This window comes from Capra hircus, chromosome 4 (assembly GCF_001704415.2).
Source record: "Capra hircus breed San Clemente chromosome 4, ASM170441v1, whole genome shotgun sequence".
In the NCBI taxonomy this organism is placed as follows: Eukaryota; Metazoa; Chordata; class Mammalia; order Artiodactyla; family Bovidae; genus Capra; species Capra hircus.
Window position 1 is genome coordinate 83,602,054 of NC_030811.1, and position 1,139,636 is coordinate 84,741,689.

Here is a 1,139,636-nt window from a genome sequence, read left to right on the forward strand (position 1 = left end):
AGGTTCACAGCAAAACTCAGAAGGCACAAAGATTTCTTATATACCCTGTGCCCCCACAAATGAACAGACTCCCCCATTATCAACACCCTGATCTTCATGGATTCAGTGCACTTGTCTACTGATTGGTATGGATTCTTTCTGAACAGTCATATATTTCAGAGTGTCTGGCTGTCCTTTCACTGTTTTATGGTGTCTTTTGAAGAACGGAAGTTCTTAATTTAATTTGGTAGCTTATCAATCTTTTCTTTCATGGTTATAATTTTTCTGTTTGTTTGAAAAATCTTATTCTATCCCAAGGTCATGAAAGTATCTTTCTACATATTCTTACCAAAGTTTTTCTATTTTGCCCTTTCACATTTAAGGCTTTAATCTACCTGGAATGGGTTATTGTATACAATAATTCAAGACTCTACTATAATGCTTTTGGATAGCAATAATATAATCCAAGTTTAATGAGTATTTTAAATCCTGTCACTTGAAATAGAAGGGCTTTAATAAACTTTAATGGAGGTAGAAAGAATAAATGCACTGTCCTAACTGGGTCAGTAGGTGAATCAAGCAATCAATATAAGTAAAATTTGGACACATAACCACAGTCACAGAGATATTCAAAATAAGGGCCCCAAGCGTTAAATCATGTGAAAATTATGGAAAAATGAGAGTGTGTGCTTACAAGGACTCATGCACACTTCTGCTTCACAGATAGGTAATCTGCTTTGGCTGTCTTTTATGCTTGACTATGGATTCTTTCATCTTTGGCCTTCAAAATTCTAAGACTTTATCTTAAGAGTGGTAAATGTCTTTTACATAATATACTCAGTAAATGTTTATGTAACTGAATTGAATCACATACTATAACATAATGAAATGAAGAATTTATGTTATAGATCTAGATGACTGACAGGAAGGAAAGAAGGGAGAGTTGGAAGAAAGGGGAGGGGGATGAATGAAGGAATAAAAGGCTTTCATTGTCTAAGCCCAGTGTCACAACAGCTTTCGAAAACTTATTTTTTTTTAATTTTTCTTAAATTTGTGAATAAGAAGCTTTTCTGTGGAAAAGTAAAGGAAAGAAACATAGGACAAGAATTATTTGCAACCTTCAACTAGGATAGATGTATATAACGAAGGGTGAGTGTGTAGCAGGAGCAGGGTAATGCAAGCACCAGGGAGGTAAAGGCATATCTCATAAGACGCTGTAGGCTATTCTTCCTTCCCTTCTCTTTCTTTTGTTCTTTCTTTTTCTCTTTTGTCACAAGAAAGCTGCTTTAAACAATTTCTGATTATTTTGGTGCTCCTTTCCTCCCATGCTCTCATGGGCTGTGAGACAACATCCTCTTGTTGCCTGTCTACCATTACCCATAATGTTTTTTTAATGACCTTTTTCTACCTTCCGAAAATGGAAATGGCTTGACAGTGAATGTTCCATGACTTCTAATGGGTTCCTTCCTCCTTAGTACTGAAATAAAGTTATTTGGTAAAGGAAACTCACTTACCCTAAGCAATTTTGTTTTAAAATGGTGCTGATTTGAATTTCTTACCTAGCAAGCACTCATGCACTAAGACGCATATACCATTCAAGTGCAATAGGGCTAATGATGTAAATGAGCTAAAGTAATAATAGTTGTTGGCGGTATTAACCATTCCTTGTGGCGTGCTGCGATTCATGGGGTTGCAAAGAGTCGGACACGACTGAGTGACTGAACTGAACTGAACTGTGACACAAACACCATAATTAGATGTAGTTCTACACAAATCCACTTAAAATTTTTCAGACAAATATTTTCACCGATGTGTAAAGAAAATATATTTCTTTCTGGTTATTTCATTGATTAATGCAAGCTTAAAGACTTACTTTGGAGAAGGCAATGGCAACCCACTCCAGTACTCTGGGAAATCCTATGGACAGAGGAGCCTGGTGGGCTGCAGTCCATGGGGTCCCTAAGAGTCGGATATGACTGAGCGTCTTCACTTTCAATTTCCACTTTCTACTTTCATGCATTGGAGGAGGAGACGGCAACCCACTCCAGGGTTCTTGCCTGGAGAATCCCAGGGACGGGGGAACCTGGTGGGCTGCCGTCTCTGGGGTCCCACAGAGTCGGACATGACTGAAGCAACTTAGCAGCAGCAGCAAACACTTACTTAGAACTGTAGAGCCCAAAGAGAATGAATACAATATTTTCCTAATGTATCTAATTGAAGTGGATGATTGATATTTAAGGAGAAGGCAATGGCAACCCACTCCAGTACTCTTGCCTGGAAGATCCCATGGACAGAGGAGCCTGGTAGGCTGCAGTCTATGGGGTCGCTAAGAGTCGCACATGACTAAGTGACTTCACTTTCACTTTTCACTTTCATGCATTGGAGAAGGAAATGGCAACCCACTCCAGTGTTCTTGCCTAGAGAATCCCAGGGACGGGGGAGCCTGTTGGGCTGCCGTCTATGGGGTCACACAGAGTCGGACACGACTGAAGCGACTTAGCAGCAGCAGCAGCAGAAGTGGCAAAAATGAAGGAATCAATAAGTCCTTAGCACTCACAATTTTAATATGTGTATGCATATATATATGTATATATACATATATTTTTTGATATAGGTTGACAGAATTTTCCAGTTTCAGATTTATATTACTGATTTCATTGCAAATGAGTATTTTTAGTACGGAAAATTAGAGCTAGAGAAGTATTTCATATTCTAGCAAATTAATCATTTTAATCAGTTGCCTGTTGATTACAGTTGGTTCAGACATTCCTAAAACAGAAATCTTTACTTAAGTTTCTCTTTGTATTCTACAGTTAATTTGTCTGCTACATACAAATACTTTAACAATGTGTCATTTGGTAATATCACTTGATTTAGAGAAAAACAAAGTTTTGGGGATATTTTTCTCAATAGAATTGAAAGCCTAACAAAATTGGTTAGATTTTAAATCTATTGAGTCTCTAAGGCAGCAGTAATTTTTCAAGGGTTTCATAGGATCATAGATGAATTTTCGTAAGTTAATTGCTAGCTATTGAGTAGCTCGGGAGAGACCACCAAAGTGATTTTGATTTGACTAATCACTATTTTTAGGAGTCTAAATGATAAAAAGGTGCTGACATCTGAAATAGATAAAATAAGCAAAGATATAAAACTCAGTGTTATCATTGTTCACTGAAAAGCTATTTTCTTGAATTCCACATTCATTTGGTAAATTATATTAGCATTTGTTATGCTCACAAACTATATTTGATGGTGAGATTAAAACCATATGTTTTAAAATCACACAAGGAAGGAACGTTGCTGCTAAAGCAAAGCAATGCATATCTGTAGAAAATTGCAATATTTGCTCCTTCTAATCCTCTCTCCTCCTCCCTTTCTTCTATATTTCCACTTTTGACTTGTGGAGAATGATTACAAATATAATTTGTATAAGTTGCTCTGTTGATTAGCATTTGATCTGTTTGTTTTCTGAGAAACTTCAGGTATCAGAATGCTTACAGCCATAAATAAGAAGACCCAATTTAGAGTGGCTAGAAGATAGAGATACCCTTTACTTCTAACACAAAATCTGAGAGCAAGGCATTTTTGGCTTCTTCCCTGAGGTCCAAGATGGTTACCACAGTCAGAGGGGTCATTTGGAGAGGAGAATATTTACCATCTGTGTGCTTCATTCTTTTAGAAAGGAAAAAAACAAAGCAAAGCAAAAACAAATCCCAGACATTCTCTCAGGTTCTCTTTGTCTCTACCAGCTTGAATGCTCATGCTTTAACTACACGTTGCTGGGAAAGCAAGTAGCCGATATTCAGCTATTACAGTGGAAGACAGGCTCTGCTGGGGAAAAAAGAAGTAGGGGAGAATGATGCTATATCTTTGGCAGACAGCTCATACTTCTGCTAGCTATGCATTACAGTGTCTATTTCCAGAGAGCCTCATCAATGCTATGAACTGCTTAAATTTTCCTTGACTGATAAATGAAAAATGGTATCATTTTAACTTGAAACTTTTTTATAATAAAAGTGTGAACAAACATATTACTTCAATGCTCCTGCAATAATGGGAAAACTATTTAATTGGATTTCGTTATATGTGAGTGCTATTGTAATTTCTCTGATATTTAAAACATAATTTTCTGATTAGGTAATGAATTAACAGGGTTGCAAATTCACAATGTATAAAAAGGTATACAGTAAATATTTTTCACTTAAAGAGATCTTTTCATATAATATTTGTACATTGTTCTACATAGTTTAATATAGAACAAATATATAAAATATTTTCTCATTCTTTTTAACTAGCCCTTTTTTCATAGATTTTGAATTTTTCCAATAATTTGTTATTATAAAAAATGAGGTACTATAATAAAAAAACACATTCATTAAATATACATGTAAATAAATTTGAATGAAATGCAGGATCAAATTTATATACATTTGTATTTTTGAGAAGCATTGTTTAATTTTCCATTGAGTTTGTTAAAAAAAAAACCCTACACTTCCACCTATAATATATGATAGTCTGTGATTCTCCATAGACTCGTAAACATATCATACAGTTAGATGACTTTGACATTAGAATAAAATTTATATAACAAGGCTGGTAAATTTTCCAATGTTCTTTTCTATAACTAATCTTGAATCATATTTCTTTGAGTTTCTATCTTTATTCTTTCTGATTTTTCGTGAGTTCTTTATATATTGAGGGGATTAATTTTTCTGTAAAACACATTACAAAACCTTTTCTTTTTGCAAAAAAAGTGTTTCTACTTTGCCTTTGTTAATGATATAATTACAGAAGTGATAATTATATATAGTCAAATTAAATAAGCATTTATGGCCTTTTGTCTTTATTGTGTTCTTTGCTATGAAGAAGCTTATGCAAAAAAAAAAAAAGATAAAAACTGAACTTGTTCCCAAGTCTGCATTCTGCATCACAGAGAAAATTCAGACACTTAAGGCTAACTCAGTCAAGCCAGGATACCTCATTTAACTCAGGCAATTTCTTCTCCCTCAAGTTCCTAGTTTTAGGTTTAAGTTCAAGGGCTAATTTATTCAAAAGCAGAGACATTACTTTGCCAACAAAAGTCCATCTAGTCAAGGCTATGGTTTTTTCAGTGGTCATGTATGATTGTGAGAGTTGGACCTTGAAGAAAGCTGAGCACCAAAGAATTGATGCTTTCGAACTGTGATGCTGGAGAAGACTCTTGAGAGTCCCTTGGACTGCAAGGAGATCCAACCAGTCCATTCTAAAGGAGATCAGTCCCAGGTGTTCTTTGGAAGGACAGATGCTGAAGCTGAAAGTACTTTGGCCACCTCATGTGAAGAGTTGACTCATTGGAAAAGACTCTGATGCTGGGAGGGATTGGGGGCAGGAGGAAAAGGGAACGACAGAGGATGAGATGGCTGGATGGCATCACTGACTTGATGGATGTGTGTTTGAGTGAACTCCGGGAGTTGGTGATGGACAGGGAGGCCTGGCGTGCTGCAATTCATGGGGTTGCAAAGGGTCAGACACAACTGAGCAACTGAACTGAACAGAACTGGATATCCTGCCACATCTTTGTGGGCCTATATTTGATTTGTATGTATACATTAGTTCAGTTCAGTTCAGTCACTCAGTCGTGTCCAACTCTGCAAACCCATGGACTACAGCATACCAAGCCTCCCTGTCCATCACCAACTCCAGGAGTATACTCAAACTCATGCCTATTGAGTCGGTAATGCCATGTAACCATCTCATCCTCTGGTGTCTCCTTTTCCTCCTGCCTTCAATCTTTCCCAGCATCAGGGTCTTTTCAAATGAGTCTGTTCTTCGCATCAGGTGGCCAAAGTATTGGAGTTTCGGCTTCACCATCAGTCCTTCCAATGAATATTCAGGATTGATTTCAATTAGGATGAACCTGTTGGATCTCCTTGCTGTCCAAGGGACTCCCAAGAGTTTTCCCCAAGACCGCAGTCCAAAAGCATCAATTCTTTGGCACTCAGCTTTCTTTATAGTCTGAATCTCACATCCATATATGCCTACTGGAAAAACCATAGCTTTGGCTAGATGGACCTTTGTTGGCAAAGTAATGTCTCTGCTTTTTAATATGCTGTCTAGTTTGGTCATAACTTTCCTTCCAAGGAGTAAGTGTCTTTTAATTTCATGGCTACACTCACCATCTGCAATGATTTTGGATCACACAAAAAAATAAAATCAGCCACTGTTTCTACTGTTTCCCCATCTATTTGCCATGAAGTGATGGGAACGGATGCCATGATCTTTGTTTTCTGAATGTTGATCTTTAAGCCAACCTTTTCACTCTCTTCTTTCACTTTCATCAAGAGGCTCATTAGTTCTTCTTCACTTTCTGCCATAAGGGTGGTGTCATCTGCATATCTGAGGTTATTGACATTTCTCCCGGCAATCTTGATTCCAGCTTGTGCTTCATCCAGCGCAGCGTTTCTCATGATGTACTCTGCATAAAAGTTAAATAAGCAGGGTGACAATATACAGCCTTGATGTACTCCTTTTCCTATTTGGAATCAGTCTGTTGTTCCATGTCCAGTTCTAACTCTTGCTTCCTGACCCCTGCATACAGATTTCTCGAAAGGCAGGTCAGGTGGTCTGGTATGCCCATCTCTTTCAGAATTCTCCACAGTTTATTGTGATCCACACAGTCAAAGGCTTTGGCATAGTCAATAAAGCAGAAATATATGTTTTTCTGGAACTCTCTTGCTTTTTCGATGATCTAGCAGATGTCGGCAATTTAATCTCTGCTTCCACTGCCTTTTCTAAAATCAGCTTGAATATCTGGAAGTTCTTGGTTCACATACTGTTGAAGCCTGGCTTGGAGAATTTTGACCATTATTTTGCTAGTGTGTGAGATGAATGCAGATGTGCGGTAGATTGAGCATTCTTTGGCATTGCCTTTCTTTGGAATTGGAATGAAAACTGACCTTTTCCAGTTCCGTGGCCTCTCCTGAGTTTTCCAAATTTGCTGGCATATTGAGTGCAGCACTTTCACAACATCATCTTTCAGGATTTGAAATAGCTTAACTAGAATTCCATTACCTCCACTTTGTTCATAGTGGTGCTTCCTAAGGCCCACTTGATTTCACACTCCAGATGTCTGACTCTAGGTGAGTAATCACACCATCGTGAATATCTGGGTTATTAAGATCTTTCTTGTATAGCTCTTCTGTGTATTCTTGCCACCTCTTCTTAATATCTTCTGTTCTGTTAGGTCCATGCCATTTCTGTCCGTTATTGAGCCCATCTTTGCATGAAATGTTCCCTTTGTATCTCTAATTTTCTTGAAGAGAGCTCTAGTCTTTCCTATTCTATTGTTATCCTCTAGTTCTTTGCACTGATCACTGAGGAAGGCTTTCTTATCTCTCCTTGCTATTCTTTGGAACTCAGCATTCAAATGGGTATATCTTTCCTTTTTCTTTGCTTTTTGCTTCTCTTCTTTTCATTACATGCATATATACATAAAATCGATGGATTTCCCAATATTAGGAATTTTTTTACTACTTTACTCATTTTTATATATAACAGGCTTTCATTTGATATAAACATTTTTAAACTTTTTAAAAGAACAAAGGACAAAAAATACCTTGCTGAGTTGTAGCTGACACGTATTAAAGTCACAGAAATGAAAACTTCATGTAGAATTTTTGTGCCACACAAAATAATCCACATATGATTGTATTTGATATTATACAAATATTATTTTGTGGATATTCTTTACCACATACCTTCTTTTCCAGTGTTACTCTTTTAACTTATTTAGCTGCTCATTGCCCCAGATAATTTTTGACTGAGTCAGTTTATTAATTTTTTATGTTAAGAGATGTGCATGCTAGCATGCTGTCACTTCAGTAATGTCTGACTCTGTGTGACCTTATGGACTGCGTTCTACCAGATTCCTCTGTCCATGAGGATTCTCCAGGCAAGCATCCTAGAGTGGTTTGCTGTGCCCTCCTTCAGGGGACCTTTCCCATGTTAAGGGATAGCTTTTTCTAAGAGAAATCATTGAAGGGATAATTGCTCACAGGTAATAAAATAAATGTTACATTGTCAATAAATAGTTTATTAGTAGCAGTACCTCTTTATTGCATGCAATTATATGTACCAGGCACTATAAACCTTTTGTATTTCTTAAATCCTACAACAATCTTCATAGCTGAAGAAATTAGAGACAGAGAGATTATATGTTTCAAATATTTATTGCAAGCAAATGGAGGAACTGAGACTTGAACTCTAGAGGACTGGTTCCAGATTCTATGCTCTTAAGTGAAAGTGAAAGTGAAGTCACTCCGTTGTGTTCAACTCTTTGTGACCCTGTGGACCATAGCCCACCAGGCTCCTCTGTCCATGGGATTCTCCAGGCAAGAATACTGGAGTGGGTTGCCCTTTCCTACTATGCTCTTCAGTTCAGTTCAGTCGCTCAGTCATGTCCAACTCTTTGCGACCCCATGAATTGCAGCATGCCAGGCCTCCGTGTCCATTCACAATTCTCGGAGTTCACTCAAGCTCACATCCATCAAATCAGTGATGCCATCCAGCCATCTCATCCTCTGTTGTCCTGTTTTCCTCCTGCCCCCGATCCCTCCCAGCATCAGAGTCTTTTCCAGTGAGTCAACTCTTTGCATGAGGTGGCCAAAGTACTGGAGTTTCAGCTTTAGCATCATTCCTTCCAAAGAAATCCCAGGGCTGATTTCCTTTAGAATGGACTGGTTGGATCTCCTTGCAGTCCAAGGGACTCTCAAGAGTCTTCTCCAACACCACAGTTCAAAAGCATCAATTCTTCGGCGCTCAGCCTTCTTCACAGTCCAACTCTCACATCCATACATGACCACTGGAAAAACCATAGCCTTGACTAGATGGACCTTTGTTGGTAAAGTAATGTCTCTGCTTTTGAATATACTATCTAGGTTGGTCATAACTTTCCTTCCAAGGAGTAAGCGTCTTTTAATTTCATGGCTGCGGGTCACCATCTGCAGTGATTTTGGAGCCCCCCAAAATAAAGTGACACTGTTTCAACCACTATAAAATTCAATACTAACTCAAGAGTAACTTACTCGATCCCTGTTGACATTCCAGCAAACATTTCTTATCCTAAGACAGCCCAGCTGTGCTTCTTTCTTTCGAGTTTCATGAGATACCCTACATGAGCTTGCAGAAAATCCTGTTGAGACCTGCTCCAGCAGGCTTCAGTTACTTGCTATCAAACATACTTTGATAATGATGGCAAAAAAGACTATGTACCAAGGTCTGCTTGCTCATTTATTCTGCTTTCCTTAAAACTCAGTGCAATAAACAGGTGCTCATTACTGAGCTGAAAGGCTTCCTTTGGGAAGAGAATATTTCACTCAGAACTAGAGGTCATGAATACCTCTTTCACTTCCAAATACCAGCATTAGTCAACTATGAGTGCTGCCTTCTGGGAAACAATATAAATAGAATGAAGCTTCTTTTTTCAAAACTTCATGTTTTTTCATTGTTGAGAATTGTGAGACCCATAGGGCCTCAATTGACATGAGAATACTGCTATTTGTGTTTAAAATAGAGGCTTTGTGCTTGGGTCTAAATTGGATATGTCAATCCTTCCCAGCGAGATCAGAATCTGGGTCAAGTTTCAAGCCTTAGAGATCAGTTAGGTTTGGCCCTGGTAACAAGTTTATTTGATGTGCTTGAAGAAAGAACTATCATTGTTTGCCTGTGCTTTTCTGAAAAAGAAGACAAAGTTGATGGTTGCGAATTGACTCTGAGTTCCTAAAAGACAGACCTGTTCCCCTGTCAGGGGAACCCATATATCAAAAACTATGATTATAAGCTCATTTTAGAACACTTAGTCTTGGGAAATGTATCCCATTTAGACAAATGTAGGAGAAATAGGAAACTGGTTGTATTGAAATTGAAATGTCAAAACCAAATATGCTTTCTAAATGTAATTGATTTATACTTAGTTATAATAAAATATATATTTATGATGTCTGTAGAAACTGAGGTATTGAATTTTGAATTGAGGTACCAAGGCTTCCCTGGTGGCTCAGATGGTAAGAATCTGCCTATAATGCAGGAGACCCAGGTTTGATCTCTGAGTTGGGAAGATCCCTTGTAGAAGGGATAAGCTACCCATTTCAGTATTCTTTCCTGGAGAATCTCATGGACAAAGGAGACTGGTGGGCTACAGTCCACAGGGTCACATAGAATCAGACACGCCTGAATAACTAATCATGTACACGCATGCATCAAGTGCCAAGCAGTGTGTTCAAAAAAGAATTAAGGCAATGGCTATAAGAAATAGCTTGTGAATATGATTCCGGATGAGAGAAAAAGCAGAGTCCACAAAACAATCCTGGAAACCTGTATCAAAAACCTTCACCAATAACCCAGAAGAAAACCTTGGCTGGGAAGGAAGTTCAGATAAACGTATATAATAATTATAGTTGGCCACATGTCTACGGGGGGCTCATTTCTCTAAGTTTAACTGGGACATGGTTATTGCTCTTTAGAAACTTCTTCACATTGCATTTTGTCTCCTATCTCAATTTGAAGAACTTAAAATGACTCGTGTGCAAAAAAATACAACTGATTCTGTTTCTTTTCGAGATTCAGTGCTTCATTAGATGACTCTTAAAAAGAGAGTCCCCAGTCATTCCCTTTGTAGGGACTAAAATCTTGCTTATTTAACTGTTTTTAAAATCTCATACCACACTATCTTTTACAATGGGAAAAATATAAGGTACAACTTTAAATACTGGTAGAGTAAAGTTTGCTGTTTCTTTTTTTAATTCTAATCTAGCAAATATATGTTTTGCTGCTTCAGATATATTTAAACTAGTTATAGACACATTATGGCATTATTGACCACTCAAAATAGATTATGATGAAATCTATAACTTTTTTTAATGCACATTTTCCCTTAATTTATAAATTTATATATAATTTAAAGGAAAGGAACCCACATGGTTTCTATTATTCATATTTAAATTGTGAAAATGTTCATTTAAGAGCTCTTTGAAGTTCAAGGAGATTTTTAATAGTCCAGTGAACTCTTTTTACTGCTAAACTAGGATTGCATTTTGCCACGAATAAACAAAGACAGACACCTAATGGTTAGGTTTCCAGTTAGAAATTTCAGATTCTCCTATTTCCCCCCATGTGCTCTTAAAAGTTTAAAACAAAATCTGTTTGTTTTGAGCAACTGGACAAAGAGCAATTGGAATGGAGAAACTGTCCTTTTTCCTTGACTCTATTCATCCACAGCTAAAGACTGTATTAACATCTATCAGCAGTATTTTATAGGCAATAATGCGCTACTGGAATAAAAATATTTATTTTGGATACTATCTTAATTGAAAAGAATATTTAATGCTATAATTTTGTTTACTTTCATGCAGTTCAAAGCCATTATTTTTATCCTGTGTTCTATTCCCATAGTACTAAATGCCAAGTATAAAGAGGGAAATACAGTTTAGCAGGGAAACAGTCAACAAAAAGAAAGTAATAAAAATCCAACAGAGGTGAAGTATTCTGTGCCATTAGATAAAGCAGGCCATGTTACAATCATAGATCCTTGACTAATTAATTACAAAGCATAAATCAAGATGTACTGCAGGATACAATATATGCATTCACTTTTCCTTTGCTTGTATTTAATCCATTACTCACATTCCATCCCTGTAGCTCACCAAGTTTTTCATTATTTTTCTGTATAAATTAGTCCAAGAAAGAGTAATTGCAGAACAGAGCTTGCATGGATATTGCTCTTGATTAATAGATATATGCAATATTGTTAGATGCGCTGGTGTATAGGCATACCTGCAACATGTCAAAATGTCAATAGTATGACAGCCACTTCAACTAAATGGGTATGGGGTTAGGATGTAAATAAAATTATCTAGTTAAATTGCATTGTTTTGTTTATGTCTGTGGTCATTGCAAACAATTAACTTATAAAATACTCAAGGTAAAAAATAGAATGAAATATTAATAGGAAAACATTGCTTTTTATTTAAGTAATGGTAGGTTTGCAACATTAAATAATAGGCATCTAATTATATAATGGATAGAGAGTATCAATCAAACCCCTCTATGTATCATATCCAAAATTTATTCAGTAGTAAGTTTTTATCCTTATTAATGTAGTATTTCTGAGGCTTAGAATGAAATTTGGCAACATTTAACTATGAATACATGTGTCCTTAATCTCTCACTTGTGTCCAACTCTTTGGAACCCCATGGACTGTAGCTAGCCCTCTAGGATCCTCTGTCCATGTGGATTCTCCAGGCTACAATACTGGAATGGGTTGCCATGCCCTCCTCTGGGGATCTTCCCAACCCAGGGATCGAACCCAGGTCTCTGGCATTGCAGGCAGATTCTTTATCATCTGAGCCACCAGTGAAGCCCAAGAATACTGGAGTGGGTAGCCTATCCCTTCTCCAGGGGATCTTCCCAATCCAGGAGGGTCTCCTACTTTGCAGGAGGATTCTTTACCAGCTGAGCTAACCAGGAAGCCCAACTATGAATATAAGTGAGAAATATCATAAGTGAATATTAAAGAACTCTTGTGTGACATTTTATAATCTATATTTTTCTTAAGTGATTTTGACATAGTCCATTTCAAAAGATATGCAAATTTTCAAATGCTATAACTGTTTGGAGTGGTACTAATAACAGTGCTGTTTCTAGTTATTCCCTCCTTTATAACTATGTCAAAAATGATGTCCTTTTAAAAATAGAGTTTGTCTTCTAACATATAAAATAATTATGCTTTTCATGTAAAATATATATCTTACTATATAAACTCAAATATATGTTCATTTCTTCTGTCAGAAATGATAAATCATATTGCAGTTTACATTGGGTCCTGCTATTAAGAAAAACAATTGAAAATCACTCAGTTGAGCCATCTTTCTTCCTTTCCCTTATTTATTTTGCTTCCAAATATTTTCAGTTCAGTTCAGTCGCTCAGTCGTATCCAACTCTTTGCAACCCCATGGACTACAGCACGCCAGGCCTCCTTGGCCATTGTCAACTCCCAGAGTTTACTCAAACTCATGTTCATTGAGTTGGTGATGCCATCCAGCCATCTCTTCCTCTGTCGTCCCCTTCTCCTCCTGCCTTCAATCTTTCCCAGCATCAGGGTCTTTTCACATGAGTCAGTTCTTCACATCAGATGGCAAAAGTATTAGAATTTCAGCTTCAGCATCAGTCCCAATATTTTACGTTTTTAAAATTTACTCTGCAGGGTGTCTTCCCCCCACCCCCCAAGATGACATACCACGGCCTGACTGACAGAAAGCAGACTTGTCTGTACTTAGGAAGTTCAGTCCACTATGGGCTTAACCATGTGGCTGAAATGGTTCTCTCATGTGCATTAGCAGAACAGCCATATTTTCCCCTATTTTTTCATCATATGTTTCTACTCTATTTATACAAAGAGATTTGAAGTAGGGCAAGCATGCTTCTCTATGTGGGCCTATATTTGGAACTCACCTGTTAATAAGTGTCCTCACTGTGACATTAGAACATGTTGGCATTTTCTCAACTACTAACTACCCAGCAACTTTATGATTAGAGAGGAAAGAGTTCCTAAGAAGTTTTGAACGGAAGGTCCCAAAGTAGACTGATTCTTTGTTTTAAATAAAAATTTGTGATCCATCTCAAAAAAAAAAAAAAAAAGTCTAACAATTATTAAAATGAAATCTTCTCATCTTAGCTTAAGTGAAGCATTCAGACTAGAGATTGTACATCTCAATGTGAGAAAATGATACAAAAGCATCAAATATACATGAGTGAAAACTTGTGTAACAACTCAAACTTATTTTTAGTGTATCAGACATTAGGAGTGGAAGATCAGGAAGAATATTGAAAAAAATTTTTTAATTAATTTTTATTGGAGTATTGTTCTCTACAATGTTGTGCTGCTTTCTACTCTTAAGTAAAATGAATCAGCTCTATGTATAAATATATCCCCTCTTTTTTGGATTTCTTTCCCATCTAAGTCAAAAGCATCAACCAGAGTTCCCTGTGCTCTACAGTGTGTTCTCCTTAATTATCTATTTTATGCATAATTCTGATGGTGTATATATGCCAATCCCAATATTCCAATTCATCGTACCCCCCACAGAACAGACTTTTTACAGAAATCTGTCGGTGTGCTATGAACCCCATCACTCTCTTCACCTCACAAAGACTAGTGACAGTGGCCAAATGAAACTTCTTGCAGAGTCAGGTATGGGCTCAGTCAAGTTAGGAACACAGTGGTGGACCAAAGTCTGACATCCAACAGAATTGCATAAATGATGCAGAGCTGCAGGCTGGTTAACTGCCACTGGATTAGGAGGCATGTATATGATGGAGGTCACTGATTGCTTTTTCAAAGTGATTTCAGTGTAGTATGGGGACAAAGTCCAGATAAGATTATGCTGAAGTGGGGTATGGATTGCTGAGAATATGTAGACAGTATAGGCAAATGTCCATAACGGGTGCAGAGAAAATGGTGGTGGGGGATGAATTTTTTTTAATATGTGATCTCTCATGTTACATTCATATTTTTGTAGAAATTATCCAGTTGTTTAGTTACTAAGTCATGACCAACTCTTTCGTGACCCCATGGACTGAAGCCCACCAGGCTCCTCTGTCCATGGGATTGCCCAGACAAGAATACTGGAGTGGGTTGCCATCTCCTTCTCCAAGGGATCTTCCTAAACCAGGGATTGAACCCACATTTCCTGCACTGGCAGGTGGATTCTTTACTACTAAGTCACCAGGGAAGCCCATGACTCAGTAGGAAAAACAAACAAACAAAAAAAATAATTCAGGAGAGAGAGTGTTGACTCCAAGAACAAAGTCTTTGAAATGCTAAATGAGATGGCTTTTGATAACTGCAGGGAGAATCCAGACTTTGTAGGAGGAAAGAAGGTAGAGCTCTTAGGATCAAGTCAAAATTCTGAAGTCAATTAGAAGACCTCAAAGTATTTTGCCATTATCACTAGCTTTATTATCCTATTCTTTCTCTCAGTGTCTCCTCTGCAAAAGTGCAGACTTGTTTTAATTTCTTCTATAGTCCCTCAGACAGAAGTGTAGGGTTCTAAAGTTTACAGATAGGCTGTTATTCCCTCTACCTCAACCACTCTGTCATCCAAAAATACCTCCTCCACCATTATTACTCTTAAGCTAATTATAATTTGCATTTTAAGAATATACTTAAACATCCCTTTTAGAACAATACCTCTATTCCTACAACTAGGCTGTAAACTCTATTGCAAACACAATGCATTATTCTATAACTTGTATCTCATCTACACTCACATTTGCCTTCCTTATTTCATTGTGAATTACAGGTGGATAGTGATTAGGCTTTATTTTGACAATACTGTTCCCTATGATGGCTGACATAGAGAAAACACTGAATTTAATGACTGACCATCTTGTATGGTCAGTCTAAGAGAAATCCAACCCTTAGTTTATCTTGAATTGAGTCTCTAAATCCAGAAAGCTCTATGCAACATGCATTTAATATAAGGGAAAATATTATGCTAACATTTATCAACACAAAATTTGAGGTGAGTAAGCAACTACTTTGCAAAGAATAGAGCAAGACAGTAAAGATGCCAGGGATAGATAAACTGAATGGGGACAGAGGTACTGATAAAGATCTAAAACATCAGCTAGGTTTTGGCACAAAATTGGCTTAATGGAGGGAATAAAGGCAGCCAGTTCTCCAAGGGGAAAACACAAATTTCCCCACACTCTGTTTTCAATTCAGTCAAAATAACACTGGTCTTTCCTTTTTGGTTAACTTGATCATGCCTCAGACTTCTGCTCAAATTAAAGAGCTTGATTACTCTTAAATATGGCTTGGCAATAGCATTTTCCATCTTGCTCCTATTAACTGAGTATCTGCTTCATATTATTTTTTTTTCCAGATTTGTTTTTAGAAGTTGAATGCCAACCAATTTTCCAATGTAAATATTAAGTTTTTGTTTCCCTTCTGTATTCCTGACATAGCTACCTTTTTCCAACTGTCCTTGAAAAGTCATTATGTGTTCAATTCATATTTTGTACATGTGATATTTACTGAGAACTTAACACACAAGGCATTGTTCTTGGTATAGAGGAGAGTACACGGCCTTCACTTCCTACACAGTGACACAAATATGTACACAACTAATTATCAAATACAATGGAGGGTAATTAGAAGTACTGGAAGACTGTAAGTGGTGTGCCTTTGAAACACAGATGAAGGAACATTAAATTGTCTCCAGAGAACTGAATAGGCTTCACAGAGAAGTTTTAAATGGGGCCTAGGCCAAGAGTTGGATGCCTTACTCAAGAGGGCATCCAAGCACCAAGAAAGGCATGATTACCAGCAAGAGGTATCAGAATGTCTTTGAATAAATAACTTCACTGGTGTGATAGGACCAGTGTGTGTGTACATGAGAAAGAGTAGGGATGAGAGGCAGGAAAAGGAGATGAGGGCCATAGTACACAGGACAGCAAATGCCTCCTTAACATGAGAAAATTTACTCTGTATGCGATATAGTGTAATTCAAATTTAGACTGAAATAGAACTAATCTGCAGTACTGATTAAAATACTGGGAAAAGCTGGCATAAAGATACAAGGTTTGAAAATGGCAAAACCAGGATGTGAACTCAAAAAGCACAGCTCCCGGGCTCCCCTTTCTTAAAAAACTTCAGCTTTACTACGTGATAAAGAGAAGGCTGACATACTGGACATCAGGATGCAGCATTATATGGGTTCAGCGTGTACATGCTGGAGCCATTTTGAGTAACTATAGAACAAGTGGAGAGAGAGCAACAGTGAACCAGGTATGGTTTCTTTAAATTGATTTTTATTTTTGCTATAAATTTGAAAAATAAAATTTAAGAATTTCTAGCTTTATAATTTGGAGAAGGCAATGGCACCCCACTCCAGTACTCTTGCTTGAAAAATCCCATGGACAGAGGAATCTGGTGGGCTGCAGTCCATGGGGTTGCGAAGAGTCAGACACGACTGAGCGACTTCACTTTCCCTTTTCACTTTCATGCATTGGAGAAGGAAATGGCAACCCACTCCAGTGTTCTTGCCTGGAGAATCCCAGGGACGGGGGAGCTTGGGGGGCTGCCGTCCATGGGGTCGCACAGAGTCGGACACGACTGAAGCGAATTAGCAGCAGCAGCAGCAGCTTTATAATTTATCTTTCCACTAGCATGTGCAGTGGTTAGAAGTATGGACTTCAGAGAGAGAATTCCTGGATTAAATTCTAATTTTGCCAGTTTCTAGCTGTGTGACCTGCAGAAAATTATTTAAGGGCTGTGTGCCTGTTTCCTTCTCTGTAATTTGTGGGTATCACATGGTGCCTATTTTAGTGTGCTGTGCATAGTCACTCAGTCATGTCCGACTCTCTGGGACCCCATGGACTGTGGCCCACCAGGCTCCTCTGTCCATGGGGATTCTCCAGGCAAGAATAATACTGGAGTGGGTTGCCATGCTCTCCTCCAGGGCATCTTCCCAACCCAGGGATCAAACCCAGGTCTCCCACATTGCAAATGGATTCTTTACCATCTGAGACACAGGAAAGCCCAAGAACACTGGAGTGGGTAGCCTATCCCTTATCCAAGGGATCTTCCCAATCCAGGATTTGAACCAGGGTCTCCTGCATTATAGGGGGATTCTTTACCAACTGAACCACCAGGGATGCCTCTATTTCAGTGTACTGAGGATTAAATGACATAATATTAGTAAACCACTTAGAACAGTACCATGATTATTTCATAATTAGCACTGTATGTGTTTGTGAAAGAAAATGACAATATGTATTGACTAAAAATCTCAGTTATAGCAATGTTTCATTAAATAAAATCTTAATATAGAGCAAAAGAAAAAAATTTTCTATGTATAGAGTTCACTAATGTATGCTAGGGGAGAGAGTGTAATTTATATCTTAGTAAAGAAAGGGGGCATTGAAATAGAATTTCTGTTTTTTATTCTGAATTGACTTTCCCTCATCCTTAGAGGGCCTAGCACTAGTCTTCCTGCTTGTGTAAGAAGTTTAAAAAAGTAAACATGATACAGAAATGCCTACTTTTGTAAATATTAATAGACCTCTGATGAATTTCCTCAAACATCTTTCCCAGACTCAGTCTGAACTGCTCATTGTTACTTATTGAATTTGAGATGATAGATAAGTAAGAGTATCATTTTTTTTTCCCTCAAACTATAGCTACATAGAGTCAGACTGCTTTGTTTAAAATGGAAAATCTAGTAATTGTCATTTTATAAAATTCTTGAGCTTATCCCAAATTTAGCACCTTTGGAAAAATAATCCTATACATGAAATACGTGACAGGATTTGAGTGGAAATTTTGTTCCAGAGTGTTTATCTTTAGACTTTGATTCAACCCAATGTGCATCATAATCTCTAAGGTGTTTAGAGCTCATATCTAAATAATCAAGATTTTTGTGATGAATGCTTCCATAATTTTTAAGCGGTATATTTTTATAATCTATTGCCAAAATTAGTGCAAATGCAGTATATCAAGTATGGAGCAATACTTGTTTTGTGCAGAATGATGGTGCAACTCACTAGGGAAAGTTTGTATGTAGGCTTAATTTTCAAATTATTTGGAATGGTCCTCCATACTATAGACATTTTCCCCCTTTCTCTTCAATGTGTTTCCATTAAGAAAGAGAGTTGCCTTTGGATCAGTAAATAAATCATAAAAGAAAACCTTGGGTGAATACAGCAAGGTGCTAAAGCAGCTTACCAGAGAGCCTGGAAGGATGAGCAAAAGGACATTGAAAACATCCCCAGGGGATTTCTGATAAGAAGCCTATGCTTTGGCTTCCGAGGACAGCTCACCTACCTGGCTGATTTTCTCAAATTAGTGTCTGGTATCACAACCTTATTTAATGTTAGTGGTATATCTTTAGCAATGTTTAACAACGTCTGATTTCCTCTCCTGGCATAAAAAATTCTATCCAAATTCACCTGTGAAGGGAGGAAAAGGAACACACTCCAAAGATCTAGAATCTAAGTAACATACAGACCAGAGAAAGACAAGAGAACTTCTATGGCTGCAGAATCGATGAGAGAGGCATAATGTTGGATAATGTTCTCCAAGAATGTGACATTTAGTATTTTGACAGGGACCCCATGTGACGGTCCTAACAGACTATTAGGATAGCCTTGGACGTTTGGAGAAAGCGGTGATCTATACTACATGCTAGCAAAAGGGCTTAGTTAGGGCTACTATTAGAAAACATCACAGGCTGAGTGACTGAATCAACAAACTTTTCTCACCTTTTCGGAAGGTGGAAAATCCAGTATCAAGGCGAAGGCAGATTGATTTTTGCTGAAGAGCTCTTCCTCATTTGCAGATGGCAGCCTTCCTGCCCGTATCCTCACAGGGCAGAGGGAGGAAGCTGTAACATCTCTTCCTCTTCTTGTAAGGACACGAATCCCATTTTGAGGACTTGACCCTCATACCCTCACCTAAACTTAATTGCTTCCTAGAGGCCCTGCCTCCATATAATATCACATTGAGAATTAAGGTCTTTATCATATAAATTTTGAGAGGATGCAAACATTTGTCCGTATCAGTCTCCAAATACTCAAACAGGTGTGTACAATGCCATGGCTAGAATAGGTAAGGCTGAAAAACACACCAGCAAGTATGTTGAATGGGAGTGCCAAAAAATAACTCTATAAAAGCAGATAGGAATTTATTAGTGAGTCAGAAACATTGAGAAGCTCCCTGCTGTTTGTCCTCCATAGGCTAGGCTCTTGTAGAAAATGCTGATTCAGAACAGAGGTCCCTGAAAGTAATAAGTATCCTGAAATAATAGAATTCATCTGGTAGCACTTAACTATTAGCATTCAGGAATTCAGGTGGGAGCAATTACCATGGTGAGTAGCAAGGTCTGAGTGGCAGCTATGATGCAGACCTAGTGAGCTATTGAAAAAATAGAACACAATGTTCTGAGGCACAGGATAACAGGTAAGCCAACAAGCATATCACTTAAACTATACAATCAAAAAAAAAAAAAATTGAAGATGGGTGATGAGGAATCTAAGGGCAGCCCCCAACCCCTGAATAAAATGTCACATTCTCAGGTCCCATTTCTAGACACGGACCAGCTCAACAACTGGGATAGAGGGAGAGGCCCCACATGCCCACCATAAAGAAGAACTCTACAGTTGCCAAGTTTGTATGGCAATGGCATCTCCGGTGCTTTTCTAAAGAAACTCATTACCATCTACTTGGAAATTATAAACTGGGAGAGAGGAGTAGGGATTTTAGACCTAGGACACAGGGTCTGAATTGATAACCCAGGTCCCAAAATGTCATCATGGTGCCACTGTTAGACAAGTGTATCAGGACTTGGTATTAAATGAAGTCTGTGCCAAGATCTTGCTCCAGTGTGTCTACAAGGTCCATAGAACCACCATGTGAATTCTCCCACTGGTCCCTGCACTGCCCTGAGGCTCTGTATTCAGAAATAGAGTGAAAGGTGGTCTTCTGAAGGTTCAGCTGCAACGCCAGTTTAGAGAAGTTACGCTGTGCCACTCTCTATGAGGACACAGTATATACCTTAAATTAATGAATATTATTTTCTACTCAAATGGTAGGGTGCATGGCTACTGGAACCAAGTTACAACCAAGTGTTGTCACTCCCAGTAAGGCAGCTGGGCAATTTGTGTTCCTCATTCCCTCAAATTTAGGCTCTGAGGGCCTAGACCAATTGGAGATGATTTTGTTGCTGTGCTGGGATGAGCCGGTGGTGCATCTGGCAATGTCTACAAATATATTCAGTGTCGTAACTGGAAAATGCTACTGGTGACTAGAGTTTAGAGAATAGGGATGCTGCTTAATCTCCTACATTGTACCAGAATGTCCCCCAGAACACAGTATCTGGCCCAAATGTGAATAGTATCAAATTTGAGGAATGTTGATCCACATGTCCTTGCTCCCAGAGAAGAAAATGCTCCCAGCATGGGACAGAGGAAGAGTTCTCTTGAACATTAAGCTGTGGGTGCCACCCAAGCTCTTCAGGATCCCTTGCTGAAAGTAAAGCATACAGAGAAAGAACACTCCGGCCAGAATAGGCAGCTGGGTCAAGAAGAGGCTGCTGCTCTATAGCAGGACAGGGAGGCACTCAGTTGGCACTTTTGGTTTTCTGCTGACCAAATATGGTGACAAACGAAAAAATATACAGTAGCCATGGCCCCATAAGGACATGGTGACTGGGGGGGTTTGGTCTGGGTCACTTTACCAGGTATGCCTCTGAGAGCGGTACAGGTGCTGTCCACAAGAACGGGGAATCTAAAGGAAGGGGATGATGAGGCTTTAGGTCGGTTGCAGCAATAAAGATTGTCATCCATTCTACTAATCTTCAACTTTTAAGTTTCCCCAGAAAATAAGAGAAACCAGAATCCTCAGAGAGTTGTCCCAGGAAGGCTGAAATTATAAAAAGAAGCAACTGGATCTGAATGGACAGTAGCGATATTTGGATGTACTATGTGCCTAGTCAAGGCTATGGTTTTTCCTGTGGTCATGTATGGATGTGAGAGTTGGACTGTGAAGAAAGCTGAGCACCAAAGAAGTGATGCTTTTGAACTGTGGTGTTGGAGAAGATTCTTGAGAGTCCCTTGGACTGCAAGGAGATCCAACCAGTCCATTCTGAAGGAGATCAGCTCTGGGGTTTCTTTGGAGGGAATGATGCTGAGGCTGAAACTCCAGTACTTTGGCCACCTCATGTGAAGAGTTGACTCATTGGAAAAGACTCTGATGCTGGGAGGGGTTGGGGGCAGGAGGAGAAGGGGATGACAGAGGATGAGATGAGCTCTTCAGGATCCCTTGCTGAAAGTAAAGCATACAGAGAAAGAACACTCCGGCCAGAATAGGCAGCTGGGTCAAGAAGAGGCTGTTGCTCTATAGCAGGACAGGGAGGCTTTGACTCAATGGACATGAGTCTGAGTGAACTCCGGGAGTTGCTGATGGACAGGGAGGCCTGGCGTGCTGCGATTCATGAGGTCACAAAGAGTCAGACACTGCTGAGCGACTGAACTGAATTGATCCTTAAGGTGTAAGACACTTAATCTCCCAGCTGATAGGTCTTCAGCTGCTGAGGTCACAAAGCTGCATCCACTCCCTGAATAGCTCCTTCTTACTAGCGCAGGGGTATGTATACAGGACCTGGCACCTTTGCCTCCACACCAGACTACCCTCAAGGTAAACTGTGGCACAGCTGAAGTCACTTTCGCCACTACACTGTAACATTTTCTCCCTCTGCCCAATTCTGCTTTCTTCACATCTCAGAAGTGGTGTTCCTAAGTGCTCTTCAGTGAAACTCAATGAAAAGTCCCATCTCAGACTCCATTTGCAGGAACCCAATCCAAGTCAGAATCAATGAAAAGATTCTGCAAATTAAGATGAGAAAAGCATTGCCCTAAAAATGCACATTTAAGAGGAACATGAAAAAATAATGGAGCAGATAAAAATTTTAAAATCTCATTTTCACTATCAGTAAAATTAAAAAAAAATACATAGGCTCGATAAAAAATATCACAATAAGCTGAACAGGGATGACTGACATAAGAAAAGAATGCGGTCATGCATTAATGACTACATGCAGTAACAGTAATGCTATTGCTAAATAGTAATGCAGAATTAACAATACCATTAATAATACTAAAAGCAAACTTCAACTGCTTTATGCTTAATTGGTGATAGTAATAATATCAAAACCAGAATTGAAAGAGACACATGTACCCCAATGTTCATCGCAGCACTGTTTATAATAGCCAGGACATGGAAACAACCTAGATGTCCATCAGCAGATGAATGGATAAGAAAGCTGTGGTACATATACACAATGGAGTATTACTCAGCTGTGAAAAAGAATTCATTTGAATCAGTTCTGATGAGATGGATGAAACTGGAGCCGATTATACAGAGTGAAGTAAGCCAGAAAGAAAAACACCAATACAGTATACTAACACATATATATGGACTTTAGGAAGATGGCAATGACGACCCTGTATGCAAGACAGGAAAAAAGACACAGATGTGTATAACGGACTTTTGGACTCAGGGAGAGGGAGAGGGTGGGATGATTTGGGAGAATGGCATTCTAACATGTATACTATCATGTAAGAATTGAATCGCCAGTCTATGTCTGACGCAGGATACAGCATGCTTGGGGCTGGTGCATGGGGATGACCCAGAGAGATGTTATGAGGAGGGAGGTGGGGGGGGGTTCATGTTTGGGAACGCATGTAAGAATTAAAGATTTTAAAATTAAAAAAATAAAAAACTAAACAAAAAAAATATCTGAACAAAATTTTACAATTAAAAAATGAATTTTTTTGGAAGAAAACAAGGGTAGAAGAAGGGAGATAAAAGTTATGTGAGAAAAGATTAAAAATGTGTCAACCAAATACAGTCACCCAGTTACCAAAAAAACCAAGAGTAATCAAAAGGAAACCATAAATTTAAAAAAAAATTATTAAAAAAAAACTGGGATTAGAGTTTAAAGAAAGGTGTATCAGACAAAAACTAAAATGTGGCTTCAGAGCCAAAAAACATGTCACAGAATGTGCAAATAATTCAACTTATAAAAGCTCAGAGAATGAAGGGAGACATGGTATAACACAAAGTTAAGACCTGAACGAGGGCAAGAATCTATAGGGCATATGAGCTTAATTAACTTGTTTAAAGTTTGAGAGAAATGGAACTACAGAAGTCTATGAGAAAGGAATAAATATGACTGGATCTTCCTTCAGAACGATTTCTCTGGCTGTATAGGTATAGTGTGATCTAAGTTGGGTTTTTTTTTTATATTTTATTGAAGAAAAATTTAAACATATACAAAGGTAGATAGAAAAATATAATGACACCTCACATGTCCTTTATTCATCTTCAATAGTTCTTAATTCATGGCCAATCTTGTTTCATTTCTATTCCTACTGCTCAATTTCCCATATTTTTAGATAAGTTCCAGATATCATTCCATTTATATTTCAGTATGTATTTCTAACATAAAGGGAATGGACTCTATTAAAAATATAACCATAATACCATTTATGCTTGCTCCTTGGAAGAAAAGTTATGACCAACCTAGATAGCATATTAAAAAGCAGAGACATTGCTTTGCCAACAAAGGTCTGTCTAGCCAAATTATGGTTTTTTCAGTAGTCATGTATGGATGTGAGAGTTGGACTATAAAGAAAGCTGAGCACTGAAGAATTGATGCTTTTGAACTGTGGTGTTGGAGAAGACTCTTGAGAGTCCCTTGGACTGCAAGGAGATCCAACCAGTCCATCCTAAAGGAGATTACTCCTGGGTGTTCATTGTTAAGACTGATGTTGAAGCTGAAACTCCAGTACTTTGGCCACCTGATGAGAAGAGCTGACTCATTTGAAAAGACCCTGATGTTGGGAAAGATTGAAGGCAGGAAGAGAACGGGACAACAGAGGATGAGATGGTTTGTTGGCATCACCAACTCTATGGACATGAGTTTGAGTAAACTCGGGGAGTTGGCAATGGACAGAAAGGCCTGGCGTGCTGCAGTCAATGGGGTTACAAAGAGCTGGACACAACTGAGTGACTGAACTGAACTAAATACTATTGTCAGATTTAAAATTTAAAAATAATTACTTAAGATACTATCAAAATTTTAAGATATATTTACATATTAAGTAATAAAATAATACCTAGAAAAGTATTTATTTGGGTCATAGGATTATGTCTTTATTTCTCTATTCACACTGTTTTTGAGTAAAATGATATGGCATAATATTGAAACTAAACTAAGATTTTTCAAATTCAGATAATACTTTGAACATAGATTAATATCTTACATTAAGAAACATGGTACATGATAGAGTTAGTTGCCCTGGGAATTCAGCCTCAGACCCAAGCCTGCTCTGAACTGCTGTGAGAAGAAAAATGGATAGGGAGTCAGGAAGAGCGTTTTCAGACAGTCTTCTGGCATCACAGTATCCATGTGCTTCCAGAGCCTTGTCCTGAGTAGTTTTCTACCTTGGATCTGGGGTACAGTTTAAAAATTAAGGTGTTTCCAGACTGAGCACTGCATTCCCAAGCAGCCTTTGATTTTAAAAGCCTAATTCTTAGGAGTGCTTAATCTGATGAGCTTCCTCCAAGGTTTAAGAGGAAATTGGATATTAGAGAAATTAATTAGGAATTACATGCTGACTTTTCCCATTGAGTTCTTTACATTGGGTCTCATGGTTTGCAGTTTATAACATAGGGACTCGTCAGAATTAATAGAAGAATTAAAGAAGAATCAGATTTCTGTGGAAATTCTGATTTACAAAGTGAGGTACAGAGCCTAAAAGTCTGGGTGTGAAGTCAGTTCCCTAGTTCCATTCTATTCAGTGTGGTTCTTAGACAAGCAGCATGAGTGTCACTAAAGAGTCTTGAAACATGCTCAGCATCTCAGTCCCCACTCTAAACCTTCTGAATCAGAATCTGCATTTTAGTAATATCCCCAGGTATTTTATGGACACATTATAATTCAGACACACTGGTCTATATTGCCTAGTAAATACCCAACTTTGTTAGCCTATTGATGGAAATTTCAGGGAAGGCTTGACATCATTTTTTGTTTTGATTTGGTTCACAAGCCTTAAACATATTTGGTTTATAAATTGTTTTATCAAGATAACCATGCATAATTAAGTTTTGGGAACTGTTTACAAAAAAAAAAAAAGTCTAGAATGAACCTATGTCATAACCCCAGAAGCAATAACTATTGTACACAATTCTTTATAGAATATTTACAACTGTGTAAATATGGAACACATCAAGATAGCCACAGAACTGCTTGACTGAACTAATGTGGTGAAGCTAAGTTACAACATGAACAAAAATTGCTAGGACATAACTCAGAGCAACATGTCAACTCTGCTATATCTGGCAGTAGTAGCAGCAACAAAATCAAGCTGGTTGGAGGTTCTTTATAGGTTGGAGGTTCTTTGTAGGTTTTTACCCCACAAATGCAGGAAAAAAAAAAATAAATAAAGAAGCAAAAAGCAACAGACTTGTTTCAGTAACAATCCACGTATGGTCTATTCATGCTTATACATACCACCCCATTTAAATACATGTTTGTCATGAATCCCCAAATAGTACCAACACAATTAGCTGCATTTTCTAACACAATAAATAAAAAAAAAATAGTAAGTTATAGAGACAGTATGATGAAACAAATTTCTAAAAATCCTTTTAACAGAAGTAAAATATTGTTTCTGCATGATTAAATCCTGGCATCTTTTAGGGGAATAATTAGCACCATCAGTCCAGATTTGATAATAACACCATAAAATCTGACAAATCACAGCTGGAATCCTGATGGAAGGATGAAGAGAAGGCTTAGGATCAAACTGCTTAAAGGTTTTGTTTGTATCATCAAAGAGTTTAAAGATGTATGTCAGCTGATGTGGGAGTAAATCTCGGTCTTTTCATATATCAGGCCATGTTCTTACACTCAAGCTCCCTAATTATTGGTGTCACATGGTTTATTTACACAGAGGTAATTTAGTTTTGGTTTGCTTCTCTACTTTACACCAAAGAATCTACATTTTTCCAAGGGCAGAGGATATAAGTGAGCTGTGTGGCCCGTTCCCTTATTGTTTAATGAGACCTGATTTCTTTCAAGCTCCTGAAGAAGCTGCTTCCTGATGTTTGGCTGGGCTTGTAGCCATTACTGTGAGAGCTGGGAGAGACTAAAGGGATCATCATGCTAGCACTTCGGCAGAAGACAGAGAAACGTGCAAAATATTTTTTGAGATGTCTCTCTGAACCCTAAGGTGCTTAGTCGCTCAATCAAGTCTGACTCTTTGTGACCCCATGGACTGTAGCCCTCCAGGCTCCTCTGTCCATGGGGATTCTTCAGGCAAGAATACTGGAGTGGGTTGCAATTTCCTTCTCCAGGGGATCTTATCAATCTAGGGATGGAACCCAGGTCTCCCACATTGCAGGCGGATTCTTTACTATCTGAGCCACCAGGGAAGCCCTTATACTCTAGAAAAAGAGACAAATAAAAACATAGCAGTGCTGGTTAACAGATGGTGTCAGTAATACTTGTGTGCACTATTTTTACACATCTATTAATCACAGGCAAGAATGAGGCTTTCAATAGGTAAGTACTATAGCAAATAATGTTTGCTTGATAAGAAATGGTAACATCAATATCTAATAATTGAATGGGAAACAGTTATAATAACAAAAACAATTTCATGTTATTTAAAGAGTAACTCTGACTTTTGAGAAGTGATGCTATTTTTTTAGGAGGAGAATAAATCATCTGATCATGGATTTAATGCAGAGATAATAACTTCTAGTCAGAAACTAGGCCTTCCCAGGTGACACAGTAAAAACGAATCTGCCTCCCAGTGCAGGAGATGCAATAAAGGAGGGCTCAATCCCTGGGTCAGGAAGGTCTCCTACAGAAGGAAATGACAACCCACTCCAGTACTCTTGCCTCGAAAATCCTATGAACAGAGGAGCCTGGTAGGCTACAGTCCATGGGGTCACAAAGAGTTGGACACAACTGAATGACTGAGTGCACATGCAGTTATAAACTAATGCTGGTGTGTTTTATTATTATTATTATTATTACTGTAAAGTTTATGTAGCTTCAGGTAGATTCTTCTCTGAAGTAACATCAAATATGATGTTAATTATACCAAATTGCCACTTCTTACAGAAGAGTTTGGATGTATTTAGTAAAGGAAAATCCTACAAAATATATTTCCAGATAATCCCTGTTGCTTTCAAATAACTGCATTATTTACATACAGATATACATATCAGAGAAGACAATGGCCCCCCACTCCAGTACTCTTGCCTGGAAAATCCCATGGATGGAGGAGCCTGGTAGGCTGCAGTCCATGGGGTAGCGAAGAGTCGGACATGACTGAGCGTCTTCACCTTCACTTTTCACTTTCATGTGTTGGAGAAGGAAATGGCAACCCACTCCAGTGTTCTTACCTGGAGAATCCCAGGGACAGGGGAGCCTGGTGGGCTGCTGTCTATGGGGTTGCACAGAGTCTGAGATGGCTGAAGTGATGCGGCAGCAGCAGCAACGCATACATATATACCTCTGTGGTGCATACATATATACATGTAGACACATGTTCTGGAGTATATGCTTGCCCAGGAAAACACCTAGGACAACGCAAGACAGATTTGAAGCTACTGCAGTGGTTTTCAGTCTTGGGTGCACGTTCAGATCACCTGGATTGCCCTTAAAATTATCGATGCTTGTGCCCCACCCATCCCAGGCATGCTGATTTCACTAATTTGGAGTTCAGCACTGAGATTTTTTTCAGTTTCACAGGTGATTCAAACATACACCTAAAAATGAACAACTACTGAGCTAATATGATTTCCTAATGTTTTGATTTTGAACAAACGCACCAGCTGGCCTTCTCTGTTTCTCAGAATTTGTCTCTCTCCTTCCAAAACAAGAGCTACTAACCCCTTCATAAAGACAGTTTTTCCTCTGAGACTGTCTTGACAGCAGTTTGAATGAGGAAAGTGGGGATGAAAAACACTATAGAATGTAGGTGCATGCGTGACAATGCTCTGTCTTGGTGATCACTGCACCTACAGTATCTTCAGGTACCTAACATATTAGCCACTTAATAAGCCTGGCGTGCTGCGGTTCATGGGGTCACAGAGTCAGACACGACTGAGAGACTGAACCTAACGGAACTGAAATACATTTTGGATGGATAAATGAATGCATGTAGCTATTATGGTTACTTTGGCTTCAATCTTGTGTCCCGAGAATCTCTTATTTGTGGCCAGAGTTACAAGATTTTCATCCCTTTATTCTTATCATGTCTTTTGCTATGTGCTTCCGTCTTTGTTATTGTAACTAAAGAAGAGGTTTTTGCAGTGGCTGTCTTGATAAAAATTTTCTCCCACATCAGTTGAAAAAGACCAAAATGCATGGGACCAGAACTCTGCCTCATGATTTCTGCTGGAGGAGGGAACAACTGGTCCAACAGAGCCAAATGAATTCCTCTAATATTTTTGTTCATATTATTTGGTAGTGCAAGCTTCATTTGGCAGTAATGTCTCTTAACTGTGGACAGCGCATGGTTTTCAGAGTTTTTGGTTGCATGCAGGAGACAAAAGATTGCCTGTGGTCATATACCTGACTTATGCCAAGTAAATGATTCAAAATGGACTCAACTCACTTAGCGTCACTCAGCAGTCACTCCTAGCGCCACCCTTTTGGTGACCTGGAGGTTGCCAAAGCCTTTTGAAACTCCACAGTCCTCAGCTCCAGTGTAACCATCACTTAAAGAAGACAGTGACAAAAAATAGCAAATCAATGATCTTTGCAGTTTTTAATTAATCCCTAACATTCATTGTCTTAGATGTGATAATACACATATGTTACTTTGGAAAAAAGTACATATATTTAATGTTTTAAATACTTACTGAGTTGACTCTCACAGTGTAAAAGATGTTTTATCAGTGCAGTAATTCTGAAAGGCTGCTTTAAACATTATAAGCATTTCATAAGTCAGATTATGTCTCAAACAGACTCTGTTGAGTCTGTTTATAATACCAAAGGCTTATCATCATACTCAGAATATAATGTATTGTTAACTGTATCAGGTTACCTATGATTCCTTAATCATCCCAAGCAGGGTCTATGCTCAAGGTTTTTACACTTGCTGTTTATAGCTCCTAGAACTTTGTTCTCTTGAATAGCAAATAGCTTAATTCACTTCACTCTCTTCAATGTGACCTCATCACAGAGTCCTTTTCTGCCCACCTGTGTGAATTAGTGCCTGTATCTGATACTCTCTACCCCTTTACTTATTTTTATTTTCTTACTTGTAACAATTTGACATCTAACATATTCACTACTGACTTGTGCTCTAATACACAAGCACACACCCATAGGAATGTAAACTCTAAGGACCTTTTATTTTCACTGTGGTATCCCATGTACTTATAAAATTACTATAGTATATATTCAATAAATACTGTTTAGAAGCATAAGCAGTATGGCAATAAAAAATCACTAGAAATGACTTTTTAAGGTGTAAAAATTGGCATCTTCTGGAATCCATATTTCTGGGCATTCTGAATACATTCTTTTAGTCATTTAGTTGAAGAATTTGAATAATTGGATCAGTGATATTATACACCTGGCGAACTGAATGCCAAGTAGGTTTCCAGGTAGGTTTTTCATCTAGATGATGAATAATTTTTGATGTACACGTAATGTCCTTATTTGGATAAATTACATATAAATATGCAAATAATTGACCTTCATCTCTAATGTTTGTGGTATTTGACTTGTAAGATCATGAAAGATGTGGGAAATTTTCAGTTGTATCGAGTATTGTATTTGCATTATCAGAATATGTCACAAGTTAAAATACAAAGCAAGATATTTACAAAGGAAAAAAAAATCACGTGATGTGCTGAGGAAATTTATGCTGCAGAGCTTTACCAAGAGTTAATGAATGAAAGACTCTTGAGCAACTGGTGAATACAAAAAGATGCGGGAGATAATGCAGAGGCTGAGAAAATTATAGTGCAAGGTAATAAGTGACAAATTAATAGTAGAGAAAGCAAGTTTAACTCTGATCAGAGAAGACAGATTGCAGTCAGAAAAGGCTTCATTGAGGGGGGAAGATAGTGTCTATGATGGAAATGAAATAGAAACATTCTCCTTGATTATCCAAAATTAAACCCAACTTAAGAAATTAATAGCATCTTAACTATACAAGGCTGAAATAATTAGAAAAAAGAATGAATATTTATGAATAAACCTTTCTACTCTAGTCAGGATCATATGTAAAACTCCAGGTGATTAATCGACTACCACAAAGGCATAATAAATTCCTACTTACTCTAGACATTAAAAAGTTACTGCTTGCACAGCTTTTCTTTTGAAGAGGAACACATACCTTTAATGTTTTAAATGCCTGCTGAGTTGACTATAACTCACAGGTATAAACCATGTTTATCTTTCTAATGAGCCCCCAAAAGTGATGACATATTGGAATAATGTGAACAAGAAGTCCTTTTAATGCTTACAATAGTGAATGGGTCTGAGCAATTTGCAACCCAGATCAAACTAGAAAGGAAGCTAATCAAAAGCTGCAGGGATCACTGACATCAATATAACTTCGAATTTGATCCTTATTATTCAAAGGATCTGAAAGTTCCTTAGTCTCAGGCTATATTATGTTGCCAGCTTTTTGTATTAAATCTCATGGATTACATAAACAGGACAGTTCTTGTTAGGAACTGCTTATTGTATGTTCTACCCAAATCTATTTGCTGGGTGATTTCTACACTACACTGTCTTTTTCACCTAATTTATGTCTTTTCTTTCTTCCTCTCTGTTCTGGCCTCTGTTCAGTCTCAACTACACATGCCCAGACATATACACATGCCGTTGTACATCACAGCAACCGATGAACAAATAAAATACTATCATTTTCCTTTTAATAGGAATTAATATCAATTTCCTCTTAATCGCCTAAGGTAAGCCTCAGGTTCCCATCAACCAGTGAGAATCACTTCAGATATTGAACATAATGCTTCTCATGGAAGTATGAACAAAAAGACACTAAGTCATAAGGTGAAATGATCTCTGTTCAGTTCCCTGAAAGTTTCAGAGTATTTGCCCACAGCTGACTCCAAATGAATGATTTTTACACTAAATTCATATAACTTTTTTTCTCTTTTCCTGCTATGCCATGTGTAGAATTTTTAACAAATCTGCCTGATATCCCAAACCACAGAGAATTAGAGACAAGTCTAACAAAAAAAATATGAGATTAAATCAAATGAAAATTCTCTAGTGACAAGAGGTGGCTCTGGTTTAATTTCTCTAAAATAAAACCCAAAAGCTGGAAGCATGATCAAACTGGACAAACAAAAAACATTATATTCAAGCATGTAGGAGAGGCTGGGACACAGTCTCCCCGAAATCCCCATTCCTGGAGTATGTGGCGACTCAAACAGGGAATTTTCTCCCTAAGGAGCAAAGGATTTGAACCCCACACTGGGCACCTTCGCTTTTAAGACCAGCACCTGAGAGACAACCCCCACCCCAAACATCTAGCTTTGAAAATCGATGGGGTTTATGTCCAAGACATCTCCTATGCAGTAACAGGCTGAGAAGGGACTCACAAACTGCCCGCAGGCTCAGATTCACCCGCCTCATGTCCAGCACAATTGTAGCTGCTCATGCAACCAGATATCAAAAGAGGCTCATTTACTTATATATAAGCAGCCTAAGGGGCAGGTGTCCAACTTAACACGTACTTCCAAGAGCTTCTAGAAGCTCACCAGAGAGGACACCAGGGCCGCCATCTTTGGCGTCTCCCTCTGCCTGCTCTAGCTCTGGGGTGCCATCTTTGTCTCTCTTTTTTTTTTTTTTCTCTCCTCCCCACAGGTGTCTTAAATTTGTAAAATATTTGATTAATTTATTTAATAAATTCCAGGCCTGGGACTTCCCTGGTAGTCCAGTGGCCAAGACTCAGAACTCCCAATGCAGCGAGCCCTGTTTGATCCGTGGTCAGGGAACTAGGTCCCACACATGGCAACTAAGAGTTCGCAAGTCACAAGGAAAGATCCTGCATGGGGCAAGGAAGATCCAGATTTCAAGAGCCTCAAAGACCTCGTGCACCCAAATAAAATAGATCCAGTCCCATTTCTCTTTTTTCTTTTTTCCTTCACCTCCACACCACCTGCAGGTACTTTATTTTTCCCCAAGGACACATCTTCCTCTACTCCCACCCAGTCATGGGCATCTCTAAAGTTTTTGTTTGTTTGTTTGTTTTTAGGTTTGGTTTTTCTTCTCCTCCTGGCCACCTTCCTGTAAGCACCATCCTCCCACTCTTCCTGTGCCATGCTCCAGAGGTCTTGTATTTCCTAGAAGGGAGGTTTTATATACGTCTGGTCCCTAGGTTCTGCAGCTGCTGCCCAGGGGGCACTCCTCAATGGCCTGGCCCTCGTGACCAGTGAGTTTGTGTTCCTGAGTCCCAAGGAACTATAGCAATGGGAAAATTTGCTCTTAGCAGGCTACCTACTACCTCCAGGACACTGTTCAGTTCAGTTCAGTTCAGTCGCTCAGTCGTGTCCGACTCTTTGTGACCCCATGAATCACAGCACGCCAGGCCTCCCTGTCCATCACCAACTCCCGGAGTTCCCTTAGACTCACGTCCATTGAGTCAGTGATGCCATCCAGCCATCTCATGCTCGGTCGTCCCCTTCTCCTGCCCACAATCCCTCCCAGCATCAGAGTCTTTTCCAATGAGTCAACTCTTCGCATGATGTGGCCAACGTACTGGAGCTTCAGCTTTAACATCATTCCTTCCAAAGAAATCCCAGGGTTGATCTCCTTCAGAATGGGCTGGTTGGATCTCCCTGCAGTCCAAGGGACTGTCAAGAGTCTTCTCCAACACCACAGTTCAAATGCATCAATTCTTCGGCACTCAGCCCTCTTCACAGTCCAACTCTCACATCCATACATGACAACTGGGAAAACCATAGCCTTGACTAGACGGACCTTAGTCGGCAAAGTAATACCTCTGCTTTTGAATATGCTATCTAGGTTTGTCATAACTTTTCTTCTAAGCAGTAAGCGTCTTTTAATTTCATGGCTGCAGTCACCATCTGCGGTGATTTTGGAGCCCCCCAAAATAAAGTCTGATACTGTTTCCACTGTTTTCCCATCTGTTTCCCAGGACACTGCACAGGTGGCCATCTGCCCAGTCTTTCTGTGAAAAAAGCCTAATTGCTTATCTAGGCTTTGGCCTGAGGGGCAGGGTTCTGGTTTGGCACACACAAAGGGGCCTACAGAATGGCTCTCCAGAAACAAGGCTTATGGACACCATTTTTGTGCTCTCCCTCAGTCTCACTCCAGCTTGCTAGTGTCTCCTAGAAAGGAGTTTATACTCTTGTCTGGTGCCTCAATTTTTGTGGCTGCTGCCAGGGGACACCATACCACAGTCTGGCTTTAGTGGTAAAATTTCAGATTTGGGGGAGCACTAGCAAGGCTTTATATATGTACTCCAATTCAGGAGTTTCTAAACTGTCTTCCCACATCCTAAAACTTGTCTCAAAGATGTTTCAGGGATTTCCACTGCAGGCGAAGAAGGGGTGAGAGTGACAGGGCTTAAAGAACTCTCTGGACCCCGATTTTTGCCTCAAAAGAAAAGACCCATTTCATGACTTCCGACACTGAGGTTTCCTGTTGAATTTCATTCAAAGAAAGACTGTGTGTCAGTTTTGGATCTCTAGAAAGTATATGCCTAATGGAACTAAGAGTGTAAAATACTGATTGGGCAAAACACCTGTAAAAGATAAACGTGGAAGAAGCAGGAATAGATGGCAAGAGGTCTCTGAATCCTCAGAGAAGCAGATGCCAAGGTTGAATTAAAAATATCAGGATTTTATGGTGGAAATTGTGGCCTGGAAGAAAATGGGCAAGTATCTAGAGAAGGCTGGAAGGGCCTTCAGACCATAATGAAAGTTCTATCTTAAGGGAAGGAGGGGCTTCCCAAATAGCGCTAGTGGTAAAGAACCTGCCTGCCAATGCAAGAGATGCAGGAGGTGCAGGTTCGATCCTTGGGTTGGGAAGATCCCCTGGAGGAGGGAAAGGCTACCTACTCCAGTATTCTGGCCTGGAGAATCCTATGGGCAGAGGAGCCTGGTGGGCTATAGCCCATAGGGTAACAAAGAGCGCAGCACACACAGCAAGTGAAAGTGAGAGGGAAAGTTGAATGGAGGCATCTCAGACAGATGTGCGATCATTAAGAGAAGGTTGGCAAGGTCTTCATGGAGTCTGCAAGCCAAAGTTGGCCTTCAGAGACATCCTGTGGCTTCCAGGAATGGGCATGCCTTAACATCTGTCAGTCACTGGCAGGAAACATCCCTCAGAAAGTGTAGTCTCTGTGCAAACTTGGCAATGGATGTCAGAGCACAGCAGATGGAGCTGTTGGTCCAATATTCTCCCTGCAGTTGGAAGTGTGTGAAGCTCATTCTCACAGCTGCCACATGGGAGAGCTCCAGACCACCAGACCACGATGTTGACTTGATACCTGTGAAGGAAGTGAAGGAACGTGAGAGGATTGAGTGGTTAACAGCCTCAAACTACAGTACAGCTCTGAGAAATTCCCACCAGCCTGATGCAGAGACTCTGAGTAAAGACTTCATGATAGAAGCAATTACCTTCATAAAGGCACAAATGACACAGTTCTTAAGTCATATCCTTCTCAATCACTGGAAGCCCAGGAAGAAAGTAGCCTTGGCACAAACAGTGCACCAGATTTTAAAGACACAGCAGTTGAGGCTTGTCAGCTAATTACATTGGAGAAAGTTCTTTTGAAGAAAGATCTGGGTGGTGCATCTTCATGGCTGCCAGAGAATTTCATGTGCAAAAACTGTTTGCAAATAATATATCTAGTAACTACTTCATTTTATAGATTATGAAATTTAATAACTAAATGAAATAGCATTCCAAAGTCATATAGTTAGCTGTTTTACAACCAAGACTAAAACCAAAATATCTATTTTCTACCTAGAATTATTTGCATTGTACCTTCATGTATTTCCAGAATTCAGTTCTACAATACAGTAAATTATGTTTCTTTTACTTTCACCACAAAAGCCTTCAGCTAATGACAGGATAAAGAGGAATCACAATTTGACTTGCACCCTATTTTAATCTTTCATTTCTTTCTTTACAAATTTTAAAATTGTTAATAAAATTCTCAGTCAGAAAGGACCTTGAGGTCAATAAATAAGAATGATTTATTTGGGTGGTTTTGGTTTTTCTTTTTTAAATAAAATTCTGTTGATTTGTAAATGAATAAATAAAATCATTGTTGGAATTAAATTATCTGACTTGGTCTGAATAGTGAATCAATGTCTAATTGAAAGAATATCAAAGGACACTGCTCACTTCTTTTGATGCGCTCATTTTCACATACTTGAAAATGCTTCTGTTGATGAGATTTCTTGTTATCTGTTAACAAAAAGAGAGTCATAAAAATCACTCATCAAGAGTCCATTAACCCATGTGACTCTTCACACCCTGCTTCTGAAATACTGAAATCAAAATTTTATGAAAATACAGAATTTTCTTTTTTCTATTACTGAAGTAAGTACACAGTATGCAGAACTTTTCACAAAGCAAATCCAAGAGATAAAATTAAGTTAAAAAGGTGAATATCGGTGCTTTTATATCTGTGATATTGAATCTAAGAAGTTATAAAACTATAGTCTTTGTTCATATTTTCATCTTTCTACCAAATTTTTTAGTTGTTGAATATTATAAATGTTATATGTTTATTAAATAGGCTTTCTTTTTGTGTATCTTAGGAAAATGTTTATAATTTATTGCCAAAACATAAAATATCTCTCCTCTCCTATGAGGTCTTTTCTGATTGCACACTTGTTGATGTCTTCTTACTTTTTTCAGAAGAAAATAGAATGAAAGAAGTCAGCAACATAAGCTAAAGCTAAGAATAGCTATATCAAAAGTCAATGTTATTAGAGGATAATATAACATTTCTTTTTTCTGGTGTCAATAGCCTCAGAGTTTTGGCTTAATACTCAATATCATCAAATGTTAAATACTGGGTCCTGTGCTACATAATATGGTTTTCAGAAGAAATGTGAGACTTTTTTTTTTTTTTTTTTAAGCTCACTAAAGGTTTTGGAGAAGGGAATGGCAATCCACTCCAGTATTCTTGCCTGGAGAATCCCATGGACAGAGGAGCCTGGCAGGCCAAAGTCCATGGGGTTGCAAAGAGTCGGACACAACTGAGCGACTAACACTAACACTACTAAAGGCTTAGTCACCAGTATCTCAGCTCTAAAGTGAGCTTAGAGATCATCCAGTTTAATTTTTTTCCTGTGCATCCCTCTAGAAAACAGCTTGGGTCAGGAATAACTCTAATTGTTAGAGAACATCTTCATTGTATAGGCTATGTCCATCTCACCCACTGGTTTAATTTATACTCTGAGAAGCAGCTCAAAACTGTTTCAATCCTTTTTTCCATGTGATAGCACTTTAATAAGACAACTCTCATGCCTCTTGTCCTCCTGTCTTAGCCACATAATTGTATTTAAATGTATACTAATATAACTTTCTTTTAAAATTAAATATCTCGCTACTGTGGCTTTCAGTGCAGGCTGGGTTTCATTAAGTCTTGCCTAAAGGAAGAATGTTTGGAGAGAGGGCAGAAGTTTTTATTCCCTTGACTGTTTTAAAAAACAAGATTTTTTATGAGCATCAAAGAAGAAGGAGAGGTTTAGCTTCTTCAAATTCTTTTGGATTCCAGGGTGAAATCCCTGAGGAAATTGCAAGAAAAAAGGCAAGGTGGATGAGCTTTAAAAATAATGGAATCAGATAATTAGATTTAATTAGGTCACCTCCTTACCATCATAACCTAGTCTTTCATTTAGTATTATTATCGATACCAGGTGAAAAAATGAACTCACTTTTGTAGCAAACAAACTGAAAGTCTGTAAAGTAATAAAACAAATTTTAAAAGAAGAAAAGTTGTTATTACAGTTACTTTAAAAATTAGTTTACATTTTTGCTTTCATGCATCCTGGTTTCCATTATGTAAAAGTTAGAATGTATTATGTAAAACCTAGGCTATGGTGAATGGGATTTTACAATTCTAAGCAGAGGTAAAACTAAATCTATGATTTATGCTTTTAAATCTGCTTTATTTTAGAGTCAGGTCTAAGTTCTATAGAAATTAATTTTGTACTGGCATATATCTAAAATATTCTAAAAACCAAGATTCACTTTCAGTCATGTTGGAATAGTATCCCATTGCAAAATGACTATTCAAAATTAGCTTGTAGGAAGTTGAATTTTCTTCCAGATACACAGGAACTTGTGATAAAATTGGCTATCATTTGCAAATGTCTTTATGCAGAAAGGAACAATATATTTTGCCATAGTGTATTTTATACAAACTGCCCTAGATTTTGACTTTTTATTGTGTGTTGCCTTGTAGCAATGTTATTTTAACCAGTTTTTGTGATAATATCATTATTTAGAACTTCAACCTAGTTAAGGCAAAGTTTGTTAAAGTGCACAACAAAAGTGAGATTTGCTTTGTTATTCTAGAGTTATTATGATTGTATATAAATTTGTCAAATCTCACTAGAATAGCAAAAGAAGAATAAATGCTCAAATGAAGCAAAATTATCTTCTACATTATTATTCTAGCTTTCTACTCCATAAAATGCAAACTTACTCCATTAAAATAGCAACATTTGCACAAAATAAAAAAAAAATATTAAGCTAGAGACCAAAAATTTTAAATACATTCACTCCTATAGCTGTGTATAACATCTCCTATTTTTATTTTGCTAGACTTCCCCTTCATCATTCCTCTGGAAATAACACCCAGACTCAAAATAAGACAATTGGCCTCCTCCATCCATGTGGCTATAATGGGATCCAAAGTGCTGAATTCTGTTTTAAATTTTGAAGTGAGAATTTAACTCAAGCTCAGCCAATAAAATTACCTTATTCTTCAAGCCACAGTTATTGGCACAAGGACTTGATAAAATCTTCAGTTTTTAACACAAAATATTTTGAAAGAGATAATCTTTCTTTCCTCCAGGATGACTACCTGAACTGATGCAAACCTGGATTTGTTGGAGGCCATGGACTCCCAGGGTATGAAGTAAGTCTTTCTGCAGAGGCAGGAGGAATGAAGGCAACTTACAGGAAGTCCAGGAGAGAGACAGATGACTGGGGACTTGAGAACACCATTAAAACTTGGGATTCTTTGATAAAAAGCACCAATAAGTCTTTTTTTTTTTTTCTTGCTTAGGTCAGGTTGATTTGATTTCTCTATTTTGCAACCAAAGAATCCTCACAAATACAAGGTGCAGGAAAGAAATATCTTGCAGAGGTATAGCAATGGCTGGTGACTAAGTCTGTTGGAAAGTGTATAGTAAGACTTCAGTGAGTAAAACAGGACATATGATGCTGCAGGGAAAGAATTAACAAGCCAAATCAATGAACAGATGATATCATGTGAAAGGATGTGTGTGTGTGTGTGTGTGTGTGTGTGTGTTTGCATGTATATCAGAGAGAGAGAGTAAAGGCAAAAGTGGAAATCACCATGTACGAATAGAGAATCAGTTGAATATTTAGTTTCCTAAAACTTCTTGTTAAAAACCTATTATCCTAAGAAACCATACCACTATTGCTGCTATTAATACTATGGCTATTACTACTATTGCTACTACTACTAGCTAATATTTATTGAATTTTTTATATTCTAAAACTTTTATGTACTAGGTCATTGATTTCTTAGGACAATTCTATCAAGGAGGTACAATTGTTATCAAACCCATTTTCCAGATAAGAAAACAGGGATAAATAACTTACTTCATGTGACATACATAGACTAAATGTTGGAGTTATGATCCGGATGAAACTAGTCACACTCTTAATGAATAAATAATCTTTACCCAAGAAGACACCAGAAGCACCTATGCATTCTGGTGAATTCCAGAGGTAGAGGAACATTACATTTTGATGCTGTCAAATATACATTATTTATAGTAGCCAACTGTCTCTTTTTACAATACACCTGCATCATACAGCTATTCATCTGGTAAACTGTCTACAGTTTTCTGATTATTGCCTCTTGACAATGTTGAAAAGTATTTAATATAATAATTCCAATGCTAAATGTTTGATGAGCCTTATACAACCAAAATGTATGCATAAATATATTTCAATTTGGCATACACAAGCACACATATATTCTATTAAATAAATGTGTTTATGGTAAAAGAAAATGTTAAATTCATGGCAATTTCCCATGCAAATAATGTGATTCCAATGTGATAAATTAATAATGAATGGCATTTTCTTCATGAATATTAGTTCTGATGATTCAGGCTTCTGTAGCTAGAGCCGACCGATCATGCCATCTGGTGTACAGAGTGGGTGCTGCCATGAACAGTGAGACAACAGACTCACGAACCAGAAATCCAGTCTCAGAATTCAAATAATTTTACTTATTACATTTACTAGATGAGATTGAAATGTTATGAAAGGATAAGTGCATTTCTTTTTCAGATAAGGAATGGAAGGTTTTAGCTGTTTTTAACAATAAAGGCATTGGCATTTATCTGTATTTATGATTTTATAAGTGTTAATCCCTGTTTTCCTTCTTCCATTTTCCCCATCTTGCAACACACACATGCTTTTGTGGTATCACCTCAAAACCTTGTCCACTGATGAGGCATTATCTGTTCAAGTGATTATCCAGAAACATACCATATGAAAAGCAAAAACAGTAGGAATAAAGTGAACCAAAAGAACATTTGACCTCCTTAGGAAGAAAACTATAGAGGCAACTAAACATTAAGGAAGCAGACACTTTACTGAAAACTCCTTGTAAGCAGATTGAAAAAGCTCAAATAAATATACAAATATCTAGTGACAATGTCATTAGTATGTGCAACAGATAAAATATTACAGAATATTAACATATTAAATGTAATCACATTAACACTCTCAGCATAAATTCAAGTCTACTCATTACTTGTTATCCTCCTCAAAATCCATAACAGTTCACTGTTAAAAAGGAGTTTATTCTAGCACTCATCTCAGAGAATAATTGAGAGACTTAAATTGGATAATAAACATAAAAGAAAAGAACAGTTCTTAACACACAGTAAAGACTCAAATATTTGTATTGAAAAAGTATCAGAAAGGGATATTCTGGACTAGAATGACAACTCCAACAAATTCTCTTTGACTCAATCTTCCACCATCCATAGGTTCTAATTTGTTGGCTAGAATTAGTTCCATAGTCACACCAAGCTTCAAGGAAAGCTATGAACTGAAATCAAGTTACAAAAAGGAAGAGAAGAATATATACTGGGATATCAAACAACTGGTCACCGAGATAAAACTACTGTTATTTGAGTTAATTTTGGATTGCACCTAGTTTTTTAAAAAATATTTATTTTTAATTGATTGATGATTGGTTTACAATATTGGTTTGATTTCCATCATACATCAACTTGAATTAACCATAAGTGTACATATGTCCCCTCTCTCTTGAGTTTCCCTCCCACCTCCAGCCCATTCCCACCCCTCCAGGTTATTACAGGGCCCCCGTTTGAGTTCTGTGAGTCATACAGCAAATTCCCATTGGCTGTCTATTCACATATGCTAGTGTGTATGCATCCATGCTGCTCTCTCCATTCATCTCACCCTCTTCCTCTTCTCCCACACCCTTGTCCATAAGTCTTAAACTGAACTTAGTTTTAATTCACAATGATATATTTATTTTAAAATTTATTTATTTTAATTGGAGGCTAATTACTTTACAATGTTGTAGTGATTTATGCCATACATTAGCATGAATCAGCCATGGGAGTACATGTGTTCCCATCCTGAACCCCCCTCCCACCTCCCTCCACATCCCACCCCTCATCATCATGAAATATTCTCCTAAACTTTTTTCTCTCCAGTCTAGATCATACCTTTAAAACAAACAGTGCAGACACTTGTCTATTCCCTATCCTTTCCCCAATTTTCACCTCAGAATACATAGTCTGCCACAAACTGTGTAGTCATTTATTTTCCTGGAAAATAAAGCAAGGTTTAACAGAAGGAATACTGGTACATTCACTTTTTAAATACAGAAAATCTCTGAGGTTTTTCTGTACTCTATACTTCTCATGTATCATTCTTTCAGAATAGCTGTTTCCTTTCCATTGCAGCTAGTGTGTCATTCTCTAGAAAGTCCTCTATGAACAATTTAAAACTTAATGAAGTACCTAAGTTCTGCTGATAGGATGACAGCAACTGTTGGTAAGAAAGAAGAGGGCACAAAATAAGAGTGGGGATAAAGGTCAGGTAGAGGATATAGAAAAGGAAGAAAGGAAGGAATGTTAAAATGCTGGAACAATTCTCCCATTTCTCAAGTTTGCCTCGGTATTCCTGACAATGTGGCACCCTAGTTTAAGGCAGCTGGCCCACACTCTGCCTTGTGTAATAAAGTTGAGCCACACTTACAGCATTTGCTCTAGGAACTCCTTGGCTTTTGGAGTTTCTAAGGCTCTTACTGTGTTTTTTATTTTCCCATGTAAAAACACCTTTCTATATTTTCTCTGTGTGGTAAATTCTTACCAATCCTGTGAATCGCAGCTCAGGTTTGAGAGTTGCGCCACTCCTATTTGATGCCGTAAAGCATACGCACGTAACTGATCCCAATACCAGTTATAGTCGCATCACCTGTGAACTTGTTAGAATATAAATGATTCAGATATGCTAAATTAAAATCACATTGGACAAAATTTCCAGATTTATGTGTCAATTATAGTTTAAGAAACATTTTGTATTATATTTTAAAAATTTATGTACACAGAATCCCTTCAATTTTATCATGAACAACTTTGAGTAAAATATTGTGATTTAATTTGAATCAACATCTCTCAACATTATACTTGTTCAATAACTATTTTACAAATAGAACAATATGAATAGCATGTTACATAGAAAAATTACTCCCAAGAATTGTAAATTTCAAATGCTGATCAAGAATTATTACCAACAGATACTGAATGAGTATATCTTTTACTTATAATTTTCAAAACAACTAGTAGTAACATCATTTTTCTAACATTGCTAAAATTAACTAAGAATTATATCAAGATCCAACCAGTCCATTCTGAAGGAGATCAGCCCTGGGATTTCTTTGAAAGGAATGATGCTAAAGCTGAAACTCCAGTACTTTGGCCACCTCATGCGAAGAGTTGACTCATTGGAAAAGACTCTGATGCTGGGAGGGATTGAAGGCAGGAGGAAAAGGGGACGACCGAGCATGAGATGGCTGGATGGCATCACGGACTCAATGGACGTGAGTCTGAGTGAACTCTGGGAGTTGGTGATGGACAGGGAGGCCTGGAGTGCTGCGATTCATGGGGTCACAAAGACTCAGACATGACTGAGCGACTGAACTGAACTGAACTGATATATTTAACTGGGAGAATAAAACTATTCCTTTGACTTTTCCAGGATAGAAATTTTTAAAAATGAAGACTCAGTTAAAACTACAGTTTAGTCATAATTAGGATGACTTTCTCAAAGTCTTTCTGTCTATACTCAGCGGACATCACTAAGAAAAGTTCAATTCCACAATCATCTACTATCTTGTTCTCTTGAGTCTGAGAAAGCACAATAAGCTCGGTTCTGAAAAATAAATTACTAACTTCATTGGTAAAGAAACACAGGGTAAATAATGAATATCTTAGGAAATCTATTTTTTTCCTTCTCATATATAAAATTATATTATACTTAAAAAGTAGTATTTATTTTTCTCTTGGAAAAGATGTATATGCATTTGTGTATTGCATGTGTGTATTTGGTCCAAAAACTAGGCTCTGGATAGAAAGAATAATAAACAGATGTGCTAACACCTCCCAGTGAAAGGAAAATATTTAAATAAACCTCCTTCAGTCAAGAGATATAAGCCCTTACTGGGCTTCACGGAGAAACTAAGAGCAGCCACATGCCCTACACTTAGACATTTCATGTTTCTAACATTATTATGCATGTTTTTCTGCAAACCAGCTCTGGTGTTACTTTTAAAGGAATGTCTCAGAAATGAGGAAATGCACTACTGACAAAATGAAGTACAAAAGAATAGGCACAGGGTAAGACATTTTTTCAGATAGAAGGGTTTTAAACAATGTTTGGAGAGCAGAATGCTAGGGGTTAGGAAAATGAAGTTGACTTCTTTAAAATATTGAATGACTAGAAATTTTTTTTTTTTGGAAAATTTAGAAGTTGTAGTTTATATCAAGTTTTGTAATCACGCATCAATTTTGTTTGGCTCATAAAATAAAGATATGGGATATATTTGATCTATTTATAAAATTTACTTCTGAAAGAGAATACAATTTTGTAAAAAAAATCAATTCATAAAAATAAGGTAAAGTTATCTCTAAATATTGATTCACATATCTTGTGATAATAAATATCAAAAGAATTCCCATAAATAAGTGGGCCAAGGTCAGTAATTTACTGTGTTCATTGATATAATGTGACTTATGGATTTGATATATTACATTTTATGGGCTTCCCTGGTGGCTCAGATGGTAAAGAATCCACCTGCAATGCAGTAGATGTGGGTTTGATCCCTGGGTTGGGAAGATACACTGAGGAGGACATGGCAAACCACTCCAGTATTCTTGCCTAGAGAATCCCCACTGTCAGAGGAGCCTGGTGGGCTACAGTCTATGGGGTTGCAAAGAGTAGGACACAACTGAAGTGACTAAGCACAGAGCACATAACATTTTATATACATAAATAACATTTTAGTTTACTTTTGTGACCTCTGCCCTCCTGTTATCTAGCATCCTCACCATCACCTTGTAGTTTAAAATTTTTCAGTCCTTCTTCACAGTCGTCAAATCTTCTGCTGAGTGAAACAACATCAATTAATTCCATGCTCCATTACTCTCTGCCCTTTTCACTTTTAACTTTGAAGAAATAAGTGTGCAGGTGTAAAAACAGACTCACAAAATTTCTAATAACCACTGGCATGTAATTAAATGGATCAAATGTTAATGCCTGAGATTGTTGCTAAGTAAATTCAAATACTATGTCTGTTAGAAACTAATGTGGAAAAAGTAGCATTTTGAAATAGAGCAAATAGAAAAATATTTCAAATACCTGAAATATGGCCTTATTAAGATAATATTTACTCAGCATCACTAACTATTAGAGAAATACAAATCAAAACAACAATGTGGTATCACCTCACACTGGTCAGAACAGCCATTTATATATATATATATATATATATATATATATATATATACAAACAATAAATGCTGGTGAGGATGTGGAGAAAAGGGAATCCTTCTACACACTTGGTGATAATGTAAACTGCTACAGCCACCATGGACAACAGTATGAAAGTTCCTTAGAAATATAAATGCAGAACTATCATATGATCCAGAAATCTCACTCCTGGGCATATATTCATGGAAAACCACACTTCAAAAAGATACATGCACCTCAATATTCATTGCAGCACTATTTACAATAGCCAAGACATGGAATTAAATTAATTGTCTATCAACAGATGAATGGATACAGAAAATAAACAACTTATCTATCCATTCATCTGTTGATGTACACTTAAGTTATTTCTATATCTTGGTTATTGCAAATAGTGCTACAATAAATACAAAAGCTTCCTAGGTGGCTCACTGGTTAAGAATCCACCTGCCAATGCAGGAGATGCAGGAGACACAGCTTTGATCCCTGGGTCAGGAAGATCCCATGGAGTAGGAAATTGCAACCCACTCCAATATTATTGCTTGGAAAATCCCATGGACAGAGGAGCCTGGTGGGCTACAGTTTATGGGGTTGCAAAGGGTCCAAGACGACTTAGCAACTGAGCATGCAGGCACACACATACACAAAGAAACATTACTCAGCCATAAAAAGAATGAAATATTGCCATTTGCAGCAACATGAATAGATCCAGAGATTATCATACTAAAAGAAGTAAGTTGGATAAAAACCCTTCAGAAAGCAGGAATAGAAGGAACATGCCTCAACATAATAAAAACTATATATGACAAACCCACAACAAACATTATCCTCAATGGTGAAAAATTGAAAGCATTTCCCCTAAAGTCAGGAAAAAGACAAGGATGCCCACTCTCACCACTACTATTCAACATAGTTTTGGAAGTTTTAGCCATAGCAATTAGAGCAGAAAAAGAAATAAAGGAATCCAGGTTGGAAAAGAAGAAGTAAAACTCTCACTGTTTGCAGATGACATGATACTCTACATAGAAAACCCTAAAGACTCCACCAGAAAATTGCTAGAGATAATCAGTGAATATAGTAAAGTTTCAGGATATAAAATTAACATGCAGAAATCCATTGCATTCCAATACACTAACAATGAGAAAACAGAAAGAGAAATTATGGAAAGAATTCCATTCACCATTGCAAAAAAATAATAAAATACTTAGGAATATATCTACTTAGAGAAACCAAAGACCTATATATAGAAAGCTATAAAACACTGATGAAAGAAATCAAAGAGGACACTAATAGATGGAGAAAATACCATGTTCATGAATCAGAAGAATCAATATAGTGAAAATGAGTATACTACCCAAAGCAATCTATAGAGTCAATGCAATCCCTATTAAGCTACCAACGGTATTTTTCAGAGAAGTAAACAAATAATTTCACAATTTGTATTTGGAAATACAAAAAACCTCGAATAGCCAAAGCAATCCTGAGAAAGAAGAATGGAACTAGAGGAATCAACCTGCCTAACTTCAGGCTATACTACAAACCTACAGTCATCAAGACAGTATGGTACTGGCATAAAGACAGAAATATGGTTCAATGGAACAAAATAGAAAGCCCAGAGATAAATCATGCCCCTATAGACACCTTATCTTTGACAAAAGTGGCAAGAATATACAATGGAGAAAAGACAATCTCTTTAACAAGTGGTGCTGAGAAAACTGCTCAACCACTTGTAAAAGAATGAAACTAGAACACTTTATAACACCATACACAAAAATAAACTCAAAATGGATTAAAGATCTAAATGTAAAACCAGAAACTATAAAGCTCCTAGAGGAAAACATAGGCAAAACACTCTCTGACATAAATCACAGCAGGATCCTCTATGACACACCTCCCAGAGTAATGGAAATAAAAGCAAAAATAAACAAATGGGACCTAATTAAACTTAAAGGCTTTTGCACAACGAAGGAAACTATAGGAAAGGTAAAAAGACAGCCTTCAGGATAGGAGAAAACAGTAGCAAATGAAGCAACTAAAAAGAAATAATCTCAAAAATATACAAGCCAGTCATGCAGCTCAATTCCAATAAAACAAACAACCCAATCAAAAAAATGGGCCAAAGAACTAAACAGACATTTTTCCAAAGAAGACATACAGATAGCTAACAAACACATGAAAAGATGCTCAACATCACTCATTATCAGAGAAATGCAAATCAAAACCACAATGAGATACCATCTCACGCCAGTCAGAATGGCTGCTATCCAAAAGTCTACAAGCAATAAATGCTAGAGAGGGTGTGGAGAAAAGGGAACCCTGTTACACTGTTGGTGGGAATGCAAACTAGTACAGCACTATGGAGAACAGTGTGGAGATTCCTTAAAAAACTGTAACTAGAACTGCCTTATGACCCAGCAATCCCACTGCTGGGCATACAAACCAAGGAAACCAGAATTGAAAGAGACACGTGTACCCCAATGTTCATCTCAGCACTGTTTATAATAGCCAGGACATGGAAGCAACCTAGATGTCCATCAGCAGATGAATGGATAAGAAAGCTGTGGTATATATATACAATGGAGTATTACTCAGCCATTAAAAAGAATACATTTGAATCAGTTCTAATGAGGTGGATGAAACGGGAGCCTATTATACAGAGTGAAGCCAAAAAGAAAAACACCAATACAGTATACTAATGCATATATATGGGATTTAGAAAGATGTTAACAATAATCCTATATGCGAGACAGCAAGAGACACAGACGTACAGTCTTTTGGCCTCTGTGGGAGAAGGTGAGGTTGGGATGATTTGGGAGAATAACATTGAAGCATGTATGTTATCATATGTGTAACAGATTGCCAGTCCAGGATTGATGCATGAGACAGGGTCCTCAGGGCTGGTGCACTGGGATGACCCTGAGGGATGGGATGGAGAGGGAGGTGGGAGGGGGGTTCAGGATGGGGAACACATATACACCCATGGCTGATTCATGTCAATGTATGGCAAAAACCACTACAATATTGTAAGCTAATTAGCCTCCAATTTAAAAAAAAAAAAAAAGCCAGGCTGGGTTAGGACAGGACAGAATCCAACAACTATCCCTAGTTCTCATTGGCCCAACACCAAGGGAGATCACCGACTGCATCTTCATGTCATCAAATCCTGTCTGTATCCCTGGGCTCACATCATATTCCTCCTCTCCCCTCTCACCAGTAGCTTACATCATATTCCTCCTCTCCCTTCTCACAAGTAGCTCCCCACCTCTCACCAGTGAGCTGTGCTTCCCTGAACACCCTCCCCTTGTGTGCAGGGAAGGTAGTGCCCAACCCCAGGGAGACAGACAGTCACAAAGACCCCAGTGGTACTGTCTCTATCTCCTAGACTTTAGGCAGGGTGGGACTACAATATTTGAGATTTCTTATCTGGCAGGAAGAATTGTGAAGTTTGTATCATCACAAAATAAATTGAACTGTGACTTCTGTTTCATGAAAAAAAAAAAAGAAGTCAGACAGATAAAGAAAAAGATCATATGATATCACTTACATGTAGAACCTAAGAAATGATGCTAATGAACTTATTTACAAAACAGAAACAGACTCACAGACTCAGCGAACAAATTTACATTTAGCAAAGGGGAAAGGTGGTGGAGAGGGATAAAATAGGAGGTTGAAATTAACATATACACACTACTATAAAACAGCAAAAATACTAGAGTGAGTAGCTTTTCCCTTCTCCAGGGGATCTTCCCAACTCAGGGATCAAACCCAGGTCTCCCACACTGTGGGCAGATTCTGTATCAGTTGAGCCACAGGGAAGCCCAGATAAACAACTAGGGGAACTCTACTGAATAGTTTATAGTAACCTAAATGGGAAGGCTTCCCTGGTGGCTCAGTGGTAAAGAATCTGCTTGCCAATGCAGGAGACACAGACTCAATCCCTTACCTGGGAAGATTCCATATGCCATGGAGCAATGAAGCCCATGGGTCAGAACTATCAAGCCTGCACTCTAGAGTCCTGGGGCCACAACTACTGAAGCCTGTGCACCATGCTCTTCAACAGGAGAAGCTACAGGAATGAGAAGACTGGGCACTGCAACTAGAGAGTAGACCCACTCGCTGCAACTACACAAAAAGCCTGTGCAGCAACAAAGACCCAGACAGCCAATGATAATGTATGTGTATATGTATAATAATATGTATAATATATGTATATGTATAATAATAAAGAAATTGATCAAATAACTTATATGGGAAAAGAATGGATATATGTACATGAATAACTAAATCACTTTGCTGTACACCTGAAACTAACACAATATTGTAAATCAGCTATACTCCAATATAAAAAGAATTTAAAAAATAAAATAATATTTGGATCAATTTTTGCCAGAAGCAATATTGGGGATCAAATCATCTGAGATTTAGGGTGAAAATGTATAATTTTTAATTGAAAATTTTATATTATTTCATTCAATTTTTAACTCACCTCTTCTATATAAATTACATAGGTAGCATGGTTCAAAAAATTTTTTTATCATATAGTATCAGTGTGAGTGTGTGTGTGTGTGTGTGTGTGTGTGTGCACATGGGCACCAAGGTTAGGCATACAAATGCAATCAGTGTTTATTGGAGGCTAACAGGATTATTTAAGGGCTACCACTTCGTACACATTGAAGGCTGAGTGCCAAAAAATTGGTGCTTTTCAACTATGGTGCTGGAGAAGACTTTTGTGAGTCCTGTGAAATTCAAGGAAATCAACCCTGAATAGTCATTGGAACGACTGATACTGAAGCTGAAGCTCTAATACTTTGGCCAGCTAAAGTGAACAGCTGACTCACTAGAAAAGACCCTGCCACTGGGAAAGATTGAGGCAAGAGGAGAAGGGGTGGCAGAGAATGAGACGTTAGATAGCATCACCGACTCAGTGGGCATGAATTTGAGGAAACTCCAGGAGATAGTGAAGGAAAGGGAAGCCTGGCGTGCTGCAGCCCATGTGGTCATAAAGAGTCAGATGCAACTCAGTAAGTGAAAAACAAAAAGCAAAACTCTGTACATTCTACATTCCCCACATTCTCTATATTATGGTGTTAAACTGAATTTTTTTAAATGTGCAGTTTTTATATCAACAATGAAAGGTGAAATGTGTTCTTCTGAACTATGATGTTTAAGCTATCCAAATTTAAGAATAAGACTCATTATTCCTGGTAAACATTTCAAATGTAGATACTGATAGCTGGACTGTAGAATAACTTGATATATAAGGACACTGGATAGAATAATTTGATTAATAAGGACACTGGAGTTTCTTTTTTCTCCCTATTTTACCTGTTTCCTTGTTTTGCATGTTATTGGCTTCCCAAGTGTAGTTTTCGGTATTGGCATCCTATATGAGATGTTCTACCTACCACAAGGCCATGAAGATGTTTTCTTCAAGAAGATATATTCACTTTTTTAACACATTCTAAACACGGCATGCAGAAAAAGTCAAGGTTTTTCTTATGTTTTAAATGGATAAGGAATTCTTCTAACATGATATTGAAAATCTCACTTTTCCCCCTAAATTGAAGAGTGCTGATGTCATAAATCCAGAGCCTATCCTTGCACGAACATTGAACTGTCTTCATTATTGCAGCTTTCATGTAAGGATGAAATTTGGTTGTATACATCCTCCAATTTTTTTTTTTAAAGCTTGTATTTTGCCAATATAGATCCTTTGTATTTCCAAATGGTTTTTAAAACTTTCTCTATTACTGCAAAAAATAAAGCATTCAGAGATTTGGATTGTTATTTCATTAAAGCTGTAAATCAAACTAGGAGAACAATACTGAGTTTCCAGTCCATGATCAGGAAAAGCTCATTATTTATTTAGATCTTTTAAAAATCCTCTCAGCAAAGATCTAATATATTTCTTTTTGGAAAAGTCATAGCACATTTGGTTTTAATGATATTGTAAATTATATTAAAAAAAATTTCCAATTGTTTGTTTCTAGTATATAGAAACACATTGATCATGTATTGAATGCTTTCTAAATTTACATATTAATATTTATATTATATAAATTCTCTTGAATTTTCTAAACATACTTCTGCCATTTGTGAAAAAATAATTTTATCTCTTTTTCTCTAATATTTATAAGTTTAATTATCTTCTCTTCTCCTTGCCAAGTGCTTTCAGTACAAAATTGAAAATAAGTAGGGAGACTGAACATCCTTATCCTTTTTCCATTTAAATAAGAAAGCATTATAACCTACCTTTTAGAATGATAGCTATAAATTTCTTGGTAGGTATCCTTTATGAGATTAACAAAGGTCCCTTCAATTTCCAGTTTTAGGAGAATGTTTATCATTAATAAACATTGAAGTTTTAAATGAATTGATTATTTTAAATGCTTATTTAAATGCATTATTGAATGGTTATTGAATACTTTGAATGTTTTTTCTGGATACGGTCATATATTATTAATATAATAAATTTTATCAATTGCTTGGGACATAATTTCAAATTCACAAAATAATTGCTACCTAAAACATGGTGCTGCCCATATATATAGGTATCTATCTATTTATATGTATATGAATAGGATTGTAAGTATTTTTATGTGGTTTTACACATGAGAAATGTTACAATTTTCCATTCTTGCAATGGTCACACCACACATAGTGTGGTGTAGTAATTATGCTGGTTTCAATAACTTCACTGGAAGTAGTTCCTCTTTTTCAGTTCTCTAGAATAGTTGGTATAAAAATTGTATCACTTATTCCTTTAATGTTCTTAAAAGTTTAGTAGTGAAGACATCTGGGCCTGAAGTTTTCTTTTTTGGAAGGTTTCAAGTTTTGATTTCAATTGCTTTCAAATTATTTTCTAGATTGCAAGTTTTATATTTTATCCTCAAACCCAACGAAAGTTAAGAATGCAAAGGGCATGTGAGGAGTGTATCACTTCATATACAAGTTCAAGTTACTGATGTTAGAAAATATGGAAGTATGATATGGGGATATTTATGTTCTATTTGCAGTGAACATTAATTACATTTATGATTTTCAAATCAGTACATTTTATTAAGACACAGAAAATGTTATGAAGTAGCAATGAACTTTACAAATTTTGAAGAAATTATCAGTAGACTTTGTCAGTTTATTTTTATATTTAAGTGTAATGAATTAAATTCACCTGTGTGAAATATTATCCATTATCTATATGCTTTCCTCTCTCTCTCTGCTCACACACATAAACAACCTACATATTTCAGAAAGTGTAATGAATTTCTTTGCAGTTAGCTTTAATTACATCCCCTGACTGTCTCCTCCATGTCTGAAAATTAAGGATTTCCCTTTTGAAATAAATTAAACTATTTGTACTTAATAAAGTACATCTACATAATTTTGCTTGATTTTCCTTTGCAAAAAACTCATGTCTTTCTAATTTGAATTGGCTTGAGAGAGAGGGAAAGGCATATTTATTCTTTATTGACTGAGTCTAAAAGTTTTATCAGGGTCATCCATGAAACAGTTTCATATGCCACAACACAAAATTATATTATTATTAAATTACCTAGCTTCCTTGTAGTTGGTGATATATTAACTATTACTTTCCCAAAGCAAAGTAAGAAAGTAGAAAATTAAAAATAGAATATTTACATTGCTATACCTTTTCCAAATATGTAATTAACCCTTAAGAAAGTTTCTTTTTTCAATTTATGTATTATTTAGCATAGCATAGAAAATAGATTAAAATGCTTCTTGTCTTATTCACTTATTCAACATTTTTTCTATTAAGCACCTATTATATATAACATGGTGAGTTTAGGAATGCAGTGAGGATTGGTAAATGTCTAATTACTCTTCTGTGCTAAAATAATGCTAGATGTTTATTTTTATGCAACATAGTTTGACATACAATTCATTAGTTTTAAGGAAAGAATCCTAAAGTTTGTATTTTACAAGTTAATATATAAGAAACCATTGGAGAATAATGTGCTAAAACTTATTTTTGTCAGACAGAATTTTTGTGACATAATCGAATTTCATTAAGCACCTGATTAAATCATTAGGCAGGTCTGTTTTTAATTTAATGTTCTTTGGATAGCATATTTCACAAAGAAACTTTTAATAAAAATAGATTCATTTCAGTTGAGCAGATGACATTTTTCATTTTGCTTAAAACACTTAACCTAATCTTAAGAAATATTGATAAGTTATTATAAAGTTTTAAAACATCATTTAAAAGTTTCATATCTTTTTCATACTTCAGAATCAGTATTCTCCCCATAAAACTGTAAGCTACTTTTACACTGAGAATATAACATATTTTGCTTTGAAATCCTGGCACCAAGCAAAAGTTAGACATTTAATAAAAACTAATTGTATGAGTAAAAATAATGTAATATAATTTCTTTATGGAAATTAATGACAAAAATATTATTGTTTGTAATATCAATCTTTGGGCAAGTTTAATCACTCAGTAGTGTCCGACTCTTCATGACCCCATGAACTGCAGCACGTCAGGCCCCCTTGTCCATCACCAACTCCCAGAGTCCACCTAAATACATGTCCATAGAGTCGGTCATGCCATCCAACCATCTCATCCTCTGTCGTCCCCTTCTCTTCCTGCCCTCAATCTTTCCCAGCATCAGAGTCTTTTCAAATGAATCAGCTCTTTCCATCAGGTGGCCAAAGTACTGGAGTTTCAGCTTCAACATCTGTCCTTCCAAAGAACACCCAAACTGATCTCCTTTAGGATGGACTGGTTGGATCTCCTTGCAGTCCAAGGGACTCTCAAGAGTCTTCTCCAACACCACAGTTCAAAAGCATCAATTCTTCTGTGCTCAGCTTTCTCTATAGTCCAACTCTCACATCCATACATAACTACTGGAAAAACCATAGCCTTGACTAGATGAACCTTTGTTAGCAAAGTGATGTCTCTGCTTTTGAACATTCTATCTAGGTTGGTCATAACTTTCCTTCCAAGGAGTAATCATCTTTTAATTTCATGGCTACAATCACCATCGTCAGTGATTTTGGGGCCCCAGCCCCCCAAATAAGTCAGCCACTGAGTCCACTGTTTCCCCATCTATTTCCCATGAAGTGATGGGATCGGATGCCATGATCTTAGTTTTCTGAATGTTGAGCTTTAAGCCAACTTTTTCACTTTCCTCTTACACTTTCATCAAACGGCTCCTTAGTTCTTCTTCACTTTCTGCCATAAGGGGGGTGTCATCTGCATGTCTCTGGTTTTTGATATTTCTCCTGAAAATCTTGATTACAGCCTGTGCTTCCTCCAGACCAGCTTTTCTCATGATGTACTCTGCATAGAAGTTAAATAAGCAGGGTGACAATATACAGCCTTAACGTACTCCTTTTCTATTTGGAACCAGTCTGTTGTTCCATGTCCAGTTCTAACTGTTGCTTCCTGACCTGCATATAGGTTTCTCAAGAGGCAGGTCAAGTGGTTTGGTATTCCCATCTCTTTCAGAATTTTCCACAGTTTATTGAGATCCATACAGTCAAAGACTTTGATATAGTCAATAAAGCAGAAATAGTTGTTTTTCTGGAACTCTCTTGCTTTTTCCATGATCCAGCGGATGTTGGCAATTTGATCTCTGGTTCCTCTGCCATTTCTAAAACCAGTTTGAACATCTGGAAGTTCACAGTTCACGTATTGCTGAAGCCTGACTTCAGTTCAGTTGCTCAGTCATGTCCGACTCTTTGCGACCTCATGAATCACAGCACGCCAGGCCTCCCTGTCCATCACCAACTCCCAGAGTTCACTCAGACTCACGTCCATCGAGTCCATGATGCCATCCAGCCATCTCATCCTCGGTCATCCCCTTCTCCTCCTGCCCCCAATCCCTCTCAGCATCAGAGTCTTTTCCAATGAGTCAACTGTTTGCATGAGGTGGCCAAAGTACTGGAGCTCAGCTTTAGCATCATTCCTTCCAAAGAAATCTCAGGGTTGATCTCCTTCAGAATGGACTGGTTGGATCTCCCTGTAGTCCAAGGGACTTTCAAGAGTCTTCTCCAACACCACAGTTCAAAAGCATCAATTCTTCGGGACTCAGCTTTCTTCACAGTCCAACTCTCACATCCATACATGACCACAGGAAAAACCATAGCCTTGACTAGATGGACCTTAGTCGGCAAAGTAATGTCTCTGCTTTTGAATATACTATCTAATGGGTCATAACTTTTCTTCCAAGGAGTAAGCGTCTTTTAATTTCATGGCTGCAGTCACAATCTGCAGTGATTTTGAAGCCTAAAAAAAATAAAGTTTGACACTGTTTCCATTGTTCCCCCGTCTATTTCCCATCAAGTGATGGGACCGGATGCCATGATCTTCATTTTCTGAATGTTGAGCTTTAAGCCAACTTTTTTGCTCTCCTCTTTCACTTTCATCAAGAGGCTTTTTAGCTCCTCTTCACTTTCTGCCATAAGAGTGGTGTTATCTGCATATCTGAGGTTATTGATATTTCTCCCAGCAATCTTGATTCCAGCTTGTGTTTCTTCCAGTCCAGTGTTTCTCATGATACACACTGCATAGAAGTTAAATAAGCAGGGTGACAATATACAGCCTTGACGTACTCCTTTTCCTATTTGGAACCAGTCCGTTGTTCCATGTCCAGTTCTAACTGTTGCTTCCTGACCAGCATACAGATTTCTCAAGAGGCAGGTCAAGTGGTCTGGTATTCCCATCTCTTTCAGAATTTTCCACAGTTTATTGTGATCCACACAGTCAAAGGCTTAGGCATAGTCAATAAAGCAGAAATAGATGTTTTTCTGGAACTCTGTTGCTTTTTCCATGATCCAGCAGATGTTGGCAATTTGTTCTCTGGTTCCTCTGCCTTTTCTAAAACCAGGTTGAAAATTAGAGGTCGCTCAGTCTCGCCAACTCTTTAGTCCTCGGAATTCTCTGGGCCAGAATACTGGAGTGGGTAGCCTTTCCCTTCTCCAGGGGATGTTCCCAACCCAGGGATCAAACCCAGGTCTCCCGCATTGCGGGCAGATTCTTTACCAACCGAGCCATCAGGGAAGCGCCTCAGAAGACAGAAGCAAGACCAGCTTACTAGAAAGCAGCACTCGGCTAAAACCTCATGAAGCCCAGAACTACAGAAAGAAGGCGTTGTGGGTCTCCTGGTTCTCCATTATTGTCACACTGGCTCTGGCGGTGGCTGCCTTTAGGTACTGAAAGATGGAGAGTACACCCTTAGAATTTGAAGACAAGAGACACAGCCTTCACTGAATGGCCAGATCTCCATGGAAGCAAAATTGAAACTTGATACCCTGGAGTATTTAAGGATAAATGAGGCATTACATCAGCTATTTATACTCAAATGGTTCAGAAAGAAAGCAAAAAAAAAAGTATATATAAAATAAAATTTTAGAGAGAAGAAACCCAGCTCCACCCACCAAAACTCCAACACAAGCCACCCTAACCAGGAAACCTTGACAAGCCACTGATAGAACCCCACCCAAAGTGAGGAAGCTCCATAATAAAGAGAACTCCACAAATTACCAGAATATAAAAAGGCCACCACAAACGCAGCAATATAACCAAGATGAAGAGACAGAGGAATACTCAGCAGGTAAAGGAACAGGAGAGTTGCCCACCAAACCAAACAAAAGAGGAAGAAGTAGGGAATCTACCGGAGAAGGAATTCCGAATATTGATAGTGAAAATGATCCAAAATCTTGAAATCAAAATGGAAACACAGATAAATAGCCTAGAGACAAGGATTGAGAAGATGCAAGAAAGGTTTAACAAGGACCTAGAAGAAATAAAAAAGAGTCAAAATATAATGAATAACGCAATAAATGAGATCAGAAACACTCTGGAGGCAACCAATAGTAGAATAATGGAGGCAGAAGATAGGATTAGTGAAATAGAAGATAGAATGGTAGAAATAAATGAATCAGAGAGGAAACAAGAAAAACGAATTAAAAGAAACGAGGACAATCTCAGAGACCTCCAGGACAATATGAAACGCTCCAACATTCGAATTATAGGAGTCCCAGAAGAAGGAGACAGAAAGAAAGATCATGAGAAAATCCTTGAGGAGATTATAGTTGAAAACTTCCCTAAAATGGGGAAGGAAATAATCACCCAAGTCCAAGAAACACAGAGAGTTCCAAATAGGATAAACCCAAGGCGAAACACCCCAAGACACATATTAATCAAATTAACAAAGATCAAACACAAAGAACAAATATTAAAAGCAGCAAGGGAAAAACAACAAATAACACACAAGGGGATTCCCATTAGGATAACAGCTGATCTTTCAATAGAAACTCTTCAGGCCAGGAGGGAATGGCAAGACATACTTAAAGTGATGAAAGACAATAACCTACAGCCCAGATTACTGTATCCAGCAAGGATCTCATTCAAATATGAAGGAGAAATTAAAAGCTTTACAGACAAGCAAAAGCTGAGAGAATTCAGCACCACCAAACCAGCTCTCCAACAAATTCTAAAGGATATCCTCTAGACAGGAAACACGAAAAGGGTGTATAAACCCGAACCCAAAACAATAAAGTAAATGGTAACGGGATCATACTTATCAATAATCACCTTAAACGTAAATGGGTTGAACGTCCCAACCAAAAGACAAAGACTGGCCGAATGGATACAAAAACAAGACCCCTCTATATGCTGCTTACAAGAGACCCACCTCAAAACAAGGGACACATACAGACTGAAAGTGAAGGGCTGGAAAAAGATATACCACGCAAACAGAGACCAAAAGAAAGCAGGAGTGGCAATACTCATATCCGATAAAATAGACTTTAAAACAAAGGCTGCGAAAAGAGACAAAGAAGGCCACTACATAATGATCAAAGGAACAATCCAAGAAGAAGATATAATAATTATAAATATATATGCACCCAATATAGGAGCACCGCAATATGTAAGACAAATGCTAACAAGTATGAAAGGGGAAATCAACAATAACACAATAATAGTGGGAGACTTTAATACCCCACTCACACCTATGGACAGATCAACTAAACAGAAAATTAACAAAGAAACGCAAACTTTAAATGATACATTAGATCAGTTAGACCTAATTGATATCTATAGGACATTTCACCACAAAACAATGAATTTCACCTTTTTTTCAAGTGCTCATGGAACCTTCTCCAGGATAGATCACATCCTGGGCCATAAATCTAAACTTGATAAATTCAAAAAAATCGAAATCATTCCAAGCATCTTTTCTGACCATAATGCATTAAGATTAGATCTCAATTACAGGAGAAAAACTATTAAAAATTCCAACATATGGAGGTTGAACAACACACTTCTGAATAACCAACAAATCACAGAAGAAATCGAAAAAGAAATCAAAATATGCATAGAAACTAATGAAAATGAAAACACAACAACCCAAAACCTGTGGGACACTATAAAAGCAGTGCTAAGAGGAAAGTTCATAGCAATACAGGCATACCTCAAGAAACAAGAAAAAAGTCAAATAAATAACCTAACTCTACAACTAAAGCAGCTAGAAAAGGAAGAGTTGGAGAACCCCAGAGTTAGTAGAAGGAAAGAAATCTTAAAAATTAGGGCAGAAATAAATGCAAAAGAAACAAAAGAGACCATAGCAAAAATCAACAAAGCCAAAAGCTGGTTCTTTGAAAGGATAAATAAAATTGACAAACCATTAGCCAGACTCATCAAGAAGCAGAGAGAGAAAAATCAAATCAATAAAATTAGAAATGAAAATGGAGAGATCACAACAGACAACACAGAAATACAAAGGATCATAAGAGACTACTATCAGCAATTGTATGCCAATAAAATGGACAACGTGGAAGAAATGGACAAATTCTTAGAAAAGTACAATTTTCCAAAACTGAACCAGGAAGAAATAGAAAATCTTAACAGACCCATCGCAAGCACGGAAATTGAAACGGTAATCAGAAATCTTCCAGCAAACAAAAGCCCAGGTCCAGATGGCTTCACAGCTGAATTCTACCAAAAATTTCGAGAAGAGCTAACACCTATCCTCCTCAAACTCTTCCAGAAAATTGCAGAGGAAGGTAAACTTCCAAACTCATTCTATGAGGCCACCATCACCCTAATACCAAAACCTGACAAAGATGTCACAAAAAAAGAAAACTACAGGCCAATATCACTGATGAACATAGATGCAAAAATCCTCAACAAAGTTCTAGCAATCAGAATCCAACAACACATTAAAAAGATCATACACCATGACCAAGTGGGCTTTATCCCAGGGATGCAAGGATTCTTCAATATCCGCAAATCAATCAATGTAATTCACCACATTAACAAACTGAAAAATAAAAACCATATGATTATCTCAATAGATGCAGAGAAGGCCTTTGACAAAATTCAACATCCATTTATGATAAAAACTCTCCAGAAAGCAGGAATAGAAGGAACATACCTCAACATAATAAAAGCTATCTATGACAAACCCACAGCAAACATTATCCTCAATGGTGAAAAATTGAAAGCATTTCCGCTAAAGTCAGGAACAAGACAAGGGTGTCCACTTTCACCGCTACTATTCAACATAGTTTTGGAAGTTTTGGCCACAGCAATTAGAGCAGAAAAAGAAATAAAAGGAATCCAAATTGGAAAAGAAGAAGTAAAACTCTCACAGTTTGCAGATGACATGATCCTCTACATGGAAAACCCTAAAGACTCCACCAGAAAATTACTAGAGCTAATCAATGAATATAGTAAAGTTGCAGGATATAAAATCAACACACAGAAATCCCTTGCATTCCTATACATGAATAATGAGAAAGTAGAAAAAGAAATTAAGGAAACAATTCCATTCACCATTGCAAAGAAAAGAATAAAATACTTAGGAATATATCTACCTAAAGAAACTAAAGACCTATATATAGAAAACTATAAAACACTGATGAAAGAAATCAAAGAGGACACTAATAGATGGAGAAATATACCATGTTCATGGATCAGAAGAATCAATATAGTGAAAATGAGTATACTACCCAAAGCAATTTACAAATTCAATGCAATCCCTATCAAGCTACCAGCCACATTTTTCACAGAACTAGAACAAATAATTTCAAGATTTGTATGGAAATACAAAAAACCTCGAATAGCCAAAGCAACCTTGAGAAAGAAGAATGGAACTGGAGGAATCAACTTGCCTGACTTCAGGCTCTACTACAAAGCCACAGTCATCAAGACAGTATGGTACTGGCACAAAGACAGACATATAGATCAATGGAACAAAATAGAAAGCCCAGAGATAAATCCACACACATATGGACACCTTATCTTTGACAAAGGAGGTAAGAATATACAATGGAGTAAAGACAATCTCTTTAACAAATGGTGCTGGGAAAACTGGTCAACCACTTGTAAAGAATGAAACTAGATCACTTTCTAACACCGTACACAAAAATAAACTCAAAATGGATTAAAGATCTAAATGTAAGACCAGAAACTATAAAACTCCTAGAGGAGAACATAGGTAAAACACTCTCAGACATAAATCACAGCAGGATCCTCTATGATCCACCTCCCAGAATTCTGGAAATAAAAGCAAAAATAAACAAATGGGATCTAATTAAAATTAAAAGCTTCTGCACAACAAAGGAAAATATAAGCAAGGTGAAAAGACAGCCTTCTGAATGGGAGAAAATAATAGCAAATGAAGCAACTGACAAACAACTAATCTCAAAAATATACAAACAACTTCTGCAGCTCAATTCCAGAAAAATAAACGACCCAATCAAAAAATGGGCCAAAGAACTAAATAGACATTTCTCCAAAGAAGACATATGGATGGCTAACAAACACATGAAAAGATGCTCAACATCACTCATTATTAGAGAAATGCAAATCAAAACCACAATGAGGTACCACTTGACACCAGTCAGAAAGGCTGTGATCCAAAAATCTGCAAGCAATAAATGCTGGAGAGGGGGTGGAGAAAAGGGAACCCTCCTACACTGTTGGTGGGAATGCAAACTAGTACAGCCACTATGGAGAACAGTGTGGAGATTCCTTAAAAAATTGCAAATAGAACTACCTTATGACCCAGCAATCCCACTTCTGGGCATACACACCGAGGAAACCAGAATTGAAAGAGACACATGTACCCCAATGTTCATCGCAGCACTGTTTGTAATAGCTAGGACATGGAAACAACCTAGATGTCCATCAGCAGATGAATGGATAAGAAAGCTGTGGTACATATACACAATGGAGTATTACTCAGCCGTGAAAAGGAATTCATTTGAATCAGTTCTGATGAGATGGATGAAACTGGAGCCGATTATACAGAGTGAAGTAAGCCAGAAAGAAAAACACCAATACAGTATACTAACACATATATATGGACTTTAGGAAGATGGCAATGACGACCCTGTATGCAAGACAGGGAAAGAGACACAGATGTGTATAATGGACTTTTGGACTCAGAGGGAGGGAGAGGGTGGGATGATTTGGGAGAATGACATTCTAACATGTATACTATCATGTGAGAATTGAATCGCTGGTCTATGTCTGATGCAGGATACAGCATGCTTGGAGCTGGTGCATGGGGATGACCCAGAGAGATGTTATGGGGAGGGAGGTGGGAGGGGGGTTCATGTTTGGGAACGCGTGTAAGAATTAAAGATTTTTAAATTTAAAAAATAAAAAATAAATAAATAAAATAAGAAAGAAAAGAAAAAAAAATAAAAAAATAAAACCAGGTTGAACATCAGGGAGTTCATGGTTCATGTATTGCTGAAGTCTGGCTTGGAGAATTTGACCATTACTTTACTAGCATGTGAGATGAGTGCAATTGTGTGGTAGTTTAAGCATTCTTTGGCATTGCCTTTCTTTGGGATTGGAATGAAAACTGACCTTTTCCAGTCCTGTGGCCACTGATGAGTTTTCCAAATGTGCTGGCATATTGAGTGCAGCACTTTCACAGCATCATCTTTCAGGATTTGAAATAGCTCAATTGGCATTCTATCACCTCCACTAGCTTTGTTTGTAGTGATGATTCCTAAGGCCCACTTGATTTCACATTCCAAGATGTCTGGCTCTAGATTACTGATCACATCATCATGATTATCTGGGGCGTGAAGATTTTTTTTGTACAGTTCTTCCGTGTATTCTGGCCACCTCTTCTTAATATCTTCTGCTTCTGTTAGGTCCAGACCATTTCTGTCCTTTATCGAGCCCATCTTTGCGTGAAATGTTCCCTTGCTATCTCTAATTTTCTTAAGGAGATCTCTAGTCTTCCCATTCTGTTCTTTTCCTCTATTTCTTTGCATTGATCACTGAAGAAGGCTTTCTTATCTCTTGTTGCTATTCTTTGGAACTCTGCATTCAGATGCTTATATCTTTCCTTTTGTCCTTTGCTTTTCGCCTCTCTTCTTTTCACAGCTATTTGTAAGGTCTCCCCAGACAGCCATTTGCTTTTTTGCATTTCTTTTCCATGGGGATGGTCTTGATCCATGTCTCCTGTACAAACAATGTCATGAACCTCATTCCATAGTTCATCTGGCACTCTATCTATCAGATCTAGGCCCTTAAATCTATTTCTCACTTCCACTGTATAATTATAAGGGATTTGATTTAGGTCATACCCAAATGATCTAGTGGTTTTCCCTATTTTCTTCTATTTGAGTCTGAATTTGGTAATAAGGAGTTCATGATCTGAGCCACAGTCAGCTCCTAGTCTTTTTTTTGTTGACTGTATAGAGCTTCTCCATCTTTGACTGCAAAGAATATAATCAATCTGATTTTGGTGTTGACCATCTGGTGATGTCAATGTGTAGAGTCTTCTCTTGTGTTGTTGGAAGAGGGTGTTTGCTATGACCCCTGCATTTTCTTGGCAAAACTCTATTAGAGTTTGCCCTGCTTCATTTCACATTTCAAGGCCAAATTTGCCTGTTACTCCAGGTGTTTCTTGACTTCCTACTTTTGCATTTCAGTCCCCTATAATGAAAAAGACATCTTTTTTGGGTGTTAGTTCTAAAAGGTCTTGTAGGTCTTCATAAAACCGTTCAACTTCAGTTTCTTCAGCATTACTGGTTGGGGCATAGACTTGGATAACTGTGATATTGAATGGTTTGCCTTGGAGATGAACAGAGATCATTCTGTCGTTTTTGAGATTGCATCCAAGTACTGCATTTCAGAATCTTTTGTTGACTGTGATGGCCACACCATTTCTTCTGAGGGATTCCTGCCCGCAGTAGTAGATACAATGATCATCTGAGTTAAATTCACCCATTCCAGTCCATTTTAGTTCACTGATTCCTAAAATGTCGACGTTCACCCTTGCCATCTCTTGTTTGACCACTTCCAATTTGCCTTGATTCATGGACCTGACATTCCAAGTTCCTATGCAATATTGCTCTTTACAGCATTGGATCTTGCTTCTATCACCAGTCACATCCACAACTGGATATTGTTTTTGCTTTGGCTCTATCCCTTCATTCTTTCTGTAGTTGTTTCTCCACTGATCTCCAGTAGCATATTGGGCACCTAATGACCTGGGGAGTTCCTTTCTCAGTATCCTATCATTTTCCCTTTTCATACTGTTCATGGGGTTCTCAAGGCAAGAATACTGAAGTGGCTTGCCATTCCCTTGGAGAAATTTAAGCATTACTTTACTAGGGTGTGAGATGAGTGCAATTATGTGGTAGTTTGAGCATTCTTTGGCATTGCCTTTCTTTGGGATTGGAATGAAAACTGACCTTTTCCAGTCCTGTGGCCACTGCTGAGTTTTCCAAATGTGCTGGCATATTGAGTGCAGCACTTTTACAGTATCATCTTTCAGGATTTGAAATAGTTCAATTGGCATTCTATCACCTCCACTAGCTTTGTTTGTAGTGTTGCTTCCTGAGGCCCACTTGACTTCACATTCCAGGATATCTGGCTCTAGGTGAGTGATCACACCATCGTGATTATCTGGGTCATGAAGATGTTTTTTGTACAGTTCTTCTGTGTATTATTGCCACCTCTTGTTCATATCTTCTGCTTTTGTTAGGTCCCTACCTTTTCTGTTTTTTGATTGAGCTCATCTTTGCATGAAATGTTCCCTTGGTATCTCTAATTTTCTTGAAGAGATCTGTAGTCTTTCCCATTGTATTGTTTTCCTCCATTTCTTGAAACTATTTCAATGAAACTAAGCCATGTCATGTGGGGCCACCCAAGATGGATGGGTCATGGTAGAGAGGTCTTACAGAATGCGGTCCACTGGGAAGGGAATGGCAAACCCTTTAGTATTCTTTCCTTGAAACCCCATGAAGAGTATGAAAAGGCAAAAAGATAGGATACTGAAAGATGGACTCCCCAGCTCAGTAGATGCCTAATATGCTAGGGGATATCAGTGGAGAAATAAATCCAGAAAGAATGATGGGATGGCACCAAAGCAAAAACAACACCCAGTTGTGGATGGGACTGGTGATAGAAACAAGGTCTGATGCTGTAAAGAGCAATATTGCATAGAAACCTGGACTGTTAGGTCCATGAATCAAGGCAAATTGGAAGTGGTCAAACAAGAGATGGCAAGAATGAACAGTGACATTCTAGGAATCAGTGAACTAAGACAGACTGGAATGGGTAAATTTAAGTCAGATGACCATTATGTCTACTACTGTGGGCAGGAATCCCTTAGAATAAATGGAGTAGCCATCACAGTCAACAAAAGAGTCTGAAATGGAGTATTTGGATGCAATCTCAAAAACGACAGAATGATCTCTGGTCATCTCCAAGGCAAACCATTCAATATCATAGTTATCCAAGTCTATGCCCCAACCAATTATGCTGAAAAAGCTGAAGTTGAACAGTTCTGTGAAGACCTACAAGACCTTCTAGAACTAACACCCCCAAAAGATGTCCTTTTCATTATAGGGGACTGGAATGCCATAGTAGGAAGTCAAGAAACACCTGGAAAATCAGGGAAATTTGACCTTGGAGTACAGAATGAAGCAGGGCAAAGGTTAATAGAGTTCTGCCAAGAGGACACACTGGTCATAGCAAACACCTTCTTCCAACAACATAAGAGAAGACTCTATACATGGACATCACCAGATGGTCGACAGCAAAATCAGATTTATTATATTCTTTGCAACCAAAGATGGAGAAGCTCTATACAGTCAGCAAATTCAGACTGAAATTGAAGAAAGTGGAGAAAACCACTAGACCATTCAGGTTTGTAATATCATCAATCTAAAATTTTTTCAATGATGGAAATTAAAAACCTTGAATGGGGCATTATTTAGATAAACCAAATAACCTGGATGCATGTATTTCATTTCAGTGTAAGCTTTCCTTATTGTGAATACCGAAAGTCTCTCCATTACCTTGTCTTCCAACCCAGGTTTGATTCCTGGGATGGGAAGATCCACTGAAGAAGTGATAGGCTACCACTGCAGTATTCTTGGGCTTCCCTGGTGGCTCAGCTGGTCAAGAATCCAACTGCAATGTAGGAGGCCTGGGTTCGATCCCTGGGTTCGGAAGATCCTCCGGAGAAGGGAAAGGCTACCCACTCCAGTACTCTGGCCTGGAGAATTCCATAGACTGTACAGTCCATGGGGTTGCAAAGAGTCAGACACAACTGAACAACTTTCACCTCATCTTCTGTCCAATTGTTCTTTTGATTATAATCTGAGACTCCTTCTAGGTTTGGCTGCTGAGCAAGCAACCTGGTTTAGGGACTATGACATCAGAACGTTACCTCCATGGAGTCAAGTGAAGTGAAGTGAAAGTGGTGCAGTCATGTCCCAGTCTTTGTGACCCCATGGACTGCAGCCCGCCAGGCTCCTCTGACCATGGGGATTCTCTAGGCAAGGATACTGAAGTAGGTTACCATACCCTCCTCCAGGGGATCTTCCTAAACCAGATCTGAACCCAGGTCTCCCTCGTTGTAGGCAGATTCTTTACCAATTGAACCACCAGGGAAGCTCAGGAATACTAGAGTGAGTTGCCTGTCCCTTCTTCGAGGTATCTTCCCAACCCATGAATTGAACCAGCATCTCCTGCATTGCAGGTGGATTCCTTACCAACTGAGCTACTGGGAAAGCAATCTCCCCTAAATCTGTCCATTCATAACAGAACGATTTCCATAAAGCAAGATTTTTCCATTTCTTACATCTCTTTACTTAAATATAAATCAAGTTAAACCACCTTCTAATTAGAAAATGGAGACTGGAATGCTACTTTCACTTTTTTCTAGTCAAGGCAATTTAATTTCAAGGATTCATGAGTCACTTAAACAGAGACTGAGTAGGGGGTTAAGACTAAGACTGCATTTCAGAGACATTGAAGATGCAGAGACATTGAAGAATGAATATCTGTAGTGACCAGTCTTACAGAACCTGGAAAGCTGACAGATTGAATTTAACCCATGTCTCTCAGAGTTTTCAGGTCTCCAGTTTCTGTCTCTCCTTGCTTATTTGCTATACTTTCCTGTTTCTGTCAGTAGAATGGCTACCTCTGCATTTTTATCACCCTTGAATGACTCTAAGATAGCAGATTTAATGACAAAATATATGATTTGACTGGCTCCAAAGTTAGACTATTTATTTTCTCACTGCAAGCATTATGGTCTTGTACCATATGCTTAAATCACGTAAATTGCCTAATACACATAAGATTGCAACATATATTAGGCACATAGTACGTGCTTAATGGAGAAGGCACCTCACTCCAGTACTCTTGCCTGGAAAATCCCATGGATAGAGGAGCCTGGTGGGCTACAGTCCATGGGGCCGCTAACAGTCGGACACGACTGAGCGACTTCACTTTGACTTTTCTTTTTCACTCATTGGAGAAGGAAATGGTAGCCCACTCAAGTGTTCTTGCCTTGAGAATCCTAGGGACGGGGGAGCCTGGTGGGCTGCTGTCTATGGGATCGCACAGAGCCGGACACGACTGAAGCGATTTAGCAGTAGCAGCAGCAGCAGCAGCAGCAGGTGCTTAATAGGGCTTCCCAGGGGACTCAGTGGTAAAGAATCCACCTGCCAACACAGGTGACACAGAAGATACGGGTTCGATCCCTGGGTCAGAAAGATCTTCTGGAGGAGGAAATGGTGACCTACTCCAAATTCTTGATTGGAGAAGCCCATGGAGAGAAGAATCTGGTGGGCTCCAGTTCATAGGGCCGCAAAGAGTCAGACACGACTGAGCAACTAAACACACATTGGTGCTTAACAAATACCAACTATTACTACTACTTTAGTACTAGTACTTGTTACTACTATAACTGTTAATACAACTACTATTTCTAGAAGTAAATTATCTCTAAAGTTTATTAGTTCCTTAGATTTTTCAAATTAAGCAAACATATTCAATCACACTTTTGAGACTCTTCTATGAAGAAGAACATATAAAATTTTAACTAAACCTTGTCAATAACTTTCTGTTAAATTTATCTTTACTGAATACTCATCCACTGGGAAAATTCTGTTAAACTGAAATGTCCTCAAATGTCCTCTGTTCATCACATGAAATTTGTTATTTGGGGGTCTATATCACTGAATTTACCCTCTAAATATTCCCTTCTAGTGCTTCATTCTAATCTTGATTGATATTTTAGAATACGTCTAGACTTTTAGGGGAGGAGATTAAATTATCTAGCTTTTTTGTTTACAACTTTCATTTTTACTTAAATTATACTTTTTTCAACTATCTTACATAAGAAGCATATAAAGCAATTGAATATATAACATTCAACTTGAGTGAAAATTGTGTGCTTTTATTGATTAAATATTTTACTGTAGTATAGGAAATGAAGCTTTTTGGGTGGGTAAACTTTCAACATGAATTCTGCTATCCTAGGTCCATGTATATTACAGGTTCTACATTTCTGATCACAGTATTTGTATTCTAGTAGAAAGAAAGGACAAACGAAGGGTGGATACTGGACAATGTTTAAAAGAAAGCACACGTCAATTTCTCTTAAAACCTGAGTGGTCTATTTCATTAGAACAGTAGACATGAGAAAAACATGAATCAATCATACACATAAATCATAAATTTAATCTTTTCCACTGAGATAATTCATATTGTGGCAACCTTTGATTTGCCTAAATTCTTGGTTTTATGCAAATGTTTATATCACAGATGCAAATCAAGGGAAAGATCGTTTTTTAGAGTTAAATTTGAGGATACATAACAATTCAATTGCTGCAAAAGAACATTTTTCTGGTGCCTCCAGTCTTACTTCCAGGAATGGCATTCTCTATGCCTATTCACTAGACTTTTTCGAGGAAGGGCTCTTTGAGCAAGGCAGCTGGTGTAGAGCCTTCACGACATTTAAATTCTCTAGCTAGTCATCCTGGGAGGAGGATTATGAAACAGATGTACAGGAAATCCTATATTTATATGTGATGTTAGTAATTCATGTGGAGATGGTAGAGATTAGACCTTTGTTTCACCTTTATGAAAGCCTAAGTTATATAACTGAAACAACTATACATTGCTTGAAATCAGTAAAATCAAATTCACCAATTAAAAATATTTGGATATTTCAAAATAATTGAAAATGGGTAACTTTTTTCTTTTATTCCAGATAAATTATTTTTATCTCTTGTTTTGCTTCTCTTGTCAATGAGGCTTATATCATGAATTAAGTGTTTTTGACCAAAAAAAAAAAAAAGCCATATTTGCTATTATTTATGTTTTCACACTGGAAATAATTTCATTTTTTGCAAAACTAAGTAATTGTCTTGATACCTCATGTTCATTGTAAATTTGATACTTCTGAAAGAGTATGCTCTTCATAGTAATTTAAAGAAAAATGAGAGCTTAATAAAAGTAGAATTAAATAAAATGTAATGAATGCCACCTACATGGCACTCAACTTATTTACAAAAAAAGGAGAATATCATATTTGCATTTGTCTTGCCACACCTGATAGTAAGCATATTTCAGAAACATTTTTCTGATGTGGGATTTTTCTAGGATAAGTCCCAGAGCCTATAATGTTGGTTAGGAGTTGGCTTTTAATTTGAGGCTCAGAGGGCAAGATATTATGGCTAAGAGAAAGGCTTATAAGGGGTATTTTCAGAAAATAGGAATCAAGTTATCAACTTACTGATTTATTCATTCAATGTCTTTGGAAAACACCACGTTTAAGTCTTATCTGATATAGAGGGAGTGAAAACAGCAAGTAAAAGGTACACCTCCCTTTAAGTCTTTTAAATTACAGAGGAGAGAACACTTATTTGCATGATTAGTATAAAGGACCAGACAGCGATGAGTTGTGAGAAACATTCTGAGTAATGAGCTATGCTGAAACAGGCAGCCTCAGAGTATCACATTGTTGCTATAGTATGAGCTTCCCTGAAGTCTCATGTCAAAAGCAAGGCAAGAAAGACTGCCAGATAGTGCAGTGACTTTTAAATTCTATTCCTGGGTCAAAGTAGATGACCAGAAGTAACATATCCAAAAGAAGGTGGGTAAGTAAAGGAGTACGTCAAGGCTGTATATAGTCACCCTGCTTATTTAACTTCTATGCAGAGTACATCATGAGAAATGCTGGGCTGGAAGAAACACAAGCTGGAATCAAGATTGCCAGGAGAAATATCAGTAACCTCAGATATGCAGATAACACCACCCTTATGGCAGAAAGTGAAGAGGAACTAAAAAGCCTCTTGATGAAAGTGAAAGAGGAGAGTGAAAAAGTTGGCTTAAAGCTCAACATTCAGAAAACGAAGATCATGGCATCCGGTCCCATCACCTGATGGGAAATAGATGGGGAAACAGTGGAAACAGTGTCAGACTTTATTTTTGGGGCCTCCAAAATCACTGTCGATGGTGACTGCAGCCATGAAATTAAAAGATCCTTACTCCTTGGAAGAAAAGTTATGACCAACCTAGATAGCACATTCGAAAGCAGAGATATTACTTTGTCTGTCTAGTCAAGGCTATGGTTTTTCCTGTGGTCATGTGTGGATGTGAGAGTTGGACTGTGAAGAAGGCTGAGTCCTGAAGAATTGATGCTTTTGAACTGTGGTGCTGGAGAAGACTCACGAGAGTCCCTTGGACTGCAGGGAGATCCAACCAGTCCATTCTAAAGGAGATCAGTTTAGATTTTAAATATAATAGAATTTAAACAGATTTCTTTGGAAGGTATGATGCTAAAGCTGAAACTCCAGTACTTTGGCCACCTCATGCGAAGAGTTGACTCATTGGAAAAGACTCTGATGCTGGGAGGGATTGGGGGCAGGAGGAGAAGGGGACGACCGAGGTTGAGATGGCTGGACGGCATCACGGACTCGATGGACGTGAGTCTGAGTGAACTCCGGGAGTTGGTGATGGACAGGGAGGCCTGGCGGGCTGCAATTTATGGGGTTGCAAAGAGTCAGACACGACTGAGCGACTGAACTGAACTGAAGTCAGATGAAAAGGCATTTTTAAACATATACACACAAACACACTTTTATTCTTGTGTTTTAGAAAGGCTAGGATTCTGGTGTGTCTTTACTAAGCCATGATCATTGTGTCTACTTTCCAAGTAGAATCTTTAAAAGTTAAAAGGGTTAGTTTCAAAGGGCTACTAGTTGTAGACTTTTATTAACCAAAGTTATAGAACTCCATTTATTTTAAAAAAAATTGTAACATACTAGCTTGATTATTCATCAAGTCATAGTGACAGTTAGTCTTGATGCGTCACTATCAGTGACCTTGAATCAAATTCCTTATTATAGCATAAAAACATTCACAAGATTTTCCTCTTTAATTCCCCATCTCTTTTTGAGGCATTTCTTCCTTGTCTTGCTCTGTCTCCTGTGGGGACTTCCTCTTCTAGGTCTCATTTCAGGTCTATAAACAGTCTTCTCCCATTTCTCCTACCAGTCATCCAAATCAAAACATTCTGTGAAATCCTTCCTCTGAAGCACATGGTATGAATATCTGAATAGGCCTCTGGAAACAAAACAATGAGACTTTAAATCAATGAAAACACATACTTTTAATTCATTACTGGGATCATAAGAAAACTCAATAAATTTTTAGTGACAAATAAAACAAAACAATCAACAGAAACAAAAACAATGAAAAGAAAAAGAAAATAGAAACCAAACTGAATGAATTTCAAATTAAAAAATTTACATTCACAGACCCGCAGGAAAGGAATTTCTATCAGATACACTTAAGGAAGGGGGAAAAGCAACTGAACTGTAGGAATAATGGGTAAAGAAACAAGTAAGTACATACGTAAACTGAAATAGATATTGTCTAAATAACAATAGTGGAGTCTAATTATATGTTTAACAATAAATACAAATAATATTCTGTTCAGTGTGAAACAATAACTTATAAATCAGGAAAGGAGACCTCAGAATTAAAGTGCTTAAGTATATTATATTATTTGGTAAGTGATTGAAATATTGACCTAAAACTGTTAAACAGAAAACTGTTAACCTAAATGTATATGTGATAAAATTTCAAAGTATTTCCAGTTTTAAAAGGAAGAAACAATCAGTATGCCAAAAAAGTAAAATATAAGAAAAATGGGAACAGACAAATGACACATTAGCAACAGTAAACAATGATGATAGAAATAAAATTAAAATGGCAGAAATGAGTCCATAATGTACAGTAATCACAGTAGATATAACTGACTAAGCTTGAAAAATAGACAGAAGCTATCATACAGAAAAATGATAAAACCCATCTATGTGTATAACACCTGTATGAGAATAGTATTGGAGATACAGAAACATTTTCAATGGCAAAACTATGAAGTAAGTAGTCAATGTCAGAGTATTGGACATTCCAAGGACAACTGTCCTCAAGCCAATGCTGTCAAAATAGTAGTGAAGTTGGAGTGGAAAAGATCAGAGTGTGGAGAAAATCTATTTATGTGTATCCTCCGAGATGTACGACTAAACTCAATAACTGTATTTTGTTTCAATCATGACTTAGATGAACCAACTGTAAAGAGACATATTTTAGGCAATAAGGGGAAATTTGAACAGGAGAATAAGAGTGAAGTCAGTTTGAATTTGACAAGTGAAAATTTGAAACTTGAGTTTTCATTTTGGGGGATGACTCAGAAATGGAGTTCATGCATTTAGGGTACAAGTTACAGTCTGCATTGTCAATGAGAGGCAAAGGGATCATAATCCAAGAGGTTAACTCTTCCATATAACTGGTATGTACAACTGACACATTTTATGCTTCTTTGACCCTATTTGATTTGTCATTTCTCAATGAGACAATAAGTAGATTATATATTTTTCTACATTATGAGCCCTCCCACAGAGGGAGCTCTAGAGCCACACCTAATAAATTTTATCAGATCTGATGATCAATAATTCTTTCTAAAAATCAAGGTTTAATTGTATATTGGCTCTGAATCTATATTATTAAAAAGAGAAAGTATAATCTAATTTGCATGCTGGCTTCCACTCATGTGCACGCTAAGTCACTTCAGTCATGTCAGACTCCAGTTTCAGTTCAGTCGCTCAGTCATGTCCAACTCTTTGCGACCCCATGAATCGCAGCACACCAGGCCTCCCTGTCCATTACCAACTCCCGGAGTTCACTCAAACTCATGTCCATTGAGTCGGTGATGCCATCCAGCCATCTCATCCTCTGTTGTCCCCTTTTTCTCCTGCCCCCAATCCCTCCCAGCATCAGTCTTTTCCAATGAGTCAACTTTTTGCATGAGGTGGCCAAAGTACTGGAGTTTCAGCTTTAGCATCATTCCTTCCAAGGAACACCGAGGACTGATCTCCTTTAGAATGGACTGGTTGGATCTCCTTGCAGTCCAAGGGACTCTCATTAGTTTTCTCCAACACCACAGTTCAAAAGCATCAATTCTTCAGGACTCAGCTTTCTTCACAGTCCAACTCTCACATCTACACATTACCACTGGGCAAACCATAGCCTTGACTAGATGGACCTTTGTTGGCAAAGTAATGGCTTAAAGCTCAACATTCAGAAAATGAAGATCATGGCATCTGGTCCCATCACTTCATGGGAAATAGATGGGCAAACAGTAGAAACAGTGTCAGACTTTATTTTTGGGGGCTCCAAAATCACTGCAGATGGTGACGGCAGCCATGAAATTAAAAGATGCTTACTCCTTGGAAGGAAAGTTATGACCAACCTAGACAGCATATTGAAAAGATTCCAGTTTACTATTAGTTAAGAATCAAAGCAGAGACATTACTTTGTCAACAAAAGTCCGTCTAGTCAAGGCTATGGTTTTTCCAGTAGTCACGTATGGATGTGAGAGTTGGACTATAAAGAAAGCTGAGTGCCAAAGAATTGATGCTTTTTAACTGTGGTGTTGTAAAAGACTCTCAAGAGTCCCTTGGACTGCAAGGAGATCCAACCAGTTCATCTAAAAGGAGATCAGTCCTGGGTGTTCATTGGAAGGACTGATCTTGAAGCTGAAACTCCAGTACTTTGGCCACCTGATGTGAAGAGTTGACTCATTTGAAGAGACCCTGATGTTGGGAGAGATTGAAGGCAGGAGGAGAAGGGGACGACAGAGGATGAGATGGTTGGATGGCATCACCGACTCAGTGGACATGAGTTTGGGTAAACTCTGGGAGTTGGTGATAGACAGGGAGGCCTTGCGTGCTGCAGTTCATGTGGTCGCAAAGAGTCAGACATGACTGAGTGACTGAACTGAACTGAACTGAAAAATCAACTGTCCCAATATATTTCCTTCAGTATAGAGTTATTTTGATGTCATAAAATACAAACAGAAAGCCTTGATTTTATAAAACTCCACCATCAGCACACTGTGTCCTTACGGGCTTCCTCGTTACCTACAGGTTAAATCACCAACCTTCACTGCAACTTTCCTCCCATCCCTTGTTCTGAGTCTATTTCTAGGCTGGATTCCAGGATCTAGCACACTCCTCCTATCTATCATTAAACCTTAAATTTACTTCCTGCCTTTTCCTTTGGGTTAAACATTTAACATTTTGAGAACTCATTTATGTCTCTGCATGAGACTCCACCTTTATTTTACTTTTTGTGTTTGCCTCATGTAAAACTCAACCCCAGTTATAGCCACCATAAAGCTCTGGTCTAAGGTTTCTGGATCAGATGAGGACACAGATGTTTATCAGTCCCGTGGAAGAGATTGTGTATCAGTATTGGAAGAATGAAAATCTAAGTCTATTCTTTACTATGCTAGGTCCTTCTGGCCAGATTATTACAGTGCTCGTGTATCATGCCTAGATGGTCAAATACACACAATATGTGATTAAGCAAAGTTGATGTTTATCATGCAGATGAATAATAGGTGTTTTCCACATCTGTGACATGAACCAAGTCTGAGTCTCTCTCTCTTTTTTTTTACTATAAGCTCATTTATTCTTGACTTTTTCTAAGATTTCTGTTTATTAGATTTTATCTAGATCCTGTATCTTTCTTCATGATGAATTCTATGTCGGGAGGCTTTTCCTGAGTGCTTTGGACTGTCAACTGACAATCATATTTGTGTTCAGATAGCACCTGTTATGAATCTCTTACAATGTCTGCTATGTTGTCATTGTTTTGTCTCTTGCTGAACTGAAAGCCTCTGATTCATCTTTCTCTGTGCTCATCATGGCATCAGCTTCTAATGTGCACTCATCAAATACTTATTGCAAGTATGAATGAATGAGTGAATGCCTGAAAAAATTATAAATAATATTTTGAGTTGGCATCACTTTATATATGTGTGTGTGTTTTAACACAGTTTTGAAGTCCTGACTTGAGGTTGATCGGTGTTTTTCTTGAGTAGCTAATTAAGTTCATATCCAATAGATGACCTCCCTTGCTGCTGCTAAGTCATTTCAGTCATGTCCGACTGTGCGACCCCATAGAAGGCAGCCCACCAGGCTTCCCTGTCCCTGGGATTCACCAGGCAAGAATACTGGAGTGGGTTGCCATTTCCTTCTCCAATGTGTGAAAGTGAAAAGTAAAAGGGAAGTCGCTCAGTTGTGTCCAGCTCTTCGCAACCCCATGGACTGCAGCCCACCAGGCTCCTCGGTCCATAGCATTTGCCAGGCAAGAGTACTGGAGTGGGGTGTCATTGACTTCCCTTACTGGGCTTTCATTCTAAGCAACAATGTATCAGCCCTAACGACTGCAAGGCCAAGGAAGAGACTAGAGACAGCCTCAGGCTAAAGACGGAGACGACAATGGCATCCCACTCCAGTACACTTGCCTGGAAAATCCCATGGAGGGGAGGAGTCTGGTAGGCTGCAGTCTATGGGGTCCCTAAGAATCAGACACGACTAAAGTGACTTAGCAGTAGCGACTTCACTTTCACTTTTCACTTTCATGCATTGGAGAAGGAAATGGCAACCCACTCCAGTGTTCTTGCCTGGAGAATCCCAGGGACAGGAGAGCCTGATGGGCTGCCGTCCATGGGTCACACAGAGTCTGACACAACTAAAGTGACTTAGCAGTAGCAGCAGGCTAAAGATCTGCTAAACTGAATGATTTTGTAGGATGCCAGAGGATGAGATGGCTGGATGGCATCACTGACTCGATGGCCATGAATCTGAGTGAACTCTGGGAGTTGGTGATGGGCAGGGAGGCCTGGCATGCTGCTATTCATGGCGTCGCAAAGAGTCGGACTCAACTGAGCGACTGAACTGAGCTGAGGCTTCAGGGAAATGGAGAAGGCAATGGCAATCCACTTCAGTACTCTTACCTGGAAAGTCCCATGAACGGAGGAGCCTGGTGGGCTGCAGTCCATGGGGTCACTAAGAGTCGGACACGACTGAACGACCTCCCTTTCACTTTTCACTTTCATGCATTGGAAAAGGAAATGGCAACCCACTCCAGTGTTCTTGCCTGGAGAATCCCAGGGACAGGGGAGGCTGGTGGGCTGCCGTCTATGGGGTTGCACAGAGTTGGACACGACTGAAGCGACTTAGCAGCAGCAGCAGGCTTCAGGGAACCCACCCTGCTTGCCATACCTAAGCTACCTCTTACTACTACAGTTAGCTTTAACTCTGCCCCTGGGTGCAACCTCTTTGGCCTTGCCTGATAGCCTTTTCTAGTTTGGAGCTGTAAATAACAAAAAAATTCTGCTTTTCATCTATCCAAGTGTAGTGTGTTATGATACCCTACCATTAGAAGAATTTTTAAGTCTTATAAAGGACATGAAAACCCTTACTTAAAAATCAATGTGCATAAATATAAAAACATTTCAATTAACAGTCATATTTAGGACTCCAGATGAGAAGTGTTCCTTAAAATTTGAGGAAAAAAAATTACAATCAAAAACCTTGAAATAACTGCCCTAACATGGACAAAGAAAATGTTGACAACCTTCATTTTTGCTAGCTTTTAAACCCATGAAAAGAAACAGTTTTGCCTTATTCCCTGCTTATACACCTTACACATACCTAGATGCATAATAGGAATGTAAAGATGATTACCAACAGATTGAGTTCTTCTTTTTTGGATTGGCCTTTCCAAGGAAATGATTCTTCATCTTTCATTTTTTCTGTGTGAACAACAAAGGCCAATCTAATTACATTAATTTAAGGTGGTCTTAATAGACAATAAAATAGATAAAATAGGTCAAGTAATATGGAATATAATTGCAATCAAATTCAGACATAAATAGTACATTATTTTAAACTAAGTTGGCTGCAACTAATGTTCTTTTTTTTTTTTTTTTTTTGCAGTTTCCAGCATCTGCTGGATTTACTGTATAGGTTGTATTGTCCTTATATTTTGGCAGAAACATAAGAGAGAACATATTTTCCTCACTGCCCCTCACACCCTTGATTGGAAGGTTCCACTATTCTATTTGGACATTTTCCATTATACTTCTTATAGCATCCATATGCTAGCTTTTTATGCCTATTAATGCTTTCTTTACCCTGGGCACCCTTCCAAACACACTACTTTGAAATATGGAACTCCTTATTTAGTTATATAGCCAATATCTAAAAACCTCAACTAAGAAAAGATTTCCACCAGAATTTCTGAAGGTACTGTTAAGTTCAATCAAAGCAGCCACTCAATGAGTGTGGAAAAGAATCTTATAACAGCTCAGGAAATCACCTCATAAAGCCTCTACCAAGGAGAACATATCAGAAGACAGAGAGTACAAACCACCAGAAAGGAAAACTGTAGCCAAACTCAGCAGCAGCAGCAGATGGAGAAGAAATGCATGTATTGACTAACTTCCTTGCAAGGCTGTATTTATGTTTCTACTTATTGGCTGCCGATTATATTTTCCTGCCAACAGTAAATGCTATTGATTTAATGCATGTAACAGCTCTACACCACACTGCAGCCTTCTGAAATAGAGGGATGGGATAAAAACATGGACTTCTTTCTCTAAATTATGGAAGATAACTCATATATTATTCAGGTACTTGTGTTCAAGGAAGGCTCATGGCTAAGAGGAACTTGTATTATAAGATTTGGGGAAAAGTATAGACATGAAGTAAAAATACATTTTGGATGGCGATACGTGATGCTGCTTCTTTTCCAGATGTCTGCCTATTTTCCTTGCCAGAGATTTCAAAGATTTATATAAAATTTTCCCTAAAGTGCTTACCAATGCTCTGCAAAAGAAAAAGCAAGGCACATAATGACTTCATCATCTCAGAGTGAATCATAATGACCAAGGTACTGCATCATTATTGAGGAAATATGAGTCTAGAGAAAGCAGAAACCAGGGCTCAAATCCACTGGCAAAGCCAGGATCAGAGGCTTTCAGTCTGATTGTAAATTTGCTCCTTTGTAATGATGGCATTCCATCTCCAGCATGCAGGAGGTAAACATTTTAAAGTAACTGTTTATGTCACTTGAAAATCAGATCCGAGAGATGCTGGCTGGAAGCCAGAGAGTTACTCCCAAATGCACAAGAAAGTGGCTGCAGCACAGAATTAGGTTAATGCTGGGCTAGACCCTGCTTTTGATGAGTTGGCAACTCCAGTGACTGCTGTGCTTTAAGTGGGTTGGTGCCTGGGAAGAAAATATACCAGTTTAGTTCAGTCCCTCAGTCATGGCTGACTCTTTGCGACCCCATGGACTGCAGCATGCCAGGCCTCCCTGTCCATCGCCAACTCCCAGAGCTTATTCAAACTCTTGTCCATTGACTTGATGATGCCATCCAACCATTGCATTCTCTGTCGTTCCCTTCTTTGTCCACCTTCAATCTTTGCCAGCATCAGTGTCTTTTCAAATGAGTCAGTTCTTCACATCAGGTGGCCAAAGTATTAGAGTTTCAGCTTCAACATCAATCCTTCCAATGAATATTCAGGGCTGATTTCCTTTAGGATAGACTGGTTGGATCTCCTTGCAGTTCAAGGGACTCTTAAGAGTCTTCTCCAACATCACAATTCAAAAGCATCAATTCTTCGGCGCTCAGCTTTCTTTAGTCCAACTCTCACATCCATACATGACTACTGGAAAAACCAAAGCTTTGACTTGATGGACCATTGTTGGCAAAGTAATGCATCTGCTTTTTAATATGCTGTCTAGGTTGGTCATAGCTTTTCTTCCAAGGAGCAAGTGTCTTTTAATTTCATGGCTACAGTCACCAACTGTAGTGATTTTGGAGCCCCTAAAAATAAAGTCTGTCACTGTTTCCATTGTTTACCCATCTATTTGCCATGAAGTGATGGTACTGGCTGCCATGATCTTAGATTTCTGAATGTTGAGTTTTGAGCCAACTTTTTCTCTTTCCTCTTTCACTTTCATCAAGAGGCTCTTTAGTTCTTCTTCACTTTCTGCTATAAGGGTGGTATCATCTGCATATTTGAAGTTATTGATATTTCTCCCGGCAATCTTAATTTCGGCTTGTGCTTCATCCAGTCCAGCATTTCTCATGATGTACTCTGCATATAAGTTAAATAAGCAGAGTGACAATATAGTCTTGATGTACTCCTTTCATGATTTGGAAATAGTCTGTTGTTCTATGTCCAGTTCCAACTGTTGCTTCCTGACCTGCATACAGATTTCTCAGGAGGCAGGTCAGGTGGTCTGGCACTCCCATCTCTGTAAGAATTTTCCAGTTTGTTGTGATCCACACAGTCAAATGGTTTGGCATAGTCAATTAAGCAGAAATAGATGTTTTTCTGGAACTGTCTCAGTTTTTCAATGATCCAGCAGATGTTGGCAATTTGATCTTTGATTTCTTTGTGGGACTCAGCAGGAGACAAGCCCCAGAAAGCAACTGAAAGGCTGAGATTTTTCAAACCTTTCAAATAATGGAATCATAAAAAAAAAAGTTTGTCTGTTTGGGTTCCTGACACTACATGGGTTTTAAGTCTGAAAGATAAAATCCAGTCAACCTTTTCATTTAGATCTCCAAAAAGGAGGTTCTACCTTTTTGGGATTGATGCTTTTGAACTGTGGTGTTGAAGAAGACTCTTGAGAGTCCCTTGGACTGCAAGGACATCCAACCAGTCTATGCTAAAGGAGATCAGTCCTGGTTGTTCACTGGAAGGACTGATGTTCAAGCTGAAACTCCAATACTTTGGCCACCTGATGTGAAGAGCTGACTCATTGGAAAAGACCCTGATGCTGGGAAAGATTGAGGGCAGGAACAGAAGGGGACGGCAGAGGATAAGATGGTTGGATGCCATCACCAACTCAAAGGACATGGGTTTGGGTGGACTCCCTGAGTTGGTGATGGACAGGGAGGCCTAGCATGCTGTGGTTCATGGGGTCACAAAGAGTTAGACACGACTGAGCAACTGAACTGAACCATCTTCTTTAGTGAAGGTTTTAAGGTATAATATTTCAAGACGTTTTTCCATATGACTAGTCGAAGTCTCTTTGTTGCAGTTAAGCCCCAGTAAATGTTTTTTCATAATGTCCTTTAATATACACATGTATGATTCGTACATATTAACTCAAAGTATCAGTATGCTTTTTTTATTACAGTAACTTTCCATGTCTGAAGCTGTTAATTACTTTTCAGTGGTTCAAAACTGGTCATAATTCCAGTAAAATCCCTCTTGTTCTTGGATTTCCTGTTTAAGTTCTGGCCACATGCAATAAATAGCATATTCTGGTTTATATGACACTTTTGTAAATTGAAAGATACTCTGAAGGGCACAAACACACACAGATTACTTAATGTTAAATGATTAAGTTACTTAAAATCACATCTGGCTGAATGTGGGTATAAAAAAATTCAAATTACAAAATGACTTTCTGCTATATAAAAAGAAATTCTGCTTCTTATGTAAAGGGATATTATACTTATTAAATTTTATTATTAAATATATAGAAACATATTTTATAAAGTTTTCCACTATACTTCAGGAACATAAATTTTGCAAAAATGTTAACTCCTATAAAATGCCTGAGTCATGTGCTAATATGAAAATGTTAAACAGGCAATCACTTTCAAACAGTACATTTAATAATGCCACTAAGATTTTTTTATACCGTAGAATGTAATTCAGGAAAATGTTTTTCAGTAGCATGTTTTCCAGAGGAATCTTAAACCAAGGAGTCAAACTTGAGAAAATCTCAAGAACATATACTTGAAACGCTGAAAATGGTTGGGCAGACTATAGTAATAATTTAACCAGTTTTTGTTTAATATGTTAGCCATCACAGACAGTAAAGTATAAGGAATTTTCCTCTTAAATATTTCTTGTAATTATTAATATATCATCTGAACTTTTATGAGAAAAGAACAAAACATGCTAATGCATGCTTATCTCTTGCATTCCTTTGTTTCTTCACACATTATAGTCTTTATCATGTTGAGACTCAAGTTGATTTCTCAAAGATTTCATGGATATGACTCTGGATTTTTTTCTTCCTACTGAATTTTTATGTCTATATTGGCAACTAAAAAGATTTACAGTTTTTTTCTTGAAATGATCATGTAAAAGTGAAAGTGTTAGTCATTCAGCCGTGTCCGACCCTTTGCGACCATGGACTGTACCCTGCCAAGTTCCCCTGTCTGTGGAATTCTCCAGGCAAGAATCCTAGGGTGGGTAGCCACTCCCTTGTCCAGGTCATCTTCTCAACCCAAGGACTGAATCTAGTCTCGTGCATTAGAGCAATATCTTTACCAACTGAGCTACCAGGGAAGCCTGGAATGATCATGGCCTAAATTAAATAAAGTAATAATGTTATAAATTTTAAAATATAAATAAGTCTATAATGATTAAAACAACTCTATAATTAATTTCTATAATTTTGTTTTTATATTATTTATTTTGTCATAAAAATCTATTAAAGTATATAATATTTTTCTTAAAATGACCTAGTTGCCACATTCAGTCTTTAAATATTTCTGTAATTTCTAATCTTTTTGAAATGTTTATTACTTTTATTTATGTGAATATCATCTTTCACAATCAACATTAACTGAGGCAGCCCCTTTTACTTAAAGATAATGCATGCTCATATGTGCGTGTGTATTCAGAAAAATACTGATATCTGAAATGTGGTATTCTTAGATCAATTCCAGCCCCATTTTAATGGACCAACCATGGGTTACATATTTGGTTTGTACCAGATTTCGCTATTTTTCTGTAGTGGTCTAAGCACCCCAACTATGTCTGCCTGGTTTGATTTTCTCCCTTTCCTTCCTTCCTTTCTCCCTCCCCCATTCCTTCCTGTGTTCCCTTTCTTCCCTTGGTCCCTGTTCCAGGAGACAGGGAGGAAGAGTTATAGTCTGTCAAATGCTTCTCAGATTTGAGCCAGTTTACAGATTCATAACCTCTTGAATGAAAGGGAGGCCAGGTCACCTTGAGGAAGAATGAGGCTACACTGCCAACATTTAAACTCTCCATCTTTCACTCAATCTTCCAAAATGGGAACTGCAGAATTTTCCACCTTGAAAGCACTGGTGAAACAGAAATAAGCAGATTTGGGGGGATTTCTATATACTTGCTCTGAATTGACATTAGTCCCAGGGGACCCCAAATGTCACTGTGTTTCACCAATTGAGTTAGAGGCTTCTGGAGGTTAGGAGATCAATGGAGTTGTAGCTCAGGTCTGTCTCTAAGTGGTTCCATTGGGTTTGTAAATCCAATCTTGTCATTTCTCCAGTTCTGGAATAGACATACATAAAAACTAACAGAATCCCCACACTGGTTCCCAGGTCTGTGGAATGAGGACTATTATGGTAGGGGAGGTTAGGTGGAAGCCACTTGAATTGCACTATCTAACAAGCCAAAAGTTATACTACATTCACAGAGGGACTGCAGAGAATACTGCCATCATCAGGGACTTGATGGAAGCACAGGTGGTGATTCCTACCACACCCTCATTCAACTCATCTATCTGGCTTTTGCAGAAAATGTATCTTGGATAATGACAGTGGAGTACTGTAAGTTTTATCAGGTGGCATGCAGTTGCTGACTGAGCACACACTGTTTTCTCTATGTCTACTAGTACAGATCACCAGAACCACTTGCTTTCAGCTGGCAAGGCCAGAAAAATACCCTCACAGTCCTATGTCAGGAGTATCCCAACTCTCCAGGTCTGTGTTACAATTTAGCTTACACTAGGGATCCTGATTGTCTTCCCTTCCACAAGAGACCATAATAATTACACTGATGATATTATGCTGACTGGACATAGTGAGCAAGAAATATCAACTGCCTTAGGCTCACTGGTAAGACATTTATGTGTCAAGGGTGAAAAATAAATTAAACAAAAGTATCAGTGGCCTCTACGTCAGCAAAATTTCTAAGGGTTCGGGCATGTCAAGATATCCCCTCTGAGTTAAAGGACAAATCGCAGCATTTGGATCATCCTGCAACCAACTAGGAGGCGTAACGCCTAGTGGGCCTCTTTAGATTTGGAGGCAATATGTTCCTCACTTACACGTGCTACTCTAACCCACGGAGTAACACCCAAGGTGCTAGTTCTGAGTAGAGTCCAGTATAAGAGAGAAGCTCTGTAACAAGCCTGGGCTGTTGCACAGCTGTTCTGCTCTTTGGACCAGATCCAAGGGTGCCTGACGTGTCAGAGGTAGACCAGGATGCTGTCTGGAATCTTTAACAGGGCTCTGTAGGTGACCACATCAAAGACTCTGATGATTCTGGAGCAAGGCCCTGACAGTCTTGTAGATAACTATTCTTTCAGAAACTCCTTCAGGCACACTATCAGGCCTTAGAAAAGATCAAGTTACTATGTGACCTGAGTTGCCCATTATGAACAGGGCGTGGCTCATCAAGCTATAAGGGTGGGTGTGCACAACAGCAACTTTCTGTTATCAAATGGAAATGTATCCAACTGGGTTGTGAAAATACAACTTGGTTACATAAGAAAGAGGCCTAGTTGCCTATAGTCCCCAGTCCTGTCGTATTACTTTTTCTCTTCCAGTCTGCGTCTATGTCATCACAGGGAGTCCCCTATGATCCCTGGACTGAGGAAGAGAAACCTCAGTCTTGGCTTACATCTTGTACTGAGAGATATGCAGACACTACCTCAGAGTGGACATCTTCAGCAGCACAGCCCCTCCTGGGTCGTCCCTGAAGGGCAACAGTCAAGAGAGACTCACACAGTGAGCAGAACTTTAAGCAGTACTCTGCTTGCTCGTTTTGTCTGGAAGGAGAAACGGCCAGATGTGTGAGCATATACCAGTTCTTAACTGTGGCCAGGGAGCTGGCTAAATAGTCAGGGACTTCAGGGTAGAATGACTAGAAAACTAGCGATAAAGAAGTCTGAGGGAAAGGTCTGGGGACAGATCTTTCTGAAAGGACAGACAAAATGAAGATATTTGAGTTCCATGTAAGGGTTCAGACAGTAAAGCGTCTGCCTGCAATGCGGGAGACCCGGGCTCGATTCCTGGGTTGGGAAGATTCCCTGGAGAAGGAAATGGCAATCCACTCCAGCACTCTTGCCTGGAAAACCCCATGGATGGAGGAGCCTGATAGGCTATAGTAACTGAGCGACTTCACTTTCACTTTCAAGGAAGAGTTTAATGATCAAGAGGATAGGATGACCCATTTTGTGAATATTAATCAGCCTCCTTCCTAAGTCACTCTTGTCATTCTCCAGTGAGCTCCTGAACAAAGTGATGATGGTGGCAAGGACGGAGGTTATGCATGGATCAAAAGTATGGGCTTCTGCTCACCAAGGCCAATCTGACTATAGCCACTGTAATTCATGACCGACTGCTAAGATCCCAGAGCCTCCAGGAATAAAGGTTTGGGTCATCACTCTAGACCAAAAAAAATAAAAACAAAAACAAAAACAAACCAGTTTAGGTATTTGCTTAGGATAAAAAGAACACAGAATAGAAGAAGATAGTTAAAAACACTAGCTATAATGTCTCTGTAGTTTTGTTATTTTTTCCATAATGTCATATGGTGGAAACCACACAGTATATAGTTTCTTTTCAAATGGGCTTCTCTCACTTAGTAATATGTATTTAACATTTTACCATGTCTTTTCATGGCTGGATAGCTCATTAGTTCATTTCTTTTTATCCTGAATAATATTCCTTTGTCTGGATGTACCACAGTTGATTTATCCATCACCTACTGAAAGACATCTTGATTGCTCCAAAGTTTTGGCAATTATGAATAAAGTGGCTAAAACAGTCATAAGCAGGCATTTTGTGTGAATATAGTTCTCAGCACTTTTGGGTAAATATCAAGAAACAGGATTGCTCAGCTTTATGGTGAGATTTACCTAGAAGTAAACCTCAATATTATGGGGGGTCCTTTATGGTTAGGTCCCCCCAAATTTCTAACTCTCAGACATGTCTACATGAGCCTTCAGCAATTCATCAATTAGAGTTCAGGTTCTATACCCTGGCACTGGTTTCTGCTGCAGTTCCCACATTGTTTCTGCTCTAGTGATGAGCTGTGACTCTGTATTTGCCTGTCTCTATAGTCTTGGAGGCAACAGTTTACCCTGTGTCCCCTTCTCTTCCAGATCCAAATAAAGTCGGTGATTTTTCAGTCTGTTCAGCTTTTTACTTGTTAGGATAAAGTGGTGGCTTTCAAGTTCTTTACATTCAGAATAAGAAAACTTTGATTTTTTTTTAAATAGGTGAAAAAAGAGTTTCGGTTACATATTTTTTAGGCAAAATGTATTTGCCTTCAGTAGTCAAGATGAAAAGTGATGTTTTACAGAAAAGAAAACTTTATATGAATTAGTGAATTAAAAACTAATATTGAATTAGTGCTGAATATGATTCATCTTTGTATGAGTACTTGGAAAATATTAAAAAAAAAAAACAGAAATCATGAGAAAGATTATATATAATAATGGCTTAAATAAACAACCCCAAAACAATTATCACTCATAGCTGTAGAGTTTGCATCATGTAATACATACTAATCATTAACAATTATTGAGTCCTACTGCCTCAAGAGAAAATCCTCTGCATGATTTTTTAAACCATTTTATCACCAGAAAACCAGCATGATTGTAACCTACTTTTGAATAATATTCATAGTCTGTTATTTGACAATGTTACTTTTAAGAGCTGTAAGCATTCCATAAAAACATCACTATGTACATGGAAAAAGTGCCATGAACAGCTCCTAACCTTGATGTCATTAAAAAAAAAAAAAGCTATTGCCATGGTACCAAAACTACTGCTTTGGTATTTTTCCACAATTAATTTCCACAAAGTTTTCTCTTTAGTTTATCCTAAACACATTTGACAACTTGGATTTTTCTCTAAAGAGAAAGTCTGCTCCTTATTATAAAGTTATAAATGTATTTTTGAATATTTGAAAGTGAAACCCAAACACAAGTGAATGCAAAAAAAAAAAGGTATTTTTAACTTTGAAAAGCTTAAATGATCTATTTTAATTGCAATTTGAAAAATGGTTTAGAATGCTTAATTAAGTCAGAAAGAAATTATAGATTCTTGACTTGGACACATTTGAAGTGTACCTTCTTTCACTTTAAAATATGTTTATTAAAACTCAAGAGAAACTTTGAGGAGGACATGGCAACTCACTCAGCATTCTTGCCTAGAAAATCCCATGGACAGAGGAGCCTGGGAGGCTACAGTCCATAGGGTTTCAGAGTCAGACATGACTGAAGCAACTTGACATGCACACACACAAGACAAAATTCATATACAAATGAAATAGAAAAGAAAATGTTAGAAGTGTACAACATCAGCATAAGTCATTCTGGTATTTAGAAGTGAACTATAGCAAAAATTTTTAGGTCAATAGTAAAATCAGTCATTTAAGAGAAAGAGTGTAAATAATGAATAGGGTCTTTGATTATATGATGATCAAGTTATTGAAAAGAAATGAATTGTATGAACACAACTAAAAATAGCTTTCATGAAACTAATATAAAACCTGTAATACACTACTATGATAATAGACTCCTAAAATATTATGGCTTATGTGGGAAGAGACTTGATACCATTTTCCCCAACTTGACAACAATTCTAAAAACATACATGATATTGAGTAATAACAATTGTGAGGCTGAAATACTTCCAACAAAAGTATATTTTCTATTATCTTTATAATAAATTATAGTAGATATTATTGGAGAAGGACATGGCAACCCACTCCAGTATTCTTGCTTAGAGAATCCTGTGGACAGAGGAGCCTGGTGGGATGCTGTCCATACCGTTGCAGAGAGTCGGACATGACTGAAGCAACTTAGCATACATGCGTGCATGCATTGGAGAAGGAAATGGCAACCCACTCCAGTATTCTTGCCTGGAGAATCCCAGGGACAGAGGAGCCTGGTGGGCTGCCATCTATGGGGTCGCACAGAGTCAGATACAACTGAAGCGACTTAGCAGCAGCAGTAGATATTATTGTTAATTTAAGAGGCAATCAAAATATATGCAACCAAAACTGTAAGAAAAAGGTGTTCTTAGATGTATGTCATACCATTAACACCTGTACAACAAAACCTTCTAGACTTTTTTGCTAAGGTGGATTTCAACAACAACATTGCTTTAGATAACTTATTGACTGACCAATAAGGAATGTCTCCGTAGCATAAATCTTGCTGTACCTGGCTCAAAACCTCTGGTATTGTAGCAAATACAAGAAGTTAACAAACAAAGGCACTTGGCTAAACAGTTTAATCCCCCTTGCTCTGAATTCTTTGATACTGACTGATTTGTTTATGGGGGCTTACTTCAGTCTCCTGGTGATATCCTCCTAATGGTCATCATTGCAGTCTCCTTGTTGTGCTATGTTTGGTCAAAGGTCTCAAGTGCCTGTTCACAGCCATTGGTAGAAACAGAAATAGCCACCAAGAGAAATCAACAGTACTTCAGATGGTCTCACTGTTCTTAGAGAAAGAGAAGAAAGATGAAATACAGACAGCAAATATAATGCCTCCAGTAATCTGACCTCATAATCTGAGAGTTCCACACTGAGACAAAAACAATTCAACTCTGAAGGTGACTGAAAGTGAGGTTGATACCAAATTTGTCGGTTAATCTCTCATGTATGCTCAAAAGGTAAAGAATCTGCTTGCAAAGCAGGTGACCTGGGTTCAGTCCCTGGGTTGGGAAGATCCCCTGGAGAAGGGAATGGATACTCACTCCAGTATTCTTACCTGGAGAATTTCAGGGACAGAGGAACCAGGCAGGCTACGTCCGTAGGATTATAAAGAATCAGATACGACTGAGAGAATAACTGTCACTTTCACACTTTCTCTCATGTGTGAAAGGATGAACAAATGGGGAATTGTTAAATTAACTAAACAAGGAGACTGCCAGACTGAGGTGATGGCTCAATCACCTCAATGATAGCCCTAATTCTGTGATGACTTATGTAATCAAACAAAAATCTAAGCCTGTAAATGACCATCATCTTTCTATTTCCTATGCCAAAAATGTCATTTATAAAATATCAATCTATATAACTGCACATATTTTACCAAAGAGCATATACTTTCTTTACCTAGAATAATAGAAATTTTTTACTACCAAATGTCTCGCTACTACTCTTATAAATATTTGTGGAATATTTATTTTTTATAAATAAAAATATGGGACTAATTATCTCCCATATTAGTTTCTTATTGTCACTGCAGCAAATTACCAAAAGTCAGTGGCTTAAATAAAACCCATATAATCTCTCCCAATTTCAGTGTGTTGGAAGCCAAGGCACCATATAGCTCAGCTTCTTCTTTATCTGGGGCTTCACAAGGACTACATCAATGTGTCAGCAAGACTGTTTTCCTTCATGGAGGGTCAAGTAGTGAGTCCACATGCAAACTTATTCAGGTTTGCAGATTTAATAATATTTGTGTTGTTTTAGATTTTATCAAATTTCTGAAATGTCTAATAGGAGAAAATGGCTGGGTTCTCCTATCTGCCTCTAAAAATATTCACTATACACTTACAAACTACCTAGAGTGAAAGGCAAATAACGCATTATTATTTTCATCTTGTGGGTCTCTTGAATGGGGCCTGGGTTCCCCAGGAGTTCACAGTAAACACTTTGGGAACCACTGTCCTAGGGGAACAACCAACAAGATTATGTAACAGAGTGACAAGTAAGGAAGAGAGTGATGGACAGTGTTCATTTGTAATATGCAGCCAGATTATTGCTTTATGAAGGCCATCATTCTCAATGTTAAGCTGTCCTTCCCAGTTCTGGACATGACAGGAAAGAATAATAAACTCAAGCATGTTAATTTACTATAGAGTCAGTTTGCTGCTAAGTTGCTGCTAAGTCGCTTCAGTAGTGTCCGACTCTGTGCTACCCCATAGACGGCAGCCCACCAGCCTCTCCTATCCCTGGAATTCTCCAGGCAGGAACACTGGAGTGGGCTGCCATTTCCTTCTCCAATGCATGAAAGTGAAAAGTGAAAGGGAAGTCACTCAGTCGTGTCTGACTCTTAGCGACCCCATGGACTGCAGCCCACCAGGCTCCTCCGTCCATGGGATTTTCCAGGCAAGAGTACTGGACTGGGGTGCCATTGCCTTCTCCAAGAGTAAGTTTAATAGATTCTAATTTCTTAACAAGTCATTGTGTGAGGAAATGCATCAAGATTTCATTCCCTTGGTTTTTAGCAATTTATTCTTTAGGTTTCTAACCTGTAGTCTGGAGATACTGATGTTTTAGGCTCTCAAGCTTGTTTAAAAATTTGTTTCTCACAAAATTCATAATAACAGGAATCAGGTTTTCCCATTAATGACTGGTTCAAGCTGCCATCTACCTTCTATTTTTAAAAAGTTTTTCATCAATTTTGTTTTTAAAAAATTAGGGTCATTCCTTTTTTCTCTGCATCAATAAAGAAAATATACTGCGTGACTAGACATGATATTTCAGTGAGTGTGTATGTGAAATAATTTTCTTCATGATCACTAACATAATGGTCTCTGCCCTAAGGTCTGTTAGTCAGAATCCAGTTGTCCAGTTCGAGTATTTAGTTCCTGCATATGATTACTCTAAATTCTAAGAGGAAAAATTAGATTTAAAAAACATGCTTCCCTATACATTTGTACAGATATATGTTTATTTTATTAAATAAATGAAATATTTGCTGTAAAAAAATGTGATTTCCGTATGCATTTTATTCCAATGTTTTTGTACTCATATTACTTTGCCATGTCTTGTACTTCACAATTTATTTTATCTTCAGCTATAAAAAACTGTAGTGAGTTATTTATTTACCTGATCTAACACCAGAATTCTGTGTTTAATTGAATGCTTTATATACTGGAAAATTTGAAGTTGCCTGGCATCTTTTCTAAATCATTAAAAAAAAAAAAAAACATGCTCTCACTGAAAGCAGATGGAAAAAGAGCAGCACTTATAAAGAAATGTGCACAGATACAGCGCATGAGGTTGGACAAAATATGTTCTAAAAATAAAGGATATTGATTACTCTTTCAATGCTGCAAGAAACTCCTTCCCCCATTCATTTTCACTGATTCATCGTCCTTTACTTATTTATTAACAGTGTCCAGTTCTGCATCAGGCACTGAGCCTAGCACTGAGATTACATTTGTGAGAAGACATACAATTAGGTTGTGCTAATTGAAACTTGATGAAAGAAGGTTAGTATTCAATGTAAATCTAAAGACATTCTAAAACAGGTTGCTTTGTTTTTATTAGTTTTTTTAAATATTTTACTTTTCCAGATTAGTTTTAGTTTAACAGCAATATTGAGAGAAAAATACATGTATACATCCCATATATCCCTGGCCCAAAACTCATGGAGCCTCCACCATTTTTACATCCTCCACCATAGTGGTACATTTATTGTATTGATGTACGTATATCATTATCACCTGAGGTCCATAGTTTACACTAGAATTCACTCATGGGGCTATACATTCTATGTGCTGTGTTTAATTGCTCAGTCATGTCTGACTTTTTGTGACCCTGTGGACTGTATTCTGCCAGGCTCCTTTGTCATGGGGATTCTCCAGGCAAGAATAACAGAGTGGGTTGCCATGCCCTCCTCTTCTGTAGCTTTCGGGAAATGTGTAATTTCATATGTTCACAGTACTCACATAGCATAGTTTCAGTGCCCTAAAAATACTGTGTGCTCCATTTTGCATCTTTCCTCTCCACCCCTCAACCCCTGGAAACTAATGTTCTTTTTACCATCACAATAGTTTTACCCTTTCTAGAATGTCATATATTTGGAATTACACAGGATGTAGCTTTTTGAGATTGGCTTCTTTCACAAATCTATGGCTTTTTTCACAGATCTATTGGAATCTACAGATTAAATTGAAGAACTGACACCCTGTGAATACTAATTCTTGCCTCTCCAGTTTTTTTTTTTTTTTAAAGTATGTGTAGGTAGGCATGTTCTTTCTGTTACTTAAAGTGTGTTCTCTGGACCAGCAACGCTGCCATCAGCTAGGTACTTGTTAGTAATGCCGAAGTTAATAGTACACATCACAGTGGAAGTGTGAAAGGGGAGACTGAAACTGTCAGGGAGCAATTCATGAGCAGCATGTTGGGTCTTATTCTAAAACAAACTTTGAAAGAGACCAGGGAACATCAATAATGAAGCAATGGGATCTTGTAGGATTTCAAGAAGTTCATTTTTCTTTTGCTCAATGCTCATTTAACTGATATAATTATAATGATTATTTCTTTATATCAATGAGACTATACACTTGTAGAGAGATGAAGGTTCTGAATTATTATATATTTGTGAAACCTTTCTATGGGAAATAATATGGGTTTCCTCATCATTGTTATTCTGCAAACCAGCTAAAATTGCTACATAACATTTTAGATGTTGTATATATGAATTAGTAGTTCAGGGTGTCTCTAGACAACCAATTCAGCTCTGGGTTTGCTTTCCAATTTGAGATTCTAGCTTCAAACACTCTTATACCTCAACTATATAAAACAAAGGAAAAACAACAAAGTATTTGACAATAAAGCAAATTTCCCCTTAACTGTTCTCTACCTCAAAATCATATGTGCCCATTATCATGTTCACTAACTATGCAATTATTTTACTTTGTTTTAAAATTTGTCTTTCTTGCTAGAATGTACATTAGAAGAGGTTTTGTACTCTTTCTACTTTATTCATAATTATATCCTGGGATTAGCTCATAGAGTGAACTCCGGGAGTTAGTGATGGACAGGGAGGCCTGGCGTGCTGTGATTCATGGGGTCACAAAGAGTCGGACACAACTGAGCGACTGAACTGAACTGAACAGAAACCCTTAACTATGCAATAAACAAGGCACTGAGCTTAATGCTTTAAAGATAAAATTTATTAGTATTTACCACTAGAGGGCATTTTCCTTCCATTATAAAATACTTATTCTAGTCCTTAATTTTTTTTTTAAATCCAAGGTACTCAGCATGCTTTATTAATTTGTAAAGATAAAATATTTCAGGCCAATCTATCATCTCAAATTATGAAGTCTTTATGGCACAAATTATATTAGGATACATTGAAGCATCCACCATCTAGAGTTAAATTAGCTAGAATTTAAAACATTAATCCAATAAACTGTTCAGGATCTTAAATTTAGGTCAATATTACCAATACACACATATACATACACAATACGCATATAAGATTATATAAAATATTTTCATTATATAAAATAGATAAAATGGCCAAAACCCATGCATCTCAAGTATTTGATAAGATTTGATAAAAAGATTAAAGTAAAAATAACATCTTTGTCCATGTGACTTCTGTATGTGTGTACTCAGTCATGTCCAACTGTTTGTGACCCTATGGACTGTAGCCTGTCAGGCTCCTCTGCCTGTGGGATTCTCCAAGCAAAAATACTGGAGTGGATTGCCATTTCCTCCTCCGGGGAATCTTCCCTACCCAGGGACCAAACCCACATCTCCTACATCTCCTGTATTGACAGGCATGTTCTTTACCACTGTGCCACCTAGAGAGAATTCTCCTGGAAGCAGATGCTGAGATGGAGTAAGCCTGCAAAGAAACAGCTCATTAGGGAATGCCACTAGGATGAGCACTTCTGAAAGGAAGGCTAAGGAAGCAGGACTGGGAAGAGGCTGAATTCTGAATTCATGCTGGAAGTTTGATAGATGTCAACATTACAAGTTGCTCTGGGGCCAAGGTGGTCCATTAGAGTGGCAGGCCTTGATATTCTTGTATTCACCTGTCATTGGATGTTGGCCACCAGGGACCTGGAGCCATCAGAAGAATAAGTAGGTGCAACTGAAGAAGCTCTAAAGAGGCTGGAAGCTAAAATCTGGGATAACAAGCCCTTTTTGAAATGCAATCTGGGAGGTGCTTGGTTATGTCTAGTGTGCGTGTGATCAGTCATGTCTGACTCTTTATGACCCCATGGACTGTAACCCAACAGGCTCCTCTGTCTATAGGATTTTCCAGGCAAGAATACTGAAGTGGGTTGCCGTTTCTTCTCCAGGGGATTTTTCTTGACCCAAGGACTGAACTGGAATCTCTTGTGTCTTCTGAATTTGCAGGCTAAGTTTTTTGTTTGTTTTTGTTTTTAACCACTGGGACTACCTGGGAATGTCTATCACAACTTAAATTTAAGGAAAATTCATGTAAACTGCTAGTTAAGTAAGGACTCTAGAACTGTTAAATGTAGTGAGTAACAAAGTACATTTTACAGACCAGATAATGTTTCAATGTAATGATTCAAAGAAAGATTAATATATGGATGTTCATAATATATGGTTTAAAATAGGTCAGAAATTGAGAGAAAAGCATTAATTTACCTCACATAAGTGAGTGGGGTTTTAATTGGAACATAAAATCTACTGTAATAATTTAACATTAATAAAGTTATTATGCTTTGTTATTATTTGATACATGCTTGTTCTAATTCTAAATATTGATAGTAATGTCTCAAGCAGAGATAATTATGTTTTAACTCTCAGGAATTTCCAAATTATATAATAGCTAATTTACCTGAAGGTATTTATAAGAAAAAAATAAATAACTTCTTAGGGAGAGGAGGATGACTCTCAACCCTAAACTTAGAACTTGTCTCTTAATGTCCTCTGACAAAAGATAGCTTTTTAATTTTTTCTTCCTCCTTCCCACTTTACTTTTTAGAGTATATTTTTACTTAGTTTTATGCAACTGAGAGTGGAATAAAATCTTGAGGAAATGGTATGTTCAACACTTCTGTAATTCAGCTTCAAAGAAATGAAAATTCTTTGTTTAATAACTTTCTTTCATAACAAGTCGCAGAAAAACTTTCCCCGTGTTCTCTATGTCATGTACCAGAAGATGGCTCTGTTGCTCCTCGGCGGTGACCGAGAGGCTTCCGACTGCTTCAGGAGCCCCACTCACAGATTTGCCCCAGAAAGCAGTGTAATAAAGCAGGCGCCTCCTGCCTGTTTATCTGAACTGACCGAGATTCTTTACGCGCAGGTGCAACTAATCCTTTCAAGATGTAATGAAGCTCAATAAATCCCCTTTTGCAATATCTTCCCTGGTTTTTGAGGCCGATTTTGCTTTTTGTGAGGAGGACCGTGCAGAAGGGCTCTGCACAATGCTGTATGTTTAAGCAATAAGGAGACTGCCCCGTTGTCTCACGTCAGGCTGCCTGGGATGCAATTTCCTTTTTCCTGTTCTCAAAATTAGCTGATGAGAGCAAGTTCCCCAGGTGAGCACAAGTTCCCCAGATTTTTTGCTCGTTTTCTGTGTGTGTGTGTGTGTGTGTGTGTGTGTGTGTGTGTGTGTGTGCTGAAGTAGGTGACGGAAGAACTATGCCATCGCCAGCTGTTATTCTCAACTTTATGTACTGGGAAATTCACTGGGGCACACCATATTAACTATCTGAATCTCTACCCTGCTTCTTATTAGTAGAATAAAGTACTTACCTGCTATTCATCTCCCTTTTAGTGACTGCATAAATACCAAAACTATACACTGGAAACTTCCAGAATTATTTATAAATATATTAGAATCTCTAGCATATACATGCATTCTAATGGGAGTTAATGGAAAGCAAATGCAGAAGAGGCCTGCTACTCCTGACAATTATTCAGTGTTGTGATCTTTCTCCTTTAATATTCTTCAGCTTTCCTACTGCCATTTTGTTGATACTAAAACATCTACCAGTGACTGGATAAAGAGCTAGATCTAGAAAGGATATGTTGTCCATATCCCAAGGTATCCCTCACTAGAACCACATGCTTGCTGTTGAAGGGTTAACTGAACAAAACACATTCTCTCCAAAGCAACCAGGAGGATGTTTTAAAACTGTCCATCATATTGAGTCCATTTTCTGCTTATTTTAAGATTTTTCCAACACTTTCATATCGCACTTAAAGTTAAAATCAATATAAATCTTAATGTTGCATGGTTTTTGAATTCCTAGTCTCTAACCTGATCTGCTACTTTTCTGCCCTCAGCCCATTCAACTCTAGCTGCACTGGCCTGATTTTGGTTTCTGGAATGTAGCATGCTTTTTACAGCCTTAGAATATTTGTTAGAGCCATTTCTTCTACCTTTAGCACTATTACTGCCATTTTTTGGTGGCTAGTTCTTTATTCTCATTTAAATCATAGAATCAGTGTCACTCACTTACTTTCTATCACAGGAGGAAGTGCTTTCAATAATTATAGCTGAGACCCTCAAACATTTTAGACATATGGCCAATTCCTTTCCTGAAACCATGCTAAATAAAAGCATTCCTCTGTATGCTTTTCTATCTCATTCACAGTTATTAATATATTTCTTGTTGTAAATTAACAGATTGTCCATTTTCTTTCTGAGATGTATTTTGTAGTCTGGAGTCAACAGCCCTGAACATACTGGGTCTTGAAACATGGCAGATCAGGTTTCTGAACATGGAAGGACCAGACATTGGACCTTATTGAATACAAGCAGGTAAATTCTACTTTATGTGGCCTTTGGTTAATCTCTAGGAAGTCCCTTGGAGATGCCCTAAGTCAATACAGCATCTCTTTATTCAACTCTCTCTCTCCCTCAATAGTAGTCAGTGGTAACAGAGGAAACAAGCAGAGGTTAAAGATAATATCATAAATCCTAAAAGGATCTCTAAATATAATAGACATCATAAATGTAATTTCTCCATTAACTCTATGAGGGTACATATGTGTTTTAAATTCCTGTATTTGATGCCCCATGACAAACGACCTCATCCTTATCTGCACACAGATATCATTTGGGGAACTTTTTAAAAAACCTAACCCTTAGGTAGCACTCTGGATCAAGCACACCACAATATCTGACCATTAGATACTTAGGTCTCAACACTTTTTAAAGAGATTCCAGTGCAGCAGTGGTTGAAAATCTCTGCTCTGATTTCCTTCCTCCGGTTTAAGTTCTCCTGATTGTTGTCTCTCTTTCCTGGGGCTGGTTCTTCTAAGGTGTCTTGTGATCTCTGAAAATGTTCTTATCCGTAGTTCAGTTTCCCTTTCAGATGTTTGACTGGCTTACTTTACGAAGTCTATCTGAGGGTAGAGCACTCAAACTACAGCTGGCTCTTTCACTACGCAGTTTTCAGTGACTCTGGTACAAGGGTGAGATTAGCCTTAGAGGTGTTTCTGTCCTTCTGTTTGGTGCTTTTCCCCCCAATTTTTCTCTAGCATTGCCAGCTACCTAGAGTGTTGTCCTTTGTACCCAACCTGCAAGTCTACTTTGAGATAAACACTAATGCCACAGGTTATCTTGGTGGAGAGGAGCATGCTGTGTGCAATGGCAGAGGCAGGGAATGTGTTAGAGCTGGCAGACAACTATTACCTCGGAGCTACCCTAGTTTCTCTGCTACAGTTGTTTCAGCTCCCTCCTGCTTCAGGCATCCGCCATGGAATTTCTGTGTCTTTGTTCCTATCAAGTTTGAAAAATCATACTCTTTCAAAAGTTTATTGAGCTCACATTCTTCTATCTGTTCAAAATCTGTGTTCTTTCAACCTCTCAGGAATAACTCAGTTTTGATCTTCTGAAACTTTCCTTATTTCTCAGTATAGCTCTACATTGGTGCAATTAATATATATATATATTATATATATATATTATATATATATATATACACACACGTATATAAAAGCAGTTCTAAGATGCACTGTGAGATAAAAAGACTATAATGTGTATTCAGTATGCCTTTCTATCAAATGCTATGGAATATTGTTACATACACTTGGTGCTATATCTATACAAACACATACCATGTTTCTCATTCAGATTCGAAGATGGCACTGCTTTGTTGTTCAGTCGCTAAGTCATGTCTGACTCTTTGCAACCCCATGGACTACAGCGCACCAGACTCCTCTGTCCTCCACTATCTCCCCAAGTTTGCTCAAATTCATGTCCACTGGGTCGGTGATGCTATCTAACCAATCTCACCTTCTACTGTCCCCTTCTCCTCCTATTTCATTCCATCTTTCCCAGCATCAGTGTCTTTTCCTGTAAGTTGGCTCTTTGCATCTGGTGACCAAAGTGTTGGAGCTTCAGCAACAGGCCTTCCAGTAAACATTCAGGGTTGATTTCCTTTAGGATTAACTGGCTTGATCTCCTTCTAATAGTACATTGATTACAAATCAATCAATTAAACATCAATTGAGTACTCACCATTATATGTTTGGAACTAAGCTAGAAACTGTGGATATAAAGATACATAGGACATGATTTTTTCCTTTCAAACAGCTCAACATCTGGCTAAGATGTCATTCGGATAAAAATATAGAGTGTATCTCTATATAGATATATAATATAATGAGTGCTAGAATAAAAGCACATCAGGAAGTTTCTTTGAGGATTAAAGACGATTAAAAATAAGTAATATGACCTATGCCTTTGAAGAATCAAGACTCGGTAGCTGCCTCTGCTTTTTTTTGCCTTTTGTTCACTGTCTGTTCTTTATCTGAGCTCAAGGACTCTTACTGGGAGGACAGTGTTGCTTTGGTTAAGGCTTCATGTCTGAGTCTCCTGGCTTCCTATGGTTATGGTTATGTGAGCATACAAGGCCTCTATGCTGTTTTTTCATTCTTTGTACAACTGCTATTGACTTCATCTCTTTGTCTTGTGATCCGTGTGAAGTCTTGCTTAAAAAACATCACTCTATCTTAGCTCAGTGTCAGGCTACCCTGTCTGTTGCCTTTGTTTAGCTGGAGACAAATCTATGTGGCAGGTGCATTTCTGCAACAACTTTATTATATTCTTTTCTGCCTGGGTTCACCATATTTGATTTTAGAAACCATCCTGTTTACTGGTATTCTTCACAAACACTTGGCCCAAAATAACCTAAGCAAGAATCCTAATTAGATAGAGCTAAAATGGGTTTTCCTCAGCCAGACCTTATTGAAGACATTGTGTTTTCTCATATATGGCATAGATTTATCATGCTTCTTTTTTAAGAGAAGAAAAATAAATTTTCAAAGATTCATACAATTTAATTATATAAAACAGTAAGTTGAAGTTTCCTTTTTTATCTATTGGGTAATTTAGGGTATTCATTAGCTAGTAACTTTTAGAAAATTGGAAATAATTCTACATAACATCACTGTAGATTAATATGTTTTTTGACATTTTATATCTTTCTAAAAATTCTATTTGTTAATCTATAATACTTCTGAGATTATTTTCTGCATAGTTTTGCACAAATATTTTAATATTCCTCCATTTTCCTGTTATTTCATATTTACATTCTATATGCTACAAATGTGATCAAAGTAATAAAAAAATATTGAGTAGAAAGTACTGATAAAACTGAGAGATGGTTGAAGTACTGTGAATTGAAATTTATCCACAGTTTAATTCCAGGTTCAGCTTTTGCCCACGTGTTTCATAGTCAATATTTTTATTATGCAGCTGACTCCAGATATAAAGCTGGGTAGCTTTCAGAGCTGAATTACTTAGCAAGGAATATGAAGTCAAAGTCTTTCAAATAAACTAAGTCTGAAACACTTTGGAGAAAAATTTGTTGTATTTAAAACAAAATTTTGTTGCATTCAAATGAGAAGGTCTTTTTAAAAAAGTCTAATTTTACTCTTTTAAAGTTACTCCCCAGTTTTAAAATCCTAGGTGCTACAATAATATGTAATTAAGGTTAAGAGTCTTCTCATTTTAAAAATATAGGAATTAAAAGTTCTTTTATAAATGTACTTCTCATTTGAAACCACAGTCATTTGGAGAATTCATACAATATCAGCTTTCTCAATTAAAAAGAATTTGGGGAATCAAACCAAATATGAAAATATAATATTTAAATCCATTCGGATTTCAGAGTTAAGAGATAGTGGCAGGGAAGAGCTGTTGTTAAGAAAATATTCCTGAATAAAAAGACTGTCCACATTTTTCCATGTTAATCTATTCCATGTATTCATTGGATTTTACATTACTTCTTTCCTCTTTTCCAATCAGGTTTTATTCTCTATAGCTCATGAGAAAGTTTAGAAAGAAAAGCATAATATCTCATGGTATGATTTCTAACAAGAAAGACTTGGAGGCTAAAGAGATAATTCTGGCATGCAGGTTTAATTATTCACTGTTTGCAAATATTCACTTGTTTATTTTGGTTCTCCATCAGTGAAGGATTATAATTTTGTGATTTATGGCACCTTCTTACCTTTTAATAAAAATGGATGAATTTACTGCATGAACTAAGTTCGTGTTTGGAATCTACACATGTCAAACACTTTGATTCCATTCATTCAATTGGAACTTCAAATAGTATTAATCACATTCTACTAACTGGTATTGATTGAAACTATCATGGGTTTATAATGTGTCATCCCTTCTAACTCCAGAGTTTTTTTTTAATTTGAAGGACAGATGTTGAGATTCAAACTGAGTGGTGTCAGTCCTCCTTTAAGTGATTCCCAATGGATTTCATGTTCATGGCACAAAATTTGCAAGTGAAAGCTCTTATACGGTTGGACAACAGGAATGAATTTAAATGGAAGAATTTTAAGGGTCAGTTAGCTGAGAATTTATATTATGATAATCATATGGAGAAGTTTGTTTCATATTAAAGGATTTTTATGTGGTATTCTAGTTTAAAATAAAAATATGAAATATTTATTGAATTAATGAACTATGGTATATATTAATATTATAATAAATATTATTAATAAAGACAACTTTTAATTATTAATACTGATAAAAGGGAAGGGACATCATTTAAATAGTGCATTATTAAATATTATAATTATCACTTGTTAGTACTCATAATGCATTTTATTCTCCCAGTTGGTACATCTGCCATTCTGAGTACTTTTGCCTCTTCAGTTTGTATATTAAAGCCACGTAATAATCTATGTTAGTCATTCAGTCATGTCTGACTCTTTGCAACCTCTTGGACTGTAGCCAACCAGGCTCCTCTGTCCATGGAATTCTCAAGGCAAGAATACTGCAAAGGGCTTCCATGCTCTTCTCCAGGGCATCTTCTCAACCCAGGGATTGAACCTGGGTCTCCTGCATTGCTGGCAGATTCTTCACCAATTGAGCCACCAGGGAAGCCCCTAAGTAGATAATCTGTAAAGTCACATGGAAAAGACTGATTTTCAGCCACAGCTATGGAACTCCCTGGTTAACAGTTATGGTCTTCACATAAATACTGACTGATTTCTCATTTAGCAATGCTATTGCCATCACTAATCAGGCTGATATAAATTATTAATCGAAATCTCTTTTATTCCTTTATATCTCTTTTTTTTCAGTTATAAATTATCAGGTACCATTCTTGAAGGGGAAGAAGGAATAGCATGATAGCATGTCTTTATTTCCATTCTTTATGATATATTCACATCCAGGAAACCTCGCTTATCTAACTACCTACCAGAATATCACTAACTCCTTGTCTTCAATTTCCATAACATTTCTAATATATTGTGCATAATTTTGTGCATTGATACTTTCCACCATTTGCTATATGCAAGGCACCATGGCCCACATATTAAATAATTATATTATTTAATCTTTACAGAAACCCAAAAGATACCTGTTCTCATTTAACAAGGATAAGTAGCTTGCAGTAAGTAAAAAAGCCAGGTTATATCTTTCACTTAGGAAATACTTACTAAATACTTATTTTATACAAAATACTGTGCTTGGTGCTAAAAAATTTGTTCACTACTACATACAAAAGTTCTACTTATTTAATATTTTATTGTTAAACAGACTGAAATGTTAAGAGCCTTTAGTATGGGAATTTTGTCTCTTTTACCACTAAATATTCAATGCATAGGACCATGCCTTAAGTGAACAATACAAAGTGAACACTGCAAAGAAATAGAGGAAAGCAATAGAAAGGGAAAGACTACAGATCTCTTCAAGAAAATTGGATATGTCAAGGGAACATTTCATGCAAGGATGGGCATGATACAGGACAGAAATGGTAAGGACCTAAGAGAAGCAAAAGAGATCAAGAAGAGGTGGGAAGAATACACAGAAGCACTATACAACAAAAGGTCTTAATGACATAGATAACCACAGTGGTGTGGTTACTCACCTAGAGCCAGACATCCTGGAGTATGAAGCCAAGTAGGCCTTAGGAAGCATTTCTATGAACAAAGCTAATGGAGGTGATGGAATTCCAGCTGAGCTATTTCAAATTCTGAAAGATGATGCTTTAAAGTGCTGTACTTAACTCAGCAGTGGCCACAGGACTGGAAAAGGTAAGTTTTTATTCCAATCCCAAAGAAGGGTAATACCAAAGAATGTTCAAACTACCACACAATTGCTCTCATTTCACATGCTTGAAGATCAAAATACTTCAAGTTAAACTTAGAAGTACATGAACTGGAACTTCCAGATGTACAAGCTGGATTTAGAAAAGGCAGAGGAACTGGAGATCAAATTCCCAACATCCAGTGGATCATAGAGAAAGCAAGGGAATTCCAGAAAAACATCTACTTCTGCTTCATTGACTACTCTGCAGCCTTTGACCGTGTGGATCACAACAAACTGTGGAAAATTCTTAAAGAGATGGGAATACCAGACTATCTTACTTGTCTCCTAAGAAATCTGTGTGTGGGTCAAGAAGCAACAGTTAGAATAGGATATGGGACAAAAGACTGGTTCATAATTGGGAAAGGAGTATGTCAAGGCTGTATGTTGTCATACTGCTTATTTAACTTCTATGCAGAGTACATCATGAGAAATGCCGGGCTAGATGAAGCACAAGCTGGAATCGAGACTGCCAGGAGAAATATCAATAACCTCAGATATGCAGATGATACCACTCCAATGGCAGAAAGTGAAGGGGAACTAAAGAGACTCTTGATGAGGATGAAAGAGGATAGTGAAAAAACAGGCTTAAAACAACATTTAAAAATTGAAGATTATGGCATCCAGTCCCATCACTTCAAGGCAAATAGAAGGGGAAAGAGTGGAAGCTTGACAGATTTTATTTTCTTGGGCTCCAAAATCACTGTGGACAGTGACTGCAGCCATAAAATTAAAAGATGCTTGCTCCTTGGAAGCAAAGCTATGCCAAACCTAGACAGCGTATTAAAAAGCAGAGACATCATTTTGCCCACAAAAATCCAGATATTCAAAGCTATGGTTTTCCCAGTAATCCTGTAGAGATGTGAAATTTGGACCATAAAGAAGGCTGAGTGCCTTGATGCTTTTAAACCGTGGTGCTAAAGACTCTTGAGAGTCCCTTGGACAGCAAAGAGATCAAACCAGTCAATCCTAAAGGACCCTGAATCCTAATCAATCCTGTCAATCCAGTCAATCCTAATCAACCCTGAATAGTCACTGGAAGGACTGATGCTACAGCTGAAGCTCCAATACCTTATCACCTGATGTGAACAGCCAACTCACTGGAAAAGACCCTGATACTGGGGGAAATTGAGGCAGGATTAGAAAGGGGCAGCAGAGGATGAGATGGTTGGGTCACCAATTCAATGGACATGAATTTGAGCAAACTCCAGAAAGCAGTGATGGACAGGGAAGCCTTGTGTGCTTCAGTCCATGGGGTCTCAAAGAATTGGACATGATTAGTTACTGAACAACAACAAGAACAATGCCTGGCACTCATTAGCGCTCATTGAATAGTTACAGAATGAATGAATGAATGAATAAGCAGAAAAGTGTTCTCTTAGAATGGTTATAAATGTATCAGGGGTAAGAAGAAAACATCATGTGTTGAAGCAATTCTTTACCTGGAATGCCAGCCCAATCCAAAAAGTAGAAATAATAATTACTTTATAATCTCCTCTCCATCTCATTATGTAATTTTATCACTTTGGCTTTCAGAAAGATTAAATTAACTTGAGATTCCTTCAAATTTTTCCAAACTGCTATAGATGGAAGGCAAAAATCATATAATGAGAGGGCTTTACAACTCCACAGCATTTGTGAATTACTGAAGTGTGATCTGTAAAGAGCTTTTACTTCATGTAAGGAAACCACACAGGACTGGGTCTCCAGGGAAGGTGGCAGGTGCAGGTTGGCTAAAATCATGGAACTTTTGTTAAGTTTCTGTACTTATCTGGAAACAGGTCATATTACATTGTTCAAGATAATGACACATTAAAGTGTCTTTGAATTGAAAAATAAAATATCAAAAACAAATGTTGCCAAGAAATGTAGACTGAGACACTTTATGATGTGAAAACAACCTTTGCAAAATCCCTAGATACTCATGTTCTGACTGGTCTTTGCTTGAAAAGCTGACAGCCTGATGATGCTTTCCCTTAGCATAAACCTATTCTCAAGACTGAACTCTTTCAACATGTTTTTAAAAGTAAAAACATATATATATATATATATATATATATATATATTGCACAAATCAGAGTTATGTGAAATGAGTAGTCTAAATTCCTAGGGTCTTTCTTCATTAAAAACAAAACAATTATTAAGGAGAGATTACATGGTATAAAGTCATAGAGGCTACCAGTAGGCAAATTGATAAAGCAGAAAATTACCACACTGAAATATTTATTCCTCAAATTTCAAAAGTATTTATACAAAACATTTTATATGCATGAATTTACATAAATATTTCAGTTACCATGTAGAAATGGTTATGTCTACTTTGTATCTCATAGAAGACAGTGATAATCAGTATGAAAGCAATATATAGAGAGACATGAACTTTAGCATCAAAGCCTTACACTGTTCGTCCATCTCTCTGTTTAATGGGGTTAAGAATGCTGAATCTTTCTGAGAGAGGGAAGTTGTTCCAGAAATACATCTGTGATTCTTTTTTTTAAATATAATATCTATGAATTGCAGTAGTATGTAAATCTCTTATTTTCCTTAATATGTTTGTTGCTTTCTACTATATATTTCAGTGTTAATGCTCAATGTATAGGTTGTAACCTCACAGAGGTCAGATTTATATCTCTTGTGTCTGTCACATAGTAAAGACCTGATAAATATTTATAAGAGAATAAGTAAGATATATCAATCTTTTCTGGTCTTCCTGAGCCCAGTGTTGACTCTGTTAAAACATAATTTTAGTATGAATTTTTATGTGTTCTAAGCTTGTGATAGATGTTTGTCATATGCATTTGTTTCTGATTAATAGAACCCAAGGTTAACATAATCAGAGTATGGTCATAGAATAATATATTATAGAAAATGGGGTGATTTTTTTTTAAGTAGGCTCAGATTATAACCATAATACAAGAGCCTCAGTATCCACAATTATGAGCAAAACTGAAGCGGTCTCTCATGGAAAGAGAAACTGGAAGTGAACTTAGCAGCCAGGCAGGCAGAAGAGGAATAATCTGGATGAGACTCGGGGCAGAGCCTTGTTGGCCCCCAAATGCTTCCCTTTTAGTGTTTAATATTGTCCCTTAGATTGTTGAACTTCCCTCACTTATAGCAGTTTTATTATGTTACTAAGTACAATCTGGGAGGTTGATAGAGTCGTATTTTCAAATCTTTCTGGAGCAGTCTTACAATACTTGTAGTATATCTTAAGGGACTTAATTGGTTTACCTTCTTTCCACTGCAATCAATGGAGGAAGCTTGAGGAAAGATTTGCAGGCCTCCTTTTACTTTCTCCTTTAAAAACTACATGTCTAGAAGTGAAGAGTAGTTACATTTGAATATTCTCATGTGAGACAGAAGAAAGTCTTAGTTACAAGCCTTCATCTTGCCGTCATCTTAACACTTTTCAAAGAGATCATTGAGGAAATTTTAAAAATCTGTGTAGAGGTACTTCTATTGCTCAATTCTATAGAATATAACAGGAACCAGTTTATGTCAGGTGCAGCGAGACTGGGGTAGTAAAGGATTTGGGATGGCATCAATAACTGGCACCAGGGGCTGCTGAGGTTTCTGAGAGTGTCTGGTGCTGGATGCGTGAGTATCCACAGAGATGTGCTCAAAGGAGATCAGATAATAGTGTCACAGTTGGCTTGGGCTGAGTGTAGACGTGAAGACTAGCGGCATAGAGTTGGGGTGGATGTAGAAGAGCAGTGGGCACTGAAGGTGGGTTGCAGCAGGGGCAACAGACAAGAGTTTGTAGGGAAAGTTTTATAGGAGGAACCCACAACCGTGATTTGCTGTATCTCATTTTATTTTCCAAATGAGTTGCCGGTGAATTTGGAAATAAGGTGGGGCCACTGAATTTCTCCTCACTGAAATGTACATCTCTAGAGAAAGAGAAGCTATAATCTATCCTACTAGCTAATGGTGTTTAGAAAGCACAGATGGGGAAAGTGAATAGGTGCTTCAGATCTAAACACTGTAGATTCCCAACAAGCGATTTTAGCCTTGAAAATAACAGTTCTGCAAGTTACCAGCTTTAAAATTTGAATACAAAGAAGGTTATTGGTATATATATGCTTGAACTGACACACACACAGTCAAACACAAAAACATAAGCACATACACACAGCTCTTTAGAACTTAGATGAAACAACCCAAGACTTGGGTATGTCCAGCTAAATAAGCAACTCCCAGAATCAATCTTTTTAATCATTTCCTTTTACAGATGAAGCCAAATTCTAAAATTATCTTCCTTATTTTTCTTTCCTTTTGAAAAGTCATGTTTCCTAAAGGAAGGAAGGTTAAGTTATAGTTTCCTGTTACCTTTTACTCACTTCATTTTCTACTTCCACTTTCTAGTATCTCCTGTGACCTCTCACCCACAGGTGCTTCTTTTGCTTTGGCTTCAGAAGATATCCTTTTTCTCTGAAAGTGGTCAGAGTCCTGTACCCTTGTCCTATGTGGTCGTCTATTCAGCCTCAAGAGGTAAAGGATAACAGGGCTCCTGTAAAGTGGAGTTCTTCTGATTTGCACTCCTGATTGATGAAAACCTTGACCACTCTATATAACATTTATATGTCATACTGACCACTGTCCTATGGTGATCAGCACAGGAACTGACCAGTAAAACACATGGATTGTTCACTGTACTTCGCCATGGAAACAACTTCTAAATGCTCAAGGAAACTGTCACAATTTGCCAAAGTGACCTAAGACTAGAGTAGGTTATTTGTTATAAATGTAGATTTGCGGTTTTAAATTCTTTAGTATTGGGTTTTGACTAATGACATAGCTGTTGATGCTACATGAGATTTTATCCAAGGTTACCCTTTTATGCTAAAAATGTAAAATACAGTCTGCTTTAAGTCATATCTAAAAGCTGATACTCAATGGTACAACATGAAATGCTTATGTTTCATGACTGTGGGACAGGAACCAGACCCTCTTTGGTAGTGACTTCATTTTGTTCTTGAAATGAATTGTTAGTTGCTCAGTCATATTCTACTCTTTGCAACTCCAGGGACTGTAGCCTGCCAGGCTCCTCTGTCCATGGAATTCTTTAGGCAAGAATATTGGAGTAGGTTTCCCTTCCTGACCCAGGGATCGGACCCTGGTCTCCTGCATTGCAGGCAGATTCTTTACCATCTGAGCCACCAATGAAACCTCATTTTGTCCTCACAACTATTCAAAAACTGCTTTGGAAATTTCTTGTACCTCAGTTGCCCCCAGGCTCCCATTCCCATTGATCCCAATTTATCCTTTTTCCTCAACACAAAATATAGAGGTCTGTGTTACACATTAGCAAATCAGCAGTATTTTAAGATGATTTACAGAGAGATTAAAAGAAAACTGCACTTTTTAAACTCCATGACTGGAAACCCTCTTGAGCTTTAATTTAAAGTCCCCACTTCCTGAAATCTCATTGACATAAAACATCCAATACTTCAGTACTAACTGGTTTTTTGGGAAGTGATTTTAATAGGCTCACATGTTTCTGCTAATCAGAAAACTATTTTCACAGAAAAAAAAATAGCATAGGGACTTTCTCTTAAAGACAGATATTCTTTCCTCAAGAAGGTATAGATCTGTGACAACGGGGAGTCCAACAAGAAGTTCAAGGGCTGCTTTAAACAGACAGTATCTGTTGCTTTGACATGCAACAGTGAGTGCAACATAAATAATGTCATTCCTTTACGGTTCTACTAGAATTTTCCAGGAAAGATTATCAGAGTAAATTCAACCTTACAAAAACATTTGTGATTGTACAACTAATGGCAGACATTGGTAATTTTTGCTGGCAGTGAACTGACAAAGTTGCTGAAACCTTTGTAAATATCATCTGGTACTTAAACAACGCACACATGGATTTTATTTATGATGTTTTTCAATAACCCTGAACTTTGGGATCAGTTGGTTGTAGTGTAAAAGGCAGTAGTAGAGACCACCCAGGAAGAAGTGAAAAATAAATCTTAGAAATATATGGCATGTATACATGCATACACTGTTAAAGCTGCTCATGCTTTTAAGTATTAGCTTTACACATTATTGAGATTTAATGGCGCCAAAATATTCTAAAGAAATAGACTTTGATTATTGTTTTGCTAAATTGCATATTTAATTTTAAAAAGACTTTCTTGTGGAAATTCAAGTAGTTCTATTTATAGGAAGTATTTAAATTACTATATTTTCTTCATAGAATTTAAATGTTATAAAATTACTAGAAAAAAATGGTTGAGAAATGCAGTCATTCACACTGCTACTAAATTTTACAAAGCCTAATGTTGAAATCCTCCAGGAAAATGTAATTTCATTATCCCAGGAAATCTAAGGAAATGAGATGACAATATTGTTGATAAAATATATTCTCTTATTGTGCTATGCTCCCTCTCATAAGAATATTATTCAAAAACTAGATTAAGCTACTTATACAGCTGAACTTTTCTGTAATTTTTTATACAGAAACACCCCAAAACTAAACACAGGAAACAAAACTTTAAAACACCTGAATAGCAGAATTATCTTCTAAGAGTCTCCCACCTTCAGTTTAGCCTATTACCATTGAAGAGCAAACATAAATTGAAACACAACTTTCTGTCAATTTCCATCACAATCATTCTTGAAATATACAACAGTTTCTCTAAACTAATGGGATAAGTAATTTTTACCTGACATCCAAGGGCCCAGACATCTTAGTGACTGGTCTCAGGCCTCTAAGGTGCCTGCAGACCCTGGAAGCAGATTAGCCTTCATAGGACAAACAGGCAAAAGCCTGCATGGAGCCATGGGGGGCCAGTGAAATCTTGAGAAATCAACCAGGAAGGGCTGGCTGAATGTGTGTGCCTGAAAGAGAATGAAATTCAAATCTATAGGAATGAGTCAGAGAACTGCTGCTCAAACATTATCAGAGGATTGAGGTAACATACTTTTTAGTTCTGATTTAGTAGGTCTAGGGAGGTCATGTTCAGTTCAGTCGCTCAGTCGTGTCCGACTCTTTGCGACCCCATGAATCACAGCACGCCAGGCCTCCCTGTCCATCACCAACTCCGAGTTCACTCAGACTCATGTCCATCGAGTCGGTGATGCCATCCAGCCATCTCATCCTCTGTCGTCCCCTTCTCCTCCTGCCCCCAATCCCTCTCAGCATCAGAGTCTTTTCCAATGAGTCAACTCTTCGCATGAGGTGGCCAAAGTACTGGAGTTTCAGCTTTAGCATCATTCCTTCCAAAGAACACCCAGGACTGATCTCTTTTAGAATGGACTGGTTGGATCTCCTTGCAGTCCAAGGGACTCTCAAGAGTCTTCTCCAACACCACAGTCCAAAAGCATCAATTCTTTGGAGCTCAGCTTTCTTCACTGTCCAACTCTCACATCCATACATGATTACTGGAAAAACCACAGCCTTGGCTAGACAGACCTTTTTTGGCAAAGTAATGTCTCTGCTTTTTAATATGCTATCTAGGTTGGTCATAACTTTTCTTCCAAGGTGATACCAATACTGATGGTCCACAGTTGGCTACATGTTCTGAGTAACTGGACTTAGTAAATTAAACGGTTGATCAAAGTAGGCAAGTTAAAGATAGATCAATAGTACATAAGACAGGGATCTCCATAAGGATAAAGAGGAAGTACATAGGAACCCAAGCACTTTCACTGCTAATAAAAGAGATGCTAGCTGCGTTCCTTTGGGATTTTACTTCCTTTAAAGATCAATGCACTTTCTTCCCTGGCCTTCCCAGCTTCCATTCTTTCATCATGCTCTCACAATGTCTGTTTTTTCCTGCTTCTATGCTCTTAAAACTTCTTCTTTTTGAGCAGTATCTTCCCATCCCTTAATGTTATGTTAAATATCTTATATCATCTGGTCAATAAAAGAAAGCTGAACATAAAAGGTGAGTTGTGTTGTATTCAGTAAAAGACATTTAAACATAGCAAGACTGATCAGAAACACTGAGGAACACAGAGCCTGGAGATGTATCCAGAGAAGAGACCTAGACTCAAGGTATGAAAGAAACTCAAGTTCAGTTTTCTCTGAAAATCATCTTCAGTACTACCATGAATATATACTGCCCATTGAGTTTTGAACTTAATGCTCTTTTTCCTTAGGGACAGTATAAAACACTTTTTGTACAGTCCTTATTCTTTTTCACCATCTAGCTTGTCTAATATATACAGCAGTCTTTTCTAGACACCAGCTCAAATGGTATCGTGAAGTTCATATGAATAGAATACTTCTACTTCAAGCCTACAATCATTATTTGATCTCTTTATGCTTCATTTTATCAGTTTCCAAGATACAGCTGAAAGATGATAAGACTTCAAACAAAAAGCAATTATTTAAAAAAGAATTACCAAGTAATTGAAGCCAATCATTATTCACACTTTTGAAATTTTTATCCCTTCCAACCAGACCTTGATGTCCATCAGATTTTGCTGAGACCTTCATACTAGTGAACATCTGGATCATGTCATAGTTTGATCTTATTTTGTCTAACAGTTTCTTTGTGATTTGCCTCCCACAACACATATGGTTTATTTCTTGTGTTTATCCTTATTTTGGCAGGGTTTTGAGATATCATGTCTCTTTTCATCTCTACTTTTTAAAGGGAGTGATTTTGCATAAATTATTATCTTTCTAGGTGTGAATTATGGTAGTGGTCTTTTTCATGTGTTCTTTAGAGACTATGAGCAAATGCCTGTTCTTATATTTTATTCCTGTAAATTATATCTTACTGCAAGAAATATAATTTTTTATATTTTTCAACTCTGATTCTATTTTTGAAAGTTCTTTACCAGAATTTGCAATTGCTCAGACTGTCTCAAGATTTCATACCCAAAAGCATACAATACAATGTGATTTATTTGAGACTGTATAAAAAAAGATTAATTTGTTTTCTGGAAGATAGACATAATGTATAGAGAAATGTCTTCTTTCCAGGCTTGAAAATGTTAACTCTGGAAACTCTATACACATGCAAGTGATTACTTAGTACAGAACAACTGGGTAAGTCACTTTTAGAGACACATCCTTTGGGATGATGATGGCAGACAGACAGTAGCCCTAAAAATTAGAAATTGACCTAGATGGAAATTAAGAAAAATCTGCTGGTATCTTCATTTAATGAGGCTTTACAACAGGATACATGTCAAACACCTAGTTATTTATCTTTTATTGGGAATATTTATAATTTCTTTTGAGAATTCTTATGGGAAAAGGCAAGTAGAAAAGTACTCAGATGAATAGCATAAATGAAGGAAATTATTTTCGTTATACTTATTGCTTTAGAATGGTAAAGAGAGGAATTGTAGGTGCAAGAGACTGAGAAGACATGGAGGTGTGAATGACTAAAGAGGGTGGCAATAGATATAATTAAGAACCTTTTGTTTATTCATTTTTTAAAAAGGAAAAACATTTTTTCACCATTATCAGAAAAAAATAGAGAAAAAAGCCCTTTGATTGCTTTGAGTGTCTACCTTGCTTTATGAAAAAGGTGTTCCCTGCTTCCTTAGTTGATCCAGATCCTGTCCTCTCCTTCATTTTCTAAAATTTCTTGACATACTTTTTCCTTCTTTTCTGTACAGCATTTTTAAAAATAATATTTACAATAACTACTTATTTTTCTAGAAACATAATCAGGAATTTTATTTAATTATTTAACCACTGTGTGCCAGTTTCTTTATTGATTAAATAGGTACTAAATAACAAGGTTCGTGGAGCTGTTGTATTAATTAAATAAAGCAATACAAATAAAGTACTTCTTTAAAAAAAACAGTATGTTATAAACAGTATCACTACTACCAGTACTACTGTAACTATGATGATTTAATACTAGTATACCCCATCTATGGTATTTGACATGTTGTCTTCTGGTGTTTGGCATTTGATTTTGTGAGTTTCTCAAAATGAGAGACACATTTTTCCTCTTCCATGACACCCACGTATAGCATATTGTGCCTGTTACTTAGGATGCGCTCAATACATGCAAAATAAATGGTCTGAGGCCTAGATCTTCCTTTTCTGGAAACTGTGCTCTACTTTCCTTGTTCTAACCACAGCTCATGTCCTTATTCTCATTTTTGTTTTACATTCCATTGAAGTCTTCCTGCTCTCTGGTTGATGACTGAAGGTGGATTGGAGAAATAGGTCAATTAACTGTGCAATCAAGACGTTAGATGGATCATCAGTGAGGGTACTGACTTTTTTTTTTTTTTAATTTTCAATTGGGGTATAGTTGCTTTACAATGTTGTATTTGTTTCTGCTGTACAGCAAAGGGAAACAGCTGTTTGTATATATACATCTCTTCACTTTTTGGGGATTTCCTTCCCATTTAGGTCACCACAGAGCATTAAGTAGAGTTCCCTGTGCTATACAGCAGCTTCTCATTAGTTATCTATTTCACACAAATTAGCGTATATATGTCAATCACAGTCTCACAGTTCATCACACACCCTTCCCCTATTCGGTGCGCATATGTTTGTTTTCTACATCTGTGTCTCTATTTCTGCCTTGTAAACAGGTTCATCTGTACCAGTTTTCCTGGTTCCAGTTATATGTGGTAGTATGTTTCTCTCTGACTTACTTCAGTCTGTGTGATGGTCTCTAGGTCCATCCATGTCTCTACAAATGACCCAGTTTTGTCCCTTTGTAATTACTTTGTATTACTTTGTCCCTGAGTAGTATTCCATTGTTCATATATACCACATCTTCTTTAGAGGATACTGAATTTTTTAAGCTGGATTGCTAACTGGTAGGAAAGATGTGCCAGAAACTGCAGAAGATGGAAGAGAATCAGGGAAATTAGTATTTAATTTTTAAAGGGTTAAACAAACAATGAGAAGATGGCAAGATCTTCAAAACACAATGAGGTTTTGCTTTGTTTTGAAGTTTTGATTTCAGCATAAATTTTGGAAGTTGTGTGAGGCAATAAGAATGCTTTCATTCACTGAAGGATAATTTTTCCTGAGAATACAGTCTCATAATAATATAGAAGTACTGTTTTAAAACATTACTATTTGACCCAGTTTTCAAAACACTCAGCTGTGAGATACCATATGGGACAACAGAAGTGACGCAATAATGCAAGTGGAGATGAACGACATCCACATGGAACTGACAAATTTAATCTACATTTAATACTGAATCTTGGATTTTGAAATAATCTTCAAAATGGTTCAGACAACCTAGTGAATACTAAGAACAAATCTGACATTCTGGGGTACCATATTTAATTGGAAGTTAACATATCTTGATGCATATTTCCTAAGGAAGTTGGTGTCTGCTAGAGTTCATTTCCATTGAGACACTCATTTATGGGTGGGACTGGAGAATTTTAAAACCAAGTGACATACTGAAGAATTTAGGATTTCGACAAAATTTATCATTCATACAATTGAGGATTCTTGCAATTTTCTATCATACTTCTTTAATGTTTTAAAGTTATATTATCTAGGCACATATATCAAGTAAAAACATAATTTATTTAAAAAACTATAGATATTTAAGTTGAATGCATATACATAGAATGTTTGTAATTACTATTGTTGAAGAATGGGAATCTGTATAGAATTTCTTTTGGCATTTATTGACATAAGGCACTGATAATTATGACATATTTGAAAGTAGCAATTCAATAAAAAGTATAAAGTTTTCTCGCTATGTATTTTTATGAAAATACTGTATATTTTTAAAATTTGCTCATGGAATGGTATCCTTGATATGTTAAATTGTGTAAGGATATTATTTCACACAAAAGTATACACTTCAAATTGTTATTAAAAATTAAGGTATTTTCTAACAAAATAATTTTCATTTATAAACACAGACTTTAAGAATGCATTTATTATTCCAAAATATTTTATTATTTCTGTCACATAGTTAAATATGTGAAAAAAGCTCATTAGTATAAAAGTTTTCTCTTTTTGCTTCAATTGCTTAAGAACAAGTCATGAAGTAACCAATAATTTTTCTTCAAATTTTTTTCTTTGAGAAAGTATAGACATTAAGTATTTTATAACTGAAGACTGATGAAATTTTCATTGGACCTTTCATCTTTCATGCTAATATCTTATCAAGTACCCAAGTCAATAAGTTGTTTCCTGGAATGTACATTTTTTTTGGATGACTGAAACAAAATAATACTTTTGCAGTGGCAATTTATTAACAGTTTAATAGACTTTTTTTTTAGTATATGTTAAAATGTGGTGATAGAAGTTTCTGTTCTAATTAGATAAAATAACAAGATTGTAATCTGGGGTTTTAAAGGTTAATGTTTCCACATTAGACCTAAATTATTGATTAATAAGTCTAAATTTAAGATCTAAGACAAATCACTTATTACTTTTCTTTCCTACAAAGTTACAATAATAAAACTGTCCTACTTCATATAAAGAGGGTCAAACGAGATCACAAAAATGCCTGATTATAAAGTGATATAAAAAATGTAATATTGCTATTGTCAAGAAGTAGCTTTAGTAAGGCTTTATTATTGCTTTTATACTTTGCTTATATTGATTTTATTTAATATTATAATATTAAATACAACATAATGCAATATATCATAAAATGTCTGCTTAGGTTTAGTATGTACTGCTATCAGTCAGATAATTTTATAAAAATATATAAGCATTTCCTTTAAAGAAGTTCAAGAATATTACTTCTCAATAGTGAATACAGAGCCACCTGATATTACACAGTTTTAATAAACACTGTCTAATATCTAAGAGGAGATTAGAAAGAGAGCAGTATAGGAATAGTTGTAAGTTACATTCCAATCTCCAAAGGGACTAGGATATCTTATTTTTATGAATGGATTATGGATTTTGTAATCTAGAGTATGTGATTTTGGTTTTTTTAATTTTAAACTTATGAAGAAATTAAAGGAGAAGTCTTAATAATGGCATGTTTCTAAAGTTCGTGACTATAGATTAGGTCAAAATATAAAAATCTTGGGATGAGAATTTACTTATGCTTTTCTGAGTGAACAGATTTTATAATGTTAAGAATTCAATATACTTTTTAACAGTACACTTTTTCATATGGATGCCAGATTTTATTTATCATGCTGTACACTATTCACTAGGTAATAAATTTAAACTGCTTCTTGAACCAAATATAGTAAAAGTTAATTTCAACAAACATATACTTAGAATCAAAAGCAATACAAAGAAGAAAATGAACATTTTTTTCTGAAATTGGTACATGCCAGCAATACAGTATAGATGAATCATTTTTAGTCAGTATCTAAATTCAAGTAGAATTTATTAAATGGTACATGGAGATATGTATTAATTTCTTGATATTTACCAGCAATTTAATTCAAATAAGAATATTTGAGGACTAACAAAATTCATTCTTTATTTTGAAATTCAAAGGTGCAAACCCACTAAAAATTGAAGTGTAGTAAATAAATTGTAAAGTGGAAAAGCTATTTGATTTTCAGACACAAAACTTTGCTGAAAATGTTTAAGCCTCTCTGGACTTAGTTATCAACCAAACAATCGAAACTTTAAGAATTGGGCTACAGAAATAACATGGATTTTTTTTTTTAACGTATTTACTTGAGACCTAATGCTTCAATGAGGTTTACAGAGAAAATGGAAGTTAAAACTTCAAAATCACCCAAACTGTAATGATTTGAACACATTTATGAATCATTTTGCTTAGGTACTGTATAAGTAAATACTGCGGATACAAGTATAATGTTTAGGTTAAGAGAAATAAAATATATTTTTTTGTAATAGGAGAGAAAATTTGACATTATAATGGTGATGTGGAGTTGACAGACTCAAGATGCGGCTCTCACTTTTTAAAAAAAGCTTTTCATTTAAGAACAGAAAATAGAAATCTTTGCCTGTCAACTGTGTGTGCTAACTTCACTTGTGTTATTGTTTAGCTGTGAAGGACTCCATCTAGGGCATCCACTGAACACACACATGCTGCTTATTTCAATGCTATCTTCAGTGAAGTCTTGTTTGTGAGTCACCTTGCTAGGCAATGTTGGAACCCATGACATGGCTGTCTAGTACTAGATGGGTGAGATAATGCGTGAGGTATGTAAAATACAAGAGGAGTGGGGCTAACCTGAAGAAGCCATCTTCTCTCAGCTATTCATTTGTGGAATTCCAAATTCCAGCTGACTTGTGGTCACTTGAACGAGCAAAGAGATTATGGCATCAAGATTAATTTGAAAGTGTTGTAGGAATACTGCCCAGTGCTGAGATTCCAGCTGAGTAAATATCAAAGAGGTTACCATTTAGAGGAAAGACAGGGAGAGCAAAGGGTGCAAAGGGTATAAAGAAGCAGAATGAATGACATTATGTACCAGTGATGAGAACATGGGCTGCAAATAGAGTGCAATAAATCAAAATACAGTAAAAACCAAACAAATGCACCATTTTGACTCATAAGAGAGGGGACATTTAACTTTTCATTATGAAGTCCATGCTCTTCTCATTTGGGATGCTTGTTCTCAAAAGTATTTTCATACCTTTCTTCCTTTCTCCTTATTCTGTCTTCCCAGAATGCCTTCTTTTACTTCATTTGGACAAATCTGTCATACTTCATTACATAGTGTATGGGTCACTTCTTTTCTAAAGCTTTCTATGATATCTCCCACCATATTCTTGATTCCTCTTTGATTTCACAGCATTTTTTAATTGAAGTATAGTTGATTTACAATATTGCCTTAGTTTTCAGATGTATAGTAAACTGATTCAGTTTTATATATTTCAGATTCTTTTCCATTATACATTATTAACATAGTTTTCAGTGCTATACAGTAAATCCTTGTTGCTTTTCTATTTTTGTATAGTGTGTATCTGTTAATCCCATACTCCAAATTTATCTTTCTGTCCCTCTCCCTTTACCCTTTAGTAACCGTAAGTTTGTTTTCTATGTCTGTGAATCTGTTTCTGGTTTGTAAATAAATTCATTTGTATTATGAGAGTCCACATATAAGTCATACAACATTTCTCTTTCTCTGATTTACTTTACTTGGTATGATAATCTCTAGGTCCATCCATGTTACTGTAAATGGTATTATTTTTTCTCTTTTTACGGCTGAGTAGTATTGCATTGTGTATATATATGCTATATCTTCTTAAACCAATCATGTTGATAGGCACTTGGGCTGGTTCCATGTCCTTGCTATTGCAGATAGTGCTGTTATGAACACTGAGGTGCATGGATCTTTTTGAATTAGAGTTTTCATCTTTTTTGGATATATGACAAGGAGTTGGATTGCTGCATCATATGGTAGTGCTATTTTCAGTTTCCTTAAGGAATTTCCATACGTTTTCCACAGTGGCTGTAGCAATTGTCATTTGCACCAACAGTGTAGGAGGGTTCTCTTTCCCCCACATGCTCTCTAGTATTTATTATTTGTAGACTTTTTGATGACAGCCATTCAGACCAGTATGAGGTGGTACCTCATTGTGGTTTTGATTTGTATTTCTCTAATAATTAATGATGTTGAGCATCTTTTCATGTAACTGTTGGCTATCTGTATCCTTTCAGGAAATGTCTATTTAGAACTTCTGCCTATTGACTGGGTTGTTTTGTTCTTTAAATATTGACTTGTATGAGCTATATTCATATTTTGGCTATCAACTCCTTCTTAGTTATACTGTTTGCAAACATTTTCTTCCATTCCAATTTTTTTTTTCTTCATTTTGCTGATGATCCTCTTTGCTGTGCAAAAGCTATCAAATTTGATTTGGTCCCATTTGTTTATTTTTGCTTTTAATTCTTTTGCATTGATCTAAGCAAATATTGCTATGATATATGTCACAAAATGTTCTGCCTATGTTCTCTGTAGTTTTTTGGTGTCGTGTCTTATATTTAGGCCTTCACATTCTGAGTTTATTTTTGGATATGTTATGAGGGAGTGTTCTAGAAAAACAAATAAAAGGCATCCAAATTGGAAAGGAAGAGATTCAAGTTTTCATTATATGCAGTTGAATGGCACACGATATAGTAAATCCTAAAGACTATGCAAAAACTTAGAAATAATAAATGGATTTAGCAAGGTAGTAGGATACAAGATTAATTTACAGAAATCTGCTGTATTTTTTTACACTTACAATTAAATATCAGGAAGAAAAAGTAAAACAATCCCATTTAAAATTCAGGTCAAAAATAAATAAATAAAATACCTAGGAATAAACCTAAACTAAGTAGGTGAAAGACCCATATATTGAGAACTCTAAAAACACTCATAAAAGAAACTGAAACAAACAAATGGTGATTCAAACAAATGGAAAGATATCCCATGTTCTTGGAAGAATTCATATTGTTAAAATGAGCATACTACCCAAAGCAATCTACAGATTTAATGCAATCCCTATCAAACTATCCATGATATATTTTAGAGAACTACAACAAATAATCCTAAGAGTTATATAGAACCATAAAAGACCTAGAATTGCAAAAGCATTCCTGAGGGGGATTAAAAAAAAAAAAAAAGCTGGAGGCATAACTGTCCCAGACTTCAGACAATACTACAAAGCTACAGTAATCAAAACAGCATGATATTGGCACAAAAACTGATATATATATCAATGGAACAGAATAGAAAGTCCAGTAATGAATCTATACACCTATGGTCAAGTAATCTTTGACAAAGGAGGCGAGAATATACAAAGGAGAAAAAAATCCTCTTCAGCAAGTGGTGCTGGGAAAACTGGACAGCCTGGAAATCCCCATAGCACTTTTATTTTGAGTTTGCTCTTGGCACTCATCACAGTGTAACCTGGTTTTTTCCTGCAACAATTTAAAGAGCTCCTTTCTTGTGCCAGTCATCATGCTAGGCACTGGGGACAGAAATAAATTAGATACAAACCTTGCCCTCAAGGAGCTCACTCACACTCTAGAAGAAGAGACTGGGCTGTAAACAAAGAAATTACACTTTTGTGATAAGTGTGATAGTGTAATTATATACAAGGCACAGATTTAGGGCAGAGAATGCCAAGTCATATTACAATCTATTTTCTTTATTTCATTATGAGCTCTTGAGTCTATGCCTCATTCATGTTGGTATCCTCATTATCTACCAGTGCCTAGCACACAGCAGGTAGTAAGACTTATAAGTAGAATTTAATACAATGGGTAGGAATCTGGTTCTAAAGAACAAAATGTCTAAAAGCCTGATTTGTTTATATTCAAATTATTATTATTATTGGTTTAACTTGATTTGGTACCTCTGCCGTCGCATGTTTGAAATGAAAACCAAGCTGTCTTCTCTGGTCAGGTGGACTGTGAAAATGACCATATTATATGAGGCAACATTTCCACGGGTTCATTCTCTCTTTCATGTATAGGTCCTTTACTATTTTAATTTTAAAAAGTATGTTTCTTTAATTAATTAGTATATACACTGTTAGAAGTAAAACTTAGAGGTTCTGCAGAGTTTTGAAAAATGCTTTCTTATTGGTGGAAATATGTATTTTGAAAACATTAACATTGACTTTATAATTATTACAAAGTTAAAATACAAAGCATGGATGTCTTTGGCATTAGGCTTGTTTATCTCTAATACACTGTTACATTAATGTTGAATCCTATTTGTTAAGTGTGTATTTGAAGCCATGAAACTGGACATATTTCCATTAAAGTGAAAGAAAATTGTGTTTAAAAATGAATTCTTAAAGATTTCAAAATGTTGTACTAATTACTCCATATTAATAAAGTAATAAAACACTTGCTTATGACCTTTGGATAGGCAATTTCAATAACAATTTTCAGGCATCTTTGTAGATCCTGAATGAAACTGACTATGATAATGACACTATAGAATTTCCTCCCCATATTTGCTTTGTAAGTATGGCATAAAATAATAATATTTAATTTAAAGGCATAACATTCACATTTATCACCAGAAGTATAGAGCTCAGCTTACAGATGACTACAATGAAGAAATATGCTAGCAACTTGACTCTGGTTCTCAACCTTTTCTACTCTTACGTTCCTTCACACTATATGCTACATGGAATAGGAAAGACATCTGAATTCAAATATTTTGAAGAAATGTGTATTTAGCAACTGAATACATGCTAACAGGAGTAATTTACAGCAGCAGTTTCATTACATTTTTCTCTCCAGTTTTCTAGTTCCCATCTGAAATCCAATGATAAATACAGATATGGAACATATTCACTACCTGGCAAAAAACATGCTTATTGAATGGGCACACAGCTTCTCCCCTTATATAGCACATGAGCCACTTTGTCACCTATGTGGGAAAATCTTGCATTTTAGGATGATGTTGAACACACTGAAATGGGGTACCTACAAAAAGTTGCATTTTACACTGTCCTTCCTCTTCTTTTCAAAATTATTTACATCTCTTTTCCCTAATGTGTAGGTAGCAAAAATATTAAACACATACCACTGAAAATCACTAAATAATACATAAAAAGTAGCATTAAGTGTGCATTTACATGCATTTACATTTTACATTTGATTTCAAGTGGGTCATAATTTCTCTTCTGTTATGTACTTTTCCCTATTTTAAGATTTGTTGTCATAATCTCTTCAAGGTCACATGAGTCTCTTAAAAAACTTTCAACTCTGATGATACAAGCATGAGCCAAAGCCTATTAAAACTGAATAAACGGGATATTAATTAGTTTTTGTGCAAATTGCCCCGTTCACACTGACAGAAGATTAAGACTGGAATAAGAGTTATTTATTTGTAAGTTACATCTATAATTTTCTTCAAAAATATAGACCTGATGATTTATTAAGACATGCTGGTGGATTTGTTTGTTTCGTTTCTTTTAACTGAAATCTAGACTTTCTTTCTATGGGTATTTCATAGTGCTGAACAAAATGCATTCAGATATTAGAAGGCATCCCTAAAGTTACACAATCTCTATCCTTTCAAATCCTTTATTTTTGAGGACTAAAAAGAAATAAGATAATTTTGTTATTGCCAATAAATGTGTTTCAGCTGCAAATTTAGAATAAAATGCAATACTGAATTGCAGTACAGTTAAGACACTCTATGAAAAATGTTAAAATGACCTATTTTGAAGTACTTTTTGTTCTTTGATTTATATCTCAAACACTTTTTTTTTTCTCTATAGGAGTCTGTTCTTCAAATAATTTAAAATTCAGCTACCATTTGAGGATGTACTTCTAAGAGTAACACTGTATTAATCAATGGAGCCTAAGATTGAATATAGGGTACTTCTAGGCTCCCATTAGAAACAAACGTCAAAAAGTATTTATTCAATGTAATCATTAAAATTGAAACATGAGCTTTCATCTGTGAAATATTTCAGCTGATAAGAGGATTTGTTTGAAAATTCACTATAGTCTGAGGTGAGAAATTAATTCTGAGTTATTTAGAATCCCAAGACAGCTACAGTCAGAATTTCAATGCTGCTTTCATTAATTAGCAATAATGTTTCCTTTGCATATTTGTGCATGATGAAGGACCCAGAGAGGAATTCTTAGAAAGATGAGTGCAGCACTAAAGAAACTCCATCTCAATGCTGAAGGTTTTTTACATCTTGAAGTCAATTATTCTCAAGGAATCATCTTAGGACAATGAAACAGACAAGCCCTTAATTAATAAGTATCTTATTTTATAAGTTGTTGCAGAAGACAACAAGCTTTACATGTTTTAAGGCTGGGTTGTGTCCTGGAAAATAGTTTGTATAAAAGTCACTCCCACTGACTTGAAAGGAATCATGAGTTCTTTAGACAGATAATTGTCTTAAGGTGAGATAAGAAATAGCTGATAAAAATGTGAACAGAGCTGGGAAATTTGCTTTTAGGATGCTGTTCTGAATATCCTTGATATCCCTCTTCTCAAAAAAATTAAGTGACACAGATAAAAATCCTAATGGAGTCAAGAAAGAGTTTTTATATCTCAAATATCAGACAGGGATTCAAGTGAAGAGTTAAGACATTTTCTATTAACATTAAATTAAACCAATGCTTACTACTTTTTATGAAATATACAATCCTTTTTCTCCTTGTTGATTCATTAGGTACAACAAAATGCATTTGCAAATTTATTTCTATGTTTTTTTTTTCTTTCCAGATAAATGCTCTGTTTTTCTAAGAATATTTATGCAGTTTCTAATTAATTTAGGTAATATTTGTAGAAAGGGAGGTGTTATTTTCTTAATTCCTCAGAGAAATAAAGCATACTTTATATCCAGATTTTAGGAATTAGTTGTTAATGATGTATATATGCTTTAGGACAATATTGGTTATTCTCGCAAAACTGAAAATGTTTTTAAAAAGCAGCACACAACTGGAGTTTTTTAAACACAAAAACTATATACCACAATAACTGTAAGACAAAAACTTCCTCTAGCTTAGAAAAGAGCTAATTTTTTTCTGCATATTTGTCATGGTACATTTAAATTATAGTTTTAATAAAATACATCTTTAGATCAAAGCTGGAAGAAAGACATCAGTAGTAGATCAGTGTATTCCATTTTTCTTCTGGATGATGAATGGTTTATGTTTGTTTGTTTTTTATTTCCACAGACCATTTCATTCAGTATCATTTTACTCCTCCAGTACACATAAACATGAGTGTTGGTAGCCAAAAGATATCCTTGAATCCAACAATGTTTTGGAATATTCATCAGCTTAGTAAATCCATGCAGTTTATCTTAAACTTCTAGTTCAAGAAAATGGCTTTGCTGATGCCATTTTTATTCTTTAGATGGCACTATGGCAAATGACATTTTTATTTCTCAAGCAAAGAAGAAAGTGAAACCTGTATAGTGAAATCTCATAGGAAACATTAAGTCACTAGTGTGAACATCTGTGTTCATCTGACCTCTATTAATAGGTGTTGGTATTCAGAAGAATGCCTGTTAGTAATATTACTCATGGACTTAATTTATAATCGGTGGAACTCAGTTGCATTTCCCACCATTGTAAACATCCGCATAATGCCATGAAAAAGTTCATGTATATTGCATTTTTTCCAGTTATTCTCTAGGCAAGTTTCTACTTGTTTGAGGTTTCTAGAGGTAATGCAGCTCAGACACTCCTGGGTGCCCTCTCAAATTCGTGGGTCCTCCTGTTTCTGCCTTTCTTATTTTCCTGTAAGTGCTTCCATTTGTTACTGTTCCCTTGGGTATGTCCTGGCCTTTGCCTACGCTGTTTTCGGTCCCTTTTCCAAACTTGTTCACAGAACTCATCCATTGTGTTCAGGTTGGGATGGTTGATGAGCTGCATGAAGTCTCTGTACCAGACCTTCTGGCTAGGCGTCATGCTGTTGGACGTTTCTTTGGTCTTAGACCCATCTCCATCATCATCTTTATGAAGAAGTTCTTCCAAATGCTCTGTGTCGATGACTTCTAGGGTCACTTTAAGAAGCGTTTGCACGAAGCCGTGTTCCACCGCATGACAGAGGTAATTGCCTGAATCCTTCCGCTGCAGACTACGCAGTAGAAGGCCTTGTTCTGTTCTGATGATATGATCATCCACTCTGATCTAGCAAAAGAAAACAAGCAGGGAAATGATATACATTTACAAGAAATATAAGCTCCAAAACTGTGTCTCAGTAAAAATTTGTATTGTTTACTGAGGCACATTTTAACAGTAAAATTTCTAGTTGAAGAGAAATAATATAATTTCCCCATTAGAAAAAAGAGTTATAAATTTCTCCTGTCTTTAAGACATATGGCAAAATACTGGTTGTCTATTTTCTTAATAAAATTTCTCATAATAATTTAAAATAAGAGGATGAAAGGACAAAGATATATTCTATTTTAAAACTTTGAAATAAAGTGTATATAGGAGAAAGTGAGTATTGGAATTGGAAATATAGAAACATAATACTAGAAAACAGTGCAGCATTAGAATGAATTTATAATAAGGTTTGAAAAAATGAAATAAATTCAGTAGTTGAGCAAGCAGAAAAATTATGGGATTACATGCTTACTTATTTATTCAATTTCCTGTCTTAGATGCGACATGAAGACATGTTATTTAATATGTCTAACTGCACTTTTACTCTGAATGAAGTTTACAAAAGAGATCTCTGAAAGCCTAAGCTGGTAACATGTAAAATCAACCTTAACATGTATATGACATGATTACATGTTCAAAGACTGCTTCAACTGTCAAAAGAGATGATGGGATACTTTCATTTCTACATTCGGATTATGTAAAATTGTCTGCAAAATGTACATTCATAAATCATGTACATTGTATGGTTACCCTTATTTAAAGCTTTAAAAAAAAGTGTAAAAGTCTCAGAGTATTCACTGAGATTTTCTGTGTTTAATTTTTTAATTTTACAGAGGAATTAATGGATTCATTGAGGAGGAATATTTGTATGAAACTACATGCATAATTCACATCAGAGTTCAATACTGGAACCTAAGATCTTTCCTCCTGAATCTACTACTCCTTTCTCTTAACTGCCTCTTCCCATTTGAGGAAGAAGTTAATGAAGAAAGGGAAACATGTTTGGATAGCAGAATCAACTGAACAAAAGTTAAAATTAGTTAGGAGGGTTTTTCTTTTTCTTGTATACAAATGAATATAACATAATAGATAACTCCAGGCAGAAAAAAAAAATCTCTAAAATGTACTGCCAGCCCCGCCCCCCCAACCCGCCCCCCGCCGCAAACAGCTTCTAGGACAAAATTCTTATAGTTCAACTTTGTTCCTTTCATTCCTAGCACAAAGCCTGCCATAAAATCGTCTTCAGTTAATACTTATTTAATGAATAGGTACTGGTAGATTAAGAAAAGAATAACTATTCACAGTACTTCTTTTTCCCCTCTTAAGTCAACCACACTGGGGTCCCTTAACAGCATGTGTTAGAGTGAGTCCAGTTTCTTTCCTATACCTCTTCTTTTCGCTCTTCGTTTCGCCTCTGGAATTGCCAATAGACCAGAGCTCGCTGTGACTTCGGACTGCATTCCAGGAACGTGCTACTATTTTCTACCCCATAGATGATTCTTTCTTCAAAGCTGTGGCCATGGTGATTATCTGGCCGGTGATGAGGAAATGAAATGAGAAAATGTTAGAGAAGTAAACTCAACTTTCCAGAGTATTTATTTGGAAATTCAGGAGAAGGACTTGTTGCCGAGTTGGAAATCTTTTCCAATTTTATTGAGGATGGCAGAAATGTCAGTGTTTCAGAACTCAAGTGTCTACCTAAACAGACTAGTTATTTTGTTATGGGTTATATAAGGCGTATACAGAGATTTGTCTACCAGAAAATAGCATTACATTAACAAAATCAGTCATACATCTTTATATGCCATGATAATACTTTCCAAGAAATTTTTTTCATTGTAAAACTATGCTCTAATTGTGCCAGTTTATACTGCACTATTTTCCAGCAGAAAAAGTAATTTGATTGTGTTTTTGAAAACACTAAGTTTTTCTTTGAGAAGTTAATTTTGCCTCTTTCTTTTTCATCTTTAAAATTAAATTCACCAACCAATAATATTTATCTAGTATTTTACAGAAGTTACGAGTTCAGGAAGTTTATATTCCCTACCAATAACCCTTAAATAATCCACAAGTTTGTTCTGAAGATCAATTGATGTGAAATGTTTGGGATGGCTCAGAAGAAAGGTGCACAATTATAATGCAATGTGGTTTCAATTGTCTTTATTTTAAAATGACACATCTTTTATTATTTTCAAGAATTAGGCTAAAGAATATGGCAAGAGTATATAATAAAATACAGCAATAAGAAAGCCTGTTTCCTGATTAAGTTTCTATTATTTTACCCTTTATGTAACCTCCTTCAATGTGGTAAATGAAACACAGTTAAGATCAAAACTACAACACAGGGAGTCTAGGTAAAACTCATTTAGATAAAAAAAACTCCTTATTATCTTGTATAATCCTGTTTCCATTATGACATCCTGTACAATCTGGAACTTATTAAATTCATTTATAAAATAATAAATATATTTTCACATGCACAGAAGACTGACAGTGTAGACATGAAAAATTTTTGCTTACTCTTTCAAACTCAGCTAGATTTTTAATTAAAAAAATGTTTGCCCCTTTTTTGCATTACTTTGACAGTTTTACTCTCATTATAACTATCTGAGTACTTTTGTCTGTCAGAGACAGTATGATCTGCTCTAAGTTTAAAGCTTTCCAAAATCCTGCTTCCGCCCAATCCCTGTACACAGCCTATGGCCATCATCTCCTGTTCTCACCCTGCCTATGGCTGACCTTCTGTCTGCATTTGCTGTCTCCAGGGATGTCCATCCCAGTGTCCTTCCCTTTATTGTTTTAGGTATGAAACAAAACGCTTCTAATATTGGGAAGTATCTGTCCCTTCTTATTTAAAAGATCAAGTCCCTGGAAATAATAATTTAAAAAAAAAACATGAAATGACTGAAATGTAATGAAATAACATTTAACTGATTTCAAGTCACATTTATTTCATGTTGGAGATATGTGTATCTATCAGTGTATACTTTGACTATGGCAGTGTTGTTCTTTGCCCCCTGAAATTATTAGCATATTTTTATTGAAAAAATATGATACATGTTGCTGTGCTAGTTTGCAAGACACCTACTTCTTTGGATAGAGATAAATTGAATCTATTGTCCAACATGAGCTGGATGATCTGTGATTCAGGAGCTACCATGAATAATTAGAATGCCTTGTCACAGAGGTCATGAGAGTTTATACAGAATGCATTTTTCCTGCTAACTGTTGTACAGTTTAAACTTGTTTGATATTTAAATTATTTTCCTTATATTATGCTTATTTATAAATTACTTATTATAGGAAAGGTAGATATCTACAACATGCAACAACATGGATGAAACATGAGAACATGCTAAATGAAATAAGTCAGTCACAGAAAAACATAAACTGCAAGATCTCACTTAGATGAGGTATCTAAAGTAGTAAAAAATCCTAGAAGCAGATAGAAGAATGATGGTTGCCAGGGGTTGCGGGGAGGGAAATGAGGAATTGCTAGACAACGGGTATAAAATGTTAGTTATGCCAAATAAATGAGATCTGCTACATAACAGTATGCCTATACTGAACAATACTGTATTGTACACTTTAAATTTGTTAAGACAGTGAATCTCATGTTAGTGTTCTTACTCTAGTCAAACTAAAAAAAATAAAATAAAAAAGAATTTTTTTAATTAAAAAAAGAAATCCTTTTAGGAAGACATTTTTCACTCAATCTCTAAACATTAATGAATCATAAAATATACAACAGCATGATAAAACAGAAAAAAAAAATCAGCTGGATTTAAAAACAAACAACATGGTGATACACCAGTATCTTCTCTCTTACCAGCCATGCTTACCAGGTCTTTTTCTTGAAGAAATTTATAATACTTGACTTGTCTCTCATCTAATCTGTCTAAATTAATATAGATAACTATAGAAATCTAAGGTATAAATAAATTATTACTCTCAAACATAGAAATCTGTTTAAATCCTTCAGTACATTTGTGGGCATTCAGCTAAGAAAATCAATGTAACTTGTACGATAAGAAATAATAGAGCTTAATATAAATGAAACATCTATTAGGCATATTTTCAAAAAGTCAGTTTGTCTTCTGAATTAATTTAATCATTCTTTCTGATCCATAAAGTGAAATGAAGTGAAGTCGCTCAGCCGTGTCTGACTCTTTGCAACCCCACAGACTGTAGCCTACCAGGTTTCTCAGTCCATGGGATTTTCCAGGCAAGAGTACTGGAGTGGGGTGCCATTTCTTTCTCCAGGGGATCTTCCCAACCCAAGGATCGAACCCGGGTCTCCCACATTGGAGGCAAATGCTTTACCCACTGAGCCACCAGGGAAGCCCATGTTTTATTAACTTCACTTAGTCCTAGCAAACCTACTTAGTCTTTATGTTCTTTCCAAAATCTTTTCTGGTGACAGCAAATATTTCCCAATGTACAGTAAAGAAAAGAAACTCTTAAAAGTTTTCCGATTTTTTTTTTTTAATTCACCTGTTACTTGTCTATGAAAAGAAAGTGAAAGTGTAGTCACTCAGTCCTGTCTGACTCTGCAACCCCATGAACTGGTAGCCCTCCAGGTTCCTCTGTCAGTGGAATTCTCTAGGCAAGAGTACTGGAGTAGATTGCCAATCTGTTCTCCAGGGGATCTTCCTGACTCAGGGATCAAACCTGGGTCTCCCTCATGGTAGGCAGATTCTTTACCATCTGAGCCACAAGGGAAGTCTGTTATTTGTCAATAGTAGAATCTAATGTGTTATTTGATTTAGCCAAGGGTTTATACAAAGTGATTTATGGTTTAATATAGGAATAGACCATGGATTTCTTCAAAAAATGTAATGACCTTCAGGCACTTTCCCACCTGAATAAGCTAAGAACCACAACTGGTGAAACTGGTTCATTGGCTTGAGGCCTTTAATAACTACTCTTGCCAATACCTTAAGGTTTCATTTCCCACTAAGTTGGCTCTTTCTTTCTCTCCTCTGTCAAAATTAAAAGCAAAAGAAAATCCAGTTAGTAAGCAGTAAAGCTAAAAGTCCTGTCATCTTAACTATCAGTCACAGCCATATTCAAAGGTACTTCTGAGGATGCAGATGACAGTAGCCTCCTACTCTATGTTTCTAAAGTTCTGTTGCCAATCGCCAAACACTAAACAGACAAAATTTCCACTGGATACATTTGTTTCTGTTAATTCCTCTGCAGTAGAATGTTTCTATCACCAGCAACTTTTAATTGTGGATCACAACTTTCATTTAAAGTGGCCTCAGGTAAGTATTCCTATATTTGGGTACTTACATGTCACGACCCATAAACATTTTTTTCTGTTAATCTCACCACACCTGACACCTTACAAATAGATACTCAATAAATCTGTTTTTTTAAGTTTCAATTTATTTTTTATATCATTTCACAAGTTACACTCCATTAACAATTATTACCAAACATTGGCTATATTCCCCGTGTTGTTCAGTGTATCCTTGTAGCCGAACTTATAGCAAACAGACTACTGGAAGGCACTCAGTAAACAGCCACTCCCTTTTCTGACCCTTCTACCCCAACTACTTGAGTAACTGTTGTACAACACAGGAAACATCATGGGTCTAATAGCTATACGATTTTTTCTCTCTCATTTTCCCCTCCTTTCTTCCCCATGCCCCTTTACCCTTATTGCTGTCTCTCTTTCCCTCTCCTTCTCTTCAAGAGTAATTACAAACAGGGACAACATTCTGATTCTTGACTTCTAAACTTACCAAGTGTTCAATATTTTAGATGCCAGAACTCAAAATACTTTATTGAGAATCTATAATAAGACAAATTAAGAACTCCTTCCCAACATCAATCCTGCTCCCTCATCCCCATTAAAGAAGGTATTTCCTCTTTTATGCTTTCAAAAATCCTCTTTTTACATTTACTTTTAGAACTCATGTAGTCTTAATTGCTACAATTATTTATCAGTCTAGTTATCTCCTTCCATTTTTTTTTGTTTTCCACAATTCTGCCACAAGGGTGTCATAAACCCTTAAATGATGTTTGCTAAAAGGCAAAACAAGGTAATGATTTACTCTGCATTTAAAAGCTGAAATCTCATGTAACTTTGACATCCTCAAGACACAGAGTTATCATAATTACATACATCATTAAGAGTTCAATCAATTAAAATGGCATAGGGTATATACCCTCAATATGACAGAATAAATGATTGAACTGTAAACATTTCAACTCTTCTAGATTAGTTAAGTTTTATAATGTCACATGAGTTGGTTTGAGATGTGGTAGGAGAAGATGATGATTAGTCAAGTGTATTCGAAAATAAAAAATCCAAATATGGGATAATAACAGAGATTCCACAAATTATAGGCATAAATCCTCACATCTCTAGAGTCACCTCTATCTCTAAAGGATGTCTATGCCAATGAGTAATCTTTTCAGAAAGAAAGCAATCTCATTTTAATCCATTAAAAAAAAACTTTTCACACTGAGCAACTGTTTTGAATACAAACTTTTGTCATGAATATTAGCAGTAGATAAGAAGGGTGTAGTTGTTAAATTGGCACAAAAATTCTTGTGGGTTGAACTTAATAGAGCAAAATATTGAGAGCAACAAACATTAAATTTATTTTAAATGCATCAGTGTGTTTGAATAGCACATATTACAATATGCTGCAGCTGTTAATGACAAGAAATAATGTTTTTAAGGAAGCAATCTTCAATTAATCATTTCCTCTTTTAGTTGGATAATTTATGGAAATGAAATGAGGCTAATAAACCAGAAAGAATGGGAGGAAAGAAAGAAGTTAAATAAATTGCTTCCTTTTGTAACAACAAAAAGTCATGATATCCATCATTTGTCCAGAAACATGATGTTGCTAAAGGCCTTATTTAGTATTTGATTCTGTTCCAATCTTGCAGAAACAGAAGGCATCACATTTCAGCTTTTCATTTATTTCACTTTCCATTTTAACCCCATAAGTGTCTCCCATGATTGAAATGTTAATAATATAAGAATCTTAGGAAATTTGATTTCATGTAGAAAAGACAGATATAGGTTAGGTAGTGAACTATATATGTATTCAACAATTTGCTCTCTGCTGTCATATTTTTATGTTCTCCCTTTTAAGTTATTAAAAAGTTGAATTTCATAAATAAGGAGTATAAAAATAAAATAATTTGTCAGAGGGAAATTGGTTGCAAGCTATTTTAAATATTTAGCAAATTCAGTTAGTTGCCAAACTATGCAAAGAGAAATATAATTCTACTTGTATTTGTCACATTATAATTTTAATATTTTACACTGTCATTTTTTCCACAATATTCTTCAATGTAAGGGCTTTCCTGGTAGCTCAGATGGTAAAGAATTCATCTGAAATGCAGGAGACCTGGGATCAATCCCTGGGTTGGGAAGATCCCCTAGAGGAGGGCATGGCAACACACTTTAGTATTCTTGCCTGGAGAAAACCCACTGACAGAGGAGCCTGATGGCCTGCAGTCCATGGGGTTGCAAAGAGTCGGGCACAAGTGAGCAACTAAACATATTCAAAGCAAAGGTCAAGCAAAGCAGAAAAGGAAATGTTGTCCACCAATTCCTGGTGACACAGATATGCACTTCTTATGTAAAAACATTACTTAGATTTTTCTTACTGGATTCTAGATTATTTTCTCCAGAAAATACAACCAGTACTTTATCAACAGAAAACACTATTAATTTGACTCCAAGTGGATAACATTTTCTAAAACAGCAGGAGCAGAAAAGGCATTTCATGGATGAATCAGTAACTCTTAGAAAGCCATTAAATATTTAAAAATAAAAGACAAAAATGTATTCATCCTTAACATTTATGTATATTTTGGACCTGACGATATTAAGATGGCTAACAGCTGATTCAATAATCTCATATACTGCAGTGCTCTTAACATAAATTTATAGTATATATAAGCTATGTAACAAGGGTACTATTCATTTGTTTATAAAGATAATGCTTAGTATAATGTTTCTCCACTCTTTTGTATGATGAGAAACTAGTTTCTTAGTAAATGTGTCTTGCATGTTAGTAGCATGCAAACATGTACCTAGAAGTGTGTGCATATGTATTAAATTTCATGCGCTTAATATATGTATTTCTTATGTACAAAAAAGATTCAATTAATGGAACCCTAGAGAAAATTTAAACTTATAATTTATCAAATTGCTAAAATAAATTTAAATGATAAATTGTTTATGCCCTAATTACTATCTGTCCCTGATGCTGGAAAATAATTATCTACCAGAATACAACACTTAAAACTACAGTTCAAGGAGTTCTACAGTTTTCTTTGAATTCACAGATACCTGTGGATTTGTGTTTGAATGCTCGTGTGAGTGTATAGATAGGTAGATAGATAAACAGAGACATGACTAGGGTATTTTAGTTTTATGATTCATAGAAAATTATTGTATTAGAAGAGTTGCCAGTGTCTCATTTTTAAGATATTTATTACTTTAAAATATAAAAGTGAAATTGAAATGCTCTGAAGTTACCTATGAAATCATTTTAATAATGTGCTTAATAATCTTGTGACATCAGAGGATTCAGTGCTTCTTAGTATAAGGAGGGCTGAAACTCAATTATTTTTTTTTATTTTTGAAACTCAATTATTTATAAAGCATCACCAATATGAAGCTATCTACTGGAATATTTAGTCTATATTGAATTTCTGGTATGTTTTATTTTTCATGATTATATAGCAAATTCTTTACCAAGAAAGCACATGTAATTTATATGCCATAAAATTATGATAGGAATTTATATATTTAGAAATCCAGAGACCTGAATTTTAAATGTTTAATTTACAGTTTTCAAAGAGATATAATAGAAGATGATGAAAAATCCATCTACTGAAGCAGAAACCTTCCACAAATAATAATGAGAATACTACTTTGTATTTTATTTAATATTTTTTGCTTATAACTTTTGGAATTTAAAAAATACTGCATGTTTAACAACTTTTTGGTTACAATCTAAATGCAGAGTTCCAAAGAATAGCAAGGAGAGATAAGAAAGCCTTTTTAAGTGAACAATGCAAAGAAATAGAGGAAAACCATAGAATGGAAAGACTAGAGCTCTCCTCTAGAAAATCAGAGACAACAAGGGAACATTTCATGCAAGGATGCGCACGGTAAAGGAGAGAAGCAGTATGGACCTAACAGAAGCAGAAGACATTAAGAAGAGGTGGCAAGAACATAGAGAGCTGTACAAAAAATGTCTTAATGATCTGGATAACCACAATGATGTGATCACTCACCTAGAGCCAGACATCCTGGAAGGTGAAGTCAAGTGGGCCTTAGGAAGCATTGCTATGAAAAAAGCTAGTGGAGGTGATGGAATTCCAGCTGAGCTATTTCAAATCTTAAAGGACAATACTGTTAAAGTGCTGCACTTAATAGGCCAGCAAATATGGAAAATTCAGCAGTGGCCACGGGACTGGAAAATATCCTTTTTCATTCCAATGCCAAAGAAGGGCAATGGCAAAGAATGTCCAAACTGCAGCACAATTGCTCTCAGTTCACATGCTAGCAAGGTAATGCTAAAAATCCTTAAGGTGAGACTTCAACAGTTCGTGAACCAAGAATTTCCAAATGTACAGCTGGATTTGCAGAAGAACCAGAAATCAAACTGCTGACATCTGCTGGATCAGAGATAAAGCAGGGGAATCACAGCACAACATCTGCTTCTACCTCATTTGCTGTGCTAGAGCCTTGGACTGTGGATCACAGCAAACTGGAAAATTCTTCAGGAGATGGGAATACCAGGCCACCATACCTGCCTCCTGAGAAACATGTTTTCAGTTCGAGAAGCAACAGTTAGAACCAGACATGGAACAACAGACTGGCTCAAAATTTGGAAAGGAGTATGACAAGGCTATGTATACTGTCACCCTAATTAACTAACTAAGATGCAGAATGCATCATGCAAAATGCAGGGCTGGATGAAGCACAAGCTGAATTCAGTTTTGCTGGTAGAAATATCAGTAACCTCAGATATGCAGATGATACAACCCTAATGGGAGAAAGTGAAGAGGAACCACAGAGCCTCTTGATGAGGGTGAAAGAGGAGACTGAGAAAGCTGGCTTAAAATTCAAGATTCAAAAAACTAAGATCACGGCATACAAGTCCATCAGCTCATGGCAAATAGATGGGGAAACAATGTAAAGTGACTGACAGACTATTTCTTGGGCACCAGAATCATTGGCAGTGACTGCAGCCATGCATTAAAAGATGCTTGCTCCTTGGAAGAAAAGCTATGACAAACCTAGACAGCGTATTAAAAAGCAGAGATGTCACATTGCCAGAAAAGGTCTGTCTAGTCAAAGTTATGGTTTTTCCAGTAGTCATGTATGGGTGTGAGAGTTGGACCATAAAGAAGGCCAAGGAATTGATCCTTTGAACTGTGGTGCTGGAGAAGCTCTTGAGAGTTCCTTGGACAGCAAAGAGATCAAACCAGTCAATCCTATGGGAAATCAACCCTGAATATTCATTGAAAGGACTGATGCTGAAGCTTCAAAACTTTGGCCACCCGATGTGAAATGCCAACTCACTGGAAAAGACCCTGATGCTGGGAAAGATTGAGCACAGGAGGACAAGGATGAGATGGTTGGGTAGCATCATTAACTCAATGGACTTGAGTCTGAGCAAACTCCAGGAGATGGTGAAGGAGAGGGAAGCCTGGCTTGCCGCAATTCATTCGGTCATGACTGAGCGACTGAACAACAACAACAAATTTAAATTATAGGTGTAAACAGTCACTAGTAAAATAATAGTCAACTTGGAGGCTTCAATAATATGTGAACTGTGAACTTCCAGATGGTCAGGCTGGATTTAGAAAGGGAAGAAGAACCAGAGATCAAATTGCCAATATCCACTGGATCATTGAAAAAGTGAGAAAGTTCCAGAAAAACATCTATTTCTGCTTTATTGACTATGCCAAAGCATTTGACGGTGTGGATCACAATAAACTGTGGAAAATACTTCAAGAGGTGGGAATACCAGACCACCTGACCTGCCTCTTGAGAAATCTGTATGCGGGTCAGGAAGCAACAGTTAGAACCGGACATGGAACAACAGACTGGCTCCAAACAGGAAAAGAAGTACGTCAAGGCTGTATATTGTCACCCTGCTTATTTAACTTATATGCAGAATACATCACGAGAAATACTGGGCTTGATGAAGCACAAGCTGGAATCAAGACTGCCAGGAGAAATATCAATAACCTCAGATATGCAGATGACACCACCCGTATGGCAGAAAGTGAAGAGGAACTAAAAAGCCTCTTGATGAAAGTGAAAGAGGAGAGTGAAAAAGTTGGTTTAAAGCTCAACATTCAGAAAACGAAGATCATGGCATCTGGTCCCATCACTTCATGGAAATAGATGGGGAAACAGTGGAAACAGTGTCAGACTTTATTTTTTGGGGCTCCAGAATCACTGCAGATGGTGACTGAAGCCATGAAATTAAAAGACGCTTACTCCTTGGAAGGAAAGTTATGGCCAACCTAGATAGCATATTAAAAAGCAGAGACATTACTTTGCCAACAAAGGTCCATCTAGTCAAAGCTATGGTTTTTCTAGCATTCATGTATGGATGTGAGAGCTGGACCATAAAGCCGAGCACCAAAGACTTGATGCTTTTGAACTGTTGTGTTGGAGAAGACTCTTGAGAGTTCCTTGGACTGCAAAGAGATCCAACCATTCCATCCTAAAGGAGATCAGTCTTGAGTGTTCATTGGAAGGACTGATGTTGAAGCTGAAACTCCAATACTTTTGCCACCTGATGCGAAGAGCTGACTCATTTGAAAAGACCCTGATGCTGGGAAAGACTGAAGGTGGGAGGAGAAGAGGACAAGAGAGGATGAGATGGTTGGATGGCCTCACCAACTCAATGAACATGAGTTTGAGTAAACTCCAGGAGTTGGTGAAGGACAGGGAGGCCTGGCATGCTGCGGTTCATGGGGTCGCAAAGAGTTGGACGTGACTTAACTGAACTGAAACAATTGGGTGATCTGATGACATATTTAAAGACTTTAATAAGGAATATTGATAGCACAAAATATTTCAAACCTCTTCTTATTCAGGTTGTGTATGCAGGCCTTGCATACATATACTATGAATAGTTGGATTATTTGCCTAATGTAATATCAGAAGACAGCTGTGTTGATGGTTTTTTCCAGTGAAAAGTTTCAAAAAGGGTTTATAAAATTATAGAAGGTGACACTATAATAATTTTAACTATAATAATTTTATTCTAGGATGCATACTTCTTTATATTTCAATGTGTATGACATCAGAATGTTTTATGACTGCTCTCTGAGTTGAAGTTGCTTTCTTTTGGAAAGAATTTGTTCTTAACTTCTGCCAGACACATGAGTCCCTACTAAGCTGATACCTCCCTGAAGTTTTGTCTGAAGTTTTAGTCCACCTTGTTGCTGTGAATTCAGAAAGTAAACCTTCAGGAGGATCAACTTTGTGGTTCAAGGAGTAAAACAGGGAAGTTTCATTGCTATGGAATTAATTTATCCTTTGTGCCCACACTGAAAAGTTCTGGTTTGATGCTGGGACCCTATATTATTGTTCATTTTGGGCAATTTTTCTAAGCAATACATAGCAAAATGGTGCCTTCTATATTCTGTGACATCTTAGACTTGATACAATTTAATAATTTATCAAAGTTAGGGATTTTTTTTTTTCAAGGACTGATATCAGCTCATTTATCAAATCTTAAGGCTTCTTTTGGGGCCAAATGTTCAGATTCATAGCTGGATTTTCTATATGTTTAAAAGAAGCTAAAGCATAGACCAGATTAGCAGTGCTACAAAATACTAAATTTACAGCTTTAAAGACCATAGAGATGACACTGCCAAAGATATTTTACGAAATTTTAGAACCATTTTGAATCCAACCAAGACGTAAATTGATATGAAGTAGCTGTAGAAATAATGAAGAAGATTGGACTCAAAGAACATTCTACTGTGGGCTATTGGAATGGAAATGCATGTATGTAGAACAGTCAAGAGAACTAATTCAATGATGGCATTACATAGAAGTTAGAACATAAACTATTTTGAAGATTCAAAAATTTAAGATGATGTTAATTTTTAAAATTGTTACTGCTGGTATAACTTTTTACTTTCTGGACATGTAGATCAGCTTGTTTAACAAAGAAGGAAGAATGAGAGGTACCTTAAAAGTAAATTGACTCAACCACTCATGTTCTTGAATGCAAAATCAAACTCCAATTTTGTGCACAATAGTTATTTTAGGGAAGGGAACATATTGGAGGTTTCTCGTTAGCATTGTGTATGAGGTGTGAGTGGGAAGACAAGAAGATCTGCCAGCACAGCTATATTTAGGGTTTTGTACTGAAATTTCCCTAGGCGAAAGGCCACCCCTGATGGGGGAGAGTGTGCTGGACCAAAGGGAAGTGGAGCTGGATTATTCTGTCATCCAGGCCAGCTCATCATTAGTACTTCTTTACAAGAGGGGGAACAGAGCACTGTGTGAGTGCGAAAGGTTTCATCAAGAGTGAAATTTCTTCCACCTTAATTCTGAGCTGTTTTATATAGTCTCTCTATGAAAATCTCCAGGATATGTAAAATATAGAGTGTTACAGAATATGTTTACCATTACAGCTGGAACTAATCGTCCTGAAGTGAATAATTTGGCTTCAGGTCATTTAGCAGTTTTCTTGAAAAGATATATCATATCTTTATATGTTTCCACATGACCACATATATTTTACTCAATGTGAGATGTGACATTAGCAAGACAACATACATGATTTAACAGGGCTGAGCTCTGGATTTCTGCCCATTTTACTTTCAAAGACTGACATCACTGATTCCTAATGGTAAGACCCAATCTGACCATATGGGAATGTCTGACTTAAGTTTCCAAACATTTGAAATTCACTGTAATCTATGGTGTATATTTTTTATGTTTGGTCAGTTAGTAAGACAAGCAGACAAGGAATAAAGAGGCCTTCAAAAAAGGAATGTTTTTACTGCTGTAGAGCTTAAACTATTTTGCCATTTCCTCCCATATATCACAAGCATCTACTTGGGGTTGTTTTTATACAAACACACACACACACACACACACATACCCCAGGTAACACTGAAACTCAGCAATTATTTTTCTCTCCCTATAGTATGCATTCATACTGAAGAATCAGGAGAAAAAATTATTCACATTCATTCTAACTTTCTATAACTAAGCAATTTCATATTCCCAAAGTTTATAGGCTGCCACTCTAATTTCATGAAAATGTAACCTTAAAATCTGAAGCACTTTCCAAAGTCCACACACTCAACAGTCAACAATATTTATTTATCCATTGCCTCACTTAAATAAATATGACTTTGGTCAGCTTTTCCTTGTATATATGTACATTCATAATTCCAGAATACATATCATTTTGAAAAAACACTTAACTGAGTCTATGAAGGGACTGAATTGCTAAACAAATGAATATATTGGTAAGATTGGTAAGATATATGTGTGTGTGTTTGTATATATATATATATGTATATATATATAAAATTCTTTAACAATCTTCAAACATAGCATGGTATCCTATGTAAAGTGGTTTGTAATTATAATTTATTAGTTAATTGTTTGGTTTACAATATTTCTTAAGAAAGATTCTACTTCTGAATACAATGCTGTTACTAACAATGTATTACAAATCATTTTCACAATAAATAACAAATGCTGTTTAGATCAAATCTCTACTGATTAACAAAAATAATACTATTCTATAGCTTGAAATGTTTAGATCATTCATTCAACAGATATTTGTTCAATGAATATCTACAACAGTCACAATATTGCATCTGTTATAACTAGAGATAAAAAACTGAGCAAAATAGCAAGTTTATATTGTCATGGAGACTAAATTTCATAGGAAATGAGCTCTAGTTATATCACCTTGTTTCATTTACTTCTAGTTAGTATCATTAGTCTTTCCATATTTAAGAAAAGTGAAAAAGTGAAAGCATTAGTCCCTTAGTCATTCAGTAGTGTCCAACTCTTTGCAACCCCCTGGGACTGTGAAACACAAGGCTCCTTTGTCCATGGAATTCTTCAGGCAAGAATACTGGAGTGGGTTGCCATTCCCGTTCTCCAGGGGATCTTCCCAACCCAGGGATCGAACCTGGGTCTCCTACATTGCTGGTAGGTTCTTTACTGTGTGAATAACGAGGGAAGCCCATATCTAAGCAAATAAACTCTTTAATATAAGGAATTAATATTTCATAATACTGAATTGCAGAAAAGCTGATTATCATGATTCAATATTTCTATGTGAAATAGATAAATGGAAGATGAGGGAATATTTTGTTGTCCAACTGAAATATGCCATCTGAAAAATTTAATGAGGGTGTGCCAACAATGTGCTAAACCCATATAAAGGCAAAAACTTGTTAGGTAGGATGAGCAACAAGGGGAGGCCTGGCTGAAAACTGACCTCTAAACTCCATCCCAGACACACCCAGGAGAGCTCACAGCCTACAAGATAATTACAGAGACTTTTCAGCTCCTGCACAGGTGCCTTAGGCACAGAGTGGATACAAAATAATCAAAGGAGCTTAAGTAACCTTAGAGAAGGCAGTTTGGAGCCCATAATGGGCTTATGAATATTTTACATCTAATTATAACAGACTGAATTATGTGAAGACATATGGGAAGTCATAAACAACACAGCCTGCTGTGTTGTAACTTGGAATTGTCAATTGGCCTTGAGCATATGCCCCCTGCATTCCCTTTCATTGACTGGTGGTGAGTATAAGCCCTACTTTGCACTGGGCATAACCAAAAGGAGCAGACTGGGAGTACAAAAGGGGGAAGCCAAGAGGAATGGAAAGGAAGGAGGAAGAGAGCTCCTTTTGGGGTAAGCCTGCTCACACGTCTTAGGAGTGTCTATCTAATCAAGTATCTGTCTGCTTGAACTGACTGAGCTCTAACTTGTCAGTTGTTTTTAACCCTTTAGTCCAATGCTCAAAATTTTTGTTGTGATGAAACACAACAAAGAACTGAGAAGAGATGAACTGAGGAAGAGAAATAAACCAACCTGACATTCTGAAAAATTTAATGAGAGTGTGCATCAACAATGTACTAAATCTGTATAAACACAAAAATTCTTCCTCTTATCTAGTGGCATTTTTTTCTTCATAATGAGAACAGTAACAGATAGGAAAGCAAATAAACAGAGAAGAAAATTTTATAAGCAAAATGGATTCAAAATATAGGTTCAATATGAGCCAACCTATCTCCTAGTATTGGCATCTCCAAACGACCTTGTAGGCATTCACAAATCACACAGCAACGTATGTAGGATACACAACAAGGACCTTCAGAAAGGCAACCAGGTTTTTGAATGTTGTACAACATGTTTTCTTTCTTAACAATCATGACCCATGGAAGGACCCAGAGACCCCACAGAGACTGTGACAGAACTGTGTCTGAGCGTCTCCTGTGGAGGAAGGGTCAGCAGTGGCCTGCTGCAGGGGCAGGACCTCTGGGTGCATGAGTGTCTCCTGTGGAGGAAGGGTCAGCAGTGGACTGCTGCAGGGGCAGGGCCTCTGGGTGCAGCAGACCTGGGTATGGCATAAGCCCTTCTGGAGGAGGTCGCCACTAACCCCACCATAGAGCTGCCAGAACTTACACAGGACTGCGAACTAGACTCTTAGAGGGCACAACAGAACCCTGTGTGCACCAGGACCCAGGAAAAAGGAGCAGCGACCCCACAAGAGACTGACCCAGACTTGCCCAGGGGTGTCCAGAAGTCTCCAGTGGAAGCATGGGTCGGTGGTGGCCTGCTGCAGGGCTGGGGGCACTGAGCGTGGCAGTGCATGCATGGGACCTTTTGAAGGAGGTCTCCGTTATCTTCATTACCTCCACAGTAGTTTGGCCCCAGGTAAATAACAGGGAGGGACCACAGCTCCACCCATCAATAGAAAATTGGATTAAAGATTTACTGTAAGCCTCTTATCCTTTTCCATCAGAGGGAAGACAGACTGAAAACCACAATCACAGAAAACTAACCAATCTGATCACATGGACCACAGCCTTGTCTAACTCAATGAAACTAAGAGCCATGCCATGTAGGGCCACCCAAGACAGACGGGTCATGGTAGAGAGTTCTGACAAAACAGGTCCCCTGGAGAAGGGGATGCAAACCACTTCAGTATTCTTGCCTTGGGAACCCCATGAAAAGGCAAAAAGATAGAGGACACCGAAAGATGAACTCCCCAGGTTGGTAGGTGCCCAATATGCTACTGGAGATCCTTGAAGAAATAACTCCAGAAAGAATGAAGAGATGGAGTCATATCAAAAACAACACCCAGTTGTGGATGTGACTGGTGATAGAAGCAAAGTCTGATTCTGTAAAGAGCAATATTGCATAGGGACCTGGAATGTTAGGTCCATGAATCAAGGCAAACTGGAAGTGGTCAAACAAGAGATGGTAAGATTGAATGGCAACATTTTAGGAATCAGAGAAGTAAAATGGACTGGAATGGATGAATTTAACTGAGATGACCATTATATCTACTATTGTGGGCAAGAATCCCTAAGAAGAAATGGAGTAGCCATCATAGTCAACAAGAGTCCAAAATGCAGTACTTGGATGCAGTCTCAAAAACAACAGAAAGATATCTGTTTGTTTCCAAGGCAAACCATTCAATATCACAATTCATTCCAAGTCTATGCCTCGATGAGTAATGCTGAAGGTTGAAAGCTGAGGTTGAAAGGTTTCATGAAGACCTACAAGAATTTATAGAACTAACACCTAAAAAAGATGTGCTTTTCATTATAGGGGACTGGAATGCAAAAGCAGGAAGTCAAGAAACATCTGGAGTAACAGGCAAATTTGGCCTTAGAGTAAAGAATGAAGCAGGGGAAAGGCTAAGAGAGTCATAGAAAACACTCTCTTCCAACAACACAACAGAAGACTCTACACATGAACATCACCAAATGGTCAATATCGAAATCAGATTAATTATATTCCCTGTAGGCAAAGATGGAGAAGCTCTATACATTCAGCAAAAATAAGACTGGGAGCTGACTGTGGCTCAGATCATTAACTCCTTATTGCCAAATTCAGACTTAAATTGAAGAAAGTAAGGACAACCACTAGACCATTCAGGTATGACCTAAATCAAATCCCTTATGATTATACAGTGAAAGTGAGAAATAGATTCAAAGGATTAGATCTGATAGAGTGCCTAAAGAACTATGGACGGAGGTTCATGACATTGTACAGGAGACAGGGATCAAGACCATTCCCAAGAAAAAGAAATGGAAAAAGCAAAATGGCTGTCTGAGGAGGTCTTACAAATAGCTGTGAAAAGAAGAGTAGCAAAAAAGCAAAGGAGAAAAGGAAAGATATACCCATTTGAACGCTGAGTTCCAAAGAATAGCAGGGAAAGATAAGAAAGTCTTCCTCGGTGATCAGTGCAAAGAAATAGAGGAAAACAACAGAATGGAAAAGACTAGAGATCTCTTCAAGAAAATTAGAGATAGCAAGGGACCATTTCATGCAAGGTGAAGTGAAGTCGCTCAGTCGTGTCCGACTCTTTGCGACCCCGTGAACTGTAGCCCAGCAGGCTCCTCCGTCCATGGGATTCTCCAGGCAAGAATAAAGATGGGCTCAATAAAGGACAGAACTGGTAGGGACCTAACAGAAGCAGAAGATATTAAGAAGAGGTGATATAAATACACAGAAGACTATACAAAAAAGATCTTCACAACCCAGATAATCATGATGGTCTGATCACTCACCTAGAGCCAGACATCCTGGAATGTGAAGTCAAGTGGGTCTTAGAAAGCAGCACTACTTAGGAAACTAGTGGAAGTGATGCAATTCCAGTTGAACTACTTCAGATCCTAAAAGATGATGCTGTGAAAGTGCTGTACTCAACATGCCTGCAAATTTGGAAAACTCAGCAGTGGCCACAGGATTGGAAAAGGAAAGTTTTCATTCCAATCCCAAAGAAAGGCAATACCAAAAAATGCTCAAACTACCACATGAGTGTACTCATCTCACATGCTAGCAAACAATGCTCAAAATTCTCCAAGCCAGGCTCCAAAAGTACGTGAACCATGAACTTCCAGATGTTCAAGCTGGATTTAGAAAAGGCAGAGGAACCAGAGATCAAATTGCTAATATCTGCAGGATCAATGAAAAAGTGAGAGAGTTCCAGAAAAACAGCTATTTCTGCTTTATTGACTATGCCAAAGCCTTTGACTGTATGGATCACAATAAACTGTGGAAAATTCTTAAAGAGATGGGAATACTAGACCACCTGACCTACCTCTTGAGAAATCTGTATACAGGTCAGGAGGGAACAGTAAGAATAGGACATGGAAAAATAGACTGGTTCCAAAAATGTCAAGGCTGGTTATTGTCACCGTGCTTATTTAACTTATATGCAGAGTATATGTGACAGTGTACACAAGAAATGCTGAGCTGGTTGAAGCAGAAGCTGGAATCAAGATTGCTGGAAGAAATATCAATAACCTCAGATATGCAGATGACACCACTCTAATGGCAGAAAGCAAAAAAGAACCAAAGAACCTCTTGATCAAAATGAAAGAGGAGTGTGAAAAAGTTGGCTTAAAACTCAACATTCAGAAAACTAAGATTATGGCATCTGGTCCCATCACTTCATGGCAAATAGATGGGGGAATCAGTGGAAACAGTGATTTTTCGGGCTCCAAAATCACTGCAGATGGTGACTGCAGCCACGAAATTAAAAGACGCTTGCTCCTTGGAAGAAAAGTTATGACTAACCTAGACAGCATATTAAAAAGCAGAGGAATTACTCTTCCAACTAGGTCTGTCTAGTCAAGGCTATGGTTTTTCCAGTAGTCATATACTGATGTGAGAGTTGGACTATAAAGAAAGCTGAGGGCTGAAGAATTGATGGTTTTGAACTTGGTGTTGGAGAAGAAAGGAGATCCAACCAGTCCATCCTAAAGGAAATCAGTCCTGAATATTCATTCGAAGGACTGATATTAAAGCTGAAACTCCAATACTTTTGCCACCCTACATGAAGAACTGATTCATTTGAAAAGACCCTGTTGCTGGGAAAGATTGAAGGCGGAAAGAGAATGGAACGACAGAGGATGAGATGGTTGGATGGCATCATCGACTCAATGGACATGAGTTTGAGTAAACTCTGGGAGTTAGTGATGGACAGGGAGGCCTGGCGTGCTGCAGTCCATGGGGTCACAATGAGTCGGACATGACTGAGTGACTGAACTGAACTGAACTGAATTACCCATGAATATTCTTTACACAGAATTAGTAGATCAAGTTCAAGTAATTGATAAAAACAGTAAACCTTCTTTTAAGATTAATGTAAAAGGCACCAAAAAAGTCAATAGGATAATTATGGATAATAGGATATTAATAGGATAATTAGTTAAGTTAGTAGGATAATTATGTCAAATTACACATAATATGTTTACAGTTGATATTTTAGCCATTTTTAATTGAGCTGTTCATAAGCAGTGATGTCATTGCTGAGTTTTCCCAGCAGAGGGAAGCATAGCCTAATTAATTTTGTTTTCTGTAAAGGGCTGAAGTGGGATGAATGGGATATACTACAATTTTACTTCATTTTAAATAAAGACTGGTTGATATTTCACCATTAAATAAGCAACTTGACATCTTTTAGAAAGCACAAAATGAACTTGATCTAAAATCCCCCGATTCAGGGGAATATCCTACTGGTAAATCAGTGTGAAGACATCCAAACTAACTTTTACTTGAGTAGGATACTCAGTAATAATGTACTGGGTCTATACTATCAGCATATAAATGAAAAATTTGCATGGCTGAGTTTAAGACTACATTTTCTCCTTGGATATATTTAAATGAATATATTTGCTGCCTACTACTCAGGTTGCAACTATGTATTAAAGCATATACTTAAACCTGACTTCCTTTGGGTAACATTTGAAAATGGAGCATGAAGTCTCATAAGGGTCTAATATCTTGAACTTATCATACCTACATTAATAAAACATAATTCAGTGCTTTGTGTTCACTATAATTTTCTTCCACAAGATGTTCTTTCTCTTCAGTTGCACTTCTCTGAGTATTCTGGCAGGGGGGTATAACTTGTAAGCACATGTATTGCTGCTTTTGGTTTTACCCTAGTGCAAGCAGGTTGAAAGATTAAAAATGTAACTTACCATGGTGTTGTAAGTCTGAACAGTGGGTCAATGGATCTCCATTTCTTATATCTTGTCGTCTCGTGCGTCTAAAACAATTATATTTAAAAGGCATTACTGTATCTCTGTTCTTTCTTGGGGATTTGTTGTAAGAATCAAGAAGAATCAAAATCAAAGATCCCAGGAGTTTATTAGAAGAGATGAATCTATATATGACTAAAAGAGTTTTTAAAGCAGTTCATTATACCTCTAACAGAAGTCTCCAAGATGATCAAACGGAAAATAGTATATAAATGCACTAAATAAATAACAATGCATTAAAAGTCTTTTAAGGTATTGATAACAGGAAATTCATGGGTTCTTTTGCTACTGAATGTCAATCAATAAGAACCTAACATCTAAAAAAGTCAAAATTCCTAATACTTTAATTCTGAGGAAAAAACACAAAATATAGAATAGCAACCCATTTATTCAATGAATAGAATTAAACACTTTTTCCCCTAGTTACTAATGAAGGAGTAAGATTGAAAATTAAAAATCATATGAATTTTTGTCTTAATATTTATACATAATTCCTTAAATTAGTTTTTGTTAAACTATAGTATTAAGACAAAGAATTATATTGTAATTTAGTCTGTAACTTTTCTTTTTGTTTGCTATATCAACCTTTTTTAATAAAACATTTCTTTTATGATTACATAGTTATGACTACAAACCAATTTACTTCTGAAGTGAATAAAAGGACAAAACAACAACAAATATTAAAGAGCAAGTCTCCTTTTATAAGAGGAAGGTGAGAGAGAAGACGAACTTACCTCTAAAAGAAAAGCAAATTTGCTATAAAACTGAAATTAAATTCTCCTGCATTCTACTGTTCAGATAATGTTTGTTATAGTTCATTCTGGGCACCTTCTCTCTACAATTTGCTAAAGGTTAACTGGGAATAAGGAGCCATTATGGTGCAAACAAGGTGTGTAGTTCAAGTAAAAGGCTAAAAATGGAGACTGCTTATGTGTAACTGGGGAAAAGACTGGGGACACTTGCCCAACTGTATATTGCATCTATTTTAATGGGTATTGTCTTGCTGCAAAGTCAGTTACCAGCACTGAAAAAAGTTCTCACAAACGCCACTGAGAACTGAAACATGTAATTTGTTACTGTATTCATAAATTTAGAAGTCCCAAGTATTTATAAATTTCTATTTGTAGTATTGGTGACACTATCAAACAGATGGTGCACATTTCAAAATTGAGCCAACAAAAGAACTTGTGAAACACGAACCACAAAGCATTTGGGACGGAATTTTTTTTTACTGCCATTTAAGCTTTCAAAAAATGCCATCACAAAGAATATATAAATTGAAAGGCCTCTAAACATCCTTTTCAAAGACACATGAAATTGGATTAGGTAAAATCTGCAAGGCACAACAAAAATGTGTTAATTGCAATTCCTTCAATCTTGGATTCTAGGTATGCAGTAAACATTCCAAATATATACTAATATCCAGGTTTTAACTTATTACGGATTTAGTTATGATGTTTTTATATTATTTTTCATTAAGAAAAGCTTAAAATTCAAATGAATTATTACTAAATTAGGCAATGTTATACATTTCACATGGAATGAAATTAATACATATTTTTAGTTCAAACTAGGCTTCCCTGGTGGCTCAGAGGTTAAAGAGTCTGCCTGGAATGTGGGAGACCCGGGTCCGGCCCCTGGGTTGGGAAGATCCCTTGGAGAAGGAAAGGCAACCCACGCCAGTACTCTTGCCTGGAGAATCTCAATGGAGGGAGAAGCCTGGTAGGCTACAGTCCATGGGGTTGCAAAGAGTTGGACATGACTGAAAGACTTCACTTTCACATTTCACTTTCATGCTTTAGAGAAGGAAATGGCAACCTACTCCAGTATTCTTGCCTGGAGAATCCCAGGGACAAGGGAGCCTGATGGGCTGCCGCCTATGGGGTTGCACAGAGTCGGACACGACTGATGCAACTTAGCAGCAGTAGAGCTAAATGATTTAAGAAGCATAAATCCTTTATCATAATTAATTTTACTGCTGTAACAAGATCATATTGCTATTTATTAGTATATTCAGGGTTTCTTTGATCAGTAACACATTATCTTCACACTAAGTTTTTGTTTTAAATTAAAACTTCCAATGAAGTGGATAGATACATGTGAGTAATACAAATAGGTTGTTTCAATTCTGAGTACTGGAGGCTTAAGAAAATTGAGTATTTAGTAAATGGAATAGGTTGATACATTTATATTTAATATCATTATTAACAAGGTAACTGTGTTTTAACCTATATGGACTGAATATATGAAAGTTTTAAGTTGTAGATAATGTAATACTACAGTCAATGTTATCTAATGTGTAATCCAAATGTTTAGTTTAGATATGTGAGTTATTTCTTTTCCCTAATATTTTCTAAAACATTTAAAATGATCCAAATGTTGTAGAACACATCTCACTAGCAATGAAAAATGTCATGTTCACAGCTTCTTGTAAAACACTAGCTACAATAAAAAACAAAGCAAAGTTTACTGCCCCTGTAATGTATCAGTGTAATAATACTAATTTCTATTAAATGTTTCAACAGGTTTTGTGCATACCATTAATCTTTAGGTTTATATTAGTAAGTATTGTATATTACTTTTTTCTATCATTGCTTGTTTCTTAAATACTGGTGAACAGGTAGCCTTGAGTGAGTAGTAAAGAATACATGGAAATGTAGCCTTGAGTGAGTAGTAAAGAATACATTGAAATGATTATTTTGCCAAATTAAGATGGTGTTTTTGTTTTCTAAAACAAAAGTAAACCAAGTTTGTGTAGAAGTTTAGGATATATCTAAGAGTTCCCTGAATTGTAACACCTCGCTTTATACACAGAAATAAAGAGATGATGTACTTATATGAAGAAGCTGTTCCAAAAATGAAATCAGATAAGATAAATGTCAAACAGTGTATTTATTTCTAATAGTCCTCCTACCTCTTTGCAGTAGGAAAATAGCGAGAGCATGAGGAGCCATCCCAGGCACAGTAAGGGTCTCGGGCAAGGCAGCACTCTGCACAGGCTTTCCCGTAAATATCACATCTGTGTAAAGGGAGTTGTGTGACCCCCGTGGTAGAGCCAATATATAGTTGTTGCTGTGGAAAGAGTTTACTGTTATGACAAAAATTACCTTGTTTTTTAAATATCTTTTTCCTTAAAAAAAAAAAAAAGAAAATGTTATACTTTGGCAAGCATACATTTATCTTTGTGGGTTTAAAATATTTCATTTCTGGTAATTTTTTCAAAGGCCTGACAGAAAATGCGACCATCTAAAATACAGCAAGGTCGAAATCCATATATTTGACTGAAACAGGTGTATTTTATAAGGGAAGATGAAGGAAGACAGTAGTAGTTACATGTCAATTAAATCTCATGAAAATAAAAAAAAATTAAATGACATTACTGAGCAATGAAAAGTTCAAACCTTCAGTTTTCTCTTAGCTTGCTTTTTAAAATTCTGCTGTTTATAATTTGATTAACCAGATTACCTACCCTGCCATGTATTCTGATTGGTTTTGAGGCAGGGATCTTTTGCTTTTGACTCTTGGGGACTTTCAGTTTAGGTTTGCCCTCCTATAAGAAGGGAAAGGGTAAAGTTTTGGTGCTTATATTGGTAAGAAGCTTTGCTCAATTGTAATCATCTTGCCTTTGCACTACCTCCAGAAGACTACTTTAAACACAAGTACTCAATTTACTTCCCACTCAAAGGTCATCGTATAGGGGGATCAAGTACACACTAGTCAGTGCCATGGACTTGAATAAAAAGCTCAAACGTCAAAAAGGCGGGATACTGGGCATCAACATATCTGGATTCTAGGTCTTGCCTGACATTAACTCTCTATTGATCTTGGGCTGTTCACATAATTTTCCTAAGACTTAACTTCGTTATTCATAAGATAAGCATGGTTAAATAGAGATTCAAAGAATGCATCCAAATAAAACATCAATGCTGGCGTTATTCTCAATGAATTTGAAGTTATCAAAGGAGCCAGAATTGGAGGGAAAAAAGCTTTCTAGCAGCTATCAATTTAGGTTTTCGATACAAGTTAAAAAATACCTTTGACAAAGTTGCCCAATGTAGCATATCAGTTGCAACTTTATGTAAACACAAAATTAAATACAAATAAAACTGTTTTGTGATTGTTCTCTATTTTACTATCAATATATAGTAAACTATATACTATAATAGCTCCCTTCTCTTGTACTAGATGATTGAATAATTATAATAAATATTAAATAAATGTGAAAATTTTTATGTACTTGAACATGATAGTACATATAAAAAAGACCCCAAAAGTGTATTTTAATTTCTCCACTATAGAAAAGAATAGTTACAGAAAAGCCCATCTTGGAAACATGGCGTGCTCTTTTAGTATTATAAGTTGCCTATTAGTAAGCAATGGATATAATTAAAATTGCATTTCTAGTTGGCTTTCAAAGATGTACATATAGCAGATATGTTTGAATGAAGATAAAGTATCTATCAGAACCTAAGAAATTATTGACGGTAAGGAGCATTTTATAGAAAATAATTATATGCTTAAAGCTAACCAACATAGTTATATGTTAACACAAAACAGGGAAAAGAAAGGGGGAAGAAATAATACAATAAAAACTAAACTATTATGGAGGTAGTAATCCTGATAAATATTACTTATTCCATTTCAGTAAAATGAAGAATATTTATTTAAAATAATATTCCAGTATAGTATATGGAATATGGTATACATTACAGATGTTCAATTTCTCAGTATATTCACCTTGTATTTTTATGTTGAAAGATGCTACAAACCACAGCAAATTAAGAAATGATAGTTAAAGTCTCTGGGAGTAACATGAAATATTATTAAGCCTTTTTGTTGAGAGAAAATGAATCTGATTTGTACACCTCTTATAGCATCTACAGAACCTGCATGTGATAATATTTCTCAAATTATTATTAACTGTTAACAGAGAACTTAACTAATGCAAAGAACTTTTCCCCCTCCTATTATTTCTCTCTTCCAAAAGCATCTTTAAAAAATGAACTTAGATTGTATAGGGAGGAGGGAGAGGGTGAAATGTATGGAGAGAGTAACATGGAAACTTACAATATCATATGTAAAATAGACAGCCACTGGGAACCTGCTATATGCCTCAGGGAACTCAAACAGTGGCTCTGTGACAATCTAGAAGGGTGGGATGGGGAGGGAGATGGTAGGGAGGTTCAGGAGGGAGTGGGCATGGTGTACCTATGGCTAATTCTTGTTGATGTTTGACAGAAAACCAAAAAATTCTGTAAAGCAATTATCCTTCAGTTAAAAAAAATTAAGTGGCAGAAAAAAGAAGGCAAGAAATCTCAGTGTGATAATAAAAAAAATGAAACAAGCATAATATTTAAACGATAAATTAGTCACTAGGAGTCAGACATGACTGAGCGACTTCACTTTCACTTTTCACTTTCTTGCACTGGAGAAGGAAATGGCAATCAATTCCAGTGTTCTTGCTTGGAGAATCCCAGGGACGGGCGGCGGGGGTGGGGCGGTGGTGGTGGGGGGGCTGGTGGGCTGCCGTCTATGGGGTCGCACAGAATCGGACACGACTGAAGCGACTTAGCAGCAGCAGCAGCAGTATCTAGAAGCCTGTCTGGCACTGGTGAATGTAAGATATGCCAAACCATATACTGTGGACATAACTATTTAAAAAGCGATTGAACAAGTTGGTCATACAAAAGAAAAAGACTTCTATGTTTGACCAATAACTTTCAAGCAACATGAAAAAACTTCATACTTATAGATTTCTATGAATATGGCATTGAGTAATAAAGGAGTTCTTATACAAACAATACATTCTACATCTGTTAGATCCCTTTGGCTGAAAATCAGAGAAATAATACCTGAGAAAAATAGGAAATGAAAAATATGGCAACTGAAATCATTGTAATGATAACCTAAAGTGTGATAAAATGGCAAAAATTTAATACAATCAATGTAGTTTTCATTTTATAATTATTCTGCTGTACTATTAATGATTTGCAAATAAATTATGCCATCTAAATGAAATGTAGGGGAGGCTTGCAGGCACCATTGAGCATAATCCAGTAACCAGCAAATAACCTGATGTGCTTTTTCTGCCCAATTTAACATCACCACAGGCTTTCTCACTATCCTTCCTAATAAGTTGCAGGTCATAAGCAGGTTATGAGTCCATTTATCCAGAAAATTAGTTGCAACATGTTTGTCCCTCTTGATACTATTGCCTCACTTTTAAAATTTCCACAAGCATAAATGAAATTGACTCACGTCTGAATGAAGTCAAACTCCAGTAATGGAAAATGAAGGCTAGAGTTACTGTCTTCTAACCTAGTATTTTAGGTTGACAAATTACTTTTGTTTTTTGGTAAAATGTGCTGCATTTAATGGGCCATTCTTAAGGTAGGTCAGAAAGAGATAGTTTACAAAACTGAATGCAATTTAATTAAGACTGACAAAGTCCAGCAGAGAATAAATAGATAGTTTTAAAAATCATTATAGGAAAGGATATCCCAGTCTAGCTACCATCCTGGAACTCCCCGGATTTCCTTGCCAACATTTGACAGTTTTTAGATTACAAGAACAGGTGAACACATGCTTATGAAGTATAAGATGACAGTATCAGGTCAATAATATCTGCACTCTGGATTTCTCTAAATATCTTGGAGATTATCAATGTATTTTGATACAAATGTGTTGAAAAGGTATCTACTAAGTTTTACTAGCATGGTATTTTAGCATCTTGTATGACAAAAAATGGCATGGTTAGAGATAAAACATGTAAGTAAGATCTGCCATCAGAAATAAGATCTGCCAAATCAATCTCATATTAAACAATTTTGTGTGTAAGTTTTCACTTCAGAGAGTGAGAAGCTCCCAACTACTTTTTGACTATTTCTCCTAGGTTATTTAATAATTAATTTCAAATCAGTATCCAAGTCATTTTTTTAAAGTTAACTTCGATATACTCATAGAAAGGCTAGGTAACACTTTTGCAGAAAAGATAACTCATTAGAAGTTAAAATCATATTTGCTTTGCCATTATCATTGAGCATTTAGAAGCCATTTGCATTTTGTAAGAGTCCTGCCAAAGCATTCATTCAACAGGAATGAGAAGACTATTAACATGCTGTCCTCAAGCTTTGAATTCGAAGAGTTTAATAATTTATCATTTGCAGGGACTGTTTTGCTGTTTCCCTTTTTATTTAGCCAAACTAAATGTTTTCTCTAGCACACGATAATACTGAAAACGTAAAATTAACTAAGTCAAAATTCTCGAAAAATATACTGCCCAGTGCATGATTTTATTAGCCTGTATAATACAGTTTGTTTACACATGTAAATTAAATTATACATTTATTTGTATTCCAAAACATTCACCCATGTTATTTCAGAGGATATACAGATGAAAATATGAGTTATTACTGAGGAAATTATGTTACAATGGCCAAGAAGGAAATACTATAAATAAAAATCTACAACAAATACTGATCTAAGAGGGTTTCCCTGGTGGCTCAGCGCTAAAGACTCCATCTGCAATGCAGGAGCCTCAGGAGATCTAGGTTCAATCCCTGGGTTGGGAATATCCCCTGGAAAAGGAAATGACAACCCACCCTAGTATTCTTGCCTGGAAAATCCCATGGACAGAGGAGTCTGGTGGGCTCTAGTACCTAGGGTTGCAAAGAGTCGGAGAGGACTGAAGTGACGTTGCATGCGTGTGATCTAATAAATATATTTACAGGACATATATGTGTGCAAGGGTGCTAACCTGCTTCAGTCATGCCCCACTCTCTGCGACCGGATGGACCACAGCCTGCCAATCTACTCAGTCCATGAATTCTCCAGGCAAGAATACTGGAGTGGGTTGCCACGCCCTCCTCCAGGGGATCTTCCTGACCTAAGGATCCACCCTGCCTCTCTTACAGGCTCCTGCCTCGGTAGGCGGTTTCTTTACCACTAGCACCACCTGGGAAGCCCATGAGACATATATGAGACTGGTCAAAAGCATGAGGGCAATGAAATTATCTTTAGTTTTCATTCTGCTATTTATAGTAAGACTATTTTTTTTCCTCTTGCGTTTTGAACAACTGTTAATAAACCTATAAAATTTGATGGATCATAAATATATTTATCTATTTGAAACAAAGTTAACAAAACATAGATTACCAGTTATAACATATAATGTTATTACCTGCTTAGTGGAAAGCTCCATTGCTGAAATAGAAGTTGGTTCCTAAAGAAGAAAAAAGAAAATGTGAAATGGTCAGTCAATTAGAAAAGTTACAGAATGCCAACATAAACTTTCAGAAAGATAACTTCAGTGCCTACAAGAAGCAATATAATTGGGGAAAAAAAAGTGAAAAAATTGCATAGACAAGTGCGGGGCACTTGCATGTGTGGAGCAGACAATAAGTGCATCTTCCAATTAAAGACCATCAAGAACATACCTGTGGGTCTAATTGGGTGGACTGCTCACTATGATAAAGGAGACTGTGGGGAGACTCAGTAAGAGAGAGATGGATATATATGACATTTTTTGTATATATATGATTTATAGTGATATTCATCTTGTGTCTTACACGTTTCTTGTAAGGACTTGTGTTTAGGTGATTTGAGGGAGTTCCAGGAAGCAGGGTTTCGCTTTATATTGGATGCTGTCACAAAGCAAAGGTAATTCTATGATTAGGTATCTTCATAAGTTTTATTTAGAAGGAGGAAAATACAGAGTGAAACTAGAACAGTTATTGGGAAAGTAGCAATCACTCACTAGGGCAGATAGGGAGACTCTTCATTTTTATGGTTTGGACAATGTTTATGTTCTTTTCTGTGTTCAGACATGATTACAGAATGGACTTGTTACTGTTTTGGTTTATCACGGTCTGAGAATAGCCCCATCTGATCTTGCTCTGTGAAAATTTGTATGTTCAACTGGAGAACACCGTGGCTGAGGTGAGAATGTCAGACCAGTTCCTAATAGCACCAAGGATGAGCTGAGGGTATAGAGCTGGTGTCCAGCTGTCAAGAACGGTAAGAGCGTGGTTGAGATGATATTACTTCATAATTATTAAAATGACTATTTAAGGTGCAAAAGTCTACATTCAGGTCTCTGCAGAAGAACATAATCTCTTTAATTTCTATCAACAGACTAGTGTAGAGAAGTCATGATTAGAGAAGAAATAATCACCAGCACACTTATTAAAGTATTCTGTTAAAGCCTATTATAAGCATATGTAGGCTGCATAAACAAACGCTGTTCTCTGATGAACTCAGACCACCAAAATACTATTTACCTAAACACATTTGAGTACGTTCTCTTAGATCCACTTTCACTGAACTCCAATCCATCCTGTTTCATCAGTGACAAACACAACACTAACAAGAGATCACTTCGGGGGGCGGGCGGAGAAGGTGGGTATAGAAAGGTAATGAGAAGGAGGCTTAGACGGGATGAACAAAATCCTAAAAGTTCTCTCTCTTAAGAGCCTGAAGTCATGCCCTGAAGAAAGTGTAAAGAGTTGGACTCAGGGGTCAAACTGTATGAATTCAAATGGTAGTAACACAAATCTTAGAAGGTTGATATTAGGTGTGGTATAGAAACTATTTCTAATTTAACTTTCTCATCTGAAAAATGAATACAACGGTATCTTCTGCATAGGATTGCTATAATGATCAAATTAATTGATAAATGTAAGATACTTTACAAACATGTGTGTCACAGTGTTTACTCAGATCTCTCCTCTCTCTCCCATGCACACGCATATACCCAACACACACACACACACATTCCCATACCCTTCCTTTGCTTCAGGCTTTCTATTCAGTGCTTATCACTATCTAGAAATACATATATATGACATTTTTTGTATGTATATGATTTATAGTGATATTCATCTTGTGTCTTACGCGTTTCTTCCTATACCTCAAAGTTCTTATCTGAAGGTAGAGAGGAGGACTGAGAAGGAGGAGGAAAAGTCAATAAAAAGGCAGGTCATGTAAGTTAACACTGAGAGAAAATCTGAGGATGGTAGACAATGACTCTCTCAAAGCTATCCACTGAGGTTAGTACCAAGAAAAGTTACTCATTGCATGCCCACAGGGCTGTTAAATCCCCCAGACCCCTAGCTGTGACTCTTGCTTGCCCTTTTGCCTGTCAGAGAAGTATGGAGGAAAAAAGTGAAAGACACACAGTGGGAATTAGAGGTTAGGCTGATAGGATGTGAGGACAACGGAAGAGGCATGTCATGTTTTCTTAACTGTCTATCTTCCTTGCCCCAAGCCTTCCCCAATCACCTACCACCCAACACTAATTTAGCACAGGGATTTTTGGCTGTTTAGTTCACTGCCATATACCTGGGATTGCTTATCCTACAGTTGTCCCTCAAACAAAAGGGGTTTGAACTTTGCGGGTCCACAAAGACATGGATTTTTTTCAATAGTTAACACTGCAGTATTACACCGTCAACAGTTAGATGAATCCATGCATGCAAAACCAGAGATATGGAGGGCCAACTGCAAAATTAAACTCAGATATTCCCCTGCACCGGAGAAGGCAATGGCACCCCACTCCAGTACTCTTGCCTGGAAAATCCCATGGACAGCGGGGCCAGGTGGGCTGCAGTCTATGCGGTCACTAGGAGTCAGACACAACTGAGCGATTTCACTTTGACTTTTCACTTTCATGCGTTGGAAAAGGAAATGGCAACCCACTCCAGTGCTCTTGCCTGGAGAATCCCAGGGACGGGGGAGCCTGGGGGGCTGCCATCTATGGGGTCGCACAGAGTCAGACACGACTGAAGTGACTTAGCAGCAGCAGCAGCATTCTCCTGCACAGAGGGTTGGTGCCTCTAACCCCCAAAGTTGTTCACAGGTCAACTATATTTACAAGTTTTTGATAATTATTTATTAAAAATGGAATGAGCAAATGAATTCCCTACAAATTTCCCCCTTTCTCTCATATCTCTTTTACTCTCTCCATTATACTCTGTTCCTTCCACTGAATTTGTATGAGACATAGGGAGCCATCTTTTAAAAAAGTTTTTCCCCAACCCTTCAAGCTTATCTGTATTTTATTTGAAAATAATGTGATTATTCTATACTCTCCATCTTTACTTGCTCATGTCTCATTCGGTGCCATTCATCCCTCAGCCCACTGAGTCTAGGCCTTACTCTAAAGAGAAGGCCTACGATTTTCAGAAGGAGGAATCACCGATGACCTGTAGTGCTGAGTGGAAGCTTTCTGTCTATTATTATTACTGGACTTCCTGTTTGATATAGCACTAGTGACCACTCAATTCTTGGCTGCTTCCTCTAGATTTCATTATGCCTTGGAACTCTTTATTAACTATTCTTAATTTTTTCAGAGTTTTTCCTACCTCTAGTCATTCTTCATGTGTTTGCCTTTCCTTACTGACTCCTATCCACTCCTCCTTGGATGCTACATTCTTTTCCTGATGGGCTTCTCCACACTTGTGGTTTTAATTATCTCCTATGAGCTATAGAATTGCAGATTTCCACTTCAAACCCTGATATCTAAGCTGAGCATAGAATTTTCTTAACAGATTTAAGACTACCTGCCTGAGACATAAATGAGACAAATGATTTAGTATGTAAATTAATTTGATAGGATAATTTAGAATTGCCCCACAGTTACCCATTTTCATAGCTTAATAACATTACAGATAACAATTTTCTATAGGAACTATCAATCATAAAGACAACTATGATGAAAGGAATATCTATCAATTTTCTCTATATAGAGATAAGATTTTTGAAATTTATTCCATCAAATCACAAAAATCAAGGGACCAAGTCATCATGGATTTTTAGTTTTAAAAGACAAAACTGATTGTTATATTTAGGTTTACATGATATTGGAATCAGTGAATCCAAACAAAGAATTTAAAGCAGAAAAATATTCCACAGCAGCTTCTTCCATTCCAACAGTTTCACAGGGAAAATGGTTATGTTGTTATGTGTGTAAGCAGCTAACTTCATGGAGACTTTAGTGAAATAAATTTTATAGCCAAGGTGCAAGGAAAGTACTTCTTAGAGAATTAACAGGTAGTATAATTAAAATTAAAGTTAGCTATGTCTAGGCTCTTTTCAAACAACTTCAGTGAAGCTATCTATAAGTGAAGCTGGTGAATTTTCACACATTTCACATACATCGACAATACAAAATTAAAATGTCTGTAAGGTAGACTGAAATGATCACTTTAAATATAAATTGTAAAACAAAACAAACCTCAATATACAAGAAACTCCACTGTGCCATATAATGATTTCAAAGTTCTTAAATTAAGATCCTAGAATCTCTTTATTAAAAGCAGCTTACTTATATTTTAGATCATGAAACAGTTTGGAATAGGATGTGCTACATGCTGCCTGTGGTTGAATTTTAACAGACAATATATTAAGATGACATCCATTTAAATAAGCTGTGTTTTTTTCTGAGCCTAGTTGGTAGTGAATATGACTTCCATTTAAAACAGATGTAGCTTTATAAGCATTTTTTTTCATGAAACAGGTTTTAATTGCAAATTTAACTGGGGTTCGAGTAAAAATGAAATTAAAAACTCAGCATCTTTTCAAGATTTTCTATGACTCTAATTTGCTATATATATATATATTTTTCAGATATTTTAAATCTACTCCTTATTAAACTTTCACACTTGCAGAGCTCTTCAACCTGCTGACCCCAGGAGAATCAGACAGCACTCCCTGGGTGCTAAGATTGCTGAAGCTCCTTTAGAATGAGTTAACTGACTAGGTTTTGGAAAGCATCAATTATGTTTTACATTTGAATGAAAATTAAACTCTTTCATTTGTTTGCTCAGCTGTTCATGGAATACTGCATAAATTGGGTTTAAAATGAATGCATTAACTATGTAAATGCCTTGCAATCCTTTGCAGTCAATAGCAGTATAAATAAAACCCGCTGTACTAAATGCATTGCAACTTGATGTAACCAGTCACTGTATTAAAAGTAAAACCCTACTTGGACTGGGAAAAAAAAATCTCAAGTGCATAAAGAAAAATCAGCATATTTCTAGTTTTATAGCTTTTGAATATTTTTAACAAGGCCTAGATTTAGGATTTTCAAGCAATTATTTTAAATGAGATTGTCATTTATTTAACTAGTTAATAACAGCTACAATTGACTAGTAACCTTAATTAGAAAAACAAAAACACTGATGAAGAAGTTGAGGCTCAACTGACTTTAAACCAATTTGTTTGGAATATCACAGTAATTGAGATTCAATCACAAGTTTATGTTACAAGTAATATTTGAAATAGGTTTGTGTCTTAGTACTTTAATACCATTTTGAATATATGATAGCTATTTAAAGTAATTTCTAGAGTCCTATGAAAATGAAAGTGTTAACTGCTCAATTGTGTCTGACTCTTTGTCCATGAAGTTCTCCAGGCAAGAATACTGAAGTGGGTAGCCACTCTCTTCTCCAGGGAATCTTCCCAACCCAGGGATCAAACCTGTAAATCCTGCATTGAAGGCAGATTCCTTACCGTCTAAGCCGCCTGAGAAGCCAATTTATTTCGTCTCTTATTTCCCAATAAAATTTTACTCTAAAATGGAAATTTTATCACTGAGGAATATTCTTCTTATTATACTCTGATTGGGATTTGATTTCACCCAGAATAGAAGTATCTTAATGTAACCAGAACCACTGGAATGTCCTGTGATTAGCCAGGGTGTTTTCCTAAAACCAACCTCAAAATGGCAATGGACACAGTACTGGCTTTAATTAGAATTTTATATGAGGTTGGTCATTCAGACTAGCAAAGATACATAATGAATATGGTCTCTTGGAGATGATATTATGGTAAAATTGACTGTTTGGTTGACATTAATGTTTTTCTTTTTAAAATCCAAGAGTATCAAATATCACCAGGACCCTAAATCTGTTCCTTGTCTATTCACCTTGTCAAATCAACATAGTGCTTCAGTTAACCCTTTTAAATTTTATGTTAAATGGAGTAACTTGCAAGGCTCAAATAAAAATAAGGAAACGATAACATTTCTCTGCTAGTATCAGTGCATATAGAAATTGCTTTAATGTGTTATGTTTTTTGCCCTCCTTCCGCAAAATTAAACAAAGTTTGACAGTGAAATATTCCAATTGCTAGACCACAATATATGTATGAACTTTGCCTGATAGAATAGAATGTTGAAAGTAAATATTTCTTTAAACTCTGCCCAAATACATTTTGTCTACTTGAGTGCCAAAGAAATAATAATGACAACAATGCATGGCAGAGAATATGGGAGAGAAATGGAATATTTATCTGAGGAAGATGCATCCCTATGTTGCAAACAATCTTTTCATAAAATCATAAACTCACAAACAATCATTTCCATAAAAGCATATTATTACTTATTTATACCTAATTGTTAAAAATTGATAAAGAACCTCTCTCATGACATCTTAAACCATGCAGAAATCATTCAGTAATTATTACAGGTATAATTAGATTGTGTAATCCTTTGGAAATTGCAAAACACTAATAAAATCTAGTAGACATTAAATATTTGTGCTTGCAAGATTGTTGGCTTCCCATCTCTGAAGATTTCGCTAAAAGTCATTTAACAGCTTGAAGTAGCATTTTTAAACTAAAACTTGTTTTGATTTACTAAAACAAATCTAGATAAGATGTGAACTATCAACTTAAAATCCCAGAGATACAAGGAATGAAAATTAGCTAGAATATAGCATTACTACAAAATTATATATATTCCGATTAAATGATAGAAAAAAGAACCTTATTTAATGGCATGGCATAGCAATACAATTCTATAAGATAAAACTTAATTGGACTAATAATAAATCAAGTACTTGAAACTATGAGGGATAACATGTTAGAAAGAATCTCTGAGCTAGGTAAGGTCAGAGACCATGTTTATAGTGTTCATCCCTGATTCATTAGAACTTAGCACTGTGCCAGAACAATGGTGGACATGTTTGTTTAGAGTTGAATTAGTAAATGAAACTTGTTATAATAATATACAGTAACTGAAGGGAATATGCAGAGGAACCATGATAAATCCAAAAGTAAAAGATTCTGGAAACAATTAAGAAATTCTAAAGTTAACATAATATTTTATTATCTCCTATAACTTTATTTGCATGGTGGTGGCAATACAGATTTTCAAAAAAAAATAACTGGTAAAAATTTTTTTCTACTAGAAAATAATATGGGATGTAATCAAGCAGGATAACTTGTCGCTGTTCTTGGTTTATCTTCCTCATACTCTGGCACCTCACTTTAAGGAGGGTTTCCCTAGAGAAGACTTTAAACTCCTTTATTTTTAAAATGATTTCTTTATTCATTTAACAAATGCTGGTTGAATACATATTTTAGGCTCTGGAGACCCAATAATGGATATAAGAAAATTTATATATCTGCCTCTTGCTGCTGCTGCTGCTGCTAAGTCACTTTAGTCATGTCCGACTCTATGCGACCCCATAGACGGCAGCCCACCAGGCTCCCCCGTCCTGGGATTCTCCAGGCAAGAACACTGGAGTGGGTTGCCATTTCCTTCTCCAATGCATGAAAGTGAAAAGTGAAAGTAAAGTTGCTCAGTCGTGTCCAACTCTAAGTGTCTATAATTTGTTTGCTAAATCTAAATGGACTCTATACGACTGACACATTCCATTTGGATAACTGTATTTTTGAATTTGTAGGCTAAAGTATCAATATGTAAATTCTGAAATGGGAGGCAGTGAAAGATAGGAATTAGTCATCATTCTGTAACAGACAAAATAAGGTCCAAGTACTTAATTTTTAAAAATCATAGTAGGATTATAATGATTGTGTGATTTTAAGACTTAAACCAAGGATTAGCAGAGAAAGCTACTGTAAATGCAGTTTATATTCACTGCAGACAAACTACAACAAATAAAACTATATTGACGATAAGATTCTGAGCACAGTAACTAGCACTGTCCTGGATATTCCACAGATAGTGTCTCTAATTCTTCTAGCTTCCTTGTAAGATAGGTATTATTTTCCCTGTCTATACTGATGGGAAAGCGCAGATGTACTGTTTGTGGTCCAAAAAGAACTATTATGTAGGTATGATTCAGGAACCTAAGACCTTCCCAGTAGAACATTTCTTAGCTACTACTAGGTGTCTGTGTCATGATTTATCAGTTACATGTTTCAAAGCCAATTACAATTTTACCTGAATCAATATCAATTAGGAACTTGCCATATTTTACTTTATTTTCTCTTCAAACAATTACTGAAATAGGCAGCAAAAGCCCTACTGAGTTAATAAGTACAGGGTTAAAAGAAGTCTTGGGAAGATTTTGCTTACAATCAAAATATTTAATCAACTGAAAATTTCCATACAGGCACTTCACTTTATAGATAAAGTGTCTGAGATTCCTGGAGACTAAATAAGGTAATTTTAAGTTGTGAGACTAGATCCGACATTTCTCATTTTCTGTCCACTAAATAATTCAATTTATTTTTAGTTATAATTGTTTGATTGTTTTTACCTTCTTCTATCAAAACCTGAAATAACACCTTTGATAGGCATCATTTCTCTGTTATGTTTCATAAATAATTTATACCAAGGTGTGCTTCAATTCAAACTTCCTCCTAGCTGATTTTCTAAAAGGAAAAAAGGACTGTGGTATATGTTAAATTACTTTACTTTTCTTCTCTCACTGCAGCACATAAACTGCTGCCTCTATCGCCAGTCTTGTATAAACTTAGCTGACCCATAAGTGATTCACAACAAAGGGACAACTACCAGTACCTTTCTTACTTGTAAAGACTAGGAATTTGTAACAAATTTTCCACCAGTGATATGAAAACCGTCAACATTTTCTTTTGCTAACAAATGATTTCTTTATAAAAATGTGATAAAACAACTCATAAATAAGATTTTTAAAATTACTGAAATGTCTTCATTCCTTCATTCTGAATGTATTTCTTTAATACATTCATGGAAGTCATCTGTCACCCCAGTTATACCATAAAGTGTGAAAGAAGGGATTTGGGAGGCGGGAGGCACACAGAGTTTGTTCAGTGAGGTAACTTATATTAATAGCATAAAATGTAAATCATATAATTTATCACTGAGAAAACAAAATATGAGCCAAGGATATATTTCTTTACATTTTTAGATTTAACTAGCATTGAAAGTTTCAAGGTTTATTTTGACTAGTCTGGCTTTTTAATTGACAGGCTAATTAGAAGGGTATGCTAGACTACTTGTCCATACCAAGATCAGTGTGCAGCTGTCCTAGGGGAAGGACATACAAGCGAACTTGTTGACACTTGAAATTGAGCAGCACTCACCCGAAAAACTGTCATTTCTTCAAGCAGAACTTCTTCTAAATCATGCCAGGTCTCCTTAGGAATTGAAACTACTTTAAGAACAGTTCCAACATCTTTGAAAGAAAGTACAGAACACCACAATTTAAACAGATCTAAAGAGAGTTTAGTGCTAATAAATTATATCAGTAATTGAATAGAAAGAATGGCATTTTGATGTCAGCATTTTAAAATTTATTTTATTGGTATAGCATTAGTAATATATATTCAAATGTAATTCATGAAACTAGATAAAATATAAATGTAGCTATGGAATAAAAACAATTGAATTTTTTAGAAATAAATGAAGCTTTGAAGGTGGTTTTATTCTAAACCTGTGTTATTAAAAAATATATATATATAATCATTAGGTTGGATTATTTTTATTTTTAATCTCAATTATCAGGTGTCTCAAAAAACAAACTAAATTAAAAATAGTATCAATTTGACAGTATAGGGGCTTGTCAAAACACTAAAATCAGAACAACCATACTGCTGGGTACATATCAGAAAAGAACCAAGAACACTAGCTTAAAAAGATACATGCACTCCCATATTCACAGCAGTACTATTTACAGCTACCAAGGTATGCACATAACCTAGGTGTCTGTCAACAGATGAATGGATAAAGAAGATGTGGTATGTGTATGCTGCTAAGTCACTTCAGTCGTGTTCGGCTCTGTGCGATTCCATAGACAGCAGCCCACCAGGCTCTGCGGTCCCTGGGATTCTCCAGGCAAGAATACTGGAGTAGGTTGCCATTTCCTTCTCCAATGCATGAAAGTGAAAAGAGAAAGTGAAGTCGCTTAGTCACATCCGACTCTTCGCGACCCCATGGACTGCAGCCTACCAGGCTCCTCCATCCATGAGATTTTTGTATATATAATGGAATACTACTCAGCCATAAAAAGAAAGAAATTTTGCATTTATAGCAATATTGATGGACTTGGAGGGCATTATGCTAAGTAAAATGAGTCAGACAAACACTATCTATCTTATATGTGGAATCTAAAAAATACAACAAACTAGAATATAACAAAAGAATAAGCAGACTCACAGATATAGAGAACAGAATGAGTGGTTAACAGTGGGAAGAGAGAATGGGGGAGGGACAGTATAGGGGTAGGAGCAAAAAAGGATTATTATGGGGTTATATGGAATCATCTGTGTGAAACTTTTGAAAATTTAAAGCACTATAGAAACTGAAGAATCTTTCATCCAATAAAAAATAAAAAAGAAGAAAAATTACACTTTGACATGACAAGTTTTTCTCGTTCTTGTCATGAAATCAGGAACTACTATCAATATTTAATATTCAAGCAAAATGGAAGCAATGTTGCCAAGCAACAAAAGTAGTTGAGCTTCAGAGCCCAACTGCTCACCATCTTCCCATGAGGAAGGCTTTAGTACTTAGAGGTCCCTGAAAAGACAGCTCAATGGCCATTTAGTGCTAATCTGACTTCTCATAATAAACACTAGATTACTTATTAGAGTGTTTTTCAATATTGGCCTAATCAATTTTGGCTTTGGTTTAATTAACATATTAACATATTAGAGTGCTTAAAAATTTAAATTCATCATTATAAATAATAAAATAACTGTTAAAGTGAATCCCTTTTAATAGAGATTTCAAGTATTATTTATTCATTGCTAAAAGATACAAAGTGTTTTAATGATAAGAGTTGCCATTTTTACTCTAAGTTGGGTTAAGAAGCTACTTGTGTACATGCTCAGTTGTGTCTGACTCTTGCAACCCCCACCAGCATTTCTGTGCATGGAAGTTTCCAGGCACAAATACTGCAGTGGGTTACCATTTCCGACTCCAGGGTCTCTTCCCAACCCAGGGATCTAACCCACATCTCTTGGATCTCCTGCATTGGCACACATATTCTTTACCAACCTTACCAACTACACCACCTGGGAAGCCTAATTTTTCAGTATTTAGTGATGCATTCCTATTCTTGACAGAAGAAAGAACAGGGATTTATGAAATTCAAAAATTTGACTCTTTGACATTCCTTTTCATCAGTTATGAAATGGAATTATTTTTAGCTATGGATGGCTCATTTTAAACAAGTTTAACAGACAAATTATTTGAGAAGAAAAATCTTGTCTGTAAAAAATGTTACACCATAAAAATAATTCAGAGAATTCATACCACAGATAACCATTTTCAGGGGATCAATATGATGTGGTATGTGAGTTCAAGAAAGGCGGCTAGTGTATCCCTTGTAAAGTTTTTTTTTTTTTTAAGCTGTCTTTTAAGAGGGTCTTTCTATGTTTACAGGACCTTAGACTACTCATAACACCAAAGATTAAAGGTAAATTAGGTTAATCTACTCTGTGCCTCTGATCGGTCTCCAGTATCCAAACATAACCTTATCTGTGTTCCAGATCAAGTTTTACTGAGTAGTATTTCAAACAATTTCACACAAATTGAATCAGATTACTCAACCAGGATCAATGTGCAACTTAGTTAAAAGGTAAAATTACTGTAATCAATTTACTTTGCTGACAGATGACCCTGTTCTGTGCTGACCAATAGCCATCCACAACATCAGATGTTCAACATGCTCATAAAATTGGTTCCTTTAAAGACAGCTCACGTCCCAAGAAGAATTGAAAACTCAAGCTTGGATTTCTTTGGTCAAACTGCCAGAAGCAAGCTTTTGTTTCAGTGACAATGAGTGGGGGTCTTTTCAATATTAAAGGCCAGAGGTGAAGAAAAAGGCAAGTGCGACGTTATCGAACAAGCTTAACTACTCTGTAGAGAGATCTAATTATAATTTGACATTAAATGACAAACTAATATTTATTGAAGAGAAATCCTATCATCTTATAACTTCTCAAGATATTTATAACCAGAAGTTGATACTTGCAATTCATTGACTTTTACTGAACTCCAAGTCTCACTGGGATTCTTTAATTTGATAGAGAAACTTTCTCCCTCATAAAAGGAAACTATAATGTATTGCTCAGAACCTGACACTGTTACACCTGATAACATTAAGTATTTCACAATTTTGTTATAAAACTTTAAGTCTTCAAAGCACTTACTGCACAGGTGCCATTCCCCTATAGTTAATGCAATTTTTTTCTCTGTTTCTCACCAAGGGAAAATAAATGTTATTACACAAGACTTCAGTGGAGCACTCACTCTGTTTCCCACTGATTTATGTCAGTTAACGTTAATGGAGACCAGGAATTTATTACCTTGGAATCTGACCCTAAGTAGCAAGCTTCAGATTTGTAACTGGTGCTTTCAAAATTGTATTATTGAAGAGAGTAAGGGGGAAATAGAGTAATATGTTATAGTAGTAATGGAATTCATTCTAAAAATATACCTACCTACAAAATACTTGTTTCTAGTCACATAATTGGTAAGATACACTGTTAAATTTATGCAGCAATGAATCTAAAATGTATATGCTGATTCCTTATGTCCACTTTGTTGTTTTTCTGATGAAGTTTGGTTTGCTTTGTTTTGTTTCTCATTGTATGGTAAACAGACTAAACAAATTGTGTTGCCAAAATTTATTTTCTGGAAGGTTTTTGCACTCTATGATAATTTTAAAGTTCAGATAGTTTTGCATCAATATATTATAGAACATTTATTGACTGTCTTGGGAATTTTATGCATGGTTTGAGCAATATCTTTGTCCTGAAAAACCACTGGTCAAAAAAGAGTTATGACTCAATTATAGACACTGATCACCTAATCATTATCTTTACCTGATTAAATTGATCAACTTTTGATTGAAAAGGAGATTTAAGTTAATAATGTCAACTTGTCTAAAAATATGGCACATTAGAATGGGACAATGTTCAGGGTGTTTTTAGTCATTTATCAGAGGTTAACTATACCTTGCGCCCCAGTTCGATTCCTGGGTTGGGAAGATATCCTGGTGAAAGGGTAGTCTACCCAGCCCGGTATTCTGGGCTTCCCTGGTGGCTCAGATGGTAAAGAACCGGCCTGCAATGTGGGAGACCTGGGTTGGATCCCTGTTTGGCAAGATCCCATGGAAGAGGGCATGACAACCCACTGCAGTATTCTTGCTGAGAGAATCCCCATGGACAGAGGAGCTTGACGGGTTACAGTCCATGAGGTCACAAAGAGTCAGACATGAGTGAGTGACTAAGCACAGCATAGCATACCTTGACAGTGACTATAAAACATTCCCTCCGTTTTTAGTATACTTAATTAGTTAAATGCAATGTTCTGGAAGAACATTTAGAGCTGAAGTTAAAACATTTACCTGTTCCAATAAACATGACATCATACTGGCCATCTTCTGCATCCACTCGATCAACCACAATTTGTGTAAACTGATAATTTACATCTGTTTTGATCATTATCGGCCGGTTATTGATAGGAAATACTGGATTGTACATGGCTGGATGACTTCTTGCAAATGTTATAACGTCATCAGGAAGGTCTTTTGTAGAGTCAAATCCACCAAAAGTTTTACTGGGACACTATTAAAATAAAGAGAATAATATCTTTTGATTACAATATAATGAATAGGATTATAATTTATATATTATATGGCCTCAATTGTCTAGAATTTAAATCTGCAAATTTTTTTAAAGTAACTGTTAAAATCAAAAATAAAATAATGTTACTTAAATTAGTAGATATAATATGTAGTATATATTTTCTAAACATATCCTAAGTCTCAATGGGATGTCATCATTTCTCACCAAGAACTATAAATGTATCTAGTGATCTCAGGGTACAGAAGTCTGATGCCTTTTATTAGTGACAATACCATCTACATTACGTTATCAATGAAGAATTTGATAGTGAATGAAATATGTTATCACTGCATGTAATTAATCATTAGTTTAGAAAAAGTCAATTATTTTCTTGGATACATTCATATTTCCCTATGATATCATGCTAAACATAAATATGTTCCTTTCAAATGAAGAAAATATAAACTGTTCTTTATTGCTTTATTTTAATATAACCCTGAAAAAATACTACAAAAGTACCAAAAATATTATTTCATTAATAATTACAGTAACTTTAGGGAAAAGAAGATGTGTTACTCAAAGTGTTACCAATTTGTATGGCACAGAAACTGACCAAACACACTGGAGCAAGCAGAAAAGATGATGGCCATAGAAAGCCAGACAGAATGCAGTGTTGTATACTGCCATGACATCACCTCTGACTTAAATGCTCCATTTAGGGCAATAAAACAGAAACAAGAAAATTCCGATTTTAGTCTGTCTCTTTTTCATTGCATTTAGTTATATGGTAAAAGCTTTTAGAGTACAATATCACCGTTTCTTGCTTTTTTGCCTTACACTTAGGTAATTTCTGCCATTTAGTTTAAGAGTTTGAAAGCTGAAATGTAATTAAGTGGTTCCTGATCTTGCAAGAGGCTTAGAAGGAGAAATCAATTGTCTTTGTCATTACCTTGATACAGATCATTAATAATTCATGAGAAATGAGATAAATAAAACTTGTTTTGAAATGGGAAGAGTGTCTATCTATCTATGAATATATATGTATATAGTAACCAGATATACATACAATAACACATTAATATTTCAGTTAAGGGATTTAGGGAATTATTTCTGTTTTAGTAAATTAAAAAAATATTTAATGAAATATCAAGTAGCTGTATAGCTGTATAAACTCCTAAAAGAAACAATAAAACATATTTTATGACATTATTTTTTTTTGCTTTTCTACCACCATTTAGAAATAACCTGCAAAAATTTAGAAAATTGCATATTAAGAGATTTATTTATTTTAGATTTTTATCGTATAATTTGTCTCATTCTCTTGCCTAGCTTTTATCATTGTATTTAGTACTACTTAAGCTGTAGGTTTTTGTTTAAAAATAAAGAAAATGCCATTCTATTGACACACTGTTTGAAGGCCACTTACTGTGTTTTTCTCCAGTAGTGTTGATGGAATGGCATATTCTCAGAAGCCCACTTTTGAAATTAATGGATTCATCTGAGTGAATTTTATTCACAGGGCAAGGTGCTATCTCCTCTTGGAAGCCCTTCTCTAACTCCTGGCTTAGAGAAGGAACTAAGGCCTTCTGCCTTCTGCCTCCAGCACTTGGTGCAAATTGCTGCCATGATTTTCCATGTTATAACAACTATCTGTGAATAATGGGTGAGAATTCACGCTCTAGAACCAAACTGCCTGAATTAGCCCTGGCTCCTTTCTTTGCCTCAGAGTCTTGATCTGTAAGATGGGGACAATAATTGGGCTACTGAATATAATATACATATACATATAAATAGGCCTGACACAAAGTAAAATTTTAATTGCTGTTAATTCTAAATACACTGGAGACATCTTCAGATCAAATACTCTGCAGCTCCAAATAACAGCACAGTATCTAATGGAAGACTTTCACCAAGTTTGTTGAAGTAAACCCAGAGCAAGTTTATAATTAGAATACACTGACATTAACTAATCATAGAAATTAAAAACAGCCATAAGTTATAAAACTGTCCATCAACAAAGTGAAACAGTTGATCATTAAGAAATGGAGTAAATATCATACGCATTTTTATAAAACCATTTGGCTCCTTATAATCAATGGATATTCTATCTTATTCATTTATTCTTCTGAAAGTCTATTTAATTTTTTATTTACAAAATCCATCAACTAGAAGTAACCTTTATGAAATGCTAATAAGTAATTTTAGCAATACAGAAAACAAATAAGATTAAAAAGCATTCTATGTCCAATAAAATCATATAAAAACAGCATTTACTTGAATTAAACAATAAAACTCATATGAAATTAAACAAACAAATCTAAAGAACAAGTTTTTTCATCAGATGAAATTATTTCCTTGAAGATTTTTAGGGTTAGAAAATGTTGCACTGGAAGAATCCATCCACATATTTTAGAACTCCTGACATCATATTGATGACTTTGCTTACTTTTGACCATATTGATTTTTTTCTTTTTTTCTCCCTACTTTAAACTGTAGGCTTAAATCTGGTTTTATTATGAGCTCTGTCCAGTTTTTTTGAGCTGGAGTGTGCCTAGGATTGCTGGAGGAGAGGGGCCAGTGAGAGTAGACAGCATCTGTTAAAATATGGGGGCCCTGTTCCATGAGGTATTTTTATTTCTTGCATATCTTCTTTACCTATTTGAGGGATTTTCACAGGAAAAAAATACTGGTTAAAAACGTTTTCCTCCTACTTAATGGCAATTCTTGAGCCTTCACCACGATCAAAGAGAACAAGTCCAGGTATATCTTAACTGTCTCAGCTCTCCATGAAAGCCATTTTTACTATATCCCTTTCAGAAAAGAAAATAAGAATAGCTATCTGTTCAGTTTCTATTTTTCAGAAATTATGGGTAATAACTACTGATAGGCACTGAACTTAAACACTGATGCCTCTGAAGAACACGTCGTTAAATGTGGAATTTCAAGGTACCACACAAAATCCTCATCTTGCTTTCATTTATAGTCTTGGAATCATTCTTTTTTATAATCCGCATTAAACGTGTGCATAGCTGCTTTTTTGTTAAGTCTTCAGCATGAATGTACTCATTTCCTGTCTTGAACACCTAGGTCACTTACAGTTCCTGGTCGTGGGTAAGGGACTCTTCCTTGATAAGGCACCCACTGGTAGTTGGGACCATCCCTGTGAGCATATGGTCCAAGGAACACCCTTCTCACATCACTCATGCTATACATGCACACGGCTGACCCCTTGAAGATGTTACTAAAACAGAGAACAAATACAGAATTTCATTTTTATACAGTGACAGAGCTATTTACGCTGATGTCTTAAATTTCAGATAGCAATTATCAATACCTGAACATAAATTCTCAGATAGTATTTAGTATTTTTAAAGCTGCATGTATATATATTTTAATAAGATGTAAGAGAACAAATTATCATTGCTCAAAATTAGAAGGCATGGATGAAACCATCTTTAGTACTAATGTGTGCATGCTTAGTTGCTTCAGTCATGTCTGAGTCATGTCTGACTCTGTGTGACACTATGGACTGTAGTCTTCCAGGCTCCTCTGTCCATGGGATTCTCCAGGCCAGAATACTGGAGTGGGTTGCCAGGTCCTCCTCCAGGGGAACTCCCAACACAGGGATCCGACTTGCATCTCTTACATCTCCTGCATGGGCAGGCAGGTTCTTTACCACCAGCGCCACCTGGGAAGCCCCTAAGTACTCACAGAATATATGTATTCATGTCATAAACAGACAATATATGACACAAATATGTACATTCATATCATGTTACTTTAAAAAATTAAGTGAATATGTCCAATCAAATTTTAATGGTTTTAATACAGAATAAATCAGTGTTGGACATTGTAGTTTAATCTTTCTTTATGCTATCACAGTCCTTTGCAGCACTTTTCCTGACTTTTGATTTTAAATTATTTCCCTTTTAAACATTTATACATATCCAAATACATAACACTATTTATATATTAAATATATATTTAATTCAGCAACTCCAGGTAATATAAACTTTATGCTGAAGAGAACAGTCAGAAAATAAGCTATTTGATTGACAGCAAGAGCTTTGAGGGAGATGAAAATGAGGAAAGGAGGAGGGGAAGAGAGAGGGAGGTGGAGAAGAAGGAGGGAGATGGAGGAGGTGAGGGAGAAGGAGGGTAAGAACAAGAGAGAAGAGAAAGGAGAGAAGAGGAAAAAAAGATTTTTCACCCTTAGTTTATATTACTATAAACTGTTAACAAAACGTAGATTTCATTTTTTATTTAAAAAAAAATTTATTTTTAGTTTATTTTACAATACTGTATCGGTTTTGCCATACATTGACATGAATCCACCATGGGTGTACATGAGTTCCCAAACATGAACCCCCCTCCCACCTCCCACCCCATATCATCTCTCTGGATCATCCCCGTTCTATGTTTATAATATTTTATATTTCATTCAAATTTTTCAAGTCAAAGCTATACACAGGGCATGGCATGCATTTCATTGTTAAATTTATAGTAATGACCTTCTTTGCTAAAATTTATGTATAAAATGATTTACATCATGACTTATTTCAAGCACCCAAGAATGCACAAGAGCTCAAAGGTTAAGCCAACATTGTTCTTTCAAAAACATATTTTCACAAATATGGACACTTAAAACAGTGTCCAAAGGACATGGATTTTCTATGATAATAAGAGAATAAAATGCTCTTTACCTGGAAGTTGTAAACACTCCATATACAACTGGATTTTTAGGATCTTTAGAATTCATCAGGAATACATCCTCTGTTTAAAAATAAAATGAGGGAAATTTGCATTTCTGAAGGTTATGGCAAAGCCTGAACAAGTATACTCTATGCAACATCAACATCATTAGCTACTTACGCAATTCATCAAAATGAGTGTCGATGCCATTTGGGCCTGGCACTGAGCAAATGAGACGAGCTTTGAGGAATGTTGTCCATTTATTCACCAGACTTCTGTGGCCCCCAAAGTCATTCTGAATAGAGGGAATAACGGTTTTAAAAACTGTGCGTGCAAATGATAATTTAAAATATTAGTTTAATTGTCTCATATCTTTTGTATATGAAACATACACAAAATGCAATTCCTCATTTTTCAAATTGATAAATGAATTTTAAACGACTAGATATAAGTAACTGCATTCTCATCCTGCTGTTGGTGCAATCTATTCATTCAAACCTGATTCAAGGAGTGACTTGTAATAAATACCCCTTAGCATTAAACAGTCACTGTACTTTTTCCATTCTGTTACCACTTTGCAATGGACAATATTACTCTTGTGTCGGTTTTGCCTGCTTTAAGTCTCTCTCTCTTACATAGTAAGATTTTATCCATCTAAGTAAGCTGGTTCATGGAAATTAGCACATTTGCACATAGTAGCACTTAATGAGTGTTTATTGAATGAAAGAATAACTGCATGCCTCATAACCCAGACTCAAAATACAACAGAAAAGCATGCTAAGCATTAAATACTTTTATAAGTTCAAACAGTTGAAACAATTCTGACTTTACAAATAGCATGTTGAAAAAAATATCAGAAATATTTTAGTAGTCATTCCAGAGTAACATATTGAAAAAGTAACTGCTCATTGAAAACGAAAATTAACTGTAACCCAATGTAGCAATAAATTCTATTATGATGATATGCTTTTACTGACAACTTCTAGACTTTTAAAATAGTATTTATGTGCATATTTTTGAAGAAATATCTTTTCCTCAAAATTATAACACTGATTTATATTTTGTTTATATGATTTAGTATAAAGATTTTTTTAACCCTTGTAAGTAGTGCTTTTAATGATGCTCTATATTTTGTGGAGAAAAGATTCTCATATATTCACATATCATTTGTATGTTTCCAGATCATTAAAACTTATGATTTTCCAGTAATTTAACATACTAGATAAATAATTAAATCATGATTGTGGAACAAAATCCCTTCTAAGATAGGGACTTGTAAAATTTCATTATTTTTTAAAAAATAATTTCATTTGAAGACAATAATTGACTTTGTCTTTATGATTTTCTTGAGATGAAAGGTACTTTAATAATACAATAATAGTTGGCTTTAATCATATTGCATATATACTATATTTTACAGTATAGAGGGTAAGAACAATACTGTTACCATATGTTCACACTATTTAACCTTAAGTATTTACTGACAAATTTTTTATTCTGTCTAACATTATAATGCATCTCACATCCAATTTTATGCCATACAGTGTATGAAAGCTCACAGCTTCAAAATTATGTATGTGTGCATTGTATGTGCACACTGAATGCAAAAAATTTATAAAAATAAGCTATATTATTTTTTCTTTTATATTCATACTTTAGCTATTTCCAACAAAATATATTCATTGAAAACCTACACACTGTAGGAAACTTTACTAGGTCTGAGAATACAAAAACTATTTTCCAAGGTAATATAAAAAATTATTTCTCTAGAATTTCAAACTAGCATTACTTAATATACTTGTGAAATAGTATGTGACAACCTCCACCTGCATGTTTGACTACAAGGTTATACATAAGCAACTATAATATGTTTTTGCCATTTAAATATTTATAATGATAAGGCAGGCTTTTTAGCCATATTTTTATTATATTTGTACAAAGATGGGAAAAGAGAAAAAAACTGTGATTGGACAATGATGCTCTCATTTTCTCTTTACCTCACCTTGCATATCTGACCTATTCTAGCGTGAGTGGCTTTTCCAGTGTGTTCGCCATCTATTGCGTTTTCACGGAAGAAAAAGTACACTTTGTCATCTTCAGGGTTGTCACTCTCTGGGATGAGGTGGGCACTAATGAACCTTGGATCTGAGAGACAAATTATAGCACATGTATTAATTCACAATTGGGTAAATAAGATCATTCATTATAGTCTATTGTCAATTTTCTTTTAACTCTTATTTGACATATTTCAAGAGCTAATTTTCCTTGGTTCACTCCTTTTCAGCAGATGCAAACTGTTCTTTATGCATTTTAAAGTATGTTACAAATCACTTATGTTTCAAAAAATTATTTTTTTTCCAATAAAAATCAGGAATAGATACAGAAACCCTCAGTGTAGCCAGACAATGCAGATGCATTATTGGATATTAAAATATTTTGTAAACTGGAAGAGCTATCAAGCATCACTTATTGCCATCATCATTGTTATTCTTTTTTTAAGCATAAAATAGTTTAAATCACACTACCAATTGGTCTATTCCCCTTTCCAGTAAAAACTGTGTGGGAAGGGAGAGGTGAGATTCCTATAAAACAAAGCAAACCAAGTTCTCTCAAGTTGTACCCCATCTCATTGAGTGGGAATGCCATTTACTAGATACTCAAGCTCCAAACCCTGGCATCACCCTTGAGTTCGCTGTGTCTCCACAGAATAGGTCAGTGCGTATCTCTGATACATCACTACTTCTCTAAACCCTCCTATATCTTTTTGAATCACTGGCAGTAAAACACAAACTCCTTACAGTAACGAAGCCATCTATGACGGTCCCTGCTACTCTTCACGCCTTCTCTTCTACCTATTGTTCCTCCCATACCTTACTCCTAGCCAAGTATGCCAATCCCTTCCTGGTTCTCAAATAGGTTCAGTTCAGTTCAGTTGCTCAGTTGTGTCTGACTCTTCGCAACCCCATGGACTGCAGTATGCCAGGCTTCCCTGTCCATCAGCAACTCCTGAAGCTTGATCAAACTCATGTCCATCAAGTCGGTGATGCTATCCAACTATCTCATCCTCTGTCATCCGCTTCTCCTCCTGCCTTCAAACTTTCCCAGCATCAGGGTCTTTTCCAATGAGTCAGTTCTTTGCATCAGGTGGCCAAAGTATTAGAGCTTCAGTTTCAGCATCAGTCCTTCCAATGAATATTCAGGACTGATTTCCTTTAGGATTGACTGGTTTGATCTCCTTGCAGTCCAAGGGACTCTCAAGAGTCTTCAACACCACAGTTCAAAAGAATCAGTTCTTTGGTGCTCAGCTTTCTTTAATGTCAAAATCTCACATCCATGGATGTGAGAAAACCACAGCTTTGACTATATGGACCTTTGTCAGCAAAGTAATGTTTCTGCTTTTTAATATGCTGTCTAGGTTGGTCATAGATTTCTTCCAGAAAGTTATAATCAAGCAAAAGCGATGATAGAAGAATAGATAAAAACAAAGCAAACGGTATTTTGTACTTATAGATATTCTCTTAAGTTGGTATCATGGTCTGTCTCTAAAATATGTGAGGATAATTATCATCTTACACAAGTGGATTCTAGTGGGAAATCAAGCAAGTTATCATGTATAACATTGTTAAAAGGCCTTCAATCCGATTATCTCTTTTTTTTTTTAATTTTTTTTTTTAAATTTTAAAATCTTTAATTCTTACATGCGTTCCCAAACATGAACCCCCCTCCCACCTCCCTCCCCACAACATCTCTCTGGGTCATCCCCATGCACCTGCCCCAAGCAAGCTGCACCCTACGTCAGACATGGACTGGCGATTCAATTCTTACATGACAGTATACATGTTAGAATTCCCATTCTCCCAAATCATCCCACCCTCTCCCTCTCCCTCTGAGTCCAAAAGTCCGTTATACACATCTGTGTCTTTTTTCCTGTCTTGCATACAGGGTCGTCATTGCCATCTTCCTAAAGTCCATATATATGTGTTAGTATACTGTATTGGTGTTTTTCTTTCTGGCTTACTTCACTCTGTATAATTGGCTCCAGTTTCATCCATCTCATCAGAACTGATTCAAATGAATTCTTTTTAACGGCTGAGTAATACTCCATTGTGTATATGTACCACAGCTTTCTTATCCATTCATCTGCTGATGGACATCTAGGTTGTTTCCATGTCCTGGCTATTATAAACAGTGCTGCGATGAACATTGGGAGACATACGGATGGCTAACAAACACATGAAAAGATGCTCAACATCACTCATTATTAGAGAAATGCAAATCAAAACCACAATGAGGTACCACTTCACACCAGTCAGAATGGCTGCGATCCAAAAATCTGCAAGCAATAAATGCTGGAGAGGGTGTGGAGAAAAGGGAACCCTCCTACACTGTTGGTGGGAATGCAAACTAGTACAGCCACTATGGAGAACAGTGTGGAGATTCCTTAAAAAATTGCAAATAGAACTACCTTATGACCAGCAATCCCACTTCTGGGCATACACACCGATTATCTCTTTAGTACCTGACACTATACGCACAGAGGATTTGGTAGCCAAATTAAAAATGACATAATTTCAGATATGACAAAAAGTACCATTATACACAGAAAATAATAAACATATTACAATAGAAAAAGAGAATATCGAAGAAAAACAAAGTCAATTTAATGTGACTTGGCTATAAGAAATTTAGATCATTATCTTGAACAAAATATTCACTCTAATTTCAAAATAAATCAGGTCTTTAGTTGATGTTTTCCAAAAATTTAAAAGAAGCCATTCTTTTAATATATTGAATTTAGAAAACCTTATATATATTTATTTTTTGGCCCAAACCTTTGCTCACTATTCATTTTCTGTTTCTCAGGAGCCCAAAATTTGCCTTTCTCTTTCTTGCCCCTCTCTGTCATTCTCAGTCTATTTCTCTCCTCTCTGGTGAATCCTCCTCTTTATCTAATCCAGTCATTCGAATTGTCTTCCTTATCATCCTAGAACTTCTTGGCCTCCTAAACCTCCAGTTACCTGCCTATACAACCCCAGAACTTTCCTCTCTCTGTCTTCATACCTAAGCAAGGATGAAGAAAATCATATAGTCTTTGTAAATGGATGTACATACATTCAAACTATTTATCCTAAATGCTAACGTTGCTAAGGAATTATTTTATTTACTTTTAGTGACTCACTTTAGACTTATTATCTGCTGCTGTTTAAAATCATTCTCACTGTCTTTAAAATAACTAATGGATCATCTCTCAATTTATCCTCCAAAGATGGATTATTTATCTACTATACCACTGAGATCAAAGCCATTTAGTAAGAACTCCCTTCTTTTGCTTCCTTCCCCACCCAGTCTTTCTTTACTTCCATTCTGTGGAAGAATGACTGCTCTTCCTTTACATGTCATGCTCTCAGTCCAGCAATCTACAGACTGTTGGTTGCTCCAACAAACAATCTCCCTTCTTCATACAATCTCTCACTATTTGTATTTTCATTTATCAAATATTTCCTAAGCACTTGCTCTGTGCTCCTAATTGTGGAGGATCAGGGGAAATGTTTTCTACCTACATGGTGCTTACTGTCTGTGAGAGAATACCAACAATTAAACACAGAAATTATTAAATTGCACATAATTTGCAAAAATAGAGAGTTTGAAATGACTGTAATGAAAAATGAAGAGAAAACTGATCTTGCTTTGATGGAATTAGGGAAAGTTTTTCTCAGAAGAAATGACATACAATTCAAGACCTGAAGAATATCTAGGAGTTTCCCAGGTAGAAGGAACACAGGTGCGAGGTTACAGAAACCACAGAGAATTTTACACAACAGAGGAGGGAGGGGGTCAGAGATGATGACAGAAAGTTAAGCCACAGTAAGAAGGAAGTTTATTGTTCAGTAGTTTATTTTCCTAATGGCTAAAAGGGAAACCAGTAAAGTATTTTAAACCTAGTAATGACATTATCAGGTTTCTATTTTTAGAAGATCACTGGCTACTGTAGGAAAAAATACATATATACTGAGACAAGAACGAAGGCAAGAAGATTACTTTGAAGGCTGGTGAGAAATTATGGTGATGTGGACTTGTATCACAGAGGAGACAAATGCAGAGACTGTGCAAGCAGAAAAAATGAATTACGTTCACTAATAAGATATTGGATATGAGAAGCAGTAAGAAAAATCATGGACAAATTAAAGAAACAGTTGATTTATTTTATTATTTTTTTCTTTTTTATTTAAATTTTTATTTTTACTTTATTTTACTTTACAATACTGTATTGGTTTGCCATACATTGACATGAATCCACCACGGGTGTACCTGAGTTCCCAAACATGAACCCCCCTCCCACCTCCCACCCCATATCATCTCTCTGGATCATCCCCATGCACCAGCCCCAAGCATCCTGTATCCTGTATTGAACCTAGACTGGCGATTTGTTTCTTACATGATAGTATACATGTTTCAATGCCATTCTCCTGAATCATCCCACCCTCTTCTCCCTCAGAGTCCAAAAGTCCGTTCTATACATCTGTGTCTCTTTTGCTGTCTTGCATACAGGGTCATCATTGCCATCTTTCTAAATTCCATATATATATGTTAGTATACTGTATTGGTGTTTTTCTTTCTGGCTTACTTCACTCTGTATAATCGTCTCCAGTTTCATCCATCTCATTAGAACTGATTCAAATGTATTCTTTTTAATGGCGGGGTAATACTCCATTGTGTATATGTACCACAGCTTTCTTATCCATTCATCTGCTGATGGAAATCTAGGTTGTTTCCATGTCCTGGCTATTATAAACAGTGCTGCGATGAACATTGGGGTACATGTGTCTCTTTTGAAACAGTTGATTTAAACATCTGGTTGGATAAGGATCATTTACTGAGATGGAACAACTGAGGAGAATAGATTTGAGAGTGGAGAAGGAAGACTAGCCCAGTTTAGTGCATCTTTGGTGGGAGATGCTTTTGAAGTTATCCCTTAGATCAGGAGATACCAGAGTTCTTTCCCCACTGGTAGTGTTCTTAATGTTAATCAACAGGAACCAACTCACCAGCCAACTGATTACTCATCCTCCTTTGGTTGTCATCAGCCATTGGCACAATAAAGCAGTCACATCTTTCCAAAAAATTTTTTTTTGTTTTTCTGGCTTGTGCCTTTTTTTTTTTTTCTGACTCTGAACCTCAATTGTTAATAATAATCTTCACCATTTCCTTTGGGACTATTTTTCCTAAAACCCTAAATATATATGTTCCTTAAATTTATTTTCAGACACCTCTTATTTCCTTCTATTCCTATAAATAAAGCCATCTCCTAGTATTTCTTCTACTATTTTAATATTCTTAATTTTATTATATTTTTAAAGTTTTTTCCTTTGGGAATTTATTCACTTTTGTAGCTTGAAGTATCACCAGACTACATCAGCCTTTTTTTTCTTCCTATATTCAATTCTGCATTTCAAAATTTTGGCTACAATATTCTACTTAGATATCTTATTGCAACTTAAATTCATTATGCCCAGCAAAGAACTCTTCAACTTTTCTTTAAAAACTGCTTCTGCTCATACTTATCCATTTTGGTTAATGTGAAGATCAGTACCTAGATATAAATGCTAGTTTACCTTAAATTGCCTCCATCTCCTGCAGGACTTCTGTTTGGTACTCTAAATTTATTTTCAAACGTATTCTTGCTATAATTTTCATTTCTTTTCCCTGTTTTATAGCATTAACTTTGCCAGCAAAACTCAGTCTTTTCACTTTACAGTTATATTTTTGGAATAATCTAACTTATACATGTATTATCTATTTCTTCTAAGGCATCTATCCATACAGTGCTACAAAAATAAGTACAAATGCATTTATACCATGTATTTTTAAATAACAGATTTCAAATGTCATAGGATATGACCACCATAAATCAAAATGTGGCAACCAGAAAGGGCTATAGGGCTGATACTACTCCAGGTCAGTAACAGGGCTAAAAGTAGATACTACATTTATCAATACATATGCTCAGGATGGACCATGATTTTGGCTCAGAGCTTTCTAGCAAGAAGAGGAAGTGGGAAACCTTGTCAGTTACATTATTCACAGTCTCTAATATAGACAATAAACTAAAGGCAAGCCACACCATTCATGGACTAAAACCTTTGACTTATCTTTCAGTAGAACCAACCACATTTCCCTTTATTAATTACTTAGCAAGCCCACATATCATTCCAGAAAACACCACATCTATCCTCTTCACAGTCCTTTAGTTCACATAACATGGAGGAAAATTTGCTTCTATCTCTTCTAAATCATTTCTTTTTTTTTTTTTATGATGCTCACCTTCATTTTTTTTATGACAGGCATTTATCCATTATTTCTCCCTCTCTTACCTTCAGCTTCTAATAGACCAAAAATTCCCCTAAGCATATTGTGAATCTATCTCACTGCAGCTACCTAAATGCATGCCCTTATCTCTTCTGCCCTGGCACCCACATTCATGTTTTCCCTGCCTGTGGCCTTACCTTCTTCAATCCACCTTGTACATTCTACCTCCTTTTAACATATAAACTCTTTCCTGGCACCTGGTGCATGTTCCTCAATTAGAATCCATAAAACTCTGTTTAATGATGTATTTTCTTTCCTCTTTATTCTTATAAGATGATCTCCCTATTTTTCCCCTATTTCTTCCAGTCTAAGCATAATTTCTCAAACAGAACATTGCTCCTGAATGAATAAATGAAGAAATAGATGAATGAATTTGCTGAACTAAAATGTGCAGTTTTTTTTTTTTTAAGATATATCACGTTTTATTGCTTTTGGACATAGTCTGTTAAAGCTTGGGAATGAACAGAACTCATCATAGCTTTGATAATTTTTAAGTCCCTGGTTAAAGCAATGTTTAGATGTGTTTATTTAAACTGCAACTATTTCTGAGTTATTATACCATAGTGGTTTTTCAAAAGGTTCTTCTGAAATGCTATAAATGGTATTTTAATTGAGAAGAAGCTTTTTGTTTTTGATTGTATCCCTTTGTGTTAGGTAACTAATGTAGTAAAATAGATTATCTGTTTGCAATTGTTCAAATTTAGATTTCATCAGTAGGATTAAAATATCAGAAAGTATGCCTCTTCATTTTATGGAGCTAAGAATAATACATATATTAGAAGTCAGAGATTACCACTGTCCTGCAAAACTTCAAGTATTCAATAACTTGCCCTGTCATCAAAAATACTGCATGGAAAAGTTTTACCAAAATTCATTTAGATTGACCTATTTTGTTAGTTCTCTTTAGGAATCTAAGAAAATTCCTGGCATTTACAGAGGAAGTTATTCTACTTCCAGTACTTCCAGCAAATGGCAAGCAGAAATGAAAAACCCAAACCCACTAGTTACTTTTTCTTTTAAAATTTGTGTTCTGTAACCCATTAAATCAGTGATTGCCTATTTCCAGATACAAATTCCTGATTTTAATATGGCCAAGTCCATTCAAAATAACAGACATGCACATACAGGATTTTTAATAATGTAAACAGTTACAATGCCCCTAGATACTTTTCCACATTGCAACTCTGTAAATTGCTCTACTCTGTAAAGTTCACAAAATCCCAAGTGAGAATGATTTAACAAAACCTTTGAGCTTGTACAATTTGACAATATTTCTTGCCATGCGAAGCAGGAAGTTCATGTGGATATATAGTAAAAGCTGAACATCAAAAGAAAGGGGCAAAATCCATTTAAGCAAGATCAAAGTGCATTAATCTTGCCAGCATACAACTGCAATGTAAACACTATGAAGGGTAAATAGAGTTGGAAAGATTCTCTCATCTGAATAGCTTATAAATGGTATGCCTTTGGGGAAGAAACGTTGCCTTTACAGGTACTGTGCTACCTTTGCAATGCCCCTGAGCTTGGAATAGAAGCTGAACAAATAATCACATTTAATAATCTTGGGCCAATGCTATCATGTGAAACATGGGGTCTTTAATCATGATAATAGCAATAAATGCTGAGTAAATACACTTCTCTTCTCTTTTCCCCTTTATCTCCTTTAGCACCCCTTGACATTCTTCCACACCTCATCCCACACATGGCATTTCTTGCAAAATTCACGTTTGGGCACCACCTGCCACTTATAACAGTACCACTCTGTCGAAATATTTTTAGCAGCTGCAAATTAAACTGTCCTTCAGGTGCAATCTCACACTTAATGAAAATGACACCTTGGCATAGGACATGCGGCTCCCTTTATGATTCATTTGGCATCTTGAGTTTATTTAAATTATGAACACATTTTGCTGCACTCAGGATTAGGATAAATCTGATTTGCAAGGATGGGTACATTTTGACCAGCATTTGGCTGGACTTCTCCCTTGTACCCACGAGTACCCAAAGAACAAGAACATTCAAGCAAAACAATACAAATTTTTTTTCTGAAAATGACTCAAACCTACTGGATGATTTAAGGTTTTGCAGTATCTATACTCCAAATGGTATAACATACATTGGTTTTCTAGGACATAAATTACACACAGTTCATTTGGATAGAGGATAGAATTAATGATTATAAACTCTCTTATGCAACTTTAAGAGGAATAGTTTCACACCATGAAATAGACAATCCTCTTGTAAAGTATGTTAGGGGGTTCTAGAGCAGAATAAAAGAAACAAAAGCCCACTGTAGAAACACAGTGCTAATTACCTAACTCTGAATCAGTTCTGACACCATTTATAACAGGACAGGAAGGCTTGAAAATTCACCTAGTTCACAAATAAACATATAGACTCTTGTTTTCTTCACATCTGAAATGTGATTTCACTGACATTATGATTTATGTATGAAGAAAAATCCTTACTAAATATACACCTTGAATTAACAACATAAAAATAAATTCTTACCTCACTGTACATATATAAAAACTCTCCTGTGATAGGAGTAAAATAAAAACTGGGTAAAATGAGGCTTTTTCCACTCACTGGACTTGTAACATCAAAAAATTAATAAATGTCAACTAGTCTGAACTTTCTTATTTGTCAGAGGCACATATCTCTGAGGGGTGATGGAAGAATTACATTAGAATATATATATATATATATATATATATATATATATCAGATCAGATCAGATCAGTCGCTCAGTCATGTCCGACTCTGTGACCCCATGATTTGCAGCACGCCAGGCCTCCCTGTCCATCACCAACTACGGGAGTCTATTCAAACTCATGTCCATCAAGTCAGTGATGCCATCCAGCCATCTCATCCTCTGTCGTCCCCTTCTCCTCCTGCCCCCAATCCCTCCCAGCATCACAGTCTTTTCCAATGAGTCAACTCTTCGCATGAGGTGGCCAGAGTACTGGAGTTTCAGCTTTAGCATCATTCCTTCCAAGGAAATCCCAGGATTGATCTCCTTTAGGATGGACTGGTTGGCTCTCCTTGCAGTCCAAGGGACTTGCAAGAGTCTTCTCCAACACCACAGTTCAAAAGCATCAATTCTTTGGCACTCAGCCTTCTTCACAGTCCAACTCTCACATCCATACATGACCACTGGAAAAACCATAGCCTTGACTAGACGGACCTTAGTCAGCAAAGTAATGTCTCTGCTTTTGAATATGCTATCTAGGTTGGTCATTACTTTCCTTTCAAGGAGTAAGCGTCTTTTAATTTCATGGCTGCAATCACCATCTGCAGTGATTTTGGAGCCCAAAAATAAAGTCTGACACTGTTTCCACTGTTTCCCCATCTATTTCCCATGAAGTGATGGGACCAGATGCCATGATCTTCATTTTCTGAATGTTGAGCTTTAAGCCAACTTTTTCACTCTCCTCTTTCACTTTCATCAAGAGGCTTTTTAGCTCCTCTTCACTTTCTGCCATAAAGGTGGTATCATCTGCATATCTGAGGTTATTGATATTTCTCCTGGCAATCTTGAGTCCAGCTTGTGTTTCTTCTAGTCCAGCATTTCCCATGATGTACTCTGCATATAAGTTAAATAAGCAGGGTGACAATATACAGCCTTGACGTACTCCTTTTCCTATTTGAAACCAGTCTGTTGTTCCATGTCCAATTCTAACTGTTGCTTTCTGACCTGCATACAGATTTCTCAAGAGGCAGGTCAGGTGGTCTGATATTCCCATCTCTTTCAGAATTTTCCAGTTTATTGTATACATCTACATATATATATGTCTGTGTGTGTGTATCTATCTATCTACTTACCTACCTACCTATTTATATTCCTGTATCACAGGCCTTCAAAAACTGCTAGCTTGTATAATTATAGAACATAAAAGTTTAGAAATATACTGTGTAAATATATGTTTAAAAGTTAATGGTAACGAAAACTTAGATTGCTAATGAAAGCAAACAAACAGAAGCCGGATGATAAGGAATCTGTAAGCCTGTTATAGACAACTGAGAAGAACAAAGAGCAGTTGTAAATTATGTAAATTTTAAAACTTCATTTTTACAACTAAGAAAAAATATTTCCATTGTCACAGCCTTAGACTTCAAAATACTTACAAGCTAACTAGCAGGGAATTTGCTGATAGAGAAAATCTCTCACCAGATGAAGGCCAGCACACCAGGATGGCACCCAAAGTGACTGTTTTTTTTCCCTTTCAGCTCTGATGCAGCATGGGGCAGGGGGGAGGCCCCCAAAGAATCAGAAGACCGTGAATGGGAACGTCTAGCACATTGAGAATGCAGGGAATGCAGCATAAGGTCATCTCACATTCTTAGCTAACAGCCTAAGCAGAATGGATATATCATTTTTGGCTATGGAATAGAAAAACCTCTGGCTGCCAAGAAATAGGCCTGGAAAAACTTTTGATGCTTAGTTGGCTGGGAAAGTATGAACAGCCCTTGGGATAGTTTAACCCAAAGAAAGGTTCAAAATGAGTCATGCCAGGAAACCGAGAAGAGCTGATTAGAATGGGAAGATGAGCACAAACAGTAAGCGAAAACAAAAGGTGCTAGTTACTTTGACCCTTCCTTGTCCTTTTTATACATTGTTCTAAGCCACACTCATCCCAGAAAGAAATCTGACATTAAGACCCAACAAATGTTCAAAATGCAAACTAGAAACTAGCAAAGCTAGGATGTGAACAAGATCTGAGTTTTTACTGTTCCAAGCAGCATCAAATATTTATACCAATGTATTTTGTAATTTTTGTAATATGTATCTAAGTTGTATATGCACATACATGATTTGGTTACTGTTTACTATTTTAATAAAGAGATTAGCTTTATTAAAAATTAGTATAAAAGCTTGATGCTTTCTACTACTTCAGACTCCATAAAGGCATTCAAGGTCTTCACTCTTCAGCACCCCTGCTATATAATTCAAGGCTCACCTCACATTGCATTTTCATCTGTATCCTCCTGTTATCATTCTGCATTCTTGAAACTTTCAGTCTTAAATGACTGTATTTATGTAAATTCTATATGAAGAATCATGCCAATTTTTTAAGATCTTTTACTAATATTTTCCAAAAGTACTTTCTTTAAATTCTTCAAGTGGAAATTTGTCTTCTGGGTTCTCACAATATTTTGCTTAGATTTCAGTTAAAACTATTAAACCATCTCACCTGCCCTAAACATTCTTCACAATTTCTTCACAAAGTGTTTTTGAGGCAGGGCTCTGTCATTCATCTTCATATCCTAATTCTTAAGATAGTATATATTACCATTTAAATTCTTGCTAATTTGAACTCAACTGAACACTATTCTATTTTCATAACTGTTTTACAGTTTGTAAACTACCTTCACACAGGTGATGGCAGAGTAACTGCACAAGAGATGCAGTAAGAGGCCAGCACAACCTTTGGCTAAGCTTTCCCACTGACTAACTGTGTGGCCCTTAGCACATTACTTCACATATCTGTTTCAAGTTCTCATCATAAGGTGAGAATATGGTGAGGCTATAAAGCTCAAATGACCTAATGGCTTTAAAACACATGGACACAGAACAACATGCCACGTGAAATAAGAACTATCATTGTTTTCCAAGTATTGGTTACCCCTGCTTCAAAGTTAGCCATGTGCTGTTCTCCAGAAATCATTTAAGAAGAGCACCATTGGAGAAGAAAAAAAAAAGAACATCTTTAAAAAAATACAAAAGCGGAAAATAAAGGGCACAAACAAAGGGCAAACCAACAGCTCCTTTTTTTCCCCTCCCACATCACTTGGTCATAATGAAAGAGACAAAATGAGTCAGACACTAAAATATCAGCAGCTGCATGTTTCTCCATACAAACTTAGATAAAGACACATGAATTCAAAAAATTCAAAAGGAGGTTTGATTCTCAGTGTTGCGACTTAACAGCTATATTCCCCATCAAGCAAAACTGGATGTGCTGCAACATTTTTAGGTTCTCCCTTGTACTTTCTGTCGACAAATTTATACCATGAGTGCACTCATCACCTTTGCAATTACTGAATGATTATCATTTTTAATCACATTATATATAGGTAAGATTACAGGTGTGTATAATCACTATTAAGTAATTAAGACTATTTTTCTGCTAAAAAAATTTTTTTAAGTAGAGTAAGGAAATATTCAGAAACATATCACTTCCATAGTTGCTGCCTCTCACTTTCATTCATGTATGTGTATATATATATATATATATATATATATATATATATATCTCCATCTTAATCAGTTTGATTCCCCAATTATCAGGATATTCTTTTGTGCCTGAGCAGCACTTCTGGGCTGACTTTTGACCATGTTTATTAGTACTGCACATTCAGCTTCTCAGAATAACTCACTATCTCCATCATGTCCACACTTGTTCCAACTGGAAGCTCATCTTTCTCAATGCCACCACATTTCTTTCTCCTTATGCTTCATCAATATTTAGTCAGTCATCAAGCTTTATTTCCATCTCTCTCCTAAATATTTTTATATCTATCTTTATTCTTCATGTCTTAATTTAGGTCCTTAAAGTTCTTCCGCCCTTTAATAGCTTTCTGAGTTTCTTGTTATCAGTCTTACCTTGCTACATTTTCTTCTTCTATACAACACCAAGCGGCTTTATCAACATTCAGTTTGTTTTTGTCAATCCATTGTTTGACATTCTCCTTGATACAGTTTTGGTTGGAATATAAATTGTTCTGGCCATTTTTTATAAAGCCACACATATACCTACCCTATGATTTCCCAGGTGGCTCAGTGGTAAAGAATCCACCTGCCAAAGCAAGAGACACAGGAGATGTGGGTTCAATTTCTGGGTCAGGAAGATCCCCTGGAGGAGGAAATGGCAACCCACACCAGTATTCTTGCCTGGAAAATTCCACGGACAGAGGAGCTTGGCGGGCTGCAGTCCAGGTGGTCGCAAAGATTCAGACACGACTGAGCGACTGAGCATACAGGCTTACCTACCCCATGATCCAGTCATTCACTTCCTTGCCTTTTAACTGAGAGAAATGAAAACTTCCATGCCCACAACTAGACTTGAACAAGAATGGTTATGGCAGTGTCGTTAAGCTGAGGTGTCTATCTATCAGTACAACAGATAACAGGATGTGGTGTAGCCCAAACAGGTAAATTTTCCCAGAATCATTTGAAAAGACCCTGATGCTGGGAAAGATTGAAGGCAGGAGGAGAAGGGGATGACAGAGGATGAGATGGTTGGATGGCATCACCAACTCAATGGACATGAGTTTGAGTAACTCTAGGAGTTGGTGATGGACAGGGAGGCCTGGTATGCTGCAGTTCATGGGTCACAGAGTTGGATGCGACTGCGAGACTGAACTGAACTGAATTGAATTTCCCAGAAATAATAAAAAACAAAATACTGATATATATAATGATATGGATGAATTTCAAAAATATTAAAACAAAGGAGCATGTATTGTGTAATTCCATTTACGAGTTTCTCAAGTAGGCACGAATAATTTTTGTAAAAAATTCAGAATAGTGGATTCCTCTGGGGACAAAGGTATGGGGATTGATTAGGAAATGGCAAGAGAAAACCTTCTGGGGTGTTTCTAACCTTGACTGGCATTTAGGGTACAGAAGAATTTCATGTGTCACAACTCAATGTGTACTACACTTGTTATTAGTGCATTTCATTGTACATTAATTTCACCTCAATAGAAAAAAATAAACAATATTGAACTTGAATCACTGTTAATCATTTGAGAATTGTGTGCTGATGTCTGAAATCTATTTTGAATTGACACAAAAAAGATGGTTGATGAAGAAAAATGGATGGGTAGATATGTGATAAATTATAGAAAACTGTAAATTTGTAGGATACAGGTTGAGAACAACTGTGCATCACTATCAAATTCTTTCAAATTTCTGGTATATGAAAATTTTTCTTAGAAAAATAATTTAAAACTACTTCTATGTCTCTGAAACGAAAATAATATGTTTATTTTAACTTTCTGTTAAGGTGTGCTAAAACACATAAGGACTAAGATAAATTAAGAAAACATAGCCTGTAAATAATTATCATTATGGGTGGTAAGAAAATCACTTACTTTCTTTTCTTTACTGATACTTATCTTTATAACTTAGTCTTAAATTCAAACTGCAGAAAAATCAAGAAACTAAAGCCGTATAACTGAGCCTGCACAGAAAACATCACTTATATTTTCAGAGATGTAAATTTGTATGATAAACTCTTCAGTGTACGGTTGATTTTCTATATCTAGATAGCATGTACGTTCTTTTTACTTAAATATTGTGGTTTTTAACATCTTACAGTCAAATAGGAATATTTTCATATTGTAATTGCCTATATGCTGTAGAAATGTTTGAAAAGTAAACTGGTAATAAATGTTGAGTTTCTGTGTTTCTTTTTTTTTTTAAAGAAGTAACATGTTGCTGTATTTTTTCATCTTTCTGTCCTACTGGTTGATTTATTTTTATCATGTATATTATACAATCATTTCTCTATTTTATTGAATTTCTAAAATTACAGATATACAGTATTGAGCACAAAGCAGGTTTTAAGAAGAGTGACTGGAATATTAATCTAAGTTAAGTTAAATGGCTCTATCAGTTCATAGGACTACTTCTCACTTCTTATGATCTGATACTTATCTAATAAATGTGGTCTGCTTTCACTCTTTTACCTTGTAAGCATGTTGTCTTTTTTATTGATTGTTATAAAAGAAGCAATTCTTCAATATTTAAGCATGGGAATGATATAATTATATACCTTATTCTTTATAAGTTGAGTGATTTTTCTCCATTGCAGAACTTAGGAGTTGCATAATGATGTTCTTTTTATTTATAGGCACATTATGAATAATGACCTGTAGGTCTATTTTATATCATGATAGATATGGATTAGAAATAGTTCATATCTTTAGATTTAATACAGTTACCTCAACTATAATATTTTTAGGCATTTATATAATTTTTGATTATTTATTCCTTCTTACATATAGAAAGTCGTAATACTATAAATTATTTCTTGGATTAGGTCCTAAATAAATAAATTCATATCTATGTATCATCATAAAGTGTCCTTTTATCATTTACATCAGGTTTTTGAATTATGTCCCAGGTGGCACTAGTGGTAAAGAATCTGCCTGCCAATGCATGACCTGTAGGAGACTTGGGTTCAATCTCTGGGTCATAAAGATCCCCTGGAGTAGGAAACAGCAACCTGCTCCAGCATTCTTGGGTGGAAAATTCCATGGACAGAGGAGCCAGTGGTCTATAGTCTACAGGATCACAAGGAGGCAGATACAACTGAACACAAAAAGAGTTGGCCATGGTTGAGCACAAGTTTAGATTAGATAGATGATTTGTTACTTGAGAACATCAGAGAAATTTCATAGAAGAATTTTCATTATTTAATAATGGTTACAAATGGATACACATACATATATAATATACATATTCTTGAGATAAAAATAAGTTGGATATTGATTTTTATTATATTTAAACCTCAAGGACTTAATATAGACTTTTTCCCCCAATGGATTTCTACAAAATTGAGAAGGTTTGGGAAAAAGGCAATTTTAAAAAATATTTTGTCATTACAGATATTAACATTAAATGGAATATGTATAATGTAAACCCTGCTCTCTTAAAACAAAATCAAGCTCTCAATGGATTCCATGTTCATAAAGTAATTACAATATTTTGCATACAATACAAATTAAAAATAAATTTTGAGCTTGGATGAAGGGCCAAGGCAGCAAACTTTCACTGTCTATATCCAAAGAAAATAGAACTTGTTTTGTTTAGAAAAGCCACTGCTCCATGATAACAAATAATTTATATGCTCTTACTTAATCGATGACTTCACACTAAAACTTTCCCTTAGAGAGAAAATTGGTAGAGGTTCAAGAATCATGTTATTTCCTAACTTACCTCATTTTAAATTAGAGCACATTTTCCTTCCCTTTGCCAGAAAGTTCATCAATTTTTTTTATACAATGTGCTTACTCTGCTTTATTAAACAAGATGAAAAAGTACATTTCAGTGAACGTGATTTATTTTTCAAAAGTTTCAGTGTTTAAGCAAAGAGCTAAAAAAAGAAAACACACCAAAGAGATATAGTACAGGAATGATTTAAACCTCTCAGAGAAGGAAGAAAAACATAGCAGTAACTCTTTTCAACTCTTTCTGCAATCTATAGTCATATCTCATTCACTTGGTAACATTTAAAATAAAAGGAAAGATGTAAGTTTAAGATACACTTCATAGAAATAAATACATCTTTTGAAAAACAATTATATAAAGAGAATGAGAATACAAGTCTCAGACTATGAAAAACTATCTGCAAAAGACACATCTAATAAAAAACTGTTATACAAAATATACAAAGAACTCTTAAAAAACTCAATTAGAAAATAAACAATCGGATTAAAAAAATGGGCCAAAGGCTTTGACATCTCTCTAATGAAGATACGAAGAGGGCAAATAAGCACAGAAAAAGATGTTCCATTATCTTTAGGAAAATGCAAATTAAAACAACGAGATACCATGGCACACCTATTAGAATGGCCAAAATCCAGAACAGTAAATGCTGGCAAAGATTCGGAGCAATAGGAACTCTCATTTATTGCAGGGAATTTCAAATGACACAGCCACCGTAGAAGACAGTTGGTTTTTACAAAACTAAACATATCCTTACCACATGGCCCCAAAATCATGCTCCCTGCTATACACTCAAAGGAGTTAAAAAGTTATATCCACACAAAAACCTGCACATTATGTTTATAGAAGCTTTATTCAAAATTGCCAAAACTTGCAAGTAACCAAGACGTGCTTCAGTAGGTGAATGTAGACAATGGAATATTATTTGGAGCTAAAAAGAAATGGACTATCAAGCCAGGAAAAGACATAGGGGAAACAAATGTATATTAGTAAGTGAAGGACGCCAATCTGAAAAAGGTTACATGCCATATGGTATGATTTCATAACACGACATTCTGGAAAAGGTAAAAATATAGAGACAGTAAAAAGATCAGGGGTTGCTGGGATTAAGGGAAAGGAAAGAATGAAGAGGTTGAACATGGGGGCTTTTTGGGTCAGTGGTTTCACAGTGCTAGACTGACATACTTAGTACAATTACTGTGATAGCAGATATACGTCATTATACATTGGTTCAAATGCCAAGAAGGAACCCTAATATAAATATAAGACTTTGGGTGATAATGTGTGTGTCAGTATATGGATTAATACATCAACTGTAACAGATGTACACTCTGGTAGGGGATGTTGATAATGGGGAGGCTAAGCATATGGGGAGTAGAATTATGTGGAAAATCTCTGTCCCCTTCATTCAATTTTACTGTAAATTTTACTAAAAGTGCTCTAAAATACAATGTCTATTATTTTAAAATAATTATAATAACATATACATTATTGGTATTTTTCTGGGCAGTTAGAACTTTAACTGTAGTTCAATTCTTTCTTATCACATTAAGGACATATTCTTCTACTCTTAACTAAAAAATTTTAATTAATCAGAAAATCTGATTAATTTTTCAACATTAAAAAGGTAACAGATTTTATTTTTAAAATAAAAAGGCAATGAATTGAGAGGTTTCTACTTACTGAATCATTCTTGTAACACAGAATTGACTTTAAGAATTTATTTAGAATATCTGGATACTCATAAATACATGTTTCTAGTTTACCTTTTCATCTGATATTGATATTGGTAATACTATAGCTCTAGCTGACTTGAATGGCCTGAAAGCCTATTTACTCTTGTCTATTCTCTCAGATATTTCTTAGAGATTTCATACAATTATCTCATCCACATATTTTATATGATTCAAAGTTAAATTGATACATTGAAATTTTGTCAAGAAAAGAACAGAACCACTTAAGTAACACAAAAATAAAAGCAAACATGTACTACCAATTTATTTCTTTGGAATGTTCTTAAAATCCAGGTGTATACACAATTTCTGCTTGCTTTTTTTTTTACTCTCTCTGAAAAGTAGCTCAGAATCTACATAGCAAAACTGGTATGTGTGAATTTTAGTAATACTTGTATTAAAAAACAAGTCAGTTTTATCATAAAAATTTACTTTGCCAAAACATTTCTGAATATGTAATCAAACAAAAAAATTTTCCGTTGTGAAATAAAAAGTTAATTTTGTAAGGGAAATGGAAAACGTTTCTTCTCTCTAATCTGCCCATTTCCTGCTGCTACTACTGCAGCTAAGTCGCTTCAGTCGTGTCCAACTCTGTGCGATCCCATAAGACGGCAGCCCACCAGGCTCCCCCATCCCTGGGATTCTCCAGGCAAGAACACTGGAGTGGGTTGCCATTTCCTTCTCCAATGCATGAAAGTAAAAAAGTGAAAGTGAAGTCGCTCAGTCGTGTCCGGCTCTTTACGACCCCATGGACTGCAACCTACCAGACTCCTCCGTCCATGGAATTTTCCAGGCAAGAGTACTGGAGTGGGGTGCCATTAAAAGCTCAAGCCCTTTTTCAAGGATTGCACCCATAGGGGCTTTCCTCTGAGTTCCCTCTCATTAGGCCCCTGAATTCCAGGGAAAGGAAATATCTATTTCCACATTGTAGACTTATTCTTAAAATACTGATTTAGGAACCAGGGAGGATTTAAGTCAATTTTCATTTGACAGATACCTTGGAAACTTTTTAATAACAGCATTTATAGGAAGAAACTAATTATCTTGATTGCAAAATCAGCAAAGTTTTAGAATTAACTCTCACATTCTGATCAGAACGTGTTCTCAAAAATGCTGAAAATTCAGGACCTTTTCAAAGAAGAAAAACATGCTCAACTGTGATATAATTAGCAGTTTCCATGGCTTTTGTTCTTTAGAGACAATAATAGTTTTGATTCTTGAAAATGTCTAATTATGTGGAGAAGGAAATTCAAAGCACTAAAGAAGATAATTTACAGTATAGTTTTCAAAGTGATTAGAATTTGCAGAAAACAATTCTTACTACATAGTCTGTTTAATCTTCAAGATTTTATTATCCCTTAAGATATAATAATTCAAATTTAACATTAGCCACCTTTTTTGTACTTTCGTTTAATCTCAATATATTGGAAACGAACAATTACTTTAACAAAACAACTTGTACTTATTTTGAGATTTTTTTTTTTACATCTATTGATTTACATCTAAGGATTACATCTATGTACACTGGATACTAGAGATTTTTAATATCTGATATGCTGTTTTATATATATAAATTATATCACATCCCTAATACTTAAAATTTAATGTCACAATACAAATTTTAAAGTTGTAACATAAAATGCGTAATTTTTGGTTTTATGTTTGAATTTTATCTGTATATCTGCACTAAAAATCTTTCTAGTTTTTCTTTTTTAAACTGGATGCTTTTGACAAAAGTGTATTTGGATTAGTCACTCAGTTGTGTCCAACTCTGCGATCTCAAGAACTGTAGCCCACCAGAGTCCTCTCTGTCCATGGAATTCTCCAGGCAAGAATACTAGAGTGGGTTGCCATTCCCTTCTCCAGGGGATCTTCCAGACCCAGGGATCGAACCTAGGTGCCTTGCCTTGCAGGCAGAATCTTAACTGACTGAGCCATCAGGGAAGTTTACAGGGAACTAATTAGTCATCACATATTTTAAATACTATGTTGCTGTTTTATCATCCATTTTATTATTTAAAATTAAACATTATTAGTCCTAGTTTAGTTCAAGTGTAAAGAAGTTAATTCATATAAACCTATACTAAAAACAACTCTTTAAAAACTATCTGAGACTTTTCTGAACCTAGAAGTCACCATCTCTACTACTACTTAAAAAAAAAAATCCTAACATTTAGCAGGATGTAGTTGTGGGAAATTTTATGGGTTATCATAAAGGTGCTTTGTTGTTACTGTTTAGTCCCTAAGTCATATCTGAAATTTTAGTGACCCCCCTGTAGCCCACCAGGCTTCTCTGTCCATGGGATTCTCCAGGCAAGAATACTGGAGTGGGTTGCCATTTCCTTCTCCAGGGAATCTTCCTGGCCCATGGATACAGTTGTATTCACCCAACACTGTCTTAGTAGATGATTCAAGCAGGGTAGGGTGGGGCTTACTCAGTTCAGTTCAGTCACTCAGTCATGTCTGACTTTTTGCAACCCCATGGACTGCAGCACACCAGGCCTCCCTGTCCATTACCAACTCCCAGAGCTTACTCAAACTCATGTCCATTGAGTTGGTGATGCCATCCAACCATCTCATCCTCTGTCATCCCCTTCTCCTGCCTTCAATCTTTCCCAGCATCAGGGTCTTTTTAAAAGAGTCAGTTTTTCATATCAGGTGGCCAAAGTATTGCAGTTTCAGCTTCAGCATCAGTCCTTTCAATGAATTTTCAGGACTGATTTTCTTTAGGATGGACTGGTTGGATCTCCTTGCTGTCCAAGGGACTCTCAAGAGTCTTCTCCAACACCACATTTCAAAAGCATCAATTCTTCAGCACTCAGCTTTCTTTATGGTCCAACTCTCACATCCATACATGACTACTGGAAAAACCATAGCTTTGACTAGATGGACCTTTGTTGGCAAAGTAATGTCTCTGCTTTTTAATGTGCTGTCTACGTTGGGTCTTACTAGACTTACACAAAAGTCTTACCAGTGATTGTTGCTTAAAATTCCAATCAACCCATTCAAAGGATAGACTTACTAGGTATTTATAATTCTCCAATTGAAACAGAACCAAAATTTACTAATTTAATAAAGCTAAGGCTTCCCTCATGGCTCAGTGGCAAAGAATCTACCTGCCATTGCAGGAGACACAGGTTTGATCCCTCATCCTGGAAAATCCCACATGCCACGGAGCATCTAAGCCAGTGTGCCGCAACTATTAAGCCTGTGCTCCAGAGGCCAGAAACTGCAACTTCTGTGCCTAAGCACCCTAGATTCTGCAGTCCACAGTGAGAAGCCACTGCAATGAGAAGCCCATGCACTGCTGCTGGATAGTAGGCCCCAGTAGTCACAACCATGGAGAAGTCCAAGCAGCACAGAAAAAATAGCTATTTTTTTTAAAAAGCCAATATTAGAATAATGACAAAGTTTAGATTAGACGACATCACAGTAGAGTCTAAACACCAAACACATACACACATACCACACAAACATTCTCGTATGCCAATGTCCATTTATGCGATGTATAGGATTGTTCACTCGTAGAATGTAACAAAACTGTCCTGTTTCCGTTTCTTCTTTAACAATCAAAGGTGTGGTGTATTTTGATAGTTTAGTCCTCAGGTCTAATGTAGGATTTTGACAGAGAGAAGACTCTGATTAAGCAGACGTGAGTGGGCTCTGAGATTTTTGATTTCTAACAAATTCCCAGGAGATGCATATGCTACTACTCCCAGTGCCAAACTCCTGGAAATAGGATTTGTATCAGCTAAGTTTTCAATGATTTGCTGCTGCTAAGTCGCTTCAGTTGTGTCCGACTCTGTGCGACCCCATAGACACCAGCCCATCAGGCTCCCCTGTCCCTGGGATTCTCCAGGCAAGAGCATTGGAGTGGGCTGCCATTCCCTTCTCCAATGCATGAAAGTGAAAAGTGAAAGTGAAGTTGCTCAGTCGTGTCCGACTCTCAGCAACCCCATGGACTGCAGCCTATCAGGCTCCTCCATCCATGGGATTTTCCAGGCAAGAGTACTGGAGTGGGGTGCCATTGCCTTCTCCACAATGATTTGAGCTATATATAAATGACATAATTATGTGAACCCTTGGTGGACAGAATCCTTTAAGTGTGGCAAATCTTGGCTTTTTAAAAAGTATACAACTTAATAAAATGAACATGGTAGAAAGACAACAGAGTTCAGAAGGTATATTTCATCTTGTTTTCAGTTGATACAAGATTACTACTCACCTCTTGTAGGTTACTTAAATTTTATTACTTATAGTTTTCTATTTCACAAGGTTTTTGGGAAAATGAAGTGATTTTATAGGAAGCACTTTGAATAATATAAAACACTATATGATCACAGGATTTCAGTTGATAATTATTCCAATTATGTCTTTATGTAAAAACATCAATTTTAAATACTTTCGTTATTAAAACTTTCAAATATTCGGGATAATGACACTAAACGTCATGCATTTGCAGTACAGTGGATGCAATTTAGAATCGGTGCTGTTTAAGTCAACTTGTGTTTTTGTTCAGTGCAAGCATTCCATTTCCTATTTTTTTTCCTTGCAACTCTTCCCCGTTGCTTCTGCTTTAATATTGATTTTATAAGATCTTGAGTACTAATATGGAATACCTTCCACCTATATTCCACCTTTCAGACATCTAGTCAGGACTAATAAAGGCATTTTCTAAACCAATTTGATACTTTCAACTTTGTTTTGAATAAGTACAGGGCTTGTTTCTCTTTATTTTAGTAACACAAAGAAATATTTTCTAACTTTAATATAGATTAAATTTGTTTTATTTTCTAGTGGACCTATGATTTCTATATTTTTCTATGGAATAAAAATTATAATATACATACAACCATTGTCTGGGCAATGTTCTGAGCCTTATATAATTACATGTTGGAATAAATTTCTTGGACCATATAACAAGGCATGCTTATGTATATTAATTAGCTTAAAACACTAAGTAAAAGTAGATTTCCTCATCTTTCAAAATATCATCCTTCAATTTGTTACTGTGCCCCCCTCAAATATTTATACAGAAGCTATAAAATAAAGGCTGCTAAAATGTGGCAACAATATAATTTATAGATTAATATAATAAAATCCAAAGAAATAGGGAGATTATTTAACCACTGCTTTAAATAATCAAATGAGAAATTAAAAATTTTAAACAAATGAAATGTTTTTACTGTTAGAGAATGGGTCAAGAATCATGCTTATTGTTAATGATGAATTCATTATTTTTACATATTTCTTTTAAATCTCAGAGACTAGTTGAAGTGATCTTATTTACTTACTTTTTGGAAAGCAGCCCAGAACTTCTAGAATATCTATCTAAAAGCATTTAGAATTTCTGCTAAAATGCTTTATATAAAATAATATTATTTCTGGTTTCTCTCTATTCCTTAACAAATCTCTCTAACCATTATCTCTTTTTGTCTCATTATTTTGGGGATGACTTTACTTAAAAATTTATGTAAAATTAGGGACATATGCCACTAAAATAGTATCTCCTAAAAATTGACAGTCATATTATGTATTTTTTTTTAAATTCCAACTGATTCCCATCTTTTTTCCACAAAACTTAAAAAAGGGGATCGCCAATTTCTTGGATTTTGGAACTCCCTTAAACACACATTTTATAAGAGACAACTGTAGATGTAAGGATAAAAAGCAGCCTCCCTCATAACTTGTCAAATCTTGGTATCATTTTATAGCAAAAGTCTCAGACACTGTGGTTCTGATACTGAGTTAAACAAAGCGTGTAAATCAACTGAATCAAAAAGTTCATGTTTCACTGAAAGAAAAATGGATATATGTGTTCTTTTACTTTATTGGTTAAACAATGGATTTAAGATATTAAGACTCCTTGGACATATATGCATATAATCCCATAGACATGCTAAAACCTCCAGAGTTTTCCATTTGATAAAGAATTCTATTAGTATTATCCTAGAGGGCAGAGATTTCCCTTAGTTAGCTGTTTCTTATAACAGTTCTTGGTACCAAGAGAGTGCTTAATGTGCACCCAAAAAATGGAAGTTGGCCAGAATATGTTATAGCTGGCAAATGTAGCTAGATATTCACTGTACTATTATCAGTGATCTAGGAGCACGCTGAATAGAAGTGCCGGGTACAGAGGGAAGAGTAGAATTCTACTTTAGTAACTGTGTCGACTGATAAACTTAAGTTCTATATGAATAGAGACAGTGTTGAATGAGATGAGAAAGGACTGGACTTGGGGAAAGTAAAGACATTCATTAAAAAGCAGAATATAAGCACATTATATATGGTAATTAAATATGACAGTTTAATTCACCTAAAAGTGATTTATTCTTAATGTCTAATTAATAACTTACCTATTTTACCTCTATCATGTCATATTATATAGTATTTATTTTGTATGATAAGATGTAAAATGGCTCCTGAATTAACATATGTTCCAATAATATTTTGTGCTGTTCCAAGACTGTGAAAAATTATTAATATGTATCACTTCTAATTTACATGATAAACTTCAGGGTTAGACTTTTAGATAGGAGACTCGAGAGCATAGTTAAAGAATCTTAATTTCAGCAAGTGATATCATAAATTTTATTTTAGTGACAGATATTATTACTGTGGTTAAGTGATAATGACAATCTATTTAGGAAGCTACTATTAACCATTAGGAATTAATCTGTTCTTAATTTCTAAATAATTTTCATCTTTCTTTTCAGACTACATCCATACAGTGGATAGGTTAAGTTTTCTGAAAACTTTTCTCCCACTTAATGATTTTAATCTCCTATGTTTTCTCATCCTAGAAAATATGTTGTAGTTCCAAGTAATCCATCTTAATAGCAATGACATACTCAGCTTACTTAGTTGCACTACAGTGTATTAAAGGGAGCATCATTTTGCTACTAATATCAAAATATTCTGTACTAAATATTTGTGACATAATCTACTAACAAAGTGTGATCTTTTCAAAGATGAAAAGTTTGGGAATTCACGAGTAGCTTACAGACAGAAGTGATAAACGGAATTGCAGCACATTTATACAAAATCAGAACTATTAAACTGAGTAGAGCTTTGGCATATCTTTATGACACGGCTACCCTCTTTTTTGTCGCTGCCTCAGCTCTACCACTACCAAATGATTTCAACACTGCAGGACATTAAAACTGGATCCTCTGACTCTCTGCCATTCTTGTTCTCTGTCCTGCTGCCATACCCCTACCTCCAGCCAGTCTTTTCAATTCCATTCTGCAAGTTGCTCTTCCTCCGGAATTTGAAATGGACAAGAAAGGAAGTAAAAGTAGTTCTGGCTAAGGAAAAAAAAAAGTGTAAAACCAGTTTACATTTTAAGATTCATTAACATACAATATCTTAAGGTCTCTCAAATCCAATTACAGTATACTTTTATCCGTTAGGGCACTGATTGCTTGATTAGAGTTGACTATATTACTTTAATATTTATAAAGAATGTGATTTTTCCCCTTTAATTTATTTAAAATAAATCCTCAGAAGTACAATAATCATTAGCTTTCTTACGGGGAACAGCAATATCCCACAACTTCAATAATTTCTCTTCAAAATATTTAACTGATTATTGAAAATACAAGAAAATCTCTGATCAAAGATATTTTATAACTTCCTGGTTCACCCTAGTATTATAAGCCAAAATTTTATAATTTAGTTATTAATATGACTAGATGCCTCTTTAATTCATCCAAAAATGAGTAAGGCTTAGTAGTAATTTCTCTGTTTTGTTTTCTTTTTTCAGAATACTGTCATTTTTGTTTGACTTAGAAGATTGTCTTCTAGTCCTGCAAAACATGGGTATAATGTGTTTATTTATTCTAATATGTGTTGATAAACTCTATAGGTGTTAAGTAGTTAGTGGCAATCATCATTTGATATCAATCTTGGCATTATTAATTTTCAGGATCACTAAGATTCAAGCTTACTAATTGTAAATGGGTCAAAACACAACATACACACCCCCCAATACAACTCCATACTGACTGTCACTTAAATCCTGCTGTATGTATGCCAAACAGAAAAAGGCAATAGAGGTTTCAAAGGAAAAATAAATCTACTTCACATAGGATTTTATAAATGTATAAAAGGGGTGACTCTCTCTGACACTGAAACCCTGACATTTTTTAAACTCTGTATTAAGTGAATGGAATAGATTATTTGTAGTTACAGAAATTCAAAGAAGTACAGGAAAACAATAGAGTGGGAAAAACTATAGATCCTGATGCTGGGAAAGATTTAAGGCAGGAGGAGAAGAGAATGACAAAGGATGAGATGGTTGGACGGCATCACCAACACAATGGACATGAGTTTGAGTAGACTCCGGGAGTTGGTGATGGACAAGGAAGCCTGGCATGCTGCAGTCCATGGGGTTGCAAAGAGTCAGACATGACTGAGCAAATGAACTGAACTGACATATCTCTTCAGGAAAATTAGAGATACCAAGGGAACATTCCATGCAAAGATAGGCACAATAAAGTACAGAAACGGTATGGACCTAACAGAAGCAGAAGATATAAAGAAGAGGTGGCAAGAATACACAGAAGAACTATACAAAAAAGATCTTGATACCCATATAAGCACGATGGTGTGATAACTAACCTCGAGCCAGACATCTTTGAGTGTGACGTCAAGTGGGCCTTAGGAAGCATCATTGCAAACAAAGCTAGTGGAGATGATAGAATTCCAGCTGAGCTATTTCAATACTAAAAGATGATGCTGTGAAAGTGCCTCACTCAATATGTCAACAAATTTGGAAAACTCAGCAGTGGCCTCAGGACTGGAAAAGGCCAATTTTCATTCCAATCCCAAAGAAGGGCAAAGCCAAAAAATATTAAAACCACCACACAATTGCACTTATTTCACATGCTAGCAAGGTAATGGTCAAAATTCTCCAAGTTAGGCTTTAACAGTATGTGAAACGAGAAGTTCCAGATGTTCAAGCTGGATTTAGAAAAGGCAGAAGAACCAGAGATCAAATTGCCAACATCCATTGGATCACTGGTCAAAGTAAGAGAATTCTGGACAAACATCTACTTCTGCTTCATTGATGACACTAAAGCTGTTGACTGTGTGGATCACAACAAACTGTGGGCAATTCTTAAAGAGATGGGAATACCAGCCCACCTTCCCTGTCTCCTGAGAAACCTGTATGCAGGTCAAGAAGTAACAGAACTGGACAGGGAACAATGGACTGGTTCCATATTGGGAAAGCAGTATGTCAGGGATGTATAATGTCACCCTGCTCATTTAACTTATATGCAGAGTACATCACGAGAACTCCTTAACTGAATGAAGCACAAGCTAGAATCAAAAGTGCCAGGAGAAATATCAATAACCTCAGATATGCAGATGATACCACCCTTATGGCAGAAAGTGAAGAGGAACTAAAGAGCCACTTGATGAAGGTGAAAGAGGAGAGGAAAAAAGCTGGCTTAAAACTCAACACTCAAAACAGCAAAGATCACGGCATCTGGTCCCATCACTTCATGGCAAACGATGGAGAAACAACGGAAGCAGTGACAGACTTTATTTTCTTGGGCTCTAATATCACTGCAGATGGCTACTACAATCATGAAATTAAAAGACACCTACTCCTTGGAGGAAATGCTCTGACGAACCTAGACAGCGTATTAAAATCAGAGACATTACTTTGCAGACAAAGGTCTATATAGTCAAAGCTATGAATTAATTTTCCAGTAGTCATGTATGGAGGTGAGAGTTGGACCATAAAGAAGGCTGAGTGCCAAAGAATTGACGCTTTTCAACTGTGGTGTTTGAGAAGACTTTTGAGAATCCATTGTACTGCAAGGAGATCAAACCATTCAATTCTAAAAGAAAACAATCCTGAATATTCACTGAAAGAACTGATGCTACAACTGAGACTCCAATAGTTTGGCCACCTGATGTGAAGAGCAGACTCATTAGAAAGACCCTGATGCTGGGAAAGATTGAAGGCAGGGGGAGAAGGGGACGACAGTAGATGAGATGGTTGGATGGCCTTATCGACTCAATGGACATGAGGTTGAGCAAACTCCAGGAGACTGTGAAGGACAGGGAATCCCTGCCTGCTGCAGTCTACAGGTCACAGAGTCTGACATGACTGAGCAACTGAATAATAATAAGAAGAGAGATTTATAAATATACTGAAGAGATACACTTTTGATGCATCTTTTATGCTAACAGCCTACATTAAATGCCAACATAGTTATGATTTAGTAAATCATCATAAAATAATAACAATTATACTTCTATAATGAATAAAATATATACTTAATTTATGAAAATTACTAATAATAAGCTACAGTTTTCAAATGTATATCTTTATTTTTGAATAAATATATTTTAACATAATAATATTACCATATGTAAAATGTCATAGAGAATTTATGTGTTGATCCAAAATTACCACAGGAAATTGACAGATTGCTGAAGGAAGTTGTGGGAGGCTGGAGTGCGAATGAAGGGATATGATTTTCTCTTGTCTAGTTTACCTAAATCATATAGTGACAGAAACATTTCTGTTGAAAATATTCCTTTTAAGGGCATGTAAACACACTTAAATCTTCCTTACTAACATTACCAGGAAAATATTTTAAATACTCTTCTCTTACATAAAGGTTTGTGATTTATGTTTGGTTGACTATATGAAGCTTTGCTTACAGCATTTCAATGTCATTTTTGGGGTTTCCCTGGTGGCTCATCAGTAAAGAATTCCCCTGTATCGCAAGAGACATAGATTTGATCTCTGGTTTGGGAAGGTCCTCTGGAGAAGGAAATTGCAACCCACTTCAGTATTCTTGCCTGGAGAATTTCGTGGACAGAGGAGCCTGGTGGGCTATAGTCTATGGGGTCACAAAGAGTTGGACACAAATGAGCTTAAAATTAATTTCTCTGGTAGAACCTTTGGTTCTCTGATGTGTTTGAATGTGCCAGACTTTGGGAAACTTTCAAGGCAGTGCCAAATAGCTACACAGACAGAATCACTGAGTTGGATACAGCTTAGCAACTAAACCACCACCGCCACCAATGTAAGTAACTTGGTAATAAGTATATAACTAAGTATATAACTAAGCTTAGAAAACACTCCTCCTCTTTATTAAAGCAAAACAGTAGCAGACCTATTTTTATCAAAATGTACTGACCACAAGAAATTCTCTATGCATAGACTTAACCTAAGGCAAGGGCAGAGATCACTATTCACCTCGCTTGGTTTTCCTTTTAAGTCATTTTCATTGATTTCTCAGAAATTCATGGCTGTTCAGTTTAGTAAGACTGTGTGTGCATTCTACTACATCTTTAGTGATTTGACATAGTTAGGTATTTTTATTTTTCTATTATTTAAATTTCTTACATAATGCTATGAAACCAGTTAACATCAATAGTTGTTCTGTTTGCTTGTTAGGTTTATTTTTGGTAAAAGTAGTCTATTTTCCAAGAGCTGTATAGAAATTTACTTATGCATGATCCTCCTAACAATCCAATAAGGAAGGAACTATTATTTCCTCTTGAAAAAAGGGATGTTGAGTACAGAGAGCTCATGTTAGCTGTCTATAGCTGCTTAGCTACTGTACGAGTCAAGCAGTCAAGTTCCATAGACTCCATGTTTTTAACTCTCACCCTAAATGTTATAGATGATGTCTTCACAATAAAAATAAAATTAAAAGTTAAGCTGTGATATGGCAAGATAAAGAAATATCCTAGATTCAATTTAGTCAATGTTTTTTAGAAAAAGTATATTGGAAAAACTAAAATATTAACCTAATGATTTCAGTGGTAAGTATTGCACTCAATAGAGCTAAATTAATACTTAGAAAAATACATTTTATTGACATTTACCCTTGGTTCATCATTTGTTTCATCTGCTAGTTTTGTTAAGCCCAATTTTATTACAAAGTTTATATATTATTTTAATACTAAAGACAAATATTTTTGATATATTAACTGCCTATACATACATTGACAACAATCAATTAAATTAAGAAAAAGTAACCTGAGAACAGATTAAGAAAGGCAAAAAATCTGCAGACTGGCTCACTGCATTAATTTGCAAAATGTGCACTATATTGTAGATATAGAGCTGGTATGCAAATAACAGCAGCAGCAACCACAGTCATAATGAGCATTGACCATATGATCAGACACTGTTCTTATTACCTTATAAGGGCTGTCTCATGCATCTTCAGAAAAATAATGCATTAGTATTAATGCATTAAAACACATCATAAATGGAGGAGAAAAATAAGTAAGGTAAATTAACACCAAAGTCACTAGGGATAGAGGACCTGGGATACAAACTCAGACAATCTGACTACAGAGCCTGCAAAGCAGATTCATTGAATTGTTTTTTATTTTGGTATATCCTAAACTGTAAGGCAAAGTGGGAGGCTCTGTGCTAAATCCAAACATGCATTTATGTGGTCTGGGATTCCAAGGTGGGAAAGACTAAAATCCTTTTAGAGAATGCTATGGTTAAATGAAAATAATAGTAAGTTCTTGAACACAGTTTAATTTGAGTTTGTTAGTGCTTAATATTGGAGAGGTCATTTAGGATTGGATGACAAAGAACTTAACAGGCAGTGAAATCTGGATTCAATTAACTTGTAAATTGAAAGATATAAATGATTTTAATCGGAAAGTATCATGATAGCCCTCAGAGCTATATTTAAGGAGACATCTGCCAGTGGTATCTAAGAAGGAAGAGCATATATGGCTTATTGTGTCAGGTAATTTTTAAAAAGTAAGCATAAACAATAATCTATTGATTAATTTTAATCATCAAAAACTGTATGCAGAATTTTTTTTTTGTCCTAAGCTTCTGGCACATCATTCTCTGGCACAGTTAACCTAATTTGATACTTGCAAAAATAGATAGCAAAATAGTCATTCTCATGAGTCAAGATCTCTCTTTGACTCATGATTAATTACATTTGGCACATGAGGATTGCATCTTAGAAAATAGTTGGGGTAAATACATCAACAAAATTTTATCGGTATAAAAACACAGGTTAGTTCATAACAGTTTTTCATTTAGATATCATCGTATTAGCCTTTGAGCCAAATTTAATGAAAACTTCCCCATCTGAAAGTTTCTGAAAATTTCTACTATGAAAGTATTTGCATCAAACCAACATTTAATAATAATGTGAACTTATTCTACTCAGTCATTAGAATCTAACAGGTCGCCACACTCCCATCAAAACTGTCCATGCTATTAAAATTCAATGGCATTGCTTGCCATCATTCAGCTTTCTGTGGCTAAAATCCTTTAATTTCCCCACTCCTGCTGTTGGGAGCTCTAGGCTCATCACACTTAACCTCTGCCTAGGCTTCTCAGAAAAGAATTTGTTTCAGTCCATTCATGGTTTCAATAGTTGAGCAAGCCACACGCAACTGCACACTGGTCTTTTACCCTGAGCACACTAATCTGATTGTTTTTCCACTCTACAAACTCTGGGTCAACAATCAAGCTGCCGCCAGAAACTAATTAATTTGCAAACAGGCTTCTGTTTTCACAGAGGGAAAGCTTTTGAGAGCCATGTCAGAGAGGCCAGTCACACCATGGTTACACGCATTGTCATGGTATCCACTTCTCAGGGTAAGTCTCTTGCTAGATGTCACTGCACACATGAACCCAGATTACTCAGTCAGCAGTAAATCCCTATTGAGACCCACCAAGCTCTGAATGTGGTGACTCTGGAAGAGGAAATTGGTATAGACAGGCTCTGTATTCATTAAGCCGATGGTGAGATGAGAGAAAAATAATGTTAAGAGCCCAGAGAAAAAGGGAACTGCTTTTAACTTATAGAATTTTCTAAGATTTTGCTTTACTTTTACATATTTTCTTAATTTTTAATTTTTAAAAAGTAGACTTTTTTTCAGTTAATGTAATCATACAGAAAAATGTTATTTTCTACTCTCACCATTCAACTACTGAAATAAGTGGTTCAAACTTTGTGATTAATGTGCCATACTTGCGGGTTGTACTTTTTAGTCCATTATTAAAAAATGGTAAAATAGCAAATTCTAACAATTTTCTTCAGCTACATTTTCTCAGAGGCCTGAAAACAAATGACTTTCCAAACATTATTTCTGAGATAATTTTTCTTCCAAAGTTTTATTCAATTTTTTTCTCATTAGTATAGGTAATTAAAAAAAAAAGGTAAAAGTGATTATGGTCCTTAGATAAAATGTGACATAAAATATTGGTCCTCAGGAAAGACAATCAAGCAAAGATATATTTTACTAACTTTTGCTCCTTATGAAAAATGGAGTATATTAAAAGTGAGTATATTAAATTTATCATCATTTAGAGAGAATAATAATTTCAGAAAAATTTTATATCTTTATTTTGTGGAAAAATTGCATTTCTGGCAGGTGTACATCCTTTATTAGGATGAAATTATTTCCTGGTAATAGATTCATGAAGAAAAAAACACAGCTACCAGACTCTGTTTAGATCTAGATATGAATACTTATTTTAAACTATTACATATCCATGTTTCAGCATAATTTCACCAAAATTATTATTTTTTTTAGTTCTGCAGACTTTTATTTATTTATTTTTTTTTAGATACAATTAATGTTCATTTGCTGTTGTATCTTTTCTTTTTTTTTTTAATTTTAAAATCTTTAATTCTTACATGCGTTCCCAAACATGAACCCCCTCCCACCTCCCTCCCCACAACATCTCTCTGGGTCATCCCCATGCACCTGCCCCAAGCAAGCTGCACCCTACGTCAGACATGGACTGGCGATTCAATTCTTACATGACAGTATACATGTTAGAATTCCCATTCTCCCAAATCATCCCACCCTCTCCCTCTCCCTCTGAGTCCAAAAGTCCGTTATACACATCTGTGTCTTTTTTCCTGTCTTGCATACAGGGTCGTCATTGCCATCTTCCTAAATTCCATATATATGTGTTAGTATACTGTATTGGTGTTTTTCTTTCTGGCTTACTTCACTCTGTATAATTGGCTCCAGTTTCATCCATCTCATCAGAACTGATTCAAATGAATTCTTTTTAACGGCTGAGTAATACTCCATTGTGTATATGTACCACTGCTTTCTTATCCATTCATCTGCTGATGGACATCTAGGTTGTTTCCATGTCCTGGCTATTATAAATAGTGCTGCGATGAACATTGGGGTACATGTGTCTCTTTCAATTCTGGTTTCCTCGGTGTGTATGCCCAGCAGTGGGATTGCTGGGTCATAAGGTAGTTCTATTTGCAATTTTTTAAGGAATCTCCACACTGTTCTCCATAGTGGCTGTACTAGTTTGCATTCCCACCAACAGTGTAGGAGGGTTCCCTTTTCTCCACACCCTCTCCAGCATTTATTGCTTGCAGATTTTTGGATCGCAGCCATTCTGACTGGTGTGAAGTGGTACCTCATTGTGGTTTTGATTTGCATTTCTCTAATAATGAGTGATGTTGAGCATCTTTTCATGTGTTTGTTAGCCATCCGTATGTCTTCTTTGGAGAAATGTCTATTTAGTTCTTTGGCCCATTTTTTGATTGGGTCGTTTATTTTTCTGGAATTGAGCTACAGAAGTTGCTTGTATATTTTTGAGATTAGTTGTTTGTCAGTTGCTTCATTTGCTATTATTTTCTCCCATTCAGAAGGCTGTCTTTTCACCTTGCTTATATTTTCCTTTGTTGTACAGAAGCTTTTAATTTTAATTGGATCCCATTTGTTAATTTTTGCTTTTATTTCCAGAATTCAGGGAGGTGGATCATAGAGGATCCTGCTGTGATTTATGTCTGAGAGTGTTTTACCTATGTTCTCCTCTAGGAGTTTTATAGTTTCTGATCTTACATTTAGATCTTTAATCCATTTTGAGTTTATTTTTGTGTACGGTGTTAGAAAGTGATCTAGTTTCATTCTTTTACAAGTGGTTGACCAGTTTTCCCAGCACCACTTGTTAAAGAGATTGTCTTTACTCCATTGTATATTCTTGCCTCCTTTGTCAAAGATAAGGTGTTCATATGTGTGTGGATTTATCTCTGGGCTTTCTATTTTGTTCCATTGATCTATATGTCTGTCTTTGTGCCAGTACCATACTGTCTTGATGACTGTGGCTTTGTAGTAGAGCCTGAAGTCAGGCAAGTTGATTCCTCCAGTTCCATTCTTCTTTCTCAAGATTGCTTTGGCTATTCGAGGTTTTTTTGTATTTCCATACAAATCTTGAAATTATTTGTTCTAGTTCTGTGAAAAATGTGGCTGGTAGCTTGACAGGGATTGCATTGAATTTGTAAATTGCTTTGGGTAGTATAGTCATTTTCACTATATTGATTCTTCCAATCCATGAACATGGTATATTTCTCCATCTATTAGTGTCCTCTTTGATTTCTTTCATCAGTGTTTTATAGTTTTCTATATATAGGTCTTTAGTTTCTTTAGGTAGGTATATTCCTAAGTATTTTATTCTTTTCGTTGCAATGGTGAATGGAATTGTTTTCTTAATTTCTTTTTCTACTTTCTCATTATTCGTGTATAGGAATGCAAGGGATTTCTGTGTGTTGATTTTATATCCTGCAACTTTACTATATTCATTGATTAGCTCTAGTAATTTTCTGGTGGAGTCTTTAGGGTTTTCCATGTAGAGGATCATGTCATCTGCAAACAGTGAGAGTTTTACTTCTTCTTTTCCAATTTGGATTCCTTTTATTTCTTTTTCTGCTCTGATTGCTGTGGCCAAAACTTCCAGAACTATGTTGAATAGTAGTGGTGAAAGTGGACACCCTTGTCTTGTTCCTGACTTTAGGGGAAATGCTTTCAATTTTTCACCATTGAGGATAATGTTTGCTGTGGGTTTGTCATATATAGCTTTTATTATGTTGAGGTTTGTTCCTTCTATTCCTGCTTTCTGGAGAGTTTTCATCATAAATTGATGTTGAATTTTGTCAAAGGCCTTCTCTGCATCTATTGAGATAATCATATGGTTTTTATTTTTCAATTTGTTAATGTGGTGAATTACATTGATTGATTTGTGGATATTGAAGAATCCTTGCATCCCTGGGATAAAGCCCACTTGGTCATGGGGTATGATCTTTTTAATGTGTTGTTGGATTCTGATTGCTAGAATTTTGTTGAGGATTTTTGCATCTATGTTCATCAGTGATATTGGCCTGTAGTTTTCCTTTTTTGTGACATCTTTGTCAGGTTTTGGTATTAGGGTGATGGTGGCCTCATAGAATGAGTTTGGAAGTTTACCTTCCTCTGCAATTTTCTGGAAGAGTTTGAGGAGGATAGGTGTTAGCTCTTCTCGAAATTTTTGGTAGAAGTCAGCTGTGAAGCTGTCTGGACCTTGGCTTTTGTTTGCTGGAAGATTTCTGATTACAGTTTCAATTTCCGTGCTTGTGATGGGTCTGTTAAGATTTTCTATTTTTTCCTGGTTCAGTTTTGGAAAATTGTATTTTCTAAGAATTTGTCCATTTCTTCCACATTGTCCATTTTATTGGCATACAACTGCTGATAGTAGTCTCTTATGATCCTTTGTATTTCTGTGTTGTCTGTTGTGATCTCTCCATTTTCATTTCTAATTTTATTGATTTGATTTTTCTCTCTTTGTTTCTTGATGAGTCTGGCTAATGGTTTGTCAATTTTATTTATCCTTTCAAAGAACCAGCTTTTGGCTTTGTTGATTTTTGCTATGGTCTCTTTTGTTTCTTTCGCATTTATTTCTGCCCTAATTTTAAAGATTTCTTTCCTTCTACTAACTCTGGGGTTCTCCAACTCTTCCTTTTCTAGTTGCTTTAGTTGCAGAGTTAGGTTATTTATTTGACTTTTTTCTTGTTTCTTGAGGTATGCCTGTATTGCTATGAACTTTCCTCTTAGCACTGCTTTTATAGTGTCCCACAGGTTTTGGGTTGTTGTGTTTTCATTTTCATTAGTTTCTATGCATATTTTGATTTCTTTTTTGATTTCTTCTGTGATTTGTTGGTTATTCAGAAGTGTGTTGTTCAACCTCCATATGTTGGAATTTTTAATAGTTTTTCTCCTGTAATTGAGATCTAATCTTAATGCATTATGGTCAGAAAAGATGCTTGGAATGATTTCGATTTTTTTGAATTTATCAAGTTTAGATTTATGGCCCAGGATGTGATCTATCCTGGAGAAGGTTCCATGAGCACTTGAAAAAAAAGTGAAATTCATTGTTTTGGGGTGAAATGTCCTATAGATATCAATTAGGTCTAACTGATCTAATGCATCATTTAAAGTTTGTGTTTCTTTGTTAATTTTCTGTTTAGTTGATCTGTCCATAGGTGTGAGTGGGGTATTAAAGTCTCCCACTATTATTGTGTTATTGTTGATTTCCCCTTTCATACTTGTTAGCATTTGTCTTACATATTGCGGTGCTCCTATATTGGGGGCATATATATTTATAATTGTTATATCTTCTTCTTGGATTGTTCCTTTGATCATTATATAGTGGCCTTCTTTGTCTCTTTTCACAGCCTTTGTTTTAAAGTCTATTTTATCGGATATGAGTATTACCACTCCTGCTTTCTTTTGGTCTCTATTTGCGTGGTATATCTTTTTCCAGCCCTTCACTTTCAGTCTGTATGTGTCCCTTGTTTTGAGGTGGGTCTCTTGTAAGCAGCATATAGAGGGGTCTTGATTTTGTATCCATTCGGCCAGTCTTTGTCTTTTGGTTGGGGCGTTCAACCCATTTACGTTTAAGGTAATTATTGATAAGTGTGATCCCGTTACCATTTACTTTATTGTTTTGGGTTCGGGTTTATACACCCTTTTCTTGTTTCCTGTCTAGAGAATATCCTTTAGAATTTGTTGGAGAGCTGGTTTGGTGGTGCTGAATTCTCTCAGCTTTTGCTTGTCTGTAAAGCTTTTGATTTCTCCTTCGTATTTGAATGAGATCCTTGCTGGGTACAGTATTCTGGGCTGTAGGTTATTGTCTTTCATCACTTTAAGTATGTCTTGCCATTCCCTCCTGGCCTGAAGAGTTTCTATTGAAAGATCAGCTGTTATCCTAATGGGAATCCCCTTGTGTGTTATTTGTTGTTTTTCCCTTGCTGCTTTTAATATTTGTTCTTTGTGTTTGATCTTTGTTAATTTGATTAATATGTGTCTTGGGGTGTTTCGCCTTGGGTTTATCCTATTTGGAACTCTCTGTGTTTCTTGGACTTGGGTGATTATTTCCTTCCCCATTTTAGGGAAGTTTTCAACTATTATCTCCTCAAGGATTTTCTCATGATCTTTCTTTCTGTCTTCTTCTTCTGGGACTCCTATAATTCGAATGTTGGAGCGTTTCATATTGTCCTGGAGGTCTCTGAGATTGTCCTCATTTCTTTTAATTCGTTTTTCTTGTTTCCTCTCTGATTCATTTATTTCTACCATTCTATCTTCTATTTCACTAATCCTATCTTCTGCCTCCGTTATTCTACTAATTGTTGCCTCCAGAGTGTTTCTGATCTCATTTATTGCATTATTCATTATATTTTGACTCTTTTTTATTTCTTCTAGGTCCTTGTTAAACCTTTCTTGCATCTTCTCAATCCTTGTCTCTAGCCTATTTATCTGTGATTCCATTTTGATTTCAAGATTTTGGATCATTTTCACTATCAATATTCGGAATTCCTTCTCCGGTAGATTCCCTACTTCTTCCACTTTTGTTTGGTTTGGTGGGCAACTCTCCTGTTCCTTTACCTGCTGTGTATTCCTCTGTCTCTTCATCTTGGTTATATTGCTGCGTTTGGGGTGGCCTTTTTATATTCTGGGAATTTGTGGAGTTCTCTTTATTATGGAGCTTCCTCACTTTGGGTGGGGTTCTATCAGTGGCTTGTCAAGGTTTCCTGGTTAGGGAGGCTTGTGTTGGAGTTTTGGTGGGTGGAGCTGGGTTTCTTCTCTCTGGAGTGCAACGGAGTGACCCGTAATGGGTTACGAGACATCAAAGGTTTTGGGATAATTTTGAGCTGCCTGTATATTGAAGCTCAGGGGAGTGTTCCTGTGTTGCTGGAGAATTTGCGTGGTATGTCTTGTTTTGGAATTTGTTGGCCCTTGGGTGGAGCTTGGTTTCGGTGTAGGTATGAAGGCATTAGATGGGCTCCTATTGCTTAATGTTCCCTGAATTCAAGAGTTCTCTAATGTTTTCAGGCTTTGGATTTAAGCCTCCTGCTTCTGGTTTTCAGTTTTATTTTTACAGTAGCCTCTAGACTTCTCCATCTATACAGCACCGATGATAAAACATCTAGGTTAAAGATGAAAAGTTTCTCCACATTGAGGGACACTCAGAGAGGTTCACTGAGTTATAAGGAGAAGAGAAGATGGAGGGGGTAGTTAGAGGTAACTGGAATGAGATGCAGTGAGATCAAAAGAGAAGAGAGCAAGCTAGCCAGTAGTCACTTTCTTATGTGCGCTCTATAGTCTGGACCGCTCAGAGGTATTTACAGAGTTATACGGGGAAGAGGAGAGGGAGGAAGTAGACAGAGGTGACCAGGAGGATCAGAGAGAGGAATGAGTAGGAGAGAGACAAATCCTGCCAGTAACCTGTTCCTTAGGTGTTCTCCACTGTCTGGAACACACAGAGATTCACAGAGTTGGATAGAGGAGAGATGGGGGAGAAAAGAGACAGAGGCCACCTGGCGGAGAAAAAGGAGAGTCCAGAGGAGGAGAGAGTGGTCAAGCCAGTAATCTCGCTCTCAGGTAAACTGGGATAGTGAAGTTTGGGTTTTTAAATGTACAAAATTGACCACAAAAACCTAAGAGCAAAGATTAATAATCTGTTTTTGAAGACAATGATCTGCTTTTCTGGTTGCCTGATGTCCTCTGCCAGCCTACAGAAGTTGTTTTGTGAAGTTTGCTCAGCGTTGAAATGTTCTTTTGAGGAATTTGTGAGGGAGAAAGTGGTCTTCCCGTCCTATTCCTCCGCCATCTTTCCCTCTCCCACCAAAATTATTAATACTTTTGTGATTCTATGCATTGATACTTCATAACTGTTAACTAATAAATACAGAATATAATTCATAGAATATATAATTCAAAAGTTAAGAGAGACTATCTTTGTTTCTTCTTTCATAGAGGATGTTTATTTTTCTTATTGCTTTAACTGAATGGTCAGTCCACATCTATAATACCATGTGCTCACATAACCATAAAATAAGGCTTCCAGTGGACTTCCTCCCCCAAGTCAGCAAAATATTATTACTTTCATCTGAGAAATAGTTCAAAATGGCATCATTAATAAGTCTGACATTATGCCAAACTAGGCGATTAATTTTATTTATTAAAAAAATCCAGTTGGATAACTCTGTTACAGTTCATGCCTTTAAAGGTGGTAGAATTAAAATAGTGTATCAAAAGAGCTGTACAAGTGATCTGAGATTAGGTATCTGGTACCATGCAGTATTAATTTGTGCCCTCAGATATTTGTGGTTATATTTCTTGGTTCCATTTTCAAACAAATATATATCTGGTAGAGAAATTTGAATCATTAGAGAACATGAAATATCCTAGTGCATGACCACAGAGGAAGCCATGCTGATTCAAATAAGTGCAGGCTATCCTGGTCTGACTATGTTACAAGTGAGAGGAAGTAGAATGATGACTCACATACCATTTCAATTACAGAAAAGGGACAAAAAAAAGCAAATGAGTTGCTTTATCCACAGGCACAATCCTTTTAGGAAATTCCACTTAAAGAAAACAGGTCTTCCTGAAGTAAATGGGAAAGCCTCATACTCTGTGCACCGCATTTAGGTCTGTTTGGGTGTACTAGGCCTTGGCTTTCTCAAGGATCCATGTGGTTTTATACATTAAACCCAACTCTGACTGTCCTGACTCAGATGTTATACTCAGAGAATGAGTCTAAAAATGCTTACTCAGCATGCTCTACCCAATGGATTTGGGATAAAGCATAGAGAAAAGCATATATTTATTAAGTGCTTACTGCATGCCAATCACTTGCTTAGTACTTTATACACATTATCATGTAGTCCTTTTTCTTTCTTTTCTTTAACTATAAGAAGATAATAGTCTTTTCTTCTACCATATAGTATTCCAACCTTAGTTCAAGACATAAACAATATTAGCAATCAAATATTAGCCCATTAAATAGAAAAATAAATGTGGGTTAGCCATCTGTCTGCTCCATCTTCTTGTTCATGACTAATAAGAACAACAATACTAGGTGATAATATTTACATAATAAATATTAAAAATAATTATTATGACAGCATGGTGAACTTTTTTTCTTTTTACTATTAAAGTTTTTATTCTTTTTACTATGAAGAGGGCAATTTTACCTAATTTTCACACTGTTAGTAAACCAAAATTAGAACTGAAGTTTAAACCGTATAATATAGAATTTATAAAGCAAAAAAAAAAAAAAAAAAAAGTGAATTTTGGCACATCAGGTCAAATTCATACCAGTACATTTTCTGAAATCAAATGTTGTCCTAATATCTAGCAATCTGAAACTAGAGGCTAGAATAAATGATTTTTTTTTAAGTTATGTAAAAAATCAATAGATTCCATCTTTCTCATGTTTTGCCATCAAAGTGATTTATTTTCTGGTAAAGTGAAACTGAATTTAAGCCATTATTTCTCTTATTACAAAAATGGAAACTTTCGTGAGTTTTAATTATGAAAGTAGTGAAATTCCATAAAAGCTGAGACATTTCAAGATCTAATTCTAGACAGCAGTTTTTCTTTTCTAATTTCAGTTTAGCAAAAAACACAAATTAAAAGTCATCTAAAGTAGGCCAACTAATTCTTCCAAAATAATTGAATTGGTTTGAACTTATTTGATAAAAGTAAAGTAATTCCTGTACCAAAACTAATTTGAATAGCCTGGAAGACCATACAAAAAGTACCTTGCAGGGTAATTTATTACTTCTGGCAGCACAACAGATTGTGCAGTCTATGCCGAAGCCTCAAAACTCATTTATTTTATGCATGTATGTATAAACATTATGTTTCTAATTTTGTCCTTCAGTGGTATTTAATTTCATGAGGTTGTGATCACACAGCCCCTTGGTTCTATGTCAGATAGGTCTGCATCCTCCATCTTGCAGCAGTTCTGGTTTTTGCACCCTGTCAAATGTAACCTTTGTGCTAATTTGGCAAAATCAGTTCTCACATTTAGTGCTGAGAGACTGATAACTGAATTCTCAAATGAACTGCACATTTGCAGAGATGAAGTACAGAACTGTGGACTGTTTTCCCACAGTTTAAATTCTTCAGACTCAGCTGTCAACATGTGAGTTTGTAGCACAAAAGCAGTTTTAACTTGATGACTTTTTTCCACCAAAGCCATAAAAATGAAATGTATACTACACTATCCTTTATGTTATTCCACCTTCTAATGAGATTTTCTTTCTCATGGACAGTGAAAGCCTGTATGCCCTTTAGAGTTCTTAGTAGATCAAAGTCTCCTTGCTGAATTAAAAAAAAAAAAAATTCTCCTACTACATAAATATTTCAGTTTGAGAACTGACCAGATAGCCATGTTTAAAGAAGTTTGTTCCTACTAATTTTGAGTCCCTACAGAAAGAGGAGTAAAAAAGTTGGCTTAAAGCTCAACATTCAGAAAACTAAGATCATGGCATCTGGTCCCATCACTTCATGGTAAATAGATGGGGAAACAGTGGAAACAGTGTCAGACGTTATTTTTTTGGGCTCCAAAATCACTGCAGATGGTGACTGCAGCCATGAAATTAAAAGATGCTTACTCCTTAGAAGGAAAGTTATGACCAACCTAGATAGCATATTGAAAAGCAGAGATATTACCTTGCCAACAAAGGTCCGTCTAGTCAAGGCTATGGTTTTTCCAGTGGTCATGTATGGATGTGAGAGTTGGACTGTGAAGAAAGCTGAGTGCCGAAGAATTGATGCTTTTGAACTGTGGTATTGGAGAAGACTCTTGAGAGTCCTTTGGACTGCAGGGAGATCCAACCAGTCCATTCTAAAGGAGATCAGTCCTGGGTGTTCTTTGGAAGGAATGATGCTAAAGCTGAAACTCCAATACTTTGGCCACCTCATGAGAAGAGTTGACTTATTGGAAAAGACTGTGATGCTGGGAGGGATTGGGGGCAGGAGGCGAAGGGGACGACAGAGGATGAAAGATGGCTGGATGGCATCACCAACTCGATGGACATGAGTTTGAGTGAACTCGGAGTTGGTGATGGACAGGGAGGCCTGGCCTGCTGCAGTTCATGTGGTCGCCAAGAGTCAGAGACTACTGAGCGACTGAACTGACTGACAGAGCATAGGTTAAATAATTGACAGTGGATATTCCAAAACTGTCCTTTGGGATTTTAGACTTTGGGTCTTTTATGATTTTACAGTCTTATCACAATCTCAGAATCTTTTCTGTTCCTTGGTGAAGTGAAGTGGAGTTGCTCAGTCATGTCTGACTCTTTGCGACCCCATGGACTACATGTAGGCTACCAAGCTCCTCTGTCCATGGGATTTTCCAGGCAATAGTACTGGAGTGGATTGCCATTTCCTTCTCCAGGGGATCTTCCCGTCCCAGGGATTGAACCCAGGTCTCCTGCACTGTAGACAGACGCTTAACTGTCTGAGCCACCAGTTCCTTGGTGAGGCTTCTAATTTCTCAGATGATCACCTGGTATCATTCTACCTCCTCTATTCCCAGACGGCGGGTATCTAGCTACATGCCCAGTCCCTTTTGATTACCACTGAATCATGAATTATCTTAGTTAGGCATCATATTAATTTAAAGGACAGCAACTTGCAAGTAACATCAAATTTATTATAAACCTGGGAGAGCAGGAAATACAGGAAACATAGAAGAGACTCTTTTAAAGAGAAAAGGCTAGTAGTGACAAATACTATGGGAGAGATAGTTGAAATGGAGATTGATTTTTAAAAAAATCATAGAAAGTCATTAGTGGAGGAGCAGTTTCATGGGATCAAAGTAAGGATGAAAACAGCTAAATGTAGTGAAAATGTTGAGTAAACAAGTTCCTTAACCAGACTATGGACTTAAGCCATTTAGGGACCTTGTGGTTCACCATCATTAAATGGAGAATTTAGGTAGGGTACATGAGTACGTTTTCAGATCAGGGAAGAAATCAGAGGTGAAGGACCAATAAAGTCAGCAAAAAAAAGTAAACTGGGTAAATTTATGACAAAAATCAATGCAATTAAGAGCAAAGGCAGTAGGGTCAAAGGTGGAAGGTAAGAAGCACATCATTTTCATTAATACACGAAAAATAACAGGACAATCAGAAACGTTGCTATAGGAGAAATGAATGCTGACAGGTAATTTGAGGTATATTTTATGGTTTAAACAGTCATTTAGAGTTGGGATACAGAGAACAATGGAGAAGGAAACGGCAACCCACTCCAGTATTCTTGTCTGGAAAATCCCATGAACAGAGGAGCCTGGTAGGCTGCAGTCCATGGGGTCACAAAGAGTCGGACACAACTGAGCGACTGAGCATGAGCACAGAGAAGGAAAACCCACAACTCACGGTCCTCTGAAATTTCAGAGGTTCAGAAGCAGATTTTGATTTTTCTCTAACAAACAAGACAGAGATGAAATTAATTTGAGGTAACCCTAGACGAGCAGGAGAAACAAATGTGGCAGAAGTTCAAATACTGAGATAATCAAGTACCTTACTGAATACATAGATGGATTGTAAGCTATGAAATTCATCCTTCTTAATGAGGTATGTGAAAACAAAGGAGAATTCATAAAATGTAATTAGGGATTGGGAATCTTTATATTATAGGATTGAAGGCAGATATAAATGGAGATCCTTATTTAATAATAAAAACATCTATGAACATATTTGAGTGACCAGTATAAAAATCACTGATGAATGCATAATTAAAAAAAAAAACTACACAGAAGACTTACATAAGGATTATTTAGTTTAAAATCTGAGTGAAAGTAGTGTTCACTTATTTTAGGCATATAAATTTTATCATTTTCAATTGTAAATTTATTTATATATTAAAAAGAAAAAGAACTTTAAAAGTATCTGCTTCGCAAACCAGCATATAGTAAATGGATAAACAATAAAGAACTACTGTGTAGAACACAGAACTACATTCAATATTTTGTGATAAACCATAATGGAAAATAACATGTAAAAAATATATTTATATATGTATAACCAAATTGCTTTGGTGTACAGCAGAAATTACCACAATAATGTAAGTCAACTACACTTCAAAAAATATAATTTTTTAAAAAGTATCTGCTTGATCCAGAAGTGTGACACCAGTACCTGAAATTCAAAAAACTAGGTTCCTTTCCAAAATCTACTATGGGGTAGATGTAATCTTAGATTAACATATTAGTCTTAATTTCCCAACCTGTAAAGTGGAAAAAAAAATTTTAGGAAGATTAAAGGAGAATCAAACGATATGATACAAATGTTTCAAAAATATTTTCAGTGTAATGTGTTTAGCACAATTTTTTAAACATTTAAGAATTTATATGATGCTCTAAAGGCAACACGAGAGGTGTGGAGGAAAAAAATACTACATGAGATTTATGGTGGTGTCCCTGGAAGACAAGATTGGTAAGGCATCTTATCTTTTTCCACTGTCTCCCTTCCGTAGCTCCAGCCCAAATCTATTTTTTTCCATTGTTAACTACTGAGAAACTTTACTTTTGGCGCAAAGCAAATATTTTCCACAATTTTTAATCTCTTTTCTCTTTTTGCCCCACTTTCTCACACCCACAGCCATGAAGTCATCACTATGAATTTAAATGCACACTGAATCTCAACCCATACTGCCTGCACAATAGGAGGAAACCCCTCCACTGACTTACTACAGACACCACGTTTTGTGCTTGTGTTCTTGCAAGTAGTAGCACCTACCGTTGAGCCACCTGGAATCGTGCTGCTCCGTCCTGATCGGATGATGGTGCCCAAGAGTTCGGAAGATAGCAAAGTCTCGCCCCATAAAATCAGCTGCTGTTCCAGAGTATAATTCTCCATCTGCATCGTGATAAAATAAAACCACATACACGAACTTTAATTAAGGCAACTTAAACCAAAACTCGGAGAAGGCAACGGCGACCCACTCCAGTGTTCTTGCTTAGAAAATCCCATGGGTGGAGGAGCCTGATAGGCTGCAGTCCATGGGGTCGCTAAGAGTCGGACACAACTGAGCGACTTCACTTTCGCCCTTCAATTTCATGCATTGGAGAAGGACATGGCAACCCACTCCAGTGTTCTTGCCTGGAGAATCCCAGGGATGGAGGAGCCTGGTGGGCTGCCGTCTATGGGGTCGCAGAGTCGGACACGACTGAAGCGACTTAGCAGCAGCAGCAGCAGACCAAAACTAAGTACAAGTTTCATGTTAAGACCATCCTAACACCCTCTGCATCATCATGCAAAGCTACTAATATTTATCCTATATTTTTGTAGAAGGGAATATCTCATTACTCATTTAGCACTAACTTTGAAAAATTGAGTAAAATATAATTCAGTGGACATTATGAATGGAAACAAAAATTATATGTACCACATTGCTTTTATATGTTTAAAGCTACTATGATTCTAATATCTTTATTTTTTGTAGTCTCACTGTAAAATATTACTTACACTTTTGGCTTTTATCAAAAAATTAAATTTCTAATATATTTCCTTTTTAGTGGGACTTAATTAATGAAATTTTGCTATAATTTCCAAAAGACTAATACTTTTCTTGCCTTCCATTTTTTAATACATTAAGTAGGAAAAGTATTCTAGTTTGGTATGAGCTGTCATCTAATCATAAAATAAGTACACCACAGAGTCTCAAATATAACAGAAATGTATTTGAAGAGGGGGGATTTTGATAAACACAGGCCATAATCACTATAGCTCAAGATTCTGTTGTGCCTTGATTCATTTCTACTTAAACTGAATTAACTCTAGGACAGAATTTAATAATGGAAGAATCATAATCAGCAGGTTGGAACACAAAGAAAAAAGAAAGAAGGAGAAAGAGAACTTAATATTTACTGCATACCATTTGTGCTTGTGGGGCAGTCAGGTTCTGGCTTAACACTTCCAAATTATCTCATTTACTTCTGTCATCAATCGCATGATGTATAAGTTATCCTTATTTTACACTTCAAAAACCCAAGTTTCCTCAGCTGAATGACTAGCAAGTCAAAGTGAAAGTTCAAACTCAAGTCAGTTTAACCCCAATTTTCTTATCTATCATGTCACCTTTTAATAAACTGAAGTTTGTAAAATTGGCATTTTCTTTCCTTTAAACAAAAGAATGCCTCATATTATTCCACCCAGAAAATGCATTATTGCCTGCTTGCTTATGTAAATTATCAACAGAAAAACAATAAATATTTTCTCCAAATAATCTACCATAATGACAGTAAAAAGTAATATTATCTTGTTGATTATTTGGACAGGTTAATGTTTCTAAATAACTGACTTAAGAAATACTCAGAAAACAAAGTAGGCATATACAAATTATAAGTTAAACATTGGTATACCACTCATTTCCAAAGGACTTTTATATGTATCAATCAGAAACTTTCTGTACATCTTCAGTTATCACTACCTTTTGCAAAGTCTTATTAATTGATCTTTAATGTGATATCCTTGGTTCACACCTACAATTCTCACTTGAAAATAAAGGTCTTTGAAACGAAAATGGACATTTTCAGGGATCCACACTAAATTTGGCTTCCCTGGTGGCTCAGACAGTGATGAATCTGCCACCATTTGGTTCTACCCTGGATTGGGAAGATCAGCTGGAAATGGGAATGGCAACCTACTCCAGTATTCTTGCATGGAGAATTTCATGGACAGAGGAGCCTGGTGGGCTATAGTCCATGGGGTCACAAAGAGTTGGACATGACTGAGCTTAAAGTAAGTTAATTCCTCTGGTAGAACCTCTGGTTCTTTGATGTGTTTGAATGCACCAGGCTTTGGAAAATGTCCAAAGCAGTACAGGACAGCTAAACAGACAGAATCACTGAGTAACTCTAAGTTATGACTTTAAATATTAACAAAACGATAGCTTCTCTTAGAGACTGAGTTTTTAAAAATTTATCTCTTATTCTGAACTGTTGTGAATCAAGTCAAAAGTGATGGTCTGACAATATATTAAGTAAAATTCACCAGCTCTATGAACAGTACTCATGGGACCTCATAAATTGACATACTGCATATTGTGGTATCTTTGGGATTCAAAAACATCTTGTCTTCTCTTTACTTAAGTAAATAAAGTTCAAAACTGACATGCTCTCACAATAATATACTGCAATAATGTTTTATCTGCCCATGAGGTAAAAAAATAATCCTTTCTGAAAAGTACAGAAACACTATTAACAAGCTATTTACAAGTTTCAAAGGTACTGTGCAATACTTTAATGTAGATGGTCTACTTAATATAACCTATATTCAATAAGCTTAACACTTTAGTTAAGGTTGACACAATCTTTTTACAAATAATTGACTGACAGATGTGATGAATTTTTAAACTTCAGGTGATTTTTTATCTATATGAATAAAAGAATGTTAATTTAAAATGTATTGTGAAAGCAACCTGAAATGTTCAGGTCAATTTCAAACATTTTCATGTTGGAACACCTTTCACATGAAGATCTGTGTCCTCTGTACCTTAAAATTCAAAAGCATTTAACTGTTTGCTGAACCTCATTGCCCTCTCAACCATATGTGAGGTAATGAAAATAAGGAAAGGTGAAAATAGAACAACCAAAAGGTGAAAACTGAGTGATTATATATCAGAGAGTTGTCAGACCATGCCTAATAAGAGGTGTAATCAGAAATGGAAGAGTAAAGAATATCATGAGTTAATCTTTTTTTTTTCATTTAGCTTTTTCAATGTGAGTAATATTCATAATTATGATTGCTATTATCTGTAAACTCTATTCCAGAGAGATGAAATAACAAAAACTACAACCAAGTAAATATGACAGGTGTTCATTTCTCATCTTCATTTCTTTAGCTTTGTTAAAACTCATGATTATCTTTTAATCTATTCCCACATAAGGAGAGCAAAAAATCAATATAAATGAGTGCAGAGGCAGAAAGACCGATTTTATTTCTCTTTTGACAAGAGATTAAGTAGGCTCCTTAGAGAATGTAGAGGGTTCATCAGTAGAAGAGCTCAATTTATTATCAAGAATATAATTTATGAAGAGTTGACTTAGAAACCAAAGAAAGGTTGCAGCTAAAGCACCAGTTGCCTCCAGTAATAGGAAGTTACCTCCTATTCAAACACTATTTTTGAGTTAACTTAATATGTAAGAGCTGGAGGTCACCAGATGATTAGGTGGCCATGAGGGCACATTCTAAAACTGTCCAGTAACTATTCCTTAACACCGGGCCTTAGATCAGATTTTCTGCTCAGAGGTCTATAGGATTCTTATCAGTGCTGATTCTTCATTCTTGGGGAACAAATCCCCCTTTGTTATTTGGCCCAAGTGTATAGATGATAGAATATCATACTCTTGCATTCTCTTTAAGAAGAAATATATCAGCTCAGAGTATATTTCATTTAATGTAACTGTGTATTACCACCTTATATTAAAGACTTATACTCTCCAGCTATCTGAAATGATCTAACAAAATATCTGAGTTGAATAAATCTACTATACCTTAGCTGGCTTACATTTGGAAAACAATATGTTTTTCTTTTTAATTTAAAAAGCCCATTTGCTAAGCCATTTTTGTATGTTTGATGTCATCTATTAAGTTATCAAAATATATGTATAATTTTTCAATTTTATGACCTTAAATATAAGTTAGCCTACAACGGTTCAAATTGCATTATAGCTAAGATACATACTTTTGGGTTTTCCAAATATACTAAATTACTACTGAAAGAAAATATATTTGTCCAATTGTATTAAATTGATGGTAGAATAATACATGCAAGGAATTGTGATATACATTACAAAAGTGGTTATGGATACTCTGTCCAAAAAATTTTTTAAGTTTTTTTACAAAAATACCATATAGACAATTAGATGTCTCAAAAAATATATCAGACTAAGATAAATTAGTGCTTAAAGATATAAATAACATGCTAGAATTTGTCAAATATGAAAGTTGCTATTTGAATATATGCCATTCTTTCTGAACTGTAAGCTTTCTTACCTGTCTCTAAAGAAAGCATTCTTTCCTGAGATGAACAAAAAGTTTAGTGAACTGTATTCCCACCATGGCAGTGTTACCTGAGAAGCAGTGTTAAAAAACAAAAGTTCATGTGTACTCTGTGTTTTGTGTTCACAGCTCAAAATGAAGTAAAAATGTGGCTTAGATCAGTTAATGTATTGGATTACAATTCCTAAGAAGGGTGTGGTGAGAAGAAACAGAAGGTGGAAAAAAAAAATTTCCTGATGAAATAAGAGCATTACTAACACAGGTGTAAAGTGTGACATGGATGTGAGCAAAAATCAAACAAACCTAAAGACCAAGTCATTATGTTGTTAACACCTTAAGCAAATTCTCTTTACAGGATAAGCAGAGTAATTAGAAACAGAGGCAGGAAAAAATGTCTGTCTCTCTTCTTACACACATACTCATGCGCACACATACACACCCACACCACATAGCATGGATGAAATCTACTTCTTGAAAGTGAAAGGGTATGGGAATACTTTTACATTTTCCCATTTATTAAGCACCTTTTCTATGCCAATGAATATACTGGCTTTGTTACTCATATTGTCCTTTAAAAATTAACATCATTCTTTAAATAGTTATAAATGTAAATGATATAAACTTAAAAATATAAAATTTACCCCAACAGGCAACCACTATTACCAGTTCTGTTTTTTTTAGTTTCTACTTAACATTTATACGCCAGAAATATGTACATACCCAAATGTAGTATGTTGTTACACTGTCTTATTTAAATCTTACAACAAACTAGTGGAACTTGCATGGCCATGCCATTTTATACAAAGAAACAGCGACTTCAAATAACTTTCTCATTTTAGTTAATTAATTTGGGGAGTACCTCATTTACTCTAATACCAAGTGAGACAATAGTCTAATGTCAAATTATGTTCTTTCCTGACACATGGCAGAATGCTAGCTTAGGGAAATAAACCATTCGTAAAAGTCCCAAACACTTGAAGCTGGTCCTCATAATATCTGTTAATGATGGAATGACCGATGAAGATTTCAGATACATAAAACTGCTTTCATGTTGACTGTTCCTTTCATATCGTGAAAGTGTGTGTATGCATCTATGTGTTTTAGCTGTTCAGTCACGTTCCACTCTTTCAGACCCCATGGATTGTAGCCCACCAGGCTCCTCTGTCCTGGAACTCTCAAGGCAAGAATAATAGAGTACATAGCCATTCCCTTTTCCAGGAGATCTTCCCAGCCCAGGGATTGAACCCACGTCTCCTGCATTGGAAGGAGGATTCATTACCACTGAGTCACCTGGGAAGCCCTTTATTAAAGTAGATTTGAAAATTTTACTTTTCTAAGGTGATTTGAAAACTTTGGGACATATTATAGGACTGGGGTAACTATGTATGGGTAACTATGCATTGCTCAGGAAAAATTCATATTTTCTACAGTTATCAGCTTAAAACGCAAGGCAGTCTGGAAAGAGGTTATATTTAACTCTTACAGATTTCATAAACCAAAGTTTTTAAGTGGTCATCTGGTTCTACAGCTTACAACAGGTTAAAACTGTTTAACAGAAGGATTGGGGAAATAAAAATATCTGCTGTTAAGATCCATCTAGCCAGTTTACAAGTGCTTTGAGCTAAAAGCACAATTTTCTTCCCAGTATTGGGGAAAGAAGCATCCTGGAACCACCTTGAAAATTTCTTCTATGTGGAAAAATGAGGAGAGCATATTTAAAATCTTTTGGCTGGAAAGCTTTCCCCCAAACCATTTTTTAAATGTATAGTGTACAATCTGTATATTTCAGTGACTTTTATGTAAAAGTTTAGGAAGTGTTGTAGAAAATATTTATGTTAAAAGAACTCCATTAAATTACTAAACAATATTTTTAAAGCAGCAAAGTAAAAAATGCCAAGAGGAATCCAACAAGGGGAATTAAAGTTACTGTGAGAGGAAGAATTTATAGCATAGTTTTAAAAGAAGAAAATAACCTCAATAAAGGAAATCACAGCTTTTGAATTAACATGGTGCTGCAAATATTTTGAGGGATTTTACTATGTATAGTATGATGGCCTGCTCATTTTTCTGCATCCTACTATTCAACTGATTCAGAAATTAACTTACATTGGCTTGAATCATCTTCTTTGTCAATAGGCAGTAAATATCTCCAAAAATTATTCAGTCACTGTACCGCACTGGCTAGGTCAGATCTGGGCTCCCGTTTAAAAGCTGCTTCTCTTTTTAGCTATACCTCCTCTTCATGATTCATGCAGCTTCCCTCACTCTCTCTTCTTTTTCACAAACCCATTCAACACCAAACTGTAGCATTTCATATTCTTCATGGACATTGTGTGGTTGCATACCATATGAACTATGTAATACTTACTTGTCATCATCCTTACTCAGTGGAATATTAAAATAAATAATCAAGAAGATCCCTACTAAGAAACATGCCACAAATTAAAGTTGTTCTAGGTACAATTTTATATACTGCTTTCTGAGAAATCTCTCTCTCTCTTTGCTTTCAGTGTGTAATTTAAACAAGTATAGACTGCAAGTTCAAACAAAATAGGACTCCTCTCCTTTGTTTAAGACACTTTTCAAATTTCTGTGTGTGTACTTAAGGAAGTTATTCACACGTAATCACTAGGCCATCTGTGAAAAGGAAATTATAAGTGTGTTACATCTGCTGCATTCCTTCAGGTCTTAAACTTCTGTTAAAGTGCTCCATAAATGGAGCAAATGGACTGAAATTGTCTGCATTTTGAAAGCAGTAGAAGAGATAACTCATACTATAATGGTTTTATTCTTAATAAAAAAGGGATCAGTGAAAGGATGATAAACACTAGAGAATACTGGAAAAATATATTCTCATAGTTAATGGTGTAGACAGTATGACCAGAGTCTTATCTTGTTGAACAGAGGAAAAAGGTTATCTTTTAAAAGAAAAAGAGGGAAAACGTTATGGACCTACTATACAACAAATAATATCCTAAATTTACCTTTTAAAAATTTAGATATATTATCCAAAATTCAAATAGAAAGTTTATACCCGAAAAGTTTCACTATTATTGTTGTTGTGTTATCAAATAATTTCTATATTTCATAAAGGAAAAGGAAACAAAAAGTTACATAATTTCTACATGATTATCTAAAAACAGAATCTTCTGTGTTTCAGGTTGCTGGCATACTCAACAATTAAAAGAGACAAAAAAGAAAAGAATTGTTTATTGATGATACACTTTTTGTGTATTATTTAATCCCAGTACAGAGTGTTTAAAAGAATGTGGAAAAATTCTCTTTCAATACAAACTAAAACTTTTTCCCTCTTCTACTTCTATCTTTCTACTTCTATCCTTTTGAACTATAGCTAAACATTCACCGCCTATCTGCAATATTTAAGGAAAAAAGGAAAGAATGAAATTAGAAAGAAGAGGTCAAAGAAAAGTATACAGGAAATACATAGAATGATTTGATTTAAGAAAAAGGGAGAGAGAAAAGCCCTAAAGTCAAAAAAGATGGACACACAAGAAAACTTTGTCAAATCAAAGTAACATAAGGGGGAATCTATCAATTGTATTACCATTTAGTTGTATTGTGCTGATTAAGTTGTCCAAGTGTTAAAAGTGTTACAAATTTTGGGACTACAATTAACGATAGAGAATGAATCTCAATCTTTCTTTCTGAATTGTCAAAATTCCCCCTTTGAAACATATCTTTCAAATAAAAATCAAAACCATATTTTTACAACACAAAAACTGTAAATGTCTAGTGGAGATATGGGGCTTCCCTGGTGGCTCAGCACTAAAGAACTGGCCTGCCAATGCAGGAGACGCAGGTTTAGTCCCTGGATGGGGAAGATCCTCTGCAGAAAGAAATGGCATCCACTGCGGTATTCTTGCCAAGGAAATCCCATGAACAGAGGAGCCTGCTGGGCTACAGTCCAAAGGGTCGCAAAGAGTCAAATGCAACTTAGTAACTAAACAGCAACAACAGTGGGGATATATATGATTGAGCAGTCAGTTTTAAAGATAATATTAAATCATTTTGATTAAAAAGAATCATAGACTAGATAGTACAAAAATTAAAGCAGCATTTAGTATTTCTTATTCATTTTCAAAATATTTGAAAATATCTCAACTGACATACTCTGAATATTTTATGATTAATAAAGGAAAATGTTGATATATAAGAAGGAACATGAAATCTGACGATTATCTACAGAAAATTTACTGTTTAATTGATTGCTGATTAAGTACCTATTAAAAGAGATGCCGTCCGCAGTTTAGGGTCATATGGGCTCTTCCCACGGCCATTTTCAAAATGTGAGTCTTGCAGCTTAAAAATATTGTCCTGTAGAAAAGAAAAAGAATTCAGTTTGTTTATAATAAAAACATTTTAGCATGCCAGTTAATCATAGAGAGGTTGAGCATTCTTCTGCACTATCAAGGTATATTATTATTTGTGTAATCTTTAGAGATGGCAAAATAACCTAAGTGGGGTAAAAACTAGATATTATTAGACAAACATCTATTTACCCTAGTGGTTTTTAGTGGCATTTAGCATGTTGCAAGGAAGTGCATAAATCAATCCTTTAGGACAAAGCGTGATGTGACAAGAGTAGAGTGATCATTTTATCACATAAGTATGCTAAGAGCTACCCTAATGGCTCTTGAAAGAATGTTAAATTTAAACAAAATGATTCCTTCACTTCCTTCACATAGAGGAAAAACAGCAACTCACTATATTAGATGTCTGTAACAAGATACACTATCTCACATTTCTGTATGTACTTTGCAGAAGGAAGTAGTCATAGCAGCCACATCCTCCACTCTGTCATTCCTAAAACTTTGATGCTTACAAGCTTCTCAAGCATTTTTAAATTAGTCACCTTGAAAAGTGGAAGGTACCTGAAACTATGCTTATCAATTTCTCTAAGTCAGAAATATCAAATTATTTATTAAAACAGGTATGCCTGGAGATAGTGTCCTTAGGACAATAAGCACAAAGGTGACACATTTTATCACAAGAAAGTCTGCTCAGCTGAGGCTCAAGCACCCAGAAACTGAAGCGAACATTTGACTATGGTAGGAAGTATGCCAGAAAGCACTACAACAAAAGCCTTAATAATGAGGTAACAAACTAACTCAGGCCTAAGACCCTGTCCTCAGAATGTGAGACTTCTGTATGACAGTGGAATTAACTGGGGGGTTTTCTGAGCGCTCTTTTCAGAAGCAAATAAATGCTCTGGAAATTAATTAGGTCAGAATATGTATGCATTTTCCAGTAGCACATTAACTTGTCTACAGGCTGAAATAAGATAGCTTTTTTGGCAATTTCTCTACTGTTCACATAAAAGCATTTTCTATATTCTTAGAATAATAAGTGGTGTTCATTTTATAGCCAATACACATCACTTTATTTAACATTTAATATTTCTGATGGAGCTAATGGCAGAGTTTCAAATTATGACTCTTAAAACTCATTTGAATTAGGGAAGAAGAGAGAAAAAGTAAGCCAAAAGTATTCTCCATTTCTATGACTGTAAGTGTGAGAATTACCATATCTATGCATTCCTTGGGCTTCCCTGGTGGCTCAGTGGGTAAAGCCTCTGCCTGCAATGCAGGAGACCTGGGTTCGATCCCTGGGTCAGGAAGATCCCCTGGAGAAGGAAATGGCACCCCACTCCAGTACTCTTGCCTGGAGAATCCCACGGACAGAGAAACCTGGTAGACTACAGTCCATGGGATCACAAAAAGTCAGACACGACTGAGCGACTTCACGACTTCACGATGCATTCCTTACATTGGCCTGTACTTGACAAATAGCTCTCCCCTAGCAGTGACTGTCCCTTGTTGTTTAGTCACTAAGTCACATCTGACTCTTCTGCAGCCCCATGGACTGTAGTCTGCCAGTTTCCTCTGTACATGGGTTCCCCCAGCCAAGAATGGGTTGCCATTTTCTTCTCCAGGGGATCTTCCTGACCCAGGAATTGAACTCGTCTCCTGTCTCGGCAGGTGGATTCTACACCATTGAGCCACTAGGGAAGCCCACTGGTTGGTTCTTTAGCTAAGTTCTTAATTTTGCAATGTGAAAATTTTATGGGGTTTCTCAGAACTGCATTAAGTTGTGGAAGGAAATGGCAACCCACTCCAGTATTCTTGCCTGAGAAATCTCACAGACAGAGGAGCCTGCCAGGCTATATACAGTCCATGGAGTCACAAAGAGTCAGATACAACTGAGCAACTGAGTATGCATGCATACACACAGTAGGAATGGCACTGAGTTAGGAGTCAGGCCCAGTTGGGCCAATGAGGTGAGCTCTTGTTCTTTGATGGTCAACCAATATCTCTGAACCTTAGGTTTCTAAAAGTTAATGTTGATAAGGATATTTAATCTCAAATGTTTATTGTGATGATTAAAGAACTGGAATAAATTATTTTTAAAGCAGCAAAATAAAAAGGCATAATTTATTCTTATTCTATTAATATTGCTCATATTAAAACAACAAAAACATAAAAATTTAATATAAGTTTTTACCATTGTGGGCAAAATTTCCCAGCAGAACTTAAAAGAAATATTATCTAAACTGTTACTTTGTCACCAAATTATAAACTTATTTACAAAAACACATATGTCACAGGCAATTGAATATTAAAATTATGGTATGAAATTTCTTGCAACACACTAAGAAAAAGCATAGAAGTTTAACAAATATTTAGCTTCATTTTGATAAAAATTAGGAAACAATACAAAAGAAATATACTCAGTAACTGATATATACTCTACTGCCACAATGATAGAAAATATTAAAATCTGTCTGTGTTACTAATCCTCAAAGGTTAGAGGAAGCAGCAGGTGGAAGTGACAGTGTGACTAAAATATTGTTATAAATATACATATAAATTTCTTATCCTCATAAGACATTTATTATACTGACTATGATAGAGGAGCTATCCCTCAAAATATGAGATACTTGATGACTGGGGTCATGTGTCCAAGATAATAGGACAATGCCAAGGTATATGAGAAGTACTTGCAGCCTCGTATTTAACATTTGATTTACAAGGTAAAGGATTAGACTTCATAGGAAGAAGGGTTAAGTATGTCAGTTATGGTTTAAGAGAGGAAAACTATATTTTGCCATGGTATCAGGTAATGTGTTCAAAGCCAGCTCCCTTTTCCTTTCCTTCCTTCTTCCTTTAAATGGAACTCCTCCCCAAATTTCTGTGTTTCTACCATGTAATTATTCTATATTTTTATATGATTTTACTGAAGAGTAACACTGAATTTCTTTTCCAGCCTAGCGATATGAAGCCTTGGAATAATTAAAATTTGATTTCTGAGTAGTAAAGTAAAATATATTTCTTATATACAAATATTTGTGGTGTAAAATCCATACCTGTTATACATAATAATGAAGTCTGCATAGTCACTCAGTCGTGTGCGACTCTTTGCCACCCCATGGACTGTAGCCTGCCAGCCACCTCTGTTCATGGGGATTCTCCAGGCAAGAATACTGGAGTGGGTTGCCATTTCCTTTTCCAAGTAATGATGTCTAAGGCTGTTGAAATCAGATATTATCCCTGGCCATGCCTTTTATTATCTGGGTCTCAGGCAACCCCTAAACCATTCTGAAATTCAGATTCCTTTTATAAGGAGAATAGGAAAATCTCATAGGGTTGATTATGAATATTTACTGTAACAATGTATATAAAACACTTAGAATGCCTGAAAAATATTTATTAATTTATTGTTTTCATTGTTTGTAGTTACCAAAATAAAATCATTCTTTCCTATAGTCATTAATATCTTTCATGCTACAGTGGAAACGTCTGCCTATATTTTCATCAGTGGAAATTAGACCTGTGTTTAAAAATATGTTAATACTTTGGACTCCCAAAATGCACTGAAAATTATTTTTTCCTATAGCTAGACCAAAGTCCATTCAAAAGCTTTTAGACAAAAAAAAGCATTAAATATAATATGTATAAAACTTCTCAATTAAAAAAAGACTAGTCTTTTAATATATCTGATAAACTTAATGTGATTAATATTGAGAGACACCAATACTGCTGTTTCTGTTATCTTATGAGCGAGACCTAGTATATGTGTGAAAATATTGACTCCTTGGAAAAGAAGCCTTTGTTAATATAACTGTACATTCTATGTTGTCATATGTAGCAAAACACACAGACAACTGTCTGGCTGTACTTGGCAGGCTTTTTGAAACCTGATTGCTATTCAATGATTCTCTATTTTAAAGAGTGTTAAATAGATCACATATGCAAGTAATAAGACCAGAACTCTTACGACCACTGTATGCAATTAAAACTGAATAGCTTATATGTCTAACTTGGGCTGAAATAGTTTTAATTTTTAGTAATACACGAACAGAAATCTAGCTGCATGGATTCTAATTGCTTTAGCAGATACTATGAATATATCATATGTTATTGTACCATATTTTATTACATGATTGCATCAGTTTTCAGCAACTATTTTTAGCTTTCAAGTCCACTCTTTCCCCTTTGTCTTTTGGATTTCCTGAATGTTATTAAGACTGTGGTGAGGTAAGGCATTAGAGGAAATAATAACTGTGCTAATGTCTAATGCAAAGTCTTATAAATTATAAACCATTGGTGACATCATGGCAATAAATTCCCAAAATCTCAATCTTGTCCAAGTAATAAATTTAAGTAACAAAGCTGCAATTTTAGTTGCTTTAGTTAATGATTAAAACATAAATGATGCTTGTAAAAAGGAAAAGAAATGAAAAGAAAATAATGGTATATGTGATTGAATAACCATTTTGGGTATGAAGCTATATAAATTTAAACCCAATATTTGGGCATCGTTTTAAAATTATTTTAAAACATCAGTTATTCTACTTTTTTTTCAAAATGCTCAATCACCTTTCCTGCTTTTTACAAAGATACTTTGTTTGCCAGTTATAATGAATTATCAGGTATTCCCTTGTTGCACCAATTTTTTTCTTATTTCTGTCTAAACTACCCCTAGCTCACCCTTCCTCAAAATCAGCGGGAACTTCCTTTCCTTTAAGACTAAATTCAAAAGTTACTTTAGGGGAAAAGTCTTCAGAGCTTCCTGGAGATGTAATTTGTTAATTTCCTTTGTGTATAGCCTATTTAACAATAGTACATAGGCAATAACAATACTGGGTAAAACTACTGGCTTCAGCAATGAAGGGACATAATAGGATTTCACAAGAAACATTGTGGCATACTGTATTTTACTGAACGAGATCCATTCGTGGCTAAAATTCATTTGGAATTTACTTCTCTTAAAAAGGTGACTCTAGGTCTTTGTTGTGCAATTCTAATAGCCATGAGCTCTACATATAGCAATTTAGTTTAATGAAAATAAATAATCCTATTTTTCAATTGCTATAGCTACAGTTTAAGTGTTCAACAGTCACATGAGACTTCTGAATCCAATACTGCATATCCAAACATTTCCACTGTCATAGAGGTTCTACTGGACAACATCCTACTAGCAGCAAAGAGTAGAACTGAAAATTAGAGGGTCTCCAGAAAAAGAAAATATCAATAACCTCAGATATGCAGAGACACCATCCTTATGACAGAAAGTGAAGAGGAGCTAAAAAGCCACTTGATGAAACTGAAAGAAGAGAGTGAAAAAGTTGGCCTAAAGTTCAACATTCAGAAAACGAAGATCATGGCATCTGGTCCCATCACTTCATGGGAAATAGATGGGGATACAGTGGAAGCAGTAGGAGTCAGACTTTATTTTTTTGGGCTCCAGAATCACTGCAGATTGTGACTGCAGCCATGAAATTAAAAGACGTTTACTCCTTGGAAGAAAAGTTATGACCAACCTAGATAGCATATTCAAAAGCAGAGACATTACTTTGCCGACTAAGGTCTGTCTAGTCAAAGCTAAGGTTTTTCCAGGAGTCATGTATGGATGTGAGAGTTGGACTGTGAAGAAGGCTGAGTGCCAAAGAACTGATGCTTTTGGACTGTGGTGTTGGAGAAGACTCTTGAGAGTCCCTTAGACTGCAAGGAGATCCAACCAGTCCATTCTGAAGGAGATCAACCCTGGGATTTCTTTGAAAGGAATGATGCTAAAGCTGAAACTCCAGTACTATGGCCACCTCATATGAAGAGTTGACTCATTGGAAAAGACTCTGATGCTGGGAGGGATTGGGGGCAGGAGGAGAAGGGGACGACAGAGGATGAGATGGCTAGATGGTATCACCGACTCAATGGACATGGATTTGGGTGAGCTCTGGAGTTGGTGATGGACAGGGAGGCCTGGCGTGCTGTGATTCATGGGGCCGCAAAGAGTTGGACACGACTGAGCAACTGAACTGAACTGAACTGAGGGCAGTTCCATTTCCAGTTTTTTAAGGAATCTCCACACTGTTCTCCATAGTGGCTGTACTAGTTTGCATTCCCACCAACACTGTAAGAGGGTTCCCTTTTCTCCACAGCCTCTCCAACATTTATTGCTTGTAGACTTTTGGATCACAGCCATTCTGACTGGTGTGAAATAGTACCTCATTGTGGTTTTGATTTGCATTTCTCTGATAATGAGTGGTTGAGCATCTTTTCACGTGTTTGTTAGCCATCTGTATGTCTTCTTTGGAGAAATGTCTATTTAGTTCTTTGGCCCATTTTTTGATTGGGTCATTTATTTTTCTGGAATTAAGCTGCAGGAGTTGCTTGTATAGTTTTGAGATTAGTTGTTTGTCAGTAGCTTCATTTGCTACTGTTTTCTCCCATCCTGAAGGCTGTCTTTTCACCTTGCTTATAGTTTCCTTTGTTGTGCAGAAGCTTTTAAGTTTAATTAGGTCCCATTTGTTTATTTTTGCTTTTATTTCCAATATTCTGGGAGATGGGTCATAGAGGATCCTGCTGTGATTTATGTCAGAGAGTGGTTTGCCTATGTTCTCCTCTAGGAGTTTTATAGTTTCTGGTCTTATGTTTAGATCTTTAATCCATGTTGAGTTTATTTTTGTATATGGTGTTAGAAAGTGTTCTAGTTTCATTCTTTTACAAATGGTTGACCAGTTTCCCAGCACCACTTGTTAAAGAGATTGTCTTTAATCCATTGCATATTCTTGCCTCCTTTGTCAAAGGTAAGGTGTCCATAGGTGTGTGGATTTATCTCTGGGCTTTCTATTTTGTTCCATTGATCTATATTTCTGTCTTTGTGCCAGTACCATACTGTATTGATGACTGTGGCTTTGTAGGAGAGCCTGAAGTCAGGCAGGTTGATTCCTCCAGTTCCATTCTTCTTCCTCAAGATTGCTTTGGCTATTCGAGGTTTTTAGTATTTCCATACAAATTGTGAAATTATTTGTTCTAGCTCTGTGAAAAATACCACTGGTAGCTTGATAGGGATTGCACTGAATCTATAGATTGCTTTGGGTAGTATACTCATTTTCACTATATTGAGTCTTCCAATCCATGAACCTGGTATATTTCTCCATCTATTAGTGTCCTGTTTGATTTCTTTAACCAGTGTTTTATAGTTTTCTATATATAGGTCTTCAGTTTCTTTAGGTAGATGTATTCCTAAGTATTTTATTGTTTTCATTGCAATGATGAATGGAATTGTTTCCTTAATTTCTTTTTCTACTTTCTCATTATTAGTATATAGGAATGCAAGGGATTTCTGTGTGTTGATGTTATATCCTGCAACTTTATTATATTCATTGATTAGCTCTAGTAATTTTCTGGTGGAGTCTTTAGGGTTTTCTATGTAGAGGATCATGTCATCTGCAAACAGTGAGAGTTTTACTTCTTCTTTTCCAATTTGGATTCATTTCTTTTTCTGCTCTGATTGCTGTGGCCAAAACTTCCAAAACTATGTTGAATAGTAGTGGTGAAAGGGGGCACCCTTGTCTTGCTCCTGACTTTAGGGGAAATGCTTTCAATTCTTCACCATTGAGGATAATGTTTGCTGTGGGTTTGTCATATATAGCTTTTATTATGTTGAGGTTTGTTCCTTCTATTCCTGCTTTCTGGAGAGTTTTTATCATAAATGGATGTTGAATTTTGTCAAAGGCTTTCTCTGCATCTATTGAGATAATCATATGGCTTTTATTTTTCAATTTGTTAATGTGGTTATTACATTGATTGATTTGTGGATATTGAAGAATTCTTGCATCACTGGACAGGGGATACATACAGACTGAAAGTGAAGGGCTGGAAAAGATTTTCCATGCAAATAGAGACCAAAAGAAAGCAGGAGTAGCAATACTCATATCAGATAAAATAGACTTTAAAACAAGGGCTGTGAAAAGAGACAAAGAAGGACACTACATAATGATCAAAGGATCAATCCAAGAAGAAGATATAACAATTATAAATATATATGCACCCAACATAGGAGCACTGCAATATGTTAGACAAATGCTAACAAATATGAAAGTGGAAATTAACAATAACAATAATAATACTAGGAGACTTTAATATCCCACTCACACCTATGGACAGATCAACTAAACAGAAAATTAACAAAGAAATACAAACTTTAAATGATACAATAGACCAGTTAGACCTAATTGATATCTATAGGACATTTCACCACAAAACAATGAATTTCACCTTTTTCTCAAGCGCACACAGAACCTTCTGCAGGATAGATCACATCCCGGGCCATAAATCTAGCCTTGGTAAATTCAAAAAAAATTGAAATAATTCCAAGAATCTTTTCTGACCACAATGTAGTAAGATTAGATCTCAATTACAGGAGAAAAACTATTAAAAATTCCAATATATGGAGGCTGAACAACACACTGCTGAATAACCAACAAATCACAGAAGAAATCAAAAAAGAAATCAAAATATGCATAGAAATGAATGAAAATGAAAACACAACCACCCAAAACCTGTGGGACACTGTAAAAGCAGTGCTAAGGGGAAAGCTCATGGCAATACAGGCATACCTCAAGAAACAAGAAAAAAGTCAAATAAATAACCTAACTCTACACCTAAAGCAACTAGAAAAGGAAGAAATGGAGAACCTCAGGATTAGTAGAAGGAAAGAAATCTTAAAAATTAGGGCAGAAATAATTGCAAAAGAAACAAAAGAGACCATAGCAAAAATCAAAAAGGCAAAAGCTGGTTCTTTGAAACGATAAATAAAATTGACAAACCATTAGCCAGACTCATCAAGAAACAAAGGGAGAAAAATCAAATCAATAAAATTAGAAATGAAAATGGAGAGATCACAACAGATAATACAGAAATACACAGGATCATAAGAGACTACTATCAGCGATTATATGCCAATAAAATGGACAATGTGGAAGAAATGGACAAATTCTTAGAAAAGTACAACTTTCCAAAACTGAACCAGGAAGAAATAGAAAATCTTAACAGACCCATCACAAGCATGGAAATTGAAACTGTAATTAGATCTGTTTCTGCTTCATTTTCATTGGGCTTTGTGATTCTTCAGTTATTATTAATATTAAGCTTGTTAATAAATAGTTATTCCTCTCAGTAGAACCAGCTTCAGGTGAAAAGTCATCAAATATTTCTTTGCAGAACTTCAAAAATCATTCTTATTAATGTAATACCTCCATAATTTCAGGATAACTATTTTATCTGATTTTTTTCTTAATTAACAGAAATTACTCCAACTATCTCTGAGATGCTGGCAAGTAGAACATCAAACAAGAGAAGCTGTTTGGGCTTTTGCTAAATATAACTTTGTACTTATAAAAATAAATAATTTCTTCTTAAGATTTACACTTTTATGTTTATTTTTAAAACTTTATAATTTATATGCTTCCTAAAACATATAATATTAATATGTGCAAAAAATATAAACTGAACTGTGACTATGTAAGGATTATGTTTGGAATATGAAGGTGAAAGGTTTAATTATTTAACTCAGTTAGCATACAAGAAATTACCAGAAAAATGATATAACAATAAAAATATTACCTATATATGATACTACAGTATTTGTAAGTATTTGGTAGTTATTTCACTTAACATGGAAACATACTAAGTGTTGATAATATCCTAAATTTCATCTATATTTTTTCACATAATCTTCAAACAACCCTATTATTGTGCCAATTTTACAGATGAGAAACAGGGGTGTTTTCTTATAATACTCAAAGTTATAGAGATGGATTAAAATATGATAAAAGAACTGTCTCTTTCCAAGTCCTTGTTTTTAACCACTATTTAAAAATCGGGCTTAAGGAAAATATTATGCAAAAAAATATCTGAGACATACCCTAAGATAGTAGAAACTGGAAACCAGAGGAGTTCAAAATGGGATAGGTAATTTCATGTTCGAGTATAGAATGAAAAATTTTAATTGGGTCCTTTAGAATATATTTTGGTGGGAGGTGAATGCATCTGAGAGTATGCATTTGTGTGTTTGTATGTCTATTGGTTATTAGTGCAGAGGGCAAAAGGAGCTTATAGAGAGAGGGCAGGGTAAAGTACAAGTGCAAATTAGTCCAACTACACAAACATCATGAACAAAATTCCCTCAAAATAGACAAAATTTGCATGATAAGCAACATAAAGTTGAGTTTATATAATGAAGACTCTATACATATATTAAAAATAAGGTAGATATATAAAGTTGGAATCAAACTGTGGAAAGTTTTCTGTGCCAGAATAAGCAATTTGCTCTAAATTTTAGTTGGAGAACAATAGCATCAAAGCAGTGCAATATTATGATGAATCTGACAGTGATGTGTAAGATGATTTAGGATATATGAGCCTGGTGACAGAAAAAGAACCTATCCTCATAACCTGGGAAGGGGAAAATTAACTCTTCTTACACATCACAGTAGTTTAAAGGAATTTTTTTTTAAATTTTGTGTGTTGCTATGTCAAGTCACCTAGCTCCTTCGTAGCTCATGTTTCTTAAGTTATGTTGCATCAGAATTCCCTTTGATATTCTAGCAAGGTTATGGATGCTTTGCTCCAGAAAACTGAAGCTAAGCATACATATATTTTGTAAGCAATCTTTAGGGTTTACTGACCTTATGTAGTCATGCTAAGAGCTTCTAAATCAGCTATTCATCAAAGACCTTTCTGTTTCTAACTTGGTGTGATTCTTTCATCCTATCCCTCGGAACATGGACATCTGCTTCTGTTGGTTTTTGGCCCTGTCCTTGAACATAATACAGGGATTATCCAGACTTTTAAAAACTCATTTTCTTTTTCACTTTCTATATACTGTTACTTGGTATTCATTTATTTTTATAAATTCAGCTATTGAACTTCAGCCCCAATCCCTCTGCTATTCCAATCATTCAAACTTGGTTTCCTGGCCTGTATGAAATCTCCTATTTTCCATGGTTATTTCAAAATTGAGAGCTATTAAGAGTCCTTGGCTCTTCAAAAGAATATAAGAGCAATTATGAATAATAAACTTCATAGAAATTAGCCTGTCAGAAAGAGTTATTTAACAATATACATTGTGGGAAGATACAAAAGAAATGTAACACTGGTATCTGTCACTGAGTGCTGGGAAATTTTAAAAGTAATGTTATGTGAATAAAGCAAGTATAATTTTCTGCCCTGATTGTACTAGTTCTGTCTTTGATTTCACTATGATTTCCTAGCCATATATGTTAGAATTTTATTTTTCTCTACAATTAAATAAACAAAACTTTGTTGCAAGTAAATGACTATTATTGAAAAATGAAGCTCAGTAAAAGATAAGTTTAAGAAAAAGCTTCATATCTGTAAGGATTTTTAGAAATGAGTATACTAATACTTTTTAATATTAATTCTTGGAGTAGTTTTAGATGTATAATGTCTACAAGATTCGGTTCTGAATCCAAAATTCAGTCATTTGATGCTAAAATATTTAGAGTCAATAACTGTAATTATTGAATAATTTCCAATACTTTTTCAAATATACATCTTGGAAATTAAAGTTTTTCTTAGCAAGTAAAGCCATAGAGCCAGTTATATGATAATTGTTTGACAAAAGTATCCTATTTATCAAATTAAATAATAAAAATATTTATTATATAAATATAAATATAGTTCCATTTAATATTCATGATATGTGGTCAATCTCTAGTTACATCTATACAGACTTTTTATTGAATTTAATTTCTGTTCCTGAGGAATTCTAAGGATCCAAACAGAGAGAAGGATAGTATCAGGGTAAATAACATCTACTAAGTTCATCTCTAGACTGAATATAAGTAGAAATGTTTTAAAATCATTGATTTCTGTTTCTACAGTCTGTTCAAGCAATGCTTTAGTAAAGTGGAAATTTTACTTCTAAAATTAGTCTCCAGAGATTATATGGTCTTTCTGCAACCCACATTTTATTCTGCAATTTGACTTTGAAGGTGTATGTGGTAAAAATCTAGATTCTCTAATACATTGTGCTAAATGTTGATTGCAAGCTCAAAAATGAGTTTTTTAAATCTCTTTTGATGTGTCAACATTTTTCTATGAAATAGAAATACCACACATAATTGCCTCAAGGAGTCAATGAGATATGTGTATTTTATACAGGGAAGCATTCATAAACCATATAGAAATTTAGTTCATTATAATTTTAATTATTCTAAATTCACTATTAGTGGTACATCTTTACTATAATGGCATGTTGATAACTCACTATCTGTGATAATGTAATAGCTAAAATGTATTAAGCAAATATTAGCCAAGTGTACTCTCCCAAATGCTTTGTAGGTATTTACTTTTTTAACATTAGAGTATCCCTTGAAGTACACAGTGTTATTCTGTAAATGAAATAACAAAGAGAAATAAAAGACTTGTCTTAGGTCACATAGGATACAAAAGAGGCAGCTAAACAATTTCTGGAACCAGTAATAAATGGAGGGATTATAAAAATCTTCTTTTGTATTTGATTTGCACACCATGTTACTTTATGAATACATATCATATATAAAGTATATTATAATAATATCCCTTAATTCAACTGTGTATTCCTTGTAATTCAAGCATATGTTAGGTCCTGAATTAATCTTAAATGAATTGACCATGACATATAACACTGTATTTAATATAGACCCACATTATACTCTAAAACAGTAAAGACAAGTAGAGAAAACTAACATAATTCTAACTTTGCAGAAAAATATATGAAATTACTTTGTTTCCAAGTTTGTGGAAAATTCAGGTCAGTTCAGTTGCTCAGTTGTGTCCGACTCTTTGAGACCCCATGAACTGCAGCATGGCAAGCCTCCCTGTCCATCACCAACTCCCTGAGTTCACCCAAACTTATGTCCATCGAGTCAGTGATGCCATCCAACCATCTCATCCTCTGTCCTCCCTTTCTCCTCCTGCCCTCAATCCCTCCCAGCATAAGGGTCTATTCCAATGAGTCAACTCTTAGCATGAGGTGGCCAAAGTATTAGAGTTTCAGTTTCAGCATCAATCCTTCCAATGAACACCCAGGACTGATCTCCTTTAGGATGGACTGGCTGGATCTCCTTGCAGTCCAAGGGACTCTCAAGGGTCTCCTCCAACACCACAGTTCAAAAGCATCAATTCTTCAGCACTCAGCTTTCTTCACAGTCCAACTCTCACATCCATACATGACCACTGGAAAGACCATAGCCTTGACTAGATGGACCTTTGCTGGAAAAGTAATGTCTCTGCTTTTTAATATGCTATCTAGATTGGTCATAACTTTCCTTCCAAGGAGTAAGGGTCTTTTAATTTCATGGATGCAGTCACCATCTGCAGTGATTTTGGAGCCCCCAAAAATAAAGTCTGACACTGTTTCCACTGTTTCCCCATCTATTCCCATGGAATGATGGGACCAGATGCCATGATCTTCGTTTTCTGAATGTTGAACTTTAAGCCAACTTTTTCACTCTCCTCTTTCACTTTCATCAAGAGGCTCTTTAGTTCCTCTTCACTTTCTGCCATAAGGGTGGTGTCGTCTGCGTATCTGAGGTTATTAATATTTCTCCTGGCAATCTTGATTCCAGCTTGTGCTTCTTCCAGCCCAACGTTTCTCATGATGTACTCTGCATAGAAGTTAAATAAACAGGGAGACAATATACAGCCTTGACATACTCCTTTTCCTATTTGGAACCAGTCTGTTGTTCCATGTCCAGTTCTAACTTGCTTCCTGACCTGCATATAGGTTTCTCAAGAGGCAGGTCAGGTGGTCTGGTATTCCCATCTCTTTCAGAATTTTCCCCAGCTTATTGTGATCCACACAGTCAAAGGCTTTGGCATAGTCAATAAAGCAGAAGTAGATGTTTTTCTGGAACTCTCTTGGTTTTTCAATGATCCAGTAGATGTTGGCAATTTGATCTCTGGTTCCTCTGCCTTTTCTAAAACCTTAGCACTACTTTATTCAGTGTCTGCCCAGTAACAACATATACCTCTTACAGCTGGATTAAATAGGATTTGCCCTTTAAATTTAAGGGATATGAATTTGTCTGGGTTCCTCATACAAGTATCGATGACATAATTCATCTGCCTTTTGTCATCTTTAAAAGTAATGGTATAAACTAAAGAAAACAGAAAGCATATGCATTCATACTTCATGCAGATTATGTTTTTAATAGGAGCTTAATTTGAGTTTAGGCAGATATCTCATACCTGTCATGGTATAATTATTCAGCTATGAATGCCTATTAACTCCCAAGGTATATAACAATGAAAGGGTAAATTTTATCTTGGCTAGAATGAGAAATTCCAGAACATGAACAATTTACTCTAAAATGCTTTGCCCCAGTGAGACCCAGTAAAGTGAGCTCAGTCAAGGACCAAATCAATAGTTCACAAAACTATGAAATAATGCAACAATTCACTTGATCTTTCCATGTGCATTTTAAATTCTACGTCCAAAATACAGCTATTTTGCATTTGTCATCTTATAATTTCACACACCATCAGTGTTTTTATCCTAAATTGTCAAAGTACAGCTATTATTTTTCACCACTCTTTTTTGTAAATGTGTTCATCACATCCATGATTAGACACCAGAGGGGAATTTTATCAACTTAAATGTAAATATGTCAATAGAAAGCAGCATATGTACTGTAAGAAGTATTGGAATCTATTCATATGATTTCTTTACATTTCAAGAGTTTTTCATAGATACCATCTGGGAAGTACTAATGCCAAAAGAAATAACATTTTATTTATACTGTTTGGTTTTAGCAAAGCCTTACCATTCAAGTGTTGTTATAATCATATGACATAAATAAATGATTTCCTTTTAGCAAATTAACAAATTTACCAAAATAGTATATATTTTTGGCAAAAGTATTTTAGGAAGGAGATAAGCCTGGCAATTCTTGAGGAGATCATAATTTTTAGAGAATTGTTTGGCAATTAGAAAGCTCTTTTAAAATGTCCATATACATTAATTTGATTATTTTACTTTTCAAAAAATACACAAGTGAGAAAAACATTAAAAACTTAAGCATGAAGAGTTTCAACATGGTATTTAGAAGATTGAAAAACATATAAATGCCAATAAGAAGATAGTAAATATTAAAACAAATATTTATATTAAATTTGTTGTAATACCTAGAATTAATAAGTCTGTTAAGTAATTGTGGAAGCATTATATGGTAACACAATCACTATTCAAGATGCATGGAAAGAAATGAAGGAAATGCATTAAGATACTATCTAATTTTGTTATTTAGGTATTAATTTTTTTATTTCTACTGTTTTTAATCTACCTTTAATATTATATACAATTATCATGCACCCCATGTATTAAAAACACATACTCCCCTCCAAAAACACCAGGCTCACTATATTATAAACAAATTTTTAAACTGACAATGCATGAACTGAATCTGGCCCAGACACACACTTTATTTAGATGATACGATCTTCTGAAATCTTGAATTTGAAAGCCTTTTCATGGATTTAGCAGTTTTCATTGGACAATTCCATGTTTGCATTGCTCCACAGTCTTTTGTTTCCATTTTCATCTTTTTATGTCACCTGCAAGGTACTTTAGGTATTTATGTTTGCAACTCCTATAGAGCATTGTGACTTATTTACCAAAAACTACATTGCATCACCATATGATTGTCTCCATCTTTCAGATTTACTCTAGGTTTAGCAATTAATCATGGCTATACATAAGAATTAGTGGGAACTTCAAAGTGATCTGAAATTCTGTCATGTATCATAATTCGCCAAAGCTCTTTACTAATTCTATTTAGATAAATAATTCGATACATGCACTGCTGTTTAACAGTGTCTCTTTTATTTTGATAAAAATAAGTATTTAAAATATTTATATCTCAATCAATTAGCCAGAATAAGTAAGACTTAATCTTTAAGGTTATGTGGTTAATCACTGCAAAACACAGGCAGAGCAATCCTAAGGAATACTCAGATATTGGCTAGCTTCTTTTGATTTCAAATTAATAACTATGAAGGCATTCTGTGTCACATGTTAAGCTGAATTCTGCGTCATTATTGCTAATCTAGTACAGTGTACACTTGTAGTATTTATAAATGTATCTCTCTCACTGGCAGAATTCACTATCTATAAAACAAGACTTTTTGATATCAAATAAATAACTGCAATTACATATTTATTTGATTAACTAAAATGTTTGATGTTGAAAATTATACCAAAATTACCATTTGCATGGATGAGACATTTATATCATTCTAAATGGCACTTTCAGTTACAGAGAACATAATAAATCTTCATTATAAATTAAATTAAGAGCAGTTGAAAGCTCAAATAGTATCTTGCTCAGCTTGTTGATGTCCATGTATTACTCTTAAAAAATATATTTTAGTCCCTGTCATTACGAGTTGCAAAATGTTTGATGTGGAGAGACTATTAACTCATAAAGACTTATAAAGACTGAAGGTAGTATAAAAATTGAATACTGGAAGTTCTAACATATATTCCTACATAGTTTGTAGTATGCAAATTCAAAATGAATTAATAAGTTAAAGAAAGCACATAATATATTACACCATGTATATTCTATGCTAAGTTGCTTCAGTTGTGTCCGACTCTTTGCGACCTTAAAGACTCCTCTGTCCATGGGATTGTCCAAGTAAGGATAGAATGGATTGACATGCCCTCCTTCAGGGGATCTTTCAGACCCAGGGATCGAACTCAGGTCTCTTATGTCTCCTGTATTGGCAGGTGGGTTCTTTACCACTAGTGCCACCAGAATGAAGCAATGAGAGCAATGAACTGATATGGGAACAACAGGAAAGAAAACTTTAGTGAAATTGTATTTTCTAGGTGTCAAATTTTTTTAAACTGCCAATATTTTCCAAATCTATATTTGATCAGTGTTGACAGGTAATATACAACATTATAATTAGAAAGCCCCTAAACATATACCTATCGGATAAGGCAATGGCACCCCACTCCAGTATTCTTGTCTGGAAAATCCCATGGATAGAGGAGCCTGGTAGGCTGTAGTCTATGGGGTTGCTAAGAGTTGGACATGACTGAGCGACTTTACTTTCACTTTTCACTTTCATGCATTGGAGAAAGAAATGGCAACCCCACTCCAGTGTTCTTGCCTGGAGAATCCCAGGGACAGGGGAGCCTGGTGGGCTTCCATCTATGGGGTCGCACAGAGTTGGACACGACTGAAGTGACTTAGCAGCAAACATATACATATAACAATGTTCATACATATGTTTACATATACCTATGGAAAAATTGGAAATATGCAAATAGCATTAGAAGTTACCTATATGCATATATAGTTTTAAACATGAGTGCATATATGTACATATAAGTGTGTTTGTATATAATCTATAAATATAACAATATTACATATATTTTAAAATACATCCTAACCATGATATCAGGATTATATTATTTAAACATATACATGCACACAAACTCTACTGTATATTTTAAAGATCAAGAAAACAAAACACTTTTTTTATTTTTGATTATGAGATTGACTAAAGATTCTCTGTTTTAATTTTTGTCCTCTTCCTTATTTTTTTCTTTCTAACACTGAGAACAAGGTTGAGGATGGCTTTCCCCATAGTGGTAGAATAAAATCACTTAAGAAAGGATTCTGTCTTTTGGGGTAGCTTTTCAGTTTGCCTTGTAGTTTTGGCTTAATACTGTTTTCTTAAAATTGTTTTACCATCATTATCCACATTACCGTTGCATGCCAGTACACACACAGGCAAGAAGTATACACTCTTGAAAGACTAGAATATATTATATATGTTTCACTCATTTTCAAATTGTGAATTATTGATTTGGGCTGCATTCTAGATACAAAGCTAAATAACAAGGATAAGCAACAGGAAGGGAAAAGCAGAAAGAACTCAAGTGGTAACACAAGAGTAGAAAACATAATGAAAAAGGCAGTTGGTACACAGCGGAGTAGTTAAGTCCTGCGAAATTTAGGTAATTCCTAATATTTTTGTCATCATTGAAGAAACCTGTATCATTAAATAAAGAAAAGACTATTTGAAAACAAAATATTTTAAGTCATCTTTTTTTCATACAAGTTGTGCGTATATAGTAGTCTAAGAACTACCAACAAACCAACCAACCATTTCAATGAAATTCTAGCTGATTGATTATACATTTAATAGTTTGATTTTAGAGTTAACTTAATTTTATAGAATCATTCATAGTTTTGCTACAGTTCTTATATCTTTCAAGTCCATAAGGGTTATTTATTTATTTTCATAATAATATTTCAAAAAACTAATCATAAAGGCCAGGAAAATGATGACCTGGTTACTGTTTCAGAATAGTTTTTGAAATTACTGTACATTTCTGAATAAATGATCAAGTAGCTACATGATAAGTGATATTCATACTCTGAAAATAATTATAAAATTTGGTTAGATAATAATATAACACAGTAGGAAGATTCTTTCCAACTAATGAATTGTAATTCTGTACCTGTTTCTTTATAAACTGTCACTCAGAAAATCTGAACCATAAAGGAGTTCTCTGCATAGCTGGATTAGGACAGTGAGTTGAGAATAAACGTATAAAAACTCAAGTGAAATTGCTTATGGCATGATCTGGTTATCCCAAGTTTCTACACATCATAAAATAATCCTCTAAACCCATTTTGCTTAGAATGCCTCATAGCTAATTTAGAGTATCAAGGATACAGGATCAAAATTCATTTAGTATCTTAAATACTTAGCAGTACAAACGCTGCTGCTTTATGTGGTACTATAAAAAGTCCTCCCAGTTCAGTTCAGTTCAATCGCTCAGTCGTGTCCGATTCTCTGCGACCCCATGAATCGCAGCACACCGGGCCTCCCTGTCCATCACCAACTCCCGGAGATCACCCAAACCCATGTCCATCGAGTTGGTGATGCCATCTAGCCATCTCATCCTATGTCGTCCCCTTCTCCTCCTGTCCCCAATCCCTCCCAGCATCAGAGTCTTTTCCAATGAGTCAGCTCTTCCCCAAAGAGGCAAAATACTTTTTTTTAGAGAGTTGTTTTATTCTGTAGTTTTTAAACATTTCTGGAATATGAACATAATCTCCTATAACTTATACTCCCAGATATGTCCTATATTAGAAATATAGATCCTACTTATTTGAAGACACTCAAATTTTGCTAATGCCAAGGTAGTATACGTAAGGAAAATAAAGCAGCTTCCCAGGTTGTTAATAAAAAAGTCACAACACTCATTTGCCTCACATATCCCAAATTTTAAGTCAAAATTTCTGAATGTGAGCAAAATAAAGGAGGAACCTGTCCTCAACAGTAGTGAATTAGCTTTGACTTTATAGATTTAGACTGTTCTTAATTCTTAAAATCTACTTGTGAGCCAATTATTCCCTGATGTCATTCATTGCCAAAGATAATGCCATAAGGAAAAATTAAGTTACAGTATTTTAAAAAATCTAAAAACGCCTATATAATGTGATGCCTAACCATGTGGGTCTCTCAAGGGATGTTAAGAATAAAGGATACAAATATGTCATTATTAGTGAGGAAGGATGTTACATTTGCAATGATTTTTTGGGGGGTGGGTAACTGCACAAATGAACCATTTTGAAGCTTAGGAGAAGCAAAGGGTGGTGTCTAGGAAATGAAAACATAAATATAGGAAGATATCATATTACACAGAGCTTTGGAATTGATTGTAAAATCTTAAGACACTATTCTGGAGGAAAAAAGGAACTGGTGGGCTGAGATGAGGACAGTGAGTGAACACATATGGAAATGGAAAACTGCTCCAAGTTCAGGAAAGGATAAAATATAATAGGAACTAAGTTGAGGAATACCCTTAATCATGTGCTCACAACTGGAAAATTTGAAATGTGATAGCTTTTGCAGATAAAAACCTAGTAACATTTACTGGAGAAAAAGCAGTTAGAAAACAATATAAATTTGTTAAGTTTATACCATAAAAAGCGAGAGTGAAAACTGCATTTAGCTATATCATCCATTAAATTCTCCACCAGAATACTGGAGTAGGTAGTCTATCCCTCCTCCAGTGGTTCCTCCCAACCCAGGAATTGAACCCGGGTCTACTGCACTGACCATTATATCTACTACTGCAGGCGGGAATCCCTCAGAAAAAATGGAGTAGCCATCATGCTCAATAAAAGAGTCCGAAAAGCAGTACTTGGATGCAGCCTCAAAAATGACAGAATGATCTCTGTTCGTTTCCAAGGCAAACCATTCAATATCACGGTAATCCAAGTCTATGCCCCAACCAGTAACGCTGAAGAAGCTGAAGTAGAACAGTTCTATGAAAACCTACAAGACCTTTTAGAACTAATACCCAAAAAAGATGTCCTTTTCATTATAGGGGACTGGAATGCAAAAGTAGGAAGTTAAAAAATACCTGGAGTAACAGGCAAATTTGGCCTTGGAATGAAGAATGAAGCAGGGCAAAGACTAATAGAGTTTAGCCAAGAAAATGCACTGGTCAGAGCAAACACGCTTTTCTAACAACACAAGAGAAGACTCTACACATGGACATCACCAGATGGTCAACACCAAAATCAGACTGATTATATTCTTTGCAGCCAAAGATGGAGAAGCTCTATACAGTCAACAAAAACAAGACCAGGAGCTGACTGTGGCTCAGATAATGAACTCATTACCAAATTCAGACTTAAATTGAAGAAAGTAGGGAAAACCACTAGACCATTCAGGTATGACCTAAATCAAATCCTTTATGATTATACAGTGGAAGTGAGAAATAGCTTTAAGGGTCTAGATCTGAAAGATAGAGTGCCTGATGAACTATGGAATGAGGTTCGTGACATTGTACAGGAGACAGGGATCAAGACCATCCCCATGGGAAAAAAATGCAGAAAAGCAAAATGGCTGTCTGGGGAGGCCTTACAAATAGCTGCGAAAAGAAGAGAGGTGAAAAACAAAGGAGAAAAGGAAAGATATAAGCATCTGAATGCAGAGTTCGAAAGAAGAGCAAGAAGAGATAAGAAAGCCTTCTTCAGCGATCAATGCAAAGAAATAGAGGAAAAGAACAGAATGGGAAAGACTAGAGATCTCTTCAAGAAAATCAGAGACACCAAGGGAACACTTCATGCAAAGATGGGCTCGATAAAGGACAGAAATGGTCTGGACCTAACAGAAGCAGAAGATATTAAGAAGAGGTGGCAAGAACTGTACAAAAAAGATCTTCACAACCCAGATAATCATGATGGTGTGATCACTCACCTAGAGCCAGACATCCTGGAATGTGAAGTCAAGTGGGCCTTAGAAAGCATCACTACGAACAAAGTTAGTGGAGGTGATGGAATTCCAGTTGAGCTGCTTCAAATCCTGAAAGATGATGCTGTGAAAGTGCTGCACTCAATATGCCAGCACATTTGGAAAACTCAGCAGTGGCCACAGGACTAGAAAAGATCAGTTTTCATTCCAATCCCAAAGAAAGGCAATGCCAAAGAATGCTCAAACTACCGCACAATTGCACTCATCTCACACGCTAGTAAAGTAATGCTCAAAATTCTCCAAGCCAGGCTTCAGCAATACGTGAACCATGAACTTCCTGATGTTCAAGCTGGTTTTAGAAAAGGCAGAGGAACCAGAGATCAAATTGCCAACATCTGCTGGATCATCGAAAAAGCCAGGGAGTTCCAGAAAAATGTTTATTTCTGCTTTATTGACTATGCCAAAGCCTTTGACTCTGTGGATCACAATAAACTGTGGAAAATTCTGAAAGAGATGGGAATACCAGACCACCTAACCTGCCTCTTGAGAAATCTGTATGCAGGTCAGGAAGCAACAGTTAGAACTGGACCTGGAACAACAGACTGGTTTCAAATAGGAAAAGGAGTATGTCAAGGCTATATATTGTCATCCTGCTTATTTAACTTCTGTGCAGAGTACATCATGAGAAACACTGGACTGGAAGAAACACCAGCTGGAATCAAGACTGCCAAGAGAAATATCAATAACCTCAGATATGCAGATGACACAACCCTTACGGTAGAAAGTGAAGAAGAACTAAAAAGCCTCTTGATGAAAGTGAAAGAGGAGAGTGAAAAAGTTGACTTAAAGCTCAACATTCAGAAAACGAAGATTATGGCATCTGGTCACATCACTTCATGGGAAATAGATGGGGAAACAGTGGAAACAGTGTCAGACTTTATTTTTTTGGGCTCCAAAATCACTGCAGATGGTGACTGCAGCCATGAAATTAAAAGATGCTTGCTCCTTGGAAGAAAAGTTATGACCAACCTAGATAGCATATTCAAAAGCAGAGACATTACTTTGCCGACTAAGGTCCATCTAGTCAAGGCTATGGTCTTTCCACTGTTCATGTATGGATGTGAGAGTTGGACTGTGAAGAAGGCTGAGCACCGAAGAACTGATGCTTTTGAACTGTGGTGTTGGAGAAGATTCTTGCGAGTCCCTTGGACTACAAGGAGATCCAACCAGTCCATTCTGAAGGAGATCAGCCCTGGGATTTCTTTGGAAGGAATGATGCTAAAGCTGAAACGCCAGTACTTTGGCCACCTCATGTGATGAGCTGACTCATTGGAAAAGACTGTGATGCTGGGAGGGATTGGAGGCAGGAGGAGAAGGGGACGATAGAGGATGAGATGGCCGGATGGCATCACTGACTCGATGGACGTGAGTCTGTGTGAACTCCGGGAGTTGGTGATGGACAGGGAGGCCTGGCGTGCTGCGATTCATGGGGTCGCAAAGAGTCGGACACGACTGAGCGACTGAACTGAACTGAACTGAACTGCATTGCAAGTGGATTCTTTACCAGCTGAGCCAACAGGGAAGGCCTGAGTTTATACACAAAATTAATTTTATCTGAAGTGTCTCCTTAAATGGGCTTCCCTGGTGGCTCAGTGATAAAGAATTTGCCCATCAAGAAGGCGACAGGTTCATTCCCTGGGTTGTGAAGATCCCCTGGAGAAGGGAATGGCAACCCACTCCAGTATTCTTGCCTGGAGAATCCCGTGGACTGAGGAGTCTAGTGGCTACATTCCTCTGGGGTTACAAAAGAGGAGGACAGTACTTAGCAACTACAACAACAATCCCCTTATATTACTCTAATTTTTATATCTTTTTTAACCATTTAAAAGTAAATGAAGCCAATAGCCTTCTCTTTTCTGCATTCCTCTTGCACTTTTATTGCTAAAAATAACCCAGGCAAAATGGAAAAAAAATGCATATGAATTGACTATCATGAAGACATGGCTGTTTGAGTCAGAAGCTTTGACAAATATAGAAGAGGGGAAGTAGAATGTGTTAAATCACTTCAGTCGTGTCCGACTCTTTGCGACCTCAAGGACAATAACTTGACGGGCTCCTCTGTCCATAGCCCATGAGGCTCCTTTGTCCATAGGATTCTACAGGCAAGAATACTGGAGTGGGTTGCCATTTCCTCCTCCAGGGGATCTTCCTGACCCAGGAATCACTGAACCTTCAATGTATAATCAAGCCAGACTGCTCACCTTCCACTAATTTTTGGTTTTATTTTTCTCATCTTGTCATTGTTTGGTACTTTATAATTGCTTCAGTGTCCAAACATAGGCTGCCACACAGAATCAGGAGAGATGCCAATACAGTATTTTTTTCCTGTTTTCCTACCCCTATAGCTGTATAAATGGTAGGGACTTTGTGTGATCACTTTGTAGAACCACAAGACATAAAGCCTGCTGCTACTGATGTGGCTACTACAATCACAATTACCGCTGTCCACTTGGCCCACCCTCTCTCTGAGCCAGCATTAAATTACAGAAGCACAAGTTGAGAACACAGATATTAGTCCTATGTTGGCCACTTTCACAGTCTCTGGAATCAGAGCACCAGAGTTTGAACTCAGGTTCTGGTGCTTTGTAGTTGTGTGACTCTGACTTTCATCTCAGGCTTTTTTCTCCTTGTGACCAAAACATATAAACTCTGCAATTGGTCCTATTATTGCTATTTTCAGTTCAGTTCAGTTCAGTCATGCAGTCGTGTCCAACTCTTTGCAACCCCATGGACTGCAGCATGCCAGGTTTCCCTGTCCATCACCAACTCCCAGAGCCTACTCAAACTCATGTCCATCACATTGATGATGCCTTCCAACCATCTTATCCTCTGTTATCCCCTTCTCCTCCTGCCTTTAATCTTTCCCAGCATCAGGGTCTTTTCCAATGAGTCAGTTCTTTGCATCAGGTGCCCAAAGTGCTGCAGTTTTCAGTTTCAGCATCAGTCCTTCCAATGAATATTCAGAACTGATTTCCTTTAGGATGGACTGATTGGATCTCCTTGCTGTCCAAGGGACTGTCAAGAGTTTTCTCCAACACCACAGTTCAAAAGCATCAGTTCTTCAGTGCTCAGCTTTCTTTATAGTCCAACTCTGGAAAAACAATAGCTTTCACTAGACAGACTTGTGTTGCCAAGGTAATGTCTCTGCTTTATATATGCTGTCCAGGTTGGTCATAACTTTTCTTCCAAGGAGCAAGCATCTTTTAATTTCATGGCTGCAATCACCATCTGCAGTGATTTTGGAGCTCAAAAAATAAAGTCTCTCACCATTTCCATTGTTTCCCCATCTATTTGCCATAAAGTGATGGGACCAGATGCCATTATCTTTGTTTTCTGAATGTTGAATTTTTAAGCCAACTTTTTCACTCTCCTCTTTCATTTTCATCAAGAGGCTCTTTAGTTCTTCACTTTCTGCCATAAGGGTGGTATTATCTGCATATCTGAGGTTATTGACATTTCTCCCAGCAATCTTGATTCCAGCTGTGCTTCATCCAACCCAGCGTTTTGCATGATGTACTCTTCTGCTGCTGCTAAGTCGCTTCAGTCATGTTTGACTCTTAGTGACCCTATGGACTGCAGCCTACCAGGCTCCTCCATCCATGGGATTTCCAGGCAAGAGCACTGGAGTGCGGTGCCATTGCCTTCTCCCGCTGTACTCTGCATATAAGTTAAATAAGCAGGGTGACAATATACAGCCTTGATGCACTCCTTTCCTGATTTGGAACTAGTCTGTTGTTCCATGTCCAGTTCTAACTGTTGCTTCATGACCTGTATACAGATTTCTCAGGAGGCAGGTCAGGTAGTCTGGTATTCTCATCTCCTTCAGAATTTTTCACAGTTTGTTGTGATCCACACAGTCAAAGGCTTTTGCGTAGTCAATAAAGCAAAAGTAGATGTTTTTCGGGAACTCTCTTGCTTTTTCGATGATCCTGCAGATGCTGGCAATTTCATCTCTGTTTTCTCTGCCTTTTCTAAATCCAGCCTGAACATCTGCAAGTTCCCGGTTCATGTACTGTCAAATTATATTTAAAATATATTCCCCACAAATGTGCTAGGAGGTAGATATTATTTTATTCATTTGACAGTTAAGGAGACTGTCTATGCTCCAGGGGGTACAGCTAATAATTAACAGAGCTGGAATTCACAATAATTCTTGTGCATAGCCAAGGTATTATAGTAGAAGAGAGTAGGCTTCAGGTTTTACTACATATAACATGTGATATAAAAATTCATACTCAAAATGTTGTGGTTTGTTTACTAATACACGTTTCTGGGAACAAGGAACTATTATTTCTAATCTTGTTTTACGACAAGTTGTCTTAACTTCTTTCTTCACATGCTCAAAATGATAACAAGAGGCCTGTGTAACACATGACAGACCTGAGAACCAAGATAAGTTGTGGGTTTTTTTTTTTTCCAAAGATTAACTGAGAAATATATTTTAGACACATAAAGATAAATGTGGCTACCTGCACAAATTTGTTTTTCTTATTGACTGACACTCCTTAAATTTGATTCCTTTCAGATTATTCCAAATCTCACATATAAATTGTTTTATTCCTTTTTCTTGTCCTCAATGATCCTTTCCGCATTAACATTTTATTCTGAATTTCATTCCTACCCTTCTACTCACAGGGCCATAAACACCAATGATTTTCTTGTTCCAACTCCACTGGAGTTTTCCCAAGGCGTTTTGTTGTTCACATCCCTTGGCATTTTTATTGACTATGAAAATTCTGAGTGCCTATTATTAAAACAAGGCAAGATTTTCTGTTTTAACTCTATTCTCTGTTTGTCCTGTGTACTCAGTCACTTCAGTCATTTTTGCAACCCCATGGAGTGTAGGCCACCAGGCTCTTCTGTCCATGGGATTCTCCAGGTAAGAATCTAGAAAGGTTGCCATGCCCTCCTCAAGGGGACCTTTCAGACCTGGGGATCGACCCCTATCTCCTGCATTGCAGGGAGATTTTTTTTTACCCACTGAGCCACCTAGGAAGCCCTTGTTTGTTCTACCCCTGTCTAATTCCTCTTTCTTCATCATTTCTTACCTAGCTCCACCAGAAGTATTTCTGCTCAGGTTTATTAGTCTTTGTGTGTGTGTGTGTGTGTGTGTGTGTGTGTGTGTGTGTTTTAATATTTCATTTTCCCCTAATTATCACTCAGAACTTCACAGTCAGAACTCCCTTATCTACATTTCTACCCCCCTTTTTTTTCCCCTTCAGCTTAACATTTGCCTAAGTGATATACTGCTTGGATATGTTATCCTAATCATAACCTCAGAGAGTTGAGACCAATCCTCTGAACACCAGGATCCTATAATCAAGTCAATTCTCTTGATGATGCTCCAAATCTTATCAACAAAATAAACCATCATTATGGTACACGTTCAGAGCTCAGAACATCCCTTTGGTTTATCAATTTCATTTATGATTTATTAACTATCAATTACTGATTTTTTTTTTAACCAAAAAAGTTCTCTGGTTTTTCTTCTGCCTTTACCAGTCAAGTGTGGCTCAGTCCTGTATGACCCTTTGCAACCCCATGGACTGCAGCCCTGCCAGATTTCTCTGTCCATGGAATTCTTCAAGCAAGAATACTGGAGTGGGTGTATGTGTGTGTGTTAGTCACTCAGTCATGTCCAGCTCTTTGCAACCCCATGGACAGTAGCCCACAAAGCTCCTCTTTCCATGGCATTCTCTAGGCCAGAATACTGGAGTGGGTTACCATTCTCTTCCCCAAGGGATGTTCCCAACTCAGGGATCAAACTCAGATCTCCCACATTACAAGCAGATTCTTTACTATCTGGAACCATGAGGGAAATTTTGGTCATATCAAGACTAGATTTCTACTTGGCTTCCTAGATCTCTTTGATGCGCTACCTTGATTTACCCTGCTCAATACATTTATCCCATCTCCTAAACAGACCATTATTAGAATTCACTTTCAATTAACTTAACGTAGTTACTGTACTAAGAGGTTAGTAGTAATAAAGACCTTGGTTCAAAATGTGACTCTGGAATTCCCTAATCAATGAACCACCCTAATTCTCATTTTTCTCATTATAAAATGCAAAAAAAATTATATCTATTTAAAATGGTGAAGTGATGAACCAAGATAACTATTTGGCATAGTGCTTAGATATGCAATCATTAATCTTTAATGGTCTCACCTCACGCCAGGGGTGGGATTGCAAGCCTAGATAAGACAAAGACACTATCAGTATTCTGGCATTGACAGTATTATAGAGAATACAGACATTCAACAAATAAGTGACTATATACATAAATAGGGGATACACATACATATATAGATATATACAAGGGCTTCTCTAGTGGCTCAGATGGTAAGGAATCCACCTGCAATGCAGGAGACCCGAGTTTGATCCCCGGGTTGGGAACATCCCTTGGAGAAAGGAATGGTTACTTACTCCAGTATTCTTGCCTGGAGAATTCACGGATAGAGGTGCCTGGCAGGCTATAATCCACAGGGCTGCAGAGAGTTTGACATGACTAAAAGGCTAACACACACACATACAATATATACACACTTTTAATGTATGTTTCTAAAGAACAATATCATATTCAAAATACAATGGTGACTTGACTTAGGTGGGAACTAGGAATGAAACAGTCAGCAAAGGCTTTCCTTAGAGAGGGGCATCTCAGTGGAAATATGAGATAAACAGAAGTCATACCTAAAAGTGTTTAGGAGTATCTCAAAAATAGCAATTTATTATTATTGTTTTATTGTTACTGCAGTTATTACTATCCTCTTGCCATGAATACTTCATTCTCACTGACATGCATTCTCTGAAAATCTATCGCACTGTATTACACTCCTTGATCAGCATCACACTTCCTCTATGCTTTTGCATTTTGTTTTACTCTTGTTCCTCTGGGCCTTGCAATTTCTCCCCGTTTTCTGAAATGGCCCTATTCTGTTTTGACCTGCTTGGAACTAGCTTAAATACTCTTAGGCAAAACTGGATACTCCAAAATCAGGGATTCTCTGGCACTATATACATAACCATATTACAACTGTCCACTGCTTTATGTTACAAAGGATTTCATTTTTTTTTTAAATTTCTTTCTCAAATGCCCATGCAGTCTTATGGGCAGAAAACATGTTAAATATATGTTTCAACTATAAATCCATAAAGTTGGTATCATCATAAAAAGAGCGCCAAAAATTGTTTGTTGAAAATATGTTGTGACTTTGACAGTTTTATGTCATGTCTCTAAGTAAATTCTAAGTTAGTTAAGGCAGGATTCCTGTCTTAGTTCACTTTTATTTACCAGTATCATAATATGGCACAAATGGTATTCTATGTGAGTTTTATGCTGACTAATTATGAAGATATTTTTCATATCTATTTAAAGAAAACAGAATATTTTATTAGTCTTTGACTGTGAAATTTGATATACTTAGAAAAATGACATAAAATGCATTATCCTATTCATTTTTCTGAACTTCCTATCCAACAAGATGAAAACCACAAGGATATAAAATATTAGCTTGAGATGAAAAATAAATGAAATTATTCTCGTTTTAGTTAAGAAACATTTCATGCTACTGTAACTTTTTTTTTTTTTTTAGGATTTGAAACAAAGGAAAGGTTGTTTTGAAAGCTATTTGAAGTTATTTGCTTAAGTTATTTGAGCTTAGACAAAGAGTATAAAAAGACACTGAAGTAATAATTCTCCTAAGACATGATGATGAGTCAATTTAGAGCTGTTAGGGGAAGAAAATGCCATTTGGTGAAAAATTATATGTAAACACTCATCTCAAGCACCACTTTGTAGCATGTTTTATGAGTAGTATAAAATACTTCCCCTTATATAGGAACAAAAATGTCAAGATCTCAGTTCAGCTATCAGTTTGGTTCTCCACTGGCAGAAGAATATATGCTACACATCTAGATATCAGTATATCTACACGTGTAGATATCAGTATGATATAAATTTTGACATTTTAAAAATAAATGAAATCCTTATTGATTATAAGTTCTTCAACAAGAATATTTTTAACTTTATAAAATCTATAAACACTGATCAACTATTAATATTTTGACATATATCAGACTGCAAATATTATTTCACAGATAAAATAGAGAAGGTTAAAATAATTGGTTCACTGCAATTGTAGTTTTGAATATAAACACTTAACAGTCTGTAACTTTTAATCTGGGCTCCCAGGTGGTTCAGTGGTAAAGAATCCACCTACCAAGTAGGAGACATGAGTTTGATCCCTGAGTTGGGAAGATCCCCTGGAGAAGTAAAATGGCCACCCAGTACAGTATTCTTGTCTGGAAAATCCCATGAACAAAAGGGCCTGGTGGGTTACTGTCCATGGGATCGCAAAGAATCAAGACATAACTTAGTGACTAAACACCAACACAAACCTGTAATCACTTGACAGAAATAATTCATATCTAAATTGCATAAAGTTATAATTTCAAATTACCTAGAAATCACATGAAATATAGTCATTCCTTCAAAGTAGTTATTAACATTTCTTATGGTAAATTCATTACAGGGCTCATTTTACAAATGAACGCTTTTTAAAAAAAATAATTATGCAGCTTCTAAAGAGTATATATATATATTTATATATATATAAAACTATTATACACAAACAACTTATAGTTTAATTATACTGAGTATTACTTTAAATACTAGATTTATGAACTAGAAAGGAAACCTGTGTTATCAAACTAAGTTTAAAGATTATGAAACAGACTGATGATGCAAAATTGCTTTATAAATGAGAAATATTTAACAGATATATAAGACTAAATAAATAAGACATTTAAAACATTCATTCTTAGGACAATTTGTCTGTACAACTCATTAGCTTTAAGAAGGCTTTAAAGTTAGATCTGTCCTATTATAAGAAATAAACTAGTAGAGGATTAGGTTTGTGAATATCTGTAAGATTTTTGAAGTTTGATCCCATACATTCTCTGAGTAATAAAACAATACAAATATTGTAAAAGAATGTTATTACTTTTTAGATTACAGTAGAGATGTGTGTACACACAATTCTTAAAGTCTGATTTGGAAAGAACTTGGTAAGAACAACCGTATAAGTAAAACCATGGAAGTTCAGGGAATAAGTAGACTATCTCATAGGAAAAAATCTACATATTTGTTTAATAAGAATTTAGGACAATCAGAGTACTAATGGCTGCTAAATCATGAGGTACCCTCCACTCCACTCCTGAAACATGTATTCTTTATTATTCGCTCTTTAAACAATGGACAGGGAACATGATGTTTGCAGATGGTTCGCCTAAATTTGTGCAGACATAGCCTACAGCATGGCAATAATGTGTTTTCTCTGCAAGGAGGAAAGGTATAACCCAAACGCAAAGAAAAGTAAACATATAGCATGGAGTTGAACAAATAAATGCAAAATGGAATTTAAGCTTACACCTCGAAGCCAAGAAAATAAGTCTAAGTGGGAATGAATGTATGATATTAATTATCTTCCTATAAAAATAGGAAACTATTAAATATTCTTATTAAATATAAAAATAAGAATCTTTAAACTTAATCCTTTTAAAATCATAATAATTATGCTACTAGTGGTTATTCATTTACTTAACAAATATTATCAAGTGTCTAAAATGTGTCACACCATATGCTAAAGGAAACTGTGTAGAATGAAAAAAAAAGTATGCTTTCATATAATATACTTTATATTGCAAGACTAATCTGGATTAAAAAAATCTCCTAACTGAAAGCACAACCTTATCATTCGAGTGCAGGTTCAGGGAAATGGGAAGAGAATTAGAGTAAGCTGTATTTAGTGTTACAATTCAGAATCTTTTCAACAGAACACCTTCCTAGGTAAAACACATTTGATCACAATACCCCTTTGAGGTAAAATGATAAAAATCAAACCTCAATCTAGGTAACACTATTATTAATCCAAGAAGAAGAAGTGAAGTCACTCAGTCCTGTCTGACTCTTTGCGACCCCATGGACTATAGCCTATCAGGCTCCTCCATCCATGGGATTTTCCAGGCAAGAGTACTGAAGTGGAGTGCCATTGCCTTCTCCAGGGGATCTTCCCTACCCAAGGATCAAACCTGGGTCTCCTGCATTGTGGGGAGACACTTTATCCTCTGAGCCACCAGGGAAGCCAATTAATCCAAAGTGGTTTCTAAAAACTCAAACAGGATTAGGGAAAACTTTTTTTTTTTTAAATTTCACTCCATGTTTTGGGCAATATCTTTATACTTTCCTTACAATGAATATCCAGAAACTTATTGATCTATTAATAACTCATAAGAAAAGAGTTCAATTAAGTCATTTTTGATTTGTCAAAAATAGGCAGGGATTTTTATTATAATGGTCATTTTTCTAACCTTCCAAACTCTGTAGAATTCTGAGAAGATTTCTCTAGAATTTAAATAAGTACATTATCAACACAATTAAATGCCATAATATCACAATGTCTCATTTTTCCCAATAGAGAGACATGCAGGCTGCATATTTCACAACTTTGTTCAGTCTGCTAAATTCTAAAGTTGGAATTCTAGTCAACCCATGGTCTACTCTCTAAGAATATTAGTGAAATAATGTTTTACACATGCCAAATATATGCTATTCACAAAAAGGGGAAAAGGCATTTAAGGAGAGTCAAGGGAATCCTGCTCCTTGTCAAACTGCCAACCTCTGAAATACCCGATTGTTAAGCAAGTTGCGTCCTCTCTTGCCAATGACATCCTAACAGGGGAAGATGAAAGGGAATTCCTTGACCAAAACAGAATTTGCCTTTATCCTCAGTGAGCTTTAATTAGAAACTCAAACAATGGAGTATAGTTTTCTGGTAATACTGCCTCCAGTATTTTTACCTTTTTAATGTTAGTATGGACATATTTCTGCCTTTGCCCTCCCCTTGTCTCCTGGATCCTCTCTCTTTAAAGCTCCCACTTACCTACACCATCAGCAAAAGCTGCTGCTGAACATTACATTACTGATTATATTTATTGCTTCCTCTGTGTTAGTCTTCTGTTAGGAAAAATGTATATGTCAACATCAATGTTATGTTATGAGTTGACAGCCCTGACAGAATCTTGTCATGCTGGATTTTGTCTGCAAAGAATTTCTGTTCAACTTTAATAAAGGGCTACAAAGAAAAATTAATAGATACATTATTATTATTATTATAGCTTCTATTTTAAATGGATTTGAGGCATATTACTTCATCCCTTTCTTCTCTTAGCCCCTCTCCCTTCCTTCCTTTAGGTTTAATCGTATATATTCTTCAACTACTTTTCTGATTTGCTACATAAGGGCCCTGAGGGCAGAATAACTTTCAATTGCAGATCAACTGTTACAATGAAAATTTTACCGTTTTCTACTTAGGGTCATATGCATATGAGGGATAAAACAATTATACCAACAATAACATCAAAAAAAATCAGAAGTGCTAAAATTTCAGCATAGTTTTATGTTAATCAATATGGATTATTCCTGACATGAAAATGGTGATATAAGTCAAATTTATAAATGGATTATATTAAAATATGGAGTATCCACTAAAAGAGAATACTCGGTGTTATTCAAGGAATCTTTATTTCAAGTCCTCATTCTGATTTGCATGCTGTGGCTTTTTACACAGAAGAAACACAAGAATAATTAACCCTTGAGATATGAAGAAATAATATTTAACAGCTCAGAGTTTATAATGTGAATTCTTCTTGCAAATATATATCCTATTTCAGATACATTTCTCTAATCCCTATCATAAGACTTATCACAATATATGCATCTATTTATTTGTCTGCCTTTTCACCTATGTTGCTTAGAGAATACATACAAGAGTAGTATTAATCTACAATACAAGAGGAGAGAAGGAAACTTGCTCTAAGGAAGTAATGATTGAATTGAGATCAGAGGGATGAGATGGATTGAGAGGGAGGTGGAAGGGGTTCAGGATGGGAAACACATGTACACCCACGGCTGATTCATGTCAATGTATGGCAAAAACCACTACAATATTGCAATTAGCCTCCAATTAAAATAAATAAATTTTAAAAATATCCAAAGGAAGATCCATCCAAGAAACAGGCTGAAAAGAAAAACGGAAGGCCTAAAAGAAGAGAGATGGGGAATGTAAAGGAAACAGAAGAAGAAAAAGGAACTCCAGGGTGCTAGGACAAGGTAAGAGGAGTGTGGCCCAGAAAAGGATGCTAAGATAGGAAGGACTGAGATCAAAAAGTAGACTCTCCTAGTTGCTAAGGTTAAAAGGAAGCAAAGCAGTATCTTTAAACAGAAGTGACAGGCTACTTACTGTTTGCTCTCAGAGAAGACTGCTCTGGCTTCAGTGTGATAACCTGACTGGTCAGGCCAAGTGGTGCTGGTCAGCAGTAGGGACAGAGCAGGATCTGAGTTAGTATCATTCCATTAAATGGAACCAGAGGTTATGGATGACCTTTACACAGCTTGTCTGGCATCCAGCAGGAGTCTACTTTGTCTATTACATATAAGAATGATCTTAGAGGCAAATATCTTTCCTTTTGTATTTCCTAAATACTTTCTCACTAATCTAAAATCATGGCTTCTTGCCATTTTTGACCATGATTCACTTTTTCTGACCTCAAACATGGTTTGCCTCCTTGAACTTATATATGTATAAATTTAACAGTTTTCTTTTTAGTTTATTTTAAGGAAACTAGGGCAAATTCAAGGTTACTACTCTTATGTCATTATTTTTTCAAATTTCAGGCTCTGAAGTCATTCTTTTACCCACTCATATTTCAAGTATTCTTATGTATATATAATGAGTGTGCCTAGGAAAGAATGTCATATATGTACATGTCATCCACCAGACATAAAGTTGGGAAGAGCTATTGTTAATGGTCAGAATCCTAGAAAAGACTAAATCACATGACAGCAGAATCTATACTTATAATAGATAAGATACAAATAATAAAAAAGAAAAGTCACCATCACCACCCTTTGGGATATAAAAACTCACAAGCCTGAAAGTTACCCAAATTTATAAAGTACAGATAGAATATTTTTGCTTTGGATATTTGCAATAGCTGAGTGATGGACAATGCCCAGGCAATACCTACCACTATGTGGAACCGATCCATTTCAAAACAATCACTTTTCCCACAGCTTTCCTAAGATACATGGAAAGTAGATTAAAATCTATATTTACAAATATATATTCAGGCAGTCTAAACTGAATTATGTTCCTTATATTACACCTTCACTATTTTGTCTAAGATGTTGCTATCACTATAGACATAAACACATACACATATACAATATGCAAAAAGTTATATAGATATATACTGCATATATACATATATATATTTTCCTGTTGAAAACATTTATAGAGAACTCATTACAGGAATTATAAATATTTTAAATATAAATCAGACTGTAATAATTATAATATCCTTTTTCTAAATCAGACTTTCTTAGGACATGTTGAGGTTTATGACTATAAATAAATTTGTTCCTGCATTCTTTTTCTTTTCTCATGCTGTGTTAACACTCAACTGGGTCCCCACCCTGTTCATTAAACCCTTTTTCTAACAGATGTTGCTTTTTTCCCTTTTACTCTTTCAAGTTATCCAAGAGAGATCAAAGAGTTTAGTCATTCTTGTCCATTGTATGCAGAGGTGTGTGGGTGAAATTCTGTATGATTCTGCTGTTCAGTGTTCAGGTTGCCTTCCTAAAGTTTCAGTTATTTTCGTTGATAATATCTGATATGTGCTGACTGCTAAAACTGATAGAAATCATCTTTAATCTAGCTAGTTTCATGAGAATAAAGGAAAATAGTGAAAAGTATTAAAACAATATTCAAATTTTATCTATTTTTAAGAGACTGGCTTATTTTAGAAAAGGAAATAGTACTTTTGTAAAAGAAATCACACAATTTTTCCCTGACAACATAGTTTATGATCAGACCATGAATGCATGGAGGAAGTACAAGAAAAGTACTTTTCAAAAGTAACTGTTTAATATTGCTTACTTATACATTTTATTTTTAAAAACATATAAACAATTTGATGCAAATGAAAAATTGTGCCTTTTATGTTCTTTTCCACATGTGATAGTGAGAATGAGGCCATGTAGTATAATGGAAAGAACTCTGAATTAGCTGTCAGGAGAGCTGAGTTTAAGTTCAACTTTTAACCACAAAGTAGCCAGGGGATTTGAAGATACTATTTAAGCAATCTGAGTTGGATAGGAATTAGAGGCGTTATGCAGTAACTATAAGCTATAGTATTATAAACATGCATTTTTGTGCAAAAATTTATTGAAATTGTGGTCACAGTTTAACTCTGGACACATCATTTTTTAAAAGTAAGATATCAGATATTGCTGAGCTTTGTGCTTAGGATGTTACTAGGCTTCAGTAGTCTTGTGTATATCAAATTTTGCAACTGAATTTTTTGTATTAAAAATTTCAGGTCAAAATATTTTTCTTAGTAGCATAGTTGAAAAATATTTTCATTTATTTCTTAGAAGCTTATTACATTTTTCAGACTTTTATTAGTATAAGGTAGAAAAGTGAATGGATTAAATTTTTTTGTCATCCTGTGGCAAACACATCATTTGGTTTTGTCATATCATTTCACCTGAAGTTGTTTAATCAAGAAACTGAAAACAGCTGACTGACTTATGCATTTTACGAACAATGGGATGTCAGTTCACTTCTATCTTTATAGGTGTTTACATTGTTAAAATGGAAGTATTTTGCTTATCAATGGCATGATATTTTCCTATTCCTCTCTCAGATAAGTCATTACATTTTATTCTAGAAAAAAATTATATGTGTCTAAGAGATTGTGCAATCATAGCCATGAATTTTTTAAAATTCCACACTGTTAGGAAAAATTTGCAAAAAGTTGACACAGTGTCAAGGTAGTACCTAGGTCTGCTTTCTAGCATGACATAATACAAAGTATAGGTTTCCCTTCCTACAAATCTTCCATTTGTGTCCAAGATTTAGGCCAGCAAAGGGCAAGTCGATGTGGGACACTAAACATCCATCCTTTCCAGGTTGAGTAATTTAAATATGAGGTAAGACAGCTATTAAATGCCAACAAAACATAAATCAAAAGAAGAAAAGTTTGCCAGGATAAAAGCACTTAAGAGGAGCTTGAACCCTGGCGTGTATACAAAACCCCATTTGCAACACTCGAAAGATCCAGACTTTCAGCCTCTGTATAAAGCTTTGTGATAATCTCAAGTGAGGTAACTTGTTAAAATAGAAGCTAGTCTTGAAGTTCTTAATCATCAAGCTACTTTTTAAAGTTTATATCCATAAGGCATATTAGATAGGTATTTATTTATTATAAGAGAAATCCTGAGGTATAAAATTGTTGAGGAGACCAGTTTAATGTCATTTCAGTAGCAGCAAAAGTCACACAATGAATCAGTGACAGACCTGTGAATTGATTTTTAGATCCCATTAGACTCCCTTTTTAACTGCTCAGCAATTCCTGAGATTGCTTTCAGTGGCCAGAGATGCACAATCAAATTAAAACAGCAGACTGGAAAATAAAAATAAAATAAAATGGAAAGTAGTTGTTCCATGTGGTTTGATTCCTAAAAATTTGAAACAATATATTTCCAACATATAAATATATAAATCTCAAGCTGTTTTCAGGCATTAATATCAAATTTTCTATCATTTATGTAGAGATTTAAATTACTGCAATATATGTGTAAAATAGGTAAAAATAGAAATAACAGTATTAAGTGAAAGATGAAAGCCTATGCAATTCAATTTCTGAGGCAATGATTTAAAAATGTCAATTCATTCTAGCTGGAAATTCTAAAGATTCGTAAGTACAAAATTAATTTTGAGTAAAATTATAACTGCTTTCAAACATGCTAATATTTTCATTAACAGAGATAGCTTGATAAGGCCCATTTACGTTAAGGAAAATGAAATAAACACAATGCCAATTTTCTGTTATTTGATAATCTGTGTGCCATATAAAATTAAATATTTTGTGTTTATTAGAGAATCTAAGATTCTACATAAAATAATATCCAGACTTTTGTGTTCTTGAATTATGACATGATCAAAATATCAAGAAATAGTAAGATGCATTTCATTGCCAAAGTTACTTTGAATAAGTGGGAAACTCATTAATTTTTAAAATATATTAAGAATGCTACAGAATCTGATTTTCCCTTTTGGATTAAAAAAAAATTATAATTCTCTCTGATTGTAGTCAATCCCTGGGTCAGAAAGATCTCCTGGAGAAGGAAATAGCAACCTACTCCAATATTCTTGCCTAGAGAATCCCATGGACAGAGGAGCCTGTTGGGCTACAGTCCAGGGGCTTGCAGAGAGTCAGACATGACTGAGCGTAAAACATATTAGCATTCCTTTGTGTGTCTAAGTGGAAGTACCACAGGCAAGTTTTATTTTTGCTCAACACCTTTATTATATAGAGAGGGAATTAGTAGAAAAGAAAGTGACTTCTGCTGTGTGGTGTCTAAAGGATATTAAGCTAGGTAAAATAAGCCAGGAGCAGAAGGGCAAATGCTGCATGATTTTAGTTATGTGCGAAATCTAGAACAGTTAGACTCAGAGATTGAGAGAATGGAATGAGAGAATAGAGTGGCTGTCAGGGGCTGCAGGTAGAAAAATGGGGAGTTGCTGCTCAATGGGTATAAAGTTTCAGTTACACGAGATGAGTAAGTCCTAGAGATCAGCTGCACAGCATGGTGCCTATAGTTAACCATAGTGAGTTGTACACTTAAAAAGTTGTTAAGGGAGCAGATTTATGTTAAGCATTCTCACTACATCAAAAATATATATAATTTAAAAAAGACACATAGGACAGCATCCTACCAATGGGGATGGTACAACATCAGTACAGTATGAGACGTAATATTGATGTCACTAGGAAAGTCATGACAACAAGCTGACTAGTTACATGATGATAGGGAGGCTGTTGAATTCTTCTGAGACTTAGTTTCCTAAAGTGAAAGTGGAGATAACATTTCAATCACTGAGTAATGAATATAAAATGCTATAATACTCATAAAACCATCAACTAGGCCAGCAATGACAATCATTAACAGTAATAAAATTAATTTAAAAACCACAGAGAGTAGTTACAGCAGGAGGAAAACTGGGCAGAAAAACAAGGGATAAACTGGATATACTAGTCTCATAAAAATCTCACAAAATCAGTATAAGCTATAATATAATAATGAAATTAAAATTAAAGCATGGTTTTCATTTAAAAATAGCTATTTCTAAGTACAATGCATCTTGTTTCTTTTTGTTATTTTTCTTAACAAAGTGTGTTTGAATTACTTTCACAGATGCCTTACACAAAATAGCATTCTCTGGATTTACAAGTGTAGAGAAACCATGTTTTTGTTATACACCATGGGTGAGAAATTCACATAACTTTGCATATGGTAGCTTACTGTTTTATGCACAACATAAAGTCAGCTTATTTGTAGATTCAGAAGTGAAGTAAGCCACAATATGCTATAAAGCATGTTTTATCTAATTGTCACAAAGAATTGGGAAAACATTTTTTCATTGGGGAGTTTAAAGAGTAGCATCATGTCAATATACATCATGATTTATGATATTTAGATGCTATTTTATTATTGTTTGTTGTGAGAATTTTAAACATTACTCAGTATCTTTTTCCTCAGTATCAGTCCAAGTTCTCATTATGTGACATTTCTGAAATTTTGCCATAGTCTCAAAATGGATATTCCTATATGTCAATCCCCTACCACACACACACTGATACTAAAAATATGTTTCAGAACCAATCATAGCAATACTAGTAGTAACCTCCTAAGGCTTTGTATAGCTCTTGACTAGATTCTCCAAACTCAGTTTGATTCTAATTTTCCAGCTCCTTTTGAAAATCACTGTACTCTATGCACACTGAGATATTTGCCACTTACCAACGCCTTTCATGTCTCTGTCCTTCTATGCTATCCTTCTAGTCTTACTAAAGGATCCTCCACATCCCAGTATTTGATCCAGTTTTCAAAGCCCAGCTTAAACGTGATGGCTTCTGTTCACTTCATCAAGCTATCCCTTAATTACAGTTATCACTTTGTTCAGACTAGGCATACATTAAGAAGTTCTGAAATATAAAATATAAATACATGACAAAATCTTTAATAATCTAAATAAGAATTAATAATTTTAATCCTCCTCTCCCCCTGTCCCAACTGGTACTTTCTTTTAAAGGAGCAGATTCTCGACTAGACATAAAGCACTGAATAGCATGATTGCCTCAGGCCCATTACAAAATACCCATGGAAACCTTAATTTTCTCATCAATAAAATGAGGCTGTGAAGAGTATGTACTTCATCAGATTTTGTGAAGACTAAGGTAACATACCCAATGCTGCCATTACATAGCATAATTATTGCTAGTAGATACTAGCTGTTGAGATTATCATTATCATTACTCATGTTTTCACCAATGCTGAAGTTATATATCTATGTATGTGTTCAGCTTGGTGGGCTACAGTCCATGGGTCACAAAGAGTCGGACACGACTGAGTGACTTCACTTTCACTTTCATTCATCTTTATATTCCTCACCATTATTATTAGAACCTTACTTAGGAAAAATGTTTCCTATGTTTTTATTAATGTCAATTTTATCTTAATGACTATAAATTGCTTTGGAATACAAATTGCTTCCAATACCACAAAGGCATTGATTGTAGCAGCAGAAAAGAATTGTAGCTACAAATCTAAAGAACCCTAGATTATAAATGCTAAGCCTCTATTATCTTCTAGTATTCTCTCAAATCTATTTAATAAAACTTTTATACCAAAACTTCTGGTTTTCTCATTATACCTTTCCTTTTCACCTCAATGCTAGTTATATTGCCTCGCACTGATTCTCAGCATCAGCCTTTGCTATTTCTATTTCCCCAGATCCTTCAACTTCCAAACGGACCACACACAGTAAGACTGGAGCCACTGAGAACCACGAGGAGCCTAGAAGAGAAGTCAACACACTAGAGCAAGGGGAGGGTCCTCAGATGTGAACACAGGGAACAGGGGACACTGTCTGCTTAAAAGGTAGCTCCTCAGTGTCCTTCACTTACTCCTTAGTGGGCTACACTTACAATATACTTACATTGTATATTTTCTAATAGTAACTAAATTTACAAGATTATAAAGCTAAATATAGGTTCTTCGTGGTTAAAATTAAGTACTGAATAGAGAACAAATACAATTGAAATCAGCATTAGCAAACACTGTGACAACAATATCTTTGCAAATCTTGAGAAGTAAATACCTTCTTACAATATGAAGGTGATTCTAGTGACCAGAAGTTACAGTCTTTGGGACTAGCAGTTCTGACTCTCCTTTGTGCTCTGGGGTAATTTACTTCTTCTGAAGCACGGCAAGATCTTTTATACGGCCCATTCTGACCTCACTTTGGCCTTCACTTGGCAGGAAGACAGTGTTTGCCTATCAAGTCAACTCTTGTTTCCTTGTTACTAGCCCAAGATATTACAGGTATATTCTTGGCACTCACATGTTTATAAGCCTTAAGTGAACAAGGGCACTAAAATCTTAAGATTTTACATGATTATCCAACTAGTAGTTATCCAACTAGTTTAGAATGCATTTATATAATTTTCCTCAGGTTATCATCAAAGTGAACCATTATGATTTAAAACAAATATACAAGATAACTTGCTGAGGGCTAGTTGGAACACACACCCAGAAGAGGTGAATGTATTCTGATTTGTGGAAATTCAGTTTAAATTTCTTTTGCTGTTTTTCCAAAGTTTCAAATATATGAAACTAACACCTTCCTTCTCACACATATATCCAAACTGTACTTTCACAACCTTAACCTTTGGTTCCAAATGAAGTAATTTAGGCAAGAAGACAAAGAGATAAAGGAGGAAAACCAGAATGTGAGTCCAAGGGTAAAGAAAGGGTCCTGAAGAGGAAGGAGATGAAAACAGCCTAAACAGGTGAGCAGGTGCTGGGGTATAGCACTACTATATTTTTTTGTCTGTTTGTTTGTTTGGGGAAAAATATAATATTGATAACAAGAGCTTTTATGAACAGAAATATCCTCTTAAAATAGATTATATATAGAATGCGTGCAAAGCAACCAGTCAAGAGGGCACAGTAAAAGAGAACTGAGTTGGAGTTCACATTGTCATTGACAAATTAGCTCCAGGAAATCAAAGGTCTTTGTTCCAAATCAGCATCCGTAGTTCATGAGGAAAAGAAAAAATACGTCGGTTAAAGTACTGTTTACCTTTTAGTCCTCTTGTCTGGGTTGACTGTGAATAAAGATGCATCCAGGAGTTGAGTACTACAGATAATAAAGTCTTTTAATAAGTAATTGACAATGACATCATGTACCAATATGACCTTAAGAAAACTCTTTAATTTTGTCCAAATTCTTTTTCTGGTACTGTGTGAACTAGATCTGACAAAACATGGAATGAAATACACAGCAAGTTAAGAACTGAATGTTAACATTTCTATTTTTTCTGTCATTTGTTTTAGGAATAAAAGGTGACAAAATATCGTGTAGGGGGAACAAAAATAGAAACCCAAACACTTCACCATTGAACCAAATAAGTATAGAGAGTAAAAGTGTATTTATCTCCTTAACTATGGTGTTTTCATATCAAATATTTAGAGCAAACAAGTCAAAATGTAAAATGGTCATTTGAAACATTTTAAATACAGTAAAAGGGATGTTGCTTTGGATTTTCAGTTCTCTTTCTCTCTTTCACCATTTGTGTTTTTTTTGTTGTTTGTTTGTTTGTTAGTTTGTTTTCCCCTAAACTTGTTTCTAATAATTTAGGTCTCCCTATTACCTCAGTTGGCCACTAGTTCTTTTAATTTTGAGAAATAGACTTTTTGATAATATCTAGAGTTTAGAATGTTAATAGCTCATAGAAAATACACTGGTGAGTTGCTAAAGTCACAAAATTTATGAACTGTGATTTTTTTCCTCAATACAAACAGCAGAGAATTTTAAAATTTAATTTGCAATATAAATGGTGGTACTGTTTATTCAGCATTGTAATTTGTATGGTTTCCTGTCCAACACAATTCAAGCATTGAAAGATTGGGGGGAAAAAAAAACCCTAGAAACCATAAGGGTCTTACTCCAACCACATTGGCATAGGTTTGCAGTGCAAACGAGGGATGCATTGCCTCTGGTGGAAATAATGAAGCCGAGAAGTCACCAAGAATCCTGACTTCTGTTAGTCTACTAACCTACTAATTTATGTTATCCTGAAAAGTTATGACCAACCTAGACAGCATATTCAAAAGCAGGGACATTACTTTGCCAACTAAGGTCCATCTAGCCAAGGCTATGGTTTTTCCTGTGGTCATGTATGGATGTGAGAGTTGGACTGTGAAGAAGGCAGAGCGCCAAAGAATTGATGCTTTTGAATTGTGGTGTTGGAGAAGACTCTTGAGAGTCCCTTGGACTGCAAGGAGACCCAACCAGTCCATTCTGAAGGAGATCAGCCCTGGGATTTCTTTGGAAGGAATGATGCTAAAGCTGAAACTCCAGTACTTTGGCCACCTCATGCAAAGAGTTGACTCATTGGAAAAGACTCTGATGCTGGGAGGGATTGGGGGCAGGAGGAGAAGGGGATGATAGAGGATGAGATGGCTGGATGGCATCACTGACTCGATGGACGTGAGTCTGAGTGAACTCTGGGACAGGGAGGCCTGGCATACTGCAATTCATGGGGTTGCAAAGAGTTGGACACGACTGAGCAACTGAACTGAACTGAACTGAACTGAACGTAAGTGGGAAAAGTCAGACTCCAACGCGTGATCTAAGAAAGATGGAAAGATACAACCACCCTAAAAGAATGCCTCATTGTTTTACCAAGATATCTAAATTTAGTAACTTGCACATCTCTTCTTGTACTTTCTACAATACAAGAAATAAAATTTTATTCTATTGGACTCAATGACAAAATACTTTGAGAGAGATAACTCAATTAGAAAAAGTTAATTAGATGTATAAATTAGTCAACTGAGCTCAAGGTACCACTTAAGTAGAATTTTGACCCTGCAGACTGTTATAAAGAACATTTGATTCAAAGTTTTACATAGAAGCAAACTCTTATTCTTGGTGGAAGAGAAAAAACAGACAAAACATTTTATTTTATACCTTGATATATTAGTTGTCATTGTAGAATTGACCTTAGAGATAGCCATTAAGCTTTAGTGCATTTCTTAATGTCCCTTTAGTTCTATCATAAATTGAGATCATGGCATTATGAGAGTATTTATAGAGTTAATATTTTCCAGCTCTCATCTGGGTTCATCTTTCTTTAGATTTCCTCCCAGTACACAGAGGAGGCCGTTTTGGAATTTGAGAAAACAACCAGAGACTTCTTCAGCTATACCCCTCCTAAATTCATACATTTTTTATTAACAAATGTAAATTTGAGAGGGAAATACCATATAATAAAAGTCTTTGGGGAATATTCTGTTGCGTAAGGATGGCTTACACTTTTCATTTGAATGGCATGGATATTGAGAGCTTAAACTCAAAAATCATCTGTACTCTAGCTCTGAATCATTCCTCCTGTGAACTCTGCATGAATTTTTATAATAAACACACACATGTGTATGAAGCATGTGACTTCATAGGCAGTTATCTGCAGGGTCAAGTACTATTGGAGGATAACCAAGAATTGACTGACACATATCTTACAGAACTGGAGTTAATTAATAGGTCTACCAATTCCCAACTGTACTACAGGAAACACAAAATCTGCTTAATACAGCAATCAATGACATACTCTGTATGGCCATAAGGCATTCACTATACAGCAAGAGGAGATTTCAGAATATAGTATTCAGGAGTTTAAATATTGCTATTAAAATTCAGGAAGAGTAAAGTAAGATCATTCACAATCAGAAGACTAAACAAGGATTTCTTTGAAAACTGCTTATTATTATTTAAAAGGAATTTTTAATTTCTTCATATTAGATCTGAAGCTATTAAATGATGAAGGAAGTTTTCCTTTGTTTCAAAAGTAATATCTTTATTTCTGTGGCATCCAGTCATCTTGAAAAGGTTAAATCTATAATTTCTAACAATGGATTTTAACAATCTTGGGGACTCAATATAAGACAGTTGTTTAAAGAACACTGCAAAGAAAAAACTGTATATTAAAATCTCCATGAAGTCATGATAAAAGCAAAATGTCTTTTTTGTGCCATAAAATTATTTATAATATGTAAAGTCTAGACAGTAGTTTAAAAAAGAAACTATTTCATTGTTTTATATAATGAGGACAGAAAACAGCAGAGTATACATGCTACTTTTTCAACCAGAATATAGGAAAAGGTTTATCTTAGCTCTGTCTGAAAGCCTATCCCTGTAAATAAAAGTTACTAAATTCAAACTTCAGGAGATCTTATGAACTCTAATCCAACAAGCCTGGCCTCAGTCCTGCTAGCTATTTTATTTCTTATTCTGCCGATCCTTCCATTACCATCATGACTTTCCTAAGTGCATGAAACACATATTGTCTCGCTGTCTCAAATTCAAAAACAGTGTAACTGTTTAAACACAAGTGTAGCATTTTAAGTACCAATAGAGATCAATTTAAAGCAGATTCTCTTTTAAGGCAGTTTAGCATTGAAAATTGAATTTTATGTTGTCTAGACAAGCCATCTTGATAATATCTTTTCCAGAATTTCCTAGACTGACTGTCTAGACTGCTCCCAATTCCCCCAGATAATTGCATAATCATCTTCCCTCTGACCCCTAAATAGTCTGGAACAGCATCTCCCCATAACACAGTTGCCATGCAATTCAAGACCACTGAGCTTCTGAGGGAGGACTTTTCTCAAAGGTTCTGAGTTTTAGAATTTCAATAAAACACTTGTTCATCAATATCCTACCATAAGGTGATTGGATGGGAAGCTTTATTTATTTATTTCAGTGGAGGAAAAGGTGTCCTCCATTTTGCTGAGTAGTAAATGGCCTGGCTCCTATACCTCTGCATCCTCCCACCCACTCTTAAACCAGCAATGAGTAGTTGAAGAGTTGAGAAAGAGGGAACTCTGCTAAAGAACAACTTCAGAAAGAAAAAGAAAAATCTATATTTGGGGAAAATTATAAAAATACAGAAACCATATGTGACATTTTAATTTAAATGGCCATCAAGATCATCTAAGCTTCAAAATTAAAAGTAGAGGAATTAAGCTAAATACAAAATGACCTGGCAAGAATGAGAGCCCAGTGCAGTAGCTTATAAACTCTGATGAATGAGGTACATTTAATAGCAAAGTGACAGTTATTACCATAAAAGCTGCAATGGCTTTCATCCTGCGATACACATTCATATTTTAAAAATTACAATACGCATTTTTTAAGGACCTACTACCTATTAAGCAATGTCAAGCTCTTATAAATGCACGAAGTAGAGACCGTTCTTATTACCACTTTCTAGATTAGAAACAAAGACACAAAAGAAATTAGTAGTTTACTGCAGATTAAATATCAAGTATTGAACTAAGGTTGGACAAAAGCTCTCCAGTGAAAGGCTATAGGACATGAGTTTAATAATGAAGGGATTACAACTCCTTGAGTTTCTATAGCAAAAAATGTCAGTGGGCCATGCCGTGGTTGGAGAGTTGGGAGACAGTTGGAGGTAGTAAGTTGATTTCTCACTTAAATATAAGGATACTGAGGATCATAGAGGTTTGCTTTGTTTTTACATATTATGAGACAGAATCTGAGAGGTTAAGCAATTTTCCTGGACTCCACAGATAGTAAGTTGTAGAACATGACTAGAAGCCAGAAATGACCCTAGAGCCCACCTATTTTCCACTAACCCTGTGTTTGGAGCTCAACTCTCTGGGTCCCACTGGGCCATATAGCAAGATGCCAGATAGATGTGAAAAGTGCAAGACAACATGCAGAATGTTCTCCAGAGATATCTCCAATAAACAGAAAAGTGGGATCCAAGTTTTAGGGTGCCTGACTATTGAAAATAGCTTAGAAGCAGGTGAAGAAGGAAAGATTTATCCAGAAGTTGCTAAAAAGTTAATTATGTAAAATCTGCAGGACTGTATGCAAGAAATTACTTCTAATTTCATCAATACAAAACAAGTAACTTAAGTAGAACTGCCTTCCCTTAAAGTTTAATTTACTTAAAACTCCTGAATATGTCATCAGGTACAGAAAGCGAGCTGGTAAAAAAAAAAAAAAAAAAAGGCAGAAGAAGGATGCACTAGGGGAAGAGGTTTATGAGGGCAAATGTCTAAACGCATGAGAACTTGGGAAAGGGTTTTAATCTTCCAGGATCATCAGGAAAGTCATAATAATCACATTTAGTCTAGAAACCACATAGCCTCAAAGGTGTCTTCTTATACAAAGAAGGTACAACACAAAAATGTTTCAATTATTCAGTGTTTGGGTTATAAGAACATATTTGGATCACTTTTGGATGCTATAAGAAAATATAGAAAAAGGATTTAAAGTTATAAAGAAGTGGCTAACATGTAAATTATATTTCACGTTTAGGATTCCAGAAATATTCTGGGAATAAACCTTTTATCTGATGAGTAATTCTGGATTCCAATTGGAAGAAAATTCTGTCACAAGATTTTTTCACCACATGAACACTTTTGTTTTTCATAGGATTTTGTGCCAACAATTATAAAGGGCTTATAATTAAAGGCTATTGATAAATCCAATCCATGGAACTGCTTTCAAACTAGAAACTTTTCCTTTAAATACATCCCTAATTTCAAGTTTTGCTTAAACTTACCCAACTTAATTTTCTCACTAAAACATCTTTTAGGAGCAAGAGACAAATTAACATTTTTTTATCTTTTTTATACTGACAAAATTACAGTCCAAAATGTAAATATAAAGCCCAGCTAAGCAAGAACACAACTGTGAGCAATTTAGGTCAAACATGTGATCAGAGCATTGAGCACATGTATGGCATCCTTTCTTAATCCCTGGGCAGAAGAAAACAACTGTGGTGGCAGACACTTCTGGCTGAGGAGGGAAATGGTGGGGAAAGCTGGCAAAATACAAATGAAGGAGAAAACAGTACACATTCAGCCTGCTGACATCTGCTGCACATGCAAAATGGATTGGAGTCTGTAACAGAGAGGAAAAGCAAATGCTTTCTTCCTTCCTTCTCCCTGTTTCAGTTATTGTTGAGTGATGGTCTCAATTCTTTTTGCATTCACAGATTAAAATTAATAATAACATCTGAATTCCAAGTAGGAGCTATCAAACAGCAAACTAATTTCTTCAATGAAGTGAAGAAATCAGTACTAAAGTATTTGTAAAGGAAGCGGTCATGGACAAACACCATTTTTTAAAAGCGAGCTTTACCTCAGGATGATGTCCAATTTCAATGTAGGTGCAAACTGGATGAAAAGCCCCTGTTCCACAGGCATACAAATGAGTCTGATTATAAGCCTTAAGCACCTTGATGAAATTAGCACATTCTTTCTGTAAAACAAAAGGAAAACCAGTGAGTTCTAGCAGTGAGCGTGGCTGAGGTATCCTTTAGTGTGCTAGGTATGTTTGAACAGATTTCTTTTGTGTCCTTTCACATTAGTTTTTATCGCTTATTATTCTATTGTTTGTTCACATTATTACATGAGACACAGATGGGGTTTGCTCTCATTGCTACATGAAACAAAGAAGTTCTTATTTTGGGGAGGGGGTAAAATATAATATTCCCTTTAATGTTTTTATTAAAACTATAATTTATTTATTAAAAAGTGGAATAAAGTTATAGATAACCAATTATCATAGGTGACTTCTCTATGAGGGAAATGAGGGAAACAGCAAATTATTTAGTCAATTAGTTGAATCATAATAATGATGAAAATTTATTTGCAAAAGTCAGCTTTAAATTTGGAAAAGTAAATCAAAAATAAAAGGTAATAAAACCTTCTACTAAACATAAATTTGAAACATCATCAGTAACTCATGATTGGCAACTAACTTTGAACTTTAGCAGTGCTACTTACTGGCCTGCGCTGGTGGCTCAGATGGTATAGAATCTGCCTGCAATGCAGGAGACCCAGGTTTGATCCCTGGGATGGGAAGATCCCCTGGAGAAGGGAATGGCAACCCACTCCAGTATTCTTGCCTGGAGAATTCTCTAGACAAAGAGTCGAACATGACTGAGTGACTAACACGCACACGCACACACATACACACCCACACACATTGATGCTTACTAGTGAGCTTTACAGACTAAAGAAGATAAAACCACCTCCTCTTGAGAAAAGTCACTGAAACCTCAAATATGGTTTGTGTATAAGATGAGACAGAGAAGATATTAGAGTTTACAAAGTCTATAGACTGAGGGTCTTTATTAGAGTGGCTATATTTAATAAATATCTTCATGAGTACATGTACATCATAAACCGATAACATGGATACCCTTACCAATGAGTCATGGATCCTTCAGGTAAAGAACAGCTACTTTATAAGAGGGGATTATAGTCATATCTCAATATGTATAGAAGTTTAGACATTCTTTCCATTTCATTACCCAAATGTTACCTAATAAATATGATACAGCTATTTATATTTTTCTACATATTCTATCTGTAGGCCCTATGAAAGAAAATGTGTTTCTACAAGCAAATAGGAGTCTTAGCCTCCTGTTCCTGTTAAGGGAAGATTCAGGGGAAAAAAAATCAGATGAAGTATAAACTGGATAATTTTATTGCCAAATTAACCCTGAGTAGAAAAGACATACTTTTTGCAAAATATTTTTAAATAAATGAGTTGCTATCAATACTGTAAAAAGAACACTGAAAAGAGAAATTCAAACTTGGTGCTCTGTGACAACCTAGAGGGGTGGGATGGGGTGGGAGGAGGGAGGTAAACTCAAGAGGTAGGGGACATAAGTATACCTATGACTGATTTATGTTGATGTATGGCAGAAATAGCACAATATTGTAAAGTAATTATCCTCCAACTGAAAATAAATAAATTTATTTTAAAAAATCTTCAAATAAATGCTATGGTCTATTAACCATATAAAAAAATCTTAAAATTAAATACATATAAGTAGAAAATATGAATTTGTCATGGGACATACATTATCTATATTCAAATATCCAACTGAGTATTAATAATCGCACTGAAATTTTATGGTTTCATAACATAAAATTCTCACCACCACTATTCAATACAATTTTGGAAGTTTTGGCCATAGAAATCAGAGAATAAAAAGAAATAAAAGGAATTCAGATTGGAAAATAAGAAGTAAAACTCTCACTGTTGCAGATGACATGAACCTCTATATAGAAAACCCTAAAGACTCCACCAGAAAATTACTAGAGCTAATTAATGAATATAGTAAAGTTGCAGGATATAAAATCAACTCATAGAAATCCCATGCATTCCTATACACTAACAATGAGAAAACAGAAAGAGAAATTAAGGAAACAAATCCATTCACTATTGCAATGAAAAGAATAAAATACTTAGGAATATATCTACCTAAAGAAACAACGATATGGCTGTGAAAGTGCTGCCCTCAATATGCCAGCACATTTGGAAAACTCAGCAGTGGCCACAGGACTGGAAAAGGTCAGTTTTCATTCCAATCCCAAAGAAAGGCAATGCCAAAGAATGCTCAAACTACCGCACAATTGCACTCATCTCACACACTAGTAAAGTAATGGTTAAAATTCTCCAAGCCAGGCTTCAGCAATACGTGAACCATGAACTCCCTGATGTTCAAGCTGGTTTTAGAAAAGGCAGTGGAAGTAGAGATCAAATTGCCAACATCCGCTATATCATGGAAAAAGCAAGAGAGTTCTAGAAAAACATCTATTTCTGCTTTATTGACTATGCCAAAGCCTTTGTGTGGATCACAATAAACTGTGGAAAATTCTTCAAGAGATGGGAATACCAGACACCTGACCTGCCTCTTGAGAAACCTATCTGCAGGTTAGGAAGCAACAGTCAGAACTGGACATGGAACAACAGACTGGTTCCAAATAGGAAAAGGAGGACGTCAAGGATGTATATTGTCACCCTGCTTATTTAACTTATAAGCAGAGCACATCATGAGAAAGGCTGGGCTGGAAGAAGCACAGCTGGAATCAAGATTGCTGGGAGAAATGTCAATAACCTCAGATATGCAGATGGCACCACCCTTATGGCAGAAACTGAAAAGGAACTAAAAAGCCTCTGATGAAAGTGAAAGAAGAGAGTGAAAAAGTTGGCTTAAAGCTCAACATTCGGAAAACGAAGATCATGGCATCTGGTCTCATCACTTCATGGGAAATAGATGAGGAAACAGTGGAAACAGAGTCAGACTTTATTTTAGAGGGCTCCAAAATCATTGCAGATGGTGATTGCAGCCATCTGCAAATGGTGAAATTAAAAGACGCTTACTCCTTGGAAGGAAAATCATGACCAACCTAGATAGCATATTCAAAAGCAGAGACATTACTTTGCCAACAAACATCTGTCTAGTTAAGGCTTTGATTTTTCCAGTGGTCATGTATGGATGTGAGAGTTGGACTGTGAAGAAAGCTGAGCACCGAAGAATTGATGCTTTTGAACTGTGGTGTTGGAGAAGACTCTTGAGAGTCCCTTGGACTGCAAGGAGATCCAGCCAGTCCATTCTAAAGGAGATCAGTCCTGAGTGTTCATTGGAAGGACTGATGCTAGAGCTGAAACTCCAATATTTTGGCCACCTCCTGTGAAGAGTTGACTCATTGGAAAAGACTCTGATGCTGGGAGGGGTTGGGGGCAGGAGAAGGGGACGACAGAGGATGAGATGGCTGGATGGCATCACCAACTCAATGGAAATGAGTTTGAGTGAACTCGGAGTTGGTGATGGACAGGGAGGCCTGGTGTGCTGCGATTCATGGGATCACAAAGAATCGGACACAACTGAGCGACTGAACTGAACTGAACTGAACTGAAAGAAACAAAAGACCTATGTATAGAAAACTATAAAACACTGGCCATTTGTAAATCCTCTTTGTGAAGCATCTATTGAAATCTTAAAAAAAAAAAAAAAAGAAATCAAAGAGGACAAATAGATGGAGAAATATACCGTGTTCATGGGTCAGAAGAATATAGTGAAAATGAATATACTACCCAAAGCAACCTATAGATTCAATGCAATCCTTATCAAGCTACCAATGGTATTTTTCACAGAACTATATCAAATAATTTCACAATTTGTATGGAAATACAAAAAACCTCGAATAGCCAAAGCAATCTTGAGAAAGAAGAATGGAACTGGAGGAAGAAACCTGCCTGACTGCAGGCTCTACTACAAAGCCACAGTCATCAAGACAGTATAGTACTGGCACAAAGACAGAAATATAGATTAATGGAATGCAATAGAAAGCCCAGATATAAATCCACACATCTATGGTCACCTAGATGGCATCACCAACTCGATGGATGTGAGTTTGAGTGAACTCTGGGAGTTGGTGATTGACAGGGAGGCCTGGCAGGCTGCGATTCATAGGGTCACAAAGAGTCGGACACAACTGAGTGACTGAACTGAACTGAACTGATGGTCACCTTATCTTCAACAAAGGAGGCAAGAATACACAATGGAGAAAGGACAATCTCTTTAACAAGTGGTGCAGGGAAAACTGGTCAACCATTTGTAAAAAAAAATGATACTAGAACACTTTCTAACATCATAAACAAAAATAAACTCAAAATGGATTAAATATCTAAACGTAAGGTCAGAAATTATAAGTCTCCTAGAGGAAGACATAGGCAAAACACTCTCCGACATAGATCACAGCAGGATCCTCTATGACCCACCTCCCAGAATATTGGAAATAAAAGCAAGACTAAACAAATGGGACCTAATTAAAATTAAAAGCTTCTGCATAACCAAGTAAACTATAAGCAAGGTGAAAAGACAGCCTTCAGAATGTGAGAAAATAATAGCACACTAAGCAACTGACAAAGAATTAATCTCTAAAATATACCAGAAACTCCTGCAGCTCAATTCCAGAAAAATAAACGACCCAATCAAAAAATGGGCCAAAGAACTAAATAGACATTTCTCCAAAGAAGACATACAGATGGCGAACAAACACATGAAAAGATGCTCAACATCACTCATTATTAGAGAAATGCAAATCAAAACCACAATGAGGTACCATTTCACACCAGTCAGAATGGCTGCTATCCAAAAGTCTACAAGCAATAAATGCTGGAAAGGGTATCGAGAAAAGGGAACTTTCTTACACTGTTGGTGGCAATGTAAACTAGTACAGCCACCATGGAGAACAGTGTGGAGATTCCTTAAAAAACTGCAAATAGAACTGCCTTATGACCCAGAAATCCCACTGCTGGGCATACACACCGAGGAAACCAGAATTGAAAGAGACACGTGTACCCCAATGTTCATCGCAGCACTGTTTATAATAGCCAGGACATGGAAGCAACCTAGATGTCCATCAGCAGATCAATGGATAAGAAAGCTGTGGTACATATACACAATGGAATATTACTCAGCCATTAAAAAGAATACATTTGAATCAGTTCTAATGAGGTGGATGAAACTGGAGCCTATTATATAGAGTGAAGTAAGCCAGAAAGAAAAACACCAATACAGTATACTAATGCATATATATGGAATTTAGAAAGATGGTAACGATAACCCTGTATGTGAGACAGCAAAAGAGACACAGATGTATAGAACAGTCTTTTGGACTCTGTGGGAGAGGGCAAGGGTGAGATGGTTTGGGAGAATGGCATTTAAACATGTATATTACCATACGTGAAATGGATAGCCAGTCCAGGTTCAATGCATGATACAGAGTGCTCAGGGCTGGTGCACTGGGATGACCCAGAGGGATGGGATGGGGAGTGTTGTGGGAGGGGGGTTCAGGATGGGGAACACATGTACACCCGTGGCAGATTCATGTCAATGTATGGCAAAACCAATATAATATTGTAAAGTAATTAGCCTCCAAAAAATAAATAAATAAAAATTAATTTAAAAAAAAAAAAAAAAGGATGCTATGGTACCCTTAGAATCCACGTGCAATGTGAATTTGATCCCTGGGTTGGGAAGTTCCCCTGGAGAAGGGAATGGCTACCTACTCCAGTATCCTGGCCTGGAGAATTCCATGGATTACAGTCCATGGGGTCAAAAAAAAAAAAATCTTCAAATAAAAACTATGGTCTATGCAGTTCAGTTCAGTTCAGTCGCTCAGTCATGTCCAACTCTTTGCGACCCCATGAATGGCAGCATGCCAGGCCTCCCTGTCCATCACCAACTCCCAGAGTTCACTCATACTCATGTCCATTGAGTCAGTGATGCCATCCAGCCATCTCATCCTCTGTCATCCCCTTCTTCTCCTGCCCCCAATCCCTCCCAGCATCAAAGTCTTTTCCAATAAGTCAACTCTTCGCATGAGGTGGCCAAAGTATTGGAGTTTCAGCTTTAGCATCAGTCCTTCCAAAGAACACCCAGAACTGATCTCCTTTAGAATGCTCTGGTTGGATCTCCTTGCAGTCCAAGGGACTCTCAAGAGTTTTCTCCAACACCACAGTTAAAAAGCATCAATTCTTCGGTGCTCAGCCTTCTTCACAGTCCAACTCTCACATCCATACATGACCACTGGAAAAACCATAGCCTTGACTAGATGGACCTTAGTTGGCAAAGTAATGTCTCTGCTTTTGAATATACTATCTAGGTTGCTCATAATGTTTCTTCCAAGGAGTAGGCGTCTTTTAATTTCATGGCTGGTCTATTAACCATAGAAAAATCTTAAAATTAAATACATATAAGTAGAAAATATGAATTTGTCATGGGACATACATATGTTATTGACCATAGACTTTTTTATATACATAGTTTTGTGTTTTTGCCCATAAATGTGGAATTAAAAACCAAATATATAACTAAAAGTGCAGATAAAGATCAAATGCAGACTATAGTGCAACCATTGGCAAATGTAACAGAGAATTGGGTTGGTCCTGACACCTGTAAGTTTGTAACACTCCCTTCAGTCATTCTCTGTAACACATGATTCTTCAAGTGAAAACTCAGAATGTGTTTGGACTTATGTAGTTAGTTGGAATTTATAACTGAGATGTTAGAATAATTTAAGTACATTCCCAAGTGATATTTGTATTCTGTGTTTGTAACTGATGATTTTGGTTTTAACTTTAATGCCTCCATAAAATAAAGAGCAGACTAAATCTGAGCAGAATAATTGATATTTAAATTCAAATACTTGCTTTCCATCATCACTGATTTATCCAGGATGAAATCCGAGGATGTCCTATAAACATATCATCCCAAAAGTAAGTTATACCTCTATAAGGGAAAATATGAAACTTTACTGTTAGGATTCATCATTCCTTCTTATCAAATACTGAGCAGTTTCGGAAAGTAGCTAAAATACACATCTGATTTGTCTCACTGTTTTGTTACTTACATCCTGAGTCTTTCCTTTGTCTGGGAAGGCATTATAACAAAGAAAATTAAGCACTGAAATCAACTAACTTTGAAACTAATTTTGCAAGTTTCTATAAAGAAAATTTTCTAGCTTAAAGAGTATATGCATCTTATCCATGTACTACTTTGAACATGACACATCTTAGACAAAAGCTTAGATAAGCTTAGACATAACCCAACTTCCAAGGCTCTTAGCCAGAAACTCCCCATTCTATAACAGTTTCTCCTCTTGAGAAGGAGGATGGGACATGAATTCTTGGCCAGAGGAAAGAGGCTGTGGACAGGGAAACATCTGATAAACTCATTTACAAATAAGACATTCATGAGGGTTACCCAAAGGATTTACTTGTACTCTTAAGAAAATGCAGTCATTTGAAAATGAATTATTTTCAGGAAAATGTTTTATGAAACATGTAGGTGGCCACATACTCTGCTTTTACATAAAGACAGCCAACCCTGATTGTGGACTCAATATTATAGCATTCAAGATTATAAACAACCATTTCCAGCACCATATGTTGAAATTAAGAAACTGGCTGTGTACACACATATTGGTAAGCAAACGAATATTCTAATAAATAGCAGTGGCAGACCCAGATGGATGTCTTACTCATTCTAGAAAAGAACAGGGTTTTACTTTGCCCACCAGGCCTATAAAGATACACATGCAATTTTAAATACAAATCCAAGTTCTTTAATTCCAGTAGTAACACAAGGGCATTATAGAAATTTGAGAGGCGACCCTAGATCTCCATGATAAAGAAAGGAAGGAAAATTTTATAAGTATAGATATCTGTGCATACAAGTGAAGGCTATGTCACTTTTGCAATTGTTATGAATTCTAAGGTCACAGAATCTGTGGGCTCTTATCTGTTAATCAGTTGAGTAACTGATTAGCAATAATTATTGACTGAAAAATTCTCAAAGTTCTTGAGAACTATGTAACTGAGCTACCCTGAATATCCTAGTTTTCTTTTGTTCTCTGTGTGCTGTGTTGTACTGTGATAAGTGGCTTCAGTCCTGTCTGACTCTGTGCAATCCTATGGACAGAGCTTGACAGTTCAGTTCCTCTGTCCATGGGATTCTCCAGGCAAGAATGCTGGAGCGGGCTGCCATTTCCTCCCCCAGTTTTGTCATTGTTGTTGTTGTTCTCTATTAACTGTCAAAGAAGCACCACTATAATATGACAACTATTCTTCTACAGAGCTGCTAAAAAAAAATCACAGGACTGAAGCTGTGAAACCTGGCAAAGGGTTCTACTGAGGATGCTGATAATGGATTTTATCTGTACTCCAAAGCAGCAAGACCCACCCTATTGGCCTGAGGCCTGAATGATTTACCCAGTGAACTCTCCCAGTTGGCAGAAGGCTATATTGTACCAGGTCTGGGGGCTAACTCAATATTATTTTGATGTGAAGGTTGATGCAAATAGAATGGAGAGAAATTTCTTGGATTTATATAGTGTGTTAAGACACTTGAACAGAAACAAAGAAACTGAATGAAATACTTTCAAAATTGGTTTAAATTAGCTGCAAGGAAACTCATCAATAACAATATACAAGGACAGAGTGATTAAAAGAACTGGACAGAGAAGGAACCAACACTTGAAAGAGACATGTTGAAGTAAGGATTTTTCTTTAAACAGAAAACCAACACAAAAGAGTATCAATCCTGTCATTCATTTGTCTTCATTCTCCTGCTTGTTGTTGCCAAGGCTTTTGAGTGTTCCAAAACAGGATATTCATTTTATTTGGAAGCAGCCTGGACATTCCTCTAAAAAAGAAGGAAGCGTGGCAGAAAAAGGAAACACACTTCACACATTTCTGCTCTAGGGAGACAGAAGAAGAGTGTTTCTGACCTTTTCTTGAACCATGACGATTCTTAAAACTCAGAATGTAATGTACTTTTTGGCATTCAACTACTGTGCTGCTTTGCTCAGCACTGGTGGATTTACAACGTAATAAAGAGAATGTAATCAGTTCAAAATGAATTCATTTTTCAAACCTGGATCTTTTTGGAATTTAAGCTGATATACACAGACAAGTTAGCAACAAGCTGGCTTTCCGAGAGTCAGGCAACCATACTGACCTCTTATTTCACTGAAATGTACTCCAGAACAACAGCATTATAAATTGTTAACTTAGCCTCATGGTAAAAGTAAAGGCAGTCATAAACTAGTAAAGCCCAAGGCCACACCTGAGGAGCAATGATTCATCATCCTTAGTGACAAACCATTTACACTTATTTTTTTAAGAATTTCTAGTGTCTTAAGGTCAAACGTAGAAAGGAATTACACACAGAGATATTAGCCTGGAAAAATAAATTAGAAAGAAAATGTCTACCCTCAGAAAAAGATATAGAAGCCAAATGCACAGTGATTCAAAAACAAACATTACAAATATGTAGCACTGATTAGACTGTGTTAAGCAGACTTTTCCCGGACGGTTACAAAAATAAAGTCCATCCATCTGTCAAAACAACTGCTCCATGCATGAAAATTAAAACAGAATAGAGGTGTTTTTAACTAACTTCTGATAATTACACTTTCTACAAAAGAATGTAATTTACCACCAATCCCAATTACCTCCTTACATGTTCTTAAATTATGGATTGAGCAGTGAAATTTAACTTAAAAGAGAAGGCTGTGAACATGAACAATCTACATTTAAATATATTTAGTTCATGATTAAATCAAACAACTTATTCAGGTTCAAATATAAATCAGCTCAACATGAATGAATATAGTACAACATTGGCTCAGGTCAGTGAACATTCTTTTAAAAAGCAAAAAATAGTCTCTATGCCATCAACAATTTATGTTGAAATATATACTGTATAACATAGCAGCTGGGAAAGCAAAGGAAGCCCTTTCCTATCATGGTGGGTGGATACATCTCTGCATGAAAATCCATTAATAAGCTTAATTCCTGAAGTTAATCTGTTGACTTTCTTTTTCTCTGGTCAATTTATTTGGCAAGCTGGCTGAATACTAGAATCTTCATGCCAAAGCAGTAATCCGTGATTGTTCCTGTCACTCACTCATCCCTTTCTCTATTTAAGCTGTTCCATACTTACCTAGCAATACTGTTCTTTTTTTTCTTTTAATTCTATTACAGCTGTGATCAGATCATCCATAAGCATACCTTCTTAATACCTCAGCATGCATTAAAGGATGTTAGAAACCTCTTCTTCAAAGAGGTATATCAAATAGAACTAAGACTTAACTGTGTTCTATTTATAATATTAGTAGTTGAATGCTGAATTTCTGACTTCGAATTTTTTAACATCCACTGATGAAATGGTGAGTAGCCTGTTCTGTCCATTTTGGGAAATATTTTTACTTTCCCTTATGAAGAAGCATCATGTATAATAAAACCAATGGACCTTTCCATTTTAATGTTTCGTTTTATTTCAGAAAAAAATTCTATTTTATTTTTTTATTGAAGGATAATCACTTTACAGAATTTTGCTGTTTTCTTTATTTTTTTTTAATATAGATTCAACTACCACAACAAAGTTGGCATTATTTCATGGCTAGTTATTCAACTATGTTAGTCTATTCATATTAATTTAACTATATCATCCTCAAATCTATGACAGAAATTTTAACTTATTTGAATGATGTAACAGACTAAATGAAGACTCTTAACCAAGGACACCAGAACATTTTACCTAGATGCTCATTTCAATTAAGTATCCCATTTGACAGGACTGATGCTGAAGCTGAAACTCCAATAGTTTGGCCACCTGATGCAAAGTATTGAAAAATACCCTGATTCTGGGAAAGATTTAAGGCAGGAGAAGGGGATGACAGAGGATGAAGTGGTTGGATGGCATCACTGACTCGACGGACATGAGTTTGAGCAAGCTCTGAGAGTTGGTGAAGGACAGGGAAGCCTGGCATGCTGTAGTCCATGGGTTTGCAAAGAGTCAGACACGACTGAGTGACTGATCTGAACTGAACTGCTTGCATACCTGAGGTTGTTGATAATTCTCATGACAATCTTGATTCCAGCTTGTGAATCATCTAGCCTGACATTTTGCAGGATGTACACTGTATATGAGTTAAATAAGCAGGGTGACAATTACAGCCTTGCTGTACTCCTTTCCAATTTGGAACTAGTTCATTGTTCCATGTCCAGTTCTAATTGTTTCTTGATTGGTGTACAGATTTCTCAACAGACAGTTAAGGTGGTCTAGTGATCCCATCTCTTTAAGAATTTTCCACATTTTGTTGTGATCCACAAAGTCAAAGGTTTTAGCGCAGTCAACAAAGCAGAAGTAGATGTTTTTCTGGAATCCCCTTGCTTTTTCTATGATCCAATGAATGATGGTAATTTGATCCCTGGTCCTCTGCCTTTTCTAAATCCAGCTTGTACATATGGAAGTTCTTAGTTCACATATTATTGAAGCTTAGCTTGAAGGATTTGGAGCATTACCTTGCTAGCATGTGAAATGCACACAATTGTGTAGGAGTTTGTACATTCTTTGGCATTGGCCTTCCTTAGGACTGGAATGAAAGCTGACCTTTGCCAATCCTGTGGCCACTGCTGAGTTTTCCAGATTTGCTGACACACTGAGTATAGCACTTTAACAGCATCATCTTTTAGGATCTGAAATAGCTCAGCTGAAATTCCATTACCTCCTCTAGCTTTATTTGCAGTAATGCTTCCTAAGGCCCACTTGACTTTACACTCCAGCATTTCTGGCTCTGGGTGAGTGACCACACCATCATGGTTTTATCCAGGTCTTTAAGATCATTTTTTGTATAGTTCTTTTGTGAATTCTTGCCTAGCACTTATTAACTGAAGGGAAACTCATCTTATTCTTTAGATAATCAACCATCTATTTATTACTTCTAATGTTTTCATATAATATTTTTTGCTTAAAACTCTCAGAACATTCCATACATGGTGACATGATGCAGGCAAGAAGGCTATAATGAATTGTTCATTTCTTACAAGTAGAGTTAAAAATGATTAAGACCATAGTTGGTACAAATGAAAGGTGGACTTAATAAAATTTGTTTTGAATATTAATCTGAGTCCAGTCTTGTTAAAAAGACGATGTAAGGTTGTTCATTAGAATTTTCATGAAATTCCAGTTCTCCAAGAGTAAGGATGATAAATTATAAATTTATAAACATTTTATAAAAGGTAGGTGGTATGAACCAGTGTCACAGTGAAACAGAAAATACAGCAACTGTTTGTGAATAGTTGTAGCAGAATTGTGCTGTGTTTACTTAGGTACGTTGGAACTACATTCTTTGAAAGGAAATGCTTATCTTATAACTAAATATGAGTTACATAAATAAGTTAATAAAATAAATGTATACAGAACAATACCTAGCATACATAGTAAGCTACAATTGATGTTAGCTATCATTATTACCAGTATTCTCTGAATACAGAATTTGAACTGTCAGTTCACCTGGTATTTACCTCCAAACAGAAATCAATGCACACACATGCATGCAAATGAAAGCCTATGCTTATTTCTGTGGCATTTAACGGAAAGTTTTCCATTTGCTTTCATAAGCAATCAGTTGTCTGTACAGCTCATCTGTCATCAAATTTCATTACAGAATCATGTCTAAAACTAATAAACTGATCAAAGTCTTTCATGTGAGGTCATCTAGGGTACCCACAAAAATAATAATCAATAATATCAGGAACAGTAAAGGGTCTATGATTCCACTTTACCGGAAAGATAACAAGCTACTAATGGTAGTTTTATGGATGCTGACAAAAGTTATACAGCTCCTGAATCAGAGATGAAAAACTTTATTATTCACAGGAATAGCAGTAGTCATAGTCAGCATTTCTCATGTCAGTTCCCCAAGCTCCAGCTCCCACTGTGCAGCGAGCAGAGGGCCAAGTGCCACTTACACATGCAGTGAGGTGCATTACAGCAGAACTCTTGGTGGAGGTAACCTCAACATTTTGTAGCAGGCATAAGCATGCTGGTCATTACATTTTGAGAAAGAGGTTATATTCGCTGTACTTGCAGATATGCATAACAGCCCTTTGCTCTAAGGGATACACTATCTCTACTTCAAGGTTATTTGAAAACTAACTGGCCTTTTGCTTAAGAATTCTTTCATTCTTCCTATGTTCAGAAGTGTGAGAGATCCATGAAAAATGGTCTCCAAACAATTACACATCAGGGTTTTGAGACTTAGTGAAGCATTATGATTTTTACAGAATTAGAAGGTAATTCTAAGTATCCATTTTAAGTTTTAACACTGAAGTCCCTAAAATAAAATTTAAAAAATGAAGTTGATGTCAGCTTTGATCTTGGAAAAAGAAAGCAAAATTCAAGGACTAACTTGCATTTAGATTGTACAAAACTTAAGATGAATGTGTAGCTTCAAATTCTCAGTTGCATGCACTTGGCTAAACTTAGTGCTGTTGAGGTCCCGCAATTTGAGTCATGACAAATTTGATAGACAAGCTATAATATATCATGTTAAAAATGAATAACCACCAAGAACAAGAATATAAAAATAAGTCTCTCAAGAGTTGCAAAAATGTCCCCAAATTCAGGTGCATGATACTGAACTTTGAAATGTATCCAAAAACAGTGATGTTAGGAGAATCTGTTATTTTTTTGTTCATCTCAGATGGCTGAAATTTTGGTTTCCAGTGAAGTTCAAAATATTTCTAATAGTCATAAGGTTGCCATTTGGTTTTACTGAAGCTTAGTACAAAGAGAGATGTTTAGTAGGACAAACAAAGAAGATTCAAAGAGCTATTGATTCGAAACAGATTCTTTTTCCAGTTTAGCATGTATTCCTTTTTGATTTGCAAAACAGGGTCAAGGAAGTTAATCCCTCAATAGAAATGTTATTGTGAATACAAAGTGAATTTTAAGCACCAGGAAAATATCTAAAATAATAGTAAAGGCGGCTAATAGAAGTGAGAATAAAGATATCTGGATTGCATTTACGTCCTTGTTGAGGGTATCTGTACAATAATATTACATATATGTATTTTTTTTCAAATTACAACTCTCAAGTGACAATAATAGAAAAGGTTCATGAACATTTCACTCCTCTAATACAGATATACAATAACAGTGTAAATATTTAGAACGGATAATACCAAGAAAAGAAGGCATAGTAGAATATATACCCTGTATATTCACTTCTGGAAAAATATATTTAAATTAATGTTATTGTTAGAAATGCAATTATCAGCAGCCTATGGTACATTTATATTTCCTCCTTTTCTCTTTGTCTATGTATACATGGAGAAAGAGAGAGACTGTAACTGTCTTAGGCTAGAGATTCCCTCTTAGCACAAAGTTCATTTTTTGTGAATTAGCTGCTCAAATCCCAGCTATTGACTTAATATATACATTGCATTGCAAAATTGAGCCATGAGAAACAATGGTTTATATCTTTCCAGCTTCCCAGGAGAATGGAGAAAGGTTTCAACTTTCTATACAGTGCTACACTCACTGACACGGGAACTATGTAGGTTTAATCAAGTGGCATATCCTGATTTCCCAGGTGGCTGTGCCATGTAAACCACCTTAAACAGACTTAAGAATGACTTCCTTTCAAAATACATAAAATTAACCAGTGTCTTTGTCTTGCTTTTCCTATTGTAGTCTTACATCTGAATCTAATACTAAGAAGATAGCATTTCCTCAAGGATGGTTTGTTTAAAGCAGCTTTATTTCCAGAGGACTTTTAGAAAAATACTAAAACCAGTGGGAAAAGGGTAAACTTAGGTTCTAGAAACCATGGAGAGCACTCAAGAAGGTGGTTAGTTTATCTTTGTATAAATGTTCAGGTCAATTCCTGTTTTGGTTACATTTGTATCTTGGAGTCCTGCGGCTGCTGCTGCTACTGCTAAGCTGCTTCAGTCGTGTCCGACGCTGTGTGACCCCATAGATGGCAGCCCACCAGGCTCCCCCATCTGTGAGATTCTCCAGGCAAGAACACTGGAGTGGGTTGCCATTTCCTTCTCCAATGCATGAAAGTGAAAAGTGAAAGTGAAGTCGCTCAGTCGTGTCCGACTCCTTGCAACCCCTTGGACTGCAGCCCACCAGGCTCCTCTGTCCATGGGATTTTCCAGGCAAAAGCACTGGAGTGGGGTGCCACTGCCTTCTCCGCTTGGAGTCCTAATGGCTGCCAAAATCACTCAAGCCTCCTTCATGTGGTTTTCAGAATTACAAGAGGTCTTTAAAAGGAATTATTGTCCGTCAGTCACAGCTGACTATTATTTACTCAAGATAGAGCCTAGAATTTCCTTCAAACTGTCTGTGTATCACTGCACAGATATGGCCCTGAATGAAATTTTTTTAAAAAAGGAAAAACAATATAAGTGGCTAAGAAAATTTTGGTAAAGATACTGATGCTATTTTTTTATGCTTATCAAGGAAGAAATGCTACAATACCAATAAGTCAGCTATTTGTTATTTTTTAAAATGATACAGACAGAAATGAAAAAATAATGCATCTGCATATTAAAGTCCCAAAATGATAAATGCCATGTATCCTATTTAAATAGTTATGTAATTGAGGTACATAAATGAGGTCACCTGAAAAGTAAAATTAATTTTAATAAAATTCATTCCAAATGCCCAAAATGTATTTTTAATAATAGGTCAATTAAAAACAATACTAAAGTAATGAGATGGGTTACGAGAAAAATAGTATGAAATATATTTCGTTATTTAAATATACTTTAGTGTTTGGTTAAGAGCTAAAGGAAAAAATACATTTTTTCCTTGAACTAAAATACATGAAAATTGCTTTGTTCTCCTTTAATTAAGCGTTAAAAAAGAAAAAGAAAAATCCACAATGCCTGAACTGATTTGATGCAGAATGTAGAGGAAAAACAAAAGCATGTGCATTTTATCAGGTTATATCAATTATCTGACTTAAGATTTGTATGACTAATACTGCCATACCAATAAACTTTCAAAAGTTTATATCTCTCAATGAATACATAATTACCTATCTCTACCATAATGTATGAGACATAATTTACAAGTTTTCATAATCCTTATATAAAGTGTTACGAAATAATCAGGTGCCATTAATACCCTATATCAGACTTCACAGACACCATATGTTTTAGCTCCTTTTAATTTACTTCTATCAAGACCATAAGCATATTCAGCAAGCCTGGAAAATATAATAAAGTTGCTTGTCTTGGAGAGGAAGCCGCTGAGGTCATCATTAAGGTTATGCCTTGGAACTGTGGGGATCCTGACTTTACTGCAACTGCTGATTGAACTGTATGTGGGCTGACACCAGAATCCCTCAGTGTTTGGTACTGATTGAGGAGTAGTAGTGGGGGGGGGGAAGGAGATGAGAGGTTAGGGGAGGGGAGATGAGGCAAGGCCAGAGGCAAGAAAGATGAGGGAAATGGACTGAGATGAATTTTGGAAACCACAGACAAAAAAGAATATCTGCTATCTTAGCAACTGAATGAGCTAATTTAATCATTGGACCAGATACGGTCAGTACTTGGCTCAATGCTTTTTATAAAATCCAGATAATCTGTCAGTTAAGTATGGTTATTATCTTTAATTTTCAAATGTTACTGAATTCAGTACAGTGCCACACTACAGTGATCGTGATCATTAGCAAGGACCAAAACCTATTTCGTTAACAATGTTTCCACTTAGAAATTGTCTAAGCAACTCTATTACATACACTAATAATAGTTAATATTTGCATCATGCATTACAGTCTAGGTAATAATTTCATTTGTGATTGACTCTTACAAAAATGTTATGAGTGGGTTATTACTATGCCCACACCAAGATCCCCTAAAGGAGAAAATGGCAACCCACTCCAGTATTCTTTGCCAGAAAAATCCTATGGACAGAGTAGCCAGGCAGGCTACAGTCTATGGGGTCACAAAACTGGACATGACGAAGTGACTGAGCACACACACAAAGACACCCTTAACAAGACCAGAATACGTAAGATATTTCTTTCAATCTCTATTGTTCATTATCTGTGTGTTAATGCACAAATTCAAATCCATATATGCCGCACAACACAAAAAACATCAGCAGAGACGCAAAATTTATCTCAGTTTTGAGTAGTGCACTCAAAATATTTCATAATTTTTGAATGAGAAGATTTTGAATGAATACTCTGAATCATTATATTTCCTTTTTAAGAAAATGGTGGTAATGATAGCCATTTGGTAAATTTATTATTTAAAAACTACACATAAAATACTATTTAAATTATCATAGTGCTTGGTACAGGAGGGATTCTCAATAATTTTAAGTGCCTATGTCTTTGCCTGTTATATTTTAATAGAAAGAGAAAAAAATGTGTTTTTAAAAGTGACAACTGTATACAGGTAAAACCTCCATTTCTCTCCATTCTTAGTTATTATCACATTGTAATCTTTCAAATTTGTTAGTGATAAACATAGCATTTTGATATTAATAAATATTTACTTATTCAGTCATATATTTTGCCCACACTTATTCAGTATTATCTTATAAATAATTTTCACAAAAACCATTAAACTCATAATTGCAAAATATGTACTGTCCCATTTAACAGATAAGATACTATAAAGCCACTCCACCAGTTAAGGTACTTGCTTGAGTTAATTAATGAGTCAGTGGGAATCAACATAAAATTCTTGGCTTTTCTGAAGTCTTATTTAATTTTTCACTTTACCTTTTCAATCACCCTAAACTATGTATTAATTTAGGATAGTATAAAGTTTGATAGAAAAGAATTTTTTGTCACTTTCACACAATCAGAAAAAATGTTTCTGTTTATGAAGGTGTATATAGATTGAGTTACAATCTTTATATTTAAAATGGAATTTTTTTTTTTTTTTTGGAGGCGGGTAAAGTAGACAAGGATAGCTTTATTGCTTTGCCAGGCAAAGTAGGACACAGTGAGCTCCTGTCTCAAAAAATTATGTGTCCCTAAACTTAAATTTTTAAGGATAAATTTCCCATGTTTGCTCATGTGTCTTAATCATGGGCGGAAGATACCTGTGCTGTGCGCCTTCATCTGCTTTCACTGGTAGTGAACGCTGCTGCCATCCTTATCCATGAACTCAGATTTCACTTCAAATCATTCTAAATACACACATCTTAGGCAGCTGCTACCAATCAATCAGATTGTCCCTTGAAAATATCTATCTACATATCCATCTATCTATATACATACATACATACAAGATTTATGACTTAGGATAAATTTCTTCTAAATGCTAATCTGGAGACAAAACATTTAAACTTATTTCCTTTTGTTTTGGATCCAAAAATATCTGATAAAACATAAAAAAATAAAATCATATTTAAGACTCTGAATTCATTTTAAAGCATTTATTTAAATGATTATAACTGCCTTTCATGATCTGTGCAGATACATGGCTATGCTTCAAACCTGTGGCTCACTGACAAAGTTTACCTCAGGAAAAATGCCCTCTACCTATTAAGAGTGGTAAAATCATTGTAGGGATTGCTTACCATTCATTCATCTTTTGTCCGGAGTACCAAAGACAATGTCTATTTCATAGTCATTTCTCAATTGATATTTACTTAAGGAATGAGTACATGAAATGTAGGAAGTAAGGAGGAAAGGAAAGACGAAAATTCTAAGGGAGAAAGGAGAAGAGAAACCTAAGGAAGAAAGCAAAGCGGGGAGAGGAAAGAAAGAAAAGGAATAGAATGGAATGGAAACAAAGTGTAATTTAATCACAGTGACTCAGAAGAAAAATTTCAATTCATTCAAAAGGAGTTAAGAAGAATTAACATTGAAAACCAATCTGTACAAATAAGTTGGTTCATTGGCTATAAGTTTATATGCTAAAAAATGCATTTTGTTAATTACCTTTTACATACATAAATCATCAAAAGGAACACATTTTTGCTTTATTTAGATTTAGTCAGTTTTACCTACTTTCTTTGCATTAAACTTTCAGTGCTTTACATAAAAATGTAAAAATAGTCAAAATTATGTATCATTAATTTGTTTTGCAAAAGTGATTAAGTCCACAAAGCATGATGTTTCATATAACAATGAGCAAAAATGATGCTAGAATAATAAATTCCTTATGCAATTATTAAAATAACTTACTAGATTGATACTTACCAGAATATCTTTTCCAGCCCACTTGCATTCATCTCTTCTGGTGTAAGATACTGGCCACACAATCTAAGGGCAGAGAAGAAATATTATTTTCTGCCAATTAAGTTTTCTAAGAGATCCAACATTACAGTCTGTTAGATCAAGTAGGGCAACTGAGACAAAGAAAGTTCCAGAAATCAGTATGTGGTGAGAAACTTTGAGGGCAGACTTTAAAGTGGCATCAGATAATTAGCATGAACTTGAATCATATACTCTCTACCTGTTAGGTTTTGCTATATAAATGAAATTTGAGCAACACAGAAATTTATGTAGTCAATAGATCTAAACGGTGTGTGACAGAAACAACTGTAAGGCAGTTTGGGAGTGGAAGATCTTCTTGAGACCACATGAGAATCTAGTGGAGAGAGACAGAAACAGGCATAGAATGCAGCTTGCATTCTTTTCAATGAATCAGTTTTTATCATAAAATAGTGATTTTGATTTTGAAATTTAAACATCAGGTGCTCTGGATCCATTTCCATAAGTCAGATCTCAGCATGACATTCTTAAATGAGCAACTGATAGAGAAATCCACTTTAGAAAGGAATCTTTCTTTTCTTTTTTTGAAAGGAAAATAAGTGAACAGTAGCACTGCATACGTTCAAGAGATAAAGGAGAAAATGAGGAAACAGATACTCTAAAAAAAAAAAAAATCACCCACGGCACTGTGAGTAAAACTCAGACTAACCAAGTAATAACTTTGCATTTTCATCCCTAATATTTGGTCATCGTCTTTCCAAAGTTTCCTGTATGATTTGAATACAGGGACACTGGTAGGTAAATCAATTCAACTCTTGGCTTAAAGGATTGTAGATGCATTTCCCTCAATAATATTAATTAAAATATCCTCATCTAAAGTTTAACATAAACTTTTTCAGTTCCCCTGAGCAATTTCAATGACTCCTATCTTTTTGGGCACAGCAATTTTAATTTTTTTTAAACTCCTCTTTCTTGTCTGGTAACAACAGTTAATTTCAGGAGGAAAAAAATCATATGTAAAAGAAAATTTCAGAGATGATGGCAGTTAGTCATTCATGTCTGCTAGAAAGCTTTTAGTCTCAAAATGAATGATTATCATTCATTTGGGAACCTCTAGATAATTCAATATAAATGGTCATAAACTTGAGCAAAGGCTGTGATAATCTAGGGAATAAAGGCAAAATGCAATGCGTTTATAAATAAGAATTTAGGACTTATTGAAATAAATTATGTTGACACGGCAAGTGGATTTCAGGTCCATGTCACAATGAAAAACTCTAAAGATTTTTTTATATGCATTTATTTTTTACCATTTAAAGCACTTAATTTATGTAATCCTTTCATTTTCATATACTTTTCATGTATGTCTCTGTATGTAAAGTACTATAATATAACTTGTATCATAAGTTTTATTTTTCACAAAGGAGTTTCATAAATTTTTTACAAAGGAAGAATGTAGTTACCACGATTTTAATTAACAAGCCTTACATTCTTACAATTAAAATTACCCTGATTCCTGAATAAGGGCTTGCACCTCCAATCAACAGGCTCCACAGCCCTGTCTTCTCACTGAATATGGAAAAGCCAAGTGAGCTATTCTTCCTTAAAAGTTAACAATGGAGGAAGATCAAATATAAATGTTCTTTGGAACACAGAGATAATAAATAGCAGAGCTAAGATTTGACTTTCATATTCAGCTTTTCAGAGAGATGTGCAAAAATCATGTATTATTAAAATAGATACCTTTTTTAATTCAAAAAGGCAGGTTGATTTCTGCAGTTTCCTAGTTTTTCATAGATGTCATTGACACAACATAGGACTCATTTTTAGATTTCTCTCATGTCATTATTAACAAAAAAGTAATCTTGCTAACATTCATGCTAAATTTTCTTATAATTTAGAGGGGTGTATTCATTTCAGTTCTGTCACTAAGTCATGTCCGACTCTTTGCAACCCCATGGACTGCAGCATGCCAGGCTTCTCTGTACATCACCAACTCCTGGAGCTTGCTCAAACTCATGTCCATCGAGACGGTGATGCCATCCAACCATCTCATCCTCTGTCATCATATTCTCCTCCTGCTTTCAATCTCTCCCAGCATCAGGGTCTTTTCCAATGAGTCAGTTCTTCACATCAGGTGGCCAAAGTATTGGAGCTTCAGCTTCAACCTCAGTCCTTCCAATGAATATTCAGGATGGATTTCCTTTAGGACTGACTGGTTGGATCTACTTACAGTCCAAGGGACTCTCAAGAGTCTTTTCCAACACCACATTTCAAAAGCATCAATTCTTCTGCACTCAGCTTTCTTTATGGTTCAATTCTCACACCCATACATGACTACTGGAAAATCCATAGCTTTGACTAGACATACATTTATTGGCAAAGTAATGTCTCTGCTTTTTAATATGCTGTCTAGGTTGGTCATAGCTTTTCACCCAAGGAGCAAGTGTCTTTTAATATCATGGCTGCAGTCACCACCCAGAAAAATAAAGTCAGCCACTGTTGCCACTGTTTCCCCATCTATTTGCCATGAAGTGATGGTATCAGTTGCCATGATATTAGTTTTATGAATGTTGAGTTTTAAGCCAGCTTTTTCACTCTCCTCTTTCACTGTCTTCAAGAGGCTCTTTAGTTCTTCATCTCTTTCTGCATAAGGGCGGTGTCATCAGCATTTCAGAGGTTATTGATATGTTTCCCAGCAATCTTGATTCCAGCCTGTGCTGCGTGCAGCCTGGCACTTCACATGATGTACTCTGCATATATGTTAAATAAGCAGGGTGACAGTATGATGCAGCCTTGGCATACTCCTCTCCCAGTTTGGAACCAGTTTGTTGTTCCATGTCCGGTTCTAACTATTGCTTCTTGACCTGCATACAGATTTCTCAGGAGGCAGGTCAGGTGGTCTGGTATTCCCCTCTCTTTCAGAATTTTTTCACAGTTTTTGTGATCCACAAAGTCAAAGGCTTTGGGATAGTCAGTAAAGTAGTAGATGTTTTTCTGGAACTCTTGTGCTTTTTCTATGATCCAACAGATGTTGGCAATTTGATCTCTGGTTCCTGTGTTTTTCTAAATCCACCTTCAACATCTGGAATTTCACAGTTCACATACTGTTCAAGCCTGGTTTGGAGAATTTTGAGCATTACTTCACTAGCATGTGAGATGAGTGCAATTGTGCAGTAGTTTGAGCATTCTTTGGCATTGCCTTTCTTTGGATTTGGAATGAAAACTGACCCTTTCCAGTCCTGTGACCACTGCTGAGGTTTCCAAATTTGTTGGCATAGTGAGTGCAGCACTTCCACAGCAGCATCTTTTAGGATTTGAAATAGCTCAACTGGAATTCCATCCTCTCCACTAGCTTTGTTCGTAGTGATGCTTTCTAAGGCCCACTTGACTTCACATTCCAGGATGTCTGGCTCTAGGTGAGTGATCACACCATCATGGTTATCTGGGTCATTAAGATCTTTTTTGCCTATTTCTTCTGGGTATTCTTGCCACCTCTTTTTAATCTCTTCTGTTTCTGTTAGGTGCATACTGTTTCTGTACTTTATTGCGCCCATCTTTGCATGACACGTTCCCTTGGTATCTCTAATTTTTTTGAAGGGATCTCTAGTCTTTCACATTCTGTTGCTTTCCTATATTTCTTTCCTTTAATCACTGAGGAAGGCTTTCTTATCTCTCCTTGCTATTCTTTGGAACTCTTCATTCAGATGGGTATATCTTTCCTTTTCTCCTTTGCCTTTAGCTTCTCTTCTTTTCTCAGTTATTTGTAAGGCCTCCTCAGAAAGCCATTTTGTCTTTTTGCATTTCTTTTTCTTGGGGATGGTCTTGATCACTGCCTCCTGTACAATGTCATGAACCTCTGTCCATTGTTCTTCAGGCACTCTCTCAGACCTAATCCCTCAAATCTATTTGTTACTTCCACTGTATAATCACAAGGGATTTGATTTAGGTCAAATGAAACATTTGCTTTTCCTGGGCTTTTCCCTTTTTCTTCAATTTAAGCCTGGATTTTGAAATAAGGAGTTCATGGTCTAAGCCACAGTCAGCTCCTGGTCTTGTTTTTGCTGACTGTATTGAGCTTCTCCACATTTGGCTGCAAAGAATATAATCTGATTTCAGTATTGACCGTCTGGTGATGTCCATTTGTAGAGTTATCCTTGTGTTGTTGGAAGAGGGTGTTTGCTATGACCAGTGCGTGCTCTTGGCAAAACTGTTAGCCTTTTCCCTGCCTCAGTTTTTACTCCAACACCAATTTGCCTGTTACTCCAGGTATCTCTTGACTTCCTACTTTTGCATTCCAGAGGGGTGTGTAGTCTCAATTTATTACAGACCAGGGTGAACAAAAATGGCTTAAATATCTAACATGAAAAATAAATAAATTCTAGTGTAGAAAGTGCTCTTTTGGAAAGCAATTTAATGAGAATAACTATAAGTTAATAGAGCAAATATATAAATTGTCTTTTTTATAACATTTATTTCCATGAAGGATAATTCCTAACTTTTGTTTAGATTTATTAACCTGTTGATATTTTCTTTTCCTTGCTCTACAATTTCTCATTAATTTAATTGTTGTCATTTAGTCTCTAAGTCATGTCCAGGTCTTTGTGTGACCTCATGGATAATATCCCATGAAGCTTCTCTGCCCTTGGGATATCCCAGGCAAGAATTATTGAGTTGACATTTCCTTCTCCTGGGGGTGTTCCCAACTCAGGGATTGATCGTGGGTCTCCTGTGTTGGCAGGTGGTTTCTTTTCCACTGAGCCACCAGGGAAGCCCATTAATTAATTTCATCAACAGTGCTTACATTTCTTACCCTCATATTCAAAGTGCTTCATGATCATATTAGACTTCCCCTTCTTTATGTTTCTATACATTTATCCATGATAGCTCCTCTTACTCATTATTGAATAAGCATTTTCACCTTAAAGAGATGTAACCCTTTATCAAGGCCAATATGTTTTTTATGGTCCACTTAAATGTGAGTGCAGATGGTGACTGCAGCCATGAAATTAAAAGACGCTTACTCCTTGGAAGGAAAGTTATGACCAACCTAGACAGCATATTCAAAAGCAGAGACACTACTTTGCCAACAAATGTCCATCTAGTCAAGGCTATGGTTTTTCCTGTAGTCATGTATGGATGTGAGAGTTGGACTGTGAAGAAAGCTGAGCACCAAAGAATTGATGCTTTTGAACTGTGGTGTTGGAGAAGACTCTTGAGAGTCCCTTGGACTGCAAGGAGATCCAACCAGTCCATCCTAAAGGAGATCAGCCCTGGGATTTCTTTGGAAGGAATAATGCTAAAGCTGAAACTCCAGTACTTTGGCCACCTCATGCCAAGAATTGACTCATTGGAAAAGACTGATGCTGGGAGGGGTTGGGGGCAGGAGGAGAATGGGACGACAGAGGATGAGATGGCTGGATGGCATCACCGACTCAATGGATGTGAGTTTGAGTGAACTCCGGGAATTGGTGATGGACAGGGAGGCCTGGCGTGCTGTGATTCATGGGGTTGCAAAGAGTCGGACACGACTGAGAGACTGAACTGAAGTGAAACCTGAGACTGTGTTTTTCTCTCTAACCAGAGTTGGCCTAATATTCACCTTTAAATTCATACATCTCAACTTTAATATTATCTTGTAAGTGCCTCAAGAATTATTTGTACCCCCTACAGATTTTCTGTTTTATACAGATTTTATTCCTAAATAGAGGTTTAGGAAAAAGTTATTGAATAACATTATACACAGGTTAAAAGAGCATTAATAGACAAATATAAACAAGCAGAAGTAAATCCTTAAGAAAACTGCATTTATCTTATAAACAGTGTGACAATTAAAATTAAATATTTTTGAAACTGATGTTTAAAATTAGAAATATGTCTCATATTACAGAATAATGATTTGAATCAAGAGTAGGAGCTATAGAAAGAACACTATGGTATTGGGCAAGTCACCAAACTTTTACTGAATCCATTTTTCAGTAAATATTTGCTATAAATGATATATCCCAGGTATAAAAATGTCTCCAGGATTTTTCTCAATTATAGAATAGTAAATTGTTTTACATGACAATTTAGTTCTTTTCAATTTTAGAACTTAATGTATATATATATATCAAATTAAGAATATTCTTTTAGAAGAAACGCAATCAATACATTAAACATATTTTGAAGTGACACCCGCTCATATATTGTCTATGTAGATATATATCACATATATTTATATTGATATATATGGATTTTATAGAATGATGAAAATTCTATAAATGTTTAAAATGTAAACTGTACAGTCTCTTATTACTAAAATATGTAGTCTTCCTAATCATCTTAGATTTTCCTTCATTTTATAAAGGGTGGTTTTCTTTCACTAAAGCAACAAAATCCTGCTTATTTTGTGACCTTTAGAAAAGATGTAAAGTATTTTTATCATTTCAGGAAAACAAATGGATAACTCATTCCTTAGATAATAGATAACTTTAGGGATATTGCTATCATCTGAGGAGGCTTCAAAATCAAATAGACTGAAATATATAAATATATATATATAAAGAAATAGCCTGAAGAAATCAAGGTGATTATTAAATGCCATATTTTAATTTCAAAATATATCAGTAACGGCATTGCCATTTTGTGACTATAGGTCAAAAATCAAATTTCGTAATTCACAGTCAGAATTTTAGGGTTTGGGTAATAGAATAAAAGTTATATGTTTACTGGTATACTCTATTAGAAATAAATCAGCCCTGAAATTAAATCTTTAGTGTATCCTAGGCAACATTCTACAAACAGAACAAAAGCTTTTTACAATTCTGTTATTTTTTAAAAATTATTGTCCAGTTCATTACAGTTTATAAGAAGTTGAGACACACCACTTTTAAACCCTCAGTATTAAGCAGTAAAACTATGTATGATACTGAAGTGTATAAATACATGTATAAATACTGAAGTGTATGCACACTAAAGGGGCTTCGCGGGTGGCTCACCAGTGAATAATGCACCTGCCAATGCAGGACATGTGGGTTGGAGCCCTCGGTCAGGAAGATACCCTGACCCAGAAAGAACTGGCAACCCACTCTCATATTCTTGTCTGGAAAAATCCCATGAACAGAGCAGGCTGGTGGGCTATAGTCCATGGGGTTGCAAAAGAGTAGGATAGGACTTAGCCACTAAAGAACAACAGCAATGCACCCTAAAAGGGCTTCCTAGGTGGGTTAGTGGCAAAGACTCCACCTGCCAATGCAGGAGACTCAGGAGATAAGAGGTTGATTGCTGGGTCAGGTCAGGAAGATGCCCTGGAGTAGAAAATGACAACTCACTCCAGTGTTCTTGCCTGGAAAATCCCATGGACAAAGGAGCCTGGTGGGCTGCAGTCCATAGGGTCACAAAGAGTTAGACGCAACTGAGCAACTGAGCATACTTGCACGCATGCATCCTAAAAAGCATGTTATATTCGCACTCTAGGGAAAGCTTACATAAAGATCTTTGTTTCTCAGAAAATTTAGACTGGAAATACTAACTGAAAAAATAAACGTTTGACTTAGAATACAGCATATAGACTCAGTAGCACAATTTCCATTTATTTGTCATCCCATGTTTATTTTCCAACCTATATAGTGTATTAATTAAATAAGTAATAAATACCAAAAGTATTAATAATACTTTTTATAGTGTGTATTACAAACTGATAAAAGACTAGTGTCTAAATGACCACATTTGCAAAAATTGAACACTGAAAACCAATCTTCCAGATCAAGGTTTGACAAACTTTTTCTTTGAAGGGCCAGATAGTAAATATTCCAGGCTTTCTGATCCAGATGATTTCTATCACAGCTACTCAGCTCTGACATTGTAGAATAAAAGCAGACATGGACAATATGTAAATGAACTGAGAGTAACTGTGTTCCATTAATAATAAACTTTACAAACATGAGTGACACATCAGATGAGGCATGTATATAATGACTGATGAAGTCTGCATTTTTTGGCAATATAGACAGATGCATAAATTATATGTAAATATATATATGCATATACCTAGTATATGAAATCAATTATTATACATTTCTAAAATGGTTTAGGTATTTAATTGTATGCAGGAAAAATGATACAACTGCAGAAAAATAAGCTAAAGTTAGCATTTCTTATAATAATCACCAAAAATACTATAATTTCCTTCCTGATGATTTTTATGGTTTACTATATATTGATTTATGAAAGTCAAATCAGTGCTTTAATTTTCTCTGTCTGAAAAGATAAAATATTAATTTGAACAAGTTTTTCAATTGTCATATAATTAAATAGCTAGAAAATTCTGTATAACTTAAATTGTTTCACTAAAATTATAGTCCAAATTTCAGAATAAAGGTACCTTTTGGAAATCCTTGATATTAACCAGGTTGAATGAAAATATATGATCCTTTGCTCCAACATACAGTCTACTCCGTTCCTCATCCAAAAGGAAGGTATGGTAACTGGAGCTGTTGGCCAAGCCATTGAAAGTAATCACATTGTTGGATTCCAACATTTCTGCAAGGTAACAAAGCAAGACATTGAGCGTTAATGTGAGGTTCGGTATGAGTACAGATGATTGGCACATGGTAATCTGGCTACTGCCTGCTGTGTTACCAATCAGTGGTTATTCTTTGTGATAGTAAAACTTCACAGGACTCTTTACATTTCAATGAAATGGAAGTTATGCACCCATTAGTGTGTTGATTTCATATTCAAGATGACATACTCCCACAGAACAAAGGAGAGAAATACCTTGTCCAAATGATTGGTCCGGTGGAATCTCCTTGCATGTGGCAATAAATTAGAATGGTCAGTTTGTATTAAAACATCTTTAACTCTATTAAAACTTGTTTAAGTGGTTTTCATCTGCTTCAAGTCATTGCTAGAAGGATAAGCTTAAGGGCCAACAGAGCAGATTTAGTGTGGGGAAAACAAACTCCTAGGTTGTTCAAGGTCTCTAATAAAGAATTTTAGTATGCCTTTTTGATAATTAAATCATTAGCTTTGCAATATTTTGTAACTGGCATGTGGATGAGTTATTTTTTTATGAAAACATTGAGTTAAATTAATTTGCTATGTGATCCCGATTTTTCAGTTTATTGATTTCCAATCTACTTTTGCTGTGAACAGGCAAATACTGAACCTTCAGATACCTTAAGTAAGAAAATATTTTCAAATAGAAAGAACAGTAAATTGTCTTTGCACTAGAAAGCTGATTGCTGATCATCACCAAAGAGGTTTCCTTTACCTTTTTCAACTGAAATTATATATATAGTGTTTATACAAATACACCCACAACTGCTGCCACGGCCGCTGCCACCACTGCCACCACCACAATCCCCAAACACAAATGTTGGGGACTCCAGAATTGTGTTCTGAATCAGTGACTCAGACTTTTACCATGCATGCATAGTAGAAATTCTCATCAGCACCCATAAAATGTAGAATGTGCCTTCAAGGAATGAAAGCAGAAATGAAGACCTTTCTTCTGTCCCAGACTTATCCCAGGACATTAGGCATTCAATAATTTGCCTTGTTTTATTTTTTTACTTCCTTTTCCAACTCATCAAAATAATATTTTAATAGAGAACAAAGTTCAAAATTCTTAATTTAACATTAAATTTCAGATAAACACCATTTGAGTTTAAACCCCACCTCAGTACTCCTTCTCATGTCCACTACAGGGCAGGAAAACACACTCCATAGTCATCCACTTATTAGCCTTTCCTGACATTGTTCCTGACACCTACAGCTATACACTACCGAGAGAAAACAGCACCACTGTTCCAAGCTAGTTCAAATGAAACACCTAACAGATTCACACAGAATTAATTTCTTTGTAATATTTTCCTTTAATTACTATAGCCTGCATCACACTGTCAATTATTACCATCATTCATATAAATGAATTACTTACCAGAATTAATAAGAAAACATATAGTTAATAGCTTATTATCCACAAATCACATGGTTTCTTTTATATATTACTGGGTCAATACATATTAAACAGAATATCTATCTATCTATATCTACTTAGCTAACTATCCATCTTACATGCAAAACTATAATAATTGTTAATAAATTGTTAAAAGATGCCTTTCAAATTTTTTCATGAGAAACAGTATACTACTGGGTTTATCTTATTTCATCCTCAACTTATAACCAAAAAAAAAAAAAAAAACAGGAAGGAAAGAAGAATAGAAGGCAGGAGGAAAAGAAAAACAGATTAAGGGAAAGAGATTTATTCATGTGAGGCATATCTGAAATAAATGAGTACTATTAGTCTCCAAAGAGAAAGAACAAAGAATCCACCACGCAGTAGATGAATGCAAATATAAGTCAATATAAGACTGAAATTTCAGGCACTCGGAGCTGTGTGAGGCTGGAAAGGCCTATACCAGAGACACGGGCTGTATCACTGGGTATGCTCATGCACTGATTGACTATATACAGAGTTCTGTTTATCAAACAGAATAGATGACCTTCACTCTTCTTTCCAATTCTAAACTCTAACTCTACCCTAACACCAGAGAGACCAAACTACAGGTGGCTAGGCAAACTGAAAAAAGTTTTAAAAGCCTGCTGAGTCTAAATCGAGACAATTACATAAATATTAATCATCAAGAGGGTCATTGGAGAGACTGATTGATTTCAATTGGACACACATAGAAACCATGTAAAAGACCTCTAAACATGAAACGGAAAAGAAGTAGGAAGACAATTAACATAGCTGTAGAATATGGGGTCACAGCTCTAGGTGGAAACACAAGCACTACCACAGTACTTACAGGGTGTGTAAACTTAGATGAGTTCCTTACATTACTTAGGCCTCAGCTTTTAGAAAAAAGGAGTTAATAATAAATCTCCCAAGAGTTATTACAAAGGTGAAGTTAAATAATTCATAAAAATTACTAGATTATTTTGCATAGTAAATACTCAGCTAAAGATTTCCTGTTTGTAGAAGTAGAGGTTAAAAATTAATGTTTGGTCTTCTTGACTACAAGTAGGAAATCAGGGAAGATGGAGCTGACTGAGAGAAGTACTTTTCCACTATCTCATCAAGTGTACTAACTTGTTAGTGTCAGTAATTGTGTATGGTTAAGGGATAAATAAGAAGAGCAATAACTCCTTGCTTACACTGGTTTTTGTTTGCCAATTTCCGTATGTTGGTTGCACTTTAAATAATAAAAATAATGACGTTCTATATTATTTATTGTTGTTGTTCAGTCACTCTGTCATGTCTGAATCTTTGTGACCCCATGGACTCCCACACGGCAGGCTTCCCTGTCCTTCACCAGCTCCCAGAGCTTGCTCAAACTCAAGTCTATGGAGGCGGTGATGCGATCCAATCATCTCATCCTCTGTTGTCCCCTTTTCCTCCTGCCTTCAATCTTTCCCAGCATCAGGGTCTTTTCTAATGAGTCAGCTCTTCACACCAGCTGACTGGAAAGTACTGGAGTACTAGAGCTACAACTTCAGCATCAATCCTTCCAATGAATACTCAGGATTGATTTCCTTTAGGATTGACTGGTTTGATCTTTTCACAATCCAAGGACTCTCAAGAGTCTTGTCAAACACCACAGCTCAAAAGCATCAATTCTCTGGCGGTCAGCCTTCCTTATGGTCCAATTCTGACATCCATACATGACCACTGGAAAAACCATAGCTTTGACTATATGGACTTTTGTTGGCAATGTCTCTGCTTTTTAATATGCTATCTAGCTTTCTCATAGCTTTTCTTCCAAAGAGCAAGTATCTTTTAATTTCATGACTAGTCACAATCTGCAGTGATTTTGGAGCCCAAGAAAATGAAATCTCTCACTCTTTCCCTTGTTTCCCCATCTATTTGAGATGAAATGAGGGACCAAAAGCCATGATTGTAGTTTTTTGAATGTTGAGTTTTAAGCCAACTTTTTTTCACTCTCTTTTTTCACTTTCTTCAAGAGGCTCTTTAATTCCTCTTTGCTTTCTGCCATAAGGGTGGTGTCATTTGCGTTTCTGAGGTTATTGATATTTCTCCCAGCAATCTTGATTGCAGCTTGTGCTTCATGCAGCCCAGCATTTCACATGATGTACTCTGCATAAAAGTTAAATAAGCAGGGTGACAATATACAGCCTTGACATACTCCTTTCCCATGTTGGAACCAGCTGATTGTTTCATGACTGGTTCTAACTGTTGCTTCTTGACCTGCATACAGGTTTCTCTGGAGTCAGATAAGATGCTCTGGTATTCCCATCTCTTGAAGAATTTTCCACAGTTTGTTGTGATCCATAGTTAAAGGATATGTATAGTCCATGTAGCAGATGTTTTTCTGGAAATCTCTATAATCCAATCAATGTTGGCAATTTGATCTCTGGTTCCTCTGCCTTTTCTAAATCCAGCTTGAACATCTGGGAGTTCTCAGTTCATGTACTATTGAAGCCTGGCTTGGAGAATCTTGAGCATCGCTTTGCCAATGTATGAAATGACTGCAATTGTGCAGTAGTTTAAACATTCTTTGGCATTGCCTTTCTTTGAGATTGGAATGAAAACTGACCTTTTCCAGACCTCAGACCACTGTTAGTTTTCCATATTTGCTGGCATATTGACTGCAGCACTTTCACAGCATCATCTTTTAGGATTTGAAATAGTTCAGTTGGAATTCCATCATCTCCACTAGCTTTGGTCATAGTGATGCTTCTTAAGGACCACTTGACTCCATTTTCCAGGATGTTGGCTCTAGGTGAGTGATCACACCATCATGGTTATCTGGGTCATTGTTTTTTGTTTTTGTTTTTTTTTGGTATAGTTCTGTATATTCTTGCCACCTCTTCTAATATTCTGCTTCTGTTAGGTTCATACCTTTTTTTGTCCTTCATTTTTCCCATCTTTGCATGAAATGTTCCCTCGGTATTTCTAATTGTCTTGAAGAGATCTCTAGTCTTTCACATTCTGTTGTTTTCGTATATTTCTTTGCATTGTTGACTTAGCAAGGCTTTCTTATATCTCCTTGCTACTCTTTTGAACTCTGCATTCAGATGGGCATATCTTTCCTTTTCTCCTTTACCTTTAGTTTTGCTTCTTTTCTCAGCTATTTGTAAGCCCTCCTCAGACAACCATTTTGCCTTTTTGCATTTCTTTTCCTTGGGTGTGGTTTTGATCACTGCCTCCTGTACAGTGTTATGAACTCCATTCACAGTTCTTCAGGCACTCTGTTTATCAGATCTAATCCCTTGAATCTATTTGTCACTTTTACTATATAATCGTAATGAATTTGACTTAGGTCACACCTGAATGGCCTAGTGTCTTTCCCTACTTTCTTCAATCTAAGTCTGAGTTTGGCAATACCATAATTCCAAATAATGAAAATATTCATACAACTGAAAAATATGTTACATGTTGAATTTTATAAATTAAGCTTAGGGAGAATTAGTGGTTTCTAGCCACTGGCAACTTAAGAGAAAAGACTTTAGTCATTTATGTGTGAAATCACTCTGTAAACAAACTACACTTAAAAAATATTTCTGCTGGATCATTTCGTTAAACAAAAAGACAATATTCTCTTGGAGTACAGGTTGGCAGCTGTTTTACATTCTTTGAAGGTACTTAATTTCGCCTCATCATTTCTTTTGCTGCTAATTCCTTACATGTTCCTGTGTATCAGGGATTTTATCCATCACTTCATAACAGAGAAGAATCTCTCTGAGACCTTTTTGGCATTGAGCCAGGGCAAATTCTGGATTGCTTAGATTATCTCACCTCTTCTCAGGGTGAAAAAAATCTAGGTTAAAATTAGACACTCTCTCCCTAAGTCTAGATTTCACATTTTTAAACAATCTGTTTTCATTTATGGCTTTTAAATTATCAGCTTGTGATTTTATTTTTTCTATATGTTGACATATTAAGTTGCAGTTGATATTAACTTCAATTTTGACTTTACTCTTAGAATCAAAGAACTTTAGATGTTTCTTTTCAGCCACTTTAATGTACATTTTACCATTACACAAACTGGCTTTGAAATTAATATATAGTAATATGAGACATTTAATATCCTACTATGTTCTTACATCTTACCTATGTTCACATTTAGTCAACAACAGCTATTCATTATAGGAAAACATAAATTTCTATAGAATCAACTTGACTTTGATGAATCCTAGTAGACAAAGCATATAAAGGCACTAATTCATCTTGGGTACAATTCAATTTTTCCCTCATTGAAACATTACTTCAACTTCTACATGCCATGTCAAACATAAAGAAAAGCAAATGTAGGACTGTAATCAAAAGTGCTATTTCAGACAGCACTCTTAGTAAACTATGTATTCTTATATTTTTAAGATAATTAAGAAAACATTCTGTTTATTCCAGATTCCACAAATGACTTAGTGTTTATATAATTTGTTTAATGACAAATGAAAGGTAAACTGGTCATAAAGCAAGCAAATAGTTTGTGTTCAATAATTGCTACCTATTACCATGATTATTATTAAGACATGCTATATATAAGACAATATAGACAATAAGTATAAGTTTGCACATGTTCTAGAAGGAGAATTGATTCATATAACTTCAAGCAGCATGATTTTCAATTATAAATAGACTGCATTCTCTTGTGATGTACTACTAAAAATCTTATGGATCTTCTGAAATTCAAGACACAAAGTCCACATTATAAGATTTCTAAAAGTCTAATATTATGCAGCAAAAGAAGAGAAGAAATTTTACTTGTTCTGTCCTTCAGTCAGAATATCCTATCAAAATAATCATGAGTGAAGACAAATTTTCCTAATGAGTCAATTCTAATTTTCATTCAACTTATTTATTCATAAATTTTTAGATTTGCTTTTCCCCTTGGATCCATCAGGATCTCTAATGCAACTCTGAATAAAGGAAAAAACAGTTAGACGTCACTATCAGGACATTGTTTAAAATACTAAAAAATTATTTTATAAGTTAGTATTCTTCTTGTATATGTAACATATGAAAAGAAAAAAAGGGAGAAAATTTACATCAAAATCACATCTGTCAATTCAGCTCTACATAATAAAGTTGTATAGTTCTTGGGCTGTCCTGATTATCTTTAGGATAAGCACAGATTTACATAGACGACTGCATTACAATGACCAGATCAAATTTCAAAAACACAGTGAAATGAATACTGATTTCCTGAATGCAAGACTATCCAGAACTAGAGTTTTTATAACTGGAAAGAGAACTGCTGTACACTTGACCTTCAAATCGAAACAACAGTCATCCTGTTCTCTATACTTCTGACTTCTATGACATTTCTGTTTCTATTTCTTTCCTCCTCCCTTTCTTTCTTCCTTCTAAAACCCATCCTTCTCTTAATTTCATAGCATGAAAGGTAATGGGACCCCACCAGTTGCTATTCTCTAATGAATTGCCTGTATTCACTGATGGCTTTAGGCTTATGTCCTTTCTCCATGGCTTGAACTTTGTCCTTTGCACAGAAAAAAGATCCTATTTAAAGCAGTCAAAATTTGGGTCTGTACAATGCCAAAATATTTTGACTAAATGGTGGCACATTCAGATATTTGTAAATATGGGAAAGTTCATTGAGGTCCCAAATTTGAGAGTCTTTATTTCAGTGCTTCCTAGAGTATTTAAATTTCCAAAAGAGAAATGAGGGCTGAAATGAAAGATGGCAAGTATTTGTTGCACTATAAAAACAGAACAATAGAATAAGTGCTATTTACTATTATTTTCTTTGGAGGGAAGGATGCTGAAGCTGAAACTCCAGTACTTTGGCCACCTCATGCGAAGAGTTGACTCATTGGAAAAGACTCTGATGCTGGGAGGGACTGGGGGCAGGAGGAGAAGGGGACGGCCAAGGATGAGATGGCTGGATGGCATCATGGACTCGATGGACGTGAGTCTGAGTGAACTCCAGGAGTTGGTGATGGACAGGGAGGACTGGCGTGCTGCGATTCATGGGGTCGCAAAGAGTTGGACACGACTGAGCGACTGAACAGAACGAACTATTATTTTCATTTATACAAAGAAGATAAGGAATTTTATTTAACTAACAAAAAGTTTAGGAAGGACCAAAAATACACAAAGAATAAATTTTAGAGATTAATAAAGTTATATTGTAGAAAAATTCATTTTTTTTTGACTTTATAACACACAACCTCATGACCTTTGCCTAGAATATTACTTCAAGTTCTCCTTTCAATGTATTTCTTTGTATTTGCCAACAGTCTGATCTCTGATATTAGTCTCCATCACACTGACATGATACCAAGACTGTCTTCTGCCAGATATTTTTCATTTATAGTTGACTTGAATACATCAACCTTTTTTGACTTGGATAGACCCCCTAATCAAGGTTCTGGGTACCCACACGAGCTTTGGACAAGTGAAAGGTTCATGATCAGCCCAAGCCCAGCTTCCATGCTTCTAGACCCATAATACACAAGTGCTCTGAACCACATTGTCGGGGAGGGACAAGAGATTTTCCCTTCAATACACTATAAAATATCAAGAGCAGGCCTCTCTGTGAGAGAAATCTACTTCCACTTTTTCTCATGTGAGAAATATTTGTGGAAAGTAAGTTTTTCACAATCTACTCTGATGATTCACATTTTTTTATTTGAATCATTCAACTACTAATTCAACAAGCATCCAACTAGTGCTTATTATATGCGACACGTAGACACTGACTATGAAATATATGGAGCATAAAGATTAACAAAAATTTGATTGAAAGTAGACAAATGCCCTCAGGGAAGCAAAAACTAAATGAACAATAATCACAGAAAGAATAGTAGAGCTGAGGAAGTTTATCGGAAGGATAAATTAATGCTACCAGAAGAAGTGGGTAATATTTAGAGAAAGTTTGGCAATTAAGCCTGGCCTTAAAAATGTACAGGGAAGCAGAAAGCAGTGCAATGGAACATTTCATTCAGAGGACATGAAAAAAAGCCAGGAGAAAGAAGAGAAAATACAAAAGAAATAAATTTTTAATGTATACTATGTGCCAAAACACTGTTGAATGATTTATTAATATACTAATTCAAGCCCTGCAACATTTTGAGGAGGAAACTTTTATTTCCATTTTTTTCTCATGGAGAAATTGATTCTGATAGATATTGGGAATATCTTAGGTCATAGAGTTCATGAGATGGAGTCAAGACTTCAGTTCCCAACACCAGAGGCCAGACTGTCTTACTCTGTACCACCTCTAAGAAGGAGGAATTTTTGAGAATACTAAGAACTGATCATTAAGAAGAAAAGAGAGAAATATAAGAATACACTTTGGAAAATACTTAGAACTGACTGTTGAGAAGTTTGGTTACCTCTCACTATCACATAATTCACCTTGGTTAATAGTTTCTTAAATATTTACATTATTTTATTTACTCTGTACTTGGTCTTTTTATACAATAATAACTCTGTTTATAATCTTATCTACAAGCATGGCTTTCATCACAAGCAGTATTTTGACATGTCTCATATGTATATCTTCTAAGACAGATTTCCCCCAAAAGCCAAACAAAGGTTTACTAGTAACCTCTATTTAGTTATTACACAAATATCTCAGAGTTTGCATGACTTGGTTAGAACTCCTTTTTCTTTTTTCCATTGGTATCATCACCTTTTGGTTCATTTTAAAACTGAATACAAGTGTCACTCATCCAAACAATTGTACAAATCAGAGCCTCTTCATCATCCACAGACCATTTCCATCACTTCAGTTTTGTTCAGTGCTATAATATCTCTTATATTTTCCTCTGCTTATATCCTCACTATCACAGTTTAATTCCTTATAATTTCATCCTTTGATTATACTAATTATCTTCTAACAGAACTTCCCTTGTAAGGTTACAACATTTATGTTATGCATTGCCTCTAGAATAATCTTTATACAAAATAAATATGACATGCTCCTGGTAAAGTCGAGAAAAAGGCACTCTTAACTTTATCCCTTCCCTTGAATCTCATTTTACAAGAAGAAGAAAATAGAGGGAAAAATATTCAGAGGAAATGCACTCATAGAATATCAAACCATGAGTAGTTAAGAGAATATATCCAAAATATTGAAGCTGAACTACAGCAATAACTATACATAATTAGTAACCAAAGTATTAACAAATCACAAACCTTTTATCCATAAATGCTTTATTATATAAACAAGTTGTAGGGGTATATATGGCTATAAAATTATTGGAAAATATCCATAAAAATTGGAAGTACATCTAACACACAAAACATTATCATAACTAACATTTATATGCCAAGTACTGTGCTAATAACACACTTGCACACAGTATTTATTGTGTGTGTTACCCTCCCACTAAAGGAAATCACTGTGGATAAACTACAGTGAAGGTAAGCGTGGAAAATGTGAATACTAGACTACTCCACAGTGTCTTTGATGGGGTTTCATAAGACACACACCAACTGCAAAATATGAAAGAATAAAGAATATATTTTCCTAGAAGAAAATGTATTTAAAAATTTGAAGCTTGTTTTCAAGTAAAAATAATAATTGTATACTGTGAACTCCTCGAGCTCACTCTCACTGTTATAAAGAGATAGAAAGTTGACCAAAAAGCAACCAAAAAGCATAGAAAGAGGAATTGACAAGAGAGTTAGATTAAGTTTTGTTGCCAAAGCTCCACACTAATAACAAAATCAAATTTTCATTAAAAGAGGTAAAATTGATTAATGAGAAGATAATAAGAATGGATGATAGGAAATAAAACCTTAAAATCCTAAAAACAAACATATCTGCAGACTGAAATGTTACCATTTTCCAGGAAAATCTAATCTATCAGAGGATCAATTATGGAACTTCCCTGGTGGCTCAGATGGTAAAAGCGTCTGCCTACAATGTGGGAGACCCAGGTTCGATCCCTGGGTCGGGAAGATCTCCTGGAGAAGGAAATGGCAACCCACTCCAGTACTCTTGCCTGGAAAATCCCATGGATGGAGGAGCCTGGTGGGCTGCAGTCCATGGGGTCACAAAGAGTCGGACACAACTGAGTGACTTCACTTCACAAACAAAGGAAGAATATATTTGAAATCCATGAATAAAACTCAGTCATCTATTGAAGTTATCAAGTAGGTTGTATCCTTATTCAAAACAACATTGTTTGCCAGGAATCAAAAAAGGAATTTGCGCAAATACCCAATTGAAAACATATGTGACTCAATAAGTTTATACCCAGTAATAAAGACAGTATCAGACATTCTCAAACATGCAAGATTTAAGGAGACACACCACCCACCCACTCTAGAGACTACAGCAACAACAATTTCTTAGTAATATATTCATTCAAACGGAATGAATCAAATTTAAAAGCACAGATATTACATCATTTATCTCTTTAAAACCTGCTTAAAAATTTCCAACACATGATTTGAGCCTTTAGCATTTGCCACACACTTTGGGGCTCATTTACCAACAGATTGTGGGTAAGTGTATGTATCCTATATTTTACACACATACATGCATGTGTATTAACAGAATTGCTACCAGTCACCCCAGTGGCTTACTATCTATAGTCACCACTGCTTAGAATGTCTTCTGTCTCCCAGTGGTTGCCATCTTCCACCCGAACTTATCATGTAAATCTACTCAGATTCCAGGATCTAGGTTAATTCTCTCCTGTGAATTCTCCAACCTTCTAAGGGACAGTAGTCCATGACTTCCTTTGTGAAAGAGTATCATGTAAAAATGTAGGTTAATCACTGCTTTATCTTTTTAGCTCCATTTTTAGAGTTAAAACAATCTGCTTTTTCTTATCTTTGTGTTCCTAGTCCTAGAACCTTTCCCTGGTATATAACTAGTGTTGGCACATAGAAATATTTGTCTCAATAAATAGTATTTGTAACAGCTTTTACAAAATGTAGCAAAAACACAGAAAAAATAAATGTAATAACAAACTTCTAGGAATGAGCACTATGTATTTTATGTTGGATTATACACTAGCTTTTCTAATTACATTCAAATAACCAATAAAATCATGCCATCTAAACTCTGAATTATTTATAACATGGCTATAAAATGGCTATCTTAAAAAATTCTATGTGTCAGGCACTGTTATGGTCATTTGACATATAAAAATCATGACTACAGTTTGATTTCAGAGTTGTATTTAATCAGTAATATTAAACATAGTAACTATTACAATAGCAATAGTTTATTGCTACAATTTATGCCAATAGTTTAACTGATCCTGTATCTTAAGCTCCTCATTTTAATATATTCTTCAAGGCATCATTATAAAATTGACCAGAGCCAATTTCAAAAATGTAATTTTTTTTTAAGTACCTACACCCACCACCATTACCTTCGCCCAGTCTCCCTAATAAAAGTCACAGTTCCTAATTTTCTTTGCAACCTTGTTTTAAGCCACAATTCTATCAGAAACGGCCAATTTACTCTTCTCTAAATCTAGGCTGCCCTCTCCTTTTTCTAGTTTACTTTTCAGGTTCTTATGCTTCAAGGTACAGTTAGTAGCCATCTCTCCCATAGAGGTTTTGACACTTAGCAGGTATTACTCCTCCTCTGATGCTCCATACTTTTTAAACATAATACACACTAATGCATTAATTGTGTGCCACTTGTATGGATGGGGAGTAGAATATGTTTTTAGTTCTTTTAGATGTCAAGTTAGCATGGTGGCATATGTGTCTAATTATCTGAATAATTAGTGAGATAGTCAGAAGGATCTTTATAGTCTGATTGCCTCCATTTACAAAAAGTCATGAGCGATTTTACCATTAACAGTTGCAGAGGCCAAGTTTAAATTCAGGTCTCCAAGCTCTCAGTTCAGTGCTCTTTTTAAATAAATTTCTAGAAAAACTGTGGCTTCAGTTGTTTTGCTTTACTTTTGCTGCCTGATCCCTGATGTCAGTAAATGTTGGGCACATGAATATGCTTTAAAAAATACTGCAAATAATTTACAAAATAACTAAAGCATAATTTTAACTTTTACTTCTCCTTGGAAAAATGAAAATGAAAGTTTAAATGTTATTATTACATAAACTAACTAAATGTTTCCATGTGGACAAAAATTTTAATACAAAGATACATAATAATTGATCATTCATTTCTGTGCAAGATCATTAGAAAAGATTTAGAACTGAAATGCAGATACTTCTTTTAAAACTCACATCAGTATAACTTTGTGCTCTGAGTGATGGGCTAGTAATCGAGGAATATCATTTTTGTTCTCTAATCTGTCTTTTGTCTTATTTGTAAGGCTCCTCTACAGGCAGGTTTCCATTTTTAATCAGCTCACAAGAAAGTGTTCCTTAAATGCCTAAGCAATGCAACATTAGCAAAGTTAAAAAACAGGAGGTTTAATTTGATAAATATCATTGAAAGTTTGGTTTTTCAGGCTGTCTTATTTACATAGACCACAACATATTTACCAGTGTGTTCTTCAAGTAATTAGCATTTCCCTACATGACTATATGAAAGCAAACTTATTCTGACACTTAAACATTAAACATTTTATTTTCCTGTAAGAAAATTGTGTAATATAGTCACATACGGAGGATTAAATACTTATAAATCGCTTAGTCACCTATTATTTGATGTGTATGCCCACTCTAAGAATTTTTTTTTAAACTGTTTAAGAATGACTTGAATTACCTTAACACAGAGCAAATGAGTTTTTAAGAAATAAATTGAGTAATTAGTATTTTCCATTATTTCCATCCCAAGACACATTTATGAGAGCAAAAAACTTTTCCTTACTCACTGATAAAAACTGGTATGGCTAAGTGTGAACTTACTGGAGAATATATGTAATTCAATGTTTGTGGGTGACCCTTTGAAGCTGAGACAAAACTTTATTTAATTCTTAGAGTTTGGAGAAAAGAGAAAGTCATAAGGAAGACCAGGAGATGTGAATTTTATCAAGGGTCAATCAAATGAATAAATCAGAGAAGCAGTTGTGTGTGACTGTGAGCAGGAATTACCTAAATCCTAGATGTGGCTAACAGAAGTGTTTGCTATGCTTATCAAATGAATGATGGATTTCTGATTAGGTGGATAAAATAGATATGTTCATCATGTGTAATAGTGCATGTGAGTTAAATAACTTGTAATTTATCCTGTTATCCTTACTACTTCTAGTTTTTTCTATCTCTAAACTACATAGTATCTGAGTACCACAAACAAATGCAATGTAAGTTTGTCAGCTGAAAAGTAGAAATTGTTCACCTGAGATGTTTTCTTGTTTTTTTTGGGGGGGGCGGGGGATGGGAGAGGAGGGAAGGTGTTCATACGACATTTTGCTGCTGTTGTTCAGGCGTTAAGTCGTGTCCAACTCTGTGTGGCTCCATGGACTGTACAGCCTGCCAGGCTCCTCTATTCATGGGATTTCCCAGGCAAGAATACTGCAGTGGGTTGCTGTTTCTTCTCAAGGAGATCTCCCTGACCCAGGCAAGAAGACTGCGTCTCCTGTATTGGCAGGTAGATTGTTCACAACTGAGTCTCCTCAGAGGCCCTCACATGACATATCCCACTTCTATAACTAGAATAAATATAGATCCTGATTATGAAGGCTTATGGATTCCTTAAAATGGGATTTTGTTTGAATAAGATTTCCCTGCAGAAGGGTAGGAGGGAGATGGGACAGGATGGTGTTGAAAATCAGTGAACTCAAAGAGTCTCTAGATGAAGCCACACAATGCATTCTGGGGACTTCCTTATCATAGTGACAATAATATACTATTTATGATGGAACGCCACAAGTATTTTTCCCCTAATGATGTATTTAGTTTTGGAGTTAACACATTTCAGAACTAATTAAGCAATGGAAATAAGATGCCCTAATCAAGTTGGTTCATAATAATTCATTGACATTTTATAATCTCTCTACCTACACAAATAAAAAGGAGATGATAGGATTATCATGTAGATAATTTGGGGAGAATTAAGTTCTCTTATATTCTGCTCTGCCCAAATAACTTTTTGTAAAGCTATGTGATAGTATTATGTCTAAAATCAATTTTGTATGAAAACAAAATAAGTATTTTACCTTACACAGAAATTGAAATCAGTTTAAATTATTCCATTCTCTTTTCCAAATACACCCAGCTGTAAATATACTCTAAGATTGGGTCATGGTTATAACTAGTCTAGGATTAAACTTAAATATAATGTGAGCCAGGTTTGGTTTAACAGCTACAAGGACAACTAAGTGATTCCCTAGGATGAAGCTGAAACTCCAGTTTGTTTATGGAAAATGCGTGCTCTCCCAGGGCCCATTAAATCAAGATCATCTCTGGGCTGGACAGGACAGCACACACTAAAGATTCTCTAGACCAACACGGGACACACAGACACTTATCCCCACAAAGACAAACAACTAATTCAGAACCAGATTTGCCTCTTTTTTAAGAGTAGGCAAACAAAAAAATAGCTTATGTCCTCTTTAAACTTCCTTCTATACTTGCTCAAAAACTGCAGCTGTGTTCCTCTTTAAAAATAACAAAAGAAAAAACAAAGCAAGGCACTAATATCAATGTTACAATGATAAGTTATAAACACTGTTTAGGGTGAAACTCGATATCCCTTTAATCCATGCTGACCACAACACACATGCAAAATGAGACTCAAAATGAGTCTGAATGCAGAGAATAGCAGGAGTAAAATTTGCCTTTAGACCTGCAGTGAGACAAAGTGTGTGTGGGTGACGTTCAGTCCTAATATAACCCAGGGGGTCGTTCAGTGTGAACAATGAAAAGATCCCTGATATCTTGATTCTTTCATTTTCCTAATACTTGTTTCTTTTGCATGTAAATAGTTAATAGAGGATTTTCTTTGTTGATCATGTCTTTATAACAATACTGTTATTACTAAACATTTAGTAATAAAAGTCATGTCCAACTCTTTGCGACTCCATGGACTATGTCCATGGAATTCTCTAGGCCAGAACACTGGAGTGGATAGCCTTTCCCTTCTCCAGGCGCTCTTCCCAACCTAGGGATCAAACCCAGGTCTCCCGCATTGCAGACAGATTCTTTACCAGCTGAGCGAAAGGGAAGCCCAAGAATACTGGAGTGGGTAGCCTACCCTTCTCCAGCAGATCTTCCCAAATGAGGAATTGAACCAGGGTCTCCTGCATTGCAGCTGGATCCTTTACCAACTGAGCTATCAGGGAAGCCCATGTCTTTATAACAATACTGTTATTATTAAGTATTTGATTAAATGATGGAAAATAATTTTATAAAATAAAACTGGAGCATATTTATTCCTTAAAAGACACATATTTTAATTTTCTATTCAAATTAATAAATTGTTATGAAAATAACAACCTATGTACCTACACCTCAACCTTGCTTTAAAGGGTTATGTATTTTATTGTGTCTCTAAGCAGCAATGTATTTTCAACAAGGCTTCTAAGATTTTTTAAATTTAATTTTATATTAATCTTGTATTGACCTTATGTAAAATAGGCACTTGTTTCTTATTAGGCTAAATGCCACTACTGATAAAACTCAAAAAGTAATAGAAACCAGTATAATTACAAAATTGAGAGAGATTTTCTAGCTTTTCCCAAATATAGCTGTTGCTTTATCATTTCTAAGCGCTCAGTGAGAAGAAATTACTTCTTTAAAAAAATCAAGAAATCAGTTTAAAAGTTCATAGTTGAGTTTGTTTGATGAACATAATGACTTCCACCTCATTTAGAAAATCAGAATCTAAAAAAAATGCTACACTCAGCCTTCTTGATAGGCTCTGGAGTTTATCAGCCCTGCTCCGCCACTTCATTAGCTGTCAAGAGCCAGTAAGTGATATTGCTATGAAAGTCTTGATTCAGGTAGTTGAAAATGCTCTTATTGCAAAAGCAGCAATTATCAACAGACTTTAAGTTAAAAGAGGGTCTATCAGGAAAAGCACATCATCAATATCTATACAGTTGGTTATCATCTTTGTTGACATCAAAGAAAGAGAGAGCATTTGAACTATCAGTAGTTAACTCGTAACATTCAAAAAAAAAGTACACACATTGATTTAATATACACTGCAGCAGAGTTATCATCAAACTTAGAACTCTTACCTTCTATTCACTTGAGGGAAAAATGTGGGAAAAAAAGCTAAACAAAGAAGGACTAAACAAACTAAAATAAAATGGTGCATGCTTTAATCTCTGATTAATAGGATTCTTATCTTTGGCCTTATACTGTTTTTGCAGCCAATCTTTTCTTATATGTATTTTTTTCATTAAATAATTTTATCACAAACTTTCCCTTTAAATACTCCAGTTAAGGTTAAATACATTACTTTAGTGATATTTAACTTTAATCATATAGTCTCAGTTTCTTTCTACCTTTGACTATATTTTTTATGGCCAGTAAACAGAAAACTAAACAGAAAAATCATGCAGGTGTAAAATCTTAAATATTCCAAACAAAAGTTAGAAAATGTTTTCTGTGACATTTACATAACATTATCTACGTGTTAAAAGCTGTTGAGGGACTTCCCTGATGGTCCAGTGGCTAAGATTCCATGCTCCCAACACAAGGGACCCAGGTTTGATCCCTGCTTAGGGAACTAGATCCTGCATACCACAACTAAGGGTTCACATGGCACAAATGAAAGATTTCACATGCCTTAACGAAAATCCCCTGTGCCATAACTAAGACCTAGCACAGCCAAATAAATAAATATTTTTTAAAATGGATGATCCTATCTCTTTGCCTAATAAAACACACATACTGATGAATGAAAAATCCTACACTGATATATTCTATAAAGTATACAGGATATATCAGTTTATTTTGATGTTTCATGCAATGAAGGACTCCATGAAAAAAATGAGACTGACAGAATGCTACATATATCATCATGTTACTGTTGCTGCTGCTAAGTTGCTTCAGTCGTGTCCGACTCTGTGCAACCCCATAGACGGCAGCCCATCAGGCTCGTCTGTCTCTGGAATTCTCCAGGCAAGAATACTGGAGTGGGTGGCCATTTCCTTCTCCAATGCATGTTCGCCTGCAAAGTCGCTTCAGTCGTGTCCAACTCTGTGTGACCCCACGGACAGCAGCCCACCAGGCTCCTCTGTCCATGGGACTCCCCAGGCAAGAATACTGAAGTCAGTTGTCATTTCCTTCTCCAACATACCATTATATTATACTTCAAATTAAGACATCAGAGACTTTTAGAAGTAAGGAAATTTGCTTAAGGAAAATCTATTAAACCCAATGCACCCCACTCCAGTACTCTTGCCTGGAAAATCCCATGGACGAAGGAGTCTGGTGGGCTGCAGTCCATGGGGTTGCGAAGAGTTGGACACGACTGAGCAACTTCCCTTTTACTTTTCACTTTCACACATTGGAGAAGGAAATGGCAACCCACTCCAGTATTCTTGCCTGGTGAATCCCAGGGACAGGGAAGCCTGGTGGGCTGTCGTCTATGGGGTCACACAGAGTTGGACACGACTGAAGCGACTTAGCAGCAGCAGCAGCAGCATGACATCGAATCTTCTTTTAATATAAAAGAACTCATTTTCAAAAATATTCTGGGAGATGCTAATATTAATGGAAGACCTTGATTATTAAAATATATTTTATGAATAAATAATAGGATGTTAAAATATTTGCAAAAAATTTTGTGGCAATTATTTTGAAATCAGACATTATCCATCTAGGTGAATTATTCTGAAAAACTGAATACAGATAAATTTCTTTCTTTGTGAGTAGTCTTGTCTTCAATTTCTTTAATTATTGGCAGGTAAATGGCAACCCACTCCAGTGTTCTTGCCTGGAGAATCCCAGGGATGGTGGAGCCTGGTGGGCTGCTGTCTATGGGGTCGCACAGAGTCAGACACGACTGGAGCGACTTAGCAGCAGCAGCAGCAACAGTACTATGATAACAATGCACATGTTTTTCGTAGATCCCCTAAGAGAATTTAACTTCTTTAGGGGGGGAAAAATGCCTTTCCAAATTAAAGGAAAATAATCTATTTACTTTGCCAACAAAGGTCCGTCTAGTCAAGGCTATGGTTTTTCCAGTGGTCATGTATGGATGTGAGAGTTGGACTGTGAAGAAAGCTGAGTGCTGGAGAATTGATGTTTTTAAACATGGTGTTGGAGAAGACTCTTGAGAGTCCCCTGGACTGCAAGGAGTTCCAACCAGTCCATTCTGAAGATCAGTCCTGGGTGTCCTTTGGAAGGAATGATGCTAAAGCTGAAACTCCAGTACTTTGGCCAACTCATGCGAAGAGCTGACTCATTGGAAAAGATTTTGATGCTGGGAGGGATTGGGGACACGAGGAGAACGGGACGACAGAGGATGAGATGGCTGGACGGCATCACTGACTTGATGCACATGAGTTTGAGTGAACTCCGGGAGTTGGTGATGGACAGGGAGGCCTGGTGTGCTGTGATTCATGGAGTCGCAAGGAGTCGGACATGACTGAGCGACTGAACTGAACTGAAGGTAACCCTTAGAAATCCTTGGAAAGAATGATAAAAATCATAATTCTATATATGAAGGTGAAGGTGAAGTCGCTCAGTCGTGTTTGACTCTTTGCGATCCCATGGACTGTGGCCTACCAGGCTCCTCCATCCAGGGGATTCTCCAGGCAAGAATACTGGAGTGGGTTGCCATTTCCTTCTCCAGGGGATCTTCCCAACCCAGGGATCAAATCCAGGTCTCCTGCATTGGAGGCAGACGCTTTAACCTCTGAGCCTAAGAATCCTTATAAAGGTTATAAAATTGGTATAAAATATTTAATATCAAATTCAGCTAAAAATGATAAGCATCCATTGTCCAAATAAAACATTTCAGTGATTTCCTAGAATTTCAGTCGTATGTCTAGAATTAAGACATAAAAGTCACTGTATGTTTTCTCAGTTCAAGTGATAATGTTTTGCTTTTGTTTTTAAATATATATCTGTACATATTGGCCAACCTTTTTTCTTTTTGTATAAAATGGGAGTATTTTGTATGACCATTAGATCAAATCATCAATCCTAAAAGAAATCAATCCTGAATATTCACTGGAAGGACTAATGCTGAAGCTGAAACTCTACTACTCTGGCCACCTGATGTAAAGAGCAACTCATGGGAAAAAACTCTGGTTCTGGGAAAGATTGAGGGCAGGAGGAAAAGGGGACCACAGAGGAAGAGATGGTTGCATGGCATCACCAACTCAACAGGCATGAGTTTGAGCGAACTCTGGGAAGGACCAGGCCAGGGAAGGACAGGGAAGTCTGGCAACGCTGCAGTCCACAGGGTAGCAAAGAGTCGGACAGGATGGAGCAACTGAACTGATATTGTAACATTTATCAGATATATACATATATATGCGTCAGTACTCATATACAGGCCTAGGGCAGGGCAAGTGTCCATCTATCCTGGTGGGGGTGTGAGACTTTCTGGAGGTTCCCAGTGTATGAGTATACCTGCTCTTGTGCACTGAGGCCAGCTGGGACTTCATGTCACCTCTGTCCTATGAAGCTTTCTTGGGTGGGCAGAATCTCTGGGGACCTTGACCAGGTACTTAGATGAATGATGATAAATTATTGGCACACATGCAACCCTTCCACACTCTTGCACCCATGGACAATGGGGCTAATTGATCACAGCATTCAAAATACTCCTGTCAGGCAGGCCTTTTTGAAGGATTATCATCAGACCAGCCAACCAGGTAGGGAACGGAGCCATGGCAGCACGGACTGATAGCCAGCCGCCCCCCTCCCCACATCCTCACCCCAAGCTAAGAGGTCTGTGCCTGGGTTGCAAAGGCAGGCAGTTGTCCAGGAAGCCCTAGAACTCACATTTGGGTGCTGCTTCCTGCCCAGCTTCTTCTTTCGCCCTTTGAATCAAGACCAAGTCCGGGACCCCTAGTCTAAACTACAGGGATGCTAGCTGGCTTCGACCATATACTCTTTATTTAAATAGTGTTGCCCCTGGGATGAGAAGGATTTAGTGTACACAGCCTCCAGTGAGGCTTGCTTGGGGCGAAGCTTCCACGGCCCTAGGCACATTGTGAGCACCTGCTGCATGCTCGAGCTGGCATTACCACAACCTAGCTTCAGGGCAACTTATCCGTTTCACTTCCATGCAGCCTGTGCAGTGGTTTGGCCAATCCTGGGAGTCAGGGGTCCCCGCCAGGCCAGGACCTAGAGCCATGGGTGCAGACAGTGCACGGCCCGCCTGCGTCCAGCAGGGGAGGCTGACTTAGCCACCAGGAAACTGTCCGCGACTCTCGGAGTGTGTCCCTTCTTCCGAGATAAAGACCCATCCCTGTACTGAGACTAACCTACTTTCTTTCCCTCAGGCCACCATCGGATAGTCCATTCCTGAAGCTGTGCCAGTTTACCAGAAGCTGCCCATGCCAGAACCAAAACTGCAGAACCACCAGCAGCCAGAAAGGGCCAAGATGGTGACAGCCAACGGGCCTGAACCGGTTCCAGCCAGACCGTGAGGGCAACGCCTGCGCAGACAAGACCCAAAGGATTTGCTAGTTTCTCTTGCTTCCTTCGCAGGTTGAGATCCCTGCCCAAACCGGGACCTGTGGGTTGCTAGGCACAATTAGTGCCTGCTGAGCACAAAGGACTGCACCTTCTCCAGCTGTTTCTGGACATCGCTGTCCCCTTTCCCCAATTTTGATGGAACGTGCTAAGTCGCTTCAGTCCTGTCCGACTCTTTGTGGCCCTGTGGACTGCAGCCGTCCAGGCTCCTCTCTGTCCATGGAATTTTTCAGGCAAGAATACTGCAGTAAATTGCCGTGCCCTCCTCCAGATCTTCCCAACCCAGGGATGGAACCCACCTCTCTTATGTCTCCTGCAATTGCTTGTGGGATTTTTACCTCTAGGGCCACCTGGGAAGTCCTCTGATACCCATCCACCCCTTTAATGTTTCTCACCTCTATCCCCTGGATAGAAGGGAGTCTTTCCAGCACTAGCTTTTCCTCCCTAAGCCTTCATCAACAAAGTTATTGCCCTGTTTGCGAAACCGGTCTCCTTCAATTGACATGAGTGGCACCAGGCAAGGAAAGGACCCAGCCGGGCTCCATGCAGTTCCAGGGGGTTGGTGTATGGTCAACCATACAAGAAAACTCTTCTATTTCTCTCTCTCCCTTTTAAATATGATGTTTATTTGGCTGCACCGGGTCTTAGCTGTGTCATGTTGCAGCATGTGGGATCTTTGATCTTCTTTGCTGCATGCAGAATGTCTTTTTCAGTTGCTGCAGGCAGGCTTTTTAGTTAAATCATGAAAACTCTTAGTTGCAGCTTGTGATATCTAGTGCCCTGACCAGGAATTGAACCTGGACCCTCTGCATTGGAAGCATAGAGTCTCAGCCACTGGATCACCAGGGGAAGTCCCAAGATGACTATTCTCTGCCTCTTTGTACATCCCTTCTTTATGGTCCCTGCTTCATCTACTCATCTATGGCCCCTACTCCTATGAATGTGCCAGCCAGTGCCCTTTAGGCCAGAATGGCTCCACCTGCTAGTTTGTTGAAGGAAAACATCTGCCCTGGTGTTGGTCATTAACCTAAAGGGCTGTGCCTGACATACCCCAGCTCCTGGTTTTCCTGGTAGCTGATGAGCCAACCTGACGTCAATTCTCCCTGTAAATGCTAGCCTCCTTCTCCCCCTGTCAGAGAAGTTTGTTCACATGTTCTTCCTGCCGTCTGCAGTAAATGGTGGCGTGATCCTCCAGGACTTTTTTGCTTAAAATTACCCCCTTAATAAACCATTGCTGTCTCTGTCAGTGTCTACAGGATCCTTCTTTGATCTGGAGACTGGGCAGCTACAAGGCTTGCAGGCCTGTGGGATGCAGCCCAGCAGTCAGTAACAATTTGGCTATAGAACACAACTTTTAAGGATCTAAAATTGGGGAAAAGAGTAATGTTTTCATGTTTAAATATTACTTTTTGATAAAATGATAATCTATCCTTGTAAAAATGTTAAAACAATAAGATAGATTGCTATTTTTAAAAAAAAAAAAAAAAGGAGGGGAAGGGTGAGCCCGGGGTGGGTGTGCTGAGGTTCAGAGAACAGCAGAATCAAGCCCAACTCCCGTGCAGTTTAGGACCACACATCCCAGCGGAAGCTAGATCTGATCTTGGAGGCTCTTGGGAGTTCTCTTGACAGGGGTAAAAAAAATCTAATTTTTGAAAAAATAAATGGATATGATAATAGAAAATGTTTAACTACCTAATAAGAAGGATTCAAAAACCCAAAGCAAAAATTGACAGAACTACACAAAGAAACATTTTTGTATTCAGAGATGTCAACAATCCTTTTCAAATAATTGATGGAACATATATATATATATACACATACATATATATGATGCAGAAAATTTAGGCAACATTATCAACCATTTTGACCTATTTGACATTTGCAGAACCCTCCACCAAATAAGAATACAATATACATTCTTTTCAAGTAAACTCAAGATAACCCATATTCTGGGCCATAAAGCATGTCTCAGTAAATGTAAATAATTCAAGTCATAAAGTATACACTCTGACTGAAATGTATTTTTTTCTGTTATTGATTTATTGCAAGGAAAATTATACTTTCATGCTGAAGCAGCAAATCTGAAAGGCTTGAGTCCAAATGTCCACCTCTCTCGGAGAGCTGTGGAATCCTTAAAATGACAGTAGCTAGTTTAATTCCACTTGTGTGCAAGACATTACATTTTACAAAAGCAGCTGTTTTTCATGGAATATGTCCAGGTTTTCTCCTCAGGATATAAACCAGTGACCTCATACTTCCAACTCAAGACCTATCTATCAACACTCTTCCCATGCAAGATTTTCGTTATGCAGGATTTTTCCTATGACTAGATCAGCATATCCAAGACTACATAAAATAGTGTCTCTTTTAATTAGACTCACATGTGCTCAATTCCCATTAGATTTTCATAGCTGGTTTGTGTGTGTGTGTGTGTGTGTGTGTGTGTGTGCACGCGCGCATGCGTGTGTTTTAAGTTACTCCAGAGTTTCTGGGAGGGGAGAATTTGGAAATATTTTAGCTTTCATCAGCTCTGTGCTTTCCCAGTAAAGAGCTCCTAGCTTTTAAGAAGTTTATGCACTTTGGGCAGGTGTGCCTTGTTCTTCCTAAACAATTCGACAAAAACACTGGGCCTCAAGTAGGCCATCTTTTCCATTTGGGGAATTTCTCTGAGATAGGGGATTGAAAATTGTGTCAACTTGTATCAAATACTGCCTAGAGGGGTTACCAAATGCAGTCTTCTTGGCTTCAATACTTGCTTCTTCTTTATACTCATTAGCTTATTTTAATTATGTAGGGGAGAATGAGGAAGGAAAGGCAAAATCAAAATGTTTTAAATATTTCTATTTCTACCACAACTTATCCAATAAGTTTTTAAAGTATGTATTCTATGATGAGATCTGCTGAGATTTAGGTAAATTTATATTAATAACATTGTTCTTATCTTTAAGCAACATAATATTATACTTACTTTCAAATATATCTAAATTAACTGTACAGTTAAGGAGTATCCAGAAATCTTAGGGTTTTGTTTGGAATACTGTACTTAATGCTACATCTGATTTATGATGGAATTCTTGGAAAGATTCTTTGCCTCTATTAGACCACATGTAAAATACCTGTCCCTAAATATTTCTCAGGAAAATATAGAAAGTAAAAGAATGATGTAATGTCTGAATATCTTTAATGCTTTCTCTTTCTGAAGATGTTATAGTGATTCCAGTTTTTAAAGATATTTTTAAATACAATTCTTCCCAGTTGGAATTTTGTAAATTATAAGTAAAATTTTTATTGTTTTATCTTATTGTTCTTTTTATCATCCTTTGGAATCAAAGGCTACTAATATTTATATGATGCACCAGGAAGAAAAAAGAAATGGTGAAATTTATACTTACTGACTTCCAAGGGTAAATAAGCCATTTTTGCTCATGCTATAACTACTTAGTTATTTATATTTAGTCCATGCTTGCAGTCTCCACCTGACAGCAGAGAAGTAGTCTTTTCAAAACTTGCTTCATGACAAGTAATCATAAACCCTTGAAAATGTGACAAAATAAAATGCTACTGGGAGGACTATAAAGCATTCATTCTTGGGTCATTCTATGACTTGAAAGCACCTTCAAAATAATCTAATAAGAAAAGATTTAGATTAATGTTGCATAATTGAGTGAGCCACAGGAAATGATAGTTTTATCACTTAGTATTTATTGCCTGGATTGTCTGTGGAGGGATTATTTGTAAAATACACATTCCAGTTCTATGTATGTGGCAAGTTTCTGTGGGAAAGTTTGTATGTATATAAGTCTGTATACAGTGAAGATACACATGTCAAAAAGAGACGAAATGTATGTGGGAATATTATGTTTTTCACCAGCTGTGTTTTCCATCCATACGATTTTTCTCCCTATATACTTATTTGAATGAAAGTCATAGTCCTCCATCCTTACTCATAAAATATTAATCCTTTGAAGAATGTCTCTATTTATTTTGTTAAAAAAACTCTATACAACATTATCAAGCCCAAATTTTTAAGTAAACTTTCCACCAAAAGGTGGACAGGTGGACTTGAAATGTCTATTAGGAATGCTAGCACTTATTTAAAATACTTGTAAAGAAAGCTTTTAGTTTTCTTTAAATTCTTGAATAATTTTCAATCGACATTGTAATTTTCAAGATTAGTACAATTTGAGCAAGTGATTGAAGGCTCTATCAATTTCATCATTACCTAAAACACATGAATGGACAAAAGTTTACTCTTTTGAATGGTATTAGAAGGGAAGTTGATCTTTAAGATTCACTTCAGTATTGAAATTCTCTATTTTTCCTTCACACTGATACCTCTAATTCTCCAAAATCCTTATAATATTTTACATTATATATGTTTACTTACAAAAATGCAGGAATAACTACTAGTTATTAATTGTTTTCCATACTGCTAAATACCTACATCAGTTAAAACAACATACTTCATTACTAAAAGATGAACAACATCTGAGGGGATCTCAAAAGTCTTGTGTTTAAGATCTTTGGATGATAATTTGGGGCTTCCCTGGTGGTTCAGACAGTAAAGAATCTGCCTGCAGTGTGGGAGACCAGGGTTCCATTCCTGGGTCAGGAAGATCCCTGGGGAAGGAAATGGCAGCCCACTCCAATATATTTGCCTGGAAAAATCCCATGAACAGTGGAGCCTGGCGGGCTACAGTCCATGAAGTCACAAAGAGTGGGACATGACTGAGTGACTAACACTTTCGCTTTTCATGATAATCTGAGAATTCACACATAATACTTTGTTGATAACCACACACTGACTGATATCTCACAAGGCCAAGGGGATTTTAGAGGGCAGATCTGTTAGGAAAAAGTTAAAAGACGGCTCTTGCATTCTTACATACTTTAATCAAGTGTGTGTGTGAGAGAGAGAAAATAGCACTAACAGTTCTTTCTGAGGATCTGTGGCTTATAGTCTGTTCAAGCAATTTATGTTGTGACTAAGATATATTCGCAATTTTAACTACTAGGGAAATTGATAGAAAAATACATAGTTGTTCCAATTACCCAAATTGAGAAAGTCACAGTCAAGTCTGCCCTTAAATACATCTCAAACGGCCACACACCTTTCAATGGAAACCACTACCAACCTAGTTGAATATATTCTTCTCTCTGGACTAATGCAACAGAATTCTAAAAGTGTTTGACTCTACTATTCAATGCACTGGACACAGAATAATCAGGAGAATCTTCTGAAAATAGAGGACTGTATCATTCAACTCCTTTGCTCAAGCTCCTGCCACAACAGTCCCAGTAACTTATTCCTCCCTTACCACACCGAGTAGTATAGCGCTCTTTTGTCCGAGGTCTTTAGCAGATATTATTGCTTTGGTTTGTAATTATCTAATCCCTTCTTCCCCTTCTACTTGGTAAACCTGAATCTTACCAGTTCAGTTCAGTTGCTCAGTCCTGTATGACTCTTTGCGACCCCATGAACCGCAGAACATCAGGCCTCCCTGTCTATCATCAACTCCCAGAGTCCACCCAAACCCATGTCCATCGAGTCGGTGATGCCATCCAACCATCTCATCCTCTGTCGTCCCCTTCTCCTCCTGCCCTCAATATTTCCCAGCATCAGGGTCTTTTCAAGTGAGTCAGCTCTTCGCATCAGGTGGCCAAAGTATTGGAGTTTCAGCTTCAACATCAGTCCTTCCAATGAACACCCAGGACTGTTCTCCTTTAGGATGGACTGGTTGGATCTCCTTGAAGTCCAAGGGAATCTCAAGAGTCTTCTCCAACACCACAGTTCAAACGCATCAATTCTTTGGCACTCAGCTTTCTTTATAGTCCAAATCTCACATCCATACATAACTACGGGAAAAATCATAGCCTCGACTAGACAGATATTTTTTTGACAAAGTAATGTCTCTGCCTTTTAATATGCTGTCTAGGTTGGTCATAACTTTCCTTCCAAGGAGTAAGCGTCTTTTAATTTCATGGCTGCAATCACCATCGGCAGTGATTTTGGAGCCCCCCAAAATAAAGTCAGCCACTGTTTCCACTGTTTTCCCATCTATTTCCCATGAAGTGATGGGACAAGATGCCATGATCTTAGTTTTCTGAATGTTGAGCTTTAAGCCAACTTTTTCACTCTCCTCTTTCACTTTCATCAAGAGGCTCTTTAATTCTTCTTCACTTTCTGCCATAAGAGTGGTGTCATCTGCATATCTGACATTATTGATATTTCTCCTGGCGATCTTGATTCCAGCTTTTGCTTCCTCCAGCTTAGCATTTCTCATGATGTACTCTGCATATAAGTTAAATAAGCAGGGCGACAATATACAGCCTTGATGTACTCCTTTTCCTATTTGGAACTAGTCTGTTGTTCCATGTCCAGTTTTAACTGTTGCTTCCTGACCTGCATATAGGTTTCTCAAGAGGCAGGTCAGGTGGTCTGGTATTCCCATCTCTTTCAGAATTTTCCACAGCTTATTGTGATCCACATAGTCAAAGGCTTTGGCATAGTCAACAAAGCAGAAATAGATGTTTTTCTGGAACTCTCTTGCTTTTCTGATGAATCTTATATTTCAACTTAAATGTCTTCTTTAATGTGAGAATCTTTGATTTAAATGTCTTTCTTGACGTGAAAACCTACAATAGATCTCACTATTAAATTGTCCACAATATTCTGTTTGCTTCATGGCATTTGTCATGGGATAAAACTACATACATTTACTTTTACTATACTTTAATTTACTATGCCTCCCCAGCTAGACAGTGCCACTCGGGGTAGCACCATATATGTTTGTGCTTCTTTGTAACCTCTCTACAAAACACAACAGGCTTCCCTGGTGGCTCAGCAGTAGAAAATCTGCCTGCAAATACAGGAGATGCGGGCTTGATACCTGGGTCAGGGAGATCCGCTGAAGATGGAAATGGCAACCCACTCCAGTATTCTTGCCTGAGAAATCCCATGGATAGAGGAGCCTGGTGGGCTGTAATCCATGGGGTTGATAAAAAGTCAGACATGACTTAGTGACTAAACAAATATAATACAAAACGTGTAGTATAGAGTAGGTACTCGAAAACATTGACTGAATAAATTATGAATAAAAATTATATACAATTCCCTTGATAGTATTTCCTCCACTGATTATTTGCATATTGTTGTGATGTCCTGAATTTTATTTGCTTTTTCTAGAGTTTTTAATATTATGTTCTCTACAGAATATAGTCATTGTATAAGATAACAGTAAAGTAGGAAATCATACTTACTCATTTCTGTAAATAACAAGTGATTCTAAAATTTATATAAGAGGTCATGTGCTAAGTCGTTTCAGTCATGTCAGACTCCTTGCAACATCATGGACTGTAGCCCATGAGGCTCCTTTGTCCATGGGATTCTACAGGCAAGAATAGTGGAGTGGGTTGTCATGCCCTCCTCCAGAGGATCTTCCCATATATATGAGAGGTCACAGTTCAATCTTAAACTAAATTTTATGAACTAATTTTTAAAGCAAGCTTTAAAATTGAGTAATTTTTAAAAATTAAAAAAAGCAACAATTCTGTAAGAGTTTGCCATTTTAAAAACAATCTTCATTTGACTTGGACCTGGTAAGCAATGACTCTTTATATTATGAAGAACTTAAAAAGTTTTACTTTTTCAGTTTTTCTTTCCAAAGAAAGAGACTATATCTTTTGCCTGCTCTCCCCTCTTATAGAAACCCATTAGTATAATGTCACTGAGCATAGTAAACAGACACTTTAAGTATTTACCAAGGTTTTAAGAGTACAATATTCATAAAATTCTAATTTACATTTTATTGCTTCATACAGTTATGGTAATATTAGAAGAGTGTTTCTACACCCACAAATGTAGTCAATCCATTCACTGTTTCTACATCTTACAGTAGGAGTAAATTTAAAAATAAAAATGTCTTTTGTAGTACCTTTACACTAATTTAAAAGAAATAGGGTGAGGTTTTTTGGAAGCACTCATCTTTACAATTTTTCTTTTCCCTAGCAAATATTACACCATTTAGATTCTGTTAAATAGTAAAACACTAGATGCAAAACTCCCACACAGAGCTCTATCAAGTCTACCTTTGGTATATTTCCCAGGGAGTTGACATAGTAATTGTGGGGGAAATAAAATTAGAATACCACCTCTTCACACCAGTTAGAGAAAAGCATTCCAACATTAAGGCAATTTGCAGCTTGAAAAGTGTGTTACTTAGCAATACTGTAATTCAATCACAGAATAAACTGTCAAAAATATGGTTAGGCTATTTTAGCTCTTGATGTAATCTGAGCATTAATGCTTCTAGTAATTTGAGGGCTGGAAAGGCCCAATTTTACCCTTAGCTATAGATAATGACTTAACATGCAAGCTGGGTGTGGACAATTGTTCCTAATGGGTTTAATATTGGGAGTTCCATAATTTGGGCATTTTGCTGTTTGAAAGCCAGAAAAGAAATATTGAAACCATAAAAACAAGAGTCCCATAATAGAGACCATCAATTTTCACACATGAAAGAATAAAAATAAGCATGAAATTATTGTTGATCCTTAAAATATATTGATCCATGATACAATTTTATTTTGAAATATTTATGAGTTTTTAAAACCTCAGGAGACAGCTATGAGGGGTCTTAATAAAATCTGAGGTACTGTAAACTTAGATTAAAAATACAATCTTAAGGAATAGTGATCCTATTTATTCTCATTAACAAAATTGCACACAATATTGGTACTGAAGTATTTTTAAGCATTGAACATTTTGTGGAGTAAAAAGGTTAATATTTATTCAATTATAGCCTGTGTAAGTTACTCTCACACATTTACATATATTACCATTTTAATAAATTCATGAGGTAGGCAGTGTTATTTCAGTTTTACAGATGAGAACACTACTGTTCAAAGAAGTAAAGAAAGGCAGCTGAGACCTTGGAGCTAGCAAGTGCCAAGGCTATCTGAATTTAAAGTCCCCACAGGCCCCTTATCATGACTCTTCTTTCTGCTTAATGCAACAGAATTACCTACCAGAAATAGGACAAAAGATTGTTCTTTGGTGTGAGTAGAAGAAGCAAATGCTTTTCTTAAAGTATTTTTTAATTCAATCCAGATATTAAAATGTGGAACACACGCTCTTTGCACTACAAATACGGCGTACAGAACAAATCATACCGAGCACACTCATGGGACTCTGAGAGTCCCAGGCCCAAAACACAGGGAAAACCAATCACTGAAGTTTTTTACTCCACAAAACTATAAAAAGTAGTTGGCAAGCTCATGAAATAGGTGGTTTGAAGTGATGTGTGAAATGATTTCACTGTATAGTGTATAACTTTCCTTGCTTTGGAGGTTGCAGAAATACCTTGATTTATGGAGAGAATGGCAAGATCTCCATGGTCTAATTTTGGAACTGGTACAGAGCAGATGCAGGACAGGCAGGCTCATTCACATATGAAATACTTTTGCATATTGACTTAAGATCAAAAACAAATAGATATTTAACATGTTGACAAGCCAACTGTCAAGAAACAGAATATGAATAGCATAGTCTATTTTTAAATACTATAGAAGAATTAATATTTAAATTCACTTAATGCTAATAGTGCTTCATTTTTCTAGCACATTTATATAAGCTTATCACTAAAAATGGCAACAATATACTCACAAAACTGCTTGGCTCAGTACTCATTTTAATCTTGACCCTAATTCTGGTCCTAAGACTTTAGCGTGCTTAAGTATATAGCATTTAACATATGGTCTTATTGGATTTACTCAGAATAAAATGTTTATATTTTGAATTTCATGTTACTGACAGAACAAGAATATTCAGCTTCATATAATGCATACTAGACACTAAACATATAATAGCTTAATAACTTAATCTGTAGTAGTGGGCAGAAGCTCCTGCATACATGGGATTTACTCCAATTGTCATTTCTTCAGTTCATTTTTCCCTAATAAGAGTCACTATCGGAACAGTTAGATGCTACTACTATCTGTGAGTCACTAGCAGAGTTAAAGCTATATGTATATTCTAGTAGGATTTCATAAATGTAGATGTGAGGTGGGTAGGAAGGCATGTGGGGTAAAGCAGAGCACCCCATTAGCGCCAACCATGAAATCCAAACTTGGCTAAATTTTAGGGACTGGAGTTGGGGACCCCTCATGTGTTTTAGGACCTGGGAAAAAAGAGACAAATTCACAACAAATCTCATGGATAAAAATTGAATATGATTCTAAGTATGGTAAATAGTATTCAATTTGTCTTTTGACCCATATCCTTCTGGACTGGAATTGTTTTGTTTTTTCTTACAAAAAGAGAGTTTTAAGGAAAGTTTGAGAGATGTGTTTAATTTAAAATGCTTTTCAAAATCCAGGTATAAGCTTAGCTTCTTCTGTAGCAGAATGTTAGAAGTGGAGGGGGACCATCACATTCAGTGTACCTACAAACAGACAAAGAGCCTGAGCACCTCAAGGTCTTAGAGATAAGACCTTGCTAAGGAGTTTAAATGGAGAGGGAAATGGCAACCCACTCCAGTATTCTTGCCTGGAGAATCCCATGGACAGAGGAGCCTGGCGGGTTGCAGTCCATGGGGTCGCAAGAGTTGTACACGCTGAATGACTGAACCACTACCATCGAGGAGTTTTAAAAACATGGTCTCAGTACTCGGTGGTTTAGCAGAGTTATAGCTATGTCTACCAAGAGCCACAAGGACCAAGGAGAATAGAGCTGCAGAGCTAAGTAATAGCATTTCTTGGTTGATAGTTCAAGCTAGCTGGGTTAGATTTGTTACTGAACTGCAATGTGACAGCCTCTGAGAACTCCTGATAATACTTAGGGAGAGAGTGGCTACACAGAGGCTGAGATCTTGAATTAGAAATTATACACCAAGTCAAAGAACTACAAGTGATTAATTAATGTAACTGTTGGTATGCTTTTTAGAAACTCAGGTTCTGAGTACTTGGCAAGATAAGGACCATTAAACTTTCCTAAATCGGCAAGCAAAGAGAGGTTATTAATGATAAAGTAACTTGGCAAACATCACACAAATTGTTTGAGCTGGGTTTTACCTAACGTTATTGATTCCCAAATCCAGGCTCTTCTGTATTCATATGCTTTGTATAGAATTCTATTAAATCCTATAAATTATACTTGGAGATATAAACTTATGGATTTATACATTTATATATGTGTGCATGTACTGTGCATATATATATGTATGTTCATATATATGTATTTATGTTATATACATATACCTTTTAAAGCATACTTAAAGAAGCAACATAATGAGTACACGGTGAAAGAACACATATACCAAAAGGCCAAAAATATTAACTGTCCTTATTTTATATGAGCATTTTTTTATTGGCCTTATAATTTTCACGGAAAGAAAAGTTAAAACGATGAACTTGGTGACTTCAAATTCAGCTTAAATAATGTTGAGCATTCTGATACCAAAAATACATGAAAATACTTCAAACAAAATATTTTCATAAAGTGAGATTGAAAAACAGCGTAATCCCTCAATATATTTCTCAGGTAATTTTAAAGAAATGACACAATTAATAAAATCAATAGCATAAATATCTTTCTAAATCCTTAAATTTTTAAAATTCCTCTTGACCAGTATTTGATAGAAACTTTATCATAAAATTGAACTGTTTGTCTGATCATCTTCTAATTGAATCACCTTTCCCAATAGCCTATCTTTATGCTTTCGAAAAAAAAAAATTTCATATGGAAAAATGGCAACTTTATATAATGCTACTTTAATAGAATCTTAAATCAGAAAAGCAAGAGTAAATACATACAAAAGATATCTGAACGAAGCTTGGGAACTATTTCTAGCAATTCTGCTTATATCCTAATTCATTGATAAATCCATTGCCATTTAATCTGAATTGGTATTAAAATAGAAAGATTTTACAATAAAATTCCTAGAATATATTTGATATTTTTATCTTAAAAAATTCTCACACAATTGTGAAATTTAGAATTGTATTTAGAATACTGTACTGTATTCAATGGTTAAGTAAATATTCCTCTTTGGCGCTTTGGGCTTCTACCTATATTGAAGAAAGGTTAATTTTCTATATTTGCTGACAACACCTGATACAGCTGCTTCAATTTGTATCATTTTTATATAGACCAGGTACTCTCATATTAGCACATTCAGTCCTACCTAGCAATGACCCAAAGAGGCAGATTCTACTATTACTTCTAATTTATCATGAGAAAACTCATAAATAACTTATCTATAGTACATAAGTTGAAAATAGAATATGGACAGCTTGGCTTAACAATCTTTGCACTTGTTCATTATCCTGTGCTGTCTTCATGCCTTGAAACAATAAATCAAAAGACAAAGTTCTTAATTCTGAAGACATTCCTTTTTCCCATGGTTTTTAGCCTAGGTGGCATAGAATTTTCATTTTATTATATTTTAAATGCATATTCATATCAAGATCCTCCAGTTTAATCTATACTTCTAGTAAACAAGAGTATATGTGATTTGTGGTTATATGAATATGGAAAATAAAAAGTGTTAGGACAAGAAAGATAAGATGGGTAGTAGCATTATTGAGTTAACGAAGAGACAATGTATTCTGTGAACATTTTTGGTCTAGTTTGTTTATTACTGTGAATAGTCCCGTCACACAGTAGGTGCCCCATAAATTTTGCTGAGTGAAAAAACACTGTAAAAGCAAATCAGATTTTCTGGATCATGGGGATGATTTTGATCATGAAAAAACAGGCAGATTTGAAAACATAATACATCTTGTAAGACATGGTAAGAAATAAAGAATTTATCTGGATGATGAAAGGGAATCATCAAAGAAGAAACAGGAGAATGATCCAATCAGGACTGAGCTGTGGAAAGAACATAGGTGGCAAATTTGGTCCTCAAGCTACCTATGGAACATGTGCTTGGGTGTCCAGATAGCACCTGAATATGGATGGAAGTAATTAAAATTGAGTGTCCACAATACCCAAAGCCTCCCTTTGAAAAACAGGAGCAGTAGTTTGCTGTCCTGGTTTATATCATGCAACCACAATTTAATGGATTAAAGATCTCTGCCTGTATCAAAGAGCACATATCAGAGGATGCTTTGATATACCTGGCACAATAACTCTTTCCAGTAATAAACGTTCCAGTAGAAACATTTTGTTATGGAACCCGAACCAAAAAGATTGAATGTACTTATTTTAGAAGTTCAAACTGAGTATGGCAAATACTCAGACACATAGAGAAAAGGTTGTAAGAAAACTCATAACGATAAAAGACATTAAACAGCAAAACTATAAGGTGGAAAGCAGAGTAGAGAAGAATTTGCAGGTGGTGTTAATAGAATGAAACAGAGAGAATGACAATCATCTGGTACAAATTTTTCTGGTATATATTTAGATATATAGTTTGAGAATTTCCAATGTCTTCATTTCTTAGTTCAAGTTTAACATCACTCCAAGAGGGTAAAAATAAAAGTTAACATAATATCCCTTCTCAAATACCATAATATCCTTTCTCAAATACAAGTGGAAGAAACAAATGAAAACACAGTCCTTGAAAGAGAACTATTCAAATTGAGATTATTTGCTGAAATGCCTTAATTTTGCATTACAATGATGACTGCAATATTTTGAAGCTGAATGAAATAGAAAAGTAGGTCATAGGGTAAACCAGCAACTAGTGGCTCTGAGTTATTAGAGGAAATAGGTCACAGAGTTCAGTTGTATTTGTTTGACTATATTTACTATTTTCATTGAAGAGGGCAAGGCAACTCACTCCAGTGTTCTTGCCTGCAGAACCTCATGAACAGAGGACCCTGGCGGGCTATAGTCTATAGGGTAGCAAAGAGTTGGACATGACTGAGTGACTGAGCAAAGCACAGCACAACACTATTTTTATTCCCACAGATTACACAATCATATCTCACTCAATAAGTAAGTTATTACTTAATAATAAATAAAATCACCATGGTTTAAGGTCAAGGATAATTCACATGTAACTGCAATAAAATTTGGGAATTCCATGTTCCCAACTGATACTCAGTTAGAAAACACTGCTTTTGAAAAAGGACAATGAAGAATAAATTGAGAGATAGTAAGAAAAAATATCCTGGGTTCTTTTTCCCTCCATTCAAAGGACTTCTACAAAAATCAAACTAAGTTAATGTGTATATTCACTCCCTTCACTCAGTGTATAGTGTATTTACAAACTCTTTTGTTCTGTTTGCAGCTCACATGCTGATAGAACAAGTTATATTTTGTTGTCTTCGTTTCTAACACAAAACAGTTAAGTATCTGTAGTGTCATAAGATAACATATAAAGATAACACTATTACAAATATATGTGCGTTTTGAAAGGAAAGAAGTGACATTCTACAAACAACTGACAGAAGAAATAAATGTATGCTGAAGCAAATAAGAGTATCACATTGTGGTAAATATAGAGGGAAATAAAGTATGGCTCTGGTTATGCAAATCATATCCTTTATTAAACTAATTTATATCATTTCATAAGCAAATTAGATGGTTTAAAAAATGTATTATATTTCAGAATATAAAGAGAACCAATTAGGATATCTAACATAATATCTACTCACTCACAACATATATGAGCCTTTCTACCATGAGTTAATCTTTTAATACACATTTTAAAGATTATCTTCATTATCTAAATTTGTCAGAGAATGGTTTAAACTTCTTTTCTAGGGGCTTAATGTGTGTGTGTGTGTGTGCTCAGCTGCTCAGTCATGTCCAGTTCTTTGGTTGGTTTTAATACATAACTTTAATTTCTTGAAGGTCAAATTTATATTGAACTATATGCAGCTAAACCAGTGATCTCAAACCTGACCATGCATTAATATCACCTGAAATGCTTAAAAAATACTGAGACAGTTATTTTTGATCTGGTGTTGAGTTCAGATGTCATTAATTTATTTTTAATAAATCTCACCAGGTGATTCTAATTTGTAATCAGCACTTTGAAAGCCAAATTGTCCTCAAATACTTCAAGTATTGTGATAAAATTAACAACTATGGTAAATTACAAATTACATTCCTATTAAATAAAAACATTTCTGAATATGGAGAAGAGCATAGGGGTATTAAGTTTTCCAGCTAATTACATTATCTGGGAAACTAATGAACTATCATAAAATGTTCAAAAAACTTTATGTAGATACAAGCCATGGGCCCTAGTCCTCTTTCTGCCACAAATCTTCAAAAACATAATCCAATGAATTATTTTAGAATTCAATTGTATTTTTTTTTTTGCTATAGATTTTATTTTATTTTTTTAATTTATTTTTTAAATTTGAAAATCTTTAATTCTTACATGCGTTCCCAAACATGAACCCCCCTCCCACCTCCCTCCCCACAACATCTCTCTGGGTCATCCCCGTGCACCAGCCCCAAGCATGCTGTATCCTGCATCAGACATAGACTGGCGATTCAATTCTTACATGATAGTATACATGTTAGAATGTCATTCTCCCAAATCATCCCACCCTCTCCCTCCCTCTGAGTCCAAAAGTCCATTATACACATCTGTGTCTCTTTCCCTGTCTTGCATACAGGGTCGTCATTGCCATCTTCCTAAATTCCATATATATGTGTTAGTATAATAAAATTAACAAATTGGCCTATGGATATCTGGTATCATTGGATTACTATTATAAAGTTTGGGCATTGCAGATAGTCATTATTGTTGATATATCTATTAAATGCTTTTGACTGTAATCTTTGCTTACTGCAGCAAAATATAAGCGGTTGTGAAGATTTTCCAAGTTAATTATAATTAGTTTATTGCTCTTATAGAAATAGAAATTATTGTAATTTCTATTCTTCATATATTGGAACTAAGATTCATAATTATTAAGAAAGAAGATATGTTCCAGAATTTTCTTCTTTGCTTTAAAAAAAGTCATCTTTTGCAAAAAGAATGACTCTTTCTTAACAGGTAACATTAAATAATGCCAACACAAAGTACAATGTTATTAATGATACACATAATAAAGATAAAATCAATTTTAAAATTAAGATGCTATCTATTAAAAATTCCTCTGTATGAATATTAAAAGCTTTTCTGTAGAGAAGATATTGTTCATCTCATTAAATAGCTTCATATTTAACAGCAATTAAGACCTAAAGCTCTGTGTTTCTTGCAGGCTACTTTGTAAGTACCTGTAACTAATGAAAGTTCCAGCAAGAAGAGCTAAAAAAATAGTTAAAGAGAAAAATAAAAAGAAAGAAAATGACAAATGTCATCAAGCACAATGCAATTTCAGTTTTCAGGCTGCAAAGATGAATGAGATATCAGAGGAAAACAGCTCTGTTAGACAACCCTGACATAAGTTACGGAAGGCGGACACATCTTGGTACTCTCAGTTACTATGAGTCACTGCCTTACAAATGATAAAAACGTTTTTGTATATGCATTGTTTGACATCTTCCTACTTATAAAAACATTTCATTTAAAAATTAAAATGACTTTTTTGTAATATATAAATACACACAATTAAAGTCTATAAAGATTGTAACTTTTTGCAATTTCTCGAGGTGCTTAGCGTTGCAGTGGCTTCTAAATGAAATTTATGAGTCTTTTGCTGTGATGTTTTTTATGCTAATAAGCTGCACAACAGCAAATGCTGTGACAATTTTGGATTATTAGAAAATGTCATCAGATGTTTTTCCTGCTCTGTGCTGTATTTATATTTGTGATAATCATATGATATGAATTTGATACGTATGCATAAAACTTTATATGGTATTTTCAAATGGAATAGAACAGCCAGAAATTATTCTAAGATTTTGAGTATTATGATAGATATCTTTGGCAACATACTCATATATATGTTAAAATCTCTGATAATAGTTTCATGGTTCTCTGCATTTAAAAATTTCATTATCTAATCTCCTTGAATGTGTGCATTTGATCCTCATGAAAAGCTCTTGCTGCATGGATTTCCAAGCTGAAAACAGACAGTGTGTGGCTTTATGTTTGCCAAGTGTTGCCAACTTAAAATCTTGACTGTTGAAACAATAACGTTTTGGCTGCTTTTATAACACTCATTTAATGTTTACAGTTTAGTAAATATGCATTTTTATAAACAGAGGGCTTACCTAATTAAACTGGACCAGTGTAAGAACTAGGTCAATGTATTGTGAACAAAATAATCCCAATATGGTTGGGTTATGGAACAGCTCAATTTTGCTCATTGAGTTCTATCGATTTTTGGCAGAGAGAATAGAAAGAAAGAACAGATGGTGAAAGAAAGAAATTGAGCTGCCGGGTGATGGAATACACTCTCACACTGAATTATAAAGAATGGTGCTTCAATCTCCTGAATACTTATTTCAATTAAAGTACAAAATCAACACATAATGCCTATTTCTGAAGCAAGAAAAATTTTCAACAAAAGTGATCATAGAGTTCAGTTTCAATTATGATGATGCAGTGTGAAAATATGACATCACAAGAAGGAGAAAGTTTTCTTCTGCAGTTGGTTTAATGAAACAGATAAATTACATTTTCTTGTTTCAGCTGGAGAGTGGGAAGACATTTGCACTTAATTCATTGACAATTTGAATGTGCAGATCTGAGGGATTTATACTACTTTCAAATAGGTGCAGCTTTTTCACATATGTAAATTGCATGTAAAATGTAAATTAACATATTTGCCAAAGATTAGAAACAGTTCTAACTTTACACAAAATCACAAGAAAATTCATTATTTTCAAAATAATAATATAGAGATATCATCAGGTCATTAATTATCTTTAATGGCTAATTAATGTTGATATTGGTATACCCTTTAATTGTTCTCTATTTTTATCATATGCATCTATATAAGTAATATTTTAAATAACTAAACAGTGGCAACACTTAAGGTTTGTAGAAAACAAAATGAAACAAAAGTAAACAAAAATACTAATAAAAATGTAATTATTATACTTCATTTTGATAAGAAAAAATTATTATAGAGAGAATCAAATTAGTTTAATACTAAACATTTTAAATGTTTTTAACCAAATAATATATTTATCTCATTTATATGGAAACATGTTGTTGCACCATGAGGATAACAATGTAAGCCATAAGGCTGCTTCAAACAAGAATCAAAAATTAAAAAGTAGATATTAAATAACATATTCAGTGTTAGTGGAATAAAATAATCAAAATCAAGATTTCACTGTACTTTTTTTCAAATCTCAAACAAATTTTATAAAGTTTTGAATGAGAATTTATCTATATTTTGGGCATTTAACAACCAATATATTCACTTTGGACATCTCCATTTTGATAGGATATCTGGTCTATTTTTGTCATATCATCTTTTAAGGTATCACTACCAATCAAAAAAAGGGAGAAACTTCTATCGAACCATCTGATCTATCTTTTAAAACTCTTGCAAAATTGCTATTTACTTATTGGAAATATATAATATCCATTTACTATCATCGAAAAACCCAGAATAATCCAAGTTTTCAACTCTGCTGAACAGATAATGGTGCCATACCTTGAGAGTGGAGGATAAGAGGAGGAGTCTGAGAAGAAGAGGACCCGATGAACACAAGTTGACATGAAGTTAGATTGGGACATCCCAGAAGGTCAGACCCAAGATCCAGAGACAGTTGGATTTGAAATTTACAAACACAAATATGAACAAGAAATCAAACTCCAAGGTGCAGAAATCCTGAGATAATGCATAATTCGTCCCTTTACTAATCCTTTGTAAATTTCCAGGTTCATGACAGTAAAGACAAGTGCTTTAATGTTTATAATTAAGCATTCCAATTGTTCACCTGAAAAACACTGGCAATATTTTTTAAGTGAAAGAGCTAAATTAAAACTAAAAACGTATATTTCAATGATACATTGCCATGTGTAAAAGAGTGAGAAGTTGCTGTATTAGACAGGGAGCTCAGCCTGGTGCTCTGTGATGACCTAGAGGGATGAGAGCCAAAGAATTGATGCTTTTGAATTGTGGTGTTGGAGAAGACTCTTGAGAGTCCCTTGGACTGCAAGGAGGTCCAACCAATCCATCCTAAAAGAAATCAGTCCTGAATATTCATGGGTAGGACTGAAGCTGAAACTCCAGTACTTTGGCCACGTGATGCAAAGAACTGACTCATTTGAAAAGACCCTGATGCTGGGCAAGATTGAAGGCAGAAGGAAAAGGGGACAACAGAGGATGAGATGGTTGTATGGCATCACCAACTCAATGGACATGAGTTTGAGTAAACTCCGGGAGTTGGTGATGGACAGGGAAGTCTGGCATGCTGCAATCCATGGGGTTGCAAAGAGTCGGACACGACTGAATGAGTGAAATGAACTGAACTGAACTGAACTGAACTGAGAGGGATGAGACGGCAGGCTGGAGGGAGGCTCAACAGGGAAAGGATAACTGATTCATGTTGTTGTATGTCAGAAACCACCACAACACTGTAAAGCAGTTATCCTCCAATTAGAAATAAAAACTTAAAAAATTAAACCAAGAAAAATAACCCGTGGTGTTCATAGTTGTCACTGTTGTTATCATCTCTAAACAGAAGAACTCAGTACTTACTATAAAACTAAAGCAGCCACATTATCTAAACGCTGTTCTCTTTCTTAAAAGACTGATGACCTTCTTAACATTTCATAAATCTGCCCGCTTCATTAATTCTGAGAAGTAATGCTTCCAATAAAGCATCCACAATAGAACGTGACAATTGACTTTAGTCTCTGATTTCACTCATTTGTCAAAAAGTTTGGCAAAACTTAAGAACCTTTATATGAACCAGGTTCAACATGCCAGCAATGCTAGGGTAATATTTGGATGTTAGAATGGGATTTATGGTTTACAGAGTAAATCCTGTGGAACGCAGTTTTGCATTATTTCAGCCTCAACCAGGCATGTTATAGAAGTTTCACTTGACTTTTGCTTAAACTTTTCTTGAAATCTGTAATAATGGTTTGTATGCTGAAGCATCTTAAGCATCAACAAAAGAGGCTAGAACTGTTTGCTATTCCAAAAGCTACTTTATATATAATCTTTTAATTTCAGTAAACTTAATTACATAATGGTATATGATTAGCTATGCATTACTGGAAAACTATACATTATGATTCACTTCTAAAAAAATGAAAGATTTTATGGAAATCTATATTATTTTCCAAATAAAGATGTAGAATGAATGAATATCTAAGACTGGAATAATTCTTCTTATAGAATGAAATGTTCAGTAGCCCATATGCTTAGAGAAAAAAATTTCATTTTTCTCCCAAAGATTTTGGGTATTAGTATATATTTTAAGTTAGAAAAAGATAAACAATCTCTGGTTAACTTCTTGGAAATGTAATAGTCTCTGAAATGTTTTGCCCTCAAACCTAGCAGCAATAATTTATATCACAAATTTTAAAACTCTGTGATTTTGACATTATTTTCAAGTCACTTTCTAAACCATAATGGTCATGTAAAATATCACACTTGTAGCCTCTGAACAGTGTTTTCTTTCCAATCACCTAGAATCAGAGCTTCTTCAATGGAGAGCCAATGATTAAAAATAATGATTCCATTTATACGAAATATCTAAAACAGTCTAATTCATAGAATCAAAAAGTGCAGTGGTGATTACTAGAGTCAGGGAGTGGGAGAAAAGAAAGGAAACAAATCAACTGGCGTAGAGTTTCAATTAAGCAGGATTAATGTGCTCTAGAGATCTGCAGCTCATGATACCTGTAATTAACAAAAATGTATTGTACACTTAAAAATTTATTAAGAGGGCAGCTTTCATGTTAGAAATAGAATATAAGTGTAAAACAAAATTACCAAATACTTATATATATTTTTTTAATGTAAAGGCTTTGGTATCAGACAGACATTAAAGTTCTTTTAACCCTACTACTTGTACTTTGGGCCTTGGTTTCCTCATCCATAAAAGGATGTAAAATGTCCACTGACTAGAATGGCTATGATGATTACACAATATGATTTACACAAAAATCTTAGCACTGTTTCTAGCCAATAATAAATATTCATTAAGTAGTGATTTTCGATATTAATTTTATCATCACCACAGCATTATTTACTTCTAACAGAAAGGGTTTTTCAAGTAATTTTTTGTTAGTTGTTACTTTCTAAATTGGAGGATAATTGCTTTATTGTTGTGGTGGTTTCTGCCATACAACGCAAATCAGTCATAACTATATATAGAGAGAGATCTATCTCCTCCCTCTTGAGCCTCCATCCCACGGCTCTAGGTGGCCACAGAGTGTCAGGCAGGGCTCCCTGTGCCATATAGCAGCTCCCCTCTAAGCATCTACTTTATACTTGTGTGCTCAGTCGTGTCTGACTCTTTGCGACCCCTAGGTACTGCAGCTTGCCGGGCTCCTCTGTTCACGGAATTTCACAGGCAGGAATATTGGAGTGGGCTGCCATCTCCTCCTCCAGGGGATCCTCCTGACTCAGGGATCAAGTCCATGTCTCCCTCACGTGCCTCCTGCATTGCAGGCAGATTCTTTATCACTGAGCCGCCGGGGAAGCTGCGGTAGTGTATATATGTCAATTCTGCATTCTCAATTTGTCCCACTTCTTCCCCTGCTATATTTTAAGTAACTTTAAAAAACAACTCTTTCATAGCTAATCTTATTTCAAACATCAGAATATATCAATGTTGGGGAATACCTATCGTCCTCAGTAAAAAGAAAGAGAAAGGCTAATATCAAATCAACACCTTACTGTATTACCTATGCTAACTGAGTATCCCATGTATCCACTTCTCCTTGATTAGAATTATGAGGGTTCATCACTTGGAGGTACATAGGCAAGCCTGGTAACCCATGTTCTGTATTATTTGAGGCACTGCTGCTAGGGTTGTAAACTAGAATTTTCTTGAGAGCAAATTCCAGTCCCCGTTTCAGAGTCATCTGGATGACTTAAGGGCAAAGCGTGAAACAGATTGATAAATGGTTTTGGTTATCTAAATGATAATTAACAAATGTTTTGATTACAAGCCTACATCAGTCTTTTTTACTTTTCCCCTGTTATTACATGCATTGTTTTGAATAAAACAATCTGATAAAAATTCCATCAAGTAGATGCACATACTATTAGGAGCTTGATACGTGAATCCTCAATATCTGGAAATAGGCCTAGGAGCAGACTAGGCCCACGTGAACCTTGCCTGCCCCACAAAAGAATGCTCTGAAGTTTTATAGCAGTTTTTATTTATGGTCACAGAGATTCTCCAATACTAACAGGCATTAAAATTTCACAACACTCCTATCACTTTATTTGGTATGGGAAATGGTAAATCTGTGACAGTCTAAAATGAAATAATGAATTAGAAGTTGGTATTTTTTTCTAAGGATGATTCTATTTTGTTGCTCACTTTTTAATACATACAGTATCTTACTTCATTGAATTTATAAATCATTTACAATGCAGTTCTTATATTTCAGTAGATACAAACCTTGTTACTAAATGTACATTAAGAGGTTATCCTGTGGTGTGTTACAGATTGTTGAAGCCATTTAAATAAAGGTCCCAATTAGTATGAATAATAACTTTGAAAAAAAGGAGCAGACAAATCAAAAAATTATTATCCAGACTGGGATAAAGATCAGAGGAGTGTAAATATGTTTCTTATTGGAATTTCTACCACAAATGGTTCTCACTTCCTGTGTTTAATAGAAAACATACCATGAGTTTGATGTATACCTATTAAAAAGAAAAAGTCATCTATTATCTTCTAAGATGTATGAGCTTATTCATTTATGAAAGGTAGCATGGAAAACCACTAGGATGCCAGATTACTGTCCCAAAGAGTCTGGAACAATGGCTTAAAATGAACTCTTTTTCTCCAAAGACAATAATAGAAAAATCAGTATTTGTAAACCAAGCAAACAGCTGGTCTTCCTATTGTTTAACCTAAGACTGAAGAGCAATGTTTAAGAATGCTTGTTTAAGAACACTTAAATATTTCTTTAAGCATTTAAAAGACATTTCCAACCTGACAGAGAGCAATAATAGTATCTCCTATTTACTTTCATTTCCTAGTCTCTCTGACAATGTTTATGAAATGAAAGCAATGATATAGATTTACTTTAGCAAATTACTCAGATAATTCAGTTTGGAGTCATATTTCCTAGTAGCAGGCATTAAGTTTAGAGTGTGCAAAATTCAGTTTCAGTAGTGAAAGTAACTGACTGTGGAAAATGGCACCACCTAAGCCTTCTTCATTGTTGCATAATAATGTCTAGCCTTGAGTCATAATACTGGACAACTTCAGTAATACGATCAAGTTTCTTGAAGATATTTTTGGAATTGTATTTCTATTATTAGGAACACACAGGGGGAAAGTTAAGAAAATGCTGCTTCAAAAAGTTAAAAAAACATAATGAAACATGTTCATTCAAATAAAACTCATTCTTCTGTAGGAGTTATTTAAGAGGAAATAGTTAAAAGAATAGAGCTGTAATCCAGTGGAATGCCTCTACAATTGTGAGCAGAACTAAAGGGCATACAACAGTCTTTACTGTGTGTAACTGTCATGCTTTATAAAGCATATTTTGATCCATATCCTACTGGAAGACACATTATACATATACTAAACAATCTACTTGTAGGTTACCGGTCTTTAGTTCCCCTTGATAGGCCACACATATTATTCTTTTAAATGATTATGATATAATGTCTCAGTTATTTAGCCATGGCACCTGCCCATTACTGTCACATAAGGTAAAACTTTCTGTTATTTTCCTGAACTAAAAGGAATCACAGACTGTTAGACACAAGTTTAATAACAAAGTAAATTTAATGAGATTATCAAAACAAGCTATTGTTTAGTAACAACAAATTTTATAAATTTTGTTTTACATATGATATATATATTATGTTCATTTTTTAATAAATTACCTTCAGAAGTCTCTATGTAGTTATTATGGTTAAACAATTCAATATTATTTACAATAGTTTGAATTCTTTTGTTAGTTATAGTTGTTTCCTGTCTCAAATGAATGAGAGATGTAAAAAAAAATAAAGCATCAACTAATATAATTTTAAGGAAGTTTCCTCTTCCCCAAATTCACCTCACAGAATCTATTTCCTCTTTTGGATTCCACTCTTATTTTATTTACGTCTAACCCTTTAACTGTCTTGATAAACTTTTGGCTAGATCATTGTATCAAACAACTCTTGAAAGCTACAAATATTGAGATGTTGAGTCATCTTGCTTTTTCAATTCTTTTCTATTTTATACATCTTGACTGAGTCATTGCTTATCAATCTTTTCAGAAGACAGGGATAATAACAGAAAATCAATCACAGTAATTAGCATCTACATCACCAAGGGTAGCTACATTGATTGAAACAGCTTATTTAAACCAGTGTTTAATACAATAGAGGGAAAAGTCAAACAAATTGCCTTTCTTTCCCCAAATACACCTTATGTTTTACTTAATTGCTCATAGCACTATCTCCACTCCTGACTTATCTTACTTATACCCTTCCTTGACTCCTCAGTCCTCATCTCACTTTGCAAGGAATGTCTCCTCTGTTCTCCATCACACTTATTTTTTATATACTTTTATCACTTGACCTGATCACTCCTTTTGTAAGCCATTCCTATATTTTCTATCAAAATGCAAAACCACTGGGCACTCACCATGCCAATTACTTTGCTAGTGTTTCATGTATCAGATGTTAGCCCCAATTTCCTGATTACTAATACCACATTCTTAACTACTGTGTTCTACTAAATCTAACTAGATTGTGGTTCTGGGCTTGGTGCCATGCACCTATAATATACTAACATATGAATTAAAAATAATGATGGTAATTTATACTGGATATTTAAACATTTCCATTGGAAATTGAAGGATAAAAGTAGGAACAGTTCCTGAATTATTCTTTTGTGTCATGTGTTGTATGATCAGAAAATTCAAGTTAGTGGCCCATGATTATTCAATTAGTACCTGGAACCTAGAAAAGATTAGAAAAGACCTTGATGCTGGGAAAGATCGAAGACAGGAGGAGAATGGGATGACAGAGGATGAGATGGTTGGATGGCATCACCTATTCAATGGACATGAATCTGAGCAAGCTCTGGAAGATGGTGAAGGACAGGGAAGCCTGGCTTGCTGCAGTCCATGGAGTCACAAAGAGTCAGACACGACTGAGCGACTGAGCAACAACAACCTGAACATACCTCATATGATTTTTTAAAATTATACTTAGGGTGTATTCTCAGTTGTGTCCAACTCTTTGTGACCCTATGGACTGTAGCCCACCAGGCTCCTTAACCCAAGGAATTTCCCAGACAAAAATACTGCAGTGGGTTGCCATTTCCTTTTCCAGGGTAAATTCTTGACCCAGGGATCGAAACTTCATCTCCTGCAGCTCCTGAGTGCCGGCAGATTCTTTACCATTGAGCCACCAGGAAAGCCCAAAATATATGCTTAAGCAAACTAAAATAATATACATATCATGACCTACCCCGGACACTTTCTCTCCGATTCATTATTTATTGACATCCATTGCTTAGAATGTTTTCTATTAAAGGTTTTTTGAGGTCCACCTCAAATGCTTGTTTTCACATGAGGACTCTCCAGATCCTTTGCCTCTTTGATACCTTACATTTTTGAATTCTCAGAGTTCTTTGCTGGGATATATTACTTTTTGTATATCTGCCTCATAATGTGTGTTTTGACAAACTTGCCTACGTTCTCCACTAAATGAGACTCCTTAGGCAGAACACATGTCATCTTTGTGCGTGTCCCAGAGTGTGATTCATTGAATACCATATTAATACTTATTTGATAAATGATCAAAGGTTATACAGCATCATTGATAACTTACATAATCAGAAATTCAGAATTATCCCTCATTGCCTCACTACCCACTACTCCTTTCCATAATGATTAAATTGATTTTGAATTTATTTTGTGGCTTCTTAGATAAACTATACACATTAATGCCTTATATCTCCGAATTGCACTTCTAACAGAAAGGCCTTCCTCATTCATTCTTACAAAATTTTTCTTCATCCTTATAAGTATAGCTTAATTTTAATTCCCTGTGAAATAATATTTTCTCAATGCTCAATAGCAAGTCTGTATGTATCCAACTCTTTGTGACCCCCATGGACTGTAGCCTGAAGTCCATGGAATTTTCCAGGGAAGAATACTGGAGTAGATCGCCATTTCCTACTCCAGGGAATCTTTCCAACCCATGGATCAAACCTGCATCTCTTGTATCTCCTGCACTGGCGGGCAGATTCTTTACCACTGTGTCACCTGGCAAACCCTAATCAATAGTATACCATAGATAATCAACAAACCACTGTCCCCCCTAAACTTCATAGCATTCGACTTATATTTAAATGATGGACCAATTGCCTGATCATTGGTTGGTATACTAGTGAGCACTATGTTGTCAGGTTCTTGAGAATCAGGGTTAACTTTATATGTTGTTTTTCTTTACATAGTAGTCATTATAGTGATTGGTACATAGTTACACTTATAAATTCTTGATCATCTGAAATGAGTTTGTTTTGAAAGAACATTCTTTAGATGAGAAAGAGAATACTATTTAAAGAAACAAGAGCATAATAACATGGAAATATGTACTGAGTAATCAGAGTTACAGTAAAACCCTAGACCAAACTGCAACAACAACAGCACATGTGCACGTGCATCTGAGTTAAGGGATTTGTCTTCTTTTTTTAGAATTTTCACATCCAGCATTTTGGTCAACGCCTCTCCATTCCTGGTCATTCCTCCTCCTCATATTACTATTGCACTAGGGAATAAACTTCAACTAGCAACTGGCATTTGCCATGTAGTCTGTGGAATTGATTCTGTTTTGTAAAATTTCCACATTTCTTTTTAATTAGCTCAATGATATAGTAAATTCTAAGTAATCTGTGTTGATACAGGAGGGTAGGATCCTTCTGCATGGAAGTGTGTCTTTTATCTCTTTCCTAGTGTGTCAGAGAGCCTGGCTCAGAACGTGCATGCCTGCTGAATGAAGGATGACATATAAAGCCAAGGTTTGGAGACTGTTTCTTGCTTACATCAGTGAATTATATTTAAATACTTTGTATAATGACTGTTTCTTGGTTCCCTCAAGGAACTATGTTAGGATGAGTTTTGTTTGCTTTACTCTGAGTAAATTAGGAGCATATCGACCTGATTTCAGTCTAACAAAATATGATCTTGTGGTTTTTTTCATTGAAAAAATGATAATGTTTAATTCTGATCTTTGATTTATTTTATTCTACTTTATTTTATTTCCCTCTACTCGTTGTATATGTGTGTCTAGTAACAGTACTTTGAATTCCTGTTATTTTAATATCCAGCTTTATATAGAGCAGATGGTAAAAATATTTTTAAAGAGGTACAGTACCATCATATTGAAACTAAGAGTTTCATTGTTTTGAATTTAAAGAAAGGGAAACATTTATTTTTATGATATCTATTTCCTTTGCAACAAGATTTGATTCAGGTTTATATGTTCAAAATTTATGAAATGTTATGAAGCATATGAATATATATATAAAGTATATTATAGGCAAAACACAAATTGATATCATGTTAACAGAAAAGGGGGGATTAATATTAATAAAGGACAACTGCAGTTAATCTAAATGTAACCCTTAGCAAAAAGTAGTTTTTCAGGGATAGACGTAATTATGCCTAATTACAGCTACTTGCATTTTAACAATTACTTGAGGTAAAAAATATTTGCCTTTAAATGTTGTGTCCTAAAAATAATGTAACAGCACAAAGTAGCACTGTATTTTACATTTATTGTACTTAACTAAGAAAACACAAGCAGTTTTAAGAATTTATCACTGATTATTTTTACATTTAAGTTACCATTAAAAGGTAAGTAGCTCCTTGTGATGTGATTATAATTTATGACCATAGACAGTCTAAGTTTTTAAGCTAAAACTGTACCTCACCTTCCCATATCATTTACATATACTGATTGCTTCCACATGTCTGGCATGAGGTAAAATAGTTTATGAGCATTGTAATATGGCTAAAGCCACAAAGAAATAAAATTCATCTTTGTCTAGAGTAACTCAGAAATTTATTCATGTTGGGACATAAAATGTTTTCCAAAGGAATTCTGCCTTCCAGAAAAATCCTTTAAAAGCCAACTGTGGTTAGTGTCACCTCCCATTCTAATAACGTCTATATTTCCCAGTCTGGCTTCCCAGTGTCTTCTGTTAGACAAAAGCCCCTTTAAGTTACTCTCAACATGTTCTTCATTCTGTTTACTAGCTTCAGACTGCAAGTTTATTTTCTTGAGTGACTGCGTATCCTCTTTCCTACAAATGGGTTATTTGCCATCACAGGTGGTTCACAGAATTGGTCCAAAAGACTCAGACTTTATATCTACAATGTTTCATTCAGACTCAGGGACGTATTAAATGGAAATATTGTGTTAATTCCTATGTGGATTCAATACTTTTTAAGTTGTCATGAAAGATGTTGTGTCTTCATGGTCTAAGTCATAACAAAATAATATTCAAGACAAGCATTACGCCATTTGAGAGGATATGCTGTAAGTACAAGAGCTAATAAAACTAGTCATTTCCTGGTTATTTTACTGAATATTAAATGAATGATTTAATATTGGTTCATGTTGGTTCACGTTGGTTCATGTTGAAAACAGAAATTGGAACTTATAGTCTGTGAGATGCAGACAACTCCTTACTTTAGAAACAGGTGCTTCCTTGCTCAGCATGGCTCACTAAGCACTCAGAGCCAGAAGATCTAAAAATCATGTCTACCTTCATCCCCATCATTAGTGTTATGTATAACCTCAGAGAGAGTCCACATTTAAAACTGTGACAAGCAATGGATCAACAACAATATATTTAGTGGCACTTATGTAAGACTGACAGGCCTAATGTTAAACATCACTTTTTACAATTTATGTTTACAATTGTTTACTTGCAACAATAGCTTTTCACACAACCTTCCCCTACACTGACCAGCCAGTTGACATTGCGAAACTTCACATTTTTCAAAATTCACACCATTAATGCTACAAATACAATTGTGATTTTCTTTGCGTCATTATCATACACAAATTTTGCTCACAAACTGTGTAATAGCTGGAGCATTACACACATGTATACCTACTCTGAATGAGCTAAACACTGTAATCTAGAACCTATGCAATTATTAATCTGCCTCAAGGAATTAGTTGTTGATGAATATCTTCTATGTATCTAGCACTTTCTGAACACCTTACACATATATTGTCAATATACCAGTAACAGCTACTATAAAGTAGCTATTCTCTCCAAGCTAGAAAAGAGCAAGCTGAAGCTAAAAAGCATACCAGAGTCCTCATCTAGAAAATGCCAGGGTCAATTTCACTACTTTCATTGCTATGCTCTGATTCTTCTTGTACTGGTGAAATTTTTATTCTAGCAGCTAAATCTGAAAAGACTGTTAATTTTCAAAAGGCCAACAAATAGTTGCCTGCACTCTTTAAACATAACAGGACTTGCTATTCAGTAATACTAAATAATGACAACATATATGATCAAATGTATAGAATTTTTAATTGAATATGTGCTGTCATTTTGTATATTCCAAGAATGTGAAATTTTATTCTTTATGAAATATAAAAATGCAATAAATCTGCTATTAGCTCTATAAAGAAAACTAAATTGCAAGAAAAAGATGATCTAATATGTACAATGGAGAATCTATTCAGGAGACTATGACCCTTAGTATATGTTACTTATGGTACATTTCAATATTATAGAATGAGATCTGTAATAAAGAAGCAAATTGCTATACCATCACTCATTTCATTCCCTTATATGGCATCTGCTTAGAACAGACTAAACAGATTCTTTCAGAATTAATGTGCAATGTTCTTATAGATGTGAACAGAGGTACTGTCATAGAGCAGACAGTTTTCTTGTTTGACAGCTAAAGAACAAAGCCAATCAGATAAGTATTAATCTCATTTTTGATGAAACAGTGGGCACAAGGGACATTGACTCTGTCTTGCAAAGAGATTTCATGTGCACCAGAAAGAAACTATTTGTTTGAGTCACTGGTCTCATTTTTTATTTTGCTAGAAATCTTTCTCAAGAAGCTGTCTGGATTATAGGATTGAATGGTAGAAAGAGAACACCTGTTCTGTTAGAGCGAGCAAAGGGAACCTTAATTCTGTTTTGAATAGGGTGCCTCAGGAAGAAAAAGAAGACTGAGACTCTATTGACCATGGGGAACATGAAGTGAAGGTAAGCAAACCCCATGGCTCCAGGTCAGTGTGTGAGAGCCTAATGGGGAATTTGAGTCTCAGGAGTACTTGCTCTGTTACAGCACAGCTTCTAATTTTATCTAGTTAGAATCAAATGCAAAAATGGTGAACCTCTGCTTGCCAGCCCAGGAGAAAAGAGAAAAATTGATCAAAAGAATGATAAACTCACATAATATAGTGATCTGGCATAAAAAATCACCTTTGATATCTTGCTTTGCCTAAATAGTAACATCATGACAGAGTAAACGCATGCCCCATTCATTGTCAGAAGTTCTAAATGTACACTTTGCCAAAAACCTAAGAAAGTTGGAAGGAATAGTATGTAACATAGAATATTTTTAATGTAATTTAAAATTTTACATGAAATCATAAATATCTGAATTTTTCTTAAATATAACTTGCATTTATAGTGGACATGTGAAACTATATTGCTCTATGTAGACAAGTTGAGCTACATCCCCACATATGAAGTCTTCATCAGGAAAACAAGGCTGTGAAGCCCAATCTGAGCTATAGTCATGTTACAGAATCTTATTTCCACTTCTCAGATGATGACTCCATAATTATGAACTGAAGGCCAACTCTCAGGTTTCAGGAAAGCTAAAGTGATGCCTTGCACATGCCATTCATTTATAAACTCTAAATAATTTCATCACTTGTTATACAAATCTAAAGTTTAAATTCTGTAAACTCTTGTTTCGAAATTCCCTACTATTTATCGGTATTTGGACTGATTCTTCAGCCTTAAATGTTTTTTCTTCCAATCAAGTATTTTACTACTCAATTTTACAGCCCTTTAACTTAAACTAGGCTACATTTTGTTCTCAAATCCACTGTTTGTGTGATCTCACCTCTGCTCCTTAGCTCTCTCACCTGGAATGATCACCAGCCACCTCATCATGTATCCCTTCAACCACCTCATTCCAGGAGTATTTAGTGAGGAGCAGTCATGTACAAGACTCTGTACTTGACTGGCAGGATAAGATGGATAGACAGCAGGTGAGATCCTACAAAGCTGGAAGTCTGTGTCCTTTCCCCTTCTGAATGTGAAGTTTCTTCAGGACAGGGGCCATATTGTGTTTCCTCCTTCTCTGCCTCTTCAAAAGCCTTGACAAAGGTGATGTTTGTTTGAGAGGGCAGGGTCAGTAAACAGTTTACAGGGTGGGAGGATGTTCACCAAAAAGGTCACAGGTGTGATGTGGAGGAGGGAGTAGTATACTGGGGCATTACTGGGCTGCAAGGTGGAGACAGTTTCACTTTCCAGATACTATCAGTTGTTGTACCACACTGCTAGCTGCTGGAATTTAAAATGTACTATTCTCAAATTCTCCAGATTCTCCTACATACAACCAATCACCAAACCCAATTTTTCTATGTGTTCAGTGTGTCTCATCGCCAGCCTTTCTTTTTCATTTTCATTATCATGATTGTTATTATGGCATTAATTTATTTCTTCATGTGTGAATCATTTCAGGAACTCCAAATAGCTCCCTCTATGCCCTAGACTACTTTAGGTTAATCATTCTTATAGGTCAAACGAGGAAGTACGGGCTTTAATCAGAAGGAACTTTTTAAAATGGAATGGGATAATTAAATTTGAATTTCAGAAATAATTGTACTCAGTAACGAAAGAAAGAAGAGATAATTATAGGTGGCTGTTGCCAAAATAGGGCAAGTAATAAGAGCCTGACCTAACCTGGAGGAGAGAATAGGAAAGATTGGAGGGATGAACTAAAGAGGGAGACTCCATAAAACACTGAAGCTGGTAGATATGAGGAGAGTCAGCAAGGGAAAAGCGAAGATGTTAATGGTACAGATAACTAGGACAAAATGACAACATTCCCTGAAACTGAGAACAAGTAACTTTGCAGGGAGGACTGTGAGTACAGTTTTGAACAAACCAGTTGAGCTGGAGTTCCCTGTGGGAGGTCCTAGTGCAGACAATCTACGGCATTTGCTGTGTGGAAGCTGCTGCTGCTGCTAAGTCGCTTCAGTCGTGTCCAACTCTGTGCGACACCATAGACAGCAGCCCACCAGGCTCCCCCATCCCTGGGATTCTCCAGGCAAGAACACTGGAGTGGGTTGCCATTTCCTTCTCCAATGCATGAAGGTGAAAAGTGAAAGTGAAGTCGCTCAGTCGTGTCCGACTCATAGCGACCCCATGGACTGCAGCCTACAGGCAAAAGCCCCAAGCTGGCTCAGCAACTGGTTCCCAGAACTCACAGCATCTGGGAAAGTAATTTTCCCAGGCAGGGGTTTGGGCAGCCTTGGGAAGAGCTCCCTGGGCAACACTGGCTCCTGTTCTCCAGTTGACAGCTTTCTGCTGGGCTTCCCCTCCCAGTCATCACTTGGAAGACACTTCTGCATCTCAAGGGTCAATAAAATTAATTGTCCTTCAATCAGCATATTTTATTGATGGAAAGTTGAGACATTTTGACTAAAATATATGAGATCCACACTCTCTGTTTAAGCACAATGTCTAGATTTAGGTGTATGTGTCTGTTTAGGAGAAGGCTTCCCAGGTGGCTCGGTGGTAAAGAACCTGCCTGCTATTGCAGGAGACGTGGGTTTGATCCCTGGATTAGGAAAATCCCCTGGAGAAGGAATGGCCACCCATCCCAGTATTCTTGCCTGAGAAATCCAATGCACAGAGGAGCCTGGCAGGCTATAGCCCATGGGGTCACAGAGAGTTGGACACGACTTAACAACTGACCAACGACAATGTGTACAGGAGTGAAATATTAAAGTGGCAAGACTAGTTAATTAAGAAATTGTCATTTAATTTCTGTAGATTAGCCTGCTAAAATGAAAAATTCCTACCCTCTTCCCAAGAGAGATATAAAGGTTTTTAGTTTTTGAGGCTTAAAAACTTCCTCTAAACTCCCAGGGGAAAATTAACAGATTTTGTTTTCGAAATGATATATAGATAGGATAAAAAAGTTCTGAAGACTTTGTACTTCCAGAGAAAAAGGGTTGAGTGAGGTGGCCAGAATCAGTTTAAAAGATGATTTCAGATCTGGAAAGATGAAAGACTATTTTACTAGCAGGATCTGTTCTGCTCACACTGAACTCTGGAGGTAGAAGGCCCTGAGAGTGAAAGCACCGTATGCCTGCTTTTACAGCAAAGACACTACATGACCTGGAGCCAAGATGCTGAGAAGCCTCAATGGGAGGACTATTGAAAGGGGCACCTTGGCGACTTCCCAATGTACTAGCGCCTGCGAGAGAACAGAGAACAGCAGCATTGCACAGCAGAAGACGCTCAGGTAAGGTCAGCTATTAAAGGACAGAAGATCATGGCCAGGTGGAGGGAAGAGATGGTGCGGGAGTTTGGGACTGGCATGTACACACTGTTGTATTTAAAACGAATAACCAACAAGGACCTACTGTACAGCGCTGAGAACTCTGTTCAATGTTGTTTAACAACCTAAGGGGAAAAGAAATTTGAAGAATAGATACAGGTATACATATAACTGACTCACTTTGGTGTCCATCTGGAACTATCACAACATTGTTAATCAACTCTATTCCGATATAAAATAAAAAGTTAAAGAAAAAAAAGATTATGGCCTATTCTGAACCACTCAAGACCAGCGACTGAGCAAAGAGAGAGGGTCTCCCATGCCTTTTGTCTCAATCTGTGTTCTAGTGATTGACATTTCATTTTTCATAATTCTCAACAATGATGTTGAGAATTTCTAAACCATTATTTAGGAAAACAATCATTTGGTTTAATTTTTCTTGTATTTGTTATGGATACACATATATATAAACACAGTGATTTGTGTAGCACTTTATCAATACATAATTCCACAAGTACTTTCTGCATTTTGTGTTGCAAAATACCATGAATCTACAACTTTTTTCTAATATATTATGAATAGCTCCAAGATTTTACTAGCCTGTTTGTTTTGAAACTAAGTTTTTTTTTTCTTAAATGAGTCAGAGAAACATCCTGAACAATAAAAGTACTAAGCAAATCAAAATGTGTGGAGTATATGACTTCAGATTTAAATTATATGGAACATAACAGGAATACACAGTCAAGGGAACAATTTAATCCCTGAGGCTCATCATATAGATGATATGGATGTCTCGATATTAAAAACAAATATGATTTATAGGATAGCAATTGCTCTCTTCAAGGGCTTCCCAGGTGGCACTAGTGGTAAAGAATCTGTCTGCCAGTACAGGAGACAGAAGATATGGGTTTGATCCCTACGTTAGGAAGATCCCCTGGAGGAGGGCACAGTATTCACTTCAGTATTCTTGCCTGGAGAATCCCATGGACAGAGGAGCCTGGCAGGCTATAGTCCATAGGGTCTCAAAGAGTTGGACACAACGTAACAACTGAACAAAAATGTGACTGAAGTGACTTAGCATGCATGCTCTTTTCAAAATTTGTTGGTGGATTGATTATACAAATAATAGAGCAAAACAGAAAAAAAAAATAGGAATTAACTAGGAGAACAAGAAGAAACCTGCATTCTAAGCCAGTATATTTTATAATTTCAAGAAAATATAGTCATGGTGTTTTCCATACTGTGTTTTCAAGCACAGCTTTCTTTTTTTTTTCCCACTGGCTAAAAACAAGTTTGTCTCAATACTTTATAGACAAATCTCAAAGGAGAGACGGGGTAGGCCCAAGTAACCACTGTGACCACCATGGAAAAGTCCTTCAAGGATGTGCACTTGTCCGTCTTGCTATCATTTTCAGTCAAACATTGGCAAACACCTGTTAACTCCTTGACATTCCCGGCTTGACATGCTGCAGCTTTAAGTTCCCCTTGTTAAAGGACAAACTTGTTTCCATATCACATTTGAATTAATATGTATAAAACTGTATTATTACATACAATACAAAATAAATTGCTTTCCTAAAAATCAACACCCCCAAGTACTTTTAGATGGTGGTAATTATCACTTTTCTCTACCTCTGCCTTCTCGCAGACTTCTTGTGTTTAAGGTCCACCTTCCTTATGCCTTATTTTACAAAACTCCCTGAAGTTTTTAGCTAGGTGTGATACCACCTTTCTCTGAAGTTCCATTATGTTCACTTTAATCCAAGAATCTAGTTATTTATGAAGAAATCTGTTCGTTGCCTCACATGGTTTTCTGTGTTTGTCTTACATATAAAATACAAGTAAGAAATGCTTAGTATTTATAATAACATTTTGGCAAATAATTGAAGTTTTCACAGTTAATGAAAACCTGCTGCTGCTGCTAAGTTGCTTCAGTCGTGTCCGACTCTGTGCAGCCCCATAGACGGCAGCCCACCAGGCTCCCCCGTACCTGGGATTCTCCAGGCAAGAACACTGGAGTGGGTTGCCATTTCCTTCTCCAATGCATGAAGGTGAAAAGTGAAATTGAAGTCGCTCATTCGTGTTCAACTCTTCATGACTCCGTGGACTGCAGCCCACCAGGCTCCTCCGTCAATGAGATTTTCCAGGCAAGAGTACTGGAGTGGGTTGCGGTGAAAACCTACATTCATTTAAACTGATTCTTAAAGGATGACTACAACAGAGCAGAGTTCATTCTCTTGACATTTCAAATTTGAAGATAGAAATTTAAATTTCTGCACATACTATAAAGACTCATAAGTGCTTGTAAAGTTTTGATTTGATGTCAGGCATAAAGAACTTTGTGTTGGCTTTCCCCAAATATAGTCCTGAAGGATCTGGAAAAGGACTCAATCATTTTAAAACATGAGTAATTATGATTGTATGTAACAGCACTCTGGGTAGTCATATTATTTCCTTTCCTATTGATATGTCTACCTTGTCACAAGACTAACAATATTTATAAGACTGTAAAGTCAAGCACTGTACATTAATTTATACTCTAGGTCTCAATTATAGACCTTCAAGTGGACTAAGGAAGTTCAGTTCAGTTCAGTCACTCAGTCGTGTCCGACTTTTTGTGACCCCATGAATCACAGCACGCCAGGCCTCCCTGTCCATCACCAACTCCAGGAGTTCACTCAAACTCATGTGCATCTAGTCGGTGATGCCATCCAGCCATCTCATCCTCTGTCGCTCCCTTCTCCTCCTGCCCCCAATCCCTCCCAGCATCAGAGTCTTTTCCAATGAGTCAACTCTTCACATGAGGTGGCCAAAGTCTTGGAGTTTCAGTTTCAGCATTAGTCCTTCCAGTGAACACCCAGGACTGATCTCTTTAGGATGGACTGGTTAGATCTCCTTGCAGTCCAAGGGACTCTCAAGAATCTTCTCCAATATCACAGTTCAAAAGCATCAATTCTTCGGTGCTCAGCCTTCTTCACAGTCCAACTCTCACATCCATACATAACCACAGGAAAAACCATAGCCTTGACTAGATGGACCTTTGTTGGCAAAGTAATGTCTCTGCTTTTGAATATGCTATCTAGGCTGGTCATAACTTTTCTTCCAAGGAGTAAGCACCTTTTAATTGCATGGCTGCAATCACCCTCTGCAGTGATTCTGGAGCCCCAAAAAATAGTCTGACACTGTTTCCACCGTTTCCCTATCTATCTGCCTTAAAGCGATAGGACCAGATGCCATGATCTTCATTTTCTGAATGTTGAGCTTTAAGCCAACTTTTTCACTCTTCTCTTTCTCTTTCATCAAGAGGCTTTTCAGTTCCTCTTCACTTTCTGCCATAAGGGGGGTGTCATCTGCATATCTGAGGTTATTGATATTTCTCCCAGCAATCTTGATTCCAGCTTGTGCTTCTTCAAGCCCAGCCTTTCTCATGATGTACTCTGCATATAAGTTAAATAAGCAGGGTGACAATATACAGCCTTGATGTACTCCTTTTCCTATTTGGAACCAGTCTGTTGTTCCATGTCCAGTTCTAGCTGTTGACTAAGGAAAGTAGCCTACCATTCTCTCTCATGCTCTCAATTATGTAAGATTGGGATCTTAAGCAGCTGACTCTGCACACATTTTGTACATTCTCACTTCAACAAAGACTCCTGTGGCTCCTTCCTTTCACGTCTACTCTTCTGGGCAGGAGGGCCTTGGGAGCAAGGGCTGGGGGTGGACGTAGGCAGTGGTCTCAGGCTACAGAACACAAAGCCAGAGGCTGAGTTGGAGATGAAAAGCAAGGGGCAATGAGTAACTGCAGCTCTGGGTGAGTGGAATCAAGGATAAGAGGAAACTCATAAGGAAGACTCTGCAACACTAATCTTAGCAAAGTGTCAAGAGCAAAGCCAGAATTGTCCCAAAAGTATGGATGGTGAAATATAGTCAATTTAAACTTTTAAATGATTATATTTTCAACTTTGTTTGGTAGGACTGGTTTGTTCTACACAAAGTTTCAGATACAGTGAGAGTGATAATGAGACATTTTATCTTTGACCACTTTTGGCTTTAGAATCATCTCACTCACTTTGCTTACTGGCTGTGTATACTGAGAAACAGCAATAAGGAAAATCAGGTATTTGTTGAAAGAAATGAAATAATTTTCCTCCTAGAATAGTCAAAGATGCATGTATTATTAAATACTATCTCCTACTTGCAGGCAAACAAAGATTGCCCTAGACACTTTCTGATTCAGTGCTGAAATAAGCTTGGCTCATTGCGCCCAGTCACTTTGGTTGTATCTGACTCTACGACGCTATGGACTGTAGCCTGCCAGGCTCCTCTGGCTATAGGATTCTCCAGGCAAGAATACTGGAGGGGGTTCCCATATGCTTCTCCAGTGGTCTTCCTGATGCTTGGCTCAGGGGAGACACCACTGTTCTTTGTTGGAGAAGGCAATGGCACCCCACTCCAGGACTCTTGCCTGGAAAATTCTATGGACGGAGGAGCCTGGTCTGCTGCAGTCCATGGGGTCACGAAGAATCGGACACGACTGAGCGACTTCATTTTCACTTTTCACCTTCATGCACTGGAGAAGGAAATGGCAACCCACTCCAGTGTTCTTGCCTGGAGAATCCCAGGGACGGCGGAGCCTGGTGGGCTGCTGTCTATGGGGTCGCATAGTCGGATATGACTGAAGCGACTTCGCAGCAGCAAAAGCAGCTGCTCTTTGTGCACATCAGAATGCCTCCTCTGATATCCTCTTATTCTAGTATCTGGCACAGAATTTACTTTCTCTACCATGTTACAATGTATAATTCACTTATAATGAATTATTAAAATTTTTAAATTTTGTACTCATTTATAAACAGGTATATTTTGGGACGTATACGTGATGAGGAACAGTTTCATTCAGTGAGTGACTGTGCCACCGTTTGAGACTACAATGATAAACAATCATACAAATCTGCCCGTGAGAAATTCTCAATCTGACACGACAAAGATGATCCACATAAGTAGTTTTATGGACTAAAGAACTCATTGGACATATTTAATAGAACCAAGCTTCATTTAGCTTGCTGATGAAGACTCAAGGGGGTGATGTTATATTTTATCCAAAGACATGTTTATGATTGTGGCGACAAATTAAGTTACTGTAAAGGTTTGGTCAACATTGTTTGTCATGCCATATCTCTTCAACTAAAAGAAACCTGGAAATGTAGGTTTAATGACTCATTCAGGAGATGACAAAACTCCCTAAATTTGTGGCTCCTTTCAGTTTTACTCTAAGCTTGTATGAAATACTAAGACCAATTCATTCTTCATATGTATCAACAGAATTTTATTTTTGCTTATCTTCATTCCCTAATTCAAGTATAAATTGTATATCCTCTTATCCTCGGTTTGACAGAGTCCAGCTTTGTTACTGTTTGGAAATAGTGGGTAATTTCTCTATTTATACTGATGTTTATGTCTTGGCAATAGAAGAGATAGTAACTGGAGACATTTAGACTTATTTGGGTCAGATAGAATTTATTGATTCTTTGGTATGTTTAATTATGATAATAATTTAAAACAACCTACAAATCTAAAGGAGTCATTCTTTTAAAATATACTGATTATAATTTTCTAAACATTATTTTACTTTCTCAACTAGCTACTCTCCAATTGTAAATGATGGCAATAATGGGCCACAGGCAGGCAGGCTCATTCCTGTTAAGCCCATTTTATAATTCAGGCTTAAAATAATTATATATATGTATACACACATACATACACACACACACACACACACATATATATATTATGTATATCCACAGGACACTGTCCTTTCATCATTCTGATTCATACCACTACTTCAGTCATGACTGTTTACACTTTACAGATCAATTTCACATGCAAATTCTCATTTAAGTTAAATTACATTATTTATTTATTTATTGGTTATAACAATTTATTTTTTGAGGGTTAGAATGGCTCAGCTGGTAAAGAATCTGCCAGCAATGTGGGAGACCTGGGTTTGATCCCTGGGTTGGGAAGATCCCCTGGAGAAGGGAAAGGCTACCTACTCCAGTATTCTGGCCTGGAGAATTCCATGGACTGTATAGCCCATGAGGTCACAAAGAGTTGGACACAACTGAGTGACTTTCAGTTACTCACTCACTCGTGTACTAACAAATGCAAACAGCACATCAAACTCTGTAGCAAATCCTCTTTTAACTAATGCTTCTACTTTGTGCATGCTTGACTCTTAACTCCAGTTTTTCCAAGTTTGGCCTCCCCAAATTACTCTGTGTGTACTTGTCTTAGCAGCCTGCCCATTTTCCAAACTAAATGAAAGAACTGTCACAAATTGCTAGTGCCACCTATTAGCAGAAGCATAGAACTGCAAAGCATGGTAATTCCTTTAAACAGCACCTTAGAAGTCTTGATGGGTAAAATTCATCCCAAGACCCACTGATTCTAATTTACCTTTACAACTGCTGGCCTTTTTAAAATAAGCTTTCATTGCATGAACTAAACTTAGATAAGTCATATATTTTGGAGATTTTACTTACATCTTTGCATTAATGGATCATTTTATCAGTTTTTTTTTAAATGATTAAATACAATGTCTTTGTCAATTAATATGTGGCTATGATATAATATCATGACTTTATAAATGAATATTACTAGATAAATATTAATTAAATTTTTACTTCATTCTGGAAGATTAGAACATGCTTAAATATAAATTTCATTTAAAATAGACAGATTTTAGATTTTACAATTCATCAAAAAGATGTAAAGGTGTGTATGATATGATTTTCGGAACTGTGATACATAGGTGTGTAGCTGAAGTTTTTAAATGAGAAGAATCAGGATAAGAAATTAAGCCACAAAATTTTTTACAGCTGACTTTAAATTTTTGATAACTTTATAAGTTATCAAAGCTCACATCTGAAATACAATTATATACTCACACTAAACATAAATGGATTATGCTCTGTAACCAACAGTTTAACTTTTATTTTGTTACTGGGAACATATGCAATTGTATGAATTAATTCAAATTAAATTTATTCCTGACAAATCCTTTAGTAGCATTCATTCTTAAATATAAAATTTAAATATAATTGACTGAAAATCACAACATATTTTTAAATCATGTGTGACTGATGTATGTTAATTAAAAATAAGAAAAAGAAAAATCAGTTATAGTTATATCTATACTTCTATCTAGTTACCTAAATATTTAGGTACTTAATATCACTGACAATAATTGAGTTTAGGAAATACAATTTATATAAAAAGAAACAACAACCTGAAAAAGCTAGAATTGGAAAATTCATCTCTTCAGTATTCAGGTTTCCTTAAGTTATTAAAGACTGCCTCTCATTATCAAAAGTTTGTGGGTTAGTCTTACATGGGATGGATTTGTGGTCTCAGTCATTTTCTTACTTGCTAAAGTTACACTGAATCTGGTTGCTGCTATAAACAGGGAAGCCTCAACTTGAGACTTTCACCAGCTCTCATATGACCTGATCAACACTGAATCACAAGATGTGAGACTGGGCATTTTATTTTGATTTTTTATCATTCTGCATGGGTATACTTGTTGAGTAGATAAGTAAAAAGTTCAACTTTTCCATGTGCTTAAATTGAAGATTTCAGAATCAAAAGATGATTTTTATAGTTAATAGAATTTGGAAAGAAAAGACCATGCTAAATGAGAATCAGCAAAAAGGAGACCTGATGCCAAATATGCAGTGACTATTGGAGAAAAGGTATTGCAAAGAATTTATAACATCTTTGCTCTGTGAAAATATTTGCATATTACCCTTACTTTTCATAGACACATTCCATTTTATCTCTGAGGAGATTTCCAATACAAGGCAAATTCCATCTTATACTATTATTTGAATACTTGAGATATTTCTGAAAGGTTTTCCTGAGACTCAAAAAGTTCATGCCCACTAAAATACATATACATTAAATTTAACATGTGACTGTCTTTTAAACCAATACAAATTTTATTATAAAGCATTTTATTACAACTTACCAATATTGCTTTTATTAACACTAAAATATTAATATAAATTTTGCCCTGAATATATATTTATCTATTCATATATACATATATGTACATATATGTTTGTGCTTTGTTAGTAGTAATCAAAATCTCTGAAAAGTCAACAAGTTTAATTAGCAAATCATTATTCATACTAACTAAATTTTGAAGTGGTCATATTGTATTGAATAATGGCAAATAAAAAATGCTTTGCAAATTCTGATTCATAATGTTTAGTTTAACATCATCATATATCTGAAACATATGTTTGAGAATTTTGACTTATCTAATAACCCCTTTCTTACAATAATTATACAATTTGACTGTGAAAAGAAACCTTCACAAAATATGAGAAGAAAGCTTCTGAAAAATCTACTATTTATTTAAGTACTATTTACTAAGTCTTCTATTGTAGATAAAGTTAAAGGAACTGATTTAATCTTTGGATTCACATGATCACCATCATATTCAGACTTGCATATGTCTTTGATTTCTACTAAAACTCAAGCACACAATGTCCTGGAAAAGCTCATTGCATTGAGTGATGGAACATTTGTCATTTGTTTAAAACCCCAAACCTAATTTATTTGCTTGTGATTTCCATAGGTTTTTCTGAAGTCTTCACTGTACCACACACTCCAAAAGGAAAATTTTATGATATTCTGGTATTTCATGGGAAAAGTGAAATTTCACTAGTTTTGTAGGGGAAATAAACAGTTATGCACTGATTTTAAAAATAATAATTATAACATTTAGCTATGTTATATGAATTTAAGGAAGGGAAAACTATCTCTGAGTAAGTGTTTCTGGAGGATAATTTGTATGTGACTGCTGAGATTTATAGAGTTCTCACATTTGCTTCCCCTACAAGGATTCTAAATCAGATTGGTTCAGAGGAAAAGTGAGCATACCCCATTTTGCTAATATTATCACTTCTCCACATGGTCCTGAAAACATCTATTCTATATTACTTTTTCCTAGAAAATAAAGAGGTACCTTATTAGATATGTATATACATCTACTACAAAGTCTGACTTCTTGTTTTTTCACTTATTTTTCTCTCTCACTTAACATATCAAATCTCTTTTCTCTCCTATCAGACAAGATGACAAGTAGAGAGTAAGCACAGTGATTGCCTGAAACTTTTTGTCTTGGCAACCTGAGCAATGAGAGAGTTAACTTAATGGTGGATCTTTGAAAACAAGTGACCATGGGAAATTAGAGTTGGCAGGGATTTAACTCTTCATGAATCATGCTAGAATATTTTTAAGAGCAAAGCAGTGAATGTTTTAACCATGTTTGACATCTAATTAAGGGGGAAAAAGAAGGAGCTAAAAAAAAATATCTCTATTATAGTTTAGTAACAAAGTACTGACAATTGATTACCAGACAGTTGCTTTGGCAAAACAAGTCTACATATAGAGAAAAAAGGTAATGATGTATCAATAAAATGATAGAAGAAAATTGCTTGGGCAATCCCTTTTATTCCTTTTGCTGTTCATTTCACAGGTTGTTTTACCAAATTGTCAACCTCTAGGTACATCAATAGAATTGTTATGTAGTTGTAAGGCAGCTTTTGGTTTAAAGGAAAGCAGAATAAGTCTAATGGATACCATTACTAAGAAGAGCTCATAAACACAGTGTCAAATGTACACATCTTGTCAATATATACAGCTCACTTAATTTTGACAAGTTTAAAGCATTTGTGTATAACAAAAGACTATTCTAATGAAATGCTATCTTCTAATATGTGGAAAAACTGGTGCCTCTTCTATTAATGGAGAGTAATCCATTAACATGGAAATAAAATTATTGTAAAATAAATAAACATAATTCTCAATTTTATAATTTATTTAGCACTTAGACAAGTATCTTAAAATACAGTAGATTTTAAAAAGGCATGTCATGTCTAAAACTTATTCCAAAATTATAGCATATATTTATTTACATCTTCAGGAACTAAACTTGTATGTAAAACTCACTCATAAGAAATATAAACTTGGAGAAACTGGACCATCAACCTAAGAATTACTGGATGGACTACTCTCAGAGAATAAAAACAGAAAGCAAAAACTGACAAAAACAGAGATATCATAATATCATATACTAGGCAAATAATTTAAAGACAGCTACTATATAAAGATATACCTGGAATTTAATTAAATATTTAATGCTTACTATTTGATTATTTTTAAAAATCTTATATAAATATAATTGCAATTTTGTTTGCTAACATTTAAAATTCATTCTCCTTTTAACAACCAAAAAATTATACCAAAATATAGTCTTCAATTCAATGTATTTTATTTATGTAATAAATCTAAATAAACACATTAATAGGTGTTTAATTTTCTAATCCAAAAGTGTGAAAATTACATCTGTCTTTCTTATTTGTGCTCCTCATTCACCCTAGAGTATTCAGAAAGAGATGTTCCCCATCATGTGAAAATTAAAGAATATGTTTTCTGGCATCAGGTAATGTACAGCAGACAGACATTTCTACAGAGAGGTTCAATAATTTTCTTTCATATTACAGGCTAAAAACCGAATATAATTGAAGCCTCTCACTGCCCCACCCCCAACTGTAGAAATTTGAGAATCATAAGAAAGCATCACCTTAGGGAGTAAAACTACTTGAGTTAAAACAGTTTAATCTTCAATTCCATTTTAATAATATCTCACTATATAAATATTTTCTTCCATTAAATTTATATACATCATGTTAGAATTTACATTAGCATGATTTTACACATCTGTCTATAAAATCCATCTAAACAACTGTAGAACAAATATTTTCTTTAAAATCCTCATTAAAAAATAGCATATACATTAAACTGTAACCAGACCAACCATGTGATAAGGCTTTTTAATCCCCCTCTTAAATTTATACTTTGTTTTGAAAAGAAGTTCACACAACTAGCTGTACAACTAGAAAGTAGTATCTCTTCAGTTCTCACTCAAGTACATAAGAGTCAAATAACATTATATTTCAAAGGTTTTAGCGTTACACCAATTAGCCAAATACACAGTCTTTTGTATAATCATAACACTGTAGAAAAACTAGTCTGTGCTTTCCAGTTTATATTCTCTTGGCAAACCACGATCTACTGCTTATGTTAAGCATCTGATTGTCAGATTTGAACAAACTGAATATTCATGACAACAATTAACCATTTACTGTCTAAAACTAAGAAAATATAATTTATCATAACAATTATTATATGTGAGGCATACACATCTACAAAGAGACCATTGTTGCAACAGTGGTTTTAAAAAATATTTTAACAGGAGTAGAGTGAGAAAAATTAACAGGATATATGATCACATATACGGATGTGTATTTACCAGGCATTCAGCTCTTTTCTGCAAATGTGATTAAATGCTCTTTGTTTGCATTTAAATTGTCATATATCCAAAAGAAGGCATGATTTTATAAAGAAAAAAAAAGTGTTTCAATCATCTCCAAAAGACCCACACAATCACAAAGGTTTCTCAGGTTAAACTCAAGGTTTTAAGGTTTGGGTTGGGAGGGAGTTCAAGGAATAAAAAGGCAGGGGGCAGAGGGGAATTAGAAAGCTAGCCAAATAAAAGGAAAAGAAAAACTTACCTTTGTAGGATAATTTCAGTCTTGGCACATTGTTTTTCCCATTTTGATAGTTTGCTCTTGCTGTAAGTAATACTCCCCAGAAAAGACAGACAATCCTAGCGAACCAGCCCATGCTGCAGACGCTGCTGGTCCTATGCTGCTTCAGTCCGTCCTGTATTGTGCGGCCAGAGAAGTTCAAACAATCTGGAAACTGGAGGTAACAGGTGATTTAGGTCAGTTTCATTCATAAATGCAGACAATCAAGACCTCCAGGCAACACTAACACCTCTTCTTCTGTAACAGTCACTGAAGCACAGAAACTTCAAACCCTCCAAAAAAAAAAAAAAAAAAAAGAATCGAGCCAGGCACCAGATAATGAGGCACAACTGTTGTGTGGAAAAAAAAAAAAAAAAAACAAGGCTGCTGCAGTGGTGCTTAAGAAGCAGTTCCTTTTATCTAGGTTCTTCTGATAGCTGGCGGACTCTAATCCTGTTCCCTGCTTCATTCGGCTCCGGCTCCGGGGAAGCAGAATGAAAGGGAAACAGAGAGAGAGAGAGAGAGAGAGAGAGAGAGAAAGAGAGAGAGAGAGAGAGGAACCGTGAGCAGCGCGGACTTTTCCTGTACACATGTAGGGAGAGATGACACAAGATCCCACAGACAGGTTTTCCCAACACTCACTAGACTGGCTGACAATGGGAGAACAGGCAAGCTCAACCCACTCCCCTTCCCTCGTGTCACACAACACATGCAAAAAACATCTCGTAGAGATTACAGCCGGGAGCAGAACCCTCCAGCGTGCCTGTGAAAGCCTGTAGCTATAAATTTACTTCCCAAGGCAAGCGTTGTTTTATAGCCATTTTTAGGTGCAATTTTGAGAAAACAATCTGAATTCTGCTACCTACATAATTTACAACTCATGCTCATTATATAATTCTGCTTGAACTTGTGTGGTGTATGTGTATATGTATGTTTATGCCTGTATGTATATGTAGATATGCATATATATGTCTGTCCTTTTCATCAGTATAACTTTAACCACTGAAGGTTTTAAAGCCTTGTTAGCGATTGTTCCCTTCTCCCAACAAACCCCCTCGGATCAACCACCCCTTCCCCCCGCCCCACTGCAAATTCAGGGAAGAAATTCCTAGTAAAGCCCATTTCAACAATCAGTTCAAGACAAATATAGGTCCACTGAGAATTATAAATTACAACAAGGGATTCTCAAAAGGATACTCAGAATTTAAAAACATCTATGGTTTTTCAGCTTCTGGAATGCTCTGGCTAACGTTTCCAATGCATCGCATCTCATTAATTAAAGCCACTTCCGTAGTTTTGGTTTAAAGAGCAGAGAAAGATGACAAAGTTCACAAAACTCCCTGCTGAGTGTCAAGGACCAACATAAAGAGAGTATCTCTGTGTCTTCATGAGCTGGTGAAGGGTTACTAAATTTTCTGTGGACACACATGTATTTATGCAGTCATACAAATACCTCTAATTCTTTCCTAAATAGGCATGTCTGAGGTGTTTAAATTTCCTTTTCTATTTTTCTTTCAGTTTTTCTCAGAGCTGATATCCATATAGGATTGTGTGTGTGTGTGTGTGTGTGTGTGTGTGTGTGTAGGAAGGGTGCATAAAAATCGAAGAATTTTCCCGTTATTCCCCAACTCTCTCTAATTTGCACCCTCCCCCAACCCCAGGTACAACACACAGGTTAGAAATACAGAGGAGAGGACTGTTCCAATAATACAGAAATTACGTGGCTGAAAGGAGAAGGTGAGTTTGCAATTAAAAACATGAACACTCATTGAAAGTGGTTTAGTATTCATACGTAAAAAAAAAAAAATGACCTGAGGATTGTCACGGCAGCTTTCATTACTTAATGTCTACAGACCAATAGAGAAAGAGCAGCTCTCTCTGTGCACAAGTGTGTGTGTGTCTGTGTGTGTGTCTGTATTTGCCTGAGAGTAGGCGGAGGAGGAGGAGGAAGAGAATGAAAAGGATTTAAAGGGGGGAGAATGGGTGAAGGGGAGGAGGAATTCCGTGTCTACTCCATTAGATTGATTCATCAAATAGACCGTATTGTATTTGTCACTTCCCACAAGCCTATTGATCAGTCAGTATTGTTAAGAAAATAAAATCCAAAAATAATGTTGATTTTACTGATTCCCACACTTGTTATCCTGAGCACTTTTCATGCTCTAGGCAATGGATTAAGGCTACAAATGACAAGAGGCTTGTCTGTCTTCCATGGATTACTCTCTATAGACATTCATTCTGTGGAGGAATTCATGTCACTTTGGGATTATTTAGGAGATTGGACTAATGGATTATTCTATCGAAATATCACATACGATTATTTTAAATACTTTACATAGTTATGCCATTTTCACTAATATATATTTTAAATATTTATTTTCTCCAGCTCTTGTTACCTCAAGTAGGAGAGCAAGTTTATATTTGTCAAAACTAAACAGGATAAGCAAATTTAGAAATGTATCCATTTCACTTGTGTAATGTCTAATCCTGAAACATTTTGATGCGTTCCAGGAAAAATAAAAGATTGTAGGTAAAATTCAGATAAAAGAGGGTGAGAATTGACTCCATGGAGATGAAAGACAATCTATATTTTGGACCACAAAATCAGGACAGAATTATTTCATTTTCTAAAATAAATACTTTAAAAGTGAAGTCAGAATTGGATACCATAGACACCCCCCATGTTTATATCCAAACACAGGTTTCTTTTTTAAAAAATTCTGCTGTATTTATTTACATTTGATATTATTCTTACTCTCTGAAATTTTTATGATCTTTAGGTCTTTTCAAATATTTGAAAGTTTAATGAATTCACACTTCTCTGTAGATTTTTTAATTTAAAAAATGTAGAATAGGAAGTTCTTTCTTTTTGTAAGTATAACTGTTCTAGACTTATTACAAAAATAGAAAAGTGTGACCACAGATAGACTGTTTTTTAATGTAGAAAGAAAGATAGAAAGAAAAGGAGGGCAGAGAGAAAGGAAAGAATGTGCTACATGCCTGAAAAATATTTGCCAAAATATTTGTTATATTTCTACTGATTTCTCAATTGACATTGGGGATAAATAAAGTTGTTTTCCATGTTTTCCTTATACCCCCAAACATGTGACGGATAATCAAGGTTAAACCTATTTCCCAGTTGTACACAGGGTGTGTTATTGCTCAATCATGTCTGACTGTTTGTCACCCCATGGACTGTAGCCCACCAAGTTACTCTGTCAGTGGGATTTTCCAGATAAGAATACTGGAGAAGGTTGCCATTTTCGTCTCCAGGAGATCTTCCTGATCTAGGGATTGAACCCTCATCTCCTGTGTTGGCAGGTATATTCTTTACCATTGTGCCACCTATTTCTCGACTGAAGTAGATGCAAAGTTGAGGTGGACCTGGGTGAGTGTTTCTCAGAATCTATCAACATCTCCATGCTTGAAATGTGGACTTTGATTCACCTCCCAAGAAACATCACTCCCTACTCTGAGAATATGTGAACTCAGCCCTGACACAGTCAAGCCTGCTGTATTTACCACATTAACCATTGATCTTACTGCATTACTTACATTTTTAAAAGTCAGAAATAATATATTGACCTTTTAACATTGTATTTTTTAAGGTACAAGTGAAAAATCTTATTTTGTTTCTCTTAAAGCAATATCTCTATTTTCAATTATTTTCTAACCCACAATCTACATCATGTGCTATAATTAACTCTACTTGCAACTGAGCTCCTAATATCTTCTTAAATTTCAAGTTTTCAGATGTGACTAAGTTCTGCTACAGAGTCAAATCTGAGCAGGTGTTTAATATGGTGATCATGCTGTTGTATACATTTCTGTCAAATAAATCTGTAGTTTTTAATCTCGCCTCCCTCCATACTGAGATGGATTACAGAGACTTCCAAGTATAAAACTCTGACAGGCAGTTTTCTGGGTGGTGTGCTTGATTTTCTAGGGAAGCAACTCTTCCAATTTCACTACAGGTTGGTTAACTCTTCTTTCTCAATTAGGATTGGTATAGTTGTAGAAGATAGATGTTAAAGCAATTTTCCATAGGAAATGTATTTTTGATCTTCTCGTCTATTAGTTAAAAGCAATGTGTACATTTTCAATGTCTACTTCATATAGTTTATTATTTATTATGAAACACACTGAGATGGCAATAAACATTGTGATTTAATAGCAGAAATTGTTCTAATTTGTGAGATGGTATTTCAAGTGCTTCTCCAGTTTATAGACACCCTGATACTTTCTGTGAGTGGTAGGCAAAAATACTTGCCATATTTGTACATAAAAGAATATAAGGAGAAACATTGTTCAGATATAATAAAAAGATTGAGTGGAGTAAATGTACTTGAAGTTATGGTATACATCATTAAACACACCTGTCTCTCCCTGCAATCCCACTCCACCCCGGTTAGATCTAGAAAACACCCTCAAAATGTGTGCCACCCACAGAACTAGATGCCTCTTTAAGAGAAACTACTGAGTTAAGAATTTCAAAATGCATTGGATAACCAGCTCTCCTACGAAACAACACCAAGAGAAACAACACCAAGAAGGAAAACAAATACTAAAAACAAATAAAAATTTCCATATTCTTCCCAAGGTGCTATTCAATTGAGTCAAGAAAAAAAAAAAAAACTGTATTGGTTTCTATTCAACATCTGCTATTTCCTTTTTTTTTTTTTCTTCAAAGGAATGCTTCATTAGTATATGAGAAAGGCCTGTGATCAACAGAATTATAGCAAATGTCAGAGTAGAACATTTGCCCTTGCTCTGACATCTCATGCTGGAAATTCATTTTTAATGAGGGTTTTTCTGGTAAGGGAATTTGAATCTCTCTTTTTTTTTTTTCTAAAAAAGAAATGTGTGGGTGAAAACATTCTTTAGAAGATCAGAAGACATCTTATTAATTGGGAAAACTAAATAGTTGATGTATTATTCATTCCAGCTAAAAAAAGATGATAGTTATTTAAGAACTACTGTGGTAGTCGCTGAGAACTGGGGGTGGCAGGTTAAAAGCAATATTTAAGAAATTAAATTAAACTTTTTATAATCTGACCCTTATGAATGCTTTTAGTATAAGCCACATGTGAAAGCATCAGTTGAGAAGAGAGACTGGTAAGAAGCAAAGGGAATTCAATCTCTAGGGAAGCATTAACTCCTCCCTTCCCCTCCTACACACCCATGAACAGAGATCTCAGTAAAAGAATCGAGTAGTTCCTCCAAACTGAATTTTCAACAGTGTAAGCAAAAAACAGCTTTATGTTTTTTTCTTGTGACATCACTGTTAATTATATTTAAGGTAAATAGGGACTCAAGATAAAGGCCCTTTTCTTTTTCAAATGAATTTACATGATAGATCAACTCAGGAGTTCAGAAACTGGCCAGTCACATTATTTGTGACTCTAGGTTTAAAAAAGTTTAAACAATTAAGGGGTATCAGAAATTGCAGGAGGAGGCTCTTTAGTGTTCAGGTAAAATGATAGCTTCTTTTTCCTTGAGGATTAGAATCACAGGGCTAGCAGGCAAGTTTTATTTCACTTGTGTGGGGACTAGAAGAGAGTGACCAAAAAAAAAAAAAAGATGCATAAAATTTTGTTTATGTTTAGTGTCTATGCAGCCAAAAGTGGCTAAAATCTAGTTATAGGGATGGGATTTATCATTTCCACAGTCTCTCTTTTCTTTCAACTTCTTAAATCAATCATATTTTTCAACATTTCAAAATGTTTTGCACATGGGATTTTTCCTTTTTCACCTAGTTAAGGAGCAGAATCACTACAGCTTCTTTATTCGATTATCTGATAAGTGAATGCAGTTTTCCTCAATATTAATATATTGAAATAATAAGACACGGAAATACCTGTGTAGGTTTTTGCTATTGTGGTTGTTGTTTTGTTTTGTTTTTAAGTGAGAGTGTCTCCACCTCAACTCAAATGGAACAAGAAAGTTTCCAAGTGAGACAAAAATCCCATTGTTAATACTGATCAGTACAGGGTAGGCAGTGAGGAGGAAAAAATGAGGCGTCCGTGGAATACAAATGAAATGAGCAGGTTGGCTGTTGAGTGTTGCAGGATATGAAGTTATTAGTTATTTGCTTTCAGCAAAGGCATAGCACACAGCTTCTCACTGAATAAATAAATAAGCAGATCTGTACTAAGCAAACAAAGTGAAGAAACTGCGCAGTATTGTTTAAAGGATTACTTTACATCTGACTCAGGCAAAGTAGATGCATAGTTTCCCTTTGTTACCACTGAAAAGAATGTGGCACCTTAGATCAACTTTACTAAAATCTATATGTTCTAGGAAGGGAAATTTTTTTTTCCTTTCTTTTTTTAAAAAATGTTCTTAAAGAGTTTGAAACTGATAAGAACAGGGAACAGAAATGCTGAAGCCTAGAATTAAAGCTACTTAAAAGGGTTTATTATAAAGGCAAAACCAAGTGTTTGGAGGATGGTGACTCAAAAACTACAGAGCATTCTGCTTTTCAAGGGCACAGATTTCTCCAAATTGCAAGAGTTAGGAAAGACTTCAGTTGTTTTCTTCCCTATTCTGTATTGTTTCAAGTGTTAAGTGTCATTTAGTCTAGTCTATGCCCTCCGTTTTCTTCTTTTGTGATGTGGGGGTGGTGTTAGAATTATATGCCCGGTTTCATTTCACTGTCTTGGCTACAGAAGCAGCTGTCACCTTATGGGAGAGATTAGGAAATGCCTTGTTTATTAGTTACCCATTATTATTATTATCTACAAGTTATTTATATAGATCATTCAAGTCTTCCCCATTTTCCTCTGGAAGTATTCAAAGAATAAGTCTCCTTGAAAATCAATTAACAAAAATTCATTTTCTCATTTCTACCACACCAATGAAAAGGGAAAATAACATCAATATGTCCAGCCTTGAATCTTTTTTAAATTACAGATCCAAGTTGAAAATGGTTTGACTAGCAGACTTAAATGGCAAATGTGATTAGTCTCTTGCTTGATTTTTCAAAGTTGATGTATAACTTAGTAACTTAGAGCACTTAAATGTCCCTCAAATACCTCAAATATCTAATAGAATATTATAAGACACTCTTTGCAGCATAAAAATAATGTTCACTACAACAAGCCATGTTCTCACAAAATTTTAACTCTCTTATCTTAAAGTTTAGCAATTAACAGTAATAATTTGCTGATGATACATAAGAAAAAACCCACTAGTTAAGTTTTAACTTAAATTTTTAAACAAGTGTAATTCTCATTGTGTAACTTTGTAGAAATAGCATTTGATGGTTTTTGATAGAATCACATAGTTTGGTAGTCTTGCTTTGACATATTAAATAGTTACTGCCAGCTTAATAATGCTGTGAAACCTATTTAAATTTCCTTAAACTAAAATAAAGACATTAAAGAGAAATAATAAAACTAAATTTGAGTGAATCAAGCTAAATGTAGTAATCTATTTCTTAGACTGACAACATGAGTTTGTAGGTGCTTGCCACTGTGTGTAATCCAGCAGAGCTAATTTGGTTTTAGTGACACAATTTTAGATACAGATATATGTATTTTTTCTTTACTCTCAAATCCAGTCACTTTTGAAACAATTTCAGGTCTCATATTTCTTGCATTGTTTCTTTTATATTTACCCATTTATTCAATAAGATTTTGAGAATTGCCTAGGTGTCAATCATTTTGTCTTGTAAAACAAATTACATATTTTTTGAGAATTAATGATATGTATTCCTGATAACTAATGCCTATTTATCTTTGTAAAAAACTTCTCTACCATAAATATAAAAAGGTCTACAAAGTTTTCTGTACTTCTTTTGGGCTGGAGAGAGATTTATTTATTTATTTGTAATACTTTTCTACTGCTATTTTCTTTTCATCAAATCCTGTGTCTGTTTTCATTTCTTCTAGAAATATTTCTCTATTATTGTGGAAGATGCTACCTGATGACAGAATGTCTGCACATTTCGCTGGATTAATTCTGATCATAGGCTACCGTAGTCTCTTAAAATTAATATGCTTATATTAGGATTTCACAGTAGGAAATCAGGGTATAAGATCGCTTTAAGAAAAAAAGAGTTGCATAAATTTTCACAATGCTTTGTGACTGTTCTGGAAGCTTTCTCCCCTATGATTCTGTGGTGCTAGGTGCATACATCTATTTTAGTTCTTATTACTTTGTATTATAATAGATTTCCTCAACAGACTCTAATCGCAAAGAGAACAGAAACTTTTTCTCATTATTTTATTTTCATTGCTCAGCATAACTTCTGGCACAGAGTAAAAATCTATTAATTAACAGATTAATTAATTAATTAAAGAGTCAGGGGAAATATATGCTAGATAGGCCCAGGAATCTCACAATTTTAATAAATAGTTTGGTAGAAATGGTTTCTTTGCAGATACAATTATACTAGTTTTCCAGTTCCTATATTAAACATGGATTGGAGTGCAGACAGTAAAACTGAGAGATTTCTAAATTGTTCATATAAAATGCTGCTGAAGAAACTATTTTATAGTCCATAAAATATCTTTTGGTCTTTTCTTCAAAGCATGGAAAATTTTGCTATTTTGTTATTATTATTTTTATTCAATATATATTTCTTCTCATAATTAAGACCTCTCTTCAGATTCCCTATAGCCTGAAAACTATTAAGTATGTTGCTAGTATGGACATTAATCAAAATGAAAATTCTACAGAGTTAGCAAATATACAGTGTTTTCAAATGGCAGTTGTTCTCACTTTTGTTTTATTTAAAAAATTTAGAGATGTTTATAAAACTCCCAGGAATAAAGTCACCAAAATTGTGAAAGCCACCATAATGCATATGAGATAGGACATCTGGATTGAAATCACAAGATCACAATTTGTAGCAATACGATTGAAATGTTAGTTTCTTTAGCTAGAAAAGATATTGGTCATCTCCTGGTACCTAATGGCTGTTACGATCAAATCAGTTATCATATTTGACAGTACAAGGATGTCCAGGGAGTTAGCATTCAAGGTAGAGTTCCCACCATCACAGAGCATGTCGTCAGACTCTGCAATCACAGAGTTTGACCAAAACCTCTGAGCATGAGAACTGAATATGGATGGCCAAGGTGACAAGTAAATATTGTTGGTAAAATATAGCGATTCTAAAATGCCCTTTGGAGAAAGAAAAGACAATTCTTTGAGAAACTTTGCAAACGCTAGATGGAAAAAGAAGAAAGGAGCATATAGACTGTTATTACTTTGGGGTATTGAAACATTATACATTAAGTATTACATGTTAGATTTTAAATGCACCAAATTTACATATCAAGTGCAGCAGGTTTGACCAAAGAATAAGATAGCTAAATTAAAATATGAAGACTAGAGAAGGCAGCAGCAAGTAGAGAACCTCTGCCTTAGATTAACAAGCATGTGGTTGCCTTCGCTAATCAGCCTTCCACCCATAGGCAGCTGCAAATTGAAGGAGAGCAGCATTTCACATCTTAATAAATCACTGGTGACTCACTTGGCCAGATGTGGGTTTGAGATCCTCCACCTTTCACAGCTTATACAGTACAGAAAGAATTGTATCTTTTACGGTAACTCAAGTTTTAAATTAGTAAAAGACCCGTTACTAGCACTAAATCCTCAATATGCAAGTTTTTTTTTTTAATAATAATCTAAGTTGCAAACTTCATGAATCCGTATTTACATTTCAGAGCAAATTATTTTCCCAGAAAAGTGTCACGCTTAACTTTAGGAAGCAGAGAAGTTTAGGTCAACAGGTGAAACACCTGTACAACTATTATGGGAATATTTCCTGCTACTATTTATACTCTAAGACATTACATCTAATAGGTCATCAGCATTCTTCAGTATTTTAACTGTTCAAATTTTGTTTCATGCTGTTTTTAGAACACTAGGGAATCTTGATTGGCTGGTAAATAAGTTAATTTTCCATTCTAGTGGAATGTTTTACTCTAATAGTTTCAACAGGAACATTTTCCCTTTTACCTTTATCATTACTGTTAAAACACAATGGCAAAAACAGGACAATGATTGATATTATACAACTATCTTTGAGCAGTTTCTCGAATTAACAAATGGATACCCACAGTGTATCACTTAGATTCACAAAATACATTGTTATGGATATATTAAATTATAAAATAAGTCCATTTGTATTTATTTTTCACTTTAATTGCCAGATATTAAAACATTAAGAAGTATGAAAATACAATTATCAAAATCTGAATAGAATTACAATTTTTATTTTTGTATAAGGATCAGTCCATTGCAAAGCTTTCTAGATTTATTAGCCATAAGTAGTGGGATATGTTAAGCAGATTTTAAAGAGAGACTCATGTTTTATAAACCTCTATGGAATTTAAAAAATCTGTCCAGTTGTATTCCCTCAAAAAATGCTGTGTTTCAAATGTGTTTAGCAGCATTTTCAAATGTGAATTCAATAAATGTAGAAAGCCACTTAGACTCCTGCTAAATTGAGTCTATCAGAAAGTGGTTCAAATATCACTAATTGTTTTATAAGAATAATCATATTGTAGCTTTAAACAAACTTAAGCTTCAGTCTACTTTAAGGCTGGAGTGCCAGGATGAAAATAAAGACCCTTCGGCTGAAATAGAGACTATTGAGTTACATTTAACAAGATGCAGGATGTGGCACTTGAGGGATCTAACACTGGCGGGCTGTGTGCCACCCCAGCAGTGAGATCAGGTTTCCTTTGCCTCAAACGATTTCAGAATAATTTCATAAAAAATACATGACTGACACTATAGCTTTCTTCCCATTCCTATATATTTAAATGTCAATATCTTCATAATGCTTTGGAATCCTTTAAAAATACCAGAAAAGAAAGTGAAATAAGACAGCAGTTTCACTTAGGTGAATTTTATTGTACAAATTAAGATGACCTTTAATTTACTCTAAAGGTTTTTTCAAATAGCTCTTACTTTTCTTTCTTTCTTTCTTTTTTTTTTTTGTTGTGTGTTTTCACTAAATGCATTTGGGGATACTTTCTACAGCCCTTTCTGTCAGCTGTAAATATGAGCAACTGGGTACTGTAAAAAAAATATGGGTAAGTTATCTTTTTCTATATACATTATCATTATAGTAAGTATCCCCTTCCCTAGTTCAGTCTATCTCTAATTTGGTTATTCTCCTCTTCAAATTCAATTCTCTAGAAAATCTTGCAAAATAAATTACTTTAACTCTAGTCATTCCAACACTCATTATGCATTATGAGCCAAATCTCTATACATATGTATTGTGTTTGGGCATGTTTTTATGTATTCATTCTGTCAGTATAGTGCACATATCATGAATATATTTGTCTTCAATAGCACTTTAATTATAGGACATCTTCAATGGTGATGGTCATATGGATTACTTCCTGTGAAGTTCCTAGGGCACTTTCTTTCCCACAATGGGTCCTCAATAAATGTAAGTGAATGACTTCCTGACTATTGTTATGGATCCTGGGAGATGCAGGATGGGGTTGGCAGCAAGAGACAAAGCTGGCTGTCAAAACTGTTATATTCAGATGAACAGAGAATCTTAAAGTTTTCAGAAGCACTCTGCCTATTCTGTCAAAAACTGATTGAAAGAACTGTATGGATCCTGAACTCAGGCAGATTGGTTTGAAAAACAGATCCCAGATTTCAAGAAACTGGTCAATGACTAATTTACTTCAGTGTATACCTGTGGTGGATTCATGTTGATGTATGGCAATTCCAATATAATATTGTAAAGTAATTAACCTCCAAAAAAAAAATAAAAGAAAAATAAAAGAAAAGAAAAAGTTAAAACTATGATGGTTTAAAATTACATTTAACTGAAGAGATTTACTATGTCTTAGTGTGGGATATGCAGAAATGTATTTTGTAGTTGAGTGATGAAATACCTTAAATAATAGAATTTCATTAGGTATGGGTTTGACACAAATGGCTTTCATCTTGCCCAGCTCTCCCCATAAACTAAATATCATGTGTTATAACATTTAAGAAGTAAGTATTCTTCCGATGCAAGTGGATGTGGGAAAAATGTGTCACTCTTTTCCTGGGAGATCGGTGGTGCTGCTGGTGGGGGACACAGATTTCCTTTCAATTGTTCTATACTACAGAAGTAGCACTATCAAAGAATAAGGCTATATATGTAAGGAGGGTCATAAAACAGTGAGACAGTGAGGAGTCTGATGTTAAGTGAACATGTTTTCCACGAAGATTTTAAAGCATTTTAGTCTAATGTTTTTTTATATAGGCATGTATGCAAGTATATATGTAAACCTGTGTCTATATGTGTTTATATATGATTATATATATATTTACACACACACATATATATATACATATATACATGCTGAATATAATTCAACAAAAACTGATTGAATTTCTGTGTCAGTCATTCTGTGCTAAAATTATAAAAATTCAAAGACAAATGAATACAACCCTACCATGATGGATTCACAATTGAGTTGGAGAGGCAATGTAAGACTGCTGCTGCTGCTGCTGCTGCTGCTGCTGCTGCGTCGTGTCTGACTCTGTGCGATCCCATAGATGGCAGCTCACCAGGCTCCACCATCCCTGGGATTCTCCAGGCAAGAACATTGGAGTGGGTTGCCATGTCCTTTTCCAATGTATGAAAGTGAAAAGTCAAAGTGAAGTCGCTCAGTCATGTCCAACTCTTAGCGACCCCATGGACTGAAGCCTACCAGGCTCCTCCACCCATGGGATTTTCCAGGCAAGAGTGGATTGCCATTGCCTTCTCCTAACCTCTTAGAAATACATACCAACAATCTCCTAGATGCCATTCAATTATAAATGTTAAACCATATGCAAAAGATAATTAATCTCATTTTTTAAAGTAATCTCATTTTTTAAAGATAATTAATCTCAATTTTTAAAAAGTGCTTAGGTACTTTTAAAAGAGTACTTAGGTGTTTTTAGGTACTGAGGTATTTTTTCAATAATGTGTAATAAAATATTTTTCTTTTTTCTTGAATGATACAAATCCATGTGTGATTTCTGCATTTTAAGTACAAGTAAAACAGTTGTCTTTGACCTATATTCTTGTCGTGAAAAATTACTGCTCTCAGATTTTAGTCTTGGAAAAAGCAATAAAGGGTATTTTCAGAAATCGGATTCAGGATGTACAAAACTTCAGGTTTCTGATTAGTGCATTTTAAATGAGTCTAATGGTAAATACCATCATGGACTGTAGCCTACCAGGCTCCTCAGTCCATGGAATTTTCCAGGCAAGAGTACTGGAGTGGGTTGCCATTTCCTTCTCCAGCACATCTTCCCAACCCAGGGATCGAACCTGGGTCTCCAGCACTGTGGGCAGATGCTTTACCGTCTGAGCCACCAGGGAAGCCCATATATATTTAATGTTCTACAAATAATGTTCAAGTTCTAAACAGTATGCTTGATAAAACTAATGGGATAGTGGCCTATACACCTTCATTCAATTTTAAATATAAGAAATTATTTTCTTGGTGACTAATAATTGCATTTTAAAATTGTTTTTGTTTTTCTTCTAAGTGTTTTATGTAGTATTTACTGGAGATGAAAAGCCACTTTTCAGACTTATGTTTTGTTATATATAACTGGAAAGAATCTAAAATGAACTGAAAAACAAAGATGAATTCTGTAACACCTTCTCATTTATCCTGTTAGTATTTGAAATGAGTCTTGCACATTGCTCAGTGGTTCAAGTAGAAATGACAACAAAAGACTCCATTATTTAACCATTTCATGTAATGGGGTATGTGTGTGTGTATAGTGTGGGAGCTGTGTGTAAGCTCAAGTTTGATACAAGTACCTGGATTATTTTTTAAAATAGCAAGTAAGGAGGCGGTACAGTGTGATGAAAGAAACCTGGCCTGAGTCCCATTATCAGCTTGGGCACTAATGAGTTATGTGTTATTAGATAATGAACTTCTTGAGGCCTCAATGCCTTCTCTATAAATGAGTTAACCAAATGAGATATATTCCACTTTTGATTCCAGCTAGGGCTGAAAATACTATATTTTGTGATATATTTCCAAGCCATAGTCTGAAGTGTATCACTTAACATTTTAGCAATGTTTAATTATTTTAGTTAGGAGTAAAATTTGATAATTCATACTATTCCATGCATCACTGTAATATCAGTTGAGGAATAGTAAATCTAATATATTATACTGTGCCATGAAAATATTTATGATAGTTCCAATGCCAAATTATTACTTTATTAAATAAAACTTAGTTTTAAAATATCTTCTATACTAGTTTCTGAAGTAGGTATTTGGAATGAAAGTCATTTGTGTGGGTGTGATGTTAAATGTATTTGGCATGATGCAGAACAATTTAGCTGAGGTTAAAGGAGACCAGTCCTGGGTGTTCATTGGAAGGACTGCTGCTGAGGCTGAAACTCCATTACTTTGGCCACCTCATGCAAAGCGTTAACTCATTGGAAAAGATCCTGATGCTGGGAGGATTGGGGGCAGGAGGAAAAGGGGACAACAGAGGATGAGATGGCTGGATGGCATCACCAACTTTGTGTACATGAGTTTGGGTGAACTCTGGGAGTTGGTGATGGACAGGGAGGCCTGGTGTGCTGCGATTCATGGGGTTGCAAAGAGTCGGACATGACTGAGCGACTGAACTGAACTGAACTGAAGGTTCCTGGAAAGTGTTTACTGTTTCTATCATTTGAGGAGGAAAAGTTAAATATCTTCTTCAGAGAGGGTTAAAAGAAACTGTAGTGTACAAGTTCAATTTATATTTCTCTCATTTTGTTATATTCAGATATGCATTTCATAGAAGGGAAAACACAAATAATGGTAATAATTTTAATTCCACTTATTTTAATGGCTATCTATCTATCATTTACAGATACTGAAATAGTTGCTATGGGGAAGAAAGTAAATGAATTAGATGTGATTCCTGCCCTTGAGGAGACCCCAGTCTAGTAGGAACAGTTACAACAAAAGAAGATAGAAACACAAAATGCAAATTGCTCAGATGGAGCAGATGACAGGCATTTAGCCCAGCTGGGATTTTATAGAGGCTTCCTGTGGGAGATTGTGCCTGAACCAGGTCTTAAATGATGAGTAAGAGCAGGTGAAGAAAGATGAGGTGGTCCTGCTAGGACTTCAATCAAAGCACAAAGCCACAAAATCGAAGAACATGTGTGAGTGCAGGAAATGGGAGCAATTTTGCCATTAACAGAGTATAAGTTGCAAAGAGAAGAGAAAGGAGAAATCAGCAGGGGCCACCCAAAGAAGTGTCTATATAGCCATGCTTGTAACTCCAACATAGGTGATGAAAAGACACAGAGGACATCCAAGAGGAGAAAGCCATTGAGAAAAGATTTTCTTTTTAGATAAATGAGGCTGGTTGCAGTGTGAAAACTATAATGACTAGCAACAAGCCTGAAGGTAAGAAGGCCAAGTAGGTTTCTCTTGTAACAGCCTAGAGCAGAGGTGACAAGGCCTCTAATCATGGCAGTAGATTATGCAAAGGAGAGAGAAATCAAATAGAAATAGGAAGGAAGCATGCTAGTCCTGATGAAATATTTGATAGAGAGGATGGCAAAATGGAATTTTAAATTTCTTGTGCTGTTATTACAGGACTGTAAATGTTGTACACAATACAATTATTTACAGTAATTCTCATGCTTTTGGCAAGGATGAATAGAGTTATTAATTGAAATCAGCAAGAAAAGAAGGTGAGCAGATATGTTTGAGCAAAGAGAACAAAGTTCAGTTGTGAACTTACTGGTTTTAATTGAAGATTACTAAGTATATATTTTAGGTTCATATAAGCAGTTTAGTAAATTAGTTGAAAGCTCAAATGTCAAAGATTGGAGTCTATCTAGGGATCAGGGTCAATACAGAGAGAAAAAGTGGGCTGAGGACAGAACTCTGGATGACCTTAAGGAACAGGCACAAGAGGGGAGCCCCGATCAGGGGATATGACAACTAAGCACGGAACGATAGGAAAAGCAACATCACGGATATCTAGGCGAAACTTAAGCAAGTCAGCCAAATGTGAGAGAGGGATGTGGAAGCTGTCCTATGCAAATTCTATTTGAAAAGGTGGTTTGAAAATCATTCTTAGTCCCTACAAAAACGAATCAGAGGTGGGAACAGAAGCCGGATTGCTGTGGGTTTTATGAAAATCAACTACAAGAGAATTAATAGTTATCTGATTTTGGTTAATCAGCTTTCTGCCTTTCTCAAATATGAAATGACACATAAAAATTCTTTACCTTCCCAGTATCTTGAATTCACAATGAGATTTGAAACATCTACTCTGAAAATGGAAACAATTTAAAACACATAACAGTTTTCATTTATCAATACTGCCCTGGGGAATTTGATTTTCTTTTTTCCAAATGTCTTTATTTAAAAAAAAATTTTTTTCCCAAGTTTATTACAGGCTCCTCATAGAAGTTGATTCACTGATTACAGTGTAATATTATGCCCTTAGTTTTTATGGTAGGATGATATAACAAATGACCCCAGGAGGAATACTCTTCCAATGTCTGCAAAAGCACTATTCATTATACCAGTCAACATCTCAAATAATGATACACATGATAAATTCCTCTAAGAGTTTAATGCCAGGAAGCTTTTCTCTGATGAAGCGCTGATATATTACTTTTTGATCAGTCAATGAGAACTTACTTCTTTTTAACCTTGGTTGATAGGAATTTCAAAATGAAATTTAATGGTCACAGGTAAAACCCAGGTTTTTCTAGTTTCCTGTTTAATTCCTGGAGCGCACCTTGTCTTTTCGAGTTTTCTTATTTTGTACTATTTTAGTCATATATACATATATATATATGTATATATATATATGTCTATTTACTGAAGTCCTCTTCAAATGTAATTAAAAAAGATTAATTAGCAACAACAAGAAAATAATGGTAATGAAGAATTTAGTCAGCATTTTATTTCATTTTCTATTCTCTCCTTTTGAAATTCCTTTTCCCTCCCACATAAGCCCATGTTAGAAAGGAAGTGAAAGTGAAGTCACTCAGTTGTGTCCGACTCTTTGCGACCCCGTGGACTGTAGCCCACCAGGCTCCTCCATCCATGGGACTCTCCAGGCAAGAATCCTGGAGTGGGGTGCCATTGCCTTCTCCAGGGGAATCTTCCATGTTAGATGAAAAGTATATTTTGTGTATTATTTTATTAAAGCTAAATTTCTTGAGCATTTAAAGTCAACCATTTCCTTCTTTTTTCATATACTTAATATCAAGGAAGGCAAAACTCAATTCTAGCCTGGGGAGCATTGCTTCTTAATTTACTATGTTTATCATTTTTAATTATATAATCCTTAGCCTAGAACAAATATCAGTGGTGATTTTTCTTACAAGACATTTAGCTGCATTTGGAACTACTTGAGATTGTCATCTATTTCAAACTGATTTTCAAAATAGTATTCTCTTTTAATAGAATACTTTCAGTGTGTTGCCCTTACGCTTCATTGTCCCTAAACAGCATTTTCTAAGAACAATGTGAAGACTTGTAGGTGCAAATAATGAATATAAGTTATGAAATAAGGAATGCCAGCTATGGACTTTTACAGTTTGAGTGTAGGCAGGAGAATTGTAGAAGTGGAATTGATATTAAAACTAGCAAAATCTCCTTTTTATAAGAAGTCCTCATATATTCTTTACAAGATAAATCCCTTCTCATCCTCATGACCCATCTCAAATGTCACTTTATCTCAGCCCTTCCCTAAAATTCTATACAGTTATCAGTGCCCATTTTTGGATTCCTGACATTCTGCTCTTAACAATTATAATGGAATCTCAAAATACACTGTAATGATTTGTTTAAAGTTCAGCTTCCTTCCTCTCTTCACAGAGAGGAATTATACCTTCTTTGCCTTATAACTTAAGCAGTGAGTAAAGGGCACTTAGGAAAGCCTGGTTTTGAAACCTAAAATATATGAATGAAGAGGAGGCAGACATAGAGTGAAAACTGGAGAATAATGAGGCATTGCTCTAGAATTTAAATGTCACTTTCTAGATAGTCAAGATGATTATAGAAACGGTGACATTTCTACTGATGACATAGGGTAGCAAGAATAAGAGTCCTAGTAAGAATTTGAATATGTTGGAAAATAAAACTGTCTCTTATGAAGTCAAAGTTAAATCAACACAGTGACCTGAAGTTGCAATGCAAAATTACTGTTAAGACATCACCTGACTCTCAGAACAAAAAAGCTTGAATTGAACATGCCTGACAATATGAGCACAGTGAGCATAGAAAGGTACACATCACAAGGAGGGAGAATAGCCCTGAAGGCACGGAGGAAAAAGACTCCAAGCCAGCTCATGGCAGTGTTTAGCACTCAGACTGTACATTGGACTTCCATTATTTGGAAAGGGGAGATCGTTCCAACACTATCATGAAAACACATGCATCCACCTATGCTCTCAACACGATGTGCTTCAAAAACAAACTGTCTTTCCTTTCTCTGGTTTCAAGCAGCATGCTTATAAGGAGAGAATGTGATTGGCATGATAATATGAGCATTATGGGTGTTGTGAGACTTAAGTTTCTTGTAACTTGACAATAAATATTCTGATTGATTACACAGTAATAACATGCATTTGGTTTTTGATTGTACACAATAAGCCAGATGCCCTTATCACCACCTGACATAGTATACATTTTAATTACAAGGATTTTGATTGTCTTCCTCCTTTTAGAAGATAATCTCCAGGTCTAGTATGCTTTATTCTCTAACACCAGGAGTAGTACCTGGTACATGGTAAGTGTTATTAATTGTTTATTAAATGAATGAATTTATAACACACCCAGAAGTAAAGCTTGAAAAACTAATGCTCAGAAACAAATATATATTTTTCAGGACCATATAGAAAACATTCAATATTTTATAATAGGGCTGACAAGATCGTGGTGTCAGTTTTTTTAAGTATTTTATGATTACTACTTCTTTACACCTACAGATGAACTATTAAACATTAATATTCATTGAGCAAATACTTACGATGATCCTTTTTGCCCTTTATTTAAAAATGATGCAGGTAGTAAAAGGTAATCTACCTCCAGATTTTCTAATAGATATAGGAACAGTTGGAAAAGTAGTTCTCTCTATTAAGAATTTAAGAATCTATGGAAATATATTATATGGATAATTTTTTGTGAGAAGAAAATAGCACAACAGAAGACTAAATTCAAGTCATGCCACTGAGAATAAGAAAGAAATTGTGTAATAACCATTGCCTCTGAGTCATGTTAGGCAGAATGACAAATGGACGATAATACACATAATGACATGGCAGTCTTTGGCTTTGCACAGAGGCCCATAAATATTTTGCACATGCTTGGAATACATGGACGTCCAGTTGACAGACTCTCCAAGAAAATTCTAAAATTAGATACCAGATCTAAATTGGTATCAGGAATTTAATAAAAAGGGATGTCCTCAGAGGCTTTTAGGTCATCGCACAAAGTGGTCTTCATTGTTTTATTTGGAAAAACAGAGTACAAAGAACTGAACATTAAGGCATCCCCCCCATATTGCAATCAGTTTGAATAGCAGCGGATATGTGATTCATGTTAATTGTGCCAAAACAGCAGCAGCATGAATACTAAATTATTCACCATGTTCACAAACTGTCAAATGGGGCAAATAGCCAACTATTCAAAATAATTGCAAAAAGATTGGCACAGCTGTAATGTATTTTCAATGTGTATTCTCTATCCTCCTGAAACCAATATTCAATGTAGTGAAACTAATGCTGCTCTTTGATAGAAGAGAATTTAGATTTCATTCATAAGTACTTCAAGCAAAAATTAATTATTTGTACTAAAATTCTCTCCTCTCTTATAACTTAAAAACACCAAAATATGTCCAGATAAGAAGTTAGCAATAAAAAGACAATGCTCAAATATACGTTGATCATGTGTTGAGATGTGCTTTGTCTCCTATCATTAAAAGGGAACAAAGTTATTTCTAAATTTCAGGCATATTTTCTGATAATAAACACACATAAAAAATTTAAGTATGTAAGAAATTTAGCTTCCATTTAAAATTTTATGTTATAATAATAGTCCTTGCTAGCTGTACCATGTTCTACAGTGTTTAAATACAATTCTTTTTTAAAAGATAAGGGAGAGAACGAGGGGGAGACAAGGAGGGAAAGAGAAGGGAAGGAGAGAGGGAAGAATGAAGAAATCAAGCAAGGCAAGGTTTAAAATCTTTCCTTATAAATATCTTCCTCTGGACACTTAGATCTACCCTTTAACTTTTTCAAGCACTCATTCTTCTGCCAGTAAGAATAGATTTATGAATAAATTCACACCTAATTGTACTATTTTGAATAAAGCTTCTAATTTCCCTACCTACTCATCATCAGTTAGTTACTATTATTTAATAGAAATAACATATTTCCCATTCATATGGGCTATGCAAATAGTTTAACATTAAAATACTAAACTATTTAAAACTTATTTTTATAAAGAACTTTTGAAATGTGCTGAAGATTTTATAACCCCATTCTGGTTAATAATGAAGAAATATTTGATTGGTGATGAGTATTTATTTATGATGGAAAATGAAGAAAGAGGGATTATTTGTACAGTAAATTTTCTTGATAGAGCTCAAAAGGAATTCAAATTTAATCTTAGATAAATGTTAATATGAAAAATATTATTTTCTACAAACTAATATGATAAGATTATAGTTTTATCTCTAAAATAAAAAAAAATGACAGGCAAATTTATCCTAATACCAAATCTGAGATGTAATATATAAAATACTGATATATTTTTATTAAAGTTGTCTCCATTTATGCATATTATTATTAAGGATGTTTGTGCCATGCTATGTTAATAATTGTACCTTTCAGAAGAGCATTATATTTCCACTTTATCTCAGTGTGAATAAATTGAGATAAAGGTAATTCATTAAATAAGCTCAAATACTTGTACATTTATTTATGAAGTTGCAAAATATAATACAGATATTTTTCCTATATCAGGTTAAGAAAAAGCATTTTTCTCATACAATGTTAATTTACTGCATTCATATTTATATCAAAATATCCAGTTGTCATTTAATATATAATTTTTACTTGTTTTTTTCTGAAATGTATTTTTAAAACAGAGACATAGATAAACTGAGTATTTCAGAATACCAACAGGAAAAATATTTTCAAAAAGAAAACTGAAATATGGTGTTTAATTATTAGCTACCTCTTTCTTTGGAAGGATTACCACTGACCTTAAGCTTAGTCATATGATTTGTTTTGACAATGAAAAATGAACAATGCTGCTGTAACTTTTGAACAGAACTTTTAGAACCATCTTGTAGTTCTCCCATGTTTCTTTCTCTCTATTTTGTTTCAGAAGAGGTTACTCCTTCAACTTGTAGCCCAGGTGAAGACTTGGATCAGAGACAGAGGAAACTTGCAAAAAGGTATTTAGTGAGCAAGCAATAAATCTTGAGATTTGGTGTCTACAGAAGCATTCTTAAGCCTAAAATGACTGACATACTGTTGCTTGCCATCCTACCCTGAGGACCATCTTATTGTTCTTAATTCCAATTCTTAAGTTATTTCCATTCAAAATCCCCATAATTTGAAACATTTGTGGTATGATTCCTAGATGAGCAGATTTAAGATCTTTGCTTGTCATTGAGAAGATTTTCTAATATTGAGTAGAAAATTTAAGTTGCTTTATCATTGAAGAAGAGTTGTGCCAACAACTAAGTTATATCTATTACTTCAATCTACAATACTAAATAAAGAGAATTAGTATTCTTAGATCTGGTAAAAATTTGTATGGGATTATATGATCATGCCTTCTGCATTCAAATGAGTTAAGGATTATTATTAATAATCAATAGTTCTCTTGCTTCCCAATTCAAACTGATGTATACCAGAGATAAAATAGTCTAGGAAAAATTGCTTAACTTTAAGGAGAGGAAGTCATTTAACATTTTATAAACTTCAGACTATATAATTTGTAGATATTTTTAGAAATATCCAGTTGATATTGAAAACTCCAAATCTACTAATTATTTTGTGGCCTTAATGAAATATTCAATTTGAATTTATAGTCATCACTTGAAAGTGAAAGTGATTCAGTCATGTCCAACTCTTTGGGACCATATGGACTGTAGCCTGCCAGGCTCCTCTGACCATGGAGTTCTTCCAGCAAGAACACTGGAGTGTGTAGCTGTTCCTTTCTCCAGGCGATCTTTCCAACCCAGAGGTTGAACCCAGGTCCCCTGCATTGCAGGCATATTCTTTACAATCTGAGCCACCAGGGAAGCCCAAAACTAATCAGTTGGCCTTCATTAAATCATGGAGATTAATTTAATTTAATTTCTTAAAAAGAAATAAGATAAAATTAAAAATAAATGAAGCATTAGTGTGTTTACAGATTCAAATAGCATATAGTAATACAGCATATAGTATATAGCAATATAATTGCCACATTTAGTATGATCTCAATTTCCTGTAATTTATTCCTTTTTCAGAATTTCATGGTCCTCTTAAAGCTGGTTCAGTTCCCTTTGGGTTCTACTAGTGGCTCCACACTAAAATCAGAACACTGACAAGCTGCTGAGGGTGATATTTGATTATCTTCAATGGAAACTAAATAACCTTTGCTAAAGATATTTATTTATTGCGTCTAAGAATCCTAAATTCTCATCTACTTCCTAATAAAATGAATTAATTATGTAGGGCCTGGCGAGAGATAAGAAGCCTTTTCTGATGTCTGTTGAAGGTCTCTAAAAACAAGTCATCCCACACACAGACACACACACACAGAAGTTGCTCAGTCGTGTCCGACTCTTTGCGACCCCATGGATTGTAGCCCACCAGGCTCCTCAGTCCATGGGATTTTCCAGGCATGAATACTGGAGCAGGTTGCTATTTCCTTCTCCAAAAACAAGTCATCAGCGTGGTTTAAAGAGTGTGAATTTCGTGAATATATGTTGAATATGTGTAGAGATACTATGAAAGTTCAAAGCACAATACCCATAGTTCCCACAGAAGCACACAAAGAGCAGGTCACAGAACTTCCTTCAGCATGCATGTCCATACTACAAAACTTTGCCATGACGATATGATTTTTTTCAGTGTTACTTACTAATGCAATCTATTCATTTCTGTTAAAATTCATTTTTATATTACTGAGAACCTTTTCAAGAAAACAAGATATATGTCAAAAAAGAACTGTAGGCTATTGATTCTGATACTTAAGTTCTCTATAGTTCAATGATAAAGTGATCAAAAAATTAAACTGAGATATGTAAAGGGAGTTAGACTTCAAGTCTTGTACCTGTGACACTGGATATATCCTCTAAACTATGACTATCACATCATATTTCCATATGTTCTTATACTTATAGATAAGTAGAAGGACATATCACCAATAATAAATACTACAATGCAAATTAGGTTACCGAGACTTCTCTTATACACATTGAAATAAAATATGGATGTCTAGACATGTAAGAATAGATCCAAGTAGGACAATGATTCAGTTATAATATTATAAGTGGACGAGATAGGATGTCAGGAAAAAAATTAAAGTCTCGTATTGCCTTTGGCAATTTGGTATAACTAAAAGGGTTGGGAATGGCAATTGCTGACAAAGCAATGTAAAAGTAATTAGTTTTACTTTTATTTCAAAATTTAACATGAAATGTGAGCACAGGATAGATTTTTCCAAAGAATAATGTAAAATTTTTATATAACAACCATTTTTGATAAAATGTATTACATTCAGTATAGAGAGGTGTATTGGCTCTAAATTAATATTTTCAGCCTTATTCATTTATCCATTAAATCCTTCTTTAACTATATAATACCTACCATGTATGACACCTGTGCTAGGGTCATGATTTTCAAATTGGCTGTGTATTGGCATCAGTGGAGAAAATTGTTCAACATATAAATATGTAAAAATTACTCCAAACTTTCTGATTCAGGATTCAAAGGAGTGGAACATAATCATCTCTGCATTCAACACGTTTTCAGATGATTCTTATGCCAGAAATAGACATTAAATAAATTGAAAATGTTTCTGAAAATAAGATACTGTCATAACAAAATCTTTACACACTATGAAATAAATATTTCAAAACAGACTCACCATGGCAATCTAGGAAGCAGATGTATTGTGGTAAGAGATTTGCACCTTCATCAAGGTAGAGATAGATGTAAAGACACGGGAGGGAAAATGGAATGCTAACAATAAGAAAACTGTCACACTCATAGCAAATAGGAAAAGGAGTCCATCAAGGCTGTCTATTGTCACCCTGCTTCTTTAACTTATATGCAGAGTACATAATGAGAAACGCTGGGCTGGAGGAAGCACAAGCTGGAATCAAGATTGCCGGGAGAAATATCAAGAACTTCAGATATGCAGATGACACCACCCTTATGGCAGAAAGTGCAGAAGAACTAAAAGGCCTCTTGATGAAAGTGAAAGAGGAGAGTGAAAAAGTTGGCTTAAAGCTCAACATTCAGAAAATGAAGATCATGGCATCTGGTCCTGTCACTTCATGGCAAATAGATGGGGAAACAGTGGCTGACTTTATTTTTGGGCTCCAAAATCACTGCAGATGGTGACTGCAGCCATGAAATTAAAAGACTGTTACTTATTGGAAGGAAAGTTATGACCAACCTAGACAGCATATTGAAAAGCAGAGACATTACTTTGTCCACAAAGGTCCATCTAGTCAAGGCTATGGTTTTTCCAGTAGTCATATATGGACGTGAGAGTTGGACTATAAAGAAAGCTGACTGCTAAAGAATTGATACTTTTGAACTGTGGTGTTGGAGAAGACTCTTGAGAGTCCCTTGGACTGCAAGGAGGTCCAACCAGTCCATCCTAAAGGAGATCAGTCCTGGGTGTTCATTGGAAGGACTGATGTTGAAGCTGAAACTTCAATACTCTGGCCACTTCATGTGAAGAGTTGACTCATTTGAAAAGACCCTGATGCTTGGAAAGATTGAGGGCAGGAGGAGAAGGGGACGACAGAGGACAAGATGGTTGGATGGCATCACCGACTCAGTGGACATTGGTTTGGGTGGACTCTGGTAGTTGGTGATGGACAGGGAGGCCTGGTGTGCTGCGGTTCATGGGGTCACAAAGAGTTGGACACGACTTAGCGACTGAACTGAACTGATAGCAAACAATGTTTTCGGAACTAGGGTAGGAAGAGAAACCATTAGAGTATTAAAGAAAACTGGTTTGTCATTTTTATATACATAGGGAAATGTGTGTGTCTGTGTGTGTACACACTTGTCCAGCTAACACTGATCTGTAAACTGTTCCCTTTATTGACTGATATAGAGGTTAATCCACTGATGGAGTTCATATCTTACTACTAATCTGTTTCCAAATATCAAAGTATCTTCATATTTTCAAGAAAAACTCATTTGATGGGATTACATATAACTGTATAACAAAACCAAAAATTTTAGTTATTTAGGTTTCAAAATTCAACTCAACATATAGTGTGTTTAAATATGTAACAGTTAGGCAATTAGAATATGGATTTTAAAAACCACGTAGCCCAGGCTCTGAAGGGGAACACTTTATATCTATGAGGAAACTTTATGCTTTGCAATATGAAACTAAGAGGAGGGAAAAGATAATAAAATTAGCATCTAGAGAATTTCAGACATCCTGGACTTTAGGGAAGATAAGTTGATATCATAGTTTAGAAATAAAGTAAAAATCTTATCTTAACTGGACCTGGTAGTAAAATTTGCCAGTAGAAAATTTTGAGACTTGCATTGCATTTTTCTATTGAAATAAATGGTCAGGTATACATAAAGCTAATTATAAGAATGAAATCTTGTCAAAATAGGTATCAATTTGTGAATAAAAGTACACAGCAAAGAAATATTTTAAAAGGTTTAAATAGAAATATATAAAAAGTAAAATCATATATGCTAACAATAGAAAAGTTTACCACAACTATACATATACTCAGATGTTAATTGTAAACAAAATGGATTCTAATTTTCTTCTGTACTTCTCCCCATTTTTAACACAATCACTCATTTGAAGATAACACTTACCTTCTATTCTTCATGTTCTATTTAGCATTAAATTAAAGGTGACTAATACCAAAGAATAGAGGAAAACATAAATGTGACCTATGTAAGAATAGCTCTGAATCAATTATTGTTCATTTTTCTGTCTGAAGGTTTAACTCAAAATACATGAGCTCTGTATACTGATACTATGCTACCCCATAAATTGTAGAAAATTTTTAAAATTTCAGTATTGTAGTACTAACTATATTCTCTTTATGACTGAAAGGAATTTTAGCTGATTTTTACAACCCCTCACATTCTCCAGGTTTAATTATTTACATAAAAAATTGTCTGATAAATACACCAAAGACCAAAAGGTCACTTAATCTCTTGGTCTATTTAGGTTTTAAAAAACAAGTAACATCATGATGAATGAGCATTGACACAGAACTAAAACATTCCCATGAAAACATACATTATGAACTATATACAATCCATTAAATGAGATGAAGTCCATTCCATTCTAGTCCCTTCTTCGGCAGCTGCAAGTATTGAGAAAAAGATTTAGGATACCTTGAGTCCCCTTTCAAGTACCACTAATGAAATAAATAATCCTTGGTGTCACATCACTCACAGGGTGGTTGATGTGACTTCATGCTTGTTCATTTGTCACTCTCCTATTGAATGATGCCTTTCTTAGAACATAGACCTTTTCCCAACAACTGGTAACTGCTCAACCAGAAGTTAATTGAGTCATTGGTTTCTCTTTGAGAATGTGAATGTTTGGGGATTGTGAGCCATTAATATTGCATAAGGTAAGAGTCCAATTCCTATAATGAAAATAAGATGAGCTTGCTTTATATTCTACTCAGGTATATGTCTTTCTTCTGAAGACATTTTCAGAAGAAAATGATCAGGAAGTTTAGAATGAGAATGAGTGTCTTATGGGCTTAAAAGGTAAATAGTATTTATTGTGCTTCATGGAAAAGTTCCAATTATTTTTTTCTGACTTATAGCCACTGATTGAACTGCTAATTTTATACTTTCTCATTCTCAGATTCAGATTTAACATAATTTGTGAAAAGCCTCATCTCTCTGTAAGGAGAGATAAGCCATGAGATCTGGGTTTGTGTTCTTAGTTCTGTACGATATGAACACATAAGTAAATAATTAAACACTTTTTCTTATTTAACTCTGTACTTGATCTCAATATGTTATAGGCTTTTCTTCTGGAAAACAAGAAGAATACATTGAGAATGGCAGTAAAAAATTAAAAATCTCCAAACAACCTTATCTGTTTGGAAAGAACAAGTTTACTTTTGAATGACCGGTAAGAAAGCAATGAAGCAGTTCTTTAAGGACTGCTATTCTACTTTTAATGAAACAACCCTTTCACAACAAGCAAAGAATGAATACAGAAGAGGTGTTAGGGCTTTGCTTAAGAGAAACAAGGAAGGCCCTTTTTACAAACCAGAGAGATGATTTTCAGTGACACACAGATCATGCAATTTATTCTGTGTTTGCCTGTACCAATCATGTGCCTTACTGTCTAAATAGAACCCTAAGGGCCTGGTGTGAACCTCCTGGATCATCTCACGGAAGGGAGGACAGACATTCTCACACCATGAGTGCTTTGGTCTGCAGAGAAACACTAGAGGAAATGGCCTCTAATGACGTGGGCACAACAGTGTAGATATCTAGGCAGCTGGAGTGGGATAACAGAGGAAAGTGTGAAGAATAAGATAACTTGCTGTCTCTTTTACAAGCAGCCATATGAAGATTAATGGGCTAATTTCTGAGAAGCACTTAAACAGTCATGGATGCCAAGTTTGAACAATATTATTTATTAGTTGGCTATGTGGTAAATTTCCCCAGAGAGCACAACTGAAAGCCATATAAAAATGTATCTTCTTATTCAACTTCAATATACATATTGTATATAAGGTAGATTGTAATTGCACAAGAGCATTTAGAAAGATAGTAAATCACCTTGAAGTAAGTCTAAGGGTGAAACGATGTCTTTCCAAATATTTAAGAAAATTCAGTATCCCAGGGGTAGCAAATTAGAAATTAACTCTTGAATGATACATTCTGTTGTCTCTATCCCTAGAGAACAGGATTCAGGACAGGGAACATAAATTCAGAATGGTGCTGTTGGGAACAGGAGAGGTGTCAGAAATCACACATTTTGCCATGGACTCCCCTATAAGAAAGTCTTTAAGGAACATGTCTTTGAATGGACAAGCTGAGCTCATAAAGCTTTACAGAAAACAGGGGCTGGGAGAACTCAGACTTGAAAATGTTCCACAAAATTTTTGAAGCACTTAAAAAATTTTGTCTATAATAAAGTTCTAAGGCATAGCTCACATGAATAAAACTTCATACAGTAAATAGCACATCAAGAAATGTTTCAGTGTAGCTTGTTGCCCATTAAAGTAACCAAGATTATTATTTAAAATAAGTGTGACTTTTAAAGTGCCACCCAAGAATTGAGCTAAGATTTACAGTCAATATCATGGTGGTGATATCATTTTCTAATTAAAAAGCAAAGACTCACACCCTCAGAATCATTCTGCCTAGTATATTTATAACTATGTTCTGTAATAAATATCTGATACTCTCTCCACAGTAACCAAAATTTGAAGCTAAAAAAAAAAAAAAAAAAAAAAGCAACGTGATTTTGGCATAAGGTTCTTAAAAGCATCTAGTACAAATTACATATCATTTTATCCGTAATGACTGTGGCATTTGGGAAATGAAGATTTATTGTCAGTTATCAATGCCTATAATTATAGAGATGTTATTAAAAACCCTCCCTGCATTAAATATGCCTCACAGATTCAACTCATTATTTGTTAATGCTTGAGGTTTATACTTCCTAAGACAGAAAGGCAATGGAAATGAGAGCAGCTATCCTGTACAAGGTTAATTTGTGAATGATAAATGAATGCTTTAAAATGAACTACATAGGTTACAATTTAGACAGGACTTGGCAGAAAACCAGTTTCCTCTGTTCAGTTGGGGTTTTATTTTATTTCTTTAAAGAGAAGGTTCAATAGTACAGAAGAAAATATAAATGATTGCTGTGCAAAGTCTTCCTCGAGAGAGATTAAAGAGTTCATCAAGATATTTTCAATCTCCAAGCAGGCAAATTTTGTGATTCTAACTTGGACATTCCATCATTTATTTGCTACCTCCTTTACTGAAACAACAGCAAAACTAAAAATATATTTTTGCTTTCAATAAGTGTATCTCTTTGGTGGCTGAAAAAATAAAATTCATTTTAATGAAACCACTGAATGGAAAAGTCATTGTATCTATCCCCTCAATTTCTTCAATTAAACTCTGTTAAATCAAAACCATTTCATCATTAAATTAATTTTACATTGAAAACAGGACTCCTATAGTCATAAGTGTTTTTCCAATAACTCTGAGTAAGCATACTCACATGCATTCTATTTAAAGGTATTTAAAGCCCTAGTACCTAGGGGAGTGCGTTATTTCTTTAATGAGTAGGACCACCTGTGTGGTATAATTTGAATGGAATGGAAAGACCTTGCTTCTGCAAAGTAATTCTATCACCAGACTGCAATAGAAATTTGCCCTTCTTCTCAGTTGGAAATTCTCATCACTGAGTAATTTCCTCTTCCTTAGCTACTGGGGGCTAGTAGGTGATGTTTAGGAGGGATGGCAGTTGAAAGCTCATCTGGAATTTATACAAAAAGAGAACAGATAACGAGACACAGAGAAAAAAAATCAATTAAATGTCACTTTAATACTTTGAGAAGACCTTCTGCTATACCTATGTGGAGGACAAGATACAGCTGAGGTTGTTGAAATGCAGAGAGATGGGAGCATAGAGGTGTTCTATAACAGGGTGATGAAGACACCAGCGTACAATGGGCTAGCATCTGAGTACAATGACCTGGCTGTTCAATTCAGTCGCTCAGCGATGTCTGAGTCTGCAACCCCATGGGCTGCACAGCCAGGAATAAACAGAGGCCCAAGTGATGGGTAGGTTGTAAACTGTAAAGTGAAACATCTCCCTTCTGAGAAAATGGAAATTATTTTAACTGATGCTGGACCAAGATTTGGAGATCACAAGCAGGCTGTAAGTATCATACTCCATGGATCTGATAAACTGTATAAAACTGACTTTCTTTAATAAAATCCTACATCATTACTCATATTAAATATAAATTATAAAGGTGTGCTAGATATCTACATGTTCCTCCAAATCTTCTTTCCATTTATCCTCTCTTCTTTGTGCCCAAGGAGCTTAAGCAGTAGAGGCATAAAGTCAGTCAAATGACTCTTGCATCCTCTGGCTTCTCCTTTGGTTTGCAAATAGGAATTACCAGCATGAGAACAGAATGGGTGGGAAAAGAGATTAAGGAAACAAAAGTCCCATGTTTATTTCCCTGACTTTCTCCCTGAAGGATTTCCCAGGGTGGCTGCATACTTCCTGTCGCTTTTTCCAACCTTCCTCCCTCCTTTTAGTCCTTTTGTTGGTAATGGAATCACCAATTAAAGGCCTGGAATAACAGCATTATCTCTTATAGTTTCCCTACACCCTGCCCACATCTTTGTAAATTGTCCCTTTATTAAACTTTCTTCTAATTACTCACTTTAAGTGTGCCAGTTGTTTCTTCTAGTACCTTGACTCTTAATATAGTAGATGTGCTGTACATAACTTACTTCTGACATTTTTGGAATTGTCTTTCACATCACATTTTGGTTTTTGTCATTTATAACTAACAGGATAGGGATAACCCTAAAGATGGCTGGTACAACCCATGTTTACCAAGTCACAATATTACTTTAAAATTGTGGATTAAATTTGACCAAAAAAGAGTATTGTGTTTTTTCTAAAGTGCAAAGCAGTTTCACTTAATAATAAGCCCAAATAATTCAGACATTTATTGGTCATAGAAAACTGCAAAACATTTTTAAAATTTTAATACTACTAAAATCACAAATGTAATTCACAAAAGTACTCTCTATTAGTAATTTTCTTTTATACATACAAAACAAGTTACTAGAGTACCATACATATAACATACTCTTTTTCTTTCTAGTTTTGTTATCAATCCAACTTATTCTTGGATTGCTGATTAAGTACGACATGTTATTCAGTAGACTATGGTCTGAGTGAACTCCGGGAGACGGTGATGAACAGGGAGGCCTGGCGTGCTGCGATTCGTGGGGTCGCAAAGAGTCGGACACGACTGAGTGACTAAACTGAACTGAACTGAACTGATGGTTTCCCAGATAAAGCCTTAGAAAATATTTCTTACTTTCTGGTTAATTCAATATAACCAATATATAACCAACTTTTGTGGCAATTGTAATTTTTCACTATCTGCAAGTCCTATATTTCTAGGATTATATCAATGTTAGGCCTTAATTGATGGTTACTTGTAACATGGAGACACAATAATACATTTTTACCTTGAATTTTGCTGTATAACAGTACTAGTCTCTAGCCCCTAGAGTACACCTTTAGAATAAAGTCATATGAACTCCTTTCTGTTATTTCTTCTTTTTTCAGTCAAGAGACATGCTCAATTTCCTCATATTATGGGAAGAATAAACAAATAAATAAGGCCATGAAGAACAACTTCCCCAATCTAAAATGCCCCCCTTTCACTATGAAGCAATTTCCACTTCCCTTCTCTCCTTACAAGAGCAGTCAACTGGGACTGTCTACAGTCTCACCCTCACTCATTACTCAGCGCTCCACAGTGAACAGAATTCTCTAAGTAGGTCACTAACAGCCTCCTAATTATCCAGTTATCATCTTATTTCAGATCTCCAGCATTTAATACTCTTGATCAACTGAAATTTGTTTGAGACACCTCCTTTGTTTCTCATCACAGAGCCCTCTGAACTCTCCTGATTCATAGATCTATTACCGCTCCTCACCCCCATCCCATCATCTTCACTGACAGTCACCTCCTCATATCCTCATTCTTTCTCAGAGTTTTATCCCTGTCTCTCTTATCTTTTTAGCCTAACCACTTTTTAAATGATATCTTACTTCATTACTTCATTCTATAATTATCATAGCTTCAGCAATTATGTATATTTTGATATTTTCCAAATCAATATCTCTAACCTAAGACTCTCTTCAAACCCCCAAATTCAAATTTCTGTCTGATTTGGAGACATAGCCACATGGATATACTCTGTTGAACTCAACTTCAGAAGGAACAAAGTTAAAAATCACTCCTCTTTGTGACCCTACGGACCCCATGGACCACTCCTGCTACAGTCCGTGGGATCACAAAGAGTCAGACATGACTTAATGACTGAACGACAGCAAATAATGCATATAATAATCCAGAAATCTCAGAGTCAACCAGGTCTTTTCAGTTACCTTAGCTCTTGCATCTTTCAATATTTTTTATCTAATTAATCACCATATTCTTCTAATTTCACTGTTCAACATTACCTTGTCTGGTTCTGCTCTTATACCTGCTATCATTGCCCAGTTTAAGGCCTAAATATCTTTTGATAATACTTTTATAAAATTTCAGAAGTTATAGCCTTAATTATACAGTTACCTAATTAAAAAAGAAAACTCTTAGTATTATGCTCTTATATAAGATCTTTCAATGCCTTCTCTTAGCATTCTAAAAAAGGCTTTTAATAATCTAGCTCCTTGTCAGTATTTCTAATGTTATCTTCTATCATCTCTCTGTTAGTCATCTGTTCTAGTTATTTTGATGTATTTACAAATTACCCAAAATCACAGAGTATCACAGTGAAGTATACATATGTGCAATCTAACCATTTGACCAGATTGCCTTGCTGCTCTTTTTCTGACTGAGGAGTCCTAATTATGCTTTAAAAATCTCTTTAGCCAGTTCTTCTCTGAGGCCATTCCTGAATCCTACAGGCATACTGAATCACACCAAGCTTGGTGCTTACAGCACATATTTATTTGTACATATCTCACTGTACTGAAATGGTTCATTATTATTTGGCCTTTGTGCTCCAGGAAATGTATCTTAGTTGCCTTAATATCTCAGGTGTAACCACAGGATCTAGATCATAGTAAGTAGCCAATAAATGTGTGTCTATCCATAGGGCATGAGTATAGGAGAAAGGAGATACATTATAATCTCATAATGGTATATATTGTAGACCAGGAGTAACAATCTATACAAAAGACCATGAGTTACCATCAAAAAGAAGACAATCAGAGGGAGGACAAACTTTTATATAATCATTTATCTGGGACTAGAGATCATAAACAAGATGATTCCAGCATCTTAAAACTCTAAGATAGGATGAAATTGCATTTTCCCCAATTAGTTTTTAAAAAGAGCCCTAATACACTGTTTAAATGCTAGTCGGCATGGCATATCAGATATCTATAGGAAAGTTTCCAGTGTCACATAACTATTAAAAAAAAAAATGTCCTGGGAAGAATGAGAAAACATCTGAGTCCAGAAAGGACTGAAAAATCTGAATCCTATTAGATAAGTTAGCATTCTGAAGACATCAGCCTATCCTTACTAAGCAGGAGCATGCATTTTAATGGGGGAGTGTGGGGGTCCAGAGACAAAGACAAAACCAAATTGGGTAGAAAGTCTTCTCAGAGTCTAAAAAGTGACCCCATCACTTTGGAAAAGCGAAAAGTACCCCCCTCCAGGAGATACAGTGGTACAGTGGAATTTGTAGCCTTGGTTCTTACTATATATATATATATATATAAAGATATCATTAAATACTGATTAAAAGAAAGCTGGTATAGCTTTGTTAATATCTCACAAAACACAGTAATAAAAACCACTACTTAAATAAAGAGGTTCCATGAATATGAGAAAATAGTTCAATAAATATAATATTTTTAAAGCTGCCTACAACTAAAAGCACAGTTTCAAAATACAGAAAGCAAAATTATCCATTTTCCACACAAATGTAGAAATTTTTAGCCAGAATAGCAGATTTGAACATATCACTCAGTGATATTTTTCATTCAGATACATACACACACACACACAAACACACGAATCAGTTAAGACATAGATTTGAACTACAAAATTAATAAACTTGTGCAGACCAATGATCCAAAGGGATATTGCATGTTAGGAGCAATGCCACGCCTTCCTTCTTAACTGCTCTTCTTTTGATGTGTTCTCTCCTTTTTGATCCCAGCATCTAGGGAAACTACACTCAACAGAACAGAACTTGACTAAGAGACAAATTTCCCTTCCAATCTTTCCCTTCTAATTGTCTTTCAAAACTCAGTTGATGTTTGTATTTTCATCCATTTCCGTGAAATGCCTCCAAGTTCTGTTTGAATGCAAAAGAATGCTTTATACAAACACAGATTCATATTTCACAAACATTTAGTCATCTTTTCTGTTCTAGGTGCTTTCCTTTCCTAGTACCACCCCTCATTCTTTCAGGAGTCTGAACCAAGGGTCAGGCTTTTCCTTAGGACAGCCATGAGGCTTTCAGGATTGTCAAGTCCCTTCCTAGTATGCACTAAGCAACAAATAATTAATTTAATGAAGAATATTATTTTAGATTTAGGAAAATGATAGGTGATTAAGGCAGAATTACTTTTGGAGTTATTCTATTTTTTTTTTTTTTCAGGTTATCTCAGTAACTTTGTAGACTTTCTATATCTCATTTGCTGACCTAAATATTTGGTCTGATCAAAGATAACAGTTGGGGCAACATGGAATTTCTCAATCATATACAATTTGATTTTAATTAATTGATGCTTTTTTATTGTTGCTACATTCATTAGTCAAAAACAAATGCTTCTTGCATATATTTATTCTCTGTGTAAGAGTCATTTCTGGTAAATACTCTTGCAAATCAGAAATGCTCTTAAACATGTTTTAAACCCCAAACCAACCTGATTTTATGTGTTTGATTTTTGCTTGTTATTTAACCTCTCTGTATTCATGTTCTCATTTAAAAAACAGAAGGAAAATAATATTTGCTTCATAGGGTGGCATATTCTGTGTGATAAAAATTCACAAACTCATTAGTGTGAATTTTTTTGCACATGACAAAAAATGAAAATTACCTTTTTGTCAATGAATATGATTTAAATTAATGTGGGAGTTTTCACATAAATGATCATTTAAAAGTAAGCCAAGAACATCTAAAATCCTTGAGAAATATTTCAATCATAGAATGATGTATTCAATAATATCATAATACTGTCTCATTCCCTGAATAATTGTATTAAGTAGAATAGATTTTTCTATTTTCTCTTAGATTTACTTACATTACACTAAATCAAGAGGTAAAACATTAAAAAAAAAAATCATATGTTTTGCTGCATTTTCTAAGTCACCTGATGGTCTGTCTGGGAAATTCTGCCATGCAGGGGCACAACAGTGTATGTAGTCAAGCTTGGCCCTGATAGGAACTTAACATTGTGTTCATATGCATGAGATATTTAAATAATAAATATGAAATATTGTGGTATCAAGTGCTCTGTATTAAAAGCCTTGTTTTTTTTATAAAACATTTAAAACATTATAGAACCATAATCTTTGGTCTTGCTTGTTCATTTATTTTAGTGATGACCTTATTGCTGTAATGCCACATAAGAAATTAATAAAAAGCTGAACAAAAAGCAAATACACTGATTTGGAGAAGGCTGTGGTGATAAATCATATTGTTTCTGTTCTCTGGACACTAGTAAACTGGATTTGCTTTCTAGATCTTTTAGAAAATTAAAAAAGCAAAAACAAAACCCCTAACATCTAAAGTTTTTCTAGAATAGTGTGTCCATTTCCTCACCTGAATTGAAACTCAGCCTAACCCTGATAATGCTATCTACCAGAAAACCTCACCCAACTCACACCCATGATGAACAAGGAGGGGCCAGTGTTCTCCTTACTCCTCACTGCTGTATTGATATTATTTCCCTGTCATCATCATTCAGTAATTGCTCTGCTTTTGATGCCTGTGCCACTCACTCGTGATATATACCTCAAACTTCATCAGGCTCTTTTCTTTTCACCATTGACTTAAACTTACTTTGTTCATTATGTTATTTGACTAGTCTTCTCTAGTCTGGTTCTTAACATTCAAGTTAATGAGCCTTTTAACTATACTCACATAATCCTAGGTCTCTTCAACTCCAAACAATCTCTGTTTTCATTAGACACATGCATTTCTTTATCCAAACATGTCGTCTTCTTGTGAACTTTATCCCTTCCACTTCACCCCTAGCCCTCACTGCATCCTTACCCACTTTAGACATAATTGCTAGCAGTTCCATCATTACTTTCACATATCTGTAGATTTGCGCCTTACTCAATGACACCCCACTCCAGTACTCTTGCCTGGAAAATCCTATGGATGGTGGAGCCTAGTAGGCTGCAGTCCATGGTGTCGCTAAGAGTCGGACACGACTGAGTGACTTCACTTTCACCTTTCACTTTCATGCACTGCAGAAGGAAATGGCAACCCACTCCAGTGTTCTTGCCTGGAGAATCCCAGGGACGGGGGAGCCTGGTGGGCTGCTGTCTATGGGGTCACACAGAGTCAGACACGACTGAAGTGACCTAGCAGCAGCAGCAGCATTCTCATTTTCTGCCTTCTCTGTGTGCCATTTCAATTTTCAGATCTAGGATAATCTTTTTCATTTTTGTTCCTGAGTTTTAAGTGATGCTTAAAAAGGTCAAGTAACAAAAGTTGTTGTTTTATATTACAGACAAATGCTAGTTAATATCAGTTAACATCTCTAATTTGCCATCATATTTGTCTACATATGGTATATGGGAAAACTATTAATACTTCAACCTTCTGAGAATGGAATATGATGAAAATATTCTGGAGAAGCATTTAATAATCTATATGAAGGTGATTTAAAATTGTATACTCTTTAAAACAGGAATGCCATTTTACCATTTATTCTAAGGCGATTATTAGACAAGAGCAAAAAAATATATGTTATTGTCTGTATATAATGAGTTGGTTAAGTAACTTACTTTATACAAGTAAAGTGGACTAGCATACAGCCATTAAATGTATTTTAAATTAATATGACAATGTATATGAATGTTAGTTGCTCATTTGTGTCTGACTATTTGTGACTCCATGGGCCATAACACGGCAGGTTCCTCTGTCCATGGAATTTTCCAGGTAAGAATACCGTAGTGGGTTGCCATTCCCTTCTCCAGTGGATCTTTCCAACTCAGGGATTGAACCTGGGTCTCCCACATTGCAGACAGATTCTTTACCATCTTAGCATCTTTACCATCAGGTGATGCCCAATATGGCAAAATTTTTACTCTATTATGGAATGGATTAAATATTATAAGCTGGGATATTACATTCAATCATATATATATGAGTATATATCTAAAATTACATGTATGTCTTGTGTTGTATGTAACTACACTCAAGTTTGAATAAATGTTTGCTGAATTATCAATGGTTGATTTTTTGAAATTTTTCATGACTTTGACATCTTTTTCTTTACTTCTGTCTTCAAGCTTTTCACTATTACTTGAAATCCCTACATGAATCTATGTTACTGTAGTAAGAAAAATAACACAATTAAGCTATGTTAATTTGAGGAAAATAGTAGTTAGATATAATTGTTTAATTCTGCATCTCCTTTTTGTTTCTAAACAAAATGGAATCCAGTTTCTTGACCCCAACTATTTTACTAAAATGATTCTTACGAAGATTAGCCACCAATGAACTAATCATCAAATCTACTGATCCTTATTCTTGAACAACAATCTGAGGCATATGACATAGTTGAGTATGCTATCTTTATTAACAGCATGGCTACTTTAAATCATATTTTATACTACTTCATCTTATGATCTTTTATCAGTTTATTCAAAGTCCTCTAAATCCATTTTCTAGATCCCAAGTTCAAAGTACATTCCTTTTCACTATACATATTCTTCACTAATTGACTTCCCTCCCACAGCTTCAAATATCACTGTTACTGGATGATTCTCAAATTATCTAAACACCAAAGCCACACACCTAACAGCCTCCTGTTTACTACACAAAACAAGCCTGAAGTTACCTTGAACTTCATTTGAGTGGATGAGAATTTATTAACTTTCCTTCTAAATTTTCATGCTCTTATGCCTTCAATTTTAAATGCATCGCTATTCTTTCCTTTGCTTGGACTTAAAACTCCAGACTTCCTAAACTCCCTTGTGCCTTGTAGCTATTTACTGTATCTGTATTGATTATGTGCTTGCTACATATTTGTCAGTGGGCAAAAGAAATAAAGTTTTGGATGAGGTGCTATCTAACTTTTGTTTCCTTCACTCATGTAATCATTAACAGCAAGCTGCTCCAATTCTGATGGCTCTTTTTGCAATCACAAATTATAATCTACTACCCAGAAATGAATAGCCACGTTCTTCTAAAATACCTGAATTTCTCCATCTATGACATTAATTTGATCGAGAAAAGGAGTTTGGCATTCACCTGGAATACAGCTAATTATTAATTTTTTCACGATTCCCTTGAATATCATTTTCCAAAGTCTGTGCCTTTAGTCACTATAGTGTACTGTAATTAAAATAACCGCAATGAGATACACATACAATCAATTCAAAGAAATATGTTTCAGAGAATTAAAAAAAACAAACAAACAACTCTATGACAATGCAGATGAGGGGGGAATTATTGCTAATTGAAGCGCTATCAGAAAGCTCATCTATTAAAAAAAAAAAGACAGTAGTATCATGGGCTACTTGATGGACTAATAGCAAGGCCATATGGAAAATACTGAGGGAGCCAGATTTGGTGGCATATTGGTTATTTGGGGGGGAATGGTAGATGAAGAATGCCTGAGAGGGATGTTGATTGCATTTTCAGTTGAACCTGACTGCAAGACGGTAGTAGTCACAGTAAACATCTACACCACAGAAGACAGATAAGAACAGGAACAAGAATTCTAGAAGAAGTAAGAAGGAAATGATTTGCCAGATATCAGTGAGTATGTTTCTCTGAAAGCTGATTACTGAGAAAAGGAACAAACATTTTACAGACAACTACATTATAATTTAAAGTATATACAGTGTGTGTGTTCAGTTGTGTCTGATTGTTTTGTGACAATAGACTGTAGCCTGACAGGCTTTTCTATCCATGGGATTTCCCAGGCAAGAATACTGGAGTGGGTTGCCATTTCCTTCTCCAGAGAATCTTCCTGACCCAGGGATTGAAGTTGTGGCTCCTGCTTGGCAAGCAGATTCTTTACCAAAGTCCATGTCCATAATTATTAAAATCTCAATTTTTACGTTATTTATATATCTACATTGTGATTAAGGAAAAGGAAATAGTGGCTAAAAGTAAGCACAGCCCAAATTGAGGATCTTCATTCAGTTCAGTTCAGTTGCTCAGTAGTGTTCGACTCTTTGCGACCCCATGAACTGCAGCACTCCAGGCCTCCCTGTCCATCACCAACTCCCAGAGTCCACCCAAACCCGCGTCCATACATAACACCAATGGTGTTGGTGATGCCATCCAACCATCTCATCCCCCGTCGTTCCCTTCTTCTCCTGCCCTCAATCGTTCCCAGCATCAGGATCTTTTCAAATGAGTCAGCTCTTTGCATCAGGTGGCCAAAGTATTGGAGTTTTAGCTTCAACATCAGTACTTCCAATGAACACCCAGGACTGTTCTCCTTTAGGATGGACTGGCTGGATCTCCTTGCAGTCCAAGGGACATTCAAGAGTCTTCTCCAACACCACAGTTCAAAAGCATCAATTCTTTGGTTCTCAGCTTTCTTTATAGTCCAACTCTCACATCCATACATGACCACTGGAAAAACCATAGCCTTGACTAGATGGACCTTTTTTTGACAAAATAATGTCTCTGCTTTTTAATATGCTGTCTAGGTTGGTCATAACTTTCCTTCCAAGGAGTAAACTTGAGAGTCTTATGTCTTCAAATTGCATATTCAAATATGATTCAAGAAATGTTAGTACTGTTCCTCCAGAGTTGGAAGATCTTAAAGCTTGATGCTTTCTGGCAATCAGAATTTCAACAAATTCTAGTAACAAGGCTATATCAGAGACTAAGTAGTATGGTTTTCAAATCAACTGACAAGAGTTTAAAACTGGCCCACTACTTACTATATGTGTGACCTAAAAGACAGGAGATCTGGGTTCCAGCTTTTCATAACTCTTAATTGGCTATGTGATAAAAGACGAGTCAATTATCATCTTTTTATCTGGGGGGAAAGTTCCATTAGTTTAACAGGTGTACCCTGTTAAACTCTACTCTGGAGAAGAATAAGCAAACATCATTTTCCTCTTTGATGGAAAAATAAGACATCCAAAATAATATGATTCATATTGGAAAAATATGAAATATTGGAACAATGCACTGCTTCAATAGTAAGAACTTGTTAAAAGTAAGAGAGAATGCTCAGTGAAGTAAATTTTTTAGTGGAGCAATAATTGAGTTGAAAATAAGCCTAATAGAGCGTTCAGCCAAGATAGCAGAGTAGAAAGAGCCTGAGTTCACCTTCTTTCTTGGAGAGGAGATTTAAATTACAACTATTTACAGAATATCTATGGATGAAAAAGACTGAAGCTTACCAGAGAAAATCTTACACAACTAAAGACATAAAAAAAGGACCCATATCTCCCAGGTAGGTGACCCACAAACAGGAGAATAATTACGACTAAAGAGTTTTCTCCCCAAGGAGTAAGGGGTGTAAGCCTCTCATAAGGCTTCCCAGCCTGGCGGGCGGGGGGGGGGGGGGGGTGTCTTCCTCTGGGAAGACAAACCCTTAGAATATTTGGCTTTGAAGGCCAATACGTCTTACTTTCAGGAGGGCTGTGGGAAATAGAGACTCCACTCCTAAAACACACACAAAATTTCCCATGCTCCAGGACAAAAGGTAGAAGTACTTTCTTTCTCCAAAAAAGACATACAGATGGCCAATAGGTACAAAACAAGATGATCAACACTGATAACTATTAGAAAAGTTCAAATCAAATAAAAACTACTACACATAAAACAGATAAGCAATAAGGATTTACTATACAACACTATGTTCAATATCTTATAAAAACCTATGATGGCAAATGCTCTAACATATTCCATGGGATTTTCCAGGCAAGAACACTAGAGTGGGTTGCCATTTCCTTCCCCAGGGGATCTGTCTGACTCAGGGACGGAACCCACATCTCCTGCACTGGAGGTGATTCTTTACCCTGAGCCACCTGGGAAGCCCATGTAAGATTATATATACATATACACAATGTGTATGTATACACACCAGGGCTTCCCTGGTGGCTCAGAGGTTAGAGAGTCTGCCTCCAATGCGGGAGACCCGGGTTCGATCCCTGGGTCGGGAAGATCCCCTGGAGAAGGAAATGGTAACCCACTCCAGTATTCTTGCCTGGAGAATCCCATGGACGGAGGAGCTTGGTGGGCTACAGTCCACGGGGTCGCAAAGAGTCAGACATGACTGAGAGACTTCACTTCACACATTATGTGTGTGTGTGTGTGTGTATATATATATAAAAAACTGAATATAGCTAAAACTAACATAGTGTTGTAACTCAACTATGTTTCAAGAGAAAGAAAGGAACACAATTAACAAATACTGCCTAGGATGTATATAAAATGGAACCCTTGTATACTGTTTGTGGGAGTGAATATTGGTCCAACCACTGTGGAAATTAGCACAGATGGTTCCAAAACACTAAAAAATAAAACTGTCTTAAGATTTTGTAATTTCACTCCTGGGTATGTATATCTGAAGAAAACAGAAACGCCAGTTAACGATACATGCATTTCAATGTTCATAGCAACATTGTTTACAATTGTCAAGATATGGAAGAAACCTGAGTCTCCATCAATAGACAAATGGATAAAGAAGATGTGATATATTTGTACAACAGAAAACTACTCAGCCATAATAAGGATTGGTATTTTACCATCTGCAAAAACATGATGGATGTGGAGAGTAAGTCATATAGAGAAAGAGAAACACTGTATGTTACCATTTATACGTGAAATCTAACAAACAAAAGTACTGAATATAACCAAAAGGCATATACTTACAGATATAAAGAACATACCAGTGAGGAAAGGGAAGGTAGGAGGGCAACACGGGGTGAAAGCTTAAGAGGTACAAACTATTGTCTATCAAACAAACATGCTGCAAGGACATAGAGCACAGTATGGGGCATAGAACCAATATTTTACAATAAATGTATGTGAACTATACTCTATAACAATTTTTAATTACTATGCTGTATGCCTGAAACTAATATTTTAAATCAACTATATGTCAATAAAAATAAATAAATAAAACAGAAATTAGACCGTATATCTTTATTTTCTATTAATAGTATCTGATAAGGGAAAATGTTTCCAATGTGTAACATTCTAATATATTTAAAATTATTATTAGAAATCTGAACACTATAAATGCTTTAAAGTATATTTTAAAAGAGCATTTGAAATGCAATAGCTACTTCTATAGGAAGAATTTGTAAAAATCAACTAGTCACATTACACTGAGTAAAATTAACAACTCTATAAATTGTGCTTGGTTAAAAATATGCTATCAGATTGGACAACACCAGTAACATACATACCATTTTGGCTTATACAATAGTAGTTATTGATTGATATATATCAATATACCTATTTTTAGATATACAGATCTTTTTATTTCCATGTATCATTTATCTATTGGCCAATCTGTATAAGTATATCAGTAGTTATTAATATAGCAGCCAACCTTAGCATCTTGAGATTTTTAAACTGGTTGGCTTTGTAATAATACCTCCATTTCACATTTCTGATAAACTGTCGTCATCAGCATACTATTCAAAGCAAGTAACTGTAGGATCAAATACATATAAGTAAACACTTCAAACTTAAACACTTTGAACTCTGTCTTCCATTTAATTTGTATCTATGTATCTCAGTCAGCTGCCTCAACTCCCTTCATTTGGCGAAAGGGGGAGTGGTAGCTTATGAATAGGTTACTCATAACCACTCACACATAATATTAAAAGCATATTTTTTACAAGTAAAATAGAATTGCAAAGTTTTTCTATGTTAATTTTTTCCTAGAAAAATTTAAGTGTTTCACTCCATATATTATGAAAGTGCACATATTGACATTTCCTAGTTTGACTGTATCTATGAAAACTACAATGATTTAAAGCCATGTTTCAAATTCAAAACTATTAAGAATGTTTTCTAAGACTATAAGAAAAGTGTATTATAATGGTAATACTAAAGTATGATCTTTTTTTATTTTAATGAAAGATTTTAGAATAGTTTGCAAGATTCCAAGAACTGTGAAGCTAAGCATAAGTGCTGTAGAGAAAACAAAAAATATATTAACAGTTTATTAGGGATCTACTTAATCAAAAATCTAATTACCCTAGAAATTATTTTTCAATTTTTGAAATATTAGACATTTTATCTAAAATATTTGAGCAAAAATTTTTTATGGATAAACTAACTTGTTTGTCTACAGGCAATTGTACCCACCAAACACTTTATAAGTAATCCTCTTTATGTAGCCATGTGACATATTCATTTTATACTCAAATATCAAAGAAAAATGGAAGATATAATACAAGTTATATTTTAGAAAAATATCTGAACTGTTTTTTTTTAATTTTTTAGTTTTTTATTTTTTTAATTTTAAAATCTTTAATTCTTACATGCGTTCCCAAACATGAACCCCCCTCCCACCTCCCTCCCCATAACATCTCTCTGGGTCATCCCCATGCACCAGCCCCAAGCATGCTGTATCCTGCGTCAGACATAGACTGGCGATTCAATTCTTACATGATAGTATACATGTTAGAATGCCAATCTCCCAAATCATCCCACCCTCTCCCTCTCCCTCTGAGTCCAAAAGTCCGTTATACACATCTGTGTTTGATGAAATAACACCCCACTCCAGTACTCTTGCCTGAAAAATCCCATGGATGGAGGAGCCTGGTGGGCCGAAGTCCATGGGGTCGCTAAGAGTCGGGCACGACTGAGTGACGTCACTTTCACTTTTCACTTTCATGCATTGGAGAAGGAAATGGCAACCCACTCCAGTGTTCTTGCCTGGAGAATCCCAGGGATGGGGGAGCCTGGTGGGCTGCTGTCTATGGGGTCGCACAGAGTTGGACACGACTGAAGCGACTTAGCAGCAGTAGCAGCAGCAATTACTCACAGAACAAGTTTTGATAATCTTGTATAATGAATTCATTTTTTTTAAAGCATCGGGTTATCTCTCTGACTAAAAACGCAATGCTAATTATATTTTATAGGTAGCCATTTCTTTTTACAGTCTAAAAATTGGACTATAAAAGGAAAACAACTGTGGTTAGAATATTTTTTGCATATTTTGACAAACATAATGAGATCTGAGGCACTAAATCTGAGGAGTTCAACTTAAAATCAAAATCACATTACTGAGTTTAATTATTTTTGGAGGCCATCTTTGGATGAAATTGCTTCCACAAATGACAGAGTTTTATACACAATCACTACTTTTAGTCTAGGTAAAAACTATTGTCTTTTAAAAAAAAATAGCAGTCATTAAAAACATGTGGTTTAGTTTCTAAGTCATATCTGACTCTTTTGAGGCCCCATGGACGGTAGCCCAGCAGGTTCCTCTGATTATGGATTTTCCAGGCAAGAATACTGGACTTTACATCTCTAATAAAAAGCTACCATCTCCAAGTAAATTTTAAGGTATGATATAATGTACTAGGATAGTTATTTTTTCTATTATTTTATAGGGAGAACCCACATTTTCTTCCAGCATCATCAGTCTAAATACTGAGTGCTTTAATCAAAATTAGTAAGTACAGACTACAATTTAAAATATCATACATACATAGTCTCAAGTGCTTTAAATCACCATTTTCCACCTAAATGAACTAGATATTCAGCATCCTAAAATAAAGAGTATTATTTGTTGCATATATTACCAGAAAAACACCAAGGCTAGTCTAGACATATCAGATCCAAATGTGGAGCAAGAGACAGAGAATTATAAGGGGACTGAAAAAAAGTAGAAATGAACATATAACTTACTATAAATGTTTTTAAATAGAATTGCAGTAGAACAAATAATGGCCACCAAACATGACAGGTCCCAGTCTGTGGAACCTGTATATGTTACCTTAAGCGTAAAATTTTTGCAGATGTAATTAAGCTAAGGCCCTTGAAATAAGATTTCCTGCGTCACCCCAGGCAGGCCCTAAATTCCATCACAAGTGTCCCTTTAAGAGACAGATAGAGAGAGATGGGACAAAGGGCCATGAGCCAAGGCAGACAGCTCCAGAAATGGAAAAAGGCAAGGAATGGATTCTCTCCTAGAGTCTCTAGAAGAAGCATGGGACTGTTGACCTTGATTTCAGCCCAGTGACTTGATGATATAAAATTTTAAACTATTTATGCTAAAACAAAATACAAACTGTTACTATTGTTTGTCACAGATATAATGTAGGATTACTTACATATATATATATAAAATAACAACTAATAAATTACTAAACATCGTAAGTTATAGAAAAGCTATTTCTAAAATGAGAAATTCAAAGGACTATATTATGTACATATATATTTAATATTCAAATTGAAAAGCATCAAAGTAGCTAATATATTTTCTCCTAAATTGACAAAAATCCAAAATTTTGTTTACATTTTTCAGCTTAAAGGTGTGATAAATTAAGCACTAGCATACTCTTCCTAAAAAAGAAACAATACCATCCTAGAAAAAGGCTTGTTGTGTATATATGTGTAATAACTGTAACTATGTATTATATTTGACACTGTAATTTAAGTACTAAAAATTAGTTTTAAGGAAGTCATCAAAATGAGTTACTTACAAAAGTGCTAATTTCAGCAGAAAATAGTTGAAAACAATAAAAATGTTTACTAATTGGAGAAGACATTACTGCAAAATGATATAGTACAATATGATGATACAATTGTATACCATGATTCTTAAGTATAAGTATTGACACTGGAAATCTTTTAGTGGTAAAAATTGGTGAAATATGAATGCCAAAAAGAAAAACTAAAATATCAAGCTGCAAAATGTAAGAAAAAAATTGCAGAAAGTAAAACAAACAAAGAAAATAATATGAGAACATTTATTTAAAAAGTAAACCTAGAAAGACTTATTCTCCTGTTTTGAAATAATTAATTCTGAGTGTAGCTATAGAAATGAATTAACTGTCTTAGTTTTAATCTCTAGTGGTTCCACATTGAGGTTTTGGGAAGCTTTAAAAATTTTTAAATACAAGTATTTTAACTTTTCAGAAAAATGTCATATAGTGTTCACTCTGATATCCACCATCACTGTTAAACCAACATTCACATATTGATATATTTGTTCCTTATCTCTCCATTGTATTTTATATTTTAGGAAATGAAAGAAAGCAGCAACATAAAAAAATAGCAAACTCTCTCTCCTTCTGTTTTTAGAGTTAACTGATATCCCAAAGATGGTGTCCTTTCCAACATTTGCATTTGGAAAAAGTTATCCAAACTTTAACTGAAATAAATTTCAATAAAAAACCCTTCAGTTAAGAAGAGGTAAGTCAATAAAGAGTGATAAAATTTCCAATATACAACAAAACATTTTGACTGGCTCATGAAAAGAGGAAGAAAAAGGGGAAATATCTGCAAGATATCAGCTATTCTGCCTCCAAAATACTTTGAATAAATTCAAGGAGCAAGCACACTCTTGATCACTTCAACCACCACCACCAAAACTACTCCCACCAGGTAGCGGTTCAGAAGATAGTGCTGCTGCTCAGACAGCATGAGGCTTGGAAGACCTTAAGAACTACAGCTATTGATCCATGCAGTGCTTAGAAGGTAAAATACATGTTGAGCTTAAATTATTTCTTCAAAAGCTTTTAGGTGAGATTTATGTTCTGGATTACGTTAAGACAAACTGACTAGGCTCTTTTATAGTTGAAAAAAAAAATACACCAAACTACTTTCTGCTTTGTCTTAGACAGAATAAAGCAGTCACTCTCTTGCCACCCACCATCCCGTTGCTGATAGACAGATAACCATACGTACAACCTGCCTTTATCACTTCAAGATAGAAACTGGAATTTGTGGTTCCTTTTCTGGCAGTGACAGATGAAACTAACACTTAAGATATACAATAAATCTTAGTTTTCTTCTCACATACATTTTTTTCCCCCTCACCAATCCTCTGGTTTCTCTTCAAATACTAACTTGTTCCTTAAAAAGGCTGCTAATATTTTACCTGAGAGAAAATTACCAAAAGAAAATTAAAAAGTACTTCAAGTTCTTGACGACACCACCCTGACACATAATCACGATGCTTTGTGTATCATTCATGCCTGCGTGTGGCATGCTCTAGCAAGTCAACACTCCATGACAACAAAAGGGAGCCATGAACAGTATAACTTTTTGCTGGGAAGTTGTAACGTATGGTTAAGAAAATATTTTATTGTAAACTGAATACTTGGCTTTCTTGTGAGTCAGCAGATATACACTGAGATTCCTCTAGAATTTGTCTCTACTTATTCTGCCCAAAGGTAAAAACTGCATTCTTTTGCCCAGTTATCTATGAAGAGTTAACATATTTTTTCAGAAACATGATTCAATAAACAGCATATCAATGATTGTTTTTAGTGCTAAAAGGTTTTCTCTATGCATAGTAGCTAAAAACTTTCCACTTTTTTTTTTTTTTAAATTACACTCTGTGTTGGGAGGGCCTCCATCTAGGAGACACAACAAAAAGTTTTTTAAGCCCTTTAATAGCTCAAGGTTCCCACTACAAGGGAGTGTAGGGCTTCAAGGAACAAAGAAAGAACTGCTCCTCAGAGTCACTGGTCCTTCTCTGGTGGCATGATCTGGGTCAGAGCAAGGCCACATTTGGCTGGACATCTGTGATCCAAGCTCTAACCTCATGTGGAACAGGAAACCTGGGTGTGTCTGTACTTGGCAAACCAGTGCAATGTTTCATGCAGCTCAGTTTCTTCCCTTCCCTGTTTCTGAGGCAAAAAGTGCTTCTCTATACCTTGTTGGATGCCAGGCCTTTCGTTCCTGAAGAGGATCATGTTCTGCCCCAACCCTACGGCTTCTGTACCTAAAGATTGCCCAGGATCTAGAGAATCTCTGAAAGGGCCATTCTTCAAATCTACCCTTCCTCTTTTATTAACCCGGCTACTGAAACTCTTTTTGACTAAATTATGGCAGGGGAGTGTTTGTTCTCAGCATAGCAATTAAGACCAAGCTGGAAAAGATTTTAGTAAGAAAAGGACATGTGTTGGTTACAGTCCAAATTGTTTTCAACTTCTTTTTGCTGACGTATGCAGAGGCAGTCAACACATTCAGGTCTCCTATTCCCCATGGTGGTGGGTTAAGATATTTTTTCAGACATATAGATTCAGTAAATAGTATGTCAACTATTATTTACAGTGCTGAAAAGTTATTCTTTAAGAATACCACCAAAATATATTTTTTAATTAGAGATAAACAAAATACTTCACTATACTTAAAGAGACACGATTCTAAGCTAGATGTAATGTAACATATGGAATTGGTGGTGAATTAGTGTCTAGCTCCAACTCTTACTAAACGTGGTCTTAGGCAAGTCACATACACAATGAGTTTTATTTTTATTGATTTTTTAAAAATTTGTCAAATGTCCTTCTACTTTATAAAGCTATTTTAGAATTCAAATGAGATAATAAACATATAAATGTTTTGTAAGAGATAAAGTAGGTTATGCTTGCATAATGCTCTCAGGGAAGAAAAACAGCTACATTCAGTTCTTTAGATTCTGACCAGATTTCTTTTTAATTGACCATACTCAAACAAAAATATTATCCCATTTCAAGAAGCTTGATTTTTCCCTGCCTAATCAAAATTTATAAACTTTAAAAGTCCTTGTACATCCTCTTGCAAAGGGAGATATCTTATAATCAGTTACATTATTCTGGTGTGATGTTTTTAGAGGAAAAATAACATGTGAAAGCATAAAAGCCAATTTCTTATATATAATTTTTGTTACTTAAAAATATACAAAAATTTACATTTTTATACATTTTGGGGTCTCTGGGTTAAAAACAAACAAACAGAATAAAGCAACATTATTTAACTGTTTAATTGCTTCCATTTTGTTTGGGAAACTTAACCTTAATTTAACCTCTGTGGCTACCGTGCAAGTCAAAGTCAAATGATTTCGATGATCCTAGCACCAGAATAATAAACTCTTTGGGGGCTTTAAGCCTCTTTACCTTTAACAGGGGAAACTGAGCAGTCTTCAACTTGTTTGTGTTCGTTGATTGATAATGAGCAGTTTCTCTGTCTACATCTGTGTGGGACTTATGTGAGGTCTGCTTTAGCCTGCTGGGAGTTGAGAGGAGGGAGAAGCAATCACAGTGGGTTTAAAAAATCGTTCTAAAGATGACATTTGGGAGGCAAATATTTTGGCCATATGCCAGTGTGTTTTTTTTTTTTTCTTAACTCTAAAACAAGCTTGGCACTTTATATTTTCATTTTAATCTGTTTTCACAATTCAATGTAACTTGACAGTCCACTATTTCTTAAGTAGTGGAAACTTTCTTCAGGTGGCCGCCTTTATCAATATGTTATCTAAAAAAACACACGATGAAGGAAAAATTCCAGACTTACAGTATTTTATTCTGATTTCATCATTTCCTATAAAACCTATTAAGAATAAACTATTGTCAGTTATGGAATACTTTATTTTTACTTTTGCTTTCCATTCAGTTTGGCAAAAGTGTCCATGTCCAGCAAGTACCTAACCTCCTGAAGAGTTAATTATTTTGTATTAAATGGAGACAAGACAGTAGTAATAAAAATCATAAAATGTATTCTTCCTATAAGACTTTTCTTACCATCAAAATTTCAGGTTTAAATATAATCCATGCCTTTTAAATAATTTATGCAAAAAGAAAAGTGATTTTCAAAACTCAGCAAACTATAGCCTTAATAACACTATTAGTTTCTTTATTATGTGCAATTGGCTGCCCTTAATTCTATCAGTGTTGCAGTGCTCTGAGTTTTCAGGAACATTGGTTAAAAAGTATCATTTGCTAATCTAAGGTGCTATGGTTTGGTAAATGATCAGGAGACCATCTGCGTTGGAATTTCTGATTGAGAAACAGCAGGTTAGAAGCCAGGAGGACTGATTTACATGATTGGGAGCAAAGAATCTGCTTCCAAGTGGACAGGAGGAGTGGAAGCCAGTGCACATGGTCAAAAGAACTGCCTCCAGGATAAGCAGCGTATTCTCATTTATCCTCTAGTGATGACATCTATGCTTAAGTGAAGACAAGCAGACTATTTTTGAGCAAGAGGGCTGACTCAAGTAAACTATATGTCTTTACAGCTTGAAAGGCTACCCATGGAGCAGAGGTCCTGCAGAAACCATACTACATGTCTAGTGACTGACCTGGTACTCTTTACACAGAACATATTATTACGTGACTCATCCTGCCTCACCACATACTGGGCATCCCCTGAGCAACAACAGTAGTTTCATCTTCAGATCAACTGTTAGGACTTCCTGGTCACTAAATCTGCAGGATTCTCACGAGTATTAGAAGGTCTCTTCAGAGTAACCCAGAACAACAAGAGAACACAGACCTTTTTTCTCCCACTCTAAGCAGCTGCTCTACTTTGATAAGAGGGTTAGTAAAACCAAGCATGTGATTCCAGGTCCACAAAAACCAAACAAACCAGTTGCAGAGAACATCTCATATACCTATTCCTGGTATGGAAGACTAGAGAAATTTACTTTTAGGGTCCTGAGAAATTTGATGTCACACATTCTTACAATAAACACAACTACAAGAATAATATGGTTTTTTAAAATAATATTCTATAATTCAAGAAAAATGAGTCAGAGATAAAATGATATACATTTTTTTGAATACGCAGATCAATTAAAAAATACTCTTCTCGAGTATGTGCTAGACTGAATGGAAAGCAAATGCTCCAAACAGTCCTCTTCCCTGGATGTTATTTTTCTCTGGAGGGATGTTGGTAAGTGTTGAGAAAGAACAAGATCAGTCTTAGACCACTTGACTGTTACCAGGTAGGCAGTGATTCTGAGAAGCTGTTAAAATGTAGCATTACCTAATTTAATAGCCATGCAGAATAGGGTTGATAATCATTTATGAAAGATTAAAGATGGAAAAGCCATTCATACTCAAATAGAAGAATACTAATTTCCTAAAAAGGCAAACCACAACATAACACAAGAAGAAAGAGATTTTCTTTCCAGATGTGATATTGAGCCTGCTGCAGCATATAAAACAAAATGGACTATACATGTAAGATCTGTTGTTGAAAGTCTCTTCGTAAGTTACAAACTTGCCAGAACTATTACTGCTTACTAAGACATTTCTGAAATCCTCACAGAATAGTTGTCATCTATGAAAACCAAACTTCCATGTACACATACATTAGAAAAACAAGTTCTCACCTATAGAGTAATTCAGGATTACATACAAAAATTGAGTCTCTGTTCTACAGTGAAGAATCAATATGCATTGAATGATAAAATATAAAATACATTAATTTGCTCTCCTAGTCATAAACAGAAATTGCATTCTATAAACTCATCAATTTAAAATGTTAAAAGTATAAACTTAAATAAAGTTGAATAAGAAAGCCCAACTCTGAAAGTTTTAGAAAGCAATTCCTTTGTGCTTAAGTAACAAAATCATTCTTTCTACAGAAGTCAATGTTTTCCTGAATGCAAGTTCTGATTAAAAAATATTATATGACTTTTAATAATATTAATTAAATCACACAGCAAATATTTCCTGGGAGGTGTGTGGAGAACTTGCTAAAAGTTTAGCAAGACAGATTTAGCCCCAGCACCGCCCCTGCCCCCAGAGTTTCTAATCTAGTAGAAAGAAAGTCCAAAAGACAAAATCTATGATAATATTTTCTAAGTGTCTGTTTGATTAAGTGAAAGCCATCACTTATTTTCAACTTTAATGAGATCAGTTTGGTAGTGATTAAATGTATGTAGAATAGATATAGATATACAATTTATGTGTTATATATGCATGTGTATATATTATACATTATAGTTACATATAGGTATGTAATGTATTGTTATACATGTATGTATTATATGTGTTTTACATATTAATACATGTATATATCTACATAGGTCTGGATATTTATCTCTGAAAGGAAGAAAAGAAAAAAGAGAGTAGCAGCTAGAGAGGGGTGTGGGAAGAGAGAAGCTGTAGGTGAAAGACATCTTATTGTAAAATCACAAGAATTATCCAGTAAAGAAGCAAGAATTGTCTAATAAAGAAGCATCAGTTGAAGTTACTGGATTGAAGCAACATAAGATAGAGTGAAAGCTCCAAGAAGAAAGAGAGAATGAGGTCCAGAACACAAATTGAATAGAAGGAAGAAAACATCCACTGTATTGAGAGGGTATAAGAAAATTATAAGCAATGAGACAGCTACATTTATCAGCTAGCAAAAGGTGGGATAGTTCTCATTTGATGGTTATTTTTTCCATTACAGTTTTGGTTGCTAAGTTATCTCTCAGAGGATGGGATGGAGGAAGGGAAAGGCTGTATGCGAGGAAGATAAATAAATCTTGACATGATTGCTGTGGAAAACTGTGGGGAGTCGATGAGGAAAACTGAGAAACACTAGGCAGCATTAGGGCCTGGTTGATGCTTGTCATCATGATTGTGTACTGTTACTAAACTTCACTGTTCTGTTATTTATCTCTAGCAGTTCTGGTGGAAGTATGAAGATGACAGGTTATTCAAATGATCCAACACTGGGGTTTAGCAGAAAGGTGCAAAGAAGTTAAACTGGCCTGGAGAGTGAGATATTATCCTGGTAGTGAAATATAAATTAAACTTGTAAGATTATAAAGAAATGAAAAATAGTAACAGTTGAGAATGTAGAAACATCAGGCTATTGGATGTTGGGTGAGATGAAGAACTGATCTCCTTTACTGGGAAAGAGAGTGCCAAAGAAAGGAGGCTGTGAAGATTCAGTTGTCTCAGCCTTTTATTCCAAACCCCTGATGACAAGGTGTAGTAGATGTGACTATCAGATTTAGTTGAGTTAAATGGAGATGAGACCAAGGAAGTAAAATGGCAAATTGTTAGCTGAGTAAAAACTGAAGACACTGAATTTGCCTAGAAAGTGAAAGTGAAGGTAATTCAGTCATGTCCGACTCTGTGCTTAAGGAAGCAATAATACATGGTTGGGGAAAAATCACTTGAGTCAGGTGCTGAAGTTCAGCAAAAAATGAGAAATGATTTGGAGGTCAATGAAACTAAGTAGGAAGAAAAATGAAAGGAGACAGAGTTGAATACAAAGTCTAAAATTAGAAGGGCTTTCACCTAAGAGTTGAGGTGCTATGGTTTAAATACTTCTTTCAGAATTGAAATCAGAGGACAGTGAACCATAACACTCCAACATAAATTTTAACTAATATGAAATTAATGAAAATCATTACTTCTAGATATCTTTTCTTCAGACATTTCCCCCCATTTTCTCTTTTTTAATTTTTTTTTTAAATTGAAGGATAATTGCTTTAGAGAATTTTGTGGTTTTCTGGCATATACCAACAAGAATCAGACACAGGTACACCCATGCTCCCTCCCTCTGGACCTCCCTCTCATTTCCCTCCCCATCCCACCCTTCAGCCAGTCACAGAGCCCCTGTTTGAGTTACCTGAGTCATACAGTAAATTCCCACTGGCTATCTGTTTTGCACATGGTATTGTAAATTTCTGTTGCTCTCTCCATACATCTCCCCTTCTCCCTCCTCCCCTCCCCCTGTGTCCATAGGTCTGTTCTCTATGTCTGTTCCTCCTTTGCTGCCCTGAAAATAAATTAATCAGTGCCATCTCTTTAGATTCCATATATGTGTGTCAGTATACCATATTTATCTTTCTCTTTCTGACTTACTTTATTGTGTATAATAGGCTCTAGGTTCATCCACCTTATTAGAATGGATTCAAAAGTGTTCTTTTTATGGCTGAGTAGTATTCCATTGTATGTATGTACTACAGCTGCTTCATCCATTCATCTATCGATGGACATCTAGGTTTCTTCTATGTTCTAGCTATTGCAAATAGTGCTGCAATGAACAGTCGCGTACATGTGTCTTTTTCAATGTTGCTTTCTTCAGGGTATATGCCCAGGAGTGGGATTGCTGGGTCATATGGTGGTTTTATTCCTAGCGTTTTAAGGCATCGCCATACCATCATCCATAGTGGCTGTGTCACTTTACATTCCCACCAGAAATGTAAGTTTTCCCTTTTTTCCACACCCTGTGAAGCATGTATTGTTTGTAGACTTTTTGATGATGGCCATTCTGACTGGTGTGCGTTGGTATCTCATTGTAGTTTTGATTTGCATTTCTCTAATAATGAGCAATGTTGAGCATCTTTTCATGTGCTTGTTAGCCATCTGTATGTCTTCTTTGGGGAAATGCCTCTTCAGGTCCCTTTCCCACTTTTTAATTGGGTTGTTTGCTTTCATGGTATTGAGTTGTATGAGCTGCTTGTATATTTTGGAAATTGTCAGTTGTTTCATTTGCTATTATTTTCTTGCATTCTGAGGGTTGTCTTTTCACCTTGTTTGTAGTTTCCTTTTCTGTGCAAAAGCTTTTCAGTTTAATTAGATCCCACTTGTGGAGAAGGCAATGGTAACCCACTCCAGTACTCTTGCCTGGAAAATCCCATAGGCGGAGGAGCCTGGTAGGCTGCAGTCCATGGGGTTGCAAAGAGTCGGACATGACTGAGCGACTTCACTTTCACTTTTCACTTTCATGCATTGGAAAAGGAAAAGGCAACCCACTCCAGTGTTCTTGCCTGGAGAATCTCAGGGACGGGGGAGCCTGGTGGGCTGCCGTCTATGGGGTCACACAGAGTCGGACACGACTGAAGCGACTTAGTAGCAGCAGCAGCAGCAGATCCCACTTGATTATTTTTGTTATTTCCATTATTTAGGAGGTGGGTCATAGAAGATCTTGCTTTGATTTATGTTATCAAGTGTTCTGCCTATGTTTTGTTCTAAGAGTTTAATACTTTCTGGTCTTACATTTAGGTCTTTAATCCATTTTGATTTTATCTTTGTGTATGGCATTAGGTAGTGTCCTAATTTCATTCGTTTGCATGGAGCTGTCATTGTTATTTTACTTTGACAATTGTAAAGTGCACACATTTTAAGTGCCAGGTGATTAACCTTTGCATACCATGTAACCATCACCCCATGATCACCAATATCCCAGAAATTCACCTTCTGCTCCCTCCCCATCACTACCCACACATCTCAACATGCAATTACTTAATTAGGCTTATATCATCAGGGGTCAGTTTTATCTGTTTTTCATGTTACTATCAACAGTTTGGTATGTCTGGGCCTACATATGTATACCAAAGACATTTATAAGAGGTTCGTGATAGCGCTATTCCAAATCACCTTCTTCAAATTTTAGTGGAGTAAAAATTGGTGAGTACTAGAAGCTTGTGTGTCTTGTCAAGCTGCATTTTTGACTGCTGGAGACAAAGTCTGAGTGAAAGACAGAATTAAGATGAGGTTTCAAAACTTAACTTGAAAGCAGATAACCATAATGGAGTGAAGTACCCAGGAACATTAAGAATCTGGCCTGAGCAGGCCTTGGCTCAAAGTTGAAAAACAATATAACAAATAGAAATAACAATGAATATTTTTGAACAGTGATCATAATAAAGATATTCTTCTAATAGCTGCAGAAACATTATCTTGTCACAAATATTCTGTACGGTTGCTATTCTTACCTGCTGGTTATAGGTGATTAAACTGAGGTGTAAAGACGTGAGATGTTGGTAAGTTTGTTCCTATCTCCACCTAGGTTTTCCATTCAGGCTACCTGCAATCAAAGGCAACATACTCTCAAGGCCAGGTTCTTTCCACCCTGAGCCTTGACCCTCTTACAAAGATTGTAGAATTCCATCTAGAAATATATGGGAACACTTCTGTTACACCACAGCAACTCTGCTGAACCTCAAAACCTGAAGAAATATTCAAATTTATAGTATTTGGTGAATAACTCTGGAGTCTACATTCTCCCTTCTCTTTGGTCTAAGCTAGAAAACTTCAGATGTTTATCTTGCCTGTGTCCTTGTATTATTTCCATTGTTTACCAAACTTCTATGATTTTATTCTGAGATCACATTCATCGTCAGTCTCATTAGGAGAACTGTTACTGATAATGAGAAAAATAAAGATGGCATACAGGTTAGCAGCTAAACCAAAATCACTTTCAAAAATAAGACCAGAAAAATTCTGCAACACTGTACTGATATCTTCTGATCCTTTGAACAATCACCATCTAGGCAAGACTTCAAATTGTAATGTCTTCTTTCATTGTGATGACAGATGAACCCATTCTGTTTCTGTCACTTTTCGCTCAACTTTATTGAGTATCTAGAGATTTATAATATTTTTCCAATGCAAAAGAATAAAATTCATGTGCAATTAGCATTTGGAGTTTTAGAACATAATATGGGTGATGGGGGTGAGAAAGATGATGTGATGAAGCAACATCACATCCAGACTTGAGTCTTTGTATAGTTGCTTTTGTACACAGGCAGTCCCTTTATATGTATAAATACATGTACATATATGGGCTTCCCTGGAGCTCACCTGGTGAAGAATCAGCCTACAGTACAAGAGACCCCAGTTTGATTTCTGGGGAGGGAAGATCCCTTGAAGAAGGATTAGGCCATTTACTCCAGTATTCTTGGGCTTCCTTGGTGGCTCAGCTGGTAAAGAATCTGCCTGCAATGTGGGAGACCTGGGTTTGAGCCCTACGTTGGGAAGATCCCCTGGAGGAGGGCATGGCAACCCACTCCAGTATTCTTGCTTGGAGAACCCTGTGGACAAAGGAACCTGACAGACTACAGTCCATGGGGTCACAAAGAGTCAGACACGACCGAGCGACTAGTGCAGCACATGTACATATATGTACACAATGTAGAGAAAAAACTACAAAACTGACTTTCTTTTACAAGAAGCGACATGTTAAGGTTAACTTGAAGGATATTGCTTTGTCATATTTAGGACTCAATAAATTTCAACCCACTCCAGTCTTCTTGCCTGGAGAAGAGCTAGAACAGAGGAGCCTGACAGGCTATATAGTCTATAGGGTCTCAAAGAGTCGGACACAACTGAAGCAACTTAGTACTCACACATGCCTGGAAATAGTACATGGATTTGTGAAATGAAGTTATTTCATGTGGCTACACTATAGGTCATATTAAACAATAATAAAAGTTATTATCAGTATCTGCAAGTGGTTATTTATCTTTAACTCTTTTAGTACTGAATGATGAAATATATTCTTAAAATCCTGTTAAAATTCATTATAAGAGGTCACTGCTCTGAGGCCAAGGGATTCTTTGGATATTTTTTCAACCTATGATCTTCCATCATGATTTTATCTAAAAGTATTTTTTAAGGCAAATAAGGAAAACAAAAGCCTAGTAAATGTAAGCATCTGTTTGGAAGTCCTCTAGTTAACTACAATAATAAAAACGATGAGAAGAGGTACTGGGTTTGCTGAACAAAGGGAGCTTACCAAACATTGGAGAGTAGCACTGAAGGGGTTACTGTTCAGCATATTGTACGATGGAATGGAAAATGCACACTGGCTCTCAAGTTCAAAGGGCTGGAAGAAACTTTGGTGAGTTTATCCCCTTTACTCACAAACTGTGAAACAGCATATGGTTAACATCCTTTTTTGGTGTTATTTTTAAACTTGTTTATGAGACATAAATAAAAATATTCTGAACCCTATAACGACTTTTCTCCCTGAATGGAAACTCCTTGAGTTGTGATGGGCAGGGCACTACCTCTCCCAGTTTGCCTAGCTGACAACTTTTCTCTTCACTGGAGAAGCACGAATAATTGAAATGAAACAGGTGATATATTTATATTCCTGCTCTTCTATATTCCCCTCTGAGCTTTCCCACGGCATAGGTATTCTAGACATAGAGCACTAAGATGGATGAAAGGGATATTTAAAAAGCTGTCAAAAATCATTTGGGAGAAGAGAGTGTCTCCACAGTTTTCCATGAGTCACATGATAACAAGGGAATATCCTTTTCTGACTAACAATTTGTGACTCTATGGCAGCTCACAGACTGGTCCTCCTAAATCACACAAGACTTTTTAAGGAAAAAAAGCCAAAGGAAGTAATAAATATCAAACACTCATCAAAAGCAGACTGGGCACTTTAATTTTTTTAAATTTTGTTTTAGCCTCTACTGGAGTTCTTTGAAGTTGTAACAAGTAACCCATCTGCTGTTCAAATCTACTGTAAACAGGTTTGCCACGCTACCTGTTTTAAAACTTAATGTCCTTATCCCAAGGACATTAGGAAAATGGGCCCTGCTATAATATATTCTGAAATAGAGACCTCAATTCTCTTTAATTTTCCTCAGTATATGTTTAGAATTTCATGTAGTGTAATCAGGTAACATTTAAAGTATTAAGATGTATACACATATGGACACTGGCTTAACAGTCAAGTCGTTTGTTTTAGGGCAGGAATGTGTGCCTATTCTGAAACAGAAATCCTCACAGGGACTGGCTAGGGCCTCCCAGTAGAAATTAAATAGGGCCTGCTGTGATTTTCCCTGATCTGATTCAGCAGCAGTGTGTGCACTGGCTCTCCATAAATGAAAATGAAAAGCAAAAAAGACTTGAAACAAAATTTTATAAAGACCCTAATCTTTGCCAGTGCTTAATTGTGGTAAAATTGGTGTGTTTACATTCATAAATGTAAGCAGTATGGTTTGGATAGAATAAATGTCATGATTCAAATAACTTAATAAACCAGTGAAAGAGAAGCATGTGGACCAAAATCAGGAAAAAAGACGATGAAAATTTCTTGTCCTGTTTTAGACATATTAAATAGAATGGTATTTCACGTCTTGTGTTCATACCTTTCCTGTGATAGTTAAAAACCTATTGCAAAGACTCATACTTTATCTACTATAAGAGAGAACCACATCTCACTTTGAAGTGCTGAAATCAACTCTTTGTGTTCAAAGCCTCATCCTCTGCCTTGCATCTGACAGCACTTCCTTCTGTAGCATCAGAGTAGGGTGGGTTCCACCTCCTTCATCATGTAGACATATCCAGCACTTCATTTACTTAGTTTGTTTCTTCCTGGGGGGGTCAGTGGGTGGATGAGAACTTCAGGTTTACTTAAGAACTAGTAGTCTAGTTTTAAGCTCCTATTTCCAAAGCTCAGATGTTGCCCTTGCTTAGTTGGGAGTCATTAATCAAATTCATTTCACTTCCTATGACAGTGTATATTCATAGATGGATGTGAGATCTCCACTGAACTCTTGAGGAACTCTTTTTCACTGTGTAAGAGTTCAGAGGAAAGAGAAAATGTGACATTGAAATCTAAAAATATTCTGTATTTTGGGAAGATAATTCTACCCTTTTCAATATAATTCTTTCAACAAAACAAAACAACAACAATCTACTCAGTTTCTCTAGGATTTTACATATTTTGAGGCTGGTGAAAATAATCTCTCCTGTTTCATTTTTCTTACCACCTGATATTTGAATAATAATATTTCAAATACTTCTGGTGACAATGAATACTTGCCTTGTGCGGTTTCACAGAGCCCTAGAAACAGTCTGTAAATGTTTATTAATCATTGCTACTTTACTGCTCCAAGAGACAATAAATAAATGGTGCAACCAAAATTACAAACTAGGATTCCTCACTTCCAGTCATAAATTCCAACCACAAAACCTCATTCTTCTCTTTAAGGTATTGCTACAGGAAACTAGACTTACTCCAAAGGCAAAACTCTGGGGATTATCTAAACTAGAAGGGATGACTTTTTTCTCTTCTGAGCTGTGGCTTTGACATCTGTTATATTTTTTCTGGTTGCACAAAATTGGTTTCTATGACCAAGAAAATAAAATTCTGGCAAAGAAACAGGATATCTTATGATGATCTGATATTTTAGAGACCAGTATGTGTAAATAACTTCAATAAATTAGTTTCTGTAAGAAGATTAAAATAAAGCATTTGAACACTTAAAAATATATATTGTATTTTTAACTAATCAGTGATGATTATCAACAACTTTTTGTACTCAGTTTATACAGAAGTTGTATAAGAATGTTGTACAGAATGCTATTTTTCAATTAATTCTATGTAACTTGTATAATTTTTGAGTCAGCTTATTTTTTATCTCCTTCATCTGGCTACCAACATCAGGATAAATTACCACCAAGGAGATGAGTAAATTTTCTACACTACCTCATTCATTCTAAGAACAGAAATTGGTTCTCTAAAGCCTTTCAAGACTGATGTCTCAGGTGAAATATATTTAAGTTATATATATATATTTAAGTTATATATATATATGTGTGTGTGTGTGTGTGTGTGTGTGTGTGTATATATGTTGTTGGGAGGGGTAGAGAAGCATCTGGTGAAAGGTCTGGGGAAAGTGTGACCTGAATATGCTATTGAGAAAAAAGAGAATGGGAATGGGATTTAATTATCTTATGATAAATCCTAGGTACTTATTTTAGAAAAGAAAACAGGTATATTTATGGTACTGAGAAAGAGGTAGAATCTTTCCTTGCTAAGATCAAATGTTACCCAGGAGGGATGCAGATGCTATAAATTAGTTAGTTTAGTTAAGAGAAGACATTAGTTAGGAGAAGACATTAAAAAATGATGTAAGCCCAAGAACTGGGAGATTAGCCCAGTGAAATAGGAAGCCGAACAGTTAGAAGTATACTGTGCCATAAATCTAGGGCAAGGCCTCCTGCTGTTTCTGGTGCAAAGGCAGTGATCTAGGGCAGGGGCCACTGAGGATACCAATAACAGCAAGAGTGCTTGATGCTCTATGTCATCATATGCCTAACTTGTATTCAAAGACATGTTCTATATCTCATCATATTTACAAGTAGGATGGGGCCTAACATTTAGTTGTTAGTCAATAAATACATGTTGATTAATACGTTTATGAATAAATGAATGAATGAATAAAATGATATGAGAATGACTGAAACATATAAATCTGTATATCTTTGAGAGCTTTATGAGAGGACAATATAAATAAAATATAACTCTCTCCACCATAATAATACTCAGATTTGCTTAATAAATAATCTGTACTAGACACTGTAGGTTTCCCAGGCGGTTAGTAGTAAAGATCCTGCCTGCCAACGCAGGAGACATGAGATGCAGTTTCAATCCCCGGGTTGGGACGATCCCATGGAGGAGGACACGGCAACCCACTCCAGCAGTTTTGCCTGGAGAATCCCATCGACAGAGGAGTCTGGAGGGCTACAGGCCACAGGGTTGCAAAGACCATCACATGGCTTAGTGACTGAGCATGGATGCAGTAGACACTGTGATGGGTACAGCGTACAGCACTGATACAGCACTGATACTGCTCATACCTCTCAAAGGCATTCATTAAAGTGAATAGTGTTATCTTGTTTTAACAGGAAAGATCTTCTTTTCACAGATATCCAGAGTCCTTTGAACGAACAGTGTCTATAAAAGTAAGGTTATATGTTTTGGGCCTTGTCTGTGAAGACTTTGCACACTAACATCTCTAGCTTTAATGCTACTTTGAGCACTCTGCTGCTTTATATCAATCAAGAAACCATAGCAATTATACCTTTTACATAATGGCCATCTCACCTCTCAGGACTGCTATATTGTTCAATACATAATCATACTAATGTACGTATTCAATAAAATACAGTCAGCTTTTTTAAAAGATGGTAACTCTTCTGCATTAAATTATTTCCCATGAGAGGAAGAGTTAAGGAAATCTATATCCATACTCATGACTATAGGTAAATCTATAAATTTATCTATAAGTATATGGGTGGTAAAATGCCTTTTTCATAAATGTAACCAAAAGAAACATTTACATTTAAACAAAATTTTAATTCACTAGTATTAGCCCAATGTATAGCAAACATTTAATGCTTATTTTTCCTGTTTGTGCTCTGTCAGCCTTACAGGTCAGATAAGTATTTCACAAAGAGTAGACTAAGAGCTTATGAAAACTCTACCAGGGTTTATTCAGAGTGTCAAGCACAAGATTACAGAGAGAGTAGATATCTCAAGGATGATCCATGGGAAGAAGAAAACAGGTGTTTTATTTGTGGAGGAAGTGGAAGGGGTTTTCTTTAATAAGCTATAATGTTGGATATAAATTATAAATTTATAGGTCTTTTAAAATTTGGCATAATTAAAAATCAATTATGACAATCACATATTTTAACAAATGGAAAGTTTTCATTATTTATGGCATCTTTCCTTTTTCTTAGCACTTGTGCAATATATTTTCTTGTTGATTCAATTTTTATAAATCTTCAAATTCTAAAACATATTTCTTTATATAGTTCTGTGTTGGCATTTGTGCTCCTGTCCAATTTTATGGACCAAACTAGGCATAGGCAGGCAGAAACACTCAAGATCTGGAAACATTTACTCAAGTCACTATCACCTGGGAAATACTGTAGGCAATGCAGAGTGCAAGGTCAGTGATGCTTGCCTCAGAACTAGAAAATCTCCATCTTCTAGAACTTTTATACATTTTTTATAATTTTAATGTTGGCAACAGGGCATATGGTATCTTTTTCTTAGCTTTTCTTTACATGCCTTTCTGGTTTCCTCATTGCGATATGTTGTACTGTATGTCTGTCCCTCTGTGTCTATATGTTAAGTCGCTCAGTCATGTCCAACTCTTTGTGATCCATGGACTGCAGCCTACCAGGCTCCTCTGTCCTTGGGATTTCCAGGCAAGAGTACTGGAGTGGGTTGCTATTTCCTTGGGGTATGTAACATGTAGTTTGTTATAGTATTAAATTACTATTAAATTCTACATATATTTATACTTGAAGCACTGGCAGCATGTCTAGCACACAGTCAATGCTATTGATATATAAGCGTTTGTTGTTATCACTCTTTCTCACTCATACACAGACGCACATGCACGCAATGTCTTTAATAGCTATCTCTAGAAATGATGTTCCATACCCATTATTTCCTGCACCAAGTTTGTACAGCATTTGAAAGCAGATTAATCTTACATCTCTCCAGTTCTTATTAAAAAGAAAGTGCATATAAGATATAGCAACAACTTCAGATATGTAGATATACCACCCTAAAGGCAGAAAGCAAAGAGGAACTAAAGAGCTTCTTGATGCATGTGAAAGAGGAGAGGGGAAAGGCTGGCTTAAAACTCACCATTCAGGAAACTAAGATCAGTGAACACGATGGCAGAGGAGTAAGTGGACATGTAGTACCTCTCTCTTCACACATGCATCAGGAATACAACTTTCAGACACAGAAAATCTTGCAGAACACCAGCTGAGAGTGGGCAGGAGTTACCTGACCACCAGAAAAGAATGTATAGAACCATGCAAGACTTGGCAGGACAAAGCAAGTAGGTGAGGAAAGAGGACAGTGAGCAGGACTGGACTTGTATCTGGAGGGTGAGGGAACTGAAGCAGGGGTCAAACCCCACACTGGGGCAATTGTTTGGGACAGAGAAGCATTTGAGGCTGTTGGAGAGTGAAGCAGCTGACCTGTGACACTCTGAATGGAATGAGAATCACACAGAGAATCATTGCCATAGCCATATGTACCACAGACAGGGGCATAAGTCCTCTAGAAAGCACAGTGGCTGGGGGCTGGAACTTAGGGATGGAGAACAATCCCAGGGTGAGGTCTGCTGTTGACTGCGGGGGAGATAACCAAGGTGACATGAGGGAGGAGACTGTGGTAGGAAATGCCTGTGGAGGAAAACTAGGCAGCCGTGGAGGCAAGGCAATACTGCTCAATCTAACACAGGGGGTGGGAACATCACTGAAGCCTCTCTCTTTCCCCACATGCCAGCTGAACAATAGAGAAAGACTCCGGAGAGAGTGGTCACTTAAGTGCCTGACACACTGAGCAAGTGCCAGCCAGGCAGGCTCATCTAAAACTTTTGCAAAAATTCCAAGGAAGGAACACTTGACAACTCATTATATGAGGCCATCATCATCACCCTGATACCAGAGCCAGACAAAGACAATAAAAAAGAGGAAAATTAAGGTCAATATCACTAAATAAACATAGATACAAAAATCCTTAACAAAATCCTAGCAAACAGTATTAAACACCACATTAAGGGGATCATACACCATGATCAAGTTGGATTTATCTCAAGGATGCATAAATTTTTCAATGTAAGCAAATCAATCAATGTGATACATCATATTACCAAATTCAAACCAAAAAAAAAAGATATGATAATCTCAACAGATGCAGAAAAAGCCTTTGACAAAATTCAGCATCAGTAAGTTCAGTTCAGTACAGTCACTGAATCGTGTCCAACTCTTTGAGACCCCATGAATCACAGCACGCCAGACCTCCCTGTCCATCACCAACTCCTGGAGTTCACTCAGACTCACGTCCATCGAGTCAGTTATACCATCCAGCTATCTCATCCTCTGTCGTCCCCTTCTCCTCCTGCCCCCAATCCCTCCCAGCATCACAGTCTTTTCCAATGAGTCAACTCTTCGCATGAGGTGGCCAAAGTACTGGAGTTTCAGCTTTGGCATCATTCTCTCCAAAGAAATCCCAGGACTGATCTCCTTCAGAATGGACTGGTTGAATCTCCTGGCAGTCCAAGGGACTCTCAAGAGTCTTCTCCAACACCACAGTTCAAAAGCATCAATTCTTCGGCACTCAGCTTTCTTTACAGTCCAACTCTCACATCCATACATGACTACTGGAAAAACCATAGCCTTGACTAGACGGACCTTAGTCGGCAAAGTAATGTCTCTGCTTCTCAATATGCTATCTAGGTTGGTCATAACTTTTCTTCCAAGGAGTAAGCGTCTTTCAATTTCATGGCTGCAGTCACCATCTGCAGTGATTTTGGAGCCCCAAAAAATAAAGTCTGACACTGTTCCCACTGTTTCCCCATCTATTTCCCATCAAGTGATGGGACCAGATGCCATGATCTTCGTTTTCTGAATGTTGAGCTTTAAGCCAACTTTTTCACTTTCCTCTTACACTTTCATCAAGAGGCTTTCTGGTTCCTCTTCACTTTCTGTCATAAGGATGGTGTCATCTGCATATCTGAGGTTATTGATATTTCTCCCGGCAATCTTGATTCCAGTTTGTGCTTCTTCCAGCCCAGCATTTCTCATGATGTACTCTACATATAAGTTAAATAAGCAGGGTGACAATATACAGCCTTGACATACTCCTTTCCTGTTTGGAACCAGTCTATTATTCCATGTCCAGCTCTAACTGTTGCTTCCTGACCTGCAGATAGGTTTCTCAAGAGGCAGGTCAGGTGGTCTGATATTCCCATCTCTTTCAGAATTTTCCAGTTTATTGTGATCCACACTCAAAGGCTTTGGCATAGTCAATAAAGCAGAAATAGATGTTTTCCTGGAACTCTCTTCCTTTTTCCATGATCCAGTATAATTCAATATCAATTTGGAAGTCCTTGCTATGGCAATCAGATAAGTAAAGGAAAGAAAAGTAATCCAGATTGGAAAGGAAGTAAAACTCTCACTGTTTGCAGATGACATGATACCATACATTTGTTGTTGCTCAGTCACTCAGTCATGTCTGAGTCTTTGCGGTCCCATGGACTGTAGCACGCCAGGCTTCCCTGTCTTGAACCATCTCCTGGAGCTTGCTCAAACTTATGTCCTGTGAGTTGGTGATGCCATCCAATCATCTTGTCCTCTGCCATCCCCTTCTCCTGCCTTCAATCAGAGTCAGCATCAGGGTCTTTACCAATGATTCTGTTCTTCACATCAGGTAGCCAAAGTATTGGAATTTCAGCTTCAGCATCAGTTCTTCTGGTGAATATTCAGGGCTTATTTTCTTTAGGATTGACTGGTTTTATCTCCTTGAAGTCCAAGGGATTCTCAAGAGTCTTCTTCAACATCACAGTTTAAAAGCATCAATTCTTCGGCCCTCAGCCTTCTTTATGGTTCAACTCTTATATCCATATATGCCAACTGGAAAAACCATAGTTTTCACTATACAGACCACTGATGGCCAAGTAATGTCTCTGCTTTCTAATATGTTGTCTAGGTTGGTTATAGCTTTTCTTCCAAGGAGCAAGTGTCTTTTACTTTCATGACCACAGTCACCATCTGCAGTGATTTTGGAGCCCTCCAAAGTAAAGCCTGCCACTGTTCCCATTGTTTCCCCAAGTATTTGCATTAAGTGATGGGACTGGATGTCATGATCTTCATTTTTTGAATGTTGAGTTTTAAGCCAGCTTTTTCAATCTCCTCTCTTTCACCTTTATTAAGAGAGACTCATTAGTTCCTCTTTGTTTTCTGTCATAAGGGTGGTGTCATCTGCATATCTGAGATTACTGATTTTTCTCCCAGCAGTCTTAATTTCAGTTTGTACTTTATCCAGTCTGGCATTTTGCATGATGTACACTGCATAGCAGTTAAATTAGCAGGGTGACAATAAACGGCTTTGATGTACTCCTTTTCCAATTTGGAAAGAGTTCATTGTTCCATGTCTGGTTCTAACTGCTGCTTCTTGACCTGTATATAGAAAGTTTCTCAGGAGGCAGGTAAAGTGCTCAGGCATTGCCATCTCTTTAAGAATTTTACCAGTTTGTTGTGATCCACCCTGTCAAAGGCTTTAGCATAGTCAATGAAGCAGAAGTTTTTCTGGAATTCTCTAGCTTTTTCTGTGATCCAACGGATGTTGGCAATTTGATCACTGGTTCCTCTGCCTTTTCTAAATCCAGCTTGAACATCTAAATATTCTCGGTTCACACACTGTTGAAGACTAGCTTGGAGAATTTTGAGCTTTACTTTGCTAGCATGTGAAATGATTGTAATTGTCTGGTAGTTTGTACATTCTTTGGCAGTGCCCAACACTCTTTGGGATTGGAATGAAAACTGACCATTTCAGTCTTGTGGCCACTGCTGAGTTTTCCAAATTTGCTGGCATTCTTAGTGCAGCACTTTCACAGAATCTTCGTTTTGGATCTTAATAGTTCAGCTGGAATTCCATTACCTCCACTAGCTTTGTTCCTAGTGATGCTTCCTAAAGCTCACTTGACTTTGTACTCCAAGACGTCTAGTTCTAGGTGAGTGATCATATCGTCATGGTTATCTGGGTCATTAAGATTTTTTTGTATAGTTCTTCTGTATATGCTTGCCACTTCTTCTTAATATCTTCTGCTTTTGTTAGGTCTGTACCATTTCTGTCCTTTATCATGCCCATCTTTGCATGAAATGTTGCCTTCAGTTCAGTTCAGTTCAGCCGCTCAGTCGTGTCTGACTCTTTGCGACCCCATGAACCACAGCATGCCAGGCCTTCCTGTCCATCACCAACTCCTAGAGTTTACACAGATTCGTGTCCATTGAGTCAGTGATGCCATCCAGCCATCTCATCATCCATCATCCCCTTCTCCTCCTGCCCTCAATCTTTCCCAGCATCAGGGTCTTTTCAAATGAGTCAGCTCTTTGCATCAGGTGGCCAAAGTATTGGAGTTTCAGCTTCAGCATCAGTACTTCCAGTGAACACCCAGGTCTGATCTCCTTTAGGATGGACAGGTTGGATCTTCTTGCAGTCCAAGGGACTCTCAAGATTCTTCTCTAACACCACAGTTCAAAAGCATCAGTTCTTCTGTGCTCAGCTTTCTTTATGGTCCAATTCTCACATCCCTCGGCATCTTTAATTTTCTCGAGGATATCTCTATTCTTTCCCATTCTATTGTTTTCCTCTATTTCTTTGCACTGATCACTGAGGAAGGCTTTCTTATCTCTCCTTCCAAAGAACCCTGAATTTAGTTGGGTATATCTTTCCTTTTCTCTTTTGCCTTTTGCTTCTCTTCTTTCTCAGCTATTTGTAAGGCCTTCCCAGATAACCATTTTGCCTTTTGAATTTCTTTTTCTTGGGGATGGTATTGATCACTGCCTCCTGTACAGTGTTACAAACCTCCATCCATAGTTCCTCAGGCATTCCATCAGATCTAATCCCTTAAATGTACTTGTCACTTTAATTGTACGATTGTAAGGGATTTGACTTAGGTCATACCTGAATGACCTAATGTTTTCCCCTACTTTCTTCAATTTACGTCTAAATTTTGTAATAAGGAGTTCATGTTCTGAGCCACACTCAGCTCCCAGTCTTGTTTTTGCCGACTATAGAGCTCTCCATCTTCTGAGAATCTATATATAGTACACATACTATACATAGTAAACTCTAAAGATGCTATCAGAATATTAATAGAGCTAATCAGTGAATTTAGCAAAGTTGCAGGATACAAAATCAATACACAAAGTGACATACACATAAGTATATGTATTCTTACACACTAACAATAAAAAATCAAAATGAATAATTTAGAATGAATCCCATTCACCATTGCAACACAAACAATAAAATATCTAGAAACAAACCTATGTAAGGAGACAAAAGAGTTGCATAAGAAAACTGTAAGACACTGACGAAAGAAATCATAGATGACATTCACAGATGGAGAGAATTCTGTGTTCCTGGGTTGGAAAAATCAATGTTATGAAAATGACTATACTACCAAATGCAATCTGCAGATACAACATGATTCCAACCTATACCAATGGCATTTTTCACCAAACTACAAGAAAAAATATCACAATTCATATATAGGTACAAAAGACCCTGAATAACCAAAGCAATCTTGGGAAAAAAGAATGGAGCCAGAGTATTCAACCTTCCTGACTTCAGACTATGCTACAAACCAACAGTCATCAAGACAGTATGGTACTGGCACAGGAACAGAAATGTGGACCAAGGGAGTAAGATATAAAGCCCAGAAACAAACCCACACACCTAACATGTCTTATTTTTGAAAAAGCAGGCAAGAATATACAATGGTACCAAGAAAGTCTCTTTAATAAGCACTGCTGGGATAACTGGACCACTATGTATAAAAGAATGAAATTAGAACATTTCCTAATGCCATACACAAAGATAAACTCAAAATGGATTAAAGAACAAAATGTAAGACCAGAAATTATAAAACTCTTAAAGGAAAACATAGACAGAACACTCTATGACAGAAATCACAGCAAGATCTCTATGACCCACCTCCTAGAGTAATGGAACTAAAAACAAAAATAAACAAGTGGGACCTAATTAAACTTAAAAGTTTTTGCACAGCAAAGGAAACTATAAACACGGTGAAAAGATAACCCTCAAAATGGGAGTAATTATATCAAATGAAACAACTGACAAAGGGTTAACTTCCAAAGTATGTAAGCAGCTCATACAAGTCAATACCAGAAACAAAAACAAAAAACCCACAAAAAACAAACAACCCAATCAAAATGTGGGAAAAAGACCTAAACAGACATTTCTTCAAAGAGGCAACAGAGATGGCTAACAAACATATGAAAAGATGCTCAACATTGCTCATTGTTAGAGAAATGCAAATCAAAACTGCAATGAGATATCACCTCATACCAGTCAGAATGGCCATATCATCAAAAAATCTACAGATAATAAATGCTGGCAAGGATGTGGAGAAAAGGGTATCCTCTTACACTGTTAGTGGGAATGTAAATTGATACAGCCACTATGGAAGACAGTATGGAGATTCCTTTAAAAAACTAGGAATAAAACCACCATATGACCCAGCAATGCCATTTCTAGGCATATACTCTGAGGAAACCAAAACTGAAAAAGACACAGGCACCCAATGTTCACCGCAACATTATTTACAATAGCTAGGACATAGAAGCAACCTAGATGTCGATCAACAGATGAATGGGAAAAGCATCTGTGGCACACATATACAATGGAATATTACTCAGCCATAAAAAGGAACACATTTGCATCAGTTCTAATGAAGTGGATGAACCTAGAGCCTATTATACAGAATGAAGTGAACAAGAAAGAGAAAAACAAATATCATATATTATCACATATACATGGAATCTAGAAAGATGGTATTGATGACATTTTAGGGCAGCAATGGAGGTACAGACATAGAGAACAGACTTATGGACATGGGGGTGGGGGAAGAAAGAGAGGGTGGGATGTATGGAGAGAGTAACTTGGAAACACACATTAGCATATATACAATAGATAACCAATGGTAATTTGCTGTATGACTCAGGAACTCAAACTTGGGCTTTGTAATAACCTAGAGGGATGGGAGGTAGGAGGGAGTTTCAAGTGAGAAGGCACATGTGTGTACCTATGGCTGATTCATGCTAATGTATGGCAGAAACCAACACAATATTGTAAGCAATTATCCTTCAATTAAAAATAAATTTGAAAAATCCTAATATGATGACATCTGGTCCTACCATCCATGGCAAATAAATGGGGAAGAAGTGGAAACAGTGGAAGATTTTATTTTCTTGGGCTGCAGAAAGTGACTGAAGCCACAGAATTAAAAGACACTTGTTCCTTAGAAGAAAAGCTGTGACAAACTTAGGCAGCGTATTAAAAAGCAGAGATACCACTTTAGACCCATATAGTCAAAGCTACATTTTTTCCAATAGTCTTGTATGGAGTGAGAGTTGGACCATAAGGAAAACTGACTATGGAAGAATTGATACTTTTGAACTATGATGCTGGAGAAGACTCATCAGAGTCCTTGGATAGCAAGGAGGTCAAACCCATTATTCCTAATGGAAATCAACCGTGAATGTTCACTGGAAGGACTGATGCTGAAACTGAAGGACTGATGTTGAAACTGAAGCTCCAATACTTTGGCCACCTGATAGGAAGAGATGGCTCATCAGAAAGACCCTGATGCTGGGAAAGATTGGGGGCAGGAGGAGATGGGAGTGACAGAGGATGAAATGGTTAGATGGCATCACTGGCTCAATGGACTTGAGTTTGAACAAATTCTGGGAGATAGTGAAGGTCAGGGAAGCCGGGCAAGCTGCAGTTCATGCGGTCACAAAGGGTTGGACACAACCTAGCGCCGAACAACAACAAATTAGATATATATGACTTTTGGTCCCAAATGGAAATAATATATTTCAGTATATTTCAATATGAACTGTACTAATGATTAGTGAAACTTTTCTTTAGAGTATTAGAATTGACAGTTAAAAAATGGGGAAAATTGTATTCTGGCGTACCTGAAACTATTAGCTGTACAACATAGCATAAACTAATTTCTTCTTAAATGAAATTTTCAAACAAATTATGAATGAGTTAGCATTGCCACTGCTTCCATCAAAGAGAGACATATGATTACTGTGTAAGATATTATGTTATTTTTCCTTTTTCTTGTATTAATTTAGTCTTTATATTTGTTTAATCAGATAATGAATATTTAACATGTTCATCAGTCTGTCTTCCTGCTAATACAAGTTTACAGATATGGTCTCAGCTCTTTACAAAATGGAATATTTTACACAATTCAATGTGAAGATTCCAGAATGTATTAGGAGAGAACCTAAATATCTGAGGAAAATAAATAGTAACCCAAAGCCAACTACTTGGGGGGCCTACAATAATGTGGTAACTCTTTCCTCTGGTTCTTTTTACTTTTCCAGAATATTTATGCATTTTGCTTCTGGCTAAGCATGGCAGTAGAAGAGCCAAAATTCAATAAGAAAAATTTTTCCTCGATTTTTTCTTTTTTTGGCTTCTGTAATAGCAATAAATTCAGAGATACCAGATATATTAAGATAACATATTTTCATTAGATTTCTAACCCAATTGTATATCCATGTGGTTCAGATAAACCACATTCATATATACAGACCTGAGATGCTTGTCATAACCAAACTGATCTCTAGCGCATTGGAGCATTATTCATCCTGAGAATAAGCCACATCCATACCTAAAAAAACAAACTTCAGCTTTTAATTTGGAGTGAGGAGAGTCTGGGAACTCTTTTTCAGTCTGTTTAAAGCTGATTTGAGCTAGGACACACTTCTTCTAGATCTTTCCTTGGCACTGCAGTAAAAAATAAGAGGCCAAGTCATTGTCTCTAGTAAGTTGTCCTGGGTTACGGTATCTCAATATCGACTAGTTCTTTTCCAGGTTCTTGGAAGAACTGAAGTTTTCCAAGCTTCTCGCCCAATTTTCTGAACCAGGTTTCTTGCACGGTTTCTGAGTTCCTATCCCAGCGGTCATCTTGTGTGCCCCTTTCCCTAGCAACCCAAGGTTCTGCACCCATTTCCAATCAAACAGTAGCCTATGTCATAGTTTAAGACTTCTTAAAAAAAAAAAAAAAAGTAAAAGGACACTGAAGTACAAAAAAGAAAGACTTCTACTTGAGTTTTATTTTGAAGTTTTCAGAACTGTAACTAGGGCTTAGGAAGTTAGCGAACTACCTCAGGAATGTGGGCTAATAAATGATAAGGCTGATTTTATAGTTACATATAATCATATTCTTTTGATTCCAAAGCTCATGAGCATATTCTCTAAGCTGTTGCTTTTGCTTGAGCTTGTGTATCTTTTTTTCTGTAAATTCAAGGAAATAGTCCTCCGAACCTAATTCCAGAATGGAGACTTGCATAGAATGGCCCTTTAGACACTGTCTAATGCCTCACCAAAGAAGCAATACTTAGCATGAATCCATTGCAACTCTGTTCCGCTCTTCTCTTTGGGTATTCAGAGGGCTAGACTACTCAGTTAAGAAATAGTTTGAATGAACCAGAGCTAAATATTTATGCTCTGCTATGTCCATCATGCCTGTCTATTTGGAAAATCCCCCTTTACATACCTCTGTCCACTCTACTCAGTTCAGCCTCATAGAAAAAAATGAGTAATAGATCTCATTCTGGCTATCTTCCCCAGAATCTCAACACTTTGCCTCCTGTAAACAAACATCTTGCTTAGAGGAAGCCCACGATATGTTTTAGAGCACATGTGATATAATTGATACATGGGCTATGTAAAATAAATGATTTCTCTTCATTGCTAGACTAAGAATTTGGACATACTTTAGTGAAAGTGAAAGAGGACTGTGAAAAAGTAGGCTTAAAGCTCAACATTCAGAAAACAAAGATCATGGCATCTGGTCCCATCACTTCATGGCATTCGGTCCCATCACTTCATGGGAAATAGATGGGGAAACAGTGGAAACAGTGTCAGACTTTATTTTTGGGGGGCTCCAAAATCACTGCAGATGGTGACTGCAGCCATGAAATTAAAAGATGCTTACTCCTTGGAAGGAAAGTTATGACCAACCTAGATAGCATATTCAAAAGCAGAGACATTACTTTGCCAACAAAGGTCCATCTAGTCAAGGCTATGGTTTTTCCAGTGGTCATGTATGGATGTGAGAGTTGGACTGCGAAGAATGCTGAGTGCCGAAGAATTGATGCTTTTGAACTGTGGTGTTGGAGAAGACTCTTGAGAGTCCCTTGGACTGCAAGGAGATCCAACCAGTCCATGCTGAAGGAGATCAGTTGCGAGTGTTCTTTGGAAGGACTGATGCTAAAGCTGGAACTCCAATACTTTGGCCACCTCATGCGAAGAGTTGATTCATTGGAAAAGACTCTGATGCTGGGAGGGATTGGAGGCAGGAGGAGAAGGGGACGACAGAGGATGAGATGGCTGGATGGCATCACTGATTCAATGGACGTGAGTTTGAGTGAACTCCAGGAGTTGGTGATGGAGAGGGTGGCCTGGCGTGCTGTGATTCATGGGGTCACAAAGAGTTGGACACGACTGAGTGACTGAACTGAACTGACTTAGTATAAAATGAGGATCTACTCATTTTTGGATAGGTCAAAGTGGTGTTTTAGAAAACTTCTTTTAACAGTATCAAAGTAGCAGAAAAGACAAGTGGCCACTTCAACATTAGAGAGTGTAAGTGGGAATAGATACAAGAAAGTGACTTTGAAAATTAAACAGCTTTGGTGTGAGTCTGTAACTGTAGAATATGAATTTATTATCCTTTGGCAAGTTTAGGGAACTTACATTTTTAAGAATTAAAAAGAAAAAATGACTTATGAGTCATCTAGTGAGAAAAAGGTACTACCTAAAATTGCAATAAAAGTGGAGGCCAAATACAACTCAAAAAAATTAAAAACATAATTGAAAAGAAACTCAAAGTGCCAACTGGCACGCAAATGGGAGGAAATTGCTCAAGTTGGTGAGTGAGAAAATAGGCATGATGGATTAGCTGAGGTTTGGTCACCACAGGACTCGCTAGAACATTTCAAGAATGCTGTGAATATTAATACAAGAGCTTATTAAGAATATTTACAACCTTACATATAAGCATTACCTAATCATTGATGCATCTATCAAATCACAGTTACAGATTGTTTACCATACACACTGATATAATAGAGATTAGAAATAAAATATAGACACATTTACAAATGTCATTTCATACTACTTAATTTAATTTTCAATATATTGGGTAAGAATACCTGTCATGTGAATTTCATTAGTTTTAGAGAAGATATGACATCTTTTAAAATACCTACCCATCTAAGTATATCATTTAAAAATATGTTCTTGAGATTCTTGTCTCTGTGTAACTACCCTACAAATGGGCATGTACACACAAAATATACAGCTATCAACTTCTCAATGGTAGCAATCATTCATTTTAATTTTTAATTCTAAGAACCTAATTCTCTTGCCTAACACTGGGTACATTTGTCAGAAAATAGTAATAAAAGACATCTGTTGCGTGCGTGCTTGCTAAGTCGCTTTAGCCATGTCAGGCTGTGTAGGACACTCTAGACTGTGGCTCCTCTGCCCATGGGATTTTCCAAGCAAGCATACAGGAATGGGCTGCCAGGCCCTCCTCCAGGGGATCTTCCTGACTCAGGCATCAAATGCAGGTCTCTTTATCTCTTGCATTGGCAGGCAGGTTCACTACTACTAATGCCACCTGGGAAGCCCCAAACTATATCCCTTACCTTATCCAAAAAAAGCAAAAAAACTGTTTATAAGCAATAGTTCTTGGGTCTTTATTTTTTTTCCATTTGATGGTAATCTTTTTAAATTTTTTAAAATATAAATTTATTTATTTTAATTGGAGGTTAATTACTTTACAATATCGTTTTGGTTTTGCCATACTTCAACATGAATCCGCCACAGGTATGAAACATTTTCCTCTAAGTATCTCCGTGTAGAAAGACCTTTTTACTTGTAAGTCCTTAATAAAACATGAAGACATTATAATGTTCCAGTTAACAAGATGATCTTTATTTTTTATTGAAGTATAGATAATTTACAGGTATATAACAGATTCATCAGAGAAGGCAAAGGCATCCCACTCCAGTACTCTTGCCTGGAATATCCTATAGACGGAGGAGCCTGGAAGGCTGCAGTCTATGGGGTCACGAAGAGTCAGACACGACTGAGCCACTTCACTTTCACCTTCCACTTTCATGCACTGGACAAGGACATGGCAACCCACTCCAGTGTTCTTGCCTGGAGAATCCCAGGGACAGCGGAGCCTGGTGGGCTGCCATCTTTGGGGCTGCACAGAGTCTGACATGACTGAAGCAACTTAGCAGCAGCAGCAACAGAGTCATGCCATATATTTGCAGACTGTACTCCATCATAGCTTTAATTCCTGTGCTATATAGGTTCAGTTCAGTTGCTTGGTTGTGTCCAGCTCTTTGCGACCCCATGGACTACAGCACGCCAGGCTCCCCTATCCATCACCAACTCCCTGATCTTGCTCAGACTCATGTTCATTGAGTCGGTGATGTCATCCAACCATCTCATCCTCTGTCATCCTCTTCTCCTCCTGCCTTCAATCTTTCCCAGCATCAGGGTATTCTCCAAGGAGTCAGCTCTCCGCTTTAGGTGGCCAAAGCATTGGAATTTCAGCTTCAGCATCAGTCCTTGAATATTCAGGACTGATTTCCTTTGGGATAGACTCGTTGGATCTCCTTGCTGTCCAAGGGACTTTCAGGAGTCTTCTCCAACACCACAGTTCAAAACCATCAATTCTTTGGTGCTCAGCTTTCTTTATAGTCCAATTCTCACATCCATACATGAATACTGGAAAAACCATAGCTTTGACTAGACAGATCTTTGTTGGCAAAGTAATGTCTCTGCTTTTATTAGAGTCTTATAATTTTCTGTATACAGTTCTTTCATCTCCTTCAATAAGTTTATTTCTAGATATTTACTTCTTGTTGTTTCAATGGTGAATGGGATTGATTCCTTAAGTTCTCTTTCTGATTTTTTATTGTTAGTACATAGAAATGCAAATGATTTCTGTGTATTAATTTTGTATCCTGCAACTTTGCTAAATTCACTGATTAGCTCTAGTAATTTTCTGATACTGTCTTTAGGGTTTTCTATGTACAGTATCATGTCATCTTCAAATAGTGAGAGCTGCTTCTTTTCTGACCTGGATTACTTTTATTTCTTTTCCTTCTCTTAGTGCTGAAGCTAGGGCTTTAAGAACTATGTCGAATAATAGTGGGGAAAGTGGGCACCCTTATCTTGTTCTGGATCTTAGGGGGAATACTTTCAGTTTTCACCATTGAGAATAATGTTTACTGTAGGCTTATCAAATATGGCCTTTACTATGTTGAGGTAGGTTCCTTCTATGCCCATTTTTTGAAGAGTTATAATCATAAATGGGTGTTGAATTTTGCCAAAGGCTTTTTATGCATCCATTGAGAATATCATGGTTTTTATCTTTCCATTTGTTAATATGGTGCATCACATTGATTTCCATATAATGAAGAATACTTGCGTGCCTGGAATAAACCCAACTTGATCATGGTGTATGAGCTTTTTGATGTGTTGTTGAATTCTGTTGGCTAAAGGTTTGTTGAGGATTTTTGCATATATGTTCATCAGTTATATTGGCCTGTAGTTTCTTTTTTTCTGTTGTCTTTGTCTGGTTTTGGTATCAGGGTGATGGTGGCCTTATAGAATGAGTTTGGAAATGTTCCTTCCTCTGCAATATTTTGATAGAGTTTTAGAAGGAGAGGCATTAGCTCTTCTCTAAATGTTTGATAGAATTCTCCTGTGAAGCCATCTGGTACTGGGCTTTTGTTTGGGGGGAGATTTTTTTATCACAGCTTCAATTTCAGTGCTTGTAATTGGGTGTTCAGAATTTCTATTTCTTCCTAGTTCAGTCTTGGAAGATTGAACTTTTCTAAGATTCTGTCTATTACTTCCAGGTTATCCATTTTATTGCCATATAGTTGTTCATCACAGTCTCTTATAATCCTTTGTATTTCTGCATTGTCTGTTGTAACCTCTCCTTTTTCATTTCTAATTTTGTTGATTCGATTCTTCTCTTTTTTCCTTGGTGAATCTGGCTAAAGGCTTGTCAATTTTGTGTTTTTTCTCAAAGAAACAGCCTTTAGTTTTATTAATCTTTACTGTTGTTTTTTCCATTTCTTTATCATTTACTTCTGCTCAGATCATTATGATTTCTTTCCTTCTACTAATTTTGGGGTTTTTGTTCTTTTTCCAGTTGTTTTAGGTGTAAAGTTACATTGTCTATTTGATGTTTTTCTTGTTTCTTGAGGTAAGATTGTATTGCTATAAACTTCCCTCTTAGAACTGCTTTTGCTCTATCCCATAGGTTTTGTTTTTTTTTTTTTTAATTTTTTATTTTTTTTAAATTTTAAAATCTTTAATTCTTACATGCGTTCCCAAACATGAACCCCCCTCCCACCTCCCTCCCCACAACATCTCTCTGGGTCATCCCCATGCACCAGCCCCAAGCAAGCTGCACCCTACGTCAGACATGGACTGGCGATTCAATTCTTACATGACAGTATACATGTTAGAATTCCCATTCTCCCAAATCATCCCACCCTCTCACTCTCCCTCTGAGTCCAAAAGTCCGGTATACACATCTGTGTCTTTTTTCCTGTCTTGCATACAGGGTCCATGAACATGGTATATTTCTCCATCTATTAGTGTCCTCTTTGATTTCTTTCATCAGTGTTTTATAGTTTTCTATATATAGGTCTTTAGTTTCTTTAGGTAGATATATTCTGAAGTATTTTATTCTTTTCGTTGCAATGGTGAATGGAATTGTTTCCTTACTTTCTTTTTCTACTTTCTCATTATTCGTGTATAGGAATGCAAGGGATTTCTGTGTGTTGATTTTATATCCTGCAACTTTACTATATTCATTGATTAGCTCTAGTAATTTTCTGGTGGAGTCTTTAGGGTTTTCCATGTAGAGGATCATGTCATCTGCAAACAGTGAGAGTTTTACTTCTTCTTTTCCAATTTGGATTCCTTTTATTTCTTTTTCTGCTCTAATTGCTGTGGCCAAAACTTCCAGAACTATGTTGAATAGTAGCGGTGAAAGTGGACACCCTTGTCTTGTTCCTGACTTTAGGGGAAATGCTTTCAATTTTTCACCATTGAGGATAATGTTTGCTGTGGGTTTGTCATAGATAGCTTTTATTATGTTGAGGTATGTTCCTTCTATTCCTGCTTTCTGGAGAGTTTTTATCATAAATGGATGTTGAATTTTGTCAAAGGCCTTCTCTGCATCTATTGAGATAATCATATGGTTTTTATTTTTCAATTTGTTAATGTGGTGAATTACATTGATTGATTTGCGGATATTGAAGAATCCTTGCATCCCTGGGATAAAGCCCACTTGGTCATGGTGTATGATCTTTTTAATGTGTTGTTGGATTCTGATTGCTAGAATTTTGTTGAGGATTTTTGCATCTATGTTCATCTTGGCCTGTAGTTTTCCTTTTTTGTGGCATCTTTGTCAGGTTTTGGTATTAGGGTGATGGTGGCCTCATAGAATGAGTTTGGAAGTTTACCTTCCTCTGCAATTTTCTGGAAGAGTTTGAGGAGGATAGGTGTTAGCTCTTCTCGAAATTTTTGGTAGAATTCAGCTGTGAAGCCGTCTGGACCTGGGCTTTTGTTTGTTGGAAGATTTCTGATTACCGTTTCAATTTCCGTGCTTGTGATGGGTCTGTTAAGATTTTCTATTTCTTCCTGGTTCAGTTTTGGAAAATTGTACTTTTCTAAGAATTTGTCCATTTCTTCCACGTTGTCCATTTTATTGCTCTATCCCATAGGTTTTGAATTGTCATGCTTTCATTGTTATTTTTTTAGAAAATTTTTTATTTCCTTTTAATTACTTCAGTAACCTGTTGGTTTTTTAGAAATGTGTTGTTTAATCTCCATGTGTTTGTGTTTCTTACAGTTTTTTTTTTTTTTTCTTCTTGTAATTGATATCCAGTCTCAAAGTGTTGTGGTTGGAGAAGATGCTTAATATGATTTCAAATTTTTGTTAATTTATTGAGGTTTGGTTTGTGACCCAAGATGTGGTCTATCCTGGAGAATGTTCCATGTGCACTTGAGAAGGTGTATTTTTCTGCATTTGGATGGAAAGTCCTGAAGATATCAATGAGATTCATCTTATCTAATGTATCGTTTAAGACTGGTGTTTCCTTATTAATTTTCTGTTTTGATGATCTGTCCATTAGTGTGAGTGGGGTGTCAAAGCCTACTATTATTGTGTTATTGTCAATTTCTCCTTTTATGTCTGTTAGTGTTTGTCTTATGTATTGAGGTGTCCCTATGTTGGGTGCATTGATATTTACAGTTATTATGTCTTCCTCTTGGATTGATCCCTTGATTATTATGTAGTGTTCTTCCTTATCTTTATAATTTTTAAGGTCTATTTTGTCTGATATGAGGATTGCTACTCCAGCTTTCTTTTGCTTCCCATTTTTATGGAATATATTTTCCATCCTCTCACTTTCAGTCTTTGTGTCTCAAGGTCTGAAGTGGGTTTCTCTTAGACAGCATATTTATGGATCTTGTTTTTGTATCCATTCAGCCAGTCTGTGTCTTTTGGTTGGAGCATTTAATCCATTTACATTTCAAGTAATTATTGATATATTTGTTCCTTTTGCCATTGTTTTGGGTTTGATTTTGTAGATCTTTTTTTCTTCTATTTCTTGACTATATAAGTCTCTTTAACAGTTGTTGTAAAGCTGGTTTGGTGGTACTGAATTATCTTAACTTTGCCTTTCTGGAAAGCTTGTTATCTCTCCATTAATTTTGAATGAGATCCTTGCTGGGTACAGAAATCTTGGTTGCAGATTTTTCCCTTTCAGTACTTTAAATATATGCTGCCATTCCCTTCTGGCCTGAAGAGTTTCTGCTGAAAGATAGCTGTCAAGCATATGGGGTTTCCCTTGTTTGTCACTTTTTGCTTCTCCCTTGCTGCTTTTAATATTCTTTCTTTGTGTTTAGACTTTGTTAGTTTGATAGTATGTGTCTTGGTGTGTTTCTCTTTGGGTTTATCCTGCATGGGACTCTTTGTGTCTTGTGGACTTGACTGACTATTTCCTTTTCCATGTTGGGGGAATTTTCAACTACAATCTCTTAAAAAGTTTCTCATACCCTTTCATTTTCTTTTCTTCATCTGGGATTACTATAATTCAAATGCTGGTGCATTTGATACTGTCCCAGAAGTATCTGAGACTACCTTCAGTTCTTTTCATTCTTTTTACTTTATTCTGCTCTTCAGAAGTTATTTCCACCATTTTATATTCCAGCTCATTGATGTGTTCCTCTGCTTCAGATATTCTGCTATTGATTCCTTCTAGAGTATTTTTAATTTCAATAATTGTGTTATCTCTACATGTTTATTCTTTAATTCTTCTAGGTCTTTGTTAATTGATTCTTGCATTTTCTCCATTTTGTTTCCAAGGCTTTTGATCATATTTACTGTCATTATTCTGAATTCTTTTTCAGGTAGTTTGCCTATTTTGTCTTCATTTATCTGGACTATGGTGTTTCTAGTTTGTTCCTTCATTTGTGTAGTATTTCTCTGCCTTTTCATTATTTTTTTTTTTAACTTATTGTGTTTGAGGTTTCCTTTTGCCAGACTTCAAGGTTGAATTTTTTTTTTTTCCTTTTGGTCTCTGCCCTCCTAAGGTTGGTCCAGTGGTTTGTGTAGGGTGGGATTTGTGCTCAGTTTTTGTTTGTTTGTTTGTTTGTTTTTCCTCTGATGGGCAAGGCTGAGTGTGGTGGTAATCCTGTCTGCTGATGATTGGGTTTGTATTTTTGTTTTGTTTGTTGTTTAGATGAGGCATCCTGCACAAGTTGCTACTAGTGGTTGGGTGATGCTGGGTCTTATATCAGGTGGTTTACTTTGTGTGAGTTCTCACTATTTAATTCTCCCTAGGGTTAGTTCTCTGGAAGTCTAGGGACTTGGAGTCAGTGCTCCCACTCCAAAGGCTCAGGGCTTGATCTCTGGTCAGGAACAAAGATTCCACAAGTGGTTTGTTATGGCATTAAGTGAGACTAAAACAAATATCAAAAAATTAGAATCCAAAGATGAACACCAGACAAATGGCAATTACAAAATCAGACAAATAATAATTAATATAATGGAATATATACATATACACCCATGAGAAAAGTCAAAACAGTCCAACAAAAATAAAGTACAATAGATTGACTCAGTGAACAAAGGAAACCCAAAATTATATCTACCAGAACAAAACTAACTAAAACACAAACTGGAAAATAAAACTAAAACAAGGTGCCACATGGGGAATAAAGCAATGAAAATAAAACTAACAAAATGCTGAAAAGAAAGGAAAGAAAGAAAAGAAAGAAAGAATATATATGCACAGTTAAACAGAGGTAGATGAAAAAGATTTATATGTTAAAGATTAACTGCAAGAGGAAAAGAAGAGTAGGAAATGCAAACAAAGGAATAAATGTAGAAAAATAATAATAGGTTTAAAAAATATATAATTAGAAAAAGAGAGAGAGAGGAAAAAAAAGGAAAATTCCACAGAAATGCAAAATCCCAATGTAGAGGCAGAGGTTTATAACAATAAAAAATGTAACTGAGGGGAAAAAAAAAAAAAAACAGGCTCAAAGGCTTAATTAGATAGATGGGGAAACAGTGGAAACAGTGTCAGACTTTACTTTTTTGGGCTCCAAAATCACTGCAGATGGTGATTGCAGCCATGAAATTAAAAGACGCTTACTTCTTGGAAGGAACGTTATGACCAACCTAGATAGCATATTCAAAAGCAGAGACATTACTTTGCCAGCAAATGTCCATCTAGTCAAGGCTATGGTTTTTCCAGGGGTCATATATGAATGTGAGAGTTGGACTGTGAAGAAAGCTGAGCGCCGAAGAATTGACGCTTTTGAACTGTGGTGTTGGAGAAGACTCTTGAGAGTCCGTTGGACTGCAAGGAGATCCAACAAGTCCATCCTAAAGGAGATCAGCCCTGGGATTTCCTTGGAAGGACTGATGCTAAAGCTGAAACTCCAATACTTTGGCCACCTCATGTGAAGAGTTGACTCATTGGAAAAGACTCTGATGCTGGGAGGGATTGGGGGCAGGAGGAAAAGGGGATGACAGAGGATGAGATATCTAGAGGGCATCACTGACTCGATGGGCATGAGTTAGAGTGAACTCCAGGAGCTGGTGATGGACAGGGAGGCCTGGCGTGCTGCAATTCATGGGGTCGCAAAGAGTCGGAGTCGACGGAGAGACTGAACTGAACTGAGTGCCAATAAAATAGACAACTACAACAGAGAAGGAAAAATAAGAAAAGAAAAAGGAAAAAAAATCCAAAAGAATCTATAGAACAAGTCAGAACATAAGAATAATAAATGTTTTTCTTGAATGACTGCTATAAGAGTCCTTTCCCTCGCTGGGAGTCACAGTCCACTTCACCTCCCTAGGATGCCCTCCAACACTATGCTGATCTCTGGACCTTCTGTGGGGCAGCTCAGATTCTAATCTGGTCCTACTCCCGTGTGTTCTTTCTTCCAATGTCCACAGCTATCCAAACTAGTGTAGTTTCTTTTGTGGGAGCTCTCAGTGACCTTTGATATATTCCAGAGACACAGAATCTGACTTGGTAATCATGTGGAATATAATCTGCAGCTTGTACAGCTGGTGGGAAGGTTTTGGGTCTTCTTCCTTAGCCACACTGCCCCTGGGTTTCAACTGTGGTTTTATGTCCACCTCTGCATGTGGGTTGTCCACTGGAGTTTGCTCCCAAAGCTGCCCTGGAGAACTTGGGTTGCTCATGTGAGGGCCAGATATGGAGGTGGTACAGCTGCTTGGATTGTACCCAGGGATTTTGGCAGCACCAGCTATGCACGGGAGTTGGCAGCTAGGGCAGCAGGAAGTATAGTGCTCTAGAAGGGTATGGCAACCAGTATTGGCCAATATGCTCCAGTATTCTTCCCTGGAGAACCCCCCTCCCTGACAGAGAAGCCTGACCGGCCACAGTCTACAGGGTCGCAAAGAGTTGGACACTACTGAGTGACCCTGAATGCATAGACACAAGGGTTGTTTGGCCTCTGGTAGCTCTGCCCCCACTCCAATATGCTTGCCTGGAAAATCCCATGGACTGAGGAGCCTGGTAGGCTGCAGTCCATGGGGTCGCGAAGAGTTGGACATGACTGAGAGACTTCACTTTCACTTTTCACTTTCATGCACTGGAGAAGGAAATGGCAACCCACTCCAGTGTTCTTGCCTGGAGAATCCCAGGGATGGGGGAGCCTGGTGGGCTGCCGTCTGTGGGGTCTCACAGAGTTGGACATGACTGAAGCGACTTAGCAGCAGCAGCTCTGCCCCAGTGAGAGCTGAGTGTGATGATGTCGCACCTGCTTGGCTTGTGAAGACCCTGGTGGCACCAAGCATGGACTGCCTCCACCACAGGAGTTATAGCCTATGAGAATCTTTTTTCCAGCCTCTTCTAACTGGCAATCAGAAGGCCTCTTTGGCCAGTCTTTCTCCACAGTTCTGTCTCTTCAGGCACTTAAAGGGCTCCCTTGCCTGGGGTCCTTCTCTGTTGTTCAGTACATCAGGCACATAGAGGGGCCCCCTGGCTGGGGTCCTACTCTAGATCTGTGTGTCAGTCACTTAAAGGAACACCTTGGGTGGGGTACTGCTCTGCAGTGCAGTTCGTCAGGCATTTGATGGGTCAGCCTCTCTATTTTTCAGCTGCCCATGCTGGCCTGTGGGGAGAGAGAGCCTATGGTGATGGTCCACCCGCTATGTGTGACTCAGTGGTATTGCCTTGCTTCCATGGGTGCCTGGCTTTCCTCCACAGGCATTTCGCACTGCAGTCTTCTCCCTCACATCCCCTTGATCCGTCTCTCCACAGTCAACAGCAGCCTTCACTGTGGGATTGCGCCACAATCCCTAAACTCCAGCTTGCAGCCACTTCGCCTTCCAGAGGACCTGCATCCCTGTCCACGGTGTGTATGGCTGTGGTAAGAACTGTCTGATTCTCATTCTATGTAGGCTGTCACAGACTAGCTGTTTCACTCTCAGCCTTAAATGTTTCTCCTCTGACTCAGATGATTGCCGTGTTGTGGGCATCAGACCCCTGCTTCAGTTCCCCCACCTGCCGGGGGCAGGTTCACCTACTAACTTTCCTGTTTCCCCCATAGTTGCTTCATCCTACCAAGTTTTGCATGCCTCTGTATATTCTTTTCCTCTAGTCAGGTACTCTTGTTTGCTCTCAGCTCATTTTCAACATGCGCTTCTGTGTCTGAAGATGCAGTCCTGATGTATCTGTGAAGAGAGATGTACTCTACATCCACCTATTCCTCTACCATCTTGTTCTCCCCCTGTTTATTTTTTTAGTGGGGAGGCTGTGTATCGCTGTAATGTGGTCTTCTGGATACAGGGCCTTTCCTTAAAGACATGGTGTCTATATGCCAGAAGTATTGGTAAATTACCCAACTGAGTGAAACAGATTTTTTTCCCCAGAGATATATGTATCCCTCTCTACCTTATTTGTACATCTGTCTATTAAGTGCTCAGGATGTATTCATGCTCAGTATGTATGCTTGTATGTATGCTTAGACACAAAACTCTGCTTTCCCTTTGGAATCTAAGCTAGGATGAGGCTGATTGCAAGATTTGCTCTCACACCTCCAACTTGGTGGAATACATGATCTTTAACAAAGAAGTGAAACCAAGATGGGCCTAGGTGAAAATGAGAAAGAAAGCTCAGCATCTGACTGCCTGCTTCATTAAACCTGAGGCAAACCTTAACTCTGTCCTTTCCAATATTTTACCTCTATTTTTAGGCTAAGTCAAATTCAGTTTGTGTAACTTTCATCCAAAAAGTTTCCTTGACTCTCTCAGCTAGAGAGGCACTCACTATCAGAGTTATAAACAATTTATAGCCCACTATTACTCTACTCTTTCTCTCTCCTCTAGATAGGATGTCAGAATAGAAGCAAAGGGGTTATTATTATAGGCTTAACCTAAATGTGTTCTGATTTACTCTAAAGAAAATCATTTGCAAAGTTTGCTCCTTTAACAAATATCAAATTACTTGAAATTCACTTCCAGCTAATCATGACCCATCAGTGTATCCATACCCCTCTTGAGAATTGCAACTCCAACTCAAGGAAAACAAATGGTTCTAATTTGCTACTAACACGTATGGCTGATCAATGAGTATCCTCATAGTGTCTCCTCTTGCTAACAAAATAAACCTTACTGTACAACTAGTAGAAGACCTTCTTGCCCTTACTACCGCTCTGTCCTTCCTCCCATTCTTTTTTCCTCCCTCCCTTCTGTCCTTCCTTATGCTAACTCCTTTGACAATTTTTCTTCTTTCTTTGGCATTCTAGATAAATTAATAGCCTTAAATTATCAAGTACCTTTAAAAAGCACACACACATACACACAGAGGATTATTTAGCAGTCCTTATAATCCTACAGAACTAAAAGATGGTTTTTAATATATATGATTTGGCTTAATTATTGGAATCAAAATGCTAATTATTTGGTACATATATTTTAAACCATATTTTAAGACACCCTAACAAGTGTAACATAACTTTGAAGTAGTTTATCCTTGGGCACTAAACGCATGTCATTAGTTCATACAAACCCTGATCAAAACTGGGCCAGATAGATGCATCTAAACTGATAGAAGTGGAAATTATATTATATTGGCCTTTTAGCATCATAGAGATTTTAGAGCTTCCAGGGACTTAGGAGATAATACAGTCAGATTCTCCAATTTTAAGGATAATTGAATTTAACCAAGAGAGGTTAAGGGAATTATATAAAATAAAACAGCTAATTGATGGCAGAGCACAGATTAAAATCGGGGTCACCTATCTCACAAGTCAAGCATTTTTCCTCTGTAACATGTTGTATGTTAGTCTAAAATAATGTTAAGGAGATAAGCATTATATTGTTATTATTAATTGAGGTTTGCACAAGCAGCTATTCATGTAGCATTTACTTTCTTAAAAAACACTTGGTCTCTGCTATTTCATTGCTCTTCAACTCCATGGCTGAAATTAATTTTGGCTAAGATATTTACTTTGGTGTTTCAGAAATATGCATGTTTTTCTTTATAAGTATATAAACACATTATAGTAATCATTATATAATAATGAACTTAAAATGCATTATTTAATTTCTGAAAATAAGACTAAAGCATTTTCTTTATAATGAATTCATATTGTTCAAAAACAAAAGCATTTTTCTCCCCTACAAAACCTGTTGAGCAAGTGTGGTTTACAGCAGAAACATTTAGATGGAGAATATGATTCGGTATCCCCCTGAGGTGGGATCAATTTTCAAAGGATTAAGCTTGAAATCTCAAGTGATTTACCTGCTTGTCTTACTGACCATGAGAGTTGAGATGGCACTAAGTCTTGCTTTACTCGTCAGCCTGGGTGGGCTTAACTCTGGGAACCAGGTAGAGAAACTTTGGTAAATTATTTTCTTTTAAAAATTTGCTCTTGGCATGATGGATAATAAAGACTTAAATGTCTTTGTGCATAGTGCAAACACTGATGTGCTTTGCAGAATCTCTGCAGTATTTGTGTGTATGTGTGCTCAGCTGTGTCTGACTCTGCAACCCCACAGACCGTAGCCCACCAGGCTCTTCTGTCCATGGGATTCTCTGGCAAGAACACTGGAGGGGGTTGCCATTTCCTATTTCAGGGGAACTTCTGGACCCAGGGATCAGTCCTGCGTCTCCTATTTTTTCCTGCATTGGCAAGTGACTTCTTGACTACTCTGTTGCCTGGGAAGCCCTCTGCAGCACCTTTTATTTGACCTGCTATGAGAAAGGCTACAAGTGAAGGGGAAGAGCCAAGGGAAGATGACAAAATTGAGAAATAAATCCCCTTCCCCTGTTCACTCCCAGCAAGTCTGAATAGCTCTGACTCTTCTTTAGGATCTAGTTTGATGTTTATTGGCATTGGGCCAAAGACTTTCTTTTTTTTCTATTCTTATTCACATTCATCTTTTACTGGTTTGTCTTGCTTTTTTGTTTGGTAACTCTCAGGAATATATTAGGATTGCATTTGTTCTTAGAGGAATAATAAATAGTTTCAAATATTAAATTTTAATATAGTCTCTAATAGGAAAATTTAAAATAAATAGAAACAGTTTGTAGCCAGAAATTGTGTTTCATGAGTCTTATCAATAAGGCAGTCTCTAGAAAATGGAAATTTTCAGGTAGATTATTTCTCTAAATCCCCGGGGCTGTCTGGTTTATCTGGTGACTCTGTTGGGATTTGTCATAAGTATTACCCAATTTCATTCATCTTTCTGAAGAAGTTTCCTATCGGACACATTTAAGGATCACTAACTTTTTCTAGGAAACATATATTGCAAATAATATCATCTTTTTCCTAACCTAATTCTGAGTTCCTTTCTCCTCTTTCTCTTTCTCTCTCTAGTTTTAGTTACCTTATATGAAATATACTAATTTCTAAGACACAAATATACACCCATATAAACTACTAAGATAATGGACCCACAAAATAAAAGTAGCTCATCAGTTTTTAACTTGAGTCAGAACTGCTTCTCTTGACTCAGAATTTCAACTTCTGGAAATCATATTCACTAAATTGTTTACAGAAACATAAATGTGAATAAAGGAAAAACAAGATGATTAGCCTTATAAAAGCATTTTATCTAGTTCTGAGTACTATTATAAACTCCTTGTGTCCAGGTATTTCTGATACCTGAATGGAAAGTGAAGTGAAGTGAAAGTCGTTCAGTTGTGTCTGACTCTTTGCAACCCCATGGACTATACAGTCCATAGAATTCTCTAGGCCAGAATACTCAAGTGAGTAGCCTTTCCCTTCTCCAGCAGATCTTCCCAATCCGGGAATCGAACCAGGGTCTCCGGCATTGCAGGTGGATCCTTTACCAACTGAGCTATCAGGGAGCCCAATATACACTTGAATGGATACAAACAAACTTCGAAATGGAATGGAAACTAACAATTACAAGCAAACTTAACAAGCTATCAATAGTCCTTTATTTTATAACCAAGACCTGCATCTTTGACCTTAACCATGAAAGATACAGGAGGGCCTGGTAGAGTCGGCACAAATCTGTCAACGCTCTTCAAAGGTCACATCCCACTGAAATTCAGTCAGAAAATCCTCCTCAGAAATTCAGAAAACACACCACCAAAATGCAAATATAATTATAATAACATGCTCCATAATTCAACCTTTGTCCTTGATGCAAGATAACATGTCATACCTCATTGCACTCCTTTCAGTTACTAAATGCAATTACGTCGTCTGTTTACTTGGCATTGTCTTTCTCACCAGTTTATAAGCTCATTTAAGATATGTACCATGTCTGTCCTGCTGTAGATACATCCAGAGTGTCTAGCACCTTGGCTGCCATGTTTGAATACTTGATGGAATGAATGAACAAGAAAACTAAAACAAAACATTCTGTTAGATTGGTAAAAGTAATAGCATGATTTATATCAATAGGGCCATTACAATTAATTTTAGAATAAGCCTTAAAATCATAGAAAATATAGAACCTGTGAAAAAAATGAAAATGTGAAGTAATTTCACATGCACCTGTTGCAGATTTTTATAAAATTTGGAATTTTTTTTGGTAACAATTAAGAACATTATGTTTCTAGGAGCTTGTCTCACTACTAATTTGTTAATTCAATTATTTTTAACTGTTTATTATTAGGTAATGGGTCATTTATATTTGTTATAATCATCGATTAATACTAGATTCATCTGAAAAATAGCAGTTATGAAATAAATATATTTGTTTCTCAGTTCAAATATATTAAATAATTTTGGCTAAAAGAACTTGGGTCTCGTGAACTAGGCAACAAAAATAAGTCTATATTGGTAATGACATCTTGGGACATTTTAAAATATCACAATTTTCACTAATAATATTGGCATTATTCTTTAAGCTGAATCATGTATATTAATTATAAATAAGATTAGATTACAAAGTCCAGTGCTGAAAGGTATTTCCGCACACTTCCACCAAGGTAACCATTGTATAAGCTGGTCAGGTTACACCATTATCTCTTGAGCATCTGGAAAACTTATACTATTTGGTCTCTAGGTACCAACAATAAATTCTTTAGGGAATTTTCTGTTTTTCTAGCTCAGATTCTTTTTCACCTAAGAAATATATAACATGAGCTGAAGTTTAAATACAATTATTTTCTAATAGTATGTTATATCATCCAAACAGCAACAATGATGATTTTTTACGTTGTACCTCTGGGGTTATGTCTACCTCATTTCAGAAATAATAAGTTTGGTTAAAACAAATAATTAGATACACACATGCATGCATACCTATATTTTTCACTAGATTCATACACACACACACACACATACACAAACCCTAACATTTATAAAATCATGTTTCACATTTGAGAATAGTTTAATACTATTTGTCTGGTTCCTTATTAACTGAGTCTTTACTGATACATTAATGAAGGAGTGAAATAGCACTGCGATTTCAGACACACAAGAAATCTCAAATAACTGAGCAATAGAAATGTAAATTCAACTAAAATATCTTGAAATGCTTTTCTAATATTATATTTGATTGTTTTAAAACTCAGATATCCATATCAAGGTCAACAGCATGCTAGTAATAGTAGTACACTAGCAACATTCCTCCAGCCCAGAAATTCCAAAAATGTTTTCTGTAGGACACTAGTTTCTGAAATTTAAGATGCATAGGTAATGTGGAATGAACAAAGCTGAACAACTAATTTAGCCCCTGCGAGACCGTTAAGACTATTAACTCTAATACTATTAAGCATGTAAATGTGCAATGTGACAGTAATAGAGTGTGAAAGTTTTCCTACATTTACTTAAATATTGTACCATTTCCTTAAGGCACATTCGAAAAACTAGTGCTCCAAGGAACACACTTGAGAAAAGTTGCCCCATCTAAACCTTCATTATGTGAAGAACACCAAAATCTGTTGTAGTGCCAGAGATGCTAGAAAGCAGTTGTGCATGATTGGATATTCTCTAAGTAGAATACGTGCTAAGTTGCTTGAGTCATGTCCAACTCTGTGAGATTGATGGACTGTAGCCTGCCAGGCTCCTCTCTCCGTGGGATTCTCCAAGCGAGAATACTGGAGTGGGTTGCCATGCCCTCCTCCAGGGGATCTTTCCAGCCCAGGGATCAAACCCGTGTCTCTTAAACCTCCTGCATTGGCAGGCGGGTTCTTTACCACTAACGCCACCTGGGAAGAGTGTGGGTCTACTATAGCAGAACACACTTACCTATAATTTAAGAGTTTGATGGCATTCCCTGCCAAATTTCTACTGTGCTTTGTTAGGCTTTGTGTCCTTCTCCAATTTCTTCATTATGAAGAGTAATGTTTAACAAGTAACTTTATGTTTCTTTGATTTCCACAATTTGTGAACATTTCACCCATTTAATTGCTGGTTCAGTTGACCCCTCCCCAAATGCCTTGCTGGTTTCATTATATGGGCCACTCAAATAGTATCTCTCATTTCCCAAAATCATCTCATTCACTTTAGCTTATATAAAAACAATAATATATTAACATATAATGGAACACTACAGATACATCTTATTTTCTTAATATATACTCATAGAGCACCAAAAGATTTTCAGAGATTATATCATGGCTTGCATGATCAGTGGGCATCCCTGGTGACTCAGAGGTTAAAGCATCTGCCTCCAATGCGGGAGACCCGGGTTCGATCCCTGAGTCAGGAAGGTCCCATGGAGAAAGAAATGGCAACCCACTCCAGTATTCTTGCCTGGAGAATCCCATGGACGGAGAAGCCTAGTAGGTTACAGTCCACAGGATCGCAAAGAGTCGGACACAACTGAGCGACTTCACCTTAACTTATGCTCAGTGGTGGCCAACTTATTGGGACCCCGTGGACAATAGCCCACCAGGCTCCTCTGTCCATGGAAATTCACAACCAAGAATACTGGAATGGGTTGCCATTTTCTCCTCTAGGAGATCTTCCCAACCCAGGAATAGAACCATGTCTCTAGAAGTTCCTGCATTGGCAGACAAATTCTTTACCACTGAGCCAGTTGGGAAGCCCAGAGATTATATAAGCATCCATTTATTTGACAAGGTCCATTTTTAACCATTTAAATTTTATCTTTTACTCTTTCTGCTTAAATATAAAATTTTCCATATCCAAGTTATTTTTAAAATCTTATCCCAGATTTTTAACTTATCCCATGTGAACTATGTGCAGATGATGGATTCCCTTTACAGTCTGCAAATGTGTCTTCAAAGCTTCACAGGGCATCACCCAGCTTGCTTAAGCTGCTGCCTCCCGTTGACTCTGGCTTTTCTTGGGTCATTAAACAACTGGCTATGCAGGAAAGACCTCTGAAATTCCTAATAATTATTTCTCTCTCTTTCTACAATTAGGGAGGAGCTAGAAGAAAGAGAGGAGAGAAAAATACACAATTCTGCTTAAACTGTCACTTTGCATCAGTCTGAGTGGGAACACGTATATCTGGCCTGAAAAGGGCTGCCGAGAACAATTAAGCATGGGGGTTAGGAGTGAACAGTCCAGCTTCTTGCAAGTCAGGTCTTCACTCTGTGACTGTCAATGTAACAAAAATGAACAGATAAACAGATTTCTATCAGGATATACGATCAGTCATCTTAAAATTGTGTACATGTATTATGTACTATATTTACACATTGCATACTTTATAAGACACTCAAAGACAAATTTTAAGTGCGTGCACTAAACAGGGTGAACCAATGCCTTTAATTCCAAACAGAACCTCTCTTGAGATAAAAAGATAGCACTACTTATAATTATATTGAGACAACTGTCGTGAATTGGAACCCTCCTAGGCAAAGCTGGAGGAGAAGGTGATGGCACCCTACTCCAGTACTCTTGCCTGGAAAATCTCATGGACGGAGGAGCCTGGTAGGCTGCAGTCCATGGGGTCGTGAAGAGTTGGACACGACTGAGCCAGTTCACTTTCACTTTTCACTTTCATGCACTGGAGAAGGAAATGGCAACCCACTCCAATGTTTTTGCCTGGAGAATCCCAGGGAGGAGGGAGCCTGGTGGGCTGCTGTCTATGGGGTCGCACAGAGTCGGACACAACTGAAGTGACTTAGCAGCAGCAGCAGCAGGCAAAGCTGGATACAGAAAATGCCTAACAAAGATTAAACTAAAGGCATTTTTCAAATGTCTTACTAATTATAATGGCTTCTTACTATCACCTGGTAATATCACAGAGTACAATATACACTGGGGGCTAAGTTCACCATTAACTGTAGGGGTCTTAATCTATATTTCAAGTAGATATTTTGATAATTTTAGAGGTTTCATCTCATTGCTTAGTGAGTCTGTTTATTTTATTATCATTTTTGTTCTACTTATAATTGAGACTAAAGAAGACTTTCTATGAGAATGAGAACAGTTAGCTCTGCCACTTTTTTGGTTTGTTTCCTTGTATTTGCAAAAATGTGTTTACAAAAATATTTTACAGTTTCCACTTCATTAGTTTAATTAATATCTAGAAACATAATCAACAATAAAATTTATAAATCCATTTAAAAGTAAAGAACAGACACAATAGCTATTCCCTTGGTTTAACTTCAACTCTTAGCTCAGTTTACCAGACATTAATGGTAAGAAACAATGTCATCTAACATTTGGATAAAATAAAGGTACTAGTGTGAATACAGTATTATATATCTGTGAAGCTTAATTTGGACTTTTAAAACAATATTAATATAAATAATAAATCTGCTAGATCTAAACTTTCTAAACCCCAATAGCACGTATCTTCTATACTCCTTGGGATGTACACACTTAACTTTAGAGCTGGTTATCTAGACTAGTGTTTTTCCAATTATGATGCACATAAAACTCTCTGAAGTTCTTGAGAAAAGTGCACATTCTGATTTAGTTGGTCTACAGAGCAGCCCAGGAATCTGCATTTCTATCAACTTTTTAAGAGTTGCTCATCTAAGGACGATACTTTAAGAAACAAAAACCCTAGACCTGTTCAGCTTAGTACACTAACTACTGCAACATGTGGCTACTGAGCAGTTAATATGTGGTTAATCTAAGCTGAGACTTACTGAAAATGTAAAATACTCATCAAATTTCAAAAAAGTACAAAAAAGAATATAAAATAGTTCATTAATAATTTTAATACTAATGATATGTCAGAATAATATGGATCCTTATTATATATAAATTTAAGTTAATACAGAGTATGAATGCAATCAGTTCAGTTCAGTCGCTCAGTCGTGTCCGACTCTTTGCAATGCCATGAATCGCAGCACACCAGGCGTCCCTGTCCATCACCATCTCCCGGAGTTCACTCAGACTCACGTCCATCGAGTCAGTGATGCCATCCAGCCATCTCATCCTGGGTCGTCCTCTTCTCCTCCTGCCCCCAATCTCTCCCAGCATCAGAGTCTTTTCCAATGAGTCATCTCTTCTCATGAGGTGTCCAAAGTACTGGAGCTTCAGCTTCAGCATCATTCCTTCCAAAGAAATCCCAGGGTTGATCTCCTTCAGAATGGACTGGTTGGATTTCCTTGCAGTCCAAGGGACTCTCAAGAGTCTTCTCCAACACGACAGGTAAACGCATCAATTCTTTGGCGCTCAGCCTTCTTCACAGTCCAACTCTCACATCCATACACGACCACTGGAAAGACCATAGCCTTGACTAGGCGGACCTTAGTCGGCAAAGTAATGTCTCTGCTTTTGAATATACCATCTAGGTTGGTCATAACTTTTCTTCAACGGAGTAAGCGTCTTTTAATTTCATGGCTGCAGTCACCATCTGCAGTGATTTTGGAGCCCAAAAAAATAAAGTCTGACACTGTTTCTACTGTTTCCCCATCTATTTCCCATGAAGTGATGGGACCAGATGCCATGATCTTCGTTTTCCGAATGTTGAGCTTTAAGCCAACTTTTTCACTCTCCTCTTTCACTTTCATCAAGAGGCTTTTTAGCTCCTCTTCAGTTTGTGCCATAAGGGTGGTGTCATCTGCATATCTGAGCTTATTGATATTTCTCCTGGCAATCTTGATTCCAGCTTGTGTTTCTTCCAGTCCAGAGTTTCTCATGATGTACTCTGCATATAAGTTAAATAAGCAGGGTGACAATATACAGCCTTGACATACTCCTTTTCCTATTTGGAACCAGTCTGTTGTTCCATGTCCAGTTCTAACTGTTGCTTCCTTACCTGTATATAGGTGTCTCAAGAGGCAGGTTAGGTGGTCTGGTATTCCCATCTCTTTCAGAATTTTACACAGTTTATTGTGATCCACACAGTCAAAGGCTTCGGCATAGTCAATAAGGTAGAAATAAATGTTTTTCTGGAACTCTCTTGCTTTTTCCATGATCCAGTGGATGTTGGCAATTTGATCTCTTGTTCCTCTGCCTTTTCTAAAACCAGCTTGAACATCAGGGAGTTCACGGTTCACGTATTGCTGAAGCCTGGCTTGGAGAAGTTTGAGCATTACTTAACTACCATGTGAGATGAGTGCAATTGTGCAGTAGTTTGGGCATTCTTTTGCATTGCCTTTCTTTGGGATTGGAATGAAAACTGACCTTTTCCAGTCCTGTGGCTACTGCTGAGTTTTCCAAATTTGCTGGCATATTGAGTGCAGCACTTTCACAGCATCATCTTTCAGGATTTGAAACAGTTCAACTGTAACTCCATCACCTCCACTAGCTTTGTTCGTAGTGATGCTTTCTAAGGCCCACTTGACTTCACATTCCAAGATGTCTGGCTATAGATTAGTGATCACATCATCATGATTATCTGGGTTGTGAAGATCTTTTTTGTACAGTTCTTCTGTGTATTCTTGCCACCTCTTCTTAATATCTTCTGCTTCTGTTAGGTCTAGACCATTTCTATCCTTTATCAAGCCCATCTTTGCATGAAATGTTCCCTTGGTATCTCTAATTTTCTTGAAGAGATCTCTGGTCTTTCCCATTCTGTTGGTTTCCTCTATTTCTTTGCATTGATAGCTGAAGAAGGCTTTCTTATCCTTCTTGCTCTTCTTTGGAACTCTGCATTCAGATGCTTATATCTTTCCTTTTCTCCTTTGCTTTTCGCCTCTCTTCTTTTCGCAGCTATTTGTAAGGCCTCCCCAGTCAGCCATTTTGCTTTTTTGCATTTCTTTTCCATGGGGATGGTCTTGATCCCTGTCTCCTGTACAATGTCACGAACCTCATTCCATAGTTCATCATGCACTCTATCTATCAGATCTAGGCCCTTAAATCTATTTCTCACTTCCACTGTATAATCATAAGGGATTTGATTGAGGTCATACCTGAATGGTCTAGCGGTTTTCCCTACTTTCTTCAATTTGAGTCTGAATTTGGTAATAAGGAGTTCATGATCTGAGCCACAGTCAGCTCCCGGTCTTGTTTTTGTTGACTGTATAGAGCTTCTCCATCTTTGGCTGCAAAGAATATAATCAATCTGATTTTGGTGTTGACCATCTGGTGATGTCAATGTGTAGAGTCTTCTCTTGTGTTGTTGGAAGAGAGTGTTTGCTGTGACCAGTGCATTTTCTTGGCAAAATTCTATTAGTCTTTGCCCTGCTTCATTCTGCATTCCAAGGCCAAATGTGCCTGTTACTCCAGGTGTTTCTTGACTTCCTACTTTTGCATTCCAGTCCCTTATAATGAAAAGGACATCTTTTTTGTGTGTTACCTCTAAAAGATCTTCTAGGTCTTCATAAAACCGTTCAACTTCAGTTTCTTCAGTGTTACTGGTTGGGGCATAGACTTGGATAACTGTGATATTGAATGCTTTGCCTTGGAGATGAAGAGAGATCATTCTGTCGTTTTTGAGATTGCATCCAATACTGCATTTCGGACTCTTTTGTTGACCATGATAGCTACTCCATTTCTTCTGAGGGATTCCTGCCCGCAGTAGTAGATGTAATGGTCATCTGAGTTAAATTCACCCATAACTTTTAATGTGACTACCAGAAAATTTAGAATTATTGCTGTGGCTTACATTATATTTACTTTGGATGCTGCTGCTTGAGATCACAGAACAATAATCATCCTGATTATGAAAAGTGGCAGTGAAAACATTCACCATGTGCCTCAATTAATATTTCCAAATTTGCCTTCTGCCATCCCATAAGTTTCAGCTATATAATGCTATTTGATATTCACTCAATATTTATTCTTTTATTTATTTCATTATCCAATAAGTATTTACTGAGTGTCTACACTGAATCACATAACAGTAGTAGGTAATGGGAGTGTTAAAAAAGATAGATGGGGTCCAGTTTTACTAAACATATTATCTCTGATTAGCTCTTCTCATTACATAAAAAGAAAAATTTATATTGTTCCTTACATCCCTTTTTTTAAAAGTACTTACTGTCTCCTTAATCTGTACTTCTATAGCATGTTTTATATGTTTCACAAAAAAAGCATTCCTTGTATATGCTTAATATAGATTTGACTCATAGTTCCACATATGTGTTGTCAAGACTTTGATAGTATGATTTAATCACTATTTAACTGTCCACTAAAAGTACGATGTCCACCTAGATAGTAGGTGCTATCTAAAGCAGTTTTTGAGCTGACTAATTATTTCACAAATAAGATGGTAAAAATAAACATCAATCACTTCCACAATTGAATTTCATTTAAAATCAGTGATTATTTTAAATTTGATTGCCATTTGGCATGGTTCACTATGGCCCTCTTTCTGTTTGCACAAACATCTTATTCAGTAATGTACTATCAAGCTCAGCAGATTTAGAATCAATTCAGCAAAATTTGAGCCATACTTGATGATCTTATTTGACTTTTAGCAATTCATTAAGTCATCCTAAATGAGTCTCCTCATTAGTAAAGTGGATTTTGAATTACTATTGCATGTTTTTGTTGAAAAAATTGAAAGAATCAATTTATTAAACAGTACCAGATTTATAGCAGTCCCTCAATAAATATGAAATCTAACTAGCTAAGTCTTAGTCATCTTATTTTCTTTTCAGTAACAAAATGTAAAATAACATTTGGTGGGTAAGGCATTAAATCACTTACATGTTCTGAGTAAAATGTGTAACTTTACATTTATCTAAATGTACTGCTTTAGCAAGGGGTCCCATTTCCTTCTGTCTTTTTAGTATAAATGAGGGGATGAGACCAAAAAAAAAAAACCTTCTATTGTTCCAAAATCAATGACTATTAGGAAGTGACAATAAAGCCTTAAAAAACAATCAGCCAAAACCATGTCTTTTTAATTTTTTTTTCTTCCCTCAATCTGATTTCTGTCTAAAAGTCATTGCACAGTCATGACTAATAAGTTAAATTTCAATCCATTTGTAGACCCTATGGATACTAAAAGAATAATAAAAAATACTATTTGAAAAACTCTGTGCCCACAAATTTTGTAATCTAGAGGAGAAGAAACAGACAATATGAATAGGTTCATATTAAACAAATTTAAATCTTCCAAAATAGAAAGCACCAGACCAAGATGGATTCAATTATGAATTCTCCTAAACAGTTAAAAGATAATTATGCTGATTCTCTATAATCTCTTTCAATGGATAAAAGCAAGGAGAATATTTCCTAGGTCATTCTATGAGGTCAACATTTCCCTAAGAATGCAACCAAAGACATTAGAAGAAATAAAAACTACAGACCAACAGCTCTCATAACAGCAGATGTGAAATTCCTGAACAAAGTATTAGAAAACCAAATCCAATAATGTATAAACTGAATTATATACCACAGTCAAGTGAGATTTATCCCAGGTATGCAAGGCTACATCAACATTTGAAAATCAAGTAATGTAATCAATCATATCAACAGACTAAAGAATAAAACATAACATAATCATGTCAACATAAGCAGAAAAAACATCTGATGAAAATCCAACATTCATTCATGATAAGAAACAGTAAATTTGGAATAGAGAAGATCTTCTTAAACTTGATAAAGAATATCTCCAATAAAATCTAAATTTATGGTTAATAGTGAAAAACTCAAAACCTTGTCTATGCAAAAAATTTGGGTTTCCTAGGTAGTGCTAGTGATAAAGAATCTGCCTGCCAATGCAGGAAGACATGAGACACTGGTTTGATTCCAGGTTGGGAAGATCCCATGGAGAAGGGGAATGTAACCCACTCCAGTTGCCTAGAGAATCCCATGGATAGAGGAACCCAGTGGGCTCCAGTCCATGGGGCCGCAAAGAGTCAGACATAACCAAACAACTGCTGCTGCTGCTGCTGCTGCTAAGTCACTTCAGTTGTGTCTAACAGCCCACCTGGCTGTTCCGTCTGTGGGATTTTCCAGGCAAGAGTACTGGAGTAGGGTGCCATTGCCTTGTCCACTGAACAACTGAGCACATGTAAAACAAAAAATCAAAAGGAAAAACAGAAAAAAAAAAAAAAAAAGCCTCCCAGAGCTAAGTGATTGCAGCAATGTTGCAGGATATAATGTTAAAATACAAAAGTCAATTGCTTTATTTTATAGCAATGATCATGTGGAATTTGAAATTAAACACAATGTCATTCATATTAGTATCACAAAAATAAAGTACTTAGATATAAGTAACAAAATATGCATAAGAGCTATATGAGGAAAGCTACAAAACTCTGGTGAACAAAATAAAAAATAAATAAATAAATAAATAAATAAATGGAGAAACAGTCTGTGTTTATAGCTAGGCAGACTCAAATTTGGGGCTTCACAGGTGGTGCTAGTGATAAAGAATCCACCTGCCAATGCAGGAGACAGGAAATTCAGGTTTGATCCCTGGACTGGGAAAGATACCCTGGAGTAGGAAATGTCCACCCACTCCAGTATTGTCGCTTGGAGAATCGCATGGACAGAGGAACCTGGTGGGCTACAGTACATGAGGTCCCAGAGAGTCAAACATGAGTGAGTATCTGAGCACAGCACAGTACAGACTCAGTATTGTCAAGATATCAGTTGATCTGTAGTCAATGCAATCTTAGTCAAAGTCCCAGCAAGTTATTTTACTGATAGTGACAAACTGATTGGTTCTACAGTTTATATAGAGATTCACAATAGCCAATACAATGGTGTTATCATTGTTTAGTCACTAGGTTATGTGTGATTCTTTGCCACCCCATGGACTATAGCCAGCCAGGCTCCTCTGTCCATAGGATTCTCCAGGCAAAAATACTGGAGATGGTTGAGTTGCCATTTCCTTCTCCAGGATGTCTTCCTGATCTGAGGACTGAACTGCGTTTCCTACATTGCCAGGCAGATACTTAATGACTGAGCCACCAGGGAAGCTCAGCCAATATAACATTGAAGGGTAATAACAAAATTGGAGGTCTGACACCACCTGACTTCAAGATTACAATCTCAAAGATACAGTAATCAGAACAGAGTGCTATTGATGGAAAAAAGACAAATAGAACAATGGTCAGAATAAAAAGCCCAGAAATAGAATCCCACCTCATAGATATAGTCAATTGATTTTTGATAAATGGTGAAAAGCAATGAAATGGAGAAAAGATAGTTTTTTAAAGAAATGGTGCTAGAACAATTAAATTCTACATCCCCATACAAAGAAAAACTGAATCTGGACATAAATATTGTACTCTTCACAAAAATTAACTCAAAAAGGATTAGAGATGCAATGTGAAACTGCTTAAAAACTAAAATAGGAGAGAATCAGGATGATTTTCTTGATTACAGTAATGACCTTTTAGATAAAACACTAAGGTCAAGAACCCTACAAGTAAACGATGGACTCTGGGTGATTATGATGTGTCAATACAGGCTCATTGATTGTAACAAATGTTCCATTCTGGTGGGGGAATGTTGATAACAGGAAAGGACATGCATATAAAAGGGTAGGGGGGTTCATGGGAAATCTCTATATCTTACGGTAAATTTTTTGTGAATCTAAAATTCTCTAAAATATTAAGGTCTTTAAAATTTGGATCATAGAAAAAGCAAGAGAGTTCTAGAAAAACATCTACTTCTGCTCCACCTTACCTGCCTACTGAGAAATTGGTATGCAGGTCAAGAAGCAACAGTTAGAAGTGAACATGAAACAACTGGTCCAAATTGGGAAAGGAGTACTTCAAGGCTGTACATTGTCACCCTGCTTATTTAACTTATATGCAGAGTATATGGGAAATGCCAGGCTGGATGAAGCACAAGCTGAAATCAAGATTGCCAGGAGAAATATCAATAACCTCAGATAGGCAGATGACACCACCCTTATGGCAGACAGTGAAGAAAAACTAAAGAGCCTCCTGATGAAAGTGAAAGAGGAGAGTGAAAAAGTTGGCTTAAAGCTCAACATTCAGAAAACTAAGATCATGGCATCCTGTCCCATCACTTCATGGCAAATAGATGGGAAAACAATGGAAACAGTGAGAGACTTTATTTTGGGGGGGTGCAAAATCACTGCAGATGGTGATTGCAGCCATGAAATTGAAAGACGCTTACTCCTTGGAAGAAAAGCTATGACCAATTTAGATAGCACATTAAGAAGCAAAGACGTTACTCTGCCAACAAATGTCTGTCTAGTCAAAGCCATGTTTTTTCCAGTAGTGATATATGAATGTGAGAGTTGGACTATAAAGAAAGCTGAGCGCTGAAGAATTGATGCTTTTGAACTGTGGTGCTGGAAATATATCCAAATCCCTTGGACTGCAAGGAGATCAAACCAGTCAATCCTAAGGGAAATGAGTTCTGAATATTCATTGGAAGGACTGATGCTGAAGCTGAAATTCCAATACTCTGGCCACCTGATGCGAAGAACAGAATCATTGGAAAAGACCCTGATGCTGGGAAAGACTGAAGGCAGGAGAGGGGGATGGCAGAGGATGAGATGGTTGGATGGCTATCACCGGCTTGATGGACATGAGTTTGAGCAAGCTTCCAGAGTTGGATGATGGACAGGGAAGCCTGGCATGCTGCAGTCCATGGAGTCTCAAAGAGTAGGACATGACTGAGCCATTGAACTGACTATATCACTGCAATGCTTGGCAGAGCTGAAGCTACATTATATCCATTTTATGAATTATGTGTTTTCTAATCAATGTAACTCTTTGTCCCATTTAATCTTTTTTGTTGAAATGCCTACATAGAAATATTAAAATTGCACTGTCACTTTTCTTCTAATTTTAATGACCTAATAGACTTTCACCCAGTGTTTAGATTTTCATTTTTTTTTGTTAAAATTTAGGAAATCTTCATGATACCAAATTTTAGGCATTCAATCTTTCAATAGTACATCACTGAAAGTTGGTTTTCCCCTTAAATGAGAGAATGTATCTTTTAAGGCAGAATTTTCCTAATTTACTACTATAACTAATGTACTTTTTCTTTCCTCTTTTTTTTTTCTTTTGATCTCATGTGTCCTTGACGTCTCCTAGATTTTGGCTACATGGACCACATGCAATTTGATTTTAAATTCACTGCTATGAAAGAGGATGTATATCATGCTTAAAATTTCCCAATGATTGCTCTTAAGTTTTTCAAAAGCATTTTAGACACCACTAGCATTTTCTCTAATTGTTGAGATCAAAGCTTTCTTTCTTGGAAAACTCAATTTTGATATAAGGATTATGTTCTCTTTGCCTCCTTGCTTCTCCACTACTGTAAGAGTTGTACTGAGGAGGATAATACTGGTATAGCAATAATCCATAGAAGTCTGTGGTGCTCCTAGGGTGACCACTTGAACACAGGGCTCCAGGGCAGACTTCTGAACATGATCCAGCATGATTCTCAGGGATTCACATAGCAGCTGTGTGGCAGTTAGCCCATATCTGAAGTTAGTGCACTGATAAACAATGGGCTTCCCTGGTGGCTCAGATGATACAGAATCCACCTGCAACGTGGGAGACCTGGGTTTGATCCCTGGTTTGGGAAGATCTCCTGGAGCAGGGAACAGCTGCCCACTCCAATATTCTGGCCTGGAGAATTCCATGGACTGTATAGTGCACGGGGCCACAAAGAGTTGGACATGACTGATTTTCACTTTCACTATGTAATAATTTCTATATGTTTTATATAGTAATAATATATTATATATAATTATGTTTTATTAAACATGTATATACTATATTAATATATATTTTACATTTAATATAATTTTCACTTTCACTATATAATTATTTCACTGTATAGTTAAACTATACTTAGATAGGATTAGAGAGCGATGACCTATTTCTTTCTCCAAGTAAAAAGGGGAAACAATTTAGGTCATCAACAGAAGATTGGGTTTCTCTCATTCAGATATTATTCTCACCTTGTTCCAATTTAAAATCCTTATCATTTTTTTACAGGTTTTGAAATTAAACAATATAAAGTTATGTATGAAAGAACAGACTTTGTAGCCACATTCACTAGGTTCAAATCTGACTCTCGTCCACTAGCTATGCAAACTATTTGCCAAGATAAACTGAATCAATATATATGACTATGCTGGGTTGAAACAGTAAGAATTCAATATATTTAGTTATTATTACAATGCTTTTTGATAGTGCTGAGGTATTTTCTTCATCTTTCATACCTTTATGTATATTTAAGAGCACAAAGAAGGTAGCCATTTGTCTGCCATCCAGAAGTTACGCTGAAATGGAATTTCTTGATTATCTATTTTAAATAATTTCTTCCATAACATTCAAAATCATCTGAGACTTTGAGGCACCAAACTTGCATTGCCAAAGGTGACACATGGAGATACCTGTTCATAACTATACCAACTCATCACCCTCAGCTGGAATAAATCTACCACTTTCAATTAGCTCCATGGAATTTCAGATTTTTAAACTACTGTTGGACTCTGAAAGCTGCTTTACAATATTTTATTTACCCTCAATTTCCAATTGATTTTTTTTTTTGCTTTTTTCTGTTGCCACTGTTTTTAAAGTTTAGACACCTCTTCTCTCATTCCTTTTTGCAGACTTCTCTACTCATTGAATAATGTAAATCAAAGTTCTCTAAGGGAGAAATGTTTATATTTCTACATAGCAACAGTTGTGTTCTCTCTCTTAAAAAATGAAAAAGAAACTATTAATATCACAATGAAATACATTTTGGAAATGGGAGAAAAATTATATAAATAGTAAAATTATGTAAATTATTTAATAGGTTAACTTAGATGTTAATCTTCAAAAACTGTGTGTGTATGTTTGTGTGTGTAAGTATCATAGGTTATAATGGGTATTGGCTTGCAAACCAATTTAGTATTTCAAACCTTAAATTCTCATTCTCAGAACACCCATATTTTATCATCTCAATCATTGAAATCAGTATTTCAAAACACACATGCAGACTTTTTCTATGATACATGCAAATACAGATATGTTCATGCATTAAAGTGTTTTCTGGTCATTCTGATTGACTGTATCAAGCTGAATCTAGTCAAAACTAAGCTTGTCTTTTTCTCTTACACTTTTATATTTTAACTATTACTTTAAATGTCACATTCTCAGGCTTAAAATTCCAGAAAATACTCAAAATAATATGTAATTCCTTCCTAGTGCTCTACTTTACTAACTGAAAGGTCAAAAGGATCCAAAGAAAAAAATATCAGTGAAAATAAAACAATAGAAAAATACAATATTTTAGAGAAGAATATATAAAATTTGACAACTGACAATATGGTAAAAAAAAAATCACTATTTTAGATCAGGAGAGAAAACTAATGCTGAAGTACATACAAAATATTTAATTGATAGTGTCATGGTTAATACCACTTGCAAAAATGAGCCTTATTTTCTTTAAAAAAGATAGTTGTATTATACAAGGAAATCAGATTGCTATTTTATAATAAAGTCTAAATTGAAGAGAAATTGAGTACCTACACTCTCTTCTAAAGTAAATGCCATGTGTACCTGTCTCTGAGCAGACGTTTTCTCCAAGAGCCAGCTGACACTGACTAGCAGGAAGAGCAAAGGGGCTATCTGTTAAGGAAATATTTAGCCTGGCTCTTCTGTTGTCAAGGTCTAGCTTCTCTTATCATTCTCTAAGTTTTGTATTCTCCTTTCTTTCAAGTACCATGACTCAGGAAGTAAGTGAAAATGACACTATAAGAAACTGAAATATAAAACAGCAGATGCAGCCCTAAATCTATCCTAGTTGACAGTTTATCACCACCTAAGATCATTCGACTTCACTTACAAAATTTCAGAGGGAGAGAGACAAGGCTAGGTAGATGGTCAACTGTAGGATGTAAAAATCTGCTTCATTTCCTCACACCAAAAAACAGAAACAACTTTTGACCTTCAACTTGAGTATCCTATCCTATAAGGGATATTGAGCAATTCAAACAGAAGGTTGGACCTCTTTAGTAACTGTGTGCTATGATTGGAATGACTTTTCATAGTTATTAATAGCAAACATTATGAGGAAAGAGAATGTGCTTATTTTTTAATCTCACTATCAAAATACTTCCTGTTTCCTTGATGATGCTTCTCTTTTGACTGATGGGCCTGTTAAGTTTCTGGGAATAAAAGCCTAACAAACATATCACACACAGATTTTCTTTAGGAACTCAAATCCAAGTCCTATTTAACACAGTGGGGTCACCAAACATCCAGTAAAGCTATTGCCAATGTTTGTTTTCTTGCAATTAGATGAAAATCAAAGCCATGTGGGTACCCACAGGGAAAACAGCAGGTCTCAATGTGTGCTTGATGGGGCACATTCTGCGATTTATTCTCTTGTACTCTTTTATGTTTGACAATGTAACCACAACTTCATTTTATTTTATTATTTGTGCTGTAATTGCGGTGATCCTAAAAAGTTTCTCCCACCTTACATATACTGTTTACTGACGCTCACCAGGTGGTTTCAGAGAAAAAAATCAAATTCCCTTCTATAACGAGTCTACCTCCTTTACAGTTTAGCTAAGCAGGCAGTGTAGCAGGTGCCTGACAACCTCAGTGAAGACAATAAGCAAAAGGGGAATCCAAAGAATCTCGACATTATGCTCTATTAAAGGTCTTTCCAGGAAATGAAAGCAATATGGACATAACAAAGGTATTTAAGAAAAAAAATGTGTGTTCATATGCATGCACACAAACATCCACACACGTGATGAAATTCTTAAAATGTGTGATTATGACAAGAGGAAGTAATAAACCCAAATCATTTAAGAGTAAAGTTATATTTCTTTTCAACTAAATATTAAGACACAAAGGCTAGTGATGCCAGATTTCTAACTAGCTAAGATAAAGGCTAGCATAAAAAAACTAAATTATTTTTATTTTCTGAGAATCTCATTGAATATTTTGTTCATTTTGCCTTTAACCAGGAAGATGGTTCTCAGAAAAGAAGCTGCACATAAAGCAATGTTTTCTTTGGTAACAGACAACTTATTGGGAAAGAAAAAACAGCAGCTGTTTACATTAGCCAAAAAATAGCCCTCAGTAAATATGCATACATTATAATGATTCAAATTCTGTTGAAGTCTTGACATGTTAAGTTTTTTTTAAAAAACATTTTCATTCACCTCCTCCCCTAGGTAGTGGATTTTTTACTTCAAGGGAAGAAAAAGGAAATAAATATGAGGAACCTCAGTGCAACAGTGGTAGCTTTGGTTTGACACTAGTCCAAATCAAACTCTTTCATTCACATCTTGAAGACTCATTGAATTCAGTGACAGTGGAGGAATGGAGAACAGGTAGAAAGTAAAGCAGACAAGGGATGGAGTGAGTTTAGAATTTCATTCTGATGTATGTATGTTACTACCTTTCTTTTAAAAAAGTTACTCAAGAACTGCTGAAAGAGTTTTAACTAAAATAACAGACCCTGGTTAACCAAAGAATTAATAACAAATATGACTGTCTAGTAAAGAAAAAGAAAACAGCATTTAACGCTCTCCATTTATTACCTTAGTTTAACAGGATTCTTAGATGATGATAGCTAACATTTCTTGGGGAAAAAAAAAAAAACCCAAAAAACTGTTACTACTTCATTTCCTCAGAATAGTTCTACGATACAGGAACTATGGTTTCTTCCCATTCTATACAAACAAGTCTCAGAGAATTTGAAAAAACAATTAATAAAAATCACAGACAGAATTTAAAGAAACAGCCCAGCACCAAAAAGTAGGCAAATTGTGAATCCTACTTCTACCCTCTCTCTGTACCAAAGACTGATTTGTTAATGATATGCTCTGCTGTTTTAGGATCTTGATTATGTTTTATATATTTCAACTTTCTAAATACAAGGATTTACATTTGCACCACTTAAGAAGGTGATAATAATGTATTCCCAAGGATCCTAATATTTGATGCAGTTCATATTATCAATAATTCATATTTAATATTTAAAGTAAATAATTTACATATTGTATCTATACTTAAACAATTTTTTTTAAATTTTTTTTAATTTTTTTAAATTTTAAAATCTTTAATTCTTACATGCGTTCCCAAACATGAACGCCCCTCCCACCTCCCTCCCCACAACATCTCTCTGGGTCATCCCCATGCACCAGCCCCAAGCAAGCTGCACCCTACGTCAGACATGGACTGGCGATTCAATTCTTACATGACAGTATACATGTTAGAATTCCCATTCTTCCAAATCATCCCACCCTCTCCCTCTCCCTCTGAGTCCAAAAGTCCGTTATACACATCTGTGTCTTTTTTTCCTGTCTTGCATACAGGGTCGTCATTGCCATCTTCCTAAATTCCATATATATGTGTTAGTATACTGTATTGGTGTTTTTCTTTCTGGCTTACTTCACTCTGTATAATTGGCTCCAGTTTCATCCATCTCATCAGAACTGATTCAAATGAATTCTTTTTAACGGCTGAGTAATACTCCATTGTGTATATGTACCACAGCTTTCTTATCCATTCATCTGCTGAGGGACATCTAGGTTGTTTCCATGTCCTGGCTATTATAAACAGTGCTGCTATGAACATTGGGGTACATGTGTCTCTTTCAGTTCTGGTTTCCTCAGTGTGTATGCCCAGCAATGGGATTGCTGGGTCATAAGGTAGTTCTATTTGCAATTTTTTCAGGAATCTCCACACTGTTCTCCATAGTGGCTGTACTAGTTTGCATTCCCACCAACAGTGTAGGAGGGTTCCCTTTTCTCCACACCCTCTCCAGCATTTATTGCTTGCAGATTTTTGGATCGCAGCCATTCTGACTGGTGTGAAGTGGTACCTCATTGTGGTTTTGATTTGCATTTCTCTAATAATGAGTGATGTTGAGCATCTTTTCAGGGAAAACTGGTCAACCACTTGTAAAAGAATGAAACTAGATCACTTTCTAACACCGTACACAAAAATAAACTCAAAATGAATTAAAGATCTAAATGTAAGATCAGAAACTATAAAACTCCTAGAGGAGAACATAGGCAAAACACTCTCAGACATAAATCACAGCAGGATCCTCTATGATCCACCTCCCAGAATTCTGGAAATAAAAGCAAAAATTTAGAAAACATATGTATTTTCTCTAAGACACACAAACACAGAGCAAAGAAGTTCCCTAAGTATTTAACTTAGGATCTATTGAAATTAGTGGGATAATTCAATTAAAAAATGACTCTCCCTGACTACATACCAGGCACCATCCTAGCTTTGCTCTGTCTATGTTATACCAGAGTTAACTTATTTTCACCTCTCAATGAATAGAAAAACTCAATAAAGTTTGCATTATCTTACTTTGTTATGAATAAACTTGCTATATTCTCTTAATTTTTATTGCCAAACCGTCTACAGCCTAGCATTTTGAAAGCTGAAAAGGATCATCTATTTTGGTTTTCCACTGCATCATCATCTCTCTTTTTCCTTTACCATTCTCTTAATCCAAACTCCACTCAGAAGATGTATTTTTAGATTCATTCAGCCAAAAATATCATGGGAAAAGTGATCCTCTTCCACCAGGTCTGATTCCTTTTTGTTCTTCACTGGACTCCCCCAACCTATTTCTGAAAACCCATAGCCTGCTATATCTGTTGCTATTAGTAGTAATAGTATATGCTCTCTTTTAAGGTGGTATTCCACTTGATTCAAATGTGAAGCATTTCTTTCCCATTTTTCAATAATTAGAAAATGTTGTTGAGACGTCTAATTGGATCGGTTTGCTAAGAACGAACTAATGAGGAACTGTCAGTTACCATTCTGACAGAGGCTCCTACTTACTGTAGTCTCAAATAATGCAAACCTTTTTAACTTCTTTGCTAAATTTCTACAACAATTTCTTCAATGTGTTTATTTTAATCCTTCTCTATGTATTTCTTTACCTTGAAAAGTATGCCAAACCAGTGATTTTCATATTTATCATTATGTATATTAAATGGAGGCAAGTTTGGAAAAACTTGTACTTCCATATTTGGTCCAGTGTGCCATCATGTAAACCAGTTACACCAAGACAATTCGAATTCTCCTTAACATGTTTAGATGTTAAAGGTTTGCCATAATATCTGCAGCCTCATCATGTGCCTCTGCAGCCTGCCTTGCAGACTGTTATGAAAGGATGAAAGTTATGACAGGATGGTGAGAGTGAGTATTTAACAAATTTAGATTAAGTTTATTAAACTCATGATAACATACAAAAACAATAACAAGAATCAATGCTGGTTTTAGAAAAATAGGAAGGAAAGAAAAATTTACTTTCTATATTCCAATATTTGTCTTTGAGAATCATTACTTCCTCCATAGATAAACACAATGTGGAGTCTCATTTTCCTATCCTTCAGGCAATGCATGCTTCCATCTTGATCATTTCAAAAATGTAACACACAAAGTATTTATTTATCTATCTATTCATTGATAAACTTTAGATAAATTTCATATAAACTTTATTAAAAATTATTTTTTGAAGTATAGTTGATTTACAATGTTGCATGAGCTCCAGGTATACAGCAAAGTGAACAGATTATATAAATATTCTTTTTTAGATTCTCTTCTTTAAAGTTCATTTCAAAATATTGAGTATAGCTCTCTCTGCTATAGAGGATGTCCTTGTTATCTATTTTATATATGTGTGTGCTAAGTCACTCAGAATTGTTTGACTCTTTGCAAACGCTATGGACTGTAGCCCACCAGGCTTTTCTGTCCATGGGATTCTCCAGACAGGAATACTGGAGTTGCCATGGAGGGTTGCTATGCCCTCCTCCAGAGGATCCTCCCAGATGAGGGATTGAACCCATGTCTCCTGCATCTCCTGCCTTGGCAAGTGGGTTCTTTACCACTAGAACCACCTTGGAAGCCCATTTAATATATAGTATGTGTATATATTAATCCTAAGTTTAGGTCAACCAAATAAGTGGCACCTATGAGATAACCTCTATTATTTTAAGATAGGGTTAACCCATTTATTTTATGAATTAAACAATAATGTCACAAAATATTAAAGAATATGCCGGTATCCATGGCTAATTTAGAACCCAAAGCATTTGTCTCTGAACTCAATACCCTTGGTGAAGGATTACCTTTTGTAAGTAATTTCAATATAGCTCATTCCACTCATTATAGCGTTCAGATTTCTCTGTAAGCTGAATTTTTATTCTTTCTATTTATCTATGTCTAAAGAGCCATGAAGTATTCCGAGTACTTCTTGGTGGATTCACACAGCTGAAGCTTCCTCTTCCTTTCATGTGACAGACTTCAAAATGCCTGTTTTCACCAATTTTCCCAATGAGGTTTTTTTTTTTTTTTTTTTTTTTCCAAATGGCATGGTGAGTCCCCTAACCACAGCAACAGTTCTCTTCTGAATTCCTTTTTCAAAATTAATTATCCACTTAAAGTTTGAACATAATTCTTTGAAAGTATTAAATAGACTGTCACCTTCCCTGTTATATGAAAGAAAGTGAAAGTGAAGTCGCTCAGTTGTGTCCGACTCTTTGTGACCCCATGGGCAGTAGCCTGCACCAGGCTCCTCCGTCCATGGGATTTTCTAGGCAAGAGTACAGGAGTGGGTTGCCATTTCCTTCTCCAGGGAATATTTGCGACCCAGGGATCGAACCCAGGTCTCCCATAGTGTAGATAGACGCTTTACTATCTGGGCCACCAGGGAATTCCTATGAACTGTTATATGAACTATTTCAAGGTAGTATGTTACCTCTTTGAGGAATACTTAATTTAGAGATTAATATTTAACTGTGGATTAGATGAATATTCTTTTCTGATCCATGAGTAGACTGAGTAATAATTTGGATAAGAAACCCTTTTGTTTGCCCCTAAGATCTTAATGGTTATTGTTTGGTTAATCAAATTTTATTTCTTTTCCCTAGAACAGTTCAGACAGTAGAATGAAATCTGATGTTGTTGATAAATTTGGCTATTAACTATAAACACATCAACTACCTTAAATAAAAGAAGAAGAAAAAAGGACATGAAAGGGTTCAGAACATATACCAGATATTATTCCAACAAATGCCAAGAAATGAATCATAATTTATTCTCAATAAATTTCTTTCTGTGTGATGATGCATTACCCTGGAATTCTGTTCATACCATTTCATTACATGTCATATCAAAATTAAAGCAATATAAAATGGAAAGTTTCATATAAATAATATTGATACTCCTTTTTTAAAAGTATAAAGCAGAATTTATTCATTTATACTAAATAGATGAACATTTTGAGTTATTTTACCTGCCTTTAATATTTTATCCATTGTTCCTACACATAATACTTGCAAGCAACATACGTGATAATGCTCTTACATTTGTTTAGCTTGTCTTATAGGCCATGTAAACTAGCTGGCAAGGAAGAATGAAAAGGAATTCAGTCAAATGAACTTATAACAAAATTTGAATATGAGATCCTTTGCTAATAATCCTTAGATTTTTATACTCCATAGATTTCTTCATTGTTGCTTGCAAGTATTATGGGTAGGAACAATGGATAAAATATTAAAGGCAGGTAAAATAACTCAAAATGTCCATCTATTTATTAAACTATAATCTTTATAACAGTAAACATTTCCAACTTGGAATTTGTATTACCAAGTTCTTTCAAGCCACACCGCCAGGTAGTTTTATGCAATAAAATTTTAAACATAAGAAAGTGTCATGCACACATGTAATAGAGGGTGATTTCCTTCTCATAAGTTGTTTAGTCATTATTTGATACTGTGCTGACATTACTGACATCTGACACTGTTCATTCTTCAGTTTAAAAGTGAAAAGCTTCTTAGGAAGAAAAACCTCTCTTGTCCACTTTAATTCCCTGAAGAGTTTATTCCTTTGGGCAAAATAATCGTGTGGAGCACCTGTGGTGCAAGTGCTAAAGAATATCAAGCAAAACCCAGCCACAGCTGTGCTGTAATCACTGAAGTGTGCCCAGTGCATAATGGCACATTAGGTAGGCATTGATCTCTGCCAGTTTATGAGGTCTCTTACAGAATTAGGCAGACTTTTTCACTGAAACCCATGGAGCAGAAATTGCTACTTCTAAACTAATCCATTTTCAAATTACCATCCAATTGTGACTGATGACCTCACTACAAATCCGCTTATCTACCTCCAACCACTCAACAAGCAAAGGAGAATCAATCCTTATTTTCCTTTATTTTCTACTCTTTACAAAAAACTCTTCTCCCATTCTTAGTCACCTTTAGAGCCACTGCAGCTGTGAAGATAAGCATGACAAATGTTAAATGCTGCCTAATAGTCAGTGCTAATTTGGAAGGTAAAATGGGAAAGTAGCATATGTGCGTATTATGATATATGGTTTAACTAAGATTTGATATAGAAATTGCTGATGTAAATTATAGCTAATTTCATGAGTGTATTTAAATAATTAATTTAGATCGCCGTATATTGATGCTTGATTTAAAAAAAAAAGTCTATCACTATGATATGCAGCATTTTTTTTAGTGAAAACCATGGGTCCAGAATAATCACCTGCGTAGATAAAACTTAGAATATTTGGTATCCTTTATTCTGAAAATGAAGCCAACACACAATAATTTATTTAGCTGAAGGCAATATATAAAAATGTGTAGGAAGCAAAAACCACACAAATTAAAAATATTCCTAATTTCTTCTCATTAAACTTTATAATGGTAGGGAGCATTAGTCACTTTATGTTCCCCAAAGTTGGTAGTTGCAAAATATATAAATAAAGAATGCATAAAAGTCACAGGACTGAGGTAGGGTATTAAGAGGTACAAGCTACTAGACAAGAAAACGACGCAGATATATAGTTTGAGTAAATTCCAGGAGTTGGCAATGGACAGGGAGGCCTGGCATGCTGCAGTCCACGGGGTCGCAGAGTTGGACATGACTGAGTGACTGAACTGAACTGACATAGAAATATTGTATAGCATAGGAAGAATAGCCAATACTTGACAATAACTATAGATGGAGTACTACCTTTAAAAATGGTGAATCATTAGGCTGTATACCTGAAACTTATGTGTATCTATACATCAATCAATCAATTTTTAAAAAGAATATATAAGTGATAGGAAATGTATCTCTGTCTATTAGAAAATTAGAAGTAGCCATTAACAGTCAAAGACATTTGGATGCATATCAAAAGTCAAAGCTTAGAGTATGTTTTGTTGGTTATTTTAGTATGAAAAATAACTTCTCTGGTTCTTTGAAAGCTTTTCATATGGAGCAGCTAGTAGAGAAATAATCAGTGAATATATTAATGTATGTATGGGAGTATTTATTTACATATTTCTCGAGGCAAATCATCTATAAGTAGCAATTTAAAAACAGTTCTAGCAGAATTGTGGAATGTCTATTCACAAATGCACTGGACAAAGCAGTAGTTACAAAAATTTCAGCCTTGGCAGGGTGATGGATGAGGCAGAGAAATAATTATTTCCATGTCTATAATTAAAGCACATATTTTTAATGTTTCCTTCTTAAACATAATCAAAATTCAAACATCTGGACCAATCACTGCTGTGAAGCATCACTGTCACAGTTTTAACCACAGTTCCCGTCAGGCACTGAGAGAATATCTTCTCAAAGGAGCTGGAGTTACTGTCTCACAATTGCATACTGATTTATCTAGATTTGTCAGGGCCTCTTTCTGAACATTATTCAACGGTATTTCTTACATTTGGTGTATAGACTAGAGAAAGTCATTTGTAAAGTGTTACAATACTACCTACTCCAAAATACTTACTAGTAGGTGGGATGAAAGAAAACTACTTCACAAATCAATGCAAAAACCCCAAACAATTCTATTTTGGTTTATAATATGTTAATTTTAGGAGTAATACTCTCAAATTTTTGATTATCTGTACAAATGGATGGGAAAAAAACACACGTCTATAAATTACAATTAGTAATCCAAAAACTTTTCAAGTGCATTCATCTGACTGTTTTCCAAAATATCTATATTTTGTTTTAGAATAAATATTTTCAGACAAAATCAGCATGTATTCACTTCAACTAGTGGAAATATAAGAAGTTATATAGTGAAGTCGCTCAGTCGTGTCCAACTCTTTGCGACCCCATGGACTGTAGCCTGCCAGGCTCCTCTGTCCATGGGATTTTCCAGGCAATAGTACTGGAGTAGATTGCCATTTCCTTCTCCAAGGGATCTTCCCAACCCAGGGATTGAACCCGGGTCTCCCACATTGTAGACAGACACTTTACCATCTGAGCCACCAGGGAAGTCAAGAAGTTATGTAAGGGGAAAATTTTAAATTAAATTGCCTATATCACCTCCTTCCTTCAGGTTGCTAAGGTCAGCAGTAGCCTCTTCCACATCTTTCTTTCCACTGATGAACACATATATGGCTATATATCATATAGATTGAGTTTTATGTGATCAGTTTAACAAAAACAGCATCATAACATAAATACTGTTTAGCAAAATTGTTTTATCATGAAACATAAATCATGAATAGGCTTCCAGTCAAATGCATAGATCTGAACCGTGCTGTTAATCAGTGTGTTGTATTCAACAGTACAGATTAAAACCACATGATCTAACTAGTCCCCAGTAGTAAACATCTGGATACTCTCGGACAAGTTTTTACCTGTTGTCCTTGTTGATTTGCCCTACTTGTTAGCTATTATTTTATTAAAATATATGCATTTTCATTTTAGTAGCTATTTTTTAATCAGTTTTCATGAATTCATGTCCATTTGGATTCCCTCCAGCAATGAGTAGACCCACTTCCTGGCACCCTAGAATCATTGACTAGATTTCCTCTTTTTAATTTTCATCAACCTGATGGAAGAAAAATGGCATCTCATTACTGCTATACAGTTGGCAGGTTCTGCTAGTAAGCTTTAGCATCCTTTTCTATGTTTGCTGCATATTATAGCCTGGTCTGCTCTAAATTCCTATTTGTATGTTTTGGCCAGTTTTATATTAGGTTATTTATCTATATTTATCACCATAATTAAATAAATTAGATCTCTATATTCTTCTTATGGGAGTTATACGAAGGCTAAGTGAAGACGGAGAAGTGGGCACCGTGCCATCTTAGCACTTACCATATTTTATTGAAAGTTTTACTATATTGCTCCATGATGACATTGCTCTGATTGTAGGCACTTATTTTTATTTCTCTTGTACCAATAATTTATTATAATATCTGAAATACTCTAAATATTCTGTAAATGAAAGCTGAACTGATAAAATGGTGAGAAAAGTACATCTTCAATTAAGTTGCCAGATAGTTAAGGGAAAGAATCACATCTTGTATTTATATGTCCCCAGTGGAAAGCTGTTCAAATAATACCTATGTATCAACTGGTAACTCAGTCTTTCTTTTTCAGTTTTATTTGATACAACTGACATTTATAACATTGTGTATGTTTGAGGTTTGTAACATGATGACTTGATACACATATGTATTGTGAAATGATTATCACAATAAAACTAGTTAACACAGCTCTAACCTTACATGGCATCACGAACTCAATGGACATGAGTTTGAGCAAGATCTGGGAGTTGTTGATGGACAGGGAAGCCTGGAGTGCTGCTGTAGTCCACAGAGTCACAAAGAGTCGGACACAACTGAGCGACTGAACTGAACCTTTCATTATAACTATGTGTGTGTGTGTCTGTGTGTGCATATGTGTATGGTGAGAACATTTAAGATTTACTCTTAACAACTTTCAAGTACACAGTACAGTATTAACCACACTGCACATTAGGTCTTTAGAACTTATTCATCTTGTAACTGGAAGTTTGTATCCTTTAACCAAATTCTTCTATTTCCCCTACTCCCAATCCCTAGCAACTACCAATCTACTTTGTTTCAGCTTTCCACATATAAGTGAGATCACACAGCACTTGTCTTTCCTGTCTGACTTATTTCACTTTTGGTTGCTCAATCTTGCAACGTTTTTCCCCACCTTCACAATTTTCTCTTGGAATTAAAAACAGTTCAACTTCAAGTTTAAATCTGTGAATGGTGAATGCTAGGGGCCCTTCTCTTCCCACTGCAGTATGTAGGACCTTTGTATAATATTCATTTTTAATGTTAAGTTTTTTTAGTTGCCTTACTTTTAGTATTATGTTCATTCTATGCAAACTTGGCAACTGAGGATTGTGTGGAATTTCAACTAACACATCTCAGATGTGCATGATCTCAGCCTGTGGGATATGAAAGGATTTAATTTAGAAGGCACCACCATCCAACTTCAGAGTCTAGACTGGCAACTGTTCTAGAATTTATCTATAAGACAATGGTCTCTTGATTCAAAATAGATGACAGTATCATTTAATCAAAATGCTGACAGTATCATTTTGTTAAATGAGTGGCATTAAGTTTGCTATTTTTGTTGGATATTCTTACATTAAGTGACTAGGCTGTAGAGGTAAGGATTTTACTTCATTCACAAAACATGAATGCTATCATTCATTTTTTGCTTGAGGCACAACTTTTGTAAAGAATACAGTTTCTAAGAAGGGAAATAACTGAAATGAAGTCCACATGTTTGCAGTAGAAAAAATATCTTTATAGCTTCCAAAATTTTGACTTCTATATCTATGCTTTCTACTGACTGTCTTACATGGGACAAATCATTTTGCTTTTCTCTCATTTTTTTCATTCTTATACCTAAAAAATTTGTGTGGAATAATTTTAAAAACTTTTCCTTTTCTAACTTTGCTTTCTTTGGTAAAACAAAGCAACTAGGAAGTAAAGTAAGAAAATTACACTGTCTGATACTCAAAGTATTACATATTATTTATTTTTTTACTATATAGTATACTCCTTACTCCTCTTTGGTTACATTTAACTCTATCATAATCAAGGATTTTTATAATGATTCTGAAAATAAGTCAATAATACATTAAGGATAGCTTTGTAAAAGCTTTGTGATATAATAGTCATTATCATGGTTAGATTTGATAATTCAAACATGATCATAAATGCACAATTTATGTCAAAGCCAATTTCATAGGTATTCTCATATTTTACTGAAAGCAGCAAGAAATCATGATAGTAATTAAACAAAATATATAATATTTAAATATAAGCTAAACTAATCAAATGATAAACATATTAACTGAGTAACTTCTGGTGAATAAAACAGTAAATAGAGAATCACAATCTCCAACTTATTTGAAAATATAATGTATAGAAGTAGCCATTGAATAAGAAGTTGTAAGTGTGATGATACTGTAAAACATGAAGGGTTTTTTGCGGAAGTAAGGCTGAGCTGAGACATGAAAGGTTATATGGAATTAGCTAGATAAAGGGATGATTGAAATTAAGCTTTTTGGCAGAGCAATTGATAAAAACATTTCATGTAGTTTCTTCAAAATAGCCACTTTAATATGTGTATCTTCTTTTTAATCATGAATTTGAGCATCATATTCATCAACTAGTATAAAAGTTGGATGAGATCCATGGTAAAGGATGGATGAGTTTTGCAGATTATCTGGTAATAACTATGTGTTCCAATAGATTGATCCATCATTTCCTTACCAGATGAATCTATGGCAGTACTGCAGTCTACATAGTAGCTATAGTTGTCAAAGTGCAGAGTGACTTCTTGACTGCTGTTCTTAATTATAGAACTGCAACTGATTTTTCTATTGGTGTGACTGATCTTAGATATCCTGGAAATACTCTGTGATTAAACATGCCTTTATTTTTTTCATTTCGTATTTCCATACTCCTTTTATGGTTGAAGAAAGAACTGAAGAACCTCCGTCCATCCTATGGATGGAGGTTCGTGACATTGTACAGGAGACATGGATCAAGGCCATCCCCAAGGTAAAGAAATGCAAAAAGGCAAAATGGCTGTCTGAGGAGGCCTTACAAATAGCTGTGAATAGAAGAGGAGCGAAAGGCAAAGGAGAAAAGGAAAGATATACCCATTTGATTATAGTGTTCCAAAGAATAGAAAAGAGAGATAAGAAAGCCTTTCTCAGTGATCAGTGCAAAGAAATAGAGGAAAACAACAGAATGGGAAAGAATAGAGATCTCTTCAAGAAAATTAGAGATACCAAGGGAACTTTTCATGCAAAGATGGGCACAATAAAGGACAGAAATGGTATGGATCTAACAGAAGCAGAAAATATTAAGAAGAGGGGGCAAGAATACACAGAAGAATCATAAAAAAAAAAGATCTTTATGATCCAGATAATCATGATGGTGTGATCACTAATCTAGAGCCAGACATCCTGGAATGTGAAGTGAAGTGGGCCTTAGGAAGAATCACTATGAACAAAGATAGTGGAGGTGATGAAATTCCAATTGAGCTATTTTAAATCCTAAAGAGTGATGCTGTTACAGTGCTGCACTCAATATGTCAGCAAATTTGGAAACCTCAGCAGTGGCCACAGGACTGGAAAAGGTCAGTTTTCATTCCAATCCCAAAGAAAGGTAATGCCAAAGAATGTTCAAACTACCACACAATTGCACTCATCTCACATGCTTGTAAAGTAATGCTTAAAATCCTCCAAACAGTACATGAACCATGAACTTCCAGATGTTAAAGCTTAGTTTAGAAAAGGCAGAGGAACCAGAGATCAAATTGCCAACATCTGTTGGATCATCGCAAAAACAAGAGAGTTCCAGAAAAATCTATACTTCTGCTTTATTGACCATGCCAACACCTTTGACAGTGTCGATCACAACAAACTCTGAAAGATTCTTCAAGAGATGGGAATACCTGACCACCTGACCTGCCTCTTGAGAAACCTGTATGCAGATCAGGAAGCAACAGTTAGAACTGGACATGGAACAACAGATTGGTTCCAAATTGGGAAAGGAGTACATCAAGGCTGTATATCGTCAGCCTGCTTATATAACTTACATGCAGACTACATCATGAGAAACCCTGAGCTGGGTAAGCACAGGCTGGAATGAAGACTGCCAGGAGAAATATCAATAACCTCATATATGCAGATGTTACCATCCTTATGGCAGAAAATGAAGAACTAAAGAGCCTCTTGATGAAAGTCAAAGAGAAGATTAAAAAAGTTGGCTTAAAACTCAAAATTCAGAAAACTAATATCATGGCATCTGCTCCCATCACTTCATGTCAAATAGATGGGAAAACAGTGGAAACAGGGGCTGACTTTATTATGGGGGGCTCCAAAATCACTGCAGATGGTAATTGCAGCCATGAAATTAAAAGACACTTGCTCCTTGCAAGTAAAGTCATGATCAACCTGGACAGCATATTAAAAAGCAGAGACATTACTTTGCCAACAAAGTCAGTCTAGTCAAAACTATGGTTTTTCCAGTAGTCAAGTATGGATGTGAGAATTGGACTATAAAGAAAGTTGTGCACCAAAGTACTGATGCTTTTGAACTGTGGTGTCGGAGAAGGCTCTTAAGAGTCCCTTGGACTGCAAGGAGATTCAACCAGTCCATCCTAAAAGAAATCAGTCCTGAATATTCATTGGAAGGACCGATGCTGAAGCTGAAACTCCAATACTTTGGTCAGCTAATGCAAAGAACTGACTCATTAGAAAATATCCTGATGCTGGATAAGACTGAAGGCAGGAGGAGAAGGGGATGACAGAGGATGAGATGGTTGGATGGCATCACCGACTCAATGAACATGAGTTTGAATAAACTCTGGAAGTTGGCAATGAAAAGGGAGGCCTGGCGTGCTGCAGTCCACGGGGTTGCAAAGTCGGACACGACTGTGGGACTGAACTGAACTCCTTTATAGCTTTTAGTCACTATACAAGGAGAATTTAGAGTTGTGAGTATTGTTAAGTTAAAAATCTTTTAAATGCCATCATTTAAAAAGATATATTTTCACTACAAAACTCCTAAGTACTCCTCCTCATAAAGCATCCCCAACTTGGCAATTTGATAGTGTATTTACAGCTTTAACACCACTTGAAATCATGTCATTTTGGTCACATTATTCAGTAATTGGCTTTCTGAATAACATTTGATACACTTTTTTGATATTTTTAATAATATTGAGAAAAACACTACTTAAAATACAAACTGTTAAATAATTTCATCTGAACTGCTGTACTTTTTTGATTAAAAATTAATTCTATGTTTCAGTCTGAATGTTTTTGGCTTCACTTTTAGAAACAAAACGTAACTGTCCTTAACAAAGAAAGTTCAAAGGAATTTGCGACCACGTATTTGGAATGATGTGGACCTAAATTCCTCAAAAACATGAGGATCTGATCTTAATGTTTATACTGTAGATTAAAACTAATTTTTCAAGAAACTCCACTCATAAGAATTAATCTATATGGATCTATGTACAACAGTCTACAAATTCAACTAATGTTAATATCCACATCATTCTGCTTTTTTCTTCATTTTTTTTTCTTCATTTCTTATTTTCAGTTTTGGCTAACAGCTATTGGTTAAGGTTTCACTAAAAAGAGTGGAGTGTGATAGTTTCCACAGCAACTGTCTCTGACCTCAGGCAAATCTCTGATGACTATGGGTAGCACTTCCAGACATCAGTTGTTCCAAAGTCCACTTTGTCCCAACAGAGATACAGTTTTGATGAAACCCAGATGAGCTATAACTGTATTTTCATCTATACTCGCATTTAAGCTATAGATAATTATCTAAGGTAATAGGAGAATAGAAATAACATAAATAATGAAATCTGCAGATAATCTCAAAGCATCAGTTCAGTCAATAATTCTGAATCCCTCATCTATCAAATCTCTTAGTAAAATGTCTTAGCATGTATTAAAATGGACAAATGTGAAGTTTTTTTTTTTCTCTTCATATACTAAAGGTGACAATAAATTATAAAGTATTCTCAAGATATGGCCACAAGGGAGGAAAGCATAATTAATCATTGGTGCGGATATTTCTTCCTGAGAAACTTAAGAAATTCTTTCTTCTGCCTATCAAATCTCTGGAAAAAACATAACCATCACTCATAATTATATGTAAGTTAAATAAATCTATTTAAACAAATCTGATTATTTGTTAAGAGGATTAAACATACAAATCCACCTCTTCATTCTTTCTTAGCCTGAGTAGAGGTATAAGAGAATTAACAAACAAAAAGAAATATATTCAACCACTAGGATAAAAAGAATGATAAAAGTGATCACAGCAATGTAAGACTTTAAGGAAATTTGGTAACAAGGAATTCACATAAACTTGACAAAGGGGAGCTAGAAGACCTCTGAAGAAAAGAAAATCCACTTAACTCTAGAGAAAAGGGAAGATGATCAATGATCAGCGGCATACCTTACCAGGATAAAAATCAGGAGGTCAACATTTCCCCCATTTTCTCCCAAAATATCAGCAATCTGTGTCAGTAATTTTTCCTGCTAAGCCACACTAGAGAAAGTATCCCATATATCATCATTTGGTGGTCCACAGTGAAAAGATTGATTTGCTTTCTGGCCAATACAAAGTGCAATCTAATGATACACAAAATAGCCTCTAATCTCTCCCACCCAAATCCCACCCACACAATGCTTTTAAAAACGGTTTGACATCTTACTGATGGACAATTCAGAATTACCTGACTCAAGAGGAAAACTGACAACCTGAGTGGAGAACAAAAATTTCCAATATAGCAACTGAAGGAATTTTAAAAAAACAGACAATGAAAGACATGAACATCTGAAAACTATAATGAACCTTCTCCAGAAATAAGAAAATATACTTAACCTATTCAAAATAAATAAGCAAACAGACTCTAAGAAAAAAGGAATTGAGAACCAAAAACAGCTCTTAGCACTTAAAATTATGACAACTAGAAAAAGAAATGGAAGACGAGAAGTAAAAGAAAATGAATGGATTAATTAAAGCAGTCAAATACCAGATTTTTAGGACTAATAGACTGGAGAGACAGAAAATTCAGGGAAGAAACATAAACATTTGCAATATATACAATATATAACTTCTTATATATATTTTACAAATCTATCTATATATTTCTTGATAATTATATATATATATCTCAATCTCCATCTACTAATATCTCTCTATATGCAGAGAGAGATATAAACTATGTGTGCTAAGTCACTTCAGTCATCCCTGACTGTTTGTGATTCTATGGAGTGTAGTCCACCAGGCTCCTCTGTTCATGGGATTCTCCAGGTATGAATACTAGAGTGGGCTGCCATGCCTTCCTCTAGGGGATCTTCCCGACCCAGGGATCAAACCCATGTCTTCCACGTCTCCTGCATTGGCAGGTGGGTTGTTTACCACTAGCACCACCTGGGAATTCCCATATTAAGGTATAAAAATCTTTATATATTTACCATAACTGAAGGACATGGATTTCATATTAAAAGGGTCTGCTTACTACTAACTGCAAAGATCACAAAATAAAACAAATCCCAAAAAGCATAACATAACTACATGCCAGATTACCAGGGACATATATCATATCCTAAAAGCCTTCCCATTTTTTTGATAGAAAATTGAGGGATATATGTGGTAAAAGAACAGAAATCAGAATGCATTAAATGTTCAATTTCAGCATTAAATTGATGACTTGAAAATAAACAGATGCAAGTATTAAGCATATGAATGCTGTGCTGATTATGTCAATATCATCTAAAATAGACATCAAGGCATAAGCATTAGCAGAGATAAGAAGAAACAGCACACAATGTTTGAAGGATCAATTCAGCAGGAAGATATACTGAACATAAACATGTATGAACTCATAAAGGATCCGCAAAGTATGAGAAACAATAATTGACAGAACTAAAGTAAGAAAATTAAAATTGCCGAATCACAGTAAGAGATTTTATTAGAATAACTAGACAGAAATAAATCAGTAAACACATAGTACATATAAAGTGCAGTACCTATGGTGGGACTTAAAAAAACCCTCAGTAGATTTTAAATGATTGATATCAGAGTGTGTTCTCTGGCCACAAAGGAATTATACATAAGGAATGAAATGTCTAAAGAAACATAAGTTGATTTATAAATTCAACAAAATTATAATTAAAATTTCATGAACCCTTTCTTTGAAGGGGAGGGAATTTTTATGGGAAAGCAAGCAATCTAGGAGAACCAAAGAAATTTTAAAATTTAAAATGTAGCTGAGTTCATCACCTTACAATTTAATTTCAAGGCTACAAAAATCAAGTCACTGTGTTATTGGCAAAAGGGTAGACACATAGTTCAATGGAGAAAATTAGATAATTGAGAAATAGCTATTGATTTTTCATGAAGTTCTTAAGGTAAGTCAATGGAGAAAAACATGTCTTCAACAAATGATGGTAGAACAAGTAGACATTGACATGGAATAAAAGATTAATCTTGATGCTTACTTACCCTACATGTAAAAATCAACTCAAAATGTGTCATAGTACTTCAAAACTAAAACAATAAAACTTAGAAGAAATATTGGAGAAAAAAATGTAACCTTGGGATAAGCATGATTTCTTAGTATCCAACAATCATAAAAGAAGAAAAAAAATGAAATATTGCACGTGCTCCCCATTAAATTTTTTGCTATTCAAAAGAAACTTAAAAAAATTAAATTTATTAGGTGGAGGAAAATATTCACAAAACATATTTATCTACAAAAGAACTTGTATCTAGACAATAAAAATGCTCTTAAAAATCAAAATTAATAAGACTTAAAGCAAATTAAAATTTTAGAAAATATTTCTACCTGATGCAAAGAGCTGGCTCATTGGAAAAGACCTTGATACTCGGAAAGATTGAAGGCCAAAGAGTAGGGGGCGGCAGAGCATGAGATGATTACATTGCATCACTGACCCAGCGGACATGAGTTTGAGCAAACTCTGGGAGATAGTGGAGGACAGAGGAGCCTGGTGTGCTACAGTCCATGAGGTCAGACACAACTTAGTGACTGAACACCAACATTAGAAAAGAAGGCATACAAATGGCAAATAAATGAAAAGACATGTAATGTCATCATTTATCAGGGAAATGCAAATTAAAGACCCACTGAAATATCACCCTATACACATGAAAATGGCTAAAATTAAAAAGACTGAAAACATGAAGGTTTGTGAGGATACAGAGCAGGGATTAGCAAACTTTTTGTTTAAAGGACCAGATAGTAAGTATTTTAATCTTTGGTGGCCATATGGTTTTTGTCACAATTAGTTAATTCTGCATTTGTACCTTGAAAGCAGCTCATTCATAAACTAATGAGTGTGCCTGTGTTCCAATACAACTTTATTTATAAGTATAGCTGAATTTGGTTCAAGAGTGATAGTTTACAGAGTCTGGACACAGAAACTCTCATACACTGCTCAGGCTAATGACAAATGGTACAACCACTTTGGAAAACTGTCATTTCTGAAAATAATAATAATAATAAATATACACCTACCAACCAACTCTAATATCCAATCTTCTGCATTTTTCCAGGAGAAATGAAAACATATGTCCACACAAAGGCTTGCATACAAATGCTGAGAAAATTAATTTGGAAACATTTATAGTTGTTTACATTTATATGTATGTATGTATATATATATATATATGGGCTTCCTGGGTAGCTCATATGGTAAAAAATCTGCCTGCAATGCAGGAGACCCAGGTTTGATTCTCGAGTCAGTAAGAGTCAAAAGATAGAGATGATATATCCACCATCCAGTGAATGATAAACAAATGTATGTCTATTCAATGGAATACTGTTCAGCAATAAAAAATGAATGAACTCCTGGTACAAAACAGTAAATTGTTAAATCATTATGCTAAGTAAAACACACACACACACAAACATGTATACTTATTTCATTTGTATAAAATGCAAACTGATGCATAGTACAAAAAGAGTAAAAAGTCACAAGGAATCTTATCAGGGTAAAGAAACGCTCTGAATCTTGCTTGTAGGGGTGGTTTCATGTATGTACAGTACTGTCAACTCTTTGCATGAGGTGGCCAAAGTACTGGAGTTTCAGCTTTAGTATCATTCCTTCCAAAGAACACCCAGGACTGATCTCCTTTAGTATGGACTGGTAGGATCTCCTTGCAGTCCAAGGGACTCTCAAGAGTCTCTCCAATTGCAACAGTTCAAAAGCATCAATTCTTCAATGCTCAACTTTCTTCACAGTCCAACCCACTTCAGTATTATTGCCTGGAGAATTTGGAGAATTTCATGGACAGAGGAGCCTGGTGGACTATAGTATACGGGGTCCCAGAGAGTTGGACATGACTGACAGAGTAACCCAGACACACATTCCACATATATTTACATATATATATCTGTATATTACAGCTATGAATATAAAACAAATATTTAGCCAGCCATAAAATGCCATTCCCCTAAAAGGTTTGTTCCTTGACTGTGTGGATCACAATAAACTGGAAAATTCTGAAAGAGATGGGAATACCAGACCACCTGACCTGCCTCTTGAGAAACCTGTATACAGGTCAGGAAGCAACAGTTAGAACTCAACATGGAACAACAAATAGGAAAAGAAGTATGTTAAGGCTGTATATTGTCACCCTGCTTATTTAACTTATATGCAGAGTACATCATGAGAAACGCTGGGCTGGAAGAAGCACAAGCTGGAATCAAGATTGCTGGGAGAAACATCAAACACCTCAGATATGCAGATGACACCACCCTTATGGCAAAAAGTGAAGAAGAACTAAAAAGCCTTTTGAAGAAAGTGAGAGGAGAGTGAAAATGCTGGCTTAAAGCTCAACATTCAAAAAAACTAAGATCATGCATCCGGTCCCATCACTTCATGGCAAATAGATGGGGAAACAGTGGAAACAGGGGCTGACTTTATTTGGGGGGGGCTCCAAAATCACTGAAGATGGTGACTGCAGCCATGAAATTAAAAGATGCTTACTCCTTGGAAGGAAATTTATGACCAACCTAGATAGCATATTCAAAAGCAGAGACATTACTTTGCCAACAAAGGTCTGTCTAGTCAAGGCTATGGTTTTTCCAGGAGTCATGTTTGGATGTGAGAGTTGGAGTATAAAGAAAGCTGAGTGCAGAATTAATGCTTTTGAACTGTGGTGTTGGAGAAGACTCTTGATAGTCCCTTGGACTGCAAGGAGATCCAACCAGTCCATCCTAAAGGAGCTCAATCCTGGGTGTTCATTGGAGGGACTGATGTTGAAGCTGAAACTCCAATACTTTGGCCACCTGATGCAGAGAGCTGACTCATTTGAAAAGGCCCTGATGCTAGGAAAGATTGGGGGCAGGAGAAGAAGGGGATGACAGAGGATGAAATGGTTGGATGGCATCACCGACACAATCGACACGGGTTTGGGTGGACTCCAGGAATTGGTGATGGACAGTGAGGCCTGGTGTGCTGCATTTCATGGGGTTGCAAAAAGTCAGACACGGCTGAGCGACTGAACTGAATTGAACTGAACTTGAGGCAGCACAGTACGTATGTGCTTATCTTATTATCCAACCTTTTCTGAATTAACAGATACTCCTAAAATGAAAGAGGAAGAAAATCCAGCAAAGTAGTATTTTAAAAGCAAGATATGATGACACAAAGGATAGAACTGGAGAATGAAAGTTTAGAATTTAGGTTCTTACTGTCTGTGACTTATATTACATTTTTCTTGGCCTTAGTTTCCTTATGTAAACAATGAAGTGATCTCTTAAATCCCTGCTGGCTCAGACATTCTGTGGACCTAAAATCATTTAGCATAGATTAAGAAGGATAGAAGAAAAAAAATCACAGTTTAGGGAAAGAAGGAATTATTAGCCCAGAAAAAGTAATAAGTCAGTCTGAATTTGAAGTAGAGTCTGTGCAAACATTACAGACAATTAAATTTTTCTAAGAGGTAGGAAACATTCTTCTTCTACTCATGGCCATTCCAATCCCACCCTCAGTACAGAGGAAGGTAGGCATGTACTAGAATGCCTCAGGAGAAAAGCTATGCATAAGCATTCCTTCTGATCCTGTGGACACTAATATGTGGCCAGCATGATAAGGTAAGTGCTTGCCTAGTTGCCGAGGTCACCAAGGTTCTTGCCACTATAGCTAAGTAAGAGCTCAGTTCAGCATGAATGTCTTAGCTCAACTTCTCCCTTTCTGATAAGGAAAAGATATTCTAACTCTTGGAAAAATCTTAGAAGTGGCTATTAAATACTGAAACACTAATATGCTAAAAACTGAAGAGAATTTATTTTAAAATCATAATTAAATAACAGCTAAATTAATAGGTGACTATTTTGAGTCAAAAGGATTCATCATTTTTTTTAAAGTCTTTAATAAATACTGACATCCTTTAAAGAATTTAAATGCTATAAATTGTTCTAACTCAATTTATCAGCAACTTACATATATATAAATGTTCTTACTCTTTCCTCTAGTCACTCACTAAATAAATATTGTCTGTTCCTTAAATTGGCAGGTGGGGGAGGCATATAGAATAAAGAATATTTTTCAAGTAAAAAAAAATTATACACTTAAACATCCATGAAAAGAGTAAAACTCTTTTGAAAGATAAGGTAAGTAAAAAAAAGTAATTTGTAAAGTAGTCACAGAAAGGGAATTCTGTACTGTACATTATAAAATTCAGGTTGTAAAGTAAATAATGAAGTATTTCAAAATATGTAAAATATGTAAGAAGTAAGAAAGTAAAATTAAAAAAAAATTGTTAGTCCAATACATAAATGAGAAAATTTGATAAAAGTAAAATAATTTTCTCAAGGTCACATAATAATTCACCTTAAAATCCAGACTATGTGAGTCTGCAGTATAATTTCATTCTAGCTTATAAAACAGGCCAAAGTTATTCAACAGTCATAAGAGAATGAACTTCAAATAAAGTAAGGAATTGTATATACTACTCTTAATTTTTTTTTTTTAGCATTCTGATTGTATCCTCTTTCTTACCCACACATTTTAAACTTTTTTAGTTAATGTGGACTTTTATCTCATATTCCTCTCTTCCAAAATCAGTACATCATTTTCCTAACTACAATCTCTTTTAATTGTCTTCTACTTTTTTATGAATGCTTAAAATTTATGTCATGAGCTTCCTAGTAAAGTATTCATATATATTCAACCTAGAATTTGTTTAGAATCAAACTTATATGAAGCCATGTCTAGGAAACAGTCAATATTTGCATATCTGTTCTCAGAGTCAGGAAAGGAAAAAGTGTTAGGGATCTTGGAATTCCCTAAGCAAATAAGTCATTAAATAATAGATTTAGCAAGATAAGCAAAATTTTGATTGTCTACTCTTTAAAATTATTATTTATATTAAATATTTAAAAAAATTACATGCAAAAATTCTCCTTCAGGTTGCTTCTGTTAAAAAAGAAAGAAAAAAGGAATAAATAAAGGACAAAGTAGCACTGTCATGAAAATGGACATTGATTAAAAAAAAAAAAGGTCTTGGGGCTCCCACTTTGAAATAGCCAGATAGCATTTTCAAATAAACTGATATTTATCTACCCCAGTTTGTATATGTATCACTCAAAGCCGAGAATTTTAAGTTCAGTTCTGCAAATAGTTCTATTATTTGATCAGGCATTAGCTGAAGGTACTATTCTGACTTTTATAAATTCTACATGAGTTGACTACCAGTTCCTGTCTCACTTTAGTCCAATGTGTACACTGTTAATTGTTTCCAGTGATTTAAGACTCTTCTGCATGGACTGCTGATGTTTTTATAAATTAAATTTGGAAAACTAACTTGACTTTCAAGTATACGTTTAAGACAATGATGGCAATGACATTGAAATCAAGTCTATGTATGATTCATGGATAGGGAAGATCCCCTGGAGAAGGAAATGGCAACCCAGTCCAGTATTCTTGCCTGGAGAATCACATGGACAGAGAAGCCTGGCAGGATACACTCCATGGGGCCGCAAGAGTCGGAGACAACTTAGCAACTAAACAACCACCACTATGTATGACTTTGATCTTCAAATTTGGAACAGATTTCAACTGGGACCCAGAAAATTCACTTTGTGAACCATACCTCCTTTATTGGTGCCTTATGAGATGACTGTGGGCTTCCCTGTTGTCTGAGAGGTTAAAGCATCTGTCTGCAATGCGTGAGACCTCGGTTCAATCCCTGGGTCCGGAAGATCCCCTGGAGAAGGAAATGGCAACCCACTCCAGTATTCTTGCCTGGAGAATCCCATGGATGGAGGAGCCTGGTGGGCCACAGTCTTTGGTGTCACAAAGAGTCGGAAATGACTGAGCAACTTCACTTTCACTTTCACTTTCATGAGACAATTGTAACGGGAAAATCAGTGTTCTTGTTTGTTAAAAAAGATAACAAATGTTTACTGTCTGTGTATATGATGCACTAATAAAAAATATAATCCAAGAAATTAGTTTTGTGAAAGGCTAAGAATTAACCTAGCCCCAAATGAATATATACATATGTATACATATATATAGATATAATTTGTATACATATGTATATATATACACACATATATATATAACCATATGTATATGGTTACTAGTGTTTATTGCCCTGCCAATACTAAAGATATGAGATTTGTCCTGTATAAAAAAAAAACATACTGACTTGATATTAACTTTGACAATTCCAATGTATATCTCAAGTCAGTGAATTTTCACCTTACACGGTAAATGTTTTTCATGTATAAGGGAAGCTTCCATATATCAATCATAATGTAGTTTTCATAAGAATCTTATTTTTCTTGATACTAAATATGAAAAATCTAGAAAAAAAGCAGTTGTTCATATTAAGTAGAAATAATCACCTAGTTAAATTCAAAGGTATCCAATAAAGTTGGAAAACCTTTAGTTTTACTAAAATAAAAGTCAAACTAAAATTGATAAGCCACACATTTCAGTCTACTCAAAGATCCATAAGGAAAAAAATTGAATAAATTTTTATTAATTTATTAAAATATTATATAATTACATATATTATATAATATAAATTATTGTATTATTATTACTATTTTTAAAATATTCCATTTTTTCCTACTAATCTCATACTACTACTCATAGATCTTTAAGTATATGTTTTCACTCCTTTTTCATTCCTTCCAATAGCAATATATGTAATGCAGTGGGAGTGATAAGTCTAATGTTGATAAATTTTCTTTTTTCTTGATACAATGAAATGTGTTTGAGCAACAATTAGAGTTAAAGAGGATTTTAAAAAGTCAATATAAATATATTCAGATTTCCTAACCATATTTTATTTTAAAGGTCATATTTTATTTTATTTTTTAATTTTTATTTATTTATTATTTTATTTATTTATTTTTTTGTGCTATTAATTTTTTTACTTTACAATACTTTATTGGTTTTGCCATACATTGACATGAATCCGCCACGGGTGTATCTCACATTTTAGGTCATAATTAAGATAGCATAACACATTAAAAACTGACTCCTCCCTCCGGTTTTGGCTCTTAAACCTGGGAATGGATTCTAGTTGATAGTAACCATATGTGGTCGAGGAAATATAAAGGGGCAGGCTAGCCAAAGGATCTTTCTGGATGGCAATCTGTCCATAATACCAGCTATCTCTACTCTGTGGCTCCAGAGGAACATGGCAAACCCAGTCTAATCCTAAGTATAAAAATTTTTTTAGAAAAAAGAAAGAAAGAAAAGTAAAAGATTAGCAATCCAGATCTTGACATTTTAAAGTGGCAATGTGCTTCCTTAAATGGAGGAGGAAATGGCAGCCCACTCCAGTATTCTTGCCTGGGAAATCCCATGGATAGAGGAGCCTGGCGGGCTATAGTGCATGGGGTGGGGCATGACTGAGTGAGTAAGCAGGTCAGGGCAGGCTTCCCTAAAAACTGTTTTTTGTTTGTTTGTTTTGGTTTTGTCTGACATGTTGGAGCCCTCTCATATAACCAAATCATTCCACAGAATAGAAATTATACAAATGAAAATAGAAAGTGCCCTTAGTTTTAAAAAATTACATTCTAAATTACATGCCAAAGAAATATACTAGTGAATCTAAAATTTTCACCAAAACTTATTAACATGCATACATGCATATTTTCTTACCTCTTTCCAGGAAGAATTCTTAATTCCTGAGGTACATTTGTTCAATCCAACTGTTTAAGTATCTGGGCACATTAAGTACCCTGTAAAAATAAATAAGCTCAGTCTTAGTGTTCAATTTAAATCAAACAATTAGCTATTAATTAACAGGTGCTTAAAAGTCAGTATAAATTTCTTCAAACAATCTTAATTCCTTGCATTGGAAAATGTAATTTAAGAAGGAAAAGGTATTCTGAGAGGCAGACACTGAATCTGACAGCCATTTCACTCTGGTTCCTCTAAACAAATTACAATTTGTAATTATAATTGGATTTGAGGTACTTTGAAATAATTCATTATTTAGTCTCTGACTCTGCTAAAGAATAACTGATTTATTTGAGAATTAGTTGAAACACTAACACACTCTATTGATTTGTCCATAATGCTATGATGTCATTAACTTTTTTCACAATTGATGATGAAAGGCTCAAACTGACAACATAGCTAAGAAGTAATTTCATGGTGCTGCCAGCAAGTAACTGGATTACATTTTAACAAAAGCTTTTTTTTCCCATGAATAAAGAAGATATACTATATATATAAAGTAAATAGAAATTTTTAAATAACTGAATATTTTAAAAATGAAATTTAAGGTATACTTTGAATAATTTTACTTTACTAGAATAGATGCTTTTCAACATGAATCACACACTATTTCATATTTGAATAAATAAAAAAAAAGATGCAGAAAACAAAATAAAGACAATTCAGACCTGGGCCCTAAACTGAACAATACAGAGTCTCATTTTATCAAAGCAACAAAGAGTGCATTAATATTCATTAGCCTGGTATGTCTTACTAAACATTATTTATAAATAAAAAATATAGTAATACAGAAGTAGCATTTTTTCAGTTATTTCTAGTCCTGTTTCTTTTACTATACATTTTTGAGAAATATAGATTTATTTCTATATTAATAGATTTTTGAGAAATACTGAATATATTATCCTACACACTTCTCTGGATGCTTTACCAAGGTGATAAGATTAGAGATAACTTAAAAAGTTGATGTAAGCAAAGAATTTATGTTAGTTGTATAGATAGAAGGCAATGGCAATCCACTCCAGTACTCTTGCCTGGAAAATCCCATGGGCGGAGAAGCCTGGAAGGCTGCAGTCCATGGGGTCACCAAGAGTCGGACATGACTGAGTGATTTCACTTTCACTTTTCACTTTCATGCATTGGAGAAGGAAATGGCAACCCACTCCAGTGTTCTTGTCTGGAGAATCCCAGGGATGGGGGAGCCTGGTGGGCTGCCGTCTATGGGGTCACACAGAGTTGGACATGACTGAAGCAACTTAGCAGCAGCAGCAGTATAGATAGAAAATAGAAAATTTATTAATCTAAAGATATATACAGACATCAAAACTCAAATGTCAATACCATATTAAATATTTCCAGTTCACATACATCACAAGATGATGAAATTATTTCATGGTGGAAAATGAGATCTTTGCAGGAGAGGAGTCAAGTAACTGAGCAAATAGAGTTTTTGAAGACATTTCTATGGATGTTGAAATTACCATACTATATGTCAAGAATGGAGTTGGAAAGAGTGACAGGAAGATAAATCTAAAATCTTTAAAGAAGAGAGGAAGCGACCCGAGGTTGGTGGAAGACTTCTGTAAAGAGGAGTAGCAGGTGGTATCTACCAGCGTCATGAGATCACAGCTAGGGAATTTAGGGAGGAGGAAGGAGACTGCTCTAGAAGTGACATTGAGAAGCAACAGAACATCACTCCACCTCAATCCCAGTAATTTAAGTGATGTGACAGGAATATAGCCTTCTCTCGAAAGCTGGTATGAGAAGCAGGGTTATAAGGGAAGAACTAGGCTTCATTTAATGAGAAGAGAAAATTACAAATAAGTAGTTGAAAATAAAGAGACATGGTTGGTGAGTTAAATAGAGCATAGAGAAAGAATACAATTAAACAGAATTTGAGGATGAGGATGAGTCTTGAGAATCACAAATGACATGGAAGTTCTGGTCACTACATAAAAGGAAAAAAATAGGCATGATAAGTCAAATTCTCATTTTCCCAAAATAGGCCACAGAGATGAGGCTGTGTATGTCAATGAGGGCAGAAGAACTGTTGTGAGGTCTTGTCAGGTGTGTTCAAGGCTTTAGGCTGTCCACTTGACTCTTGATAATAGTGTTCTCTGATCCAGCAAATCATGTGTGAATTTCTCTTGATTTCAGATGGACACTGTCAGACTAACATGGGGGTTATCTTTCTTCCTTGACCTCTATCAGTTATGGCCTGCAGGTGAGGAATGTATACCACATGTAGGCTTCCTTTTGATTTGTGGAAAAGAAATCCCAATGGCCAGTCTAGAGCTCAGCTTACTTTTAGGGCACAGCCAGTCTCTTGAGCCCTCCTTGTGGTGGCCATACCTACCATATGGTTGAATCTTCTGCATATGAAGACTAAAGGCCTGCTGAAGGGCGGGTCAGAATATTTCAGCACTCCGATTTCTGAATTTTACTAAAGGAAGCCTCAAGTTTTGTTCCAAATATAAAGGCTTCTGCTTTTTCTAGCTTTGAATTTTCTCTTGTCCTGATGTTATGAATGTTTTAACTATTTCATGAACAGTTACATAAACTACAGCTACATAAACTGTAACTGGACTGTTCATAACTCTTGTAGATATTATTAATTCAATAAACATTTATTGAGTATTTACTATGCATGCATGTGCATGCTCAGTTGTGTCTGATTTTTTGTGATCCCATAGACTGTAGCCTGCCAGGCTCCTCTTCCGCAGAATTTTCCATGCAAGAATACTGGAGCGGGTTGCCATTTCCTACAACAGGGGATCTTTCTGACCCAGGGATCGAGCCTGCATCTCTTGAGTCATTGGCAGGCAGATTCTTCACCACTGAAGCACTTGGGAAGCCCATTTACTATGTGGCAGTTACTATTTTAGACAGTAGTGATAAATAATTAAAGTGTCTGGACTTATACAAATAATAAAAAATGACATATGAACTTATAATACAATGTCAGGCAATTTGTGTTATAAAGGTAAATGGGTATTAATTTGCTTCAGATGGTTAAGGAAGTCCTCTCTGAGTTGGCAGTGTTTTACCTTAGGTCTGAAGGAAAAAAACCATGTGCCAATCTTGGGAAAGAGTATTTACAACCAAAGGAGAAATAAATACAAAAGTCCTGAGGCAATATCGTACACTGTCCAGAAAAGGCAATGAAGTCAGAGTTAAGAGTGACGGAGGAATGACTTAAATGTGGAGAGGCAAAATATAAGTTTGAACTGGTTTAAAAAAAGGTGAAATCTATGTCATGAACACAATTTTCTAGATAATAACAATACATTGCTCAAATCAAAATACTGTTAAACAAAACAAGCAACCAAAGAAAAAACAACCCCCAACTACGGATAATATAATTAAAATTTCTTATTTATACAATGGAAATTTTAGTACTTCATTTCTCTCTTTATCAAATTTACTACAATGGAACCATCATGTTGGTTGAAAAAAATTAACATTTTGTTTAAACTATGTTGTGTAAACATAATTAATATCTTTTAAAGTATGATTAAAATACATTTGTTTGACAGAATGAAAATATGCCTCTTTCTGATAAGGCAGAAAATCTTCCAGCATATTGAGTCTTTCCAACTCTCTTTGGGAAGATTATAGGAGCCAAGTAGGTACCTGCAGATAAAGAATATCTGATCTAACCTGACAGTCCTTTTATTTTTATTTTTTCACTCACATCATGTAATTTTTCAACAAAATATCTGTCAGAAGAGTTTCCATTAGTGTCAGGTAAAGATCACTAGCCAGCATACTTCCAACTTGTTCTAAAATGATAGTAATAAGTAAAACTTAAATGGGAAACTCCTACTGCAGAGAAACTGTTACTCTTTATCTTATCTACTTCTTTGCTTTGATCCTGGTGTTCTCCTGGAAACTCTGAAGAAGTTGTGACTGTGATAAATCTGATGTCTGCTAGTTTCTACAGGGATGTACTAAGAGCAACTATAGCATTCTACTTTCTGCTGTACTTGTTTTCATTGAGGCGATGATTTAGTGGGAGTCAGGTGAATTGAAGCATGCATTGGTCATTTTCTTTAAAAATAGCATAGCAAATTTATTACAGACTTAAAATTATCTTTAATATTTCTAGAAAAGTTCATTCCAAATTTGATCTCTCTTTTATTTTTTCTCATTTCCTCCCTCCAATTCTCTTTCTCTCTCAAGAGTGGAAGAAATGATTAGGTAATTTGGGAAATAGATATGAAAACATTAAAAACTAATCATTTGAGGTTTATAATTTCACTTATGATAGAGAATTCAAAGTGATTCTGATTAGAATTGGTAGGTATATTTTAAATAACTTAAAGATATGGTTTTTTTCTGAATACTTAAATTGGTCTAAAATGTGTACATTTAAGTATCTTCAAAGATTATCACGTTTAATTATGCAGTCTCCGCCTGGAGAATCCCAGGGACGGGGAGCCTGGCGGGCTGCCATCTATGGGGTCGCACAGAGTCGGACATGACTGAATCGACTTAGCAGCAGCAGCAGCAGCCACATTTTATTTATTTGTTAATACATTTTAAATACTCATTAAACATATGCAATTTGTCAGACAATGTTTTAGGTGTAAAATTAAGTTAGGCATGCAAGGTAAAATATAACTTCTGGGGAAGGACTTGCTTTTTATTTGCCACTAAATCCTCAGTGAATTGAACAATGTCTGATAGAAAGGAGCGCTCAAATATATGTATATATATATATATATATATGCATATATATTTGTACTAATACATAAGGTAAATCTGTATTTTAAGTGAATGTAAATACATGAATGAATGTATATGTTTGAGTCAATGAAAGACTGTGTTCCTATCACCCTTCTTTTATTTTACTAAAAAATTCTGACAACTAAATTAATGATGTAGTTCAGTATGAAAAATATAATGATGGTCACGTGTTTAGGAAACACAGAGATAAGAAACTAAGTTAGACTACATGAGTGTTCAGAGCTCCAAGCCTATGAACAGAGGATTAAAAACACATATTCAAGACTTAGAATATACACATCTGGGCTGGATATATCATTAGAAAATATAGCAAACTGTTCAGGGAAGACACATACATTTTTCAAGTTCCCAGATTCAGTTGCAAAAGTATAATGGCTTTTATAACATGAAAAAGGATACAAATCAGAAATTTAAAATATTTAAGTAGATTTCTGTTAAATTTAACCTTCAGTTCAGTTCAGTTCAGTCACTCAGTTGTGTCTGACTCTTTGCAACCCCATGAACTGCAGCATGCAAGGCCTCCCTGACCACCCAACTCCTGGAGTCCACCCAAACCCATGTTCATTGAGTTGGTGATGCGATCCAACCATCTCATCCTCTGTCATCCCCTTCTCCTCCTGACTTCAATCTTTCCCAGCATCAGGGTCTTTTCTAATGAGTCAGTTCTTTGTATCAGGTGACCAAAGTATTGGAGTTTCAGCTTCAACATCAGTCCTTCCAATGAACAACTGGTTGGATCTCCTTGCAGTCCAAGGGACTCTCAAGAGTCTTCTCCAACACCACAGTTCAAAAGCATCAACTCTTAAAGCCTTATTAATTGTTAAATTGAAAATTTTTAAAATATTTAAGATTCTTTTACTCTGCTAGTACCTCTAAATATGCATAATAATTGTTGGAAAAAAATCACAGAAAATGATAATGAAATGAAAGGGCACGTTTATAAAGACTACTCAAATTCTTAAAAAGCAGATGCTGAATGCGGAACAAAGGTAGAATTAATATATATGAAATTCTACGGCGTGAAGTAACCAAACAAAACAAATGACATGTAGGGCTTCAGTGGACCTAAAATAGGCCCATATTATCCAGTCTTACACTGGCTGAATATTTATATATATAATTTGATCAAAACAATTACATGCCATGTATCCTCTAATTAAGCAATTTCTAAACCCCAAAGTGTCATTGATTATCTCGCATTTAGAATTGAAACCTGAAGCTTAAAATTTAATCATTTTAAAAAATTTTTCAATGAGATTACCAAGTATAGAAAATTAGAGCATTTGTCCTTATCCTTGGTTTAATACCCTTCAGAATAATTGTTTCTTTAAATAAACTTCTTTTTGTCTTTTCAGGAGACTTTAAATTGGCCTGGACAAATTTCTTGGGTCAGTTTTAGGTCATTAAAAGGTCATGAAGAGAGCCCCAGTGGTAACAGATAATTCCTCAGTCCAGTTCAGTCGCTCGGTCATGTCCAGCTCTTTACGAACCCATGAATCGCAGCACGCCAGGCCTCCCTGTCCATCACCAACTCTCGGAGTTCACTCAGACTCATGTCCATCGAGTCAGTGATGCCATCCAGCCATCTCATCCTCTGTCATCCCCTTTTCCTCCTTCACCCAATCCTTCCCAGCATCAGAGTCTTTTCCAATGAGTCAACTCTTCGCATGAGGTGGCCAAAGTAATGGAGTTTCAGCTTTAGCATCATTCCTTCCAAAGAACACCCAGGGCTGATCTCCTTTAGAATGGACTGGGTGGATCTGCTTGCAGTCCAAGGGACTATCAAGAGTCTTCTCCAACACCACAGTTCAAATGCATCAATTATTCGGTGCTCAGCTTTCTTCACAGTCCAACTCTCACATCCATACATGACCACTGGAAAAACCATAGCCTTGACTAGACGGACCTTTGTTGGCAAAGTAATGTCTCTGCTTTTGAATATGCTATCTAGGTTGGTCATAACTTTCCTTCCAAGGAGTAAGCGGCTTTTAATTTCATGACTGCAGTCACCATCTGCAGTGATTTTGGAGCCCCCAAAAATAAAGTCTGACACTGTTTCTACTGTTTCCCCATCTATTTCCCATGAAGTGATGGGACCAGATGCCATGATCTGAGTTTTCTGAATGTTGAGCTTTAAGCCAACTTTTTCACTCTCCACTTTCACTTTTATCAAGAGGCTTTGTAGTTACTCTTCAGTTTCTGCCATAAGGGTGGTGTCATCTGCATATCTGAGTTTATTGATATTTCTCCTGGCAATCTTGCTTCCAGCTTGTGCTTCTTCCCGCCCAATGTGTTATATATAATAATGTTTATTTTATAAATTATATATTAATGTAAATTATATATATAAGGAGATTATATATATATGAATACAAGTTTACAAGATAGAATTATTAACATGAGTAAACTAAGGCATTTAAGCTGCAGGCAATTAGTTTTATAATAGTTCATAGAATCTCTGTTTACTTTATTAGGGGAAAATTGTTTCCAGGGTAATTTTTAAACACCTTTAAGATATATGTTTCTCAGATAATTCTTAAAGGTGTTTAAAAATTACCCTGGAAATAATTTTCCCCTAATAAAGTAAACAGAAATTCTATGAACTATTATAAAACTAATTGCCTGCAGCTTAAATGCCTTAGTTTACTCATGTTAATAATTCTATCTTGTAAACTTGTATTCATATATATATCTCCTAATATATATATATATAATTTACATTAATATATACTTTATAAAATAAACATTATTATATATAACACATATGTTCAACACATGGGCTTCTTAAGTGGTGCTAGTGGTAAAGAAGCTGCCTGCCAATGCAGGAGACATAAGAGATGTTGTTTCAATCCCTGGGTTGGGAAGATTGCCTGGAGGAGAGCACAGTAATGCACTCCAGTATTCTTGCTTGGAGAATCTCATGGACAGAGGAGCCTGGAGAACTGTGGTCCATAGGGTTGCAAAGAGTCAGATGCGACTGAAGCAACTTAGCATGCCAAACACATATGCATAGGCAAGCACGTGCATTTACTCACATACATACACACACTTTCCATGGAGAATCCTTAGCTGACTTGTACATATTTTGAAATGTTTTAATTAAACTTTAAATAATCCAAGTGCTTAGTACCACCAAAAGTTTTGGAATTCCTATCTCCATCTGACTATATGTGACCACCTAGTCTAAATATAAAATTATTTATTCTGAATATATATTATTCTTAGAAAACTTTTAATCTTTCTATTATTTCTTAAACATAGCTACAAAAATTACGGATACAAACTTTTTATTGAAGTGACTACAACTGGTCACTGTCTCTAATCAAGACAGGTATTGTTATTTATCATAACAGCCAGTAATACTTTCCTCAGGATAGAATGACTCAGAGAAAACAGAATAAAGCAGGATACAAGTCTTCTATAAGCCCAATAAGCTCAAGGAACCAGAGTTTACATGGAATATCATGGGGGTATCTATTCATACATGATTGTGAATAAAATTCTGTAAGTAAAAAGCCTGCTGTGTTTTGAGAAAGTTATACTGCCAAAAGAACCATCAGCCTGGAATAAAAAGAGACTGTGAATATTCAAGATTTAAAATGAACTTTAGGCCCACCAAATTTCTACTGGCAGAAAACGCAGACCAAGCAAGGAGCTTGGCCTCCAGGGGTATTCCACAATACCCTCCTCAGATAGTGCTGAGCGGGGCAAAGAAATGGAAAAGATCTGCCAGAGGCAGAGCTAAGAGCTGTGGAGATAAGAGGGTGGACAACCCCAAGGAGGCATCACACCTGGAGGCCCTCAGGGAGCATTCCCCACCACCAGGAAAGGGGCATTCCCACTATCATTTCAGACTTGCCTAAGCTACTTGTGACTGCTTTGTGTTTTATTTCTTCCCTTTTCTGTTCAAGTGTTCTTCTGTTCCACCATAGTATATTAGAAATGTATGTATATATGTATGTATGTATGCGTGTGTGTGTGTGTGTGTGTGTGTGTGTGTGTGGTACTGGGTGAACGGGGAGGGGTAGAGTATATAAATGATCCTTTTTAATTAGAATTTCAGAATTAGGATTCTCCAGATTGAGATCCGCATCTGTGCTATCATGTGGTTCCAGACTTTGAGACTGTGATTAGATAGGCCTTTTGTGCATGTAAGAGAGGAACATGAATATATGTGAACAGACTATGGTAGGTCATGTTACTGTCCCTATATGCTGCTCTCAGCTGGGCCAGTCCCTGTAGGAGGATTAGACTTCAAGGACCATTGACTTTATAGGTAGTCAAATAACTTGCCTTGTACAATGACCTGTGACTGCAAGTAATATGTGCCACACTTGTGCAATAGCTTTAAAACACAGCTCATGGTTCTGCCCTTGTCCTTTTCCTTCTGATATGAGATGAGTACGTCTCAGACAGGGCAGGCTTCCTTGTTTTAGAATAATGAAGCCGAGCTTAAACTGTCCCATGATGGGCATATGACAGGTAGTAATGTGCAAACTATTTTTTTTTTTTAATTATATAGCCACTTAGATGTTAAGATCATCTGTTACCAGAGCACAATTCAGGGTTGCCTCACTGACTGAACAATACAACACAAAGTGCCCAGAATCAAAAGGTGCAGAGAAAACATGTCAGAGACAATAGTCAGTTTTGCTCAGCCACGCAATGCCTGCTTCAGAAAGAATTCACTTTATGCCCTGTCTGCCTTAGGACAGCAGGAATTCCAGCGGACTAGAAGATAAGACTTGGTCAGAGAGCCATTATTCAGAGTAAAAGCTGATTTTCCCTGAGTATAAAAAGAAGAAATGAATGTTCTAACAGTAAAAGAAAAAGTAGTTTGATTTGTTTTTATCTTATAATAAATCTTTCACAGTGCTATAGAATTATGGACGATAAGCAAATAATAAACTAACTGAAAATAACATTATCTGGAGAAGTTTGGGTTTGTTGTGAATAATTTTCTAGTAATTGTTCTAGCTGGTGCTATTGGATTGGTAAGCCATGCATTTCCAAATGGGGAATGAACTTTACCAAACTAAAACTGCAGAAGACTTCAAAGTTTTGTATCAAGTTGAAATTTTAAAATATATCACTTTAATCAGTCAATTTGTCAGCTCTGTAAACAGGTAAAATATGCAAATGTAGCCTGTTAGGCTGAAAAGAGCATGAGGTATTCTCCACTAGATATTTTTAACTTTTGAAGAACTTGATATATTAATGATGCCACACTGGAGACACTGCCCTGGTAAAGAAAGACCTCAAGAAAGAAAGTCTAGATACTTTCTACTCTTCTTTGATGACTGACACAATAGTAATAGATACAATTTTGACCTCTCTTTTTAAAATACCAGTTATGGTTATTGTCATCAAATCATAGAATGGAAATAAACAATAAAAAGTCAACTAAACTGCCTCTGTTAAAACCAGTCTTGTCATGGTTTATCTCCTTAAACAATTAAGTAAGCCATCTTTGGAGACTAAGGTTTTTCTCAAATTTCATCCTTAATATAAACCAATAATACTTAACCAAACAACAATGAAAAAAAAAACTACATATTCTTGTCATCAGTAATATATTTAACTAATATTTCAGGTTTAGCAATAAGAACTCTTTTAAAAATTTTATATAAAACTTACTTTAAATACACTCAAATAGCTTACTTTGATACCTATATCTTATGACATCGAGCCATTTTGAAGATAGTGATTTTTGAATATGAATTTACTCAATATTCTGATTATTCAAGTTTAAATAGACTTATTGGTTAAAACTGTTGGGGTTATTCTGTTTTAGCTATTTTTGTGTTACTAATTTTTAAATTTTCATATTTGTAATGGGAGGTCCTTTTCCTTTAACTTTATATATTTTCTTTTGTTATTTGTTTTAAAAGTGTTCCCTGTTTTCATACAAATCATTTTTAAGCCATTTTCTTGCGTATTTTTTTCATTTCCATTTGAAAGGAATTAACTAAGATAAAATTATTTGAACTAAAAAGACCACACTCCTTTAAGTTCTACGAACTATTCTTGACCTTCAGTATCAGTGTAATGAAATTAAAACCAAAATCACCACTGAGGCAAAGAAACCTGTAGGTAGCAAGTCAGTTAATAACTTCAAATTACAATAATTTAAGTCAAACATGGAAAAATACTTCGTAACATAAAGAATATAGGTACACAAACTAAAAAATCTACTAACTACCTTATATCCAAAAAACTCCTTTGTTTTTGCATCACACAGAGTATATTACAACTGTATCATCTCAGTCCTTAATAAGATAAAAGAACTGTTCTGAGTCTATAAATTAAAAACTATATCTGGAAACATTGAGAGACAGAGAAAAGATAAGTTACCATTTCGGAGCTCCTGTGAATCTTCTTTTCCTATTGTTTGCTGATGATTTTTGATACAGCAATTTTCTGTTTTGCTTTGGTCTCAGGAATCACATTCTTCTACTTTCTTTTAAAACTATAATCCAGTAGCAGGAAAATTTTCCCAAACTGCCAGTGGTCAAATAAAAGAAGGCACAAGGAGAAGCATACAGTGCCCACAATCAAGCTGATTAAACTCTGCAGGGTCTGCAGTTTGTCAAAACCCATTTTGCTGCCTCACATTTTCTAAAAATGGAAAGGGTGAAGCTTTCACAAGTCACGGGCTCCAAATAAACCAGTAGACCCAGCATAAAGCTCATGATACCAGCAAAAAAAATTTTTTTCACACATTAGGAAGTTATACTATTAGCAGGAACCCATCATCCTAATAAGACACTTCTCCATATTAATGTGAGAGTCAGCTTCTGGACCCTATAAACTCTTTCCATCCCTCGGGCTACATTTGTCCCAAAGAAGCATTAGTCACATGTAGCCTTGAGGGACTTTTATACAAAACTTGTGGAAGTAATGTATAGATACTTTCCCTGGAAGGGAAAAAGACAAAACAAAACTGGGTCACTGATGGTGATTGTTAAAACAGTAAACCTAAGAAAACACTGTTGCTTCTTTCTCTTCATTTAACTTCCTTAGTTTTATCATGATTTTCTAGAGATAAGATTGCTGTGTATAAAAAATTAAATATGGGCTACATGATACTTAGCCATGGTATTATATATTCACTGACACATACTGTTATCACAATTAATTTATTTTTGCTTCTCACCCTATCTGGATGTTAAATGTAATAGACTGATACTTTTTTTATTTTTTTGGTCATAGAGCTTATTTTTGCTCTTTTAGTTTTAACTTATATTTTAACAAAATTTGTCTTTATATAAATATCACTACTTCTTCAGTTTAAAAATATAAAGGCAAATATAACCGCACAACTTTTAGGTATTATTCTTTATTTTTCTTGGCATATGCTCTTCCTATTTTAAAATTCGCAGTACATTTCACATTCACTATACTTGACTACTCCTTGTCTCAACATATTTCATCAGTTATTACGGTCGCTGAGTTGCCAATAAATTATTTAACTGAAATATCTTTACTCTGGTGGACAGCATTTCTTGGGACAAACTTCATGGAAATGCAACGACTTCAGGAAGTCCTGAAACTGTAGAATTGTATTAGAAATGCCTACTTTCTAAATAAGCTTCAAGACAAGCATCATTTAAAAAGATATATGTGTTTCTTAAAATTCAATTGATCTAGAGATATTCACTACATTTTTATGCAGTAAAATATGCAAAGCATGAATGACAAAATATGCAAAACCATTCATCAAATGACTTTTAGGTCATATATGAGCTTTCTTTTCCCATTCATTAGAATAGATAGGTAATTTGGGGCATTTAGTATGAAATTGATATGTTTTTAAGCATTGACAGCTTTGGAAATAGAAATATGGATTTAAAAAATATTTAGTCCTATTCTTTTTTTAGCTATTTTATATTTAAACCAAACTGATAACAACTTATGGTTAAGAAATAAATGACATCACAATTTTGAAACATAGTTTATATAAGGAAATTGTTCAAAGCTCTGTCCTTAGCATTTATTGTGTGAATAAATGATTTTTTTATTTTTATATCCAATAAGATACATAAAAGAGTAGAAGTTGGTCAGCTGGCATAAAATAATTTCTATGTGCCACTGCATTATTCAATAACATCTTTTATATAGCTGCTTTATCATACCTATGTGTGAATGACAGGATATATTTCCACCAGACTTGCTTGAAATGTAGCCACACAGAAATTACTATACTTTTAGGCATCATCTTGGGAATGCATTTCTTTAAATATTTTATGTAAAAGATTATTACCGATGTCACACACTCACCAGATAATGCAAATAAACAAGGTTGAATAAAACATTAACTCTAATTTGAAGGGATTTCAAGTCTCCTCATCTACGACCTAGATTCTAATTAGTATTGCAATTTATTACACAATCAGAGGTCAGGATAACAGCAGCTCCTATTACTGGGCATATAGTATAAAACAAATTTTGTTCAGAGGACTTTGGGACAATTAGCTAGCTATTTTAATTCTGTCAACACTTGGGTCAGATATTTTAAATTTACTTTATGGAACAAAACTTGAAAGAAAGCTCAATGAACATGGATAATCAGTCAAATAACTGATATTAGACTATAAAATTGAGTACAAAGACAGTTCTTTGGCTTTGTGGCTTTTAGCATCAATATTTCAGCTGGGGCATTTTGTGGGAAGGGGGAGATGGAAGGATAGATAAAATGCAGAATGTTCAGCTCATGTGATGTTAGACCCTGGTGATGTGTCTGGCAATTTTTGTAAAAAAAAAAAAAAAACAAAAAACAAAAACGCATCTAATAGTTATACTGAGTATAAGTAAGCAGAGGCACAATGAGCTGGAAGGGGACAGCAAATAAAAAAGCAGATGGTGTCAAAGACATGCTTCACTGATATAACCATTTTTTTAACCTCATGAAAAGAGATTACTAAGAACCCCAAATTTTCTTAACCAAGGACTCAAAGACCACCTAGAATCTGGTATAAAATTCAGATAATTAGTGAACTTGGAATGGGAAAAAAAAAAGTTTTACTAATTTTTAACTGATATTTAGCTTTTTATTCTCTCTCTCTTTTTTTTTTTTTTGAAGGTACATAATAAAGCACAGTGATCTCACTGATAATAAGTAAAGTGAAAGTATTTGTCTCTCAGCCACATCCTACTCTTTGTGATCCCATGGACTGTAGCCCACCAGGCTCCTCTGTCCATGGGATTCTCCAGGCAAGAATACTGGAGTGGGTTGCCATTTTCTTCTCCAGGGAATTTTTCTGACCCAGGAATCAAACCCAGGTCACCCACATTGCAGGCAGATACTTTACCGTCTGAGCCACCTGGGGCTCACCATCAAAGTAGATCAGATATTTTCAAATCACATGTCTTCCAGAAATCTTACAGTGTCACTTATACTGATCATCTCTTTCAAATTGTGGTGGTGTTCCAAAATTCCACTATATCCTCTTCTTTAATACTTAAATTTAAATTGGCAAGCATTAAAAATTAGAGTTCCAAAGAATAGCAAGGAGAGATAAGAAAGCCTTCCTCAGTGATCAGTGCAAAGAAATAGAAGAAAACAACAGAATGGGAAAGACTAGAGATCTCTTCAAGAAAATTAGAGATACCAAGGGAACATTTCAGGCAAAGATGGGCACAATAAAGGACAGAAATGGTATGGACCTAACAGAAGAAGAAGATATTAAGAAGAGGTGGCAAGAATACACAGAAGATCTGTACAAAAAAGATCTTCATGACCCAGATAATCACGATGGTGTGATCATCAACCTAGAGCCAGACATCCTGGAATGCGAAGTTAGGTGGGCCTTAGGAAGCATTACTACGAACAAAGCTAGTAGAGGTGATGGAATTCCAGTTGAGCTATTTCAAATTCAGAAAGATGATGCTGTGAAAGTGCTGCACTCAATATGCCAGCAAATTTGGAAACCTCACCAGTGGCCACAGCACTGAAAAAGGTCAGTTTTCATTCCAATCCCAAAGAAAGGCAATGCCAAAGAATGCTCAAACTACCACACAGTTGCACTCATCTCTCATGCTAGCAAGGTAATGCTCAAAATTCTCCAAGCCAGTCTTCAACAGTACATGAACTGTGAACTTCCAGATGTTCAAGCTGGATTTAGAAAAGGAAGAGGAACCAGAGATCAAATTGTCAACATTCACTGGATTATTGAAAAGGCAAGCAAGTTCCAGGAAACATCTCTTTCTGTTTCATTGACTATGCCAGCCTTTGACTATGCGGATCACCACAAACTGTGGAGAATTCTTAAAGAGATGGGAAAACCAGACTATGCAGAGTCCATCATGAGAAATGCTGGGCTGGATGAAGCACAAGCTGGAATCAAGATTGCCAGGAGAAATATCAATAACCTCAGATATGCAGATGACACCACCCTTATGGCAGAAAGTGAAGAGGAACTAAAAAGCCTCTTGATGAAAGTGAAAGAGGAGAGTGAAAAAGTTGGCTTAAAGCTCAACATTCAGAAAACAAAGATCATGGCATCTGGTCCCATCACTTCATGGCAAACAGATGGGGTAACAGTGGAAACAGTGACAGACTTTATTTTGGGGGTTCTAAAATAACTGCAGATGGTGACTGCATGAAATTAAAAGACACTCCTTGGAAGCAAAGTTATGACCCAACCTAGACAGCGTATTAGAAAGCAGAGACATTGCTTTGCCAACAAATGTCCGTCTAGTCAAAGCTATGGTTTTTCCCATAGTCATGTATAGATGTGAGTGTTGGACTATAAAGAAAGCTGAGCACCCAAGAACTGATGCTTTTGAACTGTTGTTTTGGAGAAGACCCTTGAGTGTCCCTTGGATGACGCGGAGATCCAACCAGTCCATCCTAAAGGAAATCAGTCCTGAAAATTCATTGGAAGGACTGATGCTGAAGCTGAAACTTCAATACTTTGGCCACCTGATGCGAAGAACCGACTCATTTAAAAAGACCCTGATGCTGGGAAAGATTGAAGGCAGGAGGAGAAGGGGACGACAGAGGATTAGATGGTTGGATGGTATCATCGACTCAATGAATATGAGTTCGAGTAAACTATGGGAGTTGGTGATGAACAGGGAGGGCTGGTGTGCTGCAGTCCACATGGTTGCAAAGAGTCAGACACAACTGAGCAACTGAATTGAACTGAACTAAATTAAAAAATTGTTCTTTTCAATATTCTTATAAGTTTCTACATATAATTGTTTTTCCTTGTAATGCTATAGACTTTATTTTCTGCAGTAAAAACACCATTACTTGGAGCAGTTCACAGAGTCCAAGAGGCTCGCCAGAGAAATGAAAATAGTAAATCTCTCTTGTACATGAAACCAAATTAAGAGCCCAGTTGGCAGCAAAGATCTCAACTGAACAACTCTGTTACTACGTCTGACATCATTCCCATTTCTGTTCTCTTTCTTTTTTCCTGGACTTGTACTATTATATTGATGATAAAATCACTAATACCCTAACCCCATCATGATCACTTGGTAGTGGTTATTACACCATTAGTCCTAACAATATTTAATAGGAGACACACATTTCAATTCTCTTGCTCCTATCAGAAAATGATTCATTGTCTCTAAGAATTATGATGTATTACTGCTTTGTCTGCTATCTATAGAGTTTGTAGTTTGTGTATAGTAAAAATAATATTCTTTCTGTATACTAAAAAAAGTTTCTAAGTTTTAGCAGGAATTTCTCCCAAGAAGAATTGCTGTAAGTATATTAAACCAATCAAGGTTATTTCCTATTGATAGCACAATTACAAATTTCATATTGCTAGCATCAGCTTCTTATATTATTAAATGCATGTAGTTGGATATACCAAATTATTTATAAACAATTTAAAGGAAATATGTTTTATTTGCAGCAATAATCAGTTTAGGGACTTTATTAAGTCACTTTCTTCATAAAAGGGAAGCTCATAATAGTAAATTGGATATGATTTTTTTTTTTTTTTTGATATGTGGCTCAGTGGTAAAGAACCCACTACCAATGCAAGCAGGAGTTGCGGGTTTGATCCCTGGGTTGGGAAGATCCTCTGGAGGAGGAAATGGCAACCCACTCCAGTATTCTTGCCTGGGAAATCCCATGGACAGAGGACCCTGGCAGGCTACAGTCCATGGGGTCCCCAAAGAGTTGGACAAGACTTAGCAACTAAACAACAATAGTACCTTTTTTTTTTTTTTTTCTGTAACTTAAGATGTTTTGACATCTCTTGAGAGTCTTATAGACCCAGAGAGAGACTGATCTCCTAGAATTAGCTAATTCTTGGGAATGGTAGACAGATGCCTGGAACACACTTTTCATGCACAGAGCAGCAGATCCAAGGCCACACTCCCACTTACCTACTTAGTCCTCAGAAATCAAGCCAGTGTTTCCCTGCTCTAAATGAACCCAGGGCTTTCCTTGTGGGTCAGCTGGTAAAGAATCTGCTTGCAACACGGGAGACCTGGGTTTGATCCATGGGTTGGGAAGATCCCTTGGAGAAGGCAATGAATGGATGATGCCTTGGAGAAGTACCCGTTCCAGTATTATGGCCTAGAGAATTCCGTGGTCTCTATAGTCCATGGAGTTTCAAAGAATCAGACATGACTGAGTGACTTTCACTCAAATGAACCCAAAGCCGGCCAGATACCAGACAACTTGGAACTATCCTGAAAGCCCAAAGTCATTACAAATTATGCAAACTAGCCAATTCAAAATGGCCTTCTCTTAAATAATGACTTTCCTGTAAAAAATCCATTAAAGGCTGCCTTCCTCACTCCTGCTTCTACCTTGTCATGAAAATGTGGTGTTCTTCCTCTGGCCCTATGTGGTGTGGCATGCCTCTCATTCTCGAGAAATTGAGTACCATTAAATTTTTCATTCAGTGGCATTGACCGCTCCTTGTTGTCACTTAGTCAGTTTTATAAACTAAGACCTGAGCACAAAACAATTATATTTCATAGTAAAAAGCTAAACCATGCATAATTGCTTAACTGTGAGTATTATAAAGGATGAGACAATGTAATAATAAAGTAGGAGATTTGAAATGAGATAGACTTTCGCTAAGAGTCGGAGAAGACTGAGCGCATTCACTTTCACTTTTCACGTTCATGCATTGGAGAAGGAAATGGCAACCCACTCCAGTATTCTTGCCTGGAGAATCCCAGGGACGGGGGAGCCAATGAGTATGACTATGATCGCCATTCAAGTTTACTGTGAACATTAAAAGATAAGACATATGAAAATACCGGCACCACAAGTGTGCTAAATACATAGTGGCCACCAATACTGGTGAATTACCTAACATTATTGCAATATGTATTTAGTTAAATTTTATTCTTCATTGTTGACTTTAGAAAATAGGACTTTTAGCGCAATAACAATTGTGATTACTATCATTTTCCTAAATTCCAGTTTATTTAGATAAAACCAAGTGGTTTGGTTATAATCAATGGAGGAAAACAGTTTTTAAGCTGATTCTAATTAATAAAACTAGTTTAATCCCATAATCTTTATTTTTATGTTATGGTTATCTTAATCAATCATATTATTACATATTTAATTCAAGAAATATCTATTCATTGATTAGTAAATGTGCTCATTATTATATCTTTTTTGCTAATTATTTTTTCCTGAGTTACATTTACATGATTTTTGAAACAAAATGGGATATAATTATCACTAAAATTAAAATATCAGGATACTACTTTATAAAAGTGTTCCAGAATCTAAGTAAAGCACCGTTTTTCTTCACAATACAATCCAGCAATAATAACATAATCACTTTTAAGATACATGATCTGGGAATCAGACTGCCTGTGTTCAGATTATTGCTCTGTAAGTAACTAAATGTGTGACCTTTGTTCATATGTAGAATATGAACAGTAATACTACCTACCTAGTAGTGTTGTGCTGATCAATGAGTTAGTATTCATAAAGCAAATGACCATCAGAAATAAATCACTATCACTATCATTTGTATTTCAATTATATTTAAGAAAAATATACACACTGATGTGGAAACCTGAAGCTAGCACTTTACTCACTGGATAAGTGCAAGCAAGTGACGACAGCTCTAGCCTCATTTTCCTAATCCATAAAGGGAAGGAGATGATAGTACACTTCTTATTGGGTTGTAATAAAGATTAAATGAGTCTTTAAACAAATGTCATCAAATATTGAATATAATTAAATGCATGAGAAATACTTTATAAGTATTAACAACAAGGCTAAGACTCTTCATAACTTCTGAAGATCAGCTACTAACAGAGTGACATTAAATTAACTGTGCATTTTTCTCTATACTGTAATATTTATGTCAATCAAAGGCATGAAGTTTGAAGGGAGGACGATTCCGTCTTCAGAAGATACAATTCACTGTGGTATGGTTGGAAAGTTTGCTAAGATTCATTTTAGTGAGGCTCTTAATCTATATGCTCTTTTGGCACTAATCACTACATAATCAAACATGCCAAGTATGACAGACAGACCACCTCCTGCTAAAGCAGAACATAAGTACTATTCACTTCTTAAAAAGAAAACAATTCTCTGATGAGAAGAAATTATGTCATTTCCTGAGTGGAAGTTCACAATGGGGTACTTGCAATATGCAATGAGTGGAAAAAGAGTAAATTTAAAGGAAAAATATGGAAAGAATCTTACAGAAATAATATAAATGAAAAAAACTTCCATGCTAAACATGATCCTTCCTAACAATGAACTATAGTCCCTTAAAAAGTGGAGAGCTTATTTTCTGATTATATTCTGTCATAAATCATATAGACAGATGTGTGCCTTAGTCACGCATCATGGTTGATTACCATCATTCAAGGTTTATGCAACACAGGCTAAGAATTTTATTTTTTAATTCAAAATTTAATTTCTTTGGTATTATTACAGACAAAAAAGCAATATCCTATGCATTTTTCTTTGTTATAACACAACATCTGCACAATAAAAATATTTATGTCAAATATTTTTATTTTAAATGGGTCTTTAAAATCATGCATAAGTCTGTTTATTCTCTTTCCAGAGAGTAAGTACATTTTAGCTATTAAAAAGGCAGTTAAAAGTAAATTGTTTTAAAGTCTTAAATTATGTATTACCTTTTCTAACTATTGTGAAAACAGATAAATCAAAACAATGTCAAAATGTGTAAATAAATAAAAAATTATCTTAAGAACTGGTATTTACCAGTGGGGTAGTTGAACCCACTTACATTCCTGGCACCATGAGTCAAGGATTTCTTTAATTAGAGGGTATATGAAGAACTGTTCAAATACTGTTGAACACAGCAGCCAGACTTAGGTGGGTGGGATAAATCTATAGGGTGGTTTCTTAAAAAGTAAACTCTATAGGATGATAGCAATCTACTAGGGTTTCCAATCAAACTTTGTTCATTAGTGCTAGTCAGAGCTGGTACCCAGAGAAGATTAACATGAGATTACTCAATATTTCTATTAGATAGAGTTCAGATTTGACATTGGTCACGGATATAAAGTTAATGCTGAATTGACTTTGGAATTCAAACCCTTATAGCTATCTGCCAGCTCCAATGAATGAACAAAAACAAGATTGTTGTACAGCAAAAAGAACATATGGTTGAAACAAAGCAAATGCTGTTTTTGGCTGATAGATAAATAGCAAAATGATGATTATATATATATTGCCACCACACTGATATTTTACCAAATAAGAATTTTAAATAACAAATGTGTAATTTGTAAAAATCTTTAACAAAAATTTCAAAATAGCTTCTGAATTCATTTTTTCAAAGTGACTAAAATTTATTATGAAGTGTTTGTTTTAAAAACATCCTCTATTCTTACAAAAAATGAAATGCAGTAGTTCCCCTTTATTTCAGGGGATATACTCCAAGACCCCCAGGGGATGCTTAAAGCAGCGGATAGTAGTGAAACTTACATATCCTATGTATTTTCCTATACATGCATGTGATAAGCTTTAATTTATAAATTAGGTACAGTGAGATATTAAGATTATAATAAAATAGAACAATTATAGCAATAAACTGAAATAAAAGTTATTTGAATATGTTTTTTCTCTTAAACTTTCTTGTACAAATTTAATTCCTTTTTCATCTAACCTAAGCACTTATCATGTACTGTGGACATTATTTTTGCAGTTTGAGGTGGGACAGAAAAATTAGCACAATTTTCTTTTCCTTCACAATTTCATAGAAAACTCATTCTAACTGTAGATCTTATCAAATTTGGCATATGATTTTATTTCTTTCATCTAAAGTTGAGAAGTTTCACCTTTTCATCAAAAGGAAACACTTGAAAGCTTCCCCTTGGCATATCTGAATTGCCAGCATCACTATCCTTGTGCTTTGGGGACATTATTAAGTAAAATAAGGATTACTAGAACACAAGCACTCTCATATCTCAGCAGTGAATGAAGGGGGCTGCTAAGTGAGCACAGGACAGGATAGGATGAACACAGGGATGGAGCAGGACAGCACAAGGTTTCACCATGCTTCTCAGAATGCAGGTAGTTTAAAACTAATGAATTGCTTACTTCTGATATTTTTCATTGAATATTTTTGGGCAGCAGTTGACCGTGGATGCTGAAAATGTGGAAAGAGAAACCACGGAGAACGGGGGACAGCTCTACACATCAAAATCATGTCTAGCTAAATAGACTGCAACATCAGTGAAAATAGTAAGATAGAGTCACAACATCCCTTAGTACATTACAATCATGAACTACGCATATAAATATGTCACAAATGAGCCAATCTACAAAACAGAAACAGACTCACAGACATAGAGCACAGACTTGAGGTTGCCAAGGTAAGGGGATATGAGGGAGGGAGGAAACGGGAGCTCGGGATTAGCAGATGAAAACTATTATACATAGAATGGATAAACAACAAGTCCCACTGTACAGTGCAAAGAGCTATATTCAATATCCTGTGATAAACCAAAATTGAAAAGAATATGAAAAAGAATACATATATATAGTATAACTGATCACTCCTTTGTACAGTAGAAATAAACATGGCACTATGAATCAACTCTACTTCAATAAAGTAAACAAATAATTCTCAGCCACGAAAATAATTTTAAAATAATGGTTTCAACATTAAATAGACAATTATTTTTTGATAAAATGTACAAGGCATGTACTGAGTTTTATAGGTAACACCAACAGTAAGTAGATATAACCAGCCCTTCATTCAAAGAGTGTATTTGAGTGGAAAGGAAAAAGATATTCACTGTATAACACAGAGAATGAACGTGGTATCATAGCTAATATAATAAATGGTTTATATGTAATCATTTATATTTCTCCTTATTTTCATAATAGGCCTACACAGCTACAACAAAGAAGAATACACAAGTGTATATACATAGATATATATCATATAGTATGCATATATTATATACATATTTTGAAACAAATAGTTTATATCAGCTTTGGGGCAGGCACAGTACTAGACTTTGGAGTCAAGAAAAGTCCGTGCCCTAATAAAACATGAATTTTAAGGAAAGGAGAGAGATAATAAATAAATGAATAAATAAATTAAGTAATATTTAAAAACTACAAACTACCAAAGTGGAGCAAAAGAGAGAAAGGGTGGTGAGAGGTGCTATTTTAGGTGGAAAATTTCTCTAATGAGGTCACATCTGCATAGAGATCTGAATTAAGGGAGAAAGTCAGCCAAGAATATTTAAGAGAAGAATCTAAGGTATCGAGATTTAAAGTATATAGGCAAAGTATTTAGAAACAGCAGGGAGACCTGTGTGGCTGCAGTGGCCTGAGAGGGACATGGTGGAGGGTGAAATCAGAAAGGTATGAGGGAGCTTGAACATAAAGAGCCCTGTTAACTTTGAAGGACTCAACAGGCCATGGGAGCTTTGCCAGTAACTGGAAGATTTTGAGCAAAGGAGTTATATGATCTGGCATGTAAGAGGACTCTGGCACTTTAGAGGAGGTTGGAGCTCCTGTGCAAGCATGGAGATCATTTAAATGGCTTTTCATTAGTTCAGAGGAGAGATGTTGATTACCTATGTAAGGGCATTCATAGAGGTAATGGCTAAACAAAACTTTACTGCTAAATTCAAAATTGGCCAATTTTATAATTAACAATATATTATAAGTTAATTTAAAGTGTTTTAAAAGCATAAAGATATAAAATATTCTTAATTATTTTACTCTGGACTTATTTCAGGTTGGGATATATAGGTTAAACAGATAGTCACACTATGGTTGATATAAATATGGAGTAATTAATTTTTACTGTGTAAAAATTGTAAAAAAACAGTATTTATCAATGATATGTGTGTTTTAAATGTTTTATGTTTGTTCTTAAAATACTTCTGGAGGCTGTGATATGATAGGCCCACTTAAGTACAATAATCTAAAATCTGCAAGATCTGCCAACCAAATGATCCCTGATCAATTTACATTATTTCCAGGGAGGTGAACATTTATATATAAGAGAATTTGCAAAGATCTTTCAAGATAAAATTAATAACATAACTTAATTCTAATCCAGTAGGTATGTTCAATGGCAGTTAGGAAACAAGTGGTCAGTTTTAACTGGAACAATCAGGGAAGACTTCCTTTAAAGGTAGTGGTTCTGATGAGTAGGGGGAGAAAAGGAGAGAGAAAGAGAAGGAGGGAGAAAGAAATGCAGGCAGGCAAAAGGAGCAGGGAAATACTGAACTCTCAAATATGCCAAGACTGGTACTAGGATTGTTCACACATACTCAATGTAGTATCAAAGAACATGTGTAATTCCTAACAGTGACTGCGTGAGAGGATGTAAAAATATCATTGAATCCTGTAAGTTTAGAATAATTCTATAGAGAGACCTTTAAAAAAATCTATGAAATTACTATTTGTACCTTAGAACTATCATTTTATAGATATGAGTTTATCTTTTCAAAGCAGCATTGTTTTGAACTAGTCCCAGTTTTGTAACTTTCACTCTGCTAGCTAATGTAAGAATGTAGCATTTAATCACAAATTTCAAGCCTAAAAGCATGCACATACAGCAAACTCCAATACAGAAAAGCAGCTATGGAACAAGATCTTTTTGATGAATGGATAGTGCTCATGGCTGTTTTCCTTTTTGCAAGGTCCTTTAGTCTGTGATAAAATTCAATATTGGGTTAATGGCAACCACATAATATTTGTATGTATTTGCTACAAAATAAATAAAGCACAAAGATTATTTATAGTATTTTCTAATTTGTTGGGATGACGGTTGACAGATTAAAGTTTTGAGTTTTATGAATTAAATCTTTAATTTATGGGTGGTTCTATTTATGTTTAAAAGTCTGCTTTTTTAGATTGCATATAATTCCCTTTGTACAAATGTGTTTGTTTTTTTTATAAAGAAATAAAAGGGCCATATAATCTTTAGGAAAATTACTCAGAGAATCAGAAAAGAGTCAAATGAATAATGACTGGAAATAATAGAAGCCAGTTCTTTTTTATGGCAGTCTATGTGGAAAATATTTTAGGGTCCCCATCTTTACACTTCAAAAACTCATTTACACTGTCACAAGAGAGTTGGGTAACCATAAATAAACATTAATGACCCCTTTAACACCATGTTCTAGAGACGTTTCTGGTATATAATGAATGTTTAGCTCTTGGGAAAAAGAGAGAGAAAGGAGAAATCATAGTGGGAAAGAAGGAGAGAGAGAGGAAATGGATGGCAATTTTCAGAATAAGAAGCTTTTATACATGGAAAGCTTCTGTCTTTGTAAAAGATGAAACAGTACTTGCTCTATATAAAATCTTTGAAGGTTTTTTTTTTTTTCCCCTAATGACATATATCTTCATTTGCACTGAATCAATTGATTATAGCTGATCTATTTCAACAATCTATGGCAAGTTTATATACAGCAAAAACACCCTTTATTGAGCAGACTTTTCTTCATTTTGACCCATCCACTTTTTTTGTTCATCCAATGAAATTTATTAAGTATGTAGAAACTGTACTAGACACAGGATACCCGAGAGTATATAGCATGTGATTTCCACCCTAAAGAAATTCAAAATCCCATAGGAGGGAAAATGTAAATTCATAGAGAGAAGAGTAGGAAAAAAAAAAAAAAAAGACTAAAGGAAAGATACAGAGGTAGTATAGGATGAATAATTCCAACTCAGGCTCACAGATTACCTGGTTTTAAAGGAAGTAATTTTAACCTGGGATTTTTCAATCAGATTGTGCCAGGCACAGGGGGATGTAGCTACACAGGGTCAGACTCAAGAGGACATTCCAGGCAGAGGTTATAATAAGTATACAGGCATGGAGGCAGTAAAAGATGGAATGTTCAAGGAATTACATCTAGTTCTGTGCTTCAGAAGACATTTTAATGATATAAGTAGGCAAAATATGAAGTTTGAGGGGTTGCCATGGCAGAGTTGAGAAAGCTATATGTAGCAGAATTTTAGGAGGCATATTCTCTGAGAAACCAAGGAAAGAAGCTGCCATCAGGTCAGTCAACTGTTGTAATAGTTCAAGTGAACAACAATGAAAATCTGAAATAACATGGAACCATGATTTTGTTTACCAAACCCCTATAAAATTTACTGTCCCCCTATATTTATCTAAAAACTATCTTTAATATCAATAATACATAATATATTTTAGTGAAAAATAAGAGAATATAGTTTACAATTCTAAAAGTTATGTTATTTCATGTATTTGTATTTCTCTGTTTATGCCTTCACATGAGTCCTCTGTGACCCTTAAATGAATTACTGTCCTACACTAAAATGATTTTATGGTATTATTGTTCTGGCAAATTTAGGGCTTGTACTTATTTAATTGATAGGCCCCCAAATATGATTTATTCAGAGATTTTGAACCAATTATAATGATTAAGAAATGTATGAAATTAAAAGATGCTTTCTCCTTGGAAGAAAAGCTAGGACAAACCCAGACAGTATATTAAAAAGCAAAGACATCACTCTGCCAACAAATGTCCATATAGTCAAAGCTATGGCTTTTCCAGTAGTAGTGTATGGATGTCAGAGCTGGGTCATAAAGAAGGCTAAGTGCCGAAGAATAGATGCCTTTGAATTTGGTGCTGAAGAAGACTCTTGAGAATCCCTTGGACAATAAGGAGATCAAACCAGTCAATCCTAAAGGAAATCAACCCTGAGTACTCACTGGGAGAACTGATGGTTAAGCTCCAATACTTTGGTGAATTCCAAAGAGTCAGCTCATTGGAGAAAACCCTGATACTGGGAAATATTGAGAATAGGAGGAGAAGGGGGTGACAGAAGTTGAGATGCTTTGATGGTATCACTGACTCAATGGAAATGAGTTTGAGCAAACTGCAGGAGATGGTGAAGGACAGGGAGGCCTGGAATGCTGCGGTCCATGGGGTCACATTCGGTGACTGAACAATGAACAAAGATATGATATATGGGTGAAAAAAGAGTCTCATAAGAAGTAAGTCAAGTAAAAGAAACATTAGGTCAGTTATATTCAATTTATGGCATCAGTAGCTACTAATAAGCAGAAGTAAATATTTTATGCCTTAGATATATGTTCCATAGTCCAATTTTATGTTAACTGGGAATTCAAAATGAGTCTGAAAAAAAAACCTCTAAGATATGATTTAGGTAATTTCTTAAATATTTTATAGCATAATCCATGAAATGAGGATGACAATAATCTCTATCTCAACAATAAAAAAAAAATGGATAAGATAAATGACATTTTAAATGTGTCTACTGAACAATGAGGGAACCCAAACTCAAAATTTTGAAATAATTAAAAAAATGAAGACAATATATAACAAAACATTAAATAATAAGATCTACTTATTTTTAAATGTTTCTAATGAATATCATCTGTTTAGGTAAGTACCATATGTATACATTTTAAAGACAGTATCAAAGTTTGTAAGGAGATAAAAGGAGAAAAGTATGTCCTTTTATATATGTTTTACCATTGAAAGGATATTACAAAATTTATTTTTCCTTTACCACCCAAAATAGTCATCTGCCATTGATTGTACTACTTATTTTCTGCAACTTTTCCCCCCTATGGTACATGGAGCATGGTAGGGGAAATTCAATTTATTCATTGCACACTTAAATGATTAGGTATTTTAGAATTTTATAAGCACAGCTTTTCAGCCAACTCTTCTATGAGCTCATGCTAACAACGACAATGATCCTGTTTTTATACTCTGAAGTAAGAATGGTTTGGATTTTATTAAATCAGAGAATCAATAAGTATAGGAATGGACTTGGTCTTATATCTACCTCTTTGACATCATACCTGAAGGTAGTTAGCCAGAGCATTGAAAATATAAACCGAGTTCCTACCATGGAAAGAGGGGCCAGCCTCACATACTGCTAGGTTTTATACAACAAAGTCTCTCTCTCAGGTTTTCCACATGAATGGAGTTTCAAGCAGTCACTACCTACGACTGACCTGGTTTTCTGTTTGTAACTATTGATTGCTTTTCTGAATAACCTCCAATCCTACTTTGTAGTCATTTAGCTTGGAGTTGAAAAAGACAGACATTAGGAGCCTTCGGGTATCAAAAAGCAGAAGTATCAAGATGATTAAGAGATCTGCCAGGGGTATTTGGAAGAATTTTTCGGCTTCCTTCCCAGGTTCTTCTAGCTTCAAGTCAAAGTTTGATATTTTATGTGAGTCTTCTCCCTTAAACAAAAGGTGCATTTCTGCTTTTAATCCAAGGTAACAATTTCATAATAAAGTTTGAAAATAAATGATTCAGGTGACTCTAGCTTTCATTAACTGTTTTAAATTCACTTAACTTTAAGTGGAGTTTTCATTACCCAGTATCTACAATGAATTGAACATGTTCTTTATTACTAGCTGTTTGTGGTTTTATATGCTTCTAACTAATCATTGTTCATTATACCAAGAGAATCAGATTTCCAACTATGGTTTGATGTCATTGTGTATGTACAGGACGTCCACAGGTGCCTGGAAGGCCAAAAAGGAAAAGAAGGAGACCAGCCAAGATTAAAGCTGCATAGATCCAGATGTTGCTGCTGCTGCTGTTTGAAAAAACACATTTTAGAGTTTGGCATTTCAGTCTTACAGCTGGCAAGTAATAAGAGAGAATGAAGTCTGTGTGCGTGCATGCATGCTCCTTTAGCGGCAGAACGAGGAGAAATGGAAAGAAGGGGAGTCCAATCTGCTGAAATAAAATAGGAATGTGGAAAAGAGCCTATCCAAACCCGCTGGCAATGAGGTATTTCCCTGTTATTAACAAAATGTTTTGGCACATTAGGAAGAATACAATTTGCCTGAGTGAAGTATGGAACCAAAAATAAAATCTCTGACTCCTGCTAGTACCTTTACAGCTCATTCACAAAACTGTCATAAGCAGGATTCAGTTGCCTTCCTTTTTCACTCAGTAATGTGTTTTTACCATTACTCATTACTCCTTAACTGGTACTCTTTCAGAGGGAGTTCTAACAAAGGATCCAAAGACTACATAGGTTACTGAATCACACAACATGCGAACATAAGTACTGGCACGGCATTATGAGTTTTACAAGTGGCTCATTCCAGATGTTTTTATCAGGATATTACAAACAAGCCCAACACTCTCAATTCTAATGACTCATTTCCCCCTACCAAAATAAAAAAAAAACAAAAACAAAACAAACAAAAAAAAAAACCCATTATATTCAGTGCACATTAAAATGTGATCAACATGGTTGTAAATAATTACAAATTCTTATTCAGGGAAATATAATTGCTTCTTCTTATTTTTTCATAGAACCCATATTAGCGGCTCAGTGGGTAAAGAATCTACCTGCAATGTAGACCACAGGAGAAGAAGACACAGGAGACTTGGGTTCGATCCCTGGTTCAGAAACATTCTCTGGAGGAGGAAATGGTAACCCACTCCAGTATTCTTACCTGGGAAACCCCATGGAGAGAGAAGCCTGGTGGGCTACAGTCTGTGGGGTCACAAAGGATTGGACACGACTGAGCAACTAAGCAGTCACCTATCTTAGATGCACTTCCAATGAAGAGATGTACTTAATTCTAGTCTAGTCTCTCTTGGACAGTGATCTGTAAAATGCAAATGTCTAAGTAAAGGTCTATGAATGAATTCCAGTATATTAGGTCCTCGGCCAAAGTTGGAGTCAGCATTCAAAGTAAGTGCTAAAATTAAGATAAGATAAACTGAAATTTTCTTCATAAGAAGAAATTAACCTTTTGGTTTTTTGGTGATGATTCAGTATAGTCAAAAGAATATAAACTTAACACATGGCTTACCATATAATCTAAGGCACTGACAAACTGGAATATTTATCTATTTTCATATGGCCTACTAATGAAATAGGTGTTAATATGCCTTGAGATACAGATAGATGGATAGACAGGTAACTAGAGAGATCTTTGTCATAGAAAAAAATTGTAGAAAGAAAAAAAAACATTTAAAATGATCACTGCACATTAGCTTTTACCCCAGAATAAATATTCATATTTCTTGAGTACATTTAAAGATGGAATAAGTTTAGTAAGTTTGTTACACCCAAAAAAACTATTTTCAAGTCTCTACTCAGACAGCAAGCATGTTATCGATACAACAGTTAAACATCATAGGGTTATGAATCTTTGTATTAAGAAAGAGAAATGCCTTTTTTTAAAGTCATGATTCAATCTAAGACTACAGCTTTGGAGACTGTTTCAGGCTTGCTTAGGGGGTCCATTCATTGGCTCTTTAGTTACCTTTATTAATACTATTTTTGAGACAAAAATCCAGCTTTGATGGTTTCTTATGTAAAATGGAAAAAGACGATAGTACCTACATACTGCATGTGAGTGTCAATTTAGAAATACTGGGTAAAATCACAATCTTCCAAAATCCTCAGCTGAAGCTATAATCAAGGACCTCATCACAAATACATTTAGAATCTCCCTTCATTGCCCATACTTTAGTGTTCATACTTCCACCAGATTGTAGAAATGCAACACAAGAAAATGACTCTGTATTGTCTATATGTAACCCTCAAAACACGGCAACTTAAAATGATGATGCTTCAGAATTCTATACTCTTATATTCATTTATACTCATGTGTACTCTTATACTCATTTGCCTTTTATCAAAATCCTCAGAACTCCTAGAATAAATTAACAAAGAAACCCCTCCCCACAAAAAAACAAACAAACAAAAAAAAACTAAGGAAAGTAGTTGCTTCCAATTAATAGAAAGAAACCAAAATATTCTCATTATTATTTCAAAATTTCACACTCTTTCTGCTTGCCATGAAAAATCTACACTTCAAAACAAACAAAAAATTCAGATGAAAAAATATAGCTCCAAGGCTAGAAAGTCAGAAGATACAGTTTGTTACTATGCTAACTTGAAATGATTTAGAAAAAGGAAATTTTCAAAGGCATAATGCCTATGAACAGTGACATTTTTCTCTTTTGTTTTCAGTTTGAAACTTTTATCCAAGACATATGCTATACATACAGAGACTAAGTATCTGTTAGAATTTAAATGAATTCTAAGCCTTGGGGCATTAAGGAAGTTATTTTTAAAACTTAAAGGGAAACAACTTTAAAATTTCCCATTTACATTGTGTACCACTGCCAGAAATTTAAACTACGTATTGAAGAAAAGTGATTTTCAGATTCTGATGAGATCAGGCACATTCAAAGTTGTAAAGCTTTTAGACAGTTTTCAGATTCTAGACTGTGTACTGGCCTGTATTTAACAGATTTTGGTATGTAACTAAAGCCCACCAAATATAACAGACAAAAAGAGTAACTAACCATGCCTGCCTTTTCTTACAATTGACTAAATGCCAAAAAACAATAGTTCTTAAAAGTTAATTAACTAAAAGGTAGCAGGTAATCAAAGACCTCCAGTTTCTCAGCAGTGAAGAATCTGCTTGCAATGCAGGAGACAGAGGAGACAGTGGTTCAATTCCTGGGTCAGAAAGAGCCTCTGGAGAAGGGCATGGCAAGCCACCCCAGTATTCAAGCATGGAGAATCCCTGTGGAGAGAGGAACCTGGTGGGTTATAGTCCATAGGGTCACAAAGAGTCAGGTACGACTGAAGTGACTAAACACGCATAGTCAAAGACTAAATTTACTATTTTAAATTCTGTCTGCTGCTGCTGCTGCTGCTGCTGCTAAGTCACTTCAGTCGTGTCCTACTCTGTGCAACCCCATAGATGGAAGCCCTCTAGGCTCCCCCGTCCCTGGAATTCTCTGGGCAAGAACACCGGAGTGGGTTGCCATTTCCTTCTCCAATGCATGAAAGTGAAAAGTGAAAGGGAAGTCGCTCAATCTTGTCTGACTCTTAGTGACCCCATGGACTGCAGCCTACCAGGCTCTGCCGTCCATGGGATTTTCCAGGCAAGAGTACTGGAGTACATGATTGCAAATGTATGGATTGGTCTTTCCTAGACGTAAATATTTTGGAATTGCAAACTTGTCTGCCATTTTTACATTTACTGTATAAAGTTTATTTTTATAAATTTATTAATATATATGAAATAGATTTCAAAGTAATGTCAGAAGTATTTTACAAAAAACTCTAGAGAAAATTTAACCTTTTAAAACCTGAGAGCATGCTTTGTATGTGAAAAAAATTTCCAGAAAATGAAAGCTTATTTATAATTTATAATAAAATAAGAAATAAAATTGATGCTTTTGAACTGTGGTGTTGGAGAAGACTCTTGAGAGTCCCTTGGACTGCAAGGAGATCCAACCAGTCCATTCTAAAGGAGATCAGCCCTGGTGTTCTTTGGAAGGAACGATGCTGAAGCTGAAACTCCAGTACTTTGGCCACCTCACACAAAGAGTTGACTCACTGGAAAAGACTGATACTGGGATGGATTGGGGGCAGGAGGAAAAGGGGACAACAGAGGATGAGATGTCTGGATGGCATCACTGACTTGATGGACGTGAGTTTGAGTGAACTCCGGGAGTTGGTGGTGGACAGGAAGGCCTAGCATGCTGCAATTCATGGGGTTGCAGGGAGTCAGACATGACTGAGTGACTGAACTGAACTGAAGAAATAAAACTAAATAAGAAACATTTAAATAAATGGTTTAAAATAACATTAAACTTATTTTATTTTGTCTTTTGGAGTGTTAAATTATTTCTAAAATGTATTGCCAGTTTCCAGTGTTGGGTATATAATTCCTATTTTAAGTAATTTGAAATGTCCTTACTGACTCAGATTTGCCTGTATAAACTTCAATTACAGTACTTGAAAGAATCTGGCTCTATTCTATGAGACAGGGAGGATAAATTCTCTAAATTCCTATGATTTCCTAGTAATTCTTTTCTCCCTATTATATACTTATCATTAATGTTGGTTGCATGTAGAACCTAAAATAATAGGCTTGTAAAATGTACATACTTATATTTTTATACACATTTAATTCTTTTTTATATGATGGCCCACTCCCTTTTCATAATAAAATACAAGAATTTTATGTCTTTATTCTTCAGGACTTTTGCATGTATATTTGGACTATGAAGGTTTATTCCAGCTAGAAGATATTTTTACATTGGCATATATAAGATATAGTTGTGGAAGATAATAATTTATTAGTTTAATTGAGAAACTGTATATCTATCTATCTATCTATCTATAATATTATCTATGAATCATATAGTCATACACACACACACACACACACACACACACACTGTTTATTACCTGGTGGTAAGTAAAGATGATATGATTCACATTGTCTTAGGATATTCAAACATATTATCTTTAAATGGCAGACATTTATGAATTATAGAGACATACATTTAAGAAAGTAATTACTACAGACCACAGTAAAAATTCAAGATGACCCCAAATAATGAATATACTAATTATTGTTATCTGTTTGTTTGCTTCCTGACATCTCAACTCTCAGAAGTGGTTGAAGCAGCAAAGTCTAATAGAAGTATTTATAATCTGAGTCATTTAATTTTAAACCTCCTAGCAATCACTAAAAAGTAAAAAAAAAAAAAAAAAGAAAAAAGAAGTGAAATTAATTTAATAATATACTTTATTATCTACTATAACAAAAATATTATTTCATACAATCAATATATAATCAATATAAGATTATTGAGCTATTTTATCTTCTCTCCTATCAGGGCTTCAAAATCTGCAAAACTCTACTCAGACTAGCACAACTAAAGAACTCGGTTATCAAACAAGACTGCTAGCTATCCATCCTATTGAACAACATGGGTCTACAGTGTGGTTAAATCTACTAACAAACTAACAGAATGATCTTCAAGAAATATCAGAATTTTTTTTCCTCCTAGATACCATATTTAGAAGAATATAAGCAAGCAACTGTCACATTTAAATATCACAGTGACTATAGAAACAAACCCTATATGAGTGCAATTAAGGGGAAACTTTTCAAAACAGAGGGAGTAATTAAGTAGAAAATGTGTAGCTAAATCCACACAAAAAAGTTGGATGGAAAGATCCTTCTCCAAACAGAAGAACACCAAACATAAAAGGAAAGGGGAGGGGAGGAAACTTAACATAGGCAAAAATTACCATATTTACTGAATAGAAGGCCGGTTAGGCTCTGGAAAACTTTCCCTTTTTTCCTCCCAGAGAGAATGGCCACACGCCAATAGATACAGGCTTAAAATAGAGTATATACCATGGTAACCATAGTAATGAGTAGATGGAACTAAAAAAAGCTGGTCTTGGGTGAGCAGATGTTCAGTCAAAGCAAGAATGAAAACATGAACTGCATTTCACAGCCTCCATTTTACCTCCATACAGTAGGACAGTGTTCTACGCGCCTGTGGGAGAAAAGCATCTAAGAAGGAGGGACCAACTGCCAAGCAGGCCTTGCCATCTACACCTCACACAAACTGGGTTCCATACTAGGGAGAAACATCTCCAAGCAGGTCTATCTAAGGATGACAAATGTTACCATTATATACGTGCACACACATACACAGACACACACAAAGTATTCTTTTACAGTTATTTAAAATAGCCTGCCCAAGTTAAATTATGGGGAAAAAAAAAAAAAAACCACACAACTATTTACAACCTCAACTTGCCTTAGGAAGCCCAACCTAAATACAATTTTTCTAAGAATAGCATGGTCATTATCTGTATTATGCCAACACCTTCTCTAGACTTAGAGTTATCTTTGTGATAGAAGCGGGTCAGTGTTGTGGTTAGGACAAAGATGTGTTATGCAGAGAGCCTGTGTTTGAATTCTGGCTCATCAGGTGACTTGGGAAAAGTAACTTAACACTTCTTAAACTTCAGTTCACTCACTTTCAAGAGGGGATAAGATCGTGCCACTTTCTAGATTGCTCTGTGGGTTAGGAAATTAAAGATCACTGGCACATAGTTAGGATGGATACATTTTAGTTACACTACTGTTCCCCGATTCAATGAACTATTTTTATGCAATATATGATTTAATTCCAAAATAGCGGTCAGGAAAAATACTGAAACTGTTTTATGGCCTAGCACATTTTTGTTGATATATGTGTTCACAAACACAAAACATACACAGACCTCTGACTGCTTCTTTATCTATGTATTTCATCTCTTAAAATATGCATTTTAAAGAGAAAAAAAAGGACATGCTCAAAGAAGACAGGGAGCGCTCATCTTATTTCCTCAGATGCCACTGGGCCAGTACTCCATGTGTGAAACATTTTGCGGCATTCATGGGCACTGCATTAAAAGCATACCCTACACCACAGAAGACTATTGAAACTGAGGAGCACTGAGTCATGATTAGCCCAAGATGAAAGTTCACTGAGGAATGGATTCAAATTCTATTTAATATAAAAAAGATTTAGAGAGAGGAATTGTGTGGAGATCTGAATGAAGCAAACTTGCGTTCTTAATCACTGGAAACTCCTTGATAAAGAATCTCCTAGATCTTTAAATGCCTTGTGCAGCTGGAGTTTGATGTCATACTTCTCACTACATTTAGTGTGGCAAAGGAGGGCTGGCACAGTTTCCTTTTGATCTACATGTAGCACCCAAAGCAGTCACAAAGAGAGAAAGAATTTTTTTGAACTAATGTAGCAGATTTTCCAATGATGAATTTTAGGAAGCAATGAGATCTCTGGGAGAACATTTCAAGCAGAAGTTGAAAAAGAATTTCATTGTGCCAGAAACACTATACCTCACCAAAACTTTATTTACAAAGATTTTCATCACAATGTTATGTATATATGTATAGGAAATGGCAACCCACTCCAGTATTCTTGCCTGGAAAATTGACAGAGCAACTCCGTGGGCTACAGTCCATGGGGCCTCAAAGAGTCAGATGCAACTGAGTACATGTGTATAATATATATAAACACATATATACATATGAGCTTCCCAGGTGGCAGTAGTGGTAAAGAACTCACCTGTCAATGCAGGAGACCTAGCAGACTTGGGTTTGATCCCTGGGTCAGGAAGAATCCCAGGAGGAGGGCATGGCCACCCACTTCAGTGTTCTTCCCTGGAGAATCCCATGGAGAGAGGAGCCTGGCGGGCTACAGTCCATGTGGTCCCAAAGAGCCAGGCACAACTGAAGCAACTTAGCATGCATGTGCGCTTGCACACACATGCACGTGCACACACACATGTGGTAAATTGATTGAGTTACATCTGCCTCTTTACAATACGATGACCTAGCCTGCCAGGCTTCTCTGTCCATGGGATTCTCCAGGCAAGAATACTGGAGAGGGTTGCCATTTCCTTTTCTATCTATCTATCTATCTACCTACCTATAAATGAAGAGTAAATAAAAGTATATATACATAAATGAAAAGTAAATACTTACAAAATAGAACAGAATAAAAGATAGCCATTAGAAAAGCTATAGTAACACAAATCTGTTCATTTAGACTTTAACTAAAGTTCATGTAGGGCTTTTCAGGTGGTTCAGTGGTAAAGAATCCACATCCAATGCAGGAGCTGCAGGAAACACAGGACTGATCCCTGGGTCAGGAAGTTCTCCTGGAGGAGGAAATGACAACTCACTCTAGTATTCTTGTCTGGGAAATCCCATGGATAGAGGAGCCTGGAGCGCTACAGTCCAGGGGGTCTCAAAGAGTTGAACAGGTTAAGCACACAGGCAAAATTTAGGTGGAGAAGGAAGTTAAACCCTAAATTAAGTAACTGTTTAGAATTATTTTCCCCTCCCAAATGTTAACGTTGTGCCTGTGCCTTGCATTAGAATAGGAAGAAAGAGATGACCATTACAATGTTGATGTCTTAGTATTTTATAAGTTGAAACTCATGATGCCTGAGTTTAAAGAAACATTAGTCTGAGCTCACATTTAAATTATTCTTAGACTTCACTTATTCTTAACTTCAGAAATATACCTTTGCTTCTGAGGATGAATATTTGAAGAAATGGGAAGTTTAAATACAGAGATTGGACATAAATTAATATAATAGGCTTAAAATGGCAGCTATGGGGATTCAGCTTGCCCGTGTCCACAATAAAAAAATGTTTAAATGCCAGTTTCTGTCTTCACATGGACCTACATAATAGTGTTCATTCAACTGAATAAAAGCAGTTAGAAGCTGAAAGAATAAAAAAGTAATCCACAAGTGCTCAGTTTTCTATCATCATTAAAAAGCAAAGGGAAAAATATTTAAAGTATTAACTGAACTTATTTTGATCTTTGTTGGAAACAAGAGAAATGCAAGGCAAATCTATTTTTTAAAGTTTGGAAGAAAAACATGTTTTTAAGTTATTTCCATCAGATGTGGGGTTTTACTTGAATGTTCTCTTTGTTTTTATATGGTATAGCTCAGATTTCTGTGGTAGGTTCCATTCTCCATGTTGGTGTGTGTGTGTTCATGTATGTATGTGTATGGACACACACATATATCACATGTACGAGTCCATGGTAATAATTTGGTATGAGGGATTGCTTTAGACTTTGCAAGAATTAACTGTCCAAATGGTGCTTCTTTGGGAAATTACAAATCAGAGATCGTGCACTAACTGAACCAATGTAATTACACTGTAGTTAGTGTGGGTTTGTGTGTTGAAAAGATATATAATCCTAACAAAAGTAGATGATTTGGGGACTAATGAAGGCACAATAAAGGATATTAGACTCTTCCTGCAAGGTCAATTAGAGCCTGCTTGTGTAATTTCCCTCTTGCCTAATGGCCTTAATATAACCACATATTCTTATTATTGCTTTAAAATTATTGAACATATGTAATCTGTGTATCTGCCTTTGTGGGTTCTTTCAATAGCTCTACTCAAGGCAGCTGCACTTGAAGCTTAAGGGTTTGCAGCTGTTAGAAGCTATATGAGGAACGTGAGGTTTTGGCACTCGTTTTCATAGTTCCTACTGTGTAGAAGTTGGCAAGAACTGTGGAAAGGGTATGGTGACTTAAAAATGTTTGTAAAACTTTTCCCCATAGTTGTGGCCTGAGCACATGAGGTATGGAGTCAAAGAATATAATGGTGGTTATTTTGATTGGGGCATTTGGGTCCCATTCATACCATGAGGGCAAAATATTCTGAGATGCTGCTTAAGTTTTGTTTTTTCTTTGATAAATAGAGCCAAGAGAAAATGTGATGTTAAATCCGAAGAATGTTTCCTTTTCTCAATTTCAACAACAGTTTTCAAAACCTTTACATGATAATTTACACTTATAGCATCTTTAAAGAATGTATTGATGGTGGTATTCCTGAAAAAAGCTTCAACATTCATAGACAAAGTATTTTACTGACAAGAATTAGTTTTGGGGAAAGAATATTCAACATTTTAGAGAGAAAAAAAAGCAGGAAGGAATTTTTAAATTCAGTGATTTTAACTTTATATCAGAAACATATTTTCAAAAATAACCATGATGTGATATAATAAAATTTATTTTTGGATTATTTAAATCTTATAGAAATAAATAAATATTTAATATATTTCTATAATTCCTATATAGGAGATTATTAAAGTGAATTACCTAGATGTCTATTTAATTGAATATTTATATGAATGTAATAATAAGCTATGAATTCTCAATGCTCTTAAGAGGCAATTTGAAAAAGTGGTATTTTTTAGGTAAATTTAAGATAATATATTAATATTTATGAATAATTCAATCAAATTCTATTCCTTGATTTATAATAACACTTGTGATTAAAGAATATTTTTTAGGTCTAGCAATTTTATTGAGGGCAGGAGAAGAGGCAACAAAGGATGAGATGGTTGGACGGCATCACCAACTCAATGGACATGAGTCTGAGCAAACTCTGGGATATAGTGAAGGACAGGGAAGCCTGGCGTGCTATAGCCCATGGAGTGGCAAAGAGTCAGATATGACTTAGTGACTGAAAAACAACAACAACAAGCGATTTTATATCCTACTTAGGACATTCATTCATAGGATTATACTAAGTTCAAGATGGATTTATGCAGACATACTTAAAAGATCCATCAGAAATATTGTGTCAGGTCAACTATAATACTAATACATTTATAACTGCCTTGACATTTCTAGTGAAAATGTGTAGTCTTTTGGGAGAAAATATTAATTTTTTAATTCACAGTTGCATGTATAAAAACAAAATAGTAAAATTGTTTAAAAAATATTTTCCATAAAAAACTGGTTATAAAAGGGAAATTATAATTCTAAAAGTCAAAGCGTCTTAACCTTTACAGTGGTTATATCTCCGTGTACAAAGTAAAATAGAGAAATGAGGCAATTTCAAAAGAATAAAAGGGTCACTTGAAAAAATATGAACCTATTAGAATAATCTGATCAGTAATGTCTCCATTTAACTTTGTACAGACAAGAATTACCACAATATTATTCACATGATAGACACATACTCTCTGCTCTCCCTGCAGTTAATATGATCATGTGTCCACTATGATATATTCAGCTAACACCCATTTATTAAGTAATTTCTAAATGTGTGTTATAAAGATTTAATTATTGCTTTCAGATAGTGGTCTGTATGTTTGTTTTATCAATCTTCAAATACTATTTCAAGGTAAGATTATATCTTCTACCTTTTTTAGAAAACACCATTTAAATTCCAAATCACCCAAGATAATTTCTTCGGAATTAAAAAGGATAAAACATGAACAAGTTGCTTACAACTTATAATTCTCAGATTAGTTCATTAACGTAGGTGCTTGAAACCTAAAGTCATTCTTTATTCTTTTTCACCCTACATTCATCCCATCAGTAGATCCTGCAGATAATACCTTCTGAAAATGTCTTTATTATCTCTGTTTCTCCATCTTCACTGATAGCTTTCATCCAAGCCCTGATCATCTCAAACCTGAATGACTGAAACAGCCTCCTTATTCTCCCATTCACTCTATCTGCTCTGCAATGTAGTCTCTACAGTGCTTTCCAAACTGATTTTTTAAAGTATCATTCTGGACACACTACCACACAATCCAGCTCCTCTTCCCTTCAAAGATTTGAAAACAGCAGTATAATTCTAGAAACCATTATTTTAATGAAAAATTTCTATTGCCATTTTGGAAGTTTATGCCCTCTCACATCTTAGAATCTCTGTCTACTATACATTTCCTACTTTCCCACTCCCAAACAAATGAACTTTTATTCATTCTTTACATGTCATCTTATGATTCACAATCTCAAAGAAACCTTTCCTAAACTCTCAAGTCATTTGTTCTTTGCTGCCTTAGAAACATTTTTTTACTTCTCTTTGAATTCTTATCAAAGGTTGTAAATGCATTTTTGTGATAGCTTATTTAACATCCACACTGTGATTGCTATGAGCACAATATTGTATCTCTGAACAACTACAGAAAGTTAAGAAAAAAAAATTAAATTTATAAAGAGTACAGGTCTTCAAATTCCATTTTTTAAACTAAATAAACATTTAGGGAAAATAAGAGAGCTTTAAATGCAGGGAAAAGAGACTTTTAGAAATGGTATGGAACTAACAGAAGCAGAAGATATTAAGAAGAGGTGGCAAGAATACACAGAAGAATTGTACAAAAAAGATCTTCATGACCAAGATAATCACGACGGTATGATTACTCACCTAGAGCCAGACATCCTGGAATGTGAAGTCAAGTGGGCCTTAGAAAGCATCACTACAAAACAAACTTGGTGGAGGTGATGGAATGCCAGTGGAGCTATTTCAAATCCTGAAAGATGATGCTGTGAAAGGGCTACACTCAATATGCCAGCAAATTTGGAAAACTCAGCAGTGGCCACAGGACTGGAAAAGGTCAGTTTTCATTCCAATCCCAAAGAAACGCAATGCCAAAGAATGCTCAAACTACCGCACAATTGCACTCATCTCACAGGCTAATAAAGAAATGCTCAAAATTCTCCAAGCCAGGCTTCAGCAATACGTGAACCATGAACTTCCTGATGTTCAAGCTGGTTTAAGAAAGTCAGAGGAACCAGATATCAACTTGCCAACATCCGCTGGATCATCAGAAAAGCAAGAGAGTTCCAGAAAAACATATATTTCTGCTTTATTGACTATGCCAAAGCCTTTGACTGTGTGGATCACAATAAACTGTGGAAAATTCTGAAAGAGATGGAATATGAGACCACCTGACCTGTCTCTTGAGAAACGTGTATGCAGGTCAGGAAGCAACAGTTAGAACTGGACATGGAACAACAGACTGGTTCCAAATAGGAAAAGGAGTACGTCAAGGCTGGATATTGTCACCTTGCTTATTTAACTCATATGCAGAGTACATCACGAGAAACACTGGACTGGAAGAAGCACAAGCTGGAATCAAGATTGCCAGGAGAAATATCAAGAACCTCAGATATGCAGATAACACCACCATTATGGCAGAAACTGAAGAGGAACTAAAAAGCCTCTTAATGAAAGTGAAAGAGGAGAGTGAAAAAGTTGGCTTAAAGCTCAACATTCAGAAAACGAAGATCATGGCATCTGGTCCCATCACTTCATGGGAAATAGATGGGGAAACAGTGGAAACAGTGTCAGACTTTATTTTGGGGGGCTCCAAAATCACTGCAGATGGTAACTGCAGCCATGAAAATATAAGACGCTCACTCCTTGGAAGAAAAGTTATGACCAACCTAGACAGCATATTCAAAAGCAGAGACATTACTTTGCCAACAAAGGTCTCTCTAGTCAAGGCTGTGGTTTTTCCAGTGGTCATGTATGGATGTGAGAGTTGAAGAAACCTGAGCACCAAAGAATTGATGCTTTTGAACTGTGGTGTTGGAGAAGACTCTTGAGAGTCCCTTGGACTGCAAGGAGATCCAACCAGTCCATTCTAAAGGAGATCAGTCCTGGGCGTTCTTTGGAAGGAATGATGCTGAAGCTGACACTCCAGTACTTTGGCCACCTCATGCGATGAGTTGACTCATTGGAAAAGACTCTGATGCTGGGAGGGATTGGGGCAGGAAGAGGAGGGGACAACAGAGGATGAGATGGCTGGATGGCATCACTGACTTGATGGATGTGAGTTTGAGTGAACTCCAGGAGTTGGTGATGGACAGGGAGGCCTGGCGTGCTGCTATTCATCGGGTCGCAAAGAGTCGGACACGACTGAGTGACTGAACTGAACTGAACTGATATGTATATGCATGATGTACCTGGTGGCTCAGATGGTAAAGAATCTGCCTGCTGAGTTTAATCCCTGGGTCAGAAAGATCCCCTGGTGAATGGAATGTATTCTCCAGTATTCTTGCTTGGAGAGTTCCATGGACAGAAAAGTCTGGTGGTCTACAGTGCATGAGGTCATAATATTTGTCAGTAGAATTACTTCAATTTATGATTTTCCACATCAGTTGAATAAACACACAATCTGGTAAGATTGGTAAAAATGGTTATAAATAGTTACTGATATAATCATTATAATTGGGAATGAATAATACAAATAAAATGTATGTGGTGAGCATTTCCCAAATGCCAGACATCACAATATATATTTTGAGAAGTATATTCTCATTCACAAGCATGTGAAGCAGGAACTACTGATACAACCTCAATTCATTTACAATCAGTACACTCTAAATTTAGAATTAGAGCATTTTGGTAAATTTTACATGAATGTATGGTAAGGAATTAAAACATGAACTCTGGAGACCACAGATTTAACCACCAGCTTATACTATTCTTGAGGAGAGTGAGGTAGAGAGAGATGAAGCTGAAAACTTGAGTCACACTTGTGAAGAAGGTTGGATACTGTGTTTACCAGTTTCAGCTTTGTCCTTCAGGAAATGGAAAACACTGGAAGGTCTGTAAAGAGGGGGATTACAGGATCCAAGGTAATTTTTAGAAATATTTCTATGGTGGAACATATGGAAAATTAATGAAGGTGGATTGATTCAATTGCCTATGACGGCATTAAATCGCCTATAACTGAGAAAGGCTAGGATATTTAAAAGTAATTTGATTCAGTCTTACTCAAACTAAATCCTCTAGAGTGATTATTGAATCCTACCTCATCCTCTGCCAAATATCAATTCTCTAAGGAAACACTTGTCCATTGAGGATAATCTAGTATTGAGAGATTGCTGATGTGCTTATGGAACAGCCAAGTGGAGATGTCAAAAAAGTTTAACAATATTCATCAGGAAAGGAAGAGTCACTCAAGATACAAACAGACAATTATAAGTCTAAACATACAAATTATTTAAAGAAACAATCTGGCTATATGATTTTTAACAGTTTTGCATTATACATTTGCAAAGAATTTATTAAAATCTATTAGAATATGGATATTCCTAACAATAAAATTTATTCAAATGGAAATGTTTGTCAATCTACTCAATATGGACTTTTTACAATATTACCAATATTATGGAAGATAAAGACTAACATTTCTGGCCAATGTGTAATAACAGGGACCAGACTGACTTTTCTGCCTTAAACAACTGCTGCTGCTGCTGTTGCTAAGTTGCTTCAGTCATGTCTGACTCTGTGCAACCTCATAGACGGCAGCCCACTAGGCTCCCCCATCCCTGGTATTCTCCAGGCAAGAACACTGGAGTGGGTTGCAATTTCCTTCTCCAATGCATGAATGTGAAAAGTGAAAGTGAAGTCGCTCAGTCATGTCCAACTCTTCGTGACCCCATGGACTGCAGCCTACCAGGCTCCTCCATCCATGGGATTTTCCAGGCAAGAGTACTGGAGTGGGGTGGCATCACCTTCTCCTGCCTTAAACAACTAGGTAAAGAAAACACAAAATACAGAGAACAATGGTTTGAAGACATTGAGCAAATGATGGAGCAAGACTGCGGTCCCTCAGAGAAAGAAAATTAACAAAATGAACCCTATAGTTACATTACCTTATTGCTTAGAATCAGTATCCTGACTTCAGTGCAGAAAGGATTAGAAGACTCAAGCATAAAACAAAGTTCTTGTTGACTTGAGGAAATAGAGAACCAAGTTCTGAAAAACTGAGAAAGTTAGACTTTGTGGACAAGAGTTCTGGAAAAGAAAATTCCCCACAGTAGAAGAGATAGACCTCTGTGTATGTGCAGAGGAGTCTCTTCAGTATTTGGAGAACTACTGATCTCTTCATGTGTGAAAGTAGACTACTCTAGGAAGGAGAAGGAATCATTTTATAAAGAGTAGGCAGAAAAATAATCTGGAGCTAAAGAATCATAGTTCATGCTTTTATCCTCCATCATAGAAAGACCTAGCAGGATATATACCGTGAGTTAATACCCTTAGACTCACTCAAAATTAAAAGGCAAGACTAAACTAAAACAGTGGGAGAAAGTATTTTCAAAACATATCTGAAAAAGAACTTGCCTCTTGAATGTAAAAAGAATTTCTCCAATTCAATAATATTACTCTATTTAACAATATATACAATATGTGCACAGATCATTTTACCAAAAAGTAAATACAAGTAGCAAATAAGCACAAGAAAAGGCTTAGCACATGGGGCTTCCCTGGTTGCTCAGCTGGTAAAGAATCCACTTGCAATGTAGGAGACCTGGGTTTGACCCTTGGGTAGGGAAGATCCCCTGGAGAAGGGAAAGGCTACCCACTCCAGTATTCTGGCCAGGAGAATTCCATGGACTATACAGAGTTGGTCTCAAGAGTCGGACAGGACTGAGCAACTTTCACCATTCAGTTCAGTTCAGTTGCTCAGTCGTGTCTGACTCTTTGCGACCCCATGAATTGCAGCACGTCAGGCCTCCCTGTCCATCACCAACTCCCGGAGTTCACTCAGACTCATGTCCATTGAGTCAGTGATGCCATCCAGCCATCTCATCCTTGGTCGTCCCCTTCTCCTCCTGCCCCCAATCCCTCCCAGCATCAGAGTCTTTTCCAATGAGTCAACTCTTCGCATGAGGTGGCCAAAGTACTGGAGCTTCAGCTTTAGCATCATTCCCTCCAAAGAAAACCCAGGGCTGATCTCCTTCAGAATGGACTGGTTTGATCTCCTTGCAGTCCAAGGGACTCTCAAGGGTCTTCTCCAACACCACAGTTCAAGCGCATCAATTCTTCGGCGCTCAGCCTTCTTCACAGTCCAACTCTCCATCCATACATGATCACAGGAAAAACCATAACCTTGACTAGACGGACCTTAGTCAGCAAAGTAATATCTCTGCTTTTGAATATGCTATCCAGGTTGGTCATAACTTTTCTTCCAAAGAGTAAGCGTCTTTTAATTTCATGGCTGCAGTCACCATCTGCAATGATTTTGCACTCATCTCACACGTTAGTGAAGTAATGCTCAAAATTCCCCAAGCCAGGCTTCAGCAATACGTGGACCATGAACTTCCTGATGTTCAAGCTGGTTTTAGAAATGGTAGAAGAACCAGAGATCAAATTGCCAACATCTGCTGGATCATGGAACTTTCACTATTAGTCATTAGGGAAAAAACCCAAAATATCAACACAATGGGCCACCTCTACACACTATTTTTTGGCTATCACTAAAATTGATGCTTTTGAACTGTGGTGTTGGAGAAGACTCTTGAGAGTCCCTTGGACTGCAAGGAGATCCAACCAGTCCATCCTAAAGGAGATCAGTCCTGGGTGTTCATTGGAAGGACTGATGCTGAAGCTGAAACTCCAATACTTGTGCCACCTCATGAGAAGAGTTGACTCACTGTAAAAGACCCTGATGCTGGGACGGATTGGGGGCAGGAGGAGAAGGGGATGACAGAAGATGAGATGGGTGGATGGCATCACCGACTCGATGGAATGAGTTTGGGTGAACTCCGGGAGTTGGTGATGGACAGGGAGGCCTGGCATGCTGCGATTAGTGGGGTTGCAAAACGTTGGACACGACTGAACAACTGAACTGAAAAATGCTGATAATACCAAGTATGGATAGGATGTGGAATTTGCACATGTTAATTGTGAGAATGCAACATCATCGTATAGCTACTTAGCAAAGAAATATGATCAGCAGTTTCTTAGAAATTTATACGCATCGCATACCATATAATCTAGCAGTCTAAGTGCTAGGTAATTTTTCCAAAGAAATGAAAACATACTTATTCAAAGATGTGGATTCAAAACTCATTGTAGCTTTATTATTAATAACATTATATTATTATATTAAAACTAAAAAACAACAAATTTCCATCAACTAGTGACTAGATAAACTATGGTTTATCCATACAATGAAAAACTACTTAAGAATCAAGTGGAGCAGACTACATGAACCAAAATGATTCTTGAAAAAATTTGTAAGTAGAGAAAATGAGCCACAATAGTATATATCCACTACGATGATACTATTTTGAATCCTAAAAAATGTAGAGCTTCAGATTCATAAAATCTCATCATAAGTGACTGCCAATGGCCAGAGGTGAAAGGAGGTAACTGACTGCCCAAGGGCATAAGGAACTTAGAGGTGATGGCAATGTTCCCCCATGACTGTGATGGTGGTTAGGTGACCGTATACATTTGTCAAAACTTAGCAAATTTACAATTAAAAGTGGTAAATTTTATTATATGTACATTATAACCCAATGAACCTGATTTTAAAATTAAATGTAAATGTTGCCAGCAGGGGAGGCTTAACATGTAAGGGAAAGCACAAATATGGGAATTCTGTACATTTCAGTTAATTATTCTGTGAACCTAAAACTTCTTTATAAAACTAAAATCTATTTTTACAAAGTCAACAACAAATATTGATGAAAGTTAAATTTTATCATAAAAAGTTAATATGGTTTATCTCATATAAGAGAAGTAGATAAAATTTACATGATTATTAAGATTATTGTTTTTGTAGGACTATTATATATGAGGAAAATACTAAATGTTTTTGAATATATATTCAGCAAAATTAGTTTTTTTACATAGGTTACAAAATGTAAATTCACTCAAAATTATCTGGGTTTTCTATTCTCATCTTTGCCTAAGAAATTATATCTCTAAAAATATAATTTAAAATTTCTGCAGTCATGATTTGAGATTTTAGTGGATTACTTTCTACAGAAAAATAATGATCAAAACATCAAAATGAATCTCATAATGTTGAGTAAAAGCCAGACTCCACATGTAAATATGTATGTTCCCATTTATATAAATTTCAATTAAAGTAAAACTAATATATAGTGATAAAAGCCAGAATGCTAGCTTTAATTGAGGGAATGTTTTCTGAAAACTGACATGAAAGAATCCCATAAATTTATCTCAGTAGTAGTCACATGAGTTTGTGTATATCAACTTATATAATTTATCAAATTGTGTAACTGAACTGTTTCCTTGATCCATGTAGTTTATACTTACATTCTGAGATAGTTTTTTCCTGTTTTGAAGTTATATGATCTACTCATTATTTTTCTGAAAGCCTATAAATTTTCCCTGGCTTCTTGTTCTTCATTTATTCCCTTCTCTAGTGAATAAAACTTAATAGTTTTAACTCTGTCTTTCCTTTTCCCTTCCTTCAGCGCCTTCATTTTTCCTTCCTGTATCTCCTCTTTTTTTCAACAAATATTTTAAAATACGTACAATGTCCCAAAATGGGCTAGGTGCTAGGGTAATAAACAAACTGTAAAAACAGAATACTGTAGTGGTTTGCCATTCCCTTCTCCAGTGGACCATGTTTTGTCAGAAATCTAAGATCAACATTCAGAAAACTAAGATTATGGCAACCAGTCCCATCACTTCATTCCTAATAGGTGGAGAAACAATGGAAACAGTGACAGACTTTATTTTCGGGGGCTCCAAAATCACTGCAGATGGTGACTGCAGCCATGAAATTAAAAGAAGCTTGCTCCTTTGAAGAAAAGCTATGACCAACCTAGACAGCATGTTAAAAAGCAAAGATATTACTTTACCAACAAATGTCTGTCTAGTCAAAGCTATAATTTTTCCAGTAGTCATGTATCAATGTGAGAGTTGGACTATAAAAAAAGCTGAGCGATGAAGAATTGATGTTTCTGAACTGTGGCGTTAGAGAAGACTCTTGAGAGTCCCTTGGACAGCAAGGAGATCCAACCAGTCCATCCTAAAAGAAATCAGTCCTAAATATTCATTGGAAGGACTGATGCTGAAGCTGAAACTCCAATAGTTTGGCCACCTGATGTGAAGAACTGACTCATTTGAAAAGACACTGATGCTGGGAAAGATTGAAGGTGAGAGGAGAAGGGGACAACAGATGATGAGATGGTTGGATGGCATTACCAACTCAATGGACATGAGTTTGAGTAAGGTCCAGGATTTGGTGATGGACAGGGAAGCCTGGTGTGCTGCAGTTCATGGGGTCACAAAGAGTCGGACACGACTGAATGATGGAACAGACATGGTCCTACTCTCATGAAGATTAAATTCTAAGAAAGGGGACTCATATCAGTTTCAAAAACATTCAGATAAGTGGGAGAATGGTAAATAGCTCTGAAAAGCATACAATAAAGAGCTTTGAACTAGGCTGTAAGGTCAGAAGGTTTTAGTGAAAAAGTGAGTGTAGGAAGATGAGGAAGGGAGGAAGATATTGGTTGCATAATACACAACATCTGGACAGACACTGAGGCTGGAGGAAAATCATCAATATAAGAAATGAGCTTCCCTCCACTTCAGTCTGGACCTACCAGAACTGAATGTCCATTATTTACCCATGGCATTTATGTTAATAATCTCAATGGGTATATTTTCAAGCCTAAATTTATCTAATATCTTAACAGCATTAGACTTTATTGATATTTTCTCCTAGAATTTTTTTTACAGGTTCTCCATTATTTTTCTACTATAATCTCCAGACAGTCTCACATGCATCTATGATTTCAATGAGAAACTTTAAAGATTTTTTAACAATGTGATCTCTAGGCCAGGCTGCTTCTAAGCTCCAGGTTTATATCTCTCTCTGCCCTCTTGATATCTCCTAATTGGAGATAACATTCTTGCTGCCCAGAGTCACCCCAAATTGACCTGACTACTAGTGTTCCCTATTTCAGTGTTATATCTGCTCTGTCACAAAAGCTGGACACTCAGAATTTAACATTAACATTTGTTCCTTCTTTATGTTCCACATTAATATATTTCTATGATTTTTCAGTTTATCTAGGTCAATCTCTATTCCACTGATCACTGGAATGTCCCTCAGATCAATCTAAATTTCTTTTTTCATTTTCCTAATCTTTGTTCATATCACGTCATTACCTACACTGTGCTCTGACATACTTGTCTGTAGCTTCTCATCACTCATTACAGAACCTGATCAAGTGCTTTGTGGAGCAGGGAATGGGGTGAGGGGGTGGGGGGTGATATAGTATTTATTTCTAGTCATACATAAAGCAGTAAATTTTCACTGAAAACAATTAATATACATATTTTTAACAAAATAGAGTTTTATGTATTAACAGGTATGTTTTATGTTTTAACACAATACACTTTTTTAAAGCTGGAAAAACATTTTCTTTGTAATTAGACATGTATCCTGTGAGAGTAATATATTAGTGGTCCAAATTACACTTACACCGCTACTGGGTTATTTATGTTCTTCATTTCCCCTATATTGAACATGTTTACTGGTAATAATGGATATACTCACTTTAATTTTCCATTCATCTTGTTTAAAAATACAGTGTATTCTATACCATTATTACTCTAAATATAGAATTCTTAGAAAGCACCATTAATAAGGCTACTTTGTGACCAAAGAATGATGCCAAAAATACATAAATCCTCAATTACCATGAAATTGAAAGTTGCTCAGTTGTGTCTGACTCTTTGAAATTCCCATAGTCTGTAGCCTGCCAGGCTCCTCTGTCCATTGACTTCTCCAGGCCAGAATACTGGAGTGGGTAGCTGTCCCCTTCTACAGGTGATCTTCACAACCCAGGGTTCTAATCCAGGTCTCCCTCATTGCAGGCAGATTCTTTACCATCTGAGCCACCAGGGAAGCCCAAAGTGAAGGTCTAAGTCACTCAGTGCTTTCCAACTCTTTGCATCCCCATGGACTATAGCCTGTCAGGCTCCTCTGTGCATTGAATTCTCCAGGTCAGAATACTGGAGTGGGTAGCCATTCCCTTCTCCAGGGGATCTTCTCAACCCAGAGATTGAACCCAAACCTCCACAATGCAAGCATATTCTTTACCATTTGAGCCGCCAGGAAAGCCCAAGAATACTGGAGTGGGTGGCCTATCCCTTCTCCAGGGGACCTTCCCAACCCAGGAATTGAACCAGGGTCTCCTGCATTGCAGTCAGATTCTTTACCAGCTGAGCTACTAGGGAAGCCCCTTAATTACCATGGTTGTTATTTTATTTTCATCACTTGCATTTCCTAACTGCTCTTATCTATCAATTATTGTTTCCAAAAAAATCAAGTAACCTTTGAAATGTAGTCATCTTGATCTATCACTTGGCATTCTTTGAGAATTAGTAGTGACTGACGGCAATGGCACCCCACTCCAGTACTCTTGCCTGGAAAATCCCATGGACGGAGGAGCCTGGAAGGCTGCATGCAGTCCATGGGGTCGCTGAGGGTCAAACACAACTGAGCGACTTCACTTTCACTTTTCACTTTCATGCACTGGAGAAGGAAATGGCAACCCACTCCAGTGTTCTTGCCTGGAGAATCCCGGGGACGGGGGAGCCCGGTGGGCTGTTGTCTATGAGGTAGCACAGAGTTGGACACAACTAAAGCAACTTAGCAGCAGCAGCAGCAGCAGTGATTTCTTCAACAGAGTGAAGAAAAGATGAAGTGTGCATATCTGTGATCCTTCTTGGAAACCAGACCCAAATTTTCCACTATAAATACAAAGTTGTATAAAAGCATGTGTGCAAGCATGTGCACACACACAAAGGTATGCCTTAAAGTAATGCATTAGAAAGCAGTTTTGGATAGTCAGATATTGGAAGTTTGCAGAGGGTAAATATTTATTCACAGTACTTATACAAAGACAGTGTCAACATTCTTAATGATTTAGATGGCCTTCAAAACTCTTTCCCATCCTTCTCATACATAAGACCCATATCCTTACTTACACATGGATTGATCTTGCTTGCTTTCCTCCAGTGGTATCTTATCTTGGATAAGCCTTTGAAAGACAGCTCCCCAAATTCACAGTTCATTTTTCTAAGTACTATATTAGGAACTGAGAGTTTTCTGATCTTTAGGAAAACCCAGCATGATAACTTTCACCTCTCTAGTTTAGAATACACAAATAGAACTTCAAAAATTCAAGCAGATTTTTTAAGTTGATCTCTTTTTTTTTTTTTTCTTCTTTATTTTTATTTATTTTTTTTTTTAAATTTTAAAATCTTAAATTCTTACATGCGTTCCCAAACATGAACCCCCCTCCCACCTCCCTCCCCACAACATCTCTCTGGGTCATCCCCATGCACCTGCCCCAAGCAAGCTGCACCCTACGTCAGACATGGACTGGCGATTCAATTCTTACATGACAGTATACATGTTAGAATTCCCATTTTCCCAAATCGTCCCACCCTCTCCCTCTCCCTCTGAGTCCAAAAGTCCGTTATACACATCTGTGTCTTTTTTCCTGTCTTGCATACAGGGTCGTCATTGCCATCTTCCTAAATTCCATATATATGTGTTAGTATACTGTATTGGTGTTTTTCTTTCTGGCTTACTTCACTCTGTATAATTGGCTCCAGTTTCATCCATCTCATCAGAACTGATTCAAATGAATTCTTTTTAACGGCTGAGTAATACTCCATTGTGTATATGTACCACAGCTTTCTTATCCATTCATCTGCTGAGGGACATCTAGGTTGTTTCCATGTCCTGGCTATTATAAACAGTGCTGCGATGAACATTGGGGTACATGTGTCTCTTTCAATTCTGGTTTCCTCCGTGTGTATGCCCAGAAGTGGGATTGCTGGGTCATAAGGTAGTTCTATTTGCAATTTTTTAAGGAATCTCCACACTGTTCTCCATAGTGGCTGTACTAGTTTGCATTCCCACCAACAGTGTAGGAGGGTTCCCTTTTCTCCACACCCTCTCCAGCATTTATTGCTTGCAGATTTTTGGATCGCAGCCATTCTGACTGGTGTGAAGTGGTACCTCATTGTGGTTTTGATTTGCATTTCTCTAATAATGAGTGATGTTGAGCATCTTTTCATGTGTTTGTTAGCCATCCGTATAAACACAAAAAACCTCGAATAGCCAAAGCAATCTTGAGAAAGAAGAATGGAACTGGAGGAATCAACTTGCCTGACTTCAGGCTCTACTACAAAGCCACAGTCATCAAGACAGTATGGTACTGGCACAAAGACAGACATATAGATCAATGGAACAAAATAGAAAGCCCAGAGATAAATCCACACACATATGGACACCTTATCTTTGACAAAGGAGGCAAGAATATACAATGGAGTAAAGACAATCTCTTTAACAAGTGGTGCTGGGAAAACTGGTCAACCACTTGTAAAAGAATGAAACTAGATCACTTTCTAACACCGTACACAAAGATCTCTTCTTATAATAAGGCAAGAAACTGCCTGGTCATGTTGACAGTATACTAAGGGCCAAGACTGAGCATAGATTGTGGAATATCTCAGGAACATGTTTAGGTAACATGGCTAGAGGTTTGGAGAAAAAGGAGGATGCATTTCTGTTTGTGTTATTGTTCTGTTGCTAAATCATGTCTGACTCTTAGCCACCCCATCAATTGCAGCACGCCAGGCTTCTTTGTCCTTCACTATCTCCCAGAGTTTGCTCAAACTCATGTCCATTGAGTCAGTGATGCCATCCAACCATGTCATCCTCTGTCACCCCCTTCTCCCCCTGCCCTTAATCTTTCCCAACATCAGGGTCTTTTCCGATGAGTTGGCTCTTCCCCTCAGGTGGCCTAAGTATTAGAGCTTCAGCTTCAGCATCAGTTCTTCCAGTGAATATTCAGGGTTGATTGATTTCCTGTAAGATTGGTTTGATTTCCTCACTGTCCAAGGGACTCTCAAGAGTCTTCTTCAGCACCACAGTTTGAAAGCATGAATTCTTTGGCATTCAGCCTTCTTTATCATCTAACTCTTTAACATCCATAAACGACTACTAGAAAAACCATAGCTTTGACTATATGGACCTTTGTTGGCAAAGTGATATCTCTGCTTTTTAATACACTGTCTAGGTTTGTCACAGCTATTCTTCCAAGGAACAAGTGTCTTTTAATTTTGTGGCTGCAGTCACCATCCATAGTGATTTTGGATTCCTGTAACAATATGCTATTGCATCCTGAAACCCATTTGAAACTATTAGAAAGCAAGCAAATCAGAGTCATATTGCTACATTCTTTTAGATTCATTATAACCAAAGAATTGAGGCTTTCAAACTGTGGTGCTGGAGAAGACTATTTAGAGTCTCTTGGACAGTAAGGGGAGAAGGCAATGGCACCCCACTCCAGTACTCTTGCCTGGAAAATCCCATGGACCGAGGAACCTGGTGGGCTGCAGTGCATGGGGTTGCAAAGAGTTGGACACGACTGAGCGACTTCACTTTCACTTTTCACATTCATGCATTGGAGAAGGAAATGGCAACGCACTCCAATGTTCTTGCCTGGAGAATCCCAGGGACGGGGAAGCCTGGTGGGCTGCCGTCTATGGGGTCGCACAGAGTTGGACATGACTGAAGCGACTTAGCAGCAGCAGCAGCAGGACAGCAAGGAAATCAAAACTGTCAACTCTAAAGGAAATCACCCTGAATATTCATTGAAAGGACTGATGCTCAAGCTGAAGCTCCAATACTTTGACCACCAAATGGGAAAAGCCAACTCACCGGAAAAGACCCTGATGCTGGGAACAATTATATGCTACACACAATATATTTTATATAAATATATAAACACACATACAAATATGTAAACATATAGTCTCCTTTCTAGAATAAAACAAAAGGATTTGGAAAACATGTTCATCAACTGTACCAGTTCTCAGAATATCCTGAAACAAAAAAAGAAAAGTTATCAAAAAATAAGAAGTTTCAACACAAGAGAGTCTTTTCTATGAGATAAATTATTTCTTTGTATATCTTCCAGATGCCTAATATATTGTCATGATCCTACATAACATATATAGTGGATATAAAGATACAGATGGGTAAAGCGTAATTCAACATAGATGAATGAATTAATATGAAATATGGAAGAAAAGTGTTTCATTTTCTTTGTCATATTAGAGTAGAAACTGACATGCTATGATATTTATAGAACTGAAATAAAATTTTGAAATGTTGCTTTTTTCTTCCATTGTATATTTTTTGGAAAGCATAAGTAAAGTCTCGATGAGCACAACATTAAAGTGTCATAAAACATGGAATCTAACCGAAGAAGTAGTTTTGTCTGTAAGCTTTTAAGTCCACATTGTTTATTGATTTTATCCTCTTTTCAAACCATATGTTAAGTTACAAATACTGAAATTGCTTCATTAAATCACATTTTTTCTTCTTTTATGTGTCAGTTACCTATTAAGAACATATGTTATCTCGACATACTAATGTTACTCCCAAGTCATTTATTATAAGCTTAATGCTCTGAAAAAAATAAGAAATAAAAATGTCACCATGTTCTAGATGAAAATAAAATTTCATCAAAATGACACTATGAACATTTAAAATTTAAAGCAAAGCCTATAATGATGTAATAACACATTCATAGAGTTCTTGGACATAAAGGGATATGTTAAAGAGCACTGGCAATGTATCTCCCTCCATGTGAAGTCATTGCTTAAACTTTACTTGATCTCACAGCTAAGAAAACTTCAACCAAAGGTTTGTGTTCATGGGAACTGATGCTAGTTCCTTAAGTGGTATGATGGCTCAGAACTCACTCCCTTAATAAACAAACCATTTTTCATTTCCTTTTTTAATACAAGAGCAATATAGCATTTAAAAATAGATTTTATTATTAACTATACAAAGGTATGTATCTGTACCATTATCTACTCATTCAGTTTCCACTTCCTTCCTATTCATATTTCTTTCTCTACATCTCCCATTAAGATGCCAGCATTTTGAATAGAGTTTCTCTTAAGAGATTTTTCTAATACAATATATGCATTTCCAACAGCAATGAATGTTGAATCATATGAACAATAGGTTTTATCTTGCCAAACACAGATAGAGACAAAGCAGTACTGTTGGAATTTTTCTGCCTCTGGGGGAGGAACTACTCTTCAATTATATCACTTTTTAAAAGAATGTTTCTCTAAAAAAAGAATTTGGTGCTAATCCTTTTAGATATGATTCTTTACATATGTCATATTTTCTGAGTTCATGTGCTGTGTATGCACCACCACGAGAAACAAATAGTTATACAGTTAGTATTTGGTAAGAAAATGCATAAGGTATAAACAATTTAGAATCACTAAATTCAAGTCATTCCTCCAAAAATAATGTGAAACTATGGCATTATTCTTTATATCATAGGAAATTTTAGTATTCCAACCAAACAATGAAATCAATTTATCTACTATCATAACTTCATGAGAATGAAATATAGCATCTGCGCACCAGACCTCATGACCAACTGAGGATAACAGATCATTTCCAGTTAAGATTCTCAGGGAAATTAAGTATACAGAGTGGAATTCCCTAAATTAAAATGTGCACATTATGAAGGCAGAAACAATTGTTTTGACCAGAAACAAAGGCTCCAGTGTTTCACAAGTTCAGTATAACAAAAACAAAGCTGCTTTTGAAGTCCTTGGCTCTGCTTAATTTCTCAGTTGTTTTATAATTAATAAAAATTTCATTCCTTCAATAAACTAAAATTTAACCTATATTCAAATATAGATATATACCATACTTATATAAGTTGATTCTATAATAATTGGATAATCTGAATCTACATAAATGCTTTCTAAAATGGGTGAATTTACTAAGTCAACAACTAACTTTTAAATAATTCTCATTATGATTTATTTTTTGGTATGTTTTATTTGATCAAGGGTATGATCATATTGTTTCTACTTGAAAAATTTGTCTGTTGAATCCAGATAATCAAAACTAAGGAGGTTTTTGAAGAAAGGTGAAAAATATATGAGCTCAAGTTAAAGAGTCTTATGGCAAAAAACCAGGAATAAAGGACAAATTGGTAAGCTCTTAAGAATGTAATTTCTTAATGTGTATTCCCGGATCAATAAAATGTGAATGAAAAACCTGTTTTATCTCAAGTGACATGGCTCTTCATAATGGTATAAATGGAAATATTCTAAAATGAAATGAAATAGTTAAGAAAAAGTCTCCAAAAATGGTTTTAACAAGAAATGGCAATGCCATACAAAATTTTTTTTTACATTTCTGATTCATGCATTGTTTTACAGACCTTATTTAATTACTGTGCACATTAAATGATGTATCTATGAATATTAAAATATTATATATTTCTTTTAAAATTAATCTTTTAAAAGTGCATAGGATTTGGATCTTACTGATGTTATAGTGTATGTAATGTAATAAGTTTAATTTGTCCTTTTAAAAGGATAATTTAGAGATAAGATAGCCATTTATTTATCATCAGTTCAGTTCAGTTCAGTTCAGTCACTCAGTTGTGTCCGACTCTCTGTGACCCCATGAATTGCAGCACGCCAGGCCTCCCTGTCCATCACCAACTCCCAGAGTTCACTCAGACTCACGTCCATCGAGTCCATGATGCCATCCAGCCATCTCATCCTCAGTCGTCCCCTTCTCCTCCTGCCCCCAATCCCTCCCAGCATCACAGTCTTTTCCAATGAGTCAACTCTTCGCATGAGGTGGCCAAAGTACTGGAGTTTCAGCTTTAGCATCATTCCTTCCGAAGAAATCCCAGGGATATACCTCAATGCTAATTAACTTTACTTCTAATATATTCTTATGATCAAATTCAAAATCAGATCTTATTCACTTGAATTTACTCTAATTCCAAAAGTATAAACAGCACTCTATTCTCAACCTATGCCATATTATAAGAAAATAGCCTGAACCTTATAGGTTAATCTGAAATATATCTTTAAACATAACAGTTTCAGAAATGTGTTTTTTAATTATAACCAGTGATTTACTAGAAGCCTATTAAATGAATGTAAATTGAATTGTATAAAGTAAAACTAAATCACTATGAAATCAGAACCTTTACAACATGCATTTTAATGAGAAAAATATGCAGTTTGGAAAGTCTGCATTTTTTTTTTCATATAGAGTAATTTTTGCACCTGCAAGAAAGTCTAAGTATAAAAAGAATTCATTTGGGTCATTTCATCTAACTTCTGTATATGTTTTAGTTTTTGAAATGTCCTCAATTTAAGTAAATACAAATAGAATTATTTTATTATGAAACACAATTTTAATACAATTAAAAATTTAGTTGTGATAATTCTGCACATTGATATTTAAGTTTTTATTGATGTTAGAAAATGATAGATTCTAAAATTCCAGGTATGGATGCTGTGCTCCAGGTTAAGAAAAAAATTACTGTGAAAACTTTAATGATCACAAAGAAGCTTAGTTTTGATTAAGTCTATCTGAAAACCACATAAGAACATTATGATACCTTTCTCTCTATTTTAAGTTGACAAATTAATTCCTAAACAGACTAACGACTTCAGAATCCTTGCACTGATATATTTGGAGGTGTTACATTGAAATACATTGTAATTGAAAAGGTATTAGCATATATTTCACTTGCCTAAATTTACGATAGCAGATCAGAATGGAATCCAGAACATATTGTTTACTAGTATGGTTTTGCTAATGTGCATAGAATCTAAAGAGGAATAGAGTAATCACACTTTTGAATAGGCAACTCTTATCTACAGCCCTTAAAAAAAAATACAAGTTTAAATAGCTGTTTAAAAATTCTGCTACCAAGAACTAAAACCTAATTTGAATTTTAAGAATGTACAGCTGTAATATCATTACTTTATTATCAGGAATTGAAAGTTTACCATTTGCTTTTCTATATTTTGTCTCACTTGATTTCTTGAAAATGTCTTATAACTTCATATGCTTATTACAAATGTTATTGTGAGAGATGTTTTCAGCAGGCCCTATTAACCTGTATAAGTATACTTAACTTTTGCTATAAAACTATGACAAGTCAGAAGGAAAACAATATAGGAATGAAGCAAAACAGGGTATTCTAGATTGCTTGTCATCTAGTCAGTAGTAAGGGAATGAAATTAAATTGTTCAAAACAAAATTAGAACTGGGTTGTCTTCATTCTTTCCCACATCACATATAATTGACAATAAATTTTGAGACATGAGGACACATGGTAAACAAATGTGCAGTCTACAAAAGGAAGAAAGAAAAGAAGGATGAAAAAGAAGGAAATCAACAGAAGAGTTGTAACTATACATAACAATGTCAAGAAGGGTAAAAAAAGATTTTTGTGATACTATTTCAGTGAATATGCTATTAGCCACATACAAAGGCAATAGGAAAGACATGTAACTTTAGGAAACAGGAAACTTTTTCACAAGCAGTATAAGAAATTAACCAGGAAGTTAATTAGGAAGAAATTTATTTAATCATCTCAGAGAGCATGGGTAGTTTTAAAAGGAGAAAATTAAATGTAATTTCCTTTCTTGGCAGGGTGGCCAAGCCACAAAGGCAGAAAGAAAATACAAGATCTCAAATCTCCTACAGAAAACTTAGATTTGGTAGGAGTCAAGATTATTTTTTTTTCCATAGAAAGTGGGTTTAATTGATTTTGTATAATTATTAAAGATCTTGTGCTCTGATTTTGGGGTGGTTTACAACTAATTGACTTTCAAAGGCTGGTATTAATTACTGTTAATTGGTTCCTGGTGGATCTCAGAAACTAGTTAAAAAAAAAAACTAAAAAATAAACAGGAGTTCTTGGAACATGGAATAACTAGATCTTGGGCGGGGGAGAAGTAAACCATTTTTGTGAATATTTGAAGTAATCATCAAGGAGAACCATCAGTCAGTCAGTCAGTTCAGTCGCTCAGTCGTGTCCGACTCTTTGCGACCCTGTGAATTGCAGCACCCCAGGCATCCCTGTCCATCACTAACTCCCCGAGTTCACTCAAACTCACGTCCATTGAGTCGGTATGCCATCCGGCAAGTCTCATCCTCTGTCGTCCCCTTTTCCTCCTGCCCCCAATCCCTTCCAGCATCAGAGTCTTTTCCAGTGAGTCAACCCTTCTCAGAGGTGGCCATAGTGCTGGAGTTTCAGCTTTAGCATCATAGTGGCTCATAGTTCTACAGAAGATTATGATCCAATAGCGAGATGACTAAATTAGGAGCAAATTCTTGTGAAGTGCTGTGAGAGTTTGTTTTGAAGGTGTCTAGCTAGGTGGACTTGAGAAACTTTTACGATTTGAAAGAAAGAATATTTATAATGAATCACATAAATTATACATAATTAAAATTAGTGATTATAATATTCCTAAATGGTAGACAGGAACAGATGAAAATAACAAAATAGGAAAATAAAAATTGAGAGCTAACACACAATAGAGGAGATTGTACCACTAGAGCAATGGATTTATGCATGTATTCAAATAAATACATTTTTTTTTTACTAAGCATGGGAGTTAGCTCTTTTATACATGAAGAAACTGTCAGTATTCAAAGACAGTAAGTGGACATCATTGGGAGGAAGGACTAAGGTAAAGTAGGAGAGTTGAAGAAAAACTTCTGACTACTTATGATGCCCTGATAATGACGAATCTTATGACATGCACTGAACAGCGTGGAAAATTCCCAGAAAACGTCCTATTGCTAAATCACGTGGATACAAATGACATGGTCTTGGGAGCCAGAGAAGAATCTTTAGGGTTAGGCCTGGGAGGTTTACTGAAGACTTGGGAGAACATATTGCATTTTCATTCCTTCATTCCTACAAGTGAATTTGAAGGTGGATGTGATTCTAGGCCATCCCTTCCTCCACCCTTATGACAGTTTTATAAGTTCTTGAAAATAGTTTGTCTGTTGTTTTTTAATGATGCTCATGTAGTTTTGGATGGTTTATTCACTGGTTAAGAAGTGGAGGCCTGAAGACATCTTTGAGATAAATATGTTTCCTTCATCTCTAAATACCTGGATGACACTGAATAAGTTACTTAATTTCCGCAAACTCAGTTACCATATTTATAATACGGCAATAAAAATAGTAGGCTTCCCCGGTGGCTCAAACAGTAAAGAATCTGCCTGCAATGCAGGAGACCCAGGTTTGATTCCTGTGTTGGGAAGGTCCCCAGAAAAGGGAATAGCTACTCACTCTAGTATTCTTGCCTGGTAAACTCCATGGACAGAGGAGCCTCGTGGGTTACAGTTCATGGGGTGGCAAGATTTGGACATGATTGAATGACTAACACTTTCAGATTTTTTTCTTTTCACAGTGATGATGAGAGAATTAAAGCAGAGAATTCTCCTTTCCCACCACACAATAAATGCTTTAAAAGATTAATTTTATTAATAATGATTATTCCAGGTTTTTATAGGTCCATCTATAATGTTATAAGTCATATTTGAGCAACTGTTCTGAAAATATCAGAATCCAGGAACTATTTGACACAATTGTTTAACAATGAATATGATGGTGGCCAAGGGCAAATATATCACTGAGAGCTCATCCTTATCATACTTTCTAATCTCATCTTTCAGCCACGGCTTTTTATGAAAATTTACAGCCTTGAAGTTTCACATAGACAAACACATATGGAATCTCCTTCTACCCTACATTTTTAATAGAATTATGTTAACTATTAGTATTTACATTGGAGAAGGCAATGACACCCCACTTCAGTACTTTTGCCTGGAAAAATCCCATGGACGGAGGAGCCTGGTAGGCTGCAGTCCATGGGGTCGCTAAGGGTCGGAGACGACTGAGCAACTTCACTTTCACTTTTCACTTTCATGCATTGGAGAAGGAAATGGCAACCCACTCCAGTGTTCTTGCCTGGAGAATCCCAGGGACGGGGGAGCCTGATGGGGTCACACAGAGTTGGACACAACTGAAGCGACTTAGCAGCAGCAGCAGCAGTATTTACATATTTACATAGAACTGTAAAATCTTCCCTGGTGATTTTACATTTCCATCAACCAGCTTTGATATATTTATCTATTTTTTTACATTAATGATGCACATCACAATGTGACACAATAATGATGAAAACAATTCAAACAACAGACATAAAGTAATTGCTCATGTACATGAAAATGGGTGAATGAAATAAACTATACCATAAATGAATGTTAGCTGAGACAAAGCAACCAATTCAATATGTTCAATATCTGAACACATTTTAAGAATGTAACAACTATTATGAGAGTTCTGTGAAAAATTAAATTTCTACATTGTTTTTGTATATTATATATTCACATATTTGCTTCACATGCGTTTTCTCAGAAGCAATCAATCTGTCTACAGACTTTGCAATGGTAACCAAGGGTTGGAGGAGCACTCTTTGAAAGCCTTGAGCTATTCCCGGGAATGAGCAGAGAGAGACACACACACTGTGCCTGCATGAAAGAGACATCCATTCATTAATCTAGGTAGGGAAACAGGCTGCAGATCAAATGGATGAGGAAAAGATGGGAAAATTACAAATTAAACAGCAGTGTGGGAGGGTACCATGGAGCAACAGCCGGAGGAAGGAAAGTGATGACGTGTCCTGACAGATCACCGAGCTGCCTCACAGGCCAAACATGGTAGCAATGGGAGAGTCAGTCTATAGACATCTGCTGAAAGTCTCTTTCAGCAAAGTTACATCATCTGACAAGTTCCTGACACACCTTATTGAAAATTCCATCCATCAAAGATAAAGGAAATGAATTATTTGGAAAATGACTACTTGGGGTCTAATTCTAACCAATCAAAGAACTGATTCATTAGGTGAGAGAAATAGGAATCCTAAAAGAAAACAGTGCAGTGGCCTAAAATTCCATGATAGCCACGGAGATGGAGACTGGATTCTCTCTTTTCACCATTGGACATTGGGAAGTACACATCTATGTCTCAAAGGCATCACTGACAGAGTATTTGCTTCTGTGTTTTTCCCCATTCCATTGAAAATAGGTTTTTTAAAAAAATAGCTTTATTTAGATCTAACTTCCAATCATTTTAAAAATGGGAATATCTATAGATATTTTAATTGGCCACCTTAAACATTTAATTTCACATCCTTTTGCATTCAACTTTATAATATAAATGTTTCCATTTAATCAATATGACTAACCTAGTTTGAATGGTTATATAATAATAAGCCATGCAGTTTAGAGAACTTGGTGACTTACCTTCACACCTCTTATAGTCCTGCTTAATTACGTAGTAACAATGCTGTTTTTGTGACACTGTTATTCATCCCTCCTTGTATGGATCTGATTGATTTAGGCCAATGGTTCTCAGAATGTGAGCTACAGAATCCCAAGTTTCCTCAATAAGTTTTCAGGGGCCTTGTAAATTCATAATTACTTTCAAAATAATATGAAGATCTAATCTGCCTCTTTTGCTATCATTTTCTGGTAAGTGTACAGCGCAGTTTTCCAGAGGTTATAGATAGGGCTGTTACCACAAATTGAATACAGATGCTGATATGAGAACCAACCTATTAAGTCAGATATTAAGGAAATGTGTAAGAATGTAAAACAATGCTACATTCTCACTAGTTGATTTCGGAGATTTGTTTTCATTCAAACAGGTATTTGTGTTAACAAGTGATGAGTTTCTTACAATTTTAAATAAAGTAATAAATATGCATTTTTAAATGTCTCTATTTTAATTTCTATTATAGTACATATTTATAGATATAAACAAAACCTTGTAGGATCTTCAAAAATTAAATATGACCTCATGTGAAGACTTGACTCATTGGAAAAGACTCTGATGCTGGGAGGGATTGGGGGCAGGAGGAGAAGGGGACGACCGAGGATGAGATGGCTGGATGGCATCACTGACTTGATAGACGTGAGTCTGGGTGAACTCTGGGAGTTGGTGATGGACAGGGAGGCCTGGTGTGCTGTGATTCATGGGGTCGCAAAGAGTTGGACATGACTGAGTGACTGAATTGAACTGAACTGATAATATATATATATAAAGAGGTTCTGAAACCAATACGTTTATATGGTAACATAATCCTTTGTCATAGTCCTTAAAAACTCTTTGTCTTAATTTTTAGTTTGCACATGAATATTGGTTAAATATTTAATATTGGAAAATATTGGAAATTGAAATATGAATATTGGAAAATATAGACACATAAATACAATTTTTTTCAAATGAAAGTTTAATTTTGTGTTATCAAATGTTTTATTCATTTCCTTACAATTTATTTTTGTCATTTAGGATTAGAAATCCATGATCTTTTCGGATTTAAGCTATGTTCATTTATTTTTCTAACATTCTAATTGAGTTTTTTTGTATATGTTTTAGTTACAAAAGAAGAACATTGCTTTATGTAATAAGAAACAAAGTATTTTATAACCCAAGATGTATTTCATTGTGTGATACAAGAATCTAAATATTTACATTTTCTAAACTGCAAAAACCAATTTTTCTTAACATTACTGTGCTGTTGGGTTTTGTTTTTGTTGTTTTTAATTAATAATTACAGATGAGAGGTAAATTTATTTCTCTAAGAAGGAGAAAAGAAAGAATCGAGAGTAATTTCTGTAAGCAAAAGAAGTTAGTAAATTCTAAATAGACCTTTCCCGTCAGGCAGGCCCTGAGGACAGAGACCTTGAAAAGGGAGAGGGAAAAAAAAAAAAAAAAACAGGACAAGATGGGGAAAAAGGGGTGGAACTGTAGAATTGTTTGCATTCTTTTAACCGCAAGAATGAGGGCAGTTACAAACACAGAAGCCTTCAACCAAAGAGAGTTACAATCCTGATCAAAGCTGAGCTGTGCAGTAAGTCAGCAGTAGGATGCTGCTTCACCATTACTTTCTGATTATGACACTACAAAGGGAATAAAAATATGTGACAATTATATTATAATAATAATTTAGGATTAGAAATGGAGGTGAAAGTCAGTTCAACCCTGCAGAGAAAACTGAGGGATGCTTTGGTGGAGTTTGTGCCGCAGGAAAATAAATGATATGACAAGGAGGACTTATACTCATATTCCCTTTAGCCTTTATGCTGGAGAGAACACTGTCTTACTCAGGCTACTGAAATATTCATGATTGGAAGGGAACCCCCATGTGTTTAGAGTTTGGAACTAAAGAACGATTCCTCTTTTGGTGTCTTTATGGTTAGAATAGTCTCGTACGAGAGCACTTATTTTGTGTTCTTTGCACTCATTATAGTTATGCCCATTTTATACTTGAAAAAGAGACAAGATTAACTTGCTCCAAGGCACACTCTTTTGGGGTGAATCTACGCTTCAAGTTCTTATCTCTTAGTCTCCAAAAATTATTTCTCAAATTAGTCCTTCACTTTTGGAAGACTCTTTCTTCCCAAACTAAGTTCAATTGTATCTAATACTCTATTATTGTAATTTTTTCCATTGATATGCTCATTTATTTTGGTAACCACATTTTTATTGTGGTGACTTCTAGTTATCCCTTATAACAAATTCATATTTTGTTATGTCCTTATCTTTGGAAACAACTTCAGAATAACTATAAGATATTCCTAAATGAATTATACATTTAACATATTTACTTCTATAAGCAGAACCAGAACTACTGTATGATACTAAGATCCATACAGGCATTATAGGATAATATTTCTTTAAGAGTTTAATAAGTAATTCTAAGAGATTGTGAATAGATAATATACCTGTGATCAGAAATATGAATTTTAGCTCATATTTGAAATCTTTTATCTTGAAAGAGATAAAATATAATATTAGAATTATATTTGAGTAATTATGATTAGAAAATTTAAACTAACAGAATTGGATCCATTACTGTTTATCTAAATCATCTGAATATTATATTTATGAGGAAAAATGAAGGCTCTCCACTGCTTTTGCAAGCTCACATTGAAGCTACCACAGACAAATTTGTTCAAAAAAACAAAAGAATAATTATTTATTTCATGATATGATTGAGAAAGCAGAAGAGAGAGATATTCTGGTCTTGGTTTATAATGTCCCTCATGCCCCCATGCCCAGATGGAGAAGGAAGCCAAAGACTTTCTTTTTCTTTAATTATTGATTTTACTGTAGCTGATTATCTAATTTGATCAATTGGCCAGAGGAATACATTACAGAGCCACAAGAATGAAATTTGCATCATCATATATTTATTAATAAAGAATAGTAGGTGCCACAAACCCATATGTAGGCCCATATTTAGTTTTGAGTAAAGCAAAATTCTTTTATCCTCTTATAAATTTGACAGTCTAGTGGAGAAAGGAGAAGGCAGTACTCTTGCCTGGAAACTCCCATGGACGGAGGAGCCTGGTAGGCTACAGTCCATGGGGTTGCTAAGAGTCAGACATGACTGAGTGACTTCACTTTCACTTTTCACTTTCATGCATTGGAGGAGGAAATGGCAACCCATTCCAGTGTTCTAGCCTGGAGAATCCCAGGGACAGCGGAGCCTGGTGGGCTGCCATCTATGGCGTTGCACAGAGTCAGACACGACTAAAGCAACTTAGCAGCAGCAGCAGCAGCAGCAGCAGCAGCAGCAGTGGAGAAATAGAGGCATTAAACAATTACTAGTGAAAGAAAGGATACAAAAATGTGTTACTAACACATCAACTATGATGACATGCTCAATATTCATTTTGTAATATAGTAAAATACTCATTTTTAAATATAATCAATTACATTTCTGAGCAAACCACCATAGTAGAAAATGTATCTTTGCTGTCCAATTCTTACTCGGGCTTGTATGACTTTGTAGGTCACAACTGTACTTCATGCCCAATCAAGCAAGAACATGGAACACACATTTTTCCTGCCTTAATAGATGAGTATTCCAAGGCAGAATGACTTCAGGCTCCCTCAAGAGATTTACTTGATTTTTCATAAACAACAACTGAAAAGGCTTTTATGTTCAATTAAAATCTACATGTCATTTTCCAGGTTTTGGAAGACGACAGGCATACTGGCAGGTATTTTTCCCAAACTAACCATATTACAAAGGTGATTCAAATATATTTTCTTGGTTATATAAGATTCCTTATTGTGGTCTCATTTAATGATGGGAGAAACTCACTAAAGGTTTGTTAAGCAGGTCAATGTTCTAAATAATTTACCTAGAGCTCATTCAATTTACAAAAGACAACACAAAAGAAAAATTACAAGGGAGGCTCATCTCATCCCAAGTTTAGTTTTCATACAAAATGAAGTCCTGAGAATTTAAGTAATTTTTTACTTGACAGTGCTGTTTGTTGCTGTTCAGTCGCTAGTTCGTATCCAACTCTTTGTGACTTCGTGGACTGCAACATGCCAGGCTTTCCTATCCTTCACTATCTCCTGGAGTTTTGAAATACATCTGTGAACCTACTAATCCTACTGTCCTCTCTCCTAGACACGAAAAGTGGAGTGCCTTTTCATACAGGTGAGAAGGGAAGGGGTACATTTGGAATGATGAGTAGACCTATATACACACAGGTAGAGAGAGAGATAAGGCTGGAAAAGCACACTGAAATCCAAGTATGAAATACAAAGGTTAAAGAGATTGGTCTTGATTCTTTGAGCACCATATGATTTTCCTTAGCCAAATCTACGATCTTGTTTTTAAAAAATGGTCTTGGTTGGTTGGTTGGTTTAGTCGCTAAGTCATGCCCGACTCTTGTGACCCCATGGACTGTAGCCCGCCAGGCTGCTCTGTCAATGGGATTCTCCAGGCAAGAATACTGGAGTGGGTTGCCATTTCCTTCTCCAGGGGATCTTCCCAATCCAGGAATCGAACCTGGGTCTTCTGCATTGCAGGCAGATTCTTTACCAACAGAGCTACCAGGGAAGCACTTAGGTTTATAAAATATTAGATCTTCTTAGTAACATGACAACAAATGCATAGCGATTTTATACATACTCTATAGAAAGTACTACAGATAAAAACATGACTAAGGCAGAGTGAATGCTCCCAAGGATATTATGGTTTTATTGAACAAACATGGAATCATGATGTAATGCTATAAGTGCTGTGAAAAATGTAACACACAGAGTATTTAAGCTTATAAATAATACAATATACTATTTTAAAAATATAATAAGAACTTCAAAAAGTCTGTTTTTTTTTTTTTTGTTATAAGAATAGAATGGTGTTAGAAAGTGATCTAGTTTCATTCTTTTACAAGTGGTTGACCAGTTTTCCCAGCACCACTTGTTAAAGAGACTGTCTTTACTCCATTGTATATTCTTGCCTCCTTTGTCAAAGATAAGGTGTCCATGTGTGTGTGGATTTATCTCTGGGCTTTCTATTTTGTTCCATTGATCTATATGTCTGTCTTTGTGCCAGTACCATACTGTCTTGATGACTGTGGCTTTGTAGTAGAGCCTGAAGTCAGGCAAGTTGATTCCTCCAGTTCCATTCTTCTTTCTCAAGATTGCTTTGGCTATTCGAGGTTTTTTGTATTTCCATACAAATCTTGAAATTATTTGTTCTAGTTCTGTGAAAAATGTTGCTGGTAGCTTGATAGGGATTGCATTGAATTTGTAAATTGCTTTGGGTAGTATAGTCATTTTCACTATATTGATTCTTCCAATCCATGAACATGGTATATTTCTCCATCTATTAGTGTCCTCTTTGATTTCTTTCATCAGTGTTTTATAGTTTTCTATATATAGGTCTTTAGTTTCTTTAGGTAGATATATTCTGAAGTATTTTACTCTTTTTGTTGCAATGGTGAATGGAATTGTTTCCTTAATTTCTTTTTCTACTTTCTCATTATTCGTGTATAGGAATGCAAGGGATTTCTGTGTGTTGATTTTATATCCTGCAACTTTACTATATTCATTGCTTAGCTCTAGTAATTTTCTGGTGGAGTCTTTAGGGTTTTCCATGTAGAGGATCATGTCATCTGCAAACAGTGAGAGTTTTACTTCTTCTTTTCCAATTTGGATTCCTTTTATTTCTTTTTCTGCTCTAATTGCTGTGGCCAAAACTTCCAGAAGTATGTTGAATAGTAGCGGTGAAAGTGGACACCCTTGTCTTGTTCCTGACTTTAGGGGAAATGCTTTCAATTTTTCACCATTGAGGATAATGTTTGCTGTGGGTTTGTCATATATAGCTTTCTAACACCACACACAAAAATAAGCTCAAAATGGATTAAAGATCTAAATGTAAGATCAGAAACTATAAAACTCCTAGAGGAGAACATAGGCAAAACACTCTCAGACATAAATCACAGCAGGATCCTCTATGATCCACCTCCCAGAATTCTGGAAATAAAAGCAAAACTTAACAAATGGGATCTAATTAAAATTAAAAGCTTCTGCACAACAAAGGAAAATATAAGCAAGGTGAAAAGACAGCCTTCGGAATGGGAAAAAATAATAGCAAATGAAGCAACTGACAAACAACTAATCTCAAAAATATACAAGCAACTTCTGCAGCTCAATTCCAGAAAAATAAATGACCCAATCAAAAAATGGGCCAAAGAACTAAATAGACATTTCTCCAAAGAAGACATACGGATGGCTAACAAACACATGAAAAGATGCAACATCACTCATTATTAGAGAAATGCAAATCAAAACCACAATGAGGTACCACTTCACACCAGTCAGAATGGCTGCGATCCAAAAATCTGCAAGCAATAAATGCTGGAGAGGGTGTGGAGAAAAGGGAACCCTCCTACACTGTTGGTGGGAATGCAAACTAATACAGCCACTATGGAGAACAGTGTGGAGATTCCTTAAAAAATTGCAAATAGAACTACCTTACGACCCAGCAATCCCACTGCTGGGCATACACACCGAGGAAACCAGAATTGAAAGAGACACATGTACCCCGATGTTCATCGCAGCACTGTTTATAATAGCCAGGACATGGAAACAACCTAGATGTCCCTCAGCAGATGAATGGATAAGAAAGCTGTGGTACATATACACAATGGAGTATTACTCAGCCGTTAAAAAGAATTCATTTGAATCAGTTCTGATGAGATGGATGAAACTGGAGCCAATTATACAGAGTGAAGTAAGCCAGAAAGAAAAACACCAATACAGTATACTAACACATATATATGGACTTTAGGAAGATGGCAATGACGACCCTGTATGCAAGACAGGAAAAAAGACACAGATGTGTATAACGGACTTTTGCACTCAGAGGGAGAGGGAGAGGGTGGGATGATTTGGGAGAATGGGAATTCTAACATGTATACTGTCATGTAAGAATTGAATCGCCAGTCCATGTCTGACGTAGGGTGCAGCTTGCTTGGGGCTGGTGCATGGGGATGACCCAGAGAGATGTTGTGGGGAGGGAGGTGGGAGGGGGGTTCATGTTTGGGAACGCATGCAAGAATTAAAGATTTTAAAATTTAAAAAATAAAAAACTAAAAAAAAAAAAAAAGAACAAACAAACAAAAAAAAGAATAGAATGAAAATTAATTTAAAGTACTTGTAGTGAATCTTGCTCACCAAATAGATTGGAGTTTCTGACTAGGAGCCAGTAATTTCTCATTGTATATAATCTTTTTCTTTTTCCTTTTGCAATCAAAAGATGTGACTTATAAGTCAAACTCACTTCTGGAGTTAAACCATTGTTTTCTCTAGATGAATTGTAATTAAAAGCAAGTTATTTATCTTTGTTATAAGGGTTAAAAGGGTAAAGATCATTTTAAAACCAATGCAGTTATTTTGTACATCATTTACATATTATATTGCTGTGCCAGAATTTAGATTTATTAGTTTCATCTTTTGCTGATTTGGTCAAAATCACATCATACTTTCACAATTTTGTTACAAAATGAAAATCCAGATATTTTATATTTGAAGGTTGTGTTCCTTAAAACACTGAATCCAATCTTATCTCAGAGATGTGCAGCCAAATGATAACAGAAAATATTTTCTAGTTAAAAAATGTGTTAATTAAAAAATTTTTGAGAATATTATGTTAAACATTTAGGTAAGGCATTTATTTTTGCTCAAGTTTACTTTTGCTTTCCTTTGTATCAATCTTTCTGTCTGCCCTCTGATGGATGAATATACAAGGCAGGTGGAAACTTCCTGGTGGGAGAGACTAGCAGTGAGTAAAACTGGGTAACTATGAGCCACTAAAGGGCCACCAAAGATGGATGGGTCATGGTGGAGAGTTATGACAAAATGTGGTCCACTGGAGAAGGAAATGGCAAACCACTTCAGCATGGTTTCTTTGAGAACCCCATGAACAGTATGAAAAGGCAAAGGATATGACAGTGAAAGATGAACTCCCCAGGTTGGCAGGTGCCCAGTATGCTACTGGAGAAGAGTGGAGAGATAGCTCCAGAAAGAATGAAGAGGCTGAGTCAAAGCGGAAACAATGCTCAGTGATGCATGTGTCTGGTGGTGAAAGTAAACTCTGATGCTGTAAGGAACAATACTGCATAGGAACCTGGAGTATTAGGTTCATGAATCAAGGTAAATTGGAAGTGGTCAAGCAGGAGATGTCAAGAGTGGACACTGACATTTTAGAAATCAGCGAACTAAAATGGACTGGAATGGGTGCATTTAATTCAGATGACCATTATATCTACTACCGTGGGCAAGAATCCCTTAGAAGAAATGGAATAGCCCTTACAGTCAACAAAAGAATTTTAAATACAGTACTTGAGTGTAATCTCAAAAAATACAGAATGATTTTTGTTTGTTTCCAGGGCAAACCATTTGGTATCACAGTAACCCAAGTCTATGCCCCAACCACTAATGCTGAAGAAGCTGAACTGAACAGTTCTGTGAAGATCTATAAGACTTTTTAGAACTAACACCCAAAAAAGATGTCCAGAGTTTTGCCAAGAGAATTCACTAGTCATAGCAGACATGCACTTCCAACAACACAAGAGATGACTCTACATGTAGACATCATCAGATGTCGATACTGAAATCAGATTGATTATATTCTTTGCAGCCAAAGATGGAGAAACTCTATACAGCCAGCAAAAACAAGAGTGGGAGCTGACTGTGGCTCAGATCATGGCTCGTTGATATGATCTACGGCTCCTTATTGCCAAACTCAGACTTAAATTGAAGAAAGTAGGGAAAACCACTAGACCATTCAGGTATGACCTAAATCAAACCCCTTATGATTATACAGTCGAAGTGACAAATAGATTCAAAGGATTAGATCTGATAGACAGAGTGCCTGAAGAAGTATGGACGGAAGTTCATGGCATTGCACAGGAGGCAGTGATTAAAACCATTCCCAAGAAAAAGAAATGCAGAAAGGCAAAATGGTTGTCTGAGGAGGCCTTGCAAATAGCTGAGGAAAGAAGAGAAGAGAAAGGCAAAAAAGAAAGATATATCCACCTGAATGCCAAGTTCTAAAGAATAGCAAGGAGAGATAAGAAAAGCTTCCTAAGTGAACAATGTGAAAATATTGAGGAAAACAAACAATAGAATGGAAAAGACTACAGATCTGTGCAAAAAATTAGAGATGCCCAGGGAAAATTTCATACAAAGATGGGCTTGATAAAGGACAGAAATGGTATGGACCTAATATAAGTAGAAGACATTAAGAAGAGGTGGCAAGAATACACAGAACTGTATAAGAAAGATCTTCATGATCCAGATAATCACGATGGTGTGATCATTCACCTAGAGACAGACATCCTGGAGTGCAAAGTCAAGTGGGCCTTAGGAAGCATCACTCCGAAAAAGCCAGTGAAGATGATGGAATTCCAGCTGAGCTATTTCAAATCCTAAAAGATGATGCTGTGAAAGTGCTGCACTCAATATGCCAGCAAATTTGGAACTCAGCATTGGCCACAGGATGGGAAAAGGTCAGTATTCATTTCAATCCCAAAGAAGGTCAATGATGAAAAATATTCAAATTATGACACAATTGCACTCATTTCACATGCTAGCAAAGTAATTCTCATAATTCTGCAAGCTAGACTTCAACAGTGTGTGAACCAAGAACTTCCAGATGTTCAAGCTGGACTTAGAAAATGCAGAGGAACCAGAGATCGAACTGCCAGCATCTGTTGGATCATGGAAAAGGCAAGAGTTCCAGAAAAAAATCTACTACTGCTTTATTGATTATGCTAAAGCTTTTGACTGTGTGAATCACAACAAACTGTGGAAAATTCTTGAAGAGATAGGTATATCAATTTCTCTCCAGCACAATCTGTATGAAGGTCAAGAAGCAAACACTTAGAAACAGACATGGAACAACAGACTCATTCAAAAATTGGAAAGGAGTACATCCAGGCTGTATATTGTCACACTGCTTATTTAACTTACATGAAGAGTACATCATGGGAAATGTCAGGCTAGATGAAGTACAATCTGGAATCAAGATTGCCAGGAGAAATACCAGTAACCTCAGATATGCAGATGACACCACTGTCATGGCAAAAAGTGAAGAAGAACTAAAGAGCCTCTTGATGAAAGTGAAAGAGGAGAGTGAAAAGGCTGGCTTACAATTCAACATTCAAAAACTAAAATTATGGCATCTGGTCCCATCACTTCATGGCAAATAGATGGTGAAATAATAGAATTAGTGACAAACTTTATTTTTTTTGGCTCCAAAATCACTGCAATGGTGATGACAGCCACGAAACTAAAAGATGCATGCTCCTTGGAAGAAAAGCTATGACAAACCTAGACAGTTTAAAAGGTCCATCTAGTCAAAACTACGGTTTCACCAGTAGTCATGTATAGATGCGAGAGTTGCACCCTAAAGAAAGCTGAACACCAAAGAATTGATGCTTTTGAACTGCAGTGTTGGAGAAAACTCTTGAGAGTCCCTTGGACTGCAAGGAGATCAAATAAGTCAATCCTAAAGGAAATCAATCCTGAATATTCTTTGGAAGGATTGATGCTGAAGCTGAAGCTCCAATACTTTGGCCACTTCATGAGAAGAGCTGACTCATTAGAAAATACCCTGATGTTGGGAAAGATTGAAGGGATGAGGGAAAAGTGATGACAGAAAATGATATACTTGGATGGCATCACTGACCCAATGGACATGATTTTGAGCAAGCTCCAGGAGATGGGAAAGGACAGCGAAATGTGGCATGCTGCAGTCCATGGGCTGCAAAAGATCAGATATGACTGAGCAAATGAACAACAACATATTGCTTTTATCTTATTATATCATATGTATATGATATATGTTATCTCTTCATTTCTCTTGGTATTTGTCAACAAAGTGACTAGATTTTATCTTGATAAAATGTATCTTTAGTTAAGATATTCTTTCAGAAGTACATCCTGCCTTGAAACTGAAGTTATCACTAGAGTACAATATTAATCCATCTCATTTAGAATTACATTATTGTTGTTCTGCCTGAAAACAATAAGCCCACTTTGCCAAAATTGCATCCTAATAGAAATCAATAATTATAGAGATGAACATATAAAACACACAAACATATCTGGATTCCAAGTAAAACCTCAAACCAGCTTGGAGCCAGACATTTTACAGTTTAATATGTCTGGAAAGTTCTTTTAAAAAAAATGTATTTTAATATCCTGTATCTGTATGGACTTGGTTCTAGGGGATTTTTTACCAAATGTGCATTGTCATCTTTTTTGGGAATCAAATAGAAGAGTTATATTCATCATGTGCAGGAATTAATAATAATGTTCTGCTGAAAATGTCTTTTGGTTTTTAAAATACTTTTTTCATCAATTTCATGATACCAAGAAGAAAAGTAATATTCATCATTGTTTCATGAAGAGAAACTGAGTGTTTATGTTACTTACAATAAGCTGCAGACCTGGGAAAAAAGAAAAGCTTCATCTTTGGATACTTAGACCAGGAAATCTTTTTAAGAAATATCACATTAAATGATATTTTATTATTAAACACTAATTTTGCAAACTAGAAAGGACAAATGGATGTCTCTAGGTATTTGAACATTTTCATTAATTCAAAATAAATTAATTGAAGACATAGTATATGCCAAAGGTAACCAGGGTGTTTTGACTAAAGTGACACAGAAGAAAGACTCGACATGCACAGATTATTTCATTTTTTAATGTGGTGAGAGACAATATACAAATGACTGAGTAATATAAAATATGTCAGGTAGTAATGTGTCATAATTACAAATAAAACAGTGTGATGGGATACTCAATGACAGGGATATATATTTTGAGACTGGATGGGGAAGCCTCCTCTAACGTGTGATGAAAGCTGAGGGATGAGCAGTGCTCATGCCTGTGATGGAGCACTGCTCTGTCATGGTCAGGGGCAGCAGGAGGCCAGCCCTGTTCAAGTGGGAAGAAAAGCAGGAGATACGGAGAGGGGAAGTCTGAGTCAAAGCATGAAAGTCATCTAGTATAAGCCTGGATTGTACTTGAAACTGCAAAAGGGCTTCATTGGCATGTTTGGACAATGACATTTTCGTACTGACATTTGAAATACTAATTCTAGCTGCCGTGGGGAGACTGCAGGGTAGAGGCAAAAGTGAAAGCAATGAGTCCGCTTGAGGTGAGAGATGATGCCTTCTGCACAGAAGACTGAGAGAAGCATTGAGAAATGGAATATTTAGTTTGTATAGAAAAGCTATACAGTTAACAGTCATTTTCAACTATTAGTATTTCAAAAGCAAAATAGCTATTTCCTGAGTTTCTGCTGTTCAGAGTATATGATATGGCACTTGTGGTTAGAAGAAATGATAATATTTCCTTCTCTCAAGTAATAAATAGTATTTTATTAGTCGTCTGACACTGGTTTTCATTTTCCATAAGTTGGGAAGATATATATGTGTGGAAAAAGAATAACAATATAACTCAGAAAATACATTATTACTTTATAAAAATTTGCAATGTATAGACCTAGCAATCCCTTTTATAACACTCATTATATGTCAGTGAACTCTATCTTTATTAGCAGAAAATACATCATGTTTTATTACTAATTAGTAAATTCTAATTTTCTACTAATTAAAATTAGTAATATAGATATTACTTTTTCAGATGACAGTGTGATAGTCATTGGCCAGGACAATGCAGAAATGCCACAAGATAGAGGTTAGACTTATCAGTCAATAGAAGTGTGATGAACAGTCTTTGGTCAAGACATGTAGCATCCAGATGAGAATGAAAGCTATGAAAATAAAGAGAATGCTGTCTGTCTGCGGGTGGCATGAATAGGCTTATCTGACTAAAGCAGAGAATCTTATTGACAGAAGTAGAGGATAACACCTCAGAAAGATAGGTGGTAGCCAGATTCCTAGTGGAATGGAAATTTAAGGAACAAGTTAGTAACTTACTTTGCAGGTAACGGATGGCATTGCAGGTTTTGAGTATAAGCATGAAATGATGAAAGATGTGTTTAAAACCATTAGAAGATTTAGTGTGATAACATACACAAACTACAGTTCATATTCTTCATTTCTACACTGTGGTATTCATGCTCCATAGCTCCAGAGCCTCATCAGGAAATAAGGAATGTGCGTATAAGCCAACACTTTATATTATCAATGTATAGGTTCTCTCCATAACTATATATTACAGTTTAACAGATACCTTCTTACATAAAATATGGAATATATGGAAATTATAGGTAAGTTATAATTTCTAGCAAAACAGAATATCATAGATTTTTAAAAAAAAACATTATCCTATTGACATAAAGGTTTAAATTCTCATGTGACTTTGGATAAGTTATTTAGGTCTTCACTGTTGAGATCATAGTGTCAAACTATATAAGGAAATATAAAAACAAGTTACTTAAATATGTTTATTTACTTATATAAAGACAGGCCCTGTCACTCTCAGAAATTGAAAACTGATACTCTGTAAATATTGAATTTGAAAAATGAGAAGACATTTAACTGGATTTTTCACTTTGCTTTTAGATCAACTGGAGACTTTGGCTGTAAGAATATAAAGATACTAATAATTTCCTGAAGGCTGTTTTGGGGTCCACCTATAGTCAAACACGAAGAGTCCTAGAGCTCTTAGAAAGTGCTTGCTAACATGCCTCTTCTTGATAACTTCTTTCCTTTGTTACCTCAAAGATTGTTCCATTGATGTATTTTAAAATATTATGAAAACCCAAGCAGGCAAACAAGCAAAGTCTTTCATATTTGAACTTCTACTAAAACTTGAACTTTCTTAGTGAGCTGAGTTTAAAAAAAAAGAAAAGACAATAAGAAAACTTCTTTCCTACTTCCAGTGAACCACTGTATACCTTGGAATCGTTGCTGATCTCTCTCAGACATCACTAACCTCTTTGTTCTCTCATCACTAGCCACTCAGAGCACTGTTATCTTCCTTACTTCTTCCCAAACTGGATGCTGTAAGATTATTTCCACTGTTTGTGTGTGTAAATTTGGCTCATGACTTTTCACTCTTTCTTCAGCTGCCTTATCTTTTTAGACAAAATGTGTTCACCCCTTCAGCTGCTTTAGACATTTCCGGCTCTCTATCTTCCGTGATACTCCTGGGTTATGATTCCCTCCTCCAATTTCCTCTTAACTCACTGGGAGTGAGTAATAGTCACCTTAGGATCAGGTTCCCCAGCAATCAAGCTATTTTTCTTACAGACAACTACCCTCAAATGCTCCTTTCAAACTTTCAGGCTTTATTTTTTGGCACCAGTTGAATTTCAGATTCCACAGTTTTCATGCTATGTGACACAGCAGCCGCAGATTTGGAGGCTGTAGCATGAGGTTGAGGAGGTGGATATAGTGGTGACTAGTTTAATGAGTCATGCACTGAGAGGTTTTAGCGCTGAAAACTGAAGCCGGAGAGACATGCAAGAGGTTCTTAAAGAACATGAGCAATATCATTTCGTAAAAAGAAAACACCTGACCAAAACCCAGGGTGTCTTCACCATCTCCTCTTTCCCTCAGGAAATCAGAAAGCTTCATTGTATCCCATGATCAAGTGGTGAAGAATATAAGTTAAAAATTAATTTAGTTGGAAACTACAACACGTTTTTAAATAATATGCATCCATATGTCTTCTTTGGAGAAATGTCTATTTAGTTCTTTGGCCCATTTTTTGATTGGGTCGTTTATTTTTCTGGAATTGAGCTGCATAAGTTGCTTGTATATTTTTGAGATTAGTTGTTTGTCAGTTGCTTCATTTGCTATTATTTTCTCCCATTCAGAAGGCTGTCTTTTCACCTTGCTTATATTTTCCTTTGTTGTGCAGAAGCTTTTAATTTTAATTAGATCCCATTTGTTAATTTTTGCTTTTATTTCCAGAATTCTGAGAGGTGGATCATAGAGGATCCTGCTGTGATTTATGTCTGAGAGTGTTTTGCCTATGTTCTCCTCTAGGAGTTTTATAGTTTCTGATCTTACATTTAGATCTTTAATCCATTTTGAGTTTATTTTTGTGTATGGTGTTAGAAAGTGATCTAGTTTCATTCTTTTACAAGTGGTTGACCACTTTTCCCTGAAAAGATGCTCAACATCACTCATTATTAGAGAAATGCAAATCAAAACCACAATGAGGTACCACTTCACACCAGTCAGAATGGCTGCGATCCAAAAATCTGCAAGCAATAAATGCTGGAGAGGGTGTGGAGAAAAGGGAACCCTCCTACACTGTTGGTGGGAATGCAAACTAGTACAGCCACTATGGAGAACAGTGTGGAGATTCCTTAAAAAATTGCAAATAGAACTACCTTATGACCCAGCAATCCCACTGCTGGGCATACACACCGAGGAAACCAGAATTGAAAGAGACACATGTACCCCGATGTTCATCGCAGCACTGTTTATAATAGCCAGGACATGGAAACAACCTAGATGTCCCTCAGCAGATGAATGGATAAGAAAGCTGTGGTACATATACACAATGGAGTATTACTCAGCCGTTAAAAAGAATTCATTTGAATCAGTTCTGATGAGATGGATGAAACTGGAGCCAATTATACAGAGTGAAGTAAGCCAGAAAGAAAAACACCAATACAGTATACTAACACATATATATGGACTTTAGGAAGATGGCAATGACGACCCTGTATGCAAGACAGGAAAAAAGACACAGATGTGTATAACGGACTTTCGCACTCAGAGGGAGAGGGAGAGGGTGGGATGATTTGGGAGAATGGGAATTCTAACATGTATACTGTCATGTAAGAATTGAATCGCCAGTCCATGTCTGACGTAGGGTGCAGCATGCTTGGGGCTGGTGCATGGGGATGACCCAGAGAGATGTTGTGGGGAGGGAGGTGGGAGGGGGGTTCATGTTTGGGAACACATGTCAGAATTAAAGATTTTAAAATTTAAAAAAAAATTAAAAAAAAATAATAATATGCAATTGTTTTGGTGGTAGGTTGCATTAGTGTCCCCAGTCTTCCCTCCCTCCTTATCATCATGCTCTTTTCCACATGACTTTGCAGTTTTTTCCTCCACAAAGTGGGCTGATTGTATTTCTATCCCTTGGCTATGAGTTTGGCGATGAGATGCTTTGGCCAATAGAACAGAGTGAAGGCAATAGTGTGCCAGGTCTAAGCCTAGGAAACGTCACGTGCTTCCACCTGCTCTCTTGTCTTGTCACTGGTATAAGAAGGGTACACCTAGGCTAACTCACTGGTCCCAGAGGGGTAATGAGAAACATGTCTGATAGGCTGCCCCAGCAGAGCCCAGGCTAGATCAATGACCTGAGCCAACCTGAATAAACTAGTAGGAACTTACATTAGATAAACTCCAGCTGTCTGAACAGATGGTTGTTTAAGGCACTGAATTTACAGTGCTTGTTACACCATAACAGTTATTCAGTACAAACTGAATAGTCTGTCAGATAAGTACAGAATTACTTACAAGCTCGCCTAAATTCCTAAGTTCATCATAATTATATGAATTTATTTTAACTAGGTATCTCTTAGAAAATATATGCAATTATAATAAGAACATATAATAGCAATCACCTTTTATAATAAAATCCAATACCAGATATATGCACATTTTCTTAAATAATAATATCAGCCTAGATTTATCCTGATCTAAATTTACATTTTTCATCACATACTAATTTATAAGTCAAATTAGCTTCTAGAATCTTGCCTTTGAAGATCTTGCAAAACCCTAATTTGTTTCTGCATCACCAAATGCTGGCAATATATCATGGTAGTTAAGAATAGAATTGGTCATAAAGTCAAATACTGGAATGCTGGTTTCCAGGGATGGAGGGGAGAGGGAAGTATGGACTTATTAATCAACAGGCATAAAGTTTCTGTTAAGGTAAGATGAATAACCTCTACAGATTTGCTTTACAACACTGAACCTACTGTTAACAATAATGTATTGTACATTTCAGCTGTGCTAAGAGGACACATCTCAGAGGAGATGTTTTATTGTTTAGCTGTTGTTTAGTTGTCAAGTTGTGTTCGATTCTTTTGTGAGCCCATAGACTGCAGCCCGCCAGGCTCCTTTGTCCATGGGATTTCCCAGGCAAGAATACTGGAGTGGGTTGCCATTTCTTTCTCCAGGGAACCCAGGGATGGAACCCACATCTCCTCCACTGCAGGTGGATTCTTTACCATTGAACCACCAGGGAAGCTCAATTTAAAAAGAGAGAGTAGAATTGAAATCATACAATTATGGATATAAGAATATGTATGCTGCTGCTGCTGCTAAGTCACTTCAGTCGTGTCCGACTCTGTGTGACCCCATAGGTGGCAGCCCACCAGGCTCCCCCGTCCCTGGGATTCTCCAGGCAAGAACACTGGAGTGGGTTGCCATTTCCTTCTCCAATGCATGAAAGTGAAAAGTGAAAGTGAAGTCATTCAGTCGTGTCTGACTCTTCACGACCCCATGGACTGCAGCCTACGAGGCTCCTCTATCCATGGGATTTTCCAGGCAGGAGCACTGGAGTGAGGTGCCATTGCCTTCCCCGAGTATGTATGCTACTCATGGGTTATTTGTACCTGGAAAGTAATAAAGATTTTCCAAACTTCAGGTTTTTTTGCAAAGGAAAACATTAATAATAGTACTTAATGATTTATATAATGCATATACAGCATTTGGCTTACTATTGGCAAATTAAAATGAGCATTATTATTTTCAAAGAAAGTTGAAATTGTATTCATTAATTTTGTGCATGCATACCCAGTCAAGTCAAAGTCTTTGCGACCCTTTGGACTGTAGCTCACCAGGCTCCTCTGTCCATGAGATTTTTCAGGCAAGAATACTAGAGTGGGTTGACATTTCCTCCTCCAGGGGATCTTCCTAATCCAGAGATCGAACCCAAGTCTCCTCTGTCACCTGCATTGCGGGCAGACTATTTACCTGCTGAGTCATCGGGGAAGCCCAAATATTTATCCTTATTTTCTCTTATATATTTTAGAAAGTAGTTGTTGAAAATATGCCTGAGGTGAGATTGGCTTAAGAGGTGAAGAAGGTCAGCAAGAGAGTCCTCAGGGTTGAAGAAAGGATCCAGCTAAAAGAGATACTGGGAAAGCATCACTGAGGAAGACCTGGCAGGAGATCAGGAAGAGAGTAATGGATCTCAGGCAGCATCTCATGGGCAGTAGCCTGAAGAGGAAAAACAGTGGGGGCAGAGAATGAAATCCATACGAACTTTAAGATACTACCTTGGCAATGATGACAAAAAATCAGTAACAGATTTGCCAAAGGCAATGTGCACCAAAAATATTCATGTGTATAACTTTGCCCAACAATTTCATCATAAAGAATTTATCCAAAGAATAGCAATAAATAGGTATACAAAGACATTTACATAAGGATGTGTACTGTGGCACTGCTAATAATAGTGGAAATGGAAAACACACACCTTTATCAAAAAAGTAATATTTAAGTAAGTTGCAGAATATGAACACTACACATCTGTAAGGATGCATACATATTAACAACATATATAATTAATGAATGTATGTGCATATATGTGTATTATTACTGTACATATGCACACATACATGTGCATATTACACATATATTCAATAACAACATGTACATTTCACATGTTGTTAAGGAAAAATTAAAAAACAGTAAATCATTTTTATGTTTTATGTAATATGATCTCAGATGTGCAACATGGTATGTACAGAGTGTGTCTATGTGTGTATATATATCTGAACAACGTTTAAATTTTAAAAGGACAATTAATCTGTTTAAAAATATCTCTGGCTTATAAGCATTCAGCTTATTTTATCATTGTTATATTTATCTCTATTTACAATTAAGCCAAAATAATTTTCCAGAATTATTATTACCAGAAAAAAATCACAATTAAACAATTAAAAATATATTTTAGAGGATTAGAATTATACATAAATGTTGAAAAAGCATCCAATAATAATTGGCCTAATGGACTGGTAGCAGGTATTTATCTAGACATGCAATACTTGATATATTTGAATCAGAGAGCCTGTTGAAAAACAAAGCATCCAATAATAATTGGCCTAATGGACCAGTAGCAGGTATTTATCTAGACATGCAATACTTGATATATTTGAATCAGAGAGCCTTACTTGTGTTGATGAGACGGATGCACTGGACCAACCATTCCATCATATCATCTACATATGACAGAATTGTGTGCGCAATGGCTTTGTTTACAATCTCAAGGAGAGATGTGGATGCTTGAAACTTGGCCTAGCACTTTAAAAGAGGCAGTTTCAAGGGAAAAGTAATACTTTTGAGTACATTAAGTGTGACAAGTACCAAGTTCTATTGTGTACTTAAGATAAATTGCTCATCCTTCTGATAACCCTTTATGATGACAGCTTCCATGCAGGAGGAGACTTGGAGACTTGGGTTTCATCCCTGGGTGGGGAAGATCCTCTGGAGGAGGGCATGGCAATCCATTCCAGTATTCTTGCCCGGAGAATCCCATGGACAGAGGAGCCTGGTGAGCCACAGTCCATGGGATCTCGAAGAGCCGGACATGACCGAAGCGACTTGCATGCATGCATGTCTTTCACGTCCTTCCACTGATTGAAAAATTTCTTCTTTATCAGAGCTGTATAGAGTGTTGTGGGGTGTTACTTCACATGATCCACATTCCAACCCAGTGTGGTAGACATTCTTATCCCAGGTCTCCACTACTCAAACTCAGAACTTTCCGACATGCAAAGACATCTCAGGGCAATAGGAAGAGTTTCCCATCCAAAATAGGGCTCTAATTAAACTCCAGCTGTGATTCACCAAGTGACCTCCTCTAGGGTGGCAGAAACTCATATTCTTAATGGTGAATCTCTTCCAACTATCACTGATCAAAAGGCATTTACCTGAACATAGCCATGTTTCTAGTTATAGGTGGTAATTTCTTAGGGAATAGAATCTATACAAATCCCCTCAGGCTCATCTGACCACACACCCCAAAGCCCTTTCCCATGGTCCAGAAAGTTCTGAACATCCCTTGAATGGCAATTTCATTATCACACAATGGCAAGAGTAGATGATACAATACTTCATCATAGGCAAAAATAAAATCTCATTTTCCAATATTTTCCAGGCAAATGAAGTTGTCCATAATATCAATTCTCCTCGGTCTGTTTTTTCAACATTCATAGCAATCTGAAGTTTCTTCTTTTCACAAAGAAACTAAACAATGCATACTCCATCAATTTAAATACAAAATACTTTTATATAATTTACAGTGAAAACTGAAAGTTGTGTCCAACTCTTTGTGACCCCATGGACTGTAGCCTGTCCATGGGATTCTCCAGGCAAGAATACTAGAGTCGGTAGTCATCCCCTTCTCCAGGGGATCTTCCTGATCCAGAGATCAAATCCAGGTCTCCTGCATGCAGGCAGATTCTTTACCATCTGAACCACCAGGGAATTTACAGTGTACTTATTTAAAAACTAGAAATTGGAAATATTATAAATGGATGAATATTTTTTATTTGTTCTTATAAATGTGAAAATTAAAACCAATGACCATATTTTCATGTATTCGTACCACTTTAATAAATTGGAAGAAACATTAAGGATTGTAGTAATTAAGAATTCATTTATTAGTTCATGCAGGTAATTTATAACTCTATGGTTAACGTCCACAGAGTTTGTATAAAATAATTAAGTATATACATAGAAGATAAAGCATGTGTTCATGGAAAAAAATGCTGTTTTGATTAAAAATTATTTTTCAGATTGAATTGCCTCTTCTGATCACATTCAAGAGTGAAATTCCAAAGAACTGAGGAAACTACTCATGAGAAATTCTGTTCAACAACTCATACTATTGAATTCATCTACAAACATATGAACATAATTGTATCTATTTATAAGAACAAAGCTTCTATTTGAGGAAATAATTTGGTCTTGAAAAATTTCCTGCAAATTCCACACCACCAGCTTATTCCATAACTAAATTGAGCTGACAACTCTGAAGCAAGAAAAAACAATAAACTAAGCTCCATGCTCATCAAAATTATTATGGGAAGACTCATCCCATTTTTGTAACTAAGAAACTTCAAAGTACTGATGGCTTTTCTTTTCATATTTTACTGCTCAGTACTTTCCAATTAGGGGCAATTTGTAACAAGACACAAACACTGGCAGCATGACTCATATACAGTTGCTAAAACCATAAATTAGATTCGCTTGGCAACTAATTTGTCAAATGTTAAAAAATGTAAATGCAAACTATGATTTCAGAATAAGGCTTGAGTTTGGTATACCAGACTTTGGAAAAAATGTTTCAATGAATTATTAAGCAATATGAGAAATTCTATGGCAAGTTTTGCATGAATTCAGAATAGTGAGTGTAGCATATATTATCAAAGAAATGAGATTGATCTTATGAAATTTATTTCAAATATTTACTTTATCACAAAATACCATAAAAAATAGGACAGTAGATGAAAATAAAATGATATATCCCTGGATTAAAAAAGGATTAAATGATTAATTTCATTACTATTAATGATTTTGAGCAATAAAAATGCATTGTTCCAGGTGCACTGGAAGACACAAAACAAAAAGTTAAATTATATCTGTGATAAGTTTATAGTCTAGTCAGCAGGAAAAGCAACATGGACAAAATCTTCAGATGGCAGTTCAGGGTTCTATTGGATGATACGCGCTACAGGTACCACTGCTTAAGAGTGGAAATTAGAGTGAGTGGAGTAACAGAGGCCAAACTTTGAACATTCTGCACTTTGGACTGGCAATGAAAGCATGAGGCTGCTTTGACAGAGGTCATAAACAAACTCAGAAAAATGAAATGGATTTGGCATGAGCTTAGTTTTCTATTGGTGGAGAGGCCTGACAGAATGTGGTCCACTGGAGAAGGGAATGGCAAACCACTTCAGTATTCTTGCCTTGAGAATCCTATGAAGAGTATGAAAAGGCAAAATGATAGGATACTGAAAGAGGAACTCCCCAGGTCAGTAGGTGCCCAATATGCTACTGGAGATCAGTGGAGAAATAACTCCAGAAAGAATGAAGGGGTGGAGCCAAAGCAAAAACAATACCCAGCTGTGGATGTGACTGGTGATAGAAGCAAGGTCCAATGCTGTAAAGAGCAATATTGCATAGGAACCTGGAATGTCAGGTCCATCAATCAAGGCAAATTGGAAGTGGTCAAACAAGAGATGGCAAGGGTGAACATTGACATTCTAGGACTCAGCGAACTAAAATGGACTGGAATGGGTGAATTTAACTCAGAGGACCATTATATCTACTACTGCGGGCAGGGATCCCACAGAAGAAATGGAGTAGCCATTATGGTCAACAAAAGAGTCCGAAATGCAGTACTTGGATGCAGTCTCAAAAATGACAGAATGATCTCTGTTCGTTTCCAAGGCAAACCATTCGATATCACAGTAATCCAAGTCTATGCTCCAACCAGTATTGCTGAAGAAGCTGAAGTTGAATGATTCTATGAAGACCTACAAGACTTTTTATAATTAAAACCCCCAAAAGATGTCCTTTTCATTATAGGGGACTAGAATGCAAAAGTAGGAAGTCAAGAAACACCTGGAGTAACAGGCAAATTTGGCCTTGGAATGCGGAATGAAGCAGGGCAAAGACTAATAGAGTTTTGCCAAGAAAATGCACTGGTCATAGCAAACACCCTCTTCCAACAACACAAGAGAAGACTACACATGGACATTACCAGATGGTCAACACCAAAATCAGATTGATTATATTCTTTGCTCCAAAGATGGAGAAGCTCTATACAGTCAACAAAAACAAGACCAGGAGCTGACTGTGGCTCAGATCATGAACTCCTTATTACCAATTTCAGACTCAAATTGAAGAAAGTAGGGAAAACTGCTAGACTATTCAGGTATGACCTAAATCAAATCCCTTATGATTATACAGTGGAAGTGAGAAATAGATTTAAGGGCCTAGATCTGATAGATAGAATGCCTGATGAATTATGGAATGAGGTTCGTGATATTGTACAGGAGACAGGGATCAAGACCTTCCCCATGGAAAGAAATGCAGAAAAGCAAAATAGCTGTCTGGGGAGGCCTTAAAAATAGCTGTGAAAAGAAGAGAGGCGAAAAGCAAAGGAGGAAAGGAAAGATATAAGCATCTGAATGCAGAGTTCCAAAGAAGAGCAAGAAGAGATAAGAAAGCCTTCTAAGTGATCAATGCAAAGAAATAGAGGAAAAGAACAGAATGGGAAAGACTAGAGATCTCTTTAAGAAAATTAGAGATACCAAGGGAACATTTCATGCAAAGATGGGCTTGATAAAGGACAGAAATGGTATGGACCTAACAGAAGCAGAAGATATTAAGAAGAGGTGGCAAGAATACACAGAACTGTACAGAAAAGATCTTCATGACTCAGATAATCACAATGGTGTGATCACTCATCTAGAGCCAGACATCCTGGAATGTGAAGTCAAGTGGGCCTTAGAAAGCATCACTATGAACAAAGCTGGTGGAGGTGATGGAATTGCAGTTGAGCTATTTCAAATCCTGACAGATGATGCTGTGAAAGTGCTTCACTCCAGCAAATCTGGAAAACTCAACAGTGGCCACAGGACTGGAAAAGGTCAGTTTTCATTCCAATCCCAAAGAAAGGCAATGCCAAGAATGTTCAAACTACCACACAATTGCACTCATCTCACACGCTAGTAAAGTAATGCTCAAAATTCTCCAAGGCAGGCTTCAGCAATACGTGAATCATGAAGTCCCTGACGTTCAAGCTGGTTTTAGAAAAGGCAGAGGAACCAGAGATCAAATTGCCAACATCTGCTGGATCATAGAGAAAGCAAGAGAGTTCCAGAAAAACATCTATTTCTGCTTTATTGACTATGCCAAAGCCTTTGACTGTGTGGATCACAATAAACTATGGAAAATTCTGAAAGAGATGGGAATACCAGACCACCTGACTTGTCTGAGAAACCTATATGCAGGTCAGGAAGCAACAGTTAGAACTGGACATGGAACAACAGACTGGTTCCAAATAGGAAAAGGAGTATGTCAAGGCTGTATATTGTCACCCTGCTTATTTAACTGATATGCAGAGTACATCGTGAGAAATGCTGGGCTAGAGAAAGCACAAGCTGGAATCAAGGTTGCCAGGAGAAATATCAATAACCTCAGATATGCAGATGACACCACCCTTATGGCAGAAAGTGAAGAGGAACTAAAAAGCCTCTTGATGAATGTGAAAGAGCAAAGTGAAAAAGTTGGCTTAAAGCTCAACATTCAGAAAACGAAGATCATGACATCTGGTCCCATCACTTCATTGGAAATAGATGGGGAAACAGTGGAAACAGTGTCAGACTTTATTTTTTGGGGGGCTCCAAAATCACTGCAGATGGTGACTGCAGCCATGAAATTAAAAGATGCTTACTCCTTGGAAGAAAAGTTATGACCAACCTAGATAGCATATTCGAAAGCAGAGACATTACTTTGCTGACTACGGTCTGTCTAGTCAAGGCTATGGTTTTTCCTGTGGTCATGTATGGATGTGAGAGTTGGACTGTGAGGAAGACTGAGCTCGAAGAATTGATGCTTTTGAAGTGTGGTGTTGGAGAAGACTCTTGAGAGTCTCTTGGACTATAATGAGATCCAACCAATCCATTCTGAAGGAGATGAACCCTGGGATTTCTTTGGAAGGAATGATGCTAAAGCTGAAACTCCAGTACTTTGGCCACCTCATGTGAAGGGTTGACTCATTGGAAAAGACTCTGATGCTGGGAGGGACTGGGGGCAGGAGGATAAGGGGATGACAGAATGAGATGGCTGGATGGCCTCACTGACTCGAATGACGTGAGTCTCAGTGAACTCCGGGAGTTGGTGATGGACAGGGAGGCCTGGTGTGCTGCAATTCATGGGGTTGCAAAGAGTTGCACATGACTGAGCGACTGAACTGAACTTAACTAGTTTTCTATTGCTGCTGAGGAAAATTAATTTAAAAAGTTGTAGCTGAAAACAGCACACATTTATCTTCTATAGTTTTATAGGTGAGACGTTTGGTAACATGCATTAAAATCTAGGTGTATGCCTGGCTGAACTCCTTACTGGATGCCCCAGCGAAGAATTCTTTCTTTTAATTTTTCCAGCTTCTAGAAGTCTCTCTCTGGTTCTTGCTTAAAGACCACTACATTTCAGAATGAGCAAAAGGAACTGAATCCTTCTCATATGGCCATCTCTCTCTGACCATAGATAGGAAAGGTCTCTGCTTTAAGAACACAAATGATTAGATTAGATTAGGTTCAGGATAATCTCCTTATTACAAAGTCCATGCAGTCAGTGTCTTACTCTTTGCTACCTCAGGGACTGTAGCCCACCATGCAACTCTGTCCATGAAATTCTCCAGGCAATAATACTGGAGTGGGTAGTCATTCTTTTTGCCAGGGTATCTTCCTGACCCAGGGATTAACCCAGGTCTCCTGCATTGCAGGCAGATTCTTTACCATCTGAGCCACCAGAGAAGCCCTTAATTTTACTCCAATCAGCAGTCTTCTTGACAAGTAAGGTAATATACTCACTGGAACTGAAGATTAGGTTGTGGACATCTTTGAGAATCATTATTTTCCTAGCACACCATAGGCATGAGGTGGGATAACCTACATTTTTCTTAAAGTTTTCTAACTTTTAGTGTGTTGTTTATTGAACTTTATATTAGACTAAGCTTCACTCAATAAACATAGGCTGATTCTAGTTTGAGTATGGAGGTTGGGGACATAGTCAAGGTGCAGAGGGGAAAAAAAGGACCTCAATTTTAATCGTTTTTGTAATATCCTTCATGTTAGTCATGATGTGCACCTAGAAAACTTAAGCCCATTATCATAAGAACATTCCATCTAGGAGCCTCCATTTCATCCACGTAATAGTACAGTATACAATGACCTTGGTGATAGTTGTTTACAGATAGGACAAGAGGTGGACTGCTCTTGTGTTGACTCGGTTATCAAGATTCCCTCAAGAACAGGCGTGGATATCTTTTGCTAAAAAGTCAAATTCAGATAGCTCCCTCTGGCACTCATTTAGACCTCAAACACACAGAGAATTAAATGCTCAATAAATTGCTAGAAGCATTAGATTTCTGCCTATCACTCTCTCCTATTCTCATGGCCCCACCTGTCTCTCAAAATTCCCCAATTTGATCTTTCATTTGCTAACCTACATTTGGGTATTTGGCTTCATACTCCTAAATGCTGTGATCTATAATATCTGCCCTGATCAGAATGGCCCCTCTTTTCTTGTCCAAGCTAGAATTTTCACAGAAGAAAGTAAGATGATATCCCTAACAATAAAAGTTAAACTTGACTCTTAATAGGAAATACAATTGATTATTGAAGTTATTTGATGAAGGGTCATATATGTTGGAGAGAGAATTTTGTCTTGATGAGATAGTCCAACATGAATAAGGAAGTTTCAGTGATTAAAAGATATTTTAGGAAGATTGTATATATATATCTGCTGAAAGCAAAGCAAAAACAAGAAGTGGGGAGATGCAGATTAGAGACCAGTTGTGTGATTTATTAGTTGAGGAAATCAAAATTGTATAAATTGAAAGAAACATTGGCTTGATTCAGAAATTTACAAAAAATTCAAGGTAGCATTTCTCTTTTCAAAATTCATATATAGCTTTTAATTAAACTATAGACTAGATTCTGGTTTTCATGTATGTGTATGTGTGTAATGGAAATAGTCTTAAAAAAACTCAGAGAGATGAAGGAGTAATAATTTTACCATTTTAGATATCATTTGTTATTACAGTTAGTCACAGTTTAATTGTGCACAAATACCCTATATCATAAAATTTACCTCTTTTAAGAAAATGCATTCTTGATTACAGTGAAATCATTTTCCTTATAATTGAGGAAATGCATGTAAAGTGAACCAAAATAATTTCCTACAACATCTATATCAAATACTTCTGTCGTTATAGACTTTTAAAAAAGAATTCTAAATTTTTAGTGTAAGAATATATGAACAGCAATAGTTTAAAAATCCTTGTTCTACACAGAAAACTGTTAATCTGAAGAATACACTGGAAAAGTCAAGCTACATTTATAATACATATTTAACAAAAATGAAAAATAGAAGTATAGTAGGCCAATTTATTTTTCTGTTAGAGAATATTAAATAAATGCTATAAGATACAATGGAATATTCCCACTACACAATAATTTTTATACTTTACTAGGTGGAAAATTCAAAACAGAGTACAGGTTATACAGATAAAATATAAGAACCCTTAACTCATTTTTAACCAGAAAAAAACTTCCATAAGTTTAGTAAGTTTGCAGCAACTGGTTCACTTGCAACAATACACTGTTATATTAACATTTTCTTACAATCACCCTTAACAGTTAACTTCACATTTAACATCTATAGCCACCTTACACTAGGGAAAGAGAGAGCTGAGCCACTGATGCATGTAATTCCAGTCCTTAGGTCCTACTGTTTAATACAAGTAGGGGTCTAATTATAATTTATTCAAATGAGCCATATGCTATGATCAAACATATCAAATTGCCATTCAAACTTCTGTGATATAGATGGAATTCTAACTTGTTCAAAGAACAAAAGGGGAGAAAAATTCTAGTAAATTATTGTGTGTAATTCAATGCATTTGTGGAAAGTTTGTTACTAATATGAGTGAAGTTAAAAGATTTGTATATTTAAACCTGCTTTACCTGTGATCAATTTAGAGAAAAACTTTGATAAATGTACCTCCTTACTGACCTAGTTTATGGAGCTCTTTAAAGTTTAGGAAAAATAATTACATGTTTGAATGCTTAATATGAGGCACTATCATGAATTATTTGAGATAAGTCTTCCCTCTTACCTGGATCTCACAGAGATTTGGCTAAAGAACGAGATCACTCCCTTCTATGTCAGTCAATGTACAATGTTTGAAAACCTCATTAATCATTTCTTGGAGGGTACTTCTAGGACACAACGGTCTCAGTTACAAATAGGGTCATGTGAAAGTTAATGAGTCCTTTAAATAACTCATTGGTTCCTTGTTCCATTTATTTTCACTAAGATGTTAGGGCAGAGATCACTTTGCTATGACATTGAGAGATTGAAAATAATTATCATTGCAGGTTTCATGCTATTTTTGATTTGTTATTATGTGTTAAGTTTTATTTTAAGCCTATGTATTACAGAACTCTAAAAATACAAAATAATTCCAACATTTTGACTTCAGAAGACAGATTGATTTAGTAATTATTATGATATGTAAGAGTGAAAATGAACAAACATTAATCTGTTAAGAATGTTACTCAAACATTATTTCAGTTTGAAACCAGAAAGCAGTATGTCTCTCCAAAATTTACATTAAATGTTGTAGTAGCAGTATTTAGATAACAAAGGTGAGGTTACATAGAAGTTCAAAATACCTCAGAGACCTGACACAGCAAAAGTTTATTTCTCTTTCCCACAAATGCACTGTGAGAATGCATAGCATCCCAAGACCATATTCTCTCTACAGCAAGCAATTCAGTGATCCAGGCTGCTTCAACCACATGACCATTATCTCAACCCAAGTATTTACTGTTGCCTAGCAAGGGAGAGAGACTGGAAAATGAAATATGAGCCAGACTCTCTTGGACTGAATTTTTGTGTGTCAATTCTATTCACCTTTCATTGACCATATCAGCTTTCATAATTCTTGGCTCCACCTAACCTCCGGAGCAAGGGGATATAGAAAACTAATGGAATATGTGGGGATTATTATTTGAAGACTGTTTCCATCACCCAATATCCTTTTTTTCCCCCATTAATGTGCAAAGAAACATTACTCTCCAAGTGAGATAACTCAAAGGTCCAAACCAATTTCTGCTAGTGGAACACCCTGGCTGATATGCAAGTCTCCATATCAGGTTCAGATGTCAGTACTTTCAAGCGATACATATGAACTAAAAAGACAAGTTAAGGGAGCCTCCCCATACACATACATGAACAGTCAATAATAAATGATAATAAAAAACACTACTAATAATGGTGGAACAGAAACAGAACAGATACTGCTTAGAAAGGAGAAGACTCAATCCATCCCCTCACTGCTCTCTCCTGTGTCTACAAGTTTATTCTCTATGTCTTTCCCTCTATCCCTGCCCTGAAAATAGAGCAGGAATAGGTTCATTAATACCATTTTTCTAGATTCCATATACATGTGTTAATACACAATATTTGTTTCTCTCTTCTGACTTCCTTCCATCTGTATGACAGGCTCTAGGTAAATACTACTGTGGGTGAAATTGATAGCGAGAAGGAAGTTGCCGTATAGCACAGGAAAGCTCAGCTGGGTGCTCTGTGATGATCTAGAGTGGGGAATGGGAGGGTAGGAGGGAGGCTCAGGAGGGAGTGCATATATGCAATACACACAATTGGCTCATGATGCTGCATAGCAGAAAGTAACAGAGCATTGGAAAGCAATTATATTCCCCCAAAAAAAAGAAAAGAAAGGAAAAGACAGACATGCATTAGTCACTGCTACATAGATATTTCACTCCCCATGAGCAAACATTTGTACCTGTTCAATCACACAGTTATTTCCTATGGGATGACTTTTCCATAGGAAAAGTGACAATGGACTATGCGACTAAATGATGACTAAGTGACGAAATGACTGCACTTTATGACCCTGTGAACTAGTAGCCTACCGGGCTTCTCTGTCCATGGGATGTTGTAGGCAAGAATACTGGAGTGGGTTGCCATTCTTCCTCCAGGGGATCTTCCAGACTCAAGGATCAAACTTGTGTCTCCTTCACTGGCAGGTGATTTCTTTACCACTGTGCCACCTGGGAAGCAGGCATTGGTGAGAGGTCCCAAACTGGGGCTGGAGAATGTTCCTCCAAGGTCTAGACTCTTTTGGGAACCTCTACAAAGTCCATTGTTCTCTGTTCCTCATGGCTGCATCTTTAAGGATGCTTTTCCTTTCCCATTAGCCTTGTTCTGGTTTGATGTGGGTTTTGGGGGAATATACCCTAATTGCAATCTGAGGAGTTTGCTCAGCCAGCTTTCTTCTCACAGAAAGTTTGGTAATCTAAATTTTTAAAGCCTGTAAAGTTGTGGGTTTTTTTTTTTTTGGGGGGGGGGGGTCCAAACTCAGTATCTTTACCAGAAGAACTTAAAGAAATCCAGTAAGCTTTCATTCTAATTTTATCCATGCACACAGAATATGCCCTGCTCTTTTCTATTTTGTACCTATCTACTCTTTCATTCCATTATTCATTCTCTCTATATAACAGGGTTACACAGAAGCTGTTTGAATTTCCGGGCAAAGCCACACTGTTAATCTGATCTTTGCCCTGAATCATTTTACCAAATTATTGAGTGCCACATTCTTAACCTGTTCTTTGCTTTGAGGCAATTTAATCAGTTGGAAATATATTGCCAGACATTTATCTGTAAAGGCTTTTGTACCCTTATCATTTATTAGGGTTATGAAGTGATTGTTTTACCAACACTGAAAGACTTTGTATTGACTTACTCTACTCATTTCACCTTTGCTTACAAAGTAGCCAATTCTATTCTGAGCTCATTTATTACTTAATATACCTTGCTGAATAGAGTTAATAGCAAATCACACACATTATTAACATCCTGCTTCACACCAGGATCCCAAGTTTGTTAGGCACATGATCTGCTGCTCACATTATGCTAATGCTTTGCTGCTGTATAAAACGAATCTCCATTTTTCGAAAGCTTCTAATAACAGTTCTCTCTCTGCTCATTCACTACTGGATCATTAGGTCAATGCCAAATAGATTAGGTTTTTAAAGACATCCTCTCACTTCTATTGCCAACTTATACAATAACCAGGATAGACTAGCCAAGACAGACAACTAGGTAGGATAGATTAGATAGAAAGAAACAATGCCACATCACAATGCTCAATACAACAAAGGCTTACTTCAGGTTCATTCTGAATTCAATGCATATTTGAGCAATTCTTTGAGCACTGTTCACCTTGCAGTAACTCAGTGATCCATTCTGTTTTTATGTTTTGGGTTCACAATACAAGGCCCTAGGTACAAAGCAGAGCAAAAGAGAAAATGAAGAATGGTGCCTGAGATATCCACTGTCTTAGCCTAGAAATGTCACATGACGCTTTTTCTCACTCTATTCTCCAAAAATATTCTTGTGGTTCAAAATAATTGTAATAGAGCATAGGAATATAAGGAAGAAAATATAATATTTGGTGTTTCTTACTGTCAGCCACAAGAGAGAAAATCTCCTTATTTTGTAGAGATAAAATTGTCATAAGTAAGTAAAGTCGCTCAGTCGTGTCCAACTCTTTGCGACCCCATGGACTGTAGCCTACCAGGCTCCTCCCTCCATGGGATTCTCCAGGCAAGAGTACTGGAGTGGGTTGCCATTGCCTTTTCCAGGGGATCTTCCCGACCCAGGGATCGAACCCAGGTCTCCTGCCTTCCAGGCAGACGCTTTAACCTCTGAGCCACCAGGGAAGCCCAAAATTTTTGTTGACCTATTTTAAAAAAGCTTCTGTAACTAATACTATCTCAAGTGAAAACTTAAACAAGTAGTATATTTTAATGGCTAAGAGTGTAGTTTCTCTTTTTATTTTTTGTTTTTTTAGATAATCCTGGTTTATTAGCTCTATAATTTTGAATCCAGTGAGGTTAAATGAGATAATTTATATAAAACACCAGACATCTATGAAATATATTATGGTTATTAACTTTAACTGGAGACTTCATTCTAAGAATATATTTTCTCATGCTAATAATATAGATATTTAATTCACAATTTCTTGCTAAATTTGAAAATATCATATTAGTGAACATGCCAGAGAAATCTAATTATGTTGTTATTGGAAAAAATAAAGCCAAGTTGTCACTCGAGAACATAACATTTTACTGACTTTCCTAGAATTAAATAGTCTGAAAATTAGAACACATAGTGTGACACTATTCTAAGTAGATTAATAAATTAGGGGAAGAGGGATGATGGCAGAGAGGTGAAAGGATTAGGAGAAGGACAGATTAGACTTAATAACTAAAAATATTTAATTTTGTGTTGGGCAAAACCTAACACTAATTAAGGTTAATTAATAGGCCCACATGCCTCTACCATCTTAATGTAATACCTGCTATATTATTCTGTTTGATCTCTTTTCTTTGAATACTGTTGGCTAAATGATACAGATACAGAGAATTCTGCCCTAATCAGAGAAAATAAGTTTCGACTTTGAATCTGATCTGTAGTCTGGCTCTTTTATAGCTGTCCTGACTTCTAAAGAAACAGATCTCTATAAAAACAGAACCTGTTAGAATGTAGACATGTTTGACATATTAAAACTCTACTTTGTTTGATCTTACCAAACAATTTGAATGTATTTCAACAGAAAGAATGCTCACATCTGCCACAACAGGCATGTTTACAATCATTTTAATGATTCCATTAGATGTTGCTCTTTGGAGCTTGCTATTCTAGGCTGTTGTATAAAAACCACGTGAGGTAAATTTACTACCTATGTGCAATGGAAATGACCTATTTAAAGGAAACATGAAAAATACAGATAGAAGATAGAACTCAATTTATTTCTTATGTTGAAATATGACCCTGAAAAGAAAGGATATTTTGTGGTAGAGGGCCTCTTTACTCTAAACTGGATAAACAAACCAAAAAAGGAACAGACTTTTTCTAATCTCAAAACATTTGAGTTTCAATGTCTCTAGAAAAGTCTGTTAGTTGACAGGTAGGTTCTTAGGTCATATAAGAAACCTGAGTTTAAAAAGCTTTTCTAAAACATTGACTTGAAGCCATCTTGGATATAAATGCTTTTTGGGAAGTTGGTAGTTAAATAACTATAACTTCATTGCTTCTATACTTATCTCCACAAAGGGTGAAAATTATGTGATTTTTGAAGACTGAAAGAGTTATAGGATATTTCCTCTTGAATTCATACTCTTTTAAAGCACATTTTTTTTTTTTTTCATTTGGGGTGGAGGAACAGTAATTCAGAGTACTGTTAAGCCATTCTAGACTGGATCCCAGAATTTTTTTGTTTAATTTTCAATGTCAATTTTATCCACCTCTTTATATTCCCAGATGACTGGACTATAACTATCACCAGGATTGTTAGTAATTCTTCATACAACTTTATATAACAATGTGAAATACAAAGGGAAACTTAATACTCTTTATTAAAGAATTTCTGTGGGTCTAAAACTATACTAAGACCTAGAATGAAAGGACAAATTATAGAAAAATAAATATGCTGTATAGTAGCTAGTAAGTTATCAGAGTGATACTGTATGTGAGCAGCTTTTAGTTTCTGATAACAGTCTCAGAAGTGCTTTCCCTGAAGTTCTGCTGTATGATCGAAGGAAAATTTCCTGACTGTGTAGCTTTCCCCAAAGGCTGTGTAGTAACAAATTTCATTAATATGATTAGGAAAATAGAAGTATGAAAGTTCGTTGGAGTATTTACTTACTGTTATGATAATAGGTAGCAATCTAGGGTGTCAAAATTGCTTTTTGTAATTACAAAGGAACAAATTACAAGGAACAATTTATGAAAAGGAAATATTATGAGGGGGAAGGAAACAGACCAAGGACACTTTTCTATGTCTCACATCATGAGGATAAGAAATGTTGGTAGTAAAGTTCTCTGCAGAGAAAGCTTCTTTCTATCAGGTACCAATCAAGTGAAGAAACAATGAATAGTAGATATTTTCTTGATTAGATAAAATAGAATCAGAGTTTGTTTTGGCTTTGACATCCAGGTATATTGGAATTGCTCCTCTTAGGTAGAAAATTGCTAGAGTGAATCTAATCTCCCTGTATCTCTCCCCTCTTGTCAATAGGATGCACTCTCTGATTTCCCTATCCACTATTTGTAGGAGGAAGGCATATTTTCTGAGTCTGAAGTATGTAATGATGCACCCTGAGTGTGCATTTGGCTTTCCTGTCTACTCGGCTTTTATGGTTTCATTTCCCCCTTTTGATTTTCGAGTACGTAATTGTGTAACTCAATGGTACACACCTGGCTTCTGAGAAGTCTAGCCGAGGCTGGTAAGAAAACAGTTCACAAATTTCTAAAGTCCTGGCAACATTAATATGTCAAATTTAATAAAACTGTACAGCGATACTAAACATAGTCTGCTAAATACTGATCGGAGATATCCTTCCTATACATAATATAAGATCCATTGTTTAGCTAAGGAATTCTATTTAGAAACAAAGTAGTCATCATGGTAAAGAACGAAATTGCACACTTGAATGAAAAATGTATTGCACCTATTTTTTTGCTACCATATACTTGCAGTTACTTTATAAAACTTATGAGTAAACTTACACAGAATGAGGATAAATGAATGTTTACACATGAAACAGAACATATAAAATTGCAGACATGTAAAACAAAACAGAGAAAAGAGAAAGAGAAATTATAGACTGTAAAATATGTAGAATGCATTCAAGGGCACTCAAAAACTTATATAATTTAACATTGTCTATGCAAGTTGAGATGAAAATAATATAGCTAATTTCCTAATCCTTTTGTCCATCTCATTCTATATGTTGATATATTAAACTCAATTTGGCATGATGATTTTGTACCAAAGTAAAAACCACGGGTATCCTCTGCCTAAAATAAAAAATAAACAAACATAACAATAAAATAGATGATTGCATTTCTGAGACACTTTTGTGTTTATAAAGCAAGTGAAGCCACTGGCTGTTTTTAAGCTCTCTTGAGACTTATAAAGTTTCTTCCAATTCTATTGCCAGTGGGGTAGGAAATCACCTGCATTATCTGCTAGTACAAGATTATTTTTATTTCTACTTCTAATTTTGTTGTTGTTGTTCATTGCTCAGCTCTGTCTGACTCTTTGGGATTCCATGGACTGCAGCCCACCAGGCTTCCCTCTCCTTCACCATCTCCCGGAGCTTGCTCAAACTCATGTCCATTGAGTTGGTGATGCCCTCCAATCATCTTGTTCTCTGCTGTCCCTTCTCCTCCTGCCTTCAATCTTTCCCAGCGTCATGGTCTTTTCCAATGAGTCAGTTGTTCCCATCAGGTGGCCAAAGTACTGGAGCTTCAGCTTTAGCATCAGTCCCTCCAATGAATATTCAGAATTGATTTCCTTTAGGATTGACTGGTTTGATATCCATGAAGTCCAAGGGACTCTCAACACCACAGTTCAAAAGCATCAATTATTCAGTGCTCAACCTTTATGGTCCAGCTCTCACATCCATACATGACTACTGGAAGAACCATAGATATGACTATACAAACCTTTGTTGGTAACGCAATGTCTCTGTTTTTTAATATGCTGTCTAGGTTTGTCATAACTTTCCTCCCAAGGAGCAAGCATCTTTTAATATCACGGCTGCAGTCACCATCTGCAGTGATTTCGGAGCCCAGGAAAATAAAGCCTGTCACTGTTTTCATTGTTTCCCCATGTATTTGCCAAGAAGTGATGGAACTGGATGCCATGGTCTTTGATTTTTGAATGTTGAGTTTTAAGTCAGCTTTTTCACTCTCTTCTTTCACCTTCATCAAGAGGCTCTTTACATCCTCTTCAGTTTCAGCCATAATGGTGGTGTCATCTGCATATTTGAGGTTATTGATATTTCTCCCGGTGATCTTGATTACAGCTTGTGCTTCATCCAGCCCAGCATTTTGCATGATGCACTCTGCAAATAAGTTAAATAAGCATGGCGACAATATACAGCCCTGATGTACCCTTTTCCCAATTTTAAACCAGTCCATTGTTCCATGTCTGTTTCTAACTGTTGCTTCTTGACCAGCACATAGATTTCTCAGGAGGCAGGTAACGTGGTCTGGTATTCCCATCTCTTGAAGAGTTTTCCACAGATTGTTGTGATCCACACAGTCAAAGGCTTTCGTGTTGTCAGTGAAGCAGAAGCAGATGCTTTTCTGGAATTCTCTTGCTTTTTCTACGATCCATTGAATGTTGGCAATTTGAGCTCTGCTATCTCTGTCTGTTTTGAATCCAGCTTGAACATCTGGAAGTTGCTGCTTCATGTGCTGTTGAAGCCTGGCTTGGAGAATTTTGAGAGTTACTTTTTTAGCATGTGAAATGAGTGCAATTGTGCAGTAGTTTGATCATTCTTTGGCTTTGCCCTTCTTTGGGATTGGAACGAAAACTGACCTTTTCTAGTCCTGTGGCCATGATGAGTTTTCCAAATTTGCTGGCATATTGAGTGCAGCACTTTCACAGCATCACCTTTTAGGATTTGAAATAGCTCAGCTGGAATTCCATCAGCTCCACTAGCTTTGTTTGTAGTGAATATATTGAGCTAACTAAAACAAAGTTGGAGATATCTAAGAATTATTATCATTTTAACAGCTGGGAACCAATTGCTAGGTCAATTTTAATGATATTGACAGTATTAACTCTTCTAATACTAGTAATAAGAAATCATCCTTTTGGTCACAAATACAGTCTGTGAGAATTAGAGTTACACTTAACTATAAACATTCTAATGCAGATGCATCAAATCATCAGTAAGATTCCCAAGTCTTCAGTGAGTGCCAGTACATATCCTCGACAGAGTAGGAGAACTGGGTTGATAGATTAGACTGTTTAGAACTGCCTATAAATGTGCTATCGCATGATAATAGGATGAAGAAGAGCTAGAAATCACCAATTTCTGCTTTTTAGGGACATTTGTTAAGATGTGATGAAACACTTCCTTAAACTGTTACATAACTACTTTGGGATCTAGACAACACAGTAACAGAAGTTGAACTGCAGATGAATGAAGAGCTGAAACAGAATGGCAGCCTACGTTTATTCTTTGAGGCCAGACATTCTCTGCCTACGGTTTGTAATCCAGGGTGACTGAGAGTTCATCACATGATTCAGCACTTTGAACAATAAGAAAAAGCAACTTCTGTTTGCCAGCTTGAAGCTAGTATAAGTGCCAGCATTGAAACATCAGTCTCATTAGGAGGTTTAATAAGGAGGTGCCTCAGATTCTCCCCAACACCTTTCTTCAAGGGGTCACACCCTCTTGATCCAATTGCAAGTTATGGTCTACCTAGTTTAGGTTCAATACTTTGTTTAAGCCATTTTGACCATAGACATAGGAGCATGGAATTGATTAAAAGTAAATAAATTTGAACATACTAAAATCTGAGGGAAATATACTAGCAATAAAATAGGAAATCTGGCTAGGAAACATCTGTGAAAATCCCTGGGCCTCTGAGGTGGCATCAAAGAGAGATGCTAAAAGCAGTGGATCCTCCGGAAGGAGCAGCCATTTCAGATATGAATGGGAAGGAAGACAAAAAGGAAAATTGTTCTCTCCTGGCGAAAGAACTAAAGATTTTAGAACAGAATTGGAGACAGAATGAAGTGGAAATCAGGAAAATTACTTCATTGCCAGGATAGGAGTTCCTGCCATTACTAAATAGCAGGGTAAGATATATGCTCTCTATAACAATTATTACACTTCAAATTGTTCACAGTTAAAACGAAAAAATAAGTTATAGTGAAGAACTAAAGAGCTTCTTGATGAAAGTGAAAGAGGAGAGTGAAAAAGTTGGCTTAGAGCTCAACATACAGAAAATTAAGATCATGGCATCTGGTCCCATCACTTCATGGGAAATAGATGGGGAAATAGTGGCTGACTTTATTTTTCTGGGCTCCAAAATCACTGCAGATGGTGATTGCAGCCATGAAATTAAAAGACACTTACTCCTTGGAAGGAAAGTTATGACCAATCTAGATAGCATATTGAAAAGCAGAGACATTACTTTGCCCATAAAGGTCCATCTAGTCAGGTCAGTTCAGTTCAGTTGCTCAGTCGTGTCTGACTCTTTGCAACCCCATGAATTGCAGCACACCAGGCCTCCCTGTCCATCACCAACTCCCAGAGTTCACTCAAACTCATGTCCATCAAGTTGGTGATGCCATCCAGCCATCTCATCCTCTGTCATCCCCTTCTCCTCCTGCCCCCAATCCCTCCCAGCATCAGAGTCTTTTCCAATGAGTCAACACTTCGCATGAGTTGGCCAAAATACTGCAGTTTCAGCTTTAGCATAAGTCCTTCCATAGAACACCCAGGACTGATCTCCTTTAGAATGGACTGGTTGGATCTCCTTGCAGTCCAAGAGACTCTCAAGAGTCTTCTCCAACACCACAGTTCAAAAGTATCAATTCTTCGGTGCTCAGCTTTCTTCACAGTCCAACTCTCACATCCATACATGACTACTGGAAAAACCATCGCCTTGACTAGATGGACCTTTGTTGGCAAAGTAATGTCTCTGCTTTAGAATATGCTATCTAGTTTGGTCATAACTTTCCTTCCAAGGAGTAAGCGTCTTTTAATTTCATGGCTGCAATCATCATCTGCAGTGATTTTGGAGCCCCCCAAAATAAAGTCTGACACTGTTTCCCCATTTATTTCCCATGAAGTGATGGGACCAGATACCATGATCTTAGTTTTCTGAAAGTGGAGCTTTAAGCCAACTTTTCCACTCTCCTCTTTCACTTTCATCAAGAGGCTTTTTAGTTCCTCTTCACTTTCTGCTATAAGGGTGGTGTCATCTGCACATCTGAGGTTATTGATGGTTTTTCCAGTAGTCATGTATGGATATGAGAGTTGAACTATAAAGAAAGCTGAGCACCAAAGAATTGATATTTTTGAAATGTAGTATTGGAGAAGACTCTTGAGAGTCCCTTGGACTGCAAAGAGATCCAAGAAGTCCATCCTAAGGGAAATCAGTCCTGAATATTCACTGGAAGGACTGATGTTGAAGCTGAAACTCCAATACTTTGGCCACCTGATGTGAAGAACTGACTCATTGGAAAATGTCCTGACGATGGGAAAGACTGAAGGTGGGAGAAGAAGGGGACAACAGAGGATGAGATGGTTGGATGCTTCACTGACTCAATGGACATGAGTTTGAGTAAACTCTGGAAGTTAATGAGGGACAGGGAATCCCGGCATACTACAGTCCATGTGGTCAAAAGAGTCGGACACGACTGGGCAACTGAACTAAACTGAAGTTGTAGCATTTCTTCTTGTATATTGCGCATGTTAAAGGTAATTATGTTCTATTTCAACTCAGTTTCTGGATCATAAGTAGTAGCATCTAAGCTGTCAGAGATTAGGCATATCACCAACATATTTTAGGAAAGGAGCCATATGCAATAAATAGTAATTGGATCAACCTTTGGGGTGGTTTCTCTTGTGGAAGAGGAGGATCTTTCATGAAAAATGAGTATGGATGCTGAATAGCAGGGATGGAATTATATCAGATTCCATTAGTTTGCCTCCAGCAATCCATTCCCAGTGTCCTTCCCCTTATGGATTTGCCAAAGATCTTCATTTCTCTAGTCTTTCTTGAAGCAAGAACTAAGCATGAGGCTCAGTTATTATCACAGTAACCTAAGAAGAATTTTACTGGAGTCATGTTCAAAAGATAATTTGGTGCAAAGAAATAAAATAGCCTGCTGGTATCCCTCCATCCTCTTCGTTTCTGCCTTGCTAATGTGATTCTTAGAGCTATGGGAACCATCTCTATAGCCAAGATGCAAGAATGATTAAGACAAATAATCAGCATGCTAAGAAAGAAAGAAAATAGGTCAGGTGTTACTGTTCTTTAATCACTGAATCATTTATGAAACAATCTACCTCTAGATAGTTTCTAAACAAACAATAAATGATATTATATTGTGAGGATACTGTTGGTCAGGTATTTTGTTACTCACTGTTTGACTGATAAATACTAACAGATCATTAAATCAACTTCATCCCAGTGTGTACCATGTGATTTTAAAAAATTAAGCATTTATAAACTGTCATTTTAAGAAAGATTTTCATATAAAATCAGTAGGTAAGGCATTCTGTATATTGGTTGCTAATCTTCGAAGAATAGTTAAGGTAAAACTGGGATGTTATTTCTGAGGTATAATTCACAGGATTCTCATTCTCTAGAGGCTGATTTCATACATATGTTATATCAACATTCATTTGTCTTTTGTATCACTTCTAAAAGAGAACCCAGTATTAGTAAGATTCATAGTTGACAGCTGGTTGAAACAACAAACAAAAATTCTAAAAACTAAAATGTACAACTTTAACATATAATAACAAGAAGAGGCATATATAATTCAAGATTGAAAATAGGATTTTCAATGAAACATTTAGACAAAACTTAACGGACATCCCAATAAGAATATGTAAGAGAATATGTTTCTTTTTATTTGATTTTACATTTTACAAATAAAATGCAGCAGGCATCTTTTTGATGCCTTCCTGTAATGATAATAAATTTAAAAATCCATGGAGGCTAAAAACAGTGAGAATAAAAGCCTAGGGGAAAAAAAAAAAAAAAGCCTAGGAATTAGGTGTGCTTAAAAGCTAGTTTTTACTTTACATTGATGAACCAAACCCATGGGACTTTAATTTTCTATTTTGATGGCTGTTCTGAGTATGCAAGACAAGAGATAAAGGCCCAGGTATGATTAAAGTAGAGAAAATGATAGGAGATTGCTCTATAAAGCTGAATTCCCAAAGGATTACACCTGCAGTAAACCCACAGAAGGGACAATAAATAAACTTCCTTATGTCACTCGTATTGTGTGAGGGAAAAATAATATCCTTTTAGAATTTATAACCATAACTTGGTCTTCATGCAGATTATTTTCTCAACTTTATACAGCTTAGTTGGTGGGGGGGGGGCACCCCCAAGCAACCAAAACAAGAAAATGCAGAATCTACACTAGTAAATCTTACCTTCAATTTCAAACTCTCATACAGACAAAACCCAAGAAATTCATGGTGGAAAATGTATCATTAGTGAAAACTAGCAGAAGTAATTGTGCAGAAATGTCATGTATTAGATGCATAAGACAATAATTTAAATATTCATGTTTCACCTATTTCAAAAATTAGAAGCAAGCATGAAAATCTGAATGAACATCAAGGGACTCTAAAGTTTCTGTAGAGACTTTAAAAGGAATCTTAAAGTTTTAGAAATGGAGAAAGTAAAGTAAAAACTTCAGTGCATCAAGGTGGAAACAAGAGCTGGAAGATAAACTAAAGAAAATATTCATGAGGCAATCCACAAAGAGAAGTTAAAATATCAAATAGCAGTATGAGACACAGAAAGTAAATTGAGGTAGGCTAATATAAGTCTCTCCTTCATGGAATCCCGCCTCATCACTTCAGAGCAAATAGAAGGGGAAAAGATGGAAGCAGTGACAGCTTTCCTCTTCTGGGGCTCTAAAATCACTGCTGATGATGACTGTGTGCAGGAAATCAGAAGATGATTGCTTCATAGCAGGAAATATGACAAACTTACACAGTGTGTTGAAAATCAAAGACATCTCTTTGCCAGTAAAGGTCTGTATAGTCACGGCTATGGCCTTTCCAGTAGTCACCTATGGTTGTGAGTGCTGGACCATTAAGAAGGCAGAGCACTGAAGAATTGATGCCTTTGAACTGCGGTGCTGAAGAAGACTCTTGAAGAGTTCCTTGGACAACAAGGAGATCAAACCAATCATTCTTAAAGGAAATCAACCCTGAATATTCACTGGAAGGACTGATGCTGACGCTGAAGCTCCAATATTTTGCTCACCTGATGTGAACACCAGACTCATTGGAAAAGACTCTGATGATGGGAAAGACTGAGGGTAGAAGGACAAGAGGGCATCAGAGGATGAGATGGCTGGATCGCATTACCAATGCACTGGACATAAGCTTGGGAAAACTGTGGGAGATGGTGAGAGATAGGAAGGCCTGGTGTGATGCAGTCCATGGGGTTGTAAGAGTCGGACATGACTGAGCGACTTCACTTTCTTTCTTAGCATTTACCAGAGATTCACAGCTGAAGATTGCTCACTTTCTTGAAATTCATTTACTTATTCATGAATAGAAAAAAAAAACTTACTTTTACATTATTCTCGAGTTAAAAGACAAAATCTAACTTGTGATTGATTTAATTGTTCCCAAATTAAAAAGAGAAAGCTAATGGGTTTTCTGAATCACCGACGTTTTTGGACCAAGTAAGTTAGGTGAGAAAAACTATGCTATGATAGCATATGATTTGTGAAAACAGGTATCTTTTAAAATAAATTAGTTTAGATTGAACCTCTAAAAATTGTGTCCTAATTTCATTTCTCAGGAATTGTGCAATGATTTCCAAGTTTCTTCTTTTATGAGGTATAAAATCCAAGAGTGTTAATACATTAAAGAAATATAAATATTTATACTTATCCATTTCTCAAAAGTTTTTAATTTTTCTGCTTGGTAAGAATGATTAATATAGATCACGTTATGAAGTAGTAGTTGTTATATGATAACTGATCTTCAAGACAGTTTTTCTACTGAGGAAGACAAAGTAAATGACTACCAGAAGATGGTAAGTATTTCTGTAGTCCTGTACAAGAATAAACAAAAGTAAATAAATGTTATCTTCTTGTATTATATGATCTATTATTTGCTATTTATGGGAAAACATAAATTCACATGAATCATTGTATTTTTATATACTAGTATACACACATATAATTCATATATGTGTGTGTGTGTGTGTGTGTGTGTACAAACCATACACAACATATTTTTTCTTTTACAAGTAGTGATTGTGGTTATTCATCAGAGGACATCTTTTTTTCTATAATAGGCATTCTTTTAATGTCAACCCATGCCTAAATGGTTATGTATTATACTATTAAGCAAACAACCTGGATTTAATCCCCAGCCCAGATCGCACACTCCCCAGGCTATTTTGTTCAACACCTGTAAAGAAGAAAATTACTAATGCTACATGAAAGCATTAATTTTGGTTTTAAGGAAAGGTGCTAGCTTCCAACAAAGAAAAAAGTGTTATTTTGCTTTGTTTTCTGTTGGAAATATAGCAGTTGTGGCCTTTCAGCAGGAGATATAAAACCACCCCACAAAGGGTTTCTGTCCCAGTGTCTCCATTGCTCTGTGTACCACCACATGTTTTTCTCATAAAGAAAAGAAAAATGCAGGTATTAGAGATTCTAATTATACGTTTCTACAAACTGAATTAACACGGAAATAGCACATTGCTTGGGGGAGCATTTAACCCTGTGCCTTTGAAGCATTCAAAATATTTATATTTCTCCACACTTGGACTCTTAAAAGCCATTTGACTATTTTCCCAGGATATCTGCATCTACAAGACTAGCTCTCCATTGACACAGTGGCACCTATTAGCTACAACTTCTCCCAGATTTTCTTGAGGGGATGTAACTTTTTATTGTCCCCCAAACTTAATTAAGGTTTAAGAAGAATACGTACTGCAGTAAGTCAGTGTATTCAAAATGTTTGAATGCATGTGCGTGTGCCTGTGTGTGGGTGTGTGTTTAGGAGAAAAAGCTAACTGTATTTCAGAACCATCAACAAAGATGGAGAGACAGGCTTCTTCCCTAAGCTATACTTGATTTCTAGAAGAGGAGAAAAATAGTAGCAAATTACTTGGAGTCTGTTTTATAATGTTTTAAGAAATTGTGACTATGAATTTCTATTTTAACAACTAAACATATTTAAGAGACAATGTAAAAAACATAGTCACTGGAGGAGAAGCTTGAGTGGGGCATATTAAGACATTTTATTTTCAGGAATAACTGATCTTGGAGAGACACTAGAATGCTATCCTTGCTTGCTTGCTAATTATGATGAATGTACTGTGACTTCCATTATGGTGTTTCCAAAATACCCATCAAATCAACCTTTTTTATTAAACCCACTTGAAATAATAGACTACTAACATATGTACATCCATGTCTTAAAATTTTGATATTCGGGTATGATGTTATAAAGTGGGATGGGCTCAAATTCATCAAAGTTTTAAAAATTAAGAATATGTAAAAATCCCATTGAAAATCATAATTTTCCCCTAAAACGTTGATCATTTTCCTCATTTTTTTTTCTGTCCTGTCAACATGAAACAGCTGGATTAAGAAAGACAGTATTGTAGATCAGGCTTATTTTCTTTCTCCTTTCTTTAACCAAGAGGTCATGGACCACCTGTAAACTTGATGGATTAAATAAAACTTATGAAACTGAATCCTGGTAACAGATTGGATTCTATAAAGTAGGCACCATGTATCTCTCTTCCCATTATTCCATTCTTTTGTAATTCCTTCCTAATTCCAATGTGCATTTACTTAATATACATGATTTCTACAACATTTTTCACTTTCTTTCCTAAGAAACCCCTTGTGACTTTTCTTACTGTGCTGAGCAAACTCTGAAGCACTAGATCTTGTTTATGACAGCTCAAAATGAATGCCTTGATAAGGCTACAAAGCAAAGTAATGGCTAGAAAAGCCTACTGATGAAAAGGCTGTTAGGGAGGCAGTGCTAACCACATACATAGATCATGCAAGAGGCTACAGGAGGTCACAGGTTTTTAAGGAGTGAGGATCAAGCAGGGTCAAAATTGGTAACACTCAATTGCATAGCTGTATTCTTCTCCAGTCAACCCCAGCTGAATCTCTAATTATGACCTACACAATCAGTGCCAAAGCATTAAAGAGTGTAACTGTATTGTTCCATGGTGAGTGTTTAGCAAAAAAGCTGGAATTTGACACTTAGTCACAGTTTGCAAACAATGTGGTTGAACCACCTGAGGGGTCACATTTTTACATTCTGAGGCAATTTATTAGTAATGGTACCTGTCAGTCAGAAATCCCCCCAAAGCTCTTTCATTACTAGACATGACTTTGATATAGAAATGGTTCAAAGTAAGAGGCAAATAAAATAAGAGCTAGATCATTTACAAAGAAACATCACTAGATTCCTTTTATCCTTTCCTGATGAGCAATCTTTGTAGTTGTGCTCTAAGTGGTGTAAAGATTAGGCTGAATGGGTTATTTCAAAAGCAAGCCCATTTACTTGTCTATGAGGAATTTTGAAAGTTTCTAAACTAGCACCATGACTTCTACTTTAACTAAAAATATACAAAAGCAAACACTATAGTTGATACTTTCCTAGTCAATCATACTCCAGATAGGAATGATTCACAGTTTAGAAAGCCTGTCTAAATTAAAAACAAAAAACAAAAAACTGTCCTGCACAAGGATAGCACACAGCTTTCACCCAACACACACACATATGTACTCTCATACACACATATAAGCGTACCTGCATTTTATTGCAGAAAGCAAACTTCCATTTCTGATTATCAAATGTTACTTTTCTATCTTTGAAAAGAAATGCCACTTTTTACAAATAGATTAAATACTTTAATGATTTTCATTTAATTAATTTGCCAAACATGATCCTGGAACTACCACTCTTTTTTATATTCCATTCTTTCTACAGCAGACTTCCATTTAGGAACTTACTGTTTATAAACAAAACATTTTTGACATCACAGAATGTATTACCACATGTGTACAATAATGTTATTATTGCCACCTCCTATCTAAATGTCTTTAAGAATGAATGTTAGATTTTTCAAAGATTTTATGTGGGCCATTTCAAAACAATGATCAAAGGATTTAAGGTAAGAAACAGAGCATACAGTAGGAAGCAAATCCATCAAATGAAATTGCATATGTAGAGAGAAAAAACCTGAAGCAGCCTAGATTTCATTCCCTCTATTTGCTTGTATCCTACAGTAATTTTTAAAAATTAAAAATTCTGAGTCACATGATGGGTAGGACAATGTAACACAGAAGAAATAACTAAGATTTAAAAGCCATTATCACATTCTAGAATATATGATCTGTGCTTTACATCTAGTATCAAAATTAATCCTCAGTACAAACCTATGAAGTAGATATTATTATTCCAAACTTAGCAGACAAGCAAACTAGGTTCATACTGCTTCAGTAGGAATTCCTGATTCCTGACTGCTCTTTATTGAGTCTTAAAATGGTATTTATGGCTTAACCCCTGCATTGTTAACCTGAGTAACTTTTTTGACACCATTTTATAAAGTAAAATGGATACTTGTTTGTTTTATATTTTTTAAAATATTTTATTTTTTAATTTATTTTTTTTAATTTTTGTTTTTACTTTGTTTTACTTTGCAATACTGTATTGGTTTTGCCATACATTGACATGAATCCACCACAGGTGTACATGCGATCCCAAACATGAACCCCCCTCCCACCTCCCTCCCCACAACATCCCTCTGGGTCATCCCCGTGCACCAGCCCCAAGCATGCTGTATCCTGCATCGGACATAGACTGGTGATTCGATTCTTACATGATAGTATACATGTTTCAATGCCATTCTCACAAATCATCCCACCCTCTCCCTCTCCCTCTGAGTCCAAAAGTCCTCTATACACATCTGTGTCTTTTTTGCTGTCTTGCATACAGGGTCATCATTGCCATCTTTCTAAATTCCATATATATGTGTTAGTATACTGTATTGGTGTTTTTCTTTCTGGCTTACTTCACTCTGTATAATCGGCTCCAGTTTCATCCATCTCAACAGAACTGATTCAAATGTATTCTTTTTAACGGCTGAGTAATACTCCATTGTGTATATGTACCACAGCTTTCTTATCCATTCATCTGCTGAGGGACATCTAGGTTGTTTCCATGTCCTGGCTATTATAAACAGTGCTGCGATGAACATTGGGGTACATGTGTCTCTTTCAATTCTGGTTTCCTCAGTGTATATGCCCAGCAGTGGGATTGCTGGGTCATATGGCAGTTCTATTTGCAATTTTTTAAGGAATCTCCACACTGTTCTCCATAGTGGCTGTACTAGTTTGCATTCCCACCAACAGTGTAGGAGGGTTCCCTTTTCTCCACACCCTCTCCAGCATTTATTACTTGCAGATTTTTGGATCGCAGACATGTGTTTACCACTTTTGAAATCTGGAAGCCATGCACCTGTGTATGTATAACTATGATTCCAGTCTTGAGCTCCTTTAACCATTCTAGCACTCATAAAAATATTGACATTTTACTGCTTCCTTGGTGGCTCAGTGATGAAGAATCCACCTGCCAATGCAAGAGACACGAGTTTGATCCCTGATCCACATGCTGAAGAGCAACTAAGCCCACAGGCCACAACTATTGAGCCTGAGTTCTAGATCCTGGGAGGTGCAACTACTGTGCCTGTGTGCCACACTGTTGAGGCCCATGCACCCTAGAGTCTGTGTTCCACAACAAGAGAAGCCACTGCAACCAGAAGCCAGAGCACCACAACTAGAGAGCAACCCCCGCTCACCACAGCTAGAGAAAAGCCCTCAAGGCAATGAAGACCCAGCACAGCCAAAAATAAATACATTTTTAAAATGCTGACATTTTAAAAGTAAAGAATTAGTTTGGTGAATATCAGTGTAATATTGGCCTAAGCACCAATCATCCCAACAGGCTAAGTCACTGGTTAAATGTTTTTGGATAATTTGATCTTTACAGTCTCAGAGTAATACCTCAGATAGCTTGATAAATATGTGCAATAAAATGGAATGCTATAATTCAGAAATCTCAACAGAAATCACCTTAACCACCATGCAAACAAACTTAGCACCTTGAAAAAAGAGACAAACTATCATTAAGCGAATCTGACATTATAGTAAGCACACAATATTACTTGTAGTATTCTTGTTAAAGTAGGTTAGACAATTTTATAATGGCTAAACAAACAAATCCAGATAATGGAATATCCTATAAAATAGGCAGAATTCTTTAAAAGAAAAAGTCAGTATCATGAGAAACAAAACCAGCCGATCAAATGGAAGGACTATTCTTCCATATTAAAGGAAATTAGGACATGAAACTAGTCATGTATGGATGTGAGAGCTGGACTGTAAAGAAAGCTGAGCACCAAAGAATTGATGCTTTTGAACTGTGGTGTTGGAGAAGACTCTTGAGAGTCCCTTGGACTGCAAGGAGATCCAACCAGTCCCTCCTGAAGGAATTGAGTCCTGAATATACATTGGAAGGACTGATGCTGAAGTGGAAACTCCAATACTTTGGCCACCTGATGCAAAGAGCTGACTCATTTGAAAAGACCCTGATTCTGGGAAAGACTGAAGGCACGAGGAAAAGGGGACAACAGAGGATGAGATGGCATCACCGACTCGATGGACATGAGTTTGAGTAAACTCGGGGAGTTGGTGATGAACAGGGAGGCGTGGTGTCCTGCAGTCCATGGGGTCGCAAAGAGTTGGACATGATTGGGCAACTGAACTGAACTGAACTGAATTAAATTGCTATACTCAATATACCAGCAAATTTAGAAAACTCAGTAGTGGCCACAGGATTGGAAAAAGTCTGTATTTTTTAATTTCAAGGCTGGAGTCACTGTCTGCAGTGATTTTTGGATCCCAAAGAGGGGCAATGAAAAAGAATGCTTATACTGAACAATATGCTCATTTCACATTCTAGCATGATTATGCTCAAAATCCTTCACACTTGGCTTTAGCAGTATGTGAGTCCAGAACTTCCAGTTGTACAACCTGGGTTTAGAAAAGGCAGAGGAAACAGAGATCAAATTGCCAACATCCGTTGGATCATGGAGAGAGCAAGAGAATTCTGGAAAAACATCTACTTCTGCTTCATTAAGTATGCTAAAATCTTTGACTGTGTAGATCACAACAAACTGTGGAAAATGCTTAAGAAATGGGAGTACCAGACCATCGTACCTGTCTCCTGTGAAATCTGTATGCAGGTCAGGAAGCAGCAGTTAGAATTTTACATGGAAAACTGACTGGTTCAAAATTGGGAAAGGAGTATGTCAAACCTCCTTGTTACCCTGCTTATTTAACTAATAAGCAGAATACATCATGTGAAATGCCAAGATGAAACAAAAACTGGAATCAAGATTGCTGGGAGAAATATCAGCAACCTCAGATATGCATAAGATACCACTCTAATGGTAAAAACTGAAGAGGAACTAAAGAGGCTCTTGATGAGGACATAAGCAGTTCACTTCAGTTCAGTCACTCAGTTGTGTCCAACTCTTTATGATTCCATGGACTGCAGCACGGTAGGCTTCCCTGTCCATCACCAAATCCCACACCTTACTCAAACTCATGTCCATTTAGTCAGTGATGCCATCCAATCATCTGTTGTCCCCTTCTCCTCCTGCCTTCCCAGCATCAGGGTTTTTTTCAAATGAGTCAGTTCTTTATATCAAGTGGCCAAAGTATTGCAGTTTCAACTTCAGCATCAGTCCTTCCAATGAATATTCAGAGACTGATTTTCTTTAGGATGGACTGGTTGGATCTCCTTGCAGTCCAAGGGACTCTCAAGAGTCTTCTCCAACACCACAGTTCAAAAGCATCAATTCTTTGGTGCTCAGCCTTCTTCACAGTCCAACTCTCACATCCATACATGAATACTGGAAAATCCATAGCCTTGACTAGATGGACATTTGTTGGCAAAATAATGTCTTTGCTTTTTAATATGCTATCTAGGTTGGTCATAACTTCTCTTACAAGAACAAGCATCTTTTAATTTCATGGCTGCAGTCACAATTAGCAGTGATTTTGGAGCTCAGAAAAATAAAAGTCTGTCACTGTTTCCATTGTTTCCCCATCTATTTGCGATGAAATGATGGGACCAGATGCCATGCTCTTAGTTTTCCGAATGTTAAGATTTAAGCCAACTTTTTCATTCTCCTGTTTCACCTTCATCAAGAGGCTCTTTAGTTCTTCTTTGCTTTCTGTCATAAAGGTGGTGTCATCTGCATATCTGAGGTTACTGATATTTCTCCTGGCAATCTTGATTCCAGCTTGTGCTTCATCCAGTCTAGCATTTCTCATGATGTACCTAGATATAAATTAAATAAGCAAGGTGACAATATACAGCCTTGATGTACTCCTTTCCTAATTTGGAACAGTCTGTTCCATGTCCAGTTCTAACTGTTGCTTCTTGACCTGCATATACATTTCTCAGGTCAGGTGGTCTGGTATTCCCATCTTTTTTCAGAATTTTCCAAAGTTTGTTGTGTTTCACACAGTCAAAGGCTTTGGCACAGTAAATAAAGCAGAAGTGATGATTTTTGTGGAACTCTCTTGCTTGTTCGATGATCCAACGGATGTTGGCAATTTGATCTTGGTTCCTCTGCATTTCCAAATCCAGTTGAACATCTGGAAGTTCACGGTTCACATACTGTTGAAAGGTTGGCTTGAAGAATTTTGAGCATTACTTTGCTAGCATTGAGATGAGTACAACCGTGTGGTAATTTGAACACTATTTGGCATTGCCTTTCTTTGGGATTGGAATGAAAACTGACCTTTTCCAGTCCTGTGGCCACTACTGAGGTTTCCAAATTTGCTAGTATATTGAGTGCAGCACTTTCACAACATCATCTTTTAGGATTTGAAATAGCTCAACTGGAATTCCATCACCTCCACTAGCTTTGCTCATAGTGATGCTTCCTAAGACCCACTTGACTTTGTATTCCAGGCTGTCTCTTCTAGGTGACATATCATTGTGGTTATCTGGGCCAAGAAGATCTCTTTTGTATAGTTCATCTGTGTATTTTTGCCACCTCTTCTTAATATCTTCTGCTTCTGTTAGACCCATACTATTTCAGTCCTTTATTGTGCCCATCTTTGCATAATATGTTCCCTTGGTATCTCTAATTTTCTTGAAGAGATCTCTAGTCTTTCCCCTTCTACTGTTTCCTCTATTTCTCTGCATTGATCACTGAGGAAGGCTTTCTCATCTCTCCTTGCTTTCTTTGGAACTCTGCATGCATATGGGTATATCTTTCATTTTCTCCTTTCCTTTTTTGTATTTTCTTTTCTCAGCTATTTATAAGGCCTCCTTGGACAATCATTTTGCCTTTTTGCATTTATTTTTCTTGGGGATGATCTTGATCCCTGCCTCCTTGCAATGTCATGAACATCTGTCCATAGTTCTTCAGGCACTTTGTCTATTAGATCTAATCTTTTGAATCAATTTGTCATTTCCACTGTATAATCATAAGGGATTTGATTTAGGTCACACCTGAACATTCTAGTGGTTTTTCATAGTTTCTTCAATTCAAGCCTGAATTTGGCAATAAGGAGTTCATGATCTGGCTACAGATATTTCGTGGTCTTGTTTTTGCTGACTGTATAGTTTCTCCACCTTTCCAATCTGATTTTGGTATTGACCATCTGGTGATGTCCATATGTAGAGTCTTCTCTTGTGTTGTTGGCAGAGGGTATTTGCTATGACGAGTGTGTTCTCTTGGTAAAACTCTGTAAGCCTCTGACCTGCTTTAATTTGTACTGCAACGACAAATTTGCCTGTTATACTGGATCATCGAAAAAGCAAGAGAGTTCCAGAAAAACATCTATTTCTGCTTTATTGACTAGGCCAAAGCCTTTGACTGTGTGGATCACAATAAACTGTGGAAAATTCTTCAACAGATGGGAATACCAGACCACGTGACCTGCCTCTTGAGAAACCTGTATGTAGGTCAGGAAGCAACAGTTAGAACTGGACATGGAACAACAGACTGGTTCCAAATAGGAATAGGAGTGTGTCAAGGCTGTATATTGTCACCCTGCTTATTTAACTTATATGCAGAGTACATCATGAGAAACACTGGGCTGGAGGAAGCACAAGCTGGAATCAAGATTGCAGGGATAAATATCAATAAGCTCAGATATGCAGATGACACCACCCTTATGGCAGAAAGTGAAGAACTAAAGAGCCTCTTGATGAAAGTGAAAGAGGAGAGTGAAGAAAGCTGGCTTAAAGCTTCACATTCAGAAAACTAAGATCATGGCATCTGGTCCCATCACTTCATGGCCAATAGATGGGTAAACAGTGGAAACAGTGTCAGACTTTATATTGGGGGGCTCCAAAATCACTGCAGATGGTGACTGCAGCCATGAAATTAAAAGACACTTACTCCTTGGAAGGAAAGTTATGACCAACCTAGAGAGCATATTCAAAAGCAGAGACATTACTTTGCCGACTAAGGTCCATCTATCAAGTCTAGGGGTTTTCCTATGGTCATGTATGGATGGGAGAGTTGGACTATAAAGAAAGCTGAGCACTGAAGAATTGATGCTTTTGAACTGTGGTGTTGGAGAAGACTCTTGAGAGTCCCTTGGACTGCAAGGAGATCCAACCAGTCCATCCTAAGGGAGATCAGTCCTGGGTATTCATTGGCAGGACTAATGTTGAAGCTGAAACTCCAATACCTTAGCCACCTGATGCCAACAGTCTACTCATTGGAAAATACCCTGATGCTATCAAAGACCAAATGCATAAGGAGATGAGGGTGACAGAGGATGAGATTGCTTGGTGGCATCATCAACTCAACGCACATGACTTTGGGCAAACTTTGGGAGATAGTGGAGGGCAGCGGAGCCTGTTGTGCTGTAGTCTATTGGAGTAGAAAGAGTCAGACATGACTTAGCGACTGAACAGCAACAAAATTATACATATATATTTTCTAAACAATATAGGTAATTATAATACTTTCCAAGCAGTGAGACATTTTGCATAGGTACCATGACATTCCTATAATGGTAAAGAACAGATAGTAACTTTTTCTACGTAAAAATTGTTGTTAAAGAATAAGAATAGGTAAATCATTTATATAATGGACAACAATTAAAATTATTACAATTCCAACTGTTATCATAAGTATATAAAAATGATTATGCATGTCCTTTTCAAATTAAATGGGTTATTATTTAATCAGATCAGTGTGGAAATTTGTAATTCTAATTTTTTGTTTATAAAATAGCAATCAGATTTCTTATTTGGTGATTTACTAAACAAAAAGGGTTATAGGATGTATACTTGGGAAATAGATTGATGAGGAGGCTTGGTATTGGTGGATCACTCTGGTTGAAGGTACAGATCATCTGTCTCAAAACTTTCCATATTTTTCATACATGCACACAGACTCTGTGTGTGTGTGTGTGTGTGTGTGTGTGTGTGTGTGTTTTACTGTGTGTTTAAATCAACCTTTCATTTTGGCACACTGTATAATATTTTCAAGATACTTATGGAGGGGAAAGTTCTAAAGGCCTACATATTTAGCTTGGCACTTCAATATCAGTTTCCAAAGAGTCAGATGATATGATGGAATTTAGCATTCATAGCTACTTTGATGCAGCTATTCAGAGAATTAATTTCTCCTAAAAATCTGGCTGTCATATATCTTACAATGGGCAGCCAGCCCTAATTAGATGAAATTGGGAAAATTTTTTTTTTGAAATTGTATTTAAATTTTGTGTGTAGAAGAAAACTAAGTGCATTTAAGCTTGGCTTTTCTGCCCATGAGCACCTGAGGGGAAATTTAGTTTCCATAATTATGATTCCCTGACAGCTAATTCATCAGATAATGTTTTATGTGCTATTTAATGTTCACTAAGTCTTAGGAGTCTATTCACCTTTTAAAGTTTTTCTTTTCTGAACCAATAGCATATTCTGCCAAGCTTACAATCTAACTAGTTTTCAGAAAGTTTACACTCATTTGACAATCAGAATTCACTGAATTTGAGTTGAATTCAATGAAAGTATTTTGTTATCATTTACTTAGTCTAGTACATAGAAAATATGGAATGTATTCCAACAAATTTACAAAAAGCTAAAAATCCATTTGAATAGCAATGCTACCTATATTTGGTAAGATTGGGTTTATTATTTTTCTACAAATTTAATCTAAGCTGTACAGAGTAATACATGAGGTCAACTTCAGGAATTATTAGCAGAAGGGAAGGTGGTAAATTCTATTAATTTAACAAGCATTCATTGATATTTACATCACAAAGGTTCATGTGTATCCTGCCTTCAAAGCACTTACAGTTGAGTAGCAGAGCAATATACATAAGCAAATACTTAGGCTTTCCAAGTGGCACTAGTGGAAATGAACTTGCCTGCAAATATAGGAGGCATGAGACCCAGATAGGATCCCTGGGTTGGAAGATCCCCTGGAGAAGGGCATGGCAATCCACTCCAGTATTCTTGCCTGAAGAAACTTATGGACAGAGGAGCGTGGCAGGCTACAGTCCATGGGGTCACAGAGATTAGAACACGACTAAAACAACTTAGCATGCATATATGCAAAATACATTTTAAGTAAACTGACTGAACTACATGCAGAGAGCAACACAAGAGAAAGTGACTGCCTCTTTTAGAGTCAGCAGATTATACAGGACAATGTGTAGTTATAATTGTATATTAAACAGTGAATAGAAGTTTCTAAGTAGGAAAAGGAAGACTATAGATTAATTACACCAAAAAAAAAAAAAAATGCCATCAGCAGGTGCTGTCAGTGATGAAGGAGAGTGCTAATAATAGATAAGAAAAACATACTTTATATATTAGTGGCAGATTTTAGTAGAGAGGAAGCAGAAGCCAGATCCCTAGATGTCATGTAAGTAAGTCTGAATATAGCTTAATAATAATGGAAGCCAATGAATGTCTTAACACAGAGCCACATGACAAAATACTCATTTTAGTTAATCAGAAGGTAAATTATTCCTGAATGCTTCTCTTATGCAAATTGGGAAAATATTAATACATTTACAATTTATTGTGACTGAATTTAAGCCAGTTTCCTTCATCTACTTATTTCATTTCCCTGAGGAGCTAAATATGAAATTGTATGTGGAAACAAAGAATAAATTACTTTTTCTGAAACAGATATTGTTTGTCCAAAAGTGATTCAGCTTACCCAAATTGTTTTAAACTGCATTTATGTTAAGTTCCAATAATTCAATTCCAGGACAGGAACATAGACAAAGCAGAATCCCAAGGACTGTCATATAAAACTGCTTCTCAGCTCGATATACTTTAATTAATTATTCTTCAGAATGAAAGATCACAAGGAGTTTTACAAGAGACTCTCTGGAAGGTTAAGATGATTCCCAAAGGGGTCAAATGAAGAATATTATATGGTAAGCCAAATACAAGCAAGATTCAGTGGCTAATTTTCCCTGAAGACCAGCTCCAACAAAAATAAGATGAACTGAAATAGAAATGGAAGGTGAGATTTTGTGATATTCGTGCTAATAGTTAGCTTTTATCTCTAGTATTCAAAGTAACTCCATACTTTGGCCATTCTTCTTGGCATCTTTCTTTCCAATTAAAAGTCTAGCTTAAACATAGCCTACTTAAATTGGTATTGCTACTAAGATAGTTTTATCCAATATGTTTGTAGGATTGGATACAATTTTTACTTTTCTTTTAGTAGAGCATATTCAATTATTTTAATTTATAAATTTAACTTCAGAATTAACTGATGCTCTTATAGCATTAATTCTCTATTTCTAGCTTAGTTTTCTTTTAATAAATGAGAGTTGCTTAAAAAAAGTTGAAAATAATTTTTTAAACTGGATATTGTATTATGATACATGAAAACAGAGTATGTCAGATAGTCAAAAATTTTAAACAGAAAATGCCAACAAGAAAGTATCTTAAAATAAGCAGTAGTCAGATTGACAGAATAAAAGCAAATAGAACATTAAAAGAGTATAATGTGTGAATCAACCGAAATATTTGGCATAATCAGGAAATCTCAAGATGTTACTTTTCAAAATAATTTCTGTAATTATATACCAGTCCAGTATTGGTATTTCCACAGGCCAATGTGGCATTAACAGCTTCCCTACTAAACTCAGATGATTTTTTTAAAAAATTATATATATATATATATATATATATATAGAAAGTTGACTTTTAACAGATGAATAATGGAAGAAAATCTTTGGGAACCAAGCAATCTATGCAAATACTTCCAATTTTCAGGGACTTCTAGAAACCACAGACTATGGAGGCTGCTTTGTTAATCAAAAGGAGGTTAAGTGCTACTCTTACAGAAGTCAACAAATATGTATTGGCCGTCTCTCTATTGTGGACATAAAATAGGATGATCAAAATGAAGTGGATACAAATACTGCACTCAAAAACTTATAGTATGTTAGAGATGACTCTGGGATAATATGTGTGTGGTATGAAGCGAGATAAAAATAGTCAGAATAATATGCATTGTATGTTAGGCTGACCAAGTCAATTAGTTTTTCCAACAACTTTAAGGCATCAGACTAATGTGTTCCTGACACAACGGAATCTATAGAAGATGAAGCCTATAATTATAGTAGGTCAGCCATGGTAAATATGGCTACCATATAGTTAAAATTTCATTGGTCCATGGAACAGTAATGGGTCAAATAAATTTTCCCTAGACAGAATTTTGGGGCCAGCTTGAAATATGGGCTATTTCATTATGTGTATCATTAAGATTGCCAGCATACCATGGGAAAGCATGCCTTTCACACTAAAAACTGAGTAACAAGAACATTTTACCAAGTCTGAGTAAGGACAAAGAACATATTCCTGAATACTGCTTCTGTAGAGCAAGTAATAAGATGGTTGTTGTTGTTCATCCATTAAGTCATGTCGAACTCCTTGTGACCCCATAGACCACAGCATGCCAGGCTTCCCTGTCCTTCACTATCTCCTGAGGTATGCAAAACTCAAGTCCACTGAGTCAGTGATGCTATCCAACCATCACATCCTGGCATCTGGGCCTTCAAGGAAACTCTTTATTGTCTCTGTTTAATAAGATGGCACCCATCAGAAACAGTCAAAAGTCTGAGAAACCAAAGATTGTCATCAAGGTAATGACCTATACCTTGGGGTTTCATGGTCCTTGAAGGCCTGTAATCTTTATAGTGTTAAATTTGGTTAAAATTTAACTTAGATAAAAGTTTATTTTTTAAATCATTTTTATTTATTTTACTTTTGGCTGCTCTAGGTCTCCATCGCTTCGCAGACTCTTCTCTAGCTGTGGTGACGGGCCTTGTCATTGCGGTGGCTTTTCCTGGTGTGGAGCACAGGCTATAGTGCACGTGGGCTTCAGAAGTGGTGGCACATGGGCTCCACAGGCATACCCCTCTAGGGCACAGGCTCAATAGTTTTGGTCTGTGGGCTTAGTTACTCCTTGGCATGTGTGATATTTCTGGATCAGATATCAAATCTGTGTCTCCTGCATTGGCAGGGTTATTCTTTACCACTGAACCACCAGGGAAGCCCCTAAAGTTCATTTATTTATTTTTAATTCAGATTGTAACATAGTCATTGAAGTTTCTCCCTTACTATCATTTATGCTTTTTAAATATGCAATAAAGCAGCACTTTGTAAGTATCAGTATATCTCAATTGTGCAAATTGAGGAAACTAAACTAAAGGAAACTAAAGGAAAGGGGGTTTTCTCCAGAGACTGTTGTATCAGAAGGACACAAACAGGATGGTGCTCTGGTAACCAGGTTGAAAGACTTCAATGATAAGGTGAAAACTAGGAAGACAGGATGGGAACACACTTGTTCAGGTCCCTCTTGTCCTTGGTAATTTTCCTTCCATAGGTCCCTACTAAAAAGCTTCAGAAAGACAATGAAAAGAAAAATGCTTATTTTTAATAAGGATGAGGAAACTAAATACTTAGCATCAAAAACTTAAACAACTTCTACATTTAATAACTTGCCTGCTGACTCTAGGATGGACTTGGAATAATGAACATTAACTACCTGTATCTTAGTTGTGATTTAAAGACTTCAAGGGAAATTACAAATGGCTTTTCTTCTTTCTGTTTGTCCTTAGATGGTCAGAAATTAGAGATGGTATAATACATACATAAATTCTCCTTTTCCATCCCCCTCTTTCTTTCTAAAACCAAGAATACTACATGTCAGTGAAGAGGATACAGGAAGTGCATGCACGCACACACACACACATACACACAAAACAGGAAAGGTTTTGGACAAGGGAAAATTCATGTGGAAACGGATGAAATTTGTCTTATTTTCATGCCTCTCTTAACTTAAGATTGTATTTCAAGAAGCAAAACTCTTTTGTTAATTTAGATTTCTGACTGCTGTGCTGGTTTTATTTAGTGTTTCTCTTGAGCATACCTAAGACAGTGGTCTTTATTGCTTTATTTTGACAACAAATACAACAAAGATGAAAATTTTTGGATTATGTCTGTGTTAAAACAGAGCCATGAAAATAGATATTTCTGATGAAACTTTTCAAACAGTGATTGCCAAAGGTTAGCCATCTACGAAGAAGATTTAGATTAAGACTACATAAAGCTTGCTTGTGGAATTACCAACTCTTACAAAGTGTAAAAGGAATTAAATCTGTCAATACAAAGAGGGTTGAGATGGCAACGCATGTGAATATTTAAAAGTTGAAAAATTGCAAATAGAAAACACAAATTAGGAAATCTGTAATATATAACAAAATTTAAAAAAATGTATTTATATATACAAATGTTTAGGAGCACCAAAATTAAAAGACACTTACTCCTTGGAAAAAAAGTTATGATCAATCTAGATAGCATATTCAAAAGCAGAGACGTTACTTTGCTGACTAAGGTCCGTCTAGTCAAGGCTATGGTTTTTTGTGTGGTCATGTATGGATGTGAGAGTTGGACTGTGAAGAAGGCTGAGCACCAAAGAATTGATGCTTTTGAACTGTGGTGTTGGAGAAGACTCTTGAGAGTCCCTTGGACTGCAAGGAGATCCAACCAGTCCATTCTGAAGGAGATCAGCCCTGGGATTTCTTTGGAAGGAATGATGCCAAAGCTGAAACTCCAGTACTTTGGCCACCTCATGCGAAGAGTTGACTCACTGGAAAAGATTCTGATGCTGGGAGGGATTGGCGCAGGAGGAGAAGGGGACGACAGAGGATGAGATGGCTGGATGGCATCATTGACTCGATGGGCATGAATCTGAGTGAACTCTGGGAGCTGGTGATGGACAGGGAGGCCTGGTGTGCTGTGATTCATGGGGTCACAAAGAGTCAGACATGACTAAGTGACTGAACTGAACTGAACCATGTACTTAGTAAGGGTATAAGGAAGCTAACATTGGAACAGACGTGAAAATACTGATGTAACAGGTTGTATTTTCCAAACCCTGCTACAATATCTCACCTGGCATTCTCTTCCTAAAATATGGCATTTTTCCTTCCAGAAATATGACTGTTTCTGTCATCAAAATGTGAAGTCTAGTCTCCCATTTGTTGAATTTCAGGAGGCTTGTAACTACAGCTGAAGTAACACTATGTGATGTCCAAGGTGAGGTTATTAAGGCTAAGTGGTATGGCTTCCACCTGGTGTTCTTAGGACACTTGCCTTTGGTGTTCTGAGCCATTACATAAACAGAATGCATCTCTTAAAGTCATCACACTATGAGCTATTCTAAACTATGGTGGGGAAACCACATGAAGAGACTCTAAGACTGCAGAAAGAGAGAAGAGGGAGAAGGTCAGCTTTAGCATTTCACTATCCTAGCTTCTGCTACCTTCTAACTGCATAAAAGATCTCATCCAGAAGTGCCCAGCCAAGCATTCCCCAAATTCCTCAATCAGGGAATCAAGATAATATACCAAGATGTGTGAAACAGAGCTTAAGCAGGACTTTGAATGAACTTTATAGATAAGAAGAAAGGTATGAAATCACTTTCTTAGGTGAAATCAACTTACCTAAGCTGTCATCATAGAAGGCTATAGAAAGAAGAGTAAATTACATCCAAAGTAAGTAGAAGAAAGAAGAGGAAAAAGTTCAGTGAAGCAAATCTGACAAATCAAGAAGTCTAAAGTTAATACAATTAATAAATTAATGAATAGTTACTAAAGTTGTTAAACTTCTAAGCTAGACTGATCAGAAAAAGTCACAAATTCATAAACAACAGGACTGAAAGAAGAGACATCGCTATGGATCACACATTTAAAAAGGGAGGATTCTAAGAAGATTTAGTGAGGAGGGTTATACTAACACATTTGCAACTTAGATGAAATAGGTAAGTTTGTGTAAAGCATAATTTACCAAAACTGACAAAAGAAGAAAGCTGAATAGCACAATTCAACTAGAGTAATTGACTTCATTATAAAAGCCTTCACACAAAGAAAACTCCAGGCCCAGATGGATACACCAGTGAGTATATTCAAACCAAGGAAGAAATGATATCTATCTATAAAAACTCTTTCATAAAATAGGAAAAGACCACAATCAAATTTATTTTATGAGGTCAACATGCCAGATATTAAAACCTGACAGGGACAGAAAAATATTGCCTATAGACTGATATCATGAACACAGAAAACACCCAAGAAAGGCATTAACAAATCTAAGGTAAAAAACATGTAAAATGGTATATGCAATCCAACAAACTATTATGCAAAACTGTACAACATTCAAAAATCAATTAATGCAATTCACCTATTAGTATAATAATAGAAGAAAATTTTATGATCATATCTATACAGACTTAAAAAGCTTTTGATAAAATGCAATATTCTCATTGATCAAAACTCTCAAATCATGGTGAGAAGCAATGTTTATTAATATTATAGAGACCACTTGTGAAAATCCTATAATCAGCATCAAAATACCAGTGAAGTATTGAATATTTATGCTCTGTGATTAGGAACAATAAAAATATGTCCACTCTTTCCAAATACATTCATCATGATCATGATCATTATCATCATCAACCATTCACCAACAACATTACATTGAAATTTTAAGCCAAATAAAAAATAGTATTAATAACAGTAAAAAATGGAAAAAAAACAAGTAATACCATTTTTATTTGCAGGAAATGGGATTGTGTAGCTAGAAAGCTTTATAAAAGCTTTAAAAGAGGACAACTAGACCACCATATAAACTTAGCATAAGTGGCAGGATTCAAATTCAATATATAAAAATCAACTAAACTCTACATACTAGCAAAAACTAATTTAAAAATAAATTTTTAAAATTACCACAACATTAATCATAATAATATTTAGCAGTTAAAGCTGTCAAGTCCTCTTCACTGAAAACTACCGAGGATTGCTGGGAAAAAAAAATTAAAGGAGATCTAAATGAACTGAAATTCAGTATTGTTAAAATATCCAGTCTCATCAAACTGACCTACAGATTAACTGTTGTTGTTGATCAGTCACTCAGTCATACCCAACTTTTTGGGACTCCATGGACTGCAACATGTCAGGCTTCTCCGTTCTCCAAATCAAAATCTCAGCAAGCTTTTTTTGAAGAAATAGGCATTTATACAAAAATAAAAGAAACAAAATGAGACTCTAAGAGAGAAGAACACTTTGAAGTACCTAAACAATCTGATTAAAAGGCTTATGTAAAGTTGTGCTCATCAGTGCAGTGTGGTGAGGGTGGAAGGTTATACACACACACAAATGCATATTTGTGAGAGAAAAGAGTTCTAGCTAAGGAACAGTGTATGTTCAAATGTCCACTAAGGCATCAGCAGAGTTCAGTGCTAAAATCAAAGTCTATTTAATATTCTGTGTTAAAACAGAATACTGAAAAAATGAACCATGACCCTTACCTCAGAATATACAAAATAAATAATATGAGATATAAGATACAAGTAAATGTAAAAGCTAGAAAATAGAGGAAGATATTTGCAAATCTGAGACACAAATATTTTTAGATAAAATAAAAAATAAATGAATCATAAAAAATTAATTACCTGCACTTGATCAAAATTAGAAATTTCTGTTCATCCAAAATACACCACTTAAAACTAAGGACTAAGCAAGCTACACACTGGAAGGAAAATATTTACAAACATCTGACAAAATAGTCTTATCCAATATACATATGTATATTTACATATACATATACATATAAAGATGGGAAAACAGTGGAAACAGTGTCAGACTTCATTTTTTGGGGCTCCAAAATCACTGCATGTGGTGATTGCAGCCATGAAATTAAAAGATGCTTACTCTTTGGAAGAAAAGTTATGACCAACCTAGATAGCATATTCAAAAGCAGAGATATTACTTTGCCGACCAAGGTCCGTCTAGTAAAGGCTATGGTTTTTCCTGTGGTCATGTATGGATGCGAGAGCTGGACTGTGAAGAAGGCTGAGTGCTGAAGAATTGATACTTTTGAATTGTGGTGTTGGAGAAGACTCTTGAGAGTCCCTTGGACTGCAAGGAGATCCAACCAGTCCATTGTGAAGGAGATCAGCCCTGGGATTTCCTTGGAAGGAATGATGCTAAAGCTGAAACTCCAGTACTTTGGCCACCTCATGTGAAGAGTTGACTCATTGGAAAAGATTCTGATGCTGGGAGGGACTGGGGACAGGAGGAGAAGGGGACGACAGAGGATGAGATGGCCGGATGTCATTACCGACTCAAATGGACATGAGTTTTTGTGAACTCCGGGAGTTGGTGGTGGAGAGAGAGGCCTGGCATGCTGCAGTTCATGGGTTTGCAAAGAGTCGGACATGACTGAGTGACTGAACTGAATGAGGCAAAAAACCTGTACTCAGAAAACTAGAAGATACTGATGAAAGAAATAAAAAGTGGCACAAACAGGTGGAGAGGCATACCATATTCTTGAATTGGAAGAATCAATATTGTCAAAATGACTATACTACCTGAAGCAATCTATAGATTCAATGAATCTCTATCAAATTACCAATGGCACTTTTCACAGAATTAAAACAAAAAAATTTGCTTTTCCATACAAATTGTAAAAAGACCCCATATGGGCAAAGCAATCTTGAAAAAGAAGAAAAGCTGGAAGGCTCAGGTTACCTGACTTCAGACTATACCACAAAGCTACAGTAATCAAAATAGTATGGTACTGGCACACAAAAAAAGAAATATAAATCAATGGAATAGGATAGAAAGCCTAGAGAGAGACTCATATGACTATAGTTACCCAATTTATGACAAAGCAGGCAAGAATATACAATGGAGGAAAGACAGCCTCTTCAATAAGCAGCACTGGGAAAACTGGACAGGTACATGTAAAAGAATGAAATTAGACAATTCCTTAATATCATACACAAAAATAAACTCAAAACAGATTAAAGACCTAAATATAAAGCCAGACACTATAAAACACAGAGGAAAACATACGTAGAATACTGTTTGTCATAAATAGTAGCAAGGTGTTTCTTGATACACCTCCTAGAGTAATGGAAATAAAAACAAAAATAAACAAATGAGATCTAATTAAGCTTAAAGCTTTGGCACAGAAAGGAAATCATAAACAAAATGAAAAGAAAACCCAAAGAATGGAAAAAATATTTGCAAATGCAGCCATTGAAAAGGGATTAATCTCCAAAATATATAATCATCTTATGCAGCTCTATGTCCCCCAAAAAAGACCTAGTCAAAATGGACAGAAGATCTAAATAAGCATCTCTTTAAAGAAGACATACAGATGGCCTAAAAGCACATAAAAAAGTGTTCAACATGACTAATGTGGAAGCAATCTCAATGTCCATCAACGGAGGAATAAAGATGTGGTTACACGTATATAGTGGAATAATATTCAACCACAAAAAAGAACAAACTAATGCTGTTTGCAGCAACATGGATGGACCTAGAGGTTGTCATACTGAGTGAAGTCAAACACTGAAAGACAAATATCACATGATGTCACTTAGATGTGGAATCTAAGGAAAAGAGTTCAAATGAACTTATTTACAAAATAGAAGCAGAATGAGGATGTTACTTATGTTACTAGGGGATAAGGGAGAGAGGGATTAATTGGGAGATTGGAACTGATATATACATACTACAATATATAAAATAGATAATTGACAAGAATCTACCATAAAGCACAGCACAGGGTACTGTAACTACACTCTACAATGAACTATATGGGGAAAAGATTTTTAAAAATTGAAATAAGAGTGGGTATATGTATATGTAAAACAGATTCAGTTTGCTGTACACCTGAAACTAATGCAACACTGCAAATCAACTATATTTCAATAAAAAATTTAAAAAAAGTTAAAGAGAGACCAGTCAGCATGAATGCAGCCTTCTCTACTTCTGTTAAGCTGAGTGGGTTCAGGGATGGAGTAGATGGAAAATCTGTTTTAAACATGAGTGTTGTTCAGTTGCAAAGTCATGTCTAACTCTTTTGTGACCCCATGGACTGTAGCCTGCTGGGCTCTTCTATTCATGGGATTTTCCAGGCAGGAGTACTGGAGTGAGTTGCTGTTTCCTTCTCCAGAGGATCTTCCTGACCCAGGGATGGAACTTGCATTCCATTTCCTGCATTGGCAGGTAGATTCTTTACCATTGAGCCATCAGGGAAGCCCCTTAAACATGAATACCGTCAGACATATTTTTGCTAATTGATTAGAGTATACACTTAAATTATCAGAAACAAAATTACTGGGTTAAAAATATGTACAACACAAATAACATTTCTCCTAGACCAATGCAGAAACTATTTTGATTTCCTCTCAAAGCCAAATATATCCTTTGGGTGATATTTAAAATCAGGTCCATGGATAATCAAAGTCATGAAGAAAAGCCTCTGTCATCAATTCTGAATCATTCTGGAACAAATATGCCCAGCTATCACAAATAACTCTTAAATTGACTACAGATGTTTAGAGCCATAAATTATTATTGAATAGATGAAACTAAATCATTAAACTGATATTCAGACTACTTTTCTATGGTAGTAGTGATTTTTATAGAGTACATACATTATAAAATTGATAAAAATGTGTTTATATATAATTATTTAATGCAGAAGTAGCTAAGATCTTCTGTTTAAGTCTCCACAGTCCCTGAAATTCAGTACTGCTTTAAAAATGACATGGTTTGAAAATTTAAAGCAAATTCATCTGAGCACATTTGCCTCAGCAAAACTCATGTTTGAAAATCATTGATGATCCAGTTGTATGCTGAGTTCATATTTCAATAAATAGCTCATTGGAAATAGAAACAAGTATACAGTTTTAATGTGCGCTGTCCCTCTAACCTCTTCCAAGTTAGGCAATATTAAGAAGTTGGAAATCTTGGGGTTTTCCCCCTTCTTTTTGGTTTACGTAGCTATATTCAGTGGGCTTCCCTGGTGACTCAGTGGTAATGAATCTGCCTGCAATGCAGGACACATGGGTTCAGTCCCTGGATTGGGAAGATCCTTGGAGAAGGAAACGGCAACCTACTCCAGTATTCTTGTCTGGGCAATCTCATAGACAGAGGAGCCCGGTAGACTACAGTCCATGGGGGCAACAAGAGTTGGACAGAACTTAGTGACTAAACAACCAGCACTACAACTGTGTTCAGTACCATTACATTTTTCTAAAATAAAGAAGCAGTTACAGCAGTTACATGAGAGAAACTTGTAATTTCTGTTCTTCTTCTTAATATTCCTAATTTCTAAGTAAATTTAGTAGAAATTTGTTTAACTTGACATTTGCAAAGTATCTAAAATTTTCCTCTTTTATCTTTACAGTTTTAAACCTACTTTTAAACCTTTTTTTTTTTTTTTCTTTTAATGTCTGGCTGGAGTCTGAATCAAGGGATTCCTATTAGGACCACACTTAGGTTCCTTCCCTTTGTAAAGCTTACAAGTTCAATGTTTGGCAAAACGGAACAAGGATTTACTAAGTCAACATAAGATTGTTATTTTAAGGCCAGATTTTAAGAAATAGACAGTAACTGAAAAAATTGTCTAACACAAATTCACTAGGTTGTGTGTTACTCTGTGTTAGTGATCTGTGATAATACTTATTTTGTAAAACAACGAAAGAGAAATTCATGAGAATTGTTACAGACAAATGAATTCTATTGTTTGAGAGTTGATGATGTCTACAATCCAGGTAAGTGTCATACACCTTGTGAATATGTTGTGGCCCTCTGAAAGTATTTATGTGTTATTCCCAGAAGCATTCATAAAGGTAGTTTGTGGTGGCATACTTAATAATATTAATGTGGTGTTCTCCTGGCCTAGGTAAATTTCATGATAATCTCTATCCCGTTACTTTTCTCTAAACCTAGTGCTTCCTTTTTGTTACGTTGGCCAAAAAGTTTGTTCAGGTTTTTCCATATGACATTGTATGGCAAAAACCCAAAGAACCCTTTGGTCAATGCAATAATTGACCCTCAGCATGAAACATAAATAATGCTAGGTAACTATTCATCAACTAGTCATCAAGAACTAGTTTAAAAAGTCTTTAAAAGCCAAAGTTCATAGTAGGACACTCACAGGGCAACTATGCATTTTGCCCCTGGCACTGCTTCACGGAGTGCTGCTAATGAAAGACTGGTAGACAGCAGCAGTTCACCTACCTGTTTTCCCTACAGCACCGTGATGGATGCAAAGTTCATCTGTCACTGACACAGCTATCATTTTTCTTTTTCATTTGCAACCTGCCTGAACTAGGTATACGAGGTCACATGTCACTCTCTGTGACCATTTGTACAAGTAAACTGGGGTCTTTTTTTCAGAAGTAAATCTATATAAACTGTTGAAATCACTTCAATCTCTTAACAATCTCTTGTTAATTTTGGAAGTTTGCATGGTAACATCCTTATAGATTTGTAGCAGATCGTTTTATGAGTGGCAGCTTAAAATCTTTATGTTAACCTTCTCCAAAACTCCCCAGTTTTTGCCTTATCCTTATAAAAGACAAACAAATCTGGGGAAAAAATAAAAAAGGTCCCTTTATACAGACTGAATACCTGCTGTTATACAAATTAAACAGTGAGAAGCCTGGAAGGAAGAGAGCCTCTAGATCTGGTTTCAGAGGATATTAGGGTTGGTGAGACTGTTTCAGTTTGAATGACTGGTGGACCTCATTCTAACCCACACAGTGCAACGCTACAATCTTCTGTGCAAGGTCAGGAAATGGCATACAATGGAACCACCTGAAAGAAACATTCATCTTTCCCTAAAGGCCACACTCTCTGTATTAAATAGTCTTTCACTGTTAAGATTATCACAGTAAGGAGTAATCTAGAATTTATCAAGAATAGCTGTTTGCCTTTCTTTGCAAAGAAAGAAAAAGTGTAATAGTGGATTTGCTAGTACGCCAAAGAAAGGAATGATTAAACTTGACCTGATTAGAGGACTCAATTCCAGTCACAATTTTTCATTTAGAAGAGGGGAGGGCTGCCGTGGTGACTTGGTGGTAAAGAATCCACCTGCCACTGCAGGAAACACGGGTTCGATACCTGATCCAGGGAGATCCCACGTGCTGCAGAGCAACTCAGCCCATGGGGCACAACCATTGAGCCTGTGGTCGAGAGCCTGGGAGCCGCAACTACTGAGCCTTATGTGCTGCCGCTACTGAAGCCTGCACGCCCTAGAGCCTGTGCTCTGCACCAAGACAAGCCACTGCAATGAGAGGCCTGGGCACTGCAACTAGAGAGTAGCTCCTGCTCTCCACAACTAGAGAAAGCCCGTGCAGCAGCAAAGACCCAGTACAGCCAAAAATAAATAATTAAACAAAATTATATAGAAAAAAGAATATGAGGGAGAAGACAATACTTGTCCTTCTTGATATTATAGTGACACTGTAAGGCAAGATAAAGAAAACCACCATAACAAAAGGGAAGCAATTGTTATGATCATTAGAGCAATTAAAAATGTATCCACAACACATGTGCACCAGTTATTTGACTTAATTCTTTCTAAAGTTTACCTCAATTCTGTCCACGTATATTTAAGGTGAAGAGGATCTTGAACTTTTTCTGAAAAAATAAAAGCCAAAAAAGCATACTTGTAAAAAGCATAAAGGGAATTGTGGAGATTTACTGCAGTTTGGGGAAAACATTCTCTTTCTGCCTTTCTTCTGTGTTATAATTAAGTCAGGTTTTATTTACAGAAGATGTCAAGTGCCATTACACTAAGACTTGAAAGTGTTTACTCTGTGAAATAGTCAGACATATATCAGCCATAGATAAGTTTCTGTTTGGCCTTGACTTGAAAGATACTAACTTTCAGGTGAGAGTTTAGCTTTCTTTATCTTCATCTGTTTGTTGAGTATTCATTAATTATAAGCTTCATTGTCATATCATTCTTTAAAGTAAAGATGTATGCATAAAGTAACTAAGAGCCAGTTGTTTTACTTTGGGGATTCTAGGGCCTGACAGCTTCAGCTATTATAGCAAACTGAATGTTTCTAAAATAATAATATTAATTATAATTTTTAAACTCATCATATCAATGATAGCATGATTATACTAAAAAATTTTTATGACATGATTGCATTGAAAAAACAGAAAGCTTTTTACTGGTAATTATCAGGTATCATATTTATTCACATTGAACTTAAGATGTCTTAGGTTTTGTACAAAACATCAATAATAGAAAACACCCACAATGAAAAAAAAAATCATTTACTCACACTGTAAAAGAATTATTTGACTCTGATATTTCCTGCCATCTGGTGGCAAGATCAAAACTCAGACAATATATATTCACCATATAAACAATGAACTCTTACTTTAAATCTTTTACCATTGTCAGAGTATGCTCAAATTAATTTTATACAATCCCAGTAATGGATTCAATACTGAGTAATTATATGTATAAACCAAATAAAAAGTGATTTTAATCATATTAACAAATAGCACATGATCTTTGAAACTATTACAATACACTTAACAAGACTTTCTCAAAAATTAACAATTTAGCTGGCATCATATTCATATGTTGATAACACTTTTCATTTTACCACACTGAATATTCACGACAAATTTAGTGGACTATGATACTATATTAATTCCTTTTGAAAGAGAATTAAATTTGATTATAAAACAAAAGATATTTTTAAAGTAAGAGTATGCTAGAAACATAACAACTTTTATTCTTAATTTCTTAAATGTATATGGTAGGTTGGGACAAATATCTTTTCCTGAAGATATTTAAAAATTTCAACAGGAAGTTCAAGATAAAATAAATATAATTTTATATAAACATTGGCTATAATAATTACTTTGAATGCAATCCTTTCAAAGGAGAGTACAAAATGTATCTTAAAATAACCATTTCATTTAATACTTTACATCTTATTGAACAAATATATTTGAAATAACAGATTCTTATAACCTCTTTAGAGACTTAAAGGTATAAGAGATGGTGTCATATGCTAAATGTTGAGTTCAGTTAGGCAATCTGAGTTAATGATAGCAACAGAAAATCAGTTCCCCACTTGAGGACAGTTTCCCCACAGGAGGACAGGTTTGTTTTTTGTTTTTTTTTTTTTAAGATATAATCTCTGAACTTGCATGGTGAGCATTTTTCTTTACAAATTGGTCTGAGGCTTCTTATCAGTATATTTGTATATAATTTAAAAGAACAATCTTAAGTTTACTACTTAGAGTTTAGAACTAAATTTTGAGAATTTGCTTTTAAAAATGATAACTATAAACAACTTTAAAATGTTATGTTGTACTTCTATGAATTCCAAGACCAAACCTTCTCTTTTGTATATAGGAGAAGGAAGGATTAGAAAAAGATTTGCATCCATGTTATAACCAAAATATACTCCAACTTTCACTCTAATGAGTATTCTTCCTTACTTAATTGGGAATGGGCAATGGCTGAAATAGACTGTGAGACAGCTGAATGCTGATTCATGCAGGTCATTTGGATACATGTTCTGTCTATACAGCATAAACTGAAGTGGAAATTTGGCAGCTACCCAATTTATGTGATCTTTGACAATTCAGGTCTTAAAGTAGATTTAACACTTGTGAATGAGATGCTTAAATGTAAGGATGTTTGAGATGATATTCTAAAATTATTTCATGTACTTCACAACTTGTTAAGTTCTCCTATGGGGGGAAAAGTACTTTAAAAAGCAGAACATATCCCCCTTTCTTATTTTTAATCACCTATGCTTATAAAAATCTCCCTGGTGGCTCATACAGTAAAGCATCTGCCTGCAATGTGGGAGACCTGGGTTTGATCCCTGGGTTCGGAAGATCCCCTGGAGAAGGAAATGGCAACCCACTCCAGTACTCTTGCCTGGAAAATTCCATGGATGGAAAAAACTGGTAGGGTATAGTCCATGGGATCACAAAGAGTCAGACATGACTAAGCAACTTCATTTACTTCAGTTCAGTTCAGTTCAGTCGCTCAGTCGTGTCTGACTCTTTGTAACCCCATGAATCGCAGCACGCCAGGCCTCCCTGTCCATCACCAACTCCCAGAGTTCACTCAGACTCACGTCCATTGAGTCAGTGATGCCATCCAGCCATCTCATCCTCGGTCGTCCCCTTCTCCTCCTGCCCCCAATCCCTCCCAGCATCAAGAGTCTTTTCCAATGAGTCAACTCTTCTCATGAAGTGGCCAAAGTACTGGAGCTTCAGCTTCAGCATCTTTCCTTCCAAGGAAATCCCAGGGCTGATCTCCTTCAGGATGGACTGGTTGGGTCTCCTTGCAGTCCAAGGGACTCTCAAGAGTCTTCTCCAACACCACAGTTCAAAAGCATTAATTCTTCGGCACTCAGTCTTCTTCACAGTCCAACTCCCACATCCATACATGACCACAGGAAAAACCATAGCCTTGACTAGATGGACCTTAGTTGGCAAAGTAATGTCCCTGCTTTTGAATATACTATCTAGGTTGGTCATAACTTTTCTTCCAAGGAGTAAGTGTCTTTTAATTTCATGGCTGCAGTCACCATCTGCAGTGATTTTGGAGTCCCCAAAAAATAAAGTCTTACACTGTTTCCACTGTTTCCCCATCTATTTCCCATGAAGTGATGGGACCAGGTGCCATGATCTTCATTTTCTGAAAGTTGAGCTTTAAGCCAACTTTTTCACTCTCCTCTTTCACTGTCAACAAGAGGTTTTTTAGCTCCTCTTCACTTTCTGCCATAAGGATGGTGTCATCTGCATATCTGAGGTTATTGATATTTCTCCCAGAAATCTTGATTCCAGCTTGTGCTTCTTCCAGCTCAGCATTTCTCATGATGTACTCTGCATATCAGTTAAATAAGCAGGGTGACAATATACAGCCTTGACGTGCTCCTTTTCCTGTTTGGAACCAGTCTGTTGTTTCATGTCCAGTTCTAACTGTTGCTTATAAATATGTTTATAAATGTAAATTAGATTCTCAGACATCTAGGATTTTTGAGTCAAGTCAACTTGGGAACAGGACCATGGTTAAACTCAATATGGTATATATCTATCATACTATACCATTCTGAAGGCCCAAAGAGATGTTATATATTAATACAGAATGCATTCATCAACTTTTTTGAGTATTTATGTGCCATACACTGTGATTAAATGAATGACTAAGAACTATAAACTCTTAATCATTTAACTCTGATTTCAGTTAAGTTCAGATGCTCAGACATCTCTGACTCTTTGTGACTGTCCATCACCAACTCCCGGAGTTTATTCAAACTCACGTCCATTGAGTCGGTGACACCATCTAACCATCTCATCCTCTGTCATCCCCTTGTCCCCCTGCCTTCAATCTTTTCCAGCATCAGGGTCTTTTCAAATCAGTCAGTTCTTCCCATCAGGTGGCCAGAGTATTGTAGTTTCAACTTCAGCATCAGTCCTTCCAATGAATATTCAGGACTGATTTTCTTTAGGATGGACTGGTTTGAACTCCTTGTAGTCCAAGAGACTCTCAAGAGTCTTCTCCAACACTACAGTTCAAAAGCATCAATTCATCGGTGCTCAGCTTTCTTTATAGTTCAATTCTCACATCCATACATGACTACTGGAAAAACCATAGCCTTGACTAGATGGACCTTTGTTGGCAAAGTAATGTCTCTGCTTTTTAATATGCTGTCTCGGTTGGTCATAACTTTTCTTCCAAGGAGCAAGAGTCTTTTAATTTCATGGCTGCAGTCACCATTTGCAGTGATTTAGGAGCCCCCCAAAATAAAGTCTGCCACTGTTTCCATTGTTTCCCCATCTATTTGCCATGAAGTAACGGGACCAGATGCCATGACCTTAGTTTTCTAAATATTGAGCTTTAAGCCAACTTTTTCACTCTCCTCTTTCACTTTCATTAAGAGGCTCTTTAGTTCTTCATCAGCTTCCCTGGCGGCTCAGATGGTAAAGCGTCTGCCTGCATTACAGGAGACCTGGGTTCGATCCCTGGGTTGGGAAGATCCCCTGGAGAAGGAAATGACAACGCACTCCAGTATTCTTGCCTGGAAAATTGCATGGACTGAGGAGCCTGGTAGGCTATAGTCCATGGAGTTGCAAAGAGTCGTACACAACTGAACGACTTCACTTTAGTTCTTCTTCACTTTCTGCCATAAGGGTGGTGTCATCTGCATATCTGAGGTTACTGATATATTTCCCAACAATCTTGATTCCAACTTTCGTTTCATCTAGCCCATCATTTCTCATGATGTACTCTGCATATAAGTTAAATAAACAGGGTGACAATATACAGCCTAGAGGTACTCTTTCCCGATTTTGAACCAGTCCATTTTCCATGTCCAGTCCTAACAGTTGCTTTCTGATCTGCATACAGATTTCTCAAGAGGCAGGTCAGGTGGTCTGGTATTCCCATCTCTTTCAGAATTTTCCACAATGTGTGACGATACATACAGTAAAAAGATTTGGCATAGTCAACAAAGTAGAAGCAGATATTTTTCTGGAAGTCTCTTGCTCTTTTGATGATTCAATGGATGTTGGCAATTTGAATTCTGGTTCCTCTGCCTTTTCTAAAGCCAGTGTGAACAGCTGGAAATTCATGGTTCATGTATTGCTGAAGCCTGGCTTGGAGAATTTTGAGCGTAACTTTGCTAGTATGTGAGATGAGTGCAATTGTGCGGTTGTTTGAGCAATCTTTGGCATTGCCTATCTTTGGGATTTGAATGAAAACTGACCTTTTCCAGTCCTGTGGCCACTGCTGAGTTTTCCACATTTGCTGGCATATTGAGTGCAACACTTTCACAGCATCATCCTTTAGGATTTGAAATAGCTCAACTGGAATTCCATCACCTCCACTAGCTTTGCTCCTAGTGATGCTTCCTAAGGTTCACTTGACTTCACATTCCAGGATGTCTGGCTCTAAGTGAGTGATCACACCATCATGATTATCCGGGTCATGAAGATCTTTTTTTGTACAATTCTTCTGTGTATTCTTGCCACTTCTTCTTAACATCTTCTGCTTCTGTTAGGTCCCTTCCTTTTCTGTGATTTATTGTGTCCATCTTTGCATGAAATGTCCCCTTAGTATATCTAATTTTCTTAAAGAGATCTCTAGTCTTTCCCATTCTATTGTTTTCCAATATTTATTGGCACTGATCACTGAGAAAGGCCTCTTATCTCTACTTGCTATTCTTTGGAACTCTGCATTCAGATGCTTTTATCTTTCCTTTTCTCCTTTGCTTTTTGCTTCTCTTCTTTTACAGTTATATGTTAGGCCTCCCCAAACAGCCATTTTACTCTTTTGCCTTTCTTTTTCTTGGGCATGGTCTTGGTCCCTGTCTCCTGTACAAGGTCACAAACCTCTGTCCATAGTTCATCAGGCACTTTGTCAATCAGATCTAGTCCCTTAAATCTATTTCTCACTTCCACTGTATAATCATTAGGGATTTGATTTAGGTCACACCTGAATTGTCTAGTGTTTTCCCTACTTTCTTTAATTTAAGTCTGAATTTGGCAATAAGGAGTTCTTGATCTGAGCCACAGTCAGTTCCTGGTCTTGTTTTTGCTGACTGTATAGAGCTTCTCCATCTTTGGCTGCAAAGAATATAGTCAATCTGATTTCGGTGTTGACCATCTTTTGATATCCATGTTGAGAGTCTTGTGTTGTTGGAAGAGGGTGTTTACTATAACCAGTGCATTCTCTTGGTAAAACTCTATTAGCATTTGCTCTGCTTCATTCTGTACTCCAAGGCCAAATTTGCCTGTTCCTCCAGGTGTTTCTGACTTCCTACTTTTGCATTCCAGTCCCCTATAAAGAAAATGACATCTTTTTTGGATGTTAATTCTAGAAGGTCTTGTAGGTTTTCATGGAACCATTCAATTTCAGCTTCTTCAGCATTTCTGGTCAGTGCATAGACTTGGATTATGATGATATTAAATGATTTGCCTTGGATATGAACAGAGATCATTCTGTCGTTTTTGAGATTGCATCCAAGTACTGCATTTTGGACTTTTTTTGTTTACTATGATGGCTAACTTTGATTTGGCTAGATATAAAAATAATAAAAATTGTACCATGGAAAACTAAGAACCTAATGACAACCAAGTAGAAAGATTTAAATTTTCTAAATACTTAGTGTTTAATAAACACTAATGGAGAAGGCAATGGCAACCCACTCCATTACTGTTGTCTGGAAAATCCCGTGGCCAGAGGAGCCTGGTAGGCTGTAGTCCATGGGGTCGTGAACAGTCGGACACTACTGAGTGACTTCACTTTCACTTTTCACTTTCATGCACTGGAGAAGGAAATGGCAACCCACTCCAGTGTTCTTGCCTGGAGAATCCCAGGGATGGGGTAGCACAGAGTCGGACACGACTGAGCAACTTAGCAGCAGCAGCAGCATATATACCTGCATAGTTCTGTTTTTATTGTAAAGCTTTTAAAAATCACTTCATGGAATAAAATTCAGTTAAAAACAAAAAAAATTGTGTTTTCATACAACTTATATAAATAACCATGATGTATTTGGCTTTACTTAATTTGATATCTATATTGTCACTTTAGTGTTTTGTAGAGGTATACAACAAACAATCCCCATTAATACAATATGTTAGAAAGACATTTTCTACCCACTATGATGATAAAGAATCTAAGTGAGGCTAATGAACCTAAGTGACTTGTCTAATGCCAGCTCTAAGGAGTAAAACTGGGACAATCAAAATCAGGCTTCTAGATACCAGTTATACTGATCTGCGCATCTTATGTAAATAGGCATAATTTTAGTATAAAAATTTGAACTTTTGGCATAAAAACAAGTGGGCTCTAATCTCAGTTTCACAAATGAACACCTAATATCATTAAATAAATATGATGAACAAATGCCAGCTCCACAGTGGAATGATATATTAGGCTGGAGAATAGAAAAGTGGCAATTTTTCATCTTTTCTTGAATCATTTATCCTTTAAGTTCAGAATAATATTCTTTTTCCATTACATACAAATACATTCCATATCCATACATAAGAATGTATGGCAATTTGTTAATTTCAGGTGTGCAGCTTTTCTGTTCTATCATGGGTGATCAAAATTTGAGAATAGGGCAAAGTCTAGGGCACATGCTGATATTAGTTAATGGGCCTCAGAGATCATGAAATACTTAATATTTAGAGAAGGATATTTGTTTTAGTAATCATGAAAAATCACAAATAGTGTTTACTTTATACAATTTCAAGTAATTTAAATATGCACATGTAGGTATACACACACATATTCAAATAACTTGAAACTTTGTAAGTAAACACTACTTTTGATTTTTCATAATGACTAAAAAAATTGTAATTGAATGTTTTTGCAACAATCTTTAAAAATAACGGTAGAATATAGTTTGCTTAAATGAGTCATTTCTTCTAAAAAAGCAATAATCTCAAGTGTTCCTATTTGAATGACTGATTGATACAAATGTTAGTTAACATCATAAACTGTTGAAGGTCCATTTGAGGTGTTCCAACTTGAGAATACCAAGATATTTGATTATAAATATGAAAAAACATGTTTCCAGCTACTCCTCAACTTCTTCTCAAATCAGTCATTGGGAGAAAACACAATTATTGAGTCAACAATCCACTTATGTTCTATATTGATAGGAAATAAATAGATACATACATACAAAGGAAAGCAAAGGCAATGAGGGGAATCATCTTGGTGAGTGGTGTGGGCCTAAAGGCACTTGACTTTTAGTCCTAATTCTTCCATTGACTAATGTTGGAAGATGACAATTTAAATTATATGAATAAGTATTCATCTTCTCAACATAGAAGCATTACACACCCGGGAAGATTCTGAGTCTGTGAAATGAGAAAGCAGTACCTTGCATTTATAACAAGATAGTGATTTTTCCTCTACAGCTTTTTTGGTAAAAGAAATTTGTCTTACTTGTTCATTTAACATATGAAGTGGTTTTTATTTTGTATTCTTGGGCTTCCCTTGGGGCTCAGCTGGCAAAAAATCCAACTGAAATGCGGGAGACCTGGTGTTAGATCCCTGGGTTGGGAAGATCCCCTGGAGAAGAGAAAGGCTACCCACTCCAGTATTCTGTCCTGGAGGATTCCAAAGGGGTCTCAAAGAATCAGACACGACTGAGTGACTTTCACTTTCATTTTTCAAGGAGAAGAAATGAATATTTAAAAAAATTTTACTTAATTACTATTTAACATATTGATGCATTATTTCAGAGAAAATAGTTATTAGTCAAGCTCTTTGTTGCTATGCAAATCATGGAAACAAATAAATGGGATAAACATTTTACTTGTTAATGTTGATGCAATCTCTAAAATATTCTAACAAAATTATTCATTTTTTTGATTTGTGAACTGTGATTGCCCACATGAGAGCACAGAATTTTTGCTTTTTGCCTAGACTTTTCTTGAGGAAAGAGCCTATCCTGTGGGCTTTGTGGTTACAGAAGTCCTCCCACCTCTCTGCTGGCTGTCCCTCAGATCTCACATTTTCACTTGACATCTCCTAGCTCTTAAAAAACATTCTTGGAGTGTGTAGCACTAACACCATCATCCTCCCAACACCTACTTTTAAAATTTTACACTTACATATATATATATATATATATATATATACAATTTCATCTTTGCTCTCTATAAAAATCCTCTACAGACCCATTATATTTCTAACATGTGACTCACTGTCATGTTGTAGAAAGTTGTGGTTTTAGGGATAAAAAGGTCATGTAAGATGTAAAATTGGTTGCAGTTAAAAATACATATTCATCTAGGTTGTTTCCATGTCCTGGCTATTATAAACAGTGCTGCGATGAACATTGGGGTACATGTGTCTCTTTCAATTCTGTTTTCCTTGGTGTGTATGCCCAGCAGTGGGATTGCTGGGTCATAAGGTAGTTCTATTTGCAATTTTTTAAGGAATCTCCACACTGTTCTCCATAGTGGCTGTACTAGTTTGCATTCCCACCAACAGTGTAGGAGGGTTCCCTTTTCTCCACACCCTCTCCAGCATTTATTGTTTGCAGATTTTTGGATCGCAGCCATTCTGACTGGTGTGAAGTGGTACCTCATTGTGGTTTTGATTTGCATTTCTCTAATAATGAGTGATGTTGAGCATCTTTTCATGTGTTTGTTAGCCATCCGTATGTCTTCTTTGGAGAAATGTCTATTTAGTTCTTTGGCCCATTTTTTGATTGGGTCGTTTATTTTTCTGGAATTGAGCTGCATAAGTTGCTTGTATATTTTTGAGATTAGTTGTTTGTCAGTTGCTTCATTTGCTATTATTTTCTCCCATTCCGAAGGCTGTCTTTTCACCTTGCTTATAGTTTCCTTTGTTGTGCAGAAGCTTTTAATTTTAATTAGATCCCATTTGTTTATTTTTGCTTTTATTTCCAGAATTCTGGGAGGTGGATCATAGAGGATCCTGCTGTGATTTATGTCTGAGAGTGTTTTGCCTATGTTCTCCTCTAGGAGTTTTATAGTTTCTGATCTTACATTTAGATCTTTAATCCATTTTGAGTTTATTTTTGTGTGCGGTGTTAGAAAGTGATCTAGTTTCATTCTTTTACAAGTGGTTGACCAGTTTTCCCAGCACCACTTGTTAAAGAGATTGTCTTTACTCCATTGTATATTCTTGCCTCCTTTGTCAAAGATAAGGTATCCATATGTGTGTGGATTTATCTCTGGGCTTTCTATTTTGTGCAGATGAATGGATAAGAAAGCTGTGGTACAAATACACAATGGAGTATTACTCAGCCGTTAAAAAGAATTCATTTGAATCAGTTCTGATGAGATGGATGAAACTGGAGCCGATTATACAGAGTGAAGTAAGCCAGAAAGAAAAACACCAATACAGTATACTAACACATATATATGGAATTTAGAAAGATGGCAATGACGACCCTGTATGCAAGACAGGAAAAAAGACACAGATGTGTATAACGGACTTTTGGACTCAGAGGGAGAGGGAGAGGGTGGGATGCTTTGGGAGACTGGCATTCTAACATGTATACTATCATGTAAGAATTGAATCACCAGTCTATGTCTGACGCAGGATACAGCATGCTTGGGGCTGGTGCATGGGGATGACCCAGGGAGATGTTATGGGGAGGGAGGTGGGAGGGGGGTTCATGTTTGGGAACGCATGTAAGAATTAAAGATTTTAAAATTTAAAATCTAAAAAACTATTAAAAAAATACATATTCATATTTCTAAACACCCTCTGTCAAGTATTGAAAAAGAGGGTGTAGCTACTGAACCATAAGACCAAGAATTCACACTGGATCTTAATACAAAAAAAATTCTCTGCAGAATGCTGATCATTACACTTCATTTGTGCTTTATTTCTTTATGGTGAAACAAGCATAGTAATGATAAATTGCAATGTCTTAAAGCTTTTTCTAAAAATTCAAGTAGTTTTTCAAACAAATAAAAATAACTTCAGTACCTTGTAGCAGGTGGACAGTAAATATTATCAGGTCTAGACAAGATGAAAGTAGATATAATTGAAGACAATGGTATGAGGATATTCATGACAATGCCAGCAGAGGAATACAAAGAAAGCTAGGTCTGAATTAAGAAATTTCTAAAGATTCTCTTGACACTGTTTGCATTAAATATCAGGTTTCTAATTTTCTCATATAACTTCAATAAGTCTTAAGGAAAGAAATCTCCAAATTAATTTATTTAATAAAATTTAATTCATTGTTACATGTAACTTTTTAGAGGCATCAAAGAGGGTTTTCATCAACTCAACAATGCTAGGAATTCTCATTTTCAAAGTGTTAAGAATTCTTGGCATTAGAGATTTTACAATTAATTTAAAGAAATATATGATATCACAAATGCAGATTAAAAGGCAATAAAGTAATGGAATAGAAGGTTGGCTTTGTTTCCTTAACTCAGCAGATACAGAAGTTAGTAATACAGTGCTATCTTTGTGTCAAAACTTAAGTTTTGGGAAATTTTTTCAAAAATACAATGAAGCACAGGAAACTGTAACTTTTAATCAATTATCAGAAAAAATAGACATGAGGAGGATGAATAACAACAGTGCTAATCATTTGGGATGAATTTTGTGCGACTTGCAAAAGTTGCATTAAAAAAAAAGAAACTTCCAGCCTCTATTCCTCTTTCATCTAGCTATGAAGCAAAGAATATAAATGCATTTACCCTCAAATCTTGGAGAAGGGAATGGCAACCCACTCCAGTATTCTTGTCTGGAAAATCCTATGGATAGAGGAGCCTGGTGGGCTACAGTCCATGGAGTTGCAAGAGTCCAACAAGACTGAGCAACTAAACCACCACCACCCTCAAACCTAGCAATTCGGTAAAATTGAGGCAAATAATTATTTGCCATCTAAAGGTCTCATAGCTCAGCTCATAAAGGATTCGCCTGCAATGCAGGAGACCCCAGTTTGATTCCTGGGTTGGGAAGATCTCCTGAAAAAGGGATAGGCTACCCACTTCAATATTCTTGGGCTTCCCTGTGGCTCAGCTGGTAAAGAATCTGCCTACAATGTGGGAGATCTGGATTCGATCCCTGGGTTGGGAAGATCCCCTGGAGAAGGGAAAAGCTCCCCAGTCCAGTATTCCGGCAAAAAGAAAAGCAAAAAAGGAAGTACATGTAGGAAGTGGAGAAGCCAGGGCTTTAGACTCCTGGTTTCAGGTGTTATTTGTGACTCTGCAACTGAAACCCAAATATACCAAAGTACAAAACTGAGTCACATCAGCTTCATTGCAGGGCCTACATGCACACATTCAAATTGCCTTACATTTCAAAGTAAGAATTCCCAAGACAGCAATTGAAAAGCAAACTTATTTATTCCTGTACTTTCAAAATAACTTTCTTTTTGTAAGATTATTTTCACATTCTAAATAGAACCTTAAAATTCACAGGGTATATGCCATTTTTTTTTAATTTAAGAAGGCATAATGTGTTTTGAGTATATTCCATTATAAATGACATGTAATAGACATGATGTTCTATACATAGGATGTGAAATGAATTTCAGATTAAATATGTTGATAAATGTTCTTAGTGAGCAGTCTGAAGCTAACTTATGTTTCAGTCATTTATACCCTTAGAATTTGGTTCTTAAGTTCAATATGTTTAAACATTCAAACAAAGCAAAATTTCAAGGATCTCTACTGAATGCCCCGCTATGTCACACCAGGAGTGACACAAAGAGTTATGAAGAAGACAGAATTTAACTTTTGCTAAATTATAATATTTCCCCTTGCAAAGAACACATTTTGGGTGGGTAGTTTTCCATCATGAATATGTATTTTTGATGCACAAATACTTGGAAAGCTCTTTTTTTAAACAGCTGTCTTCACGTCTTTTAAACAAGGCAAACTTTGGATGCATAATTTAGGGCACTTGTGCATGAAGAGAGAATATTTGGTATATTATAATCAAGCAGAGGCCATCGACAAATAGTGGAGATATGTACCTTCTCCATCTTCCCTTAAATTTTGTGTAGACCCTTTGGGACCAAAACAAACAGACATTCTGAGAAGGGTTAAATCCAGTTTAGAATACCTAACTGTTAATGCTTAGCTAATTTGACTCCCTTTGGGGTAGAATCAATTTAACTGGAAGAAAGCCAAACCACATAGATTAAGTGAACTTGTTTCATGTTTATAAAAAACAAAATTTATGATTTTTACTTTTTTAATTCTAATTTCTTATTTAATTCTGTGTTGTTCAATTCTTTCATATTTATACATTTACAGTCTCACAGACACTATTGCTTTAATGGCAGGATTTAGAGGTTTGAACATTCTATTACCTTAGCAATACTGTTAAAATTTTGTGATGTTCAGTCATTTGGATTTCTTTAGATGCTAAGTTGTCTTTAAGTGAGCTTTTATTTTTTTAAAGGACTGGTGATATATCTGAACTATGCCTCTCTCTCCATTATATCTCTCCTCTTATATGATGACTAGCACCTTAGAACTTATTAGCCATTTTCCTATGCAGCATTAAGCATTAACATGTTATATACTGAATAATTCTTTTTTTTTCTCACAAAAAAATATACCTTATCACTATAGAAGCATTCTGAGGAATTAACAAAAGATATATGGCCTGATTTTTAGCTTGTATTACATTTTCAGGATACCACTGCTGCAATATTTTATAGTGCAACATATAATTCAGGGGTTCATATTAATCAAGCAAGAGGAAATGACAAAATTTTACATATAGCAACTGTGACTTCTGGAGTCTTCCCAAGGAATTTTATGTAAAGAAGCCAAAATATCCCTGAAAGAATGTGAGGAACTAATTTTCCATGATCATTGATACTGACACTAGCTCCATAGGATCATTAAAGACTCTTATTGTTGAAGTTAGAATAGCTATGGTCTGTTTTTTCGTTTGGCTGGCTTCCTTTAAGTCACATTTATTCTTCCTCACAGTCTGACATTCTTGATTTTTCATGTTTCTCAGATCTTTATTTTGAATGGGTTCATAATAATAATGGCCTCTTCTAATGCAGAAGCAAGTTACCATGTGTAGACACCTACTCCACTTTAGTAGAAGAGTTTATGTTTATAGCACACAATCGGAGTGCACCCAAGGAAAAAGGACAGGAGGGCTCTAGAGAAAAGACAAGTGAGAGTCTTCCTTGTATGTCTCCATAAGAGCTATTCAATCATAACCTCCCAAATTAAAAAGTGGCATCTTCCTTTCTTTCCAGAGACAAAAGAAGTGTCTCTGAGCTCATCTACCGAGGTTACTAACCATGTTGCTTTTATTTTCAAATGTCCTCTCTATACTAATTTTTCTTCTTCCCTTATAGTTTGAACTTCCTCCATTTTAACACATTTTCCATCAATATTCCAATTCCTACAACTGTCATTCAATCTCTCCTTTGGATAGATATCAACCTTTTTGAAACAGTAGTTTAACCCTTTGTTTTCCATTTTAAACTTCAGTCATTCCTCAACACACAGAATCTGCATTTTGCCTGCACTAGTGTAAGGCAATCATTCTTGAAAAATTTACCAGTTATCTCCACATATTCAAATTTTATAACTACTTCAAAAATTTTAAACTGTTTAACCTCTGAAGCATTAGACTTCATTAGACTTCATTGACTCCTATTCCTTAAAACTTCATTAGACTTCATTAGAAGACTAAGACTTCTAAGACTAAGAATCAGACTAAGAAGACTAAGACCAACACTAAGACTTCATCAGACTTCATTGACTCCTATTCCTTAAAACTATTCCTAAAAAAATTACTTCTGAACCTTCTCACTGCATTCTCCCCAGTGTTAGACCTGGCTGAGATTCTACCCATGATTTTCTACTTGGAATGATCTTTCCTCTGTGCTGAACACCTCTTCAACATCTGAGAATCAAATCAAACCAAATCTTTATATAAATCCTTCTCTTCCTTACTCTATGCTTTGATTAAATATCACACTTGTCTATACTACTGTATCAATATATTACAACATAACTGCATACCTACTTCTTTTACAGAGTATGTGTGTTTCTGTTTTACAGGGACTAAAGTCAGTAAATATTAGTAAATATTAATGGATAATTTATAGTCAATATTAATGGATAATTAATTAATGCCAAGTCCTGGGCATGGCTGGTAAGCTAAAAAGTTTACTCTCCCTTTAATATCATTTTCCGTTGAGATATTCATATTCTTAGTTTTTCTTATTTTAAACTAATGAAAGAAATTCAACTTAAATTCTTTTCTAGTTAAAAGAGACAGAGATTAACATAAATAAGAGTTTCAATCTATTGAATTCTTAATTTCACAACAACTCTGACAATAATACCAATGATATCCCTATTTTCATCTTTAAAAAGGACCAGAAAAGTCATGGGCCTGAGGCAAATGAGTGGTGTAAGAGTTCAGCTGCTACTGCTAAGTGGCTTCAGTCGTGTCCGACTCCATGCGACCCCATAGCCGGCAGCCCACCAGGCTCCCCTGTACCTCGGATTCTCCAGGCAAGAATAGTGAAGCGGGTTGCCATTTCCTTCTCCAATGCCTGAAAGTGAAAAGTGAGAGTGAAGTCGCTCAGTTGTGTCCCACTCTTAGCGACCCCATGGACTGCAGCCCACCAGGCTCCTCCATCCATGGGATTTTCCAGGCAAAGTGGGGTGCCATTGCCTTCTCCGAAGAGTTCAGAGCAGAACACAAATCTCTCCCTCCAAAATTGTGTACTAAAGTTACAATGGTGGGAAGACACAAAAACAAACAAACAAAAACAGTGCTGTGAAGAGTGAACATTTAAGCTGATTTCTGAAGGAATTTTATCTTCTCAGATAGGGAGAAGAACATTTAGAAAGAAGGTAGTATCACTACAATGTCTTAAGCCAAAACAGTATTTTTGATAGGGTTAATAAAAGTAGTGAGTTATCTCATAAAGTGAGATAATGACAAAGAAATAGACAGATATAAGCCATTTAGGGCCTTAAGAGTCAGGGTAAAAATTCGCTTCTGAGCATCTGCCTGCAGTGCAGGAGACCCAAGTTTGATCCCTGGGTTGGGAAGATCCCCTGGAGAAGGAAATGGCAACCCACTCCAGTACTCTTGCCTGGAAAATCCCATGGACTGAGGAGCCTGGTGGGTTACAGTCCATGGGGTTGCAAAGAGTCGGACACGACTGATCGACTTCACTTCACTTCACATTGCAATAGGAATTCATTATAATGGAGTGGTGGCATGGAATGATGATATGATCTTTCATTTTGAAAAAAGTCACTGTAATTGATGCATAAAAATTAGAATATAAAAAAGATAGCAAAATTGGGGAAAGTTACAAAAGAATGATACTGAAGAGAGTCTCATTTAGTTGCCTTTGATGCACAGAGGTAGGGAAAGACTTATTATATAAATCTATTTTTAAATTCTGAAGTCAGAGAAAGACAAATATAAGATATCACTTATATGTAGAATCTTAAAAAGGTACAAATGAACTTATTTACAAAACAAAAATAGAGTCACATATGTAGAAAACAAATGTATAGTTACCAAGGGGGAAAGGAAGAGGAGGAATAAATTAGAAGATTGGGATTGACATATACACACTACTATAAATATATTCCCAGGTGGCCCAGTGAGTGGTAAAGAATTCACCTGCCAATGCAGGAGACTCAAGAGATGTGAGTTCAATCCCTGGGTCAGGGAAATCACCTGGAGTAGGGAATGATAACTCAGCCCAGGATTCTTGCCTGGAAAATTCCACGAACAGTGGAGCCTGGCAGGCTACAGTCCATGGGGTCACAAAGAGTCAGACATGACTGAGCGGCTGAACACACACACACATCTGTAAAATAGATAACTAATAAGAACCTGTTACAAAGCATAGGGAAATCTAGTCAATAATCTATAATGATCTATATGAGAAAAGAACCTTAAAAAGAGTGGATATTTGTATAACTGATTCACTTTGTTGTATAGCAGAAACTAATATCACATTGTAAATCAACTATACTCCAATAAAAATCCATTAAAATTTTCTGAACCAGGAGCATGTATTACTATTAGCAAAATAAAGAGAGGATTGAAGTAGGAAGAGCTGTTTCAAAGCCACCTGATTATACAGACATTTTCCCTTAAATTTTAACACGGACCTGAGCTATTTGAGGAGTAAACAGAGACTCACAGAGTGTCTTATGAAAGTCATCTACTGTATGGTTCTGAGAGATAGAAACTTAAGTTTTGACCCTACCATTATTGAATTCTATAACACACATAAATGTATCTGGATTATGTCCAACTTTAAATCACCTAGTTTATTTTATGATCAGTTCCTTGTATATAACTTGTAAAGATGATGAGGCAAGGGAAGGGAAAATGCGGAGCTTGTATTCAATGGGTGTAATGTTGGGTTGTGAAAGATGAGTAAGTTCAAGAAATCTACTGTGCAACATAGTGTCTATAGTTAACAATTCAGTACTATAGACATAAATATTTGTTAAGAGGCTAGATCTCACGTTAAGTGCTCGTACCAAAAAATAAACATATAAAACAAACAAAAAGAACCAAAAAGGCAGAAGAAAACTTTTGAAATTGGTAAATATTTTTCTTACCTTGACTGTTGCTATGGTTTAATAGGTGTTGTATGCATATTCCAAACTCATCATACTGTACACATTTAATGTACCAAGTTTTTGGGGGGTTAATATCAATTATAGCACAAAAATATGGGAAGATTATTGAAGACCAGTGATTTTTAAGTTGTTCCTGTTAGCCCTGACTGATCCTGAAGGAATGGAGGGGTCTTTTAAATGGGTAAAGTTTAACTGTACAGGTAAGGACCTCCCCATGGCTCCCTCCTCAATTAACTGGCTTCGTATTTTTGGTTTTATATGTTAGATTTATACTGTTTCACTTGAATAAAGCTAAAGCATATTGAAAATCATTGTTAAATTATCTCTGAGGCTTCTTTCAGACACAGTCTCATATGATCTACCACTGACTTTCTTTTCTCCTTTGATAGATATTATTCATAGGTGTTCTCATGCATGCTATTGCTATATAGATAAGTATAATTTTTATTTTTTATTTCTAATACAGCCTTGACCCATAGTCATGGATGATTTCCAACTATATGTTTGTCTGAAACTCTCAGAAAGATGCCAAACTTAAGAAACTAAAAATGAAATACCAGTTCCTCTTCATTTATGTCTTATCACTCAAGTCAGAAAACCAGAAAAGTCATTGATTCCTCATTTTTCACATTCCATTATATGTTCTTGAGTCCTATATCTTACCTCTTAAATATCTACCAAATCTATTCCATCCACTTTGGCCACTGCTTTCAATGTAAACATTAACATTTCTTTTGGAAGATATTAGTTTCTTAAATGACCTCCTCTAATTCCTTCCTCCTCCCCCAACACACTTGTTCAAACCTCAGCTCAAAACTATCTGAAAACTTTCCGATCATATTTCTCTCCTTACAATGGCTTTCCAGTTTATCCAGGACATACTTCATAGCTTGGCATAGCTGCTAACACCACAAAACTTAATCACTATGTACCAATCACTCATTTTGGTGCCATAATGTTAAACTGGTAAGTAGAACAAGTTCATTTATGATATCAAAATGAAACTTCATTTTTGTCTCCCTTTCAAAAACACTATTAAGGAAGGTTTCATTTTCCTGCGAAAATAAACCATGAGAGAAAACTCTGACAAGCTCATGAATTCTCTGCCCTTAAAAGATAACTATTTGATCACCTTAAATCAGCCTCCTTTTCATATTAGAACATGCATATCCAACTAAGATGAACCTGACTCAGCAATAGATCTTCCAACTACCTGCTCAGGTCAGCCTCAGCCTGGAGGGCTAGTGGTACTTTGGATCTGGAAGGTGTAGAAGGTGACTACCTTTACTGAAGCACCTTTGGGAGTGATTCAGATGTTCACAGCTGGGACCCTCCTACCTCCAGCTCCCCTTTCTAGGTCTGAAGTGATGCAGGTTTTACTACATCATCCCTTATTCCATGAGAATAGATGCCCACAGGTTCAGTTTAGTCCTATTCAGACACCCAGTCGTGTCTGACTCTGTGTGACCCCAATGAAGCACACCCAGGCTTCCCTGTCCATCACCAACTCCTGGAGCTTGCCCAAACTCATGTCCATTGAGTCAGTGATGCCATCCAACTATTTCATCCTCTGTCGTCCCCTTCTCCTCCTGCCTTCAATCTTTCCCAGCATCAGGGTCTTTTCCAATGAGTCAGTTCTTCACATCAGGTGGCCAAAGTATTGCAGTTTCAGCTTTTGCAGCTATTGCAGCCCTTCCAATGAATATTCATGACTGATTTCCTTTAGGATTGACTGGTTGGATCTCCTTGCAGTCCAAGGGACTCTCAAGAGTCTTCTCCAACACCACAGTTCAAAAGCATCAATTCTTTGGCACTCAGCTTTCTTTATAGTCCAACTCTCACATCCATGCATGACTACTGGAAAAAATCATAGCTTTGACTATATGGACCTTTGTTGGCAAAGTAATGTTTCTGCTTTTTAATACGCTATCTAGGTTGGTCATAACTTTTCTTCCAAGGAGAAAGCATCTTTTAATTTCATGGCTGCAATCACCATCTGCAGTGATTTTGGAGCCCAAACAAACAAAGTCTGTCATTGTTTCCATTGTGTCCCCATCTATTTGCCATGAAGCGATGGGACCAGATGCCATGATCTTAGTTATCTGAATGTTGAGTTTTAAACCAACTTTTTCACTCTCCTCTTTCTCTTTCATCAAGAGGCTCTTTAGTTCTTCTTCACTTTCTGCCATAAGAGTGGTGTCATCTGCATATCTGAGGTGATTGATATTTCTCCCAGCAATCTTGATTCCAGCTTGTGCTTCCTACAGCCCAGTGTTTCTCATGATGTACTCTGCATAGATGTTAAATAAGCAGGGTGACAACATACAGCCTTGACGTACTCCTTTTCCTATTTGGAACCAGTCTGTCGTTTCATGTCCAGTTCTAACTGTTGCTTCCTGACCTGCATACAGATTTCTCAAGAGGCAAGTCAAGTGGTCTGGTATTCCCATCTCTTTCAGAATTTTCCACAGTTTGTTGTGATCATAATTTCTTCATGAACCCTTCTCCGCTCTTTTTGTATTCAGCCAATAAACAGTTTGAAACTGAAAGGTGTTTCAAAGAATTATCAGTGCTCAAGAATTCCCTTTAAAAATATACATGTTGTGACTTGGTGTCTGAGTGAGCAATTTTGCATTTTTCAGTTTTTGTTATGTACTTCAAGTGTCAGTTTTAGTATGAGTTAATTTATTCCTTAGCACAATTCTATAAGAGAAATCTAATCACATGTTCACATGTGGAAACTGAGGTTAAGAGGTGTTAAATACATTTTTGTAAGATGTAGACTATGTAATGACTAAGTCAGAAATCCATTCCAGGCACTGGACTCGGGGTCCATGACCCTAAGCACTGAACCATACAAAATATTCATGACATTCCTTTTATGATCTGGCCTCTATCTATTTTTAAAGCCACTTTCACATTTCCAGTTTATTCCAACAACATTGACCTTCTAAGAATTCTTTTTCATTTCTCAACCTTTCACCATCTGCCTTTCACATAGACCATTTCTCTTCCAGAAATGGCATTCCCTCTTTCCTTGATAGTGATTACATACTGCACTCTTATTCAAGACAGCTGCTTTCTTGAGCTCAAAAGATGAGTTACATGCTTCTTTCAACATAACTGCAAGTAACAATATTATAGTGCCATTTTCTATACTTTAATAATCTGTTTACATTTCTGTTCCTCCCGCTAAAAGTCTAAGCCCGAAGCAGATAGAAACCATAATTCATCAAGCCCTATATGAAATGTTTGTTGAATGAGCAATGACAAACTCAATGTAAGCCACCATTATGACTATGACTACGTGCATGCTCAGTCATGTCCAGCTCGTTGTGACCCCATGGACTGTAGCCCACCAGGCTCATCTGTCCATGGAATTTTACCAGCAAGAATACTGGAGTGTGTTGCCTTTTCCTACTCCAAGGGATCTTTCCAACCTAGGGATTGAACCTGAGTCTCTTGACTCTCGGGCATTGGCAGGCAGATTCTTTACCACTGCGCTACCTGGGAAGCTCCAAGCCACCACAAGTGAAATGAAATTCTTGCTAAGAACTCTGAGAGAAGAGCATATCCTTGGAAATGATCTATCACAACAAACTCACTTAAGAGTGAGAAAAATTTAGGGCCAGAAGGGAAAAGTTGCCCATTGGAGGCACCCAATACAGCATTTTTAATTTGGAATTCTCTGTTCCATATAATGGGAACTTTTGCTTTCCTTGCTTGCACATAACTTTCAACAAGGTCATATGGCACAAAGCCAGCATGCAGAACCCTCACCCTCATCTTTTTAAGACCTAGCAGATGTGCCCAGGCTGTGCCAGGACCACCTGGGAGTCATTCTGAAGTGGCAAAGCTATATCATTTATGTAAAGGTTATAACTACAATCCACAGCAGGTGCTCAGTGTACTGCATTTAGGGTCATTACAAAAGCACTTTGCTAGGTTCTCGTGTGCAATGAAACTTGGATCTTTATTTCATGCTCATATCAATGTGACAGTGTTAACCAGAATTGCTCCCTCTCTTTGTTTTTTTATCAACTATTTGGCAAAGGCCTTTTGTTATCTACAACTTTCATTTTAAGTCCTTTCCAGGGATAAACTATAAATTATGAATGAGTAAATGAAACGCATGCTGGTAGTAAACGCATGCTACCATTTAAGAAGAATGAATTAAAAACAAAAATTTTTGTAGTGTCTCACTTTGATAGTGAGACACTGCTCACCATCATTTTCAGTGAAAGTTGGTGCTAGATTAAATAATCTGGTTCTGAGGTTTTTCTAATGAAGATTTATGACAGGGAGCCCATCCTGGAGTTCTGTGATGACCTAGAGGGCTAGGATGAGGGAGGAAAAGGCCGGCTCAAGAGGGAGGAAATATATGCATAATTATCACTGATTCACACTGTTGTACATTAGAAACCAACACAACATTGTAAAGCAATTTTCCTCCAACTAGAAAAAAATTTTAAGGTGACTAGTAGATTCATATCAAGTACTTTTTGTTTTCTTTTTAATAATGCTGTCTCTCTGTAGCAAAATACATTTATTTTTTAAAAAGCTAGGTCAGTCTTAGTGTTAAATTTTGCTTGCTTTTCAAATTTTGATTGTGACTTTCTCTATATATACATGCATGTGTGAGAGTGATTTTTTTTTTCATTTTAATTCAGTAAAAACAAATAAATGGTCAAAATTGAAGAAATATTTATGAAAAAGCTTTAACCTGAACAGGTTAGAAGTAATTATCATAAAATTTCAAATACAAGTAGGCCGAGCTGAAAAGAACAGCACATGTGTTTTAAAAGTAATTATATGGTTTATGTATTGATATTTTGAAAAGTAAACTTTCTATCCCCTCTAGGAAAAGGAAAATGTGGATGTGTATCTGAATGATGTAATATTACTTCCTGTCTTTGGGAGACCTTTGCTCTTGTTAGTGCTGCTATCCCATTCTACTACATCCCTGTAATCTTTAAAGAATGTTTCTGGTCATGGGCCTTCACCTTCCAGTGATTTCATCCAGATATAGTTTCCATAGGATTTACTGGTTTAAACAGAAGAAAAGAGTAGACCATCTGAACAAAATAAAATGTCACCATTAAATTGGTTTTTGTAGCTTAAGGTACAGGGTAATGATATTTTTCCAGCAGCTGCTTTCAGTTGGATTTAAAGTTTAGAAAAAGCTTTGTATCTGATACAAAAATAATAAAGTACAGGTTACCTTACTTCCTTCTTTTGTGTCCCCAAACATAAGGAAGGTTTTTGTGCTTTTACATGGTAACTGGTGATTATTAGGAAAGTTTTTTGTTGGTGTTAATCTAAATGATTGCCCACATGTGCTAAGTGGGGTATGTGTGAGCAGCGCTTTTAAAAGATGCAAAAGCATTCTTCTAATAAATATGGCTGTAACTTGGTTCAATTTGTATGACTTCCAACATTGCTTTTATATGGTAGTTTAACTACTTATGTAAAATGAGATGTCTTAGTGATAAATCTGTTGTTATTACCAAGAGGCAAGTTCTTCATATAATCACAGTAACTAATTTTATTTCCCAACCATGCTGATATGTGTTCTATTCATGAAGAATTTAGACTAAAGAAAAATATGAACTTAAAAGTAATTGGAAATTACAGTCATCTGTGCTATTAATCTTTTCAAAAAATTGTTAATGAAACAAAAACATTTAATAGTTCAAACAAAAATTAAAGCACAAAACCTTTCATTATGTTTTAGACTAGCGCAATGACCAAATATTCACCAATTACTAAATTTACTGCTAGATAATCTAGTGAAGAATGGGAAGAAGAGAAAAAAAAAAATCATTCCGAGATTCCTTAAGTGCTTCAGATTCCTGTATGGTTATAATTCATAAAGAGCTCATAAATCCTCTATTGTTTCTGTTATCAGATGTTTCAAGGTCAAAATTAACTAAGGAGAAGTGTTTTTCTTATAAACAAAGTCCTTAATAATCCTCATTTTTATTTTTCTTTAAATTGCTAAACTTGTGTTCCTTATCAAAACTATATTTTATTCTATATTATAACTAGGCTATGTGATAAAGTATTTGAGGAGAAATAAATGATCTTGTAGTCAATAGAAGATAGTAAGAATTATGAAATATTGCTAGAAAATAAAACAATAATAAAAAATTAAAAAAATACTACAGAAGGTGAGAACATGGAAGAATACATACTAGGCCTTGGTGGGTGGTCCTCACTTTGCCCTGACACAGTGAGTTAACTTAAGGAAAAGGTATAATGAATTTAGAAATGAGACTGTCAGTTATTGCTAAAAACCTGAGGCTTACATACAGCTAAGAGTTAACAGTTACTTATGTATAGTACAGAGCCAAGTTTATACACAAATCCTGGAACTCCTCCTCAAATTATCTTTTAATTTTTTGATGCTTCTTAGCAATATTCCTTAGAAGAAACTCTACAAAGAGTGCTATAGGGATAAAAGTAGGCTTGTCCCAATCTTGCCCCCTTTCACCCATTTGGCTGCCTGAGTGAGATTTGAATTATTTCTACTTCAAGACTGTACTTGATATCTTTTTAAAAAATAATTGGATTTCATATATAAAATTATTTGGGTCAGTGGGAAAAATAGATTATGATTCTCTACTGGCTAGCAAACAGTAAAGATAGGAACACTTAAAGCAGACAGAGGAAGAAAAAAAAAAGAGAGAGAGAGAGAAATCTCTTGTTTACCAGGCCTTTCAACAAGTAAGTAGAGACACTGAAATGGGGAATTATGATATGTTAGTCATGTCTTCCAGCAAAAACTCTGAAGTTCAAAACCAGCAATACACACACACACACACACAAAGCTTCCTTAAGCTCAACAGACACTGGGATGAAACCATTTTCCCTATTTTTTGTGATGTTTCTTTTCTGTCCCGAGCCATAAAATGTTAACACTTGTGAGTGGCCTTGCAAGCAAAATGATATTAAACTATATGGGTGCGTGTTTTTTTCCCCAGAAGTATTTCTTTTTAGCGATCAGAGTGACTTCTTGACACAATATCATTTTAAACCAATAACATTTTTCTGACTCAACATATTTATATCTCCTTTATTAAACAGATATATAAAGTTTTAAAGGAGTGCAAGGAAGTCCCCAAAGGAGGATCTTTAGGTGTCTTTTTCTGTATGAGATTTTTAATAAAATGTTGGAATAGTTGCTCTATATCTCATTTTTCCATGGCACAAAGGAATAAATAGATGTAGAAAGAATCAAAAGACCTTGACATCTATGGTAATGTTAAAAAAGCAAAGCTTAGATTTGTAGGACAATAATTCCAGTCTTTTGAGGGATAAAAATAGATTGTGTTAGCAACCTACCCCAAAGGCTTTATATCCTCATGAGAGAGAGAGAATGAAAGTGTTATGAAACCTAGACCTGGAATTGCTAGAGTGCAACAAAATCCCCAATTCCCGCAGCCAAAAAGAGAGTCTGAACCATCCATATTTCTGAGCATTTTTTTTTTCCACCCTGGTTTCTAGGGAAACATGCTTTTATACCTACAGCTGACTTGGGAAATCCTTTTTTTAGATCTCTGGTTCCAATAAAAATATGCTGCTTCTAATTGTGAACAACACATTAGGAATACTGGTCCTTCAAATCATCTGACTCACAAATTTTTGTTCCCTCAGTAGCTTAGGTTAATGCCCAGGATCATTATTAATTGCACTGACTTGACACTGATCGCTAACTAAATTTAATAGAGTTTTAAGAGACTAACTCAATGAACAGTAGTAGATGGCTCTAGGGATTACTTCACTTCAAACTGAGTGCCCAATCTATTAAAAAATATTAATATTTATGGCTGTACTAGAAAAAAAAGGCATATGTGAATATATATGTGTACTTATATATCCATGGAAGTAAAATCAAGAGAAATGGAACATATTTCAAAATTGAAGAAACAGTAGCTGAGAGTCAAAAAGTCAGTTACAAAGAAAAACACAAGTTTTACTGTCCTATTACCCTATACAAACATGTTTCAGGAACAGGCAGAAATCTGAGGAAGACTTTGGACTTAGATGAGATTTGAATCTGGGATAAGGAGGAGTTAAAGTAAACATCTAGACACTAAAGGCGAGGAAATCTTAGGAAACATCTTAATTATTTGAGAAATAGGTTCAAACTCATTGCATTTTTACTGGTCATTAACCACTGGTGTTTGTTCTTTTAACCTATATTTTGCTTGTCTTTTATTCCATCAAATTCTCATCTTTTTCAGATAAAACTACCCCATCCCTCTATTTTTACCAGATAAGACATTCAATGTTTGTCAAACAAAATAACTTTAAATTCTTTAGAAACAAAAATCTTTCAAAAACAAATCCATGTGCCAAAACAGATCACATAATATAGTAAGGGGTAAACCAGTATTCTGCTCTTAAACTTTTACCACAATGTACTTCACCATATTATTTCAGGGGAATATCAGCACACTAAACCAAGGCTACAGATAAAGTCATATCAGTAGGTTTTAAGACTGGAAAAGGAAAATCTCAAGCACAGTAAAACATGGATATTCACAAAGTAAAGTAGTACTCCAACCCTAAATGGCAGATAATATAATTAGCAACAGCTTTTAAAATTGCTGTAGGTTCAGAGTGAGGCACATATCCTTAGTAACATATCCAATGACTGTGAGAGTGGCAGTAAGAAGGATATTGTATACGGTATATCAGTGCTACAAAACTGGCCTTTGGAGTTAGACAGGTCTGGGCTTGAATCTCAGCTCTATCACTAACTCTAGACATGAACCTAAATAATGCACTTAGTCTCTTTGAATCATCAGGTATGTTTTCTTCATGAAGATATTGCTTGAGTTTAAAACAAAAACAACAACAACGAAAAAGAAACTATGCAGACACACACAACGATTACATTAACAAACTATATACAGAGTTAAAGAGCACCCAATACTTTCTTATTACATTTGTTTCCTCCCTCATACTCCCTTTGAAAGTTTCAATATTTCTATGTGTAAGCACTTTATTTTCCATAATTTTAACTTACAAAGGAATAAGATTATAGGAACAAAAGAAATGGAAAACATTAAAATGCCATCCATGAATAAATCTAGTATTACATATTTGTCAAATGTAATATATGTTGTGATTACCACGAAAATGGATGGATAAAAATATCCAGTCATTCAGTCAGCGAAGACACTAAGGAAAGCATTTAAATTAATACGCGTGAGCCCTAATACTATGAAAATTATCTTAAAACACTGGTTCTAAGAGGAAATTTTTACATCAAAAAAAGTTAGAAAAATATAATTAAAAACACTACACTAAGGCAAGAATGAATTATACTTCTGTTTTCCATACCTATATTGAAGGAAGAATCCAGATGCCTGAGACTCACAGTTCCTGATCTTATTGAAGACCTGGTACAGTTAAGTTCAGTTCAGTCACTCAGTTGTGTCGGAATCTTTGCAACCCCAAGAACTGCAGCACACCAGGCCTCCCTGTCCATCACCAATTCCTGGAGTTCACTCAAACGCACGTCATCGAGTCGGTGATGCCCTCCAGCCATCTCATTCTCTGTCGTCCCCTTTTCTTTCTGCCCCCAATCCCTCCCAGCATCAGAGTCTTTTCCAATGAGTCAACTCTTTGTATGAGGTGGCCAAAGTACTGGAGTTTCAACTTTAGCATCATTCCTTCCAAAGAACACCCAGGACTAATCTCCTTTAGAATGGACTGGTTGGATCTCCTTGCAGTTCAAGGGACTTTCAAGAGTCTTCTCCAACACCGCAGCTCAAAAGCATCAATTCTTCAGTGCTCAGCTTTCTTCACAGTCCAACTCTCACATCCATACATGACTACTGGAAAAACCATATCCTTGACTAGAGGGACCTTTGTTGGCAAAGTAATGTCTCTGCTTTTGAATATGCTATATAGGTTGGCCATAACTTTTCTTCCAAGGAGTAAACATCTTTTAATTTCATGGCTGCAATCACCATCTGCTGTGATTTTGGAGCTGAAAAAAATAAAGTCTGACACTGTTTCCACTGTTTCCCCATCTATTTCCCATGAAGTGATGGGACCAGATGCCATGGTCTTCGTTTTCTGAATGTTGAGCTTTAAGCCAACTTTTTCACTCTCCTCTTTCATTTTCATCAAGAGGCTGTTTAGCTCCTCTTCACTGTCTGCCAAAAGGGTGGTGTCATCTGCATATCTGAGGTTATTGATATTTCTCCCGGCAATCTTGATTCCAGCTTGTGCTTCTTCCAGCCCAGCGTTTCTCATGATGTACTCAGCATGTAAGTTAAATAAGCAGGGTGACAATATACAGCCTTGACGTACTCCTTTTCCTATTTGGAACCAGTCTGTTGTTCCATGTCCAGTTCTAACTGTTGCTTCCTGACCTGCATACAGATTTCTCAAGAGGCAAGTACAGTTCAACACTTGACAAAGCTGTGTATGTTACATCATTGCAACAATGGCACTCAGTCTCATTTGTTAGCAAGTGGAAAAGTCTTAACTGTCTTTACCTCTTGGCCTTGGAAAAAAGTTTCTTTCAGATTTCTCTGACTCTAATATTAAAAATGATATAATTAGAAAAAAACAAATGAGCTAAACCTGAACTTTCCTTGCTAACAGAAACAGCCTTCCCATATTTTAAACGAAAAAAATAGATGAAAGATACAAATTGTGCATATGCCAAAAATAGCACCATGCAGAAACTGCATCAAGGGCCTTTCTGTATGATGAAGGCAATCATTGAGACAAGTGAACCTAAAGCTGTTTCAGTCACTCAGTTGTGTCCTGTTCTCTGTGACCCCATGGACTGCAGCACACCAGACTTCCCTGTCGATCACCAACTCCTGGAGCCTATACAAATTCATGTCCATCACATCAGTGATGCCATCCAAACATCTCATCCTGTCATCCCTTTCTCCTCCCACCTTCAATCTTCCCAAGCATCAGGGTCTTTTCTAACGAGTCGGTTCTTTGAATCAGGTGACCAAAGTCTTGGATTTTCAGCTTCAGCATCAGTCCTTCCAGTGAATATTCATGACTTATTTCGTTTAGGATTGACAGGTTAGATCTCCTTGCAGCCCAAGGGACTCTCAAGAGTCCTCTCCAATATCACAGTTCAAAAGCATCAATTCTTCAGTGTGCAGCTTTCTTTATAGTCCAACTCACCCATCCATACATGGCTACTGGAAAAACCATAGCTTTGACTAGATGAACCTTTGTTAGTAAAGCAATATCTCTGCTTTTTAATATGCTGTCTATGTTGGTCATAGCTTTTCTTCCAAGGATCAAGCATCTTTTAATTTCATGGGTGCAGTCACAATCTGCAGTGATTTTGGAGCCAAATAAATACATGAAGTCTCTCACTGTTTCCATTGTCTCCCCATCTATTTGCCATGAAGAGATGGGACTAGATGCCATGATTTTGTTTTCTGAATGTTGATCTTAGGTTTCTGACAAAACGTGGTCCACTGAAGAAGGGAATGGTAAACCACTTCAGTTTTCAAGCCTTGAGAACCTCATGAACAGTATGAAAAGGGAAAAAGATATGATACTGAAAGATGAACTCTCCAGGTCAGTAGGCGGCCAATATGCTCCTGGAGAAGAGTGGAGATTTAACTCCAGAAAGAATGAAGAGATGGAGCCAAAGCAAAAAAAAAAAAAACAAAAACAAAAACAGAAAACAAACACCCAGTTGTGGATGTGACGGGTGAGGGAAGCAAGGTCTGATGCTGTAAACAGCAACACTGAATAGGAACCTGAAATGTTAGGTCCATGAATCAAGGCAAATTGGAAGTGGTCAAACAGGAGATGGCATTTTAGGAATCTGAACTAAAATGGACTGGAATGCATGAATTTAACTCAGATGACCATTATATCTACTACTGTGGGCAAGAATCCCTTAGAAGAAATGGATTAGCCATCTTAGTCAACAAAAGAGTTCAAAATGCAGTACTTGGATGCAATCTCAAAAATGACAGGATGGTCTCTGTTCATTTCCAAGGCAAACCATTCAATATCACCATAATCCAAGTCTATGCCCATACCAGTAATGCTGAAGCTGAAGTTGAATGGTTCTATGAAGACCTACAAGAACTTTTAGAACTAACACCCAAAAAAGGTGTCCTCTTCATTATAGGGGACTAGAATGCAAAAGTAGGAAGTCAAGAGCTACCTGGAATAATAGGCAAATTTGGCTTTAGAGTACAAAACAAAACAGATCAGAGGTTAGCAGAGTTCTGCCAAGAGAACACACTGGTCATAGCAAACACCCTCTTCCAACAACACAAGAGAAGGCTCTACATATGGACATCACCAGATGGTCAATACTAAAATCAGATTGATTATATTCCATGCAGCCAACGATGGAGAAGCTCTATACAGTCAGTAAAACAAGACTGGGAGATGACCGTGGCTCAGATCATGAAATCCTTATTGCCAAATTCAGACTTAAATTGAAGAAAGTAGGGAAACCACTGGACCATTCAGGTATGACCTAAATCAAATCCCTTACCATTATACAGTGGAAGTGACAAATAGATTCAAGGGATTAGATCTGATAGTACCTGAAGAACTATGGATGGAGGTTCAGGACATTGTATAGGAGGCAGTGATCAAGACCATCCCCAAGAAAAAGAAATGCAAAAAGGCAAAATGGTTGTCTGACTAGACCTCACAAATAGCTGAGAAAAGAAGAGAAGCTAAAAGCAAAGGAGAAAGGGAAAGATTTACCCGTTTGAATGCAGAGTTCCAAAGAATAGCAAGGAGAGATAAGAAAGCCTTCCTCAGTGATCAGTGCAAAGAAATGGAGGAAAACAATAGAATGGGAAAGACTAGAGATCTCTTCAAGAAAATTAGAGACGCCAAGGAAACATTTTATGCAAAGATGAGCACAATAAAGGATAGAAATGATTTCCCAGATTGTGAAAGGACTACCGGAAGCACAGGTGAGAAATTCTGCTTCCTGCTCAGACTGCATAGAATTCTGGGCCTGGTGGGGTGGGTGGGTGGTGTACTTTCCTCCTCTAACAGTTATGCTGACTGCTCTTTTTTTCCAGAGAAGTATTAAAAAATCATTTTGAAATGAGTACAACTATTCCTCTTTGTAGCAGCTTTTACATTTGATAGTTTTATCTTTTAGGTAGGTATAATAAGGAATATGACCTTTTTCCTCCTCAGGAAGGTGAGAACTGGTGCCTACAGAACCCAAAGGAGAGAAGAGAGCTGAATTATTACTATTTGGCACTTACCTAGTTTCCTCTGAAGGGTGCAAAGCACATCATAAAATGCTAATTAATAGCCAATGTTTTTCAGTAAATCCCTAGGTAGGACAAGTACAGGTGATGATCCCTACACCTGCACCTTTACCTGGGGGGGCGGGGGGGGGAAGCCCCATCCATGGCAAAAAATTGACAAGTGGGAATGAAGGTTTATACTGGGTCAGAAGAACTGTCCATCTGTTTAAAGGAATCAGAGAGCATTGGAGAAATGTGAGAAGTTTAAAAAAATAAATAGGGACTGGAAAGAGGCAGACTCTTTAACACTACAAGAGAATGAAATAGAGAGGATGAGGAAAAAACAGTGAAACATCTGTGACATCATTTTTCTTTCAGAAGGCCTCAGATGGGCTCAAGGCGCCAGAGTTCTCACCCCCACCCCCAGGAGTGCTGCGTCCCAGGAGTGTTGAGGGGGGCCGGCAGGGGAGTATAGCCCCTTTCACACTCCCTGGTTAAAGTGTATTTTGACAATACACATTCAATTTGAGATTTATTTTGCAACGATGAGTTGTTAGAGAGGCAGAAATTGTTTTTGCAGTTGGTTTGTTTTTTATATCTGCTTATGTGTTTGTTTGTTCATTTGGTACAAGGGTGTCTGTGCATGTGATGAGTTGTACTGTTTCTTGTCATTGGTTTTAGAGTGATGGTTGGTGTGTTGACTTCTTGTCTTAAGGTTGAAAAACCCATATGAAACAGATGTCATTTTCTTAAATTCCTTCCTTCCTACTTAATGTTTGAAAAAATATCAAGTGAGAAAATGCAGTCACATAGATGTTGAAACAGACTTCACTGGGCTGGGCAGGACACTCTGACATAACTCTTTTACAGATAAAATAAAATCAAGATGAATTTCAAGTATAGTTTTTAAGGAAGAAAATTCACATGACATGAAACCTGGTGGTTTAGTTGGGAAGTAGGAAGGAAAGATCCCTATTTATTTTCTTTTCCTCAGTATTTGATAAGTAATTAGAGTTGAGCAAATATTTTGTTAGCTGATGGGTGATATGCACAGAAATATGGATTTACTTACACAACTCCTGATTACCTGGGCACTCATTCTTGTTCTCACATGAAACACAAGGGTCAAAGTAAAACAGCTCTCCTCCCTATTCCTCCTTAGAGAATAGCCCACCCGTAGTTTTCTCTAAAATGTTTCAGCATTAATCTTATTGGCTGCTTTGCTCTCCTGATCATATCTCCAGTTTTCATACAAATCTACATTAAAATTCATTTTGGAAGAGCATGAAAATAAAGTCAACCTCACAGAAAATTTAAGAATCTTTTCAAAAATAAGAAAATAAAAAGAAAACGGTGCTACAAAAATAATGTTTTAAATATGTTGCAGCTACCCAAATGTAGAGCTAACATTTAGAGCTAATAATCAGTAGAGTGATAAACTTTGAAGTTAAGCTTTATTAGTCAGACAGTGCTTAATCAGAATAATTAAATAATTTATTCAACAAATAATATGAATGTCTAATATATGCAAGGCATTGTGGTGCCCAAGTTAAAAGGTAAACATAACAAATATAAAAATTCTTTTATTAATACTGGGTAAACTGATTTTCTATTTAAATATTCATCTGTTAAATTATTACAATCTTGTGTTTCTCATGTAAACTAACAAATACCCCAAAAAAGTGATACATTAAAAGCAGAAAAAAAGCAAAGAAAATAATTTACATTTTTTGTAATCCAGACTTTAAACTGCCCCTGAGAATCCAGTGTAAGACATTAACTTGCTTGATGTCCAGATAGTTTAATTTGCACTTAATAGTGTTATCATAAACTTAACTATTTCTTATAACTTAGGGACATGACAATGGCACCCCACTCCAGTACTCTTGCCTGGAAAATCCCACGGACAGAGGAGCCTGGTGGGCTGCAGTCGATGGGGTCGCTAAGAGTCGGACGCTACTGAGTGACTTCCCTTTCATTTTTCACTTTCATGCATTGGAGAAGGAAATGGCAACCCACTCCTGTGTTCTTGCCTGGAGAATCCCAGGGACGGGGAAGCCTAGTGGGCTGCCATCTCTGGGGTCGCACAGATTCAGACATGACTGAAGGGACTTAGCAGGGACATGACTACCATTACTACTTATTCCTAACCAAGTTCTATAGGAAGAAAAACTAGGAACATTTTAGTCAGTTTTCCAGTATCCAGCCTCTATTACAGCATTTAATATTCAATTCATTTTAAAGAAACTTGTATTATTCCTAGTTGTCCTTCCGCAAGTAAAAAGCATTATAGAACAGTAACTGCAACATGTTTGTAAAAATAAAATAACTAAAAAATATATCCCAAATATGTTTACAATACTGATTCAATAACAGAAATGACAAAAAATGCACTTGAAGTAACAAGGTTCCTCAAGTAATGTTACTAAAAGAATAAATGTATACATTGGAAAAGTCTACAAAGATGGACAGAAATTTACTTCCAGTTATTTGCTCAAAGTCAGAGCTATATCTGCATATATTTTTCATCACTTTGTGTCAAGAGAATGTTAATATAACAGATATATCTAAGCTATATATAGTGACATGGGAATATGAAACCTGTTAAAGATAAAATAGCTCATTGCTACATAGAGCCTTAGGATCTTATACCTGTAAGAGCATCCTCTGGGTCATGAATGAACAAATGACAAAAATGCTCAGAGTGAAGTAAACATATGGAGAGTAATTTCTGTGAAAGCTATTGATTAATTCTCAAAACACATGGTCAATATTGGATTTGGTTTGCCTTTGTGGAGCTCCTTCGGACTCTCCTGCCAAGTCTCCCTCTCATTATCACCTTCTTTCTCAGGTAACTGTAAATTCCAAGTGAACTGCTAACCAGTTGATGTTGAGGTAACATCCTTCTAGAGTTGAAGTCATAGTGTTACACTGGCTTGTTTTTCCAATGAGATTTCACATTCATAAAATGTACCTTGAAATGCAGTTGTAAAGGAAACCCTACTCTGCCCTCAGTTGCTCTCACATCCTAGTATCAGTTCCCTCTGGCACTTGCAGCAAAACTGAGCACTTTTGCAAATCTAAAAATAATCAGTCCATTAGTATCAAGTTGCTTTCCTGAATATAGCAAGGTGCTCTTTGTGCCTCCTTCAGCCCCAGCCACCATCCTAAGATGTATTATGTTCAGAATACAATGAGAACTTCTCTGACTTATTGTTTTCCTTTTAAGACTGAAGCTGTAAAATAAAACCGTATATAAAATTACACACAAAACTTTTTGCAAATTTGTAACATTATTTTACTACATTTATAAGGGTTGTGAATGTATATCTTGGCAAAAATAAAACCACAATATAAAACAAACACAATGAATTGGAATACATTCATTAACACAACATTTTCTTTCCAATAACAATTATTGCTATTATACATACTTCTCCTGAGACACTCAAAAGAGAAAACATAAATTTTGCAGGCTACAAAGGATTGTGAAAATGGGTGCTATTATTTCAATAGAGTTGGTTATATCTATAAACAAGAAAACTTTCAAGAACAAATTTAAAGCATTGTTTTTAAAGAAAAAAATCCATTTAGCCTTCTCTTGGTTGTTATCTGAAATTGGATAGAAAATATTTCAGGCAGTCATTCTTGAAATAACTGGTTATTTTTCCATGTCTGGAGTTAATACTAAATGAGATTTTAGCAAGAACTATAGGAAAAGTTTATTTATTTTTCATAAATTTATAGGTTTTTAGAAAGTGATATGATACTGCAGTGATTATAAACCTTATAAGTGGTTCATTTTAAAAAAGCATTGTTTTGTCTTTTTCTCAAATATATACTAACAAGCTCCTCAAAATAATTTTCCAATTTTGAATCTTTCTTTGAACACCTGGAAAATAAATTACTACCTATGCAAAGAAATAGAGTCAAATGTTCTCTCAAATATGTTTTTATAGCCACTCACAGAACAATAAAAGCATTCTACTAAGATTCTTTTCCATGCTAAAAAACTGCATTCAGGGGGTCTGCTTTGGGGGATTGTAAAGGGAGAAACCTGGGGTGCTTTCAGGTTAATGGACAGTGATTAAGGTTAATGGTTGAGTGCTTAAGGTTAAGTGCTATATTTACATAGCTGCCAATTCTCTTAAAAAAAAAATCTTCATGTCTATCAATCAGTTCCAGCTAATAGTCAATTAAGCAGAAAATAAGGCATAGAGAATGAAGGTAAAGACCCTTCAATCTACATTTACAGGGCAGAATTACCAATCCTCTATCAAGAATTTAGTGAACACCTACTTTGTCATGACAGTGTAGCACGTAGAAGCCATGGCCTGTGTCCATAAAGTTAAGCCTGTAGCAGGGAATGGGACTAGATATGGAAATATGAAAATCTCAGTACAAAGAGCTATAAAGTAAAGGACACAGGTAATACATGTTATGGCCTTCCCTGGTGGAACAGTGGTACAAAACCCATCTGCCAATGTAGGAGATGCAGGTTCAATCCCTGGGTTGGGAAGATCCACAGGAGAAGGAAATGACAACTCACTCCAGTATTCTTGCCTGAAAAATTCCATGGACAGAGGAGCCTGGTGGGCTACAGTCCATGAGACTGCAAAAGAATCAGACATGAATTATCAACTAAACAACAACAACAACAAAGATATATATTACAAAATTCAAAGCAGGAAGGTATACTACCAAGCAGAAGATGAAGAGTGCATGAACAATTTATCACTAATATTAATAAGTAAGAAGTTCAAAAGATAAAAATACTCCTTTTGAAACTGATCAGGACTCTTTGGGGCCCTCCTTAGTACAAATGCCTTTCCTTGTCCACTGTTTCTTATTTGTAGGAAAAAGGTTTCCGCCCCCTAGACCATCCCTGAGTTTCACCAAAGGACCAATTCAACCAGTTGCTAAGTAAGAAGTAAGGGAATGAGATGGATGAAACTGGAGCCGATTATACAGAGTGAAGTAAGCCAGAAAGTAAAACACCAATACAGTATACTAACACATATATATGGAATTTAGAAAGATGGCAATGATGACCCTGTATGCAAGACAGCAAAAAAGACACAGATGTGTATAGAGGACTTTTGGACTCAGAGGGAGAGGGAGAGGGTGGGATGATTTGGGAGAATGGCATTGAAACATGTATACTGTCATGTAAGAATCGAATCGCCAGTCTATGTCTGATGCAGGACACAGCATGCTTGGGGCTGGTGCACGGGGATAACCCAGAGAGATATTACGGGGAGGGAGGTGGGAGGGGGGTTCATGTTTGGGAACGCATGTATACCCGTGGTGGATTCATGTCAATGTATGGCAAAACCAATACAGTATTGTAAAGTAAAATATAGTAAAAAACAAACAAAAAAAAACAAACAAACAAAGAGAAGCAATCAAGAAATAGTGCAAAGAAGAAAACAGGATCCTGGTTCTTCCTCAAGGAATATACATAACAATGAGTTTTACTGAGGAAGTAAGGCCCCCACCTCTTCAAACTACACGAGACAACTCTACATATGGACATCACCAGATGGTCAATATCGGAATCAGATTGGTTATATTCTTTGCAGCCAAAGATAAAGAAGCTCTATACAGGCAGCAAAAATAAGACAGGGCTGACTGTGGCTCAGATCATGAACTCCTCAGTGCAAAATTCAGACTTAACCTGAAGAAAGTAAGGAAAAACACTAGGCCATTCAATATGATCTAAATCAAATCCCTTATGATTATACAGTGGAAGTGACAAGAAGTGGTGGCAAGATACACAGAAATATACAAAAAAAGATTAATAACCCAGATAACCATGATGGTATGATCACTTCCCTGGAGTGCAAATTCAAGTGGTACTTAGGAAGCATCAGTAAAAACAAAGCTAGTGGAGGTGATGGAATTTCAGCTGAACTATTTCAAATCCTAAAAGATGATGCTGTTAAAGTGCTGCTCTACATGTGCTAGCAAAATTGGAAAACTCAGCAGTGGCCACAGAACTGGAAAAGGTCAATTTTCATTTCAATCCCAAAGACTAGCAATGCCTAAGAATGCTCCAGCTATTGCACAATTGTACTCATTTCACACGGTAGCAAGGTAATGGTCATAATTCTTCAAGCTATACTTGAATAGTGTGTGAACTGAGGACTTCCAGATGTTCAAGGTGGATTTAGAAAAGGCAGAGGAACCAGAGATCAAATTGCCAACATCCTTTGGATCATAGAAAAAGCAAGAGAATTCCAGAAAAGCATCTACTTCTGCTTCATCGACTATGCTAAGCCTTTGTGTGGATCACAAAAAACTTTGGAAAATTCTTCAAGAGATTGGAATACGAGACCACCTGACCTGCCTCCTGAGAAATCTGTGCAGGTCAAGAAGTTAGAACTTGACATGGAGCAGTGGACTGGTTCAAAATTGGGAAAGGAGTACATCAAGGCTGTATACTGTCACCCTGCTTATTAAATTTATATGCTGAGTACATCATGAGAAACGCTGGGCTGGAAGAAGCACAAGCTGGAATCAAGATTTCCGGGAGAAATATCAATAACTTCAGATATACAGATGATACCACCCTAATGGAAGTAAGTAAAGAGGACTAGAAAGCCTCCTGATGAAGGCAAAAGAGGAGAGTAAGAAAGCTGGCTTAAAACTCAACATTCAAAAAACAGAAGATCTTGGCATCCGGTCCCATCATTCACAGCAAATTTTGAGGGAAACAATGGAAATAGTGACAGATTTTATTTTCTTAGGCTCCAAAATCACTGTGGATGATAACTGTAGCTATGGAATTAAAAGATGCTTACTCCTTGGAAAAAAAGCTATGACAAACCTAGACAACATATTGAAAAGTGGAGACACTGCTTTGCCGATGAAAGTCCATATAGTCAAAGCTATGTTTTTTTCAATTGTCATGTATTTATGTGAGAGTTGGAAGAAGGCTGAGCATGGAAGAATTGATGCTTTTGAACTGTGGTCTCTGAGAAAACCCTTGAAAGTCCTTTGGACAGAAAAGAGTCAAACCAGTCAATCCTAAAGAAGATCAATCCTAAAAAAAAAAAAAGGACTGATGCTGAAGTTGAAGTTCCAGTACTTTGGCCACCTGATGTGAAGAGTTGAGTCATTAGAAAAGACTCTGATCTGGAAAAGACTGAAAGCAGGAGGAGAAGGGGATGACAGAGATAGTTAGATAGCAACACCGACACTATGGACAGGAGTTTGAGCAAATTCCAGGAGATAATGAAGGGTTGGGAAGCCTGGTGTGCTGCAGTCCATGGGGTTGCAAAGAATCAGACATGACTGAATAACAACAGAAGTCCCTACCCAGGTGGGGATGGTAACTTCAGACTCAGCTCATGTTTCCTGGAACATGGCCCTGTTACCCTCACCACCAACCAATCAGAAGAATGTCATAGACTCTGCAGCCCTCAGCCTAAATTATGTATGTTAAAAATGCTTCCCTGAAAATCATCAGGGATTTTGTGTCTTTTGAGCTTAGCTACCCAATCCCCTTACTTGGCCCTACAATAAGCCTCGGCTCCTAACTTCAACTTTTGGTTTATTTCACTTCACTGTGCATCAGGCACACAGACTTGTGTTTGGCAAAGCTTTGCAGTTCTTTTCACATGGAAACTCTCAAGATCGGTTTAAAGCAAGATAGCAATAACAAAAATGACTAGAGACAATAACTTCAGCACACTAACTTCAATTTCTATATAAACTTACTTAGATGAGGCATATCTGAAAGTTTAGGCTAGTATAAGGCTCTGAAGTATCCGGCAGTTATCCAAGGCAAACTCCATCACTAACCTCTCTCAATGACAACATGATTAATTACATAAATGAAGTTTACTAAAACAAAATTAATGTTCATCTCCACAGTAGCCACTGGCAACATTGAGCAGCCTCACTTTCACTCAATTAGCAACATTCAGTCAGAGTATATTGTATTTCTTTAATTTTTTTTTCACTCCCCCTGTATTTCCAACTGATTTTGGAATATACGCTAGGGATGGAGAATGTGGGGGTTAGGGGCTAAGGAAGAACCCTTGGAATGGTAGAGAAGGTGAAAAATAGACTCTTACATACACATAGTCATTAAAAGTAAATTTGAAGATTTCTCTTAAAGAATATTTTCATTCAATAAGTTTCTTCCCCCTTGGTTAATTTCAGAATTTTAGAAAGTGTTAGTCACTCTGTCATGTCCAACTCTTTGTGACCCCGTGGATTATAGCCTGCCAGACTCCTCTGTCCATGGAATTCTCCAGGCAAGAATACTGGAGTGGGTAGCCATTCTCTTCTCCAGGGGATTTTCCCAATCCAGAGACTGAACAACATCTGGGTCTCTTGCATTGCAGGCAGATTCTCTACTGTCACAGCCACCAGGGAAGCCCCAAAATGTTTAGGGTGTAAACTTAAATCAGACAAAAGTAAAGGAGAACCAAAAACTGACACTGAATTATAGTAGATCTTGATCTCCTGGTAGTGGGGGTTTTGGTCAGGAAACAGCTTCCTGGGTCAGGGCCTGCCTGAGGCAGACGGTCACTCAGAGGTAGAATGGAAGGGTGCTCAGCCCTGGTCCTGAAATTCAAGAATTTGTGAATTTTTCTGAAGCTAAAACATTAGAGACCCTTTTTGAATTAGAGCCAAGCTCTTAATAAAATGTAAACACCTCGGAAAGGGTGAAATTTTATTAATTAAAGGTATCCAAACTGTATTTTCAATCTGCTGTGTCTGTGTAAATTGGCTAGCTGTCATTACTACATCAATGGAATGAGTGCTTTGATTTAGGAGTTACCAGGAGGAGGACAATGAATAATGATAGCTAGCCAAAGAATAAAGGCTATTTTGGAGTATAGAGATTGTTGAACTGAAAACTGTGCTTTGGGCACAAATTCAGGTTCTGCAGAAAGTGGAAATCTGAAGATTTTGAAGCCCCAAATTAAGAGTTGATATTAAAACTTAATATTTCAAATTAAAAATGCAATGAATAGAAAAAATATGTAACAGAAATTCTGTACACATCTGAGAAATTTTCTAAAGATTTATAGTTTTGATTTCAAACAGGAATATGAAATAATTATAATACATTTTCATATTTCTTTAAGAAATAGCATCTTTAATATGGTTTCATGGTTTTTTTTATTATACATAATTTAAGATAAATTAAGTTCACTATTTTCAGCTAATTACATTGTACCACCTCTATTTGATTATGATGTCTATGGCTTGACTGAATAAAAAAATCATCTTTAATAGAAAAAAGCCAAATTATCATCTATTTAAAGTCTAAGAAATGCATTTGAATTCCTTAATTCAAGATAAGCACTTAACAGAAGCTAGCAAAATTAACTGAATCAATGCCCTCATTTTTTAACATTCAAATAACTTGAGGATATTTAATTACTCAAGACTTTATTAATTCAGTCAAGATTGACTAAGTCACTTAAAATGTATCATAAAAATAAATTTTAAAAATCAACATATCTTTGTAAGAGTAATTTTTATCAAAAAGTTTACTGTTAAATTATGTTTTATGTAATACTATTGATTAATGTTAAATATCATAAATGAAGTAATATATATGAACATTTTTAAAAATTAGTCATAAAAGAAACTATGTACATCATCTATTTCAAACTTTTTGTTTTACAGTTGAAAATATTGAGGTAGTGTAATTAAATGACATGGTCATACTGTTAATTTGAACTTATGCCAAGTAAAACCTATGAACTTTTGGTAAATTCTCTACACATTTAAGACAATGTACACACATTTTATAATAACTGTATAGTTAATATCTGTTCCTAAAGAGTAAACTAATGGATTCAACCTGAATTGCATATAGTCTCTTAGCATTCATTTACTTAAGTATCACTGTTTAAAATTCTTAGTAGTACTTTTAAAATCCAGTAATTAACACTGACAACCACAGTAATAAAAGTACCCAAGATGCTCTAAAACTGCCCAACCCATAGACCTTTCAGATAAAAATAGCTGGAGTTAATTCTTAAATGCTAACGATTATGTTGTAGGAACTCAAAAGATATCATCTGCTCGTTACACTGCTTCCTTCCTGCCACTTCACATCCTTCCCCAAGGGCACGCTTACCTCATGTGTGGTCACATATAACGTTACCACTGTGGCCACAGCTGATGTGCCATGATGGGCCCTATTAGCCTCTTCCCATGTCAAAAGGGTTTCTCCAGAACTATTATAGTATACTGAGCTTTGGAAGCAATTCTATGCCTATCTTATATAAAGTCTTGTTTATATTAAGCAGCTATGTAATTGACTCTGAGTTTTAGTCCCTTAAAGTGTAATCTTTACCTTTCTAATTTAGTCAAATACAAAGGACACAAAAATTCCTCAGACATTTTAATTAATGAATCTATACCTTTTCAACCCTTCAAAATTGGTTGGTATGTATGTGTGTATAGTTTTTAAAGTTTACAGAGAAGGCAGAAATGCTTAAAATGTTTTAGAAACAAAACCAAAACAAATGACAGCAGGTCTTTGTAATAACTGAAACCATAAAGTGAGGTATGTTTTGTAGTCAGAATGGACATATGCAATACTACTCCTTAAACTGGGGACTTCCCAGGTGGCAAAGTGATAAAGAATCCACCTGCCAATGCAGGAAGATACAAGAGACCCAGGTTCTATCCTTTTTGGGAAGATACATTTGAGTGGGAAATGTCAAACAGCTCCAGTATTCTCACATGGGAAATTCCATGAACAGAGGAGTCTGGTGAGCTACAATTCATGCGGTCACAAAGAGTTGGAAATGACTGAGCAACTGAGCACACCTACGATCCTTAAATTAATCTTCTCAAACTTCATGTTATCTACCTGTGGATAAAGGACAAACAACATGCTTTCCCCTTTTCCATGACAATTTTGATCTTTTATGAACTGTTTAGTTCTATTCTTCTGATAAAAATCAGAATCACTAGAAACATTTACCGATGGTAAAAATGAGCCATTTTCAAATGGTAAACACTTTTTTCAATTATCTACTTCCTTTCATTACTTAAATTATTCAAAATTGGACAAGGAAAGGACACATTAAAAAATGACAATAATCCAATATGAATTCTTCATTAAATTTACAATTTGGGAAAAGGTTTGAGAATGCTTGTTGTTTGGTCCAGGAAATAATTATTCATTTAAACTCATTGTTAAGTGTTACTCAGATTCAGATACAAGTTTTCTGATTAAACATCATTGAAATATCTAAGGGAGAAGATAAATATTAAGCTTTCTGTGATATAAAAATTACATCAAACGTATAGTGCTGCACTACTTACAAAATCCTTTTAAAAGCCTGTTAGTCTTGTGTGAAGCCTCATATATACGATTTGTGCCTTTTCATATGTTTTTGTCATATGATAAAATTTCAAAATTCTTCCTGGAAACTTTACAAAGAACTTTGCAAAATTCTTCCACATGTGAGTCATCAAAATGTCACATCATGCACATTCTCCACATTTGGAAAATGAGCTACAAATTGTCAAAAGTAGTATCTCAACCCCAGTGTTTTACTTCACAATCAGTGACCCACTTATGCAGAATTTTAAATTTATAACTGAGTCAAATGTAATTAAAATGCTAAAATATATACACACAATTAAGAGCATAGGTTTAATCTAGGGAGAATAAACTCTAGAATGATTGAAAATACTATTTATTGGGAAAATGATTATCGAGCATGTAACATTTAAGCATATCAGCACATCTGGCCAGAAACAGAGTCAAAACCCTCAAACTTCTAATAGTAACACCAATGGAAACTAATCATCTCTTTCTGCTATTCACCCAGATTTGAACGTACAATATTAAGGAATAACACAAAATGAAGTTGTCTGCTAATTAGATGTCTCTGAATTCTTGAGTTAGTCACACCTGCAACTTTCACTTTAAACATAAGCCTATCAGGAAGCCTAAACATAGAGCTTTAACATACTTAAAATATTGTAACATAACGTATTTTAAACATAGAGCTATGATAAATAGTACTTTATTACAAAATGAAACATTCATGTCCTGCTCAAAATAGGTTACAGGTTTCAATGGACCTAAAATGAAAAGAATATTTACTGCTAAGCAGGAACAGAAACCAAAAACTCTTGGATATTGGCTACAGAAATAGAAACAAGGTGGCCAGGAGTCTGACAGGTGTAGGAAAACTGGGAATGAGAACACTTCATAGAAAAGGAAGGACCATGAGTTGAGTTGTGGTTGATTGCTGTCTTGGGAGTCAGGATGTATGAAGCTAGGGAAGTGAGTAGAGATGGCCAACCACCGCCTAAAGGAAATCAATCCTGGACATTTATTGGAGGGACTGATTCTGAGGCTGAAGTTCCCAAACTTTGGCCACCTGATGTGAAGAGCCAACTCACTGGAAAAGACCCTGATGCTGGGAAAGATTGAAGGGGGGAGGAGAAGGGGACAAAAGAGGATGAGATGGTTTGATGGCATCACCAACTCAATCGATGTGAATTTGAGCAAACTCCAGGGGATGGTGAAGGACAGGGAAACCTACCATGCTGCAGTCTGTAGGGTCGCAAAGTATTGGACATGACTGAGTAACTGAACAATAGCCAACCACCAGATATAGGTGGAACTGTCCACCAGCACAAAGTATTACCTAAGTATTTCTAATATTTCCCAGAACATGAAGCGGTAATACTCAGCATCAGAGACAATTGTGAACTGGTGCCCTAGAGGAAGGTTTGGAATGGGTCAAGTAAAGAGTTGGGGTAGGGGATAGGAAGGCTCTCCCAACTCAAGCTGAGTCTACAAATAAACAAAAGCAGCTTCTGGATAATTCAAAAAGGATTTCTGAGGATCAGATTAACTTCAAGGAGCTAGTCTGTTGATTTCTTTGAGTAATGATAATGACAGAAGAAGTCTTTGACTACTGTTTTTTAAGTAATCATTAATCCTCAAGGCATTTAGAACTTTCAGATCTGGTCACCATGGATTAATTTTTCTAAGATCTTAAGATTAATTTGAAAAAAATGATGTTTTTCTTTTTCTTTTGTATAATAATCTATGGTTTTATATACACCAATCATATTTAAGAATCTTTTTCGAATACTTTCATCAAAACCAAAAGGAGATGTGAGAATTATAGTAATGTATCTACCTACTTTTTCAGAAAAAAAAATGGGCAGAGGTTGCTAACATTTTAAAGGCATTTCCTCATGTTTATTTCACTTGCCTTGCCTAAATATACTTGTGTTTATAAAAGTAACTGTCTTGACTTAAAAATTTAATAATATGGACTTGAAAAAACTTTTTAAACTGAATAGTCTGATTTTATCAGGGAGTGAATACATAAGTCTATAATGATACAAGTTTTGTTATGAAATAGAACATTTTAATCTAAAATATTTTGGTTTTGATCTCTCTACAAAGAACTATTCTCAATCATATTGATGAATGTCTGTCTTAGGGAGAAAGTGTTTCAGCTGATAGAGAAACCACAGATGCAGTCCCTTGGAAAATCTGTATATGAAGTGAAAATTTTCAGATATGTGCTTTCCAGGCTGTGTTCTCATGACAAATATATATATACATATATATATATATCCACAGATGAGGAAAAATCCAATTAGCATTCTATCTTTAAAAAGAAAAATAAATACCCAGGTGTTCCTATTGAATAACTGAGGCCTAAAAATCTCTGAGGGTAAGTAACTTAGAGCTGTTATTTTTCAGTGCCTTGGAAGTCGGAATGTGTCTTGGTGACTCTCTTTGGGAGGCCAGTGTGATTAGAGTCACATCTGAAAGTCAACAGTGGTTGGAAATACCCTCAGGAAACAAACTCTTCTCAGAGACTCAGTATTAATAGGAATGGAAATTTGGCAGCTGAGTAAGAGTGAATGGATCAGTTCTTCCCCAAATGTCTAGGGTATAAATGCAACTCCTTCTTTACCTATAGTAAAAAACTATGACAAGTAGTAGCCTCTGTAAGTGCTGAATGATTGATGTAACTTGAAGTGAGGTCATGCTTATTGGCATTTAATTATTTAAATTTTGTTTGATTGGATGTTATTTACATTTAAAAACCCCTTTCATTGAGCAGTCCTTTTAAAAAGTGATCAGAGATGAAATTAGCTGTACTGAAAATGAAGTCACTTTTCAGAGAAGTCCAGTGGTTGGAGGAGACATTTGTTCTTGGAGGAAGTTAATTTGAGCCCAAGTTCCACTACCTAGTAGCTGTGTGACACTGGCCAAGTCCTTCAAGCACTCTATTTTTATACTTATAAACATGAATAGAAACTATCTGCTTCGGTTTGCTCTAAGAACTAAATAAAAAATGTGCACAAATTGCTCAGAACAGTGTCTGGTTCCTTGTGGAATTCCCAACTCACGTTATTCATTAGTACCCTATCTGGAAGTAGGTGGCTTCCAATTCAGAGCAAAATATAGAACCCTGAATAGAACAGTATCTGGAAGACCCAGCTGCGCTCATTGATAAGGCGGGAGGACATCTAGGATGTGCTGCGTCCATTAGGAAGTCAACTACACTGTTTCCTCCTTGATTGATCATTGAAATTGGATTACATTTTTTTCCTACAATTTCTGTCTTGATATGTAATATAGTTCCTTTATTATGAGTGAAAATGGAGTTATTAAATCCTGTAATTGCTGATTTAAGGTTAAAAAGTTATTTAAGAGAATATCCCTTAGAATAAGTTGATATATTCCTGTGATTGCTAAAACATTTCCTCCAAGCATATAGAATTTTCACATCTAATATACATCTATATATCTATATATACTTACATTATTTGTATTACTTAATTACTCATTACAATCTTACTTGAAAATATGCACAGATAAAGCCACAGGGACACAAAACACATAGTCAAATGAAAAGAAGTGGTCCTTATTTAAGGACCATCTAATTTGTGAATTCACACATTTTAACATGGTATTTATTAGCAAAACACAGTTCCATTTAAAAGCATTTTTTTTAAATTGGACTTAAGCATAATGCTTTCTAGCACAAATTTTAATTGGAATAGTTATAACTAAGCCACCATTATAAGTTTTCGATGACTAAATCACTTCTCTGAGGATGTCACTAGGTTTACACTGTCTTCAATTCCATTTAGCTACAGTCTTCAATAAATTTCACTATTGGTGACACAAAATTATCAGCAGAAGTGACGCATTTATATTCACTTTCTAACATATAGTTAGCATTGAAACATAATAAATCTTAGGTAAAAATATCAAACTCTTCCTCTGTCACTCCATCTTCACCCCCAGAGTGCCTCTTAAAGTTTATTAAATTAACTGAAACTGAAGCAAAGGTTATATATTCTATCTAACGAATAAAATTCATCATCCTATGCCCTCAATAATTTGTTTGACTGACTTTTTCATCTAATTATTATTTTTTATATGAACTAAAGATACTAACCAATGTGTTGCTATCATATAATATCAACTATGAAGTTTTTTAAAAGTGTGGTATAGTTCCACTTGATTTTTATTATACTTTGAAAGGCAAATGAAGTAAATCAAGAACAAACACATCTAAATGCAGTGCTGAAGTGAGGTCCAGCCATTCAAACTGGCTTCCTATTAATCACACAGCTGACCTTTCATTAAGGGGCACTTGTTGGAGTCATTGACACGGTTACAGCATTCACATGTGTGAACTGTACTCTGTGGTATTCATGTTCTGGCGAAAGCACAGTGAAATTAGATTCTCTCCCTGTAGGGGGTAGACATTGACCGCTATTCAATGCCAACAATTGTCGGTTAAAGTAGTTCATGAAGAATGACTTTTAAACTGCGTTTACTCCGCCATCAGTAATGTCAAATGCAATTGTTAAAGAAATATATTTAACTAGTGGTAATTAATTAAACCTTTCATAGCAGCAACTTTATCCAAGCTAAATCATTTCTGAAAATACACAAAGGAGTCATCAGGATTCTACCGTCATGGCTTTTAAACCATCAATTTTATGATGTCCATTTATAATAGTTAGAAAACAAAAACAAAACATCGGCCAGTGGGGAATTATTTAAACAATGCAACAATGGTTTATCTAGCTTCACCTGTCTATGTACCTTATGCATGTGAAATGCCGTTTGGGATGACAATGCTTTCCAGACACATTTTTTAAATAAAAAATGCCTAAGTTAAGGAAAAAGATAAAACCTCAAAAGGCTACAAATAGATACGATGTGCTGACAGTTTTTATCGTATCCTCTTTTAACATGATCATCTTTGTGCAATATATGATGGACTGAATTTGGGAATCATAACTGGAATCTTTGTCAAGGTATTAATAAGCACATGCTCCCGGGTGCTTATTTCCTTCATGGAACATCATACATTTGAACAGCAAACACATTCTTTCACATTGGTTGACATTCTACCTGAAAGGTCCACCACAGTTAGCTTGTTAACACAATTCAGGATATATGGTAGAGTAGTAAAAAGACTCCCCATAGCCAAGTAAAACTTGGAGTAGGGGGCTCAAGGAACAGGGCTGTACTTAGATCAAATCTGAATTTCAAGTTCAAACATAGTTTAATGGTGAATCTAAAGTTGTAAATGCAAAGTAAACGCAATGTGAAGGCTGCTTGAAACCAAGCATGAAAGACGAAAAAGTCAAAGTTGAGATTTCCCACATCTGGTTTTAATATCTTTTCTTATGCTATTAGACAAATGACCTTTTGTTTTGTTTTGTTTTAAAAATTCATTATCATTGTCATGGCTGCTCCAACTTAATACTGTTTTTAGAATTTTTAAGATCTCTTCTTTGGTAAGGGACTGAGCTATAGAATGCATTTAAGAAAAATTACAAGCATATTTCTCCCATTAATGTTTGATTAGTGATGTAACAGAATAGCTATGTGTTAAAGTTGAAATCCATCTTCAAGAAGAGTAGGTGCCTTCTTAAATAATTATTTTCCTATTCTTAGAACTATGACAAAACACTTGCCCATCATCATTTGACAGCAATAAAGGACATTTCATCCAGAAAGAGAGGGTAGTATGCTAGGTTACAGGATTGAATTAGCAATATGATTAGCACCACATTTCAGTTCCAAGACCTTCTGAATGAGGAAGTTACTTGCCGAGCCTAAGCTTCAGTGACAGTGCCAAGGCACTGTTGCAAAATGAAACCGGAGGAAATCCACAGGGTTATCAACAGAGGTTTTTTTGCTAGTTCACTTTTGCACAGTCTTCAGAGGATTCCCTGAGAGTAAACATCCTTAATTAATTCCCAAATAAAAGAAGGAAAGATAAATTTTCCACTTACTTCATTTGCTGTCCTTTGTCCGCACGCTGAAATGAAAGGGTGGTTCTGCCGGTCCTTACCTAGCTCCAGGTTGCCCTCCGGATTAGGCATAAACGTGAGCGGCGAGAAGCATGTTGACTTTGTAACTGTACAAGCAGCAGCCCATCGCGCTGCTGCCTGAGAGCCGGTCAGGACAAAGTGCTAAACTTCAGCCTGAGAGCACAGCATCTATTACCCCTGAGGCTCTACCATTTCACCTACACCTGGGCGGATCTATCAAGCTTCATCTCTATTAGAGCTATTTGACTCTGTGGTTTAAGAGGCAGAAGAAAAAAAAAAAAAAAAAAGAGGCTTGCCGTTGTCACACTTGTTTCCTATTAAAGAGCCTTACGGTGGATTGAGTAATTGTGTACGAAGGTAGTCTGGCTGGCAGATGTGTGCAGCCCCAGCGGAGCACTAGATTCAAGGCAGATGGGTTGTACCAGGGCGCAAACAACATTGAAAGAGAGAGAGGCGTGATTAAAACAGCAGGCCTCTGTTTTATAGTGCTGGAAGTGGGGTAGCCTTAAAGCTCCTGGGAACTGGAGTTCCCCAAATGGCATTGCTCCATAGCATGGAAAACAATAAATCCAATAAAAAAGAAAGATGTTCAAGCAACGAAAGTTATAGAGATATTTATAATATTCACTTTAACTATTAATGAAGAATTAAATGAAGCACCCCTCCCCCACACACTCTAACTGAACTTAATTAAAACTACTCAATCATGGGTCATAGTGGGTTACTGATAATGTTAATGTGATGGATTTGAAACAGATCCCTCATTCTGCTGTATAAGCCCTGGTTATCTTTTTTAATCTGAATTAAATTGCTTTAAGGAGATTTACACTGTCAGACAGATTGACATTCTGCAATTGGGCATTTTTTAAAGATGTAACTGAAGCCAATTGTTAGGAAAATATCCTCTTGCAGGTGTGTCTCATACCACATATTATCTCAAGCAATTTAACCCATGGAAACTTTAGGGCTGTCTGTGTCACACTCTCTGAGCATCAAAAATGTGTAAGTAATCAAACTGAGTGTGTGTATGTGTGAGGGTTTTGATATCTTAAAGACATTACAAGCATACATGAATATTCAAATAACAAAAAATATACTACTGATAAAGTACAGAAACACCTACAGAAATAGTGCATAGGAGAGCAATTTATATTATTTAAAAAACAAAACAAAACTGGATTTCAGTAAGCCAGATTAAAGTTTACCTGTGACTACCTGAAGTTTCTTTCATGAAATTCAGCCAAAAATTAAGATTTTCAGATTTCAAATTTTTCACTGGAAAAACAAATAAAACTTTTAAATTTTCATGGTTTCACATAAAATGCTATGAATACTTTCACAGTGAATTTTTTTCTATCTTGACTAAAAATGGGATATACTGGAAATGTCCCAAGAAACAATGTTCTTAAGAGTTTCCAGTCCAACTTATCCACCAAAGTTTGAGTTTGATTTGGAGAAGCATACAGACTTTATTTCCAGCTTTTTTTTTTAAACAACCCATCACATGCCTATTCTCGAGACAGTCCTTTATACCAAATGTTGAGTCCTTTATATCAAATGTTATCTAATTTACAAACAAATGATCCAATGCTTGCTGTTTTCTTTTTTTTTTAAGAAGGTAAGAAACCAGAATTTTCCCATCACTAAACTCTCATTTCCATTGGGTTTATCACTGTTCCTTCTACACACAACCCTCGCTTCAGTTACCTCTCCGATAATTACTATGGTTACATTATCTGTGAATTTGTTATTAATAAGATTGTTATATTAATTATATAAGATTAATAATGAATTCCAAAAGTGATCTGCCATTTCCAACTCAGTAACAAAATATTTTGTTAAAAATTGTGTACACATTTTCCTATTTGATATATTCAACTATTTAAAATATTTGAACTGAACTATCTTGAAACCAATTCATGGCATTTTAAATTATCTGATTCAAAATTTAATTCTATTTTTAAACATGTGTCTCAGCCAGGTCAACATTTTAAAGCCCAAATGGTAAATAATTTGAGTTTAAGCTATTTATTTCTGAGTTTAAGTTAATAATAATAATAAACCCTTGTGCTGATCCTTAGCAGCTAGTCAGAATTTCTGTAAAACTATATCAATGTTTAAATGTAAATACACTTTAAATAAATATCTTTTAAAATATTTCATTTACTTGCATTTTTCTACCCCATGATTTCAATATTGGGCCTTGTTAACCTAAGAAGATAAAGCACAAGGAGCTCATTAAATTATGTGGTTTAGGTGGGTGCAATTATATGTAAGATAAAGATGGGACAAAAAGTTTTACGTTTTTGCTAATAAATCAGCTCTTGAAGGTGAGAAAGGTGGTTTCTCTCTATATATATTTTGTTTGATTCTTGTTGATTCATCAACAATATCATCTATTAGGCAGGAAAAGAAATGTATGTCTCAAACTGTAAGTATTCCATTACTGACTTTATACTATTATTAAAATGGCATAGAAAAAATATCACTAGACTAGGACGCATAAAATTAGAGCAGAGGAAATATTTCTATGAGCTGATTTGAATAAATATACAGAGGTTTGTAAACTGGGTGTGTAATCAAGAATTCAACAAGTAATTAGGAGCAACTCCTCTTATGAGATGAGGCATGGGAAACAATTTCCAACACTGCTCATCTTCTTCCTCTTAGATGTTAAAATATTGTCCTTAAAAGATGTTTCTGATCAAGGTCAAAAACACCCTCACCAAAAATTTTATTTTCATAAAAATGCTGGTGATTTGCTGCTGCTGCTGCTGCTGCTTAGCCGCTTTAGTCGTGTCCAATTTTGTGTGACCCTATGGACTGCAGCCAGCCAGGCTCTTCTGTCCATGGGATTCTCTAGGCAAGAATACTGGAGTGGGTTGCCATGTCCTCCTCGAGGGGATCTTCCCAATCCAGGGATGGAACCCAGGTCTCCCATGTTGCAGGCAGATTCTTTATTGCTGAGCCACCAGGGAAGGCCGGCTGGTGATTTAGGGGGAAGGTAAAAATTACTACCTAGGGCATTTTCTTGATTTGTTCTCTATCTTCTGGATTACTTTAGGATGTTAACTAGTTGACCCCATCGGCCTGGTATATAGTACATCCTTCAAAGGACAAAAGAGTTTTCTTGGGGAATATAAATAGTCTGTTGTGTTAAAAAAAGGTATAGGAGTCATCAAAAAGGCTCCAGATTGGCTGAGGGCCTATACTATAAATCCCCCTAAGGAGGCAAAATCAAGGAAAGTTATTTTGAAAAAAAAATACACATATGGGTAAGGGCAAAGTTAGTCTAAGTTTGGAAGTAAGAAACAGAGGGGCAGGGAAATTTACATTAAAGGAAAGAGATCTAAAAAAGTAGTTCTACTAACCCTATAATTTTACTTAGGGTATTACTAGAAAATGTGCAAGTTTATTGCAAAATATTCGTGAGTCGATTAATCCAAACACTAAAAATCTAGAATAAAGATGATTAGGTTTATCGTTCTTCAAGATTTGTCAGGCAGTTTTTATTTCAGCTAAATAATAGATGCTTCTTATAAACTACCACTGATGTAGACTTCATAGAGAAGCAAAGCAAGACCCAACAAATGACCTCAAGACATTTTACAAACTACTTGAGATGAAAATATATATACACAATAAATTAAAGGGGGTTTATGATCAGAAAGAATGATACAGACAATAAATTTAATGGAAGGTCAGAAAAATGAGAGATCAGTGTGGACTGCATGGATTCTGAGGTAGATAAGGATACTGTGCAGTTCAGAAATGATAACAAAAACAGTCTGTCAAATAGAGGGTTTGAACTGGGGAATCAAGGAGACTGTCTGGGGGGGTAAGATTGTGTAGAACAAAGAAACATTGTTGGAAGTTTTCTGGTAAGCGCCTGGCTTGATAAATATGTTTTGGAAAGATTAATTGGAAGGGATTAGAAAAAGGCAAGGCAGCCTTGGAGTCTGCTGCAGTAACTCATGCACTGACCTATATTTCTCACTGGATCATCACTTTTCCCTCCAAGTAGGACTATCTCTGCAGACTGAAATACTCTAGTCCTCCTTACATTCTACTCCCATTTCTATTCCTATGTTCATGCCATGTGCTTGTGCTATAGTGGAAACTGCTGAATTTTAAAAGCTTTTCAATGTAAATAACTATTCTATTACTTAATAGCAAATTAACTGCCCCCAAAATAATTTTTAAAAAATGGCTTTCCAATCCCTGTTTGTAAAATTTAAGTGTGATGAGATCATTAACCAGAGCTTAATACAAGGGATGAGTATAAGCTTAAGGTAAATGTTCAATGCCTTTCTTTGTATCTTCAATTACTGATATATTAACTTGGTTTGCTACAATGTCATAAATATTTCATAAATGGCAATCCACTCCAGCACTCTTGCCTGGAAAATCCCATGGATGGAGGAGCCTGATAGGCTACAGTCCATGGGGTCGCAAAGAGTCAGACACGATTGAGCGATTTCACTTTCTTTTTCAGTTTAATTCAGTTGCACAGTCATGTTTGACTCTTTGCAACCCCATGGACTGCAGCACACCAGGCTTTGCTGTCCATCACCATCTCCCAGAGCTTGCTCAAACTTAAGTCCTTTGAGTTGGTGATGCCATCCAACCATCTCATCTTCTGTCCTCCACTTCTCATGCCTTCAGTCTTTCCCAGCATAATGGTCTTTTCCACTGAGTCAGTTCTTTGCATTTGTGGCCAAAGTACTGGAGCTTCAGCTTCAGCATCAGTCTTTCCAATGAATATTCAGGACTGATTTCCTTTAGGATTGACTGGTTTGATCTCCTTGAAGTCCAAGGGACTCTCAAGAGTCTTCTCCAACACCACAGTTCAAAAGCATCAATTTTTCAGTGCTCAGCTTTCTTTATGGTCCAACTCTCATATCCATACATGACTACTGGAAAAACCATAGCTTTGACTAGATGGAGCTTTGTTGGCAAAGTTGTCTCTGCTTTTTAGTATGCTATCTAGGTTGGTCATAGCTATTCTTTCAAGGAGCAAGCCTCTTTTAATTTCATGGCTACAGTCAACATCTGCAGTGATTTTGGCAGCCAAGAAAATAAAGTATGTCACTATCTCCATTGTTTCCCAATCTATTTCCCATGAAGTGATTTGAATGGATGCCATGATCTTAATTTTTTGAATGCAGAGTTTTTGCCAGCTTTTCACTCTCTTCTTTCACTTTCATCAAGAGGCTCTTTAGTTCCTATTCATGTTATGCCATAAGGATGGTGTCATCTGCATATTTGTTGCTATTGATATTTCTCCCAGCAATCTTGATTCCAGCTTATGCTTCGTCCAGCTGGGAATTTTGTATAATGTACTCTGCATATAAAATAAATAAGCAAGGTGACATGACAATATACAGCTTTGACTTCTTTCCCAACTTGGAACCAGTCCATTGTTCCATGTCCAGTTCTAACTGTTGCTTCTTGAAATGCATATAGGTTTCTCAGGAGACAGGGAAAGTGGTCTGGTATTCCCATCTCTTTAAGAATTGTCCACAGTGTGTTGTGATCCACACAGTCAACAGCTTTGGCATAATCAGTGAAGCAGAAGTAAATGTTTTTCTGGAATTCTCTTGCTTTTTCTATGATCCAGTGGATGTTGGCAATTTGACCTCTGCTTCCTCTGCTTTTTCTAAATTCAACTTGAACATCTGGAAGTTTTTGGTTCATGTATGATTGACGCCTACCTTGGAGAATTTTGAGCATTACTTTGCTAGCGTAAGATGGATGCAATAGTGTGGTAGTTTGAGCATTCTTTGGCATTGCCTTTCTTTGGGACGGGCTTCCCTGATGGCTTAGAGGTTAAAGCGTCTGCCTGCAATATGGGAGACCTGAGTTCGATCCCTAGATCAGGAAGATCCCCTGGAGAAGGAAATGGCAACCCACTCCAGTATTCTTGCCTGGAGAATCCCATGGATGGAAGAGCCTGGTAGGCTACAGTCCATGGGGTTACAAAGAGTCAGACATGACTGAGCGACTTCACTCACTTCACTTTCTTTGGGATTGGCATGAAAACTGACCTTTTCCAGTTCTGTGGCCACTGCTGAGTTTTCCAAATTTGCTGGCATATTGAGTGTAGCACTTTCACAGCATCATTTTTTAGGATTTGAATTAGCTCAGCTGGAATTCCATCACATCCACCATCTCTATTCATAGTGATGGTTCCTAAGTCCCACTTGACTTTGCACTCCAGGAAGTCTGCCTCTAGGAGAGTTCTCATGCCACTCTGGTTATCTGGGTCATTAGTGTTTTTTTTTTTTTGGTATAGTCTTGCCACCTCTTCTTAATATTTTCTACTTCTGTTATGTCCACACCATTTCTCTCCTTACTTGTGCCCATCTTTGCATGAAGTGTTCCCTTGGTATCTCTAATTTTCTTGAGTCTCTAGTCTTTCCCATTTTTGTTTTCCTCTCTTTCCTTGCATTGATCACTTAGGAGGGCTTCCTTGTGTCTATGAAATTGTGACTGTATCACAAATATTTTATCAAACTTTGTATTTCTCAAAAACACACAAAAAAACCTACATAACTTTTAGGACTAGTAAAGGTACTTGGTAGTGATAATAGTGTTAAATACTAAAAAGAACAAAAAACACTAGAATTCAAAAGAAATTTCATTTTTTTTTCAGAGTTCTAGGACTTTTAATCTGTCCCAAAATTGCTGAAGCAAAAATCATGATAAAACATTCTGCTTTCCTTTACACCCCCCAATGCAAAAAAAAAAACCAAAAAACAAAAAAACAACTTCTTTGGAAAAAAATTGTTTTGTACATGGGAAGAAACAATATAAATTCAAAACTTACAGATAAATGTTAGCTCTATCACTCATCTCTTTAAAAAGTTTATACGAATATCTAGTCAACACCAACAAAGAAATTTCAAAGCTAGAAGCAATGTAACTTCATAACTGAAGGAAAATATTGAGTGAAAATTAACTCTACAAGTAACAGAAAATCATAGTGGGTTTAACTAAATCAATATTTATTCGATATTTTTTCTTTGTACAAAAATAACAGAAATCCAGAAATAGCATTCCAAGTTATATGACATCATTTTTCAAGCAATTAGACAACCAAGAATCTTTCTTTTTTGCTCTGTTATTCTTGGATAATAGATGTCATTTTCAAAGTCCCAAAGTAGCTGCTGGAATTCTAGTCTTTTTTCTTTTTTTTTTTTTTTTTGTGATGACACCACCCTTATGGCAGAAAGTGAAGAGGAACTAAAAAGCCTCTTGATGAAAGTGAAAGTGGAGAGTGAAAAAGTTGGCTTAAAGTTCAACATTCAGAAAACAAAGATCATGGCATCTGGTCCCATCACTTCATGGGAAACAGATGGGGAAACAGTGGAAACAGTGTCAGACTTTATTTTTGGGGGCTCCAAAATCACTGCAGATGGTAACTGCAGCCATGAAATTAAAAGCCGCTTACTCCTTGGAATAAAAGTTATGACCAACCTAGATAGCGTATTCAAAAGCAGAGACATTACTTTGCCAACAAAGGTCCATCTAGTCAAGGCTATGGTTTTTTCAGTGGTTGTGTATGAATGTGAGAGTTGGACTGTGAAGAAGGCTGAGCACCAAAGAATTGATGCTTTTGAACTGTGGTGTTGGAGAAGACTCTTGAGAGTCCCTTGGACTGCAAGGAGATCCAACCAGTCCATTCTGAAGGAGATCAGCCCTGGGATTTCTTTGGAAGGAATGATGCTAAAGCTGAAACTCCAGTACTTTGGCCACCTCATGCGAAGAGGTGTAGGTGTACAGGGAGGCCTGGCATGCTGCGATTCATGGGGTTGCAATGAGTCAGACACAACTGAACAACTGAACTGAACTGAACTGAACTGAAGGAAGTTTGGAAGGGGGAAAAAGTCCCATAGCAGTTTCCCCAACACCATTTGTTGAAAAGACTGTATCCTTCCACACTGAATGATCTTGACACTCATGTTGAAACTCATCTGATGTTATATGTGAGGATTTATTTCTGTGCTCACCATTGGTCTACGTCTGTTTTAAAACCAGTATACACTTGTTTTGACTATTGTAACTTTGTAAGAGGTTTTAAAAGTAGGAAATGTGAGACCACCAATACTGTTCTTTTGAACGATTGATTTGGTTATCTAAATCCCCTTGAAATTCACAAGAATTTACAGATTGATGTTTCTATTCATGCAAAAAACGTCATTGGGATCTTGACAGAGACTGCTTGAGATCTGTCAATTGCTTTGGAAAGTTCAGTTTGTTTGGTTCAGTCGCTCAGTCATGTCCTACTATTCTTTGTGATTTCATGGACTACAGCACGCCAGGTTTCCCTGTCCATCACCAACTCCTGAAGTTTACTCAAACCCATGTCTATTGAGTTGGTGATGCCATCTAACCATCTCATCCTCTGTCATCCCCTTCTCTTCCTGCCTTCAATCTTTCCCAGCATCAGGGTCTTTTCCAATGAGTCAGTTCTTCGCATCAGGTGGCCATAGTATTGCAGTTTCAGCTTCAGCATCAATTCTTCCAATGAATATTCAGGACTGATTTTCTTTAGGATGGACTGGTTGGATCTCCTTGAAGTCCAAGGGATTCTCAAGAGTCTTCTGCAACACCACAGTTCAAAAGCATCAATTCTTTGGCTCTCAGCTTTCTTTATAGTCCAACTCTCACATCCATACATGACTACTGGAAAAACCAGAGCTTTGTCTAGATGGACCTTTGATGGCAAAGTAATGTCTCTGTTTTTAATATGCTGTCTATAATGGTCATAACTTTTCTTCCAAAGGGTAAGCATCTTTTAATTTCATGGCTGCAGTCACCATCTGCAGTGGTTTTGGAGTCCAAAAAAATAAAGTCTGTCACTGTTTTCACTGTTTCCCCATCTATTTGCCATGAAGTGATGGGACCAGATGCCATGATCCTGGTTTTCTGGATGCCTAGTTTTAAGCCAACATTTTCACTCTCTTCTTTCATTTTGATCAAGAGGTTCTTTAGTTCTTCTTCTCTTTCTGTCATAAGGGTGGTGTCATCTGCATATCTGAGGTTATTGATATTTCTCCCAACAATCTTGATTCCAGCTTGTGCTTCCTCCAGCCCAGCATTTCTCATGATGTACTCAGCATACAAGTTAAATAAGCAGGGTGACAATATACAGTCTTGACATACTCCTTTTCCTATTTGGAACCTGTTTGTCATTCCATGTCTTGTTCTAACTGTTACTTCTTGACCTGCATACAGATTTCTCATTCTCAACCAAAAATGATTGCTAAATCTCTACCTCCTGCCTTATACATATTAGAAAATTATTGTTAACTGTATTCCCATACTTTAAGAATACTTCCTTAAGCTTTTATAAAAAAAAAAACAAACCTGTTTTTCTATCAAGATGTAAAGCTCATCTCATGACTTGTGAAAATTTACTACAGCACATTGTGATTATGCATATTTAGACACTGCTTTTTAAGGGGGACTGAAGGAATCTGAAAAACACTGAAGCAAATGCTAAAAGTATTTTAGACAGGAAGTATCAAAGGAGTGAAAGCTGGTTTTCATTGATTCAAATAATCATTGTGCAATACTTTAACATTTCACAGTGACATGTTACATGTGTCGTTATATTTATGTGATGGAAAGTACAAAGCAGTACAACCTATTTAGTAAATCCAGATTTTCATAGAGCAATAATAAAGAACTAAATCTTTATTATAATATATATATTGTTATCCAATTATAAACTTTTTCTAATAACTTTGTAGGAAATGCATCCAAGTTTTCTCCCATCTCTATTTTGTTCATTAAAAGTGAATTGTCAATGTCTTAGATTACCCATAAATATGAGCTTTTCCCTCTGTCTTCTTTTTCAGTTTCTTTTGCAGAGAGTCTTTCTTGATAAATCAAGTTCTTACAATGTTTAGTGCTTTTTAACACTGAATATTTAGTATGTGCTATTTTAGCATCAATGCCCATGTAAATTTTATCTTGTACTCTTTTGTTGCTTAGGAAATGAAAGTAGCTTTTTCCACCAAAGTGGTTCTTTAAATGTAGAAGTCATTATGCATACTTTTACATATCCATCTACTTTCCCTTATTAGTGAATGTCAAAATGACCATTACACTGTCAAAGTGCAGTGTTTAAAGCGTGCTATGTAAACAACATTTCTGTAAGTTTTCCTTGTTCTCTATCCTCTCTCAGCTCCTCAAATACATTTCTAATATAGGAACATGGAGTTAGAAATGTATACCTTTATATACTTGCGCTGTCAAATAATTCTCCACCACATCTTTTTACTGAGAATCTACTATATGCAATCTATTAAGGGCAGTGTGGTGACTATAAGTTGAAACATAAGTAATGTTTAACATTAGTAAACACTTAAAGTTAGTATCATTTAAAATTAACATTACTAATTTTCTTCATAAAAATTAAATTGCACTTAAATTATTAGTATTAAATTTTTTTTTTCCTTTTTCATGTTGGGTTTTTGAATTTTTAAAGACATAAATATCTTTAAGTGTCTCTTTTTTCTTTTCAGTGCTGTTGATTATCAGTGATGCTAATAGTAATATTTCTTTTTTACTTTTAGCTAGTAAAGCACACTTATAATTACACATGTGTCAAGGCTCTGTTTTCAGTTTAATGAGTTATCCCAAAGGATCCAAAGAGGTTACTAAGAACTCATAGATAAACGTACAATTCAAAGATCAAGAGATGATTATAAAACTATAGAGAATGTATATAGCAAGTTACAGGTGCCAACAAGGTTGTTCTTCATGGGAATACTTGAAGTGAATTGAGACTATTACTTTGGTAAAGATAAACAGACTTGTAACATAACTCATAATAAAAGCATATTCTAAGTTATGGCAAATATTATAAAATAATGTTGGTGATTATGGAAACACATATTGATAATCATGCTTGTTATCCAGATATTAAACATGAAATTAGTTTTAAATACTGCAAAGTAAAAATCAACAAGGAAAAGGATCTGAATGCCACATTAGGAAGTTTATCTTAGTTTGAGTGGCAATTGGAAAACACTTATGGTTCCTTAGACTGGGATCATGAAACAATATAATATTTGACAAGATATTTCCCTATGAGAGCGTTACAAGAATTTAGAGGTAGATTATCATTAGTTAATTTTTTTCCAGTAAGTTAGCTAGAGGTGGTGATGGCTTGACCTGAGGCTATAACAACAGAACAAAGGAAAATTTCAAGAAATGTATGATGAACATGATGAACAAGACTTGGTAATTATTCAAATACAGGAGACAGAGGTTACAGATACAAAAACAACTTGAAAATAGATGAGCCTGTCCTTGAGAAAGCAAGAATGACTAGTCTAATCACAGTCTTTATGAAAGGCCACACTGCAGAGTTGCACAAAAAAATATAATTCTGCGTAGCCTAAAGAGATTCTAAACAGTCATCCACATTTCCACATTACTTTAGGGAAGCAGAAGGTAAAATACTTTTCCTAAACACTGTTTTTTTCTGCTGTTACTTTGAGCAAGCAATAGTCAGTGGATTGAATGGCTGTCTATACCCAGAGAGAGATTACTGATGAGTAAGTGTCAGCCTGGGGAAACACGAAGAGGTCACCTTGGGTTCCAGGACTGCTTTAAGTGTTTCTTCAATGACCTGGAAAATGAAATAGTGAATAGGCTCATCAAATTTGTAGATGAGTTCAATCTTCTGAAGAGAATAAAGACAGGGCTGCTCATGAAAGACAGATTCAGTGTTCAAAATGAACTTAGCAAATTAGAAAAGCAGTGAGAAATGAACTGAATGAAGTTCAGATGGGTCAAATTCAAGGTAGTGCAATGCAAGACAGAGAGCTAACCTAAAAGGATTCACTATGGTGATATATTTATAATAATGAGAGGAAACGTGATTTGACTTAGTACTGGAAACACTCTCTATAGTAACCCTTTACCAAAAAGAGTGGGGAATGATACCTGTATGCCAGCAGGACACAGGAGAAACGAACTCACATCTCTTGAATCTAGGGGTCCAAAATATTCACACAAAACTTTTCTATTTAGCACTTCATCAATAGTTAGTTTTATACTAGATAGAATAGAAAAGGCCAGGTAGCAATAGATAGCAGAGAACCTACTGTGTACTGAGTGGGTCTGTTCTTTTTCCTAAAAGGGAAAAAGTCACTACTCAAGGGTAATACACTCCAATGGAATGACACAGTTAAAAATATTATAAGCATATAGTGACACAAAGATTTCAGATAGTGAGAAATACTATGAAGAAAATAAAACACACTGATATGATAGTGTGACTTGGAGGGAATGGAGTCATGGGAGGAGTCCGTGAGTGTGTGGCATTTGATCTAAATGTAATGAAGATAGTCTTGAAAATATCAGAAGAGAATTCCAATCTGAGGAAAGAGCAAATGCCAAGACTCAGAGGTGGAGTAAGACTGGCAGGATGTAGAGCCAGAAAATGGCTGGAGCTGTCTGAGTGCCTCATGGACGCTGATGACATTTGCTGTGAAAAGCAAGAGTAAGGAAGGAGCAGAACTGGGAAGAAATGTCACAAGCTCTGTTTGCTTTAAGTGTGAGTTGCTTCTCAGGCATCCAAACCAGGATTTTCAGTATGGAGTTGAATACATTAAACTGTGACTTAGAGTTTAGTAAGAGGGAAGAAAAGAGAGATTTGGGAGGGAATCATAGAAAATCACTGTGCTTGGATATAGTGGGAACTTTGAAAAGTAGATAGCGTATAATGATGCATGGCCTTGCCGGCCACGTTAAATGGGCTGTATTGCTGCAAATATATTATAAAGCAATTGCAGGATACTGTCCCCTGTCCCCCTCACACCCCCCAGCCCCAACACTCAGGGCCTGACTCATTTTATTCCACTTTCTAATGCAAAGTTCCTTAAACATACACACACACACACACACACACACACGCACACACACACACACGCACACACACAGACACACACACACACAGACACACACACACGATTTTTAAGCAAGGGAAAGTGCCAAAATTCCAATTACAGTTGAGCCTTAGTCTTTGTAGGCCCTCATTGTTCCTGGTTCTGTCTTTTCTACTCACTAAAATATATTGTAACTCCCAAGTCAATGTTGTGGGACTTTCCTGGTCATTTGCAGATGTGCACAAAACTGAAAACTTGAGCCTCCAGATGTGCACTTGCTCTGCTGTTGAACATGATGGTTTGTCTACTTATTTCAGATCTTGTACTGTAAATAAGTGTGCCCTTCTTATGGTACATTCAGTGCCATACTTTTCACATTTTCAAGCTTTATGTTGCTGATTTTGCTGTTTAAAAGGGACCCCAAACATAGTGCCAAAGTTCTGGCTAGTGTTTCCAAGCTCAGAAAGGTTGAGATGTGCCTTAAGGGGAAATATATGAGTTAGATAAGCTCTGTTTATCAAGAGTAATAATGTTGGCTGTGAGTTCAATGCTTATGGTGCCACAATCTATATTATATAACATATGTTTAAGAGAAATACACTTAAGACAAGATTATGTATTGTTCATGTGATAACAATTTTGTGACCAGAAGTTCATAGGAACCTAAGCCTGTATTTCCCCTAGGAGCAGTGGTTCAGTATTCATTAATTCAATATTTGCAATGACTTTACAGAAAATAACTATCATGAATAACAAGAACTGACTGTAGGTCTCCGAAAATACTAAGCTGAATGATATTATGAGACAGTTGCATTTATTATAAGGAAGCTTTTCCTGTAGTTGCATAAAACATTGACAGAACTTTTCTGACAAAAGAAAAAATTCCTTTTTCAAATTATACATATATACATATAAAACAACTGGAAAATGAGAAATTTTAGCCCTCAGATTATATATAACAGTTATTTTATTTTATTTGTCATTAGATAAATGTAAAGTGAAATATCAGTTGCCTTTTTCTCCCTGCCCTTGAAACCAACTGATACAATTATGTGCATATCTGAGAGTAAAGGTAAATGCTTAGCAGTGTGTGGCTGATACTCCTTGCTTCAGTAAATGTTGGCTGCTGCTGCTACTCTTGCTGCTTCTATTCCAAATGCCCTGGGTGAAACATCCTATTTAACCCTGAGACAATATTCTCAAGGGACTAAGGTGACAACACTAAAACATATTAAACAGGTATATTCCCTAAAGGTAGATGTGACCAGAACAGTCCCTGATTCTGTCTGTTGTTCCAGACAGTTTCCTCTTCTGCTGGTTGCCCCAGGTGGCTCAATAAATAATATGCTCATGCTGCCCAGAGAATATTTTGTAAATATAGGATATGGATTTACTGGTGAAGCAGTCACCACTTAGCCTTGGAAGCAGAGTTAGGTGAAAGGCCAAGAACTGGGCAGTGTTCTAGGCTAGTGTGTTCTAAGCAGGAACCAAGTAGCTGGTTGAAATAAGGGTCAAAGAGATGTTGGAACTAAAAGTCAGGGAGAGGTAGAAGCTGTTAAAGCTTTTAGATTAGGGTATTTGCAGTGATGGAAAATGGCACCTCCATTTACTGTGGCTCTGAAGGAAAAAGGAGATAATGAGAAGACTGGGTGAAGACAGGTTTAGAGAAAGTTGGCAAATCACAAAACGTTAAAAAAGTAAATTTTTTAAAAATGTAAAAATAAAAAGGTAAGACCGTGGTGATACAATGGAAACAGACGAGAACTAAGTAAACATAAGCATCTAATGTTGGTTTCATTCTTTATCTCCATTTCCTGCTGCCCCTTACTTTTCCTTCATGACCTTCATTATTTCAGGAACCTAGTTTTCAGAACTTGAGCTTAGAATTATCTGTCTCATTGCCCTTTCTGGAACTGAGGTTTTCTTCTGATTCCAAAACCAAATGCTTCTAATCAATCTAGTATTCTGTTACCATTTTTATATACATTACTCTAAAAAATGAATCAATAATTGAGTTATCAATTGTCACAAAACACATCCAAATTCAAGCAACTCTTTTTGAATTTTCATTTTAATTGGTAAGATTTATATTGCATGTAGCACTTTAACACTGCATTTACCAATATTATTCAAAGAGCGCTGTTCCTCTACTACAAATTCCATTATTTATATAATGATGGAATATGGGAAAGAAAAGCAATCTTTCCTCATCTTTCAAGAATGATGGGATAAGTTTCAAAAAACAATGGTGAATTTTGTTTATGGCAGCATGCAGTTCTCCAGGGACTTGAATCTTTTCAGTACATTTTAAGACTCAGCAAAGGTAGAATAGAATCACATTTCCAGGAGGTTGCCTAATATTGTAAAAGGCTTTAGCTAAATCTCAAGTGAACTGCAGTAACATTTTACTGCCCTGTTGCTATAGCTTTCCACATGTAAGTGTATACAAGCTGTTTGAAAGTTGAAGTGAACTTCAACTACATCATCGTTGTATCTGTCCCATTAAAAGAAAAAAAAATAATATATTTTTCCAGTGAGTCTCAAAATCATAACCTAGATTTTAGTTCTTTTATTTTAAAATGAAATTTATTGCAAGTGGTGATAAATTAATCTGAGAGATTTTTAAAATTTAATTCAAAATATCAAACCTAACCTATCTAAAATAAGCAAAATATCACTTAAGCGGTTGTTAAGTGAAAAGTTGGAGAGGAACACCAGGAATCCTAGGAAATAGTCAGAATCTGGAAACTCACAAAAATTGTATAGCTTATCTAGAATATTCATGTGTGTCTATATTTAATATATGTGCTTCTAAAAAGAAAAACAGTCAACAAGAATGGGGACAAACACTTTCTAGAAATGTTAAAGATTTCTTATTCAGAGTCTCAAAAACACTGCCGCAAATACAAGCTGACCTTCAACTAGACCTTAGCCTGTGTGAAATATTCTATCTCATGACTAGTGACATAGTGCCATTTTTTAGTGCCCTTCCTCTCCCTTAGGGCTTCCCTTGTGGCTCAGCTGGTAAAGAATCTGCCTGCAATGTGGGAGACCTGAGTTCGATACCTGGGTTGGGAAGATCCCCTGGAGAAGGGAAAGGCTACTCACTCCAGTATTCTGGCTTGGAGAAATCCATGGACTCTATAGTCCATGGGGTTGTAAAGAGTCGGACACAACTGAATGACTTGCAGTTCACTTCCTCTCACTTAGAACATGTTAGGCAGTAGTCAGACACAAGTTTCGGCAGAATAATGATCAGGGTTAAAAGACTATTTTCAATGTCTTTTCTGTTTCCTGATGAAGAATATATTAGAAACTGTAAATAAAACCCAGATTATATAAATTCCTTTCTAGCAGACATCATTTTCTCCTTACAGCACACTGAATCTTGATAACACAACAGCTAATCAATTCTGGCAATTCAGTCATCAGATGCACTAATAAGTAAACTAATCCAGATGTTTTTCATTAAATGATGATACATCCAAGTAGCTAATTGTACTGTAAATTAAATTTATATTTTCTGTGAACATAGTTCCAAATGTATTTAAAGTTTATGAGGTGGCCATTTAGAATTTGGGAGTTTATCTATTTTCCCTATCAAAAAATAAAACAAATGAAATATGAAGTGGAAATTCACCTAGAAGCATATTGCTTCAAGAAATTCCTTGAGTCATTGCTGTAGCCTTGAGGAGCCTTTCCCTGTTGCCTATAGAGTTTCTCCCACTTAAATACTGCCTCAGTGCTATGGGCACACCAGCATTTTTATGGTTTCTGATATCCGGGATCTGGTATCTGCTTGTGTCACAGGTCTATTTATTTCTTTGCTATGTCTTGCAACTTAGGAAGAAATTCTGTTTTATGAAAAATACTTGTCCTACCATTGGGAGCCCCAGAGAAAGAAGCAAGAGGTTGAAATGGATGTAGTATATTATTTATGGTGGTATCCCACAAGCAAGATTTTGTATGACTACATATGGTGCAAGTCTTGTTTTAATTCAACCCTTGGGACATCAATCCAATAATGTTGCCAAAATATACTTCTCAAAGTTCAGTGATAATAGAGTCTGAGGATAAGTTTTCAACTTATAGGTGGCATACTTTTTCTTCATATTTTACACACATGCCAATTTAAATATATGTCATAGAATTTGTGACTATTTATGATTAAGTCTTAACTCTGATAAGTGACTATTTACTTTTTAGCAATAGTATTAAATTATGTCTTTATTAGGTTGGGATATTTTTCCTTTGTTTACAGTGCATCCAAATATACATGACATCTGTTCTTCTATTTAGGTGTTTAAAATTTTTCAAGCACAGGTACACATTTTTTGTTGTTGTTGTTAAGTTGAACTCTTCTTATTCTCAGTGAAATATGAAATGTTCAAACATATTGGAATCTCCCATCAGAACTATTGCTTTCTCTGGATCTGTTTCAGGGGTTTTTGGCCCAAGCATAGAGAGGTGTCTGCTGATTTTACAAGCCAAGCCTGACATATGTTTTTTTCAGAACTCTACAATGGAATAAAGACATTTTTAAAATATTCAGGTCAAAGTAATGCTCAGGGGAAGAGCAAGTGTTTTCACTAAATCTGCATTTCACCTGAGGCTGGATGGTCTATACCAAGGTTTTATTTTGTGTTTTTCTCGATCAGAGTGTTATATATTACTATAACTGAATCACATATTTGCCTTTCTCTTTTTATCTTGAATGACTGTAAACAGAAGAGTGGTCTAGGTCAATGCACTACTCATTAAAAGGCAAACACTGTACACACTTCTTGTTTTTGTTTTCTTTCTTTTTCACAGCCCTCTACTCAAAAGGAAGGGACAGAAGAACAATGAAAAATGACTTTGGGGCATGTAAATAATCATTTCCCAGACTTGTCACTTCTTATTAAAAACCTAAGGAAACTAGACACAGAAATTTTTCTTATAACTCACATAGCTTCTCAGTTTAAATCTATCAGTATCTTTGAAATTCAAATAGTGTGGATGTAATTTGATTATAAGCTTATCATAATTCATTCACTCAACTATTCATGTGGACAAAATAATATGGTATTTAAACAGAGCCATGGCTTCAGACTGAATAATTGAAAATTTAATATTCTTTGTCTCACTAACGATTATAGCCTAAAATAAGTTACCAAGGCACTCTCCACCAGTCTCAGCAATTCATTTCTGAAAATCAAAAGTTCTGTGTGAAAATGATTCCTGAAAGCCCATTCCCCACTGTTTCAGTGGGAGAAATTATATTACTCATCAATCTAAAAACTTCAACCAATTTTCTAAAATGACTGTAGAATATAAATGATGAACTACCATGATAGGATGTAATATATTTCGAAACATTAGTTTTTGATCAACAAAAGAATGTTCAGTTCAGTTCAGTCGCTCAGTTGTGTCTGACTTTTTGCAACTCCATGAATCGCAGCACACCAGGCCTCCCTGTCCATCACTATCTCCTGGAGTTCACCCAAACACGTCCATCGAGTCGATGATGCCATCCAGCCATCTCATCCGCTGTCATCCCCTTCTCCTCCTGCTCCCAATCCCTCTCAGCATCAGGGTCTTTTGTAATGAGTCAATTCTTTGCATGAATTGGCCAAAGTATTGGAGTTTCAGCCTTAACATCAGTCCTTCCAATGAACACTCAGGACTGGTCTCCTTTAGGATGGACTGGTTGGATCTCCTTGCAGTCCAAGGGACTCTCAAGAGTCTTCTCCAACACCACAGTTCAAAAGCATCAATTCTTCTGCCCTAAGCCCTCTTTATAATCCAACTCTCACATCCATACATGACCAGTGAAAAACCATAGCCTTGACTAGATGGACCTTTATTGGCAAAGTAATATCTCTGCTTTTTAATATGCTGTCTAGGATGGTCATAACTTTCCTTCCAAGGAGTAAGCGTCTTTTAATTTCATGGCTGCAGTCACCATCTGCAGTGATTTTGGAGCCCCCTAAAATTAAAGCCTGACACTGTTTCCACTGTTTCCCCATCTATTTCCCATGAAGTGATGGGACCAGAAATGTTATGACTTGTTTAAAAATAAGAACTAAATGTAGTATACTGGACTGGTTCCAAATAGGAAAAAGAGTACGTCAAGGTTGTGTATTGTCACCCTGCTTATTTAACATATATGCAGAGTACATTATGAGAAACGCTAAGCTGGAAGAAGCACAAGCTGGAATCAAGATTGCCGGGAGAAATATCAATAACCTCAGATACGCAGATGACACCACTCTTATGGCAGAAAGTGAAGAGGAACTAAAAAGCCTCTTGCTGAAAGTGAAAGAGGAGAGTGAAATAGTTGGTTTAAAGCTCAACATTCAGAAAACAAAGATCATGGCATCTGGTCCTATCACTTCATGAGAAACACATGGGGAAACAGTGGATGACTTTATTTTTGGGGGCTCCAAAATCACAGCAGATGGTGATTGCAGCCATGAAATTAAAAGACGCTTACTCCTTGGAAGGAAAGTTATGATAAACCTAGACAGCAGATTGAAAAGTAGAGACATTACTTTGCCAATAAAGGTCCATCTAGTCAAGGCTCAGAGAAGGCGATGGCACCCCACTCCAGTACTCTTGCCTGGAAGATCCCGTGGACAGAGAAGCCTGGTAGGCTGCAGTCCATGGGGTCCCTAAGAGTTGGATACGACTGAGCGACTTCACTTTCACTTTTCACTTTCATGCATTGGAGAAGGAAATGGCAACCCACTCCAGTGTTCTTGCCTGGAGAATCCTAGGGATGGGGGAGCCTGGTGGGCTTCTCTCAATGGGGTCACACAGAGTTGGACACGACTGAAGTGAGTTAGCAGCAGCAGCAGCAGTCAAGGCTATGGTTTTTCCAGTGGTCACGTATGGATGTGAGAGTTGGACTGTGAAGAAAGCTGAGCACCAAAGAATTGATGCTTTTAAACTGTGGTGTTGAAGAAGACTCTTGAGAGTCCCTTGGACTGCAAGGAGATCCAACCAGTCCATTCTAAAGGAGATCAGTCCTGGGTGTACTTTGGAAGCACTGATGCTAAAGCTGAAAGTCCAATAATTTGGCCACCTCATGAAAAGAGTTGACTGATTGGAAAAGACCCTGATGCTGGGAGGGATTGGTGTCAGGAGGAGAAGGGGGCAACAGAGGGTGAGATGGCTGGATAGCATCACTGACTCTATGGACATGAGTTTGAGTAAGCTCTGAGATTTAGTGATGGACAGAGAGGCATGGCATTCTGCGATTCATGGGGTCACAAAGAGTCGGACATGACTGAGTGACTGAACTGAACGGTACTGCTTACAAGCAACCTAAAGCAAACATTCATTTATGATACATGTCAAATACAATTTAATGAATATATTTTGGAAAAAGGACAGACAATGATGTACAAGTATTGATTAAAAGATACTACATTTTTATTCTGGCTATCTCTTTTGCCTAAGAAGTGGCTTAAAACCATATTACTATATTTTACAGTCCCAGTAGTTAATTGTTTGTGCTCAGCTGAGCGTTATAGCTTAGGGTTTCCCATGTGATTGCAGTTAGATGGCAGCTTCATTGTAGTTATTGAAAGATTCCAAGATTGTTCATGCACATAGCTGGCGGTTGATCTGGCTATTGGCCAGGAGCTGAATGGAACTGTTTTCTAGAGCACCTACACCTGCTCTCTCCAATGGACTTCTCAGAACATACTGGCTAACTTCAGATAGGAAACCCTATAAGAACAAGCACTGCAAGAGGTCCCAGCAGAATTTGTAATTTAGCTCTGAGAAACCTCAAAGCGTTATTTCTGTTGTATTCTCTTAGTTATACATGAATCACCAAAGCCAGCTCAAAATAAAGGACAGGGGGAGTAGATGTTTCCTCTAGGTATCAGGGGCAGTATGAACATGCAGGAAGTGAAGTAGTTGACTCTGACCATATTTGAACATTATCCATAATGAAATTTGGCAAACTACAAGCTCCCAGATAATATCAACCATGCTACCTGAGTTGGGCAGTATTAGGTAATTGTGACAGGGATTATATCTGCTATCTAAATATATTTATGATCAGAAAAAATTCTTCTATCTTATGCAGAAATTTCCAGCAATAAACTTGCTAGCTGAGGTGGGGCCTTGAAACTTAGGAAAAAGTTCAGAAATAGGTGGGAAAGGATGGCAGCAGAAATTGTGACCTGATGTGAAAGACAATGAGTTGGGTGAAAGAGGGATATTTTAGGTAAACAATTTTAGGTAAACTATTAGACTCAGAAGATCTGAGATTTTCCCATTATTTTCATGTTTTTGTTAACTTTATTGAACAAGGTTTTAAAATATTTAAGGGATTTAAGAAAGGCCTTTTAATTTTAAAATTAATACAAAGTAGAGCTTTGCTTACACTCCTATTTTTGTTTTATGTTTTATTCTCTAATAATGGTATTACATCATCTCTGAATGGTGGTATAAGAGACATCTGACCATTTTCAGAGAAAGGCTATCCTGGTACAAACAAAGGTGATGTTTTTTGTCACATAATCCATACTTCTTTAAATTGATTTCCAGTGTTTTCATTTACCGCTCTTCCATGATTTTACCATTGTGGTCTTCTTCTGACTACTATTCCCATTTCTCTGGATGAAATCTAAAAGCTCTTATCATTTTCTTTGATCACCTGCAAGTTAGTTATGGTTGCAAATGCAACAATTTCCCCATTGGCATCAGCCATATTTTCAAAGCTTTTTAAATTGGCCACAAGTGAAGGAATTCATTTGGTCCATGTAAAGTTTATCATTTGTTGAAAACTCTCTACCATGACTCATCAGCGAACTCTAATACTTTCTTTTTCTAGTAAAAGGTTTTTTTTTCAAAAGTCTTTCAGTGAAGTTTCTTGGTTGGCATCCATACACCAGGAAAATGAATATAATAGGTCAGAAGGGATGTAATACTCATCTATTCCACAGGATGAAAAAGTGGGCTGTGAAAGGAAGAAAGCCACTTGAATATTGTCACCATGTTACAACACTGCATGAATATCCAGGAACATTATTGCTATTGTGAAAAGCCTTCTTTGTGAGATTTTTTTGTGTATATTCTCCTTGGTGTGCACCAATTGGCATTGAATACAAGTCACAAAAACCTTCTCATCAACAAGTATTGATGTTGACATTCTAGACAGCTGATGATGTTCTTCTGAGAATTTCTTGAGGGAAGAGAATCTTTCTGAATGATCACTAGAAAGGGTTTGAACTTAACCCCCAACCATTAAATCAATCTCACCTAGAGGCTTTGTGATCAGATATTTTCTCTTCTTGCTGTAAGACGAATGTTGAAAAAGGCATGCACTCCAAAACAAAAGGCTTTTTTTTTTTTTTATCACAGAATAATTACTCAGTGGTATAGAGCCTTCTTCATCAATAATTTTTCTTTTATTGTAAGTGAAACAGGAATATGACATTCACCTCACTGTTAAGCGCAGCTGCTTTCTCAACCATTTTAATAATAAGGAATATGGCTTGAAGAGGTAGCAAAATTCAGGACTTACTCCTTTAATGGTTTATCCTTGACTACCTTTAGCTTTTCAAATGCGTTATTCACTTCTTGATCAACATAGTACAGAATCAAGTCTTGATCACTGGGGCTTACCATTCACTTTTTTAGGTTTACCCAAATCTTTTCTAACATAAAATGTTAGTATTTCTGTCCCACTACACATTTTACTCCCCAAATGCTTTATGACCTTTTGCTTATTTTTTTTTCACTACTTGTTATTAGAGTATGTAAGGTGGTAACTGAAATAATAACCGTGTACTTGAAGTCTTTTGTGGCTCTACATTGTCAAACAATATTATATTAATTTTTTCCTTCTATTGTAGGCCCTCTTCTCACATACTTTGCTTACTCCCCCATATTTTTCTTCAAAGCTCTCTCAAACTTTTGAAGACAATATATAACATGAGCCAAAAACATGGGCTAAGTAAAAGTAGGCATTAATAAAACTAGTTCAGGGTATCTGTACAAGGAGAGAAAATAATAACACTAAGTGTGACTCCATGATGACTTTTTTGGTGATAGCAACATTTGGTGGTCTCATCCCCTGTATCAGCACTCAGAATACGTTTTTTAAAACATCTACCTGTGATTTTGCTAATCTACAGTTATATCTGGAATGTAACATGAAACTTCCACTCCCTATAATTTTGTAAAATGTTTACATTTGAAGATAGATACAATGTTTTCCTCAGCAAGTATCAGTAGAATCTACATCAAAGATATATTTATGTTTTAAGGAATTTTGATATTAAAAACTAGATAGTGTTCTACCAAGGAAGTTTACTGAAGACAGGATTTATAATGGCAACCCACTCCAGTACTATTGCCTGGAAAATCCCATGAACCGGGGAGCCTGGTAGGCTGCAGTCCATGGAGTCGCAAAGAGTCAGACACGACTGAGCAACTTCACTTCACTTCATATAGGGTTTTAATTAAAAAAGTGTTTATGAAAATTTAGTTCAGATAATAACTTACAAACCATATATAACTCTTTATTCACTTATTAAATAAATACCACTTGCTCCACTCACCAAAATGTCTTAATATGAGAGATGTAAATTGGTTATAGACAGAATGAACAGCGTAGACAGAATATGTACCTAATTGTGTCAGTGACATCTGAGACTGAAAGTGAAGAAAATCGGAGTGATCTCATGTTTTTATCAATCAAGTATTTTAATAAAAGTCATGGCAAATACCACTAGCTGTCCACCAAATTGCATTTTTCTCTTCCATGGTAACAGATAGCACAGGACTCGACTACCTTCCCCAATCTCCTTGAAGGTGGATGTGGCCTAATTACTAAGTTCCTTCAATAGCGTAAATGCCTCGGCTTATAAAAGTGTGTATGTGTCTCCTTCACTCTGACATACCCTTTCTGCTGGCTGGAGGTGGCAGGTGAAATGGTCTTAGGAAAAGGCAGATCCTGAGCGTTGTTGTATCACATGAAAGAGAGCTGCCTTCCAACCAGGAATGTCAACTTTACATCATTATGTGAACAGGAAGTAAACTGCTTGGTTGTTATGGCAGTTTAGTCTACTCTAACTATTATAAAAGCAAGTTAATATATTGACATTTTTATGCAGAAGTTTCAGCTTGTAAATGTTTGGCTTTTCCATTGAGAAAGTCAGAATTAAATTCAGTCATGTAAAAAATTAGGAATGCAGAATTTTCAACTTGTGTCTAACCTCCAAATATGCTAATTGCATTTATAATTTTGTTTGTGTTTCTTCCCTGAGAATCTTTAACATACGGTATGATTGCTAAATTTTGTCATTACTCTTTATTTTACTTTACACTTGGTTTGTGTGAAGTTCTTCCTTACACAGAAACTATAAAACTATGAAAACAAGCCCATATCATATATGTTGCATATTGGTCCATTCGCCTGACATCTTCTAGACATATGGTAAGTTCCTAACAGATGTCTGTTAGGTGGAATTGAGAACTTGTCTTTTCTACCATGATGCCATCTCAGTGTAATTATTGCTCTTTGCCTATAAAGTGATAATATGTGAAAAAAAATCACATTCATCTAGGCATCAAAGTGTATAATTTTCATGTTTTTCCTTTTTTACCTTGGAAATGAAGATGCTATTAATTTTTAAAAGAACTCATCATGACACTACTTTATCTTGGAGTCATTTTGAGATATTTAAGGTTTTTTTTTTCTTTTTTTGTTTGGTAGTTAAAGTTACCAAGTGTGATTTCCAATCATCATTGCATATTACATTATTTTAAATTACTTTATAATGGTTCATCATCATAAAATTGAAACAAAATTAATTGTGAAGATTATTATATCAGTACAATAAATTACCAAATTCTTATTTTCTCAACACAATATTTTAAGCTACTTTCAGAATATCAGTTACAAATAAATAGAAACCAAGTAATTTCTATTTGGGCAACAGTTTTCATTCTAAACTTAAATATATTATAGACAAAACAGACTTTGACTGCATATATGATATAAAATGAAAATATATTTGTAAATAACCCTGCCTAACAACATCATTTAAAATAATATTTCATGAACCATTGAAGGTGCAGTGAAAAAAAATCAATAATGTTCTTAGTTTCCTTTTTATTATATATTTTAAAACGTACTTTTCCATAGGTATTAGCAATTATTACCCAGCCAGAACAGGAACAACTTGCTGTTAATTTTTATGTGGTTAAACTACTAATTGAATAAGCACATTTTGAAAACTAAACTGAAAAATGTGTGTTTGTCCCCAAAATAGTAATTTCATTAGTGGTTTACATATTTTTCTGTTTTTTACTTATTTTAAGGCTACAGTTAGAAACATGCTTGTATATCAAACACTGCCTAGAGTACTGTATGACTATAAATAAATAATGATTATTAAGAGATCTTTGCCTATGTCATCATGCACTTCATTTGAAGTTACTAATGATATCAATGGCTTATAAGAGCACAATAATTTAGAGCAAACTTGCATTTTGCTGAGTCATTTTAATGTAGGTTTTGGCATTTTTTATTCAAATGGCAGAACATGTACAGTGATGTCTTAAAAACTCATCAACAAAGTTAAAAAACAAAGAAATAGACAAGAAAGAACTAGACAGCTTACCAAACATTCAGATGTCAAGAATTCTTTCCAGCAATCAATTTCCCTCCTTTGCTAGAAAAAAAAAAAAAAAATGTATCCAGAAAGAGGGACATGAGGTTTTTGAAGACTTTTCAACACCTGAAGTTATGCTAGCAATTCTTGCTAAAGTTAATGGAAAATCTATTATTTTCCCTAGGGCAATCTTATTCTGTCCTTGGATCTGTCTCTCATGACAATTAAGGCCAATAAGGCTACAGAGATGGTTGAATGGCATTCTCTTTCATGTTGTTTGTGTGGAAACTGAGATGATAATTCCTCATTTACATGTAAGGGATGCAAAGCAATGCCTATATTACCAAAGAACTAGGAACTATGGGATTCTTGTCACTTATCTTACACAGCATCCATGTCCTATTTCCCTCTCTAAGTCATGAATAATACTGTGGAATTGAAGTAATATGCCATATATCTGGTCTCAGTACTATTTATGTTCTGTTACTATTCAATCTCTATAGCCATAAGAAAACTTCATAGTAGAATAGTTGGCTTTGGCATCATTGTCCAGTGTTTAGGGCACTCACTGTGCAGAATCTTTCTTATTCATAGAGAAGGAGTATTCACCAATTTACGCTGCCCTTACGTTTACTCCAACACAACTTGCTGGTATGATTTTTGTTTGTGAGTGTGGAAGATAATGTTTCCACCTTAATTTATTCACTCAAAAATTATTTTAACATATAAGGGGAGCAAAGGAAAAATGTTGATGGCATGTTAATTTCTTTTTTCTTTTTCCTACAAAATAGTTGACTGTAAAAACTGATCAGGATTCCCTTGTACCACTTTTGAGGTATTGCCTTATATTAGAACTGTTAAGTTCCCAGGAATTAATCATATATGCTATGTATTAACCCTGTTAAAGAAGCATCACAATTTTTTGAAGGATCTACAATTAGGGTAGATTTTGCAGACTTTGTGGAGGTTAAGACGTGGAAATTTAGTCTGAGTGATAAAGTCCTTGAGGTGACTTTAATACAGATGTCTAAAAAGACTGCAGGTGACTTCTTCTCAAAGGATTATCTGACTTCCATATTTAATGTGTTTCAATTCCACAAATTCATTTTATTGTCTTCTAAATGAAAGCTTATGATCTTGCCTGAGCAAGACTGAGAAGGAAAATAGAGACAGAAAGACATACCAAATATCTTTATTATATAAAAACTGATTGTAGACTTAATTCAACATGAGCAGCTATTATTTTTTTAAAATTTATCATTTGTAGATTTTAAATGATCTTCTAATCTTTTCCAACATTTATGAACATCACCCGACAAATTGAGTCAAATTATTTATACACAAGTAACTCAGTAAACCAGTTATAGAAGACATTGACAAAATATATATTTCCCTTTGACCTCACTATATTCACACTTAAGAATGAATACAAAAGAACTGAGTGAAGTAAGCACTGTAGATTCAAAGTAATACCTATAAAGATTTTATCATGTTACTATTTATGATAGGAAAAAATGGCCAACAGCCTAACTGTGGAATAATGGATAAATAATTAAGAAAGCATTAATTGATCCCTACAATGATGTTGTACATATTTCTTTACATAGAAAGAAGTTCTTATAATTTGTTGTCATTCAGTCACTAAGTCATGTCTGACTCTGCGACTACATGGACTGTAGCTTGCCAAGCTCCTCTGTCTGTGGGATTTTCCAGGCAAGAATACTGAAGTGGGTTACCATTTCCTCCTTTAGGGGATCTTCCTGACCCAGGGATTGAACCCACGTCTCCTGCTTTGGCAATGATTCTTTAACACTGAGCCACCATTCTTACAACCAAATAAAATGTTATAAAATAGTATGTGAATTATAATCTTTTAATGAAATATGCATGAATTCAAATATTTCTAGAAAAACATAAAAAATTTTAATTTAGAAAGCAATAATCAGATATCTAACGCTAGAGATAACAACTTTGATAAAACTTGATTGTCAGATATTATATACTTGCATTGTACTGTATACCCTTTTTACACATTCTATTTTTGGAGGAGAAATACTTAGTAGTTAAATGCAAAGTGCTTTAATTTCTATGGGGTGTTAACGTTGAATTAACAAAATATTTACACATGTTCATGAGCCATAGCCTTTATCACTTTACTAACGGAAAAGATTGCATGACGCCAGTAGAACGATTGCAGATAAATGTGGCTTTAAGTAAGCAGTTCTTGGCATGAAAAGAGTAACAAATAAAATCAGAAACTCAACAAAGAGGTCATCCACAGCGCTGAAAACTTCTTCAGAATAAACATCTACTTATATGGGCCGTTTTACTACATTCTGGATTTGTTCATTTGATTAGAAAACTCTTTGCCAAGATTTATTAAAAAAAAGAAAAAAACTTTGAAAAGAATGTTGAAGCTATGTTTAGCTCAAAAAATACCTCTTTCTCAGTTTTGCTTCATTAACCATGGTTTCCTTATTAAACATAGGAAGTTGTGTTTGGAGTTGCCTTAAATTTTGTCATGCCAATCAACTTGAGTTTTGGAGGAAAATGGTTTTGAAAGATTTTTTAAATTGGACATGAACCCTTGAAGATTCTTCCTTTTTGTTGGAGTCGGGAGTAGTTGGGCCCCAAGTTCTGAGGAGGCAGGTGGGCCAGGCAGGCCCTAGGAAAGGCAGTGATGCTCAGCTCCCCCACACTATGCCATCCTGGAGAAAGCGCTGAACTGTCATGCTTCTCAAGCCCCTCCTTTGACCCCTCTCATTAAGACAGATATTTCCTTCCCATCTCAGACGCTCCTTTTCCTTTTCTTTCCCAGCCCCTCCTGACACTCAGCCACCTGCCCAGGGGTACCTGGTCTTTTCACATCTTCCCACCCTAGTGTCAGGCAGCTGGCTGGTTTTGTATAATACTCGTTGGCGGACAGTGATTTTTTTTTTTTTTTTTGGTTAAGTTAAACAGGCCCAACTTTGTTCGCTCTACTTAATAGACACAAGATAGTGTTATAAATGTTCTCGTGTCAGTCAGTCTTGTCAGTCGTGTCCGACTCTTTGTGAACCCCTGGACTGTACAAGCCATGGAATTCTCCAGGCCAGAAAACTGAAGTGGGTGGCCTTTCCCTTCTCCAGGGGATCTTTCCCACCCAGGTATCGAACACAGGTCACCTGCATTGTAGACAGATTCTTTATCAACTGAACTATCAGGGAAGCCCACGAGATAATGTTATAAATGTCAAGTGATTAAATGTATAGACTATGAGCAGAGGAAAACAAGATAATCTTGCCATTTGTGACAACAGGATGGCCTTTGAGGGCATTGTGCTGAGGGAAATAAGTTAGAAAAAGGCAAATACCATACGATCTCACATGTGGAATCTTAAAGACAAAATGAAACAAAGCAAAACAACAACAACAACAAAAACAACCTCAAAGATACAGACAACATGTTAGTGATTGACAGAGGCAGGGGGTTGGGGAGACCGTGAAATGGGTGAGAGTGGTCAAAAGATATAAACCTCCAGTTATGAAACAAATGTCATGGGATGTAGCATATAGTCTGGTGACTAGTTAATAATAACTGTATTGTACATTTGAAAGTTGCTAATGGAATAAATCTTAAAAGCTCTCATCACAAGAAAAATAACAAAGCCTATGTGTGGTGATGACTGTTAGCTAGAATTATTGCTGTAATCATTTCACAATATGTACGGATATTGAATGATAATATCGTGTACCTTAATGCGCATAATGTTATATGCTAGTAATTAAAAAAAAAAAAAAAGAAGGCAGGAGACAAGATTGTTGTTCTCATGATAGGACAACAGAACTAATACCATATTCCACATATTTATTCCAGAGATATTTCCAGCTTACTGTGTATTAATGCTAAATTCTCAACTATTAGAGTCTGAACATAAAAATGAACTTTGGAAGTCTGGTGAATCATTTTAGCCTGTATGAAAACATTTGTAGCTGAAATCAAAGTAACATGGTCTAAAATATTAAACTCATATTAAAGATTTTTTTTAGTTTAAACATTCTTTTAGCATTTTGTATATTATACATCGTAACTGTTGCCTACATGCTTATAGGTAGGAAGTGAATAGCCTAGGGTATTGTACAGAAAACAATAATTGTGATAAACATATATGAGAAGCATGGTTGCTTTTTCCATTTGAGAAGCTGTCATTATTTCAATGCATAGAATTAAGTATTTCCTTGGATTAAGAAATATGGAAAGAGTGTTAAAAATTGCTGTGAAGGCAATTTTGGAGACCAAACACCTTATTCTTAAATATAAAGCATGACAAAGTAATGAGCAAAATGTGTATGTGAGCCTGATGGATATAATATTTATTTTATCCTCACACCTGTATAAATGATTGCTATAGTTAAAGATATTGGTGTGAATATTCAAGTCTTACTCAAGCCAACAGGGAATGTTAAGATTAATAATGCATGTCAAATAAGAGGAGCAAACAGTATGGACCCAGGTGTGAATATGTTTGCCTTGTTTCTAGTTTTAGTTCAGTATTTTTCCTCTCTCTGTCAATTAAATTTTTCTTATAGGAAGTAATCTTTTATTACACTGATGAGATGAGTTTGTAAGATTTTACTCCAAGCAGAATACTGCTATTAAAAAAATTCCAATTTTTGTGGGTTTTTTTTGGGGGGGTAGGAGGGGGGAGTGTATTAATTTACAAAAATAGAAAAGCCTTATGTTTAATGTGCTACCCTTGACCTGAGATCAAAATCTTGGATTTGTCTTTAATGGAGGGATTTTGCTCTGCCCTGCAGTGTTTATGACCAAAGAATATATTTGCTTCCTCCATCACTGCTGTGGGGTTATCACATGCAACTGGCTTAAGCAAATGGAAACTACATTACTATTACACACCCATCTCTGAGTCCAGATGAGAAACAAAACAACTGGACCATAAATGTCATCATTAGCTTGATTTTATATATATGCACATAAATTAAATGTGTTTGGTGTACATATTTGGCAATAAGTCAAAAAATAATCTCATAGCATCTTTAATAACTATTATTTAAGCAAAATATGGCATGAAGAAGTAATGTGATCCAGAACTCTGAGTAATCCCAGCCACAGTTCACTAGGATTTTCAGTAGTTATTGAAGCCTATGAATGTTTGTAGCTTTTCTTTCAGTCTCTCTGAAGACAGGTCTGTCCTTGAGGTGTCAGATTAACACTCCACTCGGAAGACAAATTGTCCGTGGGCACGGTGGACATATGAGAGCCATTAGATAGTGTGCTCTGCATTCTTGAAAAATGAAAAATTCTCAGCAACATTACATTTTATAAATGCAAGATGTTTATTATTACAGTACCAGCAATAAATGTTTAGAAACTGGAGAGGGTTCACAATGGTTCTGACTAGGAACATATGCCTATCAAGTTCATTGGAAGCGGAGCCATTGATTTTTGGCATTAAACAAAGAGTCTGGAAGCTATTATGCATTGGGGCTTCTATGAGTATTTAATTATATCAATAGGAGAACACAATTTCTGTTGTGTGCCTAGTGATGAATGTCTCCACTTATTCATGTTACTGTGCATGATAGATGAGTTTAAACCAGATGCTGTAACTTTCTTGCAATTTGAGCAAATTATTTAAATCATTTTCTTGAAAATTTAGAGGATGCCTTCACAGACATCATTGAAGAAACCTTGCTCATGGAATCTCTTTACGGATTTCCCTCAGGACAATATGCAAATTGACACACACACACATACACACACACAAACCTGCATATAAACATTTCCATGTCTTGATGTAAACTGATAAAGGCTACTCTACTGCTCTTACCCGTATGCACTTTCCCAGCTCTGCCTTAAAATGATGCCTTATATTTCTTATATTTCTGCCTTAAAATGATGCCTGCTCGGATATGTGATTACTACTGTTTATTTTATATTTACCACTGCATAATCAGACATAATTTAATGATACAATCCAAAGCCTGTTGTCTGGCTGCTTTCTTCCAATGTAACTGCAGTTAAGATATTGACTCAAGCCCTATTCTTTTGTATAAGATGATTTTACATACAGAGTGAAAATCTTTTAAAGAAATTCATTGCTTGTGAAAATAAGAGAAACAGATTTTATATTTAAACCAACACTTTGCCCAGCACCTAGACATGAGAACAGTAAATGGCTTGCATGTCATAAAGGTATAATAAATATATATCTAATGAGGAATAACCCCACTCCAGTGCTCCTGACTGGAAAATCCCATGGATGGAGGAGCCTGGTGGGCTGCCGTCTATGGGGTCGCACAGAGTCGGACACGAATGAAGCGACTTAGCAGCAGCAGCAGCAGCAATGAGGAATAAATGAAGTTATGAAAGGCTCCAAACAAATGGAAAAGGAAAACAGTTGAAAATGGTACAATTTTCAAAGGCAAAATGAAGTTCTATTTACCTATTTATCATTTAAAATTCCAGAATGATTGCTATATAAATGTTTATAAGTAGTCTTCAGAAAACGGAGGAACTTTTTAGAAGCTATCTATCTGTTGGGACCTATGGTCAAGGAGCCTCAGTGTATTTCAACTATACCAAGTTCAACATCTTTTCATTAAGGTCAGAAGCTAAGTTTTCAAATCACTAGGTAGTTTTATTGTCTCATGATGACCAAATGCATGCAAATCTGATTCATTCAAAAAAACGTACTTTTAAGATTAACTAAAGTGAGAATTTGGTGGCAAGTTGGTCATTCAAGATTTCTAATTTTTCTATCATATTCTTAAAGAGACTTAGTTAACGGCTTATTTTTACACAAAACCAAGTTTATCAAGAAAGACCTAATGTAGAATTTGAGTTTGGGTTGCCATAAATCATACAATTTTAAAAAATGATTAAAAGATTCAAGTACGCAGAACAGTTGAAATTAGCCCAACTATACTTTAGTGTTTTCAGAGTTTATCACATCTATACACAGAAGCCTCTGAATGTTACATGAAATCAAACATCAGTGACAACAGTATGAAAGATTTATTTTTTAAGTGTTCAAATGCTTATTACAAAAGTGGACACAAAATGTCCCTAATCTTAAATCCTATTTGGAATAATTGTATTAATAGTTTAGAGAACAGCTTATAGTAGAGTAAAACCCATGAAAGATGAAGTAGTATCGTTCCAGAACAGTTTCACCTTGTTTACTAAGATATTGTTTTAATATTAACAAAAAATTTATTGAAACTCAAATAATTATTAAAATATGTCTTTAACATACAACAAAAGTAAAATATATGATCTTAAAAGATATTTAAATCTGTGAGGGTATATTTATGAGGTGCCATCACAATTACAAACAACACATATGTTTTGCTGTTGTTGTTATTTAATCGATGTCATATTGGGCTCTTCTATGACCCTATGGACTGCCAGGCTCCTCTGGCAAAAATAAAAGATTGCCTCTCCCATAAAGTATAAAGAATCTGCCTACAATGCTGGAGACCTGGGTTTGATCCTTGGGTTGGGAAGATCCCCTGTAGGAGGGCATGGCAAGCCACTCCAGTATTCTTGCCTGGAGAGTTCCATGAACAGAGGAGCCTGGCAGACTGCAGTCCATAGGGTCTCAAAGAGCTGGACATGACTGAGTGGCAAAGCACAGCACAGCCTTCCAGGTTCAGTTCAGTTCAGTTCAGTTCAATTGCTCAGTTGTGTCTGACTCTTTGCAACTCCATGTACTGCAGTACGCCAGGCCTGCCTGTCCATCACCATCTCCCAGAGTTTACTCAAACTCATGTCCATTGAGTCAGTGATGCCATTCAACCATCTCATCCTCTATTGTCCCCTTCTCCTCCTGCCCTCAATCTTTCCCAGCATCAGGGTCTTTTCAAATGAGTCAGCTCTTTGCATCAGGTGGCCAAAGTATTGGAGTTTCAGCTTCAATATCAGTTCTTCCAATAAATATTCAGGATTGATTTCCTTTAGGATGGACTGGTTGGATCTCTTTGCTGTTCAAGGGACCCTCAAGAGTCTTCTCCAAAACCATAATTCAAAGGCGTCAATTCTTCAGTGCTCAGCTTTCTTTATAGTCCAACTCTCACATCCATACATGACCACTGGAAAAACCATAGCCTTGACTAGATGCACCTTTGTTGGCAAAGTAATGTCTCTGCTTTGTAATATGCTATCTAGGTTGGTCATAACTTTCCTTCCAAGGAGCAAGCGTCTTTTAATTTCTTGGCTGCAGTCACCATCTGCAGTGATTTTGGAGCCCCCAAAATAAAGTTAGCCACTGTTTCCCCATCTATTTGCCATGAAGTGATAGGACTGCATGTCATGATCATGGCTTTCTGAATGTTGAGCTTTAAGCCAACTTTTTCACTCTCTTCTTTCACTTTCATCAAGAGGCTCTTTAGTTCTTCTTCACTTTCTGCCATAAGGGAAGTAGCCTTCCAGGTAAGTTTATGTTTTTTCAAAGTTCTGAGTCACTACTTCTCAATAGGTAATACTAGTCATTATCCATTTCATTTTTTGTTGTACCCATATGCTGCTGCTAAGTCGTTTCAGTCGTGTCCAGCTCTGTGCAACCCCATAGATGGCAGCCCACCAGGCTCCACCATCCCTGGGATTCTCCAGGCAAGAACACTGGAGTGGGTTGCCATTTCCTTCTCCAATGCATGAAAGTGAAAAGTGAAAGTGAAGTCACTCAGTCATGTCTGACTCTTAGCGACCCCATGGACTGTGGCCCACCAGGCTCCTCCGTGCATGGGATTTTCCAGGCAAGAGTGCTGGAGTGGGGTGCCATTGCCTTCTCCGTTGTATCCATATATTCCTTCTTTTTTGTCGCTTTTGACACATGATATATTTCTTCTATTTGCACTTCTTTATTCCTGTCTCCATGATAGGGAATAGTTTGGTGGAATAAAACTAAAACAGACTCTGAATTTAGATTTAGCAATAGAATTGGAATGCTCATTTCTAAAACAATCATAATTATATAATTTATAGAATTACTTTAAATGAAAAAATAATGTACATTAGATCCCTCCTCCGTTATGTAGGCTCTCCGAAAATCTATTCTATTAACAATTATTATCAGTCTTCTCCAGGCCCTTAAGTGGGTAGAACTTTTTTGTGATCTCACTTAATATTTCTTACCATTAAGATTCATGTTTGGGAACGCATGTAAGAATTAAAGATTTTAAAATTAAAAAAAAAATAAAATAAAAAAAAAAAAAAAAAGAAAATGGTTATAAGAAACCACAAGTTTAGATCACTTCAAATAGCAGTGTAGCCAGCAAAACTGAAATTCAAATGAATCTTAAAAGTTACTTTGATTTAAAAAATCAAATCACATTTGTGTATTCATCCTTATTTTTTTCCCTATTTAATGACTTAAGTAAAAGTTAAATACTGAATCTAGTATGAGGGAATCAATGATGAATTTACATGTTCAAGTCAGAAGCAGTTGAGGGAGTTTGGAAAAGTTTTTAAAGTTCAGCAAATAGGATATCTTCAAAAAATTAAATACTGTGACTTTGTACTCAATGTTAGAACATAGTAGGTATCAGCATTCAAGTTCAGAAATATTTTCCACTTAGCTGGTACAAAAACTGTGAAAAGAAGTTACCTTGCCAGTGCTATAAGCATAAACCCCTGTGAGAAAAGTGAAGGAAACAGAAGGGCAAAAGGGAGTATCAAAACTAGGTCATTACTAATGGGTTAGAAACCAGATGATGGATACTCCCATATACTGCATAATTATTAATTGAAGCCATCAAATGGTCTAATTACTTTAATATGTTTTTGCATCTATTTTCTCCCTTGATATATTTTCTTGCTCTTAATGACTGTACTTGGAACAAGATTAAAGATTTTTTTTTAAGTCCAAAGCAAATGAAATGATCCTTTTCTTTCTTTTGTAATAATTGCTTCCATGGTATTCTAGGAGTTTAGATAACTCATTTAACAACTATCAAGTATTTAGTATGACTCAGGAAGGACAAATGCTTCTTTTTTAGGTATTTATGGTAGAAGAATATCAAGAATGGTTTTCAGCAGACTCCTTAATAATACTGTTTTTTATGTACTAGTGCTAGTGTCTCAAAAGTTTAAATTTGACAGCTCCATTACTGCAATCTCAATTTCAGGTTAAGAATTTTGTCATTTAAATTGTTTGTTTATGGTCTAATTAAGTCTTAGCACTTTTAAAGAGCTCTAACATCTTATTTCTGATAAGACAAATATTCTTTTAGATTGCTTGGCTTGCCTTAATTGGATTCCCTTTTGCACCTAATTCCATTATTTCAATAAGTGCATCTAATAGTAAACACCTTGAGAATATAAAATATTTGATATAGTAATAGGAGGAGGAAGATGAAAAAAAGCAGTAGCAGTAGTAACAAACAGTATTTGTTTGTGATATTCTGTAATCCATTCTATCTATATCAAGGGCATCATCTAATCCTATGAGTAAATGCTTATTTCAAAGATGAAGTAATTGAAGCTCAGAAAGATTATATAATTGACCCAGTGTCACCTAGCAAGTAAGTGGTGATGTCAGTTTGGATATTAATACTATTACTCACTTAAATATACAACCCAATTTTTACTCTTTTTTAATCTATTACTTAGTTTAGGAAATCATTTACTCTATTCCCCTCTTTGGGGGAACTATTGTTAAATATTGTTTTTCCTGTTAATGTATGGTCCATTTATTGTGACCCTAACTAGACCATGATCATGAAAGTGAATCACCCCTTTTCATCTATAGTATTTCCACGTAGAATTCCTATTTAAGGGGAGTTTAGCTCTGCTCTCCTGTCATCCAAAACATCGACACTGACTCTCTTTGCCACTTCCCAGTGGCAGTGTAGAAGAGAGTTTTCTACAGCTAGTGCATTACATGCTGACTACGTGAGGAAGGGGCTGCCTGTGCAAACTGCTGCGCTGCCCTGCTGATCCCACAGCAGCATCCTGTGCCAAGGTGACTGCTTTCTCAGGTCCACCAGGAAAGCCATACCACAGTTTGTGAGAATAGGATTTTCCTAGCGTTTATAATCCTGGGAAGAGGTTAATTACAGTCCAGGATACTGTAGGTCTCTGATTTGAGGCGAAGAGGGGTACACTCTCTGGATGCAGGATGAGACTGGGCTGACATTTTGAGGGTGGAGAGTTCTGGATCTATTCCAATAATGGGGGTGGGCCACCATAATGAGACAGAAACAAATAAACCAAGAGTGGTGACAAAAATGAGTGGCGATACTCAGAGTCATATTTAACCACAAGTGACAGCACAGTAAATCAATAATACTTGGGACAATTTACCGAAGAGATTACTGAGTATCCTTTTCATGAAGTGTTGGGTGTTATAGAATTGACCCTCAGAGAGTATCTGATTCTGTGGGTGTGTGTGACTATTGTCTAGGCTGTTTTATAGCTCTGTGGGGTGAGATTAACCGGTAGAAAACTGATAACACTGTAAATGATTCTCACCTTTAATCAATGCAAAGAATTCCTGTCTACAGCAGCACAAATTAATTTTGTTTGATTGAGATACAATCGACCTGCACTAGGTGGGAAAGTTAACTCCAAATGTAGCAATTGTTCTGTGAGGAATCAGCAGAGTGAGAGGAGCCACTAGCAGAAATTATATGTATGGACAGGCCAAAACAGGGTTGAAAGACAACATATTCCAAACCAGTGTGACCCAAGAAGGACCCAAGTTGGCCATGGGGTAATGGGGAAGACAGTGATACTCAAGGAATATCTTTAATATGCACTGATTTTATATTTGCATGAAAATCGTGTCTTTAACATTTTGAAAATTATACTTGGGCAACACATTACAGCAAGATGGGACTATTCTTCAACATAAATGCTTTGTTTGTTACAAAATAATCAAACTTTAGGTGACTTATTGTCAAGTCATAGATAATTTGTGACTAAATTTCTTTTCTACATATCCTAAAGCTCTGGTCTTCAATATATAACCCCTCTATCTCCAGCCAGGTAGTTAAAGTGGTAGATGGCAGTGGGTTAGGAACAAAATCAGAGGCCTGGAGAAACACAAGGTCAAAGGTTTAAACAAGTGGTCACAATAGGAGAAAGTTATATCGGTTCATTTTTGAATGCAGAGTAAGCAATTATGGCTAAATTTAATCACAATATAGGGCACATAAAAGGTATATACGCTACAAAAGGAGGGTTTTATCCAAGAAACTGGGAAATACATATATCACATCATTTACTTGACATCAGAAATCCATTTCTGAAAATTCAGATTCTTTATGAAAATGCTAACTGTGGACTTGTATTATTTTCATGTAGCCATTGTGACAAGTTATCACAAACTGGGTGGTATAAAACAACAGAAATATCTTCTCACAGCTCTGGAGACCAGAAACCTGAAATCAGTATTACTGGTCCACAAACAAGATGTTGGCAGAGTTGCACTCCGTCCAGAGGCTCTAGGGGAAAATCTACTTCTTGCTTCTTTCAAGAATGTTATTACAATTGCAAAGACCTCTTTCACAGATAAGGTAACATTTACAGGTTCCATCTATTAGAAACTTACATACTTTGGAAGGTGTTATTGAGCCTACTGGAGAACTCATTTTTTATCAAGTTGGAAAAACTATAATGAGCTGCATATTAAACCAAAATCCTCATCCAATATTTTTTAACGACACAGTAAAGCATGTTTGTGTAAGAAATATACTACTAATGTGGATCTAAAGTACATAAAACATTATTTTCTAATCACTAAACAATGAATGTTAACAATGTGAAGAAGGCTGAGCACTGAAGAATTGTTGCTTTTGAACTGCGGTGTTGGAGAAGACTCTTGAGAGTCCCTTGGACTGCAAGGAGGTCCAACCAGTCCATTCTGAAGATCAGTCCTGGATGTTCTTTGGAAGGACTGATGTTAAAGCTGAAACTCCAGTACTTTGGCCACCTCATGCGAAGAGTTGACTCATTGGAAAAGACTCTGATGCTGGGAGGGATTGGAGACAGGAGGAGAAGGGGATGACAGAGGATGCGATGGCTGGATGGCATCACTGACTCAATGGACGTGGGTCTGAGTGAACTCCGGGAGTTGGTGATGGACAGGGAGGCCTGGCGTGCTGCGATTCATGGGGTCGCAAAGAGTAGGACACGACTGAGCGACTGAACTGACTGAACTGAAACAATGAGTAATATAGTTCTAAAAATGGTTGCTTTATATTCTATGACATGCACATTTTTGGTTCCAGCAGCATTTCCTTCACTGATTCTCAGAGGATCCTTCATGATATCTACATGAGATTCTGCGTTCTACCCACTGTATTTGGGATGTAACACTAGGCTTTTTTGAACATATTTTTGGTGTTTGCTGCTAAGTCACTTCAGTTGTGTCTGACTCTGTGTGACCCCATAGACGGCAGCCCACCAGGCTCCCCCGTCCCTGGGATTCTCCAGGCAAGAACACTGGAGTGGGTTGCCATTTCCTTCTCCAGTGCATGAAAGTGAAAAGTGAAAAGTGAAAGTGAAGTAGCTCAGTTGTGCCTGACTCTTAGCGACCCCATGGACTGCAGCCCACGAGGCTCATCCATCCATGGGATCTTCCAGGCAAGAGTACTGGAGTGGGGTGCCATTGCCTTATCCTTTTGGTGTTTACTATGTTTCATTTTATTGAGGAGATAAATTTATATTTTCCTAATATCATTTTCAGCTAAAATATCAAGAAGCATTCTACTAGGCTATATTCACCAGGAATATGTCCATAATGAGAATGGTGTATTCTCAGAATTGGACTTGGAGTCATAATGGGTCATATCATAAGTGGGTTAGAAAAGAGAAACAAGTTCTATTTAAAAAGAAAGAACAATTCTCAAATAAAGAGAAGACCATTGTGACCAGACTGCATATTTTAAATCCACCAAATTGGACTTGTCAATTTTTAAACCATTTAAGAAAAGATGTAAAGGACAATAATGTCAGAATCTATGCAAGTACTGATTTACCTTCCATTCAACCTAATTATTGTTTGCTTCCCAAGTTCTTTTGTTTTTGTTTTCATACAAAGACAGACTATTTTGACAGTCATCTTCCTTCTTAAAAAGGTAGCATTCTAATTTTATATATCAGTCTCTGGTGAGGTAAGGAAGCAGATATAATCAACTTTGGATGTTAACAATTTTGATTTTTTGGTTCTGGAAAGATGCTTTCTCCAAAATATAGCTAGAATTTAATTTTCTTCATTTCATGTTGTTTCCAACTGTTTTTTTTTTTTTTTTTTTTGCCTAATTTGCTATGTTAGTCTTCTATCTAGTCTTGGATTCTACCCATGTTCCTCTGCAATATACTTTTCACACAATGATCATTTAAACATGCAAATCATATCATGCTGATTTACAATTTCAAATTCTTTAATTTCTGGCTACCTTGCCTCTAGGGGATGTGCCCCCAGCTATTTTTCTCACCTCATCTCTTTCCTCTCATTCTCCATCTCATTACCTGCTGGCCACATTAACCTTCTTTCTGTTCATCAAATATGTGGAGCTTACCCCCCACCTGGTGTTTGCTGTGCCCTGAGCTGGAATGCAATTTCCCAGATAGAAGCATAGATTCTCTGTAGCATGCAGGGCTCAGCAGACCTTAAGGCAAGCTTGTTGCAATGGTTCAGTCGGAAGCCTCCCAACCTCCATTGCCTCTGAATGCCTCTGCTTTATTTTATTCCAAGAGCTTTTCATTCTCAGAAATTATTTTATTTATTCGCTTAATTATAGACTGTCAGTACCACAAAAGCAACTGCTGCTTTTATTCACAGAATTGATGATAATCTAACTTATATTAATACATTAATAATTTAACTCAAAAATCTATAACTTAGCCTTTTAAAAGGGCCTTATTTCTGTCTTAGTTTTAAGCAGCATCTCATCAATGTGTCTCTGAGGCTGGGTAAATGTACAAACAGAGGTATCCAAGGCCATCCTTTAGGTAGACAGGTTTCTCTAGGATATGGAATCCTAAAATGTGTCCACGTTGAGAGTCTACTGAAACTGCTCCAGGAAGCCTATCCTCTTTTTCAACTGGCACGCCAAAAATGGTACACTGGTACCCATACGCAGAAACACAGAGAGACATACACACACAGAGACACACACGTATGCACACTCATCCTTTAGGTTCAGGAACTGTTGGGTAGTGCCTAAGATATCTAAGAAGGATGTCTACAGTCATGACAAAATTATTCTGTTTATTCCACTGCAATACAAACAACAAACATCATTTTATATGCAACCTAATATTTAAAGAATATTGAGAAGAACAGCACAGACTACTGCATTCACACTTTGCTCTCCATCCCTGATACAGAAGACATATTCCAATGTTTACATGACTTCAAAACCCTCAACTGTCTCTTGTTTAATCAGTGTCCCCTAATTTACCACATAGATTCTCATTCTTCTTGGCAAACCTTTTTTCTTTATATATTTAGCTTATTCCTTGCTTAATTCATCTATGAACAAGATTCTTTTATGAAATTCTAAGTGATTAGTAAAATGTAAGAAGTGTGAAAGTGTTAGTCATTCAGTTGTGTCCAACTCTTTGCAACCCCACATACTATAGTCCTCCAGCTCCTCTGTCCATGGGATTCTCCAGGCAAGAATACTGGAGTGGGTTGCTGTTCCTTTTCCAGGGGATCTTCCAATCCAAGAACCCAGATCTCCTGCACTGTAGGTGGATTCTTTACATCTGAGCTATCAGAGAAGCCCTTTAAAATGTAAGAAGGCCTTATCATTTCAGAGCTGGCCTATCACAGATAAGATCACTTTCAAAGAAAGAAGAAACCACTCTGTTGCTTTCAGCCTCTGTACATTACAAGTGTTCCAGGACTTAGACACAAATTTTTTAAAAAGAAAAAGCATCCAAGCAAGTTGAAAGAAAGGATTGGTCAGTGGAGAGGACTTGAGCCTGGAGCTAGGTAGGAAGAAGATACCAAAAATCTAAGAGGACCAGTGAAAGGTCTCACTTAGAGCTTAACATCTGTTACTTTAACCCCCAAAACAAAGATTTGGCAGCTTAAGAGCCATCTCTTTGAATTCATAATATTCCAGACACCTGAATATTTCTTAGCAGAAAATTTACTATTTCTTTCTTTTCTCTTTTTCACCTTTGGCCAGTCTCTCTAGTCTAGGCAAATATACGAATGCTGTCTTTTCACATATTAAACAGCCCCTCTTGGTAATTTGCAAACAAGTAAGTAACCTTTTCAGAGAAACCCTCCAATAAACTCTTAAAATTATAAATTTTTTTGTCCTACTACTCTCTTTTAAAATTTTGAAATTATTTACTGTATTTGAGAGAAGCTCTTTTAAAAGCTATGATAATACATGAATCTTCATAATATAAAGTCAGTCTTTTTTTTTTTTTTTTTTTTTTAATCCTCCTAAGTCATTAGGAAAAAAAGCATTAGGTCAGAATTTAGTATAAATCCTAGTTCACCTTCTGAACTTAGAGGCCTTGCTTCCATCTTGGCAGAAAGCAAGTCAAACAAAGAGAGCCCAGAGTAACTATAAGGGGCCAGTTTCTTCTTTCCCAAATGAGATGAGACATAGGAAAAATCTACGGTAATTGTAATCAAGAGCCAAATTAAGCAGAATGAGTTAGAGAAACTCAGTCCGACTCAGCCAACACTTGAATTGATAAATGTCCATATTGAGCTAAACTGTTTTTAAAGAACTTGCACTCTCTATGAAGATATTCTGGTGGTATTATGGTGTAGATCTTACCCTAAAGGGCACTAGCTCAGAAGACTTAACAAAGAACCCAAATATCAAATGAGAGAACCTTTCAAAGAGTGAGGATTTACTGAGAAGCTTTCTAGGCCGAGGCAATAGTGCTCTTAAATGCATTTCCTTTACTATTCCTGAGTTTCTCAGGGCTGAGCTGTTCAATGTTCCGTGCTCTGTATTTCACATCTAGTCTACCAGTCTCAAACAGGTATATTAGCTCTGCCAGAACATGAGTGTCACGTTGGTTAAAGCCCTTCTATATGAGTAAATTGCCATTTCACTTGTCAGTATAATTTCAAAAATAACTATTCATCTATACACAGTTACTGACTTTTGTAGTCTGGATAAATAAGAAGTTACAAGTAAGAAATTAAAAAAAAAAAAAACAGCAATACGAACTCTAAGCCTAATCATTTCACAAAGGACTGGGCATTTTAATAACAAAAAATGTAGAAAGTCTGAAGCAAAGAATAAAAATGTTATTAAAATAAACTTAGCTTTATAAGTTTTCTTATATCATCTTTTGGCCTTCATATTTCTTTGCAGACTGACTCCAAAGTACAGAGTGCTTGGTAATACTGAAGTAGGCTTTCTCTAACTTGCCAGCTTTTTTTCACCATTTTTCTCACTATAGTTACCTGGTAAAAATTTAAATCTTCAAGCACATAGGTCTGCATAACTTGCAAGTCTCCTTCTGGTTTTCATTTTCTTATAACCTGAAACTACTACTGACTTTAAAGTGTTCAGCATAAAACCCAATTTGTGCTTTTATTCATTTACAACAGATGGGGTCACCATGAAAAGGGGGAGCAGATTATAGGTTCCCTTTTCTGTAGCTCCTTTATTAAAATCACTTGCATTATTTTTATAAGAATCACACTTTCTTCTAAGATGTGATTCTTACAAAGGATACACACTTTGTTTTAGAACAGTTTAGTAAGTAGTAAACCTGGGCCCTCAAATTCTCTATAAAAAATTTATAGCCAAAGTGACATTCATCTTAATCACAATACCCAAACCAAATAGTTGTCCAACCATGCAGAAGCCCTAAGCAGAAAGAAATTCCAATAACATGTGCTGAAGTTACAACTACTGACAACGAATGTTGCCAGTCCTAAAAGAACCAAGAGCTATTGCTTACCAGAGTGAGAAAAGGGATGAGGATGGTATATTACTCTTTTTAACTTTCAATATCTTGTCAGTCTGCCAAAGGACCGGTGCTTAAAATTCGTTTTAAAATTGTGCTTCTGGGAATTTTAATACTATCGCTTATAATAAATATATCTTTTTTTTCCAATTTTGACTATAATATGAAGGAAAGCCGAGAAAAAGGCTATGAAACAGAGATGTAAAAAATAAATACAATAGGTACAAAATAAATTAAAATTTTCCTTGACTTATGATGGAATTGCACCCCAATAAACCCACTATAAGTTGAAAATAGTCTTAAGTTGAAAATTTGTCTAATACACCTGACCTACCAAGCATCATAACTTAGTCTAGCCTATCTTAAATGTGTTCAGAATACATATACTAGTCTATAGTTGGGCAAAATAATTTGCCACAAGGCCTATTTTAAAATCAAGGGTTGAATAGATATCATGTAATTGGTTAAATACTGTACTGACAGTGAGAAACAGAAGGGATGCACCAATACCAAGTGGCTGTAGGTGTGTCAGCTGTTTACTCTCACTATCACATGGTTGACTGGGGGCAGCTCACTTCTACCATATACCACAACCGTGGGCAAAGATAAAAATTCAAAGTATGTTGTGTACTGAATGCATAGCACTCTTGCAACATTGAAGTGGAAAAATAGTAGGTTAAACTATTGTTGAGTCTGGAAACATCTATAGTAAATAATGATATTAATAAAAGAAAATTATCAAAAGAAAGAATTGCATAAAATGGATTCATATCTTTCTTTCCTCCAAAAATTAAAAAAAAAACATTTTTTGGGATACTTATGTCACTGGACTGTGAAAAATTCTCATCAACTAGTTTCAAACTTTGTCATTTAGCGTACACCATTGGCCAGGGATAATATCTGATTTCAACAGCCTAAGACTTCATTACTTGGAGAAGAAAATGGCAACCCACTCCAGTATTCTTGCTTGGAGAATCCCTATGAACAGAGGTGCCTGGCAAGCTACAGTCCATGGGGTAGCAAAGAGTTGGACACAACTGAATGACTACGCAGAGCAGATACAGCATATATTATGGTAACATACTATACTGCTCTAAAGAGTTAATGTGTGGTCTGTATCACTGAATATGTCTTCATAATAATAATTGGTTTAATATATTTTAAAAATCAATTGGCAGTGATGGTGATTTTTTTCACCACTTACATAAAAGGTAAAAATGCATTTTTATCTCTTGTAAAGAAAAGTACAGATAGAAATAAAGTCCAATCTTTATCACTAGATTTGTACCATAGCAACAATTACAAAGCTAAAAGATTTTAAATGATAAGTAGTAGAAATAAACTAAATTCAGGAAAACTAGTCTTTAAATAGCAATTTGAGAAATTTTAGATATTTAAAATTATAAAAGAATAAGTGGAAAAGACTTTAATTTCAGTGTAATTAGATTTATATTATTGCTTTCAAGTGACCTTTTAAAAAAATAGATTATTAACACTCTCAAATATAACAAGATAAATAGGGAATGATTTTAAAGTTTATATCTATATTTTACATTAAGATGTAAGAGAAATATCACTGGCTTTAGGGTTAAAAGCAATTTGTGCTTTATTTCTAAAATAAAATAACCCTATTTATGTTGAGCCTGTAAATATTCATTGTAGACAATTAGAAAGTAAATGCAACAATGAAATTAATATTCTCCTAATCCAAAGCACAGTAGACTATTGATTTTCAGATCTTGAGATCTCATTATACATACTCTTTTGTGGTTTGTTTTTTATTATCATAATTGATCTCCATTTCTCCATTCCTGTACTATACATTTATCTCCATGTTTTCCCATTTCTGTTGTACTTTCTATTTCTTTAGTATACAGATTATATTTAAATTATCTCAATTATTTAAATCAGTACCTAATTCCAGATAAAGCATTGTTTCTGGTTTTGTTGTCTTTAATATCTCCTTTCATTTTTATTTGTTTTCTTAAACTGCTTTTAATCTATCAGGTTTGCCTACCTCTCCACTTTTTAAAACCTTTGTATAATTGAAAATTTCTAGCATTTATAAAATAGGAAGATAGGATAACTCTCCATGTACTCATCAACTAACTTCAACAATTAACTCAGGCCAATTTTGCTGTATCTGTATCCCCAAAGACATACTGTGTGCTTAGTTGCTCAGTGGTGTCTGAATCTTTTGCAACCCCATGGACTATAACCACCAGACTCCTCTATTCATGGACTCCTCCAGGGAAGAATTTACTAGAGTGGATAGCCATTCCCTTATTCAGGGGATCTTCCTGACCCAAGGATAGAACCCAGATCTCTAGCATTGTAGAGATTCTTTACCATCTGAGACATAAGGGAAGCCCAAAAAGATATACTTGCTCTGCCCAAACAGAACCGAATTATTTCTGTTACATAATTTCATCCACAAAAATTCTTCCAACATAGTTTGGAAGTCCTAGACATATAAATCAGAGAAAGAAATAAAAGGAATCCAAATTGGAAAAGAAGAAGTAAAACTATCACTGCTTACAGATGACGTGATGTTATACATAAGAAATCCTAGAGACAGTACTGGAAAACCGCTAAAGCTCATCAATCAATTAGGTAAAGTTGCAAGATACAAAATTAATGTGCAGAAATCTGTTGCATTTCTATATACTAACAATGAAACATCAGAAAGAAAAATTAAGGAAAACAAACCCATTCACCATCATATCAAAAAGAATAAAACATCTAGGAATAAACCTACTAAATGAGACAAAAGACCTGTACTCCAAAAACTAAGACATTGATGAAAGAACTGATTATACAAACAAATGGATAGATATACTTTGCTATTGGTTTGGAAGGATCAACATTGTAAAAATGGTGATACTACCCAAGGCAATCTATAGATTCAGTGCAATCCCTATCAAATTATCAATGGCTATTTTCAAAGAACTAGAACAAAAAACATTTTAATTGAGAAGGCACTTGGAAGAATTCCACCCTTTATCTCTGTATCATCAATTTAGTACATAGTTTTGTTTCTTACAATTTGCTTTCAGTTTTTAGGAATTGTTATTTTTCCAATTTTGACTAAATTTTGATGTACAATTATTCAGAATGTTTACATGGTTCTAGAAAAAAACCTAAAAAACAAAACATATTCAGAGATTTCAGTTCTATCCTTTTAATTATCCTCTCTCTTATTCCTCTAAGTATCCATGTCTTTCAGTTTTAAAATTATTTTTCCAACTTTAACCCAAGTTATATACATATGTATATGTTAACAGTCAATAATGTTGATTGTATTTTAACATATTGCTATTTTTATACTTAACTTTTTGCATTATACTGTCCCCTTCTTAGGTAAACAATAGCACAATATACCCACTTTTGTTTACCTAGTCTTATTTAATAATAAAGACTGGAGAATATCCATAATTGTTTATAAACATACTCCTTTTGTCATACTAGTATTACCTATAACTCTATTGTGCTGCTTCATTGTGTGCATTCAAAAATTCATGTTCCATATTGATGCATATTTGTTTTTTCCCCAGATTTTACTATTTAGATATTGCTGCCATACATAGCCTTGTAGAAAACGTTTTATTTTTTCATATTTTATCAGTGTATCTTTGAGAATGTTCCTAGAGGTAGGATTATGGGTCACAGGGAAATGTATAGATACTGTTGGACATGGTTAAATTTCTTTCCAAAGTGGTTTTAACATTTTGCATTTCCATTACCAACATAGGAGAATGTTTTATTCATCTTTACCCACAGAGGATATTGCCAAATCTTTGGATTTTAGCCAATTCAATATGTGAGAAATGGGATCTCAGTGTAGTTTTAATTTGCAGTGTTTTATTATGAGCAATGCAGAACATCCTTTTATATTTTAAGGATATGTATATTTCTATTCTCTTTGAGCTATCTGTATATTTTGTCCATTTTTCTATAGTGCTGAGGCTTTATTTTTAGATATTAATATATTTATTATACTACCCTTTATAGTATATATTGCATTTATTTCAGTTTCTCATTTGTCTTTTGTAATGCTGGAAGTGTTGGACTTTTGTTTTTTGGATTTTTTGTTCACTTTTCTTTGCATTTTTATGATATGATTTATTTGATAAAAAAATAATACATTGACTAGAGGATTGAAACAATAGAAAAAGTATTTGTCAAGGTAGCTAGAATTGAAGGTATTTTCTTCTAAAAATTATATTTAATTTTGCATTTTTCTTCTAATTTTATTTTTTAAAACTTACTTATATCACTGTTAAAGTAGGGTCTAACCTGTCCAACCTAAATTATGCAAAACCATGTGATCAGACATTTTAAGGACACGTGTATCACTCTACGCTTTATACTTGTTCTCTTATTACAGAGAAGCAAAGAAAACTGAACTAGAACTACATTCAATAAAAATGTGTATGTAATCTGAAAAAAATTAATAATTTTGAGCTCTGATTTTAAAAGATTTTCTATATTCAGTTGTATTAGTATTATTATTAGTATACAACTAATTAATTAATATAACTAAGTTTTTAACTGTTTTAATCAAACTTAATGGTTTAAGAGTATAATGATAACATTTTTATTTTTAATTAAAATTTTCTTTATTGAAATATGGTTGCTGTACAGTATACTGAATCACAATTTTTAAAGGTTATTCTCCATTTATAATTAATATCATAAAACATTGCCTATATTTTCCATGTTTTACAATAATCAAGTTTTGATAAATAATTATAAAATAAAAGTTCTGTTATTTTTAGTGAGATGCATGTGTTTTTCATCTAATTATTTTAAGCAGACATTGATTAGTGTAATTCGTTTTTAGACTCACCCAGAACAGCCTCAATCTTGCTCCTCTTTTATATCTTTAAAGATGTTTGAGTAAGCAACATATTTCACATTTCAAAAATAACTAAGTGGGAATGAACATTGTTATTGCATAGAGAGATCACTGAATTATTTAAACTCCTTCTGTGTTGTATGCCAAAATTATTTCTTTTACCAAAATTACTTTTAATGATTTATTAGCTGACATCTCAATTAAGCCCTTCTTCAATTTTGTGGAAAGCAAACATTGGAAACTGCCTGAATTATAAAAGCATTTGTTACCCAGTTATGAAAGTCTTGGGCTTTCCTTGGGGCTCAGCTGGTAAAGAATCTATGTGCAATGCGGGAGACCTGGTTTCTATTCCTGGGTTGAGAAGATCCTTTTGAGAAGGGAAAGGCTACCTACTCCAGTATTCTGGCCTGGAGAATTCCATGGACTCTATAGTCCATGGGGTCGAAAAGAGCGGACATTACTGAGCAACTTTCACTTCACTATGAAAGTTATGCATGTATTCAACTTTTGAAAAGTCTAAAAATAGGTTTTACTAAAATCTATTGAGTTTCATAGTTTATGTACAAGTGTTTGATAATAAAGAAGGTTTCTCAGGCAATGGTCTTGTTCGGTGTCTTTGGTTCACATGGGCTTTTTTACACATGGGTTCAATATACTATACCAAGATTCAAGATGTGCGAGTAAGTAGGGGATGATGATGAGGGAGGTGGTCAGAAAAGGGAACTGGCACAACATCTTGACTGCAAATGTGTCCTCAGGTAAATAAACTTTAGCAAGGAGTATTTATGAAAAATGAGAATTGGAGCTGGAAAGTGATTTCCTTAACACCACCCATGCCTGTCTCTCCCTTGGAAACTGTTTTCTAGGGAAATGTGTCTCAATTTGAAAGATCCCATAGATCATAATGAAGTCATGTACTGTGTCTCATAGAGTTTAAAGAAAATATTGACAGAAGAGATGCTGAAACATTTTAAGAAATTAACTTAGCAGCTAGCACTTCAACTGGTATATCACTATTCTCTGAATCTTATGGAAGACTTTAAGCTTTCTTTCCTGAAAAGACTCTAAAATTAGTTGGTTGGAACCTATTGTTCCTTATGAACATAGTTTGATCCATATAGCAGGCCTTGCATATGAAAAGATTTTCAAGTTTAAGGTTCAATGTCTTCACTGACACTTGATCATTATTAGCTTATTCCAGTTATATCAATTAGGCCTCACAAAGCACAAGACAAAGAAATTTTAATAAATATTGTATTCAGTATTAATATAATAGGTATTAGTGCAAAGAAATAGAGGAAAACAATAGAATGGGAAGACTAGAGATCTCTTCAAGAAAATTAGAGAACCAAGGGAATATTTCATGTAAAAATGGGCACAATAAAGGACAGAAATGGCATGGACCTAACAGAAACAGAACATATTAAGAAGAGATGGCAAGAATACACAGAAGAACTGTACAAAAAAAGATCTTCAGGACCCGGATAATCACAGTGGTGTGATCACTCACCTAGAGCCAGATATCCTGGAATGTGAAGTCAAGTGGGCCTTAGGAAACATCACTATGAACAAAGCTAGTGGAGGTGATAGAATTCCAGCTGAGCTATTTCAAATCCTAAAAGATGATGCTGTGAAAGTGCTGCACTCAATATTCCAGCAAATTTAGAAACCTCAGCTGTGGCCACAGGACTGGAAAAGGTCAGTTTTCTTTCCAATTCCAAAGAAAGGCAATGCCAAAGAATGTTCAATCTACTGCACAATTGCACTCATTTCACATGCTAGTAAAGTAATGCTCAAAATTCTCCAAGGCAGGCTTCAACAGTATGTGAACCATGGACTTCCAGATGTTCAAACTGGTTGTAGAAAAGGCAGGAGAATCAGAGATCAAATTGCCAACATCCGCTGGATCATTGAAAAAACAAGAGAGTTCCAGAAAAACATCTACTTCTGCTTTATTGACTATGCCAAAGCCTTTGACTGTGTGGATCACAATAAACTGTGGAGAATTCTGAAAGAGATGGGAATACCAGACCACCTGACCTGCCTCTTGAGAAACCTGTATGCAAGTCAGGAAGCAACAGTTAGAATTGGACATTGAACAACAGACTGGTTCCAAATAGGAAAAGGAGGATGTCAAGGCTATATATTGTCACCCTGCTTATTTAACTTATATGCAGAAATACATCATGAGAAATGCTGGGCTGGAGGAAGCACAAGCTGGGATCTGGATTGTCGGGAGAAATATCAATAAGCTTGGATGTGCAGACATCACCCTTATGGAAGAAAGGGAAGAAGAACTAAAAAGCCTCTTGATGAAAGTGAAAGAGGAGAGTGAAAAAGTTGGCTTAAAGCTCCACATTCAGAAAACTAAGATCATGGCATCCAGTCCCATCACTTCATGGCACATAGATGGGAAACAGTGGAAACAGTGGCTGACTTTATTTTTTTAGGGCTCCAAAATCACTGCAGATTGTGATTGCAGCCTTAAAATTAAAACACTTACTCCTTGGAAGGAAAGTTATGACCAACCTAGACAGCATATTAAAAACAGAGACATACTTTGTCACCAAAGGTCCATTTAGTCAAGGCTATGGTTTTTCTGGTAGTTATGTATGGATGTGAGAGTTCAACTATAAAGAAAGCTGAGTGCCAAAGAATTGATGCTTTTTAACTGTGGTGTTTGAGAAGACTCCTGAACGTCCCTTGGACTGCAAGGAGATCCAATCAGTCCATTTGGGATCGCATGTACACCCGTGGTGGATTCATGTCAATGTATAGCAAAACCAATACAGTATTATAAAGTAAAATAAAGTAAAAATAAAAAATTAAAAAATTAAAAAAAAAAAAGAGAGATCAGCTCTGGGTGTTCATTGGAAGGACTGATGTTGAAGCTGAGACTCCAATATTTAGGCTACCTGATATGAAGAGCTGACTCATTTGAAAAGACCCTGATGCTGGGAAAGATTGAGGGCAGGAGAAGGGGATGACAGAGGATGAAATGGTTGGATGGCATCACCAACTCTGTGGACATGAGTTTGGGTGAACTCAGAGAGCTGGTGATGGACAGAGAGGCCTGGCATGCTGTGGTTCATGGGGTTGCAAAGAGTCAGACACAACTGAGTGACTGAACTGAACTGATTAGTGTCTTTATATACTAAGTATTAATTCCTCAATATGGGCTTCCCAGGTGGTGATAGCGGTAAAGAATCCTCCTGCCAATGCAGGAGTCACAAGAGACTTGAGTTCCACCCCTGGGTCAGGAAGATCCCCTAGAGGATGGCATGACAACCACTCTTGTATTCTTGCTTGGAGAATTCCATGGACAGAGGAGCCTGGAGGGCCACAGTCCACGAGGTCACAAAGAGTCGGACATGACTAAAGCGACTTAGCAAGAAATGCCTTAATACAGTGCTCTAAATACCATCGTATGTTTATGTATACTTGCTCATTACTATTTGTTGTTGTTGTTTAGTCACTTAGTCATGTCTGACTCTTTTGTGACCCCATGGACTGTAGCCTGCCAGGCTCCTCTATCCATGGGATTTCCCAGGCAAAAATACTGAAGTAAGTTGCCATTTCCTTCTTCAGGGGATCTTCCTGACCCAGGGATTGAACACAAATATCCTGCTTTGGCAGGTAGATTCTTTACCACTGAGCCACCAGGGAAACCCTATACTTTACTATATATATTAAATAAATTACTTTACATAATATACATTAGTGCCTAAGGGATACCGTATACAATTCTACCTAATTTTTTGTTTTGGGGGTTTTTATGGCAGGCTGAACTATGACCTTTTCTTTGAACTGTTTCTATTACTTCCAAGTCAGACTACTTAAAAGGCAATCAGAAAAACACTGGTAATAAAATGACATACTGTCAAAGTACTTAAAATGTCATGGTGTTAGATGAAATTTGATAAGTTAGACAGAGATGGCAAAATGAATAGAAACTATGTGGATGGTATGTATGACAAGAATGTAGTTTACTCAACTCCAGGATTTAAAAATATTTTGGTTTAAGGTTAGAAAAAAATTCAAATATTTTCAATTTGAGGTTCATTGGCAAATCTGAATTCTTTATGACTTCTCATTTATCTCTTAAAAGTAAGTTGTGACTCATCATAGTGTATTCAAGGGATCATTTTCACGTTTAATAGCTCTGTACAATCAGAAACATTCAGATTGTTTCCTTGAAATTACATATGGGTGCAAATGTTAATGGAAAATGTGCTTGGCAAGATAATTTTGGAGTCTCCCAAACTCCAAATATCTTAGAAGTGTTGATGATGTTATAATGAACAAAACATACCACCAATTCCTTGAACTCTATGTCAGGAAAGTAGAAAAAATACCAAATATGTTTCCACCCTTTCACTAAACCAAAGCCAATCTCATGTATTTGAATTTAAAATTCTCCCATGTTAAGTTCAGCTATGAGATGCGTTACCCTGACTAAGCAAATGGCTGGTCCAATAGGATTTATTATCAATAGCTTAACCTCTTAAATAGAATTATGCATGCATTTTTTTTAAGATTTCCATTAAAGGACATGACAGCACTTAATGAGTTGTCTAAACTTTATATTGGGGGATGAATTTCCTACAAGTGATTAATGGAAGTTTTGAAATAAAAAGAAATTAGTAGAAACACATCACATGCTTTATTTGCAGAAATTTTCAACACCTTATGTCCTTTATAGGAGGCCACAACACCACCCTACTTTCACGTAGTTCTCTGCTACTCACGATGCTAAATGTGAACAAATGAGCAACAGTTCCTATTCTACCTGAATTAGCAGTAATAGTAGTAGTGTTGTTTGCTCAGTTGTATCTGGCTCTTTGTGACCCCATGAACCAGAGGCCCGCAAAATTCCTCTGTCCATGGAATTCTCCAGGCAAGAGTACTGGAGGTGAAAGCAATTCCCTTCTCCAGGGGATCCTCCCCACCCAAGGATCAAACGCAGGTCTCCTGTGTTGCAGGCAGAATCTCTACTGTCTGAGCCACCGGGGAAGCCCTCTATCTGACCTAACACTATCTTTGCTTTCTCCTTCAATTTATTCCCTAAAGCCTGTACCTTCGATAATCTTCTTCTCAATGAATTAAGATTAGATATATATTTTATTCTGTACACCAAGCCCGGTATAGCTTATTGTATGAGAAATTTTACTTCTAACTTGAAAACAGTTAGGAGAGAAGTGAATGTATAAATGTACAAAATATAGAATGTGTGAAACCTACTTGAAGAATACTTGGTTTTTTGTCTGCTTAAATTTGAGACTCTAAGCTAAGAGAATAGGAACTCTTTCTTGGGGTTCATTCTGGGGAATTAATAAAAGAATTTGGCATGCAGATAAGAGGACAAAGTAAAAAAGTGGTATAAAGGTAGTAGAAATCAGCGCATTCTGATTTAGAAATATCAAAAAGGCTAAGTTACAAGTGGAAAAGCCATTGGAATTCCATGAGTGCAAATGTTTTAAGAAGACAAGGATTCTAATTAGCCTGGATGGGAAACTCAGCATGAGGCTAAATAGTTGTTTTGACATTTAGAGTCATTATACTGGACTGTGCCAGTAGAATCACACAACACTTGTGATAACACAAACGTTAAACAAATCACCCATCTCAGAATTTCCTAAATAGTGCTTTACAGCTTTGGGGGAGATTTTTTTTTGTTTGTTTTTTTCAATATCATAGTGTTTGTCTTTGTTGGATTCCCTAATGAATTTAGCAGTCTTTATACTTAGCAGGAAATCTGGACTGATCATTTGAGGCCTGTTTTCCTTATCCATTGTGGAGTATGGGTTTACTTTTGGACACCTAATAAATCATGATTTAACATCTAAGAAACAGACTTATTGCCACATTGCTAAATCAAGGCAAGAAGCAAACAGTATAAAGGGTTGGTTTGTCTTTCGCCTATAGACAGTAATGAAGCAAGAAGTGATATTCTCTAGTAATGATACACTAGACTCTAATAATGATATGTTAGTGCCCCAGCCTTATTATGTGGGGTTAGTAATGGTTTTGTATTTGAAAATGTTAAGCCCTGCCTTGTTTGTAGCTCACCAAGGAATACGACCATATGTGATGCTTTTCTACTTCAGGCAATGCCCCCACTGCTGGATAGATTGCTGTTGACAGCTTTTGACCAGAGGGAGCCATTAGATTTTGCTGGCTAGCAAACAATTACAGCTTTGATATGAGCTACAAGGTAAAGATGAAAAGGAAAACTAATGTAGAAAAATATGCTAGCTCTGTGTGGTCGCCAGACCCATCTTGTGTAAATGAAAAATTATTTAGATGTAAAAAATAACAAAAGAAAAACAAAGAAAAAAAATCCCAAACTTTTCAAGATTAGATAGGTAAAATGAGCCTCAAAAGAGACCTGGAAGAAATATAGTTGAAATTTCATGCCACTAAAAAATAATTCAAAGGAATAATTTGAAGATGGCAAATATTTTTCAACTGATGCTATTGGAGAGAGATTCAAAAATAGTTTCTGTATTTGGAAATTCCTTGATTTTGTTCCTAATAATGTCATTTTAGGACAGCAGTTGTATCTTACACCTGCTGCTGATGCTGCTGCTAAGTTGCTTCAGTCGTGTCTGACTCTGTGCGACCCCATAGATGGCAGCCCACCAGGCTCCCCCGTCCCTGGGATTCTCCAGGTAAGAACACTGGAGTGGGTTACCATTTCTTTCTCCAATGCATGAAAGTGAAAAATGAAATGGAAGTCCCTCAGTCGTGTCCAACTCTCAGCGACCCCATGGACTGCAGCCTACCAGGCTCCTCCATCCATGAAATTTTCCAGGCAAGAGTACTGGAGTGGGGTGCCATTGCCTTATCCAGTATCTTATATCTACTAATGCAATAATACATTTAAACTGGCAAAACTTTTGGGTCAATGAATGCTGTCAAAGAACAAGATAACAAGAAATATTTTGACAATTTAGGTTTTACTGAACATAAGCTAAATCAGTAGTTTGTTAGTTTGAAAACATTGCTTGGATTTTTGCATCTATGTTCATCAGTGATATTGGCCTGTAGTTTTCTTTTTTTGTGACATCTTTGTCAGGTTTTGGTATTAGGGTGATGGTGGCCTCATAGAATGAGTTTGGAAGTTTACCTTCCTCTGCAATTTTCTGGAAGAGTTTGAGGAGGATAGGTGTTAGCTCTTCTCGAAATTTTTGGTAGAATTCAGCTGTGAAGCCATCTGGACCTGGGCTTTTGTTTGCTGGAAGATTTCTGATTACAGTTTCAATTTCCATGCTTGTGATGGGTCTGTTAAGATTTTCTATTTCTTCCTGGTTTAGTTTTGGAAAGTTGTACTTTTCTAAGAATTTGTCCATTTCTTCCACGTTGTCCATTTTATTGGCATATAATTGCTGATAGTAGTCTCTTATGATCCTTTGCATTTCTGTGTTGTCTGTTGTGATCTCTCCATTTTCATTTCTAATTTTATTGATTAGATTTTTCTCTCTTTGCTTCTTGATGAGTCTGGCTAATGGTTTGTCCATTTTATTTATCCTTTCAAAGAACCAGCTTTTGGCTTTGTTTATTTTTGCTATGGTCTCTTTTGTTTCTTTTGCATTTATTTCTGCCCTAATTTTTAAGATTTCTTTCCTTCTATTAACTCTGGGGTTCTCCAATTCAGGACATGGAAACAACCTAGATGTCCATCAGCAGATGAATGGATAAGAAAGCTGTGGTACATATACACAATGGAGTATTACTCAGCCGTTAAAAAGAATTCATTTGAATCAGTTCTGATGAGATGGATGAAACTGGAGCCGATTATACAGAGTGAAGTAAGCCAGAAAGAAAAACACCAATACAGTATACTAACACATATATATGGAATTTAGAAAGATGACAATGACGACCCTGTATGCAAGACAGGAAAAAAGACACAGATGTATATAACGGACTTTTGGACTCAGAGGGAGAGGGAGAGGGTGGGATGCTTTGGGAGACTGGCATTCTAACATGTATACTATCATGTAAGAATTGAATCGCCAGTCTATGTCTGACGCAGGATACAGCATGCTTGGGGCTGGTGCATGGGGATGACCCACAGAGATGTTATGGGGAGGGAGGTGGGAGGGGGTTCATGTTTGGGAATGCATGTAAGAATTAAAGATTTTAAAATTAAAAAAAATAAAAAACTAAAAAAAAAAAATTGCTTGGACTGAAAAAAGAGACAGACTATGGTAAATTTAGGTTTCCATCATTCCTGTAATCATTTTTTTAAAAAGCAAGCTTAAAAGCCTATGATAAACACACCTTCCTTGTATTTAGACTCTCAAGTGAATTTTATATAGGAAAGATAAAATTGCTGACCTGTATTACTGCCCTGTATACCTAAATTTCCATGAATTGACAGTAAATAGTTTTAAACTTTGGCTTAAACTTTGGTTCAACTTTGAAATACAAAGGTTTTGATATCCAAAACTGAAATCTTACATTCCTTTACTGGGTTAAATGATGCAGTATTAATCAATAAAAGTACTTGGAAGTAGAGTTGGTAATTTATCAGAATACTGATACATCATTTATTTAAATTTTGTTTTTTAACTATATGAATATTAGAATCACCATTTTTTTTCTCTGGATAGTTTTGTCAATATTCATCTAATATGGATAGGGTAGAAACTAATTTATTAAACAGAATATATACTTTGGCTACCTGATGCAAAGAACTGGCTCATTGGAAAAGACCCTGATGCTGGGAAAGATTGAAGGCAGGAGAAGGACATGACAGAGGATGAGATGGTTGGATGGCATCACCGACTCAATGGACATGAGTTTGATCAAGCTCTGGGAGTTGGTGATGGACAGGGAAGCCTGGTATGCTGCAGTCCATGGGATTGCAAAGAGTCAGACACAACTGAGCCACTGAACCGACTGACTGATTACCTAAAAATGTATAAGTATACAATTTTATACTGCTTTCAAAGGTGTGCATCTTCTATAAATACACATCTACTTTCTTTTAAACAAACACATGTTAAATATTCCCCCCACACACATATTTCTCATATAAGATTTCTGAAACAACATTAGGCTTTTCCTTTGTTTCCTACCCTCTTTCGGTTCGGTTCAGTTCATTTCAGTCGCTCAGTCGTGTCCGACTCTTTGTGACCCCATGAATCGCAGCACGCCAGGCCCCCCTGTCCATCACCAACTCCCAGAGTTCACTCAGACTCACGTCCATCGAGTCCATGATGCCATCCAGCCATCTTATCCTGGGTCGTCCCCTTCTCCTCCTGCCCCCAATCCCTCCCAGCATCAGAGTCTTTTCCAATGAGTCAACTCTTCACATGAGGTGTCCAAAGTACTGGAGCTCCAGGTAGAACCAATAGGTTGGTTTTTAAAATAAAAATATAATTGTGTTACAATTTTCATGATGATACCTAAAATAGACTTTCATCCCTGGATCTAAGGACATTATTCAATAATCTCAGATTTGAGAGAATGCAATTTCCTTTTTAACAATGTGAAGCCAGATAGTATCCACTTCTTTATTCAAGCCTGGAAGCTAGTATCAGCTGACACCCTTACACCAAATTTGAGGTTTGTGAAATGTCTGGCTGTCCGGTACATAGAACTATAAGCAGATGATTTCATTCTAACAGAAATATTTAGTTTTAGATTTTTTCTGTACCTTATTTTTTCTACTTTGCTTCTATTTTCCCATCTGCTAAAAGAGAATAATAATACTTAACATATGGATTATCAGGAGAATTATAAATTTCTTTATACAATGTTAGGCAGATGGTATGTCCTCAAGAAATGTTAGCTAATTTTATAATTGCTATTGTTTTTTAATCTATTTTTAGGTTTCAGAGTTCTTATAATATTAAAAAAGCAAATTATTGAATTTAAAATCAGTTAATCTTCAGTGGAATCTTATGAAAAATATGTGATTAAATTTCTTTAAACATCATGAGTTTTTCTTCTTGGCTGCCAGGTATCTACTTGTAACTCTTTGTCTTTTCTCTAAATAAAAACATATTTAAAATGTCAAAGGCTTAATAAGACATACTTATCATAAACAGTGAATTATTAATATTCTCCAAAAGAAACTATAAATTTCACAATCTCTTACAGGGTATCCAATCAGTAACATGAATTTGTTAGAAATTTGACAAGTGGATTTTAAAAATTACAACTATTAAGCAAAACTATGTAAAAGTCAATACATAAAAGAACTCAAATATTATAAGACTGATTTTGAAAAGTAATAAGTGAACATTCCCATTTTAAAGAATACTGAAAGAAATAAGCAATACGTCTTATTAGATGAACAAATATGTTGGTCATTACTTGGTTTTATATTTATTTGGGAATTTAAAAATCTTTCTTTACTTTGGTGTCAAAAGTCTTGATCTCTAGCCAATCTGAGAGCCATACTTCAGAAACTTCCTCTCCTTCACTTTCTACATGCTGTCTATCATAACGTCCAGATGATTCTGCTTCATACTTTTCTTAAATTGGTTAATTCCTCTCTGTCTACATCATCATCATCTCTTGTCTTGACAAAGGTAACTATCTTCAATCTACTGTCTCCCGGTCTCTTCTTGACCTTTTAAATCTAGTCTTCTCATAAGAGAACAAAAGTATAAAACACAAACCTGATTTCAATATGTCCCTGCTTAAATCATTCGGTTTCCTATTTCTCTTAAATAAAATAAATGCCCTTGCCATAGTCACCTTCTCTTGGATCCCTTTAATCTTTCATTCCACTCAAGCCAAGCTGGCCTCCTTTCTCTCCCTAGAAATGTCCCAACTATTTATTTTTTCAGAGCTTTATTATCCTCCTTTTGTTTGGTCTGAAAAACTCTTTTGCCAACTGTGCCTCTGGAAATTTCTATTTAAATAATTAAAGTCTCAGCTTAAAAGTTAGGGCCTTAGAGAGGATTATCCTAGCCAAACAACATAAATTATATCCCTTCTGTTATTCAGTTTTGTAGATTCAATTTATTATTTTTTTCTTACCACTTAGTTACTTTGTTTTTCTTGTCTTATTCATTTTCCAGTGAAATTGGTCAAACAAACAGAATAATAGGGGAATAATTAAGTACACAATATTGTACCAACAACTGATATCATGTCTTACATATTCTTCCCAATTTTCTCAAATATGATATAATAGGAAAAAAGGGAATTACCAAATCAGCATTCCTTGTAACATACTTGTTTTCATCCCCTTCAGCAGTATTTAGGGCTAAATCATCCTCCTAATCCTTGCTAATACTGGGCAGTCCATTGAGTGAAAAATTGTCTCCTACTGGTAATCTGCTTCTCATTGCCAATTTCTTAGGGAAAATTTCCCCATTTTTACCACCCCAAAAGATGCTCTTTTGTGACTTGCCTTCATAACATTCATTTTCTTTTGGAGAGCTAGATTTGGCATGGGCACAAGTCACTGTTTTCTCAAGATGTGTTGACAGCTACCACTTTGGTAGTAAGTGGAACTCGAAACAGAGGGGATATCACAGTGCCTGGTATGAGGAAGAATTTCCTCTCTGATCAGTGACTGACTATCACCACCCCATCAAGGGTGGAGTCTGATCTCAAATTCCTGGAGCAAAAGCACTGAGTGTCAGCCTTGAGTTGGTTCTATTTCCTTTAAGTGTGTGATTTCCCCTCTTCCCACATCAGGAGCTTTGCCCTATAGGAGGGAGGTGCTGATGTAAGTGGAACCTGTGTGTAATCAGAGGTCCAATTCATTGTCTGTGTAGGTAGGTACCTATGGCTCTTCTCAGACAAAGCCTTGGGTGCAGGTCCCCCTTGTCTCTCACAGCTGCTCATTGTCCCCAGCCTCTGCCACCCCTGTTTTACTTGTGGAAGTGCTCCACAAAGTTGGTGGGATCCTGCATGATTCTTGATGTCTACTGGAGGTGAGCTTCTGAGACACCACTTGAGTAAGCTCCAGTAGTGGTCACCGCCACCTCTGTAGAGGCTCTGCCCCAGGACTGGGTCACCTCAGTGTCCTTAGGATGAGCCTTTTTCCTAGTCATAGGTGACCCAGATCCAGTGCCACATGGTGGCATGGAGTGAGTGGGACTGCAGCATTCACATAGCTCAGACTGGCGCAGGTGGGGAGGAGGCGATAGAAACGCAGTAGCCTTGAGAGCAGACTTCTCTCTGTCCTGCTTCTGAGGCTGTTTAGTGTGTGCCTTCCTCATGAGCTGTATCCAGCACACCCCTAGCCCTTCTACTTGTTCTAGAGGCCCTCCAACAAACCAAGGGGCTTGTGTCCTCCGGAGCCCAGGACCAGGAAACCCAATCTCTGGCTCAGATCATGCTCGCTCCCCGGGGAGTCTGTGTACTTTCTCACTTCCTCTGAGAACACTTCCAAGGACACAGGTCTGAACCTGATCACTATTCTTCCCTTCCTACTCCATTAGGTATGCTTTTTTCTTGCAACCTTGGTTGCAAGCTTCTGCCAGCTGCCAGTTAGTTTTCATTGAGAATTGTTCCACATATAGTTTTATTTTTGATATATTTGGTGGGGGAGGTAAGCTCCTTATTTTCTCACCTCACATCTTGACACTTCCTCCCTTATACAGCCTTCATAAATGCCTTAAAAAATGTCTTTTCATGTCTTTCATATAAAAATGTGAAAAAATCCAAATGTCCATAAATTGATGAAAAGATAAACAAAATGTAGTATATCCATACAATTAAATATCATTCAGCCATGAAAAGAAATGAAGTTTTGATAAATGCTACATGAATGAACCCTCAAAACATTATGCTATGTGAAAGAAGTCAGGCAAAAACAATCACATGTTATATGATTCTACTTAAACAAAATTTTTAGGATATATTTCATTCTCCTATTGTTTGGAACTGTTTGTAAAAATCATTATTTCTTGAAGATTTGATTTTTAAAATACCCTTTAAAATCAACAGTGCCTACGATATTCTTAGACATTTACTTAGAACTTCCTGGGTGGTGCAGTGGTCAAGAATCCACCTACCAGTACAGGAGACATGGTTCAATCCCTGGGTTGGGAAGATCCCCTGAGGTGAAAATGGTACCCACTCCAGTATCCTTGCCTGGAAAATCCCATGGACAGAGGAGCCTGGGGCTACAGCCCATGGGGTCGCAAAGAGTTGGACACAAACAGACATTTACTTACTTATTCCATTTTTCAAATGCTCACTAGACTACACAAGTTTTCTTTCCACCCTGAGACAATTTTGATAGTAAATATATATTTTAGAACGCTGTTTGGTACAAATTTTTAAGTATATTGGATTTGTTCATTGCATTTTATGTTAGTATATAATATATTATACATAATATTTTTATTATATTTTACTGGGTTCTGTTGTCCTTGCATCAAATTATTCAGTTATTTTATTCAAATCCTCTAATTCCCTGATGATTCTTTTGTGTTTTATAATTTAGTTCCTATTTCATACAATCTGTTACCCTTCTATAATTTATATCTCCAACTATGATTGTGACTTTTAAAAATTCTCTTTAGATTACTGTCAAATGTTCATTGTGTATTCCAAGATCATTTTATTTAAAGCATGAAAAGTAATGAAATATATTTATATTATATTTTGCTATAATTATTATGCAATTCTAAGCTCTATTCCAAATGATGCATTTGACTTTTTAAAATCTGTATAACATATATTATAAAGCTGTTTTTATGTATTTTTTTTCCTATATGAAATATGGGAATTACCTTCAATGAAACTTTTATTTCATTTTATATGAAAATTAACTTCAATCTTTCTAGATGGCTATGCATGTCTATTTACATTGGTTACAGCTTTTACATTGCATAAAGTATTATATAATCTGATATTCTGTCATTTAATTCATGAACTTAATCCTCCTATTATTGACACATTTAGATTTGTTAGATGTTATTTCATAGTCTCTAATATTTTTTTATTTCTATCTAATCTTCCCTATCTTGACATTTGTTAAAATAATAAAGGTATTGATGCTTCCTCTCATCCTCTTTGTGGCTATTGATTTACTAGCTATAAATTGTGTATCTGTTATTCCAACTGTTATCTCTGATGGCTTTAGCCATGCATATTTTGTTTTGGGGAAAATAAAGCCAACCCAAATAAGGAAAAAATGAGGCTATTTATTCAGAGCTTGTTATAGTAAGATTGGACATCATTACTTGATTTTAGCAGAGATTTAAACTCAAGCAGGGGAGAGAAAAAGGTCTTTAATGAAAGCCAGGAAGGCTTCAGGTGTGCTGTGATTAGATGTTGTTAGCCCATGAAACTAGAGACAAGTATAACTAGAGTAAGTCATCCTATGTGAGTGGTTTGAGAAGCACATTTGACTTACGTTGGTAGATAGTGAGTTAACAGGGAAAATAAAGGAAACAGAGTCACTGAAGTCAGGACCATTCTAGGACAGCTGCTGCAAGGACTGTGCTTTGGCTGCTCAGGCTGGTGGCTGCTGAGCCTGTGGGTCTGAATTCTTTTATTATTCAGATGAAATGTCATTGTGCATTTATACATTTACTATCTCACTATAAATTCTTCTTACAACTCTAAAACTATTCAGTATCTTTATCAATCTTTTCATACAAAATAAAGCTTCAGTTCAGTTCAGTCCGACTCTCAGTAGTGTTCGACTCTTTGCGACCCCAAGAACTGCAGCACGCCAGGCCTCCCTGTCCATCACCAACTCCTGGAGTATACTAAAACTCATGCCCATTGAATCGGTGATGCCATCCAACCATCTCATCCTCTGTTGTCCCCTTCTCCTCCCGCCTTCAACATTTCCCAGCATCCAGGTCTTTTCAAAGGAGTCAGCTCTTCGCATCAGGTGATAAAAGTATTGAAATTTCAGCTTCAACATCAGTCCTTCCAATGAATATTCAGGACTGATTTCCCTAAGGATCTGGACTGGTTGGTTCTCCTTGCAGTTCAAGGGACTCTCAAGAGTCTTCTCCAACATCACAGTTCAAAAGCATCAATTCTTTGGCACTCAACTTTCTTTATTGTCCTACTCACATCCATACATGACTACTGGAAAAACCATAGCCTTGACTAAATGGACCTTTGTTGACAAAGTAATGTCTCTGCTTTTTAATATGCAGTCTAGGTTGGTCATAACTTTTCTTTCAAGGAGCAAGCGTCTTTTTATTTCATGACAACAGTCACCATCTGCAGTGATTTTGGAGCTCCCCAAAAATAAAGTCTGTCACTTTTTCCATCTATTTGCCATGAAGTGATGGGACGGGATGCCATGATCTTTGTTTTCTGAATGTGGAGATGTAAGCCAAGTTTTTCACTCTCTTCTTTCACTTTCATCAAGAGGCTCTTTAGTTCTTTGCTTTCTTCCATAAGGGTGGTGTCATCTGTGTATCTGAGGTTATTGATATTTTTCCTGGCAATCTTTATTCCAGTTTGTGCTTCATCCAGCCCAGCGTTTCTCATGATGTACTCTGCATATAAGTTAAATAAGCCGGGTGACAATATACAGCCTTGACATACCCCTTTCCTGATTTTGAACCAGTCTGTTGTTTCATGTCCAGTTCTAACTGTTGCTTCCTGACCCTGAATATAGGTTTCTCAAGAGGCAGGTCAGGTGGTCTGCTATTTCCAACTCTTTCAGAATTTTACACAGTTTATTGTGATCTACACAGTAAAAGGCTTTGGCATTGTCAATAAAGCAGAAATAGATGTTTTTTCTGGAACTCTCTTGCTTTTTTGATGATCCATCGGATGTTGACAATTTGACCTCTGGTTCCTCTACCTTTTCTAAAACCAGATTGAACATCTGGAATTTCATGGTTCACATACTGTTGAAGCTTGGCTTGAAAAATTTGAGCATTACTTAGTGTGTGAGATTAGTGCAATTGTGCAGCAGTTTGAGCATTATTTGGCATAGTCTTTCCCTGGGATTTGAATGAAAACTGACCTTTTCCAGTCCTGTGGCTACTGCAGAGGTTTCCAAATTTCCTGACATATTGAGAGCAGCACTTTCACAGCATCATCTTTCTGGATTTGAAATAGCTCAACTGGAATTCCATCACCTCCACTAGTTTTATTCATAGTGATGCTTCCTAAGGCCCACTTGACTTCACATTCCAGGATGTCTGGCTCTAGGTGAGTGATCACACCACTGTGATTATCTGGGTCCTGAAGATCTTTTTTTGTACAGTTCTTCTGTGTATTCTTGCCACCTCTTCTTAATATGTTCTGTTTCTGTTAGGTCCATACCATTTCTGTCCTTTATTGTGCCCATCTTTGCATGAAATGTTCCCTTGATATCTCTAATTTTCTTGAAGAGATCTCTAGTCTCTCCCATTCTGTTGTTTTCCTCTATTTCTTTGCACTGATCGCTGAGGAAGGCTTTATTATCTCTCTTTGCTATTCTTTGAAACTCTGCCTTCAAATGGGTATATATTTCCTTTTCTCCTTTGCTTTTGCTTCTTTTCTTTTCACTGCTATTTGTAAGGCCTCCTCAGACAGCCATTTTGCTTTATTGCATTTGTTTTGTAGGAGGATGGTCTTGTTCTGTGTCTTTTTACAATGTTATGAACTTCGTCCATAATTCATCAGGCACTCTGTCTATCAGATCTATTTTCTTAAATCTATTTCTCCTTTCCACTGTATAGTCGTTAGGAGTTTGATTTAGGACATGCCTGAATGGTCTAGTGGTTTTTCCTACTTTCTTCACTTTAAGTCAGAATTTGGCAATAAGGAGTTCATATGAGCCACAGTCAGCTCCCAGTCTTGTTTTCCCTGACTGTATAGAGCTTCTTCATATTTGGATTCAAAGAATATAATCAATCTGATTTTGGTGTTGACCATCTGGTGATGTCCATGTGCAGAATCCACTCTTGTGTTTTTGGAAGTGAATGTTTGCTGGAATGTGAAGTCAAGTGGCCCTTAGGAAGCATCACTAAGAACAAAGCTAGTGGAGGTGATGGAATTCCAGTTGAGCTATTTCAAATCCTGAAAGATGATGCTGTGAAAGTGCTGCACTCAATATGCCAGGAAATTTGGAAAACTCAGCAGTGGCCACAGGACTAGAAAAGGTCAGTTTTCATTCAAATCCCAGAGAAAGGCAATGCCAAAGAATGCTCAAACTACTGCACAATTGCTCGCATCTCACATGCTAGTAAAGTAATGCACAAAATTCTCCAAGCCGGGCTTCAACTGTACATGAACCATGAACTTCCGATGTCAAGCTGGTTTTAGAAAAGGTAGAGGAACCAGAGATCAAATTGCCAACATCTGCTGGATCATCAAAAAAGCAAGAGGGTCCAGAAAACATCTATTACTTCTTTATTGACTATGCCAAAGCCTTTGACTGTGTGGATCACAATAACAGTCGGAAATTCTGAAAGAGATAGGAATACCAGACCACCTGACCTGCCTCTTGAGAAATCTGTATGCAGGTCAGGAAGCAATAGTTAGAACTGGACATGGAGCAAGAGACTGGTTCAAAATTGGGAAAGGAGTATGTCAAGGCTGTGTTGTCACCCTGCTTATTTAACTTATATGCAGAGTATATTTAACAGCATACATGAGAAATGCTGGGCTTGATGAAGCACAGGCTGGAATCAAGATTGTTTGGAGAAATATCAATAACCTCAGATACACAGATGACACCACCCTTATGGCAGAAAGTGAGGAAGAACTAAAGAGCCTCTTGATGAAAGTGAAAGAGGCGAGTGAAAAACTTTGCTTAAAGCTCCACCTTCAGAAAACAAAGATCATGGCATCTGGTCCCATCACTTCATGACAAGTAGATGGAGATACAGTAGAAACATTGGCAGAATTTATTTTGGAGGGCTCCAAAATCACTGCAGATGGTGACTGCAACCATGAAATAAATAAACGCTTGCTCCTTGGATGGAAAGTTATGACCAACCTAGACAGCATATTAAAAACAGACATTACTTTTTCAGCAAAGTCCATCTAGTCAAGGCTGTGTTTTTTCCAGTAGTCACATATAGATGTGAGAGTTGGACTGTTAAGAAAGCTGAGCACTGAAGAATTGATGCTTTTGAACTGTGATGTTGGAGAAGACTCTTGAGAGTCCCTTGAACTGCAAGGAGATCCAACCAGTCTATCCTAAAGGAAATTAGTCCTGAATATTCATTGGAAGGACTGAAGTTGAAACTGAAACTCCAATACTTTGACCACCTGATGCAAAGAGCTGACTCCTTTGAAAAGACCCTGAACTGGGAAAGATTGAAGGCAGGAGGAGAACGGGAGGACAGAGGATGAGATTGTTGGATGTCATCACTGACTCAGTGAATATTAGTTTGAGTAAACTCTGGAAGTTGGTGATGGACAGGGAGGCCTGGCCTGCTAAAGTTCATGGGATTGGAGAGTCAAACATGACTGATTGAACTGAACTGAATGGTGGCGTTAATGGCGACCTCCTCCAAGAGGGCTTATGCCATACCCAATTCTGCTGTACCCAGAGCCCCTGTCCATGCTGCAAAGCACCACCAACCTGTACCTCTATGGGAGACACACAAATGCAGTCTTGTCTCAGTCTCTGTGAGGTCCCTGGGTCCTTGTGTGCACAAGGGTTGTCTGAGTCCTCTGAGCATATCTGGCGGGAATGGGGTTTGATTCTAAATGGAAGTTCACCTCTTTTACCATCTTGCTTGGTCTTCTCCTTTGCCCTTGGACATGGAGTATCTCCTACAGCCACTCCAGCCCCTACATCTTACTGGGGTTTCTTTGACCTTAGCTTGTCCAGTGAAGTAATATTAAAAATCCAACAAAATTTCTTTCTTTCACCTTCTCTTATATCATTCTCTAGAATTTAGTATTATATTTTTAGAAACCAAAATTAGTGTTTATTTTGTTTATAGAAATAGTTAATGAAGTAGATAAATACATATTAAAATACCTGGGACTTACCACTAATTTTTCATTCCTTGATAACTTCACATTTTATTTTTCTTCTTGAATCATATCCTATGTTCTGAAAACAATACAGTCTTTTACTCCTTACCTGTCTAAAAATGCCTTTGTTATGCTTTTGCATTTGGACAATTGTTCAGCTGGATATAAAATTTTTCTTTTACAGTTATCTTTCTCTTAGGATTTTAACTTTATACCCCCATTGTGTCAGGCATCTATTGTTGAGAAAAAAATCTGTTATAAGACAACTGAAGAAAATTTGTATTTTATTCATGTCACAACTTAAGATTTCATATCCTTTATCATTGCTGTTTTTAGCTTTTCTAATAATTTGTTTTTAATTTATTTGTATTAATGCTTGGTGTCCATTTTTAATCAGATGAACTTGTGTTATCTTCAGTTTTGGAAATGTTCCAGTCATTAACTCATTAAATATTTGTTCTCTATCATTGTTCACATTCAATCTTCTTAAACTTCTCTTAAATTTATGTTGTCAACTTAATCTATCTTTGTTTCTATGGCTTTTTAATATATTCTTACCCCTGTGTTTTTACATTTCATTTTCCTCAGCAGGTTTATTTACAGTTGACTACTATTAGTCAATCTAGATTTTTTATGTATATTATGCTATTTGTCTTCCAAAATTGAATATATTTATTTCTAAAATTTCTAAGCTATTTTTACTTATTTATATTTAATTTTTCTTCATTTTGTTTCATATGTATTTTTTAAACTGACACTTTTCCCTCAGTTATATTTTTGAGGATTCCAAGAACAGCAATGTTATATAAGTTTAGATTATCCTGTTTTTTTTTTTTAACTTTTATTGGAGTATAGTTGCTTTACAATCTTGTGATTGTTGCTTTTCTTAGACTTTTTTTTAGCAGTAAAAGATTTATTCATGTGTTTAGTATTTTGAGTTCCAGACACATGCTCAGTGCTGTTTCTCTACCTCTTATTCTCTAATGGGGTTACATCTACCCAGTCCCTGGGATCCCAGTCCATAATCAAGTATTATTTTGGAAGTTTAAGGAATTTACACCATGGGAATAGTTCAAAGATCCAGGAATCCAGCCATGGAAAATTTGTCTCAGTTTCTGCTCAGGAGGTTGGCCCTGTTTCCTCCTGCTTCCCCAAGCAAATTGCTTCATACTAGGCAGAGGCCCCATACAAGCAGTATTTTTACCTCTTTTATGTTCAGGGTAGAAAGCCCATTCCAGCCACTGGTTTCCAGCAGTGAGTTTGGCTCTTTTCCCAGTATTCACCCGGAACACACTTAGCCTCTTCTACTCTACAGAAGTTGAACTCCTAGCAACTTCCAACTGCTTCCAGATCTAGAATTTAACAGGCCATCAAACTCAAATTTAATTCACTTTTCTTTTCAAATTCTTGAACATAGAGATATTTATCTCTTTTTCATCATTATTCAGGAGTGGCTTTCTTTAACATTCACTTTTTTATATTTTATTCATCATGGTTATGTGTTTGATGTGGGGCAGGGTGAGTTTGAAAGCATATATTTGCAATATCATTTTTCCCAACGTTTCATTTTATTTTTCTTTCAAGTATTTCCCTTTGACTAAACTATAAACTCAGTGAACATAGTGGCCTTAACTTCTTTGGTCATTTTATGAATAAAAACAAAAAGTGAAAATAGCTTTCAGTGTTGGCTCGGCAGTGAGCCATTATATAGGCATCATGTACCCTGAGCAGTGAGAGAGGTACCCCAAGCTCCTTCCACAAAACTACACTCAGCATCTCAGCATCAAACCACCATTGCTTTGAATTGTGTCTATAAGCACCTGTGCTTTATCTTGACTTGTGCATCCATTAGGAAGATGTGTTCTAAGATAATTGCTTCTTTACTTTCTACCATTTCAGCTTACAAAGGAATGCTCTGCTTTCAGATAGTGGGGGAATCTATAACATGAATTATTTAATTCACTATCAGCTGACCTAGGAATAATTTGACAATAATAGTGTACTGCTTGCTGAGGCTTCAGCAAACAAAACATAAGACAGTAATGCAACTTAGCATTATTTGGAAGTTGTTCCATTTAGGTAGGTTCATCACAGAGTTTTATTGAAATTGGGTAAAACCAAGAGCAATATCTCAAATAAATAGCCATGCTTTTCTGAACATGCAAAGGAAGTGTCTGTATTTCAGTAGCATGCAGCAAAATGACTGTGAAAATTAACTAATGAGCTAAACAAAGAAAAAGAGAAACAGTAGACAACTATTAAAGGACATCACCACTGGACATCAGGAACTAGGCTTTTTAGTTAAGCAAAATCTTAAGAAACCCCTGTAGGCATGATTCATTGGTGGATATTAAATAATTCTAACCCTCTGGCCTGTCATGTACCCAATCATCTTTTAGGCTACAAATAATTATTTAAATACCAAAGCAACTTTTTGACATCAGTGTCATTCTAAGTATACAGATGACTAAAAGGACACTAAGGGTCGAAGTGATCTGTTCACAATCACCCAACTCTAGTGCAGAGCAATATCTGAATCTACATTTGCCTTCTAAAGTCATGCTTCTGATCACCAAGAGTTAAAAATCTGAAAGGCAGATTCTTTGTATACTAAATGTTTCCTACCTAGGAAAAATCAAGACAGTGTTCCCATGATTCACTTATTTGTTCATTCATTCAACAACCAGTTGATTTCTTCCCTGCTCTGTGTCATATGTTGTGATGGATGCTGGTGATAAGAGTGAGCCACAGAAATATAGTATTTTCTCTCACACAGATGCGGAGAAAATTCAGAAACTATTATATTGCTTCACATAGGTTATTTTTTAAAAACATATGATACCTTATGGTAAAGAGTCTGCCTGCAATGTGGGAGACTAGGGTTCCATCCCTGAGTCAGGAAGATCCCCTGGAGAAGGAAATGGCAACCCGCTCCAGTATTCTTGCTGGAAAACCCCTTGGATGGAGGAGCCGCACAGGCTACAGTATATGTGGTTGCAAAGAGCTGGACATGACTGAGTGACTAGCACTTTACTTTTCACGTTATAATACAAGGTAAATTTTGGGAATTTATATAACCAGGCTCTGAAACTTATTATTTTACCAAAAATGCTTTCATTTGAGCTAGTGGATATTTATTAATTTTTACAAACTGATAGGCTAACACCACTTTTCTCTGTTGAAAATCATATTAAAGGAAATTCTTTATTCTTCTGAGAAATTAATCAAAACTATGGTAAAATAAGAACATTATGATGAAAATAAGAAAAGTTAACCATTTTCAGATGTATTTAAAATTGAAAATTCACTAATTTCATATCAAGCATTTACGACCATCTCCTTTTCAAGGATCAATTTCTTCCAGTTGCTTCATTTCCTTCTTGTTTGGTCTACTGAAAGCTCTCACGTGTGCTTGCCTCTGGTTCTGGCAGGACCCCTTGTGGCTTGCCTTGCTGCTGGTTTCTATTGCAGTCCCTTCACGGCTCTTCTAGATTCATGTCATTAGTAGTTGGTCAGAACACACTTCTTATTACCTTGCCCATTTACTCTCCACACCTCCTTTCAGGTCCACAGGAGTAGCTCAGACTTTAGGTAACTCAAGGGGATAATAACTTTGGAAGGTAAAATGTACAGCTGATGTGAAATATTTGTTCCTATAGCTCAAGTGGGAATACACCTAGTAATTATAGCCACAGAGAGAAACCTGGTCTCTTATGATTACATAACATGTTCTAATTTAGCTACCCCTTCCCTGATCTTACCTTTGTGCATTCCACCATGAAAGACGCCTCCCCCTTAATATTTCAGTTCTTTTTAATAGAAATTGATTTCAACTCGTGACCTTTCTGCTGCCTCCACTAGTGCACATCCCCTTATCTGAATTATTATGTTAACAGCAGAGGTCAGAAAATGCCAGTGTATGGACAAGAAACAACTTGTAACTAAGTTTTTGGGGCAAATACAAGGGTCAAAAATGTTTTTTAATTCCCTTCCAAATAATTAAATTTTGGAGACTTTGTATAAAAGGTGGGATTCTTGACTATTTCTGATAAACTGAAAAATTTAGAAACCCAATCTTCCTATTGCAGCATAGAAACAACTAGTAGATATTGTGAAGTGGCTGCTCTCTCAGATAAAAAGCACAGTCTTTGGTTTGCCATGGAACTGATATTTTCTATTTGCTATATTCTACTTGTTTTATTTATTTTTTCCACCTGCAGCCCCCTAAAAACATTTGAATTTTTGTCCTTTAGTTAGAGAAATGTTCCAGGTGCCATTAGATGGTTAATCAAGATCCCAGCTAGCCCATGACTTTGATGGATTCTTTAAGTACAATACACATTGAAATCTACCCACCAGCAAAGTAGTAAATTTCTCTGTTTATTTTTCTTATTTCAAAAATGTCGTGAGTGCTAGTAAAACATGTGGCACCATTGTCATTTTTGATACATCCATGTAACATCCATAAATTTTCTTTTTACTTAAGTAATGAGTAGTCAGGATATTTTCAGGATAAACAAGGTCATTTCTAGCATTTTGAGAGAAGGAAGTCTCTTAAGGAGCCAAAATTGAGACTGGAGTGCAGTGAAAAGGACAGGAGGAATTAATTCAGGAAGATGCCTTTCAAGAAATTTGGGAGTAAAGGAGGAAGTTAGAATCAATGGCTGATCTACCCACAGTTAAGGGATTCTCAGAAAACCTTGACAGATTCTCAGGCTGCTATAAACTTATTCCTATGGCTTGGCCTACAGATGTTGTCAGAGGTCACTGTTTTTTCCTTCTTTGCCTTGTAAATTTTGCATGAGTTTTTCCTATGGTTGGATCTGAACCAGAAACCTGTAGGCAAGGGAGTCAGGGAAATGTGGTTACTCAGACTTCCTCCTCTGTGGTACAGAGAAGAGCTTAGAAGGGCAGTGATAGAACTGAGTATTCTGCACAAAGTGGGCTGCTTTTATAATAAATCTAGTGATAGAGCGACACTAACTAAGAAAACAGAAAACTCCAAGATAAAAATATAAGAACCATTAGTAGCTGGTGAAGACTTGATGTTCTTAGCATGTCTGGGTCTGGTACCCCAGGTTGCAGGAGTCTGACAAGATACAGTGGAGGGATCTGGATATCTGCCATCCTGCCTGTAATAAGAGACTCCATCACTGGGTGGGAGACGGGACCACACTTTGGGGTACAGAAGGATGAAAAATTAGAGTTAGGCCATTAATGACTGAACAAAGAATATAAGGGTGAGGGAATGTGATGAGGCAGGGCTACAACACAGGAAGGATTCATGAGGTTTAAACAAAGAAAAAGCTCTAGAAGGAAGAAGACACATACAGGTTAAGAGTGTATGGCAGTCAGGCAAGTCACAGGATTGGGGCTTTCTTAACGTTGCTGCAGTTTAGGGAAGAGATTCAAAGGCAGTACAGGGAGGTCATTGACATCTGTTGGGGAGTGCAGGAAGTATTAAGTGAGGATTGCTAAGGGTTAATCCAGAGTTAAGAACTGGGGATAGGTTTGAGGAACAGTCTAATAATGTGAGCTCAAGATCTCCAAATGAGCAGAAAGAAAGGGATAAATAGCAGAGAAAAATGTTTGTTGCATGAGTTTCCATCAGACCATTCTATTCATGTTGCTTCTTGAGACTCTGTGGTCAATATCATCAGCTCAGTGTACCATGAATGTGCCTAGACCTGCAGTCCCTGTCACACCTAAGAACTTTTGTACACCTTAGGTAATACATTTCATGTACTCAGGGAGAGACTTTCCTAAGGAGTAATGGTAGAACCAAATACACATAGACATACACGCATACAAACATACTTATATTCACACTCCACCCAAAGATAAGCATCCATTCTCTGAGATACTATGATTTGAATCCAGAAAGAATATAAAAAATATTTTCTTAATGGTCTGACAATGTGTAAGGCTCCTCTCTCTGGGGCAATGCTTCATTTTGGCAGTTAGGTCAGAATAGTGTCAGTTCTTTTTCTTTATCAGTGAGTCCAGAGTGAATATTTCAGGCCTGTCTGAATATGAAAGGAGTTGAAAACTGAGAGGTAGTTTATTTACTCTTTCAGCCACAAAAAGATGGGGCCAGGATTTTGACATGATTCTCTGTACAGGATAAACTGAAATCATGGCTCAGGATTACCATTTTCCTCACTTCCTGACCCAGGAGAAAGAGAGGAAGGAGGGAAAGGGTATTTTTAATCTACTTATTTGGGGGTTACATTAAGTTAGAGCAATAATTCAAAGGCCTGTCGTATTACTAGGATGGCTTAAACATATACATGTGGTCTACCTGATAGCTGATTTCTAATTTGCATGCATCAAGCAATTGCTAGTGTTCTGTATGCTACTGCACATAAATTACCTCACATAGTCTATGCATTTTCTTTTCAACAAGCAGTGACAGATGCACTATGTTCCAGGAATGTGTTAGGGGCTGAGGTTACAAAAATATGTCAGATGTAGCATATGCCCTCAAGGAATATTCTAATAAATGATATAGGCATGTTACTAATGACTATAGTGTTGTAAGTGCCAAGATTGTAGTACGATACCAAAGATATCCAATTACAAAGAAATATCTAAATAAGATGAGAGATTAAAGGAAATTTTCCTGAAGAGATGAAATATTTCAGTTATACAAAATAAATGAAGGGAATAATAAGAAAGTCACATTACAAAAGTTCACAAAGTTATTAAGTCATTAGAGGGATTAATGACTGTTGGAGAAACTGAAAACTGTTCTTATTTATCACTAGATCATAAAATAACTGCATTTTATTTTATATGAAATTAATTCATCTTGATTGCTTGAAAAATATATTCAGTTTTTAGTGGCAATTGTCTCTAAATGTACCTTGTCTTTTTCTGTAGTAATGGAACTCCTATTTTTAGATAGGCACAAGGCACCTAACATAAAGTTTGCAGCTAAGACTGGCCTGTGATTAAGTCATAGACCACAGATAAAAGCAGGAGGATGTCCTTCTCCATCCCTTCCTTATTCCAGGTGACAGGAATACAGACACGATGGCCGGAGCTGGAGCAACCTTCTTGGACAATGCAATGAAAACTACAAGCTGAGGACAGCAAAGAAAAACAGGAGAGATCCCTTTACCCTTGGTTCTTCTTCCTTAATTAGATATATATTTAGAAGAAAGACATTCTTTTTCCCTAAAAATCATAAAACTCAAATTACAAACTCGAATAACTTACTGTTTCAAGGATATATTTTCTATATTTGTCACTAAATTTACAAAAAGTAATATATTTCAAAAACTAAAAAAGGCGTATGAATTTATATAGTAATTATGTATATGAAATAAAAATATAAATAGAAAAAATCTAACAGGAGACATAAATAGAAATAAACTTGTGAAAATATAAATTAATTGATAATTTTAAAGATTTTTTTAAAATAGTCAGTTGTTCAATTTTATACAGTTCTACTCTCAACTGACCTAAGACTTCTCTTACTATTGAGTCAGCACATAAAAGAATAGCAACTTTTTCTTAAAAAATGTTAAGAACTTATATAACTTCCTGATATTAAACTTCATCTAATCTATTTAGTTTATTGACAAATTATTGCTCAGAGAAAGTAAGTTAATTACAGTTAGAATTGGAGTTAGTTTTCTTAATGATCAATGTAGTAGTAGTTCCACTACATCTCATGCATGAAGAACGTCTTCTACTTCCATTTGTTTGAAAAGTAGGCAACATGTTTAAGTGTGGCTTGGTAACATTCCTGAAGTTCAGTTGAGGACAAAGAGTCACTGTGCTGAATGAGGGTTCCAACTCATAGTCTATTGCAATCCATATGTTACCTAGTCCAGCATCCTTAATCTGGAGATGGATATTTCAAGTTTATGAACCACCTGGAATTGCTTTGCTAAATGTTTACATGTTCATTTTCTAATAAATGAGTCCATAGTTAGATTTTCAAACTGGTCAGTGATCTAAAAAGACTGACACACAATGCCCTTCTCAAATATCCTGACTATTCTCTGAAGCAATGCTCCTTCTCACCACCTAACACAGTCTTCTGCCCTCAGAGAGTTTTTTTCCTCTGGAGGATAGATATGTATTTTAAGAAATCATATTATAATTTGGAAAGAGGGACATGATTTAAGAGAAGGCAAATAAGAATACCCATAATTATTCTGGGACAATTGTCCAACTCATTAAGTAAAAAAAAAAAAAAAAAATGTTTAAGGATGGCTTGGATAATGCTGCTGAGATGAGGAGGCAGTAGCTATGAAGACACCATTCAGTCTTGGGCTTATTATTTCCAATGGGCCAGTCATAGGAGGATACCTTGAATCTCTTACACCTTGAAAGTGAAAGTGAAAGTTGTCAGTCGTGTCTGACTCTTTGTGACCCCATGGACTGTAGCCTGCCAAGCTCCTCTGTCCATGGAATTCTCCAGGCAAGAATACTGGAGTGGGTAATGGGTTCCCTTCTCCAGCAGATCTTCCCAACCCAGGGATCAAACCCAGGTCTGCAGCATTCCAGGCAGATTCTTTACTGTCTGAGCCACCAGGGAAGCCCCTTCACTTTTAACAAGACAAAGCTAAATATCACATTTCAATGAAAATTCATTAAGAAGTTCATCCGATTCCACTATGAACTTCTTCTCTGGGTATGATGACTTTGGTGCTGGCTAAAATTTATCAATGAAATAATTGTTCCTGAGACTGTCAAAAACACCAGCCACACCACACATCTCACACTCTTAACTAAGAACAATTCAGCACAGTTAGGGGCCTTCAGCTAAAAAGAGTTTCAGTATAAAGTAAACATGGCCAATGAATTCCCCTCCTTCCCTTGGAGAGGTCACATTCAAAGTTCACTGCCAATGCAAGATGGGAAGGCCTGGCTTGTGCCCACCTGCTAAGAATTAAACAGTATAGCTGTAGTCTCTTGTGCAATCAATGACTGGTCTTTAATGGGAGGCCCTGAATTCATCTCCAGCAAATGATATGCTCAAAAGGCTTTTATTAATTTGTATTAATCTGAGCATCATGGAATTACTCTAACTTAAAAATGACAACCCTCAGTAAATGTGAGAAAATTCTCTGACAACCGGATGCATGCATTGCTTTTGGTAATCAAGTTTATGAAGCAGGTTTTATTGTGTTCTTCTCAGCATGGTGCTTAGTGTCTAAAGCCCTACCACATGTTGTAATAATAAAGTTATTGCTTACTGACCAAAATTGACAACCAGCAAATGCTGCCATGAGTTATTTCAGATGGATTACAATCCTCTCACTGGTAACTCATTAGTGTGTATCTGGTAAATAATGTTCAATAATGTTCAGGATAGCAAACTCATGAGGAAACACAGAAATCAACAACCACCAAGCACAAAACAAAACAAAAACAGGGAAGAAAGCCTATGTGTGGAGAAATACACCAAAAAAAAAAATTATAATAAAAAGAATTGTGAAAGTACAGATTTTCCACAAGGGGAAAAATACTTACACTCTTTTTTAAGGCATGAATAATTCTAGACAACACCATGTTTTTTTATTAAAACCTCACCTTAGAAGTAACACTGGACTGTTCTTAGGGATGGATGGGCATTCATCACCCTTCTCTTTGATGGAAGGTGTTGATACATTTTTGGTGGTAGCTTAGCTACATCCTTCTTTAAAGGCTTCAGAAGTTTTAGTGAACACTATTTGAACTTAGTGATTTATTGCCACTTAATTTCTCATATTTTTTCAATCAAGTCTTTGTTTTGATTTCTCTGACAGTTCTTTACCTTCCTTCTCTGAACAAAGTAACTTCAAACTGGAGAGAAGGCCAGGCACAAAATGACCATTCAATTCCTTTGCATTATTTGCAGTCTCTTCGGAACGCTCTGTTCCCAACATAGTAGTGTAATAGACCAAGTCAATGTCCAGTGGATTTTGCATTTCTGGTATACTTATCTCAAGGGGATTTTTTTCTTTTGTATTTGGGAATGACTTTGATTTTTTTTTTTTTGGTTTTGACATTATCCCTAAAAGTCAGTATTGTAGGCTTTTATCACCTATCTTCATTCCTTACCAACGCCCTCATATCTTTCCTTATTTTATTTTGCTTTTATCAGAGTTCATGAATCTCTAATAGTGTATCTTTAAGCAGATTCTATGCTGTTTCTATGGATTTTAATTATCTACCTTTTTCCTTTGAATCCTTCTGACTAATCTCTTTTCTCTTAAATTTTTCTTTGAAAATTTGAGTATCCACATGTGTTCTTTTGATATAATGTTTTCTATGAAAATGTCAAATTTTATTATGTCATTGCTACTGCTAATTTCTAATCTTTTTCTCTCAGGCCAGTGACTCAGAAGTGACAGAAGTTCTCTAAGTACCCAAATATTGCTCTTATTTAAAAAAACAACAACAACAACACTTTTTTTTCCAATAGTGACACAAGTGTCATGATTCAAATTTTTAACAATGTGCAAATCTTAGTATTGGTTATGTCACCTCTTAAAACTTGCCACTTGTGTCAGAGTAGCAAGAATAACAAATTTCTCTGTCTAACAAGTCTATCAACCCTGCTCCCCCACCCACGTTCTGTGTGAAAGGCCTCTGCTGTAATACAAAGCTTATGTCCTGTATTTCAATATGATAAATCAATCACAATGCAACATAGGGTTCTTATTAACATATGCCAATCACTCTTTGGTAATCTACCAACACTTATGTATAGAAACCATAGTTTACCATTCTTCATATAAATAAAACAGTGTGTCTCTCTCACTTTTCTAACCATTTCAGTATAACACCTAGTGGCAGACAAACCATACTGAGTTGTGGTGAAAATATTTGTATTCCTTTCAGATTGAATGCATCTAGCTGAACAGCTTTGTATTACCACAGATTCTTTTTTGCAAGAAACCATGGAAGAAATGCTGAATTCCTAGTATAACTGAAAAACTTAACAAATCTTTCAGCAAAACCTAAAAGGAACTTTGCAAAAATAAATTATAAATTCAATACATACTTCACTGTTACTAGGGAAATTTTCTCTAAATATGGATCTCAAAACACCTATAATCATTTATTTTCCTTACACAAACCATTCAAATTTCCAGATTCATTGGAGATCTTATTATCAAAATTTCTCGAACACTCTCAGTAGACAGAATGCATACCTCCATCTATATTCACCTGGTAAAATTAGAAACTAAATTCAGATTCAGAGTATCCCACCCCTGGAGGAAACTTAGGCCTTTTATCAAATAAACAAGACTTTAAAAAATGTTGTAAATTGCATTTCAACACCCCCTTCCAAATATATAAGTAGAAGACCTAATGCCTACTACTTCAAAATATAGCTTTACTTGGAAATAGAATTGTTGCAGATGTAATTAATTAAGATGAGGTCATACTAAAGTAGGGTGGACCCCTAATTAAATAAAACTGGGTTCTCAGTTAGTTGTGTCCAACTCTTTGTGACGCTATGGAGTGTAGCCTGCCAGGCTCCTCTGTCCACGGACTTTTCCAAGCAAGGATACCGGAGAGGGTTGCCATTTCCTTCTCTAGAGGATTTTTCAGACCCTGGGATCAAACCCCATCTCTTGTACTGGCAGGCAGATTCTTTACCACTGCGTCACTTGGGAAGTCCTGCAATAAGACCGATATAGAGGGAAAATTTGGACACAGAGTCATGCATACAGAGAGAGTGTCGGGTGAAGACTGGAGTTATGCTGCCCCAAGCCAAGGAACTACTAAAAGCTGGGATGGGGTCTGGAACAGATCTTTCTCTAGTGCTTTCAGGTGGAACATGGCCTTGCTGACAACTTGATCTCAGATTTCTAGCCTCCAGATCTATGAGACAATAAAAATAAATTTATGCGTTCTTTAAGCCCCTAAGCTCATGATACTGTATTATGGCCTTCCCAGAAAAGCAAGATAACAAAATTCAGTTTCATTCGTTATCAAATAATGATTAGATAAATGTGATTGGTGGGCAAATAAAAGAGAAATATATAGAAGATTTTGAAGGTTTATCATTTCTGTATTGGAGCGTGAAATTTCCCCTAATTTTTAGGTAAATATTGGCCTGTTCGTCAGTGTTTCCCTAGCATTTGTCACATAGCCATGTTAATAATGCTCCATCGCACATTTACAATCATTTGTCCACAGATCTGCCTCTTGACACTGAGACCTGAGCAGGTGAGGACCACTTATTTATTCTTTATCTCAGAATCCAATAATGACACATGACACACAGTGCGTGTTTAGAAAATGTTTTCAAAGAACGGTGAAACTCGATTTGCCACAGCATTTTATAATGCTAACCAGATTGTTCCAGCAAAGATTTCACTCAAAACAGTTATTGGTCCTTAACCAAGACACATGAAACAGTTCAACAGACTGGAGTCTGACCATATCTTTTCTCAACACCATAACTAAAGAGGAGATGCACTATCTTTTTTAAAGAGTCCTTGGAGACCAAATATATGGATGATAAACTGGACTAAAAAGAGGAGCGAGACAGAAAACAGTCTCTGGCCTCTGAGCTAGATTTCTATTTGTAGATTTTTGTCTGTTTCTCAGAACCTAGTATTAAGAGAAGTATAAAAATATAGCCATGTGGTAACCTCTGTTCTAGGCCCAGATTGTCCTGTCTGGCTAAGGATGGAAGTGTGCAAGCCGAAACACACATCTTAATGTGAACCAGACTTGGTGGGGGATTCACCACTGTATCCTGCCAGGTATGCAAGCCTTCCAGATACTCTGCTGTCTTTTGATGATCTGTCTATAAATTTTTTCAGTCTCTGAGATGGAGCCCCAGTTTCTCCTTCTCCTCCTCCTACCTCTAACCTACACTGTGTCTCATCTGCCTTGTGCAGTCTGACACAGGCTACTATGGTTCAGGCTCACTTGCATTTTGCTACATTTGTTTCACCGTATAATCGCAATTTCTGTGTTTCCAAGCACAGCCTAGTAACTTGACTCCTATTCCTGAGAGATAATTCAGTTTTATTTTTCTGACTCCAGATCTTAATCTACCTCTAATTATCTCAGACACAGCAGTTTACTGTCAGTGTGGAAACACAAATTCCTGATTTCTATCCCCAGGCTCTGCTTTTCTTCCAGGAAGATGTTTTCCCCCAGGTAACTGTTCTATCAACATGAACGACTATTGGCAAGCTACTGTATATCAAGTGAAAAGAAATTCAGCATTTATAAACATAGTGTTTCTCAAACTTACTAGTTTATAATGTATATTGGATATATTCTTAAAGTAGAGCTGAATAAGTACAGAAATTTCTTCTTTGTAGAGAAATTATTTTTGTAGATTCTTAGGGATTTTCAACAATTTTCCATAGGATTTGTTATTTAGAAAAATCTGCATATTTTGCTTTCACTCATTATCTCCATCACTCCCAAAATATTTTATATAGTTACAATGGAGATGGAAAATTGGACTCCAGCTTAAGTGAAATTTAGAGTTCTATCTTGTTGAACTGGAAAACGTCAACAAAATATCAAGTTTTTAAAGTATATTTATTGTTAAGATGTAAAGTCAGTATGTTTTCTACCCTCAAATCCCCCCCAAAATAAAAACAAACTAAAATACCATGAATTTCCAACAGACCTTGAAAAAACAAACAAACAAATATCCTGGCCACATTATGTTTATATTCTCAAATAAATTAAGCCCTGGTATGGTTTCTTTAGTTTGCTACATTCCTCACTACTCCTTATTATCCTACCAAGCTCATTTCACTTATTGGAGATTGCTACTTGCTCTTGCATGTATTAACCTGTAATAAGCATGATATATTTTGATGTATCATGCAAATGATTTTATATCCTAAATCCTTCATTCTACTTAAATAAAATCAATGACAGAATTGTGCTTATTATCAAGTACAACTTCCATGGGACCTGACCTACTCAGTATAGTTACATATGTCCCAGGTTGTAGGCTTTCTTAAAGTGCAGAACTTTGACCCTATGGATACAGGCTTTTTGTTCAATAAAGAAAACCATCAATTACATTATATCAAAAGTGCTTTGATCTTGTAAGTGTATTTATTACAAAAGAAAGTAGGATGAGAGTCTTTTGACAGACGTAAGGCTTTGTGTAAAAACTTCAAGCGTCTCGTTGGCTTACTTGGCATGAAACTGTTGGTATAAAATGTCTCAGATCTGATCTACTTTACCTTTCTGGGTTTGAGTTTTAGTTTTTTCATTTACTAGCTGTGTATGTGACGACAAATCTCTGTCTGTGCACTTCAGTTTCTTAATTTGTCACATGTTGACTCTTAAAGTTTCCCATATGATCTCTGAAGACCCACTGAGGTCTTCAGAAAACTTCAGTCTTCATAATTAGCACATTAGAAATTCTTGGCCATTTTGTAAAATAATTGAAAAGGATTAAATAAATTATTGGTTTATAGGTAGAAAACTAATGTTTTAAAATAACTACATATTCATCAGAAATATGTTCAATTTGACTTGGAATTTCACCTTAGAATCCTTATCACATGCTCAGTCACTCAGTCATGTCCAACACTTTGTGATCCTTTGAACTTTGGCCAGCCAAGCTCCTCTGTCCATGGGATTTTTCAGGTAGGAATACTGGAGTGGGTTGCTATTTCCTACTCTAGAGAATATTCCTGATCCAGGATCAAACCTGGGCCTCAGAATCCATAATACAATTATCTAAAGTTTTAAATTTATTAAAATGCAATACTGCTGTCTGACACCTCACTTATATGTGAATCCAAATTTAAAAAAAAACGAAATCATAGAAATATTAATATTCAAAGGTAGAAAAGGAGTTGCTAGGGGCAAAGGCTAGGGTAAATAGGCAGAGTTTGGTAGAATAGTGTAAACGTTCAGTTATAAAATGAATAATGTCTAAGGATCTAATGTATAACATGATGACTAAGTTGATAGCACTGATTGCATAATGGAACGAGAATAGAACATAAATGTTCTCACCAAAAAAAAAAAAAAGAGAGACAAGCATTTGAGTTAATGGATATGCTAATGAAGCCAATGGGAGGACCGATGTATATGTGTATCAAGTGACCACATTGTACTCTGAATATGTTACCATATTACCAGTCAATTGTACCTCAATAAAACTGAAAAAAAGCTGCCTCACCTCCAGCATAAATAATGAAAGTCTGAAAGAAAAACTAACCTCCACCAAGATGGACAATCTCCACTTTCTCCAGAGACCCTATTTTAGCTTATTGCATCACATCCTTTCAGTATGTTGAGCTAACATCAAAGACTGAGTTTAGCTTCTTCTCCCTCTGTGACACTGAGACACCCAACCAGTCATGTGACTTGTAAATTACTCATTCACAGTCCTGCCCAACCTGCAGTCTCTAAACAGTCACATATGCAGGTCTTGTTGCTTAAAACTCTATCACATTGACTTCAGAGTGGTATTTCTGCAACATGTGTTTCATTACTTCCTTTTCTTCATAAAACACTGTTCGTTTCAGCAATGTGAAGACAGTAAATGTATCATCATGGTTAAAAGCATTAAGAGTTGGTGAAGGTGGCAAGCCAGGGCTTCTATTACAGCTCTATTAAATGTTAGCTACTTAGTCTTAGGCAGTAACTGAATAAGCATGAAAGGTAGGGTCTGTTTGAAACATCACTGAGGAAAAGACTAAGTACTTTTTAAATGTCACCACAGAAGGCAAAATTAGGACCTACTGATAGATACGATTGGGATAGACATATTTTAATCTGATACACTGAACAGTCTTCACTCAAGCAACCTCAAAATGGAACTTAATGTTCTATGAAAAATTATTTCTCCATTTCTAAATGTACTGAAGTAGAGAATCCCATGGGCGGAGGAGCCTGGTGGGCTGCTGTCTATGGGGTCGCACAGAGTTGGACAACCAGACATGACTGAGGTGACTTAGCAGCAGCAGCAGCAGAAGAAGAAGAAAAAAAGGACCACAAATTAAAGGTATTTAAATATTAGGTTGGAAAGAAGTGAAGTTGCATAAAGAAGTATTGAAGGATGTTTCCAGTCTGAGATTTTCAAATTCTGTGGTTTAAGCTTAACTGAGTTGACTTAAATTCTTGTTTAAGTACACTCTATGCCTAAATTTTAGGAACATTTTCATGTATAGAACCAAAGGTTAGTTTACCAAATGCTTTTTTTCTTTTTTTTTTTATCATGCAGGTCTACTTTATAAAATAGTTCTCTTGGACTTATAATTATTATACTTAGAGATAAATGTGTATATTTAACTCTATGCTAATTGTTTTCAGAAAACTTAAATATACATTGTGAGGATCCATTCATAGTCATGCATACATACAAGAGATTCTGTGATAATTTTGCCCAAATATGTATTGTTCTTGTTTTCTCTTGTTGTCCCCAAATACTGGCAAATTCAAAGGATCATTTTCCTTAGGTTATGCACCAAAAAATGAAGTATTAATCTTAGAGTTTCTATGGTTCAGATATCATTTATAAAAAAAGTTTTGATTTTTTTTTCTGAATCTATCTAAATCAATTCCTTTCTTGCCCTTGAGAGATTTTTTACAAGTAATTTCTTGTTTCTTTTAAGCCTGGATGAAAAGAGATAAATCGCTGCAAACTCTGAAGGCCTTAATGACGGGAATGCCTGTCCATGGGATTAAGTGGAGACCACCAACCAGTTTCCTAGAAGCCATCAAACAACCTCATGTGTTAACAATTTTCAGTCTCTTTTTATCTGGTTTGGATTCAAAATGGCAACCTAAAGGTGAAAGGTCTGATTTAAAAAAACAACTCCCCTGAGCCATCCAACCTTCATAATTTTCTGAATTTAATTATATCATTTGTGTTTAATGGAATTATCAACATGTTCAGCTTCATTTCAAAATAACACTTTCCCTGTTCATATTAGAATCAATCTTTTAATGTTTACTTTGTTTATAAAGATGTCTAAAGAGGACTAAGTGTTCTGCATAATGTATTTTATTATTTGATTGGAAGTGAAGGTACATTTCAGGATTTAATGAGGGTAGTATTTTCAATACTTGCTTTTTCAGGTTTAAGAAAAGCACACATTCTTGTGTTTTCTTAGACTTTCTACAAGAAATTTGCTCACTGGTTAAATATTTCATTGCAGCATTACCTTTTGATCTAAGTTTTATTAATTTTTATTTCAGCAACATTTACAAAATGAAAGGAAGTTTTAACATTAAATAATTGATTACATCGAGTATTAATCTTCTAATCCAAACAAATATACGGTGGATCAGAAGTGAATAGTTCTTTATTATAAACCTTCCTAAATGAGTAACCTTTTGAATTCAGATTCCAAAAAGTGACTAATTTGTGACTATTATTTGTTTTATACTCACATATTACTAGAATTTTGGTTAATGCTTAATACTCCAATTTAACTTTATGCTGTAGTCAATTTTCATGTCACTTTTTTTATAGGTTGCCTTCTTTTGTCATTTCAAAATTTATTTATTTAACAACTAAAAAAATTTGATGAACTATTATAGAATATGAAATAAGAGTGAAAAGGATGAAAGATAATATACTTTGGATATTTCTTTTCCAGATGTCAGATACAATGATTTATTAAGAAAGCACATACTTCAAAAGGAAGAAATAAATAGACCATTTGATTTTAATAATCTAATTAATGAAGAAGAGAGAAATACATGAACATATCTGAAAAATATTTTTATGGGCAATTAGATACAAAGTATACTGGTGACGATATCAATAAACCATCTCTAAACAAGGGCATTCATGACTGTCTTTTCATTGAATAAAAGGATTGTGAACTGAATAAACATTCCTAATTTAATAATAAAAAACTATAGGCAACCATGATCAATTGTACTCATTCTTTTCTAGTAATATGAAGGTGATCTTTATAAATTTGAAGCTTTTAAATATTTAGGCTTTGTTCTATTTTTCTTGTGTTATTCAAAATATTCTTTAAAACTCAATGTTGTATTTATAATTTTATCTTTTTATTTCATTTTTTTACTTTTTTTTTTTTTTTTTTTTTTTTTGGCAGTATGAAGTTTATTTGCTTCTTCCTTAAAATCTCATAGTATAAACATAAGCCATATTCAAAGTGAAGAAAATGTTTTTGATAATTTGATATATAAAGATTTAACCAAATTGATCAGTATTATATATCTAGTCAACTGTGGAGCTAGGAATTGAACCCAGATAAGTACTCTTTCATCAATAGCTTACCCCCTCCACCACCACTTCCTGTCAAATGGCTATTATTTGTACTTTACACTTAAAGAATTTTAGAAATATTAACTGTAAGGTATAACTTGAGAGTATTTATTAAAAGAGTTCTCAAGATTTTTTAGCCTTCACAAAACTAGAATCCCCTGCCTTGTTCAAAGTAAAACTATTGAAGAGAATATTTAAAATCCAGTCAGATGTGCTAGGTATTTCTACAGGCATAAATGTGTTCCACTCCGTCTCTAAGCCAGATTTCTCTCAAAATTCAGCTCTATACTCTGGCCTCGTATCTTTGTACTTAAACCATTGTGTGCTGCTCACTCGCTCCAGCTGTTAACAATTCTTTGTGACCCTATGGGCTATAGCCTGCCAGGCTCCTCTGTCCATGAGATTCTCCAGGCAAGAATACTGGACTGGGTTGTCATGCCCTCCTCCAGGGGATCTTCCTGACCCGGGGACCGAATCCCCATGTCTCCTGGGTCTCCTGCATTGTGGGTGGGGTGTGGAGGCATGGGGGGTGCGGTTCTTTGTCACTAAGCCACTAGGGAAGCCCCAGGCACTACGTTAGAGAGTTAAAGTCAACTGGCATACTTTGTCCTACTTGACCAATTTTCAAAAATTGGTACATTCACTTTAGAGAAACTTCCAAACTGCAAAAACAATAGAAATACGGGAACGTGTAGATATTAAGTTATTCTCTGTGGAAAAATTATTTTAAATAGAATGGAATATTTTTTGAATGATTTCAGTTGCATTAAAGATGGTTATTCCATTAGTTTTAGCGTCCTATGCTCATTTTGCCTTCTAATTTGAATAATAAATAAAACTTACTGAACCATCCATCTATTTTTCACATTAAGTTGGTGATTTAATTTTCTCTTATGCATGTTTGGTTTGCTTTTATTTTTTCTTAAAAAATAGCCATATTACTTATCTCTAATTCAAATCTGAAAAATAATTATAACACCAAAATTTTCATTGTCTATAATATGTAATCCTCTATTCTCAGCTTGTAACATGTTTTAGTACTTCAAGAACACTATTATTTAAGTACCAATATTATGATCACTTTACAGTTGAAAAGAATGAGACCTGCTGATAGTCATGTAACCAGTAAGCTTTAGAGCAAAGAATATTTACACAGGCAATATAATTCTGGAATTTATGCCCTTAACCAACTTTATATACTCAAAAGTACTTCTTTTTCAAGAAAGCTTCATTGCAAATTATATACACATGTACATATATAAAATAAAGCATAATATATGTTTATATATATATTTGCAAAACATCATTTTTTTAAACCTTGACTTGATAGATACCAAGAAAACATTAAATATATTAGTGATAGAGTGAAATTCCAATATGGAAAAAGTCTGTTCCAAATACCATCAGCACCTTCATTCTTTTCTCCTCAAATGCTAAAATGCACACATCTATATACATATTTTTTATACCAGTTAGAAAATAAATTGGAGAAGGCAATGGCACCCCACTCCAGTACTCTTGCCTATTAAAATCCCATGGGCAGAGGAGCCTGGAAGGCTGCAGTCCATGGGGTCGCTGAGGGTCAGACACGACTGAGCGACTTCACTTTCACATTTCACTTTCATGCATTGGAGAAGGGAATGGCAACCCACTTCAGTGTTCTTGCCTGGAGAATCCCAGGGACGGGGGAGCCTGGTGGGCTGCCGTCTATGGGGTCGCACAGAGTCGGACACGACTGAAGCGACTTAGCAGCAGCAGCAGAAAATAACAAAAAATAACAAACAAAAAATAACAAAGTAAGACATTTAATAGCCAGTAGATTTTAAGATTGATTCATGAATCTTGACAGTAATCAAAGCACACAAGTTTGACGAGTACCAAGAACTTGAGCAGAATATGCTTCCTGGTGTGCTTGTTGATTTTCCAATATCTACACCTCAAGCTCCTCTGAAGTTTGAGAAATGGAAGCATGGTGACAGTCATAGTGACAGATGAATGGAATGTCCATGCAGTATAAACTACAGTGTAGTTGTGACTACCTTTTCTCAGTTCTTCACCTTTAAAGTGGATAACCAGTAATTTGAAAGTACCCTGGTCGTTTCTAGTCTCTATACAGAATCTCCTTTCTAACATGTATACTGTCATGTAAGAATTGAATCGCCAGTCCATGTCTGACGTAGGGTGCAGCTTGCTTGGGGCAGGTGCATGGGGATGACCCAGAGAGATGTTGTGGGGAGGGAGGTGGGAGGGGGGTTCATGTTTGGGAACGCATGTAAGAATTTAAGATTTTAAAATTAAAAATAAATAAATAAATAAATAAATTAATTAATTTAAAAAAAAAAAAAAACAGAATCTCCTTTCACTGGGAAATGAATGGACTATGGATGTCATTCCACAGTCATTATACAATCCTTTGCTATATTTTTAATTGTCATCCTTCGTCAGTGTAATTTAAGAAGTGATGTTGATGGTTCTTTTTTCTCTCCCTCCATAAGACTAAACTCAGGGGCTGAATCTAACAGAGAACAGGAGTCTCAATGCAAATGTACTCTTACAACTAATGAGGAAGCAATTATTTCACATTCTCTGCAGTCTATCCTCTTACAACTAATGAGGAAGTGATTTCTTCACATTTTCTGAAATGTAGCTAAAAAATAAAATAAGAAACTAGTTTTTTAAAGAGGAAATATAAAAATTAGATGAATCAAAGATAAGATGAATAATAAAGGAAAAATAATTAGTTAACGAACCAGGGGAGAGGAAAACCACCAAAGAAACTGAAAGTTTCAGATCAGTTCAGTTCAGTCAGTCAGTTGTGTATGACTCTTTGCTACCCCATGGACTGCAGCATGCCAACCTTCCCTGTCCATCACTGAAGCTTGCTCAAACTCATGTCCATCAGGTCAGTGATGCCATCCAACCACCTCATCCTCTGTCCTCCCCTTCTCCTCCTGCCTGCAATCTTTCCCAGCGTCAGGGTCTTTTGCAGTGAGATAGTTCTTCACATCAGGTGGCCAAAGTACTGCAGTTTCAGCTTCAGCATCAGTCCTTCCAATGAATATTCAAGACTGATTTCCTTTAGGATGAACTGGTTGGATCTCCTTGCAGTTCAAGGGCCTCTCAAGAGTCTTCTCCAACTTCACAGTTCAAAAGCATAATTCGTTGACATTCAGCTTTCTTTATAGTCTAACTCGCACATCCATACATGACTACCAGAAAAACCAGTAGTAGACAAACAGACCTTTGTTGGTAAAGTAATGTCTCTGCTTTTTGATACATGTCTAGGTTGGTCATAGCTTTTCTTCCAAGTAGCAAGCATCTTTTAATTTCATGGCTGCAGTCACCATCTGCAGTGATCTTGGACCCCCTAAAATAGTCTCTTACTATTTCCATTGTTTCCCCATCTATTTCCATGAAATGATGGGAGCAGTTGCCATGATCCTAGTTTCCTGAATGCTGAGTTTTAAGCCTACTTTTTCACTCTCCTCTTTCACTGTCATCAAGAGGCTCTTCAGTTCTTTGCTTTCTGCCATAAGGGTTGTGTCATCTGTGTATCTGAGGTTATTGATATTTCTCCCGGCAATCTTGATTCCAGCTTGTGTTTCATCCAGCCCATCATTTTGCATGAGGTACTCTGCATAGAAGTTAAATAAGCAGGGTGACAATATACAGCATTGAAGTACTCCTTTCCCAATTTGGAACCAGTCTGTTGTTCATGTACAGTTCTAACTGTTGCTTCTTGACCTGCATACAGATTTTTCAGGAGGCAGGTAATGTGGTCTGGTATTCCCGTCCATTTAAATATTCTCCACAGTTTGTTGTGATCCACATAGTCAAAGGCTTTGGCATAGTCAATAAAGCAGAAATAGATTTTATTTTGGAACTCTCTTGCTTTTTTGATGATCCAGGGGATGTTGGCAATCTGATCTCTGGTTCCTCTGCCTTTTCTAAAACCAGCTGAACATCTGGAAGTTCATGATTCATGTACTGCTGAAGCCTGGCTTGGAGAATTTTGTGCATTACTTTACTAGCTTGTGAGATGAGTGCAACTGTGTGGTAGTTTGAACATTCTTTGGCATTGTATTTCTTTGGAATTGGAATGAAAACTGATCTTTTCCAGTCCTGTGGCCACTGCAGAGATTTCTAAATTTGCTGGTGTATTGCGTGCAGCACTTTCACCACATCATCTTTCAGGATTTAAAATAGCCCAACTGGAATTCTTTCACCTCCACTAGACTTGTCTGTGAGTGTTCAGGAGTCTCCAGTGGAAGTGTGGGTTGTTGGTGGCCTGCTGCAGGGTTGGGGACATTGAGAGTGATAGTGCGTGCCTGGGACCTTTTGATGGAGGTTGCCATTATCGTCATTACCTCCACCATAGTTTAGTCTCGGGTCAAACAACAAGGAGGGAACACAGCCCCACCCATCAACGGAAAATTGTATTAAATATTTATGGAGTATAGTTCCACCCATTAGAACAAGATCCAGTTTCCCCCAGTCAGTCTCTCCCATCAGGAAGCTTCCATAAGCCTCTTATCTTTATCCTTCAGAGGGCAGACAGAATGAAAACCACAGCCACAGAAAACTAATCAAACTGATCACATGGAACACAGCCTTGTCTAACTCAATGAAAGTTTCAGACAGACTCAAGGAAAAGAAAAGGATACAGCAAATTATTATGTTTATATCATATTCATATTAAATGGGAAAAGAATGACCTCAAAAATATAGTTGAAATTGGGGAAGACACAGATAACTTTAATGATTAATAATGAAAAATATAACATCTTAGTGAACTATAGAGAAAGAAACTAATAATTTTGTGCTTTAGTATTTCTTTGGAAAAGAAAACTGGTAGTCTTAACTATCTTCCACATTGTGTTCTTTATTCCAGGAATAAAATGTCATGGTGCATAAAACAAAGTCTGATTATAGGAAACCATATTTTAGTAGTAAGAGAGGAAATAAACAAATACACAAATAGAAAATAAAATTTCAGTTAATGGTTAGTACTTGGAGGGAAACAAACAGTGTAAGAAGACAAAGTGACAGGCTGAGAATGTTAAGACAGAGAGTGTTGGCAGCTATTTTGTTATTATAGTCTAAAAAAGTGTTCAGAAGATGTGACATTTCAGAAGACAGTAAAATGATGACAAGGAGACAATCTTGGGGAGGAAATTTCCATCAAAGGAATGTCTCAATTCGTAATCAGTTCTGAAATGTGAAATTCAATAATACTCAAAATAAACCATTATAGAGCTTTATTCAAATAGCATAATTTAGAGGATTAATCATTAACATTGCAAAGGCACAGAACCAGAGGAACAAAGTCACATAGCCGCTGGGTGAAGAATATAGTTAAAATGGCTGGCAATAAAGAAGCAAACTCTTTAACCCTCGATATAATGCTGGAATTCAAAGAGAAATTGATAATTTAGAAAAGTCCTCTAGATTTTTCAGGCTTCCCTTGCGGTCACATGGTAAAGAATCTGCTTGCAATGCAGGAGACGTGAGTTCAATGCCCAGGTTAGGAAGATCCCCTGGAGAAGGGAAAGTATTCTGGACTGGAGAATCTCATGGAATCTATAGTCCATGGGGTCCCAAAGAGTCAGATACAATTGAGTGACTTTTACTTTTACTTTTCTAGATTTTTCTTTGGTCAGATGACAGATACTCATATCTTTAAATAAAAATTGAAATAAAACCTGGTAAATGCTATTCTACATATTTTAAAAAGACTCAAGATCTCCCTACCCCTTCCATACTGTAATAATAATAAAGTAAACTGAGCCTTGGCTAGAAGAATAGACAAACAAAATAAAAGTACTGATATTTGCTAAATGAATGATGGCTGTGGCTCAGATCATGAACCCCCTTTTGCAAAATTCAGACTTCAATTTACGAAAGTAAAGAAAATCAATAGGCCATTCTGTTATGACCTAAATAAAATCCCTTACAATTATATAGTGGAAGTGATAAATAGATTCAAGGGATTAGATCTGATAGAGTACCTGAGGAACTATGGACAGAGGTTTGTAACACTGTACTGGAGGCAGTGATCAAGACCATTCCCAAGAAAAAGAAATCACAAAGGCAAGATGGTTATCTGAGAAAAGAAGAGAAGTGAAAGACAAAGGGAAACATGGAAAGATATACCCATCTCAATGCAGGGTTCCAAACAATAGCAAGGAGAGATAAGAAAGGCTTCCTAAGTGAATAATACAAAGAAAAGAGGAAAACAATAGAATGGAAAAGATTAGAGATCTCTTCAAGAAAATTAGAAATACCAAGGGAACATTTCATGCACAGATGGGCACATAAAGAACAGAAAAAATATGGACCTAACAGAAGCTGAAGATATTATAAAGAGGTGGCAAGAATATAAAGAAGGACAATGCAAAAGAGATCTGAATGACCCAGATAATCATGATGGTGTGATCATTCACCTAGAGCCAGACATCCTGGAATGCTAAGTCAATTGGGCCTTAGGACATGACTATATAACTTTGTAGCATGACTATGAAGAAAACTAGTGGAGGTGATGGAATTCGAGCTGAGTTACATCAAATCCTAAAGGATGAAGTTGTGAAAGTGTTGCATGCAATATAGCAGCAAATTTGGAAAACTCAGCAGTGGCCACAGGACTGGAAAATGTCAGTTTTCATTTCAATCCCAAAGGAAGGCAATGCCAAGGATTGTTTAAACTACTGCATAATTGCACTCATTTCACACACTAGTGAAGCAATGCTCAAAATTCTCCAAGAGAAGCTGCAACAGTATGTGAACTGAGAACCCCCAGATGTTCAAGCTGGATTTAGAAAAGGCAGAGGAATCAGAGATCAAATTGCCAACATCTGTTGGATCATAGAAAAAAACAAGAATTCCAGAAAGAAAAAGACATCTAATTCTGCTTCATTGACTATACTAAAGTCTTTGACTGTGTGGATCACAAACTAGAAAATTCTCCAAGAGATGGAATACCAGACCATCTTACCTGTCTCCTGAGAAACCTGTATGCAGGTTAAGAACCATTAGTTAAAACAAGACATGGAGAAATGGACTGCTCCCAATTTGGGAAAGGAGTTTGTCAAGGCTGTATATTGTCACCCTGCTTATTTAACTTCTTATTTACCATCATGTGAAATGCCAGGCTGGATGAAGCACAAGTTGGAATCAAGATCGCTGGGAAAAATATCATAAACTCAGATATGCAGATGACACCTCCCTATGACAGAAAGCAAACAAGAACTGAAGAGCCTCTTGATGAAGAGAAGAGTGAAAAAGCTCACTTAAAATTTAACATTCAAAAAACGAAGAGCATGGCATCCAGTTCCCTCACTTCATAGCAAATTGATGGAGAAATAATGGAAAGAGTGACAGACTTTATTTTCTTGGCTCCAAAATCACTGCAGATGGTGACTGCAGCCATGAAATTAAAAGACTCTTGCTCCTTGAAAGAAAACCTATCACAAACCTAGACAGTGTATTAAAAAGCAGAGACATTACTTTGTTGACAAAGGTTTGTCTAGTCAAAGCTATGGTTTTTCCAGTAGTCTTGTGTGGATGGAAGAGTTGGATCATAAAGAAGGCTGAACACCAAAGAATTTATGCTTTTGAACTGTGGTGTTGGAGAAGGCTCTTGAGAGTCCCTTGGACTACAAGGAGATCAAATCAGTCTATCCTAAAGGAAATAAATCCTGAATATTCATTGGAAGGACTGATGCTGAAGATGAGACTCCAATACTTGGGCCACCTGATGTGAAGAACTGACTCATTAGAAAAGACCCTGATGGTGGGAAAACTTGAAGGCAAGAAAAGAAGGGGACAACAGTGGATGAGATGGTTGGGTTACATCACCAACTCAATGGACATGAGTTTGAGCAAGCTCTGGGAGACGGTGAATGACATGGAATCCTGGCATGCTGCAGTCTATGGGGTCACAAAGGGTTGGACACGACTGAGCGACTGAACAACCACAAGTGCAATGATACCAAATATATAGATGGGGAAGCACACAATAAGGGTTCTGTAAACTATCCCAAAAAGATCTCTGTAAAAGACGTCAGTAAGAAAGTACTATTTGACCAATGAAGTTTGCTGCAATTTTCAGGCAAAATATAGGAAGGATAATTTTTATCATCTGTCAGGCCTTGGAAAAAGGGACAAATCTATGATGACTAGCAGAATTTGAGTGTAGTGGCCATTAATTTAGATGGCCTCTTCAGGACTAGAAGAGCATTGAAGAAAGAAGGTGGGAAATAAGTTGGGCATGCCATCCAAGGTCTGTTCATTTAATGTTAGATTTAATTATTCTGCATTAAGCATATCAGCAAGGGACCCAGGGGAGAAGGAGTTAATTTACGTGACCAACGTCTTCTGAGTTGCATTTAGCTGCATTGTTTTGCACACTAATGTGTTTTAAAGCTGCTACTTCCCCATATTTCCTCTCTCTTGATATTTACCCAGATATTAATTATGATTTTACATGAGAATAAGAAATAATGGAATAAAATTATACCTTATTTTGCAACAAAATATACCTAGCTTGCAGCATTTGAATACAGAAACCTGAAAATCAGAGAGAGATACAAATTTGGGAGTCATCACCATATTTGTCAGGGTTGAAATCATATATGTGGATGACATAACCTAAAGAGAGTATAAAGAGTAAGGAAAACAATTATCTTAGAGAAAGTTAGCCACAAGGAAAACTAAAAGACACAGGGACAGAAAGGTAAATAAAATCATATGCATTCAATAATCCAATCAATTATATAATTCTACAGTTCCTAGGTAGCAAATCAGCATCAGCAATGTCAGAATTATATTTAAGTCAGGTACAATTAGTTAAAAATTTTTGACATATTTGTCATTTCAAGTATAACCCAAATACTCTGAATGGTAATATTTTCTGTTTCTAGTAATACTTGAGTATCATGAAAATTATTTTAATAGGTTTTAAACACAAACTGTTAAAAAAGAAAACAATTATATAAATATTTACTTAGAAACCATATCAGTACTTGTGTTTGCAGGGACAGTTCTGGTTATGAGACAAAAAGTCAATAAATACCAGAATATTGGCTCAGACACATAAAAATCCAGGGGTCATTTAGGCATAGCTGAATCTAGGAATGCATATAATCAAATATGCCCTCTCTCTGCTCAATTTTATTTTATGACGGCTTCATACCCAAGAAGTTTGCCTCCTTGCCATCATCAGATAGAGTCTGGATTATTCTTATACCTCGCAACGTCAGAGGAAAGTGCATAGTATCCCTTCCCAAGATTCATATCAATAATTTAAAAGGGAACTGGATCTTTAATTTCATATGCACCATGAAATTGATGAAGGGAAGCCAGGTGATTATAGGCTCCACCAAGGAGAAGGGGTTGCTCCTCTTAGAGAAAAGGATGCAAAGAGAAGAATGCCAGGAAGATTAAAATAACATATATCCACTACACTGTGGTACCATATTCTAGGCAAAATGCTCAAACGTCAGTATTTGAAAGATTTTGTGACCCATCAAAGTATGCTTTTTCACATAATAAACTATGGTGTCCTTTTAGTCCTTACTATTGCTTAGTTCAAACAAAATAATTAACTACTACTATATGCCTCATCACCAGATATACATAGAACTCAAAAGTTCTAATGAAGGATTGGAATTGCTCTGTTTTGAATTTGTTAACTATTTGTTTAACCTGTGCTGTCAGAAGTACTATAAATCCATCTTGGATAATTGTGTGTGCCTTTTTCTTTTGCTAGATACCCTTGAATGTCTCTAGGGACTATATTTTCTTTACAAATGGCTAATTTTTCTTAAATTATACATTTAGATTGAAAGATGTGGAAATGGCATAAAATATCAGGAAATTCACCTAGGAAGAAAAGCCAGAAATAACACACCTGTAAAAGTAAAGAATATAACCACTATGTCAGTAGGCCAGTGGAATGTCAATTTAAAACATAGGTAATTATAGCCCTCATTGACTATTTTAAAGCATTTTAACTTAAGTATATGAAAGCGATGCTAAATCTCATTCTTTTTTCTGCAGCTACCTCTGGTTTGAGAAAAGATTTGTATATTTCATATAAAAGCGATTTTACTGCTGCATTCATTCAGCATTCAATAGATATCTGATGAGTACCTATGTGTGCCAGCTATTAATATTATACTTCATTTTGAAGATATGAAACCAAATTCCTCTAAAACTGAGTTCCTCTGCTGAGTTTATGATCAACCTCCTTATCCAAAATGTTATTCCCTTTCTTGTCCAATATCTGTTCCTCTGAAGATTGAGGAGTATCAAAGAAAAGGGGGATTGAGACCGCATACAAGCCTCTGTGTCCCTGTCCTTCGAAGTAAAAGGCTTTTGCTTTGGTCTCCCAGACCACCCCTATGCCTCAAAAGGCTGACTCAAAAGGTAATGATTAGAAAATTTGAAGATGCAGAAACAAAGAATAGCTGTTGGATCAGGAAACTTGTAATGATTTAGACTATAAATCGGGCATATAGCAGAGTCATTGAATTCCAAGAAGGTCTGGCACAAATTCCTATCATTTTTATAGGAAGGAAGCAAGAAGCAGATTCCCACCACATGAAGGCTGTTGACCATAAGCACATAGAATATAGATTAGTTAAAACCACAAGATTGGTGATGCTTGAAACTTTACCTTGATGCCAACCAATCTGAGAATTGTGCAATAGCTGATAATACACTCTGCAGCCCATTTCCTCACATTGCTTTCCAAACCTTTGTTTTGGGACTTCCTTGGTGGTCCAATGGTTAAGAATCCTCTTTCCAATGCTGTGGATGCAGGTTCAACCCTTGGTCAGGGAACCAACATCCCACATGCCATGAGACAGCTAAGCCTGAAAGATCCCACATACCACAGCAAAGATCGGAATATCCCGTGTACTGCAACTAAGGTCTAAGGGAGCCAAAAACAAATAAATAAAAGCAATTTTAAAAACAAAAAACAACGAAAGCCCTGGTGGCTCAGAGGTTAAAGTGTCTGCCTCCAATGTGGGAGACCCGGGTTCGATCCCTGGGTTGGCAGGACCCCCTGTTGAAGGAAATAGCAACCCACTCCAGTATTCTTGCCAGGAGAGCCCCATGGATGGAGGAGCCTGGTAGGCTATAGTCCACGGGGTCGCAAACAGTTGACATGACTGAGCGACTTCACTTTCACTTTCCTAACTGGCAACTTGAAGACTGTATTAGGATATTAGTTTACTATCTTCCCAGATTGCTGATATCTTAAATAAAGAGCTTTTCTTTTTCCACCAATATTTGTATCTGGATTATTGGCTTTTCAGGTGGCAAGCAGCTGAACTTGAGTTTGGTACTGGTCTCATACCTATCAGTTCAGTTCAGTCGTTCAGTCGTGTCCGACTCTTTGCAACCCCATGAATCGCAGCACGCCAGGCCTCCCTGTCCATCACCGACTCCTGGAGTCCACTCAGACTCACGTCCATTGAGTCAGTGATGCCATCCAGCCATCTCATCCTCTGTCGTCCCCTTCTCCTCCTGCCCCCAATCCCTCCCAGCATCAGAGTCTTTTCCAATGAGTCAACTCTTCGCATGAGGTGGCCAAAGTACTGGAGTTTCAGCTTTAGCATCATTCCTTCCAAAGAAATCCCAGGGCTGATCTCCTTCAGAATGGACTGGTTGGATCTCCTTGCAGTCCAAGGGACTCTCAAGAGTCTTCTCCAACACCACAGTTCAAAAGCATCAATTCTTCGGCGCTCAGCCTTCCTCACAGTCCAACTCTCACATCCATACAGGACCACTGGAAAAACCATAGCCTTGACTAGACGGACCTTAGTCGGCAAAGTAATGTCTCTGCTTTTGAATATGCCATCTAGGTTGGTCATAACTTTTCTTCCATACCCGTAGAGATAGACAAAGTACTTATCTCATTGACTGCAAAATAAAGAGTTAAACAAATGGTGGTTTTGGCACAGTATATGAAGAAAAGAGCGGAAATCGACTTCAGTACTCTTGCTTGGCGAATCCCATGGATGGAGGAGCCTGGTAGGCTGCAGTCCATGGGGTCGCTAAGAGTTGGACACGACTGAGCGACTTCACTTTCACTTTTCACTTTCATGCATTGGAGAAGGAAATGGCAACCCACTCCAGTGTTCTTGCCTGGAGAATCCCAGGGGCGGGGGAGCCTGGTGGGCTGCTGTCTACGGGGTCCCACAGAGTCGGACACGACTGAAGCGACTTAGCAGCAGCAGCAGCGGCATGTAGAAAAGAGAGTGTGATAATGACTTCCATGCTTTTAACCAAACACACTGAGTGAATGATGGTGCCATTCACTGAGATAAGGAAGAAAAGCAGACTAAGGTGGTATGTGGAGGGGTGGGGAGTTCTACTTTGGACAATGTGACATGCATGTTACACAGCCAAATGGAAACATCACATAGTCACTTGCATGCAGAGACTTGAGATAAAGACAGAAGTTAAGGCTGGAGAAGCGCATCTGGTAGTCAAAGATAGATATATGGTTCCTAAGTAATGAACCTGGATGAGGTTCTGTAGGGAGAGTATGGAGATGGAAAGAAGAAATGGACAAGAATGAGCCTTGAGGCACCTGATATTTTAGAGATACCGAAGAGAAGAAGAAAAGGTTACAGAAATGATGAAAACATAAGCTATGAGGTAGAAACATAATTTAGAGTCAAAAGGTGAAAAATTTAAAGGTAGATGCAAGTAAATTAATTGTTGCTGAAAAGTCATGTGAGATGAAGACTGAGAGATTATGGCGATTTGATAACTATTAGTAATGGCAGCCAGGTAAATTTCTGTACAACTATTAAGAAAAAGAAAGAATGAAAGCTGAGGATATAGACAAAAAGAGAACCGATCATCGCTTCAAAGAGTGTTGCTATAAAGAGAAGTAGAATAAAAGGGTATTATCTAGAGAATGTGGGTTCCAGAGGAAGCTTTATAAATTATCGCTGTACACTGAGGGGGATAAACCAGAAAAAAAGTGAAACTTTGATTATGAGGAATAAAATGGAGACTTTAGGAGACAAAGCCTTGGGAAAGTAAGGATACCTAGCAAAGCATAGTAGGGATTAGTCTTCCTATATTTCATACCTAGGAACAGGAAGAAAAACCTGATATGTAACTATAGACACAAGTGGTTTTATAGATTTTCTTCTTTTTCATCAGTAATATTATAAGGAAGGAGAATGTTTTTGACAATTCGAAAGGAGAGAAAGTGTGAAGAAATACAGGAGACTGACACGGTAATGCTGGGGACCAGGAAGATAGAAAGAGCTTCAAAGGCAGTGCAAAGCAGATGAGTAAGTTAATTCACAATATGTTCAAACAACAACCTTAAGGCATGATCCTGATTCTGTTGAATAAACAACTAAGATATAGCTGCACTGGGGTGCATGTTCTTGATTTAGTAGCAAAATTGAGGTAGAAAGTTCTGCTAGTCATAGCAAATATTTGTAGAGTTAACAACGCATCTCCACATTTTTCACCAGAGCAGTGTTTGTAATAATGCAACATTGGAAAAAGAATAAATGATGTCAATAAGTATACAGGCTTTTTTTTTTTAATGTAGCAAAGTAATATGCTGAAATGAAAGAACTAGAACTACAAAGATGGAAAGTCATTTGATCTTACTGATAAATGAGGAAATGCAAGTTAAACAATATGAAGATCCCATTTCATACCTTGAAATTTATCAAAAATAAAACTGCCACAATATTAACTTCTGTAAGGATTTGGTAAAACTCTCCTTATCTACTAGGAAAAATATAAGCGAGCACAATCACTTTGGAGACCACTTTGGCAATATAAAGTAAAACTGAAAGTGTCCAAATCCTGTAATACAGAAATATCACTTCTAGGAATGTACCTTAGAAAAACTCTTGTCTGCTTCACTACATGTTCACGTGCGTGTGTGTGATAAGTCTCTCCAGTCGTATCTGACTCTTTGCGACTCCATGAATTGTAGTCCACCAGGCTCCTCTGCCCATGGGGTTCTCCAGGCAAGAATATTGGAATGGGTTGCCGTGCCCTCTTCCAGGAGATCTTCTCAACCCAGCGATCAAATCCAAGTCTCATAGGTCTCCTGCACAGGTAGGCAGGTTCTTTACCACTAGTGCCACCTAGGAAGCCCCTACGTGTTCACAGCTAAATACTGAAAAAAAAAAAAAAATCAAATGTATATTAGTGGGAAAATAGATATATTGTGATGCTGTCCTAAACTAGAGTGCTCTGAAGAGATTAAAGTAAATGAACAAGGTATATAGGCAACAGGGAGTATAACAAGAGGGAAGATAAAAATTTTGAGAGCAGAAGGAAATTTGGTTTGTAGATCTGATAATGGGAACATGATGATTCTTTTATTTTCTTAGTGAATTAAAAGGTGAGATCAGAAGATGAAATAGGTTAGAGGAAAGAAGAGGAATTTGGAGCTTGGAAAAAGAGGAAAGGTATATAGTAGTCTTCAGAAAAGGAAATGAAATTCACTAGAGAAACAGTACTAACAATCAGTTATAATCATTACATGCTTTCATCATTTTGGCACAAATAAGTGACATAATTGAAAGTGACTTATACTTGCAAATGTATGTAGACAGATATGAATTTTTTTCAGAATTACTAGGAATGATTAGCCAAAATAAAATCTAGTTATCCAAAGTTATTTTTAAAAAAACTCCTAAATACCTATAGCCAAATTTGCTCAATAATTACATGTAACTTGTATGTACCTTTCTGAACAGTGCAGATACAACGTGTGCATCACCAAAGTACACTCCAATGCACAGCCTTAGTCTAGATCAGGAATTGGTAAACTTTTTCTTAATAGACCGGAGACTAAATATTTTAGTCACTACCGACCATATAGTTCCTGTAGCATCTGCTCAACTCTGTTGTTGTAGTGTGAAAGCAGTTATAGACAATTCATAAATGAATGGGCATGACTGTGGGTGTGACTGTGTTCCAAAAAATCTTTGTCTACAAAAACAGTCAGCAGGCAATATTTGGGATGACGTGAGGGCTATAGTCTGCTTACTTCTCATTTGGATCATTTTTCTATAAATAAGATCCATTTACTAAAAGGCAAGCAATACTGAGAAATGTTTGGCATATGCAGCAAGAGAGAAAAAGACTTTTCCAAGAAAAAGATTACTCCTTACTGATGTAATAGAATAAACTGTATTGACACAAAGGTAACTGTTTTGCACATAACCTAGAGCATTGAAATCAATATACGGCTGCAACAAGCCATGATTTCTTTGTGTTTACTTCTATTAAACCTTCCTTCTAAAGTATCCAACTTTATTTTAAATGCATTCTGTGGTGATCAGATATATTTTTTAGTTGCCTGTAAGAAAGTAACATAGTATATATGTTAAAATCATCATCTTTGTACTTCAATATTGCCTTATTATTGTCAAATATAAACAAAGAAGCATCTGCCTAACTCCAAAAGACAGGAGTTTAAGAATAAAATGTTACTGTAAGTAGAGGGCTCCTTAGCCGCTATTTTAATGGAATTGTCATTCTGCCAGAATGTTTCATTGGTGTCTATTAAAACTCCACTACACAGAACACTGGGCCCCTCCAAAGCCCTATAATTTTCAGGGCTTTGCAGTGGCTTTGTGGTGTGTATGTACAGGGTGAGACTTTCTCCCTGGGTTAGCTATGTTTTCTCTCATCTCTCTGCATCTCTAAAAATAGAGGCAAACCCTATTTGAAGTGCTAACTTACATCTTTTTTCACTTTCACGGTTCTGAATTTTTAAGACAGTGAAATGGATAATGATATAATTCTATGGTTTCACGTTTTCTAGTTTTATATATTATCTCTGTATAGCTCATTCTACTTTGTTCTCATGTGGGACTATATACATAAGTATATAACATTTTTGTTAACTATTATGTTTATTATTCAAATAAACAAGAAAAACTCAATGCCAAATTTGATTTCCTTTATTAATCTTTGTGAGTTAACTTTTGATCTATGAAATCCTATAATCTTTCATAACAAATCATATTACTAGTGACAGTTTTACTTAGATAATTTTTTCTAGATTACATGTAATAGTTTAATGGCTAAAGTGAAAAACTACAGAAAAATACAATCTATGAACAGTCATTAGATTAGAGAATGATTTCTGAAACATAACTTCCCTGTCCATGTTCGAATATTTATATTAACCCAGATACCTTCGATCATCTGTATGCAATAAACATGAAAAATATGGAATTTAGTCTAACGGAAGACATCTAAAAGTATAAATTTTATAACAAGAATATGAAGTTTTCAATGATCACAGAAGTTATCTTTTATTAACTTGCTTTTATTATTTTAATAAAAGATTGTTTAACTTGATAGCATATCAGAAGTCTTAAAATACATATAATTATTTTATAAGATTTAAGGACTCTTTTGATGGTAGAGCACAATACAGCGGCACTCAGAAAGATGAAAGGTAGAGCTCTTCGTTAACTGATAGCCTCAAACAAGAGAAGGCTGCACACAGGGCCACAAAGTAGGCTGTACCTGGAGCCAGTGTAGCAGCGCATTGGGACTCTGCTGCTGCTGCTGCTGCTAAGTCGCGTCAGTCGTGTCTGACTCTGTGCGACCCCATAGACGGCAGCCCACCAAGCTCCTCTGTCCCTGGGATTCTCCAGGCAAGAACACTGGAGTGGGTTGCCATTTCCTTCTCCAATGCATGAAAGTGAAAAGTGAAATTGAAGTCTCTCAGTCGTGTCCGACTCCTAGCGACCCCATGGACGGCAGCCTACCAGGCTCCTCCGTCCATGGGATTTCCCAGGCAAGAGTACTGGAGTGGGGTGCTATTGCCTTCTCCATTGGAACTCTAGAGGCAGCTTATATGTGGCAAGTGAAGGATTAGTTACCCATGTTTTGTGAGTTCTCTATAGATTGGCTAATTTGAATAATTTCACAAGCTCTGGGGAATAGGATCTCTATCTGGCTACCTAGTACCTGAATATTGGGCTATGAGGGTGGATGTATAGTGGACCAAAAGAATGACAGCCCATTAAGGGAAGTGTTTGAGATGTGGACTTAATCAGCTGCTCAAGAAGAGAAACTGACCCAGTCGCTAGCTAAGGTTTCAAAAACAAGACAAAGTAAAATGATATTCCAATTGACTCATGATGTCTTGACATCAGTACTCAATTATTTGGGTTATTTAGCTCAAATAGTAGAGGAGACTTCCAGACAGTAGCCTAAGTTGCCCTATATTCTTTAGCAACTATTTTATTATGAGAGGAAAAAGGAAGAAATCAAGTATAGACTGGCCTTAACCAAGTTTCCTATTTGTATGTCATTTATATGGCATTAACCAAGAAAATAGATCTGAAATGTCTGAGGTTTCTAATAAAGTCTCAGTAAAGCTAAAATGTTAAAAATATAAGTTTTATTTTCATGAGAATAATATCCTGGTGTATTCCTTGAGCAAGGCAGTAGTCTCATCAGTTGTGTTGTTGAAGAGTATGAACCGATAGTTCATAAGGTACAGGTAAATATTAGGTGCAACCTAGGAGAAAGAGAGTTGTGGATGGTCAGAGACACAGTTCGAGAAGTTGTGGTGGAAAGCTGGAGTAGGGGAATGAGAGAAGGTTCTGGGAAGTGAGGAGTTCTCATGGGGTCAAGAGGTGAACCCATATGATGCATATTGGTTTCTGGGGAAATCAGTAATTTCCATTAATTTTTAAAACAGCATAGATTATAGTGACCTTTACAAGACTTCCTTTTAGGCATGGGAGTGTAGAGCAGTATGTTTTGACAAGGCAGATAACATGGGTTATGGAAACTGAGTTCAGGAAATATAATAAAATCTCTAATAACAAAGGAAGAAAAGCAATATATGCTCTATGTTCAATATTTTAGTGTCTTAGGAAAAACAATTTGTGAGTAGCACTGAGGCAGTGGTCTCAGTGTCTATGGTGAAGTCATCTGAAATGAGTTCCTGGCCAGAGAAATGTTATCTAAGTGGCAGAACTAGGGGATCCTTTCCAAGTAGAAACACACTTGGAGTGATATGGTCATGCTTTCATGGTCCTAGAGTAAAGCTAGGCTGGGCCACTTAAAAAGTGTATATATTACATATAATATATATATATATATATTTATGTGTATTTATATAATTTATATAATTCCTTTGGGGGGGAGGCACTGGATATATTTGGGGGGTTATTTTTATATTGATTATATTTATAAATGTCTTCCAGCGTTATCAGGGTTAAGAACCTCATCTATGGCAATGGTCGTTGTTTTAAGGACTCCGGATGTGACTTAAACTGGGTCTGAATTGCCTCTTTTTCTGGGCTACAGGCGTACCATGCGTACCCTTACGACCCTGAAGGTTATGCTTTTTGCTGCTCAGAGCCACGAGAAGCAGCACAGTGCAGCAGCATAGCACTAGGCCCACAACTCAGAGTTGGCCGGATAGAAACCGCCATCTGAAAGAGCTCCGAATTTCCCTCTGCTATGACACTGCCTTCTCCCGTCAACTGTGCCAGACTCTTCCTAACACATCCCCCCTCCCCAGTCCCAACACACCCAGCAACAAGCTCAGTCTTTTTTGGGGTGATTTCAGCTATAATTCTTACTTTTCCTCTCCTTCCTATAACTCATACAACTGCCATTCAGGTGGGTTCAATGAAACAGGGCCGGGAGTCTCAGTGGCCTATCAGCCATCTCTCCTTCTAGGTGTCCCCAGTCCATCTTGGAGGCATCCAGGTTTGCATTTAAGAGACACAGCAGCCTGTTTTTGGACCTGTTAGCCCCTTTGTTTGAGTAACTAGATCTCATGGCTGATGTTTGGGAGGCTTATGGGTAAGGTGTTCAGTCCCTTACTTATTTGAATTAAACATTGGACAACCGGTCTTCATGAGTGTAATCCATGTTACTCTTGAGGATCTAGGGAATGTAAAGTATTCCAGTGTCAGCAAGAAGGTATGTGGCAGCAAGTACTAATGGGTCAGCTATCCCCCACCTAAGTAATACTGGCATCAAGACAGGAGTGTCATTGTAATAATTAGTTTGCTATTATAATTAGTGTTTCCCAAGTGATGCACTGGTAAAGACTCTGTGTGCCAGTGCAGGAGATGCAAGAGACAAGGGTTCAATCAATCCCTGGGTCCGGAAGATGCCCAGGAGTAGGAAATGGCAACCTGTTCCAATATTCTTGCCTGGAAAATTCCATGGACAGAGGAGCCTGGGAGGCTACAGTCCATGAAGTCACAAAGAGCTATACACAGCTGTGTGACTGAGCACACACACACACACACACACACACACACACACACACACATTGTAATTTTTATAGCACAATAACCCATTATTATATAATGATATTATTATTATTAACTGATTAGAAGTATGATGATGGTTGGGCTTCCCTGGTCGCTCAGCTGGTAAAGAATCTGCTTGCAATGCAGGAGATCCTGGTTCAATTATTGGGTCAGGAAGATCCTCTGGAGAAGGGACAGGCTACCCACTCCAGTATTCTTGGGCTTCCCTCATGGCTCAGAATGTAAAGAATCCGCCTGCAATGCTGGAGACCTGGGTACAGTCCCTGGGTTGGGAAGATTCCCTGGAGGAGGGCATAGCAAACCCACTCCAGTATTCTTGCCTGGAGAATCCCCACAGACAGAGGAGCCTGTGGGCTGCCGTCCATGGGGTTGCAAAGAATTGGACACGACTGAGTGACCAAGCACAGCACAGCACAGCCCAGCATGGTGATGGTTACATACTCTGTGACTATGAGAACAACTATTATATTGTATAATTTTGAGAAATGCAAAAGCAGCATATTACTATCTGATGAAGCATGTTTAAGAGTAAGGAGAATTGCCAGAGATAATAATGGATACTGCATAATGATAAAAGGGCTAATCCATTGAAAGTCATAATGATTCTAAAGATATATGTATCAAACAACAAAGGTGCAAAATAGATGAAGCAAACTGACAGAAGTGTGAAGAGAAACTGACAAATCAACAAATACAGTTGGAGACTTCAACACCTTTTTCTCAATAGTTGATGAAATAGGTAACCAGATCAGCAAGGATATTAAAAACTCAACAATACCATTTATCAACAGGATCTAATCAACTTTCACAGAACAATTCACCTGAAAACAGCAGAAAACCCATTATTTTCAATTACCCACAAAATGTATGTCAATATAGACCATATGCTGGACTGTAAAACCTATTTCACTTACAGTTTAAAAGACTAAAATCATAGTGTATTTTCTGACCACAGCAGAATTAAAGGGGAAATCAATAACAGTTCATTTCCACTGATGTGTAAATATCCACAAAGTACTACATAAATAAATGGAAATCTTATTTGCTATTTTAAATATTTGAATACATAATTATTTTATATAAATACAATGTTAAAGAGTAGAAATAGCAATCAAATCAACAAAAGTCTTTTCATCCTGCTACTAGGTGCTAATCTTCAAAATGAGTAGCAGGCTTCTCTAGATAAGATAATAGTGTAGTGAAATTACAGACTTGGAGATGTCACTCAAGGCTTTTGGAAGTTGTGTGATATTGGATATGTTAATCTCTCTCACACTTAGGTTCTTTTGATATAAAAATGAAGAAAATAACTACATTCCAACACTGTGCAAAATCAATGAACTAATGTATGTAAACTGACCATATAGTACATTGATCCTATCAAGCAATGTAAGAAACATTGTTCCTTTTTCATTCTACAGCTATAGTTTCTTGGAAACCACAAGCGCAATGCCAAGAAACAACATTTTCAAATAAATGTTACCTAGGAAAATATTGGGTTGGCCAAAATATTCCTTTGTGTTTTTCTGTAACTGTGCTATGCTTAGTCTCTCAGTAGTATCCCACTCTTTGCGACTCCATGGACAGTAACCCGCCAGGGTCTTCTGTTCATGAAGATTGTGCAGGCGAGGATATTGCATTTGCAGGTGGATGCTTCACTGATGAACTACGAGAGAAGCCCTTTTGTATAATGTTAATCGTAAAACCCAAACTAACTTTTTTGGCCAACCCAATACTTTGCAGGTCTCATGTACTGTTTCCAATTAAATTTATAATGTATAATATTGAAAAATGGAAAAATTATCTGAGGTTATAAGCTAAATACTTAGTTTCATTACATTAGAATAAAATAATTAAGGTTTTCAGGTACTGCATTTTAAACAAACTGTGTTAATATTGTGTTACATAGAATTTTGAAATTTGGGGAAACTGGAATATGGTTATCAGGCACTTCCCATCAGTTTAATACTCACATGCCTCTCCCTCCCACATCTTTAGAGATTTATTATCTAGGAAACATTTACTAAGCCAAATGAAGTTATATATTGATACTAGAATTATTTATTTTAATAATTGTATGGGTAGTCATAGAACAAAGTTCAGCATCCACTACATATATGCACACATATATGTGTAACAAAGTAAAAGAAAGTCTTGAAAAATGATTGTGGAGCTAAGCTTTCTTGAAATTCAAGAGAGAGGGAGAGTGAACTTATATCTAAATATGTGTAGTTAAAAACAAAAAAAAAACCCCTACATACAGATGACTAATAAACACATGAAAAGATTCTTAACACTGCTCATTATTAGAGAAATGCAAATCAAAACTACAATAAGTATCACTTCACATAAGTCAGAATGACCATCATCAAAAAATATACAAACAATAAATGCAGCAGAGGTTGTGGAGAAAAAGGAAGCCTCTTGCACTGTTGGTGGAAATGTAAATTGATACCAGCCACTATGGAGAACAGTATGGAGATCACTTAAAAGACAAGGAATAAAAATACCATGTGAACCAACAATTCCTTTACTGGGCATATGCCCTGAGAAAACCAAAACTGAAAAAGACACATGTACCCAAATGTTCACTGCAGCATTATTTACAATAGCTAGGACCTGGAAGCACCTAGATGTCCATGGACAGATGAATGGATAGAGGTTGTGGTACATATATACAATGGATTATTACTCAGCCATAAAAAAGAAAATATTTGATTTAGCTGGAGTGAAGCAAATGAACCAAGAGACAAACAGAGTGAAGCAAGTCAGAAAGAGAAAAACAAGTATCGTATATCAATGAATATATATGGAATCTAGAAGGATGGCACAGAAGAGCCAATTTGCAGAGCAGCAGTGGAGACACAGACATAGAAAACTGACTTGTGGACACAGCTGGGAAAGAAGAGGGTGGGGCGAATTGGGAGGGCAGCACTGGAACATACACTTCACCATACATAGAATGGAGAGCAAGTGGAAATTTGCTGTATGACGCAGGGAGCTCAAATCTGGCGCTCTACGACAACCTTCAGGGGTGGGATGGGGTGGAAGGTGGTAGGGAGGCTCAAAAGGAGGAGATATGTGTACACCTATGGCTGATTCACATGGCTGTATGGCAAACCCCATAAATATTGTAAAGCAATTATCCTTCAATTAAAAAATAAACTTCATAATACAAGTTTCAATTCAAATAATTTTTAAAATAATAAGTAAGACTGTAAAAGGACAGAGATGGAGAGCACATTCTAGATGATATAAATATTATAAACAAAGACAAATTTCAGAATGTATTTCCTGAGATGATAAATAGGCTAGCTTGACAGATTAGAAGTTATTGGTGTGGGAACTGTGAATGATATATTGAAGATTGGGGTATTATGCAAATTTAGCAGGTTAACATGTGCAATTACACTCCCCAGTCATGGCAACCTTCTCCAGTATTCTTGCCTGGAAAATTCCATGGGCAGAGGAGCCTGGAGGGCTACAGTCCAGGGGGCTGCAGAGTCAGACATAACTGAGCCACTTTCATTAACTAACTCCCCTTTTAGTCTGTTTTCACAGTGTGCTTAATAATATAAACTTGAGGCATGATGAATCTTACTTGAGGAGGTGAGTCTATAACACTAGAATACATTTGAATCAGTTCTAATGAGATGGATGAAACTGGAGCTGATTATACAGAGTGAAGTAAGCCAGAAAGAAAAACACCAATACAGTATACTAACACATATATATGGAATTTAGAAAGATGGTAATGATAACCCTGTGTGCGAGATAGCAAAAGAGACACAGATGTATAGAAGACTCTTTTGGACTCTGTGGGAGAGGGGGAGGGTGGGATGATTTGGGAGAATGGCATTGAAACATGTATAATATCATATAAGAAATGAATCGCCAGTCTAGGCTCGAGGCAAGATACAGGAGGCTTGGGGCTGGTGCACTGGGATGACCCAGAGAGATGGTATGGGGAGGGAGGTGGGAGGGGGGTTCAGGATTGGGAACACGTGTACACCCGTAGCAGATTCATGTTGATGTATGGCAAAACCAATACAGAATTGTAAAGTAAATTAAAGTAAAATAAAATAAATTAAATTTTAAAAAACACACTATAAAGTGATCTGGAGGGTTAGAATGAAAGTGTAAAATTATCGGTGGCATCAACTATAGCTTTAATAAATTGTTATGCATGGAACTCCCCTGGCAGTCCAGTAGTTATGCGATGCACTCGCACTGCAGGGATGCTGCTACAATCCCTGGTCATCTGGGAACAGACCCCACGTGATCTGGGAAAGTGAAAATTGCTCAGTCATGTCCGACTCTTTACGACCCCATGGACTATACAGTTCGTGGACTTCTCCAGGCCAGAATACTGGAGTGGGTAGCCTTTCCCTCCTCCAGGGGATCTTCCCAACCCAGGAATTGAACTCAGATCTCCCGCATTGCAGGCTGATTCTTTACCAGCTGAGCCACAAGGTAAGCCCACACTAAGAGAAAAAAGTGTGGTATGGCCAAAAAAACAAAATAGTTGTGTGTATCAATGGAAGAGACAGAGAAAATGCAGACTTTAGTAGATCACAAGTATGGAATTTAGCAACTGATTATTAGGAGGTAAAGCTAAAGGAAAATTCAAAGTATTAATGTCTGGGAAATGAGAATGTAAACTGATAAATGCTGGGGGCGGCATTATGAATTGCTAGAGACCCATAATGGGTGAAAGCGTCAAGTAAGCACTTAAAATTTAGAAAGTAGAATTTAGCATCAAACTCCAGACTAGAGAGGATGAAGATGTGGTCACTGAGGAGAGATTTCAATTGTAGCAAGAAAGAGATAAAGAATAACCTTTTATGAAAAAGCTCCCGAGGGAGGAAGAGAGAAAGCAGAAAAATAAAAGAGAATCACCAATCAAATGCTAAGTAAGTGAGGGAAGTGATAACAATACGTACGTGGAAGGCGTGAGGTCAAAGAAGAAAGTTTCACCCACTGGGGATGGAAGAAGAAAAAGAATAAGAGAAAAAACTAAGATGCTACCAAATATTTCCCTAAATGATATTGATTTGCCACAATTTTTTCAAGTGTTCCAAACAAAGGGTGAAATTGCTTTGTACTTCTTTTTACCCAAAGAACGGTGATTCGAGAATGTCTATCACTATATGATTAGGCCATTTTTATCTCTTTTTTGTATCAAATGTAAAAACAAAATGCTCACAGGAAGAAAGAGTGCAAAGAGCTTGGCATTAAGAAACTGAAGCATTGATAAAACATATTTTGATGAAAAGAGTATGTTATGATTGAAGTGTCATGTATGGGACAGTTCCAGAAAGCCCTTCATTTGTACTCTAGGAAATTTTGGATGATGACAAAGAGGGAAGTAAGAATGAACAGTGACTGTTTCGATTGTTACAACTCAAATGCAGCTATTTTGCAAACTTATTTATCTTCTCACAGTGCTTGCCTATGGGCAGTTTTAGTGTTATGCAAAATAATTTATGTGTTAATATAATACACATTACAACTAAAATTTATTAAACAAAAGTTAACTAATTCTCTGGTTTTCACACAGTTTTCAACGTAACATTTGATAATTCCCATAGGCAATTTTGAGTCATTTTACAAAAGAAAAATGTGGAAAGCAAAATTATTTGTTTATTTTTCACTTTTATCATTCAGGTAGGCATAGGTTTCTAAGTTATGCCTACCTAAATGATAAAAGTGAAAAATAAACAAATAATTTTGCTTTCCACATTTTTCTTTTGTAAAATGACTCAAAATTGCTTACGGGAATTATCAAATGTTACGTTGAAAACTGTGTGAAAACCAGAGAACTACTTAACTTTTTTAAAATAAATTTTAGTTGTAATGTGAAGCGACTTAGCAGCAGCAGCAGCAGCAGGTTTCTAAGTTACGAAAAACAATAGGGAAGTGTTTCCAACAACCTAGAAACATTAAGAAAGCCATATTTGTTTATATATATATATATAATGCATATATGTATATACACACATATATAAACCACACATATATATTTAATGAATAAAGAATAACAATGGATTTAGTTTAACAGAGATATTACATAATATATATAACAAATGTATATGTATATATGCATACTTAAAAACTAATACTTGGGCCACTTCTCTGAAAATCTGTAAGTATGACTATCAATTCAGTTCAGTAACTCAGTCGTGTCCGACTCATTGCAACCCCATGAACCACAGCACTCCAGGCCTCCCTGTCCACTACTAATTCCCATAATTTACCCAAACTCATGTCCATCGAGTCGGTGATGCCATTCAGCCATCTCATCCTCTGTCGCCCCCTTCTCTTCCAGCCCCCAATCCCTCCCAGCATCAGGGTCTTTTCAAATGAGTCAGCACTTCACATCAGGTGGCCAAAATATTGGAGTTTCAGCTTCAACATCAGTCTTTCCAATGAACATCCAGGACTGATCTCCTTTAGGATGGACTCATTGGATCTCCTTGCAGACAAAGGGACTCTCAAGAGTCTTCTCCAACACCACAGTTCAAAAGCATCAATTCTTCGGCGCTCAGCCTTCTTCACAGTCCAACTCTCACATCCATACATGACCACTGGAAAAACCACAGCCTTGACTAGACGGACCTTTGTTGACAAAGTAATATCTCTGCTTTTTAATATACAGTCTAGGTTGGTCATAACTCTCCTTCCAAGGAGTAAGCGTCTTTTAATTTCATGGCTGTAATCACCATCTGCAGTGATTTTGAAGTCCCCCAAAATAAAGTCAGCCACTGTTTCCACAGTTTTCCCATCTATTTGCCATGAATTGATGGGACCTGATGCCATGATCTTAGTTTTCTGAATGTTGAGTTTTAAGCCAACCTTTTCACTCTTCTCTTTCACTTTATCAAGAGGCTCTTTAGTTCTTCTTCACTTTCTGCCATAAGGGTGGTGTCATCTGCATATCTGAGACTATTGATATTTCCCCCAGCACTCTTGATTCCAGCTTGTGCTTCTTTCAGCCCAGCGTTTCTCATGATGTACTCTGCATATAAGTTAAATAAGCAGGGTGACAATATACAGCCTTGACGTACTCCTTTATTTGAAATATGTCTATAAGCAGATGAATTTCAGGATTTCTAGCTAGGTTTTGGTCATTAATTCCTCCTTTAGGAATAGTTTATGGAAGGAGAAATTTGTAGTGGGAGATTAGTTTTTCCAACACACTAGGATTTGTTTCAATTAAGCTGTTTGCAAAATCAAAATGGATTGGCATTCATTTCCCATAGTGAAGGTTTTATTCTCCTGGAGGCTGCCAATCACTTTATTCTCATTCCACTGCTGCTGGCTTAATGTTTTCCTCACCGTCACACTCTAATAAGAGCTGGCTTGACTTCTGGTTGGTAACAAGGGTGACTGAGAATCAGGATTAAAAAACTATTTATATGTATATTTAAAGATTCTCTCCTGCCTGTCTCTTCTGGTTATTATTCTACTTACTGTTCAGGCAAATGTAAAGTTAAATAGCTTGAATTGCAATAAAATGTTTTATTATGAAAGCTGCCTACTAAACAAAGTTTCCCAAATTAATACTATTCACATTGTATAGATTGTTTCAGATTAAATAAAATTTATAAAACCTTAGGAAAATAAGATATCTAAAAATATTTAGAAAAATGGGTAAAGTGAAACACTCTTCTACAAAAATTTGATATATGGCTAAGTGGAAGAAGTAGACAGTATGTAAACTATCTAAAAAGTGGACTACCAAAAAATTACTTCCAAGATTATTCATATGTAAAAAAAGAAATGTTTATAATTCTCATTCTCATTATTCTTTAGATAACCAGGAACAACTAAAGGGAGTGCTATTGGTTTTCTATATATTGCTATTGGCATGTTCTATTTTTAATTTCCTTCTTATTGTCTAGCCCTGTTAACTAACAGCTTCATCTTTGATTACTTTTTCAATCTTCTCAACAAGTCTCATCTATTTTGTATTAAATCATCAGAAAGACATTTAAATATGCAATAATAGTTTAATTTATTAATAACATAAAATCTTAGAATCTTACTTTAACAAAAGTAAGATTTTTTGCTAGTGAGTGCAATTCAGTACAAAACAAAATCAACATCTGATTCCCTCAATAAACATTTACTAAATATATTCTATAGACCAATACTGCGCTTAATTCTAGGGATAAAAGATAAACAAGAGGCATTTCCTAAAGGCCACATGCACAAGTATATACAAGGAGTGTCTTGAAAAAAAACAGGTCAATCATTTTGTCTTTATTCAGTGTTATTACTAATCTCAAACACAGATAATTGGAGTAGGGGTAGACCTTTGACCTAAGATGAACCAAGTAGACTTTCCTAGAAGCTTGAAATGAGTGGGAAGAATATATTGATTTGGGAGCCTTGACAACCATTTTGAGTGATTATTATGTATATGTCATGTGTCATATGCAAAAAATTAATAAAGTATATATTAAAAGAAAAGTGGAAGTCAAAGTCACTAAGAGAAGAAAGAAAGAAAAAAACACATGGCTTTCTGTTTTCTTGTTCTTGTATGATCCAGGTAATTCTAGCTATAATTGAGTTTTGTGAGATTCCATTCTAGCTTTATTTAACAGGGAGAAAGTGATAGGGAGGAGAAAGGGAAGGATGAGGAAAAAACAGTAACAAAAAAAATGTCTATATAAACACAGAGCAAGAAGTAGTAAAGAAGCAAGTGAGAGGTGAAAAACCATAGCAAAGCCAAAAGGATGAAGAAAAGATATCTCTGGTGGAAGAGAAGTTTAAAGAGATTTTCAATAGCAGAAATTTCAAATTTATCTTGTTGTGCAATATAAACTATCCCCTGCCACTTCCATATTATATAGCAGACTCTTGAAGTTTTGTATAAGACAAATCACATATCTATTTGTGTGTGTGTGTGAGAGAGAGGGAGAGAGTCTGGGAAGAGTGCGACAGAGAAGTGATAAGATTTCAAGTTTTCACCTCTGTGGTAACCTCCTATTGCTATTCAGTCTCTTCTCCATCTTTTGAAACCTTGGAGGACAGCTTGAACTTTTTGTCTTGAAAGTGAGAGGATTAATGTACATTTTCTTAGATTTAAAGATGTAAGATTCCTGAGTTTTTAATCCATGATTCATTAATATAAAGCTTTTTTTTTCCTGCCTGAATGAGTACTATTCTTTTGCATCAGACAAGCATACTTCATTGGACAATATGAGCAATCACCTAGAATTGTAACAGATGTTAGTTCTGATTTTAAGCAGATAATCATTAGTGCAGAGTTAAGTTGAATGTGTTAGTCACTTAGTTGTGTCCAGTTTTTTGCAACCCCATGGACTGTAGCCCACCAGGCTCTTCTGTCCATGGAATTCTCCAGGCAAGAATACTGGAGTGGGTAGCCACTTCCTTCTCCAGGGCGTCTTCCCAACACAGAGATTGAACCAGGTCTGCTTCAATGCAGGCAGATTCTTTACCATCTGAGTCACCAGGGGAACCTCTAATCATGAGTGCAAAGGACCCATTAATTCAGATTCAGGATTATGACATAATATGAAAAATGCAATAATAGACATATACATACAATACTATGATGGTAAAGAGGAGATACAACTAAGTCATTTTGATGAGTGAGAGTCAGGAAGTGTTTTTAGGAAAAGGTGACCCACTGTATCGGACTGGGTAAATTTTAGATTGGCCAATTAACTGGCCAAAAAAAAAAAAAAGTGTTTAAAGCCACACAAAAGTAAAAGAGTTTAAAATATTTGAGAGATTTCTAATGACTAGGGGTGTAGGTTTAACAGCAGGTTTCTTTGTGAATATCTGGAAATTAGGTTGGAAATCATTTTATTAGCTTAAATGAGGAATATTCTACACACAAGAGGAAACAACTGAACTATTAAAATCCTATGAAAAACAAATTCATGTTTAGAAAATACACTCTGGTGGCAGTACACAGTATTGATCATCATGGGCAATACTATGAGAAAAGGAGACAAATTAGGGACTGTAATAGAAGAAAGGATATGCTTTAGAATTAATAATTAAAAATTACATTATTATATGGAATGATTAATTAAAATTAATACAACTTAATGAATATTGCTTCAGAATATATGACTTCAGGCATAACTGGCAAATGACAGAATAGAGTGAGACTGCTGGATGAAGCTCCTAGGCTTCTGGCTTGGGTGACTAGCCTCTTGGTATTCTAGTTAAGTAAGATGGAAGGCAAAATGAGTTTGTTGAAGGTAGGGGAATGCTGAAATCCATTTAAAAATATTCAAAGTGGGAATGCAAACTAGTACGGCCACTATGGAGAACAGTGTGGAGATTTCTTAAAAAATTGCAAATAGAACTGCCTTATGACCCAGCAATCCCACTGCTGGGCATACACACCAAGGAAACCAGAATTGAAAGAGACGCGTGTACCCCAATGTTCATTGCAGCACTGTTTATAATAGCCAGGACATGGAAGCAACCTAGATGTCCATCAGGAGATGAATGGATAAGAAAGCTGTGGTACATATATGCAATGGAGTATTACTCAGCCATTAAAAACGATACATTTGAATCAGCTCTAATGAAGTGGATGAAACTGGAGCCGATTATACAGAGTGAAGTAAGCCAGAAAGAAAAACACCAATACTGTATACTAACACATATATATGGAATTTAGAAAGATGGTAATGATAACCCTGTATGTGAGACAGCAGAAGAGACACAGATATATAGAACAGACTTTTGGACTCTGTGGGAGAGGGAGAGGGTGGGATGATTTGGGAGAATGGCATCGAAACATGTATACTATCATGTAAGAAACGAATTGCCAGTCTAGGTTTGATACAGGATACAGGATGCTTGGGGCTGGTGCACTGGGATGACCCAGAGAGATGATATGGGGTGGGAGGTGGGAGGGGGGTTCAGGATTGGGAACACGTGTACACCCATGGTGGATTCATGTCAATGTATGGCAAAACCAATACAGTATTGTAAAGCAAATTAAAGTAAAAATAATTTTTTAAAAATAAAAATATTCAAACAAGGTAGTCAGTAGGCAACAGAGAATGATTTTGATGACAGAAGAGCTAAAAACAGATATCGTAAACAAGAATCAAAATTGTCAGAGTGCATAGTTGGAGAAGAAAACAGGGATTGTCAGAAAGCTAATGTTTTGTGAAAGAGAGGGAAAACTAAAGGAGTTAGAGCCAGAATAACAATACAAAGCCAGAGAGAGAGAACTGCTGCAGAGACATAAGAAGGAAAAGGGTGGTAAAGAGGAAAGGTTGTAGCAAATTAAAAGTTGAAAAGTGTTAAATTGAACTATTAACTATTATTATTATTGGAGAAGGAAATGGCAAACCACTCCAGTGTTCTTGCCTGGAGGATCCCAGGGACGGGGGAGCCTGGTGGGCTGCCGTCTATGGAGTCACACAGAGTCGGACACGACTGAAATGACTTAGCAATAGCAATTATATTATTATTAACTATTTTTATTATTTAACAATTAACTATTAGGCTGGCAAATGGCTTTTTAGGACTTGCCATGTGCCTGGATTGATACAGACCTCTTGGGACAGAGTGGTAGATCAGAGGCATGTTCCTTGTATTTGTGGATTTTATTGTTCAGTGGAAAAGAAGAATAATGAATAAATCAACAGACAAAGATGATAATTAAGGTGGTAGGAGTTGGTCTCTTTGGTGTAATATTTTAGCTTAGAAATGAAAGATGATAAGGAGCTAACCAGGGAGGAAATACATTCCAGGAAGAGTAAATGGCACGGTTGAAAGACTTCAGACAAGAAAGAAGTTGGTATGTTTTCAGAAACATGAAAAACAATTTACGTAGCTGTAGCAATGTTGGAGCAGTTAGCAAGGCCAAGTCTTGCGTGAGATTGAAGAGTCATTCTTGTGATGTTTCATTAAAAATCAAGAAAGGGGTACTGACACTAAGATATAAGTCTGTTAAAATTTAAAGATTCTGAAAGAAATTGGGAGAAATGAATAAATTCTATTAAAAGTATAGACAATGAAATGATCAATTACTTGAACTGACTGAAGTGACTTAGCAGCAGCAGCAGCAGCAGCAGCAGCAGGCTATGCATTATTCTGCTGTCTATTTTAACACCCCTTCCTACTTTTCCCCTGTGAAATGTTTCTTCAAAGAATGTGACCGTTATATGACTTTCATTGTAAACTGCCTATCTGCCAAAAGACAGGTTCATGGTCTAAGACAAATAAACTGAAGTGCTTTCCTGATTATTTTTCAACTGAGTCTGTACACAAGTTTATAATCACACCACACCTTCACAGCTAACCATTGAAGGGATTGCTCACCTCATGGAGAAGCTTTTCAGAAGGGTGAAATTGACACACTAAGTGCAGTAGAGTTGGAAAAGAGATGAAGGGGGTCCTTAAGATGTTCAAATCCTTGAAGCCAATCATTAATGAGGCCTCTGCTCAACTCACAGTTTGCCCATTTGACCCAATAAATTCATCTTTTGATTTGTTTAAATCTTTTTGACTTTTGGTATTGGAAACTCCACCGTATTGATTCAAATTATGACCACATTTTTCTAGCATGATTTGGAAATAAAAATGAAAAACTTTGTTGGCAACAATTACACAAAGCTTTGAATCATCAAGTATGATGGGAATAATATCATTTTAGTTGCATAATTTGCTTTGGAGAACACTGTTGCTATTGTAACAGGAATAGAAAGAGAATAAAGAAGTCTGCAGTTGGCTTTGACATTCAGAATCAGACTAGTCAGCAGAGATAAGCACAGAATCAGCCAGAGAGCTTCCTTTCCTTGGAACTATAAGTAGTGGAAAACTCCATACAGCCATGTAGAGAAGGGGAGAAATAACCCCTCAGGAACTGGAACTTCACATTGCCTGACAGCTTAACTGAGAGTGACTAAGTTATTCTTATCAACAAGTTTACAGATGTCCATTAACCAAAAAGTGGATGGTTTGTGAGAAAGATTGTAATATAGAAAGCGATGTTTAAAAATACATCCCTTCTGTCCATGTGAGTGCAAACGTGTGACCCTTCCACACTAGCAATAAAAGAAAAAAAGATAGCTTTATTAAAGAATCACCAATGAGGTGCTCAAGTTAATATATATTTAATAAAGTCCAGCTGTTAACCATATGCCCCCACCACTATTGCCCATCTGCTGGCAGAAGTTTTTATTATTTTTAATTACGTCTCATTTTTTTCATCTCTACTTTTGAAATAAACATGCCATCACATGACAATTCATTTTATCAAACATTTATAACATTCATAAATGGATATTCTTTGATCTGGCAAGTCTCCTATCTCTAGTAAAATCTCACATTCATTTTTATTAAGTACCCTTGTGACATAGTTTTTTATTAATGGTATGAGATAAAAATCTGAGCATCATTTGGACTCAGTGTCATTGCTGTAAGAAAGGTAAAGTGCAAGACTTGACAAGTTTTTAAAATTATAAGAGGAATTAATAGTATCAAGGGATCATTAAGGCTTCTATGATTGTGCAGACTATAAAGTTCCCATGACTAACAGTCTGAGATTTTTCTCAGTTTCTTGCTCTTGTCTCCTAAAAATACGCCAAAAAGATGGCCATTTAGGGTATTAGCTGTATGTATTCCCACTGAAGAAGCATTGTTTTTTTCTTGTATGAACTGTCATTATTTGGAGACAAAGTTTAATCATTTACTATATTTTAGCAAAAATAAACTGCCATCCAATGGAAACATTTCATGGACATTGGTTTTCTGAGCTATGTTTCATGTTCTAGATGAGGTCAGTTTAAGACTTGTGTTTCTGTGCCTTTTAAATTTTGTACTACTAGCATTTATTGGTGTAACTGGAACATTTTCATGGTTAGGTGCTCCAAAAAGAGGAGCGGAGTAAAACAATAGAGCTGAAAATGGCATGCTGAGGAGGAGGTGTTCCTAATCTACCTAAAGGTCTTCCCTGGTGGCTGAGACAGTAAAGAATCTGCCTGTAATTCAGGGGATCCAAGTCAGATTCCTGGGTGGGGAAGATCTCCTGGAGAAGGGAATGGTAACCAACTCCAGTTTTCTTGCCTGGAGAATGCCACGGACAGAGGAGCCTAGCAGGCTGCAGTCTATGGGGGATGAAAATGGCATGGAAGGGAGAAAGTGTTCCTCACTTACCTAAATAAAAGTTAAATAACATTGAGAAGGGAAATTCTGGATAATACAGAGGCATAATAATTCATTGCTATGCTTTGCTAAGGACAACTAAAAAGGACAACTTTTTAAATTTTTTCTTCTTTTTTGGTCACACTTAAATTCAAAAGATAAAAATCACTACAATAGTTCACTGTTAAATTTGAGTTCATAGCTTAAAATATACCTTAAGATCACCCAAGATGAAAAGTAACTTTCAAATTGTGCGCTAATAACTACAGCTTTCTTGTTACATTTGCTGTATTATAGAATTTGGTCACCAAAGAAGTAATTTTTAATAGTTAAATATTCATTATTATTTACAAAAAGAATTTAAAGAGATAACAGTAATCTTTATTTATGCATACTTATTGGACAAACAATGTAAGCCTGAGCAATATTTTCCGGTGGAGTTGCCTAAAAAATGAAGAAATAATAAATCATTTTAAATACTAGAATTCATTATGTCTGCAATCTTACCTAAGTCTATTTTGTGAAACTGAAACTCCTGAGTGGGAATGAGTTAGCAGTGATTTGCATTGAAATATAGTATTTTACTTTTCTTCATGGCTTTGTAAACATTTTATCAGAACATTTAGAATCACTTGAAAACTTTTCAAATACTTAACACATTTTTTTTGTACTGTTGAAGAAAAATTACTTAAAAGAATACTGCCCCTTTCCCAGGAAATGGATTTCTGGAACCCTAAATTAATACTGTAAGTAAAAGTAAACAAAGAATATATTCCATGTAAATCTATCTGCCTTTATGATTGCTATTAATACATAGATAGTAATGTTCCTAATGATTAAAGACTAATGCCCTGAATATAATTCATGGTTACAATGCCATGATTGGCAAAGAGTTTAATTAGCCAATGCACGGCTCTAATATTTAGGCCTCTTTTCTGAACATGTTCTACATATGAAATATATTAAAAATTGAGCTGCTGTCAGTCCTGTTTCCGGATTGGCCAGGACCATTAATGCAGTCCATCAACTCACCAGCAGACCATTACTTTCTCAGCAGCGTTCCCTGTGGACTTGCATTGCTCACTTTGAACATGTTGCTTTAATAAGAGAATTATTTCAGAAAGCTTGAGTTATCTCAGGCCCGGGAAGAAGCACTTCAAAACCTGACAAAGTGCTTTTTATAGAAAATGGTTTTGAAGATTACAGAGTGAAATGTATGTTTGGCCTCATTTACATAAAACATCCAGCACAGTTTTTCACAAATTAACACAAGTTTGATAGAATATTGAATGATATATGACTAAATTCTTCCATTTCTAGGATTCCAGATGTGTTTTTTATGTTGGTTGATACACTTTTTGATTAGTTGTTAGAACTTAAGACATCTGTTGCCATTGTGCTTGTGTAGAATATTTTAATGGTATTACTAAATGCCATGTGTCTATCAATGCCTAATCATGTGTCTAGAGCTAAAGCAACTCCCTGGGTAGGCTTTTCTACACAGATGTGGAACACTAGACTGCTGATCATGAAATTTTGCAAAAGAAGCATTTATGGAAAACAACTCCTTATTGTTTGGATTTAGGTAGAAAACAAAGTGATAAAACCATAGAGAAAACAGTTCATAGTTTCATTATTTTGATTCTTTATTACAGCAGCTGTGATTATGCATGTTTTTGGTAATCACACTGTATGTTTAAGAAACTTAATTTCACTATTATTGATTACATCAGATCTCTTAGTTTTCTCTGAAGTTCAGGGAAGTAAGTCATAGTATGCCTGGTGTCTCATAATAAATCAAGTTGGAACTAATGCAAATCAGACTCCAATTAGAAAGATAATCATATAGGTATTCCTGAATAGACTGTGCATACTCTTCCTTATTATTACATTAATTATTTAATTTGTATGGAATGCATATCTGTTGAGGGAATGTAGAGTATTTACTACCAATCTAGGGTCAATTCTCTTAAACTATTGATCAGAAAGTCTATAAGAAGATGAGGTGATAACAGGATGAACAACCAGTGACTTGGTAAATTTCAGATATTAAAATACTACAGTTCAAATGAAACATTGCATGACAATTTTATCTTAAATATGTTGAACTCACATTGTACACAGTCCCCTCTACTTCTTGAGGTGATAAATATTATTACTGAAAAGAAAGAAAGTGAAATCGCTCAGTCGTGTCCAACTCTTTGCAACCCCATGTACTGTAACCTACCAAGCTCCTCTGTCCATGGGATTTTCCAGGCAATAGTACTGGAGTGGATTGCCATTTCCTTTTCCAGTGGATCTTCCCTACCCAGGAGTCAAACTTGGGTCTCCCATATTGTAGACAGAGGCTTTACCGTCTATTACTGAGCACACTGATAATGAGAGGAGGAACCAAAAGTCTTCCCTCTGGTCTATGGCCCTCAGTTAGACCTAGACCTAGTACCTACTGGTAAAATGCTATAGGAATGAATGAAAGTTAAGATTCTTTTGCTAAATTCTCTTTGTTTTAGACCATATACATAAAATTTGACATTATTTTTGATGAATGGAAGAATATTCTCTTATCAAAGGAAATGGAAACAGTAGGAGAAAAGCATAGAGATTCATACCTGTAGCAAATTTTGAAGTCAGAAAGAATTTTGAGTGAATTCTGGCTTTACCATTCCCTAGCTGTATAATCTTTGATGGTTTAGCAGATTTGTGTCTCTGCTTTCCAATTAAATGTAAAAACAAAGATGACTACTTTATAGCAGCTGGTATAAGAATTAAACGATATGATGAGCTTAAATGTGTTCACCCTAGCATTCGCATACATCAGGCACACGGTAAACTATAGTTATTACTATTATTGGTGGTGGTGACTTATGTTATTATTAGTATTACTATTATTATTTATCCTCATCTCTGTAGACTTTCATTATGAACCAAATATACTTACAAAGCAACTAAAGCAGAGCATATTTTCTATACAAAAGAATATCTCAAGATTAACAGTGAGATCCTTATTGTTGCCATTATAGCTTTTTAATGTAAAGTATTTAAAAATCCATCTAAGTGTTCATCTGTCAAATGGGATATATGGAGTATAATTCATGTTTAATCCTGGTGTATCCAACAGGAAACAGACGATTGTAGTCTAAGAGAAGTATGAATTCTGGAGCTATCACTAAATTGAGTTATAATGCAGAATGAAAATAGGTGTATTAAATTCTAAAAATAATCTTCAAAGTAAATAAAATAAAGTGTTTACTCAATCCCCAGCCAACTTATCTGAGTTTTGTATAGAAATAAGAAGGAAATAGAAAAATATAGTTTAGGGCATGTTCCTACTGAGTCTGAACCCTCCTTAAGAAGCTCACAGCAAGTTCCTACTACTACTCTCAGACAAAGTATTTGAACCAGACTGCCTCATGCATACACTTTATCCTCAAGAGAAGCCTGGATGCGTAGGCTTTTGTTGCTGTTTTGTTCAATTCTTTGTTTGTTTTTTAACTAGATGCTCTGCTACTCCCAACAAAATCAAAGTTCAGTCTTTAAGGAAAAAAGATAGAATGAGTATTTGATAGGCAACAGAAGTCCTTGCCAGAGTGTGGAAAGCAATAATTAGTAAAACATGATTAATGTAAAAATCACTCCTATAAAATAGCATAACTCAAGAAGGAAAGAGGCAAAAGGTAAAAATCCGGAAGCTGACAATTTTCACCTCTAGTTGTGAACAAAGTAATGCTGGAAGTAACACAGAACTTCATAAATAATGGATTCATATAGCTCATCAATACTCATCAGTTGTATTGGATATAATATAGTTCTCATTGTAAAGTCCTTTAAAAATGGTAAAATAATACATCCCAGATCATTGAATAATCCAGGAAAGACCACAGTGAAATAACTGGAGCTATCATTAAATTGAATTAGAATGCACAATGAAAATAGGTGTTTTCATGAAAAGAAAAATACATATATAACCTCACTACAAGAAGATAATCAATGTTAAGATTTTTGTGTATAGCCTTTTACTTATTTTTCAAGTTTACATACATGTTCATGTGCATAAACACAGTTTATGAATACAACCTTTAATTAACTCTTTTATTACTTAAAAAATGCAAAAAATATTCCACATTGCTGAGTTTTTTTTCTACAAGATTTTAATGCTACAGCGTACACAACTTAAAGTGGTAGAAGACATTACCAGTTTATGGGAGGATGGAATTTCTTATAAAAAGCTTTATTGTAAAGAAGAAAATAATGAACCAAATACTTTATGACATTATAGTTGAAGAACTTCAATGGAGATTTTCATTTAAACATTCAGAGATTTTGAATTTTACTTTTCCCAACAGTGTTTATAATCACTAGACTTACAAAACAGACACAGACACACCTGTACACACTTCTAGTAAGGGAAAACAAATTATCCAAACTTAAGCTTTTAAATTCCTTTCCAAATGATGTTTAACCTTTCCTCTGTGTACCCTATTTATGTCAACAGAACCACAATATTTCCAGGAACTGAAGTTCACTTCACAGCCTGTGAACTATATCAGAGTGGTGTGTACTCTAGCAGCTAGATTCTAACAAACTCCATCATGACTATGTCACACATATGAACCTTGGGTTATCTGCTGTGCTGTTTTCTAATCTATAAATGAAGGTAAAAGCCTTAACTTCATTGATACTTTGGAGGAGTGAATGAGATGATAAGGAAAAATTAGAACACTGTCCTTTATTACTAGCCTTTTTCAGTCATGTATAAGCAATAACAAATTCCACTGTGCAGCATCAGTTTTACCTGTCACTCTTTCCTATGTCACTCTCACTACAGCTAACAAAGTCACATCTTTATTATCTTGCATCTCAACCAGCCTCACAACTTCTAATTTTCCCTTTTTTAGAGCAATTAATGTTCTTAAAGCAGACCTCTGATAAACTTACTCTCTTGCTCAAAATCAGTAGATCAAACAAAGTATGTACAAGATCTAAATGAGGAAGACTACACAATTCTGATGAAAAAAATTTTTAAGTAACTAAATATAGACATGTTTGTGAATAGGAAAAAAATCAGTTGTGTCAAGAGGTCAGTTCTTATCAACTTGATTTGCAGATTTAATGCAATTCCAATCTAATTTTATGTATATCAATGAACTAAGTCTAAGGCTTATATGGACGGACAAAAGACTCATAATAGACAACATCATATTGAAGCTAAAGAAAAAAGTTGAGGGCCGACACAGCTCACTCAAGTGAGGCATTGGTGAAAAAATGGTGAGTAGATCAATGAAATATAACAGACAGACATAGATCCCATATAAATAGCCAACTGATCTTTGCAAAGGAGCTAAGACAGCACAATGGAACAAAGATAGTTTTAGCTACAAATGGTGCTGGAACAACTGAATATTCACATGCCCAAAAAAAAGGAAATAATCTAGTTAAGACCTTATACATTTCACAAAATTAAATCAAAATTAATCACATGCCTATACATAAAACACAAAACTATAAGAACAGAAGATACTATAGGAGAAAATCTAGATGACCTTGATTATGCTGATGCCTTTTTACATAAAATATCAAAGGCACAATCCATGGAAAAAGGAAGGGCTATTGCATGGATGTGAAAGTTGGACTGTGAATAAAGCTGAGTGCCGAAGAATTGATGCTTTTGTACAGTGGTGTTGGAGAAGACTCTTGAGAGTCCCTTGGACTGCAAGGAGATCCAACCAGTACATTCTAAAGGAGATCGGTCCTGGGTGTTCATTGGAAGGACTGATGCTAAAGCTGAAACTCCAATACTTTGGCCACCTCATGCGAAGAGTTGACTCATTGGAAAAGACCCTGATTCTGGGAGGGATTGGGGACAGGAGGAGAAGAGGACAACAGAGGATGAGATGTCTGGATGGCATCACTGACTCGGACATGAGTTTGAGTGAACTCTGCGAGTTGGTGATGGACAGGGAGGCCTGGCGTGAATTAGTAACTTCTGCTCTCCAAAAGTCAGAGTCAAGAGAATCAGAAGATGGCAACAAGCTGGGAGAAAATATTTGTAAGAGACATATCTGTTAACAGTTTTCCAAAAACATATAAAGAACTCTTAAAACTCTACAATAACTAAACAACCCAATTAAAAAAGAATCCAAAGACCTTAACAAACATCTTACCCAAAGAAGATACAGATGGCAAATAAGTACACAAAAAAGGTGTGCCACGTGTCATCAGGAAGTGCAAATTAAAATAATAATCATTACACACCTACTAGAAGGGCCAAAATATGTAACACTGATAAAACCAAATGCTGGTAAGGATGTGGAGCAATAGGAATTGTCATTGCTGGTGGGAATGGCAAAATGGTACAGCCACTCTGGAAGACAGTTTGGTGGTCTTTTATAAAATTAAACATATTCTTAACATTTGATCCAGCAGTTGCACTTCTTAGTATTTACCCAAAGGAGGTAGAAATTTACATCCACCTATAAACCTGTATATGAATGTTTATAACCAAATGTTTATAGCCAAATCTTTACTTGCAAGAATTTGGGAGAAACTAAGGTGCTCTTCAGTGAGTGAATGGGTATATAGACTATGGCACATCCAGACAATGGACAATTATTCAGAACTAAACTGAAATGAGATACTAAGCCATAAAAAGACATGGAGAAACCTTAAATGCCTAATATTAGCTAAAGAAACCAATCTGAAAAAACTATATAGTATATGGTTTCAAATTATGATGCTTTGAAAAAGGCAAAACGATTGTAAAAAATCAGTGGTTGCCAAAGGTTGAATGGGAGCAGAAATGAATTGGTGGAGCACAGAGGATTTGGGGGACAATGAAACTATTCTGTATTCTGCACAATACCATAAGGATGAATATATTTGTCAAAGTCCATAGAATGTACAACACTAAGAGTGAACTTAAATGTGAACTATGGTCTTTCAGTGATTACAATATATCAACATAGATTCACCGTTGGTTAAAAAAAATAGTACCATTCTGGTGAGTGATATTGACAATGGGGAAGGCTATTAATGTGTTGGGAGAGGAAGTATATGGAAAATGTCAGTACTTCCCTCTCAATTTTGCTCTGAATCTTAAATTATTTAAAAAAAAGTCATTAAAAAAATTGGTAAGAATTACCCAACAACAATTTTCCTATTTGGAACCAGTCTGTTGTTCCATGTCCAGTTCTAACTGCTGCTTTCTGACCTGCATACAGATTTCTCAAGAGGCAGGTTAGGTGGTCTGGTATTCCCATCTCTTTCAGAATTTTCCACAGTTTATTGTGATCCACATAGTCAAAGGCTTTGGCATAGTCAATAAAGCAGAAATAGATGTTTTTCTGGAACTGACTTCCTTTTTCAATGATCCAGCAGATGCTGGCAATTTGATCTCTGGTTCCTCTGCCTTTTCTAAAACCAGCTTGAACATCAGGAAGTTCACGGTTCATGTTTTGCTGAAGCCTGGCTTGGAGAATTTTGAGCATTACTTTACCAGCATGTGTGATGAGTGCAATTGTGCGGTAGTTTGAGCATTCTTTTGCATTGCCTTTCTTTGGAATTGGAATGAAAACTGACCTTTTCCAGTCCTGTGGCCACTGCTGAGTTTTCCAAATTTGCTGGCATATTGAGTGCAGCACTTTCACAGCATCATCTTTCAGGATTTGAAATAGCTCCACTGGAATTCCATCACCTCCACTAGCTTTGTTTGTAGTGATGCTTTCCAAGGCCCACTTGACTTCACATTCTAGGATGTCTGGCTCTAGATGAGTGATCATACCATTGTGATTATCTGGGTCGTGATGCTAAAGCTGAAACTCCAGTACTTTGGCCACCTCATGTGAAGAGTTGACTCATTGGAAAAGACTCTGATGCTGGGAGGGATTGGGGGCAGGAGGAGAAGGGGACGACAGAGGATGAGATGGCTGGATGGCATCACTGACTCAATGGACATGAGTCTGAGTGAACTCCGGGAGTTGGTGATGGATAGGGAGGCCTGGTGTGCTGTGATTCATGGGGTCGCAAAGAGTCAGACACGACTGAGTGACTGAACTGAACTGAACCCATCAACAATTAATGAAATGTCATGACATTCAAAATCTTTCACAATATGACTCAAACTTACTTACACAACTTAGTATTTTTTATTTCACTTTTTCATTCCTGTATAGAGAAACAAATATTTACTCTCAACTATTCTATCTTTACTCACGTACTTTTTCCCCTTTGGATACAATTTATTCCCATTTTCACATATTCGAGTCCTAATTAACCTTCAAGGTTCAACTCAAATGGTACTTCCTTCATAAAGACTTTCTTAGCCTTCAGTCATAAGCAAAGTCTTCTGGCCCTGAAACCTACTATTTTATTTGTACCTCTTTTACATGAATCATTGCTTTTTACACCCTTCTGCAAGTTGTATCGTCCCATTCCTGATGTCTACCTATTTTGAGAATAAAATAATTTTTGAGTAAGGATTACATATTTAGTTTTTTAGATAGCATCCATAACATATATATACAGTAGTTAATAAAATGTAACTAATCCAATGAATTAGAAATTGTATATCCAAGTACATCTTAAAATCACAGTACTGCTAAAGAGAGAAAAATAATTATGTGGTAAATATTACATTAGAATTTAACAGCCCATTGGTGACTTTATGGATGTTTCCTATAATTTTTAAGAAATGAGTAGATTTATGGAATCTAACAGCTAATTAGAGATTTTAGGAATCATCTACTCCAACTTACTCACCAAGGAAAAGAAATGCAAAAAGGCAAAATGGTTGTCTGAGGAGGCCTTAAAAATAGCTGTGAATAGAAGAGAAGTGAAAGGCAAAGGAGAAAGGAGAGACGTATATACCCATTTTAATGCAGAGTTCCAAAAAATAGCAAGGAGATAAGAAAGCCTTCCTCAGGGATCAATGCAAAGTAATAGAGGAAAACAAAAAAATGGGAAAGACTAGACATTTCTTCAAGAAAATTAGAGATACCAAGGGAACATTTCATGCAAAGATGGGCACAATAAAGGACAGAAATGGTATGGACCTAACAGAAGCTGAAGATGTTAAGAAGAGGTAGCAAGAATACACAGAAGAACTTTACAAAAAAGAGCTTCACGACCCAGATAATCTCGATAGTCTGATCATTCACCTAGAGCCAGACATCCTTGAATGTGAAGTGAAGTGGGCCAATTAACGTCATGATTGCAGTGGTTTTGGAGCCAAAGAAAAACCGTGTTTTCGTTGTTTCCCCATTTATTTGCCATGAAGTGATGGGACCAGATGTCATGATCTTAGCTTTCTGAATGTTGAGTTTTAAACCTACTTTTCCATTCTCCTCTTTCACTTTCATAAGGAGGCTCTTTACTTCTCTTTCTGCCATAAGGGTGGTGTTATCTGCATATCTGAGGTTATTGATGTTTCTCCCAGCAATCTTGATTCCAGCTTGTGCTTCCTCTAGCCCAGCGTTTCTCATGATGTACTCTGCATATAAGTTAAATAAGCAGGGTGACAATATACAGCCTTGATGCACTCCTTTTCCTATTTGGAACTAGTCTGTTGTTCCATATACAGTTCTGCCTGTTGCTTCCTGACCTGCATACAAATTTCCCAAGAGGCAGGTCAGGTGGTCTGGTATTTCCATCTCTTGAAGAATTTTCCACAGTTTAGTGTGATCCACAAAGTCAAAGGCTTTGGCATAGATGATAAAGCAGAAATAGATGTTTTTCTGGAACTCTCTTGCTTTTTCGATGATCCAGCGGATGTTGGCAATTTGATCTCTAGTTCCTCTGCCTTTTCTAAATCCAGTATGAATATCTGGAAGTTCATGGTTCACCTACTGTGAGCCTGGCTTGGAGAATTTTGAGCATCACTTTGCTGGTGTGTTTAGTTGGGTGCAATTGGGCAGTAGTTTGAACATTCTTTGGCATTGCCTTTCTTTGGGTTAAGAATGGAAACTGACCTTTTTCTGACCTGTGGAGACCAGTGGGATTTGATTACGGAACTTACACAGGACTGGGGAAACAGACTCTTGATGGGCAGAAACAGAATTTTGTGTGCACCACGACCCAGGAGAAAGGAGCAGTGACCCTACAACAGACTGACCTGGATTTGCCTGTAAGTGTCCAGGAGTCTCTGGCAGAGGTGAGGGTCGGTGGTGGCCTGCTACAGGGTCAGGGGCACTGAGCACGATAGTGCCTGCACATGACCTTCCTAACGTGGTCACCATTTTCTTCATTACTTCCACTATAGTTTGGTCTCAGGTCAAATTACACGGAAAGAACACAGCCCCACTCATCTACAGAAAATTAGATTAAAGAGTTACTGAGCATGGCCCTGCGATCAGAACAAGACCCAGTTTGCCCTTCAGTCTGTCTCTCCCATCAGGAAGCTTCCATAAACCTCTTATCCTTATCCTTCAGTGGGCAGACAGAATGAAAACCACAGTCACTGAAGACTAATCAAACTGATCACATGGACCACAGCCCTGTCTAACTCAATGAAACTATGAGCCATGCTGTGTAGGGCCGCCCAAGATGGACAGGTCCTGGTGGAGAGTTCTCATAAGACATGGTCCACTGGAGAAGGTAATGGGAAACTACTTCTTCATTCTTGCCTTGAGAACCCCATGAACAATATGAAAAGGCAAAAAGATATGAAACTGAAAGATATACTCCCTAGGTCTGTAGGTGCCCAATATGCTACTGGAGATCAGTGGAGAAATAGCTCCAGAAAGAATGGAGATGGAGCCAAAGCAAAAACTACACCCAGCTGTGGATGTGACAGGTGATGGAAGTAAAGTCCAATGCTATAAAGAACAATATTGTATAGGAACCTGGAATACTAGGTCCATGAATCAAAGTGAATTAGAAGTGGTCTAACAGCAGATGGCAAAAATGAACATCAACATATTAAGAATCAGTGAACTAAGATGGACTGGAATGGGCAAATTTAATTCAGATGACTATTATACCTACTACTGTGGGCAAGAATCCCATAGAAGACATGGAGCAGCCCTCACAGTCAACAAGAGCCTGAAATGCAATACTTGGGTGCAACCTCAAAAATGACAGAATGATCTTTATTTCCAAGGCAAACCATTCACTATTACAGTAATCCAAGCCTATGCCCCAATCAGTTATGCTAAAGAAGATGAAGTTGAATGGTTCTATGAAGACCTATAAGACCTTCTAGAACTAAGACCCCCCAAAAGATGTCCTTTTCATTATGGGGGATTTGAATGCAAAAAATTGAAAGTCAAGAGATACCAAGGCAAATTTAGCCTTGGAGTACAAAATTAAGTGGGGCAAAAGCTAACAGAGTTTTGCTAAGAGAACACACTGATCATATCAAACACCCTCTTCCAACAACACAAGGGAAGACTCTTCACACGGACATCACCAGATGGTCAATTATGCGGTAGTTTGAACATTCTTTGGCTTGCCCTTTTTTGGGACTGGAATGAAAACTGACCTTTTCCAGACCTGTGGCCATTGCCAAGTTTCCCAAACTTGCTAGCATATTGAGTACAGCACTTTCACAGCATCATCTTTTAGGATTTGAAATAATTCAGCTGGAATTCCATCACATCCACTAGCTTTCTTAATAGTCATGCTTCCTAAGGCCCACTTGACTTGGCACCCCAAGATGTCTGGCTCTAGGCGAGTGAGGACACCATTTTGGTTATCTGGGTCATTCAGATCTCTTTTGTACAGTTCTGTGTATTCTTGCCACTTCTTCTTCATATCTTCTGCTTCTGTTATATCCACACCATTTCAGTCCTTAATTGTGGCCATCTTTGCATGAAATGTTCCCTTAGTATCTCTAATTTTCTTGAAGAGATCTCTAGTCTTTCCCGTTCTATTATTTTCCTCTATTTCTTTGCACTGATCCCTGAGGAAGGCTTTCTTATTTCTCCTTGCTATTCTTTGGAACTCTGCATTCAGTTGCGTATATCTTTGCTTTTCTCTTTTGACTTTCACTTCTCTTCTTTTCTCAGCTATTTTTAAGGCCTTCTCAGACAACCATTTTGCCTTCCAACATGAATTTAAATGCTTTTGGAGAATCTCACACTATATTCTGTATTAGTTCAAGACTGATTCTTCAAGATGGGAATAACAGACCACCTGACCTGCCTCTTGGGAAACCTATATGCAGGTCAGGAAGCAAGAGTTAGAACTGAACATGGAACAATAGACTGGTTCCAAATAGGAAAAGGAGTACGCCAAGGCTAGATATTGTCACCCTGCTTATTTAGCTGATATGCAGAGTACATCATGAGAAACGCTGGGCTGGAAGAAGCACAAGCTGGAATCAAGATTGCTGGGAGAAATGTCAGTAACCTCAGATATGCAGATGACACCACCCTTATGGCAGAAAGTGAAGAGGAACTAAAAAGCCTCTTGATGAAAGCGAAAGAGGAGAGCGAAAAAGTTGGCTTAAAGCTCAACATTCAGAAAACGAAGATCATGGCATCTGGTCCCATCACTTCATGGGAAATAGATGGGGAAACAGTGGAAACAGTGTCAGACTTTATTTTAGGGGGCTCCAAAATCACTGCAGATGGTGACTGCAGCCAGGAAATTAAAAGATGCTTACTCCTTGGAAGAAAAGTTATGACCAACCTAGATAGCATATTCAAAAGCAGAGACATTACTTTGCCAACAGAGGTCCATCTAATCAAGGCTATGGTTTTTCCTGTGGTCATGTATGGATGTGAGAGTTGGACTGTGAAGAAGGCTGAGCGCCGAAGAATCGATGCCTTTGAACTGTGGTGTTGGAGAAGACTCTTGAGAGTCCCTTTGACTGCAAGGAGATCCAACTTGTCCATTCTGAAGGAGATCAGCCCTGAGATTTCTTTGGAAGGAATGATACTAAAGCTGAAACTCCAGTACTTTGGGCACCTCATGCGAAGAGTTGACTCATTGGAAAAGACTCTGATGCTGGGAGGGATTCGGGGCAGGAGGAGAAGGGGACAACAGAGGATGAGATGGCTGGATGGCATCACTGACTCGATGGATGTGATTCTGAGTGAACTTGGAGTTGGTGATGGACAGGGAAGCCTGGCGTGCTGCGATTCATGGGGTCGCAAAGAGTCAGACACGACTGAGCGACTGAACTGAACTGAACTGAACTGAAATGCCATCAGTGAGCTAGCCAAAAAGAGAACATTAATTTTATCTCTAACACAGTCTCAAGTCCCAGCTCCTTACTTGTGAACTCTCTCCAACACTTCAGGTATGCTAAATCTCATCTTTGATCAACTAAATCTTCCACTTTTTTTTTTTTTTTTTTTGTCATCTCCTGTCTCATTAATTCCCTCAAACACCTTCTAACTACATGTGGCTTTTCTGCTTGCCTGTGTCAATATCCCTGAACCTATTTCTAAGATTAGCTTATTCTTCCTCTGGATTTTAATTATTTTAGACCCTCTGGTTCATCCTTTTTAATATTTAAAATTCTGACTTATTGGAAAAAGTCTCTACTAAAGTTGACTGGAATCAGCGTAAAATCACATTGCTTATTTTTCTAATTTTCTTTCCTTCTGAATTGAAGCTGAATATGAGATCTGCTTTTGCCTATAGGATATGGCAGAATTAACACTGTTCTAATTTTAGATCCTAGGATTTAAGAGATTTTATGGATTCCACTCTTGTTCTTTTGGGATCCTGAGTTTACCATGCTGTTAAAAAGTGCAGATTGCTGGAAGATACAAAGCATGAATGAGAACTGAGGCAACCCATTTGAACATGGAACAGAAAATGCTAGTATTGCGGCCAGGTTAAACTCTCCAACATAATCACAGTTACAGATAAATAGAGCTGCATGACTGATCCTACGTGACATCAGCAGAAGAAATGCCCAGAATGCCAATTCATATTTTCAGCAATGATAAGGCTATAGTTGTTTTAAGTCACTAAGGGTTGGGATAGTTTCTTATGCAATAGGTAACTGATATACTAATAATCAAGTTATTCATCCACCACCCTTCTCTGATTCATCATAATGGCTTTCATTGACACCTTTATACAATTTTTTAAAGCCAACAAATCTACTTCTTTTTCTGTGAAACTCTTCTTTGACTTAATCAAAGCAATTTTAAGAGCTCTTATTAAATTTTAAACATAACTTCCTTTATTTAGACACTTGTTCTAGCAATTTAGAATCATCCACATCCTTTCCTGATCTAGCTACAAGAGCTAACAGATGCTTCTTCTTTGCTATTTCTCTGCTTTGTGTATGTTTCCCTCTTTGGATACACAATCTCTCTCCAACATAACTTTAGAAATTTGCTTTTGTATCTCTGTTTTCTGACTATGCACTTCTTGTGGTCAGAGAGTGTGTCTTATTGATATAAGTATTCTAAGTAATCAGATTCTATGCTTGTTCATGCTTAGTCACTTAGCCAAGTCTGACTCTCTACTACCCCATGGACTGAAGCCTGCTAGGGTCCTTTGTCCACAGGATTTTCCTGGCAAGAATACTGGACTGGATTGCCATTTCCTTCTCCAGGGGATCTTCCTGACCCAGGGATCCGATCCTCATCTCCTGCACTGGCAGGTGGATTCTTTTACCACTGAGCCACCTGGGAATCAAGGAACAAATCCAGAACCCAGTAAATGTTTAATGAATTAATGAATTTTTAAAAATAAATGACATACTAATGTGGTTAGTGATAAATGAAGGAAAGAAATGCCTGAGTCCTTAATTTTAAAGTATCTTTAATATGTTAGCTCTCTTCCATTTCTACTCAAAACATATCCAAAGAGATATAAACTAAGAGATGTGCCATCATTTATAAAGTGTTTTTGTGTGTGTTTCTTTTTTCGCCAGTTAGATTTTAATCTCATTGGCTGTGGAAACATACTATAAGTGATTAAGACAAGTGATTTCTACCATGACTCCTTGCTTCTATATATTTGATTGCTTCAATTTTAATTTCTCTACCTGATACTCATTAAGTATGTGAAATTTTAAATTCTCTTGGTTAATTATTGTTGGTTATGGAAATTTTCTGATACATCGCATTACTGAAAATGTCATAACTTATTAAAGAAAGAAGCTGGAAATCTCAAGAAAAAGTAATAATAACATTCTTGTTGGTTAAGACAGCTAAATTAAAATCTTGATTGTGACAAATCCCCAGTCCATTAGTTCTAGTGAAGTTTTAACTTTAAAATAAGAAGACTACTAAATGCCAAAATTTTACATCGTGTTTCCGTTATTTAGTTAACTCAGTTGTTAAAAACAAGGCTGTTATTTCTGGTCCAAGGATGTTTTATTCTGGCCAGGAAAATATGTTTCTTTTGCAAAGGGATTCATTGCTTGTATTAGAAAAACAGTTTAGAGCATGTCTTCATGGCCATGGGTCAAGAACCTCAATGTCACATAGGAACAATGGTAAACTTTATTTTGTTTAGATTTTTTTTTCTAGATTAAGATATATATTTATTTTTTCAAACTAAGCTCTCTATACTACTAACTTTGCATTGTATAGTATGGAGGGCTTTTTGTATAACATGTTGAGATATATTTATGTCTTTCTGGGGGAGAGTATTCCCTGTGACTATTTAGTGTACAAAACTAATAAAATTCTTCAAGGCTTTCCATTTTTAACCTAATCACTTAATATCATATAATTTCTATATTATGAAGGTATGCTTATGATTAGTTCCATAATTAACAACTCCATGTATTGTGCTTGTGCCTGCTGTTTTATTGCTCCAGTAGAGACAGACACTGATTAGAACAACTGCAGCATTAATTACATGCAGTCTCTCAAGATTCACTATATAGTCTCCAAAAATATGAGAAACTAAAAGTGTTTTATTCTTTGTATAATTACCGAAAAATATCCTGTTATGTAATTGTCATTGTCTTGAGAAATTCTCTATGCAACTGTTTGATAAAGAAGTAGACTTGCCAAAGTTTACAGTTTATTTTCCTGGCTAGAGAATGAAATCCTGCTGACTTTAATTTCTTTAAAAAATTGTACTCTTAAAATGAACTAAAGACCCAAATGTAAGACCAGAAACTATAAAAATCTTAGAGGAAAACATAGGCAGAACATTCTCTGACATAAATCACAGCAAGATCCTCTATGACACACCTCCTAGAGTAATGGAGATAAAAACAAAAATAAACAAACAGGCCCTAATTAAACTTAAAGTCTTTTGCACAACCAAGGAAACTATAAACAAGGTGAAAAGATAACCTTCAAAATGGGAGAAAATAATGGTAAACAAAACAACGGACAAATAATTAATCTCCAAAATATACAAGCAGCTCAAGCAGCTCAATACCAGAAAAACAAACAACCTAATCAAAAAGTGGGCAGAAGACTTAAACAGAAATTTCTCCAAAGATGACATACAAATGGCTAATAAACACATTAAAAGATGCTCAACATCACTCATTATTAGAGAAATTCAAATCAAAAATCACAATGAGGTATCATTTCACACTGGTCAGAAAGGCCATCATCAGAAAGTCTACAAATAATAAATGCTGAAGAGGGTGTGGAGCAAAGGGAACCCTCTTACACTGTTGGTGAGAATGCCAACTGATACAACCAGTATGTAGAACAGTATGGAGAGTCCTAAAAAAAAAAAAAAAAAAAAAAAAAAAAACTAGGAAAAAAAAATAACTACCATATGACTGAGTAATCCCACTACTGGGCATATGCCCTAAGGAAACCAGAACTGAAAAAGATACCTGTACTTCAATGTTCACTGAAGCACTAGTTACAATAGCTAGGACATGGAAGCAACCTAGATGTCCACTGGTAGGTGAATGGATAAGGGAGTTGCAGTACCTATACACAAAGGAATATTACTCAACTACAAAAAAGAACATAATTGAGTCAGTTCTAATGAGGTGGATGAACCTATAACCTATTATAGAGTGATGTCAGAAAGAGAAAAACGAATATTGTATATTAATGCATATATATGGAATCTAGAAAGACCCTATGTGAGGGCAGAAGACACAGATGCAAAGAACAGACTGTTGGACTCAGTGGGAAAAGGAGAGCATGGGATGATTTGAGTGAATAGCACTGAAACATATATATTACCATATAAAATAGATAGCCATTGGGAATTTGATGTGAGAGGCAGGGCACCCAAAGTCAGTGCTTTGTGACAACCAGAAGGGATGGGGTGGGAGGGAGGTGGGAGGGAGATGACAGGATGGAGGTGACTTTGATGTATAGCAAACCTATCAAGATATTATAAAGCAATTATCCTTCAATTAAAATAAATTAGTTTTTAGAAAGTACACTTATAAATGTGATTTTATATTAAAAAATGATACATTGTCATCTAATTCATATGTAAAATTGTGAGTGTGTGTGTGTGTGTGTGTTGAAGAATGCATGTTGGCTTTTACAAAAAGTGGGTTAAAACCCATTGGGACTTTTGCTGAAAGATTAAGAAATTTCTTCAGTTCTCCAAAGGCTATCTCTTTACCCATTCACCTTTTGTTATCTTTCTATAACCACTGACTGTCCCTTTGGATAAGAAATATTTCGCTGGATTCACAAAAGCTTTAGTGAGTCTCAGAGACATCAGAAATACTTGCAACTTGTAAAAATCATCTGATTCAAAGCAACTGCATATTTGTAGTCAATGCACAAACTGGACCACAAGCAACTCACTGTATCTCTGTGTATTTAGCCAGATGTCCTGTAATGGGATTCAATATTCAAGCTAAATTAGAGTACACACAAAGGAATCTGTCTGAACATTATTTAAATATATGAACAAGTAAATTGTAACAATGTTTAACCAGCAAAGGATATATTCATTTCAGTTCAGTTCAGTTGCTCAGTCATGTCCGACTCTTTGCGACCCCATGAATTGCATGCCAGGCCTCCCTGTCCATCATCAACTCCCAGAGTTCACTCAGACTCACGTCCATTGAGTCAGTGATGCCATACAGCCATCTCATCCTCTGTCGTCCCTTTCTCCTCCAGCCCCCAATCCCTACCAGCATCAGAGTCTTTTCCAATGAGTCAACTCTTCGCATGAGGTGCCCAAAGTACTGGAGTTTCAGCTTTAGCATCATTCCCTCTAAAGAAATCCCAGGGCTGATCTCCTTCACAATGGACTGGTTGGATCTCCTTGCAGCCCAAGGGATTCTCAAGAGTCTTCTCCAACACCATGGTTCAAAAGCATCAATTCTTCAGCAGAGGAATCAGAGATCAAATTGCCAACATCTGCTGGATCGTGGAAAAAGCAAAAGAGTTCCAGAAAAACATCTATTTCTGCTTTATTGACTATGCCAAAGCCTTTGACTGTGGGGATCACAAGAAACTGTGGAAAATTCTGAAAGAGATGGGAATACCAGACCACCTAACCTGCCTCTTGAGAAATCTGTATGCAGATCAGGAAGCAACAGTTAGAACTGGACATGGAACAACAGACTAGTTCCAAATAGGAAAAGGAGTGCGTCAAGGCGGCATATTGTCACCCTGCTTATTTAACTTATATGCTGAGTACATCATGAGAAACGCTGGACTGGAAGAAACACAAGCTGGAATCAAGACTGCCGGGAGAAATATCAGTCACCTCAGATATGCAGATGACACCACCCTTATGACAGAAAGTGAAGAGGAACTAAAAAGCCTCGATGAAAGTGAAAGAGGAGAGTGAAAAAGTTGGCTTAAAGCTCAACATTCAGAAAACGAAGATCATGGCATCTGGTCCCATCACTTCATGGGAAATAGATGGGGAAACAGTGGAAACAGTGTCAGACTTTATTTTAGGGGGCTCAAAATCACTGCAGATGCTGACTGCAGCCATGAAATTAAAAGATGCTTACTCTTTGGAAGAAAAGTTATGACCAACCTAGATAGCATATTCAAAAGCAGAGACATTACTTTGCCGACTAAGGTCCATCTAGTCAAGGCTATGGTTTTTCCTGTGGTCATGTATGGATGTGAGAGTTGGACTGTGAAGAAGGCTGAGCGCCAAAGAATTGATGCTTTTGAACTGTGGTGTTGGAGAAGACTCTTGAGAGTCCCTTGGACTGCAAGGAGATCCAACCAGTCCATTCTGAAGGAGATTAGCCCTGGGATTTCTTTGGAAGGAATGATGCTAAAGCTAAAACTCCAGTACTTTGGCCACCTCATGCGAAGAGTTGACTCATTGGAAAAGACTGTGATGCTGGGAGAGATTGTGGGCAGGAGGAGAAGGGGATGACAGAGGATGAGATGGCTGTATGGCATCACTGACTAGATGGACATGAGTCTGAGTGAACTCCGGGAGATGGTGATGAACAGGGAGGCCTGGCGTGCTGCGATTCATGGGGTCGCAAAGAGTCGGACACAACTGAGCGACTGAACTGAACTGAATTCTTTAGTGCTCAGCCTTCTTGACAGTCCAACTCTCACATCTATACATGACCACTGGAATTAGATTTAAACAAATGACATGTCTCCAGGAATCATTTTCTTATCTTTTTTTTTTTTTAATATTTTTTTATGTAGACCATTTTTAAAGTCTTTATTGAATCTGTTACAATATTGCTTCTGTCTTATGTTTTGATTTTTTGGCCACAGGACATGTGGGAACCAAGTTCCTAGACCATGGATGGAACCCAGCCCCCTGTTTTGGAAGCACAGTTTTAACCACTGGACTGCTAGGGAAATCCCAGGAATCTTTCTTAAAAAGAACAAAAAAAAAAAAAAAAAAAAGAGAGAGAAATGTTGACTCACAAAGATAAGAAAGTCTGTTAATTGAATGCTCAAATAATTATTTGAAATTTCTCAGCATTGTAAGGATAATAAAACTACAGAATTTCTTATATTTCATGGACAATTAACTTTATGGGAAACTCTGTACTAGACTAACCTGTCTTCTAAGAATTCAGAAAGAATGTATACTCTCTTCTTTGCAGTTAACTTTAATATGAATCAAATCACTATGAGACTGGTAGTCACTCCTCCTTTTGATTCTTAGTTTACTAAGCCAGGCTGCTCTCCCTGAACAGATATTCAATCCTCTGAAATCCTTCTCTGCATGGGTCAGACTCATTGAGTCCAAGTAGTAAACATAGAAACGCTAGGAAAAGAATTTTACAGATATCAAGGAATGAAAATTTAAACTGAAATCCATTGTTAGAATCATTGTAGACTGAAATACTATGTTTAGAGCTCCTGCCAGAATCAATGCATGTGTGTCTACTGTTTAGGGTGCTCCAGAAATTATGGCAGTTAAGATGTCTTGATTGGTCCCAAGAAGGAAAAGAATAAGCGGATTTGCTGACTTTACCACTCCTGTTCTAATGCTCTATTCTCTCTCTAGATATTAAGCACACATTTTTCTTGTTAAAGATGTTTTGGGAAGGTAGTCATCATATTCCTGTCAAGATCACCCCTTGTCATGAGTCAGAATCATCCAGCTAATCTCTAGTGATTTCCTCCAAGCACACTATTTCATGAGATTTTTACATTAATTTTAACCCCAATGTTTCTTCTCTGAACAGAAAATATTTGAGAAACATTAAAAATGAGTATGTTCTGGTGATGTGGAATGAATTGGAATTAAAGACAGAAGTTTTCTTATGATGTGCGCTTTCTTCAGTCCAAAAGTGGCATTCAAAATATTCATATTTCACTGCCAACTTTAATATTAAATGCTAAAACCATGAAATTTTCAGGGGACTTAACCTGATTCTGTGTCTGTATAGACATAAGGCAGATTAAAAAGCTATTAGTCATTAACAATCTACCATGATGATTAGATACTTGTAACATAAATTCAGAGTAAAATCATCCTACTTAGTTCATACCCTGTTTCCCAGACAAGGAAGTGAGAGAGCACATATACATACTCTGTAACCCAATATGTGAAACAGGGGGTTTTCAGAAATTCCTTTATTCCCCAAGTGTGTTCTCTTATTTTATATGTCTGAAAAGGGTTGCAAGACCAAAAGTTGTGTTGAAAGCATCCAAGATTTCTCAGGGAAAATATCAACATAATAGAGAAGAAAGTAACATACAATGTTCTATGTAAAATGCCAACTTTCATGAAAATGATCTAAAATCTGATGATTCCTATATTTTCCTTAATATCAGAAATTAGACAAGAATCTAAAATAACTCTAATCATCATGGAATTAAAAACTAAAGTTTTTATACTTTGTCTATAACTGCACATTTTTACACTATTTTAATATTTTTATTATTGTGAAATTAGAATAATGTTTTTTAAATTTTTGTAAAATTATATTCCTTTGTGGTCATAACATTTTAACATTTTGATTAACTACTTGATCCAGATCAAATCAAATCTTTGTGTGTTTATAATTCATAAGTAGCTATTATGTAGAAAGTTTTAGAGAATAATTTCCCTCTAACATATTTTTAAAAAATCCTGATAGCCTTCCAAATAACATCTATTGCATAAATTGTTCTTTAGCTTCTTAACATGATATTCTCAGTGCCTAACACAGGACCTGTCAGATATTTGTGGCTCTCTAAGTATTTGATGAATGAATAAATGATTACTATCTTCAAACCCAGCTATGTCAATCTTTTAAAAGTTCAAACTCTTCTGTAATGGCATATTTAGTTTCACTTCAAACACCTTGCTATATTTGAATCTAAAGAAAAACAGCACCATAGAAATTCTAGGTCAGAGGAAAAAACTACTAGAGAACAGGATTTTTTTTTTTTTGGTAGGTGGCATAAAATTATGTATTAAATTTAAGAGACAGAGGTATTTATAGTTTACAGAAGGATCAGAGATATCAGTTGAATAATACACGGTGTAAGTGATATCAGAGTCCCAAGAAACAAAACAAATGAGCCAAAAATCTTATATTAAATCCAAAGAAGTTCATAAAATAGAGTCTAATAAGTCAGACATGACTTCACGACTAAACAACAATAAAATTCTTAGGTATTAGACAGATTCATTCTAGCATGTCTTTACTTTTCCCAGATTCCTTGATCTCTGACTCTCATTTTAATTATGACAGTTCTTTTATTTGCTAACACCTTTTTACATTTTACTAATTTTTGTGCATATAAGTATGATTTTCAGAAAGACATTCTGTTTTGTAAGTAATCCCTTAAATAATGTTAAGTAATTGTGTGTTCCAACTTCAAAAGAAATAAAAATATTTTATTCTTTTTTTATGTTTAGGTAGGATTGTATTACTAGCACTATTTTAAAACAATGTTTACAAGAAATTAATAATACATTAAAAGAAATTTTAAAGCAATCAAATGAAATATTTAGGAAGTTAATTCCCAATGTACTTTTAATTATATCATGACACAATTTTTTTAGTGGTTTTTCCTCAGCAGCTGATTATTAATAATTGACTAAATTCTCATGTTGTATTAAGTTGAAAAACAAATCTTACAATATATAGTCATCTCTCTATAAACCTATATGTTTAAGGAGATGCTAGCATATATTGTCTGTAACATACAGAATCCTAAATCTTTTAATTACATTGGATAAACAGAATACAAGCTTTTCACATAATGTGGCTCCAAAGATATCTGTTCCATCATGATAGACTTAAGAAATCAAAAATGCCTCAGAATTAAAAGAATCATTTTCCTTCCATCAAAAAAATACTTCTGATTTTCCAAAATATGTTCTATTTATATTTATAAATATATTTAAAAATATTTATATGACCACCACTCTAAGTAATGATAAAATTAGATTTAATGATCAATAACCCCAACATAGCACTAAAGTGTAGAGAAAACAACTGCTCCTCAACCACAAAATTTAATAAATGCTGACAACAAATATACATAAATAAAACACCATTCAAACCTTAAGCGTCAAGACTTAAGCAGTGTCATCACAGAATTTTCGATCTAGTGCCTTTCTCTCTTCATAAGGTTAATATTTATAAATGTCAGAGGAAAAAATTGAACATGTAGAAAAGTAATAGAATGGGTCATAGTAACTTTGACATTTCAGTGCACAAATTTCTCTGAGTTCATATTAGGTACATTAGATGCTGTATCATTTTTAGTTTATTCCAAGTCAGATAGACCTTACCTGCCCATTCTAAAATTTTGAATTCATAGTAGCCCACCCAAATATTATATGGATCCTTGAATTTTCTGGGTGGGCTCTTTGCACTTACTATAATTTTTCTGTACCATAAACCTATAGCTTCCTAGCAGATAGTGTTATTAACCTTTGGAGCTCACTGTGCTAAAAATTGGGAACACTTTTCCTGTCTCATCACAGCCATAATCCTATCTGTGCACGAAAGTAATTTGCAGCTCTGTGGATCTGCTGAGAAGGGTCCCTAGGATGTCATAGATACTTCCTTTAAATAATACTAAATATCTCAAAATGCACACAAATAAAGTTCTAGAGTACGAATTTTATCCAACCATTACGTGCAGTGTTTTATTCCACCCATTATCCTAAGAGTTACAGTTCATGACCATTTCTGCCTTGCCTATGAAAAAAACTGAAGTTCAGAGAAAATAATTACATCTGTCTTGAAAGGTGATGCTGAGATTCAGAGAAAGTAAAGTCACTCAGTCGTGTCCGACTCTTTGCGACCCCATGGACTGTAGCCTACCAGGCTCCTCCATCCATGGGATTTTCCAGGCAAGAATACTTGAGTGGATCGCCATTTCCTTCTCTAGGAGATCTTTCTGACCCAGGGATTGAACCCAGGTCCCCTGCATTGTAGGCAGACGCTTTACCGTCTGAGCCACCAGGGAGGTATCTGAATGAAGACAACAACCAAAAAAGTACATTTTGATGTGTTTTGATGAGTGTATATACCTATATAACCACTATCATAAATCAAGATTCAAAATATTTCCATCATTTCATGAAATTGTCTTGTACAATCTTTCAATTGTCCCCCTGTGCTTAGCCCCAAAGAAACACTGACCTTTCCATCACTGTAGTTTTAAGTATTATATGTGCTTAGTCACTCAGTCATGACTGACCCTTTGTGACCTCACGGACTGTAGCCTGTCAGGCTCCTCTGTGAGATTCTCCAGGCAAGAATACTGGCATGGGCAGCCATTCCCTCCCCAGGGGATCTTCCCAACCTAGGGATCAAACCCAGGTCTCTTGCATTGCAGGTAAATTCTTACCATCTAAGCCACCAGGAAGCCCCTTTATATATTATGATTTAATATAAATATTGTTGTTGTTTAGATGCTAAGTTATGCCTGACTCTTCTGCGACCTCATGGACTGTATGTTTCCCACCAGGTTCTCCATGGGATTCCCCAGACAGGGATATTGGAGTGGGTTGCCATTTCCTTTTCCAGGGGAATTTTCCCAACCCAGGAATAGAGCTCTTGTCTCCTGCATTCGCCAGCAGAGTATTTACTGTGGAGCCACCTGGGAAGCCTTTAATATAAATAGATTCCCACATTATAAACTTTTCCGTGTCTTGTCTAACTTTCAGCATAATATTTTTATTATTCACCTACACTGTTATGTATTTCAGTGTATCATCCACATAAGCTGTTTAATAAAACAGTATGACTTATTTTTATTGCTGAGTAGTTCTCATTGAAATTATATATCAAAATTTACTTAGTCATTCAACTATTGACAAAACTTGGGTTATTTCCAGGTTTTGGCTGCTATTAATAAAGTTGTTATGAATATTAATACCAAGTCTTTCTGTATATATGTGCATATAAATTTTTCTTAGTAAATACTCAGTAGAATTATTTGTGATATAATAATTGTATTTTTAACTTTATAAGACACTACAAATGGCTTTAATTCTCATTTCCCTAATGATCAACGGTACATCTTTCATTCTCATTTTGTTCATGCTGTTCTTTAGATACTTGTATATTAAAATGTATATTGTATATTTAAATACTTGTATAAAATGTACAAGTATTAATGTACAAGTATTACTTGTATATTAAAAATGACTATTTACCATTTAAAATATTATTCTATCATTACCTTTTGGCCTGTTTTCATATAAATCACTTTCTCATGCCTTTTCAAAATTCTAGTAACTTTGGGTAGTGTGTTACATTGTTTTATAATGTCAATTGTCTGAATTTTATTGTCCTTTTTAAGAGAAATGTACATACTTTGTTTTGGCAGATATCTAAGTTATTTTCTACTCGATTCTTTGAGGACCTGTTTTTAAGCTTTTCTAGAAAAAGATTAGTGCAACATTCATTTTACAGATAACACATCTCAACTACTAAGGTGTGATTTTTCAGGGTCTTCATTGAGTGCTGAGTACTCTCTGAGGGTTCTCAAGTATCTCAGGAAGAATCAAACGTCTTCCCAATTTTTGTAAGCACTGAACATTTTTCTGGTACAAATCTCCTGTCATATTTTGTCTTGCCTTATGGAATTTCAGTACTTAAATGAGGAGGTTAATAGCAAAGACTCAAAGGGATAAAAGAGTAGATTTCAAAAGCCCTTCTTTATGAATATTTTCTTTCTGAAAATCTACTTTGTAATTTACAGTCAGATAAGACTCACCAAATTCTAATCTTTACCTTCTGCGCTGTTTAAATTCTTCCATTCTGCACCTATAATTCAGAAGTTGGTCCTAGTAGGAAAGTCAGGGAGACTGTAGGGCTCATTTATTTTGTTTTCTTTCTCACAAAGATCAGATTTTTGCTGTCTCTTGTCCAAAGTCTTAACAGAATTCTCTTATATAGCTTCTCACATGTTCTAGTTGTTTATAGCAAGGGATAAATCTATGTCTTATCACTCTATCATGCCTAAAAGTGAAAGTCTGACACTTTACTCAGTTTTTTTCTGGAACCTAGAATGTTAACCCTCTCTTTGCTGCTTTTGCTGCCATTTGATTTCCCGTAGGTGCACCATGAGTATATGACAAAGTGAAATCTCAAGTCTTTTTCATGTGAAGTCAACACAAATCAAATTTTAAACTTGTATTGTATACAATAGAATATATATGGAATTCAATTCCAATATGGTCCTTTGCACTGCCTGCTGCTGAGTATACACTTTACCCATTCTGATTTTACTATCCATCATATAAGCTATCACTATCATTGTTTTCATTTGCAAATGCAGTTTGAATCACTATTTTCTTATTTTCCTTATTTGTAAAAATATTGAATCATACTCAAATCTAAACACATCAGTTTCATTAAAAAAATCATCCAGTTTGGAATCCAAGCATATACATTCTCCCTGTTATTCAATCATTATCTCTTCCAAAATCCAGACACATTTATCTCCTTTATCCATAAGGATGTCACGAGAGATTTTTTTGACAACTGCTGTTGCCTATATATTGAGCAATCATTTGACCTAGTACTCTAATAATACAGTCAAAAAAGGAAATGAGGCTTGTTTGACATGGCTTGTTCCTAGTGAATTCATGCTGCCTTCTAGCATACTCAACATTCTTGAGACCACATAAACCACATGCTTAAGAACCTAATAAAGAATTCTAAGATAGCTTAGGCATTTTTGAATTTAACTTATGTTTTGGTTTGAAACCTGAGGTAATTTACTACTTCTGCTTATTTTCCATTTATCTTAAATTCTGAGAAAAAAAAAAAAACAGGAGTGATATAATATAACCATAATTAATTTTGGCCTATGATATAATTTTTCTGGACCTAGAAAACAAATATTTTTAATTAAAGGGACTGTGTTAGCTTTTTCTTCCTTTTCTGTAGATTGTGAGGTTTTTTCCTAATTTATAAAGTTTAACTGAATAATTTCGTACATTAGGATTTAAGAAGCAAAATTAGATTGTCTTTACCCTCATGAAACTCACAGTTATAAGGAAAACATACAGAAAATATTCAGATAAAATGTGTAAAATAAGAAATGTGATAAGTCTTAAGAAAAATAGTCATACAGTGTTGTAAGACCAGGAGAACCTGAGTGTATTTTTGGATATTAAAAGGGCTTCCCTAAGCAGTATTTTAATAATCAGTAGCAATTAATAAGCAAGCTAGTCCGTGATGATAAAGAGGCAGAGTCTAAGCGAAGAAAACAGCTTAAGCAAGAAGCTGTTAACAACAAACAAACAAAACAAAAACAGGCTCATTTGAACAGTATCTGGTATTGTAGTCACTCAACAAATATTTGTGGATTGACTGAAGAAAGAATGATTAAAACAAAATTATTACCCACTTTTCACATATTTACCAAATTTATTCTTACTTTGATTTGCTATTCAGGTTGCTTCCCCTGTGAAATTTTACCTTTTATTCATAATCAACATCTTATTTACATGCTACAAGTCAAACATTCACGCACAAATCTCTTTATTTTACTCCATTCTTGGTTACTCTTTCCTCCTCTGAACTCCTATTGCATCATAGTATATGCAATGCTATTTATTATGTCATGATATGTGGGCTTTACCAATATCTATTTGTTTAATGTCTGTTTATCTACCCACTTATCTTTGTTCCTTAAAATGTTTCACCTAAAGTTTTACCTAAAACATGTCCACAAACAGTTTCATGTCATAACGTTCTAGTTCTTGAAACAATGAGTGCTACATATGTGACTCCATTTTCTTTCATGTGTCATTAAGAAATGTGCTTAGTGTACTGATATATCTTAAAATATTATTCGTGGTTAACTTATTGATGTTTTATGCTTAACTTATATATAAGGGTCTGTACTGAGAAATTAGATTCAAGATAAAAATAAGAACAGTGAAGATTAAGGAAATCCATGTTCTAGGAACAAAGGTATATATATCATCACATATAAAGCAGCCAGATTGAAGTTTAAGCCAGTGGGGCAGAAACTACATAAGAACTCAACAAAGAATGAGACACAGCACTGTGTAAAAGATATTTGATTTCTTCTCCCACATCTGATGAGACATTCCTCATGAGATCTAGGGAGAAGTCAAGAAAATGAATTAATTCAGTGTGTACCAAGTGTCAGTTATTGTATATAATGCATCTCATTCAGTTCTCACAAACTGAATGAATATTAAATATTTTATACTAAATAATTATACTAAATATTTAATTAAATATTAAATATTTTCATTCTTGTTTTATAAATAAATGTCCTTACAGACTATTGTTATATTTGTATATATTATGTATATTGTCCAAAAGAAAAGACTTCAACACAACTAACAATCCTGGGTATAAGACTTCAACAGTGTTTATATCAAACAGCCAGCATAGCAAGGAAAAGTTGCTGCTTTGTTTCTGTTTTTCTTGTCTGGTGGTATCTCTTGAAATATATGAGAGATTGAATTGCTAAACATTTAAACATTTTATGGGGCTTCCCTGGTGGCTCAGGTTATAAAGAATCCACCTGCAATGCAGGAGACCTGAGTAGACATTTTATGTACGCAATACATTTGTATGCATGTTAAGATATTATTAATAAATGCTCTGAAAATGTTCCATGATAGTGTTAATTCAGCCAAACACTGAGAAAATTTCAAGACTACTATTAATCATTTGTTCAATGTACCCTTGAACTCTTTGTGGAGAAAGACTTTGGCAATAACCTATAAAGCCCTACTTCAACTGCCTTTTCTTTTCCGACCTGAGTGTTGCTTTGACACCTTAATTTTCTTAAAGGAGCTATATCAACCTTACCAGCAGATGAAGAATATGCCCTAGATTTGCAACATATAATTTATTCTCTAGGTTTTCACTAAACCTTAAACTTCCTGATACCAAACCATTACCAAAAGCATATTTGTAGCAACTGACATTAATGCAGACTATGGAACCTATTCATAAATGTAGGAAAAATTTTCTTATAAATATAACCTAGCAATATCAGTTCTATTTCTCTGTGTGTGCATATACACACATATGTATATATATAGTATATCAATTTATATCTAATAATGTACAAATATATTTATATATTAAAATTTATAAATTATATGTTATATCAGCATCTCTGAAAAAATAAAATCTGGATACTTGGTATGCACATCTACACACAGCAACACACAGATTGAGTAAAGTTTATATACAGAGGCAAGAGACACAGAATAGACAAAATAATATTGAAGAAGAACAAATGTGGAGGACTGAAGATTCACAACTTAAAGACTTTAAAGTTACAATAATCAAGAGTGGTTTTGGGGAACAGGAGCGGGGAAAGATAGAGCACAGAGGATTTTTAGAGCAATAAGAATGTTCTATATATTATAATGATGGGTATATGTCATTACACATTTGTTCAAATCCAATGACTGTTCAGCACCAAAGGTGATCCTCAGAAGAATATGGACTTTGAATTATTATCATGTGTCATTGTAGATTCATTACTGATGAAAATAAAAAAGTACAGTTCTGGCGAATGATGTTGATATTGGGAGAGGCTATTGTCGCACAGAGTTGGACACGACTGAAGCGACTTAGCAGCAGCAGCAGCAGCATCGATTTGTTGGGGCAGGGTATATATGGAAAACCTTTGTTCTCTCTCAGTTTTGTTGCAAAGCTAAAACTTTTTAAAAAATATAAAGTCTTAAAAAAACAAAATCCTCCCAAGATTCAACAATTTAATTTTCTAACTGTAGAATACTCCCTTTAGCCTTAAGGACCCACATAAGGTGAAATAGAAAAGATGAAAAAATTATATCCCATGCAAATGATAACCAAAAGAGAATAGGATATCTCTACTTATATCAGAAAAACATATATTTTCATTTAAAATCAGTAACAAGAGACAAAAAAGTCACTATAATAGTGCTAAATGAGTGAATTCATCAAGAGAATATAATAGTTTATTTGTGTCCAACACTAGCACACCAAAGTACGTAAAGCAAAAATTATCAGAACTAAAAGAAGAAATAGATAGCAATATAAAAGTAATAGGAGACTTCATTTTCAACATTGGGTAAATCACCCAGAGAGAAAAATAAATAATGAAACATCAACTTAAATTAGACAGTAGATCAAATGAACTTAATAGTCATATTCAGAACATTTTATCAACTAGCACTAGAACACATATTCTTTTCAAGCACACATGGAACAGCCTCCAAGAGAGATCACATGCTGTGCCATAAATCAAGTTTTAACAAATTTAAGAATACTGAAATTATATAAGGTATCTTTTCCAACCACAATGGTATGAAACTAGAAATCAGTAAGGAAGGAAAATTGGAAAATTCACAAGTAAAGAGAAACTGAACAAGAAACTCCTGGCCAACCAAAGGGTTAATAAGGAAATCAAAAGGGAAATGAAAAATAATTGTGGAAAAAGAATGGAAACATACCGAAACTTGTGGAATGAAGCAAAAGCAGTTATAAGAGGAAAGTTCAGAGCAATAAATGTTTGCAAAAGAAAACATAAAGATTTCAAATAAACAACCTATTTCAAGGAACTAAGAAAATAATAAACTCAGCTGAAGAGTAGCAAAAGAAGGAAAGAAGTTTAAAGCCAGAATAAATGAAATAGAGCCTAGAAGTACAATTAAAAAACTCAAGATAAAATTTACAAATTTTTAGGAAGATCAATCAAAAAATACAGAGGACTCAAACAGAATTATAAATAAAAACATAGATATTACAACTGACACCACAGAAATATCTATGCAGAGGATCACAAAAGACCACTACAATTATACAAAATCAGATTAGATAACATACTTGTTTCTCTCTTTCTGATTTACTTCACTCTGTATAAGAGATTCTAGCTTCATTCATTTTACTACACCTCACCCAAATCCATTTTTTTAATGGATGAGTAATATTCCAATGTAAAATGTACGATGACTTCTTTTTTGATTCATCTCTCAAAAGATATCTAGGTTGCTTCCATGTCCTATCGTTAATATTGCTGCAATGAACATTGGCGTACATGTGTCTCTTAAAATTGTGGTTTTCTCAGGGTATATTTCTAGTACTGGGATTGCTAGGTCATATGGCAAATTTAATCCTAGTTTTTTTAAGGAACCTCCATACTGTTTTCCATAATGGCTGTATCAGTTTACATTTCCACCAACAGTGCAGGAGGATTCTCTTTTCTCCACATCCTCTCTAGCATTTGTTGTCTGCAGATTTTTCGTTGATGGCCACCAGTTCATATATTAACACATATATTTGTAATCTGAATAGTCATTGAAAGGACTGATGCTGAAGATGAAGCTCCAATACTTTGGCCACCTGATGCAAAAAACTGACTCATTGGAAAAGACCCTGATGCTGGGAATGGTAGAAGGCAGGAGGAAAAGGGGATGACAGAGGACTAGATGGTTGGATGGCATCACTGACTCAGAAGACGTGAGTCTGAGGTGTGCTGCAGTCCATGGGATTGCAAAGAGTCAGACACAACTGAACGACTGAACAGCAATATGGAATCTAGGGAAAAAAAGGGACTAATGAACCTAGTAAAGAAGGGACTTGTGGACACAGTGGAGGAAGGTAAGGGTGGGATGAACTGAAAAAGTAGCACTGGCATATACGCACTATCATGTATAAAGCAGTGCGGCTTTGCTAAATAACACAGGGAACCCAGCCTGGCACTCTGTGATGACCTAGGAGGGTAGGATGGGGGGAAGGGAGGGAGTGAAGAGAGGGAAGAGATGTATATATAATTATAACTTATTCCTGTTGTCGTACGGCAGAAACCAACACAAAATTGTAAAGCAATTTTCTGCTAATTAACAAATAAAAGAACTAAAACAATTAGATAATCTATAAATAATGGACATATTCTTAGAAACACGTAATTGACCAAGACTGAGTCACAAAGAAACAAAAATCTGAAGAAACCAATAGCAGTGAAAACTACTAGTGAAAATTAATCATTAATCGAAAACCTCCCAACAAAGAAAAATCCAGGATCAGATGCCTTTATTAACTGGTGAATTTTATCAAAGATCTAAAGAAAGATTAATGTCAATCCTCCTCAAACTCTTACAAAATTAGTAGAGAAGGGATAAAACTCCTAGAAGAAAGCAGGAAAAAATTTTCTTGACTTCAGTCTTATCAATAATTTCTTTACGTATGACACCAAAAGCACAGGAAACAAAATACAAAAGCAAAAATACACAGGTGGGATGGTATCAAACTTAAAAAATTTTGCAAAGCAAACAATCAACAAAAAGAACATGAAAACTATGGGTTGGGATAAAATATTTGAAAATCATATTTCTGATAAGGGGCTAATATCCAAAACATATAAAGAACTCATACAATACCAAAAACAAAAACAAAACAAACAAACAAAAAACAATACACACACAAACATACATGTATGGTCTTCCCTGATGCCTCAGTGGTAAGGAATCTGCCTGCAATGTAGGAGACAGGGGCTCAATCCCTGGGTCAGGAAGATCCCCTGGAGAAGGAAATGGCAACCCACCCCAGTATTCCTACCTGGGAAATCCCATGGACAGAGGAGCCTAACGGGCTATAGTCCATGGGATCTCAAAAGAGTTGGAACTACTTAGTGACTAAAGAACAACATATACATACATACATATATATATATATATATACATATATATATCACAAAGAGAAATAAAATTCAGTTATAAAAACAGAAACCCTGCCATTTGGGACAATATGAATGATTTTGGAGTATATTATGCTAAGAGGAATGAAGTAGACAGAGAAAACAAATATTCCGTGATCTCACTTATATGTGGAAACTAAAAAAGTTTAACTCATAGAATCAGAGAGTAGAACAGTAGTTACCAGGGGTTGGGGGGTTGGAAATGGAGAGAGGTTGGACAATGGTTACAATCTGTTAGAAGTAACTTCTGGAGATTTAATGGATAGCGTGGTGACTGTGGTTAATAACTGGAGAAGGAAATGGCACCCATTTCAGTACTATTGCTTGGAAAATCCCATGGACAGAGGAGCCTGGCAGGCTGCAATCCGTGGGGCCACAGAGTGGGACATGACTGAGCGACTTCACTCACCCATGGTTAATAACACTCTATTAATACTTGAAATGTGTTAATAGAGTATATCTTAAATGTTCTTCACAAACTTCCCAAAGTTAAAAAAAATTTCAAAGCAAAACTGTGAGATGAGGTTTGTGTTAATAAGACTGACTGTGATAATCACTTTATCATGTTTATATGTATAAACCGATCAGATTATGAGCTTCCCTTGTAGCTCAGCTAGTAAAGAATCTGCCTGCAATGTGAGAAACCTGGGCTCGACCCATGAGTTGGGAAGATCCCCTGGAGAAGGGAAAGGCTACCCACTCCAATATTCTGGAGAATTCCATGGACTGTATAGTCCATTAGGTTGCAGAAAATTGGACATGACCAAGCAACTTTCACTTCACTTCATCCATCACATTATACACCTTCCATTCAATTCATTCAGTTGCTCAGTCATGTCCAACTCTTTGCAACCCCATGGACTGCAGCATGCCAGGCCTCCCTGTGATCACTAACTACTGGAGTTTACTTAAACTCCTGTCTATCAAGTCAGTGATACCATCCAACCATTTTATCCAGTGTCATCCCCTGCACTTCTGGCCTTCAATCTTTCCCAGCATCAGGGTGTTTTCAAATGAGTCAGCTCTTCACATCAGATGGCCAAAGTATTGGAGCTTCAGCTTTAGCATCAGTCCTTCCAATGAATATTCAGGACTGATTTCCTTTAGGATAGACTGGTTGGATCTCTAAGCTGTCTAAGGGACTCTCAAGAGTCTTCTCCAACACCCCATTTCAAAAGCATCAATTTTTTGACCCTCAGATTTCTTTATAGTCCAACTCTCGCATCCATACATGACTACTGGAAAAACCAGAGCTTTGACTAGAGAGACCTTTGTTGGCAAAGTAATGTCTCTGCTTTATAGTAAGCTGTCTAGGTTGGTCATATGTGTCTTCTAAAAATCAAGCATCTTTTAATTTCATGGCTTCAGTCACCACCTGCAGTGTTCTTGAAGCCCCCCCAAAAATGAAGTCTGTCACTGTTTATGCTGTTTCCCCATCTATTTCTCATGAAGTGATGGGACCAGATGTCATGATCTCAGTTTTCTGAAGGTTGAGTTTTAAGCCAACATTTTCACTTTCCTCTTTCACTTTTATCAACATGCTGTTTAGTTTTTCACTTTCTGCCATAAGGGTGGTATCATCTACATATCTGAAGTTATTGATATTTCTCCTGGCAATCTTGATTCCAGCTTGTGCTTCATCTAGCCTAGCATTTCTCATGATGTACTCTGCATATAAGTTAAATAAGCAGGATGGCAATACGTATTCCTTTCCTTATTTGGAACCAGTCTGTTGTTCCATGCCCAGTTCTTACTGTTGCTGCTTGACCTGCATCCAGATTTCTCAGGAGAAAGGTAAATGGTCTGGTATCCCCATCTCTTGAAGAATTTTCTACAGTTTGTTGTGCTCTACACAGTCAAAGGCTTTGGCATAGTCAATAAAGCAGAAGTAGATGGTTTTCTAGGACTCTCTCACCTTTTTGATAATCCAAAATGTGTTAGCAATTTGATCTCTGGTTCCTCTGCCTTTTCTAAATCCAGCTTGAACATCTGGAAGTTCATGGTTTATGTACTCTTGAAGCCTGGCTTGGAGAATTTTGAGCAATACTTGGCTAGGATGTGAGATGAGTGAAATTGTGTGGTAGATTGAGCATTTTTAACATTGCCTTTCTTTGGGATTGGAATGAAAACTGACCTTTTTCACTGCTGAGTTTTCCAAATTTGCTGGCATATTGTATGCAACACTTTCACAGCATCACCTTTCAGGATTTGAAATAGCTCAACTGGAATTCCATATCCTCCACTAGCTGTCTTCATAGTCATGCTTCCCAAGGCCCACTTGACTTCATATTCCTAGATGTCTGGCTCTAGGTGAGTGATCACACCATTGTGATTATCTGGGTCATGAAGATCTTTTCTGTTTAGTTCTTCTGTGTATTCTTGCCACCTCTTCTTAATATGTCCTGCTTCTGTTAGGTCCATACCATTTCTGTCCTTTATTGTGCCCATCTTTTGAAATGTTCCCTTGGTATCTCTAATTTTTTTTGAAGAAATCTTTAGTCTTTCTCATTCTATTGTTTTCCTCTATTTCTTTGCATTGATCATTGAGGAAGGCTTTCTTATCTCTCCTTGATATTCTTTGGAACTCTGCATTCAAATGGGTATATCTTTCCTTTTCTCCTTTGTCTTTCACTTCTCTTCTTTTCACAGCTATTTGTAAGGCCTCCTCAGACAACCGTTTTGCCTTTTTGCATTTCTTTTTCTTGAGGATGGTCTTAATCACTGCCTCCTGTACAATGTCACCACCTCTGTCCATAGTTCTTCTGGATCTCTTTCTATTAGATCTAATCCCTTGAATCTATTTGTCACTTCCATTGTATAATCATAAGGGATTTGATTTAGGTCACCTGAATGGTCTACACCTTAAATATATACAATTTTTACTTGTCAATTGTAGGTCAATAAAACTTGAATAAAAAGGGTGCAGCCAATAACAATGGTTTACATTATAAAGTATTTTTAAGAGGTAGGTAAATTAACACATGAAAATGAATGAACACAGGAAACATAGGGCTTAATAAATGTTAGCTAGTCTAGCCAATCTGATCACACGGACCACAGCTTTGTATAACTCAATGAAACTAAGCCATGCTGTGTGGGGCCACCCAAGATGGGAGGGTCATGGTGGAGAGGTCTGACAGAAAGTGGTCCACTGGAGAAGGAAATGGCAGAACACTTCAGTATTCTTGCCTTAAGAACCCCATGAACAGTATGAAAAGGCAAAATGATAGGATAATGAAAGGGGAACTCCCTGGGTCAGTATGTGTACAATATGCTACTGGAGATCATTGGAGAAATAACTCCAGAAAGAATGAAGGGATGGAGCCAAAGCAAAAGCAATACTCCATTGTGGATGTGACTGGTGATAGAAGCAAGGTCCAGTGCTAAAAAGAGCAATATTGCACAGGAACCTGGAATGCCACGTCCATGAATCAAGACAAATTGGAATTGATCAAACAGTAGACAGCAAGAGTGAATGTCGACATACTAGAAATCAGCAAACTAAGATGGATGGGAATGGGTGAATTTAACTCAGATGACCATTATATCTACTACTGTGGACAGGAATCCTGTAGAAGAAATGGAGTAGCCATCATGGTCAACAAATGAGTCCAAAATGCAGTACTTGGATGCAATCTCAAAAACGACAGAATAATCTCTATTCATTTCCAAGGCAAACCATTCAATATCATGGTAATCCAAGCCAATGCCCCCACCAGTAACGCTGAAGAAGCTAACGTTTAACGGTTCTATGAAGGCCTACAAGACCTTTTAGAACTAACACCCTGAAAAGATGGCCTTTTTATTATAGGGGACTGGAATGCAAAAGTAGGAAGTCAAGAAACACTTGGAGTAACAGGCAAATTAGGCCTTGGGACACAGAATGAAGCAGGGCAAAGGCTAATAGAGTTTTGCCAAGAGAACGCGCTGGTCATAACACTCTTTTCCAGCAACACAGAAGAAGATTCTACACATGGACATCACCAGATGGTCAACACCGAAATCAGATTGATTATATTCTTTGCAGCCAAAGATGGAGAAGCTCTATACAGTCAGCAAAAACAAGACCAGGAGCTGACTGTGGCTCAGATCATCAATTCCTTATTGTCAAATTCAGACTTAAATTGAAGAAAGTAGGGAAAACCATTAGACCATTCAGGTATGACTTAAATAAAATCTCTTATGATTATACAGTGGAAGTGAGAAACAGATTTAAGGGCCTAGATCTGATAGACAGAGTGCCTGATGAACTATGGACGGAGGTTCCTGACATTGTACAGGAGACAGGGATCAAGACCATCCCCATGGGAAAGAAATGAAAAAAAAAAAGCAAAAAGACTGTCTGAGGAGGCCTTATAAATGGCTATTTAAAAGAATAGAAGCAAAAAAAAAAAAGGAGAAAAGGAAAGATATAATCATCTGAATGCAGAGTTATAAAGAATAGCAAGGAGAGATAAGAAAGCCTTCCTCAGTTATCAATGCAAAGAAATAGAGGAAAACAACAGAATGGGAAAGACCAGAGATCTCTTCAAGAAAATTAGAGATACCAGGGGAACATGTCATGCAAAGATGGGCCCGATAAAGGACAGAAATGGTAAGGACCTAACAGAAGCAGAACATATTAAGAAGAGGTGGCAAGAATACACAGAAAAACTTTACAAAAGAGAGCTTCACAACCCAGATAATCTCGATGGTGTGATCACTCACCTAGAGCCAGATATCCTGGAATGTGAAGTCAAAGGGCCTTAGAAAGCATCACTATGAACAAAGCTAGTGGAGGTGATGGCATTCCAGTTGAGCTATTTCAAATCCTGAAAGATGATGCTGTGAAAGTGCTGCACTCAATATGCCAGCAAATTTGGAAAACTCAGCAGTGGCCACAGGACTGGAAAAGGTCAGTTTTCATTCCAATTCCAAAGAAAGGCAATGCCAAAGAATGCTCAAACTACCGCACAATTGTACTCATCTCACATGCTAGTAAAGTAATGCTCAAAATTCTCCAAGCCAGGCTTCAGCAATATGTGAACCATGAACTTCCAGATGTTCAAGCTGGTTTTAGAAAAGGCAGAGGAACCAGAGATCAAATTGCCAACATCCGCTGGATCATGGAAAAAGCAAGAGAGTTCCAGAAATACATTTCTGCTTTATTGACTATGCCAAAGCCTTTGACTGTGCGGATCACAATAAACTGTGGGAAATTCTGAGAGAGATGGGAACACCAGACCACCTGACCAGCCTCTTGAGAAACCTATGTCAGGAAGCAACAGTTAGTACCGGACATGGAACAACAGACTGGTTCCAAATAGGAAAAGTAGGACGTCAAGGCTGGATATTGTCACCCTGCTTATTTAACTTCTATGCAGAATACACCATGAGAAACGCTGGACTGGAAGAAGCACAAACTGAAATCAAGTTTGCCGGGAGAAATATCAATAACCTCAGATATGCAGATGATACCACCTTTACACCAGAAAGTGAAGAGGAACAAAAAAGCCTCTTTTTTTTTTTTGCTTTTATTTTTTAAATTTTTTTATTTTTTTAATTTTAATTTTAAAATCCAAAAAAGCCTCTTGATGAAAGTAAAAGAGGAGAGTGAAAATGTTGGCTTGAAGCTCAACATTCAGAAAACTAAGATCATGGCATCTGGTCCTAACACTCTATGGGAAATAATTGTGGAAACAGTGGAAACAGTGGCTGACTTTATTTTTCTGGGCTCCAAAATCACTGCAGATGGTGACCGCAGCCATGAAATTAAAAGACGCTTAGTTTCTGGAAGGAAAGTTATGACCAATCTAGATAGTGTATTCATAGAAGGTGGTGGCACCCCACTCCAGTACTCTTGCCTGGAAAACCCCATGGACAGAGGAGCCTGGTAGGCTGCAGTCCATGGGGTCGCAAAGAGTTGAACCCAACTGAGCAACTTCACTTTCACTTTTCACTTTCATGCCTTGGAGAAGGAAATGGCAACCCACTCCTGTGTTCTTGCCTGGAGAATCCCAGGGATGGGGAAGCCTGGTGGGCTGCCGTCTATGGGGTCGCAGAGTCAGACACGATTGAAGTGACTTAGCAGCCGATAGTATATTGAAAAGCAACGATATTACTTTGTCAACAAAGGTCCGTCTATCAAGGCTATGGTTTTTCCAGCGGTCATGTATGGATGTGAGAGTTGGACTGTGAAGAAAGCTGAGTGCTGCAGAATTGATGCTTTTGAACTGTGGTGTTGGAGAAGACTCTTGAGAGTCCCTTGGACTGCAAGGAGATCCAACCAGTCCATCTTAAAGGAGATCAGTCCTGGGTGTTCATTGGAAGGACTGATGCTGAAGCTGAAACTCCAGTACTTTGGCCACCTCATGCAAAGAGTTGACTCATTGGAAAAGACTCTGATGCTGGGAGGGATTGGGGGCAGGAGGAGAAGGGAACGACAGAGGATGAGATGGCTGGATGGCATCACCGGCTCGATGGACATGAGTTTGGGTGAACTCCAGGAGTTAGTGACAGACAGGGAGGCCTGGCGTGCTGGGCTCTCGACCCCACAGTTCACATACATTCATCCTGGGTCTAATTATAACACGTAGGCAGTAGATGTAGGTGTTAGCCCTGGCAAGGAGGGTGCCAGAAGGATTCATGGGGTCGCAAAGTGTCGGACATGACTGAGCGACTGAACTGAACTGATTATTCTGATAACTCATCACAAAAAAAATTAACAAAGCTGAAATAAAGCCAAAACATGACCTATATGTTCTTTCAATGCTAAATGGTATTGATATGACCCAAAATTGTCCTAGAGAAATTTTCTTAGTTAAAATCTTGGCTTGAAATTGATTAAAGATTGATTTTTAATTTTTGTCCAGTACAGATATTAATTGTTTCTGTCAAATGTCCCAAGAAAGTCCAAATGTTATAGTTTATTGCAGTATAAGACATTAACCTGTTTTGCTTCCTACCCTGAAGTCTAACTTTTAATATTTGTATAATTATATGAATTGTATAATTTATGGTATAAAACATGTATAATTATATCATGCACAGTTTTCAAATGTACTTTGGCTCTTTGAGCTGATTTTATTATCATACTGTTTTACTCTTGCAGTAACTGGATAAAATGTTTAACACATGTTCATTTTATATTTTGGAGAAGGCAATGGCACCCCACTCTACTACTCTTGCCTGGAAAATCCCATGGACAGAGGAGCCTGGCAGGCTGCAGTCCATGGGGTCGCTAAGAGTCGGACATGGCTGAGTGACTTCACTTTCACTTTTCACTTTCATGCATTGGAGAAGGAAATGGCAACCCACTCCAGTGTTCTTGCCTGGAGAATCCCAGGGACGGGGGGAGCCTGGTGGGCGGCCGTCTATGGGTTTGCACAGTCGGACACGACTGAAGTGACTTAGCAGCAGCAGCAGCAGCATTTTATATTTACATTATATCAGCATTTTACCTCTTAAAATTTACTTTAATGACAATGATACTCCCTTCTTGGTTTATCTCCTGGGAAACTCCATACCAAATTTGTGACTCATCATGTTTACCACTCTATTCCTGGCTTCAATGTATTGTTATGCCTTTATTTTCCACAGCTAAACTTTGGCTATGTCACTGGTATCACTATATATTTGCAAAAATCACTTACATCTATTTTAGGGAGGCAGACTAAATATTACACTATCATCAATCAAACCAACACAGTATTTTGCACTAATTTCTTATCATTTCTTGTCTACATTACATTTTGTAATCCCCTCTGTTGCAATTGTCCTGAAACTTAGAACCATGTTTACTTTATTTATTTTCATTTCTTCCTCCTAGTGAGCAGAATAGTAAATATTCAAATGGCCAAATATTTAGAAACACACACTGAACATAAAGGGAACAAGAGGATAAATATGTGAATACTGTGTTTAACACAGCGCTAAGAAAATACCTCAAAACCATGGAAGTTCTCATCTCCCTGAGGAAGCGCTTTTTATGAAGAAAGGTACCTTTACATGTAACAAATCAATTGAATAATATTTTACCCAGATGTATTACATTTCCCAGAGAACAAATCAATACCGATAACTATGTCACAACACTGGATCCTTAAACCCAAAGTTTTGTGGCACACCCTAACTCACCCAGCAGGCATACTGCGAATCTGGCAACATAACTCACTTGGAAATTAAAATGTTAAAACATCGTCCATATCTAAACAACCAGATTGGATGGTTTTCAAGGATTAGAATACTATCCATCTATGGGGAATATGGAAGAAGATAGTGGTGATGAAAACTTGACAACGACATGACACATGAAAGGAAATTCCCGCTATGACGGGAGAGGTGAAAGCCACATCTGTTATTAACATCAAACAGGAATAAGGCCATACAGTAAATAGTGGCCCAAGGAAATGCAAAGTGAACTGTTATTTGATTTTCTTTTTTTATTTATCTGCAATTACTATACACAAATATAGTAAACAAGAATATTAGCAGTTTTACAAATAGAGTTCTGAATAAAACAGCTAGTAAGGGTCAATACATATTAGTTCTTCAAAACTATAAAAGATAACTTTCATACTTAATGATATATTCCATATTAATTTTAGAATTATGAAGAGTTTAGATTTTTAAGGAATATACATTTGTAATCATTCTATCAGATTTTTTTCCCCATTTCTGTGTGCACTGTATGTTCATAAAACAGTGGTCACTGGACAGAATATGTGGGTTTTGTCAGTTTGCTGTGGTTACAGTTTGGATGGAGAACTCCAGCTGCAGAAAGAAATTATCCTTTGGAGATTCAGGGTTGAATTCTAACTCAATCTTGGTCATTGCAATGGCTTTTAAAAATTTGTAATTTCTTGGAATATGCACTAACCATTTCCCAGAATTTTTGTTACTAAGGGTATACAGACCACATATATTTGAAATTGCCTATCAAATTGCATCTTCTCCAGAACAATTCTTTACCACATTTACTCTTTCCCTGCCTTTACAAACTTTGATGCTGAGCATGTTTGAATGTATACATTAAGCCAGACAGAATTATTTCCTGTACTTGCCTTGGGGAGGCATGTACTGCCACATTAAAAAAAAAAAAAAAAAAAAGTCTGTGTGTGTGTGTGTGTGTGTGTGTGTGTGTGCGTGTAAGTGTATGCTTAGTCTCTCAGTCTTGTCTGACTCTTTGTGACCTCATGGTCTGTAGCCCCCCAGGTTCCTTTGTCCAAGGGGATTCTTCAGGCAAGAACACTGGAGTGGGTTGCCATGCCCTCCTCCAGGGGATCTTCTCAACCCCGAGATTGAACCCAGTTCTCCAGCACTGCAGGCAGATTCTTTACCATCTCAGCCACCATGGAAGCCCAAAAAATTTAGTGACCTGTTTGCAGGAGACTTAGCCCATCCACCTTTCACTAAATAGCTAATTATGCATGGTGTTAGAATGATTATGAGGATGCAGTTTTAAAGAGTGGAACATATGTTTCTTAACAACACAGAAACTGAGCAAATGCTAACTGATTAATCGATTGAAAGGCTCACTACTTTTGTTTAGAACATGAGAACTTCAGAATTTTTGAGAAAAAAAGTTTTTTTTTTCTTTCCTGTTTGGCCATCATCCATCCCTTACAGCATGCTAATGATTTGATTTCATATATTCTTTATTCCCTGATTAAGTTGTGGCTTTTCTGAAATAGGATGGAAGTGAAAAATGAGGGCAATGACTACTTCTTCAGTTTTGTAGTAGACAGGACAACTGCTTCATAGAGTAGCTTTAAGCTAAAATTAAATGGGATTTTAATTTTTGTTTTAGAATTTAGAGATGATGACCACAGTTAGACTTTAATCAGTGAAGAAACCTTGATCCATGTGTACCTGAGGTACTCACAGAAGATCAAAATTTATGCTTGAGAATATGGAACTGTCAAACAACAGAAAATGCTCAAAGGAAGAAAATTTCTTCTATGATACAAAAATTAAGGAATGGGAGATCAACTATAGACATTTTAACTAACTTTTAGCTTTTCTTTAAAATAGACTATCATATTTTCATCTCAGCCATTTATTTGTTTTTTGATTGTTCATTGTGAAGGGCAAAAGAAGTATGTGGATTTTAACAATAATATAAGTTTAGGTAACCCCTTAATGAAGTTTAGAATAATTAAAATGAAACTGAGTGTGAAATAATTTGGCACCACATAGATTTTTACTTAAATTGCTGCTGCTTTATCAAATTCTCATTATGTGAGTAAGGGGAAAAATCAATATTTTTAATTCTTAATTTCTTTATCTATAAAATAAAAATAATAATGCCAATATCACTGAGTTGTTGGGAGAATTTGATGATATAAAATATGCAAAGTTATAATACATAATAGGTACCTAGTAAACAGTAGGTATTATGGTAGCAGTAATATTAGTATATGTATGTTTGAAACAACACAAGGCATATGTGATAGAAAAATTATGTAAACATTAATTCCAGATGACTAGACATAAACTCAGAAAATTGTGAATGGAATTAAAACTGAATTATGATTAAAGAAAAAATTGTTAACTGATGAAACTTGATTAGATCATTATCTACATTACAGTTCTGAAAACAAAGTCTTTGTCTAATGGAGAGAATATCTTGACCCATGAACCTCAGGTATAGTCTGTATCACAGAAATATTTCTATAGTGTTGACAATCACATTTGGCTATCATAACATGTAACACACAGATATATATAATATATATGTATATAAATAACTTTTCAGTCAATAATGTAACTTGCTATGCTTTAATTCCATATTCATTAAGTAACACACTTAGATCAGTATTAATTTTTAACCAATGTTATGCCTGTCTATTGGACACACTGGAGCAGTGATTGTTTATGATTATAAAACACTAACACTAAACAAAATTCTCACGAATACCTAGTCTTTATTAAAAAATTAGAGCTCTGTTAATTTTTTTGGCAAAAGCTCACATAATTAATAACTATATGTTTAGTCTTCACTGATTTAAAAATAATGTTGATAAAAAGTAATTAAGAATTTAAACACTAATTAATAACCTTGGTAATTATCAGGGCTACTAAGAAATATTTTATCTTCCTTCTTAACACATGGTAAGATGCTTTTCCATTCCTTTTGAAATTAAGCCTGACAATGTGACTTACTTTATCCAATTAAAAAACAAGTATAAGCAACATCTTATTTCTAGGCAGAAGTTTTCAGAACACGGACGTGAATTGCTACCTTTCTTTTACCTGATCTGATATGCATGTGCCAAAATGGAGCATTCATCACTAGGAGTTCTGTAATGATTACACTAAGCCTCTATACCACCCACTCTCCCTGCTGTCACTACTTGGTCATATTACATGGGCAATCAATTTGAATTAAAACCTTAATATTTGGGGTTACTTGTTACTGTCATATAATCTAGCCCATTTTGGGTTACATGACAACTAACTGTACACTTTGGAGAAATAATATTTTATAAGTCAAGATATATTTTTCAAACTATAAATATTCAGTATTTTATCATTGTATCAATTCTTAGCTTCCTTATTATCATTATTCTGAAGTACTGGGAGTCCATAAGTAATTTAAGTACTGCTTTGTTTCACTGAACATCCCAAGCCATAATTGCCAATATTGTGAAATCTCATATGGTGGAAATATATATTTCTATACCTAATACTCAAGTATTTTGAGGGATATGTTATTATTGATATAAAGAAAGATGAAATCTTACTCTTCAGAAAGATTCTCAACAAATGGACATTCCTAGCCTTGTCCCTAGTTCTTGTTTATCTAAGAGTTAAACCAATTATCAAGTCCAGTTCCCATTCATTCATCACATGATATTCACTGTTTTTACACATTAATCTAGTTAATCATCACTACAGCTCTATAAGGTTGTGCAGGGAAGAAATTGAGATATACAAAGTTCAAAATGTACCCCCAGGTAAGCAAACAAAAGATGACTGAGCAGCTGCCACTTAGCAATTCTGCATTATCAAAACATTTGTTCAGCTCATTCTGGTTGATATCTCAGTATAATCATTAACTGATCACAAATCCAACGTATTTCAATATTCGAGGTAGTCTAAGTGTTATCTTATAAATTGGCAATTAAAATATCAAACATCTTATGGTGCATCATAGAGAATATGGGGACAGATAATTACTGACTTACTTGCGGTGATAATTTCATAATTCATTTAAACATTGAATCACTATGCTGTAACTCCTGAAACGAACATAATATTGCATATCAACTATATTTCAATTAAAAAATATCAAACATCTCAAAATGACAAAATCTGCTTTGATTAATTCCATTTGAATAAGTTTATTACATTTCAACACATACAGATGTACCACAAGGATATAAAAGTATAGGAGAGAGAGCAATGTGCTTAGTGTTTCTGAGTGTGTCTTAATAGGGCTCCAAAACTCAGTTTGACAACACAACCTAGTCCATAAGCTCAAAAGCTTGTAGAAGAGAAATGTCAGCTACTGTGCTATCTCCCAGTCTGTGCATTGCAGCAAACCTGCTGATATGATGATTTATTAAATAGCACGATGCCATTCACTAGAGACAATACCTATGGGTTCAAAGGGTGGGTCATTTAAAAAGGAGCTTTGTGCATTTTTCCAGCTGGAAATCACCATAAAGCATACTTGTCTATTGTCATGCTCCTTAAAAGAAAATTAAACTTATCAGGAGTTGAAAAGAAGTAGTTGAAAACAAGCAGAAAAAAATTAACTATTTTATTCATGTATGACATGTAAATAGATTAATATATTCACAAATAATAATCATACAAAAAATTTTAGTATTGTCCAAAGAAAATAGCTGAAAAACGTTTTCATAGACAGCAAAATAAAACTCTATTTTAGGTTGTCCATTAAATAAGAATTCATACTTGAATTGATATGCTTGATATTGCTAGCAATTTGAAAAAAGTTGTAATAAGCTTTCTGTTTGAACCATTCCACAATTTTTCTCTGCCTTTTTATTTTCAACTAAAATATACCTAACTTTGGCCAAATGATAGTGCATAGTAGATTGTACAACATTGTCTATGTTATGCATCCATTTGGGACATTGTCTATATACCTGTGTGTGTGTATATGTATATATATATATATATATATATATATATATATATATATATATATATATATTTCACTTTGATTTTCTTAGAATAAGACAACATAATAAAAGAAAAATAGAACCATGCTAGGTTTGTTAGTCATGAATTTTAAAAGGCTTAAATACCTTTAAGACATTTCCTTCTCAATCAAAGAAATATGTGACTGTATTAATAGAATATTTCTTATAATGAAGACCTTTTAACTAATAAAAGTATAGCAAGCCGTTGAAGCAACAATACAAAGCCTCTTACTCTAAATGATTCAGAATACAAGAAGTAAAAATTAAAAGAACCACATAAGTGAAACACAATAGCTGAACTTCCAGAATGATTCACTTAGGGCAATAACAGGCTATCAGTAAAAAGCTATGAACTCTCTTAACCATATGCAAAAAATAAATAAAATACTGCACATACAGCTAAATCTCATGTTGGAAATTCTTTTTATATCCATGTTTAAATATTAAGTTCTAAAAAGAATGCCCAAGAGAACTGTGGATAAGGAGTGGTGAACTAAGGACAAAGAAATGTATGGAATGCTGGAAAAAGCTTATTTTATTAAGCTCTGAAATAACTAAAGATGGCAAGAGAATGGTTAGAGTCCTCTAATTTCTGGACCCCAAGCCTGTTCTGCAGGAGCAGCCTGTGTGCATTTCTCTTATTCTAAAAAGCCAAACTTTCTGACTTATATCCTACATAGTGAATCTGACTCTGGAAATTGTTCAGGGAACTGCAAGGATCAAGCATTGTGAAGAGAAAGCTAAGATGAATAGGAAATTATTTAAAGCATCTGTTCTTTGTGCCGCTCTGATTGGTCACAAAGGCATGAGCAAGTCTTGCAAGTATTCTCAATTCTCATGGAAAATCATGTAAGTAGGGTGCATTTTTGTCCCCCCAAAAGTAGTACACTAAATTTTTAAATGGTCAATAAATTAAAGAGAATTTTATAGATGGCATGATGCAAAAACATCTGTTCATTCTGGGTTTTATATCTTGCACACATTCAATTTTAAACAGGCTGATCACAGTAGGTGAATCAGTTAGCTATTGCCACAAGGGTGTTAAACAAACAATCACAAAAAACCTCACCGACATACATTAACATAAACATTTTTTAGCTCACAAATCTGGTGGCCAGCTATCGGATGATGTTCTAGGCTGGGCTAGGTGGGATAATTTGGCTCCACTCAGTGTGTTTGCCATTCTCCTCCAGGGGCCAATGGGCCAGCCTGGACATACCCTTTTCATCTGCACAGCAGGAGTAATAAAGGAAAGATCTGGCATTGCAAGTGTTTTTCAAGCAGAAACAGTCTTGTAATATTCCACTGGCAATTTATACAGGACAGGCCAAAAGTCAAGGAAGAGGGGCAGGGAACATAGAACTCTTGTGGAGATGAGATGGGGAGAAGAAGCAAATATTTCCAGCCTATAATCTATCACAGAAAATCTCCCTGAAAATACTTAATTTAAACAAAGACCCGATGGAACTAAGAAAACGAGTTATGCTTATTGTGGGGGAAGAACATTTTCTGTCAGTAGTAACAACATGCAAACATAAAGAATTGGAGCCCAACATCTAAAGAGTCAAAAACTAAAACAGGCTGACTGTGAAGCAGAATACAGAAGGGATGAGAAAGGTAAAAAAAAAAAACAACAAAACCTAGACTGTATCTCACATTTTGCTGATTTTGCAGAGCTTGGCACTTACCCCAAGATGAAAAGTTACTGGAAGCTTTTAGACAGAAGAATGAGAGGATCCAAAAACACTTCCAAAGGATCACTATGGCCACTGTTTTGAGGACAGAATATAGTGGGAATATGCGAAAGCAGTGAGGCAGGTAGGAGACCAATACACTACCCTGACCCAAAGCATAACAGTGGAGATGACCAGAGTTGGATTTAGTATATTTCATCATTCAACCTGTCTACAGACATTTACTGATTGCCTACTGCATGTCAGGCACTATATGTAGCTTACCTCTAGTAGTATATTAAAAAGGTGGGTCCTGTAGAATTTGCTTGTGAATCCATAACAAAAGCCATTTTCATTAAAACAAAATGTAGACCTTGCAGATTCAGAAGAGGAAAAGGTATCCCCAGATTTGGTGAGGCAGCAGATCAAACAGCTTCAGTGTGTTCAGCTACCTGATCAGCCGCCTCCCCAAATCTGGAAGCCTCTCTCTCTTTTAAATCTTGAAGTTTCTTTGTTTTAACAACAAAAACTTTCTTCTCCCTAAGACAAGGGAAAATGAGAATAATAATGACATAGGGAATATTGTATTTAACTTATACTTTCTTTAGCTGAGAGTAAAATGTAACTATTGAGCAAAAGAAGAGAACTATGAGGATGATAGAGAACTGCATTAACTATCCTATGCATTTAATTCAATTTTAAAGCTCCACTTGCTTTCTACTGCATATAAGACAACAGAAAAAGAAGTGAGGTGCTGATAGCTAGTCAACCAAAAAACACAGGACATATTCACAATAGAACACATCCCTCCAAAAGATCCATAGGAGTTAGAAATGGACCATATACACACAGAGTATGTTAAGGCAGTAGCCTCAGAGAAGATTTAATGTAGGCATGTTACAGAAAAGAAGAGAGTAGAAATTGAAACAAGCTCTTTGAGGTGGAAATTTTTGAACCTCTCCAATACATTCCTCTCTTATGTTACACATTACGCATGAGGTGGTCATTTCATACAGAGGACAAGTCTAGTGATAATAAGTGGAGATGAGCTGGAACTGAAGTCTGTGACACGTCTTCCAGCACAGAGTGCCAAAACACACATGGGGAATCCAACCAGAGTAGCTGAAAAGAGCAGACCTCATATATGGAATTATACTTGCTCCACAAACTCTCCAAATCCCACTAATAACACTTAAGTCATGGAGGATTATTCTGTTTCTTAACACTGCTTCTGCCTTCATCTGATAGCTTCCACTAAATACATATGTTAAACATTTTATTGTTGCCAGAAAGTATTAGTAGTATTGCCTTTAATGAAACTTCAGTATCAGTGAGATTATTTTCTTACTCTGTACTCTACTGGGCAGTAATGATTTTCTTGGTTGATATTTTCTAGAAAGACATGAAAATACATATGCCTTCCTATTATAAAAATAAGTAAAACTTTAAGGAAACTTCTTTAAGATAGAGGGAAATTTAAAGAAGGTAAATTTGAATACACTTTTTCTGAAGTCTAGCAATTTCACATCCTATTTCTCTTCAAAACTCTAAACTTGGATAGTCTAGATGTATTTTTACTCTCATCAATGATTCAAATAGCTATTTACAGTAAGTAGCTCAGAAATGTGAAAGCTGTGTGTTACAGAAGGTTTTATAAATAGCTTTTTGAGGAAACAAGTTTATAGTTGGTAAATATGAGCTAAAGTTATTATTGTTATTTACTGATGCTTAAAATATTTTGGGAAATCTTGTGTGTTTTTAAAATTAATGTCTTAAATTTGCTCTCTTATTCCATTCCCACAGCATTTAGAGAGAGACAGAGGTACACAAGATTATATTTCTTTCATTTTATAGTCAAGAAAACAAGGAAAGGAAAAGTTTATGTGACTTACCCCAAATTACCCAGAGTCATGATTTCTGTGATGTCAAACTGTGTATGAAAATTAGATCACTGATTCAATTTTGCCTGGTATGGCTGAAAACAAACAATCTTTTAGCTATCTGTTGATAGTGGAATTTAAATTTTTCAAATCTGGTTTGAGCTCTGAAGCCCTCCAATGTTAATATACAAATGAAGAAAATGAGAACCTGATCAGTGTGAAACATTTTGAAGTGTAAAATAGTTTCTGTTTCCTGCAACATGAAAGATTATGTGTTAAGTGGAATCAGCCCATGTACAGCATACTCAACACACCAGATTTTCACTCAGTTTCTAAAACAAAAGTTGTCATCCATAAACAAAAGCATGTGATGTGTCCCCCAAACAGCTCATTCAACATTCTAATTACAATTCTACTCACTTAGCTTATATTCAGTTCAATAAACATTTGAGTGACTATTTTATGCCAGGCATCAGAAACACTTTCAATGGACTTAGAGTCTAGTGAGGGAGACTGACAACAAAACAGAAATTTTCTATATCGAGATGTGCTAAATTAGAAGTTTGCATTGGTAGCTAGCTCTAGGTTAATACTCAGAAGATAGACAATTAGCCTCTGGCTTAGGTAGACGATAAATTCCTTTCTAAATCGGTACACTCTGGAATCTGGACTACCAGTAAAACACAGTAAGATAATTTATGGGCTATATTTACTTATCCATTTCCAAGATAAAGAAAATGTCAAAAAATCTTCGAATTTTCTTCATATAAAGGTGACAATTTTCTAAACATATGAACTGTGTTCTCATCTAATTTTGTGACTGTTTTCACTTTTGTATATAAATGTATTAAAGTTAATATATTTTGCAATAAATGCTTATAAAAGGTTGAATTGAAAGTAAAAAATAAGTAACATTTACATACAATAGAAGAAAAGAGTATAGCAATAGGAACATTTTTTCCTTATAGCTTTAATCAGTCATCTTTATTTCAATTAAAAATTCTGATGGTGTATTAATGGGTAAGAAAGCATAAAATAATGTAAATACTGTATATATTCATTGATATCCAAACTTAACACCTTTCTTAATATGAAAAGATGATAGTTTATATAACATTGATTGGGTTCTCTTAATCATTTATACAGTAAGTAGAATAGAACCAGTCAATCCTAAAGGAACTAAGTCCTGAATATTCATTGGAAGGACTGATGCTGAAGCTGAAGTTCCAAAACTTTGACCACCTGATGCGGTCAGGTGGAGTAGGGGCAGGAGGAATAGGGGATGACAGAGGATGAGATGGTTGGATGGCATTACCGACTTGATGGACATGAATTTGAGCAAGATCTGGGAGTTGGTGATGGACAGGGAAGCTTAGGGTGCTGCAGTCCATGGGTCACAAAGTCAGACATGACTGAGCGACTGAACTGAACTGCAGTGAGAAGAGATTATATCAAATGCAATTTAAGACACAAAATTATTTTATGAAGAACACTGGAGAGAAAAAACCTAAACATCAGATTAAAAAAAATATTTTTCTTTCAATAAAGATTTAAGAATGAAAGTTTTGGAGGATTTTTTAAGAAAATATGACCCATAATGTTTGACGTTGAGATAAGGCTTTTCAAATAAATGAGTCAGAATATTAACTCTTCACTCCACTAAATGTATCCCTTTCCTTATCATAATAATTAGGGTTATTTAATGTCAACATACATTTCTACTCCTGTATTTTGATTATTTTAGAATTATTCTCAAAAATACTTAAACAACTGTTAACACAAAAACCATAAGCTCAAAATGGAAATGGGCTAAAAGGCATTATTTTTTGGACACGCGATATCTTGATTCTTCACTGTTTTGGAGTCTTCCAAGCTATATAACTTATATGGATAGGTTGTAAATATCTTCATATGACTAGTTTTATTACAAGATATCTAGAGAGAAATATTAGTTAATTATCCCTCTTCCCATATTACTTGCTTGATTTTTAATAGATTGCAAAATTACTTTTCAAGAAATGTATATCAATCAAATATATTTTTTTAAGTGTGGCACTTTTATGGATATAAATTACTGCCTTACTCCTTAGAATTGCTCAGTATTTTATTTTCCTAATCAAATTTCACTGGACAAACTCATTGCTTTTTGGTACTAATTGTCTATGATTATGTCTTCCAAGAAAGAGTAAGAAGGTATAAACAATCCATTTGTATTACTTAGCATGATAATATGTTTAAATTGTCAGATTTCATAACATCTTAGCACTTGGGAAATTGTTGAGGTATTACTGCCCTTAATTGAAAAATATGATATTATTAATTGTCAAGTTTATTATTTTTGATTGTACTAAGAAAAAAAGATATTGCCAATTAAACCATATTAAAAATCTGTAATATTTTAAATGTTAAGATGCGTCTTGATTCCAAAGTAGGCTAAAAAAAAAAGGGAAAAAATGTAAATTCTGGACTTGATGAAATACAGTAATAATAAAGTACTATGGCAGAGACTGCTTCTTCCTGGGTTACATTTTCTTGTCTTCCTTGCAATTAGTTATAGTCATGTGACTGAATCTAAAAGCAAGCAGCAGTGACATTGTATTTCAGATCCTAGCTTCAAAAACCTTGCTGTGAAATCATTTGTATTCTCCCCTCTCCTGCCTATAGGATGTGGATACTCAGGCAAGCTTGGAAGTCATGTGTGGAAAACTGGTAAACTGGGATTCAGCATGTCAGCATGAAACACACCGTTTCCCCCGCCAAACAGGAAGACCAGTATCAAGTGATGCTTAAGAACACAATGTTTATTGAATTAAGTCACTGGATTTAAAGGTCTATCTGTTAAACAGTTATCAGCCAAAAATATTACAATTATTCCATATATTTATACTACAAAGCCTTAAAGTACCTTAATCCCATATTACTTGATCTAAAAATACAAGATTCAATTTTAAGAGTCTGAAAAGCAGGAACCATTTAACTTCTCTCAAAGTGCTCATTAACAAATAATAGAACTGGAAAAATTTCAACAAATATATATTAATGCCTATGGCATGCGAAATATAGAATTGGGTGTTGCAAGAGCACACAACAACATCTATGAAAATGGAAAGTTCAGTTGCAATCATAATGTAGCCCACTTACGAGTGTTAATGAAATGATTAAAATAATAACAACAACAAACAGACTCTCAAGCATTACAGCCAGAGAGAATAGCTGATAGTGTTACATGAAGATATGGAATAATTGTTTACTAAAGTCTATAGATTTGGGGAGAGAAGGGACAAGAAAAGAGAGAAGAAGTTAAGTTGGGGGTTGGGGAGGGGAGGAGAAGAGATATAGTTTTTCACCTGACCCTTTAGGAGATACAGATTTCACAATCGAATGCTTCAGTTCAGTTCAGTTCATTTCAGTCACTCAGTTGCAACCCCATAGACTGCAACATGCCAGACCTCACTGTCCATGAACAACTCCTGGAGTTTACTTAAACACATGTCCATTGAGTCCATGATGCCATCCAACCATCTCATCCTCTGTCATCCCCTTCTCCTCCCGCCTTCAATCTTTCCCAGCATCAGGGTCTTTTCAAATGAGTCAGCTCTTTGCATCAGGAGGTCAAAGTAATGGAGTATCAGCTTCAGCATCAGTCCTTCCAATGAATATTCAAGACTGATTTCCTTTAGGATAGACTGGTTGGATCTCCTTGTTGTCCAAGGGACTCTCAAGAGTCTTCTCCAAACCATAGTTCAAAAGCATCAATTCTTCAGTGCTCAGCTTTCTTTATAGTCCAAACCTCACATCCATACATGACTACTGGAAAAACCATAGCTTCGACTAGATGGACCTTTGTTGGCAAAGTAATGTCTCTGCTTTTTAATATGCTGTCTAGGTTGGTCATAACTTTTCTTCCAAAGAGCAAGTGTCTTTCAATTTCATGGCTTCAGTCAGCATCTGCAGTGATTTTGGAGTCCGAAAAAATGAAGTCTGTATCAAATGCTTAGCTTTACGTATTAAAAAGTGAAGTGAAGTGAAGTCGCTCAGTCGTGTCCAATTCTTTGCAACCTCATGGACTGTAGCCTACCAGGCCCCTCTGTCCATGGGATTTTCCAGGCAATAGAACTGGAGTGGATTGCCATTTCCTTCTCCAGCAGATCTTCCCGACCCAGGGATTGAACCCGGGTCTCTTGCATTATAGACATTCGCTTTTACTGTCTGAGCCACCAGGGAAGTCTTTACACGTAAAGAACATGTTCTAATTTGCTTATCCAAATTTATATGTTCATGAAACTCTTCAGTGTGGGGTATACTATTAACATAAGACATCTATGCTGTACTGACCAGTTTTCTGCCGTAGAAAAAAATATTAAAATCTTTTTAAACAATAGGGGTAGCATTTGAAATCTATTTTAGCTTTCTCATATTACAAAAGGCAGGACTGGCTTTCCCAAATAATTTGCTAATCAGTTTTGTACAGTTTGAAAAGCGAGAGTGAGTGTCCTTAGATTATTTTACCATAAGGACTTGTGAACTAATGAACAGGAAGAAAGATATCATTAACAAAGTACTTTAACATCGAAACTATGAACACTGACTGCAGAAAGAAATTGAGAAGCTCTATAATTAGTCCTTCAAACAATAATCTGAAGTGATGTAGGATATACCTATATAATAAATAACATCATACCAGTCAGAATATTCCTAGTTATGCTACAGTAGCAAATAACTCTTACATTTCAAAGGTTTAAAACAACAAACACAGATTTCTGGCACACACTCTGTCTCCCTCCTGCTACTTCACTATTATCATCACCCTAAGCAAGAAAAAGTCACTCTTGGAAATAACGGCAGAAATAGAGTGTGGTAAAATAGAGTGTGGCAAAACGAGTTCTTAAAGGTTCACCTGAAAATGATACATATAATTTTTATTCATATTTCATCAGCTAGGACCTCTTACAGATTTTAAATTCTATTAGTTATTAGCTATCTGATCTAGGAAAAGACGCTTAAACCTCCCTGTGGTTAAAGATTATAACAGTACCGGTACCCTCCTCACAGAGCCGTGATGAGGATTAAATAAACTAAGCCACATAAAGTGTTTAGTACAGTATATGGCATAATGTAAAATTGTAATGATAACAATAAGAACAATAAGAATAACTGAATTTTGGAATATGATGTGACCTCTCCAGACCATATATCTTCTTACCTGCAGTTACATCTTGTTGAATATTTCATTTAGTCTCCAAAAGCAAGCAAAGTAGGAAGTGTTCAAGGTTGGTGAAAAGCTAGAGAAAACAAGATTTTATGTGCAGATTCTCTTGAAAAGCCCCCTTAGGGAACCTAAGTCTTCTTGATCCTAAATGGCATGGCTTTCCTCAACAGCCCTTTTCCCTTTTTGAATAAAGAAAGTTTCCCCAGTCTCACTTGCAAATTCAGCACATAATCACCCAAGAATTGAGCCATGTGGACTTTTTTTTCATGTAGACCCTAAATCTTCCCAGAATGTATCTATTCCATTCTGCTTATTGTCTAGACTGACTAGTTAATAGTTTGAATTTCATAAGCTATCCCAGCTCTTCTCAAATTTGTCTTCTTTACTTCCATTATTACCAGTCTAACCTGACATCCAGAAAATAAGTTATCACAAAGAAAGGTTTGTGGACAAAAAATCAGAAAGAGAAATCAAGGAAAACCATCTTATTCGCCATGGCATCAAAAGGAATAAAATATCTTAGAATAAATGTATCTAATGAGACAAAAGACCTCTACTCTGAAAACTTTAAGACAATGATGAAAGAAATAGAAGATGATTAAAAACTAAAAAGTAGAATACAATATGATCTTACACTCCCACTCCTGGGCATATAACTGGACAAAGCTACAATTTGAAAAGATACAGGCATCCCTATGTTCACAGCAGCAGCACTCTTTACAATAGCCAAGACATAGAAGTAACCTAAATGTCCATCAACAGATAAATGGATAAAGAAGATGTGGTACGTATATACAATGAAATTATCATACTAAGTGAAGTAAGACAGAGGAAGACAAAAACCATATGATATCACTTATGTGTGGAGTCTAAAAGAAATGATACAAATGAACTTATGCACAAAAGAGAAACAGACTCATAGATATAGAAAGCAAACTTATGGTTACCGGGTTGGGGGCGGGGTGGCAGAAATGGGGGTAGGGATGAACTGGGAGGTTAGGATTGACATATACACACTACTGTATATAAAACAGATGACTACTAAGGATCTACTGTATAGCGCAGGGCACTCTATTCAGTACTCTGTAATTATCTATATGGGAAAATAATCTTAAAGAAAGTGGATATATGTGTATGTATAACTGATCATTTTGCTCTACAGCAGAAATTAACACAGCGTTGTAAATCAACCATATTTCAAGATTTTTTTCTTTAAGTCTTGTGGTGTGGTAGTAGAGTATGAAATGGGTGCAAAAGGATCTCTGAAATCTCATGTTTGGGCACATAAATTCATTCTTGACAAGCAAAAACAACAGTGATTCAACTTCGGAAGTACCACAGTTTGAGAAAAATAAGGTATTTCTCCACCCCCTTCAGTTACTCATATCCTAAATTCCATTGGTTTCTGCACTTCAAGGAAAGCAAGAGATAAATGCATACTTTGGGTAACATGAAACTCCCTCCTTTCCCCTGCTTCCTGTCATGCTCTCAGAACCTCCAGCACTTGTTGGCTCACCACAAATGTGAACTGTGCTCTGAACAGAGCAGTTCTTCTGCTCATCAGCCTTTTAATGTGACCTGTATTGATTCATTCCCCCACCTCAAGCCACTTTGGAACTAACTTCCTTTTTAAAACGCCAGTTTTCTGTGCCCTTATTCTCATCCTCACAGCAGACGACTCTGTCCTATATTTTTCTGAGACTGTTTCAACTTGTCCATGTAGATCTTACCTAGACGAGAAATGTGTTTTTCAAGCTACAATGTGATTTACACACATACTTGTTGTTTTTATGAACATCCTCCCTTAATTATGATGGCACTTTCATAATTTCAGTTTTATTTTCATTCTTTAAAGAAAACCAGAAATTTAGAAAGAAAACAAAGTACGATCACATGTTCCTTAGAACACAAGGTAATTTGACGTGAAAGAGGAAAAAATTTAAACTATGTTTTTTTAAAAAACATCTTATTAAAAGCATCATTTTTAAAGATAATTTAAGAATAAAGACAATTTGCTTAAAAATTATTTTGTGCCGTACTTTACACCTTTAGATTTTCATTCAGAAATGTTAAATAGAAAGCCCATTTGAATGGCATATCTGTAGAGGAAATATTTTTATTTAACTTCGTATATTTTCTATATTCTCTACATTTGAGCAGTTATACTTAAGAATGAAAGAATACAGTTACATGAGTGTGTCATAGTAGCAATTTGGCATCTTGCAAATAAGACTTGCTCTTACTACTTGTGATAGAGGTGCCTCAATATTTCTTTTAGTAAAACTTTTTTAAAAGATATTTTCTTATCCTCTGTTTCATGTCTAAATTAAATTAATTAGCAGCTGTCAACCCCCAAGGAAAAATGTCAACACTAATCGAGACAACATCTGAAGGTGTCGGCTTTCCTTCATTTATCTCCTGTCCCCAGAAGGTACAGAGCCATCAAGTGAAAAATTTCAGGTAATGACTGCTTTTGTCATCTGTTAAATGTGATTAGAATGCAGTTGCACAGACATGAATGTTGTTTCAAGCTGCCAAAGACACCTGTCTTTATTTTTTTAAGAATTAAATAATAAATATTACAAGCCTTATGTTTACTGTAGATCTGTACATGACAGTTCACGTAGTTTACCTCAACATACATCACAGTGATATTTTAAATATTTGATTCATTGAATCTGTCATATTGGGCATGTTCCATTGTTACAGATATCTTTTCTGCAGCCTTTCCAATTCACAAACTAGGCCCTTTAAATAATCAATAATTTTTATTTCACTTTCTTCATCTTACAAAATAAGGGAAAGAATTTGTGAAGGCAATAAATACCTTTCTATATAAATGTATTCTTCTGTGAGAATGAGAATTTTGCTCAGCCTTGAAGTTTTATTAGAGAAATGTCTTACTGTTATAACTGAACTAACACCTTTAAGAATAGAGAATTCAGGAATTTTTCTTTTAAAAAAAAAATAGGACATTTTATTGAAATGAAAGCAAACTTGAATTTATAGACTGAAAGAACATCATTTTAGGAAAAGCTGATGCTCACTGCTTAGTATTTTTTTAATATAAATTTATTTATTTTAATTGGAGGTTAATTACTTTACAGTATTGTATTGGTTTTGCCATACATTGACATGAATCCACCACAGGTATACACGTGTTCGCCATCCTGAACCCCCCTCCCACCTCCCTCCCCATATCATCCCTCTGGGTCGTCCCAGTGCACCAGCCCCAAGCATCCAGTATCATGCATCAAACCTGGACTGGCGATTTGTTTCATATATGATATCATACATGTTTCAATGCCATTCTCCCAAACCATCCCACCCTCTCCCTCTCCCACAGAGTCCAAAAGACTGTTCTATACATCTGTGTCTCTTTTGCTGTCTCGCATACAGGGTTATCATTACCATCTTTCTAAATTCCATATATATGCGTTAGTATACTGTACTGGTGTTTTTCTTTCTGGCTTACTTCACTCTGTATAATTGGCCCCAGTTTCATCCACCTCATTAGGACTAATTCAAATGTATTCTTTTTAAAGGCTGAGTAATACTCCATTGTATATATGTACCACAGCTTTCTTATCCATTCATCTGCTGATGGACATTTAGGTTGCTTCCATGTCCTGGCTATTATAAATAGTGCTGAATTTTTCTAACTGAATTAATCATGTTACAAAAACACCAAGGTGACATTATTATATAGTTATAAGGAGGTTATTATTTTATTCTTCCAGGGAAATTTCAATAGAAAGGAAAATTAATCTAAAGCAAAGAAATGGCTTTAAGTATAAGTCCCTAAATTAATCTTTTCTTTTGAAGCAGAGAATAATACTGTATATATTATATATAAATGAAATTGGCAATGATAAAAAGGCTGAGAGCAGGTTAATACATAATACTTATTAAGATGTACTTAACATTCATTTACTAAGTCCCTATAATGATAACATATTGTCTGAATTTCAGAGCAAGGACAGTATTTGAGATCATGTTGTTTATTACCCTCATTTTAGGATTATGCTCAGTCCTGGAAAGGTCAAACCATTTGCTTCAAATTCATCAACTAATTTTAAGAGACTTACATAATATTCAGCCTTTCTTACATGTAGGCCAGTATTATTCCCAGTCAATTATTTTATTATACTTTTATTTCTATTAGAAATTTATTTTTATTTCTATTTATTCTATTTATTTCTATTTCTAGCAGAAGTAGCTAATGCTTACTGAGTATAAGCAATATTCCAGACTCCCAATATGCTCAGTTCTTTATGTGTATCAAACTCCGAAAAATACCTACTGTAACTCTCATGATCAGATTAGTTAGCAGAGGCATGAATTTATTCGGTAACTTGTACAAAGTCATTTGAATAAGTGGCAGGGTGTTCTTACAAGTTTTGAAATTGTCTTCCCATGGTATCTGATTTTATTCTTATAGCAGTTTTATTGCATACATGGAGCTGGAATGGCAATATCAAACTTTACAAATGAGGAAGTCAAGTTTCCAAGAATCTAACTTACTTATCTAAGGTCACACACCTAGTAAGTGGCAAATATATGAGTTCAACAAAAGTCTCCAGCACTTGATCTCTTGCTTTTGCATTATATAACATAATAGTGTTTTAAGCATGCAGATATTATAAGAATTATTAAGTCACCTTCTTATTATTAGAGTGTTAATGCTATGGCATGTCACTAAATTAGGTTTTAGATTTCAATTAATTCTTTGTCAAACTAATGTAAAGGGCAATTAAAAGTAAATGCTTATTCAAAATAAAAACAAAGTATAAACAAAAGTTTATATTCCCTAGAGTATGCTATAAGTCTGTTTAGTACTTATTTATATATCAAAATTCCAGCAGACTTTTCTTCTGGGTATATACTGATTCTAAAATTTATATAGAAATTCACAGGGCCTAGAATAGCCAAAGTCACATTAAAAAATGAAAAAAAAAGTTGGAGGACTTATACTATCTGATTTCAAAACTTAGTTTAAAACTACAAATATCAAGACAACATTGTACTGAGATCTTAGTGCTTTGTACATAATAGATACCCCATAGATTTTTGTCAAATATGTACATAAATAAAAACAAATGAAAGTCATTGATTAAATGCTATGTGACTAAATCCAAACATGATCTCCTTGTTCTTGATTACTAAATTGTAAATGAAATTCTCTACAGGAAATCTATGTAATTGGCTAATATTTCTCTTAAATTGTAATAAGAGAATATACAATCATTTTCTCTCTAAAATCCAGAACACATCTTGTTTTCTTTAAAATAGTTTGCACTTAAAGAAAAAAAAAAAGGTAATGGGGGTATTGGCCACGGGGTAGGTATTTGAATCAATGAAACAGAATTGGGAGTTTAAAAATAAATCCTTACATTTGTGGTTATTTATTTCTGACAAAATTGCCAAGGGGAAAGGTTGTCTCTTATACCAAATGGTGTTTTGACAGTTGGATATCTGCATACAAAAAATGAACTTAGATCTTTGAACAGCACTTGAACAACACGATGAACAGCACTTCTCAAAATGAAGTTAAAATGGATCCTAGACCTAAATTTAAGAGTTAAAACTATAAAACTTCTAGAAGAAAAATATATGAAAAATTTTTGTGACTGTCTGGGTTAGGCAAATAATTATTAGATACAACAATAAAGGCACAGCCTGTAGAAGAAAATAGCAAGATTTCAATAAAAATAAAAACTTTATGTGTAAAGGACTCCATTAAAAATAGACTAATCACAAAGAGAAAATGTTTTCAAATTATATATTTGATTGAATACTTGTAAACAGGATGTATTCAAAACAAAACAAAATGAAAAGTCTCACAGCTAATTGATAAGAAGACAACTAAATCTTTAAAAATTAGTAAAGGACTTGAACAGACATTCCACCAAAGAAGATATATGAACGGCTAATAAGCACATGAAAAGATGTATAACACCATTAGTCATTAGTAAAATGAAAGTTAAAACCACTACATACCAATTTATGTGGCTATAATTAAAGGCCAACAATGGCAAGTGTGAGTGAGGATGTGGTGAAATGGTAGAGCTAACATGGAAGAACTGTTAGGTAGTTTCTTTAAGAGTTAAATATAAATTTATATATGATCATCAGCTCCACTTCTAGGAATGTACCAAGAAAAATGTGATGTACCTGGAGGTTGGATATAGGGAAAAGGATTAATAGCAAAAAGGCTTAAAGGAATCTTTGGAGTGATAAAATGTTTTATAATTGCTTATTGTGATTCACAGTTTTACTTATTATTTGAAAATTATTGAATTGTAAAGTTATAGTGGATAGATTTTATAATACACAAATTATACTTCAAAGAAGTTGTAAAAGAGCCACATAATTTTTAATTATAATAACCTAAAAAAGAACATTATGTAAATAAGAATTACATTTATCCCAAAGTAGATAATTTATGGGTTTGGGAAGGAGGGGCAGGGACATGGTGTTTCTATGGGGGACAGCAGAAAGGAATGTTTTCAGAAGATACCACTGAGATTGTGGTGAAGTACAGAATGATTTTTCATCCTTCCCTTCTTCCAGCTGACCTCGTTTTTCTGTTGCTATCTTTCACACATTCTTGTTATACAAGAAGCCAAGAGCAGGTCAAGGGATGTCACTTTATATTTTTAAACAGAGAGGCCCAACAGGTTAACCTTTGCATTGGCATATGAACTTATTCCTGACAAATACATCAATCAAGATGAGAAAGTTATGAGAGCAGATGTGTATTAAAAAAAAAAAAAAACTTGTCATGGCATACTGATGAATATTTTTCAAATGTTACTAACATAGAAAGGTTTATGCTTGTTTGACATTACTGTAGCTCTGTAATGACTTACAGAATATTTGAGATAAACATTATTAACTCCATAAATTAAATAAAAGATGATTGAAATATCTTAGACACAAGGCTTAAACCTTTAAATATTAGATATCATATTCCATATTAAAAGATAGAAAATAATAGTTGTTTTGTCTCTTAACAGTAATAAAATTCTTTCAAGTTTCATTATTAGAAACTAGGAAAAGGAATTTAAAAAGTTGAACTTTATAATTAATGAAATCAAAATAGAATTATAAAGTTTAAAAGCTTTTTCTTTAAAAATGCCGTAAGACAAATGTAGGTAATCCTTTTAACGTTCTAATAAAGATAAAGGAGAGAGAAAATATATACAATTAAAACAAATACCTAAACCTAAAGAAATGACTTTTTAAAAAATTGAGATCATGATATGTTGCTAGGTAATAAATATGAAATACAGGGAAAACATATGGCTTGCACAAACTAGAAATAGTCCAAAATTTGCCCAAGAAGAAATAACAAACTTCAATATAGCAAGTATGAAAGAAGAAATGAGGTATAATTAAAAGCACTATCTTCAAAAACAGTCATTTAATCTTCAAAAAACAGATAATTCCCATGATACTGAAGTTTTCCCAGGTGTACAAAAAGTTCCTCATTTTATTTTATAACATGAGCATGACTTTTATAACAAAAAAACCAAAAGGCATTTACAGAACAATCTTCCTAATGAGTATGTATACAAAATTCTGTGACATTTGTTAACCAAATTTAAGGTTGTGAAGCAACAAAACTCCACATCAAAGAGCCTTATGTAAAGAAAGAAAAGACATAATCTAATCCATCCTGGGACAAGCCCTTCAAAAGACAGGGTATATATCAGTTCAGTTCAGTTCAGTTGCTCAATCATGTCCGACTCTTTGCAATCACAAGTACTGCAGCACATCAGGCCTCCCTGTCCATCACCAACTCCCGGAATTTACTCAAACCCATGTCCATCGAGTCAGTGATGCCATCCAATCATCTCATCCTCTGTTGTCCCCTTCCCCTCCTGCCCTCAATCTTTCCCAGCATCAGGGTCTTTTCAAATCATCAGCTCCTCTAATCAGGTGGCCAAAGTATTGGAGTTTCAGCTTCAACATCAGTCCTTCCAATGAACATTCAGGACTGATTTCCTTTAGGATGGATTGGTTGGATCTCTTTGCAGTCCAACAGACTCACAAGAGTCTTCTCCAACACCACAGTTCAAAAGCATCAAACTTTGGCACTCAGCTTTCTTTATATCCAACTCTCACATCCATATATGACTACTGGAAAGACCATAGTCTTGACTAGATGGACCTCTGTTGGCAAAGTAATATCTCTTCTTTTTAATATACTGTCTAGGTTAGGCATAACTTTTCTTCCAAGGAGTAAGCAACTTTTTATTTCATGGCGGCAGTAACCATCTGCAGTGATTTTGGAGCCCAAATAAAGTCTACCTCTGTTTCCACTGTTTCTCCATCTATTTGCCAGGAAGTGATGGGGCCAGATGACATGATCTTTGTTTTCTGAATGTGGAGCTTTAAGCCAACTTTTTCACTCTCCTCTTTCACTTTCATCAAGAGGCTTTTTAGTTCCTCTTCACTTTCTGCCATAAGGGTGGTGTCATCTGCATATCTGAGGTTATTGATATTTCTCCTGGTAATCATGATTTCAGCTTGTGCTTCATCCAGCCTACTGTTTCTGTGATGTACACTGCACAGAAGTTAAATAAGCAGGGTGACAATATCCAACCTTGATGTCCTACTTTTCCTATTTGGAATCAGTCTGTTGTTCCATGTCCAGTTCCAACTGTTGTTTGCTGACCTGCATACAGATTTCTCAAGAGACAAGTCAGGTGGTCTGGTATCCCCATCTCTTTCAGAATTTTTCATAGTTTATTGTGATTCACACAGTCAAGGCTTTGGCATAGTCAATAAAGCAGAAATAGATGTTTTTCTGGAACTCTCTTGCTTTTTCCATGATCCAGAGGATATTGGCAATTTGAGCTCTGGATCCTCTGCCTTTTCTAAAACTAGCTTGAACATCTGGAAGTTCACAGTTCACGTATTGCTGAAGCCTGGCTTGGAGAATTTTGGGCATTACTTTACTAGCATGTGAGATGAGTGCAATTGTACAGTAGTTTGAGCATTCTTTGGCATTGCCTTTCTTTAGAATTGGAATGAAAACTGACCTTTTCCAGTCCTGTGGCCACTGCTGAGTTTTCCAAATTTGCTGGCATATTGAGTGCAGCGCTTTCACAGCATCATCCTTCAAGATTTGAAATAACTCAACTGGAATTCCATCCCCTCCATTAGCTTTGTTCATAGTGATGCTTCCTAAGGCCCACTTGACTTTATATTCAACGATGTCTGGCTCTAGGTGAATGATCACACCATCTGATTATCTGGATCATGAAGATCTTTTTGTACAGTTTTTTTGGGTATTCTTGCCACCTCTTCTTAATATCTTCTGCTTCTGTTAGGTCCTTACCATTTCTGTCCTTTATCGGGCCCATCTTTGCATGACATGTTCCCTTGGTATCTCTAATTTTCTTTAAGAGATCTCTAGTCTTTCCCATTCAATTGTTTTCCTCTGTTTCTTCGCACTGATCACTGAGGAAGACTTTCTTATCCCTCCTTGCTGTTCTTTGGAACTCTGCATTCAGATGGATTATCTTTCCTTTTCTCCTTTGCCTTTTGCTTCTCTTCTTTTCACAGCTATTTGTAAGGCCTCCTCAGACAGCCATTTTGCTTTTAGCATTTCTTTTTCTTGGGGATGGTCTCACTCCCTGTCTCCTGTGCAATGTCACAAACGTTCATCAGGCACTCTGTCTATCAGATCTAGTCCTTTAAATGTATTTGTCACTTTCACTGTATAATCATTAGGGATTTGATTTAGGTCATACCTGAATGGTCTAGTGGTTTTCCCTACTTTCTTCAATTTGAGTCTGAATTTGGCAATAAGGAGTTCATGATCTGAGACACAGTCAGCTCCTGGTTTTGTTTGTGCTTCTTTTGTAGAGCTTCTCCATCTTTGGCTGCAAAGAATATAATCAATCTGATTTCGGTGTTGGCCATCTGATGATGTTCATGTGTAGAGTCTTCTCTTGTGTTGTTGGAAGAGGGTGTTTGCTATGACCAGTCCATTCTTTTGGCAGAACTCTATTAGCCTTTGCTCTGCTTCATTCTGTACTCCAAGGCCAAATTTGCCTGTTACTCCAGGTGTTTCTTGACTTCCTACTTTTGCATTCCAGTCCCCTATAATGAAAAGGACATCTTTTTTGGATGTTAATAATAGAAGGTCTTATAGAGACCGTCATAGAGCCATTCAACTTCAGCTTCTTCAGCCTTACTGTTCAGGGCATAGACTTGGATTACCAGGATATTGAATGGTTTGCCTTGGAAACGGACAGAGATCATTCTGTCATTTTTGAGACTGCATCCAAGTATTGTACCTTGGACTCTTTTGTTGACTATGATGGTTACTCCATTTCTTCTAAGTGATTCTTGCCTGCAGTAGTAGATATAATGGTCATCTGATTTAAATTCATTCATTCCAGTCCATTTTAGTTCACTGATTCCTAAAATGTCGATGTTCTCTCTTGCTATCTCCTGTTTGATCACTTCCAATTTGCCTTGGTTCATAGACCTAATATTCCCAGTTCCTATGCAGTATTGCTCTTTATAGCATTGGACCTTCCTTCCATCACCAGTAACATCCACAACTGAGTGTTGATTTTGCTTTGTCTCTGTCTCTTCATTCTTTCTGGAGTTATTTCTCCACTGATCTCCAGTAGCATATTGAGCATCTCCCAACCTAGGGAGTTCATCTTTTCAGTGTCCTATCATTTTTCCTTTTCATACTGCTTATGGGGTTCTCAAGGCAGAAATCCTGAAGGGGTTTGCCGTTCCCTTCTCCAGTGGACCATGTTTTGTCAGAACTCTCCACCTTGTCCTGTGTGTCTTGGGTGGCCTCACGTGGCATGGCTTATAGTTTCATTGAGTTAGACAAGGCTGTGGTCCATGTGATTAGTTTGGTTAGTTTTCTGTGATTGTGGATTTCAGTCTCTCTTCCATCTGATAGAGAAGGATAAAAGGATTATGAACATTGCCTGATGGGCTAGACTGAATGAGGGGGAAAATGGGTCTTGTTCTGATAGGTGGATTCATACTCAGTAAATTATTAATCCAATTTTCTGTTGATGGGTGGACCTGTGTTCCCTCCCTGTTATTTACCTGGGCCCAAACTATGGTGGAGGTAATTAAGATAATGGTACCTCCCTCAAAAGATTCCATGCATGGACTGCTGCATTCCATGCCTCCGACCCTATAGCAGGCCACCACTGGCCCATGTCTTCGCTGGAGACTACACAGGCAAGTCCGGGACAATGTCCTGTATGGTCACTGTTCCTTTCTCCTGGGTCCTGGTGCACAAGGTTCTGTTGTGCACTGTTCGAGGGGACAACAGGGTATGTATAAATGTGCATTAATTTGTACTTTAGGGTTTCCAATTAAAGGAAATGAACTGTAACTATGGGATAGATTATAGAAAATGAGAAAAAATCTCAGTGGCATTCTAACAATGTAATCCGTCTTAGATCTCTTTCTCTAGATCTCAGGAACTGTGGTGCTAAAAACTACTAAAACCTAAGAGGTATCTCTCACCATAGTGAGATTTGTCCTTACTCAGCTAAGAACAAACATGCTAGGCAAAGAATCCCTGAACTACCCTGACTACTTCTATGTGGAAATACTTTCTTCATTGGAACATTTACAATCTTCTTTAACCTAATCTTTCCTGTCAACCTTTGAACATATAACACTACCAGTTTGTTATTCACTGGCTATATGTGTACTAACTAACACCTGGCATTTAAACAAAGATATCTGCATTTTCATCTTTTGTATCTTGAACATCTCTTTAATGGGGTAAAATGAACAACTATATTTATTGCTATAGAAACATGTAGGGAGAGATTGTCTGTGGGAAGTGTCTCATTTTTTTTTCTTAAAAAAAAATCCTCCAAATTACATGGCATAATTAAGATCAAACTTGTAGTTACAAGTTCTTTAGCTCTTTTTATGTGGTTTAGTGTTTTGTGTATAGGAGAATAGAGGGGAAGACAGTGAAAATGAAAATTGATTTTAATCTCCCCCTACTTCTCAAAGAGAAAATAAAACTAGCTAAACCTGTTTTGGAATGCAGAGGCTCTTTCTCAGTAAAGACTAAGAAAAACTACAGCCTTAACACTGATCTGCAGTGTAACCATTTTCCATGTGAAATAGGCATGGGGAAGACAAATAACATGCTGGCTCTGCAGTGCTGGAATTCACAGTTTCGTGAAGGAAGTATACAGACGTGGTAGGTGTTTCCACAGAAGTGTATACTCAAAAATGCAATTAGAAGACAAAAGAAAGGGGCTTAGTGCCATCTTGGGAGGTGTTTCTGGAAAGGAAAGGTTTTCTAGAGGAGAAGATGGTTGAGTTGAACCTTGATGGAAAGAGGACTGGAGCCGCTGGAAAGCATGCATTGCTACACATACAAAGTCCAAATAGAAGTGAAAAAACATCTAACTATTTACAGACAGACTCTGCCTTTTTCTTCTTTGCCTTGTGTTGCCTACTGTTAAATACATAGAAACCTTCCTTTAGAAGAATGTGGTCCCACATCGTATGGTTTTAATTCATTAGAATACAGTTCAGGCCAGGATGGGGATACTGTGTGCATGGCGGTGTCTGTTCACGTAAAGATGCCTTCTGCTTTTAAGAGTATGTGCTTTTAAAAGGACTTGGAAATAGTCCAGTCTTTTTTGCTGACTCTGTTGTCTGCATAGCGAATTAGGAAAGACAGTGTTGGTGCTGCTAGATTTTATCTTAATCTTCACGTGGATTCTTTTATTACTTAATGTTCTTTAGGAATGGGCCAGAAAGGGATACCAGAGTGTGTTTTTCCTCTCTTTTCTTTTATTGGACTGCTCATATATACAATACACTTACAAACAGCAGGTTTCAATCTATCTCTTTGAAAGAGTGACTGTGCTTTTAAATTAGATGATCTGCTTATAAGAGGGACCTAGTATTTATATGTGTGTGTGTGTGTGTGTAATCTCCAAGCTCCTGCAGGTGGAATTCTGCAGGAGAGTTCTATAGGACTAAAGGTTAGGTTTAAAATATTAGTCAAATATGAAGTTGTATTTTAGGGATTTTTCAAAAAAAAAAAAACAGAAACACTCTGCAGTTGCAAATATCGGTCAATAAATTGTTGCCAGAAACTGAACCACCAAATTTAATTTCATAGAGATTTCTGATGATTTCACAAGCAACTTAACAATGTAGAGTAATAATAATATGCTAACATTTTCCAAAAATGACAGGTAAATATTTGCACCTGGTTGTCTTTTTCCCCCCAAAGGATCATATATTCTTACAAAATGTTTCCTGATTTGAAAATGCCTGCACATTTCTAAAGGATAGATTGTGGTCCTTTAGTAACAGAATGAGTTCTTTAGAATTTGCTTCATATAATCTCATCTTTTCCCTTTTGTACTCTGCATACTTAACACTCACATGCTAATATTAGCACTAATGCCTTGGGCCTAAATAGCAATAATTACTGGATGACATACTGGCTTCTATTTAAGTTGACAACTCAATAACTTGACATATGCATTACATCTCTATTACACTGGAATCTAAAAGGCACTTTATAAAGCATTCCTTTTATATTTAGTTCACTGACTGATCAGACTGGAGCTTATGCTCATCATGTGTCTGTTAAATACTAGTGAATGTGTCATTATTTCTAAGACCTTGCCAGTGGTAGATAATGGAATCGTGGAAAGCTATGTTTACAGAGAAATGCTGGGATTTTGATAATATGTGTTTCTTGAACAAGAAAAAGTCAAAGACATTTTTACAATTTTTTTTAACATTTGTAGAAAATGCCATAAGTAGAAAATGCCATACCTAAGAAATTTGGTCTGGAATATAAGACATATAATTTTTTTTCCTCTCACAGTTGTTCAACAAATAAATCTAATTTAGAAAATTATTTTTATGTTTTAGAAAGTTTTGTTTTAGCAACAGTTCAATTATCAATATGAAGAGTATAATAATTATAAAATATGTATATCTGTTTTTGTTACCTAAACCTCACACAGCTTGGAATATTTCAATCTATTCTACAATATAAGCAAAGTTTAACATACAAACATTCTTTCTCTGCTTCACTCTTCTCCTGCCTTTAATCTTCTCTTCACCTTAACCCTTCTCCTTTCTCCTCTTTTGCTTCCAGAAGATATTAGGCTGGGGTAGGAATGATGGCAGGCACAGGGTTTATGTGGAATGAGTTTGTTAGTGTGGGCGGACGTGGTCAGGACAGCCCATGCAGAGACTGTGTGTCAGAGTGAAGTAGTAAGGGCAGCCTTCAGGTTTTGGGAGATTAGTCACACATAGGGAATTTATCAAAAAACTAAATATATTGAGGATATTGGAAACTAAGTTTCTCAATAGAGAATGAAGGCACACATATTGGAAGATTTTTGACATTGGAACACCACATTAATAATGAGCTTATCAACTTCTAAATACCAACTGTCCACTAAAAAGCACCCTAGACCACTAGAGAAACTGGTGATTTTAATACTGCCAGAAATATCTTGTTGGGACAGTAAGGAACAACTCAAAGAAAAATGGGAATATAATAAAAGGATTCATGTCAGTTTTAAGGGGTTCATATTGGCCAAAGAAAGGTCAATCTAACCATTCATTTCTATAATGATACTAACAAACAATAAAAAAGAAATCAATGAATACACACTGATATAAATAAGCAAATCTATAAATAAATGGGAAATAGTACCAGTAGAAGTAGCGACAAACCATGATTTGACACTATCCTAGCTACAATTTATTCAAAAAAGAAACATCAATGACTGTTAAAAATAGATGACAGTGGGATGAGGAAATGGATATTTAGTTTCAAATTACTTCTACACAAAATTCTTAATTAGCAAAAAGAGTGGAGGAAACTAATACCATCCTAATCAGGTGAACAAAGTTAACACAACACAGAGATTAAGACAAAAACAATGATGTACTACATGATAAGATGCATAAAAACGAAAGCATAGTATTGTTTGCCGGATACGTCTCTAAAAAAATGTATAATCTGACTCTCTTTATGAGAAAACATCAGCCCAACCTAAATTAAGAATATTTCACAAAATGATAGCCTGAAATCTTGAAAAACATGAAGGCTATGAAATCAAAAGACCATTGAGGAAAGTTCCTGGATGAAGCAGATTAGAAAGATATGACAACTGGGTGTATGTATGATCCTGGATTGAATGCTTTCAATATAAAGGACACAACTGAAACTTTAAAAGGTTCTGTGAGTAAATGGTATGCAGTTGTTTGCATTCTTCTTGCTACTTTTCAGGAAGTATGAAGTTATTTGAAAATAAAATCAATATTTTGAATATGAAAAACACATTTTTATACTTCTTTCTAAATGCTTTTTAAAAATTAACCTTATAGAAGTAGAACTGATCTACAAAAAAGCTGCACATATTTATTGTATTCCATTTGGTGAATGTGGACACATTACATATACCCATGAAACTACTTTCACAATCAAGGTAGTAAATATATCACCACTTCCAAAAGTTTACTCTTGCCCCAATTTTGTGTGTATATTTGTGTAAAAAGAATACTTAATATGAAATATATCCACTTAGCAAATATTTAAATGAATATTATTGTTAAGTATAAATGCATTTTTAAGAGATATGTTAACCTGCTTCATTTGCATGACATGCAATTTAAGTTTTGCCTAATTTCCAGCAATATACTCACATTGAAACTCCCCATGACATACTAATAGAGATATAAAATCAGCAACTATGGGAGGAGTGCTTTTGAACTTCCCTTTATTTCCTTTGACCTGGACACCTGCATCCTGGATGGTATCTTTCTAAGTTCGTCATGACAGTGCAATAGGAAATGGCCATCTTATCAAACTTCCTGGAAATCTTTCTTTCCCAAAGAAAACAAGGACAAAACTCACATAAGCAAATGTTCCCTTTACAGTGCTTCTCTCAGCGTTCTCCAATATTGAATTCGTTAACAGATACCCTGAAGGGATGGTAGTTTTGTGGGGAAAGACGACACTATATCCATATTTATTAACAGCCCTTCAAACAGAATAGCAATTTCCCTTGAGATTGTGCCCTTACAAACAACATAATATAGTGTCCAACGCTTCACATAAGGCATGTCATTAACTGCAGAACTATCTATCATGTGGTCTGTCTCATGTTTCTTTCATTTTTTGCTGATGCCAAATGATCACAAAATTTCCCAGAAGCAAATGAACACCACAAAAAATGAGTACAGAAGACAGTTCGTGTACTTCTTAGAAAGGAAGAAGGAAGCAGGATGAGTTCAAGGAGAAAAACAGGACTTAAGGGCACAGAGGGGCAAAATGATGCAGAGAGACTCATGGGCCTTTGGAAGTGTCTATGAGTCAATCTTGTAGCTCAGTCAGTAAAGAATCTACCTCCAATGCAGGAGACCCAGGTTCGATACCTGGGTTGGGAAGAACACTGGTGAAGGAAATAGCAAAGCAGTCCAGTATTCTTGCCTGGAGAATCCCACGGACAGAGGTATCTGGCAGGCTACAGTCCACAGGGTCTCAAGAGTCAGACACAACTTAGTGACTAAACCTCCACCAGCATGAAACAATCACCAAAGCAGATCAGATACTACAGTCATCTGTTCTGATAGTCTTTACTGACCAGTGAAGCAGCCAAAGAATATTTTGAAAATTATCAAAATGTATCTAAATAACAGATGCCAAAAGATCACCCATTTCCCCAAAAATCTCTATGGGAATATTGTTTCATTATTTTAGGTGTGTGTGTGTGTGTGTGCGCGCGCACAGGCGCTCAGTCATGTCTGACTCTTTGCGACCCCATGGACTGTAGCCTGCCAGGCTCCTCTGTCCATGGAATTCTACAGGCAATAATGCTGGAGTGGTTGCTATTTCCTTCTCCAGGGGATCATCTTGACTCAGGGGTGGAACCTGTATTTCTTGCATCTCCTGCATTGGCGTATGGATTATTTACCACTGTGCCATCTGGGAAGTCCAATTCATATTAATTCCATATATCTGTATTTGACTGCCTACTATTGCCAAAACACTTTTAGAAATAATGAAGAGTATAGAAAGATAAATATGGTATAGTCTCGTATCAGAAAGCTGAGTCTGTGAGATGGCATTACTCTAGTACAAGACAAAAGATGATACATTCCTTTGGGTTTTGGTTGTTGCTTTTTGAAATCAAATGTTTCCTAGAAAATAAAACAGAAAAGACTTGATCAAATCTGTACATGTTTGTAAAAAAAAAAAAAAAAAAAAAAGAACCAGGGATGGGTTACAGATAAGTTTGCATGGGGACTACAGAGGATCTCCACGGCAGGGTCAAAAATGTTTCTTTGTGTGGTAGACTGGGAAGGATTATAAAGGTCAAGACTCAGAATCAGAAGGTCCCAAGAAGTCTGAAAGCACCTGTGGAGTTATGGCTTGTAAGGAGAATGGGAATGGGAGAGAAACAGTACATGGAAGAGAAAGTGGGCAGGATGCAGGGGAAAAACAAATCTGGGCTTCTTCAGTGTTTGCCCAAGGCCAGTCTTGTTATCTCAATTGCTACATCCACACTTAAAGAGTTAATAATGCAGGAACTATAGACTTCCTTCACCCGTCACACTCCTTGCTCACATGCAGCCCCCATACCATCAGTGCCTTAACAAGGCTCTGCTGTTCATGCCAGGATTTTCTTTTTTTATGTTTTTATTATTATTTTTATAACTTGGATTTATAAGTGTCACTTGCTGTATACTAAACAGTGTAAGTTGGTATTTGGATTTCATGTGTTTTTAGAGAGCACTTGCTCAGCACAAAAGAAAGGGGGAAGAAAAGCTGTTACATGTTTTCTGCCAAAAGCCTCCCTACTCAAAGTTTAGATTCACCTGGAAGGAGATCTGATGACAAAAAAATACATGGAATTTCCAATATTATAATTCACACAGTCTGTGTTAAAATAAAAAAATAACCTAGAGCAGGAAATCTATTTTACTTGATATTTGCAGTGATTGTTTTATGGTTTGCTCTGGGCATTTGGTTTATTAACTACAACTCTTAAACACAGAGATCATTTGATCATTTCTTTTCCTCTGTTTTTATCTGTTAAACACAGAGATCATTTGATCATTTTTTCCTCTCTGTTGTCATCTGTTCTTTTCTTATATAACTATTACTATTTGGATGTTGTTCTCTTTTGAATGCTCCTCTTATTCTTTTCTTATCTGAATATCCCTTTTAAATAGCAAACTATATTTAATTCATAGTCCTGTATATCTGTTGGGAAAGGTAATTTTGATCACTCAGTTTTTTGACCTCCATTTGGCCACGTAAAAATGGACTTTGGGCCTGGAATCCTTCCTTACCAAGTGATATTAATAAAAGATCTTCCCAGTCTAGCTGAGCTTACTGCATGTGTGAATATCATTCCCTGCTTCAGATTTAAGATATTACCCCTCTTTTTCTGGTTAAGAACAGGAATCAGTGGCCCTCAGGAAGACTTTCTGAGGCCCTCCCAGCTTTCTGTGTTTCAGACTTACAGAGGAGAGAAAGAAGTCCTTCTACTACAGCACAAAGATTGTATACAGCTCTGCAACCACATGGGCTGCAGAGTAGATCTGAGGTCCACAGGGCACTGACACAGTGCAAAAAGCTGCAGCCTGTGCCCTTTCCTGGTACCACACAAGCCTCGTGTGCATGCAATCTGTTCTCAGCGACCTCAAATCATGCTCTAGTCTCTCTTCTTTGTGGCACTTAACTCCCTTTTTAAACTGGAAGGCACACTTTGGACACTCAGTAAATGAGCTTACAAAGTCTTTCTAAGGATACCAATAATTTTACTTTCTGACGTTTGCTTTTCCCTATGTACTTTTTTCCCTCTGTTAGAATATTCACTACATTCCATACTGAAGAATTTTCTCAGATATCTGTTCATCATTAGTTTTCTACTTATATTCAAGAGTAGGGGATTAAAATGTTGTTTGGAAGTTCTGAGCATGTGGGTGTGGGTGTTCAACTGTGGGTTTCATCGAAAAATGATCCGACTGGGCCATTTTCATTGGAAAATCCCTCTGTCAGGATCTTAATGTTTTGTCTTTTGGTGTGGTTAGATTCTGCAGACTCTTCAGTCTTCTGCCTGGAACCAGTGTTTTGAGCGCTAAGAGAAAGAAGATGGCTGGGCAGAGGGGATGTCTCAGCCCTTCCTGTAAATATACATACTTGTTGATGTTTCACCCTGAACTGTACAGAGCATGCAACAGTTCACAGATCTTCTGCTTTATTCTCTCCAGAAAACAAGCCTCCAGTCTCCTGACTGCATGGGACTATAAATTGGCTACTTATAGTAGGGTGAAAAACTGGAACAATTACATGCTTTATAAACAGGCTTTTAACCAATCTTTCTTCTGTTAACAGACTTTTCTCTCTAGTCAATTGACAAGTGACCTAGGGACAGCAATTCCTGAGGTCTGGGGGATGTGCAGTGCAAACTGGGTTTGGCCTCCTCTTTCTCACTGCTGCTTTAAGTTTCAGATTTTTTGAATCTGTTATGTCAGAGTCTCAGTTTTTTCTCTCATATTCATTCTATTCTTGTGAATCTAGATCTTTATTGTCATGTTAGTCTACTTTTGTGAGGGAGTGATAATATGTGTTCAGTTCACTACTACCTGAAATTTTACAGCTATCCATTTTGTGATCAACATTTCAGAGTCAAATTAAATATTCCACAGTATTTTTAACTGAGTGTCAAAATCATAATAACATTGATAATACCTGTATTAACTTTTGAAGGAATTTTTTGGTCCATCTTTGATTGGAGGTTACTAGCAGATGTGACCACCCTCTGAATGTACCATCAACACATACATGACACTGTGTAGAGAGAGTGGCATAAAATAGGGCAGAAGCATGAATCTATTTGAAAATAGAGCAGCAATGCCAGTGGGCTTTACATTAACTTGGCTTCAGTCAAGAAAACATTGCTACCTTTAAGATCTGGAGAACAGAGAATATAACATAGGAATTAGGGCTCAAAGAAATGTTAGAAGAATTGGAGAGCAAAGTTTAAGGAACAGTAGCTGGAACATTAGTGAAGAAGCTACTGAAGATCTGAGTTTGAGGCACAAAACTGGGTAGCTCTTAAAAGGAAGTATAAAAAATAACTACTGCAGTTCTCAAGAAAACCTGTAAAGCACCCATGAATTCTCTCTTGTGTCATAGTGAGGTGGGTGATTCTCAAATATAGCCTTAGAACATTCTGTGAATATGCTGTCACATCCAAAATACAGGTGTCCACTATATTTCTTCTATTCTGCCTTTCAAATTGCACTGTGTTCCTTTCACTGGCCAACCAGAGAACCACAGACAGAAGGGATTCTTGTCTGAGTGTAAAGGGAAACTTGTAAGCGCTGTAAGTAAACTGAATTAGCAACAGATAATCCACCTACAACATTAAAATATATATATTGCATCTATTTAGTCAATCCTGTGGCTATGGACTAATTTGCAATGGTACTGACAGGAATGCAAAAGGACTGAGAACAGCTGAGTGAAGGTGAAGATATTAACTAAAATGTTTCTCTCTTGCATCAGGTTCCATGTAACAAATAAAGTATACCTACTTTTCAATGTCAGTTTTGAGAGTGTAGCAAAACAAAAACCAACTACTACCAGTAATTTGAAGAGAAGTGCAAAAAAATGTCAAACTACTAAGAAAAGAGAATAAGAATAAAAAAAGAAAATCAGCCATTTCACCTTCAGATCCTGACCTAATACTTGGCACTAAGCCATGTCGTTCTCCCATTGACCAAAAACAATCTCACAGAATTCCAACCTCAGAAAAGATTACTTTGAGTCCATGACAAAGTGAAACAAAACAAGGCCAGGCCACTTATTGTGCCAAAGTCCAGGCTAAAACAAGTCACCACAAAATAACACATTCTCCTTGCCTCTTTTGGCTAAAATGAGTAACTTTCCACTCTTTATCAATCATAGGTTTATCCTCATCCTAGCCTCTTCCTCCTACAAATAAGATGTACTGAATACCAATCATAAAATTGTCCTACTTTCTCTGAGCATCCCGTTTACAGCACCAGGCTGACCACTGTGGCCTCCTTAAGCCTTCCCCCAAATCACCCACAAAAGCCCTGCAGTTTCTGTAACAGATTCTTTCTAATACTCTCTTATTGTGACGCTACATGGTTACCCATTGTGACAGATAACGTTAACTTGTTAACTTGGCTTGGTGTCCAGTTGTTTGGCCAAGTACCATCTACAGATATTACTCTGAAGGTATTTAACATATTTTGACATTTAACAGGTAGACTTTGAGTAAGTAGATTACCTTCTATAATGTGTGTGGGCCTTGTTCCATGATGTTCCCTCTGCTGTATTAAATTTAATGTGTTTAGTTATAAAGATGTATTCCTGGTAGTCTTTCTCTGAAGGGTGTTGACCTTATGCTGTCCTGCATGATTTCTGTCACAGAGCCAAAAGAAAAAAGGGAAGCGTCTCTATATAAGGAAATAAACTGGAAAATCAGGGTGTTTTTTTTTTTCTCCTAGTTTTTTTTTTTTTTTTAATTTTCTTTTTCATAAAAGGAGCTGGCTATTTGAAAACTATACCCAATCTGTATGTTTTACATAATCAGTGAAGACTTTTGAATACATTTCAAGTATTAAATCTATTTAAATATATCATTTTAAAGAAGGTCGTGGCAAATGTTGGTTAGTTTCACTTAATAAATGTTTTTTTTTTTTACTTAATAGAATGCACACTAGTTCTCTGCATCTTTTCAAGGCTAGTGAAAATATTGCTAAATGGATAAACAGTGATGCTAAAGTACCTTCCACAGAATTACTGGTTTCTCTGCAAAGAAGAGATGTTTCTTTTCTCTGAAAAGAAAAATCTGTGCTTCTTTCTCTCAAAATATCAGCAACGGTACAGAAACAGCACAGCTTACCAAATTCCGTTTAATATATTTCCTATGACCAGAACATCATTTGTTTTCCTTTACCAGAATTTGGTCAGTTTGTAAGTTTCCACTCTTTTACAGCACATTAAAAAAAAAAAAATGTGTTAAAGTTTGTGACGAAAATCAATCCTAATGGGAAATTGGTGAGTTTATTTACAACCAGGAAACCATTAAGGAAATTCTGTTTCAAGAAATCCTAATTGGTCGTATGTTAGTGACCAGTCCAGTGATTAAATCATCTTTTAGGTAACTATTAGGAAAAAAAACCAAAAAACAAAAAACATACTTTTATATATTCACGGCCCAGAGCCACTACACCCCAGGCTTGATCTTATCAGCCCTTTCAAACAGATCAAGGACAGATATGATCTACATTTGGATGGAAACATTCCAAGAAAAACCCAGGTGCTACAGGAAGTGATATGGGTGATACAGTAGGTGGTGATCTTCCTCTGAGTCAGTTCTGGACCAATTACCCAGCATGGGGCAAGGGAGCAGAGTGTTGTGTGATGACCTGTCACAAAATTTCTCTGTGGTGTACAGTTTCTTATAGGTGAATGAAACATTTTTTTAAATGCCAATTTATTTTGTCTCCCAGGCAAAACTTTATGTAAATTATATCTTGTGCCTTTGCTTATTCTCTCCATAACTAATAAAAATTGTAAAACTTGTCAATTTAAAGAATTTTAGCTCTGAGTACTACTGAGTATCTCAAAGGATTATTAGGGATCATTTGACCCAAGCCTACATTTTATAATTAAAAATAGATTATTTACCTGAGTTGCAGAACTGGGATTTGGACCAGGTTCTGTGATACCTAATTTTACTAATCTTACTCTCAATGTTTCTCTCCTTTTTTACACTCTCTCCAGTGATCTTAACAATATGTTTTTAGTGCATAACAAATGTTTTATAGTCAATGAATAAAGAAAAACACATTGCTAAGCAGTTCTTCAACATTAAGAACTGCTAGATATTGATTTTTTTTGTGCCTTTAAATGTAGTACATACATAGCAACTATATCCTAAGATTTTTTTGTGAACTTCAGATTCTAATAGTGTCACCAATGATTTCTAAACATTTATTGAATTCATAAAAAGAACTGTTTTCATGTACTTTGGTAGCCATATTTATGAATCATTAGTTTTATTCTTTTAAGGAAAACCTACAGCAAGTAAATTTTAACATTGAGATTTCTACTAAGGAATAAAAAAATGTCTAAGAAGAGGTAACCAATCATGTGTTGGCTTTATATACAAAATTGTGACATTGTAATAAATATTAGGACAAGTTGGAAAATAATGCCAATAATTAGTTGCTATTGGTTAGACAAAAAAAATTGCAAGAAAAGAAAGTACTTCATCATTTAAGCTATGAAGAGATGCTACATTCAATTAAACTTAAAAATCAATCCTGTCATTGTGTATACAGTTGTCAGACAAGGGGACAAAGTGATGGAATTTCCTTTTATTAAAAAGTGAAGACTTGCTTTTATTTCAATATGATGGAAGTAAGTGAATGGTACACTGACTAGAGATAAAATTATTTTTAATCTATTCCAAACTTTGAGACAGTCTGACACACCCATATACCTTATCTACTAAAGCAAATAATCAAATGGATCACTTGTGATAACTCTTTTATAAATTACCTAGTTTCTTTATAAATCACTCTTACCTCTTGGTGTTTATGTCATTTCCTAGTTTGTTCCAATTCAAATCAGAGTTTCTGCATATTTACAAGTACCCAACTCAGCAACCTATAGCTCTGGGTCCTTGATTTCATCTCTAACCAATACTGTACTATTGCTATTTTTGAATCATGCTAGGTTCAATGAGGGCTTCTCAGGTTGTGCTAACGGTAAAGAACCCACTTGGCAATGCAGGTAGATGTAAGAGACACAAGTTTGATCCCTGGGTTGGGAAGATCCCCTGGAGGAGGGCATTGCAACCCACTCCAATATTCTTGCCTGGAGAATCCCATGGACAGAGGAGCCTGGCAGCCTTCAGTCAATAGGGTCACAGAGAATCGGACACAGGCACACGTTCAGTGATCTCTGGTTTGATTTTAGGCTCCCAAAAAATATCAGTTACTATACTCTGGCCTTGCCAAGCTCAATCCCTCAGCCAAGTCAACCAGTTAGTACACAGCCCACCTCAAAATGTGCCTGCACTTGGCTTTGTGTATTTGGCCTCTTGATAACCACTCTGCAAAACTGGTCTAATTTCTACAAGGCAAACAGCAATATGGCAGAAAAGTAGATGCATGGGATTTTTAAAAGCATTTTAAAATAAGTGACTTAGTTAATGAAAACTACTAGATAATAAGAAAAAGAATCCAGAGATTTGAATTTGAGATCGATACCTATGTTAGGTACCATCTTACCTTGAAACAGTATTTCACACTACGCCAGAAACGCTTTGTTAGGAGGCTCAATTCTACTTAATAAGCCTACTTTTGAGGATAGTTTTCTTGAGATATTATTATTTGATTTTAATCAAAGTAACTTGAACACTTCCTTACCATTGTGGAGTGTCCATTAGAATCTCATATTAGAAAATAATTAGAAGCAATTTATACTTAATATATTCATTTAAGATCTGGATTAAACAATGTATGAGGAATGCTAGAAAAACTATATTGAAAAGACAAGTTGGTAATACTGAAACCTGTAAGGAAGGTAGGTGTTTGCAAAATTAATGAGAGACGGTAAAAGGGAACAAGTGTGAGCCTTAAAAAGGCACAATTCTGAGGCTCTCCACTGTCTTATCTTACAAATAGTGAGAGGCAGGATTGCATGGTAGTTATATTCATGATCTCTAGACTTAGGACGGTAAGTTCTCATATGTTAGCTCTCTTAAATGTTAATGGGAAAGTAGTACTGAAGTCACGAAGATCTTATGAGAATAAAAAATAAATAGAGAATAAGTACTCCGTAAGCATTAATAACTATGACTATGATTACTGTCAGTAGTTAGAATCCACTACAATAACATTATGTGTAACAGCATATGTTGACACTGAGGATCTTGCCATACTTTTTGTGGCCATATTTCTATAAGGCTTCAAACCAGAACAAGTTAATCAGTACCATTGGAGGCACAGATTTAGAGAATGAATCTATGGATGCAGTGAGGGAAGGAAAGAGTGGGGCGAACTGAGAAAGCAGCATCATGCTATATTAACAGATAGCTGGTGAGACGTTGCTGTATAGCACAAGAAATCCAGCCTTTGTGCTCTGTGATGTCCTGGAGGCGTGGAATTGGGTGCATGGGAGGCTCACAAAGGAGGTGAGATGTATAGTTATGGCTGATTTGCACTGTCAAACAGCTGAACCCAACATAACATTGTAAAGCAATTTTCCTCCAATTAAAAAAAAAAAAGAACAAGTAATAGATTCTCACTATAAAAAGAAATATACCTTACAGTCTATAGATCTAGGCACACTAATTTCATTACTCATGAATTTCATGAACTTATGACACAAAACTAGCATTAACATTTCAAAATGCCCCAATTATTATTACTAGTAAGAATTAAGTATACTTAATTATAATGAAAAACAAAGGTGTATTTATAGTTTCTCTAACTACTCCTACTTTCACATCTCGAGTCATATTCCTTCTTTACACAATTATTATCAGTTAGGTTCAGTTTAGTCACTCAGTCGTGTCTGACTCTTTGCGACCCCATGAATCGTAGCATACCAGGCCTCCCTGTCCATCGAGTCAGTGATGCCATCCAGCCATCTCATCCTCTGTCATCCCCTTCTCCTCCTGCCCCCAATCCCTCCCAGCATCAGAGTCTTTTCCAATGAGTCAACTCTTCACATGAGGTGGCCAAAGTACTGGAGCTTCAGCTTCAGCATCATTCCTTCCAAAGAAATCCCAGGGTTGATCTTCAGAATGGACTGGTTGGATCTCCTTACAGTCCAAGGGACTCTCAAGAGTCTTCTCCAACACCACAGTTCAAACGTATCAATTCTTTGGCACTCAGCCTTCTTCACAGTCCAACTCCCACATCCATACATGACCACAGGAAAAACCATAGCCTTGACTAGACTACACAATTATTATAAAGGGATCAAATTTTAAATATTTTATAATTACTATATAGTCTATGAAAATGGAGAAATAATACAAAAAAATTAGGTGATTAGGTTGCCAGTGAATATTTAGTCCTGATTACATATAAGTAAAATCTTTTGCGATCACCCACTGGAGTTTGGAATACTTTTTTATAACTGAATCTTTACCAATCATGAATAAACATTACAGAGACATTTGCTCTCTTGATGAACAGTTATAACTCCCATTTAAAGGAATGGAAAATGAATCTGCAAATCCTTCCTCTTTACCAGATCTCAGTGCCAAAGAACTAGATGTGTTCTGGTGATAAAGTCTCACATGAAGGAAAAAGAAAGCCTCATATCTGGAAACTGATTACAAAAAAGTATTGTTGCTTTATATTTTTATAAATATACAAACGTTCAGTTCAGTTCAGTCGCTCAGTCATGTCTGACTCTCTGCGAGCCCATGAATCGCAGCACGCCAGGCCTCCCTGTCCATTACCAACTCCCAGAGTTCACTCAGACTCACGTCCATCAAGTCCGTGATGCCATCCAGCCATCTCATCCTCGGTCGTCCCCTTCTCCTGCCCTCAATCCCTCCCAGGATCAAAGTCTTTTCCAATGAGTCAACTCTTCGCATGAGGTAACCAAAGTACTGGAGTTTCAGCTTTAGCATCATTCCTTCCAAAGAAATCCTAGGGTTGATCTCCTTCAGAATGGACTGGTTGGATCTCCTTGCAGTCCAAGGGACTCTCAAGAGTCTTCTCCAACACCACAGTGCAAAAGCATCAATTCTTCGGCGCTCAGCCTTCTTCACAGTCCAACTCTCACATCCATACATGACCACTGTAAAAACCATAGCCTTGACTAGGTGGACCTTAGTTGGCAAAGTAATGTCTCTGCTTTGAATATGCTATCTAGGTTGGTCATAACTTTTCTTCCAAGGAGTAAGCGTCTTTTAATTTCTTGGCTGCAATCACCATTTGCAGTGATTTTGGAGCCCTCCAAAAAAATGTCTGACACTGTTTCCACTGTTTCCCCATCTATTTCCAGTGAAGTGGTGGGACTGGATGCCATGATCTTCGTTTTCTGAATGTTGAGCTTTAAGCCAACTTTTTCACTCTCCTCTTTCACTTTCATCAAGAGGCTTTTTAGTTCCTCTTCACTTTCTGCCATAAGGGTGGTGTCATCTGCATATATGAGGTTATTGATATTTTTCCTGGCAATCTTGATTCCAGCTTGTGTTTCTTCCAGTCCAGTGTTTCTCATGATGTACTCTGCATAGAAGTTAAATAAGCAGGGTGACAATATCCAGCCTTGATGTACTCCTTTTCCTGTTTGGAACCAGTCTGTTGTTCCATGTCCAGTTCTAACTGTTGCTTCCTGACCTGCATACAGATTTCTCAAGAGGCAGGTCAGTTGGTCTGGTATTCCCATCTCTCTCAGAATTGTCCACAGTTTCTTGTGATCCACACAGTCAAAGGCTTTGGCATAGTTAATAAAGCAGAAATAGATGTTTTTCTGGAACTGACTTCCTTTTTCCATGATCCAGCAGATGTTGGCAATTTGATCTCTGGTTACTCTGCCTTTTTGATACAAATGTTGAGACTACACTAAAAAAATCTTTCTGAGTACTGTGAGATATATGTTCCTATGAAACAGGGGGTTTCCTGTAGCTATTTTTCCCTAATAATTCTAAATAAAATCATAATTAGTTTCAGAAGAAGCAGGCTTCCTCAAGAAAGTGAAGTGGTGAAATGTTAATCTTAGGTCTCGTCTATAATAAAAATTTCCTCTATGTATATTATATGTATCATTAAGTGGTTGTATTACTTATTATATTTTTCATCTGAGTGATAAAGTCTCACATGAAGGAAAAAGAAAGCCTCATATCTGGAAACTGATTACAAAAAAGTATTGTTGCTTTATATTGTTGCTTTATAGAGGATTATATTGATCTTAAATGTATATATAATTACTTATTATATATATAAATACCACATATTAACTTATGCAGAAGGGACTTTATACATATGAAGCAACTGTGATTCAGAAAGTTTAAGTGACAGAAAGTTTATCTGGCCAAAGTGACAGAATCAAGAAAGGATCCAAATTTGTGTGTGTGTGTGTGTTTTAGGTGATTCTATTTTTTAAAATATAAATTTATTTATTTTAATTGGAGGTTAGTTACTTTACAATATTGTATTGGTTTTGCCATACACCAACATGAATCTGCCAAAGGTATACACGTGCTCCCCATCCTGAATCCCTCTCCCTCCTCCCTCTCCATACCATCCCTCTCAGTCATCAGAGTGCACCAGCCCCAAGCATCTAGTATCATGCATCAAATCTGGACTGGCAATTTGTTTCATATATTATATCATACATGCTTCAATGCCATTCTCCCAAACCATCCCACCCTCTCCCTCTCCCACAGAGTCCAAAAGACTGTTCTATACATCTGTGTTTCTTCTGCTGTCTCGCATACAGGGTTATCATCACCATCTTTCTAAATTCCATATATTATGTGTTAGTATACTGTATTGGTGTTTTTCTTTCTGGCTTACTTCACTCTGTATAATAGGCTCCAGTTTCATCCACCTCATTAGAACTGATTCGAATGTATTCTTTTTAATGGCTGAGTAAACTCCATTGTGTATATGTACCACAGCTTTCTTATCCATTCATCTGCTGATGGACATCTAGGTTGCTTCCATGTCCTGGCTATTATAAGCAGTGCTGCGATGAACATTGGGGTACACGTATCTCTTTCAATTCTGGTTTCCTCGGTATGCGTGCCCAGCAGTGGGATTGCTCGGTCATAAGGCAGTTCTATTTCCAGTTTTTTACGGAATCTCCACACTGTTCTCCATAGTGGCTGTACTAGTTTTCATTCCCACCAACAGTGTAAGACGGTTCCATTTTCTCCAAACCCTCTCCTTATTTGTAAATATAAAAAAAACTATTAAAAAACAACTGAACAGTAGAGCACCTTCTTATGTTTTAATATGCAGTGAAATAAGTTAATATTTCCTACAGCAAACTCCAGAAGTGGCGATGAAGTTTGTTCAGTTCAGTCGCTCAGTCACATCTGATTCTTTGTGACCCCATGAATTGCAGCACGCCAGGCCTCCGTGTCCATCACCAACTCCCGGAGTTAATTCAAACTCATGTCCATCGAGTCGGTGATGCCATCCAGCCATCTCATCCTCTGTCATCTCCTTCTCCTCCTGCCCCAAATCCCTCCCAGCATCAGAGTCTTTTCCATTGAGTGAACTCTTTGCATGAGGTGGCCAAAGTACTGGAGTTTCAGCTTAGGCATCAGTCCTTCCAATGTACACCCAGGACTGATCTCCTTTAGGATGGACTGGTTGGACCTCCTTGCAGTCCAAGGGACTCCCATGATCTCTCCAGCTCCATCTTCTTCACTATCCTGCAAACCGACCTCCTACTTTAAGTTTTGTACATACTACATAACTATCCTTAATCCAGAGACTAGGTTTTTGTTCGCCTTTGCACATTGTTTCTTATCCTAGATTGTTTTTTTCCATTCTCACTGCCCTCCTCTCCCAGTCATTCCTCATACGACTAACTCCTACTCGTTTTAACCATTCTCTTTCTGGTTTCAGCTTACATATTCCTTTTGGAAACCTTCTCTAATCAATCCCCAAATCTACAAGTTTACATTTAAAAGTCCTCTCATGTGTCCCCATAGCACCCTCTAACTCAGCTTCCCAAAACTGTACTGCAACATAGACTATATAATAATGTCTTAATTACTTGTCTTTATTCCTCACTAGAGCATAAACTCCAAGAAAGTAGACATTTTCTGTTCCTTTCACTGTTGTATCTCCAGTGTGCTGCAAAGAGCCAAGGGCAAAGAAGCCATCAATAAATGCTCATTTTATGAATACATGAAACTGACAAAGCATATAACCATGCTTCACTAACTGTAAAATCAGTTCCTATCTACTATGGTCTTGGTAGATAAAAGACTGAATAATTTATTCTATTTAAACATTATTTTATATCTATAAATTAAAAATGCATCATTGTGGAAGAAGAAATGGATTACAATAAAAAAAAGAAAAGCATGGTGACATCCCTTCATTTAGCAAAAATATGATCTAAAAAGTGAAGTCACTTGAGAATCTAAGCATAAATTCAGTTACCAATGAGGAAGTAAAAGCACAATTTGTAAATAATTCTGCAGTGCTTGTAAACATCTTTCACTGCTGATTCTTGAAGTAATTTTGTAGTTTAAATATGGCAAGTTTTTGGAAAATATTTGGATTCTCTGCTCTAACTTATTAGACCATGCATCTGTACTTAATAACTTCATCAGCTTAATTCTGAAAAGAAGGATTTGGGGCTACTGCAACAGTTGATATATTATCAAATATTGAATTTACAATTTGTTTTGCATATCATTTAATATGTTCTCAAGTAACTCAATCCAAAATAAATAGTAAGCATGGAAATTTTAAAGATGTAAGATTTTTGTTACTAAAAATAAGACCCAATGTCAGGAAGAGATCTTGCCATGAGGCATTACATCATTTATTATGTTATTTATATTGTATTGAGCAGTATAAAAGAAAATGAACTTCATTCCACAGCTACCAGTAGAATCAAAGAGATTTTCAATGAAGATGAGCTTACAAAGAATGAAATACTGAAGATTCAAAGGAGGAACAAATAATGTGATGATAATATTTTACCAAAATAAATTATCAGAATTCATACCTTAACATCTTCTTAGTTATTGGCAGTGATTATTGAAATTTTCATCCAGAGAATTATACTATCATCATAATCTGAAATATTAATCTTTAGAATGTCAATTACATCTTTTGTAAGACCTAAAATGATTAGAATTACATTCTAATAGAATCTGTGGCAAGGTCAGTCCAAGTGCTTTCTCTGTAATTTAAATTAATTTAGATTCTTATGGTCAATTGTGCTACAAAAATTAAAAATGTGTTTAAAATTATAAGAAGGAAATGAAGTATTAGCTGAGGAATAAAAATAACAGTATATTCTTACATTTTATTCACTCATTCCACAGGTGCTCAATTAGCACTTACAAATCAAAGTATGTTTCTCAGAGTAGAAAAGACTAAGACAAATAAGAATGAGCACTTGACTTTAAGAAACTCAAAGCCTATTTAGAGCAGGAAGACATCAGGTAGGTAAGAAGACAAATTGATGTATATATGCCTTCATTTTTTGTTTGTATAACTGATATATCTAAACTGTGAACAGGTTTGTGCAAAATTCCTCAAAAGTTGACAGTTTTAACTCATTTTTCTTCAAAGGGAAATAACTTCACATGATCCTATATGATTTAGCCCAATAAAAGCTATTAAAATATTTTTTTAATTCAGTCACCTCAATTTTAAATGTGATGCAATTAGAAAGCCAGAGCAGGATTATTAATTCTATGATAGGTCCTATCAAATTTCCTCCTATAATATTTTGTCATCATTAAGGCTAGATGAAAAACAGTTTATGAAATAAACCCTGTTCAAACTGGTTGTATAGGCTTAAAATTAATTTGATCTGGTGTTTGAGGTTGGAAAACTTGTAGGGGATTCATTTGGTCTAGCTAAGAAAGCTTCCCCTTCATGTGATTCTCTTACATGTGGATTGAGAGAGAATCATTATTCTTAACTGTCTTCATGTCAGACTCTCAGTGTAAATGGAAATGGTGATAGAATAGGGAGAACTATTTATCCAAACTCAGAAATATGGATTATTAATTTGAGAGAGTGACAGATAGTTGTTACTGTATGAAAAGTTTCAATCTGAATGAAGTAAAAATTATAAAAGCCTGTGTCTGTAACACTTGAACTTATATAAGTATTACTTAATTATTCTGTGATACCTTTAATTATTTCCCTAAGGTAGAGATCCACAATTTTGTTTCCTTTATTTTACAGGTGGAGGAACAGACCCAGAGTTTAAGTAATTTGATCAAGGTCATAATGAATATTTGTATTAAACTTATTAATTCAGGTGCAGAGTTTTTCTTAGAAAATTTGCATGTCTCAATTCAACCTTCACATTCAATTAATGAATGACCTTATAGATTGAAATTACCCCTTCTTTTCCTTAATTGTGTTAAATATTCAGTGAGACTCTTCAATTTAACTCATGGCATTCAGCAGCAGGAAAATTTCCCTTAACTTTCTCTCCAGCCTTTCTCTTCTCTTTATAATGTCACGTTACTAGAATAACCAGACACTTCTCTTTATCATTTTTAAATGATATCTGTTAAATTTTCTTACTTATTTTTCCACTTTTTCTCTCTTTCTTCATTGCAATTTTTAAATTTCCAAAGACTCAATTTTGTTCTCTGGATAATCCACTACCATACTATTCTATCCTTGCTTCATGTTTTTCTGAGGGTATTCCTTCTCTGCAACTTTTTTTGTTTTCTACAATTTCTTTATTTCCCTCTGAGTTTATTATACTTTATCTCTTATTTTCACCTTCAGTTCAGCCCCATGGACTGCAGCAAGCCAGGCTTCCCTGTCCATCACCAACACCCAGAGCTTGCTCAAACTCATGTCCATCAAGTCAGTGATGCCATCCAACTATCTCATCCTCTGTCATCCCTTCTCTTCCTGCCTTCAATCTTTCCCAGCATCAGGGTCTTTTCCAATGAGTCAATTCTTTGCATCTGGTGGCCAAAGTATTGGAGCTTCAACTTCATCATCAGTTATCCCAATGAATATTTGAGATTGATTTCCTTCGGGATTGACTGGTTTGATCTTCTTGCAGTCCAAGGGACTCTCAAGAGTCTTTTCTAACACCACAGTTCAAAAGCATCAATTCTTTCGCTCTCAGACTTCTTTGTGGTCCAACTCTCACATCCATACATGACTACTGGAAAAACCATAGCTTTGACTAGATAGACCTTTGTCAATAAAGTAATGTCTGTGCTTTTTAATATGCTGTCTAGATTGGTCATAGCTTTTCTTCCAAGGAGTAAGCATCTTTTAATTTCATAGCTGCATTCACCATCTGCAGTGATGTTGCAGCCCAAAAATATAAAGTCTGTTACTGTTTCCATTGTTTCCCCATCTAGTTCCCATGAAGTGATGGGACCAGATGGCCATGATCTTAGCTTTCTGAATGTTGAGTTTTAAGCCAGCTTTTTCACTCTCCTCTTTCACTTTCATCAAGAGCCTCTTTAGTTCCTCTTCGATGTCTGCCATTAGGATGGTGTCATTTGCATATCTGAAGTTATTGATATTACTCCCAGAAATCTTGATTCCAGCTTTTGCTTCATCCAGTCTGGCATTTTGCATGATGTACTCTGCATATAAGTTAAATAAACAGGATGACAATTATACATATAGCCTTGACGAACTGTTGTTGCTTCTTGACTTCCATACAGATTTCTCAGGAGACAGGTAAGGTGGTATGGTATTCCCATTTCTTTAAGAATTTTCCACATTTTGTTGTGATCTACATAGTCAATGGTTTTAGCACAGTTAATGAAGCAAAAGTAGGGGTTTTCTGAAATTCTCTTGCTTTTTCAATGATCCAGTGAATGTTGGCAATTTGATTTCTGCTTCCTCTGCCTTTTCTCAATCCAGCTTGAACATCTGTAAGTTCTCGGTTGACCTTAGATATTCACCTTAGCTGCAGCTATAAAATTTCCTGTGACCCATCATTGTCTTTAGTGAGGCAGCACAAATTGAGTTGACCAAATTTTATTTGCCTAATAGGGCTTGTTGACCAGACAGTCGTTAACCTGACCAAGGTAGCAGATGAGATTTGAGTATCCACCTAAATCCTCATTATATAAATTTTCAACCAAGCTTCCCTCTTAGATTTATGGCATTCCATCTTCAAAAAACCTCTTTTTTCAATTCCTAAGCCTTGCAGAGTTTTGAAGCAAAATCATAGAGCTTTTGATTACTAATTTTTCCCTCTGTTAACTGAAGGAGGATTTGATAGTTTCATCAAAACATTATGATTAATCAGTAAGAGAAATAAGCCTGAAAGCAAGGCTTCTAAAACCTAGCCAGGTACTTTATTCACCCCTATTTCAAGACAGCCAGCTTGTTCAGTAAGATTTACCTAACAGACCAATTTTAAACCACACAACACTAGATTCGGGTTATCATGAGTTATTCTCTGTCAACGAAGTGCTTTTTCTCTGGAGCACCACCTCTCAGAAAAATGTAAAACCTGAATCATTACCAATATTACTTACTAAACATTCAGTTACTGACTATGACAAGTGGAAAGCATGTGAAACATACAGATACAAAGCAAATTAATTATCTGCCTTGATTTGGTTTCTGCCTTCTAGAAATTAAACTTAAAATATACTGAACCCTATCATATACATACTTTCTAAAGACCCAGAAAAGTAAGAATCTATGTTTTAAAAACTATAGACATTTTTGTAGTGGGTACTGAGTAGTTGGAGGAAAGTTAGCATTTAAATCCTAATAGTAATTGTTTGGTTTCCCAAGTGGCTCAGATGGTAAAACATCTGTCTACAATGCAGAAGACCTAGTTTGATCCCTGGGTCGGGAAGATCCCCTGGAGAAGGAAATGGCAACCCACTCCAGTATTATTGCCTGTAGAATCCCATGGACAGAGGAGCATGGTGGGCTACAGTCCATGGTGTCACAAAGAGATGGACACGACTGAGTAACTAACACTTTCAATAATTGTTTGAGTCAGCATCATATAACATGTTGCAGCTTTGGAATCTAACAGATCAGAGTCAAAATTGAAATTATGCCACTATTTTTTGAAACTGTAAAATGAAGTTGATAAAGACATCCCTAGTAGTGTGAATTATGAAAACAAATGTGCTGTGCCTAATGTTTTCAGGTATATAGCAGGTGTTTTGTTAATGCAAGGTGGTATTATTTAATTCATTCAACAAATAGCCCTTCTGCAACTATTATTTGTCAGGCTCTATGTTATATGCTAGGGGAAAGCAGCCAGGATCTATATTTAATCGGATTTCTAGCAGAAGATTGACTATCACTGATCATTAATTTATCATTTTATTTTGTGCTCTTTGCTAGGAATATGGTGCCGGAGAAGAGAAACTGTTCCCCCCTATCCCACTGGAGATGTATCAAACATGAAATTATAGAACTGTGATAGGAAATTCAAATATAAACCCAGTGTTTAAAAGTGGGGATTTGGTATTAGAATCTAGGAAAGAATTCACTGGGAAATGACATTTATATTGGGTAATGTAAAAAAGATAAATAGGCCTTAGGTAAGTGAAGGCAATGGCAACACAGTTCCAGAACAATACAGACAACTCAAATAAAAGTTGTATTGAGAGAAGCTGCCCTGTGCTTCAAAGAAAGCACTGGCATTTCTGGAGTCACTGGATTATAGAGAGGGTGTGGCTTGAGACAGAGATGCAACAAGAGCCAGATCAGGAAGAAAAATATACACCAAGTTAAGCACTCTGGATTGTGTTCTAAAAATAATGCAGAGTCCTTGAAAGATGTCCCAAGAGGACTGACATGATTTAATTTGCACTTTAGATTATTCTGTCTGCTGAGGGGAAAAAAAAAATAGAAGAAACAAAACAAAGATGCAGGGAGACATGTGGAGAGGTAATTTCAATGTATCAGGCAAAGTAGGTATCCTGGATGAGTAATGGCACTTATAAGTTCTATGAGTTTGAAAACAAACTGTATGTTGGCACAAAGGAAAGTTATTTTACAGTGACTTAAAACCATGAAGACTTCTGACTAAATTTGAGTTTGAAAGGACTGTTTCTAACAGTGGGTTCTATCTAGGTTCTACTTACTATCATGTGGTACAGATTAGTTTGGATGTCATACTCCTTTTCCTTTTAAGACCACTCCCTCAATATTTTGGGGGGAAATTGTCTCACTCTTAATTTTGTGAAACCATTGGATTTCAGGCAACATGCTGTGCCTTTGCTGACCAAGGTTAGGAGAACAGGACTATTTCTTTGGATTCTGACTCATTTTAGAATACTCAACAAAAGTAGAGAAAGTCTGGCTACTGATTTTTCTCAGCTGTAACTGCCTGTAAGACTACAAGTTAGCTTCCTCCACTTGTAGCCTTAAGATTGCCCTGGTTCCAACTCTTTCTAAATTTGATTCCTCATTATTACTTTAAGTTTTCAGAGCTATTTTGTACATTTACATTAAGTTCTCATTTTGCTAAAGCCAGCCTGAAATTCTCTCTGTTGACTGCAATCGAAGTGACTCAGCAGATATGTACTGATGGATGAATATCTTATAGACTATAAACTCAAGGACTTGCAGATAGAAATGCTGAAGATCTTGCTATAGTGCAAGTGACTCTTAACTTTCTGCGGATGTAAATGTCCATGATCTTCTTCCTATAAAAATTCATTTATGCACAAACACATGATACTTTGCATAAAATTTCAGGGAGTTCATGAACCTCCTGAGTCCCTTCCCTGGAAACCCTAGGTGTCAATGGAGCCCAAATTAAGAACACCTGTCCAAATATACAATTTTTTCCTCAAAGTAGTAAAAGACTAAGATATGTTTCACTTTTATTTAATTTTGAATCTGCTTTCACAAAGTAGGTGATGTAGAATGTGAATGAAACCATAAAACAGCAATTGACCTAAAGCACAATAGTTTTAGGAGCAATTTTCATTTCAAAGGAGAATTAAAAAAAATTATTAGTAACATCTTTCTCCTTCTCCTTGAAAAATATTTGAAGTACTTGGATTTATTTTACACGATATGCATATAAACTTCACCTGAAAGAGAAATTATTCACACTGCCTAGTATTATCTCAAGTTCTTAACAGCAAAATGTTGAATACACTTAGAAACCACAGAAAAACAGTGAGTGTGTGTACAAATCTCGGTAAACATTATCTTTCAAATTGAGAATTTTAAGTATAACTGTATTTTTAGCACCTCTGTATCAAAGAAATTTCAATTCTAATTTTCCTATTCAGTTTAGGAGTTTTGCTAATCTCAAAATTGGCACTTAGAAATCTATTAGTCATCAATAGAGAAATTTCTGACATCATGGTATGGTAGCACTATTATCATTGCTATAATCTTTGAGACTTTACATACTGCATTAAAGTATTTAAAAGATGGGCATTTATGAATTCAATAAATGACATTAATTTGGAGACTTTTCAGTTTTATGAAAAACTGGAGAAAACTTTGTAGCAAAATATAGGTGGAAATTATTGTGTTCCTGATTTAATTTAGAGAAAGCTTTTTCAACCAATCTGTCTGTCATAGACAAATCCAAATTGATAATCAATTGTGATCCCACCTGCAGAATTTCAGTGACACTTCACTGTCATAGTCACAAAATTGCTATGAACAAGATGAAAGAAAATCCCAGGTATCTCAAAACTGTACTTGTTGTTAAATATAAACTACATTTGATATTTATATAAATGTATAGATATACAAATAAAATCTATGTCATTACATGTTCATATATACAGAATTAAATACATCAAATTTAAGCATTTCTATCACAAAGAGAGGCATCGCCATATGCTTAAAATGCATCCCATTTTTTGAAGATCATGAAAGTTGTCAGTGTTGTAATTCTATCACATACTTAAAATAAATATGTGAAATGCATTTCATTAGACATGCAACATATGCAGCCAATGGAAAATAAAGATTGTTTCCGTATGGGACTTCGTATTCTGACTGCCTTCAAACAGATAACTCAAATGAAATAGATTAGGATCATTTTACAGCCTGGATGGTAGCATTTGGATTTGAAACAGAAAAAAAAAATTGCCTATTGAAATGACTACATTACTGCCACTGTAATTTGCACAAGTGATCTGAATGCTTTGATGCTTAAGATTCTATACCTATTGCTTGAAAAACTGAAAATCAGGTTAATTATCTCCCTGCCTAAGTAGTTCAGAAACATTTGGTCTTTCCACAAGAAAAAGATGTACTTATCAGGGTGATGATTTACAGGTTATCAGAAAACATCTAAGATTCATTTTCTTTTTATAGTTAAACTAAACTGTTATTCCAGAAATTTGAGATCTTGCAAATTAGCCCCTCCAGAGTCTGGGAAAGCTTGTAAAGTTTTTTTTTTTTTTTTAATTTTTTTTCTCTTCACCTCTTTGAATTGAGAATGAGAAGCAAGTGTGAAAGTGCTTTAATATTTTAAATGTGAAAATCAGGACTTTGATCAAAAAGAAAATCTAATCAAGATACACAGAACTGAAAAATGGTTAAAGGTATAATATTTTATTTGGAGCAGGTCTTGGACTAAAAATAAAGTCTTACATACAATCTAAGAACACAAAAAACTATGAAAGGTAAGATATTTAATCTCTAGGCAATAGGCAGGCATTCTTAAATTTAATAGTTCTTCTCTAAGAATTCTTTATTCTGTTGTTCTAAGGAAAAAGGCCTATCGTTTTTGCAATAGATATATTCCATATTTCATGAATATGTTTCCATTGTGCTGTCTTTAATCATGGCCTGGTCTCAGCCCTAGTCTGGGATTTCAGGAAATTGCACAAGTAATTGTCATCACAGACACAGCTTAATTTCTAGTGTAGTGATGACACAACAATTTGCCCAAGGCCAAACTGAAACAGAAAAGTCTTTTATAAAATGATGGGTGGTTTGTTCTACAGCTTGATGGTTCACTATAATAAGATTAGAGAATATGAAAAATCGAAATTAAAGTTTATGTTGAGCTTCAAAATCTTAATGCACTTGATTGCTTGAGAATTATTCAACATTATTATGATAAAATAAACCTATATTGCACCGTTCCTTACACATATGAACTTTATTTTTTGAAAAAAGTAGATATGGGCAAAAATAAAGGGGAAAGTATACATAAAAGCAAGGAAATGAAAATTAATATCTGGGGACTTACATACAATGTTATTCACATTTGGAAGTCAGAAGTACTTGTTTCAAGTACTGCTTTGCCACTATTTAGCTGTAAACTATTGATAAATTTATGAGCTTCGTGTTCTCAATATCTCTCAAGGTTCTTGTTATTAAAAATGAGATTGAAGGAAAAAAATAGGTTTGAAAGATATTTAGTATAATACCAGTCACCTATTAAGGACACAGTAAAGGACAGTTATTAAATGTTTATCAGAAAGTGCTTCAAGTAGGCTATACTTATACTTGGCAGAATTTAGAGCCCTGAGATCAATTAAAATTGGAAGTGATCCAAAATGCAACTTTTCAGGAAAAAATGCTTAATTTTATACATAATCAACAATCTAATATATTTTAAGGATAATGAAAAATTGTGTTCTTTAAACAGGAACTAATTCTGCTCTTTATTATGTAACTCCAACCCTTTCTTTTTTCTTCAATGTCCTAACTCTGGAATTTCATTCCAAAGCACATTTTGGAAACCTGAATGAGGTTGATGTTCTCTCTTAAACCAAGTCACATAGATTAAAATAAATAGACAGAGGACAGACAAACAACAACAACAACTGAAGAGAAGACTCATCAAAATCTTCTGTTAGTAGAAAGCACTTAAAAATATTAGAGGAGAGAAAGTTCTTCAGAGTTCGAGCTTACAAAAAGAAATGTCCATTAAGAGATTTTTGAAATCTGAAAGAATTACAGACTTGAAAAAAAGGTTGGAAGGTAATTTATTTCACCTTTCTACCTTAAGGCAGAACTTCCTCTAAACAATATATGTCTATCTGTCCTATTTTAAAAGACCTCCAAGTACAAAATTTTCACCATTTCAATAAGTAACTAGTTATTTTGTATGATAATTTTTACACATATTTATATTAAATTTCAATCCATTTGTTAAATGACTTTGACATGATAAAATGACACTATCGTTTCTCACTAAATAGGGTGATAATGTTTAAATTTTGAGGCTTACCAAATTATATCATTTTGCTACATACTTGTATTGAAATTATCTGAGAAGCATCTTGGGTTAGTATTTTAGTATCTGAGAAGGGAAGGAGAAGAATATTTCAAGATGGAAGAAATAGTCAAGTGTATTGGAGGCAGTTGAGAGGCAAGTAAGGTAATGGGTAAATTCCTCTTGGAAATTATTGGTAAACATATCAAAAACAGTTTTATGGAAAAGTTTGGGGGTTGGGGCAGAAGATAGTTGGAAAATGGGTTGAGAAGTGGACAGGAGTTAAGAGGAGGAGAGTAAATCTACTGCTACAGGAAAGGTTTTAGTGGAAGGAAAAGTAGAAGATAATTAATAAAGATAACAGAAAGGAACCTGGGAAGGGATGTGGTCCCAAGGGGACCTGGAAAAATGGCCTATGACAAAAGGAGCAATATTTCCTCCATGATTTAATATTAGCAGCTGAGAATGAGAGAGGTAGATGGGTCACCTTAGAAATTGGAAGATAGAAGTAGCTAGAAAAATATTAATCAAGATGTCTTCTAAGTGATGAGGAACTTGTTACAATTATGTATTCTGATGGCCAACTAGTTTTCCTCAGCTGTGTTCTGATGGCATGTAGATAGGAAATGTTTTGATTTAAAATTTTACGAATTAAGATTTAATCATGCTAGGTTAAGTTATTTGTATACAGTGAATCCCAGCTTGAAATCGAAGAGGACATAGCAAGAGCACAATGGATAGGGAGAAACTGAACAGGTCAAGGGATCATAAGTATCAGTGAGATGGAATATTATTAACAGTGAAAGATGATCACTGTTAATAATGAACAGTGAAAGTTTATGGTCAGAGAGTGCATTTATATGTACACATACATTTACATAATTGGGATATAGCTTAATATACAGCTTGTACCTTGTCACTAAAAATTCTTTGAATATATTTTAATGGCTGAAATGTCTACCATATTGATATATTTAACCATTTCCCCTTTGTGGTTTTCCCCATTTTTGAAATTCTAAGTAATGCTGTGATGAACATTCCTGTACATAAGTTTAAGAGCCATTATAAGCAAAAAGATAATTGTTTTTGTTCTCAGTAACTTAATGCTCTGCTTTTCAGTATCCAAAACCCCAGAAAAAGGAAAGTAAGGAAAATGCAATAGAATCAACATCAAACTCTAGTAGATCTTCATCTTAAATATTAATTTTTGTAACGCTGACATTTTTAGTGTGGTAGTGAATAAGATTTACATACAGATTATTCCTAATTACATAATATTTGGTAGCAAATAGGATTTACATGTAGATTATTCTTGATTATGTAATATGTTTGGTCTAATCACTACTTTTGGCCTGATTATGTCTGTGCATGCAGCAAGAACATTGCTTCCCTAGCGGCTCCGATGGTAAGGAATCTGCCTGCAGTGCAGGAGACCTGGATTCCATCACTGAGTTGGAACGATCCCTTGGAGAAAAGAATGGCAACCCACTCCAGTCTTGCCTGGAGAATTCCACGGACAGAGGAGCCTGGCAGGCTACAGCCCATTGGGTCACAAAGAGTTGGACACGGTTGAGAGACTAACACTTTAACTTTCAGCAAGAACATTAATTTATGATACAGTTTTGCAGTTTATTTTGCAAATCTAGAGTTATACAATACTTAAAATATCTGAGGTCACAGGATGAATGCTGTGTTGATAATTCATAGTAAAAAAATTAGATTAGACTTTTAAAGGTCTCTAAATTACTATGCAAAGTCTAGGAAAACAAAATCCACAGATTTTCTTCAACTTGCTTTCACCTGTTATACTCATATATTAAGGGGATTTATCTTCACAAGTTCCCCAAATTTAGTATGTTCCTGGAATACCAGCCAGTGACCTTTGTTACTATCTATAAAGATGAGACCCAGTAAAGTCTGATAACAGACCAGATTTCCTGGTAGGACTTTGTAAGAATTGACTTCATAACTAAAACCACCTTTGTTCCATAAAAACTGGTTTGTCAAACCTTTTTAAATGAGCATTGTTCTAAATGGACACTCCCACACATTTGCTTGAAAACATCCTGGTTAAAAGGAAGACAGATTCTTATTAACCTATGTAAATAACTATTTTGCCCTGAAAGTGACTTAGTAAGAGTTTTTGAACTCTGAGGGATTCAGTGAGTATCTGATAGTTTAAAATGTTTTGTTTTATTTCACAAAAGCTGAGCTTATGAATTAGTAAGAAAAGTGGAAGAAGAAAAGAAGCCTTTTTCATAGAACCAGAAGATATAACATTAAGACAATGCTAAAACTATTCCCCCCAAAATCGATAAATTTCACTATCGATTAACTATCATATAATTAATTCTTATGCACTTTGGTTCAACAGTATATTTTTGTGAAGCTCTCTGCTTCTAGATAAAAATTGTCCCGAAATCCTACCTAAAGCTGTCTAAGAGACACATGTTCAGAAACCTATGCCCATGGAGTCTCATGGAAGCCTGTATCCAAGAGTCTGTTCTTTGCAGTGTTAATAATCATTTAGAGCTCCTTTCATAGTCCTTTTCCACAAGACTCAGAGACTACCTTTATTTCTGTGGAAGACAGAAATTCCCTCACGTTGCACATGTAGCACACGACAGTGTTTTCAGATAAGTATAAGAATAGAACTAATTCTACAGTCTCTACTGTCTGTTGATGACAAGACGTAATGGCTATTGTAATTTACTACTGGTAATTTTTCAGTATGAATGGTCTGATGAGGAATTATGATAAGAATAATGCAAAAAGACATTTTTATTAGAATAACAACAGAGATCAGGGATTGTATATAAGAATTAAAATGGTTAGCTCTGCAAATTGTTGGGTGAATGAAAAATTATTGTTGTAATTATTAATATGAACTAATTCAATAAAGTAACTATTTTGCATAGCTATCAATAGTTTTTATTTATATATGAATATATTTATTTATTGAATAATTTATTTTTTATGTTTAGGTAAAAGAACAGAAGGAATCCAAGTCATAATTTCTGGTATTGTATCATTTGGTTTATCTCCTTCTGAGGTTGCCACCTCCATAAAGTCTTAGCTGTTACCTTAATGAACACCATCACATATATTACAATGTTCTAAGAGATATGCTAAAATTCTACTTATTTTAAAGATTCAATTCAATAAAGAGGAAAAAAAGATGTAATTTCAACTAATCTTCCCTAAACCAGCCCAACACAGTAACTTATATTACAGTCACTAAGTCTGACATTGTTAAAATCAATGGAACAGAAAAGATACAGAAGATTTGGACTTCATTTTCATTCAGTTCAGTTCAGTTCAGTCGCTCAGTCATGTCCGACCCTTTGTGGCCCCATGGAGTGCAGCCTGCCAGGCCTCCCTGTCCATCTCTGGGAGTTTACTCAAAATCATGTCCTTCAGTCTTATTGATATTTTCTATATTCCAAATGTAATAGCATTTTTATATAAAATTCATTGATTAAAAAGGCAAGGATTTAAAATAATCAAGAGAAAGTAATATAACTTCTTTCCCAATGGTTGTTATTCACATTTGTGATTAAATATCGGTGACCCTTTGAAACTTTAGCTTAATAGGAAAAGAGAACTAAAATTTACATTAATGGGGTTCACTAAATTCCACAGATATTTTCACCACATTCAAAGTAATGATGGAGAGATAAACCAACCCTCTTCATTGATGATAGATAATTCAAGTAATTGTCAAATGATCGTTGTGTGGCAAGCCCACAGTATGTTTGGCCAACTCTATGTTTCCTCCTCTATTTATGGCTATAAATATTATGAGGAAATTTAATCCGTATGTTTCTGATTCATTTACACTTGAGTTATGTTGTTTTAAAGAAACATACAAATTCAAGTAGGCCTTTTAAGTCTTTTAGTATATTTTTGAGAACTAGAAATCCATCTGTCTGTATTCTCTCAGCTATAAATTTAAGAAAAATGTAAATATTTTAGACTTGACATAAGACATTTTCTATTCTTGGAAGTCCCAATAATTAGATAGTTTGCTTTTTCTTCTATTCCTGAAAGCCAACCTACTGAGTTCTCTCTGAAGATTGAGCTTGTGCTGCTGCTCCATAAACAGCCATGTAGCTGGAAGGATTTCAGACTATCTAAAGCAGGCAGAAATTTTAAAATGAAAGTATTAAGTTTTATGAGCAAAATGAGAAACTACTACTTTTTTTCCAAATTTAAATAATTTATTTTTATCTACATAGAAAGTATGTTTTATCAGCATGAATAAGTAATCAAATTCACAGTCCTTACATCATAACTTATCTGGCTTTTTCATCCTACATCTTCTGATGCCAAAGTAGAGGAATTATGAAGACTATTCTGTAAAAAGAGGCTAAAGAAGGAACTCTAAGTAGCAAACACAGCTTAAAAATATCTACAGGTGATACCCTGTAAACACTTGAATTAAGTAATTATAAAGAGTGAATTATAAAATGGAAAACTCAGCAGAGATAAACATTTAAAAGCCTCACATATATGTGGACAAAGTAGTCTAGTTATTACTGGGTTGTGATATGTGACATTTTTTTTAATGACAATCATAAACCCTAATTCATTTTTTAATGTGTTCTTTAAATGCACACTTTAAAATGTCAATTAAATTAAAACATATATTCACTAAAAAATGAGTATTATACTATTCTTGTCTGTAAGGAAAACATGGGCTGGCAGGAATAAAAACAAAAAATCCAATTTTTTTAATACTTTTGAATATATAATAAAAATAGTAATAGTAAAATAACTCCCTTGTGGCTAAATGAATAATTTTCTCTCAAAGAATTAATTTTAATTTCAATATCTCTACACTGAACTTGCCAAAAAATGATGCCAATTGGTATTTAATATATGAATAGAAGTTTAAGTGTAAGCATTTATCTGGTAGGAAAATAATCAGTTTCACTTGATTTTCTAAGTAGTCTTCAGTGACCTCTAGTCATCCAGATGGAATTGAGTGCCAAGATGCTTTTCTATTTCATGGGATAATGAGCAGTTAGTTAAATGAGCTGTAAAGTACATAGTAATTGTGCCAGAGCAAGTTTTATTCTTTAATGACTTTTGATATAGCAAAATTATTCATCATTTCTCCTTTTCTCCCACTCAATTTAAGACTTTGTTAGTTCAAGAGATTTAACACGGATGTGAAAAAAGATTAATTGTTTTCCTTTTTTTTTTCGGTTTGTCAACATTACTGCAATGAACCCTTCAAGAAACCTGGAAGTACAGTATTTCACAGTAATGTCCCTGTAAGTTTATGCAAAGTTGAGAGACCTGCAATGTCCAGCATGGCAACCACTAACCATATGTGGTTTAGGATCAGAGTTTTCTAATTGCCTACGTTGCTGCTACCACCTAAAAACATATTCAAATTTTTAATCCTATGACTCACCTTTGGTTGAATTAGTCTTCCCCAGAAGAAATATTGAAGTCTTCAACTCCAGTACTTGTGAATATGATCTTATTTGGAAATACGTTCTTTGCAGATATAATCAAGTTAAGCTGAGGTCTTCGTCAGTTGAAGTAGGCCCTACCTCAACCTTATGCTTCATATCCTTATAAAAGGAGGGTACTCTGGACACGAACAGATGTGTTTCAAGCAGGAACACAGAGTAAAGATGGCCGTGTGAAAACAAAGGCTGAGATGTGGATTTTCTGCTACTAGCCAAAGAATTTCAAGGATTGCTGGCGATTAACAGAATCTAGAAGTAACACGAAAGGATTCTTCCTTAGAGCCTTCTTAGTTTTCAATTTCTATCTTCCAGAACTATGAGAGAATAAATGTCTGTTCCTGTAAGCAATGGATTTGTGGTAATTTATAATGGCAGCCCTATGAAACTAACAGAGAACTCTGATAGTTTATAAAGACTGATTCATTGAGAATCAACTTTGAAAGCCACAAGGCTTGCCCCCATAAAGGCTTACTATTGATAGAACATCCTTAACTGAAGAATGTTCTTGACCAGCCCTAGAAGCTCTTCTGCCCTTAGAAATGATGTAAGGTGGGTAAAGCATGACTTTATTTCTACTCATGGTCATCAATGTAATAAATTCAGTGAATATTAAAAATCTTAATTAAATTAACTGAATCTGATACTACTTTAATGTCTTTATTATTTCCATTTCTATAGTGTTTCACAGATTTGGAAGCATTTTAATATATACGTTCATTTGATCCTCACAAGAAACATATGAAGCAGACTAGACAAAACTCATTAAAAAATAATAAATGTTCATTTCTTAAGGACAGTGCTTTATATTTCTCTGTTTTCAGTGAAAGACATTAAAAATACTAAGAAAATGTTTTCTTTTGCTTTGAATGAATCTCCATTTCTGAAATAGAGAACTAGGCTTTGAGAAGCTAAGTCTATAATGGTAGACATGAAATTTGGACTCTGTCTATCTGACTCTATTTTATTTTTTGTCCATTTTTGTCTCCCTGGACTGCATTTGGGAGTAAAAGTGGTAATCTCTCATTAGGATTAGGCCATTTCTGCCATGAATTCATGGGTATCAAAAACACCTTAGCTTCTTCCTCAGTTGTTTCCAAAACTTCTTTTAAATTTATTGATGCAATATAAGGTGAAAAGTTCACTAATTTTAATAAATCAAGAATGCTTTATTCCAGCACTGTGCTTTTTTCAAGCACAATATCTCCAGCTCTCCTTTATTTATGAAAGCCTAGATTTTGACTTTGGTTTACTTTTATAAAGCTCTAGAATGGGGATTATTAACTCTGGTGTTGGGACCTAAGGAATTTCAAAACTAAGCAAAATAAAGTTTCCTTAAATGTTTAAGACAATCCCATGCAGTGTTGTTTAGGTAAGAAAAAGGATTATTTTTAAGTACAACAAAGAATTTATTCAATAAGGACAATAATTTTTATTCTAGGCATCTCTACAATCTAGTGTTCATCAGACAATCAAATAAACCATATTTTGTTTATTTGCCTGAGAGAGCTTTCTTACCCTAACAGCAATCGTATAAAGGGCCTAAAGTGCATATTCTGTGCAATATAATTTCACACAAAACTAAAGCACAGCGGTCTTATTACAGCAGTGCATGGCAAATGGTAGGCTTTCTCTAGACATAAAGTAAATAGAAGTAGAAATAGATGAGAAACAGCTGGAGTTCAGAGTTATATGGAGTCTATATTTCCATGCACCTTTAGGTGTGATGTTATTTTGACTAGATCTTAGTATTCTCCAGGAACTTTCAGGTGCTTTGGCAAATAAGTAGCTACAGAACCATCATAAAACAATGCACCAAGAAAGAATATGCTCAAACCCAAAACTAAGTGCCCCAAATTCAAACAGTTTATTATGCCAGAATGACTTACAAATAAAACATAAGTTTAATTTTATAAGGCAACATAAAAGATGTTACTTAAGAGGCAAACTCATCTAGAAAGTTTTATTGCCCCCATAATTTATTATGGAATTAACCCATTGTGTGTTTGCACCAGGTCTGTTTACAGAAGGGAACCTGCATGTTATCCAAATCAGATTGAGAGGTATAAATTGACACTCCCAAATGGAGTACTAAGCACACTTCAAAAAGCCAACCATATGGACTGTGTTTCTGAATGTTTTTACATGAGTCATAACATTAGCCAAAGGAGAAAAAAATCAACCAGGGCTATTTTTCTGACTAGTCTGTCCATAATCTAGAAAGAAAGGATTGTTTTTGTTAAAATACAAAAATAAGTGCTTTTGTTTCAAAATAAAGAACTCTTCAGGAAGAGCTCTTGCTCTTTTTCTCTTGCTGTCCCTCATAAAATATGTTTGGATAAAAATGTCAGAGAAAACATGCTGAGGTATTGATTCTTAGATAGCTGGAAAGCTTTGTTTATTCTTGAGATATTACAAATCTGTTGATCAACTCTTACTGACTGCAAATCTAAGAATGTATTATCTATATTATTGAACATATACAAGCTACTTTTCTGGACACACAAGTTCTCATTATAAAGAGGAAAAGATTAGGTTAAATAGTCAGAAAAACTTAATTTGGATACTTTCTCTATCTTTTGTTAATCATTTGAATGACCAAAAAATTCATTATCATCAACTCTGAATTAGGGAATATGATGACCATAAGCAAAGTGAAGGTTAAATATTATCGACAGAATCAAATGAGATGATGTTTGTGAAAAATATTTACATATCTAAATTGCATTAATATTAGAAATTTGTATTACTAGATATATTTAATTATAAATTATTTATGAAGAAATGTTAAATAGCATTTTCAGCTTTCTGAGGAAATATAGATTTCTAGTTAACAGTGGTATCTTGTGATTCAATAATACCTCAGTATATCATGAATATGTTACTAATATGTAACATTAATACTTGTAGTATCATTATTAATTCTAATTAATATAATGCAACAAATTAATACAATGTCTAATTTAGGTGATTGAAATATTTAAATATGCACTTTACATACATGACATTAATACACATCATTAATACATAATAAATATTTCCCCATTCATGTATATGTACATATAGATTCACATATTCATATCTACAAATAAACACATTTCCATGTATACATGTTCACTTTTAATTAAGAGACCCAAGTAGGATCAAGAGGTCACATCTATATGATAAAAAATCCATTTTTATAACAAATTTATGTAGATGATAAACAGATCTTCCCTATAAAATTTCATCCTAAAAGTGTCAAATAATGTATTTCTTCTTAATACACTTATCTTAAATGTTTGATTTTCTTTTGAATAACTTGAACACATCATGAATGAGAAGACAGGATGATAAAATTAAATTAATATCCTCCCTGGTATTAAGATAAGGAGGGGATGTGTTTCCCTCTACTCTCAGGTCCACATCCTGCTTTATCTTCCATGTGCCTTCTATATCCACCTCTCTGTTATTTATCTTCTTTAGTGATTATTTTATTGACATGAAATTTTAGGAGTTTTAACTTCCCTTTATCAATATTTCTTACTTATGTTAACTTATAAAATAGAGCATAGCTTTCAATCACACCATGAAGTATTTTATGTCTATGTGTACTTGAAAATCCAGTAATTTATTTTTCTCTGTCTTCAGTGTGCTACTGCAAGCCTAGAATTTGACCCATAACTTCAACTCAAGACCCCACTCACCTATCGCTTTTCGAAATGTTTAACAAAACACTCTTAACTATTCAGAAGTCAGATATAGGAGAGCCTCCTACTGGGCATCCTCAGTGCTGTGTGGCTCATTGACAGCTGGTGAGAAGGCCTCTAGTTAAGCATATCTGATTTGCCCTGGTTTATGTCTCCTCTGTTTTACTGGAAAAGCCGTCAGCAGGTCACTGGCTGTGCCTTCACAGCTGAGCACTAAAGATACGAAGTGTAAACGATGATTAAGTGCCTGCACAATTCTCAGATTTCCAGAGTTCTAGCCTCACAGGTGTTCATATTGCAGCTGGAAATAAGGTCTTATTTTTATCAAAAGTTAGGTGTCTATTTTAATTGTGGAAAGGAGAAGGCATTGACTGAAATACACTGCTTTTGCTGACTGGTGCTCATGTAGAGAAAGCTAGTACATTTATCGAAATATTTTATAGACCATCTTCTGGACCCAGGTGAAATGTAAAGAAAAAGGCATGTTGGTCTTACAGAATAATAGCACTGATTTACCTATGTCAGGCTGTAGCATGCTGAGCAGTGTAAAGAATGGTGAGGGGTATGAACACTTTGTTCAATGACTTAGACAACTGAAGATGCTTCAAGTGGAATAGATGTTTGATGGTCATTTTCATCTTTGAAGAGCTGTCTATGGGACAGAGATACATTTTTTCCTGTGTAATTCCAGAGGGCAGTGTCTTAGCTAGAGAGAGAAGGTTACAGGGCAGAAGATTTCAATCCAAAATGACAAATTTCCTAGCCACTGGAACATACACAAATTTAAATTAGAGTTGATAAAGTCTCCTTTCCTGGAAATGTTCAAGGAGCAGTGAACATTTTTTATAGTGGTTACAGTAGTGATTCCCACATAGAATGCAATTTTGGATTAAATGAGATATATGAGCTTTTTGCAGAGAAGGCAATGGCACCCCACTCCAGTACTCTTCCCTGGAAAATCTCATGGATGGAGGAGCCTGGTGGGCTGCAGTCCATGGGGTTGCTAAGAGTCAGACATGACTGAGCGACTTCACTTTCACTTTTCACTTTCATGCATTGGAAAAGGACATGGCAACCAAATCCAGTGTTCTTGCCTGGAGAATCCCAGGGACGGGGGAGCCTGGTGGGCTGCTGTCTATGCAGTCGCACAGAGTTGGACATGACTGAAGCGACTTAGCAGCAGCAGCAGCATGAGCTTTTTGATGCTTTGATTTAATGACTTTAGCATTAAATGAGGTTTGGTCATACCAAAGGAATGCATCTTAAGCCAAACGCCACTGTCTTTGGTTCGATAAACTAGAAAGAGTGCAGGTTTTGAAGTTCAAAAACCAGGACTTAAATTCTAGTTATCTATTTACTGGTTATTTTAGCAAATCACTTAAATGCCATTACAGCTTCCTCATCTCTAAAAAGGATTATGCAAAGTTATTGTCGGGATTGAATTATTGGAAAGTCCCAAAGTCAGTGTCTGGCATTTACAAATATATTCAACATATATTTGATGCTAACTACCATTATTACTAGCATCACTTAAGTTTAGACACTTGATACGACTTTCAATGCATCACTACACACGAAATGCATCTTAAGCAGCTGGTGTGCCTGTGTGTGTGTAATACTCACTGTTTCTGCCTATCTTTCTCTTACCTCCACCATTAAATCCAAGCTCTGTCTAGGCTATGCTGGCAATATTGTAACAGTTTAATTTCCTAGACTCTTCCTTTTCACTCTAAGCTTGTTTTTAATCTTTCAGCCAAACCTCCTATCAAGTTCCATAATTTCTTTTTCAAATCTTCACAGTTGATTCATACTTTGAACATAGAAAAACTACTACTACATTGATAATAGATAACTGTGTTACTTGAAGATTAAATCCAACTGCTTAAACACACAGTTTAAGATCCTTGTTGGGGTTATCCTTAACAAGGAATCTCTTCTGCAGCTACACTTGCTGGTTTTTTTTTTTTTCCCCCCCAGTTACAGTGAATATACATGTTTGCTTTCCCTTCATTAGTCCTCTGTTTGCAGTCCTAAAGTTTTTGTTACACTGTTCAGGTACCATGAGGACTACCTTCTTTTATTCACTCAGCCAAATCCTCTTAGTCCAGCAATACTTTCTTTCTCCATAGCAAATATTTTCCAAGGAGACCTTTTAGATGAATACCAAACCTCTGGACCACCTTGCTCATGAGTTGATGTATATCTTGTTTTATTGAATTTATGTCTATTGCTTGATATCTGCATCCTTTTCCTTAGAAATTTAATTTATGCTCTATATTCCAAGTAATTCCTTTGAAATTATTGGAGTATGCATGCAATAAACACTGAACACATACATGAACCCAAATCTTTTAAATATTTAATAGATTTTTGTTTGTGAGAAACTAGTTTTACAATTCACCAATTAATTAGAAAATTTGAATCTATTTTAAAAAGCAATTATGGATAAATGAAGTTGCTAGTGAAAATTTATTATCTGGGAATGTAACAAAATATGAATTTACAAATGTATGTATGTATACGTGTATCTAAAAAAAGAGTGATCATTCATATTGTATAGAAAGAACATATATGCCTCATAAACTAGCTTTTAGGTCTTTCTTAGATAAAAGGCAAAGCTTATATGTAACAGATGATATTTGATGATAAAATGAAAACTCCTGCCTAGAGAAAACAAATAGATATCTTTCTTATCTTACACTAAATTTGGCATCCAGTTAACTGGAAGTCTAAGGAAAATTAATTGTTTAGATACACTTTAAGTCAGAAAACCTTGATACGAGTATATGACATTGTCCATAGAATTACAATAACTAGTAAAAAGTATTTGTACAAGAACTACTGTATTAGACAGACAGCTACTCTCAAGATGTCTATAACCTAATCTTATGAACCTGTACATATGTTAGTTTATTAAAGGGGAACTTTGCACATATGACCTTAAGATGGGTAAAGTAGCCTGTATTATCCAGGTGGCCCAATGTAAACTATAAAGTTCTTAAAAGAGTTAGAGTTGGATATGTGATGACGAAAGCAGACTGCCAGAGGAGTGTGATATAGGCTTGAAGATGCTAGGCTATTGACTTTGAAGATGGAGAAAGGACTCATGAGGCAGCTTCTAGGAGATAGAAAAGGCAAATGAAGAAGTTCTTCCCTAGAGCTCTATTGACACCTTGATTCCCAGTTAAACCTGTTTCGTATTTGTGATCTATAGAATAGTAAGATAACAAATTCATGTTATCTTAAGTCATTGTTTGTGGTCATTTATTATAGAAGCAATAAGAAACTAGTACAAGCACTAATTAATGATTTTCTTCCAATCATTAGCTCCTGCACATTAAGAAAGTGCATAAACAAAGCAATCTACAGTTCTGTTTCTGTGAAGAGATTTGCCCATGTAGAAATTGTCAGAAATTTAGAAGAAAAAGATAAAGCCGGAAATTTGTGCACCTCCTTTTGACAGCTGTAGCAGGGTATGGCTTCATAAGCATGTGACCTGCAGCATCATATAGGATCCCATGTTTAGAAAGGCCCCATGCTTGTTTTAATACTCTGCTGTCACATTTCAAAATCTTTAACAAATTTTTAATAAAATTTTCATTTTGCACTGAGCCCTACTAATTATATTATGTAGCCTTACTGCTTAGAGTTATTTTAATACTCTCTTCACTCAGAAAGAAAAGAGTGATAACAAATAAATAAAATGAGGAGGAGGAGGAGGAAGAAGAGGAGGGCAGGAAGAGGTGACCGAGGCATCGGGGCGAAGAAGAAAAGTAAAGCTATTCTATATCCCTCCTAATTTTTCTGCATATGTAATCCTCCCTTCTCTTCCAAATCTCTATATCAGAGTTTATATAATTCATGAATCATGGCTACTTTCTATTTACTGGAGTTCAGAAAGTGAAATGTATTTAATATTCTCCCCCTTCAATGCCTTATATGTTTATTAGACTACAGAATTATGTGAGACAGTCAAAAAGCTCCAAAAAGAAACTTGAGAACTATTGGGTAGCAAGTAGAATTATACACTTATGGTTACAAACTGCCATTCTAGGAAAATAATTAGAAAATTTGAATTAAAGAAAAATGTCTATAAAAATAAATCAATACAATTATGTAAACACCAGTTTATGTTCGATACAGGATACAGGATGCTTGGGGCTGGTGCACGGGGATGATCCAGAGAGATGATATGGGGTGGGAGGTGGGAGAGGGGTTCATGATTGGGAACTCATGTACACCTGTGGCAGATTCATGTCAATGTATGATTTAATAAAGAATTTTTTAAAAAGAAATTTAAAAAATTACACTTGATATCTCTATAACTATACATTACAAAACCACATATCATCATCATCAAAAACTTTCATAGCCAATTCCACCCTATTATTTCATAAAACATTCTTGATTTCTAAAATTGAAAGCCATATTGATCCTTTCTATTAGCAAAGTCTAAATCTCATTAGTCTTTTGATGGAATCCATAATTCAAATGGAATTAATATTCCCTTGTTGACTTTAATAAGTCAGCAATGACTTTAATAAGCCAACTAGTCAAGAAAAAGTTCTACAAAAGTTGAATATATGTGTACGTATTCAAAAATCATGTTCAGTTCAGTTCAGTTCAGTTCAGTCGCTCAGTCATGTCCGACTCTTTGCGACCTCATGGATCACAGCACGCCAGGCCTCCCTGTCCATCACCAACTCCCGGAGTTCACTCAGACTCACGTACATCGAGTCAGTGATGCCTTCCAGCCATCTCATCCTCTGTTGTCCCCTTCTCCTCCCTCTGCCCCCAATCCCTCCCAGCATCAGAGTCATTTCCAATGAGTCAACTCTTCGCACGAGGTGGCCAAAGTACTGGAAATCATATATGTATCCATTAACTGACATTTATTATATTTGTTATTTGTTTAATTGTAAATTTAAGTCAATAAAGAAAATATTCATTTAGAATAACTTCTCAAAGGTCATGCAATCACTGCTTTATTTTAGAGAAGAAGGTATGCAATAGAAACCACAAAATTACAGGCCGCTGATATTTGTAATTAGCTTCATTGATATTACTTATAAGCCAGTTTTTAAATAAAACAATAATTAAAGGAAAATATTGTATTTGGCTTGCTGTTGTTCAGTGGCCCAGTTGGGTTCAACTCTTTGCGAGCCCATGGATGTGGCTTAGCCTCATACAAAGCTGATATTTCAAAGTTGCCTCTGAAAACATGCTATAACTGAAAAATCATTTAATTTAGGTAAAAAAAAGATCTGGGTTTGACAGGTTTTTTTCTCCTGTGTGGCTCTGGGCAAGTTACTTTATATATCTGGCTCTTAATCTGTTTTCATCCAAACAAAAAGCCGGGATCAAATCATTTCCAAGGTGGGTGCCTCCCAACTCATTTCAATGTTGCTTCTAAAGGAATTTTCCAGAGAGGAAGTTGTTGCTACCAATTGGTTTAAGATTAAATATTAATTTATTAATAATATTAATACATTTCTGTGTTGTTAAATTGCTAAGTCGTGTCAGACTCTTTGTGACCCCATGAACTATAGCCCGGCAGTCTCCTCTGTCCACAAGATTTCCCAGGCAAGAACACTGGAGTGGGTTACCACTTCCTTCTCCAAAATTTCCATGGCTCTGTGGTAAAAAATCTGCCTGCCAATGCAGAAGCAGCTGAAGATGTGGGTTTGATCCTCAGTTCAGAGACATCCCTGGGAGAAGGAAATGGCAATCCACTCCAGTATTCTTGCTCGAAGAATCCCATGGACAAAGCAATCTGGCAGGCTACAGTCCATGGGGTTGCAAAGGATTGGACACAACTGAGCAACTGTGCACACCCATGCAATTACTCATGAAACTGAGATCTTTGCTTTTTGAATTCTATTGCCTTTCGAATGAAAATTAATGTTAACATTTCTCAAGTTCTGAAATTATCTAAAGGAAATGCTCTAAAATTTAAGATCCATACAGACACTTGTGATGTTATAACTTAGACTCAAATTTGCCACTCAAATTATCTTTTAAATGCACTAATAAGTAAAAAGTTGCTATTCTATTAAAAATAATTCCCCATTAAACTCTGAGAATAGTTTAGTCATTTGCCTTTTCATATTAATACAGCCTTATCCTAAACATCATCATCACCACTGTGTTGTCAGAAATCTAGTGTCAAATTGACTGTCATTTATTTTTCTAACCACAGGCAGGAAGGATATTTCTAAATGAATTATATACAACCTCATCTTAAATAAAAAGTCTTTTATTATGACTATTTAAAACAATTCTTACAAAAATGTTTATTTGACTTTAAGAGGTAGTTTACAATCTCCCACTAAATAAAGTACATACATTTTAACTTATCACTCAAGAGACTACACAACCTGGCGCCAATCTAATCTTTTTTTTTTCAACCTAATCTTTAGAGCTTTATCTCCTCTAACCTAGTTTGACACATCTCAAACTGCTAAGCTATTTCTTTTCCTAAATATATTTTGTATTTTTCTGCTTGCCTATCTTTGCTCAAGCTCTTTATTTTGCTTTGAATGCCTTCCAAGTTGTCTTTGTATTTCCAAAGACTATCCTACCTCAAGGCTCAAATCCAGTACTGGTTCATTAATACAAACACTCATATCCTTGTCTCTCCTATATCTCCATCTTGCCTTGCCACATCAGCGTCCAATTAGCTCACTTCCTTCTGCAATTCTTAAACCAACTCTTTTTTTTTTTTATAGTCTTTAGAGTATTAAGCACATCCAAATATACACTAAGGAAATTTGTATACATTTAGTTCCTATATAAGATTGAAAGACTCTTGAGACCAGAAATCATCTTGTTTAGCTGTTTGTAATCTCCACATCATCAAGCATGTCATAGTCTGAGAACGTGCACATGTGCAAAATAATACCTGAAGGAGTATATAATTAATAAAAAGGCAAGGGAGGGTGTCCTATTATTTTAATTATAATGGTATTATAGGCTAACATGGGCAGTCTTTTAACACCATGGATCAATTATAATTATTTATACAGTCTTAAATTATCCAATAACTGTTTTTTGGCTGTCCTGAGAAGCTTTTATAAAATTGTAAGAAACCATCAGTTAAAAAACTCCACTCTTTGAAATCTTTACAATCCTAGAGGACAAGTCATCACTCTTTAACTCCCGTCTCCTCTGACTTATCCCAAGGCTGTAATAATGTTTTATTATTTATATAGAGACATGTTTTCAAAGCACTTCACAACCATTAATTTGTTAAGCCAAACAATATACAGTAGAACGAGGTGAGTGTGATTAAATGCATGTGACAGATAAGAAAACAGCAATAACATGAAAGTAGGCTTTTCCCAGCCAGTGGCAGCCTGGAGTTTTTTTGAGTGCTAGAACTGTAACTTTCTGATGACAAAAAACAACCGAACAATCGACTTATCATTATTTACATCATTTTCAATTACTCTTCATTTCTAGAGCCAAATAGTGTTAAAGGCAAATCTTATGTTAAGGATCTTTAGCTCAAATATATGACTAATTGTAAAATGAAGTTTTAAAATTTCACTGTTTCAATTATTGAGGGAAAAGTACTATTGTCTCTGTTTAGTTTAAATCTGGAAACGCTTATCAATGATCAAGCATAATAATTCCTGAAATACCACTGAGAAGTAATAGTACCTGGATAAATAAAATGAGATCTACCATTTTATGATGTTTGTCATTTGTAATGGGTTGAAAACAATCTTTCCAAAAGATTTCAGGTTTCCTTTTGCTAACTCTAAAATTACGAGAAAATCATATACATGTATGATAAAAATACTACCTCTACAATATAAATGCATTTGTCTTCAGAGATATAAATCTTACCACATATAACTTTTCCCACCAAAGTTTTAGTTCCCTAAGTGTCAGTGCAAAATTGATTTGAAAGTAGATTTTCTCCTTTTACGCTCAAGGTTATGATTTGGGGATATATGATAATAAATTATTTGAAGTTATTTTCTCTCTGCTCCTGGACCAAGCAAATCTCCAAAGAAATTGTCTGTCTCTAGTCAGTATTTCAGGAATGTAATGTTATTTTATCCCAGTGGGGATGAGGGCTCTTCACCTTTATTTATGGCTGGCATTTTTATGCCTTTGACTCACGCAACCACTTTCTCACTGTGAAGCCATTCGAATTTCATGAGAATGGTTAAGATAATTTACTATTGTTGAATATATTTTTCGCTCACACTGATGCAAAGAATTAAATACGTGACTCCTGTTAGGGTCATTCCTTGTGATCTATATGCAAAAATCAGGACTTTGTATAAAAAGCATCAACTTCATTTGATTCAAAACCTTAAAAGTGTTTGCATATGCCCATATACGCAGGCATAAATGCACTATAAGTGGAAATTCAGACCTTGGGCAGAAGAGAGAATCAATTATGTAATTCCAACACCAAGTGCTCACCTAGATGAATGAAGGATCTTGATTAGCTGTTGAACCCACATATTTGAAACCTTCTGTTAAATCTTACTTTCACTAGGCCTAACAAAAAAACTGAGGGTTTAAAATAAATTAGCAATTAGAATATATAGATTTGATCTAAATTGCTCATACCATTTAAACCAATTTCTTTTTTGCATTTCTGTTCATCACTTGCTGTTAGCAGAAGTTTAGTCATTTTTACATAGTCATAAAAGAAGTTACCACCACTTGGAACACTACCACTGACCTCAAGTGTCTAAGAGAACAACTTCTCTGAAATGACTAATACAGGCACCTCTGGGTTTAAAAAAGAAAAAAAAAAGTTCATCCTCTAAAGCAACCAGTACAGGTTAAACTTTTAAATGTCTTCAATTCACTCTCCTTTCAAGTATCTGGAGGGAAGTTAGGAGTGCAGGGGTCAAACCTACATCTGAGTTTAATTATAAGACACTGTATTGGAATACCATTTGAGACCTTTTTCCTTCAAGTTACAGCATATGTTATGCTCAAAGGTGGAAAGGCTATTTTCTACCTTCACATCACTGAAAATCCAGGCCTCTCGCCTCATTTAGGTACTTTGATGTTTTCACTGGGCTTGGGGCTACTAAAGGAATTGATTTAAGAGAGCCTTCTGTTTTAACATCATGATTTCTTTAAATGGAAAAATAATTGACAAATGGCTGGCTTAAATGAAGTTTTGTAAAAGAGGTTTAAAACAATGCCAATTTTTTCAATCATTAAAAAGACAGTGCAATTCTTCATAATTATGTTTTTAAAATGTTACAGAAAGTAAAGTTAAATTAATGGACACATATACAAATCCACTCTGTTTACATACAGCATAAGTAAGCATATACATACATGTGTGTATGTATGCATATATACATTGTACATATATGTGTATAAATACTAAATAAATACAAAGTACATAAACTGTGCAAGTCTCCTGAAACTGCATTTACTTCTTCATGACTTTAGTGTTCAACAGCTGCTTTCATTACATAGTAAAATCCATGAGGCACTAATCACTAAAGATTACTTCTAGGTAAAGTAATAATAACACTCTGACCCATGTAGTTAGCCTTTCCACTCACTTGTACCATACAGTGATTGTTTTTTTAATGCAAGGTGAAAATGAAACTCAGCATCTGGGGAGCATACCTGCCCCATCGTAATCAGACTTTCCTTCCACTCTCCATGTAGCAAAGCACATTGAATTGAGGTTTAAATGTACCAACATCCCTTGTTCTTCACTATCTATAGTGGGGAAGTAAAGGTCACCGATTCCTTGCCAAATAAATTCTCAACTGTATAAGAATTGACTTCAAACAAAATAAGCTACTAAAAAAAGAAACTCTTTCTTCTCCACTCCCTGCAATGGGTAAAGAGGTTCACTTAATCTCAGAGAAGCAGTCACAAACATAATCAAGCGTATATACATGGAATTTAATTTAATGTACTAGAGTTTTTGTTTCTTTTATTTTTAATAAATATTTTATTTTAGAATATATTTAGATCTACAGAAAAATTTACAAAGATGATAGAATTCTTATATATTTCACAGGTACTTTATCCAGTTACATCTTAAATTGGCATAGAATTTACATTACAATTAATGACCCAATACTGATACATTGTTATTAACTAAAGTTCACACTCTATCCTAAACACTTGTTTTCTATTTCAGGATCTTGTCTATAATATCATATTGGGTTTAGTTATTGCGTCTTTTTAGGCTTTTTTGGCTGTAACCTTTTCTCAAACTCTGATATTTTCAAGGAGTATGGCTTAGATGTTTTATGGAATATACCTCAGGTGGGATTTGGGATTGAAGATCAGAGGGGGTCACTATTCTCATCAAATCATATTAAAGGTATATACTGTCAACATGATTTATCACTGGCTTTGACTTTGATCACCTGAGAGAGGGAGTTTTTGTTAAGTTTCTGTTGTGTAAAGTTACTCTTTTTCCCCTTTCCACATTGTACTCCTCAGAGAAAGTCACTATTCACTATGTACAGTCCACAAGTAAGGAGTAGGAAGTTATGCTCCCCATCCTTAAGGACAGAGTATCTACATAAATTTTTTGAAATTTTTCTGCATGAAATGTTTTATACTCTAATTTATTTATTTAATCATTCATTTATACTGTATGAACATATGTATGTTAATTCTGTATTTTGGATTATAAGCTGGTACAACTTTATTTTGTTGCTAAAATTCTTCCAGCTTTAGCCATTTAAAGTTCTTTTAGATAGCTTCTGTGACCTTTTGACATATATACATATATATACATATGTGTGTGTGTGTAATGTATATATGTATACATATGTACATATGTATGTATATGTATATATCTATGCAAATTAGCATGCTCTTATGACCATTTTAATCTTTAATTATGATTTTTGTCTTTGTTTCTTATCATCATGGAAATGAAACTACTTAATGGAACTTTCTGATTTATGTGTGGGGAAGCAAAAATTAATTTTTTTGAATGCTGCATGAGTGATGACTCTAAATTGAAATTCTCAATAATCAGGCAACCATTAAGGAACTGCAAATCATTTTATGGTAAGTTATAACAACTTAAAGTTGCCATTTTCATATCTATATTTTTAAAGAGATAAATTACCACCACCAGCACCATGATTATCAAGTCTACAGAGAAACTGAATTACTTTGAAAACATTCTGTTTACTCTTGAACATAGCAGGAAGGCAGGGAAAGAATAATCAACAAAGATGAACTTATCTTTTTCAACAAAGTCTTCTCCACTGGCAGCCTGTTTCCCATCCTCATCCCAGTTCTTTCCTAACCTCTTTTTCATTTATTATAATAAAATCCCGCTTTCACATAGAAATGCAAGTGGTATACCAACTTAATACTGCCTAGAGTTAATGTAATGTGTGATTTGCACTGAAGTAGAAGACCTTCTAAGTGACATATCATTTTTTTCTCCAGCCCTAATTTTGTTACTGTTGAGTTGGGAAGCATTTCAAAATAACTCAAAAATATATATTTTATTTGGACTTTTTCTATTAGTCTTATTATTTAATCTTAGCATCTTTGAGATTATTTAAATTTTTATAGAGTTCCTTTGTCCATATGAAGAAACCAAAGATCAGAGCTACAGAGTAATTTCTTTAGAACTTTAAATAGTATTAATGATGATTTTAAAGGTGTGCTCTCTTCTACGGTGAGAAGGGAAGGGAATGATGACATATAAAGAATAGGAAATATTGCAATTCTTGGAAATGATAAAGAAGGAGGAACTTCCTCTGCTCTTAGAGATGACCCAAGAAAAAGGAAGAGGTGGCTAAATCTGAGACAGCTGAAATCTGAGATTGGAAAATAATCAAGATTTGCCCAGACAAGTTGGGGAAGAGAAGTACTAGTGTAAGTAGAGGTACATGCAGAAGATGGAATACTTTGGAGAAAATGGAGTGTGCATGGTAAACTAAAAAGTTTTGCCTTACTAAAGTTGCTTTGAAACTGGAAATCTAGGGCATTGATGTGTCAACTATAAGTTGACACTTGTCATCCACCTCTACAAGGATTAAATCATGTGCTACTGCAGCTGCTAACTTTCAACACCCACTGAAGGGAGTTAAGGGTCGAGAGGAGAAATGAGGCACTCTATACTCAGGGAAAAAGTGGCAGGAAAGGTCTTCAGATAGTTAGATATTTTCAGGAGCTGATTTTATGAGCCCAATTCTTACATCTCCCATTTCTAGAAAAACAGTAAAATCCTTCATAGGGATGACTGTTACTTGTGACTAGGAAAAAGTTCAAGAGACTAGTAGAATCCTGAAAAAAATATATGCTTGATTGTATGTATTCCTCCATCAAGATCACATATACACTGACCTTTACCCCCATGCTTCTTTGGAGAAGTTTCTCACAGCTATCTGAGGTGCTGTCTCCCAGGCTGCAGTCCTCATTTTGCCCCAGATAAAATTTAACTTGCAACTCTCATGTTGTGCATTTTTTAAGTCAACAGATGAATGAAGTATTAGCATTACATATTTTTTCCTCCACGTGAAAAACCACAACCTAATCACTGACTACAGTGATACACTAGTTCACCAAAATGTTTTTGTTCTGTGAACAGGGCCCCTGAAGCACCAGATCACCAGCCATTAGTGACGGCTCATGTTTTGATCCACATTATGCAACATGTGACAAGAATCATACAGGCAAAACTATGTCACCTATATTACAATACATATATGTACTATATACAGATAACACAAATTTTTATTTGTTTAGAGAATACCTGTGCAACCAAATTAATATGTCAATTTACATCTCAGAAGTACAATAAAGTTTCCTGTTAGCCATATATATTAAGGTTAAACTTTGTCTTTCAGGTTAATATTAATTAAAAGAGAAATAAAGCAGATCCTGGTGAGTAAAAGCTTCATATATCTAGAATAGACCATAGTCTGTATAGACAGAGAGAAACAGATTTGTTAATTCAGTCTGAGGTTTATAGTCTAATTGACCCACTAAAAACACATATTCTATACTATATAACAATATTAATTTTAGCAACAGCTATACCTTCCCAGGTGAATGAATTTCAGTTTAATCAAGTTTCTCAGAGTTATATAAGTAATTATTCTAATGTTCTTGCTACCATTATTATTCTTTCTATCAAAAGAATAACATTAATATTAGTTCAACACTAGGAAAACTCAGTTTAACTGTTTTATTAGAGAAGAAAATGATTAGTTTTTCTTCTCATTAATCAACATATGAAAAGTGAAATGTTGGAGACGATATAAAGAAAAGGGGACACTCGTTGTGAACATAAATTAGTGTTCATTGCAGCATTATTTACAATAGCCAAATGTGAAACAACGTAAGGATCCATTGACAGATGAATGGATAAGGAATATATGCACACACACACACATGCACACACACACACATGCACACACACACACACACACACACGGAATACTACTCAGCCATACAAAAGAATGAAATCTTGCCATTTGCAACAACCTGGATGGACCTTCAGGCTATTATGCTAAGTGAAATAAGCCAGATAGAAAAGAACAAATGCTATGTGATTTCACTTATATGTGGAATCTAAAACAAACAAACAAAATAAAACAAAATTAAATCCACAGATATAGACAGCAAACCAGTGGTTATCAGAGGGGAGGAGGCTTGGTAGCAAAACAGGTGAAGAGGGTTAAATATACAGTGAAGGATGGCAACTAGGCTTGTGGTGGTGATCACTCTGTAGTATATAGAGATGCTGAGTTATAATATTGTACAACTGAAGCGTAATAAAAAATGTATGAAAGCTTTTTTTTCTGTTGTAGCAGTGTAATTTTTATTGGCAAATTTAAAACTGGCTTTCCTAAAACTATTAGTTTTTATTTGCAAAATATCTCAACAAAAAATATCCTGAATCAAATCTCTCTCTCGCGCGTGCTCTCTCTCTCTCTCTCTCTCTCTATATATATATATATATATATATATATAATGTCATATTAAGCGCTGCCAGGAACATAGAGATAACTGGGGCAACATTGTTACTCACAAGGAGATTGAGACTAATGGAATTTGATAATTCAAAAACCTCAATCACAAGAGTGAATGTAGGTTTAATCAGAGAAGAACTTGAAGGAAAGTCTCAGGATTTGGAGCCAGACCAATGTGAAGTCCAAGTCCCACCGATCACTAGCTTTGTGACCGTGCAATCCTTAAGAGTCTTTGAATTTCAGTTTACTGAGTTGTCTTATCAAATGGGACTTCTCATGAGAAATCAAGAGAATGCTTTTTATATAGCCCAACATAAATTGCAAAATGCTGCAGAAATGCAAGTGAATAGGGTTTCAAAAAATGGACAAAATGACTGTATTCATTTCTTACAATCAGAAATATAGTCTCTCTTCACAGATGTTTACCAGTTCGCTAAGGAAGTGATATAGGAGATTGGATGAACTGCACCTCCGCAAAATAAAAATGGCATTTCCGAAGAAAGAAACAACATGGGGAAGGCATAAAGACTGTTAAATTCAGGGGTTGTGTTTGACAAATTTAGAGGGATTGTATTTGTCTACAGAATGTGGATCATGGATACAGGATTAGTGGGAAATCAGGGTGAAAAATAGGGTTGGGTATTAATGCCAGAAGATGAAATGTGTGGTGATGTGAATGCCACTTTAAATATAATAGATAACAGGAAAGTGATATTTGAAGTAGTGACACGATTTGTTCTGAATGAACAGAAGATACATCTGATGGCAGCACAAAGGGTGAACTGCAATTTAGAGCCGTTAGAAAGTGGCAGTGGGACCTGGGTGAGTTTGAACGAGTGTAGGGATAGTACGAATAGAACAGTGACCGAGGAAGAGACCCTGAAGATGACGAAATCCAAATCATCAGCTAAGGCCTCACTCCAGACCTCAAGCGTCTGTGTTTAGTTATCAAATAAAATTTCCAACTCATAATCCTAAAGGCATACCAAACTCAATAAAACTTTTTCATTATCCCCTCTAAATTTGCTTTTCTTCCTTACATTCACTAACAGTGCCCACTCCTAAATTATCCATTGCTTCATCTCCACATGCTTTGAGGATATTTCTTAATTTGATTGAAGGCATCTGCAATCTACTCAGTTTTCTTAGTTGGAACTATTGCAGTCATTCATAATAACTTTCCCTCATTTCTTATATCCAGTAATTTGCCGAGTCTGGTCAATTCCTCCTTGTCTTTGCCATCTGTCCCTCTTCTCACTTTTAGGCCACAAATCCAAAAACTCCTTCGTAAATAACTGCCTTTTAAATGTCTATACTTATTGTAGAATCAGCTTGTTAATTTATGTAAAATATCCTTCTGGGCTTTTTAATAGAACTGCATTGTATCTATGGATTAATTTGGAAGATAGTTGATATGATACAATATTGAGTTTTCCAATATTTACATGGTTTTTCACGTTTTCTTTAAACTTCCTTGAAATTCTCTCAGTGATTCCTAGTTTCTATAGTAGAGGTTTTTTACATACTTTGTTAGGTATTCCTACAATGAGCTTCTGTTTATGGTATTGTGAATTTTATTGTCTATTCATTTTCTATTATCTATATCAATATTGAATCTATGACTTTGATAAATGACATAAAGAAGAGTAGATTACAGCAACAGCAGTAATTTTCTACATGTACATGTGACTCTTGGATGAGCCTCACAAATGCATTTTGAATACAATAAGGTAGACAAAGCAAGGCTAATAACATCATTTAATTTATATGAAGCACAAAGACAAATGACACAAATCTCTGTGGTTAAATGTCAAGATTATGTTTACTTTTGGGTAGATAATCACTGGAAGAGTTTACAAAAAGACTTATGAACAACTGATACTGTCCTGTTTCTTCATTTGGATGCTGGTTACATGGATGTGGGCAGTAAGTTAAGAGTCAGAGACTTGCACTTTTATGTACAGTTATATATATATATATATGTTAGATTTTGAAGAAATAGAGATGAGATTTACTTCCAGTTTACTTTTACTACTTACTATACTTCATGATTTAAGCCTTATACACAATATAGGGAGTGAAAATGGGAGGAAATAATGATGTTATACAGCGAAGTCCAAACCCTGGGAGCGTTTTTGCATGACTTGTACGTTATTCCTTAAAAATGCCCCACCTATGACATCTTTTCATGTTTCATTGCTGGAACAACTTGGCTGTAGTTGAGTTCTTTCTGAATTCTAAATACTTTTTGACTGCGAAGTCCCTGGGGAGAAGATAGGTTGGATCTGCACTAAAAACCTATTTGCTTTCAAAGTGACAGTCTCACAAATCCAGATTAGAAATGGGAGACAGTTCAGTTCAGTCGCTCAGTCATGTCCAACCCTTTGCGACCCCATGAATTGCAGCACGCCAGGCCTCCCTGTCCATCACCATCTCCCAGAGTTCACTCAAACTCACATCCATTGAGTCGGTGATGCCATCCAGCCATCTCATCCTCTGTCGTCCCCTTCTCCTCCTGCCCCCAATCCCTCCCAGCATCAGAGTCTTTTCCAATGAGCCAACTCTTCGCACAAGGTGGCCAAAGTACTAGAGTTTCAGCTTTAGCATCATTCCTTCCAAAGAACACTCAAGGCTGTTCTTATTCCTTATTGGCGGCACATTACTAAATAGAGGTAACACTACATGAAAGCAGGTCATAATTAATGTGTCAAAATATTAGCATATTTAATCCTAGTGTAACTTAGGCACTGAGATGCCTTGTACTCTGATATTTACCTTCTATTAACTGACATAAAAGCATGCTAAGTAGCCATGAGATACACACTAAAAATCCCATGTTTCAGAATTTCATTTTTTATCCTAAATCATGGTACAAGATTATGCAAATATGTTTTTGTCCTATATATTTATTTTTGGTCTTCACTTAGTAAATATACCTATGTAATGTATTATGAAATGCTTAGGTGTTTAATAATAAAAAATGCCTTCCATCAGTGTCTCAATGATTTCAATTCGATTATTACAAGAGGGCTTTTCAGCATCTTCATGTTTTAGCCATATATATTTAGTAAGGCTATAGAATTCATCTAAACTATACCACAGTACATGTCTCCATCAATTTTAGTTTAGTTTTTAATGGATTTCCAGACTCATTTAATCTTAACAAAATTATGCCCCCCCCAAAATAAATACACTTTCTTGCTCCAATTACAGCCTTAAGAGTTTATGTTAACTCTAAATAAAAATATACTGATGTCTAACTTACACCATTCCAAATTAAATAGAAATTCCTAGCAGGAAAAATAAACATCCCAAATAATTCAATTTTATTCAACACCTATGACTGAGAGCAATATACATTGTAGACATGCATATTCTTAGAAATTTACAGTTGAGATTTTTAAATGTAAGTTAACTGCAAAGAACCATGCAAACAAGGCTGAAAGCTGTCTCTGAGCTCAGTATAATCATTTTACACCTTAGCTAAGTCCTTATGCTATGGAAGTCCTTCAGAAATATTGAGGTATTTAATTTATTTTCAATTATTTACAACTCCATAAAATAATAAAGTAGATATGAAATGGCTATAGATTAAGTACTATGTGATGAGCATTCAAAAATATGAAATCTCTATATTTTAAAGTATTGCAACTCTGTGAAAAATAAAAGGGTAAATCAATATAAACACTGATGAGTCTTTTCTAGAGAACAAACATGAACACAAGAAGACATACACCTGGCTTTCCTTTTTTATTTTTTTGACTATTGGAAGTAAAAAATATCTTAACAGTTTGGCAATTAATGATGACAATAAAGAATAGAATGTCTGTTCAAATAATGAGTAATTTGTCTACATTTAGCATTTTCAGCAAGGTTGAAATATCTTAATAGCTGTAAAATGTCTGCTATTAAAAATAGCAGAAAAATTATGTGGCATATCTACTCAGAAAACAATCTTTTAAGCAAGTAAAATCAATTAAAACAGTGAATCAAATTGTTACTACTTTTAGCTTTAAAGAGAAATGAACTACATATTTTCCTTTAATGTGAATTGTCCCTACTAAATCAAGAAATTTAAATTGTCAAAAATTATTTACCTTAACTCTGCAGGTTAAGGTAAAATTAAAATGTTCTTAAAGCCCAAGCCTTTTACTTTTAGTAGTTCTTGCTATGTGGAAATCATTACATATCATCTTATCTATCAATAAAGGAACTCAACAAAAAAGGAGCTAGGTCAGGGTGAAATCCATCCCATTTCAAGAAAGGCGACTCACAAAATGTACATGCAAGCTCAGACAAAAGCAGAATAAGTACAAAATAGATTCTGTGTGGGTTTGAAAGAATTAACTTGTCCTGTGTGGCAGTAATCAATGTTTCATTTGAAAAATCAACTTCCTGTTTGATGGATTGACTAATGAAGTAGACAAAAATTCAAACTAATATTTTCATAAAAAGCATAATATCCTTATTCTGCCCTGTCTCATCTAGCTCCCTTATATCCTCCATTTCTACTCTCCCGCATATAGGAAATTATTCACTCTCACTGGGACACATTAAAATTCATCTTAAAAAAAAAAAAAAAGAAAGAAATCTACAAACCAACACAAGACCATTAAGGATATAAAATAAATTTACTGTTGCTTATAAACACTCTAAGTTATAAGAAAATGAAGAAATGGAATGAACTGAACACCACTAATCATCCTTAACCTATTCTGATAAATTTTTCTCTTAAATTCAATAGTCATCTAGTAATTCATTTATAATTTCCACATAATTAAAAGCCGTGGTCAGTTATTTCTAAGATTTAAATTTCATAATTTTTAAAATTTAATCAACATTTTACAAAATTAAAGTTTTATTTATAATCAGATACATTATTATTTGCTATATACATATAGTTTATATTGAAGGATAAACATTTATGTTTTTGTATATTTTTATTTTATTGAGTCTGTTAATTATTCAGTGTTGTTGTCACAAAATAATTTTAGGGAATAAGTTCTGAAAATGTGAGCCAGTACACAATATAACAAAAATGTCACCTTAAAGACCTAAATTTTTCCTCAATAATATTTATATACCTAAGTTATGAGTTACTCAAGGGAGCTAATAAAGTCCTTAAGGACATACTCCCTTCACTAGTAAAACTGAACTCAGTCTCAGTTAAATTATTAATAGGTATACTTTTGAATTAAATCACTAGGTCTATCACCAAATCTCTATGAAATCAAATTGTACTGATGTTTTTATTACAGTATTCATTGAAACACATGTTTTAGTAATGTATTTATCTGATCCAAGGTCTGGTTTTAGTAATCTTCATATGCTACAGCATAGGGTTATTATATTAAAGTTATATGGGACAAAAACTATATATTTATATTTTCTTAGAGAGTAACACACAGTTATAAGTACTTCAATAATTGTCTGACCTGGAAATGGCAATGTAAGTACTACAACGTAGAGTGATCTTTACTGAAACCTGTAAAGATCAGTCCCAGAAACAGAGAAGAGCATAAGAGCAAGAAGTTGGTCTGAAGGGTCTACAGGTTTAACTCTTTGATTCAATGATTGAGCAACATGATCTGTGTTATCTTGTTGATTGCCATTTCTTATGGCTACTGAGCTCCCTTAGCAATCTCTTTCTTTCCTTATTGTGTTATTCTTGTTTTAGAGCTCCATTACCTCAAATATTCAAAGATAAAGCAGTTTTTTTCCCAAAGGTGTGGCAGCAGGTTGCCTACCAGTCTACTGCAGAAGTGTTAAGAAGCCTTTGGGCCCCTTCTATCATTATCCTTTTCTAGTTCTCAGGAGTAGAGGATAGTCTTCCCACGAGTAAGATCCTCTTTATTTTTCTTGGTACCAGAGGCCCCTATTTGTCACAGAGACTAATGGGGACCTTTCCCATGAGCATCCATGAACCTGTCACACTCATTTCAAGGCTTACAGTATGGTGATGAAACTCCTGACCAGCCTATCAGTAAAACCCAGGAAATCCAAAGACTTTATTCCCATTCAATTGACTGATAGCCCCAGGAACAGCTTGTTTCTAGAGAAGCGGATAGATTGGAGTTTGGGATAGAAGAAAAGCAACAGCTATTCCAAAAGAAATCTTTCATTAATTTTAGAACAATTTTTCTAACAAAACTGATGTACAATAAATCTAGTTTTTTGGTCCATAATGCTTACTGACTTACTACAAATAAATTTCAGGCTACAAGTCATACTCATCAAAGAACTCTTGAAATAGATTTCCTGATTTTTTAGTTAGATATCAGGCTATCCAATGAGCTTAAAGCAAGTTATTACAAAGCAATTTAAATGTTCTAAATGGAAAATACTAACAACTGAAAAGAGCTGGATTTTTTTGAGTACAAGGGAAGGTTTTATTACTTATTTTCAAAGTAAAACCACTCCTAAAGGGATATGGGGCATGAAGAAATCAAAGACATCATTTTGTTTAACCCTGACACATGATTTTAGCAGGTGCAGGCAAGTTGAGAGCACAGAATACCAGACCTTGACCTTGAACAAAACTTAGCATGTGTGTGCCAGCAATAGGCTGCCTCACACCCTGAGAGACCACAAGCAGATGCAGCCGAGTCAGGGATTCAATTATAGGGAAAAAAGGATCGATCTGTAAAGGCCTTTTAGGTGTTGGCAAGCAAAGCATTGTTTGTTGCTTTTAAATTTGCAAATAATTGAGTTCAGTATCCATTCAGAGCATTAAGGAGGGTCTATATTTAAATTCTTCATGACAAAGGGGAAATGACAATCAAGACAGTGTGAAAATTTTGGAAGTAGACAGAGAAATTAGAAATAAGACCCTCTGACTGTGGCTGCCACTAAAGTAAATTGCTAAACTGCCTAAGAAAACAACAAATGCTATTTTCTGAGAGCTGAGGCTTTATGTATACATAAATGGCTGTTTTCCCCAACACGGAAAATGAATAGTGCCAACTTTTTCTCAACTCAGCTTTGGTTCTCAGTTAGTGGATTCTGGGCAACTGTCATAAACAACCAAGCATCTTGGTGAGACTAAACACAAGAATATATTTTGTATCTGCATTTCTCCATTCAAAGAGAATGCAACTCTTACTATGGCCTTTGTTAACTTTGTTAATGGGAACAGAACATGATTGTGCTAGGTACAACTGCCATTCAGAGCAAGATTAGCTTGTTTTCTAAATTTGGTAGTGGTTGGGCCAGTGCTGTGTTAATCACGTGGTGGTGGTTGTGCTTTAGTCGCTAAGTTGTGTCCGACTCCTGCAACTCCATGGATTACAACCCTCCAGGCTCCTCTGTCCATGGGATTCTACAGGCAAGAATACTGAAGTGGGTGGCCATCTCCTTCTGTTCCCTATCAAATATGTGACTCTTTCAAAATAAAGCTCAAAAGAGACTTAGAATTGAACAAACACAACTTCTGAATATTTTAAGAAGCTATATTTGTTTGAGTTAGGGACAGCCCAGGTTGCTGCTAAAGGAATTCCAGTATAGGTGAACTGAAACCCTGATTAGTGAATTATAGTTGGTTAGGGCTCCCTGGTGGCTAAAATGGTAAAGAATCCATCCACCTGCATTGCGGGAGACCTGGGTTTGATCGCTGGGTCCGGAAGATCCCTTGGAGAAGGGAATGGCTACCACCGCCAGTATTCTTGCCTGGAGAATTCCATGGACAGAGGATAGCTCCTGTGGACTAACATTTCCTCATTTCATTGACCAAATTGTGCCCCTCCCTGACTCCAATTCGTGCATTGAAATCCCAACCCTAGTACCACAGAAAAAGACCACACAGGTCTTTACAAGGGTAGGTAAGTTGGGAACACATGTAAGAATTAAAGATTTTAAAATTAAAAAAAAAAAGGAAAAAAAATAGAAGTTCAATGAGGGTTAATATATGTATTTGCAAAGTGAAAAAAAATAAAAAATAAAATAAAATATATGAAAACAAAACAAAAAAAATTCAATCATTAAGGTGGGATTAAATCAATATAACTGATGTCCTTATAAGAGGAAGTTTGGACCCATACATGTATTGAGGGAAGATAACTTGAAGACACAGGAGAAAATCATCATCTACAAGTCAAGTGGAGAAGCCTAGAATCGATTCTTTTTTCGTAGCCCTTAGAAGGAACCAATTCTACACTCTGATCTCAAACTTCTAGCCTCCAGATCTGCAAAAAAAAAAAAAATTCTGCTGTTTAAGTCAGCCACTCTGTGGTAGCTTTTTATGGTAACCATAGCAAACTAATATAAAGGCATTCATCTAGTTCCCTTTTAGTGGAAAACAATATATTGAAAATTCTGTACAAAGTATATTTGATCTCTTTTGACCTTCCCTTCCACTTGACCAGTCAGAGGTAGCATTTAATTTTTCTTCCCAGAAAACTCAAAGTTCCCAAATTAGTTATTTTGTGTCCTCTGGAAGCAAGCCTATTTTTCTCTAATTTCAGAGATATTTTCCCAGCAATATTAGTGTTATTATAGTTCTTCACTTCTTGATTCTTTTGTTATTTTTTCAATTGTTTCAGAGATTAGGCGAGGAAGAGAGGTACTTTGTACTGGCCCCTACAACGGCTCTAAAAGTTTGCCTTGGTGATAATGAAAGTTTGTGTGATGATCACAAATATTTTTATATTTTTCAAATTTACAGAACCTATTCTTTCACTACCTTGCTCACTTCCCTGAGACAATGCCCTGTTCTAGTTGAAGAGGCTGTGATAAACTGCAGATTTAGGGATATCACCCTGATTAACCATGCCCTAGAGTTGTTTTTGTTTCCAAGACTTTCTTTTGATGTCTATTGTACCAAGAACAGATGAACAAACCACACATTTGGAATTGTTAAACTATTTCTCAAAATATTTTTCAAAATTTTAAAAAGCAAAATGCATTCTCATAAACACTTTTCCCATTAAAGCAGTGCGTGTTGTAACACAAACTCTCTCCATATGGTTCTGATTCATTTACACTTAACTCATCAAAAAGTTGTTTGGGGGAAAAAATACTTGATTGCCCAGTAAATTGTTTTGATCATTTTATTTTAAAAACAGGACATGTTATCCAAAGTAAACAAAAGTCAAAGTGGACAGTTGATGTCTAATTCTATCCTGTTGTTCTAAGATTCAGTGTTTTATACTCAAACATTCACATGGTCATTTCTAAGCCAAACAATCACTAAAATATTTACAAATACATATGGTTCTCTAGAAAAATGTGAAAATGTTGTCCTAAATAAGTTTGATATAATAATTCCATGCTGAAATTGTAGCTCAATTAAAATACAGCATTATGAAGGCCTTGGGTCAGATAAACACACTGCTAAAACATATGTCATTGAATATTGGAATACAAACACTGGTTGTATTAGATTCTACAGAGATTTGGAATGAAATCATAGTAATTTATAGTCCAAAATTGCACTTATTTTGTTCTGGAGACTGAATTCAGGTTTTCTAGTTGGTAGAGTATTCCGCAATGACTTTATTTAACTTCTTTGAATAACTCATAACTTAGAAAAGTAATTGTTACTGAAATATAAATGTATATTAAAAATTGAAAGATAATCAAAATTGGATATTAAGTTATAACATCAAGAACTAATGATGATTTTAATATATTTCTGAAGTTTGATATATCTAACCAAAGAGGCCTCATTAACTTTGTAAGTTTTCATCTTGTCATTGCTATAATATTTCACAGAAGACTCAAATTACAGTGAGTTGTTATAAGAATTTTTAATATTTAATCATAAATAAGCCTATGAGTATATAACTATAAAGTTCTATTTTTAAAACAAATAAATTTTCATATCAATTATGTTATATATGTTGAAAAAATGTGTCATATTGAGACGATTACCATGTACAGGCATATTGCTAGTGGATTTTCAAATTTTTTTATATTCAGGTTTTTAAAAATTATATTCCTCCAGGTTGTTTTTAGCTATAAAGTAAGAACACCCAAAAAAATTCAAAGAAAAGCAGATGAGTAAAACTTAGATCCTCAGCTAACAATGAATCAGTGATATTCCATAAAATATGCTATAAAATACTTGCCTTTGAACAGAATCTCACAATAAAATAATTCTAAGATAATTATTATGATAGCTATGAACTACTGAATGACTTTACATATATTATTTTCAATCCTCACAATTATCTTAAAAATTTTTAATGTTTTCTTCATAGTTTAGGTAAGGAAACAGAGAATTAGAAAGGCAGCATAACTTTTAAAGCTAGGAAGAAACCAGGTCAAATTTAAACCAAACCTGATTTGTTCTAATAAATTAGTTTTTTTCCACTGCAATCTTCATTCTCTCAAATTTCTTAATAAGAGTCTCTGACAATGTTTTATCTGGCAAAAACTACTTCAAATTTTAAAAACTAATGTATGATGAAAATTTAGTAACATAAAAGTCTCTGTAAATACTGAATCAAAAATCTGATTTTTTTTCTGTAAAAGTCTAGTTCTAGATTTAATTATTATTAATGTATAAGAATGGACAAATTACAGCTTATGGCAAATCCAGTTTTTTGTTTGTTTTTGCACAGTCTGTGAGCGATATTAAAATGACTGAATGACTTAAAAAATTAAAAATAATATTTTATGACATATGAAACTTACATGAAATTTAAATTTCAGGGTCCATAAATAACATTTGATTAGAAAATAGTGACATATATTGTTCATTGTCCGTGTCAGTAACAAAGACTGTATGACATGCAAAATCTGAAATATTTACTATCTGGTTCTTTACAGCAAGATTTGCTGACCCATGATATATACTAATAAATAAGAGCTTTGAATCATATTTAAATAATATGAATTAAGGCATTTTCTTATTATATATGGTAAAAATAAAGTTGCAGAGAATGGATCATAGTTGTCCCTAGGTATTTGCAGGGAGTGATTTTAGTATGCAATCTATGGTTGGTTGAATCCACAGATGTGGGCCTTGTGGATGCTGAGGGCCAATGGTAATTGGAAGAAAATGGTAATTAAGCCAAAACATAATGATACAGGTCTCTAAGGCAACATATTATATATTATTTAAATTAGTTGCATTGCATACTGCTTTACAATATTAAAACTATTGATTGCCAAATATTACTGTGACATCATTGGTTGAGTGGGTAGTTTCCCAAAGAAAACTACCAATTTGGAGACTCCCAAAAATGAAAATAACTTAGGTTTTCTATAGGAAAAATGCCTTGTACCCACATAAGGGAGTTGTAAGAAAAGAAGGTTGCCCTTATAAAGATTTATAATGTCTGACATGATTTAGGTTGTGCAGATAAAGTTATATGTGACAAATTAACTAGAAATCAAATATGTGAAATTCATAGAAAAACATAAGAGAATTGCATAGCAAATATTTCAGTTAGAATATAAACACTGTAGCCTTAAGTTGCTCTTTTATTGTGCAGAATATGAGTTATGGCAGTAGGTCATCTTGCAAAAATGAAAATAATTTATTTTAATAGAAAGTATTTTTGGTCAAACCATATGCATACCAGCTTCCACAGCTCCTTTTGATTACAATGATATACTGCCATACAAATAATGGATACCATATAATACTTAGCATGAAACTGTCAACTTTTATCCTTTAACTTTTATTTAGAAACCACAAACATTTAGAGTCAAAATGTATGAACTGATATAAAATCTGCTGTTGTGATTTATTTAAAAGTATGGGATAAGGCAAACATACAAAGCTAATGGTATCAAAGTATAGCAGAATACCTTAACTATATTTCCTAGGGCTACCTGTGTCTAACACAGGAATTTGTAGGGAAAGGAAATATGTATGTTTCAATTAATAGATGTATTAAGCCCACTTATATTTAAAAGAACACCCACTTGTACCATTGCCACTTGAAAAAGAAGCTCAGTTAAAAAAAAAAAAAAAAACTACAAAAATGGGAACATATACCATACTTATGGACTGGAAGAAAAAAATATAGTTAAAATGACCATACTACTAAAAGCAGTTTATAGATAATTCAATCTCTATTAAAATACCAATGACATTTTTCACAGAATAAATGTTCTGAAGTATATGAAAATTGTTAATAAGTAAGTTCTAAGAGTTTTCATCACAAGAAAAAAAATTTCTTTCTCTTTTGTTTTGTATTTATAGCAGATGATGGATGCTCATTAAACTTATCATGGTAATCATTTCATGATGTGTGTAAAGTCAAATTATTATTCTGTGCACCTTCAACGTATACATGCTACATGTCAATTATATCTCAATAAAAGTGGAAGAAAAATAAAGAATTATTGATACAGTTGAATTAGCACTTACCATGTTTGCAGCTATTTCTACTCATTTTTTTTCTTGTTTTCTTGTTTGCTTACTTTTCCAGTTCTTTGGTTTTGACTAATTTACTTGGCTGCATTTTACTTGTTCTCTTAGCAGAATATCTTGTAACAATGACATTATTCTAACATCCATATTTTATAAAAATAATCTATATTAATTTTTATAAGTATAGATTAATGGTAAAAATAAAAGATCGTAGGTTTTACCTTAACTTAGTCCTTCTTTGATGTTCTCCCTTTCATGGTAGATCTGACCAATACAATGTTCCTTCTCCCTGAAGAACTTCTTTTCATGTTTCTCTGATGGGAGGTCTGCTAAAGATATATTCTCTCAGTTTTTGTCAGAAAAAGTTTTTATTTCTCCTTCACTTTCAAATTGATACTTTTTCTGGGTGTGGAATTCTAGGTTGGTGGAGATTTTCCCTTTCAACACAGAATTTAAGGGGATATATATGTATATATATATATAGGAGAAGGCGATGGCACCCCACTCCAGTACTCTTGCCTGGAAAATCCCATGGACGGAGGAGCCTGGTAGGCTGCGGTCCATGGGGTTGCAAAGAGTCAGACACGACTGAGTGACTTCCCTTTCACTTTTCAGTTTAATACATTGGAAAAGGAAATGGCACCCCACTCCAGTGTTCTTGCCTGGAGAATCCCAGGGACGGGGGAGCCTGGTGGACTGTCGTCTATGGGGTCACACAGAGTCGGACACGACTGAAGTGGCTTAGCATACACACATACACACACACACACACACACACACACACACAAGTATATAAATAAATATATATATTTAATTGCACCGTTTTGCTTGCATGGTTTCTGAAGTACAGTTCATTGTAATTTTTATTATTTGTCTACTATAAGTAAGGTGCTTTATTTAGATTTCTTTCGGGATTCTCTTTTTGGTTTTGGTTTTATGCTGTTTGAAAATAACATGTCTAGGTGTAGTGTCTTTTGTTTGTTTGTTTTGATATTTATCCTGTTTTGTGTCCTCTGGGGTTCCAAGATCTGGAGTTTTTTTATATCATTAAAGTTTGAAATTTTCTGTTTTTTTCTTTAAATATTTCTGCTGTTTCTTTCTCTCTTCTGATATTCAAATTATCCTTACATTACACCTTTTGAAATTGCCACTGTTCTTTGATGTTCTGTTGTTTTCGTTTTCTTTTTTGGTCCTTCTCTCTCTTTTTATTATTATTACTATTATTTTTGCATTTCATTTTGGGAAGTTTCCGCTGATCTAGCTTCAAATTCACTAACATTTTCTGAGTGTTGAGTCTACTGATGGGCCCATCAAAGGCATTCTTCATTTCTATTTGCGTGTTTCTGATTTCTAGAACTTCTTTTTGATTCTTTCTAAGAGTATCATTTTCTGTGTTCTTACATGTGGTATATTTTCCCCATTAGAACCCTGAAGTATTAAGTGGCTTCAAATTTCTGTAATGTACTTCTTTGTCTCTTCTGTTGCCTTTTGCCTTCTCTAAGTACTCTTCCTTCTCATAGAGCATCTACTTCTTGCAGTTCTTTTATTTGTGGCCCTCTGGTGTTATGCTAGAGTCACGTTGGTGTCAGACATGGAGGAGGTAAGTGTTCTATAATCTTATGATTAAATCTCAGTCATTTAGTGGACTTGTGTCCCTGTATTGTGACAGTCAGAGTTTCCAAACTTTCTCTTTCTCTAGTTGGGACAGAAGGCTGTGAAATTATGGAAATGTTCTTCCATAGGCAGTAAAGGATAAAGCACTGGCAAAGTCATCTGCCGAGTACAGTTTTTATTTTTGTTTTTAGTAGAGAGAACATATTCTGGGTATATTTCACAACAATTATTCTTCCCCTTCTCTTGACAGAGCCAAGAGAGGAGAATGTTTCTTGACTCTACTCTGAGAAGCTAGTGGGATTCCTGGAGACAAATGCATAAAAGTGTGCTCACCATAACCACAAGCTCAGACTACAGGACATTTCCCAGTCCTGGCATTTTTTAAATCTCTCAGATTTTAAGAAATCAGAAAAATTAAAATTTAAATATTCCTATCAGTTGGTGTTTCCAGAAGCTTCTGCTCCAAGTAAGCAGATCCCAGTTGTGACACTCTGTATTCAAATGTCTCTTCAGATTTGAGTGTGGCAATTTGCCAGGCCAATGTAGTTCCCTGACAGGTTCCAGAAAAGTCACCGAATTTCAATTTGTTGAGAATTTTCTTGTTCTAGGGATGACCATTCCAAGCCTTCTCCATTTTGAAGCTGAAACCAGAACTGATTTATTTCTTAATATATATGTTTTATTGAGGTATAGTTGACTTGCAATGATGCAGGTACACAGCAAAGTGATTTAGTTATTTGTATACATTTATATTATTTTTGAAATTATTTCCTAATATAGGTTATTACAACATATTGGCTATATTTCCCTGTGCTAAATAGTAAACCTTTGTTGCTTGCTGCATGTTGTTTTTTTAAATTAGAAATCTAGCATTCTATTCATACTAAGTCAAACAAGTGGAATCAAAATGTTATAATTTTAAGGCAAAATTCATATGTTTTCTAAAATATATATATTATACATGTTTATGTCTGTATATATAGAAAGAGACACATGTCTATATATACACACATACACATACGTACACAAAAGCTTTTCTATTATACGTGATAAAGGTTTAAGAAAGAACATTAAAAAAAAAAGAGCGATTGAGAAGTGGAAAGCATAAACTAAATGAAATGGAAGCACTGAATATGAAAAAATAAAACAAACTAAAAAAAGCAATACCTGGGCATTCGTATTTTTCAAAAACTTTCAAGATAAGTCTGACATGCATCTGCATTTTTAAAAGTGATTGCAGGTTTTTCTATTAAATCATGATACAGAGTTCTATTATTTTTCTCTTGACCAATCATATAAAGGCATTAAGTGAGTGTGCTGTGTGTGCTCAGTCACTTAGTCATGTCTGACTCTTTGCAACCCTGTGGACTGTAGCCTGCCACGTTCTTCTGTCCATAGGGATTCTCCAGGCAAGATTGCTGGAGTTGGTTGCCATGACCTCTTCCAGGGGATCTTCCCTACCCAGGGATTGAACCCAGGTTCCCCACATTGCAGGTGGATTCTTCACTGTCTGAGCCATCAGGGAAGCCCAAGTGAGTTATAGTTACACAATCGCAATAGTGAAACTTGTTTATCAGTTTCCACAATCAATAGCCAGACCCTCCCCCCAAAAAAGATAATTATAATTGCAAGCCATAAAGTGAACCTGAGTAAACTTAACAATATAAAATAACTACATATAATTTGGGGTGGAGGGGTGTCAAGCAGAGTGATGTGATAAGTGGAAGTGCATACACGCATATGTTTTCATCTGCCCAGCCAGTCTATGTCTTTTCATTGGTAAATTTAATCTATTTACATTTAAGGTAATTTAGGTCCAGGTTTCTTTTCTGTAGGTCTTTTTCTTCTCTTGTGTTTCCTACCTAGAGAAGCTCCTTTAGCATTTATTATAAAGCTGGTTTGGTGGTGCTAAATTCTCTTAATTTTTGTTTGGGAAGCTTTTGATTTCTCCATCAAATTTGAATGAGAGTCTTGCTGGGTAGAGTATTCTTGGTTGTAGGTTCATTCTTTCATCATTTTAAATATATCCTGCCATTCCCTTCTGGCTTGTACAGTTTCTGTTGAGAAATCACCTGATAGCTGATGGGAGTCTCCTTGTATGTTATTTATCATGCTCCCCTTGTTGCTTTAATATTTTGTCTTTAACTTTTGTCAGTTTGATTACCATGTGTCTTGGTATATTCCTCTTTGGGTTTATCTTGCTTGAGACTCTCTGTGCATCCCTTGTGCAGACTTGATTGACTGTTTCCTTTCCCATATTAGGGAAGATTTCAGCTATTAATTCTTCAATTATTTCCTCAGCTCCTTTCTCTCTCTACTCTCCTTCTGGGACCCCTAAATGTGAATCTTGTTACATTTAATGTTGTCCCAGAGGTCTCTTAGGCTGTCTTCACTGCTTTTCATTCTTTTTTCTATATTTTGTTCTGCCGCAGTGATTTCCACCATCTATCCTCCAGGTCATTTACCTGTTCTTCTGCTACAGTTATTCTGCTATTGATTCCTTCTATTGTATTAGTCTTCTCTGATTGTTCTTTGGTTCTTGTAAGGTCTTTGGTAAATATTTCTTGCATCTTCTCCATTGTTTTCCTGAGATCTTGAATCATCTTCATGTTCATTATTCTGAATTCCATTGCTGGAAGGTTGCTTATTTCCGCTGCATTTAGTTGTTAAGCTGGAATCAAGATTGCCGGGAGAACTATCAGTAACCTGAGATATGCAGATGACATTACCATTACTGCAGAAAGTGAAGAGAAACTGAGGAGCCTTGATGAAAGTGAAAGAGAAGTGTGAAAAAGCTGGCTTAAAACTCAACATTCTAAAATCTAAAATTATGGCACCCAGTCCCATCACTTCACGGCAAATAGATGGGAAACAATAGAAACAGTGAGACTATATTTTGGGGCCTTCCAAAATCACTGCAGATGGTGACTGCAGCCATGAAATTAAAAGATGCTTGCTCCTTGGAAGAAAGGCTAGGACAAACCTAGACAGCATATTAAAAAGTAGAGACATTACTCTGCCTACAAAGGTCCGTCTTGCCAAAGCTATGGTTTTTCCAGTAAACACGTGTGGATGTGAGAGTTGGATTATAAAGAAAACTGAGCACTGAAGAATCAATGCTTTTGAACTGTGGTGTTGGAGATGACTCTTGGACTGCCCTTAGACTGCAAGGAGACTGAACCAGTCCCTCGTAAAGGAAATCAGTCCTGAATATTCATTGGAAGGACTGATGCTGAAGTTGAAACTCCAATACTTTGGCCACTGAATGCGAAGAACTGACTCATTTGAAAAGAGCCTGATGCTGGGAAAGATTGAAGGCAGGAGAAGAAGGAGATGACAGAGGATAAGATGGTTGGATGGCATCACTGACTCGACAGACATGAGTTTGAACAAGCCCCGGGAGTTGGTGACAGACAGGGAGGCCTGGCTTGCTGCAGTCCATGGGGTCGCAAAGAGTTGGACACGACTGAGCGACTGAACTGAACCGAACTGGAATTTTATCTTGTCCTTTCTTCTGCAACATAACTTTCTGCTCTTTCATCATGATTAACTTTCTGTAAAATGGTTTTTGTTTTAGCCACTGTGGGACTGTAGTTCTTCTTGCTTCTTCTGTCTGCCCTCTGATGGATGAAGTTCAGAGGCTTGTGTAAGCTTCCACATAGGATGGACTGGTGATGGGAAAAACTGGGTTTTACCCTGGTGGGTAGGGAAAATTCATACATGAATACATATTTTAGAAACCCATTTAGTTTTACTCTTTATGATTTAAAAATGATGTTTTATCTTATATATAATAAGACTATGTGTGTTGTGATGTGCTTAGTTGTTCAGTCATGTCCGACTCTTTGTGACCGCATGGACTGCAGCCCCACCAGGCTCTTCTGTTCATGGGGATGGATTCTCCAGGTAAGAATACTGGAGTGGATTGCCATGTCCTCCTCCAGGGGATCTTCCAGGGATTCAACCCAGGTCTCCCACATTGCAGGCAAATCCTTTACTGACTGAGCCACCAGGAAAGCCCAAGATTATGAGTAGTGTCTGCAAAATATATAGAGAGATGAAATCAACTCCTTCTATCACTGTGACCAATAAAAAGCCTACCTTGAGTTTACAATTAAATTCTACTTTCTGATAAGTAATCAATGACAGAGAGTGTATTTTTCATTACTAAGTGAAAGGAAGCATTTTTGTCATGAATTTAATACATTTATTTAATGTATTAAATTATTAGCTTAATAAAATTCATTTAGGATGTAGAATGTCATTAAAGGGACAGTGTGTAACATAAGTATTTGTTTACATATCTTGTCTCCTCTCCTTCCTCCCTTCCCCAAATTCTTTGGCTATAAATACCTTGAAGATAATGATTTAGGTTTAATCTACTTTGTATCATTGGTGCCTAAGTAGTGTTTCTTGCTAGACATCCAGTAATTCTTAGTTTAAATAAATCTTAGACTGTTTTTAAAGAAGATACAAAATATTTTTGTGTGTGACTATTTTCTATACTAAATTACTTAAACCTGAGAATACAACCTTAAAATATGGATTGTTGAAGATGTTTTATGTTGCAAAAGGAGTTAATGTCTTCCAAGTGCATAGTTTTTGGTCACAGAACTTGCTTGAGAAATAGAATTCAAAATACCTAGACAAGTGATATAATAGAGTGTTCTTAGCTCATATTCTTTTGATATAAATTCTTTAAATTAGTGTTTTAACAAAGTCTTGACAGCAAGATGTACAAGTTATACTTGGTGATAAAAACGTGAAGTGAATATAATTGGCTGTAATGTTTGGAGATAATCCATATGTCTTAGACATGAGAAGAGGAAAACAAAGCTAAGTGTTGATAAAGAAAGGTAAAGAAGAAAGATAAAGAAAGGCAAAAAACCCAAAATGATTATGAGAGTTTTGGAGTAGAATCAAAGTTTGTATAAGGATTTCAAATTTACCTCTAGCAATAAAGGAATTTTGCCTGTGCCTGTGGGGTTCAACAAAATGAGCAATGTAGAAGTAATTACTTTCAAATTAGGATGGTATTTCAGAACTTAGACATATCTATTGGGTGGTGGATCAAAATAAATATGCAGAAAGCTGGCAAGATGCTTAGAGGCATTTCTATTTCCTGAGAAAGGAACTGACCAAACTCAAGAAGGGCACCAAAGATTCCGACACTGGTTGGTTGCCAGGGCAAAATTATAGGTCTACAGGAAAAGGAGTACCAGTGTGGTACTATAGAGAGAAAATGTAAGCAGAAACTCAACCCTGGGGAGAGGGCAAAAATGTGGAGTGTATTCAAGGTCAATTTGAGGACTATGTAGTTCAAAACTCAGTGAGCCTCAAGGAGAATTGGCATGGAGATGGGGTAGTAGATGTATGCCAATAAGCCCGAGGCAATTGTCATACATTTGCTTCTGTTGGAACGATAGGAGAAATTTGAAGAATCGAGTCTATCGTTTGGAGACACCAAAGGACATAGGTCTCAGATGCCAGAACAAAAGATACAACATAGACAGAAACTACATTGTAAGTTTTATATTGAAAAATGCAAGAAAAATTCCTCTCTTGCACCATTTATCTATGAGAAAGCATTTTGCAGTTTCTGTGGATTTAGTTGAGCTACGTTTTTCCTGACAGGACTCTCAGAATGAGGTCCCTGAAATACAACCCTTGTTACTAGGTGAATTGACTCATTCCATGATCTAGTTTAGTATTTTCAGTTCAGTTCATTCACTCAGTCATGCCTGACTCTTTGCGACCCCATGGATTGCAGCATGCCAGGCTTCCCTGTCCATTACCAATTCCCAGCGCTTCCTCAAATTCATGTCCATTGAGTCAGTGATGCCATACAACCGTCTCATCCTCTGTCATCCCCTTCTTCTCCTGCCTTCAATCTTTCACAGCATCAGGGTCTTTTCCAGTGAGTCAGTTCTTTGCATCAGGTGGCCAAAGAATTGCAGTTTCAATTTCAGCATCAGTCCTTCCAATGAATATTCAAGACTGATTTCCTTTAGGATGAACTGGTTGTATCTTCCTGCAGTCCAAGGGACTCTCAAGAGTCTTGTTCAACGCCACAGTTCAAAAACATCAGTTCTTCAGCTCTTCAGCCCTCAGCTTTCTTTATGGTCCTACTCTCTTTATGGTATCCATACATGACTACTGGAAAAACCATAGTTTGACTAGACAGACTTTGTTGGCAGAGGAATGTCTCTACTTTTACTATGCTGTCTAGGTTGGTCGCAGCTTTTCTTCCAAGGAGCAAGTGTCTTTTAATTTCATGGCTGCAGTCACCATCTGCAGTGATTTTAGAGCCAAAAAAGAGAAAAAAAAAAAAAAAGTCTGTCACTGTTTCCATTGTTTCTGATCTATTTGCCATGAGGTGATGGGACCAGATGCGATGATTTTAGTTTTCTGAATGTGGAGTTTTAACCCAACTTTTTCACCCTCCTCTTTCACTTTCATCAAGAGGCTCTTTAGTTCTTTGCTTTCTGCCATAAGGACAGTGTCATCTGCATATTCCAAGGTTATTGTTATTTCTCCCAGCAATCTTGATTCCAGCTTGTGCTTCATCCAGCCTGGCATTTCACATGATGTACTCTGCATATAAGTTAAATAAGCAGGGTGACAGTATACAGCCTTGACGTACCCCTTCCCGATTTGGAACCAGTCTGTTTTTCCATGTCCAGTTCTAACTGTTGCTTCTTGACCTGCATACAGATTTCTCAGGAGGCGGGTAAGGTGGTCTGGTATTCCCATCTCTTAAAGAATTTTTCATAGTTGGTTGTGGTCCACACAGTCAAAGGCTTTGGCATAGTCAATGAAGCAGAAGTAGATGTTTTTCTGGAACTCTCTTGATTTTTCGATGATTCAGTAGATTTTGGCAATTTGATCTCTGGTTCCTTTGCCTTTTCTAAGTCCAGCTTGAACATATGGAATTTCACAGTTCATGTACTATTGAAGCCTGGCTTGGAGAATTTTGAGCATTACTTGTTTCTCAGCTGGTAAAGAATCCACCTGCAATGCAGGAGACCTGGGTTTGATCCCTGGCTTGGGAAGATCCCCTGGAGAAGGGAAAGGCTACCCACTTTAGTATTCTGGCCTGGAGAATTCCATGGACTGCATAGTGCATGGGGTCGCAAAGAGTCGGACGTTACTGAGTGACTTTCACCAACTCACTTACTGCTATGGTGTGAGTTGAGTATAATTGTGCGGTAGTTTGAACATTTTTGGCATTGTCTTTTTTGGGGATTGGAATGAAAACTGACCTTTTCCAGTCCTGTGGCCACTGCTGAGTTTTCCAAATTTGTTGGCATACTGAGTGCAGCACTTTCACAGCAACATCTTTTAGGATTTGAAATAGCTCAAATGGAATTATATCAGCTCCACTAACTTTGTTCATAGTGATGCTTCCTAAGGCTCACTTGACTTCGCATTCCAGGATATCTGGCTCAAGGTGAGTGATCACACCGTCTTGGTTATTGGGCATTAAAGATCTTTTTTGTATAGTTCTGTGTATTCTTGCACCTCTTCTTAATAGCTTCTGCTTCTGTTAGATCCATAACATTTTCAGTTTGGACTTTGATTTTCATGAACTTACAATATTGTTACTAGAATACTATTTGCATGCATGTTCAGTCATTCAGTTGTGTCTGACTCTTTGTGACCCCATTTACTGTAACCTGCTAGGCTCCTCTGTCCATGGGATTCTCCAGGCAAGAATACCGGAGTGGGTTACCACACCCTCATCCAGGGAATCTTCCTGATCCAGGGATGGAACATAAGTGTCCTATGATTCCTGCATTGCAGACAGATTCTTTACCACTGAACCACTAGGGAAGCCTATTTTAACATAAATGCAAGTTGAAAAATGGGTTTTTTATATATATCAATTGCTTATATATAAATATAAACAAATATTTTTATATAAAAATATAAACAAAATATTATTGAGTATATATATCAATATATATAAATCATATATAAAAATGGGTTTATGTACATATGTATAAATGACACACAATTTGTATATCAGATTAAATATAGCAAAATTTTGATAAATCATTTTACTTTAAAGTTAATCAAACTCATTATTTAATGTTAATTTAAAGTGGTTCATCTCAACCTTGTTTTATAACTTTTATTCATTTAGGAAATTTTCCAATTAAAAGTACTTTGTAAACTAACTTCATAGTTAGATGTTCAAGATATCACAAATATCTTATTATTATAGTTTCAGATTTTCAAATCATTGTAATCATTATAGTTGTTTCCAAATTTTATGTAATCAACAGTTACCCAGGAAAAGTGTAAAAAAAAAAAAAAAAAAAGAACTACACATTGGAACCACTTGAACACTTACTTCACCTATTTTTTTTTTTGAGACAGAAATTAAGTTCTGCCTGTTTAGAATATTTTAACCTTATAATACTTACAGTAGTAGTCACCATATTATACATTAGATCTTCAGACTTCATGCACCTTATAACAAAGTATTGGTTCACCATCCTCTCCCTACTTCCCCTATCCCCAGGCCCTGGAAACCACCATTCTACTGTTTCTATGTGTTTGAACTCTTAGTTCTAGGTCCCACATAAAAATGATATCAGGTAGTATTTGTCTTTCTGTCTTGCTTATCTCATTTAGCGTAATGCCCTCTAGGTTTATCCACATTGTCACAAATATCAGAATTCAGAATTTCCTTCTTTGTTAAGGCTCCGTATGCTGCTACTGCTGCTGCTAAGTCACTTCAGTCGTGTCCGACTCTGTGCGACCCCATAGATGGCAGCCCACCAGGCTCCCCCATCCCTGGGATTCTCCAGGCAAGAACACTGGAGTGGGTTGCCATTTCCTTCTCCAATGCATGAAAGTGAAAAGTGAAAGTGAGGTCACTCAGTCGTGTTGGACTCCTAGTGACCACATGGACTGCAGCCTACCAGGCTCCTCCGTCCAAGGGATTTTCCAGGCAAGAGTACTGGAGTGGGGTGCCATTGCCTTCCCTTCTCCATATATATATGTATATGTATATAGAACTTCTCACACATATAACTTCTCTTCACATCTTCTCTAGCCATTCAACTGTCATTGGACACTTTCATTGTTTACATATCTTGAATATTATGAAAAGCATAGCCTTGAACATGGAAATGAAAGTCTCTTTGAGAAACTGATTTCATTTCCTCTGGATATATATCCAGAAGTGGGACTGCTGGAGTCATAAATAGCTCTATTTTAAGTTTTTGAGGCATTTCCACACTGTTTTCCCTAGATGCTGCACTAATTTACATTCCCACCAACTGTGCAAGGGTCCCTTTTCTCTGCAACCTCTCTGATATTTGTTTATCTCTCATCATTTTGATAAAAGACATCCTAGCAGGTTGTCTGAAAAATTAATATCTCGTTGCACTTTTGATTTTCATTTGCCTGATGAATAGTGATGTTGAGTGTATTTCCATGTACCTAGTGGCCATTTGTATGTCTTGAAAAAAAAATCTTCAGGGTCTTTGCCCAGTTTTTAATTGAGTTATTTGGTTTTTTGTTAGTGAGACTTATGAGTTTCTTGTATATTTTGGACGTTATCCGCTTATCATATCTGTAGCTTGCAAATGTTTTCTCTCATTACGTAAGTTGTCTTTTTGTTTTGTGGATAGTTTGCTGTGCCGAAGTAAAATTTGACTCATGACATTTTTAACTTTGTCAGTTATCAAATATCTATTTGATAGGTAGATATTCTGCTTATTCATTTAAAAGTGGGAATTATGTAGATATTATAAATATATTAACAAATATAAAATTATAAATGCAGGTCAGGAAGCAACAGTCAAAACTGGACATGGAACAACAGACTGGTTCCAAATAGGAAAAGGAGTACATCAAGGCTGTATATTGTCACCCTGCTTATTTAACTTCCATGCAGAGTACATCATGAGAAACGCTGGGCTGGAAGAAGCACAAGCTGGAATCAAGATTGCTGGGAGAAATGTCAATAACCTCAGATATGCAGATGAAAACACCCTTATGGCAGAAAGTGAAGAGGAACTAAAAAGCCTCTTGATGAAAGTGAAAGAGGAGAGTGAAAAAGTTGGCTGAAAGCTCAACATTCAGAAAACGAAGATCATGGCATCTGGTCCGATCGCTTCATAGGAAATGGATGGGGAAACAGTGGAAACAGTGTCAGACTTTATTTTGGGGGGCTCCAAAATCACTGCAGATGGTAATTTCAGCCATGAAATTAAAAGACGCTTAATCCTTGGAAAGAAAGTTATGACCGACCTAGATGGCATATTCAAAAGCAGAGACATTACTTTGCCGACTAAGGTCCATCTAGTCAAGGCTATGGTTTTTCCTATGGTCGTGTATGGATGCAAGAGTTGGACTGTGAAGAAAGCTGAGTGCTGAAGAATTGATGCTTTTGAACTGTGGTGTTGGAGAAGACTCTTGAGAGTCCCTTGGACTGCAAGGAGATCCAACCAGTCCATTCTAAAAGAGATCAGTCCTGGGTGTTCTTTGGAAGGAATGATGCTAAAGCTGAAACTCCAGTACATTGGCCACCTCATGCAAAGAGTTGACTCATTGGAAAAGATTCTGATGCTGGGAGGGATTGGGGGCAGGAGGAGAAGGGGACAACAGAGGATGAAATGGCTGGATGACCTCACTGACTCAATGGACGTGAGTCTGAGTGAACTCCGGGAGTTGGTGATGGACAGGGAGGCCTGGCGTGCTGCGATTCATGGGGTCGCAAAGAGTTGGGCATGACTGAGTGACTGAATTGAACTGATAATAAGAAAGGTAAGCATATATGGAAAAAGAAAAGTGATGAGAAAAAAAATTACTTTTGTTCCAAATTTTCAAACCTTTTTACTTTGTGAGTAAAAAGTACTGTTGCCCCAATAGCCCCTCCTAACAGAATAAGAAAGAAGCAATTTACAGTCCCCTTAAATAAAGAGTAATGAATAATCAAAGTATATTTAAAGGTCTGGGATTTATTTAATATTGCATTTCCTTTGCAAATATGGGGAGGGAGGTGGGAGGGGGGTTCATGTTTGGGAACGCATGTACACCCGTGGTGGATTCATGTCAATGTATGGCAAAACCAATACACTATTATAAAGTAAAATAAAGTAAAAATAAAAATTAAAAAAAATAAAAATTACAAAAAGAATATTTGGTTTATTTTATCTAAAAAAATAAAAATACTATCAAGTTCCTCTTAAGACAGAAAACTGTATGAGCTTCAAAGAAAACAGATAATTTATAATTGCATTGATTCATTCCATGATTGATGTTCAGTCTCCCAATCTTATCCAACTTTTTGTAATCCCATGGACTGCAGCACTCCTGGCATCCCTGTCCCTTACCATCTCCCAGAGTTTGCCCAATTTAATGTCCGTTGCATCTGTGTAGCTATCCAGCCATCTCATCCTCTGACACCCTCTTCTCCTTTTGCCCTCAATATTTCCCAGCATCAGGCTCTTTTCCAATGAGTCCTCTGTTCTCATCAGTTGACCAAAATACTGGAACTTCAGCTTTAGCATCAGTCCTTCCAATGAGTATTCAGGGTTGGTTTCTTTTAAGATCGACTACTTTGATCTCCCCACTGCCCAAGGGATTCTCAGAAGTCTTCTCCAGAACCACAGTTCAAAGGCATCAGTTCTTTGGTGCTCTGGCTTCTTTATAGTCCAGCTCTCATAACTATACACATCCACTGCGAAGACCAAAGCCTTGACTATACAGACCTCTGTTGGCAGAGTGATGTCTCTGCTTTTCAACACACTATCTAGGTTTATTGTAACTTTCCCGTCAAGAGGCAAACGTCTTCTCATTTCATGGCTGCTGTCACCATCCACAGTAATTTTAGAACCAAAGAAGAGTAAATATGTCACTTCTTCCACCTTTTCCCTTCCATTTGCCAAGAAGTAATGGGGCTGGATGCCATGATCTTATTTTTTTTTTAAATAGTTTTAAGCAGGCGTTTTCACTCCCCTCCTTCACCCTCATCAAGAGGTTCTTTAGTTCCTCTTCACTTTCTGCCATTAGAGTGGCATCATCTGTGTATCTGAGGTTGTTGATGTTTCTCCTGCCTATCTTGATTCCAGCCTGTAACTCATCCAGCCCAGCATTTCTAATGACGTGCTCAAGAGGGTTAGCTGCTCAGTTGTGTCTGACTCTTTGCAACCCACAGACTGTAGCCTGCCAGGTTACTCTATCCATGGAATTATCCAGGCAAAAGTACTAGAGTGGGTTGCCATGCCCTTTTCTAGGAGATCTTCCTGACCCAGGAATCAAATCTGAGTGCCCCACATTGCAGACAGATTCTTCACCATCTGAGCCACCAGGAAAGCATGGTGAAAACAGACAACCCTGATATACTCCTTTCTCAATCCTGAATCAGTCAGTTGTCCCATACAGGGTTCTAACTTTTGCTTCTTGACCCACATACAGGTTTTTCAGGAGACAGGTAAGATGGTCAGCTATTCCCATCTCCTTAAGAGCTTTCCACAGTTTCTTCTGATGCACACAGCCAAAGGCTTTAGCATAGTCAATGATATACAGGTAGATGTATTTCTGAAACTCCCTTGCTTTCTCTATGATCCAGGGAATGTTAGCAATTTGATCTCTGATTCCTCTGCCTTTTCTAAACCCAGATTGGATGTCTGGAAGTTCTTGATTCATGTAATGCTGAAGCCTAGCATGCAAGATTTTAAGCATGACCTTGCTAGCATGGGAGATGAGTGCAATTGTCTGATGATTTGAGCAATCTTCAGTACTGCCTTTCTTGGGAACTGGAATGAGAATTGATCTTTTCCAGTCCTGTGGCCACTGCTCAATCTTCCAGATTTGCTGACATTTTGAGTGCAACACTTTGATAGCATTATCTTTCAGGGTTTGAATAGCTCTACTGGAATTCCATTGCATCCACTAGCATTACTGACAGCAGTGCTTCCTAAGGTCCACCTGATTTCACACTCCAGAATGTCTGGCTCTGGGTGACTGACCACACCATCATAGTTATCTGATTCATTCAGATCATTTTTGTACAGTTCTTCCACGTATTCTATCTCTCCTTGACCTCTTCAGCTTCTACTAGGTCTTTGTCATTTCTGTTCTTTATTGTGCCCATTTGGGCAAAATTTTCCCTTGATATTTCCAATTTTCCTGAAGAGATCTCTAGTCTTTCCCGTTCTATTGTTTTCCTCTATTTCTTTACATTATTCAGTGAAGAAGGCCTTCTTGTCTCTCTTGGCTACTCTCTGGAACTTTGCATGTAGTTGGGTCTACCTTTCCCTTTCTCTCTTGTTTTTGCTTCTCATCTTTCTTCAGCTATTTGTAAGGCCTCCTCAGACCAGCACTTTGCCTTCTTGATTTTCTTTTTCTTTGTGATGGTTTTGTTCACTGCCTCCTTTGCAATATTACTGACCTCCATCCATAGTTCTTCTAGCACACTGTTAACTAGATCTAATTCCTTGAATCTCTTTGTTACCTCCACTGCATATTCATAGAGGATTTGAATTAAGTAGTATTTGGCTGGTCTAGTGGTTTTCCTCACTTTATTTAGTTTAAACCTGAATTTTTATATGAGAAGCTGATGATCTGAGCCACAGTCAGCTCCAGGTCTTATTTTTGCTGACTATATACATTTTCTCCATTTTTGGTTACAAAGAATGTAATCAATTTGATTTGATATTGACCATTTAGTGATGTCCATATGTAAAGTTGTCCCTTGGGTTGTTGAAAAGGGTGTTTCCTATGACCAGTGCATTCTCTTGGCAGAATTCAGTTAGCCTTTGCCCTGCCTCATTTTGTACTCCAAGGCCCAAACTTAGCTGTTACTCTGGTTATCTGTTGACTTTCAACTTTCGCATTCCAGTCTCCAGTGATGAATAGAACATCTTTCTTTGATGTTAATTCTAGGAGGTCTTCTAGGTCTTCATAGAACTGATCAATTTCAGCTTCTTCAGCATCAGTGGTAAGGGCATAGACTTGAATTACTGTGATGAACGGCTTACCTTGGAAACAAACCAAGATCATTCTGTCATTTTTGAGGTTGCAACCAAGTACTGTGTTTTGGATGGTTTTGTTGATTATGAAGGCTATTTCATTTCTCTAGGATTCCTGTAGCTTCAGGAGAGAAAGTATGGCTATGTGGTGATCCTAAGGCTTACAGATTAATTTATCAACAATAGATAAATAAAAATTAAATAAAGTATTACATATACACTGGAAATCTATATAGCAATTAAAGACCATGTTATATATGAGCATACTAATTGACAGTAGGCTTCCCTGGTGTTTCAGCAGTTAAAGAATCTGTCTGCAATGTAAGAGACTGCTTGCAGTGCAGAAGACCCAGGTTTGATCCCTGGGTTGGGAAGATATCCTGGTGAAGGAAATAGCAACCCACTCCAGCATTCTTGCCTGAAAAATCCTACGGACAAAGGAGACTTACAGACTATTGTCCATGGGGTCACAAGAGTGAGACATGACTTAGCGACTAAATCACCACCACCACCAAATGGCATTATGTTATATAAATTTTACAATTGGCATTGAAAATACCACAATGCATAATAAAATGATAAAAGCAGATTACAAAACATATACATATGAGATTTTTATGTATTTGCATTAAGAACATATATGAATAAAACCAAGGTAGTGAGGGCTTCAGAAGCATTCATAGAATCATGTGTCATTCTGATTTAAAATGTAGGCCTGAACTCTGACTCACACTTGCTAAACAATTATCTTAGGGCTGAATCCTAGTAAACTTCATATTAAGTTTTTCCTATATTTTATACTCTTGATACTCTAATTTAGGAAAGGAAGAAATAGACTTCAAGATAGCATATATATATATTGTTGTTCTAATTAAATAGATGTGTGTCAGTGACAATATCAGGGCTTCTCTTACATCAGGGCTCAGACAGTAAAGAATCCACTTGCAATGTGGGAGACCTGGATTAAGTCCCTGGGTTGGGAAGATTCCCTGGAGGAGGGCATGGCAGCCCACTCTAGTATTCTTGCCTGGAGAATCCCCATGGACAGAGGAGCCTGGGGGGTGACAGTCCTTGGGGTCTCAAAGAGTTGGAGATGACTGAGCAACTAAATGGCATAGCACACAGTGACAATACCAAGTACCTGAATGTTTAAGCCAATTTTTAAAGTTAGGGTAAGGCTTTCTTTCTAATTCATCTATCTGTAAGAAGTCTAGAGATGTGCTAATATATTTTTATGAAAGTGGTAAAAGTGAAGCCAATCTAACAACATTGTATCAACGCAGCCTGCTTTTACCATAAAATATTTTTTACTGGCTATATTTCAGCTGCCCATTAACACACAAACACATACAATACACACAGAGCTATTTTTTACTTTCATAGTTGTATGTCACAATATCAATCTTACATGGAGTAAGACTGATAACTTTATAATAGCTTCCTTGCCTGTATGAAATCAGTGAATTAAGCAGGGTTTGTAATTGTAAAAAAAAAAAAAAAAACCTCTTAAATCACAACTTAATAGCCATTTTCCCTAACAACAAGTATAAATTACCTCCTAGCTTAATGAAAATTAATTGTTTTTCTGCCTTGACAATTATGCTGAGATTGAACAAGTTTAAAGGACCTGCAGAGTTAATTTACTGTAGTTCTATTGTAACCCATTAAATCTGCAGTGGAAGAAGACTTTTAACTTATCCACATAATAAGGAATTCTAATAGCAGCTCTGTATGTCACTGTTAACACAAAAGTAATATATCAAATTGCCTCTTTCTCTTAGCTCGATTAATGCTGTTTGTCTTTACTGATATGAGACATTCATATCAGTATGAGTTCTACTGTGGTGCCTTCATAACTAAAGCATTTACTTCACATTTTTAATTCAAGCAACAAAGATTAAAGAAAAGTAATGAAGGTTTGTTGTCTAGCAGTAGCAAATAAATGAAATACCGTAATGCAACAAAATTTTTCCATAATGAAAAATTATGTATGTCTTCAAACAAATTCTACTTCAAAAAAAAAAGGGAGAAATGTATACCTGTTACAAAGACAGAAATGAAAAAGGTGGGTAATATTAGACAGAAAAAAAAGATATGGGAACTGTAGTGTACTACAGGTGGGAATCTAAACCTTACAGTCCATCTAGAAAGGTATATTTCCAGAAAATCTAGATGAAATTAAATATGGGTATCATATCCCAGAAAATCCATAAAGTGAGAAGTATAGAAATGGCTGGTTAGCTACTATTTGTATCAGTAGGAAGTCTGGGGGTGATATCATGGTTCATCACTAAAGTAATGGATAAGTAAAGGATTAAAGGGAAAGACTCAAGCATAAGACTTTAGATTGTGAAATATGAGACTGCATTTTCAGTAATATTCAGCCATAATAGTATTTATCATTTTATATATTATTACAAAATGTACTATAAATGCTAATGTTTTGAACTGTGGTGTTGGAGAGGATGCTTGAGAGTCCCTTGGACTGCAAGGAGATCCATTCAGTCCATCCTAAAGGAAATCAGTCCTGAATATTCATTGGAATGACTAATGCTGAAGCTGAAGCTTCAATACTTTGATCACCTGATGCAAAGAACTGACTTATTGGAAAAGACCCTGATGCTGGGGAAGATTGAAGGCAGAGGGGTGACAGAGGATGAGATGTTTGGATGGTATCTTCAACATTATTTTCAGTCTAATTATTATTTTTGTTATTATTTTCAGTTCAGTTACTTGGACTGAATTATTTTTAGTCCAATTCAGATCTAGTGGATAATAGCTGAGTCAATACATTGAAGTTCTAAATAACACTGTTCATAAAGAAACAAACTTTAAAACTTAAGCATAAAAGATAAACTTTATTCTCAACATGAAACATTTAAAAAATTGATCATATATTAGAAAAGTTGGAAAATTCTATGAGGGAAAACTAATAAAAACAAGATTTCTGATTATAATACAGTAGATATATATACATGCATATATATATATATATATATGTATACATATATACATATATATACACACACATGACCTGACACAAAATACCAGACCACCTCACCTGCTTCCTGAGAAACCTGTATGCAGGTCAAGAAGCAGCAGTTAGAACCAGACATAAGTTTTAGCATACTCTGGAGATGGTGAAGAACAGAGAAGCCTGGCATGCTGCTATCCATGGGGTCGCAAAGAGCTGGAACTGAACAACCTGAAAACTACAAACATTTCAGGAAAAATTAAAGATGGCCTAAATAACTGAAGAGCTGTTTAATGGTTCAAAGACTGGAAGAGAAAATATTGCTAGGGTATCAATCTTTCCCAACTTGATTTATAGAATCTTCATGATGCCAAACATAATCTCTGTAAGTACATGCACAGAAATTGAAAAGATAAATCTAAAATTTCTATGGAAAAATAAAGGATGCCAAAACAACTTAGAAAAAAGAATACTTGGAGGACTATCTGATTTCAGGATTTATTATAAAATGACAGTAATCAAGACAACATGGTACTGGCATAAAGATAAAACTACAGATAAATGAAAAAAAAAATAGAAAGTCCAAAAATAAACTTACACATATGTGGCCAGCTTGTTTTTGGCAAAGATGCCAAGGTAATTCAATTAGGTGAACAGTATTTTTTAATCAAAAAATGGTACTAAAACCAGTGGATATCCCTATAGAAGAATTAATATATCCTTGTCAGATGACACCACAAAAATTAACTTGAAGTACACATATGGATCTAACTGTAGGCAAGTGTGTATGTGTGTGTGCATTCGTGTGTGTGTGTGTATATAATAAGATAAAGCAAATGTGGCAAAATGTTACAATGAGTGACTCCAGATGAAGATATAAGGGATAGGTACTCTACAGTTTTTTCAACTTTTCCGTAGCTTTGAAATTTTCAAACCAAAATTTATCAGTACCTAATACTCAAAATTGTTGCTCAAATAAGCTACCTTTGTTCTTTACTATGGGGGTATATAACTTGTTTATATACAACTCAGTAAATAGGTCACACTCTATAAACTTCAAACAGGCCTAAAGTGGCTGTAAATTCTTATCTCATCAAAAGCATGAATGTGCTGAGAAGAAAACTTCAATAGGCTTGAAATTAAGACAGTGCTTGATCCCCATTCAGATTCTGAGATTAGTATACCAGACTAAATCCCATGACATTCTAGAACAACATTCTATTGCAGTCTTGCCAGAGATAAATCCATTTATTACTCAGTAAAAATGTATCTGTTTTCATTTTAATCAGAAAGCAATACCCTTTTTTCTGTTGTTGTCTTTCCTCTTTGAAACACAAAATGTTTTAAGAAGTATTATCCATTATAAAGAAAAGAGAAAGGAGCTAGAGATGGGCTGACTTTATTTCAGTGTCCCTCCAAGGCCTGACACAAAGGCTAGAGAATTCAACAATCTCAGCTTCTCAGAAGTAGTGCAAGGTTACACTCACTGGAATTCAATGCCCTTTGGGTTAATATTCATGTTTCAGTAATGCTTCTCTTAAGTTTATTTTTCTGTAAAGCCAAACACAAATCTGCCTTTTTAAGGGCATTATGTTTTTCAAAAGTGAGCTTTTAAACATTGATATGAGAACTGTGATAGTGGTGTTAAGGTACACATAAAGGGGACATGTACGTGGGAAAAAATACAAGGGGAAAAAAAAAGCAGGTAATAATGTGCCCAGTAATCTCAAAATCAAAGTTGTCCACTTAGAAATGCTCATTCTGTTTCACGAATTGATGATGAAGAGAAAACTCCAAAGCGGATGTAAATTGTATGCAGCCATTTGAAACCTTTGAAACATAGCTCATCTGTGATTGTAAAGGGGTATGTTTCTAAAATTTCTTTGTAAATCATTTGTTTAGAACTCAGAAAGAATTTCCCCACTGAAACTATATTGTTCATGATGTTTTGTAGCTTAGGTTTCAGGGCAAAACCACAAAAATCTGCTGTATCCCAAATGGACCTAAAATGTGGTAAAACTGACTATCTTTTCCTCTACAGCACACTCAGTCCCTCTGAGGCTTCTTATACAGTTACTGCAGGAAACAGTGGAAAGCCATGCCTGAAAAAGAATGCCGTGCCCTACAAACTGGTCACCAGGGCCAAAACGGGACTTTACAACAGGAATATCTGCTGTGAATTGAGAAGGTAAATATCCCAGACCCAGTTCCCACACAGCCATGTTTTCTGAGTTATGAGTCTCATTCAAAATGTAGGAAAATCTAGCTTGAGGAGAGTCAAGGCATGTGCCCAGAAATAAACCATGCAGGTGATATTAGTTTCACACTATCCCTCCTCCCAAATGTTTGCAATATTGTATAACTCACTGGAGCTTCTTTTTTTCTAAGTGGCCTTATCTTTGATAATTACTAATTAACAACTGAAATTACAAATTATCATAATATACAAATGATTAACAGCAATGAATAATATTCTAAATCATTATGGCAGTTATTAATAATGCACAAATATCTATTAACACTAGTAACCTTTTAATGAACACCTACACGTAATAAACAGTTAATTTGCTGACTTTTCATCCTCATAACAACTCTAAAGAGGAGAATTCATCACAGTAAAGTACAGAAGAGAAAAGAGATGTTCACAGAGATTACTAAATCTTAGTTTTTTATCTCTAAACTGGTAGAGTTGGGATTGCAATTTAATTCCTCTGATCTTAACCATCATTCCTTAATTAACTGAGCAATTCATTCATTCATTCAGCAATTGTTTATTGAGAGCCTACTATGTGGCATGCATGGTTCAGAGAGAGGTTTAACTTTAAGAGGCAAATATGCTTTAGAGGATTTAGTGTAGCCAGAAGTAGAGGGAAGTAAACCAAGGGGGGAAACAGTAATAAAAGGGAAAGTTGTAATTTAGAGAAATCAAACAAGAGAGGCAATTATAAGTTTATTATTGGTACCTAAAACTCCAGTACTAGAGTTGACTCATTCAAAAAGACCCTGATGCTCTGATTGGGGGCAGGAGGAAGAGGGGACTACAGAGGATGAGATGGCTGGATGGCATCACTGACTCAATGGACAGGGAGGCCTGGCGTGCTGCAATTCATGGGGTCGCAAAGAGTTGGATACGACTGAGTGACTGAACTGAACTGAACTGAACTGAACTGAACCAATACAATTATATATCATATATAGTTTATGTACTACATATGATATATATTTATTATAGTCATTTTCATCTCCTGATGATAAATCCCATACCTGATATTATATATTTTTACAGTTGAGCTCCACTTGCTTTGAATAATAAACTCACTTCTCCAACAGAGCATCAACCAGGAAAAAATGATAGTGTATATGTTTACACTATTTCATCTTTTCTGAAGATGTGAAGAAGAGGCTGCTAGTCATGTAAATATAAAATGCTATAAAAATAGTAACTTTATAAGAGAGAAGAGGCTGAACTTCTGACTAAAAATGGGAAATAAAGAAAAATATTAAGTATGGAATTTTTGATTATATTATAATGGTGGTATATAAATGGAAATTTAATGAAGAAGAAAAATATTTCTGTCAACACATGATTAAAATTTAGTATGATCTGTACCTGAGACATGCATTGCTTTGAAGAAGACAGAGATATAGGCTACTATTACAAGGTATGAGGGTACACGGAAAACAAAACTGTAACAGACGCCATGGAACCTAGGTATGGGAATATTTTCTTTCCACTTATGTACATGTTATTAAAGAGAATCTGGTGAATATTCATAGTAAATTAGGGATACCTAAGTCACAATATGAATGCCACATTGCTAATATTTGCTGGTGGTATGATATTTCTACACCTTGTTTTCAGAGTTCTCAGGTATAAAGAGTGGTCATATTTCTCTAGGTGTAATAGAAGCTTCATCCAAGCGAATGGTAATTGCAATACTTGCATGCCTTCCACGCCTTCCTGAGCCATTTGTGTCAGTGATATTTCCAGTATTAAAGTTACTTACATACCAGATGGTTATGGTTATAGAATGTCCTTTTATTAATTGAAGTATAGTTGATTTATAATATTTGATTATAAATGCTCTACATTGTCATGTTAGAGCATAGTGATTCAGTTATTTATTCTGACTATATTCCATTACAGGTTATTAGAAGACATTAAATATAATTCCATGCAATACAGAGTAAATGCTGTTGCTTATCTATTTTAACATATTAGTTTGTATCCTTTAATCCCATACTCTAAATTTGCCACTCCTCCCTTTCCTCTCCCCTTTGGTAACTATAATTTTGTTTTCATTGTCTGTGAGTCTGTTCATGTTAAGTGTGTAGATTCATTGGAATTACATTTTTAGATTTCGCATGCAAGTGATCTCATTTATCATATAATATTTGTCTTTTTCTATCTGATTTAATTCACTAAGCATAATATTCTCTGAGTCCATGTTGCTGCAAATGTTGAAATTTCATTCTTTTTTGGTAATATTCCATTATATATATAATATAAATTATATATGTGTAATATATATACATATATAATGTCTTCTTAAAATAATCATTTGTGGATGGGCACTTGAGTTGTTTCCATGTCTATGTCCTACTGTAAACAGTGCTGTTATAAACACTGGGGATGCATCAGTTCAGTTCAGTTCAGTCGCTCAGTCGTGTCCGACTCTTTGCGACCCCATGAATCTCAACATGCCAGGCCTCCCTGTCCATCATCAACTCCCAAAGTTCACTCAGATTCATGTCCATCGAGTCAGTGATGCCATCCAGGCATCTCATCCTCTGTCATCCCCTTCTCCTCCTGCCCCCAATCCCTCCCAGCATCAGAGTCTTTTCCAATGAGTCAACTCTTCGCATGAGGTGGCCAAAGTACTGGAGTTTCAGCTTTAGCATCATTCCTTCCGAAGAAATCCCAGGACTGATCTCCTTCAGAATGGACTGGTTGGATCTCCCTGCAGTCCAAGGGACTCTCAAGAGTCTTCGCATACATCTTATCAAATCAGAGTTGTTTTTTCTGGATGTATACCCAGAAGTGGGGTGGTTAGATCATAAGGAATCAAGTTGAGTGTCTTATTTGCAGGTTTGTCATGTTATGTCTCTTTAGAAAAATGTCTATTTAGGTCTTCTGTCCTTTTTTGACTGGGCTGTATTATTTTTTATATTGAGTTTCAGGAACTGGTTGTATACTTTGGATAGTAACTCCTTGTTGGTTACATTTAGTTCCAGTTCAGTTCAGTTGCTCAGTCATGTCCGACATTTTGCGACCACATGAATCACAGCACACCAGGCCTCCCTGTCCATCACAAATTCCTAGAGTTCACTCAAATTCATGTCCATCGAGTTGGTGATGCCATCCAGCCATCTCATCCTCTGTCATCCCCTTCTCCTCCTGCCCCCAATCCCTCCCAGCATCAGGGTCTTTTCCAATCAGTCAACTCTTCGCATGAGGTGGCCAAAGTATTGGAGTTTCAGCTTCAACATCAGTCCTTCCAATGAACACCCAGGACTGATCTCCTTTTGGACAGACTGATTGGATCTCCTTGCAGTCCAAGGGACTCTCAAGAGTCTTCTCCAACACCACAGTTCAAAAGCATCAATTCTTCGGTGCTCAACTTTCTTCACAGTCCAACTCTCACATCCATATATGACCACTGAAAAACCATAGCCTTTACTAGATGGACCTTTGTTGGCAAAGTAATATCTCTGCTTTTCAATATGCTGTCTTGCTTGTTCATAGCTTTCCATCCAAGGAGTAAGCATATTTTAATTTTATGGCTGCAGTCACCATCTGCAGTGATTTTGGAGCCCCCCAAAATAAAGTCTGACACTGTTTCCCCTGTTTCCCCATCTATTTCCCATGAAGTGATGGGACTAATGCCATGATCTTAGGTTTCTGAATGTTGAGCTTTAAGCCAACTTTTTCACTCTCCTCTTTCACTTTCATCAAGAGGCTTTTTAGTTCCTCTTCACTTTCTGCCATAAGGGCGGTGTCATCTGCATATCTGAGGTGATTGATATTTCTCCCAGCAATCTTGATTCCAGCTTGTGCTTCTACCAGCCCAGCGTTTCTCATGATGTACTCTGCATATATGTTAAATAAGCAGGATGACAATATACAGCTTTGACGTACTCTTTTTCCTATTTGGAACCAGTCTGTTGTTCCATGTCCAGTTCTAACTCTTGCTTCCTGACCTGCATATAGGTTTCTCATAAGGCAGGTCAGGTGGTCTGGTATTCCCATCTCTTGAAGAATTTTCCAGTTTATTGTGACCCACACAGTCAAAGGCTTTGGCATAGTCAATAAAGCAGAAATAAATGTTTTTCTGGAACTCTCTTACTTTTTTGGTGATCCAGCAGATGTTGGCAATTTGATCTCTGGTTCCTCTGCCTTTTCTAAAACCAGCTTGAACATCTGGAAGTTCGTGGTTCACATATTGCTGAAGCCTGGCTCAGAGAATTTTGAGCATCACTTTACTAGCGTGTAAGATGAGTGCAGTTGTGTGGTAGTTTGAGCATTCTTTGGCATTGGAATGAAAACTGACCTTTCCAGTCTTGTGGCCACTGCTGAGTTTTCCAAATTTGCTGGTTACATTATTTGCAAATATTTTCTCCCATTCCATAGGCTGCCTTTTCCTTTTGTGGATTGTTTCCTGTAGTGTGAAAAAGCTTATAAGTTTGATTGGACCACATTTGTTTATTTTTGCTTTTGTTTCTTTTGCCTTAACAGACTGACCTAAGAGAATATTGCTACAATTTATGTTAAACAATATTTTGTCTATGTTCTCTTCTGGGAGTTTTAGGGTGTCAAGTCTTATATTTAGGTATTTAAACCATTCTCGGCTTATTTTCATGTATGGTATCAGGGAGTGTTCAGATTTCATTGATTTTCCATGTAGCTTTCCAGCTCCCCCCAACACCACTTGCTGAAGAGACTGTCTTTTCCATTGCATATTCTTGCCTACTTTGTCAAAGATTGACAGTAGGTACACACGTTTACTCCTGGCTCTCTATTCTGTTCCACTGATTTAAATGCCTCTTTGTACCAATCCTGGAGAAGGCAATGGCACCCCACTCCAGTACTCTTGCCTGGAAAATCCCATGGATGGAGGAGCCTGGTAGGCTGCAGTCCATGGGATCATGAAGAGTCGGACATGGCTGAGCGACTTCACTTTCACTTTTCACTTTCATGCATTGGAGAAGGAAATGGCAACCCACTCCAGTGTTCTTGCCTGGAGAATCCCAGGACGGGGGAGCCTGGTGGGCTGCTGTCTATGGGGTCGCGCAGAGGCGGACACGACTGAAGCGACTTAGCAGTAGCAGTTGTACCAATACCATGCTGCACTGATTACTGTAGCCTTTAGTAAAATTTGAAGTCTGGAAGGATTATTCTCCTAGTAGTAGTGTTAGTCAGGCTCCTCTGTCCATGGGATTCTCCAGGCAAGAATACTGGAATGGGTTGCCATTCCCTTCTCCAGAAGATCTTCCTAACCTGGGGATTGAACCTGGATCTCCTGTATTGAAGGTAGATTCTTTACTGTTTGATCTACAGGGAAGCCATTAAATGCCTCACTTTGTTCTTTTTGCCCAGGAATGCTCCATTAATTCTGGGTCTTCTGTGGTTTCATATAAATTTTAGGATTATTTCTTCCACTTCTGTGAGAATGTCATGGGCAATTTGATAGGGTTCACATTAAATCTGTTGATAGCTTTGTGTGTAGTGTGGCCATTTTAACAATAGTAATTATTCAAATTCAAGCACATGGGATAGCTTTCCACTTCTTTGAGTCATTGTCAGTTTACTTTATGAATGTTTTATACTTCTTAGAGATTAAGTCTTTTTCTTCCTTGGTCAGGTTCAGACCTAGGTACTTTAATTTTCTGGACACATTTTAAAAGGAATGGTTTCCTTACTTTCTCTTTTTGATATTTCATTGTTAGTGTAAAGAAACACAACATATTTCTGTATATTAATCTTGTATTCTGCTACTTTGTCAAATCTACTTATTAGCTCCGATAGTTTTTGTTTGCAGTCTTTCAAGTTTTCTATGTGAAGTATCAAGAGCTTCACTGGTGGCTCAGACAGTAAAGAATCTGCCTGCAATACAATAGCCTCAGGTTCAATCACTGGGTAAGGAAGATTCTCTGGAGAAGGAAATGGCTACCCACTCCAGTATTTTTGCCTGGAGAATTCCATGGACAGAGGAACCTGGCAGGCTACAGCCCATGAGGTCACAAAGACAGACATGACTGACTGACACACACACACATATAGAATACCATGTAATTTGCATGTAATGACAATTTCACATCTCCCCTTCCAATATGGGAGCCTTTTATTTATTTTTCTTGTGTGACTGCTGTGACAAGGACTTCCAATGATGTTGAACAGAAGTGGTGACAATAAGCGTTTTTGTCTTTTTCCAGATTTTAGTAGGAAAGCCTTCAGCTTTTCACTGTTGAGTATTATGTTGGCTGTGGGTTTATCATAAGTAGCTTTTACTATGTTGATATATGGTCCCTCTGTATCCATTTTGCTGAGAGTTTTCAATCATGAATGCATACCGAATTTATCAAAAGAATTTTCTGCATCTATTGAGATAATATTGTGGTTTTTAGTTTTTCTTTTGTTGATGTGATATATTGCACCACATCAACTGATTTGCATATGTTGAATCATCCTTGTGACACTAGGTATATGACCCTTTTAATGTGATATTGGATTCAACTTGCTAATATTTTATTATTTTTCCATCTATATTAATCAAACTGGAAAGAGTGACAGGTTTAATTTTCTTGGACACCAAAATCACTGTGGACAGTGACTGCTGCCAAAAAATCTAAAGACATTTGCTCCTTGGAAGAAAAGCTATGACAAACCTATATAGTCTATTAAAAAGCAGAGATATCACTTTGCTGGCAAAAGTCCATCTAGTCAAACCTATAATTTTCCCCGTAGTCATGTATGGATATGAGTGTTGGATCATAAAGAAGCCTGAGTGCTGAAGAATTGGTGCTTTTGAACTGTGGTGTTGGAGAAGACTCTTGAGAGTCCCTTGGAAAGCAAGGAGATCAAACTAGTCAATCCTAAAGGAAATCTACCCTGAATATTTTTTGGAATAACTGATGCTGAAGCTGAAGCTCCAATACTTTGGCCACCTGATGCGAAGAGCCAACTCATTGGAAAATATCCTGATGCTGGGAAAGACTGAGGGAAGGAGCAGAAGGGGGCAATAGAGAATGAGATGGTTGGATGGCATTACTGACTCGACAGACATGAATGTGAGCAAATTCTGGGAGGTAGGAAGGAGCCTGGCATGCTGCAGTCCATGCAGTCACAGAGTTGAACACAACTGAGTGATTGAACAATACTATTTATCAAAGATACTGGCCTATAACTTTTTGTATGTTTTTTGTTTGGCTTTGGTATCAGGATGATGATGGCTACATAGAATGTCTTTGGGAGTGTTCCTCTTCAATCTTTTGGCAGAGTTTGAGAAGGATCAGTATAAATTCTTCTTTGAAGCTTTGGTAGAATTCTCCAATGAAACCATTTGGTCCTGCACTTCTGTTTGCTGGACATTTTAAAATTATTATTATAGATTCTTTTTCACTTCCAGTGATCAGTCTGATTAAATCATCTTTTTCTTCTTGATTCAGTTTTGGTGGGCTGTATGTTTCTAAAAAAACTTATTCATTTCTTCTTATTTGTCCAGTTTGTTGACATATCACTGTTCACAGTATTTTCTCTTTTAAAAAAGAAATTTCTGTACTATTGGTTGTTATTTCTCCTCTTTCATTTATTATTTTATTTGGTTTCTCTCTCTTTTCTTCTTGATGCTTATTTGTACTCTTCTTGACCACAGGTTTATAGATTTTGTTCATCCCTTCAAAAAAAACCCAACTCTTGGTTTTATGGTTTCTCCTATTTTTTTAAATCTCAACTGTATTTACTTCCTCTCTGAACTTTATTTCCTTCCTTCTGTTGACTTTATGTTTTGCTTGTTCTTCTTTTCCTAGTTCCTTTAGTTGGTAGATTACGTTGTTTGAGAATTTTCTGGTTTTTGAGGAAGGCTTCTATCTCTATGAACTTCTCTCTTAAGACTGCTTTTGCTGTATCCTATAGGTTTTGCATGGTTGTGTTTTCATTGTCATTTGGCTCAAGGCATTTTTAGTTTCCTCTGTGATTTCACTATTGACCCATTGTTCTTTTAGTAGCATGTTGTTTAGTATTCATTCACCTTCCTGCCCCATTCTCTTTCTGTGATTAATATCTAGTTTCATGCTGTTGTGGTTGGAAAAAATGCTTGAAATAATTTCTGTCCTCTTAAAAATGTCTGAGCCTTGATTTGTGTCCTACTATGTGGTCTATCCTAGGGGATGGTCCATGTGCTCTTTGAAAAGAATTTGTATTTTGGTTTTTTTCAAATGCCACGTCCTGAAAATATCAAATAAGTCTAACTGATTTATTATATCATTTAGGAACTCTGTTGCCTTGCTGATTTTTTACCTGAAAGAGCTGTTCATTGATGTCAGTGCAGTGTTAAAGTATCCTACTATTATTGTATTCTCATCAATTTCTCTCTTTATTTAGGTTGGGATTTGGTTTAAATATTTAGGTACTCCTAGGATGAGATGGCTGGATGGCATCACTGACTCGATGGACATGAGTCTGAGTGAACTCCGGGAGTTGGTGATGGACAGGGAGGCCTGGCGTGCTGCAGTTCATGGGGTCACAAAGAGTTGGACACAACTGAGCAACTGAACTGACTGAACTGACTGATATTGAGTGAAAATAAGCTAGCAAGTGTAATATTCTCTTCTTGTATTGATCCCATCATCATTGTATAGAACACTTCTTTATCTTTCTAGTCATTGTTTTAATGTCTATTTTGTCTGATTATTGTCATATCTGCTTTCTTGTCTTTTCCATTAGTATGAAATATCTTTTACCATCTTTTCACTTTCAATTTATGTGTGTCCTTCACCTTAAAGTGGGTTGCTTACAAGGCAACATATTATAGGTTCTTGTTTTATTATCCAACCTGCCACTCTGCCTCTTGATCAGAACATTTGGCCCACTGACTTTTAAGTTAAGTATTGATAGCTTTTATTTATTTGCCGTTTTAAAACTTGTTTTTCTGTTGATTTTATATTTCTTCTTTGTTCCCTTCTCTTTCTTTTTCCTTTTATGGTATGATGGTTTTGTTTTCTACTCTGCTTTAACTCTCTTCTTTTTGGTTCTTTCACTCTTTTACATGTTTTAGATTTATGGTTACTCTGGTTTTTAGGTGTGTTAACCTAATATATCTACTTGTTTCAACTGGTAATCTCATATGTTCAAATACATTTTTTAATCTATTTTTTTCTTACTCCCTCACCCACATTTTGATTTTGATGTCCTATTTTACATCTTCATGTTTATCCTTTGAATGTTCATTATAGTTAAAATTGCTTTCACAATTTTTTTTTAATCTACGTACTGACTTATTTAAGTGATCTATAATCTTTTTATAAATTTTCTTTTCCTATTCTGATTTTCCCTTTCCAATAGATTCTTATTTCTTTTCTATCTATAAAAGACCTTTTAATACTGCTTTTAGGTTAGGTTTACTATCACTGCATTAGTTTAGGTTTTGCTTGTCTGAGAAATTATTTATCTCTCCTTGTATTCAAATGATAATCTTGCTGGATAGAGTATCCTAGGTTGCAGGTTTTTCACTTTCAGGACTCCAAATATATCTTGCCATTCCCTGCTGGGCTGCAACATTTCTGCAAATAAATCATCTACTGGCTTTATGGGGGTTCCCTTGCAATCAATTTTTATTTTCTCTTGTTGCCTTTAGAATCTTCTCTTTAACTTTTACCATTTCAATGATGATACATTTTGGTGTGGGTCTGGTTTCATATCATTCAGGGCCCTCTGTGCTTTCTATACTTGGATACTGTTTCTATCTTTTGGTTTAGAAAGTTCAGTTTTCAGCCACAATTCCTTCAAATACCTTTCAATCTCCCTCTCTTTTCTCCTTCTGTAAACGTTATTATGTGTAGGTTGGCAGGCTTTACACTGTCCCATAGATCTCTTATCTTGCTTTCATTATTTTCATTTGCCTTTCTGTCTGCTTTATGATTGGGTGATTTAATTATCTTATTTTCCAAATCACATGGTTCTTGAATGTCATTCAGTATGACATTCATTGCTTCTACATTGATTTTTATCACAACAATTGATTTGCCTTTTTTTTGATTGGTTATAGTTTCTAGTTCTTTCTTATGGTGATCTGCTTTTCTATCAATAATCTTTCTTAATTCATTTAGCATTTTTCCTATCTCCTTTTTGAAGTCAAGGTCTATTAAAATGGTGAAATTTGTTTAATGATCTGTGCTTTCAGGGTGTTTCTCTTGTTCTTGTAATTGGAGGTGGTTACCCTACCTTTTCTTTTACCTAACTTTGTCTTTGTGGATTTAGGAGAAACAGTTCTTTATCACAGTCTTGAAGGAATATAGTTATGTGGGAACATTCCTGTGGAGACTATGTGTCTAATAATTTTGGTGCAAGGGCTGAGTTTTGTATAAATAGCATACATGTCTTTCTTTAGAGTGTGTTGGTCATTTTGCCCTTCTTAAAGGGTGTGGTTAGCTTTGTATTGCCTAGATCCTGTGCTGGATATGAGGTAGAGATTCCTCTCCACTCTGTGGCTATCTCTGCCCTATTGGGGTAGGGTCTGCTCTCCAGTTTTGGCAGTAAAAACCCTAAGGTTCGAGTTTGATCCAGTTCCTATGCTCTTGAGTGTGTTCCCTGACCCAAAGGTGTTTGGCTCAAGCAAGAGAGTCCAGTGCCTTCAAAACAGGCCTACGCACTGCCTCTGTAGGCATCTAGGGTTCCATTCAGAAGCAGCCCAAAATTGTATCTAATCTCTCTTGCATATTTCCCAGATTTAGTACAAGGCTGTGTTGTGGAACAGGCTAAGGCTGGGTATCAAGGCACTGTGACTATAGGAATTGAGGTGGCTGTGGGCCACCTAAGGTCTGGGCCGCCTCCGTGGTAGGCTTTTTTCAGGATTTGTCTGCCGAGATCAAGCACTAAGCTGTGGTGTGGAGCATGCAGAACCAAGGCACTCTCACTAGGAAATGAACTGCTGTGTATTCTTGCCCAGGACTTGTCTGCCCGAGATTCAGTGCTTAGTCTCTCTGTGTTCTCATGGCATCACCCAGTGTGCTGTGACAGTGGTCTCCATGGCTCCACCCAGGTCTCATCCCAGGAATCCTAGTCTGTCTCTGCATAGCTAGACCAAATATTTGCCTTGATCTTCTACTAGGCTGTAATATGGAATGAGCAGGACCCCATCAGACTGGGAAATGTGGAGAGGTAGCAGCCGCCAGTTCAAGACTCTTGCCTTTCTGATTGTTAGCAAGCCAGCATGCACATACTCTGAGGGGTTGAACTTTTAACACCTACTTTTTCCTGTCTGAATTCTGAACCAAGTAATGTAGGTGAGTCACAAGAAAAGAAATGAAAATGTCAGCTTTATTGCTGATGGAACAGATATAGATCATTGCTTATGTATGCAGAATCTTAGTTCTTAGGTAAAGGTCTCATCTGCACCCCCCAAAATGGACAAACTTATCAATATAGTTTAGGCAGAGCAGCAAAACCACAGGTCTTGCTGTGGAGCCTTTACCTCCAAGCTTAACAACTGTCTAGAACTTGGCTACCTGCTCTATCTACACTGAAAGATGTATGCCAAAGGGCAGTGAGTAAGAAAAGGACTGGCAAAGCAAGCTCAGGTCCTACTCCCAAAGCCACCTGTCAGTTAAGTTATGCCTTCACTCTTGGGAAGGCACAAATGATAACAGAGAAAGAGATGGGGAGAGTTGCTCTATGGATATTCCTTTAAATAAAAGGAATAATCAGAAATAAGATTACTGTCCTCTCAAAAGAAAGCAACATTGAGTAGCAGTCAATCTTGGACATAGTGATTTATCATCAGTGAATGAAAAGTGCTAATATTTTTACTCATTAATAAAATATTTATGGAATATCTGCTTTCTGTTAGCACTGTGCTAGCATCTGAAATATAAAGCATATAAAATATGGTTTCTAATCTCAAAAAGTTTACATTCAATAACTATGCAATATATTCAAAAGAGAACCTCAGAAATAATTTGAGGTATTCAACATAAATTAGAGATTTACACTATAGTGTTAAAATATTTTATTTAAATTATGAAATCACTGAGATAAAAATCTATATCAAATTTTGTTTAAAAAATACAGTCTGAAAGAGAATAAGCTACCTTAAATTCAGCCAACTTCAATATTTCAGTTCTTATCAGATGTTTTACATCCATAATTTTTTCAAAACCAAACCTTCCAACTTTTTGTATTTATAAAGTCTGGGTTTTTTTGTTTGCCTCCCAGACATACGATGCCTCCATATCAGTGCCTACACTTCATTTATTTAACATAAATACTTTATGAGTTCTATAAAAGTGAAGAAGAATCATGTTTTGTTCCATTATTCTCTCAAAGATGGACTTCATTAAAACATGATTCTTTGGGTCTTTGCCAGGCAACTAGATAAAGTAGTATAACAAGAACCTTCTGGTTGTTTCGGTAACAAGCACCAATCAATAGGATTATACTGAATTTCATGCTATGGCAGGTCATATTTTACCAAGGTTCCACTGCATTTACAATGAACAATAGCTCACTATGTAGATCTCTTTATTAACTCTCATAGTAGTTCTTTAGGTCTGGAGACTTTCCACCACCAAACTTTTAATGTCAATATTGAAAAATCAATATATTGGAAAAACAAAATAAGATTATTTTCATGTAACTTCTAAAATAGGTTGAAATTACATATTCTCAAATAGAAAAAATGTTATTGTTATATAAATAAATATTTCAACATAATAAAAATAAAAATAGCTAGTATTTATTCAGTGCTAGCAGTCACTAGGTATAGGGCCTTTGCATATATTATCCCCAATATGTTAACTTCATGAAGGCCCTCTGAAATAGATACTATTATCCCTGTTTGATGCTCCTAGAAATTAATATAAAGGAAACAAAATTTAGCTAAAACTGAAGCATTTAAGTAATTGCTCAAAATCACAGCTAATAAATATGAGCAATGCTGGATATGAACTAGAGTCTGAAAGATTCCAGGCCAAGACTCAGGGGATTCTGCCTCAAATAATCCAACCAAATGAGAGTATCTATTTATACAAAGTTTCTCTCGTGTTTTAAAATGCCAAAATAAATAAATAAATAAATAATATGTTTATATAACATGCATTATATTAGCTATATAATAAGATTGTACAAATTATAGACACCTTATTTTAGAGATACTTGTATATGCAGATGGATTTGAAATTATGTATCTCTCTATAGAGTTTTAGATACTCAGATTATACCAGATGACTACTTATTCCAATCCAAACAATCATACTTCTATAAATTAAAAACTTAATACCTTAAATATTTATACTAGCAAACCAAAAACATACTTGAGAGATATATCATAATACATATATACATACATGTCTTCTATATTAACATGACTAATGAATTAAATAAGTAGATCAGACCTTAACATGAAGTTGATCCTGTAGAAACTGGTATGTGCTGTGAAGATATAAATTATATATTCCTTTAACATACAAATTATAAAATAAATACGCAGTATAGATTTTTTTTAATTCCCATTGAAAAGAAAAGAGTATAAATCCCTATTCCTGAGTTATTTTGGCTTTAATAGCTCAAAAACAGAATCATCCAGAGAGCTTGTTAAACTGCAGATCACTGGATTCCATTTCTTTTGTTTTTGAGAATTTGTATGTTTAGCCCATTCCAAGGTGATAATAATGGTGCTGGTTCAGAGGCCACATTTTAGGAAATATTCTTAAGAACATAAAGGTATAAAATAAAATTTTAACCCCTCTGCTTATCCTCACCCTACAGGTCAAATCTTGGGCAGCAACTGCTTTATGAAGATGTGAACAAGCAAGGAACAAGTCCACCAGCAAGTAGTTTAAGTTGTTTCCAAGAATCCCAATATATTTGAGTCACTGGAGGAGTTTCTAAAAATTCCACTATTCGGGCCCCATCCAAAACGAATTAAACTGGAGCCTCTTGATTAAAGTGAAAGAGGAGAGTGAAAAGGTTGCCTTAAAGCTCAACATTCAGAAAATTGAGATCATGGCATACAGTACCATCACTTCATGCCAAATAGATGGGGAAACAAAGGAAACAGTAAGAGACTTTTTATTTTCTTGGGCTCCAAAATCACTGCAGATGGTGATTGCAGCCATGAAATTAAAGATATTGGCTCCTTGGAAAAAAAGCTATGACTAACCTAGACAGCATATTAAAAAGTAGAGACATTACTTTGCCAACAAAGGTCCATCTAGTCAAAACTATGGTTTTTTTAGTGGTCTTGTATGGATATGAGAGTTGGACTATAAAGAAAGCTGAGTGCTGAAGAATTGATGCTTTTGCACTGTGGTGTTGGAGAAGACTCTTGAGAGTCCCTTGGACTGCAAGCAGATCCAACCAGTCCATCCTAAAGGAAATCAGTCCTGAATATTCATTGGAAGGACTGATGCTAAAGCTGAAACTCCAATACTTTGGCCACCTGATGGGAAGAACTGATTCATTGGAAAAGACCCTGATGCTGGGAAAGATTGAAGGCAGGAGAAGAAGGGGGCAACAGAGGATGAGATAGTTGGATGGCATCACTGACTGGATGGACATGGGTTTGAGTCAGCTCTGGGAATTGGTGATAGACAGGGAAGACTGGCGTGCTGCAATCCATGGGGTCACAAAGAGTTGGACACAACTGAGTGACTGAACTATACTGAACTGATATGAGTGTGGAATTCAGGCAGTGCTAAACACCTCACTATTTCCAATGGGAAGCCAAGATTGGGAATAACTGATAGTAAGAAAAATCTAGCAATACTTTACCCAGTGGTGTTAAAGGGCTACCTCCATATTGCAGATCTCAAGGACAAGAAGACTGTCAATCTTTTGTCAATCACTATTTATGTTTTTCTATCAAATATGTAGATTTAGATAGTTATTCATAACTGTATAATCAATACTGAAGTGGTCAAACTTTCATAAATACAGAAGGTGTTTTTAACACAATTTTGGTTTAATAATTACAGTCAAAAACTTATGTTTCTGCCTTTAATAGAAATTAAGTGGATATGGTAATTAAAATGGGGATGATTCTGATTAAAAGAGATGAGTCAATCTATAGAGGAAATTCAGTCACAGGTAAAGTAAGAAATTTCCTGAAGAGGATGTAAGAAAATCTATGACATTAAGTTCTCCATCTACTCCTGATTCTTATTAATATACATGTTTTAATACATTAATTTGTTGTTCTCATGCTTCTTCTCTTTGGGCTAGAAATCAATAAATTTAAACATGCATATTCTGATAGATTCCCTGCTAATTTTTTTTCAAATTTATATTCATTATTGCTATTTTCAGCTTTCTAATTAAGTGAACGTTCCCTACACATCAAAAGCAGAATTAGTTTTGGCCAATAAAACCTAAACTGGTTATTTATTTAAATCTTGGCTGGCCTCACTGAAAAACTTCTATATCTTCAAGTAGCTTGTTCACAAGAGCTTTTCAACGTTTTACATAATTTCACTCGGAGTTGACAAAATACTTTTTAAATGTTCAGAAATCATCTCTTAAAAATAATTTTCCTCATCTAGGGTAATATTAATGATGATATATTTTATTTATTTAAAGCCTTTAATAAAAGTATTAAAACATTACCTCTCCAAAGATATTTATTAATTGTCCTTTTGTAGTAATGTTATATTTTTACCTTAGAAACATAAAACAAAATGAAATTAACAGAACACTAAATTGAATAGCACCAGTATTCAACATATTTTGTTCAATTACTATTATGAACAAGGTGTTGTGAAAGCAACGAGTAACTATGATGAGATAACCTAAAAAACATGAGTCAGCAAACTGAAAAGGCAAGATACTAAACATTTTAGGACTTGTAATGCCACTTGCAGTCTCTGTTATATTCTCCTTCTCCTTTTTCTTCAATAACCACTTACAAACATAAAAACTTTTTTTGGCTTAGAAGCTATAACAAAACAGACTATGAGCTGGATTTTGGCTCATGGCCGATAGGTTGTTGATCTGTGACTTAAAATGCTTTTAGAGTGTATTATCGTTATTAAGGTTGTGGTTTTTGAACCAAAAATTGAGTAATACCATCTGCAAATTTGCAACTACATTTAGAGAACATTCATGAACGTGACCAAAAATCAAAAATGGTTACAAATCTGCATAATTAATCTCAAGCTGTGGAAGACAAATGACTCAGAAACACTGAGTTATACACTAGTAATATTACTAGAATAAGCATAGAGGACACCTAAAATAGGGACAGCTGTGCATGATTTACTTTAGTTTTAGTCATAAAATTCAATATCATGTGCCAAGAATCTGAATTATGAGGCAAAGAATAAAAAGGCACAGACTTCTAGTAATGAAGTGTCACCCACAGAAGAGGAAAATAAATACAAGTATCCCATGTACTTGAATAAAGACAATATTCTGTAACAGAGGATACAATTATTTTTCCATGAATCTATATCCAAAAGCATATGCAGAGTTTTATTTTGAAAAGCATATATAATGATTTCATTTTTATGTTGGAAATACTCCTCATACCCTCAAAATATACATCCTGAAAATATGTTTTCATTATTTGAGATAGATTAAATTATCCTACATTTATACAACATAGACATAGTTTCTGTATTTGGTAGTATTTCAAGAATAATATTCTGACTAGGCTGTTCTAAAAATGGCTTAGCTACTTTAAAAAAGAAAACTGCTGTTGCTATTCACTGGAAGACTTTTGAGAAAGCGACCATATCGCACACACACACACACACACACACACACACATACACACATATATATATATAAACTGATTCTTAAAATATATGAATGGATGACATATACATATGTGTGTTTATATATATACACATCATCCATTCATATATTTTAAGAAGCACTAAGTCTAAAATAGAATATTTTTCTTAAAAGACTGTTTTCACTTTTGCTTGGAAGATTTAGTAGTCATTATTAGTCTTCTATCCCAGGCAGAGAAAAAAATTGTACCAGAAGAACCATTTCAAGACCAATTGACTTTAATGCCTATGTACCAATTCTGCTGAGTTGCTTGGGAAATGAGGCAGAAGGAAGCTGTTGAGAAAGCACAGTAGGAATCCATCTAGGAAAAAAAAATTAATGTGAACGAAATCACATCATCTCATTATATTATAGAAGGCTGTGAAGACATATGAAAGAGCGACTATATCTTAACTGAAAAAAGGTCATGAAGTGCATATCTGCAATTTATGAGACAATTTATACTATGTACAAATAAATAACATATGATACATTATCTTATTATGAAGTTTATTAATATATAAGTAGAAATTTTAAGTGTACACTAAAATATTTACATGTATAAACATTGTTATTTTTTTGCCTCTGTAACATTTCCTAATCATTTTAGCTCTGTTCTTCAGGTTGTCTAATTGGAGAAATTTATCTTGTTGCTGGTTAAACATGACCAGTAACAATGGTTTAGTGTTTGGAACTCACTGGACTAGTGCCTTAATGAAACTCCAGGGGTAGCCATTGAGAATCTGTTAGAGCAACACTAAAGAAGAAGAGAACAAATCCGTGACCACAAAATATTCTGCAATTAAGAGCAGTTCGTTTACAGAGGGATTAACTGGAGTGGCGTTGAGTCACTAGAGCAGCATAGGTGGTGAAGAGAAAAAAATGCAGTTGTGCTTATAAGCACTGAATTCCTAACACTTGCTATGTGTGATCTGTCAGCTCATGCTCCCCACAGGTTTACATTCACAAAACATATACCTAAATGGCAAAATAACATATTTAAATGTTAATGTTAATCATTTTCTTTACTTGTTGTTGTCCAATATACATTACCCAGCACCCTCACTGAAGTAACACTGGGTCAGTTTCCAGACTTTCATGGCAATGGGGTCCCAGAACTTCAACAAAAGCCCTTGTTTGGTGAAGGTGCTACTTTCACGAATCATTTCCATTGTGCTGTCATTTGTAAATATTTGAACAGACACTTACATACCTGCTATTTGGCTTGCTAGAATCTGTGAAGAAATATTTAAATGTTTTCCTGTTTTCAAGGTTTGGGGGAAAAGACATGTAAAGCACAAAGATAAGGATTGCTGTAATAGAATAATGCAAAACGTGCTTTGAAGACATAGTGTAGTAGTAAATTTTACCCACACAAAGTAGTACAAATTTCAGTGAGAAGATAATGCTTCAGAATAATCTTTAAAAATTATTTTAAAGAACACAACATTGTAAATCAACTATACTTCAATAAAAATATTTTGAAGATATAATAACACATTAAAACACAGAATGGAAGTTTAAAAGTATCAGATGATTAATATTTAACTAAAAAGAAACATTCGATTATATGAAGATTTTTTTCACCTGTTCTGATATTTTGCTTTTCTCATAAGGAAAGGACAAAAATCCTTTCCAGTAAATACAATTAGTATTAGGAAATCAGCACAGAAATTTAAAAATTTAAAACAATCTGTCATTACAGTTTACTTACCAGAGAACCACAATAAATACACTGGATTGCTAATTTCTAATATCAGTCAGCTGAAACAAAATTTATTTTTATATAGAACATTACCATGAAATACAGCGAAACTCAGAGGTGCTTGCATAATGCATTTGCGCTCTAAAATATTTATCAGTATTGGATAAATTGTTTCATGGAAGAACAGAAAAATAATTTGTCAAGTTTATACTAAGGGACATATAAAACAATCATATGAAAAAGTTATCCTGCTCCTAAGACAAAAATCCTCTTAACTTACAAAAAGTGACAATGGGACAAATTTAGTGACAAATCAACTATTTAATGAAAAACTTACATTTTTTGATAAACTTTTTTTCACTGCTCATCCTCTACTCAGGTGAAGTGATGACTAAAATCTATTCAGCTCACAGTAGAAGGGAAGTAAGTCTGACACATGTTTTATATGCACCGATCATATTGGAAAAACTAAAGATTTCATACTATGAAAATGGATTTCTGACTCATATTTTTTACTTGCAGATAAAAAGCGGATAACTTAGCCTTAATGTTTGTGTATTATTCCACATAGCACATAACCACCACTGAAAGGAATGCTATAAGCGTAATCTTTCTTGAATTAATTCTTTAAAATACCAAACTCTTAAATTTTGCTTTATTTTAAGTAGAACAAAATGTTCTGTTCAATATCAGCATCCCAGACTTAAATAGCAAGCTTCCAGAAACATCCTACTGCATTTAATATCTTTCTTCATAGAAATCCAGGGCTAAATTAATGTGATAAATTAAGGTGGCAACTGAGAATGAGACATGTTTCAAGAATTGTGTTGGATGCAAAGGTTAACACTGGCTTTATCTTTAAACGTTCCCTTTTTAATATGCAGAATCAGCCAGGAATTATTTATATATATGTCATCAAAATATTTTTCTCCTCTCTCAAAAACTGTTGCCTAGAATCTTTCCAAGAATGCAATAAACAAAATGAAAAATGACGTGTTTTTAAGTGTCATAGAAGAAAAACACACTAAGAAACATTACTGCAAATACTTCTGCATGTACTATGCTAAGGTTTATTTTTCAAATGCATACGGATTTTAATGAGTATACCTTTAAGTATACTATTGGAAATACAAACAATGATAAGAAGATACTTCCTTCTTTGTATTTCAGTAGAAATTCTTTCATGTTTTCATAAAATTCATTTTAAAATAACAGCTATGCCTGGTGGTGAAATACTATGAGTTTGTTTCTGAGTGAGATTCCATTAACAAGTCTACTTTTTTCAGAGTAAAGAACTGCTATATGAAAACAAAAGCAATAGGTTTGAAATGAACTGATCCACTTCACCGTCTCCTGAAAGCCTCCATGAATTTTTGGAATGTGCACACTGATGTCATAAACTCTTTTATGTTAATTTCCAGAATTCATATCCTCTTACATTTTTCTACTGAAATATCATAATTTTGTGGTTTTATACAATGTTTGCCATAACTTTTTTCTCTCAGAGATAAAATATATTAACAGAGTAAAAAATGACACATTCTTAGTGGTGCATCATAAAGTCAACACTTTATTTAAATACATTTGGAATTCTGGCCTTTTCTTCTAAACCATAAATTACAACTTCATGAAACTTAGCTATACTAGTTGGTATAAATATAATGTTTTCTCTAAAAGCCTCAAAATCAATAATTACTTTTCAAACTCAAGTGTACAATGAGGTAATTTAAATATTAAGTATCTTAATGATTTTTTTTGACATTAAATGAGTGAGTTTTATGGTATGTGAATTACTTGTCAATAGTGCTATTGAAAAATATTATAGACATTACATTTCTTTTTTTTTTTTAGAGCTTAACAAGCCATTTTAAACATATGCATATATATACATATTTCTTTTTTTGTTTGTTTATTTTTTATTTTATTTATTTATTTATTTATTTTTTAATTTTAAAATCTTTAATTCTTACATGCGTTCCCAAACATGAACCCCCCTCCCACCTCCCTCCCCATAACATCTCTGTGGGTCATCCCCATGCACCAGCCCCAAGCATGCTGTATCCTGCGTCAGACATAGACTGGCAATTCAATATTTACATGATAGTATACATGTTAGAATGCCATTCTCCCAAATCATCCCACCCTCTCCCTCTCCCTCTGAGTCCAAAAGTCCATTATACACATCTGTGTCTTTTTTCCTGTCTTGCATACAGGGTCGTCATTGCCATCTTTCTAAATTCCATATATATGTGTTAGTATACTGTATTGGTGTTTTTCTTTCTGGCTTCCTTCACTCTGTATAATCGGCTCCAGTTTCATCCATCTCATCAGAACTGATTCAAATGAATTTTTTTTTCACAGCTGAGTAATACTCCATTGTGTATATGTACCACAGCTTTCTTATCCATTCATCTGCTGATGGACATCTAGGTTGTTTCCATGTCCTAGCTATTATAAACAGTGCTGCGATGAACATCTTATTGATTTTTGAAAAGCAATAGTTTTATATTTGGAAACAAGTTTAACAATCAATTAGATCAAGAATAAACAGGTAGCACCAGAAGTATTTGTCAATAATTATTAGTGAAAAATCCCACAATGAAAGTCTTCCAAAATTGTTGTAAATATGTTTTCTATGTAAAATTATATAATCATCAGGCTTTGCTTTTAGTTGCCCAGTCCTACCTTTTCTGCATCTTTAAGTATAAAGTCATCAATAGAAAATCTGATTCTGAAGGCCCAACTAGACATTTCTCCAAAGAAGACATACGGATGGCTAACAAACACATGAAAAGATGCTCAACATCACTCATTATTAGAGAAATGCAAATCAAAACCACAATGAGGTACCACTTCACACCAGTCAGAATGGCTGCGATCCAAAAATCTGCAAGCAATAAATGCCGGAGAGGGTGTGGAGAAAAGGGAACCCTCCTACACTGTTGGTGGGAATGCAAACTAGTACAGCCACTATGGAGAACAGTGTGGAGATTCCTTAAAAAATTGCAAATAGAACTACCTTATGACCCAGCAATCCCACTGCTGGGCATACACACCGAGGAAACCAGAATTGAAAGAGACACATGTACCCCAATGTTCATCACAGCACTGTTTATAATAGCTAGGACATGGAAACAACCTAGATGTCCATCAGCAGATGAATGGATAAGAAAGCTGTGGTACATATACACAATGGAGTATTACTCAGCCGTTAAAAAGAATTCATTTGAATCAGTTCTGATGAGATGGATGAAACTGGAGCCAATTATACAGAGTGAAGTAAGCCAGAAAGAAAAACACCAATACAGTATACTAACACATATATATGGAATTTAGGAAGATGGCAATGACGACCCTGTATGCAAGACAGGAAAAAAGACACAGATGTGTATAATGGACTTTTGGACTCAGAGGGAGAGGGAGAGGGTGGGATGATTTGGGAGAATGGGAATTCTAACACGTATACTATCACGTAAGAATTGAATCGCCAGTCCATGTCTGACGCAGGGTGCAGCATGCTTGGGGCTGGTGCATGGGGATGACCCAGAGAGATGTTGTGGGGAGGGAGGTGGGAGGGGGGTTCATGTTTGGGAACGCATGTAAGAATTAAAGATTTTAAAATTTAAAAAATAAAAAATAAAATTAAAAAAAAGAGTAACTATATGCTCTAAAGCAATCTTGTAGAGACTATTTAAGTCAAATGGTCCCTGAAATATTGTCATTTTACATTCCTCCTTAATTGTATAATTAAAGATTGCTGCCTCTTATTACCAGACTAAAAGATGAGCGCAGAAAAATTTGCTATTCTGCCTAAATTTATAGCTATTGCCATAATAATATTGTATAATAAACCACTTACAAAACTCAATGACTTATAGAGTGTTTATTCTCCTAGTCTGAGAATCTATAGGATGAGGTCTGACTGAACTTCAGCACAGACTCTCTACTTCAGGTTGCAGTAATGAGACTGCTCTTCTTCTCACTGCATATCTTTTATTTGGTTCTGCCCCACATGGCTCTCATCCTGTTTCCTGATAGAGTTAAGTAACCAGACTCCTCTTCCCAAGAATACTTGAGTCGGTTGCCATGCCCTCCTCCAGGGGATCTTCCCATCCCTGGGATTGAGCCCAGGTCTCCCACATTGCAGGGGGATTCTTTACCATCTGAGCTACCAGGGAAGCCCAAGAATACTGGAGTGGGTAGCTTATCACTTCTGTGGGGGAACTTTCTGACCCAGGAGTTGAACTGGCGTCTCCTTCATTGCAGGTGGATTCTTTACCAGCTGAGCTACCCAGGAACGCTTGTATCCTGACTACTCTCATCCTACTAGTTAAAGAAACACACATGGCTAAGCTTAGAGCCAAGGGGCAGAAAAAGATATTGTGCTCTTGGTAAGAGGATTGGGAAGTTATGTGAAAAATTACATGGATACACACTTAGAGAATTTTGTCAATAGTATAATCCTACCAACACAGTTTTGGAGGACATTATCTCAACCTATATTTAAATTCAGCTATAATTCTGAAGATACTTCTTCTTGATCATAAAGACATAGAAGTTTATCAAAATATACAGGTACTTCATATAAAAATATTTACTTAAATTTTAAAATAAAGTCATTGCAAAAGTAAAAGGATTTGAGCATATTTGGTATTACAGATTATTTCAAACTAATTAGAACAAAGATACATATTTCATTTTAATCATTTTGCATATATATGTTTTCAGAAGTCTATCTGAAAAACTACTGCCTCAATGAAGACTAAATATTTATTATTTAACTAGGCAAAAAAATCTAATTTATTGTCTCTTAAACTACCTGCTATTATTATATTTCTTTTTTTCTTTTCTCAGGTCTTATCTTCAATTCCTCTCTTTTCCTGGATTCAATGATCTGTGAGTTCTACTTAAATCAGTGGTTCTGAAACAAAATTACATATTACAATCACCTGAGAACTTTTAAGATTTTTTATAAAAACACTTGTGTGCCCAAGACACAACCCCAGAAATTTTTGTTTAATGGGGTTGGGAGGGGCTTGGTATTTTCTTTCTTTAAAAATCTCCTGGGTAATTCCAATGAATTGCCAGGACTCAAACCCCTTACGATTGTACAGTGGAAGTGAAAGATAGATTCAAGTGATTAGATCTGATAGATAGAGGGCCTGAAAAACTATGGACAGAGGTTTGTAACATTGTACAGGAGGTGATGATCAAAACCATCCTTGAGAAAAAGAAATGCAAAAAGGCAAAATGGTTGTCTGAGGAGGCCTTACAAATAGATGAGAAAAGAGATGTGAAACGCAAAGGAGAAAAAGGAAGATAATCCATCTGAATGCAGAGTTTCAAAGAATAGCAAGAAAAGATAAGACAGTCTTCCTAACTGACCAATGCAAAGAAATAGAGGGAAAAAAGTAGAATGGGAAAGACTAAAGGTCTCCTCAAAAGTATTAGAGTTACCAAGAGACATATCATGCAAAGATGGGCACAATAAAGGACAGAAATAGTATGGACCTAATAGAAGCTGAAAATATTAAGAAGAGGTGCAAAAATACACAGAACTACTATACAAAAAAGATTTTCATGACCCAGATAACCATGATGGCGTGATCACACGTGGAGCCAGATATTGGTAGTGCAAAGTTAAATGAGCCTTAGGAAGCAATACTACAAAAAAAGCTAGTAGAGGTGATGGAATTTCAGTGGAGATATTTCAAATCCTAAAAGATGATCCTGTGAAAGTGCTGCATTCAATACACCAACAAGTTTGCAAAACTCAGCAGTGGCCACAGGACTGGAAAAGGTCAGTTTTCATTCCAGTCTGAAAGAAGGGCAATGCCAAAGAATGTTCAATCTACCACACAATTGCATTCATCTCACATGCTAGTAAAGCAATGCTCAAAATTCTCCAAGCCAGGCTTCAGCAATACGTGAACTGTGAAGTTCCAGATGTTCAAGCTGGTTTTAGAAAAGGCAGAAGAACCAGAGATCAAATTGCCAACATCCACTGGATCATCGAAAAAACAAGAGAGTTCCAGAAAAACATCTATTTCTGACTTATTGACTATGCCAAAGCCTTTGACTGCGTGGATCACAATAAACTGTGGAAAATTCTCAAAGAGATGGGAATACCAGACCCACCTGACCTGCCTCTTGAGACACCTGTATGCAGGTCAGGAAGCAACAGTTAGAACTGGACATGGAACAAAAGACTGGTTCCAAGTAGGAAAAGGAATACGTCAAGGCTGGATATTGTCACCCTGCTTACTTAACTTCTATGAAGAGTACATCATGAGAAATGCTGGATGAAGCACAAGCTAGAATCAAGATTGCCGGGAGAAATATCAATAACCTCATATATGCAGATGACACCACCCTTATGGCAGAAAGTGAGGAGGAGCTAAAAAGCCTCTTGATGAAAGTAAAAGAGGAGAGTGAAATAGTTGGCTTAAAGCTCAACATTCAGAAAACTAAAATCATCACATCTGGTGCCATCATTTCATGGCAAATAGATGGGGAAACAACGAGAGACTTTATTTTGGGGGGTTCCCAAATCCCTGAAGTTGGTACCTGCACCCGTGAAATTAAAAGACACTTGCCCCTTGGAACAAAAGCTATGAACAACCAAGACAGCATATTAAAAAGCAGAGACATTACTTTGCCAACAAAGGTCCTTCTAGTCAAGGCTATGGTTTTTCTAGTAGTCATGTATGAATGTGAGAGTTGGACTAGAAAGAAAGCTGAGCATGGAAGAATTGATGCTTTTGAACTGTGGTGTTGGAGATGACTCTTGAGAGTCCCTTGGACTTCAAGGAGATCTAACCAGTCCATCCTAAAGGAGATCAGTCCTAGGTGTTCATTGGAAGGACTGATGTTGAAGCTGAAACTCCAATATTTTGGCCACATCATGCGAAGAGCTGACTCTTTGAAAAAATCCTGATGCTGGGAAATATTGAAGGCAGCAGTAGAAGAGGACAGCAGAGGATGAGATGGTTTGATGGCATCACTGACTCAATGGATATGAGTTTGGGTAAACTCCAGGATTTGGTGATGGACGGGGAGGCCTGGCATGCTGCGATTCATGGAGTCACAAAGAGTCGGACACGACTGAGTGACTGAACTAAACTGAACAGAATGGTCTGGTGGTTTTCCCTACCTTCTTCAATTTAAGTCTGCAATTTGCAATAAGATTTCATGATCTGAGCCACTGTCAGCTCCTGGTCTTGTTTTTGCTGACAGTAGAGCTTCTCCATTGTTGGCTGCAAAGAATATAATCAATCTGATTTTGATATTGACCGTCAGGTTATGTCCATGTATAGAGTCTTCTCTTGTGTTGTTGGAAGAGGGTGTCTGCTATGACCAGTGCGTTCTCTTGGCAAAATTCTATTAGCTTTTGCCCTGCTTCATTCTGTACTCCAAAGCTGAATTTGTCTGTTACTCTAGGTATTTCTTCACCTCCTACTTCTGCATTTCAGTCCCCTATAATAAAAAGGACATCTATTTTTGGTGTTAGTTCTAGAAGGTCTTATAGGTCTTCATAGAACCATTCAACTTCAGCTTCTTCAGCATTACTGGTTTGGCCACAGACCTGGATTACTGTGATACTGAATAATTTGCCTTGGAAACAAACAGAGATCATTCTGTCATTTTTGAGATTGCATCCAAGTACTGCATTTCAGACTCTTTTGTTGACTATGAGGGCTACTCCATTTCTTCTAAGGGATTCTTGCCCACAGTAGTAGATATAATGGTTATCTGAGGGACATTCACCCATTTCAGTCCATTTTAGTTTGCTGATTCCTAAAATGTTGATGTTCACTCTTGCCATCTCCTATTCGACTGCTTCCTATTTGCCTTGATTCACGGACCTAACATTCCAGGTTCTTGTGCAATATTACTCTTTAGAGCATCAGGCTTTATTTCTGTCACCAGTCACATCCACTACTGGGTGTTGTTTTTGCTTTGGCTCTGACTCTTCATTCTTTTGGAGTTATTTCTCCACTGATCTCCAGTAGGATATTGAGCACCTACCTATTTGTGGAGTTCCTCTTTCAGTGTCATATCTCTTTGCCTTTTCATACTGTTCATGGGGTTCTCAAGGCAAGAATACTGAAGTGGTTTGCCATTCCCTTCTCCAGTGGACCACGTTTTGTCAGAACTCTCCACCATGACCCATCTGTCTTGGGTCGCCCTACATGACATGGCTCATAGGTTCATTATGTTAGATAAGGCTGTGGTCCATGTGATCAGATTGGTTAGTCTTCTGTGATTGTGGTTTTCAGTCTGTCTGCCCTCTGATGGAGAAAGATAAGAGGCTTATGGAAGCTTTCTGATGGGAGAGACTGACTAAGGGGGAAACTGGATCTTGTTCCGATAGGCGGGGCCATGCTCCGTAAATCTTTAATTCAATTTTCTGTTGTTGGGTTGTGTTGTGTTCCCTCCCTGTTTTTTACCTGGGGCCAAACTGTGGTGGAGGTAATGAAGATAATGGTGACCTTCTCAAAGGTCCCATGCATCCACTGCTGCACGCAGTGCCCCGACCCTGCAGCAGGCCACCACCGACCCACGCCTCTGCCGGAGACGTGGACACTCACAGACAAGTCTGGGTCGGTCTCTTGTGGGGTCGCTGCTCCTTTCTCCTGGGTCCTGGTGCATACAAAGTTTTGTTTGTGCCCTCCAAGAGTCTGTTTCCCCTGTCTTGGGTAAGTTCTAGCATCTCTGTGGTGGAGTTAATGGCGACCTCCTCCAAGAGAGCTTATGCCATACTCAGGTCTGCTCCATCCAGAGCCCCTGAATCTGCAGCAGTCCATTCCTGGACCATACCTCCACAGGAAACACTCAAACACAGTTCTGTCTCAATCAGTACAGAAAAACAAGAAAGACCCACTGTATGGTACAGGGAACTATATTAAATATCTTATAATAATCTATAATGGAAAATAATCTGAAAAAGAATATATATATTCACATATATATATATATATACATATATCTGAATCACTTTGTTGTACACCTGAAATCAATACAACACTGTACTCAACTGTACTTCAATTAAAAAAATCAGGCTGTTAATAACTGAAAGCATCTGAAAACCTATGAGACCTAATAGATGGAAAGAGAGATTCTAAATTTTTTCTATGGGGAAACAGTGAAAGGAAAAGAAAAAGAATCGTTTCCTAATTATACTCTCTCAAGTTCAAACATTTTTATCATGGATATACCTGAGTCTTTATATGTAAATAAATAGTCTTTACTTCCCCATTAAATCAATCAGCACTTAATTTAAAGGACCATGCTGTGTACAAACTGAGTAATTTTAGATTGCTTCCTCTCATGACCGTGCTCTCTCTCCATCCCTTTCTATATTACACTGATACTAAGAAGAGGTGGTTCTCTCAGTTCACAGAAGAAAGTCCATCAGTGGAGAACCTCCCTCCACAGAAAGGAAGTACACATTTCCCATCCTCCAAACTGCTCCAAACTCACTATTTATGTTTAGTGTAAATTGAAATATATGCTGAAAACCCAAAAACTGCCCTGGGGGAAACTATGAATACAACTGAAAAAGGAAGAAATAAAATATTTTTTCCCCCTTCAAAACTGCAGCAATGAATCTCAGAGAGAATATTTTCCTGAGCTGGGGAAGGCTTGAATCCTTACAGTGGAAAAAGAGGACCTGCAGAGCAAACATGCTCCTGGGTGAAAGAGCACATGGAAAGAATCGACTGCAACATACAAAACAACAGTGGAAAAAAAAGGTATCTTGATGTAGCAGAAGTTAGCAATCAACATAAGCTTCAGTGATGATTTGTGTGATTTGGGGATTGCAGCTGCCCACCCTGCCAACAAACCCAGGAAAGGTAGCCCAGCTGTTACCAGCAAAGAACTGCAACAATGGGAATTCTGTTCTCTGGAAGACATGAGGATTAGCTGCCAGTGATCCCAGTTGTGTGTAGGACCACACACAGCTCAATTCAAACAGAAACCTGAAGTATAGCATTTGTGTGTCTTGATGTTTGTAAAAATCTGAACTAGTCCCTGAATATAACACACCACTAACAAAATAATTACAGAGAAACACTAGTGTAGAGTCTTTTTAGAAAGATGACTTCAAAAATGTTCACTGGCTTCAACTCTAAGTTGTTTAGATAGATGCCAATTTCATTATTTATACTGATTATAAAATATTTCGCATTATTTTCCCTGAAGATAGACTTAGAAGTAAAAATATAGAAACAATGACTGCTATGATTAATGGGAGTCCACATGTGTGCCCATCTCATTCTTTATTTTATACGCAGCCTTTTTTTGGATAGCCACTTTTTCTCTCTCATTTCTTTAGAGAAAAATAAAATGTGGTCTTTGGATCAATAGTGTACCTCTGTAAAGAAGAAAATGGAAAAAATAAACTTTGGGGGAAGAAAACAAGTGATTCAATAGAAAATGGAAAATTAACAATGCTAAAAAGGGAACAGGGCTGATCTTTGATTTATTGTGTATAGTGTTTCCCTGGTTTTCCATGATCCATGGAAGAAAGTTCAAACTTTTTCAAGGCATAAATGCTCCCATGCCCACATCTCACCTTTAGTCACATCTTCAGCTGCTGCCTGCTCTGACCCTATAATCTGACTGAAAAAGTAACTTTTCACTTTTCCAAAATTGTTATTTTTTTCATTTCTCTATCTTATGAGATGCAATGGCCTTTGCCAGTAATAAATCTAGCTAGCAAATCTCTACAATTTTTTTAAGATCCAGCTCAATTTTCACTTTAAATAAGTCTTTCTTGAGCAAGTTCATGGAGACATCCAGTGCCATCCCTTGTGTTTTTAACAATATATGCTTTTATAATAGCCTTATCACACTGTATTACAACAAATTATATAGAAGAGGGTGTCTCTTCAGTGGAGTATGAATTCTTTGAAGATCAGGGTTTGTCATATTAATACCTATATTCCTTAGGATTGTTTGTTTGCTATGTGATAGACATGAAGTAACTATTTCTTGTATTTAAGAAAAAATTAATATGTCAGTGAGTCCATTGTTGTTTTGGCACTAAGCAGAAGCTCTGAGCCTAAGACTGCACCAATACTGCTCTTCTTATAAAGACTGAGACAGAAGATAGTCACGCCGCTTGACAGACTTAGTCCCTAACCAAGTGTGAAAAGTTATACGCTAAGATCACCTGTTACAGGGCATCTCAATGTTCTCTGTCCTCATGTACCTGTAACAATGTCCTACCAAACAAACAAAGTAAATCATTATTCAAAGCTCAAACCCATGTGAAAGAAAAAGAGAATCTTTTTTTTTTTTGTAGAGACTACTATAAAATATGGATAAACAGTCTAAAAGTTATTATTACTGGCCTTCTTTTTCAAGGTCTTACTCCTTTTATGCAAATGTTACATTTTAATTGTATTAGTCAAAATAGTATCGAAATATGTACAGAAAAAAAGTCCCCCCATACACATTTACTTCTACCTTCTAAAGTAACCAGAGTTATATAAATACGTACGTGTGTGTGTGTGTGTGTGTGTGTGTGGTGAGTGTGTGTGCATGTGTGCCTGCTTGCAATGCACTTTTTTTTTTTAATATTGAGATCAAACATCACTATGCACTCTTCTTTTTGTGTTTAACTTTTCTCTTCCTTTTCCATTTTTTTTTTACCAAAGCTTGAAACATGTCAGGACTAGAAATTCTTGAGGATAATGTTTAAGTACTTTTCTTCCTCCTTTACTAAACACTGAACATGACATTTTGCCCCATGTTATAGTCTTTCAGCCAACTAAGGTTTCAAATAGGATTATAATTTCTGTGCTTCAAAGGATGCCGTTTTATACAATAACCACTTACAACACCCAAACAAGTCTGATTAGGTTCTCTCTTTTCACCCAAGCCCCACCCCATCCCTCTTCCTGTCCCTTGGTCTCCTTCACTTTCCTTCTCTCTTCTTTCTCTCCTCTCCCACGCATGCAAAACTCACACATGTCCACCGAGAGGTGGAAGAATGCCTCTATTCTGCTTATCACTCCGTATCTATCTTCAAATGTTTTCTAACAGTTCTACCCCTAACAAGTGATATTTTGTACACTGTAAATGCCAAATGAACATTTTTGGCATGAATGAATGGATGGATGGGTGAATTTCGCACTACATCCAACCTGTTCCACTTTCTTTACAGATTCTGAAGTCCATGGAATTCAGATATCTCTGTATTTTCTTCCTTTGATGACAGTACTTAAAATACTTTTAGTCAAACTCCCTATGAATGCCATCTGAAACCATATAATGTACAATAGACCTTTAAATTTTACCCAAGGAATTCTCAAGAGTCTTCTGTGGCACCACAATTCAAAAGTATTAATTCTGTGGTGCTCAGTCTTTGCAGCAGTGACAGAATTAATTTTCTTGGGGTCCAAAATCACCACAGATGGTGACTGCAGCCCTGAAATGAAAAGATGCTTGTACCTTGGAAGGAAAGTTATGCCAAACCTTGAAAGCATATTACAAAACAGAGACATTACTTTTCTGACAAAAGTCTATATAGTCAAAGCTATGGTTTCTCCAGTAGTCATGTCTGGATGTAAGAGTTGGACTATAAAGATGGCTGAGAGACAAAGAATTGATGCTTTTGAACTATGGCACTGGAGAAGACTCCTGAGAGTCCTTTGGACAGCAAGGAGATCAAACCAGTCAATCCTAAAGGAAATCAACCCTGAATATTCATTGGAAGGCCTGATGTAGAGCTGCAATACTTTGGCCACCTGATGCCAAGAGTCAATTCATTAGAAAAGACCTTGATGTTGGGAAAGCTAGAAGGCAGAAGGAGAAGGGGATGACAGAGGATGAGATGTTTAGATGGCATCACAGACTCAATGGACATGAGTTTGAGCAAACTCTGAGAGATCACGAGGGGCAGGAAGACCTGGCAGGAAGTCCATGGGGTTGCAAAGAGTCGGACACGACTTAGTGACTGAACATCAACAGCCTTCTTTATGGTCCAATTTTCACATCCATACATGACTACTGGAAAGACCATAGCTTTGACTATACAGACCTTTGTTGGCAAAGTGATGTCTCTGCTTTTTAATATACTGTCTAGGTTTGTCATAGCTTTCCTTTCAAGGAGCAAGTGTCTTTTCATTTCATGGCTGCAGTCACCATCCACAGTAATCCTGGAGTCCAGGAAATAAAACCTGTCATTGCTTCCACTTTATTTACCCTTCCATTTGCCATGAAGTGATGGGACCAGATACCACAATCTTAGTTTTTAAACACTATGTTTCAAGCAAGCTTTTTCACTCTCCTCTTTCATCCTGTTCAACAGGTTTTTTAGTTCCTCTTCACTTTCTGCCATTAGAGTGGTATCATTTACATATCCTTAAAATGCTCCATTATGTTTTAACAATCATTCTGCTTTCTACTGATTTTATTCCTCCTCAAATATATATAGGATTTTAAAAAATAATAATAAGTTAAACCATTACCTAATACCCATTTTGTAACATAATATACACAACTATCACTTTTTCTTTTTTAAATGTGTTATCTGTATCTTTGTAATCCAATTCGAGGTGGTAGTAGAGAACAAAAGAGATTTCAGTTCAGTTCAGTTCAGTTCAGTTCAGTCGCTCAGTCATGTCCGACTCTTTGCGACCCCATGAATTGCAGCATGCCAGGCCTCCCTGTCCATCACCAACTCCCAGAGTTCACTCAGATTCACGTTCATCGAGTCAGTGATGCTATCCAGCCATCTCATTCTCTGTCATCCCCTCCTCCTCCTGCCCCCAATCCCTCCCAGCATCAGAGTCTTTTCCAATGAGTCAACTCTTCACATGAGGTGGCCAAAGTACTGGAGTTTCAGCTTTAGCATCATTCCTTCCAAAAAACACCCAGGACTGATCTCCTTTAGAATGATTTACTCCTTTGTAGAAAATTTTATTTTATAAGTAAGGAAACTGAGACCCCCAAAAGCCAAATATCTTATGGACAGTTACATAGCTAGTCTGACCAGCTTCTGACCTAGAGACATATCTGCTGTACTGACATTCGGCCTGTGTTCTTTCTACTACACTTCATTATCTTTCAAATAAAACCAGTGTTTTTCCAGGACTGCTTAATTTGGTGCCATGGTTTAGTTTGGTATTAAGTTAATATTAAATATTTATTATAAAGAGAAAAAAAATGAATACCTTTTTATTAAAAGCAGAATGGAAGGTAATAGTTCCACCCTGTGCATGTTTAATAAGAAAAAAATATAATCTATGATACTGATAGCTTTATATTTTTCAAAGTAATAAATGCAATATTTAATAACTTCAATTAATATTTTTCAACTGAAAGACTAATACTAACATGTTTCTCATTGAGTTTCTAAATTATGCCCACAAAATAATGAATTCTCATTAAACACAAAGGAAAGTAATAGGATACTTTAAACATGTCCTTATAACCTACAATGGAAAGAACCACACACATACACTAACATTTTTAAATTAATTCACAGAGGTACACTAAAAGTATTTTTACTATATAAAGATTCCAAACATTGGCATAAAAGAGAAATCAACTATAAAAATAGATAAAGTTTGTTATAGTTACCACTGGAAGTTTTGGTATTGACTAAATATTATAAATAATCTAAAATAAATGACTTATTTTATCTTCTACTGTACTGACAATTATGCTGGTGAGTCTACTCTAAATAGTTTTTCCAATAATATGACTTATCCTGTATAAACACAACTATGTGCTTGCACGACCTCTCCTGCAAAACGATCTAGATTTACTGGAATATTTAGCAGAGCTGTTGGCATTTAGGAAAAGAGAAAATGTCAGCAGAGAATTATTTAGAATTATAAGAATTAATTAAAAAATCAGTTGTAAAAGTTCAATAAACCTGATTCCCACTTTAAACTCTAAGAAATAGAATCAAGCTCTTGTTGAATTTTTACACATACACATATGTGTATTTATGTGGATATGCACATGTGAATATGTGTGTCTAAATGACATTGGTGCAGCAGCCCCCAGTAGCCCTATAGCTTTAACCTCAAGCCACCACTCTGCTTGATTGTGCTCTGCCTGTTTTGTAACATCTTCAATGTTTTACACTTTCTCTGTAACTGTTTTCACTTTGCTCTTTACCTTTTATATTATAGCATGCACACAAAAACCAGTAAGAACTACCAAAAACCGGAATTTATTTTATCATGCTTTAAAAATTAAAGTCACTTACACTATACACAAGTAGAATATAGCTTTGCTTCCCAGGAGGCACTAGTGGTAAAGACCAGCCTGCCAGTGCGGGAGACATAAGAGGCGTGGGTTCAATCCCTGGGTGGGGAAGAGCCCCTAGAGGAGGGCATGGCAGCCCACTCCAGTATTCTTGCCTGGAGAATGCCATGGACAGAGGAACCTGATGGGCTACAGTCCATAGCATTGCAAAGAATCGGACGTGACTGAAGCAACTTAGCACACACACACAGTATAGGTTTACTGTACAGATACTTGATATTAATGAGTTCACAGAGAACTGTAGCAAGAAATATTTGTCAGAATGAAGAATATGGGAAGGCATAAATTAAATATATATCACAATCTCTGGCAGACACTCCACTGTCTTTTTCTGATTTAACTGTAATAAAATCTCTTCTACTAGCCTATAAAATATTTTGATAGAAATTTCTTGCAATTTACTAATTTATATGTTTTATGATAGGTTCAAGAAAGTTCATTGCTGTATACATTTATTTGAGCATTTTAAAATATGAAGTACAAATATTTATTATAGATACTCAGTAACTCCTTTAGAATTAATAAAAATAACATGGCAGTTTTTATGCACTGTAGTATAGAAATTAATTTACATTTCAAGCAAATGTATCTGAGAACATTTTTCTTAAAGGCACGATAGTTCAGGCAAATTAAGTTTCTTCATTAAGTTATTCAGGAAAGGCACCTCAATAATTTGACAGACTAGCAAAATCAAAGTTCAACGTTCTTCAAAGTGTGTTTGCATCCTATGAGAGCGGGACATGGTGCTTGTTTCCTGGAAAGCTTCTAAGTTTTGGTTTGAGGTGAAAGTAGGAGAAATGTTCATTGGTTTGAGTGTGTTCTCAAATCTGATGACACATATCACATACCATCTCCAATTCATAGAGCTACTAGTAATAACCACCACTTTTACATACTGATCACCACGTTAACTGCCCCTGCAGGATTGTCTCACTCAATTTTCACGACTTTCAACAGTAAGTTTTACAAAGAAAAATCTAGTTCACATATGAGAAAACTAAGACTCAGAATATGTATACCAATGTCACATCTTGAATGATAAAAAAGAAATGTAATTACAGTGCTCATAAACTCCTAATAGTAGTATTTATTAAGAGAAAAATATGGAGGAAAGCATTAAAACCACTAAAATATCAACTGAACTGAAAAAGAGGGCTAAAATATGTGATTGTCTTAGAGCATGTGAAGAATAAAAGTAATTGAATCAATTAAATCAATTAATTCCTAGTATTAATGAGGGAAGATGGCGAAGTTCCCTTTCCAAGTGTCTATCTTGTTGTTTAGCTACGTGCTAAAGATTTTGGCTTCTCACAGTGAGAACTATCTTTTCATATTGCAGTTTCTATTCATATGAAGTTGCAACTATTAGTTAAATGACAAATATTTAGAGGGTGAATTCTTCCGATTAAAGATCTAAAACAGTCAATCTATACACGAATTTTTGAACTTATAAAAATAAAATCTATCATCCTTTTGCATAGGAAATACAAATAATTTTCAGGTCCATTAAATGCAGAATCATAATTACTAAAGTAATTATTCTTTAAATTCAAAGGTATGATCATCATTTCTTTATATAAAAAGTATCATACAACTTTTCAGATGGAAACATACTGTTTGTATTCCACTGTATAATATATGGATTTCTATGTTACTCTCAGAGATTCTATATGTGCCTTAGATGATGGAAAAAGGAAGCTGAAAATATTCATCTTATTTCATCATTATTACTCTTATTTCCCAAATAAAAGCTAATATAAATTCTTACATTTATAATCACTGTGAGGAAATAATCACTGTTTTGAGAAGGTAGCTCTATTAGCAGAACAGCTCATTTTCTCCCCAGTTTGGAGAAGGAAATGGCAACCCACTCCAGTATTCTTGCCTGGAGAATCCCATGGACTGAGGAGCCTGGTAGGCTATAGTCCACGCGGTCGCAAAGAGTCGGACAAGACTGAGCGACTTCACCTTCACCTTCTAGACAGCAGTAATTACTAAATCATGCAGAAGCTATTGGAAATGGTATACAATGATAAGTACATATATATCCTTACCTTTAATTATCTATAACCAATTTACTTTACTCTATTATGGATCACTTTCTAAACTTCGCAGACCACCAAAATAATTTCACATATATTTCACTCAACAGTGGTTTTTCAACAGTGACTAGATGGTATGTATTGTGCTTGGTTAAGCATTCCCTTCTGTTTCTATTTTTCAAATTTTGGCAACTAAGCTTTATTAGTTGACACATGGAATTTACAGTCAAACCTACCTCAAATGAGCTCTTTCAGTAAACATCAGTGAAGAATAATGAAATTCAAGAAGTACAAAAACAACTGAGACTCTTTATTTTCTTTTTTAGAAAACTAACAAAATACCAGCATTTAACGTGATTAAATTCTTATACTACTATAATTGAAATTAATTTACAGGCAATAACAATTTCCAGACAGAAACATCAGGGCTGAAAGAAATATTAACACTGACATACAATGGTTTCCATACTGGGTGGTAAGGCAGTTAAAACCACTGCTACCATCTTAGTGCTTGCATTCCAGTTTTATGCAATGGGGGATCTGTTATTCATTTAGAATTTGACTGATGATATAATCTTTTTGTTTTTCCTGAATACCCATAACATAAAGACCAATGAATTGAGTGATTTTTTAAAATCAGGCAAGTGAACTCCTTCATAGTACAAGTAAAATACACACATATACACAGACGTTCACTTACACTTATGAAACTGTTCTATTGAGAGAGAGACCTACACACAAACAGAGAGAGAGAGGGGAAGCAAGCTATGTGTTAAACACATTTACCCCATTTTATTTGGAAAAAAATTGAGCGATAATAGAAAAATCAATTTCTTTAATATGAGAGTCACACATAAAAACAAGCCACATACTGAGAGAAAATATTTGGAAAACACACTTTCCAATAGAGAACTAGTATTCGCTCTATGCAAGGGAAACTTAAAATTTAACAATAAGAAACCAGCAAACCAATTAAAACATGGACAAAAAAGTCTGAGTATTAACAATGACACACAGAAGGCACATAAATATATGAAAAGGTGTTCAATATGATTTTTCATTAGGGAATTGCAAACTAAAACAACAATGAGATATATCTACACACCATTAAAGTTGTTAAAATCTAAGAAAATCCAATTTCAAATGTTGGCAAGGACACAGAGCAATAAGAACTCTCATCCAGTACTGGCGAGAATGAAAAATGGCACAATCCACTTTGGAAAATAGTTTGACCATTTCCTACAAAGCTAAATATAGTCTTATCATATGATTTCACATTTGAAAACTTGTATCTACGCCAAAACCTCTACATGAACATGTATAACAATCTTGTTTATAATTTCCCAAAACTGGAAGCATCAAAGATCTACCTCAATATATGAATGGATAAACCATGCTACATTTATAAAATGGGATATTATTTACCAATAGAAGTAACTGAGTTATTAAGTAATGAACACAATACAAATGAACCTTACATTCCTATTGCTAATTGAAAGAAGTCAGACCAAAAAAACCTACATACACTGTAGTTCCAATTCTATGAATTTCTGAAAAGGGAAACACTTAAAAGAGACTCTAAAAGCATCAGTAGATGCCAAGGATTCTGGAGAAGAGGGGGCACTAGCTAGGTGAAACACAAGGGAATATTGTTTCAAATGGTGAAACTCTTCTCTGTAATACTGTGACTGTGTAATTGCGGGTATGACACTGCATTTGTCAAAATCAAATGAACTTCAAGAAGTAAACTTTAATGTATACAAATTTTAAAAAGACAGGAGACTGAGTGCATCTCAGGATGAAATGCTGAGTGGGACAAAACCATCTAATTGTCTTACAAACAACCTTGCTGAAGGAATGTGAAGACAGCTGCTGACCTAAGAAAACTTGGAAATGAGTAGAGTCTTTAAGACTAAAAAAGAAAAAAAGTGCACTGTATTCTAACTGATAATCATGTTTACCACAAGAGCATAGATTAGAAATGTTTATACTGTTTTATACATATACATAAATTATATATATTTTTTATTATTTTATATCTATCATATACATTATATTACACTGTCAATTCCATTTGAAAAACTGTAATAGACTCTAGAGTCTGGATAATAAAATAATCACAATGTCTGAGATATAATCTAATATTACCTGACGTATGAAGAACCAAAAAGATGCATCCCAGTATCAAGGAGATTCAGATGCTAGAATTAGTAAAAATTAGTTAACTTTAAAGCAGTTGTTTTAATTGTGCTCAGTGAAAATCATGCTTCTATGAATAAAAAAAAATGAAGTCTCAGCAGAGAAATGGAAACTATAAAAAAGAACCAATGAAAATTCTAGAACTAAAAACTAAAATATAAAAGATCAGTGAGGGCTCAGATATGTGAACAACTGTATCAATTAATTTCCTCTACTATTTGTAGGGAAAGCACACTCAACAACTGTAGAATGCACCTTATTTTCCAGTGAACATAATTAATTCATCAAAATTGATCAAACCTTGGGTCATAAAACAATTTTCAATAAATTTAAGAGTACTGCATGGCTTCCCAGGTGGCACTAGTGGTAAAGTACCCACTTGCCAGTGTAGAAGACAAGAGATGTGGGTTCGATCCCTGGGTTAAGAAGATTCCCTGGAGGAGAGCACTGAAACCCACTCCAGTATTATTGCTTGGAGAATCCCATGGACAGAGGAGCCTGGTGGGCTACAGCCTATAGAGTCGCAGAGTTGGAGATGACTGAAGTGATTTAGGATGGCGAGAAAAGTGCAATTTAAAGGATTATGTAGTTATAATCAAATTAAGTTAGAAATCAGTCACACAAAGATATCTAGAAGATATCAAATTTATAAAACTAAATAATACTCTTCTAATTAACTCATGTGTCAAAAATACCACTAAAGCAATTAGGAAAAACTATGAGTTGAGCAATAGTAAAAATTAACATATCAAAATTTGTGGGATATAATTAAATAATATTTAGAGGGAAACATTGTTTTAAATGATTATATTTAAAAAGAAACATAGTCTGAAAATACATAGAATGAGTGGGTTAGGAGACCAATTAGAAGACTGAAATTATCTAGGTTAGGTGTTGTTGGTTTGGGAGAGAAATGTAATGACAGAAGTAGCTAAGAGTTGAATCAGAATCTAAAGATGCATGTTGAAGGCAGACCTGATGTAACTGATTTAGGAATTTGATGTGGAATGTGAGATAAAGTGATGAGCAGGGATGACTCCAGGTGTTTTGCTCTCCCATATAAATGTGATACAATGTGTATCCTCAACTGAATGTACAGAAAGAGACATGTCTTAAAAATTATTGAACATATGGCTAATGGCACACTGAAATAACTAAATATATTAAAAGGTTACAGTTGCCATTAGCCAACATAGAGAGGACTGTGGCTGAAGCAAGTTGGAGGGGAAAGTAGTTGCTCACTTTTGGAAAGGTTGAGTTGTAGATGCCAGTTTAAGATCAAAGTGGAGATATCAGTCTGGAAATAATAGAAGTACTAACTCGGGTTGTCCACTTCAGAATTTTTAGCACACACATTATAGTTTCAGGCAAGGGACTAAATAAAGTCACCAAGCTAGGAATAAACATGGGATGGCAGGGGAGACCAAAGACTGGGACTGAGTCCTCCAACGTTTAGAGGATGAGGGAGAGAAGAACCAGAGAAGGAGAATGAGAAGGAGCAGCAAGAAGGTGGGAGGAAAGCCAAGAGAATTATGGCATCTTGAAAACTGAGTGAACAGTTTCAAGGAGGAGTGATCAACATTCTCAAATTTATTTATTTGAAGTTGGGGGGTTAGGCGGTAAGAAATATGGCTAAATGAGAATAAATGGAAGTAAAAGGAAGCAGCAAATATATATAAATTTTAATAGTATACAGCTACAGAGCTCCAAAGTTAACCAATTTGGTTGAATTTGGATAAAAAATTCAGTTGTTACAACTCATGGAAATAAGCTTTCATATGTTAAAAATTTTAACTTTCCATTTGACTATAATTATGAGGAACATCATATATCAGTTACTTAGATTTGCCTACTTTTAACACTGCATTCCATTTTATGTTTTGCTGTGTGCATACATATATAAATAAATTCAGAGAATATGAATAAAACTATATCCCTTTGTTTTTGGTTAAATAATTTTGAACAAACGTCTCAATAATTAAATTTTAATGATTTTAAACTCTGATCTCACATTTTTGGCATACATTTTAGTTGACATGTTCTAAGATTTGATATAGCTGAGCATCAAATGGAAATTGTTTTATAGAATTTCTTTTAACTTAAAAAATTGCTCAATTTTTAGTTACCATGAAATTGGGGTGACCTGATTTTGCTAGGAAAATGAAAACAGAACTTTTTCTACCACAGCACTTTTTTTCCACGAATGTCTTTTTTTAGCAAAGTGTGAAAAAAAAAAAAAAAGGGTAGTAAGGTGTTAAATGGCCTAAAAAGTATGTTATTTTCTAGGGGGTTATGAGCCACCTTTATGATTAAAAATCTAGAACTTTATATAATACATTTTTAAATATAATAGGTTTTTATAAATTAGTGAAAAGTCATTTCACATTTTTGCATTTTCTGTTGGCATACAAAAGACTGAAACTAATCTTGGGAAATATATTTATATGTTTATAAATTCATATTTTAATAACAATTTTGGTTATATCATCATGTCCTACAACAAAATACAAGGCTAAACATATCTTATTCATTATGTTTTAGAACAAACACATAGCCACAATTTTACTATTCTGACCAATTTTTTTCACATTGAATCTATTTTAAAATTCTTAAATGATTATTTGATTTTGTGTGTATATGTATACATATGTGTATCTGTGACACAACATTATCTGAAGAACTGGAAATTATCAAATATTATAGATAACATTTATAAAAATCTTAACTTCCTAAAAGACTGTTTCAAATCTTCCTTTTGAACACAGCCTAAGACTCAGTGCTTTCATCTAAGAAAGTATCATGTTAGATTGTATTATAAAATAAAAATTTTACAAATTCTATAAGTAATTCAAAGTTTTATCCAATTTCCATCCCACACAGCTGCAGTCCCACAAGAAAGTCATACTATTATTTCAAACAAATTGTAATTCAAGAGGAATAAATTATTCAAATAGATTAGAAGTTTTCTAGAATCCTGTGGAATAATAGGGTTAGCTATATAGGTAATGTATCTGTATTTAGCTTAAATTTTAAACAATATTAACAGTAGCTTTATTTTAAAATTTTTAACAAATTTTAATATTCAAAATTAAAAAAAAAGTTTAACAATTTTAAAATAACACAGAATTTATAGTGATAGAAGTACCTTAAGAATTGCAAGCAAAGGTTAATCCTAGTTGCTCTGTCTAAACTGTGTTTTGGAATCTTTCCTGTTTAGCATTTTTAAATAAGCAAGATTTATCACCTCTGGTCCAACTCTCATTTTCAGGGTGAATCCCTGCCAGCTATCTAAACATTTCCAAATGGTTTGCATTTTCATTTGCATTAATTCATTTAGAAACAGAAGTACAAGAACTATTATTTTGTTTATAATATAACATCTAATTATATGATTAAATGATTATACTCTACAAAAATTTTAAAGCCCTAAATATAAAAAAAACCTGTACTCGGAAATTCAACTTCAGTAAGCCTGTTTCTATTGCATGTATAAAATAATCTTTTAAGAAATGCAGCAGCATAGCAGCATAACTATGGATGCTATGGAATTTTATTGCCCTCTTTAAGATAAAATAGTGACCTAAAGGAGCAGGTTTCTATAGCATCTAGTGCTACAGAAACACCAGTCTGGAAGAATAGGCTTTATTCTTCAATTTATATACTAGGTTATGTTTCTCCAAGGACAAAATGTCACATTGCTGTAAGTTTACAAACTTTTGAATTATTGAAATACATTTTAATAGTTGGTTCAAGGGCAAAAAGGAAATCTTCTGGCCTGACTACAAAAATGGAGGAAGGATCACTGCTTTTCCAATCAAACTAAATGGCACAGCAGGGAAAATATTTCAGGCAAGAGAGTCTATCTGAAGAAACAGCTCCCTGATTAGAAGCAGTAGTGATAAATCAGTCATACAATGTTCTACAGTACAGCTCCCTGGTTTAGTCACTCAAACAAATGGAAACCCCATTAGACTTGAAGTAGTAGCAAATGTTACAGTGAAAAGGAATGGTGTAATCCACAGAGGTTAAGGTATATGTGATTACTTTATTTCTTTTTTCTAAACCTTTTTGAGAAATAATTTCTTCCCAGAGAAGTTTTCAACAAAGGACTTGTACTTCATTCAAACACACCTCAATATTTGATTTTAAATATTTGTAAATTTATTGTTTTTAATATAAGTGATTGGCAGCACAAATCTTCATCGTTTGAACAGTTTTTCCAACAGAACCCAAATGATCTTCTGACAGGAAACATAAAGTTTACCACAGAAAAACTTTTGGCTGAGCTTTAAAAAATCAGGCCATGTCTACATATACAAATAGAAATTGAAATTCAGGAAATTATCCAGTCAGTTCATACGTCATCCTCTGGGAGAAACATTTTTTTAATTGCCTAGCAAATTGCTTATTTTATTTAGTGAATGCATGGGCAAGGAAGAAGAAAAAAGAAAACACTCTGTTCATCAGTTTGAGGTTTTGGTTTTTTCTTTTGAGAAATTAGAGCTAAACTTAGAGCTATTTCTCATTATGAAATAAAGGCCAAAACGCATTCCTTGATTTTGGTATTATAATAAAATCCTTAATATTAGAAATTGAGAGTTATCATTTCCCCATGTTTTAACTTCTCACTCATTTATAGCTATTCACTAACAAGTCTGAAATTGTTGCCTGCAGAGAGAAAAGTCAGCCTATTGAACATAGTGTTGCAGAAGATACTTTTATGCAAGGGATGACAGAATCCCTCCCCACTCAGTTGGCTCTTCTACCTAATGCAGAATTAGGTGACTTAACCCAGTTTCCAACATCATCCTCACTGCGGACCCATATTCTTAATGAGACATAATCAGTTTCACTGAAAAAGAATAAAGTTTCCCCAGTGAAATAAAATCTTGTTAGATTTGGGTTACAGTATTTACATATTAGAAAGTAAAGCTTTAAAATCTGTAGAAGTAAGCTAGGATTGGAAAAAGAGAAATTAAGGGGGAAATGAGCTCACGGGCAGCTCTGGCCCATCAAACACAGAAAAGGGAAATCAGGCACTGAAGCTTAAAGTGGTAGGATTATTAAAGAAAGGAGAATATTCACATTGAGATAAACTTTTCTTCTTTACAATGGCTGGAGTCTGTATTTTACTGTATAAAAAAAGTGAATTCATGACAGTAGAGTTGATGGATGTGGGTTGCAAAGAATCAGACACAATAGGGCAAATGAACAACAGAGTTGACGGATGGCTGTCTACTACTAGAAGGAAATAATTGTTACTTAGTGGAAAAGACTCTGATGCTGGGAGGGATGGGGGGCAGGAGGAGAAGGGGACGACCCAGGATGAGATGGCTGGATGGCATCATGGACTCGATGGACGTGGGTCTGAGTGAACTCCGGGAGTTGCTGAAGGACAGGGAGGCCTGGCGTGCTGCGATTCAGGGGGTCACAGAGTTGGACACGACTGAGCGACTGAACTGAACTGAACTGAACAGACTATGGGCTTCCCTGGTGGCTCAGGGGTAAAGAATCCACTTACAATGCAGAAAAATCAGGAGACAAAAGTTGTATCCCTGGGTCAGGAAGATCCTCTGGAGGAAGAAATAGCAACTCACTCCAGTATTCTTGCCAGGAAAATCCCATGGACAGAGTAGCCTGGCAGGCTACAGTCCATCCCTAGGGTCGCAGAGTCGGACATAACTGAGCGACTAAGCACATACAGCACGCCGAGTTTGCTCCCCCAGGCTGGACTGGCTTCAGCACTGTGCAATTTAAAATAAGTAACTGAAATAACTTCAGTTCAGTTCAGTCGCTCAGTTGTGTCCGACTCTTTGCAACCCCATGAATCACAGCTAGCTAGGCCTCCCTGTCCATCACCAACTCCCGGAGTTCACGCAAACTCACGGCCATCGAGTCGGTGATGCCATCCAGCCATCTCATCCTCGGCCGTCCCCTTCTCCTCCTGCCCCCAATCTTTCCCAGCATCAGAGTCCTTTCCAACGAGTCAACTCTTCGCATGAGGTGGCCAAAGTACTGGAGTTTCAGCTTTAGCATCATTCCTTCCAAAGAAATCCTAGGACTGATATCCTTTAGAATGGACTGGTTGGATTTCCTTGCAGTCCAAGGGACTCTCAAGAGTCTTCTCCAACACCACAGTTCAAGAGAATCAATTTTTTGGAGCTCAGCTTTCTTCACAGTCCAACTCTCACATCCATACATGACCACAGGAAAAACCATAGCCTTGACTAGACGGACCTCTGTCGGCAAAGTAATGTCTCTGCTTTTGAATATGCCATCTATGTTGGTCATAACTTTTCTTCCAAGGAGTAAGTGTCTTTTAATTTCATGGCTGCAGTCACCATCTGCAGTGATTTTGGAGCCCCAGAAAATAAAGTTTGACCCTGTTTCCCCATCTATTTCCCATGAAGTGATGGGACCAGATGCCATGATCTTACTTTTTTGAATGTTGAGCTTTAAGCCAACTTTTTCACTCTCCACTTTCACTTTCATCAAGAGGCTTTTGAGTTCCTCTTCACTTTCTGCCATAAGGGTGGTGTCATCTGCATATCTGAGGTTATTGATATTTCTCCTGGCAATCTTGATTCCAGCTTGTGCTTCTTCCAGCCCAGCATTTCTCATGATGTACTCTGCATATAAGTTAAATAAGCAGGGTGACAATATACAGCCTTGACGTACTCCTTTACCTATTTGGAACCATCCTGTTCCATGTCCAGTTCTAACTGTTGCTTCCTGACCTGAATATAGGTTTCTCAAGAGGCAGGTAAGGTGGTCTGGTAACATAAGCTTATATAAATCTGGAACTGTATTTAAAATTTATCATTCCTAATTATTTTGTCTTATCTTCCCTGTAAAAAGTTTATCCATTTCCACAAATAAAGCACATAAATTGCTGCCTTCCCTTGGAAGGAGTTTCCTTTTTAGCACCATGGAAAAGCAATGAATGACACTTGCTTTGGTCAATAAAATGAGAGTCTATTAATAACATATTCCTGGTTTGAGGAAAAGTTTTAAGAACCATTGATTCGTCTTTCTACTAGATCTCTCTTTTTCCTTTCTTTTTCTCTGTTTTGAGAATAACAGGTCTCAAATAGAAGCTGGATCTCTCAGCTTGGATTCTGAAATGAAGCCACAAGGTACAGAACCTCACACAACACCCTAAGCCTGTAGCCAAATATGACTTAAGTGTTGTAAGCTTCAAAAATTTGGGGATTGCTTGTTACAACCATATAACCAAGCAAAAATTTCTAATATAGAACAGACTTATCTATTGGGTAAGAGGTTGGATTAATTGACCTTTATGATTTCACTTCTACCAATCTATTATTCTAACATTTTCACATGGAAAAAACCAATACAGAGGATTTTCATAAATAACAGGTGATCATTTTTAGCAAAACTGCCTGTGGTATTTTATGTTTAGGAATGAAATAATTCTTTATAATAAAGTAAAAAATGGGTCTCTGCTCATTTTTGGCAGTAGTGTGTATATAAATCATAAGTTAACAAGCACATAAAATATGAGTACACTCTCAGCTTTCAAAAAATTATTTTTATAGCTAGTTCAATCTTGTGAATACCTTATGAATTGTGTTCCATTTTTCATATAAATGAATAGACTTTATTTTCCCTTGTTCTTCCTTGAAGGAATTTCCTGGAATTAGGAGGGATTAGAAGGCATGGGAATAACATTTTTAGCTGCCAGTTTTATTGCTACAGATTGTCACTATAATTATATCACCAATAAAGATCAAATAAAGACATTTTAGTTGTATTTATATACATAACATAATGGGGTTTTTGACAAGGATTTTTAAAGTGTTTCCATTAACTTCCTGAATGGTCTTTTTTCTAGGTTTTATAAGCCAGTTCTCAAACTTTAATGAGATCCTCGACCACACTTTGAGTAGCAAGGTTATAGGTAACAGATTAGAAAAGCCATATTAATTCAGTTAAAGTTATGTATCACTCTGAGAAATAATTCATTCAATTTCAGCTTGCAACTGGAATCATGGAGTAACAATGTAAATTCGAAAATAGTAACAAAAACTGTAAATTTGTCCTTTTATTGAAGAAAATAGTACATCTACATACTTTACTATGTCACTTCAAAGGCAAGTCCCAGAGCTCATTTAAATGTTTCATATTTTTAAATAAATTGTAAAAGGACCTATTCTTCAGAAACACACATAATTAATATTTAATAAAATACATTGAATAAATGGTTTCTTTTCATTCTCTTAAATGTACTTGTATAATATAACATTGAGAAGGAAATAAAATTTATACACAGGTCACAAAAAATAAAAATCCAGCAAATTCCTTTCTCCCTCATCAGTTATTCGGATGTTCTAGGTAGAATTGGTTCATGACTCAAATCACTCAGGTAATTCCTCACATTTACATTTGATTCAGTAACTCCCCTTAACTACTAAAGACCAATTGCTTGGCCATGCCTTCAGCCCCTACATGATTTGGTTCCATATACTTCCAGCATAAGTGGGGTTCCCATGAAGTGAGTAAAGCTTGGTTTCAGGGCTCCTATGGAATGGGTTCTTTCTTTGACCTTAGGAGGAACACTAGTTTTTTGTCCACATCATTATACGTTATTTGAAAATTTGCAAAATTAGATATTTTAATGACAATTGGTTAAGACAGCTGTGCTTTTCACTCCTTCCGTCTATCCTGTTTTTGATCAGGTTGAATGATAGTTGAGTAGCTAAAGGCATTTTCTTTTCATGATATTCTATTCTTCATTTAAAAAGTGTTCCCTACACTCTTAATGCCCCAATTTAAAATAAACGTGTATTTCTTAGAATAATCTCCATAGTTGCTCATTTATTGATTTTATCTAACCGACAATATTATATTTTCTCTGAAAAAAATATCTCAACTAAGTTTTAATTCTTTGTAGCACCTAGTAGAGCAACTGAACATTGTTAGATACTTGATAAGTATTTGCTCTAAAATAAAAAAAAAGGAAATAAATATATGATCATAGTTTTGATTCTGCCAGCAACCTGAATTAACTTGGAAGAGCATTCCCTAGTTGAGTCTTCAGATAAGGGTGAACCAGCTTACACCTTGATTTAAGCCTTGGGAGATCCTGAACAGAGAACCCAGTTAAAACATACCAAACTTCTGACCATGGAAAACGTTAAAATGGCAAGTTATCTCACAACTAAGTTTGCAGTGCTTTGTTAGATACAATAGAAAGTAATAGAAAATGTAATCTTATTTCATAGAGCTGCCAGGTTGCTTATTTCCTCATCCACAACAAACTTTCTTTTTTAACTTGGCTTTTGCATCACTCTCAGTTTTCTTTGTAAGAAAGGAAATAATTCCTTAGCTATTTTTTCTCAATCTTCCTCTTCTTTCGTGACCTTTAATATTGGGGTATCCCAGGCACAGTGTTGGGATACTCCAATATTATCATGCTCAGTCTCGTATTATTGTGATGGCCAAGTGTTTAGTCGCTGGCTCTCCCTGATTTAGTTTCACACATTCCCCCTAAAGTGCAGGACGGTATCCTAACACTTTGTAAAGAGATGTTTACAGAGTTGCTGAATAGAATATTTGGTTTGAAATATATAAAATAAAACCTGGGATATATTAAAAAATGTCAGAACTTTAGTCACACACACACACACACACACACACACACACACCCACCCACCCACCCACCCCTCTATGTATAGCCACAGCTCCAATATAAATTATCTCTTCTCTGCCCCTGTCCCTTCCATAGCTATTTTCAAAACAACACCTATAGGAATTCTTTTAAAAAGACATTTGGATTATGCTACTGCAGATTGTGACTGCAGCCATGAAATTAAAAGACACTTACTCCTTGGAAGAAAACTTATGACCAACCTAGACAGCATATTCAAAAGCAGAGACATTACTTTGCTGACTAAGGTCCATCTAATCAAGGCTATGGTTTTTCCAGTAGTCATGTATGGATGTGAGTGTTGGACTGTGAAGAAGGCTGAGAGCTGAAGAATTGATGCTTTTGAACTGTGGTATTGGAGAAGACTCTTGAGAGTCCTTTGGACTGCAAGGAGATCCAACCAGTCCATTCTAAAGGAGATCAACCTGGGATTTCTTTGGAAGAAATAATGTTAAAGCTGAAACTCCAGTACTTTGGCCACCTCATGTGAAGAGTTGACTCATTGGAAAAGACTTTGATGCTGGGAGGGATTGGGGGCAGGAGAAGGGGACGGCAGAGGATGAGATGGCTGGATGGCATCACGGACTCGATGGACGTGAGTCTGAGTGAACTCCGGGAGTTGGTGATGGACAGGGAGGCCTGGCGTGCTGTGATCCATGGGGTCGCAAAGAGTCAGACACGACTGAGTGACTGAACTGAACTGAACTGAATACTCAAAACTTTAAATAGTTTCCAATTTCATCCAAAAACCAAAGTTGTTACAGTGGCACATAGTACTGTCTATGATGTGTTCCTATGATAGTTCTATGGCCCCATCATTCCCAAGTCTTCTGCTTGCTCACTTTACCTGGCCACAAAGCTCCTTTCTATCCCTCAAAGATGTCAGCTACACTCTTATGATCCTTTAATTGACTGGTTCTTCAGGTTGAAAGACTCTTCCACCATAGAGACACATGACAAATTCCCATATCTCAATTCAGTTTGTGCTCAGAGATGACTTTCTCTATATACCTAACTGGATCACCATATTTTAAATACAGCAAGGCTGCTTGTATCCTCTGGTACTGTCCAATCTCCTTTAACCTACTCTGTTTTGTTAACCCATACCAGATATTACCTGATCGCATGCATACTTATTTATACTGTTTAGTGCTTATTGTCTATCTTCTCTCATTTGAATGTGAGTTTTGTATGGCAGAGAGTCATACTACATTTACTTACTAGTTTTCAGAATTTCCAGACACAGAGTAGAAACTCAACAAATATTTGTGGGATAATCATTTATTTAGCAAATCTTAAGGTTAAGTTGGTCTCATCACAGATATAAAGAAGAAACTGCTGCTGCTGTTAAGTCGCTTCAGTCGTGTCCAACTCTGTGCAACCTCATAGACGGCAGCCCACAAGGCTCCCCTGTCCCTGGGATTCTCCAGGCAAGAATACTGGAATGGGTTTCCACGTCCTCCTCCAGGGGATCTTCCCATCCCAGTGATTGAACCTATGTCTCTTGTATCTTCTGCATTGGCAGATGGGTTCTTTACTGCTAGTGCCACCTGGGAAGTCGACACTGTACACCTAACATTCATGCCATATTATAAATCAACTATACTGCAATATAGGAAACTTGGGTTCAATCCCTGGGTTGGGATTACCTGGAGAAGGGAATATCTACCCACTCCTGTAGGGAATATGCTATGCACAGGCCTGTACTATAATTGACAGGGCTTCTTTGAAAAATAAGAATAACTTTCTCATCACTCCCAGGTGAAGGGCTGGGAGCGGTAAACAGTACATCCTGGAAAAACATCTTGAAAACAAGATGTTGAAGTAGTACTGTGACTGATGGAAAACCATCAGTGACTGTTCCCATAACCAGAGCCTTAAGAGAGTAGAGTACAATGGGTTTTTCTTCCTTAATTTTATCTTCTTATCCTCAGTACTTTGCACAATGGAGCAGTGGGACTCACAATAATTTGTTAAATAGAGGCTTGGATGTCAACTAGACCAATCTTGTTTTGCAAATGACAAACCTGAGACCCACTTAATCTTATGACTTGAGAAGGCAGGGCACAAAACTCTCATCTTCTGACTTCAGTGAGCCAAGAAAATTTGTATAAAGAATGCATTCATTTTAATAGAATGGTTATAGGAATAGCACAGAGAACCAACATTGCAAATATGTATTTGTGCTAGGAAAGTACAGTCAACAGATGAAATGTACTATATCATAAAAAGTCGACAAAAAACATTTAGCTGCCACAGATAAGAAATGTATTGGTTTTAAAATGTTTAAAAACTGGCATTGTACAGAACAATTTAACAAATATATTTGTACCTGTTCTAATGTGGAATTTCTGTAATTTATTTACTGAAACAGTTTGACTTGTCTTGGTTCTTTGTGCCTTATATTTATATTAAAATTCACACATGACTGAAAATGGAAAAATAAAATAACTTGCTGATAAAAAAAAAAAAAGAGAGCTGCTGTGAAAGGGTGTCACTAGCTGAAGGGCTAAACAGAGTCATGAAAGGCCTGAAGGTTTGACACTGAGTACTATGCATTGTATATCTTTATCCCCAATCTGAGATTGCAAAAGACAGATATATCTAGAGCACGTACAAGAAAGTAGATATCAGCAATAAAAAGCATGTAAGGATTAGGATCTGGGCTTTTGCCTGTGAGTGGCATCAGCCCCTTGATCCCCATCTTATTTCTGAGTCTTATTTTTCTTTATTCTTCTGTGGCACTGCTTCCTCAGGTTGGTTTGTTGTTGGGCTGGTCCCAACAAATCCAGTATTCTGGCCTGGAGAATTCCATGCACTGCATAGTCCATGGGATTGCAAATAGTTGGACATGACTGAGCAACTTCACTTTCATACTTCAACCCCCCCAAAAAAAGAAAAAAACAAGCAAAGCATGGGAAAGAAAGAAAATAGTCATTTTAGTCAAAATTAATAATTTGTACACATGAGAACATATAGAGGTAGAAAAAGAAAGTTGTATTCAGCAAATCACAAGCTTTGTGTGACCAGAATGTCAGGATGTGAGACTAGAAAATTACACTGTATTATGTTATCTGAAGGGCTCTAAAGAGTTTGGACTCTGTTCTAGGACAGAACTGAAAGACAATGGGTTCATCTATTTGATGACATAGCAGTTTTCCCTGGGACTGCTGGCTCCCTCTCCTCAGGGGAGAAGCTACTCATTTCTCAATTTATCTTAAAATCTATTGATCCAATCAACACAGGCTTCCAGAAAGAAGATACTTGCTTTAAATCTCCTAAACAGTTGCTATCCAAGTTCAGACAATTTTATCTCTCACTCTCATACCTTGTTCATACCAAGTCAGAATCTGAGAGAGTAGACAGTGTTCAATTTTGAATTTGCGGATTCACGTCTGATAAGATATACCTAGTCAATATGTGCTTAATAAATTACTCCATGAAGTGCTGTTTGAATATCAGGTTGTAAATGTCTAATAAATGAGTACATTATACTGGAGCTCTGAAGTAGAATAAAAACAGCATCTTTTTGATTCTATGTATATAAAAAATATTTTTCCAATTCTGAGGTATGAGTAACAAATAAAAATTACATATACTTAGGTTGTAGAATATGATGGGTTTTTTTTAATTTTTAGATGTATACCATGATGATCTGATATCCAAGTTCACTAACACATCCATCACCTCTTACATAGTTGTCTCTTGTGGTAAGAACACTTAAAGTCTATCCTCTTAGCAAACTGTGAGTGTGTAATACAGTGTTATTACCTATGGTCACCATGAATAAGTTCTGGAGATCTGATGTACAACATGGTTAAAGACATTTTTAGGGAGAGTTGGGTGGAAACACAAGGAATAGAGTAATATCAAGACTGAGGGAATGAATGGAGGGAAAGAACCTTCAAAAGGACACTGAGAATGCTGTGGCGCAACAAAGCCTGTGCACCTCAACTACTGAAGCTGTGCTCTAGAGCCCGTGCTCCACAGGAGAAGCCACTTCAATAGAAGCCTGGACACCGCAACTAGAGAGCAGCCCCGCTGGCTGCAATGGGAGAAAAGCCTCTGCAGCAGCACAGACCCAGCACAGACAAAAACAGACAAAGAAATGAAATCATTAAAAGAGAAACAAAAGAACACTGAGAAAGTGGAGTTAAGAGATGAGAGAAAGACCAGGCAAAAATGCAAGAGAGGTGTGCTGGAAACTAATAGAGAATGTTTCAAAAAGTAGAGAATGGTGGTTGTATAACAAAATTATTACAGCAGTTGAATGAAATGTTGAAAATTATATTACCTTTGTCATTGAGGATGCCACTGGTAATTATCATAGTGTAGATTCCCCAGGAATCAGAAATTAAATCTGAGATTTTCTTGTAAAAGGATTATTGGACCGTATTCTGGAAAAAGTACCTATGAAGGGTGAAGGAATCAGGATTGAACAAAGGGAGACAATGAGCTGTAATGTCATTACAGTTGGAATTTGAGGAAATGCTGATATTGGGATAGCATTTCACAGTTGCTCACCTTGAAGCAAAGGAGCCTTGTCTTTAATACCATTGCCTCCACCTATACTCCCCAGGTCATTAAGTGCCCAATATGCTACTGGAGATCAGTGGAGAAATAACTCCAGAAAGAATGAAGGGATGGAGCCAAAGCAAAAACAATACCCAGTTGTGGATGCGACTGGTGATAGAAGCAAGATCCAATGCTGTAAAGAGCAATATTGCATAGGAACCTGGAATGTTAGGTACATGAATCAAGGCACATTGGAAGTGGTCAAGCAAGAGTTGGCAAGAGTGAACGTCGACATTCTAGGAATCAGCAAACTAAAATGGACTGGAAAGGGTGAATTTAACTCAGATGACCATTATATCTACTACTGCGGGCAGGAATCCCTCAAAAGAAATGGAGTAGCCATCATGGTCAACAAAAGAGTCTGAAATGCAGTACTTGGATGGAGTCTCAAAAATGACAGAATGATCTCTGTTCGTCTCCAAGGCAAACCATTCAATATCACAGTTATCCAAGTCTATGCCCCAACCAGTAATGCTGAAGAAACTGAAGTTGAATGGTTTTATGAAGACCTACAAGACCTTTTAGAACTAACACCCAAAAAAGATGTCCTTTTCATTATAGGGGGCTGGAATGCAAAAGTAGGGGGGTCAAGAAACACCTGGAGTAACAGGCAAAATTGGCCTTGAAATGCGGAATGAATCAGGGCAAAGACTAATAGAGTTTTGCCAAGAAAATGCACTGGTCATAGCAAACACCCTCTTCCAACAACACAAGATAAGTCTCTACACATGGACATCACCAGACAGTCAACACCGAAATCAGATTGATTATACTCTTTGCAGCCAAAGATGGAGAAGCTCTATACAGTCAACAAAAACAAGACCAGGAGCTGACTGTGGCTCAGATCATGAACTCCTTATTACCAACTTCAGACTCAAATTGAAGAAAGTAGGGAAAACTGCTAGACCATTCAGGTATCACCTAAATCAAATCCCTTATGATTATACAGTGGAAGTGAGAAATAGCTTTAAGGGCCTAGTTCTGATAGAGTGCCTGATGAATTATGGAATGAGGTTCGTGACATTGTACAGGAGACAGGGATCAAGACCATCCCCATGGAAAAGAAATGCAACAAAGCGAAATGGCTGTCTGGGGAGGCCTTACAAATAGCTGGGAAAACAAGAGAGGTGAAAAGCAAAGGAGAAAAGGAAAGATATAAGCATCTGAATGCAGAGTTCCAAAGAAGAGCAAGAAGAGATAAGAAAGCCTTCTTCAGAGATCAATGCAAAGAAATCGAGGAAAACAACAGAATGGGAAAGACTAGAGATCTTTACAAGAAAGTTAGAGATACCAAGGGAACATTTCATGCAAAGATGGGCTTGATAAAGGACAGAAATGGTCTGGACCTAAAAGAAGCAGAAGATATTAAGAAGAGGTGGCAAGAATACACAGAAGAACTGTACAAAAAAGATCTTCACGACCCAGATAATCATGATGATGTGATCACTCTTCTAGAGCCAGACATCTTGGAATGTGAAGTCAAGTGGGCCTTAGAAAGCATCACTATGAACAAAGCTAGTGGAGGTGATGGCATTCCAGTGGAGCTGTTTCAAATCCTAAAAGATGATGCTGTGAAAGTGCTGCACTCAATATGCCAGCAAATTTGGAAAACTCAGCAGTGGCCACAGGACTGGAAAAGGTCAGTTTTCATTCCAATTCCAAAGAAAGGCAATGCCAAAGAATGCTCAAACTACCACACAATTGCACTTATCTCACATGCTAGTAAAGTAATGCACAAAATCCTCCAAGCCAGGCTTCAGCAATACATGAACCGTGAACTCGCTGATGTTCAAGCTGATTTTAGAAAAGGCAAAGGAACCAGATATCAAATTGCCAACATCCACTGGATCATGGAAAAAGCAAGGGAGTTCCACAAAAACATATATTTCTGCTTTATTGACTATGCCAAAGCCTTTGACTGTGGGGATCACAATAAACTGTGGAAAATTCTGAAAGAGATGGGAATACCAGACTACCTGACCTGCCTCTTGAGAAATCTGTATGCAGGTCAGGAAGCAACAGTTAGAACTGGACACGGAACAACAGACTGGTTCCAAATAGGTAAAGGAGTTCATCAAGGCTGTATACTGTCACCCTGCTTATTTAAGTTATATGCAGAGTACATCATGAGAAACTCTGGACTGGAAGAAACACAAGCTGGAATCAAGATTGCTGGGAGAAATATCAATAAGCTCAGATATGCGGATTACACCACCCTTATGGCAGAAAGTGAAGAGGAGCTAAAAAGCCTCTTGATGAAAGTGAAAGTGGAGAGTGAAAATGTTGGCTTAAAGCTCAACGTTCAGAAAACGAAGATCATGGCATCCAGTCCCATCACTGCATGGCAAACAGATGGGCAAACAGTTGAAACAGTGTCAGACTTTATTTTTGGGGGCTCCAAAATCACTGCAGATGGTGACTGCAGCCATGAAATTCAAAGACACTTACTCCTTGGAGGAAAAGTTAGGATCAGCCTAGATCAGTTCAGTTCAATTCAGTTGCTCAGTCATGTCCGACTCTTTGCGACCCCATGAATCGCAGCACGCCAGGCCTTCCTGTCAATCACCATCTCCCAGAGTTCACTCAGACTCACACCCATCGAGTTCATGATGCCATCCAGCCATCTCATCCTGGGTCGTCCTCTTCTCCTCCCGCCCCCAGTCTCTCCCAGCATCAGAGTCCTCTCCAATGAGTCAACTCTTCGCATGAGGTGGCCAAAGTACTGGAGTTTCAGCTTTAGCAACATTCCTTCCAAAGAAATCCCAGGGTTGTTATCCTTCAGAATGGACTGGTTGGATCTCCTTGCAGTCCAAGGGACCCTCAAGAGTCTTCTCCAACACCACAGTTCAAAAGCATCAATTCTTCGGCGTTCAGCCTTCTTCACAGTCCAACTCTCACATCCATACATGACCACAGGAAAACCATAGCCTTGACTAGACGGACCTTAGTCGGCAAAGTAATGTCTCTGCTTTTGAATATGCTATCTAGGTTGGTGATAACTTTTCTTCCAAGGAGTAAACATCTTTTAATTTCATGGCTGCAGGTACCATAGTTCAACCTAGATAGTATATTCAAAAGCAGAGGCATTACTTTGCCGACTAAGGTCTGTCTAGTCAAGGCTATGGTTTTTCCTGTGGTCATGTATGGATGTGAGAGTTGGACTGTGAAGAAGGCTGAGCGCCGAAGAATTGATGCTTTTGAACTGTGATGTTGGAGAAGACTCTTGAGGATCCCTTGGACTGCAAGGAGATCCAACCAGTCCATTCTGAAGGATAACAACCCTGGGATTTCTTTGGAAGGAATGTTGCTAAAGCTGAAACTCCAGTACTTTGGCCACCTCATGCGAAGAGTTGACTCATTGGAGAGGACTCTGATGCTGGGAGAGACTGGGGGCGGGAGGAGAAGAGGACGACCCAGGATGAGATGGCTTGATGGCATCATGAACTCGATGGGTGTGAGTCTGAGTGAACTCTGGGAGATGGTGATGGACAGGGAGGCCTGGCGTGCTGCGATTCATGGGGTCGCAAAGAGTCGGACACGACTGAGCGAATGAACTGAACTGATTGTTATAGAAGACAGGAAGCTTCTGAGAAGAAGATATGATGTTGGGACAAGATGGCTCTGAGCTCTCTTTGAGGGAGGGCAATTTCTCTTAGTGAAGGTGTCTTACTCAAGAGTTCCCTGCAGCCGAAAGAGTATCTCTGCTCCTAGAAGGTGGGAGAATGTCTGGCTCAGACCTGAAGGGGAGATCTGGGTGATGCATTAGAGCATCCTACACCAAAGTGTTTTTGCAAAATTTGCCTCACATCAGACTCACTTGGAGTGCTTTCTAAAACAATTCCTTGGCCCATTCTGATTCAGAATTAATTCTTTGGTAGGGCCTGCAAAGTTTCTTTTCAGTGTCCCAGGTGATGCTGATATATAGCTGATTTAAGAACGACACATTGAGAATCAATGAGCTCCAGCAATAATTGCAAGCATATTAGTGAGGTAGTTGAATCAGAGTGCAAAATTTAAGAGGTTGGCAAGTGAAAGAGATATAAATCTACATTTATATTTATTTATAAAATAACTATATCTGTATCAATAAAAACATAATCTTTTTTCAAGAAATGATATAGAAAGAAAAAATAAGAGAAGTAGAAAGATTGAGGCAGATTTTTATGTTGTTTTGCTTTAATGTTGTTAAAAAGATTTAGCATTTAATATGATGAAGTCATGTCACAAAGGGACTCTTTAGTCCTCACCCCAATATCAAATATGTTCTTACTTAGCTTCCTCTTTCAGTAAATGATAACACTCAACTACTCAAATGGTAACTATTGGCCATCTTTGATTATTCTCTTTCCAGTTCCTTCTATTAATAGTTATCCCACCATTTAATTATATAGGATATATTTCAAAACATATTTCAAATCAACTGATTTCTCTCCTTCTGAGCAGCTACTACCATTATGATATAGTAACCACAATTCTTGCATAAGTTTCCTAACAATTCCTTAGCTTCTTGTCCTTACAACTCATTCTCCCTCTGAAATCAGAATAATCTTTTAAGAATAAAAATCAAAACAAATGATTCTCCTACTTGAAATGCATCATTGTTTCCCCCTTGGTAATTAGGCTAAAGTTTAAACTCCATCATAGTTTGCACGGCTATCTTGTCTTTGATCTTTTCTGCAACTATAAGAATTTCTTTCTTGCCACAAAGCATTGAAACATTGATCCTTGCTTTTTCTTGTGTTCATAATTTCTTTATGCCTGTACTGACTTGTACTGTGAATTTACTAGTGGAACTCTGTGATTTAGCTATAAGATCTATGTGCTAACTCCACAATAAAAGCAGATACAAATGATCAAATCCTGGCAAGCAGTAACAATTGATGATCTCACAAAATGAAACATATGCTAAACAGGGCTCCAGCTCTATTTTATTTTTGCTCTTTGTAGATTTAAATATTTTTCTTTGCCCACAGGATGACTCAAATATCCAGACATAACAGTGAAAAGAGGGGAAATATGGGAAGAGAGGAAAGAGTAAAGGAATAGGAAAGCAGGTTTGAAGGAGCACTTTTGGACCAGCCTAATGTTCAGTGGCTGGCACAACATCCGCTTTTAAGAGAAGTGGGCCCATTGAAAGCTGAGAAAATATGATGGTGTTTTTACTTGTATATAAGAGTCTAGGATAATATGATTTTATCATTAAAATGTGCATTATCAGGGCCAGACTTTGGGAAAAAAAGTTGTTTTACTCTACTTCATGGCCATGGGAACTATTTCTGAAGGGCCTGACCACCAGCACATCTGACCTCTTGCTGGCTTTTAGATCAGTTGACCAGAATGTGATAAATCTTTCAAGACTAAAGTATTCTGGGTTAATCTATGATAATACAGTGTGTCACCATAGAATATAAGTTTACTAACATATTATAGGTCTCTCCTGAGGTTAAGAAAAAACTAGATTCCTTCAAGTCATCATCCAGAGAAAGATTTATTTTTGGTACAGTGAAACTTACATGGCTGCACTTCTATTAACCATAATCATAAACATTCAAGTTTACTTTTATAATGTTCTTTATATCTCCCAATTTTGAAAAGCTTACATGACGATGGGCAGCTAATTATTTTTTTATCTTTTATCACATGCTGGGAAAAATAAACTTCTAAGGTAACTTCTTCAAAAGCAGAACATTTATTTCAAAGACCAGAAATAAATAATAAAATCATTGACCCTTGTTTTATGAGTATGTGGTAATGATAAATTTTGATACTGTTAATGAGCCACATGTTAAGATCCAATAGTTTTAATCAGAAATTTATTTTCATTCAGACTAGGATTAGATATAATCTATATATATTAGACAGTTTGATTATGTTGATTATTAAAAACAAAGCCGGTAATGAAGTAACTGTATAATAATAGTAATATTTTATTTTGGTAACACTGTTGTAACAATTTTCTGTAGTATGTAAGAGGTAGAAAATTTCACTATAGGTCATTTGATATGAAGTAAATATAAATTAAAGTTGAATTTATTGTACTGCTTTTATTTTTTAGATTGCCAGGGTAAACTGGAAAATGGCCCCATTAGAGCATAAAGAGGAATATACTCTAAATCTTTTCCAAAGATACATGTATAAAATATTACTTATTATGTATTAATAAGAAATTACATGAAAGGTCTAATCACACTATTTAGTAGTTTAGCATTCACTGAACAAGTGAACTTTTATGTCAGTAAAATTTAAACTGAAAAATTCAAGATAAACAACAAAAAGAAATATACAACTTTCCAAGTCTGGAGAATATTACCCAGAGAAACTTTCAGCAGTGTGAGAAGGTTCCCTATTGATTCAGGGGCAATGCTTATACTACAGTGGCAGTTTACAAGTACTTTTTTCCTCTTTAATTTTTTGAGATCTGTCTCCATAAAATAAGATGTACATATAAAGTTCAAATAACATTAATAAAACACTTATCTCTTCAAGAGCTTCAGAAAAAAAAAAAAAGCGATGATATAAAACCCTAGGTAGTCCCTCCTAACGGATAAGACAATGGCACCCCACTCCAGTACCCTTGCCTGGAGAATCCCATGAACGGAGGAGCCTGGTGGGCTGCAGTCCATGGGGTCGCGAAGAGTCGGACACGACTGAGCGACTTCCTTTTCACTTTTCACTTTCATGCATTAGAGAAGGAAATGGCAACCCACTCCAGTGTTCTTGCCTGGAGAATCCCAGGGACGCGGGGGCCTGGTGGGCTGCCGTCTATGGGGTCGCACGGAGTCGGACACAACTGAAGTGACAGCAGCAGCAGCAGCAGTCCCTCCTAAATACATCTCCCACTATCTCCTAGTCCCTACACTGACTTTGCTTTCTTTATCAGTCTCTTTCTTTTCTTTATCCCCAATAGTCTTAGCAATTTTAAATGTGAACCGTTTCATGTTAAAGAGGGTATACAGCATATATAATTTATATGTATATGTGTGTATATTGTAAGCAGGATATAAATGCTATTTACATAAACACAAAGTAATACGTATATACATAGTAACAATCACTGACAAGCATTAGAATTAGTTAGAAATAAGACTATAAACTAGAGAAGCTAAGTAAATTAGCCTAATTTTATTTATCTAAAATTAAAAGAGGAATTGAATCAAATTTTTAATACTAAATCTACAGCTCTTTCAAAAAATGCTAAGATATGTATAAGGGTTATCTTTAGTAAATAAATACTTGATAAAACATTACTAAAAATTCAGTTATCTTCTTAAGTAAATTTTTACATCATGAAACACAATTATTGTTACATATCTGTGCTAAATATTTTATTTATTCAGACTATGAGGAATGCTTGATATATACCTGAAATTAGGTATCTGTTCCCATAAATCCAAAACTCTTCACCCTCAGTTTGGGAACACAACTCTAGTATAATCACTTACTTTTGAATTATTCTGGTATTACAGTGCAGTAGTTATTTTGCTCTGTTTATAAAAGGAATCAATCCTCTGAGAAGACAGTCTCTTTATAGTAAAACTGAAAGTGGGATGTCAGATTCTGATTCATATGGGAAATGCATTTTACAAAACACTGTATGTGTGCATAAATCAGAGTAGCCCACAGCTAAGCAGAAAATAGTTTAAAGTCAAAGTTCTACTTAGTGCTCTTAGAGTTTTTAATCTGCCTTTTGAAAAACAACACAAAGTCGCTCTACTTTTGGCAACTTTCTGTAATGGTATTCTCTCTTATAAGGGGCCGTCTCAGGTTATAGAAAAAGTAAAGTGCTTAAACAATGAATTTCATAGTAATCCTTTGCTGACCAGAGCTAGAAAAAGTGGGTAGACAATCTTCATAAAGAAAAATTCCTCTATAAGTTAACAACTAATATGTAATAAACATTACATAGAATATATATATGCATGTAAAATCTAGAATTATGCAAATTTGCCCTCGTATTTTACCAAGCCAGTTATTATCAGAAAAACTTCTGTTTATAATCTAGTGGTGAATTTTGCATGAATTTGTCTAAAGTTTCATTGTATTAATTTCATAGCTACAGGTTAACTTGGAAGAAGCAGACCACATTGATGCTTTAACTCTTAACTACTTGACCCATCATGTTCACTTACAGCAGCTGCAGATAGTTTCCAGTAAGCTGAGTTTCCCTGTTAAGTACCTATGTCTCTCTTTTCTCTGCATCAGGGACATTTGAGAACAACCCCAGAGGCAACCTTAAACTAATGGGTCATGATGTCAGTGAATAAATACCCAGTTTTCTCTCTTCTTCCCTTCCCTCCCCTTTCCACAGTCCAGTGGGATGATTCTAAGGCATGTTCTACATGGCTTCTTACAGAATCCCCAGTAGGAATGGGCTCCAACTGCCCCCACTAATAACCTATTTATAATGCACTCTTTATTATCTTATCTCTGTCATAGGTCTTACTTTTCTTCTATTCCATTGTAATCATTCACAGGAGCACCCTCTTCCCAATAACTAAATCCCTGTCTTGATGTCTACTTTTTGAAGTACTCAAACTAAGACATCATTCTAGTTGGTTTTCATCACCACCACCTGTTCCACCATCATTATCATCATCAATCATCATAAGTAACACTAAGCTCTTCCTAAGGATCAAACATGATTCTAAATACTTGACATTTATTAATACATTTAGTCGTCTCTAAAAACTCCTGACACTTATTTTTTATCATTCTTAAAGATGAGAAAGACCAAAGCACACAGCAATTAAATACCTAGTTTAAGTTCTGACACCAGAATTTGCACTGAACTAGTACAGTATACCAATTTAAGCTTTTCTTTGTGAGTATATACGTGCAGTTTTTCAAACCATCGTTTTTTCCTTAAGTGACACTGCTGCTGCTGCTAAATCACTTCAGTCGTGTCCGACTCTGTGCGACCCCATAGACGGCAGCTCACCAGGCTCCCCCGTCCCTGGGATTCTCCAGGCAAGAACATTGGAGTGGGCCACCATTTCCTTCTCCAATGCATGAAAGTGAAAAGTGAAAAGGAAGTCGCTCAGTCATGTCCGACTCTTCGCAACCCCATGGACCGCAGCCTACCAGGCTCCTCTGTCCACGGGATTTTCCAGGCAAGAGTACTGGAGTGGGGTGCCATCGGGTATACACATTTTCCTCAATCTTCACAGCAAGACCAACTCTGATATTTACTCAAAAACCCAAAGAAGCATTTCTAACATACATTTGCAACACTCCAAGTTCATGTGTGCACAAGTCCTGTAAGATGTGGGGATGACAGGCGATTCCTGAAATGACTAGTCGCACTTTCTACATTGGTCTGATAAGCAGATCGCCCAAGAGAGGAAATACAACTTATTTGTCCTTATAAGATTCTAGATTTCAAAAATTTATAAGACACTAAGCAGACCTTTTTCATGGGTCATGTATGCTTCTCATTTTGTAAATTTATTAAGATAGCCTTTACTTTAAAGTAATGGCTCAGCAGAAAAGGAGATTCTTTTCTAAAACAAATGTTTAATTTCTTGAGCAGCATCAAGGATGAAGTGTATTATCAGTAAGTAATACTTACCAATGACTAAGTATCCATGTATTTAGTACTATTAAAATATTATGTCAACATTTATCATCATATATATAAAATCTACATGTATATATAAACAGGTACATGAATTATAATCTTCAGAATACATTTTAAACTATTAATACAAAATGCTACTGCTGTCTTTTTCCCTTTTATCCTTCCCTTCAAAAGACGGTCTTTGGTAACATTTGAAGAGCCATTGTTAAAAACAAATACGTTTTTAAAATGTTATGATGAAAACTAGCTTTATTGACAGCGCACACATTCTGTTACTGTTCAGAGTACATATAACGTTTTAAAATGAAGGCAAGCTAAACCATTTGTCATGGTTTGAGGTATTAAATCACGAAGTTTGCATGTATATTTGGTGGTTTATATCATGCCAAAATAGATATTCCCTGTCAGGAAGATTCTTAAGTGCTAAACTTTGGCCTTACTGTTCTGTAAAAATTATAACTCTCTCAGAGGGGAAAAATGTGTTAAAGTATATATTTTCACATCTCTGAATTGATACATTTTTTTCTTTACCAAATATTTTAAGAACTTATATGTATCACAAAGATATAAAGTGATTTAGGGGTGCTAAAAAAATAGCTAATTTATTCCACATATTCTGAATCTTCCAACAGATGGCATATCTTCAGCAAATAACACCTAAATTATTATCTCTCAGATGATCAACACCTGATAATTGGTGGTTAGACACATTTATATTTAAATCATGGAATTCTACATCTAGATAATGCAATATCTTTAAACATTTGCAAATTTTCCTTTTTATAACCTTAGTAAAATAAATATTTTAAATAATTTATACAGTTTATAAATTATCCCTATGGATGTGATATACCTTCTTTTGTATAGTTATATCCAATGAATTTAATCTCTCAACAAAATACTTCCCATTAGTCTCTTTTAACACCATCATTTGCTTTGACTTAAATGGTAAACATGATAGAGATTGAATTTAATTTCCTTAATAAGTAAAGTTTATCTAACTTATTGAATATTTATATTTTAATCTTGATTTGATCAACATTGATGTCTTGGATTTCTTCCCAAGAAAGAGAGACTGCTATGAGAGTTGTTTTTTTTTTTTTTTTCCTGATGTAGCAATCTGTACCCAAAACTTGCCATGATATAAAATGAATATTTAAAAGTTATCTTCTACATGAATGCACAATAGAGTCACAGACTTATAGCATGTGAAATACCATATTACATAATATCAAATTTAATTTTGATGTTGAAATTACAAAACTATATAGTTCATCTCACTGTCAATAAGAAGGATTAGGTCCTATTTTGGGTTTGGGGACAAAATTTCAAGCCTGTGAAAGATGTGTGTGTGTGTGCATGCACGTGTTGGGGGTGGAGGGGTTCTTGCATGCACCCAAGCAAGTTCTGACACCAGTTCCAACATTATATTCTAGGAGATAACATCAGATTCCATAGGTTGAGACCTCAGTCCTGTAGGACTGAGTGTGCCCCTCTCCCATCCCCACCAGAGGTCAGAAGCAAGCCCAGGTTGTTATCTGGACTTTTGACTGACTGGTTATAAATTAGAGTTTCCCACAACCCTCTCCTTGGGTTAGATTAATTTGCTAGAGTGGCTCACAGAACTCAGAGAAACATTTTACTTACTGGATTACTGGTTTATTATAAAAGGAACAGCTTTTTATAACAGGACATGCATAGATCAAAGTATGAGGAAAGGGCACAGAGCCTCCATGCTCTTCCCAAGTATGCCCCTCTTTCTAAAGCCCCAGATGTTTACCAACCCTGAAGCTCTCCAAACCCTGTCCATTTGGGGTTTTATGGAGGCTTCATTCCATAGGCATGATTGATTAACTCATTTTTCATCAATGACCGATTCAACCTCTACCGTCTCTCCCTTGAACACTCCAATCCTCCAATCACTTGGTTGGTTCTCCTGGCAACCAGCCCCCAACCTTAGCTGCAATCCATAATCTGAAGTAACTTTTTGAACAAAAAACATCTTTGTGACTCTCATCACTTAGCAAATTCTAAGGGTTTTAGGAACTTTGTGCCACAAATAGAGACAGACGAAATAAATATTTTTTATTATGAATCATGATATCAGTTTCCATGTAGTTAACAAACTATTTTTAAAGCAAAAATATTAGATACCTTAGCAATAATGGCAATTACTGTTGTTGTGGTTATTCAGTTGCCAAGTCTTGTCTGACTCTTTGTGACCCCACGAACTGCAGCACACCAGGCTTCCCTGTCCCTCATCATCTCCCAGAGTTTGCCCAAGTTCATGTCCATTGAATCAATGATGCCATCCAACCATCTCATCCTCTGTCACCCTCTTATCCTTCTGCCTTCAAGCTTTCCTAACATCAGGGTTTTTTTCAAATGAGTCAGTTCTTCCTATCAGGTGGCCAAAGTATTGGAGCTTCAGCTTCATGATCAGCCCTTCCAATGAGTATTCAAGGCTGCTTTCCTTTAAGATTGATTGATTTGATCTCCCTGCTATCCAAGGGGCTCTTAAGTCTTCTCCAGCACCACAGTTTGAAGGCACCAATTCTTCTGTGCCCTGTCTTCTTTATGGTTCAGCTCTCACATTCATACATGACTACTGGAAAGACCACAGCCTTGACTCTACAGACCTTTGTCAACTGTAACCCACCAGGTTCCTCTGTCCATGGAATTCTTCAGGCAAGAATACTGGAACGGGTTACCATTCCCTTCTCCCAGCCCAACTGAACTGAGTTTCCTGCATTGCAGGCAGATTCTTTATCATCTGAGACACCAGAGAAGCCCCATAGTGGCAATACCTATATTTTTATTTCTTTCATTTATTCTACAAAGGACTAAAGCTTGAAAAAAAACAACTTTTTGCCATAAAATGTTTGTACATTTAAAAATGTACTTGTTTTGTAATGTGTGCATGTATTTTTGATTATAGCTTAAAATATAGCTTTGTGTTTAGAACTAAAGGAAACATTATAAGTTAACATTTTTTAACGCAAAAGACATTAGATAACTAACATCAATTTGAAAACGATTATTGCTTTCTGAAATGTGGGTTTTGTTTTGTTGTGAATAGGGAGGAGATATTTCTACCAGTAACACCTAAAACTGGCCCTTGTCATTTTAGGCTCTTTATGACAACAGAGCAGTAACGGAAGGGGTGTTGGATCTTGATTATCATGAGAAAGTAGTGCTTACAAATCCAGACAGTGTGTTTATTACACTGAAATGTGTATTAACCACAACAGAAAAGTTCATTATATGTCTGTATATGATTTATGTACTTGTCTAACTCCCTCAATTTATCTGTAGCTATCACATATCCATCTATAATCATTAAAGTGGTAAAGTTCCTACAAGGTCCTCTGCTTCTCTGATTTGAGCCTTGTTTTGTGCAAGTCAAGTAGAGATAATGTCAGAAATACCAAAAACACAGTTTAACTTTCATCTGAAGTCACAAGTTGTAGAATGTAAAACTCAGGCTGAAGTCCTTGATTTCTTTGATTAATAAAGTACTATTTGTGCTAGATTCAGTTACAGAATAATTCAATATACTGTGATTTAAACGGTCCTCTGCTAATACATAATCAGCGGTTTTAGATTTAAAAGTAAGCATGCTTTCACTTTGAGAGCTTATACTTAAAAAATAATGTTTGGAATATCTAAAGAGAATTTTTGCTTAAATTGTTAATTATGGTCTTCCCACTGCTCTCTTGTTTTATATACAGGGAAAAAATTATATAACCTCTACTCAACAGAAATAATATTTATGGCTTTAGTTATAATTATGTCATCTACACTATATGTTTTGGATAGCATCCATCAAACATTGACTATTTTGAGATATTGCTGAAATTTAACACTTAGAAACTGATGAATGTTTCATTTAATATTTCTATTCATTTGCTTATTTTCTGCTTGCAGACTGTTTGATCCATACTTATAAGCTTCCAAAGAGATACTATAAATATAAGTTTTATGTGTTCATTTGTTTTTTCAAAAAATATAAGTCTATATGATATGAAACAATTAGGCTGAAAGGATATAGTACTGACCTAGTACTTTTGCTGTTGCTGCTGCTAAGTCGCTTCAGTCGTGTCCAACTCTGTGCGACCCCATAGACAGCCTCCCGCCAGGCTCCCTCGTCCCTGGGATCCTCCAGGCAAGAACACAGGAGTGGGCTGGCGCACTGAGACGACCCAGAGGGATGGTATGGGGAGGGTGGAGGGAGGGGGCTTCGGGATGGGGAACACGTGTATACCTGTGGCGGATACACGTTGATGTATGGCAAAACCAATACAATATTGTAAAGTAATTAACCTCCGATTAAAATAAATAAATTTATTTAAAAAAAAAAGAACACTGGAGTGGGTTGCCATTTCCTTCTCCAATGCAGAAAAATGAAAAGTGAAAGTGAAATCGCTTAGTCGTGTCCGACTCTTAGCGACCCCATGGACTGCAGCCTACCAGGCTCCTCCGTCCATGGGATTTTCCAGGCAAGAGCACTGGAGTGGGGTGCCATAGTCATAAAGAAATTATCTTGTGGGAGAAACTAATATTTACAGACTATAGTGCAGTATGAAAAATGCTGTAACACCAATGACAAATATCTATTTCATAAAATGAATATTAACTGAGTCTTCCTTGAAAGCATAAAAGTATGTAGGAAGAGAAGTATACAGAAACTCTCAGAAAATTATATATATATATATAAAATATGAAACTTACACAAATTATTACATATTCAATACATCTTTAGTTACGGTATATATTTGTTCGTTTGTTACCTACCAGACTCTCTAGAAAACTTCTATGCCAACTACATTATTTCTGCAGTTAATTTCCAAATTTAACTGAGGCTTGTTATGTCTTCTTTTTGGCAATCTCCCAGGCAAGAACCATATAAACTTTTCAAGCAGGGTTTATATATATGATATTTATTTAAATATCTATTTTTTGAGAACTTTAAAATTTTAAAAAGCTTTGCTTTGAAGAAGTCATCTGTTCCTATTGTTTATTTGTCATAAGAGCTGTTAATCCATTGTAAGAATTGTTTGCACTGGCAATAATTAGGCTATATCAAATGGGGAGATGAAAGACAGAAGAACTTAGCAGTGTGCTGAGTGCTTCAAAATGCCACAAGTTATTTTTAAATGCTTTGCATATAGACATACTTTCAACAAGACTTGTAAACAATTTTTCTCTAAGCTATGCCCACTGCAATATGCAGGAAAAAAGAGGTCTAGTAAATATGAGCATGAAATACAAATTTAAAAAGCTGGATAGGAAATCTGGTGTAAGTAACAAGGTTTGGGATTCCATAACTGTCTATAAATTCACTGCATGGATCATCTTAAAGGGTAGTTTCTGGGTATTTGATCTTCAACCTCTCTGTGGCTATTGAACGCTATCAAGGAATTCACAAGCTAAAAGAAACATGATGTTCATGCAGTATTTGCTAATGTCTATATTTTTTCAATGCCATTGACTTGATTCTTTTGTATGGTTTTCTTTCCACCAACTTATCTGATTTCATAATCAGTACAGAAATGTTAATACACCTTTCTTAGTTCAGTTTAACTCCCATTTACTAAACATTGCTCACATCATACAATCTGCCAGAATTTGGAGCATAAGAAGTCACCACTACATGTACATACTGCTATTTTTAAAACAAATAACCAACGAGGACCTACTGTATAGTGCAGGGAACCTCTGCTCAATAGTCTGTAATGGTCTAAATGGGAAAATAATTTGAAAAATAATAGATACATCTGTATGTATAACTGAATCACTCTGCTCTACACTTGAACCTAATATAATATTGTTAGTTGATTATGATATAAAATTAAAAAATTAAAGTATTTAGGCTGTGAAAACAAGAAGAAAGCCAATCTTATTACTGTGAAAACAGACAATGATAGACTTTCAAATTTTTGTGGCCATTTCTATGATAAAGTTGTACAGAGAATGATAAGATTGTTCTGGGGAATCAATGAGTTGAATATTGAAGCATATGTAAATGTTAGCAGGATAAGAAAGAACTGAATGATGACAATTTTGACCAGAGGAAACATTTGTGAAGGTATAGAGCTAGGAAACATCATCTAATAAAACAAATGCATGATTCTTAAGGCAGAGTTAATGAGCCAGGGGGACAGGCATTTCTTGTTGACTTGTGCTATAGCTTGTATGTGATGGGAACACAATGGATATTTTAAGCAGGCTAACACAAGACCTTTTAGAACTAACACTCAAAAAAGATGTCCTTTTCATTATAGGGGACTGGAATGCAAAAGTAGGAAGTCAAGAAACACCTGGAGTAACAGGCAAATTTGGCCTTGGAATGCAAAATGAAGCAGGGCAAAGACTAATAGAGTTTTGCCAAGAAAATGCACTGGTCATAGCAAACACCCTCTTCCAACAACACATGGACATCACCAGATGGTCAACACCAAAATCAGATTGATTATATTTTTTGCAGCCAAAGATGGAGAAGCTCTATACAGTCAACAAAAACAAGACCAGGAGCTGACTGTGGCTCAGATCATGAACTCTATTACCAAATTCAGACTCAAATTGAAGAAAATAGGGAAAACTGCTAGACCATTCAAGTATGACCTAAATCAAATTCCTTATGATTATATAGTGGAAGTGAGAAATAGTTTAAGGGCCTAGATCTAATAGATAGAGTGCCTGATGAACTATGGAATGAGGTTCGTAACATTGTACAGGAGACAAGGATGAAGACCATCCCCATGGAAAAGAAATGCAAAAAAGCGAAATGGCTGACTGGGGAGGCCTTACAAATAGCTGTGAAAAGGAGATAAGTGAAAAGCAAAGGAGAAAAGGAAAGATATAAGCATCTGAATGCAGAGTTCCAAAGAAGAGCAAGAAGAGATAAGAAAGCCTTCTTCAGCGATCAATGCAAAGAAATAGAGGAAAACAACAGAATGGGAAAGACTAGAGATCTCTTCAAGAAAATTAGAGATACCAAGGGAACATTTCATGCAAAGATGGGCTCAATAAAGGACAGAAATGGTCTGGACCTAACAGAAGCAGAAGATATTAAGAAGAGGTGGCACGGAAGAACTGTGCAAAAAAGATCTTCATGACCCAGATATCATGATGGTGCGATCACTCATCTAGAGCCAGATATCCTGGAATGTGAAGTCAAGTGGGCCTTATAAAGCATCACTATGAACAAAGCTAGTGGAGGTGATGGCATTCCAGTGGAGCTGTTTCAAATCCTGAAAGATGATGCTGTGAAAGTGTTGCAATCAGTATGCCAGCAAATTTGAAAACTCAGCAGTGGCCACAGGACTGGAAAAGGTCAGTTTTCATTCCAATCTCAAAGAAAGGCAATGTCAAAGAATGCTCAAACTACCACACAATTGCACTCATCTCACATGCTAGTAAAGTAATGCTCAAAATTCTCCAAGCCAGGCTTCAGCAATACGTGAACCGTGAACTCCCTGATATTCAAGCTGGTTTTAGAAAAAGCAGAGGAATCAGAGATCAAATTGCCAGCATCCGCTGGATGAGCAAGAAAAAGCAAGAGAGTTCCAGAAAAACATCTATTTCTGCTTTATTGACTATGCCAAAGCCCTTGACTGTGGGGATCACAATAAACTGTGGAAAATTCTGAAAGAGATGGGAATACCAGACCACCTAACCTGCCTCCTGAGAAATCTGTATGCAGGTCAGGAAGCAACAGTTAGAACTGGACAAGGAACAACAGACTGGTTCCAAATAGGAAAAGGAGGACGTCAAGGCTGTATATTGTCACCCTGATTATTTAACTTCTATGCAGAGTACATCATGAGAAACACTGGACTGGAAGAAACACAAGCTGGAATCAAGATTTCCCGGAGAAATCTCAATAACCTCAGACATGCTGATGACACCACCCTTATGGCAGAAAGTGAAGAGGAGCTAAAAAGCCTCTTGATGAAAGTGAAAGAGGAGAGTGAAAAAGTTGGCTTAAAGCTCAACATTCAGAAAACGAAGATCATGGCATCCGGTCCCATCACTTCATGGCAAATAGATGGGGAAACAGTGGAAACAGTGTCAGACTTTATTTTTTGGGGCTCCAAAATCACTGCAGATGGTGATTGCAGCCATGAAATTAAAAGATGCTTACTCCTTGGAAGAAAAGTTATGACCAACCTAGATAGCATATTCAAAAGCAGAGACATTACTTTGCCTACTAAGGTCCATCTAGTCAAGGCTATGGTTTTTCCTGTGGTCATGTATGGATGTGAAAGTTGGACTGTGAAGAAGGCTGAGTGCTGAGGAATTGATGCTTTTGGACTGTGGTGTTGGAGAAGACTCTTGAGAGTCCCTTGGACTGCAAGGAGATCCAACCAGTCCATTCTGAAGGAGATCAACCCTGGGATTTCTTTGGAAGGAATGATGCTAAAGCTGAAGCTCCAGTACTTTGGCCACCTCATGAGAAGAGTTGACTCATTGGAAAAGACTCTGATGCTGGGAAAGATTGGGGGCAGGAGGAGAAGGGGACGACAGAGGATGAAATGGCTAGATGGCATCACGGACTCGATGGACGTGAGTCTGAGTGAACTCCGGGAGTTGGTGATGGACAGGGAGGCCTGGCATGCTGCAATTCATGGGGTCGCAAAGAGTCGGACACGACTGTGCGACTGAACTGGACTGAACTGAATGACAGGATTCATATTGCATTAAAATAATCCTTTGGCCCTAATGTAGATGACTGGCTTGATTTAGGTAAGACTTCAGGCAAGGAGACAAGTTGAGTGATTACTGAAAGGGACAAGGCATGAAATGAAAGGGGTTGAATTTGTTCCTTGGGTAAAAGTCAGATAGGCAATGAAAGTTACTGGAGAAATATCAAGACCATTAGAGGTGAATGTGAGAAAGAAATTTTGAAATAAGAGCTCAAGTTTTGAAATTCTGTTAGTGAATATTACATAATCTGAGATTAGAAATATCAATGGGAAAGATTATGAAGAAAGATTAATATTTTAAGCTTCATCTTTCTTCATAACCTTTCCCATCAATATATGAACATGGCTTATAGCATCTTTAGTTAGAGTTACCAAGAAACATCATGATTCAGAAACTCTATAGTAATGCTTATGTGGAATCAAATGTATAAATGAGACAGAGGGCCAGAAAAGAAGAGAAAAAGAAGAGATACATGTGAAACTTTTTCTTACATATGAGAAAAAAATTGAAGAAGGAATTTTGAAGAGACTTGAGTAGCTCCATCATTTAATGTCTGGAGACTGAGGAAGAGATCAGAACAGGATTGTTCCACTGATTCTAGAGTAGTAAGTTTTAAAAAGGAGGAAGATGTCAACAGTGTTCAAAGCACCTGTGATAGCCAGTACGATAAGAATTAAAAAGTGTCAGTAGGATGTTGTTTCCGAGTTGGGGAGGCATTTCAGAGAAGAGTAGAAGCCAGATAAAAGTGAGCTGAAGTGTGAATGTAAGATAAGGGAAAGAGAATGAGTTTGGACTAAGACAAAACTTTACTGAATTTACTGAATTTTTTAACAAAAAATTTCTAATATTCTGTTGATTACAAGCGATTTTCAAAGTGAAACATTCTTAAAATGATTTATAGGTCTTGAACTACTCTAGGAAAAAGTTACCCGATTTGTAATTTAAGGGAACTTTTAACCACTAAACAAAATCTAGAACTACTTTTTATAACAGTGGGGTTTTGTTACATAGAGGACTTTAAAATGTTTAGGTTTTTCAACATGCCAGACTTTGCAAAACCTTCCTTTCTAGTTCCATTATTTTCATGAAAAGTTTCTTTTTTTTTTTTTTTTGAGCACCATCTCAGAAAAAAAGAAATTACAAGAGAATACCCAAATACAAACAAATACAAAAATGAATTAAACATGGAAATAATATAGACAACAAGCATTAATGCCTTTAAGACAGTGGTACCTGAAATTCTATGAGACTATAAATATAAGAAAATATTTATGATTTATAACTCATCCAGTTGCATCATTTCCAGACATGCACTCTCCACCTTATGTGTGCATATAATTCAGTGGCATGAGCCACTTTTTATTTAGGCCAACTTTCAAACAGGAATTCAACTTGTTTGCCCTATTCATTGTGGTCTATGATTTCAAAAAGAAGTCCTCTTAATTCCCCAGAGAAATAATCAGATGAAGGCACAAAATAACCTTAGAAACTAGATGGTCAGTTTATATTTATGTCCTACAAAAGTCAATAAGAGTATGCCAAAATAAAATCACTATTGAGAAAATTTGGCAAAAAAATTAAAAAAAAAAACGCACATGTATATGAAATGTGACCCAGGAATTTCACTTTCTATTCACATATTTTTGCACTGGAAAATATATGGAGGTATTCATAACAAGGCTATTTATTTTAGTAGTATTTGTAAATGCTGCTTTGAAAATAAGAAAGAAAAAAAACACAAAGGTAGCTGTAACATAAACTATGGAAAATTCACACCATAGAGCCTATTAAGCTATAAACAATGAAGAAAATATTTATACACTGCCAGAGAGTGATCTTCAAAATATATTAAGTGAAATAGCAAAGTAGAGAAAAGTTTATATGCTTTCCCCTTCTTATCAAAGAAAGGTGGAGGTTGATTTGAAAATATTTATGTACACGCATGTACATACACACACATGTACATAAATACATATACATATATACCCAGTATAGCTATGAATATTTTTTCATGTATGTAAAAGTTGAAGAAAATACACATTTTAAAATACTTACCTATAGAAAGAGGAGTTAACCAGGTACACCGGATAGGGATTATAACTAGATTTCTTGCCTATATCATGTTTTATAATATGATTTTAGAACCATGTAAGAATTCTGCATGATTATAAAATAAAATATATTTTTCAATTCAGTTTATTCAGTTCAGTTGCTCAGTTGTGCCTGACTCTTTGTGACCCCATGGACTGCAGCACGCCAGGCTTCTCTGTCCATCACCAACTCCCGGAGCTTATTCAAACTCATGTCCATCGAGTCGGTGATGCCATCCAACCATCTCATTCTCTGTCATCTCCTTCTCCTCCTGCTTTCAATCTTTCCCAGTACTGGGGTCTTTTCCAATGAGTCAGTTCTTCACATCAGGTCGCCAGAGTATTGGAGTTTCAGCTTCAACATCAGTCCTTCCAATGAATATTCAGGACTAATTCCCTTTAGGATAGACTGATTGTATCTCTTTGCAGTCCAAGGGACTCTCAAGAGTCTTCTCCAACACCACAGTTCAAAAGCGTCAATTATTTGGTGCTCAGTTTTCTTCACAGTCCAACTCTCACATCCATACATGACCACTGGAAAAACCATAGCTTTGACTAGACGGATTTTGTTGGTAAAGTAATGCCTCTGCTTTTTAATATGCTGTCTAGATTGATCACAGCTTTATTTCCAAGGAGCAAGCATCTTTTAATTTCATGACTGCAGTCACCATCTGCAGTGATTTTGGAACTCCCTCCCCCCAAAATATCTGTCACTGTTTCCATTGTTTCCCCAACAATTTGCCATGAAGTGATGGGACCAGATGCCATGATCTTAGTTTTCTGAATGTTGAGCTTTAAGCCAACATTTTTACTCTTCTCTTTCACTTTCAAGAGGCTCTTTTAGTTCTTCTTCACCTCTGCCATAAGGGTCATGTCACTGCATATCTGAGGTTATTGATATTTTTCCTGGCAATCTTGACTCTAGCTTGTGCTTCATCCAGCCTGGCATTTCACATGATGTACTCTACATATAAGTTAAATAAGCAGAGTGACAATATACAGCCTTGACGTACTCCTTTCCCAATTTAGAACCAGTCTGTGGTTCCATGTCCACTTCTAACTGTTGCTTCTTGACCTGCATACAGATTTCTCAGGAGGCAGGTCAGGTGGTCTGGTATTCCCATTTCTTGAAGAATTTTCCACAGTTTGTTGTGATCCACACAGTCAAAGGCTTTGGCATAGTCAGCAAAGCAGAAGTAGATGTTTTTCTGGAACTCTCGTGCTTTTTCTATGATCCAACGGATGTTGGCTATAGTATGTCTCTGGTTCCTCTGCCTTTTCTAAAACCAGCTTGAACATCAGGAAGTTCACGGTTCATGTAGTGTTGAAGCCTGGCTTGGAAGATTCTGAGCATTCCTTTGCTAGCATGTGAGATGAGTGTAATTATGCTGTAGTTTGAATATTCTTTGGTATTGCCTTTTTTGGGGATTGGAATGAACTGACCTTTTCCAGTCCTGTAGCTACTGCTGCGGTTTCCAAATTTGCTGGCATATTGAGTGCAGCACTTTCACAGCATCATCTTCCAGGATTTGAAATAGCTCACCTGGAATTACTTCACCTCCACTAGCTTTGTTCATAGTGATGCTTCCTAAGGCCCACTTGACTTTGCATTCCAAGATATCTGGCTCATGGCTATCAGGGTCATGAAGATATTTTTAGTATAGTTCTCTGTGTATTCTTGCCACCTCTTCTTAATATCTCTGCTTTTGTTAGGTCCATATCATTTCTGTCCTTTATTGAGCCCATCTTTGCATGAAATGTTCCCTTACTATCTAATTTTCTTGAAGACATCTCTAGTCTTTCCCATTCTATTGTTTTCCTCTGTTTCTTTGCATTGAACATGGAGGAAGGCTTTCTTATCTCTCCTTGTTATTCTTTGGGACTCTTCATTCAGATGGGTATATCTTTCCTTTTCTCCTTTGCCTTTAGCTTCTCTCCTTTTCTCAGCTATTTGTAAGGCCTCCTCAGACTATCATTTTGCAAAAAGGCAATTCTTTAAAAAATAAATAAATAAAAAGGAAAGGAAAGGACCTGCCAAATTTTATCTTTCTCTCCACTAGGTACCACAGTTAGAAATCAGGAAGAAATGACTTTGATAAGAATTCTCACCTTTTGGTAACTTCTGCTTGTTTCTCAGGATCCAGTCTACTGGCATCGGAGTAACTAGGGTGAGCCAGCACTTCCTATCCTGGTCACCAGAAACCATAGAAGATGAAAAATAACTTTCCCTTCATCCTTTCTAGTGAGTGCCGACAGGCTGTTCTTTTCTTGAGGGCACCTCGTAAACGGTTCCATTTATCTCGCTTAGCGTTTCTCCACTGTGGCCACGGGTAGTCAAGATTATCTTTAGTTAATGTTAACCTGCTTGTTCAGCCTTGAAACAAAATGTTACTTATTTGAGTCCTGACACTGGGCCCAGATCAGTTTAAGCCGTATCCACTCATGTTTCAGATCCATCAGATTTCTGAGATGGAGCCAGTCTGTCCACAAACCTGATCCGACTTCTGAGTTGAAACCAGTCCTACCCCAGAACTGGTCCAGCTTCAGAGTTAAAACTGATTCATCCCTGGGCCCAGCCGGGTTTTTGAGTCAGTCCCTGTTCATGTCTGGCTAGTTTCTCAACCCAGTTTGGAAAAAGAAGTGCTCAAATAAAGTCTGGAAGCTCTTAACACATGCAGTGACCTTGTGAGGTACCTAGGGCTGGTTGCTCAGTGCTCTTGGGGCCTGGGGCTGGGCCTGGGCTGGGTAGGGGTGGCAGGAGCCTCCTTCAGTTCCCACTTCGGATACCAGGGCTGTTAAAAGATAAACGGAGGTATATTAAAAAGTTGTAAGTGTTTATTTGTACAAAAATGGATTCCAGTTGGACAGTATCCAGTCTGGCAGAAAGTAAACAGTTCTGAGGACCTGTACAAAATGAAAGGCTTGGCAGAAGGGAAAGGGAGCAAGAAAGTTATGTTAGGCAAAAATAGCAGTTGGTTATTGGAAGTTAACTTTCCTTGAGCGAGCTGCATGGATTAGGCAGATTATTTAATTAATGCTGATCAGGGTGATTCCTAGTTAACTGGTTTAAGATTCCTTATTGCTAAAGCTGAAACTAATAAAGTTTCAGTGTGTGTGATGTGGCGCTTAGCACAGAAACTTCATTTGGGACCTGTTGTCTTGTTTTTAGCGGACAGGCAAGCTGAGACATTCAGGAAAAATTTTTGGATATTTGGTGACATTGAAGGAATATCAGTATTTTTATTTTGGGTATGGCAATGGTACTGTGGTTTTATTTCAGAAAAGTAAGAGTCTGTCTTTTCAGATATTTATTGGAATTCATACAAATGATATTATGTCTGGAATTTAATAATATGATGAACAGGAAGTAATAGGTAGGGATTGATTTGACACGGTCTTGGTCATGAGTTAATAACTGTGTGATAAAATGTGTGATGGGCAAGTGAAGGTTTATTATACTGTCTTACCTGTTTGCATCTGCCTACAATGCGGGAGACCGGGGTTCAATCCCTGGGTCGAGAAGGAAATGGCAACTCACTCCAGTATTCTTGCCTGGAAAATCCCATGGACGGAGGAGCCCGGTAGGCTACAGTCTATGGGGTTGCAAAGAGTCGGACATGACTGAGCAAGTTTCTTTCTTTACCTATTTTAACCTGCTTTTGAAATTTTCTAAAATGAAAAGTTAATTTTAAAATGATTGTTGAAAGGAATATCAACATTGAATGAACTTCAGTTGAGTGTAACTTATTCGAATTAGAATCGATTGATATATAAATAAACATTACAGAAATAATTTGGAGGAAACATTCAACTCTCTGACAGAAATGAAGAAAAATAAATACAAAGGAAATCTTACTTGTTATAGTTAGCCTGAACTAATTTACCTCTAATTCAAATTTGTTTATTCCTAAATAAATGTGATTTAATTTGAACAATAGCTTATTGACTGAATGTTCCTAAACTTTCCCTCAACTTAGCAAAAACAGTTCTTATTTAGATATATTTTTAGTAATCTTAATTATCAACAGGATAGAATGCATTTTTTTCAATTAATAAGGAAGTGTTACAATCCTTGTGATTACTTTCAGAATTAAAATTTTCAAAATATATGCTAAATGGAAAAATTTACATGTTGATAAAAACAATGCATCTTTTAGGGTCTAAAATTTATGGCAGGTTTTGTGTTTGTGTATTTTGAAGGGTGTAGCTTAATTATATATGTACATTATATGGCAGTTTTATATCTCAGTCTCTAGAATGGTAAAAACATTAATTTTGTCCAAATACAGCATATGTAATTAAAAACATATTTATTTATTTTATAAATTTTCAAAATGTTTACAGTAGACATCTGTTGCTTCAGGCTAACATGAAAGCATAATATTGTGGTTACAAATAGTATCTATATGCTTCTCTATAACTAAACATAAAATGTTTAATTTTAATTATTACTTTTAAAGTTATGATTTTCTTTTTGATAAAAAGTGGACCAGTTCACTGCTTTCATTTGGTAAGTAGAAAGCTGGTAATATATATACATATATATATGGCTGATATTTGCTCTTCTACAAAATGACCTTATATTTCAGTTGAAGGGTTCAAAGTAACCAAAGGGTAGCTTTAGAGAATACACAGTTGTTATCTTTGAAAAATATGCCTTACCGCTAGGAAATGTGTCACCTAGATGGCATTTCCAAGTAGGGGGAACCAGTAATTTCTCTTGCATTGAGACATAGAATCCCCCAGTTTTTCTTTGAAAGAATGTAGAAGGCATTTAAGTACATAAATTAAAAGTGGATACATTATTTGGTACCACTTTGAAACAAATATATTCCTATAAACATTGGTCTTGCTACTAACATGGCTTAGTATAAGCTTCCCATTTATATATATGGATTCTATATCTTTCTACTCCTGTTGACAAATTTTCTAATTATTTCACATAAAGGTCTTAACTTGTCTTAGTTAACTTAAAAATGTCTTAAATAAGCAAGTATTTCATATTAAATACTAGATTTCTAAACATTAATATTTAGCTGTGTATTGTATCAATGAGTTCAGTGTTATCAAATTATCTTGTTATCAAATTAGCAAATTAGCTTAAATTATCTTGAGGAATTTGCAATTACCAGAAGAGCGAATTTTCACTGCCTTACTATATTGTACTTAAATCACTGATAATTCTTACTTGCATTCTGCACCTTCTAAACATTTACCTAAAAATAACATCTATCACTTATCTGCATATAATATTCTATATATAAACTATTAAAAACAAGAACTTAGAAATATGTCCCTCTCCCCTTGGGTTTCCACTTTGATACAAACAAACAAAAAAAGACTTAGAGTTCATACATAAGAAAAGTGTTTATTGACTACTCATGTGCCAGACATAATTAAGATTTTTGTTATAAAAAAATGGTGAACTGGATTGTTCTCAAGGAGCATAATCTCTGGTTAGCAAATAACAGATAAGTAAATATATTGTTAAGATCAGTTATAATTAATTCCGAGAAATCAGAAATCAAAGTCATAGAAGTAAAGTTCATGTGCGTCTTTGCGGAAATAATAAATAACCAGCCTGAGACTTAGATGATTAGCGGTAATTAACACCCATCAAGTGTGTGTGTGCTAAGGGAGGCCTGGGGACATGGGTTTAGTTCAAACAGAGAGGTAGAGATGAAGGAAAAGAAAAGACTGAGTGAAAAAGCCATATACACGAGAACTTTTGGGTTCAGAGAAACACAAATTGTACCTTAGATTCTAAAACGAAGTTCAAGAGGGAAAGCATAGCGTACCTGCAATGGAGGGGAAGAAAGCGTCTACAGCAGCATCTTGATTTTAGGTCTCTTCAAGAAAATAACGAATTACTGAGTGGTTTTAAGGGAATGAGGTCATTTAGCTTGCATTGTTTATTTGTTAAAACCCAAACCGAATCCAACTCTGTGAGTTTTTTTTTTTTTTTTAAGAATACGCTGTAATTATAAGAGTAAAAATTGGACTACAGCCAGTGTAACAGAAAATTTAAGGGTTTCAAGTCTTTCTAACACATCCACACTCAGCTTAAAACCCTGTGATACTGACTGCAAAACACAGTGAGAAATGGGAAACTTGAGGCAAATAATCCAGTGTGCTGGGAACTTTATTAATACAATACCTCAGAAAGGACTAAATTACAGGAATAATCACTCAACTCACAAGTCAGTAAGGGTCTTTGAAGGAACCATATCCCTTATTCTTTACCTCTTTTTTCAGCATGAGCTTCCCACCCATATCCATGGTTAATTTCATCTTCGTTCCTAATTTCACCTGTTCAGTGTAGCATTTTTATGCCCTCTTCTTACTCCATCCCTTCAACAAACATTTTTCCCTGTGTTATGAATAACAAAATGCATGTGCTCACAATGCATGCATACACACACATACAAACGAATAAAATCCGACAACACTGTTTCTTTTCACTTAATGCCAAATTTCTCAAAGTGATGCCTTATACTTAATCTCTTACAGTCTGACTTTAACTGCCATTATTAAATGGCAGAGGACATAAAGGAAAACAATTTTGTAGGTGTATTCCTCCTTTACCTGTCTGTCACATGTGATCCTCATATTTGCACACTTGAAATCAGCTAGAACTTTTTCATTGACCTCATTTAATCTATCACATATGGAATATATCTTCAGAGCTAGTCTTTTATGATAGACTCTCGCAGCTGTTGTCAGGAACTCGTCAAGGTCACCCCTCTAATTTGCTAGGCTGTCAAAGAGAAATAGTTGGTTGAGTATAGTTGGTTCCAGAAGAAAGGAATTTTCTAAGTGATTTCCTATTAGAGATCAGTGGAGCTACTTTTGGCATTTTAGTCAGAATTTTCAGTGATAGAATCAATGGCTGGATAGATTATCACTGAAATAGCTTTTTAAAGAAATAATTGAATGTGATTGTATAGCGCTTCTCTCTGGATCATAAAAGTGTGTGTGTGTGTGTGTGTGTGTGCATGTGTGTGTGTGTGTGTGTGTGTGTGATGCGCGCGCACGCACGTAATCTCTAATCACATTAAACATTCTTCCTTACTTCTGCTCCTCATCACTCTCATAGCTTCTGAATTCTCTGGAGGATTTTTGTCTTTGAAGTAGGTCAATCCCCTTATATCATTATGTTTTTTTATTGTTTAAATAAGATTTTCTTAGAGGGTAGAAGGAAGCTTTTGGAGCTTTGATGATAAGATTTTACCAGCTCCCCAAACTTCCTAAATCTTGCCTCGCAAATCATCCAAACTTCCCTAGGAAATAGGAGTGCAGAGAATGTTCCAAATCAAGGTACTTACTCATTAACATAAGAATAGAATCTCACATTCTGCAATACAATGTTCTCTGTCAAGGGATGAATTGTTGCAGCATTTGTTTTGGTTTAAGCTTACTCCTTGGAAGAAAAGTTGTGGCCAACCTAGACAGCATATTCAAAAGCAGAGACATTAATTACTTTGCCGACTAAGGTCTGTCTAGTCAAGGCTATGGTTTTTTCAGTAATCGTGTATGGATGTGAGAGTTGGACTGTGAAGAAGGCTGAGTGCTGAAGAATTGATGCCTTTGAACTGTGGTGTTGGAGAAGACTCTTGAGAGTCCCTTGGACTGCAAGGAGATCCAACCAGTCCATTCTGAAGGCGATCAGCCCTGGGATTTCTTTGGAAGGAATGATGCTAAAGCTAAAGCTCCAGTACTTTGGCCACCTCATGTGAAAAGTTGACTCATTGGAAAAGACTCTGATGCTGGGAGGGATTGGGGACAGGAGGAGAAGGGGACGACTGAGGATGAGATGGCTGGATGGCATCACGGACTCAATGGACGTGAGTCTGAGTGAACTCTGGGAGTTGGTGATGGACAGGGAGGCCTGGCGTGCTGCAATTCATGGGGTCGCAAAGAGTTGGACACGACTGAGCGACTGAACTGAAACTGAACTGAACTGAAGGTTTAAGCAGAGACTCCAACACTACCTTCCTTCCCCCTCAAACATCACCAAACCCAAATCTCATATCAAGAGATTAACTGAAAAGATTAACTTTGCTTTTGAAAAAAAATAAATAAATAAATTTGCTTTTGTAACAGAAGATGTTCTTAGCCTTGTGCTACTACTATTGTTGACCTTTCCCAAGTCTGTCTTTTATGAGAGTCAGTAAGAACACACGACCTCTGCCATATAGCCTCCTTCCTAAATGTTGCTGATTATAATTTCTGATAAAGCAACCTCCAATGTGGTTGTTTTATCAGAAATGGTACTGAAATCTCTAGGCGAAAACTAGGAACAGGCATGTATGAAGAGGGATGATTCTGTCCTAAATTACTTTCCCTAGTAGTATTCTAAGGATAATTTTAATTTCAATGGCTTGGAAGAAGTGACAAATATGGGCAGGAGCCTTGGCACTAGGTCCTGCTTTACTTGCTTACAGTAGAGAGTGGGCAGTATACAGGTGTTAGCTTTGAGCCATAGTAAGAATGGTCCTTAGAGAAGAGCCATCACTATAATCAACCAATTTACCAACTCCTATTTGACTGAAGAATGATAGGGAAGAGTGTAAAGAATGAAGTAGTGTCGTCTCCTACCTCTAGATATTTCATGTGCTGTGTGTTATATGATACAGTATATGTACTCAGGTTGATGATGAAATTGCTATATTTGAGATTAAGTAATATTAAATATTAGCATTTTCATGTGATTCAATTTCAAGTGATCACAGGTGGGTTCTATTTATAGGAATGCTTAATGGAATGTGAGAATAAGTGTGAAACTCTCCAGAGAGACTCCAGCAGGTAGGTACACCCAGTGTACCTAGAAACCAGGAATTTTTCCTGTAATCTTGATAGAAACCAGAGAGTGGTGTGCTGGCTATGTATTTTATAGAACTTTAAGTTTATTTTGATGGAAGGACACAATACAGTGACACTGGGATAGATAAAAGACAGGACTCTTTGGTATTTGCAGCTCAAACAGAGAAGGCTATAGTTGTGGGCTCACAAAGCGGGTTGCACTGAGGACCGATAGCAACAAGCTGGAGCTGCGGGGGCTAGTTTAAAGATGGCAAGTAAGGTAGAATTAACTAGGTTTTGCGGAACCTCTGCAGCTTGGCCAGTTTGAATAATTTTGCACATTCAAGGGGGTTATCTCCAGTCTCTGGTACCTGTACCCGAGGTGGCCCTAAGTGTAAAAGCCAGAAAGGGAAAGGTCTGCTGTAGCCTAATTAACTGTCAGGAAAGGAAAAGGGCCTCTAGCCAGGGCTTTAAAATTGAGTCAAGACAGCATTCAAACAAAAACAAATTGTCTTGTTCTATGGAAGCAGGCAAACACTTAGGAAGAGCTAAGTTTCATACACAAAGTTCAATTTTTCCAAAATACAACATGCTGTTGGAAAGTAAAGGTGCAGCACCCATCAAAACAAGTTAAGGGTAGAGATAAGTGAAGCCTTGTTGGAAAAGTTAATTCTGTTCTTGAGTCATGAAACATGAGAAATTGTTTGGATAGGAAAGAAAGTAGTGGGTGGGGAAACAGCAAACAGCAGTCCTGTCAAAGAGAACAGTATGAATTTAGACAAATAGCTGGAAAGAACAATTTGGTATTTGAGTATTTTTATTACAAAAAGTCAGATTCCAGTGGGATACATTTGAAATGCAACAACAGTCTGCTGCTGCTGCTGCTGCTAAGTCGCTTCAGTCATGTCTGACTCTGTGCGACCCCATAGATGGCAGCCCACCACGCTCCCCCGTCCCTGGGATTCTCCAGGCAAGAACACTGGAGTGGGTTGCCATTTCCTTCTTCAATGCATGAAAGTGAAAAGTGAAAGTGAAGTCACTCAGTCGTGTCCGACTCTTAGCAACCCCATGGGCTGCAGCCTACCAGGCTCCTCCGTCCATGGGATTTTCCAGGCAAGAGTACTGGAGTGGGGTGCCATCGCCTTCTCCAACTACAGCCTATACCTTCTTAATTCCCCTCCACTCCACAGTTCTTCCACAGAGGTTTGACTGGCTAAATTTCTGTAACTTTGGATAAAGCAATGAGGGTTGCTTTGGAATTTTTTTTTTTGAAGAAATTCAGCTTTATATCATTTTTTAAAAATTTTTTTAATTATTTTTTTTTCTGCTCCATCTTCATGGCATGTGGGATCTTAGTAGCCCCATCAGGAGTTGAACTTGGGCTCCCTGCACTGGAAGCAAAGAATCTTAACCACTGGACTGCCAGGAAAATCCCTTCTTAGGCATTTTCTAGTGGGCTACAGGCACCTACCTATTGAGTTTAAATAGGGCAATGGCTATAGCATTAAAAAATTCCATAAGGATGATGAAAATCAGGAAGACATCTTTTTTGGTAGATTTTTGAGACTTATAAGCCATGCTTGATTGAGGATTAACAGTTGGTCCACCATCATTTATTCATCCTATGCATAGTTAACATATTTTCCCACTTATCTCCATTTTTCAAGGCCAATATAATAATAGTAGCAAGCACCAATATAATAATAAGAGCAATAGCATGTACCCCTGTGAAGTGTTTACTCTGAGCCAAGCTTGAGGCTGTTTTATAATCCTTATCTCTTGTTCTAATAAAATAACCACTGCCCCACCCCCTACATCTAAGTCAATATATTCTTCAAATACATCACTTAAAATTGGCATAACTCATACTAGGTATATTACCTGAGTGTTTCTTATTCATTTATTTATTTTACTTTACAATACTGTTTTGGTTTTGCCATACATCACATGAATGTGCCATTGGTATACACGTGTTCCTAATCCTGAGCCCCCTCCCACCTCCCTCCCCATGCCATCTCTCTGGGTCATCCCAGTGTGAGGCTGGACCCTGTGTTCCCTTAGATTTTAGCACTAAAAGTCCAGTTTTTTTCCTTCAGAACTTCATTTAGTGTTAGACTGTATTGCAGTCTGAAATCTCCAATAAAGTTTAATGGAGTAATGTAGCCAGGTTTAGACTTAAAGGTAAATCTTTTTATAAAAAGCTTAAGTGTAGTTGGTCAGCCTCAATGACCAACTGCTGCCCATTATCCAGAAAGATAAAGTACATTTCTCCCACTTCTTTTTTTCATTTTTTTAAAAATTGAAGTATAGTTATTTTGCAATGTTGTATCAGTCTCTGTTGTACAGCAAAATGACTCAGTTATATGCATGTCTGCATTCCTTTTGTATATTACTTTCCATTGTGGTTTATCACAGGATATTGAATATAGTTCCTTGTGCCACATGCATTAGGACCTTGCTGTTTATCCATTCTAAATGGAATAGTTTGCATTTACCAACACAAAACCCCCAGTCCATCTGTCTATCCCCACTCCTGCCTTGGCAACCACAAGTCTGTTCTCTATGTCTGTGAATATTTCTGTTTTGTTGATAATTTATTTGTGCCATATTTTATATTCTACATATGTGTGATATCATATGGTATTTATTTGTTTCTTTCTGCCATCACTTGGTATGATAATCTCCAGTTACATCCATGTCGCTGCAGATTGCAGTATTTCATTCTTTTTTATGGCTGAGTAGTATTCCACAGTATATGTTTTCCACATCTTTTCCCATTCATCTATTTCTGGGCTTTCAGGTTGTTTCCATGTTTGGACTATTGTGAATAGTTGCTGCCATGAACATAGGGTGCATGTATCTTTTTGAATTATGGTTTTGTCCAGTAATTTCCCAAGAGTAGGATTGCTGGATCATGCAGTTATTCAACTTCTAGTTTTCTGAGGAATCTCCATGCTCTTTTCTATAGTAGCTGCACCCTTTCTGACTTCTTTTATAGCCTACCTTAAATGCCAGGGCTTCCCTTACAATTCTATCTAAAATAGCACCTTCCCTTTCTCCCCAACCATCTTCCACTCTTTACTGTCTTATCCTGCTCTACTTTTGTTTTAGAGTGCCTTCATTACTTGACATATTTTATAATTATTTTTTTATTGTCTAACTTCCCTCTCAAGAATATTCCCAGGCTTAGAATGGTGGTATTATGCCATCACTGCTCAGTGAAAGTGTATTGAATATATCAATCAAAATCATATATTAGTTATTTGTAAAAAATATTGTCTTTAAGTATATACAAAAACTGCTAATATACAAAACTTGAAGAAAATTTTAATAAACTACCAGTTTTAGAACATTTTCTGTACTTCATTAAGGAAACAGTTTATAATAAAATTATTTTTTATAACATGATTTTTCTGTTAATTGCTAAATAGCTTAGTAAAACTATTTCTGATCATCTGACCTTCTTAATTGTGAAAATTATGGAAAGAACCTTAAATGCCTTTAATAAATTGTCTGAATGGTCTCCCCATTCAGTAGATGACATAAATGAAATACACTGATAAGCAGAAATCTCTTTTTGAACTCAGCAATTATTGTCTATAAATTAATTTTTTCTATAGCAGTTGATACAAAATTCTAGAATGATAACTACCTATAATGCAACTCCCAAACTTCATTTAATTGAATTTATCTCACTTGAGACACTGTGAAGGAAACTGAGTAATCAAGACTTTTAGGTTGCGTTCTGCTTTGACAATATCAGATCTCCCAAACCAAAAAGTTAGGTATATGTCAACCAAGCTTGCCTTTGTGAAAAATACTGATTTTTGAAACAGACTCGCAGATAGAATAAACATAAAATAAAAATAATTGTAAATATCCAAGGAAGTATGTTTTCTAACTGAAAAATCTTGATAAATTCCTAGATCATGGCATTATAGACTGTATTATAGACTCAAAATGTTTTTGTGGTATATCCTTTTCCCCTTATTAAAAAAAATTGAATGTTATGCATACAGGAGGATTTTTTTTAAGTCCATAACATTGAATGAAGATAGAATTACTTACAAGAAAAACCTGACAGCAAGTGCATTAAAAAATTAACTTTGCTAAAAAAAAAAAAAAAATAGTGCCAAATTAATTTTGTCAAAAATGTATATGGAGGGAAAAAAGTTTTGGCAATAGCCATCTAACATTATGCAAGAAAGAGATTGCCTTGAACTAAAAATGTAACTCTTCTTATGGAGTGAAAAAGAAAAATCTATTGAGAAAATAGATATATCTGTCTAATTTAACCTGCGGGCATTAAATATTCAAATCATATAACTATCCCTCCACCATATTGCCACCACCCAGACTCCAGTTCTGATCCTGTTGTCAATTGGTTATCTTCTGATAATGGTCTCCTCATGTAGCTTGTGTGAAGGAAATGTGCTATGACAGCTGTATTTCTATTGTAAGAAAATAAATTGGCATTGTAGCTTATATATGTCACTTTTGATTTTAATCAACATGAGTCAGCCTTCTCAAGTTTAATCAACTTGATACAGTGAACTGTACCAAGAATTTGTCCTTCTAATGCAGAAGACCAACTCACTATGTCCTACACTATTATTCAATAAGTCTTGTAAATTCCCCTTAGCATGCAGTGTCTTTCTTAACAAGTTAGAGATCTCTCTTGCATCAAGATCAAATCTACACATCCTTTGATACTATATAAAAATAACTGTAAACTTCAAAGGAAGCATGTTTTCTAACTGAAAAATCTTGATTAATTTCTAGATGACTACTTTATAGACTATACTGTATGCTCAAAATGTTTCTGTAGTTTATCTTTTTTTCCCTTCTCTTATTTAAAAATTAAAAATTGTGCATGCAGGGGGATTTTTTTAAAGTCTGTATATATATTAAGATATTTATACATTTTTCTAATTCCTTCTTAACAGAACTCTGTTATTCTAAGGTATCTCTTGGGCATTCCATATCTATTATTTCTTTCAAGATTTTGCTTTAACCACCTGTATCCCAGGAGGACACACACAGGGCCTTACATAATAGTCTCTGAATAACCCTTGAATTAGCTCTTAATCAAAAGCAGGAATCTTTCATGTAAAGGGTCACTTATGTTAAATAAAGGCTGAATTTTATAGTATCTTGACTCTAGCTAGTCGTAGTACACATGGTAATGTCTAGTTCTGCTCTTCACTAGTAATTTAAAATCCTTCAATCAAGAGCTAGCAAGATAAATGTTTAAATAAGCCTTTAATGCATTTAAGTTAGTGTCTCTGGATTCATGAATCCTATTCCTACTCCACCTCCAACTAATCCAGTAATTAAATACATAATGAAAAAAAAAAACTAATAATGAAATCAACAGCTTACACATTTGGAGTGATGTAAGTCATCATTTCATGGGAAATAGATGGGGAAACAGTGGAAACAGTGTCAGACTTTATTTTTTGGGCTCCAAAATCACTACAGATGGTGAATGCAGCCATGAAATTAAAAGACGCCTACTCCTTGGAAGAAAAATTATGACCAACCTAGATAACATATTGAAAAGCAGAGACATTACTTTGCCAACAAAGGTCCATCTAATCAAGGCTATGGTTTTTCCTGTGGTCATGTATGGATGTGAGAGTTGGACTGTGAAGAAAGCTGAGCGCGAAAGAATTGATGTTTTGAACTGTGGTGTTGGAGAAGACTCTTGAGAGTCCCTTGGACTGCAAAGAGATCCAACCAGCCCATTCTGAAGGAGATCAGCCCTGGGATTTCTTTGGAAGGAATGATGCTAAAGCTGAAGCTCCAGTACTTTGGCCACCTCATGCGAAGCGTTGACTCATTGAAAAAGACTCTGATGCTGGGAGGGATTGGGGGCAGGAGAAGAAGGGGACAACAGAGGATGAGATGGCTGGATGACATCACGGACTCGATGGACGTGAGTCTGAGTGAACTCCGGGAGTTGGTGAGGGACAGGGAGGCCTGGCGTGCTGCGATTCATGGGGTCGCAAAGAGTCAGACACAACTGAGCTACTGAACTGAACTGAACTGAACTGAAGTCATGCGTTTATATATTTATTCTACACATACTATGTTTGACTGATGGACATTGATTAATCAGAGTGCAAACTGGTAACAGGTAAAATATATTCACATAGAACAACAAGGCACATAGAAGTATTTGCCCACAGAGAATAGTCTGATTTAAATTCAACTGAAACAATATTTAATTAAATATTTATTTTATGCCAAAAATATGCTTTTCTTGTACAGTTCTTCTGTGTATATTTTCCACCTCTTTTTAATATCTTCTGCTTCTGTTCAGTTCAGTTCAGTCCATACAATTTCTGTCCTTTATTGAGCCCATCTTTGCATGAAATGTTTACTTGGTGTCTCTAATTTTCTTGAAGAGATCTCTAGTCTTTCTCATTCTGTTGTTTTCCTCTATTTATTTGCAGTGATTGCTGAGGAAGGCTTTCTTATCTCTCCTTGCTATTCTTTGGAACTCTGCATTCAAATGGATATATCTTTCTTTTCTCCTTTGCTTTTGGCTTCTCTTCTTTTCACAGCTATTTGTAAGGCCTCCTCAGACAGCCATTTAGCTTTTTTGCATTTGTTTTTCTTGGGGATGGTCTTGCTCCCTATCTCTTGTACAGTGTGGCAAGAATACACAGAGGAACTGAACAAAAAAGATCTTCATGACCCAGATAATCACGATTGTGTGATCACTCACCTAGAACCAGACATCCTGGAATGCAAAGTCAAGTGGGCCTCAGGAAACATCACTAGGAACAAAGCTAGTGAAGGTGATAGAATTCCAGGTGGCTGAGTGGTAATATCACTTAACCTATCACGGTAAACCAAGCCTATGCCCCAACCAGTAACGCTGAAGAAGCTGAAATTAAATGGTTCTATGAGACCTACAAGACCTTTTAGAACCAAAAAAGATGTCCTTTTCATTATAGGGGACTGGAATGCAATAGTAGGAAGTCAAGAAACACCTGGAGTAACAGGCAAATTTGACCTTGGAGTATGGAATGAAGCAGGGCAAGGCAAATAGAGTTGTTTTGTTTTGTTTTGCTGATTGATTTTTCTTTTTAACTTTATTTTACTTTACAATACTGTATTGGTTTTGCCATACATCAACATGAATCCACCACGGATGTACATGAGTTCCCAATCCTGAACCCCCCCTCCCACCTCCCTCCCTATACTATCTCTCTGGGTCATCCCAGTGCACCAACCCGAAGCATCCTGTATCCTGCATCAAACCTAGACTGGCGATTCGTTTCTTACATGATATTATACATGTTTCAATGCCATTCTCCCAAATCATCCCACCCTCTCCTTCTCCCACAGAGTCCAAAAGTCTGTTCTATACATCTGTGTCTCTTTTGCTGTCTCGCATATAGGGTTATCATTACCATCTTTCTAAATTTCATATATATGTGTTAGTATACTGTATTGGTGTTTTTCTTTCAGGCTTACTTCACTCTGTATAATCGGCTCCAGTTTCATCCACCTCATTAGAACTGATTCAAATGTATTCTTTTTAACAGCTGAGCAATACTCCATTGTGTATATGTAACAAGAGAACACACTGGTCATAGCAAACACTCTCTTCCAACAACACAAGAGAAGACTACACATGGACATCACCAGATGATCAACACCAAAATCAGACTGATTATATCCTTTGCAGCCAAAGGTGGAGAAGCTCTATATAGTCAATGAAAACAAGACCAGGAGCTGACTGTGGCTCAGATCATGAACTCCTTATGGCCAAATTCAGACTTAAATTGAAGAAAATGGGGAAAACCACTAGACCATTCAGGTATGACCTAAATCAAATCCCTTATGATTATACAGTAGAAGTGAGAAATAGATTTAAGAGACTAGATCTGATAGACAGAGTGCCTGATGAACTATGGACGGAGGTTCCTGACATTGTACAGGAGACAGGGATCAAGACCACCCCCATGGGAAAGAAATGAAAAAAAAGCAAAAAAGCTGTTTGAGGAAGCCTTACAAATAGGTGTGAAAAGAAGAGAAGTGAAAAGCAAAGGAGAAAAGGAAAGATATAAGCATCTGAATGCAGAGTTCCAAAGAATATCAAGAAGAGATAAGAAAGACTTCCTCAGCGATCAGTGCAAAGAAATAGAGGAAAACAAAAGGATAGGAAAGACTAGAGATCTTTTTAAGAAAATTAGAGATACCAAGGGAACACTTCATGCAAAGATGAGCTCGATAAAGGACAGAAATGCTATGGACTTAACAGAAGCAGAAGATATTAAGAAGAGGTGGCAAGAATACACAGAAGAACTATACAAAAAAGATATTCATGACCCAGATAATCACGATGGTGTGATCACTCACCTAGAGCCAGACATCTTGGAATATGAAGTCAAGTGGGCCTTAGAAAGCATCACTATGAACAAAGCTAGTGGAGGTGATGGATTCCAGTGGAGCTATTTCAAATCCTGAAAGATGATGCCATGAAAGTGCTGCACTCAATATGCCAGAAAATTTGGAAAACTCAACAGTGGCCACAGGACTGGAAAAGGTCACTTTTCATTCCAACCCCAAAGAAAGGTAAAGTCAAAGAATGCTCAAACTACCGCACAACTGCACTCATCTCACACGTTAGTAAAGTAATGTTCAAAATTCTCCAAGCCAGCCTTCAGCAATACATGAATCATGAACTTCCAGATGTTCAAGCTGGTTTTAGAAAAGGCAGAGGAACCAGAGCTCAAATTGCCAACATCCGCTCAATCATTGAATAAGCAAGAGAGTTCCAGAAAAACATCTATTTCTGTTTTATTGACTAAGCCAAAGCTTTTGACTGTGTGGATCACAGTAAACTGTGGAAAATTCTGAAAGAGATGGGAATACCAGACCACCTGACCTGCCTCTTGAGAAATCTGTATGCAGGTCAGGAAGCAACAGTTAGAACTGGACATAGAACAACAGACTGGTTCCAAATAGAAAATGGAGTATGTCAAGGCTGTGTATTGTCACCCCACTTATTTAACTTATATGCAGGGTACATCATGAGGAATACTGGGCTGGAAGAAACATAAGCTGGAATCAAGATTGCCGGGAGAAATATCAATCACTGCAGATATGCAGATGACACCACCCTTATGGCAGAAAGTGAAGAGGAACTAAAATGTCTCTTGATGAAAGTGAAAGAGGAGAGTGAAGAGTTGGCTTAAAGCTCAGAAAGTTGGCATAAAACTTTCAGAAAACTAAGATCATGGCATCTGGTCCCATCACTTCATGGGAAAGATGGGGAAACAGTGGAAACAGTGTCAGGCTTTATTTTTTGCTGCCCCAAAATCACTGCAGATGGTGACTGCAGCCATGAAATTAAAAGACGCTTACTCCTTGGAAGGAGCGTTATGACCAACATAGATAGCATATTGAAAAGCATAGATATTACTTTGCCAAAAAAGGTCTGTCTAGCCAAGGCTATGGTTTCTCCAGACGTCTTGTATGGATGTGAGAGTTGGACTGTAAAGAAAGCTGAGCACCAAAGAACTGATGCTTTTGAACTGTGGTATTGGAGAAGACTCTTGAGAGTTCCTTGGACTGCAAGGAGGTCCAACCAGTCCATCCTAAAGGAAATCAGTCCTGGGTGTTCATTGGAAGGACTGATGCTAAAGCTGAAACTCCAATTCTTTGGCCACCTCATGTGTGAGCTGACTCATTGGCAAAGACTCTGATGCTGAGAAGGATTGAGGGCAGAAGGAGAAGGGGATGACAGAGAATGAGATGGTGGATGGCATCACCAACTCGATGGACATGAGAGTGAGTGAACTCTGGGAGCTGATGATGGACAGGGAGGCCTGACGTGCTGTGATTATTGGGGTCACAAAGAGTTGGACACGACTGAGCAACTGAACTGGTGGTAAAGAATGCACCTGCAATGCAAGAGACGCAAGTTCAATTCCTGGGTCAGGAAGATCCCCTGCAGAAGGAAATAGCAACCCGCTCCTGCAGTCTTGCCTGGAGAATCCCAGGGACAGACAAGCCTGGTGGGCTACAGTCCATAGAGTCACGAAGAATGAAACACAACTGAGCAACTAAACAACACAAAAGGGAAATAAAGAGTTCAGGATGAGTTTTGGGTTTCTAATTTGGTGACTAGGTAGATGCCAACATTATTATATGGAGAAAGCCAACAAAAATTTTTTTAATTCATTTTTTGGTAATATGAAAGCAACTAGAAAATAGAACAGTGTCTAAAAACAGACATTCTGGTTCAGTTTTTCATTAGGTCTGTGACTTTGTTGCTACTCAGTCACTCTAAGTCATGTCTGGCTCTTTGTGACCCCATGGACTGGAGCACACCAGGCTTCCTTGTCCTTCACTGTCTCCTGGAAGTTGCTCAGATTCATGTTTATTGAGTTGGTGATGCTATCTAATCATGTTATCCTCCACCACCTCTTCTCCTTTTGCCTTGAGTCTTTCCCGGCATCAAGATCTTTTCCACTGAGTCAACTTTTCACATCAAGTGGCCAGAATACTGGAGCTTCAGCTTTAGTATCAGTCCTTCCAATGGATATTTAGAGTTTTTTTTCCTTTAGAATTGATTTGTTTGATCTCCTTGCAGTCCAAAGGACTCTCAAGAGTCTTTTCCAGCACCACAATTCAAAAGCATCAATTCTTCAGTGCTTTGACGTACTCCTCTCCCAGGTTGGAACCAGTCTGTTGTCCCATGTCCAGTTCTAACTGTTGCTTCTTGACCTGTGTATTCAGATTTCTCAGGAGATAGTAAGATGGTCTGATACTTGCATCTCTTTAAGAATTTTGCACAATTTATTGTGATCCATACAGAAAAGGAGTACGTCAAGGCTGTATATTGTCACCCTGTTTATTTAACTTACATGCAGAGTACATCATGAGAAACGCTGGGCTGGAGGAAGCACAAGCTGGAATCAAGATTGCCAGGAGAAATATCAATAACCTCAGATATGCAGATGACACCACCCTTATGGCAGAAAGTGAAGAGGAACTCAAAAGCCTCCTGATGAACGTGAAAGAGAAGAGTGAAAAGGTTGGCTTAAAGCTCAACATTCAGAAAATGAAGATCATGGCATTTGGTCCCATCACTTCATGGGAAATAGATGGGGAAATAGTGGAAACATTGTCAGACCTAATTTTTTTGGGCTCCAAAATCACTGCAGATGGTGATTGTAGCCATGAAATTAAAAGACGCCTACTCCTTGGAAGGAAAGTTATGACCAACCTAGATAGCATATTCAAAAGCAGAGACATTACTTTGCCAACAAAGGTCCATCTAGTCAAGGCTATGGTTTTTTCAGTGGTCATGTATGGATGTGAGAGTTGGACTGTGAAGAAAGCTGAGCACCGAAGAATTGATGCCTTTGAACTGTGGTGCTGGGAAGACTCTTGAGAGTCCCTTGGACTGCAAGGAGATCCAACCAGTCCATTCTGAAAGAGATCAGTCCTGGGTATTCTTTGGAAGGACTGATGCTAAAGCTTTGGCCACCTCATGAAAAGAGTTGATTCATTGGAAAAGACCTTGATGCTGGGAGGGATTGGGGGCAGGAGGAGAAGGGGATAGCAGAGGATGAAATGGCTGGATGGCATCACCTCGATGGCCATGAGTTTGGGTGAACTCCAGGAGTTGGTAATGGACAAGGAGGCCTGGCATCCTGCGATTCATAGGGTCTCAAGGAGTCGGACATGTTTGAGCAACTGAACTGAACTGAACTAAATACAGTCAAAGGCTTTGGCATATTCAATGAAACACAGAGTGAAATGAAAGTCACTCAGTTGTGTCTGACTCTTTGTGACCCCATGGACTATACAGTCCAGGGAATTCTTCAGGCCAGAATACTGGAGTGGATAGCAATTTCCTTCTTCAGGGGATCGTCCCAACCCAGGGTCTCCCCCGACATTGCAGATCGATTCTTTACTAGCTGAACCACCAGGGAAGCCCTTTTATCTGAAATTTCCTTGCTTTGTCTATGATCCAACAGATGTTGGCAATTTGATTTCTAGTTCATTTGCCATTTCTAAACCCAGCTTGTACATCTGAAGTTCTCAAATCACATCCTGCTAAAGCCTAGCATGAATGATTTTGAGCATACCCTTGCTAGCATATGAAATTAGCACTACTGTATGGTAGTTTGAACATTCTTTGGCATTGCCCTTCTTTGGGATTCAAATGAAAACTGACCTTTTCCAGTCATGTGACCACTTGCTGACTTTTCCAAATTTGTTGACATATTGAATGTAGCACTTTAACATAATCATCTTTTAGGGATTTAAAAAGCTCAGCTAGAATTCCATCACCTACACTAGCTTTTTATGTAGTGATGCTTCCTAAGGCCCACTTGACTTCACACTCCAAGATGTCTGGGTCTAGGTGAGTGATCACACCATCATGGTTATATTGAGGTCATAAAGACCTTTCTTGTATAGTTCTTCTGTGTATTCTTGCCACCTCTTTCTAATCTCTTCTTCTGTATGTCCTTATCATTTCTGTCTTTTATTGTGCCCATATTTGCATGAAATGTTCCCTTGATATCTCTAATTGTCTTGAAAAGACCTCTAGTCTTTCCCTTCTATTGTTTTCCTCTGAATCTTTGCATTGTTCCTTTAAGAAGGTCTTCTTATTTCTCCTTGCTATTCTCTGGAACTTGGCATTCACTTGGGTTTATCTTTCCTTTTCTCTCTTGCTTTTCACCTCTCTTCTTTTCTTAGCTATTCTTAAAGCCTTCTCAGACAACCACTTTTCCATCTTGCATTTGTTTTTCTCTTGAATGGTTTTGGTCACCTGTACAATGTTAACAAACCTCTGTTTGTAGGTCTTTAGGCACTGTGTCTACCAAATCGAATCCCTTGAATCTATTCATAACCTCTACATATAATCATAAAGGATTTGATTTAGGTCATACCTGAATGGTCTAGTGGTTTTCCCTACGTTCTTCAGTTTAAGTCTGAAATGGCAATAGCGAATTCATGATCTGAGCCACAGTCAGCTCCACATCTTGTTTCTGCTGACTGTGAGAGCTTCTCCATATTCTGCTGCAAAGGATATAATCAGTCTGATTTCGGTATTGACCATCTGGTGATGTCAATATATAGAGTCATCTCTTATGTTGTTGGAAGAGGGTGTTTGCTATGACCAGGTGTTCTCTTCATGAAACTGTTAGCCCTGTGAGTTAGTCAAGGTCTCCAGAGATGCTGAACCACTGGGAGGGCTTCCTAAGTTGCAGAGTTGTTGAGAAGTACAGCTCAGATTGAAAGTCAAGCTGCCTAACTTCATAGGAGATTTAATATGAGGAATTGACTCAAACAGTTTTGGAATCTGAAAAGTCTTATGATCTGCTGTTTGCAAGCTGAAGATCCAAGAAAGCCAGTGGTGTAATTCAATCTGAGTCCAGAGATCTAAGAACTAGGTGACCCAATGGTGTAAATCCCAATCTGAAGACAGGAAAGAGCTGTATCCCAGGTCAGACAGGCAGGAAGGGGATGAATCTACTTTTCTTCCTCTCTTAGTTGTATTCAAGCCCCACTGATTTACTGGATAATACCCACAGACATTGGAAAGGGCAGTGTGCATGATACCCACCAACACTGAAGAGAACAGTCTACTGAGTCTACCAATTCAAATGTTAATCTTATCCAGAAAACCCATAGGCCTTCAGAAATAATGTTTAATCTGGACACCTTATGGTTCAGTCAAGTTAACATAAAAAACAAACCATCACACATTGTGTACCTCAAATCCATCATCTATAAAATGGCAGTAATAATTGTACCTACCTCAAAGGATCCCTGTGGGAATTTAGTGATTTAATATTCTTAGAGCACTTAGTTCAGTGTTTGGTCCATAATGAAAGCACTATGTACCTTTTAGTTTTCTGTGACACTCAAAAGTAAACCTGAGGCTAATAAATACAGATTTTTGAAGTCACCTGCATATGTATGCTGGTTAAAGCCATGGCAGTGTGGAAGGAACGGCTCAAGAAGAATGTCTCGCATGGGATTACAAGCTGTCCACAGGTAATACCTGAATGCAAAGAATCGGTAGTGAAGAGGCTTAATTTGAAGAATTCAGATAAAAGAGCCATAAAGAAGAGACTAGAGTCTCATAGGCCACCAAAGACAGGTGTTTCAAGAAGGAGGGTTTGAGCTTTAAATACTCAAGAGTATTACCCTTATTATATACTTTGAGTATTTGACAGAGTAATTAAACTGAAATACAGTCAATAAGGCTTTAGTTTCCAAAGACAAAAACCATTTATAAAAATAGGTCAAGGCTGTGGTTCTACCTCTCTCTCTTTCTCATGATCCTACCTTATGTTGGCTTCATTATCAGGAAAGTAAAAAAGAAGCCAAGTCAGTGCTAAGAGTGCCATAAAGAAACAGCAACATCCAAAGAAAGGGCATTTTCTCTTTTTGAAATAAAAAACTCCTTGCCCAGAAGAGTTTCTTCCAGTATATTTACCTCCTGACTTATTGGCCCGTGGGTAAACAAATCATTTGCAAAAAGAATCAGGCCCCCATAAGTTTAGATAAATGTGGCTTCTCCCTTCATGCACAGGTGATATTCATTTTCTCTGAATTAAATGGCTGTGATAACCCAAACAGGGTTATTTTAGGAAAGATGATGTAGAACGGATGAATATTCAATAGACAGGTCTTCTGGATCACTGCATCTTACACTTTCAGTTCAGTTCAGTTCAGTCGCTCAGTCGTGTCAGACTCTTTGTGACCCCATGAATCACAGCACGCCAGGCCTCCCTGTCCATCACCATCTCTTACACTTTAATATGCACAAAAAACACTGGGAGATCTTGATAAAGTGCAAAGTTAGAATTCATAAAGGCTGTAGGGGAACTCTGAATTGTTGGCAGCTCTAACAAACTCTTCAGTTCAGTTCAGTTGCTAGTCATGTCCAACTCTGCGACCCCATGAATTGCAGCACTCCAGGCCTCCCTGTCCATCACCAACTCCTGGAGTTTACTCAAACTCATGTTCATCGAGTTGGTGATGCCATCCAGCGATCTCATTCTCTGTTATCCCCTTCTCCTCCTGCCCCCAATCCCTCCCAGTATCAGAGTCTTTTCCAATGAGTCAACTCTTCACATCAGGTGGCCAAAGTATTGGAGTTTCAGCTTCAGCATCAGTCCTTCCAAAGAAATCCCAGGGTTGATCTCCTTTAGGATGGACTGGTTGGATCTCCTTGCAGTACAAGGGACTCTCAAGAGTCTTCTCCAATACCACAGTTCAAAAGTATCAATTCTTCGGTGCTCAGCCTTCTTCACAGTCCAACTCTCACATCCATACATGACCACTGAAAAACCATAGCCTTGACTACATGGACCATTGTTGGCAAAGTAATGTCTCTGCTTTTTAATATGGAATCTAGGTTGGTCATAACTTTCCTTAGATGGTGCCAATAATGCTGCCCTGGGACAATGTGACTAGGAAATTTTAAGGGTGGTCATTATACACTTGGGCTTCCCTGGTGGCTCAGAGCATAAAGAATCCACCTACAATGCGGATTAGATCCCTGTGTTGGGAAGATCCCCTGGAGGAGGGGACAGCAACCCACTCCAGTGTTTTGCCTGAAGAATCCCCACGGACAGAGGAGCCTGGTGGGCTACAGTCCATGGGGTCATAAAGAGTCCGACACAACTGAGCAACTAAGCACAATTATACACTTACTCTGAATTTGCCCTTCATTGGTACTCGAAATACAAAGTAAATTAGTCATAGTCTCTGTCCTCAAGGGATCAAGACAAATGAAGATAAATAGTCTAGTGGTAGTCTACAATAAAAATAAAAACACGTAATGATACCAAGACAATCCTGAAATTAGAAATATGATTACACATACAATTCTCAATATAAAATAGTTAATGTTTAACTCTTATGGATTACATGCCAATACCAATCACTTTGCAAAGGTCTTTTAAAGCATTAACTCACTTATTCCTCTTCCTCCTATTGTTAAAATATGTAATATGGAGGTTGGCACTATATTTTATTTCTACATATTCAGGTATGGAGGTATGGAAAGCATTTTTCTTTTTCTTTTTTTTTAGTTTATATTTTATGTCTTGTCTATTCATTAAACTGTTTGAATTTACTTATGAAATTATTTCTGACTTCCTTGGATAATTTATAGTAAGTATGGACCTCATTATAATAAAATAATAGATCTACATATTCACAGAGACTTCTTCAAGACTTCACAGTGTAAGAATAGGTTATTGTCTTAGTCTAGGTCCTCTGAGCATAGCTGTACATGCATGGGATCTTTTGAGGGAGGCCACCAGGCGGCTGCAGCCGGCGCACTAAGCGTAGGTGGCTGTGCACTAAGCGTGACCGAGAGGAGCTACCTCGCGTCCTAGGCCGGGGTGGCATCCGAGGCCAGGGGCGGCAGTCAGGAGGAGCAACCCCATGTCCAAGGAGCGGTGGCTGCACAGGCGCAGGAGGGCCTAGAGGAGCCATCCCACATTGAAGGTCAGGAAGGGTGGCGGTGAGGAGATACCCCTCATCCAAGGTAAGGAGCAGTAGCTGTGCTTTGTTGGAGCAGCTGTGAAGAGATACCCCACGCCCAAGGTAAGAGATACCCCACGCCCAAGGTAAGAGAAACCCAAGTAAGATGGTAGGTGTTGCAAGAGGGCATCAGAGGGCAGACACACTGAAATCATACTCACAGAAAACTAGTCAGTCTAATCACACTAGGACCACAGCCTTGTCTTAACTCAATGAAACTAAGCCATGCCCGTGGGGCAATCCAAGATGGGTGGGTCATGGTGGAGAGGTCTGACAGAATGTGGTCCACTGGAGAAGGGAATGGCAAACCACTTCAGTATTCTTGCCTTGAGAACCCCATGAACAGTATGAAAAGGCAAAATGATAGGATACTGAAAGAGGAACTCCCCAGGGCAGTAGGTGCCCAATATGCTACTGGAGATCAGTGGAGAAATAACTCTAGAAAGAATGAAAGGATGGAGCCAAAGCAAAAACAATACCCAGCTGTGGATGTGACTGGTGATAGAAGCAAGGTCCGATGCTATAAAGAGCAATATTGCATAGGAACCTGGAATGTCAGGTACATGAATCAAGGCTAATTGGAAGTGGTCAAACAAGAGATGGCAAGGGTGAACATCAACATTCTAGGAATCAGCGAACTAAAATGGAGTGGAAAGGGTGAATTTAACTCAGATGACCATCATATCTACTACTGCGGGCAGGAATCCCTCAGAAGAAATGGAGTAGCAATCATGGTCAACAAGAGTCCGAAATGCAGTACTTGGATGGAATCTCAAAAAGGACAGAATGATCTCTGTTCGTCTCCAAGGCAAACCATTTAATATTTTGCCTCTTCAGCAAAGCACAGCTGCTGCTCCTCACCTTGGACGAGGGGTATCTCCTTACTGCTGTGGTTCCTGACCTTCAACATGGGATAGCTCCTCTAGGACCTCCAGTGTCTGCGCAGCCACCGCTCCTGGGGTTGCTCCTCCCGGCCACCAGTCCTGGCCTCAGGTGTGGGTGGCACCTCCCAGCTGCCGCCCCTGGCCTCGAGCTCGGGGTGGCTCCTCAGGGTCACCGCCCCTGGCCTCGGGAGCGAGGTGGCTTCTCCCGGCCGCCGCCCCTGACCTCGGATGCAGGGTAGCTCCTCTCAGCCGTTCCTGCGCTGTTGCAGCCTGGCACTCTAGGCCGCTGCCCCTGACCTCGGACGTGAGGTAGCTCCTCTCGGTCGCGCTTAGTGTGCCGGCTCGCCTCTGCCGTCTGCGCCAGCTCGCAGCCTTGGATGGCATCAGTGACTCAGTGGACATGAGTTTGAGCAAACTCTGTGAGTTGGTGATGGCCAGGGAGGCCTGGCGCTCTGCAGTCCATGCAGTTGCAAAGAGTTGGACACAACGGAGCAACTGAACTGAACTGAGGTCCTCTGAGAAGCAGCCTCCAAAACAGGATTAAATTAGAAAGAAATCTTAAAAGGTAAAAGCCTGTGAAATGAACTGGGGCGAAACCTGGGAGAGATTAGCCATGACCATGATACAAGTCTAATTCCTAAAAAATAAAGCAGAAAAGAAGGTGACTGAGCGTGGCAGCATCTCAGACTACCATGTAGTCAGTTCTCAGAAAAGTTACGCAAGGCAGATCTTGAGTCCATAAGGCAAAATCATTCCCTCAGAGGAGTCCTGTATCTCCCAGGAACAAGCCTGTCTTGGTATTCCTCCCTTGCTCACTCTTGGCAAGGAACAGCCTGAGGGAAGCCCCTGGGCACAAGCAGCAATGTGAATTTCAAACCATTCTGGGTCACCTGACAAGTAAACACCCTGTAGCTGAAGATCTGAGGAGAGAGTGGGACAGTTCTCATCATCACCCTAGTTACATTGACTGTTCAGTGTCCTTTACAGAGTGAGTCCAGCTGAGTCAAACTCTTAAACTTTAAATTTGTTCCTTTAAAAATAAACATAAAATGGCCAGTGATTTACAGGTGCTATCAACATCTGCTTCCTGTCATCTTGAACAGAGTTCCAATTTGTCTTGTTAAGTGCATAAACTAAACAATTAGAATTAAGATCCTAGAATGTGTGAGGCTTCTGGAGATCTTGCAGAATTCTTACAGTGCTTTGGATAGCTAAGACTGGACATGCAGAAGGACACTTTGCAGCACATTCCAGGAAATTCATGTGACATGCATCCTTGTCGCTGCAACTACTTCCCTCTGAATTCTTTACTTAATGCAGCACATTAAGAAAAATGTAAGAAAAAACTAAATGATGAAAATCACACGTGGCAAACGCTCAAGGTGGTGTATGATGCACAAGCATAGATCACGTTCTGGGGACAATATGAAAATTATAATATGCAATCATCTTTTATAGATAAAATCTTGAAATTTACACATACCACAAATACTTTTTATATTTCATTGTCAGTTTCTCTAATGATACTACTACTTTCCTCTTACAGGAATTTTTATATTAAAAAGCCAATACAGGATCACCAAAAATTTTGTAGTCTTTTGAATGAATTTCAGTTCCTATTGTGATTTCAATTGTGTGCTCATTTCAACAAAAGAGGGAGCAAAATGCTTGAAAGTTATGAAATGTCAATCTCTACATGGAAGAAGAGAGTAATTTAGTAATGTACCAAGACTTGGCTTTAAACTGTTGAAACTGTCAAGTTTCGAGAGAAAAAAAAAAAAGCATCTGGTGCCTTACATTCAGGAATGGGTGTGTTCTGCAGTCAAGACTTCTAGCCAATGACAAGTCAGAAGCAATTTTTCAAATAGTGATTAGTGATTAGTTCTGCAGTAGCAAATCAAAGAATAAATTTACTTGTGCATTAATATGAAACAAACTTCTAGTCTGTCATCATGCAAATTGTATTACAAAACACAAAACTAATCAGTTCCACAAAAAATGGGGTACATGCTGATATAGTCAATTTCTTTCACAGCTGCATCAGTTCAGTTGCTCAGTCGTGGCCGACTCTTTGTGATCCCATGAATCACAGCACGCCAGGCCTCCCTGTCCATCACCAACTCCCGGTCACTCAGATTCACGTCCATCGAGTCAGTGATGCCATCCAGGCATCTCATCCTCTGTCATCCCCTTCTCCTCCTGCCCCCAATCCCTCCCAGCATCAAAGTCTTTTCCAGTGAGTCAACTCTTCGCACAAGGTGACCAAAGTACTGGAGTTTCAGCTTTAGCATCATTCTTTCCAAAGAAATCCCAGGGCTGATCTCCTTCAGAATAGACTGGTTGGATGTCCTTGCAGTCCAAGGGACTCTCAAGAGTCTTCTCCAACACCACAGTTCAAAAGCATCAATTCTTCGGCACTCAGCTTTCTTCACAGTCCAACTCTCACATCCATACATGACTACTGGAAAAACCATAGCCTTGACTAGACAGACCTTAGTGGACAAAGTAATGTCTCTGCTTTTGAATATGCTATCTAGGTTGGTCATAACTGCATAGTATTTCTAAAAAGGTATAGTACAATGAATCCAGATAAATAAGTAAAATTTCAATATTTTTCTTGAAATAAAGGCTCATAATTATGTAATAAAAGATATTTTTAACCACTTGTAAAATATTTACATAGTACTTCCTGATGATTAATAGTTTTTAATAAAGAGCTTTCATAGCATGGGCTTCCCTAGTGGCTCAGATGGTAAAGAATCTGCCCACACCACGTTCAGTCCCTGGGTCAGGAAGATCCCTTGGAGCAGGGAATGGCAACCCACTCTGGTATTCTTGCCTGCAGAATTCCATGGATAGAGGAGCCTGGTGGGCTACAGTCCACGGGGTCACAAAGAGTAGGACACAACTGACTGACTAACCCTTTCACTCTCATAGCATAGTTGAATAGAGCCAGTTAAAAAATTTAATGGAAAAGATCCCAAGTCAATTTTTTTTAAATTTTTATTTTTACTTTATTTTACTTTACAATACTGTATTGGTTTTGCCATACATTGACATGAATCCACCACGGGTGTACATGCGATCCCAAACATGAACCCCCCTCCCGCCTCCCTCCGCACAACATCCCTCTGGGTCATCCCCATGCACCAGCCCCAAGCATGCTGTATCCTGCATCGGACATAGACTGGTGATTCGATTCTTACATGATAGTATACATGTTTCAATGCCATTCTCCCAAGTCAATTTTTTTTAAAACATCTTAGCTTAAAAATTGAATTTGGTTTGTTAAAATTTCCCAAGCAAAACACTTATGAATCTTTGCAAAATAAAAATATAGTTTAGAATTTAAAAGAATAAATTTATGCTTCCCAAACTGCATAGTATAGAAATATACTATTAATAACCACTCTATTACCCAAATTATTAACACATATAATATACCAAAACATTGGGGTATATCAAAAGATTGCTCTTAGGTACTTGAAAACCTCTCATAATTTTTATTAAAAGGAAAATAGATGTGCGATAGAATATAGTACTTTAGAAAAGTGCTTATACATATTAAAAGAAGCCTACACGGTAAATTTCTTTGTCGTAAATTAGAAGAGGCAGTCTCATATGCTTTTGAGTTTACCTTGGATGAGGAAATGGCAACCCACTCTGATATTCTTGCCGGGAAATCCCATGGATAGAGGAACACAGCAGGCTACAGTCTGTGGGGTCACAAAATCATCACTGAGCGACTAACACTGTGGCTTTTAAATTCAGAGCAAGTTTTAGAAAGAAAAAAAAAATGAAAAGGAATGCTTAGGTTGAAAACTCTATGACAAAGGCGATTGAATTTTAAATTAGCTTATTTAGATACAAGTGGCAGAAGGGATTTTAAATTAAAAACCTAAACCAAGGACTAATTTGAACCTTTTTAAAAGTCTTTTAAAAGTTGGTAAGCAGAGGTAGTGCTAGCACAGAAGTATGAATGAGTCTCATACTTTCTCCTACCCTTCTAAGGAAAATATGAAACAGGTTTGCAAGGAAAAAAAAATAGCACATGGCTCCCTTGAAGGCTTATTTTCATTCCAATTTTACTAGATCTAAGTTACAGTCTGCAAAATCTACTTCTGATGTTTTCTGCTAAGCACATCTGTTGTTGGTAGCTAGAAGACAAGCATGCTCATTTTTTAGAAGTCTATATAAATGGAAAAGAGTGACATTATGCAAAGGCTTTTATAAGTATCACTCAGAATAAAATCAGTGCTATTTAGTCCACATAAGCATATTCAAGAAGAGTTTTTCTCCAATCCTAAAAACAGATTTCTACAAATTACTTCACACAACAAGATGTGAACCCCTCTTATGGATTAAAAACAGAACACAGAAATTCATTTTCCAAAAATCAGGTAGTTATACATTATAAGAAATATGTAAATTAGATCGACCAAAATAAATTCCTATTCTCAAATTTCATTACTTGCGATTATGTTTAACAAAGAGAAAGCATGAAATATAATTCTCCTCTCTTTCTCCTCCTGCCTTCAATCTTTCCCAGCCTCAGGGTCTTTTCCAATGAGTCAGCTCTTTGCATCAGATCACCAAAGTATTAGAGTTTCAGCATCAGTCCTTCTAATGAATATTCAGGATTGATTTCCTTTAGGATTGACTGGTTGGCTCTCCTTGCAGTCCAAAGGACTCTCAAGTCTTCTTCAACACCACAGTTCAAAAGATGTGTGTTACCATTCAACATACTGTATTTGTCAGTCCCAGAGCATTAGAGGAAAGCCAAGCAGGCTCGCATACTCAACAGATGACACTGTTCTAAGTCTCTTTAGAAAGTGCTGTTTAAATTTAGAACTAAAGAATGACAAATAGATAAATATATGAGAGGAATAAGGTATGTGGAGATAATTATTCCGGGCAGAGGACACAGAAAATTTCAAAAAGCCCAGAAACAGGAAAATGCACTTTCAGGTTTGAAGTAAGGAATAGCAATGTGGCTAAGCACTGACTTTCAAAATTCTTGACTCTGACACACAGCGAAGTTGATTAGTTTTATGTTACCACTTAATATACATCCAGACACAAACAGACACGTATGCACTTGAAAGAGCTTTATGAAACATTTTTACTTACTATATGTTGTAATACGCTTTGATCTTTGCTTCAGTTTCCTCCTTCTCCTCCTCCTCCTCTTCTCTCTCTCTGTCTCTCTATATAGATGAGAACCATAAGTTGATTTCACTTTTTCCTAATTGCTCACCTTGCAGTTTGTAAAACAGGGTAGAGGAGTATGGTAGAAACTGATTAGGATGATAATGGCAGCCAAGATAAGCAGGTCCCAGAGAAGGTGAGATGTGTAGGCCGCTAAAAAGCACTTGTTTTATGAACTAAACTAGAGTGACTGATTTAGCAGATGAATATACACATTGGAATTTCAGATAAACAATTAATAGCTTTTATTATAAAATGTTTCATCACTACTTATACTACAGTAATATGATACCTAACATGTAACACATCCTATATTTTATCTGGCAACAGTGAAAGAAAGCCATTAAAAATTGTAATCCAGAGTAATAAATGGAGAGATAAATGATCTGATTTCCTTTAATATTCCTCCAGTTGCCATGGAAAGAGAGGCAGAAAGACAACCCTAGAATTATGGATCCTAGAATATCAGTTTAATGTAATTTAATACAGGGAATTTCAGCAATATCCCAGATCTTGGAGCAAAAATTAAATTAATTGAACTGTTAGCCTATCATATGCTAACATACCAAATATCCTTTAAACTTTAATTTTGTCTCTCAAAATAACATCATTTAAAATGCTGTGGCTTTTTAACAAGTAAGTGAATTTTTTGCAATTCTTCTACTTGAAGAGTTTTTAAAAAAATTTTTTTCACCATGCTTCCAAGTCCCTGGGGCTAAAAGTTTAGAGGTTTGTGTATGGTTTCTGTTCCAAATGGAGGAAAACAGACCAAGGCTAGTAATCCCCACTGGCCTCCATAACACAGCCTATGCTGTTGCCTTAGCACATAGTCCCTGAGTTTTGAGGAGGAATTTCAGAATGGAATTTTTCATGTGGTAACATGTTTTCACAGATAAATCATATAGTGGTATCCTGATTTAAGTGCCTTTCTTTAAATTTTCTTACAAAATATTCAGAAGCTTGTTTAGTGTAATGGCACCTCAGAGAATAGAAAGTCTAATATAGTTAGTCTGTCTGTACTTCATTAAGTTAAACTGTCACTTAAAAATATGTTTCACTTTTTAATTTTCGATAATTATTTCTTAAGATAGTTTCTCAAAATCTTACTCCTAGAGCAGTGATAGCCAGTATCTTTAATGATAGTATTTTAATTTAAAAATGTCATGTTGTTTCAGTATCCCTTCAACTAGATTTTGGAAACCTAACTCACTCTAATTTAGAGAGACTTAGTTTCACTGCATAATTTTCCATGAAATCACTAGGATTCCTCAGCATCCCTTAAAAGGAACTGGCTAAAGCACTTTAAACCCTATGAAATAAGTTAAACTGAGAAAATTTATTGTTATTTAAAAGTTAAGCATAGCAGAAATAGCACAGGACAATCATGGGGGCCAACAAAGAAATAAGGGGAGGAAAGCTTATTCAGATATCAAAATGAACTCTAATATCAGCCATTCTGAATAAGTTATGATCTGAAAATATCCTGTCTATTTGCATTAAACATAACAAAGGAGTCCCAAGTGACACACAGTAAATGACAGAATTCTCCTCCTATAATTGTAATAGTCCATGGATTAGCCAATATCGTCTGCTTTTGAACTTGGCATTTTATAGGAATGCAATAAATTCATTATATATAGAAGTTCATTTGAGTCACAGGCTATTTCCATATGTCTATTATACTTTAATAGACATAGTTACAATAGGATTTTTCCACATTAAATTGAAGCCACCTTTCATTTCACTAAGCATTCAGAAGAATTTAGATTTCTTTAGAATTAGAGCAATTATAATCTACATACCTACCCTCTGCCAGCAATTTTCTATTTAAAGTGAATCCAATTATACCTTTTTCTTGCTCTAATATTAATAAAACCTCATGTTAATCAATAAGAAGAGTGTTTATCATTATTCATAGCTGTAGGAAATTGCCATAACTTGTAGTGAAGGTTATTTTTCCAATTATTTAAACCAATTCCTGTTTTTAAGTTCAAAGGTCTTTAAAGAATCATGTCAAATTAGACAACCTAAACTATAAGATGCACAGATAACACTCATCAAGTATCAATAAGAATCCTCTGCAGTGTGATGTAATTTGGTTTGCTCCAATATAAACGGTCTTATTTTCATAATCTGAAGGCACCAGAATTGTTTTTAAGTATTGATATATTTAAAATTTGATTTGAGATCTTATTCTTTTTTAACTCAATCCATAATCAGATATGATTTTAGTTTTTGATTATAAAATAGCTCTTGTTACAATAATTAGACCAACAGTAATGGTAGAGTAATTCATGAAGGTAAAAAGGATGAAAAGATCTACTTTCAGTGGATCATGGATTAACTCAACTATTTACCCACTCATTTACTGGGTTTTAATCCCAGTATTCATTATGGGAAAGAGTGTTATTGTTAACCTACATGAGAAACACTGGGCTGGATGAAGCACATGCTGGATTCAAGATTGCCCAGAGAAATATCAATAACCTCAGATATGCAGATGACACCACCCTTATAGCAGAAAGTAAAGAAGAACTAAAGAGCCTCCTGATGAAAGTGAAAGAGGAGAGTGAAAAGTTGGCTTAAAGCTCAACATTCAGAAAACGAAGATCATGGCATCTGGTCCCATCACTTTATAGCAAATAAATGGGGAAACAGTGGCTGACTTTATTTTGGGGGGCTCCAGAATCACTGCAGATAGTGACTGCAGCCATGAAATTAAGACTCTTGCTCCTTGGAAGGAAAGTTATGACCAACCTAGACAGCATATTCAAAAGCAGAGACATTACTTTGCCGACTAAGGTCCATCTAGTCAGTTCAGTTCAGTTCAGTCGCTCTGTCAGGTCTGACTCTTTGTGACCCCATGAACCGCAGCACGCCAGGACTCCATGTCCATCACCAACTCCTGGAGTCTACCCAAACCCATATACATTGAGTCGGTGATGCCATCCAACCATCTCATCCTCTGTCATCCCCTTCTCCTCCTGCCCTTAATCTTTCCCAGCATCTGGGTCTTTTCAAATGAGTCAGCTCTTTGGATCAGGTGGCCAAAGTATTGGAGTTTCAGCTTCAACATCAGTCTTTCCAATGAACACCCAGGACTGATCTCCTTTAGGATGGACTGGTTAGATCTCCTTGCAGTCCAAGGGACTCTCAAGAGTCTTCTCCAACACCACAGTTCAAAAGCATCAATTCTTCGGCGCTCAGCTTTCTTTATAGTCCAACTCTCACATCCATACTTGACTACAGGAAAAACCATAGCCTTGACTAGATGGACCTTAGTTGACAAAGTAATGTCTCTTCTTTTTAATATCCTGTCTAGGTTGGTCATAACTTTCCTTCCAAGGAGTAGAAGTCTTTTAATTTCATGGCTGCAGTGACCATCTGCAGTGATTTTGCAGCCCCCCAAAATAAAGCCTGACACTGTTTCCACTGTTTCCCCATCTATTTCCCATGAAGTGATGGGACCAGATGCCATGATCTTCGTTTTCTGAATGTTGAGTTTTAAGCCAACTTTTTCACTCTCCTCTTTCACTTTCATCTAGAGGCTCTTTAGTTTTTCTTCACCTTCTGCTTAGTAACAAATATTTTAGGCTAATTTTCAGAAAACTTAAATTGCAATTCTTATTTTGAAATAAGGAGATAAATTTTCTGAGTAAGTGACTTCACATTCCAATAATTAGTTCCATATCTGGAAAATGAGAAATCTCACATATTTCTAAACTATTTGCTGTTTTCTTTTTCACTAATTTAAATTTTTTAAATTAGTTTTAATGTACTGTTTACTATAATTGGTGGCCCAGCTTTTGTAGTTGTTCTTAGGTAGGCAATATGTTTTTATTATTTTTATTTTTTGGCAGCTAGATTATTTCACAGATAATCTTTTTTATTAATATGTTTATTTTCTTTTAGTGTACTGTGTTTCACTTGGTATTAGTTCATTTTTTTAAAAAAAGAATTCTTTCAGAATAGCTTCTTTAAAAATAATAGGAATCAGAAATCTTGTAATCATTGTTATAGAGAACTAGGAAATGTAGACAGTTCATGAATTACTTTAACTGTAAAGATGGGAACACTGCCTCTGTCTAAAGTTTATTTCTGAACAGTATTTCTTTTCTTATATCACCTAAGAGGGATCAACATTAAATATTAAGCATATTAAAATTAATTTTAATACTGTACAACTTATTTTCCTCAAAGCCTTAAGATGGAATTTGAATTTTACTAATATGACCATATTTTTACTTTATAATACATTTGTTAATTTTTAGGAATAGCATGAGCTTCTCTAGTAACAACAGACAAAATAGGTGAGCATAGTTTCCTTTCCACAGCATATGTGTTAACTTTTAAAAAGTACTATATGCAGGCTTAATAATGTGTGGACTATTTTGCTTCAGACCAAAATCCTTTCATACCTTTTCTAAGATACTACATTCTGAAGTTAACCTATCACAGCTATACCTTAAGAACACCAAAATGGAGTTTATGTAACTTAAAATATGGCTCAGCCTTTTTAAAATAAAGACATCTGTAGAAAAAGAAGCAGCACAGAGGGGAGTCAGCACAGGTAATGCTGGGAAGTCTCCCTTCAAACGTAAAATTTAAAACAAATGCCAATAATATGTTAGGATAAGTCATATATGAAAAAGAAAAGCAATAGCAGAAAATTAAGAAATTAAGACATTTCATAAAGGTATGCTAGCCCATAGAAAAGAGGAGGAAGTATTGTCAGGTTATATATATGTATATGCTTTCCATATTGTAGGTTTGGGAGTAATAAAACATAAAATAGACATTAGTCCTTTTGAAAGAAATGATTCTTAAATGAAGCAAATTTTAACATACTCCTCAAGGACACAGGAGTAAACTTGGATATGAAGATCTGTCATGCCATTCAATAGGAAACCAAAATCATACAGATATCAATTATTTTGAAAATTTATGAATTAAAAATTAATTCCTACGAAATACAAACAGGTATTTTGATGGAAGTAGACATATAGATTCTGATACTCTTATGAGGAAAACATCAGCTCGAACAGCCAAGAGAAGTCTGAAAAGAAATGAGATAGGGCTAAATAAGATAGCATTACCAGCGGAGAAGGCAATGCCACTCCAGTACTCTTGCCTGGAAAATCCCATGGATGGAGGAGCCTGGTAGGCTGCAGTCCATGGAGTCACTAAGAGTCGGATACAACTGAGCTACTTCACTTTCACTTTTCACATTGATGAATTGGAGAAGGAAATGGCAACCCACTCCAGTGTTCTTGCCTGGAGAATCCCAGGGACAGGGGAGCCTGGTGGGCTGCCGTCTGTGGGGTCGCACAGAGTTGGACACTACAGAAGCGACTTCGCAGCAGCAGCAGCAGCATTACCAGATATTACATTATACCATAAAACATAAAAAATGAGTGGTGATGGCATGTAAAAAGCTAGGAAATGAAACAAAAAAGCCAGAAATACCACCACACACATTTGGAAATTGACTATATGTTAAAAGCAGCCCTTCAATTTACTGAGTTAAAGATGGACTTCTTAATAAATGGTGTCAGGTATAGGTACAGTTTGTTTAAAAAAAGATTCAGGTTAGACTCTTTGCCTCACACCATACACCAGTATAAACTGCAAAAAGACTAAAGATCTAAATGCAAATCACTGAATTTTGTGGTAGGAGAAGCCTCTATAAAGGCAAATGTATCCAAGATAGAAGACAGTGTCATCAAGGTCAAAAGATAAGTGACAATTTAAAAGCCATTCAGTCAGTCACTCAGTTGTGTCCCACTCTTGGCGATCCCATGAGCTGCAGCATGCCAGGCTCCCCTGTCCATCACCAACTCTTGGAGCTTTCTCCAACTCACGTCCATTGAGTCAGTGAGGCCATCCAACCATCTCAACTCTGCCATCACTTTCTCCTCCTGCCTTCAGTCTTTGCCAGCATCAGGGTCTTTTCCAATGAGTCAGTTCTTCACATTAGGTGGCCAAAGTACTGGAGTTTCAGCTTCAGCATCAGTATCTCCAATGAATATTTAGGACTGATTTCCTTTAGGATTGACTGGTTTGATCTCCTTGCTTTACAAGGGACTCTCAAGAGTCTACTCCAACACCACAGTTCAAAAGCATCAATTCTTTGGTGCTCAGCTTTCTTTGTGGTCCAAGTCTCACATCCATACATGACTACTGGTAAAACCATAGCTTTGAGTATACAGACCTTTGTCAGGAAAGTAATATCTCTGCTTTTTAATATGCTGTCTAGGTTTGTCATAGCTTTTTTTCCATGGAGCAAGCATCTTTTCATTCCATGGCTGCAGTCACAATCTACAGTGGTTTTGGAGCCCCGCAAAATAAAGTCTGTCACCGTTTCCATTGTTTTCCAACCTATTTGCCATGAAGTGATGGGACTAGAAGCCATGATCTGCATTTTCTGAACACCTAGTTTTAAGCCAACATTTTCATTCTCCTCTTTCACTGTCATCAGGAGGCTCTTTAGTTCTTAAATTTCTGCCATAAGGGTGGTGTCATCTGCATATCTAAGGTTATTGATATTTCTCACAGCAATCTTGATTTCAGCTTGTGCTTCATCCAGTCTGGCATTTCAGATGATGTAGTCTGCATATAAGTTAGATAAGTAAGGTGACAATATACAGCCTTGATGTACTCCTGTCCCAATTTTGGAATGGTTTAAAAACCACTAGGTGGACAGTAAATGAGAAGGTGGATATTTATGTAGCACCCAACTATCATTGCACATGTTACTTTCATGTTGTACAAGGAAGTATAAAAGAGTGCTATGCAACCTTAGTGATGATTCAGCATCCATAATGGTGGTTCAAGCATATATTTTGAGCCTCCTAGGCAGATAAAATATAAAGTGTACAACATCATCTTGAACATATTCTGGAAAGAAAAAAATTCCAAACTTTCAGATCCACATTCACACTCATAGAATTATGAGTCAGTAGCCTCCAATTAAATAAATTTAATTTTAAAATAAATAAAGTTGCTTGAATTAAATATTAAAATAATAGAATATATAGGACATAGAGAAACAAGTTATAAGATACCTCAAGGAAGCAATCAGACAAATCAAAAATAGATTCTTCATCAGGGAAACTGGCCTAGTCTCTTTAATGAATCCTTGAAAGAAAACAAAATCAAACAGATGAAAACAACAGAAAATCTGTTTTAGATTAAAGGAGAGAAGACTTAAGGGATGTGGCAGGTAAATGCAGTAAATGAGTCTGGATTGAATCATGGTTTAGCCAAACCAGCTACAAAAGATAGTAGAGGTATAGTTGGAGAATTCCAAATCTACTGATAAGATGAATTCTGTACATAAATATGCCAAAATAACAATTAATGAAAATTAGCACTTGGCAGTCTGATATTTTATGTGTGCATACATGCTAAGTTACTTCAGTAATGTCTGACTCTTTGTGACATAATGGACAATAGCCCGCCAGGCACCCTTGTCCATAAATTCTTCAGGCATGAATACTGGAGTGGGTAGTCAGTCATTTCTCCAGGGGATCCTCCTGACCCAGGGATCAAACCCCTGTCTCTATGTCTCCTGCAATGGCAGGCATTTCTTTACCACTAGCACCCCTGGGAAGCTTCAATATTTTATGTACATGTAGTACATATGCATGAGCAGTATGGAAAGGCAAAAAGATAGGAAACTGAAAGATGAATTCCCCAGGTCAGTAGGTGCTCAAATGCTACTGGAGATCAATAGAGAACTAACTCCAGAAAGAATGAAGAGATAGAACCAAAGCAAAAACAACACCCAGTTGTGGATGTGACTGGTGGTGGAAGTAAAGTTCGAGGCTGTAAAGAGCAGTACTACATAGAAACCTGGAATGTTAGGTCCATGAAACAGGGCAAATTGGAAATGATAAAACAGGAGATGGCAAGAGTGAACATCAACATTTTAGGAATCAGTGCACTAAAATGGACTGGAATGGGTGAATTTATCATCTCGGATGACCATTATATCTACTACTGTGGGCAAGAATCCCTTAGAAGACATGGAGTCGCCATCATAGTCAACAAAAGAGTCCAAAATGCAGTACTTAGATGCAATCTCAAAAATGACAAATTGATCTCCTTTCATTTCCAGGACAAACCATTCAATATCACATTAATCCAAGTCTATGCCCCAACCAGTAATGCTGAAGAAGCTGAAGTTGAACGGTACTATAAAGATCTAGAAGACCTTCTAGAACTAACACCCCCCAAACATGTCCTTTTTATTATAGAGGATTGAAATGCAAAAGTAGGAAGTCAAGAAATACCTGGTAACAGGAAAATTTGGCCTTGGAGTACAGAATGAAGCAGGTCAATGGCTAACAGAGTTTTGCCAAGAGAATGCACTGGTCGTAACAAACACCCTCTTCCAACAACACAAGAGAAGACTACACATGGACATCACCAGATGGTCAATACTGAAATCAGACTGATTATATTCTTTGCTTCCAAACATGGAGAAGTTTATTACAGTTAGCAAAAACAAGACCAGGAGCTGATTGTGGCTCAGATCATGAACTCCTTATTGCCAAATTCAGACTTAAATTGAAGAAAGTAGGGAAAACCACTAGACCATTCAGGTATGACCTAAATCAAATCCCTTATAACTATACAGTGGATGGAGGTTCATGACATTGTAGAGGAAAAAGGGATTAAGACCAATGCAAAGAAAAAGAAATGCAAAAAGGCAAGATGACTGTCTGAGGAGGCCTTAGAAATAGCTATGAAAAGAAGAGAAATGAAAGGCAAGGGAGAAAAGGAAAGATATACCCATGTGAATGAAGAGTTCCAAAGAATAGCAAGGAGTGATAAGAAAGCCTTCCTCAGTGATCAGTGCAAATAAATAGAGGAAAACAATAGAAAGGGAAAGACTAGAGATCTCTTCAAAAAAATTAGAGATACCAAGGGAAATTTTCATGCAAAAATGGGTGCAATAAAGGACAGAAAAGGTATAGACCTAACAGAAGCAGAAGATATTAAGAAGAGGTGGCAAGAATACAGAGAAAAACTATCCAAAAAAGATTTTCATGATCCAGATATTCACAATGGTGTGATCACCAACCTAGATCCAGACATCCTGGAATGGGAAGTCAAGAGGGCTTTAGGAAGCATCACTATTAACAAAGTTAGTGGCGGTGAAGGAATTCCAGGTGAGCTATTTCAAATCCTAGAAGATGATGCTGTGAAAGTGTCGCACTCAATATGCCAGCAAATGTGGAAAACTCCGCAATGGACACAATACTGGAAAAGGTCAGTTTACATTCCAATCCCAAAGAAAGGCAATGCCAAAGAATACTCATACTACAGCACAATTGTACTCATCTCACATGCTAGCAAAGGAATGTTCAACATTTTCCAAGCCAGGCTTCAACAATACATGAACCATGAACTTTCAGGTGTTCAAGCTGGATTTAGAAAAGTTAGAGGAACCAGAGATCAAATTGCCAACATCTACTGGATCATAGAAAACTCTAGAAAGTTAAAAAAAATATACTTCTGCTTTATTGACTACGTCAAAGCCTTTGACTGTGTGGATCACAACAAACTCTGGAAAATTCTTCAAGAGATGGGAATACCTGATCACCTGACCTGCCTCCTGGAAAATCTGTATGCAGGTCAAGAAGCAACAGTTAGCACTGGACATGGAACAACAGTATGGTTCCAAATTGGGAAAGGAGTATGTCAAGGCTATATATTGTCACTCTGCTTATTTAATTTATATGCAGAGTATATCATGAGAAACACTGGGCTGGAAGAATCACACATTGGAATCAAGATTGCTGGGAGAAATATCAATCACCTCAGATATGCAGATGACACCACCATTATGGCAGAAAGTGAAGAACTAAAGAGCCTCTTGATGAAAATGAAAGAGGAGAGTGAAAAAGTTGGCTTAAAACTCAACATTCAGAAAGCTAAGATCATGGCGTCCGTTCCCATCACTTCATGGGAAATAGATGGGGAAACAGTGGAAACAGTGTCAGACTTTATTTCTTTTGGCTCCAAAATCACTGCAGGTGGTGACTGCTGCCATGAAATTAAAAGACACTTACTCCTTGGAAGGAAAGTTATGACCAACCTAGATAGTATATTCAAAAGCAAAGACATTAGTTTGCCGACTAAGGTCCGTCCAGTCAAGGCTATGGTTTTTCCAATAGTCATGTATGGATGTGAGAATTGGACTGTGAAGAAAGCTGAGTGCCAAAGAATTGATGCTTTTGAAGTGTGATGTTGGAGAAGACTCTTGAGAGTCCCTTGGACTGCAAGGAGATCCAACCAGTCCATTCTAAAGGAGATCAACCTGGGATTTCTTTGAAAGGAATGATGCTAAAGCTGAAACTCCAGTACTTTGGCCACCTCATGCGAAGAGTTGAGTCATTGGAAAAGACTCTGATGCTGGGAGGGATTGGGGGCAGAAGAAGGGAACGACCGAGGATGAGATGGCTGGATGGCATCACTGACTCAATGGACATGAATCTGAGTGAACTCCGGGAGTTGGTGATGGACAGGGAGGCCTGGCGTGCTGCAATTCATGGAGTTGCAAAGAGCCGGACACGACTGAGTGAATGAACTGAACTGAACAGAACATATGATTCTCTAAATTCTCCTTATTTCATGTTATATATTTTTAATTTAGTTTTTACTTTATATTGAATTATAGTTGATTTACAATGTTGTGTTAGTTTCATGTATATAGCTGTGATTAAGTTATATTGATATATATGTATACCTTTCTTTTATAGATTCTTTCCCATATAATTTTTTTGCAGAATATTGAGTAGAGTTCCTCTGCTATGTAGTAGGTTCTTGTTGATTATCTATTTTATGTACAGTGGTGTGTATATATTAATCCCAAACTCTTAACTTATCCCTTGCAGTGTTTCCCTTTTGGTAATCTACATTTATTTTTGTAGTCTGTGAGTCACTTAGTTTATTTATATCATTTTTTTTAGATTCCACCTATAGGTGATATCATATGACATTTGTGTTTGACTTACTTCACTTAGAATAATCTCTTAGGTCCATGTATATTGGTCAAATGATATTAATTCATTTTTATGGCTGAGTAATATTCCGTTGTGCATATATATCATATCATCTTTACCCATTCTTCTTTCAATGGACGTTTAGGTTGCTTCCATGTCTGGGCTATTGTAAATGGTACTGCAGTGAACATTGGTGTATATATCTTTTTGAATTGTGGGGTTTTTATTTTTTGCGTTATGCCCAAGTGTATGTTTTTTACAAGTTCTTAAAATCTGAGGAAGAGAAAATATAAAAGTAAATTGAAAATTCTAGGCATATTTTATGGGAGAAGTGACTTCCATTTGCATAGTGACAATAATTTCAACAGGGCTACTCAAACTTTTTTGATTACATTCTCCTATTGATTATTCCTCTCCTGGGTTGTCTCTCAGATTTTAATATTTTAGGGTGAAAATGATTATTTTGTACTCCTTTGAGGTGCTTTGTTCTGCTTTCTTGGGCTTCCTGACTTTGTGAGCAATTTTATTTTCTTCCAGGACTTGAGTCATATAGTTTGCCCTCATAAATATTTAAATAGTTATTATCAATATTATTAACATTTTAATAACAGCAATTCGGAAAAGTGGAGTTGCTGCTCCCTATGAAAGCTAGTTGACACCTTTTGATGGGTATGGTTTTGAGAGGAGCTGTGAAGAGCAGAGCAGGAGGTTGACAGCCGCAATAAAGAGAACATAACTCCGACCCAGGGAAGGCAAGTGATTGCAACTGGAGTGACAGTTTCCAGGTGGTTTCATTTATCTCTCTGATACCTTTCAAATACCTCTCTAGCAAAATGCCTTGAGCAAAACGCACAAATTTCCAGGTGTAATCTTATTTTAAAAATACCGTAGAGGTGTATAGAACTCTTTTAGGGAATAGTTTCAAAAATTCATATTTGTAAGAAAGTAGTTTAATCATTTCCCTTCTAAGATTTACTTCCGACAGCTTCAGCTAATCTTGTGTGGTCTTAACCACTCACTATCTGTCAAACATTCAGGATCAAAAAGAAATTCTCTTTAGTCATGAATTCTGCTCCAAATAAGAATAAACAGATTACAATACTCAAATTTTAAACTTCTATCCTAATGGAAATAAAATTTATAGGACAGAAATACCAGGATTATTTTCATTTATAAAATGTAATCTTGTTGAAACAGAAACCTCCCTTTGAAAATATTTACAGGGCAGAAGGGGTATTTCCTCATGCCCCCGTGTAGTAAACACACTAGAGCAGTAACCAAGAATAAAAGATAAACTCACCAGGAAAAAAAGAAATGCACTTTCTCTCTTGAAAGAAAAAGATTCACAATCAGATCACATGATATTGTCCACAGATATTACAAAGAACAGACATTGGAGACCACTCACTGAACCAAAGCCCTTCTAACTTCTCTCTTTCCCTATGGGAGGTGCTCTATTTAGTGTGTGTTTTGCAGCTGTAGCTGCAACAGTTTGGGGAAAGCTGGAAGGAGATATTCAAGAATCCAAAGAAGAAAAGGAGAAGGTGGATAAAGAAGGATTGTTTCTGCTTTAAGTTAATAGAAAAACTAGCAGAGGACCATTTCCTCCACCTATATCTGTATCAGTGCCATTTATCCCAATATGGAAATGATTTGAACTGATGTACACAGAGGGAAAGATGGAGAAGAAAATAAACTATGACCAGGCTATCAAAATAATCTATCCAAGTTTACTCACTTAAAAATGTGAAAAACAAAACGATGTAACCCGAGCATCACTGCCACCCTTCCCCTTATCTCATACTTCATTTACCATCTATGCTACGTGTTTTTCCTCCTTTTTTCCCCTCTTAATTCATTATCTTATCTTCTTTTTTCCGGTTCCCTGACCCTGTGAACCAGTGGTCTATCTCATATTGGTAGACACAATATTCCCTGCTAAATGTGACGGGCAACATAAGGTTTGTGTATTCAAATACCATTTTATGCTCTGTTCCACACTTCGCATCCTTAGGATCATTAGTCACAGTATGTGTTCCATGCTGTGCCCATAATGTCTCATCTGATAATCACATACTCAAAATATTTTGAATCTCTGTTTTACTAACAAAGTATCAGTATCAAACACAATGTGTCCCTTGTGTTCCTACTCTTTCCAAAGCTTATGTCTTAACATATAGACAATATTTATCTCTTTAGAATTCCCAAAATGTGTTTTGGTCAACTGAGAACTTTTCAGGGTTAATAAATAGGAAAAGCTATTTTTTTTTTAAACTTGAGGTTAGCAAGGAAACATCTTTAAATAGACTAGAACTTTTTAATATAATTATTTCAAGCTGATTAAGTTTTAACCATGAATGTCATCCGTGGACTGACATAAAAATTTGAAGAAAGAAGAAATTATCATAATTAAGGGATTGAATGAAAATTCTTTTAGTGGTACAAATCATTAATTTTTGCAATAATCAGGAAAGATTGTAAGACAGCCTCAAAGGAAAAAAAAAATCTAACATTATCTCAGTTTGATATGTACAGAAGTATACATATGATTGCCATATGTTTTTATGATGGATTTACAAAGATCCTAATAAGATGAATATTGGTATGTTGAAATCTAAATGAAAGAATATGAAAATTACCAGTAGTGCCAGCAAATTAAAATTTATAAATTCTACCACGATTTTAAATTCTAGCTTCCCAGATATGATTTTTTTAAAATTTGTTTAACCTTTTTATTAGCATATCTATCAAAACAGACAATAATTCCTTAACATCACTCACTGTGCAGTCCATATTTGCATTTCCCCAGTTGTCTAAAAGCTTCTCATTACAGTTGGTTTGTTGAAATCAGTTGAAATATTGTATATGCAACATTCCTTTTGCATACAATGTATACACATTGTATTTGACCAGTACACTCTCTTAAATTACTTTTAAATTGTAAGAGTTCCCCTCTTATCGCCCTCATCCCATTTTTTCATTTGCATTACACATTCTAGAATGGGTGATGACTTCCTTGTGATGAGATTTAACTTACTCTCTTATTCTTATATTTTCTACACTTTCAGTCCAAGATCAGTGAGTCCAAGATGTTTTACAGATGGTGCTGCGTCTTCTTATTGCATCTCCTCTAGAGACATATGTCTAGTTGTCACTCTTTTTCTTATGGTGTAAAGGTAACTTTATTTTAAACTGTATTGAGTAATGCAAAATTGTTTTTCAAAGTTTTTATGCCAATTTAAACAATCTTTATCAATTCCATAATCTTTTATTGCCCCATAACTGCACCAGTTCTCACCAATGCTCTGTGAGGGGTAGGGTGGGGAGGGGAGTTGGGAGGGAGGCTTAAGAGGGAGGGGAATATATGTATACTTATAGCTGATTTGCATGGTTGTATAGCAGAAACTAACACAGCATTGTAAAGCAATTATCCTCCAAATAAAAAAAATTTTTAAAAAGAAAATAAAGGAAGATAGCTTTATGACCCCAGGTTGGTAGATAATTTCAAGCAGTAATATAAAAGAAAGGAATGATAAATTCTATTATATTGAAATTAAGAATTATTGACAATCAATATACACTGCTGCTGCTGCTGCTGCTGCTGCTGCTGCTAAGTTGCTTCAGTCGTGTCTGACTCTGTGCGACTCCAGAGACAACAGCCCACCAGGCTCCCCCGTCCCTGGGATTCTCCAGGCAAGAACACTGGAGTGAAAGGGAATAAAAATAGCATGCCATCTAGTAGGAGAATTACATATGTATGCGTGTATAATTTCTAAAAAACATTAAGAAAAAACAGCCCATAGTCAAAAGACACAGAAGATTAAAAATGAGTCTCCAATTTTTTAAAATGCACAACTGAACAACTAATAAAGGAAATAAAAACAAAAACCACAGTAAAATGCCTTTCAAACCTGACTGTTGAAGACATTAAATGTTGATGAGAACTGGTGAAGCTATGGAGCAATAAAAGACTATGGAACTGCTCAAGATTGTTAAAATTTTTTGTTTTATATTAGAGTATAATGGATTTATAGTGTTATTAGTTTCAGATTATTAGCAAACTGATTGAGTTATAAGTATACATATACCTATTCTTTTTCAGATTCCTTTCCCATTTAGGTTACTATAGAATACTGAGTAGAGTTTCTTGTGCTATACAGTAGGTCCTTGTCGATTATGTATTTTATGAGAATCCCAGGGACAAAGGAGCCTGGTGGGCTGCCATCTATGGGGTCACACAGAGTCAGACACGACTGAAGCAACTTAGCAGCAGCAGCAGCAGCAGTGTATATTGATTGTCAATAATTCTTAATTTCAATATAATAGAATTTATCACTCCTTTCTTTTATATTACTGCTTGAAATTATCTACCAACTTGGGGTCATAAAGCTATCTTTATTTTCTTTTTAAAAATTTTTTTAATTGGAGGATAATTGCTTTACAATGCTCTGTTCGTTTTTTAATGTTTATGTTAATCCCAAACTCTTAAGTTTTCCCTCCCTATCCCCACCTTTCCCCTTTGGTAACCATAATTTTGTTTTTGTAGTCTATGGGTCTATTTCTATTTTGTAAATAAGTTCATTTATATCATCTTTTTAGATTCTACATGTAAGTGATAACATATGATATTTTTCTTTGACTTGCTTCACTTAGTATGATAATCTCTAGAACTGCTCTTTTAATTTTGTGCTCTGCTGGGCCTCTAGCCATTTCTTGTACTAGACAATAGGCATTTGTTAATTAAGACTACAAAATAGTCCCCTAGTGAATCATGCCTCCTGATATTCACACCCTTGGATGGGCCCTGCTAACACTGAATCTGCTCTGACCATATATAGCCAAAAGATTATGGTGTAAATAATGATGCATGGGTTCAAGACTAGCTTTCAAATACTGGGCTCTAGGAATACCCACTTATCACAATAGCCATGTCAAAAGTCGAAGAAACTAAACCATCATGCTATGAGAATACTAACCAAGTAAAGAGGCCACGTGGAGATGGCTATGGGCTTCTCGGGTGACTTAATGGTAAAGAATCTGCCTGTCAATGCAGGAGATGTGGGTTCTGTCCCTGGGTCGGGAAGATCCCCTGGAATTTTCCAGTATTCTTGCCTGGGAAATTCCATGGACAGAGTAGCCTGGCAAGCTGCAGTTCCTGGGTTCACAAAGAGCTGGACCTGACTGAATGACTGAGTGCATACAAAAATAGCTATCCCAGACCAGCTGTCAGCCATGTGAGTAAAGGAATCACCTTGCATATTCCAGCTCTGCTGCTGCTGCTGCTAGGTCACTTCAGTCGTGTCTGACTCTGTGCGACTCCAGAGACAGCAGCCCACCAGGCTCCCCCATCCCCGGGATTCTCCAGGCAAGAACACTGGAGTGGGTTGCCATTTCCTTCTCCAATATTCCAGCTCTAGGAGGTCTCAAAGTTAAAAGCAACAACTAAAGCTGAAAACTTATGGCCCTACTTAAGCTGTCCCAACCATCTTGGCCATTTGACCTACTCTAGGTAGGGCTCCACTGCTAAGCCTTCCTTGCTGTGGCCCACCTGAGTTCCTAAGCACAGAATTTCAGTATATACCTATGGCTGATTCATGTTGAGGTTTGACAGAAATCAAGAAAATTCTATAAAGCAGTTATCCTTCAATTAAAAAGAAATAAAATTTTAAAAATTTAATTGTTGTCATTGTGTGCTAAGTTATTTCAGTCATGTCCGACTCTTTGTGACCCTATGGGCTATAGCCCACTAGGTTCTTCTGACCATGGAATTCTCCAGGCAAGAATGCTATAGTGGTTGCCATGCTCTCCTCCAAGGGATCTTCCCAACCCAGGGGCTGAACCTATGTCTCTTATGTCTCCTGCATTGGCAGGTGGATTCTTGACCACTGGCACCACCTGGAAAGCCCTGATATTTTCTGTACCTGGTTGTCACTGTATACCCTTAAATATTGGGGTAATTCATTATGCAGCAATAAATAACTGAAATGGTGTTTACTTTTTAGATGCAGGATAAATGCATAAAAAAAATATAACATGTATGTCATTAGCTTTTACACCATGCAGTGGGCAGAAATGGAAAGGACATTAAAAAAAGTTATTAGACGCTTGAAAAGACTCAAGAAAACTGTTGATGTGGGCTTGAAGGACAGTGAACAAAAGGTACCAATTACATGCTGACAAAAGTTGCAGAATTTTTTTTCTCTGTAATGTGAAAAATGGAAACGGGTTATAATTTGTGCATAATTAACAAGATTTCAACACCAAAAATTGAAAGTTCTACATTATTTCTTTTAGATGTATATAATAGGGAAGAGAAAGATGCCTTAAAGAAAAAGTAGTTCCATTTTTTAGCATAATTTAGAGGACATATATAGGAACAAGGAATTGCTGGATTCAAAAATAAAAATCTTTCTTTTCCCCAGTAAAATATTCTCAGAGTGAGAAATGGGCAAAGATACAATTCAAAATGAGGCAGTTAAATCCTTTACTAAGATACAAAATGAAAAAAAAAAAAAAGATAAAAAATGCTGCACCATAGAAAATCTCAAAAGACTTAAGGGCCTTAAAGAATTTTGTTAAGTAATAGGGCTCCTAAGAATTTTAAGGAACTTGTTCCACAACAGCCTGACATAGGGCCCAAGATAGAAAATAATCTTTCTGAAGGTGATTTGAAGCTATGCCTTTTGTTTTTATAGTAAATTCTAATATTATTGATAGGAAGCTCAAAGTTCTTAATAGAGTGATACTTGAAGAGGCATTTCCTGTTTGACTAAAAGCCACAGAGCCTGTACAAAATAGAAAGATACTTCCTGGGGAGTGAGGTGACCAATAAAGACCTCAAGAATTTCAGTCATCCCAGCCCAGGTGCTAAGCAGGTGAGGGGGAACAGTCTTCAAAGGTCACCAGCCTCAGTCTCTATCTAACTGCAATCTAATTGTATAAGGGACTCAAAGTAGGAATCACCCAGCCTGTCATCACCAGAAATCACCTGCCTGACTCATACCTCTTGAAGACACTAAATGTGTTTTTCTAGCTTGGCAGATATTTTGCAATAGCATTTAAGATTATCTTTGTTTTTCATGTTTTTGATTCTCTGCAAAAAAAATAATAATTTATAGCCTATCATAATGGTAATTTACATCATTTCATAAGATCATAGCTACTCATATCAGATGAACTAATCCAGAGTAATATCAGCCATATGATCTCTAAAGTTGGACAGTGTCTAAGTCTCTAATTTTGGCACATTTCAACTCTTTTCTCTATATATAATCTATTTTAATTTCACCATGAATTTAAAAGTTCTGGGAATTTGAGTTGAGAATTTTAACCTATACATTTTCATGATCTTGAAAATGTATAGGTTAAAATTCCCTAAAAACTTGCAAAAAGAATAGATAAGGCAAATCTGCCAGTCTGTATATAGGTGAACTAAGATGAGTCAATTTAGGACATTATATACTAATAGAAATAAACGCATACCTGACTAAATGTGAAATTTTAAATGTAAAGTACATTGAATGTTTTGGTGAATTTTTCTGCAGTAAATTTATTTCTCAAATGGAATCAATCTTAGAGTACAATATATTCTAACACAGATTAAAAATATCACCGGTATGCATTATAAGATTTTATTTTGCTAATCTTAAACTCCAGACTCTTTCTTTTCTTCAAATCTTATTTTGAAGATACTCATGAACAATTTTAATAGTTTGTAAATATCTAACATATACTTTATAGTTCAGTTTGCAGGCCAAAACTGTTGGTTTTATAAATGGAAAAGCTCTATTATATAGCATTAGCTAGTTCTCCTTAAATATTTACTGAGCATTTGTGTTTATGGGCTTCATGATGAAAAGCTTTGAGCTGTTTCTTGAAGTGGAAAAAGATTTGCATTATATAAAGTGCAAAACAAGTTTCCCTTTAAGGCTGACCTATTTCAGAACTAGTGACTTTCAATATCACTTTCCTGTGATCTGAGATTGAATTAGGAAGAGTAAGAATGTATTAACCATAGATACGTTTGTTGTAAAATGTTCTATTAGTTTATGTATATGTTGACGCCAAGTAAATGTTCTCTATTCAATTTTTTCATCTTCTGTCGGAAAGGACAGAAGTAATAAAGTAATAAAATTTTAATTGGAAATTACTAAATTGCCACAAAATCTTAAAGTTGGAAGAGGCTTTGAAGTACTGATATATAAACTTAAACTCAATGCCAGCTTGTCAATTTCAATGCACCCGCATCCCATCCTTTAGGGGTATCCTGCAAGACCTTGTCTCAGCATTAGCATTTCCTGCCTTTTCTACTCAAAGACTTCAAGCTAAATAGTTTCATACATGATGAACAATAACCTACTTAATATCAATTCCCTTCCAAAAGATCAAGGTTCCGTGTGTAAGATAATTTACGCTTTGAATTTTAAAAACAGGATGTTTGAGAGATTTGATAAACTTCACACGGTCTTCTTTAGTGCCTAAAATTAGGATAGTGGATTAAAAGTTACTTTAAGAGTATAAAAGTATTATATTACTGAAATTCTAATTTAGAAATTCAAACTAATGTATGAATAATGAGTGGAGGAAAAAAGACCGACACAACATACATCCTCCCTTCTCTTTTATTCCCTGTATTTTTCCTGTAATTATATCTTTATTCATTCTTCATTTTTAACTCACCACTTCTTCTGCTACCTAAGATAATCTAATTCTATGTGTCCTACACATGTCAGACACCCATCTATATCAGACACATGATGAAGCAACTCATCAAGTGCAAGTTAATGAATTCTCAGAGAAGTTCCTGATCAATAAAGGAATGAAAGTGGCTCGGTAGAAATTGCATTTTCCACTTTCTCATTTATTTCAGGATGCAACTTAAAAGACAAAGGGCAGAAGAATGTTCAGATGTCGCTTTGTTTTCCTAAGGAACTGTTTTTCATGATTATAATAATGCTTTTGGGAGAACTATCTGTGAATGTTCTATGATAACTACAGTTATTGTAACATAAAGAAAAGCAAGTGTGACCAAAATATTATTATTTCACTTAATCAGGTCACAGTCACAAAGTAACAATGATTCTGAATATCATTTACACATTAGCCTCCCCTTAGAAATCTCCCAGTCCATGGGGTCGCTAAGAGTCGGACACGACTGAGCGACGTCACTTTCACCTTTCACTTTCACGCATTGGAGAAGGAAATGGCGACCCACTCCAGTGTTCTTCCCTGGAGAATCCCAGGGATGGGGGAGCCTGGTGGGCTGCCGTCTATGGGGTCGCACAGAGTCGGACACGACTGAAGCGACTTAGCAGCAGCAGCAGCAGCAGTAGAAATCTCCCACTTGAGATAAAATTAATCAACAGAAATTCAGTTGTATAGATCAGGATTAGTATTCTAACAAAGTTGTGTCCACAGTAAAGGATATTAAGAAAAATATATATTTGAAGGATTAAGAAAAATAACCTGAACACATGTACTTAATTTTAAATCACACACATTGCTTCTTTCTAATTGATTATGGCACCTTTTGTAGCTCCAGAAACAGCAAGTACTAGTGTTATAATTTTCAAAATATCTTCAACAAGAAACTAAGGGTTTAGAATGACCTCATATTTATCGCTTCGAACGCTGTCACATATCAGTAGACATAGCAAATGTTCAATACTAAGTTTAACAGTTTGCAAAAAAAATTAAGATAAAAAGGTAATTATATGATCATACTTAATCATTTCTAACAATTTGCTCTTAGGTTAGCCAAGTAATTTCACTCCTTTATGAGTACTATGTTATTAATATTTGTATAGGCATCACATTGTTTACTTAATCTTTCCAAATTACATTGTAATATTTTATCAAGAATTGAGTCTTTGGCCTCTTGATCATTTTCCTTGCTCCTATATATGTCTTTCCCAGTTTGTCAATACCAGTAAAAATACAATTTAGTGTTTTACACACGGTCTTACCCAGTTTTCATCAGTAGATTGTCATCCACCTCTAATGAATTCAGAGACTGTATAGACATGGCATCAAAAATGTGGAACTGATTTTTGTCTTCACATATAATCTGCTTGATATCATTATTTTCATCATCAGACTTTGATTATCATCACTTTTTTCAGCTTATAGTATTCAAACTATTTGTGTTTTGGAAGCTAATTCTTTTTCTTTCTACTCTACTCCATATTTTTTTTTTACAATTATTCCATAATTGTCAGTTTGCTTCTCCTGTTAATGTAAAAGAAAAGAAAGTTTGTTTTTAAAAACTAGAAATGTTAATATTAAATAAAGTCCTGAAAGACTCATGATAAAGATCAAGTGTACTATAAAATTACTAACTCTTGCCTATTAACATAATATTTTCTAAATGTTGAGCATTCACACTTTTCCAATATCATTTTTGTAAAAAAAGAGTGAAACTTTACTACGCAGATAACAAAAGGTAATGCATGATGTTTATTTTAAACTAAAACTACCTTAATTTTCCCACTAGACCGTTACTTTATTGAAAAGGCAAGCTATACAAATTCTAGTTTTGGCTCCAAAAAGGAGAATTGTGACATATACTACAAGAAAACTATTACAGCAAAGCTCTGCTATAATTTCAAATTCACACAAATGACAGGTTCACACTGATAAAACTCATAGACTGTTTTGCACTCTTCTCAGAATGTTTTCCTCCATTTACTGCCTATCATCATCTATCAGACTCTTGATTCTGCAAGAATTAGTTCAGATGTCACTTTGTGAAGTTTTCTTCACTTCTTATCAGAATAGATTATACCTATGACTTGATCAGTTCAGTTCAGTTCAGTTCAGTGGCTCAGTTGTTTCCCTCTCTTTGCAACCTCATGGACAGCAGAATGCCAGGCTTCCCTGTCCATCGCCAACTCCCTGAACTTACTCAAATTCGTGTCCATTGAATTAGTGATGCTGTACAACCATCTCATCCTCTGTCATCCCCTTCTCCTGCCTTGAATCTTTGCCAGCATCAGGATCTTTTCAAATGGATCAGTTCTTTGCATCAGGTGGCCAAAGGATTGGAGTTTGAGCTGCATGCAGCATCAGTCCTTCCAATGAATATTCAGGACTGATCTCTTTTAGGATGGACTGGTTGGATCTCCTAGTTATCCAAAGGACTCTCAAGAGTTTTCTCCAACACCACAGTTCAAAAGCATCAATTCTTCAGCACTCAGCTTTGTTTAGAGTCCAACTCTCACATCCATACATGACCACTGGAAAAACCATAGCTTTGACTAGAGGGACCGTTGTTGGCAAAGTAATGTCTCTGCTTTTTAATAAGCTGTGCATGTTGGTCATAACTTTGCTTCCAAGGAGCAAGTGTCTTTTAATTTCATGGCTGTGATCACAATCTGCAATGGTTTAGGAGCCCCCCCAAAATAAAGTCTGTCACTGTTCCACTGTTTCCCCATCTATTTGCCATGAAGTGATGGGACCGGAGAAGGCAATGGCACCCTACTCCAGTACTCTTGCCTGGAAAATCCCATGGGCTGAGAAGCCTGGTAGGCTGCAGTCCATGGTATTCCTAAGAGTCTGACATGACTGAGAGACTACACTTTCACTTTTCACTTTCATGCATTGGAGAAGGAAATGGCAACTCACTCCAGTGTTCTTGCCTAGAGAATCCCAAGGACTGGAGAGCCTGGTGGGCTGCTGTCTACGGGGTCGTACAGAGTCGGACACGACTGAAGCGTCTTAGCAGCAGATGGGACCGGATGCCATGATCTTAGTTTTCTGAATGTTGAGCTTTAAGCCAACTTTTTCACTCTCCTCTTTCACTTTCATCAAGAGGCTCTTTAGTTCTTCACGTTCTGCCATAAGGGTGGTGTCATCTGCATATCTGAGGTTATTGATAATTCTTCTGGCAATCTTGATTCCAGCAGCCCAGCATTTCTCATAATGTACTCTTCATATAAGTTAAATAAGCAGGGTGACAATATACAGCCTTGACATACTCCTTTCCCAATTTGGAACCAGTCTGTTGTTCCATGTCCAGTTCTAACTGTTGCTTCTTGACTGGCATACAGATTTCCCAGGAGGCAGGCCAAGTGGTCTGGTATTATCTCTTGAATTTTCCACAGTTTGTTGTGATCCACATGATCAAAGGCTTTGGCATACTCAATGAAGCAGAAGTAGATGTTTTTCTGGAACTCTCTCACTTTTTCGATGATCCAACAGATGTTGGCAATTTGATCTCTTGTTCCTCTGCCTTTTCTAAATCCAGCTTGAACATCTGGAAGTTCACATTCATGTTCTGTTGAAGCCTGGCTTGGAGAATTTTGAACATTCCTTTGCTAGCATGTGAGATGAGTGCAATTATGTGGTAGTTTGAGCATTCTTTGTCATTGCCTTTCTTTGGGATTGGAATGAAACTGACCTTTTCCAGTACAGTGCCCACTACTGAGTTTTCCACATTTGCTGGCATATTGTTGCAGCACTTTAACAGTATCATCTTTTAGGATTCGAAATAACTCACCTGGAATTCCATCACCTCCACTAGCTTTGTTCATAGTGATGCTTCCTAAGGCCCACTTGACTTTGCATTCCAGGATTTCTGGCTCTAGGTGAGTGATCACACCATCATAATTATCTGGGTCATGAAGATCTTTTTTTTTTTTTTAATAGTTTTCTGGTATTCTTACTACCTCTTCTTAATATCTTCTGCTTCTGTTAGGTCCATACCATTTCTGTCCTTTATCGAGCCCATCTTTGCATGAAATGTTCCCTTGGTATCTCTAATTTTCTTGAAGAGACCTCTAGTCTTTCCCATTCTATGGTTTCCTCTATTTCTTTGCACTGATCACTGAGGAAGGCTTTCTTATCAGCCCTTGCTATTTTTTGGAACTCTGCATTCAAATAGGTATATCTTTCCTTTTCTCCTTTGCCTTTTTCTGCTCTTCTTTCATAGCTGTTTGTAAGGCCTCCTCAGACAGCCATTTTGCCTTTTTGCATTTCTTGTTCTTTGGGATGGTCTTGATCCCTGCCTCCCATACAATGTCATGCACCTCAGTCCATAGTTCTTCAGGCACTGTGTTTATCAGATCTAATACCTTGAATCTGTCACTTCCACTGTATAATCATAAGGGATTTGATATAGGTCATACCTGAATGATCTGGTGGTTTTCCCTTCTTTCTTCAATTTAAGTCTGAAATTGGCTCTTTGGAATTCATGATCTGACTTGATATAAGATACTTATTATTTTCCTCTATTAGAATATAAATCTGTCAATACAGAAACTATGTTTTGCTTGTTCTGTTGTCCCATAAGAGCAAGTGCAAATATTTAATCATCTGGTTTCTCCATAAACTTCTGGAACAGTAGCTTAGGGCAAAGTAATATGGGTTAAGTAACCAGCCTAAGAATCAGAAAAGATAAAAATTCATTTAAAGGTCAATGGCTTTGGTGTCTAAGAGACCCCAAGTCTCTCCTAAACCAATAGCTATGTTAGATTAAAATTTTTTAATATTAATATGCAGTAATTAATAGATTATTTTGTTTTTCGCCAATAAACATTTTCATTTAAGCCATGAGATTTTGTATCACCTTTTTCCTGAAATAAGATTTGGAGATGAATAAGTGGTTGGTATTGGGAAAATGAAATTTTATGGCCAAAGTGGAAAAAAGACAAGTTACTGACTTTCAAAAGCACTGCCCAGAGGTACAGCTTGATATTCCAAACAATAAGTTTAGTTGTCCTTTTAGGCAAAAATAATCTCATGAAACAAAATTGTGTGTGTGCGTGTGTGTGTGTGAATTCTTAGTCATGTGTGACTCTTTGCAATCCCATGGACTGTAGCCTGCCAAGCTCTCTCTGTCCATCAGATTTTCCAGGCAAGAATATTGGAGTGGGTTGCCATTTCCTTCTCTAGGGGATCTTTCGAAACCAGGGATCAAACCTGGGCCCCCTGTGTCTCCTGCACTGACAGGCAGGTAAGGCTCCCTGGTGGTTCAGTTGGTCAAGAGTCTGCCCGTCATGTGGGAGACCCAGGTTCAATGCCTGGGCCCACAAGATCTGCTGGAGAAGGGAATGACTATCCACTTCAGTATTCATGCTTGGAGAATTCCATGGACAGAGGAGCCTGGCAAGCTACAGTTGGGGTCACAATGAGTTGGACACAACTGAGTGACTAGCACCAAAATTGTATTGTTTAAATTTAGCATACAATGGGGTTTAAATAGATTCTTTCTTAAAAATAAATATAAGTGCTTCAGATAAATGAAGGTATTTTATTTCACCAGTTAATCTTTCCATACATTGGATATAATAGCCCCAAAATATCTTTTTTAAGCTGCCATGTCTTTCACAAAGTGACTATTGAACTGAGTACAGTTGCAATAATTTCTTTTTTCAAATGTTATTGAAATCCAGTTGATTTACAATGTTGTGATAATGTCTTCTGTACAGCAAAGTGACTCAGTTATACATATATATATTATTTTTCATACTTTTCCATTATGATTTATCACAAGACATTGAATGCAGTTTCCTATGTAATACAGAAGAACCTTGTTTGTTTACCCACCTTATCTTTAACAGTTTATCTCTTCTAATCCCAGACTCCCAATCCTTTCCTCCTCTCCACTTATGTGTAGAATCTAAAATACAATACAAATCAACATGTCTAATTATTGTAAGTTCTAATATTTTATTTTCATATTACCCAAGGAATAGTAGGAATTATTAAGAAAGAGACTCAATCCAATCAGAGGATGTTACACCAGATTTGGAGATATTACTTCATATAATTGTACTTAGTCATGCAGTCAAGTTCACTGTACAGTCATATCATATTTAAAGGGATGCTATCTATAATCCCAGTTATCTCTTTCCTTTCCTGGAAACTGAACATATATTTCCTCCTTAGTTTCTGTGGGAAGTGTGTCTATTTAGACTATTTATTGTGGACTTTAAATATGACTTTCAAAATATCTGCAAGATGTATAAATATATAAACCAATCTAACATACATTATCTTCCTAATAGATTATCACAGAATTGTCAGGAAAAAGAGAGAGTGACTTGTATCATTTTTTGGCTTGTTAAACTGTGGTCAGATAAAATTCTAATCACCAAATTATTTTACTATAATTGTTTCATTTAAAAATTATCATCAATACTAATAAAGCAAATATAAACAATACATTTTCTTAATGGTAACGCCTACTCATCTGGTACAAAACAATTCAAACAATCCAAAAATTGTTTCCAGTGTTTACAGTTTTTCAGTAATTGTCCAATGGTCTGCTTTCATGAAAAATTCCATGGCTGTGCAGCAAGACTCATATACAAATCTTGGAAACCAGCAATATAGTTATGTATATTGCTTTGTGTATAAAAATGTTTATTTCATTTTAATTAGGGGAAGAGTAGCCCAATTTTATGAGGTGTATCTGAATGATGTTCAGTCATATCAAGATGAAGTTCTACTGTCTCTAAATTTCAAACCTATCGTAACATTATACTGCAGCTCTTAAATGTGTGGTAGTCTAAAAGTGTGACTTTTTTTAATCCGTGAGAAAGTATCATAATGTCAAAGGATTTTTAGAAAGATATTTTTCCTTTTACTTTTCTTGTCACCTAGATAGCAATGACACAATTATATTGGAAATAAGAAAAATTGGCATTGCATTTCTCAGCAGGCATGCAGATAATATATAGAGAATCAGGAGTGTGTTTTAAAGTGTTTGGAAAGGACAGACAAGGATAGACTGGAAGTGATTTAATGATTTATAAGATTAAAGTGATCTGAAGAGTTTAATAATATGCATTAGGGAGTGGAATTCCGTAACAATATGCCAGATCTTGCTCAGATGTTCTGTCTTGCATTCTTCACATTAAAGAGTCTTTAGCTTCCCCTCTGTAAAATCATAAATGTTTGGTTACCCAGATGATTTTTCCAAATTTCCCAGGCTATCCAATGTCCAGTTATTTTACAATACAGTGTCTTGAATATCTTAATGGCATAACTGGCACAGAATCTTTTCTATATTAGCACTGGATCTTCAAATACGTTTGTCACAACAGCACGCGCAGGGAGACAATTAAAGTAAATATTTTTTAAAAATGTTTGAAGTAAAATAGCTTTGTGATATTCTTTATATAAACTGGTCTATTTATGGCTTCCCAATGAAGAGAAAGAATGTGCACTGAATGTAGCGAAGCAAAGCAAGCTACCGTCAAGAACAAAACTGGGCTTGGACAAATGTCATATTTTCAGCAAAACTTTACATAAAGTGATGTATCTGTCCTTACTTAAACATATTAGGATCCCCATTCTCCATGCACAAGGTTATACATGTGTGCGCGCACACACACACACACACACACACACACACACACATTAAAAGCACACAGCATCTGTTACTATAGAACACTGCAGCGATGGCTGTTCATTTTGACTACCTACCCTTGGTATGTTATGTTATCATTCACATGGACATTTCTCTTATTTTTTGGCTAGAAACCACATTTTTTACTTCTACTGAACGTCTGGTTATCTTCAACTTGTCAGCTGCTTTATTCTGTGAGGTTTGCTTAGCACCTGGGTGCCTGATAAAAGTTGATGCAGTATCAGGTAATGCTGTGATTACTGTAATAAATTCAGGCTTCACAATTGCTTTACTATGGCAAATCATATTCAAGAAAAGGCTTTCTATGTGTTCCATGAAAGTAGATGACTATGGACCCCACTCTATAAAGCCTAGTCTTTTTCTCAGATAACTTTGAGTGTCTCCAGATTTAAATATATCGAAAGACTGAACTCTAAGAAGCAGTTCAAGGTTGTTGAAAGGGAGCCACCTCTGTCTATGTAATTCTTCAGGAAAGAGTATTGGATTGGGTAACCATTTCTTTCTCCAAAGGATCTTCCTGGCGCAGGGGTTAAATCCAGGTCTCCTGCATTGAAGGCAGATTCTTTAATATCTGAGCCACCAGAGAAGCTTGACAGTTGAAGAATAATCAGCTCAGTTGGTAAAATTGCCTATGACTAAAAACTAAATGAGAGACATACTTTTGCATTTCTATAGATTGTGATGCTTTTGGTTTGAAAACAACTGATTATAGTTTCATGTTTACCTTTTCTAATTTTTTTCTTTTTTGCTTCTGTAAGTCACAGATTCTAAAGAATATATTCCTTCCTGCTTTTATTTATTTTGTTTCATTTTGATTTTATGGCATGAATAGTTATCTTCCTTACAGACTCATTAAATAATGATTTCCCATTATTTCCCAAGATTCCCCATTAACTTTTTCATATGTATATTTTTTCAAGTTCTCAAAGATGCAGCTCTCCTATGACTAAATTTCAGAATCCATAATTGATACATCATGATTGATGAATCCAATTAAATATGTATCAAACAATAAATTTGACACACCTAAGCAAGCATATATGATAAACTAAGTGAAAAACTTACCTGTAACACATCATAAACAAAAAGGTAATATATTTTCTATATGAAGAATCCCTAAAAATAACTAAGACCAAAGGAAAAATAGAAAATGATGATTATGAACCTCTAGTTACTCTCACAGTGTCCAGCATATACAGAGACATTAAATGTTTTATGAAGAAATGGGTGAATAAATGACTATTCAATCAGTTGTCCTGACATTTCAATAAAAAGCTTCACTTTTTGTGTAGATTACCAGTAAAGAGATTGCATAAAGTTTATATATGGATCTATATAATATTTAAAATCTGTACTTTTAAGGACATTGAGTATAGTTCCCTATTCTATAGAGTGGGCTTTTGTTGTTCCTGCTTTGTGTAGAGTAATGTGTATGTGTATAGTAATGTGTATATGTTAATTCCAAACTCCTAATTTGCCTCTTCTCCCCCACCCACTCCACCAACTGTAACCATAAATTTGTTTTCTGTGTCTGTGAGACTATTTCTGTTTTGTAAATAAGTTTATTTGTATCATTTTTTTAAGATCCTGCATATAAATGATATCATATGATATTTGTCTTTCTCTGCCTTCAGTTAATAATTATTTCCCTGCATAGCTCAGAAGTTAAGGCATCTGCCTCCAATGCAGGAGACCTAGGTTCAATCCCTGGGTCAGGAAGACCCCCTAGAGAAGGAAATGGCAGCCCACTCCAATATTCTTGCCTTGGAGAATCTCATGGACGGAGGAGCCTTATGGTTGTACCATGAGAGCGAAATAATGCCATTTGCAGCAACATGGATGGACCCCACAATTATCATAGTAAGTTAAGCAAGGAATGACAAATATCATATGATATATTTTATATGCAGAATCTTAAAAAAATGATTCCACTGTAGGGCTTCCCAGGTGGTGGTGCTGCTGCTGCTGCTAAGTCACTTCAGTCCTGTCCGACTTTGTGCGACCCCAGAGACGGCAGCCCACCAGGCTCCCCACGTCCCTGGGATTCTCCAGGCAAGAACACTGGAGTGGGTTGCCATTTCCTTCTCCACCCAGGTGGTGCTAGTGGTATTAAATAACTGCCTTCTAATGCAAAAGACATAGTAAGAGACTCTGGTTCAACCTCTGGAGGAGGGAATGACAGCGTACTCTAGTATTCTTTCCTGGATAATTCCATGAACAGAGAAGCCTGGAGGGCTACAGTTCATAGAGTCACAAAGAGTGGGATATGAGTGAAGTGACTGAGCCTGCGCATGCACACACACACACACACACACACACACACACACAAACACATTTACACACAATATTCCATTATAAATATGTATACCACACCTTGTTTATACATTCATCTGTCAATGGACATTTAGGTTGATTCCATTTCTTGTTATTGTAAATAGTGCTGCTATGAACATTGGAGTTCAAGTATCTTTTTGAATAAGAGTTTTCTCTGGATATATGCCCAGGATGGATATATGCCCATCAAATAGAATCATGTGATGACTCTATTTTTAGTTTTTTTAACTAGCATCTATACTGTTCTCCACAGTGGCTGTGGTAATTTACATTCCCACCAGCAGCGTGGGAGGGTTCCTTTTCCTCCCTACACTCTTCAGCATTATTATTTGTATACTAGAACTCATCAATGAATTCAGTAAAGTTGCTGGATACAAAATTAATATCAGAAATCTATTACGTTTCTGTTCATGAACAATGAAATATCAGAAGAAGAAATTAAGAAAATACCAATTACCATTGCATCACAAAAATACCAGGCAACAAACCTTCCTAAGGAGGCAAAAGGCCTATTCCCTCCAAACCGTAAGATATTGATGAAAGAAACTGAAGAAAACACAAACAGATGGAAAGTTATACTATGTTCTTGGATTGGAAGAATCAATATTCTTAAAGTGACCATACTCCCCAAGGCAATCTACAGATTCAATGCAATCTCTATCAAAATGCCGATGACATTTCACAGTAGTAGAACAAAACAATGTAAAATTTGTATGCAATTATAAAAGACCTAGAATGCCACAGTAATCTTGAGAAAGAAGAATGGACCTGGAGGAATCAAGCTCCCTGACTTCCGACTATGCTACAACTACATCAATCAAAATGGTATGGAATTGGCACAAAAACAGATACAGAGATCAGTGGAGCTGAACGAAGAGCACCAGAAGTTAACCCACACATATTAATTTACAGCAAAGGAAACAAGAATATACAATGGAGAAAAAAGTCTCTTCAGTAAGTGATGCCAGGAATACTGGACAGCTACATGTAAAAAAATGAAATTAGAACATTTTATAATACCATATACAAAAATAAACTCAAAATGGATTAAAGACCTAAATATAAGGCTGAATGCTATAAAACTTTTAGAAGAAAACATAGGCAGAACACTCTTTGACAAAAATCTCAGCAATATTTTTTTGGCTCCATCTCCTAGAGTAATAGAAATCGAGACAAAAATAAACAATTGGGACCTAACTAAACTTAAAAGCTTTTGCACAGCAAAGGAAACCATAAGCAAAATGAAAAAGCAACCTATGGGATGCAAGAAAATATTTGCAAACAATGCTATCTACAAGGGATTCGTTTTTTAAATACCCAAAGAGTTCATACAATTTAATGTAAAAAAACAAAAACAAAAACCCAGTCAAAAATGGGCAAAGCCCTAAATAGATATTTCTCCAAAGAAAACATACAGATGGCCAACAGGCATGTGAAAAGATGCAATAGTGCTAATTATTAGAGAATTTCAGGTCAAATCTACAATAAGGTGTTACCTCAGACCAGTCAGAATGTCCATCATTAAAAAGTCTACAAATAAAATTGTGTACTTTATACATAGAACAGATATATATTTATTATACATAATTTGTATTAAATTATAGACAAAGTAGATATTACATATTATGTGTAAAATATATATATTCATTTATGCATATATACATACACATGCATATATGTATGTATATATAAGTATATATCTTTTCCCTTAAATTATCATGTTAAAAAGAGGGTAGAAGCTTACTAAAAACCACAAACAGATTGGCATTTAATTTGTAGAGTACATTGTCTCTTTTTATATTGCTATGGCATCACTTCTGCTTATTATATAGGAAAAAAATAGAAACATAATAGTTAATAATAGATGATAGATGAATGTATGTAGATGGAATTGTTTTTCTTCAGTCTTCACCTGCCTCATTCAACCAAATGACTCTGCTGTGCCCCAGAGTAAGTGAACTAAAATTTTCCATTTAATTGATGTTGAGCTTTGCCCACAGGACTTAACTTTGATAAACAGAATATTAAGGGGCATGACTTACAGAGATCTTAAACAAGCTTGCATGATTTGGCTCAGATGGCTTGGCCTGGGTAGCTGCTTGTCCAAAAATGCATAGGAACACATGCAGCATGCCTGAACCCATCCTGCAGCCTCAGGCTGGAACCTGGCATGTAGCTGGTTTACCATGAGCAAAAATTAAAAACATGTTATTGTAAGCCATCAAATTTTGGAGAGTTTCACTGTGCAAACTTATTTCTGTGTCAGCTGACCAATAGAAAATGGTATCAGAAATAGAGTGGTGCCACCAGCAGATCTCCAAAACATGTGCCAAGAGCTGACTTTACAATCAGGTAGTGGATGTCGAAGAAACTGTTCTACTGGACTGAGAACATGAAGATCGCCATTATACAGTGGCAAAATATCTGGTAAAAGTGTTATCTGTGGTAACCTGGAAGTCAAAAAATGTACCCAAAGAACTTCTGGTATTGGGCAAGCTGTGAGGCAGAATGTGGATATCATGAGTGCATTATTGCTACAGCATGTACGTGATGTTAGCACAAGAGAGAGAAGCTCAGAAAAAGGGGGGAAAAACTGGCTAGTTTGCAAGCAGAATTTAAAGGTACTATGGAGATCCCTCTTTCCCAGATAGCTTTAGAACTGACAGCATTAAGTTGAGAGAGTCATGGGAGAATGCAAAGAAAGAGCTTATTCATGAAAACTAGTTCTAAGGAAGAACTTCTGGCTTGGCTATTCATGAGAAACAGACCAGACGCCTAAGAAACTTTTGAGTAGTGTACTCCAAAGAAACCTCACAAGCTTGGGTTTCAAAGTCATTTGATTATTTGAAATTTAAAACAAACATTGGATGCCCAGATTTACAGGATCAGGATTCCTGCTGTGAAATTCATTGAGTACCCAAGAAGGAATACTTTCCAAACCCACTTCAGGAAGTGATCAAAGAAGACTCTCCTGGAAGATGAATTGGAGTCATGTAAAACCATAGCCAGGGGAGTTAATCCCTGAGAGTAAAATCTGCATTTAATCCCAGTCCTTTTCCCCACCTACAATAAGGGCAGAACCACAGTGAAATAGATTATTATCTATCTTCTTCAATATCTGAGTAATAGTCACCTATATATGCCCTATCTTAGAAACCAAATAATACTGTAACTTTGAGTAAGATAAGGAGAAGTGGACTTTCAAGTGCTAAGTAAAATTTTATTCATGTTAAACTATTATGTTTAATTGCATTTCCCCATAGCCATAACTTTCAGTCTAATTTACAGTAAGCATGTAAAGGAAAACAATGTTATTTATGAGGTAAAAAATCTAAATAAACCCTTATTCCTAATGAATACATATGACTTCTTTATCTAACAGCCTTCTAGAATCTATAGGTATTATAATGTGAAGAGATTTTGTTATTGGAATAAATATATAAAATACTTAAATTTCCTAGTTTCAAAATTAACTTGGGTTTCTGAGTAAGAAAGACTACCTCAATATTCACACATGGCTTTGAAATAAAAAGTTAATAGACTTCATTTATAATTCTTTTTAAAAAACAGTTTAATTTATTAATTATTATACAGAGATTACAGACAAGGTATTCAACAGAATGTTAATTGCCCTTTTTTGATGTTTTCTTGCAAACTAATTTGTATCTCAATAGCTACTTTCTCCTAGAATTTCTATAGCTTTTTTCTGTTTCACTAAGTAGATTCAAATGATAATTGTTTTTGTATCTACTTATGTCAAAAATAGTCTCATAATAGATATAAAAGTCAAAGAATTTTGCATAATAGTCCATAAGAGAAAGGGGTATTTTCATTTTAGCCTGGAGAAAATTGATTTGAATGAAGTCCAGTTTTTCTCATACTGTATTCAACTAAATTGATTCTAGTTTAAATAAAATCTTACCCTTCTTGTCTCAGTTTCCTTTATAATGCTGATTAATTTCAGTGCTTGCTAAATTCTGTGGGAATTAAAGTCCATGAAATCTCATTTTAGCTTTTATTTTTTGTGTGTGTGTGAGGAGGTGGGGGTAGATCTAAGCATCCTATTTGTACCCATACACACAAGTGGGTGATTGACATTTTAAAAAAAGACAAGTCATTTCTTTGGATAACTTTGAGATTCCTTCCTCAAATGTTTTCATATTAGGCAAAGGGGATGTGAATTTCTACACTGATAATAAAGCGCTAACTGTAGGTACATTTTGCTCCATAGTAAAATTTACTTTTTGGTCTAACTTCATTAAGTAGAGAATACATATCAGTGATTAAAAAAATGAGAATATTTTTAATATGAAGTAGCTAATTATGTGTTATTTTATCATTTTCCTCTGAAATGTATTTGAACCTCAGGTTAGTAAGCTACAATAAAGGTTTTTGAAATTATGGCTTGAAAGTTAAGTTACGGTAAAAAGAAATAAAAAGCTTTTAAATGACTAGAGAGAAGATAGATTGCTTCAACAGAAGGAAAAAAATGTATACAGTCTTATAATTCCTTATTTCAGTATAATGTTTTCTGATAAGTCATATGCTTTTAAACAGTTTAAAATAATGTTTGAAATGCATTGTAAGATATTTTAAAAACCTGCCATCTGTATTATTTCATTCTAATTCATATACCGTTTATCACTGGAATGTATCGAGAAATGTTTGTCCCCTGTTAAACTATGTTATTGGTCCTGGGATTGAAAACACACCATCTGCAAGATTTTCCTTAAAAATGATCAGAAAGATGTCTTAATCTCAATTTGAGAGTGTTTATGTTTACCCAACTATTGAAGTGATTTATTTTCAGTGGTTATCAATAGCGTCTGTTCAAATTGACACTGTGTGCATGCTAATGAAAGGACAATTGACAACTGTGATAACCCTTGGAAAGAGCTATCTTCTTTGGTTGTGTGGTCTTGCATTTGTCACTTGGATTGTGTTTATGATCTTGAATCTTCCACTGGTTTGAATTTCCAAATAGAAAATAGATGGGAAAACACATCCTCCCCTTTTAAAGAAGTTTTCGTTATCTTTCTGATCTGCGTATAATTCATATTCTCTGTGTATGTATGAGTATATATAGAAAGAAATACTTTTTATTGATAAGAATTATTATAATCACTTGCTTATTTACTGAATTTAATTGTCTATAAATTAGAATTAACAACACTGAACTTTAAAATTTACTTTTCAAATTGTTTAGAAAATAAAAGGACATCTAGGTTGCTTCCATGTCCTGGCTATTATAAACAGTGAAAGGTGGTAATGATAACCTTGTATGCGAGACAGCACAAGAGACACAGATGTATAGAACAGTCTTTTGGACCCTGTGGGAGAGGGAGAGGGTGGGATGATTTGGGAGAATGGCATTGAAACATGTATAATATCATATATGAAACGAATCGCCAGTCCAGGTTCGATGCACAATACAGGATGCTTGGGGCTGGTGCACTGGGATGACCCAGAGGGATGGTACGGGGAGGGAGGTGGGTGGGGGGTTCAGGATGGGGAACACATGTGTACCCGTGGCGGATTCATGTTGATGTATGGCAAAACCAATACAATATTGTAAAGTAATTAGCCTCCAATTAAAATAAATAAATGTATATTTTAAAAAAGAGAAAGATGCGAGATCTCATTTATGTTAGATCTAAGAAAAGAAACAAACAAATGATATAACAATAGAAACAGATTCACAGGTACAGAGAACCAACTAGTGGTTACCAGTGGGGAGAGAGAATTGGAAGGACAATATAGGGATAGGTACAAAGTATTGTGTATAAAACAAATAACTACAAGGATATATTGTACAGCACAGGAACACAGCCAGTATTTTATAATACCTTTAAATCAAGTGTAATCCATAAAAATGTTGAGTCACTAATTTGTACACCTGAAACTAATATTTGTAAATACTCATACAACTAATAGTTGTAAATCAACTATACTTCAATTAAAAAAAAAAAAGAATGAGACCCTTGGGGGGAAAAAAGAAAACAAAAGGAGACTGAATATGTTGTAGGAGGCGTGGGGGGCATCTAGGCCCCAAGAGTAGGCTCTTTTCTAACGTTCGGAAAAGAATTGTCCGAGGAGACACGTGCTGACAAAGCAAGAGAGGCTTTATTGGAAGCAGGCACCAGGGCGCAGAGCAGCAGGGTACGGGGACCCAGGAGAACTGCCCTGCCGCGTGGCTCGCAGTCTCGGGTTTTATGGTGATGGGATTGGTTTCCGGGTGGTCTTTGGCCAATCATTCTACTTCAGAGTCTTTCTTGGTGGCACACGCATCGCTCAGCCAAGATGGATGCTAGCGAGAGGGATTCTGGGAAGTGGACGGACACGCGGTGTCTCCTTTCAACCTTTCCTGAACTCTTCCGGTTGGTGGTGGCTTATTAGTTCCCTATTCCTTACCAAGACTTCCTGTCCTAAAACAACTCATGCGAATGGTTACCAGAGAGCCTGGCCAGGGTAGGCGGTTTCAGCCAGTGTGCGTCCCCTAGCAACTGAGAGCAGTTCTCCTGGGTTCCCTTACCCTACTGCTCTCTTTATTGCAAGAAGACCTGGTGTCTTCTTGCAATAAAGTCTCTTGCTTTGTCAGCATGTATCTCCTCGGACATTCTTTTCCAAGTGTTAGACAAGAGCCCTCTCTTGGGGGGCCTTGGAGAGGGGCCCCCCTTTCCTACAAGTAGTCTGAAAAATTTTAGTGCTACATGTCAATAATACATAATACTGACAAGTAATATTCTTAAATTTCAGAATTTGTGCTTAAGTAAGATCTTTTAGTTGACAGTTATTTCGTTATGGTAGAAAATGCTGAAGACAATGCTGTAAGGTAAAAATATAGGTGCTCATCTATAATACCCCAGAAAGAAGTAAGAAAATCCCCACACTAATGTGCTTGGGATTGTGGAGGAATACCAGCAATAATTCAAGAAAGGTGCTGGAAGGTGTTATAAATCATCTTTCTATGCATAGCACTGACATAAATTTGAAGAAAATAGCAAAGTATTCCACTAGATAATTTTTTATGCATGAGAACCTGCTCATAGAAGGAAGTTTGTGTTAGTCAGCTCAAGCCACCATAGCAAAATAGATGGGACAACTTTAGTCCAAGATCAGGGTTCCTTCCTAATTTGATTCCTAGTGACATTTTCCTCCTGGCCTGCAGGCAGCTGTTCTATGTCCTCACATGAAGGAAAGCAACAGCTCTAGTCTCTCTTCCTCTTTTTTTCTTTATCTGGATTTATTAAGATAGACTTGATACATAGTATTATATAAGTTTAACGCAATATAGTATATTATTGTGTAATGTTAACACACACGAACAACATATTGATTTGACATATTAATATATTACAGAATTGATTACCATACTGTTGCTACTGCTGCTAAATCACTTCAGTCGTGTCTGACTCTGTGTGACCCCATAGACAGCAGCCCACAAGGCTCCCCCATCCCTGGGATTCTCTAGGCAAGAACACTGGAATAGGTTGCCATTTCCTTCTCTAATGCATGAAAGTGAAAAGTGAAAGTGAAATCGCTCAGCCGTGTCTGACTCTTCATGACCCCACGGACTGTAGCCTACCAGGCTCCTCCATCCATGGGATTTTCCAGGCAAGAGTACTGGAGTGGGTTGCTATTTTACCACCATAGCTTTCGCTAATACCTACATCACATCACGTAATTATCGTTTTCTTTTGTAGTAAAAACATTTGACTTACTCTCTTAGCAACTTTCAAATATAGAATACAGCTTATTAACTATAATTACTATGCAGTATATTAAGCCCCTAACACTTAATCATCTTATGCTAGAGGTTTATGTTGTTTGATCAACAATATCCCCTACTTTTATTGTTGATCCCCTACTTAGGGCTTCCCTGGTGGCTCAGAGGTTAAAGCGTCTGCCTCCAATGCGGGAGACCCAGGTTCGATCCCTGGGTCGGAAAGATCCCCTGGAGAAGGAAATGGCAATCCACTCCAGTATTCTTGCCTGGAGAATCCCATGGACAGAGAATCCCATGGACAGAGAAGCCTAGTAGGTTACAGTCCACAGGGTCGCAAAGAGTCGGACACGACTGAGCGACTTCACCTCACCTCATCCCCTACTTACCTCCTCTCAATATCCAGCCCTTTGTAACTACCTGGTAACTAATTTCTGTTTCTATGAGTTTGTCTTTTTAGATTTCACCTATAAGTAATACTATAGAACATTTGTCTTTGTCTAAACTTATTTCACTTGACATAATGCCCTCTAGGTCGATCCATGTCCTATCCAAATGGCAGGATTTCTTTCTTTTGTAAGGCTAATTAATATTCCATTATGTATTGACTTCATATATTTATATAATTACATGTATTAAACACATCATTCTAATCTGTTCATTCATTGACAGACACTTTGATTGTTTCCATATTTTGCCTATTATGAACAATGGTGCAATGAATACGGGACTGTGGTTATCTCACAGATATCCTGTTTTCATTTTCTTTGGATATATAACCTGAAGAGGGATTTCTGGACCATATAGTAGTTCTAGTTTTAATTTTTTGCGGAATCTCCATACTGTTTTCCTCAGTGGCTATACCAGTTTACATTCCCATTCTCTTCTCTTCTTATAAAGATACTAATCTCATCATGGGACCACACCCTTATGGGCTAAGTTAAACCTAATTACCTCCAAAAGAGTGTACTTCCAAATACCATCACATTGGGAATTAGGGCTTTAACATAAGAATTTTGGAGGACACAAATATTCAGTCCACAACAGTACTGAAATATACTACTTGATTTTAAATATGTTCTTTTTTTCTAAATTGCTATTGGACTATTAAGAAGTACTAACATAACAAGCTGATAAAGTTAAAATATTTTGGAGAATTTGGATTTTGCAGAAAATAGCATGAATCACAGGCTCAGGTATGCCATAGAGAGATTCAGTTCAGTTGCTCAGTCGTGTCCGACTCTTTGTGAACCCATGAATCGCAGCACACCAGGCCTCCCTGTCCATCACCAACTCCCAGAGTTCACTCAGACTCATGTCCATCAAGTCAGTGATACCATCCAGTCATCTCATCATCGGTCGTCCCCTTCTCCTCCTGCCCCCAATCTCTCCCAGCATCAGAGCCTTTTCCAATGAGTCAACTGTTCACATGAGGTGGCCAAAATACTGGAGTCTCAGCTTTAGCATCATTCCTTCCAAAGAAATCCCAGGGCTGATCTCCTTCAGAATGGACTGGTTGGATCTCCTTGCAGTCCAAGGGACTCTCAAGAGTCTTCTCCAACACCACAGTTCAAAAGCATCAATTCTTTGGTGCTTAGCTTTCTTCACAGTCCAACTCTCACATCCATACATGACCACTGGAAAGACCATAGCCTTGACCAGATATACTTTTGTTGGCAAAGTAATGTCTCTGCTTTTGAGTATGCTATCTAAGTTGGTCATAACTTTCCTTCCAAGGAGTAAGCGGCTTTTAATTTCATGGCTGCAGTCACCATCTGCAGGAATTTTGCTGCTGCTGCTGCTAAGTGGCATCAGTCGTGTCCAACTCTGTGCGATCCCATAGACGGCAGCCCACCAGGCTCCCCCGTCCCTGGGATTCTCCAGGCAAGAACACTGGAGTGGGTTGCCATTTCCTTCTCCAATGCATGAAAGTGAAAAGTGAAAGTGAAGTCGCTCAGTCATGTCCTGGAGCCCCCAAAAATAAAGTCTGACACTGTTTCCACTGTTTCCTCATCTATTTCCCATGAAATGATGGGATCAGATGCCATGATCTTCGTTTTCTGAATGTTGAGCTTTAAGCCAACTTTTTCACTCTCTACTTTCACTTTCATCAAGAGGCTTTTTAGTTCCTCTTCACTTTCTGCCATAAGGGTGGTGTCATCTGCATATCTGAGGTTATTGATATTTCTCCTGACACTCTTGATTCCAGCTTGTGCTTCTTCCAGCCAACATCCGCTGGATCATGGAAAAAGCAAGAGAGTTCCAGAAAAACATCTATTTCTGCTTTATTGACTATGTCAAAGCCTTTGACTGTGTGGATCACAATAAACTGTGGAAAATTCTGAAAGAGATGGGAATACCAGGCCACCTGACTTGCCTCTTGAGAAATCTGTATGCAGGTCAGGAAGCAACAGTTAGAACTGGACATGGAACAACAGACTGGTTCCAAATAGGAAAAGGAGTACATCAAGGCTGGATATTGTCACCCTGCTTATTTAACTTCTATGCAGAGTACATCATGAGAAATGCTGGGCTGGAAGAAGCACAAGCTGGAATCAACATTGCCAGGAGAAATAGAGAGATTAGGGAGGTTAATTGATCTCAGTACCATTCTTACCAACACCCTTCAGCACTAGGGACAATCATTAGGGTGATCCAAAGTGCTTTGGATGTGGCATGGGAGGATCTTCAGCAAACAACAAAGGGGGACAGGGTTTCAGACACAAGTGCTTTTTTATTTCCTTATGCTTGCTAAGTTGCTTCAGTCGTGTCTGACTCTTTAACGACCCATGGACTGTAGCCCGTTCCTCTATCCTTGGGATTTTCTAGGCAAGAATACTGGAGTGGGGCCTTGCTGCAGGGGATCTTCCTGACCCAGGGATCGAACTCGCGTCTCTTATGTCCCTTGCACTGGCAGGTAGGTTCTTCACCACTAGCGCCACCTGGGAAGCCCTGTTTCCTTAGACTGTTCCTCATTTGCCCTGGGAAAAGTAGAAACATGTATTAAATCCAATAAGAAAGGGAAAGTGATACAAATTCACAAGTAATCACATATGTGTAAATTAAAATAACAAATACTACTATAAACTCAAAGGAGAAAAATTTTCCACAGTTCAGAGTATCCAAGCATTTTTATTTTTAGATATGCAACACAGAGAAACTTTCATGCAGTTCATACAGAAACATAGACAAGGGTACTTATCCTATTGGTATTTGTGGAAGAAAAAAACCGTCTGGGTTGTTACGACCAGGGGAACAGGAGAATCAAGAGTGTTACATACACGCGCTGGAATACCGCTGCAAAATTCAGTCAAGGAATGTGACTTACATGTCTCAGCATTACAGTCTCGAAATATTTTTGTGAAAAATGATAAGAAATGTGTGCATAATTTATGCAAAGTAAAGTTGCACAGATGCAGTATAGTTTATACTATACAAAACCTCTAAATAAATATGTAGAGGGTAGATTGGAATCATGTTCATTTAATATATTAAAATAGGTGTGTGGAGTGGGTGGAGAAGTGGAAAATTGTTCTTAAGGAGAATATAACCAAGATACCAAAAGGAATGTATCAATAGTTAGGTTGTCCTTGGTGAATAGCTCTTCATTATTAATTTTTACAGGAAATTGAAAAGGAGAAGTTCCTTGCAGAATAGAAATTTACTTTATCTCCTTATTAATCAAGTATTGCCACAATAAGGATGTGAAACAAACCTCTGCAGAATCTTAGTAGCTTGCCATAAGAGCATTTACTTTTCCCACTCACAGTTTTGTAATTTGAATAGGATGGCTCTGCATCATTTAACATAGTGGCTCAAGTTGAGTCCAGGCTTCACACTGGATTTCATTCAGCCCACAATTCTCTAAATGCTCCTGTACCTGCAGTACTCCAGGGCATGTTTATATCGTGGTTATCAAAGCCATGCCCTGCAAACAGTTTAAAAATCTTTGTTTGCATCACATTCCAGTAAAATTTCTTTAGCCAAAACTGGTCATGTGGCCTTGCTCAGTATTAGTGGTATGAGAACATATATCCCTTTATTCGAGAGACCTGAAAGATCCTATGGCAAAAGGAATGTGGAGAGTTGTTGGGGAATTTCAATCTACCACTGCAAAATTCACTCTCCCTGTCCCAACTCCCAAATTCTCACGCAGTCACATCATCAGGCTTGAAGTCCAGGATCTGATGATTGACCTTAGAGCCAGATGAGGAGTCTCTTGATCAGGAGACTGATGAACTTAAAGATAAGTAAACTGTCTTCTGAATACCATTAGTACCAGAGAACAGCTGTAATAGACTCCTATGTAAAAGGGGGAGGGATGAGAATCATACAGTAGCTATTATTCCACAGTAATTCAGGAATTCTGAAATCCTAGAGGCCAAATGTTACACGGTTCACCTTATGTAGTTACGGTATGTCCTTTCATCAGGCCCTTATCTACCTCCTGGGAGTAGTTCCTTAGTCCATTTTTCTCCATGATTGTTGCTTTACTACATGGCATGTCCTTCTTTGATGTCAGTCACCTTGGTTATATTGGAAAAGGGCATTGAGGAACAAAATCTTGGTTGAGTAACTTTCTAAGTCCACTTTGTACCTGTGTAAAGTTATAATTCTAGAGGTATTCATATATCTTAAATTTTAAAGTATTTTGTTGTCAATAGAGCTAACAAATTCTATAGGTAGTCTGTGTTTATGGTTCATAACTAATAACTCCTTTTGACCTGTACATTTCCTCTAGACTTATTTACTAATGCTTTGGACATACCATATTTCTGCACACTGTGAGTTTAATCTTTGTTAGGATTGGTTTCTTCATGTCTGACTCAAAGCATCTACCTTAATCCTTTCAGAGGCCTAGTCACATCTTAAGTAGATCATGTCCTGGGGCTTTGTCTTAAAGGTTATACCCTGGATTTGTTTTGAGGCATGTTTTAACATGTTTTATTGACATTGGTTTATTTTTCAAAGAAAAAAGTTTACATAGAGATAATCTCAGTGGGGTCAAAATCTGCTAGTTCCCCTCCAGCTATTACAGAAAATTTTTGCTTTGCATATGGTAGATCATCAGTTTTCCAGCCTTGAATAGCTATTATTTTTGCTATTTGCAACTTAATACCTTGGCCCATAACCTATAAGTTAGTTTTTGTTTATGATTGTACCTTCTTCAAGGTACTAATTTCAGTCTAAGTTAGGCACTAGATGACGAGAAAGATTCCCTTAATTTGTATAGAAATGAATTTCGATTTAAGGACCAAGAACTTCTTTTCTTGAACTTCAGTTCAATGGCTAAATCTATTGTTGTTTCTACATGCTCTAGCATAGAACAATTCTAGGTGTGATAGCATGATCTAAAAATATCAGAAGGCCAAATAAGGATATGATAAAATGCTTATCACTAATTACTAGGGGAATGAAAATCAAACCATAGATACCACTTCATACCTATTAGTATAGCTGTTATCAAAAATCAGAAAATAACAAGAGCTGGTGAGGATGTGGATAAATTGGAACACTTGCTCTTTGCTGGTGGGAATGTAACATGGCACAGCCATTATGGAGAGCAGTATGCCAGTTCCTCAAAAAGTTAAACATAGAATTTGCACATAATTCAGCAATTTCACTTCCGCATATATACCCAGAAAAATAGAAAGCAGGGCATTGAACAGATATTTGTGTACCAGTGTTCATAATAGCAGGCTTCCCTTGTGGCTCAGATGGTAAAGCGTCTGCTTGCAATGCAGGAGACCCAGGTTCGATCCCTGGGTTGGGAAGATCCCTTGGAGAAGGAAATGGCAACCCACTCCAGTACTCTTGCCTAGAAAATTTATTTTACAGTACCTGAAAGGTGGAAACAACCCAAATGTCCACTGATGGATGAATAAACAAAATGTGGCATACACATACAGTGGAGTATTACTCCTTTTTAAAAATAAGTGAAAAAAAAATAAGTGAAATTCTGATATATGTAACAACATGGATGAACCTTGAAGACATTGTGCCAAGAGAAATAGCTAGACACAATAGGAAAAATATTGTACAATATTACTTTTATGAAATACCTAGAGCAGTCAGATTCTTAGGGAAAAAAGTAGAAGGGTAATTTTCAGGGCCTGGGTGGCAGAGAGAATAGGGAATTATTGTTTATGGGTACAGAGCTTCAGTTTGGAATGTTGAAAACCATCTGAAAATGGGTTGTGTTTATGACTGTGCAACAATATCAATGTATTTAATTCCATAGAACTGTACACCTAAGAATGGTTTAGATGGTAGGTTTTATGTACATTTTACCACAATAAAAATTATTTTTAAATATCAGAAGGCCTACAACAGCAAATCTAAAGGGCCAGTGATGTGGACCAGCATATATGAGATGCTTTGAAGGAAGAACACCTTGCTGAGGAAAGAGAGAGACAACATCTATAAAGTGTGGAGTGAGAGAGACATATTAGCTCTTGATATTGTATCTCTAAAATGATTGCTAAATTCAGCCCCCATTCACTAGTATCTGAGGCTTAGCAGAGAAGGAATACACTTAGAGTGTAACTACGTATTTTATAGAATCTGAAAGAGTCCTTGGGAGCATTGTGAGACCCCTTCCTAACAGGAAATGCTTAAAATAGTTGGGTAGGCTTCAGTGGTGCTACTGGCAAAGAATCTGGCTGCCAATCCAGTGACTCGAGATGTGGGTTCAATCCCTGGGTCAGGTAGATCCCCTGGAGTAGGGAATGGCAACCCAACCAGTATTTTTGCCTGGAAAATTCCATGGAGAGAGGAGCCTTGCGGGCTCTAGAACATGAGGCCACAAAGTTGGACGTGACTGAGCAAAACGATATGAAGGAATCTGTAATTCTCACAGCTCTATAGTTTGGCTTGAACTGTTTTCATTATGATTATGACAGTGTTGATTCCTTAGCTTCCTGTTGTGGTCTAAAGAAATACTGGTTACACCAGCTGTTCACATTCCAACTTGTGTAAGAGCTGTCATCAGTCATACAGTACCTTCAAATTTCAACTGGGGGGGGGTAAACAAGAGTGGACATGAACCTTTTTGAAACTGTTGATAACTGCAAAATTACTGGTTCCTTTCTCTCATGACACCAGTAATTTCCACCTGGAAATCATAAATTGATTCTTTTCTCCATCTATAAATTTTGCAGAACATTATAATTGCAATGTTTTAGCAGAAACAATATAAATGTCCCTCTCTGAATTACAAGTGCTTTTAAGCTACTTGCTGGAGGCAAATGCACTCCTTGCATCAACAAGTTAGTGAAAGTTGATTGAAAGAGAAGTAAAGCTAAGAGATTCTCTCAGTGATAACTGCAGCACCTGTATTAAAGGGCTAGCCGCTAAAAATTATGAGAAGTAATGAAGCAGCAGCAAATCTTACACTTGCTCTTGACAACATAATTGTGTCTTACTTGCTGTTATTTTAACCACAGTATTGGAGAACACCCAGTGAAACCAAAAACAAAGAAATGTGAAGACATCTGTGTCCATGTCTTTCACCTATAATGGTATATGTGTCTTGGTTTTTAGAGAAAGTTGTAGTAACCAATGAGAAGTATGCAACTAAATATATCTTTTGCTTCCATCTTATTTTAAAACCATTTCCCATGGTACTATTTTCAACAGTATCATTATAAAAACAATGAAATAAAATTTAAGGTGCCAAAGGAACCATAAACTTCCAGATGTTCAAGCTGGTTTTAGAAAAGGCAGAGGAACCAGAGATCAAATTGCCAACATCCGCTGGGTCATCAAAAATCAAGAGAGTTCCAGAAAAACATCTGTTTCTGCTTTATTGACTATACCAAAGCCTTTGATAGTGTGGATCACAATAAACTGTGGAAAATTCTGAAAGAGATGGGAATACAGACCACCTGGCCTGCCTCTTGAGAAACCTATATGCAGGTCAGGCAGCAACAGTTAGACTGGACATGGAACAACAGACTGGTTCCAAATAGGAAAAGGAGTACATCAAGGCTGTATATTGTCACCCTGCTTATTTAACTTCTATGCAGAGTACATCATGAGAAATGCTGGACTGGAAGAAACACAAGCTGGAATCAAGATTCAGGAGAAATATCAATAACCTCAGATATGCAGATGACACTACCTTTATGGCAGAAAGTGAAGAACTAAAAAGCCTCTTGATGAAAGTAAAAGTGGAGAGTGAAAAAGTTGGCTTAAAGCTCAACATTCAGAAAATGAAGATCATGGCATCTGGTCCCATCACTTCATGGGAAATAGATGGGGAAACAGTGGAAGCAGTGTCAGACTTTATTTTGGGGGGCTCCAAAATCACTGCAGATAGTAATTACAGCCATGAAATTAAAAGACACTTACTCCTTGGAAGGAAAGCTATGACCAACCTAGATAGCATATTCAAGAGCAGAGAAATTACTTTGCCATCAAATGTCCATCTAGTCAAGACTATGGCTTTCCCAGTGGTCATGTATGGATGTGAGAGTTGGACTGTGAAGAAAGCTAAGCACCGAAGAATTGATGCTTTTGAACTGTGGTGTTGGAGAAGACTCTTGAGAGTCCCTTGGACTGCAAGGAGATCCAACCAGTCCATCCTAAAGGAGATCAGTCCTGGGTGTTCATTGGAAGGACTGATGCTGAAGCTGAAACTCCAATACTTTGGCCACCTCATGCGAAGAGTTGACTCATTGGAAAAGACCCTGATGCTGGGAGGGATTGCGGGCAGGAGAAGGGGATGACAGAGGATGAGATGGTTGGATGTAATACCGACTCGATGCACATGAGTTTGGGTGATCTCCGGGAGTTGGTGATGGACAGGGAGGCCTGGCGTGCTGCGATTCATGGGGTCGCAAAGAGTCAGACACAACTGAGCGACTGAACTGAACTGAACTGAACTGAAAGACATATGACATATGATAGAAATCATCTATTCTTGAGGTATCTTTGGGCAATAAGTAGATTGTCTTTAGCCGTAAATCTTATGTGTTATTTTTACTGTAAATACACACAATGTGATGAATGTTCAGTTGTTCATGAGCTATCGGATTTCCAATGCATTCAGCTTTTTGACTTTTCCTGATTTCATGAAAAAATAGACCACAAAAGCCACTGTAAATTAAAAATATTAAAAACTGCCTGTAATGTCTTCATTGAACAATTATTTCACTGGGGACTATAGCCATACCCCAAATCCACTCAAATTCTACAGACACTTAATGATACAGTCAATTGCTAATAACACATCTACTTTAGTTTTCCTTCAGGGTGAGGGAAAAAGAGGAAATGGAAAGTGCTCTCTATTTGCATATCAATAACATTGCATTTTCAAGTCAGATTTCTATCATTTATTATTCAAGATAGCAGGAAACTTCTACAATTATAAAATTAATGGCATTTTGTGAAATCTTTTCTTTTTCTAATTTCTAAACTTCATGGCCTGCAAATAATACTCCTCTAAGAATAGCCTGTTGTCTTTGACAAAGGAACATATAGTAGCAATGAACAGTGCTACTCCTGTTTATATTTTTCTTGCCCTTATTCAAACTGAATCCCCAGTGTCTTTTTCTGTTCCTCTTATAGCATTGCCAAAATGTTAACAAAGGCTTTCTGGACTATATTTTTCCCAAATGCAACACAATCCTAAATTTGGCACATAGCTGTTTGGCTATATTTTCTTTAAATACTATAAAAGCCAGTTTAGCTTCATGGTGTCATTTGAATACTATTTCTCTCAATTGCATAATAATATGGTCCCATCAATTATATGATTAGTATTATATTCTTACTTGTGACTGTTTCCAAATACAGTACCTTGCCAAGGTTAAAAAAAATAATAATAATAATCTTAGCTATAGCTTTCTTATTTCTATGTACCATTTGATAGACATCTAGACTTTTTCTAGTTAAAAGGGAACTTATGTTATCTCCGTTGTCTTCAATTAACCCCAGATTTATTAATTATTGAGTGTACTCCTTATATTTTAACATACATTAACATTTGTTTGGACATTTGGGGAAAAAACTAGAAAATTTTAATGAAAAAATGTTTAAATGATAGAATATCCCTCTTGTACTAATTAACTTCTCTAAGGCTTTGAAATAAATGGTACAAAATCAAGATATTTTTAAACAGACTAATATTGCTTTTGAAAAAATTAAGATTCAATAATATTATTTGGACTCATTCAAATTAAATTTCCACTTGGGTACAACTAATTTTTTAATGAGTTTTTATCATGTGGTCCCATGGTTGATTTGCACCCTCCTCCTGTTAAATGATGCAAGGTACTTTGAAACTGAGATGTTATTATGCCTTACACAAATCCAAAACCAACTAGCCACAGGTGTCAACCATGTGAGTTGCTGAAAACAGGGCAAGGAGGATGGTGGTGCATCGAAAATATGTTCATCTTAAAGTGAAGCTGGGCACTGTTTATACATCAAGGTATTTTTACTAGTAGCCTTTGAAATATTTAGGCAGGTGCCTATGTATGATTTTGGTCTGTGTAGCAGATGTGTATGTATCTATACCTAACAGATCATAAAAGCCTAAAGGTTAATAAAGGGATAAAAGGTACGACCAAGAGGAGGGCTTGGTATGAGTCCACAGTATAATTTAACAATGAAGTTGACACAGTGTCTAGAGAGGCACACTAGAGACAGCATTTCCTTTCCTCCAAAGAGATACTTAAATGTTTCCATCTCCCTGAGACTTGGTGAGATGTAGCCCTGTGCTAGATTATTTTCAGGTGGTGTGGCGTTTTCATGAAAGAGTGGTGTGTGAGTGAAATTTAGAAGCCGATTTTTCCCTTATTAGAAAAATAAAAATCTGATAACACAGAGGAATCATTCCACATCATTCTGCAGAATATAGTGTTTCAAATGTTATTCAGTATGAGGGACATTTGAGTTTGCTCTTGAAAATTTTAGTTTCTTTTAAAAATAAATTTATAGGAGATGAAATCCAGTTTTAGAAGGCTATAGTTTTCTGCTAATGTTATTGGGATGTGAAGTGTATAATTCTCAATTTGAGTTGCTTTAAGAATCATACTAAGTCACTAAAAGAAATTTATGGAATGCAGTTTGAGTTCATAATGTAAAATAAGTTATTTATATTAGAATATGGGAACTATTAGGAAAGACCTATCTCTGAAATTCTTTTAAAGTGGAATATGCATCTGTTGTTGAAGCAAGTATGATATGATAACATACAAGAAAGAGCCAATACAAGAAATATTATTTTATTAAAATAATTAGTAGTTAGTATATATTAATAGGATCAATTCTGAAATTATAGATTGAGGACAGGAAGTTAAAATGATCAACATAATTCTTATGTACTTAAAATTACTTCTTTTCAAACTTTGTGCAATAATTGAGATAAACTTATAAATATCCAGCACACACACACACAAATGAGAAACAGTCAGAGATTCATGAATTTGTTACATGTGTAAAAGTATTACACATTTTGGTGTTTTAGGAATTATTTACAACCTTTGAAGTTTCTTTGAAAAATATCTTCTTTCAGATATTCAACAAAATATAAAGCAAGATTATGGAATTGTAACACTGGTTCAATTCTAGGTTGCTTCTCTTATAAACATAATGTTTGAATTATGTGTAGAATTTGTGTGAGTATCTCTGTTTGCAAAGTGTAATATTGGGCAATCTGCTAAATGATATAAAGATTTTTCAAAAGGTAAACTTAAGCTCACACTCAATCTCAGCAGTCAGTGAGGAAAATGCTTTCCACATGGCTTTTAACATGCCACAAACCAATTCTCTGCTTTGAAGATCATTCTCAATGGCAGGAGAGGGAAGACACCAAGGGCAGAGGGATTTTAGGTCAAAATCCACTGGCAGTATTCTGCAACTGCAGTCAACAAGGTTCTGGATCCACAATTCAGTCTTTCTGATTGATTCCTTGGGTACCTCATAGTGTTTCTATTTTAGTCCATTTCAATCAAATTTTAGAATATAGATTTGCTAACATGCAATGTTCACCAAAAAACAGTTGGGGAAATTGTAATGCCAGTTGGTAGGCAGGATTCGTCTGGATATTTAATTTTTAGTCCCATATTGAAAGCAACTGTTTAGTGCTATAGCTGTCTTTCACACAGAAGGAAACCTACAGAAAACTTATAAAGAGAACCTCATCAAACTTCAGTTTTCCCAAGTCTGAGAAATGAGATTGAGGTAAAGATTAAATGAGATGATGCGTGTAAAATATGAGTCATATGTGTGTGGTTAACCAATATAAGGTTTTCAATACTATTGTCATCATAATTTTTTAATCTGGAGCTCTACCTTCATTTCATAATTCAAAATTAAGGTAGACAACACATTTAAATGGTATAAAATTTAAATGATTTAAAAATGAAGATTAACAAAGAGTATATATTGGAGATTCTTCATTCCTCCTTCTTTCCAACCAGTTGGTTTCCTGTCAGGGGAAACTCATATAATCAATTCTTTATGTATCCTTGCAGAGATATTTTGCATATATGAAGGTAAATACAAAAATATTATTTACTTTTATACATGTTGTTGCAGAGTATGATTAACACATTTTTGTACCCTGCTTATTATTAGATATATTAATCAGTAAATTTCTCCTCTCTTTATTCAACCTCCCTGGAATTGACCACTAGTTTGTAGCATAGTTAGCCTTATTGGCTATCTCTGGGTCAAGCAAGCTCCTACTTTGTCTTCTCTTCTGATATGTACAATAGAAATTTTGCATCCTATCCTAAAAGTTCCTACAATCTACTTTCCCCTTCCCTGGGGGGCGGGGGTGGGGGGAAATGTATATATATATGTATTTTAATGAAAACTTTGATAAATAAATCATCCCATCATTTCTTTCTAATATTCAACTAACTGAATATTCATTGCAACAAAATGAGTCTTCTTTGACTTTATTTATCTCTTCCCTGATATATAAGAGCATAATAGATAATCAGAGAAGCCCAATAAACAAACATTTTCAGTCTAAAAATTAAGACTTCATAAATTTGTGAAAAGTGGGTAAACGGGGGACTGCAACACAGTAGTTGGTCTTTCTTGGTGGCTCAGATGGTAAAGAAACCTCCTGCAATGAGGGAGACCTGGGTTTGACCCCTGGGTTGGGCAGATCCCCTGGAGGAGGTCCTGGCAACCCACTCCAGTGTTCTTACTTGGAGAACTCCCATGACAGAGGAGACTGGTAGTCTACAGTCCATGGGTTCATAAAGAGTCAGACACCACCGAGTAACTAAATACACAGCACAGCAGTTGGGGGGGGGGGGTGGGGAGGTCCTAGTTTTTCTAAGTATCTGTCAACTCCATCAACTCATCAACTCATCATCTTCTGTGTGTCCACAATATTATCTCTAAAATAAGGGAGCTGAGCCAAGTGATTTCTCAGTATTAACATGATGGTTCTGTTTTATGTTTGCAGACCTTTTTGCTCTCATCACACAATACAAATATCAGCAGAAACATGGAGAAATAATGAGAATTGTAATAAATTCAAGACATTTTAAAACCAACTGGTATCAGTTACCCCACATTTTCTGAAGAATGAGGCATTATGTTTTGGGTTGAATCATTGGCATCCTCAGTTTATGCAATAGAAATTGTTAAAAAGGTGCTTTGAAACCATTACTGTATTATCTTAAGGTCAGATTCAAAGATAGAATTTCATTTATCTTTGAATTGTTTATAATTGGTATAAAATATCCCATGGAATTTGGCAATAAGGAGTTCATGATCTGAGCCAGTCAGCTCCTGGTCTTGTTTTTGTTGACTGTATAGAGCTTCTCCATCTTTGGCTGCAAAGAATACAATCAATCTGATTTTGGTTTTGACCGTCCGCCCATGTGTAGAGTCTTCTTTTGTGTTGTTGGAAGAGGGTGTTTGCTATGATCAGTGCATTTTCTTGGCAAAATTCTATTTGCCTTTTCCCTTTTTCATTCCGTACTCCAAGGCCAAATTTGCCAGTTACTCCAGGTGTTTCTTGACTTCCTACTTTTCCATTCCAGTCCCCTATAATGAAAAGGACATCTTTTTTGGGTGTTAGTTCTAAAAGGTCTGGTAGGTCTTCATAAAACTGTTCAACTTCAGTTTCTTCAGCGTTACTGGTTGGGGCATAGACTTGGATTACCGTGATACTGAGTGGTTTGCCTTGGAAACGAACAGAGATCATTCTGTCGTTTTTGGAATTGCATCCGAGTACTGCATTTTGGGCTCTTTTGTTGACCACGATGGCTACTCGATTTCTTCTGAGGGATTCCTGCCCACAGTAGTAGATATAATGGTCATCTGAGTTAAATTTACCCATTCCACTCCATTTTAGTTCTGTATCCTATCCTTTTGCCTTTTCATACTGTTCATGGGGTTCTCAAGGCAAGAATACTGAAGTGGCTTGCCATTCCCTTCTCCAGTGGACCACATTCTGTCAAAGCTCCAAAGATGGAGAAGCTCTATACAGTCAACAGAAAAAAGATCAGGAGCTGACTGTGGCTCAGATCATGAAATCCTTATCACCAAATTCAGACTTAAATTGAAGAAAGTAGGGAAAACCACTATACCATTCAGGTATGACCTAAATCAAATCCCTTATGATTATACGGTGGAAGTGAAAAATAGATTTCAGGGCCTAGATCTGATAGATAGAGTGCCTGATGAACTATGGAATGAGGTTCCTGACATTGTACAGGAGACAGGGATCAAGATGATCCCCATGGAAAAGAAATGCAAAAAAGCAAAATGGCTGTCTAGCGATGGCTTACAAATAGCTGTGAAAAGAAGAGACGCGAAAAGCAAAGGACAAAAGGAAAGATATAAGCATCTGATTGCAGAGTTCCAAAGAATAGCAAGAAGAGATAAGAAAGCCTTCCTCAGCGATCAATGCAAAGAAATAGAGGAAAAGAACAGAATGGGAAAGACTAGAGATCTCTTCAAGAAAATTAGAGATACCAAGGGAACATTTCATGAAAAGATGGGCTCAATGAAGGACAGAAATGGTAGGGACCTAATAGAAGCAGAAGATATTAAGAAGAGGTGGCAAGATTACACAGAAGAACTGTACAAAAAAGATCTTCATGACCCAGATAATCACAATGGTGTGATCACTTACATAGAGCCAGACATCCTGGAATGTGAAGTCAAGTGTGCCTTAGAAAGCATCACTATGAACAAAGCTAGTGGAGGTGATGGAATTCCAGTTGTGCTGTTTCAAATCCTGAAAGATGATGCTGTGAAAATGCTGCACTCAGTATGCCAGCAAATTTGGAAAACTCAGCAGTGGCCACAGGACTGGAAAAGGTCAGTTTTCATTCCAATCCCAAAGAAAGGCAATGTCAAAGAATGCTCAAACTAACCACAGAATTGCACTCATCTCACACACTAGTAAAGTAATGCTCAAAATTCTCCAAGCCAGGCTTCAGCAATACATGAACCATGAACCTCCAGATGTTCAAGCTGGTTTTAGAAAAGGCAAAGGAACAAGAGATCAAATTGCCAACTCCCGCTGGATCATCAGTAAAGCAAGAGAGTTCCGGAAAAACATCTATTTCTGCTTTATTGACTATGCCAAAGCTTTTGACTGTGTGGATCACAGTAAACTCTGGAAGATTCTGAAAGAGATGGGAATACCAGACCACCTGACCTATATCTTGAGAAACCTGTATGCAGGTCAGGAAGCAACAGTTAGAACTGGACATGGAACCACAGACTGGTTCCAAATAGGAAAAGGAGTATGTCAAGGCTGTATATTGTCACCCTGCTTATTTAACTTACATGCAGAGTACATCATGAGAAATGCTGGACTGGAAGAAACACAAGCTGGAATCAAGATTGCTGGGAGAAATATCAATCACCTCAGATATGCAGATGACACCACCCTTATGGCAGAAAGTGAAGAGGAGCTAAAAAGCCTCTTGATGAAAGTAAAAGAGGAGAGTGAAAAAGTTGGCTTAAAGCTCAACATTCAGAAAACGAAGATCATGGCATCCGGTCCCATCACTTCATGGGAAATCGATGGCGAAACAGTGGAAACAGTGTCAGACTTTATTTTGGGGGGCCCCAAAATCAGTGCAGATGGTGACTGCAGCCATGAAATTAAAAGATGCTTACTCCTTGGAAGAAAAGTTATGACCAACTTAGATAGTATATTCAAAAGCAGAGACATTATTTGCCAACTAAGGTCCCTCTAATCAAGGCTATGTTTTGTCCTGTGGTCATGTATGGATGTGAGAGTTGGACTATGGAGAAGGCTGAGCACCGAAGAATTGATGCTTTTGAAGTGTGGTGTTGGAGAAGACTCTTGAGAGTCCCTTGGACTGCAAGGAGATCCAACCAGTCCATTCTGAAGGAGAGCAACCCTGGGATTTCCTTGGAAGGAATGATGCTAAAGCTGAAGCTCCAGTACTTTGGCCACCTCATGCGAAGAGTTGACTCATTGGAAAAGACTCTGATGCTGGGAGAGATTGGGGGCAGGAGGAGAAGGGGACGACCGAGGATGAGATGGCTGGATGGCATTACAGACTCGATGGGCGTGAGTCTGAGTGAACTCCGGGAGATGGTGATGGACAGGGAGGCCTCGCGTGCTGCGATTCATGGGGTCGCAAAGAGTCGGACACGACTGAGCGACTGAACTTACTGACTGATCCAATGGAAATAAAAGTCAAACATGGAAAGGAATGATAAGAGGATTTAAAGGAATGAGATGAAAATAAAATTTAAGTAAATAATTTAAATGTCAGGGTCCATCCCCATACCCAACCACCCAGAAATATCTGCAGATCACCTTTACTTGGTGGATCACCCATCCCCCATCTGCTATGAGTGTTGGCTGCAGAAGTTTCCCAACATTCACCAAGTCCATAGGTCAAGGAACATATGTAAGGATTCTACTAGTTACTAAGTTTATTTATTCCAGCAAAGAATCCCAGATGAATCAAAAAACAAAAACATAAACCTGGAGTGTATTTATGGACAGACAGGACTCACCCTGAAATGGACATGAGCCAACCCTCCATTGATCATGTAACTTCCAAATAACTCCAACTCACACTGCTGGGCCGGTGTTAGTGTTTGGTGTCTCCAGGAATTAGGGTCAGTTCAGAGTCAGTGCTCAGTAATCCGTGAGTAGTTTGTTTATTCCCCCTTTACAAGTGCAGTCACTCTGAAAAATGGCCAGAAGTTCTTTGAAGAAGGAGGAAGATTTATGGTATGTTTTTGTCATTATAGCAAGGTCCTTCTTCCAGAGGTCTTGCCCTCTCATATAGTCTAGGGGTTCTGAGTCTGTGAACTGGATCAAGTATAGGAATTGGTGGAGGGATTATAGCTCTCTATTTTGTTAATTCAAGTCAGACTTCTATTAACATTAGCCAGATTTAGAATGCTTTTATATATATAAATCAAGTAAGATTTTTGTAGAATGCCATCTATTTCAGTTATAGGGAAATCAGGGCCAATTAGCCAAAGGCAAAAACATCAGCTGGTAAAGCCATTTTAATTACTGCTTTGACTGTGATGCCCATCGTGGTCACCACAGTCACCTTTTCTGTGGTGATTAAGTGCCACTACTTGGCTTCCACTGTCAGGGCCCATCATCCATTTTGAATTCACAGAATCCAGGTCAATGGCATTCTGAAAGTATCCCTAGCCAGTGGAGAACAGCCTCCACAGAACTCCTGTAGGATGCCAGGACTCTGCTCAATAATGCAGTCCTATAAAACTTTGTAAAGAGAGTGTCCACTAGACACTCCCAGGGGACATATTAAGAGGATGGTTGAAAGAAAGTGAAGTCGCTCAGTTGTGTTCAACTCTTTGCGACCTCATGGACTGTAGCTTACCAGGTTCCTCCATCCATGGGATTTTCCAGGCAAGAGTACTGGCGTGGGTTGCCATTTTGTTCTCCAGGGGACTTACCTGACCCAGGGATTGAACCCTTGTCCTCCCGCATTGTAGGCAGATGCTTTTACTGGTTGCTGCTGCTGCTGCTAAGTCGCTTCAGTCATGTCTGACTCTGTGCAACTGTATAGATGGCAGCCCGCCAGGCTCTGCCATCCCTGGGATTCTGCAGGCAAGAACATTTTACTGGTTGAGCTGACCTGAAATGATAAATCTACTCTAGGCTTCCAGTCTCTATGAGCTTTTGCATACCTTCCTCTATAACATACCAAGGAAGATCTGCAATTTCAAATTCGTTTGGTGTAGACAACCAAGAAAACTGTCAAGATCATTCTCTTTGCTTAACACCTTAAATCCAGAATCTCTGCTTAATATGAGAAGGCAGATTACATTCCTATCAGACTAAGCTTTATTTGTTCCATGACCTTTAGACTTCAGCAAATTCTTCACGAATTCACTCCTCAGTTGGGACCTGGAAATACCCAGTTTTGTTACTCTCTCTTTGAAGCTGCTAAAAGCTTTTCTTGGATTTTCTTTCCCCTCTTAAAGGCTACTTGCTAAATCCATTCTCAGAATCACCAGATACCATGGAAGGAAATAAGCTGCTTCTTGTTAGCTTATACGTGAATGATGAGCATATCTCTGGAATTTTAGCCAGTCAGGACTTCTTTCACTCTACAGATCTCTCATGCCTTAAATAGTAATATGAACTTTGTAATTTAATCAGCTTTTCCTACCTGTTGTAATGAGAAATTTGGTCTTGCCTGGACTTATTATATCTTATACAGCAATAGAATTCCCTTCTGTTTGTGCCAGTTAGGAACAGTTTATATTTATCTGGTACTCCTCAGATAAATATAGGAGGGCAGAGAGTCGCTTATTATTGTTTTAAGTTCAAAAACCCAGACCTCTCTATTTGGGGACACTAGATCCCTTAGATCTTTTGGCAAAATTCATTTAGTGTCTATAGGAAAAAAAAATTTTTTTTCTGAGCATAAGACCATTTATTAAGGCTTTGTGACTTCAGAGAAACATGCTTCTTCCATTCTATACTTGACTATAGTGTCCTCCACAGTGCCCATGAGGTAATTTACCTAATCTTTTAGAAATCTACGGAGATACCTTGTCTGCTAATGCTCAGTAACCATTTTCTTCATTGATGAAAGTTCATTTTAATGAGTGGTCATGGAAAGTAGGTAATGCATGTGATTAATCTACCACTGGCCCTAGATATCTCCTCAAAGATATTATGAGATATTTTAAATATTTAAAAAACTAGAATAAAATGTTCTGCTATTATATTTTTCAGTGAATATTTAACATACTTTGTTAAAGAGAGATGTGTGGTAGAAATAAATGAGGACCACCAAATGAGAACAAACAGGCTACTTATTCAGAGCTTGCTATTACAAAGGAGTTGGCCACCATCACTTTGGTTTGGCAGAGACCCAAAGAAAGTTTTATAGTTTAAAAAGGGAGAAGGAGGCTTTATGTATACGATTAAAAGTTGTTGGCAAGGGGAAGCTAGATGAGGTTAACTATAGTGCAGAATTCTATATGGTTCATTGAGGAGCGCGTTTGACTTTCACTGGTTGATAAAAACTAAGGAAGCTGATACTCACTGACAAAATGCTGTCCGTTCTGGGCTGCAGAGACCATGGTTTATGGTTTGCCTTTCCTGCTGATCCTGCTGATAACTCAGATTATGAGTCAGAGGTCTTTGTCATATATGATCTGGCCGCTGCCCATTTGTATATCCACTTTCTTGATATGAAAGTAGTTCCAGGTTTGTCCACTGACAGTTTGGTGAAAACATTACTTTCCTGCATATTGTATACCATTAAGCAGGTGAATTATTGCAGAGAGAGTGCCAGTTCCCACTTTTCCATAATTCAGTCTTATTAGAAAGTGGCTTTCTAAATTAAAATAAATGAGATGCTAATAACAATTCAAATATTGTTTCTGCTTGATGGCTATGTTGTGTCTGACTCCTTGCAACCCCATGGACTGCAGCATGCCAGGCTCCCCTGTCCTTCACTGTCTCTGCTCACATTCATGTCCATTGAGTTGGTGATGCTATCTAACCATCTCATCCTCTGCCAGCTCCGTCTCCTTTCGCCTTCAGTCTTTCCCAGCATCAGGGTCTTTTCCAAGTTGGCTTTTTGCACCAGATGGCCAAAATACTTAAGCTTCACCTTTAGCATCAGTCCTTCCAGTGAATATTCAGAGTTGATTTCCTTAGGATTGAGGGGTTTGATCTCCTTGCTGCCCAAGCAAGGGACTCTCAAGAGTCTTCTCCAGCACTACAGTTCAAAAGCATCAATTCTTTGGTGCTCAGCCTTCTTTATGGTCCAACTCACATCTTTACATGACTCCTGGATATATTTAAATATCACTGACAGTTAAAGAAAAAATTCCAGTAAGTTACTGCATTAAGTTAAATATCCTTAGGGTTTTGAGTTGATGATTGACAGATGGCTTTATTTTGGAAATGTTTGATTGATAGAAAATTACTCCAACCCTTCATGCCTGGACAGGAATTTAAATCATTGGCTTTTAAATTTTGTTGTGCCTTTTTTTTTTTTTTCATAATTCATTGTCATTCCACTTGGCCCAAACCTGCACCACACTTCTTTGTTTTCTACATGCTACATCAATAATGTGTTTATCATCCATGCACAGATGAATGTAGGCTTATTACTTTGTCACTGAGGACTTAAAAAAAATGCTGATTTATTTATATGTCAGAATAACTGTCAATTAATGTCAAACTTGGCATGGTACCAAAATATATAAAGAGAAATATTGTCAGTTTATGATAATCCCCTAAGTATACTGTGTGTTAAGTTAAATATAAATTAATATAATACTTTGTCCTTCATCTAGCAAGAAGATTCATACACTTTCAATAGTATACTGTGCAGAAAGAATTTTTTTAAAAGATTCTGATGGTTTATGGATTCTATTTTTGGAAGTTTTTTGTGATTTTTCTTGGAGACATTTTTCTTCATTCTGATACAAAGACATCAATTTAAAAAAAAATCAGAGCAAACATCAGTTCAGTTCAGTTCAGTCACTCAGTCGTGTCCGACTCTTTGTGACCCCAGGCCTCCCTGTCCATCACCAAACTCATGTCCATCACCAAACTCCTGTCCATTGAGTCAGTGATGCCATTCAATCATCTCATCCTCTGTTGTTCCCTTCTCCTCCTGCCCTCAATCTTCCCCAACATCAGGGTCTTTTCAAATGAGTTAGCTCTTCGCATCTGGTGGCCAAAGTATTGGAGTTTCAGCTTCAACATCAGTCATGCTTAGTAGTAAAACACTGAAAACCATAAGATGAGAATAAGGCAAGGATGAATACTGTCTTTCCTTATAGTCTCCTTTGCCTCACATCCTAGGCAGGGACATATGGGAGATGGGGGGAAGGGTTGCAGGGAGCCAGAAGGACAAAATGGGTTGAAAAAGACTAAAATTTGTACCAGGATTACAGAGGGGCTTATGTTTTAGTCAAGTGATTCATTTCTCAAGTTGGTTGGTAGGTACATGAGGTTGATATTCTTATTACAGTTGAACATGTAGATGTAATGTTATAAACTATTGTTTGCATCAATGTATAGTTTTGAGATAAAGTTTAATCCAGGAAAAACAATATAACGGAGTATTTAATTTGGGTAAAGGTAAGGAAATAACCTTAGATTATTTAAACCAATTACTTTTTTAGGCAGGTGATAATTTAGTCTCATTAAAATGACCATGTGTGAAACTACAGCATCATACACAGTGTTGAGGTTTCACTTCTCTTATATTGTCCTCAGATCTTAAAATAGCTGGAAGAGCACACATTCCTTTCTATTCAGTGAATTCTCAAATCAAAGGTTGAATTCCAAATTTCTACATTTTATGTCCCTTACTACTCAAAATTTTTTGAGAAAGCAGTTATGAAAAGTCTTGGAGAGTTGGAAATATAAAGGGAATACTGCTGAAGGAACTGGCACCCCCATCACTATATCATTTAACGGTTTACAAATGATTTAGCAGTAATACCACCAGGCTTCTCAGAGTTCACAATTTCCATTCTCACATCTGAAAATAGATCAGAGTTCTGCTAACAGTTCACACCATTTTTCAAAATAGGTCAGCAGAGCCTTTAATATCCAGTGTTTAAAAGGCATCATCACAAATGCTGCTCCTGCCTACACTTAGATAAAGTGGGGGTGATTTGTGAGGTGCAAAGGAAATCTCCCAAAACAGCATAATCACTTAAAAAATAAACTTGGATTGCTTGCTTGTCTTACAAGATGCTTAAAAACCATCATTCTATTTAATTGCAAGGAAAATAAATTTAGAGAAATTCAAGTTTAAAAAGAGATGGACGGGAGGAAACAGAATTGGAGAGAGAGAAAAATGAGTGAGAGAGTGCAGAAAGAGTGAAAATGAAAAGGACAGAAAGCTAAAGAGACAGGAAATAAAAAAGAGAAAGACAAAGAGAAGGAGATTCAGAGACCAAGAGAGTAAGGGAAACTAGGGAAGGGAGAAAGAACAAGAAAGTGCAATAGAACCCTAGGGAAGAAAAAGAAAATGGTATGCAGCAGATAAGGGAAACCTCTTTCTCTCACACACATTCACAGTGTGTGTGTCAAATGGCTAATTCAAATTCCAATAATCCGTTCAACTATTGTTGTTTGTTATTTGCTATTTAATGGCTAAGTCTAAGTTGTGTCCGACTCTGTTGCTACCTCATGGACTGTAGCCCATAGGGATCCTCTGTCCGTGGGATTTCCCAGGCAAGAACACTGGAGTGGGTTGCCATTTCCTTCTCCAGGAGATCTTTCTGACCCAGGGATCGAACCTGTGTCTCCTACATTGACTGGTGGGTTCTTTACCACCAAGCCACTAGGGAATCCCCAATCCAGTCAAGTAATCACTATTGTAAGAATGATGATCCAGAGCTGACTAATGTGCTAGAACTTAGAGCAGTTTTTGGAGGGTGGTTGGGCAGGAGGCAGAATCTGCATGGTGAGAGTAAGGGGAGGTAGGAGTAGGAACTGAGCTGACTGGATGAGACAACAGGAATGAATGATGCTGATTTGTGAAATTTATGTTGGAACACATAGATTGAGTGTACTAATTTTTCCAGAAGTGATTTCCAAGTCCATGATGACTGCAAGCCCCTCTATTAGTACAGAGGGGAAAAAAAAGACAGTATTTAGTATTCAGGGAAGGGAATCTGTCTCTTAATCCCCATTTTCTATGACGCTTCCTCTGAGCCTGCTGACTCTTCCTGGACTGCTTGGTTACCATCACCCTCCTCCACACTGGAAAACATGAAGACTCTGTTTTTGATTCTGACATGAGACTGAGCCGCTGCACTGACATGATTAATATACAGCACAGTAGAAATTACTGGAACCATACTCTGAAGTCACGCCAAACACATGCTCTGTAGACATGATAACCTTCAATAAAGATCACAAATGAATGTTTTCATTTTCAAGTGAGAGGATTAACTGCAGGATTACCACCCAGAGAGCTCCATTCACGTAGCTGGGGCATGATTATTTTGAATTATGAAAATAGAACTCCTTTCAATCATGTCTGAAATTCCATTCAACCTGGTATGAAAGCAACTATAATACACAGAAATACCTTGAAGGGTGCAAATTAAACCCACACAAAGAGGGATTCAGGCCAGATTTCTGGGAGGATATTTGAGCTTAGCTCATGTCACTGTTGTGCAAACATAAATTAAAGAAGAGAAAGTGCCAATATCCTGACCAAGTAACAGCATGATTCTAGCCCCAGGCCTAAAGTCTAAATTATCCATTAATAATATTTTCAGTTTTATTCAAAAGGGGCATGATCCTTGGAGCAATTCAGAAGAGTCTAATGCATGTTGAGCATTACTAGCTCACATACATGAGGGACTATCAATCTCTCATGGTAGAAAAGAACAGAGGTAATTTACCAAATGGTACCCTACTGACCCAAAAAAACTGATTTACCTCACATGCAGGTTTCATTTTAGAGATTTTATTTACCAGGCTTCATTGTAAGACCGACACATTGTATGCTGATTAAGAATGTATTGGAATATTTTTCTTCCCTATGGTCCTTTTTTAAAATAGGAAGGTTGATATTTAGTTGCAGGTTACAAGGCGCTGAGTTAATATTCTAGATCTGAAAATCACTGGTGTGCTGAAGCATACTGAGCTGTATTATCATCTGCACTGAGTCAGGGTGATACCTATTATGAAATTAAAAATGCAGACTGTATAAAACCCTGAATCATAAAGGAAATTCTTTTCTCCTTCACTTATTCAAAATACACTATTTCAAATTCTGAGTTACTCTGTATTGTATGGCCTTTAGAAAATAAATGCAGTTAATAACATTTGATATATTAAAGGCTTCCAAGTCTGTAATTTAGGGTCAGGTTACTAAACATGATATTGTTTCTTTTACTAAAGGAAAAGAGGAAGATCTTGGACAAGGATTTCAAGCAAAGAATTCATATTCTTAGATCCTTAGAAATAAAAGTTATCACTTGTAGTGCATCGTGTCATTATAATTTCTATTTGAAAGAATCATTTTCAGGATAATGTTGAGACCTCTCTAAATTTCTACCATCATAAAAACCAAATTGCTTCTCAAGCCCACAAAGTATAAAACTCAATTGCCTTGGAGGAGTAAAAGGGAGAAATAATTATTGAAACACAATTCCAAGTACTCTGAGTATGGCATATCATATTTTGTCCTGTGGGTCTCTGAAGGACTCAACTGACAATAATGCTGTTGCTGGTCCCTGTGATACTCCCACGGCATCATTTAGAGCTCTCTCATCATTAAATAACAGACATTTTGTGGAGCTGATAAATATAGTCTTCAACATTAACCAAATAATTCTCCTGATAGTCTGGTAAAACAGATGGAGAGGATAAAACAGAGAAGTTGTTAAAGGGCTTAAGTCAGTCCATAGAGACAATCCCATGATTTAGTTATTACTGGACCTCCCTAGTTTAACTTTACGACACCTTCTCTTCCATTCTTTACTTATAAATAGTAACCTAGTCTCCAAACCACAGCTATCCCAACCTCACTCCCTCATGCTTGTCCTTCTTTCCATTTAATCAAGAACAGGACATAGTATTGCTATAAAGGGAATTACAACTTTTTCTTGTATACGTTTTCTTAGCTATACCTTTAAGAGCCTTAAAATTACTTTTAATAAGATATTTTTTCAAATGGATAAATATTTTATGTTTTCCTTTTTTTTTAAGGAGCAACTTCATTTGAAGCACATTGTTTCTATCAACTTCTAAATTACTTTTACTTCTTGTTCTTTGACATAATCAGCTCCTTTTTAATTAAGTGGAATAAGCTGATTACTGCATTTCTTCTTGATGACAAGTATTTTGTTGGCCACTTGAGGGGCATAAATGAGTATGATATGGCTGCCATCTTGAAGGAAACCAGGATAAGGAAGGAAATTGATGACTAAACAAATATAACAGTCATAGTAATGATAATAATTCCTGAGAGTTTATTATGTTCCAGGCCCTGTGCTGAGCATGCCTTCCTTCATTTGATCCTTTGATGTAAGAGCTATTTCTAGTCTCATTTTTCACAGACCATGCAACTGAAGCTTGCCAGGTTAATGATCTTACACATTGAACCCATGTAAAAAACAAATACTCCATTCTCCCATTCAAAGTTTATCAAACAATCTTTTAAGATTTCAATTTTTCACATAACCTTTCCATATAGAGCTTGTCTGACAGTTTCAGTTCTCAATATAATTAATACTTTTCAGTCTGGTTTTTATTTTTATGATTTTTCTTGGCTTGAATTCTATCCCCAAGTCTAATCAATTCTGGGTCAGTGACAAATAGCATTTCAGAAACTGCAAAGTTGAGAACTATTTTGACAATTATTTTTAGGTCATTCTACCATGTCAGTTTTTGTGGTTAGTGGTTTTTCTCTCAAATACCAGCTAATCTTTGGAAACTTTCCTGAGTTTCAGAGGGATGTGAATATTACTTTCTCCCGCTCTTTTAAAATATCCCTACATTGCTATATTTATTTTTATACCTTATTCATATGATATTCTTCATTTTCAAGTGATAAATATCTTCTGAGCTACAAGGGAAACCTTATGACAAATTAAATATTCTAAATTTGGATTCTTCAGAATCTAAGTTCAATGTCTGATATATAGTAAATTTCAATGTCTGTTGAAGTAAATTTTGCTTTCTTGAGAAGAGACCTCTATGAGGTCTTCAGTCTTTCTTTGCATTACCTAATCAGTGTCTATCTCTTTTACCTCTCTTTTATTTTTTCTTCTTGTTTCAGAGAAGTAGAGTTCTCCCCTCTTTCTCAAATGTAATCCCACCAGTTTAAATCATGGTTGTTATTGATCTTTCTCCAAGACCACTAGCCACTCAGTATCTATGCCTTCTTTTCAGAAACTCTCATGGCCATGTCTTCCTTCCCTTTTGATTATAAGTTTTATTTTGATTTGTCACAATACCTTCCAAAGAATACAGTATGCAAAGGAGGGGAAAAAAGAGTAACTTAATAGCGGGGAAATACTACCTGAACCAGATGATCAAGGTCAATATCAGCGGTGATAAATCATGTTGATAGTATGTGCATTTGATACACCGTGTACTTTATCTCTGTGGTTTTCCTCCCAGGAATGCATATCCCCATTTTAATGATGAGAAAAACATCAGCCAAATTTCAATAGAGGGCATGTGAGGAAAAAAACCTGACTGGTACTATCAAAACTGTCAAAGTCATTGTTTTAATTTCTCAGTGAATTGGCAGTGCTGTTCTCCCGAAAGAGGTTCTAGGAGATATCCTGTCCCTTGACTTTTCCAGCTTCTGCATCCCTGTGCTCGTGGTGGCATCACTCCAATCTCTGCCTCTGTGATCACATTGCTTCTTCCTCCTCTCTCTATGTGTGTCTTCTTTGTTTGCCTCGTATAAGGACACTTGTAATGGATTGAGGGCCTGCTCAGATAATTCAGGAAGATCTTACCATGGATCTTTCACTGGTTGTTATTCAGTCACTCACTTCTATCCAGCTCTTTGAGACCCCATCCACTATAGCACACCAGGTTTCCCCATCCTTTACTATCTCCCATAGTTTTCTCAAACTCATGTCCATTAAATCGGTGATACCATCCAACCATCTCATCCTCTGTCATCCCCTTCTCCTGCCCTTAATCTTTCCCAGCATCAGGGTCTTTTCTAATGTCTCTCTGTATTAGGTGGCCAAAGTATTGGAACTTCAGCTTCAGCATCAGTCCTTCCAATGAATGTTCAGGGTTGATTTCCTTTAGGATAGACTGGTTTGACTCCATACTACCCAAGGGACTTTTAAGAGTCTTCTTCAGCATCATAGTTTGAAGGTATCCATTCTTCAACACTCAGCCTACTTTATGGTTCAAACCTCACATCAATACATGACTCCTGGAGGAATCATAGCTTTGACTATAAGGACCTTTGGCAGCAAAGTGATGTCTGTTTTCTTTCATATGCTGTCTAGATTTGTCATAGCTTTTCTTCAAAGGAGCACGTCTTTTAACTGCATGGCTGTAGTCACTGTCCTCAATGATTTTGGAGCCCAAGAAAATAAAGTTTGTCATTGTCCATCCATTTGCCATGAAGTGATGGGACTGGATGCCCTGATCTTAGTTTTTTTTGAAAGTTAATTTTAAGCCAGCTCTTTTACTCTCCTCTTTCACTTTCATCAAGAGGCTCTTGGTTCCTCTTTACTTTCTGTCATTAGGGTGGTATCATCTGCATATCTGAGGTTACTGATATTTCTCCCTGCAATCTTGATTCCAACTTGTGCTTCATCGAGTCCAGCATTTCTCATGATGTACTCTGAATATAAGTTAAATAAGCAGGGTGACAATATACTGCCTTGATGTGCTCTTTCTCCAATTTGGAAGCAGTCTGTTCTTCCATGTTCAGTTCTGACTGTTGCTTCTTGACCCGCATACAGGTTTCTCAGTAAGCAGATAAGGTGATCTGTTTAAGAATTTTCCATAGTTTGTTGTGATTTACACAGTTGAAGGCTTTAGTAAAGTCAATGAAGCAGAAGTAGATGTTTCTCTGGAATTCCTTTGCTTTTTCTATAACCCAGTAGATGTTAGCAGTTTGATCCCTGGTTCCTCACTTTATGTAAATCCAGCTTGTATATCTGGAAGTTCTTGATTCGTGTATTGCTAAAGCCTAGTATGAAGAATTTTGAGCATAACCTTGCTAGTAGTTGATATGAGTGCAATTGCGTAGTACGTTGAACATACCTTGACATTGCCTTTCTTTGGGGTTTGAATGAAAACTGACCTTGTCAAGCCCTGTGGCCACTGCTGAGATTTCCAAATTTGCTGGCATGTTGAGTACAGCACTGTAAAAGCATCATCTTTTAGGGTTTTAAATAGCTCAGCTGAAATTCCATCACCACCACCAGCTTTGTGAGTAGTAATGCTTCCTAAGGCCCACTTGACTTTGCATTCCAGCATGTTTGGCTCTAGGTGAGTGATCACACTATTGTGGTTGTCTGGGTCATTAGTAACCTTTTATCTATAGTTTTTCTGTGTATTCTTACCACCTCTTCTTAATTTTCTCTGCTTCTCTTAGTTTCTTACAGTTTCTGTCCTTTTTTGTGTGTGTCCATCTTTGCATGAAATATTCCCTTGATGTCTCTAATTTTCTTGATGAGATCTCTAGTCTTTCCCATTCTGTTATTTTCCTCTGTTTCTTTGCATTGCTCACTTAAGAAGGGTTTCTTATCTCTCCTTGCTATTCTTTGGAACTCTACATTTGGATGGATAGATCATTCCTTTTCTCCTTTGCCTTTCACTTCTCTTCTCTTCTTAGCTATTTGTAAGGCCTCCTCAAACAACCACTTTGCCTTTTTGCATTTATTTTTCTTTGGGATGATTTTGATCACTGCCTCCTGCACAGTGTTATGAACCTCTGTCCATAGTTCTTCTGACACTCTGTCAGCTCCAATTGCTTAAAACTATTTGTCACTTTCACTGTATAATCAAAAGGGATTTGATTTAGGTCATATTTGAATGGCCTAGTGGTTTTCCCTACATTTTTGAATTTAAGTCTGAATTTTGAAATAAGGAATTCATGATGAGCCACAGTCAGCTCCTGGTCTTGTTTTTGCTGACTGTATAGAGATTCTCCATCTTTGACCACAAAGAATATAATCATCAGTCTGATTTTGGTGTTGACCATTTGGTGATATCTATGCGTAGGGTCATCTCTTTGTTGTTGGAAGAGTGTGTTTGCTGTGACCAGTGTGTTCTCTTAGCAAAACTGTTGGCTTTTGCCCTGCTTCATTTTGTACTCCAGGGCCAAATTTGCCTGTTGCTCCAGGGATCTCTTGACTTCCTGCTCTTGCATTCCAGCCCCCTATGATAAAAAGGACTTTTTTGGTGTTAGTTCTAGAACATTTTGCAGATCTTTATAGGGAGCCTAGTGGGCTGCCATCTCTGGGGTCACACAGAGTTGGACACGACTGAAGTGACTTAGCAGCAGCAGCAGCAAGAATGTTTCAACTTCAACTTCTTTGGCACTAGTGGTTGGAGTGTAGACTTGAAAAGACCACTCTTCCAGATAAAGACACATTCACAGATTTCAGGAATTAAAACATGGAAATTTATTTTTGAGGACTACCATTTCGATGACTACCAAGAATGTCTGAAAAACTGTGACATTCAAGAAGAGCCTAAGTAGACATGAGCACTAAATATAATCTGATATCCTGAATGGGGCCCTGAAAAAGACAAGGACACTAGGAAATAACTAATGAAGTCTGAATAAAGAATTAGTTTAGTTAATAATGATATGTAAACATTAGTTTATCCATTGTAACAAATGAACCATTCTAATGCATGATGTTAATAATAATGGAAATTGGGTGTGGGTCGTATGGGATCTAAAACTGTTCTAAAGCTCAAAGTCTACTTTAAAACAACTCTATGATTAATCCTTTATAACAATTCCGTCAAATAGAAATATAAAGTAAACTACATATGTGATTTTTTTCTAAAGCCACATTTTTCAATTTTTTTGTATATATATTTATACACACAAGTACCTATTTTTCAAGTTCTTTTCCCATTTATATATATATATATAAACTTTTATATATATATTAACTTTGCTGTACATCTGAAACTAGCATAACATTATTAATAATCTGTTTCTTGTTCAGTCACCAAGTTATATCCAACTCTGCAACCCCATGGACTCCAACACTCCAGGCCTCCCTGTCCCTCACTATCTCCCAGGGTTTGCCCAAGTTCACATCCGTTGAATTGGTGATCCCATCCAACCATATCATCCTCTGTCACCCTCTTCTCCTCCTGCCCTCAATCTTTCCTAGAGTCAGGATATTTTCCAGTGAGTCAACTGTTTGCATCAGGTAGCCAAGGTATTGGAACTTCAGCTTCAACATCAGTCTGTCCAATGAATATTCAGAGTTAATTTCCTTTAGGATTGAGTGGTTTGCTCTCCTTGCTGTCCAAGGGACTCTCCGGCATCTTCTCCAGCACCACAGTTCAGAAGTATCTATTCAGCCCTGAGCCTTCTTTATGGTCCACCTCTTATATCCATACATGACTACTGGAAAAACCATAGCTTTTACTATATGTACCTTTGTTGGCAAACTGATGTTTTTGCTTTTTACTATCTAGTTTTGTCGTAGCTTTCTGCAAAGAATCAGAAATTTCTTCGAAGCAGAAATTAGAATCGTCTTCTAATTTCATGGCGACAGTCACCATCCACAGTGATTTTAGAGTGCAAGGAGAGGAAATCTGTTGCAGCTTCCACCTTTTCCCCTTCTATTTGGCCTGAAGGGATGGGACTGGCTGCCATGATCTTAATTTTTTTAATATTGAGTTTTAAGCTGGCCTTTTCACTCTCTTCTTTCACCCTCATCAAGAGGCTCTTTAGTTCCTCTTCACTTTCTGTCATTAGAGTGGTATTATCTGCATATCTGACACTGTTGGTATTTCTCCTGGCAATCTTGATTCTATCTTGTAACTCATCCAGCCTGGCATTTTCATGATGTGCTCTGCATCTAAGTTAAATAAGCAGGGTGACAATATAACAGCTTCTTTGTACTCCTTTCTCAATTTTGAACCAGTCAGTTTTTCCATATAAGTTTCTAACTGTTGCTTCTTGACCTGCATACAGGTTTCTCAGGAGACCAATAAGGTGGCCTGGTATTCCCATCTCATTGAATTTTCTACTGTTTGTTATGATCCACACAGTCAAAGACTTTAGCATAATCAATGAAACAGGAGTAGATATTTTTCTAGAATTCCTTTGCTTTGTTTATGATCCAGCAAATGTTGACAATTTCATCTCTGATTCCTCTGCCTTATCTAAACCCACCTTGTACATCTGAAAGTTCTTATTCACTTACTGCTGAAACCTGGCTTGAATTATTTTGTACAAATCTTACTAGCATGAGAAATGAGTATAATTTTCCAGTAGTACAAATATTCTTTAGTACTGCCCTTCTGGGGAATTGGGATAAAGGTTGACCTTTTCCAGTCCTGTGGCCACTGCTGGCTTTTCCAAATTTGCTGACATATTGAGTGCAGCACTTTAATAGCATCATCTTTTAGGATGTTAAATAGCTCTGCTGGAGTTCCATCACCTCTGCTATCTTCATTGGCAGCAGTGCTTCCTAAGGCCCACTAGAATTCACACTCTAGGATGTCTGGCTCAAGGTGAGTGACTACACCTGCATGGTTTTCCAGGTCATTAAGAGCTTTTTTGTACAGTTCTTCTGTGTATTCTTGCCATCTCTTCTGCTTCTATTAGATCTTTACTGTTTCTGTCCTTTTTTGTGCCCATCTTTACATGAAATTTTCCTTTGATATCTCCAGTTTTCTTGAAGAGATCTCTAGTCTTTCCCCTTCTGTTGTTTTCTTCTACTTCTTTGCATTGGTCATTGAAGAAGGCCTTATGTCTCTCCTTGCTATTCTCTGGAACTCTGCATTCAGTTCAGTATAGCTTTCTCTATTTTCTCTTGCTTTTTACTTCTCATCTTTCCTCAGCTATTTGTAAAGCCTCCTCAGACAACCGCTTTGCCTTCCTGCATTTCTTTTTCTTTGGGATGGTTTTGGTCAGTCCCACCTGTACAGTGTTACTAACCTCTGTCCATAGTTCTTCAGGCACTCTGTTTACCAGATCTAATTCCTTGAATCTATTCATCACCTCCACTGTATACTCATAGGGGATTTGATTTAGGTCATACTTGACTGGACTAGTGGTTTTCCCTGCTTTCTTTAATTAAAGCCTGAATTTTGCTGTAAGAGCTGATGGTCTGCAATCACCAGCTCATCATGTCAGATCATCAGATCATCATTAATCATCTCTACTCCTGTATAAAATAGAAAATCAAGAAGTAAAATGAAGTGCAATTTAAAAAAATTCAAAATTTCGTTTCTCAGGCTTGCAAGCTACATTTCAAGTGCTTAACCTCACTGAACAGGATAACTCCAAATGTTTTCCTTGTTGTTGGTTTCTGTGGTCTACTGTATAACAAACTACCCCTTCCCCCCAAATTATTGCCTTAAAATAACAATAGCTTATTATATCTCATAATGCTTTGAGTTGACCTTACAATAATTTTCTATTCTTGCTTTGTGTCTCTCATGCTGATGGTGTTAGAGAACCACTGGGGCTGGAATATCCAAAATGGCCTTATCACAGGTCTGACTCTTTGGCCAGGAGAGCTGGAAGACCAGGCTGAACTAGGCCTCTCTCTCCTGCCCTGAAGCCTCAGGATCTCTGCTTCTGGTCTCTCCAGTAAGATGGCCAGATTTAATATATCTGTGGTTCAGGGCTCCCCAGAGCTCAATATAGAACCTTCCAGACCCTCTTAAGGATTAGATGTAAGACTTGGCACAGTGTCACTTCTGTACTATTTCAATGCTGCTGCTGCTGCTGCTAAGTCGCTTCAGTCGTGTCCGACTCTGTGCGACCCCATAGACAGCAGCTGTTTAAAGATAACTGTTATTTAATGTAAATCATGGAGCCAGCAGATTCAAGATGGAAGGAAAATACACAAGGGTATAAATTCGAAGAGACTTGGAGACTAGTGTCCTTGAGTGTTGGTTCAGTTTTCAACAAGGTATTTATTTCATGAGGGTTATGACTATTAATTCTCATAATCGTGTACTGTTACTTTAAAGATACAGAAGTTAAGAAACATGCTCAAGTAAGGGTTCCTCAGTAAGTGGGGAACATGGGCTACAAACCCAGACTTTGGATTCCTGAGCCCCTGCCCATTTTGTCAATTGTTTCAGTGTTAAACTTGTTTATATAAATAACTTTTAAGGACAAAAATTTAGTCCTACTAAGAAATATTTTAAGTCCTTGATGTTATGCTTGTTATGCTTAAAGAAATTCTCATTAACTGAAACTTCTTATGGTCACAGCATTATTTACATTTGTGGTGGAAAGATCTGACTCTCTCTTCTATCTCGTTCTTGCTCTTATTCTCTTTTCATGGATAAATTATGATGGTTGTGTGAAAATTTCTGCTTGCTTTACACAAACTTTTCACTTAGAAATTTCAGTTAAATGCATTTTTATCTCTGATCACCCAGAGCTGTTTCTGCTGACCCTAAATTCTTTCTTATCCTTCGTAATCACTGAAGACTCATCAGTGACATTACTAGTTCCGTGTAATATAATATGTTTTCATTCCGTATTTTCCTTAGGCAGAGAAATCAACTATGACAAAGTAATGACCTTAACATAACTGTCATTAACAAAGAGGTTACAGTGTTCTCACCAGAATAAAAGAGCCAGGAATCATTCTCTCTTGTGATTCTACATCTTGCTTTGCTCTGAGCTCTTTAAACATAACAAATAATCTTGCCTTATTAAGCACCTGCTCAGTGAAGTTGGGGAATCAGACTATGGTGACATTAAATCTTGACCTTTGACTTCTGTCAGATGTCAGAATGATTATTTCTACTGGGTCTTGGTTTGACATTAGGGAGCAATTGGCTAATCCTCAGATTCTCCAAACTTGCTCTCTGGTCTCTTGCTAATGCTCATCTTGTTCTGGGTCTTAGATTTATTTTGATTTACTCTCCATGTGGGGTAACAGTATCTCTTTTTATCTTAAAGGGAGCAGCATCTATATGGTTTTGAGTCCTAGTTCACAAGAGAACTCAGGGCAAAACTTTAAAAGCTTAGAAATGGGTTTTTATCTCTTCCCTTTGTTGACTTTCCTAATATAGGATTTGGACAAGTGGCTAAGTGAAGAGATGTGTGAAAGGAAAAGACTCTGGGTCTAATTAGTTGGAACGACTTCCATGAGGGGTGAATATTAGAATAACATCATATCCAGAAAAAGAACTATGGATTTGATAACTTTTCCAAACAATGGGCCTAACATATTTGTTTTGAAATGTAATTGCTGGGTCTTTAGTATTTTAAAAGCATAGTTGAAGTTGGCATTGCCATTAAATTACAAATGTGATGAAGTCCAGAATTGTGAACAATGTCAGCCCAGATTATATACAGAAGAAAGTGTGAGAAAAGGTCTGGGAAAAATTTTGGTAGACTAGATAGGAGAGAAGAACCTTGGGGATAGATCTACTCAAGCAGAAAATTTAAGAAAAGTGTAACTCACCTTAATTTATCATCTATTATGTGTCAGACACTGTATTGAGCACATCATAAACAGGAAAATGGGCAATAGCAGTAACATCCCATTAAAAGGAGCTAGAACAGAAAGAGTAGAATAGGAGAGAGCAACACTGAAATAAGGAATTTATATCTGGAATTTTCTAAGAACATCTGAACTTCTAGAACACAACTTCTATTTCAGAAAATCCCTAAATAGGACACAGTGTGTGTATATGTGTGTGCTTAGTTATGTCCAGCTCTTTGCAACCTGCTGGATTATAGCCAGCCAGGCTCCTTTGTACAAGGAATTTTCAGGCAAGAATACTGGAGTGGGGACTTTCCTGATTTGGGATTGGACCCACATCTCATTGTGTCTCCTGCATTGGCAGACAGAACCTTTACCACTAGGGCCACCTGGGAAGCCACAGGGCACAATAGAACTCTACATCCAACTATAAAAATTTAAATAGGGCCAAATAGCCCTTCTCCTACTTTAAGGCAATTTACTAAGCTTCATCAATCTGAATTTGCTTACAGTTCACTCATCCCTTTTTTGCTAAAGTTATGCACAGTGTTTCTCTTCTTTGCTGCCATGAGCTGATGCTTGCTTGCCAGTAACAATTTTAGGAATTTTGTGGGTTGTTGATCCATGTATCTTAATATAATCCTTTTAAGGAATCAAAGTGAAGGCTGCTAAAGAAAGAGTCCAGGCTGCTAAAGAAAGAGTCCAGGGCTTCCCTGATGGCTCAATGGTAAAGAATGGCTCAACGGTAAAGAATCTTCCTGCCAACGCAGGAGACACAGATTTGATCCCTGATCCAGGAAACAAAGATCCCACATACCAAGGTGTAACTAAGCCTGTGTGCCATTTTACTGAGCTTGCACTATAAAGCTGCTGAAGCTCATGTACCCAGAATCTGTACTCTGCAACAAGAGAAGCCACTGCAATGAGAAGGCTGTTTACCGCAACGAACAGTAGCGCCCTCTCCACAACTAGAAAAAGCCCATGCACAGCAACAAAGACCCAACACAGACAAAATTAAATAAATAAACAAAATTATATTTATAAAGAGTCTAGGTTCAGTACCTAAAAGATTCCTCAAGAGGAGGGAGAGAAAGATAGAAGACAAGAGCTGCGTGGTAGTAGGGCAAATAATAGGGCTTCCCTGGTGGCTCAGCAGTAAAGAATTTGCCTTCAGTGTAGAGATGCGGCTTCAGTCCCTGGGTTGGGAAGGTCCCCTGGAGGAGGGCATGGCAGCCCATTCCAGGACTCTTGCCTGGAGAGAATCCCATGGACAGGGGAGCCTGGTGGGCCACAGCCCATAGGCTCACAAAGAGTCAGTCATGAATGAAGCAACTGAACACGCAGGCAGGAGAGACGATAAAATTGGAAAAATTGTAGGGTCCTTAGTGTTTTTGTCCAGTTGTTCTACAGAACTAAGCACACCATGATCAGTACTGCTTGACTGAAAAGTGAATTGTTCAAGGCCAATGATTCCATAACTTTTCATGTCACAGTAGGCTCATAAAATGTATGGCAAGGAGGGATGAATAGATGTGGTTACTTGCAGCTGGAGAGGACTGACTTTCAGGGTTCCAGCATACTCCAGATCCTAGGGGTGTCCAGAGGATGAGCAGTTGATTTTCTGACAACCTGCATGTGTTGGGGCCCATTGCATGGGCAGCACTAACCTAAATATGCCTGAAATATACTTTTCTTCAGGTCTGTCATTTACGTATTCTAACCTTTCTGTATTCTGTACAGATAGTGCTTTGAAGAGGGGGATGGGAAAAATTCTTCCCTTCTTTAGGTGGATCCAGCTTCGTAAAACCTACTGCTTGGCACAGGTTTCAGGTGCTGGCTTCCATCCCTGCTCATTCCTCCACTGTGTGCTTTATATCATTATGTCTGCTCAGCATTCCACTGTCCTCTTTCACTCAGCTAATTTTAGGCAATCTCCAACCTAGCGGTCACTGACCACCTTTTACTTTTAAATTTATGGATTCTGCTTCTTGTCTTCATGAAATCTCCTTTTGGTTCATATTTCTCTTTATCAATTGGCTCAGGTTTCAGAGTTCTATATTCTCCCGAATAAACTTGAAAAGGAAAAAAATAAAAGAAATCTGAAATTTTCTCTTCCCATTATCCTTAGTGTTGCCATTTTTGTTTTGATTTTTTTTTTTTTGTCCGACTAATTCATTTAGAATCACAGCCTCTGATGAGTCAAACTGGGGTCAAAGCCCATCAGGCATGACTTCCAAAAACACACTTTATTTGCCTTGCTATCAACATGTGGATTTTCTGGAGAAGTTTAGGGGGGTGGGCGATGCTTATTGTAATATTAGAGTTTGAACTATGTGATTCCACAAAGGGATGGAGAAAATGGAGGTCCATTTTGGAGTGATTACTCTCAGGAAACAGCCGTTCAGTTACAGTTGTCTTAGTCATTTTTATCTGGAAAGAGAAAGGATTAAAGTCAAGCTAAAGTTGTCATTGATAAAGAAGCTGTTGTCCCTTGTGATAATTAGCAGAAGGGCTGTTATTTTTATAGTTCTGGGTATCCTTGTCTCTGTCTTGTTTCAGGCATAATCACTGAGTGGCCTCATCTGTCTTTTTCCCCATAGTCACCAGGTGGCCGGTTTGAGTATTGTTTATACAGACATACCTTTGAGATATTTCAGGTTCCTTTCCAGACCACAGCAACAAAGTGAATATTGCAATAAAATGAATCATATGCAGTTTCTAGTTTTTCAGTGAATATAAAAGGGATGTTTGCACTGGACTATAGTCAATGAAGTATGGAATAACAGTGTTTAAAAAAAGTATGTCTGTACCTTTAATTGAAAAATATGTTGTTGCTAATCATCATCCAAGCCTTTAGCAAGTCGGGTAGTAACATCAAATATCACTGATCACAGATCACCATAACAAATACGGTAACAACAAAAAAGTTTGAAATGTGACAATTGACAGAATGTGACACAGAGAGCAGAATGTGACAAAGTGAGCAAATGTTGTTAGAAACGTGGCTCTTAGTAGACTTGCTTAATTGTCATGAAATTTCAGTTTGTAAAAAAATGCAATATCTGCTGAAGGCAATAAAGTGAATCATAATAAAATGAGCTATAGTAGTATTCTGCAAGCATCATTTATGCACGGTTGGAAACATTAGGTCTGGCTACCAGCTTACGACTGCCAGACCTCCAACTTTTTCAGTGCAGAATCCTTTTATTCATAGGGTTATAGTTCATGTTCTCCTGTTATTGTTTGCCCCTCCCTTTAAGCCTTTTCTATAAAGACTACTGATTCACACTCAAGCCGGAAGATGAGAAAGTCCTGTCAGATATTGATGGGTCTCTTCCTGAAATCTTCAGATCCATCTAAAGCGAGAAGGAAAACAGAGCTACTGTGATTTTACTTTGTAATGTCAGAGCTCTCACTTGGGGAATGAAGACAGAGTCAAGAGTCAGAGAAGTCACAGCATGGAATCTCCTATGAAGCTATCCTGTCCTGTGGCATAAATGAGACTTGTAGGGTCTGCAGTCTGGCTTGGTTGCACAAATCAAGGGTAGCCCCAACTATCTAATTTTTGGATTGATAATCCTTCCCACGTTAAATTGCCCTTGTTGTTTTTGTTATGTATATGTGATATTAATGGAGTTTGTAATAATAAAGGGAAAATTCCAAGTGTTTTTACCATACTTTCCTTTAAACTTATCCCATCCGTCTAGATATAACAGTTTCTGAAATTTCTGGGAGGTCTTTTGTAATAGACTTCTTTTTTTTTTTTTAATTTTTAATTTTTATTTATTTATTTATTTTTTAAATTTTAAAATCTTTAATTCTTACATGCGTTCCCAAACATGAACCCCCCTCCCACCTCCCTCCCCACAACATCCCTCTGGGTCATCCCCGTGCAACAGCTCCAAGCATGCTGTATCCTGCATCAGACATAGACTGGCGATTCAATTCTTACATGATAGTATACATGTTAGAATGTCATTCTCCCAAATCATCCCACCCTCTCCCTCCCTCTGAGTCCAAAAGTCCATTATACACATCTGTGTCTTTTTCCCTGTCTTGCATACAGGGTCATCATTGCCATCTTCCTAAATTCCATATATATGTGTTAGTATACTGTATTGGTGTTTTTCTTTCTGGCTTACTTCACTCTGTATAATCGGCTCCAGTTTCGTCCATCTCATCAGAACTGATTCAAATGAATTCTTTTTTACGGCTGAGTAATACTCCATGGTGTATATGTGCCACAGCTTTCTTATCCATTCATCTGCTGATGGACATCTAGGTTGTTTCCATGTCCTAGCTATTATAAACAGTGCTGCGATGAACATTGGGGTACATGTGTCTCTTTCAATTCTGGTTTCCTCCGTGTGTATGCCCAGAAGTGGGATTGCTGGGTCATAAGGTAGTTCTATTTGCAATTTTTTTAAGGAATCTCCACACTGTTCTCCATAGTGGCTGTACTAGTTTGCATTCCCACCAACAGTGTAGGAGGGTTCCCTTTTCTCCACACCCTCTCCAGCATTTATTGCTTGCAGATTTTTGGATCACAGCAATTCTGACTGGTGTGAAGTGGTACCTCATTGTGGTTTTGATTTGCATTTCTCTAATAATGAGTGATGTTGAGCATCTTTTCATGTGTTTGTTAGCCATCCGTATGTCTTCTTTGGAGAAATGTCTATTTAGTTCTTTGGCCCATTTTTTGATTGGGTCATTTATTTTTCTGGAATTGAGCTGCAGAAGTTGTTTGTATATTTTTGAGATTAGTTGTTTGTCAGTTGTTTCATTTGCTATTATTTTCTCCCATTCAGAAGGCTGTCTTTTCACCTTGCTTATATTTTCCTTTGTTGTGCAGAAGCTTTTAATTTTAATTAGATCCCATTTGTTTATTTTTGCTTTTATTTCCAGAATTCTGGGAGGTGGATCATAGAGGATCCTGCTGTGATTTATGTCTGAGAGTGTTTTGCCTATGTTCTCCTCTAGGAGTTTTTTAGTTTCTGATCTTACATTTAGATCTTTAATCCATTTTGAGTTTATTTTTGTGTGGGGTGTTAGAAAGTGATCTAGTTTCATTGTTTTACAAGTGGTTGACCAGTTTTCCCAGCACCACTTGTTAAAGAGATTGTCTTTACTCCATTGTATATTCTTGCCTCCTTTGTCAAAGATAAGGTGTCCATATGTGTGTGGATTTATCTCTGGGCTTTCTATAATAGAATTCTTTAGTTTTCTACACTGATGTATTTATATTCTATTGGTAATTTCAGTGGGAGCTGGTGGGGAGAGAAAAATTGCTTCAGGAGATAGTCATTTCACTCTGTTATCTGGAGAAATGTTTGTGATTTCTAGAGAATGAAAGAGAAAAGATATATCTTCCAGGAGTATTTTTTTTCCACATGCAAATGTACTTGCTGCAAAATTTCATCACCCAAACTTCTCAGGCAAATTTCCCTTTTGAAATGGGATATGAACCAATTGTAGTATATAGACTTAAAAATGATCTCAGTACCCTAAGGGAAGCCTCAGGTGTCCTGCCATGGAGCCCAGCATTCCAACATACACTTATCTAATGACAGCCAACTTTTAAACCTGCTGACCTGTTCTTAATAAAGACTTTTATCAATAGAAGCTAAATCAAGTTAAAGTTAAATTGCCAACATTCGTTGGATCATCAGAAAAGCAAGAGAATACCAGAAACGCATCTACTTCTGCTTTATTGACTACTCTAAAGCATTTGACTGTGTAGATCAAAACAAACTGTGGAAAATTTTTCAAGAGATGGGAATACCAGAACACTTTATCTGCCACCTGAGAATTTGTATGCAGGTCAAGAAGCAACAGTTAGAACTGAACAACAGACTGGTTCCAAATAGGGAAAGAAGTATATGAAGGCTGTATATTGTCACCCTGCTTGTTTAGCTTACATGCAGAGTACATCGTGCAAAATGCTGGGCTGGATGAAGCACAAGCTGGAATCAAGATTGTTGGGAGAAATGTCAATAACCTCAGATACACAGATGACTCCACCCTTATGACAGAAATGAAGAAGAACTAAAGAGCCTCATGATGAAAGTGAAAGAGGAGAGTGAAAAGCTGGCTTAAAATTCAACATTCAAAAAACAGAGATCATGGCATCCAGTCCCATCATTCATGACAAATAGATGGGAAAACAATGGAAACAGTGAGAGACTTTATTTTGGGGGGGCCCAAGAAGGTGCAGATGGTAGCCATAAAATTAAAAGATGCTTATTCTTTGGAAGAAAAGCTGTGACCAACCTAGACAGCATATTAAAAAGCAGAGACATTACTTTGCCAACAAAGGTCCATCTAGTCAAAGCTATATTTTTTTCCAGTAGTCATGTATGGATGTGAGAGTTGGACTATAAAGAAAGCTGAGTGCCAAAGAATGATGCTTTTGAACTGAGGTATTGGAGAAGATACTTGAGAGTCCCTTGGACTACAAGGAGATTCAACCAGTCCATCCTAAAGGAAATCAGTCCTGAATATTCATTGGAAGGACTGATGCTGCAGCTGGAACTGCAATAATTTGGCCACCTGATGTGAAGAACTGACTCATTGGATAAGACCCTGATGCTGGGAAAGATTGAAGGCAGGAGGAGAAGAAGACGACAGAGGATGAGATGCTTGGATAGCATCACCGACTCGATGAAGATGAGTTTGAGCAAGCTCCCGGAGTTGGTGATGGACATGGAAGCAGTCCATGGGGTCTCAGAAGAGTAGACATGACTGAGCCACTGAGCTGACTAATGCTTCAAACTTCCTCCCTCCTCCCATCCTGAAAATCCTAATCACTTGTCCTTGATCCCAGTGAATGTTATTAAAAGAATGTAGGCATTTCCGTGACATGCTCAGAAAAACACGGTTTACAAGTAAAATAGGGAGTCCACAATTTCCATATCCATCAGTGCCTGATCAAAGCAAAATATATTAAAATCATTTCTATTCTTGTCATTTCTCATGAATTTAGATGCCATTGATAAAGACAGATATCTTTTAACTGGTGTGTTATCTAAGTGCTCTCAGAAAGACAATCATGTACTTTAAAAAAAATGAGGAAAAACTTTGAAAGTCATCTGGCTTATAAATGGGTCTAAAAATAACATTAAAAAATGTGTTTCATGTTCAACTAAACTTGTTAAACACATGTCCCCCTGAAAGTTAAACTGCAGCCTTTTTTTAGAGTCTCATTTATAAATATACACTGTGGATTTTTAAGACCTGATATAAAATACAGTATTTCCTAAAGTTATATTCAGTTTCATACCTGTTAATATTTTCTAGAAGAATATTCTATTTATCCACACATTCTCATTTTTCTGAAAGAAATCTGATAGAATTCATCTATTAGAGTCAATTCCCAGAATAGCACCCAGGATCATGATTTCCAGCCTAATTTTTCCACCACATCACACACTTCAAAGATGTACACATATCAACACTAGATAAGTATTGTTGAACACACTTATCTATATAGAATTATATTGTATCTTTACTATTTTCTAATTTATTAAAGAGTTGTTTCATTGTCTAATGAACTTCCAATCAAGTGAAGAGTCCAAAATTGCCAAAGCTGCTATGTTTTATTCAGCAGCTTTGTTTATATTTGACTCTCTTTTAATATAAACTAAATGATGCAAGTGATAGGAATCAATATAAGTTGAATGATTTTGTTTAAGTCTTTGATTATAGTCAGCAAAATATGGTCAAAAATCTCTTGTTAGTCTATAACATGTTTCTCTTCATTCCCACAACTGTGCATTTAATCTGAGTCCAATGTTTATATATCTACTGCCTACTCAGAATAAAGCATTGACTGAAGTCCTTTTTATAAATAAGTAGTTTTGCTATTAATCAAATTTTACATTCCAATAATATACAGACTATATTAGTTTCTTGGAGCAAAGGATTGGTGGTAAACCATTATGAGAGCACCTAACTCATTAAACAGAACTAGGCATGATTGTAACAGTTAAAGACTGATTCAGGGAAAAATTAACGCTGTTTTTAGGCAAAGATTTTTTGAAACTTTATTCTAAAGGCTTTTAAACTATGTGGTACATTGAATAGTAAGTGAACTTTTACCAAATTGGTAATAACTCAGAAAGTAAAATATGCTTGAAAATCTGATTATTTCCATTACAGAAAATTATTTTTTCAAATCAAGATAAAATTTGGATTAATTTAATCATCTTGTGCAATAATTGCATTGTTGCAGTGCTTTCACAGGGAATGCTTCATGATTATTTGTTATAAAGAGTTTATTTCAGTATCACAAACACTATAGATAAATTTATCAAATTCTAGTGTACATAAAAGAAACCTATTTATTTTTCTTGCTTTGATTGTGACGCATGGATTTCTGGGTCTTCAAGAAACCCAATAACATGTGGTATAAAGAAACAGAAGCTTCCTCCCAGCTTTCTCCATGTATGTTGCTCCTTAGCATGCTTCTCCTTTCTATATAGTCAAAATCTTTCTTTAAGTTCCTACCTGACTCCCATGTAAATACAATGTAAAACTAGTTCCAGCCTTTACACGTTCTTTTCCTCTGGACTCAGTCTAGTTATTCAGTCCTATGAAGAATCCCACAATGAGCCAGCACTGCCCACTGATTAGGATGGCCAAACTGTGGAACAGTGACACCAAATGCTGGTGAAAATGTGAAGAAACAGGGAATCTTACTCATTGCTGGTCGGACTATAAAATGGTACAGCCACTTTGGAAAACAGTTTAGCAGTTTCTTACAAAACTAAATATATTTTTACCACATCATCCAGCAGTCACACTCCTTGGTACTGACCCAAAACAAAGTAGTTTAAAACTTAAGTCCACACAAAAATCTGAATACAGATGTTTATAGCACCTTTATTCATAATTGCTAGAATGTAGAAGCCCCCTAGATGTCCTTAAGTAGGTGAATGGATAAATAAGCTATACTACTTCCAAGCAGTCAAATATTATTCAACAGTAAAACAAATGAGCTATAAAGCCATAAACAAATCAAAGAAACTTAAATGCATATTACTAAGTGAAAGAAACCAATCTGAAATTAATTGAAGAATTCACTATTTTAAGAATTCACTATTTTAGGAATTCACTATTTCAAATTTGAAATTCAAAATTCAGAATTTCACACCAATCTGCAATTAATTCAAGAAGAATTCACTATTAATCATCAGTGTCAGAGTTGGTAGAAAGAGTAAATAATAAAAAATAATAAGTGTATGTTGGAATTATCACCTCTTACACTACAGGTTATCATAGGAAAACTGAGTGATTTGAGGAATACGAGGAAATGGAAGAAATATATACAGCAATTATAGCAACATCATCTTGAACCCTGTAAAAGAAAGGAGACTTGAAGAGATATAACCAGAGACTATAGTCAAGAAAGAAGTAATGTTGAAATTTGATGCAGTAAGTTCTGGTGACTGGAATGCAAAAGTAGGAAGTCAAGAAATACCTGAGTAACAGGCAAATTTGGCCTTGGCGTACAAAATGAATCAGGGCAAAGGCTAACAGTTTTACCAAGAAAATGTACTGGTCATAGCAAGCACCCTCTTCCAATGACACAAGAGAAGACTCTATACATGGACATCACCAGATGGTCAATACTGAAATCAGATTCATTATATTCTTTACAGCCATGATGGAGAAGCTCTATACAGTCAGCAAAAGAAAGACTGGGAGCTGGCTGTGGCTCAGATCATGAACTCCTTATTGCCAAATTCAGACTTAAATTGAATAAAGTATGGGAGACCACTAGACCATTCAAGGATGACCTAAATCAAATCCCATATGATTATACAGTAAAAGTGAGAAATAGATTGAAGGGATTAGATCTGATAGGTAGAGTGCCTGAATAACTATGAACAGAGGGTTGTGACATTGTACAGGAGGCAGAATCAAGGCTATCCCCAAGAAAAAGAAATGAAAAGGGCAAAATGGTTGTTTGAGGAGGCCTTACAAAAAACTGTGAAAAGAAGAGAAGCAAAAGGCAAAGGAGAAAAGGAAAGATAAACCGATTTGAATGCAGAATTCCAAAGAATAGCAAGGAGAGAAAAGAAAGCCTTCCTCAGTGATCAACGCAAAGAAATAGAGGAAAACATTAGAATGGGAAAGACAAGAGATCTCTTCAAGATAATTAGAGATACCAAGTGAACTTTTTATGCAAAGATAGGCAAGATAAAGGACAGAAATGGTATGAACCTAACAGAAGCAGGAGATGTTAAGAAGAGGAGGCAAGAATACTTAAACGAATTGTACAAAAAAGATCTTCACAACCTAGATAATCATGATGGTGTGATCACTCAGCTAGAGCCAGACATCCTGGAATGCAAAGTCAAGTGGGCTTTAGGAAGCATCACTACAAACAAAGCTAGTGGAGGTGATGGAATTACAGTTGAGTAGTCCAATTCTTAAAAGATGATGCTGTGAAAGTGCTGCACTCAATATACCAGCAAATGTGGAAAACTCAGCAGTGGCCACAGGACTGGAAAAGGTCAGTTTTCATTCCAACTGCAAACAAAGGTAATGCCAAAGAATGTTTAACCTACCTCACAATTGCACTCATCTCATGTGCTAGCAAAGTTATGCTCAAAAGTCTCCAAACCAGGCTCAACAGTGCATGAACCGTGAACTTCCAGATGTTTAAGCTGGATTTAGAAAAGGCAGGGAACCAGAGGTCAAATTGCCAACTACTGGTGGATCATCGAAAAAGTGAGGGAGTTCCAGAAAAACATCTATTTCTGCTTTATTGACTACACCAAAGCCTTTGACAGTTTGGATCACAACAAACTGTGGAAAATTCTGAAAGAGATGGAAATACCAGGCCACCTGACCTGCCTCCTGAGAAGTCTGTATGCAGGTCAGGAAGCAACAGTTAGAACTGGACATGCAACAACAGACTGGTTCCAAATCAGGAAAGGAGTATGTCAAGGCTGTATATTGTCACCAGGCATATTTAACATATATGCAAAGTGTATCATGAGAAGTGCTGGGCTGGATGAAGCACAAACTGGAATCAAGATTGCTGGGAGAAATATCAATAACTTGAGATATGAAGAAGACACCACCCTTATGGCAGAGAGTGAAGAAGAACTAAAGAACTTCTTAATGAAAGTGAATGAATAAAGTGAAAAAGTTGGCTTAAATCTCAACATTCAGATAACTAAAATCATGGCATCTGGTCCCATCACTTCACAGCAAATAGATGGGGAAATAATGGAAACAGTGAGAGACTCTATGCTTTGGGGCTCCAAAATCACTGCAGATGGTGACTGCAGCCATGAAATTAAAAGACACCTGCTCCTTAGAAGAAATATTATGACCAACCTAGATAGCTTAGTAAAAAACAGAGACATTACTTTACCAACAAAGGTCCATCTAATCAAGCTATGGTTTTCCCAGTAGTCATGTATGGATGTGAGAGTTGGACTGTGAAGAAAGTGAGCGCTGAAGAATTGATGCTTTTGAAATGTGGTGTTGGAGAAGACTCTTGAGAGTCCCTTGGATTGCAAGGAGAGCCAACCAGTCCATCCTAAATGAAATCAGCCCTGAATGTTCATTGGAAGGACTGATGCTGAAGCTGAAAAGTCCAATACCTTGGCCACCTGATGTGAAGAACTGATTCACTGGAAAAGACCCTGATGCTGTGAAAGATTGAAGGCAGAAGGAGACGGGGACAATGGTGGACGAGACAGTTGCATGGCATCTCTGACTCAATGGACATGAGTTTGAGTAAACTCCTAAAGTTGGCGACGGACAGGGAGTCCTGACATGCTGAAGTCCATGGGGTCTTAAAGAGTTTGGACTCAACTGAGTGACTGAACTGACAGAATTTCTTGATGAAGACAGAAGTGGACGAGGTCAAGAGCATAAGTGGACAGATTAGCTTCAAATTTTAAAATACAGTTTAAATTGATAAGAATAGGTACAGGTGTAATATAGATAAGGGGAGGTTGAACAAATTTGTAGCTGAGTCTCTTTCCTTTGAGAAATAAATTAAACATATTTTAATTTAAAAAGAGACATAACTATTTATCCTGGGAAAACCCTTTGTATTTTTAAAAACAGAAGTGTCAAACATCATAGTGGATGAAAGACAGGAATTGTTCTATTGTCAAAGGAGAGTTTCTAACAACTCCATATCACATTGTCAAGACCATTAAGTACACCTGGAAATGAGTGGAAACTTGACTAGACCTGGTTATTTTGCAGGAGAAAAAATTAATGCTAGGCAAACGTTCTAGAGATGTTTCAATTGGTTTTCCTGGAAAACCTGAGTCTGAATCTAACAGTGATGAAGGCGAGAACTTAGGATCTCTGTCATCTCCATGGCTGTAGCCCCATCCTTCCTTCTTTCTCACCTTCCTCACAGTCACTCCAGGCCTGTCCCCTGGATGTAAGAGGTACCATTATTTAATTTACATATTATTTTTCATCCCTGGGATCCTTCCATCTGAGGATTACTTCTTTTCCTGGAGAAGAAAGAAGTGTTTGCTCACTCAACTCCACTATGCGCTTAGCCCTTTAGTCATGTCCAACTCTTTACAACCCCATGGACAGTAGCCCACCAGGCTCCACTGTCCATGGAGATTCTCCAGGCAAGAATACTGGAGTGGGTTGCCATGTCCTCCTCCAGGGGCTCTTCCCAACCCAGGATCAAACCCACACCTCCTGCAATGCAAGCAGAATTTTTGCCATCTGAGCACCAGTGAAGCTCAACTCTGCTACGGTTTAGGTAATGTAATTCTCCCTATCTCACATGTACAACCCCAGATTCTGGTGTTTGCGTCACTTCCAAATCAATCTCAGAACTTGAGGGCCATATAATGAGACACTTTCTGGTCTTACGTACACTTGGCTTCTCATCCAGGTTTTATTCCATGTTAATTTTCTAGCCGTAATCTCTACTATTTGTCTCATCAATTCCATCTTCCCTTTTATCTTATTCCATTGCCCTTCTCTGATCACTAGACTTCTTTTAATTCTTTTTATGTTAAAATCTCATAACATCTATTAGATGTGGGCATGTTTTACGTATATATAAACGAGTGTAATATGCAACCTAACATACACTTGATACCTACCACTCAGTGCATGTCTTTCTGTCTACTTAGTCAAATAAGTATGTAGTTGAACATTTGTGACTGGCTAAACTGTGGACCCATCACCAGGAAGGATATTGTAGGGTTTTACTAGGCTAGAAAAAACTATGACAATCATATGGGAGATGATTTCAGAAAGAGGAAGAGGGAGGTATCTGTTAACATCCTAGCATACTAAGGTCCTCTTAGAAAAGCATTGACATTTTCATGCACTTTTTGCTTTCTTTTCCCTGGCCAGATTTCTTTCTTCCCTCACACATCTTTGAAACACAATAAGTCAGAATAATGAGTAAAGATTCCCTATACACACACACACACACACACACACACACACACACACACGAGAAGTTTAGATTCCGTTTCTTAGGAGATTTTTTCCTGATGAACTATGTCTAATCCCATTGCTTTAGGGATATCTCCAGTTCAAAAGTAAGGTCCAAGGGGAAAGTAAAGATACAAACAGAACTGCGTTAATAAAACACAGTTAATAAAACTGTGTTACTTCACTCTTTCTTTATAATACTGGATGATTATGCAGTACATATTAATTCACAATGTGTTAAAATGACGGAGGACAATTTGAAATTAAAAAAAAAATATTGGTGGAAAACTGTCAGGCTTTCACTCACCAGAAACTTACAGTTTAGAACATTATTATTCACCCCTCCCTTATCTTTTATTTTTTTCTATATTTGTTCCTAGTCAGTCAAAATTTTAGGACAAGGTGTTCTCTCTAGTTCCTTTTCTTTATAAATACTCATTATAGTAATTGCCTGCAACTTTCTTTTGGAATTCACTCCACTCTCCTGTGTGCAATGGTTTGGGTGCAACCAGTCCTGCACCTTGGTCAGCACAGAATGTATACAAATGCTGTTCTGCAGAAAAGCATAGCCTGCTCCGACTGATAGTGTTATTTGACATATATCCTGATTACAGACTTGGCTCCCTGGAGAAAAAGCAATCTATGCCAAAAGGAAAAATGGATTGAAATCCTCTGAGCTTCTAGCAAAGGTTTTCTGTCTAATATCCCTCCTAAAATGGAGCCATAATTCACTTAAGTTCTACTTCTAAGCAGAAAAGCGTTAACTTTTGACCAACAGACTCTCTCAGATGTAAAAAGGAATCTTCGTTTGATATTTATTTGATATTCACTCTAAAAACCACAGTTGATCTTAGTTGAAAGGGTAATGTTAAAACACAAAAGTAACTATTTATAAAAAGGAAGGCTTTAATTTTCCAAATATGAATAAATTACTGTAACACTACTAAGTGAATTTATGAACATGAATGTTTTAACCTGTGTCCCAGCTACTACCCAGTTTATTCAGTGCTATTTCCTAACTCCATGAAGGCATTTTCCAAATCTTTGAGATTAATCCAAAGAATGAAAAGGATGGACATTGTCTCAGAAGAAAAGAAAAAACAAATTCAATTAATAAGAATTCTTACACTGCAACATTAAAATTAGTATGACTGTTTAATTTTTGTTACCTAAATTATCCTAAGTATAATTTCTTCACTGAAATAATGTAATACAGATGTTCTCAGAACATAGTTTAAGAGTTGGGCTTTAGCATCATGGTTTGCTTGCTTTTATCGCCTTGCAGCTGCAAGGGAACACAGAATGATTTAGACCCAATCCACCCAATGTGGCTTTGACAAGTTATATCACCTCTCTGTGCCTTAAGTTTCCTTATCTGTAAAATCTAGATGAAAATAATCCTATTTCACATGAGGTTGTGGGAATTAAACAAATTAGTATTTCTAAATTCCTTTTAACTAGTACCAACTGTGTCTATATAATTATGTGTAAAATAATGAAAATATCATTGGAAAACTTAATCTCTGGAATTCTTAGTTTTTTCATTAATAAAGGTAAAATAGTATTTACTTCATTATATTGTTAAGAGAATTTAATGAAGATTGCATTAAATAAATATTAGCTTCTATAATTATTAGCTGTTAATAAATAGAAATTTCCTTCTCATTGGAGAAGTAAATGGCAACCCACTCCAGTGTTCTTGCCTGGAGAATCCCAGGGATGGGGGAGCCTGGTGGCCTGTCATCTCTGGGGTTGCACAGAGTCGGACATGACTGAAGCAACTTAGCAGCAATAAATAGAAACAAAATTAAATCTCCATGTAGCAGTAATGAGAATACTTATTATAGACATTTTCAATTTGGAAATGGGTTAAGAGACATGACTGTTACTGTTAACAACTTGGAATTTAGAATCAGACAGAGTGGATGTAAATCTTGGTTCTGTCATGTACCAGCTTTGTAATATCTATAATGACATCAAATCACACCACTATTCTCTGCTACTGTCAGCTTCTTCTTTTGAAAAATGTGAATAATAATTCTTGCATCTAAGTTTTGTTGTGAACATTAACCGAGACCATGTTTGTAAAGCAGCTGGCACTCTGTGTGCATTCAGTAATTGCTGGGTATTAGTAACTTTCATATTTATTGGGTTCCACAGTTTGAAACTCAAATCACCTTTTCCCAAAAAATATTATATCTCAGGTTGTGACCAGTATTTTGGAAAAATCTAGGTTAAAAAAAATATATATATACATATATATACACATGTATATTTCAAAGATTAAGTAAAAACAAAACAAAACAGATTAGCTAAAACAAAAGCCATATTCCAATGAAAACATAGCAATCTTAAGAACCCTCTGAGGAATCTGGACCATGAGTGCCTTCACCGGAGGCAGCCCTCTTCTTCCAGTTACATTCATGGAAGGGTGTTCTCGTCCATGAAGCAGTAGATGTTCCTATGGACCAGTAGGCAAGTGACTGTGTTCTCTTGGTCTGCACAAATGCAACCCTCTTTCTCTCTCGTATGTTCAGCGACAGAGGCTTGAGTGGGTCACAGTCCATAGTGCATCACACATTATTATCATTGGCTCATTCAAATTCTTTCTCTTTGCTTACTCGCTTGTTTATTTTATCCCCATATCTAGGCTGTGCATGCTAAGTCGCTCCAGTCATGTCCGACTCTTTGTGACCCTGTAGACTGTAGCCTGCCAGGCTCCTCTGTCCATGGGATTCTCCAGGCAAGGATACGGGGATCTTCCCAACATAGGGATCAAACCCACATCTCTTATGTCTCCTACACTGGGAGGCAGGTTCTTTACCACTTTTGCCATCTGGGAAGCCCAATTATATTTGCTGGGTTGGGGCAAGAGTATAAATGGAGGCCTCAGGCCCATGATTCTGTCTGCTTCCTGAATTTCAGGGAACCTCAAGCAGATGCATGTGATTGCCACAGGGTACACATGTGTATTCCATCCTCCTTCACTACCCCACATCCTAGGCTTGGGGATGCCACACTAACAACAACAACAACAACAACAACAAAAACACTTTCCTTGACCAAGCCTTAGTCAGGCTTCTTGAAGGCCTCTTCTGAACTGATTTAATCTTGGACCTCAGTGTCCATCTTTGTTGGATCTGTGTCACCCAGTTTTAGCAAAGATCCTGCCAGGTCAGTTTAGCCACTGGTTTCTTAGTAGTTTTCTATCCACTGAGCCCAACTCTCTTGTTTCTTGGCTATAAATTCCCATTTCTTTATGTTGAACTTGAAATGGAGCCCAGTTCTTTCACTCTCTCTCTCTCTCTTTTTTAATATTTATGGAAGTTGTCCTTAAGCCATATGCCAATTAATTCACTCTTACTGATTCTTTACTCTATCAATATTTTTATTTTCTACCAGTAATACAAGAAGTGAGCACATTTTTTATTTCCTTTTGGTCCTTTTCATTCCTCACACCATAATATTGACATTGAAAAGCATGAATCAGACCTTAACCAATTTGCCATCTTTTCAAGAGATGCAACAAACCACTTCATATCAGTCATTCCCTTGGTGAGATTAAGTGGAAAACAAAGGAAAATTTCTAAATGTGTTTGGTGTGGGTTTCCTACTGAGATTCCCCATATATACATCTGCATCATATACAATTTCAGACAACTTTTTATATACTCAGAAAGAATCATTTTTAATTAGATTTCTTCACTAGAAATGCAAAATACTGCTATGTAAATGCATTTATGAATAATATTAATGAATATTAAGTGTCCAAAAGAAAGGACTGTTGCTTGCTTCTGTTTTTATATAGTCAAAGAGAGTAAGTAGTTCCAAGTTTTGCCAGAGCCAATGCTTGTTTTTCTGCTGGTTTTCTGCTGGTTTCTGCTCTACTTACATATATTATCCTGGGTCCAAATAAAAATCATATGTCATTAATTCACTTTTTAAAATTTATTTTTCTATTAAATTTTTATTTTTACTTTATTTTACTTTACAATACTGTATTGGTTTTGCCATACATTGACATGAATCCACCACGGGTGTATGTGAGTTCCCAAACATGAAGCCCCCCTCCCGCCTCCCACCCTATATCATCTCTCTGGATTATCCCCGAGCACCAGCCCCAAGCATCCTGTATCCTGCATCGAACATAGACTGGTGATTCGTTTCTTACTTGATAGTATACATGTTTCAATGCCATTCTCCCAAATCATCCCACCCTCTCCCTCTCCGTCTCCAGAGTCCAAAAGTCCACTCTACACATCTGTGTCTCTTTTGCTGTCTCACATACAGGGTCATCATTACCATCTTTCTAAATTCCATATATATGTGTTAGTATACTGTATTGGTGTGTTGTTTTTTTTTTTTTTTTTTTTTTCTGGCTTACTTAACTCTGTATAATCAACTCCAGTTTCATCCATCTCATTAGAGCTGATTCAAATGTATTCTTTTTAATGGTTGAGTAATACTCCATTGTGTATATGTACCACTGCAGCTCAATTCCAGAAAAATAAATGACCCAATCAAAAAATGGGCCAAAGAATTAAATAGACATTTCTCCAAAGAAGACATATGGATGGCTAACAAACACATGAAAAGATGCTCAACATCACTCATTATTAGAGAAATGCAAATCAAGACCACAATGAGGTACCACTTCACACCAGTCAGAATGGCTGCGATCCAAAAATCTATAAGCAATAAATGCTGGAGAGGGTGTGGAGAAAAGGTAACCCTCTTACACTGTTGGTGGGAATGCAAACTAGTACAGCCACTATGGAGAACAGTGTGGAGATTCCTTAAAAAATCGCAAATAGAACTGCCTTATGACCCAGCAATCCCACTGCTGGGCATACACACCGAGGAAACCAGAATAGAAAGAGATTCCTGTAACCCAATGTTCATCACAGCACTGTTTATAATAGCCAGGACATGGAAACAACCTAGATGTCCATCAGCAGATGGATGGATAAGAAAGCTGTGGTACATATACACAGGGGAGTATTACTCAGCCAGTAATTCACTTTTAAAAAATATATGTATGATGCATCTTGAGCAATACATCTTAATAGTTCTAAGTCAAAGAAATTTTAGCTATTTGATAAAATGTGTAAATGTAATGAATATGCCTAACTAAACTATATTTTTGAGAAAATATAAACAGGATTGAAAATGGATAAACAGGGTTATAAGTTTGGTTGACTCTCATTTAATGCTGGGCTGTAAAGCTCTAGTAGAATGATTTTCCAAGAAGATTTCACTTAGGACTTATGTGTTCTTTAATGTAAACAGTACAGGGAAATGCTACGGCATAAATAAAATAATTTAATATATTATTATCAAACAATATCTGTCAGGTAAATCTATTTGATTTACCATTATTTTGATTCTGCCATTAATTTAGATCTTAAAGTTTTCTTCAAAGACCTTTTAAAAGTCCTTGTGTTTAAACAAACCATTTATTACAAATTATATGGACCTTCTTTCTACCAGTTTAAACCTTGTAAATTACAGCACTGAGTGCACCGGAATCAAAGGAAAAAAAAAAACAAAACACCCACAACACTGGTTTCCAATGGTTTTGTTTAAAATTTGATGAACATTCAAAAATGAAAATAGACCTTATTCAATTTACCAATTTGATTTTAAAAGAAGTACACTTCAGTTCAGTCGCTCAGTCGTGACCGATTCTTTGCGACCCCATGAATCGCAGCACGCCAGGCCTCCCTGTCCATCACCAACTCCCAGAGTTCACTCAGACTCAACGTCCATCGAGTCAGTGATACCATCCAGCCATCTCATCCTCTGTCATCCTCTTCTCCTCCTGCCCCCAATCCCTCCCAGCATCAGAGTCTTTTCCAATGAGTCAACTCTTCGCATGAGGTGGGCAAAGTACTGGGGTTTCAGCTTTAGCATCATTCCTTCCAAAGAAATCCCAGGGCTGATCTCCTTCATAATGGACAAGTAGGCTCTCCTTACAGTCAAAGGGACTCTCAAGAGTCTTCTCCAACACCGCAGTTCAAAAGCATCAATTCTTTGGTGCTCTGCCTTCTTCACGGTCCAACTCTCACATCCATACATGACCACAGGAAAAACCACAGCCTTGACTAGACGGACCTCTGTCGGCAAAGTAATGTCT

General features: G+C 36.2%; 1 protein-coding gene and 1 non-coding gene across 2 annotated transcripts; one reads left to right on the forward strand and one right to left on the reverse strand.

Annotated features, from left to right (window-relative positions):
* Window positions 118,324-675,009, reverse strand: SEMA3A (semaphorin 3A). The gene is made up of 19 exons (XM_005679076.3): window positions 674,552-675,009; window positions 497,642-497,721; window positions 367,123-367,312; window positions 300,804-300,961; window positions 292,424-292,486; window positions 273,231-273,350; window positions 225,441-225,534; window positions 216,934-217,053; window positions 172,032-172,174; window positions 170,210-170,324; window positions 170,041-170,110; window positions 168,434-168,578; window positions 165,118-165,337; window positions 160,847-160,938; window positions 151,710-151,751; window positions 146,445-146,602; window positions 143,471-143,538; window positions 123,629-123,771; window positions 118,324-122,262 (listed from the first exon to the last, which is right to left on the reverse strand). Exons 3-19 carry the CDS (start codon window positions 367,232-367,234, stop codon window positions 121,807-121,809), a joined length of 2,319 nt encoding a protein of 772 aa, XP_005679133.2. The 5' UTR covers window positions 367,235-367,312; window positions 497,642-497,721; window positions 674,552-675,009; the 3' UTR covers window positions 118,324-121,806.
* On the forward strand, window positions 1,091,152-1,091,223 carry TRNAC-GCA. Its single transcript has one exon. It is a non-coding gene; the product is annotated as a tRNA-Cys (tRNA).

Coding starts and splice junctions, on each gene's coding strand:
- SEMA3A (XM_005679076.3), bottom strand. CDS start 367,234: ATGGGCTGGTTCGCTAGGATTGTCTGTCTTTTCTGGGGAGTATTACTT. Junction 217,054..225,440: donor GACGGCATCTCTTTTAATAG/GTACTTAATCAG, acceptor ATCACGATGCAG/ATGGAGAATTATACTCTGGA. Junction 146,603..151,709: donor TGGAGCTTTCCACTAAGCAG/GTAATAACATTA, acceptor CTCTTTCCACAG/CAACAACTATATATTGGCTC.